General features: G+C 37.1%; 7 protein-coding genes across 9 annotated transcripts; 2 read left to right on the top strand and 5 right to left on the bottom strand.

The window, feature by feature from the left end:
• Window positions 1-7,341: 7,341 nt before the first annotated feature.
• LOC150087778 (serine/threonine-protein kinase Nek7-like) lies at window positions 7,342-47,019 on the bottom strand. Of its 2 annotated transcripts, XM_090370404.1 has the most exons (10): window positions 46,932-47,019; window positions 41,397-41,490; window positions 34,611-34,829; window positions 30,151-30,213; window positions 27,205-27,315; window positions 25,509-25,617; window positions 23,024-23,131; window positions 11,092-11,186; window positions 8,187-8,300; window positions 7,343-7,765 (listed from the first exon to the last, which is right to left on the bottom strand). In XM_090370404.1, the coding sequence occupies exons 3-10, from the start codon at window positions 34,776-34,778 to the stop codon at window positions 7,601-7,603; spliced, it is 933 nt and encodes a 310-aa protein (XP_090226530.1). In that variant the 5' UTR covers window positions 34,779-34,829; window positions 41,397-41,490; window positions 46,932-47,019; the 3' UTR covers window positions 7,343-7,600. The 2 variants fall into 2 exon arrangements, with proteins under 2 accessions (XP_090226531.1, XP_090226530.1); XM_090370405.1 differs by lacking the exon at window positions 41,397-41,490 and having other exon boundaries at window positions 7,342-7,765; window positions 46,932-47,006.
• An 86,862-nt stretch (window positions 47,020-133,881) lies between these two features.
• LOC150087777 (ATP-binding cassette sub-family A member 2-like) lies at window positions 133,882-621,562 on the top strand. Its single transcript, XM_090369199.1, has 50 exons — window positions 133,882-134,385; window positions 244,624-244,717; window positions 253,108-253,219; window positions 255,457-255,614; window positions 259,501-259,625; window positions 267,860-268,156; window positions 287,149-287,259; window positions 290,875-290,976; window positions 301,997-302,059; window positions 304,179-304,331; window positions 312,499-312,622; window positions 317,100-317,221; window positions 323,921-324,049; window positions 330,462-330,723; window positions 338,728-338,900; window positions 347,478-347,581; window positions 357,427-357,541; window positions 363,231-363,421; window positions 386,705-386,855; window positions 391,776-391,980; window positions 403,778-403,960; window positions 407,434-407,504; window positions 414,987-415,096; window positions 437,135-437,266; window positions 445,315-445,395; window positions 450,919-451,115; window positions 454,896-455,081; window positions 456,580-456,831; window positions 467,056-467,292; window positions 473,626-473,944; window positions 487,834-488,120; window positions 500,444-500,639; window positions 515,450-515,555; window positions 537,794-537,905; window positions 540,032-540,092; window positions 544,980-545,154; window positions 547,031-547,146; window positions 555,497-555,644; window positions 560,765-560,888; window positions 570,668-570,800; window positions 577,769-577,889; window positions 586,556-586,627; window positions 590,189-590,295; window positions 595,363-595,504; window positions 600,051-600,185; window positions 601,379-601,482; window positions 601,937-602,129; window positions 611,113-611,250; window positions 614,375-614,524; window positions 620,706-621,562. The coding sequence occupies exons 1-50, from the start codon at window positions 134,320-134,322 to the stop codon at window positions 620,739-620,741; spliced, it is 7,281 nt and encodes a 2,426-aa protein (XP_090225325.1). The 5' UTR covers window positions 133,882-134,319; the 3' UTR covers window positions 620,742-621,562.
• Window positions 621,563-635,729: 14,167 nt separating this feature from the next.
• LOC150087776 (glutamine synthetase 2, cytoplasmic-like) lies at window positions 635,730-663,350 on the bottom strand. Its single transcript, XM_090370378.1, has 6 exons — window positions 663,185-663,350; window positions 654,650-654,811; window positions 654,406-654,552; window positions 645,065-645,192; window positions 641,653-641,852; window positions 635,730-636,018 (listed from the first exon to the last, which is right to left on the bottom strand). The coding sequence occupies exons 1-6, from the start codon at window positions 663,348-663,350 to the stop codon at window positions 635,730-635,732; spliced, it is 1,092 nt and encodes a 363-aa protein (XP_090226504.1).
• Window positions 663,351-689,634: 26,284 nt separating this feature from the next.
• LOC150087775 (glutamine synthetase-like) lies at window positions 689,635-728,276 on the bottom strand. Of its 2 annotated transcripts, none has more exons than XM_090369198.1 (7): window positions 728,146-728,276; window positions 709,377-709,567; window positions 708,260-708,421; window positions 705,310-705,456; window positions 697,115-697,242; window positions 692,634-692,833; window positions 689,635-690,175 (listed from the first exon to the last, which is right to left on the bottom strand). In XM_090369198.1, the coding sequence occupies exons 2-7, from the start codon at window positions 709,549-709,551 to the stop codon at window positions 689,890-689,892; spliced, it is 1,098 nt and encodes a 365-aa protein (XP_090225324.1). In that variant the 5' UTR covers window positions 709,552-709,567; window positions 728,146-728,276; the 3' UTR covers window positions 689,635-689,889. The 2 variants fall into 2 exon arrangements, with proteins under 2 accessions (XP_090225324.1, XP_090225323.1); XM_090369197.1 differs by having other exon boundaries at window positions 689,639-690,175; window positions 728,139-728,276.
• Window positions 727,596-753,122, bottom strand: LOC150087774 (uncharacterized). The gene is made up of 3 exons (XM_090369875.1): window positions 752,303-753,122; window positions 729,054-729,170; window positions 727,596-727,714 (listed from the first exon to the last, which is right to left on the bottom strand). Exons 1-3 carry the CDS (start codon window positions 753,120-753,122, stop codon window positions 727,596-727,598), a joined length of 1,056 nt encoding a protein of 351 aa, XP_090226001.1.
• A 116,204-nt stretch (window positions 753,123-869,326) lies between these two features.
• LOC150087773 (U6 snRNA-associated Sm-like protein LSm2) lies at window positions 869,327-908,974 on the bottom strand. The gene is made up of 4 exons (XM_090370364.1): window positions 908,935-908,974; window positions 885,844-885,911; window positions 876,426-876,516; window positions 869,327-869,688 (listed from the first exon to the last, which is right to left on the bottom strand). Exons 1-4 carry the CDS (start codon window positions 908,935-908,937, stop codon window positions 869,563-869,565), a joined length of 288 nt encoding a protein of 95 aa, XP_090226490.1. The 5' UTR covers window positions 908,938-908,974; the 3' UTR covers window positions 869,327-869,562.
• Window positions 908,975-909,156: 182 nt separating this feature from the next.
• On the top strand, window positions 909,157-945,709 carry Prosbeta6 (proteasome beta6 subunit). Its single transcript, XM_090370356.1, has 6 exons — window positions 909,157-909,382; window positions 917,583-917,690; window positions 933,286-933,367; window positions 938,364-938,493; window positions 942,189-942,295; window positions 945,426-945,709. Exons 1-6 carry the CDS (start codon window positions 909,294-909,296, stop codon window positions 945,609-945,611), a joined length of 702 nt encoding a protein of 233 aa, XP_090226482.1. The 5' UTR covers window positions 909,157-909,293; the 3' UTR covers window positions 945,612-945,709.
• Window positions 945,710-966,442: the final 20,733 nt, after the last annotated feature.

Genomic DNA, 966,442 nt, shown 5'->3' with positions numbered 1-966,442 from the left:
AGGTAATAAAGATCAGACAGCAAAAATCCATGGAAGGGATATACACTTGTAAAATTTAACATTCTTAAGATTAAAACACACTAACGCATCGTATGGATGGGGTAGTAACAGATTAAAAGACACCGGTGTAAAAGGGGTTACAGTATGCAAAATAAAAGGAATACGCATCTCAATTTGCTAGCTGTTTTGTTGATCCTTTCTTTGTTAATTCTTAATTCTCAAGATAAAAACACATTATTGTAAGCTGGTTACATGACATCTATGCCGCTGCTTTCCCTCAGAACTTGGATGCAAGTAATCAGAGAGAATACATGTATCCTTTTCTACACACATTAAAGCTTCAGATGGGTAAGCTGGTCATGTGACTCTTTCTCTCAGTTAATTTCATCTCATTTCCACACTTAGGACACTAATATACCATTCAATCATTTCGAAATGCCAACATTCTAGAAATAAAATATATATATACATATATATATATATATATTTAATCTCTCCTGAAGGTTCATTGCTGAACCTTCTTCAAAAGCAAAAATGGCCTGTTTTGCTAAATAAAATAATGCATCTCAGCAAAAAAGGGATCTGATAGCCAATGAAAGCCAACCCAAAATCGAATGAGTGGTAATTAACAACCACTCAAACACATCAAAATGGAAAAAATTGTAAATTATGCAGAGGTCTGCTCATTTGCTTCTTATTATTATTATTATTAACTATATGGTGCAAGGAAGCCCGAGGCTTATGCTGCACCAGCCATAAAAAAAAAAAAAAAAATTCCCAAGTTACCCTGAGAGAGAGAGAGTCAGAACTAAGTAGAAGGAAATCACCAAGAAAGCAAGAAGTGGCTTTCATTGGCTATCAGTTCCCACTCTTTTTGTTGCCAGCAAAATGAGGTAGTATGTGTTTTAATCTTGAAAATGTTATCCTGTCCATCGAATGCATTAGTGTTTTAATATTAAATTCTTCACAGGTATAGAAAAGAGTACCCGTATTCTCAGATTGCTTGTTGCAGAGATTTCAGTGAAAGAAGAGACACAAATGTCACAAGCCTGCTTACCCTGTCCATCTGATGTTAGCATGTAAAATCAGGTACCTGTATTCTATCTGATAGCTTGTTGCTGAGATTCGAGGGAAATCAGCGGCATGATGGAATAGATGTCATATGCCCATCTGTCCAACACTTGTCTGTAGAAAAGGGTATTTGTAGTCTCTGACTACATGTCACTGAGATCCAAGGGAAAGCAGTGGCATGGCAGAAATAGACGTTTTTACCTTGAGGATTCAAGTATTAACAATGAAAGGATTAACAAATAATCTGCAAAATGAGGTACATGTATTAATTCTATTTTGCATACAGTAATCCCTTTACATTGTTGTATTTTTACTTTTAGAATATGCTACTACTCCATCTGTCTGATGCATTAGCGTTTTAATCTTAAAAATGCTATTCTAAGTGGGTACCCATTCCATGGATTTTTGCTCTTTTAATACAGTATGTTGGTGTGACTGGTTGCATTCCATGCCAGCACGCAGTCGGTGGGAAGACGACATTCACTGTAACACTACTGTATCACTCTTTGAATGTGTAGAAAAATGTAACCATATTCTAACTCTGTGCTTGTCACCGAGATCTAAGAGGAAGCAAAAGCACCATCATGGCACTATTGATGTCACATGTTCATTTAGAGAAGGCAAGGAGCAACTAGGCAGTTCTCTCAGCATTCACTGTAGCACCACTTCCCTATCATTCTTTGAATGTGCAAATGTGATCCCAATTCACAAAGGAGGATCAAAGGCTGACACAAGTAATTATAGATCTGTGAGTTTAACTTCTGTTCCAGGAAAATTAATGGAGGCACTGGTTAAAGAAGCACTGCAGGATCATCTAGACAAGACTTCAGTTATAGCTCGGACACAGCATCATTTTGTTAAGGGAAAGTCTTGCCTGACCAATTTGATTGGATACTATGATGCAGTCACAAAAGAACTGGATGCAAAGAGTAACTTTGATATTATATCTTTGGATCTTAGAAAAGCTTTTGATACTGTTGCACATGGAAGACTGCTGCACAAATTGGAGCTGTGTGGCACTGGAGGCAAATTCTGTGGGGGAGAAGAGAGAGAGTGGTAATCAATGGACACTGCTCATCGTGGACTAATGTTATTAGTGGAGTACCTCAGGGTTCAGTCTTGGGTCCATTGTTGTTTTCTGTATTTATAAATGATATTGATGATGGTATATCAAGCTTAATGTCCAAGTTTGCAGACAATACAAAGGTTGGTAGGGTTCTTAAGGACAATACTGACAGTATGCTGCTGCTGCAACTGGATATGGGAAGGTTGAGCAGATGGGCTGAGAGATGGCAAATGAAGTTTAACATTGACAAATGTAAAGTACTACATATGGGAAACAGTAAACCCAGAGTAACGTATCAACTCTGTTGTACTACACTGAGTGGTAGAGAATGAAAAGGACCTGGGGATAATTGTGCAGGCAGATATGAAGTTTTCTGAGCAGTGCAGATGGGCTGCAAGAGTAGCTCATGGTGTCTTGTCAATGATATACAGGAATTTTTCTAGCAGGGATAAGGAAGTGATTATTCCTTTTTTTAAGGCAATGGTCAGGCCACATATTGAGCACTGTATACATGTCTGGAGGCCTCATCTCAAGAAGGATGTAGAGCTGCTTGAGGTGTACAGAGAAGGGCAACAAGATTAATGAATGGAACAAAGGGTTGCTCTTACAAAGAAACGCTTAAGTTTTGCAAATTACAGTGTCTGGAGACCAGGCACCGGCGAAGTGATCTGACAGAGGTGTATAAAGCCTTAAATGGTTTGAGCATGCTCAATGCTCATGGGATTCTTACTCTTGCTCAGAATAATCACCTGAGAGGGCATAAATTCAAATTGAGAAGAGACAGATGTAGGATAGATGTGCGGAAATTTGCCTTTAGCCAGCGGGTGGTTGGTTGGTGGAACAGACTTCCGTCCCTCGTTGTGGAAGTTGATAGCCTAAATAAATTTAAGGCTCAGCTGGACAGGTATTTCGAACGAACGGAGGGGTGAAATGGGAGTGGTTTTTTTGGCGGATGCTGCATAAGCTTTCTTTCTTGCATCATATGCCTCTACTAATGATAATGCTAATGGTAAAAAGGCATCTGTATTTTCTGCTTGTTGCTAAGATCAGAGGGAAAGCACTGTCAATGGTGCCATTGGTGACGAGCTTGCAAATGCAAGGTGCAGTCTAGGTGGTTCTCTTGGCATAAATGTCACGTGATCAGTTGGGAAAAGCTCCGCTTGTCAAACACTGTATCATGGATGCCTTCGTAAAATCTATGGCAGGGGTACCCGCTTGTAAAGATTAATCATGTTTTTTTTTTTTTCCTGTTGATTCATTCATTCCTCGCATCATTTGTCACTAATAATACTAATTCTGCTTCCATTTATCATATAACTATTTTGATACTAAATAATATGTCTTTATAGGTAAACTGTCTTTGGAACTCAACATTCTCTCTTCATTTGATTATGTGCCTCCAGTTATCTATTTTAAATAAGGTTGCAACACTGTGGTGAGGGTGGCTATGAGTACTCCAATGATCCCAAGAGCTATGCTGGTGGAAGCTTGAACTCCCAGTAGGGACCCCCCCCCTAGCCAGAAGGTCAAAGGATAGGGTGACACAAAGTGTAGTCCACCATTGAAGAGGACTAGGTACCCATCCTTTAGATGTTGTAGTAGGATTTTAGGAGCATCAGCGACTAAGGCCATACTGCTCCATATACTGTCTGTAAATTGCATGTTCTGAGGTTGATTTTCTGTTTGCTGGGCAAAAAATCTGAGTTTCCAGGAGAAAACACCATGCCACCCTCCTCTGAGACCGGTTAACTTAGATACATTGTGAAAAAGCCTCATAAAATTTCCTCGCGTCATCGATGGGACTCTAACTCAGTCTTCTTCACCTGGAGGATGGGTATCAATTCTATTAACTGTGCTACCAACGAGGGCCTTTAGATGTAAGATTAAGTGCTCAAAGAATATTAAAAAGAGCATTAGCATTAATTGAGGCATATTATGCAAGAAAGCAAGCTTATACAGCATCAGCCATTCAAAGGCCTTATACACCTCAATCAGATCACCTTACAGGTGATCTGATTGAGATGTATAAGGCCTTTGATTGAGGTACAAGGCTTTGCAGAACTTAAGCCTTTCTTCATAAGTGCAACCTCTGTTCCCTCATCAATCTCACTGCCCTTCTCTTCTTGTTCCAGCAGCTCTACATCCTTCTTAAAATGGGGCCTCCAGACCTGTATACAGTACTCAAGTTGTGGCCTGACCAGACACCATGAGCTACTCTTGCAGACTGTCTGCACTGCTGAAAACTTCATATCTAACTGTACAATTACCCCCAGGTCCTTTTCATTCTCCACTACACTGAGTGTAGTTCCACACAGTTGATGTTACTCTGGGGTGGGTTACTGCTACCCACGTGCAGTACTTTATATTTGTCAATGTTACAAGGGCAGATGGGCACATCTTAGCACATCTGCTCAATTTTTCTAGATCCTGTTGCAGTATCAAAAAAAATAGCATTAAAATTAGAAATCATCAGGAATGGTAATTTCAAAGTTATGGCATATTATGAGAGAGAGGTCTCAAAGGAAAGTTCAAGGTCAGCCTGAGCTTAAGTATTCCAGGATGACTGCTATCTGACCCTATCAGCAGGGTAACAAAGCTAATCATCTGTTCCAAGCCCTCAAGGGAAACTATATACAAAATGCACAAAAGAGAACCCTTTGAGGTACCAATGGCTTTTGTTTCCCCCCTCTTCCTCTGAGAGAGAGAGAGAGAGAGAGAGAGAGAGAGAGAGAGAGAGAGAGAGAGAGAGAGAGAGAGAGTCTACCTTGGCATAAACATCATCTCTAGAGCCAAAATGAATGGACAGTTCTTTTGTTTAAGATTCAATCTTGAAATTGATTCTTGACATGTTCTCATCTGGCGAGAACTGGTCCGCATACTTTGTGGGTAACTGTCTAATTCACTGGATTGAGACTTATTTTGGATAAAAAATTATCGATTACAACGTACAAGGATATCATCAGTAAAATAAATAAGACATTAAGTTTTTGTGTAATTTCCAATTATGGAAATATGTTCCCAGTATATTAAATAATTTTTAATATACTGGGAACATATTTCCCAGTATATTAAGGCTTTTAATTAAGCCTTTAAAATATATTTGCTTCCAGCTTTTTGTTTTTCAATAAATTCTAAGATGGAGTGACACAATCTGAGAAATATTTTCCAGAAATTGTGTCAAAGTTGTGCATTTTTTTTAAATTTACTAAATAAGTCTTTTTTTCTAGCTGTATAATAGTATATTATTCATGTTAAAGTTTTGGCTGAATTAAATTTTTTTGAAAATAATATTATTCTAATTAATTTTAAAAATCTTTTCAGATCCAAAGATCTAAAATTATTTTGTTTTGCTATTGTGAAAATTTGGACATCTGTATTCAGGAAAATAAACTACCAAACTCTCATCCAAGATCAACTGAATGAGTGCCACAGTGGAAAAAAGGCACTTTAGGAGTGCCATGAATATCACTTTTAACTTTAAGGGTATGCATTCAATGAGCGGGGTAACCAGGAGTTGTTCTACCCCACATCTTTATTTGTATGGACCTCTCCTTTTACTATGTTAAGTTGGACCTCTCCTTTTACCTCAATTGATATGCAAATATGACTTACTTTTTTTTTTTTTTTTTGGTAGTTGTTGCCGCATAGGCTTCTGTGGCCATAATGCACCTCCCAAGGTTTTTGCAGTACTTTGATCCAAGCCCGAGGCGGGAATCGAACCCGCGACCTGTGGGTTGCCAGGCAAGCACTTTACCCACCCAGCTAGCCCGGTCGGCATATGACTTACCAACTGATGTGTAATTTTTTGTGAACAACCAAAATTTCAGTATTTAAATGGGAATTAAATGTTCTCATCTGTATGTCTTAGTAACTCATTCATGAGTTACATCTAAATGCAAATACTGATTTCTGTGCATGTTATTTAGGAAGAAACTATAGTTAGTTTTTTTTTCCAGATCCACCTTGTTAACATTTTGACTGTAGCTCTATGGACTAACCATAGCAACAAAGGGGATGTAACTTTTATTACATTAAAATTAAAAAAATATATATGCATTAAACTCTGCATTAAATTCAACATTAGAAACATAAGCACATATAGAAATATGAACGTTCATTTATTCTACATTTTTTATATATACAAGTATATCACAGTTTAGTGATATATTTGTACCACTGGTTTGCAATTCCTTACTACCGAAACTCTTTAAACTACTCTAAATTTAAAGTAGTTTAAATGATCATCAAGAAAGCAGTCATCAGACAAATCTATATTTTATTTTATGGTTGTACTATATACAAAATGGATATTTTTTTATGAATATGAAACTTGCCTCAGTATATAAATACATTATTCTTCACAACAAGAAAAGCTTTGAATAGTGAATATTTGGCACTCATGCACTAGTATACATATGCATACCACTGTACATTAAACACAAAGTATACTAATCTATATGACTGCTATTCTTTTTAATATACATATTTAAAGTTCAGTGTTAAAAGATCTGCTATGAAAAAGTCATAAATAAAATCATTAAAAATATTACTTCTTTCTTAAAGTTTTAAATACATGATATGATAAAAACTCATTTTATCTCTCAATAAAAATAGTAAGTCACTTAACCATTATAGAAAAATAGATAGAAAAATAATGTTTATAAACTGCATTATCAAAAACTACTTTAACTATTCTGCATAAATGCAATAAAAAATTATATTAATAGTATATCATCTAATAGTAGTTCTATTTTTAAACACTGGTATAAAATAATTTCAATTACTAGACATTCAAGCTTTCCCTCCCCATATACACACAAGTTTCAAAATTTTACTCCAAAATTCTAGCCTAAATTCTAAAGAAATGTCTCCAAATACTTAAGCATGTCCATATTTGACTATTTTTGATGTAAGGAAAAAAATTCAGATCATTAAGCACTTTAACCAAAAAATGGAATTCTTAATAATAAATAAATCTCATTGACATAATTTTATCTAACTTACTAAGTCAGTAACAGTCACTGGGAGGTTTGACAAAAATGAAGTTAAAAAGTCCATATATATATTCCAAGGGTAGCACCATGATCACACAATTTCTAAGAAATTCAAAATTTTCGATATGAAAATGCTTGACTTCATTCATATAAATTCAAGAAATAATATCCATGGAATATATTACTGGATCTGAATTTACTTGCAAATTTGAATTATGATAATTATTGGTATACAATGACATTTACTATACAAAGATTAAAAGCATAAAATATTTGAACACACTTAAGAAAATAGGTCTTTATATATAACCTTTTCGATTCCTAAGCATAAAATGTGTTTTAAAGCCTTAAATGCAAATATAACTATAGTGATACTTTGACTAAAACCATATCCTACTAAATCAGGATAAAATTAATCCAAGTTCATACTAATTTAAAATGTGACTTGCTATATTAAATCATTATAATACTATTTAGCCAATGAGTTATCACTTGGTGAAAAATTGGTTTGTAAGAAAATATCACTGCATACTGAATATTTTCTGTGCATAGCCGATGCTATACTATGAACACTAGCAATATCAGGTCTCTTTTCAGGATCTGGATTGATACAAGCTGCTACTAAATCTCTCAACTATAAGAGTTAAAAAAAAAATAATAATAAATAAGAATTAATACTTGAATACAAATAACACATTTTATATTTTGTTCCGTAAATAATACATTGGTACATATAATATAACTGATAATAAATTAGTTGAAAATAACTATGTATATTTTTAATTTTAAGCACCTTGATATAAACTGAAATAACTTAATTCTGGGTTATCCGAATATAAAACATACAACCACACAATATTCACATTAGTGACTAAATGTCACCCAAGACGAGAGCCAGTACCATATTAAAGTCATTCAATACAAATCTCACACAATTAGTTCAGCATAGCTTTTTACTAAAGCTGTGATAAAAGAAATTTTAAATAAAGAAGTCATATATGCTAAATTAAAATATTTCAAAAATATTTTATGAATGCATTAGATAATTTATTTACCTCATCAGAATAAATATCTGCTGGTAAAGGAGGATAATCACATTGTTCTATCTTCTTACACAAGGAATAAAGATTCATTTTATCACCATAAAATGGAGACTGTAAAGCTGCAAGCTACAAAGTTGAAAATTTTAGTTTCAAGAATGAAAAATACAAAGAAATAGTAAAAGCTTTAAAACTAAAAATGCATTTAGACCACTCATTTTTGTGGAAATTTGAACTTCCTCTTAGAGAAGGAAGAATTTACTAAAGATTCCATATCCAGGGATTAAAAAAAAAAAAAAAATTATTGAAAGCATCAAGGCCCAAGAATAGGGTATCTGATACTCAGGGCACAGAATTGAAATTTTTTTTCAGTGAATCATTTATATTTAAAATATGAATGGATTTTACTTTATCAGTTTCTTCCAAAAAAAAAAAAAAAAAAAAAACCATCTAAGACAATTAAAGCCTAAGGTATATATTGTTCATATATACTTGTATCTCTTAGGAATGCTGAAATATATTGGGTAGTGAGAGAACCTAGGTGTGATAAAGACTTCCTAAAAAGGGTTTTGAGAGACGGGAAACTTATTTTCTGAAACCCAGGCTGGATCCTCATTCAAAATAGCCTTATGATCTGATTTTACTTCTCTTAAACCTTTTTTTTTTTTGGCCAGTGCATCAAAAGCCTGTGACTTCTTTGCACTATATGGCTAATACTAATATATCTTTGACTGATGACATATTAAGAAGTCCTTATGTACTGTGATGTAATGATTCTTCCCACTATAGCTAACTGAAGACGATTTCGAAAGTCACTCGTGCACGGCTATTAGCTTTTTATCTCACTTTACTTTATTTTAATACATAATTCTAATTAGACAACCATAGAATGGAAGGTGCACTTTCCTTTCTTAGGCAAATTTTTAAAGCTCATAATTTAGTAATTTTTAAATTTATAATTTCTTTAAGTTGCTAAAATTTCATAACTACTATGTACGTGGTGAAACTTTCAACAAACTAAGCGGATTACTATGAGGTGAGTGCTGAAAATTAAGCTAAGCTATATCTACGATCTAATATATCTTTGTTGTTGGCCAGACAATGATTTTTTTTTTTTTTTGTTAAAAGTATTATGCATGCTGATGAAACTAGTACAGGGTATTTTCATGGGTTAGCAACAATTAATAATTATAAAGAATTCTCATGCCTGCTGTATGTGAATGAAGTTATGGAATTAATTAGATGGAATTATCTAATTACTTTAATTAGATAATTCCATCTGCTAATGAAAGTAGTAATCAAATAAATGTGCTCACAGAATTAAAAAAAAATTTTTTTTCTTCCCATTGCAGATAAATAAATCTAGAAGAAGCACAATTTCAAAATATACAGTGATCAGCAAATAAAATTACAGCATTAAAAAGTTTTCCGCTCTCGTAGTGCAAGTATGATCACTCTTTATCTATAATAATTAACATGCATCAATGCCTATAATGTGGATTTCATTAGTCCTGAATTTTATGCTATGGTTTATTGAAACATGTCTATTATAAATTGTTATGTTTACATAAATTGTACTAAGCAGTAAAACCCTTCCAATGATTCAATTTTTTTTCACTGCTACAATCCAAGTTGGTCAATGATTACTGGTTACCGATCCACCTAGATGATTAGACAACATTTTTAACATTTATTAAGCTTCAAAAATTTATTAAGCTTTCTGTAACTATAAAATTTATATTTTTTTGACTGAAATGAAAATAAAAGTAATGATAAAAGTTTACTTAGACAAATGTTTTTCACAAAACACTTAATGGTTATTAAATAAAGTAATTTAAATTCTGCACGTTCTTGGATTTTAAGCATATACTTTTTATTTATTATTTTGAGGACATATTCTACTTTCTACAAATTTATAGCAAAATATAAACTCTGTAAAATATGGCACTTCACAATCCAGAATTGTTTAAAATCTGGCATTCTGTAGGGGCACATTTTATAAAAAAAAAAAAAAAAAAAAAATTTAAATCAAGAAATATTAAGAAAACAATCCAGCACTAGTGAAAAAGAACACATTTGTCATTAAGAATCAATGCTAAAAAGTGTGGCATTTTTTTATACAGTGCTTGCAATACTATTTTGTCTAAATTTTGCTAGCTGCAAAAACAAACAGTTTAAACTGAATAGACATCCAATGGTCTTAATTCTCACCTCACAACAGAACAAACTTGCCTTTGCGGTAAGTTGCCTTGCCATTGCACTATATTCAGAGATCCTCACCATAAGGTTAATCAGCCAGTTGTTTAAGATTGCTATGACAGTATTTCAGGATCTGCTCTACCCTTATCAGGTAGTAGGCAGTCTGTAGTGGCAAACAAAACAATTGTGAAGACATTATTTAATGAATTATATAAATGACTGAGCATTGTCACTAGAGACCAGTTAAACCTAAAAAAAACTTTCATAGCAGCTTCATATTTTAAACTTTTGTCAAGGCATCTGTTCAAAAGTACTGCGATAGCAGGGCAACTTAATACAAAAGCAAGTTTTGAATTTCTCTCTTTCAATGGCATCACTTATTCAGTAAATTTTCACTAAATTAAGAAACTCCTCTTGCATATTACCACTACATGGCTGGTCATACAGCTCTTGCACAAGCTGTACGACTAGCATTTATTTCTTAATAATCTCAGAAATGAAGCTGTAAAGTTGCAGAACTATGTTTATGGTGCAGGTCCAAACCGTTATTAATTAAATTTTTATTCCTGTGTGTGCAGTTTGACATATTTTTACAAGTTTATAATTAACAGTTACACCAGTTATACAGCAAGTACTAAATGAAACATTTGAAAACTGAACTTTAACCAAATATTCTTAAATAAAAAATTATACATATGAGTTTGAATTTAAAATGTCATACCTCATACAGCAGACATCCAAGTGACCAAATATCTGATTTAAAGTTGTAACCGTGTTCATGAATTCGTTCAGGAGACATGTAATATGGAGTACCAACTGGATAACAAAAACAATTAATGAACTACAATTTCAACTGAGTACAACATTAAATATTACTGTTATTATTCAACATTAATATTATGAAAAAACAGTAATTGGAAATAAAAATAAAAATTAATATATTATAAAAATGGTTTAATTTTATTTTTATTTTCTTAAGGGCATTCATGTACTCTTAAACAAAACAAAAAACATTTCCTGACAAAAAATTCTTATTTTTATTCCTTTGATGTGGCAAAGAATAGTTGTCATTTCCTCTCTGCTTTAGGCTCAATTTAAACTAAAAATAAAATTTCCTGTAAACAATGTCTACACTCAGTGCTGTCCCCATCAAGGTCAACTTTTGATTAGTAACATAAGATACTTTCATCAAATAAATATTAAGATAAGAAAGCTTAGTAGCAGGCACACAAAAACTCATAAACATTTAGGAGCTATTTGGATCTCATTAAATAGTTTTTTAAAATTTCTAGCTGACAAAATGGAACAAAAATTTTTACTTTTTTGTGGAAGGTACTATGAGCTAGTGCTTGGTGAACAGAGGTTTTAGAGTGTAAAAGAGTTAATAAAAAAAAATTGTGGATTGTTTCAACAATCCCCACATACTGCTAAGAAAGAGTTATGCAAAACAAACTGTGATTTTCATTATTACAAAGGCAAGTTAAATTTATGATAATGGGGTGGGGGGAAAAGTGAGAGAAGACTATAAATACAAAATGTAACCCACTCAAAATTTCTGCAGCAATAAGGACTGAGTACAGAATGAGTCTAATAAAAGATAACAATAAAAATTAATTTTTTTTTAGATTTTACATTAAACTTTGTAAAATTTATATTGGTATTATTTTGGAGTGGTATAAATAAATTAAAACTGAAATATGTGGAAACCTTCAATTCAAACTCAGATTTCTAGACAATAGCAGATCTTTTTAATAGAGTTAACTATATATATATATATATATATATATATATATTTTTTTTGGTAGTTGTTGGCGCATCGGCTTCTGTGGCCATAATGCACCTCTCAAGGTTTTTGCAGTACTTTGATCCAAGCCCGAGGCGGGATTCAAACCCGCGACCTTTTGGGTTGCCAGGCAGGCACTTTACCCACCTGGCTAGCCCGGTCGGCCAGTTAACTATAACTTCTTTCTTAGCATAAGCATATTACAAATATTGCTTCCTCTGATTCCACAAAAGAGGTTTTCTTCTTTTGCTCTGGACATTCTTTTCCTATGAGTGTGCTTTGGACAAATAGCAAATCAACCTTTCCCACACCTATCTAAAACTCAACTGTCCTCTTCTGGATAAAGATCAATAAGTTAATTGAATAAAGTAAATAAGTTAAGTAATGATCCTTCTTTCATAAACTCCCCATAACACTGATATTCAATTTCTGCAGTATGCCTCTCCTACAGCTATTTCCATGGTCATAACATTCTTTTTCCTGAACTGGCACTTGTATTTCAGTCTAATGACTAATTATTAATAACTATATTTGGATTGGTTATAAACCAGCCCAAACATATTTATTAATTAGATTAGCCATTTATGGCTGAACTCCAACTTCATTAAACTAACTAACCTTTATTCTAATTCCTTATCCCCTGTATTTCTGTTCTCAAGTATAAACTTCCTCATTACATATTTCCTGAAAATTACAACTTATGGAATTTCAAATCAAATGAGGACAACTTCTGGTTTCTCAACAGTGAATCAATTCACAGTACTACAGGTTCAATAACCATTTGTGTTTGGGGATAACCATAAAAAAAATCTCTAGCTTTATTTTTGTAATAAATAAATGATTGAAACATGTACAGAAATATTTAGGACAAAACAGTTTGTCAGAAAATTTTTAATCTAATTAAAAGCAAAGAAATAATATTAGGGTAAGAGTTATTGTGAGATAACACTATTAGAAGTATAAACAGTATCAAAATGATAAAAAAAATAATAAAATAAACTAATATATGCAACTTATTTTTTTTTATTACATATTAATAAATCTGCAACTTATAAAGCTAATAACCTAAAATATTATTAACAATAATACCCTCCCTTCCATCAAAGAGGAATCTTTCAAAGCTGTATTGTGAGAACTAATTAGTCTTATTAGTCTCTTAATGAAAAAGTTGCTGGCTCTACACAGAGGTCAACTCTAGCTTAGAGCTTATTGCAATTTAGCAAAGTGTCCCTCATTGTTCCAGATGGGGCTAATTAATTCTCACAAGACAAGTATCCCTCATTTAGTGCACTAGATACATTCCAGAAATCACCATACATGAAAATTATTTTTCAATAAAAATATATGTAATAATGATAAGTGCTCCTGACAAACTTTTTCATATATACCATCATAAAAAGTTATCATTCTGGTTTTTTATCTATAATTCAGCCGCTAAGGCATAATTTTGGGATAACTGTATACATATAAAACCTTACAGAAATTCAAAAATTTAATTAAAATTAAAAATATGAAAATTTAAATTAAACTGTAAAAACAGAGAAAAAAAATCATTAAAACTCAAATTTCTGCAGGGTTTTATTGGGTGTCTGTGTTGGAGGCAGCCTCGTCATTTTAACCGGATGTGCAGATTACATCATTATGTTCTATGTTCTACTAGAAGCATGCTTAGTGCCAATAATAAACTTTTTTTAAAAAAAATGTATGTCCAGTGTACTTTTCCAAACACCAGGCTTCTGCTTCTCACTATAAATTTCCCTGTAACATCAATCAATTGATCCAAGTCCCTGAAAATGTGCAAACTCCAGTTTACTATAGGATCCATCCCTTCAATAATTTCCTGTGCCTCATTAATTAAAATGAAAATTCATCCTAGTTTTTTGCTGTAATTTTATGAATAATTTATCCTGTGGTCTTTTTCTTCCTCATCTTATGAAATTGCATTCATCCTCTCCAGTTCAAGTAACTTTTCGTTTAATAGAACTTCAGTGCCAATTTATATTTTGCATCTTTTCCTCACATTTACTGAAGCTCATATCTTGTGAAAGTTTAACAATGTCTATTATTACAATTGTTTGTTCATCAAAGCCATGGAAATCACACACACACCTTCGCATATTTTCCATCACATTCAATTTAAAGTTTAAAATCGATTTCACCCCAAGATTCTCCTTTCCAATATTATCAATGGCATATATGATGTAATTTTGCCAGAATTTTTGAATCATTCCCTGTTTAGCGAATAACCTTAAATGCTAATATTAAAATAGTTTTCCTCAAATGTATAGACTGCACCTTGTCCATAAGTTGGATTAAGGCTGTTGTATGTTTTGGAAGAAATTGAAGTCTAATGTTACTAGACTTCTCATTTAAGTTGATTGGGTATCCAGGGGCATTGTTGAGAAACGACAATGTTTTGTATGCAATATTATCATTTTTGGAATATTTCATTAGCATTGGTTGAGGCATATGAGGCAAGAAAGCAAGCTTATAACAGCATCAGCCAAAAAGAATCCTTCCCATTTCACCCATCCGGTCACTCCAAATGTTTTTCTAGTTCAGGCTTAAATTTATTTAAATTTCAAATAAAATGAGAACAACTTCTGGTTTCTCAACAGTGAATCAATTTACAGTACTACAGGTTCAATAACCATTTGTGTTTGGGGATAACCAAACAATGTTCCAGCAATCAACTACCCGCTGGCTAAAGGCAAACTTCCGCACATCTATTCTACAACTATCTTTCCTCAATTTGAATCTATGCTCCTTCAGGTTCTTAATCTCAGCAAATGGAAGTATCCCATCAGCATTGAGCTTGCTAAAACCATTCAAGGCCTTGTACACCTCAATCAGATTACATCGCAGGTGCCTAGTCTCCAGATGTTGCAACTTACAGCATTTAAGCCTCTCCTGGTAAGAGAACCCCTTTGTTCCTTTCACCAATCTTGTTGCTCTTCTCTGTACTCATTCTAGCAATTCTAGATTCTTCCTAAAATGAGGCCTCCAGACCTGTACATAGTACTCAAGGTGTGGCCTGACCATTGCCTTATACAAAGGGATAATCACTTCCTTGTCTCTGCTAGCAAAATTCCTATATATCATTGACAAAACCCCATGACCTGCTCTGGCAACCCATCTGTACTGCACAATTACACTCAGTTCTTTTTCATTCTCCCCCTTCCTGAGTGTAGTACCACACAGCTGGTACATTTCTCTTGGGTTACTGCTACCCATATGCAGTACTTTGCATTTGTCAATATTAAACTTCAGTTGCCATTTCTCATCCCATTTACTTAACTCTTCTAGATCCAGTTGCAGTAGCATAGTGCCTTTACTATCATTAACAACCCTGCCAACCTTTGTATTTCTCTACAGAAGGACAAGTCAGAAGCAAATCATTCTTCAAAAATCTTCCTAGTTAATCACCCATTACAATCTGATCTCCATATAACAGGAAGAGAGGTTTTTGATATCCTTTAAGAGTCCTTGGAGTCGTGTGTGTGTGTGTGTGTGTGTGTGTGTGTGTGTGTGTGTGTGTGTGTGTGTGTGTGTGTGTGTGTGTGTGTGTGTTACACTAGCATGGGCTTCAAACTTAAATCCCCTGGGCATGCAGGAATAAGCAGGTGATTATTCCACTGTATAAGGCAATGGTCAAGTCACATCTTCAGTACTGTACACAGGTCTGTAGGCCTCATTTCAGGAAGGATGCAGAGCTGCTGGAAAGGATATAGAGAAGGACAATGAAATTGTAGAGGGGAACAAATGGGTGCTCTTACCAAGAAAGGCTTCAGTTCTGCAAATTACAGCATCTGGATACTAGGCACCTTGTAAGGTGATCTGATTGAGGTGTTTAAGGCTTTGGATGGCTCGAGCAAACTCAAATCATATGGGATTCTTCCTCTTCCTCCGACTATGCATACAAGGGTGCATAAATTCAAACTGGAGAATGATGGCTGCAGAACAGATGTACGGAAGTTTGCCTTTAGCCAGCAGGGGGTTGGTTGTTGGAATAAACTTTCATCTGCTGTCATAGAAGTGGATAGTTAAAATAAATTTAAGGAAGAACTTGACAAACTATTGGAGGAGAGGAATAAGGGAAATGGAAATTTTTTTATATGCAGTGGATTCAGGTTATTTGAGCCAGTGGTTAATTGGGGCAGCCATTCATTTTGGACAAATCTTAAAGCACAGAACCTAATCGAGAAAATAGCCAGGGTTTACTTCGCTTAATTGGGACAACATGCCATTTAATCGGGACAGGAGACTGCAGCACTGGAGATTACCCTACGATTGTCTCCGACCATACCACATGGTTCGGTCGGATTTCTGGAGGTCACAATCATAAAACAATTGGCAGTCTCCTGTTTATTGAGCTTTTCTGTTAGTGCAATCTATTATAAATGGATAGTAAACTTGATCTTATTGAATTTGGAATAATACCGATAGCTGGAATTCTGCAGGTTATTATGGTGAAATGTGTTTACACTTCCATGAAATCTTCATTCATATAAAAAAATAAATTTTTTTCCCCTTCTTCATTCCTATTTTTTAAGCTTCGTAACTTGTTACTCCATTCTCACTTGCGCATACGTGTTACTCGCAATTTGTGTATGCCATGTTCTTTGTTATTGATTGCTAACCTTTTTTACTGTTTTAAATTTTAATCCCCTCCCCAAATGTTAGTGAATAGAAATATCAACTGGTTAGTATGTACATATTACAGTACATATTAATTAAACTATGCACGTAAGCGTAAATTTATTTTTATTTTGCAAACCTGTGGAAAATATTCTTCCGATTTTCACGTATCATTTAATTTTTTAATTGTTAAGGTAATAAAGTGTAAATTTGTGCTTAATATATCTTTACTTTTATAGCCTGTGGATATTGCTCCTATTACTCCTATTTTCACTAATTAGAATCATGATTTAATAGAATTAAAATTCAATTCACAAGTGTGATCAAAACGCCTGGTGCTTACTACATATTGTATAGTGTACTTTACTATGTGAGTACTTTACTATGGTGAGTCCATTGTAACATGGTTTTATCATACAGAGAATCAATCATAAAGCTGTATTTTTAACTATTTACGTGAAACTTCGCATAATTGTGGCAGCCACTTAATCGGGCCAAAAGGCACTAGTCCCGATGTGTCCCAAATAACCGGAATCCACTGTATTTTTATTTTTTTGGATAATGCTGTATATGCTTTCTTTCTTGTTGCATTATTTGACACTACTAATTAGCAGCTGATTGAGAATTACATCATCAGCTGCAAATCTACTGAATCTACTGCATACTTTTAATATATGCAGTAGATTCAGCAACATCAGATTCAGTAATTGCCCTTTTCAAGGTGTTTAAGCACTACAAGTTTTACTTTTAAATTAATGTTTTCTCTTACCAACACAAGGAGTTGCAAAAAACACTTTTTGAAGACATGAGGCATAAATTTCTTTAAAATATGAAACTATTATATGAAATATTCCTTTAAGAATTGTGAATAATTTTAAAAAAATCCACATAGCAAATATGTAATAAGCAATTTTCACTCTTTCACATACTAAATGTCTGACGTTGATATAAACTAAAGAAAGGCAACACAGGATTTTGATTATGGATAGTCTTTTCGAAATTTTAATACATTCACCTACTTGTAGCACAAACACAAACCAAAAGAGTGCAATGCCACTGACCAACCCCAAAATACACAAAAAAACCCCATCGTACACATTCCATTATTTTTTTCTGTCATATGAATATGTAAAACAGTGAGAGGGTGCAATCTAAAACAGCATCAAGTCATAATGATGTATAAATTAATCTCAAAGCCTAGATTACACTAAATGAAAAAATCCTTCTTTGAAAATTGCACTAAAGTGTAATCATGCTAAATGAAAGCTCACTAATGAGAGATACCTGTATGACCTTAAAATGTTCATCTTTTTATTGAAAAGTGTATACAAGGGACAAATTTTGTAAAAAGAAGAAAATATACAGTGATATTAATTAATTTTTTACCTGTCTACTACCACTTATAAAAATCAGTATGGACTCTACATTGTTTAATGAATGTTTCTTTTAAGCTACTTCAAAAAAATGAAAAATGAAATTAATTTTAATATATATTAAACTCTACTTACTTCCCTAACAATCATGCCTGTCAGCCCTGAGTTTTGAGAAGTCATATATATATATATATATATATGAGTTAAGTTAATAATGGTAAGAGTTTTTTAAAGGTAAAATATGATATACTAGCTTATCAGGTAAACCATAAACCATGGCGGGTACCCAACGTGACCTGGAAAAAATCAATCTATGCCATGACATAAGCCATAAATTATAAACATATATAAAAATAAAAATACCATTAAAATGTTAGTTATGGCAATAAGATACATTGCAAGGGACTTTTTCGAGGGCTAACCCTTACAATGTATCAACCATAATTAACGAGCTATCCGTTTCTGTAGTCATCGTCCAGCATAACTATGTCCTAATATACGTAAAATGGTATTAAGTTAGAGCCAAATGTATAATTTGTAGTAAGTTAGAGCCAAATGGTAGTAATAAAATTTGTTAATTAATACCAAATTTAGCAGTAAACTGGCAAGATGACTGTTAGCCCGACGGATAGCCAAAATTTTAAATTAAATTAAAATTATAGAAAGAGCTATAATTATAGTTAGGCATATGTGCGTAGTTGATAGTAAATGCTGCCACGGTAGTCTAATCAAAAATAATAAAAATAATAACAGTGTGAGCTATAGCTAACAAAGGCGAACGGAAAAAGGTATAAGAATAGATATAGTACCTCAATCCCCCTCGAATACTCTAATAGTTCATGAGGTATGAAAAGATAGGGATAAGAAAGTGAAAGTTAAACAGCAAAGAAAAAGCAAAATAATTAACATAGGATGTAACCTTATAGTAAGGTATCCTGGTTGGAATGATTTAAGATTAAAATTAGAATGCTTACCACCGTATGGCCAAGGTACTAGAATGAGGTGTGTACCTCATTAATTATGCTAGTGGGGTGGTGTACCTCATTAATTATGCTAGTGGGGTGGTGTACCTCATTAATTATGCTAGTGGGGTGGTGTACCTCATTAATTATGCTAGTGGGGTGGTGTACCTCATTAATTGCAACTTATGTGAAGCTAAATACATAGGACAAACTGGAGGGGAGCTACACATTAGAATTAACGTGCATAGATCCCACATTAAAAACTTCGTTAATATTAAAGGCATCGAACTACAGCACTTTCAACTACACAGCTTTAGCAATACTTCTATTACTATATTAGCTATTGAAAGTAACCACAATACCAGGCTAGAATCCGAAAATATCAATATATTAAAATATAAAACACTGTATCCTTATGGTCTTAATAATAAATTTAATGGAAATTGCTACACTAGCAATACTATGAACGATACTTGTATATATAGCCTGTTTCAAATAGTGAAAAGACCCAAATCTAACAGAATAACCAAAGCATACAATAAAAAAGCCCGCACACCAAATATAACTGACGATTTTAATGACATGTTAATGTATTGGGACAAACCAATTATACAAGTCAAACAGATTCATGATTTTATATTCGGGTTGAAACATAGTAAAATCCGAGCCCTTGACACCATCAACTCTAACTATAGACATAATAACTTACACCTTAACCTCCTGATTAAAGACATAATTAAATTTATTTTTAGTAATAAAAAAAACTAAGGTTACAGATGAATATATCAACATTAAATTCAGCCACGCATTATTCGATTATGTCTGCCTAGATAAAATCATTAACGTATATATAAGCGATTTACCTATTACCAATGCACTGTTACGTACCAGATTCAGCTATAATAAACCGTTTGGACTTTTGGTCTGTAACTATAAAAAAGCAGCTACTAACCTCGTCAATAGTGATATTGAGGCGGATTGCTATTGCCATTTACCGCAATATCAGACATATGTGGACGCACACCATAAACACATTATCACAGGAGATTTGAGCATTATAGACTATCCTGAGCTACGTGAGATTCTATCATTTGGTTTTAAATTTCGACCAAATACCGATATTAATACCTATGCCATCATTAAACAACTACATTCAGATATAATGAAGTTCTGCCTAAAGTTATCCTACAAATATAACATATCCTTGGAAGCCTTCCACAAGTGGCTTACACTCACCTTTCAGGCCATCAAGAAACAGATAAAGTCCGCAAGCAAGAAACTACCACCTACTAAGAATTTTAATATAGATGCTATTAAGCGTAAGCTTAAACTGATACAAAATAAGTTTATAATTACTACTATTGATAAAGCCTCTAATAACTACAGCATCATATGTAAAAAATTTTACACTACAGCATTACTAAATGAACTTAACAATAGTAGCACATACAAAATAGTAACGGATAAACGTAACGCTATCACTAAGAAAATACGTGCTTGGCATAAAAAATTAAAACTTACCAACCATACAACTACATACCCATACATATACTGTATACCTAAGTTTCATAAAAATCCGACAGGTTTTAGATTTATAACTTCATGTAGGGATAGCTACGCTAAGATTCCGCATCGCAAACTAGTTAATTTACTTCAAATTATTTTTGATAGCATAGGTCATTCAAATATTATTCTCAATAATAGACCGGTATTGAATTACATCAATAGCAACACTGGCATCAATACGATAGAACATATCAATACGTTCGACTTTAATAACTTGTTTACTAGCATCCCACATAACAGCCTAAAAACTGTGTTCGGCCATTATTATGATAAATACAAAAATATCTTACCCTGTGAGAAACACTACTGGGATGACCTTTTCAACCTTTGCATCTTCAATAACTATATATTTAATGGCAGTAAGCTTTATAGGCAACATACAGGTATACCGATGGGCGCATGTAGCTCATGCCTTGTGGCAAATTTATACCTACACCACTTCGAATATAATTTTAAACAAAATATGGTGCTATACAGATATATTGACGATTTGATAGTTTTTAATATGCCTGACTTCCATACGGAAGCAATCAAATATTATCCGCCTGAATTAACATTAGAATGCACCAACACTAATAATTCCAAATCTGCTACCTTCCTTGACTTGGATATAAGGATAGATAACAATACTGTACACACTAAACTGTATGATAAACGCAAAAATTTTCATTTTAATACTATTGACCTCACTAACTGGAACTCGAATATCTCAAAAAGGATACATCGCAATACCCTAATTGCGCAAAGCATCAGAAGAATACACATATGTAACCAGACAGATTATATTATAGATACACTCATTGAATTCAGATCCAAGCTTTTAGAAAATTACTTCCCACACCACATAATTACAAGATATATGTATAGAGCTATATTGATAGCAAACAACAAGGGGAATTATAACCTTAACGCACAGAGTATTATAGATAAAGTCCTAAACAGGCGCTAATAAAACATAGCCTTTGTAAAATTTTCGTAGGTGTATCTTTGGCTTAGATAAATTTCGTTGGATATGTAATTATGTAAATAGTAGGCACTGCCCATGGAGTAAGTTACATATAGCTTACTCGCATTAAAAACTTGTACCTATATTTGCTCCATGGGTAGGAACTTATTCTGTAAACTTCTATTATTACTTCGAGAGAGATACTTATTTGACAGCATTTCTATGTGTAATACTATACAGTATATTAAATAACAGCAGAGGGCGCTGTATGTTATTATACTTATTTTATCACTTAACTTAACTATTACTTTTCCTAGGGGGGGGGGGGCTGCGATCGGTAGTTATATATGCTACACGCGCCAATACATGTGGTTTTCTAGTACCTTGGCCATACGGTGGTAAGCATTCTAATTTTAATCTTAAATCATTCCAACCAGGATACCTTACTATAAGGTTACATCCTATGTTAATTATTTTGCTTTTTCTTTGCTGTTTAACTTTCACTTTCTTATCCCTATCTTTTCATACCTCATGAACTATTAGAGTATTCGAGGGGGATTGAGGTACTATATCTATTCTTATACCTTTTTCCGTTCGCCTTTGTTAGCTATAGCTCACACTGTTATTATTTTTATTATTTTTGATTAGACTACCGTGGCAGCATTTACTATCAACTACGCACATATGCCTAACTATAATTATAGCTCTTTCTATAATTTTAATTTAATTTAAAATTTTGGCTATCCGTCGGGCTAACAGTCATCTTGCCAGTTTACTGCTAAATTTGGTATTAATTAACAAATTTTATTACTACCATTTGGCTCTAACTTACTACAAATTATACATTTGGCTCTAACTTAATACTATTTTACGTATATTAGGACATAGTTATGCTGGACGATGACTACAGAAACGGATAGCTCGTTAATTATGGTTGATACATTGTAAGGGTTAGCCCTCGAAAAAGTCCCTTGCAATGTATCTTATTGCCATAACTAACATTTTAATGGTATTTTTATTTTTATATATGTTTATAATTTATGGCTTATGGCATGGCATAGATTGATTTTTTCCAGGTCACGTTGGGTACCCGCCATGGTTTATGGTTTACCTGATAAGCTAGTATATCATATTTTACCTTTAAAAAACTCTTACCATTATTAACTTAACTCATATTCATACAGACCGATGTAATGTTTAATCGTCCTAGATGGCATTAATTGGTTATGTGACTACTTAATATTTATTATAATATTTATATTTATTATAACATTTAATATTTGCTTTGTTATACTTGGATATATATATATATATATATATATATATATATATACACACATATTAGTCTTTTGACAAACTACTCTGTAAAAATCAGAATCACTAACCTAAAGAATGAGCAGCAATGGTTTTTGAACTGAAAAACCTTCCCAATCCTAAATCTCCCAACTTGACCACACCTTGCACAGTGACAAATACATTTGCAGGCTTTATATCTATAAAGTTTCATAAAAAAAGCACATAACTCTTTAAAATAAAGAAAATTTTTCTGTTTATTATTACAAGTACAAAAGTCATTGATATACAAGCCAACTACATAAATTAATACTACAAGAGTCTAATAAGATAAAGACTGCCAAAAACACAAAAAAAAATTAAAAATCATATTACAAGAAATGTTGTAATTAAATATTTTCGATTGAAATTTTTCCCTGTCGAAGACATTCAGTGCAACTCTGATATTTGGGCATACTAGGACATAATTAATGACCGAGTGCTAACCCCATGACTCAGAATGGCATGCAAAACTTCATTTGACTTTTTGTCCTCCATTATCTATTAGATATACACTATCCTCTAATGTGTTAGAGGGCAATGTATATCCACAAACATATACCAATCACTACTATGAAGTAATCATTAATTCCATAGATCACACAATAGATAAACAGGTGACAAATATTATGCACATTTGATAACAGGTAGACAGAAGAGAATAGAATAAGATAAGAACTCTCACAAGAATCGCAACAGTATATTGTTATACAGCAGATACGTCCAGATACAAGAAAGAGTAGGACCCAAAACTAACTGTTGAAAACACTGTATGTTAAGGGAAGACAAAGAAGGTAATTCAATCATTCATTCCAAGTTAGGCAGAATGCTATTAATGACTCACAGAACATATAAACATTTGAAAAGAAGGCAGCCAAGGAAATCACAAAGATCCTCTTAATGAGCTAACTCAAGAGACAACAAAATTGGTATAAGTGTGGGACCAATAGCTATTAAGGGAACCCTTCATAGAATGGGTTACCACAATCACACAGCTGATGTGTGAACATGATGCAGTCTTCCAGCAATGAAGATCACCACCTATCTTGGTGAAGAAAATGGAAGCTTTGAACATGACAGCAGTGACAGAACATGATGTGGAGTGATGAACAGTGCTACAGTCTAGGAAAGACGATTGTAGGATAGATGTGTGGAAGTTTGCCTTTAGCCAGCAGGTGATTGATTGCTGGAACAAACTTCCATCTGTCGTAGAAGTTGATAGCTTAAATAGATTCAAGGCAGAATTTGAAAAACATTTGGAGCGAGTAGATGGGTGAAATAAGGGTTTTTTTTTTTTTGCTGATCCTATATAAGCTTGCTTTCTTGCATCACGTGCCTTTGCTAATGCTAACTTCTAGCTTTGACCTCTTGATTTGGACACAAATTCAATATGCACAATGGAGTCACATTATAATGCCCACAGACTTATAAAGTACAATACTTTTTGAGGTGTTATTAATTCTAGCCAAGGTATCACAGTATCTCGTATGTTGTATTATTCATTGCTTGAATATTTTGCTAGAAAACTAGTGTCAATATTCAGAACAGTACTGAGTTTCAATAAAATTATTTTGAAAAGTATATATAGAATTTGTACAATATGAAGTGTAATTAATTCTAGAAGAGACGCTGAAGTATCTTGTATGCCACATTCTGCTAGAAAACCAGGGGTAATATATAGTAATGAATGGTTAATACAATTATTCTGAAAAATACATTGAGCAAAGAGCGTTGTGGAATATTAATAATCTAAATATTTAAATATAAAAAAAAAGGAAGAATCCTATTTTTATATGGAAAAAAGTTAAGTTTATTTTTGTGTAGTTGCTAAGCAAACAATGCACTATTTCTAGTAAATTAATTTGAAAAATAAAAATTGTTATAAACTCACCATCAAACTCAGAAATCAAAATCAGTTTATGACCTAGCTGTATATACTAATTAAACCCCAACTTTCAGCCTGATGATGAAATCAAACATATAATCCAGAAATGTGGTCTATAACAATTTGTTTAATAAATTGTTTTAGTGCATACTTTATTAGTAAATTTTGGCAAAGTAGGGTCATCCTTCATTTCTATTTTGAAAATGTTTTGTTTTCGGTTAACAATAGTAGCTACCATCAGTACTGTCTGGTGTAATTTTTTTATTCAAACCAATAAAACCTCATATGGTATATCAGGCTTAATATTTATAATCCTGAAATATCCCTGCTGAAGTGACAAATAGTTTAAGATACTGATTTACTATATGAGAGTTTAAATGTTGTCTGATTTTATAATCACCTTCATCTAGAGGAAAACAGCCTAACATTTGCCCTATCATTATCTCAAACTCTGTGACAACCAATAAATGCCTTTCGAAATCCAGATAATTACCGAAACATGTTAACATTAAATAATGATTTTTTTTTATCTTTCAATATACTAGGAATCATATATTTTGAACTGTTTTTATTAATAGCACTTCTTTCTGACTGAAAGCTATAAACAAACTAAAATCAAAATACTAAAATTTCTTCAATTTTTTTATACTTACCTCTGTGCATCACTCGTTTTGAATGCATATGCTCCAGAGCACTACAAACTTGGACAAAGTATTTCCAAATTGTCTTCTCAGGAATGAGTCTTTGCTGTTTTTTGAAGTACTATAAATCAAATAAATGAAAAACTTGCTGAAATTGGTATCAAGAAAAAAAATAAATAAATAAAAATAGCTATGAAATCTAGTGATGGTCTCATTTCCTCACAAAATTAATAAATGTGTGTGTGTGTGTGTGTGTGTGTGTGTGTGTGTGTGTGTGTGTGTGTGTGTGTGTGTGTGTGTGTGTGTGTGTGTGTGTGGAATACATTAATATATTAGACATACCCATTTCCATTGAGAAAATTAGATATGTCTAATATATCAAAAAGCAAAATTCCTTCCCTTTAAATTGACGGCAATTATTTAGTAAAAGTGGTCTTTAAGTAAACTCACATCAATACACTATAATCACTGCCACCTAGTGGTTCCTTTATCTGGAAATTCTTAATGCACAAAGAGTCACTGCTGGATAATAGATCAACAGTGTTGATTTCACTTGTTGCCTCTCTCTAATGTGCTAGTAAAGAAAACAGCCATTTAACAAATCCAGAAAAGTTCCACTACTGTTTAAGTGACCAGTCATTTAGCCTATAGCATACTCTCATATTTGTTTTCCCAGAGTTATTATGTCACCTGAAAGTGACTCAACATTACACTGGTCACCCAAATCAATCAAGTACACTCCATAGGGTCTATGTGCTTCTTAACCAAGAGCATAATTCTCCTTTATCCTTTCTGTACACATTGTAATCACTTCATTCAAATTCTGCACTCCCCTAAATCTCTGTAACACCCCATGTTCCTAATATCCCTTTGTCTGCATTTGATGACTTAACCAATACTTAAAATTCATGATATTTATTTATTACACTCCAAGTATTAGTGTATAAGCAAGTATACGTGCACTTACTTTTGCTCTTAGTAACCCTAACACAGCCCATATATTTGTTTGTCATGATAATCCTCAGCAGGCAAAACCCCACACCTTGCTTTTAAGGCTGCTGCATATCCCAGTAGAAGCAGCACAAGAATCAATTTCAATCCTGCTTTTGGCTACTGTTAAACTATCAGTTTTCTGATCCATCTATTACTGCCTTCAAAGCATCACCAAATATTCTTGCACCACTTCTATTTAAGTGTATCCCATCCCTGTAAAAACAGTCTAGAAGCTAATAGACACGTTACACACTGCAAATGCCTAATAAAGTTAACACATTAAATGCATAGTGATGCGCATGTGCATCATGGGATTTTTAATCCACTTTGAGGATAAACCACCTGACTTTAGAACATTTTCTTCTGATTTGATGGAAGGAAGACTGAATATTTTTGTAAGGCAACCTCTGTCAGCAGCAGAGGTTGCCTTACAACATTGCCTCAATCCCATAGTTTTCAATCCCGAATAAATAAAGGACATCGGTAAATGCAGCAGCAAAAGTGTTAAACAGATACAGGATTTCACACACAGCCAAAATTTTATATTATTACACATTCAAAGTAAATTCAGTTCAGCTTAAAGCATATTAAAGCTTTATCAGATTTTAGTAATAATGTTTATGCTAAAACTATTTATTAGCTGACAGGTAGAAAAAATTAGCTATATAATAATCAAATTTTGATGCATTAATAAAAAATATATTTTAGCAATTACCTTGATCATTCTGGAAAGGTCACCAGCATCAGCTAATTCTAAAACTATATGAAGCTCATTATCTTCAATAAATGATGCTAAATATTTTATCACATTTGGATGATTGAGTTGCTGAAAAAATATAAAAATGTGTCTCAGCTATATATTTGAATTTAGAAAAATAATTAAAATAATGTAAGGATTCAGCTTATAGAGTAACACTAAGTTTACAGTGTTAAATATTATACAGGTGGTTATAAATGAATTACATCACTTTGGCCACCTGCTGATTGTAAACTATGAATTTAAAAGAGAAATTTGAAATAAGCTATCCAGATCATACAAAAAACAAGAGGCATAAAAAATCTGTTCTGACTAGTGACACCAGGATATGCTTATTACTAAATGCAGTCAATATGCAATAATAAGTGTACTCTGGTATTGCAAATGAATGACTTGTTTGTAAATCTTTTTCATTAAAAAAAAAAATAATAATAAAAAAAAAAATAGTGCTAATATGGTTTAGCTGCACTTTGAAAAGATCACCAATTAATACATTAAACGTGTCATAACACATATGTGCATCATGGGGTTTTTAATCCACATGGAGGGAAAACCAGTTGACTTTAAGAATCATTTCCCTTCGATTTGATGGAAGAAAATCGAATACTTCTGTCAAGCAAGCTTAGCCAGCAGCTAACAAATTCAGCCACAGTGAAAAGAAAGCCCAAAAATGTCTCTGTCCTCTCTAATCAAGATTGACTCAATCCCACAGTTTTCAATCCAAGGTCAAAAATGTCATCAGAAAAGCCAGCAACGAAAGTTAAAAAATCTTAAGAAAAGGATCCCCTCTCCCAAAACAGACTGTACAAAATATGGAAATTCAAAGAAACAGGTGTTTTTTTCACAGCTCCCAGCAGAAAACACCACTCAATTGTGACTGTTTTTGTTGATGTGGCCTATGGTGCCACAAAAAAAAAAAAAAAAATATATATATATATATATATATATATATTCATCCACTAATGCCAGAGTGGTATTACCACAACTAGATATTCCATAGGCATAAGAATGCAAAAGTGATGTGATCCCTCCTGCAATGGTTCTCCCTTAAAAGATTCATATGTTATATGCTAGTTAAATTCATATAATCCACAACAGCATACTGATTTTGCTGTCTATTTTCTGATTAGAATGTAGGTGGATGACACATGGCTTTGGAAAATATGATGGAATAATGAAGCCGATTTCCAGCTAAGCAGCAGTGTGAATAACCATAACTGTTAGGTACAGAGAACATTGCTTCCAAGAGTTTCTGACAAAGTTCCTTTCCAATGCCTACATAATGGTATACCTTTATAATTTCAACCAGTCTTCTACAAGGAACTTCAAGCATGTTGCCCTATGAAGCATGTACCATTATGCTGAACATTACTGTGATTCCTGCTCTTCAGGGGAGAGAATGTTTGGGCAACTGCATTTATGCAGGATGGAGCAACTCGACACAATGCTTAACTGGTACAATAGTTGCTTCAGGCTACAATTTGATGATGACCATATCATTTTGATCTTATATAAATGGTTTGGACAACAGTTCACTATGATACCATGCTTCTTACACATTTACAATTCAGAAACTACTGCATCAAGCAATTTTATCTTCATAACTTGTAGCTTCCTCATACTGTACTGTAACTTGACAAAATAAATTGTACTATATGTCAGCTGTGGGGTTGATGTACTTGGAAGACTGAAAGTAAAGAAAGGCGAGTATACAAGAAAGATTTAAAAAGACCCCTCTCACCTTCGAGAAAAGTGTGCATTTTTGTAAAGGGGATTTCATCATTTAAATTCTTGTTTATAATTACATTAAATTATTGTAATTAATTACCTACATGGATTGAGAAGCAAGTTTGATGAATTTAAGCTTTTGCTATTTAATTCATTAAATCATTCATTAGAAAACTTGAAGCATTTGCCATTACCATTACAGTTAAAACCTCATACAGCAGCTTCAGGACCTGATTCCTTGCCAGATCTTGGAATTTTTAGGATTTTGGGTGGTCATATTGTAGTCATAAAACAATGCAGTGAAAAATATTTAATTTCAATAACTTATTGTACACAGCAATACGGAAATGGAGGGTTTTTTTTTTTTTTTTTTTTTTTTTAGCGAGAGACAGCTAATACAGTACATGAAGAGTACAGTAAATATTGCACAGTACAATAAAAATTATTTTCTCTTTCAAAATGTACTGTACACAATATGGTATAATTTGGAATGGGAAAAGCAAAATGTTTCCCACAAACACTTTACCAAAGACCTAATGCCAAGCAAGTTTGACAATACATCATTTTACACAACAGATAATAACCTGTATGTGTCCTCTGAAAGGACACAATCCAATGTGTCACTTAATTTTTCTTTCAGGCAAAATGTGAGAAAATAAAAATTCACGAGGGTTGTGTGTTGAGCTGTCTACAAATGATAATTTAAAAGTTCTAAAAAAAATTCACTGAATAGTAAATTTATTTGGTGAACTGTTACCTCAGCCTAATGCTTCAAACATGAATAATATTAATAAAAAAAAAAAAAAAAAAAAAATCTCAAAAATTTCACTTTTGTTATCAATGAGATACTAATCTTATTCATGAATAGCAATTAGAAAATTCCACAGCCTACTGAATCTCTAGATATCAATGGAGAGCAGTAAAAACACAAGGCTCTGAGGTGAAATCTCCATGCTACACAACCAACTGTAGGCTCTACATTAGTAGTCAGTCTGAGAATTAAATTTTCCAATTCTTGGGCGTTTTTCCAGATTCATCTATTTCCCTAATCATAGCCAGAATATGAGTGGAGACAAATAATGGATTGCAGATTTGAGAAGTTTGAATGTAATATCTTATATCTTGAATGCTCTAAAATTAGTTAAATTCTTTTATAACCTACATTTGATGACTTACCTGTAACAATTTAATTTCTTTCATACAATCTAATCGTGCTTTGGCATCCATCATTTCAAATATCTAAGGAAATTACAAAAATTTACTATAATAAACATTTATAATAATAAATAATTTATAGTTATTATTTTTACATTTATAACACATTAAAATAAGTAACAATGAAAAAAAAGGATGGTAAAACAGTGGTTAGGAAAGAATTTAAAAAAATAATTACTGCCATGATGCACATGCCATTTTGGCTTTTAAAACAGATAGCCTTACATGATATATAAAAGACGTAATATCAGGTATATTAAATTATACGAAAAATGAAAAACACTTTATGACATATTTGTGTTAAAAATTAGTTTATGACTAGTTTTTCAATTCAAAGCTAATTAATTCATTCAATTCTGAACTAAATTCTCTGAAATTTATCATTTGATAAACTAATTGATTTTCATCAATGTGATGTCAAGTATTTTTCATTTCAAAAATAAATTAGATAACATTATTGGCCAGGAAAATAAACTTCATTAATTATTAATTAAATAAAATTCAATGAGAAAAGTTTATAACTTCCAGCACTATGAGTATTTAAAAATGGTTAATTTGATCATGCACACCTACTGCAATTTGATTTTAGGAGTGACTGTTAATGGGTTAAAATAAGTTTCCAAAAATGTGTGCATTTCAGTTTGTTGACTAAATTAAAATCTAATACTAAGTGATTATCAGAAATTATAACCAAAAATTTTGTTAATAGATTTTCACCTATCTGTAACAGTGAAGAGATGTGTCAGCATTTAAGGATATATGGCAGTTTGTGTTGTAGTAGCACAAGATAGCAAAACAGAATCACATCTATCTATTTATTTTATGTGAAAATATGAGACTTTACCTATCCTCCATATTTCCAATAATTAGTATTAGCCAAAGAAGCCATAGGCCTTTTGCTGTATACTAGCCAAAAAATAAAATAAATAATAATAAAAATAACAAATAAAATAAATAAAAAAGCCATTGTGTGGGAATTGAGCAAGGGATGTTTGTAGGGCTTGTATTTAGACTACTAATATCAAACTTGGTCTTGGAAGACTAGCTGAGAAAAGAATTTCAATATACACAGATGACAGCTTATGACGGTGATTTGGTGCTACTCATTGAACGTAATTCATGAATGCAACTTTAAGCAAGGTTGTGTTATATTTACACAACCTTGCGAAAATATGGTACAGTTCACATACCTGTACCGTATTTTCCAAATTTGGCACCCCAGCCACTAGATGATTTCTTAGATCTTCATATTCCTTGCAGTATTTCCAGATGAAAATTTTCTTTCTTTTAGAGATTTTGCATCTGAAGTTTATGCTCAACACTGCTTCATATGGAGGCTTCAGACTGGGTTTAGTCCTGTTATTTGTTGCTAATTATAGAAGGTCCATACTTCGGGAAATTTGAGGATCCCGCATGATGGAGCAGAACACTGCAGCAGACCAGACTCTGGCATTACTGATGGAAAAATGGTAATAATATTATATCTGGATAAGACAGAAAATAGTAATATTAATAGGCCCAATCAAGTGTTCATATTACAGAGCTGCAAACATCAGAGAAGGCTATTCTGTTCTGTCTTCACCACTTTTATTTTATTGCTTTGAGTTACATGTGGCTCACATATATAAACAGTGTTTCTTAAGCGAGCAATAATTTGTAACTGTCAGTTCTTTGTGAGAATCTCCTAATTTTAAAGTGCAGCATTTTGTACTGCTAATCTTGAGCCTACACAACAGGCCATGTGGGCATACTTCATGAGGTATCTTCTTATTTATATTGGGTGCATTTACTGGACCATACAGAACAGAAAGTCTCCTGTTTTGGTGGGAATAGACAAGGATAAGGCAAACTCTGTTCCGATTTTTGGGTGAGCGTAAACTTCCACTACATTAACCTGTTCTTCTGTTTGCAGGCATTTTGAAGTCAATTCTTTAAACCTACATAGTAGGGTGATTCCTGGAACATCTGATGACAGTTTCATTGTGCTGCTAGCAACTTCTTGTGCTACTAGTTTCTGTATAAAAGCAACTCCTTGGACTTCTAATTCTTGTTAAGTAAAGCAACTCCTTGTAGCTGCTTGTTCCAATATTCCTAAACTAACAAAGCAACTCTTGGTACTGTGATCTTTTGGGGCTAAATAGTAGCTCCCTGTGCTGCTAGTTCTTGGATTGCTGCTGTTTTCAGAATCCAAAAAAGCAGAGCACCTCCTCAGACTACTGATATACCCTCTGTCTTCTGATATCCCGAAAATGGCTCCTTGGACTTTATTTCTATAAGGGTGGTCTAGAAGATCTACCTACATAACAGCAATCTGGATATGAACTTTTTTTGGTAATTATATGAACTCTATTAACAGTGATATAATTTATGGTATTTGAATATGAAATTCATTATAACCTTGATTTTTTTATATGGTGCAGATGCCACTGCTTGGTGGGTGGTACCTACACATAATAAATAAATAATACCTACTGAAAAAGGACAGCAACATTTGAGAAGATTCACAGAATCTTTCTTTATGAAAAATAATCAACACATGTACAAGGACAGAATAATCCCTCTGCATGACGTGATGGTAATAATAACTAAAACAGAACAACAGAGAGTAATTTATTTCTGCATTCCAGCTTAAAATAAACATGCATGTATGTACACATTATAGAGTCATCAAGAAAAGATGCAATGCAATGGTTTTCAAAGCCTTTATTTTTTGATGTAGTGGGTTGGCAATAGTTTAGCATCTTTAAACACATAAAACAAGAGAATTTGTTTATTGGTTATTACTGATGCACCCTAGTGGAAAATTTCTGTAAGCAAAACGAAGTGCACTACAGAGCAGCACGAATTTAAAGTGAGATTTGATTGCAGAAAAGGTTTCAAAAGTCAATAATTTCAAGATTACTAAAAAAAAAGTTTGGACAGTCTGGTTCTGTGATTGACAATAAGAAGTTATTAACAGAAATAAGTCCACAAGATGCCCAAAAAAATGTGGAAAATGAATGTCAAAATAGTGGGTTTAAAACAAACATCCACTTTAACCATTGTCTGACAAGACTTAAAGCTGTTTCCTTACAAGATTCACCATCTAGTTGGAAAACAATTCAAGTTATTCATCACACATATAGCACTTCCACCTCAGTTTTTTTTTTTTTTTTTGGTAGTTGTTGGCACATCAGCTTCTGTGGCCATAATGCACCTCCCAAGGTTTTTTTTGCAGTACTTTGATCCAAGCCCAAGGTGGGATTCGAGCCAGCAACCTTTGGGTTGCTAAGACAGGCACTTTACCCACCCGGCTAGCCCGGTTGGCCACCACCTCAGTTGCTACCTCAATAAACAGAATGCAATGTGTATAGGAAGTGTGAAATTGTATCCCCACACACAGAGTCATTTTCATCCTGAAAAATGCACAGCGTAGTGTTTTTTTTTTTTTTTTTTATGTGAACCCCAAACACGAGAGGTATTAGAACCTATAGTACTTAGTACCATGCTTGGGTTGGAGGTTGAGAAGACGAAAGAAGATATTTGTTGACATTGGACTTGAACTTCTGTAGATAGTGTGCAATTTTATCAGCTGGAATTATCAGACCAATCTTCCTGAATGGAAAATTTAATGTGGACACTACCAGAAACTCCTTCAAGACCATATTGTTCCAATTCATCAAGAAATGGTAAACCAACATGAGATCCCACCAAGACGAGATAAGATCACATACAGTGAATACAGTTTCTTCATTTCCTGAAGGAACATTTTAATGGCATAGTAACCTTTAATTAATACCCTCTACAACATGAGATTGGCCTTTGGCAACTACACTCTCTAGATCCGAATCCCTCTGATCATTTCTTATGCGGATTCCAGATAATGTTTATATGAATAAACTGAATCTCATTGAAGAATTGAAAGGTGACATCACAGCTGCTGTGGTGGGAAACTCTGACAAAATGATCGCTGCAGTTATAGTAAACTTCAATTGAAATCTGTGAATGGTCTTGGATGCACAGGGATCATGTACCAAATAATGCTTTCTCGAAAGAGGCGCCTCCGTAGCCAGATGGGAAGGAGCAGCAGTGCATAGCACACGCTTCTTGATTAGACCAGGGTTCGAGCCCGTAACCACCAAATACGGAGGATGTGGAAAGGTCAGGGAATGACCACCGCATATCCCCGGAGCAATATGGCCTTAGTTGTTAATGCTCCTAAAAACCCAAATAACAAACAATAACATAACATCATTTCTCGAACAATAAACTCCCACATCTCGCCAAATAATCAAACTTGCCAATGCTAGCACAAAACATCAAAAAAAAAGCATGTAAAACACACAACAGTTTTCTTGATGATAATGTATATATATATATATATATATATATATTTTTTTTTGTTGTTGTTTTTCTGATATTTTGTATATTTTAAATCTTACCTGAACTTTCTTTAGAGCCACGATATTTCCATCCAGTTTACATTTAGTTCTATACACCACACTAAATTGGCCTTTTCCAATTTTTCTTTCAACTTCAAAATTACTTAAAGTTCCATAGATGGAGTCATTAGTAGATAATTTTGCTAATTCTTCATCAATGTTATCCATGATGGTTACAAACTAAGCATGCATCAATTCTCCCATGAAAACATAAGGCAACTGAAATTATTAAAATAAATACATTACAATGATGAAAATAAATACTAGAATTTTAAATTAGTCAACCAAAATTAAAAAGAATCAAATTCATTTTGCTAAATATGTGATTCTAAAACCTTGACTCCGCTAAAAAAAAAAAATGTGAAAGGTTAAATTTTGAGTTTTTTTCCCTGATGTACAAGCATTGCTATTCATAGCAGCAAACAGTCACAAACAGCAGGAGGGCAGCTTTTGGTCACTTCAGTAGTCTATAAGGTGAAATAGCCAAAAGCTCTCATAATGCAAGTTGGACTCTGTATAAGAATATAACAGTATGTCCTCTTACAGGTGGACATGTTTACTACTGGGCTAGTATTTTCTGATATGACAGAAAGATAAAGGCCATTAAGTATCAGTGCATTTATCTGTATACGTGGGTGTGTTTAAATGTGGTTTGTCTATTTTCAAAATGAAAAGAACTGGGTAAATTCTTGAACTTCTGCCTAAGACCAACCTGCATGAAAATTTTTGATATCATCCTGCATCATTCAGCAAAATTCAAACCCAGGCTTTTTCAAATTGGCACAAAGTTAAAAATCCACTTTGACATAGAGAACAATGATTATTAAAGGACTGGGTATTAAACAAAGCATAATACTCTAAACAGAACATAAAAGTTTTAGATTATAGCAGATAATAATTTGCAATACAAAGCTCATTATAAGATTTTCTCATATTTTACACAACAACACAAACATACCCCATGGTGTTACAAAAATGCAATTTGATCAATGCTGATTTATTTTACTGTTACTTAAGAAAGAAATATTAACTTAAAGTTAATATTTCTTTTAACTTCACACCATTTCAGCAGTTAATCTGAGTTGCAATATCCACTCATATATAGAATTCACATGATATGATGAATACAGAATACCTCATATACTTTGAAATAATAAAAGCAATCAGAATCCAAAAGATTCCACATAGAGAAATACATACCCTATTCTCCCACACATATTCAGGCAATAAATGAAAAAATGTCTGGTTAGAAAAAAAAAAGATATTTCTTATATATAACCACAGCAGGTATTAATGACATGAATAACACTCGTAGGGAAGGAAGCACTTTCTACAATTTTCTGATGTGTGGACAAGTATGGCGACATCCGAAAAAAAGACATTGAGCTTCTTGAAAGGGTCCAAAGGCTGGCAACTCACATGGCGAGATCAGCAAGAGGGTGATCGTATAAGGAAAGACTCCAATTATGTGGGCTACAGAGCTTGGCAACCAGGCACCCCAATTCTGGCCCCCCACAACCAACAAAAAAAAAAAAAAACTGCTCCACAAAATTTTACCTCACTACCCAGATCAGCAAGAGGGTGATTGTAAGAAGAAAGACTCCAATTATGTGGGCTACAGAGCTTTTGCAACCATGCATCCCAGAGATGACTTGATTGAGGTTTATAGGGCTCTGAGAAGGGTTAGTAAAATGAATGAAGGTGAAATGTTCGCTGTTATACAGAATTCCAGAACCAGGGACCATAAATTCAAATTACAGGGGAAGAAGTTTAGATTGCACAAAGTTTTCTTTCAGCCAGTGAGTCACTGATTGCTGGAACAAGAAGGAAGGAGGAAGCACATAATTTGTATTTTCTTACCTACTTGGTTTTTTTTTTTTTTTTTTTTGGACAAAGCCTGTGGCTTCCTTGCAATATATGGAAAATACTATTACTATTAAGATTCTAGACTCCAGTAGGATGCCCTATTCCTGGTTCTCAATTATTCTAAAACATTTCAGAGGTGTCCAGCTGGATTTAGATCTTAGCTCAACTGCAAATGACTGGTTCACCACATTATGCTCTTTGAACCACCACTGTACTGATCATGTTTTGTGATGCAGTTCTTCGTTGTGCTGATATAAATATCAGCACAACGAAGCTGTGCTGATATTTATAAATATCAGCACAAGAGCCTGTCTTTGAAGAATTGCCACAAGGCCAGTTAAGACAGAATTGTTTAGAATGTCATAACAGACAGCTGAATTCATGGTTTCATCAATGGCAATTAGCAGACCAATTCCAAGCCACATAAAATTGTTACCTATCACATTACCTCCATAAAACTTCACTGCTGGCGCAATACAATCTAGGTAAAAATCATTCTTTAGGCATACAGCACACCCAAGTGCACCCATCTACTGCCTACACATTATAGCATTATTCATCAATCCACATGTTCTGCCACTGCAGCAATGTTCAATGTTTCCATTCTCTGAACCAGGATAGAAGGTGAACTGCACTGCTGGGAGACAATTTTGGCTTACACAAAGCTTCATGACCAAGGTAACCCATTATACAAAGTATTTTTCTGATGGTTGCTGGTCATACACTTATCCCAGTTCTGTCAATTGTCTCTAAGTCTGATCGTTAAAGTTGTCTTTGTGATTCCTCTTACTATCTTTTTCAATTATCAACATGCTCTGGGGGGAAAGGGAGGTCATTAACAGTAGTCTATCTGAGTTAGGATGAATGGTCATGTTACTTCTGCTTTTAATTGGCATACAGTTTATCCAATGTTTAATACTGAGTGTCTCATTCTTTCTGCTATATGGTAAAAGACAATCCTGCTATGTGAGAACCTACTATCAGACCTCTTGTGAAGAAATGTAGGTCCTTTTCTTGTTCCATTCTGTTTCATCCACTTCTCACACTGTTGTGCATGCCTTTTATATCCTGCTTTTAAGGTATCATGTGACTCTGGAATTAACCATTATTTCCCAGGATGAGGTGACCTAATTAATGTATGGCTGTATGTGCGTGCGTGCATGAGAGAGAGAGAGAGAGAGAGAGAGAGAGAGAGAAAGTGATGTAAATATGATAGTAAAATGCAGTAGACTTGATTATGCAGGAGTGCATTAATTGAAGTTTCTTTGGCACACAGAAGTCTAAGTCAGGTTCAGACAGATAACAAAAAGAAATGTGTAATCTCTTTAGTGTTGTCTGTCTACATTTTATTTTTTGTAATGTGGCTGCCTTTGAATTTCTCAGAAATCTCAACTGCTTTCTGCCCACTGGCTCACTTTAGGCATATGTTAATAATCCTTCAGGTTAACTATTATACAGTTAATTTTAGCATTCTCTAAGGGTTTTTAAGGGTGTTTGCAAGTAGGACTTACAATACCGGTATTTCAGTATTTTTAATTTATGAAACTGGGATACCGATATTCCAAAAACAAATGTTTTGCTCAATAAATTTTGATGACAGTTAATAAAGTAAGGAAAAAACAAGTACTGTAATTACTTGAATTCAAGTTTTAAATAAACATTTATTACAATAATAAATATTCTGAAAAAAATCATTAAAAATACAGTTATTCTGAAAACAAAAAAATACATATTGTTACTGCAAAGTTTAGTTATGTTTAAGCATCCACACTACCTGTCCGAATAAAGTGAGCTCTTAAGAAACATAAGCAATCAATAGTATGATCGTTTAAAATGGATCTAATTTTGGTATGTATTTGATTAGTGGCAGAAAACGTCCTTTTGGATTCTATTCTGGTACTATTGTACTGAGATAATCGTAGATGATCTCAGTCCATATTTTCTAGACTTTGAACTTTTTTAGCAAAAATAGTTAAAAGTATTTCATTAATTTCCGACTCAAGTTCATCTTTTAAAATCTCATTGGAGTCAGGCAATTTCTTATTTTGGAAAGAATTTGCAGAAACACTGATGTTCTGTTCCATGTTGGTCTTCCATGGTTGAATTATGTTCATCACTTTCTCAAGGAAAAAGACGTTTTATTCAGCAAAGTATAATTTTTACTATAGTATCTTTACCGAGTCTGGGAGAGAGCAAAGAGTGGGGATAAGGAATAAGGAGAGCAAAGAGTGCAGTTAAGGAATTCTTCACATATATAAATGCAAAGAAAAGAAGGACAAATCAGATCGGATGCATATGTAATTGCGTGGGATAGTATTAGATACCCCAACTGATGTTGCAGATGAACTCGACAATTACTTTGTATCAGTATTTACAGAAGAAAAACATTTCATGTTAATGAGAAATTATGGGAGTGAAGTTGAAAAAAATGTAATTAATCACGTTGAAATTTCACATGATTTAATGAGAAAACATTCGTGCCCACAGGCAAGTAAGGCTCCTGTGATTGATGGCATATACCCTCTAATCTTAAAGGAGACAGCAATTTAGTGCATTGACCCATTAAGGCTAGTTATGAGAGCATCACTGGACTCGGGAAAGATTCCGTTGGATTGGTGTAAATTGGAACATAAAGGCGGTTCTTGGAGTGTGACGGGAAATTACCAACTGGCCAGTCTAACTTCAGTAGTAGGGAAAATCATGGAGGCAATGGTCAAGGGTAGACTTCAGGATCATTTAGATGGAAATGGAATTCTGTAGGATACACAGCATGGTTTTGTAAAGGGAAAATAATGTTTAACAAATCTGGTTAGCCATTTTGACAGGTCACTCACGAGCTGAATTTAGAGAATAACTTCGACATTGTTTATTTAGATATCATCAAAGCATTTGACTCAGTCCCACTGTTCCCACATGAGCGGTTACTTTATAAGTTGGAGCAGGCTGGAATCACAGGGAAAATCCTTAGATGGATAGCATGATGGCTTGAGGGCACCAAGCAGGGGGTTGTGATAAATGGTTATTCCTCAGATTGGGTTAATATAAGAAGCGGGGTTTCCCAAGGATCAGTATTGGGACTACTGCTGTTTTTGATTATCTTAAATGACATCTATGAAGGGATATAGGGTGTGATGTCTAAACTTGCAGATGATGTAAAGATCAGTAGAGTAGTTAACGATTACTGCCAAGCAGAGCTTCTTCAGAGTGACCTAGATAAACTTCCAGGATGGTCAGAAAAGTGGCAGCTATATGCTTCAATTCAGCAAAATGCAAGGTCTTACACCTGGGGAACAGCAACCCCAAAATAACTTATACACTTGGTGGAGTTGAACTAAAGTCAGTAGTGGAGGAACGGGACTTGGGAGTTACGATACGGTCAGACATGAAGTTGTCCAAGAATTGTGGACAGGTTGCAATGTTGCATGGTGTCCTATCGATGATTTATTGAACATTTGCTAGTAGAGATAAGGCCGTCATAATCACATAAAGGTGATTTTATAACCATTATGTGATTAAATTCTAAACTATTTTATTTTTTTAATTAATACCGAAAAACTGGTATTTGAATACCAGAAAAAAATGACCGGGATCTCGGTATTGTAAGCCCTATTTGCAAGTGTGTAAAGGGTCCACTGTCTCCACTGCATCTGTCCATCTGTATGTGACAACTGTTTTCCCAGTGTACAAATTTCTATTAAATTTTACATTTGAGTCTTTTGGAAAAATTTGTAAAGCATACCAAATTTCAATAAAATTAGAAATTTGCCTTTTTTTTTTCAAAAAATTTTAAGTTATCTCAATACATAAATGGCAGTAAGTTTCAGGTGTTTAACTGTTACTCTCAATGAGAAATAACAAACTGACACCAAATTTTCAGTTTATTTCAGGTGGTCCCTGGGAAATTTTAGGAGGAATTTCTAAAATCTTTCAGGATCAATTTGGAATCCATCCAATTCTGCTCCCCCCCCCCCCAACCACCACAAAAAAAAAAAAAACTGCTAAACAAAATTTCATCTCACAACTACCCATTATGTGGTGAGGTTTTGGTACTTCCTGAGTACAATACAAAAGTTTTTAACCCCTGAGGTATATTATTTGATAATCAAATTCACCAGAAATATAATGCAATGCATACATTACCTAAATTGTTTTAATTTGCATCCATCATGTTAAAAAACATGTGCAATAATTAATAAATAGAATTGCCACTAGATGAAAGAAATGAGTCACAAATGATGCCACTATAAAATTGAAGCATTAACTACTCTTGATTAGACATCATATAATATGATAGGAAATTTTTTAAAAAATGTTATTTTAACATAGCATTTGTCAGCTTTCTGAATGATATTTCCAAACAAAAACATACGAAGGTTAATTGGTTTCATAGCATAAAATACTGTACTTATACAGGAATAGTTTTTGTACTTATATAAGAATAGTTCATCAACGTGTTTTCACAATGTTATATTCTGTCATTAATATACTCCTACTTACGCTTGTTCTATTTTCTATTGTTATATCAAGTTTGTCACTAAGCTTTAATGCTGTTCTTCTTTTCTTCTCTGTATGAGGTTTATTAACATTAGGAGCATTGTGAGGGGTTTTTAATTTGAAATAAATGTAAAACAGCGTATAATCTGTGATATCAGTACAGAATTCATTTTCAAAATGGCGAACTTAAACAAATACAGTAATCACATGACTTGCCACTTTTTTTTTTTTTTTCAGCTTCGATCTCAATGTGCCGTTATCTTCAATATCCCGTTATTTGGGGTGACGTTATTTCAATAGTCTACTGTACCATACAAAGTATAAAGTATAAAATGAAATATATACAGAATCAATATTATTTTATAGGATTTACAATATTTTAGTTAGTTATAAATGAATATTTTATATAAAACTAATAACAAACACCTGTTTATCAGCCATGCCACAGCTAAAAATTTTTACTTTGGATGTGCCTGCATGCTTTGGCACAAACTATCACTTAGCCATCTTCATGGAATATCTGAAATGAAAGGATAAACTGTTAATGACATAAATGCAACTAAAGACAAAATAATTGTTATATTTTGACATGATTCTACATTTTAAAGATCCCTATGCAATTGAAGAACAAAATGATGAAAAAAGCAAAAGGAAAAAATGTGCATATAATCCAAAACAGGCCAGGGTATCTGATTCAAATTTCAGGATGACTAGTAGAACTTTTACTAATAAAACATTTTAAATTAACTTCCTATTCAAGCTTTTTTTTTTTTTTTTTTTGTGTGTGGGTGATGAAAATGTCCCCTAATAGTTCTTAAGGAAAGACAGTTTATTATTATTATTATTATTAGCTACATGGTGCAAGCAAGCCTGAGGCTTGTGCTGCACCAGCCAAAAAAAAAATAATAATAATAAAAAAGAAATTTCCCGAGTTACCCTGAGAGAGAGAGAAAAGTAGAAGGGAAGCACAAAGAAAGATAAAAATGATGATATCCAGCTCAGGACCCTGGGTGTGCCAAGCCCATACTCACTAGATGTCAGCCCCTGGGGGTAAGTTATAGAATAGAAGTGTGGAAATTTCCTTTTAGCCAATGGATGGTTGATTGCTGGAACAAACTTCCATCTGTCGTTGTGGAAGTTGACAGCTTAAATAAATTCAATGCAGAACTATACAAACTTTTGGAGTGAACAGCTGGGTGAAATGGGAAGGGTTTTTTTTTTTTTTTTTTTTTTGGATGATGCTGTATAAGCTTGCTTTCTTGCATCATGTGGCTCTACTAATGCTAATCTGAGCAGCAGAATAACCACAGGATGATACCAGTGACACAATGCCATGGACAGGATCCTAGAGAAGTCTCTCTCCTCTCATCTAACTTTATATTGCTGAAAGGAGAACATCAATAAAATTTTGGAGAAGGTGCACTCAATCCTAACTCTGCCATCATTCCTGAGGTATGGGCTGTTTTTAAAGTTGCTGGGCTCATACAATTGCATATACCTCCAGTTACACTTTCAGGTATAAAATATAATTTGGTTTATGTGTAAAGCTATTGTATAAGGGTTAAATGAGTTAAGAGATCTTGAAAGTGCCTATCATTTTGTGCTAAATATGGTCAAACCTAACAATAAATGTTTTCAGCGACATTATTATTATTAGCTACATGGTGCAAGGAAGCCTGAGGCTTATGCTGCACCAGCCAAAAAAAATTCCGAGTTACCCTGAGAGAGAGAGAGAGTCAAAAGTAGAAGGGAATCACCAAGAAAGAGAAGAATGATGATATCCCGCTCAGGACCCTGGGTGTACCAAGTCCATACTCACCAGATGTGAGCCCCTGGGGTTAAAAAGAAGTGGTTGGAGGTGCTGGAGATTGAACCTGGGGCCTTTCATATGCAAAGCAAATGCTCTACCACTGAGCTACACCCCCACTTAGTGAACCATGTCAACAGCCAATCTCTTTTTAATCAAGTTCCATAATAAAGCATCTCTTTTAAAGGATTAATGCCAGGGTTTACCCAAGAAGCAAATGCTGCTACTGTGCAAGTGACTTTGCATGGACCCTCATGGGTAGCAGTTGGTAGAATTGCTGTCCTCCCTGCACTAGATGGAAAAGACCTGATTTGATTTTGATTTGATTGATTTGGTAGTTGTTGGCGCATCGGCTTCTGTGGCCATATTGCACCTCCCAAGGTTTTTGCAGTACTTTGATCCAAGCCCGAGGCGGGAATCGAACCCGCGACCTTTGGGTTGCCGGGCAGGTACTTTTACCCACTCGGCTAGCCCGGTCGGCCGGAAAAGACCTGAGTTCAAGTCATATCACGTGAGGAATTTTTATGGGTCTTTTTCACGTGGCTGAGTTAGTCCATCTCAGTTAATGGTAGCATGATTTTTCTCCAGAAAACTCAGGAAAATATAAAACTGACTGCAGAACACACAATTTATACAGTATATAGAGAGCAACATAGCCTTAGTCCCTAACACCCTAGTACAACAACTTTGCATGGACACATGGCACATGTGTCCATGCAAAGTCATTAAGATTCTGATCTACATGTCAACCAAATATCTTCTTCCTGCAAGTATTAGCAGAGATATATGAAAAAAAAAAAAAACACCCTTTAGTTCCTTTTCTTTTTTTTTTTTTTTTTGTGGCTGATGCTGTATAACCTTGCTTCTTGCGTCATTTGTCACTACTAATACTAATATGCATTAAAATTGTACAGATAGTAAGATTTACAAATGATATAACAAGATGTGTAACCATTCTTCCGATACAGAAGAATTACACATTTCGTTGGGAAGACTTAAGAAAAGTTGTGAAGAAAGTGGGAGGAAGGGATGAAGAGGAAATAACCATTAATATGAATAGGAGAATATTACAAATGAATTAATAAGATACTTTGGTATCTTATTAATTCATTTGTAATTAATCTCTGTTAAAAGTGGTATTCATGAAATTAGAAATAGAATTGCAATGATGAAGTAGCTTTTAGAAAGATGAAGCAGATGTTCACAGAGTGTATGGATGTTGAGCAGATATTTACAAGGATAATTAGTAATAAGGAAGAAATTAGTTAAAATTTTTAAAGCATCATGCTTTATGGGGTTGAGAAATAGGCAACAAGAAGGTGGAAATTCAAAGAAGTGAAAATAAAATAAGTTTTTGCATTCTTTAGAAATATAAACTGCTGCATACATAGCAAATGAGCAGATTGGCTGCACTTCACATCCAATAAAAGCTAATACTGAAACTATAATATTACACTCTGGGATATCTCAGAGATGAATCTGTCTCAATAACTTGAAATGAAAGGCAGGAAGAGGGACAAAGACTGGTCAGTCACTGGAGATAACTAGAGAATTCACATTAAGTAAGTTCTCTCCCCCCCAACACACACACACACACACACACACACACACACACACACACACACACACACTAAGACACGGAGTGGTGTATAGTTGTTGTTGGTTTGTATTTTATTGGCGCATTAGCATCTCAGGCTATAATGCGCCGTGGTGTATAGTAAGGGCAGTCCTTGTCAGGTAATTTGATATATTCAATTCTTAGAAAATTTAGTTGGCATGTATATTTAATGTATGAATCTAATTTAAACAATATTTAAATTGGATCATTTTGTTCCCTCTGAAAACCTACACCAATTATTCAGCACTAGGGGGTTGGGCTTATGTCTAACTTAGAGACGAATAGGTTATCCATGGTTCTGTCTAAGTTGCTAATACCTTTTGACATTGAAATTGTATAGCATCACCAACATAGGTGAATCCACTACACATTTAAAAATCGGATTCCAGAACAGCAGTTTTAATTTTAGGAATAAAAATTTAAAAAAACTAAATTTCAAAATGGCCTCTGATAACAGTGTGTTTGTTATTTGGAGCATTAGCAACTAAGGCCATATTGCTCCGGGAATATGCGGTGGTCATTCCCTGACCTTTCCGCATCCTCCGTATTTGGTGGTCACAGCAGTGTGTAGCACATGCTTCTGCCCACATTGGCTACGGAGGCGCCCTGATAACAGTAGGCAAAAGCAAAAAGTCTGAAGACAGGAAAGAAGAGATAGACATGAGACAGAAACAGGTAGCTAACTGAAACAGAAGAGGCCAAACTATCACTCTAACAAACCCAGCTTGTTTCAAAACTCACTGGCTGGTATGTGGCCTCTATTAGTATACAGGCCAAACTGTGAATAATGTACTTATTATTATTATCATTAGCTATATGGTTGCAAGGAAACCGAGGCTTTTTCTGCAGAAGCCAAAAAAAAAAAAAAAAAAAAAAAAATTCCTGAGTTACCCAAAGAGAGAGAGAGAGAGAGAGAGAGAGAGAAAAGGGAATCACCAAGAAAGAGAAGAATGATGATATCCAGCTCAGGACCCTGGGTGTGCCAAGCCCATACTCACCAGGTGTGAGCCCCTGGGGTGTCTAAGTAATCATCCAAGTAGTGTATGGAAGTAAACTTCCATTTTAAAAAATATATAATTTTTACGTTTATCTTTTATCCCTAGAAATGGGCCACATTTGCCCTATGCAGTAAAATACTACAGGGTTATAGGGTACTTTGATGATGATGCAATAATGCAAATTACGAAATGAAATGGAAAATTTGCATTATGAATAAATTGTATTATGAATATGAATTAAAACATACATCTTTTATTTTATTATTTTTATTTAAGTTTATTTTATTTTTGATTTTGCTAATGCTGTACAAGCTTATTTCCTTGCACAATTTTGCCAATTCTAATTATTATTATTAGTCTTAGGGGGCAAGGAAGCTTGAGGCTTATGCTGCACCAGCCAAAAAAAAAAAAAAATTTCTGAAATACCCCAAGAGAAAGAGAGTCAGAAGTAGAGGGGAATCACCAAGAAAGAGAAGAATGATGATATCCAGCTCAGGACCCTGGATGTGCCAAGCCCATACTCACCAGATGTGAGCCCCTGGGGTTGATAATAATAAAATTGTTTGGTGAACATCATAAAACATCTGAACTGGATCAAACTAATTACATATAACAGCGCAATGAATAAGCAGTAAATAGCCACAAAACGTTTAAAATCATGGGTTATGTTGCTTATATATATATATATATATATATATATTGTTTTAATTGAAGTTCTTTCTGATTACTTGATTTTCTGAACTACAAAACAGAGCATCTTACAGCATACCTCATTATAAAAGTTAGACTCACATCCGGTGAGTATGGGCTTGGCACACCCAGAGTCCTCAGCTGGATATCATTATTCTTCTCTTTCTTGGTGATTCCCTCCTACTGCTCTCTCTCTCAGGTTAACTCGGAATTTTTTTTTAGCTGGTGCACCATAAGCCTCAGGCTTCCTTGCACTATATGGCTAGTAATAATAATAATAATAGACAAACACTTCTAGCCATCGCATTATATCAACTGAATCACATTCTGTATTTATTTCTCATTATAACACGATCAAGTTATAAGATGAATGACCTGAATATTTTGTGTGTTTCGATAACTGTTATATTCATTTTTAAACCTTACGGTGCGCACAGTTTAAAAAGTTAATGGGTCCACTAGATGCTTGTAATAAAATAAAAAAAAATGCCAATATTGAACCAGTACGCAGTAGAGTATTATGTACAGATTATTGGCTCAATTTTCTAATAAATTATCGAAGTCGATAATATTATAGACTTCCAACACTACGTGTACCTCAAAGATGATGATGCTAGGGTGCACCAGTAAAAAATAATAATAATAATAAAATACACTTTTACCCTAACTCGAAAAATACAGGCCAGTTCATGGGACAAAAAGAAATATGATACATTGGTTTAAAACACGGCCTGTCACGAGAAAAAATGGGCCTTTGGTCATCTTATCCCCAGTGTACCACAAAGTAGACCTACACTTCTATCACTGTAAAATATTCAACATCATTTCTCATAAAATAAACCTCTTACCATTAAAGGCAAGGAAGAGAAAACAAAATCCCTCCACAACGCGTTCGTTCATAAACACGTGTGTGCCAAAACACCATATCAAAGACGCCAGGGTTATCCTAATTTAGATGTATTTTTAGCATGTTAGGCGGTAAAACGCACATTATTTTTCAAATATATATATCAACGGCTTTTTGAAGGGAAAAATGACAGATGGTGTAGATAAAAAAAAAAATATATATATATATATATATATATACAATGTATATATATTTATTTATTATTTTTTTTTTTTTTGCAGTTCTCTTTGATGCAACTCTAAACACAACAAACATATCGGATGCACAGGAACCATCCACAAATTTCGTTACGCAACAAACGAAAGGGGTGTGGTCGTTTTAGCAGCGCTTTATCCACTGTAAAATTGTGTATTCTATGGTCAGTAAGCCTATTTGAGGGATAAAAAACCAATTTGCGCAGAAGGCAGCGAGGTAAAACATTGTTTCCCGAGATCAACTAATTCCACCAAAGAGTGGGAAAATGTTCTTCCATCTAAGGAAGAGAAATTTCCTCTCATTCCAGGACTAGTCTGCGCGGTAGCACAGTGGTATCGTAACTGTCCTCTCCACACCGGGTACAAAAAGGCCCGGGTTCGAATCCCGTCGAGGGTTTTTAGTGGCTTTTTTCACTCCGTGGCTGAGTTAGTTGGTCTCAGGTGTTGATAGCAAGGTTTTTCCTCCAGAAACTGGGGTTTTTCGTCCAGCAAAACAGGAAAATCGACCAGAGAACATACGCAATTTAAAGTCATAATACATATATGGGTATATGTAAGAGATTACAGGTGGACTTAATATAATAATTTAATTTTTTTTTTTTTTTTCATTCCAGGAGTGGACTGCAACTCATGCCCAGAAAACCTCTTTGAGGTGGGAATTCGTACAGAATTGAAAAGAACAGAGTTCGAGTCCCGTGAATGACGTGAGGATGTTCCTGGGCCTTTTTCACAACGTGGTTGAGTTTAGCATTAGCATTAGCATTAGTAGAGGCATTTGATGCAAGAAAGCCAGCTTATGCAGCATCAGCCAAAAAAAAAAAAAAAAAAACACTTCCACTTCACCTCTCTGTTCGTTCAAAATACCTGTCCAGCTGAGCCTTAAACTTATTTAGGCTATCAACCTCCACCACAAGGGATGGAAGTGTGTTCCACCAACCAACCAACCGCTGGCTAAAGGCAAATTTCCGCACGTCTATCCTACACCTGTCTTTCCTCAATTTGAATTTATGCTCTCAGGTAATTTTTCTGAGCTAGAGGAAGAATCCCATCAGCATTGAGCATGCTCAAACCATTCAAGGCTTTATACACCTCTATCAGATCACCTCGTTGGTGCCTAGTCTCCAGACACTGTAATTTGCAAAACTTAAGCCTTTCTTCGTAAGAGCACCCCTTTGTTCCATTCACTAATCTTGTTGCCCTTCTCTGTACTCGTTCCAGCAGCTCTACATCCTTCTTGAAATGAGGCCTCCAGACCTGTATACAGTACTCTAGGTGTGGCCTGACCATCGCCTTATACAATGGAATAATCACCTCCTTATCCCTGCTGGAAAAATTCTTGTATATCATTGACAATACTCCATGAGCTACTCTTGCAGCCCGTCTGCACTGCTCAGAGAACTTCATATCTGCCTGCACAACCACCCCCAAGTCCCTTTCATTCTCTACCACTGTCAATGTAGTACCACAGAGTTGATACGTTGCTCTGGGGTTGCTGTTTCCCATGTGTAGTACTTTACATTTGTCAATGTTAAACTTCATTTGCCACCTCTCAGCCCATCTGCTCAACCTTTCCAGATCCTGTTGCAGCAGCATAGTGTCAGTAGTGTCCTTGACAACCCTGCCAACCTTTGTATCGTCTGCAAACTTGGACATTAAGCCCGATATACCATCATCAATATCATTTATAAATACAGAAAACAATAATGGACCCAACACTGAGCCCTGAGGGACTCCACTAATAACATCAGTCCACGATGAGCAGTGTCCATTGATTACCACTCTCTGTCTTCTCCCCCTCAACCACCCCTTTATCCATAGCAGCAATTTGCCTCCAATGTCACCTGCTCCAATTTGTGTAGCAGTCTTCCATGTGCAACAGTATCAAAAGCCTCTCTAAGATCCAAGTATATAATATCAAAGTTATTCCCTGCATCCAGTTCTTTTGTGACTGCATCATAGTATCCAATCAAGTTGGTCAGGCAAGACTTCCCCTTAACAAAACCATGCTGTGTCTGAGCTATAACTGAAGTCTTGTCTAAATGATCCTGCAGTGCTTCTTTAACCAGTGCCTCCATTAATTTTCCTGGAACAGAAGTTAAGCTCACAGGTCTATAATTACTTGTGTCAGCCTTTGATCCTCCTTTGTGAATTGGGGTCGCATTTGCACATTTCCAGTCTATGGGTACCTCCCCTGAGTCCAAGGAAGCTCTCATAATTATGGCTAAGGGTTTGAGTTAGTCGGTCTCAGGCGAGGGTATGATGTTTTTTTCTCCAGGAAACTCGGGTTTTTCATCCAGCAAAACAGAAAATCTAACTTAGAACACGCAATTTTTACAGACAATACACACGGAGCAATATGGCTTTGGCTGCTGATGTTCCTAAAAAGAAATTTTAAAATATCTGAGAAAGAGGGAAAGGGCTCATCGGAACACAAGGAGATAAAGGCCGACCTGACTGAGAGTCCTATTAAAATCAAAATTCAGTGGTGGGAACATAGTCAGAGTCATAAACACCTATTCAATCTCATTTTAACGTACTCCTCAGGGATCACTGATTAAATGAATACCGAGCTGGAGGATATTATGAGATGGATCAAATAATGAAGATCAAGAACTGCTAACACCACACGAAGTAGGCCGTCGAGAGATTCAACACTGCCCTGAAAGAAGGAGCGAGGGGTTCGAGAGAACTCACTGAACAATATAAGAAGGCTATTAAGAATTTGAAGATAACATCCAGGAAAACAGAGGACATATCTACTAGCCATAAGGAAGACAGAAAAATAGCACACCACTGAACCTCAGCAAGGAGACTCCATTCGGAGAATAAAGACTCCACATAGAAAGGCCTTTGATACTGTTGCACATGGAAGACAGCTGCGCAAATTGGAGCAGTATGGCATTGGAGGCAAGTTGCTGCTATGGATAAAGGGATGGTTGAGTGGGAGAAGACAGAGAGTGGTAACCAATGGACACTGCTCTTCGTGGAGTCCTTCAGGGTTCAGTGTTGGGTCCATTGTTGTTTTCTGTATTTATAAATGATATTGATGATGGTATATCAAGCATAATGTCGAAGTTTGCAGACGATACGAAGGTTGGCAGGGTTGTTAATGACAGTACACTGCTGCAACAGGATCTAGAAAAGTTGAGCAGATGGGCTAAGAGGTGGCAAATGAAGTTTAACATTGACAAATGTAAAGAACTACATACGGGAAGCAGTAATCCTAGAGTAATGTATCAACTCTGTGGTACCTAAACCAGTGGGAGAGAATGAAAAGGACCTGGGGGTAATTGTGCAGGCAGATATGAAGTTTTTTTAGCGGTGCAGACGGTCTGCAAGAATAGCTCATGGTGTCTTGTCAATTATATACAGGATTTTTTCTATCAGGGATAAGGAGGTGATTATCCCCTTGTATAAGGCAATGGTTAGCCACACCTCAAGTACTGTATACAGGTCTGGAAGCCTCATTTTAAGAAGGATGTAGAGCTGTTGGAACGAGTACAGAGAAGGGCAACAAGATTAGTGAACAGAACAAAGGGTTGCTGTTACGAAGAAAGGCTTAAGTTTTGCAAATTACAGTGTGTGGAGACTAGTCACATGCAAGGTGATCTGATTGAGGTGTATAATGCCTTGAATTTGAGCATGCTCAATGCTGATGGGATTCTTCATCTTGCTCAGAATAATCACCTGAGAGGGCATAAATTCAAATTGAGGAAAGACGGTTGTAGGATAAATCTGCGGAAGTTTGCCTTTAGCCAGCGGGTGGTTGATTGCTGGAACAAACTTCCATCTGTCGTTGTAGAAGTTGAAAGCTCACAGCTTTGAGCTGCATTAATCTATCACTGCTGACGAGGCTACTAGTGACGGTCGTGTTCAAAGCCGCTAAGTGGATTTTTCTTATTTATTGATTTGAAATTATTGTTTTTCTAAAACTTTTGATTTAAATTTAGTAGTATAACATTATTTTGTGATTTTTTGATTAATTTGGTGTATTTATTCTTTACTCGGCCTTGTAAAAGTATCGGTAAGGGTTTCCACGTGTTCGTAACTACCGCTACCGTTAGTAACTTTCCCGTCATTGTGATACGATAGTTATATACCGTACTAGATAGCGTTAGTTGAACTTCGTTAGCAGTTAAATTGTACGTTTAAATAAATACATATAACGACTTAGATTACAAACGTAATATAATTAATAACATAACATAATTAATTAATAAATTAATAGAATCATGACTCAGACCAGAGCAGCAAAGCAAAAGGCTCAAGCTAATGGAAGTGCTGTGGCTCAGAGCAGAACTGAGGGGGGCAGTTGTCCTCTGACTAACAGCCTTATAAAATGCACTGTTTGCTTGATGTTTGCAGAGCAATCGGATACGGGACATGATACTGCCAAGGGGGATGTCTTCGTGTGTGCGCGATGCAAGGAGTGTATCGATATCAGGCAACAACTCGGCGTTCTTGTGGGCCTATATGAGAGCTTGAATGACAGGGTGGATGCCCTCGAAGAAACTAAATTGAGGGGCCCATCAAGCTCTCAGCTGCCCACATCAACGCCAGAGCTTGCACTTGGGCATCGCGTGACACAGAGACAACCCCCAAGGCAGAATGCGCTGGTCCCGAAGGAACTAGTAGTTGTTGGTGACTCTATTGTCAGGGAAACAGGGAACATGCTTTGTAAAAAGGATAGGTGGAACAGGACCAGGGTATGTCTGCCAGGGGCAAAGGTTGATGATGTTGTAGAGCAGATATCATCTTTTAATGGCACAAAAGGTGATATAGTTGTACACGTTGGCACTAATGATATCAAGAGTAGGAGACCGGCAGAATTGCTTAACAAGTACAGGTCACTGTTGAAAAAAAGCCGTGAAATAGGGTTGAATTTGAAAGTGTCTGCAATTCTGCCCAGACACGATAGGAGGGAGTATATGATGAGAGCCTTGTCGATCAATTCGGCCCTGGAAAGATTGTGCAAGGCTCAAGGGGTAGAATTTTTTTCAGCCTGGACTGTACTTGTTAACAGGAGAGATTGCTTCTACAGGGATGGGATACACTTAAATAGAAAGGGTGCAAGAATATTTGCTGATGCTATCGAGGCAGTGTTAGGTGGGTCGGAAAACTGCTAGCTTGGAGGGGAGACAAAGACCAATAGATTGACAGTAGCCACTGGCAGAGGTGAAAGAGATTCTTGCACTGCTTCTATTAGAATGAGCAGAAGCCTGAAAAACAAGATGCATGGTATTTCAGAGACTGCTGGGAGCCATTGCGGTAAAAGTAAACACATGGGTTGTGTTAGGGTAGCTAAGAATAGAAACAAGTGCAGGTATACTTGCGTGTACACCAATGCTAGGAGTTTAGTAAATAAATTTGATGAATTTGAGGTATTGCTCAAAACATCGAAGGCAGATATTGTTGGGATATCAGAGACGTGGTGTCACACAGATATAAGGGATGCAGACCTGCAATTTGGGGAGTACAACGTCTACATAAAGGATAGACAGGATAGGAAGGGAGGAGGGGTTATGCTATTAGTTAAGAAACACATAAAAACCAAGGAAGTGAAGCCAGTCGACATCGCTGGACAATGCAGTGTGGAGTCAGTTTGGTGTGACATAAACATTGGGAGATCAAAATTGAGAGTAGGAGTGTGCTATAGGCCTAATGACTCTGATGAGTATAAGAAGGAACTGTACAGGGAAATAGAGTGGGCCAGTAAATCAGAGTGTCTTATAATGGGAGATTTTAATTTCCCAGATATTGACTGGAATTTGGGGGCTGGTTACTCACACACTAGCAGGACTTTTGTGGATTTATTGGATGATTGTTTTCTACATCAGCATGTTCGGGAGGCAACTAGAGGGAGTAATACTCTTGATTTGATTATCAGCAGTGATTCTTCATGCATTAGGAATCTGCAGATAAATGAACCACTAGGTGGCAGTGATCACAGTGTGCTGAAGTGGGATTTACTCAAAGAGGTAACTACCATTAGGGGTAAAGGGAAGGGTTATTGCTTCCGTAAAGGCGACTACGATAGACTGAGACAGTATTTAAATTCTATACAGTGGGACCAACTGATGATGTTACCAACAGCAAATTCAAAATGGGAAGTATTCAAAGAACTTATCTTGGAAGCTACTAGGCTTTACATACCAACTAAGAAATATTGTTCAAGGTTTAGGCCAAAATGGATGTCAGATGAACTAATGAGGCATATTGCAGAGAAGAAAAATGCATGGGATACATACAAATTAACACATGACACAGAAGCCTATGATAGATACAAGTTGATATGCAACCAAGTTACAAAGGAGGTTAGGCAGGCGAAGGCAGATTACGAGAAATCCTTGGCAAGGGATGCAAAATAAAACAGCAAAGAGTTCTTTACTTATGTAAACTCTAGAAGGAAGGGGATGAATCAGATTGGTCCACTTGATATTGATGGGTCAACTGTTGATGATCCTGCTCAGGTAGCTAAAAAACTAAATGAATATTTTGCTTCGACATTCACACATGAGGAGTTATTCAGCGAGGGGAATGCCAGAGGTGTATTCAACTCTAGCAGTAAGCTACAGAATCTTGAAATAACTGGGAGTAAAGTGGAGGAGAAACTGTTGAAGATAAACACAACAAAGGCACCCGGGGTGGATGGGATCTATCCAGTTATATTAAAGGAGGCAGCAAAGGAAGTAAGCAAACCCTTAGCCATAAGTATGAGAGCTTCCTTGGACTCAGGGGAGGTACCCATAGACTGGAAATGTGCAAATGTGACCCCAATTCACAAAGGAGGATCAAAGGCTGACACAAGTAATTATAGACCTGTGAGCTTAACTTCTGTTCCAGGAAAATTAATGGAGGCACTGGTTAACGAAGCACTGCAGGATCATTTAGACAAGACTTCAGTTATAGCTCAGACACAGCATGGTTTTGTTAAGGGGAAGTCTTGCCTGACCAACTTGATTGGATACTATGATGCAGTCACAAAAGAACTGGATGCAGGGAATAACTTTGATATTATATACTTGGATCTTAGAAAGGCTTTTGATACTGTTGCACATGGAAGACTGCTACACAAATTGGATCAGTGTGACATTGGAGGCAAATTGCTGCTATAGATAAAGGGGTGGTTGAGGGGGAGAAGACAGAGAGTGGTAATCAATGGACACTGCTCATCGTGGACTGATGTTATTAGTGGAGTCCCTCAGGGCTCAGTGTTGGGTCCATTATTGTTTTCTGTATTTATAAATGATATTGATGATGGTATATCGGGCTTAATGTCCAAGTTTGCAGACGATACAAAGGTTGGCAGGGTTGTCAAGGACACTACTGACTCTATGCTGCTGCAACAGGATCTGTAAAGTAAAGGTTGAGCAGATGGGCTGAGAGGTGGCAAATGAAGTTTAACATTGACAAATGTAAAGTACTACACATGGGAAACAGCAACCCCAGAGCAACGTATCAACTCTGTGGTACTACACTGACAGTGGTAGAGAATGAAAGGGACTTGGGGGTGGTTGTGCAGGCAGATATGAAGTTCTCTGAGCAGTGCAGACGGGCTGCAAGAGTAGCTCATGGAGTATTGTCAATGATATGCAGGAATTTTTCCAGCAGGGATAAGGAGGTGATTATTCCATTGTATAAGGCGATGGTCAGGCCACACCTAGAGTACTGTATACAGGTCTGGAGGCCTCATTTCAAGAAGGATGTAGAGCTGCTGGAACGAGTACAGAGAAGGGCAACAAGATTAGTGAATGGAACAAAGGGGTGCTCTTACGAAGAAAGGCTTAAGTTTTGCAAATTACAGTGTCTGGAGACTAGGCACCAGCGAGGTGATCTGATAGAGGTGTATAAAGCCTTGAATGGTTTAAGCATGCTCAATGCTGATGGGATTCTTCCTCTAGCTCAGAAAAATCACCTGAGAGGGCATAAATTCAAATTGAGGAAAGACAGATGTAGGATAGACGTGCGGAAATTTGCCTTTAGCCAGCGGGTGGTTGGTTGGTGGAACAGACTTACATCCCTTGTGGTGGAGGTTGATAGCCTAAATAAGTTTAAGGCTCAGCTGGACAGGTATTTTGAACGAACAGAGGGGTGAAGTGGAAGTGGTTTTTTTTTTTTTTTTTTTTTGCTGATGCTGCATAAGCTTGCTTTCTTGCATCAAATGCCTCTACTAATGCTAATGCTAATGCTAATGCTTAAATAGATTCAAGGCAAAACTCGACAAACATTTGGAGCGGGGGGGGGATGGGTGAAATAAGGGTTTTTTTTTTTTTTTCTTTTGGCTGATGCTTTATAAGCTTGCTTTCTTGCATCATGTGCCCTTGCTAATGCTAATGCTAATTCATACAGACTGGAGATATGAAGACAGAATTATGGGCAAAGAAAGCATTCCATGCCAAATTCTACAATGACTTCTGTCAAGACGGCAATAGATAAGGTGGCTTCCTAAGCAAGGCTCACGAGCGGAAAGCGCTTCCACGAAACTGCAGGATTCGTATTCGCCATCCAAAACTATGCAACCAGCACCAGGAACTAAAAGATAATTCATTCCCAAGGACCCCAGACTGGCAGATACTACATATCGATGATGTCACCTTCTCCAGAAACAATTCATCACATCACCGCGGGATACAAAGTGACCAGCCAGATGTAATACACTCTTAGACACGACCAGGTCGCCATGATAAAACATCAGGTACTTACGCAAAAATACCAGTTGATCAAAGAAAAGTGTACCATATTTCAAGTAGAAACTCTAGGCCGTACAACAACCCCCTACTCACAAATTGTATCAGGACTTCGCCCTAATAACGGACAAGAAGATCCCGCACAACAAACCAGACACAACCTTCATCGACAAGAACGAAATGGTCTTTTACCTGATCAATCCCAGCAACTTTGAGAAAACCATGAGGAAAATATCAGAAGGATACAGATCTAAGACAGGACGACAAAGCAATGTGTCGTATGGAACAAGTTATGACCAGCCTGATCACCATTTCAACCACCGGCGCGATGCCAAAGAGCCTCGAAAAGAATCTAGCAGGAATAAAAGGAAAAACCGATCATTAGAAGAGAAAGACAATAAAAATAATAAATAAATCAAAAAAATATATATAAAGGAAGACAGAATAACAAAAGAAAATATATAAAAAATGTAGAAATGAAAAGACTAATTATGCGCTCGTCACATATAAACTATTATATTTAGGCCACCCGAATAATTAAATTCATCTGACGTGCTGTGTCTTATATCTGTTAATTGTGTGTGTTCTATGGTCGATTTGTCTGTTTGCTGGACGAAAAACCCCAGTTTCTGGGGGAAAAACCTTGTTATCTACGCCTGAGACCGACTAACAAAGCCACAGAGTGAAAAAAAGTCCATTAAAGTTCCTCGCGTTATCGATGGGATTCGAACCCGAGCCTTTTCCACCCGGTGTGGGGAGGATGGTGATGATACCACTGTGCTACCCCCGCAGACGCTCGTCACATAGATAATATCCCAGTTGATTTCTGAACTTCTTAAAACCTAAACTCTACTACTTTCAGAGCTACCTTATTCCAGTAACCAACAACTCGCTAGTTAAAAGAAAATTTCCTCAACTCTAGTCTAAATCTCCACACTACAATTTGAATTTATAGCCACTACTTCTGGAATACTTTACAACAGATCAAAAGGACTGAGATCCTCTCAGAACCTCAGTCAGCTTTCCTGTATGGTGCCTGGTCAGGCCCACCGCAAGTGGGTAGGCGAGGTAAGCGTCGCTTACGGGCGGCAGTTCAAGAGGGTGCTAAAAAGTTTTTGGACCCGTTTAACAAAATTCTTTATAGAGAAATTTTCTATTTAGCGATTTTTTAAAAATTCCCCTTTCCATAGAACAAAGAAATTTTCAACATAACGAACGATTTACGAGAGACTTTACTGGAAACGCACTGTTTGCACCTCTGGCCTTCAGGCAATTGAGCTAATTAGTGCTGCTGCTAAGCACGAATTAAGAGCCATTCTGCAAATTAGTGTTACTCTTAAAACTTATCCAACTGCCTGTTCCACATTACAAGAAGTTGCGCTGGTCATCTGATTGGTTAAAACCAATCAGATGGTTTAAACCAAACATGGTTTTCAATTGAAAACCATCTGTTTTCAACATGGCAGGCAAATAATTAATTTGAAATAAATACACTACATGAAATTGCGGACACGTTAATTTGCTTATTATCTGGATCTGTGTTTCATATTTATATCTTGCAGTTACAAAATCTTTTTCTTCAAATTCTCTGCCCTCAGGCAAGTTCAGGATTCCATTGACGCTATGCTTCTCTATCTTGTGCTATCCTTTAAATACCTGCATATTTTCCTATCATCTAATTCTAATCCATCATTCCAATTCTCCTTCTCCCACAGTTCTCTTCCCACACATCTATCCCTCAATCACTTTCCTCAACATGCTTTCTCTTTTCAATACACATCCTATAAAGTTATTTTGTCTTCTTCTTAGTTCTTTTACTAACCTTCTCTCTTCTACTTTCCTCAAAATCTCATTACTCACTCTCTCTCTCCACCCATTTCAACCTTTCTGTTCTCCTCCACTCCAACATCTCGAAAGTTTATAGCCGTCTAATCTCCTCTCTTCTCAGTGTCGACGTCTCTGAGCCATATAGTACCACAGTCCATATTAATGTTTTCACCATTTGCTTTCTTAATTCCTTCTTGAAATTTCTTCTCAACAGTTCTTTTCTATTAATAAATGCCTCTTTTCCCATTACAATTCTTTTTATTTCTTCCAGGCTCTTTCCGTTTTCTGTTATTATGCTTCCCAAGTCTCTATCTTACTCCATTACAATATTACTCCATTTGAAGTTTTACAATATATTTTTAAAAACGATTTTACAGATACTTTTCCAAATATAGCAGTTGCATTAAGAATTTATGCAAATGAGGGGAATAAAGGGGTGCCAAAGAAAGGCTTAAGTTCTGCGAATTACAGCGTCTGGAGATTAGGCACCTGCGAGGTGATCTGGTTGAGGTGTATTGTTTAAATCTTGAATTGTTTGAGTAGGCTCGATGCTGATGGGATTCTTCCTCTTGCTCAGATTACGAACCTGAGGGGGCATAAATTCAAATTGAGAAAAGACAGTTGTAGAATAGATGTGCGGAAATTTTCCTTTAGCCAGCGTGTGCTTCAATGCTGGAACAAACTTCCATCTGTCGTTGTGGAAGTTGTAGCTTAAATTCAAGGAAGAACTGGACAAACTTTTGGGGTGAATGGAGAGGTGAATATAAAGTAGGTTTTTTTTTTTTTTTTTGGCTGATACTGTATAAGCTTGCCTTTTGGCATCATGTGCCACTACTAATGCTAATTTCTCTTTTAAGTTTGCCAGTTTCCCTTGCCTCAAGTGAACGGCGTTTTTCAAAATTAAAATTAATTAAAAATTATTTACGATCGACAAAGTCTCAACAACTACTCTCTAATTTGGCAATAATTTCAATAGAAAATAGTCATTTGGAACAAATAAAACATAAATTCGCAACTCTTAAAGCAAGGAAACATAAATTTGTATAATTTTCCTTTTATTTTATTATTGTGGGTACGATTACTGTGATTTAGAATTTAAAGTTTATTTCTAGAATATCAGAATGATTTTGTTATTTTTGTTTGTTGTTTCATTATATTATATGTGATATGTGTTGTAATTCTTTCCTTTTTCAATAAATTAATAATAATTATTTAGGCCTTATTTTATTTTTTAATCGAAATATTTTGGGGCGGCAAATTTGATTTCGCTTACTGGAAGCACATAGGGTCGCAGCCTGGTTGCTCACATAATCGAAGTCTCTCTTCATATGGTCACCCTTTTCCCGATCTCACCATACGGGTCGGAGTCTTTGGACCCTCTCACAAAGCTCATTTTTTTATTGTTCGATAAATCATCAATAGGACGTCATGGGCTTTCCTGACCTCCTAATTACACTACTCGGAAAATATCATATCTGCCTGTATCATAACTCCCAGATCCTTCTTCCTCTGCTGTTCTTTAATTCAATCTCGCCAATTGTATAAGTTATTTTGGGATTGTTGCTCCCTAAGTGTATGGGACCTTGAACCGCATAAAACCGTAGCTGCCACTTTGCGGACCAGCCGTGAAGCCTATCTAAATCATTCTGAAGGAGAGCTGCTTGACGCTGATCACACAACTTTATGTCATCTGTGCAAATTTTGACATCACATCCTCTATTCTGTCATCGTTGAATTTCACATCATCACTAGTTCCTTCGTTCCATGCCCTTTAATTAACAACTATGTGAAACGAATTTCGTCCAGCAAAACAAGCAAATCGACCAGAGAACACATGCAATTTACAGACATAGATATGAAATTATGGGCGGCCCTAATACAATAGTTTTTTTTTTTTTTAGATGCAGTCTGCGCGGTAGCACAGTGGGTGGGAAAGGCACAGGTTCGAATCCAGTCGATGACGCGAGGAACTTTTATGGGCTTTTTTTTTCCGTAGCTGAGATCGTCGGCCTTGGCCTTAGGCGTAGATAGCAAGGTTTTTTCCCCAGAAAAACTGGGGTTTTCATCAAGCAAAGCAGGCAAATATACCAGAGAACACACGCAATTTACAGACACAATGTACATGGGTAGATGAAATAACTTTCAAGGTGACCATAATATAATCATTGTTTTTTTGTTTTTTTTAAAGAAGAGCATTCCGCGTGGGTAGTATAGTGATTACAGCAACAGTCCTCCAACACCGGGTGGAAAAGGCCTGATTTCGAATTCTCAGAATGCTGCGAGGAACATTTATGAGCTTCATTCACTTGGTGGCTGAGTTAGTCGGTCTCAGGCAAGGATAACAAGTTTTTTTTTCTCCCGGAAACTTGAATTTTTGGTGCAAAAATATCGATCAGACAACACACAATTTATACAAATAATACACATAGGCGAATAAGGTTGTTTTAGCGTAACTGTAAATATAACTTTTTTTCCTTCCCCTTTTTTTAAAGATGACAAGATTTTACAATTAATGCCTTGAGAATTTCCTATACAATATATTCTATCTGCTCATTGTTGTTGTTGTAGAGGTTTAGTTGCGTTGCGTCAGCAACTTAGGCCATATTGTGCCGAATGAAATATCTTTGTACATTGCCCGTGTTCTGTGGTCAATCTGTTCGAGTTTCTGAAAGAAAAACACCATGCTATCCTCGCATGAGACCAACTAACTGAGCCAGGTTATGAAAAAGACCCACAAAAACTCCTTGCGTCAATGATGGGCTTCGAATTCCGGTCTCTTCCAACGGGTGTGGTGAGGACGATGATTGTACCAGCTGTGCTACCCACCAGGGCCCTATACATCTACATCATATGTACTTTTCAGATTTATATTGTTCTTACTAAACTGGGTCCTTTGAAGTTTGTCACAGACAATCTTTTAGGTATGACAGCTACGTTGTTATTTAGCTATTACTTATCAGTCACGTGGACCACTTTTGCAAGAACCATGGCATATCCAAATTTTTTTTTATGGAAACTCCAAACACGAGAGGTATTAGAACCAATAGCACTTAGTACCATGCTTGGTTGGAGGTTGAGAAGATGAAAGATATTTTGTTGACATTAGACCTGAACTTCTGTAGACTAATTTTCAGGAAATACGTACGAAGAAAGGTTGTTCCAGAAAACACCAGTTGAATGAATAAACGAGGAAGATGAAAAGTTGGTTCTGTGAGTTTGAAGTTGGACAGTAAATGGATGTTGGTTGGTGGCGGCACGTGCTCGGACTGATTTGAAAGAGAGAGCGGGAATTATAGAATCCAATTCAGAAGAACAGTGCCCATGGAAGTATCCGCAGAAAAGGCATGCAGCAGAGACAGTAGTAGAGAGACTCTGTTAGAGATGAGTCATTAATTAACCTAATTGCCCTCTTCTGAATGGAATCTAGAAGCGTGAGAGAGGATTTTGGGGGCAACGCCCCAGATGTGGGAACAATATTCCATGGCAGGGCGGATTTGCGATTTATACAGAGTGAGCAGCTGTTTGGAAGAAAAGTAACGCCGAGAGCGAAAGAGAAAACCAAGTTTTTTAGATGCAGAGGAAGCAATATTTGTAATGTGCTTGTGCTAAGAGAGATTAGAAATCAGGGTATTCCCCAAAAGAGATATATCATTTTGCCTAGAAATCGGAGTGTCACCAAAGATAAGCATAGGAACAGAAGAATCCTTTTTTGCGAGATATAAGACAAGACTGAGTTTTAGAAGGATTGAAATCAACTAAGTTGTCTTTGCCCCACTGGAGGATTACCTGGAGATCCGCATTTAAGGAATTGGTAGCGGATATTCGAGTTGAAGCTGACTGAGCAGGGCAAGGTTTCTCAAAATGGAAAGTGGAATGCAATGTGCTATCATCGGCAAAACTATGGATAGGATTTCCAGTCAATGGAAGAAGGTCATTAATATACAAGAGGAAAAGAGTGGGGGAAAAGAACTGAACCTTGGGGGACACCGGCACTGATTAGACCGTGGTTCGCGCCCGTGACCACCAAATACGGAGGATGCGGAAAGGTCAGGGAACGACCACCGCATATCCCCGGAGCAATATGGCCTTAGTTGCTAATACTCCTAAAAACCAAATAACAACAACAACAACACCAGCATTAGTGGAGAGGTTAGAAGACAGAGAGCCATCTATCCTCACCCTCAGTGAGCAATCAGATCTACTACTAATAATTATAAATACATATTAGTAGTAGCTACAATGGCTAAATGATCCAAAGGAGATATTTTAAGAATCTGCTAAACAAAGAAAAACTCTCAATCACCTATATCTTCCCCAATGACAAAAGTTCTTTAAGTTCAGTTTTTTGTTGAGCCAATACGTTTTTATAACTATCTAATTCAATTACCTTGAACTGTAAACCTAGAGATTACATAACACAACGTTGTGTAATAAACGTCATATCTTTTTTTTTTTTTTTTATTCATAATCAACACAGTTTATATAGCAACTTTCGATGTCGATATAGGTTGCCTCAAAGATAGCATCCTAGGGAGAAAAGATTAGCTTACACTACTTCAGGATATAGCTTTTTAATTTATTCTTTGTACTTTAAAATTTATTTATATTTCTGAATTTATTTCCTTTTCGCAAAATTTTTGATTCCAACAGTTTGGTCTTAGGCTGCACCTGATCAATGCTGCACAAAAACAAAGGCTGCATATAATCAATGGCAGACTGGAATTGGAACTTAGTTTCATCCCCTCCACCCTCTTGGAAAGGAAACTTAACTCCAGTTAAGTTTTTATTCCGTGATTAATAAATCATATATTTTTAACTGTAAAAGAAAAAAGAAAGAAATTGTGAATCCGAAAATAAACTAAAGACAAATTTGCAAAAGGCATTCCAGATATAGCAACATCTGTGTAATGGTTTGAATGTGTGAACTCTCATTAGGTATAATGATAGTATTGACCGTCCATTTTAGATATCTTCCTGGAAAAGCGTAAGTTAGAAGGGTCATCAGCTGGGTGTTGTAAAAAAGAGGGCAAATGAGTTTCACGCACACAGTTGTTCTGACAGTGATTAAGTTACTTGTTGTTAGGAAACTTTACTCATGTGCCATAACCGGTTGAAGAAAAGGTTAGAGATCCATAATCCTTACGACCGTATCAACCTTTCTTCAACAGTTTTGTTTTCATGAAACCTCAAGCACGAGAGGTATTAGAACTTATAGTACTTAGTACCGTGCATGGGTCGAAGGTTGGGAAGATGAAAGAAGATACTTTTTGATTTTATACTTCAATTTCTGTGCATTGTAATTTTCAGGATATACGTATGAAAGGAGAAAATACGTGTGAAAGGGGATTAAATAAGAGAGGAAGAAGAAAAGTTGGTTCTGTAGTTTGAAGTTGTCAGCAACCTGAGCAGGACCACCAACAGTCAAACCATCGATATTGATGTGGAACAATTTCATTCATTCATTCCTTTCCTTCTAGTGCTTACATAGAAAGAAAGGAATGAATTTTGGAAATTGAGTACCTGCTAGGTCTCCTAATAGGTACTCAATTTCCAAAAGCTGCGATTTGTAGAAAGGAAGTTTTTTTTATAAGAGCTCGTTCGTACCTCTGTTGTTGCTGTTTCCTGCACCTATTCCAACAGGTTTATTTCTTTCCTAAACTGAGGCTTCCAGACCTATATGTAGTATTCATGGTGTGGCCTAACGCCTTATACAGCAAGATAATCATCTCATTAGTCCCGCTTTCAAAGTTCCTGTATATCATCGACAGAACCTCATGAGCTGTCCAATTACCCCTACGTATATGGAGACACGCAATAGGTATATTATGCTGCGATTACAACTATCCATACACAGTACCTTGTATTTATCAACGATAAACCTCAATTACCACTTTTTAGACGACCTTTATAGTTTCTCTAGATATTCCATCTAGACTGGAATGAGGGTACTGCAAGAGCGTATCCTCATTCCAGTCATCGTCATATCATCATTCTGCTAACAACCTCTATATCATTAACAAACGTATATACATTGTCCAGCCTAAATATTACGACCCCCCCCCCAGTGTTCCGGGTTCGAATACCGTCAATGACACGAAGAAATGTTATGGGCTTTTTTCACTCTACGACTGAATTAGTCGGGTGGACAGCAAGATTCCCTCCCCTTCCAAAAGGAACTCGGGATTTTCGTCTGGTAGAATAGACAAGTCGACCAGATAACACTCGCAATTTAGGGACATAATCCACGTGGAGAGATGAATCAATTTTCCGGTGGCCCTAATATGACACTCGGACACTCCCCTTTGATTTAGAAATCGGCTGTTCATCCTTGCCTGAGAACAGCGGTGAGAACCAGTAAATGTGATACTGCAGGTTCGTGGTATGAGGTCCCTATGATATGCTTGATCGACGCGAGTAAGAGTCGGGAAACAGGGAAAACAGGCAGAAAAACAGGGAAGATTGCCATGTACCAAAGGGTGGCAGTATTACGGAAACTGCGAACCTTGTGGGCTGTTCGCAGAGTTAAGGTATTCGAAGAGTGGATGGGTAGTGGACAGAGCAGCAATTTCCGGACCAATGGAGCCCACACTTCATCGACGGTCGTGGTGAACGTAGGCTCTTCTATCTTATTCAAGCACATTGACGGAAAATGGCGGAAAGCTTGACTATCAATTTTATCCAGCACTTCGTTTACCAAGTTTTTGAAAGGGTACATTATTAGCAAACTTATATGCATTGTCCTGATTACTTGTATGAACTAATTGTGCATTCCTTAATAATGTATATTGGCCGATTTTTCTCTTATTTGAGTGTCACTTTGTTACACGTAGCAGTAGTAGGATTTTAGGAGCATCAGCGACTAAGGCCATATTGCTCCATGTATATTGAATAAATTACGTGTTCTGAGGTCGATTTTCCGTTTTTGCTGGACGAAACACCCGAGTTTCTGGGAGAAAAAACCATGCTACCCTCCCCGGAGACCGACTAACTCAGCCAAGTTATGAAAATGGTCCATAAAATTTCCTCACGTCATCGACAAGACTCGAACTCTGATTTTTTCCACCCGGTGTGGGAAGGACGGCAGTCCTACTAACTGCTTTGTATTCTTTGGCTTTAGTCTCTGGAGCATGGTTTCGTAGAGTGAATACTGTCAGGTTCAAAACTAAACTAATTTCTATTCAGAAGACTATGCTTTTGATTATTTTGAGAGTTTGCAGAATAGTATCATCAGTCTTACAGGTTCTTGCTGGAACTATTCCTCTTGATTTGATGGTGGCTTTTACGGAGTTACGTTATTGTATTCGGAAACGGATACCAGCAGAAATTTTTGGAATTACTGTCAATACTGAAGTTGATATTTAAAAAAGAAAAGGTGAGATGCTACAATGAATTGATAAATGTTTGGCAAACCAGATGGATACAACTACTACAGGTTTAGTTACTAAAATATTTATCCTTGCAGTGACGTTTCTAACGGATTAAAAGAACCAGAGATGGTTCTCTATGGGCTTATATTTATCTTATATTCTTATGGGACACGGATCAATGAATGCTAAACTTTTTCAGTTTAGATTATCTAACACTGACTTATGTCAATTCGGGTTTCCAGAAACTTGGAGCCATATTCTTTTCGATTGTATTCTCTATACAGATCTTAGAGGAATATTAATGCATAATGTTGGGAATGTTGCCGGAGGGCATGAATCAAGACTCGTCCAGAACAAACAATTCTTTATAGCTTTACAGGAGTTCGCGAATGAGGTATTTAAAAGAAGGAGAATCTTTATGACAAGGTTGCCTGAATACACCAAAAGGATAAAATAAAATGATAGGTAAATCAAATGAAGTACTAGAAAAAGAAATGAAAGTTACTATAGACAGAACACATTAAGTGAGTGTATATACCATTAATTACAAAATACATTACAATAAGAAAATACATTGAATTCAATAATTCAATATGTTGATATTGATTTGAATTGAGTTACAGTTTACATTGCTCAGGACATTGTTATAATATTGGTGGTCTTGGCCATCCGTCACTGAGAATCCTTTTTCTGTATTTTCGATCCCTACTAAACTTGTTGAAGTGGACATCTTGGATGCGTCAAAGAGCATCAAACAGGACACTTTTGTCTATTAAAGATTAAGAGAAATAAACGGTTTCAGAATGGCTTGAACATGATTTTGTTTTTGAATTTATGTGACTTCTTTATTTACGCAACAACTGGTAAATTTTTTCATGGTTATATTTGAAGTCATAACTTGTAATTGCTTGGAAGATCTCAGTGGGATTTAGCACGTGGTTGTAATTAATACTATGGAATTACTGTGCTTATTATGTTTTATCGTTTTCGTTTGACGGGTGCCTTTTTTGCTACCCGGGATTGGTTGCCAATCCCGGGTAGCAAAGTGACCGGATCACGACACAAACAACACAATCCTACACTATACTAACGCAGATCCACAACAACACTACCTCCGGCCTTTACAGTGACCTGCATTTATACAGAATGAACTGGCAGAGTTGAACTAATGTTCCAGAAACTGTCCTAGCGTAGAATACATACGTGACCATTGACTGTCTCTGTGAGTCACAGTGGATCAATAGATCAATGAGTCACAATGGATCTGTGAATCACTGCCCTCACCAAGTCGGGTGGGAAAAACCCCGAGTTGTAATCCAGTCAATGACGAAAGGAACTTTTTTGGACTTTTTTCACTCCGTGGATGACTTAGTTGGTCTCTCTCTCTCTCTCTCTTTTTTTTTTTTTTGTCTCCCTGGCTTGGGCCATCAGGAATTTCCCTGCACCCACCGGTAGTGCGAAACTCCTAACTCGTGTTTTGCGTCCAGCGAAACACGCAATTGGTTCCTGCACTATCAAATTTTGGATGCAGTTTGGAATTTTAATGAGAACCAAGTCGAGGACATTAGACCCGCTTTTATGTTATTTGTTTATTGAACAAATCTCGACAAATCCGAGACGTACTCGGACGTGAAAACTCCAGTTGCTGTTTCCAAGAAACTCATTCGTTGCGTCTGGCGCAGACTACTATTCACTTAAACCTTTCGTTTTGCCCATCTTGCAGTAGCGTTCCTATGTACCTGCCCATTGTTCCTATGTACCTGTTCCTATGTACACTGAAATTGAGAGTCTTCTAGATGAGCAGAAAACCCACTACACTATTATTATGGGGGACTTCAATGCTTAGGTTGGAAAAAGGCAAAACAACGCAGCAAGAGGAACTATAGGAAATTTTGGAATTGGTGAAAGAAATAAAAAGAGGTGAAAGACTTGTGGAATTTGCAGAATCTCAAGGACTGTCAGTAATGAACACTTTTTTCAAGAAAAGGGTGAACAGAAAGTGGACATGGAAGAGTCCAAATGGATTAACAACTAATGAAATCGACTTCATCCTCACTAACAGAAGATATATTGTGAATGATGTTACCGTCCTGAATAAGGTAAATGTTGGAAGTGATCACAGAATGGTAAGATGTACACGATGTAGATGTAGGAAAGGAAAGGAAAAAACTGACTCGAGTAAATAATACAAAGGTCTTTGAAATAACAGAGGAGGAGAAAAAGCAGTATGTACTGGAACTTAAGAGCAAGTTTGAGCTTCTGCAGACTGCTCAGGACCAAGATATCGATGAGGAATATTACAACTTTCTGAAAGTGATAAAGCCAGTAGATTAGGTTGGGGTTCTAACCGAGTACGGCTCTATGAATTTTGGCGTCAATTTTCGTGCTAGCAGCCGTCTCCGTCGTTTGTTTTGCCGTTTCGCTTTTGAGCGTCTGCCGGTGAAGCGAGCCGAGGTTTAGGTTTAGCGGTTGCGCCGAGGCTTAGTTGCGGAAAAATATATTTTAGTTTTCATTTCGCCCGTTAGATGGCGCCACTTATTTTCGACATTAAATTAAAATTTTTTTTTACTTTACGCAGGCTCGAACCCATGTCATTGCTACTGATGGTCCTATGCTTATCCCCACGGCTACCCTTTCAGTTATAAGAATGTGTAAATGTAGCTGTTATAGTTAAGAGTGGTGTGAGTGTGTCGTAGGAAGTTGTATTTCGCCTTGTTCTGATTGGAGGGGGATACGAATTGATGTTCTGATTGGTCTGGGGGTATAAACCGACTACGTCTGTGACTTTGCCTGTGATTTCTGGCCGGTTGATGCCGTAGAAATCGTCTGTTTTTACCGCGTTGGTTTTCAAGCTACCGTGTTCGCAATGAATTGTGGGTTCGCGCACGCACACGCACACACACACACACACACACACACACACACACACACACACACACACACACACACACACACACACACACACACACACACACACACACACAAGCCCGAGTTCTCCCGCTCGCGCGCGCGCACTTACGCACGCACACACACACACACACACGGAGCAGCACACATTCTTTCCCAAGACAAAGGATTTGGCGGGAAAAACGTGGACGCTTCGCCTAACATACGGGTACATACGGGCCACAAAACTTCAAGCAGGGAGATTGCAGCGACATCGGAAGACCCAGAAACTGTGTCACCATCTAGCGAGTCATTCTGAAAGCTGAAAATTAAAGATTTTTATTTTATGTAAGGTGTTTAAATGTATTTTTTCCTAGATAGCCATAACTTTGACGTTTTATAAATATATTTCCGTAGCTTTGCAATATGTGTCGCCATCTATCGAGTCATTCTGAAAGCTGAAAATTAAAGATTTTTATTTAAGGATATTTTTTTTTCCTCACATACGGGTACTTGGGGGGCCACAAAACTTCGAGCAGGGAGATTGCAGCGACATCGGAAGACCCAGAAACTGAGTCGCCATCTACCGAGTTATTCTGAAAGCTGAAAATTAAAGATTTTATTTTATGTAAGGTGTTTAAATGTATTTTTTCCTAGATAGCCATGACTTTGACGTTTTATAAATATATTTCCGTAGCTTTGCAATATGTGTCGCCATCTATCGAGTCATTCTGAAAGGTGAAAATTAAAGATTTTATTTAAGACGGTGTTGTCATATGCTGAGTCATTCTGGAAGGTGAAATTAAAGATTTTATTTAAGTTGCTTTGATGCTTAATTTTTTTTCCCAACACACGCAACCAAGAAACTGTGGCTCCATCTAGTGAATAATTCTGAAAGCTGAAAAATCTGAAATTAAGGAATTTATTTCATTTTATGTCCTTTTTTTATGGTTAAATTTATATGTATATATTTTTTACCCATAACTATTTGTGATGGTTCCTCTGGAATTTGTATTCTACTGTTTACTATCTATGGGGAAAAAAAAAAAAAACTTAAGTTGCTTTTGATATTTACCAAAAAAAACACGGAGACAACCAAGAAACTTTGGCTCCATCTAGTGAATAATTCTGAAAGCTGAAAAATCTGAAATTAAGGAATTTATTTCATTTTATATCCTTTTTATGGTTAAATTTATATGTATATATTTTTTACCCATAATTATTTATGATGTTTCCATTTTTCTCTGCAAGTTGAATTTGTATTCTGATGTGTAGAGTCTTTCTAAACAGGAAAAAAAAAACCTGAAAAGTAAAATGTGTTTATATTTATTTACCGTCTTCGTGAAGCACTGGCGCCATCTTCTGTTTCTGTCTGCAAGTTTGATTTTTTTTAATATATATATTTGAAATCATTTTCTTTCCTAAAAAAGGTTGTTGATTAATGTAAAATTAAAAACTTATTTTCTACTTTCTAAGAAAATAGATAGACAATATTTTTTCAAATAGATATGTTTTATTGATAAATAATAAAAAATAAAAATTACAACTTAGTGGGGTCATCGTTAGTTTTACCCCATCTTTAAGTATTAGCATCCAAACCCATATAAGATGCAAAGAAACTTGGATCGCGCCATAAGTATTCTTGGTTTTCGTAGAAGTCCATTTGGAAAAAAAAAAAAAGAAATGTTAGAAGATTACAACGATCCGCGCGTCATTGGGAGTTTTAGTGTTATTAATGCATTACAAAAACATACAAAATTACCCCGGCGTATCGTGAAAGAGTATTTGTCATCTCAGCCTGCTTATGTCAGACACAAACCTCAAAGAGTTAATTTTCCTAGAAACCAAATAATAGTTCCTGGACTACACCATACATTTCAGTGTGACTTAGCAGAAGTTTCCAATCTGTCTGATGCTAATGGCGGAGTGTGTTATTTACTCGTCTGTATAGACGCTTTTTCTAGATACGCCTGGGTGAGAACACTTAGAAATAAAACATCGAAGCAGATGGTAAAAGCATTCAAATCAATTTTCAAGGAAGGAATGCCATTCAGTCTTAACAGCGACAGAGGCAGAGAGTTTATAAACAAAGATGTGAGGGCCCTATTTAAATCTCTCAACATTAATTTTTATACTACTAGATCGGAGAAAAAGGCTGCAATCACTGAACGTTTTATTCGAACTCTGAAAGAAAAAATATTTAAATGGATAACTTATTCTGAAAGTAAGAAATATGTGCATGTTCTTCCCGACATTGTAGCTACTTATAATCGAACGCCACATCGAACCATAGGAATACCTCCAGCCGATGTCACTTTGCATAATCAAGAAGACGTCTACAGGAAATTGTACTTAAAAAAAACCAAAGAACAGATTCCTAAATTTAAACTGGGGGATCGTGTCATTCTAAGTACAGGTTCACATCTGTTCCGCAAAGGATTCTGGGGCAATTGGACTCGTGAGATTTTTACTATATCTCAAGTATTGAAACGAAGAAAACCAGTTGTGTACAGAGTACAAGACAAAACAGGCGATACGATCGAAGGTACCTTTTATGAACAACAGTTACAGCTTGTTAATATTCACGACTCGTTACCAATCGACGTGTATCTTATTGAAAAAGTACTTAAGGAGCGACGTGTGGGAGGAGAACGTCAATTCTGTGTTAAGTGGCTAGGATACCCTGATTCCTACAACAGTTGGGTTTCGGCTAGAGATGTTCTTAACGCTACCGAGTAATGCGTGTATGGCTTTCCATCCCCAGAATACGCAATCTAATTTTACCATCGTCTTACCCGATACTATATCGCTGAAAGGCAGGTGGGAGGTAGCACTTGCAGAAATACACATACCTAAGTCCTGGGATAATATCTCCGAAGGCTGGGCCGAGTTTGCAATTCTACAGAAAGAACCGACAATTAGGAACCCCGAGGTTTACATGTTGCACGACGAGTACAAAAATTCGACTAAATTGATTGAACATATGTATGGTCTTAATGCCAATTTAGAGGTTAAAGTAGAAGAGACAGAATTCAAAGAGAGATTCACAATTCGTGTTAAAAATGGTTGCGAGTTGCGTATGCCTTTACGAACAGCTCGAATTCTAGGACTAGCCCACAAGGTAGCAGTGAGGGGTGATATTGTTGACAAATATAGAAATTTCAAAGGAGAGCACATTGGAAAGTGGATACCTAAAGGTAAAATAGTGATACCATCAATAAAAACTGACAGTGAGTCTGTTGACAGGAAGCTTGTGTTCGTACAACCGCCGACTCGTGATGTTCGCGAGCATAAAATTCCTTATGGTCGTTACAATAGCGTCTCCGAAATTCTAAAGGTTATGACTTTTATAGCCCCTGAAATTAAAGGTTCTGTTAATGCACATGGTTTTGTTTCTTTCGAAATAGAAAGTAGTGTGCGTCTTTGTTTCCCTGAGATTGGACTCGGCGATTTACTCGGTTTTGAACGTATGCCCAATGGTTTCGAAGGAACGGTGAGATCAAAATTTCCGGGTGATATAAATAGAGGGGTCGGGTCTTATTTCGTTTATAGTGCCTTGATTGAGGACCAGTTTGTAGGTGATACTAGAGCGCCTCTGTTGCGAGTAGTACCGTTCGGAAGCAGTGGTGAATTCTTACATTTGGATTATTACCCTGTGCTTCTCTCAAGCATTCAATCCGTTTCTATTCAAATTCGCACAGACACCGGTCAGTTATTTCCATTCAGAGGTGGTAAAACTCTAATTAAGTTGCATTTTCGGCCCCAATGAATGCGTACGTCGAATACTACAAAGTGCAGGCGGGGGGGAAATCCCTACTTTGCTGGAGCAGCGATCCAGAGGGGCCAGGGTTTAGGCAGTATATTCCGATCAGCATTTACATTTCTTTCTCCACTTTTGAAACCCGCTGCCAAGTTCATAGGTCGCCAAGTGTTGTCGGCAGGTCGTAATATGATCGATGATGTCATTTCGGGAGCACCCGTGAAACGATCATTTATAAATCGAGCTTCTGAAGTAGGACAGGCCATTAAGCAAAAAGTCCGTAGTCAGAGTGGAAGCAAGCTACGAAAAAAAAAAAAATATCAGGACATCTTTCAATGATGGGCGAGGTTATGATGTCAGAATTAGACCTGTTTGCACAGCCGGCCACTAATCTGTGCGTCGAACGATCTTCTTACGTTACTTTCTTGCCTTTAGCTTCTGTGGACACGCCTGGACCAATAGAATTTTCCATACCCGGAACATCGGAAGAATATCTGGACCTGGGAAAAACTTATTTGCGACTCAAAGTACAGTTAACTCAAAGCGATGGAAAAGAACTAACATCGAGTGTCGGCGTTGTCAACAACTTTTTTCACTCCATGTTTAAACATGTGGATCTTTTCGTTCAAGACAAATTAATTAATCCTAGCAGTGACACATATGCTTATAGAGCTTATTTAGAAACGCTTTTGAATTTTGACAAAGGAGCAAAAAAATCCCAACTCACTACAGAGCTGTTCGTAAAAGACAATGTTTCCGATGTTTCACAAATGTTTTCTCAGGCCGACAGCGGTATGAATCAACGTATGAAGTTTTTTTCGAAAACCAAAACTGGAACTTTTGGGGCGTCTCAGACTAGATTTGTGCCATCAAGCCAAATATATTATTAACAGCGTATCGATCCGTCTGAGAATGGTTCGGAGTTCGCCCGAGTTCTGTCTGTTGTCTCTCGACAATACGGCGAAGATTCACGTACGCGAAGCTTGTCTTTTTGTGCGTAAAGTTAAACTTAACCCCAGCATACAGTTAGCCCACATGAGTGTTCTTGAAAAACACCCTCTTGTATATCCCGTTAACAGAGTTGATGTTACTTACTTCTCAATCCCAAAAGGCATGTCAGACTCTACCAGAGACAATATATATCTAGGTCAGATCCCCGCTCGTTTAATAGTCGGTATTGTGTCCAGTGATAGTTTCAATGGTTCCCTCAAAACCAACCCCTTCAATTTTGGTCACTACAACCTGTGTTATTTACTTCTGACTGCTGATGGTGTCCAGCATCCCTCCTTACCGCTAACACCCGATTATAAGAACGGGCATTATACCCGGTCCTACCTGTCCCTTTTTACATCGCTAAACAAGTGGAATTCCGACTGCGGTAACGACATATCGCTCTTGGATTATACTGAAGGGAACGTGCTTTATGCTTTCGATCTGACTCCAGACAGCAATGCGGTGGGCGAACATATTAGTTCTTTACGACGAGGTGGAGTTCGACTAGAACTGAAATTCGCAGAACCTCTCCCCGAAAACGTTACAGTGATCTTGTATGCTGAATTCGAAAACATTCTTTCTGTGACTAAAGACCGTTCGATAATCGTAAATTATGAACACTAGAGATATATTAAAGGTTTTAGAAGCAGACATTGAATCGAGAAAACATCTGATAGGTGTCTGTGCCAGAGACGAGTTACCGTCAAGAATACAGAGAAAACCAGCATTGTTAGTCATCAATACGGACTTTTCGTATATGCCCGGCACTCACTGGGTTTGCATTTTCCTGGGAAAAAACAACAGTCAATATTTCGACAGCTTTGCAAGACCGCCGACACAGGACATTGTAGAGTTCCTTAACCAAAACAGCAAGAAATGGACATATAACAAAGTGGTGATTCAACATACAGAATCTATAGCGTGTGGACTGCATTGTATTTTTTTCCTAACACATAGGTGTAGATGTATTTCTATGTCAAAGATTGTAAACAAATATTATTGTAAAGATTTGTGGGCAAATGATGTTATAGCAACATTACATGTACTTCAACACTTACTTGCAAAATAAAATTTTATTTATTTTTTTTAAAAAGTGTCTGTTTTATTGAAAAAAAACTTACCATAACGATATCCAAGTGTGTTTTCTTCTCAAACGACGCGGGGATATCAGAGCAGTATATCGGCGTTTGACAGGCTTACGGGATTTTTTTTCACTCCGCCCTCGGGCTGTTGTTGTTGCGCTTCAGAGTAGGGAATTGTGGGTAGTGAGACGGCGGCGGCGGCTGTTGATACGGTACCCTCGATGTCATTCGATGCCGTCAGAGACGGCTGTTTTGCGGCATTATTGTTCAGACCTAAATAGGTTTGCAGTATCTGAAGGTACATTTTAACTTTTGACTCTGGCTGTAAATCCTGCCTTTTTAAGATTTCAGACATTTGCTCGTCTAAAGAGAGCATCTGTTTTTGTTCTGGCGGTGCAGCTACAAGCAAGAATTTGCGGAAAGACTCGTTCATCTTCGGATCAAGCTTGCAATTAGTGGTGCTACGATGCTGGCTAATAATGGAAACAGAGCACCTCCTTGTTGAATTATTAACTTCCGCCTGGTTTTAAATGCCACTTTTTTATCTGCTAGTGTCCTGAGCAGACGTTTTTTGCGCTGTAACTTGTTTTTCACTCTGTCTGGCAAAGGAATACAGCCTTTGATTAAATTTTTACAGATTTCACAGAGCGAATTTATTTGTGTGGGATCTGAGCTCTTTAGAAGAGTGGATGCTTGTTTTGGTCGAGCTTCTGCCAGATACTTTATGAAATTAGCGTTGTTTTTTAGACGCTTAGCCATGAGGGTACATAGATTATAGTAGATCCTTCGCTTGGCAATACGTGTGAGCGCAGCCTTAGTATATCTGCAGTTTCCTGACGAAAATCAAACAGCAAATATGAATGCGGATCGCGTGTGGCATCTTTATATATGTTGACTAAAACACGTGTCCTTCCGGGAAACACTTGACTAGCAAGATGTGAGATTTGTCGCGAGTCGCGAGGGTTTTTAAAAACAATCAAGTAGTGTGAATTCAAGCTAATAGTACGGAACTGTGTGCCTTGGGAGAACAAATTTTGCGTTAATAATATTACACTCAGATTTCTGTGATGTGATCCTTTTATAAATATGTCCGAAACTACAATACTATCTTTTACTTGGCTAATGGGATCATCTAAAACAAGTAAATTGTTTACTTTTGGATCGAATTCGGGGATGTTTAAACCATCCACGAACTCGATTTGCGGGTAACACCGAAACTTATCTTGAAGTTCTGAATAGCAATAGACGATTCTTTGAGGTTGTGGCGAAATTAAATGTTCACTATTTTCTAACAGTGACAACACAAACGTTGTCTTGCCGCTCTGTGTCGCTCCCGATACTATAGCTGTGAAGGGGTGCTTGAACATTGTGTAAATGATCGCGCGCGAGTCTGGATCAAGTATTTATGTGTGTGTGTGTGTGTTCACGCGCCGATGCGAGAGGCAGGACTAGTAACGGTAAAAGACAGAAGGTGACGTCTCCAGAAAAACGAAACATTGTCCCCTTTTTTTTTAAAAAAAAAACTGTGAGTTGTGAAAAAGGTGATCAGCGACAACACAAAAAAGGATTCCCCATCATCTAAGCGCACCCAGTCACCTCGTGACTGGGTGGGAGGGGTGCCGCGATCCCCCCATGCGCGCGCCCGTCACAATGTGATGGGTTGGGAGGGTGCCGCGATCCCCCCACGCCCCGGCGCCCCGCGATTCCCAACTGAGTGCCGTCACGAATGTGACGTCGGTGGGAATAAGATGGGAAGTACGTGCCCGTTCGAACTCTCCAACATCTTGAAAAAAAAAGGAGACATCACCAGGGTGTAGCCATTGAAAAACTGCTTAGTGTCAAAAACATGGGGATTTCACTGGGTTTTTTTCTAATGTTGAAAGTATGATGATTAGGTGGTTAGCTTTCACTATGTGTCTTGGAAATATCCATAAGGGTAAGTGCGTGTGTACTCTCCTACCACACGTTTAGCGAAAGTAAAGCCAAACCTTTTTGTTACTGGGGACTCAAGGAGACGAGAAGTACGTTTGTCTCTCCGGACAGAAAACGGTACCTCGACAGAAACGTCAACATGTTGGCCTTTTGCAGCTGCAATCATAACATCCAAGTTGACTAACTTCGCGTTTTTGGCATTAAGAGTCACACCCTTGCATTTGGTCACAGTTTTACCTCCTCGGGTTCGGAAGGAGTAAGATTTGGGACTGGTCGGGGCAAACTCGACAATGTGGTCCCCAGACAATTCGTCTGTGAGCTGCCCCAGCGAGTGACCTATAGGTGGACATTCGTCGCCCGGTTTTTGGATGAACACTATGGAGTCAGTATCGCAATATAAAAGAGATTGACGTAGAGTAGTCATAGCTTTGTAGAGCTTTATTCGGCCATAGGAAGCGACGAAAGAGCCAATGACTGCATTGCCCCGACGGTATGGTTCATCCGTTCCGTCGATCGGGGCAAAGGCAACTTGCATTATATCATCAGTCACTAACATGGCGTCGTGGATGATTTTTGTATCATCCATAAAAAGTTGTACAACGCTTTCGTAAGTGTTACATACTGCTGTGCTCACCCTATTAGTTCTCATTGCGAGCCGTCCCCACAAACTATTGAGACATAATTTTGCAAGTGCGCGCTTAGCGGGGTTCGCCTTTATTTCGTGCCTGTCCATAGAGATACCTTCCCTACTTTTAAAATCGGAAATGTATGCATTGGGTTCAACCCCTTCAGGCCAACCCGACGCCTCCTGTTTGATCTTCAAGAAGGTGTCTATGTAGCCACCAAATAACGACTTATGGCTCTCTTTGAAATGCCAAACTTCGTAGATGTTATCAATTTTATAACCGCTCTCAACAGCCAGGTAAAACTCAGGCGTGCACCAGATTCCCGAAAAGCTCTGATCCTCGTGATTACAAGTGGGCGACATCTGCTCGGCACAAGCACCACATAGTGGGAACACTAATTTGCCATTGGAGCTTATTGGGAGGACGGGTAAGAACTCCTTTTCGGGCGCTGTCACCCTAGCATGGATTATACCAAAATATGCATTGTGACTATAGTCAAAGTCGCTAAGAATGACTTCGGGGTGACCACGGGGAAATACGCCGTATTTGCATACCCACGGATACAACGAACAGAAATCCACATAGTGAATCTCCTCGTTATCCGCCACCTGGTGGTAAAGTTTAAAGCAGTCAACTCTGCCTCCTCTGAGAGCGCTACGAGGTGTAATCGATTCGTGCGTTATGAATGCTGCAACAAATTCTTTCATGACTGGGTTGTTTTTCTGTTGGCTGTCAAACTGACATTCCCATACGGAAACCACGTCATATCCCTGAACCCTAATGAAGGCCTCACGGTCCATGGTTTCAGCGTATAGGGCGCCCATAGGCTTGTTTCTCTGTGTCTGTATAGTACTAGACCGAAAACAATTCTTGCACCCGTGATAGTAACAACCATAGAATTCGTAAGCGGTTCTATCACATACCCCATCTAATAAAAAAGGACCTACTCTAACTTCCCCGCCCTGTGACCGAGCGTGTTGAATTTTAATGTTGTTCTGTTGTTCCAGCCACGAAAGCCAAGCCAACGCCTTCCTACTCTGTGTGTTACTCCCTATGTAGCCGCCAGGTGGCAGGATAGCCATTGTGTTTGGTTCTAAATAGTTTCTGGCGAAGATCCTGCTACAAGCACCGGTGATAGTAATGTCCTGACAGAAAGGATCAACTTGCGAGACTGCTATGAAGAGAGAACGGAACTTATTGCAGGAATCTCGCAATACCCTCACGTCGTCTAAGGCATAGGCCAAAAGTTCACATTTCGGGTTGTAGGTATCTCGTGACTTCTCTTGGTACCATAACACGAATTCCGTACGGGTTTCTTCGCTCATGAATTCCGGTTTAAAATATTTTTAATCGGGCAAAGCTCCCACATAATCTAATGTATCTATCTTGTGGAATTCGTGGGGGAAGAAGCCCTTACGCACCTCTGGCAGCTCGAACATAGCTGGCAGTTTTCGGAGTGGCACTGTTAGAAATGAATAAGAGTCCAAGAAGACTATGTTTAACGATTGTAGAAAGATGCCCAAAATCTTTGACCCATCATAGATCGTGTGAGGAACTATGTGTTTCGCGAAAATATAAGAAAGCACAAAGTAGCCGTCAAAACCGCGAAGGTTGTGGGCGATTACTCGCACATTCTTATATTTTGGCTCTGTGTGTCGAAGTTTTCGGCCATCACTACCTCGTTTCACGGTCTCTCGGACTCCTAACAGCTCGTCCAAAAACTCAGCCACGCAATTTCGGCCCCAGTAAACGCGTTCTTGGTCGCCAAAAGAAGCAACGCAGAGTACAGCCACATGTTCACCATCCAACAAGACTGTTTCTGTGTCAAAGTAGAAAACAGAAACATCGTGCTTCGGGTCCTCAGGTTTTTGAACAAAGCAATGTTGTGTTTTGTGCACAGTCTTACAATGGCTACAGAAGTCAGAAGGTGGATGCATTTGTGTGCTGTATTGGTAAGAAAAGTGCACATACAAACGCTACAGCGATGCACTTCAGAGCAGGTTTTGTTTGCCCTGTGAGCATTAATGCATGCATCGCCTTGGAAAAAACGATTACACAAATTACATAGGAGAAGGTTGTCTTCATTATGAACGGCGACAGTTCTGCATCTATTGCACTTGAAAGAGCAATTGTGTGTGTTTAATCTCTCGCGAGTAGGTAAGACTTTAAGGCAGAGGGGACAATAATAATCACTGCCAAACAGAGCTTTCAAAGATCGCACAAGATCATAATGTCTGTCGTGACTGAGTAGAAATATCTGTTTATCAGCAGCGGGGCCCCGATATGCAACTTCAAAACCGCACTCAGCGGAAATTACAACAAGTTGGTAATCTGGGATCGCACGCTGAAACAGTTCAACTTCATTCAAGCCACAACTTTCTAAGGCAACCCCTGCGATACCATGTAAATTTGTAGCTCTGATAGTTTGCATACTACGTTTATCCTCTCGCACCTGTCTGTATGTTTTAGCATCGTCCTGATGGGCCGAAATACCAACAGCTAATGCTCTGGCAAGACATAAACTATCGGTATTGTTGATTTGAATGACAGCTTTTTTTTTTTTTTAAAAAATCATTCAAATTCAACATTGCCCGTTTTTTTATATTCTCAGAACGATTACCACCCTCCCCCCTATTAGTGATATTAATAAGAATTACGTCCAGACTCAAGTCGTCCGTTATCATAAATTCACTGTTTGATTGATCAACTGCTATGAAAGCAGCCATCACACGGTCAAACGTTAGATCCGTCAGGGGCATGAATGGCAAATTTATAGGGGTTTTTAGGCTAGGTGCGTCTAAGCACAATCTAACATGGGAATAATCGCCTTGACTGCTTAAATTGGCGATTATTTCCTCTAGCATCCGTCGAAAGTTCGAAAAAAACAGATCCTCGTCTGCTAAATCTGCCAAGTTTCTAAACCGGACCTCGTAAGATTTAAATAAAGTCCGATATTTCTGTGAAAAGCGAACTACCCCATCCTGTATCTGGTAGTTGTTGTTGTTCTGGAAGTCTGCTTCTCTTTCTTCCATCTAAAATTTAAAAAAGTGTCGCATAAGATTTAGGGATTTGTTTTCGTGAAAAAAAAAAAAAATCTATAGACATACTTACATCATCGTCCTCGGCGTTAAAACATCCAGACAGTAAAGATGAACTATCGAGCTCAGTTTCATCTTTACCAGCACCTTCTAAACTGCAGTCACTAGAGCATCCGGGCTTATGCTCCACAACTTCGCTGTCATTCGAACATCCAGGTCGAGCCTCAACATTATCAGTAGCACCTTCTAAAAATGCAGTCACTAGAGCATCCGGGCTTATGCTCCACAACTTCGCTGTCATTCGAGCATCCAGGTCGAGCCTCAACATTATCAGTAGCACCTTCTAAACTGCAGTCACTAGAGCATCCGGGCTTATGCTCCACAACTTCGCTGTCATTCGAGCATCCAGGTCGAGCCTCAACATTATCAGTGGTAGTAGTAGTAGTATTAAAGAACTCGGCATTCTGAAAGAGTAGCGTAAAGAAAACACAGTTACTAAACAATAATTCTATAAACATTTTTTTTTTTTTTTAAAAAAATCAAATAAAAATTTTTCAGTAATGAAAAAAGAAATACTCACACTAGTGTACACTAAGCTTTGACAGTAGTCAATTTCCGCCTTCATCATTTCAGTTTCCTCGTATTCTTTTTCAATCTTCATAACATCATTTAGGAATGATGAATCGTCATCCATTGCTAGAAAAACTTCTTCCATGTTCATAATGATAGCTTGTAAGCAGGTGTGATATGTGGTCGTATTGACCCCCCTTTTAAAGCAAACTCGTGAATTGAAACGACATTTGACGACAACCAATCAGTGCTTAGATTCAAGAGTATGTGAATGTCACAACCAATAGGAAATTACTACAGTATGAGAGTTAAAGTCACAACCTATAGGAAATCACTATGGTATGAGGGTGAAAATGCAAAAGACATTGAAGGAAATACCTGTGGGAATGCTTTCGTGAAATAGCGGACTCAATGTCTCCCAAACAGCCACATTTGAAGATAAGTTATCTTTTTTTTTTTGCTTTTTTTTTCATACCAAATTTGAACAAAGGCTTTGGGGACGATACCAACGTTAGTTATGGGGGATTATATGTCCTTTCTACGACATGTCACAAACAACAACAGCAACATTTGAAGGCGAGTTATCTTTTTGTTGTATGACATGTCACAAACAGACACATTTGACAGTGAGCTATCTTTTTTTTTCCCATCCACTCAGGAATGCTATAGAATTGTGAACATCTGTGCAGCATGCATTGAAGGAAATACCTGTGGAATGCTTTCGTGAACTAGCGGACTCAATGTCTCCCAAACAGACACATTTGAAGATAAGTTATCTTTTTTGTTTTTTTTTATACCAAATTTGAACAAAGTCTTTGGGAACGATACCAACGTTAGTTAAGGGAGATTATATGTCCTTTGTACGACATGTCACAAACAACAACAACATTTGAAGATGAGTTATCTTTTTTTTTTCCTTTGTACGACATGTCACACACAGCCGCATTTGAAGATGAGTTATCTTGGGACAGACGTCTCCTTCACAACATGTACCTACTTGCTCCTGGCACGTCACGAGTTTATGAGCCAATAACAAGGCTAGTAGATTCTAAGCATCTGATGTTATGAGCCAATAACAAGGCTAGTAGATTCTAAGCATCTGATGTTATAATCCAATAGACCACATTTGCAGTTTGGAACTTTCTCAGTGCGGTTGTAATTTTCTTTTCCACTGCTGTTTTCCCACAAAAATGTCACGGCACGAAATGTTTGATGATATAAGACGACCAAACGTAACTTTCTACAGACATCTGAGCCACAGCAGCACAGTTCGTGCTTATTGTCACGAATTCGAGCCACATGTTACGATCGAGACATCTAATACGCACATGATGTTATCGAGAAACCAGTGGGAAGAATTCAAAAGCAGAATGACTGATATCTTGCTTTCCGTAAGAGCCAGATCTAAAGATGAAATCCAACTACCGGGGATCCGAATCAATACAGATGGTGGTGTTTGTGATTTCTATTGGAAACAATTCTCGCTATCAGCAGAACGACGAATGACTCTCCACCTTTCTGAACTTGAAGCTATATCTAATAGAATCATAGACATAGATTCTTTCCTTCAACGTCTAGAAGACGAAAAACCCGCATTTCTGTTAATGCAGTCAGTTATATTGGAACATCTTGATTGTGTTAGAGAACGTATAAAGAACGACGTGTTTACTGGTTCTATCGATGTTTCGTTTAACGACGTCTATGCATATTACGTAAGAAACGCTGAACCATCTACAAGTGTTAAAATTTTTATTGCTAAGTGTTCGAAAGAAGGTGTAGTTACTGAGTTCAACGATTATGCTTTGCACAATGCTGTAGTTTCGATGATCGAAGAACTTCAAACTGCTTACACGACGAAATATACGAAGTATCCGTTCTGATCAAAGCAATGTATATATGTAAATGTTGATTTTGTGATTAGTAACTACATCTGTAAAACTTACAAATAAAAGTATATCTATTTGAAAAGATATTGTCTGTCTTTTTTCTTAGAAAGTAGAAAAATAAGTTTTAATTTTTCATTAATCAATAACCTTTTTTAGGAAAGAAAATGATTTCAAATATATATATTAAAAAAAAATCAAACTTGCAGACAGAAACAGAAGATGGCGCCAGTGCTTCACGAAGACGATAAATAAATATAAACACATTTTACTTTTCAGGTTTTTTTTTCCTGTTTAGAAAGACTCTACACCTCAGAATACAAATTCAACTTGCAGAGAAAAATGGAAACATCATAAATCATTATGGGTAAAAAATATATACATATAAATTTAACCATAAAAGGATATAAAATGAAATAAATTCCTTAATTTCAGATTTTTCAGCTTTCAGAATTATTCACTAGATGGAGCCAAAGTTTCTTGGTTGTCTCCGTGTTTTTTTTTTGGTAAATATCAAAAGCAACTTAAGTTTTTTTTTTTCCCATAGATAGTAAACAGTAGAATACAAATTCCAGAGGAACCATCACAAATAGTTATGGGTAAAAAATATATACATATAAATTTAACCATAAAAAAAAGGACATAAAATGAGATAAATTCCTTAATTTCAGATTTTTCAGCTTTCAGAATTATTCACTAGATGGAGCCACAGTTTCTTGGTTGCGTGTGTTGGGAAAAAAAATTAAGCATCAAAGCAACTTAAATAAAATCTTTAATTTCACCTTTCAGAATGACTCAGCATATGACAACACCGTCTTAAATAAAATCTTTAATTTTCACCTTTCAGAACGACTTGATAGATGGCGACACATATTGCAAAGCTACGGAAATATATTTATAAAACGTCAAAGTCATGGCTATCTAGGAAAAAATACATTTAAACACCTTACATATAATAAAATCTTTAATTTTCAGCTTTCAGAATAACTGGGTAGATGGCGACTCAGTTTCTGGGTCTTCCGATGTCGCTGCAATCTCCCTGCTCGAAGTTTTGTGGCCCGTATGTACCCGTATGTTAGGCGAAGCATCCACGTTTTTCCCGCCAAATCCTTTGTCTTGGGAAAGAATGTGTGCTGCTCCGTGTGTGTGTGCGTGCGTAAGTGCGCGCGCGAGCGGGAGAGCTCGGGCTTGTGTGTGTGTGTGTGTGTGTGTGCGTGTGCGCGAACCCACAATTCATTGCGAACACGGTAGCTTGAAAACCAACGCGGTAAAAACAGACAATTTCTACGGCATCAACCGGCCAGAAATCACAGGCAAAGTGACAGACGTAGTCGGTTTATACCCCGAGACCAATCAGAACATCGGTTCGTATCCCCCTCCAATCAGAACAAGGCGAAATACAACTTCCTACGTCACACTCACACCACTCTTAACTATAACAGCTACATTTACACATATTTTTATAACTGAAAGGGTAGCCGTGGGGATAAGCACCGGACCATCAGTAGCAATGACATGGGTTCGAGCTTGGGTAAAGTAAAAAAAAAATTTTAATTTAATGTTGAAAATAAGTGGCGCCATCTAGCGGGCGAAATAAGAACTAAAATATTTTTTCCTGCAACTAAGCCTTGGTGCAACCGCTAAAACTATACCTCGGCTGGCTTCACCGGCAGACGCTCAAAAGCGAAACGGCAAAACAAACGACGGAGACGGCTGCTAGCACGAAAATTGACGCCAAAATTCATAGAGCCGTACTCGGTTAGAACCCCAACCTAATCTACTAAAGCCCAAGAAACCTATAGGGAAACAGAAATCCAAAGAAGAAAAAATTATTCAAGAAACACTTGTCATGATGAACCAAAGACGACAAATGAAGAGCAAGAAAAACACTGACAGGGAGAAAATTGAGTATACTGAGTTATGCAAAGCCATTAGAAAGAGACTCAGAGAGGACATAAGAAGATTTAAGACAAGAAAAGTAGAACAAGCATTAAGGGAAAACAAAGGATTTAAATCAGCAGACATGAGCAGTAATACAGAAAGACAAATGATACTGAAACTGAAGAATAGCGATGGTGTACTTATAAAGAGCAGAGAAGGCATAATTCAAATAGCAGAAGACTACTATAGAGAATTATACAAGGAGCGAGGGAATGATACCAGCAGTGGGGAACATGGATTGCAAAGTAGCAACACATACAACATACCCGATATTCTTACTGATGAGGTAGAACATACATTGAAGAAAATGAAGAATCGGAAAGCCCCGGGGGAAGATGAAGTTACTTTAGAGTTGTTAAAATTGGGAGGAAGAGACATAACACAAAAACTGGCAAGGCTCTTCACAAAGTGCATTAGAAAAGGTGCGATGCCTAAGCAGTGTAATAATGCAATCATAGTTTTGCTGCATAAGAAAGGAGATAAATCAGAAATTGGAAATTATAGACCAATTAGCTTGTTATCCCATATCTACAAGTTGTTCACAAGGGTCATTACTAACAGATTAGAAAGCATACTTGATGATAATCAACCAAAAGAGCAAGCTGGCTTTAGGACAGGATTCTCAACTATGGATCACCTTCACGTAATATCACAGCTAATGGAGAAAGCAAATGAATATAAAACACCATTATGCCTGGCATTTGTGGATTATGAAAAGGCATTTGACTCCATACAGCATAAGGCAATGTTTCGGGCACTGGAAAGACAAGGCATATATACTCCATATATTATGATTTTGAAGAAAATATATGAGTGCTACATCCTTTATTAGACTAGACAAAGACAGTAGCAAATTTAAAATCGAGAAAGGAGTTCGACAAGGAGACACAATATCTCCGAAGCTGTTTACTGCTGCCCTTGAGGAAGCTTTCAGAAGATTAGACTGGTCGCAGAAAGGAGTCAATGTGAACGGAGAGTACCTAAACCATTTACGATTTGCAGATGACAATGTGGTCATAAGCCACAATCCCAAAGAATTAGAGGAAAATCTTAATCGGTTATGCAGAATTAGTAAGGATTTTGGACTAAAGCTGAATATGGCTAAAACAAAAGTAATAATGAACAAGTATGCCACGGAAAGGGAAATAATGATTGAAGGAGCAGTAATTGAAAAGGTGGAGTCATATACTTATCTGGGACAAGTTATTAGCTGTAATAATGATAAATGGCTGGAAGTCAAGAGAAGAATAAATTTTGAATGGATAGCATTCAGGAAATATAATCACATACTGAAGAGCAATATCCCAGTTTGTCTGAAACGTAAAATAATGAACCAATGTATACTCCCCACCATGACTTATGGAAGTGAAACTTGGGCACTCACCAAAAGAATGGAAGAGAAGCTAAGAACTACACAGCGAAGAATGGAACGAATTATATTGGGAATCAGACTGTTAGATAAGAAGAGAAACACATGGATTAGGCAGCAAACTCAAGTAAAGGACATTCTTATCAAAACTAAAGAACTAAAATGGTCTTGGGCAGGACACATAGCTCGAAGACATGATGACAGATGGACTAAGAAAATAACAGAATGGTACCCAAGAGGAGCTAGAAGAAAACCTGGAAGACAAAGGCGGAGATGGATAGATGAAATTCATGAGTTTTTGAGTAGTAAATGGATGGCCAGTGCTCAAAACAGAAGGAACTGGAAAGTTGCTGGAGAGGCCTTCATCCTGCAGTGGATTGAAAATGGCTGATCATGATGATGATGTACCTGTCCACCTTCATATCGTTGGGTCTGCGAGGTTGCACAGTGGTATCGTCACCGCCCTCTCCACATCAAGTGGAAAAGACCTGATGTGGAGAGGGCGGTGTTGCAACTACTATTTACAAAATAGTAGTTGCAACAGCCCCTCACGCCACAGTGGCCAGGGGTTAACAGTGTACTACAGAGACATTATTGCGTCAAAAGCCAAAATACATAAATAAAAAACAGAATGATAAATATTTGTAAGTGAAACAAAGTACAGGAAAATGGAGAAATGACTTGAGTATACTACATATATAGAACATTGAGTGTACAATCATTTGTTTCAAAATACATACTATAAGGATAAACATTGAAGTGCATAAATATGTACATATTGGCTGGATTAAGATTATACATTGCTCAAGATTCAAATTATAATAGTAGTAGCCTTAGCCACCCATCACTGAGTATTCCTTTCCTATACTGTCGATCTCGACAGAACTTGTTGAAGTCGACATCTAAGTCCTGGACTCCAGATAGCATCTGCTGAGGAAGAAAGCGGTCCGACAGATGAAGGCGTCTTTGCAGAGGAGGACATAACTGGGGAATTGCTCGTAGACGTGCCGCTGCGATTCTCCATGCACACCTTTCCCAGAAGGAGGGGGAGGAGATAAGACTGGTCATGGGTTTGACTGTTGTGACGAGCCTTCTTTCATTAATGAGCGACTTGAGCCTTGGGATGTTAAGTGAATTAGCCATATCGGTGGTCCGGAGCTGGGGAGGCAGGTTAAGTTTGTGGCACGCCCACTTGAGAAGACAATACTCGGATGAGAAAACTGGTTTAGTGGTAGAGGGAGATGCAGATGCCCAAATCTCTGCAGCATAGAGAAGTGGAGGATACACTATTGTTGAAATGTATCTCACCACGATGGATTTGTCTGTTACAAGGTGCAGATGTTGCTTACATATCCATCTCAGTCTGGCGGCTTTTGTGAGGAGTACGTCTATATGCTGGCCGAAAAGAAGCTTTAGGTGGAATCTAATTCCTATGTCGATGTGATGTTGGACAAGGGGGATGGAGACTCCATTGAGGGTTGGATAGATTTTTGTTGGCTGTTTCTTTAACGAGACCATGATTTCTGATTTCTCGGAATTGATACGCAAACCAAATTGTTTGAGGTAGATACATATTGAGGAGAGAGTGAAGGTTAGCTCTTCTGAGATTCGGTGAGGGTCTTGGTTTGCCTTTATTGGCGTGAGTACCTTTAGGTCGCCAGCATATACTAGGATATTTAACTTTTGGATTACAAGTGGAGCATGATTAATTATTAGATAATTGAATAGTCTCTGCTGGAAGTATAGGAAATTGCAAAATGATGTGAAATTTCTTCGTAGAGGATCCAGTTCGCTTAGTATATAGTTTTTAATATACAGCAACGGAGTGGCCAAATTGAACAGCGGTGTGTGTGGGGGGTGGGATAATTCTTGTGGTCTGGGCTTTCCAGGTCAAATGAGGTCTACTATTTTTATTATCTTCTTCATTTTTACCATTTCCCCCACGGCCTATGATAAATTACATATCCAAAGTAAAATGCATAAGGTAACATTGCTTAAGATTAAGTAAACAATTAAAAAGTAATGTTTCAAACAATGAGCTCAGATTAATTTCCAAACTGTTCCCAAGCATCAACCAAAGGTTGGCTGCAGATGACAGTTGGTCATGGTGTTGCCAAAGATTGTCATCTATCAAAACAGCAGGTAGCATATAAACAATTGGTCAATCGTAAAAAGACTTTCCCGTCTATTTTTATGGGTGAGACGTGGATATACTTCATCGATCAGGAATGATCGAAGAAGTATATCCACGAGAAACAGCGAGGAGGCCAAAAGACTCAGGAGACGAGAAGGTTGCTAAGATATGGATTTTTTCGGTCACATGGGATCCTTAGAATTCTCTAGAGGGCAGAATTTACAGTTTTCACATTGAACATAGGATAGTATTATGCACAATTAATAACGAAAGAATGCAGCGAAGGAAGTTTCACTAAGATGTCCTTTCCACCTGGACAACACTGCAACACCAAAGTCCACTAAAGTAGAGGAAGGGTGTGAAATCAACCTTTACATCCCTTATTCTGCACATTTGGCTCCTTTCACTTTTCAGAACGACGGAGCACCTTCTGTTTGTTTTTTGATTTTAGGCTTTTTTGTCAGAGCAGCTCAGGCTTTGGGTAGTCAGTGCACTGTGTCTGTAAATTGCACACAATTCGTACCTTCGGATTGCCTGTTTTACTGGATGGAAAATCTGAGTCTCTACAGTTAGAACTCCTGTTTTAACGTGATTTTCACCTAGTCCTTTTCCACACGATGTGGAAAACGGTCATAACCACTCTACCAGCGAGGAATGGAGAAATTAATTCGTGTACAGAGGTTTAACTCGGTGATGAGGTGATTTGAGCTGTGGGACATTGATTGGTTGTAGGGTTTTAGGCGCATTAGCAACTTAGGCCATATTGCGCCGAATATAACAAGTCTGTAAATTGCGTGTGTTCTGTGGTGGATTTGCTGTTTCTTTTTCTGTTTTCAACAACTTTTCTGTTGTTGAAACAGAAAAGTTGTTGAAACAGAAATTTCGTTCAATGTAGTATCTAATGTCCTACCACTTTTCCATATGATAACCAACGATATCTACAAGGAAGTGAAACTTGCGCTTTCCATCAATTATTTTTTTGTCTTTTTTTTGTGTTTTTAATCTTTAAGCTAGTAGAGTAGGATCCTTATCACAAGTAGCAATGAATACAAGTACGATGTCTCATTGTAAAGAATAACGAAACTAAACGTTTAATCAAATGATAAGGCGTTATCTTTCAATAGAAGGGGAAATCTGCACTGCAAATACCGTTCAAGGCTACACAAGTAACCAGTTCTAGATGGATGCTTGTATGCAGTAATCATTCGAAACGCTGAAGTAGCCGTTTATATTTTTAGATCAAAGAGATGTATTGAATTAAAAATGTTTTTAAATTTGCATTTTTGTTAATAACATTTATACATCTTTTGCCTTTCAAGATTTTTTAAAGTTTAGGGAACACAAAAACGTCCATCTTACAATATAATACATCAGGGAGCCGCATTATATTGTAAGATGGAGGCTACCTTCTCCCACTTTTGGATTATTTCTCTGGTGGTTTTTGATTTACTAACTACAGGAGCTGAAATATTAAATCCAGCCTTGATTTTCATTGAAAAAATACAGTTTTTGATTGCCATTGCTTTAAATATTGGCATATTATCTTTATCTTCTTTTGGCGTGAATGTTGCTTGGCATACTGCTGAGAACTAAAGTTAAGGTGTCGCATTTACCCTTTATATTAGGCACGTACAAATAATTTGCATATTTCAGAAATAGTATACTTTACCTATAAGTTCATATACACCAATGAGCCAAAAAATTATGACCACCTACCTAATATGATGTTGGTCCTCCACTTGCAGCAGAAGAAGCTCGTACCCAGCGAGGAATGGACGCTACATTATTATTTATTATTATTATTATTATTATTATTATGTCTAAGGTAGCACCTAGACTTCCGTCTATCTCCACCTGATAAAGTTGACTTTGTGCAGAACCTCTGCAAAATAGACCTGTATGGAAGGTCTCTTCGCCATCAGGGAGAAGCTGTCACCTGCACAACCGCTCCCCGTTGACGAATAGACCCTAATGGCCGCCCATATTCACTTGGTGCTGGGCCTGGTCTTCTATTTTAAGTGCCTCATGCACAAAAATCCCGCACCCACCGGAAGTAGTGCTATACCGGTGGGTGCCAGCAATCCCGCTCCCAGGCTGCCCACACCTGAGAGCCAGCAAAAAAAATAAAATAAAATAAAATAAATAAATAAATAAATAACATATATACACACACATAATATAAACAAACTAAAAGGAAAAAAAAAAAAAAACACAAATAATCAAAATGTATATAACCAAATCTTAATAAGTAATCATCAGATTATTCCAATGTCTTCTCCGTTGAAAAACAGTTACACAGAACTCTTGCAGTGCTTGAAATTTATCCTGATTAGCAATAAGGTCACTTTCACAGCCTCTAACTAAATTATCAATCTTCACTTTTAGCCTTTCTCTATGTTCAACATACAAACTACAATCATATAATAAATGACTCCAAGTCTCAGGTTGACCGCAAGTGCATAAAGGAGAGCTGACTAGACCAAAGTAATGTAGTTTAAAATTTAATGAGCCATGGCCAGTTAAAATAAACGATGTTACCATAGAAGGAAAAAACCATTTGTTGTTACTATCATAAGTAAATTTAACTGTTGGAATAAACAATCTAGTCACCTCCCCAGTTGCACTAAGATCCCATTTCTGTTGCCACATACCAATCAACTGTGTTAGAACATTTTTCTTAGCTTTAGCTATCTCTATAGTTACATCAGATGTAATATTCATGAAAGAAACCACTATGCCTTTTTTAAGTAATAACAAAGGGCCCGATACACAATGTACAAGTCTAGAGGCAAATGCCCGGCCAAAACCTGCATAGCATTCGTTGAGACTGTTCTGCACAAATTAGAAATAACATAAAGCATTGAGCGCTGAATCGATAACAATTTCTGTTTAAATTTAACGTTAGTAACTCTGAAGTACCACACTGATGCTCCGTACGCAACTATGGGTAAGAAGACTGCCTTGTGGTATAAATTTAAAACTTTCCTTTTCAACCCCCAATCTGACCGTGTTAATCGAATTATTGCTGCACTAAATTTTTTAATTTTTTTTTTTTTTTTGGACGCTACAAGATTTCTAAATGTGTCTTGTGGTATTTGGTACCAACACGTAACCAGCAGATCTTTTAACTCCTGTAAGGTCTGAAGTTGAGACGCCACAGATCGGAGTTGTCGTTCCAACAGAAAACAACAGATGCTCGATGGGATTGATGTCTAGGGAATCTGGAGGTCAATGCATTACCTGGAAGTCTTCCTCATGTTCCCCGAGGCACTAGTTAAAGAAGCATTGCAGGATCAAATAGACAAGACTTCAGTTATAGCTCGGACACAGCATGGCTTTTTTAAGGGGAAGTCTTGTCTGACTAATTTGATTGGATACTATGATCTAGTCACAAAGGAACTGGATGGAAAGAATTACTTTGATATCATAAATTTGGATCTAAGAAATGTCTTTGATACTCTTGCACATGGAAGACTGCTGCACAAATTGGAAGTGTGGCATTGGAGGCAAATTTCTGCTATGGATAAAGGGATAGTTGAGTGGGAGAAGACAGAGAGTGGTAATCAATGGACACTGCTCTTCGTGGACTAATGTTATTAATGGAGTCCCTCAGGGTTCAGTGTTGGGTCCATTGCTGTTTTCTGTATTTATAAATGATATCGATGATGGTATATAAGGCTTGATGTTTGCAGACGGTACGAAGGTTGGCAGGGTTGTTAATGACACTAATGGCAGTACACTGCTGCAACAGGATCTAGAAAAGTTGAGAAGATGGGCTGAGAGGTGGCAAATGAAGTTTAACATTGGCAAATGTAAAGTACGTACTACATATGGGAAGCAGTAATCCCAGAGTAACGTATCAACTCTGTGGTACCACACTTACAGTGGTAGAGAATGAAAAGGACCTGGGGTAATTGTGCAGGCATATATGAAGTTTTCTCAGCAGTGCAGACGGTCTGCAAGAGTAGCTCATGGTGTCTTGTCAATGATATACAGGAATTTTTCTAGCAGGGATAAGGGGTGATTGTCCCCTTGTATAAGGCAATGGTCAGACCACTTGAGTACTTCTTGAGTACTGTATATTGGATGCCTCATTTTAAGAAGGATGTAGAGCTGTTGGAACGAGTACAGAGAAGAGCAACAAGATTAGTGAATGGAACAAAGGGGTGCTCTTACGAAAAAAGGCTTAAGTTTTGCAAATTACAGTGTCTGGAGACTAGGCACCTGCGAGGTGATCTGATTGGGATGTATAAAGCCTTGAATGGTTTGAGCATGCTCAATGCTGATGGGATTCTTCCTCTTGCTCAGAATAATCGCCTGAGAAGTCATAAATTCAAATTGAGGAAAGACGGTTGTAGGATAGATGTGCGGAAGTTTGCCTTTAGCCAGCGGGTGGTTGATTGCTGGAACGAACTTCCATCTGTCGTTGTAGAAGTTGATAGCTTAAATAGATTCAAGGCAGAACTTGATAAACATTTGGAGCGAGTGGATGGGTGAAATAAGGTTTTTTTTTTGTCTGATGCTATATAAGCTTGCTTTCTTGCATCATGTGCTTTTGCTAATGCTAATGCTAATTTCACCAATCTCGTTGCCCTTCTCTGCACTCGTTCTAGCATATCTACATCCTTCTATAAAATAAGGCCTCCAGACCTGTATACAATACTCTAAATGCGGCCTAGCCATGGCCTTGTATAAAGGGATTAACACCTCCTTATCCCTACTAGCAAATTTCTGTATATCATTGAAAATACCCATGTGCTGCCCTGGCAGCACGTCTGCACTGCTCAGAAAATTTCATATGTGACTGAACAATAACCCCCAGATCTTTTTCATTTTCTACTACCCTGAGAATCGTTCCACACAGTTGATGTTACTCTGAGATTACTGCTACCCATATGCAGTACCTTGCATCAATGGTAAACTTCAACTGCCATTTCTAAGCCCATAGACCTAATTTTTCTAAATATTGTTACAGTATCATATCGTAATTACTGTCGTTAACCTTTCTGCCATCCTTTGTATCATCTGCGAACTTTGATATTAAGCCAGATATACCTTTATCAATATCATTAATAAATATACAAAACAATAATGAGCCCAGGGAACTCCATTGTTATCAATGGAGTTCCCCACTGACTCCTGGGGAACTCCATTGATAACATTAGTCCACGAAGAGCAACACCCATTAATAACCACTCTCTGTCTTCCACTTAACCATCCCTTTACCCATAGCAGTAACTTGCACTCAATGCCACATTGCTCCAATTTATACCGCAGTCTTTTATGTGCAACAGTATCAAAAGCCTCCTTGAGTTCCAAGTATATGATATCAAAATTATTTTTTGCCTCCAGTTCCTTGGTCACTGCGTCACAGTAACCTATCAGATTGGTTAGACAAGACTGTCCCTTAACAAATCCATGTTGTGACTGCAGTATAGTTAGTGGCATTCCTGTCCTGATAGTCCTGCATTACTTCTTTAACCAGTGACTCCTTATGTTCCCTGGAACAGATGTTAAGCTGACAGGTCTGTTAATACTCACGTCACCTTTTGAGTCCCTTTATGAATTCGGGATATATTCACACATCTCCAGTCCATAGGGACCTCCCCTGAATCCCAGGATGCTCTCCCAATTACGGCTAATTTGCTCATACTCCTTTACTGCCTCTCTTAATATGATTGGACAGATCCCATCCAACCCAGGTGCTTTTTTTATGTTCAGCTTCAACAATTTCTCTTCCACTTTCGTTTCATTTATCACAAAGTCATTAAAGTACGAGGAATGATCATTTAATTCGCGGACTGGTGCAAAACAAAATTATTTATTACGGTCACCGATAATTGATTACATCTACCCATGTATTTTGTGTTTGTCAATTGCGTGTGTTCTCTGGTTGATTTGCCTGTTTTGCTGGATGAAAAACCCCAGTTTCTGGGATAAAACCTTGCTATCTACGACTGAGACCGACTAACTCAGCCACGGAGTGAAAAAAGCCCATTAAAGTTCCTCGCGTCATCGACAGGATTCGAACCTGGGCCTTTTCACTCTTTGTAGGGAGGACGGTGACGATACCATTGTACTACACGTGCAGACCGCGGACTGTTGCAAGATCTTATCTTAACTGTCTTCATTTGAATCTTCTGTGGATTAAATGCTTCTTGCAAGCCATTTTTCGAAAAACTGCGAAGTGCTTCCGTTGTGGCTCTCGCGGGCATTGATGTGTCGGACGTGAAACGCTTGCCTTTCAAAGCTTTCTTAAGATGTGGAAACAGGAAGAAATCACACGTGGTTAAGTCTGGTGAATAAGGGGAACGTGGCAGAACCTTGGATGGCAGTTATCACTGCCTGCACAATATTAGCCTTATGCCGTATAGGGTCTGGCATTGTCTTGATGGAGAAACCACTTCACACCAGAACATGGCCGTCCCACCAAGACACTCATTATTATACTCTTCCTTCATCTCTTTAATTGTTTCGGATGCATTTAAGTCCAGTCTGACACTATAACGAATCACATATCGCTATTCAATCTGAATGTCTGGAAAAAAAAAAAAAAAAAAACTCTTCATGCAACACTACAAGTTCGACAAGTACTGACATGCGCACACACAAAAAAAAAAAAAAAAAAAAAATGATATTAGGGTCCCCTGTAAATGATTACATCTACCCATATTTATTTTGTCTGTAAATTGCGTGTTCTCTGGTGTTTGCTGAACGAAAAAAACCCCCGTTTCTGGGGAGGACCTTGCTATCTACGCCTGAGATCGACTAACTCACCCACGGAGTGAAAAAAGCCCACTAAAGTTCCTCGCGTCACGGCTGATTGCTGGAAGAAACTTTCATCTGTCGTTGTGGAAGTTAATAGCTTACATAAATTCAAGGAGGAACTGGACAAACATTTGGAGCGAATTGATGGGTGAAATGGAATTTTTTTTTTTTTTGGCTGATTCTATAAGCTTGCTTTCTTGCATCATATCTATACTAATGGTAATGCTAAATTTTATATCAAATCTATTTACCAGCACTTGGTCTGGGAGGAGAAAAAATTTCATTCTCTCCCCTTTAAATATTTCATGAGGTCCATGAAATATTTAAAGGGGAGAGAATGAAATCGGACGCAATCTATAACCGTTTGAGGACGTCTGAACTTATAGCATTTATAGCAACTGCTTATCCTTCTGATACCAATATTTTGTATAAGTGTCTCCATGTCTAAATGGAGAATCTATAAATATCAGAATCTATCATTACGGTTTCAATATCAAGTGACAATGTGCCTTTGGAGTATTTAAAATCAATTATCTCATAATAAAAGGCAGGGACCGCTGTTTGCAATCTTTGCTGTGACACAGTGCAGCGTCTGCCTCTTAAACCTGAAATGTCGAAAAATGCAAAAATTGGACTTTGAAGAAAATCAAAGTTGACAGTAGTTGTCAGATACGCGAACTGACTGCAATTATGTGTAGTTTTTTTTTAAGGTGTTAAGTTCAGCATTTTTTTAGTTTTCTCAATCTGATTGAAATGTAGTTACATTTCAATCAGATTGAGAAACTACATTGAAATGTAGTTACATTTCAATGAGATGAAGAAATAAAATTACATTTTTGTTTTTTTTTTTCAATTAAAATATCTAAATTTAAAAAAAAATAGCAGGTAATCTGCATATTTTAATGCAAATACTTACTAAACACATATACATTACTATTTATATTGGAAAAAAAATTAACTAAATAGTGTTAAAAGTCACAAAATTACACGGTGCCATTGCAGAACTGTTCAGCTACAAATCTCACAGCTATCTCATCCATAAGAATTTCACCTTTTATTTTTATGCCATATAAATCTTGCCTAAAAAAATACAGTTGGTAGAATTGATGTCCTCCCTACACCGTGTAGTATGGATGTCCTACCCACACCGTGTGGGAAAGACCTCACTCCGAATCCAGTCGATGACGTGAGAAATTTTTAGGAGTTCTTTTTTTCACAACGTAGCTGAGTTAGTCGATCTCAGTCACGTTGAGCTAGTCGGTCTCAAGCGAGGGTAGCATGGTTTTTCTCTCGGAAACTCCGTTTTTCGTCCAGCAGACAGCAAATAGACTACATAACATATAATTTACAGGTATAATACATACTATCTATCTGTGTATGTTCTTTTCTGGTGGCCCCAAGACTCTCGTCCAAATCCAACCCCAATCCTATTTACAACAAACTCTGAGTAGAGGTCCGAATACATGCCATGCATGCTGCACCGAGGCCACCCCGAAGCAGCCAACACCCAGGCAGCTGTCTCCCGGTGACCGTCCCCGACAAGTAGAGCCAGACCTAGGTCCACCATAGGCCTCACTGTGCAAATTAGCACCAACTCCACATCCACCTGAGGCAGTGCTAAACAGATGGGTGCCAACATCCCGCACTCAGGCTGCCCATACCTGAGTGCCAGCAAAAAAAAAAAAAAAAACCCTTGGGAATAAATGCAGGACAATTCATAATACATACTGCTCGATATGGATTAAGTCGCTGATGCGCCTAAAACCCTACAACTTGAGCCAAATAAATCGGTGCGCGTTCCTAAGTTCCTAAACAAAAAACTGCCAGAAGTCATCAGCTTGACACAATGAAGTGGCAGAACACAGGAAAAAACAAAGCTGGGTAACAAAGGAACTGGAAGACTTCTATTTGCAAATCACAATAATAGATATTGAAAATAAACAGCAAACCATGTCATGGTAATGACAATTGTTGGCGCTAAAATATGTAATACATTTTGTTGTTGTTGTATGGTTTTAGGCGCATCAGCAACTTAGGCGTATTGCGCCATGTACAATACGTCTATAAATTCTGTATGTTCTATGGTCGATTTGCTGTTTGCTCGACGAAAAATCCAATTTTCGGAGAGAGAAAACCATGCTACCCTCGCCTGAGACCAACTAACGTTGTTTAAAAAAAAAAAAAAAAAAAAAAAAGGACTATAAAAATTCCTTGCGTTATTGACGGGATTCGAATTCAGGTCTCTTCCACTCACCCGGCGTTGGAAGAACGATGTTTATAGCAACTGTGCTATTCAGAAGGCTTGTAGAGTATTATCTCAACAATGCGCTGATATATTGAAATGCAAAACCAAAAGCAAAGAATAATTTAAATACAAGGTATAGTAAAAATACGTAATTTAGTATCAAATGATGCAAAAAAGCAAGTTTATACAGCATCATCAGAAACAAAACAAAAAAAGAAAAAAGCCTGTCTATCTCATCTGTACATCCTCTCCAACAATTTGTGTAGTCGTTCATTACATTTCTTCAAAGTACCAACTTCCACCACATCAGGTGGAACTTTGTGCCAACAAATTTTGTTTGTTCCAATCAACTACTCTCTGCCTGAAAGCAAATTTTCGTACATCTATCCTGCAATCATCCTTTTTTTCAACTTATGTCTCTCTATGTCTGCTGTCCGAGAAAGAGTAAGGATGCCATCGTCATTTATTCAATCCCCTTAGAGCCTTCAATCAGGGTCTGATTGAAGTGTTCAAGGCTGAAATCGTCTGTGGTCACAGTACCCTTTTTTGTCGCTGACTAACTTTCTTTGCACCCGTTACAATGGATTTAAGAAGTAGGCAGTAAGAACTGCTGATGATAAGCAAATACAAAAAGCAGAAAAGCCAAAAGTTCAAGTAGTGTTCAGAAAAAATGGCTGACTGAGAGCCTCATCAGAAAATTCGCAATAATTTTGCAAACCATAGCCTCTGGACTGAAGATAAATATTGAAAACTTCCTAAGGTATCAAAAAAGGAAAAAAAAATCTTCAGAAGAATTAGTAGTTAGTCACCTACAGTTCATAAACTTCTGCCCTCGTGGGTAGCACAGTTGGTAGGATCGCCGACCTGGTGGAAAAGACACGAGTTTTAAAACTCATGTCCTGTCAGCATACTCAGCAGACAACGCTAATGTCAGTTTTGGCAAGTTTAATTCTATTTATAAACTTCTATTAGACAAGAATGATAAAATCATTCCAGCCGGGTGCCCTGTCCACGTAATTCATAATGCAGCGAAGAAAGTATGCGACATGCTACAATGTGATGTAGAAACATTTGTAATAAATATATTTGTACATTTTTCTGTCTGCTAAACGCAGCTCTTAAAGAATTATTTGAATCTGTTGAAATTAAAGCAGCTATTCTCTTACGACATGTACCAATAAGATGACTTTCGCTCTTTCCTGCTATTGATCAATGCTTAAACGATGGCCGGCGATAACAGCGTACTTTCAGTTGCTCGATAAAAACGAATGCCCAAGTTCATTGATGAATTTGGAAGTTCATTGACGACCATCGCTTGTTCTAGCACAAAGACTTACTTCTTATTTTAACAAAATGTTTTAAATATCTTCGAAGATGTCGTGAAGAAGTTGTTGGATACGAATAATCTTTCTGAACCTGAAGTATTTGGTGTCATGAACAAATTCCGTGATAAACTGATTGCAGAGGAAGGCAGGTTCTTTTTATGGATACTTAACTTCTCGCTTATTTAAAAAAATGCCCGAAGCAATAGCAAACAAATAAAAGGTGATTAACAAAGGAATTTCTTATATGTAAGACAAATTTGATTTTAGTCAATCTAATTATCTTTTGTTTAAAAACCCTTTGCTTTAATTGATCAACCAGTAAATTATAACGATATTCGGGCTGCTATTGAAGTTGTCAAATTTTCAAATTTAGGTCTGTCCACCAAGAAATCTGGCAAGACGTAGCAGACAGTTGTAAACAAAACCATTTACATATTTCATTTTGTGAGTGTATTATGTCACCTATTATAGATGGTGATTAGTATTATTTGAGCACTCAAAGCTTAATATTTATTTTTTGTAAAAACAATATTGTTCAGTTTTTCATGAGTATATTTATATCTTATAGCTTGTAAATTATAAAAAACTTATTCAAAATATGCGTTATTCATTCATTTTATCCTTATGTATGTTTAACTAACAAAAATACAAAATATGAGGTTCTAAGTTTATTCCGGTTATGTTTCCTATTTGTGTCCCGGGTTTCATCCCTGAAAATCTGGTTATCCTAGAGTTTGGAGAGCCTACTTCTATAAAATTTTGCGTATTTAAATCCTGCCACTTTTATTAAGAACTTTTTGTTTTTTATATGTTTTTAATCAAATGTGTCATAGTGGTATTTTTATTAAGGATTTTGTTAAGACTGCTTCGAGAGGGTGTGAGTTGTTGTTGTAGGGTTTTAGGAGCATCAGCGACACTAAGGCCATATTGCTCCGTGTATATTTTCTGCAAATTGCCTGTGTTCTGAGGTTGATTTTCTGTTTTGTTGGACGAAAAACCAGAGTTTCCGGGAGAAAAAACCATGCTGCCCTCGCCTGAGACCGATTAACTCAGCCACGTTGTGAAAAAGGCACATAAAAACTTCTCTCCCGTCATCGAGAGGACTCGAACTCAAGTCTTTTCCACCCAATGTGGGGGAAGGACTGCAATCCTACCAGCTGTGCTACCCACGAGGGCAAGGGTATGAGTAGTTGACATTTTAATGACAGTGCAATTTTTGAAAATAATACGACATGTTACACTGCATTTCTTTCTTCTTTTTTTTTTTTTTTTTTACTAAAGGGATGTGTAACATTTAAAAATATATACAGTATTTAAACTTTAGACCTAGAGGTCCTAGGGTCTGCTTATGCATAAACGCGTACTGAGAAAAATATTTGCGTATTATACTTGTCAAACTATGCAGAAGAAATCCTGAAAAATTCATAAAAATATGACCAAAAGATTAGTCACAAATGACGTAAGTCCGGTTTAAGGGGCAAATATCCCACTGTAAGGCACCGTGCCAAAGCAAAATAAATGTTTTAATAGGATGATTCAGCTCTACATTTCAAGTAACAAATAATGAGTCGAGTAGTTAATAACACTAAAAATAGTAGAATTGCACAATTATATTAACGCTACATCCAATTCATTGGCTCAACGTATTTCTCACTCTATCGACTGCAATTATTTCAACAGATTGAAGTACGTCTTGTTTGACCTAAGCCACTGTTTTATTCAAAGCATATAACGTAAAATGGTTCAATCAAACCATAAATATAAATAAAGAAAACAAAATTCTGTTGCATTAAAAGAGTGCACTACTCAAATACCTTCGTTGATGTCTTGTTTAAACAACTGCTGTTAAGATAACATCTATTTCGAGAATGGCCATGACATAATAACGTCTATTATTTATCCCAGTTTCTTGTCATGCGTTTAATGAAGTTAAAAAAACAAGACAAGGCAAAAATCAAATAAAGAAATCAGATCAAAATTTACTTCGACATTTCGTAGTGAAGCAGGCAGGGCCGGAACAAGTTATTTACACACCACAGGCAGAAAGTTTTTTCGGCACCACGGGTAAGGGTGTTACTAGCCCGTACCTTAATCCGGCACTGGAAGAAGGAAAGATGGAACTTCCAAGGGTGGAGCCGGGTGGGGGGGATAATGGCGATATTTATTCCCTGAGATTATTCTAAAAGTAAGTTCTTTCATGTTCTGCTTTCATGTTGCAGCCCGGTTTTTCCCTCTGAAGCCCAAACAGTGCAGACATTGGGCCAGGATAACTCAAGGTGTTTTTTCAATGATATACAGAAACTTTGCTATCAGGGATAAAGAGGTGATTATCCCTTTGTATAAGGCTATGGTTAGGTCGCATCTTGAGTACTGTAGGCCTCACTTTAGGAAGGATGTAAACCTGCTGGAACAGGTGCAGAGAAGGGCAACCAGATTGGTAAAGAAAACAAAAGGGTGCTCTTACCAAGAAAGGCTTCAGTTCTGCAAATTACAGCGTCTCGAGACCAGGCATCTGCGGGGAGATTGAGGTGTTTAAAGTATTAAACGCATTGAGTATGCTAAATGTGAATGGTATTTTTCCACTTGCTGAGATTACACACGCGGGGGCATAAATTCAAGTTGAGGAGGGATGGTTGCTGAAGAGATGTGCGGAAGTTTGCCTTCAGCCAGCGGTGGTTGATTGTTAGAAAAAGCTTCCATCTGTTGTTATGGAAGCGGATGGGTTCAATAAATTCAAGGGAGAACTAGACAAATTCTTGGATGGTACGGATAGTTTTTTTTTGGCTGATGCTATATAATGCGTCTCGAGACCAGGCATCTGCGGGGAAAGTATTAAACGCATTGAGTATGCTAAATGTGAATGGTATTTTTCCACTTGCTGAGATTACACACGCGGGGGCATAAATTCAAGTTGAGGAGGGATGGTTGCTGAAGAGATGTGCGGAAGTTTGCCTTCAGCCAGCGGTGGTTGATTGTTAGAAAAAGCTTCCATCTGTTGTTATGGAAGCGGATGGGTTCAATAAATTCAAGGGAGAACTAGACAAATTCTTGGATGGTACGGATAGTTTTTTTTGGCTGATGCTATATAATGTATACACTGTGCTGCCACTTTATTAGATACACCTACCTAGTAGCGTGTTGAGCCTCCTTTAGCCTTAAAAACAGCCTGAATTCGTCTAGGCATGAATTGAACAAGATGCTGAAAACGTTGTGCAGGAATGGAGTACCATGCAGACATGAGTGAGTCACACAGTTCTTTGAGATTCGACGGAGGGTAGGCCTGCAGCGAACAGCCCTTTCCAGCTCATCCCAAAGATGTTCAATAGGATTGAGATCCGCGGACTGAGCAGGCTACTACAGCAAAGAAAAGTCACTGTCACTGGAACCACTCCATAGTGATTCGGGCTTTGTGCACTGGCGCATTATCCTGTTGGAAGTAACCATCTGACTGAGGATAAACTGTCAACATGAACGGATGCACTTGGTCAGCGTTAGGTTCGATGTGGCAGTCATGTTTAGGTACGATGTGGCATTCAGACGTGAATCTATGGGTATCAATGGACCCAACAAGAAAACATTCCCCACATTCTTTCGATTTTGTGAACTCCTCTGACTGTGTGGTCGTCCCGGAGTATAAATAGAATATTTATTTACATGCGAACGGGCAAAGAAATAACTATAGGATTTCTAAAAAAAAAACCAGAAAGTTTTAGTCCAATTTTAATGAAATTTGGGAAATCCCTATAAATATTTCTAAAAGGTCTAAATATAAAATTTCATGAAAGTCCGTCCACTAAGAGTCGAATTGTTACATGCGGATGGACGAACGGACGGTCATGGTGAAGACAATAGGCACACTATGTACATACGCTAACGCGCCTAAAAATTTGTGGACTGAGGAATGAAACAGAACAGACTAAATTTAGAGTCCGTAAAGTGGAACTACGTTATGGACTCGAACAATTTTTATTGGAATTAGAATTAATTTCAATAAATTTCCGAATTTGTGGACTTTGTTAGAAGGCGACGGAAATTAATAGAAACTACAAAGGCAAATAATAATTATTCATTTATTTTTTGAAGCCTTATAATATTTATGTGAAATAATAAAAAATGAGTCTAAATTTATGTTACCAGTAAAAAAGAATATACTGCTATAAAAAAAGAATATACTGCTATATACTGACAATAAAAGTACTGGGGCGACTTGACTTCATTACACTCTTGGATATAATCTCAAATATTTAGTTATTTTTATTTAAAAAGTACTGGTGTTTAAGTAGGAAAAGAGAGAAAAAAAAATTTATTATATTAGGGTCACCGGGTAATTTTTTACATATACCCATGTGTGTATTGCGTCTGTAAATTACGTGTTCTCTGGTCGATTTACCTGTTTTGCTGGATGAAAAAAACGCAGTTTCTGGGGGGAAAAACTTGGCTATCTACGCCTGAGACCGACTAACTCAGCCACAGAGTTAAAAAGGCACATTAAAGTTCCTTGAGTTATTGAAGGGAGATGAACACGGGCCACTGCCACCCATTGGTGTGGGAAGGCCGGTGTGATTCTACTGTGCTACCCTCGCAGATTGAAAAATTAGAGAGAAAATAATAGGCGACTCAAGGTCAATCAATTAGCTCTCTCTTCCTAATAATCCTATGGAATGATGGGCCTAGTGAGTGACCTTGAGCCGTCAGTCGGGTCTTTCTTTGCTATATTTGATTTTATAATAGTAGTAGTGGTAAATGATACAAGAAAGCAAGCTTATATAGCATCAGCCAACAAAAAAAAAAAAAAAAAAACATTACCCACTTCACCCATCCATATCCTCCAAGGATTTGTCTAGTTCTTTGAATTTATTAAAACCATCCACTTCCACAACAATCGAAGCCCGTTCCAACAATCAATCATCCGCTGAATGAAGGCACACTTCCGATCATCTATTTTGCAACCATCCTCCTTAAATTTATGCCCCCTCATGCGAGTAGTCTGCAAGAGGAAGAATACCATCCACATTCAGCTTACTAAATCCATTCAAGGTCTTAAACACCTCAGATCACTCTGCAGGTGCCTAGTCTTTGCAGAACTGAAGCCTTTCTAGGTAAGAGCTCCCCTTTTCTTCCCTTTAGCAATCTGGTTGTCTTTCTCTGTAAGAGTCGAGAAGAATACTCTGGAATACTCGTTCCAGAAGATCTACATTCTTCCTAAAGTGAGACCGCCAGACCTATATCCAATACTCAAGATGCCGTGGCCTTCTGCAAAGGAAAAAAGTCACCTCCTTATCCCTGCTAGCAAAGTTTCTGTCACAAAATTTTGTAATATTTATCCTCATTTTCTTATGTGATCTTTCTTTTCAAGAATTAAATTGTGTTCCTTTAAACTGGTTTTTATAATATCAGAAATATTTAGAAATGCTTTAATCTACAAGGAGTTCGTACAAGCCTTAGCAACAGCCTATTGATTAGAATGGCCTGTTCCAAGAAATGAACAGTTCTTTATATAAGAATTATTAATCAAAAGTAACTAATTAAACTAGCTATTTCTATACAATTCGGAATAACAGGAAGTATTTCCAAGATGTGCGGTTTTTCTAATACGTTTCATGTGGTTGTCATGGTGCTTTTGGTTGGTAACTGGAACGGCCAGTGACCGCATCCACAAGTTTATGTTTCCAACATAGCAGTTGTCATGGTAGAGTATCGTGTCCATACTTACTAAGCACAGCCATGTAGTATCAATCACAGATATGAAAATGTTTTAGAATTCTAGTTAATTTTACTGTTTTCGTTGATTCTTGGAAATAGAATGTAAACGCTGTTGCCTAGCTATGTATAGAATCCTTTAAGTTGCAGATTTATGCAATTCTATTGCTTCATTCAAAGCCTGTTATGTACTAGTGCGAAATATCGCTAACATACAGCAGTGACTTCATATTATAACGTAGAAGACTCCAGCAACTCACATTCGAGGACAAACCACTTGTTCAATTTCTGGTATCTATCGATGTTTGTGTAACTTGGTGGACAATTGTACTTTCATTTAAATAATACATGATGATGTGCTGTGTCGTGCAATATTACAAGCAATTCTGGGAAACGTATTTCATTTCTCAGCTGTACTCAATACAGGAAAGGCCTAATTAACAGACTAGCTAGCTTAATTCGGGTTTCACTTTCCAGTACTCTGAAACCTTAATCACATTGCTTGAAATAACTACATTGACTAATTCAATCCTAGGCTGCCTTATTTAAATTAGATTCTAGATTTTTAATTATTATTTTTAAAAGAACTGTTATTCCTTATATTAGTAAGATATATATTATCAATATATTAGCAAGAGCTTCATCAAATTATAATGATGACCAACAGAGAAGAACCTAATCCATTTTATTAAAAATTGAGAATGTGGTTAAACCATGATTAAGATCATCATCATTATATTCAACATGACACTTTAAACGTGCCACTAGGGAGATAAGCACATATGCACTATCAATATTAGTATTAGCATCAGTAGAGGCAGATGATGCAAGAAAGCAACCTTATATAGCATCAGCAAAAAAAAAAAAAAAAAACACAAAAAACTTCCCGTTTCACAAATCCATTCACTCCAAAAGTTTGTCTAGTTCACTTTAATTTGTTTAAGCTGTCAACTTCCACAAAGACAGATGGAAGCTTGTTCCAGCAATCAACCACCCGCTGGTTAAAGGCAAACTTCCGCACATCAATCCTACAACTGTCTTTCCTCAATTTGAATTTATGCCCTCTCAGACGATTATTCTGAGCAAGAGGAAGCATCACATCGGCATTGAGCATGCTCAAACCATTCAAGGCTTTATACACCTCAATCAGATCACCTCGCAAGCGCCTAATCTCCAGACACTGTAATTTGCAAAACTTAAGCCTTTCTTCGTACTGTTATTAACAACCCTACCAACTTTCGTATCGTCTGCAAACTTGGACATTATCAATATCATTGATAAATACAGAAAATTGAAATAACCCAACACGGACCCCTGGGGGCCACCACTAATAACATTAGTCCACGAAGAGCAGTGTCCATTGATTACCACTCTCTGTCTTCTCCCACTCAACCATCCCTTTATCGATAGCAGCAATTCGCCTTAATGCCATACTGCTCCAACTTGTACAGTAGTCTTCCATGTGCAACAGTATCAAAAGCTTTCCTAAAATCCAAGTATATGATATCAAAATTATTTTTTGCATCCAGTTCCTTTATAACCACATCATAGTATCTAATAAAAGTTGTCAGACAAGACCTCAACAAACCCATGTGTGAACCATAACTGAAGTTTTGTCTAGACGATTCGGCAGTGCCCTCCCAATCAATTACCCCACTACCCTCCCCGGAACAGAAGTTAAACTAGCAGGCACGTAACCACTCGTGTCATCCTTCGATCTCCCTTTGTGAACTGGGAATACATTTGCACATCTCCAGTCTGCGGGAACCTCCCCTGAGTTCAAGGATGCCCCCACAGTCACGGCCAAGGGCCGGCTCCCCTTCGATGCCTCCCCCAACACAACTGGATAGATCTCATCCATTCCAGGTGCCCTCCTTATGTTTAACTTCAATAACTTTGTTGGTGGAACAGACTTCGATCCCTTGTCGTGGAAGTTGATAGCCTAAATAAGTTTAAGGCTCAGCTGGACAGGTATTTCGAACGAACACAGGGTGTTCGTTCAGTGGAAGTGGTTTTTTTTTTTTGTTTTTTTTTTTTGGCTGATGCTGTATAAGCTTGCTTTCTTGCATCAAATATCAAATGCCTCTACTAATGCTAACTTATCCTCCACCGTGCTCCCAGTCAACACAAAATCCTTTAGCTTCCTGTTACAGTCTGATAAACTTCCGACATTCTCCTCCTTTAATAACTCCTCATGCGTAAATGTAGATGCAAAACAGCTCGTCAGCCACCCCAGCAAATGTAGTATATTGTGTGGGCATTCTTCGATCTATCTACTTAATGCAAAACCTAAGCATCAGGGAGAAAAACAAATGCAACCCTCGCCAGCCACGTTGTGAAAAAACAAATACATTATAAAAATCCCCACACTAAAATTTTGGAGGCGTAAAATGTTACGCCTCCAAACAACTGAAATTTCGAGACATCAGTATATTTTTGTTTATAACCGCATGTATTTTTCCGTCGGTTTGATCTGCTTGCTGGATGATAAACCTGAATATCCGGAAGTAACCTTAAAAATTCCCTGTGTCCTTCACAGGATTCGAGCTCATGACTTTTACACAAATTGTGGAAGAGTAGGGATTTTAACCACAGAACTACATCGAGAACACTTCGTCAATAACACATTATTTTATTAAATGGTCTATAGAATTATAAGAAAGAATCGAAAAAGTGCAGTGCTGACTCACTCCACGTTTTTCCTTAAACCATTTTCCAACGCTTTCTTCAATCCTTTCTGAAGATTTACCATTTTTAAATAAACTGTTCACTCCTCTTAAAAGATTATTCTTGACACCATATCAACATCAAGAGAATCTAAATACAGGTTCTTAGAACGTTCTCCTGAATTTATAAAATTTGTCTTAAGGTGAATATTTGACCCAGACATCTCCTGCTTGGTCTAAAAATAAACATGTAAATTAAAAATGGACATATACTGTACACAGAATTTACGTTCGTTATTCTTATGAAAGCTAAGCAATATATATTTTTAAAGTTGTTAACTAATCTTATGCCACTCTATGAGGTTTATTATCTCTGCATATGTTCAAAATTTCTTAAGAATCTTCCTATCTTTTTCGTTTTTGTTCGTTCTTTAACAAAATATCGCACCGATGACGCACCTACTAAAGTCAGGTGTTTCTAGCACCAGTGAATGCTGGAGTGAGCACATACAATATCAGCTACAACGACACACAGGTGTGATTTCCTTTCCTGGTTGTATGAATGACGTCATGTGAAAGACAGCCAGTACTTCTCAGAATGTTTGTCATAATACGTGTATAATGATTGGTATCATGTCCTGATATTGTATGTATGAAGAATAAAAAAACAGAAGAAACGGTATTCTCAACCAGTGGGTGGATTTCAAAAAGTTCAGCTTATACAACTGATGTCAATTAGATGTATAGCATTTTTAGCAATGCAAGAAAGAAAATATTTTAGACAGAACATGTGAGACATTACACAAGTTGCTGCTTTGAATTAGCAGCAATGCAGTTAAGAATTTTATTTGTAGATTATGGATTCATCCGTGGCAGCTCAGTCCCATGAAACATCGCCATCTGTCTCTCGTTTTGAGAGTTGTTGTTGTTTGGTTTTTAGGAGCATTAGCAACTAAGGCCGTATTGCTCCGGGATATGCGGTGGTCATTCCCTGACCTTTCCGCATCCTCCGTATTTGGTGGTGACGGGCTCGAACCCCGATCTAATCATTTTGAGAGGTATGGTTTCGATTCTCGTCATTGCTTGGAGGAATTTCTAAAGAACACTAATCGAGGCTCTGGTTACCTACTCTCAGGGGGAAGGAGCAGAGTTTTTCGGCTAGTAAATTTGTTGCAGGTTTTTCAGCCGCACAATATTCAAATCGGCTAATGAACACAGATACACTTCCACAGACAAATACAAAATACTGATATGAGCAGAAAGCTTGTGAGGTTAAAACAATAATATTTTTGTGTTCTAAGGCTGGTTTGTTTGTGGGAACCAAAAAGTTCGGAAAAAATATACATTTTGCTATAATGAGAAGAAAAGTAGGGTGTCGCACATATCATTAATCATTACGAAACCCTGATTAACAAAGATTTGTGTTGCTTTAGTGTGCAACAGAATCAATGGCGAAACTACCAAACCGCAATCAATATAGAGGAAGGGTCCCAGAAATACATGAAACAAATACTGTTAATTCTGAAGAAATTGGTATATTCAATACAATATAGTGATCACTGAATTATGGCCACGCACCTATCCATAAGCAACCATTCCTACCGATAACAACCGCTAACCGCCTAAACTCCACTAGATGTCTGAGGAAGTCCGCAGGAATCTGCAGCCGTGCTGTTGTAAGGCTTTCCACAGAGTCGGGATAGATTATGGCTGTGTGTCCATACGCCTCACTTCCTTTCCAAAACTTCCCACAAGTGTTCAATTGGATTGAGGTCAGATGAGTTTCAAGGCCAATCAAGATTAGTAATATCTTTATTGTGGTCCTTGAATCACTCGTGCAGGCCAGATGGCCCTCCTGGGTAGCACAGTTAGTACAATCGCCGTCCTTCCCACACCGGGTGGAAAGACCTGAGTTCGTGTTCCGTCGATGACGTGAGGAATTTTTACGGGCCTTTTTCACAATGTGGCTGAGTTAATCGGGCTCAGGCAAGGGTAGCATGGTTTTTTTTTCCCGGAAAGCTGGGTTTTTCGTTCAGGTGTTGTTATTAGGTTTTAGGAGCATTAGCGACTAAGGCCATATTGCTCCTTGCTCCGCATGTATTGTCTGTAAATTGCGTGTGTTCTGTGGTCGATTCTCTGTTTGCTGGACGAAAAACGTGGTATGGTGCACATGATCTCCTAAAAGCTGCTCGTAGAACTCGCTAGTTCCTACCAGACACATGCCCTTATTAAGCAACCACCACTAGCACGATGGGTCCACGGACTCGCGTTGCTTGCGTCACACACGAAGGCATCCGTCAGCGTCTTACACCAGATATTTGGACTCAACCGATCAGCATACTCGTTTCCGGTCCTCCAGTATCCAACCAGTATGTTGTTAACACCACAGCATTCTCCTTGAATGATTGGTGAGGATAGGGTATAATTTGAGTCGTCTGCTGTGGAACCATATACGTCTCAGTATGCGGCGTATCTTCATTTGGGTCATTATTTTTGCCTTCCCTGTATTGTATTGCGATGTCACCTATCGCACAGTGACCGGCCGTTGAGCCCGTACAACGCGCTACACCTTCGCTTACCACGAACCCACCTTGCGTAATCCTTTACAGTTCTGTCGGTGGGAGGTGGTTTGCTTAGTTAGAACACAATTCTTTGTACACTTTAACCACAGCAGGTCGTGAGCGAGTGAAAAGACATGCCGTTTCCGATATGGAAGCACTCAACGCGCGAGCTCCCACAATCATGCCCTTTTGAAGTTCCGTGATATCTTTACTTCGTCCCATAACTGCTACTTTACCACTCTGACTTGCACGACCAGATGCAAATTACGCGCAAATTCTAGCGTACGAGCTGTTCGGCTTTTTATACTGAAATGGCTCAGTCCATTATGAATGGGGTGATCAGAATTCAGTGATCACTGAATGTACACTTTGTGACCAGTGCTCGTATGCCCAACCTAATAATGGATGGGCCTTTCTGCCTGGGGGTATAATAACGGGAAGAACAGGCCGTGACACACATGGCACAAGAATATGAAATGCATCCTAAGATATGCTTTGCCGTGCTGCCTATATAGTATCCCACAGAGACACCACAGTGGCAACTGGTTGATCCATACGTCATACAGACCAATCAATCACATTCTACAGCTGCTGTGGGAAGGTTAAGATTTTGACAGTTGATGAGCCAAGGGAAGGGTCTTTCGAATCTGAAAACCATGTCGGCATGTGAGTCGATTGGTACCTCTCCTATCGAAAGATACCATCACCACATTCGAACAACAAGAATGATATGATGATAGAATGATATGATGATATATTTCCTGATATGATGACGAGTAGAAAGACTTTCTAGTCCCCTCTTGCGTTTTTGCAGCCAGTATTACTGTCTAGTAATCCTCTAGTTAATTTTTAAGCATTTGCTATTCATTTTTTAGTCAGATTTATCACGGTATCATAAGATTACTATAATTTCACTATTGTCCTCTAGTTAATGCAATATTTTTAATGTAATAGCTTTAATAAAGACAAAACCACAAGTTGCCTTTGTGTTACATTATTTTCAAACAAATGAAATGGCCAAACACCAAATTTGAGTTCTGAGGCAGCAAAATGCTTAATATCAACGGGCCCTTTTCACGTAACATGTAGAAGCAACAATTTGCAACTGCACACAAATCAGAGATAAGCATACAAGTCTGAGATGGCCCATAAAAATCAAGAAACTAATTTTTTCTTCTCTGTATCTTCATATATATTTAAAACCCACCCAACCAACTATCATAACGCAAATTGTCATAATCAAAATGAGTCATTCTGACAACGAGAAAGCGCATTATTATTTTTGACATGTCAATGAATTAAATTTTGCCTATATAACACGTGTCTGTTAAGCTCATTCTTAAAGCACAATTTGTCTCCAATATTGCAAACATGCGCCCCCTTTCCCAGAACAAATATAAAAATAAAATAAAAATATTTACTCGTAAATTAAATTATATAAAATGTAGGAACAGAATGAAATTACCATAAATTTTGCATTAAATTTCACTGAACTTGTAAATTTTCGAAAATTCTGGTACATCGATTTAAGTGATGTGTGCACGATATTCACCGATGTATTTTGTCCACGAGATCCGGTTCAGATATACAAAGTATCAACGTCTTACTCATCAACATCGTGGAAGTATGATTCAAATATCAGTCTGTTATTTGAGATGTTTAATTTGATTTCGCAAATTTTTTTAATCTAAACTTTGATATAAGTAACTTATATCTGTATATATCTTTTCTTTTATCAATGCTATTGGACATGCATTGCAACCAGGGCTGTTTTGAGTGTTTTAATTAAAAAAGTAATGATTTCAGAAGATGAACAAAATGATAACAAAGTATGATACTTTCGCAAGATAACGCTTTATTTTTCGGTACCAACGTGTACCAGCATTTCCAAACTGTTAAAACATATGAACACATGTACAACATGTGTTTCTAAACAGGGTCGTTGGTGAGCTGTGAAGCGTATCGCGAGATTTACTCGAAATATTGCATATAGACGAACATTTTCATTAAAAATATAATTGTACATGTAAAAGCAAAATAAACTGGCAAAACTAAATTCATTGTGACAGTAAATCATTTTTTAAACTGTATCTTATCAATCACTGAAGTACTGCATAATTTGCCTTTTCTAGTATATAAATTTTAGATATATTATTTTAAATTTACCAATATACAGTAATACTGGTTTGGTCCAGATGCGATTTGGGTATGAATCATCATACCCAAACAGTTGGGTATAATGATTCATCATACCCAAAAGAGAATCCGAAGAGAATCTTCGGATTCTCTTTTTTTTTTCTTTTTTTTTTTATTAGATCAAAAATGGCCTCTCAGTCAAAAAGGTTGCCGATTCCTGTCTTAGGTGGAATTTTATTTTCTTGCCTTCGTGGCGGAAAAAATTGTCTCAGGAGGGAATTTTCTGCGTCACGACCCCGAGTTCATTGGAAAATAGGTCACGAAAAATAATCCAACACTGACATACTTTAAATGTTATTTAAAAATATTGAATGTAAATCCCGGGGACTTGTCGAAGTTAAAAATAATAATAAAATTCATACGAATATTTGTATGATATTAAAGTTGAACAAAATTATTAACCTTTTTATAATTAATATCAAAGCATAATTTGTTTATGCTTTGATATTAACTATAAAAATGTTAATGATTTTTGTCTAACTTTAATATTATTAAGCTATACACCGGTTAAATTGAAAACACAAGAATTTATTCAAATACTCCGTGTAACAATTTTTAAACAAATTAATTATATTAGCTTATTAGTATCTCAGTTTTATAATTAGTATTTCAATTATAGCTGGTTCAGTTTTACTTTAACGTTTAAGAAAATTAAATTTTTTTCAATTAGTATATACGTTTCCATGTTGCCACCATTTCCTATTTCGGCAGCCGAACATTTCTTTTGTTTTTCTAATGTCTGCGCATAAATATTGACACCACTTGTAGAAAAACACACGACCACTACGCATTTGTTCTTCATGCATACATTCATGTAGCCATTCGCAACAGTATATTCTGTCATTTCGATGAAACGAATATATGCACGGAGGGGTGTTCATACGTGCATAACGTGATGCGCCATTATCATATTCATAGATGAGAGGAAGTTGTTCTTGGGTGCGTGCAAAAATTATTGTGCGCATGCAAGCTATACAAGATATACATATGAATGCATTAATGTGGGCAGAATTTAAAAGTCTAAAAATAATAAAAATAAATTAACGAACAAAAATGAGGGGAGGGGAATAATAATATGCAATAAGGCAGCAGACGACATTCTTACTACAGTGAAAAGATTCCAAGTTTGCTTACAATTTCATGGTGAACTAAAAGGCCTAGTTAATTAATGGGAAGTTCCACACACACACACACACACACACACACATTATATATATATATATATATATATATATAATTGATGTAATTATAATAACATGGCGTTTATTTATTTTTCCGATTTACTTAAATTTTATTCAAACTAAAAATTACCCATTATATTCATTATCGAATGGTTGAAGCAAGGGTAAAAATAAACAGCCATACAATTATATACCTATGTGGTACAGTATGTGACCTAATTATTCACTGTATTACACGCTTCACATAGCATGATAATGACGTAATATTGGATGTAGTCGTATTTTTTTTTTTTTTTTTATGTAAACCCCAAACACGAGAGGTATTAGAACCTATAGTACTTAGTACCGTGCTTGGGTTGGAGGTTGAGAAGACGAAAGAAGATATTTGTTGACATTGGACTTGAACTTCTGTAGACTAATTTTCAGGGAATACGTATGAAGGAAGGTTGTTCCAGAAAACGGCAGTTGAATAAATAAACGAGGAAGATGAAAAGTTGGTTCTGTGAGTTTGAAGTTGGACAGTAAATGGATGTTAGCTGGTGGCGGCACGTGTTCGGACTTTTGAAAGAATCCGAACACGTGATAAACAGTATTTTTTTTACTAAACTCATTATTTACTAAACAGTTTTTTTTTTTTTTTTTTTTTTTCAGTGCACTTAACTGAATTTCAACTATGGGAGCCTTTGTGGTGTGCACCGTATTTTTCTTTTTTTCCCAGTCGTTAGTCAATTCTACTTATAGCTTTGCTACTCAGCGGGAATTATAGAAGCCAATTCAGAACAGTGCCCATGGAAATATCTGTAGAACAGGCATGCAGCAGAAACAATACGTCTATGAAACGGCGAGTGGAGAGACTGTTAGAAATGAATCATTAATTAACCTAACTGCCCTCTTCTGAATGGAATCAAGAAGCGTGAGAGAGGTTTTGGGGGCACCAAAACCTCTCTCACGCTCTTTGAGAGGTTTATTATTATTATTTATTTTATTATTATTTTTTTATTTATTATTATTATTATTATTATTTATTATTATTTTTTTTTATTGGTCTCCGTTCAGGAAGCTCAGGCGACCCTGACGGAGACCTGCCGGAGAATAATGGGCAGCCTGGCTACCTCCTAGTGGTGTGTGCGGGCAACGTGGGGTTCCACCAGGGGCCCTGCGGCCAAATGCCAGGACACACAACAGAACCCAACACAAAACTACACATTCAACACACTACACTTTTTCTGGCATTTACAGTGTTCTGTATTTCTTCACAGTGTACATATGGCGCAGATGTGGGAAACCACAGGTGGCGCCCGACCCTAACACTATGCACACTATATGGGGGCACCACCCCAGATGTGGGAACAATATTCCATGGTAGGGCGGATTTGCGATTTGTAAAGAGTGAACAGCTGTTTGGAAGGAAAGTAACGCCGAGAGCGAAAGAGAAAACCAAGTTTTTTAGATGCAGAGGAAGCAATATTTGTAATGTGCTTGTGCCAAGAGAGAGATTAGAAGTCAGGGTAATCCCCAAAAGAGATATATCATTTTGCCTAGAAATCGGAGTGTCACCAAAGATAAGCATGAGAGCAGAAGAATTCTTTTTTGCGAGATTGAGACTGAGTTTTAGAAGGATTGAATCAACTAAGTTGTCTTTGCTCCACTGGAGAACGACAGGGTCTAAAACGACAACTCTGAATGTTCTGTAAGATATATGAAAGTCACATATATATATAATTTTTTTTCGAGTATTAAAAAACTCATAGAAACAAAATGATAAAATCGTAAAACTCAAAACAAATGGATTGGGCAATTCAAGAATATTGACTTATACAGTTATTTGCGGTTCCAGATAGGGACTACACGGCCATAACCTCCTCTTATGATCAAAATAATGTGTAGTGTTTGCTTTTTTTTTTTTTTTTTTTTTTTTTTTACTGCTGTGTGATGATTAAAGCTTAATGATTCCCCAAACAATGCTTATCCTCCGCCTCCCTTTAAAAAAATTCTGGGACCGCCATTGCACAGTGTCATTCATGCAAAAATACGGACCCCAACTACAAAATTTTAAGCACCATACATCGCCATCTGCCACTCGTTTTGAGAGGTCTGGGTTCGATTCCCGTCATCCGCTGGAGGAATTTCTAAAGTCCTCTTCATTAGAGGCTATAGTTAGCTAATATAAGTACAGGGTTTTCCTGAGAGTTATTACGGATTTCTCAGCCCGCACAACATGCAAACTGGCATGTAAACACGCTTCGACAGACTATCCACTTACAGTTATAAGCAACGACTAGGGTGTGGGACATTAGAGTCAATAAGACAAATGCACTCTTCTGCTCCATAGTCGATGCTGTGGTGCCTTCTCAAACCGGTAAAAGGTTGTCTACGCCCACACCAAAATTGGCTCCACTTCTAGTCTGGTGTACTTCTGTTAGTGTTTACTTGATAGGCAGTTTAATAGAAACAATAGTTTTCTTCGCTATCATACGATGATAAACTTGTGAAGTTAAACCATTCAGGCATTTTCACTGACGCCTCAGATAGCCTTAGCTGTATGGGCTGAAAAGGAAGAAACAACATCGCGGTAATACTATATTAATACTGTACTCATTGAGAAGTATTTTGTAATCTTTACTTTTATTCATGATTTAATTTTATTATTTATTTATTTGTTTGAAAAACGTATGCACGCTAAGATGAACCTGAAATTATACACACTATAGGCAGGCACAACAAAGGGAATTTTACTGCATGGAATTTGAATGAAAATAATAAATAAATAAATTAACATTATATACTGGGCGACTTAAAATTTACTCAACCGATAAATTTTAATGACTTTTTTTGGGTTATGCGAATTTTGAATCTCCTTGTACAGGATATGAAATTATATTTAAAATATTGTGTTGTATATAATATTAATTTTTATAAACAAATGAGTTTTTTAATTAAAAAACTGGGTGCGAAACTTCATTAATAAGCCCCTTTTAAAATAAATTTCAAAATTCTATAGGTTTGGGTGTTAGTCAAACCAAAAAGTTTTTACACACGACATAGTGATATGCAAATTAGCATTTAATGCTAATTGCATATCGAAAAATGAATTATTAATGATTAATTTATGGGCGCATTATTTTAATTTCATTTACTAAACAGTTTTTTTTTTTTTTTTTTTTCAGTGCACTTAACTGAATTTCAACTATGGGAGCCTTTGTGGTGTGCACCTTATTTTTCTTTTTTTTCCCCAGTCGTTAGTCAATTCTACTTATAGCTTTGCTACACAGTGCTCGGAAGATAATTTCAAGCGAGACGTAGACGTCTTGCAAAATGCTGGTGCCAACAAGTTTATGAAAACAAAATAATATAAATAATGACTATGTGCATTGGCGTTACTGGTTAGTTCGTGAATATTTTTCACTACGCTCGTATTTTCTGTTTACTGAGGTCTACTGATGTGCGCAAATATATACGTTGCTTAAGCCGAAGACATATATCTGTCTCAGACCTCAAGGGAAGTGATATATGAACGTACTGATTACTAACAACAACAACAAAAAAAAAAAAAAAAAAGAGAGAGAGAGAGAAAGAGGGGGTTTTGAAAACTAACTAAACTGGACGATATACAAAATGGATGCAACGAACTTGTTACGCAATTCTTTGTAGCACGATAAGAAAAAAACGAAAAAAGAAAGAAAGGAAAACAATCCTCATGACATTATCTCGGTATTGAATGATAAGTACTAATACCAGTCTAAGATGTTAAGCCACTTCAAAACGACTGCACATATTTTTGTAATATTAAATAATGCTGAATATTACACAATATAACTTTAAATTATACTACTCACATTTAATGTCATCTTCCTGTTTAGCTTGTTTGTCATTTCAACGACGCCCTCTAGAAACATTGCATAATAAATAAATTAAAATAATTATTTAGTATAATTAAATTTTTTTTATTTATTTAAATCAGATTTAGGAAACGTCCTGCAAGCCAGTGGTTTTTTTTTTTTTTTTTTTAATTCACATGGAGAGTTTACATTTAAGAAATTATCTAAGTTGAACAGACAGCAATTAACAATATTACATAAATAAATATTAGGGATACATAAACAATCAAACATCGACATGTTTCTTTACGAAGAACCTTTCTTGTGTCCAATGTTAATGTGGTAGCTGTTTGGCAGGAGGGTGTATATACGATGGATGATCTCGGTTCGGTAGGCCTTTTCTGTGCAAAATCGGTCACAGTCTATAGTGTTGGATGTGAACATCCGGTCTAAAGATTTTATCCTGTTCCTGGGTGGTTGCATTGTAGTTTGGCTATGGCGACGGGGTGTGCTGGAAGTTGGATGGTGAAAGGCTATCTCAGTAATACTTGGGATTTCTGTTTTTTTGGTGATGAGTTTTGAGAGGGTGGAGATGTCCGTTTTAGTTTTTTTTTTTTTTTTTTTTTTTTTGTTTAACCCGAATGTTTTGTAGGTTACGCTGTAAAAGACGAATTATTTGTGAATGTTTTAATTTACATTTTGCCTCCAGTTAAAATAAAAATAAGTAATATCATTTCACAATAATGAATAATAATCATAATAATCACCGGCAGGTTTACTATCCCTGTCTGGATAATTAAATAATTTAGAATAGTAAAAACGAGTGAAAAGCAGACAGGCTGACTTCAAAAATTTTATATCACCTTAATAAGTCAGTTATAAACATTGAATAACGAGTTTAATGTTTGCAGAAATAGCGGTTTCCATTGCATTGCTCATTTTTCAGTTGTGCAGCTTGTTCACTTTCATCATCTAGCTAGGGGGTCGACAACCTACAACATTCATGTCAAATGTTGCACACGAGATTTCATTTAATTATCCAAATAAAGCATTGTTCGAAATTCAGAACAAAGACAGCCAGTGCAAATAGGTGTGCCTGTGTTTAATGTAGTTATACGCAGATAAAAAGTCAAAAACAAATCTTGTTTTATCACTGCTTGTTTTCTGACAGTGCACTGTTAGACGCTTATTTCTCAAATAAGCTTTCATTTCGTAGAATTATTGTAATTTAAGTATTATAATAATATCATCAGCTAATCTCCCTTATAATAGTCAAGAAACGAAACATAATAGTTTTGTCATAGCCAAAATTAAGGTAGGTGAGCACAGGTTGGAGTTTTGCTAGCATCATCAAATATAATCGATATGTAATGAGGTAGATACAATCAGTGTTCGGATTCGAAATAAATAACTACTGGGATGCATATATAAAAATAGTGTATGTAATATCGGTGTAAAAACACCATAGACGACTCTTAAAGGGAAAACTACGATAGTAGTATAAAGGGCATCATTTCAACTGTATCTCATACTGTGCTCATCCTACACAACCTTGACAGAGAAGAAAAATGCATGGGATACTTATAAATTAACATGTGACACAGAAGCCTATGATAGATATAAGCTGGTCTGTAACCAAGTTACAAAGGAGGTTAGGCAGGCGAAGGCAGATTACGAGAAATCTTTGGCAAAGATGCAAAGAAAAACAGCAAAGAGTTCTTTACTTATGTAAACTCTAGAAGGAAGGGGGATGAATCAGATTGGTCCGCTTGATATCGATGGTTCAACTGTTGATGATCCTGCTCAGGTAGCTAACAAACTAAATGAATATTTTGCATTGACATTCACACATGAGGAGTTACACATAATTATAACTCTTAAAATTGCAATACCAGGGTGCCTGCCCACCCCGATGAAAGGCCAACAAGACTTGAACGGTCAAAAGGGGGAGCCTGATTTTCACGGAGTTTTCGAGAATAGGCAACAATAATAGTCTTCTCTACTGAGGAAGCGTTGCCTGTTCGAGGAATTTACGAGTTTTTGGTTGGTGTGAGTTGAAGGAGTTACTGTCCCTTTCATCCTTCTACACCGTTTCTTTTCTTCTTCCTCTCCTACTATGACTTTCCCCCTAGTTTTTGCTTTTCTAAGTCTAATAGGGACAAGTGGATAGTAGAGTTATTATCCCACACATATACAAACAAGCCTTGAAACGGTGCAGTCTGGATGGTGGTGCCCACCGAGAATAAGTAACAGTAGTTGCAATACATGGTAGCTCGTTGTGAAGGATGAGCACAATATGAGATACAGTTGAAATGATACCCTTTACACTACTATCGTAGTTTTTCCTTTAAGAATTGTCTATGGGGTTTTTACACCGCTATTATATAGATAATTTTCCATCTTAAAAATATTATGCCCAGTTGCATTTAGTCTGTATATTACTTTTAAAAATTAAAATACTGGGACGCACAAGTCTCGATAATGGAAATACTAAAGTGCAGTTTCCATCCAATTCGAGCACTGGATAATTCCGTAATATAATGTTCAGTTGTTTGTACGAAAGAAGTTAGATATATGCTACCCTGCTAAAGGTATTCGGATAGCCCTCTCAATGTGGTGAATAGTGAGAATGAGAGATATGCAAAGCAGGAACAGTTTAAAAGTGTGCAGAAATCATCAGAGATTTGGCTGGTGCAGCAAAAGTCTCAGGCTTCCTTGCACCACGTGGCTAATAATAATTATAACGATAACTCAAACAAGCGAATTAAATTGTGGAAAAGGTGTTAATGCATTTTAAAGAGTCTAAATCGTCAGATGCTATATCAGGAATTTGTCACTGCGTGCTACATCCACACGTTTGTACTTCGCAAAATCAATCGAAGCCGATGTTGTCAAAACGCGAAAGATGAAATGCGTTCTTCTAAGCCAAAGAAGTTAACTATAGGAAAGCAGATAACAGCAAACCGAGAGACGTCTTTGGAAAACAATTTGTTAGAGCTCCAAATATTGTTAACGTTCCATGTTCAAATCAGAACCATGAGAAGCAACCCTCACCCCATCAGCCCTACTTCTTCGTATTTCATGGCTGAGTTAGTCGGTCTCAGGTGATGGTACAATGGTTTTTTCTCCAGTAAAATGGGGTTTTTCGTCCAACAAACAGCAAATCAACCACACAACACAACACACGCAATTTACAGACATATTATATACGACGCAATAAGTTGCTGATGAGCCTAAAATCGTACTACAATCAACCAACCTTCTTACTTCATTGTGGACATAACTGCGGTAGTTGACATTCTCAAGGCAGTTTCCACATTCAATCGCCTGATTGTGTAACATTGCACGTTCCCCCCATAGGGCTGCATTTCCGATGTTCCACTGTCCAAGGAACTTGGTTAGGCAAAGCTGCAAAAAACATCCGGAGTATACCTGGAGAATACATCTACCACAGTGTATTATGCCTAGAATGAAGTACGTAGGAGGATGGAACGCTTATCGCGGATCTAACTATCCTGGTTCTGACTAAGACCATTGATTGTAATGCCATAAATCATCAGTACCAAGTCGTACGACATCTTGCACAGTTCTGTGGCGTCCTCACACTGGCGAATCTATGTGAAATAAGCCCTCCATGTTACAGTACGAAGAAGGCTCTATTCTAAACAACAAGTAGTGTAAATACTGGTTTAAAGAGAATTAACGAATTTTGAGGAGAATTAATCAGCTATTAACTTAACTATACCTAAATTAACGATTATACTGAGGAGGAATGAACAGAGATTCCTGTTGCCTGCTACGAAAATCTAGTCGAAAGTCTTCACAGCAGTTTACTGCTCTCACTGAAGCTAAAGGGGAACGAGTTTATCCAAATATGTTTCACTATCATATTTGGATAAACTTGTTTTTATCTAAATATGATAGTGCCAAAATACTTTTGATAAGACAGTGCATATGTTTATCTGTCTCCATGATCTACACTTAATTTATGATGTTCAAGTACAGGACGCTAAATTGTAAAATTTTATGTAGAAAAGAACTGGAAATTGTGTGAAAAGTCATATTTTTAAAAAGTTTTCTGATTCACTCTGATTTGGGAATCAGGTGGTTGAGGGTACCTCGAGTACCAGTTGTCAATTTTCGAAATGGGATGTCACATTTAAGGAAATTATTTGCTATTATTTTGGAAAATTGAACATGATGAACGAAAGTGTTTGAAATATTTAGGAGCTTCATTTTGATATTAAATTTAAACACTGGAACGCGTCTCAGTCTTTTTGACGATATTTGCATCAATACTCTATTGGAATGATTAAATAAAATTGCCTTCTTGTATTATTCGTGGAAGTGTTCGGTGCAGCCTTTGGCACTAGTGCCATACGTTTCCTACCCCAAGGTAGTTGGATGTGCATGTTTTCCCTGCTATACATATTAGCATATGCAAACTTATCACGAATTCTTGAAATTGTAATCTGTGTTTATAGCCGATGTTAGCCTGAATAGTGCCCCTAGTAAGACGCTTCCGTTATTGGCATCAGCATGGAGTGTACTCTGAACTAGCTCTCTAACACATCAACACCTCTAGCTACTCCTGCTTCTCCCTCCCTTAACGTTAACCCTATTTATTTTGGTGGTTCAGTTATCTGTTTTCTTTCTCAATTTCTTGCACCTCAGACATAACAAAATAATTTTTTTAAAATCTTTATTATTGAGATATAAGACAACTGCAAGTACTGTATATGTATGATGGGTTAAGTGTTCATTGTGCAGGATCCAACCAAACGGAAGGGAAAGTAGAAATATAAGAAATGAAGATATTGAAAGTTAGAGCTAAAATTATACGTCACCCAGGACTTGCAATGAGAAACATCACGCAGGTTAGGGATCAACAATAAAGTTTAGTAATATGAATACGAATAATTTTTTTACGAAAAAAAAATGTTCTAGAAGCTTTACCAGTATCACCTAAAATCTGCTCATTTTGATTTATGGTCATGCAAATTTCAGCTATACGCACTATCTCATCCGGAACAGTTGCCCTGATGGTGCGTGATCATTCCATTTATACCTTAATGTCACATATCATATACAGAATGCTATAACGCTAGACGTTTCAGAGACTCGGTTCAGTGAATACGCTCACCTAAAAGTAACGGATTATGGTTCAAACATTGCGAAAAATAATGTTGAGGTTTATTTGAGCTCAAAACTGGGCAAATATACTACTATATGAAAATGTAAGCATGTGACAAGAAAATCAAAAGCAAAATACTGTACTCATATTGCAGTAATTGGTGACAGTTGGTATTTGTACACACTTCAGAAAATAATCAAAAAGGAGAATTAATTAAAAACAAGTTCTCCAATATTGATGCTAGCCAAACAACTAAACTATTTAGACAGCTTTCTTCTGTAAATGTTCAGACATATCCTCGACATTTACAGAATCTGTTAGGTACGTGTCTAAGCATCATGCTTTCCTTTTTTTCAGACAAATCGCTCCTTCTCGGACGAGAAGGAACGATTCGGCTCCTTCTGGAAACTAGGATTTGTCATCCAAACAGTATAGTCAGCCGTACACACAAGAATTTACAGATACGATATGATATGCAATACCTCAGCGGAAATGCTCAACAAATCCAACTCCAAATGCTGTCCTTATGCGATTCCCGATTTATAACAAATTAAAGAACGTTTAAAGAACGTCCTTTTGTATCAAGGAAAAATAAATAAATAAAAAATATATATAAATTATTTATAAATAAAAATAAATATATAAAAAAAATATATATAAGTCCAAAAAATTATGAATATCAATTCTGTTCGTTAACTTGTCAAATTCCGTTTGCAATTATACCTATCTCCCTCGTTTTGCATGAACGATCATTAAGAAACGCAATGTTGGGCCAATGCCCTTTGGCTTTAATTTTCATAGAACAAGATCATACAAGACGAGAGAGGAAGGAGAAGATTGATACAAATGAAATGATTACCTTCTTTTTGGAAGCAAGCCCAGATTGATTTTAACTAGACCTATAATTGACCTAAACTGAGAAACACATACAGTTCATTAACCACATCGTCACAAAAGCGTTAGGATGAACTGTAAGTACATTACTTTCACACTGAACAAAACAGCGCGTGCGACGCAAGAGACCATTAATGATTCGAGGTTCGGAACTTCTTGATCGTCCTCTCTACATCCTGATCTCGTCCCTACGCATTTCTATTTATTTAAATTAAATTAAATTAATTTTATAATCCGGTACAGCCTGTAAAGTGAACATAGAAGTTTTCAGATTCATTATAATATTTTTGGCAGCCAATTGCTAGTTATTAATTAATTAATCGATATTGATTATTACTTAATTATTCGCAGTTATTAATTGGTCTATGCACTATTTTGGGAAGCGTATAGGCTAGCAATCTCAATGTGCACGGGACCGGATCCGCGCTGATTTTCTAGGCTGAGAATTATATGGGCGATATAACGATGATGATTACGTGACTGACAGTAATCATTGTGTTTGACCTAAAGCTCTTTTAAATAAGCTTTCATCTTATGGATTCCGACCGTTTTTCTATAATTGGGTATCAAGTTTTCTCTGACTGCTCACTACATTCATGGTAAACGGCTCTCTGTCTTCTAACTTCTCCATGACTGCTGGTGTTCAGTTCTTTCTCCCACTATTTTCCCCCTGTATATTGATGACCTTCCATTGATGGAAATCATATCCATAGTTATACTGATAATACTACATTATATTCCACTTTCCGGTTTGAGAAACCTTGCCCTGAACAAACAGCTTCAATTTCTTGAATATCCACTAGTAATTCCTTAAATGTGATCTCCAGGTAATTCTCCAATGGGGCAAAGATAACTTAATTAATTTCAATCCTTCTAAAACTCAGTCCTATCGTATATCTCGCAAAAAGGATTCTACTGCTCCTGTGCTTATCTTCGATGGCACGTAGATTTCTATAGAAGATCATATAGCTATTAAGGAATATCCTGACTTCTAATTTCCCTCTTGGCATAAGAACATGACGTATATTTTTTTCCTCTGCATCTAAAAAAAAACTTGGTTTTCTCTTTCGCTCTCGGCGTTACTTTTCTTCCAAACAGCTACCCACTCTGAACACATCTCAAATCAATCCTGCCAAGGATTATTGTTCCCACATCTGCGGCACCGCCCCAGATGTGGGAACAATAACCTCTCACAGGCTTCAGGACTACATTGAAAATAGGCTGATTAGGTTAATTAATGACCCATCCCTTATACAATTTCTGCACTCTCTGTCTCATAGACTTGTTATTGTTGGTTGTTGTAGAGGCATCAGCGACTTAGACATATTGCTCCGTATATATTATGTCGGTATGTTGTGTTCTGTGGTCGGTTTTCTGTTGGCTGGAAATAAAACCTGATTTTCCAAGAGAAAAAAACCATGCTATTCTTCCCTGAGACCGACTAACCGAGCCACGTTGTGAAAAAGTCCCACAAAAATCCCTCGCGTCATGAAGGGATTCGAATACAGGTCTTTTCCGTCCGATGTAGGGAGGACAGTGATTATACCAACTGTGCTACCCACAAGGGATTCTCATAGGCGTTCTGCTTCTGCTGAATGCCTTTTCTGTAAATACTTTCATGGACACTGTTCTTTTGAACTGACTTCTATAATCCCCTCTCTCCCTTTCAAACCAGTTAGAACACGTGAAACCACTTACTATCCTTTTACCATCCAACTTCAAACTCACTGAATCAACTTTTCTTCTTTATTTATTCCTCCAACTCCTTTTTATGGAACAACCTCCATTCATAGGTATTTCCTGAAAATTGCAATTTTCAGAAATTTAAGTCTAATGTCAACAAATATCTTCTTTCATCTTCTCAACCTTCAACCCACGCACGATATTAAGGTTCTAATACCTTTCGCGTTTGGGTTTTCATAAAAAAAGTTGAATTAATATCAGAAAAAACACACAGCATTTGTTTCAATTTATCAGGCTCTTTGAAAGGAGGGATATCGCCCCACTGAATCGTAGTTACAACCCTACCCTCAAAAAAACCAATAATGCCACAAAAAAAAAAAAAAAAAAAAAAAAAATCATCATACATCTTGTGAAACAAATCATTTAAAACTTTCGATTCACATAAACAGCAATCTTCAAATTTGTATAGAGTATCCTCCAAAAAAGTATCCGGACATCCCTGTTTACCATAGTCTTTTCGATATTCCCAGATAAACAACTTATTCAGCTAGATATATAACGAAAGCATATGAGTACAGTTTAGTGGTGTATTTGTGGACATTACGGTTGATGTAATCCCAGTCTTCCCCCACGTGGTTCGAATTTCGTCAATGACGTGAGAAAATTTTTATTGGTCTTTTTCACACCACACCGTTGCTGAATTAGTCGAACTCAGGCGGGTGACTATCATTTTTCTTTCTTTCCCAGAAATTGGGGCTTTTCGTCCAGCAAACAGCAAGTCGACCACTGAACACACGCAATTTACAGACATAATATACAGCGCAACATATAACTCGGGATAACCTCACTGCACTCGGTTCTGAGTCGCTTTCTGTAACAACTATCTTCTTTTTTTTTTTTTGTAAAGAAGACAATGCACACTTCATTCATATTTGAGCAATTGTATGTGAGGAAAATACCCCGGAGTATATATTTTCTTTTCAAAAGAGGACAGCACACAAACAACACCTACTCGGATCTTATTTTGAGCTTCCTGGTTTTCTCTGAAGTTTCCCCCTCTAGGGTGTATTGTGATCTAATATGTTTTTATTTATTTATTATTATTTGTTCAGTCAGTAAATTGAATTGGCCCCACACAACATTCATAGACTAGGAGGACAGTACAGAGGACTATACACAAGCTTACATAACAGGCTCTTAAATACTCTATATACATATTTAAAATAATCACTTTAGATTTTACGAGTTTCACATAAGACGTGATAATTGAATATATCTTAAACTTATTATTTAATGTGTACAAAATATATCATATCATATTACTCAAATGTATCATTTTAATATTAATTACCGTTAACGTTTAAAAATTCGATTAACTGTAATGTAAATATTTGATACTTTAATATTTGACTGTAAAAACCAAAATAATCACTAAATATAATAAAATCGTACTGAAGAACAGAATCAAAATAATAAGCTAGAGATTCCCAATATATAAATTAATGAAAATTAAAATTGATGTAATTATCAATTTATAGACATTTTATTTTTCAGAAGAGTTTATTCTTCACATCAGTGTCGTTGATTTTAAATAGAAGTGGCACGCACGTCTTTCTTTCACAGATATATCAAACTTCTTAGGTTTTTTTTCTTTTCTTTTTTTAATTTTAAATCTGCATGGCTTAATTTGTATAATAATCTTAAATTTTTATCTGTGTATCACTTGTTTAAATTTTCCACGAACAGCTACTTTCTCTGTTCGATGAACTTTGTAATAAATTCTGTAGAACATTTAACAGCAATGCACAAAACTACAGACAAAGAATGAACTTCGCGTTAGCTTAGCTTGTCTTTAACGATCCAGGTACTAGTTTTTGATTGATGAGGAAATAGTTTCACCATTAAATATTTATTGGAATCGGATAGAAATGAAGAGGAATACATTATGCTGAATATAACACGGAAATCAACACTCAATAAAGGGTTTAACGCTCCTTTCAGATCGCTACTAGACTGCCCGATTCCAAGGGTTTCTTTTAGGAGCATCAGTGACTGAGGACATATTGCTCCGTGTATACTGTCTGTAAATTGCGTGTGTTCTGTGGTGGAGTTTCGAGTTTCCGGGAGAAAAGCCATCCTACCCTCGCCTGAGACCGACTAACTCAGCCACGTTGTGAAAAAAACCCATAAAAATTCCTCACATCATCGACGGGACTCGTACTCAGGTCTTTTTCCACCCGGTATGGGGAGGGCGACGATTCTATCAACTGTGCTAGCCAAGAGGGTTCAAATCGAAGGAAAGATGATTGAAACCCAGTTCATGTGTGCAATGAAAATACGAAATCTTGTAGTGGGAAAAAAAAGACTGATAAATAGGAGTACATTGGCAATTATTTTAAAACTACATTACCACGTGCAGCATATAATGCGTAAATTATAAGTTTTTCGAATAAATTAATATAATAATTATATATTAATATAAAAATTAATTAACATTAAGATATACACTGAGTGATCATTGAATTGACCACCTTTATGAAAAGTGAATGTGACTCGTTGACCACGTGAGGTACGAGAGTGCGCAGTTAGTCGACCTACGTAGCATAGATAAGGTGTCAGTGATTCAGTAGTTAGTAAAATTCCGAGCATGATGAGTAAAAGGAAGGATTTATCGGACTTTGATAAAGGACAAATTGTGGGAGCTCGACGAGCTGGTGCCTCGATTTCTCAAACGGCTGAACTGATGGGGTGTTCGATAGCCGCCATAGTTAAAGTGTACCAGGACTGGCGTCGAAATGGTCAAACAACGACCCCACGACAAAACTGCAAAGGTCAGTGAAAGGTTGAAGTTAGAGGTGAGCGTCGGGTCCGACGACTTGTACAGGCAAACAGGCGCAGCACTGTTCAAGGTTGACTACCCAATACAACATGGCCAACCCGGAACACCATCTGCCATGACAATGCGTCGCACGCTCGCACGTATGGGCTATACCAACGGACGATCCCTACGGCGTCCTCTGCTAACCAAGGTTCATTGTTGTAAAAGACTAGTCTGGTACAAAAAGTATGCAAGTTGGATGTTAGAAGACTGGAAGAAGGTGTGCTAGTCGGATCACCGTCCTCCCCACACCGGGTGGAAAAGGCCAGGATCGAATCCCAGCGATGGCGCGAGGAACTTGAATGGGCTTTTTTCACTCCGTGGCTGAGTTAGTCGGTCTCAGGCGTAGATAGCAAGGTTTTTCGTCCATCAAACAGACAAATCGACCATAGAACACACACACAATTAACAGACATAAGACACAGCACGGCAGACGAATTTAATTATTCGGGCGGCCTAAGTATACTAGTTTTTTTTTTGGTGTGTTGGTCAGATGAGTCACGTTATTTACTCCACACCGTGGATGGTTGGATGGTCGTATACGAATTTGGCGTCACCAACATAAGGCTGATCATGATCATTGATCCATCATGCATGATATCAAAAGTGCAGGCTGGTGGAGGTGGTTGTATGGTGTGGGGCATGTTTCACTGGCAGTAACTTGGACCCTTGGTGCATGTGGAACAACGTATCACTGGTCTCCGCTATCGTTAACTTCTTGCTGACTGTGTACACCCCGCTATATTGCACTTTTTCCCGAATGACGATGGTGTCTTCCAAGATGACAATGCCCCGAGCCATCTGGAACTTGATGTGTAGGAATCGTTTGAGGAACACAGTTCTGACTTCCAGCATATCAGTTGGCCTCCGAACTCCTCCCGATATCAATCCCATAGAGCACTTGTGGGACAATATGGAAAGGCATATCTGGCGTCTGGATACACCAATCACCTCTATACCTGAATTGCTGGCCGCATTACGCACAGCTTGGTTGGCCATACCTCTCGAACGCTTCCGACATCTTGTTGAATCAATGCCACATCGGATAGCTGCTGTACTGAGGGCAAAAGGAGAACCTATGAATTATTAGGTAGGTGGTCTTAATTCATTGATCACTCAGTGTATAAGTAGACTGCATCTAGAATCGATTATTAGAAAAAATTCGAAGTCAATTTTTTTTTGGTCCGATAAATCGTTCCTTTTACCCATCACGCTCGGAATTTTACTATGTACTGAACCACTGACACCTTATCTATTCGAAATATCCTCCTCCCCAATCGTTTCGATAATTGGATTCTACTGTATTTATGGTTAAACTTTGCGACTTATGATGTCATTTCGAATCATCTTCATGTGACATAAAATGTGACGTTTATGGAAAGGTGTAAATGAACGAAATCGTATAAATTTAGAGTCTAAGTCACAACCTTTGCCTCATAATCTCAATTCGGTTCTGATTACATTCATGGTCAATGACCTAGGAGTAATATGCTGGAGTAATGTAATTGAATTTATAAACTTCACTAACTACTTGGCCGTGCAATGTACTATATAAATAAAAATTTATTTAACAAATAACTGGAGGGGGTTTTATTCAACAAATAATGCAATTTTAACAAATGGGAAGTTAAACTCGAGGTTAGCGAAGAAAAAGTGTTACTATTCTGAAAACAGCAAGCGATATGTTCTCCTCTTACTCAGATCATTTACAGGCCGTTCACACTGCCAAGAATTAACTTTCGAGCCCTCCATTTTCTTTGGGACAATAGCCAATATTATCGCAAATAGGTCGAGGTGCTGTAAACATTGCTTTCAGAACAAAGGAGCTTAACGGTTTTAGGTAGGGATACCACGTTCATATTCACCATTAAGATTCTACAGCTGACATCATCTTACGGTATCAAAACAGTTTTGGTCTGAAATCGTTTGTCATAAACTTCTTTGTAGAAAGCTCCTGCACACGTATGAAAACATTAAGAGACTGAAGAATTTTTTAATTCTTCAGTTTTCTTCAGTCTCTTAATGTTTTATAGGATTCTTAATTTTTTTATGTTTTAATATTAGTTTTTAAAGTGTTAAGAGTATGGATTCAATATGTATTTATTTGGTCTCTTATCATTTAAATTGTTTTTAAAATACGAACGTGTTATATTCTCTGGCTCAAAGATTGGTGCGGTGGTTCGATGTATTTTGGGGTCGGGCTTGGGGTCCGCAGGTCTCCGATTCCGGGGTGCATTGGATTGCTGATCTTGTCTATGGAGGGAGCGGAACACATGTAATCTGTTTGTATAATTATTCAACTACGGAGAATATCAGCATTGAAGTGTTCTACAAGACATCATAGAGGTAAATCTTCCATTTATAAACTAGTATATCATGTCTGTAAATTGCGTATATTCTATGTTCGATTTGTCTGTTTTGCTAGACGAAACATCCCCGTTTGTCGGGGAAAATCCTTGCTATCTACGCCTGAGATCGACTAACTCAGCCACTGAGTGAAAAAAGCCCATTAAAGTTCCTCAGGTCATCGACGGGATTCGAACCAGGGCCTTTTTCACCCGTTGTGGGGAGGACGGTGACGATATCAGTGCTACCGCGCAGACTAAATGTATCTAAAGCGATGTCTACATTCACCAAGTATGGTAAAATTAAATTTGATAGAATGGAATGTGGCAGAAAATCGAAGCTGACTGAAAGAGACCGCGAGACGCTGAATATAATTGTTGGCCCAAGACAGTGGGTCAAAATAACTGCAGAACTTAATGTGATCCTACCAATTCAGTTTCTAGCAAAATAATTCAGTGATGACTTCATAAAACAGAAATTTATGGCAAAGCTGTTATTGACAAGCCAATCGTTATTGATGGTAATGCTAGAAAGAAGATGCAATGGTGTGAGGAGCACAAAATCTGGACACTTCTTGATTGGAAACATGTCATATTTTCAGACGAATCATAATTCACACTTTTTCCAATATGGGAGAGTTTAAAGATTGCAAAAGGAAGCGCATCATTCTGACTGTCTTGTGCCAACCGTCAAACATAGAGGAAGATCATCAGTGGTTTGGGCAGCAATAGCGTCGTATTCATTAGGTCCTATCAGCACCGTGGACAGGTGAATTACTACCACTGATTACCTATATATTCTGAGTGACTATGGTGCAAACATTGTTTCCCACAAACGATGCCATCTTTCAAAAATGATAATGCACACAGCCAGATTTATTCAGTCTTGATTTGATGAGCATGAAACTGAGGATAAGCATCTCCCATTGCCTGCACAATTACCAGACTTAAACATATATTTGATGGGTATATTTGAAGAGGAAAGTGGAAAGTCGACTTCCTCCACCTTAATCACTCAAGGAACTTAAAACTCCTCTTAAGACAGTTCTAGATTTATTTATTTCTATTCCACGTAGAGCACAAGCCGTTTTAAAAGCAAAGGGTATCCCAACACCATATGAGTGCATAACTGTGACTATTATCATAGGTATTTCCATTATTTTGTCCACCCCTGTATGTGCAGAACGCAGTTGTTGTTATGATAGCATTTTAGAAGCATTTGCGATCAAGACCATATTGCTTCATGTATATTGTCTGTAAATTGTGTTCTGAGCACGATTTTCTGTGTGCTGGACGAATAACACGAGTTCAGGGAGTTAAAAACCATGCTACCCTCGCCTGAGACTGACCAATTTCCACATTGTGAAAAAGGCCCATAAAAATCCCTCCGGTCATCGACGGTACTCGAAATCATGTCTTTTCCACCTGAGTTCGAGGTGTGGAGAGGACGGCGATCCGACCAGCCGCGAGTACTGTAGAACGTAGTAATCGGTTAGATATGACATTACTGATGCATATAACTAACTAGCTGGAACGTGTTTCCTGTAACTATTTGGTTCTTTAAACCTATGAGGTACGGAAACTGCTTTTGGTACTTCAGATCACTTTTCACTATGTATCGTTCCTATAAGGCCTAACACTGACGACTGGCATAACAGTGTTCATTGTTCAGCGTTCAATTTAACATTCATGTAGGCTTGAACCACAGTCATTTCAACGGTGTGCGCGTTTATACCCTTCCGTTTGAACAGTCGGCTACGGCAGTGTGGCAGCTTTGTTGACCACCATTACCTATTAGCGCGACTGTTTTCCTTTAGCGTACGGAAAGCCTGGATTCATGATATGGACTCAACAAAGTATTGAAAGAGTGTCCTAGGAGTTGCTGGACCATGTTAACTCAATTGCCTCTCAAAGTCTTTCCAAATTAGACTTTTGTCTATCTCTACTCTGAAGAGCTCGTTCCATCTTATCCTTCAAGTGCTTAATTTGATTGAAATCTGTGACTACGAGGATCATGGCAATAGGCTGACTTCACTCTGATGTTCCTGGAACCACTTCTCAACAATTCTGGGGCTTTTTGGTGCCTTATCCTGTAGGAAAAACTCATTTGCACATGGACACGCTGTAACTGTAAAGGGATGTACGAGTTTGGACTCAATTTCTAGATAACTTGTGGCAAAAAAATGTTGCTGCACTTGTATCAACAGGTCCAATGTGTACATTGAATGACAAAGATTAATTATGAGGGCATCATTGAATTCATTGAGATTCATTTCGATTGAAGAAGTACCAGTGCATTTGCAGTACATAATAGTGGTTCTAAGGGTGAAGTGGGTAAGTGTAGACCAGTGAATGTGTCATTAGTGGTAGGGAAAACCATGGAGGCGATGATAAAGAGTGCAATACAAATATATTTACATAGAAATGAGTTATATCTCATATTGTGAATACCTTCACAACGAGCTGCCATGATATTGCACTACTTCGAATAAGTAACGCTTCACCTAAGGAGAAGACTAATGTTACTTATTCTCAGATAGGTACCACCACCCAGACGGCACCGTTTCAGGGCTATTTGACCCTTCTTCGGTGAGTGGGTAGGTACCCAAGTGATGCAATGATGGCAAAAACAGTTATGAAGTATAACTCCACAATATGAGAGATGCCTGATGGTGTATGATGTATTTAGACTAAGGCGCATTTAGGGCTAGAGCCTCAAGCTGCGAACAAATTTGGACTATGTATATAAAGTGCTTTAGCATCATAATACACAGCCATTTCTGAATAAACAGAAAATTTTTAAGGCGGCATCGTTTTAGGTTATTATGATGCTAAAGGTTATTAGGTTATTATGATGCTATTATGTATTATGATGCTAAAGCACTTTATATACATAGTCCAAATTTGTTTGCAGCTTGAGGCTCTAGCCCTAAATGCGCCTTAGTCTAATAGAAATGAGATTAAGAAGGAACTGTTTTTGACACAATTACTCATCACAATTAAGCTAGATGTAGGAAATAAACATTGTTTATTTGGATTTTAGCAGAGCATTTTACTCAGTCAGTTATTAGAGGTCACTGTATAAGCCGGGATGCATTGGGATCGGGGTAAAATTCTAAGATGGATCACAGGATGGCTGAAAGCGTTGTGATTAATGATTACTCTTCACATTGTTCTAACATTAGAAGTGAGGGCACCATGGATCTGGCCAGGTACCTTGAAGCTCAGGACTTCATTGAGGAACAGAGGGTTCTGAGAGGGGACAGTGAAATGAATGAAAGGAAAATTGCCATTGTTATGAATAATTCAGAACTAGTAGGAGACTTAAATTGAAATTATAGGGAAAGAAATTTAGACTGAATTGTAGGAATCTTCTTTTTTTATAGCCAGCGAGTTTTTAATTACTGGAATAAGTTACCTCTGTGGGTAGCCGAGGCTGACAGCTTGAGTAAATTCAAAGATTAGCTGGACAGTGACCATCTGGGTGTCTTCCTACATTTCTGCACCTCATGGTATGAGCATATAATGTTTTTATTGAAGGAGTACTCATTTCACGAAAAGGGTAGGTGTACATAATAAAGTAGCCACTCAGTTTATAGCTAGGGGAATTTTAAAATGGGAATGGAGGCGCATATTTAGTGGACATAAAAATACTTATTTAAAGCTTCGTATTTGGTCCAGAGCGGGAGTGCAGTAGCACACGCTCATTGAGTAGACCGGGGTTCAAGCCCCTGACTGCTAAATATAGTCGATCTGCCAACCCGCACTGCAACAGAGTGGCAGATCATGGTCCATTTCCCTCAGCATGAATTGTTGAGGAGGCGTCCATCCTGCAGTGAGTTGATAATGGCTGCAGTTTACCTTACCTTTTTATGTCTCAGTCATACATGCAAATTTTTAATCAAATCAATACATTCTTTCTATATGGGGAAATTTTAATGACGATTAACCTAAATTACCTAACCGAAATATTTGGATACTCCCTCTCACCGAATATAATGAACAGTGCAAACAAATTTTATGTAAAGTGGAACAGGTATAAAAGGGTGCATGGAGTAGCAGAAATTTCACAAACAAGCAGAATGACTTAGGAATTTTCAAAGACTCTGAATAGGTTATCAAATTATCAATTTGCAATGGCATGAAGCACTCACACATTTGAATTTTGCAAAGTCAGCCAAGAGAAAAATATTGCTGAATAGGAATTGCCAATCACTGAAGAAAGTGGTGAAAGCGATGCAATGTCCTTAGAAAACGATACATTAGATCCAGATATCCACAGAATATTGAGAAAGTTTGCCTATTGTCTATGAGGAGTCAAATGCATGGATTTCTTGACAGAGCTGATGCCCACATGCTCTCCATAAAAACAAAGAACCCTAGACGTCGTTTTTAATGGTACCTAATAAACTGTTATGGTAGATAATGTTCACCAGGCATTATGTAGCGAACATCATTTGCGGCAGGGAAGCACAGGTGCGAGGCTGCTTGTTGTGGTTTGGACTGGAACTATTGGTTGTAATGTCAAAAACCATCATTGCTGAGTACACATGGACATCTTGGACAACTTCGCGGTACACTAGTTCTGTTCTAAAAACTTCGTATGAAGAAAACTTTCACATGACCATTTTAACATTTGAAAATTTAAATCTGGAGCGTTCTGAGATTATTTAAAGAGCAAACTTATTCCAATTTTAGTCCTGGAATTACCGTAGGACTGCAGGATACATGGATTTGGTTTGGAGAGTAGCGTTGCTACTCTCGCAGACCGATTTTTTTAAAAAATACTCCTCTTTTAAAAGTTAACACTGAATTTGCATATTTTTCTTTCTTTTTTTTGGCTTTTTTGACTAATACAATGAATCCTGATATTACGAATACTTCCTCCTTGCACCCCCTGTCAATGAGTGATTGTTCTAGTTATATCTTTACAGATATGTATAATAATTTCACATTTTATCTTTATGCAGTGTAATTAATAATAGAATAATAAAGTATATGATCATAACGTATTTGCCGATAAAGTACATGATGAAAATGTATACATGTACAGTACAGTATTTGCTTTTTAGATAATTGGATAATAAAATGTTGTTTTATAGCGCCATCTGGTAGAAGAAATAGCGGATGTTTACATTGGAAAAGCGGCACTGCGTTTGTTTGATATGACTGAAGCAGCGCAGATGTTGTGTGCGCTTGTATTGTTTGGTTGGTCTGTTCTAGGAAGATTTTTGCAACCACGATTTGCTTTGCAGACTGGAACATGAAGCTAAGAACTTCGGTATCATGTTATCCTTATATGAAAGACTTCGTTTAGTTTATTACCTGTCGTTTTATACACACTTTGTTGGTATGTGTGCAATTGATTATCACTATCTACTGGCTTTGGGCATCCTGGGTGTGCTGTCTGTGGCCAGCTGATTGTCAGGGAGAGCATGCTTAAGACAAACTAGTGAGATGTTTTCCGGATTAATAACATACTCATGTTAGAACAAACCGTTATTGCTATTGACGGGAAATATATACATTTTATTTTGCTTAAGAGCCAAAGACAGATCACAGGATAGATTTTTTAAAAGAACTAGCTGTCTGGAAGAGAAATTAAATTCTTTTAACTTGGTGTGTCCCGTAAAGTTACCTGCAACGATGGGGTTTTGGCTGCAACTGAAGCTTTTGTTATGGAAAAATTTGACACTGAAAAAAAGAAAACCTGTAAGTGTTTTGAACTTTTTTTGTGTTTCTAAAAATTTATTTAATAATAATTTCGGCTGTATTTGTAAATGTCATAAATTTTCAATCATTTCCGCCCAACAATAGAAGTTACTTGAAATGTTTTCATAAAACACAATCAGATAGTGTTTTGCTGTCACAGTATTAACGATACTAAATTCTGCGCTACAAGTTTTGTTTACTATGTACATTTATATTTATTTGTGTTTTTTTTCCGTTTAATATTTTTTTTTCTTATTTAGTGCCAAAGAACATAACAAAATACTTTAAAATAACCAAAACAGGACCATAATTCGAAACTGCAACATTATACTCATGTTAGTTTAGTGGTAACTACTTATTTGCACTTACATGTAACATTATTTTTTTTCAACTCCTCATGCCTTACATGTTTAAATATAGCGAATGCAGGTGATTTTCATGCAAGTCTATGAAATTCATAGACTTCCATGTAGTGCGGTCCGTTGATTGATGGGATTTCCTTTTATTCTAGACGGAAATCATAGATTTCCTTAACAGAAAAGCCATTAATATTATCTCTGTACAGTAGATTTTAAATGTGATTAAAAAAAATAGGATTTCTGCATATTCTGGATCAATATTTTTAATACAGGGGTACACAAACCTCTTTTGGTATTGGATTAGATATTAATTTGTTAGTGCGGGGGGGGGGGTCATCACAATTCAGAGTGGTGCACTGAGAAGAGTAGCAACTTTTTATTTCTTTAATTACAAAATAACACATTTCTAATTCCTGATATCAGTACTATCAAATAGTTATCTTTTGATAGTTTAAGGAAAACAATTACAATATTTGAATCATTATCTTGTGATATTCAGTGAGTATTATGTTTCATTTATATCTGTGAACATTACCTGTAATGCTTATTGAGATACTGATATCAGGACTCCTTCATGACAATGACACTAAAGTATTATCAAATGTAATTTCCTCCAGTTAGATAAGATTCTCATTTTTTTGTGTCAGTGGTAATTTGTCTCCCCCCCCTCTGACTGGTTCAATTTGATTCTGTACCATCTATATGTTAGGAACATTTGTTTATAATAATATAGATTTTTTACTTGCATTTTAAATATGCATATCCATATTAAAAAAAAAGTTTTTTTTTTTTAAACTTGATAAAATAAGTATAAAGTTATAGAATTCTTATAGTACCAGTGATAATAGACTAAATATAAAAATAGCGAAATGCGAAATACTTAATAAAATAGTACTTTGCTAGTGTATGATAAATTGGTGAAATATTCAGTTAAACATGACATTTAAATAATTCAGATTATATAAAATTTAGTAGGGGAAAAATGGGTACAGGAATTAGCTTCTTCATATAAAGCATTTTATTTATAAAATAATATATCTTACAGAATGAAATATTTTATGGAATTGGTGTGTGTGTGTCTGAATTTCATAACACTCAGATCTTTTGAAGGGATTAATGGTGCTCATTTATATATGAAACTTTCATTGGTTTATTGAACTATGAAAAATGCTGTGTATTAATCTACTACTACTAATAAAAAAATATTATTTTCCCCTTTCCACTTCATTAATGTGTGATTAATTTATTAGGCGCCTCCGTAGCCAGGTGGGAAGGAGCAGCAGTGCATAGCACACGCTTCTTGATTAGACCGGGGTTCGAGCCCATCACCACCAAATACGGAGGATGCGGAAAGGTCAGGGAATGACCACCGCATATCCCGGAGCAATATGGCCTTAGTTGCTAATGCTCCTAAAAACCAAATAACAAACAAACAAACGATTAATTTATTTTAATAAACTTTTGCATCTTGCAGTAAATTTTCTTGTATTGTGCTCAAATATGAAAAATTAAATGCTGTACTTTTTTTTTTATTTTTGTGAAAACCCCAAACACGAGAGTTACTTATGCATAGTACAATCCATGCATAGTACTTAGTACCATGCATGGATTGAAAGTTGAGAAATTGAAAGAAGATACTTGTTGACATTAGACTTGAATTTCTGTAGATTATAATTTTCAAGAAATATGTATGAAGGGAGGTTGTTCCAGAAAATGGAAGTTGAAGGAATAAATGAGGAAGAAGAAAAGTTAGTTCTGTGAGCTTGAAGTTGGATAGTAAAAGGAGCTGATTGGTTGTGGCACCTGTTTGGGCTGTTTTGAAGAGAGAGTGGGAATTATAGAAGCCAATTCAGAAGAACAGTGCACATGGAAGTATCTATAGAAAAGGCATGCAGCAGAAACAGAATGTCTATGAGACAGAGAGTGGAAAGACTTTGTTAGACACGAGTCTTTAATTAACCTAACTGTCCCTTTTGAATGGAATCTAGAAGACTGAGAGAGATTTTGGCAGTGGTGCCTCCAAAACTGCTCGTATAACGTAGATATCCTGTGTTATACAATCAGGATATCTACCCACCCACCAATAAAGGGCCAAATAGTCTGAAATGACTGCCTGGGTGGTGGTATCCACTGAGAATAAGTAACAATACTCTTCTCTATTGGGGAAGCATTACTTATTTGAAGTACAACTGAATAGGCAACTAGTTGTGAAGGCATTCACAATATGAGATGTAATGAAACAATGCCACTATAATAACTTCTGTTAATTTACTGCATATAGACATGATGCATTTGCACCAACTTATATGTATAAATTTTTCCACAGTCTGAGGTTTTTTGCCCTGAATCTTTGTTATATGTTTATTTTAATTAATGCTAGCACAACAGAAAGGATATACATAAAATTTAAAAAATAAAAATTTACAAAAACTTTTTACATCAATGTCTGTTCAATAGGTTTGCCATTTTGGTCTTTATGAAATTTTAGTCTTTTAGGCACAGAGTGGCACATAGCAAGGCACATTTCCTTAAAAATGTTCTCAAATTCTGAACTATTGACTGATGAACTCCATACCTGTGCTTTTTACTAAATACATTAGCCTTTGAGAATCCTTACAAAAAGTAATTACTGGGTGTTAAAGCCACTGGGCATAGTGGCCATTCAATGGAATCCTGCTATTTGATTCATTGGTTTGGGAATTTTTCATCTAAGAATTTGTAGACAGTTTTTGTGTAGTCAGCTGGTGCTGCATCCTGCATAAAAAAGCAATACTGAAAATTGATTTTGATTTCATTAAGGGAGTGATTTTGTTTTGTAGCAGTTTTTGTTTCTTAGGTAGCTTTCTTTTGTTACAGTTTCCAGAAAGGTCTGAGAACACCTGTTCCAGCTGAGACTGTCAAGCTAGGAGCATTTAAATCTGCTTTAAAGAATAAATGGGAGTTGTTAAGAGGCAATTCTGTAATTAACAGAATTGTGGCAATTGACAGTTTCATTTAGTTTAAATATGACTTCATCAATCCATAAAATATTATCAGTGATATCTGGGTTTGTAACACTCATGGCCAAGAACTGCTGGGCAAATTAGAATTTTCTATATGGATCTTGATCATTCAAACTTTGTAGCAACATGGGTTGATAAGCCTTGTATTTAAGTTCTTTTGTGAGTGATTATATTTAAGCTTGTTTTAGATTGAACACAGTGTCTTTTTGTTGCCTGCTTACACCATATGTTGAACTTTATTTCTTTCTCTTTGTAATCTTTAAATTTTTCTAATCTCAAAAATCCTTTAATTCCTCTAATCTGTAAACTGCTCCTGCATTTTTTTTTTCTCAAATGCAGTACTTTGCACTTGGTAGCATTAAACTTTAGCTGCCTTTTTCAGACCATACTTGCTGTCAGCCAGTCCAAGTCCTTTTGATGTTGCATGGCCTGCTTCTGATTGTTACCCTACTTCCTAACCTTTAAGTCATCATCAAACTGTGATAGTTTCCCCTGTATTCCCCTCATCAGTATCATATAAGAAGATAATAAACAAGAGGTCCAAGCACTGACCCTTGGAGAACTACACTTACTTCTCTAGTCCACTCTGAAGAATACCTATTTATGACCACCCTCTGTCACCTGTTCTTCAACCAACTTCTGAACCACTAATAGACATTCCTTCTTATCCTGATCTGCTTTAATTTATACAATAACCTCTCATAAGAAACTGTATCGAAAGCATTAGTAAAATCCAGATATATGTGAAAGTTATTTTTCACATCTAACCTGCTTTATAACCTTAATGAGTCCTATTTATGATGCTATTCTTCTTACTGAAGTGGTCCAGAATCATGTCTTTAACCACAGATTCTATAATCTTACCCACCACAGAAGTCAAACTCACTGTTCTGTAATTGGCCATCACTTCTTTAGCTTTTCTCTTATGGATTGGGGAGACACTGACACTTATCCAGACCAAAGGAATAATCTCTGAATCTAATGATGATATCATTAACATTACTAATGGTTGGATGCACTCATCTGCTGCCTTTTTCACTTTAATTGGATATATACCATCCACCCCAAGTGCAAATGACACATCAGGACAAATATTTCCATCCACCCCTATCCAAAAGAGAAAAAATATTTAAATATTTATAAAATATAGCTTTGTTATATTTTGTAAATATTATTTATTTTTGATATGTATTATATATATTATTATCAATAAAATTAACAAATATTCAAATAAAAATGAAGGAAAACAATTATTTCAACAGACAGGAATTCTCACAATTATATAATCTGCTCGACACATGTTCAGTTTTTGTTTATTATATGTACATTTATCTTTTAATTTAGTTTTTTTGAACAGTTTTTTTCTTATCAGGCATACTGACGAATTCCCTGAATTCTCTAAGAAAAATAAAAATTGTTTCACTCAGTCATGTATCAGAATGTGAAACTGATAGAAAGGATACTATTAATTTAACAGATATCACTCACTTTCAATAAAAATATTTAAAGTGGGATTTTTGCTGAAAAAGCATGTTTATTTTAGTTTATTTTTTTTTTCTTCACAAACAAAAAAAACAAGAAGTGTTCAATTATTAATGCATGTGTTATACAGTCAGAATATTTGTCAGTGAGGTGCATTTGTAAATAAATAAGTATCACAACTCCTAGGTATAATGTTTGGGCCTGCATGTTAAAAAAATGTGAATATTTTGTAGGCATAATTATTTATTATTTAAAATCTGTAATTATTTAATAATAATTACACATTTAGATATAATAATTATATATAAAGCACATTTTTAACAAGTATAAACTAAATATTCTCTTATGTAATAAAAGTAAAAATTAGGATATAATAAGCATTATTTGATAAGCTACTTATGTTTAGGGAATGTGACTGCTGCAGTAAATGTAATATTTCATTATCATGATTATCAGCATTGTAGTAACCTTTTGAATCTAAAAATTTCCACTTTTTACTTCTGAATACTTTGTAGATTTAAGAAGAAGGTATCATTTGTTATCCTTTGATGAAATGTTAATATATCTCCTCTAATTTTTTGTTTTTTTATCTTCAACAGAAATATGTAGCATATTTATTTTAAAATGCGTATATACCCCTCCCCTTCACACACAAATATACATATATACAGGGTGTCTCAAAAATATTGGTACAAACGTTTAGGGGAGGTAGGTAACATCTAAAGGAATGTGAATCGCATAGGAACCCATAACTGGAAACATCACCGTAAGTTGGTACATGGCGCTGTTCATCAGTTCGCGAGAGGGAAAATTTCAGGTTTACTCATTCAAGCAGTAGTCGCCGCACGAAGAGTATGCATTGATATACGAACTGTGAACTGGCAGACATGCACCTAGTGTATGGATTAGCAGAGGGAAATGGACGAGCTGCTCAATGAATTTATGGAGAACGCTTCCAGACAGACATGTACTGGACCACCGTTTGTTTGTGCGTGTGCATCAAAATTTGTATGATTATGGGTCATTTAGAGGTAACAGGAGTAGTGCGGGCAGACCACGTTCAACGCGAACTCCCGCCATGGAAGAAAGTGTGTTGAATGCCATCCAGAATAATCCTACTACCAGCACACGTACCGTTGCCTCTGCCTTAGGAGTGTCTCATTGCAGTGTACAGCGTATCTGGCAGAACGATTCTTTACACTCCTTTCATCTGCAAAGGGTTCAGTTACTGCTCCCCCAAGATCTTCCAACACATGTGGCTTTTGTGCAGTGGTTTCTCCAAGAAAGTGTTCAAGACTTGAATTTTCCAGCCTATGTTTTGTTCACGGATGAGACTTATTTCACTCGGGAAGGCTTATTCAATCAGCACAATGCTCATGTGTGGGCTCACGACAACCCACACGAGCGCGCCTCCGTAGCCAGGTGGGAAGGAGCAGCAGTGCGTAGCACACGCTTCTTGATTACACCGGGGTTCGAGCCCGTCACCACCAAATATGGAGGATGTGGAAAGGTCAGGGAATGACCACTGTATATTCCTGAAGCAATATGGCCTTAGTTGCTAATGCTCCTAAAAATCAAATAACAAACAAACAACCCACACGGTGTGTGTGCTCCAATGTGGCACAACATCGCTTCGCAATAAATGTGTAGGTAGGTATGGTCAGTGACTGCTTAGTCGGCCCATACCTGTTACCATCCCGCATGAACTCTGCTAAATATCGGATCTTTCTTGAACAAGTTCTACCAAGGTTACTTGACGATGCTCCAGTAAATGTGAGACGCAACATTTGGTTTCAGTATGACAGGGCGCCTGCCCATTATGGAAGGTGTGTTCGTGACCATTTGAACAGGCGTTTTGGACGTCGATGGATTGGCCGTGGTGGACCCATTGCCTGGCCCCCCCATGCTCACCTGATTTATTGAGCCTTGATTTCTTTCTGTGGGGGGCCCTCAAATCTATCGTGTATGAATCGCCTGTGGAGACGGAAATGGATCTCGTGGCGGGACTCCTCTGCGCTGCTGCTACTGTCAAAGAAACTCCAGGTGTGTTCAACCGTGTCCGGCAACCCATGCTGTGTCGGTGTGATGCATGCATCGCGTCTCATGGTGGAACCTTCGAGCATCTGTTGTAACATCATGAAATGCATCCATCTCGTACTCCATTGTTAATATTAAAATAAATGTTTAAATAAATGTTTGCCACTAATTACTGTCTTGTGTCATTTCTGCTTCTTGTGCCTTTGCTACTACTTTCCCGTGACGTTTCCGGTTATGGGTTCCTATGCGATTCACATTCCTTTAGATGTTACCTACCTCCCCTAAACGTTTGTACCAATATTTTTGAGATACCCTGTATTTGTCTTTATTTATATTATGATAATATATATTTCATTATTGTTTAGTGTGTGTGTGTCTATATATTTATTTATTAAAAAAAAAATGCATACAGATATATTCATTTTTTAAAGTAGATATTTATTTATATATTGAAATTTATTGGCCTAAAAATATGAGTTGTAGATTAACCAACAAGAGGATGTTAACATGAACATATCTGCACAAATAGTTAACATTTGCTTGATGCCATTAATTCACTTTTTCATCTCCACCTTTTCGTAGTCTGTCTCTGGTCGTTTTTGCTTTGAATAAGCAGATGGAAGAAGGATATCCCTTTTTGCTTCCTTTCTACATGCCCATGCTATCTTAGTTCTGCTTTAAGTTACCTTTGATTTGGATATTTGTTATCCTGTTTTTTTATTTTGTCATTTATAACATGGTCTTGCCATTACTTTCATCTGTTAATTCCATTTATTTTTATTAAAACTCTCACTTCTGAAGGTTCTAGTTTTTATTCAGTTAATGTTTTCTCCATAGGTTAAAATAGGCTTAAGAACTCTGACAATAGCTAATTTTATCATTTGGCTAATTTCTCTTTTGCTCCAAATAAATTTTTTTAACTGGCTTCTACAGTTCTTTGCTTTACTAATTCTATTGTTTATTTCAATGTTTAATCTTTCAGCTGCATTAAAAGACTGTTTCTAGATAACAAATACTAACTTGTTCCAATTTTTGGTTTTTAGTCTACAATCTAAAATTTCCTTGTCTCTGTCCTGCTTTTCATAACATCTGTTTTTAATGTTATGAAAAGCAGGCAGACAGACAGACAGAGACACAGAGAGAGAGAGAGAGAGTACCACTGTATTTAGCAGTCAGTAGGCTTGAAGCACAGTCAGCTGAAACACTTACTTGTATACTAATGGTACCCCTGTGTTTGACCACTATACTAGCAACCAGTTTTTACATTTCCCAATAAACTTTGTTAGCAACTTGCATTCTTTTACTAGTTGAGCCAAGAAAATTATAAAAAGAAGTGGCTGTAAGCTGTAACCCTGCATCACTCCAAGTTTGCCAATTTTTCAATGCCTTCTTTAGCCCTTAGTTCAAATTACACATTTTCTAAATTTTGAAAGAACATATTTATCATAAGAATTTTCTACATCAACAAATCTTAAATACAGCCTCTTATATTCCTGTGACTTTTCTATAATTTGTCTTTGTGTGAATATTTGAGCCTGGTATCCACTGTGGGCCCAAAATGTGGCTGTATTTTAAGATTAGTCCTTCCAAAAACAGCTAGACAGACAATGTGATGTATCCGTCATGATACTGTTTTTACTCCAGCTTTCAGAATTTCAGGTCTAATTTCATTTCAACCTAACTTTTCATGCTTCATATACCTATGTATATATACCTATACACATACTTTTCATTTCAACCTAATTTTTCATGCTTTCCATGGCATTTTTTTTTTTTTACCTCAGTTTTAGAGATATTATCCAAAATTTGTCACATTTTAATGTTATCTTCTTCTTTTGTTATGTCTTGACTTCCTTTGTTTAATAAATCATCAAAGTATTTAATCCATACTTCTAAAATATCCTTCTCTTCTGTTTTAACTTTTCCTTTAATATTTTTTTTACCTTAGTCATTATTTTTTCACCTGTTCTGAGATTTTTAACTAAATACCAAAACATTTTTCTACTTTCCTGATACAATGCTTCTTTTCCATGTATTTCCAAAAATCTTCTCCAAGACTTTTCTTTGGCCTCTTTTACATACCTCATAGCCTTTATGCATTTTTTTGATATATGCCAAGTGAGAATTATTAGATTTATTCACCAAAATGTCTCATAATTATTTTTTCTTTTCCTCTCTCAAGCGTTTAGGGCATAAGCCTCAAGCTATGAAGGAGTCTAGACTATGTATAAATATAGTGCAAATGCATCAGGAATACATAGCTATATCTGAATAAATCAGATTATTAATAAAACGGCATCGTTTTATTAATAGAAGGGCCAAATAGGAGAAGGGCCAAATAGCCCTGAAACGGTGCCGTCTGGGTGGTGGTATCCATCTGAGAATAAGTAACATTAGTCTTCTCCTTAGGTGAAGCGTTACTTATTCGAAGTAGTGCAATATCATGGCAACTCGTTGTGAAGGTATTCACAATATGAGATATAACTTAAAACGATGCCGGTTTATTAATAATCTGATTTATTCAGATATAGCTATGTATTCCTGATGCATTTGCACTATATTTATACATAGTTTTTCTTTTCCTTGAGTGCTATCCAGTGACAGTTGTGGAATATCGTCACTCAGTTTGCCCCTGAAAAGACTCTGTGCAAGGCTTGTGAGATAGTTTTTCTCAGTATGGTCTGTGCTTGTTAACAAGATTGACTGTTTTTACAGGGGTGGGATGTGCTTAACTAGAAAGGGTGCAAGAATATTTGCTGATGCTATCAGGGCAATGTTAGGTGGGTTGGAAAACTGCTTGCTTGGGGGGGAATATACTGATTAATACATTAGCAGCAGTTAGAGGCAGAAGCAAAAGAGATTCTTTCATTACTTCTTTTGGGACATACAGCAGCCTGTAAAGCAAGATATCAGGGATTACAAGATCATCTGGGGGGGGGGAATCCTTGTAGGACATACAAATTTTTGTTAGGGTTACTTACTAAGAGCAAAAACAGGTGTTTACTTACATGTACACTAATGCTAGAATGTAGTAAATAAATTTGATGAATTTGAAATGCTGGTAGGTCATCAAAGGGATGTTAGAGATGTGCCACTCATACATAAGTTATGGATGTGGAATTTGAATATGCGAGTATAATGTATATAAAAAGGCAGATAATATGGGTGTTATGATCTTGGTTAAGAAGCATATAAAATCTATGGTAGTACCCAGTTGATATGTGTGGTCAGTGCACTGTTAAGTCAGTTAGGTGTGAAGTGAGCAGAGAGAAAACAAAAATGAGAGTAGGAGTGTGTTATAGTCCAAATGACTGTGATGAGAATAATAACTATAACCCCAGTGGCTCACATCTTTCTTGGTGATTCCCTTCTACTCTCTCTCTCTCTCTCTCTCTCTCTCTCTCTCTCTCTCTCTCTCTCTCTCAGGGTGCAACATAAGCATCAGACTTCCTTGCATCATATGGCTAATAATAATAACATAGACAGAGTGGGTCAGTAAATCAGATTGTCTTATAATGGGGATTTTAACTTTCCAGATATTTACTGTATCATGTCGGTTGGTTGTTCACACAGTAGCAAGATTTTTGTAGATTTATTGGATGAATGTTTTCTACACCAGCATGTTAGAGAGGCAATGAGAGAAAGCAATATTTGATCTGATTATCAGTAGTGACTTTTTATGCATTAGGAATCTCATATAAAGGAACCACTACGTGACAGCGATTACAGTGTATTGATGTGGGATCTACTTAAAGATTATAACTATTGCCCGTAAAGGAAAGGGAATTTGCTTTTTTGAAATTAAAACAAACAAGCTTATGTACATATATATAAACTTGCTGATGTTTATAAGTTTTCTTATATATAAACACTGTTACCAGTGGCGGATTTCCGCACAGGCGCACAAGGCGCGTGCATGGGGCCTCTTAAATCGAGGGGATCTCAGGTCTCAAAAAAAAAAAAAAAAAAAAAAATTGTTTCATTTAAAATTTTTACACCCATCTTTATTAACGTTACTGAATAAATGTGAATATCTCCACATATTATATGAAATGTGAATATCCCCACATATTATAATGAAATATATATGCAAACTAAGTGAATCTGAAGTAGAATACGTATTATCATTAATGCTAGATTTTATATATTAATTTTATGTATTAATGTTAGATTTGGGAGGGTTGGTAGTTGTCATTTTTTCATTTAAACATTAGTTAAAATATGTATGAAAGAATTGCGCAACCAAAATGATTAAAACCGCAACACCAAATCTAGAGTGCATGCAATAGTAAAAATGTGCATGTAGAATGCACACTGTAGTGGTACCGAAAATATTTAGAGGGGGCCTCAAAATTGAATTGCGCCTGGGGCCTCTCAAATGCTAAATCCGTCACTGACTGTTACCATACTCAGCAACTCAATCTAATGGTTATTTATTCCATCTAGATTACCACTGGAAAGGCTAATCTTATATGGTAACAGTGTTTATCAACCCTAGCTATTACCACCATATTATTACAGCATTTGCTCTTCATTATTATTACTCATTAAGACGTAGGATATACACTTTTTTACCATTCCTCGTAGATGTGTATGTTTGTATGTATTCATCATGCAAGCACAAAATTGTGACATTGTTGGAGGCGGGGAGATGTAAAGTTCTGAAGTATAATTTTCAAAAATTTCACCTTACTAAGTTGATTACTATCATAGATAAAAATTAAACATGTCACTCTCTCTGTCTTGGTAGCTAAGGAAGCCATTCTATACATAATATATTCCATAGAAGGACAGAATTTCTTGTTTGCCTAGTCTTGGAATGAGGAAATCCTTGTCAGTCAATTTGGTACTGTGGAAGGGGGTGGAGTTCAGATAAAGTTCTGTATTAACGGTTTCCTGTGAAGTTGATTGCACAAACTTATCTATTATCTTGACCTGTATGGTAGACTTATTGGGGCTGGTGCCAATTTCTCAGTAGTTGGTTATCTGTGGTTTCTGGTTTTTGAAGCTGGCTTTCCAACATTTTAGGGTTACACTTGCTGTTTCTCACTATATATCATATCCACACGACTATTCATTCCATACCTATTTTGCTTGTCTTGCTTTAGTGATGCACAGTGCTTATTTCAACTAGTATGTATCACAGCCGAACGCCGGTTATTCTCTCAACTTATTTTACCTTCCATATTGTTTTTGCTTCCCAGACCAACTAACAAACAACCACCTAGCAACCCCTCATTTATGGATGCTGATCCATCTAATGAAAAAGTTATTCTTTAAGTTGAATACTTCCAAAAAAAAGAAGAGAGAGAGATAGATATGGAAGATTATTTGAGTCTCCTGGAGCAATACCCAGTGCGGCAATTTTCTGTCTGTGTCATCTCAAGGCTGAAATGGTTACTTTTACCAAAAGTTTCACCTGCCAAAATTTCTCTAGCACTCCTATCTTTACTATTTACTAATCCATTGCATTAACTTATGACCCTTGGACTCTCTTTAAAGGAAATTAATCTGTTCAAGGTCATAGTTTGGGTATTTTACAGAGCACTATGGATTTGCTTACGGGTCTCATAGATTACTTCTGAGTTGTCTATCGTGGCTGTTTGCCTCAAGTTCAAGAAATTTATTTAAGGTGAACCCACATTTGTATATCATTTAACAGAGCTATGCTTTCTTTTCCTTTCCCCCTTTTCTGATCTTTTGGTGTGCTTGATTTTTGAGGAATTTGACCTGCTCAATAATTTTAATAGTGGTTAGAGTTAAAATCTAGTATTTTTTTTATTGTTCTTGTACTCAGTATATCCATATTTTATCTATATAAGCGTTGACATAGGTGAGAGATATTCTTTTACAAAGCAATTAATTGCAGCTAAATTGTTTAACAAGGAGAACTTTGTTATTTTTTGTACGAAAATGCCCATGGGAGACTACTGAGGCATATCCCATGATTGAAAGAGAAAAACTTCTTACGGAATTACAAGGTTCTATAGCAGACATGATCTACACAATTATTGCAAATTAACTGACTTGCTGAAATTTATCTCAGAAAATAATCTAGCTGAAGTTCTTGGTGAATTTACAAAACTCATAAAAGTTCTTTTGACCATTCCAATGACTACTTCAGAGCCTGAACACTGCCATTCAACATTAAAACGAATAAAAACATTTTTAAGGGGCTATGAATCAGGAAAGGCTAAATGCTCAAGCAGTGCTTTCAGTAGAGAAAAGCTTGGTCAACAGTGCACCAAACTTGAATGAAAAAGTTATTAATCTATTTTATTTTCAACAAATAAAAACTGGCGCCTCTGTAGCCAGGTGGGCAGGAGCAGCAGTGCGTAGCACACGCTCCTTGATTAGACTGTGGTTCGAGCCCGTGACCACCAAATATGGTGGATGCGGAAAGGCCAGGGAATGACCACCACATATCCCCCGGAGTAATATGGCCTTAGTTGCTAATGCTCCTAAAAATCAAATAACAACATAACAAATAAAAACTGAAGAATGGATTTTGTTTTTAAATAAAAGTTCAAGTCTGTTAATGGTAAATGTCTAGTTAATGTTTTGTATTATTTTTAACTTGCTTTTATTAACACTGTGTATCTATATGTCTTATAACCAAGGCAATTTAATGTAACTTTAAGATGGCGCACCCCTAAACATCAGAGTCATGAGCTGCCACTGGTCCCATTGTATGCAGTTCCACAGTGACATGTGGCAGCATTAAACTACAAAATAGAGGACATATATCATAATGGGATGTACCAGGTGGCTACAAAATAAGTTTCCCTATTGGAGACCCTAGTGTCAAAGCAGTTAAGAGTTAGCACTGAAAATCGGTGGGTATGTCATTTAGGGTATGAATAAGTGATTTGTAGAAGAAAAAAAATTAGTTTAAATTTCCGCCACCAGGGGAAAACGGTGCCATATGTAAAAGTTGTCATTTACTTCAAAACACACTGCTTATGCAAATGACATCCTGTTAAATAAAAGCAGAAAGACCAATGCCACTGTCAATAACCATTATGGCTCTTACAAAAAAGGAACATGCTCTTTTAGTAAACTGTTCTAAAAGAATAATAGTAACACGCTGATGCAGTGCTATGCGAATATCGGAAACTTAAAGGTTTGTGTAAAGGACCTTTGACGACGGCAGCGCTTCTAAAACTAATAAAGAAATTTGAAGCGAACAGGGAGTTAGGTGTAATTCCAGGCAGGGAACGACCACATATCGGAATGGAGGTAGTGGAGGTTGCAATTTCCTCCAGGTCAGAATGTGAAACACTACCAGTCAGTAGTGCCAGAGGTGTGTCAAGAGACTTGAACCTTCCTTAATCTACTGTACATAAAGTGCTTTGAATAATTTTACACTGTTCCTGTACAAGATTCATGTAGTGCAAGAACTAGTCTTGTGATCAGCAACAACAAATAGACTTTGCTCTATGATTTCTGGCTCGTGGGCTTGAATGATCTTGTGGTCTGATGAGGCACATTTCACTCTTCATGGGACTGTAAATGCACAAAGCTGCCAAATATGGGGAACTTCTCATCCATCTGCTGTGCATGAAAGACCACTACAAAGTTCATATGTTACAGTATGGTGTGGATTCACAGCAGAGTTTATAATCTATTTTTTTTTTTGAAGAGTCTACACCTCTTGGCCCCGTAAGGTGTATGGTAACTAGTGCACAGTACTGCACTCTTCTAAGAGATCACATTATTCCCATTCTGCAAGAAAGGCAATGCTTGGAGACTGTAGTGTTCATGCAAGATGGTGCCCCTCCCCATGTTAGTCGACAAGTGAAGAACTGCTCCGTTCAATATTCGGATTTGATTGCTTCATTTCTCAATCCCTGTAATTTCTGGCTATGGAGGATACCTGAAAGGCAGTTTACCATGGTGTCATACAAACGCTTGTAGATTTGAAAGCAAGCATTAAGCCAACATCCCAAGTGAGATGGTATGCGAAACTGTGTCACATGCAGTCCTCCGTTTTCAGAATGTCATCTCAAGTGAAGGAAAGCACATAGAACAATATCTGTAGATTTCTAAGTTCTGATATTAAAATCTAATCATAAGTTAAGTATTCCATCTCATGTTTGCAGTGCCAATTTCTCACCTGGTGGCAGAAATTTGAACAATTTTTTTTTTCTTCTACAAATCGCTTCTCCATACCCTAAATGACATACCCACCAATTTTCACAGCACTATCTCTAACTGTTTTGACACTAGTCTCCTGATTAGGGAAACTTATTTTATAATCACCCTGTATATATTGGCTCTATGTATGTGTGTGTGTATATATATATATATATATATATATATATATTTATTTATATATATATATATATATATATATATATATATATAAATAAATTTTCTTTTTATACTTGAGGACAACCATGTAAGTTTGTCCCTGAGAGAGACAGAATATATGAACATTATACAGTATTTAGTAGTCATGCAGACTTGAACCATGGTCACTCAAATTGCATGCACTTTTGTACCCTTGCCTTTAACCACTCAACTACGGAGGCCACCACACACACACACGCACAGAATGTCAAAAAAATATATATAATCGGACTGATTTTGTAAAATGTGACCTGACAGCGCTATTCGGCGAAGGTAAAGAAAGCCAACACGAGAACGATGAGAAATGTCAGATAACTTATGCAGAAAATTGGTTTCCCGATATGGCACTCTAGCACTGCTCGCTTGGTAAACAAAGTCTCTCTGTAGCAAAGTCGAGAACGATATATTGATTAACAGGTAGGCATGGCAAATGATGTGCTGATTGGTGCTCGAACACAACACACGATAACATTGGGTTAGTATCATTTTAGCAGCACTCAGAAGCACTAATGATAACTTGCCCTAATGAACGCTTTCCATAATGGTGAAAAAAGGTCAGGTTACCTCCACTTGAATCCCATGGGAGCTTGAACCCCTCCTGAAATGGAGGGGTAACCTAACCCTTTTTTCTTTAGAATTATGTGGACTAGCTCATAAATTGTTTATTAACAAAATGTTATTTTTTTTATTACGGTACTTTTATTTTTAAAGACACTCGTGCAGATATGCACGTATCATAACGTCAATCAACATCTCAACAGCTATTCACTATATACAGGGTGATTCACTACCAGTGCAACAAACTTGCAGGAGGTGTAGGGGGCACAAAGACGAATCGGAATCGCATAGCATTGCAGGGTCCGAAATGCCTTCGTCATGCGGTAGAGGACGTTGAACGGGAGGTCGCGTGAACAGCGATCCTGCTGGAAGTCAGCATTTGCGAACCATTGCTGTTGAAGAAACCAAGTAGCAAAAGTCCTCCGGAGTGGATAATCCGCAGGCTCCAATGATTGGACGCGTTGCAGATGGTATGAACTCATTTGGTTTGTTGACAGTATCCTCCATACAGTGGATTGGAAAATACCCAATTGTTGGCCTATCGCTCGAGTACTCGTACTCGGATTGCCTTCTGCAAGACGTAGGACATTCTCCTCATTGTCTGGCGTTCTCATCGTTCGCTCTCGATTCATGGTACCTCTCATGAAACAACCAGTCTCACGTAACCTTCTGTGCACACGTGCGAAAATCATATGATTTTCGCACGTGTGCTCCTATCAAATCGTATGATTTGATAGGAGCACGCCTGTGCGGGAAACGTTCCTGGTACAAGCGCAGAGCGACGCACCCATTACAGTCTGCAGCTCCATACGCGAGGTGCATGTTGGCCAGTTCAACGTTTGAATACTCGTCCATCCTACTGCCTCAGGAACCAGTTTGCAAATGCTGACTTCCAGCGGGATCGCTGTTCATGCGACCTCCCGTTCAACGTCCTCTACCGCATGACGAAGATATTTCGGACCCTGCGATGCTATGTGTTTCCGATTCGTCTTTGTGCCCCCTACACCTCCTGCAAGTTTGTTGCACTGGTAGTGAATCACCCTGTATATATAGAATCTTTCTTTCTTTTCTTATATTATTTCCTAACCTAACGTTTAAGGTTAGGTCACAAATATAAGGAAACTGTTTCTGTTATTTCTTAACCTACCATTTAAGGTCAGGTTACGAAATATAACAAAAAATAAAGAAACCTTTTTAACAGTATAGTAAAAACAATCATGAACTCCATGAGAAAGAAACATAAAGAAAAACATAAAATTGAACAGAACAAAACTTTTAGTAATTTAGTTTTCATCAAAAAATCAACCAATGTTTTATTTTCCTTACAAGTTTCTTTCATCTTTAAAAGATTCATCGCTACTATTACCTGTTTACCATTCATTACGAAACTATTATGCACCGTTCTTTACTCATAAATACACATTATAATGCCAACCAATGACTACACAGTAGCTTGTCCTCTGTCGTGCCCACCACCAATTATTTCATCATTTGCCACGTCTACCTGTCAATTAATATATCCTTCTCGATTTCGGCTCCAGACTGATAACACCTACCATCTGTTTACCGAGCGAGCAGCGCTCGAGTCCGGTGTTGGGAAACTAATTTTCGCGTAAGTTATCCGATGTTTCTCGTCGTTATCATGTTGGCTTTTTTTACCTTAGCCCGCTATTCACGCATACTACATATCAGTAGGTTGATCCCCCTCTACACAATGAGAGTAATCATGTCTCATTGCATTCAGTGTGTGTTGGGTCTTTATGAAATAAGCAACTGTGTATTTGTTGAGTGTATCACAAAAAATGGCGAGGAAGAATATCAAGCAATGTTACACCATCAAATTTTATGTTGTACTCAACAAAAGTGTGACTGAAAAGTTTAAAGAACTTTTGGAGATCAAGTTTTATCTTGGGCCCAAGTTTTCCAATGGCACAAGGCCTTTTTGGATGGATGTAAAGCCACTGAAGATGAATCACATGCACAGAGACCTGTCTTGGCAGAAACTGTGGAAAGCATAATGGCTCTGAATGTTTGTTTGACTAATGGTTGACCATGAGACTGATGGTAGGTGAGCTGAATATGAGTCACTGAGCCATCCATGACATTTTAACAGAGCATTTGGGCATTTTCAAAATTTGTGTGAAAATAGCAACAAAAAATCTCACTAAAAGACAGAAGCAGAATTGGAAGTACATTTGCATTGACCTTGATCATGTTGAAACTGAGCCAAGGTTCCTTCAGTGAGTAATAATTGATGTCGAAGTTTGCAGATGATACAAAGGTTGATAGGGTTGTTAATGACAGAATACCACAGAAATACCAGAACCGAGATATTTTCATGCCCCAGGCAGAAAGATTTTTTGGCACCACTTTACTAAGGATATATATATATATATATATTTTTTTTTTTCTTTTTCATGATTTGTAAACTTTAGCACCCCTTAAAGAATGGTGCTCCAGGCAAGAGCCCTGCTAGTCCATACCTTAATCCGGCAATGACTACATTCAGGGTAGTGAAGAATGAAAAAGACCTGCAATCAGATATGAAGTTTTCTGAGCAGTGCACAGACTGGCTGCCAGAGCAGCTCATGGGGTCTTGTCAGTGATATACAGGAATTTTGCTAGCAGGGATAAGGGGGTGATTATCCTTTGTATAAGGCAATAGTCAGTCCACACCTTGAGTACTGCATACAGGTCTGGGGCCTCATTTTAGAAAGGATGTAGAGCTGCTGGAATGAGTACAGAGAAGGGCAAAGAGATTGGTGAGGGTTGGAACAAAGGGTTGCTTTACTGAGAATAGCTTGAGTTCTGCAAATTGCAACATCTTGGTAGGCGCCTCCGTAGCCAGGTGGGAAGGGCAGCAGTGCATAGCACACGCTTCTTTATTAGACCGGGGTTCTAGCCCGTCACCACCAAATACGGAGGATGCGGAAAGGTGAGGGAATGACCACCGCATATCCCGGAGCAATATGGCCTTAGTTGCTAATGCTCCTAAAAAAAACCAAATAACAATAGCAACATCTTGAGACTAGGCCCTTCTGAGGTGATCTGATTGAGGTGTATAAGGTCTTGAATGAATCGAGAAAGCTCAGTGCTGGAATTCTTGCTCAGATTACAAACCTGAGGGGGCATAAACTTAAATTGAGGAAAGAGAGAATAGATGTGCAGAAATTTGCCTTTAGCCAGAGGATAGTTGATTTCTGGTACAAACTTCCATCTGTCGTTGTGGAAGTTGATAGCTTAAATAAATTCAAGGAAGAACTGGACAAACTTCTGGAGCAAATTGGATAGGTGAAATGGGAAGGGTTTTTTTTTTGGCTGATGTATAAGCTTGCTTTTTAGCATCATATCCTTCTACTAATGCTAACTTAGACATTAAGCCTGATATACGTTCATCATTGTCATTAATATAGAAAACAACAATGGGCCCAGTATTGAACACTTGGGGGACTCCACTAATAACATTAGTCTAAAAAGAGCAGTGTCTATTAACAACCACTCTCTGGCTTCTCCAACTTAATTATCTCTTTATCCATAGCAGTGTGGTTAAAAAAAAAAAAAAACAACAACAACAACAAAGATCATAATATCACCTCTCCCTCTCATTAAAAATCTTACAGAATATCATAATAAAGCCCTTGTGGAACCCTATGGTTCTGAAAAATCCAGTTTGAAAACTAGGTTGCAGATGTTTAGTGGTGTATGGGACTATGGCCCATATATGCAGAACTAAGGTTGATTGGGTAAAACTAATTTATAGAGTCACTTTTGATTTCAGTGTTCTTCCTTTTTGTTGAATGTTGGCTATTGACTTTGATAATAACATATTAGTCTATTTTGTCAGTTTGGTAAGTAGTTTGAGATTTGCAATGGGATTGAATAGGTCAGTTGTGACCCTATCTCTGCCCATGAAATGTTTATATTACTCTTTTAGTAATCATCTTCATTTTGGAATCATTTTGAACATCCACCCCTACAAAAACAAAGATTTCTAACAATGAACCTGCTATGAGCTTTTTCCAGAACAGAAGGTTTACAGATCACCTGAACATTTTAAGAAATGGCAAGGTGTAGCACTTCAAAGTGGGAGAACTGCTGCAATGAAAGCAGATGTTTGATATCACTTTAGTACTAATTACCCACTTGATTATTGAATCATGAATCTTTAGTCACAGTGCTACTATTGTGGGTTGTGTTGGTGCTAGAGTGGGTGTAGACTGTTCCATAACCAAATGCTTATGAGTATGTTAGCAAGCCTCTCTTTTGCATATTTCAGCAAATTTCGAATTTTTAGTTTTTCTGTATTAAAAAAATGCTCTTCCATATCTTGAATGGAAGAGCATTTTTTATTGCTTTTTAACCAAAAATTGTGATGGTTAACAAAAGCAATATGAAGCACATATTCTAAGGAGTGAGTGGTTATGGAAATTATAATCATTGGATAACAACACCATCTATTGCTTATGAGAATATAACCATTATATAGTTATAGTAACCATGTAAAAAGGTTTTTATTGGAATTTTAAAGATATATCGCTGATCTAGGATGCCTTGTAAATCATGCTATCTATATTCTGTGCTATTTACATATATGACATCATTGTGTTACTATCTGTACAATTCAGGTTACATACCCTAGCAATTTCTTGATCTGTTGTGATGTGAATGCTTACTAAGCTTGATTGCAACTCATTAGGTCTAAGATTTTATATTCACTTTGCAAATTTGCCCACTCATGGTGCATGTTATTGTGCAGTGCAGGGCAGGAAAAATATTTTAATTTTTCATCATTTGAAATTTCAACTTTAGATTTGGATTTTTTATTATTTTATATTAAAGAATAGGTAAATTACATGATGGTTAAAAATACGCTGGTAAAGACATAACTCAGATGTACACTGAGTGATCACTGAATTATGACCACCTGCCTAATACTTCGTAGGTCCTCCTTTGCCCTTAGTACAGCAGCTATCTGACATGGCATTGATTCAACAAGATGCTTCCGACATCTTGTTCCGACACCGTGGCTGGTTGTGTACAGATTTGGCATCAACAACATGAGGCTCTTCATCCATCATGCATGGTATCAAAAGTGCAGGACGGTGGAGGCAGTTGTATGGTGTGGGGAATGTTTTGCTGGCAGGAATTGGACCCCTGGAGGCCAATCGATATGCTGGAAGTCAGAACTGTGTTCCTCAAACTGTTCCTGCACATCAAGTGCCTGATGGCTCGGTGCATTGTCATCTTGGAAGATATCTTGGAAGATAGTGGAGACCAGTGATACATTGTTCCACATACACCAGGGGTCCAATTCCTGCCAGCAAAACATTCCCCATACCATACAACTGCCTCCACCATCCTGCACTTTTGATACCATGCATGATGGATGAAGAGCCTCATGTTGTTGATGCCAAATGTGTACACAACCATCCACGGTGTAGAGTAAATAACGTGACTCATCCGACCAGCACACCTTCTTCCAGTCTTCTAATGTCCAACTTGTGTTCTCTTTGCACCAGGTGAGTCTTTTACACTAATGAACTTTGGTTAGGAGAGGATGCTGTAGAGGTCGTCTGCTGGTATAGCCCATACATGCGAGTGTGTGATGCATGGTCATGCCAGATATTGTTCCGGGTTGGCCCATGTTGTATTGAGTAGTCAACTCTTCAACAGTGCTGCGCCATCTCTCCTGTACGAGTCGTCGGACCCAGTGCTCACCTCTAACATCAACCTTTTGCTGACCCTTGCAGATTTGCTGTTGGGTTGTTGTTTGACCATTTTGACGCCAGTCTTGGTACATTTTAGCAATGGCGGCTCTCAAACACCCCACCAGTTCAGCCGTTTGGGAAATCGAGGCACCAGCTAGTCGAGCTCCCACAATCTGTGCTTTGTTAAAGTCCGATAAATCCTTCCTTTTACCCATCACGCTCAGAATTTTACTACCTACTGAACCACTGACACTTTATCTGTGCTACATAGGTCAGCTAACTGTGCACTCTTGTATCTTGTATGGTCAACGGGTTGCATTCAGTTTTCATAGGGATGTTACAATTCAGAGATCACCCAGTGTAGTTTTATTATTTCCATAAAAAGATACTATTCCTATTTGTGGTATATCTTAGAATGTTGTTGTTTATCCTACTAAAATATAAGTACTTTAGTTTTGAGCCCTTCACCTCTAGACTAATACAGCAGCTTAATGTTGTTAGCTTGGTTTTTGGACAGTAGTAAAGTCAGTAATTATAGCTCATTTTTGGCGGTCATTTACAAGTCTTGCAATACAATACAAACAAAGCATTCACGAGCTGTCTAAAGCTAACAGTTCTGATGCTTTATAAGCTTGCTTTCTTGCATCATATGCCACTACTAATACTAATGTTATTCCAAAGAAATCACTTGTTTGCTTTGTGCAGGCAAAAGATCACCCTTACCATGAATGTGAAAAACCAGTAAGTGCAAACTGTTTAAAGAAAAGGTGTCCATCTCATTCTGTCCATAGCAGGTTCTGCCCTTTGTCTTAGAGCTGAAGAGTATATCAGATTGCATGGAAGTTAATGTAGCCTAGCAGCTGTTTTAGCATATCCACGATGTATGCAAACATGTTCCTTGGTTATTGAAATGATTTGTATACAAGACCTCAGCTCAATTAAACTAGGATAGATGGAGTGGTGAATATCTTGTCTCATGAGTTTAATCTATGCTCTAGATCAGTGGTTCGCAAACCCCTGGGGGCTCGAACTAAAAATTCTGTAATAGCATCTGATTAGATTTACATAGGTATATTATTGTAAACTGAAAAATAACTAATATTAACCAATAAACTAAATAAAAAAGCAAAGAATTGCCAAAGAAAGAAACCACATCTCCCACAATTCCTTATAATTAAGTTGAGTATCTTACAGTATAAAATGTTAAATATGTTTTCAATACTAAATTTTTTTTCATTCTCAAAGATCATTGTTATGTATAGGTACTTTTTTTTTTTTTTTTTTTTTTTTTAGAACCCATAGTACTTAGTACCATGCATGGGTTGAAGGTTGAAAAGATGAAAGAATATACTTGTTGACTTGAACTTCTGTAGATTATAATTTTCAGGAAATACGTATGAAGGAAGGTTTTTCAAGAAAACAGAAGTTGAACGAGTAAACAAGGAAGAAGAAATGTTGGTTCTGTGGGATTGAAATTGGACAGTAAACGGATGTTGACTGGTTGCAGCACATGTTTGGACTGCTTTGAAAGAGAGAGTGGGAATTATAGAAACCAATTCAGAAGAACAGTACCCATGCAAGTATCTATAGAAAAGGCATGCAACAGAAACAAAGTGTATGAGACAGAGAGTGGAGAGACTGTTTCAGATGAGACATTAATTAACCTAACTGCCCTCTTTTGAATGGAATCTAGAATCCTGAGAGAGGTTTTGGGGGCACCACAATATTCCATGGTACGCTGGATTTGTGATTTCTACAGACTTAACAACTGTTTGGAAGAGAAGTAATGCTGAGAGTGAAAGAGAAAACCTAGTTTTTTAGATGTAGAGGAAGCAATATTTGTTATGTGCTTTATACCAAGAGAGATTAAGTCAGGGTAATCCCTAAGGTCTTGCCTAGAAATTGGAGCTTAGTCGAAGATAAGCATAGAAGCAGAAGAATCCTTTATTGCGAAATATAAGACAGGACTGAGTTTTAGAAAGATTGAAATTAAGTTATCTTTGCCCCACTGGAGATCAGCATTTAAGGATTTGACAATGGATACTTGAGAAGTTGAAACTATTTGAGCAGGGCAAGGTTTTTCAAACTGGAAAGGAATGTAATGTGCAAAATTGTTGGATCGGATTTCCAGTAAATGGAAGAGGGTCATTAATATACAAGAGGAAAAGAGTGGGAGAAAGAACTGAACCTTGGGGAACACCAGCATTAGTGCAGAAGACAGAGAGCCGTCTACCATCACCTGCAGCGAGTGGTCAGAGAGAAAACTGGATACCCAATTACAAAAATAGCTGGCAAATCATAGGATGGAAGCTTATTTAGAAGACCTTTATGCCAAACACGATCAAAAGCCTTTGAGATGTCAAGAGCAATGGCTTTGAGTTTCACCAAACTTTTCCATTGAATTTGTCCATAAATGAGTAACATAAGCCAGAATATCACCAGTGGATCGACACTGACGGAATCCATACTGGCGATCGTTGATCAGATGGAAGGTTTCTAGGTAGTTTAAGAGTTGACGGTTAATTGATTTCTCCATTACTTTAGAAAGAATAGAAGTAATTGCAATAGGGTGATAATTGGATGAGAGGGATTTGTCACCCTTTTTAGGAACTGGCTGGATATGAACAAATTTCCAAGCAGAAGGAAAAACTCCTTTGGAATAAGAAAGTGAAAAAAGGTGGCAAAGAACAGGAGTAAGTTCAGGAACACAGGTTTTGAGAACAAGTGGAGAAATATCATCAGGACGTGGAGATTTCTTACATCAGATTCATCAAAATCCTTTTGACGGAAGACCACAGGAATGGAGTGTATCGGAAACAGTTTGAGGTAAGTTTTTTTACCAAGATCATCAATACATGAGTTGGAAGAAAAATAGGATGCTAAGCAGGTCAGTTTTATCTTTGGCTGATGTGGCAACACATCTGGCAAAATCATCTGGTTTTGACAGAGATGGGCAAAAATTGGGACCAATAGCTTTGGCAAGATACCAGAATGCTCCGCTACCATTTGGACGAGAAGCAAGTTCTACTCTCTTAGCCTGTTCGAAATGTAGTTTGGACTGATTAATGTAACTGCTTTACAAAGTATAAAAAATATATTTTCATTTAATTAAAATATCATTTTATTATATTTTTAATATAATAATTTTAAATATAATTTAATACCATTTTAATTTTTTAACTTAATGTCATGTTTTAATTCTCATCTATTTGTTATGCATGTTTTTATATTACCCCATAACCTTGTCAAACCCCTGGCTGTGGCGGGCACGTATTGTATCTTTATTGTACAATAAAGATTTCTTCTTAATACTTAATAATAATTTTTATTATTATGCAATGTTGCTTATAAAAACGTAGTACTGGAAATATTATATAATAAAAATTCAGTAATATCATACAACAACCCCAGGGGCTCACGTCTGGTGAGTATGGGCTTGCACACCCAGGGTCCTGAGCTGGATATCATCATTCTTCTCTTTCTTGGTGATTCTTTTCTACTTCTTTCTCTCTCTCTCTCTCTCTCTCTCTCTCTCTCTCTCTCTCTCTCTCTCTCTCTCTCTCTCTCTCTCTCTCTCTCTCTCTCTCAGGATAACTCAGGAATTTTTTTTTTTTTGGCTGGTGCATCATAAGCCTCAAGCTTCCTTGCACCATATGCTAATAATAATATTATTATTGATATTAATCAATATATATTATCAATATTAATAATATTAAAATATCATGATGAACCGAAGACGACAAATGAAGAGCAAGATAAACACTGACAAGGAGAAAATTGAGTATACTGAGTTATCCAAAGCCATTAGAAAGAGACTCAGAGAGGACATAAGAAGATTTAACACAAGAAAAGTAGAACAGGCATTAAGGGAAAACAAAGGACTTAAATCAGCAGCCATGGGCAGTAATACAGGAAGACATATGATACTGAAACTGAAGAATAGCGATGGTGTACTTATAAAAAGCAGAGAAGGCATAATTCCAATTGCAGAAGATTACTATATAGAATTATTATAAAAAGAGTGAGGGGATGATGCCAACAGTGGGGAAGATGGATTGCAAATTAGTAACACATACAACATACCCAATATCCTTCCTGATGAGGTAGAACATGCGTTGAAGAATCAGAAAGCTCCGGGGGAAGATGAAGTTACTGTAGAGTTGTTAAAATTGGGAGGAAGAGACATGACACAAAAACTGGCAAGGCTCTTCACAAAATGCATTAGAAAAGGTGTGACACCTAAGGAGTTGAATAATGCAATCATAGTTTTGCTGCATAAGAAAGGAGATAATCAGAAATTGGAAATTATAGACCAATTAGCTTGTTATCCCATATCTACAAGTTGTTCACAAGGGTCATTACTAACAGATTAGAAAGAATACTTGATGAGAATCAACCAAAAGAGCAAGCTGGCTTTAGGACAGGATTCTCAACTATGGATCACTTTCACGTAATATCACAGCTAATGGAGAAAGCAAATGAATATAAACACCATTATGCTTGGTATTTTGGGTTATGAAAAGGCATTTGACTCCATATAGCATAAGGCAATGTTTCGGGCACTGGAAAGAGAAGCCACAGATACCCTATATATTATGATTTTGAAGAAAATATATGAAAATGCTACCTCTTGTATTAGACTAGACAAGGACAGTAGCAAATTTAAAATTGGGAAAGGAGTTTGACAAGGAGACAGAATATCTCCGAAGTTGTTTACTGATGCCCTTGAGGAAGCTTTCAGAAGATTAGACTGGACGCAGAAAGGAGTCAATGTGAATGGAGAGTGCTTAAACCATTTACAATTTGCAGATGACATTGTGGTCATAAGCCACGATCCCAAAGAATTAGAGGAAAATCTTAATCAGTTATGTACAGTTAGTAAGGATTTTGGACTAAAGATGAATATGGCTTAAACAAAAGTAATGATGAACAAGTATGCCACAGAAAGGGATATAATGATTGAAGGAGCAGTAATTGAAAAGGTGGAGTCATATACTTATCTGGGACAAGTCATTAGCTGTAATAATGATAAATAGCTGGAAGTCGAGAGAAGAATAAATTTTGGATGGATAGCATTCAGGAAATATAGTCACATACTGAGGAGCAATATCTCAATTTGTCTGAAACGTAAAATAATGAACCAATGTATACTCCCCACCATGACTTATGGAAGTGAAACTTGGGCACTCACCAAAAGAATGGAAGAAAAGATGAGAACCATACAGTGAAGAATGGAATGAATTATATTGGGAATCAGACTGTTAGACAAGAAGAGAAACACATAGATTAGGCAGAAAACTCAAGTAAAGGACATTCTTATCAAAACTAAAGAACTAAAATGGTCTTGGGCAGGACCCATAACGTGAAGACAAGATGACAGATGGACTAAGAAAATAACTGAATGGTACCCAAGAGGAGCTAGAAGAAAAGCTGGAAGACAACAACAGAGATGGACAGATGAAATTCATGAGTTTGAGGGTAGCAAATGGATGGCCAATGCACAAAACAGAAGGAACTGGAAAGTTGCTGGAGAGGCCTTCATCTTGCAGTGGATTGAAAATGGCTGATGACGATGATGAATGTTAATAATAATTTCAGAGAATATAGGCTTAGTGGTTCGCATTAAAAATATAGTGTTGAAAGGGGTTCATGATAAAAAAATATAACATTGAAAGGGGTTCGCGAGTTAAGAAAGGTTGGGAACCACTGCTCTAGATGAATAAATCATGGTGTGGAGTCTGTGAGAATGAGAGCTGCTTCTTGTAAGAAATGATGATCTCAGAATCACAGTAAATAAGAAACAAATTTACTCTCAGTTGGTGGAAGTGGGCTGGATGGAAATTTGTTTCCTTATTTTTGGATGGGTGTCCATTTCCATGCATGGACCATTACAGGTATGACAATGATGCTAAGCTTAAAGGTGCAATTATCCTGGACAGTCTGTTTTCCTTTTTGTTGTCCGTGAACCATTCACACGTGAGTGTTACAAGACTTTCTTGTCGGGCTACTGAACTGTGTACTTAGTTTTACAGCTTTCACGGACAGTGGAAATTGGGTAATATAAGACTGTCATTGAGGATTGAAATGTGGACTTTATTTTAGTGTTGTGTGTCTGTTTCTATTCTTGTGCGGTCTGGGTCTTATGAACTAATGTAATATTGATGGGAACTCATTCTTGCTACATAATATGTTCTTGCTTCATAATCTGTAGATACATAATTATTATGTATCTACAGATTAAGGCTGAACTTGGTGTAATTATTGATCTGTGTTTTCTGGGTTGAGAGTGACTGAGAAGTCTTAGAACTGTGATATTCTGGAGCTTGCAGTAGTGATTCTATTCTTGAACTGAGAATAGTATCACTAAATCTGGATAAGACTAATTTTATATCACCATGGCTTTCAGGCTTGAAGAGAGTGGCTCAGAACATTATTGCTTGCTGTTAAATGTTGAATTGTTTGGATGGACTTTGGACGTTGTTGCCTACTTTTGAATTAGTGTACCTCATTCTCAGTAAGATATTGTAAATCTGTATCTGTGATATTGTATATATGATATTAAATATACTGTGGGGTTGCGAAAAGTTGATTGTGTAGTACAATAAAAAAAATTAGTTATATTCAGAAGTTATATTTAATTTAATTTTTTTGGTGAGTCAAATACACTAGGGTAATCCTTACTTAACCACCTTGGTGGTTAAGTAAGGATTAAACCTCCCTCATTATAGAGTAGCAATTTACAAGCTACCAGAGCTACACAATAACCTTTAAATGAACTTCATTTATATTTCTTATTTTTTGTTATGTAAAATAACAAATACCTTTTAAATACCTTTTAAATTGCCATTTGAAAATTACAATTAGTAGCTCCATTTTGTCTATATTTAATATGCTGAGTAATAAGTAAAGATAGCATATTATGATGATATTTTGATAACAACCTTTTGAATAGCAAACATTGCATGAATGGAAATTCTCAGTTTTCCTATTAAAGTTAATTGTAAGTAGCCATAAAGGTGTGTGCTTTCTGTACCAACAATTTTCTTGTAAGGAAATTGTTGGTATTTTTTAAATAAGACAAGGTGCAACTGTCTATATATAATGAGTGGCCACTTTATTTGGTACCTAACCTACCCTTTTTATTAATAGGCACATTATAGCCGTAACAGCTTATGTGCCATTAAACCTCCATAACAACAACAACCTTTTTATTAAACAGAATACACCTTCGGCAATATTATGTGTTTCTTTTTTTTTTTTTGGTAGTTGTTGGCACATAGGCTTCTGTGGCCATAATGCACCTCCCAAGGTTTTTGCAGTACTTTGATCCAAGCCCGAGGCGGGAATCGAACCCGCGACCTTTGGGTTGCAAGGCAGGCACTTTACCCACCAGGCTAGCCCGGTTGGCTATGTGTTTCTACCATATAGTATAAAGCGGTTGGGCAGATTCATAGAGATGCTATACATTTGTAATTCAGTGTGAGCATAGGCAAGATGAAAGATTTAAGTGACTTTGAATGCAGAATGGTAGTTAACTTCACACGTACTGGTATGAGTAACTTGGGAACTGCAGCCATACTGGGGTTTCATGGTCAATTGAGTTTAGTTCAATAACCATATAACATCTGGCCAATGCTGATTGTGTGGTTAGAAACAGCTTATTGGTGCAAGAGGCCAGTGGAGGCTGACAAGATTTGTGCAGGGTAACAGGAAGACTACATTCAAATATTCTAGTATAGAAGTGGCAACCAGGAAGCATTTCAGTACTGCAACTTGTTGTACCATGTAATGGATGGCACATTGCAGCCAACAAGAGAAGTGGGTTCTACACCTGTCAGCAACAAGAAGGTGCAGTTACAGTGCTTTAAAACTTGAGAGTGTATGAGTGGAAAAACTTGCCTGACTTAATGAATCCTGGTTCTTGTTTCAGGTTGATGGGAGAAGCAGAATATGGCAAAACAACATGATTCCATGGATCCTGTCAGGCATAAACAATGCAAGTAGTTGGTAGTGGTGTGGTGCACATAAGGCATCTTGATATCAGTGGAGCAACATTTCAAACCCAGAGGTATTGTGATTATTTCTAACCAGGTGCATTCCTCCATGGCTGCAGTGCATCCATCTGTACATGGATTGGCCCAGCAGGATAATGAACAATGTCACCATGCCAGAATTGTGTGAAACTGGTTCCAGGCACAACATGACAGTGATTTCAGTCTACTGTAATGGCCTGTGTAGTCTCCAGATCTCAGTCCAATTGAAAACCTGTAAGATGATGGAGGAACAAGCTCTTCAAAGTATAGATATCAACCATCTAATATGCAACAACCATAGGAAGCAGTTGAGTTGAAATAGACCAGCTTCCTTGTGCCATGCTTTCAACATTTTGTTAGTCTGCACCACAACGAATCATGGCTGTTCTGAGGGTGAAAGAGTGATCTGCTTTCTATTGGGTAAATTTACCTGGTAAAGTGGTGGTTTGTTTAATGAATCAATGAGCTGTAAAGCACATTTTTACAGAAAAATTATATATTATAAATTTTCTGTAAAATAAAATATAATAAAGCAAATGTCTCAATGGCCATTGTGCCATGGATAATGTAATTTTGAATTTTGTAATTTTTACTTCTTCAATTCTGGCATTTTTTTGCAAACGAGTGTCGAGTTTTCTCTCTGACCGATCTTTGCAGATTATTGTAGATGCATCTCTGTCTTCTAACTTCTCCTCTAATGTCATTGTTCTTCAGTGTTTAGTACTTTCTCCTACTCTTTTCCTCTTGTATATTAATGACTTTCTTCCACTGACTGGAAACCATTTTTGCTGATGACAGCACATTGCATTCCATCCTCCAGTTAGAGAAACTTTGCCCTGCACAAACAGCTTCAATTTCTCGAATATCCACCAGTAGCTCCTTAAATGCTGATCTTCAGGTAATTCTTCAGTGAGGCAAAGATAATTTAGTTAATTTCAATCTTTCTAAAACTCAGTCCTGTCTTATATCTTGCAAAAAGAATTCTACTGCTTCTATTTGATGACATGGTTTCTAGACAAGATCAAATATCTCTATTAGGGATTACTCTGACTTCTAATCTCTCTCTCCTTCTTGGCATAACCACATCACAAATATTGCTTCCTCTGCATCTAAAAATCTGGGGTTTCTCTTTTGCTTCTGGCATTACTTTTCTTCTAAACAACTATACAAATCTGTGTACAAATCTCAAATCCACCTTACCATGGAATATTGTTCCCGCATCTGAAGTGGTGCTCCAATACCTCTATGAAGCTTCTCTATTCAAAGGAGGGCATTAATGACCCATCTCTTACAAGTTCTCCCCATTCTCTGTCTCATAGATGTTCTGTTTCTGCTGCATGCCTTTTCAATAGATACTTCCATGGGCATTCTTCTGAATTGGCTTCTGTAATACCCCTTTCTCTTCCAAACCAGCTTGATCATGTGCCACAACTAGTCAGAATTCATTTACTGTCCAATTTCAAACTTACAGAACCAACTTTTCTTCTTCCTCATTTATCCCTTCAGCTTCTAGAACAACCTTCCTTCAACTTGGTTTCCTGAAAATTACAACTACAGAAATTCAAATCTAATGTCAACAAGTATCTTCTTAACCTTCATACCAATCCACACGTAGTATGAAGTACTATAGGTTCTAATAATCTTTGTGTTTGAGATTTTCATAACACACACACTTTCTCTCTGATGTTGTGGAAGTGGATTGTTAGAATGAATTTAAGGCACACTAGACAAGTTGTTAGAGGGGGGGATAGAAAGGTAATGTGGGAAGTGTTTTTTTTTTTTGTCAATGCGGTTTAAGCTTTGCTTCCTTGCATTAGTTTGTTGTTGTTCGTTATTTGGTTTTTAGGAGCATTAACAACTAAGGCCATATTGATCCGGGGATATGCGGTGGTCATTCCCTGACCTTTCCGCATCCTCCGTATTTGGTGGTCACGGGCTTGAACCCCAGTCTAATCAAGAAGCGTGTGCTATGCACTGCTGCTCCTGCCCACCTGGTTATGGAGGTGCCTTGTATCAGTTTCCACTACTAATACTAATATTGTGCACATTACATCTCTATGTGATATTTGCTTTACAGCTAGTTTTATTTAAACTGTTTTGCTAATGCAATAGTTTGCACATCAGGATAAATTTTGCTTTCAGAACAACCCCACATCATTACATGATATTTGCAGAAATATTTTTTGGAGTCTATTTGTACACAATACCCAATTATGTTTTCTATTTGTAAGAAAAATTTAAACTAAAATTTGTAATGTTTTATATTTAATAATCTGGGACAGATAACTGTAAATCGACTTTACAGCATCATTATTATGGTAGCTAATATAACAGCGATAAGTTAACAATGAGCCCTGCAGTTTTGAGTCTGAGTGTGAACTCACACGCACACCTGCAATCCAAAGAACATGTCTCCACACCCCATTTTTTAAACTTGAATGCAATTCCTTATGATAGTGTATGACCAAGAAAATATATTCTCCCTTAGTCCTATTCGTGGCTAGTTAGTTTTGTTGCTTGTTGTTTTAGTATTTTTTGTTGCTAAAAGTTTGTAAATTTTAGAAACAAGAAAGTATATTTTACTGTTTTATTACTGTTGTTTCAGTATTTCTTGTTTCTGTAACTTTGAAAATTATTTTATTTATTTTTTATAAATTATGGCAACTCCTGCTAATAATATTTAACTGATACAGACAGTGGTTAGCAGACAGACACCAAAATTTCTCCATAGATCTTATAACAGTGAACATGATCAGTTTATTTTTGTAGCTGTAAAATGTGTGCTGAGTCTCACCCGCCTGGCACTAATATGTTAGAAGATGGTCCTTAATCTTAATCTTAATAGAAGAGCATCTTAATCTTAGAGCCAATTAATTTGTTTCTGGAAATTTGTGTGCTTAACAAAAACATGATTTTTCTGAAAATCATTTTCCCACAAGAAAATGATGGAATAAGGCTGATTTACACTCTGGATTGAACTCTCTGATTTTATTTTTTATTTTTTTTTTCAAAATATTTTTATATTAAAGTCTTATAAGCATCTTAAATTACATACAAATTCATTTAATGTGCATACATATATAAAACATATTAAATGTTTTTTTTTTAATATAGTTTTCACAAAAAAAAATCCAGAAAAGGGCATCTATAAGTGTTTTCACTTTTATTGGTTATTTAAGTAAAACTGCCTATTTTACATACAGATATTGCTCAAAATAGGCAAGTACATAATTCATTCCTGATAATTGGCAGGTAAGGAAAAACACATTTCTGGAAATCATTTTTCCACAGAAAATAATGGAATAAGGATGGTTTGCATTCTTAATCAGACAATCCAAATTCTGTTTTATAAGAAGAATTTTAAATTAGTTAAGGATTACATAGGAATCATTTAAATATGTTATATGCATAGTATAAAATTAATCTAATTTAAAATTTTGTACAATATATACACTGATGAGCCAAAAACATTATGACCAGCGAGTCGTTATTGAAATTGAAGCAACTGCAGGTGAACTACGGCGCGTGCACGGGTCGGGACATGGTATAAAAAACATCTGATACTGAGCTGCATTAATCAGTGTTACTCTTGTTCTTCAGATGGGAAAGGCAGCAGACTTAAGTGAGTTTGACAAAGGCCAAATTGTAATGGCCAGATGACTGGGTTAGAGCATATCCAAAACGGCACGGCTGGTGGGGTGCTCATGGTCAGCCGTGGTTAGTACCTATCGAAAGTGGTCCGAGGAGGGAAAACCGACGAACAACATGCCATCACAGTTGCAAAGTTATTTCCACAATATGTGAGATGCCAAATGGTGAATAAATAATAATGTATTAGAAGATATGAGATACAATTAAAACAATGCCTTTACACTACATATGTAGTTCAAATTTATGGGTAAACTAAACCGATATTATATAGTTAACTACCTAAACCCATAAGAAATTATGCCTTGTGCATTTTGTCTTCTAATACATTATTATTTATTCACCATTTGGCATCTCTCATATTGTGGAAATAACTTTCCAACTGTGATGGCATGTTGCTCTTTACCAGGGTACCTGCCCACCTGCCGATGATGAAGCCAACTAGCTTCGAAACGATCGTCTGGGTGGTGGTATCCACTGAAAATAAATAACAATCTTTCTCTACTAGAGAAGCATTATTTATTCGAAGTAGTGCAATACCAGCTATCTCATTGTGAAGGCACCCACAATATGAGATACAATTAAAACGATGCCTTTACACTACATATGTAGTTAAAATTTAAGGGTAAACTATGGTGTATTTACACCAATATTATACGGTTAATTATCTAAACCCATAAGAAATTATGCTTTGTGCATTTTGTTTTTTAATAAAATTACAGCAGATTTTGTTTTGTGTCTTATCACAGTAATGTTTATCATTTACCAAAACCTGATGGTGGCTTTTGGCATGGTGAAATAAGATTAAGCATACTGTTTTTTGCAAATTTATCCACTGCTTGCAGTTATTATTCTGTTGTTATCACACCCTGATTAATTATTAATGCTTTCAAATTTGGAAAATGTTTTAGTGAAATTTAAAAACTAGATCACTTGAACTTAATTTTAAAAATTTAAACCAGAACAGTGCTATGGCCCAATTTGTGCTTTGGTTCAGGTGTCTGTGAGACTTGAGAACCCTCACCAATCAGCCCACCTGCTCTGTTTAAAATAAATAAACTTCATTGTACTTGCCCACATGCACATCTGCTTCTGATCTCTTTTGTCTGTAAATAAGTGCTAGAGATGTTGCCACTTGTTGTTTGGGCTCTTTAAGTTAATTATGAGTAATGAAATGTAAGTTTTTATTCACTGAATGAGTTTTTGGTATGTGTTTGTAACACTTACTGTTATATGGGACAAATTTATATTTGTCCCATATATTCATGTAGTCTATCTTTTAAACTCCTCTAACCGATTGTTGCCACCTATTGATTTTTTTTTCTTAAATTAAATGAATTTTTTCCATTTTCAATAATTAAATGAGATAGAATTGAAAAGTAAATAACTAATTAAAATTTTAACTAGTTAATTACTGATTAATTAACCAATAATATATAAAAGTATTTTCTTTTAACTTCAGTGCATGTACCCCACAAACAATCACTCAAGTTTTTGTAACTTTGCTTAATAAAAATTTAAATTCAACACATTTCATTTTTTGTGATTAATACAATTTTTTATTTATAATATTTAATATTTATACTTAGATAATAATTAATAAAAATAATCATTATTTATGTTATCTATTTAGTAAATCGATAACAAGAAACTAAACTACAGCTTTTCAGAAAGCAACCAATTTGCTATGTGCAATGCTTAAACCAATAATTTTTATTTTGTTCAATCCACAGAGTAGTAAGATACAGAGTGCCCACTCCCATAGATGATAATGTTAATTCCGGTTACATGTTAAAATGCATAGAAAATGGCGCCACCATTTTCGGACCTAAGAAACAGGTCGGAACATTATTATTATTAGCAGCAGCTATATGGTTCAAGGAAGCCTGAGGCTTATGCTGCACCAGCCAAAAAAAAATTCAGAATTACCCTGAAAGAGTCGGAAGTAGAAGGGAATCACTAAGAAAGAGAAGAATGATGATATCCAGCTAAGGACCCTGGATGTGCCAAGCCCATACTCACCAGATGTTAGCCCCTGGGCATTGCAAAAAAGTTCGTGGGGAATTTTCTACAGCTTTGTAATTGTGATGGACAATATATCGATTCACTGATTATTAATTAATTCACAATTAATTATTGTTCCAATACAAAAATAGACACTATCAAAGACTGAAGAATAACGAAATATAAATATAAGTAAAGATATTGGCAAGTTTACATTAACTGTTATGATAGCAGTGTGGTAATGCTGAAGAAAGTCCTTTCCTCAGTTCAAACTCCTTTGTTTTTGCCCCCTACCTTTTTTTTTTCTCTCCCTTCTTATAATTTAAATTCATTTCTAAAATATACATATGGTGATTTACTTTTGTTTTCACATTTTTATTTAATTCTTTTCCTTTATTTATTTATTACTTTTGGCATGGCATCCTATGAAATGAACACTGCATCATTTAGCTGCTAACCATAGCCACTAATAAATTGAGAGGCCAAGAAGAACATCAGCATAATCATCTTCACAATTAGATAATGCACTTTGTTTATTCATTGTATGCACAGTTTGTCTTTTTCCTGCATAGCTGTTATTTGCTTCCTTAAACAATTCAGCAAAACCAGGCAGAATCCTGGCCTATTAGCAGTGTTCAACATTAAATGATTCAAGGTTTTTCTGCTTGGTAAATTGAGCTTCCTTCTCAATAACTTATAAGTACTTGGGCTTTGAAGGTAAACATTAAGAGCAAAAGCCTTGTCTATGGCTGTCCACCTTCTGCCTTTCAAGCTGCATGCAGATGACAGAATTTGGGATAAAAGGAATGCATATTGTGCTGCAGTTCATTAATAGGCTCAGTGCTTAAAAATATGTATTAAAAAAATCTTAGAAAATTACATTGCGGTACATGACATTTTTGTTGCAAATGTTTGTTATTGTTTTAATTTTTATACTACGCAGTTTTTTTATTTATTTTATTTTATGTCTCTCGTCAGTGTCGAACTACGCGAAATATTAGAAGGATCACAAGTACTTTCATATAGCTACTCTGAAAAACAAAAGTATTCAAAGTGTTTTATTAAATTTTTGCGGGCTCCAGGGTTCCCCCCTATCCTCCGCCAAAAGGTAACATTATACACTGTGTACAATTTAAAGCAACTGTATACAATGATAATGATACAAAATAAACACTGGGCTCCGGAGTCCAGCAGACTGATCAGTACATCAGGTAAGGGAATCCAAAAACGGAAACAGCCTACAAACAAACCAAAGTGATCAGTCCACAACAACCAGCTGAGCGTTACAAAGATTTATACTTCTTAAAGAATAGTTACAATTTCTGGTTTCGAAAACAATAGAAAGGGCCGTAAACCCTTCCATCTAAAATTAAAAAAAAAAAAAAAAAAAACCCCAGTGAAGTCTTTGCAACCAACCAACCAACCAACCGACAGACGGTGGTCTTTTATTATCAATTAACATTAAGTTAGTATTTTACTGAACCTCAGGAGTAAGAAATGTTTTCCTCCGTTAAACATTTTCTCCCCATAGGTGGAGAAGGCAGCATAATACCTAGGACAGTTAACTAATCTTGGCAGTTCAGAGCAATTGAATACATTTGTGAGAAGTTGAAAGTCCAGTCTTAAATCATCATACAGAAGACAATGAAAAACGAGGTGCTCAACAGTTTCTTGAGCACCACAACTGCAGAGAGGAGTGTTACTTAACCCTAATGGGAACAACTTAGAGTTAAGCCTGCCATGACCAATATTTAGAAACGTAACATATAAACCAGGATTGAACCAGTCCATTTTCTTATCACAATGACCAACCTCGAGAGAAAACCTAAAGGTCTCCCTACCCAAGGTAGAAGTAGACAAAGTATTTTGCCATGCCATGCTCTACAACATTCATTTCTCATTTTTTTAATGTCTACATTTTCTTGTAAGTCAGTATTATAAGTAAAACCATTTACAAACGCAGGAACATTTTTTCTTCTACAATATAAAAGATAGTGTAACATTACTTCATATTGGATTGGCAATAGATGACTGAGGACATGGAGAGCAGCTGTAGAGACAGTTCGACGAGCTCTATTTACAGCGAGAAGAAAAAATCTTTGTGCTTGAGTAAGATATTTTTGAACAAGGCTCATAACACACAATTGGTATAAATATACAAGAGTAGTATAATTTAATAGAACATTTCTTTATACCAAAAGTACTCTTGGTAATTTTAATAATTTTATACAGCTTTTATTTTCTACAGTACATATTTTGCATGATAATTAAAATTAAGATGGTCATCGAAATAAATTCCTAAGTATTTATGCTGCCTAGTACTCCTAATCATTTCTCCATTTAGCTTAATAACAGGTGGTCTATTCACGTCAAGGGAAGCCCTTTAGCAATATTTGTTTTGTTTTATTAGTCGAGATTTGAAGTTTGTGTTTGACACCAGATATTCAGGTTCTTGAGAACTTCATATGCTCTGTGCTCAAGCTCCCAGCAGGAATTACCAAAAATCAGAATAACAAGGTTGTCTGCGTAAGCGAGCTGAAGGATGTCGTCATGAACAACCGAAAGCCACCCATCAAGGACCATGTTCCAGCACACAGGGGCAAGAACAGAGCCTTGAGGTCAGCCCCCTAGTTACAGATCTTGTGACAGAACAAAATCCTGAAGTGACTGTGATGCTGCGAGAATCAAAATAATTCGAAAGGAAACGGTAAATGGGAACAGAGACCCCGGCCTCTCTGGACCTCGCCAGGACTCTCGGCCACCAAACAGCGTCGAATGCCCTTTTGAAATCAACATAGAGACCGAGCACACATTTAGAAGTGGAATTTTGAACAGTATTCAGAACCTGACAAATAGCATCGACAGAAGACCTTCCACGGGTGAAGCCGAATTGAAGTGGGGAACTTAGATTTCTATCTAAATAATTTAGAAAACGAGAAACAGTTTTTCTAGGACTTTGCCAAGGATGGGCAGCAGAGCAATGGGCCTGTAAGAGGCCAGATCATTGGAGGGTTTGTCAAAAGACTTAGCAGAAGTTTAAGTCTAGCCTGTTCCAAGGCAACGGGAATAACCCCGAATACAAACAAGCATTCATAAGATTTAATATTATAATGGGCAATTTTTCCAAAATCTTTTAAGAACAGAAACCTCAAGGAGTGTCCTGTCCAGGACACTTTCCATCCCTTAAGGTTGAGGTAGCAGATTTCAGCTCAATATCCGAAAATGGAGCCTCGGTGCACGGCCATTGGTATGATAAATGATCTGATCTGATCTCATTTTAGTTTGGATGGTGTTTTCACAGGAGGCAGTGTCCTCATGGAGCAACCCGTCCAAAATGGTATTGACAAGCTCCGGTCCAGGGTTTCATTACCATTCATAGTAATAGATGAGAAAACATCACTGGGATGTATCTTATTTGTTACAAGTTTGTAAGGTAATCCCAAGGGATATTCATTTATGTTGTGCTGAACAATCCTTCCCCAGGCGAGTTTTTTCTCTTGGAAGATGGTATCGAAGTAACTCCTATTGAACTTATACAACTCACCAAGTCTGTCAATCTCATTTCTGCGCCTGTTAGCTCTCTTTGCCCTCTGAAAATTACGACGAGTATTTTGTAAGTTTCTTCTGAGAATAGTGAGATTTGGGGCCCACCATGGAATACAGTTCATTTTTCGTTTTTTTTTTCTTTTTTAGAGGGGTCTCACAGACCGTGTTTAGAATAGTTTCTCTTGGACCCTGGTAACCTGCATATCGGCAGGACGTGAGCCAAGTTGGACGATTATTTCTTCAGACGTAAGCTCACTAACCTTTACATCAAAGCTATTCCAATCAACATGTTTTGTTTTAAACCGCGGGAAGTCAAAACAGCACCTGATAGCCCTAGGATTGTTGCTAAGACTGATCGTAAAGGTGATGACATTGTTGTCACTCCAGCACCACCACGTTGTATGGCTAAGCCAGCTGGAAATGCCATTACCAAGAGCAAAGTCTGAAAGGGTAATATCAATATATTATTGACCAGGAGACGAAACGAAAGTTGGCGGATGTCCTGGTGTATTCCACAGAGTTAGATTATTCTACTGGATAAGCTCTTCCAAGAGCTCCCCCTTAGAATCTGTAGTAGGGCTATTCCAAAGCCGAAATTGAAAAAGGGTACATCAATAACGTTTTTGGATATTACAATCGATTTGGAGAATAATATTAAAGAAGAAAAACAACGAATATGGAACAAATTAATGGATTTATGGCAGACCAGATGGGAAAGTGGTGATGTTGGAGCTGTGACGAGGAAATGTATTCCCCAGGTGAACTATGCATTGGCAAAAACCGTGGCATCTTGGTTTATGCCTTCTATTTACACTTCTTATTTGTTAACAGGACACGGCTCACTTAGGGCCAAATTATATGAGAGAGGGTTGGAAACAGATCCTTTCTGTACATGTGGCGAGCAGGAGACTTGGATGCATGTAATTTTTTATGTCGGGAGTATGAAGACCAAAGGCGTATTTTGATGGCGCATATTCCTGACTTATCATTTGATACAGTGCATTTGCTTATTGCAAATCGTGACTGTTTTAATTTATTTCAGGAGTTTTCAGCTGCTGTTTTTGCAAGAAGAACTGTTCTCAGAGCCTTTCTTGAGAGGCAAACCTAGTGACTTAATTGTCTTCATGGAGTTTCACTATTTGTTTCTATCTCTGGCTAGCAGCTGGGGTGCTGGACCTGATTCATGGTGTTGGGTCTGGTGCTCTGGTTAGTTGTCTTTTGTGCCGCGATCATGAATACTCCATTCTGGATTCTGGGGTGCTGGATCTGATTCATTGCGTCGGGTTTGGTGATCTAAAGGTTCTATTATCCATGGCGTAAAGTTGTTTTTTTTTTTTTTTTTTTTTTTATGTTAATATGCATAAGATTACTTTCATTGTTTACTTTGAAATTATCTGTGTTTACCTCAATCTGTTGAGGTTTTCTTTTGTACAGGATTTAATCTTTGTATAGTTGTATAAGTTAACGAGGCGGAGATGAATTAACGTTCCAGGTGCCGCCCAAGACAAATAAATACATACATACATACATGGCGTAAAGTTGGAGATTTGCTGGATAGTACCGTTATTGGTTTTGGAGGTTCCAGTGCATGTGAAACAGCAACTGAGGAAATATTCAGTTGAACTGTGATTTTTGAAGTTTATAGTTGTGCCATCCAGACTATTGAATATTATTGTTGTTTTATTATATATATATATATATATATATATATTTTTTTTTTTTTTTTTTTCCCTGCTGGCTCCCTGGTATGGGAAACCCAGGGTGCGGGATTGCTGCCACTCACTGATATTGCACTACCTCCAGTGGGTGCTGGATTTCATGTGCGAATTGCGCTACAGTAAAATCAGACTCAGGTAATTTAACATACATTTTCAGGACTGCTTTGTAAAGACTACATATTCCCAAGTTCTCAAGGTAGATTTGGGCTTATGCCTGGGAGCTACCCTGAATAAGAGCGCGCGCGCACACACACACACACGAGTTTAATGTTTGTCAGAGCATATAATTATATGTAAATATATCTTGTATATAAATCATGTATATACTTTTATGTACATAATGTTGAGACTATATTGTGTGTAATTAATAAATGAATGAATATTCCAAAGCCGAGAATGGACATTAGCATCCATCATAAAAAATGACTGGAAAACCAGACAGACGTCTTCCATATAATTTAGAAATGGCTCAGTGGCCTGTCCCGCCTGACTGCATTGAGCATACAATGAGACCACATAAATTTTTCCAAAACAGCCTTCCAAGCATGCACATGAGGCATTAGTGGAGCAAAGACTCGAAATTTTTGTCACAGTAATGAGGGGGTCAGCAGCTCATACCCTAGTAGTCGCATTCCTCCGATCACTGACCGTAACAGGGTTTGAGGAAATAAAGCGACAGCTGAGAGGGAGGCCCTTGACCACACTCTTATAGGAATATAATTCTTTTAACCCTAAAAGTTGGTTTGTGTTGGACCATTAACTTAGAAAGGTCGTTTAGAACCGATAAAGATCATTGACAGTTTAACTGTAAAGTATAAACACGAGACACTTCAGAGTTAGGTAAAGTCGGTCCGAATTTTTGTGAACTCTTGGACTTTCACACATTCAGGACACTTAACATCCTTGAAGGAATGGTCCGCATTCCTCTTCTTAAGCCGACAATTTGGGCAAACAACAGGTTCCTCCATTTTGGGACAATCTTGAATTGGTGACCCAAGTCACCGCAGTGTCCGCAGGTAAACTCGGACTGGTGGCAGTTTTTAGCCGAGTGTCCATAGCTAAGACATTTAAAACAGCATGATGCTGTGTAAAAATCCTTCATACCATGGACGGACCATCCAATAAAAACCCTGCAATTTGATGCTAAAAACACTTTCCTAATTTTGTTTGGAATCTCAAGGATCCAATGTTGATTGTTTTGTTCTGGGATCTGATTTTAAAACGAACCTTAACAGATTCGAAATCTTCCTGGGAAATCCCATGATCCACAAGGTTTTTATTGAATAAGTCCTCCAGAAAATCAGGGTCATTGACATCTTTATGTATCTCATAAATTGTGACTGTTGGGTTTAATTTTTTAGGGGAATCCACAGAAAATTTTAGCTCCTTGAACTTGGGGCATGATTTAAGTTTATTAAGATCCTTACCGTTATCAGTTTCAATTAAAATTCCCTTATCTCTTATTTTTCTCATTGATCTAATCCTTAATTTTTTTAAATTCAGGTTTAAGGTTTTAAGAAATTTCAGCTTTAACTTCCTCACTAGTTTTACAATTATCTGCATTTGCTTTTACTATAAATACGTACTTTGTTTGAACATCCGGTAAATTAACACCACTCTGAGATTGTTTGCTAGCGCCTAAGACAGCCGAAACGGTTGGCAAGACATTTTGTTGTTTCCTCTCAACATTAAGATAATTTAATTTTAAATAAATAAATCTTTATTTGTCCTACCAAATTTAAAATATAGGTGTACATTGGTAAGTGACAAATTCCCTTCACGGCAGACAATGCCAGGGGATTATCATAAAATGCGAATAAAAGAATGTCTAAAATATACAAGAAAGGTTAAATATACACGAAAAGATTACATTTAAACTACATTACTCTTCACTACATTTCTGTCTAGAGTCCTGGCAATTGTAATACAAAAGTTCATCTTAACATCACATCCACTGATCAACTTGTGCGAGATATACAATTGCGTACACACAGTTCTTGACAGAAATTCGCACAACTACTAGGCAACAGTAGCCTCAGCGAGCCACACTGCGGTTTGTTTCCTATATTTCGGGTCTTCTATGAGCCTTAGTAGGTCAATTCCGATATGTGTTAGGCACTGAATTGATTCTAACGCACTGGCGGGTATAAACCTGTCGGCCATCTTCAGTCTGTTGGTCTTCATTCTCAAGAATTTTGTGCCTCTCAATGCAGATGGCGGGATGTGCCACTCACAAAGCTGCCAGAAGCATGGTGATGATATCGTGCCAGTCATCATTTTGATGGTAGTTATTAATCGTTTCCAGGAAATGATGTCTGGTAAACGCTGCAGTTTAAGCTGTTCAGAGAGCTGCGTGGTCCTTAACTGTTGAGGGAGGTGGTGCTTATGGTTTGCCCACTTCAGCAGCCAGAATTCACTCACATATATTCTCCTAATGTGGGTAGGGGTGGCTGACGCCCACAATTCAGCGCCATACAAAATGGCTGAATACACTGTGGTTCTTAAATATCGTGCGGTTGTTGCAGTCTGTTTCACGTGCAAGAGGTGCTGTTTTGTTGCCCAACGTAAGTAGTTCATTTTCTTTACAATCAGGTCAATATGAGAGTTGAGCGTAAGTTTCGTATCAAATGTTACTCCCAGATCTCTATGCGTCTCAACTGGTATAGGTTTGCCATTAAGTTTCGGGTGTACGAGCGTAGGCGATTTTTTGAGCGAGTACACCATGATTACAGTCTTCTGCGGATTTAGGGCCAAGCCAAATTTGTCCAAGTACACGAATAAGTTCAGAAGCTTATAATTAATCTGCTCACACAATGCCCTGTTGTTCATGGACGGTTGGATGGGTGTTAGGATCTTAATGTCATCTGCATAAGTGCATACATCATCCCTACCGTTGCAGAACGGGATCATCATGGCGGTAAAGAGGAGTCCTGATAAAACTCCACCCTGTGGAACTCCTGCATGGAGTTGGCGTTGGAGGATCTGACTATCTGTGCGGTAATAAATGGACCGACAAGTAAGTAGGGCCTGTAGGAACTTCAGCAAATTTCCTTTTATTTGGAAGGCGTGTTGGAGCAGATGAAGTAAGGCATGTACATCCAGACTATCGAAGGCTGCTTTTATATCGGCATAAATTATTGCAATTTCCTTTCTGGCTTGGAAAGCATTTAGTATCGTGGCCTGAACTGTGAGGAGGTTTGTTCTCGCTTTTCATTCTCTATAGTCAGATCTATCACTAACCTTTCCATATTGTTCCAGTTTTTGGACATCTCAACTACCAGAAAGGCCGCTGTAGCCTAGTGGTCAGGCGCGCGGGTGCATAAGTACACGTGCCTTGAGTGACCGGGGTTCAAGCCCGTGACTACTGAATACGGTGCTGTTTCTTGTATTCTGTCTACCTTGTGAACTCCTCTGACCGTTTGGTCGTCCCGTAGTATAAACAGAAAATTTATTTATTTTATTTATAAGAGGTGTCACAGTGGAGCCCTCTATAAAAACATCTAGCATATTTGCTTTTAATCCAAAGAGATAGTCAAGAATAGCTGCACTACCAGTTTGTTCAGAGTCTTGGAAGTCATTATACGTATGAATAGAGTTTAAAGGTCCTTGAATAGGGGAAAATTTGCCTTCCAGGTTTTTCTCCAACATAACTAGGGGTTGCTTGAAACTTGTGTCCGGAACTTCAGAAAACATCAGGTCACCAGACAACTCGGCAATTGGAGCACTATAGTTCGACATTTTGAACGACAAAAATATGTTTGGGGGAGGATAATAATTGTAAAACTAGTGAGGAAGTTAAAGTTGAAATTTCTAAAAACCTTAAACCTGAATTTAAAAAAAATAAGGATTAAATCAATGAGAAAAATCGTCAAAGCTTTCCAGGGACACGTGGCTGCCTTTTCCATTAGGCACTTCAGACACTGCTAAGGCTATGGACTAACGGTGTATGATGCATCACCCTGCGATAAACTAAGGAAGGAGTCATAGAATTATAAACTAAGGAACTCTTTTATAAACTAAGGAAGGAGTCATAGGTCTCGGAAGTGAAGAGCTAGGAGGTTCTCTAGGGACGAAACTAGAAATTCTTTTCTTTCGGCAGATTGCTTAACTTTGAACCTGTGATCTTTAACAACCATACCAAACCAGCCGTCGAAACCCGCGTGGCTTACTTGTTGCTATGATAGTATTGCCGCTGAGATTCTCAGTCACATGAACTCTGATTCGAAAGGCCTAAGGGTCGGTTAGATTTGTAGGTTAGAGCAGAGTTTCCAAAAAAAAAAAAATAATTTTTTGGCCGAGGAACTCTTTAGCATATCTGCTTTCCAAGGGAAATATTGGAGATCTAAATATACCGGAAAACCGTAACCCTTTTTTTTTTTTTTTTTTTTACAAAACAGTTTCAGAACCATGGAACACACTTTGAAAAAATAGTTGTAAATAGATAGATTTAAATTTTGGATACAGAAGCGTACCGGGGCCAAAGACCCATCCCAAGATAATTTTTTTTTTTTTTTTTTGTTATATAATTGTACCGTTACTTGATAAAGCCTAGTAAAAATTACCAATGTACAAAGTACATTGGTAATTTTTACTAGGTAGGAAATTTTGTCTGGGTAGGAACTTGTTTGGATACTCCTTAATCCCTCAGCATGAATTGTTGAGGAGGCTTCCATCCTGCAGTGGGTTGATAATGGCTGCACTTTACTTTTTTTTTTTTTTAATCTGTGTTAAAATATTATATCTTAAACTTTTATCCCATACTTTTTTTTTTTTTTTTTTCAGTATCATCTTAACTAAGATCGTAAAATTCTCATTAAAGATATCTCCCTCATTGAACAATCTCACGAATTGTTAGATTCGTGAGATTTTTCAATAAGAACCCCAAGAAGCAATTGCGTGACCCACTTTGAAACCTATGGACTGGAACAGTGGTTCCCAACATTTTGTCATTCCATTCATGCTTGCAGTTAAAGAGAATATTCGCGGCACACCTAAAGAGTGATTGCCATTTAATTCAAGTGGATTTAATGTCAGTCAGTCACTTTCACAAATCTCGCATAACGAAATTGCCAGGGTGCTCTGCTTGGGAAAAAACTACACTAGAGTGCTTTAAGGCCTTCTTGCAGAAACGAAACTGTTAATTCGATGGCTGGTTTCTTGGTTCCTCCCACCCCAACCGTAGTGGCAAATTTGGTGGTATGGTAGTTTTACCACAATCTTCCTGAGTGCAAATCGCGCCCAGAGTCTGTGAAGGGGAAATGGCTGTAGGGAAGAATTGCCTTCCTATAGTGGAAAGTGATTCCACTACTTCCCACTCCTTTGCAGAGGTGCGGGTTCGAGAACCATCATAGACTGGAGAAATTTCTAAATTTTTTTCAATTGAAAATTTAATGTTCTCATCAAGGTTTCTTATGTGATTGTGAAACCCTTTCAGTTTCCTCTCGATGTGGTTAACAAAAATATCATCAGCATAGCAGATCCACAGCTCAATGGAGAGGGGCGAGGGAAATTTCGGTGTTGTTACTGAGTCATGAGTACATCCAAAAGTAATCGAGAAAGCCAGTTCGTCATATTAGAAGAATAGCACAATTCACAGTGATGTAATTGTAATAGTTTTTGTTTGTTTGGTTTTTAAAATGCTATAGAGTCTGTGTACTACGAAATATTCTTCGCTTGCTTGATTTGTTTTTGCAGTTTGTGTGGCACCCCAAAAGGAAACCGTTGAGATACTTCTCTGCTAAATTCAGACATCTCTCTCTTGTTGGGTTTATTTCTGAGATCATATATATGTGTCACGGCGAAGAGCTGGCAAAATCCAATACTTGGTACTTCTTATACATGTAATTTTTTTACTTCAATTAAGGCAAATTTTTTTCTTTTTAATATGTAATGTGTATATACATGCACTGTATAACCAGTATTATTAAAAATATTGTATTTCATCCTGAATAATGTGTTGTGTTTCCTCCATAGAACTCCTCTGTAAAAGTCAGCTAACTTTATTCCTTGAAACATCTCCTGTAATATATATGTGGTCTGCGTCTGCAACTGACTTGTATTAACATTGATTTGCAGTGAATACTGAACGATGTATGATTTACTATTAAGCACCAGAAGTAACGGCATTGCATTCAGAACAAGTAGTGCTGAGGGTGCAATACACAAAGGCGCCGCCAGCGTAGGGGCGCCTAGAGTAATAATATTGAAGCCGACGTTTGATATTTTTAATTTGGTAGGATGCCAAAACTGCATCCCACTCACCCAGAATGAAACCTCAGCAGGATATTCAATATGCTTTTCGAATATGCTGCTCAGCCACCCGTTTGGACAAAAAATCTTGGCGGTCGACTTTTGTCAGACGAAGGAATTCGCTCCAATTTTTATTATAAATTTATTTATTTTGCTTTTTTATTTATTATTATTATTATTATTTTTTTTTTTTGTTGTTGTGTATTTTTTCAATCGCGGATGTAGTTAAATCGAAAGTATAAGTCGTTAAATGTCTCCGAGGACTGATTTTGAAATTTAGTAAATATAGTATTTATTTTGAAATTTCACTTGTAATTAGCGCGAGAGGCGAAATGAGCGACCTGGAGCCACCTATTGTTTCCCGCCCCCATTACTATAGAGTTATACCCTCATTATGAGCCAAAACATTGTGATAACCGCTTAATCAGAGTATGTCATGGGGTCTTGTCAATGATATATAAGGAGGTGATTATCCCCTTGTATAAGGCAACGGTCAGGCCACACCTTGAGTACTGTGTACAGGTCTGGAAGCCTCATTTTAGGAAGGATGTAGAGTTGCTATAACGAGTACAGAGAAGGGCAACAAGCCTGGTGAGGGAAACTAAGAGTTTCTCTTACGAATAAAGGCTCAAGTTCTGCAAATTGCAACTTCTGGAGACTAGGCATCTTGCGAGGTGATCTGATTAAGGTGTATAAGGCCTTGAATGGATTGAGCAGGCTCAATGCTGATGGGATTCTTCCTCTTGCTTAGATTACAAAACAGGGGGCATAAACTGAAATTGAGAAGACAGTTGTCGAATAGATGTGCAGAAATTTGCCTTTAGCCAGCGGATAGTTGATTGCTGGATCAAACTTTCATCTGGCGTTGTGGAAGTTAATAGCTTAAATAAATTCAAGGAAGATGTGGACGAACTTTTGGAGCGAATGGATGGGTGAAATGGGAAGGTTTTTTTTTTTTTTTTTTGGCTGATGCTGTATTGGCTGATGTTGTAGCTTGCTTTCTTTCATCATATGCCTCTGCTAATGCTAATTCAGTGTGGCATAGATAGACTCCACGAGATCGCGGAAGGTGTCTTCAGGTATCATAGACTAGCTAGACAGAAGGACGTTCGGAAATGGAGCGAAGCACTGACGCAAACTGGCAAATGCTACGGCCCGCTGCATCCCAGAGATGTTCGATGGGATTTATGTCGGGGAAATTTGTGGCGACTGAGGAGCACATGAAATGCTTGGACATGATCCCAGAACCATTCATATCCATTACGGGCCTTGTGACACCGGACGTTGTCTTGTTGAAAGAATCTAATGCCATCTGGTTACACGGTCACCATGTAGGGCAAAACGTGGTCTGAAACAAAGCTGCGGTGAAAGGGTGTTCAATGGGGATTAGGTGACTCAGTGATCCATGAAAACGTCCCCCATACCATGATACTACTCCCGCCGGCCTGCTTTCGTCCAACCGTGCAGTCTGGTTGCAGTTGTCTGTCTGCTCGCCGTGGAATACGCACCCCTCCATCGGCATGATGTAGCTGGAACCTTCATTCATCAGACCTCCAGTCGTCCAATGTCCAGGAATGGTGCTCCTGTGCCCTCTGCAGGCGGAGTTGTCCACTGTTGGTCAACATGGAACATCCGGATGCTTAGTCAGTAGGCTTATTCCCAACAGCGTCCGCTGGATGCTGTGCCTGGAACAGCCTTTCTTTACGCCCTGGAACAGCCACTCTGTACGCCCTGCTTGTAGTCTGCCGTTAATTGAGGGATCGTGAGCAGTCCGTTATCCCGTACAGCACGTATCAACCGCCATTTATCTTGTCTGTCAACCAGGTAGTCTTTCCTTCCCAGCACGTTCGGTAGCTGTGTTCAAACACAGCTATTCAAACTCCGTCAGGTCCTTCCCTGTACCCATTGCACCAGTTCAGTACAGTAGTGCCGTCGCTACATATGTTGAACCGATCGGTGATGGCTGATTAAAACCCAAACAAACCGATTGGTGACGTCACTCCTAGGTGCTATGGGATGCGTCCACTCATGGAGACAGGGGCTGTATTGGCTCATATATATACATGTAAATTTTAAAATGTGTCATTTGAAATGAAATGTAAAAAGAAAAGTATAATAAAAAAAAATAATAAATAAATAAAAAATACAAATTTCATTTAATTTTATGTAAAATATTAAAAAAAAACAAAGTATAATAATTACAGGTTAATTTTTTTCGTGTTTTAGTTGTTGCAAATTCTTTAATTATATTGTCTATGTTAATGCCTTTATAAATATTTTTTTACTATTGCTAATATTGCAAAATTTTTAATTCTTAATGAATTTTTACAGTTTGCAGCAGAATTAGAATGAGTAAAAAAAGTCATTGTATTGCAGTATTTGATATTGCATTTATTAAGTTATGTTCACATAGTTAATTTTCTTTCACTATTTAGGGTTTATTGCAAACCTTTGCGATTACAATAGCAAAAGTTTATTACGAAAGTGAATTTTGCCGCCCTTTATGGCTTACCGCCTGCGTGTTGAACACGCAGTTCCTACATATTTGAACGGCCTTATGAGACCCCCTAACAAAAACAGCTGTAATTAAAATGGGCCGTGATGATTGCAACAGCATTAAAATTTTGAAGATTTTGCATCAGGTCACGCTTATCTGATAATTTTATTTAGAATGAATGCAATACAGTACTTTAATATTTTTTTCTTCATATAATTATAAACTCTTGAAAATGTTACTTAAGCTGTTTTCCTTCTAATTCGTCTCAGCGGATACAAATTTTATATGAACTGTGTTATCTAGTGTAGTGACATAACCTCATTTTACCTTTCACTTATGTCTTTTAGATATGGATGAATCGAAGCAATTATTAATTTCTTTTTAAGTAATCAAATTATATTTTCTAGTTTTACCATTCTATATTTTTCTAGTTTTACCATGAAAAAAAAATGGATGCCATTTTTTTCATAGTTTCCGGGTATATCTGGATCTGACAGTGCAGTAAAATATATCCACAGAATTTCGGCACAACATAACTTAGGCAAAGAGTTTTCTTCATTTAGAAATTGAAATAAAATATCCTGCTCGGTTGGCAGCGGAAAGGTGACTTGGGGCTAAGTTTATCACAACTTAATGTTTGGAAAGTAAGGTCTCTTGAAGCAAGCACGCCTGTTCTGTTCCAGAGTGCATTTACATGGGTTTGTTTGTCAACAAACATAGCTGTAAATCAGTATTTTTGTAAAATAAATTTTGTTTATACTCCGCTCAGAGGAGTACATTCAGGTGGCCAGATTTTTTAACTCAAGTCGTTTTTAATTTTTTTTCATGCGTTTGTATTCCATATTGCAAAAGAAAACAAGCGTTCTTGAATTCTGTTGAATGTAAATACTGTACTTTCGTTTTCTGTCTTTTTTTTTTTTTTTACGCATTCTATAAATGAAAATGATCACTTGACTAATGCATTCGACACAGGAATACTTAAACAAAAGTTTGAAAAAAATCGTTATAGAATCGTTCTTGAATAACTTAAACACAGCTGTGCATCTAGAAAATGGCACTCATGTAGATTTACGAATTCTGATATGTTGACATTTGCTAGTTTTGTAAATGCAAAACGTGTACGTGTAATTCATTACTTGAATTTATTCTCTAGTTTATCAAATACGTAGTTGCGAAAACTCGCTGTGTCCAGCTATAAAACGTAAAAATAATCGAAAAGTTTTTAAAATATAAAAACAAATTATGAGAGAAATTTTGGAGTATCCAGAAGGGGGGGGATAGCTAAAAGACAGTTTTACCGCCGTTTAGCTAAATCTGCACTGAAGTAAATCATAGGTGACATTATGCAGTATACAAGGCATATTTAACTTAAACTAAAGTGTAAATCATTGTACTGTATACATAGTACCTATTTCACCATTTCAGCGCCTTAAGCGCTGAAATGGTGAAATAGGTACTACGTCTACAGTTGATTGAGTTTTCACCTGTGTTACTGTTGCTATCGATACAATTAAAATTTCTACAATGCAATTTAAATAATTCATAATGATGTGAACCAAATATCATTAATTAAATAAATTTACATAGTATATAAAAATAAAGTTTCTGGTTACAAGCTGGAAGAATCGTACGTCGATAAGAGAATTGTGCTTGTTTATCTATCACGCTGCAATGTTTTAGATCCTTTGGTCCTGTGACAATAGCAGTTTTTCAGTTTGCTGAGTTTTTACATCTGTTTCCCTCCGTAGCCAGGTGGGAAGGAGCAGCAGTGCGTAGCACACGCTTCTTGATTAGACCGGGGTTCGAGCCCGTCACCACCAAATACGGAAGATGCGGAAAGGTCAGGGAATGACCACCGCATTTCCCGGAGCAATATGGCCTTAGCTGCTAATGCTCCTAAAAACCAAACAAAACAAACAAACATCTGTTTCTTAGTGCGATTTTTCGTCATCACCAAGAAACTTGATGATATCATCCCTCTACAATGACACATTTTTGCCATCGCCTTGAAAAAGCACTAATGCCTGCTGACTGCGCGGCCAATTCAGAACACCATGCTCAGTTCATCTGTGTTTACTTTCTTCCTTCCCAAGTGCTCCTTCATCGGCCCGAACAACTTTTAATCAGTGGGGAAGGCAAGAAGGGTGATTCATGATTTCTCAGTTCAAGGTTGCTGCCGTCATCAAATTCCTCGTGATGTCGACGTGAATTTCTTTGCATTTGCCGTGCAGCAGAATGATTTTCATTGACAGTTACCCAGCCTTTTCTTGCGAAATGCTGTGTGGCAATTGTTGATAGACAAGTTGCTGTAATTAGTATTAGTAAAGTCAGTTGATGCAAGGAAGCATAACAAGGTTGCTTTTTCTGCATCAGCCAAAAAGCAACCATATATATAAAATAATAATAAAGCAGAATATTTATACTATTCACATTCCCAAAAGGTAACCATCCAGTGTTTGCTTAGAATTTAGCCAGATTCTCTGACTCTGCTGTTTTGACAGAAAATTTATTCTAGTGTTCGACAATCCGCTGCCCATCGGTTAACTTAAATCAATCTTCTGTTATTTCCTGAAGTTTTATATATTTTCCCCCTGGTTCTTGTCTCTCGTACAAGGGAGAACATTTTACTCAACTCCTTCAAAGCTTTATACATCTCAGTCTGATCTCTTAGGTGTCCATTTGTCGAACTTTGCAGTGCACGCCTTCTAACCATGCATGCATTGATCTCTATCATCGCTAATCTGGTCGTTCTCCTTTGAAGCTCCAGAAGGTCATATCTTTTTTTTTTTTTTTTTTTTTTTTTTTTTTTTTTAAGTTCTTTCTCCAGACCTGAATAAGTATTCCAAAGGAGTTTGAGGCGCCTCCGTAGCCAGGTAGGAAGGAGCAGCAGTGCGTAGCACACGCTTCTTGATTAGACCGGGGTTCGAGCCCGTCATCACCAAATACGGAGGATGCAGAAAGGTCAGGGAATGACCACCGCATATCCTGGAGCAATATGGTCTTAGTTGCTAATGCTCCTAAAAACCAAACAAACAAAAAACAAAAAAAAACAAAGGAGTTTATAACCATCGTCTTGTATACATCTTTATATAGAGGGATAATGGCATCCTCCCTGCTAACAAAGAGCCTATAAATCCTGAACAGGTCTTCTGAGCAGCCTGTTTGCAGTAGATGGAAAATTTAATAGCAGATTTCGTGTAACACCCAAGTGTTTTTCGGTTTGAACCCGTTTTAGCTCCTTTATCCCCCAGTTTATACTTGACTCTAGATTTCGTCTCACAAATGCATAATTCTTACATTTAGCAGCATTAAACTTGAGTTGTCATTTTTCGATATGCAACAGATCCAAGTCCTTTTGAAACCTCATGGCCTGACTAGAATTGTTAACCACCCTCCCTACCTTCACATTATGCAGCTCGAACCCCCCCCCCCCCCACTGTATCCTCTGTCTCTTGTCTCTCAGCCAGCCTGCGATCCAGTGTATAATCTTATCGGTAACTTTAGCTTCTTCCAGTTTATAAAAAGCCTTCCATGAGGGATGGTATCAAAGTCAATTGCTACCTGCATTCAAGTGTAATAGTAATTTTGCCAGATAGGTCCGGCTGGGACCTCTTCGAGATACCATTCTTGTCGAGGTGGTCCTGAGTCGTATCCTTAATAACAGATTCTGATTTCACTAACACAGAAGTCAACTTATTGGTGATACTAAAGGGAGGCATTAGCACTTCTCCAGTCCAAGAGGATCTTCCCTGAACCTAACGACGTTCTCCTTAATTTTCTAAACTGTTTGATAAACTCACATGCATCCTTTTTTTTTCATTATAACTGAATATATATACCTTTCTCTACTAGAGCCTTTTCCTTCTTTCTCTAACCTCAGTAACTTTTCTAACAAACGCTTCTCTGAGATGACAATATCACTTATTTTACAGCAGCTGAGCAGTACTGGAATACTGAGCAGGAAGTCGAATCTTTTAGATTTTTTGCCATATTGATTCACTATGTTAATTCGCCTAACTAGTTAGCAATTTCATCATGTTTTTCGGAAAATTTGTTGCACAGTCGTACACACTTTTGTTTTTTCTTATTATTAATAGCCATATGGTGCAAGGAAGCCTGAGGCTTATGATGATATCCAACTCAGGACCCTGGGTTTGCCAAGCCCATACTCACCAGATGTGAGCTCCTGGGGACAGCTTGCACGTGATAGGTTATATTCTTAATGTTGTGTGATTAACCTACGGAGAATTTAAACTGATTTCACTCCCATTTTTAACGGGAACTTGATGATACTGTTCTATAGTGAGACTCTCATTCTGTACGCCATCTTGTAACCGTTTTAATACGCATGCGCTCAGGGCATTGATATGTGGTAAAAACTGAGAATAGTCTTCCTCTATTTTATGTGGAGTGTTTTGTCATTGTGTCACACGCACGACTTAATTTCCTGTGTGCTTTGCGGAAATCAATTTGTTAATTTAGTTCCCAACAGATAACCTGTTCTAAATGTCATTAGGCACATTCGCAAATGCATAAAGCACATTGTCTTCATCCTCATGATAACAACTTGATTCCCAGTGGACAAATTTTCATAAAATTTTTATAGCTGAGCACTTAAGAAATATCCGTCGAGCGCCATCCCAAATCTGAATGAAATTGGCCCTAATAGAAAATCGCCAATTATTTTATCCCCTTAATTTCGAGTCATCTCTTTATATAAATGAAATTGTAATTGAGCAACTCGATTCGACTTGTCCTCCTTAAAGAAAAGTCATATCAACACCAATTTTTTCTGTTATTTTTCTGGAAGGTTTTAGGATCAATAATTCTGTACACTCTGTTATATGAATGAAAGTTTATTTTAGATATTACTCGAGGGGAAAGTTGGAGTGACACCAAATTTTTAGCATGTTTTGTTGGTCTTAGGTTTTTAGGTCCAATTTTGATCATCTCCCCCGTTCTTTCCGACAGAAACATTGCAGTAATAGCAGCCACGACTATTTTCAAAAAGTTATATTCAGATGATTATTAGATACCTTTACCAGGAGTTGAAATGGAATGCTTGTTAATAAAATGCCTTCTTTTGATAATCAAGAATGTACATGACATTGCCGATGCAGGTGACGAATTGGAATGACATTTCGTTGGGAACCGGTCCATTCCGAGGCCTGCGTTATATCAGATTTCAAATCCCAGTAGGGGGAATTTACTCAGAGCCAGTGTAAACTGGAACAAATACTGTACCTTGTTTTAACATGTATCATTATATCATTCCCCTTCCTCTGAAATGAACTACTACAGAAATCTCACTTGCTACACATTTTCTAAGAATAGTACACTGTAAACAGGGTGGTTTACTGTGTACCTACATGCATCCAGTCAATAAACGGAGTTGTTTACTGTGTACCCTTTTACTCCATCCATTTTTACACCAGTTATACACAGGTTTACAGTGATTTTGGGATATGAATAATTTTGTCTGTTAGTAATTCGTGTACGTTGAGTTCAAAAAATGGCTTACATTTTTTCCCTCCATTAGTGATTTTTCGCAAAGCATACTTTCTTTTGATTTTTATTAATAACATATGTAAAAAAATTATATTGCAACTTTTATTATTGATGACCACTGGTTACCGAGTTTTCTAGTATGATTTGCAAACAGAGGACATTCCCAAAGTAATAGTATTAGCCATATGGTGTAAGAAAATCGGAGGGCTTTTGCTGCAACAGCTTAAAAAAATAATAATAATAAATAAATAATAAAAAAAAATAAAATAAAATAACTATTTGACTCTCTTCTCACATAGGTATCTACACAGTTGACCTTTGAATTTCCCTCAGGCTGTCAGCCTCAATCACCCATGGAGGAAACTTATTCTCGTTATTAATAACTCATTGGCTAAAAGAAATTTTCATTCAATCCAGTCTAAATCTCTTCCCCCCGTAATTTGAATTTATGACCCATAGTCCTGGAACCATTTATAACAGTGAAATTTTCATCCTCATTTATTTTACTTTCGCTCCTCTGAACTTAATGCCCTCAATCAAGTCTCCTTTAAGGCGCCTAGTTACCAAACCCTGTAACCCATGTAACTAGACGCATTGGCCGTTTTTTTTTTGAACCTTTCAAGAAGCTCGAGGTTTTTTTTTTTTTTAGGTGCGGTCTCCACACCTGAACACTACGTGTGGTGTCAATTGCCTTACAAAGTGGGATTATGACCTCCTCATTCTTACAAGCAAGTGTTCTATAAATCATCGATAGCAGATAGCATACACTGGACCTTCCTTGCCGCCTGTCTACACTGCTTGGAGAACTTTATCCCCGACATTATCATAACTCCCCAAATCCACTTTCTTCCTCTACTTGTGTTTAGTTCAACCCTATGAAGAATATAAGTTATTTTGGGGATTCCTCTTCCCCAAGTGTTAAACCCTTCATTTTTTTGCGTTAAAACATGTCGCTTTTCTGAACATTCCAGAACCTTAACACTGATCATTAGCTACTCTACTGATCTTGATATCATCTGAAAAATTTTAACACCGCGCCCTGTATCCCATCGTCGATGCCATTTAAGAAATCAAAAACAACAGTGGACCCAGTCAAGCTGTCAGCCTCTAGTGGGGTATCCCAACACGACTTCTTACATTAGTTAAATCTGAAAAGTAACCCTTAATTACAATTCTGTTTCCTGCCCTGCTGTTGTTATCCTGCGATCCATATAATCATTTTCCTTGTGATTCCGGCGTGTACCAGCTAATAAATCAACTTCTCGTGTCAAAGTACTTTGCTGAAATCCAAATAAATATCGAAATTATTATAAACATTTAGCTCATGAGTGACTGTCAAAGTAGCTAATCAAGTTAGTTAAATAGGATTTTTTCTTTTGCTATCAGACTGGGCGGTCGGTCATTCTGATAGCAAAAGAAAACAATCCAGTTTATCCTACAGAAAAATTCAAGGAAAACTGTTTGTGAGATTTTTGTGGCGCTGTAAGATTTCCATTACAGAAGATTCTTCTGTAAGAGGCATCGAATGGAGCTGACCAGAGCCGGAACTAGGCAAGCCTACGCCTTGGGCAAAAGCGTTTATTATTATTATTAGTAGTAGTAGTAATGGCCGCATGGTTCCAAGAAAGTCCATGGCTTATGCTGCACCAGCCAAAAAAAAAAAAAAAACATAATAATTAATAAAAGAAAAGGAAATTAAACCTATCATCCTATGCGTTTCCCTCACCCGAAGGCACTATCCAGATGATCTTTGAATTTCCCCAAACTGTCAGCCTCTACCACCCATGTAAGCAACTTATTCCAGTAATTCATAACTCGTTCGCTAAAATAAAACTTCCTGCAGTCCAATCTAAACATCTCCCCCCGTAACTTGAATTTATGTCCCCTAGTTCTAGCATCATTTATAATCTTGAAAATTTCGTCCTCATTGATTTTACTGATGCCTCTCAGAGCCATAAACACCTCAATCAAATCTCCTCTAAGGTGTCTAGTTTCCAAACTCTGCAACCCACATATTCCAAGTCTTTCTTCATAAGGACGCCCTTTTGCCGATCTCACCAGGCGAGTTACCCGGCTTTGAAGAAGACGGGTAACTCCCCTTTCAAGAAGCTCGATGTCTTTCTTTAGGTGCGGTCTCCATATTTGAACACAGTATTCCAAGTTTGGTCTACTTATATAATGGGATTATCACGTCCCTATCTCTACTTGCAAAAGATCATCGATAGGACACCATAGGCCTTCCTTGCAACCTGTTTACAGTGCTCAAAGAATTTCATGTCTGACCGTATTGTAACACCCAAGTCCCTTTCCAGTACTGGGTTTAATTGAACTCCGCCAAGTGAATAAGTTATTTTGGGATTACTGTTTCCCAGGTGTAATACCTTAATGCTATTTTTCTGACCATTCCTGAAGTCTATCTAGGTCTCTCTGAAGAAGCTCAGCTTGACAGTGATCATTAACTACTCTACCAATTTTAATATCAACTGCAAATTTAGACATCACGCCCTCTATCCCTTCATCGATGTTGTTTATGAAAATTAAAAACAACAGTGGCCCTAATACTGATCCTTGGGGAACCCCACTTCTTACATCAACCCAATCTGAGGAATAGCCATTTATCACAACCCTCTGCATCCTGCCCTGAAGCCATCCTGCTATCCATCTAAGGATTTTCTCAGTGATTCCAACCTGTTCCAGCTTATAAATCAACCGCTCATGTGGGACTGAGTCAAAAGCTTTGCTGAAAACTAAATAAACAATGTCGAAATTATTCCCTAAATCCAGCTCGTGAGTGACCCTTTCAAAATAGCGAACCAGATTTGTTAAACATGCTTTTCCCTTTACAAAACCATGCTGAGTATCCTTGAGAATTTCAATTCTATCCAAATGATCCTGAATTCCACCCTTGATCGTTGCCTCCATGATTTTCCCTACTAATGAAGTCAGACTGACAGGTCGATAATTTCCCACTTCACTCTTAGAACCACCCTTATGTATGGGAGATACATTGGCACTTTTCCAATCCAACGGAATCTCCCCAGAGTCTAGTGATGCTCGCATAATTAGCCTCAATGGTTCAATGCACTCACTTGCCGCCTCCCTTAAGATTATAGGGTATATTCCATCAACTCCAGGAGCCTTACTGTCCTGTAGGCTCGAAAGATTTTTCATTAAATAATCTTGCGAAATTTCAATATCATTAATTACATATTTTTCAACTTCGCTCCCAGAATTACCCATTGCCACAAAACGTAGTATAAGTGTGCCCCCATTATATGCAGGTAGTCAATCTTTCAGTAGCGTAGCTAGGGTTGTCGACGCCTGGAGGAAACGTCTTCCTGGTGCCCCTGATTATGATAGATAATTCCTTCAGTTTGCGCCCCTGAAGCTCAGCGTCCGTTGGAAATTCCCCCTTGCTACTCCTCTGCAATCTTTATGAACTTATAAAAATTACTATTGCAATGATCTACGATTTGCATATTTCTCTATACATTAAAAAAGTTTTCCTCCTAGGGTTATTTATTCGAGCCAATGGGAGAAGAGGGCGAGACAATTACGTCACTGAAAATGCAATTAATTATTGAAAATTGCCTCTATAACGTTCGCCAACCTAGTGCACGTGCTTTCCGGTCAAACATTTGATGTTCCATTGTAACAATTATTATTATTATTAGCTATATGGTGCAAGGAAACCTGAGGCTTATGCTGCACTAGCCAATTACCCTGAGAGAGAGAGAGAGAGAGAGAGAGAGAGAGAGAGAGAGAGAGAGAGAGAGAGAAAGAGAGAGAGAGAGAGAGAGAGAGTCATATGTAGAAGGGAATCACCAATAAAGAGAAGAATAATGATATCCTCAGCTGAGGATCTTGGTTGTGCCAAGCCCAACTCACCAGATGTGAGCCCCTGGGGTTAATGAATATTGTATACAGTGTTTGTAAACAGTTTAATATTTAGGGTAATACTCCAGATTTTGAGTACAAGTCCGTATTTCGATTAACGGTCAGAAACAGTGCAGTGATTAACAGCTGCCACTCACTGTTTTCCACGCCCATATGTACACGCCAAAGTCACGTGATATCGTAATACATCAAAGTCTAAATAAACATAGACTACAGTATGGTTATTAAAATAAGCGAAAATAATTACAAAATTTGAAAAATAAGTCCGTTTTTTAATTAAATCTCTTCTGAAGTTTCGTGAAAACCTAATCTTTGGTTAAAATATCTTTTTTTTTTTTTTTTTTTTGCTATAAAAATAGGAATCTCTTTTATTCGCTATAAAAACACAGGTGAGGAGGGGAATAAAAAGCCTGATTAAGATTCCAGTAGCGAGGGCTGGGCAAAATCTTTGGTTAAAATATCAGTTACCGCTGTTTTTAAATAGGGAATTCGTTTTCCGTACGCTGTTGTTGTTATTTGGTTTTTAGGAGCATTAGCAACTAAGGCCATATTGCTCCGGGGATATGCGGTGGTCATCCCTTGACATTTCAGCATCCTCCGTATTTGGTGGTCACGGGCTTGAACCCCGGTCTAATCAAGAAACGTGTGCAAGAAACTACTGCGCCTGTGCAAGCACGCCTGTACAGGTCTACCGGAGCGTGTAGATGATAAAACTGCACAGTTATTTTGACCTACACAGGCGACCGGAGGAAATATGAAAAATAATTCGATTTGCCTGAACTGGAGTGGCCTGTGCAGGCAAACCGGAGCGTGTGTAGCGACGTGGCAGGCGCACTGCCAGATTCGGGGATTTCGCTATTCGACTATCATTAATAATTACATCGATTTATAAATGTAAATTTTAACTTTTATTATCAGTGTCAATAAATATAATTTATAATAACAGCAATAATAAAATTTATTACTATATTATTTTATTAAATTTTAATAAATCTGGGGGATTTTTCTGAGAATTTCGTTAAAATAGGGAAATTTTAAATTGATCTAGGGGGAAATTGATGAAATCGTCTGGTAACACTGGGCAGGTGTCAGTTCGTGCGGTGAAATGACCGTCCTCATAACAGTATCGTTTATTTAATTACTGGAGTAAGTAATGAAAGAATCTCTAAAGTTTCTTCATTCATCCGCAAATAATCATGCGAATCTTTAGGGGCCAACTGCAATTCACTTAACAAGTTCACATGTGAATAAACTTTTCTTTTTTTTCAACCATTCTTTGCACCATATATTACGTTTTATTTTACGTTTACCCTCTCTCTCAATCTCCCCCCCCCCCTTTGAAAACTAGATTCCTTATTTGGGATCGAGTTGTAGAGAAAGCCGAGCTTGTATATGTATAGTCTTTTATAACAGCCGTGTTGCTCTTTTTTGAATTACCCTTGTAATACAACAGCCAGGAAGACATCCTTTAAGGTTTTCCGGCCATGCCCGGGCTGGTCGTTATCTCGGGTTCACCCTTGCAGGCGTTGACAGTATGCCAAATTTTGGCTGGCTGATAATTGACAAAAGTTTGCGAAGCACTGCATTAATCCATATAAAAAATAGTGATAATTTTAATTTTGTCGATCTTGTATATTTTCACACCGTGTAGGTATTTGGTATGTTGGGGGGTCTAACGGTTCCTGGGATTTCTCCCATCTCCGCGTATGTTCTCTGTATCGGTCAAGCCAGAGATTTAAAATTGTATGGATATGTAGTATGTTGTGCCCATTGTTCATCCGGCCTGTTAACCGCCGGGCCCTAGTGGGGCCCGACGTTACCAATACCAGCCACGGGGAGGCCGACCGGGCGTTACCAGTGGCTAAATCAGTACTCTGGCAGGTCCTGCCACCTACTTTCCTGGGATTTCAGTGGCTAGGACCAAAATAAATAAAATAAAAATTAGAAAAATAAATAGTCGCTAGGATGTTTTATTGAAAATTTGGGTTTTTGCTTTAGGAGCACTGTTTGGGGTTTTACGCTGAAGGTTTTGATAAAGCCTAATTGGGTCGGGCAACAATTTTGGCGTGGCTTAGAATTTTAATGTAGGGCTAATCGCTGTGTGAGATGACAGATTTGTGTGGGAGGCAACAGGCTCGGGAGTGAAATAGGAAGCAGAGGGTCGATAGGGAAGGTGACCCACCCCCGTTTTTCAGTGGGGCATGCCCATGCCTTACCAGAGGGAAATAGGGTTGGGAAGGGAGCGTGTCTCTCTCCCGCACCAGTGATTAGGGTTTTAAAGAAATCTCGCAGGTGCGAGATTTGATAGCCAGATGGCACTCTAGTTCTGATGTCATTCCAGTTTTCATCATTTTCAGGAACTTCGTTGTGGCGCGTTTGTATCAAGTCAGAGATGGTTGGCCGCAGGATTCTTGCTTTGTCTCTCCCAGGAGGAGAGACCAAAGTAGGTGTGGAAAACGCGGTTCAATTCGCGCTGAGCTAGAAAGAATTTTGAGTTGTGTATGTTTTTTTTTTTTTTTTTTTTTTTTTTTTTACCGCCAGTGACTGAGTTAGTTGAACTCGTGCGGTGACTGAATAGTTCTCTCTGCTCGAAACGCTGGCTTTCCATCTAGAGAAAACAGACAAACCGACCGAAGGGTATACGCCGTTTACATACACAATAGCGTTGCGATTCCATGTTTCGGTAGTAGGTGAAATAAAATTTTCCACCCTAAACGTTGAATACTGATAAACGTTAACCAATCAGAAAGCAATGTCCAAAACTATTTTTGTGCCCGCCTGAACTGCCGTCCTTAGGCGACACCTTCCCTATTCATACACTGAAGCCTCATCGAGTCATTTTTGTGTAAACGACACTGATCTAATCCTGTATTTGTGTAACATAATACAGGATTAGATCAGTTGTTTACTGGGTGTCTCTTTCTCTTCTCAGACAAGTATTCCTTTCTTTAATTCAGCCGCACCTCATCTCATGGGGTACTACCAGCCAAGAAAACCTTGCGAGAATCAACTCCATTCTCAATCGATTCGTTCGTTTAATTTTGGGCCTTCCCTGGAACGCATCGGTTAGTTCAAGATACAAGGAAGTGAGACTCCTAAGCATCTACCAGCTATTGTGCAGAAAGCCGAGGCGATCCTTGTTTACAATGCTATGAAGACAGCAGACTTTCCCTCTCTCTTCAGATCCTTTTTCATAACCACAGACGAAGAAGAAATATCATACAATCCAAAAAATGAAGCAACGCTTTTCAGAAAAGTATAAAATATAGAGGTGCTAAAACCTGGAATAAACTTACTGCAAAAATCAAAAATGTCACTTCACTAAATCAATTCAAGAAACTACTAATTGAACACATCACCAGGGATGTCTGATTCAAATTACCTTCCACTCAACTCCTGGATTTTAAAAACACCAACATGGAAATAATGTACAAATGTTAAAGGAGGCAGTTGGCAAATAGTTTGTAAATTTCTGTGCATGTGTCTCATCATTTTTCTTTTCTCTCCTCATTTAATTGTAAAAATGTTCACAATGATATTATAAGATGCTTTTCGAAGTTTTTTGTAAAGAAATGTACAAAACACTCCAATTTATTTGTCTTTCCTGTTGAACATTACCTGTGCAATTTCAGAACTGTACATTTTTCAGTTGTATATTTGTATATTCATCATTTTTTAAGGGAACACCCCCTGAAAAAAAAGAAGCCATTGGCTTATGTGTTCTCCTTCCCTTTTTGCTGTTATCTCCCAGAAAAGTGTAACATAAAATAGGAATAAATAAATTATTATTATTATTATAATTTATGCGCGCTTGTTGTTTGTGCTAGTCTAGTGCTTGTTTCGTTGCGTTCGTATTTTTGATCGATTATTTGCGCCTGGTGGGTGATTGTCCAGAATACTAATATGATCACTTACATGGTTACTGTACGTGTTTTAGGGAGAGAGTAATCATAGACTTCAGATTTTTGGGAAGCACATAAAAGAATTTTGCACATATCCAGGGGTTTTTGGTGAGATAAATGTACAGAATCAGCAATGATGTCCAAAACCAGTGGCGGATGCGTTGGGGGGGGGGTTACCTAAATATTTTGCACAATACTTAGTGACTTAGACCGGGGTTCGAGCCCGTTACCACCAAATACGGAGGATGCGGAAAGGTCAGGGAATGACCACCGCATATCCCGGAGCAATATGGCCTTAGTTGCTAATGCTCCTAAAAACCAAATAACAAACAAACAACTTAGTGACCGGATTAACCGAGAACACATTGGTGCCTTTTGGTAAATCCGGAGTTGTTCTTGAGCCCACGGTTGCCGGATCCCTGCGACCTTATTTTAGAACCTCTAAACATATGTGCACCAGATTCCAGACTGTCTTGCAGGTAGTCTGTTGCCTGGTGTACATATGTTTAGATATTTTTGCAGGTCCCAGACTACCTAAATCTGGAATTGCGCGGAGGTAACTGTTATACAACTTGTATACTAATTAAAAGTTTAATTAGTATACAAGTTGTATTCATATTTCTCTAAACCCTGCAAGAAAACGGCCAGAAAATTAGCATTAGTAGAGACATATGATGCAAGAAAGCAAGCTTATACAGCATCAGCCAAAAAAAAAAAAAAAAAAAACCCTTCCCATTTCATCCATCCATTCGTTCAAAGTGTTTGTCTAGTTCTGCCTTGAATTTATTTAAGCTATCAACTTCCACAACGACAGATGGAAGTTTGTACCAGCAATCAGCTACCCGCTGGCAAAGGAAAATTTCCACACATCTATTCGATAACTGTCTTTCCTCAATTTGAATCTATGCCCCCTCAGGTTCTTAATCTGAGTAAGCTGAAGTATCCCATCAGCATTGAGCCTGCCCAATCTATTCAAGGCCTTAAACACCTCAATCAGATCGCCTCGCAGGTGCCTAGTCTCCAGACGCTGCAATTTGCAGAACCTAAGCCTTTCTTCATAAGAGCACCCCATTGTTCCCATCATAGTCTTGTTGCCCTTCTTTGTACTCGCTACACTAGGGTTAAAAAAAAAAAAAAAAAAAGTAGCAAGACAGTCTCTTTAGCACCGAACGAAGGCAGAGAACTCAACTTACAAAGAATCACTGTTATTACGATTCGTATAAATGCTGGGAGTATGTCTTGTAGTCGATTTTCCTGTATGCTGGACGAAAATTTGGAGTTACTGGGAGAAAAAAAAAAACATGCGGCCAACCCTCTCATGAGACCGAATAACTCAGTCATGTTGGAATTCGATCCCGGACCTTATCCACCAGTTGTGGGGAGAATGGTGCTTATATGCACTGTGTTGCCCATGAGAGTTTATATAAAGTGATCAGATTATGAACAATATGAATAAACTTATGAGAATGTGGAGCAAAGATTTAAAAAAAAAAAAAAAAAACTGGATTAAAACTTGGATGACAACGCTTTTATTCCAAAATTGGATAACTTAATTTCTCCATGTTCGCTATAGATTACCGTGCAAATAAAAACTTGAAAGAAGCAATGCTCATCATGGATAACGCATGTGAACATCCAGTTAACCTTTAGGGTCAAATAATGTTAGTTCTATTTGTGTTTTTCCGCCGTTTGACACATGCTGTTTATTTTTGCACAGATGGCGATAATAAACAGATGTCAAATTATGGATATCACAGGAACGTGCTTTGATTACATAATTATTTTAACGGAAAAAATGTTTCAATTTAAATCATACTTTCTAAATGTGACTTGAATTGCAAATCTCTGGTTGTATATAGAGTCCGTATTCTGACTTCCTCGATTGTTTACAGTAGAGTTGGAAACGGGAGGACGCCGACTCCTAGTTCCAGAGCTGCTATGAGAACATACAGTAAACTGTTGTTATTGTGAATTGAGACTTTGTCTTCCTAGAACTACGTAAATAAAGCATCTAGCTAAATTAGGTTGGATATCACGTTAGAACATGGTGCACAGTAATCTTTATCACCAAATATACCTTTCTCAAGTCATGTCATTCAGCAATTGTATTAAAGTTATAACGTCTGTTCCTGAGTTTCTCCACACTTTCTTGCATATTCGATATTACATGTTCAGAGTCGACGACCGGAAGTGCACTAGCCTTTCCTCCTATTTCGTTATTGCTCTCTTTATGACGAACAGTAGAATATTAATTTTTATAGCAATATTTTGCTAACCGCATTCTCCCTTTACTAAACCTCCTAGAGTGAATCCCATTCCTTGACACCCAATATTTATAGCAGGCTTTCAGATATCTGTGCTCAGTTACAAGATGTTTCCGTATTTATCGCCAGCATTAAAAGTTAATATCGTACAGAGATCGATATTATATTCTTGCTGTTGCGAGTTAGTCTTGTGATCAACTTTTATGGAAACTTCCGTAAGAGCGAGTACAGTACAACGAAAATATCCTAGTTCCAAATTAATTGCATTTTATCTGGACAGACATTAGTCTTAGTTTTACCAAAAATAAAAAGGTAGGAGGTGTATGTTTTCATAATGGTTGCTCAAATATCTAAAACTGTTAGCACTCTCAAAACTGCCAGAAGACCGACAGTCAGTGCTGAAGTATAAACATCTTGAAATGTGGAAGATATATTTTTGTGGATAAAATTTACAAAGAAAAACCTTCAAGGTTTTTCATACTTCTCGGTGTATGAAGTATACATCGAGTTAATTTAAAACCGATCTGAACATTATTGGGGTGAGTTTGAACGCTTTTATCTCAAGGCCAAACGACCGTCTTTTATTATTATTATGTCTGCGCGGTAGCACAGTAGCATCGTCACCTTTCTTCCCACACCGGATGGAAAAAGCCAGAGTTCGAATCCCGTCAGTGACACGAGAGACTTTTATGGACTTTTTTCATTCCGTGACCGAGTTGGTCGGTCTCAGTCGTCGATAGCAAGGTCCTCTCCCCAGAAACTCAGGTTTTTCATCCAGCAGAACAGTTAAATCGACCTTATAACACGGAATTTACAGGCATAAGGCACAGCAGATGAATTAATATTCGTGTGGCCTAATATGACTTTTTTTTTAATTGTTATTATCTCTTTCTTCTGCTTATGGGATATTATTATTATGTTTATCCACAGAATGCGGACTACTCCGAGATGGCTAAGTGCTATAAGGTATGTGCAAATCTAATGTATTAAAGTTAGTGTTATCCATTCCTTGCCGTTTGGTCCTCACATTTGGTACCTGAAGTTTGCTCCACGTGGAAATCGGCATAGATATAGAGTACTTGAATGCTCAACCACCCGGGAAATTTACACATAATCAGGAATTATATACAAAAGGAAGGTTGAGATTATATACTGTATATACTCTGACCTTATACAAATTATTTGTAGATGCATAGTGGTTAACAATCAACATTCGGTTAGGAGAGCAGACATTCATTCTGCAGATAATTCTGTCCTTCAGAGATTCATTATCTGATACGAGTTCTTCACAGTTTGCTTTCTGTAAAACGTATCTTCGCAGTATGTATCCAGATGTATACTTAATTTGTTGAAAATTTCTAGGGTATTGGCTGGAAACATAACGCTCGGAGAATTCAGATTTGTAAGGGTTGTCCGAGGCGGGTGGCGAGAGTCAGAATGATCTCTTCTCACCTTTGGTCCAGAGATTAAAGCTGATGCAGTTGGATCATCTGTTCGGTCCGTTATGAGCCCTGCTAGAGTGAAGTATTTCTTGCCTTCAGATATCTACAGAACGTGGCGCTCGGATTTGCTTGGAGTATGGATCTGGAAATGGTAAGAGAGAGTTACCCACCATCCTGTTCATCCATCTTAGTAGCCAATATTCTAATGCGAGGTATTTGTTTAGGTAAGAGGGTGGAGCAGAGAATCAAATACGACGTGCGTGCGTCGGATTTGGTTCAAACTATGCTACTAGAGCTCAGAAGTGACTGTATCCAGGCTTCAACTCTTAGAGTCGGCAAAATGAAAGTTATGTTTTATAATTTTAACATTTTGTTTACTTTATAGTTGAGTCTAGAGCAACAGCCTCAAATTATGAAAGATTTATATCGTTTGCCACCACTTAGTGCATCGATCTTGTATTGCGTTGGCACTTCTCCATGAGTTGCCTTGGTATATTGCAGTACAGTACTCTAAATAAAAGGCACTGTTCCAATGGAGAAGTGTTTGCTCATAGCTATGTAAAGAAAGTGGTTATGCCCGACATGTATTATAATACAGTACTTTAAAAATTTACTTTAAAATAGTATCTCTTTCCATCTGACATAATTTTTTTGATGTTTTTCAAATATAAAATAAATATTTTAATATTAAAATATATACGTAATATCATATTTAAATTAATTTTATATAAGTTACTTTTATCTTATATACGTATTATTTTAAAATGCTGCATAACTACAACCCACTTTGACCTTATATTGGAATAAATATAAATAATAAATATTGGAATAAATATAGCGATATTGGAATAAATATCATATTATGTACCCTGATTATGGAATAAATCATGCTCATTAGCATAAAATGCGATTATCACGTAATCAGTCCTTCAGTTGTCATGTTTTGCATATGATACGACATAATAAAGTTGGATGTAATCCTCCCCTCCCTCCTACTCTTCGACATGTGTCCCCCTCTGGCATTTTACCCACGCTTTGTGGTGTACTTCCTGCTAGTTGTTTGCTACTAAGTCACGCTCTCAATATCTATAAATTTCTCGTCTAGCTTGCCTTACTTCCTTATCCCATGTGATTTGTGTACTCCATGCAGTTTCTGTCCTTTGTTGACAGTGTATTGCGTTTAGAGGGCGCACTTTACACGGATTTTCGCTTTGGATGAATTACTTTTTTTTTTTTTTTTTTGCGTTCTTAAATTTTAATAAATGCTATGAATGACGATAGTGACTGTTTGTCATTTGGATACACAATAGTGAGTAAGATTGATTATGGAATGCAGCTGCAAGTTTTTGTTTCACATAATTTAATATTTGGTCGAAACTTACTCTTTTATAGTTACCCCCCTTTCCCTTTTTAAGAGTCCATTATCTGCAGTATTGATCGAGATTCCTGAGGTAATAGCTCACTAGACGCGTGCTTTATCTTTCGGATTAATGCTGCTAATAGAAAAAAAAATAAAAATAAAAAATAAAAAAGAAGCTCTCATATCAGGAAATCGTCTGCCTTTGTAGACGTAATCGAAGAATGGACAGGGGAGGGGAATATGCTAGATAAAGAAGAGAATAAAGACTAACGGAAATTAGTATACGAGCTGATTCTGCTGTTTTTACTGTATCATATATAACATCGCTAATAAATATGTTAAAGTTTCAAAATTCAGTATTTTTCGGGAGGCTTGAAGATGTAAAACCTCCAGAAAGGGGAAATCTGCGTATCATTTATTCATCTTGCAGCTTGTTAATGAAAGCATGTCGTCTGCTTGTCGTTGTTCGGCTGGTGATATTGGCAAGGAAAAGGAAATGCGCACTCCGTCAGCATTAGATTTAATAACGCATGTTTGTTTAACCAAAGGTTAAGTTATCAGACTTGATAACCTTTGGTTAAAGTCTTTGTTTGGCTAAGCTCTTTGCATGCGATTATTTGGATGAAGCTAATTAACACGACTGTTATCTGCATCCAGTGACATCAAAGAAGGAAAATTATAAATGCATATTGTAACTGTTAATCTGGTATGTCAGCACTGACGGTGAAGAGCGTGAGCCCTGGTCCTCTCGGCTGAAAATTTTGAAGCGCAGCTTATATATGAGGTGTGATCAGAATATTCCCAGACTAACTTTGTCTCTAGAAATTGCGGTGTTGTAAAGTAAATATTCAGTGACTAATATAGAAAGCGTCGCATTTTAAAATGAGTGACTTTACTGAGCAGCGAATTTGGTTCAAATTTTGTCTCAAACATAATTTAAAGCACGAAATTTAAAAACTTTTCGGAGAAGATGGTATCGGTTTTTCGAAGATTTTTCAGTGTTTCTCAGAAAGTTTATAAAGAGGGCCGCTTGCACATTAAAGATGATTCTGCTCTGGCTGACCTACCTTCAATTTCAAAACCCAGTGATTCAGTTGCTCGTGATCTGATCAGGCGTTATCGACGTTTTTACCTATCCGCCAAGATGCTAAAGAAATTGATATTTCTTATTGGGAATGTCAATCAATTTTAACACAAGATTTTGGGAATGCGATTTGGGAATGGACGAGTTCTCGCATGTCAGGATCATCGGCAGCGTGCTGCTGCTAATCTATATCAAACTTGAGGATCATGTTTATCGCATTTTTTTGACTCACAGGACATTGTTCAGCCAGGAATGGTAAAAAGCCAGTTCTACGGCGATTGCCTAATGTTCTGAGAAAACGACTGAAAAAGTGAACTTTGGGGAACTGACTCTTGCAAACTCGGCGCTTTTCATTGAAGAATTTGTAACTAAGTGCCCCTTCACCGTGGTCTCTTCACCTCGTACATACTCACTAGATTTAGCTCTCTCTCTCTCTCTGATTTTTATTTTGTTCTCCAAGCCTAAAAGTCACAGATTTGCAATAACTGAGATAATGAGTCAGACCGTGACACAAGAACTGTCAGCAATTACAAAAGAAGCATATGTAGAATGTTCCAGAAATTGCAGAAGCTTTAGAATCGATGTACTGTATACAGTGTCAAGGATACTATTTCGAACAAGATCCATCCGAATAGCCAGCGTACTGGCTATTCGGATGGATCTTCCTAAATTCCATCATTTCCTAAATATTAGTTCAGTCTCCGATTTTTTTGATCACGTCTCGTAAATGTTCAGAAATTCATTTAACATAAGATCTCAGAGAATCCGTGATAGAAACAGTAATTAGTTGTTGTGATTTGTTTAATGCATTAGCATCTAAGGCAGTGGTTCTCAAAGTGGGTGTCGCGGTACCCTAGGGCGCCGCTTACTCTTTATAGGGGGTACCGTGACGTCAAATTTAGCATCGGCTTACATCGTGGTCGTCGCTACAAAAGGTCGTTAATTTTCATGCAACTGTGTAAATTAGAAGTCGTCATGAAATAATTGCTGATCAATTGAATTCAATAATTGAAACAGCACAGTGCCGCTGCGAACGCTCATACTCGCTTAGCGGATCTTAGCCCTTATCCCTAAAATTAATAAAATTTCAATATAAATTTGTATTGTTCGTTTAATTTTGAATTATTTTAGTTTCTGGATATAAATTAGAAAATGTACTTATTGTTCTAAAAACATTAAAATAAGTATAAAAAAAACAATCGAATATTATTTCTTTAATTTAGATTTTTTCATACAATTTATTATTCTTAGAGATATAGAAATTGTGCATAAAATGCGGTATGAGGCCAATTTTTAAATAAAAAAAAAAATTGTTTAAAAATCCTGTACCAAAAGCCAAACGTTTTTTCCATGCATTTTTTCAAAAAAAAAAAAAAAAAAAAAAATCCCTCATTGTCCTTCCACATGCACTCACACACCTTACAAAATATTCTGCCAGCACCCGGTGCTGAGGTGCCGGGAATTTTTCATAATGGATTTAGACTGTCTTCACATTAAAAAGTTTGAGAACCACTGATCTAAGGCCTTATTGCGGGCCGATCTGGATGTTGTAAGAGGTAATTAGCTGCTATTCTGTTTTATAATACAGATTTAATATTTTTAAGTTTGTACTTTTGTGTTTCAAATTATTTTGAAGAGACTTGGCGGACCCAGTTAAGACCCCTCAGCGTTTATGGTCAGTTTGTATGTACTGTGAACATCGAACATGCGAACTCCTCCTAGTTATACAAATCACTAGGAGGAGCAAAAAGCAGCCCAACCCAGAGATGCCAGAGTTGCACCTCATTTGAGTGTGGCAGTATATTCATGCACAATCACACAGAATCACACTCGTACAAGGTTGACTTGGCGCATTATAGCCTTAGACGCTAATGCGCTATAAAATCCTAAAACAACCAACTCGTACAAGGATGGAAGAAATTGAAAAAAGAAATGAAAGTGTTAAGAAGGGCAGTATAACATAAAATGATCTCGCTCCAAACAGGTGTTTGGTATCAGCAGTCCAGCACGGATTTAGGTGCTTGTAGGTGCAGATGTAGGCCAATAGGCACTCTACCAGAAAGTCTTGAAGATATGACTTAATAATGCGCTTGAAGAGAAGCAGAGCGGAGGGGTTTTGAGTTCATTAGAAGGGGTCTAAGACATCGAAGGAATATAGACTCAATGGGTTATGTGGACCGTGTTGCGTAGAATTATTAGTTGAATGAATAGTTGAAGCTCAGAATTCCAGTAGGATTGGGCCAACTGTGACGTTGGTGGCGTCTTTCAAATGTCTTAGCAAAGTTTTGGAAGGCAATGGAAGTTTGTTGGTTTGAAATAAGGACATGTTCATTTCCAGGAGAGAAATCATGTGTTAAGATTAATATTTCTAGATGAAGATCTTAGTGGACGGTACAATGAAACAAAACATGACACCAGTCCTATACGTAACCACAAATACAAGCATCAGTAGGTGAAAGATTAAACTGGTGTAATTTCGAATTAGCGAACCATGGCCTGCTAAAAGGTAAGACGAGTGAAGTCCTCGAAAAAAAACCACTTTTGTATGTTCTTGGCGGAAGTAAATGAGATGTTACGGATAAAATATTTAGTTTTAGTTGTAGCTCCTTTAGAAGAGACGGACTATCTAGATTGCCGTTTTTGTAATGTAATATTCCAGCATTTAATCATAATTTCCTTTTTAAGATCGGCTGTAACATTTAAAGAAATATCTGCAAGATTCAGTGGTATACTTTTTTGATATGATGCTGAATCCTTTAAATAATAGATTGTCAAGCGGTGCAGTTCCTGCTGAAACTTGTAATTTAGGAGTAGATACTGTCCTGCACGTTGTTAACATTGCCATTAAAAAAGAGCATGAAGTTGCTAATCGTGCCTGGATAGTGAGAAGGACAGGCATCTAAACCAGATAGAGGCACCGTACATTACAGAAAGCAAGAAAACATTATTATAAAGTAGGCGTGAGCTGACTTCTTCAATCCGCAATCATGCCTAATGGCTCTGAAGATCATACAGCAAATTTTTTAACTTACATAGCCTTATCTTCGAATATATATTACCCTTGATTAAATACAGATGGCTATAGGTTGCTACATCAACGCTGTTTACAAACTCTACAATCGAAATGCATTGCGATAATGCTTCATTTGAGTTCCCCATCGCTAATTGCCAACGAGTCATTAATTTCTCCCTCAAATAGCAACATACAATCATATAACTTTCACGGAAGCTTCCCCCATGCTAAAAATTAATTACAGAACACAAAACAATTTTAATTCAGAACAGCTGTATGCATTGTACTGTATTCTCTTCAAAGTTCGAGCCCGGTACGAATTTTTATTCGATGCAGTGGAATCTCCATGCATTCGAAGGAGAAGAGGAAAAAAAAAAAAAAAAAAAAACTCGTGTAACGTCTTGGATGACCCACCCAGATATCAGTTTATTGGATTTCCATGCTGGATTATCGGACTTTTATTGTAGTTTCAAGATTGTTAAAATTCTAGAACTTGACGTTACTTAATTTCTTAAATGAAATTTGCTCCTAAAGTGGCTTCGCTAATCCTATTTCAGGGCTTTCAGATTCGCCATTGTCAGTATCATGAGTTAATTAAATGCAGAGGATATGCTGTTTTGATTGACAGCTGCGAAACCAATGAATATTACATTTAATGTTAGGTGCCGATCATCAGAATGATTGCATGTAAGTTCTAGAAGTAATTAAAGTTTTATAATGCTTCAGTCACATCAGTCTGAACAAAAGATCCGAAAGTAAAGATTCATCTGTATCTTTTTTCCACTTCGATATGTGCTGAAACATATACGAACAAGTTAGTTACATCTCACGCGTATAAGCAAATAGTAATAATTCATGATTTATAACAAATAGAAGAGCAAAAAGCAACGACTTTTATGTGTGAACCGAGAACATTTCGTATCTGCGCATCCGCCACATTATTCATTCCTCTAACCAGCGCATCACAACAAACATAATATCCAGTGCTTCAGCGGTAATATACAATGTATCGATTGTCTTTGTGATTGCCTATGTGTATGGAAAAAAAATATAATAATTTCTGGATTTCTATTGGTTCGATTTTACATTATGGAAGTCTCGAAAAATCGTGCTGACAGAGTGAAATATAAAATTTCATAAAAATCCATCCACTTGTAGTCGAGTTAATACATGCGACAAAGAAATAACAATTTTCAGATGAATTTTCTATTGGTCTGATTTGAATGAAATTTGGGAAAGTTCTACAAATCTTTCTAAAAGGCCCAGCAATAAAATGTAATGAAAATCAAGTTGCTACATGAGGACGAAAAGAAAAGAAATAACTGCCGGATTTCTATTGGTTTGATTTTAATGAAATTCGAATGGATTGGCAAATATTTTTAAAAAGCCCAAATATAAAATTTCATGAAAATCCATCCAGCGGTAGTCTAGTTGTTACATGCGGGCGGACGGACGGACATGAAGACAATAAGGATATTGTGAATATACAGTGACGGACAAAAAAAACTGTATCACTTGTGAATTTTGCAAATAATGTGTTTTGCGCTGCATTGTGGGTTGCAGAAATGTTCGAAATACATTTGTTAGATGGGATATATCTCTGTGAATGAAGTTGAATAAAAAAGACTCCACCTGATATACTTAATTGCCATAAATATCTTCCCAAAGGGTAAAACGCGTAATTAACGGAAATATGAGAAATCATGCATATGGAAATCATTACAGCCAAACATACATTTTATTGCACTTACGTGTATAAACTGAAATGAAAAGGTAACGGAATAGTATTATGTACAGTACTGTAAATAAAATAAGTCCTCAATATTTTGTTGTTCCTCCTCGAGCTGCAATTACAGCCTTTCGACGATCTGGCATAGAGTTAATCAACTTCTGGTTGCCCAATTTCGTGATACCACAACCTTAGAGTGCTCTCCTGTAGCTGAATCTTACTTGTTGGCTTCTGAGCAGTTTTAGAGGACATTATGTACCAGCAATTTTCAATAGGGTTCAAATGTGGACTGTTGTCGGGCCAGCATTTTTGAGGTATGATTGCACCTTAAGGGAGAAAAACGAGGAAAAACATTGGTGTAAGTATGTTTTAAGCCTTGTGAGATAAGAAGACAAACTCGTCATTAAATCTAAATAGCATAAAACTTACCAATTTTGCTGTGTGTCAAGGTGCTGAGTCCTGTTGAAAACTGCAATTTTGGACGTTTGTGTGGCGATCCCTAATAACGGGTTTCAGGCACTCCTCCCAGATAGTAGTATAGGTTTCTGCATTCACCGTTCTGTTTATAAACTTAATTCGCCCCACCCCTTTGCTTGTTATGCAGTCAGGATGGTATGCCTCCGATTTTCGTCTTCTGGCGTATCGCTTCCCATCGGAACCATGCAGGTTGAATTTCGATTCCTTAGAAAAGATGACGGTGTCCCATTGCTCTTTTGTCCATGAACCATGTGTTTTAGCCCAAGCAAGTCGCTTCTTTCTCATTTTTTGGGGTCAACAAATGCTTCTTCTTGGGCCTAATAGGCATTCCGAAAGTCGTCTTTGGGTAAAGTGTTCATTGTCTAACCGCTCCAGGGGTTTCCCCCGATCTCCGTGTTGTGTACTCTATTTGTGAAACACAGAACACTGTCAAGGTCAGAGATTTTAAAAAGTGTAAGGATGGTTGGTGCACTTGTTTCAACACCAGAGGCCATCTCAAAGTCCAGTTTTAGATCAGGAGCACTAGCATGGCGATTACGAAGGCATAGCCGTTTCAAATATCGATCTTGGGGACTGTCTTACGGCCTGATCCAGGTCTTCTCTTCACATCACCGGTTTCACGCTTTAATTTCAGCACCTGGGATACCGTTGACTGATGGCAGCATATTTTATCAGGGATAACATGCGTAGAAAGCCCTTCCTGGGACAGAGCAACAGCTACACTTTTTTTTCTTGGTATCAACTGAACATATGGAGCCATGCTTACACCTCCGCAAAACAGGATAGTAATGAGCGTGTATACCCTTCCAACGCCGTATTATAGAAACGGCTGATGCAATACCTTGCAATTACTGTCTGATGCAATAGAAGCGCTATCTGACGCAATACCTTTGCTTTGTGACAAACAAAATGATTGCAATCAAACAATATCTTATGTTTCACTACAAATGTTACTTTTTTTAAGGTGATGCAATTTTTTTTGTCCGCCACTGTACGCTAACGCGCTAAAATTTCATTACTGCAGTTTTAAAGCACCCATTATAACGAAAAATTTTATATACTGTAGTTATATAACGTAATTGCTATAGAATTTCCCTCTATTTAATGTTAAATAATGCCTGCTTTTAGGCCGCACTTTACATAATTAACTTTTTACTGTAGACAATAAGCATATGATCATATTGATAAAAAAATATGAGATTTAATATTTCCGCGTCAGAAAAGAATTTCACGTACCACCAGTTGACTAGTACTCCACCTTAGTACCTAACTTGACTGGCACTGTCCCAACTAGCCCAACCCTGTCCAATTATATGGATATTGTACTGCCAAAGTTTATAAAATATTCATCACATAAGCGTTAAAAATATTAGCTTGCTGACAGTAGTGCGGAGACATAACACCTCTCTGAAGTTTTAATATAATGGAGAAGATGCTGATGAATGGCACTTATTAAAGGCTCGTTTAATCAATGGAACATATTTGGTTCGATGCATATGTTGTTATTCATTTGGATTTATTTGGGATTCGAATCACATCAGTGAAATGAGAAACTTTAAGCTTTTTCGAGCGAAACTGCGTTAACCCACAGAAGTATAAGATATTTTATCAGGAATTTTATTGTGCAATCTTAAGCCATGTTTACAGATACGATGCAGTGATATCTCTTGTCACTTATGAGTAGTTGGAGAAAATAACCGCAGCGAAGCTAGGTTATCGGTTTTGTGCATTTAAAAATCGTTATTTAGAAGCTTTATGTTGTCGATATTAACTGAGAGCTTTGAAGGTTATTGTTGTAGGGTTTTAGGTGCATGTGCAGCTTTGGCCATATTGCAACGTATATAATATGTCTATAAATTGCGCATGTCTTGTAATCGATTTGTTGTACGAAAAGCCTAAGTTTCCAGTAGGGGAAAAACCATGCGGTTCTCTCCTGAAACTGATTAACTCGGCCACGTTGTGAAAAATACCCATAAAATTCCTCTCGTCATTGACAGGATTCGAACTCTGGTTTTTTCCATCTAGTGTAGGGTGGTGCGGGGATTATACCAATTGTATTACCCACGAGGGCAAAGTAGAAATCATTATTTACCTTAGAACGAGATGAAGTCGCAGTTAACATACATGTTTTGAGGAAAAAATGAAGGAAAGAACATTCCATGTTTTTATATATAGTTTCTATATTACTTTGAATAGAAGATTGTGCGATCAGTATCAAATTTGAAGCCTTCTCGTAAACAATTTGTGGTATAGTTCTTTTAGTATCAGAATCAGGATGATTTTTATCAGTTTTTTTCATTATGTTTACTAGTTGGAAATTATTTGAAGATTTAATATCTTTTTTAATAAACTGTGGACATTCACCATTAAATAATTTCGCGGCAATAACTCCATCTTTTCTAAGTATAATAAAGTCACTTTATGCAGTTGGGTTCAGACATTTCAACTAAGTGTACGTTATAATTATATGTAGGCTATATGAAACAGCAATCGTTCGTTTGTCATAGTAACCCATATCAGGACGAAAAAGATGGTGCCTGCACATTTACTCATCTCACTGAAACAACTCATTATCTCGAATGAAAATGGTGGCCCTTGCGGTAGCACAGTTAATAGGATCGTCGTCCTTTCCACACCTGGTGGAAAAGACCAGAGTTCGAGTTCCCTCTGTGATAGGAGGAATTTTAATGGGATTTTTTTCAGAAGTGGCTGAGTTAGTCGGTCTTAGGCGAGGGTTGCATGGTTTTTTCCGCCTGGAAACTCGGGAGGAAAGACAGAACACAGCATAGAAAACCGAATCGATCTCAAAACACACGCAGTTTTTTTACAGGCGGTATAAAACGAGCAATATGGCCTTAGTCGCTGATGTTAAAATCTTAAAAGTGTCTGAAATCATCGAGCAGAGTGTGATGAATGCTGCCTCTCACTGTCTTCACTGTTCGATTGGTTCCTGTAAGCAAAAACTCTAATTTCCTCAGAAACCGCAACCTTTGTTTTCTGCTTATTAGGTTGCTCTAGTCCAGGGGTCGGCAGCCTGCGGCTCTTTGAACACGTAACTGTGGCTCTTTAAACTTTTAGCCCCCATGCCACAAGCGACGTATTTCCCCGAGCAAATATCTTCGAACATGAACTATATTAAAAATAAATCAAGAAAAATGCAAGTCTCTCAGCATGTTTAAAGATAAAAATTACGACATACTCGCCTGATGTTGAGAGACTCGCTCAAGAAGTTCAGCAGCAAAGGTCACATTAATTCGTACCTAATTAGATGTTTGTTACGTTTTTTTCGGTATTAATAAATAAATTTTAAATATTATTATAAATTTTTATAAATATTTTAAAAAGAATTCTTCGGATTCCTTTTTTTTTTTTTTTTAATTAAATCAAAAATGGCTCTTCACTCATAAAAGGTTGCTGACCCCTGCTCTAGTCATATCTCGGTAATTCTTCAGTTTTATTACTTTATGAATTTTACCATTTTTCTCCGTTTTATTTTTTTTAAATTTGTACCTGTGTGTACTATCATAATATTAAATGGGAAAAAGGTTCTTTCTATTGTGGGAGGAAATCAGTTAAAGTCAAATTTAACGAGTCTCTCTATTCGACCAAATGGTATACAACAAGGAAATGCTTCCAGTGTTTTCTTTCTTTCTTTTTTTTTTTTTTTTCTGATGAATTCAGAAAAAAAAAAAAAAAAATGCATTCGTATTAAATTTTGTTCTCTGATGCTGTAGAATAATTTTATAAATATGAATATAGTATGTATGTATATAAATGGAGATACGAGTTTTTCTTTTATTTTGTGGATTATTCGGGATTTTAGTATCCGGGAAAATCTATTTTATTCACTCCGGATAATCGAATTCAACTATAATTCTCAATTTTCCCATTTCTTCCCGGAACATGTCACTAGTTCTTAACTCTATTAACTCTATGCTCTTCAGAATGGCTAAATTTCGAAATAAATGAACAGCGATTTTTTTCTTTCTTTTCTTTTTTTTGTGTGATGAATTCCTTCGAATCAATACATATTTAATCAGTATTGATTCGATGTTTATTGCATTATAGATAAGAAGAAAAGGAAGTGGGGGGGAAGATAAACCTGGGTATTAATGCATGCATTATGCATTAAATATTTTGAGGGTCTTTTGTACATAATTTTTTTTCGTGGCTTATTTAGTAAGTTTTTTAAAAATGCCAAGGGGACATTTAAAGGCACCTTCCTAAGAGCTTAAACACTTTAAGATTGCAGTTAATTCCCAAAAGGAAAAGATTACCTGTAATGTCACCTCATTTAAAATCCTACTGAGGTTATAAGGTACATAATGTAAGGTTAAGAAGATTCGTGATTGCATGAATAGTTTAGAAATGACCTATAAAGGCAAGCACCTGGTCTAATACTTGACTCCATCTATTGCCAGAGGTATATTAAAAGTGAGTATTATAATTACATTGGCATCTTGCAGATTTTAGATTCTCATTATAGTTTATTTGAGTCATCCCAACTGTTATAATTTTAATTTCTCTTTCTCTCTCTAGCTCATCTAAACGAAAAAAAAAAAAACAACAAAAAAAACTAATTAAATCTATAATTACTTGGATTTCGTAAGTAAGAGACATTCTTCTAGTGATATTTGCAATTCTGCCGCTATATTTTGAAGAAAATATACATTTAAAAAATTAAATAGAGACGTTAATTAGAAATATTAGTTATAAAATTTTCATCAAAATTTTCAAATTACGAAAAGCGTAACACAACTCACGAAATGTTAAAAACAGCTTTCGAAGAAGTTGCTATGTGTCGTTCGAAGCCTTTTTAATGGTTCGCAAAATTTAGAGGACGCTTATCTATTAAAGATTATCCTCGTTCTGGGGGTCTCCTTTAACTTCAAAAACCAATGATTCAATCACTCTTGTTTGTGATCTAATCGAGAGCGATCAAGGTTTAACTATCAGCGAAGCTGCTAGTGAAATTGGTATTTTTATTGGACATGTCAGTCAGTTTTACCACAACATTTCGGAATACGACGTGTTGCAGCTAAATTTGTACCTCGCATTATCATGTCGAAGATAGCAGCGAGTTCTTGCATGTCAGGATCTTTTGTCAACATGCTGCTTTAGACCGTACTTTGTTTCTTCCCTTATTTATAGTGAAGAATCGTGGGTGTATTACTTCGATCCGGAAACAAAGGCTCAGTCTTTTCAATGTAAGATTCCATCTTCTCCAAGGCCCAAAAAAAAGCAAGGTAGTCTGAATCAAATGTGAAGATCTTTCTCATTTGTTTGTACTTTTTTGGCTCGTAGGGCATCGTTCGTTGTGAATTTTTGCGAATGGGCAAACAGTGATACAACAAAACAGTTCTAAAGCAATTGCGCGATGCTGTTCGGAGAAAACAGCCAGAAAAGTGGGGTTAAGGGAATTGCCCTTGCATAATGACCCCTGAAAAGTCGTCGCTTGCCAGTGGTTTCAAATCCACCGTACTCACTGGATTGAGCTCCCAGTGATATTTTTGTTTGCTTTCCAAGCTAACCCGGTCCTCCTTCGAAAGATCACAAATTTGCAACGGCTGAGGAAATTATTAAGAACTCATCACAGGAACTATTAGCATGTCCAAAAGAAGCCTATTATGAATGAATGTAGACAGGTATAGTATCTTATGCAGGGCGACTCCAGAAGTTTAGTTCAACTCTTCCGTGGTACACTGTGATGATAACTCTGCAAAAGGCCAGAAAGGTGTAATGTTGTGTTTGTGCAGTGAAAGTATTGTTATATTGTTTCAGCCTTTTAGGAATACTTCCAGACGTGAAGTTGCAGAAGCGCTGGAATCGGTGTATACAGTGTCAAGGGGACTGCTTCGAAGGAGATCCATTGGAATAACTGGTTCACCATTTCCCAAATATCAGTTCAATCCCAGAACTTTTTGGTCATACCTCATGATCTCGAAAAATGATTTTTCCCCCATAAAATAAGACTGGAATTTAATGATTTAGGTACTGTATATTACCTGTACCATTCCTAAGTACAGTACAGGTAATACACAGTACTTGAAAATAGTTCAACACAGATCAACTGTGACCAACCTTCTAGCAACAACTAACAGAATCCTCACAGCCTTTGAGAACAGAGACGAGCTGGCAGCCACCTATGTAGACATTGAATCTGCATTTGATGCCGTGCACATCCCGTCTCTCCTAAAACTACTAGAAAAGCACTATCAGATAGGAGGCGACATTTTAGCTTTCCTCACATCTCTGCTGAATAACCGAATAGTCAAATTATCTGTAGATAACTCACGATACTGCAAAGTAATCTCAGTTGGAATCCCGCAAGGGGCAGTGCTATCTGGCCTCCTCTTCATCGCCCTTATTGCTCCACAGGTAATCCAAAAGTTAAATATCTTGGTATATGCATGCTGATGATCTAAAGGTACTCACGCCAATAAAGGCAAGCCAAGACCCTCACCAAATCTCAGAAGAACTAATCTCCATTCCCTCCTCAATATGTATCTACCTCAAACAATTTGGTCTGCGTATCAATCCCGAGAAGTCAGAAATCATGGTCTTCTCGTTAAAGAAACAGCCAACAAAAATCTATCCAATCCTTAATGGAGCCTCCATCCCTCTTGTCCGACATCACATCTACCTAGGAATAAGATTTGACCCAAAGCTTCTTTTTGGCCAGCATGTAGACATACTCCTCACAAAAGCCGCCAGACTGAGATGGATATGTAAGCAACATCTGCACCATGTGACAGACAAATCCACCATGGTGAGATACATTTCAACAATAGTGTATCCACCACTTCTCTATGCTGCAGAGATTTGGGCATCTGCATCTCCCTCTACCATCAAACCAGTTTTCTCATCAGAGTACTGGCTTCTCAAGTGGGCGTGCCACAAACTTAGCCTGCCTCCTCAGCTCCGGACCACTGATATAGCCAATGCACTTAACATCTCAAGGCTCATGTCGCTCATTAATGAAAGGTGGCTCATCACAACAGTCAAACTCATGACCGGTCTCATCTCTTCCCCCTCCTTCTGGAAAAACTGTGCATGGATGATCCAGCGGCACGTCTATGAGCAATTCCCCAGTTATGTCCTCGGCAAAGACGCCTTCTTCTGTCGGACCGCTTTCTTCCTCAGCAGATGCTATCTGGAGATCAGGACTTAGATGTCGACTTCAACAAGTTCTGTCGAGATCGACAATATAGGAAAGGAATACTCAGTGGGGTGACCAAGGCTACTACTATTGTAATTTGAGTCTTGAGCAATGTATATTCTTAACCCAAACAACTATGTACATATTTATGCACTTCAATGTATATCCTTATAGTATGTATTTTGAAACAAATGGTGTACACTCACTTAATGTTCTATATATGTAGTATACGCAAGTCATTTCTCCATTTTCCTGTACTTTATTTCACTTATTTATCATTCTATTTATTTATATATTTTGGCTTTTGAGGCAAATGTCTCTGTAATACATTAACCCCTAGCCACTGTGCCGTGACGGGCTGTTGCAACTACTATTATGTAAATTATCATTCTAAGCATTGCAATAAAGATTCTTCTTCTTCTAGTATTCATCACGGCAACATGGCCAGGAGTATTACATTTAGGTATTATGTTATAAATATAATTAATGATGCATAAAATTTGGAAAAAAACTATGGCAGTGTCTATGGCGACAATCAAAAAAGACAAAGGCCAAGAATATTTAGCTACACAAATTTGATTGAAAAATGCATACACGATAAAAGGAAAACCACAAAGATAATATCTTTATCTTTATACATTACCACTGAAAAAGACATAGTAAAGAAGTTGAATCAAAATCAAAAACCAGGATTTTGATCCGAAAAGCATCAGATAAAATGCAGTTTATGTCGTATTTCTATAATTAACGCCTTGCTCGAACAGGCAATGTGGATGGCTGATTCATTATTAGATAATCTGGTATAGTTTATATCCCAAGAGTTATTTCAATTGTACAGGGATGTGATCCACTCTAGGAGAATGTGATGGCATTTCTTATCGGTAGTCTTCTGCAGGTCAGTTTCAAGTCGTAGGAGGCCGGTATTTTTGTAAGTACCTGGGCAGGTGAGAAACGATTACATATTTTTAACGATTGTGTTATCTCTCTGTACATTAAAAATCTTTCGTCCTAGCAATATTTATTCGAGCCAATGGGAGAAGAGGGCGAGGCAATTATGTTACTACAAATGCAATTAATTATTGACAACTGCTTCCATAACGTTCATCAACCTCGTGCACGTGCTTCACTGTAACATTTGATGTTCCATTGTAACGTTTTTTGTATATTAATGAATATTATATATTTGTAAATAGTTTAGTATTTTGTAAATATTTCAGTTAAATATTTTAGCCCTGCCCTTTCGGATGCAACATGCATTATGGAACCCAAAGCAAAAGGCCTTTGGCTAAAATCTATTATTTGTCTACCACTTGTCTCCACGCAGTGGACTTGGTCATAAGAGCGGAGTGATTGTACGGTCGAGTTCTGTGATTGGGTGAATATTGTGAATGCGTTTTATTTCTGATTGTTTTGTGTCGTCGAGGAGGGGGGGGTGCTTAATTTAGGTAGGGTGTTTATCCTCCTGTTTTAAAATCGGAAAACGAGTTCCCGATTTTAAAACAGCAGCAAGTGGGGGGGGGGGGTAAACACGCTAGGCACGTCAACCTAGGATGAAAGGGGTCATAGCTAAACAGTGAGTGGAACCTGCAATCACTGCTTTCTTCCTGACTTTTAGTCGAAGTATGAAGTTGGTATCCAAGATCTGAATTTTTACCAGGCCTTTTCTTAAGTGACCTGTGTAAACGCAGGTAATTAATTAAATAGTGATATTTATTCGACCTTGAATGCCGCGCACTGCAAATGCACAGGTAAATAATTACATAGGTTATTTCCTGATTAGATATCGATCAGTGCGTTTCGACAGATGTCTTTACGTAGAAAGATTTGACTTACTCCATCATACCTCTACATATTACGTAGAAAAGCGTGCGCGGGGGTTGGCGAGCAGGGGGGAGAGCCCCCTAGTTATTATTTGTCATATGGTGCCAGAAAGCCTGAGGCTTATGCTGCACTACCCAAAAAAAAAATTCTGAGTTACCGTGTGTGTGTGTGTGTGTGTGAGAGAGAGAGAGAGAGAGTAGAAGGGAATCACCAAACCCTGGGGTTGTTTTCGGGATGTGTGGAGTGATGACGGAATCATTGACAGATATCCCAGATGTCCGGGTCATTTATTGTGCCTGTGAACATTCAGTAATAATTAAAACGTCTGATGTCAATTAACTTTAGGATCCTGGTCTCATTTAGCTGCTCGGTCAAAACGCAGTTGGTAACTTTAAAAAATATATATATGTACAGAATTTACTTAAGAAATAAAACCATCCTTGAAATTCTTCTGTAATCCCATCATGGAATGCATACAAAAATTTAGAAACCGAATTTATTGTAAAAATTACATAAATGAAAATGATATAACAGCGTTGGCGAGTGCAACTTACTTGACATAAAAGGTCGTTTTTGTGTGTGCATGCACGTGTGGAGGAAAGGGGGGATTGGATATGATTAGTAAACAGTGTCGCTGACCTAAATCCGTTTTCTCCATTCAGTTCTACTTATCACTCTGGAATTTACTGTATGTGGCAAGAATGACTATTATTTATTCACTGTAATTATATGAAAGTATGTACATGTTAATGTTCTTCCGTGACGCCACCGAAATATTCGGTCGTTAGTGTAAGCCTAGTTAAACTTCAGTCATTTTTGCATAACTAAGCAAATGAGAAACGTAGTTTAGGATCTTTCGCATGAGGACGTTGAACCCATTAAGAACTTATATTAGCACCTACGGTAGACTGCAAGTTAAGTCAGTGTACTGTATCCATTAGTTGTTAATACCCTTCTGCCTGTCGCTTGACGTGACTAACGTTTTGCATGCATTGTCTGGGAGAGGTCAATAACACATCGGTGCGTTTTGTTTGTCAAATATAGTTAAGTGCCACTTATTCTCTGATAGGGATGATTGAATACTCATCCAGTGTACACACGTTTAGTATTTCTATCAAACAGTGGGTGTGCGTAACGCGTTAACAGATGGCATTTGATTCCACGAAGCGAGCCATTTTGAGGCATCCAGACTGTTCACTTGATATTTCTGGTCGCAAATAGAATACACGAGAAAATGTAACTAACCTCTGATATATTTCAGTTGCTATCCAGTCCAGTCCATAAATAATAATGACATACCACTATCATGAGAGAGAGAGAGAGAGAGAGAGAGAGAGAGAGAGAGAGAGAGAGAGAGAGAGAGAGAGAGAGAGTTCCTATTAAATTCACCATGTCCATCTGTCCGTCCGCGGGATATAAATAATTCGACTCCTAATGGATGGATTTTCATAAAATTTTATGTTTAGCTCTTTTTGATTTCATTAAAACCATCCCAGATTTCATTAAAATCGGACCATATAAATCCGGCAATTATTATTTCTCGTACGTCTACATGTAATAATTCGACTCCCAGTGAATGGATTTTGATGAAATTTTGTATTTAACTCTGTTTGACAGATATTTTGAGCAATACTAAGTTTTATTAAAATCGACCCAATAGAATTCTAGCAATTATTGTTTTTTTTTCTCGTCCGTCCGCATGTAATAACTTAACTCTCACTGGGTGATTTTTATGAAATTTTATATTTGTCAAGCGGTCTCATTCATTCAGCTAGAATCAATAGAAATCCAGCAATTATTATTTATTTTTTTTCATATTATATGCTATACATATAATGAAGCACTGGATATGTTGGTTGCCGTGAGCTAATTGCAGGAATAAATGGGCAATATGGTGGATACGCAGTAATTAAATGCTCACGATTCTTGCTTAAAAGTCGTTGCTATTCTTACTAGTTTTTAATTTTTTAAAAAATAATTTCTAAAGATCAGTAAATCTCTAGGAGATTAAAGATAGGATTTATCAGATTTTTTTTTTCTTTTCTCTGAACTCCAACAATAGTCATCATTTCAGGTTGTTCTCTCTCTCTCTCTCTCTCTCTCTCTCTCTCTTGCAAACATAAAATGCACTTCTTTAAACGTCATCTTTTGTAAAGTCTTTCGATTCATTGAAAAATGAGTTCCGTTTTAATTTTATAATTACGTATCTAAGTTTGTTAAAATTATCAAGTTGGTGTTAAGTCAAACATAAACGGTTATTATCGCAGTACTGCTGGATCCAGATCGTACCAATTATGTCTAATGTTAAGTGTTATACTTTTTACCCTTGGCTATGTTTTTGGCTACACTCTCAACAAGATTTCTGTATGTAAACACTGCAGTGTTGAACCAATCATCTCACAGGCTGTGCTTCGTTCATTCACAGAATTAAGGCGGTAGATCTTGCTTCTTGTTGTTGAAAGCAAGGTCTATTCGCCCAAGAGACTGTATGTAATATGGATATTGTTTTCATATACATGTATTCAGTAGGTGGAACTCTTCTCCATAAAATTTTCACGATGCAAGTAAGGACGAATGGTGATATTACGGTTTGCCCTCATTATTGCTTGCTGGAGATGAAAGTTGGCATTTCCAATATGGCTGGGACTAATACTAAATTTTACTGGGACTGCTATAAACAGTTCGGCGCGAAGACGTCAACGGGAAAGCATGGTCGCATTCCATAACACGATTGAATGTACATGAATTTGCTTACAAGTAGGCAACTGAGTCTACTTCATCTGTACATATAGAAATTAAATTGAATTAGCCAGTTAAAAATCAGGTCTGTTACTCTGGAGACATACTTTGTACATTAAAGCATTTGTTTTCAATCTTATGTGTTATTTATCTGCATCTTTTTTTTACAGTAATATATATTATATAGTTACTACACTTCTCGTCAAAATTAATAGAACACGTAGAAAACGTGGTGTAATTTGTGCAGCTTGCGAGGAAGCGGAACAAAATTGATATGGTTGGTGTAGCATAGAATAACGATGAAATGAGGAGACAGCGAAAAACTTCGGACAGGTATAAGGGACATTTATAGGGGTTGTATAAGAATTATGAAAAAGGTCACATTACAGAATCGATACAAGATGCTCGAAAATATGGTCACATGACATCAGTACGGCTTATAATCCCCTCTAAAGGTTAACATGCATGGCAGCGGTGAACCATGCTCGATATAAGGGTATCTATATAAGATTCTGTGACAACCAGTCCCATCCTTCCACCGGCCCAGACTTTAGCTCACCAAGTGACCGAGGAGTTGGTCCCATACATGTTCGATCTGATTTAAGTCTGGTGATTGTGCTGGTCACGGGGAGATCTTCAGTTTCAAGATATTCCCCGACCACTTGAGTTCTATATGCAGTGGCGTTATTGTGAATGAAAAGAAAATCTGGGCCAACCACACCCTTAAAAACTCGCACTTAGGGATTGCGGATCTGTTCTCGATACCTTTTACTAGTTACGGTACCACTACCAAAAACTTGAAGGGTGCGTTGAACATTATTCCCGCCCACACGAGAACACGGCCTCCACCTTAAGTGTCCATTTCTTTGATGTTGGAATGATGGTGCCGTATTCGCCGTTTTCTCCAGATGAAATAACGTCTAGAATCTGTTTGTAGGCTAGAACAGAACTGTACCCAACTTTCTCCCACTTCATCGCAAGTTGCACGGGTTACACCACGTTTTCTACATGTTCTGTTAATTTTGTAGAGTAGTGTGTGCAGATTATATGTGGCACTAGCTTAAAAAATTTCTCAATTTGCATACATTGTAAACCACGCGTCGGTCATTGTGTATTTATGGTTGATCAAACTACAATCACTCTCTTGGCCCTTTCATATTCAAATGAAAATGAAAGAAATCCTCCTGATAGGTAAATGCTCCACTTACGGAATAAATAGAATTTCATTTCCAAGATGTCATTCAACATCTTGCCTTGGAACACAGAAATATTCCGTCTCCTCCGATGTGTATTTATACCTATATCATATGCTTCTTAATTATCATATTGCTCTTAAATGGTATGACAATTTAAGCATGCGATTTTCAATTGGTGGGGATTCTTCAATCACCACCAATTTAATTTCCCTGTAAAGTACACTTCACCGTATGGCTCATGTGCACTACACCAAAGCTACTACTGTTTAGCACATAGAACATGAATGCTGTTTTCATGTACTGTTAAGCATGAGTAATATTCATTTGTTTTTCCCTTCAAATAGGCCCTGGGTTTGGGAAAGTTCTGACTCGTAATAAGTGCAATGGAATACTACATCACCCGCATATGACAAACTTTATTAACATAAATTAAAATAGAATAATAATAAAATAACACAGGATAAAATTTTGTTGTAAAAATAAAATACACTGACAACTGTAGAGTTAAAAGCGATAAAACAACCGTAGCTTGAAACTTGTCTCTCACATCACATCCTTAAATAACATCAGCAGGTGCACGGCACCTGTTACTGTAGTAGCATTGTAATTAACCTCCAGACGTGCATGAAGTCCGGAAATGGATTGGGAGCATGACAGGTGGAACCGTTCATCCTGTCCAAGAATTATGGTTTCAAAGAAGTAATGAATACGGACTCCCCTATTTCTATTGATGGTGTTATGTTCTGAAGAACAAATCCGGAACCATTTCCGGTTTCAATACGTATGCGAACGATCAACGGTGACTGCATCGCTTGGAGAAATTTGGTGGTTCTCCTTCCAGAAGTGGCCAGCCATAGTTGATTTCCCATAGTTGGCGGTCTTTATTGCACTTAATATGTTCACCCATACGATCTTTAAACCTGCGTTCTGTCTCTCCGACATAGCACTCCCCACAGTCCGGACATTTGGTGCGTAATATTTTAGAGATCCTTTCTGTTAAGCCCGAATAGTAGAGAATGCATGCTGTAGCAGCGGGTTAGAACGCCTCTCTTCTCCTGTGTTCAGCTTCTCGAATATGTCTGTCCAAGATCTTTTGGAGGTAGCCGCATTTTCTGAGCTCCGCTGTGACACGTTTAATCTCCTCCATTAGGTTCCCTAAAACTTATGTGCCGGGGACAATACACGCCTTACAACACGGCACAAATCAACAATCATAAGAATAGTGTAATTATGGTCCTTTTAAATAGGCTGGGTACCACAGCAGCATACTCCGAGAATAGAATGGAGGAGATTAAACGTGTCACAGTGGATCTCCGAAAATGTGGCTGCGGGAGGAGAACCACCAAATTTCTCCAGGTGATGCCGTCATCGTTGATATTTCGCATAGGTATTGGAACTGGAAATGCTCGAGAGCTTGCGGATTTGTTCTTCGGAACATAATACCATCAATAGAGATACTGGAGTCCATATTCATCCCCTCTTTGAAATCGTAATTCTTGGACGGGATGAACGGTTCCTCCTGGCACGCTCCCGATCCATTTCCGATCTTCATGTACGTGTGCAGGATAATTCCCATGCTCCTACAATTACATGTGCCGTGACCCTGCTGATATTATTTAAGGATGTGCAGTGATGGTCAAGTTGCACTGTTGATTGATAAAGGTGGCGATCGTCTTTGAGAGCTATTGCTATTTTATTGCTTTTAATTTGTAATATTTCGCCTATTTTTATCTATCCTTTTCTCGTTTTTAACTCTATAGTTGTCAGTGTATTTTATTTTTATAACAAAATTTTATCCTGTCTTATTGTATTATTATTCTATTTTAATTTATGTTAATGAAGTTTCAGTCATATACGGTTGGTGTATTCCATTTCAGCTATTCTTTGAGTTTCTGAAAATGTCTTAAATTTATGGAATATTAATAAAAACATTTCTGCCTTTAGTAGGATAAATCACGGAAAACTCAAAACCCAGTTATATCTAAATATAGAACACTTCCGATTATCTGAGGTGAATGGGAAATAAATTGGTGGGATAATCCTCAGAATGAAAGAAACACTGCTAAATACGACAAAACAAATTTATTTACATAAATTCGTATTTATTAAAGTATATAATGTGAGAAGATTTGGCACTTAGTTTAATACCAATATGTACATTTTGAAAAAAGTGAGCAATGAAGTTCTCCTTTTCTCTTGATTTATCTTTCAGCAAATGGTATTACATTAACTTCGGAGCATCTTCTCTCAGTTAGCGGTGTCCCCTTGTTTCATATAGCCTGGTAGAGACTTATTAAAGTTGCCACTTTAACATCTTTATGTTTATTGATGGGCTAAAGTTTACGTTCAGCTCAAAGAACAACCCTTCTCTGTTTTAACATGGCGGACGCGCAAATTAAATATAACTTGGAGAAGAATGTAAAAAAATTGACCATACAGTAGTAAAGGAACATCATACGAAATATAAATAAACAGCATCAGTAGATTCCAAGTATTTCTTTTTGTTATTGGATTTTGACTTAGAATTCCGTGGGCTGCAGAAATCCGGATTAATTAGCAGCTCGGATAATCGAGAGTTTATTATATAGTTATTGAGACGATGAAGAAAATTCTGGTGGTAATGATATCGAAGGAACGTAGTGCTACCTTTGATCATATACAGTGTCATTATAAAGTTCTTGTGCAGTTTTAAATGTTCAGAACATCCGTTCTATACATGATAAAATCAATCTGTAAAAAGGGCAAGGGAAAGAATTTATTACAGTTTTACATACATTTATTCTTGGGATTGTTAATTCTCAACATGTCCACCGTCAGTCATTACGTATGCAAATTGAGATACTATTCTGACGTTCTACAAATACGTTTTGCAGTAATACTCTGAATCACAATATATCCTATTTCGAAGATCGTCTAAAAAGTGAGGTTTTGTTGAATAAACAATAGTTTCAACATGTCCCATAGAAAAAAAATTCACTGGCTCAAATCTTGTTAACGCGTTGGCCAAGAGAACGATCCACCTCTTCCAATCCATCTGTTGAGAAAATTTTCATTCAGAAACTGCCTATCACTGAGAGAAAAGTGACAAGAAATAGCCTAGGCATTCAGGAGTAATTCGTTATTTTTATTAGATAATATGATAGCTAATTAGATAATTAGATCCTTACAAATAATAATGACCAAGGCACAGAAATTAGAAGCAGATTAGTATGGCCAAAGAGGTATTTAAGAATCTTAAGAACTTCCTCTGTGACACGAAACTGGATTTTCAGAAAAGATATCAAATGGCCAAATGCTACATATGGAGCACTCTCCTATATGGATGTGAGACCTGGGTCATGCGAGAGGCAGAAATCAGTAAACTGGAAGCTTTCGATATGTGGACGCTCAGAAGAATGCTCAAATTTCCGTGGACAGATCGGGTCACCAATGAACAGGACCTTAAGAGGGCAAGGACTACAAGGACATTACTTTCGATATTTGCAAAGAGAAAGACTGCCTACCTCAGACATATAATAAGAGGACTACAATATGACCATCTGCAGAGGGAAGATTAATCCTGCAAGGGAAGATTAAAGGCAAAAGGAAGACTAAGAAAAAAGTGGCTTGGCAATATCAAAGAATGGATAGGAGGTCTTACGACACAAGAACTATTTCACAAATCAAGACAGAGTTGGCTGGAAAATGTTGGTCTCCAATGTTCAAATTGAACACGGAATCTGAGGAAGAAGAAGAATATGTAGACATGCGTTTTTGTAAAGGGCGGCTCCTAGAACGTCAGTTCAACTCCGCCTCGTATCACTGTGAAGAACAGTATCACTACAAATGGGCCAGATATGTGTGTGACGTAGGTTTGTGCGTATTATGTGTGTGTGGCCGCTTGGCTACCCAGAAGCATCAATCACCTGGAGAGATGATTCTGGGTACCCAGTAGTGCTCGTGCTGTCTCAATTCGAGACTGACCCACCTGATGTTGCCAAAAGGTGAGCCAGATTCCTCTGGGGGCCCACTCCAGAGGAGGAGGAGAAGAAAGAAAAAAAAATATATATAAATAGAATAATAAAAAAAATAAAACATCAATAAAAAATAATAAAAATAAATAATAATAATAATAAGGAATCAAAAGAAAGAAAGAATGAGAGTTCTCTGTTGTTAAAAAAAATAAACAAATAAATCAAATAAAAAATAATAATAATCCATAACTGCTGCTATAGGCGCTCTGATCGCTAATGAGTAGACTCTGGGTGCGCATGCTGGTTCTTGTCGAGGTAGTGTTGCGTGAAGAGGTGTTTTTTTTTTTTTTTAGCTGCCTGTCACTGACGATCGTTTTGAAGCAAGTATCATGCCGGACATACAGATAGAACAGCGATATGTGATTCGTTATTGTGTCAGACGGGCTTAAATGCATCGGAAACAGTTAAAGAGATGAATAAAGCGGACTTAGCCTCATGTGATTTCTTCCTGTTTCCACGTCTGAAGGAAGCTCTGAAAGGCAGGCGTTTCGCTTCCGACACAACGATGCTCGCAGAGCCACAACGGAAGCACTTCGCAGTCTTTCGAAAAAATGGCTTGCAAAAAAGCATTTAATGCGTGGGTACGACGTTAGCGCAAGTGTGTAAAGTTCAAGGGAGAGTATTCTAGAGAAGGAAAAAATCCACAGAAGGTTCAGATGGTGACAATTAAGATAAGATGATACACCAGCCTGCGAATTAAATGATCGCCCCTTGTATAAGCTATTCAGCAGTTGAATCGCCTTAAAACCTAAACACATTACTGTAGTGTTAAGCGTTTTTTTAAAGTCCGGCTAGCCTATTTTCTCTTTACCCTTGTACGATCGACTACCATCGGATAAATATTCAAAAAAAAAAAAAAAAAAAAAGTGCTGGATTTTTAATAATATCTACAGCCGGTCGAGTTTGCAGTACAAGTGTAAAGTGTGTTTAGGGTCTAACGGCACCAGGGGTTACCCCCATCTCCGTGTAGTCTACATTGTCACGTGTTACAGAACACTGTAAAGGCCAGAGATTTAAAAGTGTATGGATATTGTTGGATGTAGTGTCGTGTACCGTTGTTCATCTGGCTGTTTAGCCGCTGGACCCCTACTGAGGCCCAACGTTGCCCACACGTAGCCCCGTGGAGGCAAGCCAGGTACACCAGTATTTTTAAATAAGTACTCTGGCAGTCCTGCCACCTAATTTCCTGGGATTTCAGTGGCTAGGACCAAAAAAAAAAAAAAAAAAAAAGGTGGGGGGTGCGCTAGAAGTTGGGTCAGGCCAAGGAGTTTTAAGTTATACAGTGTGGAATTTAGAATTTTGGGTGTAGGGCTAGGATAATTTTGACATGGGATGAACGCTAGTTGGAAAGCTAGAGGGGGAGGGGAGACTAAAGGCTGGGGGGTGAGAGACAGAAGTATAGGGTCGATAGAGTAGATGACCCCAAAATCAGTGAGGCAGGCCCATGCCACACCAGAAGGAAAGAGGGGGTGGCGGGGAGGAGACAAGGGGACCTTCACCTCCTCCCGGCCAGGACAGGGGAGAAACAGGGCCGTGCAAGGGAGCACGGGTTCAGGATCGCCACGTGGCATTGGCAGCAATGCTGCGTGAAGTCATAGTTGGCAGAGTCCAGTCCGAGAAGGTAAGATTCGAGTAGTGCAGTCCTGGGACAGACAGGTCCCGTCCAGGTGGTGAAGTCATTTCAGTAGTGAGCTGCATGAAGATATATTTGGTAGAGTCAATCAAAGAGGATCAAATCCGAGTAGTGTCAATCCTGGGACAAAGAAGTCCCGTCCAGATAGTGGAGTCATTTCAGTGGTGAGTCAACTTGGTGGGAGGCGAAGCCGGAGCGGCAGTCATGGTAGATGAAGGTGATGTTGAGACTGCATTGTAAAGGCACAATTATTGTGCAGGTTGAAAGGCTTCACGGGGATTGTAGTATGCTGAAGCAGTAGTGGTCTTTACACATGGCTGATTAGGCCGTTTCATTGTCTGGTTGGGTCTGATTCTGTGGTTGTGGTAGGGTTTTCCGCCTCGTGAAGAGGCTCTGAGCAAAGTTCGAAAAGGCTGTGTAGGTATGGTGGTCTTCCAGGAGATGTTGCTCCTGATCTCTAGGAATGAAATGAATTTGTGTGATGAGAGAAGATCTGAGGTCATCATATAGTAGGCAGTCATGTATCAAGTGATCCCAGGTTTCCTGGGCACCACAGGTGCAAAGGGGGCTGTCGGAAAGTCCAAGAAGGTTCAGTTTACTGCGAAAGGCACCATGCCGTGTTAGGAGGTATGTGGTTAGAAGGCCTGGGGAGAACCAGGATGGTGATTTGGGATATACTTTGCATATGTCTGGTATAAATTTGCGGGTGATGGCCCCTTTGGTGGATTCAGACCATCTGGCTTGCCAGGTCTGTTGTAAGTAGGTTAGGAGTCTGCTTTTTTCGCTGGAATAGGTGTTAGCAGGATCCGTGGTAAAATCAATAAAGGTGGTAGACTTTCCTCTGCTGAGCTGATACAGCATCCCCACATGGGCCACCTCAAGGTCTAGGGGCAGTACACCGGCGAGGACCTGTAGGGCGTGCGTGCTGGAGGTGCAACATGCTCTGGTTATTGTAAGGAGAATTGGCCGTTGAATGATGTTCAGCTTTCTTCGTCCTACCACAGTGGAGGCTTTGTTGAACCATATGCCAGAACCGTAGGTGATAGCTGGTATGAATATGGCTTTATACAGTAAAGCTAGAGTGCGTTTTTTGAGCCCCCAATCTCGGCGGGTCACCCTGGCAACCAGTGCAATGTAATTTCTAATTTTCTTCTGTAGATAGTTGAGATGTGGGAGAAACGTTAGTTTGCTGTCGATGATAATTCCAAGGAGTTTCAGCTGAGTAACAAGCTTGATGGTTGTGCCATGTATCTTGATTTGAGGCGGCCTCCGCGGATCAAGATAGCCCTTCAGGAGAATGGATTAGGTTTTTGTGGATGAGATGGTCAGATGGTTTTTCCGGACCCACGATTGCAGGGTGGTAAGGGCTCTGTTGGCAGATACTTCAAGTTGAGCCCTGGAGTCCCCTGCCAGGATCAGGGAGAGATCATCAGCATATGCCAAGGTCTGGACATCGCCTAAGTCAGTACTGAGAAGCTCGTCGAGTACAGAGTTCCAGAAAAGGGGGCCCAGGACAGAGCCCTGAGGGCAACCTCGGTGGACACGACGATTCACACTGGAGAAGGGAGCCTGAACCACAATGCTCCTGTCACTGAGATAGCTGGCAATGCAGTTGTAGAGATTTCCTGGGAGCTCAGCGCGTCTCAGCCGTCCGAGGACGCTAGGCCACCATAAGGTGTCGAATGCCCCAGCAAAGTCGATCGAGATGACAAGGAGGTACTTCTGGGTGCAGTTCCTGGCAGCATTTGTAATGGTCTCCAGCGCATCGACCGTAGACATGCCCGGTTTGAATCCAAATTGATTTCGTGCTGGTAGCTGTGCAGTAGTGTGCCGACCGGGCTAGCCGAGTGGGTAAAGTACCTGCCCGGCAACCCAAAGGTCGCGGGTTCGATTCCCGCCTCGGGCTTGGATCAAAGTACTGCAAAAACCTTGGGAGGTGCAATATGGCCACAGAAGCCGATGCGCCAACAACTACCAAATCAAAAAAAAAAAAAAAAAAGCTGTGCAGTACTGTAGTGGTTTTCCAGTCTCCGTCTAAGGAGCTGCTCAAAAACCTTACTCAGCACAGAAAGGAGAGCAATAGGCCTGTACGAGTCAGGGCGATCATGCGGTTTAGTTGGATTTTTGAGTATGAGCCGAATGGACGCAGTTTTCCAATCAGTTGGGAACCATCCCTTTAGCAGGCAATGGTTGAAAGTTTGCAGTACAGTTTGCATAAACGTTGTGCCGACCGGGCTAGCCAGGTGGGTAAAGTGCCTGCCTGGAAACCCAAAGGTCGCGAGTTCGAATCCCGCCTCGGGCTTATATCAAAGTACCGTACTGCAAAAACCTTGGGAGGTGCACTATGGCCACAGAAGTCGATGCGCCAACAACTACAAAAAAAAATATAAATAAATAAATAAAATAAATGAATAAAAAATAAATAAATAAACGTTGTTTACTCATTAGTTGCCACTCCTTTTGGTAACATGACGTGTGTCATATTGTTAATTCATTTTACATAATACAACGGCGAGGAAACCTTCTTTTAACATAGTTTTCACTTTTCGGGGATCTTTTGTTATTCTGATAACGAGTGATGTCCGAGGACATTTCAGATAGAATAGAACTGTTTTTCTTTTGTGAATTGAAGCTAGCTGTTTTTCGTTATTGCTGGTGTGATTTCGTAAGTTTCCAACCTGTAATTTATTTTATCATAGGAGTTTCACGCCCATAATTCTCCTCTCTTTCTATTTTGCCCTTCCCTTTTGTGATTTTCAGAATTCTTGTTCAGATATCGTGTCTTTTTTTCGCAGATGACAATAAAATTGTTATATAAAATACTCGCGTCTTTTTGCCGCATTTCTGATAACTTTTTTTTTTTTTTTTTTTCGTGGTAAAGCAATTTTCTCTACGTATAGGGTATTTGATGAATATGACCTCAATCTGTGGCCTTCAGTGTAACATTCACCGTAGCTCTGTGTTCAATAATGCCTTTACATTATAGATTAGTTCTATATTGGATTTGCTATATTACCCGTCAGGACACAGAGTTGCAAGAGAACTTGTGTCCATTATATTGTGATGTCGAAATCATAGACTGTCGTTATGTCATATTTCTTTGATGAATGTGTGACTTGCAGTCAGAGTCAGCGTTAAGTTTCGAATAAAAAACCGCAGAACTTTAGCTTTCGCTAAAATTGTGATGGTCAGGAAATTGAATATTGGAATAACGATTATTCCGTGTTTCTCCAATAGTGTGGAATAGATACCGAACTAGTTTTTTTTTTATAGGGTTTAGATTTTCCAAAGATACCTGTATACCATTGTCTTGTATGAGAGGAAATACAGTTAGGTCCGTAGTTCACTGTTATATCTGAAATCGTATAATAATAACCACTTGATTCTTGACTAGTGATTAATACCAAAATAAGAAGTTTTACGTTTAGAGAGGTTTATCTCCCTCCTTCTTCAGAAATATACTTCGATTTATAAAGAAACAAGAATACGGAAACAGAAAACGCTCAATATTATGGAGTGGACAGTGTCCATGTCATTGATATAGCCTGGTCAGTGTCCATGTCATTGATATATCTGAGTGTGTCAGCTGGGAACATGTTACCTAAGTAGCCCAGCTGACCAAGAGACGGCCGTATTTGCACTCTTTGTTTGTCTGTAATTATTCTGTTAGTCTTAGGTTGCTTGATAAGTTTATGGATGTTCGGAGCATCATATCTTCCAGTTAAAAGTTTACCGAGGGTGATGCTGTTCCACTGGAAATAAACCACAAATAAAAGATCACTCTTAAAGACAAGATGATCAAACCTTTTCTGAGATCCATGGGCTTACATGCCAGTATCGTTGTGGTTCGAGTTGTGGATGCAGCCGTAAGTTGTTGGGTTGAAAACTTATTTACCAGTTTCTTTGACCGTTTTCTGTGAATTGCGTAGCAAGTTAAGGTAATACGTTACAATTGTTGAGCCTCCTGGAAAAATAATCAACATGGATTACTCCTTATACACCACGTTAACATCTTTGGCGTCCATCAGCCACGCACTTTGAATAGAAAGTGGCCACGAATAATTGTTTACACACTCATCCATGATATAGCATACCGTTATAGCTATGCTATTGCGCAACCATTCATCAAGTTAATCAGTGAGCCTTCTTCCACTCCACTTACTGTCACAAAGAAATTCATTTAATGCTGCCTGCCTTTTATACAGATTTTCATCGCCATTTTTCTTCAAACTTTCCATTCATAATTTCTATACTTTATTCTGACCAGTTAGAAGGTGTGCAGCAACCATTGAGCATCAATTCACAATTTAACTCCCAGCTCACTAAAGTAACTTCTTCCCCATTCACACCTGTTTTCGTTGTCAGGGGCAACTTTCATTCCATTTTTGAAAGTTGCCAATTTACTGTAATGCAGGAACAGTGTTAACAAATTGTCTTTCGTTTTCTAGCCCCAGGTTCATTGATTATACTACAGTAGGATCGAACAATTTTTCGTGTTTGGATCATAAAAAAAAAAGTTAGCTGTGATTCTGGCGGGATATTAATCATTAATTCACTCGGCACGCCTCAGTTTCTCTCTAAGTTGTTAATGGCGCCACTCTCATTATCGGAACGTCTTTCTGGTCGAGGATTGCTTATGTCAGCCACATGGAACCTTGCTTTTGTTCCTGTAATGTAACTTCCTTATAGGCACTTTCGGCATCTGTTGATTCTCGCTTTCAGCGTTTTTCAAACTTTTGCACTCTCCTAAATTAATGTATCTTCTGTGCATTCATTTGTTTATATAATTTATAAACGAATGAACGCAAATGTTCATTTGTTCATTTGTTTATATAATTGTGCATATAATTTTATAATAAACCAGATTAATTAAGATAAAATATTTTATTATGCTTAAAGCGATTAACGTGTATATTTTTGTTGTGTGCTTCCAAGTTGTTTACGTCACTGTTTCTTCGTAAGAGTGATATTTGAATGAAACTAAAATTTATTTAATTTAGTTGGGGAGGAACGGGGAAGATGAATAATAAACATTGTTTTGTTGTTTTTTATATTGTATGTGCTCTTAGTGGGATAAAACATTATAGATGATATGCAAGTATCAAATTGATCTACCCCTCAGGTAGAAATAATATGACATCGATTAAAGTATTTTTATTTTTCAACATATGAAACTAATACACATTTCCCAACGATGTACCAAAGTTTTAATTCCTGCCAAAAAAAAAAAATAACCTGCAAATTTCTTACCTCGAAGGCAATTATTTAGGTTTGGGAATAGATAAAAGTATAAAGAAAGAAAGAAAATAGATGTGAATATCAGTCTGAGCCCAGTTCTTTTTCCACAAAATATTTGATAACAGCTCTAACCTCAGTTTTCTACATTTCTTAAAGAGGTAGTAATCCTTCAGACAGTTGCTCACCTGCAAACGAAAAAGTATTATTATGATTTCTCGTATGTACACCAGAGACATGCATGTACATAATATATTTTTCCAAATAACTTGAAACGAATTATTTCAATATTAGGATTAGAGAAACTCGATTACCCTTAAAGTGGAAGAGCATTTCATCCCAAAATCTGGAAACGGGAAAGACCCATTTATGAAGTAGGTAGACCCATGAGTGATGTCCAGATCCCTGGCTACATCGCCCACTGTGGTATTCGTACACTGAAAGGATAGAATTCGTGGGGTTCCTGGGCAACGCGACGCTGTCACCCCTCTCGCTAGTGGACGAACCCACTGCTTGGCAGGTATATAGGTACACTGCATCACTGTATTCACGTAGATGGTAATTCGATGTCAGTACGGATAAACATCATGAGTTAACCGACCTTGAAAGAGAGATGATAGTGGGTGCCCGGCGCATGGGTCACTCTATCGTGGAGGTGGTATAGAAATTGGACTATCTCTGTGCGACAGTATCAAGAGTGTGTCAGGAATTCGCCATTTCCGGAATAACATCTCATCGTGGACAGGGCTGTGGGTGGAGAACTGGTGGATGAACGTGGCAGCGCATTTTCAGCCAACCGGAGAGCAACAGTGGCACAAATCACCGCCGACAACGAGAGAAGTGCCAGAAACGTCTCTACCAAGGCGATCATTAGCCGCAATACGTTATGGGAGTCGCCGACCCACTAGAGTCCCATTGCTAACGCTGGAATTATGGACAGCGGTGCAGCAAGCATGGATGGAAATACCTGTGGAACGCTTTCGTGAACTAGTGGACTCAATGCCTCGCCTTGTGACTGCCCTTATCTGGGCGAAAGGTGGGCCTACTCGTTACTAGGTAGGTATCCCATGATTTCTGTCCGCTCAGTGTATACTGAAACTCTCTGACGTTCTTTTCCAAGAAAACATTTTCTTCTGTAACAAATAAGGGAGCTTGTCCTGGGCATGGGTCATCTCACAGAGGTTTTCTTCTTTCACATTAACGATGTATCCATCCATAAACTTTTGGGCGTGACATACAGTCGTTGATGTGCACCTTTTCTTTGTGCAAATAAATTTATTTTGGAGTGGCTGCATCCGCTGTAAGAGATTGAACAATATTGTGTATAATCTTTGTAATCTTGGACACAGCCAACAGTAGCAATGTGTACACCATATTGTCTCTACGAAGCATCTTCGCTCATACTGAACAGCAAATGTGCCTTATTGCTCAATACCTCTCGTGTTTGAGGTTTACATAAAAAAAAAAAAAAAAAATTAGTACAAATCTCTAAGTCTAATCCATGACCACACGATAATTTAAATTAAAAAAAAAATAATAAAATAAATAAATAGAAATCTCAGATTAAGTTTACTGTCCTCTTATTTTTCTTTTGTAAGAATGAAAGGTCTTATTTCCTTTCCATCTTAAACATAGTTTAGAGAGAGAGAGAGAGAGAGAGAGAGAGAGAGAAGCAGCTACATACAAATCGAAGAAATAAAGGCTTTCATTCTTACAAAAGAAAAAGAAGAGGACAGTCAAATTAATACGAGATTTCGATTTTTTATTTGAGCTTATCATAATTTGGAATATTACAGAAGTTAGTTTAAAAGCCTCCTTCATTAAAGCTTTGACAGTTCCAAACAGGTTATTAATTAATTAATACAAACTGCATTTTGAAAGTCCAAAAGTGGGTACTTGCTTCTTGATCAAATGGTAGGCGAACGTTCTGGCCTCTTCCAAAGCAATTGGCCTAAATTTTTAGTTAATGTCAACTTCTACTTCTTTACATCTTGATGGTTCTATTGCATTTTCATCTATAGATAAAGCAAACTTATTTGCATCTACTCTTGCATCTTAGTAAATCACATTCCGAGGCCTGTTCTCCAAATCGCATTCCATTCAATGCTTCCCGTTGCCTTCTGATTAGAAGAATCATGAACAATTTGATGCCAAAAGTCTTCACGTTCTGGTGGCATTTTCTCCACAGGAATTAGACCTGTGCTGCAGAGTTAAATCTTGTTTTTGTAGCCTTTTTACACTCTTATTCCACTGGTGTTCCTTCTGCATGAAAGTTTGCTCATATCCATCCAATTCAGATACAGTGACGTATTCCTCCCTTTATATTATCGCTCTTTTGCAAATGCCGTATTTCTTTCCAAAGTAATGAAAATCCCTCAGCTGTTAAGAAGTAGCTCTTTCTCTTCCTGCGTTACGAAAGAGAAGCAGCTACTTTTTAACAGCTGCATACAAATCTCAAATCAATATTCCATTAGTTCCACCATGGAATATTGTTCCTTCATCTGTGGTGGTGGTGCCCTGAATACTACTCTTAAACTCCTAGACAAGTAGCAAGTACACCTAGTAAAGCAGTCAGGTTAATTTATGATTCCTCCCTCATTAACTCACTCCATTCTTATCATGCAAACATTGTTTTTGTCTTTTCTGCAGATATTTCCAAGGGCACTGTTCTTCTGAAATAGTATCTGTAATTTTACCTTTCTTTAAAAGGAGCTTGAACAGGCATTAGCTAGTTGAAATCCATTCATGGTTCGGCTCCAACCTTACCGAACTAACTTTTCTTCTCTTCCATCTATCACTGTTTCTTCTGGGAATATATAACCTGGAAATTACAATTTAAAGAAGTCCACTCTTCAAGAAGTGTTTGCCAAAATTTCGTCACATGGTGTCAAGTTATGAGTTGCCTAGAGGTGTTGGTGTAGTCATACTTGTTAAGGGAAGCCCAGTAAAGTGGTAACCCATTTCTGTTCTGTTGATTCCTGGAATGATTCTAAGTTCAACTGATAGAGAGCGTAAAACGCTATAAATGTTTTATGCTCAATATCAATTTCGCAATCCTCTAGTCACCCCCCCCACACACACACAGAGTTGTTATTGGGGAACGGAAGCAATGATTGATCTTAAAAGCTTTCCGAGGATCATCGAAAGTGAGGACGGTGATTCAAGTGGGGACGGTGAGTTCTGAATTTGCGACCTGTCATCGGCTCAACTCTACTGAAAAGGCAAAGTCATGCTCTTTGTATTACATTAAGAATTGTGACCATATATAATAAATAAATAAATTTTCTGTTTATACTCCGGGACACACTTTGTGCATTATAATTTGCACTCTTTCTTTCTGTACGATTTGGCAGTGTTTTCCTTTATGACTGATTCATTCACCAGATTCTCAAGGTCAGTAGGATGTTGTGTGGTGAGAGACCTTGAATATGTGTGGCAGTTTTGTGTGTGTGCGTCTCCCCCACCCCGCGATATTAATTTTCTATTTTATTAGTGATTCATTCTTTCATATGTATATGCGTTTGCTGCATTGCTTTCCATACATTTTATAATGCTTTTATAGGAAAAAATTGGCGTATAAGGTGGGTGTATAGAATTGTCAAGTTGACCTACTTATTTAAAAGCAGTGTTTCTTGCCAGCGAGACATCACTTAACAGCCATTGCAGGGAAATCCACGTCAGATCTATGTGTAATTTTTTTGCCGTCATCACTCTTGAAATGAGGTCACTATATCAGTTAGTCAACACACACACACACGCGCACGCGCGCTGGATGTTTATTTGTGTAGCCAACAAATAGAAGCCTTTTCCCCTTGAAATTTCAAAAAAAAAAATCTGTCATGACTGAAGTACAAAAAAAATTTCTTTGATGAATAAACATGCCATTTGCGGCGCTGTGGTTCTTGAATGGAGATGCTAACAAAATTAAATTGTGACGTACAAAATAAAGCTATTTATCTTTATAGTGTTGTTATGGAAGGGATTTTACAATGAAAAATCATAACGCTCTTAACTAATCACTCTAGCCTTAGACAGCGGCTTTTGCTAGCCGCATTAGCAGTGGTCTCCATAACTGAGCATTTCCTCATCACATGTAATTGATTCTTTTAATAACGAGTTTAGCAAACCAATCGTCCTGAACCAAAAAGACGTTGCTACCAGCGCCCCCCCCCCTCAGTTTTTATGTAAATTGACAAAAGTTCTGCCTTTCGATATCTCTCCTGCAAAATGACTTGGGGCTGATTTTAAAACATCTCCAGTAAAAGTCAGTTACTGCGAGTCCTGATTATTTATTTATTTTATATTTTTTTTAACATATAATATACACAACAGGCATGCGCCCAGCTAAAGTGTATAACATAGCAGAAAAAAGATAACAGAATAAAGGTTGTACAAAACATAAAAATAAATACAGTAGTAGTAGAATAACATACTTTGTACAATGAAAGTTCATTCAAACGGGAAAAGTCCAATTCAAGGAAATGAAAAAGGTATTCATGATATCAAGTCCAGTGCCATGAAGAAAATCGCGGAGAGCAGGTAGCTGCAGGAGACATCATCACATACACACAAATTAATGAAGACATCTTTAACCTAGAACTCATCCGTTAGCCCGTCAACCTACTGCAAATAGTTCTGTAAAATTCTTTCTTGTTCACAGCCATATCCAGATCAAACGTGTTCATGAGTGCTAGTGTTCTTTTGAAGAAGGAGTTACCGGTATCTCTAATCTAGAGTTACTGATGTGGAATGTAGTCTTCTGTCTGGTAGCCACCGCTGGAGCGTGAAGATCAATATGTCATAGAAGATCCGGCAGGTAGATTGAACCAGCGAAGATGGGGTACAGTAGTTTTAGATCGAGACCATTTCACCGAGTTTCTAAAGATTTAAGCTTGAAGTAGGAACAGAGATTCCTGTAGAAGATTCGGTGGTAAAACATGGAATTACTTCTGGAAAGATAGTGGATGAATTTCATCTGCAGCGATTATATTTGCTGCATATTGTGGGTTACATATAGGAGAAGCAAACTCCACAGAGAACTGGGGATCTTGAAAACTGTACGTCTGTCGTTTAATGAAGCCAGTTTGTTTTTTCGCTTGGGTTTATCAAACCCACATCCAGCGGTAAAAGTAACTCCCAGATCTTTAACATCGGCATCTTCTTGATGTAATATTGATTAACTGAAATCTTAGTTTTCCTCAAAACTGCAAAGGAAATAGACCTGCATTTCCCAGGATTAACCTCCAGACCATTCAAAGAAAACCAATTAGCTAAAGAGTTGAGAACAGCCTGAAGGTTAACTGCATCATCTTGACTGTTGATACGTGAATATAGTTTCACATCGTTGGCAAACGTTAAGATCTTAATACCACCTCTCTCAGCAAATTGCGGTAGATCATTAACCACAGGGGCTCGGCGCAGTATGGGCTTGACGCACCCAGGGTCCTGAGCCGGATATCATCATTCTTATCATTCTTGGTGATTCCCTTCTGCCAGAGTAAATCTTAGTCTACTGATGTTTTCTGGTCTGTCTCCACGGGGCGAAAGTGGGGCAACGTTGGACCTCAGTAGGGGTCCAGCGGCTAAACGACCAGATGAACAACGGTACACGATTTACAGTACACATGTACAATATCCATACACTTTTAAATCTCTGGCATTTCCCAGCGAACTGGTTCACCCACAATGAAAACAACGCGGAGATGGGGAAAACCCCTGGTGCTGTTTGACCCTAAACACACTTTACACACACACTCTCGCTCTCTTTCTCTCTCAGGGTAACTCAGAAATTTTTTTTGGCTGGTGCCGCATAAGCCTCGGACTTCCTTGGCTAATAATAATAATAAAGATGGAGAATAAAAGAGGCCCATGAGTACTCCCATCGATGGAAAAAATTCTCTTGAGATTTCTTGTCCGATGATTACCCCGTTTTCGATATGAAATATAACTCATCAGCCAGAATAGTAGAGGGTCAAGTATTCTGTAATGGCTTAGTTTTTCAGCAAGTTGATTGTGCAGGACACTGTCAAAAGCCTTAGTAAGGTCTGTGTAGATCACTTCAACCTGTCTTTCGTGATCGGCGTTGTCTAGAACCTGTTGCCAGATTGTGAGAAGATTAGTGGTAGTTGAGCTGTTCCCCCCTAGTGAAGCCATGTTGGCTGTCGCAGATGAAGTGCTGAAAATATTCCATTAATCGGTTGTGAATGATAGTCTCCAGGATTTTTGCCAGCGAATTCAGAAGGCAGATGGGACAGTAATTCTCTAGTGCAATGGTTCCCAAACTATTGAGATCTACGGACCCTTTAAAAAAAAAATAATTGCGGACTCCTATATATAACGTATGCATATATGGTCGACCAACATTTTGCGGACCCCCTGTAACTGTTGGACGGACCCCAGTTTGGGAAATGGTGCTCTTTGGGATAGAAATAACATTGACTATTTTGAAGTGAGTGGGGTAAATGCCAGTTTAACGAAAGATTGAATATATGCAATATTATATATTTAGGTTGTGTAAAGCATTTCTTCCACAAGATAAGTGGAATCTTATCTGGGCCAGCCGAAAAATCTTTTGTAAGTTTCCAAGGCATTACAACAGTCTGCTATAATGAGCGACAAGGTGGTAAGGGTGAAAATTTCATATTTTGGCAGAAAAAAAAAAAAAAAAAAAAAAAAACCGTTAAACAGTAGTTTGAAGTATAGAAAGAGAAAGTTAGTAATTAAGGAGCTATTCAAAAAATACATAACGTAAGCGCATGGATATCACATAACAGATTTCTTTCACAAAAAAAAAAAGTATATAATGCGACTTGAATTCGAGTATTAAAGGTCTCGCGAAAATTTATAACTTATCTTTCTTTTAAGTTCTTGACATTGTATATAAAAAAAAAAAAAAAAAAAACATAATGCGGATCCTATTGCCTCGAAACTTGATACCACGACATGTTGAACAGGCAACTTGTATTAATAATAATAATAAAAGCATATGGCGCAAGGAAGCCCGAGGCTTATGCTGATCAGCTAATATGTTAGCGGTCTCGGTAACACAAGTTATCTGTCTAACATGTATTTTAAGTTCTATGAAGCCTATCGTGGAAGAAACAGATTACAAGAATATTCGCCTTCCTATGGCATTTTTGTGAATCTAGATCAGGTCTCGGACTGGACCGAAACGCCGTTCCAGTTCGTCACATGCATCGGTAATTTCATGCACATACTTGAAATAAAATATTTAATTAACGAACGTTCCGTTTCATAAAATTTTAAATTTCGGTTCCTGATTTAGATATTAAATGGCTACATGGATTTGTTGAGGTGCAGTGATGCGGTTGCTCAATGGGCCCCAAGTCGCAGGAAGAAGAGTCCGAACCAACTTGATTACTGTTAGTCTAGCCCCCCCACCGACTTTACTTTTAGGGCCATTAAAATATTTCTTGGCGCCTCCGTAGCCAGGTGGGCAGGAGCAGCAGTGCGTAGCACACGCTTCTTGATTAGACCGGGGTTCGAGCCCGTGACCACCAAATGCGGAAAGGTCAGGGAATGATCACTGCATATTCCTGGAGCAATATGGCCTTAGTTGCTAATGCCCCTAAAAACCAATAACAACAAAATATTTCCATGGTGGTTAGCACTTTTATTTTTATTTTTGATAAACTGTTGACCTATTCTGACTGAATGTTTTCTGCTGTACGTATTAATATATCTAGCTAAAGAAAAGCGAATGTCGAAAAAACGAAGATTGTTTCAAGATTTAATTTTATTAAATACACCTTACAGATTATTATTATTACTTATTTAAGAATGCACAGTTACAGATATAAATGTAAACCAATTTTGACCATTCAAAATGTAAAGGTATTGTATACATTCTTCTTAGTAAATAAACAGAATAGCAAAGCTGGTTTTCTTATTCTAATTAATTAATTTATACAATCCAGTGATAATAAACTTCATACCCGAGATAATGACAAATGCTAATTAATAAAAAATCCTGCCTGTGTATTCTTTTTTATTACTTTACATAAAAAAAAATTGAAAATGTATTTAGGGCATTTAAAATGATAAAATATTACATTTGCATAATTATAATCCATCATAAAATTATGAAAAATATTGTAAATAAAACTGTAGTTGAATTTTTAAGAAACTTGAAATATATTCTAGCTTGTATTAAATGCAAATCACCTTTTATTAGGGCCCTGACATTTCGGTGCATGAACAGTTTGCTGTATGCAACTATTGGGTGTATGACAGTTCAGTGAAAGAAAGTTGGTGTCTGTAACACTTTGGTGAATTCTGCACAAGAATTCGGTGTATGCAAAAGCAGGGTCGAAAATTCAAACTTTTAACATTCTGTGCTGTAAATGAATGTAAACATTAAAAGTGTGCATTTTCTGCTCTACTGTAAATGGTAAATTTAATGATCCTGGTATGGTTCATATTTTTGATATTGCATTAACCATCTTTGTTTTCATGTGTGTAGCCTATGTCTTTGTCATGTCAGTCTGTCCTCATGTAATAATTTAACTCCCGTGGATGTACAGTATTTTCAAAAAATTTTATATTTAGCTCTTTCAGAAAGATATGTCAAGGCCAGATTAAATTTTATTAAAAATTGGAGCACTAGAAATCTGCAATTATTATTATTATTTTTTAGTCTGTCTGGCTGCATATAATAATGTAACTTTCAGGATGATTTTTTTAAAATTTCATTTTTGGCATTTAGAAAGATCTGTTGAGCCCTTTTAAAAATCTGTAGCCCACCCAAAACCACCCATGCACCTGCACTCCAGATACCATTTCATGGTCCTGGAATAGCTTGGATTGGTCAAGTATGCACCTATTATCTTCAGCATGGCTGTTTGCCAATATTGTAAAGTTGTTACAATAGATGGACAGTCATGCTGAAGATAATAGGTGTGTGCATACCTCTTTTCCAACCTGCCTGTAAATAGGATTAAGTTTGAATACCCTTACACAAAATAAATATAATTAAAAAATATATTCTTTTCTCGTTTCTATTATTTTCTAAATTTCTTATATAAAGTAGTCCCCCTTATCCGTGGTTTCGCTTTCTGTGATTTCAGTTACCTGTGGCCAACTGAAAATATTAAATGGAAAATTCCAGAAAGTCACATCCTACCCAGGGCGTGAATCATCCCTTTGTCCAGCGTATCCATGCTGCATGCACTACCTGCCCATTAGTCATTTAGTAGCCATCTTGGTTATCAGATCGACTGCCGCAGTATCTCAGTGCTTGTATTCAAGTAACTCTTATTTTACTTAATAATGACCCCAAAGTAGTGACGATGGCAATTTGGATATGCAAAAGAGAAGCTGTAAAGTGCTTCCTTTAAGTGAAAAGGTGAAAGTTCTGACCTTAATAAGGAAAGAAAAAAAATCGTATGCTGAGGTTGCTAAGATCTACGGTAAGAAGGAATCTTATATCCGTGAAATTGTGACGAAGGAAAAAGAAATTTGTGCTATTTTTGCTGACGCACCTCAAACTGCAAAAGTTATGGCAACAGTGCATGATAAGTGTTTAATTAAGATGGAAACGGCAACAGTGCATGATAAGTGTTTAATTAAGATGGAAACAGCATTAAATTTGCAGGTGGAAGACATGAACAGAAAACGTGTTCCGATTGATGGCAATGTGTTTCGCCAGAAAGCATTGAGCCTATATGAAGACTTTAGCAAGGGATCCCCTGAAATGAGTGACACCAAGCTATTTACTGCAAGTAAGGGATGGTTACACAGATTCAGGAATAGGTTTGGACTGAAAAATATCAAAATTACTGGAGAGGCTGCATCTGCCAATGAAGAAGCAGCTGCTGCCACATTTCTGGCAGAGTTGAAGTTGATTAAGGAGAAAGGATACCATCCAAAGCAAGTCTTCAATTGCAATGAAACTGGACTCTTCTGGAAGAAGATGCCCAATAGAACCTTCATTCATAAAAGTGCAAAGGAGGCACCAGGGCATAAAACATGGAAGGACAGATTAACTCTGTACTATGTGGCAACGCTGCAGGGCATATGATAAAGCCAGGTGTAGTGTACATAGCGAAGAACCCACGCACTCTCAAAAACAAAAATTATCTGCCAGTGTTCTGCCGGCAACATAATCAGAAAGCGTGGGTGACAGCCATCTTGTTTATGGAATGGTTCCACTAATGCTTCATCCCATAAGTGAAAAAATACTTGGAAGAGAAATGGTTGGAATTTAAAGTCCTATTAATAATGGACAATGCACCTGGCCATCCTGAATCTGTTTGCTATGAAAATAAAAATGTTGAGGTTGTATTTTTACCTCCAAATACAATCTCATTGCTTCAGCCCCCCTGACCAGGGCATCATTCAGTTTTTCAAGGCCACATACACCTGCCTGGTATTTGATCGCATTCGATCGGCAATTGATGCAGACCCTAATCTAGACATAATGCAGTGCTGGAAATCATTCACTATTGCTGACTCAATAACATTCATCTAAGCTGCAATGGATGAATTAAAACCAGAAACTGTAAATATCTGCTGTAAAAACTTATGGAGTGAGGTCATGAATGATTTTAAAGGCTTCCCAGGGATCAATGGAGAAGTTAGGAAAATTATTCACGCAGCAAGACAAGTTGGTGGAGAAGGATTTGCCGATATGCTTGATGAAGAAGTGAAAGAACATATTGAAGGCCATCGAGAAGTGTTAACAAATGAGGAATTGGAAGAACTTGTTGAGTCATCTACAGAGGAAGAGGAAGATGAAACAGAAGAAACTGAAGCAGAACTAGCAATGTGGATATTACCGAAATTTGCTGAAGTGTTTCGAGTTGCACAGACATTAAAAGACAAAATTATGGAATAAGATATGGATGGAACGCAGCATTAAAGTCACCCGTATGACCACTGAAGGATTACAACCTCTGCAGCAACACTTTGATGAGTTAAAAAGAAAGAGACAACAACTTCCAATTACAATGTTCTTCCAAAAGGTTTCGGAAAAAAACCCTTCAACTATCGAGGATCCCCAACCATCGACATCATTATGGCTCGATGATCCAGGATCACCCGAAGCAGATGATCTTCCTTTTGACGTAACGTCAGAAGGTCAGTAATAGCCTAATGGTACGTCACAATGCCTATGTAATTCACCTCACTTCATTAGATCACATAGGCATTGCATCACATCACATCACATCATCACAAGAAGAAGGGCAAGTACAGTTTGTTTGTTATTTGATTTTTAGGAGCATTAGCAACTAAGGCCATATTGCTCTGGAGATATGCTGTGGTCATTCCCTGACCTTTCCGCATCCTCCGTATTTGGTGGTCACGCACTTGAACCCCAGTCTAATCAAGAAGTGTGTGCTATGCACTGCTGCTTCTGCCCACCTGGCTACGGAGGTGCCGGTGAGTACAGTACAACAAGATATTTTGAGAGAGAGAGACACCACATTCACATAACTTTTATTTCAGTATATTGTTATAATTGTTCTATTTTATTATTAGCTATTGTTGTTAATCTCTTACTGTGCCTAATTTATAAATTAGACTTTATCATAGGTATGTATATATAGGAAAAAACATAGTATATATAGGGTTCAGTATTATCTGTGGTTTCAGGCATCCACTGGAGGGGTCTTTGAACATATCCCCCACAGATAAGAGGCCACTACTGTGTATATATATATATGTATTTTTTATAAATTCCAGCTACATCAGTGCATCATGCATAGTCTGCATTTCTCTTGCTTAAGTGGCTGAAATTTTCCTTAGTTTCCCAAACCTTTTGCGTCAGTGAATTTGTTCATTTCTGGTCTGTATGCGATACACCAAATTGTCATGCACTGAACTGTCATACACCCAATTGACATGATTCCATTTTATTAAAATTGTTATGCACTCTTTGTTGCTACAGAAAAAAAAAGATTTTTATCGTTTTTTTTAAATTTTTTTTAGCTAATAATACTGCTACATGCCATTACAGAAAAACAAACAAGAAACCTTGTCAACATTAGAAAAAGCAACAGTTGTTTTTTATGTTTTACAAACCATGGTTTGCTTATTTAAATATTTCAAAACTAAAGTAACTCATTGCAAAAATGAAATATGATCCTTGTCGTAATTGGGGGGGCTTTCCCCCTCTATTTAATTGAACAGACTTGGGCCTGTTTATTTGAAATATTATACAGTATTAAGACAACTCATTGGGTAATCAGAATTCCTAAATACTTAAATTTGCTCTCTTATAATATGATATTCACAAAGATAATAGGTACTGGGCTTGTTGTGGCTGTGGGGCAATGTGGGAGCACACATTAAAAAGTTAAGCCTCTACACTGCCAAAAAAAAAAAAGAAAAAAAGAAATGCATTACCCATTGTTTACTGTTGCACTTGTATATCAGCTGCAATAAAACAGCTAGTGAAGTTATGAATGCCTGACCACAGTGGCTGTATTGAGTATAAGTGAAAAGTATTTAATTTTATTTAGAATTTTTTCTAGAAGTATTGTTAAGTTTCTGGAGATATTATTTCTTTATTAATAAGGTAGATTTATTAGAAAATACTTTATTATATTTCAGGTGGTGCTAATTTTTGAAGTGGTCATACCTCTTGTCTTATTTTTTATATTAACTGGTATCAGGAGGAAGCAACCAGCACATGCATTAGGTTCATGTAAGTTGAATTACTTGTATTTTTTTTATTACAGATACATATGCTCTCATTTATTCATTCTGTTTATTATTATTATTATTATTATTATTATGTTGTTGGAACTGATATCCAGATATCACTGGGTCAAGCAAAAAAAAAATCGAGAGTACCGTTATGCTGGTAGGACGGGAGGAGGGGTTATGCTGTTAGTTAAGAAACACAAAATCTTTGCACTGTACACCTATGTCAACACCGGTTGACATAGGGCCGACCGGGCTAGCCAGGTGGGTAAAGTGCCTGCCTGGCAACCCAGAGGTCGCGGGTTCGATTCCCGCCTCGGGCTTGGATCAAAGTACTGCAAAAACCTTGGGAGGTGCATTATGGCCACAGAGCCTATGCGCCAAAAAAAAAAAAAAAAAAAAAGTTGACATAGGTGTACAGTGCAAAGTCGAGTCAGTTTGGTGTGACATAAACACTGGGAATGGGAAAACGAGAGTAGGAGTGTGTTATAGGCCTAATGACTCTGATGAGTACAGTGAACAGTTGTACAGAGAAATAGAGTGGGCCAGTAAATTAGAATGTCTTGTAATGGGAGATTTTAACTCTCCAGATATTAACTGGAACTTGTGGGTCACTCGCATGCTAGCAAGACGTTTGAGGATTTATTGGAGGATTGTTTTCTACAGCAACATGTTCAAGGGGCAACCAGAGAGAGAAATACTCTTGGTCTGATTATCAGCAGTGATTATTCATGCATTAAGAATTTGCAGATAAAGGAACCACTAGGTGACAGTGATCACAGGATGTGGGATTTACTTAAAGATGTAACTACCATCAAGGGTAAAGGGTAGGGTTTTTGTTTTCGTAAAGGTGACTACAGTGGTCTCAGACAGTTTTTTTAATTCTATACAGTGGGATCAACTGATGACGTTAAAAATAGCCAATTCTAAATGGGAAGCCTTCAAGGAATTGATCTTGGCAGCTACTAGGTTTTTCATACCAACTAAGTAATACTGTTCAAGATTTAGACCTAAATGGATGTCAGGTGAACTAATGAGGCTTGTTGTAGAGAAGAAAAATGCATGGGATGCATATAAATTATCAGGTGACACAGAAGCCTATGGCAGATATAAGCTAATCCTTGGCAAAGGATGCAAAGAAAAACAACAGACTTCTTTACTTATGTAAACTCTAGAAGGAAGGGGATGAATCAGATTGGTCCACTTGATGTTGGTGGTTCAACTGTTGATGATCCTGCTTAGATAGCTGACAGACTGAATGAGTATTTTGCAACTTGTTCACACATGGGGAATTCTGTAAGAAATGGGAGGACAGAAATTTACTAAACTGTAACAGGGAGCTAAATGATTTTGTAATCACTGAGAGCAAAATGGAAGAGAAATTGTTGAAGTTAAACATAAAAAAGGCAGTGGGGCAGATGAAATCTATTCAGTTATATTGAAGGAGGCAGCAAGGGAAGTAAGCAAACCCTTACTATAATTATGAGGGCATCCTTAGATTCATTGGAAGTATCCATGGACTGGAGATGTGCAAATGTATCCCCAATTCACAAAGGGGGTTCAAAGGGTGACACAAATAATTGTAGACCTGTTAGTTTAACTGCTGTTCCAGGGAAAATAACGGAGTCACTGGTTAAAGAAGTGATGCAGGATAACCTAGACAAGACTGCAGTAAGAGTTCAGACACAGCATGGGTTTGTTAAGGGGAAGTCGGAAGTCTTGTCTGATGAATTTGATTGGATACTATGATGTGTTCGCAAAGGAACTGGTTGCACAAAAATAATTTTGATATCGTATACAGGGGGACCTTGTTATCCAAGGATAATTGGTACCAGAAAATTCAACTTAAAACGAATTCACTTAAACTGGGGACCAAAGTTTCATAATGTGTATTATGTACTTGTACATCGGAAACAATGGATTGAAGGAACTGAAAAATGGGAATTTTATTATAATTTTTTTTATTATAATATGTTTCACAACGTGATGTTAAGTAAAGTTTATTGAAGTTGCACTATTTTTCAGATTTACGAATAATGAATCCAGAGTTGTCTTTTTTTTTCCTGCCGTATTTTTTCAGATAAATTTGTGTCCTAGCCTCTAGTTATGTTTTTAACTTTGCACTTAACTTTTGTGCACGATCATGAACAGGGTTGTTGTTGCAAAAATATTCAAGTGCTTGGTCACTTTTCTCAAGGACTTCCTTTATCATTTAAAAATTCTCTAATTTTCAAATCGTTATCCTCTAGTGATTCAGTCATGCCATCATTTTTGCCTTCCACTTCTGTGGTATTTGGTATAATTCTGCTAGCTCTACATTTGTACTTGATTCAAGAAATTGTGTAATATCCCCATCACGAAGTTTGTGGAATCCAGCTCCTTTGCATGACTTACAATTTCATTTTGTACCCCGATCACATTGCATTCTTCATATTCATGAACTGCATCAGGGTATAACTTTTTCCATGAATTATTAATTAATCTAAAAGAAATTTCTTTCCAAGTTTCACCAATCATTTTTATACTGTGCAGAATTGTAAAACTTTTCCAAAAATCCTCCACATTACATTTATTGCATGTATCGGTTTCAGAAATTAATCCTTGTAACTGCGGGGACTCAGATAATGAATGCTCTGATACCGGGGACCCCCCCTGTACTTGTGTTTCAGGAAAGCTTTGGATACTGTTGCACATGAAAGACTGCTGTTCAAATTGGAGCGGTATGGCATTAAGGGCAAGTTGATGCAATGGATAAAGGGATGGTTGAGTGGGAGCCAATGGCAGAGAATAGTAATAAATGGACACTGCTCTACGTGGACTAACGTTATTAGTGGAGTCCCCCAGGGTTCGGTGCTGGGTCCCTTTTGTTTTGTGTTTTTATCAATGATATCGATGAAGGTATATCAGGCTTAATGTCCAAGTTTGCAAAGTACTGCATATGGGTAGCAGTAACCCAAGAGTAACTTGGTACTTGATCTGAGCAAGCAGAAGTATCCCATCAGCATTGAGCCTGCTCAAACCATTCAAGGCCTTGTGCTACACTCTCTGAGTGTAGTACCAACTGTGTGGTACTACACTCAGGGAGGTGGAGAATGAAATATACCTGGTGGTAATTGTGCAGTCAGATATGAAGTTCTCTGACCAGTGCAGACGGGCTACCAGAGCAGGTCATGGAGTTTTGTCAATGTCAATAGGAATTTTGCTAGCAGAGACAAGAAGGTGATTATCCCTTTGCATAAGGCAATGGTCAGGCATCACCTTGAGTACTGCATACAGGTCTGGAGGCCTCATTTTAGGAAGGATGTAGAGTTGCTAGAATGGGTATAGAAAGGTAACAAGATTAGTGAGAGGGACAAAAGGGTGCTCTTACCATGAGAGGCTTAAATTCTGCAAGTTGCAACATCTGGAGACTAGGCACCTGCAAGATGATCTGTACAAGGCCTTGAATGGTTTGAGCAGGCTCAATGCTGATGGGATACTTTTGCTTGCTCAGATTAAGAACCTGAGGGGACATAGATTCAAATTTAGGAAAGACAGTTGTTGAATAGATGTACAGAAGTTTGCCTTTAGCCAGTGGGTAGTTGATTTTGGAACAGACTTCCATCTGTTGTTGTGGAAGTTGATAGCTTAAATAAATTTAATTCTGAATTCAACAAACATTTGAAATGAATGGATGAGTGAAATGGGAAAGGTTTTTTTTTTTTTTTTTTGGCTGATGCTGTTATAAGCTTGCTTTCTTGTATCATATGCCTCAACTAATGCTAATATAGGGCCATACCATAGAGTACGATTTGGTTATAACCTGATAGACTGATTGGGCCAGGCTGGACATTTTTCATTTGGAGTCAATTTTAGTTTTAACAACAGTTACAGGAATGGTGATGGCACTGGAATATAGATTTTTCTCTTTTTTTCTCTGTAGACAGAATCACTGGACCACATATCAAAATAAATGTCAGCAGAGGTCAGTGTGGCGATGATGCTGTTGGGAAAGTGCTGCTTGAAGGTGGAGCTTCTGCAGGTTTGAGCAGAGCACTGGAGGGTTTCTGAGAGCTCTTCCCAGGATTTTCCAGCCCATAAATTCCCAGATATTGATGAAGTCATGAACTGCGGAGCACAGATTGAGTGCCATTGTGAGCTTTCACGCATATGCAAGTGCTTGGCTGGGGTGTAGCTTAGATTTTTACAGAGCTGTGATTTTGATGTTGTATAAGGAATGCAGTGTTCTCCCCAGGACCTATTGAATGGGTGCACCATCCAGTGAATTTAACCGATTGCCCAGCTTAAATTTAAGGATTCCTGCATTACTGTATGGTACTGCTCACTGATCTTGATCAGTATTAATTCAAACATACTATGTGATTGAGATCAATGTGACAGGAGCATATAATGTTAAATTATGCAATTAATTTTTGCTCTGGATCGCTTAAGTCATATTTATAAATAACAGAAAATTTTATAATGTTGTGACATATTACACTTCACCACCTTCATATTATGTATTATACTTAATAATACCACCCAGCTGGCAAAATTTTCTGGGGAGAACACTGGAAGGTGAGCCCAGTTTTTGACCCATTTGAGGACCCAGAATTATAGACACCAAGGTGTTTTCAGGCTGGACAAAGGAACTGCGGACCAGACTTGAATATCGTAACCAATGATTGAGCTCAAGTAGTAGAAGAGAAAAATACAGACTGTTTCTTTATTATGTGATCTACAGAGGTCAAGTTTCATGCTCCATAAGGCCCATAGCACTTTTGAGCGCAGTTGTTGGATTTGATCCTTATAAGTCTGATTTTTGTCCATGACCCCTGAGAAATTAACTGAATGAGGAGTGATGAGTAGATGCCCTGCAATTGAGGGCTCCAGAGAGACTGCTGGATTGAGGTCTGCTTGCACTCTCAGTGAGAAGATATACTTGGATTTTTTTTCCTGGTTTAGTTTTAGCCCAAAGTGGCATATTTACAGAAGGACTTGCTCAGAATCAGTGGGTTAGTGGGTTTATCTGTAAAGGTTAACCATACTGAAATTTTGGTCAATCTTCGTAAGCAAACAGGCCTGTGAAGGTCAACATACCCATAATGTCCACCATGCCTGCAAAGTAGGCATGGTGGATGTATAGGTACGATGCTTAGGTAAGCTTGACACCCTACTCCTGAGTGCGTTTATTGATTACTGGATAGTGGGCATCCCTTTGGGATCCATGGTAAGTGTAGAACCTGAATACTAAAACAAAAATTAATCTCTATGAATCCTTATAATATAAATCTTTATTCTGGGGCCCTAACAAGACTCTTATCAGAAAATTTAGGTAATGATTCGGATACTGTTATTTGAGCAAAGAGATAGAGAACTAAAGATATATCAGGTCCTCAATCACTCATTGACATATCATACAAGGAGCTGAGAAAAGTAATGAAATGAATAAATAGCTGTAATTCAATATTTACAAAAAAAGTTCCATTGGGACACAAAAATAAATGGCTATTCCACTCAAGGAATCATTCACCTCCATTGCCCACTATTTACTGAGTTCTCAAAATCCTGCACATAAGACTCAGTCAGCTACCATAATATCAGTACCTCCTAATGCAGCGCCACCAAAATCCAGTGGTCAAGAAAACCCCAGTTTCAATAGTACAAGAAAAAAACAACAGATGTTGAAGCTGAGGTATATGACTAATCAGTTTAGAACCTTTGTGGAGGAAGAAATGGACACAAGACAAAATTGATGTTTTTTTTTTAAAAAATTAAAATCCAAGATAGAAAAATAAGCCCCTGGCACATCAGAAATTGAATGACAGATCCATCAACCCCAAATAATGGTTAAATTCCTACAGTGGAATTGTGGATTCTGATGAAATACTGATGACATCAAGGACTTTCTGTAGAACTATGAACCAGTTTGCTTGAAACATACCTAAAGGTAAGTGAAGACCTTTCCTTGCATAAGATCATGATTACTATCATCTGTGAGAATAGAACTGGATGGACCTTTCTAGTGGAGGAATTGCACTTGTGGGCAGCCAGACCCTATTTCAATATTTCCTACTCGCAAAAAACATAGAAGCTATTACACTTTCAGTTGGATTTTATTAACAGTGTGTTCTGTCTATATGTCATCTGGGGCAGACATCTCCCAGCGAGATCTTGATATAATTGCTAATTTCTTTTCCTTGTCTTAATTTTTGGGGATTTCAGTGGACATAATGTCATTATGTCCAATGAATGTGATCCCCCTCCCATTAATGTCCCATTGTTCCCTACAGCACTACACCCTATGTGTAGTGCTAACATTAATGGGAAGGGTCACATTATAGAGCATATTGACAATAACCTCTTCCTTCTAGGTGTGGAAACTCCTTTCAGAATATGTTGTATGTTTTCTGCCATTGATATTTAACTGCTTTCCCCTTCTCTCCTCCCTTCACTTATTTGGGAAGTGGAACTAACCCATATGGAAGTGATCACTTCCCTGTAATAACTATTCTATTTAGTGGGAGACTGTCTCCCTTTTAGGTTATCACAGTGAAAGATTGATTTGGCTGACTGGAATGCCTTCCAAAATCTGGCAGAATGATAAAGAGCAATTTTCAGCACAGAAGATAAAAATATCAGTGGAATCAAAGATTTTAAAAAGGCAACAATAATCAGGAGTTAACTTTTGAAGTAAAGGACAATATTTTGGGTTGGAATGGGAAAATAAAGGATTCGATCCCTAGAAGAATAACTTCAGTGATATCATCTGAGCAAATATTAGGATCAGGAGATTTGAAGCCACACAGAACATTCCATATGATATTGTTGCCAAACAATAGGAAGCTGATAATAGCTGTAGAACTGAAGCTGCATTTGAAGAGAGAGAGAGAGAGAGAGCAACACCACCCACCAAGTTATGATCTGGGGTACCTTGAAAATAACTACATTAACTGTGTATTTTGAAAGATGGTTGGTAAGAAAAAGATCAAGACTGTGAGAACTGCCTGGTTTTCTAGTACAAAATGGTTTTGTAAGGTCACTAAAACCTTGGTATCCCTATCAGCAGAGTCAATGTAATTATAAAACTGAAACCAGCTGAAGTTATGAACATAATTTGATTTGATTTTTATGGTACCCCGGCAACTTAAGAGGCCATAATGTAGTCCATAATGCAGGGGTTGGCAATCTGTGGCTTTGAGAGCCGCATGCGGCTCTTTGAACATGTAACTTGCAGGTCTTTAACTTTTAGCTACATGTACGACAAGTGACAGATTTCTGAGAGCAAATAAATCAAGGAACCGTCTAAACAATGCGAGTCTCTCAGCATCTTTAAAAATGAAAATTGCAGCATACTCACCTGATGTTGAGAGACTCGCTCAAGAAGTTCAGTAGCAAAAGTCACATTAATTCGGACCTAATTGGATGTTTATGTTTTTCAGTATTAATAAATAATATTTCAAAAAATATTTTTTTTTAAATAAAACACCTTCCCGCTCTATTCCCTTTCTTAAAAAACTCCCCACCCCCATCCCAGCTTGAGCTGAGGTGTGGCTCTTTGGATTCTTTTTTTTTTAATTAAATCAAAAATGGCTCTTCACTCAAAAACGCTCTTCACTCAAAAAAGGTTGCTGACCCCTGCCATAATGCAACAATTCCAAAAGTAAAAAACACTTCAAGTTATTATTAACTCACAAATAGATTGTCAAGTAAAAATGCAAATAAATCAAGAAAAGTAGTAAATGTCACTAAAAACAGGTGAAGAATGAGTTTGTATACAAAACTATAAAAACATATTTATATATGTATTGATACAGATTTAAAATTTGTAAAAATTAAAAAATTTCACTTATACATGCAGCACACTTTCTCTGGCTATTGTAATGACTCAGTCAGATGGTTAAGAGTGCTGAAACATAAACAACATATGTCGATAAATTTCAAACCTTCAATAAATCACGTCTGGTGGTTAAAATAGTGTCAGAGTGCTTGCACCTAGGAGACTTATCAGTCTGCAGCAGGAAATAATGTGTAAGATAACTATGTGCTATCTAGAGCCAAGACAACTTCCTCTTTACAAACTAGACTGCTTTATTCAAAAACATAATGAAGAAAATAATGTTTTGTGAAAAATCTGTGATGGAGAAAAATGGAAATCATTTTTGAACTCTGCATGTACAAGAATTAACAAAGGATGGGTATGCTTAGCCAGGCCTCAAAGCCATTATATGCTGTTGTAATTACAAAATGCAATTAAACTTGCATGTTTTTCATGTTTTTTTATACCAAAGGCTGAACTGAATTGCACTGTTAGTTTCATTGTTAAATAATAGGTTTTTTTTTTTTTTTTTTTTTTAAGTAAACTGAATTTAGTTCTGTTTAATTTACAGAATATGCATATTTCTATTTCAGCTAAATTTCCTGCATATCCGTTGCCTTCAGCTGGTGTTATTGCCATAATGCAGGCATTCTGTGATAATGGAATTTCTGATGAAAATGGATTTGCAAATTTCCCTAGCAGCACGTAAGTTTGCTAAGCATTTTTTAAAAATTTTATGCATTGCATATAATTAAATTAAAGTTGCCGAAAAAAAAAAAAGTTGGATTTTTTTTATGCTGCTATTGAATTGCAATTGTTATATCCTATTGATTTTGCATTTTGTATTAGTAGTTCAGAGAAATTTGGTTGACTAGTGTTTTAACTTAGTATACTTAATTTTTTGGCATAATAATATGGTTGTGGAACTCTGTGTGCTTAATAATTTAGGTATTGTATGATGATTTACCATTTTAGGTTCATAAATTTATTTATAGTGGAATTTGAGGTATATACACACAAAGAACAGATAACAAATGGAAGATAACATCTGCACAAAGTTAATGGTAAAAAGCCAGGTGTAATAGGATTATGTGTCAGTAATAAATGTCTTATGGTACCAGAAATATAATTTATATGGTGATGATTTTCTTAAATGTGTACCATTTTTCTAATTGGGCATGCAAGAATGGTAGGTGATGCATTCCTGCTTATCATTTTTTTATTATTTTTTTAATTTTATGTTAAGTTTACTGCATGCAATCCAAGATGGATGACCACTGCAACATCCTTAGCCAATAAATTTCTTTGGTGTGTTATTGTTGGAAATATTATAATTGATCCACTTTTTTTGAGAGAGAAGATTACATCAGTCATGTATTGTTGAAAAAGTATCACCCAGTGTACACATAACCATGTGTTTCTATCAAATGACACCTCTATATTTTGCTCATTTTATATGAGGCATTCTTAAAGTGGTGTTTTCTGGTAGTGGTGTTGAGGGTCTGTTTCTTAGTACACTCACCAGATATTACTTAACTTGGCATTTGCCTATATGGAGTTTCATTAAAAATTGTGCAGCCTCTATGACACTACAAGATACAAAAAAAGAATTTGTCAGGCCTTTGTTAATGACTTCCGTGCATACTGGTGTTTGATGGCCATTCTATAAAAAAGAAGAGTAGATGCTTGGAAGTTAATGGCAATCAAACCTGAGCATTTATTAACATTAGGTAAGTAAAACTTTAATTCTCTTATTCAGTTTAAAAGCTTTAAAATTTACATTTTTTAGATTTTGTAGTATAAGGAAAAAGGGTTAAATTTTTAATAATGTGAATTTATTGCTGTGTAAAAGTTTATGACATTACTAGTGAGAACTTTGTGTGACAGTTAAAGTGGGGTTAACCCCACTGAATTCTACTTTTATTTTAACTTCCACAAAGTATAATACATCCTCCCTTTGTGAGAATTAAAATAAAAGTGTAGTTTATTTCAAAGCAGGAAGGTTATTACAAAAGATTTTACCAACACACGTTTATATAATATTTTTTTAAAAAATACTCATACATTGCATAGTGATTTCTTGCTTGCACCGACCAAGTGAAAAGAACTTAATTTTGTTTGCTAGTGCTCAATTAGTAGAAAAAGGCTACATACAGTAGCTGAAAGCTTCTATGTATGTTCTGTATTTGCTAAATTTAATATATGTTATCTCCTAAATGTCTGTCCATTGTGTCAGTTTTTTTTTGTGTGTTACTGTGCTTACTTTCTCACTTACTAATTAAGTTCTTTTCACTTGGTCTGTGCAAGCAAGAAATCACTATGCATCCAAATACCGACCTCACAGGTTTCTTCAATCGTACTCGTACATTATTCGTAGTTGTTTCTATTATAATGTTAAAATAAAAAAATGACATTGAAGCAAAATTTAAACTATTTATTGCCAATTTTAAAAATATTCAGTGGAATACAAAATTTGCTACATTCCTAGGCATTTAATTTTTGATGTGCTCATTGGAGAGTTAAAAAGGCCCGTTATTCGCATTTTTACCCAAGTTGAAATAGAAGACTGTTATATAAGAAAACTGAGTAATGAAAGGTGAGCTGAACAAGAATTTACTTATTATCCTAACCAGATCTGTGGATTATCACTTGGCAATAGTTAAGATGCTGTAAATATTCTCATTATGAGAGATTTTAGAATATGTAGCTGCTACACCTTGTGCCATTTTAAATTTGAGTGCCACACTATCTCATTGGCTACACCTCATCAAATTCATAGTACAGAATTTGATATGTGCCTAAAAACCTGAAAAAAAATGTGTGCCTAATTGTTTTTGAGAAAACTGCAGAGTATTTTATGTGATTTTACCTATTTAGTTATGTAAATTATAGTTAATTATCATGTTATTTTAAGGTAATATTATTTTAAATATTTTATACAGTGTCACCCCATTTCTGCAAAAACTGAATACTGTTTCCAAAAACTACAACTTTTTTCAACCGGGATTTAGTCCAAGTGATATGGATGAAATACCACAAATTTACAAGTCAATTATTGAAGATCCTGTTGCTGTCCATGACTGTTTTAAGAAAGCATCAAGTGAGTATTTCTTTTCATCTTAATATTATAAAAAAACTGGGAAACTGCAGGAACTGGGCAGAATCTTCCCAGCAAGAGAAACTATCTAATTCATAACTTTATTTATTTAGTATTAGTAAAGTTAAACAAGGAAGCAACATAGCTTCAGACAAAAAAAATAAAGTTATGAACCTTTCCTCATTTAGTTTACCCAATGTAGATAAATTTCTGCCCTATAAAAGAGTACAATTGGTTTATTCTAATGGTCAATCACTCTTTGACTAAAGGAAAAATTTAAGACATCTATTCTGCAGTTATTCCCTCTCAGTTTAAATTTATGTTACCCATGTATGTCACCTAACTAAGTATAAATGTGTCATCACCATTTAGTTCATTTAAACCTTTCAAGCCTTAACACATTAATCATCACATGACAATAGTTATGTCACAGTCCACTTCACTATTCGAGCAGTGTGGGGATTTTATTTTTTTTTATTAACATTATAGCAATTAACATCTTAATTGCTATAATGCCTCAATTAGGTCACCCTGCACACAGTCATGACGAGAAGGTGTGTGGGGGTAATTAGGGACTACAGTACCTGCACCAGCAATTCTTTAAGGGGCCTATCCCGGACATTACATTTTTAAGTAATTAAATTAATTTTTATAATCAGAAAAATTCTACAAACTTAAAATAATAATTTTTTATTTTTTTGATTTGTTATACGTTAGAATTGATTTGTTGTTTTTTAACCCTCAAATTTCACGTGGATACACATAAACACATGGGGGAGGCCTGCCATGCACTTTAATAAAGTAGGGCCTGTGTTACACATACAACATGGGGGGGATGGCATTTTGCACTGGGCTTGCATTAGCTCTTGACACCCCTGCCTGCACATTCATGGTTTACAAATGCTACAACCTACTTCCTAAAATGATGTTTCCATCCTATATTAACCAGGTTATACAGGCTTGGAAACCCCAATATTCAAAATGCAGTGTAATGTATAATTATTTTATTTATTTATTTATTTATTTTTTTTTGGCTGATGCTATATAAGCTTGCTTTCTTGTATCATGTGCCTATGCTAATAGTATAATGGAATGATTACTTTTTAAATATCTGACAAGGATTTATGTAATTTACCAGAATGGTTGTGAATGCAGAAAGATATATATTGGTGAAACAGCACAGATGGAAAACGCATATAGGAGAACATGCATAACATGTATTCAAAAGGTAATACAAAAAATCAGAACTAGTGGAACCTGCATTTGAATGAAAATTCACTAATGTAAATAATTTTAAGATATTAGGAGGGGAAAAGATTTTATGAAAAGGAAAAGCAATGAAGCATTTTTTATTGGGAAATTGAACAAAATACTCTCAACAAAAACAATGGTAAAGATATTTAAGACTTAAGGAATGGATTATTCAATAATAATTATATTGAGTAATTTATGTTTTCCAGACATTAATCCAGTTGGAAAGTGATTCAGGCTCTGGTAAAGGTCCTGTAAAATATTGCTCCATGATAAATAATTTTATCATGGTGTATAGTGTTTAGAGAGTAGATAATTTGTCGTAATTTCTATTTTAACAAAGTTCTGTATATCAGTGGTTCTAGTACCCCTTTTACACGGTTCAGAAAACTTCATATGAGATTGTATAGTTACTCCCGAGTCCTTTTCTTTATTAATTATCTTGAGTTTTGTAAAATACAAAGTAATCCTTTCTAGGATTACTTTGTATTTTTCAGCTAAAGCTCAACTGCCATTTCTCATTCCATCTAAATAAACCATAGTAGCATATTATTACTCTCATTAACTACCTGCTTACTTTTCTATCATTGTAAACTTAGACATTCAACTTGAAATACCTACGTCAATATCATAAATGAATATTAGAAATAGTAAAAGGCTATGAACTGAACACTGTAGAAACCCACTTATAACATTAGTCCATGAAGAACAGTAGTCATTTATAATATCTCTCTCTCTCTCTCTCTCTCTCTCTCTGTGCTGAACCTACATCCATAATAGTAACTTCCCTCTAATACTCTAACATTGCTCCAATTTATGCAATAATAGTTCATGTGGGACTGTTATCAAACACATAATTCGCTTCTATAATCCTTGCATAATTAATTCATGACATTCGGTTGCAACAGTGCCCAACCAACCAGCAACAGATATTTGATTGGGCATTGCATCAATAATATTATGAATTATGGAAGCTAATGAAGCTGTTGTTGTTTTTCAGGTAATGAGATTATTTGCTTATTGCTCCAAATAGATAGCACTGTAGATAATAAATTAGATTAGATAATAAATTATCTTCTTGAAAAGTACATTATTTATATTTTCAGTTTATACAATCCTGAAATATTCATTTTAGGATTGTATGAATTCTAAGGGTATGCTTATTAAAAAACAAAAACTTTGCAAATCTTTTGTAATAGTAAATTTCTATATATGCACTTCAAAAAAGAAATTCAGCATTTTGCATAAAGGAAAGAAATTTTTAACCATTTGGTGAGTCAATAATACTTGTCAGTCAATATCAATTCATGTTATTCCTTCTTTGTAGAGAGAAAATCATAATGAGGCTTATATTTAAAATTTAATTATTCTGATGAAATTTTAAATATGAGAGAGAGAGAGAGAGAGATTGGCATGTCAATGGCATTTTTTGTTTGTTAGAGATTGCTAGTACAGACAGCATTCTCCTTAGTTGTAACCATTGCTTATCACTTTCTGTTCACAAGTTTATAATAAATGATGAAAAGGATGGGGATTTTATTTTTACATGTATAGAACTCACTTACAAAAACTGTCATTCATAAAATAATAAGATGACTCTCATCAACCAGTGCAATACCACTACTCTGCTTTGTTCTTGAGTCTCCAGAACAAAGCTCTGGCAGCGCCACTGCTTCCATCATGCAGTATAATTGATGTCTTTTTGAGGTTATGATGGGCATCATGGTGAGATCTAATCCTCTTTATTTTTCAAGAGTACAGCTTTAAAATGGTGTTTTCAGATTTGCTGCTAGATAGTCTACCAGATCAAACCTGTTGATAACTCTATAGAAGCCACCTGGATTAGATAATGTATAATTTTGCTGCTTCTATTCTTCCAGATAGTGGTGGGAGGGAATCTGAGTAGTGTGCATTTGGGGCATTGTCAAGACTACATTATGTATATTCTTGCTATGTGTATGCCATATCAAAAAATTTCATTGTTTCATACATGCCCCTGTACTTTATCTAATGAATGCATCACAAAATAAAACAGTAACAGGTAGCATCAAGGTGAAAATGTTTTTAATTTAGGATAAACAAATAGTTTTTCCATTTTCTTTCCTGAAAATTATGTAACAAGGATGCAGCATATTGCATCTCACAGTTGTTGCTGGCATGGCAGGTGTAACTAATCATTCATCTGAACTTAGATCTCTTTGTTAGATCACTTTAGAAATAGTGAGCGTGCATCAAATTTTAAATTAGACTGGGAAATAAGGTGATTACATTTTGTGTAGGTGCTTTGTATTAAATTAATTTATGCCATTTAAGTGGAGAGTTGGTAAGAGAGACTTGTTTCATAAAAACAACTTTAAAATTAAAGTGCCTTTGATTTTTTTACATAGTGTGTAATGGTTTGTGTAAATTGAAGTTTTTTTGTTTTTTTTGTAAATAAAAAAAAAAGAAATAAGGAAAATTCATGAGTTATTCCACTTAATTAAGTCCACACATCCTGAAACTTATTCACCATATCTGTTAGTATACGTACACTGTTTAAAAGTCTCAGGAGCATGAATTGTTAGTATGGAGTAGTTGTAATTTTTGCATTATATTTTTGTATATTATTATTAAACTTATGTAATTTTATTTGCTTCAGAAGGAACACAAATAGGATCATTTTTAGATAACAGAACCGAACTTGAAGAATTTATGGTGCAAAACTTATCACTCTCAAGGCATTCATTAGAAACTTTCCTAAATTCATCTGTTGATATGCAAAAGGTAATCTTTAAACACTTAAATTTTCATGTCATATTTTTCTATTTTTTATTTTTTTAAAAATTTTTTGTATAGTACAGTTTGAATATTTTTCAAATTTTTTTTTCATTATTTTTATACATAACCACATTTTATTTTTGAAAAATATATGTGACATGTAATCAGAGAAAATTAAATGGCATAGTTATTTCATTCAGTACAGTAATTATTATTGCACTGAAAGCCATTAACTTTCACTCTTGTATGTTGCTTTTTATAATAACAAATTATAATTATGAACAGTTTTTGATGGTTGGAAATAAACTGACTTTGGAAACAGAAACATAATAATGTATGTTATAACCAGCAGATAATTCAAGTTGTATATGGCAGGCTGAGAATTAATAATCTGAGGACCAGAGAAGTATTCTCATCTTGCAAACTAGTTTGAGCGGTATGACATGGTACTTAGATAATTCCACATAACTTTTATATTGTTCCATATTTTATTTTTTGGTACACAATTTATGAAGTTTTTTGGTTTTAGTAAAGCCATACTGCTTGCCTAATCCCAAATGGGATAAATTGTAAGTAAATAAATTGTATAACATAAATGTTAAATTGTCTTGAAATTAATATAAATTGGTGCCAACAGTTGGTTAAGTATAAAAAAATTGTAATAAGAAAAAATATATTTAAATTGCCTTGAAATAAACCCGAAATTAAAAAAAAATTGTTTTGCGTGGAACTGTAGGTATGAACAGCAAGACAAGAATGGATTTGTGTGCAAAAAGCATTATTAATTTTTATTACTGGATAACACTTAACAATACTTTTTTTTTTTTTTTTTTTTATGAAAACCCCAAACATGAGAGGTAGTAGAACCTATAGTACGTGGGCTGAAGGTTGAGAAGATGAAAGAAGATACTAGTTGACATTAGACTTGAATTTCTGTAGATTGTGATTTTCAGAAAATATGTATGAAGGAAGGTTGTTCCAGGAAACAGCTGTTGAATGAATAAATGAGGAAGAAGAAAAGTTGGTTTTGTGAGTTTGAAGTTGGACAGTAAAAGAATGTTCACTGGTTGCGACACATGTTCAGTTTGCTTTGGAGGAGAGGGCGGGCATTATAGAAGCCAATTCAGAAGAGCAGTGCCCATGGAAGTATCTAAAGAAAAGGCATGCAGCAGAAACAGAATGTCTATGAGACAGAGTGGAGAGACTCTGTTAGAGATGACTCATTGATTAACCTAACTGTTCTCTTTAGTATGGAATCTAGAATCCTGAGAGGTTTTGAGGGCACTGCCCGAGACTTGGGAACAGTATTGCGATTTGTTTGGAAGAAAAGTAATGCTGAAAGCAAAAGAGAAAACCCAATTTTTTAGATGCAAAGCAAGAAATATTTGTAATGTCCTTATACCAATAGCAATTACAAGTCAGAGTAATCCCCAATACAGATATATGATCTTGCCTAGAAATCAGAGTGTTATTGAGGATAAGTATAGCAGTATAACAATTCTTTTTTGTGAGATATAAGGCGACTGAGTTTTAAAAGGATTGAAATAAACTAAATTATCTTTGACCCACTAGAGAATGACCTGGAGATCAGCATTTAGGCAATTTTGTAGTGGATATTCGAGAAGTTGAAGCTGTTTGTACAGGGCAAGGTTTCTCAAACTGAAAGGTGGAATGCAATGTGCTATCATCAGCAAAACTATGGATAGGATTTCCAGTCAGAAGAAGATCATTGTTATAAAAGAGGAAACAAGTCAGATAAAGAACTGAACCTTGGGGAACACCATCATTAGTTGGGAAGTTAGAAGACAGAGTGGTCTACCTCACCTACAGTGAGCAGTCAGAGAGAAAACTGGATACCCAATTACAAAAAAAAAACAGATGGCAAACCATAAGATGGAAGGTTATTTAGAAGACCTTTATGCCAAACATGATTAAATGCCTTTGAAATGTCAAAAGCAACTGCTTGAGTTTCACCAAACTTTTCCATTGAATTTTTCCATAGATGGGTAACATAAGTCAGAATATCTCCAGTTGATTGACATGGATGGAATCCATACTGGCGATCATTGATCAGATGGCAGGTTTCTAGATAGTTTGAGTTGGCAGTTAATTGATTTCTCCATTACTTTAGAAAGAGTAGAAATAAGTGCAATGGGATGATAATTGGAGGGAACGGATTTGTCACCATTTTTAGGAAGTAGCTGGATATGAGCAAATTTCCAAGCAGGAGGGAAAATAATTTTGGAATAAGAAAGTGAAAAAAGTCGACAGAATAGGAGTAAGTTCAAGAGCACAGGTTTTGAGAACAAGTGGAGAAATACCATCAGGATCAGGAGCTTTCTTAGCATCAAGATTGTTCAAAATCCTTCTGACATCCTTTTGATGGAAGACCACAAGAAGCATTGAATAGAGTATACTGGGATTGGTAGGAGGTGGTTTACCAAGATCATCAATACATGAGTTGGAAGAAAAATAGGATGCTGGCAGATTAGCTTTATCTTTGGCTGAAATGGCATCTAGTTTTTACAGAGTTGGGAATACAGATGTGCAAAAGTTGTGGCTAATAGTTTTGGCAAGAGACCAGAATTATCGACTACCATTTGGACTTAAGAGGAACCGAATTTGGACTGAATGGGCTCAGAGTTTTCTACTCTTAGTTCATTCAAAATCTAGTTTGGACTGATTAATAACTGCTTTACAATTGTTAAGCTTTGGTATGGGCAGAAAATGAACCTGGAGATTTGGATACATGCCAGTTATGATACGCAATGTTCTTATCTTGAATTGCAATATGCACTGTTCTTATCTTGAACAGCCTTAGCACATTTATAGGAAAACCAAGGTTTAGATAAAGGATGCAGTTTTAAGGTGGAGTGTGGAATAAAGGATTTCACCCCTATAAGAATAATTTCGCTCACATAATCTGAGCAAACGGTGACATTAGAAGATTTGAAACAGTAATCCAACCAAGGAAAATAAGAAAGAAATCTTGCAGATCATCCCATTTTGCATTCATGTAATGTCAAACAACACGAGGTTGAGAATATCACCTCTGAAGAGCAAGGAATCATTCAGTGAATAATTCAGACAACTGAGATGGGAAGTGGTTGAATAAACCAATAATTGGGATTCTGTTAGAAAAAGTACACATGGTTTGGCAGACTATAAGTGGAAATGGACATCATTGAGTTGGAACCAAGACCACATATTTGTGAAATGAACGAGGAAGTGTTTGGGAGGTTTAGCTCTTTTCGCAGATAAGTTTGTTCTATTAGTTTGACAATTCGTGATGTGTTCAGTGATAAAAAAAGATGGGGGGGCCATGCTGTATGAAGTAATGAGATTTTTGTATAGGGTATACACATGGCAAGAATATACCCAGTTCCATGATGCACATGGCTTGATAATGCCCACCCAATGTACACACTAATCAAACTTCCTCCAATTACTATCTGGCAGAGTAGAGGCAGCGAGATTATACACTAGCTGATCTGGAAGCCTCCAAGAGAGTTACCAATAGGTTTGGTATGGTGGACTGTAGTGGCTAGCCTGCAAACACCATTCTAGAGCTGTCCCCTTGAAATGTAAGGAAGATTGATTCTTGTCATGATATCCATAATAACCTCAAAAGACATCAATCATACTGCATGATGGAAGAGATGTGGGGGGGGGAATTGCTAAAGCTTGTTCTGGAGACTAAACATGGGTTCCACCACTTCTAGTCTCCACTAAGCAAAGCAGTGGTATTGCAACAGTTGATGAGAGTTATCTACCACCTAGTATTGCCTGTCAACACAGAGGGGCACCATTCCTCTGTATGATGTGGGAGCCACACCTTGACTCGATCCTTGCTTAAGTTGGTTCACATTTGGGTGGACACCTCCAGTATGCTATGTGCTCTACTCATTGGGGTTACACTCAGGGTTACTAACAGTCCCACCATCGTGAAGATGCAAGCAGAGGATTTGGCTATTACAGCCAGACTGGACATCACTGAAATTAGGTTGACTTGTCTGTAGTCACCCAGATAACAGTTCCATCAACATTTCAGACTACCAGGTAGCAAGCACAGCTTGGCATACCTGAGGGAATGTTAAACTAATGTTAAACTTAGCTTGTTTACTTCTGCAACAATTTAAGCTAAAATATAATGTGTTAAAAGAAAGGCTTAAGTTCTGCAAATTGCAATGTCTGTAGACTAGGCACCTGGGCTAAGGTAAAGAATGCCTGCACGAGAAGCATGCAAAAGTTCAATGAAATTTACCGGTAAAAGTACTTTGCTGTAACGGCATTTGTATTGTTGCTCACTCGGTAAACAGACGGTGGGCGTTATCGGTCTGTAGTAGAAGTTGAATCCCATGGGAGCTTGAAACCCTCCCGAAGTGGGGGGGTAACCTGACCGTCGTAAAAAATGTTCGTAACGTAGTTTCACCGGTAAACTTTTTCGAAGTTTGCCGTGCTTCTTGTGTGGGCTTCCTTTGCCTTTTTTTTCCCTTAATAAACAGTTTATCCACTAGTCCACCAGTGATTCTAAAGAAATAGGTCAGGTTATCCCCTCCACTTCGGGAGGGTTTCAGTCTCCCATGGGATTCAATTTCTACTCCTGACCGATAACAACCACTGTATGTTTACTGAGCAAGCAAGCAACAATACAAATGCCTTTAAGGCAAAGTATTTTTACCGGTGAATTTCATCGAACGTTTGTGTGCTTCTCGTGCAGGCTTTCTTTACCTTCGCCAGCACCTGCAAGGTGATATGATTGAGATGTATAAGGCTTTGAATGGTTTGAGCAGGCCCAGTGCTGATGTGATTCTTTTTCTTGCTCTGATTATGAACCTGAGGGGGCATAAACTCATATTGAGGAAAGACGGTTGTAGAATAGATATGCGGAAAATTGCCTTTAGCTACAAACTTCGGTCGTTGTGGAAGTTGATAGCTTAAATAAATTCAGGGAAGAACTGGACAAATGTTTGGAGTGAATGGATGAGTGAAATGGAAAAATTTTTTTTTCGCTGATGCTCTATATGCTTGCTTTCTTTCATCATATGCCTTTGCTAATGGAAATAGAGTAGTCTTCCAATTTGTTGAAATTTCTCTTCTTGTTCTGATCTACAATTTGTCATAACTGGAAGGGGGGATCATCAATTCCTTCAACTAAAAGTACCCAGGAAGTTTGAGGGAGGTGGCAAGAGTAATCATAATTGAAACATTAATATTAATTACATGAGCATCATTCGACTTAGAGTATTCCTTTCGATTGGAGAAGTGTCAAAATATTGCCAGTGCATAAAGTCAGTTCTAAGAGTGGAATGAGTAACTAAAGCCCACTTGGTCTGACTTGTATGGAAAAATATGGAGGCAGTGATAGAGGCATGTGGGCTACAGATAGACATTTAGTTAGAAATGGAATTCTGATGGGTACACAACATGGTTTTGTTAAGGGAGAATTATGTTTAATTAACCTGGTTAGCTATTTTGACACAGTTATTCATGAGTTAGAGGTAAAAATAATTTTGATATTGTTTATTTGGATATTAGCAAAGCAGTTGACTCAGTCTTGCATGAAAAGTTACTGTTTAATCTAGAACATATTGGAATTACTGGTAATATTCTAAGATAGATCATAAGGTGCCTGCAGAACAGAATGTATAGGTTGTAATTGATGGTTACTGTTCAGTTTGGACTAACTGTAAAAGGGAGATCCCTTGAGGATCAATGCTGGGCCACTGTTGATGCTGATTTTTTTAAGTAATATTAATGAAGGGATGTAATTTGCAAATTGTATGAAGATTGGGAGAGCAGTGCTCCATCAGGCCTAAAGGATGGTTGGTCAGAAAAGTGGTAGCTGTGTTTAATGTTACAGAGGTCTTACACTCGAGAAAGAGCAACATGAAAATAACTTATACACTTGTGAATTAAAAACACAGGAGAAGGAAAGGGTTTTAATGGTTATGATATAGGCAGACATAAATGTTTCTATGAGTCCTCTTTGCCAACTGTAGATAGGCAGCAAGGAGGGTCCGTGGTGTTCTCTCTGTGATTTTTCAAATATTTGTCTATAGAGATAGAGGCCAGGCAATTGAGAGGTCTCATTTGGGATATTGTGTCCAAGGAGGAGACTGTACCTAAAAAAAGAGACATTGAATTTCTTTGAAAAAAATTCAGAGATGGGCAATGGACCTAGTGAGATTAGCAGAAAGGCTTCCATATGGGAAAGACTTTGAGCATGTGGGCTACAGAGCTTGGTAACTTAGGTACTTTATAAGGCTATAAAGGGGATAGTAAACTGAATGAAGAATTTTTGACAGTTATGATATAAATAATGATTTAGGTTAGGATTATTTCCTTTTGTAGCATGACAGTACAGTGCAGACAGTTTGGTATATATGACAATTCAGTGCACAACAATTTGGGTATAATGATTCAATGCAAAACAATTTGGGAGCTACAACAATTTGATAAATGAGTGACAATTCATATAGAGAATAGAATTAAAGAAAATAAATAATGTTGCTTTATTTTATTTATTGGAATGGTTTTAGAACTATGCAGGTTCAGTAGTGTATAGGAGTTGAGGATTGGGAAGCTAGAAAGTAAATTGAAATCAAGAAATTTACTGTTTGCTTATATGTATATATGTCTGTAGCTTTTTGATAAAATAGATAGTTTGACAGTTGGGAAACCTGAAGGAATCTTGGATGACATGCACAGAAAGAAAAGAATGACAAAAAGAAAAGAATCAGGACGTATATATTTCTGTGGAAAACTTCAAGCTGGTACTATTCTAATAGCATGGATTGGGTGAGGGTTCGAAGAATGAAAATGCTTGTGGATAGAGCCAATCCATGCTACTAGTATAGCATACTCCCAAAATGAATAAAAAAAAACAAACAGTATCTCTATGCCTCTCTGTTAAACCAGGATCTTTAGGTTTCTCAGGCATTTGTCATATTAGGTAACCTTTAACAACTCAGTAAAAGAAATATGATGTGGAACATCAGATCATGTGCATTAACCATCCAGCATCCATTGATTCAGTTCCAAATTCACTAGACTAAATTTTCCTATTTTTCATTTATTTTCTCTACTTCTAGTCCCTGGAACAACTTTCCTTCATATGCATTTCCTCAAATTACAACAGACAGAAGCGAAAGTAAAGTTTGAACAATCTTCTTGTTCCCCAATCTTTAATCTGTCTATACTAGTGTTATAGGATTACCATTAAGAAAAAGAAAAAAAGTAGAATGCACACTGAAAAATGATGGTAGATAGCACACTCTTCAAATATATCAAGGATCACACTGTATTCACTAAATTTATCACTTACATTAAAGTTTGCATTTTTGGCCTAGCATTTTCAGTTTGTAGCACCAAATTCAACTAAGTCCTTAGTTAATGTGGATAGGTTCATTAATGACTTTGGCTTACTTTTCTGTGCTTAAGGTAAATATATTGGAGTGTAAATTCACAAATTGCAATGTGGGTAACAAATTTTAGCTAGACTTGTAACTCTCCTTTAGTCTTAGCTGTGAAAGGTGTGTGTGTGTGTGTGCGTGCGTGCGTGCGTGCACGTGTGTGTGTGTGCGTGTGTGTGCGTGCGTGTGTGCATGCATGTTATGTAACTAATCATATTTGTAAATAAAGATGTGTGTGTGTTTTATGTAACTAATCATATTTGCAAATAAAGATGTGTGTGTGTTTTATGTAACTAATCATATTTGCAAATAAAGATGTGTGTGTGTGTTTTATGTAACTAATCATATTTGCAAATAAAGATATGTGTGTGTGTGTGTTTTATGTAACTAATCATATTTGCAAATAAAGGAGTGTGTGTTATGTAACTAATCATATTTGCAAATAAAGGAGTGTGTGTTATGTAACTAATCATATTTGCAAATAAAGATGTGTGTGTGTTTTATGTAACTAATCATATTTGCAAATAAAGGAATGTTATTAAATTGTTGTACCCTCCACATTATCTGCACTGAATTATCATACAACAAATTGTTTTTCACCAGGTTGATTTGCAAATTATTGTATATCAGTAAGGATTACAATTCCAAGTCTAAAGACAAGTTATGAAATTTAGTTGTAGTCATTTATTGGAAACCCCATTTCCTTCAGTGCACTTCTGATCTAAAATTATAAGTGAAAATTGCTGATTCAAGTATTGTAATTTGGTAACTAACATATTTCTGCTAACCTTTTAGATTTCATGTTTGTGTTGTTTTATTTTATAGCTGTACAGTTTCATTTTTGGAGTTCCTGATTCCCCTGCAAAAACAACACTTATCGAAAAACGTGATGTCGATTTTGTTGATAATAGTCTGTCAAGTGGTCCAAATGCTGTATTTTCATATCTTGCTGATGATGATTCACTAAATGAGTTCTCTTTTAAACATTTGGAATCATTACTTCAATATCTCAGAAGTAATGAAGATAATAGCCTTTTATGGACCATAGCAACAAATATATTTGATTCAGAGTTAGAAAATTCAACTAATTATGAACCAGATGAAATTGCTGAAGCAGTTAAGGTTAGTGTTTTATCTGTTTAGAATTAAAATTCTTAATTTAGTAATATTGGTAGTATTTAATTTTTTTTACAAAGAAAAACATCATAAATCCAGTTAAATTGGTACCTGGCCCATACTTTCATGGGCTCTAGAATTTTTAAACCTAATACTGTACACTGCACAGATCATCAACTAGAAAAGTTATGCAATGTAATTTATCCATATTTGATGCAGCATTTATGCTGCATCAAATATGGATAAATTACATTGATGTGATATTGTTTTGAGTGGTTTTGGCAACAGAGAACTGGGGTTGGTGTATTTCTCAGCACTATGAGAAATATATTTCCATAAATTGAATAATCATACCTTAGTTGTGCAAACTGCAATTCACACAGTACACAGAATTATTTTGATAGGTCATCTAAAAGTTTACATGTGTCAGTCAGGAAAGGAGTAGTTATTGATGAACAATTCAATAGGAACATTGTAATTATAAGCCTTCTGTAAGGTGTAATTTAACCATCCCATTATATTTGGAAAGTTTGTTAGGAAAATATGATGAGTTTCTTTACTTTAACCTATGGGCAATATCGAATAGATGTAGGAAATGATAGACATAGGAAAAGACAAGTTGTCATTTCCTATGTCATGATAGACATAGGAAATGACAACTTGCAGCATAATGGAATAATATATACTGCTCAAGCAAATATTAATGCATACTTCAAACAGAACCAACCAAATACACTGATTTACACTCTTAATGATATAAATCCCGTAACTCTAATTTGTATGGATTATGCATGTAACCCCATGATTTTCATTTTTAATGACATTAACTATTGCTGAAACCATTTAAATAGTACTCTAATAGTACTTGGAAAATTAAATGCACTAGGCATAATCCTTATGGGTTTTGATAATTAACTATATAATATCGGTGTAAATACACCATAGTTAACCCATAGATTTGAGCTACGATTGTAGCGTAGAAGGCATCGTTTTAATTGCATCTCATAATGTGGTTGCCTTCACAACAAGATAGCTACTATTGAATTACTTCAAATAAATAACGCTTCTCTAGTAGAGAAGACTACTGTTATTTATTTTCAGCGTACCACCACCCAGACGATCGTTTCGAAGCTTTTTGGCTTCGTCATCAGTGGGTGGGCAGGTACCCAGGTAATACAACAAGCCATCTCAGTTGCGAAGTTATATCCACATTATGAGAGATGCCAGAAGGGTGTGGTGGTAATGTATTTGGAAAATTAAATGAACTAGGCATAATCCTTATGGGTTTTGATAATTAACTATATAATATCGGTGTAAATACACCATAGTTGAAGGCAACCACATTATGAGATACAATTAAAACGATGCCTTCTATGCTACAATCGTAGCTCAAATCTATGGGTTAACTATGGTGTATTTACACCGATATTATATAGTTAATTATCAAAACCCATAAGGATTATGCCTAGTGCATTTAATTTTCCAAATACATCACCACCACACCCTTCTGGCATCTCTCATAATGTGGATATAACTTCGCAACTGAGATGGCTTGTTGTATTACCTACCCGCCCACTGATGACGAAGCCAAAAAGCTTCGAAACGATCGTCTGGGTGTTGGTGGTACGCTGAAAATAAATAACAGTAGTCTTCTCTACTAGAGAAGCATTATTTATTTGAAGTAATTCAATAGTAGCTATCTTGTTGTGAAGGCAACCACATTATGAGATACAATTAAAACGATGCCTTCTACGCTACAATCGTAGCTCAAATCTATGGGTTAACTATGGTGTATTTACACCGATATTATATATCTAATAGTACTATAATAACATCATTTACCAGGTACCCAGGTAATACAACAAGCCATCTCAGTTGCGAAACTGAATATTTGTAGTGTCAGCTAATCACTCTGCATAAAACTTCTTTTCTTTATATGTTTTACTGTAAAACTTTTTTATTTTTAAGGTTACTTATTTTTTATTTATAATATTAAATAATAATTATTACTATTTTTTGCTTCAAATTATATATATATTATGGCTACAAAAGTACTGTTTAATTGTTACCTTAGTAATTTAGTGTTTTGTTCAATAGTGATACAGTGGATTCTGGTTATTTGGGCCACCGATTAATTGTAGCAGCCATTTATTTGGGACAAATCTTAAAGAACAGAACCCAATCGAGAAATTAACCAGGGTTTACTTCGCTTAATTGGGATAACATGCCGTTTAATTGGGGCAGGAGACAGCTGCATTCGAGATTACCCTACGATTGTCTACGACCATACCACATTATCTGGTCATATTTCTGGAGGTCTCAACCATAAAACAATTAGCAGTTTCCGGTTTAGTGAGCTTTTCTGTTAGTGCAATCTATAAATGGAGAGTAAACTCGATCTTATTGAATTTGTGATAATACCGACATTCTGTGGATTTCGGTTGTGTCGTGTTCTTTGTTATTGATTGCTTATCTTGTTTACTGTTTTAAATTTTAACTCCCACCCACAAATGTTAGTGAACAGAAATATCAAATAGTTAGTATGTACATATTACAGTACTTATTAATTAAGCTGTGCATGTAAGTATAAATTTATTTTTATTTTGCTAACCTATGGAAAATATTCTTCCAATTTTCACATATCATTTAATTTTTTAATTGGTAAGGTAATAAAGTGTAAATTTGTACTTAATATATCTTTACTTTTATAGCCTGTGGATAATATTCCTCCTATTTTCGCTAATTGGAATCTCTGTTTAATAGAATTAAAATTCAATTCACAAACGTGATCACAATGATCGGCGCTTACTACATATCAATAATGAACAGCACTTTACTATGTTGAGTCCATCCTAACATGATTTGATCATACAGAAAATCAATCGTAAAGCTGTATTTTTAACTATTTACATGAAACTTCGCATAATTGGGGCAGCCACTTAATCGGGCCAAAATGCACTAGTACCGATGTGTTCCAAATAACCGGAATGGACTGTAGTTTTATTTGCATTTTTTTAAGTAAGTGATTTGCAAAACTGTGAAATGTAAACATTGTTTACATTTCAGAGTTGTGCAACACTGACTGAATATTGTTTGCTGTAAGTAGCTAAATCAGTGTATTTGGCTAGTGCTCTGAGTTACAAAATAACAGCATTAAATGAAGTTTGGGACTTTGGAACAACATCTAGATCATTGTGTTTTTGTTTTTTTTTTAATATAAAATTTATTTTAAGACAGCATTAGATTTTTGAGGCTTCACTGAAATTTGTAAGGATATTTAGCAACAGTAATGTACAACTTGTCTGCAGTGATGGCAGGTAACATTTTCAAAGTGGTTTTTATTAGTAAAAAGCAAGCTTATAAAGCATCAGCCAAAAAAAAAAAAAAAAAAAAAAAAAAATGCTTCCCACATTACTTGTCCATTCTCTCCAGTACTTTGTCTAGTTCTTTCTTGAATTTTTTCAAATTACCCACCTCCACAACAACAGATGGAAATTTATTCCAACAATCAAACACCTGCTGGCTGCAGGAAAACTTACACACGTCTATCCTCCAACCATCCTTCCTTAATTTGAATTTATGCTCCCTTCCTGAATCTAATCTGAGTAAGAGGAAGAGTGCTGTCAGCATTGAGCTTGCTCAATCCATTCAAAGCCTTAAACACCATTTGTTGTTGTTGTTGTTGTTGTTGTGGAAGTAGATGTTGATAGCTTAAATAAATTTAAGACTGAGTTCGACAAGAATTTGGAATGAAATGGGAAGGTTTTTTTTTTTTTTTTGGCACTGATGCTGCATAAGCTTGTTGTCTTGCATCATATGCCTCTACTAATGTTAACACATCAATCAGATCACTTCTTAGGTGCCTGGTTTTCCAGATGCTGCAATTTGCAGAACTGAAGCCTTTTGTGGTAAGACTATAAGACTACCCTCTTTCTTCCTTCACCAATCTTGTTGCCATTCTCTGCACCCTTTCCAGCAGATATACATTCTTCCTAAATTGAGACCTCCAGAACGTATCCTCGCACACAGACCTTGGCGTTCTGTTTGACCAAAAGATGTCCTTTGTCAACCAGATTGACAAAATCTGGTTGACAAATTTTCTTGTCTACGGTGGATCTCAATGCAGCAGCTGCTACAAGTTCGACATCCTGTCACTGTTAAAAAGTTCATAACTCCATCGTCTACCCCCCCACCATTCTCTATGGTGCAGAAATATGGGCCTCCGCTGCACATATAAACCTCAAGCGGGTGTACACCGCTGAATACTGGTTACTGAAATGGGCCAATAACAAGCTTCAGCTACCTCCCGCTACCACAACCACCATAATGGCAAGCACTCGACATCCCAAGGATGAAGTTCCTGATCGTGGAAAAGAGGCTGGTCTTCACAGCCAAACTCATCACAGGCCAGATATCATCTCCAAATATTTGGAACGCTTGCTCTTGGAGGATTCCACAGCCAAGCCTAAGGTCAGTACCAGCACTCGTGGCTCACCACAACAGGCTTGTACTCACTGAGAGATTTCTTCCCAAGCAGATGCTCGCTGCCCTCAACCATGTGGATGATGACATCAACAGCATAATAAGTAACAGGAAGGACAGACACAACTTTATCAAAGCCCTTGAACCCTGATATATTGCCAACTATTTATTTCTGTATTTGTGTCTAGCTCTGTGTTTTTATGCTGTATTTGTATTTCTTTTGCATTTGTGATCGGTATTTTGTAGCCTTTTGTATGTGTTCGCTGTATTTTGTAGCCTTTTGTATGTGTTCGCTGTATTTTGTAGCCTTTTGTATTTGTATGCCGTACTTATCTTTTCCCTAACTGCTATATATGAACCCCTGGCACTCGTCGCCGTGATGGGATATTGTGCTGTAACTCTACTTCACAATAAAGATTTATTTATTTATTTATCTGTATGAGTGCTCAAGATGTGGTCTTACAATTGTACAATGGGATAATCAGCTCCTAATCCCTGCTAGCAAAATTCCTGTGTATCATTGTAAAAATCCCATGAGTGTCCTGGCAGCCTCTCTGCATTGCTCAGAGAACTTAATATCTGACTGCACAATAATCCCCCCCTCCGGCCCTGGGTGCCAAGCATATTTCGAGGACAAGCGATATTTGTGAGATTCATAAAGTGCTCTTCAAAAGCGATTAAAGTTATTTTTAAGTTCTTACATTTCTCTAAAGTCTTATTTTTAAAACCATTCTATACTTGAAAAGCCACAAGTTAGAACACAGAAAGGAAACCCACCTTTCTTTCTTTATCCATATTTCTAGGTCACTAATCAACTAACACCTTAACTGCTTGCCCTCCTAGTGGCGGGGCTGGAAACCTTGGCAGATAAGTCCTCTTGCCAAGGGCTAAAAGGAGCAAACAGGGCGACCGGGCTAGCCGGGTGGGTAAAGTGCCTGCCTGGCAACCCAAAGGTCGCGGGTTTGATTCCCGCCTCGGGCTTGGATCAAAGTACTACAAAAACCTTAGGAGGTGCATTATGGCCACAGAAGCCTATGCGCCAACAACTACCAAAAAAAAAAAAAAAGGCAAACAGACTATCAGGATATTGAGAACGATAATCCAAAGAGACAAAAGACTGATCGGATGGAGCAACCTTGCCCATCGTTCTTAATCTTCTCACTTAGTAGTCAGCCCATGAGTAAATTGTCTCCCTTTGTCATACAAAAATATCTGGAGGGTATTGCAGGATCTCCCAAGACAGTGAAGAGACTGCAATCAGGAGCTTTACTAGTAGAAACCACGAACCACAGACATTCTGAGAAGCTGTTACAACTTACAAGCTTTGCTGGCATTCCAGTTAAAATATCTTCTCACGCAACCCTAAATTCATCTAAGGGTGTGATATCCTGTTGGGACCTATTTAATGTCACCAAGGAAGAAATAATCCAAGAGCTGCATGGACAATTGAAGTAATTGAAGCAAGACGAATAGTGATTAAAAAAGATAATCAACTTACACCTACCAGAAATATTATTCTCACCTTCAGTACACTCAACTTACCCTCCTCTGTAAAAGCAGGTTATTTAGTTTGCCACATCTCCCCTTACATTCCAAACCCTTTAAGATGTTATAAATGCCAAAAGTATGGCCACACACAAACTGTATGCAGAGGAGTTCCTGTCTGCCCCAATTGTGGGTCTTCAGATCACATACAAAGTATAGCTACAAAAATGACTTGCCCAAATTGCAAAGGTGACCATCCTGCATATTCTAAAATATGTGAAAAGTGGAAAACCGAGAAAAAAAATAGTAAAATACAAGGTTGAGAACAAAGTCAGTTACCAAGAAGCGAGAAAACTAGTTGCACCTGTTATAACCAAAAATATGACCTATGCCAATGCTGTAAAAAAAAGTATCAGTCTCCACTTAAACTGATGTAACAGTTCCCACTAACAAATAAATTTCTGGAAATGTTCTTTCTGAACAACAGCCAAGTATACACAAGCAACGACCCAAGTTCTCTGACCAGGCAAATAATACTCCTCTGACAATACCAGCGGCATCTCCTACTCCAGTGAGAGATTCCATATCTCATAGTTCAAATGCGAATGTAGTGAAAAATATTAAGGACACATACATGGACACAGATAGCACATCCATACAGGAAGAACCCCTTCTAGAAATCTATGCAGAAGAAGAAATGGCCACTGGTTGGCCAGTTTTATCCAAAAAAGATAAACCAAAATTTGAATGTCATAAGCCAGTAACCTTCAAAAAGCAGTCAGATACAGCTCCATCAATTAAACACAAATAATGCCTTTTATTTTACAATGGAACTGCAGAGGCTTTCGTTGCAACACAGATGATATCCATGATCTAATTAACTGATATTCTCCCGTTGCCCTTTGTCTTCAGGAAACTTACCTAACCTCGCAAATTTGTCCTTCGATAAAGAACTATTGCCTTTATCGAAGAAATCGTAATACAGCAAATGCTGCCCATGGTGGTGTAGCAATCCTGATAAATTCAAATATCCCAACTAAACATATTCCACTTCAAACTGAAATAAAAACTGTTGCTGTTCATATAACTCTCTGTATTTCAATAACACTTGTCTCAATTTATCTACCACCAAACCATACTTACTGTTTAAAAGATCTTGAAGATCTCTTCATACAGATACCGCCACATCTCTGTATATTAGGGGATTTTAACGGGCACCACCCCTTATGGGGCAATCCTAAACTAGACAGATGTGGTCGACTCATTGAAAGCTTTCTAGAGTCACAAAACCCCACCATACTCAATACTGGTGCACACACTCACATACAGCTCCTAACTGGACACACCTCAGCAATAGATCTCTCAATTTTTTCTCCAGTACTGGTCCTGACCCTAGAGTGGTACATTGTAAATGATCCTATGGGCAGTGACCACTTTCCAATCATATGCAATTTTTTAATATCAAAGACTCCTTCAAATAAACTCTGCAGGAAATGGAAATTTGTTCGTGCAAACTGGGCAAAATTTCGATCATCAATCTCTCTCTCTTGATGAGGAAAAAATCCAGCTCCAGAATATTGATAAGGTAGCAGATTACATCATGTCACATCTAAAAGTGCCAAGGACATAATACCATTATCAAATCCCCCTTGTTGCAAGCATTATAATTACTGATGGAATGAGGAATGCACAAAAGCAAAGAAAGCAAAAATTAAAGCCTGGAATTTATTTCGGCAATGTCCAACTACAACAAACCTCATTAATTATAAGAAGCTGAGGGAAAAACCATGTTTTATACAAAGGCTAGCCAAGAAGAATCCTGGATTTGTTTTGCATTGACCTTTAACAGAAACACTGATCCAAAAATTATATGGAAAAAAATTAGACAGTTATCTGGTAAGTTTTCTACCATACCTTCTTCAATCCTCTCCTGGAAAGGACAAGACCTATCCAGTTCCTTAGATATTGCTAATGCTTTGGGAAATACTTTTGCGGAAATCTCAGCAGTATCAGCCTATTCTACATCATTCCAACGAATTAAAAACACTAGAGAAAAGCATGCCATTAACTTTCAAACTGCCCGCCTTCTTCCATATAACAAACCTCTGCAGTACTCTGAACTTTTGCATGCCAGTAGAACAGCCCACAATGGTGCTGCTGGGCCAGATGGGATTTATTATGTCATGCTACAACATCTTGATGACAAAGCTTTGCACTTGCTCCTGGTTTTTTATAATTGTATATTTTTAGAAAATGTTTTTCCAGCTTCTTGGCATCACTCTACTGTTTTGGCATTCCTCTAAAGCCTGGGAAAGATCAAACTAACCCTCATAGCTATAGACTGATATCTCTCTCAAGCTGCCTGAGCAAAATCATAGAAAAAATTGTCCACAGAAGTCTGGATCATTGAGTCAGAATATCTAATGAGCCATAGTCAATATGGCTTTTGTTAAAATAGGTCATACTTAGATCTTATGGTCAAGGCAGAATTCGGCATTCAAAATGCCTTTGTTAAACGGGGACATCTTGTAATGATTTCAATAGATATATAGAGAAGGCTTTTGACACCACCTGGCGGCATGACATGCTTAGTGATCTTTACTCTCTTGGTCTGCGGGGCAACCTTCCTATATTTTTTCAGAACTTCCTACATACTAGATTGTTTCGAGTTCAATACCAACATGCCCTCTCCACAACATTCATGCAGGAAGAAGGAGTTCCACAGGGATCAGTACTGAGTGCCACTTTGTTTGCTCTTAGAATAGATTCCATCACCAGCTTCCAAATACAGTTGAGACTTACCTTTATGCAGATGACCTTTCCATCTCCTGCCATTCTCAAAATATGAAATCTATTGAACGGCAGCTTCAGATATCACTTAGTAAAATACAACAGTGGGCCAGCCTCAATGGCTATCGACTCTTGCAGCAGAAAACAGTTGCTATCCATTTTTGTATGCAACACAAACTTCATCCGGATCCTGAACTTCAGATTTCTAATGTATCCATCCCAGTCACTAATAACATCAGATTTCTAGGATTAATCCTTGACAACAAGTTAAATTTTACAGACCATATTAAAAATGTATATACACCTTGTCTAAAAAAGTTAAACATACTCAGAGCTTTATCCACCCAAACATGGGGCACAGATTGTATCTCTCTGCTTTGGCTATACAGGGCATTAATTAGATCCCACCTTGATTATGGAGCTCCCATCTATGATTCTGCCAGAATGAGTGCATTACGCTGGCCTGATCGCATTTCACTTGCACTTGGTATGTAGGAAAACACTGTTACTAAAGTATGTTGTTAAGATACAAAGTTGTGCCTCACATTCCATTCAGTCATACCTTTTCAACCCACCTTTAGAAAATCTCTACAGAAATAAACCTAGCATAGTAAAACCAGCTGGTCTTTGCCTTCTTGAACTGTCACAGGCTTGGAATGTCTCCATCCATTCCGTACAACAGATAGCAACTTACTCCCAACCACCATGGGCTCTTCCTCCTTTAACCTGTGACACTTACCTCTGTCAATGGGGAAAGAATATTTTAAAAGCATCAAATGTCAGACAACTTCATGCAGGTCACATTCAAAGATATATTGATTTTTTCCCCAATTTATACGCCCGTGACCACAAAATACAGAGGATACGGAAAGGTCAGGGAATGACCACCGCATATCCCTGGAGCAATATGGCCTTAGTTGCTAATGCTCCTAAAAACCAAATAACAAACTAACAAGCCCAATTTATACAGATGGCTCTAAATCTAATGCAAACATTGGAGCAGCAGCAGTGTTTTCAGATATCATTATTTCAGCAACCCTTCCATCTGAATTCAGTATCTTCTCAGCTGAATTATATGCACTCAAACTAGTCTTAGAAAATCTGTGTTCTGACTGTTCTTTAAAATCTGTTATTTATGCTGATTCCCTCGGCACTATCTTATTCTTCAGATAAAGTTCACCCTGTTCTAGATGAAATCAGAAGCTTATTGTTACAAATTGAAAAACACCATCAACTGGTCACCTTCTGTTGGATTCATTCTGGTATTTTGGGCAATGAACTGGCTGATAAAGCCGCTAAAAATCCAACTACCTTAGATTTAACCAATATCTCTGTTCCGCCATCAGACTGTGCCCTAACCATTCAGACTGCATGCCTGTCAGAATGGACAGCACTCTGGCACTCGCAGACTAATAATAAACTTTTTCAATTTAAACAGGATCCGAAAATTTGGCACTCCAGTGTCCGTACATCAAGACTACAAGAAGTAGTCCTTTCAAGAGCAAGAATAGGCCATACCCATCTGGCCCACCTCCATTTACTCACAGAAGATGATCCACCACAATGTCCACATTGTTCTATAAATCTGACTGTGAAACATATTCTGATTGACTGCGCCTACTATAAAGAAGACAGAACTTCAGTCTTGCTATCACTGGTTAATCTTTGTAAACTCCAGAAAATCTCATTGGTGAAAAGGCAAATATATCTGAATTTTTTTAACTTCCTCAGGCAAACAGGACTTTTTAATCATTTCAGATTTTTTTTTTTCTGTCACAGATTAAAAATTTCTAATTTTTATGTAATAAATGAATAGGTGCATTATAGCCATAGCAGCTTATGTGCCATGAAAACACCGTAACAACAACAACAGTTACCCCTGGTCTTTTTCAGTTTCCACTCCCTGAGTGTTAGTACCCACAGTCGGTATGCTAGTCTGAGATTATTGCTGCCCATTGCATTACCTTGCATTTGTTAAGGTTAAACTTCAACTACAATTTTAGTTCTATGGTTTTTTGTATTTCTACAACTGTTTTATTAAATAGTGTGGCAAGAGTATATGTCTATCTAGTCTTATATTTTGTGTCAAGACACTTTAATGCAATAAATATTAAATATGAGGAAATATTAAATACAGTGCAACCTCGGTGTAATGTGGGGGTTGAGACAACTTTAACACCTGCATTATAAGGAATGCATGTTATAGCTGAAAAGAAAATTTACCATTTTTTTACAATTTTTTTTAAACAGAATACACAATGACTAAAAGATGACCTATTAATAAGCAAATGTTTTTATTAGCAAATTTATTTTTGCACAATTTTTTTTCTTTTGGCAAATTTATTTTTCCAGAATTTTTTTTCTTTTTGAAAATTGAATTTTGCACATTTTTTTTGAATTTATATGGCAAATTTAATTTTGCTCATTTTTTTTATATTTTAATGTTTTGCTGTAAGTGAATAAAATCGGTTAATTTTAACAAAATTCTGTTTAAATTAGGCTTTTAAAGAAATATTTAATGTTTTTAAACATTTTTTAAATAATATTGTTCTTTAAAATAAAAATATTAAACAGCTATGCATTATATTAAAAAACATTCAAAATAGTAAATTTTTTATAAAAATTCTACACTTCCAAATAAGGCATGTATAGGGAATCTACTTTAGAGTATACAGGTAACCCTCATATAACACAGTATCTAGGTTTCTATAAAATCTCGTGTAGTGTGAAACTGTGTTATACAGGTACCAGTACAAAAAGGGGATTACGTTCCAACTTCTTCAGTTCCAACTTCTTCTTCGTTTCTTCAGTACTGACTTTTAATTTTTATTAAAAATAGTAATAACTGAAGAAATGTCTTACAAACTGTCAGTACTGAAGAAATGTCTTACAATACATATATCAGATAATTTTTAGAAGAATAAAAGAAATTTACCTTAATGTGGTACGTAGAGCACTTCCCTATGGTACTCTCCAGAAATTAAATGAATATAACATTAATGCAAAATGATTAAAAACAATTAAAAATCAATTGAACACAATTAAATAACAATTAAAAAATTTGAATGAATGAATTTTTTTGTTATTTGTTTTTGTGCATGCGTGTAAAAGACCATGAATCAGAGATTAGATATGGATGCAAATGTTACATTTAATTTAATTTCGATGGTTTCTGCAGTTAATAGTTTTATATAATTATGTCAAAATTAAATTACATGGGAATTCTGTTAACTTTTGCTGTTCATATCTAATTTCTGATTCGTGGTCTTTTACACTCATCTGTGAAACAAATAATCTCTATTTAAGATTCATGCTCACACATACTCCGTAATTTTCATTCCCATGATAACAATATATGGTCGAAAAGCTCTGTCAGCTTCAGGAAGGAAAATTGTTTTTCAAAATTTATGTTCAAAATTTTTAAATTAATGTTTTGTGTTCAATTGATTTTTTTTATTGTTTTCAATCATTTTGCGTTAATGTTATATTCGTTTTAATTTCTGGAGAGTATCTTATGGAAGTGTTCTGTGTATCATATTGAGGTGAATTTCTCTTATTCTTCTAAAAATATTGAAATCAACGTAGAATGTATTGACCATTATAGCTCTGGTTTATACTAACTAAAAAATATATCTATAATGTACATTCATTTTCTTCCTCTTCATTGCTACTAAGCACAATCAAACGAGAATTTTCTCTGTTGTAGAATATTTTCATCTTTTTAACTCTCTTCTGCAGTATCTAGATTTTGTGTATCTTCTGCTCTCTTTAAAAAAAAAAATCAGTAATCTGGGTTTGTTTGCTTTTGCTTGATGGATCTTTGTAAATTGCATGGTATAGAGCTAAGCGGCGTCTCCCTAGCCAGGTGGGAAGGAGCAGTAGTGCATAGCACACACTTCTTGATTAGACCGGGGTTCGAGCCCGTCACCACCACCACCAAATATGTGGAGGATGTGGAAAGGTCAGGGAATGACCACCACATATCCCCGGAGCAATATGGCCTTAGTTGCTAATGCTCCTAAAAACCAAATAACAAACAAACACAGAGCTAAGCATTTTTGAAGTTCCTTTTTGAACTTTGTGTTCCTTTCAGTCGGAGGATCTGCATTCAAAAATTAAGATTCTAATTGCTTGGCTAAGTTTATGCCTTCCCGTATGCTTTTTATTGTAAAATTTGTAACTTCAGACATTTCATCTGCATTTCATCTTCAGACATATCATCCTCAGAATTGATTTGGTTTACCTACGGTGCCACTTCTGCCAAATCCTCTTTGCCACCCTCTTTTTCTACCAGTAATTCTTGAACATCTTTTGTAGTCATATCATCAAAACCTTTCCTTCCTACTGACTTAGCAAGTTCTACTATCGCACCAATTCTGTTTTCTGCTGGTTCGACCATATTTCCTGAATGAGCTGACTCTGGCCATACATTTTTACAACATATGTGTTGATGGTTTTACTTCTTTGAGCGATAAAGCTATGATTCCATACAGTCCACAATTCTGAAATGTTTCCATCACTTCAGTAGATTCGGAATCAATTTTTTCCAAAATCTATTGTAATGATTTTCTGATGTAATGAGTTATAAAGGTAAATATAATGCCCTGATCTAATGGCTGAATTAAAGAAGCTGTATTAGGTGATAGGAATATTACTTCAACATTTTGGATGACTTAAATCTTTTGGTTGGCTTGGTGCATTATTCAATAGTAATAAAACTTTGAAATCTAGATTTTTCCACTTTACATAGTTTTCCACAGCTGGCACAAAACAATTTAGAAACCATTCTTTAAGTAAATTGCCAGTTATCCAAATTATGCCAAAGTGCCTTAGGCATAATTTAGGGCTGAAATTTAATTCACAATAAAGAAATTATTCCAATATGGTTCTTAAGAACAAAGTGTAATAATACATACCCGAAAAAAATTTATAAACGATCAAATAAAAACTAATATAATCTTACAAAAACCTTCAAAGTCAATTTTTTATGGTCTCAAACAAGCACAGAACCTAACATGTGATTTCCCAACAAAATAAAATATGGAGATTTCCCAATAATTTTTTTTTGTATAATGACTAGTGAGTCAGCAGCAGGGATTCACAAAAAAGAATGAAAATGTTGAAAAATTACATCCAGCAGGATTTTCTCTGCACAAAAGGATAAAAATACCGTGTTATGCAAATTTTGCTGCAATTCTCTGTGTTAGAGCAAAACCATGTTATATAAGGATTGTGTTGTGCAAGGATTGCCCAATTTATCAATTGTGTTAGAGTGAAACCTTGTTGTAGAAGTACCATGTTATACGGTTGCCTGTAGTGCATAAATAGGTATATTATTATTATTATTAGCCATATGGTGCAAGGAAGCCTGAGGCTTATGCTGCATCAGCCAAAAAAAATTCTCGAGTTACCCTGAGAGAGAGAGAGAGAGAGAGAGAGAGAGAGAGGCTGTTGTTATTTGGTTTTTAGGAGAATTAGCAACTAAGGCCATATTGCTCCGGGGATATGCGGTGGTCATTCCCCGACCTTTCTGCATCCTCCATATTTGGTGGGCATGGGCTCGAACCCCAGTCTAATCAAGAAGCGTGTGCTACGCACTGCTGCTCTTGCCCACCTGGCTATGGAGGCGCCAAAGAGAGAGAGAGAAGCAGAAGGGAATCACCAAGAAAGAGAATGATGATACCAGCTCAGGACCCTGGGTGTGCCAAGCCCATACTTACAAGATGAGCCCCTGGGGTTAAAATATATAAGGAACAACTCAGTCACATGTTCTAATGACATGACTGCCATGGCCAAATTGTCAAATGTTGGGTACAACAAAAAAAAAAAAAAAAAAAAAAAGATTTTTTTATAATAGGTACCTATTGAGTTATGTGATTAAGGTAATCATGGAAATCATTGCATATTTGAAAACCAACATCTTGGAAATCATTTTCTCTACAAAAAAACAGTATAATACTGCTAGTTTACATCTTGTGGCTTCCCCCCCCCCACTAAAGTTGTACTAATGTTTTGGGTTATAAACAACACAAATGAAATTTACAGTACTGCAGTATAATTATGAAGTCTTTGTAATTATACTGCCTTCTTGCACATTATTTATTTATTTATATATTTATTTTTTTTTTGCCATTCTAAATGTGATTTCATATTTGAAAAGAATGTTCACAAAAACCAATAACTGAAGGTAATGCAACTGACATACAGTAGCTTGGTTGTTAAATGTTTAGTTTTGTGAGTATCCCATGTGCAATTATTAATGTTTAATTGATGTATTTTATATCTCTAACTGAGATGAGATAGAGGAGAAACTGAACATCTATACTAATTACTTTGAGATAACTAATGTTTATATAAATTTAGTCGATTGGAATTCATGGATGAGAATATAATAGTTCAGTGCTCTGCATTTTGGAAACCACTGCAATAGTGATTCCCCCTCTGTGAGGTGTAACATTCTTTTTATTCTTTTTTTTCTGTCCCTATCGAGGGATATGATTATGATCGTGTTGTTCCGTAATTATTTATATTAAATTAAATCGCTGTGCTTTGGTGGCTTTAGTTTATTAATGGTATCAATACATTGTGCTTTCACAATCTTCTCCAGTTCACCATCGCCTTCTTTTTTAGCTTTTATTTCCCTGCACAGTTTCATATGATAAGATATAGTTTTTGTACTATGTCAGCCATTCAGTATTTATTTTAATGTGCCTTTTTTTTTCTAGTAACAAAACATTTTATGATACATTTTTTTATACAAGTTCATGTATAGAAAGTGTGGGTTTTCACACATAGGAATTTTGCATGTTTCATAAGTTTTTATTATTTTTTTTACTTAAAAATTTACATACATACAGTGGCGGACAAAAAAACTGCATCACCTGTGAATTTTTCACTGCATTGTGAGTTGCAGAAATGTTTAAAATGCATTTGATAGATGGGATATATCTCTGTGAATGAAATCCAATAAAAAGACTCCATCTGATATACCTAATTGCCATAAATATCTTCCAAAGGGTAAAATGCTTAATTAATGTATATAATAGAAATCATGCAAATGGCAATCATGACAACCAAACATATATTTTATTGTATTTATGTGTACAAACTGAAATGACAAGTTAACGTAATAGTATTATGTACTGTAAATCAGCAAAATAAGTCCTTAATACTTTGTTGTTCCTCCTCGAGCTGCAATTAGAGCCTTGCAACCATCTGGCATAGAGTTAATCAATTCTGGATATATGGTTGCCCAATTTCATTGTACTGCACCCTTACAATGCTCTCCTGCAGCTGAGTCTTACTTTTTGGTTTCTTTTGAGCAATTTTAGATGACATTATATACCAGCAATTTTCAATAGGATTCAAATCTAGACTGTTGCCGGACCAGTCCAACACTAATGCCAGCATTTCTGAGGTATGATTGCACCTTAAGGGAGAAAAACAAGGGAAAACGTTTGTGCAAGTATGTTTTAAGCCTTGTGAGACAAGAAGACAAACTCATAATTAAATCTAAATAGTATAAAACTTACCAATTTTGCTGTGTGGCAAGGTGCTGAGTCCTGTTGAAAAATGCATTTTTGGACATTTGTGTGGTGATCCCTAATAACAGGTTTCAGGCACTCCTCCAAGATAGCAGTGTAGGTTTCTGTATTCACCGTTCTGTTAATAAACTTAATTTTCCTCACCCCTTTGCTTGTTATGCATCCCGAAACTATATGACCAGCGGGGAACTTTACAGTCTGTGTTATGCAGTCAGGATGTTATGCCTCTGATTTTCGTCTTCTGACATATTGCTTCCCATCCGAGCCATGCAGGTTGAATTTTGATTTGTCAGAAAAGATGATGGTGTCCCATTGCTCTTTTGTCCATGAAACATGCGTTTTAGTCCAAGAAAGTTGCTTCTTCCTCATTTTGTTGGGTCAACAAAGGCTTCTTTTTGGGCTGATAGGTGTTGAGAACACATTCTGAAAGTTGTCTTTGGATAGTTCGTGCACTTGTTTCAACACCAAAAGCCATCTCAAAGCCCAGCTTTAGATTAGGAGCACTAGCACGGCCATTACGAAGGCATAGCTGTTTCAAATATCGATCTTGGGAAGGCATAGTCACTCTCTTATGGCCTGATCCAGGTCTTCTCTTCACATCACCAGTTTCAAGCTTTAATTTCAGCACTCGGGATACTGTTGACTGGTGGCAGCCTATTTTATCAGCGATACCACGTGTAGAAAGCCCTTCCTGGGACAGAGCTACAGCTACACTTTTTTTTCTTGGTATCAACTGAACATATGGAGCCATGCTTACACCTCTACAAAACAGGATACTAGTGAGTGTGTATACCTTTCTAGTGCTGTGTTATAGAAATGGCTGATGCAATACTTTGCAATTACTGATGCTATAGAAGTGTTATCTGACACAATACCTTTGCTTTGTGACAAACAGAATGACTGTAATCAAACAATACCTTATATGTTTCACTACAAATGTTACTTTTTTTAAGGTGATGCAGTTTTTTTGTCTGCCACTGTATATTACTACTTTAAAAATATTGCAGCTGTTAGGAAAAAAATTGATCACAGTGAGCTATTACCTGTCATCTTGTTACCTTCAGAGTGTATTTCCAAGTCTGTTTGCAGTGATGATATCATATAAGATAATGAATATTTTATTCCACCCTGATGGTATTTATAGTTACTATCTCACTAATATTCTGTTTTCTCTCTACTTGTTATCCATTGTGAAAAGATATTGGTTATGTTCTTTGTCATATACTTAGAAAGGTCTAAATTTGTTTCCCATGATGCAAAGAAATTTTAAAGAGGCTTATCAAGTTGGAGAGTTTACTGCTTCAGAAGCATAGCCTCTCTCCCCATTGCTCTAGAACACATGAAATTCAGATATATGCTGACATCTCATAACTTTAGTTTTCATTGTGCTGATTCAGAACAACCTCAGCACCAATTCACTGTTTGATAAAAGCTGCTTACAGACTTTTAAAATTTTTATGCACATAATTCTTAATTGTGCAGTCAGATATGAAGTTTTCTGATCAGTGCAAACAGGCTGCAAGAGTAGCTCATGGGGTCTTGTCAGTATACTGGAATATACTTGATATACTGGAATTTTGCTAGCAGGGATAAGGAGGTGATTATCCACTTGTATTAGGTCACACCTTGAGGCCTTATATACTGGACCACTGCCTCATACTGCATACAGGTCTGGAGGCATCATTTTTGGAAAGATGTAGAGCTGCTGAAACAAGTACAGAGAATGGCAACAAGATTTGTGAAGGGAACAAAGGCTTGTGGTTACCAAGAAAGGCTTAAGTACTGCAAATTGCAGAGTCTGGTGACTAGGCACGTGGGAGGTGATCTGATTGAGATGTATAAGGACTTAAATTGGTGAGAAAGCTCAATGCTGATGGGATTCTTCCTCTTTTTTTTTTTTTTTTTTTTATGGAAACTCCAAACACGAAAGGTATCAAAACCTATAGTACTTAGTACCGTGTATGGGTTGAAGGAGAAGTATGGGGGGGGGGATGCCGGAAACTTTGCTCTAGAGACTAAACATGGGTTTCACCACTTCAAGCCTCCAATAAGCAAAGTGGTGGTATTTCACCTGTTGATGAAAGTCATCTACCACCTGTTGAGATTGGGCACCCAAGGGGGCATAAATTCAAATTGAGGAAAGACAGTTGTAGAATAGATGTGTGGAAATTTGCCTTTAGCCAGTGGGTGGTTGATTACTGGAAGAAATTTCCATCTGTCATTGTGGAAGTTGATAGCTTAAATGAATTCAAGGCTGAACTAGACATACTTTTGGAGTGAATGGATGAGTGTATTGGGAAGGGTTTTTTTTTTTTGACTAATGCTATATAAATTTGTTTTCTTGCATCATATGTTTCTGCTAATGCTAACTGCATAATGGACACAGTAATGAAATATAAAAAAATGAAAAAATGACAATTGTAAACTACTATATAAATTATGAGCCAACTGACCAAAAAAAAAAAAAAAGTAGTTTTACTTACAGTTATTCTTTCTAGGTGAATATGGATTATTATTAAAACCCTTATGTGCAAGTCTCTTTCCTTCTTCAGCTTCAAAAGTTTATTTGCTAACTTTAAAGTTGTTATTGTACATGCAAAATGTAATTTTATTTTTGCTATGCTTGCAGTTGATAGCATTGGTTTCTGTATTTAAAAATGCATAATATCAAAAGACTAAGCTGGTATGTCATTTCAGGATTTCATTCTTTCACCTACTGGCTTCCATGAAGTGATGTGCAAGGAAAATTCCTTACCCTCTGTGCTTATTCCCCAGAATGCCAATTCATCTGAGAAATTTGGAGAAATTGTAAGTCTATTCAGAAATTTAATTAACTGTATTTTTACCTATTGAGGAGCTGTTAAATTTTAGTGATTTATGAGTGCAAGTTAAAAATATTTTGTATAAAAATATTCATACTAATAGATATATATTTATATATTAATAGATATTATACAGGGTCATCGAAAAAGGTGTCCGTGATTTCTCTTTTAATTATCTTCTGAAATATTTGATCGATTGCAGTAGCAAATAGTGTGGTAACGCACTGAATTTTATTTGAATATGCTTCAGCTTTATGTTTTCCCTCAAGTTGAAGACATAGAAAGAGACGTAGGAGTTTCTGCGATTTTTCAGCAAGATGGTGCACCACCGCCTCATTTCAGCCGTAATGTGCAGAATGCCCTAAATGTCAGGTTTGCTGATCATTGGATTGGAAGACCTGTGCCTTGGCCACCAAGAAGTCCTGACCTGACACCTTAGACTTTTTCTTATGGGGCTACCTAAAGAATGTCGTCTACTCAGAAAAGAGTTAAATCTGCACCATTTAAGAGAGCGGATCACAGCGTCAATAGCAACCGTCACGCCAGAAATGGTTGAGTGCACATGGACAGAGATTGACTACCACTGGGATGTTTGCCGAGCAATGAACAGTGCTCATATTGAAACATACTAAGGTATTAAGTAAAACTTGAGATATTCCTGTAGATATTAATAAATGAATCAATTTATTGATGCAAGTATTTGCATTGTTATTTTATCATGAAATCACGGACACCTTTTTCAAAGACCCTGTATTAAACATACAGAAAACAAATTGTTACCTATAAATTAATGTGACTGGAAGAACAGCTGTATATATAGACTACCACTGGGATGTTTGCTGAGAGAGAGAGAGAGAGAGAGAGAGAGAGAGAGAGAGAGAGAGAGAGAGAGAACAAGAAGTATTGCTAAACATATTTATGTATAAAATGGGTTGGCTGCTCTTACTGGGACACTAGTCGGATTAGTTCTTTAGATAATAGACTTCCATTTTTCAGCTAATGTTAATTAAAGGATGTAACATGACATAACATGACATGACTGAGTGACATGCAGGTTTAAAGCAGTTTAAACCTGCATGTCACTCAGGTTTGAAAGCAATATTGAAGATCCCGACATGCAAGAATTTGCTGCTGTTTGTGATCATCAGTGAAGATGCAAGGCAAAACTTGGCTGAAACACTGTATTCCCAAATCTTGTGTTAAAATTGATTGATATGTCCCGTAAAAAACTGAAGGGCAGCCTTCAGTTTTTTAAAAGTCTTCAAACAACATAGAATACCTTCTCCAAAAGCTATTTTTAAGATTTGATGGGTTTCTTGCACTTTTCCCTAATTTGAAACAAAATTTGATGCAAATTCACTACTCAATAAAATCACTCATTTTAAAATGCAGTGAAATATGTAAAATATTTTCTGTATTCAGTGTGCATTAATTTGGACTTACTGCAGATAAATGGGTGATTCATGCATTACTATGTATGCATGTGAGTTACTGACAAGTCACAACTTGCTATGCTACCGCATTTTAAGATAATTCAGTCCCCGAACTTTTTAATCACATTCTTTAAATCAAAATGCTTTTATTAAATTGTAAAAAAAACAAACATTAGCACAAAAATCATTTTGATGTCTTAATAATGCACAAAGTCCTGATTTCAGTATGAAAATAATGTTATGTAAATGAGCTCATGAGCAGCCATATGTTCATAATCTATGGCAGCACTCTAATAAGGCAAGTGATACTCTGTGAGGATTAACATAGATGTGATATTGACTGCTCATACTGAGAATGACACTGTTAATTAGTGTGCTAGAGATATGCAATGGCTGCCACAGGTTTCAGGTTTCTTGGAGCAGGCCTTCCTGCCAAGAGTGTCTGTGCATTAGCATCCATTATAAGAAAGTGTGTAAAAGGGCAAACATAAGACTTTACATTTGTGAGAGTTCATGCATAAGCACATGGATATGTGTGCTCACTAATAGTGATTCCAGCCTACACCATTAAACCACTACTTCTAAATCTCTCTCTCTCTGTTGATAGTAGGATGGAATCCAGTTCTCAGTTCTTTCCAGATGAAAGTTTTTTGAGAATCTGATTGAAGATTGTCTCAGCTCATCAGTAAATAATATTATGGCCCTTCTGCCTCTGGTCCACTTGATATCAATTTCAGTAGACTCTTCTATATATAGGGATCAAGGAAATGTAATTAATCATTATGCATGAAGCTTTGGAATGAATGCATACAATCCCTCCTGGTAGTTTCTGGAGCAAGTTGTCACTCTATGACTGATGCCTCACCGTTAAAGCGGCGCCTCCATAGCCAGGTGGGAAGGAGCAGCAGTGCGTAGCACACGCTTCTTGATTAGACTGGGGTTCGAGCCCGTCACCACCAAATACAGAGGATGCGGACAGGTCAGGGAATGACCACCGCATATCCTGGAGCAATATGGCCTTAGTTGCTAATGCTCCTAAAATCCAAATAACAAACAAACCGTTAAAGCCAAATAACAATCATCTTGTGCAGACATGATTTGACTTCCTTGGACAAGCTTTCAATTGATGTTTTGCACATTTTGGAATGTTTTGCTTTCTGCTTGCAACAATGCAAATGGAATTCAGCCACTTGGGCACTTTTAGTTTGACCTTTTCCTGCCTCTGTTCTCCTTGTTGCTTTTACCCTGAAGTTACACTTTCACAATGTTGGCAATCTTGAAATTGTTAGTGTGAATGATAACCACAAAATGAAGAGGGTTCAAAAAAAGGCACTTTTTATCTTGTTATCTGATTTGCATGTTATAAGACATTGTAAGTGATGTTGTCTACAGTTTCAGACAGATTGTTTTGGTTCAATGATGAATATTTGGTTTTATTTTTATTTACAAAATACAAGATGTATTCACATTTTTGTGTTTGTTCCTTATCTTTTGAGCACCAGAGTTTTCTGCTACCAAACATGTTGACATATAGGCATTCTCAAAAATGTTTAAAATGGTTTCAGTTGTGCTTTTAATTTTTATGTTGATTTTTTTTTTTTTTTTTTTTTTTAATTTCTATCAATGTGTTGCAATCCACATAAAATTTCCTAGTCGGGCTGAATTTCTGTATCCTTGTATTATGCTTCTGTGTCTGAGCTATTCTAATAATTATAATTGACTCTGATGCTAATATAAGATTTTGTGTTGCTAATGGCTTAGTATTTGAGTTGATATTGTGTTTGCTTGGTCAACAGTCATATATCATCTTCACTATTGCCAGTTTACATAATGAAGAGTATTATCACCTGATGTAGATTTCTCTGCTAATATTTCTTTAAGATAAGAAATTAGTGTCCTGTTACTTTGAATCCCTAATTTTTGAGTTGCCAGACAGTAAGGTGACTAGTGAAACATTTTCTTAATATATACACTTAAAAAGCTATTTTTAAGTAGAACCTTGTAATTTTAATTCTTTAGTAATAACGACTGAAATGAATATCATAAAGTTTATTGGTGGGCCCAAAAATAACATGATCATTTAGGCGTGCGTGCGTGCATGCATGTGCACTGAAAAGTAATTTGTATGTAACCAAATTTTTTTTCATCTGATTTCTTTTTAATTTCAGGAAGAAATTAAGTCTTCTTTGTGCAGTCTAAATGAAACTGAATTAGATGACCTGGTGACTGAATTAAAGAGACATATTGATACCAATAAAATAAAGGGACTTGTAAGAATTTTTTTCTTCAGTACTTGTGACATAAACTGTTTTTGGTTGTATATGCTATTGAGAAATAATATATACATCCTACTCTGTTCACTTAAAAACTAATTCCTGTCAATGTCATCTACCTCATTTTATTTTTCATTCAATCTGAACTTTCATATGTAACATTTGCATATTTATTTAAATTTTCATATGTAATTTTTTTTCATATGTTAAGAGAAAAATCTGTATTTCATTATGTACCAACTGATTTTTTTCTTTACAGTGGATATTTGGCTGAGTTTGAGTACGTTTGCATTTTTACTTTTAAAAATAATATATTAAAATAATATCCAAAATATATGATTATATTAGATCCTTGAAGAATTGAATGGGGGATCATTGTGGGTATTATTCTTCTTTGGAGATTATGTCTAAGGGTACCAGTGTTTATTATGCTACCAGCACAGGCCCTCACTATGAAGTTAAATACATTGAGGAAGATGTTTGAATAATGGCCAACTGGTATATTCAGAATTTTTCCAAGTCTGGCTGGTCTGTGGCAACCAGTTCCTCTGGTTTAAGCAGACTGACCATTTAAGAGTTTTGATAACCAGATTGGCCAGCTAATTGAAGGGCATATAGGCCACCAACCCTTATGACAGAGTTAGGAAAAAAAAAAAAAAAAAAAAAACTTTTTAATTAGTTTTTACTGATTAATTTTTATTTAAAAAATTATAAGGAACTGTTTTAGCAAATGTCTATATATATATATCTTTATTGCATTCAAGGAATAGTTACTTGGGTTCCTGATGCATTGTCCATAACAGCAACAATGCTAGGGGTTTAATATAAAATTAACCAATACAGGAAAAATTACAAAAAACATATGTTAAAACATAAAATGTATAATTACATATATTACATATATAAAAATTATATATTAATATGGGAAATGAAAGAACTTTTTTTTTTTTTATATATGTAATATATAAAACTAAACATAATTTCACAGCGCGATGAAAAAATTATGGCAGTCACTCAGTGGAAGATGAAAGCTGTTCCCTCATGATGCATCTTCTGTAGGATTTGTCCTCTATGAACTTTTTGTGGTTGACATCCATCTCCTGGACGTTGTGGAGCATCTCCATGGGCAGGAATCTATCGCCTATCCTGAGCCTCCACGTCACAGACTGCAGAGAGGGGAGGGCTCTTAAGGGTTTCGGGGGATCCTCCATTTGTACATCTGCCAAAAACTTGCATAATGATTTCACCTGCTATCATTTTAATTGAGAGGAGTAAGCGGAGGGTGAAGATCCGTTCCGTGACTTTTCTGTAATTAAGTAGTTGGTAATATCTGAAGTGCGTGTGTGTGTGTGTGAGGGGTGCAGTTTATGCTTGAAGAGGACCCACCGAAGAAGCCAGTACTCATCAGATGCAGTGGTTTTTAGCATGGTTTTTGTTGCTGTTGCCCAGATTTCCTATCCGTAGATGATGACTGGCTGCAGAAACCACTATATGTATTGGAGCGTGTACTCAGGCTCTGTGACATGGAGGTGTTGATTGGCAAGCCATCTGGATCTATAGACATTGTTGTGAATAATTGCAACATGGTGTTTGAAGCTGAGGTTAGGGTCGAAGATTCCGTTTGCTGGTACAGGAATGGGTGAATGGCAGTCGTAAGTGGATCCCAGAAAGAACTCTGCCCTGGGGAACACCTAAACAGACTTTCCTTGTGAATAATTTTTTATTCACAGTCAGGTGATGGACCCTGGTCGTTAGTAGGGACTTCAAGAATTTTAGTGTATTGCCTTTGATCTGGTATCCCTCCTTGCAAAGTTGCAATTAGTTATTCCCAAAATCCACGAATTGTATCTCTTTCATTTAACTGTAACCTAATTGACAATTTTCTAACTTAATTTTCACCAAATTCCAACATTTCATGTTTAGAAGGTTTAATACCTTCGTTGTCCTCATTTTCCTTCTCCCGTCATCGATATTGTCACTAGTTCTTTGAACTAGTTAAATTTGAATTTTTTGAAACTGTACAAAATGTCATTGTCATTCGGATATTCAGGTGCTATGACCATGTAAACAGAGAAAGAGAAAATTTATGGAAAACTGTGGATAATGCACTTCCGCGAAACAATAGATGATTATTTGTTGGGGTAAAAGAAAATCACTCTCTCCTAATTCTCGAACGGGACGCTTACAGTTAATTCACAGTGGTGTCCAACCTATGGCCCCTCCTGGAAAGTGAACTAAAACAGCATTTTAAATTTTGTTAATTATCAAAAAAAAAAATTCTCATTTAATGTTTTTTTCAGTAAATGTAATTGTGTATTGTACTTAATAAAATTTTTGAATATTTTCAATTTCACTTTTACTGTTTTACATGTAATGAGATATGGAAAATGTAACACACTAATTTTTCTTGAATTACTCAGTGTGGCTCGCAAAATAAATCTAACTGAATTTTTTTGAATATGGCCCCTGTACTGGAAAAGGTTGGACACCACTGCAGTAGAAGGTTGACCACAGCCCATTGTCAGCATCAGGAATACCCCTTGACCTGCTCACTGTTGACCAGTGTGACTTCTCTGTATGTGGGACAGGTGGTCGGATAGGTTTTACGAGTACCACAAAGTTGTAGAATGATAATCCCATTAGCTATCTTAATTCGTGCAGCAGCACTAATTGCCTAAATGCCAGAAATGTGAACTGTGTACTGAGTTAAGTCCATCCTAATCCTTTCACTATATGAAAATTTTCTTCACTCAATGGAAACTATTTTAAATGTTCCTTCCAAGGGGAATTCAAAATAATTCGTTATGAAAGGAGTTCGTTAAACAGATATCCAACCGAGTAATTTAGAATTCTAAAATTGGTTATAAAGTTTTATATATAAAATATCTTAACAATAGACAGTGAAAAATGCAAATTTAGTTAAATGACTTTAAGCTTATTTTGAATAGTAGGTAAACATGGAAAAAAATTTATGGAATATTACAAATTTTGAAGTGTACTGCATCCAAATGTCACACGTCACTGTTAATAAAGGTGCCAGTATGCCGTACCATTGCATACCATCCCAAAAAAAAAAACACTGTCAATATATCTTAAATATCGTTCTTGCAAATCATGACTTATTAGCCTAATATGATTCATTTTTGTACACCAATGGGGATATAAACTGTACTAGAACACATTTATAGCCTTGCTCATAAAATCTCTGATCACTTACCAATGTCACTCTGATCATATAAAATACTAACCCCTGTCAGTACGATCTGGCTCACTTTATTTTTCATTCAATCTACATTTTTTAATATATAATTTCGTTGTGTACTAACAGATTATTCTCTTGGCAGTGGGACACACCTTGGCTGAGATTTATCAAATACTATAGAAAACAAAATTTCTGTCTATTATTCATGTGCTACACCGATTATAATTTAATTGCTGGAAGTTATTCTGTTATTAATGAATTTTACTTAAATTTAATGCCTTTCATTATCGTTATTCAAAATCTCTTATATCCACTTGGTATACAGGTCATTAAGTGCAAATCAATCCTTTTGGACCCTCAGCCTTATATTTACTGTTTTCTGTCATGCTGTTTCCTTCCGTTAACTTTTTAAGCAGAGTAAGCCCTTGTTCCTCTAATGCTTCTTGACACCATTGATCAATCTCCCTCTTGGTTTGCTTGCAGGCCTATTACCATTCAGTTTTGCTTTGAATATCTGTTTAGCTGTCTTCTTCCATATTGGGGGAAAAAAAACCGAAAAACTAAATATGCCACAAAAACCAATTTGCCACATTAGTTTCATAGTGTATACATAAATATGTAGTCTTGGCACTCTAACCACATTAGTTTTTATAATACATTTGATCTTCCCTGCTTCCTACATGCCAGTACCATCTTAAGTTTGCTTCACTTATTTGATTGGATATTAATGTTAATTACCCCAAGATCTTTTCTTATTTACAAATAAGGTTTTATTTCGGAAGGTAATAATTTTTGATCATTCCTTTTATTTCTTATTCAGCTCTCTGCTCTATAGATTATGACAGACTTAAAATCGTTAAAACTCCCCCCTTTTGATTGTCTAAGTGAGGTGCCTTTGCACAGTCTTTGCTTTGTCACTTTGCAAATAGATGGCTGATATACAAGAACAGGAAATTTCAACATTTACTTGATTATGTTGTTCCATATTAAGTTTAAATCTACCTGACAAACATTACTGAGGCACAGCAACTCATAACTTGTGTTCTGTTTGTCAAAATTTTGTACAAGTCATTCTGAAACTGGTGTGTATGTAATATTTGTAAAGTGTGCAAATTGTTTGGACAATTATAAGTCTTATAGTTCCTGCTTATCAATTTAACTGTAAAATAAGCACACAAAGACAATGTTTTCTTTTAAGTTTTTTCTTCATTTATTTTTCTGTCATGTTCATTAATTTTACACTTTTGTATCTAGTTTTGTATTAGTATTAGCATTAGTAGAGGCATGTGATGCAAGAAAGCAAGCTTATACAGCATTAGCTAAAAAAAAAGAAACCCTTCCCATTTCACCCATCCATTCGCTCCAGATGTTTGTCTAATTTATTTAAGCTGTCAACTTCTACAACCACGGATGGAAGTTTTTTCCAGCAATCAATCACCCACTCGCTAAAGGCAAATTTCCACACATCTATTCTACAACTGTCTTTCCTCAGTTTGAATTTTTCTCCTCAGGCCATTAATCTGGGCAAGAGGAAGGATCTCATCAGAATTGAGCATGCTCAACCCATTCAAGGCCTTATACCCTTCAATCAGATCACCTCGCAGGTGCCTAGTCTCCAGACACTGTAATTTGCAAAACTTAAGCCTTTCTTTGTGAGAGCAACTCTTTGTTCCATCCACTAATCTTGTTGCCCTTCTCTGTACTTGTTCTAGCAACTCCACATCCTTCCTAAAATGTGGCCTCCAGACCTGTATACAGTACTCAAGGTGTGGCCTGACCATTGCCTTATACAAGGGTTTAATCACCTCCTTATCCCTGCAAGAAAAATTCCTGAATTTCATTGATTTTTGTTTTCATTGATATATATATATTCATTGACACACACACACACACACACACACACACACACACACACACACACACACACACACACACACACACACACACACTTTATTTGTTACCCAGACTAACCCATATATCAGTAAACTCCTTTGTAGTTTAAGGCAAGTTTGACAATTTTGCCATTATCAAACTTGCTTAAGTCTGCTGCCGTTCCCATCTTTAGCCAAAAAATGTCTTTTAGTATTAAATATCATCATATGGCACAAATATGGTGACTTCATCACTGACATCACAACAAATTCTGGATAGTCAAGACAAACATATCAGAAACAAAACAGCACATTTTCCTAAATTTTCATTCATTCATTCCCCCCCTCTCTCTCTCTGCTTTTTCAGTTTATTTTCTGTGCATTGATCCCCCATACCTACATACACCTATGAGCTAAAACATTATGATCAGCAAGTCATTATGCAAATCGAAGCAACTACAGGTGAACTACAGCACGTGCGCGGGTCGGGACATGGTATAAAAAACACCTGATACTGAGCTCCGTTAATCAGTGTTACTTTTGTTCTTCAGATGGGAAAGGCAGCAGACTTAAGCAAGTTTGACAATGGCCAAATTGTAATGGCTAGATGACTGGGTCAGAGCATATCCAAAATAGCACGGCTGGCAGGGTTCTCACAGTCAGCTGTGGTTAGTACCTACCAAAAGTGGTCAGAGGAGGGGAAAACCCATGAACCGCCGGTGAGTTGTTGGACAACCACAGCTCATCGATGCTCGAGGTGAGCAAAGGCTTTCCCAGATGGTACAGGGCAACTGTGGTGAAACTCTCCAGTAATTGGAATGCTGGTGACGGGAGTAATGTGTCACAACACACAATACATCGAACTCTGGTGAAAATGGGGCTGCGTAGCCGCAGGCCGCTCCAAGTGCCCATGCTAACCGCAGTTCACCGGCGACAGTGCCTACAATGGGCATGCAAGCATCAAAACTGGACCTTGAATGATTGGAAGAATGTCGTCTGGTCCAATGAATCACATTTCCTCTTGCACCATGTGGACGGTTGGGTTTGTGTGCATCGTTTACCCGGGGAAGTGATGGCACCTGGATGCACCGTGGGATGAAAACAAGCTGATGGCGGTGGTGTCATGCTTTGGGTGATGTTCTGCTGGGTCCAGTCATCCATGTGCCAAGCACTCTGATGTCTACCACCTACCTAAACATCATTGCTGACCAGGTACCCTTTCAACAGTCTTCCCCTCTGGCGGTGCCGTCTTTCAGCAGGATAATGCACCATGCCACACCACCCGGATTGTTCAAGACTGGTTTGCAGAACATGAGGAAGATTTCCAAGTTTTGCCCTGGCCTCCAAATTCCCCAGACACCAATCCCATCGAGCATCTGTGGTTTGTGTTGGAACAGCGACTCCGATCTGGGGTGTCTCAACTACGGACCTTACAGGAGTTCCTGTAAGGTCCGTGTTTATGTGTTGGTACCAGATACCACAAGACACATTTAGAAATCTTGTAGCATCCATGCCTCGCTGGGTACGAGCTGTTTTGTCTGCATGTGGAGGACCAACATCATATTAGGTAGGTGGTCATAATATTTTTGCTCATCAGTGTATATGTTGAATAGAATAAAAATGAAGTGGAAACAAGAAGGCAGAAAAATGGAAAAAAAAAAAAAGAGGAAGTAGTCTACATCTTTATTTTGTCAATTTTGTAATTATTTATCTCTTATTATACATATTTTTTTGTTACCTTCTATCACTCTATATCTTCATTATTTTTTTTTTTTTCACTTATAAATATAAGTAATGCCTTACCAGTGGAGAAGACTATTGTTACTCATTCTTGGTGTATACCACCACCACCACCTAAACTGCATCGTTTCAAGGCTTTTTGGCCTCTTTTCAGTGGGTCCTCAGGTACCCTGACGTTGCAATGGTCACAACCCAGTTATGAAGTATAACTCCATAATATGAGAGATGCCTGATGGTGCAATAGTTTAGACTAAAAGGCATTTTTTGGTTAAAGCCTTGGATTACGGCTTTAACCAAAACTGATATATGGGTTAGTACAATTGCATCATTTTTATATGTAGTAAGCTACCAAGATGAATTGGCATCATTTTAATTAAATCTCATATTGTGAATACTTTCACAATGAGTTGCCATGGTATTGCACTACCTCGAATAAGCAACGCTTCATCACTGGAGAAGACTGTATATATCGAGGTAGTGCAATATCATGGCAATTCATTGTGAAGATATTCACAGTATGAGATATAATTAAAATGATGCCAATTCATCTACCTTGGTAGTTTACTATGTATAAAAATGATGCGATTGCACTAACCCATATGTTAGTTATGTAATATTAATGAGAAAAATTAATGCTAAATCTTTTGAGAACAGATTTCAGGTTGTGTTATTGATTAATAATTTTATTAATTATCTGTTATTTTAATATAAAACTAGGGGGCTTCATCCGCTGTGCTCACTTCTTTTGATAAAGTAAAATAAAACACTAACAGAAGCTTTCGACACTGTGTGTTTCTCTTCCTCTGCTATGAATACATAAATACATCATCATCATGAACTTGGTCCAGCTTAGGTCTTTTAAGACCTGTTCCGTTGTAGCTCTTGGAGGTGGTCTTGATCTCGCCATCATTGTCTTGGTCGACCAACATCTCTCTCTTGCCTGTAGGTTTGTAGTTAAAGGCTAATTTTGGGATCCGGTCTGGGTTCATTCTTTCTATGTGGCTGATCCATTTTTTCTGATACCGTTTTATGTCATTTACTATGTTATCTACTTTTAATTTCTCATGGATATCTAAATTTATTTGGTGGTCTAGTCTTGTAAAGCCTAATAATGGTCTTAAAAATCCCATTTGTGTTGCTTCTAGTTTGTGTGCATCTTTCTTATTTATGACCCAAGTCTCACAGCTGTAGAAGAGGGCTGGTTTTGAAGTGATGTTGTGCAGTTGTAATTTTGTTTCAATTGTCATTTGTTTTCCGAAGTGGCGTTTAATCGTTCCATTCATTTTATTATATTTTTGTAGTTTAAGGTGTATGTCTTTCCCTTCATTTGATATTAAATTTCCCAAATAGGTGAAGTCAGATATTTGTTCTATTATTTTATCATCAATAACAATTTTGACTCTTTATATGTTTTTTCCACACAATCCCACTGATTTTGTTTTTGAGGTGGAGATTTTCATCTCGTACTTTTTACCTATTTTATTAAGTTCATTTGCTGCTATCTATAGTTCATCTTCGGATTTTGCAATTATTACTTGATCATCAGCATATAATATAGTTTGGATTTTATTCCTGTTGTTCAACTGTATTCCGTTGTTAATTGTTTGTTTCCATTCTTTAAGAATTTTATTGATGTAGATATTAAATAAATTTGGTGATAGTCCACATCCTTGTTTCACTCCTTTATTGGTGTTAATTGGGTCTGATAGTTGGCCATTAGAATATTTTATACAGACTTTTGAGTTGCCCATGACCACCAACGGAGGATGCAGAAAGGTCAGGGAATGACCACTGCATATCCTCGGAGCAATATGGCCTTAGTTGCTAATGCTCCTAAAAACCAAATAACAACAACTACTTTTGAGTTTTTATATAGGCTTTGGATTGCTTTCAGGAGTTGGGTTGGGATATTTTCTTCACGTAGAATCTGCCAAAATTTTTTCTGGTTTACATTGTCATATGCTTTTTCATAATCAATAAAGAGCAGAAATGTTGGTAGGTTGAATTCTCTTCTTTTCTCCAAAATTTGTTGTAGTGAGAAAATGGCATCTATTGTGCTTCTCCCTTTTCTGAACCCACATTGTTCTTCTTCTAAGAATTGTTCACTGTATTTATTAAGTTTATTTGTTATTATATTAGAGTATAGCTTTGCAGCAGTTGACAGCAGTGTTATCCCTCTGTAATTGTTCTGGAGCCTTTTTTGCGTAAATTGATTACTATTCCTGTAGATTCCTCCCATATTTAAGTAGTTCTACATTCAAATTGTCTATGCCTTGTCTTTTTCGTTTTTTTTATTTTTGTAATATTAACTCTAGTTCTTCCATTGTTATATTTTCTTCATCTTTGGTTACCACAGATTCATCTTCCAATTCCCTAGTGCCAGGGTTATACCATAGTTTGGAATAGTGTTGCTTCTTCCATTTTGCTTGGGAGATAGAGTTGGTTTTTATTTGATCATTCGTGTCTTGTTGTAATTTCTTAAAAATTTTAAAACCTCTTCTCTGTGGGCCCGTGATATCACATTCTAAAGATTTAACAAATTTATCCCAGTCATCTTGTCGGATTCTTCTGGTTAGTTTTCTGACTTCTGCTCTAAGCTTTTTATATTTTATGTGTAGATGTAGGTCTTTAGTTTGTAGGAACGGTTTATAGGTCTTTTTTTTTCCTCATTGATTGTTTGTTTCAATTCTTCATTCCAAGTCCTTAGCCAGTTTTTATTTTTTATAGGTTTATATCCAAGACTTTCTTCAGCATCTCCCAGAATTGATTTTTTCATGTTTGACCAGATTTCCTCAGCATTATCACTTTCATCTGATTTGAGTTTATCTTTCAATCGACCTTCATACAGGAATTTAGTGCTTTCATCTTCCAACAAATGTATTTTTAATTTCTTAGTAGTTTTTGTTGGTATTTTCTTCTTTTTATTAAGATAATTTCTTTTTATTTTGAAAGTGCTTTCTACTAGGTTGTGATCACTGTCAATTTCACTGCCTCTGAATACTCTAGCGTCTCTAATTTTGTCATTTAAATTTTCATTAATGATAATATAATCTATTATAGACTTTGTGTTTCTTGCTTCCCATGTGAATTTATGGATATTCTTGTGTCTGAAAAAGGTATTTATAATTTTAAGTTTATTAAAAATGCAGAAGTCTATTAGGCATCTTCCATTATTGTTGACCACGGGTTCGCCTTCTGATCCTATACATTTGTCTACTGATTGAGCACCAACCCATGCATTAAAATCTCCTGCTAGTATGAGATACTCGTTTTTGTTAGTTTGGTCTATGATTTGTTGTAATTCGTCATAAAATTCTGTGGTTTCATCAATGTTGCCTTCTACTGGTGTGTAGATGCCAATGATTGTTATTGTATAAGATAGAATTTTTAGTCTTAATTTCAATATTAAGACTAAATACATTACATGTGGAAATCAAGCATGGTACCACATGGTCATGTTAGATAAACATGGCGTGTGACCACGCTTAAACAGAAGCTTGTTCTACCCCAGTAAAACGGGCTTCTCTTACATATTTTAGTATTTGTTGCATATTACCATGTTACCTGCATCTCTCTTCTCCCATCGGCTAAATAAATATCACTAGAAGGAAAATTATTTTAATGTATAGAAAGATAAACATAGTATAATAGACAGCTAATCTATACGTCATTAAATTTTGGCCATCTGTGGTCCAGTATGCATGGCCAACAAGTAAGGTGGTTGCAGGTTCACTACCATATGTGGGGGTGAACTGTGGCACTGAAAATCTAGCTGTCGTTAATAATTCACTGTGTATGCAATCACAATGAATTTGTAACTTTTTCTGGCTATGGCTTTCTAGAGAATAAATAGAAATTTATTTAATGATTTATTTATTATAAATTAAATGATGATCATAAAATAATCTTAAATGTTTTATGTCTATATTTAAAAAAAAAGGGGGTAAAATTATATCCTTTCCTGAAACAGGGATGTAAAGAGACTAAGTCTGTTCGTCTAGTTTAACTGTATAATTGTACAGCATAATTGTTATGAATAATTCTAAAGATATGAAGAAAGATTTGATTATATAGTTGCTTTGCTTATGTTACTAAATTCATTCAGTATCATAAAAATAATCAAACTGGTTGGAATTGAAGTAAACAGGTTGTACTGAGTCAAAAATTAAGTGTAACATTAAGAGAAGAATTTTTTAATTTGCAGCTTCATTTAGAAGAATGGAACATTACCTTAGCTCGCCAGCGAATACAGAAACTAGTGGATGATGTGAGTATGTTTATTGATAATAAGAATTTCAAATATAAGTTAGCTACTTTCAAATAGATAATGAAATAAATAAAATTTTACTGTTTCCTAAAAAGCATTTCTGGAAAAGTATTTAAATTTTGAACAATAAAATTTAAGAATGTTGATATTTTATATTACTGCTGTATTGTAACTACACAAGAATATAAACAAAGTTTTTTTTTTTTTTTTTTTTTTATTAGAGCAATTTTCTTGGAACACTTTTTGTGCCAGCAAATATTTTTAACTTGGACTTAGCTTAATTTCATATGTGATTTGAATTTGAATTTGCAAACTTTCTATAAAATGTTCTTCTAGTCTTTATATGCAGTGTAAGCTAGTTGGATTTTAACATCTTCTGTAGAATATAAAGAGATGTTGTAATGGATTGACTGATACCTTGGTTAAAAGATATGACTCTCTAGATTTTGCAGCTAAATTTTTTTCAAATAATGGCAAAGGCTGAAATGAGGATTTAAGTCAAGTCAATTTGGTAGAATTAGAACATTTTGGTGTACATAATAACAGTAGCATTTCAAATGTGGAGGGATAAAAGTTTCATTTAGAGATTGATTATAAAGATGGAGTACTGGCAATTTTAATGCAAAAAGTGGAGATCTTATGTGACCCTAAAGCTGACTAGTCAAGGAAAGAATTGATAATTTGTAAGTTGAAGAAATGAAACAACTGTATTGGAGATGAAGATATTCGTTATAAGTGAGAGTATCCAATTCTAACATGATGGGCTTTTATATTGGACGTTATGATGAATTATGTGCCGGGATCAAAACAAGTCTGATAGAGTGGTAGTTATATCAGAAAAGACTTGTTTTGCTTTGATTGTCTTAAGAGGACAAAATTTTATATGGGTTTAGCCTATATTTAAAGCATGCCTGTGAGCAAGGAATAAATTGTTGCTAGTTTCTGTAGAATTCTTGTGGTAATTTTTTTATATGAGACATTTATTTTTAAACAGGATAGGTAAGTTTCTGTTTCACCAGAGTTTGCTCCACGAGGAAAACACATTATTTGGACATGTTATTTATGGAAACAAAGGTTAGCTATTACATGTTATTTATGGAAACGAAGGTTAGCTATTTGAAATTAAAATAATACCGGCTCTTAGCATAAGATATATGGGGCAAAATATTAATTTTTCCCCCCTCTCATTGTGACTTGGACAGGACTGATCACAATAAAAGTAATAGGAAGAATTGGTGAGAGAGACTGAGGCTGCAGCTTTGGTAAACAGTATATCCAGAAATGCAACTGCATCAGACCTTGTAGGAGGGGAAGACAGTTTAGCACATTGCAAGATCTCCACCTGATCTATAAAATACTGAGCGACATCAAACAGAATCTACCAGAGTATATAAGAGGAAGATGCATTGTATCTTCATGTTCAGCCACCGCCAGGCATTTTTTGAGCTGCACTTTATTAATTTCACCAGTAGTTGATACTTGTAGCATGAAGAGATATTGGGACCATGATAGATCACATTTAGAGCTGACATCAGTTGACTGATGTCAGCTCTAAATGTGATCCACTATTGTTACTCCACTTTATTATTGTGGAGTAAATTATGTAGCTAATTGAAGTTAGCTCTAAATGGAAATAATCTATGAAGAAAATGACTGGTTAAGGAAGATGAGAAGACTGGTTTCCTTATTGATCTGACAAGAAGCTGGAACAACAACCGATAAGTAAGGAAGATAACGTTATTATATTGTTCATTGATCAGTGCATTTTTGATAGTTTACCACAATTTTGTACATTTATAGCTGGTTTTGGTCCTAGAGAGCAACATATGATGCCATTAAAAAAAGGTGCACAGCCAGTTGTTAGCTGCTGCATTGTTGTGTTGCTGGCAATAAAACAGTTGCAGTGAATTGGTAGAACTCTTTTGACCTTGATCATTTAGAGCATAAACGGACATTTATTTATTCGTTTGCTTGTTCTATATAAAATCATATCTCTTATTTTTAAGGTGCAATGAATATATTTTAAGGTATTTAGTTTCTTGTGATTGTTGCTTAACAGACAGTAATTATTAACATTGTTGTTATAAATTAAATAATTTAGCATATTTTTTTTTTGCAGTTGAAAATGTTCAGTGAATTTGAAATAACTCTAAATGAACTTAGTGATTTAGCTTCAGCCCTTCCACAAAATGCCTGCCATGTACTCGGTAATGACAGTATTACTGTTAATGAAACTATTAAAAGCAGTGGTAATAAAGTTCCTGCTAAACATGTAAGTAATTCTGACATTTTTATTTATTTTTTTTTTATTTGAACAAATCATTTAACTATATTTTAAAATTTTATTTGAGTGTAGAAGTTGTGAATTTTTTTTTTTTTTTTTCTTGACTATATTTGGAGCCTCACTGAAGTGTGTACATGTCAGTCTTTTTAATTTTAAATAAGAATATTATGTATTATTGTACATGGGGCAGGCAAAAAAATGATATGCATGAATATCATATTATGATGCAAGTCACTACAAGTTGCCTTAGTGACTTGTTTTGTAATATCGATCTGATATATTTTAGAGAAGAATTAAATGTCTGAAGTTTTAAATAAAATTTTAATATTAATTGTAACATTTATATTGAAATTGATGTAAAGTGATTAATTCCATCCAATTATAGTTGTTTTTAATTATATATCAGTTAGCATATTTAGTTTATTTCCAGCTTAATCATCCTCTCTGTGGAAGTCTATTCCTCATTATAGTTCGATTAATTGAAATTTATACAATTGTTGTGAAATAGGTATCCTACTTATAATCATTGCTTACTGCTCACATATTAAATTTGTGTAATTTGATTATAAGGTTGCTGTAAAATACAGCATAGTGAAAATTTACACAACCCAAAATGAAATAACAGATTTCTCTAATTTTGGTAACCATGCATAGTTCTTACAAAACCATATTGGTGGCAACATTATATACCTCCACATGTAGAAGAACATATATTGCATCAGCCTTTTATATAAATATGCCATTGGAAGGGTATACACTCTCATTAGTATCCTGTTTTGCAGAGGTGTAAGCATGGCTCCATATGATCAGTTGACACCAAGAAAAAAAGTGTAGCTGTTGCTCTGTCCCAGGAAGGGCTTTCTACATGTGCTATCACTGATAAAATAGGCTGTCACCAGTCAACAGTATACTGGGTGCTGAAATTAAAGCATGAAACCGGTGATATGAAGAGAAGACCTGGATCAGGCCGTAAGAGAGACTATGCCTTCCCAAGATCGATATTTGAAATGGCTATGCCTTTGTAATGGCCATGCTAGTGCTCCTGATCTAAATCTAATGCTGGGCTTTGAGATGGCTTCTGGAGTTGAAACAAGTGCACGAACTATCCAAAGACAGCTTTCAGAATGTGGTCTCAACACTTTTATCAGCCCAAGAAGAAGCCTTTGTTGACCCAACAAATGAGGAAGAAGTGACCTGCTTGGGCTAAAATGCATGTTTCTTGGACAAAAGAGCAATGGGATACCGTCATCTTTTCTGACAAATTAAAATTCAACCTGCATGGCTCGGATGGGAAGCAACACGTCAGAAGACGAAAATCAGAGGCATACCATCCTGACTGCATAACACTGACTGTCAAGTTCCCTGCCGGTCAGATAGTCTGGGGATGCATAACAATCAAAGGGATGAGGCGAATTAAGTTTATTAACGGAATGGTGAATGCAGAAACTTACACTGCTGTCTTGGAGGAGTGGCCGAAACCTGTTATTAGGGATCACCACACAGACGTCCAAAACTGCATTTTTCAACAGGACTCAGCACCTTGCCACGCAGCAAAATTGATAAGTTTTATGCAATTTAGATTTAATGATGAGTTTGTCTTCTTGTCTCACAAGGCTAAAAAGTACTTACACCAATGTTTTCCCTCGTTTTTCTCCCTTAAGGTGCAGTCATACCTCAGAAATGCTGGCATTACACTGTAATGCCAGCATTTCTGAGGTCCCGCAACAGTCCACATTTGAACCCTATTGAAAATTGCCGGTACATAATGTCATTTAAAATTGCTCAGAAGAAGCCAACAAGTAAGATTCAGCTGAAGGAAAGCGTTGTAAGGGTGTGGTACCATGAAATTGGGCAACCATATATCCAGAAGTTGATTAACTCTATGCCATATCGTTGCAAGGCTGTAATTGCAGCTCTAGGAGGAACAACAAAATATCGAGGACTTATTATGCTGATTTATAATACATAATACTATTATGTTAAGTTGTCATTTCAGTTTGTACACGTAAATGCAATAAAATATATGTTTGCTCGTCATGATTGCCATTTGCATGATTTCTCATATTTTCATTAATTATGTATTTTACCCTTTGGGAAGATATTTATGGCAATTAGGTTTATCAGGTGGAGTCTTTTTTTATTAGATTTCATTCAAAGAGATATACAGGGTGATTCACTACCAGTGCGACAAACTTGCAGGTGGTGTAGGGGGCACAAAGACGAATCGGAATCACATAGCATTGCAGGGTCCAAAATGCCTTCGTCATGCGGGAGGTCACGTGAACAAAGAAGCAAAGAAAAAGAACAGAAACAGCAACTCGTTAGTGTAACAGAAATCATTTTAATGACAAGTTTTACATTGGCAAAAAGCCATGCTACAGAAGGTGATGCTTCGAAAGCCATGCTTCGAAAGTTCGACCAGAAGCAGTCACACAGGCTTCACAGCGCTGCCGCATGGAATCCCTAATGTTCTGGAAGATTCCTGGCATGTCTCGAATCTCCCTAGCAGCTACAGAGATGCGAGCGACGAGGTCTTCAACTGAATCAACGGGGGTCTCGTACACCATTGTCTTCATTTGACCCCAGCAGAAGAAGTCCAGGCACGATAGGTCTGGTGATCTAGCAGGCCAATGAACCGGACCACCACGACCTATCCAGTGCTGTCCAAATGTAACGTTTAGGTGTTGGCAGACGTCATTGATGTAATGTGGGGGAGCCCCATCATGCTGGAACTACATTGAGTGGCACAACGACTGAGGAACATGTGCTTCTTCAATAAGTTCGTGCAGGACTTGCTGTAGAAAGATCAAGTATGCCCTACCGTCCAGACGAGAGGGCAGAAGGTACGGTCCAATGAGGTGGTCTCCAACAATGCCAGCCCAAACATTGACAGAGAAACGGCGTTGAGTTGCACGTGTTCGCGTACCATGGGGGTTCCAAAGCCCACAAATGGGCATTATATTGATTGAAGGTTCCCTCTCTTGTGAAACTTGCCTCATCTGTGAACATACGGATGCAGCAAATACGCTGTCTGTCGCACTCTGTTGAAGAAACCAAGTAGCAAAAGTCCTCCAGAGTGGATAATCCGCAGGCTCCAATGATTGGACGCGTTGCAGATGGTATGAACTCATTTGGTTTGTTGACAGTATCCTCCATACTGTGGATTGGGAAATACCCAATCGTTGGCCTATTGCTCGAGTACTCGTACTCGGATTGCCTTCTGCAAGACGTAGGACATTCTCCTCATTGTCTGGCGTCCTCGTCGTTCGCTCTCGATTCATGGTACCTCTCGTGAAACAACCAGTCTCATGTAACCTTCTGTGCACACGTGCGAAAATCATATGATGAGGAGCACACCTGTGCAGGAAACGTTCCTGGTACAAGCGCAGAGCGGCACGCCCGTTACAGTCCGCGGCTCCATACACGAGGTGCATGTCGGCCAGTTTAATGTTTGAATACTCATTCATCCTACTGCCTCGGGAACCAGTTCGCAAATGCTGACTTCCAGCGGGATCGCTGTTCACCCGACCTTCATCATGCGGTAGAGGACGTTCAACGTCCTCTACCGCATGATGAAGGCATTTCGGACCCTGCAATGCTATGTGATTCCGATTTGTCTTTGTTCCCCCTACACCTCCTGCAAGTTTGTCGCACTGGTAGTGAATCACCCTGTATATATCCCATTTATCAAATGCATTTTGAACATTTCTGCAACCCACAATGCAGCGCAAAACACATTGTTTGCAGAATTCACAAGTGATGCAGTTTTTTTTTTTGTCCACCTCTGTAAGTTGTCTACATATTCTGTAACTAACATGTGAAATTTCATTCCCATAGGTGATCATACACCAGAGGTGGAGCCCAGAATCTGAGGAAAGACACTGTGGTTGACAAAGTGGAGTATCGAGCAGTGATCAAGTTCCTGCATTTGCAGGGCAAGAAAGCTGAGGAAATGAAGAAATGAAACTGTTTATGTGCAGAATTGAGAGTTCCAGTGCGGCCGTACAAGTGACTTTGACAAGCTAAGAGAAGGAAGGCCATCAATGTCCACAGACAGTGAGACGGTTGCAAAGGTTGAGCAGCTGGTGCTGAGTGATAGATGTGTAACAATTTATTTCATCGCAAATGCAGTGGGAATTAGTTATGGGTCTCGCTCACAGCATTTTACATGACCATCAGCACATGTCTAAGGTCTCCGCACGATGTGTTCCAAAATTGCTGAAGTCTTTGCAGAAGCAGTGTCGAATGCAGTGTTCTCGCCAGCTGTTCGATTTGTGTAATGCGGATGTTAAGAACTTGTTTGATCGGTTGGTGACAAGTGACGAATGCTAGGTGTACCAGTATGATCCGGAGACTAAAGACATGTCAAAGCAGTGAAGCACATATCTCCATCTCTCAAAAAGCTAAAGACCAGTCCATCTGTGAAGAAGGTGATGTTGTTTGTGTTTTGAGACAGAAAAGGGGTTATCCTGACAGATTACCTACCTCGTGGTTCCACATTTACCGGAGAATACTACAGATGTCTTTTGAAAAAGGTACACGATGCTTTGAAGGTGAAAAAGAGTGGAATGTTAAAGGTGTCCGTCTTTTGTCAGACAATGCACCGGCTCACATGGCCATTGCCACCACCAATTTTGTTGCTCAGTGCAGCTTCGAACTACTGCAGCACCCACCCTATTCTCCTGCCCTAGCACCGTCAGACTTCTTTTTTTGAGAAATGAAGTAACCATTGCATGAATGCATGTTGCTTAAATTTGCTCAGTAAGTAAAATCGCAGTTTTAGGCAAAAAGTGTGGACTTTTTTTAGCATTATCATTAGTAAAGGCACATAAAGCAAGGAAGCAAACTTTTATAGCATCAGCCAAAAAAAAAAACCCTTCTCATTTCACCTATCCACTCCAAATGTTTGTCTAGTTCTGCCTTGAATCTATTTAAGCTATCAACTTCTACAACAACAGATGGAAGTTCGTTTCAGCAGTCAACTAAAGCAGTCAACTTTCATTGGCTAAAGGCAAACGTCCGCACATCTATCCTACAACTGTCTTTCCTCAATTTGAATTTATGCCCTCTCAGATGATTATTCTGAGCAAGAGGAAGAATCCCATCAGAATTGAGCATGCTCAAACCAATTCAAGGCTTTATACACCCCAATCAGATCACCTTGCAGGTGCCTAGTCTCCGGACACTGTAATTTGCAAAACTTAAGCCTTTCTTCGTAAGATTAGTGAATTCTAATCTTACGAAAATCTTGTGAAGAAGTGAATTAGTGAATTCACTTCTTCACAAGATTAGTGAATGGAACAACCCTTTGTTCCATTCACTAATCTTGTTGCCCTTCTCTGTACTCATTGCAGCAGCTCTACATCCTTCTTAAAATGAGGCCTCCAGACCTGTATACAGTACTCAAGGTGTGGCCTGACCATTGCCTTGTACAAGGGGATAATCACCTCCTTATCCCTGCTAGAAAAATTCCTGTATATCATTGACAAGACACTATGAGCTACTTTTGCATAACATCTGCACTGCTCAAAAAACTTCATATCTGCCTGCAATTACCCCCAGGTCCTTTTCATTCTCTACCACTGTCAGTGTAGTACCACATAGTTGATATTTTACTCTGGGGTTACTGCTTATCATATGCAGTGCTTTACATTTGTCAATGTTAAACTTCAGTTGCCACCTCTCAGCCCATCTGCTCAACTTTTCTAGATCCTGTTGCAGCAGTGTGCTGTCATTAGTGTCATTAACAACCCTGCCAACCTTCGTATCGTCTGAAAACTTAGACATTATGCCTGTTTTACCATAAATCAATATCATTAATAAATACAGAAAACAACAATGAACCCAGGGGGACTCCATGAATAACATTAGTCCACGAAGAGTAGTATCCATTGATTACCACTCTGTCTTCTTCCACTCAACCATCCCTTTATCCATAGCAGCAATTTGCCTCCAATGCCACACTGCTCCAATTTGTGCAACAGTATCAAAAGCCTTTCTAAGATCCAAATATATGATATCAAAATTATTCTTTGCATCCAGTTCTTTGTGACTACATCATAGTATCCAATCAAATTGGTCAGACAAGACTTTCCCTTAACAAACCTATGCTGTGTCTGAGCTATAACTGAAGTCATGCCTAGATGATCTTGCAGTGCTTTTAACCAGTGCCTCCATTAATTTCCCTGGAACAGAAGTTAAGCTAACAGGTCTGTAATTACTTGTGTCACCCTTTCATCCTCCTTTTTTGAATTGCGGTCACATTTGCACACACTCAGTCAGATTTTATCAGACAACGACCACGTGTCAGCAGTTTTTAAGTTTTTACAAGCCATTATACACATATATAAATTGGATCACTTACTTTTAAACTTATACTGCCTTATATATATATATATATAAATAACAATTTGACGAGGTAACCTTTTGAAAGGTTACCAGAATTTATCTTTGTTTATATTTTAATATTTTCTTGGCGTAGTATAACCTTAGTCGTTTTTGCGCCAATAAAATCAAAATCATCATCATCATCATCACATTTGCACATCTCCAGTCCATGAGTACCTCCCACGAGTCCAAGGAAGCTCTCATAATTATGGTTAAGGGGTTTCTTACTTCCTTTGCTGCCTCCTTTAATATAACTGGATAGATCCCATAAACCCCCAGTTGCCTTTCTTATGTTTATCTTCAACAATTTCTCCTCCACTTTGCTCTCAGTTTTTACAAAATCATCTAGTTCAATGTCAGAGTTTAATTCACCTCTGGCATTCCCTCCCTGAATAACTCTTCATGTGTAAATGTAGGTGCAAAATACTCATTTAGTTTGTTAGCTATCTGAGCAGGATCATCAGCAGTTGAACCATTGATATCAAGTGGACCAATCTGATTCATCCCCTTCCTTCTAGAGTTTACATAAGTAAAGAACTCTTTGCTGTTGATCATAGATGGGAGAGGGGCATTACTATACATGGAGAGTACATAGAAAAGGATTAACATTCCTGTGAAGTTTCACCTTTCTAGGGTTATTATTTATAGGTAAGGAGAAAAAATATTTCATTATTGTCTCTGGTTTCCTGCCTTTATTGATTTGAATGGAATTGCATTTTGAACCATTTTGTGATGAAGCTTGGTTCCACTTGAGTTCATGTTTTTCATGAAATGCCCTTATGTCCTCAGAAATATTAGGGTATAACCTGCTATTTCACATTTCCAGGTGATCAGACCCCTCTTCAAGAATTTAGTAAATAGAAACATAGTGGAATTTAATATTCCCATTTATTGCACTACTCAAAATGAGAAACATTGACTTTTTTACAGTGATTGTCTTATTTCTAAAAATGTGTAGTTCCCCACATCCCCAGATTTAACATCGCCAGATTATTATTTGTGGAGTTTTTTGGAAAGGTAAAGTGTATAAAAATAATCCCTACACTTAGGAGAAACTGAAAGCCAGTATGCAGAATAAAATGGTGAATAGATGTTCAAACATTACAAAATGCGTGATTGAATATGATGAAAATTCTGTACATTTATTCAAGAAGGCGGTGGATGTTTCCAATATTTATTTTAATTTTTTTATAACTACTTTTCATTATGGTTATTATAATTGCTTGATTGTATAATCTGATAGTAAAAGAATTAAATTTTAATTACTGATAGTTGGATTGCATGAATTTTGAATCATCCTGTTTTTTTTTTTTTTTTTTTTTTTTTTCTCTGAATGATATGTTATTAATGTTGTTCTCTTGAACAAGTGGGACCCCACTTTTTCAAGAAGATAGGCCAAATTGCCTCGAAACGGTGCCATCTGGGTTGTGGTATTCGCTGAGAATAAGTAACAATACTCTTCTCCGTTGGTGAAGCATTACTTATTCGAGGTATTGTAATTATCATGGCAACTTGTTGTGACGGTATTCACATTATGAGATACACCTAAAATGATGCCGTTCTCAGCGATTTTAGAGTTTGCTGTGCACTAACATGATGCTATTGCACAAACTTGTACATCAATTAAACTTTCACGCAACCTGAGAGGCTTAAGCCCTAAAAGCATTTTAGTATAATTTTTATATTTAATTTTCTGACTTGTCTGAATCTGAGATATTAGCATTCTAAATAGTTTGATGGTATTATTAAAGTTATGTATATTTCATAGGTAAGAAAACCAAAACCTCAATATGGATTGCTTCGTGTATGGCTAGGGATGCAAAAGACTATCTGTGGGAAAGAAAGCAACTTGTCACAAACACTGCCAGCTGATGACATTGATTTAGACTTAGGTATGTGTGCATATGTATTTATCTATGTACTAACTGATTATAGGTAATTACTATTGCTAACAAGATTTGTTAATGGCACTAATTTTGGTATGCCAATCTTTTGGCATAAAGAATTTGTAAATTCTAATTATGCATGTACAATTACACCCATCAAGTAATTTGATGTAATTTGATTTGATTTGGGTGTAAAAATGTAATTTGAAAATGAAATGCGCAAGGCATAATTCTTAATTCTTCTTCGAAACGATTGTCTGGGTGGTGGTATCCTCTGAAAATAAATAACAGTGTGTGTTATTTATTTGAAGTAGTGCAATACCACTATCTCGTTGTGAAGGCAACCACAATATGAGATACAATTAAAACAATGCCTTCTATACTACTTATGTAGTTCAAATTTAAGGGTTAACTATGGTGTATTTACACCAATATTATATAATTAAATACCAAAACCCATAAGAATTATGCTTTATGCATTTCATTTTCAAATTACATTTTTACCAAAACCCTTTGGCATTTCTCATATTGTGGATATAACTTCGCAACTGTAATGGCATATTGCATTACCAGGGTACCTGCCCGCCCACTGATGATGAAGCCCAATAGCCTTGAAATGATCGTCTGGGAGGTGGTATCCTCTGAAGAATAAATAACAGTAGTCTTCTCTACTAGAGAAGCATTATTTATTTGAAGTAGTGCAATACCACTATTTCCTTGTGAAGGAAACCACAATATGAGATACAATTAAAATGATGCCTTCTATACTACTTATGTAATTTAAGGGTTAACTATGGCGTATTTACACTAATATTATATAGTTTAATATAACTGGATAGATCCCATTCACCCCAGGTGCCTTTCTTATGTTTAACTTCAACAATTTCTACTCCACTTTTGCTCTCAGTTATTACAAACTCATTTAACTCCCTGCTAGCGATTGATAAACATCTCGCCCTCTCCTCCTTGAATAACTCCTCATGTGTGAATGCAGATGCAAAATATTCATTTAGTTTGGCAGCTATCTGAGAATGAACATCTACAGTCAAACCATTGATACCAAGTGAACCAATCTGATTCAGCCCCTTCCTTTTAGAGTTTATATAAGTAAAAAAGTCTTTGCATCCTTTGCCAAAGGTTTCTAATAATCTGCCTTTGCTTGCCTAACCTCCTTTGTGACTTGATTACAGACTAGCTTGTATCTACCATAGACTTCTGTGTCGCCTGACAATTTGTGCATCCCATGCATTTTTCTTCTCTGTCACGAGTTTCATTAGTTCATCTGACATCCATTTGGGCCTGAACCTAGAGCAGTATTTCTTAGTTGGAACAAAAAGCCTAGTAGCTTCCAAGATTATTTCCTTGAATGCTTCCCATTTAGAATGTGCTGTTGGTAACATCCTTAGTTGATCTCACTGTATAGAACCTAAAAAATCTCTAAGACCACTGTAGTTGCCTTTAAGAAAGGAAAAACCCATCCCTTTACTCCTGATGGTAGTTACATGTTTAAGTAAATCCCACATCAGTACACTGATCACTGCTACCTAGTAAATTCTTAATGCATGAATAATCACTGCTGATAATCAGATCAAGAGTGTTACTCTCTCTTGTTGCCTCTCTAATATGCTGCTGTAGAAAACAATCATTCAATAAATCCACAAAAGCCTTGCTAGTGTGTGAGTGACCAATCCACAAGTTCCAGTATATATCTGGGAAGTTAAAATCCCCCATTAAAAGACACTGATTTACTGGCCCACTCTATTTTTCTGTATAATTGTTCATTGTACTGATCAGAGTCATTAGGTCAATAATAAACTCCTACCCTCATTTTTGCTTTCCCATTGCTTATGTTGCACCAAACTGACTCAACATTGCACTGTCCATCTATGTCAACTGGATGCACTTCCTTAGATTTTATGTGTTTCTTAACTAACAGCATAACCCCTTCTCCCCTCGTATCCTGTCTATCCTTTCTGTACACATTGTACTCCCCAAATTCCAATTCTACATCCCTTATATCTCAGTGGCACCAAGTCTCTGATATCCCAACAATGTCTGCCTTAGATGTCTTAACCAGCACTTCAAATTCATCAAATTTGTTTACTATACTCCTAGCATTGGTGTACATGCAAGTATACGTGCCCCTGTTCTTACTTTTCGTTACTCTAACACAGCCCATGTATTTATTTGTTTCATGACCCTCAGCATTTCCTGAAATCCCCAGCAACTGGCTTTCCTGGCTGCTGCTGCTCATTCCAATAGATGCAGTGCAAGAATCATTTCCACCTTTGCCTGTGGCTACTGTTAACCTATTAGTCTGTGAATCCCCCCCCAAGATAGCAGTTTTCTGACCCACCTAACGTTGCCTCGATAGCATCAGCAAATATTCTTGCACCCTTTCTATTTAAGTGTATCCCATCCCTGTAGAAGTAATCTTTCCTGTTAACAAGCACAGACATGCCAAGAGAGATCAGAAGTTAGGGTAATCCTTAATAGAGATATGTGATCATGCCTAAAAATCATTGTCATTTAAGATAAGCATAGGAGCAGAAGAATCCTTTTTGCAAGATATATGACAGGACTGAGTTTTAGAAAGATTTAAATCAGCTAAATTATCCTTGCCCCTCTGGGGAATTACCTGGAGATCAGCATTTAAGGAGGTAGTGGATTTTTGAGAAGTTCAAGCTGTTTTTTCACGGCAAGGTTTCTCAAACTGGAAGGTGGAATGTGATGTGCAGTCATCAGCAAAACTATGAATAGGATTTACGATCAATAGAAGAAGGTCATTAATATACAAGAGGGAAAGAGTGGGAGAAAGAACTGAATCTAGGAGAACACCAGCATTAGTGGAGAAGTTAGAAGACAGAGAGTCATTTGCCATAACCCACTGTAAGCAGTCAGAGAGCAAACTGGATACCCAATTACAAAAAATAGTTGACAATCCATAATATGGAACATTAATTAGAAGACTTATGACAGATGTGATGCAAACCCATTGAAATGTCAAGAGCAACTACTTGAGTTTCACCAAACTTTTCCACTGATTTTTATTTTTCCATAGATGGGTAACATAAGCCAGAAGATCACCAGTGGATCGACACTGGTGGAATCCATACTGGAAATCATTGATCAGATGGAATGTTTCTAGATAGTTTAAGAGTTGGCAGTTATTTGATTTCTCCATTACTTTAGAAAGTGTAGTAGTAAGTTCAATGGGATGATAATTGAATGGCAAGGATTTGTCACCCTCTTTAGGAACTTCATGAGGAGGCTTTGGTTTCTTCCAGAGACAGATTCCTACTCTTGGCCAGAAAGCTTGAGTTTATGCTCACATTAATAATGCTAATATTTATTTTTTAACAAAAAATCATTACTAAAAAGGTGAATCTGCTACTTGTCTAATACTCAGGGCCACATTGTGGCAGTTGTTTCAAGTCTCACTGGTCTTTCATTAGATTATAGATAGCTGGTACTGCGAACTTACACTAGCCTATAAATAATGTGCTTGATTTAAGTTAGCAACCAAATGGTGTATAGTAGTAAAAATTGCAGTTAAATGTATAACAAAAGGCTATATCTTATCTTTGTGGCCAGTGATTCAGTTTTTCCATACACAGGAAAGTAGTAAAAGTTAGGAATTTATTTCAATGTAGGTATTGGAATAATTTAAGAATTATACACATTTCTGTATTCAATTTCTGTCTTGGGGTGCTTCTTTGGAGATGCATTGAGAAAGGATATCTTCTGGCCATTGAGGATTGGGCTTATGCTCACATCAGAAACAATGCCATTATCCACAAGTTGGTCTACATTACTTAGTTAGGCCTGATGCATTGCGCATTATAGTCTTAGTAGCTAATGAGCCAATAAAAACAAAACCAAACAAACCTGATGCATTATTCCAGTTTGTATAAGTTTGCTAATAGAGACCATCCATCACCTGATGAGAGACAGAAGTCAGAAAACAGCTGTCACACCAGTGCCTTGAGTTTTAGACAAATGATGGATTCACTTTTTGGGATGTATTTTTATAGAACAATATTAGCAATTTATGTCAACTCATGGATAACAGTGTCTTTTCTAATGTGATCTCAAGTCCAAGCTTTCAGTGGTGAAAAATTTGCCTTTGTCGTTGGGATAGAATCAAAGCATTCCAAGACAAATTGAACACAGAAATGTAACATATCTTAAATTGCATTGCATCATTATGCTCTCAAATGAATATATTGGAAGAAATATTTTGAACCGATGAATCTGTAATACTATAAAAATTATATTACATCTCTGTAATACTGTAATCATTTTGAAAATTTTTAAATCTAGAAATGCCTAAAAGATCAGATCCAACTCTAGTTGATTATACCTGACATAACAAGCAGGTATAATGAACAACATTCTGTGATCATTGATTTGTTAAAATTTATCTGTAATAGCATCTTTTATATAAACTTTTATTTAAAATAATTATTGTTATTATTTTTAGATAAATTGGGAATGTCCAAATATCAACAGGAACAGTTAGGAATTCTGGTTCATGTATTGTATAGTAATCCCAAAGTGCTTTATTCACCCAATAATACAGCAGCTGATGAAATTATACGGAAGGTAATATTATTGATTATTTTGAGAAAAAGAATGAAATTTCAGTATATAGGTGTAATATCCAAAACCTGACAATCTTTGGTCAGGACCTGGATATTCTTGATTTTTGGATTTTTTTTCCAGTTTTTGGATAATAAATCTAACCAAACATGAATGTTAAAATTCAAGCATAAATAAATGGAGAACACAGCAATCCAGCAGTGTACTTTTTAATAATTTTTCTACATGATTTACTTATTTATTAACTATATTATTTTATTATTATTTATTCTTTTATGTTGAGAAAAATTTGTGAACAAGAAACTTGGCATGTTAGTGAAGCAATTTTGTAGTGGTCAACCAGTAATATTCCATTTAAAAAAGAATAAGTAAAATAACAAGGATCTAAAAATGAACAGAAAAAACATAAGGCACTGGATGTATTTTTTCAAAAGTTGATTCTTTATAATTTTTTTATGAATAAAAGTAAAGGCTTTCAGATGCCCCACCATCACAACCACTTTTTCTCTGCTTTGATGGTGGTAGGAAAATTTTTTGCAAATATTGAAAACCTTCAGTTGCCCCTGAAATCCATACAAAAAAAAAAAAAAAAAACATTTACGTCAGAGAAGGAATGTTATGATATGTTTTGTTCAAAATGCTGTGTGGAGTCTGGGTAATAATTGTTCGGAATGTAATGCATGCAAGTGTCAGTTTATCCTCTTGATCACGATTATCAATAGTAATTCTTCATGCATTAAAAATCTGCAGATAAAGGAACCACTAGGTGACAGTGAACACAGGGTTCTGAAGTGGGATTTACTCAAAGAGGTAACTACCATCAAGGTAAAGGGAAGGGTTTTTGCTTTCGTAAAGGTGACTACGGAGGTCTGAGACCGTATTTAAATTCTATATGGTGGGACCAACTGATGATGTTACCAACAGCAAATTCAAAATGGGAAGCATTCAAAGAATTTATCTTGGAAGCTACTACTACATACCAACTAAGCAACATTTTTCAAAGTTTAGGCCTAAATGGATGTCAGATGAACTAAAGAGATATGTGGCAGAGAAGAAAAATGCATGGGATACATATAAATTAATGGGTGACGTGGAAGCCTATGATAGATATAAGCTGGTCTGTAACCAAGTCACAAAGGAGGTTAGGCAAGCAAAAGCAGATTATGAGAAATCTTTGGCAAAGGATGCAAAGAAAAACAGCAAAGAGTTCTTTACCTATGTAAACTCTAGAAGGAAGGGGGTGAATCAGATTGGTCCAATGGAAATCGATGGTTCAACTGTTGATGATCCTGCTCAGGTGGCTAACAAATTAAATGAGTATTTTACATCTACATTCACACATGAGGAGTAATTCAGGGAGGAAAATGCCAGAGGTGAACTAAACTCTGGCAGTGAGCTAGATGATTTTGTAATAACTGAGAGGAAAGCGGAGGAGAAATTGTTGAAGATAAACATAAGAAAGGCACCTGAGGTGGATGGGATCTATCCAGTTATATTAAAGGAGGCAGCAAAGTAAGTAAGCAAACCCTTAGCCATAATTATGAGAGCTTCCTTGGACTCGGGAGAGGTACCCATGGATTGGGGATGTGCAAATGTGACCCCAGTTCGCAAAGGAAGGAGGATTAAAGGGTGACACAAGTAATTATAGATCTCTTAGTTTAACTTCTGTTCCAGGGAAATTAATGGAGGCACTGGTTAAAGAAGCACTGAAGGATCATCTAGACAAGACTTCAGTTATAGGTCGGACACAGCATGGATTTATTACGGGGAAGTCTTGTCTGACCAATTTGATTGGATACTATGATGTGGTCACAAAGCAACTGGATGTAGGGAATAACTTTGATATCCTATATTTGGATCTTAGAAAGGCTTTTGATACTGTTGACTATGGAAGACTGCTGCACAAATTGGAGCAGTGTGGCATTGGAGGCAAATTGCTGCTGTAGATAAAGGAATGGTTGAGTGGGAAAAGACAGAGAGTGGTAATAGTAGTAGTAGTAGTAGTAGTTGCATGTGATGCAAGAAAGCAAGTGTATGAGCTTATGCAGCATCAGCCAAAAAAAAAAAAAAAAAAAATCACACCATTCCCTCCAAATGCCTGTCCAGTTCCTCCTTAAATTTATTCAACCTATCAACTTCCACAACAACAGATGGAAGTTTGTTCCAGCAATTAACCACCCACTGGCTAAAGGCAAATTTCCGCACATCTATTCTACATCTGTCCTTTCTTAATTTGAATTTATGCCCCCTTAGGTTCGTAATCTGAACAAGTGGAAGGATCCCATCATAATTCAGTGTGCTGAACCCATTCAAGGCCTTATACACCTCAATCAGATCACCGTGCAGGTGCCTAGTCTCCAGCCACTGCAATTTGCAGAACTTAAGCCTCTCTTGGTAAGAGGATCCCTTCATTCCCCTCACCAACCTTGTTGCCCTTCTCTGTACACGCTCAAGTAAATCTACATCCTTCCTAAAATGAGGCCTCCAGACCTGTACGCAGTACTCAAGGTGTGGCCTGACCATTGCCTTATACAGAGGAACAATCACCTCCTTTTCCCTGCTAGCAAAATTCCTATATATCATTGACAAAACCCCATGACCTGCCCTGGCAGCCTGTCTGCATTGCTCAGAAAACTTCATATCTGACTGCACAATTACTCCCAGGTCTTTTTCATTTTATACCACCTTAAGTGTAGTACCACACAGTTGGTACGTTTCTCTGGGGTTAGTTCTACCCATATGCAGTACTTTGCATTTGACAAGGTTAAACTTCAGTTGCCACTTCTTAGCCCATCTGCCCAAATTATCTAGATCCTGTTGCAGTAGCACACTTCCATTACTGTCATTAACAACCCTGCTAACCTTTGTATCATCTGCAAACTTCGACATTAAGCCTGATATACATTCATCAATATCATTGATAAATATAAAAAACAACAGTGAACCCAACGCCAAACCCTGTGGGACTCCACCAATAACATTAGTCCACGAAGAGCAGCACCCATTGATTACCACCCTCTGTCTTCTCCCACTTAACCATCCTTTTATCCATTGTAGCAACTTACCCTTAATCAATGGACACTGCTCTTCGTGGACTAATGTTATTAGTGGAGTCCCTCAGGGTTCAGTGTTGGGTCCATGGTTATTTTGTGTATTTATAAATGATATTGATGAATGATGGTATATCAGGCTTAATATCCAAGTTTGCAGATGATATGAAGGTTGGCAGAGTTGTTAATGACACTAATGACAGTATGCTGCTGCAACAGGATCTAGAAAAGTTGATCAGATGGGCTGAGAGGTGGCAAATGAAGTTTAACATTGACAAATGTAAAGTACTACATATGGGAAGCAGTAACCCCAGAGTAACGTATCAACTCTGTGGTACTACACTCATAGTGGTAGAGATTGAAAAGGACCTGGGGGTAATTATGCAGGCAGATATGAAGTTTTCTCAGCACTGTAGATGGTCTGCAAGAGTAACTCATGGTGTCTTGTGAATGATATACAGGAATTTTTCTAGCAGGGATAAGGAGGTGATTATCCCCTTGTATAAGGTGATGGTCAGGCCACACCTTGAGTACTGTATACAGGTCTAGAGGTCTCATTTTAAGAAGGATGTAGAGCTGTTGGAATGATTACACAGAAGGGCAACGAGTTTAGTGAATGGAACAAAGGGTTGCTCTTATGAAGAAAGGCTTAAGTTCGCAGATTACAGTGTTTAGAGACTAGGCACCTGCAAGGTGATCTGATTGATGTGTATAGTTTGAATGGTTTGAGGATGCTCATTGTTCATGGGATTCTTCCTCTTGCTCAGAATAATCGTCTGAGAGGGCATAAAATTCCAATTGAGGAAAGACAAAAGTAGGATAGATGTGCAGAAGTTTGTCTTTAGCCATCAGGTAGTTGATTGGTGGAACAGACTTCCATCTTTTGTTGTGGAAGTTGATAGCCTAAATAAATTTAAGGCTGAGCTGGACAGGTATTTGGAACGATTGGAGGGGTGAAATCGGAGATTTTTTTTTGGCTGATGCTGCATAAGCTTGCTTTCTTGCATCGTGTGCCTCTACTAATGCTAATTATCCAGAAAACTTGAGATAGGAGACAAGCCTGTTTTCAGAACTGTTTTGGTTTTCTGATTGATATGCATACCTCTACTATAGTGTATTGTTGACTCTTGAACATCAAATGAAATTCTCCTTTAGTTGTGTTCAGTTACCTTTAATACAGTACTTGCATTTTTACTTTCTGTAATGAATGCAGCATAAACACACGAGAAAAGCTTGCCGTGAGCCAACGAGCAAATTTTGTTCTTGAGACTTATTTCCAAGACATTACAAATTATATAACCTCCCCCACTTTAGAAAGCTATAAAGATTTAACTAAAATAAAGATAAATAAAAATTAATTTCAATAAAGATTAATTTTAAAAGCAAATAAATGCATGGAATGACTTCTGAACTCTAAATTGCATTGATGATACAGTTGGAAGTTCAAAAATATGATCTTAAAAACCAACTTCCCTTGTTATAATTTTAGTAAAGGCAACCTTTTCTGTCAAAAAAAATTTTTAATTACCAATGAGAGATGAGTACAGTGCCACATCATGAATATCACGTAGGTTGACAGATTGTGAACTGATTATAGCACATTTCACAGCAAATTTTACCCTAAGTGTTTTTATATACAGTGTGAAGGTAGTGTTGTGTTTGTTTATATGCAATAAATAATCAATTTGGTAAACTGTGAACTTTGTTTGGCAGCCAGTATACTTTATATTGTGAATAAGACTGTAGTATGTGCCAGGAAGGCTTTAATTCTGTGAATTTCTGCATCTGGAGACTAGTCACCTGCAAGAAGATCTGATTGAGGTATTTAAGGCTTTGAATGGATTGAATAAGTTCAGTGCTGTTGACATCCCTCCTCTTGCTTGGACTGCACACGAGGGATCATAAATTCAAACAAAGAAAGAATGGTTGTGGGAAGGATGTTTGGAAATTTGCATATAGCTAGCGGGCAGTTGATTGGTGGAACAGGCTTCCATTTGGAATTGTGGAAATGGAATTTGAATAAATTCCAGCAAAAACTAGACAAACTCTCATATGGAAAGGGTTTTTTTGGCTGATGCTATATAAGGTTGCTGTCTTGCATCATTTTCCACTACTACTAATAATACTAGTACAGTAGTTGAAAGTACTGGCTGCCAAGAATAAATCCATAGAACAAAGCTAATTAAGATTTCAAAAGAAAGGAAACACTTTTCAAAAGTCAAATATAGTTTACCTCTACTTAAATGTAATCAATTCAGAAACCAATTTATTAGCACTATTTTGCATCAAATTGAAATGGCCAAATTTTGCAAAAAAACAAAACAAAACTGTCTTCTTAAAGATATTCAGATTTTATACTATTACAGTTTTTGAATAGTTGTATTTCAGATATTCTACCTGTAATAACAAACTAGAGCTGATTGATTAGGCATGATATTTATTTTAAATAAAATGTAAATTTCAAATGCATATAGTGAGCCACCACATCAGTGGCAACTCACTGGAATGTTGACAACATACAACTTATAGTAATATCCTTTAACTCAACTAGAGTTTTCAGTATTTTATTAATAGACTCTATTCTTTAAATATCTCCCATGACCAAAATTGCTAGGACTGAAATCAAATGAGTGAGGTGTCAAGTGTTTGGAAAATTGCATGAAATGAGGTAGTTGTTGGTGAACATACCAAAATATAGTTGTGTCACAAAATGAGAAACATGGGCAGTTTACTATCCTGCATGAATATGTTCGAACACAGTGTTCTTGAAGAACATGAACATGCACCTTTCATGGAATGTGAGACCATGACATTTAGCTTTGAAAATTAATGGCCTCTTGATGAAATTAGTTGTGAACATACACCACAAAACAGCACAAAAATTAAAGTAACATTTTGTGAAAAGTATGAAGTGACCTGTCCCATATTGGAAATGATGCATAAAGACTAGATGTTTAAGCACTAAAATTCCAGAACATGCATTTATGGCTTTATTTTAAATGATTGTTAATAGGCAAAAGTTACATTTATTATCTGTTAGTGTTACAGTGGATACCATACTAGTGGGTGCCTCCGTAGCCAGGTGGGAAGGAGCAGCAGTGCGTAGCACACGCTTCTTGATTAGAAGTGGGGGGTTCGAGCCCATCACCACCAAATACGGAGGATGCGGAAAGGTCAGGGAATGACCACCGCATATCCCAGAGCAATATGGCCTTAGTTGCTAATGCTCCTAAAAACCAAATAACAAACAAACAAACCATACTAGTGTTAATCCTGCAAAGCATAAAATACAGTGACACAAGTTTGTTTTACAAAGTTCATGCAACATGCAATTTTATTCATTATAATAGGTAACCGAGTTTCCATTGTATTTTCTTATTGTTTTTTTTTTTTTTTTAACTGACTATCAAATTCATGAGTACAGTTAACTTTTTTATTTTTAATGTTAATTTTATCTTAGAGATTTTTCTTTTAAGCACCACATGGGAAGTTGATACATATGCAGTTAATTGAAAAATTTTACACATTTACAGTAAGGCAGTTACAACCTAATAGTTTTTGATTTTTACTTTTATATTTTACTTTTTTTATTTTTTATAATGTATACATTTATGGTTTTACATTAAATATTTATGTTACCATTAATTTCTAGGCAAATGAAACATTTGAACTTCTAGACACTGTAACTCAGTATGCCCGCAAAATGTTAAATATATCAGAAGAAATAAGGATATACTTAGCACAAAATAGTACCAGCCATTCTCTGTCTGTATTAAGACATGTAAGTATTGACCATTTTATACTATTTTAGTTCACTCAATTAGCTGAGACTGGTTTATGCTGAATTCATTTGTATCAGCCAAGATATGTAATAATCCAAAAATATGAAAAGAAAAATATATTAATGATAATAATAAAAGTATTTAAATTCACAAACTTTTCTTATTTTTTAGTTAAATAAGAAAAATGTATTTAGAGATTATATCCTTAAGGTATTGAATGCAGCTTACATTTGTGCTAGAAAATTTAATGTCCATATTATCAATAAATACCAGATGAATTTTTTCCAATTTTTTGAAGTAATTATATTAAGAAAATACGGCTCTCTGATATATTATCATATCCTGCAGAGCTGCAATACTAAAAATTTATTTTCTTAGAATTAAAAATTAATGCCTCTGTTTGTTTAGTTATCAGGTCATTCATAAATAATGCCATTTTTCTCCCTTTTTCAAAATAAAAACATAGCTACATCATATAGTGTTAATCAAGCTATGTTGACCTCCACTCTCTGTGACTTTCTGCCACCTTCCTAAAAGCATATCAGTACATTTGTTTAAATTTCAGAATATTTTCAAAATCTTTCTGTTTGCATAGTTTTATTCTGTACATAGCATTAAGCAAACTGGGTTTTCTGCTTAGTTCTTTGGTATGGCACTGCTCTAAATAAAAAGCACTGTTCCATTAAAGAAGTGTATTCCTCTTTATTTAAAATGTATTCGATATATTTTGGTCTTAATTTTTTTTTGATAAAAAAGGACTCAAAATGTAAAAAAAAAAAAAAAAAAATTGCTGGTAGAAGAAAGCAGTTTATAACAAGAGATAAGCATAAATTCACCATGGTTTCAACTTTTTTTTTTTTTGGGATTTATAATCATCATCAAGGTAAATAGTGTCTGAAGACCTTAACAGCCCAATAACAAGGTACACTGATGAGCCAAAACATTATGACCACTTACCTAATATGATGTGGTCCTCCATGTGCAGCCAAAACAGCTCATACCTGGCGAGGCATGGATGCTACAAGATTTCTAAATGTGTCTTGTGGTATCTAGTACCAACGTGTAATCAGCAGATCCTTTAACTTCTGTAAGGTCCGTGGTTGAGACGCCGCAGATCGGAGGTGCTGTTCCAACACAAACCACAGATGCTTGGTTGGATTAATGTCTGGGGAATTTGGAGGCTAGGGCAATACCTAGAAGTCTTCCTCATGTTCCGTGAACTAGCCTCGAACAATCTCGGTGGTGTGGCATGGTGCATTATCCTACTGAAAGACAGCACCTCCAGAGGGGAAGATTGTTGCCATGAAAGGGTGTACCTCGTAAGCAATGATGTTTAAGTAGGTGGTAGACATCAGAGTGCCCAGCATATGGATGACTGGACCCAGGGTATCCCAGTAGAATATCGCCCAAAGCATAACACCACCGCCACTGGCTTGTTTTCATCCCACAGTGCATCCAGGCACCATCACTTCCCCAGGTAAACAATGCATACGCACCCGGCTGTCTTCGTGTGCAACAGAAAACATGATTCATCTGACGAGATGACCTTCTTCCAATCACTCAAGGTCCAGTTTCGATGCTCATGTGCCCATTGTAAGTGCTGTCGTCGGTGAACTGTGGTTAGCATGGGCACTCAGTGCAGCCTGTGGCTATGCAGCTCCATTATCAGCAGGGTTCATTGTGCTATGTGTTGTGACACATTATTCCCATCACCAGCATTCCAATTACCAGTGAGTTGCGCCACAGTTGCCGTTCTGTTGCCATGTACCATTTGGGAGAGCCTTTGCTCTCCTCGAGCGTTGATGAGCCGTCGTCATTCAACACCTCACCAGCGGTTCTCGGGTTTTCCCTCCTCGGACCACTTTCGGTAAGTACTAACCACGGCTGACCGTGAGCACCCCCACCAGCTGTGCTGTTTCGGATATGCTCTGACCCAGTCGTCTGGCCATTACAGTTTGGCCTTTGTCAAACTCTTAAGTCTGCTGCCTTTCCCTTCTGAAGAACAAGAGTAACACTGATTAACAGAGCTCAGTATTAGGTGTTTTTTTTTATCATGTCCTAACATGCTCACGTGCTGTAGTTCACCTGCAGTTGCTTCGATTTGCATAATGACTCGCTGGTCATAATGATTTGGCTCATCGGTGTATATCCACAATATGTGGGATGGCGTGTAGCAGGTGAAATAAACTAAAGTAACATACTTGAGTTTATTTTGCTTACTGTTCTCATTGTTACTTGAATACAATTTATTTGAGTTTAACTGTCTTACCAATGCGAATATATCTCATTGCTGAGTTGTTCAAGCCTTCACTGTGTACCTATTTACTGATGAGATGCCAAATAGGGTATCTGTGGTATGAGTAATGGAATTACTCATACCACAGATACCCTTTAGATGGGGATCCTGATTGAGGTTTATTAGGTCTGAAAGGGGTTAATAAAATGAATGAAGGCAGAACTTTCACTGTTATAAAAAATTCCAGAATGAGGGGCCACAAATTCAAATTACAAGGGAAGAGGTTTAGTATAGATTGTAGAAAGTTTTCTTTTAGCCAATGAGTTGTTGCCCACTGGAACAAATTTCCTCCACTGGTAGTTGAGGCTGATAGTTTAAAGAAATTCAATGGTCAACTGGATAGTTACCTATGTGAATAGGGAAGTGCATAATTTGTATTTTCTTATCTTCTATTTTTTTTTTTTCCCAGTACAGCAAAATCCTATGGCTTCCTTACGCTATATGGCTATACTAATACTAAATATGCTTAAAATAAATAGTAGTATACTTCTCTCTCAGAGCAGTATACCTTTTATATTTAGAATGGTGCAGTACCAAGTCAACTTGGGGCAAAGTGCCTTTGTAGTATGAGATTGATGCACTAAATAGCTAACCAAGCTTGCTCTCTTTGCTTTTTTCCCTAAATTTAATTGAATTCCTCTCTCTTTGAAGCCAAAAAAGACTTTTTTTTGGCTTCAAAGGGAAACTTTTTTTCCATCAAGATAATGCTGTAAATTTCTGAATAGGTGGTAATCTTATGATGCAAGGTGTGAAATAGATCAGATTGAGTTTTTGGACAAGTTCTTCAACAGTGACGAGATATTTTGTAAATATTGCTACCAGCAAGTCATCATCATCTGAACATATCAACCTGAATACACTTCATTAGCTAATCTTCACCAGACCCAAACTTCCAAAACAACTATTGATGTTTCTTTGCATTTATTTTCTTTGCCTTTAATGGTTTTTGTGGCTTCCCTTTCTTTAATTAATGAATGTATTCTTCTGACACCTCTTTGTGTTGCTTTTAATGTCTGGAAATATGCAACAGTATTAATGAGTTAAAACTTCACTTAGACCACTGTGTGAACTAGAGGATTTTATTTTCAGTTGGATCTAATTCTTTCAAGGTTGAGGAAGGGGAGTATTTTTATAATCTCAACAGAGCAGATACAGTATAAAAATGCCTTTCAGTAAGAATACACATTTCTCTGTTGGATGTTTAGTATTAGCCTTATAGTGCAAGGAAACCACAGCCTTTTGTTGCCCTGATTGGTAAGTTAAATAAAAATATATATATACAGTGGACTTCCGTATTTTGGTTCGCTGTGTGATCAAATCACTTTACGATGGGCTCTCCATAATAAAATACCATTGACTATATGATATATGGTAAGCGTCCATCAATGTGATCATGTTTGTGAATTGAATTTTAATTCTATTAAATGGCAATTCTAATAAGCAAAAATAGGAGGGATGGTATCCACTGGCTATAAAAGTAAAGATATAAAGCACAAATTTACACTTTATTACCTTACCAATTAACAAAATTAAATGTGAAAATCGGAAAAATATTTTCCACAGGTTAGCAAAATAAAAATAAATTTATGCTTATGTACATGGCTTAATTAATACTGTAATATGTACATACTAACTAATTGATGTTTTTGTTCACTGGATTTTTTTTTTTTTTTTTTTTTTTGGGTTGTAAAATTTGAAACAGTAAAAAAAGATAAGCAATCAATAAAAAAAAGGACATAGCATGCACAAATTGCAACTAACATGATATGGAGTAACAAGTTTAGGAAGCCTAAAAAATAGTAATGAAGAGAAGATTCTGAAACTTTATTTACGCTTTTATATGATTGAAGATGTCATTAAAGAGGAAACACATTTCGCCATAATAACCTAAAAACCCAGACAATTCCAGTTATCGGTATTATCGCAAATGCAATAAGATTGACTTTACTGCCTGTTTATCCACCAAATACGGAGGATGCGGAAAGATCAGGGAATGACCACCACATATCTCCGGAGCAATATGGCCTTAGTTGCTAATGCTCCTAAAAACCAAAAAACAACAACTACCCATTTATAATTGATTGCACTAACAGAAAAGCCCAATAAACCGGAAACTGCAAAAATTGTTTTTATTGTTTTATGGTAGTGACCTCCAGAAATGTGCTTTAGAAAAAGATTGCAAAGGTGTTTGAAATCGAGTCTCATAACTGAATATATAATGATGAGGTGTAGTGCATTTTAATGATTTGAATTGATTTTTTGAAATTTGTATTATTATTATTATTAGCCATAAGGTACAAGGAAGCCTGAAGCTTATGCTGCACCAGCTAAAAAAAAAAAAAAAAAGAAATCCCGTGTTACCCTGAGAGAGAGAGAGAGAGAGAGAGAGAGAGAGAGAGAGAGAGAGAGAGAGAGAGAGAGAGAGAGAGAGAGTGTCAGAAGTAGAAGGGAATCGCCAAGAAAGTAAGAAAGAGAAGAATGATGATATCCAGCTCAGGACCCTGGGTTTGCCAAGCCCATACTCACCAGATGTGAGTATGGGATAGAATCAAATCTACCCCTGGGGTAGATTTGATTCTATAAAGCAACTGATTCTACTAACCAGTGATCATTTTAACCTACGCCTATTATTTCAGTTTATGATGGGCTTACGATTATCTCTGACCGGATCATGTGGTCCATCCCCTCAGCCAATAGCAGCATTTGTAAACGTGTTGGCTGTGTGTTTTGTTTTTGCATTCCTTAGTTGAAGTAATTTTTTATGTTATGCTTATTTGACATAAATTTACTGTATTGGATTTGTGTACATACAACATTGTGTAAGCTGATATGGCCCCTAAAAAGTGCAGTAAGAAGAAAATTTCAACTTCCAAGGTCTTGGAACGAATTACCAAAAAACAATATGTTATTGGATTCACATTACGATATTTTCATGATACAATGGTGTCTCTGAAATGGATTAATATTGTAAAGTGGGAGTCCACTGTATATTAACAGCAAAAATAAAAATTAAGTATATAAAAAATAAAAAGAAAATACACAACTTATATGTTTCTCTCTTCATGTACATGTCTAACTGACCTTTGAATTTCCTCAGGCTGTCAGTCTCAACCACCCACAGAGATAATTTATTTTAGCAATTATCAACTTGCTGGCAAAAGAGAACTTCCTATATTTCAGTCTAAATTTCTTTCCCCATGAATTTAATTTATGTCTCCTAGTTCTGAATCATTTATCAGTGACAATTTTGCACTCATTCATCTTATTATCCCCTCTCATAGCCTTATAGACCTTAATCAGGTCCCCATCCAGGATACCTTGTTTCCAAGCTCTGTAACTTACGTTCTTTGATGTCTGTCCACATATAGGTACTCTTTTGCAGATCTCACCAAGCAAGTTGCTTGTGCCTTTGAATTCTTTCAAGGTGTTCACTGTCTTTTTCAAGTGTGGTCTCCATACTCGGACACAGTATTCTAACTGTAGTCTTACAGTTGCATTATACAGTGTGATTTATGACCTCCCTATCCCTACAAGCAAACATTAGATTAATTGTCAATAGGACACCATGGGCCTTTCCTCGGCACCCGCCTACACTAACTGGAGAACTTCATGTCTGACTATATCATAACTCCTAAATCCTTCTTCCTCCACATTTTATTTATTTTTTTTTAATTTGACCCTACAAAGTGTATGTTCTTTTGGGATTGTTATTCCCCAATTATAATACCTTGCATTTTGCTGCATTAAAACATAGCCATCATTTTTTTCTTACCATCCTTTTTCTTACCATCCTACAATCCAAGCCATCCTGAAGGAGTGCCTCTTGGTGTAGATCATTTACTACTCTCCAAATCTTCATATCATCTGCAATTTTGACATCATATCTCTCTCCCTTTGTTGATCATGAAATTAATGGTGCATAAGGAACTCTGGCTCAGAAGAAGAAGAAGAATACAGTATTAGTTTTTTGACATTTTACAAATTCAGCCCATTGTTGTAAGTCAAAACCAACTGGGAAGATTCCTGTTGACTGAAATAATAATAAGGTGGATAATTAATTTAAATTGTTAGTTATTATGATGATCTAATATAATTGTTTTGGTTCTTTCTTTTAGATCAAGAAAAACTTAAAAACATACCCACTTGTGTTACAAATGTTCAACAGTTTGTCTCTTCAGAAATTTGCATTGAACTCAACTGTAGTAAATAAAGAAGTGTTTCTTCAAAGGTTAGATGTTATTGATAATGCAGCTTGCAGTTGGATTTCTCTTATGTCTGGACTGAGTTTGAATATGTTCAGAGGGTTCAAAAACGAAGTTGATCTACAAAAGTATTTTAGACATCAAGCTTATTTTGATAATGTAACTGTCCTTGCCAGTGAGTATTTTTTTTTTTTTGGTACTTAGTCATTGTTTTAGAAAATGTTTTTAAATTTTTCATATTTTGATTTTATTTTATTGTAATGTGCAAACTTACAGAAAGTACTCTAATTAAGATCCAGATCGTTACGCAAAAATAATTTAATAGCACTATATGTTGTTTGGCTTCTTTTCTTTCAACAAGTGCGATTACTAAAACACACATCACGATAATGTTATGAAGTTAATACCATGTTGTATTCCAGCATATAAGTCTACCTTTGAGGCACTAAAAATTGTCTTAAATTTTAATGTTTACTTGTATAACTATAAAAATACAAAATCCTAAGCTTGAATTAAAGCCATGCAACTGGTGTTAAAAAAAAAAAGATATGAATTAATATTGATACTGATATATTTGTAAATTAATACCAATCAATATATTTATTTTATATATATTTTTGCAATAAATATATATTTATTGCAAATTTCTGATTTTCTTGTTGAGTTCTTGAAAAGTAAACTCTTGAGATTGTTATTTTCTTATAACAAACATTCTTCTGTATTGACGTATTATTTTAAGAGAAACCAAGTTGCAGTACAGCACTAAACAGGAAACGAGGAATGGTTGGTTACATAATCAATGCAGGATCCTTTAAGCACATTGCCATGTCATCACCTATGCCTGTAGATTTTCATTTTGTGACTTTCTGCAGAAGGAAGTACTTATAAACTTGCCACCACAAGTAAACTATAAAAATAGTTTGCTGTTAGTGTAACCTTTTAAAAAAAGAAGAAAAAGAAGACACTGACTGTAGTACCACACAGTTGGTATGTTAATCTAGTCTTACTGCTACCCATATATAGTATCTTGTGTTTGTCAATATTAAACTTCAATTGCCATTTCTCAGCCCAACTGCCTAATTTTATAGATCATGTTGCAGTAGATTATGTTGATTACTGTCATTAACCACAGTTATCAGATGTATAATCTGAAAACCTAGACATTAAGGCCTGATATATCTTCATTAGTGTAATTTATACATATAGAAAAAACAATAGCCCATCACTGAATCTTGGGGAACTCCACTAATAACCACTCTGTCTTTTCAGACTTAATCATCCCTTTATCCATAGCAGTAACTTACCCTTAGTGCAACAGTGTCAAAAGCTTTTCTGGAATACAACTATGTATCAAAATTATTTTCTTTTGATTACTGCATCGTAATAGCCAGTCATATCGGTCAAACAAGATTGCCCCTTAACAAATACATTCTGTGATTGTAGTACAGGGTGATTCAAAAAGGACTTTACAACTTCGTAAGTGTATAGAAATTTATTCAGGAGACTTATAATTTATTGAACTGTCATATTGTAGCAAAATACATCAAGTTTTACCTAGAACAGTCATTTTGGTTCGATGTGACTGCCATTGGTGATACGGCAGACATCCCATCTGAGCTCAATTTTCTCCCAAATTCGACGTAACATATCTGGTGTAACTTCTGTAACTGTGGCAGTGATTTTAGTTTTGAGCTCGGCAAGATTGGTAGGTAAGGATGGAGCAAACACTCGATCTTTAATGAAGCTCCATAGAAAAAAAGTCTAGAGGTGGCCATGTTAACGACCCTGCTAGACCAATCCACCGACCTGTGAAAGTAGCCATTTTTAAAATGCAAGCCACTGGTGCTCATGGTAACAAAATTCGTTACTACGGCACTGCATTAGTAAAGCTTTGTTTTTTACTACAATATGACAGTTCAATAAATTATATAAGTCTCCTGAATAAATTTCTATACACTTACAAAGTTGTAGTCCTTTTTGAATCACCCTGTATAACTGCATTCCTGTCTACATGGTCTTGCATTACTAATTTAACTAGTCACTCTATCGTTTGCCCTGTTAGCTTAGCTTCTGTTCCAGGGGGGAAATCATGGAATCAAAGGGTGTAATTATTTATGTTATCCTTTGATCCTCCTTTGTGTATTGGAACCACATCCACACATCCCCAATCCACAGGGACCTCCCTTGAATCCAAAGATTCTTTCATAATTATGGCTAAGGGTTTGCTTACTTACATGCTGTTTTCCTTAATATAATTGGATAGATCCATCCCCCTGGGTACCTTTATGTTTAGCTTCAACAATTTCTCTTTCACTTTTCTCTCAGTTATCACAAAATCATTTACCTCCCTATTATAATTTGTTAAACTTCTGGCATTATGGAACCCCCAGGGGCTCCCATCTAGTGAGTATGGGCTTGGCACACCCAGGGTCCTTGGCTGGATATCATAATTTTTCTCTTTCTTGGTGATTCCCTTCTACTTCTGATACTTGCTATCCCTCTCTCTCTTTCACATTTTTTTTACGTTAAAAATGATTTTATTGGTGTTATGTGGGAAAAAAAGCGTTACGTTACCTAGAAATCGCCACGAAACCCAATGCACATGCATTGTATTTGTTGCGTGTAGTGATGCAACAAGCAAAATCCACGTGCCCAAGAAAACTCAATTGTACGCAACAAGTGCAGTGATGCAACAAGTACAATCGAGCAGCGATGCACTACATTTTAGCATTAGTAGAGGCATGCGATGCAAGAAAGCAAGCTTTTGCAGCATTAGCCAAAAAAACCCCTCCCATTTCACACGTCCATTTGTTCCAAATATCTGTCCAGCTCAGCCTTAAATTTATTTAGGCTATCAACTTCCACAACAAAAGATGGAAGTCTGTTCCACTAATCAACTACCCTCTGGCTAAAGGCAAACTTCCGCACATCTATCCTACAACTGTCTTTCCTCAATTTGAATTTATGCCCTCTCAGGTGATTTTTCTGAGCAAGAGGAAGAATCCCATCAGTATTCATCTTGCTCAACCCATTCAAGAACTTTTCTGACCACCTCAATCAGATCACTTCGCAGGTGCCTACTCTTCAGGCACTGCAATTTGCAGAACTTGAGCCTTCTTGGTAAGAGCACCCCTTTGTTCCCCTCACCAATCTTGTTGCCCTTCTTTGTACTCATTCCAGCAACTCTGCATCCTTCCTAAAATAAGGCTACCACACCTAGAATACTGTACACAGTACTCTAGGTGTGGCCTGACCATTGCCTTGTACAACGGGATAATCACCTCCCTGTCCCTGCTAGCAAAATTCCTATATGTCATTGACAAGACTCCATGACCTACCCTGGCAGCCCGTCTACTGCTCAGCAAACTTCATATTTGACTGCACAATTACCCCCAGGTCTTTTCACTTTCCACTTCCCTGAGTGTAGTACCACACAGTTGGTATGTTTCTCTTCGGTTATTGCTACCCATATGCAGTACTTTGCATTTGTCAATGTTAAACTTCAGTTGCCACTTCTCAGCCCATTTTCCCAACTTATATAGATCCAGTTGGAGTAGCATACTGTCTTTACTGTCGTTAACAATCTTGCCAATCTTTGTGTCATCTGCAAACTTGGATATTAAACCTGATATACCTTCATCAATATCATTGATAAATATACAAAACAACAGTGTGCCCAACACCGAACCCTGGGGAACTCCACTAATAGCATTTGTTCACGAAGAGCAGTGTCCATTGATTACCATTCTCTGTCATCTCCCAGTCAACCATTCCTCTGCTTTATCCACTGTAGAAACTTTACCCTTAATGCCATTCATACCTCTCCAATTTGTACAGCAGTCTTCCATGTGCAACAGTATCAAAAGCTTTCCTGAAATTCAAGTATATGATATCAAAATTTTTTTTGGCATATCAGTTCCTTTGTGACCACATCATAGTATCCAATCAAATTGGTCACACAAGACCTCCCTTTAAAAAACCCATGCTGTCTTAACTATTACTGCAGTCTTGTCTATATGATCCTGCAATGCTTTTACCAGTGATTCCATTATTTTACCCAGAATAAGTTAAACTAACAGGGCTATAGTTACTTGTGTCACCTTTTGAACCCCCCTTTGTGTATTGGTGATATATTTGCACACCTCCATTCCATGGGGACCTCCCCTGAGTCGAAGGAAGCTCTCATAATTATGGCTAGGGGATTGCTTACTTCCTTTGTGTGTAATATGTGATATGTGGGCAATATGTGAAAGATAAACATTTACCTAGTCAATCTGTACTTATTATATCAGCATAATGATTAATCCACGAGTGACTGTGCCAAAATCTACAGCCCAGCATTCGAAGGAATATCGTGAAAGAAAGAAAGGGAAGTTGGACAGAAATGTGAATCCAGATGAAATACAACAAGAGTGTTTTGTTATGTTTGGGAGTTCTCAAACTGCTCCCAAAAAAACTCGAAATAATAATGAAGTAATATCGTGAATGGAAGAAAAGGAAATTAGAAATTCAAACTATTCCAAATCATAATGAAATTTAACCAAAGGATTCTACTATGACTGATACTTATCAGGAATCTAAAACTCCAGCAGAATGAATGAAGGAATATCGTGCACAAAAAAAGCAAAATTAGAAATAGCTAATAATGAGATTCCTGATTATATCCCTATAGTGTCTACACGAGCTGACAGTGAGTTTGAAAAACTAGTGTACAAAAATCCATTTGGATTTAGTTGTAATGTTTGTGATTGTTTATGGTTTCAATTAAATTTGAAACCATTTCCAACAACTTCATATGAATTACTTCAAAATGAATTTCATTTACAAGAAGTGAGTACTTTCGTGATGTGTAATACATGTCATAATTCATTAAAAGAGGGACAGATACCAACTATGGCCACGTCAAATGGATTTATATATCCTACTCATTTGCCTGCACTGGATGTTGTAACTGAGTGTTTGATATCACCACGATTACCCTTTATGCAAATTCATCATTTACGTTATGAACACGGACAATATGGGATCATTGGACAAGTAATAAATGTACCAGTTAATGTAAATACGATGGTTCATCGATTACCTAGAGAATTAGATGACGATTATGCCATTAATGTACATATAAAACGAAGACTCATACATAAATCATCATATTTACAAGGATGTGTGCAGAAGAAAATATGGTTACAGTATTTGATAAATTCACCTTTGTATAAATTCTATGGCATAAAAGTGAATGACGATTTCTTTGGGGACAAATAATGATAGTGAACAGGAACATTCAGATGAAATTTTGGAACCTGTCAACAATGATGATTAACTATTGTTAATTCAACAACAAACAAACATTATTATGGTCTGAAGATAAATATTCATGTATAGCACCGTCAGAAATCATCTCCAACAAGTTTCATATTTGATATACATGCAGAAGAACTTTCTTTTCCAGCTATATATTTGGGACATGCACGAAAATTTAAAAATGGATTGAAAATTGCTCCTGTTATGATGGTATCGAGTGAAATTTGTGGATCTGATCATCGTGGAGTAACTTCCCAACATTTGCTATGCATGGCAATGAAAATTATGTGAATGCGTACTGCAGAAAATTTGCAAATTGCATTTAAATCTACAAATGCTTTAGTTGCAGATGAAACCCATGAAATGGTTGCACAAGATTTATACCATGGATATTATTCTGAAGAACAATTAGCAAGTATGTGAAATAAAATTCATAAGATGTCAGTGACTGAAACTGCAAGACTTCCATACATTCTACCATTATTGAAAGGAAAACTGTACACTATTACTACAAATATAGATGTGGTCGATGGGTTGGTAAACGGTACAATCAGTACTGTAGTATATTTTTAATTTGAGGACGATGAAACAGTTAAACGAGTATGGATGAAATTTCCTGAGTTAAAAATAGTACATAACCTACAATCTCGTTATAAACAATATGTGAAAGATAAACATTTACCTAGTCAATGCGTACCTATTATAAAATGATCAACTGTGATTCCATTCAAGAACAATAGGAAATTAACATGTAGACGTACACAATTTCCTTTAGTATGTGTTTGTGCTTTGACTATACATAAATCTCAAGGAGGGACCTCAACAAAGTTGTATATAACCATTCCAACGTGTGACTCAGTTTCAAAGGTCGGATGTTCATAGTGGTGGTGTTGTGATATATCAACGTGAAGGTTCAGCTATCATCAGTACACCTCATATCTTTGCACAACATAATAGCAGCAATGCGACAGTGGTATCAGATGAAATTGGAGACATTTGTGGATCTTTGTGCAAATTCAATAGTGAATCTATTTTCATCATTGCCATATACATCACTCCAGGGATGTCGTTAGATATAATTCAAGGTGCCTCTGTAGCCAGGTGGGCAGGAGCAGCAGTGCGTAACACACACTTCTTGATTAGACCGGAGTTTGAGCCCGTGACGTATGCGCCAATAAAACCCAAATCAACCAACCAACCAACCAGCCCGTGACCACCAAATACGGAGGATGTGGAAAGGTCAGGGAATGACCACCGTATATCCCCGGAGCAATATGGCCTAAGTTGCTAATGCTCCTAAAAACCAAATAACAACAACAACATATAATTCATAAACAAGAATTTGATGCCGGATTCCATTGAAGGTGCAAAATTATTGGAAGAGCCACTGGATCGTATACCTATAGTTCTTGCTGGTGATTTCAATCTAGAATTAAATTCTGAGGCTGGAAAGAAGTTTTGTAAATTTATGAAAGATGTCTTCAATTTAAAAGTCTTCTATTTAAGTGTATCCCATTCCTGTAAAAGCAGTCTCTCCTTTTCACAAGCACAAATCTGTTTAAAAAAAATTCTACCCTGTGAGCCTTGCACAGTCTCCAGGATCAAATTGATTGACAAGGTCTCTCATCATGTATTCCCTCCTGGCATGTCTAGCAGTTCATGCTTAATTTTATTACACTCTGTGCACCAAACAGACACAAAGACATCCCTTTTGGCTATGTCATACCTTGTTTTAGATCGTCATCAAACAGTGAACAAGTAATTCATTTTGTAATGCTATGGTTTGTAGAAGAACTGCCCATTCATTTCTCCCCCAAGCCACAGCATTCCTGCTAGGTTGAGCCTTTTGCTTTGCTGCTCTAGTTTGAGGCATGATTTCTGTTCAATTTAATTTGAGAACACTAAAAAACAAGAGATACCTAAATGCATAATATGCATTATGCTACTACCAAATTTACATTATTATGTATATACTACACTGTTTACCTTTTTACAAAGTTTACCTTATTATGAATAAGTTATGCTACCAAGTTTTAATATATACATTACAATTATAATATATATAATATATATATTACTCTTTCAAGTTTGTTATTATATTATGCTATACAGTTACATTCATAATGTTATAAATTAGTTAATAACATTACTGAAAAAAAAACTTATAGTAATTACACTCCTAAGAAACTACAAAAGAGAATGTGAAATAGCAATAGGAAAAGGAATACAAAATCACAATGCAGTTAACACTGATAATAGCAGCAACATTCCCTCTTACTTCGACATTTATTATTCACCAATTTTGGAAAGTTTTTACCTACTTCATCAAATTAATAACTGCACAACTTGTTTTAAATAAAAAATAAAACAAAAAACTAGTAATTTTTAAGTAATAAAAGGTCAGGTCAATAAAAGTTTATATAATGGTGCCTAGTCTCCAGATACTCTCAATCTAAGACCAGATACTCTCAATCTCAATCTTCATAGCCATCAGTAAATATGCAGTCTATATGTACTGTATAATGAAATGAATTTCTGGTCAAAGTTAATTTCATTATGTCTATAAGCATGAGAACTCTCTTTTTTGGATGAGAAATTTAAAAAGCCATTTTATTTTAAAAGCAACTCAGTGTTATTTTAATAAATAATCTATTTTTTTTAATACTCATTTGAAAGTAATAGATTATCTAGGAAAGTTATAAGTGTAATCTAAATGCCTGCCTTAAAATTTAAGCATTTAATTACATTGTTGCCTTTAAGAATTTTTCTAATGATACTGCTTGGTGAATGAGCTATTGAATTTCTGTCAGTGAATTTCTTAAGTGAATCTTAAGCCTATTAAAATTAATGCCCTGTTTCATTCTTTTTTCTTTTTAAGATGTCATCTTTAGCATGGAAAAAGATGGCTCCCTGCCTAATCATATGATTTATAAAATTCGACAGAATGCTTCATTTACTTCAACAACAAATTTAATCAGAAATCGATTTTGGTTTCCTGGTCCTCGTAACTGGGGATACGGATATTATCAGTTTGGATTTGTCTGGATCCAGGTATGAATCTAATATGTATATAGCTGGTGTGTGTTTGTGTGTGTGTGTGTGTGTGTGTGTGTGTGTGTGTGTGTGTGTGTGTGTGTGTGTGTGTGTGTGTGTGTGTGTGTGTGTGTTTTCAGCACTCCCTTGCTAAACTTTGAAATGAGGAATCCCTCTTAAAAAAGGAAAAGTCTTATGGAACAAAAGCACCCTGCTGAATTAATTTCTTGAAATTGCTGGCCTGTTAATACCAGTTGAATATACCAAAACAGACACAGTAATTGTCATTGATAGACTAGCAAAATTTCAAGAAGTTTTAACGTTTTTGCTCATAAGAACTTTTTTTATTTATTGTTTGTTTCCCCTACAGGTTTCTAAAGGCTATTACAGACCGTGTACTTTTGATCCAATTTTTATTTTATTTTATTTTTTGTTCTGAAATTTAAAGGGTATTTTTAGAATTGATTATCTTTAAAAACAACTCTTCGGACTGTTCTTGGTTTACATACCTGTAGTATCTGATATCACTGTTTGAAGGAATTGTGGAAGATTAGAATAGATGTCTAGTGGCAGCAAGCAAGTTCACCACTCGTTACTCATTTCTAGAGATCTAGGCTCAAATTTCATCAGAGACTGGTGTAATTTCTAAGATTCTCTTCTATCGGGGCTGTAGTTAGTTGCTATCAGGCAGAGGGAGTAGGGTATGCTACTCTGATCTACTCTGGATTTTTTAGCTTGCACAACATGCAAATCAGCCTGAGAATATGATATATCAGTATGAGTATGTCATAGACAATTAGTGATTTACTCATAAATTCAATGGTTAAGCCACAGCTTGAGTACTGCATATAGGCTTGGAGGCCTAATTTTAGGAAGTATGTAGACCTGCCGGAATGAGTGCAAAGAAGGACAACGAGATCGATGAGGGGAATGAAGGGGGTAGTCACACTAAGACAGGTCTCAGTTCTGGAAACTGCAGTGTCTGGAGACTAGCACCTGTAAGGTGATCTGATTGAGCTGTTTAAGGCTCTGAAGCTCAATGCTGATGGCATTCTTCCTTTTGCTCAGACTACACACGAGGGGGACATAAATTGAGGAAGGATGGTTGCAGAATAGATGTGCAGAGGTTTGCTTTCAGCCAGCAGTGGGTGGTTGATTGTTGGAACAAACTTCCATCTGTTGTTATGGAAGTGGGTAGTTTGACTTGACTAAATTCAAGGAGCAACTAGACAAATTTCTTGGATGGACACGTGAGGTTGGGAGATTTTTTTTTGGCCGACGCTTTATAGCTTGCTTTCTTTCATCATATGTCACTACTAATGCTAACTATAATTAGATAATATTAATAGTTTTAACATATTAGTGATGTGATGCCATGAAATTCGTGATATGAGTGTTAGTGCAAAGAGAAAATCCATCCCGTCTTGAAAGATTTATTTTCATTGGAGTGAGAAACAAGAACAAGGGATCACAAATATGATTTTAGAGAGTAATAGAAGACTCAATCTTGTGTGGTTTACTTTCAAGTAGCAAGTTGTAGATCATTGGAATAAATTGCCTGCCATGTGTTCAGGATGGAAAGTTTTGTAAAGTTTCAAATGGAATTGTATATCAATTTTTGGCAATGGAAAAAGTGAGAGAAAATTTTTTTTTTTTTGCTTATGCAGAAAAAAATCTGCTTCCTTGCATTATTTAGCCATTCTAATATCAATACTCTGATTTTCAAATTTCCTATGTTGAGTGTACAAAATTATGTATTTAAACATTTCTAATTTCATATTTGATACATAATATATAAACATATTTCTGCTTATATATTATGTATCAAAATATTCAAAAAACTTGTAAATAATAATGGAACCAACATTGAGGTAGCTGAAAAGAAATAAAAGATGATTAAAAAATGAGGGAATTGAGGAATACTGTTTGCCTATCGTGCATGATACAACAAAGAGAAAGAGTTGAAGCCAAGATATGCAGTGGTACTTGAGTAGCAACTCCAGGGTAGGGATGTTCTGTAATACAGCACAACCACCAATTTCAAGAAAATTACAGCTAATCTGACAAATGCAGTCATTAATCAGATTTAGTGGTAACTTGAGCTTGAATTGCAGACAAATCAAACATGTGTTGCTGCTGCACTTAAGGGCTATTAAAGCTAAAAATAATACTTTCCTCACACTCAAGTAATTTAAAAGCTTGAAAAGTAAAAAAATAAGAATTAGACAGCATATATATATATATGACCAGGGAATAGGACCAGGGTATGTCTGCCAGGGGCAAAGGTTGATGACGTTGTAGAGCGGATATCATCTTTTAAGGGCACAAAAGGTGATATAGTTGTACACGTTGGCACTAATGATATTAAGAGTAGGAGACCGGCGGAATTACTTAGCAAGTACAGGTCACTGTTGAAAAAAAGCCGTGAATTAGGGTTGAACTTGAAAGTGTCTGCAATTCTGCCCAGACACGATAGGAGGGAGTATATGATGAGAGCCTTGTCGATCAATTCGGCCCTGGAGGGATTATGCAAGGCTCAAGGGGTAGAATTTTTTTCAGCCTGGACTGTACTTGTTAACAGGAAAGATTGCTTCTACAGGGATGGGATACACTTAAATAGAAAGGGTGCAAGAATTTTTGCTGATGCTGTCGAGGCAGTGTTAGGTGGGTCGGAAAACTGCTAGTTGGGGGGGATACAAGGAATAATAGATTAACAGTAGCCACTGGCAGAGGTGGAAGTGATTCTTGCACTGCTTCTATTCAAATGAGCAGAAGTCTGAAAAACAAGATGCAGGATATTTCAGAGACTGCTGGTAGTCATTGCGTTACAAGTAAACACATGGGTTGTGTTAGGGTAGCTAAGAATAGAAACAGGTGCATGTATACCTGCGTGTACACCAATGCTAGGAGTTTGGTAAATAAATTTGATGAATTTGAGGTATTGCTCAAAACATCAAAGGCAGATATTGTTGGGATATCAGAGACGTGGTGTCACACAGATATAAGTAATGCGGAACTGGAATTTGGGGAATACAATGTATATAGAAAGGATAGACAGGACAGGAGGGGAGGAGGGGTTATGCTATTAATTAAGAAACACATAAAGTCAAAGGAAGTGAAGCCAGTTGACATCGCTGGACAGGGCAGTGTCGAGTCAGTTTGGTGTGACATAAGCATAGGGAAATCAAAATTGAGAGTAGGAGTGTGCTATAGGCCTAATGACTCTGATGAGTATAATAATATATTGTACAGGGAAATAGAGTGGGCCAGTAAATCAGAGAGTCTTATAATGGGGGATTTTAATTTCCCAGATATTGACTGGAATTTGTGGGTTGGTCACTCGCACACTAGCAAGGCTTTTGTGGATTTATTTGATGATTGTTTTCTACATCAGCATGTTCGTGAGGCAACAAGAGGGAGCAATACTCTTGATCTGATTATCAGTAGTGATTCTTCATGCATTAAGAACCTGCAGATAAATGAACCACTAGGTGGCAGTGATCACAGTGTGTTGAAGTGGGATTTACTCAAGGAGGTAACTACCATCAGAGGTAAAGGGAAGGGTTTTTGTTTTCGTAAAGGCGACTATGATGGTCTGAGACAGTATTTAAATTCTATACAGTGGGACCAACTGATGATGTTACCAACAGCAAACTCAAAATGGGAAGCATTCAAGGAACTAATCTTGGTGGCTACCAGGCTTTACATACCAACTAAGAAATATTGTTCAAGGTTTAGGCCTAAATGGTTGTCAGATGGACTAATGAGACATGTGGCAGAGAAGAAAAATGCATGGGATACATACAAATTAATGGGTGACATGGAAGCCTATGATAGATATAAGTTGGTCTGTAACCAAGTCACAAAGGAGATTAGGCAGGCAAAGGCAGACTACGAAAAATCCTTGGCAAAGGATGCAAAGAAAAACAGAAAGGAGTTCTTTACATACTTGAACTCGAGAAGGAAAGGGATGAATGAGATTGGTCCACTGGATATTGATGGTTCAACAGTTGAGGATCCTGCTCAGGTGGCTAACAATCTAAACGAGTATTTTGCATCTACATTCACGCATGAGGAGTTATTCAGGAAGGAGAATGATGTAGGTAAAGTAAACATTGGCAGTGAGCTGGATGATTTTGTAATAACTGAGAGGAAAGTGGAGGAGAGATTGTTGAGGATAAACATAAAAAAGGCACCTGGGGTGGATGGGATCTATCCAGTTATATTAAAGGAGGCAGCAAAGGAAGTATGCAAACCCCTAGCCATAATTATGAGAGCTTCTTTGGACTCAGGGGAGGTACCCATAGACTGGAGATGTGCAAATGTAACCCCAATTCACAAAGGAGGATCAAAGGCTGACACAAGTAATTATAGACCTGTTAGTTTAACTTCTGTTCCAGGTAAATTAATGGAGGCACTGGTTAAAGAAGCACTGCAGGATCATCTAGACAAGAATTCCGTTATAGCTCAGACGCAGCATGGTTTTGTTAAGGGCAGGTCTTGCCTGACCAATTTGATTGGATACTATGATGTAGTCACAAAAGAACTGGATGCAGGGAATAACTTTGATATTATATATTTGGATCTTAGAAAGGCTTTTGATACTGTTGCACATGGAAGACTGCTGCACAAATTGGAGCAGTGTGGCATTGGAGGCAAATTGCTGCTATGGATAAGGGGATGGTTGAGTGGCAGAAGACAGAGAGTGGTAATCAATGGACACTGCTCAACGTGGACTAATGTTATTAGTGGAGTTCCTCAAGGTTCAGTGTTGGGTCCATTGTTGTTTTCGGTGTTTATGAATGATATTGATGATGGGATATCAAGTTTAATGTCTAAGTTTGCAGATGATACAAAGGTTGGCAGGGTCGTTAAGGACACTACTGACGCTATGCTGCTGCAACAGGATCTGGAAAGGTTGAACAGATGGGCTGAGAGGTGGCAAATGAAGTTTAACATTGACAAATGTAAAGTACTACATATGGGTAACAGTAATCCCAGAGCAATGTATCAACTCTGCGGTACTACACTGACAGTAGTGGAGAATGAAAAGGACCTGGGGGTAATTGTGCAGGCAGATATGAAGTTCTCTGAGCAGTGCAGACGAGCTGCAAGAGTAGCTCATGGTGTCTTGTCAATGATATACAGGAATTTTTCTAGCAGGGATAAGGAGGTGATTATTCCCTTGTATAAGGCAATGGTTAGGCCACATCTTGAGTACTGTATACAGGTCTGGAGGCCTCATTTCAAGAAGGATGTAGAGCTGCTGGAACGAGTACAGAGAAGGGCAACAAGATTAGTAAATGGAACAAAGGGTTGCTCTTACGAAGAAAGGCTTAAGTTTTTCAAATTACAGAGTCTGGAGACTAGGAACCGGCGAGGTGATCTGATAGAGGTGTATAAGGCTTTGAATGGTTTGAGCATGCTCAATGCCAATGGGATTCTTCATCTTTCTCAGAATAATCACCTCAGAGGGCATAAATTCAAATTGAGGAAGGACGGATGTCGGATAGATGTGCGGAAATTTGCCTTTGGCCAGCGGGTGGTTGGTTGGTGGAACCGACTTCCATCACTTGTTGTTGAAGTTGATAGCCTAAACAAATTTAAAGCTCAACTGGACAGGTATTTCGAACGAACGGAGGGGTGAAATGGGAGAGGGGTTTTTTTTTTTTTTTTTTGGCTGATGCTGAATAAGCTTGCTTTCTTGCATCATATGCCTCTGCTAATGCTAATGCTATATATATATATATATATATATATATATATACACATGCATATACACTTGGTAATCACTGAAAAAATTGCCATGTTGGGCCACCATTTGTGCAGATAACAGCCCTATTCGCCTAGGGGCTTTCCACACTGTTTAGATGGCTGTTTGCATATCCATACAACTCATTTTTCATTCCAAAACATCCCATAGATATTCAATTGGAATGATGTCAGGTGAATTTTAATGCCATTCAAGATGGGTGATATCTTTAGTGTTCCTTGAACTACTCATGTACAGTGTTGGCTTGATGACACAGTGCATTATCACCTTGGAAGATCCTGCTTCTGTCTGGGGAAAAAATGCAAAATGCCAGAGTGCACGTGGTCTCCTAAGAGCTGCTTGTAGACCTCACTAGTGAAACGTTGGTCCATATGCACCAGAAGTCCTAGTTCTTGCCAGCAAAACATACCCCCTATTAAGCAACCACCGCCACCTGTCTGGACGGATAGTGGGTACCAATCGTGATGGTTCATGAATTTGTGTTGCTTGTGCCACATGTGAAGGTATCCTTTGGCATGTTTCACCAGGTATTTGAACTCATCTGACCAGTATGCTCATTTCCAGTTCTCCAGTGCCCAACCAGCGTGTTGATACCACAGCAATCGCTATTGATAATGATTAGTTGTGAGGAGAGGGTGTCTCTCTCTTGGGTCATCTGCTGTGGAGTTCCATACATCTGAGGCACATCGTCATTTGGAATATTGTTCTTGTATTCCCCATATTGTATTGTGATGTTGACTGTTGTACAGTGACCTGCTGTTAAGTCTGTACAACACAGTGCACCATGAACTCATCACAAACATTTACTCATCACAAACATAATCCTTTATATAGTTCTGTTGGTGGAAAGTGGTTTCACCCATTTAACATTAAGGTGTACATTCTTTGTACACTTTAACACGGTGGGCCATGAGCAACCACCAAGATATGCAGTTTCCGATATGGAAACTGCTCAATGAATGAGCTCCCACAATTCATGCCCTTTTGAAGCTCTGTGTTATCTTTACTACGTCCCATAACTGTTGACTTTATCATTTTTACTTGCATGGCTGGATGCAAATTACCACTGCTCTTGTATAGGGAGCTATTCAGTTTTTATACTGCAAGATATATGGAATAGTTCTTTACAGATGTGGTGGTCCAGTGATCACTGTGTAATTCAGTGATCATACAGTGTGTGTGGTCAGTTTTACCTCAGGTACACAAGGTAGGTGGAGAGATATACTTGAAAAAAATTAAATTAAAATTTAAAATAAAGTACTTTAAAAATAATAATGGCAAGATAAAATGCAACTAAATTTATCAGAACAGTAAAACATTTATTCTAAATTTATATAATTAAAATGTATATATTTTTGTAATCTTTATGCAGTATTAAAAGAGTTATGCTATTCTGTTGTAAAATACTTTGAGTCTTCCACTTGAATACCATTGCATATATAATTACTCCAGTAGTTGCCAAAAATTGTTTCCATAGTTAGGATTGTAGAGAAGTTTTAGTTATTAACCTTGAATCAGCAGCTTTGTGCAGAAATTCTTTGTGCTCCTGTCAGCTCCTGAGTGACCACTGTCAGGTTATTCCTTATGATTATTTTTTGTGATAGTTTGTCCTTCATGGCAATAGTCAATGTCCACCTGTCCATCATTTTGAGAGTATAGATTTAAATCCCTTTGTATATTTGGGGGGGGTGATATTTTTAATTCCCTCTTCAACATGGCTGTAGTTATCTGATCTCAACCTGCGTGTGGAGGGAGGGGGGATGTTATTTCCAGGTTTTTCAGCCCACACTGTATGCAAGTCAGCCACTTGTACAGATTATATATATATATTAGTATAAGTAACAGACAGAGCTACAGAGATCAATACCTTCTATGTTGTATTTCAATTAATAAAATTTAAAGAAATTTACCTCTATCGAAAAATCTAAAATCTAGTTTACATGAATTCTTGTACCCAAAAAACATTAATGATCCGACACATTTTGAATCGAGATAATAAAGCTCCACCCTGACCCCAAACCACCAAACCACCAAATTTACTTTACTCACTATAATTTAAAATTTGCTTTCTTTCCTTAAGCTGACTGGGCTTTTTGATACAAGTATGATCACAGGCTGGAAATGCAAAATGTGCATGTACTGGAATTTTTTGAATTTATAGAAGAGAGATTAGTTGTTCACGTGATGTTTGCCTATAAAGGACTGCAAATCGGAGATAGGATAGGGGTGATGGACATTAATCGAGTTTTGATATAGTTTAATTTCCAGGGTCCCCGCAGTTAGTAACTTCATATAATTGTGTTGAATGTTAAAGTACCTTAGCTTCATTGAATAAAAAGGTGTGTGACTTTCATTAATAGCATGGAAAGCTAATTCCAAAGCAGAAGAATGGGAAGCTTGGACCAAATCCAAGTGTTGCTTAACCTTCAAATTGATGGCGCCTACATAGCCAGGTGGGCAGGAGCAGCAGTGCATAGTACACGTTTCTTGATTAGACCGGGGCTCGATCCCATGACCACCAAATACGGAGGATGCGGAAAGGTCAGGGAATGACCACTGCATATCCCCGGAGTAATATGGCCTTAGTTGCTAATGTTCCTAAAAACCGAACAAACAACAACAACAACCTTCAAATTGAGCGTACAATTTGAGTGTGCTTGGTAAGATGAATTGCAATCTTATGCAATTGTAATGCAGGACTACACATGCAATTTGAGTTGAGATCAGAGCCGTCATGAAAAGTTTTGTGAACTGACATTGGCTTGTTTGAAAATGTTTTAATGATAATAGTTCATGATACATTTAATTTTTTTTATCTGTAGGATATACTGGAGAGAGCTATGATTAGTCTGTATGCTGAAAGAGATGTCATTGAGCCTGGCAGCTATATTCATCAGTTTCCATATCCATGTTACCTTCAGGATCAGTAAGTATAGAAAAATTTCCATAATGAAATATTACATGGACAGTTTTCTGGCTATGTACAGAAAAAAAAAATAATAAATAAGAGAATCTGGTGTGTTGTGTGAAAATCATACATGAGATTAAGCAATATCACTAAATAGATAAATGTAATTTATCATGTAATTTTTAGCTAATTGATTAGAATTATTAAACCATAAAGTAAAATATATTGTGCATAGGTGAGACCCTAAATAAATAAATTGCCTGAATACAGAAAATAGTCATTGTTTCAGCACCATCTTCGGCAATGTTTTCAAGACAAAGGAAGCTGTTACCACCAGGACCACTAATATAAACTGATGCATATATCAGTATGTAAATATAAATGCTCAAAAGCCAATGCACAAGCACAAAAGCACTAATTCATTTTAAAATGAAAACTGAACCAAATTTTTTTTCATTCAGGAAAAAAAAAAAAAAAAAAAAAAATCTGCTAAAACCAAAAAATTTCATGATAGCAATCATTGTGTTTGTGACATTTCCATGTTCCTCATATATAGACGATACAAAGGTTGGCAGGGTTGTTAATGACAGTGTGCTACTGCAGTAGGATCTAGAAAAGTTGGGCAGATGGGCTGAGACGTGGCAACTGAAGTTTAACATTGACAAATGAAAAGTACTGCATTTGTAGAAGTAACCTTAGAGAAACATACCAACTGGGGTGGTACTATGCTTAGGTTGGTAGAAAATGAAAAAAACTTGGGTGTAATTGTGCAGATGTGAAATTTTCTGAGAAATGCAAACAGGCTGCCAGGACAGCTGGTGGTGTCAATGATATACAGGAATTTTGCCAGTAGAGATAAGGAGGTGATTATCCCTTTGTATAAGGCAATGGTCAGGCCATGCCTTGAGTACCGCATACAGATCTGGAGGCCTCATTTTAAGAAGGATGTGGAGTTGCTTGAGTGAGTACAGAGAAGGGCAACAAGATTGGTGAGCGGGAACGAAGGGAGTGTTCTTACCAAGAAAGGCTTAAGTTCTGCAAATTGCAGCATCTGGAGACTAGGCACTTGTGAGGTGATCTGATTGAGGTGTATAAGACCTTGAATGGGTTAAGCAGGCTCAGTTCTGATGGGATTCTTCCTCTTGCTCAGATTACAAACCTGAGGGGATATAAATTCAAATTGAGGAAAGTCAGTTATAGAACAGATGTGCGGAAATTTGCCTTTAGCCAGCAGGTAGTTGATTGCTGGAACAAACTTCCATCTGTTGTTGTGGAAGTTGATAGCTTAAATAAATTCAAGGAGGAACTGGACGAATGTTTAGAGGGAATGGATGTGTGAAATGGTGTGTTTTTTTTTTTTTTTGGCTTATGCTACATAAGCTTGCTTTCTTGCATCACATACTTCCTATACTACTACTACCATATCATTTATGCAAGATGACCATTATCTGGCCATGTTAATTTACTTCAAGGCTTACTGAATCTACAGGATGGTATCCAGCCACATATCTGTAACATGTATGAAGCTTTGTGAGAGGTGATGGAAGAGGTTTATGAGCTGTGTGTTTCTGACTCTGCACATAAAAGAGCTTGCTTGAATTGCTACCAACAAATTGATTATACCCTGGAGCAATGGGGCCATGATGTTCTTTTCACTGATGGGTCAAGAGACTGTTCATTCAGATTCTCAGTCCATTTTCATATTGTAGGAACAAGAAGCCAGATTCCATCCCATTAATATTATGGAAAGAAATGTGTTTGGAGATGGGATGTTTTAATGGCGTGAGGTGGAATTTCTGTCAGTGACTGCAGAGATCTCTGTGTATTTCTGGAAGAATTGTCATAGTTACAGAGTATCGATATGAGATCCTTGGTCCCTTTAATTTGCCTTTTTGAAGAGCACTTGGTCCAAACATTTTTCATTCGAGAAAATGCATTTCAGCTCTGAACTCACTAGTGTACCTTCACATTAAGAGAATCTTCACTACCTTCACAGGAGAATATTGCTCGGATGAAATGGCCAACCAGATTTCCAGGCTCTAATTGAATAAAGCATGCCTGAGATATCTTTGGTAGGCTGATTGCTAGTCACAGGCCCTTCCTAGAAACCTAGCTGAGCTTGTGTCAGCCCTTATGTAAGAATGGAACTTGATACCTCCTTCACTAATTAACTACCTCATTCTTAGCACTAGGAGTGGATGTCATACCTGAATTGCACTGCACAGTAAGAATTACATGCCTTATTAGGGTATGTTTCCCAAGTAATATATATATTCCATTTTAATTACTCAAGATTTCAGAAATTTGTCCAGAATTTGGTGCGTTATTAAGACATTAATCTCACTAATCTAATAAAAGGCTTTTGATTTATTTATATTTTTCTTTTTGTTCCTAAGCCTATAAATGTGACACTTAAGTGTCACATTTACAAGTTTAGTAAGGCTCTGTTGGGTATAGGAACTGTATCTTTATATTAAGCAAAAATGAACCAAACCAAACTTCTAATTTGATTTGAGAAGGGCCTTACATAGTAATATTGCTGTCTTGACTTACCAGTAAATATAATTTAAAACCTATCACATTGAAATAATGTGTTTTCTCTAAAATTAACTTAGAACTAAACTTCCTTTTTACAAGTGGATTATATATGTTTTCCTTGTATAGCATTTTTTTAAAAAATTAACTGCTTATCTAAATTTCAGCTTTATACAGGGTGTCTCAAAAATACACAGCATAACTTCAGGAATGAGTTCCTCATATGTAGATGATAAAAATATTTTATATCAACATAGTTCCAAAAATGCTTGGTTTCCAAGTTTTGAAGGTCTGTCTATGACACTTAACTGCTCACATCACACTTATAGTAAGTGTTCAAAATGTCCACCTTCTGCCTGAATACAGGCCTCACATTGACGTCTTATGGACTCGCGAAGATGATACTAAATTCCTGGCATGTTTCGTATTGTCTCACAACCTGCCACAATTCGATTGCGGAGAGTTTCCACATCAGCTACCGGAGTCGAATACACCAATGACTTTAAATGGCCCAACAAGCAGAAATCTAGTGGGTTTAAATCAGTGAGCGTGGAGGCCAGGCAGTTGGTCCACCTCTACCTATCCACCGACCAGGAAACCTTCGATTCGGGTAATTGCAGGCTAGGCGGCTGAAATGTGCATAAGTGCCATTGTGCATGAAGTGTGCTTGTTGACGAATGATCAGTGGCATGTCATCCAAGAAATCAGGCATGTTGTTTTCCAGAATTTCCAGAATACACCTGCCCTGTGAGTTTGTTTGGAAGTACATGGGGCCCAAATAACTTATCACCAAAAACACCCGCCCAGATGTTGAGGCTGAACCGCTGTTGGTGATGTGATGGAAGAATTGCATGTGGGTTTTCCTCAGCCCATACATGCTGACTGTGAAAGTTTTGGATTCTGTCTCATGTGAACTGTGCTTCATCTGTGAATATCACTAAGGCAGGAAAGTGAGGAGTTGTACCACACTGCTGCAAGAACCACTGGCAGAACATTACTCGCGCAGGGTAATCTGCTGGTGACAAGGCCCGTTGCAGATGGTAAGATACAGTTGATGTTCTCACAACACTCTCCAAATAGTCGAATGTTGAACAGCCAGTTGCATTGCTATTCTGTGTGTGCTGATTCCAGGATCGGTATGCACAACATTCAAAACCTCCTCCTCTACTTCAGGAGTCATAGATCTTGGTTGTCCTCTGTCGGGAGTATGAGATGTAAAGGTCCCATGTTCACAAAGGCGGCGATGGATACCTTCAAACGTTTTCCTGTCTGGACATCTTCATTCTGGGAACCTTTTGTGGTACAAACGACGAGCCTCCAGAGTATTGCTGTCCGCCAAACTGTACATAAAGTGCATATCCGCTTGCTCCTGATTTGAGTACATGGTCGGAATGGAAAACCACCAGATTCTGTCAGTACCTTGTGATATTGTCACCGTCCTCCCCACACTGGGTGGAAAAGGCCTGGGTTCGAATCCCGTCGATGATGCGAGGAACTTTAATGGGCTTTTTTCACTATGTGGCTGAGTTAGTCGGTCTCAGGCGTAGATAACAAGGTTTTTTCCCCAGAAACTGGGGTTTTTTTCATCCAGCAAAACAGGCAAATCGACCAGAGAACATACGCAATTTACAGTCATAATACATATGTGGGTATATGTAAGAGATTACAGGTGGCCCTAAAATAATAATTTGAATTTGAGTACCTTGTGACAAAGGAAATCACCTGTGGGAGATAAGACATTCCGTTTAATAACTCAGGAACCAAGCATTTCCAGAACTATGTTGATATAAAATATTTTTATTGTCTACATATGAGGAACTCATTCCTGAAGTTATGCCGTGTATTTTTGAGACACCCTGTATAAGCCAATAATTATTGAGCTTTCTTATAGAATTCAGTAAGTGTATTTGATGACATTGTTAGTCAAATGGTTTGTGTTACCATGCTCTAATGATAAATAACCTTGAACATCTTATGATTCATAGTTGATATGAGTTGTTCTTGAAATTGGTGTCGGGTATACATGGTGTTCATAAATTGAACACCATGTATACCCGAGAACTACACAGTTAGCATATATTATTCACCACATTACAAAACACCATTAAAAGAAAACTACACCAGATAAAGAGAGTTTATTTTCTTTGAAAGACTAGTTTTGAATTATTCATAGACATTGTTTCTAGAGAGCTCCATTTGTGGCCAAAGGATGTGGAAACAGTTCTCAATTTCAGTGTCCAATCCCAACAGCAGACCTTCCTGCTCCATTCTAATGCAGAACACTACCTGTTTCTTTCATTTGTTTCAGTCACTGTTAGATAGATCATCTTCCAGCTGATTTCTCTCATATTCCAGCTGGGAGGTGGCCAAAATGCAGTGCAGTATACTGTCATGTTGTGCTAATGCATTGCATTTTATTTCATACATGCAGCACAGCATTATATTGCAATAAAAACAAAGTTCAGTATGCTGTTATGTTGTGTTATGATAGAGAAGGTGGTACCAGTAAAGTTTCATTCATTCCAAAATCTGGCACTTGCTGCATTCAGTGACATATTTATATTACTATATTTATTATTTAAAATTTACTTCTTTTCTGAAGTTTCTCAGTTGTAATAATGATGTACTATACTGCAGAATTAGTATTAGGAAAAGCGTTTTATGTGCTAGCACAATGACAAACAGGGGCCTTTCCCCCGATCTTCTACCTTTTATGACCTCACTCTGAATGATTGTACATACATTGTTAAATAATACCAAAAAATACTTGCATTATTATTATTATTATTTGTTTATCTCATGAATTTTCATGCCCTTACTTTTAAAAAGTTCATGCTAGCCCTGATGGCAGATTAACAAGAAAAATAAAAATAAATATGATCAGTATTTATGAAAAGAAGGAAAAGGAAGGGGGGGAAAAATTCACATATGTATAATATAGATTAACATAAATGTTAAAGTATTTCATTTATGTTCTTTAGCATCCTTGGGACTGGATTGGACTGTTAAACACACACACACACACACACACACACACACACACACACACACACACACACACACACACACACACAGTTGGCTTTGCATTAGCAACCTACTGAATACCTCATGGAGTCACCTTTTGCCTATAATACAGCCTGTATGTCTTGGCATGGACTTCATAACATGTTGTAGGTTGTCCTCTGGTAATGCTATCCATGCATCAAAATGTATCCAGTAGTGTCCACACATTGTTGGGTGGATGGTCATAGCATTGAATGTCCTTTTCCAGTAGGTCCCAGACATGCTCAATTGGGTTGAGATTTGGTGAGTTGGAGGTCACGAGAGGACAGAGAATTCATTTCATGTTCCTGAAACTGGTTAGCACCTGCTGTGCCTTGTGGCATGGAGTGTTATCTCATTGATAGATGCTGGAGTTGTCTCGATGTAGTGTTATCATGAAGGGGTGTACTTGGGTGGCAACAATAGAAAGGGTAGGCATTTCCATTGAGGTGTTGATTAATGGTGATCTGAGGACTCAGGACATGCCACAAAAACACTCCCAAAACCACACCACTCTCTCCAGCCTGCCAAACTCCAACAGTACACATTCAAGTGCCATGGCTTCGTATTGCTTTCCCCAAATGCAGATATACCCATCATCATGATAAAGTTTGAAATGAGATTCATTAGACCATGTGACAGATTCCCACATTGGTGGTCCAGTGTTGATACTGACATGCCCATGAAAGATGCAATTTCTTATGTTTCACAGTGAGTATGGGTACCTGTGATGGCTGGCCGTCAACTGCCATAGCCTATACAAGCTAATGTCCAGTCCATATTCCATGTGGATATTGGTTTTGCTATTCCTATATTATGCAGTGTTGCTTCTGTGTTGCAAGTTGAGACACAAAATGTTCGCCATGGGTGTTGACCACAAGTGGCTGTCCCACATATGACCTTTGGCTGATTGTTCAACTGCTCTTGAACCAATCTGATTCATCACACCACAGAATGGGAGCAGTTAACCATGTTGGCCAGTTGCTGAGATACTGGCACCGGTACTTCTCCCCACAGTTATTCCACATGCAAAGTCAGAAAGGTCTCAACCAACCCATTCTTCCACCAGACACTCAAAAACTGGTTGTCATATGTGTAAACGACAATATTTTATTAACCTTTTCCAACTTCAAGCCTTCACTAGCATCACAGACCAGTCCATTTCTATACCAGGAGTGTTGCTAATTTAAAGCCAGTTCAGTGTGTGCACATATATTTTCCCCCCCTCCCAACTTTCAAAAGGTAATGTAATCTATAGTTTCTGAATTTGAGTAGAATATAAGCTTCAGCCTTGTAAATTGAGTTTGTAGTGTCAAAAATTCTTTGCAGAATTTTGTAAATTAGATTGAATTAAGACTGAATTTTGTAAATTAGATTAAAACTGAGTTTTATAAATCAGGAGATTACTATACTGTACTGGTTTCCTGGCATTATGTACTTGAGCTGAGTGTAAAAGATAATTATACGCAAAAGCCTTCTTAATTAAAAATCTAAGACGACTGTGTATTAAATAAGATAATAATACTTATTTAAAAGAAAGAGCTCACATTAAAATGGCATTTTTTCATTTACAAACTTGCTGATGTGTATAGTTGTGACCAAGGTAATTTGCCCTGTAATTTGCCCTGTATGACTATTGCAATCAATTAAGACATGTACATGCTAGCTGTGAGGCCTACTTAAAGCATATATTAATATTATAATACTAATGCCAGTGTGTTAAAAATGATTGGGCTGAGCGAGAGAGAGAGAGATGGGGTTGTGAAATATATAATTCAGTTTTGAAAACAGTTGGAGTTAGTTATTCATATGCTAGTCAGTAATATTTTGGATAAAATATTAGGCTTACTTTTTTGTCAAAAAAATTATAAGCTTTAAATACACTGTGCTACCACTTTATTAGGTACACCCCTGCTTGTGCACACAAATGGTTTGTCCCACAATGTTGCAAGCCACATGACCACAGTTGTGGATATAAATGCAGCAGAACAACCTTTCTAGTATCAGTTAAGCATGCAAACCGTAGCAAGGATGGGGAAAAGGAGTGATCTAACGGACTTCGAATGTGGCATGGTAGTAGGTGCTGGACAAAGCATCTCTGAAACGGCAGTTCTCCCGAACTTTTCACGCACCACAGTTTCAAGGGTATATCGAGAATGGTGAAACAACAATCAGAAAACATCCTCTCAACGGTGCTCCTGTGAAAGAAAATCACTTGTTGATGAGAGAGGTCAGAGGGGGAGGATGGCTAGAATTGTGCAAGCAAACAGATGGGCCACAATGTCGCACATCACGTCAGAATACAACCTTGGTGTGCAGAACAAAATATTGCAACAGACCACTAGTCACACTTTGTTGCAAATGGGCTACAACAGCCGATAGCCACATCGCGAACCTTTGTTTTCAGCGAAGAACAAGAGAGCATGCCTCCTGTAGGCACAGCAACACCAGCACTGGACTATTGAAGATTGTAAAACAGTTGCTTGGTCTGACGAGTCGAAGTTCCTGGTGCATCATGTTGATGGAAGGCTTAGAATTTGGCGAAACAACATGAATCCATGCACCCACTACTGTGTAATGGTGTGGGGAATGTTTTCTTGGCACACGTTGGGTACATTGATACCCATAGATTCATGTCCGAATGCCACATCGTACCTAAACATTGTTGCTGACCAAGTGCATCCGTTCATGTTGACAGTTTATCCTCAGTCAGATGGTTACTTCCAGCAGGATAATGCACCGGTGCACAAAGCCCGAATCTTTATGGAATGGTACCAGGAACGTGACAATGACTTTTCTTTGCTGCAGTGGCCCGCTCAGTCTGCAGATCTCAATCCTATTGAACATCTTTGGGTTGTTGTTGTTGTTATTTGGTTTTTAGGAGTGTTAGCAACTAAGGCCATATTGCTCCGGGGATGTACTATGGTCATTCCCTGACCTTTCCGCATCCTCCGTATTTGGTGGTCACAAGCTCAAACCCCGGTCTAATCAAGAAGCGTGTGCCTATGCACTGCTGCTCCTGCCCACTTGGCTACAACATCTTTGGAATGAGCTGGAAAGGGCTGTTTGCTGCAGGCCTACACCTCCGTTGAATCTTGAGGAACTGCGTGACACACTCGTGTCTGCATGGTACTCCATTTTTGCACAACGTTTTCAGCATCTTGTTCAATCCTTGCCTAGATGAATTCAGGCTATTTTGAAGGCTAAAGGAAGCTCAACATGCTACTAGTTAAGTGTACCTAATAAAGTGGCAGTGCAGTGTAAGTTCATTTATTAATAAAACTTATAAGCTTTAAATAGGTTCATTTATTGATAAAAATTAAAAGAATAATTATTGATCTCGTATAGCTTACATTTATAACACATATTGGAATAATGTTTTGTATTGTATTATATTACCTTACTTTAGCTTCCCTTCAACTGTGTAAAAAAAAAATTGTCTAGACAGACTTATTCTCATTGTAACATTGAATCATGCTTGTTAATCATCTTACTTCTGTTATATATATTGTTCATATTATTTGGATTAAGTATAGAATTTTAAATACAGAGGTTGCCCAGAAAAGTGATTCCCCTGTTATTTTATTTGATTGAACTTTATTAAACTTAAAAATTAAAATTTTCCCTGCTCCAGAAAGTGGTTTCATGTGAATTACTTTTCCACATCATCTCTTTCCACTTCAGATGCCTCTATTCTGTTATAAAAACAACTTTCAAGACTGAAAAGGTAGTCTTAAGGAGTGAGGTGAATAATACCAGAATCTTTTATATTTCTCTGTAAGCTGGCGTGATGGGCAGCATAGTTGTTATTATAATCATCCTCCATGTCTTGTAGAAAAGGCTTGAGTTCAAATCCCTTCAGTGATGTGAAGAATTTTTATAGGCTTTTTTGCAATGTGGCTGAGTTAGTCAGTCTCAACTGATGGTTGCATGGTTTTTCTCCTGGAATCTCAAGTTTTTTGTCCAATAAATTGACTATGGTACCAGAAACAATGTTCTGATGCCTCATAGCCTTTGTTACTTTGCTGCTTAACACAAACCTAACATAAGTTACCCAACCTCTGTCAGCAGTCTAGCTTTTTGTGGATGTTTTTCATCCAATGTATTGCTCTAGAGTTATCTGTAGAGACAGTTTTTAAACTCTGCACCTTAGCAAGCTCACAAGAAAGTTTCATTTTTTCCCTGTGGAAACTTTATTTTTTTAAATGTGGGCATCACTTTAGGGTGACCCATTTATATTCTAAATTTTTTGTAACACTTAATTATATTTCACATTTGCAAACTAGGTTTCTGTTTATGATTGAACATGTGATGCCATTGTGCCTGACTGTATCCTGGGTGTATGCTATATCTATGTTGGTTCAGAGTATAGTATATGAAAAGGAAAAACGACTTAAAGAGGTATGATGTTTTCTCTTTAATAAAATATAGTATATAAACTGTATTTTATTGGTATTGAAGTAAGGAAATACTGTTATGAACTAGTATTCCCTAGCTAAATAAACAGTTACTGTAATTGATCTATGATTGATCTGTAATTGATCATGCATATAGGTGCTAAATGTTTCAAAAATGTTAAGCACTACCATTATCAATTAAATGTTCACAGAAAGAGCCTCAAGATATTACAGTTACATAATGTTATTGTACAGGTTAGGGTAATGTATACTTGATTTTTTAAACTTGTATGCATATTGTGGATTTTTCATTACTGGGTCATCAAGGACTTTCACTTCATGACACCTACTTACCACATACATATTTAGACTGGTTTGGAAGAAAGAAATGGAATTACAGATGCCAATGCAGAAAAACAATGTCCAAACTTGATTTTTTTCTTCTTTTTTTTCCCATAATAAAATATGCTATCCTTATATATTTTGTACTGTTTAAAATGAATATGACCTTGAAATTTTGCTATCACATTTGGTTTTTGAGAAAATTACATTTTTGTTTTACATTTTATTAATAAATCCTCTAACAAGCTTTAAAAAAAACACGAATTTTTATGAACTTAGTGTTTTAGGTCCCAATTTCTACTTATATGTTGTCCACCTGGCTTCTCTTGTAAGTGTCATAGTGAACTGAGCTGCTCAGTTCACTCAGTTCAACATTGTGGAAGGCAGATTGGGGTATTGAACCTTCTTAGTTTTATGTGAAAGTCAGTCTTGGTTAAACAAACCTAGCCATAATTAAATTGGTCCTTTTGTTCCTACCATATCATTGCTACTGCAAATTGTATACATTTAATTTTTTCCATTCACTCACCTATTTCTGTCACACATTTACAAAATAAATAAAATACATAACAGAATGCATTTTAGAGCATAAAATGCTCAAAAATGCATGACACTTGAAAATGAGTGAATGGAAAACATTTTAATGCATTTTTTTTGCGTTTTAAATACCTTGTAATGTAAAATGCATAAAAAAGAAAGATACCTGGGACCCAAGGATGATATCATATTTTTCAGCAAAAATACAGATCACAAGCTTTCTTGATCATAAAAGAAATTGTTCTTTTGTGCTATTCAACATATACTCACTACAAACATAACAGAAACTGTCATGTTGATTGTAAGGAAAATAAATTTTTCAAATTAATTCAGTTATAATTTATTTCCTACTATCACATAAGTACATTTTTAATATAATGAAACCTCTCTAAAGCAGACACCATTGGTTCAGAAGAAAGTGTCAGTTATGGTGACTGCTTTGCAGAGATCACCTTCTGCAGAGAAACACATTTTGTATTTCAGCTAATTAACTTTCAGTAAAAATTAATAAATTGCTTTGTTTAGAACAGCATTTCCCTAACTTTTTTTAGTCATGGAACACTTTTCATCTCACAATATATTTACGGAACACTCATGAAACACAAGTTTAGCGGGAGCCAAAGAACTGTTTGCTAAGATTTTATTACGCATGACATACTGTGCATCAGGAGTATCTTTATTTCGAACATGTTTAAAGCCAAAATTCAAATAACTGTCATCATACTTTCATTTTGGTTTTTTATTAGTTGGTTCCTATTTTTTTCACTTTGTATTTTTGGTGAACAGAAGGCTGCGATTGTTCGTCCTCACTTTGAAGTGTGACAATATTGTGTTCATTTTCATCGACCACAGTTGCACTACTAGAAGTACTTGTTTCTTGTTTTTAAGTTCCTTTTTTCAACCACAAATCCATGGTCATTTATTTTAATAATAATATTGTGAAATACTGATAATTATGAAAAAAAAATTATACACGGAAGTGAGTTTAGTTGTGATATCGGTTTTCTTCCCCATCTCCTTCACAACCCCTGTACTCCTGGCTAAATCGCATATGAATGGCATATTAGATTACTGCATTGCTACTTTTCATAGACGTCATTACCTCTACGCAAAGCCTGCCAAAATAAAGCGTTCTGCAGTCTATATGATTATTAGTCTATGCCAGTATATTAATAACCGAAAAATATATAATGCTAAAAATTATAATGATACAAAAGTGGTGTATTGCTACAAATATGCAAAATGTATTTATTAATTTATTTTTTTTAATTATTAATTATCATTTTTCACGGAACACAGTTTGGTTTAGAGTATTTCATTTTCATTGTAGACAATTAGATCACTTACTAGTTTATCACATCATCATTGTTTTTGATCATATAGAATTCTTTATGAAATAGGATATAACCCTTTTCTCCTTTTTAGCAGGTAAAAAACACCCTCCATTTTTAAATTTCTGTATATAGGCCTGCCCCAAACAGCAAAAAATTATTTCTTAAAAAAAGCACAATCAGTGTATTCCATAGAAAAATTTTGACCTGCATTCTGGTGGGGGGGGGACCTGCATACATAAACAAACTTTGATAAAACCTTTGTATGTAGCTACTTACCATTTCTCAGTGCCAGGTGAAAGTGGTATATGTTGGCTTGGGAAGATTGTCACCATCCCTTGGTCAAAATGCTAGGTGCCAATGTCTCTAAAACAATTATTAAAGTATATGTGTATGCAGAATATTCCCATCATCTGGTCACAGTAACGTGTGCTGTCTGTTGATTAAGTGTTACATTTTTTTTTTTAACAATGTATTACAGTTGTATTCCCACTTTTTTTTTATGTTTAGTACAACAGACTGCATCCTATATACAGAGTTATCACAGTGTTTGTTTTGTGTTTTTAAATCTGGCAACAGTATCTCTGTTTGGCAATTTTATTTCCTTGTTAAGAGAAATGAACCACTGGAGCACAACAGACTGTCTGAATAAGTTTGTAAATATTTTTAAAAGGAATGTTTACAAACTTTCCTAATAAGGAATATTTGAGCATATTAACAGTGTATTGTACCATCTGCCCTGTGACTAATTCATGGTCATTACAAGTCTAATTAGTATTACTGTAATGAACTTGATGTTCACTTGCCTTCTTGCAAAATCCCATTGACCTATAAAAATATGCATCTGTGTCAATTACCTTTGAAAGTGTCTGGTTGAGGGAGGTTGAATATATGAAGAGGATGCCTATAAAAGTGTCTGCATCCTTGTTAGAGAGTATCTGTTATTGAGAGGTCATCTAACATGTAATTTCTAATACTTCTGGCCGAGACCCAAAACTCAGAAGCCTATGGCAGATATAAGATAGTCTGTAATCAGGTCACAAAGGAGGTTAGGCAGATTATAAGAAATATTTGACAAAGGATGCTAAGAAAAACAGCAAGGATTTCTTTACTTATATAAATTCTAAAAGGAAGGGGATGAATCTGATTGGTCCACTTGATATCGATGGTTCGACTGTTAATGATCCTGCTCAGATAGCATACAAACTGAATGAGTATTTTGCATCTACATTCACACATGAGGAGTTATTAAGGTTTGAAATTGGCAGAAGGTTATCAAATTGTAGCAGGGCTTAATGATTTTGTAATAACTGAGAGCAAAGTGGAGGAGAAATTGTTGAAGTTAAACATAAGAAAAGCACCTGGGGTGGATGGGATCTATCCAGTTATATTAAAGGAGGTGGCAAAGCAACTAAGCAAACCCTTAGCCATAATTATGAGAGAATCCTTGGACTCAGGGGAGGTCCCCACGGACTCTGGAGATGTGCAAATGTATCCCCAATTCACAAAGGGGGATCGAAGAGTGACATGAGTAATTACAGACCAGTTAGTTTAACTTATGTTCCGGGTAAAATAATGGAGTCACTGGTTAAAGATGCATTGCAGGATCATCTAGACAAGACTGCAGCAATAATTTAGACACAGCATGGGTTTGTTAAGGGAAAGTCTTGTCTGACAAATTTGATAGGATATTATGATATGGTTACAAAGGAACTGGATGCAAAAGATAATTTTGATATCATATATTTGGATTTCAGAAAAGCTTTTGAGACTGTTGCACATGGAAGAGATTAAGGGTAAGTTGTTACAATGGATAAAAAGGATGGTTGAGTGGGAGAAGACAGAGGGTGGTAATCAATGGGTGCTGCTCTTCGTGGACTAATGTTATCAGTGGAGTCCCATAGAGTTTGGTGTTGGGTCCACTGTTGTTTTGTATATTTATCAATGATATTGATGAAGATATATCAGGCTTAGTGTCAAAGTTTGCAGATGATACAAAGGGTTGTTAATGACAGTAATGGCAGTGTGCTACTGCAACAGGATCTAGATAATTTGGGCAGATGGGCTAAGAAGTGGCAACTGAAGTTTAACCTTGACAAATGCAAAGTACTGCACTTGGGAAATGTACCAACTGTGTGGTACTACATTTAAGGTGGTAGAAAATGAAAAAGACCTGGGAGTAATTGTGCAGTCAGATATGAAGTTTACTGAGCAATGCAGACAGGCTGCCAGGGCAGGTCATGGGGTTTTGTCAATGATATATAGGAATTTTGCTAGCAGGGAAAAGGTGATTGTCCCTCTGTATAAGGCAATGGTCAGGCCACACCTTGAGTACTGCGTACAGGTCTGGAGGCCTCATTTAGGAAGGATGTAGATTTGCTTAAGTGTGTACAGAGAAGGGCAACAAGATTAGTGAGGGGAATGAAGGGATCCTCTTACCAAGAGAGGCTTAAGTTCTGCAAATTGCAGTGGCTGGAGACTAGGCACCTGCGTGGTGATCTGATTGAGGTGTATAAGGCCTTGAATGGGTTGAGCACGCTGAATTCTGATGGGATCCTTCCACTTGTTCAGATTACGAACCTAAGGGGACATAAATTCAAATTAAGAAAAGACAGATGTAGAATAGATGTGCGGAAATTTGCCTTTAGCCAGTGAGTGGTTAATTGCTGGAACAAACTTCCATCTGTCGTTGTGGAAGTTAATAGGTTAAATAAATTTAAGGAGGAACTGGGCAGGCATTTGGAGGGAATGGTGTGATTTTGTTTTTTTTTTTTTTTTTTTGGCTGATGCTGCATAAGCTCATACACTTGCTTTCTTGCATCACATGCCACTACTACTGTGTCCAAAATCACTGACCTCACTTTTGGAGAGGTTTCCATTAAGGAAGGATTTATTGTATAAAAAAAAAAAATTTTTCAAAAATGTGACATGATAGAATATTTGTCATTTTCAAAAATTACAAAGCAAGGCTACAAATTATTTTGCTAATTAATTTATTGTCTTACTTTTTAATTTTAGATAGTAGAAATTGCATTGCATGTTTGGTTTTGGCCTGTTGATCTGCTGTTAGCAGACCATGTATTACAGAAATGGGAGTGTTTTGGGAATTTTGAATAGGGTGATTGCCTTATTGAAAACATGGCAATAACAGTCCCCCTAAACTTGGTTGTGTTTTTTCTTAAGTGGGAGTCTGTTTTAGCCTGTTGGGCTTGATATAGTGGAGTTTTCTTGCTTTGGGAGCAGTTGCACTATTCTTGAAGCAGGAGACCAAGTTTCTGTGTTTGCCTAGGTGAGCTTAGGCTCTTGCTTACCTATTCTGTATTTTTAATTATATTTATATATTTTTAGCATTACTTGATGCAATTTACAACAGTCCCCTTAACATGGTATAATATCATTTAATTTTGAAAATAATTATTGCATATATTGCATATTTAATTTGCACCTGCAATATAAGTTATAATATTGTTACTTTTTTTTCAGGTAATGAAGACAATGGGTTTAAGTAGTGCTGTCCATTGGCTAGCATGGTTTATCACCAGTTTTGCCCAAATGACAATCACAGCAGCTCTCTTGACAGCTATTTTAAAATATGGCAAGATACTTACATATAGTAACCCCTTACTCATTTTTCTCATGATGGAAGTATTTGTAATTGCCAACATTTCATTTTCGTAAGTCTATCTTTTGTAGCTAATGGTTACTCCAAAAGCTACAATCATGTGATATTTAAAATATATATTTTTTTTAAAAGTATTACTAATAATGACTAACAATCAGTGATTGAAATGATTCAGTTAATATCAAATTTTCATGTTAATGATATGCTAAATATAAATTAAAGTTATGCTAGTTTTTGATATTTCAAAATAGATTTTGCATGATGTAGACGTTGTAGAGCAGATATCATCTTTTAAGGGCACAAAAGGTGATATAGTTGTACACGTTGGCACTAATGATATTAAGAGTAGGAGACCGGCGGAATTACTTAACAAGTACAGGTCACTGTTGAACAAAAGCCGTGAATTAGGGTTGAATTTGAAAGTGTCTGCAATTCTGCCCAGACACGATAGGAGGGAGTATATGATGAGAGCCCTGTCGATCAATTCGGCCCTGGAAGGATTGTGCAGGGCTCAAGGGGTAGATTTTTTTCAGCCTGGTCTGTACTTGTTAACAGCAGAGACTGCTCTCATAGGGATGGGATAAACTTAAATAGAAAGGGTGCAAGATTATTTGCTGATGCTATCGAAGTAGTGTAAGGTGGGTCAGAAAACTGCTAGTTGGGGGGGTACAAGGACTAATAGATTAACAGTAGCCACTGGAAGAGGAGAAAGTCATTCTTGCACTGCTTCTATTGGAAAGAGCAGCAACCTGGAAAACAAGATGCAGGGTATTTCAGAGACTGCTGGGAGTCACTGCGGTACAAGTAAACACATGGGTTGTGTTATGGTAGCTAAGAATAGGAACAGGTGCATGTATACTTGCGTATACACCAATGCTAGGAGTTTGGTAAATAAATTTGATGAATTTGAGGTATTGCTCAAAACATCGAAGGCAGATATTGTTGGGATATCAGAGACGTGGTGTCACACAGATATAAGGAATGCAAAACTGGAATTTGGGGAGTACAATGTGTACAGAAAGGATAGACATAATAGGAAGGGAGGAGGGATTATGCTATTAGTTAAGAAACACAAAATCCAAGGAAATGAAGCCAGTTGACATCGCTGGACAGTGCAGTGTCGATCAGTTTGGTGTGACATAAGCACTGGGAGATCAAAATTGAGAGTAGGAGTGTGTTATAGGCCTAATGACTCTGATGAGTATAATAAGAAACTGTACAGGGAAATAGAGTGGGCCAGTAAATCAGAGAGTCTTATAATGGGGGATTTTAATTTCCCAGATATTGACCGGAATTTGGGGGCTGGTCACTCACACACTAGCAAGGCTTTTGTGGATTTATTGGATGATTGTTTTCTACATCAGCATGTTCGGGAGGCAACTAGAGGGAGTAATACTCTTGATTTGATTATCAGTAGTGATTCTTCATGCATTAAGAATCTGCAGGTAAATGAACCACTAGGTGGCAGTGATCACAGTGTGCTGAAGTAGGATTTACTCAAAGAGGTAACTACCATTAGGGGTAAAGGGAAGGGTTATTGCTTTCGTAAAGGCGACTATGATGGACTGAGACAGTATTTAAATTCTATACAGTGGGACCAACTGATGATGTTACCAACAGCAAATTCAAAATGGGAAGCATTCAAAGAACTTATCTTGGAAGCTACTAGGCTTTACATACCAACTAAGAAATATTGTTCAAGGTTTAGGCCTAAGTGGATGTCAGATGAACTAATGAGACATATGGCAGAGAAGAAAAATGCATGGGATACATACAAATTAACACGTGACACAGAAGCCTATGATAGATACAAGTTGATCTGTAACCAAGTTACAAAGGAGGTTAGGCAGGTGAAGGCAGATTATGAGAAATCTTTGGCAAGGGATGCAAAGAAAAACAGCAAAGAGTTCTTTACTTATGTAAACTCTAGAAGGAAGGGGATGAATCAGATTGGTCCACTTGATATCGATGGGTCAACTGTTGATGATCCTGCTCAGGTAGCTAACAAACTGAATGAATATTTTGCATCGACATTCACACATGAGGAGTTATTCAGCGAGGGGGAATGCCAGAGGTATATTCAACTCTGGCAGTAAGCTAGAGAATCTTGTAATAACTGAGAGTAAAGTATAGGAGAAATTGTTGAAGATAAATACAAGAAAGGCACCTGGGGTGGATGGGATCTATCCAGTTATATTAAAGGAGGCAGCAAAGGAAGTAAGCAAACCCTTAGCCATAATTATGAGAGCTTCCTTGGACTCAGGGGAAGTACCCACAGACTGGAGATGTGCAAATGTGACCCCAATTCACAAAGGAGGATCAAAGGGCGACACAAGTAATTATAGACCTGTTAGTTTAACTTCTGTTCCTGGAAAATTAATGGAGGCACTGGTTAAAGAAGCACTGCAGGATCATCTAGACAAGACTTCAGTTATAGCTCAGACACAGCATGATTTTGTTAAGGGGAAGTCTTGCCTGACCAATTTGATTGGATACTGTGATGCAGTCACAAAAGGACTGTATGTAGGGAATAACTTTGATATTATATACTTGGATCTTAGAAAGGCTTTTGATACTGTTGCACATGGAAGACTGCTGCACAAATTGGAGCAGTGTGGCATTGGAGGCAAATTGCTGCTATGAATAAAGGGGTGGTTGAGGGGGAGAAGACAGAGAGTGGTAATCAATGGACACTGCTCATCGTGGACTAATGTTATTAGTGGAGTCCCCCAGGGTTCAGTATTGGGTCCATTATTGTTTTCTGTATTTATAAATGATATTGATGATGGTATATCAAGCTTAATGTCCAAGTTTGCAGACGATACGAAGGTTGGCAGGGTTGTCAAGGACACTACTGACACTATGCTACTGCAACAGGATCTGGAAAGGTTGAGCAGATGGGCTGAGAGTTGGCAAATGAAGTTTAACATTGACAAATGTAAAGTACTACATATGGGAATCAGCAACCCCAGAGCAACGTATCAACTCTGTGGTACTACACTGACAATGGTAGAGAATGAAAGGGACCTGGGGGTGGTTGTGCAGGCAGATATGAAGTTTTCTGAGCAGTGCAGACGGGCTGCAAGAGTAGCTCATGGTGTATTGTCGATGATATATAGGAATTTTTCTAGCAGGGATAAGGAGGTGATTATTCCCTTGTATAAGGCAATGGTCAGACCACACCTAGAGTACTGTATACAGGTCTGGAGGCCCCATTTCAAGAAGGATGTAGAGATGCTGGAACGAGTACAGAGAAGGGCAACAAGATTAGTGAATGGAACAAAGGGGTGCTCTTATGAAGAAAGGCTTAAGTTTTGCAAATTACAGTGTCTGGAGACTAGGCACCGGCGAGGTGATCTGATAGAGGTGTATAAGAGGTGGATCTGATAGAGGTGAATCCCATCAGCATTGAGCATGCTCAATGCTGATGGGATTCTTCCTCTTTCTCAGAATAATCATGTGAGAGGGCATAAATTCAAATTGAGAAAAGACAGATGTAGGATAGACATGAGGAAATTTGCCTTTAGCCAGCGGGTGGTTGGTTGGTGGAATAGACTTCCATCCCTTGTCGTGGAAGTTGATAGCCTAAATAAGTTTAAGGTTCAGCTGGACAAGTATTTCGAATGAACTGAGGGGTGAAGTGGAAGTGGTTATTTTTTATTTATTTATTTGTTTTTTTTGGCTAATGCTGCATAAGCTTGCTTTCTTGCATCAAATGCCTCTACTAATGCTAATGATATTTTCTTTTTGTAAGATCAAAGATCATTTAATTTTATTGTATCAAATAATAATAAATATTCCACTTTTTTGGAAATTATTTTTGTGATATTTTGTGATATTCCTTTGATGAATTCCTAGCTGGTCCGGACAAAAGTTTGTGTGATTTATCTCAAAAACAAGTTGTGTTGTTGTTTGGTTTTACAATGTATCAGCATCTTAGGCCACACCACACCACACCACACCACACCACACCAATGTATTATGTCTATACATGTATGTGCTCATGTGCTGATTTGCTTGAAAGTAAGCTGAAAAATCCCTATTCCCCTCCACTTTAGATCAGCCAACTACAGCTCTGGTTCAAGAGGTCTCTAAGAATTCCTCAAGACTGATAGGATTTTAATCTAGACTTTTCCAAACAAGTGACAAGCAGCAGAACCACTTTATTGTCACAGAGGACAAAAAAACACATCCTCTTACAAGTAGTGTACTGCAAAAGTATGCTAATTTTGCATCTCTCTCTCTTTTCTTTTCCACAAATTATCCTAGTATTCATCATAAAATACTATCCTAATCCATCTGATTTGAAAAATGCTAGAAAAGGCATAGTCTTTATAGTTCATTCTAGGGTGGCATGTGAGAAAGGTGAAGCAATAGCTACTGCACAAAAATTAGCCGTGTATCAAAATTTATTTTCTGGTTTATAGATTTGTGTTTGCATTCTTAGCTTATGAAAGAGATATTGGATTTCGATTCAGCTAACTAATCTCCCAAATAGTATTGTATATGGCAGCGGTTCTCAAACTGTGTGTTGCGATGCCCTGGGGAGGTGACATAATTTACTAGGGGCGTCACTGATGATATAATAGTTTATGTAAGATTTCCATGGCAAATATTAAAAATGTATTAAGATTGATTTTTTTACTATTAGATATCTGCTACTATTTCATCTGTATTATTAATGTAAATAATTATAGAAATTATTTGGGGTATTTGTGGGTTGGTCACTCACACACTAGCAGGGCTTTTGTGGATTTATTGGATGATTGTTTTCTACACCAGCATGTTCGGGAGGCAACTAGAGGGAGTAATACTCTTGATCTGATTATCAGTAGTGATTCTTCATGCATTAGGAATCTGCAGATAAAGGAACCACTGGGTGGCAGTGATCACAGTGTGCTGAAGTGGGATTTACTCAAGGAGGTAACTACCATCAGAGGCAAAGGGAAGGGTTTTTGCTTTCGTAAAGGCGACTTTGATGGTCTGAGACAGTATTTAAATTCAATACAGTGGGACCAACTGATGATGTTACCAACAGCAAATTCAAAATGGGAAGCATTCAAGGAACTAATCTTGGAAGCTACCAGGCTTTACATACCAACCAAGGAATATTGTTCAAGGTTCAGGCCTAAATGGTTGTCAGATGAACTAATGAGACATATGGCAGAGAAGAAAAATGCATGGGATACATACAAATTAATGGGTGACATGGAAGCCTATGATAGATATAAGTTGGTCTGTAACCAAGTCACAAAGGAGATTAGGCAGGCAAAGGCAGATTATGAGAAATCCTTGGCAAAGGACGCAAAGAAAAACAGAAAAGAGTTCTTTACCTATTTAAACTCAAGAAGGAAAGGGATGAATCAGATTGGTCCACTGGATGTTGATGGTTCAACAGTTGAGGATCCTGCTCAGGTGGCTAACAATCTAAATGAGTATTTTGCATCTACATTCACACATGAGGAGTTATTCAGGAAGGGGAATGTCGTAGGTGAAGTAAACATTGGCAGTGAGCTAGATTATTTTCTAATAACTGAGAGGAAAGTGGAGGAGAAATTGCTGAGGATAAACATAAAAAAGGCACCAGGGGCGGATGGGATCTATCCAGTTATATTAAAGGAGGCAGCAAAGGAAGTAAGCAAACCCCTAGCCATAATTATGAGAGCTTCTTTGGACTCAGGGGAGGTACCCATAGACTGGAGATGTGCAAATGTAACCCCAATTCACAAAGGAGGATCAAAGGCTGACACAAGTAATTATAGACCTGTTAGTTTAACTTCTGTTCCAGGAAAATTAATGGAGGCACTGGTTAAAGAAGCACTGCAGGATCATCTGGACAAGAATTCAGTTATAGCTCAGACACAGCATGGTTTTGTTAAGGGCAGGTCTTGTCTGACCAATTTGATTGGATACTATGATGTAGTCACAAAAGAACTGGATGCAGGGAACAACTTTGATATTATATATTTGGATCTTAGAAAGGCTTTTGATACTGTTGCGCATGGAAGACTGCTGCACAAATTGGAGAAGTGTGGCATTGGAGGCAAATTGCTGCTATGGATAAAGGGATGGTTGAGTGGCAGAAGACAGAGAGTGGTAATCAATGGACACTGCTCAACGTGGACTAATGTTATTAGTGGAGTTCCTCAGGGTTCAGTGTTGGGTCCATTGTTGTTTTCTGTATTTATAAATGATATTGATGGTGTATCAGGCTTAATGTCCAAGTTTGCAGACGATACCAAGGTTGGCAGGGTTGTTAAGGACACTACTGATACTATGCTGCTGCAACAGGATCTGGAAAGGTTGAGCAGATGGGCTGAGAGGTGGCAAATGAAGTTTAACATTGACAAATGTAAAGTACTACATATGGGAAACAGTAACCCCAGATCAACGTATCAACTCTGTGGTACTACGCTGACAGTGGTAGAGAATGAAAAGGACCTGGGGGTAATTGTGCAGGCAGATATGAAGTTCTCTGAGCAGTGCAGACGAGCTGCAAGAGTAGCTCATGGTGTCTTGTCAATGATATACAGGAATTTTTCTAGCAGGAATAAGGATGTGATTATTCCCTTGTATAAGGCATTGGTCAGGCCACACCTTGAGTACTGTATACAGGTCTGGAGGCCTCATTTCAAGAAGGATGTAGAGCTGCTCGAACGAGTACAGAGAAGGGCAACAAGATTAGTGAATGGAACAAAGGGTTGCTCTTACGAAGAAAGGCTTAAGTTTTGCAAATTACAGAGCCTGGAGACTAGGCATCGGCGAGGTGATCTGATAGAGGTGTATAAGGCTTTGAATGGCTTGAGCATGCTCAACGCCGATGGGATTCTTCCTCTTGCTCAGAATAATCACCTGAGAGGGCATAAATTCAAATTGAGGAAGGACGGATGTCGGATAGATGTGCGGAAATTTGCCTTTAGCCAGCGGGCAGTTGGTTTGTGGAATAGACTCCCATCGCTTGTTGTTGAAGTTGATAGCCTAAATAAATTTAAGGCTCAGCTGGACAGGTATTTCGAACGAACGGAGGGGTGAAATGGGAGTAGTGGTTTTTTTTTTTTTTTTTTGGCTGATGCTGAATAAGCTTGCTTTCTTGCATCATATGCCTCTACTAATGCTAATGCTATTTTTGACGAAGAGAATGCATCATGTTCCCTTTCCATCATTATCTTTATATGAATTTTGGTGTTTAGAAAAACACGAATACTCAGAATGTAGCAATAAAGCTTTGTGAATACTAGTGCCATTTGCAAGTTCTTGCCTTTGTGAAGTTGGATTTTCGGCATTAGCAGTCATTAACTCTTAAGTACAGATCAAAATTAAATTTGAAAAAGAAATGCGTGTCGCCATTTCGAAAATAATGCTTAGGTTTGATGAATTATGCAATAAAAAGCAAGCACAAACAATCACATTAATGTTTTTTAAGAATAAAATAATATCTTGGTTATTATTTCATGTATTAATAATTATTGTATTAACATATTAAAAATAAGAAATTGCACAATTGTAGATTTTTTACTTCAAGGGAGGTGCCAGGAAATTTTTACAGGTCAAGGGAGGCATTGACTCAGAAAGTTTGAGAACCGCTGGTTTATAGGTAGAGTAAATCCTCAGTTGGTACATAAACAGATTTCCAATATGAGTTTGCTAATCCCATTGTGATGTGATGAGCTGCATGTGGTTTTTATATCTTTGGTTTCTTGTCTTTTTAAGTGTTTGGCACTTGTATTTTCAAATAATTTGGTTTAAAGAGCAGACACCTAAATTCTGATGCAGTCCAGTGAATTTCTTCGTGCAGTGTTGGGGCAAATTTCTAGCATTTAGGTAATTTGTTAGTCTTTTTCAACGTAAAGTAAGCTTCATACATTTGTATGGTTTACTTAAACACTTGTTATACACTTAAATGCTAGTGTTTACGTGTTTACTTAAACACTAGAGAAAAAAGTTGAGAGGATATTAATGTACCTTATTTTAAAACAAATTATTAAAATAAGAAAGTCCTATTATTTTTTGTTCTTCAAAAAATAATACAGTTTTCTGTTCAAGTTCTTTTAATTTTTTTTTTCTTTGTTATGTTCAATCAAAAGTGCTGGCTTTAGTGTGTCCATTAATGCTAACAAAAGTGAGATACAAAGTTTTTAAAAATGTTGACATAATATTGATAATATTATCATTGTAGAATGAAAATTTTAAGATGAAATACAAAGGCAGGCTGAAAAGTAATACCTTAATTTTTTAATTCTAGCTATGCTCATGATAAAAATATGAAAAGTGGTATGGCCAAACTTGTAAACCTTAGTAACATTTAAAAACATCCGATTTTGTTTTGTTGTAGGTTTTTTGAATTATGTTCTCTGCAAGTGATCATCAACATCTAACAGCATGTTGTCATTGATTTTCTAATGTGTAGTGGTGAAAACAATTCCAAAAATTCCAATCCATTAATCAAAGTCCATAATATCCATAGATAGTTTTTACAATTAAAAAAAATGGAAAAACAGAGTTTCATTATATGGCAAGAACAGCAACACCAACAGATGCCATCACTGCAACAAATGAGTCAAGTTTCAATTAAATAATTAAACCATTGATGCATGAAAGTCAATGACATTGCTGATGCATTTGATTATTTAAAATATAATATCCAGACAATGACAGACAGTTTAGGATACAGAAAAATATGGTCTCAATGGTATTCCTAACCAGAGAAATGAAGACTTCATGCCTAGAGATTTACTGAGACTTGTTTGGGGCTTATCAAAATTAACTGCAGATTATTTTGGACATTGTCATAACTAGCATTGATCTAGTACGTCACTAAGAGCCTGAATTCAAATGACAGTTACTTTAATGATGACACAATGAATCCTGGTAAATAAGAAACCAAGGTTATCATAGTTGGGAACCATGATTTTATTAGTCATTTTGTGGAATAAACATGATTAGTTACTTCACAATGGGTGAAACAGTAAACTAAGAAAGATATGCAACATCTGAAAAGCAATAAAAAGGAAAATAACATACCCAAATATCCATGTACACCATGGCAATGAAATTGTATACCTATATGAAGATAGAGACATTACTTTTCTGCTTACCTATAGTCAACAGATTTAATTCTCCTAATTATACATAATTGTAAGGTGAATATAAACTTAGTTAACAAATTAAAACAATACATATTGCTTAACTTTTATTAAAATCACAAATATAAAACTTGTACTCTCTCACTATACAGTAGAACCTCGCTAATCTGGTTACAGTTAATCTTGGATAATCTGGATTGAAATATGAAAAATTCTGTTCACAGTTGAGTACTGTACTTTGAAAGACACACACAGGATTTAGGAAGGTAGATGAGTCACTCTGACTGCACAGAGAGAGACGGAACATACCTCACACATTGTCTTGCGTGTTGTTCAGTCTTGTTGTTGACTCTGAGTCAAATGGATTATTGCTTATATTGCTTCATTTGCATACTTCTTTATACATATATATGTACATAAGTTAACATATTTTATATATGAGTTTATATAATTGTTGGCCAAACCACAACACCATTGCCTTGTTGAGACCTTCGTATGTAGACTGTTTCATCGTTTTTCTGGTAGTCATGCCTTTAATGCTATCAGATGTGCCCGCAAAATCTAATAGTTTCCCTTTATTTTTTAGGATGTTGTGTATGGTTTGGTTACCAACATCATAATGGTTCATTAAAGATTTAACAGATGTACGGTTTTAAAAATATTTGAAGAATTTCAAGTTTTTGTTCAATTGAAAACAATGTTTTGCATTTACTCAAAATGTTCACCATTTCTAAACAAAAAAAAAAAATATTTACTATTAAAAAAATTTTCAACACTCCTGACGTAAATAAGGAAACAGAATTTGTCTTTTTGCGGTGCGACAGAACACAACAATCCACACGGTGCACTAGAGGTGGGTGTGAAGACAGCGGGGGTTATCGGATAATGGGTATGTTCATCTCCCAATCACGACTTATTGTGCCACAGTTGCTATTGCACCAACAAACTCAATAACAACAATTACAACTTATAATGCTGCTTCTTATTACTTATTTATATATATATATAAAAAAATATAATCCAATTAATCCAAAATTAAATAAAGAGATAAAAAGTAATCAAAATATATATTAAAAATAAGAAAAAATATATATTAAAATAAATAAGGAAAAATAGACTTTGCATCAGCGGTCTGATCTTAGTATTATTCCGCCATTGCATGTATTTGTTTAGCATTCGAAATGCAGTGATTCCCTGAATATTATTGGCCTCTTTGTCCTCTGTCGAGATGCAGCATAATGGTTACTCTGTTCTATTTATTTTCAATTTATTTGGTCATGTAATGTTGATGGTATACGTTTCCACCTTAGTGAGATTTCACATAATTTGGAAACGGGTGCCATCAAGGGCACCCGTTTAATTTATTTTAATTGGCTTAATTTTCTAAATTATTTTAGGAATGTTGCTTCAACACTACCCTCTTTTTCTTTATACCCCACCCCTATATATTTTTCTGTTATTGTTATTTTATTTGGTTGAGTTCTTTTTTAATTCTACTGGTTTGCCATGCTGCTGGCAGATATCCTATTTTAGCTTATTTTAAGCAACATGTAGTGGATTGTGCTTTTTTGCTGCCACTGATGTTAGCTTTTCTACTATTTTTCTTTATTTATTTTAATATACATTTTTTTCTTATTTTTAATATATATTTTGATTACTTTTTATCTCTTTATTTAATTTTGGATTAATTGGATTATATTTACATGGGGGTAGCATGACGATGTGCTAACACTGCGTTCATACTGCCATCTATAGCCTGATTTGTTTCTATATATTTTCAGTTCAACTAGTGTTTTGTCAGTGGTGTGGTTTGGCCATGCGAGTACTAGGCTTTCTATTTTATTATTTTTTGCTGCATAAGGACCACTGCTATGCAAATCTATTGCATCGGCAGTCTGATCTTAGTATCATTCCGTTGTTGCATGGATTTGTTTAGCATTCGAAATGCAGTGATTCCCTGACTATTATTGGCCTCGTGGTCCTCTGTCAAGATGGGGCATAATAGTCAGTCTATTCTATTTTATTTAATTTCATATTATTTTCAATTTATTTTGTCATGTAATGTTGATGGTCTGTTTCCACCTTAGTGAGATTTCACATAATTTGGAAACGGGTGCCATCAAGGAGGCACCGCTAAATTTCTTTTAATTGGCTTAATTTTCTAAATTATTTTAGGAACGTTGCTTCAACACTACCCTTTCCTTCTTTATCCCCTATATATTTTTCTGTTGTTGTTATTTTATTTGGTTGAGTTCTTTTTGCACTCTACTGGTTTGCCATGCTGCTGGAAAATATCCTATTTTAGCTATATATATATATATATTAGTTTGATTGCTTAGATTACTTAAATTTTGGTGTCTATTTTCTATAGGGTATTAAGGTGTATCCTGAACAGGAGATTTAGTTAGCATTTTTAGTCTAACCTATTCCTAGGGGTCTGTGTTCAAATTATATAATAACTAATGAAGTTAGTTATAATTATAATTATTTAACTTTAATTAATAATATTAATCAATACTAACTAACATTCCCTTACCTGGTCATCTATCCGCTACTTCATCTGGGGCTTTGAGCGGATCGATAGCCAGTTTTAAAGGAATGTCTCATAATTACCCGTTTCTGTTAACTCCTTATCAGTTTTGCCTTATTTGGGCTTTGTTTCTCCTCTACCAGTTTGCCGAATCCGAAGTTAAGCATAAAAAATTTTCAAAAATTAAAATTAAACTGAAAGACAAATTGACATAAAACTATCCTTATTCAATGAATTAAATAATCTAAAAGAGCAAAATAATCTCACTAATAAGGCAAAACTGATGAGTTAACAGAAACGGGTAATTATGAGACATTCCTTTAAAACTGGCTATCGATCCGCTCAAAGCCCCAGATGAAGTAGCGGATAGATGACCAGGTAAGGGAATGTTAGTTAGTATTGATTAATATTATTAATTAAAGTTAAATAATTATAATTATAACTAACTTCATTAGTTATTATATAATTTGAACACAGACCCCTAGGAATAGGTTAGACTAAAAATGCTAACTAAATCTCCTGTTCAGGATACACCTTAATACCCTATAGAAAATAGACACCAAAATTTAAGTAATCTAAGCAATCAAACTAAAATATATCAAGCACGTATAATAGTCCAATTGCCCATGGCAATGACATTAACGTAGCAAGGGACAAATTAAAAACAATCAATTAGACACTAACTAAAATAATAAAAACACAAAAAATATATATATATATATATACACATTCAGCACGATAGTTGTGTTCCTAGAAACCCTCGTGCAATGCAAAATTGTGCAATATAAACAACAGGCCCTATGGGAAAAATAGGGTTAGGTGCCAACCACCCAAGATTGAACACACAATTGTAACCAAAACATTACCAAACACAAATTATCGTAATAAAATACTTACGTATTTTATTACGACTATTATGTAATAAAATATTGCTGATGCTTTTGCTTCTATCGTAAGCAAACTTGTTTTTTGTTTGATTTTCTATCGAAACAGATGACAGCCGTTTCATCTCTTCCAATTCTTTGTGTCTTGATCTAATGGATTTTAATTACACTTTGAGTTGTTCCTTGTTCCTGCTATGAAAGTTGTTTTTATGCATCTTTCTAATTCTCGGCATTGCCCCATTTAGGCCTGTAGCACGTGCAATATCACATGGTCTTTCATTTCGCTCAAAGCGTTTCACAATTACATCTTTTTTCTCTATTGACAGAGGTGGACTGGCCATAAGCCTTACCGGGGAAACTCCGGAGGCCGGTGTGATTTTGGCCATAAACCATAGTATGAGGCCACTACAGATTTTCCCGGGTAAGAATTTTTGACCCAGTCCGCCTCTGTTTATCGATATTGCTTTTCTTTTTCTCTCTGAATCTGCAGTGTCTTCACCAGGATGCTTCCTTTTCACACCTTTTAAGTATTTTACTAATTTTTAGGGAATAAAGCACAATTACAAAATGAGGAGGCACGCTTGATACACAAACAAGGCTGCGCGCGTGTAGCAACTGAATAAACAACACCATAAAGGCAGAGATACACTATTAAACACCTCACATTTTACTAAAGCACATTTCTGGGGTTTACTACCATAAAACAATAAAATCAATTTCCAGTTGCGTTTCTGCCAGTGGAATCTTTTATAAACTGGTAGTAAATTCAATCTAATTGCATTTGCGATAATACCGATAGCTGGAATTGTGGGGGTTTTTACCTTATGGTGGTGAAATGTGTTTCCCCTTTACTGATATAAAAAAACACAAATACATTTTCAGAATCTTCTCTTTATTCCTATCGTGCTGCGTTCAGTTGGGGTGATTCCGCGTTCGACTGCCATTTCTTGTAAACACAAAGGCGAATCGTGCATAAGCGAATTTGGTTTGTGTTATACACGATATCGTTCTCCTATTTATAAATCTGTATGATCAAATTCATGTCGTATAAACACGTGTTATACGAGGACTGACTGTATATATGTGTATATATATATATGTTTTTTTTTTTAACACCACTTTTAAGCCAATGTTCTATATTTGTTAAATTTTCAGTTGCAACAATGCTGCATTAATGCTATTGTAGGATAAACAATTAAACATTATATGTGCATTGATATATTAGGTCAAGGTCCCGATAGATTTTGGTTTTCAAGTGGTGGTGAAAATTTTGGGCGGGAAGCATTACCGGTAATTAAGGCCTAACTAACTGGCTAGCCGTAGTACTAGCAGTTATTGGATCGCCTATAGTTCCATGTTAACTATTAACATTGGAACAAGTTAACAATAATATAAATGTAAAGTTTGGAAAGATTAGAGATTTAAAGAAGGAAGAGAGAGGAAATAAAGGAAATTATTAAAGGTTAAGTCAAGAAAGGTTAGGAATATAGCTAGGGAGAAATTAGGAAGGTAACTTTCTTTCACATTGCCATCTCTCTGTTACTTCCTCAGGGGCTTTGAGCGGATAGATAGCTATACTAAAAGAATGTCTTGTGCATACCCATTTCTGTAGTCTCAATCAGTGGTTCTCAATGGGGGTCATGCCTTATTTTTGAGGGACCACAGGTAAAAATTGTAAATTGGGGGGGGCCATAGAAACTGTTAAAGGCCACGAAAAGTTCACTTCTAAAATAAAATTATTACTAATATAAAAAAGATATAAAAATACAAAATGGTCAGTACCTATAATAACACAGTAACTCAATATCCTTGTTTTGGTGTACCTTAATTAGAAGGGGCAGAACCTATTGTACTTAAACCACAATCGGGAATTCCAAGTACTGGTATTCTATGCGATAATGAAGCCCTTCTGATAACATATTTCAATGATGACCAGCTTAATGAGGAAATGCTTTTTGCCAGAAAGCTCAATATACCAAAGGTGAGACAATATTTGAAGGATAACTCCTTCAAATATTGTCTCACCTTTGGTGTCTTATTTCAAGGAAAACAGTAATCCACTACAAAATATAATAGCTTGTGCAACTGATGCTACTTTGATGGTAGGTAGATACAGAGGATTCATTGCTTATTTAAATTTAACAAAATGTTGTGCCTGAAGATTTTTGCATACACTGCATGGTCCACCATCAAAATTTGGTTGCAAAAAAATTGGGAGGATGTTTGCATGATGCCCTTGCTATTGTAATAAAGTCCCCCATCTTAGTGTTATTGAATTTTACATTGGAAAGGGTACAGATACAAAGTCATTAAATTTTCTAAATTTCACACTTAGTCAGGACACAAATAAAATCCAATTTAACATCTATCATAAACTACAAACACTGGCATGCTTCTACATTATAATGGCTATCACCCATTCTCCTACAAGAGATCTATTATCTTTAATCAATTTCTAAATGCCTATAAATGTTCAACGACGGAATCTGCTTTGGGCTCAGAAATACAAATATTAACCAGCTGGTTCTTAAACAGGGGTTATCCCCTTGCTACAATAAACCGAATTAGGGTACAAGCTAGGGATACGATACAAAATATTACATCAACCAACAATCGTAATATTAAAAAAATACTTTATTTCTGTCCCATATGTTGAACAGTGGCACAAACAGCTTAACAGATTCTTTAAAGATACCAAATTTAAAATTGTTGCTAGGCCAACACGGAAACTACACACTATACTGAAAAATTGCTCAGTCCTTTCCTCATTCGCAACGTAAATAAATGACCTGGTATACAACATTTCTTGCGGAGATTGCAACTTGTTGTACCAAAGTTCTATGCGTTTTCCTCTGAATTTTTGTGTTAATCAACACGCAGCCTCAGTTCGTGCTTTTCATTCAGCAGCGTCAGAATTAGCCTTTCATGCTGTTAATGAAGAACATACTTTTTTATTTAACGAGGCCAAAATACTTAGTGTCCAACGTAATTGTGCTAGACTATTAATTTCCGAAACTATCGAAATTAAATTACATGAGAATTCTGTTAATCTTCGCCAGCCATTTCTAATCTCCGATTTGTGGGCTTTTACGTGCATGCATGAAGACAAATAATCTCTATTTAAGTTTTATGCGCACCCCTATTTGGTAATTTTCGTTCCTGTGATCATGGCATATGGTCGAAAAGCATTGTCAGCTTCAGGAAGGAAAATCTTTTTGCAATTTTTTCGTTAAATTTTATTTAATTAATTAATTTAATTTTTAATTATATTAGATTGATTTTTTAATTGTGTTCATTTGATTTTTAATTGTGTTCATTTGATTTTTAATTTAATGTAATTAATTAATGTAATTTTTAATGTAAGATTTTAGATTTTTTTTGTTTTAATTGCTGGAGAGTATCATACGGAAGTGTTCTCCGTATCATATTGAGGTAAACCTCTTATTATTTTACAAATATTGATATCAATGTAGAATGTATTGAGCATTACAGCTCTGGTTCATACTATCAAATTCATTTTTAAAACTATTTCATTCACTTCCTTTCTCTCCAGTTATAATCTATTGATACACACAATTATGGGAGATTTTGAACAGCTTGGTGCAGAATTGCATTAGATTAACACTAAGGCCCAAAGTTACCATATTTCTTTTCTAAAATATGTGATAAAATCCGTAAACACATCAAATCAAATGCACTTCAGAATCGTCTGTTTCGACAACTTTGTGAAGAAAATGAGGAAGAATTTGAACACCTATTAATCCATACAGAAGTCCAATGGCTATCAAAAGGTAATTGTCTTCATCGTTTTATTGGACTGTGGGGCATTATCTTATCATTTCTAAGTGATAAGCAGCTTGGAGAACAGATTGTGCTGCTAAGTGTGACATATTTTATCTATCAGATGTATTTGAAAAGCTGAATTTGTTGAACAAACAGTTGCAAGGAAAAACTGCAATCTTATACCTTGCAAAGAAGCTATTACAGCTTTTCTTGGAAAACTCAAACTATTCTGGAGTAATATTGGATGTCACGAGTTAATGGAATTTCCTTCATTGGCCACTCGACAGAATTGCAAGACGATGACCTTTTTTGTATATATTGAGCATTTCAAGAATTTGTATAATGATATGCCATTTTGGTTCAGTGACCTGCTAGAGATGACTATCCTGGACTGGGTGGTGGATCTATTTCAGGTAATTGCGATTGATGTTGAAATCGTATTACAAGAATGTCTTATTGAACTGCAAAGTGATATAACAGCCCAAGCTAGATTCAAAAATGACAAACATTTCTGGGTAAGGAGTTAAATTTCAAATAACTTTCCACAGATTTGGGAGAAGACAAAATAGTTTTTTATCAGATTTCCCACATCACGTCTTGTTGAATCTGGATTTAGTTGAGTTCTTCATCTGCTCTCAAAAGCTCATAACCATCTGGATATTGTGAAGAGAGGTGATCTTCGATTATCTCTAACAATGCTGCAACCAGATATACAAAAACTTGCTTGTACATATTTATTATAATTAAACAATATGAGAGGTGGGGCCACAGAGGTGAATGAAACGCAGAAGTGGGCCACGAGCGAAAAAAGGTTGAGAACCACTGGTCTCAATAACAGTTTTGCTTTGTAAGTAAGTACTCATGTTAAGTTATGGATGTCCTTTATTAATAAGTCAAATAAAAGCAAATAAATTTTATAAACTGTCATTGTTAATTTTTGGTTAAATTTAGTTTTAAATTTTGGATTATTATTAACTGCAAACTGGGATTGAGACCCAAAGCCTGACAGGTATGCATCAGAGTAAATATAAATACTGGACATGTGGATAACATTACAAAAAAAAAAAAAAAAAAATGTAATTCTTAAATTGTATTTACCTAAACATCTATATAGGTATTCACCATAATCCCTAACCATCGATTACAAATTTGACACAGGTCGCATAATCACAAATTAACCCTCTCTTAAACATATATAATTAAAAACAGACCAACCAATAAATTAGACCAGATGGTGCCTATAAAGTGGCTCCTGGGCAACTTGCACATCCTTTTCCACACAAACCTCCAGCTATATTGATCAAAGGTAAAATACCTATATACTTTTTATATTTACTCTGATTCATACCCGTTGGGCTTTGGGCCTCAATCTGTTTGCAGCTAATAATAATCCAAAATTTAAAACTAAATTTAACCAAAAATTTTACAGTTTATAAAATTTATTTGCTTTTATTTGACTTATTAATAAAGGACATCCATAACTTAACATGAGTACTTACAAAGCAAAACTGTTATTGAGACTATAGAAACGGATATGCACGAGACATTCTTTTAGTATGGCTATCTATCTGCTCAAAGCCCCTGAGGGAGGAACAGACAGACAGACAGACAGACAGACAGAGAGAGAGAGAGAGAGAGAGAGAGAGAGAGAGAGAGAGAGAGAGAGAGAGAGTCGCCTTCCTAATTTCTCCCTAGCTATATTTCTAACCTTTCTTGACTTAATCTTTAATAATTTCCTTTATTTCCTCTCTCCTTCTTTAAATCTCTAATCTTTCCAAACTTTACATTTATATTTTTGTTAACTTGATCCCATGTTAATAGTTAACATGGAACTATAGGCGATCCAACAACTGCTAGTACAACTATGACTAGCCAGTTAGTTAGGCCTTAATTACCAGTAATGCTTCCTGCCCAAAATTTTCGCCACCACTCGCAAACCAAAATCTGTTGGGACCTTGACCTAATATATATATTTATTTTTTATTTTTTTTAACTTTGGAGTCTTGAAGTGTCCCAGTTAATCTGATCCTGGTAAATCCGAGAGTCAGTTGTACAAATTCTGAGTCTTCTATCGATGGATAAATGTATTGTCCTTTTATAGTTTTTAAATAAAGGCTCTCAGTGATATATATATATATATTTTTATTTGTGTTCTAAGTTTTTTATCTTTTAGGGATATCTTTTGCTTCACTAATCTGGATTATTGCTTAATCCAGATCACCTCTTCCCCAATTAATATATATATGTATATATATATATATATATATATATATGTATATATATATATATATATATATATGTATATATATATGTATATATATATATGTATATATGTATATATATAAAATATTAATAAATTAACAACTGTATAAATTGTGGAAAAATAAAAATAACCTGGATATGACAAAGTGCACAAAGCAGCAGCAAAGAACGCAAAAGTAAATATATATCTATAATAATAAGTTACACAGACAGCCAAAAGCAAAAGGAAAATATGGCCAAAATATAGTAACCTGTAAAATAAAATTACATCAAAAATAAGTTAACAGAATCTCGCATCAGATAGGGGTAGGTTAATTTGGCTAAGGTTCAAAAAGGGGAAATAAAGCAAATATGCAATAAATCTGATATCAGCCAAAGTAAAATTTGATACATTATCATCAGAGGATTACGCCTGACCATGTATCATTGATATTCGGGTGCCACTTGAGTCAATTGGAATTGATTTTGGCAAAGTTCAGTTGATCTGTGACAGTCAGATCCTCTGCTTTAACCTTCACAATGATGGGACTGGTATAATCTCCATGAGCAAGGCCTGAAACAACACCTAGCATACTGGAGGTGACCACCACTTGTGACCAGCCACCTCAAACCCTTCTTATGTTGGTTCACAAGGATGCCACCCCTCTGTGTTATCAGGCAAACTAGGTGGTAGATGATTCCCATCAACTGGTGCAAATACCACCAAGTTGCTTATTGGAGACTTGAAGTGGTGGAACCCATGTTTAGTCTCCAGAGCAAATCTCTGGCAACTCCCATCTCTTCCATCATGCAGTATTGTTGATGTCTTTTGAGGTGACAATGAACATCATAGTCCACCGGATCAAACCAATAGGTTTGATCCGGTGGACTGTCTAGCATCCAGCTAACACGTTTGATCTTTTTTTGCAAACAACCCTTCTAAGTTCTAAGTCCACGGTCAAGGTGAGTGATTCTCTAGGCACCTCAGATCACAACTTGGTGATAGTTTCTTCTCCAGTGGAGCCTTTCTCTTGTGGTCACTCTTAATCTCAGGTTGTTTGGCATTACAAGAATGCAAAATAGGATAATCTGCAAGATTTCTTTTCTTCTTTACCTTGGTTGGATTACAGTTTCAAATCTTATGTCAACGTTTGCTCAGCTCTTGTCAATGAAATTATTCTTATATGGGATGAAATTCTTTATTCACACTCCACCTTAAAACCTGTTCCTTTATCTAAATCTTGGTTTGCAAAATGTGTTAAGGCTGATCAAGATAAGAATGTTGCATATTGCAATTGGCTTGTATCCAAATCTCCAGGTTCATTTTCTGCTTACACCAAAGCTTGCAACAGTTGTAAAGTAGTTATTGATCAGTCCAAACTAGATTTCGAACAGGCTAAGAGTAGAAAACTTGCTTCTTGCCCAAATGGTAGTCGAGCATTCTGGTCTCTTGCCAAAGACATTGGCTGCAACTTTTGCACATCTCTATTTCCACCTCTTTGAAAACCAGATGGTTCTATTGCCACTTCAACCAAAGATAAAGCTGACCTGCTAGCGTCCTACTTTTCTTCCAACTCATGTATTGATGATCTTGGTACATCACCTCCTACAATACCCAGTACACTGCATTCAGTGCCTCCTGTGGTCTTCCTTCAAAAGGATTTTTAACATTTATGCTAAGAAAGCTCCAGGTCCTGATGGTATTCCTCTACTTGTTCTCACAGTCTGTGCTCTACTCCTGTTCTCTATCACCTTTTTTTCACTTTCTTATTCCAAAGATGTTTTCCCTTCTCCTTGGAAAATTTGCTCATATCCAGCCTAAAATAGGTTACAATTCCTTCCCATCCAGTTATCAACCTGTTGCATTTCTACTCTTTTTGAAGTAATGGAGAAATAAATTAACCACCAACTCTTAAACTATATAGAAACTTTCCATCTGATTAATGATAGCCCCCAGTATTGATTCCATCAATGTCGAACAACTGGTGATATTCTGGCTTATGCTACCCTTCTTGGACAAAATCAATGGAAAGGTTTGGTGAAACTCAGCAGTTGCTCTCTTTATTTCAAAGGCTTTTGATCGTGTTTTTGCATAAAGATCTAAATAAGCTTCTATCTTATGGTTAGCCAACTGCTTTTTATAATTGGGTATCCAAATTTCTCTCTGACCACTCACTGCAGGTGATGGTAGATGGCTCTGTCTTCTGTGTAACTTTTCCCCTAATGCTGGTGTTCCCCTAGGTTTAGTTTTTTGGCTAAGGTAAAGAAAGCCAACACGAGAATGACGAGAAACATCGGCTAACTTATGCGGAAAATTAGTTTCCTGACACCGGACTCTAGCACTGCTCGCTCGATAATAAAAAAAGATGGTAGGTGTTATCGGTCTGGAGCCGAAGTCGAGAAGGATATATTGATTAACAGGTAGGCATGGCAAACGATGAAATGATTGGTGGTGGGCGCGACAGATGACAAGCTACTGTGTAGTCATTATTTGGCATTATAATGTGTATTTATGAGTAAAGAACAGTGCATAATAGTTTTGTGATGAACAGTAAACAGGTAATAGTAGCGATGAATCTTTTAAAAATTATTATTATTATTATCAGCCATATGGTGCAGCATAAGCCTGAGGCTTATGCTGCACCAGCCAAAAAAAAACATTCCCGAGTTACTCTGACAGAGAGAGAGAGAGAGAGAGAGAGAGAGAGAGAGACCAGAAAGGAATCACCAAGGAAGAGAAGAATGATGATATGGAAGAAATTTGTAAGAAAAATAAAATGTTGGTTGATTTTTTGATGAAAACTAAATTAATAAAAGTTTCATTCTGTTCATTTTTATTTTCTTCATTATGTTTTTTTCTTATTATTAAAAGCAGATTTTTGGAGTTCATGAGTGTTTTTACTATACTGTTGATTTGGTTACAAAAAAAGGAAAAAAGATTTCTTTATTTTTCATTATATTTTGTAATTTGACCTTAAAAATAAAAGTACAGTAATAAAAAAATAATATTTTGTTAATAAACAATTTATGCACTAATCCACCTATGATTCTAAAGAAAAAAAGGTTAGGTTACCCCCTCCATTTCGGGAGGGGTTCAAGCTTCCATGGGATTCAAGTGGAGGTAACCTGACCTTTTTTCACCATTAGGGCATATTATTGAACAAGAAAATAAAAATACAGTCATAAAAAATTTATTTTTTTATGACTGTATTTTTATTTTCTTGTTAAATTTTTTTTAATGACTGTATTTTACCCCCTCCACTTCGGGAGGGGGTCAAGCTCCCATGGGATTCAAGTGGAGGTAACCTGACCTTTTTTCACCATTATGGAAAGCGTTCGTTAGGGCAAGTTACCATTAGTGCTTCTGACTGCTACTAAAGTGATACTAAACCGATGTTATCGTGTGTTGTGTTTGTGCACCAATCAGCACATCGTTTGCTATGCCTATCTGTGAATCAATATATCGTTCTCGACTTTGCTCCAGACCGATAACACCTACCATCTGTTTACTGTGCGAGCAGCGCTAGAGTGCCATATCGGGAAACTAATTTTCCGCGTAAGTTATCCGACATTTCTCGTCGTTCTTGTGTTGGCTTTCTTTACCTTCGCCGTTTTTTTTTTTTTTTTTTTTTTTTTTACCCTCTCTTTTCCTCTTGTATATTAATGATCTTCTTCCATTGACCAGAAATCCTGTCTACACTTTTGCTGATAATAGCACATTGCATTCCACTTTCCAGGTTGAGAAACTTTGCCCTGCACAAAGAGCTTCAACTTCTTGAATATCCAATAGCAATTTCTTAAATGCTGATCTCCGGGTAATTCTCCAGTGGGGGCAAAAATAACTTAATTTGATTCCTTCTAAAACTCAGCCCTCTCTTATGTCTCACAAAGAGGATCCTTTTGCTCCTGTGCTTATATTCAACGACACTCTGATTTCTAGGCAAGATCATATATCTCTATTAGTGATTACCCTGACTTATAATCTCCCTTGTCATAAGCACATTACAAATGTTGTTTCTTCTGCATCTAAAAAACTGGGTTTTCTCTTTCACTGTCGGCTTTACTTTTCTTCCACACAGCTGTTCACTTTGTACAAATTGCAAATTTGCTTTACCATGGAATATTGTTCCCACATCTCAAGCAGTACCCCAAAAACCTCTCTTGCTTCCAGATTCAATTCAAAAGAGGGTAGCTAGGCTAATTAATGACTTATCTCTAACAAAGTCTAGTCTCTCCACTCTGTCTCATAGTCATTCTGTTTCTGCTGCATGCATTTTTATATACTTTCATGGGCACCATTATTCTGAATTGGCTTTTATAATTCTCTCTTTCTCTTCCAAAGCAGTCCGAACACATTCCACAACCAGTCAACATCCTTTTACTGTCCACCTTCAAACTCACTGCACCAACTTTTTTTCTCCTCATTTATTCATTCAACTTCTGTTTTCTGGAACAACTTTCCTTCATACATATTTCTTGAAAATTACAATCTACGGAAATTCAAGTCTAATGGTACAGCCAGCTGGAGGAGTTTACATAAATTAAATGATAATAATAACATGTAAAATAGGTGAATTTTGCCTTTAACAAAGAAATAAAATTAAAATGTAATAACCTGAAAGAAATGTAAGTTTAGGTGTGAGTTTGCTTTTAGGTTACTACTGAGGTGCTGCATATACAGTAATAAATAAAGCCTAATGAAAGTTTATTAAATGAAAGTTGAAGCCTAATGAAGGAATATTTTAGAAATTCTCTGTTATTTATTTCTCTTATATGAAAGTTATAGTTAGACTTTATTTTACTCTTATCTGTAGGTTTCTTGTGAGTGTACTGTATTCAAAAGCTAAACTAGCTGCTGCCTTTGCCGGAATTGTATATTTCTTAACATATGTACCATACATGTACATTGCTGTTCGTGAAGAAGCTGCTCATGACCACATTCCTGCCTGGCTAAAATCTCTAGCTGTGAGTTATTTCATTTTTAGATAAAATGTTCTTATAAGCACAAACACTTTTGATAATGCTAATAAAATATCTCTAGTATAACTTTAATGCATTCCTCTAATGATCATTGCTTCTAGTGGGAACAATATTCATCTTATTGTGTAAGAAACGTACAAAACCACAATATGTAGTTTTGTACATATTTTGTACAAAATATGTATACATATTGTGTAATGCTGGGAATGCATCAACCAGACAATCCACATTACTTCAAATACTTGCATTCTTCACCGTAAGAAATTACTTTATGGATTCTCTTCAAAACAGTATTGAAAACAAGACTCAGCAATACTAACTCAGTATTAATCTTGCACACATTAATCAAGTATTAGACTTTACCTTACTGTGGTAAATATTTTACAATGATCACAGCTGTTCTGTTCTACTTCAGTTTTTACATTCTTCTTCATTTCCATATTATAATGCACCTTTACATCACCACATGAACCACATTTTTGTACTAGTGATAATCATGTTTTCTCTCTTACTCTAGATTATCGTTAGTGCCATTACAGTTTTTTACAGTTAACCTTCAATGCTGAGAGAGCATATTATTTTTCCTTACAAAGGAGTGTTAAAATAAACACACAAACATTTTCAGAAGAAAGGATTAATCAGCCTTTGTTAATAAATGTAAGTCCAACACTAATTTCTTTTATCATTGCAATGTTATTTACACTAAAATAACAGTCGTTTCAAAATTAACTTTTCTGAACAAAGCATTACTGCTACATTTACTATATTAGACAACAATCTGTTGCCATATTTATTCTTGTGGAAGAAATCAGTGCTGTGTTATTACACATAAAAAATTTTAACATTATTAAAACCAGGAATGCATCTTTTCCACACAAACCCACTGGAAGCTCATTCAGTTTGGTATGTGCAGCTGTTAAACATGGTTAGGGCATCTTAAAAGTTTTTCCAACCGACCAACTTACCAATATTCAATTTTTTTCTTTTTCAACTAGTAATAGGATGTCAGTGCGATTTATTGTTTTCAAATCCTGCTTCTTTTCACTTCCAACTTACAGCATGTATGATTATTTACACATATTGCCATAATGTACTGGCTTGTAAATTTTCAGGAAGTCTAGTTAAATCTTTAATTATTGGGCAATGATTTTTGACACTGATACAATGAGTGTCAGTATATCAGTGTCAAAAAATTTCCCAAAATATAAACTTTATATTTCTTGTCTTATGTAAATGAAACATTTAATTATTTTTTTATTATTGCCATAAGTGTTTTAGCTGAATGAGATATTTTGTTTTTCCCCTAAAATTTGCAGAAAATACAATTTCCCTTTACAAAATTAACTTAATTTTTTAATGAAATGCATTTAAAAACATTTTTTAATGAATTTCATTAAAATTCATGTTTGTTTTATTTTTCTAAGAGTTTTTGAGTTTTGATGTGTTTTTGTCAAAACATTGACAACTTTGACAGTTTATTTGAAAGTAACTACATATTTTTATATATATAAAAAGCTACATAAATATCAAAGGTTTTAACAGTTACTTTACAGTCCTTCAATATGGGTCCCACATGTGACCCTGCACACATCAGTGTGGTAATCAAATTCATGCCACACTTTCTCCAGCATACTGTTGTCGATCTGAGCAATAGCTGCAGTAATATGTCCTTGCAACTCTTGCAAAGTGACAGGTTTTGGAAGGGGCACAAACACCAAATCTTTCACAAAACCCCACAGATAAAAATCTAAGGGAGCGAAATCCGATGATCTTGTGGCAAAGGTTTGTCATCATGGAAAGCTCGGCCAATCCAGCGACGGGAATAATTGTCAACTTTTGCATCTTGCTATGGAAATGCAGCGGAGCCCCATCCTGCTGCAAAATTAAGTTGTTTCCATCTTGTGACAGCAACCACTCAAATAGCATAGCAAGGTAGAAATGCCATTCACAGTGTCTTCAGTGAAAAAGAAGGGCCTATAAATCTTGGGGGCACAAACACGAAATCTTTCACAAAACCCCACAGATAAAAATCTAAGGGAGTGAAATCCAGCGATCTTGCAGCAAGGGTTTGCCATCATGGAAAGCTCGGCCAATGCAGCAAAGGTTTGTCATCGTGGAAAGCTTGGCCAATCCAGCAACAGGAATAATTGTCATTCAGAAACTTTCGCATCTCCCTATGTAAATGTGCCCTATCACTGCAAAATGAAGTTGTTTAACATCTTGTGTCAGCTGTGACAGCAACCACTCAAACAGCATATCAAGGTAGGAAATTCCATTCACAGTGTCTTCAGTGAAAAAGAAGGGCCCATAAATCTTTTTCATGGATATTTCACAGAAAACATTTAATTTTAGACTGTCCCATTCCTGTTCCTCAGTTTCATATGGATTCTCACTCCCCAAATACAAATGTTGTGTTGATTAACTTTACTACTGGAATGAAACATGGCTTCATCGGTAAACATTAATCTGTCTGTGAAATTTTTAACAATATCACACAGTTCTTGGATGTTACAACAAAATTCTTACCTAGCAACTTTCTAATGTGATTTTAGGACTTGTAACAAATTAATTTTATAAGGATGTGTGGAGAGTTGTATTCTGAGAATATGCCAAACACATTTCTGTGGAATCCCAAGCTTTCCAACTGGCCTTGTTAGTTGACTTGCGGGGATTCCTGAAATGCACCTGCCACACACATTTTACAGTCACAACATCGGTGCTGGAACAACCTTTGCTTTTGCCCTTGCAGATGCATCCACTCTCCATGAACTGCCTATACCACTTAATGATGGAGTCTCAAGTTGGTGGATTTTGGTGAAATTTAGTTTAGAATGATCACTGCACTGAAGCACTTGATTTTGTAACTTGATAACAGAGAACACAAAATGATTTCTCCACAAGTGATGCCATTTTGAACGTAGCACTGTCTGGTGCAGGTATCTGTGATGTTGGTGTGGCAATCACAATTTTTCTGTTTACACTTTCATTTGATAGCATTTTCAAATGAAAAAATTGTTATTACCTACTGTAATTTTTATTTTTTATTTTTTGCAGAATTATTAGCTGATGATGTGTTAACAAATTAATGTGAAACCATAAATGCCAACCTTTAGATATAAAAATTCATAAAACTTTTAATACAGATTCGCCTTTCTTCTGGAAGAGTGTTCCAGTACATTTCTTCCAAATTAATAATAATAATTAATTAACAGGTTATCACGTGTTACTACACAGGAAAATTGCATATTATGAAATGCAGAAAACTGCATTTTAAAGTTATTTGCTTTTTTTAATGTTCTAAAAAGTATTTTAGTTATTTTTACATGGTTAGTAACAAAAATAAAAATATATATATATATATATATATATATAACATTAATTCAATAGGAAAGAGAGTTGATGCTATATAGCACATGCTGTTTAAGCAGTCCGGGGTTCAAACCCCTGACTGTTAAATATGGTCAATCTGCCAACCTGCAATGGACCATTTCCCTCAACATGAATTGTTGAGGAGGCTTCCATCCTGCAGTGGATTAATAATGGCTGCAGTTTACCTTCTTTTTTTTTTTTTTTTTCTAGTTTCTTTCTAGTTTTGCTTATGTTTTTGTTCAGTACTATGATTTTGAACTATATTTTTAAATGAAATTGAAAGTAGTGATTTGGCTGAAAAATTAATCAAGTTTTGGGAATTAATCGTTGTTACATTTTCATATACAGTGGTTTCTGGTTATTTGGGCCACTGGTTAATCAGGGCAGCCGTTTATTTGGACAAATCTTAAAGAACAGAACCCAATCGAGAAAATAGCCAGGGTTTACTTCACTTAATTGGGACAACATGCCATTTAATCGGGACAGGAGACTGCAGCACTTGACATTACCCTATGACTGTCTCCAACCATACCACGTGGTTCAGTTGGACTTCTGGAGGTCCCAACCATAAAACAATTAGCAGTCCCCTGTTTATTGGGCTTGGGCTTTTTGGTTAGTGTAATCTATTATAAACGGATTATAAACGGATAGTAAACTCAACCTTATTGAATTTGCGATAATACTGATAGCTGGAATTCTGGGAGTTTTCACGTTATGGTGAAATGTGTTTCCCCTTCCATGAAATCTTCAATTGTATAAAAAACAAATTTTCAGAATCTTCTCTTCATTCCTATTTTTTAAGCTTTGTGACTTGTTACTCCATTCTCACTTGTGACTATCATGTTACTTGCGATTTGTGTGTGTGCATGCCATGTTCTTTGTTATTGATTGCTTATCTTTTTTACTGTTTTAAATTTTAATCCCCACCCACAAATGTTAGTGAACAGAAATATCAACTAGTTAGTATGTACATATTACAGTACTTATTAATTAAGCTATGCACATAAGTGTAAATTTATTTTTATTTTGCTAACCCATGGAAAATACTCTTCTGATTTTCACGTATAATTTAATTTTTTAATTGGTAAGGTAATAAAGTGTAAATTTGTGCTTGGTATATCTTTACTTTCATAGCCTGTAGATAATATTCCTCCTATTTTTTCTAAATAGAATTAAAATTCAATTCACAAATGCGATTGCAATGACCGGTGCTTTACTACACATTGTATAGTGTACTGTTCACTACACATTGTATAGTGAACAGTACTTTACTATGGTGAGTCCATTGTAACGTGATTTGATTGTACAGAAAATCAAATGTAAAGCGGGGATCCATTGTAATATTAACTATTTACATGAAACTTTGCATGATTGGGGCAGCCGCTTAATCAGGCCAAAATGCACTAGTCCCGATGTGTCCCAAATAACCAGAATCGACTGTATTTCCATTTCCACATGTTCACATATAAGCAAAATGTATACCTCATTTTCCAATGTCAGAATAAATTATATAATAATTAAGATTATTTGTTACAGTGCTTACTCTCAACGACAGCATTTGGTTTGGGTGCTAAATACTTTGCTTTCTATGAGGAAGTGGGAGTTGGCGTTCAGTGGTCTAACATTGGAATATCCCCAGTTGAAGATGATGAATTTAATTTGTGGGCTGTAATCATTATGATGTTAATAGATATCTTTCTCTATTTTATGATGATGTGGTACATTGAAAGTGTCCATCCAGGTAAAATTTATTTTATCCATAGTCAGGTTTATTAATGCTATTTATTTTTAAGGATCAAAATGATAATCTGTTAGATATACACCAATGAGCCAAAACATAATGACCACTTACCTAATATGATGTTGGTCCTCCACGTGCAGCCAAAACAGCTCATACCCAGCGAGGCATGGATGCTACAAGATTTCTAAATGTGTCTTGTGGTATCTGGTACCAACATGTAACCAGCAGATCCTTTAACTCTTGTAAGGTCCATGGTTGAGACACTGCAGATCGGCGTTGCTGTTCCAAACCACAGATGCTTGATGGGATTGATGTCTGGGGAATTTGGAGGCCAGGGCAATACCTGGAAGTCTTCCTCATGTTCCGCGAACCAGTCTCAAACAATCCGGGCGGTGTGGCATGATGCATTATCCTGCTGAAAGACAGAACCACCGGAGGGGAAGATCATTGCCACAAAAGTGTGTACCTGGTCAGCAATGATGTTTAGGTAGGAGGTAGACATCAGAGTGCCCGGCACATGGATAACTGGGCCCAGGGTATCCCAGCAGAACATCACCCAAAGCATGATACCACTGCCACTGGCTTGTTTTCATCCCATGGTGCATCCAGGTGCCATCACTTCCCCAGATAAACGATGCACACATACCCAGCCATCCACATGGTGCAACAGGAAACGTTATTCGTCGGACCAGATGACCTTCTTCCAATCACTTGAGGTCCTGTTTTGATGCTCGCATGCCCATTGTAGGTGCTGTCGCCAGTGAACCGTGGTTAGCATGGGCACTTGGAGTGGCCTGCAGTAACGCAGCCCCATTTTCAGCAGGGTTTGATGTACTGTGTGTTGTGACACATTACTCCCATCGCCAGCATTCCAATTACCGGTGAGTTGCGCCACAGTCGCCCTTCTGTTGCGACGTACCATCGGGGAGAGCCTTCACTCACCCTGATGGTACGTCGTTGCAATGTCCACCAGCCATGCCGTGCCGTTTTGGATATGCTCTGACCCAATGGGCTAACCATTACAATTTGGCCTTTTCAAACTCGCTTCAGTCTGCTGCCTTTTCCATCTGAAGAACAAGAGTAACACTGATTAATGGAGCTCAGTATCAGGTGTTTTTTATTCAGTGGTGTGACCCGCGCATGCGCCGCAGTTTACCTGCAGCTGCTTCGATTTGCATAATGACTTGCTGGTCATAATGTTTTGCCTCATCGGTGTATACAAATTAGGATCAAAAAACTTCAGGACTGAATTTCTTAAAAATATGTGAATACCGAATGTAACTTAGTGCATTTAGAATTTTTTTACATTAGGTGGCATTTTGATTGCACATGTGGAAATGTTTATTTTTTTCTGTTGTTGATGGTAAGTAATTTTGTGTAATCATTTTTTGGAATATCACTTTTTGAACAAACATTTATAAAATTTTGATTTTCATTTAAGAAATCAGATAGGAAATCTGTTGTAGAAATAATCACTGGAAATCAGTGTAGAATTGATTGTTGATGCATGCAGGGAAAAGCTTTATCAAGAAATAGGATTCTTGAATGATACAAGCACTTCAAAGATGGCTGTGATGTAATTGAGGTTGATGTCAGGTGTGAAATACCTTGCATATCAACAATTAAAAAAATTTTTTCCCGTGTTAGAAGCTTTATTTTGATTAAACATCAAGTAAGAATTGAAGACAATTTCTCAAGTTGGAATATTGTATGGTAGTTGCCAAGCTATCATATCTAATATATTAAACATGAAAAGATTATACAAATTTTTTAGTTCCTAAATTTTTGACAGCAAATCAGATGGAAGTAAGAGCTGAACCTTCAAAAGAACTGATTCAAATTGGGATTTCTAAAAACAATAGTGACAGAAGATAAAATGAGTGTTCTTTATGACCTGTGAATAAAACATTGATCCTTTAAATGAAGGTCTCCTTGATAGAAAAAATTTTGTTTCACAAGGATAAAGGTAAATGTTATGCTAGAATTATTTTGGCTATAAAGGCATAATTCTTTATGAATTTATGCTGGGAGATCATGCTGTTAATAGGATTGTGTTCTTTGAAATCATTAGGTACTTGAAAGATGCAATCAGAAGACTTGATCTGAAGACAAGGAAAAATTGGAAATTACTACACGACAGTGCCCTTGTTCATCATGTGACAATAGTTTTTGAATGTATTTCCAAATACCTTTTAAATGCTTACGTCTTCCTTATTCACCTGACCCAGCAGTTTTTATTTTTTTTTACCAAATTGAAGAACTCATTAAAAGCTACAACAGTTTTAAGTAAAGTAGAAGTTATGCCAGCTATGAATAAATTAACTTTAAAAAAAATAGTTGCTTATTATGCAACTAATAGAAAAAATTATAAATAGCCAAGATCATTAATTTAAAAAATTCAATATGCATTTATCTGTAAATATTATATTTTTTAAAATAAAAATTCAGTCCTGGAACTTTTTGATCCTACATTGATTACATTTGCTACGTTGTATATAATCAATAACATAGGTAAGTTATATCTTCAAATGCAAAGAAATAACACAAACTCTGTTTGCAAAAAAATTAGATTAATTAACAGCAGTTAGCCGATACTTATTTGATATCTTAAACTTTTACTTAAATAACAGATATTTACATATTATGTAATTTAAACCATTAACAGTTGCATATTAATATTGTCATAATGCATGAAGAATTGAAAGTTGATTATATTACATGTACAGTTCACACAAAATTGGTATGAATTAAAAGTGAGGTGTTTCCGAGATGATCCTTTCTCTTCTTTAAAGGGAGGATAAATAAATACTGTAAAGAGGGGAGAAAACTGAAATCATGCCTATAGATTAAGCACATATATATACATATATATATATATGTACTTAATCTATATTGAAAAATATAGATTAAGTACATTGAAAAATATACTTGAAAAGTATGAAAGATTAAGTACATTGAAAAATATAGATGAAGTATAATAATATACAGTTGAACTTAGTTATTACAAGCATGGAAATAATGACATCATATCTGTAATGAGCAAAAAGCCGTAATGATTTTAATTTACGCATATTCCCATACAGTCGCTCACTGTTATAAAGGGTGTACTACATGGATATACTGCACAAATTTTAGTAACTATGCAAACATTCTTAATTGCTCGGATAGGCGATAAACCTAATTCTTGGAATAGACAAAAATTAAAGGGGCAACTTAGCTTTTATGACTACCCGCATCAGATTATGACCTAATCCTGCCCTTTTGGGGAAGGGGGGCTATACAATAGTGCATTGGTGTTTTGCTTGTAATTTCTATGGTCGCATTACCCTATTTACAGATTGTCTTGTATTCACTGAACCATAAATTTATTTCAGGACATCTAAGAATTTTGGAAACAATAATTGTTTATATTCAGATCACTATACTGTCATTTTAAAGTAAAATCAGTTAGAAATGAACCCTTCCTTCGGAAACATGTCTACTTCCTTTGGAAAAGTGTCTTCGATTCATGAAAAAGTTTAAATTATTCATGAGTTAGAAATTGGCGCAAAAAATGTTGAAGTCTCTAAAACGTTTTCTTTGTCCTCTTCAACAGTATCGACATGTGGAAGAATAAACATGCTTACATATTGGCACTGGAAAAGAACATAACCAAAAAAAAAAAATTAGAAAGTGAAAGGTTGCAAACATCAATGAAGCATTGCTTCAATGGCTCACTATATAAAGAACTGCTGGATTTTCAATAGGCTGTCCAATCTTGAAGCCTCGGAAAACTTGAAAATTTGCTAAACAATTTGGATGCAACAATTTTGTATGTAACAACGATTGGCTGGATTGATTTAAAACCCAACATAACATCATTTATACAAATATTAGTACAGAATCTTGACTTGCAGATCTAATAATGGCAAATGACTGGATTGGCCGGGTTTGGGCAGAAATTAGGAAAGATTTCAATGATGAAACAGGATGTTTTTATAATTTGACACCGGACAATAAATTTAAATCCAAAGGGGAAAAATGTGTTGGTGGTAAAAAAAAAATCAAAGATTCGCTTGACAGTGCTCGTATGCACAAATATGACAGAAACTGGTGCATGTATATTGCGTATACACCAATGCTAAGAGTTTGGTAAATAAATTTGATGAATTTGAGGTATTTCTCAAAACATCAGAGGCAGATATTGTTGGGATATCAGAGACGTGGTGTCACACAGATATAAGAAATGCAAAACTGGAATTCGGGGAGTACAAGGGTGTACAGGAAGAATAGACAGGATAGGAAGGGAGGAGGGGTTATGCTATTAGTTAAGAAATACATAAAATCCAAGGAAGTGAAGCCAGTTGACATCGCTGGACATTGCATTGTCTAGTTAGTTTGGTGTGACATAAGCACTGGGAGATCAAAATTGAGGTAGGAGTGTGTTATAGGCCTAATGACTCTGATGAGTATAATAAGAACTGTACAGGGAAATAGAGTGGGCCAGTAAATCAGAGAGTCTTATAATGGGGGATTTTAATTTCCCAGATGTTGACTGGAATTTGTGGGTTGGTCACTCACACACTAGCAAGGCTTTTGTGGATTTATTGGATGATTGTTTTCTACATCAGCATGTTCGGGAGGCAACTAGATGGAGTAATACTCTTGATCTGATTATCAGTAGTGATTCTTCATGCATTAAGAATCTGCAGATAAAGGAACCACTAGGTGGCACTGATCACAGTGTACTGAAGAGGGATTTACTCAGAGGTAACTACCATCAGGGGTAAAGGGAAGGGTTTTTGTTTTTGTAAAGGCGACTATGGTGGTCTGAGACAGTATTTAAATTCTATACGGTGGGACCAACTGATGATTTTACCAACAGCAAATTCAAAATGGGAAGCATTCAAAGAATTTATCTTGGAAACTACTAGGCTTTGCATATCAGCTAAGAAATATTGTTCAAGGTTTAGGCCTAAATGGATGTCAGATTAACTAATGAGACATACGGTAGAGAAGAAAAATGCATGGGATACATATAAATTAATGGGTGACATGGAAGCCTATGATAGATATAAGCTGGTCTGTAACCAAGTCACAAAGGAGATTAGGCAGGCAAAGGCAAATTATGAGAAATCTTTGGCAAAGGATGCAAAGAAATTCAACAAAGAGTTCTTTACCTATGTAAATTTTAGAAGGAAAGGGATGAATCAGATTGGTCCACTGGATATTGATGGTTCAACTGTTGATGATCCTGCTCAGGTGGCAAACAAACTAAATGAGTATTTTTCATCTAAATTCACACAGGAGTTATTCAGGGAGGGGAATGCCAGAAATGAGATAAATTCTGGCATTGAGCTAGTTGATTTTGTAATAACTGAGAGGAAAGTGGAGGAGAAATTGTTGAAGATAAACATAGAAAAGGCACCCAGGGTGGATGGGATCTATCCAGTTATATTAAAGGAGGCAGCAAAGCAAGTAAGAAACCCTTAGCCATAATTATTGAGAGCTTCTTAGCATTAGTAGAGTCATATGATGCAAGAAAGCAAGCTTATGCAGCATCAGCCAAAAAAAAAAAAACTCACTTCCATTTCACCCCTCCATTCATTCGAAATACCTGTCCATCTGAGCCTTGAATTTATTTAGGCTATCAACTTCCACAACAGGGGATGGAAGTCTGTTCCACCAACCAGCTACCCGCTGGCTAAAGGCAAATTTCTGCACATCTATCCTACATCTGTCTTTCCTCAAATTTGAATTTATGCCCTCTCAGGTGATTATTCTGAGCAAGAGGATGAATCCATGGGCATTGAGCATGCTCAAACCATTAAAGGCTGTATACACCTCTATCAGATCACCTTGCCAGTGCCTAGTCTCCAGACACTGTAATTTGCAAAATTTAAGCCTTTCTTCGTAAGAACAACCCTTTGTTCCAATTACTAATCTTGTTGCCCTTCTCTGTACTCATTCCAGCAGCTCTACATCCTTCTTGAAATGAGGTCCCTAGACCTGTATACAGTACTAAAGGTGTGGCCTGACCATTGCCTTATACAAGGGAATAGTCACCTCCTTATCCCTGCTAGAAAAATTCCTGTTTATCACTGACAAGACACCATGAGCTACTCTTGCAGCCCGTCTGCACTGCTGAGAAAACTTCATATCTGCCTGCACAATTAACCCCAGGTCCTTTTCATTCTCTCCCACTGTCAGTGTAGCACAACAGAGTTGATACGTTACTCTCGGGTTACTGTTTCCCATATGTAGTACTTTACATTTGTCAATGTTAAACTTCATTTGCCACCTCTCAGCCCATCTGCTCAACCTTTCCAGATCTTGTTGCAGCAGTATAGCATCAGTAGTGTCCTTAACAACCCTACCAACTTTTGTATCGTCTGCAAACTTGGACATTAAGCTTGATATACCATCATCAGTATCATTTATAAATACAGAAAACAATAGACCCAACACTGAACGCTGAGGGACTCCACAAATAACATTAGTCCATGATGAGCAGCGTCCATTGATTACCACTCTCTTCTTGATTAGACCATTGATTACCACACGCTTCTTGATTAGACCGGGGTTCGAGCCCGTCACCACCAAATATGGAGGATGCGGAAAGGTCAGGGAATGACCACCGCCCGGAGCAATATGGCCTTAGTTGCTAATGCTCCTAAAAACCAAAAATAACAATAACCATCCCTTTATCTATAGCAGCAATTTGCCTCCAATGCCACACTGCTCCAATTTGTGGCGCCTTCTTCCATATGCAATAGTATCAAAAGCCTTTCTAAGATCCAAATATATAATATCAAAGTTATTCCCTGCATCCAGTTCTTTTGTGACTGCATCATAGTATCCAATCAAATTGGTCAGGCAAGACTTTCCCTTAACAAAACCATGCTGTCTCCGAGCTATAACTGAAGTCTTTTCTAGATGATCCTGCAGTGCTTCTTTAACCAGTGTCTCCATTAATTTTCCTGGAAAAGAAGTTAAACTCACAGGTCTATAATTAATTGCAGCCTTTGATCATCCTTTGTGAATTGGGGTCACATTTGCACATCTCCAGTCTATGGGTACCTCCCCTGAGTCCAAAGAAGCTCTCATAATTATGGCTAAGGATTTGTTTACTTCCTTTGCTTTGTCCTTTAATATAACTGAATAGATCCACCCACCCTGGGTGCCTTTTTTATATTTATCCTCAACAATTTCTCCTCCACTCTCCTCTCAGTTATTACAAAATCATCTAGCTCACTGCCAGAGTTTACTTCACCTCTGGCATTCCCCTTCTTGAATAACTCCTCATGTGTGAATGTAGATGCAAAATACTCGTTTAATTTGTTAGCCACCTGAGCAGGATCATCAACAGTTGAACCATCAATATCCAGTGGACCAATCTGATTCATCACTTTCCTTCTGGAGTTTACATAGGTAAAGAACTCTTTTCTGTTTTTCTTTGCATCCTTTGCTAAGGATTTCTCATAATCTGCCTTTCCTACCTAATCTCCTTTGTGACTTGGTTACAAACCAGCTTATATCTATCATAGGCTTCCATGTCATCCATTAATTTATAGGTATCCCATGCATTTTTCTTCTCAGCCAAATGTCTCATTAGTCCATCTGACATACATTTAGGCCTAAACCTTAAACAATATTTCTTAGTTGGTATGTAAAGCCTAGTAGCTTCCAAGATAAATTCTTTGAATGCTTCCGATTTTGAATTTGCTGTTGGTAACATTATCAGTTGGTCCCACCGTATAGAATTTAAATACTGTCTGAGACCATCGTAGTCGCCTTTACGAAAGCAAAAACCCTTTCCTTTATTCCTGATTGTAGTTACCTCTTTGAGTAAATCCCACTTCAGCACACTGTGATCACTGCCACCTAGTGGTTCCTTTATCTGCAGATTCTTAATGCATGAAGAATCACTCCTGTTAATCAGATCAAGAGTATTTCTCTCTCTAATTGCCTTCTGAACATGCTGATGTAGAAAACAATCATCCAATAAATCCACAAAAGCCTTGCTAGTGTGTGAGTGACCAACCCACAAATTCCAGTCAACATCTGGGAAATTAAAATTCCCCATTATAAGACTCTCTGATTTACTGGCCCACTCTATTTCCCTGTACAGTTTCTTATTATACTCATCAGAGTCATTAGGCCTATAACACACTCCTACTCTCAATTTTGATCTCCCAGTGCTTATGTCACACCAAACTGATCGACACTGCACTGTCCAGCGATGTCAACTGGCTTCATTTCCTTGGATTTTGTGTTTCTTAACTAATAGCATAATCCCTCCTCCCTTCCTATTATGTCTATCCTTTCTGTACACATTGTACTCCCCAAATTCCAGTTTTGCATTCCTTATATCTGTGTGACACCACGTCTCTGATATCCCAACAATATCTGCCTTCGATGTTTTGAGCAATACCTCAAATTCATCAAATTTATTTACCAAACTCCTAGCATTGGTGTATACGCAAGTATACATGCACCTGTTCCTATTCTTAGCTACCATAACACAACCCATGTGTTTACTTGTACCGCAGTGACTCCCAGCAGTCTCTGAAATACCCTGCATCTTGTTTTCCAGGTTGCTGCTCTTTCCAATAGAAGCAGTGCAAGAATGACTTTCTCCTCTTCCAGTGGCTACTGTTAATCTATTAGTCCTTGTACCCCCCCCAACTAGCAGTTTTCTGACCCACCTTACACTACTTCGATAGCATCAGCAAATAATCTTGCACCCTTTCTATTTAAGTTTATCCCATCCCTATGAGAGCAGTCTCTGCTGTTAACAAGTACAGACCAGGCTGAAAACAATTCTACCCCTTGAGCCTCGCACAATCTTTCCAGGGCCGAATTGATCGACAAAGCTCTCATCATATACTCCCTCCTATCGTGTCTGGTCAGAATTGCACAGACACTTTCAAATTCAACCCTAATTCATGGCTTTTTTTCAACAGTGACCTGTACTTGTTAAGTAATTCCGCCAGTCTCTTACTCTTAATATCATTAGTGCCAACATGTACAACAATATTACCTTTTGTGCCCTTAAAGGATGATATCCGCTCTGAAATGTCATCAACCTCTGCACCTGGCAGACATACCCTGGTTCTGTTCCTCCTTTTTACATACCATGTTCCCCGTTTCCCTGACAACAGAGTCACCAACAACTACTAGTTCGTGTGGTACCAGCGCATTCTGCCTTGGGGGTTTCCACTGTGTTGCGTGATGATCAAGGGCAAGTTCTGGCATTGATGTGGGCAGCTGAGAGCTTGATTGGACTCAGGGAAGGTACTTCTTTGGACTCAGGGGAGGTACCCATGGACTAGAGATGTGACCCCAATTCACAAAGGAGGATCAAAGGGTGCCACAAGTAATTTAAACCTGTTAGTTTAACTTCTGTTCCAGGAAAATTAATGGAAGTTAAAGATGCACTGCACGATCATCTAGACAAGACTTCAGTTATAGGTCGGACACAGCATGGCTGGCTGGGCGCTCCGTAGCCAGGTGGGAAGGAGCAGCAGTGCATAGCACACGCTTCTTGATGAGACCGGGGTTCGAGCCCGTCACCACCAAATATGGAGGATGCGGAAAGGTCAGGGAATGAACACCGCCTATTCCCGGAGCAATATAGCCTTAGTTGCTAATGCTCCTAAAAACCAAATAACAACAGCATGGCTTTGTTAAGGGAAAGTCTTGCCTGACCAATTTGATTGGATACTATGATGTGGTCACAAAGGAACTGGATGCAGGGAATAACTTTGTTATCATATATTTGGATCTTAGAAAGGCTCTTGATACTGTTGCTCATGGAAGACTGCTGAACAAAGTGGAGCAGTGTGGCATTGGATGCAAATTGCTGCTATGGATAAAGGGATGGTTGAGTGGGAGAAGAGAGAGTGGTAATCAATGGACACTGCTCATCGTGGACTAATGTTATTAGTGGAGTCCCTCAGGGTTCAGTGTTGGGTCCATTGTTGTTTTCTGTATTTATAAATGATATTGATGATGGTATATCATGCATAATGTCCAAGTTTGCAGACGATACTGTTGTACGAAGGTTGGCAGAGTTGTTAAGGACACTAATGATAGTATGCTGCTGCAACAGGATCTAGAAAAGTTCAGCAGGTGGGCTTGAGAGGTGGCAAATAAAGTTTAACATTGACAAATGTAAAGTACTACATATGGGAAGCAGTAACCTTAGAATAATGTATCAACTGTGTTGTACTACACTGACAGTGGTAGAGAAGAAAAGGACCTGGGGGTAATTGTGCTGCCAGATATGAAGTTTTCTGAGTAGTGCAGACGGTCTGCACTGCAGACCTCGGAACAGATGCACACGGGGAAGGATTACCTCGGTACAGTAGCGTACACCATTTACAGTACCGCCTTCCAGTATCTGGAGTTGTGTATATCCATCCAAGATAACGCCTCCCCAGACAAGAACACCTCGACCGCCATATCAATCCCTTTCAGTGATGTTTGTGGAGTGATACCGTGTGCCAACCTTTTGCCAGATTAGCTGAAATCCAGAATCGCTGCTGAAACTGAATCTACTCTCATCAATAAAGAGTACCTTAAGTAAACATTTTGTGATTGTAACCTTTAGAAATAGTGTTGGTTCTTAAGTTTTGCACACCAGTATACAAAGGTATAATCACCTCCTTGTTTCTGCTAGCAAAATTCCTATATATATATCATTGACAAAACTCCATGACCTAGCAGTCTGTCTGCAATGCTCAGAGAATTTGGGTGAAGACATGGGTGGAATTAAGAGTTTGAAAGGATTTTATAAAAGATTTATACTTCTACATCTAATCAGTCAAAAAGAACAGAAACTTAATGAGTCTATATCGATATTGGATGCTATAAATTTATTGACTGATGTGTGGAACAACATTACTTTGACAACCATATCGAATTGCTTCGAATTGCTTCAAGAACTTGAAATTAAATTCAAAAGAAATTTCAATCATAAATGAAGATGGTGGAAACAAAGTAAACAACTTACTGTTATCCAAATGGTTGCTATATAACAGTGTTGTAGGTTTTAATAATAGCAACAATGAGTTTGTATGAGTCGATAACAACTTGTTAACTAGTGTGATGATGATGATATGATGACAAGTGAAAGTGAATTAAAATCAGTGCTGACAATCTGCTGAGGCAAATAATGAGACTTTTAATGCATTGAGTGTTTTAAGGGGAAACTTGAGAAAATCAAAGTGAAATATTTAAAACAAACATCAGTTTTAAGATTCATAAATAAAAAGACTAATCGAAATTGTTTTTAATATTAATTAGTATTGTTTTTAATTAATGAGAAATAAATTGTTTAGTATTAAGTGTATGGTTTTAAAATTACAGAGAAATAAATTGTGTTTAATATTAAGTAGTTTATAGAAGCATATTAATACAAATAATATGTAGGTATATACTTATATTATTTTTTCCCTCTAATATTTCTTTTGTTTTTTGAATCTTTCTTTTTATCAAGTTATTGAGAATTAAAAAAAAATAGGAGGTAGATTTAACTCATCACAGATGTAGTGGGTAATGGTTATAACGAGAAAATTTTGTCTCTCCCTTGATGCTCATTATAACCAAGTTCAACTGTATGTTGAAAAATATATGCAATTTAAACTGAAGAACCTAAAAAATTTTAATTTAAAATGAAGCATCTCTTTTTTTTCATACCTCTGTATATATAAATACATAAAGAGACAAAACTAATTATTTCCTAATTTATTTGATTAGTTTGGATTCTGAGTGAAGTTATTTACCTGCTCTTTTTTTTTTTTTTATTTTATAGGATCATATGGGCTCCCAAAGCCATGGTACTTCCCCTTCACCAAGAGCTATTGGTTTGGTGTGCCAAGAGCTGATGTTGAATGTAACTGTTTAAGTAACTGTTGGCACAGGCTATTAAAAAGTCATCACTGGAGACTATCAATTATTGAGCAGGATCAGGCATGTGCAATGGCAAACAGGACATGTATGTGAAATTAAAGATAAAAATTTGAATATAATATAAGATAGAGCAAGCTATGTATGATGATAAAAAGAACTCCTTCCTTATATCATATCTATAGTGTAATTAAAACTAAAAAATATTTTTGCCAATAAGCATGATTAGCATGTTTCCTTTTATTGTGGCCTCTTAGTTTGACCTAACACCATGGAATTAATTATTATTTTTTTTTTCACTTTGTTGAGTGTCTGTGTTCGTATTGTAGATTACCTGAATCTTTCCTTCCTTCCTTCAACAATTCGTGATTGCCGTACATTCTCACAAAGCCCATTACCTTCTTTCTTTTAAAATGGCATGATTTGTACCGAGCATCACTAGACTTTGGGGAGATTCCCTTGGATTGAAAAAGTGCCAATGTATCTCCCATACATAAGGGTGGCTCTAAGAGTGAAGTGGGAAATTATAGACCTGTCAGTCTGACTTCAGTGGTAGGGAAAATCATGGAGGCAATGATCAAAGGTGGAATTCAGGATCATTTGGGCCGACTGGGCTAGCCAGGTGGGTAAAGTGCCTGCCTGGCAACCCAAAGGTCGCGGGTTCGAATCCCGCCTCGGGCTTGGATCAAAGTACTGCCAAAACCTTGGGAGGTGCACTATGGCCACAGAAGCTGATGCGCCAACAACTACAAAAAAAAAAAAAAAAAAAAAAAAAGGATCATATGGATCGAATTGAAATTCTCAAGGATACTCACCATGGTTTTGTAAAGGGAAAAGCATGTTTAACAAATCTGGTTTGCTATTTTGAAAGGGTCACTCACGAGCTGGATTTAGGGAATAATTTCGACATTGTTTATTTAGTTTTCAGCAAAGCTTTTGACTCAGTCCCACATGAGCGGTTGCTTTATAAGCTGGAACAGGTTGGAATCACTGGGAAAATCCTTAGATGGATAGCAGGATGGCTTCAGGGCAGGATGCAGAGGGTTGTGATAAATGGCTATTCCTCAGATTGGGTTATGTAAGAAGTGGGGTTCCCCAAGGATCATTATTAGGACCACTGTTGTTTTTAATTTTCATAAACAACATTGGTGAAGGGATAGAGGGCGTGATGTCTAAATTTGCAGATGATATTAAAATTGGTAGAGTAGTTAATGATCACTGTCAAGCTGATCTTCTTCAGAGAGACCTAGATAGACTTCAGGAATGGTCAGAAAAATGGCAGCTATGCTTTAATCCAACAAAGTGTAAGGTATTACACCTGGGAAACAGTAATCCCAAAATAACTTATTTACTTGGTGGAGTTCAACTAAACCCAGTACTGGGGGAAAGGGACTTGGGTGTTATGATATGGTCAGACATGAAATTCTCTGAGCATTGTAAACAGGTTGCAAGGAAGGCCCATGGTGTCCTATCGATGATCTATCGAACTTTTGCAAGTAGACATGATAATCCCATTATATAAGGCTTTTGTTAGACCACACTTGGAATACTGTGTTCAAGTATGGAGACCGCACCTAAAGAAAGACATCAAGCTTCTTGAAAGGGTGCAAAGACGGGTAACCCGCCTGGTGAGATCGGCAAAAGGGCGTCCTTATGAAGAAAGACTTCAAATATGTGGGTTTGGAAACTAGACACCTTAGAGGAGATTTGATTGAGGTGTTTAAGGCTCTGAGAGGCATCAGTAAAATGAATGAGGATGAAATTTTCAACATTATAAATGATGCTAGAACTAGGGGATATAAATTCAAGTTACGGGGGGAAATGTTTAGATTGGACTGTAGGACGTTTTATTTTAGCCAGCGAATTATAAATTATTGGAATAAGTTGCCTACATGGGTGGTAGAGGCTGACAGTTTGGAGAAATTCAAAGGTCATCTGGATAGTACCTTCGGGTGAGGGAAGCGCATAGGATGATAGGTTTAATTTCCTTTTCTTTTATTAATTATTATTATTTATTTATTATTATTATTTTTTTATCATTGTTCTATTCGGTGTTTTTTTTTTTTGGCTGGTGTAGCATAAACACACTTGGAATACTGTGTTCAAGTACTGTGTTGGAATACTGTGTTCAGGCTTTCTTGCACCATGCGGCCATTACTAATACTAATACTCAAGTCATATAATGAGGCAAAAATATTGGAGATTACCATGCTTGTTAGTGATAAATTCATATAATGCCAACTTCCAAAAATAGCCTATCAATCAACCTCACACTATAATACTGGATGTGCTACTTATAATTAAACTCTGAAAATTAAAAGTTCTTAAATTTATTTAAATAATTATCTTTTATTTATATGTTAAATTAATTGCAAATGCTATATTAACTATTATTAGTTCCATTTATAATCATCCTTTGTTCTTAATAATAACCTACTGTGCCACATTGCTCCATTTTGTACAACAGTCATATATGTGATAAGAAAACCTACTGAAATCTAAGTATATGATTTCAGAATTATTCTTTGACTCACATTTGATGCTTAACAAAAAACAAGAAGATTTTAAATTACTGAGTTGCTCACCAACTTACAAATGCCCATCTTGCAACAATTATGGATGTTTCTACAAATGAACAACCTTTGAATATTTATTTATTATTTTCCCTCATTTAAAAAGAATAAATTTTGCTGCATTGATATTGAATAAGAAACTAATTGTAAAATGATCTCCGGGTAACTAATTTTTATGCTATCTTGACAAAAGCTGAATGTAATTGGTGAGGCTATTATTCTTCATCTTTCATCAACCAGTAAGATTTGTTCCATAAATTAATGCTGTCAATAGTTTAGCATTTAAAGATTGTATCTAATATTTAATGATTATATCCATACTAAGAGTCCATCTTACTGGACTTTGTGCTCTTAGGATGGTTGAAAGCCACTTCAGTCCTTGCAAGATATGGACCGTGTGATCATAAAACAAATAACTGGTAGTTCAATCTCACAACCTCTAGGCTGCTCCTTAAAATAGTCACCACGCAACCATATTTGTCAAGCCCTGCTCATCATTCAAAAACAACTACTATTTGTGTCTAACAGCTCTGTCTGTTTTGTCCAGTTTGTGTCTAACACATTTATTTTGTCTGATTTGTGTCTAATAATAAATGTAGAAACTTATATTTGATGATTTTTAATGCTGGTTACATAAAATAAAACTTTTAAGACTTTGTTGCTTAGTCACTGTAAAGGAAATGGGTCCATAGATTGCATAAATCTGTAAGTCCAAAAATGTAAACAATTTTGGCAAATTGCTTCCATTTTAATAATCAAATGTAACTGTGTTGTTTTTCAAATTTGGATTCAGAAAAATGTAGAAATTTATTTCACTTTTGTTTATATATGGTTAGAGAATATGATAAAGTAGAATGAATTAAAATTTGTTTTTCAACCATTTTTGAAAGAACTGGAAAGTTTAATACCATTGTATTGTGACCTAGTTTAGGAAAGTTTGTTTTAATAACTGTTTTGAATTTTTTTTTTTTTTTTTTGCTTTTCTTAGATGGCAGCCAGTTGTTTGAACCTGATCCAGTTCACCTTCCTTTGGGTGTTTGTATTGACAATTTAGTTAAGGCAAGTGAAATAATCATGAATGCCTATTTAAGATTATATACTTTTGGAATTTTTTTTAATGAGTTTTGTTAAGTTAATTTAAAAAGGAATGAAATGATAATGAAATTTAAAAAAAGGAAAAAGAAAAGGTGTGCAAAGATGAAATTTTGTAAATCTAACAGACATCATTAATTCAGAAACATACTGTTTGCAAACAGACTAGAGGAAACTAATTTTTTTTTCTGTATTCCTGGCATTCTGGGATTTCCTACCACACTAATGCAAACTGGCAAATGTGGCATGCAACTTGCACACAGCCTTGTACAGAAATTATACACATTCATAGGTGAGGTGTATTTATATCTGAATAGTAATAGTAGAGGCATGTGATGTAAGAAAGCAAGCTTATGTAGCAACAGCCAAAAAAAAAAAAAAAAAAATTCACACATCTATTCCCTCTAAATGCTTGTCCAGTTCCTCCATGAATTTATTTAAGCTATCAACTTCCACAACAACAGATCAGATGGAAGTTTGTTCCAGCAATTAACTACCTGCTGGCTAAAGGCAAATTTCCGCACATCTATTCTATAACTGTCTTTCCTCAATTTGAGGAAAGACAGTTATAGAATAGATGTGCGGAAATTTGCTCAATTTGAGGAAAGACAGTTATAGAATAGATGTGTGAATATTCTATAACTGTCTTTCCTCAGTTTGAGTTATGTCCCCCCCAGGTTTGTAATCAGAGCAAGAGGAAGAATCCCATCAGACTTGAGCCTGCTCAACCCATTCAAGACCTTATACACCTCAGTTAGATCACCTTGCAGGTGCATAGTCTCCAGGTGCTGCAGTTTGCAGAACTTAAGCCTTCCTTGGTAAGACCAATCCTTCGCTCCCTTCACCAATCTTGTTGCCCTTCTCTGTACTCGCTCAAGCAACTCTACATCTTTCCTAAAATGAGGCATCCAGCAAAATAACAAATGTACACAGTACTCAAGGTGTGGCCTGACCATTGCCTTATATAAAGGGATAATCACCTCCTTTTCCCTACTAGCAAAATTCCTGTATATCATTGACAATACTCAATGACTTGCTCTGGCAGCCTGTCTGCACTGCTCTGAAAAATTCATATCTCACTGCATGATTACTCCCAGGTCTTTTTCATTTTCTACCGCCCTAAGTGTAGTACCACACAGTTGGTACATTTCTCTGGGGTTATTTCTACCCATATGCAGTACTTTACATTTGTCAATGTTAAATTGCAGTTGCCATTTCTCAGCCCATCTGCCCAACTTTTCTAGATCCTGTTGCAGTAGCACACTGCCATTACTGTCATTAACAACCCTGCCAACCTTTGTATCATCTGCAAACTTGGACATTAAACCTGCTATACCTTCATTAATATCATTGATAAATATACAAAACAGTGGGCCCAACACCAAACCCTGGAGGACTCCACTAATAACATTAGTCCACAAAGAGCAGTGTCCATTGATTACCACTCTCTGTCTTCTCCCACTCAATCACTCTTTCATCCATTGTAGCCACGTGTCCTTAATACCATACTGCTCCAATTTGTACAGTAGTCTTCCATGCACAACAGTGTCAATAGCTTTCCTGAAATCCAAGTGTATGATATCAAAATTATTTTTTACATCCAGTTCCTTTGTAACCACATCATAGTACCCAATCAGATTTTTCAGACAAGACTCTCCCCTTAAGAAACCCATGCTGTGTCCAAATTATTACTGCAGCCTTGTCTAGATGATCCTCAATGCATCTATAACCAGTCACTCCATTATTTTCCCTGGAACAGAAGTCAAACTAACAGGTCTGTAATTACTCGTGTCACCCCTTGATCCTCCTTTGTGAATTGGGAATACATTTGCACAACTCCAGTCCGTGGGGACTTCTCCCAAGTCCAAGGATGCTCTCATAATTATGACTGAGAGTTTGCTTACTTCCTTTGCCACCTCCTTTAATATAACTGGATAAATCCCATCTACCCCAGGTGCCTTTCTTATGTTTAACTTCAACAATTTCTCCTCCACTTTGCTCTCAGTTATTACCAAATCATTAAGCACCCTGTTACAGTTTGATAAACTTCTGGCATTCTCCTCCCTTAACTCCTCATTTATGAATGTAGATGCAAAATAATTCAGATTGTCAGCTATCTGAGCAGGATCATTGAGTCGAGCCATCGATATCAAGTGGACCAATCTGTTTTATCCCCTTCCTTTTAAAGTTTATGCAACTAAAGAAGTTTTTGATGTTTTTCTTAGCATCCTTTGCCAAAGATTTCTCGTAATCTGCCTTCACTTGCCTAATATCCTCTGTGACTTGATTACAGACTAGCTTATATCTGCCATAGGCTTCTGTGTGACCTGATAATTTATATGCATCCCATGCATTTTTATTCTCTGCCACGAGTCTCATTAGTTCATCTGACATCCATTTATGCCTAAACCCTGAACAGGATTTCTTAATTGGTATGAAAAGTCTAGTAGCTTCCACAATTACTTCTTTGAATGCTTCCGATTTAGTATTTGCTGTTGGTAACATCATCAGTTGGTCTCACTGTATAGAATTTAAAAACTGTCTGAGACCACTGTAGTCACCTCTATGAATGCAAAATCCCTTCCCTTTGCCCCTGATGGTAGTTATGTCTTTATGTAAATCCCATATCAGTACACTGTGATCACTACCACATGGTGGTTCTTTGCTGTTGGTAACATCATCAGTTGGTCTCACTGTATAGAATTTAAAAACTGTCTGAGACCACTGTAGTCACCTCTATGAATGCAAAATCCCTTCCCTTTGCCCCTGATGGTAGTTATGTCTTTATGTAAATCCCATATCAGTACACTGTGATCACTACCACATGGTGGTTCCTTTATCTGCAAATTCTTAATCCACGAATAATCACTGCTGATAACCAGATTAATAGTATTACTCTGGTTGCCTCACTAGCGTGTTGCTGTAGAAAACAGTCATCCCGTAAATCCACAAAAGTTTTGCTGGTGTGCGAGTGACTAACCCACAAGTTCCAGTCAATATCTGGGAAGTTAAATCTCCCATTATAAGACAGTCTGATTTACTGGCCCACTCAATTTCTTTGTACAGTTGTTCATTGTACTCATCAGAGTCATCAGCACTATAACACACTTCTACTCTCATTTTTGCTTTTCCAGTGCTTATGTCACACCAAACTGACTCAACATTTCACTGACCATCTATGTAAACTGGATGCACCTCCTGAGATTATAACTAACAGCATAACCCCTTCTCCTTTTCTATCTTTCCTCTACATATTGTACTCCCAAATTCCAATTCTGCCCTGATTATATTGGTGTGACACCACATCTCTGATATCCCAACAGTATCTGCCTTTGATGTCCTCACCAGCACTTCAAATTCATTAGATTTATTTACTATACTCCTAGCGTCAGTGTACATGCAACTGCATGCACCTATTCTTAATCTTAGTTATCCTGATGCAGCCCATGCATTTATTTGTTCTGTGATGACTCTCACTAATCCCTGTAAACCCCAGCGCCCTACCCTCCATTCTAATAGAAGCAATTTGTGATATTGTTAGTAGTGATGCAAGGAAGCAAAATTTATATAGCACTAGCCAAAAAGTAAATAAATAGATAAAAAAAATGTAACCACTTCATTTGCCAGTAATTTGTCCAAATCTTCTCTAAGTTTATTCAAATTACTTATTTTCACAACACTATGTGAAGTTTATTCCAACAGTCACTCTTTGGATAATCGACAAACTGAATATAAATTTCTGTATATTAATTTTTTAGCCTTCTTTTTTTAAGTTAAATTTGTTTCCTTATATGTCTGTCATATGATGAAGAGTAGAGATGCCATCAATGCCTAGTTGCCAGAGATTGAAATTCACAGACCTCAGTCTTTCTTGGTAAGAATATTCTTTTGAGCTCCCAGCTAATCTTATTGCCCTTTTCTGTGCCCTTTCCAAAAGATCTACATCCTTCCTGAAATAAAGTCTCCAAACTGTATGCTACATTACAGAAGTGATGTACCTGCTGCCTTACAACGGCATAATCACCTCTTTGTTCCTACTGACAAAGTTTCCTGTATATCATTGAGAGATTGGTGGCCTCTGCTTGCAATGCTCAGAGAATTTCATGTTGGACTGTACAATTATCTCTAGATCTTTTTCCTTGTCAATTGCCTTAAGTTTTCTACCCAAGTGGCATGGTATTCTGGGATTACTACCGCCCTAATGCAGTGCCATGCTGATAGCAAAATAACAGGCACATTATAGCCAAATTTAGTGCAAATTTGCGTTTGTACCAAAAATCCCTAAATAACAAAAAAGTATCTTGCATTTATCAAAGTTAGACCACAGTTGCCACTTTTTAGTGTACTACTTCAAGATCTAGATAACCTAAGTCCATTCACTTAGTTTGTCTAGACCTTCTTGGAGTAGCATATTTTGATTACTGTCATTAACCACTGTTCCCACCTTTCTGTCATCAACAAACTTAGATATCAAGCTTGAAATGCTTTCAATATCGTTAATCAATATTAAACAGTAAGAAAGCCCAACACTAACCCCTGTGATACCCACTCATCACATTAGTCCATGAAGAGCAGTGGCCATTTATAAACTCTCTTTTTCTCCTACTGTATTTATCTGACCTTGTTAGTTTTGGAAAATGTGTTAAAATCAAGTCAATTAAAAGTGTTACATTACTTACAAAAATTTTAATTATGAATGCTTAATGAATTTTGTGAGAATTTAATATAATACGTTATGCTATATCCATATATAACACTTTTGTTTAACATAATGGTGAAGTCTATATTTTGTTTATTCATAAACATTTTCAGTTATTACACTCATCCTTTCTTGTCACTGTTCTGTTTATCAACTTCCTCTTTCTGCTATATATTTTTCTTCTTCCCTGTCACTTGACAATTTTTGGGATGCATTCCTGATTTGAAATGGGAAGACTTCTATACATAATTGAAAACCATCTTTACCTTGGGCACTGGCAGCATGGTGCAAGTGATAGTACCTTTGGATTTAGGAATAATACACAATTTTTAATATTTTCATTAATTTATTTTGAGGAAAATTTGGTGAAAAAAAAATTTATTATCACCTTTAAAAATATCTTTCCTGTGTCCAAGATCTTTACTAAAACAATTCCAAGATTCTTCCCCTTGATGCAAATCATGATTGTCAGTTGGCAGTCACTCAAAAAAATTGAAAAAATTTAAAATTGTAAAAAATTAAAACTAATGCCTTTAAATATTAATTCCTCCCCTTCCTATTTTGTTTTATATAGCTGAATATTAGAGATAATAAAAAAATTAAATTGGAGAAAATATTGGAAAAAAAGCTTTTAAAAACTTGTCATTATTCAATTTTTTTCTATTCAGTAATATCCTCTACATATATATATATAGTATTATTTGATTGAGTTTTATCAGACTTAGTCTGAATTCTATACAGTTTCTTCAATTTTAAGTTATGTAGGCCCAAATCATCTTGAATCTCACTGAAGGACATGTCTTATTAATTCAATTTTTAAACTTATTTACTTATAATTATTAATTTACTTATTTACTTGTTTACTTATAAATGCAATTGATAGATGGCAGCATGCCTCTTTACTTATAAATACAGTTGCTAGATGGCAGCATGCCTCTATAGTTTCAAGAAAATCTGTATTGTACAGATATAATTTATTGATACATTGAAAGTATCTTCAAAACATATATACACATGTATACTCCTTTGGTTCCGTATTTCTGTATATATTTATATACCTATCTTCCTTTCAGAAGGGTTAAAGGTCTTATTCACAACACAATATCTAAAATTTATTTATCATACTGCTTGGGATAACTGTAAAATATTTGTTCACTTCCTTAATTAATTCCATGCTTTTCTGGTATCAATGTCTCCTCCTCATCTACCTGTAGTTCACCATTTCCTCATCAGTTCACTTGCCAACTATATCCTTCTCTGCATCTTAATTTCCTGAAGGATCCTTTACTTTTGAGACTATTTTCCTCTAGTTGAAACTGCTAAAATTTTCTTTTATTGTATTAATTTAAGATGTTGCCTAGCTTTTTGGCTAATGAAATATGAAAAACCCTGTCGTGGTTTTGGATAAACGTGGTATATTAACTTAAAGTTTTTCATATGATTTCTAAATAACATTGCATAGAAAAATATCAAGTAATTAAAAGATGTTTAATTACTTTGAAACATTGGTTATTGAAAATATTGTAATGTTGTTTTAATTACTTTGTAATAATTGTAATTAATACAGTAGAACGTCGATTATCCAAATGTCAATTATCCGAACCACCACCGCCCCAAAAGAAAATTACAGTATCTACTTTTAGTGCACTGGTTGTTATGCTGAAATATTATTCCTGCCACTTAATGAATTTGTTTCCGATTATTTATTTGAAGATATATGCAGTATAGCATAGAAAAAGTGTTAATTTGTCATTACAGGAGTTAAAAATCAAATGTTGGCTTTAGCTATTGTGTGGACCCAGGACAGTCTACCGTGACCTTGATATGTCATTGTCTGTTGTAAAAAGGAATGGCATAAACTTTGGGATGCTGCTGAATAGATTGTTACACATGTGTAAGATTTGAATGAAGACATAGGTGAGATGGTAACTTTATTTAAAGGGATACCCAGGTTTTCTGAGTGTGGGCAAGATGATGCAGAGGTGTGGTTAAACAACAATGCTGATGATCCTGGTTATCATATTTTAACTGAAGAAGAAATTGTTGCATTAGTCCAGGATGAAGAATGTGCTGACTTGAACCAAGGTGGTTCTGATGACAAAGAAGAATAGGAAGCGGGGAGTGGGCACACTCATGTGGAGGCCTTTACTGTGCTAGAAACTGCAATTCTATGGAGATGTTGCTTTTAAAGAGGATAAGAGATCTTGCCATGAAAAAAGGACAATCTCACATGGTTCAAAGAAAAATTCAAGATTACATATTTAAAAAAAAAACCTTCCCAAGATTCATTATACTCTCATTTGTGTGTAGTTACTTGTGTTTGTTTATTTCTGTTTATGTAAAAAGTGTGATCTGTAGTTGAAACCATGTAAAACAATTAGGTAAGTTCAAAATAAATATAATATACATTGTTTCTTCAAAACGTTTTGGTTATTATATACAAACCATTCCTTAATCAATTATTTTTTATAATCATTCATATTTCAAAATACAGTAGTAATAACCTTACATACAACAATTTAATTGTAGGCCTAATTGCGCTTGTTTTGTGTAAACTGGGTATTCTCATGTATGTTTGATTATCTGAACTATTTTATTAACCGAACCAACATTGTGGTTCTAATTAGTTTGGATAATCTACGCTCTACTGTACTTCATATGCTTAACTCTTAATTTAATAAAAGTGCCTAATTGTCAGATCTTCAACATTATAAAAACTAAAAGTAATCCTAGCCACATGATTTTTTTAGAAGTACAAGACAGGAAACAAATTGGCTGTCAACAGACTAAGTTTAAATTTATATGAAGGCCAGATTACTTCATTTTTAGGACATAATGGAGCAGGAAAAACTACGACTATGTAAGTTAATGTTTATTTACTTAATAGTGTAATGATTTGCATATATAACATGATTTAATAATAAGTGTTTATATGCCTATTAGCTATTATTATTCATTTTAGCTGTTTTTAATATCAATCTAGTTGATATGTTCACTCTCTCTTCCAGTAAAATTTCACTCCCTCTTCCATTTATTACGGAGTCATCATCATCATCAGCCATTTTCAATCCACTGCAGGATGAAGGCAACTTTCCAGTTCCTTCTGTTTTGAGCACTGGCCATCCATTTACTACTCAAAAACTCATGAATTTCATCTATCCATCTCCGCCTTTGTCTTCCAGGTTTTCTTCTAGCTCCTCTTGGGTACCATTCTGTTATTTTCTTAGTCCATCTGTCATCATGTCTTCGAGCTATGTGTCCTGCCCAAGACCATTTTAGTTCTTTAGTTTTGATAAGAATGTCCTTTACCTGAGTTTGCTGCCTAATCCATGTGTTTCTCTTCTTATCTAACAGTCTGATTCCCAATATAATTCGTTCCATTCTTCGCTGTGTAGTTCTTAGCTTCTCTTCCATTCTTTTGGTGAGTGCCCAAGTTTCACTTCCATAAGTCATGGTGGGGAGTATACATTGATTCATTATTTTACATTTCAGACAAACTGGGATATTGCTCTTCAGTATGTGACTATATTTCCTGAATGCTATCCATCCAAAATTTATTCTTCTCTTGACTTCCAGCCATTTATCATTATTACAGCTAATAACTTGTCCCAGATAAGTATATGACTCCACCTTTTCAATTACTGCTCCTTCAATCATTATTTCCCTTTCCGTGGCATACTTGTTCATCATTACTTTTGTTTTAGCCATATTCATCTTTAGTCCAAAATCCTTACTAACTGTGCATAACTGATTAAGATTTTCCTCTAATTCTTTGGGATCGTGGCTTATGACCACAATGTCATCTGCAAATCGTAAATGATTTAGGTACTCTCCGTTCACATTGACTCCTTTCTGCGACCAGTCTAATCTTCTGAAAGCTTCCTCAAGGGCAGCAGTAAACAGCTTCGGAGATATTGTGTCTCCTTGTCGAACTCCTTTCTCGATTTTAAATTTGCTACTGTCTTTGTCTAGTCTAATAAAGGATGTAGCACTCTCATATATTTTCTTCAAAATCATAATATATGGAGTATCTATGCCTTGTCTTTCCAGTGCCCGAAACATTGCCTTATGCTGTATGGAGTCAAATGCCTTTTCATAATCCACAAATGCCAGGCATAATGGTGTTTTATATTCATTTGCTTTCTCCATTAGCTGTGATATTATGTGAAGGTGATCCATAGTTGAGAATCCTGTCCTAAAGCCAGCTTGCTCTTTCGGTTGATTCTCATCAAGTATTCTTTCTAATCTGTTAGTAATGACCCTTGTGAACAACTTGTAGATATGGGATAACAAGCTAATTGGTCTATAATTTCCAATTTCTGATTTATCTCCTTTCTTATGCAGCAAAACTATGATTGCATTATTCCACTGCTTAGGCATCACACCTTTTCTAATGCACTTTGTGAAGAGCCTTGCCAGTTTTTGTGTTATGTCTCTTCCTCCCAATTTTAACAACTCTACAGTAACTTCATCTTCCCCCGGGGCTTTCCGATTCTTCATTTTCTTCAATGCATGTTCTACCTCATCAGGAAGAATATCGGGTATGTCGTATGTGTTGCTACTTTGCAATCCATGTTCCCCACTGCTGGTATCATTCCCCCGCTCCTTGTATAATTCTCTATAGTAGTCTTCTGCTATTTGAATTATGCCTTCTCTGCTGTTTATAAGTACACCATCGCTATTCTTCAGTTTCAGTATCATTTGTCTTTCTGTATTACTGCTCATGGCTGCTGATTTAAATCCTTTGTTTTCCCTTAATGCTTGTTCTACTTTTCTTGTGTTAAATCTTCTTATGTCCTCTCTGAGTCTCTTTCTAATGGCTTTGCATAACTCAGTATACTCAATTTTCTCCCTGTCAGTGTTTTTCTTGCTCTTCATTTGTCGTCTTTGGTTCATCATGACAAGTGTTTCTTGACTAATTTTTTCTTCTTTGGATTTCTGTTTCCCTATAGGTTTCTTGGGCTTTATCACTTTCAGAAAGTTGTAATATTCCTCGTCGATATCTTGGTCCTGAGCAGTCTGCAGAAGCTCAAACTTGTTCTTAAGTTCCAGTACATACTGCTTTTTCTCCTCCTCTGTTATTTCAAAGACCTTTGTATTATTTACTCGAGTCAGTTTTTTCCTTTCCTTTCCTACATCTATATCAAGTGTACATCTTACCATTCTGTGATCACTTCCAACATTTACCTTATTCAGTACGGTAACATCATTCACAATATATCTTCTGTTAGTGAGAATGAAGTCGATTTCATTAGTTGTTATTCCATTTGGACTCTTCCATGTCCACTTTCTGTTCACCCTTTTCTTGAAAAAAGTGTTCATTACTGACAGTCCTTGAGATTCTGCAAATTCCACAAGTCTTTCACCTCTTATTTTTTTCATCAATTCCAAAATTTCCTATAGTTCCTCTTTCTGCACTGTTTTGCCTTTTTCCAACCTTAGCATTTAAGTCCCCTATAATAATAGTGTAGTGGGTTTTCTGCTCATCTAGAAGACTCAATTTCGGTGTACATTTCTTCAACCTCTTCATCATCATGGCTCGATGTTGGTGCATAAATCATTATAATCTTTAGCTTGTACCTCTTAGAAATCTTGAATATTAGTCTTGACACCCTTGGTGATGTACTTTTGAATTCCAAAATGTTGTTTTTAAAATCTTTATGGACCAGAAACCCAACTCCACCTTCACTCCTTTCACTGTTTCCATTGGTGTACAGCAGATTTCCACTTGATAAACTTATAAGTGATTCATTTCTTCTTCTTGTTTCAGCCAAACCGATGATATTCCAATTCACATTTTCTAATTCCTTTTCCAGCTCAAATATCCTGTCTTCACCGATGAGTGATCGTACGTTATAACAGGCCAAGTTCAATTTCCGTGCATAGCAGCCTGGTCGTACCCAGAGATTCTTAGCACCCTCTGCTTCCACTCTGATCCTCTCGCTGCCGTAAGAGGGAGAGTGAAAGCTGCTGGGGACTGAGGGCCATTTGTATTGTTGTGCTCTCATTGCTGGAGGGTTTGGTCTTTTCCTCTTCACGCTGACCAGGCGTCTTGAAGGGAACCACTCTACACGTTCGTTGCCACCTAAGTGACGTAACAGGGCTTACCATCGAGAAGGTGTGCATGAGTGGATTTTAGGGAGGCAGGCCAACCGTACTTCTCCTAAATCTTCTGTAATAGAGAGATATTGGATCCACCAGTGTTTTAGGCTGAGTGTCTGATAACACACAGGATACCTGTTCCCCTCTAAGCCCCTTACGGAGTCAATGTAACGTAACTAATATCATTTTTAAACATCACCAAATAATTGAATCCATTATTCATTAAAAACTTGAAGACACTACTGTGACCAGTTTTGAACCTATATAGAGTACTCTTCAGACAACAAGTAGACTCAGTTAATTACTTTGTGTCAAGTGGTAATTAAATGTGTTCAATCTAAATGAGCAGCCAAATGATATGTGGAAAAAACTTCCAATTAAAATAGTAATTTTTGTTACGTGTGTAATGTAACCCCTTTTACTAGACTGTGTTGGCCCAATGCGGCACTTTGTTAAAGTTTCAAGTAGCATTTCAATATAGGTATTGAAATAGTTTGAAAACATAACACCACATATATTATGTTTTGTTGTTATAACTGTTAAAAAGCATAAGTCCAAGCACTGTCACTGTCGTGGAAGGAACAGAAAGTGTCCCCAGACAGTCACAAAACATAATTCAGTGGCAGTATTTTATCAAACAATTTCAATTCTTGCATTGAAATCATACCCTGCTTCTTTACTGAATGCTGCATTGGGATTACACAACTTAGTAAGAGTGGTTATATATCATATGTATAGAATATGAGTGGAGAAATGCTGACCATGTCAGTAGTAACAATGGGAAAAATTAAATAGGTACCTGTAAAATAAAATAAAAATAATACAAATAGTACTTAATGCTATAGATCTGATGATTTTAACATCTTCATCAAGGGTCAGCAGCCAAAACCAAAAAACCAAAGGAAATGCAGCAAGAAGTAAGACTGTGTTTAGGACTATGTTTATATATGTAGCAAGAGGAAAAAATTGAGCTGACGTATATTTCATATATACAGGGTGTTTCAAAAATGATGGTCAATAATTTTTGTACAATAATTTTAGTACAAACTAAAAAAAGCAAAAAAGGCCCAATGAACATCAGGCCGCAAATGAACCGTTTTCGAGATAATGCACATTTTCTGTTAAGATCTGCCACTGACTATGGGAGCACCCTGGGAGGTTACTCTGTATTGCTGAGACCTTCTACACACTGGATATGGTAGGGGTACAGTAATTGGCAATGTAAAATTCGCCACACACTGCTATGACTCAGTACACGCTCTTGCAGAGCAACCCTCCTTGTCGAAATTCTTGGATTTTGTTCTATTCTTTCTAACACCCTTTCCTCAACATCAGGTGTTATTCTTCTGGGCCTACCTGCTCGTACTCCATGTGTGAAGTGCCCATGTTCTCTAAGCTGTTGATGTACCCGATGAATGTGCATCTGTTGGGCTGCCTTTGGCAGGGAAATGCTTCTTGGTACAAACGTACAGCCTCAAGTGCATTGCCGTTGGCTTTACCATACATGAAGTGCATGTCCACATACTCTTAGTTGCTGTAACCTCTTGTTTCCTTTTGATAGTTAACAAGAGGTTACACGTTGACTATCCTTTGACAAGTACTAGTATGCCTGCTGAGTCTCAGAGCATTGAGAGAGGGGAAAGGGGGGGGGGGAGAATGAGCATAACCTAACCTAACCTAAACAAACAAGTCAGTGGTGGATCCCAATTAGAAATGTGCAATATCTTGAAAACGATTCACTTAAGGACCCATGTTTACTAGGCTTTTTTACATATTGTAGTCTGTACAGTTCACCTTTAAATTAAATAAATAGGGTAGATTTGTAAATTGACGTTGGTTCAGGGTAAAATGAAATTCGCTGCGGTAAACTTTAGCATGCTGTGGCGGCAATACATAGAATGCTACCATAGTCGGTTTTTAGTAATGCCTACTGAGTGACATTAGCTTCTCACCTCAACTGTACCACATGACCTTCCTATCAATCATTATATGATATGTCCGTTCTCATCTAACTGGACTCCCAGTAGATGGGTTTCATGAATTTTTTTTTTTTAATTTCGTTCATCATCAATCACATAGACTATATGCTCTTGTTTTTTTTTTTTTTCTAAAAAGTAACGTACAGCATACATTAATCATAAATTTTCTTTCGTGTATATATGAATGAAAGCAGAATAAAAGAAATTCACAGTCGTATATTTCTTTAAAGTGATTGATAGGAAAGGTCATGTGATACTGTTGAATTGGCAAGCGAACGTCATCGAGTAGGCGGTACCTAACAATTCACTATATGGCCAGCACAGCGAAGTTTGCGGTGTGTGTATCGGCAAGAGCTGCAGTAGAGTAATTTTTATAATTGCAGAAACAATGTCGAAGGGAAAGTGTTTAAGTATTAATGATAAAGCAAAGATTGTTATGATATTGACCAGGGTTTTAAGAAAAAAGATGTTGTGGAGAAATGTGGCATACCTGCAAGCAGTTATCTACGATTTTAAAAAATCGAGAATCAATTTTGAATGCAATTGAAGGAGGAGCAGACAAGAAGCGAATTAAGTTGTGTATATATGAAGATGTTGATAAAGCTGTTCTAAAATGGGTGCAAATGATATGTGAAAAGAATATGCCAATATTGGGCCTAATAATTAAGCAACAAGCTCTGAAATTTGCACAGTCCCTTGGAATGAAATTCCAAGGGACTGTGCAAATACAGAATTTAATGCGAGCACTGGGTGGCTAGATAAATTTAAGAAGCGCCACAGAATTATGGAGACAGTGTTAATGTAAGTGAAGAAGATTGCAACAGTTGGAGGAACAATACCTTAAAGAAGATTTTGGAAGAATATGAGCATAAAGATGTGTTTAATGCTGACGAAATGAGTTTATTCTTTAAATGTTTACCGAATAGAACACTTGCTTTTAAGGATGATAAATGTTTTGGCAGAAAACAAAGCAAAGAAAGAATCACTGTGCTAATTGGAGCAAATATGACAGGAAGCAAAAAATTAAGACTTTTAGTCATCGGAATATCAAAAACCCAAGATGGATTTTGAGGCACAAAATCTTTGGACGTTGACTACACCTTTAATAAAAAAGCATGGATGACAAGTGATATTTTTGAAGAATGGATATTAAAACTAGACAAGCGTATAACAAAAGAAAAAAGGAAAATTGTGTTGGTAACTGACAACTGTCCGGCACATCCTGCCAGTATTTCTGCCAAACTTAAAAGTGTGAAGTTGTTGTTTTTACCACCAAACATAATGTCAAAACTCCAGCCAATGGACCAAGAGCATTATTAAAAATTTTAAATTTCATTATCGAAAGAGAATAATAATGAGATTGTCAATGCGTTATCAGAAAATAGAAACTTGGAGGTTACAATTAACCTTAGAGATTGCATCTCTGAACTGGCAAAAGTTTGGACAAACGATGTCACTGAATACACTATTCAAAATTGTTTTTCGAAAGCAGGATTTGCATTGAATACAGACGTCAAACAACAACTGGACGAACAAGATGAACTGCCACTTTCACAACTGAAAACTTTTGGACATTATTAGAATCGTCCCGAAACATCGAAAATGAAATAACACTTGGATAGTTATGTTTATATAGATTACAGCAGAACATCCAAATGACGATGAAATACTGCGTTAGATGATCACGAACGATGATGCTGAAGACTCATCAAAACAACCCATAGAAAAGCCAACTCGCGAAGAAACGATTAACGCTTTTAAAATGGTTTGTATGGGTCTACAGTTTTGTGAAAATGTTCTTGATAATGTTTTTAATGCTCTGAACAATGTGAGGTTTTCTTTGAGAATCAGACAATTTTTTAATTGTACTGTGCAAACGAAAATACAGATTTTTTTTTAAATTTGTGATACTTACCGGCGAAAATTGTGTAAACGTGATTTAAATGAGTATGTTTTTAAAATAAAATACATTAAAAATAAATGTAGATTCATTTTAATTTTCTAATTAATAACAATTTCTAATAAAAAAAGACATTCTCTGTATAACGAAATTTCTCTATAATGAATTTTTTTGCTGTATTTATCAAATTCGTTTATAGGGAAGTTCCTTTAAAACACACACACACACACACACACACACACATGTGTATGTGTTTTAAAGGAAGCAACGGTTGTTTAAGATATTATTAATAATAGAAATAAAAATAATAATAATAATGAATTATGGACCTGGGACAATGCTATATGCAGAAAGTACCCAACGACCATAATTTCTACATAAGTTAGTAGTCGTGAAGGGCAATGTGCTAACGTTACGCTACTAGTAATGCTAGTTATGGAGAACAAAGGGCAAATGGAACTGTGATCGCTATCATGGTTAACAAAGAAGGGAGATAAAATAAAGGAGAAGTAATAAGGAATAATAAGAATTAATAAGAATAACTTAGTGCTGTTCATCCTGTGATTTCAGCACCTTTTTCGAGGGCCAGCAGCCAAAATCAAAGGAGGAAATGGCAATAAGTGGGTATAGCCTTTGTTTCTGACATGAAATACACGCCCCATGTGGCACACGTGAAAAGTAGGTAAGGTTTGTTTAAGTCAGTTAAAATAATTTATTTAAATTTAATATTAATTTTGATGGTGTGGCGCGTATATTTCAAGGTTGACCTGACAGAGGCTGGAAGCAAAGATTAAAAGAATAAGAATAAAATGCAAGAAATGGGATAACTTACGTGTGGTTGTAGCCATTTGTACTATTGTGGAGAAATAAAATGTTTAGACTGAATGTGGGCTATAGTATGTGGTATAGGCTGGCGACCCCTGGTGTAAGGAATCAGGAAAGTTTTAAAATAAAATAATTTACGTAAATTAAATAAATAAATTAATTAAATAAGTTAAGTTAAATTAGCAAAATAGTAAATTAAAATTAATTTAATCAATTTTTGTTATGAATTTAAAGGGGGTTAGTGGTAGGGTCAAATGATTGAAGGAATGCGTCACGGGATAGAAAGGAATAAATGGCCAGCAAAGTAGCGGTATATAGTCGCTGAACTTTGTATAGGCAAGGAAAGTATTTTGAAGCAGAAAAGGAGCATCTCAGGTATTGCGTTTGGTAAACTAATGGCTCACAAGAAATAAAAATATAGGGGATAGGAAAGCATAAAGAGTACTGAAGAAGGCAAAAAGCTGGTGCTAGGGTAGTTCGGAGTTGCTATACCCGTTCCTATAGTAGGACCCTGAATAGTTCTGTGAGCATCCTTCAGGTGTTTTTGTATGGTATATGAAGATAAAAAATAAAAAGTAGATAAATAAAATAATACATAAATGGTAAAAGAATACTCCTAAGAATCCAATAGGCTTCAGATTCATTACTTCATGCAAGAACAGTTATGCATACAAACCAGGAAAAACCTTAGAGCAACTACTGAAACCTATCATTAACATCTTGCCTGACAGCAAGATAATCAACAACGATATCCCTATCATAAATGCCTTATGTAGTAACGATATATCTCATATACAAACCTTCGACTTCACTAGCATATTTACAAGTATAGATCAAACCAATTTGAAGCTTGTCTTAAACAACCTGTATAATAGATACAAACAGAATATTCTGCAAACCTATATATTGGAATAATCTACTCAACTTGTGCATCTCCAACAACTACATTTTCGACAGAAAAACAGTTTACCAACAAACCATAGGTACCCCTATGAGCAGCCCAGCAAGCTGTGTCATTGTCAATCTATACTTATACTGGTACGAAACATCACTACCTCCTGATATCTTCATATTCAGATATATTGATGATTTATTCGTAGCAAATTGTCCCAACTACATACAAAACCTTGCCAATATATACCTGACTGAACTCACACGAGAAAAAACAAATAGTAATAACAAAGCTGCTAACTACCTGGATCTGGATATAGACCTCAACAACCCCTACCCCACTGTCAATATATATAATAAACGAGGCGCCTTTAACTTTAATATATTCAGCTTCACGCATTGGAATGCGAATATTTCCAAAAAGGTGCATGCCAACATCACAAATTATCACAACTTATCAGAATAGCCACGATATGCAATAACAAACAACTGATAGTGAGCAACATCAGAAACCTTAACAGCAAACTTCTAAACACCCAGTTTCTGGTAGCCTACTTATATTACCACATCAAAAAAGCTCTCAGTATAATCAATTTTAAAAATTTTATCGTGTACCATTGATATCGATAACATCATGGCAAACTGATATTCCATTACTGCTAGGCTTGTACATATGTATAGTCAATACTCCCAGCCTCTTTGGGGTCTTACAAGCGTAGAAAACTTGTACCCCCCCCCTCCGATTGGCTATCTATAGGAGTATTCTTTTACCATTTATATATTGTTTTATTTATCTACTTTTTATTTTTTTATCTTCATATACCATACAAAAACACCTGATGGATGCTCACAGAACTGTGTTCAGGGTCCTACTATAGGAACGGGTATAGCAACCCCGAACTGCCCTAGCGCCAGCTTTTTGCCTTCTTCAGTACTCTTTATGCTTTCCTACCCCCTATATTTTTATTTCTTGTGAGCCAATAGTTTACCGAACGAAATACCTGAGATGCTCCTTTTCTGCTTTAAACACTTTCCTTGCCTATACAAATTTCAGCAACTATATACCGCTACTTTGCTGGCCATTTATTCCTTTCTATCCCGTGACGCATTCCTTCAATCGTTTAACCCTACCACTAACCCCCTTTAAATTCATAACAAAAATTGGTTAAATTAATTTTAATTTACTATTTTGCTAATTTAATTAATTAATTTATTTTTATTTACGTAATTTTTTTTATTTTAAAACTTTCCCGATTCCTTACACCAGGGGTCGCCAGCCTATACCACATACTATAGCCCACATTCAGTCTAAACATTTTATTTCTCCACAACAGTACAGATCGCTACGACCACATGTAAGTTATCCCATTTCTTGCATTTTATTCTTGTTATTCTTTTTATTCTTCTTGTTATTCTTTTAATCTTTACTTCCAGCCTCTGTCGGGTCAGCCATGAAATATACGCACCGCACCATCAAAATTAATATTAAATTTAAATAAATTATTTTAACTGACTTAAACAAATCTTACCTACTTTTCATGTGTACCACGTGGGGTGTGTATTTCATGTCAGAAACAGAGGCTATACCCACTTATTGCCGTTTCCTCCTTTGATTTTGGCGGCTGGCCCTGGAAAAAGGTGCTGAAATCACAGGATAAGTTATTCTTATTAATTCTTATTATACTTTATTACTTCTCCTTTATCTTATCTCCCTTCTTTGTTAGCCATGATAGCGATCACAGTTCCGTTCGACCTTTGTTCTCCATAACTAGCGTTACTAGTAACGTTAGCACATTGCCCTTCACGACTACTAACTTATATATATATATATATAAGTAGATAAGGTAAGTAGATAAGGAATGTGGTAAAGGGAGAAGAGGTAGTCTAATGAAACCAAAAGTTGAAACTATGGAATAAAATAAAGGTACCTGTAAAATAAAAATAATACGTTAAATATACTTAATGCTGCAAATTCGATGATTTTTAACGTCTTTTTCAAGGGTCAGCCGTCAAAAACCAAGGGAAATGCAGCAAAAGGCATGGCCTCTGTTTCTAATTGAATGCTGATGTATATTTCAAGGCTTACCCAACAGAGGCAGAGAAAGGAAAATAATAAATGCAAGAAGTAAAATATAAAATAAAATAAGGAGTCAAAGCAGAGGGTCAAGAAAGTTACTTACTGTCGTACCATTTAGGAGTGTGAACTGTATGGTGTAGACTATCATTCTGACTAGAACCAGAATTCTGGTTATATAAAATTTATATATATATATATAATTTTAGTGAATATATAGTTTTTTATAGCAATCTCAGGTGTTGGAAAGCAGTAAGACATACACAATTAAGATGTGATGAGAAGATCCACATTAAACACAACAAAGCAGTATTTCTCTGCTATCCCAGGGTAGCAGAGAAAAAATCCCTCAACAATAATAAAAATACTGAACATACTACCAAAGTAGCGTAATGTAGATGCCGAACTTTGTATAAGGTGAAAAAAGCAAATTATAGCAGAAAAATAGCATCTTGATATTGCATTCATAAAACTAATCACTCATAAGAAATAAAAAATTTGGAATACTAGTGAAGAGGAAGAGGGAATATAGGTGTGCTAGGAAGGTTAGGGTGGCAAAACCTGTTCCTGTAGTAGTACCTTGAACATAGTTCTGGGAGTATGTTTCATGTGTTTAGGTCAGTTTTGTTAATAATCATAAAGGAATACCATTAAAATTACCATTTAAAAATTATTACCCATTCAGATTATTATGATATATAATAATAAAAAGAAAAACAAAAGCCAAAAAAAAAAATACTTATACACCCTTGGTAGCCAATGAATGGGCACTAGTTTTCCAGACTGAGACACCAAACAGGCTAGGGGGTATAATCTGTACATTATATACACAGCCTGAAAGCAGAGGATGTCAGTTTGCTATTACACTATTAATATTTAAGAGGTGATTAAGCAATTTTTTATATTTTAATATATGGAGAGCTTTATTGAAATGAAAATGAAGGTAGGCTGCAGAAAACATATTATCCAGCAGTTTATTTTAAAGAATTTTGATATTGTTCATAATCAGTTGTTCTGTTGTTACTACATATGGTGGCTATTCTGATACACTGGGAAAGAATGATGTTGGCATGCACTTTCTTTGATATGTTGGAGTGCCTGTGTGTGAAGTTGACAACATTGAATTTAAAGACATCACGTTTGTTGTAGATATTTATGGTTGTTTGTAAGCTATTAACATCAATATCCAGGTCAGGTAATTGGCTATAAGATTATTGCTATTGGAGGACAATAATTTAATATTAGCAGTTTTGTAAAAAATTGGTGCAGTTTGTTTCAAGTTGTCAAAGGTTTTTGTAAATCCAAACACTACAAGAAATTCAAACCTAAGAATATTAAGTCAATGTGTAAGGATAACTTAGGTAACTTTTCACAGATCATTCTTAAATGGGACAGCAGTTATATTGAGATACGTAAAATTCATGACCTACTTTTCAGCACTAAACATAGTGTTTTGAAAGCCCTTTACAAATTTAATATATGGAGAGTAATCTAAACACTTGCTCCAGCTTATAATTGATATCTTCAAATTTAGACTAAAATCCCTCAACAATAATAAAAATACTGAACATACTACCTTAATATTAGGGAGATATATTAATAATATGGACAGCTTTACCATGAACAGTTGTGTTAACAAGCACTCTGATCTCCTTCCTACCAACTGCTATAACCTGCATGTAAAATCCAGATTTAGTTATTCAAAACCCTTTGGCCTGATGCTCTGTAATTACGAATCCTTATCCACTAGCTTGGATAAATTTAAACCAGACCCCAATAGTTTCATATGCAACCAAGCTAATTTACAGCCCTATGTTAATACATGTTGGGCATATCATCACTGGCAACTTAAATATAATCCCTAACCTAGAATTCAGAAGCATTTATGGCACATAGCTTTAAATTCAGGCTTCACAAGCATGTAAGCCCTGCTAATGTCAAAAAACAGTTATATCAAAATCTACTTAACTTCTGTTTTATGCTATCCTATAACTATAACACCCCATAGAAGCATTCGAAATATGGATAAATACAGTACTTACTGACTGACTTACTCCATAACTATAAAACTTTAACATCGCATGGTTCTCTCCCTGCAACTAGTATCAACTACAACTTTTCCAATATTAAACAGCATTTAGCTGAATTACATGAACATTTTACCATCACTCCAGTAGACAGCCTCCAACAACTTTGCTTTCATCTGCAAAACCTTTTATTATCAAACCTTAAATGCAGAACTTTTAACTCCATTGCCATTACAAACCCATTACCAACAGCAGTATTATTATTATCAAAAAGCTTATTATGGCCTTCAGCAAAAAATTGAAAATTAGTTTTAGCAATTACAACTTTCCTTGCATTTATTTCATACCAAAATTTCACAACAATCCTATAGGTTTCAGATTCATCACATTTTGTAAAAACAGCTATGCACATAAACTTGATAAGGCTTTAGAACAATTCCTCAAGCCTATCATAAATATCGTACCCAACAGCAGAATCATCACCAACAATCTGCCTGTAATAGAAGCTCTAAAAAATAACAATACTGCACACATATCATCTTTTGGTTTTAATAGCCTCTTTACCAGTATAGATCTAGCAAACTTGAAATCTGTTCTGAATAAATTGTACGATAATTATAGACATATTATAAACGGCCATTTGTATTATAAACTTCAAGACGCCTGGTCAGCGTGAAGAGGAAAAGACCAAACCCTCCAGCAATGAGAGCACAACAATACAAATGGCCCTCAGTCCCCAGCAGCTTTCACTCTCCCTCTTACGGCAGCGAGAGGATCAGAGTGGAAGCAGAGGGTGCTAAGAATCTCTGGGTACGACCAGGTTGCCATGCACGGAAATTGAACTTGGCCTGTTATAACGTACGATCACTCATCGGTGAAGACAGGATATTAGAGCTGGAAAAGGAATTAGAAAATGTGAATTGGAATATCATCGGTTTGGCTGAAACAAGAAGAAGAAATGAATCACTTATAAGTTTATCAAGTGGAAATCTGCTGTACACCAATGGAAACAGTGAAAGGAGTGAAGGTGGAGTTGGGTTTCTGGTCCATAAAGATTTTAAAAACAACATTTTGGAATTCAAAAGTACATCACCAAGGGTGTCAAGACTAATATTCAAGATTTCTAAGAGGTACAAGCTAAAGATTATAATGATTTATGCACCAACATCGAGCCATGATGATGAAGAGGTTGAAGAAATGTACACTGAAATTGAGAGTCTTCTAGATGAGCAGAAAACCCACTACACTATTATTATGGGGGACTTCAATGCTAAGATTGGAAAAAGGCAAAACAGCACAGAAAGAGGAACTATAGGAAATTTTGGAATTGGTGAAAGAAATAAAAGAGGTGAAAGACTTGTGGAATTTGCAGAATCTCAAGGACTGTCAGTAATGAACACTTTTTTTCAAGAAGAGGGTGAACAGAAAGTGGACATGGAAGAGTCCGAATGGATTAACAACTAATGAAATCGACTTCATCCTCACTAACAGAAGATATATTGTGAATGATGTTACCGTCCTGAATAAGGTAAATGTTGGAAGTGATAACAGAATGGTAAGTTGTACACTTGATATAGATGTAGGAAAGGAAAGGAAAAAACTGACTCGAGTAAATAATACAAACGTCTTTGAAATAACAGAGGAGGAGAAAAAGCAGTATGTACTGGAACTTAAGAACAAGTTTGAGCTTCTGCAGACTGCTCAGGACCAAGATATCGACGAGGACTATTACAACTTTCTGAAAGTGATAAAGCCCAAGAAACCTATAGGGAAACAGAAATCCAAAGAAGAAAAAATTAGTCAAGAAACACTTGTCATGATGAACCAAAGACGACAAATGAAGAGCAAGAAAAACACTGACAGGGAGAAAATTGAGTATACTGAGTTATGCAAAGCCATTAGAAAGAGACTCAGAGAGGACATAAGAAGATTTAACACAAGAAAAGTAGAACAAGCATTAAGGGAAAACAAAGGATTTAAATCAGCAGCCATGAGCAGTAATACAGAAAGACAAATGATACTGAAACTGAAGAATAGCGATGGTGTACTTATAAACAGCAGAGAAGGCATAATTCAAATAGCAGAAGACTACTATAGAGAATTATACAAGGAGCGAGGGAATGATACCAGCAGTGGGGAAGATGGATTGCAAAGTAGCAACACATATGACATACCCGATATTCTTCCTGATGAGGTAGAACATGCATTGAAGAAAATGAAGAATCGGAAAGCCCCGGGGGAAAATGAAGTTACTGTAGAGTTGTTAAAATTGGGAGGAAGAGACATAACACAAAAACTGGCAAGGCTCTTCACAAAGTGCATTAGAAAAGGTGTGATGCCTAAGCAGTGGAATAATGCAATCATAGTTTTGCTGCATAAGAAAGGAGATAAATCAGAAATTGGAAATTATAGACCAATTAGCTTGTTATCCCATATCTACAAGTTGTTCACAAGGGTTATTACTAACAGATTAGAAAGAATACTTGATGAGAATCAACCGAAAGAGCAAGCTGGCTTTAGGACAGGATTCTCAACTATGGATCACCTTCACGTAATATCACAGCTGATGGAGAAAGCAAATGAATATAAAACACCATTATGCCTGGCATTTGTGGATTATGAAAAGGCATTTGACTCCATACAGCATAAGGCAATGTTTCGGGCACTGGAAAGACAAGGCATAGATACTCCATATATTATGATTTTGAAGAAAATATATGAGAGTGCTACATCCTTTATTAGACTTGACAAAGACAATAGCAAATTTAAAATCGAGAAAGGAGTTCGACAAGGAGACACAATATCTCCGAAGCTGTTTACTGCTGCCCTTGAGGAAGCTTTCAGAAGATTAGACTGGTCGCAGAAAGGAGTCAATGTGAATGGAGAGTACCTAAACCATTTACGATTTGCAGGTGACATTGTGGTCATAAGCCACGATCCCAAAGAATTAGAGGAAAATCTTAATCAGTTATGCACAGTTAGTAAGGATTTTGGACTAAAGATGAATATGGCTAAAACAAAAGTAATGATGAACAAGTATGCCACGGAAACGGAAATAATGATTGAAGGAGCAGTAATTGAAAAGGTGGAGTCATATACTTATCTGGGACAAGTTATTAGCTGTAATAATGATAAATGACTGGAAGTCAAGAGAAGAATAAATTTTGGATGGGTAGCATTCAGGAAATATAGTCACATACTGAAGAGCAATATCCCAGTTTTTCTGAAACGTAAAATAATGAATCAATGTATACTCCCCACCATGACTTATGGAAGTGAAACTTGGGCACTCACCAAAAGAATGGAAGAGAAGCTAAGAACTACACAGCGAAGAATGGAACGAATTATATTGGGAATCAGACTGTTAGATAAGAAGAGAAACACATGGATTAGGCAGCAAACTCAAGTAAAGGACATTCTTATCAAAACTAAAGAACTAAAATGGTCTTGGGCAGGACACATAGCTCGAAGACATGATGACAGATGGACTAAGAAAATAACAGAATGGTACCCAAGAGGAGCTAGAAGAAAACCTGGAAGACAAAGGCGGAGATGGATAGATGAAATTCATGAGTTTTTGAGTAGTAAATGGATGGCCAGTGCTCAAAACAGAAGGAACTGGAAAGTTGCTGGAGAGGCCTTCATCCTGCAGTGGATTGAAAATGGCTGATGATGATGATATAAACTGCAAACCTCAATATTTCGGAATAAAACAACCAAATTTTTGCATTTCAAACAACTACATCTTTGATGGCAATACAGTTTACCTACAAACCAATGGAGCTGCTATGGGCAGCGGGCTAGCTGTGTACTAGCCAACCTCTACTTGTACAGTTTTGAAATCTCTTTACCATCAGATGTATATATGTTTAGATACATAGATGACTTACTTGTAATAAACTGCACCAATTTTTTACAAGTCTTTGCTAATATTTAACCTCCAAAACCCACACTGGAAAAAAACAATAGCAATAATCTTACAGCCAATTACCTGGACCTGGATATTGATATCAATAGCTTACAAACAACCATAAATATCTACAACAAACATGATGTCTTTAACTTCAATGTTGTCAACTTCGCACACAGGCACTCCAACATATCAAAGAAAGAGCGTGCCAACATCATTCTTTCCCAGTGCATCAGAATATCCACCATATTTAGTAACAACAGTCTGATTATGCACAATATCCAAATTCTCTATAATAAACTGTTGCTGGATAATATGTTTCCTGCAGCCTATCTTCATTTTCTTTTCAAGAAATCTCTCTATATATTAAAATATAAAAAAATTACTTAATCACCTCTTAGATACAATAGTAAACTGACATCCTCTGCTTTCAGGCTGTGTATATAATGTACAGATTATATATTTGGTGTCACCCAGTCTGTAGCTTTAAGTTTTAGGCAGTAAGTAGCTTTTTTGATCCTCTGTTTCGGCTCCTTATTTTATTTTCTATTTTACTTCTTGCATTTATTATTTTCCTACCCTTTCCTATCTCTGTCTCTGTTCGGTGAGCCTTGAAATATACATCAGCATTCAATATATTTACCGCCTCCCTTTTTCAAATAAGCAACAAGAAGAAGCGTTATAAGTTGTCACTGGGAGATTAGTGTGCCTATTATTTTTCAATGCCCACTGTCTTCACATCCGCCGCTAGGCGCCTCCGTAGCCAGGTGGGAAGGAGCAGCAGTGCGTAGCACACGCTTCTTGATTAGACCGGGGTTCGAGCCCGTCACCACCAAATATGGAGAATGCGGAAAGGTCATGGAATGACCACCGTATATCCCGGAGCAATATGGCCTTAGTTGCTAATGCTCCTAAAAACCAAACAACATCCGCCGCTCAAAAAAAAAAAAAAAAAAAAAGTCCAAATGTTTAGTTTGTGTAAGTGCATCGTGTCGATCATTGTGTTTCGTCGCACCACTAAAGGACAAAATTTGTTTCATTATTTATGTCAGGAATGTTGGATTATTTTTTTTTATAATGATTTTTTTTGTTTTTTATAGTAACAATTTTTTTTTTTTTTTCCCCCATTTAGAAATCGCGAAAATGGGCAAACGCAAGAGTTGTGCTTTCAAAAAAACATTTTTTTGAAATTATTCAAAAGTTTGAAAACTGTGCATCTGTTAAATCTCTAAGGAACCATTATAGTGTTGGTGACCAAACCATACAGATTGTAAAAAATAAAGGGAAACATCGTATTGGACATGCGGATAGTGCATGATTTTATAGTTTTTTATCTATCACCATACTTTTTACATAGGTTGCTGAACATTTTTCGATACAGTAAGTCCCCGACTCACATTACGTTATTTATATTTTTTTTATATGACTGAATATTTCGGCGAAGGGGACGCGCATTTCACCATAATAATGTAAAAACCCACAGAATTCCAGCTGTTGGTATTATCGCAAATGCAATAGGATTGAGTTTACCATCCATTGCGCTAACAGAAAAAACCCGAAAAGTGCAAATTGTTTTTATTGTTTTATGGCAGTGACCTCCAGAAATGAGCTTTAGTAAAATGTGAACTCTCGTGGGGTTGATAATAGTGAGTTTTTGCCTTAACCCTGCGAAGTTCTTTTCAGAAAATTTAATTTTGACCGTTATCATGGTGCTGACTAAGAGAATAAGTGACATAAGTGACAGCAGTATTATTAAATCTATCAAGAAAAGGAAAGCGATAAAATAGAATCAGAAAATTAAAATAAAAGGATGTATGAAAATGGCCAAACATTAACAAGTATCGTGTGGAATTCAGATTTGTCAGTGGCAATGGTGAACACAATAATAAAGGAGAAAGACAGAATACAAGAAGCGGTGAAGCAATCGGCACCAATGAAGTCAACTATAATAATCAAGGCTATACCATATCAGTTTTTACAGTACAATAACATGCTTTTTTTCTTCCTTTTATGTTTTCTTTTCTTATGTGCCACTCTGGTTACTTCACAGCTGTTCCCAGATAAAGTTTTTAATTGAACTAATTAAAAATATATAACTATTTTTCTGAAGATATTACATAGTTTTTGAAATTTTGGCATATCAGGGATATAGTAGCAATATTTTATTAGTCATTCCAGAATTACGTAAAAGTCGATTTATGCAAGAAGTCCTGGAACATATCTCTTATATATGTCAGAAACACTATTTTTGGATTAATCGGGATTTCGATTATCCGGGAAATTTTTTTTTTTTACCCTCTATCCTAGAAAATCGAGAGTCTACTGTGTAAAGAAAGTTGCAGTTTTAATTGGAACTTTTTTTCCACACTGCTTGGCTTCTTATTTAGTTTCAATACATTTATTCACCACTCAACACAGTGTTGAGTGGTGAATAAATGTATTGAGAGAGAGAGAGAGAGAAGTAGAAAGGAATCACCAAGAAATAGAAGAATGATGATATCCAGCTCAGGACCCTGCGTTTGCCAAGCCCATACTCACCAAATGTGAGCCCCCGGGGTTTTGTGCTCTTCCTTCACAATGAGTTGCCATGGTATTGCACTACCTCGAATAAGTAACGCTTCACTAATAGAGAAGACTATTAGTTAGTTTTTCTCAGTGAGTACCACCACCCAGACAGCACCGTTTTGAAATATGGTATGGGATAAAGTTCTCGGTTATCCTCATACTATCCCTATTAGACTTAGAAAAGAAATAAAGATGTAGGAAGGTGATAGTAGGAGAGGTAGAGGAAGGAAATGCCGTAGAAGGAAGAAAGGGACAGTTGCTCCTTCAACTCACACTCAAAGCTCATATATTCCTCGAATAGGCAACGCTTCCCCAGTAGAGAAGATTGTTGTTACCTATTCGAGGAAACTCAGTGGCCATCAGCTCCCCCAGACGGCACTGTTTCAGGGCTATTTGGCCCTTCTTCGGTGGGTGGGTAGGTACCCGAGTGATGCCAGCACTGTTTCAAATCTGTTGGCCTATCATTGGTGGGTGGATAGGTACCCTGGCATTGCAGACATGACAACCCAGTTGTGAAGATAATCACACAATATGAGAGATGCCAAAAGGTTTATATGATAATATTTAAAAATAACTAAATGCACAAGGCATAATACATTAAGAGTAAGAGTTTTAATATCTATATAATATCGGTAAATTAATAAGAGGAGTTTACCTCAATATAGTACGTGGAACACTTCCGTGTTCCACGTACAATATTGAGGTAAACTCCTCTTATTCAATTAATAGTCGCGTATAATTACGTTGAACGTTAAGTATTTTGGCCTCGTTAAATAAAAAAGTATGTTTTTCGTTAATGGCATGAAAGGCTAATTCTGACGCTGCTGAACGAGAAGCACGAACAGAGGCTTCGTGTTGATTTACACGGATATTAAGAGAAAACCGCGTGGAACCCTGATAAGACGAGTCGCAATCACCGCAAGAAATGTTGTATACTAGATCATTAATTTGTGTTGCGAACGCCGAAAGAACCGAGCGATTGTTCAGTATAGTGTGTAACTTCCGTATAGGCCTAGCTATAATTTTAAATTCGGTATCTTTAAAGAATCTGTTAAGCTGTTTGTGCCACTGTTCAACATATGGGACAGAAATAAAGTATTTTTTGATATTACTATTGTTGATTGGTGCAGTATTTTGTATCCTATCCTTAGCTTGTACCCTAATTCGATTTATTGTGTTAATGGGATAACCCCTGTTCAAGAATCTGCTAGTTAATATTTGTATTTCTGAGTCTAAAGCAGAATCCGTCGTTGAATATTTATAGGCATTTAGAAATTGATTAAAGATAATCGATCTTTTGTAGGTGAACGGGTGGTAGCTATTATAATGTAGAAGCATACCGGTGTTTGTGGGTTTTCGATAGATGCTAAATTGTATTTTGTTCGAGTCCCGGGTAAGCGTGAAATTTAGAAAGTTTAATGACTTAGTATCCGTATCTTCCCTTTCCAGTGTAAATTTGAGTCTAGAATGAATTACGCGCATGCGCGAAGACACATAATCACTATTTAAGTTGCAGGTTTAGCCTGATTCGGTAATTTTCATTCCTGTGATCACGACAGTCGGTCGAAAAGCATTGTCAGCTTCACGGAAGTGTTCCACGTACTATATTGAGGTAAACTCCTCTTATTAATTTACTAATATTATTATCAACGTAGAACATATTGAGTATTACAGCTCTGATTCATACTATATAATATCGGTATAGATACACCATAGACAACTCTTAAGAAACTATGATGGTAGTCAGTGTGGGAGGCATCATTTGCTCTGTGCTTGTGTAATTTCACTCTAAGAATTTTGTGCACAGTTGCTTTAGGAACAATGAGTTCCAGAGATGCCCATCTTAGTGATTTTTGTTGGCTTTGCTGAAAAGCTTCCATGATAAATGCCATGCTCTTCTTGTTTAATTATATTCATCAGCTCATGGCTTATCTTTAATGGAACTATCTTCTTAAAACTTCATCCAGTTTAGAATTGAATTTTTGTGTGATTCTTTCTTTGCATAATGTGCCTCTTTATAAATTTTTTCTAACAGCTGATATGAACTTAAGCTCTGCTAGCCAGAAGACACAGTTCACTTTCTCTTCTTTTGAAGCCATCTCTTGTAGGGTAGCTTAGCTGAAAAAGTTTAAAAACAAAATCAGAGTAAATTAAGTAATGATTTTTGTGCATAAAAGCTAGAATAAATTACCTTTCCAATGCATTTTAAGATTGTTTTTATCTCATAGAACCTAAGTTATTGCGGCTTTAAAGTGCATAAGGACTTTATGGACAACCTGAATATTTATGGATACTATCATATGCATGTTGCACTTGGCCAGCATTTCACATTAAGAATTTAACTTAAAAATTGTTAGTGAAGGGAAAAAATGAATTATTGGAAATAACACTATAAGTAAAATAGGTTTGTTATAAATTATATTTGAAACTTTTTACATATTAAATGTAAGATATCATTCCATATTTATTCTTATATCAGAAAGAGTTTTAATAATTACAAGTGTTTATTTATTAATGAATAAAAAATTAAATAAATATGAACTGGCTTTATAGATACATTGCAAATTAGAAAGTTTAAACTGACTGCATAAATGTGGATTGTTGATCTTATTGACTTCTTTATAGGTCCATCTTAACTGGACTCTTCCCTCCTACTTCAGGGTATGCAATCATATATGGCCATGACATAAGGACAGAAATGGATATAATTCGACAAAGTATGGGAATGTGTCCTCAGCATAATGTACTGTTTGATGAGTAAGTCCTCTTATAGATTATTCAGTGTGGAAGGGAAATCTGATTGAAATCTGATTATTTCATGAATATTTCATGAATACAGTGCAACTGTGTTTGACTGCCCTCTGATACTGTGTATATGTGTGTGCACATAATGAAAATAGAAATAAATGAAGAACTGAAGTTCCAATTGTTCTATGTGCCAAATTTTGCTAAAATCAATTTTTGCCTTATAATAGTTCTATGTGCCAGTGCCCTCTGTACATTCAGAGTGCTTCCCACCAATAATTAAATTATTGGTGGGAAGGAATGGTTAAATTATTGGTGGGAGGCACTCAGAATGTACAGAGGATATCGACACAAACATATAGAAGTATTCTAAGCCAAATTTGATTTTAGAAATTTGCATTTAGAACTTTCATAATTTCAGCTTTTCAAATTGTTATTATTGGATATAATTGTTAGTACATTTACAAGTTATATTATAGATAGAGAGGGGTGTATTGAGGTTTTTCTACATTATTAACTAAAGAGCTGAAACTAGCCTACTTTCACATTAAGTAGACTAGTTCCCAATAGGATACTTGTCCTGAAAGCCAGTAGTTGTCCATATTAGATTTAATATTGGCAATCAAATTCAAGGAGCAAGCTTATGTATCATCAACTAAAAAAAAAGTAAAATTGAGTAATCAATGTTGTTCACCAATTTTTTTTAATACCATTATTGTTGAGACACAATCAGATTTTCCTAAATTGGATATTGCCAAGACTGTTTTATGAAACCACAGTGTAACTCTGTGAATCTGAGATGACTGGTTGAAATTTCTAATGTAATTTCTCAAGATTTTAAAAATATTAGTATATGTAACACAAACACACTGGACACTGGGTATTCTAGTGTTCAGCATGATTGTATGCCGTGTATTTCAGGTCATTGTGACTGCTTATATGTATTCATCCTCACCCTCCTTACCAGTTTCTCCTGATGAAGGTTAATGTAAATTTGCTGTTATGCTGGTCCCAAAGGAACTAGTTTTTGTCGGTGATTCTATTGTCAGGGAAACGGTACATATTGTGCAAAAAGGATAGGTGGAACAGGACCAGGGTATATCTACCAGGGGCAAAAGTTGATGCCGTTGTAGAGTAGATATTGTCTTTTAAGGGCACAAAAGGTGATATTGTTGTACGCATTGGCACTAATGATATTAAGAGTAGGAAACCAGTGAAATTACTTAACAAGTACATTCACACATGAGGAGTTACTGAGGTAGGGGAATGCCAGAGGTGTATTAAACTCTGGCAGTAAGCTAGATAATCTTGTAATAACTGAGAGTAAATTGGAGGAGAAATTGTTGAAGATAAACATCAGAAAGGCACCTGGGGTGGATGGAATCTATCCAGTTATATTAAAGGAAAGCAGCAAAGGAAGTAAGCAAACCCTTAGCCATAATTATGAGAGCTTCCTTGGATTCAGGGGAGGTACCCATGAACTGGAAATGTGCAAATGTGACCCCAATTCACAAAGGAGGATCAAAGGGAGACACAGGTAATTACAGACCTGTTAGTTTAACTTCTCTTCCGGGGAAATTAATGCAGGCACTGGTTAAAGAAGCATTGCAGGATCATCTAGACAAGACTTCAGTTATAGCTCGGACACAGCATGGGTTTGTTAAGGGGAAGTCTTGTCTGACCAATTTGATTGGATACTATGATGTAGTCACAAAGGAACTGGATGCAAAGAATAATTTTGATATCACATATTTGAATCTGAGAAAAGCTTTTGATACTATTGCACATGGAAGACTGCTGCACAAATTGGAGCAGTAAGGCATTGGAGGCAAATTGCTGCTATGGATAAAGGGATGGTTGAGTGGGAGAAGACAGAGTGGTAATCAATGGACACTGCTCTTTGTGAACTAATGTTATTAGTGGAGTCCCTCAGGGTTCAGTCCATTGTTGTATTCTGTATTCATTAATGATATTGATGATGGTATATCAAGCTTAATGTCCAAGTTTGTAGATGATATGAAGATCGGCAGGGTTGTTAATAATACTAATGACAGTACACTGCTGCAACAGGATCTAGAAAAGTTGAGCAGATGGGTTGAGAGGTGGCAACTGAAGTTTAACGTTGACAAATTTAAAGTACTGCATATGGGAAGCAGTAACCACAGAGTAACGTATCAACTCTGTGGTACTACACTGACAGTGGTAGAGAATGAAAAGGACCTGGGGGTAATTGTGCAGGCAGATATGAAGTTTTCTGAGCAGTGCAGACAGTCTGCAAGAGTAGCTCACGATGTCTTGTCAATGATATACAGGAATTTTTCTAGCAGGAATAAGGAGGTGATTATTTCCTTGTATAAGGCAATGGTTAGGCCACACCTTGAGTATTGTATTCAGGTCTGGAAGCCTCATTTTGAGAAGGATGTAGAGCTGTTGGAACAAGTACAGAGAAGGGCAGCAAGATTAGTGAACAAAGGGTTGCTCTTACAAAAAAAGGCTTAAGTTTTTCAAATTACAGTTTCTGGAGACTAGGCACCTGCAAGGTGATCTGATTGAGGTGTATGAATGGTTTGAGCATGCTCAGTGCTGATGGGATTCTTCCTCTTGCTCAGAATAATTACCTGAGAGGGCATAAATTCAAATTGAGGAAAGACCGTTGTAGGATAGATGTGCAGAAGTTTGCCTTTAGCAAGCAGGTGGTTGATTGCTGGAACAAACTTCCATCTGTCATTGTAGAAATTGATAGCTTAAACAGATTTAAGGCAGAACTAGTCAAACATTTGGAGTGAGTGAATGGGTGAAATGAAGGGGATGTGTGTTTTTTTGGCTGATGCTATATAAGCTTGCTTTCTTGCATCATGTGCCCTTGCTAATTCTAAAAGTACAGCTCAGTGTTGAAAAAAAAGCTGTGAGTTAAGAGTTGAAAATGAAAGTGTCTGCTATTCTGTCCAGACACAATAGAAGAGAGTACATGATGATTGCCTTGTCAATCAATTTGGCCCTGGAGAGATTGTGTAAGACTCATGGGGTAGAATTTTTCTCAGCCTAGTCTGTACTTGCTAACAGGAGAGGCTGCTTCTACAGGGATACACTTAAATAGAGAGGGTACAAGAATATTTTCTGATGCTTTCGAGTCAGTTTTAGTGGGTCGGAAAACTGCTAGATTGGGGGGGATATAAGGACTAATAAATTAATAGTAGCTGCTGGCAGAGGTGAAAGTGATTCTTGCACTGCTTCTATTGGAATGAGCAGCAGCCTGGAAAACAAGGTGCATGGGATTCCAGAAACTGCTGGGAGTCATTGTAGAACAAGTAAATACATGGACTGTGTTAGGATAGCTAAGAATAGGAACACGTGCATGTATACTTGTGTGTACACCAATGCTAGGAGTTTGGTAACTAAATTTGATGAATTTGAGGTGTTCGTCAAAACCTCAAAGGCTGATATGGTTGGGATATCAGAGACGTGGTGTCACACAGATATAAGGAATGTAGAATTAGGGAAGTACAATGTGTACATGAAGGATAGACAGAATAGGAAGGGAGGAGTTTTTATGCTATTAATTAAGAAGCTCCTAAAATCCAAGGAAGTACAGCTAGTCGTCATGGCTGGACGGTGCAGCGTTGAGTGAATTTGGCATGACATAAGCACTGGGTGAAGCAAAATTGAGAGTAGGAGTGTGTTATTGGCCTAATGACTCTGATGAGTATAATAAACAGCTGTACAGAGAAATAGTGGGCCAGTTAATCAGAGTGTCTTATAATACGGGATTTTAATTTCCCAGATATTGACTGGAATTTGTGGATTGGTCACAGTAGCAAGACTTTTGTGAATTTATTGGATGATTTTTTTCTACAGCAGCATGTCGGGAGGCAACTAGATCAATACTCTTGATCTGATTATCAGTAGTGATTCTTCATGCATTAAGAATCTGCAGATAAAGTTACCACTAGGTGGTAGTGATCACAGTGTGCTGAAGTTGGATTTATGGCAATGGTCAGGCCACACTTTGAGTACTGTATACATGTCTGGAGGCTTCATTTTAAGGAGGATGTAGAGTTGCTGGAATGAGTACAGAGAAACGCAACAAGATTCGTGAATAGAACAAAAGGTTGCTCTTACGAAGAAAGGCTTAAGTTTTGCAAATTACAGTGTTTGTAGACTCGGCACCTGCGTGGTGATCTGATAGAGGTGTATAAAGCCTTGAATGGTTTGAACATTCTCAATGCTGATGGGATTCTTCCTCTTGCTCAGAATCGCCTGAGAGGGCATAAATTCAAATTGAGGAAAGACAGTTGTTGGATAGATGTGTGGAAGTTTACCTTTAGCCAGCAGGTGGTTGATTGCTAGAACAAACTGCCATCTGTGGTTGTAGAAGTTGATAGCTTAAATAGATTCAAGGCAGAACTAGACAAACATTTGGAGCGAGTGAATGGGTAAAATGAGAAGTTTGTTTTTTTTGGCTGATGCTATATAAGCTTTCTTTCTTGCAGCATGTGCCTTTACTAATGCTAATGTTAATTATATTTTAGGTAATTGTAAATGATTTTACAAGTTTTAATTTCAGACATGTGATTTGCATAGTTTTAGTCACCAGTTCATTTGATTATATTGTTTGTACCATATTTGTTCCAGCTGCTTCTTGTGAATGTGTCTTGGTACAGGTTTAGAATTTTTGATCTTTAATTATTAAATTTTTATTTTGTTGCAGTATGACATTTGTGTGCCAATTTTAAGTTTGCATTGAGTTGTCCATTGATATATAATTTTAACCTTCTTGTATTTGAAAGGGGTACCTCTGCATTAATTAAAAAGTACATCCTTTAATTATAGCATATAACCAGACTGAAAATTGATATTGATTCATAGTTTCTAGCTCTGTATTAATCAGTTACTAATTAAATAGCTAAGCTTCTATTTGAAAATAACTCATCTCTCAATGTGCATAGTTTGTTTCCATGTGAGAGAGAATTAAAATAAAAAAAAAGATGAAAAGCAATAGTAATCAGAAATAACTTCTTAGTAATTTGTTGTTTTTCATCCTTCATCCCATACAAAACTTAGAGGTGAGTTACTTTCAATAAAAACCTTATAAATTCTGTGAAAAGTATTTCTGCTCAAATGAAACAGACTTTTTGGAATATATATGGAGTGAAAAAAAGTACATTCTGTGACTGTAGAATAGTTAATGATGTCCATTGTGTAAATATAGGTATCTGATATGCAACATGAGGCAGGAATGGTTTCTGTTGTTCCCAGCACATAAACTACAGCCACCATTCTTGCCTACTAATAGCCTACTTACCCATATGATTCAACAGTCAATGCTTGTCCCTATGATGCAACAGCAAAACATTGGTGCAGTTATGGCAAGCCATTAAAGGCAAAGCAACCAGCAGCTTAAAGCTTAGCATAGTGATCATCTAGATAAAACTTCAGTTATAGCTCGGACACAGCATGGTTTTGTTAAGGGAAAGTCTTGCCTGACCAATTTGATTGGATACTATGATGCAGTCACAAAAGAACTGGATGCAGGGAATAACTTTGATATTATATATTTGGATCTTAGAAAGGCTTTTGATACTGTTGCACATGGAAGACTGCTGCACAAATTGGAGCAGTGTGGCATTGCAGGCAAACTGCTGCTATGGATAAAGGAATGGTTGAGGGGGAGAAGACAGAGAGTGGTAATCATTGATGAAGGTATATCAGGCTTAATGTCGAAGTTTGCAGATGATACAAAGGTTGGCAGGGTTGTTAATGACAGTAATGCTACTGCAACAGGATCTAGATAATTTGGGCAGATGGGCTAAGAAGTCGCAACTGAAGTTTAACCTTGACAAATGCAAAGTACTGCATATGGGTAGAAGTAACCCCAGAGAAACGTACCAACTGTGTGGTACTACACTTAAGGTGGTAGAAAATGAAAAAGACCTGGGAGTAATTGTGCAGGCAGATATGAAGTTTTCTGAGCAATGCAGACAGGCTGCCAGGGCAGGTCATGGGGTTTTGTCAATGATATATAGGAATTTTGCTAGCAGGGAAAAGGAGGTGATTATCCCTCTGTATAAGGCAATGGTCAGGCTACGCCTTGAGTACTGCGTACAGGTCTGGAGGCCTCATTTTAGGAAGGATGTAGATTTACTTGAGCGTGTACAGAGAAGGGCAACAAGATTGGTGAGGGGAATGAAGGGATCCTCTTATCAAGAGAGGCTTATGTTCTGCAAATTGCAGTGGCTGGAGACTAGGCACCTGCGCGGTGATCTGATTGAGGTGTATAAGGCCTTGAATGGGTTCAGCACTCTGAATTCTGATGGGATCCTTCCACTTGTTCAGATTACGACCTAAGGGGGCATAAATTCAAATTAAGAAAGGACAGATGTAGAATAGATGTGCGGAAATTTGCCTTTAGCCAGCGGGTGGTTAATTGCTGGAACAAACTTCCATCTGTCGTTGTGGAAGTTGATAGGTTGAATAAATTTAAGGAGGAACTGGACAGGCATTTGGAGGGAATGGTGTGATTTTTTTTTTTTTTTTTTTTGGCTGATGCTGCATAAGCTCATACACTTGCTTTCTTGCATCACATGCCACTACTACTACTACTACTACTACACTGCTCATCGTGGACTAATGTTATTAGTGGAGTCCCTCAGGGTTCAGTGTTGGGGTCCTTTATTGTTTTCTGTATTTATAAATGATATTGATGATGGTATATCAAGCTTAATGTCCAAGTTTGCAGACGATACAAAGGTTGGCAGGATTTTTAAGGACACTACTGATGCTATGCTGCTGCAACAGGATCTGGAAATTTTGAGCAGATGGGCTGAGAGGTGGCACATGAAGTTTAACATTGACAAATGTAAAGTACTACATATGGGGAAACAGCAACCCCAGAGCAACGTATCAACTCTGTGGTACTACACTGACAGTGGTAGAGAATGAAAAGGACCTGGGGGTAATTGTGCAGGCAGATATGAAGTTCTCTGAGCAGTGCAGACGGGCTGCAAGAGTAGCTCATGGTGTCTTTGATATACAGGAATTTTTCTAGCAGGGATAAGGAGGTGATTATTCCCTTGTATAAGGCAATGGTCAGGCCACACCTTGAGTACTGTATACAGGTCTGGAGGCCTCATTTCAAGAAGGATATAGAGCTGCTGGAATGAGTACAGAGAATGGCAACAAGATTAGTGAATGGAACAAAGGGTTGCTCTTTCGAAGAAAGGCTTAAGTTTTGCAAATTACAGTGTCTGGAGACTAGGCACTGGCGAGGTGATCTGATAGAGGTGTATAAAGAGGTGTGCCTTGAATGGTTTGATCATGCTCAATGCCGATGGGATTCTTCCTCTTGCTCAGAATAATCACCTGAAAGGGCATAAATTCAGATTGAGGAAAGAAAGATGTAGGATAGATGTGCGGTAATTTGCGTTTAGCCAGCGGGTAGTTGGTTGGTGGAACAGACTTCCATCCCTTGTTGTGGAAGTTGATAGCCTAAATAAATTCAAGGCTTAGCTGGACAGGTATTTCGAATGAACAAGAGGGGTGAAATGGAAGTGATTTTTTTTTTTTTTTATTTGTTTGGCTGATGCTGCATAAGCTTGCTTTCTTGCATCATATGCCTCTAATAATGCTAATGTTGTTCGACAACGTTGCAAAACTTCATACAGCCCATCTCATCTAGGTTTGGCTGGCTGCAGCAGTATGTGGGAAGTTCTGGAGCATCCAGCCCTGGCCCGTTACCTTTTGCTTACCACATCATCTTCAGCTAAAAGCTGAAAGCAACAATTTGAGCACCTGAAGGTGCTGAAATTGTTGCTTTCACTCTGGCAATGAAATGAAAGTGACCACTATACATTAGTTTCTCTAGAAACCAATGGAGTTCTACGTAATGTTTTATCTCACATAGTGACATGAGGGAACTGATGTCTCAGTGCCATGGGTGCTTAATTTTAATCCTGTGCATTTCTCAACTGTTTATTCCAAACTTATGTGTTTCATTTTAAAACTTGTGTAAAGAGTTTGACCTTTTTGAATAATCTCTTTCTTTTTTTTTTGTTAACTTTCAGATTAACAGTACAGGAACATTTATGGTTTTATTCAAGGTTAAAAGGCACTCCAGAAAAAGATATTGAAGAGGAAATGGCCAAGTGAGTTATAGATTTTATGCTAATTTTTTTTTTACTATACTGCTGCTGTAAAATGTCCTGTATGTTTTTCCTTCAAACTCAAATATTCAATTTAACTTAAACAAATTACATTAAAGACAGAACAAGAAAGAAAAGGGATCATAAGGAGGCTTTTTCAACTGTAATTATCTAAACAGCTCTGAAAGCAGATGTAACAAGAATAAGAAAACCAAAAGTAAAGAAAGAGGAAATGGAAGACAAAGCAATGAGTTTTCCTGAGTTTTATGACAATGCTGGGAAAAGGGAAAACTGTATTGTAATATGTGCTTCTCAGTTCATCTCCATAATCTGTTATGCAAATGCCTGACTTCCCACTGTTGAGTTGATAAAATTAGCACTGAAATGGTGTCTGGAAAGTGACAGAAATTTACATATTTTAATAATCATCCTTTAATCATTTTGCAAAAAAAATTAAAAAATAAAAATATATTTTTTTAATGTAATTTCAAGTACCTTTCAAATATGTACATTTATGTACAAATTGCCTTGTATTTTTCTAGTACATCCTGCCCTCTCATCTGTTTTTTTCTCCAAATGCAACATTGCTCCTTCTCCAATGTTATTTGTATATGTTTTTGCCTTACAAAAGCTGAAATTATGATATATAAATAGATGTAGAGGGTATTATTGCTTCAAAGAAAATTAATAATAAAAATAAGCTAACAAATTTATTTTTTTCCTTTTTCTAAATTTAAAAAAAAAAATTCTAGTTTTGTTTGTGTCACTAAATTTACTCTAATGCTGGGCAATTAAGTCAAAATAAGATGAAATTTATATTTAAAAATATTATGTACAAAATTTTCATTTTTAGAAACACCAAATAATTGTTTAGGTTATTAACCCTTTAATGAGCAAGCTTCCCAAATGTGCAATTAGTTTCCTTAGGGAAGAATTTCCTTTTTACAAAACTTCAAAATTTCATGAAGAAACATTTCAGAATAAAGTGAGTTTCTTCATGAAATTTTGAAGTTTTGTAAAAAGGAAATTCTTCCCTAAGGAAACTAATTGCACATTTGGGAAGCTTGCTCATTAAAGGGTTAATAACCTAAACAATTATTTGGTGTTTCTTTTAGAGATTAGTGGACCTTAGATATTATGGCATTTGCTGAAGGTTATAAATGCATTGAGAAAAGTATAGTTTTACTTTTATAGTTAAAACATACAGTAATATTGAAAAGTACACTTTCACTTTTATACTTTTTTTTTTTATTTAAAACTTTGATCAGTTTTATTTGTTTTGCTAATATAATAGTTGCTAATTAAACACTTTTATAATCAATCATCTTTTGGCATAATTATTTTTTTATTCTTAATATTTATATTTTGCTTTAATATTTAAAATTGTATCTTTAGCATCTTTAGTTTGCTTATTCACTAAAAAGGCCTCTGTGGTCAGGAAATCTATCCATAATTGATGCCGCCAGCTCTGACCAATTATAACTTTATAAACATAAGTGAAATAAAATACAAATAAAATAAAATAAGTAAGTAAAATCGATTTTACTTATTTATTTTATTTTATTCTATTTGTAATTTTATTCAGTTTTATAGTAGTACGAGTTTAACGATTTTAATCTATACTTTACAGTCGATTTTACTTACTTATTTTATTTTATTTGTATTTTATTTCACTTATGTTTATAAAGTTATAATTGGTCAGAGTTGGCGGCATCAATTATGGAGTTTGCTTATTCCTAGGCAAACTGTCACTAGTAACAGTGCCTGAGCACTTTTGACTTTTTATTATTTCCTTCTTCCAAGATATCAGATTATTCAGGAGTGTTGGGAAGCATTTTACTAACCTTTTTCTTCCTCTTTAGTTGTGTTAGTTTTGTAAATGCCCCTCACTTTCACTTTCATAGGCATTTAAATATGATATGATTTTGGGTTTCTATGTCTCTGTGGCACCCGTATGTGGTGAGGTGACCTCCGAAGTGATGCTGCTTGTTCTCCAGATTAGCATCACTGGGATCCAGGGCCCCCACAGCTAAGCTAGGTTCCAAGCTAACACCATAGAAATCCAGTTTTTTGCCATGAGCTGTGAGCCGTGGAAACTTGGGAAGGGGAATCCTGGTGCTTGAGAAGCCCAGCTTCAACACACCACTTTGGTCTTTGCTTCGATAAGTCCTGGTATGACTCGCCCAGGATTAATCGTTCACCTGCAAGGGTCAATGCCATACCCCTACCCTCGTGGTCTGAGGGACAGGATTCAGACTGGTGGTGGTATAGTGTTTGGGTAGCCCTGAAGTCCCATTCCTGAGCACATTTCTTGCTTGCCAGGTAGTGAGTGCCCCGTTTGGGGTACTTAGTTGGTGGGGAACAGTATAAAAAAACTATGAATCCCGATACTCTAAACTCTTCTTTTAGGTCCCCAACAAGGTCCCTACCAGAAAATTATATAAATATAGAAAAATTATTTCAGCAAAAGGAACAAAAGCTATGTCAGGTCCAACACTTCGATTCCTGATTGTACTCTCCACTATACTAGTGGAAAGCCCATAGGAAATATGTTACCTTCTTCATCTAGAAGGGTTTGGAAGGGCTAGCAGGTTCACTGAAATCAGTCAAACAGCTTCATTTTGGCAACATCCTTGTTGAGACTTAATGTGATAGGCACTCAGAATAGCTCCTTTGAGAAGCAACTTTTGGGGAATATCAATTTAGTAACACCCCACAAGATGTTGAACTCATCCTGAGGTATATTCTTGGAATGGGAACTGCTCAAAGTGTCTGAGGAGAAAATCTGTTCAGAAATAAAAAGGCAAGGGATGACAGCTGCAAAACCAAATTTGTGCATAGGAATATGAATCTAGTATCCACTAGAAACCTAATCTTTACTTTTAATTTACCAATGTCCTAATATGATCAAAGCTGGCTATCTAAATTGCACAGTTCATCCATATGTACCCCCGGTGCCCCCGTAGCCAGGTGGGAAGGAGCAGCAGTGCGTAGCACACACTTCTTGATTAGATCGGGGTTCGAGCCCGTCACCACCAAATACGGAGGATGTGGAAAGGTCAAGGAATGACCACCGCATATTCCCGGAGCAATATGGCCTTAGTTGCTAATGCTCCTAAAAACCAAACAACAACAACAACAACAACCATATGTACCAAATTCCTTAAGGTGTTTAAGTGCCAGAAATATGGATACTCGCAAGTGACTTGTATGTGCTCAGTGTAGTTCAAAGGACCACAAAATTATATCAACTTGCACATTCAAGAGCATGCCAGAGATGGAAAGAAGAAAAAGAAATACCAAGACTTAAGGCAGAACTGACCATATCATGTCAGGAGGCAAGAGAAGCAGTGAAACCTTGAAACCTTTAAATGCAAACAAACCCTTACATTTAGAAGGTAGCAGGGAGATTTTCTTAGCATCCTTTGCCAAAGATTTCTTGTAATCTGCCTTCGCCTGCTTAACCTCCTTTGTGACTTGATTACAGACTAGCTTCCATAGGCTTCTGTGTCACCTTATATCTTCCATAGGCTTCTGTGTCACCTGATAATTTATATGCATCCCATGCATTTTTCTTCTCTGCCACGAGTCTCATTAGTTCATTTGACAACCATTTAGGCCTAAACTTTGAACAATATTTCTTAATAGGTATGAAATGTTTAGTAGCTTCCACGATTAATTCCTTCAATGCTTCCCACTTAGAATTTGCTGTTGGTAACATCATCAGTTGATCCCACTGTACAGAATTTAAAAACTGTCTAAGGTATAAACAGATGTTTTGCAATTCATAAATAAGTGAAAAGAAGTGGCGTTATAAGACATTATTGGGAGATTAATGTACCTATTATCCTGCAACCCTTGATGTCTTCACACCAGTCGCTCAAAAAAAAATAGAAAAAAGTGTTTAGTTTGTTTTAGTGCATCGCATCAATTGTTGTGTTCCATCTCACAGAAAAAGACAACTTTTGTTTCGTTATGTCAATTTTTTTTATTGTAAATAAATATATATATATATATATATTTTTTTTTTTTGTTTATAAATTACGAAAATGATTGGTAAATGCAAAAGAATTGTGCTTTCAATTAAACAAAAACTTGAAATTATTCAGAAGTTTGAAAATGGTGCATCTGTTAAATGTTTAATGAACCATTATAATGTTGGTGACCAAACTATACGTGACATCATAAAAAAAATAAAGGGATGCATCGGATTGGACACGCGATTAGCGCATGGTAAGTTTTTTTGTTTTTTATCTATCACTATATTTTTTACATAGGTTGCTGAATTTTTCGATACAGTGAGTCCCCGATTTATGTAACTTCAGACTTATGTAAATTTTTTTTCACTCTTTTTTTTTAAAGGATTGTGAAATTTAAAGCAGTAAAAAATATATAATAAGCAATCAATAACAACAATCACGGCATGCACAAATTGCACAAGTGAGATATTGAGCAACAAGCTTAAAAGTAGGAATGAAGAGAAGATTCTGAAAATTTACCTATGTTTTTTATATGATTGAAAATTTCATAGAAGGGGAAACATATTTCACCATAATAACCTAAAAACCCACAGAATTCCAGCTTTCAGTATTATTGAAAATGCAATAAGATCGAGTTTACTACCCGTTTATAATGAATTGCACTAACCCAATAACCCAGAAAATGCAAATTGTTTTTATTGTTTTATGGTAGTGAACTCCATAAATGTGCTTTAGTAAAATGTGAACTCTCGTTGGGTTGATAATAGTGAGTTTTCGCCTTAACCCTGTGAAGTTCTTTACTGAAAATTTCATTTTTACTATTATCATGGTGCCGACTAAGAGAATAAGTGACAGCAATACCAGTAAATCTACCAATAGCAAGAAAAGGAAAACGATCGAGTTGGATCAGAAAATTAAAATAATAAGGATGTATGAAAATGGTCAAACATTAACAAGTATCGCGTGGAATTCAGATTTGTCAGTGTCAATGGTGAACACAATAATAATGGGCAAAGACAGAATACGAGAAGCGGTGAGGGGATCAGCACCAATGAAGTGAACTATAATAACCAGGGCTACAAAATACATATCAGTTTTTACAGTACAATAACATGCATTTTTTTCTCTTTTATTTTCTTTTCTTATGTGCCACTCCGGCTACTTCATCACTGTGCCCAGATAAGGTTTTTAATACCCAAATTTTTAATTCAACTAATTAAAAATATATAACTATTTTCTATATATATAACTAATATATAAAAATATATAACTAATATATAAAAATATATAACTAATTAATTAAAAAATATATAACTATTTTTCTTCCTTCTTCCGAGAAAGATTTCATTAATCTTCATTAAAGATAGTTCATTAATATTTAATTATAATATTTTATTAATATAAATTTAATATTAATTTCATTAATATTATTAATTAATAATATTTCATTAAAATTCATTTAAAGATTAACATTTCACTAATTTACTATGTATATTAGAATTTTTTAAATTTCATGTATTGTTTCTAACTGACTGAAATCTTTCAGAATGATAGAAGACCTCAATCTGCCCTTAAAGAGACATAACAAAATAAATTGTCTCTCAGGAGGAATGAAACGAAAACTTTCTGTGGCCATTGCTTTTGTTGGGGGTTCTCGTGTGGTAATACTAGATGAGCCAACTTCTGGAGTTGACCCATTTTCTAGGAGAGCTATTTGGGATCTTATACTGAAATATAAGAAAGGTAAAAACCAATGTAGTATTATAAAATGTCATTGAACTGATCATATGATTAGTCATGTAAAATTTTTAATATGTATTAAAAATATGTCACTCATTTCACCAAAGTTTTTGGTCAGTTTATATTAACTTAAATTTCTGAACCTGAACACACAGGCCCTTATTTTAATGATTTTCAAAATCTTTGTAATGTGCAACACAGTATGTGAAAAATGCAAACTAAATAGAGAATGGCAATGCTTAGAAAGTTCCTAAAAATAGTGGAATATTTCACATTCTATTCCCTCCCACAAAAAAAATAAAGAAAGAAAGAAGAAGAAAAAAGAACTCAGTAAGTTCCAATTCCTCAATGTGAGAATTGAACAGCATTACTTTAACTTTTCCTAAATCATCAACTTCAACTACCCATGGAGACAACAAGTTGCCTCCATGAGTGAGGCAGATAATTTTGGGAAATTCAAAGGCCTTTTGAATTAGTACCTACAAGAAAAGGGAAACAGAACAGAAGACCAAATGATGGATAATAGGGAAAATTCATTTGTTTGAAGTTGTTAACTTCAATTGGCTAATACCAAATGAAGTTAACATTTTTTCTGAAAGATATTTGGCAAAGGAATGCAACAACTGAAAAATATTTAGCCATTCACATTTTATTATATAAAGAAAATAATTCTGTTGTAAAGATGTGAATGCATTCCAGCACAGAGTTTACCTGAATTGAACTAGTTCAAGGGATTGAGTTCTTATGTACTCATTCCTTCCAAGATCTGTTAAAGAAACATTATTATGTAATTAAACTCTTCAGATATTATTAATAGTTTTATATCTCTATTGTAAGTCTGGAATAATCATTCCTCCGACCACATATGATCTTCCAAGAATTTTTATTATACAGTACTCCAACCTATACATGCTGTGTATAGAAGTAGGAGTACTGAGTATAGGTTGGTATACCCTCTCATATCTCTCTTTTAAGCAGTCTTTTGTTGTAGCATGAAGTCATAATCAGTGGCTTCCACTGTTTGTTTTGAGGACATCATTACAGTACTTATGCTGACCGGGCTAGCCGGGTGGGTAAAGTGCCTGCCTGACAACCCAAAGGTCGCGGGTTCGAATCCCGCCTCGGGCTTGGCTCAAAGTACTGCAAAAACCTTGGGAGGTGCATTATGGCCACAGAAGCCGATGCGCCAACAACTACAAAAAAAAAAAAAAAATACAGTACTTATAACCTCTTAAATTTATGCTCAAAAAACACATCTCTGCTTCCAGTGGTTGTTGGTAGCATATGGTCACACCATCAAAATACACTACTTCCATATCAACACTTTTTCATACTTTTACGACCGGCACTCAAAAAGTTAGCATTCTAGCCTACTTCTAGTGGATATGCAGTATTCACTAGGAGGAGGTTAGAATGTTAACCTGCTGAAAAAATACTTAAGTGATTATGCAGTATTTTCTCATCTTCTTGTACATCACTGTATCAAATCGGAGGTTAATAGATCCACTTTTTTTAAGATGATTTTATGCACTAAACAGTAGAAAAATTTCTCCTCCTTAGTGCATAAAAGGAGTAGAGATGGAGAAAAAGAGGACTACAGGCAGTGATAAAATACCTGTCTTTATCACTGCCTGTAGAAAGAATGTTCTCACAGGAGGTTCATGTTGATATGGTGCAAACACTGGGGGATAAGGCCCCTGCATATTCCATAGTTGATGCAGATCGTTCTGGCCAATCCTCTGCATCCACCACTGAGGAAAATATCAACCACATGTGTGACCTAGTGATGCAGGACAGATGAATGACTGTTAGGTGTATAGCTTAGTCTGTAGGCATTTCAGCCAGCAGTGTCAATTCAGTCCTGACCAAATCTTTGGAGATGAAAAAGGTCAGTGCTTGATGTGTTCTGTGAATGTTGACAGATGAGCAAAAGGCATGCTGTAAACAAATATGCATCACCAACTTGAACATGCTTTATGAGGATCCATGAACTTTCTGGTCCCGGATTGTTACAATGGATAAAACATAGGTTCATCACTTTGGCCCAGAGACTAAAAAACAGTATAATGTGGAAGCATCCATGTTCTCCCCCCCTCAAGCTGGTAAGGTGATGGCATCAGTTTTTTGGGATGCAGAAGGCATCATCATGATTGACTACCTGGAAAAGGCACCGCTGTCACTGGTGTATATTGCAGCAACCTCAAAAGGCAACTCTCTGAAGCCATCAAGGAAAAGTGGCATGAAAAACTGCAAAAAGGTGTCATGTTTCTTCATGACAATGCACCCACTGCAATCTGGGAGGTGTGACTGGGTGCATTGTCATGTTTCTTCATGACAGGATTACATCCATGGGAAGAGATATGCCTTTGACTCTAAGGTAGTCGCAGTTGTGGGTGCGTGGTTGGAGGACCAAGATAAAGAATTTTTTTCCAATGGGGTCAAGGTACTACAGCATCAATGGGAGAAGTATATTGCAGTGGCCAGGGACTGTGTCAAAAAATAAAAAGGGAATCATAAATGGTAGGGTGTTGAAATACAAACTTTTTGAACCACCCTTGTATATGATTAACAACAAATTCCCTGTTCTTTCCATGTGAAAGAGTGTAGACTGAATCAAGATTCATGAGGAAGAACATGAAACTCATCTTTGTCATTCCATTCAGGCATTAGAACTGAGAAAGTAATAATGGAAATTCCTTTTCAGGTGTTGTCAGCCCCAATTCAATGTAACCTTTTGCAGTAAGGTTGAAAGGATGTAGACTGTGGATCATCATGCATAAAGACTCCTTTCTTTAATCCTGTAAACAATCTGCCCCTAAAATTATTTCCTATGTCCCATTAAGTTCCACTTTGGCATGTTGATTCTCTATGATTTTTTTGCGCGATGACTAACATATTACCATGGTAATCACCCTTTGACAAAGTGACCTAGGGCTGGCTATTAGTATTTCATTAGTATTAGGCTATTAGTATAGAATTTTACAATGCATTTTTTTCCCCTGGGATTTATTATAACCTGTTTACCATCCCGTAGTCAACATTTTCCCACTGTACTACTTTTGTGCCGACCGGGCTAGCCAGGTGGGTAAATTACCTGCCTGGCAACCCAAAGGTCATGGGTTCGAATCCCACTTCAGGCTTGGATCAGAGTGAAAAATGCAAAAACCTTAGGAGGTGCATTATGGCCACAGAAGCTGATGTGCCAAAAACTAACAAAAAAAAAAAAAAAACTACCTTTGCTTTTATTTTCCTTTATTACACTACATCTGTGGGAGTAGTTAATTTAGGCAATAGTTTGTACTTCAAAATGAAGTAAAGAGTTAATTTGTGTTTTTTTAATGATTGCTTGTTGTTTTTATCTGCTTGAAAAAAACGTTTATGTAAATTGATTTAGTCTGCTTTATTCTGCTTAACTTTATTATGATTTATAATGTCTTATTTATTTATTTAACTCGTGCAGTTATTGATAAAATTTTATCTGTTTCTTACCTTTGGACACATTTAACTTCAGTTATAGTACACTACAGCTTGTTTAAACTTCTTTCCAGTTACGTTAATAGGTAACAAATATTAATATTATTTAATCTGCTGAAATTTTTATACTATTGAAATGGTTAGGTTTAGATTTTATATATCGTATCATGAACACTAAAAAGAAGTTGGAAATAATGATTAAAACCCAGAAATTTAACTGCCTGCCTGCCATGATATTGATAAGGGGGTGAGGAATTTATTAAAGGATTATGTATGCCCAGTGCAAGTTATATACTTTTTCATTCATAGGTCGAACGATTCTTCTCTCCACTCATCATATGGATGAAGCTGATATTTTGGGAGACCGCATTGCTATAATCTCCAATGGTCAACTCCGCTGCTGTGGCACATCGCTCTTTTTAAAAAATAATCTGGGAGAAGGTTATCATTTATATTTAGTGAAAGTACCACCTAATATTGATGATGAGCATAAAGGTAAGTTATTTTTAAATCATGTTATTAATTAAATATTTGTTGATTTGTATCCTAATGATTGAAAAAATTAGTGTTTAGATGTTGTAGAACCATTTACTTATTAAAATAAGCTTGAGCCAATCTTGTGATGTATAAGTATGCTGCCATTTCATAGGTAACCATATGAACATTAATTAGATTGCGTAGTAAATTGGAAAAAAATTTTCCGGGTTTTGTCATTCTTGCCCTACTTTAACAGGGCCTGAAAATAAAATCTAGTAAAATCTTGAAATGCTGTCTAACTGTAGCATTTAAATTTAAATATTAACTTAATTCATAACATGTGGTCATAAGTGGGTGGCGCCTCCGTAGCCAGGTGGGCAGGAGCAGCAGTGCATAGTACATACTTCTTGATTAGACTGGGGTTCGAGCCCGTGACCACCAAATACGGAGGATGCGGAAAGGTCAGTGAATGACCACCACATATCCCCAGAGCAATATGGCCTTAGTTGCTAATGCTCCTAAAAACCAAATAACAAACAAACATAAGTGGGGTTTTTTTTGTGTGTGTGTGTGTGTGTTTGTTTTTCAGTAGTTTAACCTTTCATTAAGCCATATTCTGTACCCACTTAACCTAAGATTTTTTGCAGCCATGAACAATTCTCAAAGGCCAGAAAATTGGCAAGATCTCAGAACAAGTATTCAATTATGCTATCTTTCTGTGGTGTCCCAAAAAGTTCTTGGAACTTTTAAGTAACCATATAAGTTGTCAACAACTCCCAGAACTCTACTTGAGTTATGAACTGACTCTTGGAAGAGTGCTCTCATTAACATCGTAAGTGCCCATTGTGAGCCTTGTTGTAGGGTTATTCATAACCCCTATTGATATCTACAATTTCTCTACTTGATATTCATTTTCGAATACCATCAATTAATTTGCACATTAGAAATGGCATATTCTATCCATAAGTTAACACATGATTGGATGATAATGTAATGTGTTTCTGTACCAGATTTCAATGACGTTGGGCAGGAGCGGCAGTGCGTAGCACACGCTTCTTGATTAGACTGGGGCTCGAGCCCGTGACCACCAAATACGGAGGATGTGGAAAGGTCAGGGAATAACCACCGCATATCCCTGGAGCAATATGGCCTTAGTTGCTAATGCTCCTAAAAACCAAAATAACAAACAATAACATCACTGACTTGTGTTATTGATTATGATTATGTCTTATTGATTATTATTATTTTACAAACTGTTGCACTTTTGTTATTAGTACCTTAACCTGTGAACACCAGTGTAATTAAATGCTGGGTGTTTTTTAATATATAGTAGCAGAGAGGTCAAAAAAAAAAAAAAGGTTTGATGCTGAATTTTAAATAAAACTGTAACATAAGCCAATTACAATATTGTTTGTTTATTCTTTAAAATAAGATAAATGTGCATTATTTTTGTACTAATTTAAGTGATTATTTTAGTAATTTATTTGGTAATTATTATATTATAACATTTGTTTAGGATGCCAAGAGACTGAAGTGACCAGATTTGTTACACAGCATGTGGCCACAGCTTATCTGATATCAGAAAGCAAACATGAACTTCACTACATATTGCCAGTCAGTGAACTTAGGAAAGGCAGCTTTGAAAAACTCTTTACAGCACTTGAAACTAATTTGAACTATTTAGGTATCTCAGGCTATGGAGTGAAAAATACTACTTTAGAAGAGGTATTTTTACAAGTGGCAGAATTTGGAAGAGAAGAGAACTATGGTAAGTAGTGAATCTTTAATGTTATACCCAGTGATGGGCTGTGAATATTTTAACAATGGGCTCGCAGTTTTTTGAACATTGTACCGAGTAAATTTGATTGGTCGTGGAAGTGACGTCATTCGCAGCTTCTGCTAGAGGCGCTTTCCACACTCGCACTACCAGTAGTGTGATTAGAGCAAGTGACGCATTTTTCGTGACCGGTATGATATCACGAGTCAGGAGCGGATTTAGGGGGTGGACAGATGAGGCTTATTACCCCCTTAACCACACATATAAGTGAATGTGTAAAACGTTCCTAGTTCTATCTAAAAAAAAAAAAAAAAAATAACTTAAAAACCTGGTCATCATTCTTGCCTTACGATGACAACTGGATACGACAGAGTCTGGAGTTCTAACTTTTTAGAATTTTTGAATCGTATGACGTCAAAATCATGCTTCCTGAAGATTGCAACAATACAAATATTTGTCAACAATTTCTTTTTTCGTCTCGCATTTTTGTTACATTCCCTTGTTAGGTTCCACTAACAGCTGCATATTGCGTATGTCGCTTCAACTACAAGATCGGTACATCATTCGGTGCTGTTTTAAAGAGATATTTAGATATGTTGCACTCGCAAGTATACATCTCTTACTTTAGTTATCATAAATCCATTGTATCTTGTCGTGTCTTCCAGAAATTATGAAAATCTGTGAATGATCAATAAAATATTTCCAATAAAAAAGCTCTTTTATTTTGTAATCGACAGAGGGTGGTAATTAATGGGTGCTGCTCTTCGTGGACTAATGTTATTAGTGGAGTCCCACAGGGTTCTGTGTTGGGTCCTCTGTTGTTTTGTATATTTATCAATGATATTGATGAAGATATATCAGGCTTAGTGTCGAAGTTTGCAGATGATACAAAGGTTGGCAGGGTTGTTAATAACAGTAATGGCAGTGTGCTACTGCAACAGGATCTAGATAATTTGGGCAGATGGGCTAAGAAGTGGCAACTGAAGTTTAACCTTGACAAATGCAAAGTACTGCATATAGGTAGAAGTAACCCCAGAGAAACGTACCAACTGTGTGGTACTACACTTAAGGTGGTAGAAAATGAAAAAGACCTGGGAGTAATTGTGCAGTCAGATATGAAGTTTTCTGAGCAATGCAGACAGGCTGCCAGGGCAGGTCATGGGGTTTTGTCAATGATATATAGGAATTTTGCTAGCAGGGAGAAGGAGGTGATTGTCCCTCTGTATAAGGCAATGGTCAGGCCTTGAGTACTGCATACAGGTCTGGAGGCCTCACTTTAGGAAGGATGTAGATTTGCTTGAGTGTGTACGGAGAAGGGCAACAAGATTGGTTGAGGGGAATGAAGGGATCCTCTTACCAAGAGAGGCTTAAGTTCTGCAAATTGCAGTGGCTGGAGACTAGGCACCTGTGCGGTGATCTGATTGATTACGAACCTAAGGGGGCATAAATTCAAATTAAGAAAAGACAGATGTAGAATAGATGTGCGGAAATTTGCCTTTAGCCAGCGGGTGGTTAATTGCTGGAACAAACTTCCATCTGTTGTTGTGGAAGTTGATAGGTTAAATAAATTTAAGGAGGAACTGGACAGGCATTTGGAGGGAATGGTGTGATTTTTTTTTTTTTTCTTTTTCTTGGCTGATGCTGCATAAGCTCATACACTTGCTTTCTTGCATCACATATCACTACTACTACTACTACTACTACTACTACAGAATTTTTTCTCTAAATAGTGACTTATCGCTGTTTTTAAATAAAATAAACAAAGCAAAAATATTCCTAGACACTCCAAAGATGCATTTAACTTTTGTAGGCCTGAAGTAACATTAGCATTAGTGAAGCCTATAAACTTAACAAATTATGCTTCAACAACCCTGAAAATGAAGTTTTCTCTGAACTAGAGTAGAAAAAAAAAAAAAAAAAAAAAAAACATGAACTCTGAAAGATTTACATATTTAAACTCTATATATAGGTATAACCAGTGGTGAGCTATAGTGGGCTCGCAAGAGCCCATTGTTATTTTTTTTGAAAATTTGCGAGCCCATTGTTGAGACGATCATTTATTTTACAAATGAAATCCTGAATGCAATTATTGAGTATCCAGAGCCGAAACTACGGTGGAGTGAGTGGGGCCCCACTCCACGCATTTTAATGGCACAATCGCTCGGTTATGTATTTTAAAATTGCTTCATTTTTTATTTAATTACAGTCGGACCTCTGTTTAATGAACTTCTTTATGGTAAATGTTTTTGATTCCCACTTGGTAATTACATTTAAAATAGTTTCCATTGAACGAAGAAAATTTCCATGTAAGGAACGGGTTAGGAGAGACAACTTTGTATGCATTGTTCTCACCTCTGGCCTTGAGGCAATTTAGGTAATTAGAAAGCACGAATTAAGGGTGAAAGGGATTACCGTTTCACAATGTAAGTGGTGTCCGTAAAACCTATGCAGTCACATACCGAGAAGTTGTGCTAGTCAATATGCTTTCCATAACCTGTCAGAGGATTAAGAAAATTCTCGACATGGATCATATGGATTATCCATGGATTATAGCCTCTGGTCAACATGTGTTGTGGTTCCCCTTTACTCCTACAAGAAGCCATATGCTTTTCAGACAAGTGAGTGATCCTTGCCTTCCAGAAAATGTCTCCTGTCTACGTTTACATGGTCACAGTAGCTGAATATCCATGTGGTTCCGACTTTTTTGCACTGTATTCAAAGAACTAATGAGAGTAGCAACGTGGGGGGGGTTGAGGCAACTGAGATATTATATAAACTTTACGAAGATGAAATGCTGGCAGACTTTGAAACTTTGTCGAATCTTTCACTGTGTAGAAAATGTTCTAAAATATAATGGTATACAGGCAATAATTAAAAAAAAAAAAAAAAAAAAAAAACACCAACTATATTACCAATCTCCAAAAAACTAGCCCGAATTAAGGATGATTGCTAAAGAACTTGAGGTGGAAACTATAAAGATTGGTCATGTGTTCGGTCCACAATGTAGCTTGCAGACAGCAATTGTGGGTTGGAGGAATTATCCCGCTTTGTGCGAACATTTTGAATCTGAAGTTAAATATTCGGGATTATTAAATCGACTTTTAAATTTGGAATTTCTTAACCATTTAGCACTAGTGATCAATATCTGCAAGAGCTCTCTTACTTTTCAGAAGCTTTACAGAATCACAATGGTAAAAACATATAAATTAATTATTCGAACTATCAATGCTATTGCTAATTTGAAAAATTCTGAAGGAAATTATGAAGCTAAAATTGAGAGCATGTTGAAGTGGAAAGAATTTGAAGGAATCAAAATCGAAAGTAAAAAAATCACCTTGTGACAAGTTATTAAATGCATTGTTTTATCCTTAAAGGATAAGTTATTAATGCAACAGGGTGATTTTAAATTAAATAAAGAAAATAACTATACCATTGAAAGAAATTTTAAATATACTACCCGAAATCGTGGTATGTGAAAGAACTTTTGTCTCGGTGGCAAGACGGTGAAACTGAATAAGAAATTTAAGTTTTCTGATAAAATATGAAATAAAAATTAATGATTTTAGAGATTTTGTCGAAGACAGTTTATCTTTGAAATCGAGTGAAATTACCTTTTACAGAAAAAATATCTTTGAAACCATTTTTGATCCGGATTGTTACGTCAAATCAACGCTCAGTTATTGAGCAAAGCAGAAGATCAACAACAAATATTAATAAAGAAGTAAATTGTATATGGCAATTTTTAGAATAAATTTTTCTTGAATAATTGTGAAATAATTTTTTTTTCATGTAATCTGTGATGTTTTGTTTACTTTTTCTAGAAAGTTTGTTTTTTATGTAATATTTGTTTTTATATTGTGGAATGTTTTGTGATAGTTTTTATGTTATTTGTGATATGAGAAAAATTTCATGTTATTTTTTATTCGCAATATTAAAATTTTTTCATGAAAATTCCATGACCTGCCCTGGCAGCCTGTCTGCATTGCTCAGAAAACTTCATATCTGACTGCACAATTACTCCCAGGTCTTTTTCATTTTCTACCACCTTAAGTGTAGTACCACACAGTCGGTACGTTTCTCTGGGGTTACTTCTACCCATATGCAGTACTTTGCATTTGTCAAGGTTAAACTTCAGTGGCCACTTCTTAGCCCATCTGCCCAAATTATCTAGATCCTGTTGCAGTAGCACACTGCCATTACTGTCATTAACAACCCTGCCAACCTTTGTATCATCTGCAAACTTCGACACTAAGCCTGATATATCTTCATCAATATCATTGATAAATATACAAAACAACAGAGGACCCAACACAGAACCCTGTGGGACTCCACTAATAACATTAGTCCACGAAGAGCAGCACCCGTTAATTACCACCCTTTGTCTTCTCCCACTCAACCATCCTTTTATCCATTGTAGCAACTTACCCTTAATACCATTCTGCTCCAATTTGTACAATAGTCTTCCACGCAACAGTGTCAAAAGCTTTCCTGAAAGGTTTTGACATAATATCATAATATCCTATCAAATTTGTCAGACAAGACTTTCCCTTAACAAACCCATGCTATGTCTGAATTATTGCTGCAGTCTTGTCTAGATGATCCTGCAATGCATCTTTAACCAGTGACTCCATTATTTTACCCGGAACAGAAGTTAAACTAACTGGTCTGTAATTACTCGTGTCACCCTTCGATCCCCCTTTGTGAATTGGGGATACATTTGCACATCTCCAGTCCTTGGGGACCTCCCCTGAGTCCAAAGATGCTCTCATAATTATGGCTAAGGGTTTGCTTAGTTGTTTTGCCGCCTCCTTTAATATAACTGGATAGATCCCATCCACCCCAGGTGCCTTTCTTATGTTTAACTTCAACAATTTCTCCTCCACTTTGCTCTCAGTTATTACAAAATCATTAAGCACCCTGCTACAATTTGATAACCTTCTGCCATTTTGAAATTTCAAATTTTCATTCATTGTACTGTATTCCAGGCAGTGCTCAGGACAGGCATAATTGTATAAGGCAATGGTCACGCCTCTACACTTTGAGTACTGCATACAGTACTGGAGCTCATTTTAGGAAAGATGTTGAGCTACTAGAATGAGTACAGAGAAGGGCAACAAGATTAATGAGTGGAACAAAGGGTTGCTGTTACGAGGATAGGCTTAACTTCTGGAAATTGCAGTGTCTGGAGACTAGGCACCTGCAAGGTGATTTGATTGAGATGTATAAGGCCTTGAATGGTTTGAGCAAGCTCAGTGCTGATGGGATTCTTCCTCTTGCTCAGATTCCACACCTGAGGGGGCATAAATTCAAATTGAGAAAGACAGTTGTAGAATAGATGTGCAGAAATTTGCCTTTAGCCAATGGGTGGTGGATTGCTGGAACAAGCTTCCATCTGTCATTGTGGAAGTTGACAGCTTAAATAAATTCAAGGTTGAACTAGACAAACTTTTGGAGTGAATGGATGGGTGAAACGGGAAGGGTTTTTTTTTTTTTTTTTTGGCTGATTCTATATAAGCTTGCTTTCTTGCATCATATGCCTCTACTAATGCTAATGTTACTTCAGGCCTGCCCTCTTATATTGAATTTTTCTGAAATGATCTTTTTAACAGTATCAGTTAAGTTTGAGCAATGTAAGTTGGTTTTTATGTGGCTTACTTTCATCAAAGGAATTCCACCGGGTATTATACAGCAGTTGAATGGACCATAGCTTATGTCCACAAGACTGCTAAATACATGTAATGATTGTATATATTGTCAAAATAATTAATTGTAAACTCCTCTGACTTAGTGTTCTTGCTGGAGTACAAACAAGAACATTTTTTTTACTTCAATCAATCATTTCTTCTTCCACCTTGAGTTATATTAGGGCTGTTCAAAAAGTTTCTGGACTACTACAGTATAGAGGGCCCTTCAAGTAATGTTCCTCTCAGGCAATGCACGTAAAAGCTTGGAAGTGCTTCCCTTTTGGGAAGCACTTCCAAGCTTTTTTTTAAAATTAAATTATATATAATTAAAATTTATGAGATATTATTGCTATCTGATGGAAGGCCAGTTTTGAAATTTCTGAAAGCTGAATTGTCATATTACTCTTTTATTATTGTCATCAATATCCTTTCAGGGTTTTTTTTTTTTTTTTTTTTTTCATCTTGGAAACAAAGTCACATAATGTCATATCTGGTGAATACATAAAGAAAATATTCTATTAGCAGCTGTAACCAAGTGGTCAAGGTTTGAATGCTAAAAATGAATCAGTTTTATCATCATGGTACAAGTGTGTGTATAATTCACTTCCTTTTGATAGATAATTGATACTTCCCTCTGCATGTAGGACATTATTATTTATTTCAGAATTATTATGAAATAATAATTCTGAAATAAATAATAATCAGAATTATTTCGTAATAATTCTGAATTTCCAACAGGGAAGCCCTAAACACAAACTAAAAGTAGCTGCAGGATCTGTTCAAAAAGTATATGGATTATGCTCTTTGTTCAAGGTTGAGAACAACAGAGCACACTGTGATAAAACATGTGTTTAGACATGTTATTCCTTACCTCCATGTATCTCTTCACTCTCTTATGGCAGTCTTATATTTCCAGCTGATCACGGTTTTCGCATCTCATCATATTTCAAAATTTCAGAGTGTGCTGGACAATGTATGTTAAATTTTGCTTTAAAATCAGAAAAACCAAGTTAAATGTTTGATCTCCTTAAAACAGCATATGAAGACTCTCAAATAGGCCATACATAAGTTTTCAACTGGCAGAATCATTTCAAAGAGTATGAATCTTTAGAAAGTGAACTACTGTCTAGATGGACAATGTGAAATCATGTCCTAAGTGCAAACTTGGTGTGAAATGACCAAAGATTAACTGTTGGTGAAATCACTGAAGAAACTTCTATCTCTGTCAGATTATTTCATTATTTTTAGCAAAACCCTTTTACACATGGCATATTTCCACAAAGTTTATATCATAGATTAACCGAACAACATGAACTCATCCAGCAAGGTACTTACTGTATTCCCTTCAAACTATCGTTATGGGTCTACTCTGCTGGTATTTTTTTTTTTAATGTTGGAATGTGGGGGTAAACTAAATTGACAGAATTTTTGGCATTTATAAAAACATAGATTAATTAGTTTTAAACTAAATTGGAGGTGGAAAGCAAGCTACCATTTTAGATGTGATTATCATCAAAACTAATAATAGGTTAAGTACATAAGTGTATATCCTCCCCCATATCTAGCCACAGTATTCCAAGTGCGATTTCATAATTGCCTTATACAGTGGTATTATGACTAATTATTTATTAAACATCTACAAGCAGATATTTAATAAATAATTAATAGGACACCATAGACTTCCCCCTTGCCACCTTTCCCAGTGTATGTATAGAGAAATTTTCTTACTAGATTGTAAACTGCCCACCCACCTAAACTCTCTCCTATTTTCCAGCATTAATGCAAATCTGCCAGTTAACCAACCATCTCCAAAGCATATCCAAGTCATCTGAAAGAGCAATTCTTGGGTCTGGTCATTTATCTACCTCCCAATCTTTACATCTCTAAATTATGAAAACTCTGTATACACCAGTTTTGAAGGGATCCCACCTTCTAACACCAGCTAAATCCAAAGAGTATCCATCTCTTCAATAATCCAGTTAAAGATCTCTTATCCATGGTCCCAATGTGTTCTAGCTTATGTAGTAACCTTTTCTGTGATACTGAGCCAAATGCTTTGCTAGAGTTCAAATAAACAATGCTAATTATTTTCTACACCCAACTTTTGAATGACACTGTCAAAATAGCTAACTAGATTAGTTAAACAAGATTTTACCTTTACTAAACTGTGCTTTGTATTTTATAGAATATATATTTCTATCTCAGTATCCCTGTATTTCTTTCATAATTATTGCCTCCATGATTTTCTCCTACCATTGAAGTCATACTGACCTTTATTTACATTTAGGGAAGATTCATTTGGATTGGAGAAATGCTAATGTATAATCAATCTAAAAAGGAAGTTCTAGTTTCTGTCGTTGCCCCTTTACTTAGGAGTAAAGGGGCAACAACATAAACTAGAACTTCCTTTTTAGATTGATTATACATTAGCATTTCTCCAATCCAAATGAATCTTCTCTAAATGTAAATAGGTCTTCAATGTAAAAACTCTTTGATCCCATTCTTTGCTGTGGTATCCTATATTTGCTCTCTTAGCCAGTTTTTCATAATTAGCTTTTGCCAGCCTGTCTGTTTTTGTAATACTATTACAGATGAACTTAGCTGCTGTAGGCTTTGCTACTCTTCATGGCTCTATAACTATTCAGTACTATCTTTTTCTGCTCTGTTAAACCAGCCAACTCCTTACTTATTTGTCTTAGAATCCTCTTTGTGCTTTTCGTAATAGTATAAATTCATTTGTGGTTTCTATGACTACTGCTTTAAAAGTATTCTGTACTTTTCTGTATTCACCTTCATTCACTGTGACATCTGTTGAGTTGATAGAGATCATATTATAGAGCCTTCAACTGTTATAGTTGGCCCTCTTTCCTGAAATTAAAACTGTTACATTTAACAACTGACTCTTTCTCTCTCGTCATTCAACTGGGAGGCGCAATATGGCCTAAGTAGCTCTTGCGCCAGAAAACACCACAACAACAACAACATTCAACTGGGATTCACTCCACAATAGGAATTCATATACTGTAAGCTCTTTTATCAATCAATAAGCAGCAAATTGAAATCAAATTTGCGCCAATCAATAAGGAGCAAATTGAAATCAAATTTGCTCCAATCAATAAGGAGCAAATTGAAATCACCATTATACTTACTCACCAATTCCATCTTCATATAGAAATTCTTATTAACAATAAGAAATTCTCTTAACAGTCTTATGGTCTGCATTGTGCTCCCATTTACTGCAGACTACCTCACACCATACAGATTCTGGGGATGATTTTATTGTGTTCAGTCTGATTTCAATGAAGTATGACCCCTCTAACCTTGCCTATCTTTCCTAAATATATTTTGTACATCATAGTGAAACTCATCATCCCCTATTTCCAGGTTGCTTAAGTTTCATTTAACCCTATTATGTTAGCATTAGTTGGCCTAACCGGAGTTAAAACCACTGCTACCAGAATACAGCAGTGTCTGTGACAGTTTCAGAGAAGTTAGAACAACGCTGTAGATATGATTCAGACTAAGTGTTCTTTTTGTATTATTTACTGTTTTGCCATTTCCTTTAAAGTTATTGAAGCTCTTTGTGCTAGCATTACGCAGCAGCAGCACTTTTTTTTTTTTTTTTTTTAAATATCAAAACTTTTGTGGCCTATGTGGCCTCATAAAAGAACTCTTAAGATGTTGGCAAACATAACTGTATTACTGTCCCCCCATCCAGTTAGCAGCTTCATAGATTTCTTGTACCCACTGCTGCAAGATGATGCTGATTTAAAAAAAATAAAGAAAGATCTCTGAAAGCTCTGTAGGGTCCCTCAAGCCTTGAGTTGATGGCTTTCAGCATATAGCTCTCCTATTGTGCTTGGGCAGATTTGCCGACACATACCATGTACATTCTGATCTAACTCATAAACAAATTTTGAGTATGCTCTTATTCTTATACACCAGTGGTTCCACACATAAAGTTTGATGTATACATTTGGAATGGATGAATGTGTAACCATAAGTATTTCACTATAATTTTAGGGTCTTTGATATGAAAAGAAAAATATTTTATTAACTTTTGGGAGTAAATAGTTAACATAATTTTGGAAAAGAAATTTATTATCAAACACTAGCACCAATTTCTTTGTACTGACTGACATTGAGGATATGATGATTAGTTAAGTCTGGTGTTAGTATGGCCTTATTATTTTTTTATTGCCTGTGGATAAATTAATTATATCTTGGCAGCATCCCATTTCACATATAAAATTATGTCATTATGCTTTATTAAAATCATTTTATCCTCAAAGTGGAGATTATTAAAATCGCTTTATCCTCAAAGTGAAGATTGATAGTGTAAATTACTAACCAATTCTTTTATATATTTTCCATCTTTAGCTCCTTTTTTCACATCAGAAGATATCTGAAGTTTACTACCTGTATTGTATCCATTGTAAATTATTCTTTTCTATATAATTAATATTTCTTTTGCATTCATAAGAAGTATTATTCAATGCATTAATGCATTAATTTTTTTTATAATCTACAGTTGCCCCAACATCTCAAACCGAAAAATCACCAAAGAAGACAAAAACTGCAAATGGTTTAACTAAACTTGGTCCTCATCAGGAAGATACAGTGCAGTTAACAGAAGTAAATCATGCTCACCATCGCTGTAATGGAGTGGCAGCAACAACTGAAGGGATGTCTAATGGTAAAAAAAAGAAGCAGGCAGATGATGGGAGAGCTGATTACCATCAGTTGCCCAGTGCATTGGTTGAAGAGAGTAAGCTGATTTTTATTAGTTTCCTTTTTTTTTCAGTTTGTTCGTGCATTTTAGCTATGATTAAAAAATTCAATTTTATAGTCAGCAACATCCAAATTTTTGAGGTGTGATCATAAAGTAATGAGCTTAATTTTATAAATAAAATTATAATTACACTTTTACTAGTACACATCAATGAATGTTGCCCTTTAAAGTAGTAATTGTCATGCTTTAACCAGTGTTGCCATCAGTGGTAAATATGGCAGATAAGTTCTGCAATCACTGTTTTACTCAACCCAAAATATCTCAAAAGAAGTCTGTTGTATGCACTGTATCATGGCGAAGAATTCATTCAAGTGAGTAGAGCTGTTCTTTTGCATTGAACAGAATTCCTTAACCATTGTTGAATTTACATAAGGGTTGAAAAGAGGTTGTAGTCCTCAGTTAGCATATGTCACCACAAGTATTCATATTGAAAGCACAAAAATTGATGCAGCCCATTGTTAATTGAGTTCTGCCCTATTGGCTACCATAAAAAAATGAAAAGTTGTAAAATGAAAAATGTAAAAAATTAAACATAAACAGATATTTGCTGCTGGGTGGTTGTACTAGAATATAAAATGAAACTAAAAAAGTTTTTCCTCAATGAAAATACCATTGACAGTAAAAGAAACAAAACAGCACTGTTTTCACTTTTGATTTTGACATACATATTTCAGTCTGAAGAGATTTATGTTGACGACTGGCATTTTTTTTCCCTGCTGAAACAGTGTCAGCAAGTCACTAATTGCAATGTTGATTTTTTTTTTTTTTCCCTTGAATAAAAATTCATGGAACCAGCTTGTTCTTGACAGACTCTACCCTCATGTTTCAGTGTCCATTTAAAATTCATCTGAATGTAGAATTCTTTAGCTAAAAGCTAAATTTAATATCTTCAGTAAAATGTAGATAGAAGAATAATCATAAATAGCTTTAATTGATCTAGAAAAAGCATTTGACAGTGTTCTCTGGGAGAAGCTTTTCAGAGTCATGAAGAAGGCCCAGTTTGATTGGAGAGATTGGCGAGCCATGGAAAAATTATATGAAAATCAAACAACAAAAATTGAATTTCAAAATAATGAAGTAATAGCCAAGATAAGAAAAGGAGTTAGGCAGGGGTGTGCATTATCACCATTACTATTTAACTTGTACATGGAGGGTGCTCTAGAGAAAGTGAAGTGTAAACCCAAAGGAAAGGGAAAAAGGAAACATAGGAGTACAGGTGCAATTCATACATTTTGCAGATAATATAGCAGCACTAGTGAAAAGTGAAGAAGAATTGAAAAACACAATAGAAGTAATGGAAGAAGTTTTCTTAGAATAAGAGTTCAAAATTAACACAAAAAAGACAAGAATAATGGTTGCCAGAAAATAAAGTCAAAGAAAAACAGACAAGATAGAAATAGATAAGAAGGAAATTGAACAAGTAAGTTCATTTGTATATCTTGGAAGCAACATACAAGAGGATGGCAAAAGCCATTTATAAATAAAAAGGAGAATTGCTATAGCGAAAGAAGCACCTAGGAAAAGGAAATCATTTTTGCAAGCAAGATAAATAAAGAAAAGAGGAAGAGATTCGTGAAAACCTTACAGAATATACTGCTGTATGGATATGAAATGTGTCAATAACAGCAACAGGCTGGAGGAGAATTTGAGATGTTTTGCTGAGAACATGAAGAAAATCAACTGAAGAGACAAAAAGATAAATGAAGAAGTCCTCAGAGTAGCTGAGGAACAAAGGACAATCAAGAAAACCATAATAAAGAGGAAGATGCGGTTCCTAGGACATCTCTGGAGACACAATGATTGTGATTGGATAGTAAACATACTAGGACAGCTTGAAAGGAAAAGAAGCAGAGCACAACCAAGAATCACACCACTTGATGACTTGCTCCGACTCTCAGGAATGAACTACAGAGAAGCAAAATAAAAAGCCCAAATTCAGGTTGAGTGGAGAAAAAAGACTTCTGTGGTGAGAGGGCTTGGTCCTTAGAATGAAGATGAATGCCTTCAGCAGCTAAGGACTAAAATTATCTGTTTTCTGTATTTTTGCCCTTTGAATAATTTCATTGGTCTTGTGAGTTTTTGGACATTTATTTTGTGCATCATCATTGAAATCTTCCCTACCTTTAACCCTTTTGCAAGTGTGGGCACATATACATCTTGGTCTGCAAATTGCTGCATTTGGAAACTGGGTACTTGTGAGGAGACCTGATTGAAATGTTTAAGGCTTTGATTGGGTTGAGTAAACCTAATGATGGTGGTATTCTTCTGCTTTCTCAGACAACAAAGCTGGCCGACCGGGCTAGCCGAGTGGGTAAAGTACCTGCCTGGCAACCCAAAGGTCGCGGGTTCGATTCCCGCCTTGGGCTTGGATCAAAGTACTGCAAAAACCTTGGGAGGTGCAATATGGCCACAGAAGCCGATGCGCCAACAACTACCAAATCAAAAAAAAAAAAAAAAAAAAAAAAAAACAAAGCTAAGGGGATATGAATTGAAAAAGGATGGCTGCAGGATAGATGTGCCAAAATTTGCTTTTAGCCACAGAGTGATTGTTGAAAAAAGCTACCATCTGGTGTTGTGAAAGTAGGTAGTTTGAATAAATTTAAGGAAGAATTAGACATATTATTAGAGGGGGATCAGCAGATGAGGTAGGTAGTGTTTTTTTTTTTTTTTTTTTTGAGATTCTATGCAAGCTTGCTTCATTTTATCATTTGCTACCACTGCTACTAATAATGATAATATTCTTGAAGGTTACTGCAATATTACAATAGTGAATGGCTGAATTTTACAACTTTTTAACAAAAGTGACTATTCAGTTATATACTTTCTTCAAGATCTTCAAATAGTTTTGATAATATATAATAGACTGTGATGAGTAATTACTAAAATTTTGCCTTTGTTTATTTGTGAAAACCTGTATATGTGAATGCATAGAGGGTACTATTTGTATCATATTTACAGATAGTAAACTTTAGGTGTTCATTTTTTTATTCTATCTAAGGTATCAAAAATACTAATAAATTGCATAATGTTACTAGATACATTCTGCAGTAAAACTTAGTTTAGGTGTCAACTGCTCAAAGGCTTTCTCTGCTGAAAAAAAAAAAAATATGTATTCACCAGTAAAACAAGAAGGGGGTAATAAATATTCAGAAACTGATAATTACTGTATTTCTGGATAAGATGCACTAGGCATAAGTTTTATCCACATTTTAGAAGGAAAATTTGGGGGAAAGAAAATATTTTATTGCATATATTTGAAACACAAATTCAGAGTTTCTCTTACTAAACAAAATGTCAAGGCAAAGTGAAGCTTTAATTTGACATTTTGTTCAGTAAGTGGAAATGGTGTCACCTTCAGGGCCATGAAGCATGTTGCTGATTCCACATTTGATGCATGTTTCACTAACTTCCACTAATTATTCACCCATTTTCACATCTGGAAAATATGGTTGGTAATTTTTTTTTTTTTTTTTTTTGTCCCGTTGATGTCAAATCATGATTTGGTACCTCAACCCATTTAGCCTTGGAGGGCGTCATAAGCAATAAGCAACTTGAGAGGGGGGCAAATATTTAAAATTTTATTTTATAAAGATGTTAGGTTCTGTCATTGTTTTATTTGATACATAAAACAAAATTTAATTATTAAAAATTAAGTAGTATATTTATATCTCGCCCAACTTGAACTCAAATGAAATAGTTAATTTTATTCATGAAGGCAGGAGTGAACAAATTCATTTATCATTTTATGAGGGATTGTCATATTACAAAGTTTGAGAACCCCTGCTTTAAAAGGGTTTATTAATTGAAATGTCCAGTGGCTGCAGTTGGTTAGTGGCTTGCTGGAATTACAGATAACTCCATGTTTATTACAGCAACCATCTTTTTTGTTGTCTCTGTTATACAAATTTGTATGTTATCTGAACTGTTCTGCAATAAAAGAGCTAACTTATTTTTCCTAGAAGTCACCTAGATGCTTTGGCTGTACTGTCTCTAGAAATGGCTAGAGATAAAGACATCACTGCATGCATCTAGTATACCTTCCAACCAAAAGATGTGGGGGAATATTAGGTCCATTTTTCAAGCTAAAAAAGTGCACCTTATAGGCAGGAAAATATAATAAATATATGTCACTTATTCTCTTAGTCAGCATCATGATAATGGTCAAAATGAAATTTTCTGTAAACATGGTTAAGGCGAAAACTCACTATTATCACCCCACACAAGCTCACATTTTGCTAAAGCACATTTCTGGAGGTCACTACCATAAAACAATAAAATCAATTTGCACTTTCCGTATTATTGGGCTTTTCTGTTCGTGCATTTAATTATAAACGGGTAGTGAACTCGATCTTATTGCATTTGCAAAAATACCGATAGCTGGAATTCTGTGGGTTTTTACGTTATGGTGAAATGTGTGTCTCCTTCACTGAAATCTTCAGTCATATAAAAAATAAAAAAAAACCATAAATAAATTGTAAGAATCTTCTCTTCTTTTCTGTTTTTTTGCTTATTACTTTGTATCACTTGTGCAATTTGTGCATGCCATGATCATCGTTATTGATTGCTTATTTTATTTATTTTGTTTGTTTTAAATTTTACAATCCTTAAAAAAAAAAAAAATTGAGCGAAAATTTTTTTTACATAAATCCGTAGTTGCGTAAGTCAGAGACTTACTGTATCGAAAAATGTTCAGCAACCTATGTAAAAAAATATGGCAATAGATAAAAATTGAAAAAACTTGCCATGCACTATCACATGTTCAATACGATGCTTCCCTTTATTTTTTTGCGATGTCGATTTTAAGTGTATAGCTTTCCTATATTTTTTACGATGTTGGTCACCAACATTATAATGGTTCATTAGAGATTTAGCAGATCCACTGTTTTCAAACTTTTGAATAATTTCAAGTTTTGTTTAACTGGAAGCGCAACAACTCTTTTGCGTTTACCCATCATTTTTGCGATTTCAAAAACAAAAAAAAATTTTACTATAAAAAAAAATTCTGACATCCCTGACATAAATAACGAAACAAATTGTCTTTTTGGGGTGCGATGGAACACAACAATCGATGCAACACACTAAAACAAACTAAACATTTGGTCTCTTTTTTTTTTGAGTGGTGGGTGTGACAGTGGGGGTTGCAAGATAATAGGTACACTAATCTTCCAATGACGACTTATAATGCCACTTATCGCTTATTTACGGCTTGCAAAACATCTGTTTATACCTTTATATTTATTACTTGAATTTTATGATTTCTGGTGGTTAATCCGATCCCAGTAAATCGAGAGTCTGCTGTAATATAAAATTTAAATAAGTAGTTATGGGCTAAGTTGTTTCATGAAAGGTTTAGGATATATGTTTAAGATATATGAACTGAGAAACTGAGATGTTAATTTTATTAATGTCTTGGTTTTAATAAGAAACTACCCTCAGGACATACAGCTGGTAACATATTATTTAGTTTTGTTGCTTTGAAATATCATTCAAACTCCTCCGTTTCTGTTTGCTATGATACAGATAATAGAACTGGTTGCCTCAGCGATAAATTATTGCATATTGTAGTATTAGATATCATATAACTTCATATTTTATACCATTAATTTTGTGTTTGCTCAGTCAAAAAATTTCTGTCTTAGATTTGTTATAATTAATACAACAGGAGATAAAAATGTTCATTTTTTCCAAATTAACTAGTGAGATAAATTTTTAAAAATATATTGCTCAATTGTTTATAAACAAAGAATTAAGTAATATATGTTTTTCCCTGTTTCTTTCACTTATGTAAGTGTTTGAGCACTATACATGTTTGAGTAATCTAGAAGAACCAATTTTCCTAAATTAATATTAGTATTGCCATGTGGTACAAGGAAGGCTGAGGTTTTGCTTCACCAGAAAAAATAAATAAATAACTCTGCTTGTTGTATTCCATTTATCACTTAGATGCTGCTCCAGCTGACCTTTGAATTTTCCCAAAATGTCAGCCTCAATTATCCACAGAGATAATTTATTCCAGTGATTTACAATTCACTGGTTAAAAGAAAACTTCCAAAAATTCTAGTGGTGCACTTATTGGAATGCAGTTATACAAAAGTGGATGAATAAATTAAGTGAAATAAACTTAATGATTAAAACATTTAAAAATAATAAAATAGATAAAATTTTAATATAAAATTATGTGTACCAGTATATTTGAAAAATGTAATGGAAAAATATGGAAGGTTTCCTTATTTGTTTAAAAAATCTCAATTTCTTTTAACCATCATATATAAGAATGTTCTTGTTTATCATAAAAACTATTATTTTCAGGCTCTGTAGACAAATCCTTGGGTATAGAAGGAGGAAGTGGCAGTTATAAAATAACAGGAAAGTTACTCCTCGTTCAGCAGTTTGCTGGAATTATGTTAAAAAGGTTTCATTGCACAAGGCGTAATTGGAAAGGCCTTTTCTCTCAAATTCTGTTGCCAGCATTTTTTGTTAGCATTGCTATGTCTGTTGCTTTAACTGCACCAAAGATAGAAGATCTACCTCCAATTGTACTTAGTCCATCTCAGTATTACAATTATACCCAACCAGAAGGAAATACCATTCCCTACTCTAACGATCATGAAGATTTGAAGTTGCCAAGGTAAGAATAGTAATTCCTTTCTTAATGCAGTAGTTGTATTGCTGAAAAGTATAAATCAAAAATGCATTTAAAAAATATATAATTTCTACATTGTGTAAATAATGTAAAAGGTGGGGATTGCTTCCAAATCCAGAAGCAAACCTCTTTTAAATTTTTAAAATAAATTTTACCCGTGTATGCAAGAAAGTAGAATGGAGAGCATCCATCACTTGCAAATTGCTTACCACTCATGATTTAATTTGGATAGCAGAGATAAATCATAAATTATGATAGTGGTGGTTATTGTTATTTTTTTATGAAAAAAGAAAAGTGTATACTGCATAATGTGCCAAGTTACAACCCTCATGAAATTAATCGTGTTGGAAGATACTAAACAACAGTTTCAAATGTTAATTCTCATGAATAGCAGAAATATCTTGTTGGCTTTCTGAATGCAGGAAATAAATTAACTGAAAATGCAGTAAAATCAGCCATTTTAATAAATAAATAAATATTAATTTATTGCAAATACAGCAAGCCCATCACAGCACATGGCTAGGGGCAGATAATAATACAAAGGAAATAACATAAAATAATCAAATGTATGTACATAGCAGATTTCATATAGACATTAACAATGACTAGGAATTATAGTTATGAGTTAAAAAAGAATTTGCAGAACAGGACATTTGGCTTTCAGTTGTAATTACTGGGTTGGATGGATTATTTTTCTTCATTTTATTGGGGATCTGACTCCTGTAGGCTTCAGAGTTGATTAACCTGTTGCAATCAATGTTGTGATGATTTATGAGGTGAAGGGATGCATTGGGGAACATTCTGTCCATTTGTTTGAGCCTGGAGAGGTTGGATTTGAATTGCTGGTTTCTTGAATTTTCCCTGTTGGAGGCAGCTATTATATTGGCTAAGTTTGATGAATCGCATGCAGAAGTGATTAACTTTGCAAGAAGCATGACTCCAGACTCATTGATCATCCGTTGCAGAGGCTTTGTTTTTAGGTTTTCGTAAAGCTGTTGCCTGGATATTGTATGGGGAAAACGAAGCTTACTATTGAGCCATCTAAGAACCCAATATTGTAGGGCAAGGAATTTCTTGATGGTTACTTGAGCAGCACCAGACCAGATTTCGGAAGCATAGGACAGAATGGGAAAGATACATCTTTGAACATGTTTAATGATTGTTTTTCTGTCTTGGGTCACTGCTGTTTCTTGTTTGATTAACCATTTTGCTTTTTGAATTTTTTGAGCAACATATAAATAGTGGGCATTAAAGGAGAGATTTTTATCAAAAACAACTCCAAGGTATTTGTGAGCATAAACATTTGGGATTGGGACATGTGCAATTTTTATTTCTATGTTGTTGGGTTGTTTCTGAAGGGAATAAGTAATTTGAGCAGATTTGCTTGCATTTATAGTCAGATTGAGATCTTTCAGATACTTGATGAATTCACAAGTCTGTGAATTTGCATCATTGATAACTTTCGAATATCATCAATGGCTTTGGAGATTATAAATAACTTTAAATCATCGGCATATGCCAGTAGATTTGGGTTTTCTTGTAGAAGTGGTTGAAGAGATGCTGAAAATATAGTACTGGAGAGAACAGCTCCTTGAGGAATGCCTGTTGAGGTTGTGATGAGAATATTGTCAGTACTAGTGGGGAAGAGGAGAAGTCTGTGATTTAGGCTGTATTGAAGATAGGAAATAATCATTTTGTCAACAAGAAAGTGATTTTTTAGTATTTCAAAAGCTTTTTTGAGATCTGGGTTGTCGAAAGCACCTTTGCTGTCAAAATAGAATACATCGCATTGTGCCTTATCTTGAAACACAGTTTGGATGTGTACAATGGTATCAGCTAGGCTTCTTGTTGTGGAGCACCCTCTAGGACCAAAATGCATATTGACTGGTGCATTAGTGAAGATTGCATGTTGAAGATATGGTAGCATGTTTTTTCAATAATTTTAGTAATTATTGATGAAACAGCAATTGGTCAATTGCCGGGATGGTTATTTCTGCAAGCCTTTTTTAGGAATCAGCATAATCCTGAAAGTTTTCCATTGTCTTGGAAGGAATGGCTGGGAAATGCACCTGGAAATGATATGCACTAACGAATCAATGATGTATGTGCTGGACAATCTAATAATAAAACCAGGGATGCCGCAAGACCTTCACTACTATCAGGGCATAATTGGTTAACTGCATGCTGAACTGTATTCTTGTTCACAAGTTGGTTAATTAGCAAGGCTTGATCCGGAGACACATCATGTTGCACGTTGTCTGCTTGTTCATAAGAATTAAATGCTACAAAATCTGTTTTGTATACCTTCAGTTCAAATGTCAGAATTGCTTGTTTCCATATTGCATCTTATCTATTCAAAAACTAGATCATACTGTAAGGTAGCTGTTGTTTTTGTAGAAAGTGCTCTTTTATTGTGCTTTAGCATTGACATAACATAATTTTTGTATGACTGAATTTTTTTAAGTTGAAACAATGCTCTGCTCTTTTTATATTTTATGTGTGCTGATGAAGTGCCGTGTTTCTTCCACTGTCTGTGATATTTTTGCTTACTTTTAAAGTATGGTTTCAGGTGGGATTCAAACCAAGGTTTGGAGTGAGAAGATATTCTAACAAGTTTGGATGCTGACTCTGTTTTCAGTTGATTCAGCCATTTTATAAGAAGAAAGGTGACATACTGTATAGGAATATTTTTAAGAGAATCCCATGGGTAGTATTTTAAGAGCTGCAAAAACTTTTCTTTCTAAAGGAATTTAATCGATGATATTCTTTTAGTGATTACCAGAGGGGGAGGATGAGGATTCCCTCAGCAAATTGTTGCTTGCAGTTCTATACTTTTGTGGTCAGCTTTAAATGTAAAGTTTCTTCTAATTTTTTTTGTAGTGGAAAATTAGAGAGTATACAAGATCAAGCACTTGATAACCTCTTGTAACAGGGCCATTGATTTTTTTTAGCTCCTAGAACTAAAAATGAGTCAGACAGCAGCTTCATTTGTAAATTATATTTGGGCAGGGGAAGGTTAAAGTCGCCCATTATAATGATATTAGTTTGAGGCTTAAGAACAGTAGTGAGTCAGACAGCAGCTTCATTTGTAAATTATATTTGGGCAGGGGAAGGTTAAAGTCGCCCATTATAATGATATTAGTTTGAGGCTTAAGAACAGTAGTGATCCAGGTTATTACTTCATTAATGATGTCATCAGTAGGTCCAGGCAGAATATAAATATTATGAATTTGAAGCAGAGAATCCTTGACTTAAATAAGTAGGGAAATTCCCTCAAAGTTGAAGGTATTAGAATTGTATGTGTTCAAAGCTTTAATATTGGATTTTAAAATTATTGCTGTCCCACCACCTCTACGATTAATTCTTGATGTCATGTATGGCGTGATCGATATGATTTCTATTCCTCTCTCTTCTTTGGTTAAACAACTGCTTTATATCTAATGATCCTAATGCTTCTTCAGATTGTGTCAGTGAAACTACTCTTTTGAAGTTGAAATCTTTTATTCTGTTATTCCACCTTAAACTCCTATCCATTACTTAAACCAGTGGTGGCCAATCCTTTCCCGTACAGGGACAACGTAACATTCAAAATTAGATTTGTTTCGCGAGCTGCACCGAGTGATTCAAGAAAAATTAATATGTTACATTTTCCATATCTTGTTATATGTAAAGGGAAGTTTTTATTTTCATGTTACTGTTTTTTATTTTCAGGCTATATATAAAAAATGCAAATTCCCAACACTTTTATGTGCAACAGATCTATGTCAATGATTTATTTTTTAGATTTTATTAAAATTATAAAAATATGAGTTACTTTTGTTTTGTTTTTTTTTAAATACTTTACGTTTGTCTTTTTTTTTTAATATATATATTTTTTTTTAATACCTTACTTTTCCTTTTAAATGCTTACTTTAGAAAATTTACAAGCTGAAAAGGATCACTGTTTTTCAATATTAAGGTGAATAAATAATATAATGAAACACCTAACATTGAAAATATTCAAAAATTTTATTAAGTTCAATACATAATAACATTTAATGAGATGATTGAGGCTGGATATTTTTAGATAATTGTTCAAAATTTGGTTAAAAATTTGTGACACCAATTCACAATATGGAATAAAGATGCTCATCTGTTATTGTTTCTGTTTAAATATTTATTTGATTTCATGCATGAAAAAAATTTGCTCACAAACATACATGGATCCAAACAAAGTAGCCATTTTCATGGCATTTTCTTTTATTAGCGGAGAGCCTTGTAGAATTAAAGTAGTTTATTTTCACAGTCCATATACTTATTTTTGAACCATGTTTTGGTTTGAAGATCAATAATTTCAAGTTGCAAGTATTGTAGTTTTCAGCCATAGCAGTAGATGGATTCTCAAACAAGCTCACATCTTTTTCATGGGATCTTATATCAGCAAGATCGACTTTCAAACTCATCAAAATGTAATTGTAATAACGAGAGGCAACGATTATTTGGAAATATGTTTTTCTCTTTTAGCTCAGTACAACATTCAAAGTGAACTAAATAGTCTTGCCCAATTTGGGATTTAAATAACTTATTCTGAAATGATTTGATGTTACCATACAAATCAGAGACCAATTTTCTTTTCCCTTGTAGTTTTAAATTAAGAGCATTTAAATGACTAGAAATGTCTGTAAGAATTACAAGATCAAACAGCCACTTAATATTTGATAGTTGTTTTATTGGTTTTCCTTTTTCTGTCATAAAAATATCAATTTCATGACTCAGTTTAAAGAAATGATATAACGTTTTGCCATGACTAAGCCATCTCACTCCACTATGTAAAATTACATCTTCGTATTCCACTTTAATTTTTGAAAGAAACTGCCAAAACATAGAATGATTAAGGCCATATGATCTTATAAAATTTATAGTTGAAATAACCACATTCATAACGTGTTGGAGATCCAATACTTTCCCACAGAGAACTTCTTGGTGCACAATGCAGTGAATTCTAATTTGAGGGTTCAGCTCTGATATCTATCATTTTCTTGGTTATTCTACCCATAAACCTAATGTTTCTACTAATTATATTTTTTACCCAATCAGTTGTAACTCCCACCAGGTTTTTAATATTTAATTCTAACTTTCAGTAGACCGGCAAAAATTTTCAAAAAGATTTTCAGTTGTAGTTGTTCCGTGCATACTCTATAGATCTGCTAAGTCTCCAACAAGTACAGAATTATCATTAATTCCACGTATGAAGTTGAGGAGTGGGGCTGTGTCATTTACATTAGTACTGTCATTCAGTGCCACACTAAAATATTTCATTTGTTTTATAATTAAATAAGATCTTTATTGTAAGGTGCAAAGGTACATGCAGGCACCCTGACTTTACAAAATCCTTCATGGCACTAAGCCAGAGGTTAACAAGTGACAGATATATCATCTTACAGGAAATGTAATACTGGATATGTACAATAGCTTTAATGTGATTAAATTAAAGAAAAATTATGTATGAATACGTAATGCAGAATTATATTAACTTAAAATTGATAAAATTAAATAATAATAATAAATCAAATTAAAAATAATAAAATAATAATACATCAGATTAAAAATTAATACAATAAATTAAAATAACACAGGATGGTTTTCTTGAGTTCGGCTTTCTTTCAAATTCTTGGCTAGCCAGAGCAATCTCACATCATTCGATGGTTGTGGAATACATGTGTAGATCTAGGATGCGATGTCTATACTTCTTACGATTTTACACTGTCAGCATCCAAGGATTGGGCTAGATGGAGCTTTTGATAAGGAAGGAAGCAATATTTAAGCTCTAGCATTGAAGGAAGAGCAAGAAGCTTGGGAGTGGAGTGGAAAGCTGGTTGGGGGATCTGCCAACACATGATGTCCCACATGTTGGCCGCTGAGATTCCCCCCCCCCCCTGCAATCATTTTTATAGTGAAGATGAGTTGTCTTTCATGCATTAATGCTGAAAATCTGGTTACATTCAGTGCTTTGGCCATTGATTTGGCCATAGAGCATTCATTTGATGAAGTTTCATAGGTAAACTCATACTTTTTTCTAGAAACTCGCACTTCTGGTAACACTGACAGTACTTCCAACTCAGTTGCAATGCCTGTTGCTTTATCCATACACAATTTAAATCCTGATGTTCCAAATTCATGGCGCCTCCGTAGCCAGGTGGGCAGGAGTAGCAGTGCTTAGCACACGCTTCTTGATTAGACCGAGGTTCGAGCCCATGACCACCAAATACGGAGGATGCAGAAAGGTCAGGGAATGACCGCTGCATATCCCCGGAGCAATATGGCCTTAGTTGCTAATGCTCCTAAAAACCAAAAACAAACAACAACATCCAAATTCATATAGTTGACTAAGAGCACCTTCTATCAATATAATTTCAGTGTTCATATCAATTGTACTACTTTGCATGGCTTTATTACTTTATAATACTCAATATTTCATACCAAATAACTACACTTAGTAAATTTAAAAGAAGTAATTTCTGTTAACAAACCTTGTATTTCAGACTGCAATTTGCATCTTTTCCTTTGGCCCTTTCCTTGGTTTCATTTAATGCTGTTTTAATACCCCATAACTGATATTGTACTGCTTCAACAGCTTTTATCTTTCCTTCGATCTTGTTTCTGGTAGAGATTTCACAATAATTTTACGTGCTTTTTAAAATATCCCATCTACTTGGCAAAGCAGCACAAATCGTGTATAATCTTTGTAATGTTCCAAAAAATAATTCTGCTGTTGTTGAAGAATGTGCTACATCAGTTACAACTAAATTTAAATTATGCTCAACACATGAAACATAAAAAAACTCTTCTAATTTCTTGTAAACTTCTTGCTTGTACTTTATTTGTCTCAAAAAAATTTCCAATATTTGGTTCAAATAATTTTTCATTGCTTTCTCTCAGTGCCAAATTTTGTGAAACTAAAAATTTAATTATTTCAATTACTTGTTCCAAAATCATTCTCCAGTATTTTTTTTTTTTTTTTTTTTATTTCTCTATCAAATTTTAATTTACAACATCCATAATTTTATTGTATTTTAACTGGAGCTCTAATTCCTTCCACTGTTGCTTGCATATTTTATGGTTTTGATAGTTTTCATGTGAGCTTAAATCAACTTGTGAATGACGCCAAGAATGGAACCCAGTAGTTTTCAGGAGAATATTTGCATGACAAAACAATTTGCAGCAAAAGCAGAAAATGGCATTCTTTTTTCCGAATATATCAAGTCCTTTCAAGCTTTTCGCCATTTTTTAAGATCCTGAAACGATGCCCAGTTGAAAACTATTCAGTGATAAGCATCAATGGGATAGCATTAGCATTAGCATTAGCATTAGTAGAGGCCTTTGATGCAAGAAAGCAAGCTTATGCAGCATCAACCAAAAAAAAAAAAAAAAAAAAAAAAAAGTAACATAAATAAATAAAAAGAACCACTTCCACTTCACCCCTCTGTTCGTTCGAAATACCTGTCCAGCTGAGCCTTAAACTTATTTAGGCTATCAACTTCCACGACAAGGGATGGAAGTCTGTTCCACCCACCAACCACCCGCTGGCTAAAGGCAAATTTCCGCACATCTATCCTACATCTGTCTTTCCTCAATTTGAATTTATGCCCTCTCAGGTGATTTTTCTGAGCTAGAGGAAGAATCCCATCAGCATTGAGCGTGCTCAAACCATTCAAGGCTTTGTACACCTCTATCAGATCACCCCGCTGGTGCCTAGTTTCCAGACACTGTAATTTGCAAAACTTAAGCCTTTCTTCGTAAGAGAACCCCTTTGTCCCATTCACCAATCTAGTTGCCCTTCTCTGTACTCGTTCCAGCAGCTCTACATCCTTCCTGAAATGAGGCCTCCAGGCCTGTATACAGTACTCTAGGTGTGGCCTGACCATTGCCTTATACAAGGGAATAATCACCTCCTTATCCCTGCTAGAAAAATTCCTATATATCATTGACAATACACCATGAGCTACTCTTGCAGCTCGTCTGCACTGCTCAGAGAACTTCATATCTGCCTGCACCACCACCCCCAGGTCCCTTTCATTCTCTACCACTGTCAGTGTAGTACCACAGAGTTGATACGTTGCTCTGGGGTTGCTGTTTCCCATATGTAGTACTTTACATTTGTCAATGTTAAACTTCATTTGCCACCTCGAAGCCCATCTGCTCAACCTTTCCAAATCCTGTTGCAGCAGCATAGTGTCAGTAGTGTCCTTGACAACCCTGCCAACCTTCGTATCGTCTGCAAACTTGGACATTAAGCCTGATATACTCATCAATATCATTTATAAATACAGAAAACAATAAAGGCCCCAATACTGAACCCTGAGGGACTCCACTAATAACATTAGTCCACGATGAGCAGTGTCCATTGATTACCACTCTCTGTCTTCTCCCCCTCAACCACCCCTTTATCCATAGCAGCAACTTGCCTCCAATGCCACACTGCTCCAATTTGTGCAGCAGTCTTCCATGTGCAACAGTATCAAAAGCCTTTCTAAGATCCAAGTATATAATATCAAAGTTATTCCCTGCATCCAGTTCTTCTGTGACTGCATCATAGTATCCAATCAAATTGGTCAGGCAAGACTTCCCCTTAACAAAACCATGCTGTGTCCTAGCTATAACTGAAGTCTTGTCTAGATGATCCTGCAGTGCTTCTTTCACCAGTGCCTCCATTAATTTTCCGGGAACAGAAGTTAAACTCACAGGTCTATAATTACTTGTGTCAGCCTTTGATCCCCCTTTGTGAATTGGGGTCACATTTGCACATCTCCAGTCAATGGGTACCTCCCCTGAGTCCAAGGAAGCTCTCATAATTATGGCTAAGGGTTTGCTTACCTCCTTTGCTGCCTCCTTTAATATAACTGGATAGATCCCATCCACCCCAGGTGCCTTTCTTGTGTTTATCTTCAACAATTTCTCCTCCACTTTGCTCTCAGTTATTACAAGATTCTCTAGCTTACTGCTAGAGTTGAATACACCTCTGGCATTCCCCTCGCTGAATAACTCCTCATGTGTGAATGTCGATGCAAAATATTCATTTAGTTTGTTAGCTACCCGAGCAGGGTCATCAACAGTTGACCCATCGATCTCAAGTGGACCAATCTGATTCATCCCCTTCCTTCTAGAGTTTACATAAGTAAAGAACTCTTTGCTGTTTTTCTTCGCATCCCTTGCCAAGGATCTCTCGTAATCTGCCTTCGCCTGCCTAACCTCCTTTGTAACTTGGTTACAGATCAACTTGTATCTATCATAGGCGTCCGTGTCACGTGTTAATTTGTATGTATCCCATGCATTTTTCTTCTCTGCCATATGCCTCATTAGTTCATCTGACAACCATTTAGGCCTAAACCTTGAACAATATTTCTTAGTTGGTATGTAAAGCCTAGTAGCTTCCACGATAAGTTCTTTGAATGCTTCCCATTTTGAATTTGCTGTTGGCAATATCATCAGTTGATCCCACTGTATAGAATTTAAATACTGTCTCAGTCCATTGTAGTCGCCTTTACGAAAGCAATACCCCTTCCCTTTACCCCTAATGGTAGTTACCTCTTTGAGTAACTCCCACTTCAGCACACTGTGATCACTGCCACCAAGTGGTTCATTTATCTGCAGATTCTTAATGCATGAAGAATCACTACTGATAATCAAATCAAGAGTATTACTCCCTCTAGTTGCCTCCCGAACATGCTGATGTAGAAAACAATCATCCAATAAATCCACAAAAGCCTTGCTACTGTGTGAGTGACCAGCCCCCAAATTCCAGTCAATATCTGGGAAATTAAAATCCCCCATTATAAGACTCTCTGATTTACTGGCCCACTCTATTTCTCCGAACAGTTTCTTATTATACTCATCAGAGTCATTAGGCCTATAGCACACTCCTACTCTCAATTTTGATCTCCCAATGCTTATGTCACACCAAACTGACTCGACACTGCACTGTCCAGCGATGTCGACTGGCTTCACTTCCTTGGATTTTATGTGTTTTTTAACTAATAGCATAACCCCTCCTCCCTTCCTATCCTGTCTATCCTTTCTGTAGACATTGTACTCCCCAAATTCCAGTTCTGCATTTCTTATATCTGTGTGACACCACGTCTCTGAAATCCCCACAATATCTGCCTTTGATGTTTTGAGCAATACCTCAAATTCATCAAATTTATTTACTAAACTCCTAGCATTGGTGTACACACAAGTATACATGCACCTGTTCTTTTTCTTAGCTACCCTAACACAACCCATGTGTTTACTTGTACCCCAATGATTCCCAGCAGTCTCTGAAATATCCTGCATCTTATTTTCCAGGCTGCGGCTCATTCCAATAGAAGCAGTGCAAGAATCACTTTCACCTCTGCCAGTGGCTACTGTTAATCTATTAGTCCTTGTATCCCCCCAATCTAGCAGTTTTCCGACCCACCTAACATTGCCTCGATAGCATCAGCAAACATTCTTGCACCCTTTCTATTTAAGTGTATCCCATCCCTGTAGAAGCAGTCTCTCCTGTTAACAAGTACAGACCAGGCTGAAAAAAATTCTACCCCTTGAGCCCTGCACAATCTTTCCAGGGCCGATAATCTTTCCATAGCATTTTAAATGTGTATCTGCATTATTGTGGGTTTGTGTTGCATTAAAACTAGGTTTATATAATAAAAGTAGGCAAAAATCTATTTCTTTTAACATCTGATTATAAAATATAAATTTACTGTAATATAAATAAGCAAATATTGAATTTTTTTTGTACAATGAAAGTATTATATTAAGAAACAACCATTTTTTTTGATATTAAAAAAAATAATAATAATAATAAATAAATAAAATATCATTGGAATTCGGGGCCCCTATATTCCCATGCCCTGGGCAGTTGCCCAGTTTGCCCATACCTAGGTACGGCACTGGGTGCCATCCCCTTCCAGTTGACTATGTTAGTACTCACTAGTGGGATGGCAAGTTTCCATCAGTGTGGCACCTGACAATCTAGATGTATTTCAACTCTCAGTTACTGGAGATGTCAAAAGACACGTGAGAAAAACTGATAATTTAGACCAGGAATTGAAAAGAAACCTTTTGCACTAACAGATTACATTCTGTTTCTGCCTTCATTACATTGGATGCATGAATAGCAAATTAAAAGGGGACAGGTGAGTGAAGGTATATTTTCATATAAAACTTAATGTTACAGTTTATATGTGAAATCATTCATGATATCAAGTTTTACAATTATTTTGTTTTGGAATAAAAGGAGATAAAACAGAAAAAAAAAAAAAAATACCTACTGCACAATATCTTTAAGAAATGTGCAAAAGTATTAAAAAAAAATCCATGTTACATTGATTGGCTTAACTTATAAAGGTAAGCAACCGTGTAAAATGTTATATGTCTTCCTGGAATAGCATTTCTTCATTTTTCTACATCAAGGTAATGCCTGCCACCTTTGTTTATTTCTTCTAATCATTAGTACCATGTCACAAATTATTTGAAGGCTGTTGTCTGTTTTGGTTATATTCAAAAGAAAGTCTTTGTATTGTATGTACTTGTTTGACTCTCTCAATATTCAATATAAACAAACCCTTCCTCTTTATTTCAGTCATTCACCAGTCTGCTTAAAGATTAATGTATGCCAAATCAGCTTTCTCTCTTGTTACTTGTTTCTTTTTTTTTTTGCATTTTTGGTTCATCAAAATTCATAGATAGGCAACTATCTATGAATTTTGATAGATCAAACTTCTGATCAAACACCATGCTTGAAAAAAGGACATAGTGGACAACCATTTTCTGACTCTGATTTTTGGCATAAACCTTATGTCTGTCTTTGAAAACAACATGTGAAATAGAAAATCTGAATTTGCATATACTTTCTTAAAAATTATAAAAGATTTTAAAGATTAATTCTGCTTGAGTTTTTACTTAACTGATTAAGTTTTCATCTGTCTTTCCAGAGAGTAAGTAAAGTTTTGCCATTTCTCATAATTTCTGCACTGGTGATTCATACCTTCCCTCCAATGAATACAACTAAACACCAAAACAGTCATTTGGAAGATGGTGTCACATTATTGATCAGTAGTATTGCTCTTTTGTTTTGGGAGTGTTGCTTATTTGTAGTGTAGCAATGTGGCAACTCATTATGATATCCTCACATTAAGGCAGCGGTTCTCAAACTTTCTGAACCCACGCCTCCCTTGACCTGTAAAATTTTCCCAGTGCCTCCCTTGAAGTAAAGCATCTATAATTGTGCAATTTCTTATTTTTAATATGTTAATACAATAATTATTAATACTACATGAAATAATAAGCATCTGTAGTTCTAAATTACGTTAGTAATTTAGAACTACAGATGCTTATTATTACGTTAGTAATTTAGAACTACAGATGCTTATTATTACAGATGTAGTTCTAAATTACACACACACAGATTAAGTGTATCTGTGTGTGTAATTTAGAACTACAACTTCTAAATTACTAACAATTATTATCAGTAAGTAATCACGCCAAAAACAATAAAAAAACAATCACACACTGCTGAAACCATATTTTCAACCATGCAGCTAATGCTATACTATGCAATCTACCTATATATGTCATACATAGTATGCACTAAATTTATATATTACATTACATCATATCAATCATAATTCATCAATCTATTTCAGCAAAATGTAATTTTTTTTTTTCGAAATGTTTATCATGTTTATATTGAAGTTAGAGTGAGATAGGTGGCGGTAAATGCTTTAAAAAATAGGTTATAAAATTTAATGTTATGTTATGAAAGTTTATTTATATGTATATATTTTTTTATTTATATATGTTATGTTATGAAAATTACATTTCTGTTAAACTTTACGCACCTCCTTTTGCTCTAGTCCGCGCCTCCCAGTTTGGAAATCGCTGCATTAAGGGATTACACCTATGCATTAACTGAATAATGCTTCTACTTGCTCTTGCATAAATATCTTTAAAAAACTATATAAATACAAATTTTCTATTCTGTATGCATTAAGGCTTCCTTGTGTGACTCACTAGACACACATTACTTGAGTTGCTACTTTTACACTCCACTGATATGTAGCTTGCTAATATATATGAAAACTGTCCATTTAGGGAAGTTTTAATCCTCTTCTCCTGGTTATGCCACTGTTGCAGCACTGATGGCTGAATGTATTTTATCATTCTATTGCAGTTAGCTATTGTTCTCTATTAAAATCACTCTACAGTGTGTTTCCCTTTTAATTATTTTTTCTTCTTTAATATGTATGTTAATATAGTTATTGTTGAAGCCTTTAATTCTGATGGGATTATCAAGATATCAAATGCAGTTTGACAGAATTGCATTTGATTAAATATTTTTATAAAAACATGCCTGTTATCTGTGTGATGTAGGTATGTGGTTAAATGATATATCTATGTATATAAGTGTATCTGTGTGATTAAATGAGTCATAAATTATTATCATACTAAAAATGAAAAAGTACAGGACTACAGTATATTGTTCATTTTACAGTATATTTATATATAGTATAAGGACTAGTTCCTCAGAATGATATATCCCCCCCACATTTGTAAGTAATGATTTATATAGGCTTCAAGAAAGGTTAGCAAAAAGACAAAAAAAAAAAAAAAAAAAAGAAGAAAGTTTGACATGGCATTTTGATTAACTCTATCATCAGCTGGTTTCATACTTTATAACATAAAGTATAAAAACTCGATAAATTCTTCAACATCAGCTGATATGACACGTTTTTCAGTGGCAGGGTTTTTACAGTTAACCAAAAACCTTATCACTGAAAACCTCCTAAAAAGACTATATACTCTTAAAAATATATCTCTGAGAGTAGTATACTAATTATTTTAATTTAAAATAGGTGGTCAGAGGATTCCAATTCACTTAGTTTAATGCGTACCCTTCGTATGCCTTCTGGAGTAGGTGCCACCTGTGTTCTTAAATCTCCTTTCAACAACAGTTTTGATGAAAAGCTAAACTTCTCAGTGAGGAACTTTGAGTTGCTTTCAGCATATTTTGAGCCATCTTGTGAAAGCGTGTTTGTTCCTGGTCTTCCTTTAGACAACTTTGTCCCACCTCCTCCAACAGCAAGCCCCCATATAAGTAAAGAAGAGGATTTGGCAAATGGTACATGGCCTCAAACCACAGGTATTTGTTAATATTTTTAAATCATTTTTAGTCTTTACCAAATGTTAATTATTATACAGTATTATACATACTGTATAATAGTTTAAATGAAAATGTCCTATTAACCAGTTTTGATTTTAAACATTTGAATTTGATTTTGTTTTTTAAGTTTAATTTAGTTTAAACTTAATGAAAGATTTAAATAGATTGATGATTTGTGAGATAAAAAGGCAGTTCTGAGATAATCAAGCATATTATGCAAACTGGTTATTCTGATAAAAAAAAGTTGGGTACACTGTACCAAATTTGGATGGTATCTTGAAACTGGACCTGATATCAATGAGCTGAGTGATTGTGAAATAATCCCTGCCATTAAAAATTATCTTTAAAGTACTATACAGAAAAGTACAGATTTGTGATTAAATTATTGGAGATGTATGCTGATATACCTTGGGAATTTCTGCATGGTTTGAAAAATACCATAACCATGAATATTTTTAATATTGTTATGGCCATGTTTATATAATCTGTAATGACAGATAGTCTTCATGTGACCCTATAATATAAGAATGGACTCAGTAAAGCCTTAATTATCCCAGCTGTTTGCTAATTAAGAAGAGTCAAAGAGTTATGGACTGGTTTGTAGAAAGTTTTCTTTTCGTCAGAGAGTTGTTAATTACTAGAATGAGTTGACATGATTGGTAATTGACTGAAATTCAAAGGTCAGAAAGGTCAGCTGGCCAGCAGCAAGGGCCTAGACTTCCATGCACTATGACTAACACTGATATCTATGTTAGGGTAGTAAATAAAGCTGTACATGCAGTTTCTACAAGTAAACGTTTGGAATAAATTATTATTTATTCCAAACAAATAAAGCATGCTATCTTTTGCTCCACTGATCCGGATGACCCCCCCCCCCCCCAATTAATCCAGATTAATGAGGGTTTATTGTAGTAGCATTAGCAGTGGCAAATGATGCAAGAAAGCAAGCTTATACAGCATCAGCAAAAAAGAAAAAAAAGAAAGGAAAAAAAACCCACACACACACGCACGCCCTCCTATTTCACTATTTATATTCATTCACCCCAATAGTTTGTTCAGTTCTTCTCTGAATTTATTTAAGCTATCAACTTCCACACATCTATTCTGCATATGTCCTTCCTCAGTTTGAATGTGTGCCCCCTCGTGTGTGGTCTGAGCAAGAGGAAGAATCCCATCAGTATTCACCTTGATCTCAATGATCTCAATCCATTCAAAGCCTTAAACATCTCAATCAGATCGCCTCACAGGTACCTAGTCTCCAGATGCTTTAGTTTGCAGAATTGAAGCTTTTCTTGGTAAGAGCACCCCTTTGTTCACTCACCAATCTCATTGCCCTTCTCTGTACTCGTTTCAGCAGCTCCGCATCCTTCCTAAAATGAGGCCTCCAGGCCTGTCAGCCAGTAATCCAGATATCGCCTAAACATTGTCTTATATAATGGGATAATCACCTCATCCCTGCTAGCAAAATTCCTGTATATCATTGACAAAACCGAATAAACCCTCCTGGCAGCCTGTCTACATTTCTCAGAGAACTTCATATCTGACTGCAGTTACCCCCAGGTCTTTTTCATTTTGCACTACCCTGAGTGTAGTACTACACAGTTAGTACATTACTCTGACGTTACTGCTACCATATGCAGTACTTTGTGTTTGCTGACGAGGCTACTAGGAGACGGTCGTGTTCAAAGCCGCTAAGTGGATTTTTCTTATTTATTGATTTGAAATTATTGTTTTTCTAAAACTTTTGATTTAAATTTAGTAGTATAACATTATTTTGTGATTTTGATTAATTTGGTGTATTTTTTCTTTACTCGTCCTTGTAATTGCATAAAAGTATCGGTAAGGGTTTCCACGTGTTTCAACTCCGCTACCGTTCGTAACTTTCCCGCCTTTGTGATACGATAGTTATATACCGTACTAGATAGCGTTAGTTGAACTTCGTTAGCAGTTAAATTGTACGTTTAAATAAATACATATAACGACTTAGATTACAAACGTAATATAATTAATTATATTTAACATAATTAATAACATAACATAATTAATCATAATTAATTAATAAATTAATAGAATCATGACTCAGACCAGAGCAGCAAAGCAAAAGGCTCAAGCTAATGGAAGTGCTGTGGCTCAGAGCAGAACTGAGGGGGGCAGTTGTCCTCTGACTCACAGCCTTATAAAATGCACTGTTTGCTTGATGTTTGCAGAGCAATCGGGTACGGGACATGATACTGCCAAGGGGGATGTCTTTGTGTGTGCGCGATGCAAGGAGTGTATCGATATCAGGCAACAACTCGGCGTTCTTGTGGGCCTATATGAGAGCTTGAAGGACAGGGTGGATGCCCTCGAAGAAACTAAATTGAGGGGCCCATCAAGCTCTCAGCTGCCCACATCAACACCAGAGCTTGCACTTGGGCATCGCGTGACACAGAGACAACCCCCAAGGCAGAATGCGCTGGTCCCGAAGGAACTAGTAGTTGTTGGTGACTCTATTGTCAGGGAAACGGGGAACATGCTTTGTAAAAAAGATAGGTGGAACAGGACCAGGGTATGTCTGCCAGGGGCAAAGGTTGATGACGTTGTAGAGCGAATATCATCTTTTAAGGGCACAAAAGGTGATATAATTGTACAGGTTGGCACTAATAATATTAAGAGTAGGAGACCGGCAGAATTACTTAACAAGTACAGGTCACTGTTGAACAAAAGCCGAGAATTAGGGTTGAATTTGAAAGTGTCTCCAATTCTGCCCAGACACGATAGGAGGGAGTATATGATGAGAGCCTTGTCGATCAATTTGGCCCTGGAAAGATTGTGCAAGGCTCAAGGGGTAGAATTTTTTTCAGCCTGGACTGTACTTGTTAACAGGAGAGATTGCTTCTACAGTGATGGGATACACTTAAATAGAAAGGGTGCAAGAATATTTGCTGATGCTATCGAGGCAGTGTTAGGTGGGTCGGAAAACTGCTAGCTTGGGGGGAGACAAAGACCAATAGATTGACAGTAGCCACTGGCAGAGGTGAAAGAGATTCTTGCACTGCTTCTATTAGAATGAGCAGAAGCCTGAAAAACAAGATGCATGGTATTTCAGAGACTGCTGGGAGCCATTGCGGTACAAGTAAACACATGGGTTGTGTTAGGGTAGCTAAGAATAGAAACAGGTGCAGGTATACTTGCGTGTACACCAATGCTAGGAGTTTAGTAAATAAATTTGATGAATTTGAGGTATTGCTCAAAACATCGAAGGCAGATATTGTTGGGATATCAGAGACGTGGTGTCACACAGATATAAGGGATGCAGAACTGCAATTTGGGGAGTACAACGTCTACAGAAAGGATAGACAGGATAGGAAGGGGGGAGGGGTTATGCTATTAGTTAAGAAACACATAAAAACCAAGGAAGCGAAGCCAGTCGACATTGCTGTACAGTGCAGTGTTGAGTCAGTTTGGTGTGACATAAACATTGGGAGATCAAAATTGAGAGTAGGAGTGTGCTATAGGCCTAATGACTCTGATGAGTATAATAAGGAACTGTACAGGGAAATAGAGTGGGCCAGTAAATCAGAGAGTCTTATAATGGGAGATTTTAATTTCCCAGATATTGACTGGAATTTGGGGGCTGGTTACTCACACACTAGCAGGGCTTTTTGTGGATTTATTGGATGATTGTTTTCTACATCAGCATGTTCGGGAGGCAACTAGAGGGAGTAATACTCTTGATTTGATTATCAGCAGTGATTCTTCATGCATTAAGAATCTGCAGATAAATGAACCACTAGGTGGCAGTGATCACAGTGTGCTGAAGTGGGATTTACTCAAAGAGGTAACTACCATTAGGGGTAAAGGGAAGGGTTATTGCTTCCGTAAAGGCGACTACGATGGACTGAGACAGTATTTAAATTCTATACAGTGGAACCAACTGATGATGTTACCAACAGCAAATTCAAAATGGGAAGCATTCAAAGAACTTATCTTGGAAGCTACTAGGCTTTACATACCAACTAAGAAATATTGTTCAAGGTTTAGGCCAAAATGGATGTCAGATGAACTAATGAGGCATATGGCAGAGAAGAAAAATGCATGGGATACTTACAAATTAACACATGACACAGAAGCCTATGATAGATAAAAGTTGATATGCAACCAAGTTACAAAGGAGGTTAGGCAGGCGAAGGCAGATTACGAGAAATCCTTGGCAAGGGATGCAAAGAAAAACAGCAAAGAGTTCTTTACTTATGTAAACTCTAGAAGGAAAGGGATGAATCAGATTGGTCCACTTGATATTGATGGGTCAACTGTTGATGATCCTGCTCAGGTAGCTAACAAACTAAATGAATATTTTGCATCGACATTCACACATGAGGAGTTATTCAGCGAGGGGAATGCCAGAGGTGTATTCAACTCTAGCAGTAAGCTACAGAATCTTGAAATAACTGGGAGTAAAGTGGAGGAGAAACTGTTGAAGATAAACACAAGAAAGGCACACGGGGTGGATGGGATCTATCCAGTTATATTAAAGAAGCCAGCAAAGGAAGTAAGCAAACCCTTAGCCATAATTATGAGAGCTTCCTTGGACTCAGGGGAGGTACCCATAGACTGGAAATGTGCAAATGTGACCCCAATTCACAAAGGAGGATCAAAGGCTGACACAAGTAATTATAGACCTGTGAGCTTAACTTCTGTTTCAGGAAAATTAATGGAGGCACTGGTTAAAGAAGCACTGCAGGATCATTTAGACAAGACTTCAGTTATAGCTCAGACACAGCATGGTTTTGTTAAGGGGAAGTCTTGCCTGACCAACTTGATTGGATACTATGATGCAGTCACAAAAGAACTGGATACAGGGAATAACTTTGATATTATATACTTGGATCTTAGAAAGGCTTTTGATACTGTTGCACATGGAAGACTGCTACACAAATTGGAGCAGTGTGACATTGGAGGCAAATTGCTGCTATGGATAAAGGGGTGGTTGAGGGGGAGAAGACAGAGAGTGGTAATCAATGGACACTGCTCATCGTGGACTGATGTTATTAGTGGAGTCCCTCAGGGCTCAGTGTTGGGTCCATTATTGTTTTCTGTATTTATAAATGATATTGATGATGGTATATCGGGCTTAATGTCCAAGTTTGCAGACGATACAAAGGTTGGCAGGGTTGTCAAGGACACTACTGACACTATGCTGCTGCAATAGGATCTGGAAAGGTTGAGCAGATGGGCTGAGAGGTGGCAAATGAAGTTTAACATTGACAAATGTAAAGTACTACACATGGGAAACAGCAACCCCAGAGCAACGTATCAACTCTGTGGTACTACACTGACAGTGGTAGAGAATGAAAGGGACTTGGGGGTGGTTGTGCAGGCAGATATGAAGTTCTCTGAGCAGTGCAGACGGGCTGCAAGAGTATATACAGGAATTTTTCTAGCAGGGATTAGGAGGTGATTATTCCATTGTATAAGGCGATGGTCAGGCCACACCTAGAATACTGTATACAGGTCTGGAGGCCTCATTTCAAGAAGGATGTAGAGCTGCTGGAACGAGTACAGAGAAGGGCAACAAGATTAGTGAATGGAACAAAGGGGTGCTCTTACGAAGAAAGGCTTAAGTTTTGCAAATTACAGTGTCTGGAGACTAGGCACCAGCGAGGTGATCTGATAGAGGTGTATAAAGCCTTGAATGGTTTAAGCATGCTCAATGCTGATGGGATTCTTCCTCTAGCTCAGAAAAATCACCTGAGAGGGCATAAATTCAAATTGAGGAAAGACAGATGTAGGATAGACGTGCGGAAATTTGCCTTTAGCCAGCAGGTGGTTGGTTGGTGGAACAGACTTCCATCCCTTGTGGTGGAGGTTGATAGCCTAATTAAGTTTAAGGCTCAGCTGGACAGGTATTTTGAACGAACAGAGGGGTGAAGTGGAAGTGGGTTTTTTTTTTTTTTTTTGGCTGATGCTGCATAAGCTTGCTTTCTTGCATCAAATGCCTCTACTAATGCTAATGCTAAACTTCAATTGCCATTTCTCAACCCATCTACCTATCTTTTCTAGATCCTGTTGCAGTAGCATACTGTCATTAACCACACTGCCAATCTTTGTATCATCTGCAAACTTGGATATTAAGCCTGCTATGCCTTTATTGATATACTGATAAATATAGAAAACAAAAATGGGCCCAACACTGAACTCTGAGGGACTCCACTAATAACATTAATCAGCAAAGAGCAATGTACGTTGATTACCACTCTCTGTCTTTTCCCACTCAATCATCCCTTTATCCGTGGCAGCAACTTACCACACTGCTCCAACTTGTACAGCATTCTTTTATGTGAAACATATCAAAAGCTTGCCTGAAATCCAAATATATGGTATCAGAATTATTTTTTGCATCCATTTCCTTTGTGACCACATAGTAATATCCAATCAAATTAGTCAAACAAGATTTTCCCATTTTTTCTTTTACATCTGAGTTCATTATTTTCCCTGGAACAGAAGTTAAACTAACATCTCTGTAATTACTCATGTCACCCTTTGATCCCTTTTGTGAACTGGGGATCAATAGGTGACATTCGAAGGCTGTTCATTCACACATCTCCAGTTCATGGGGATCTCCCTTGGATCCAAGGATGATCTCAAAATTTTGGCTAGGTTTACATCTTCGCATGCTTCCTTTGCTTACTTCTTTGTTGCTTCCCATAATATAATTGGATAGATCCCATCCACCTCAAGTGCCTTTCTTATGTTTAACTTTGATAATTTCTCTTCCAAAGTCATTCAGCTCCCTGTTAATATATGATAAACTTTCGGCATCCCCTTCCCTAAACAATTCATCGTGTGAATGTAGATGCACAATACTCATTCAGTTTGTAGCAACCGGATCAGGATCATCAGCAGTCAAACCATCAATATCGAGTGGGACAATTTGATTCATCCCCTTCCTTCTAGTGTTTACATAAATAATAAAGTCTTTGCTTTTTTTCCTTGCATCCTTCTCCACAGAATTCTTGTAATCTGCCTTCACTTGCCTGACCTCCTTTGTGACTTGATTACAGACTGATTTATATCTGCCATTGGCCTCCGTGTTGCCTAATAATTTATATGCATCCCATGCATTTTTCTTCTCTGCCGCAAGTTTCGTTGATTCATCTAACATCCATTTAGGCCTATATCTTGAAGAATATTTCTTAGTTGCCATGAAAAGCCTAATAGCTTCTATGATTACTTCCTTGGAATCTTCCCATTTAGAATTTGCTGTTAGTAACACCATTAGTTGGTCCCACTGCACACAATTTAAAACTGTCTGAGACCTCTGTAGAAACCATTACGAAAGCAAAAACCCCTCCCTTTACCCTTGATGGTGGTTACATCTTTAAGTAAATCCAAAATCAATACACTGTGGTCACTGCCACCTAGTGGTTCTTTTATCTACAGATTCTTAATGCATGAATAATCACACTCATAATTAGTTCTCTCTCTTTTTGCCTGTCTAACTTGCTTCTGTAGAAAAGTCATCCAATAAATCCAAAAAATCTTGCTAGTCTCTGAGTGACTGACCCACAAATTCCAGTCAATTTATGAAAAGTTAAAATCCCTCATTATAAGAAATTCTGAATTATTGGACCACTCTATGTTTCTGTACAGCTGTTCATTGTAGTCATAAGAGTCATTAGGCTAATAACACACTCCTGCTCTCAATTTTGCTTTCCCAGTGCCTGTGTCACACCAAACTGACTCAACGTTGCACTGGCCACTCATGTCAACTGGATGCACTGTTTTTGATTTTATGTGCTTCTTAACTCAGACCATAACCCTTTCTCACTTCCTATCTTGTTTGTCCTTTCTGGATACATTGTACTGCCCATATTCAAATTTTGCATCCCTTATATCTGAATGACACCACATCTCTGAAATCCTTACATTATCTGCATTTGATGTCTTGACCAGCTCTTCAAATTCATCAAATTTATTTACTATATTCCTAGGATTGGTGTACATGCAAATGTACATGCACCTTTCCTTACTCTTATTTACCCCAACACAGCCCAATATTTACTTGTTTCATGATGACTCCCAGCAGTCCTTGAAATCCCCAGCACCTTGCTTTCAACTCTGCTGCCTGTTCCAATAGAAGCAGTGCAAGAATCACTTTCACCTCTGCCTGCAGCTATTTTTATTAATCTGTTAGTCTGTATCCCCAAACTAGTAGTTTTCCGACCCACTTAATACTGCCTCGAAAGCAACAGCAAATATTTTTGCACCCTTTTTATTTAAGTATCCCATCCCTGTAGAAAGAGTCTCTCCTGTCAACAAGCACAGACCACACTAAGAAAAATTCTACCGCATCAGCCTTGCTCCAAGACAGAATTGATTCACAAGGTCCTTATTATATACTCCCTCCTATCATGTCTGAGCAGAATTGCAGACACTTTCAAATTTTAACCCTAACTTGCAACTTTTTTTCAACATTGCCCTGTACTTGTTAAGTAAGTCTGCAGGTCTCCTACTCTTAATGTTGTTAGTGCCAACGTGTACAACAATATCATGTTTTGTACCTTTAAAAGATGATACCTGCTTTACAGCTTCATCAGTATTTATCCCTGGCAGACATACCCTGGTCCTATTCCACCTATCCTCTATGCACAATATATATTTCCTGTTTCCTTGACAATAGAGCCACTAACGACCACTAGCTCTGTGGGACCAGCACATTCTGCCTTGGGGGTTACCACTGTGTTGCTTGATGATCAAGTGCAAGCTCTAGCATTGATGTATGCAGCTGAGAGCTTGATGGACCTCCAGTTTAATTCTTTTGAGTGCATCCACCCTGTTCTTCAAGTTCTCTTAAAATCCCTTAACAACACTGAGTTGGCACCTAATATCCACACACAAAGACATCCCCTTGGTAATATCATGTCTTATTCCTGTTAGCTCTGTAAACATCAAAGAAGCCATACATTTTGTAAAGCTGTGATTTGGAGGACAGCTGTCCCACTTAGTTCTCTCCTCAGCCACGCACTTCCCCTAGCTTGAGCCCTTTGCTTTGCTGCTCTGGTCTGAGGCATGATTTTCTTTCAAATTTAGTATAATTAAAAATACTACACTAAACAAATATATCTAATGCAGTAATAACAATATGAACTGGTTATGCGATGAAGTTTATATTCTTGAAATAGGCCTCTGGGGTTGGCCATATTCATAATATAAATTTTTAGTAATTTACGCCAACCCTGCATTGAAATAATAAAACAAAAAACAAAATTAATAGTTTAATAACTGGTATTACTAATTTACAATAAATTACTATTTACAATAAGTATATAAAAAGAAAAAGAATACCATAAAATACAATAAAATATACAGAATTAAAAGCACTAAAATCTGAAGCTTTCAAAGGCCTTCTTTCTCAACAGTACGCTTCATTTTTGCAGTGCAATCTTAAATACCTGCAGGTTCATGGCACATGTCATGTGATTCAATAACACGTGCATTCTCATACATAACTGAAGTGGCTCGGGAGTGTGTCGGGTGAAATCGTTCATCCCCTCCAAGGATCACTGTTTCAAAGAGGGGATGAACCCGCATACCCCTATCTCTATTAATTTGCTCCCAATAGAACTAATCCACAAGCTCTCGAGCCTGCAGTTTTGGGATCGCAAGTGGCTCGAGAGCTTGTGGATTAGTTCTATTTGGAGCAACATTAATAGAGATAGGGATATGCGGATTCATCCCCTCTTTGAAACAGTGATTCTTGGAGGGGATGAACGATTTCACCTGACGTGCTCCCGAGCCACTTCCGGTTCCGTTACACATGAGAACAATGCACGTGTTATTGGATCGTGTGCTGTGAACCTGCAGGTATTTAAGATTGCACTGCAAAAATAAAGCGTACTGTTGAGAAAGAAGGCAGAGCCTTCAAAAGCTTCAGATTTTAGCGCTTTTAATTCTGTATATTTTATTGTATTTTATGGTATTCTTTTTGTTTTTTATATATTTATTGTAAATTAGTAATACCAGTTATTAAACTACTAATTTTGTTTTTTGTTTTATTATTTCAATGCAAGGTTGGTGTAAACTACTAAAAATTTATATTATGAAGTTTATGTTATTAATTATATATATTTAACATTTGAATGTTTTTATCGATACACCAGTTAAGCAGCAGTAGTATTACGATGCTATCAGGTGTGCATTATATGTATTAGGCTGTACTGTTACACTTGAAAGTTATAAGTTAATTATAATATATAATAAAATTATCAAACTAACGTCAACCTAAGTTATTCATACTTTAGAGCTACCTCCACAGTTAAAAAATTTGAATTCTCCTACCACTCACTGTATAACTATAACAGTGGCAGAAAGATTTGAACAATACAAAGGTTCTACGTATGATCAATAGTAACCTAGAAAATCTCTAGCTAAATTAAAAAATAAAATAACTGCGTGACTACGACCATATAGCTATTTTAATATTTTATTGACAATTAGTTCAATAACTCAGTGTCTTGGAGCTGAAAAATGTGCTAATGCACCTGAAAATGAAGGTGATTAATGCAATCTATCAAAAAAATATGAACTGTACTATGATCACTAAATTAACCATTTAGAGCACAGCATTTTAAAAGTTTGCATTTTCAGTCGGGCTTTGCCATATGCTGAATTCTGGCATAGATTCCCAACGTCATCATATTCACAAAATTGTTGTAGCCATTAATTGTCTTGCACCAAGTTGTTTGACATGGCCCATTATAGCCTTAGATGCTAATGTGCCATAAAACTCTAAAACAAACAAACAAACAAGCACCAAATTATCAAATACAGTACAATATCGTACACCAAATTGACACATACAGTGAACTATCTTATACTGAACTGATGTGGATCCATCATTCAGTTTTAATACAAGATTTGGTAATGTGATGTGTTTGAACCTGGTATTTAAGGATGTGTCACTTAAGTTTCATTATTGCTGAGGAAGGAGGCAGACACCTCCGAAAGCTTCAATAGTGTTTTTATCGCTTTTAAATTTATATTTTAATGCATTTTAACTTATTTACTTATTTTATTTTATTTTATTTTTGTTGTAAACTAGTTTTTTTATAAATAATCAAATTTTTGTAAATATTATTTTACAGTCTTTTGTATCATTTTATTTTATTTTATTTTAAATCAGTTTTAAATGGTTGGCGTATCTGTTTAAATTTGTGGTATGAATAATCCCAACCTTAGAGGCCTTATTGCAGATATGTTTCAGCCAAATTTGTGTCTTGCATCCTCAGCGATGATCATAGAGAGCAGCAAGTTCTAGCATGTTAGAACCTTTGTTAGTGTGCTGCTGCTGGTCCACACTATCTTTTATCATTATTGGTGACAAATTTTGGGTATGGCTATGGCCTGGAAAAAAGGCCCAATCCTCTCAGTGGATGATGCTGTCTCTCTCCATGGCCCAAAAAAGGAATAGTCTCAATCAAATGTGAAGGCCATGCTTATCATTTTTTTTCCTGACTGGGAATTGTTCATTATGTGCTCCACATGGCCAAACACTGAACCAAGAGTGCTACAAAACAGTTGTAGGTGCCTCCGTAGCCAGGAGCAGCAGTGCGTAGCACACACTTTTTGAGTAGACTGGGGTTCAAGCCCGTGACCACCAAATACGGAGGATGCGGAAAGGTCAGGGAATGACCACCCCATATCCCCGAACAATATGGCCTTAGTTGCTAATGCTCCTAAAAACCAAATAACAACAACAACAAAACAGTTCTACAGCAATTGTGCAATGCTGTCTAGAGAAAAGCTGCCAGGAAAGCAAGCTTCAGGGAATTGTTACTTGCATCTGGGCAGTGCCTTTGCACAGTGAGCTTTTTTCATTCAGGAATTTGACTTGCCACATTATAGCCTTAAATGCTAATGCTCCATAAAATCCAAAAACAACCAACCAACCAATCATTCAGGAATTTCTTGCAAATTACTTGACTCCTATGGGTCCCATCTACTGTACTCACCAGATTTAGCATCTGTAATTTTTTTTTTTTAAATTCCCAAGCTTTTTGCAACAGCTGAGGAAATTTTTCAAAACATGACACAGAAACTACTATCAATTCCAGGAGGATCCTACTGAGAATGCTTCCAGAAGTTTCAGAAGCATTCAAATCAGTGTAAGCAGTGCCGAGGAGACTACTTCAAAGGAGACCTATATGAATAGTTTGTAAGCTTTCTCATTTCCAAAATACTAGTTCAGTTTTCTGAACTTTTTGATTACACCTCATATATACCATATTTATGTGCATACATGTATAAACTTCTTCTTGCAGAACCTCCATCAAGTAAAGAACGGTATTATCCCTACTGTCATTGTTCTACTGACCAAACAGGTTATGTCTGCCAGTCATATGGTTATAGCATGCCACTGTCCTATAAAGTAGTTACAGGGGACATACTTCAAGATGTTAGTGGGCAAAACCTTCATGAATATTATCTTTACACAACTTCAATGTATAGACTAAGGAGGTAAGTAAAATACTGTGAAGCTGTCTAGTTTTTTTTTTTTTTTTTTTGAGATGTGTGGAGCATGAAGTCCTGCAGTCATCCAGAACTAATTGATGACATGACATGATGAGACATTTGATGTATTCTTATACCATATTCTTGACACAAGTTTGTTTCAAAATTTTTCTCCCCTGTATTTTGCATTAATGTCAGAATATGTAATTCATTATAATTGTTTGTATTTTATATGTTACATACAATATTGCCTGTTTTTCATTGTAATATATTTAAAGATTTTTTTTTTTTTTTTTTTGTTAGTTGTTGGCTCATTAGCTTCTGTGGCCATAATGCACCTCCCAAGGTTTTTGCATTTTACTGTGATCCAAGCCCGAGGTGGGATTCGAACTCATGACCTTTGGGTTGCCAGGCAGGCACTTTACCCACCTGGCTAGTCTGGTCGGCTTGAAGATAATAAAGCATTCAAACCTACATTGATATAATTATGTTTATTTCCAAATTGGAAATGTGTACATAATGGAGTGAAACTTTTTATTGTGTTTTCTTACCACTTCTTTAGTGACTTCAAAGATAGTAACTAAGGGTTATTATTATGGAATTCATAAATATTTTAGTAGACTTAAAATTTTTTATAGTAGAATTAAGTTTTAGTAAATCAATTAATTTTATATAAGTAAAATAACTGATATGTGAGCACTTACCAGCTGTCTTTTCAATATCACTGTTACAAAAGTTTGCTTCAGCAAGAACTTGTTGATTTGTTTATAGGTTAAACATATATATGAATACTGTGGCTTTCTAGATCGTAGATATCATCATCATCAGCCATTTTCAATCCACTGCAGGATGAAGGCCTCTCCAGCAACTTTCCAGTTCCTTCTGTTTTGAGCACCGGCCATCCATTTACTACTCAAAAACTCATGAATTTCATCTATCCATCTCCGTCATTGTCTTCCAGGTTTTCTTCTAGTTCTTCTTGGGTACTATTCTGTTATTTTCTTAGTCCATCTGTCATCATGTCTTCGAGCTATGTGTCCTGCCCAAGACCATTTTAGTTCTTTAGTTTTGATAAGAATGTCCTTTACTTGAGTTTGCTGCCTAATCCATGTGTTTCTCTTCTTATCTAACAGTCTGATTCCCAATATAATTTGTTCCAATCTTCGCTGTGTAGTTCTTAGCTTCTCTTCCATTCTTTTGGTGAGTGCCCAAGTTTCACTTCCATAAGTCATGGTGGGGAGTATACATTGATTCATTATTTTACGTTTCAGACAAACTGGGATATTGCTCTTCAGTATGTGACTATATTTCCTGAATGCTATCCATCCAAAATTTATTCTTCTCTTGACTTCCAGCCATTTATCATTATTACAGCTAATAACTTGTCCCAGATAAGTATATGACTCCACCTTTTCAATTACTGCTCCTTCAATCATTATTTCCCTTTCCGTGGCATACTTGTTCATCATTACTTTTGTTTTAGCCATATTCATCTTTAGTCCAAAATCCTTACTAACTGTGCATAACTGATTAAGATTTTCCTCTAATTCTTTGGGATCGTGGCTTATGACCACAATGTCATCTGCAAATCGTAAATGGTTTAGGTACTCTCCGTTCACATTGACTCCTTTCTGCGACCAGTCTAATCTTCTGAAAGCTTCCTCAAGGGCAGCAGTAAACAGCTTCGGAGATACTGTGTCTCCTTGTCGAACTCCTTTCTCGATTTTAAATTTGCTATTGTCTTTGTCAAGTCTAATAAAGGATGTAGCACTCTCATATATTTTCTTCAAAATCATAATATATGGAGTATCTATGCCTTGTCTTTCCAGTGCCCGAAACATTGCCTTATGCTGTATGGAGTCAAACGCCTTTTCATAATCCACAAATGCCAGGCATAATGGTGTTTTATATTCATTTGCTTTGTCCATTAGCTGTGATATTACGTGAAGGTGATCCATAGTTGAGAATCCTGTCCTAAAGCCAGCTTGCTCTTTCGGTTGATTCTCATCAAGTATTCTTTCTAATCTGTTAGTAATGACCCTTGTGAACAACTTGTAGATATGGGATAACAAGCTAATTGGTCTATAATTTCCAGTTTCTGATTTATCTCCTTTCTTATGCAGCAAAACTATGATTGCATTATTCCACTGCTTAGGCATCACACCTTTTCTAATGCACTTTGTGAAGAGCCTTGCCAGTTTTTGTGTTATGTCTCTTCCTCCCAATTTTAACAACTCTACAGTAACTTCATCTTCCCCCGGGGCTTTCCGATTCTTCATTTTCTTCAATGCATGTTCTACCTCATCAGGAAGAATATCGGGTATGTCGTATGTGTTGCTACTTTGCAATCCACCTTCCCCACTGCTGGTATCATTCCCTCGCTCCTTGTATAATTCTCTATAGTAGTCTTCTGCTATTTGAATTATGCCTTTTCTGCTGTTTATAAGTACACCATCGCTATTCTTCAGTTTCAGTATCATTTGTCTTTCTGTATTACTGCTCATGGCTGCTGATTTAAATCCTTTGTTTTCCCTTAATGCTTGTTCTACTTTTCTTGTGTTAAATCTTCTTATGTCCTCTCTGAGTCTCTTTCTAATGGCTTTGCATAACTCAGTATACTCAATTTTCTCCCTGTCAGTGTTTTTCTTGCGCTTCATTTGTCATCTTTGGTTCATCATGACAAGTGTTTCTTGACTAATTTTTTCTTCTTTGGATTTCTGTTTCCCTATAGGTTTCTTGGGCTTTATCACTTTCAGAAAGTTGTAATATTCCTCGTCGATATCTTGGTCCTGAGCAGTCTGCAGAAGCTCAAACTTGTTCTTAAGTTCCAGTACATACTGCTTTTTCTCCTCCTCTGTTATTTCAAAGACGTTTGTATTATTTACTCGAGTCAGTTTTTTCCTTTCCTTTCCTACATCTATATCAAGTGTACATCTTACCATTCTGTGATCACTTCCAACATTTACCTTATTCAGGACGGTAACATCATTCACAATATATCTTCTGTTAGTGAGGATGAAGTCGATTTCATTAGTTGTTAATCCATTTGGACTCTTCCATGTCCACTTTCTGTTCACCCTTTTCTTGAAAAAAGTGTTCATTACTGACAGTCCTTGAGATTCTGTAAATTCCACAAGTCTTTCACCTCTTTTATTTCTTTCACCAATTCCAAAATTTCCTATAGTTCCTCTTTCTGCGCTGTTTTGCCTTTTTCCAACCTTAGCATTGAAGTCCCCCATAATAATAGTGTAGTGGGTTTTCTGCTCATCTAGAAGACTCTCAATTTCAGTGTACATTTCTTCAACCTCTTCATCATCATGGCTCAATGTTGGTGCATAAATCATTATAATCTTTAGCTTGTACCTCTTAGAAATCTTGAATATTAGTCTTGACACCCTTGGTGATGTACTTTTGAATTCCAAAATGTTGTTTTTAAAATCTTTATGGACCAGAAACCCAACTCCACCTTCACTCCTTTCACTGTTTCCATTGGTGTACAGCAGATTTCCACTTGATAAACTTATAAGTGATTCATTTCTTCTTCTTGTTTCAGCCAAACCGATGATATTCCAATTCACATTTTCTAATTCCTTTTCCAGCTCTAATATCCTGTCTTCACCGATGAGTGATCGTATGTTATAACAGGCCAAGTTCAATTTCCATGCATGGCAGCCTGGTCGTATCCAGAGATTCTTAGCTCCCTCTGCTTCCACTCTGATCCTCTCGCTGCCGTAAGAGGGAGAGTGAAAGCTGCTGGGGACTGAGGGCCATTTGTATTGTTGTGCTCTCATTGCTGGAGGGTTTGGTCTTTTCCTCTTCACGCTGACCAGGCGTCTTGAAGAGAACCATTCTACACGTTCGTTGCCACCTAGGTGACGTAACAGGGCTTACCATCAAGAAGGTGTGCATGAGTGGATTTTAGGGAGGCAGGCCAACCGGACTTCTCCTAAATCTTCTGTAATAGAGAGATATTGGATCCATCAGTGTTTTAGGCTGAGTGTCTGATAACACACAGGATACCTGTTCCCCTCTAAGCCCCTAGATCGTAGATATAGCTTAGCTTAATTTTTCAGCACTCACCTCATAGTAATCCGCTTAGTTGGTTGAAAGTTTTACCATGTACATAGTGGTTATGAGATTCTAATAACTTACGGGGATTATAAATTTAAAAACTAAGTTATGGGCTTTAAAAATTTTTCTAAGAAAGGAAAGTGCACCTTCCATTCTATGGTTGTCTAATTAAAATAAATTAAATAAAGTGAAATAAAAGCTAATAGCTACGCACGAGCGACTTCTGAAGTTGTCTTCAGTTAGCTATAGTGGCTGAAGCTGTAGCTAACTGAAGACGATTTCAGCAGTCGCTCGTGTGCAGCTATTAACCACTATGTATGTGGTAAAACTTTCAACCAACTAAGCGGATTACTATGAGGTGAGTGCTGAAAAATTAAGCCAAGCTATATCTACAATCTAGTCATTACATCACAGCACATAAGGACTCCTAAAGATATCATACTGTGGCTTTCTTAATCATGTTGCCAGGTGGTTTGATGGACAAGTCTAAGGGGTTTACTTGTGTCCCGAGGGACATTACTACAGGAATTGGCTTAGTGGATAATGGGGGAGGTTAATCCATATTTAAAGATATGTAATAAAAAGAAGTTTAAAATTAAAATAAGACAAAATTAAATAAACTAAATAATATTGTCAGAAAACTTTACCAATTAAAATCATCTGTTTCTAGTGTGCTTGGTAGAGATTGACCTAGCACACTAGATCATAGTGTACTCCTTAGTTGGAGGTGGGGGGGGGAGGTTGTTGCAGTTAAGAAGTTTAAACTTACTTTTAATTGGGGCAGGACTATTCTTAAAGATTTGTATGTAGCTCTTTTCGATCCAAATTCCTTTGTTGTGGTATCCATGGCTGCTATTAAAAAAGCTTCCTTGTAGAGTCTACAGTTATAGTTTCTGTCTGTGGCCAGTACTGATATGAAAATTCCCATTTGTAGTCCTTTGTCCATGTATGGAAAGCTGGGTCTGAATTTGTTACTCTGCCTTTTTCAATATCCTTTGTGTGCTTTTTTTTAATCTGACTATGAGTTTTCTCTTGCTTTGTCCTATGTAAGCTTTAGGGAAATCTCAAGCAGCTGGTATATAGTGTTTTTAGTGATGAGTGTCTTGGAAAGGGATGTGGTTGAGAGTAGGGTTTTTAATATATCTTTTATTGTTGTGATTTTTGTATACCTATTGTATATAAGAAAACACAAATTTGAAATAAATTATGGATACTAATAATGATGCTATGGGAGTATTAAATTAAAAATTTAATTGTAGAACTCAAAAATGGTTTGGGAATGAGAGATAACATAAAAATCAGTATCAATATAAAATGAGTGAATAAATTATTACTGTCAACACCTTCAGCCCTAGCAATCTAACCAGGATAATATAGCATTTCAAACCTCCATTCCAATGAATAAAAAGCAGCCAGAGGTATTTTTTGAATTAGAAACAGCAGTAGTATGAAGAATAGTCCTGATGCTATGTAAGTAATTGTAAATTTTAATTTACATTATGGATTAATTGATAAAATGTAAGTCATAAAATTGTATTGCTAATATGTGGGGAGGGGACAGAAAACCAAGGTATGGTGAAAAAAGGGCAAAGGATGGAAGGTTTGCAAAATAATTAGGATAGAAAGATTCTCTGCTAATAAAAATGAGTATGCAGCCATAATGGGGACATAAAACCTAACCCCTAAATAGAGAGCCTTGGCATAAGAGGAAATAAGTAGAACAGAGACAGTTAATACAATTAATTACCTCTGTTTATTTGGGGAATATGGAAGGCTGAGAAAATATAAAGAAAGGAAGATAAAAGAATAGAAATAGTACTAGCCTTCCCTGTCTTGGCGTCTTATTTTTCTTCTGCTAACCTATCTATTAGATTATTCGAGAAAGGGTTAACACTGTTTCTATTCCTTTCTTTTATTTTCTCCTTTTCTCCATATTCTCTGAACCTTCCTTATTCCCAAAGACATTTCTCATACCCCTACCCCTACTGAGGCACCTCCGTAGCCAGGTGGGCAGGAGCAGTAGTGCGTAGCACATGCTTCTTGATTAGACTGGGGTTCAAGCCCATGACCACCAAATACAGAGGATGTGAAAAGGTCAGGGAATGACCACTGCATATCCCCGGAGCAATATGGCCTTAGTTGCTAATGCTCCTAAAACCCAAATAACAAACAAACAAACAATCATACCCCTACCATATACCTATACTCTTGGACACTATTAATCACCTCTGTTCTATTTATCTCCTGTATTGTCAAGGTCCTCTATGTAGAGGGTGTGTTTTATGCTCCCAGAATGCCAAGTAATTATATTTATTAGCAGAGAACTGTTTTCTCTTGTAATTATTTTTCAAAGTCTGCCACCATTCTTTGCCTTTTCTCACCATACCTTGGTTTTCTGGCTCTCCTCCCTTACTACAAACAGTACATATTTACGATTCTATAACATAAATTTAATTATCTAATCTAAATTATAATTCAAATTAATTACAATTACATAGCATCAGGACTGCCCTTCATGCTGTTGCTGTTTCTAATTCAAACTGTACTACTAGCACATTGCTAGACACTAGATACTCATTGATATGGAGGGTTCAAAATGCTTATTTAGCCTGGATTTGATTATTACAGCTGTAGTTTCCTGAAGACATTGGCAATAATATCCTCTCAATTCTTATTGATTTGGTGTCTATATTTTCTCTCATTCTTCCGTAACCTCTTTTGACTAATTTTAATTTAATGCCTTCCTCTCTGGCATCAACATTAATATCTGTTGTTTAATTCTTAATTATAATTCTTAATTATGACTAATTTATTTTCTTTCATAATGATTGGCTGCAATTTTTTTTAATTTGAAATGTATACAAACTTAGTTTTTCAGACTTTAAACTTTTATTATTCTTTTCTCATCTCTTCTTACTATCCATTACTTCTCATAAGATGACCGGAAATCTATACATTGACCATTACAGTTAAATGTCTGTATTCCTACTTCTTCATTTTTAATCACATACCTTTATATTACACCTTGATTGTACACGTGTTTATTTTAACTTGAAGGTGGGAATAAATTATTTTAACTAAAAAGCCAAATGACTATACCCAGAGTCAAAAATAAGTACATTTACCTGAAGGAGGGTAAAATATACACTGCTACTTGTCATTGAAATTGCCCAACTTAAAAAGATTTGCATGCTTGAACCTCAAAATAAATGGACACACACACACACACACACACACACACACACACACACACACACACACACACACACACACACACACACACACAGTTTATTTCAGATGGAACCTTGAATCAAAAATAAGTGTATATGCCCCAATGAGGAAAAAAAATTGCGTATGTACCCAGTATGCACGAAAGATGTTTTATGTGAAAACATCTTTGATGAAAATCAGAACTGTTTTAAAATCGAACAGTTAGAACCAAAGTTACGAATGATGTAACATTTTATGGTCATGCCCGCTACTTAATCTACCGAATCAACATTTGGAAGAGATTAGCGAAATCCAAGTTGATAGCCTAATTACCCATTTGTTGAATAGTACAATGTCACAATCATGATTGCAACGATACAAGCCAATACTATTTATAGTGTATTATTATATAATACACAAGCTGAGCTATTTGATTGGGTTAGTAAGAAAGCGAGTGGTTAAAGTGTGGCTTCTCTATCGATTGTATCAAATCATGATAGATCAATCATTCTTTGGTGACAGTAACATGGAAATTAATTTGGCTAAAGATGATGTAAGAAAAGCTGTTCTGATTGAGGAAAGTCTCATCGCCCAATAGCAAATGTTGTTGTGGAGTGAGAATAAATATCTTAGAATCGTCCCAGGAGAAACCAAAGTACCACATTCCTACTATTTGATGAGCATGCAGAGAAACTGTCCTTTCTCATCATTTATCTTGGGCAATTCAGAATGTTCAGAGAGAATTTACAAGACTCCATTCATGATGGCAATGAGCAAGCTCAGACAATCTGACTGCTGCGCTGTTACTCCATATGATCTCCTTTACATAGCAATGAAGGTAATGAGATTGAGAACGAGAGTCTTTTTGACAGTGGCTTTCAAATACTTAGGTAAAGATACAAAACTGATCCGTGAGCAAGTTCACTCCAAAGAATACATTAACAGCTGTATCAAAAACAATTTAGCCTTCCTAAGGACAATTCCTAACTCTACCTACTGCTGGGCTCAAAGTAAGCGCAATCTATTTGCTATGATTAGACATTTTGGTAAACCTACAGTGTTCTTGATTCTGAGTGCCAATGAAATCGGCAAATGATTTTAACTCACTAAATTTGATTTGGTATGTCATTTCTATAAAAGACAAAATGGCGCCATTTCCACCCTACATATATCGGCTGATGACACTAATTTGATTCGGTACGTCATATCCAGAATGACATCATTTCTGTGTCGCAAAATCATGACAGAATGGTTTTACTACAGCCCGAAATTTAGTAGGTTTTCACATCAAAAAATACATATACAGTATATACCTACTCATTGTTGAAACTGCCACACATAAAAGGAGTACATGCCTTGAGTTCAAAATAAAGTAATGACAGATATCAGTTCAGCATTTCATTCACTTAATGAAAATGTGCACTTAACATAAATATGAAGTGTGGATATATTAACAGGGATATATTACAGTTGGGATTCAAAAATGTGGTGAATGTCGTCATAATGGATGTTGAGCCAGTCCAGATAGTCAATTAGTTTATTGTACTAGGTGTTGGTATATAAACATTTTTTGAATATTCACAAACTAATTATATATATAAATGTGATGTGATGATGTTTCTGTTATTATTTTTGAATTAGTGTTACTAACCCATGTTATGCCTTACACACAGCACATTAGTTACTAATATGGTTAATATGGTGAATGCAAGGATTACCATGTTCTCCAAGATTTTTGCAGCTCCAGCAAAAGCTAAGTTTTTATATATATTTAGTCATTTTATCGACTTAATTGTTATACTAAATTATTTTCTATAAGTAGTTTTATAGTGCTAGTCAAGCCCCTTCGTTTATTTGAATTTAGATAGCAATTTTGAAAGTTAATACCAGTGTTCATATATCTTACCATTCATAACTTGCCGCCATTTTTATACGATACAGAATAGCATAACATACATCTCAAACTTCATAGTGTAAGATTTAACGCAAAACTAAATAGCGAAATATGTAGCACTGTATCAGAAATCTGTTAGATTAGTATAGTATCATCAATTAATCAGTACAATTTATTAATCTTATTAAATTTCATTGTTAATTAAATTATACTTAGGAATCATGGTCCAGGCTAGAACAGCAAAGCAGCAAGCACAAAGTAGTGGTAGTACTGTGGTTCACGGTAGAACTGAAGGGGGCGATTCTCCAACACATCACAGTCTAAAAAATGTGCGAAGTGTGAAATATTTGCAGACCTGTCAAGAACAGGACATGAACTAGTCAAGGAGGATGTCTTTTTGTCTACTAGGTGCAGAGACTGTGCAGAAATTAGGCACCAACTCGGTGTGGGTCTGATGGGCACGTATGAGAGTTTGAGGTGTAGGGTAGATGCCCTCGAATAAATTAATATGAGAGGCCCATCAAGCTCTCAGCTGCAAAACTCAATGCCAGAGCTCACTCCCGTACATCAGGCAACATAGCAGCAGTCTCCAAGGCAGAATGCGCTAGTCCCACAGGAAGTAGTTATTGTTGTTGACTCTATTGTCAGGCAGACGGGATGCAAAAAGGATAGGTGGAATAGGACCAGGGTATGTCTTCCAGGGTTGAACGTTGATGACGTTGTAGGGCAGATATCATCTTTTAAGAGCACAAAAGGTGATATTGTTGTACCCATTGGCACTAATGATCTTAAGCTTAAGAGATCTGCAGATTTTCTTAACAAATACAGATCAATGCTGAAAAAAAAGTCGCAGGTTAGGGTTAAATTTGAAAGTGTCTCCAATTCTTCCCAGACACAATAGGAGGGAGTATATGATCAGAGCCTTGTCAATCAGTTCAGCCCTGGAGAGATTGTGCAAAGCTCACGGGGTAGAATTTTTTTTTTTTTCAGCGTGGTCTGTGCTTGCTAAGAGGAGAGACTGCTTCTACAGGGATGGAATACACTTAAATAGAAAGGGTGCAAGAATATTTGCTGATGGTATCAAGGCAGTGTTAGGTGGGTCAGAAAACTGCTAGCTTGTGGGGATTAACAGACTAAATGATTAACAGTAGCTGCAGGCAGAGGTGAGATTCTTGCACTGCTTTTGTTGTAATGAGCAGCAGCCTAGAGAGCAAGTTGCTGGGGATTTCAAGAGCTGCTGGGCGTCATCACAGAACAAGTAAATAAATGGGCTGTATTAGGGTAACTAGGTGCATGTACTCCAGTGCTAGAAATATAGTAAATAAATTTGAAGTGCTGATCAAGGCATCAAAGCCAGATATTGTTGGAATATCAGAGACATGGTGTGACACAGATATAGGCAGTGCAGAATTGTAATTTGGGGAGTACAATGTGTACAGAAAGGATAGACAGGGTAGGAAGGGAGAAGGGGTTATGCAGTTAATTAAGAAACACACAAAATCTAACGAAGTGCATCCAGTTGACATGGGTGGACAGTGCAATGTTGAGTCTGTTTGGTGTGACCTAAACACTGGGAAAGGAAAAATGAGAGTAGGGGTGTGTTATAGGCCTAATGACTCTGATGAGTACAATGAACAGTTTTACAGAGAAATAGAGTGAGCCAGTAAATCAGAATGTCATGTAATGAGGGATTTTAAACTCTCCAGATATTAATTGGAACTTTTGGGTTCGTCACTCGCACACTAACAAGACTTTTATGGATTTATTGGAGGATTGTTTTCCACAGCAACATGTTCGAGGGGAAACTAGAGAGAGAGTAATACTCTTGATCTAATTATCAGCTGTGATTATTCATGCATTAAGAATTTTCAGATAAAGGAACCACTAGGTGACAGTGATCACAGTGTACTGATGTTGGATTTACTTAAGATGTAACTACCGTCAAGGGTAAAGGGAAGGCTTTTTATTTTCATAAAGGTCACTAAAGTGGTCTCAGACAGTTTTTAAATTCTATACAGTGGGACCAATGGTGAATTCTAAATGGGAAGAATTCAGGGACTTAATCTTAGAGGATTCTAATCTTTTCATACCATCTAAGAAATACTGCTCAAGGTTCAGGCCTAAATGGATGTCAGATGAATTAATTTTTCTTCTCATGATACAGAAGTAAAATGCATGGGATGCATATAAATTATCAGGTGACACAGGAGCCTACGGCAGATATAAGCTGGTCTGTAATCAAGTCACAAAGGAAGTTAGGTGGGCAAAGGCAGATTACGAGAAATCTTTGGCAAAGGATGCAAAGAAAAACAGCAGAGTTCTTTACTTATGTGAAATCTAGAAGGAAGGGGATGAATCAGATTGGTCCACTTAACATATGACTATTGATGATCCTGATCAAGTAGCTGATAAACTGAATGAGTGTTTTGCAACTACATTTGCACATGAGGAGTTATTCAAGGAGGGGAATGCCAGAAATTTATAAAATTCTAACAGGGAGCTAAGTGATTTTGTAAATAACTGAGAACAAAGTGGAGGAGAAATTGTTGAAGTTAAACATACAAAAGGCACCTGGGGCAGATGGAATCTATCCAGTTATATTGAAGGAGGCAGCAAGGGAAGTAAGCAAACCCTTAGCCATAATTATGGGAGCATCCTTAGAGTCAGGGGAAGTCCCCATGGATTGTAGAAGTGCAAATGTATCCCCGATTCACAAAGGGTTGCAAAGGGTAACACAAATAATCATAGACCTGTTAGTTTAACTTGTGTTCCAGGGAAAATAATGGAGTCTCTGGTTAAAGAGGTAATACAGGATCACCTAAACAAGACTGCAATAATAGTTCAGACACAGCATGGGTTTTTTAAGGGGAAGTCTTGTTTGACCAATTTGATTGGATACTACGATGTGGTCACAAAGGAACTGGATGCAAAAAATAATTTTGATATTATACACTTGGATTTCAGGAAAGCTTTTGATACTGTTGCACATGGAAGACTGCTGTACAAATTGTAGCAGTATGGCATTAAGGGCAAGTTGCTGCAATAGAGAAAGGGAGTTGAGTGAGAGATGGCAGAGAGTGGTAATAAATGGACAGTGCTCTATGTGGACTAATGTTATTAGTGGAGTCCCCCAGGGGTCAGTGCTGGGCCCATTGTTGTTTTGTGTATTTATCAGTGATATTGATGGAGGTATATCAGGCTTAATGTCAAAATTTGCAGATGATACAAAGGCAGGGTTGTTAATAACAGCAATGACAGTATGCTGCTGCAACAGGATCTGGAAAAGTTGGGTAGATAGGCTGAGAAGTAGCAACTGAAGTTTAACATTGACAAATGCAAAGTACTGCATATGGGTGCTGCCAAAGGAAGCCCTTTTTGTTCTAATGCTGCTTGACATTGGTGAGGGGAACGAAAGGGGTCCTCTTACCAAGAAAAGCTTAAGTTCTGCAAATTGCAGTGTCTGGAGACTAGGCACCCGCGAAGCGATCTGATTCAGGTGTATAAGGCCTTAAATGGATTGAGCAGGCTCAGTGCTGTTGGGATAATTCAGCTTGCTTAGATTAAGAACCTAAGGGGGCATAGATTCAAGTTGAAGAAAGACAGTTGTAGAATAAATGTGCAGAAGTTTGCCTTTAGACAGTGGGTAGTTGATTGCTGGAACAGACTGCCATCTGTTGTTATGGAAGTTTGATAGCTTAAATAAATTTAAGGCTGAACTAGACAAACATTTGGAGTGACTGGATGGGTGGAAGGGGAAGTGTTTATTTTGGCTGATGTTGTATAAGCTTGCTTTCTTGCATCATATGCCTCAACTAATGTATTGCTAATATCATTTTTCATAAAATAATATTAGGAAGTGGGCAAATCTGTTATTCATTAAAAAATTGAAGGCATGTTGTTATTGGTTTAAGCTATTTGGACCCTCATCAGACAATAAACAGGTAGCCTCAGTTAACAACTTTATATTGAATGATAAATAAATATAATAAATCCGATGGTTGCTAATTTAGATTCAGTACATTTCTTCACCATTTGATGCAAGATTGCTAATTGTCTGACAAGGAGCCAAATATCTTCAGAACAAGTCACAACAGTGTCTTTATGTTTTTAATGAATAACAGATTCTCCTCCTTGGTGATGTTATATGTTTAAAAATATATCAACTTGTGGATAACATTCTCATTTCTAAGCTCTTTGTTGTTATTAGAGAGACAAATAGTGTTCCCTAGACTAAAACAGAAAAACATAATGCTGAGTATTGGTGTTTTTTTTTTTTTTTTTGTACTATTGCATTTTTAAGAAACTTGACAGAGGAATTTGTCCCCTCATTTATGTGGTCTGAGGAAGAGGAATAATTCTATCAGCACTGAGCTTGCTCAATCCATTTAAATCTTTAAACACCTTGCAGGCACCTAGTCTCCAGATGCTACAATTTGCAGAACTGAAGCCTTTCTTGATAAGAGCACCCCTTTGTTGCCCCCTCACCAATCTCATTACACTTCTCTGTACTTCTAGCAGCTTTGATTTTGGTAAAGCATTTGTGTGAAATTTTTGCCATTGGCTCATTTGAGTATGGTATAATTTGGAGGGAAATAATGAATTTCATTTTTACTATAGCGTAAAATATAATGCATTTCAATGTATTCCATACTATTCATCTCTTGGGTATAGGATACGCTTTTATATTATTGCGAAATGTGATATTTTTATTTATTTATTTTTTTTTCAATCAACTTTTTATCGGAAAACATAAAAAACTTATTAAAAAAAGCGAGTAAAAATGTAAAATTAAAAGCTTGTTATTAAGTTTGTATAGATTGCTGCCATTTTTAATTATTTTGTAAAAAAAAAAAAAAAAAAATCAGGCAGCAATTAGTAAAAATGTTTTATTCAGTTGTGATACCATTTCACAACAGTGGTGGAATGGCATTAGAGCTAAAGGCACCTAATAGTCTTCTGTAATTTCTGGCTGTATCGCATTCCTGTAAATTGTGGTTTAGATTGCTGCTGTGGTTTGATATATGAAGTAATGATATTATTTGCACCATAATAAACTATTTATCAAATGGGGAGTGGATGATGGTTAAGACTGTTAGTTGGAAGATGTTTGGTTATAAGGGTGACAGTCAAAATAATAATGTGTCAAATGTAATGCATATGTATATATATATATATATATTACATAATATAAGTAAGACAAAAATTGTAATATATATTGTTTTAGTCTTCTGCTGCTTTGCACGATTTTACTCTTAAACAACATCTTCTCAATAGCCATTCTGCTAGATGGTTCTGACATTTACACATCTTGCCGTATTTAATTTTTCTCTTAGTTCTGGCACTGTGTCTACTTTTCATTTCCATTTTCACAGACGCTTTATTTATTTTACAAACCACACATTATTTATATCCTTTTGCTTCCTTTACTGCTGCACTGTGTGTTTTGAAGAATTAGACATACAATAACTTTTATTATTTATATATATATATATATATAATACAAATGAACACTATTTTTGATCTGGAAGTCTGGACATTAAATTAAATGAAATTCGTTGAAAGAAATTTTCTTTCACAGATATCCATTTGTATATGTGTATATGTACATGTGGGTATAAATTGTATTTTTTATATATTTTAGGTATGGTGCAATAGCCTTTGGATTAGTAAGGGATTATGTACCACCTGATTTTGGAAAGGATGCACCAGCTTTATTTCGGAAAACTGCAGTCCGTAATGTAGCACAGGTACCAAATTAAAATTAAGTTTGTAATTAATGTTACAGGTAGACTATTGAGCTTTCAAATTAAACACTTTTATATCTTGTGTGAAGAATGCTGCTAAATGTGATAAGTGATACTGTAGTGGTACTAACTATTGCATGCAATCAAGCAATTAAAATAACAAATTAGAGAAAGCTATAAAATAGCTTTCTTTAATTTTTTAAAAAAAATTAAACTTTTTTTTTTTTAAATTAAACCCAAAACTTTGTTAGTTCTGGGTTTAATTTTTTTAAAAAATTAAACTCAGAACTAACAAAGAGTAGCAAGGGATCTTGCAAAGATAATGTGCAGTCACTGCCAGAAAATGCTAGGGAAGAAATTCCACCCTGCACCATCCATAACTTGCCACTGTAAAAATTTCCAAACGTTCATGTTTCTGTCATGGCCTGCTTGTCACCAGCAAAATGATCACATGCCTCATTGCAAGCAATAAAGACAGATTGAACTGAAAATGTGTGCTTAAATATGTTTAACACTCTGTAGCCAGGAAACATCTCAAGCAAATTTAAAATGCTAATTGTGTTGTCAGATCAGAACATTGCCTAAATATAATGCAGATATCCAAAGTAAACTCTTACTGACTCATAATAAAAAGTAAGACAAAAGTTACAAATTAAATTAAATCAAATTAATAAAAGTTACAAATTAAATTGTAGCCAGACATATTCTAAACTGAAAAATAGAGAAATATGACAAGCTTCATGAACTTATAAACCTTATAAACTTCCATACAGAGAAGGACAACCAGATTGGTGAAGGGAACAAAAGGGTGCTCTTACCTAGATAGGTTTCAGTTCTGCAAATTGAAGCGTCTCAAGACTAGGCACCTGCAGGGAGATTTGACTGAGGTGTTTAAAGACTTAAATGGATTGAGTAAGCTGAATGTTAATGGCATTCTTCCACTTGCTGACTACACACATGAGGGGACATAAATTCAAGTTGAGGAAGGATGATTGCAGGATAGATGTACAGAAGTTTGCTTTTAGCCAGTGGATGGTTGATTGCTGGAACAGGCTTCCATCTGTTGTGGAAGTTAATAGTTTAAATAAATTCAAGGAACAACTAGACAACCTATCAGAGGGTACAGATGATAGGTAAACTGTGTAAGGTTGGGGTGTTTTTTTTTTTTTTTTTTTTTTGCTTGCTTTCTTGTGAAAATCCCAAGTTTTATGAATAACTGCTAAAGCATTAATAAATTACTGATTGTTTAATTTTTTTCAGTCTAGATCATTTGCGGTACTGGAGTGAAAAGCATTTTGTTCATAGAAGCAAAGTGCTTTTCACTTCTATGAATTCAATTTTGATAAATTTTGATATCTTATAATTGGATTTCAGGAAAGCTTTAGATACTGTTGCACATAAAAGACTACTATATAAATTGGAGCTGTGTGGCATTAAGGGCAAGTTGCTGCTATGGATAAAGAGATGGTTGGTGGGAGAAGACAGAGAGCGGTAATCAATGGAAATTGCTTTTCATAGACTAATGTTATTAGTAGAGTCCCCAGAATTTGATGTTTGGTCCCATCATTGTTTTCTATATTTATCAGTGATATCAATGAAGGCATATCAGGCTTAATGTCCAAGTTTGCAGATGATGCAAAGTTTGGCAGTGTGATTAATAACAGTATGCTACTGCAAGGGGGATCTAGAAATGTTAGGCAGATGGGTTGAGAAAATGGCAATCGAAGTTTAATATTGATAAATGCAAAGTACTGCAAATGGGTAGTAGTAACCCAAAATAACATACCAACTGTGTGATACTACACTCAGGGTAGTGGAGAATGAAAAGGATCTTTGGGATTGTGCAGTCAGATATAAAGTTTTCTGAGCAGTGCAGACAGGCTTCCAGAGCAGCTCATGTGGCCTTGTCACTGATATATGGGAATTTTACTAGCAGTGATAAGGAGTGATTATTCCATTGTATCAGATGGTCAGGCCACATCAAGGGTACTGCATACAGGTCTGGAGATCTCATTTTAGGAAGGATGTAGAGTTGCTGGACGAGTACAGAGATGGCAAAGATTGGTGAGGAACAAAGGGGCACTGTTACCAAGAAAGACTTTAGTTCTGCAAATTGCAGCATCTGGAAACCAGGTGCCTGTGAAGTGATCTGATTGAGGCGTTTAAGGATTTGAATGGATTGAGCAAGCTCATTGGTGATGGGATTCTTCCTCTTGCTTGGACCACACACACACACACACACACACACACACAAGGTGGCACAAATTCAAATTGAGGAAGGACAGTTGCAGAATAGATGTGCAGAAGTTTGCCTTTAGAATACAATAATGATTATGATATGATATACAATAATGATAATATAGAATACAATAATGATTATGATATGATATACAATAATGATAATATAGAATACAATAATGATTATGTAGCCAATTATTGATCTATAGATACATTGAAAGGAACCCCTTTAAATATATCCCACCAATAATTAGCAGAGCTATCTGTTTCTGATTGCCATCTGCCTATTTAACTAAGTCCAATTAATAATCATAAACATAAAGCTATTTGGTTAATATTTAAATTTGACAGCAAACAGGCAAGATAACAGTTAGTAATAGTAATATAATATAGTAATAGTACCGCAATTTCCCTTGAATTGCTAACAATTCGAGGGGAAATTCAAACAATTCGAGGGAAATTGAGGTACTATTACTATACTTATCCCTACTTCCATTCTCCTTACGTCAGCAGTAGCTTTCTTTTGCATAAATATAAATCAAATAATATTACCACAACTGAAATTGAAAATTGTTGGCCTTCTATTTTCTATATAATATTCTATATATTCATTTCGTAGTTATCTGTTGGGCTAACTGTTATCTTGCCTGTTTGCTGTTAAATTTAAATGCTAACCAAATAGCCTTTATGTTTATGATTATTAATTGGACTTAGTTAAACAGGCAGATGGCAATCAGAAACAGATCATCATCATCATCATCAGCCATTTTCAATCCACTGCAGGATGAAGGCCTCTCCAGCAACTTTCCAGTTCTCTCTGTTTTGAGCACTGGCCATCCATTTACTACCCACAAACTCATGAATTTCATCTATCCATCTCCACCTTTGTCTTCCAGGTTTTCTTCTAGCTCCTCTTGGGTACCATTCTGTTATTTTCTTAGCCCATCTGTCATCATGTCTTCGAGCTATGTGTCCTGCCCAAGACCATTTTAGTTCTTTAGTTTTGATAAGAATGCCTTTACTTGAGTTTGCTGCCTAATCCTTCTTATCTAACATTCTGATTCCCAATATAATTCATTCCATTCTTCGCTGTGTAGTTCTCAGCTTCTCTTACATTCTTTTGGTGAGTGCCCAAGTTTCACTTCCATAAGTCATGGTGGGGAGCATACATTGGTTCATTATTTTACGTTTCAGACAAACTGGAATATTGCTCTTCAGTATGTGACTATATTTCCTGAATGCTATCCATCCAAAATTTATTCTTCTCTTGACTTCCAGCCATTTATCATTATTACAGCTAATAACTTGTCCCAGATAAGTATATGACTCCACCTTTTCAATTACTGCTCCTTCAATCATTATGTCCCTTTCCGTGGCATACTTGTTCATCATTACTTTTGTTTTAGCCATATTCATCTTTAGTCCAAAATCCTTACTAACTGTGCATAACTGATTAAGATTTTCCTCTAATTCTTTGGGATCGTGGCTTATGACCACAATGTCATCTGCAAATCGTAAATGGTTTAGGTACTCTCCATTCACATTGACTCCTTTCTGCGACCAGTCTAATCTTCGGAAAGCTTCCTCAAGGGCAGCAGTAAACAACCTCGGAGATATTGTGTCTCCTTGTTGAACTCCTTTCTCGATTTTAAATTTCCTTCTGTCTTTGTCTAGTCTAATAAAGGAGGTAGCGTTCTCATATATTTTCTTTAAAATCATAATATATGGTGTATCTATGCCTTGTCTTTCCAGTGCCCGAAACATTGCCTTATGCTGTATGGAGTCAAATGCCTTTTCATAATTCACAAATGCCAGGCATATTGGTGTTTTATATTCATTTGCTTTCTCCATTAGCTGTGATATTACGTGAAGGTGATCCATAGTTGAGAATCCTGTCCTAAAGCCAGCTTGCTATTTCGGTTGATTCTCATCAAGTATTCTTTCTAATCTGTTAGTAATGACCCTTGTGAACAATTTGTAGATGTGGGATAACAAGCTAATTGGTCTATAATTTCCAATTTCTGATTTATCTCCTTTCTTATGCAGCAAAACTATGATTGCATTATTCCACTGCTTAGGTGTCACCTTTTCTAATGCACTTTGTGAAGAGCCTTGCCAGTTTTTGCGTTATGTCTCTTCCTCACAATTTTAACAACTCTACGGCAACTTCATCTTCCCCTGGGGGCTTTCTGATGCTTCATTTTCTTCAATATATGTTCTACCTCATCAGGAAGAATATCGGGTATGTTGTATGTGTTGCTAATTTGCAATCCATCTTCCCCACTGCTGGCATCATTCCCTCGCTCCTTGTATAATTCTCTATAGTAGTCTTCTGCTATTTGAATTATGCCTTCTCTGCTATTTATAAGTACACCATTGCTATTCTTCAGTTTCAGTATCATTTGTCTTTCTGTGTTACTGCTCATGGCTGCTGATTTAAGTCCTTTGTTTTCCCTTAATGCTTGTTATACTTTTCTTGTGTTAAATCTTCTTATGTCCTCTCTGAGTATCTTTCTAATGGCTTTGCATAACTCAGTATACTCAATTTTTTTCCTTGTCAGTGTTTATCTTGCTCTTCATTTGTCACCTTCGGTTCATCATAACAAGTGTTTCTTGACTAATTTTTTCTTCCTTGGATTTCTTTTTCCCTATAGGTTTCTTGGGCTTTATCACTTTCAGAAAGTTGATAAATTCCTCGTCGATATCTTGGTTCTGAGCAGTCTGCAGAAGCTCAAACTTGTTCTTAAGTTCCAGTACATACTGATTTTTCCCCTTTTCTGTTATCTCAAAGACCTTTGTATTATTTACTCGAGTCAGTTTTTTCCTTTCTTTTCCTACATCTATATCAAGTGTACATCTTACCATTCTCTGATCACTTCCAAAATTTACCTTATTCAGGACGGTAACATCATTCACAATATATCTTCTTTTAGTGAGGTTGAAGTTGATTTCATTAGTTGTTAATCCATTTGGACTCTTCCATGTCCACTTTCTGTTCACCCTTATCTTGCAAAAAGTGTCCAATTCCAAAATTTCCTATAGTTCCCCTTTCTGTGCTGTTTTGTCTTTTTCCAACCTTAGCATTGATGTCCCCCATAATAATAGTGTAATGGGTTTTCTGCTCATCTAGAAGACTCAATTTCGGTGTACGTTTCTTCAACCTCTTCATCATCATGGCTCGATGTTGGTGCATAAATCATTATAACCTTTAGCTTGTACCTCTTAGAAATCTTGAGTATTAGTCTTGACACCCTTGGTGATGTACTTTTGAATTCCAAACAACAAAATGTTGTTTTTTAAATTTTTATGGACCAGAAACCCAACTCCACCTTCACTCCTTTCACTGTTTCCATTGGTGTACAGCAGATTTCCACTTGATAAACTTATAAGTGATTCATTTCTTCTTCTTGTTTCAGCCAAACCGATGATATTCCAATTCACATTTTCTAATTCCTTTTCCAACTCTAATACCCTGTCTTCACTGATGAGTGATCTTACGTTGTAACAAGTCAAGTTCAGTTTCCGTGCATGGCAGCCTGGTCGTATCCAGAGATTCTTAGCACCCTCTGCTTATACTCTGATCCTCTCAGCACCTCCGTAGCCAGGTGAGAAGGAGCACCAGTGCATAGCACACGCTTCTTGATTAGACCGGGGTTCGAGCCCATCACCACCAAATACAGAGGATGCGGAAAGGTCAGGGAATGACCGCCACATATCCCGGAGCAATATGGCCTTAGTTGCTAATGCTCCTAAAAAACCAAATAACAAACAAACAAGCGAACCAGTCTCAAACAATCCGGATGGTGTGGCACGATGCATTATCCTGCTGAAAGACAGAACCGCCGGAGGGGAAGATCATTGCCACGAAAGCGCTCAGTGGGTGGGGGGGGGTGACAAAATCGCAAGCGTGGATGTTCCTAGCTAATCCGTGTTCAGTATGTGTTATGCGCTTGTCATGGAAGGTTTCGGCGTTTGCTTTTAATTTATATGCTTATAAATTGAATAAATTTATCAATTTATAAATTGATGTGTTTACAAAAGTGATAAATCTACTGTTTTGCAGTGTAAAACAGACTTTTTCGAGTGTGTTAACGGGACAAAGTGACTTTATTGTGGACAAGTTCTTTCTAACCCGTACAAAAATATGGCTACGAATAACAAGGGAAATGTGAAAATATCAAAGAAGGTGATGACATTAGCGAATAAAATTTAGCTGTTAGACAAAATGTCTAATGATGAAAGTGTCTCCTTGGTGGCAAAACATTATAAAATCAATGAGTCAACGGATCAATCAAAAAATTGGAAGAAAAAATCCGCCGTAGTGTCTGTGAAAATGCACTAATTGCTTAAAAAATTTTCTCTGTAACTCGTGATGTTAAATTAGAAAAAATGGAAAAAGATTTAATCTGTGGATAGAAGACCGAACTCAAAATAAAATTCTGTTAAGTTCACTCATCATTCGTGAAAATGCAAAACTCCTTTATCAACACTTTAGCGAAACTGGTAATAGGCACTGGTGGGATAAGTTTTTTAGCCAACAAAGGCGCTGGTTTTGAAAGATTTGTTTGAAATTTCTAATAAATATTACATTTAATATTAAATTGTTTCTTATTTTCATTTCGATGCCATATGCTTGCATTTCACTATGTACTGTCTATGTACATAGTCATATTATGAAGGTACATATAATACATACATAGACAATTTTAGACTAGTTTTTCTTATATATTTCATACTTTGGAACGGAACCCCTTTATTACTATGGGAGCAATAACTCAGTATTCGCGTTTTCGGTATTCGCGGCATTTCTCAGGAACGTAACCACCGCGAATAGCGGGGGTTTACTGTATAGATGGAGAAGTTATTAATCACAAAATGCCAAACCTAGTTTAAGAGAAAAAAGAGAGAATGTTAATAACCTATTATAAAAAAAAAAAAAAATCATTAAGTAGAATTAAGTCTGAATTAATGCCGAATTAACAGGCTAATCAAATGTACAAAAGCTGAAAGAAAAAGAGGGGAGGGTAATAAAAAATTAATTTAAAAAATTATAAAAATATTAAAAAATTAAAAATTAAATTTTTAAAATTTTTAAATATTTTTATAATTTTTAAAATTTTTAATTCTTTAATTTTTATTTTTGAATTTTATAATTTTTATCTCTATTACCCTCCCCTCTTTTTCTTTCAGCTTTTGTACATATGATTAGCCTGTTAATTTGGCATTAATTCAGACTTAATTCTACTTAATGATTTTTTTTTTTTTTTTTTTTTTTATAGGTTCTTAACATTCTCTCTTTTTTCTCTTCAACTAGGTTTGGCATTTTGTGATGAATAACTTCTTCATCTATATTTATTTTATTTTACTTTCATTTGTGACACTTATTTATATATGTATCCTGTTTTGCTGCTTAGCGCATTCAGGTACACGTACTGTTTTTCGTTTTTTTTTTTTTTTTTTTTCCCCTTCCACTTTGTTTTCATATTTCATATACAGTAAACCCCCGCGAATAGCGGGGGTTACGTTCCTGAGAAATGCCGCAAATACTGAGTTATTGCTCCCATAGTAATAAAGGGGTTCCGTTCCAAAGTATGAAATATATAAGAAAAACTAGTCTAAAATTGTCTATGTATATATTATATGTACCTTCATAATATGACTATGTACATAGACAGTACATAGTGAAATGCAATCATATGGCATCGAAATGAAAATAAGAAACAATTTAATATTAAATGTAATATTTATTAGAAATTTCAAACAAATCTTTCAAACCAGCATCTTTGCTAGCTAAAAAACTTATCCCGCCAGTGCTATCACCAGTTGTGCTAAAGTGTTGATAAAGGAGTTTTGCCTTTTCACGAATGATGAGTGAACTTAGTGGAATTTTATTTTGTGTTTGGTCTTCTATCCACAGATTTAAAGCTTTTTCCATTTTTTTAAATTTAACATCACAAGTTACAGAGCAAATTTTTGAAGCAATTAGCGCGTTTTCACGGACACTGCGGTGGATTTTGATCGTACCATTGACTCATTGATTTTATAATGTTTTGCCACTGAGGAGACACTTTCACCATTAGAAATTTTATCTAATAACTCAATTTTATTCACTAATGTCATCACCTTCTTTCATATTTTCACATTTCCCTTGTTATTTGTAGCCATATTTTTGTGTGGGTTAGAAAGAACTTGTCCGTAATAAAGTCACTTTCTTCCGTTAAGACACTCGAAAAAGTGTGTTTGACACTGCAAAATGGTAGATTTATCACTTTTGTAAGCATATCAATTTATAAATTGATAAATTTATTCAATTTATAAGCATATAAATTAAAAGCAAACGATGAAACCTTCCATGACAAGCGCATAACACTCTGAACAAGGATTAGCTAGAAACATCCAAGCTCGTGATTTTGTCACCCCTCTCCCTCCACCCACTGAGCGCTGTTTTGACCGGAAAAGATGATTTTAGCCACGCCTATGTTTTTTTATGGCGGAAAATGTTCACGGTGCTTTAAAATTCACATTTTTTTAGGTTTCATTTTATATTAAATCAGCAACCGCGAATAGCGGGGGTTTACTGTATATGTATGTATATATACAGTAAACTGTATATGTATATATACAGTAAACCCCCATTTCCACATTGGTCGTTGTTTTTTTCAAAATTTGCATTTTGTTTCTTTTCTTTTTATATCGTTACATTCTTTTTATATCATTACACTTTTTCTTTTCCTTTTTCCACCCTTTGTTCAACACATATATCGCTACCAGGATACACGGTATTTTCATTATTAGCACTAGTTAAATTCTATATTTAAATTCTACATATAACAATAAAAATAATTTTATGTATATATTATGGTTGTAGGGTACCTTTGCTCTTGCAGTGTCCCTGATCCATAATCCATATTATCGCACTTCAAAGCCGACTTCTCTATTTATTTTTAATTTTTTTATTATTCGTAATAATTATTATCCTAAGCTTTATCCAGGTTGAGCTCACGCCGCCTAGAACAGCTTATATACACTTGCTATTTCTATTTCTACTCGATTTTTTATATATTTACCATCCTATCCGTATCTTGAAAGTACCGTTTACTCTTGGTTGCACCTACACTTTATTTTGATGTCATTTTAATTGTTATTGTAACTTTAATTTTAATTGTAATTTTATGCAACTTATATGTATGGAACCAGATAACTTTAATAACATGCTACATGGGCAGAGTAGAATAAATTTGACCCCGGGTACGCATGCTCTGTACTGTACTCCGCAACACGGATGTAACTCTAAACATACGCATTTAACACACACAAGACAGAGCACAACAGCATGTAATGTTTCTAACTTAGATAAATATGGGATCCATGACCTTAAATTCAACACTTGCAAGAATAAACTTTGTTTAACCTGTCCCTGTATACACCCGCAGCATATAACAAATGATGCATCAAAACCTACTTTTTGTAAAACTAGTAATGTTATATACCTCATAACCTGCAAAACATGTAATATAAAATACGTTGGACAAACTAGCAATAAGCTGCACCTAAGAATTAATCAGCATAGATCTGACATCAATAACTACTTAAATAGAAATAATAATAATATAGAACATGAAATAGAATATATGCAATTTCAATCGCACAACTTCAACAATATGTACATATCCATATTAGCACAGATTAATAACGCTAATATTAGAACTATACAAGAAGAAATATTTATGTTAAAATTAAAAACATTATACCCATATGGTCTAAATAATAAATTCAACCATAAAATTATTACTAATAACTTAACAGACAGTTGTATATATGACAAATTCAATATAATCAAGTTCCATAAGAACCCACGGAAACGTACTAATAAATCTAAAAATACCAGCAACAAGCACAGTACTATTTTAGGTGATTTTGAAGTCACCCCTAAGAACTGGGATAAAAATATTATAAATGTACAAGATATACATAATTTACTTTTCAGTACTAAACACAGTATGCTGAGAGCACTATACAAGTTCATACGCACTTTCAATTTCGAGTCCAAACATCTCTTTCATTTAATAAATGATATTTGTAAATTCAGTCTAAAAAACAAAATCTCTACAACATGTGATAAAGAATCAATCATTATCTTGAACTTCAACAACCATATCATGGACAACATAAATATCAATAAACTTATAAATCAGCATAATCATCTACTTCCTAATACTAGTCCTAGTTATATTAAAGTAAGATATAAGTATAATAAACCCTTTGGATTATTAGCTTGTAACTACAAATCTATAGCTACCAGTTTAATATCACATATTACAGACAACAACAACTGCATTTGTCAACAAAGCAACATGCAGCAATATATTGATCCAGACTATGGACATATCATTACAGGAAATCTAAACATAGTTACGGACCCAATGCTCAGATATGTACTATCACAAGGATTCAAATTCAGGCCGCGTACCAAAATAAATGTAACCAACTTCAATAAGCAGATATATCAGGACCTGTTAAACTACTGCTTCCAATTAGCTTACAAAAATAACACACCTATAGAAGCATACCATATGTGGATTAGCCATACATTCGCCTTATTCAAGCGTAAATATGCATTGCACAGTTCAAATGTATATTATCAAGGTAAATACTACAACTTGACTAAATTAAAACAAAAACTGCTAGAAATACACAAAGACTTCGTAATCACACCGGTAGATAAAACAGCCAATAATTTTGCATTCATTTGCAAATATTTTTATATACATACTTTAACTAATGAACTTAACTCAAGCAATACTTACAAACCGATATCCAGTACATGTAATATCATTACAAAAAAACTAATGGCCTTCAATAAAAAACTAAAGCTCAACTTAAGCAATTACAGCTTACCTTATATCTACTTCATTCCTAAATTTCATAAAAAACCAATAGGCTTCAGATTCATAACCTCATGTAAAAATAGTTATGTACACAAATCTGGAAAGAAACTTGAACAACTACTGCAACCACTGATGCATAACATACATAACAGCAAAATCATAGGCAACAACCAACCCGTATTAAAATTTTTGCAAAGTAATAAAGTCAATAATATTCAAACCTTTGATTTCCATAGCCTATTTACCAGTATCAATCAAATCAATCTCAAATCAGTACTAAAAGATATCTATGATAAACATAAGGACTTTATTTTCTGCAACACATATTACTGGAACAACATACTGAACTTATGTATTTCCAATAACTTCATATATGATGGTAACACAGTATATCAACAAACCAATGGAACACCTATGGGCAGCCCAGCCTCGTGCATAATAGCCAACCTATATTTATACTGGTCAGAAACCTCATTTCCACAGGACCTAATCCTATTCAGATATATAGACGACCTCATAGTAATCAACTGCCCGAATTTCATCCAGGATTATGGACATTTATACCCTAACGAACTTGTACTAGAAAGAACAAACAATTCTGATACAGCAGCCCATTTTTTGGATCTAGACATTAATTTAAAAAATGGTATAGCCTCCATCAATTTGTACAACAAACGTGAAGCATTCAACTTTAGCATAGTAAACTTTACACAATGGAATTCCAATATTTCCAAACAGGTACATGCTAATGTTATCCTAGCACAATGCATCAGAATAGCAACAATATGCAGCGACAAAACTACAGCTATTGATAACATCAGAATATTATACAGTAAACTAACCAAAAATCTTTTTCCTATTGCATATCTGCAGCATCATATCAATAAAGCCCTTAACATATTAAGGCACAAGAAATTAATAGATATTAATATAAACAGCATTATTAACTTATAATTATTCCCATACGCATCAAGTATGTATATAGTGTAAATACACTAGGCCTCTTTGGTGTCTTACGGTCTGGAAAACTTGTACCCACCGATTGGCCTGACATAGTGTATTTACCTTGTAACTATCTTGTAATTATTTTTATACCTATCTTGATTTATTTATTTAATTGTTATTTGATTGTACACAGTTACACTCTTAACACAACTGATGTAAATACTTTATATTTCTTATCTATCCCGGATGTTTGAGCAACTCCACCGCATACGTAAATTACATAATATACAGACAACAAATTCGTCTAACGCTAGGCGCTGCTAGCGTTTCTACGCATATATACACGGGTTAGCCTCCGGCTCAGTCTTTTCTATCAACCCGTCCAGTAGCGGTAAGTTCTTGTCATTTGGACACTCCCTTCCTTTGTCTTCACTTTCATAACGGTCCACTTACTTAGGTCATCCATGTTCTGTATGTAATACATTAGTAACACATAATAGTTTTACATAACTTGTATTTTATTTATTCTAAATTTGTATTCTAAATTATTTTTACCACGTGGCTTCTTACACGTGCTCTTTGACATACAGAACATGTCAGAAACAGAAGTAAGAGTATTGCTGTTCTTTTTCATAATTTTGGTGGATGACCTCTGACGAAGACACAAAAATTATGAAAAATACTGCAATGCTATTTCCACATTGGTTGTTGTTTTTTCAAAATTTGCATTTTGTTTCTTTTCTTTTTATATCGTTACATTCTTTTTATATCATTACACTTTTTCTTTTCCTTTTTCCACCCTTTGTTCAACACATATCGCTACCAGGATACACGGTATTTTCATTATTAGCACTAGTTAAATTCTATATTTAAATTCTACATATAACAATAAAAATAATTTTATGTATATATATATATATATATATATATATATAAGGAAATGGAGATAAGTGTTTCTCTTAATATAAACATTACTTAAAAAGTTAATAATAAAATAAGGAGTTTGTTTATGTATGGGTAATACACACATCATTTCCACTACCAAGATAGTTTTAATGATCGTTTTAATTATATCCGTATTGTGAATACCTTTACAGTGAGTTGCCATGGTATTGCACTACCTCGAATAAGTAACTCTTCATCTATGGAGAAGACTATTGTTACTTATTCTCAGCAGATACCACCACTAAGGGTGGTGGTATCTGCTGAGAATACAGCACCATTTCGAAGCTTGTTGGCTTCTCATCAGTGGGTGGGCAGGTACCCTGTTGTTGCAATATTGACAACCCAGTTATGAAGCATAACTCCACAATATGAGATGTGTGATGGTGTGCATGGTTTATATTGTGGAGTTATACTTCATAACTGGGTTATCCCTTTTGCAACAGCAGGGTACCTGCCCACCCACCAATTAGAAGCCAACAAGCTTCGAAACGGTGCCATCTGGTTAGTGGTATTCGCCAAGATAAGTAAAATAGTCTTCTTCATAGGTGAAGCGTTACTTAAATTGTGGTTAGGCAATACCATGGCAATTCATCGTGAAGGTATTCACAATATGAGATATAATTAGCATTAGTAGGCATATGATGCAAGAAAGCAAGCTAATGCAGCATCAGCCAAAAAAAAAAAAAAAAAACACACCACTCCCATTTCACCCCTCCATTCGTTCCAAATACCTTTTCAGCTCAGCCTTAAATTTATTTAGACTAACTTCACACAACAAAATATGGAAGTCTATTCCACCAATGAACTACCCGCTGGCTAAAGGCAAACTTCCGCACATCAATCCTACAACTATCTTTCCTCAATTTGAATTTATGCCCTCTCAGGCTGACCGGGCTAGCCAGGTAAAGTGCTTACCTGGCAACCCAAAGGACATAGTGTGCATAGTGTGCATAGTGTTAGGGTCGGGCGCCACCTGTGGTTTCCCACATCTGCGCCATATGTACACTGTGAAGAAATACAGAACACTGTAAATGCCAGAAAAAGTGTTGTGTGTTGAATGTGTGGTTTTGTGTTGGGTTCTGTTGTATGTCCTGGCATTTGGCCGCAGGGCCCCTGATGGAACCCCACGTTGCCCGCACACACCACTAGGAGGTAGCCAGGCTGCCCATAGTTCTCTGGCTAGTCTCCGTCAGGGTCGCCTCAGCTTCCTGAGCGGAGACCAAGTTAAAAAAAAAAAATAAAATAAAATAAAAAAAATAAATAAATAAATAAATAAATAAATAAAAAAAAAAATAATAATAAAATAAAATAAAAAAAAAAAAAATTAATTAAAAGAAAAAATAATAATAAATAATTAATTAATTAAAAAAAAAAAAAAAAAACACAGCGATTAGATAGAGTGAGGTAGTACAGGGTGTACAGAAGAGGGGGAATGAAAGTAAGAGTAAGGGGATATAGGCGAAGGCGTCCCCAACCAGTCAATGTACACTCAGTCAATCAGGTGAAGGCGAAGAAAGGGGAAGGAATGGGGTCGAAAGTGACTGTACAATTGAGCACAGATAGGATCGCCATTTGGCGCCTCTGTCATCGACATCGGGTGGTGTCCAATCCAGGGGTTTAATTCGATCCAATGGTAGCTTTCAAACTTCAATCATCAGATAGTTGTCCGTTTGATGGTGTGGCGGTCAAGTTCATGACTGTCTAGTCTGGATGAAAGTCCATCATGGTCTCAAACCGCCTGTTGTCTTCCTTGGGACTGCTATGGCGCAGGTACAGGAACTGTAGAAAAGGATTTCCTTCGGCTGAAGAGCTCTTGTGCGAAACGCGTAAAAGCTGTATATTCCTCCCTACTATCAAGCAGGTGTGTTTCTTGGTCTTTGGGTATGTAGGTCAAGGTAGTGATGAAGGTGCAGCGAAGATCGTCATACAGGGGGCAGTCATACATAAGGTGCGACCAACTCTCAGTCCCACCACAGGTGCAAGTGGGATCATCGATGATTCCCAGGGCCGTCAGTTTGCCTTTTAATGATCCATGGCCAGTTAACAGGTATGTAGCATAAAGACCAGGTGAAAACCAGGGGGGAAGCCTGGGGAACACCCTGTTAATGTAAGGGAAGAACTTTCTAGTGATTTCGCCTTTGTTGGAAGTAGTCCATCTCGCTTGCCACGCCTGCTGCAGATGCGTGAGGAGACGCTTCTTTTCTGCTGTTCTGTCGTTTGCGGGGTCTGTTGTGAATTCGAGGATGGTCTTGGAATTTGTTTTGGAGAGGTGGAAGAGTAGTCCACAGCGGACCACCTCCAGGTCCAGTGGCATGGCGCCTGCCAGGATTTGCAGAGCATGGGTACTGACAGTGCAGCAGGCACGGGTAGTAGCAAGCAGGATGTTCCTTTGCAGAGAGTCGAGGATTCTTCTACCACTAGCAGTGATTGCTTTCGGGTACCAGATGCCTGCTGCGTACGTTATAATCGGGGTAAATATCACTTTATAGAATAAGGACAGAGTGTGCCTATTGAGTCCCCAGTCCCGTCTGGAGACCCTGGCGACAAGGGCGGTGTAATTACGTATCTTTCTTCTTAGGTATTTAAGATGTGGCTGGAAATTCAGTTTGCTGTCAAGTATAACTCCTAGATACTTGAGATGAGTGGAGAATTTTATGGTCCTGTTGTCGATTTTTATCTGTGGCGGTCTGGCTTCATTGAGACTTCCTTTGAGAAGAATAGAATCTGTTTTGGCGGCAGAGATGGTGAGGTTATGGTGTTTAGCCCAGTCCTGTAGCTTCTGTAGTGCATTATTCGCCAAAATCTCCAGTCGGGCCCTAGAATCGCCGGTAACGGTGATAATAAGATCATCTGCATAGGCTTGAGAGGTGACCTCTCCCAGGTCCATGCCAAGGAATTCATCAAGCACAAGATTCCACAAGAACGGTCCCAAAACCGAGCCCTGTGGGCATCCTCTGTAGACCTGTCTGGTGATTTTCATATATGGAGCATTGACAGTGATTGATCTGTTGGAAAGGTAGCTTTTGATGGAGTTATATAGGTTTACTGGAAGCTTTGATTGACGCAGTCTGCCTAGGACGCTCGGCCACCAAAGTGAGTCGAACGCCCCAGCAAAGTCGACAGCGATGACCAGAAAGTATTTCTTTTGGGTAATTCCTACTGCTTCAAGGAGATTGTGGAGTGCATCTACAGTGGAGTGCCCCGTTTTGAATCCAAATTGTCTGTGAGAAGCCATGTTTGCATTGTTGTAGTGTTTGAGAAGTCTGTAGTAGAGTAGCCTTTCATAGAGTTTACTAAGTACCGACAGGAGAGCGATGGGACGGTAGGAGTTTGGGAGTTCAGGTGGTTTCGTCGGGTTCTTCAGGATCAGTTTTACGTTGGCCGACTTCCAATCTGTTGGGTAGTGACCATCACGTAGACAGGTATTGAATAGATGAAGTATTAATTCGGGGACACACTCCACTGTTTTCTTTATAATCTCAGGCTCCAGCAGGTCCGATCCTGGACATTTCCTATCTTTGATCAGGACCGCAGCAGTTTGTAGTTCTCCTAAGTCAAAGGGAGATTCCTGCTCTTCAGTGTGGTAAGTCTCATTCTCTGCACAGAGGGATTTTTGTTCCTGAGTGATTGGATTTGTTGCTGGTTGTAGGATGGCGTCCAAAATGTTTGTTATGGATTGCTGCCAGGTGGTTGCTTCCGTACCTTGTAATGACTTGGTTGAAGTGGTGACCTCTCCCCTGGGTAGTTTGTTTGTGGTGATCTTGTACACCACTCCCCAGGGGTCGGTATTGCCAGTGGTGGTGACCAGGTGTTGCCAGGATTCTTGTTTTCGTTTGCGGATCAGGGCCGTGTACTGGTTTCGCACTTCCCTGTAGTTCTGTCTGAGCGCCTCCACTTCACGTGCCGGCCAGGTCCTCCGGGCACGCTGGAAAGTCTTTCTTCTTATAATTACTTCTCGGCGCAATCTATGCAGCTCTGGGCTCCACCAGGGCTTTGCGCCTGGGACAGGGTTTTTCCTTTTGATTGCCAAGTTGCTGGCCGTTGTGATCAGATCAGTGACTTGTCTTTGGAGGGCATCTGCGTTGTCGGGAAGTAGGTGGGGTTGGGTCTCATTAGTTAGGGTTGTCCTGAAGACGTCCCAGTTCGCCTTTTCAATTGCATATCTATTTAACATGACTCGTATGGCTGGGGATCTAGCTAGAGATCGATTTAGCTGGAAGGAAATAACCCTGTGATCCGAAGTAGTCCACGCCTCGTTGACCTTCCAGTTGGAAATGTTGCCGACAATGTTCCTTGAGGCCATAGTGATATCAATAGTGGCCTCCCATAGGGTGTTTGAGAAGGTGGTAGGATTGTTCGGTTGGTTAATGACTGTCATAGTCGAGTTTGCCAGGAAGTCTTCCAGGCGTTGGCCATTTGCAGTGCTCCGCCTGTCTGGTGTCAAACTATGCCAGACCGGTGATCGGCAATTGACATCGGCTCCGATGATGATTTTTGCGTTTGGCAGAGTTCTCAGGACATCTTCCAGGTATCTGATAGCATAGGTAATCTCTTCGCCTGGTCTACAGTATAGGGATATCACGTAAAAGGATCCCATGGAGCTGATCAGGTGGGCACAGGCAGCCCAGGCTGTACACAGTGCTGAGATTTTAGTTGCTGTGATTTCTGGATTTCGAATGACTATTGCAGCCCAGGGGGTATCCTGATCTGTTTGAATTATTTTGTAGGTCAGGGGGTAACCTCTCACCTGCCTCGTGTGAGTGTACGGTTCCTGTATAATGAGAATATCTGCATTTTCTTCGTCTGCCTTGATTCTTATCTGATCGGCCACCGCCCTGGCCCGCTGTGCGTTGATTTGAAAGAATTTATTAACTCCGTAGTTATATCTTTTAGGCTGTGAGCCCATAATCGGTTTTCATCTGGTATAAACACTTGGCGCTTATATAGGACGGACACGTATTATCCCGAATAGAGTGGTGGTGGTCTAGTTTATTACTTTTACAATTTGCACAGACAGGCTCAGATTCTTTGTTAGGGCATGTGTTGTATTCATGTCCTTTCTCAGCGCAGTGGCCACAGGTCCTGACAGCCTGGGCACAGGTGTGTGAAGTGTGCCCGAACTTGCAGCATTTATAACATCTTGGTACAGCCACGTGCTCCCTGAAGCGGTGACTGCCCCAATTGATATAGATTCTCATTTGATCTTTTAAGATAGGCCAGACAATCGGCGCTAGTTCCACTATCCAGTTTACTCCATTTCCGACTCTTGGCTTGGTTGAGTATCTGGGCATAATAAGGTCACTCTTGTCCAGGTCCGAGAGATGTCCATGTACATTACGTCGGTATATTTCATCGGTGATCTCGGAGGGGGTGATGTCTTTATCTACGTCGAAGATGACAATTGACGGCCCTTTTCTTTTGGGGGCCGCAGCAGTGAGGCCTAGAGTTTGGATCTTTGGGTTTTCCATAATTTCTTGGGCTTCCTCCCTGGTTTCAGTCTCTATGACCACTCCGACGTTTCTGGTTTTCCTTATACTTTTGATTTTAGTATTTTTCAGTTCTTCATTTAGATTTTTCATAACGTGGTTTTTGATTTCTTCGCTTGTTTGCGCAGTATCCTGCGTTGTTGGTCTTAAAACGACCAGGTTTGGCTGTTTGATCAGTGTCTTCTTCCCCAAGGGGGGTCCACTTGCTTTTGGTAGTTGTGTCGCATTGGGTGCAGTCCTCAGCGCGTCTACGTACGAGGGGGCGCGCTGTGGCATTTGGTTGCCCCGCTCATCTAGGTATGCCTCCAACTTGGCCTTAGCCCTTTCCTGTTCTACGTGCTGGTTTACTATTATAGTCTCCAGTTTTGTCCAAATTGTCACGATTTCAAAACGGAGACCGGTGGTGATTCTACTGTTTGATTTGGACATTAAATTCTCTAGTTGAGTGCGCAGGGCAAACATCTGTTCGAGAGCTGTTCCTTCCGGTGGTGAAGTGCCCAGGGGTGGCATAGAATCTTGCTTTGTCCCCTTCTCAGCGTTTTCCGTTTGTGAGCACTGGTTGTCTTGTACTTCTCTTAATCCACTAGCACTCCTACTCTCTCGGTCAGTCTTAGAGGCAGGGCCTGTCTTTGCATCTTCATTATTATCTGGATCATCGTCGAGGGTTATATTTACCTGAACTGAGTAAAAGGACACGGGTTCGAATCCCGCCTCGGGCTTGGATCAGAGTAGAAAATTCAAAAACCTTGGGAGGTGCAATATGGCCACAGAAGCTGATGCGCCAACTAACAAAAAAAAAAAAAAAAAAAAAACCCTCTCAGGTGATTATTCTGAGCAAGAGGAAGAATCCTATCAGTATCGAGCATGCTCAAACCATTCAAGGCGTTATACACCTCAATCAGATTACCACGCAGCTGCCTAGTCCCCAGACACTCTAATCTGCAAAACTTAAGCCTTTCTTCATAAGGGCAACCCTTCATTCCATTCACTAATCTTGTTGTCCTTCTCTGTACTCATTTCAACAGCTCTAAATCCTTAAAATGAGGCCTCCAGAGCTGTATACAGTACTCAAGTGACCTGACCATAGCCTTATACAAGAGAATAATCACCTCCTTATCCTTGCTGGCGCCTCCGTAGCCAGGTGGGAAGGAGCAGCAGTGCGTAGCACACGCTTCTTGAGTAGACCGGGGTTCGAGCCCGTCACCACCAAATACGAAGGATGTGGGAATGACCACTGCATATTCCCGGAGCAATGTGGCCTTGGTTGCTAATGCTCCTAAAAACCACACTAACTAACTGTTCCTTATCCTTGCTAGAAAAATTCCTGTATATCATTGACAAGACACCATGAGCTACTCTTGCAGACTGTCTGCACTGCTCAGAAAACTTCATATCTGCCTGCACAATTACCCACAGGTCCTTTCATTCTCTACCACCGTCAGTGTGGTACCACAGAGTTGATACATTACTCTGAGGTAACTGCTTCCCATACGTAGTACTTTACATTTGTCAATGTTAAAACTTCATTTGCCACCTCTCAGCTCATGTTGTAGATCCTGTTGTAGCAAGTTTCCGGCATCCCCCTCCCCCCATACTTCTCCTTCAACCCATGCACTGTACTAAGTACTATAGGTTTTGATACCTTTCGTGTTTGGGGTTTCCATTAAGAAAAAAAAGCGTACTGTCATTAGTGTCCTTTACAACCCTGTCAACCTCTGTATCATCTGCAAACTTGGACATTAAGCCTGATACACCATTATTATCATTTATAAATACAGTAAACAACAATGGACCCAACACTGAACCCAGAGGGACTCCACTAATAATTAGTCCATGAAGAGCAGTGTCCATTGATTATCACTCTGTCTTCTCCCACTCAACCATCCCTTTATCCATAGCAGCAATTTTCTTCCAATGCCACACTGCTCCAATTTGTGCAGCAGTCTTCCATGTGCAACAGTATCAAAAGCCTTTCTGAGATCCAAATATATGATATCAAAGTATTCCCTGGATGCAGGGAATACCCTGCATCCAGTTCCTTTGTGACCACATCATAGTATCCAATCAGATTGGTCAGACAAGACTTCCCCTTAACAAAACCATGCTGTCTGAGCTATAACTGAAGTCTTGTCTAGATGATCCTGCAGTGTGGCACCTCCGTAGCCAGGTAGGAAGGAGCAGCAGTGCATAGCACACACTTCTTGATTAGACCGGGGTTCGAGCCCGTCACCACCAAATATGGAGGATGCGGAAAGGTTAGGGAATGACCACCGCATATCCCCGGAGCAATATGGCCTTAGTTGCTAATGCTCCTAAAAACCAAATAACTAACTAACTAATCCTGCAGTGCTTCTTTAACCAGTGCCTCCATTACTTTCCCTGAAGGTGCCTCCGTAGCCAGGTGGGAAGGAGCAGCAGTGCGTAGCACACGCTTCTTGATTAGACGGGGTTCGAGCCCGTCACCACCAAATACGGACGATGCGGAAAGGTCAGGGAATGACCACTGTATATTCCCGGAGCAATATGGCCTTAGTTGCTAATGCTCCTAAAAACCAAATAACAACAACAACAACTTTCCCTGGAACAGAAGTTTAACTAACAGGTCTATAACTACTTGTGTCGCCCTTTGATCCTCCTTTTTGAATTGGGGTCACATTTGCACATCTCCAGTCCATGGGTACCCCCCCCCCTGAGTTCGAGGAAGCTCTCATAATTATGGCTGAGGGTTTGCTTTCTTGTGTTTAACTTCAACAATTTCTCCTCCACTTTCCTCTCAGTTATTAAAAAATCATCTAGCTCACTGCCAGAGTTTAATTCACCTCTGGCATTACCCTCCCTGAATAACTCCTCATGTGTGTATGTAGTTGCAAAATAAGCATTTAGTTTTGTTAGCCACCTGAGCAGGATCATCAACAGTTGAACCATCAATATCCAGTGGACCAATCTGATTCATCCCTTTCCTTCTCGAGTTTACATTGGTAAAGAACTCTTTGTTGTTTTTCTTAGCATCCTTTTCCAAGGATTTCTCATAATCTGCCTTTGCCTGCCCAATCTCCTTTGTGACTTGGTTACAGACCAGCTTATATCTATCAATGGCCTTCCATGTCACCCATTAATTTATATGTATTCCATGCATTTTTCTTCTCTGCTACATGTCTTATTAGTTCATCTGACATCTGTTCAGGCCTAAACCTTGAACAATATTTCTTAGTTGGTACGTAAAGCCTAGTAGGTTCCAAGATTAATTCTTTGAATGCCTCCCATTTTTAGTTTGCTGTTGGTAACATCATCAGTTGGTCCCACCATATAGAATTTAAATACTGTCTCAGACCACCGTAGTCGCCTTTACAAAAGCAAAAACGCTTCCCTTTACTCCTAATGATAGTTACCTCTTTGAGTAAATCCCACTTCAGTGCACTGTGATCACTTCTACCTAGTAGTTCCTTTATCTGCAGATTCTTACATTAAAATGATGCATGAAAATTACTGTGTTAGTAGAAATGATGTGTGTGCATTATCCATGCATAAACAAACTCCTTCATACTCTTAGGTATTTACCAAAGAAATATCTTTTAAAATAATAAAATAAATAAATATATATATGTATATATATATATATATTTTTTTATATATATAACTGTAAAAATTATATGAAAAGGAATTGGAAGAAAGAGTGAAAAAAAAAAGGGAGAAAATTTTACTATACTACCAATTCTCATCTTTTCTTTTTTTGTTCCAGGTGTGGTTTAATAACAAAGGATATCACAGTATGCCTACTTATGTAAACACTTTAAATAATGCCATTTTGAGAGCTAATTTACCAAAATCAAAGGGAAATCCTTCAGCTTATGGTATGTTGACCTTTGGAATTAATATCTGAAAGTACATATATTTTTTAAGATTTTCATTTGTTTGGTTTTGATAATAGGTGAATTACTGTGCTCAACCCATATCCATTTATGTATTCACCTGCAAAATTGTTTTATCAGTTTAATATTATTGCTAAAAGAGATTGCTTTCTGTGACCTTTTTGCCATTTAGTATACATTTAGCTGTTCTTTTTGACCATTTTACAGACATACATGGTGACTTGGTTACAGACCAGGATAAGTAGTAATTTGGATACCATTTGTGTACTATTATTGTCACAGTAGCAAACAAAATTCTCTGCCACACTACAGTGAGTTAGCACACAATTACTCCATATGTGGCAATTACTCCATAGGTGTGGCAATTACTCCATAGGTGTGGCAATTACTCCAAAACAATTGAATTACTCTGTTTTGCTGTGCAGTGAAAAATAATTCTGGTACATCTTTTTTCACTAATGTCATTGTAATAAAAATTTGGCTCATTTTGAAAACTTATGTTATAAAATTCAAATAAAAATTAAGCACTGTTCTCCGCATATCTTGGGTGAAATTCTTTGTTTATTGGTTGTTCTAAGTTAATAACTACAAAAGAGGGACAATTAATTTAACAATCCTGCACAATTATGAAAATGTTTAGAATTCATTTTCAAGCTAGTCACTTCTTTTTTGAAAAAAGAAGTCACTGATATTTTCATCAAATTTAGTAAGCAATACAGAAAAGATTTTAAAGGTAATTTTGAATTAAACATAATGTGTCCAAGTACAAGTCCCTCACATCTAAGCTAGGCTGATGGGGAGCTGTCTCTGGCCCTTACTAACTGGTGCAACCTGTTAGTAAGAAGCTAACTAAATGGCTATTGAATGGACAACAGAATCTTAAAAATAGAACAAAACATTTGAGATCTACAGTCTCTAATATATGATTAGAGGGTGTATTTGACGTGAAACTTAGTTGCACAAAATCAAAAATTATAGAAGTTGAGAGAGACAAAGAAACTTTATTTTGTAGGCTAAAGAACCAAAAATTGGAACAAGTTAGTAATTTTGTTAACAAAGATAGAAATTTTGATATGGAAATAAATTGGGTGAATAATAAGTGGATTAATCAAAAATTAGATCTCAAAATTATAGTTTCAGGAAAAATAAGTAGAATTAACAGATGGAAGCAGTGGCAAGATCATGTTATTACAATGACGAACAAGAAAAAATTGTGGAGTGACAATATCAAATTGAGGGTAAACTTAATATAGTAAAGGCATTATAAGAATAGATGAGAGAAGAGAGAGATTAGCTAATCAGATATTTGAAGCAAAATGAAAATAACAGCCTTTTAATTAATGCTGTAATTCACAACCAACTATCAAATAAACTTTATTCATCAATAAAGTAGGATCCCAACACCTGTGCTTGAGACCAGCAGAGTTTAGTTCTGCTGGCTGTGGTCCTGGCATAGTACAGTTGGACACTAGTATACGCATGTTGTGCAATCAACTTCATATACTAACAAAAAAAAAAAAAAGCATGGCATATTTACTAAAACACAGTGTTATACAGTTGAATCCATACACTGCCACAAAAAAATGCAGAGTCCATTGTTAACAGTAGCACTAGTACATCAGCTGTAATCAAAACTGTGTTATTACAAAGTGTAAGCTCTACTTGCTGTTGGGAAGGGGGAAAAACAAATTACTTGCATAATTGACAGGATTTTGTCTGAAACTTTTTGATGGTGACATAAGACACTGTTTACATCACAGAATTCTGGTTTTTGAGTGGTGGGTGGGTTTCTCCTGCAATGCTTCTTCACTTCATTAATCAAAAAGCTCAAGTATTTTAATCCATTTGTTTTTGTGTAAATTAGTGTAGAATAACAGAGTGAGCTGAATATGCAAAATCAGAATTGTCTCTGCTTTGTAGTCAGTTTTTTTGAAAGTGAAGATGTAATTAATATCACATCATACAAGCTCAACAAATAAATTTTTATTGATTATATGCATTTCTTTTCCTTGAATATTTAAATCTTAATGCTAAAAAAACAATAATTGCACAATATATTTATGTGATATGCAATTAAATTTATTTATTATTTTCTTGTTTGTTTTTAGGTATTACAGTGATCAATCATCCTATAACTGATACCAGTTACATGGTCTCTCAAGATCAAATGTATGTATATCTGCTATGAAAAGATAGATATATAGCTGTAGTCAGTCTTTTATAAAAAGAATGAACTAAACTGAACAAACAGTATGAGATATATATATATATATAGAATAACTTCCTCAACAATCATACTGATTGCCAGTATGACAGTAACAAGGTTTCTTAAAAGTCCATGCAAAATTCTTATCTTAATGCTGTTAATATTTTCAGAATAACATTTCAAAATGACATACATCTCAGTTTAACAGATGATAAAAAAAATAGGCATCCCAGCAGACTTATATAATGTTTAAACAGTACATTGCACTTGTTATCTTGAACAGAATACTTGAAAGTACATCATCTATTTAACTGTCACCAGTCTTTTGAAGTTTTTATGGTATTGTAACAGCAAGGTCACAAGAAGAAGCAGAGGAGAAAAAACCTGCAAAACATTATTAGACTTTATTGTTAATAAATGGATTAAATAGATTCTAAACTTAAGTGAAGTGCTTTTATTTCAAGCATTTTTATTCAGACTATTCCTACAGTAGAAAACATGGCAGTATGGTACTTCCGCTGCTAAATTCCAGCTTTATTTTTCACTAATAGGCAGTGCTGCTGCAGCACTAAGCAATACAAGAAATATTTCATCTGACATCCATGTAGGTCTAACCCTTGAATAGTATTTATTTATTGGTATCAAAAGTCTAGTAGCTTCTTTGATTACTTCCCTGAATACTTCCCATTTAGAATTTGTTGTTGGTATATCAATTTAAAAACTGTCTGAGACTTCTTTAGTCACCCTTATGAAAACAAAAGCCTTTTCCCTTGAAGTTATATCTTTAAAATTCCACATTAGTATTGATAACCGGATCAAGAGTATTGCTTCTTCTTCTTGTTGTCTATTTACAATGCTGCTGTAGAAAACAGTCATCCAAGAAATCCACAAAATCTTGCTAGTGTATAAGTGACCAACCCACAAATTCTAGTCATCAAGTTAAAATCCCCCATTATGAAATGTTCTGATTTGGTGGCTCACTCTATTTCCTTATAGAGCTGTTTGGTATACTCATCACAGCCATTAGGCATATAATATACTCATACTCTCAATTTTGTTTTTAAGTGCTTATATCACACTAAACTGACTCAACAATGCACTGCATTAGATTTAATATTCTTCTTCTTCAGTAAGTACATAACCCCTCCACCTTTCCTGTACTGAGCCGACCGGGCTAGCCGAGTGGGTAAAGTACCTGCCCGGCAACCTAAAGGTCGCGGGTTCGATTTCCGCCTCGGGCTTGGATCAAAGTACTGCAAAAACCTTGGGAGGTGCAATATGGCCACAGAAGCCGATGTGCCAACAACTACCAAATCAAATTTCCTGTACTGTCTGTCCTTCCTGTATACATTGCACTCCCCATATTCAAATTCAGCATCACTTATGTTTGAGTAACATGTCTGCTATTCCTATAATGTCTGCATTTGATGACTTAATCAGTACTTCAAATTCATAAAAATATTTACAATGCCCCTATCATTAGTGTACATGCATGTGTTCTTACTTTTAGTTACCCTAACACAGCCCATATATTCATTTGTTTCATGATGACCCGCAGCAGTGCCTGAAATCCCAAACACCTTTCTTTCCAGTCTACTGCCTATACCAATATTAGCAAATTTTTATTGCCCTGCTAATAATGCAGAGCAGTTTTAACTCCGTTGTACAGCAAACATTTTTTACCAGCAGTGGTGATGCCAATATTATACCATCTTCTCTGCAAGTAATTTATTGCCATTACAAGTCTAATTATTATTGCTATAAGACTTTTACGTTAATACACTTGCATTAATATAAATAGCCAGTGACCAACAAAAATGTACATGTATGGCTAGAAATATCTCTTCTAAGGAGTTTGAAAATACCAAAAGGGCACTATTAAAGTGTCTGCATCCATATTAGAAAGTTTCCATTTTGGAGAGGTTCTCTAAACATGTAATTTCTAATATTTCTGACAAGGACCCAATCTTGACTGTCAACAACAAGAGGTGTTCCTTAAGGAAGTTTCCACTGTACTTAATATTTACTTACTTTCCATTTGTAATATAGTTACAGTAGTATTGTTTCCCTTTGTGGCCAATTGCCAGTGCTCCACAGTTAAACATTCTGTCATGTGAATATTGGGCATTAAAATGGATAAATCAGAATAGTGGTGGATAAATATATCAAGAACCCAAGTATACTGACATCTTCAACATCAACTGGGTTTGGGTTTTCCTTACATTCAGAACCTGAATGTATGGAAAAAGACAATAATGAATTTGAAATTTTAGAGGGCAAAAACAAAAAAATTACTGTGATCTCTAGGTTCACAGTAATTCCTTCTGTCTGTTACAGAAAAAATATTTGTTGTTTTGTTTTAACTCTCTCTTTACATTCCCGACCCATGTGAAAGTGGTCCTCTTAATCTTTTGAGGTGACAGTATTCCCAAAGTGCAGCAAAAGTTTTTGTTTTGGTAAAGTAATGTACTAAAACCGTGCTGCATGTGTCATCATTCCAAGTACTGTGTTGACTTTTTGTGCTTGCAGCATGATCACCTGCCTTTATGGTCCTTTCACAGATACAGAAGGTACATCTGATTTGTGTGCTTACTATAAGGTAAATATTAACAGAGCTATGATGCTCATATATGTTTTTATATGTATGCTTACTATGTTCAGCACCAGTTTCATCCTAGTGTCACTTTTTGGAACTGTTTTTTTTTTTTTTTTTTATCGCTTTCCTTTTTACATGGTCCTAAATTTAATCTGTTTAGTGCAGTTTAATTATAATCACTCATTGTTAGGAATTAACAGGAATTTTGTTAGCAGGGAAAAGGAGGTGATTGTCCCTCTGTGTAAGGCAATGGTCAGGCCACACCTTGAGTACTGTGTGCAGGCCTCATTTTAGGAAGGATGTAGATTTGCTTGAGCGTGTACAGAGAAGGGCAACAAGATTGGTGAGGGGAATGAAGGGATCCTCTTACCAGGAGAGGCTTAAGTTCTGCAAATTGCAGCAGCTGGAGACTAGGCACCTGCGAGGTGATCTGATTGAGGTGTATAAGGCCTTGAATGGGTTGAGCATGCTGAATTCTGATGGGATTCTTCCACTTGTTCAGATTACGAACCTAAGGGGGCATAAATTGAAATTGAGGAAGGACAGATGTAGAATAGATGTGCGGAAATTTGCCTTTAGCCAGTGGGTGGTTAATTGTTGGAACAAATTTCCATCTGTCGTTGTGGAAGTTGATAAGTTAAATAAATTTATGGAGGAACTGGACAAATATTTAGAGGGGATTGTTTTGTAATTTTTTTATTATTTTTTTTTTTTTTGCTGATGCTGAATAAGCTCATACGCTTGTTTTCTTGTATCACATCCCACTACTATTCTATTAATCATGTTCCTTTATTACCTCTTTTATGGTACCAAAAGATACACAGATGTGATTAACTTGTGATTAATTTTAAATGTGACTAGTGTTATTTTTGTTACTTTTTTATGTGACTAATACAATTTTTAAATTACATCAAATAAGCAAGTATCAGTTAAAAGAATTTTGCAGAATACACTACACAAGAAAAACATCATTAATTATTAAATTTAAGAGATAATTGCATATCTTCCTTAGACTATAAAATGTAATATACATTTTGTTAAGTATTGGCTTTTGACTTGTTGAATTATGCTCTAAGTTGCCAATGTGTCATGATAAACCAAATTAAAACATTTTAAGAAATTTTACCTGTACTGCATACCAGAGCTGTGCAGTTTATAAGTAAAAAACAGTATTGTAATATTCACGATGAATGAAATATGAATGAATTGAATCACATGATGAATGAAAGAAATGAGCTGAAGAGCTAAATGTATTGAATGTTAAAATTTAATACTTACTGCTTAGAAATGTTATTATCAGTAATGCAAAAACACTAGGTGGATTAGTTATAACAAAATCTGGCCATAAAGTGTGCCTTTTTAAAAGAATTCTAAACTAATAAAAGTTTAGAGTAGACAGCCTCAAACTGTGACATTAGTCATTAAAAATACATGATTATGACATAGTTGAATTTTAAGAGCAACCAAAGTTCTTACATTTTGGCATCATTATAATAACATCTCATATTGAGGGTTTAGTGTCAGACTTAGCTACAAAATCATTTTGTAGTAAACATTTTTGTAATTAACTAAGAAAAAAGTCATTTGGCATTTTCTTGATTTACCGGAAATGTGCTTATAGCCCAAGCTAACTTGTAAACTACTAGAGAAATACATTTCTATGACATGATATGCATTGTTATTTGTATAAAGTTAAACTAAAATTGTCTCAAAACAAAAATACAATTTCGTAGTTAACGTTGTCTGATACTAAGCCCTCGATATTATGGCTTTCATTGGGCAATTGCTTATGCTTCAACCCATTTAATTGCCTTTCTCTTTTACTTTGCATAAGTAACAGCAGACTTCTCTAATGAGGAAATGTTACTTATTCAGAGTATCAGAGGAAGGCAACTCATTGTGAAGGATTTCACAATATGAGATATTATAATAATGATGCCTAACATACAGATTTCAGTGTTTCTTAAAATTCAACTAATGTAGTAATGTGCCCTAAATGTCATAGTAAGAATTCAGAAATTAAAATGTTAATTATTGAAAAAAAAGAAAAAGCTTTTGCTTAAAAAATTTCATTCTAGATAAACTTTTGTATGAGGCTTGCTAATATTAAAATAAAGATTTTATGGGTGAATTTATCAGATTCTATAGTGCTCTCTTGAAAATACACACACATGTAAATATCCTGTTAACTAGTTTTATATTAAATTAAATTTGAATATTATTAACTGAAGCTAATGTATTTATTTCTAAACAGTCTTCAAGGAACAGATGTCTTAATTTCCATGTTCATCATAGTAGCAATGTCCTTTGTACCTGCTAGTTTTGTACTGTTTTTGGTCTATGAGCGCTACACTAAAGCCAAACATCTGCAGTTTGTTAGTGGTGTGAATACCATTGTTTACTGGGTAGCTAATTACATATGGGATATGGTAAGTATAAAAAGTAACTTTCTTTTTTTTTTTTTAACTAAAAGAAACAAATTAGTACTTAAAACAAAAAATTTATAATTATCCCATACCCTGTACAGGGAAATCTATCTATCTATCTATCTATCTATCTATATATATATATATATATATATATATATATATATATTTTTTTTTTTTTTTTTTTTTTTTTGAAGATTGCATTTAGGGACAACTGTGTGCTGGTGGTGAATGATGCATTACTCAAAGCATTTTCACTCAGTCAGCTCCTGTGAAGGCATGGTTGCAGAACATTAAAATGATGCTTATTTTAAACAAAAATAGCATGTGTTGCTGTCATTATTATTATTATTTTTTTTTTTTCATTTACCTTTTCCATTATTTGTTATGATTTATTTATTAATATAATTAATGCCTGCTTCTCCCTTCATTTAATTTTGCATCTGTTGATACTCTTCACTCTCACTTTGTTTATTGTCTAGTGATATACTCTGGTTCTCGGTTTAGTTATTAAATTGAAAATCATATTTCTGTATGAAATGCATTACCAGGGAACATTTTCATAAATTCTTCTTTATACATGTCAGAAATGAATTCAGCAACTACTGTGTATGAAGTGTGAAGTTATCCACAATTACCTTTGAAAATCCCGCATAGAACCGGTCAAAAGCAACTGTATAGTGACAGTGCAAGGCTCTCTCTCTGACCTTTTATTACTAAATTGGACCAAGTGAAAATGATGACAAGTGATTTGCTGCTTGGCATTGGGGCATAGTCATTTCTTCACATAATTCTCAAAGAACTTCCCTGTACATATGTACACTGTAGTGATTAGTTTTTTCATCAAGGTTGCCAGTTCTATGCTGTACTTTTAGAAAGTTATGTTAGATTAATACCATTTTAAATAGTTTGTGTTAATTTTCTGATAATCTTAAAGCTATGAGCATTATTTAATGAGTCATAAAGTACGTGCCAAACTGAAGCATGCTAAAATATAACAATCTTCTCCTCCCACTCTCATGGAAGTATTTGGCATTTAACAACAGGTTATAAGCTCTAAGTAATGTTTTATTCTTTGTGTCATTTATACAGTTTCATGTTACAGGTTTTAGGTTTATAGCTCAAAAAAATAAAGAATGCTGTTATTACAGGGCACAACTTTCAAGAAGAAAAAGGATGTGATAGCACTTCTATCTTGAAGGATCATTTCCAAAGCTCTTCTCTCCTAGAGTAGATTAATGTGGTGTGCTCTTATTGTGTCACATTAGACTGGTGTTTTTCAGACACTTGCTTTTGTGCCTCCTCTTTTGAACTGTCAGTGTAATGATGACTAATTTCCCTAAACTTTAAAAATAAGGAGCTATCAGGCCAGTAAAAAAAAAAAAAAAAAAAAAACTAATTTCATTAATGTTTTATTCTGATGTAATATTGAACTTTATAGAGTTGGACCTTGACAATATTGTTAATAGTAATATGAGACCAACAGAGCTTCCAGTTAAAGACCAGCATTGCAGTTATTGCCAATTAAAGAGTGTTTATGATTAAAGTTGCACATTACTGTTGTTATTATTATTATTTTTGTTATTTTATATAACTAAATAATTTAATTTCTGTTAACCAACTTTCTATATTTTGTTTCTGTTTAATAGCTATTTAGACTGAAAATTGTTACTAATACTCAGTCTGCTCTCATTTTCATAAACCAGCAATCAATACCTTATTCTCCTCTAATATCTTAATCTCCTGCTCCCTTTGAAAAAAAAATTCTAAACATGTAGATGTAATTTTTTTTTCTTAATGAAATATTTCTTTTATTAATTTCTTTAGTCAGATGCTCAGATGTGAAAGATAATCTTTCAAATATTCCTTGTACTTTCAGTGCAGCTATGTTGTACCTGCTACCAGCTGTGTTCTTGTCTTGCTATTATTTGATATTCCTGCTTATACTTCTAATACAAATTTTCCTGCTGTTGTTTCCCTTTTCCTAATGTATGGGTAAGTGTGTATTGTCTATTACAGTAAATTTCACATAAAATTAATGTTTTTTAATTTTACAAATATTTTATAAGCTGTTTATAAAATATGCAGCATCTAATGGCAAAAGATAATGATTAGTTTTTTTTACCATTTAGCATGAAGTTGCAAACTACCTTGTCTTTTGCATATTTAATAGCTTCCAAGTTAACACTGTTATGTGATGTAGTATGGTGATTCTGTGATTTGTGAAATTTTATGACACATACATTCTTTCCAATGTCTGTTTATAACTATTAGCTGATTAACGGTGGAAGTTATTAAAAATGTCCTTGTTAGATTGTGATTTTTACATACAGTCAGACCTCTCTTTAATGAACTTCCATATAGCAAATTTTTCTATGTGGCAAACTTTTTTGATTTCCCTTTGGTCATTACATTGAAGATAGTTTCTGTATAACAAAGAAAATTTCCACATAACGAACTGATTTCGAGAGACCTAGGTATGCATTGTTCTTAGGTCTCTGGCCTTCAGGCAATACAGCTGATGCTGTAGAAAGCACAAATTATGAACTAAAAGGATTAATTACACAAATTAAGAGCTAAAACATTTTACAATTTAGTGATGCCTCTAAAATGCTGCGGGCGGAAACTGGTCAACCACAGTGCAGGATATAAAAATATGAAAGGTTTTGGGAGATACCTTTGCCCAGCAGTGGGTCAGCAATGGCTAAAAAGAAGTAGTAAATCCTGTACATCCTATATGCTACTGTACCAAGAAGTCGCACTGGTCAATTGCTATGTGTCCACATGGTAGGTAAAAGTGGTCCCTAACTCAATTTTGTGTTAGTCACTGTGCAAGTCACTGTCAATTTTGTGTTAGTCACTTACAGTGTCTAAGAGGAAATCCTTGAGTGTAGTGTAAAAAAGTGGAAGTGCTTAATAGTGTAGATCGGGGCACTACAAAAAAGAAATTGTTTTAAAATATGGTATTCCTGTCAGTAATGTGTTAACTTTCTGAAAAACTGTGTTTCGATTTTCAAATTGTTTGAGGAAATGGGACCCAGTCGGAAGCATGTGAAATTATGCCTTTGTGTAGATGTAGTTGTAGTTAAGTAGATGAAGTTGATTCGAGACCAAAACGTGCTGATATAGGGCCATTAATAAAAGAAAAGGCCATGGAGTAAAACAATCCAAACCAATTCTGGTTGGCTGGACAAATTTAAAAAGTGCCATGGCTAACCTAAAAAATTTATTTCTGATGAAAGTGGAGTTGCAATCGAAGAAGGCTATACCCATTGGAAAGAAACAATTTTAAACAATGGATTTCAAATTTCAATAGGAAGATGACAAAAGAATACAGAAAAATCGCACTAATTGTTGACAATTGCCATGTCCACCTTAACTCGGTAATTTCAAAACTTACAAGCGTGAAGCTTGTTTTCTTCTCTCTGAATACCTCGTCTAAACTGCAGCCAGTGAGCCAAGGATTTGAAAATGCACAACCGAAGGTGCACACTGAAAAAAATTATACTCAGAATAGAAAACAACCAACCAACCTATACATTCTGTTATAGATTTGTGCATGTGCATATGAGAGTTGGTGAAAGTGTGGAGTCAAGATGTGATGGAAACCACAATTAAGAATTGTTTCGCAAAAGCAAGTTTTGCTAAAACGCCAATTAACAGTGATGAGAAGGATAATCTACTACAAGACATTGAGCAATCTTTGGAAAAACTCCAAGTGAGGTTTAATTGGTGGAGAAATTGTTTTTGACAAATTTTTAGGAGTTGATAATGATGTCATAGTAGCTGAATATCTGAGTGACTCCAACGTTTGAGACTATTCAAAGAACTAGTTACAATATGACGAAGAGTTGGATGAAAATGAGGGCAACAAAGGTAATGAGGGCAATAGCAATATTAAACCTTCCAAACAAGAAACGGCAGCATTTGAAACTTTGCATCGAGGCCTTCAGTGGGAAGAAAATGCAACAGAAAATATATTTGAGTGTTTAAACAAATGCAATCATTTTTATGAACGGTATACAGTAGAATCCAGTGTACAACAAAAAATAACCAAATATTTTATGACATAATTCTTAAAAGTGTGCTAATATATTGTGCACATCATGTAAGTATTCATTTTTAATATATATATGTATTAATAAACTGTTTTAAAATGCTAGAAATTTTTTTCATTCCCACTTATTTCTGATTTATTTCCCATCTTTTACTGTATTTCTGAATTTACAATATTTTTCACTGTTGAAAAGGTCCTATTTCTTTATAAAGAAATTTCTGTTTGCCAAACTTTTTCAAGGGAATGATCAATTTTGTTATATAGAGGTCCGACTGTATTTCCCTTTTTAAGTATAATGCTGCTTTGTCTTGACAGGATGCTCTCCTGTATAGTTAATTTTTGCTTTATACTTTATCTTATACAAAAATCACAAAGAAAGTATCCTTCTTTCCTGAATCGTAAATTTTAAATTTGTAAGTAAATAGCCTTCTCTAAAGGAAGGCTATTTACCTACTCTCTCATATTCACAATATGAGATTTAACTTAAATGATGCCATTCTTGCAAATTTCGAGTTTTTGCTATGTACTAAAATGATGCGTTCACACTAACTTGTACCTTCTCTAAAGGTTATTTGCCCATTTTATCAACAAATAACAGAAACTACATGAGCTCTTTGAGTTCAAATCATTGAAGTCTATCGTTGGAGTGACAGTAACTATAGTACGTGCGATAAAAAAAGGAATAATTAGTTACATAAATTTGTGCTGCCAGCTCTCCCTACATGGTCCAATATGGAATTTTTTGCATGGACTAGTAACAAGTATAACATAAACATCAAGCACTCTCTGATTTGTCCATATTTCTCTTTTATGTCCCATTGTGTGCTTGTATTTCTTTGCCTTGTTTATAATTTTCTGTTTTGTAAGGTAAATTACATTTTCTTTTTAACTGTAACAATGATAACAGACTCATTTGGAAGATATTCCTTATTCTGGGTTTGAATCCTGAGATTTAAGAATTTAATTCCTTTAAGTATTCTCCATTCTCTGAGGAGAGAATGGAGAAATTCTTAAAGGTTTCTTCGCTTGAGAATAGTTAATCTGTCTCAGACAGCAAGAATAGGTTTTCCCAGAGAGATATCCTGGTTTTCAATTCACTCAACACATCAAAATGTGCCCATGAACAAAACTTACACAAAATGTGCATGTATTTAAATATTTATTATATAATATCAGTCTAGATACACCATAGTTAACCCATGAAAAAGGCATCGTTTTAATAGTACAGTCAGTCCTCGTATAGCATGATAGTTGTGTTCCTAGAAACCCTCTTGCAATGCAAAATCGTGCAATATAAACAACAGGCCCTATGGGAAAAATAGGGTTAGGTGACGACCACCCAAGATTGAACACACATTTGTAACCAAAACATTACCAAACAATAAATAATCGTAATAAAATATTTACGTATTTTATTACGACTATTACATAATAAAATATTGCTAATGCTTTTGCTTCTATCATAAGCAAACTTGTTTTTCGTTTGATTTTCTATCCAAACAGATGACAGCTGTTCCATGTCTTCCAATTCTTTGTGTCTTAATCTAATGGATTTTAATTACACTTTGAGTTGTTCCTGCTATGAAAGTTGTTTTTAATTTCTCTGCATTCTTTGTAATTCTCGACGTTGCCTCATTTAGGTCTGTAGCACGTACAATATCACATGGTCTTTCATTTCGCTCAAAGCGTTTCACAATTTCATATTTTTTCTCTATCGACAGAGGTGGACTGGCCATAAGCCTTAGCGGGGAAACCCCGGTGGGCCGGAGGCTGGTGTGATTTTGGCCATAAACCATAGTATGAGGCCACTACAAATTTTCCGGGGTAAGAATTTTTGACCCAGTCTGCCTCTGTTTATCGATATTGCTTTTATTTTTCTCTCTGAATCTGCAATGTCTTCACCAGGATGCTTCATTTTCACACCTTTTAAGTATTTTACTCATTTTTAGGGAATAAAGCACAATTACAAAACGAGGAGGAGGCACGCTTGATACACATAAACAAAGCTGCGCGCCTGTAGCAACTTAATAAATAACACCATAAAGGCAGAGATTAACACCTCAGATTTTACTAAAGCACATTTCTAGGGGTTACTACCATAAAACAATAAAAACAATTTTCAGTTGGGTTTCTGCTAGTGGAATCTGTTATAAACTGGTAGTAAACTCGATCTAATTGCATTTGCGATTATACCAATAACTGGAATCGTGTTGGTTTTTATGTTATTATGGTGAAATGTGTTTCCCCTTCACTGATATAAAAAACATAAATACATTTTCAGAATATTCTCTTCATTCCTATCGTGTTGCGTTCAGTTGGGGTGATTCTGCATTCGACTGCCATTTCTTGTAAACACAAAGGCGAATCGTGCATAAGCGAATTCGGTTTGTGTTATATAAGATAACGTTCCCCTATTTATAAATCGTGTACGATCGAATTCATGTAGTGTAAACATGTGTTATACGAGGACTGACTTGTATCTCATATTGTGGGTGCCTTCCCAATGAGATAGCTGGTATTGCACTACTTCAAATAAATAATGCTTCTCTAGTAGAGAAGACTACTGTTATTTATTTTCAGAGGATACCACTACCCAGACGATCATTTCGAAGCTAGTGAGCTTCATCATCAGTGGGCGGGCAGGTACCCTGGTAATGCAACGTGCCATCAAAGTTGCGAAGTTATATCCACAATATGAGAGATGCTAAAGGGTGTTGGTAATAATGTATTTGAAAACGAAATGCACAAGGCATTTCGTTTTCAAATACAAACCAAAATTACCAAAATTACCAAAACCCATTCCTTATGGGTTTTGGTAATTAACTATATAATATTGGTGTAGATACACCATCGTCTGGGTGGTGGTATCCTCTGAAAATAAATAACAGTAGTCTTCTCTACTAGAGAAGAGTTATTTATTTGAAGTAGTGCAATACCAGCTATCTCGTTGTGAAGACACTCACAATATGAGATACTATTAAAACGATGCCTTTACACTACATATGTAGTTCAAATTTGTGGGTTAACTATGATGTATCTACACCGATATCATATAATTAATTACCAAAACTCATAAGGATTATGCCTTGTGCATTTTTTTTTCAAATACATTAAATATTTATGTGCTCATTTTGTTAGACATAATATGACTACCCACCAAAGTAGTCAATGCGCCAAAAAATCCCACAAAAAAGACTCCAGCATTTAGTGTTTTTATAATTTACTTCAATAATTGTTAGCATTAATCCTGTAGTATTAATAAATAAATAAATGACTCGAATGAGTACAATGAACAATTGTACAGAGAAATAGAGTGGGCTAATAAATCAGAATGTCTTATAATGGGGGATTTTAACTTCCCAAATATTGACTGGAACTTGTGGGCTGGTCACTCACACACTAGTAAGACTTTTGTGGATTTATTGGATGATTGTTTTCTGCAGCAGCATGTTCGAGAGGCAACCAGGGAGGGTAATACTCTCGATCTGGTTATCAGAAGTGATCATTCATGTATTAAGAATTTGCAGATAAAGGAACCACTAGGTGGCAGTGATCACAGTGTACTGATGTGGGATTTACTTAAAGATATAATTACTATCAGGGGTAAAGGAAAGGGTTTTTTGCTTCCTTAAAACAGTAAATTCTAGATGGGAAGCATTCAAGGAATTAATCGTGCAAGCTACTAAAAGTTTCATACCTATTAAGAAATATTGTTCAAGGTTTAGGCCTAAATGGTTATCAAATTGACTAATGAGACTCGTGACAGAGAAGAAAAATGCATAGGATGCATATAAATTATCAAGCGACTCAGAAGCCTATGGCAGATATGAGCTAATCTGTAATCAGGTCACAAAGGAGGTTAGGCAGGCGAAGGCAGATTACGAGAAATCTTTGGCAAAGGATGCTAAGAAAAACAGCAAGGATTTCTTTACTTATATAAACTCTAAAAGGAAGGGGATGAACCAGATTGGTTGGCGCCTCCGTAGCTAGGTGGGAAGGAGCAGCAGCAGTGCATAGCATACACTTCTTGATTAGACCGGAGTTCAAGCCCGTCACCACCAAATATGGAGGATGTGGAAAGGTCAGAGAATGACCACTGCATATCCCGGGGCAATATGGCCTTAGTTGCTAATGCTCCTAAAAAAAAAAAAAAAGAAAAAAAAAAAGAATCAGATTGGACCACTTGATATCGATGGTTCAACTGTTGATGATCCTGCTCAGATAGCAAACAAACTGAATGAGTATTTTGCATCTACATTCACACATGAGGAGTTATTAAGGTTTGAAAGTGGCAGAATGTGATCAAATTGTAGCAGGGTGCGTAATGATTTTGTAATAACTGAGAGCAAAGTGGAGGAGAAATTGTTGAAGTTAAACATAAGAAAGGCATCCGGGGTGGATGGGATATATCCAGTTATATTAAAGGAGGCGGCAAAGCAGCTAAGCAAACCCTTAGCCATAATTATGAGAGCATCCTTGGACTCAGGGGAGATCTCCACGGACTGGAGATGTGCAGATGTATCCCCAATTCACAAAGGGGGATCGAAGAGTAATTACAGACCAGTTAGTTTAGCTTCTGTTCTGAGTAAAATAATGGAGTCACTGGTTAAAGATGCATTGCAGAATCATCTAGACAAGACTGCAGCAATAATTCAGACACAGCATGGGTTTGTTAAGGGAAAGTCTTGTCTGACAAATTTGATAGGATATTATGATGTGGTTACAAAGGAACTGGATGCAAAAAATAATTTTGATGTCATATATTTGGATTTCAGGAAAGCTTTTGACACTGTTGCGCGTGGAAGACTATTGTACAAACTGGAACAGAATGGTATTAAGGGTAAGTTACTACAATGGATAAAAGGATGTTTGAGTGGGAGAAGACAGAGGGTGGTAATCAATGGGTGCTGTAAGGTAGTAGAAAATGAAAAGACCTGGGAGTAATTGTGCAGTCAGATGTAAAGTTTTCTGAGCAATGCAGACAGGCTGCCAGGGCAGGTCATGGGGTTTTGTCAATGATATATAGGAATTTTGCTAGCAGGGAGAAGGAGGTAATTGTCCCTCTGTATAAGGCAATGGTCAGGCCATGCCTTGAGTACTGCGTACAGGTCTGGAGGCCTCATTTTAGGAAGGATGTTGATTTGCTTGAGTGCGTACAGAGAAGGGCAACAAGATTGGTGAGGGGAATGAAGGGATCCTCTTACAAGAGAGGCTTAAGTTCTACAAATTGCAGTGGCTGGAGACTAGGCACTTGCGCGGTGATCTGATTGAGGTGTATAAGGCCTTGAATGGGTTGAGCACGCTGAATTCTGATGGGATCCTTCCACTTGTTCAGATTACGAACCTAAGGGCCATAAATTAAAATTAAGAAAAGACAGATATAGAATAGATGTGCGGAAATTTGCCTTTAGCCAGCATGTGGTTAATTGCTGGAACAAACTTCCATTTGTTGTTGTGGAAGTTGATGGGTTGAATAAATTTAAGGAGGAACTGGACAGGCATTTGGAGGGAATGGTGTGTTTATTTTTTGGTTGATGCTGCATAAGCTCATACACTTGCTTTCTTGCATCACATGTCACTACTACCAGTACTATTTCTTTTTCAAAAAATGCTGTCCTTTCTTTGCATTACTAATAAATGTTATGCCCTAGAAATTTATCATATACTTTTCTGCATCAGTTATGCTTACTTTTTATTCATTTATTCTTTCTTAAGACTGTTTTATTCACTGTTATGATGTACATGCTAACATTTTTGCTGTTTAGAGTAAATCTGAAGTAAATTTTTAATGACACGATTATGTAGAAAATCTTAAATATTAAGATAAATTAAAAACCCATTGTTTATATAATTGCAAATTAGCATCTAAAAAAATTTACATTAACTGATAATACAGATAATAATGAGACACTGATGTTCTCCAATAGAACCACTATGGTGGAATGAATTGGAAGGATCTGTGCAGACTCATATATGGAGGCCAACATTACTTTCCAGTTTAAAACTGTTTGCCTGGACAGATGGAGATTAATGATGCACATGACAGATTCTGTTCATGTACATCATTAATTGGTGGTTTAGATACAAATGAGTCCTCCCAGACCAAAAGTTAGTCCTAGAGGCCCTGCTTTATATGAAAATCTGACCTGTGAACAATTGTTATCTCTTCTCATGAGTTTCAGTGTACTTTGTATTTATTATTACTAAACTAATCATTAAAACTGTTTATTTAGTAATATTTGCATTTTTATTTAAGACAGAGAATTAATAATACATAATTTATTTCAGGTGGTCTATCACGCCTGTTATGTATCCTGCATCATTCATCTTCACAGAACCTAGTACAGCATATATTTTTTTGATTGTGATTAACTTGTTCGTTGGCATCACTTGTCTTGTTACTAGCTTTGTTCTGGAATTATTCTCTTATGATCCGGTAAGCTTTTAATTTCTATATAACTGCATAGAAGTATGCAAGATCTGATCACTAAATAAAGCACTCTAATGAAAAATAATAGAACAATAAACTTGTGCTGTATTCTCTCTACATCCTAAAGCATATGTAGTAGGCCTATTTGAAAACTTTTTTGGTATATTTTAATGCCATCAATAATTGTTATAATCCAGGCTGTGAATATGGTGGTTGAGCTAAACTGCTGAAAAAAAAAAAAGAAAAGAAAAAAGTCTCATCTGTTTGATCACAGAGTACGTATTTATAACATTAATCTTATTTGAGAATGTTATTAACATGGCTCGTGTTTGACCTTGTGCCTTGCTCTCTTTGTATATGGTGATGCTTGAAATGCACTCTTGGAATTGGCATTTTGCTTTTGGATTATATCCATAAATCCAAGTTTCACTGCCTGTTTATGACTTTTAAGAAATTTCAATAATTAACATAAGTTTTGCAAAGATCCTGACATGAACACTGTTTTCTTATTGTTCATTAATTCGGAGACAAGCACAGTTTGATAGCCACTTGCCTATCGTCTCAAATTAGATGCCTTCTTTCCCCCCCATGTTTCTCATGAATAAGCAGTTTTGCCTTTCCAAATAATTTAATCTCCTCATAGGAGATTCTACAGTCACAATCTTTCAAAGAAGAGCTTAAAAGTTTCCAAAAAACATTTAGAACTGTTTCAGATACTTATATCCAAGTTGGTGGCAGCTGCAGGATATATCTTTATTATTATTATTAAGATTATAGATGTTGTGTGAAAGCTTACATGGGATATTCTAGATCAGTGTATCAGAATTGCAAGATAATTGACAATACTTAACTCCATATAATGTATGATATTTAGGAAGAATGAGTAAATGAAATAAACTCTATACTCATCCACACTGACACCACGCTCTAAATATGATGGCAATGTTTTGAACTCAATTTGGGTGTTCATTGTCAAATCTTGTAAAAAATATCTGTTGTGTCCTAGGTTAGTCTATCGTAGTACACCAAAAATAATGCTATTAAAGCTCACAATTTAAATTCAAACGTTATTTAGAATTAAGTGTCAAATACTTTTGTAATTCTGATTTAGCAAGCTAAAGTTGAGGTTTTTTTTATTACAAAATGTTAATAAGGTCATGCACTGCAGTTTAGTACATTTTGTCAACATTGAATATGGTTCCATCACATTTAATGTAGATTCCTCACCCAGCATCTTCATTTTCTGTTACTGTAATAATCCCAGTAATATTTATTAATCAGACCTATATATTTGATTTAAAATTCTGTTAAGACTGGTTTGAAAAAGATATTTTTAAACATAATTTTAATGAGGGATTAATAAATGCCAAACTTTAATTTTTTTTAATAACAGGTATTAATAAAACTTTGCTGTTTTACAGCCATCTTGTATAGTTAAAAAAAACTAAAAACAAACCCTACTATTAAACTACAGTTGACTGATTTTTACCTCAAAAACAGTATTGTTCAAAGCTCAAATATAATCAAAAGAAAAAAAGAAATATCCTGATTTTAATCTCAAACTGTTGGCATGTCACTTGTAAGAACTTTTAAAAGCAACCCCATTTACTTCAAACCCAAAACTGCTTATTATTATAGAGACACCCATATGAAAAGTTGGCGGGGGGGGGGGGGGGATGGAATATTGAACCGAGACTACACAATTGTAAGAGAAGTCAGTATTTTACAATAATATGATAGGTTTATTTAAAAAAATCAGAATAATTTTAAGACATTAAAACTTGAAAATAACATATCAATTCTCGGAAATATTGAGTCCTAAAGTAAATGCTTCAGGGTACTACTTCAAGGTAATACAAGGTTTAGGCCTAAATGGATGTCAGATAAACTATAGAAATCCATGGCATGGAAGAAATATTCATGGGATGCATATAAATTATCAGGCAACACGAAAGCCTATGGTAGATATAAGCTAGTCTGTATTCCAGTCACAAAGAAGATTAGTCATGCAAAAGAAGATTATGAGAAATCTTTGGCAAAGAAAAACAGCAAAGACTTCTTTGCTTATGTAAACTCTAGAAGGTAGGGGATGAATTAGATTGGTCCACTTGATATCAATGGTTAGACAATGATCCTGCTCAAGTAGGTGACAAACTGAATGAGTATTTTGCATCCTCATTCACACATGAGGAATTCTGTAGGTAAGTGGAAGCCAGAAGCTTATCAAACTCTAACAGGAAGCCAAATGATTTAGTAATAACTGAGAACAAAGTGGGAGGAGAAATTGTTGGAGTTAAACATGAGAAAAATACTTGAGGTGGATGGGATATATCCAGTTATGTTAAAGGAGGCAGTGAAGGAAATAAGTAAACCCCTTAGCCATAATTATGAGAGCATTCTTGGATTCAGGGGAGGTCCCCATGGACTGGCGATGTGCAAATGTATCACACACATTACTCATGTCACACAAAGGGTAACATGAGTAATTACAGACCCGTTAGTTTAACTTCTGTTGAGGAAAATAATGGAGTCACTGCCAAAAGAAATAATGCAGGATCATCTATATAAGACAACAGTTATAATTCAGACACAGCATGGGTTTGTTAAGGAGATGTCTTGTCTGATCAATTTGATTGGACACTATGATGTGGTCACAAAGGAATTGGATGCAAAAAATAATTTTGGTATCATATACATACTTGGATTTCAGAAAAGCTTTGGATACTGTTGCACATAGAAGACTACTATATAGTATCGGTATAGATACACCAGAGTTTACCCATAAATTTGAACTACGTATGTAGTGTGAAAGGCATTATTTTAATCATATCTCATATTGTGAGAGCCTTCACAATGAGATAGCTGGTACTGCACTACAAATAAATAATGCTTTTCTAGTAGAGAAGACTACTATTATTTATTTTCAGGGGATACTACCACCCAGACGATAGTTTTGAATCTTTTTGGCTTCATCATCAGTGAGTGGGTAGGTACCCTGGTATGGATAAACTTTATGAGTAAACTATGGTGTATCTACACTGATATTATAATTACCAAACCCATAGGAAATTATGCCTTCTGCATTTCATTGTCTAATAATGGAAGGCTACTGTACAAATTGGAGCAGTATGGCATTAAGGGCAAGTTGCTGCTATGGATAAAGGGATGGTTGAGTGGGAGAAGACAGAGGGTGATAATCAGTGGATACTGCTCTTATTGGACTAATATTATTAGTGGAGACCCCAGGGTTGGTGTTGGGCCCACTGTTGTTTTGTATATTTATCAATGATATTGATAAAGATATATCTTTGGTTACTTTGTTACTTTATATGTTAGGCTTAATATTGAAGTTTTCAGATGATACAAAAGTTGACAGGGTTGTTAATGACATTATGCTACTGCAACAGGATCTGGAAAAGTTGGGCAGATGGGCTGAGAAGTTTCAACTGAACTTTAACATTGACAAATGCAAAGTACTGCGTATGGGTGGAAGTAACCCTAAAGTAACATACCAACAGTGTGGTACTACACTCAATGTAGTAGAGAATGAAAAAGACCTGGGGGGAGGGTAATTGTGCAGTCAGATATGAAGTTTTCTGGGCAGTGCAGACAGAGAGCAGCTCATGGGATCTTGTCAGTGATATACAGGAATTTTGCTAGCAGGGATAAGAGGGATGATTATCCTTTTGTATAAGGCAATGGTTGGGCCACACCTTGAATACTGCATATAGGTCTTGGGCCTCATTTTAGGAAAGAAGTAGAGCTGCTGGAATGAGTACAGAGGAAGGGCAACAAGATTGGTGAGGATTGGAAGAAAGGGTTACTCTTACTGAGAAAAGCTTGAATTCTGAAAATTACAGAATCTGGAGACTAGGTAGCTGCGAGGTGATCTGATTTGAGGTGTATGAGGCCTTGAATGGTTTGAGCAAGCTCAGTGCTGATGGGATTCTTCCTTTTGCTCAGATTATGCACCTGAGGGGTCATAAATTCAAATTGAGGAAAGTTGGTTGTAGAATAGACATGTGGGAATTTGTCTTTAGCCAGAGGTGGTTGAATGCTGGAACAAACTTCCGTCTATCGATGTGGAAGTTGATAGCTTAAATGAATTCAAGGAAGAATTGGACAAACTTTTGGATAAAATGGATGGGTGAACTGGGAAGTTTTTTTTTTTTTTGGTTGATGTTGTATAAGCTTGCTTTTTTGCGTCAAGTGCCTCATGCTAATGCTAAATATTTACTTACTCTCGGAATCAAAAATATATGTAAAAGACTCACAGTCTAAGATACAAGAGTAAATCTTAGCTTACCCTCGTTACTCTATTTACTCTTGCCTTTTTACTTTATATGTTACTCCATTTCAGTTACTGTTTCCAAACTTATGGATCCCATTCCAAACTTGGGTCATCTTTGGAATTGCTGAGGGTTGTGAAAACATGTTACTTTTATTATGCACAAATTTATGTTATATTTAATAAAATTCTGATAAATAATATTTAATAAAATAATAAGCCAAACTTATGCCACTTGTTGTGTTACCACTATCCAGCTTTGCATTTTGTTAGCTAAATCATAATCACTTGGCATCACACAATTGTAACTTGTATGTACACATTTTTCACATAATGTGTGATATTTATTAAATTTCAGAGTAAATGAAATAAGCTCTGCACCCAACCACTCTAACAACCTTGCTCTAGTAAAGCAGCAATCCGATGTTTTGCTTTGTGCAATCTTACTTACATGTTTTTTGTTATTAATATAACAGTACCAAATCACTGAAACCAAATAAATTGCAACATCATTTAAATATTATTCATTTAAGAAGAGTGCATTTTTCCCTCCCTTTGTGTAATGTGTAATGAAGGATATTCATTTGGTGCTTTTGGTGTTATAATTTAAAAAAAAATTTCTTATGAAGGGACCTCCTTTCTGAGATTTGAATTGACTTGGGTTGCAAGTCTTGTGAATTGTCAAAATGGGTTGTATTCTCAGAAAGGTTGTAAACCTGCTCTATTTGGTGGTTAATAAGTTTTCTTTATTAGATGCTTATGTACTTCACTTATATTATATCAAATGTATGATCATAAATTGAAAAATATATTTTTGATTATTTCTGTTTCTTTGCAGTACCTTAAAAGTGTTCATGATGTGCTGAAGATAGTGTTTCTTGTATTTCCGAACTATTGTCTGGGTGAAGGATTAATGGATGTGGCTTTTAATGAGTATAAGAACTTCTTCTTTCTTAAAACAGGTATGATAATCAAATTATACACTTATTGTGGATATGGGTCAGTATCAATACAACTTAACTCTGTGAAAAAAAAAGTTATAGGGTTAAGGTGTATTAGTAACATAATAAGAGGAGTTTACCTCAATATAGTACGTAGAACACTTCCATATGAAGCCCTCCAGAAATTAAAACGGGAAAAACGAAAAAATCGACAACTTACCGGTACATCAGAGTAAATTATAAATAATTAAATAATCAATTTAACACAATTCAAATCAATTTAAAACAATTAAAAATCAAATTAACGTAATTAAAAGAATCTAACGAAAATATACAAAACGATTTTCCCTCCTGAAGCTGACAACGCTTTTCGACCGTATGTCTTGATCACAGGAATGAAAATTACCGAATCGGGTTAAACCTGATACTTACATAAAGATTATTTGTCTTCGCGCATGCGCGAAGGGCCACGCATTGGAGATCAAATATGGCCGCCGAACATTAACAGAATTCTTGTGTAATTTAATTTCAACGGTTTCTGCAATTAATAGTAGCGTATAATTACGTTGAACGTTAAGTATTTTGGCCTCGTTAAATAAAAAAGTATGTTTTTCGTTAATGACAAGAAAGGCTAATTCTGACGCTGCTGAACGAGAAGCACGAACCGAGGCTTCATGTTGATTTACACGAATATTAAGAGAAAATCGGGTTGAACCTTGGTAAGACGAGTCGCAATCACTGCAAGAAATGTTGTATACCAGATCATTAATTTGTGTTGCGAATGCTGAAAGAACTGAGCGATTGTTCAGTATAGTGTGTAACTTCCGTATTGGCCTAGCTATAATTTTAAATTCGGTATCTTTAAAGAATCTGTTAAGCTATTTGTGCCACTGTTCAACATATGGGACAGAAATAAAGTATTTTTTGATATTACTATTGTTGATTGGTGTAGTATTTTGTATCCTATCCTTAGCCTGTACCCTAATTTGGTTTATTGTGGTAATGGAATAACCAATGTTTAAGAATCTGATAGTTAATATTTGTATTTCTGAGTCCAAAGCAGATTCCATCGTTGAATATTTATAGGCATTAAGAAATTGATTAAAGATAATCGATCTTTTATAGGTGAACGGGTGATAGCTATTATAATGTAGAAGCATACTAGTATTTGTAGGCTTTCGATAGATGCTAAATTGTATTTTATTCGAGTCCCGGGTAAGCGTGAAATTTAGAAAGTTTAATGACTTAGTATCCGTATCCTCCCTTTCCAGTGTAAATTTGAGTCTAGAATGAATATTATTAAACGAATGTAAAATGTCTTGGATAGTACTACTATCGGTAATAACTAGAATATCATCTAAATACCTCCCATAGTATGTGATACGGGTTCGAAAAGGTGTCAAATTATCTGCTCAATCGTTAAGAGATAGATCTCTGACATTAAGCCACTCAGGCTCAAACCCATTGGTAACCCAAAAATTTGTTTGTACACCTTGTCTCGAAAGGTGATGTAGTTAGCCTCAACTAACAGTTTAATTAAGTGAAAAATTTCCTTAATAGGTAGCTTTGTATAATTAATCGGTGTCGAGTTTTTATTTAACATATCCCAAATAATATCCCAAGTTTTTATTTAACATATCCCAAATAATATCCCAAGTTTTTATTTAACATATCCCAAATATGGCAAATGAAGTTTAACATTGACAAATGTAAAGTACTACACATGGGAAACAGCAACCCCAGAGCAACGTATCAACTCTGTGGTACTACACTGACAGTGGTAGAGAATGAAAGGGACTTGGGGGTGGTTGTGCAGGCAGATATGAAGTTCTCAGAGCAGTGCAGACGGGCTGCAAGAGTAGCTCATGGAGTATTGTCAATGATATACAGGAATTTTTCCAGCAGGGATAAGGAGGTGATTATTCCATTGTATAAGGCAATGGTCAGGTCACACCTAGAGTACTGTATACAGGTCTGGAGGCCTCATTTCAAGAAGGATGTAGAGCTGCTGGAACGAGTACAGAGAAGGGCAACAAGATTAGTGAATGGAACAAAGGGGTGCTCTTACGAAGAAAGGCTTAAGTTTTGCAAATTACAGTGTCTGGAGACTAGGCACCAGCGAGGTGATCTGATAGAGGTGTATAAAGCCTTGAATGGTTTAAGCATGCTCAATGCTGATGGGATTCTTCCTCTAGCTCAGAAAAATCACCTGAGAGGGCATAAATTCAAATTGAGGAAAGACAGATGTAGGATAGACGCGAGGAAATTTGCCTTTAGCCAGCGGGTGGTTGGTTGGTGGAACAGACTTCCATCCCTTGTGGTGGAGGTTGATAGCCTAAATAAGTTTAAGGCTCAGCTGGACAGGTATTTGGAACGAACAGAGGGGTGAGGTGGAAGTGGGTTTTTTTTTTTTTTTTGGCTGATGCTGCATAAGCTTGCTTTCTTGCATCAAATGCCCCTACTAATGCTAATGCTAATATCTAATGTGTATTCAACGTTTACATTCGTATATAATGAGGTAACATCTAGTGAGAATAAATTGTCATTGTCGCCAAGTCTACAGTCTTTAAGCTTATTAAATAATGTATCGTAGTTCTTAACCCAAAAAAATTTTTGGGTTACCAATGGGTTTGAGCCTGAGTGGCTTAATGTCAGAGATCTATCTCTCAACGATTGAGCAGATAATTTGACACCTTTTCGAACCCGTATCACATACTATGGGAGGTATTTAGATGATATTCTAGTTATTACCGATAGTAGTACTATCCAAGACATTTTACATTCGTTTAATAATATTCATTCTAGACTCAAATTTACACTGGAAAGAGAGGATACGGATACTAAGTCATTAAACTTTCTAAATTTCATGCTTACCCGGGACTCGAATAAAATACAATTTAGCATCTATCGAAAACCTACAAACACTGGTATGCTTCTACATTATAATAGCTATCACCCGTTCACCTACAAAAGATCGATTATCTTTAATCAATTTCTTAATGCCTATAAATATTTAATGACGGAATCTGCTTTGGACTCAGAAATACAAATATTAACTAGCAGATTCTTAAACACGGGTTATTCCCTTACCACAATAAACCAAATTAGGGTACAGGCTAAGGATAGGATACAAAATACTACACCAATCAACAATAGTATATATCAAAAAATACTTTATTTCTGTCCCATATGTTGAACAGTGGCACAAATAGCTTAACAGGTTCTTTAAAGATACCGAATTTAAAATTGTAGCTAGGCCAATATGGAAGTTACACACTATACTGAACAATCGCTCGGTTCTTTCAGCGTTCGCAACACAAATTAATGATCTGGTATAAACATTTCTTGCAGTGATTGCGACTCGTCTTACCAAGGTTCAACCCGATTTTCTCTTAATATTCATGTAAATCAACATGAAGCCTCGGTTCGTGCTTCTCTTTCAGCAGCGTCAGAATTAGTCTTTCGTGTCATTAACGAAAAACATACTTTTTTATTTAACGAGGCCAAAATACTTAACGTTCAACGTAATTATACGCGACTATTAATTGCAGAAACCGTTGAAATTAAATTACACGAGAATTCTGTTAATGTTCGGCGGCCATATTTGATCTCCAATGCGTGGACCTGCATGCGCGAAGACAAATAATCTTTATTTAAGTATCAGGTTTAACCCGATTCGGTAATTTTCATTCCTGTGATCACGACATACGGTCGAAAAGTGTTGTCAGCTTCAGGAGAGAAAATCGTTTTGAATATTTTCGTTAGATTCTTTTAATTGCGTTAATTTGATTTTTAATTGTTTTAAATTGATTTGAATTGTGTTAAATTGATTATTTAATTATTTATAATTTACTCTAATGTACCGGTAAGTTGTCGATTTTTTCGTTTTTCCCGTTTTAATTTCTGGAGGGTATCATATGGAAGTGTTCTACATACTACATTGAGATAAACTCCTCTTACTATGTTACTAATATTATTATCAACGTAGAACATATTGAGTAGTACAGCTCTGATTCATACTATCTAGGGTTAAGGTGTATATACATAAAAGTATAATATTAATATTATATTTTTATGTATAGAGAGAAGATATATGATAGAAAGGAATATAGTGAAATAACAGCAGGCATTTGGTCCTTGAGGTTGTCACAGACATTCTCTCAGATATGCCAGACAAGCTATACTTGCTACCTGAGAGTCTAAAACGCTGATGGAACTGATTTTCAGCTGACAGTCAAGTCAAGTGGACCCAATTTCGGCAAAGTCCGGACGGTCTGTGACAGCCAAATCCCATGCTTGCACCTTCACAATGGTGGGACTGTTAGTAATCCTGGGTAAAACCTCCATGCACAAGCACATGGTAGTGACCACCCAGGTGTGAACCAACGTAAGCAGGGGTCAAGGTGTGTCCCCCACACCACATGGAGGAATGCCACCCCTCTGTGTTACCAGACAGTACTAGATCGTAGATGACTCTCATCAGCCGGTGCAATACCACCACTTTGCTTATTGGAGGCTTGAAGTGGTGGAATCCATGTTTAGTCTCCAGAGCTATGTTCTGGTCAACCCTTCCCCATCTCTTCCATCATGCAGTATGATTGATGACTTTTGAGGTTATGATGAACATCGTGGCGAGATCCAATCTTCCTCACATTTCGAGGGTACAGCTGTAAAACGGTGTTTGCAGGCCAGCTGCTAGTTAGTACACTGGACCAAACCTATTGGTAAATCTTTAGGAGGCTTCCGGATCAGCTAGTGTATAAACTTGCTACTCTGCCAGATAGTGACTGGGAGTCCGAGTAGTGTGTATGTGGGGGGCATTGTTGAGGCCACATTGTGTCAAGGATCTGGGTATATTCTTACCATGTGTACGCCATACCCAAAAATTTCATTACTTTATACAGCATGTCCCACCCACTTTTTCTTACTATTCAATACGCCATGAATTGTCAAACTATTAGAGCAAGCTTATCTGCGAAAAGATCTAAACCTTCCAAACACTTCCTAGTTCATTTCACAAATATACGTGTCTCAATTCTAATCTCAACAATGTAGTCTTGCAGTCTGCCAAACCCCATGTACTTTTTCTGACAGAATCTCAGTTATCAGTTAATTCAAGTACTGTTCATCTCAGATGCCCAAATTATTCGCTGTTTGATTCCTTTCACCTCAAATGTGGTACTAGTGCATATGTCCATTCTGATATTCCCTGTCAGAGACTTGGCAATTAGGAATCTCCTCTCTTTGATCTTCACTGGCTTAAAATCTCTCTAACTCATTGTGTAAAATTCATCTGTTGTCTCTACTGTTCTCCCAGCTCCACTAATCACTTGGAGCTCTTTGACTTCCTCTCTTTGCAACTTGACTATCTCCAGTCCAACTTTCCTAACAGTGAGGTAATTTTCCTTGGTGATTTTAATGTTCACAACTCCAGCTGACTTCCGTTTTCTAGTCACACTGACCCAGCTGGTTGAGATGCTGAGGCTTTTGCAATTACTAATGACCTTGCACAGATTGTTCATTTACCTACAAGAATACCGGACAATCCTAATGATACATTCAAAACGTTTGATTTCTCACAAACAACCCTTCTAAGTACACGATCGAAGCGAGAGGTCCTTTAGGCACCTCAGATCACAACTTGGTGATTTGTCTCTTCTCCAATGGAGCCTTTATCTCATGGCTATTCCCAACCTCTTATTGTTTGGCATTACAAGAATGTAAAATGGGATGACCTGCGAGATTTCTTCTCTTCTTTTCCTTGGTCGGATTACTGTTTCAAAACTTCTGATGTCAACGTTTGCTCAGATCATGTCAGTGAAATTATTCTTGCAGGAATGGAATCCTTTATCCCACACTCCACTTTAAAATCTCGTCCTTTATCTAAACCTTGGTTTTCCAATAAATGTTCTAGGGCTGTTCAAGAGAAGAATGTTGCATATCATAATTGGTTTGTTTCTAATTCTTCAGTGTTATTTTCTGCCTACACCAAAGCTCGCAACAATTGTAAAGTAGTTATTAATCAGTCCAAACTAGAGTTTGAACAGGCTAAGAGTAGAAACTTCCTTCTTGCCCTAATGGTAGCTGAGCATTCTGGCTTCTTGCCAAAGCTATCGGCCGCAACTTTTGCCCATCTCTGCTCTCACCTCTGTCCAAACCAGATGGTTCTGTTGTCACTTCAGCCAAGGATAAAGTTGACCTGCTAGCATCCCGTTTTCCTTCCAACTTGTGTATTAATGATCTCTGTAAAATACTTCCCACCATTCCCAACACGCTCCATTCAATGCCTCCTGTGGTCTTCCGTCAAAATGATGTTAGAAGGATTTTGATGCTAAGAAAACTCTAGGTCCCGATGATATTTCTCCACTTGTTCTCAAAACGTGTGCTCCTGAACTTACTCCTGTTCTTTTCTGGCTTTTTTCACTTTCTTATTCCAATGGTGTTTTTCCTTCTGCTTGGAAATTTGATCATGTCGAGCCAGTTCCTAAAAACGGTGACAAATCCCTCCCATCCAATTATCGTCCCATTGCAATTACTTCTACTCTTTCTAAAGTAATGGAGAAATCAATTAACCACCAACTATTAAACTACCTAGAAACCTTCCATCTGATCAACGATCGCCAGTATGGATTCCATCAGTGTCGATCCACTGGTGATACTGGTGGGCTTATGTTACCCATTTATGGACTAATTCCGTGGAGAAGTTCGGTGAAACCCAAACAGTTGTTCTTGACATTTCAAAGGCTTTTGATCGTGTTTGGCATAAAGGTCTTCTAAACAAGCTTCCATCTTATGGTTTGCCGACTGTTTTTAGTAATTGGTTATCCAGTTTTCTCTCTGATCACTCACTGAGGGCGATGGTAGATGGTTCTCTGTCTTCTAACTTCTCCACTAATGCCAGTGTTCCCCCAAGTTTAATTCTTTCTCCCACTCTTTTCCTCTTGTATATTAATGACCTTCTTCCATTGACTGGAAATCCTATCCTTAGTTTTGCCAATGATAGCACATTGCATTCCACTTTCCATTTTGAGAAACCTTGCCCTGCTCAATCAGCTTCAACTTCTCGAAAATCTGCTACCAATTCCTTAAATGCTGATCTTCAGGTAATTCTCCACTGGGGCAAAGACAGCTTAGCTGATTTCAATCCTTCTAAAACTCAGTCTTGTCTTATATCTCGCAAAAGGGATTCTTCTGCTCCTGTGCTTAACTTTAGTGACACTCCAATTTCTAGGCAAAATGATATCTCTTTTGGGGATTACCCTGACTTCTAATCTCTCTTGGCACAAGCCCATTACAAATATTGCTTCCTATGCATCTAAAAAACTTGGTTTTCTCTTTCGCTCTCGGCGTTACTTTTCTTCCAAACAGCTGTTCACTCTGTACAAATCTCAAATCTGCCCTACCATGGACTATTGTTCCCACATCTCTGGGGTGGTGCCCCCAAACCTTTCTCTCAGGCTTCTTGATTCCATTTAGAAGAGGGCAGTTAGGTTAATTAATGATTCATCTCCAACAGAGTTTCTCCACTTGCTGTCTCATAGATGTACTGTTTCTACTGCTTGCCTCTTCTACAGATATTTCCATGGGCACTGTTCTTTTGAATTGGCTTCTATGATTCCTGCTCTCTCTTTCAAAACAGTTCGAACACGTGCCGCCACCAGCCAACATCCATTTACTGTCAACTTCAAACTCACAGAACCAACTTTCCATCTTCCTCTTTTATTTATTCAACTGCTGTTTTCTGGAACAACCCTCCTTCATACATTTTTCCTGTAAATTAGAGTCTACAGAAGTCCAATGTCAACAAATATCTTCTTTCATCTTCTCAACCTGCAACCGAAGCACAGTACTAAGTACAATACGTTCTAATACCTCTCGTGTTTGGGGTTTATATATAGAAGGGTAAAAAAAAAAAAAATGCCTGAAAGAAATATTACTTAACATGCCATAACCTGGCAAAACCACAGAGTACATCTGTATTAGTTGGATATTTAACCACAGTAATATAAATATATGGGTTGTACATAAATCATATTGTTGCATACAGTTAACCCAAATGACATTATCAAGTGTCATCCACTGAGATTGGAACAAACAGCAGTACAATAGATCATTTGTTTCTGTAATGATCAATATGCATAATTTAAAATGTGTATAATATAGGCCAGATGATAATAATAATAACAATTTGTTTAATTTCCGATTTGTTCATATGCATAGTGATTATTACTGACTCAGCCAAGAACCAAAATGGATCAGAAAGGACAAAGAAAAGAAAGGAAGCTATGGTAATTTACTTACTGTGTTCAAGAGAGGCAGATTTCTTTTTTTTACTTCTGTTAATATATATATATATATATATATATATATACAGTGGATTCCGGTTATTTGTGCTACCAGTTCATCGGGGCAGCTGTTTATTTGGGGCAAATCTTAAAAAACAGAACCCAGTCGAGAAAATAGCCAGGGTTTACTTCACTTTTTTTGGGACAACATGCTGTTTAATCAGGGCAGGAGATCGCAGTACTGGAGATTACCCTACGATTGTCTCCGACTGTACCACGTGGTTCAGTTGGATTTCTGAAGGTCACAACCATAAAACAATAAAAACAATTAGCAGCCACCTGTTTATTGGACTTTTCTGTTAGTGCAATCTATCATAAACGGATAGTAAACTCAATCTTATTGATTTTGCGATAATACCAAAAGCTGGAATTCTGTGGGTTATTATAGCATGAATTGTTGAGAAAGCTTCCATCCTGCAGTAGGTTGATAATGGCTACAGTTTACCGTTTTTTTACGGTGAAATGTGTTTACACTTCTACTCTGTTCTCACTTGCGTATATCGTGTTACTTGAAATTTGTGTGTGCTGTGTTCTTTTTTTATTGATTGTTTATCTTTTTACTATTTTAAATTTTAATCCCCAATCACAAATGTCAGTGAACAGAAATATCAACTAGTTAGTATGTACATATTACAGTACATATTAATTATTCCGATTATCACGTGTATTCTTCCGATTTTCACGTATCATTTAATTTTTTAATTGGTAAGGTAATAAAGGGTAAATTTGTGCTTAATATTTCTTTACTTTTATAGCCTGTGGATAATATTCCTCCTATTTTCGCTAATTAGAATCGCTGTTTAATAGAATTAAAATTCAATTCGCAAACATGATCACAATGACTGGCACTTATCACACATCATAATGTAAAGTGATTTGATTGTACAGTGAACCAATTGTAAAACGGGGGTCCATTGTATTTTTTACTTTTTTTTATGTGAAACTTCGGGTAATTGGGGCAGCCGGTTAATTGGGTCAAAATGCACTAGTCCCAATGTGTCCCAAATAACCGGAATCGACTGTATATAATTTTTTTTTTTTAATACTAATGTCTACTTGTTTGCCTTTCCTATTCTTGGAAATTATCTTGTGATCATCTTCCACTTTTGGCATGTTTAATTCTGTTTGATAAATTAGTGGAAAAAACTTCTTTCAGACAATTATTTTTAGTAGAGAAATAGCTTTCCATTTTTCAGAAATAGTTATCATTATGCATCATAATAATCTGTAGTAACTGCAAAGAACTATACAGTATTGTGGCACATATTACTGTTCTGGGTTTTACTTAATTTCAAATTATTATGTTGTTAAGTATTCTCTGAGTATCACTAAAGTATTGAAAAAAACCAGATTCTTTTTTGTTTATTGATCTCATTATGGAAATAAAAAATTAATATTTGTTCCCATTGAAATTTATATGACCAAGTTACATTATCTAATTATATTCTGAATTAGGTCAGTATGACAAGATGAGATCTCCTTTTGCATGGGAACTAGTTACTCGTAACTTGGTATCGATGGCTGTTGTTGGTATACTTTTCTTTATTATTACATTGCTGTGTGAACTCCGATTTTCTCGGAAACCAAGGTTAGTGTTATAATTTTGAAATACATTATATTCTTAATATTTGTACTGTTATAATAATAAAGTTAGCAATTAGGAGAAACTGTTTAGCAATTTAAGAAATTATCTATGTAATATATTTATACACTTTCGTTTAACTTTCTCCTTAAAATTTAAAAGAAGTTAATGTATTCTTCCTCCATTTCATAAGATGAAAAGCACCTGAATTATTATATTATTGTAGTAATTAGTATTTTATTGTATTAAATACTATGCAAAGTGAAAAAACTTTAAAATATTGGTAAATAAGTTTTTTTTTTTTTTTTTTATATTTTACCTATATAAAATAGGATTTTGAAGATGAAAATAAATATTTCAACAACTCATTGGTTGGGCCCATTATCTTTAAGATTCAACATTTGATCTCTTTTAACATTTTTTTTTTTTTTTTTTTTTATGCAAACCCCAAACACGAGAGGTATTAGAACCTATAGTACTTAGTATGTGCTTGGGTTGAAGGTTGAGAAGACAAAAGAAGATATTTGTTGACATTGGACTTGAACTTCTGTACACTCTAATTTTCAGGAAATACGTACGAAAGAAGGTTCTTCCATAAAACAGCAATTGAATGAATAAACAAGGAAGATGAAAAGTTGGTTCTGTGAGTTTGAAGTTGGACAGTAAATGGATGTTGGCTGGTGGCTCTACGTGTTTGGACTGTTTTGAAAGAGAGAGAGAGGTAATTATAGAAGCCAATTCAGAAGAACAGTGCCCATGGAAGTATTTGTAGAAGAGGCATGCAGCAGACACAGTACGTCTATGAGACAGCGAGTGGAGAGACTCTATTAGAGATGAATCATTAATTAACCTAACTGCCCTCTTCTGAATGGAATCAAGAAACCTGAGAGAGGTTTTCGGGGCACCACCCCAGATGTGTGAACAATATTCCATGGTAGGGCGGATTTGCAATTTATACAGAATGAGCAGCTGTTTGGAAGAAAAGTAACGCCGAGAGCGAAAGAGAAAACCAAGTTTTTTAGATGCAGAGGAAGCAATATTTGTAATGTCTTTGTGCCAAGAGAGATTAGAAGTTAGGGTAATCCCCAAAAGAGATATATCATTTTGCCTAGAAATCGGAGTGTCACTAATGATAAGCATAGGAGCAGAAGAATCCTTTTTGCGAGATATAAGACAAGACTGAGTTTTAGAAGGGTTGAAATCAACTAAGTTGTCTTTGCCCCACTGGAGAATTACCTGAAGATCGGCATTTAAGGAATTGGTAGTAGATTTTTGAGAAGTTGAAGCTGATTGAGCAGGACAAGGTTTCTCAAAATGGAAAGTGGAATGTAATGTGCTATCATCGGCAAAACTATGGATAGGATTTCCAGTCAATGGAAGAAGGTCATTAATATACAAGAGGAAAAGAGTGGGGGAAAGAACTGAACCTTTGGGGGCACCGGCATTAGTGAAGAAGTTAGAAGACAGAGAATGATCTACCATCACCCTCAGTGAGCGATCAGAGAGAAAACTGGATAACCAATTACAAAAAACAGTTGGAAAACCATAAGATGGAAGCTTGTTTAGAAGACCTTTATGCCAAATACGATCGAAAGCCTTTGAGATGTCAAGAGCAACTACTTGTGTTTCACCGAACCTTTCCATTGAATTAGTCCATAAATGGGTAACATAAGCCAGAATATCACCAGTGGATCAACACTTACGGAATCCATACTGGTGATCATTGATCAGACGGAAGGTTTCTAGGTAGTTTAATAGTTGGCAGTTAATTGATTTCTCCATTACTTTAGAAAGAGTAGAAGTAATTTCAATGAGATGAAATTGGATGGAAGGGATTTGTCGCCCTTTTTTAGGAACTGGCTGGATATGACCAAATTTCCAAGCAGAAGGAAAAACACCTTTGGAATAATAAAGTGAAAAAAGACGGAAAAGAATAGGAGTAAGTTCAGGTTTTGAGAACAAGTGGAGAAATACCATCAGGACCTGGAGCTTTCTTAGCATCAAGATTCGTCAAAATCCTTCTGACATCCTTTTCACGGAAGACCACAGGAGGCATTGAATGGAGCGTTTTAGGAATGGTGGGAGGTGTTTTACCAAGATCATTAATACATGAGTTGGAAGAAAAATGGTATGCTAGCAGGTCAGCTTTATCCTTGGCTGAAGTGACAACAGAACCGTCTGGTTTGGACAGAGGTGGGAGCAGAGATGGGCAAAAGTTGCAGCCAATAGCTTTGGCAAGAGACTAGAATGCTCGGCTACCATTAGGGCAAGAAGGAAGTTTTCTACTCTTACCCTGTTCAAACTCTAGTTTGGACTGATTAATAACTACTTTACAATTGTTGTGAGCTTGGTGTAGGCAGAAAATGACACTGAAGAATTAGAAACAAGCCAATTACGATATCCATCGTTCTTCTCTTGAACAGCCTTAGCACATTTATTGGAAAACCAAGGTTTAGATAAAGGACGAGATTTTTAAGTGGAATGTGGGATAAAGGATTCCAATCCTGCAAGAATAATTTCACTGACACAATCTGAGCAAATGTTGACATTACAATTTTTAAACAGTAATCTGACCAAGGAAAAGAAGAAAAGAAATCTCACAGGTCATCCCATTTTGCATTCTTCTAGTGCCAAACAACACGAGATTGGTAATAGCCATGAGATAAAGGCTCCATTGGAGAAGAGACAAATCACCAAGTTGTGATCTGAAGTGCCTAAAGGACCTCTCACTTCGACCGTGTACTTAGAAGGGTTGTTTCTGAGAAAAAGATCAAGTGTGTTGGATGTATTATTAGGATTGTCCGGTATTCTTGTAGGTAAATGAACAATCTGTGCAAGGTCATTAGTAATTGCAAAAGCCTCAGCATCTCGACCAGCTTGGTCGGTGTGACTAGAAAACGGGAGCCAGCTGGAGTTGTGAACATTAAAATCACCAAGGAAAATTACCTCACTGTTAGGAAAGTTTGACTGGAGAAAGTCAAGTTGCAGAGAGAGGAAGTCAAAGAGCTCCAAGTGATTAGTGGAGTTGGGAGAACAGTAGAGACAATAGATGAATTTGACACAATGAGGTAGAGAGATTTTAAGCCAGAGAAGATCGAAGAGAGGAGATTCCAAATTGCCAAGTCTCTGACAGGGAATATCAGAACAGACATATGCACATGTACCAACTTTGAGGCGAAAGGAATTATACAGCGAATAATTTGGGCATCTGAGATGAGCAGTAGTTGAATCAACTGATAACTGAGATTCAGTCAGAAAAAGTACATGGGGTTTGGAAGACTGCAAGTGGAAATGGACATCGTTGAGATTAGAATGTACCTGCCCGGCAACCCAAAGGTCGCGGGTTCGATTCCCGCCTCGGGCTTGGATCAAAGTACTGCAAAAACCTTGGGAGGTGCAATATGGCCACAGAAGCCGATGCGCCAACAACTACCAAATCAAAAAAAAACCCTCCAGTCACTATCTGGCAGAGTAGAGGTAGCAAGTTTATACACTAGCTGATCTGGAAGCCTCCTAAAGATTTACCAATAGGTTCGGTCTGGTGTACTAACTAGCGGCCGGCCTGCAAACACCGTTTTAGAGCTGTACCCTCCAAATGTACGGAAGATTGGATCTCGCCACGATGTTCATCATAACTTAAAAAGTCATCAATCATACTGCATGATGGAAGAGATGGGGAAGGGTTGACCAGAACTTAGCTCTAGAGACTAAACATGGGTTCCACCACTTCAAGCTTCCAATAAGCAAAGTGGTGGTATTGCATCGGTTGATGAGATTCATCTACCACCTAGAAACCTACTACCACCTATCATGTCTAACCTAATGTGGTTTTAAAAGGACATTTCTAAATAAATCATATATGAAATTCTCAGAGCAGTGCAGGCAGGCAGGCTGCTAGGAGAGAGCTCGTGTGGTTTTGTGAATGATGTACAGGAACTTTGCCAGTTCAGGGTTAAGGAGGTGTTGTCCCCTTGTACATGACCATGATTAGGCCATGAGGATAAATGGGCCTGTTGTACTGGAATCCATAGTGATATGAAATAATGATAACGTATATATCCAGTATATACGTTATCGACATAGTATTTTAATTGACACAGGGTTGTGCGTGCTAGGGCACGAGGTAGGCCATTCAGGCCATTAAACTGGTGTTCATTGTTGCTGCATGGACATGCATAGTTTTACCTTCAGTGCTTATCTAGACTTAAAACAGTTGCCTGTAAGATGGGGTGTAGTCTCATGCCTTTGCAGCGGTTCATGGCCCTCGAATTACACAGTATATTAAGTGACACTAACCAGAGGCAGTGGCAAAAGTGTCAGGGCTGGTCAATTACTTCGTAGTCCCACTTGGGATTGAGGTTATGGTGGGTCGACCAGATGTGATCCACAATTGTGGACTCATCAGTCTCAGCATGGTGAAACGATCTGTCGTGTTCTGCGAGGCGGTCTTGAGGTCTCTCATATGTAGCAGCTGTCACAATCTTTGCAGGCTATACAGTATACTACACCACTGCGTAAGAGAGGGGTGAACAGAGTCTTTACATTGGAAACTAGAAAACGTAAGTTTCTACCAGGCAGCTGCATGCATTTTATGTGGTATTCTCGGAGGATTTTTGAGATCCGGCCCGACATGCCTGAATGGTAGGGAATGTAGGCACATTGTCCTGAGTTGATGGCGGTCTCGGGTGGACTGTGAGCTCCTGCGCTTGTAATAAGCACTTGTCCAATATGTGGGTTGGGTAGCCACAATTGATCAAGTCTGTCCTCACTCTGGAAATCTCGTTGCGCCTAGCTTCAACTGTGCTGGAGTGACTCCAAGCCCTGGAGAATAAAGTGCAGGCAATTCTGTTGAGATGGCTAGGGGCACGGCCAAATCTGTAGTTTGTGAACTGTCCACCACATTGACTTATGGTATACTGAGGTTTCTAGATGTGGGCCCACGCATTTTACCAGGACATCCAAGAATGGGAGAGATCCATCTACTTCTAACTCTAGAGTGAACTGGATGAACATTGACAAGGAATTGAGATATTCTAGCAATGTTGCTTCAGAGCCACGTGGGATGACGGTGAAGATGTTATCGACGTATATGCACCATGTTGTAATAGGTACTAGTGGGTACCTATTAGGTACCCACTAGTACCTATTCTTCCATGGCAATGTTGGCCACAATGTAACTAACAGGGACACCCATGGCAGTGCCATGTACCTGCTGGTATAAGGAATCCTCAAAGGTAAAGACACTGCCTGACAAGCACAAGTTGAGGGCAGTACAGATGTCATCAGTGGACAGTGATGTAGAATACTGCAAAGATTGTGACAGCTGCCACATAGGAGAGGTCTTCAAGACCGCCTCGCAGAACACGACAGATCGATTCGCCTTGCTGAGACCGACCAGTCTGCAATTGCAGAACACTTCTGGTCGACCCACCACGACCTCAATCCCAAGCAAGACTACGAAGAAATTGAGCAGTCCCGACACTTTCACCACTGCCTCTGGTTAGAGTCACTTAATATATTGTGTAATTTGAGAGCCATGAATCGCTTCAAAGGCATGAGACTACACCCCATCTGAGAGGAAACTGTTTTAAGTCTAGATAAGCACTGGAGGCAAAACTATGCACATCCATGCAGCAACAATGAACACCAGTTTAATGGTTGAATGGCCTACCTTGTGCCCTTGCATGCCTCACTGCACTAACAACTCTGTCCATTAAAATAATTTTTATCTCTAAGGTTTCCATTCTATTTGTTGCTAAAGAGGCACATTCAGCCTTGAATGCTCTAAAGTATTTATTTATAATTAAAGATATTTTTACTGGATATATACGTTATCATTATTTTATGATTAGGCCATATCTTGAATACTGTATACAGGTCTGGAGGCTGTATTTTAGGATGGATGTAGATCTGCTGGAATGGGTGCAGCAAAGGGCAAACATATTGGTGAAGGAAACAAAAGGGTGCTCTTACCAAGAAAGGTTTCATTCTACAAATTGCAGCATCTGGAGACTTGGCACCTGCAAGGAGATCTGATTGAGGTGTTTAAAGGCCTTGAATGTATTGAGTAAATGAAATGTTGATGGCATTTGTCCTTTTTCTGAGACTATACACATGAAAAGCATAAATGCAAGTTGAGGAAGGATGGTTGTAGGATATATGTGCAGAGTTTGTCTTCAGTTATTGGGTGGTTGATCGTTGGAACATACTTCCATTTATTGCTGTAAAATTGGATGGTTTGATAAATTCAAGGAAGTACTAGACATTCTTAAGTATGGATAGGATAGGTTTGTTTTTTTTTTTTGGCTGATACTTTATAAGCTTGATTTCTTGCATCATTTGCCACTACTAATGCTAATACTAGTAAAGAAACTTTTCCATTCGAAATTTCTTTACTAGAATATTATGGAATGATGTTACAAATTTATGTCCTGAACAATTCTAATAGAAAATTTTAATATATCAGTATTTCTGAATTCACCTTTGAAATCTTGTTATAATTCTCAAAAGGACACCATTTTTTTTACATGTTCCCTAATTAATATACATATTAAAAATAAAATTTGGATATTAAAATCTAAAAATAACACAAAAGCTATCATTTTTAATCCAAAAGTTCATTTAAATCTAAACTACGTTACTCTTCAATGGGTGAATTCAGAAATGCTTCCATATTATTTTTACTATTAGACTGCATTTTATAATTTATCTCCATAACAGTGTAATACAAAAGGAAAAGTGTTTTTATTTTATTTACTTATTATGATCCAAATACTTCAAAATTCTAGGCCCTTCTTGATATACATCCATAAGTCACCAGCTAATAAAAAAAGGCAGGAAAGACACAAAGCAGATAGGCATAATATATAAAGTAAATACATGTTTAGATTGTAATTAGTTTAAGAATTACAAATTTCATTGTTTTTTAAATAGTTCACCATATAACATGCCATTAATGCTAAAAAAATTTTTAGGAATGTTGAAGTTCCAACTGGTGACATGATAGATGATGATATGGATGTAGCAAATGAGCGTCAAAGGGTTTTAAGTGGCCAGGCCAATTCAGATGCTCTCCAATTGGTAAACCTTACCAAGGTAATACTTTAAAGAATTCAAATATTTTAATGGCATAATTATTGCAAAACGCATTCTATTATTAGCAGTGACTTCATGCATTAAGAATTTACAGATAAAAGAATCAATAGATAGTGGTGATCACAGTGTATTGATATGGAATTTAGTTAAAGAGGTAATTACTGTCAAGGGAAAGGCTTTTGTTTTTTTAGTAAAGTAGTCCTTTACTGCAGTGGTTTCAAACTTTTTTTAAATTCTGTGCAGTGGAACCAGCTGATGATGTTACCAATGACATATGCTAAATGAGAAGCATTCAGGGACATAATCATAGAAGCTTCTAGACTTTTTCTGCTAGCTAAGAGATGCCATTCAAGGCTTAGACCTAAATGGTTTTTAAATGTTGTTGTTTTCTATATTTATTAATGATATTGATGAAGGCATATCATGCTTAATATCTGTTTACAGATGATATGAAGGTTGGCAGGATGGTTAATGACAGTAATCAGGGTGTGATACTGCAACTAAAAAAATACGGCAGATGGTCTGAGAAATAGCAATTAAAGTTTATTGTATGGTACTGCACATGGGTAGCAGCAATCCCAGATTAATATACCAATTTTGGTAACACGCTCATGGTAGTGGAGAATGTAAGAAGTCTGGAGTAATTGTGCAGTCAGATGTGAAGTTCTCTGTGCAGTGCAGATGGGCTGCCAGAGCAGCTGATAGGGTTTTATCATTGATATACAGAAATTTTGCCAGCAAGGATAAGAAGATGATTATCCCATTATACAAGGCAATGGTTATTGTACTTCTTAAGTAGAATTTGGAAGCCTCATTTCAGGAACTATGTGGATCTGTTGGAATGGCTGCAGAGAGGAGCAACAAGATTAGTGCATGGAACAGAAGGGTGCTCTTACCGTGAAAGGCTGGTGCAATATAGCCTCAGATGCTGATGCACCATAAAACCCCTAAACAAACAAACCATGAAAGGCTTTAGTTCTGCAAATTGTGGTGTCTGGAGACTAGACACCTGTGAGGAGATCTGATTGAAGTGTTTAAGGCTTGGAATAGATTGAGTAAGCTTAGTGTTGTTGGAATCCTTCCTTTTGATCAGCCTACACACAGGAGAGGGCATAAATTCAAATTGTGAAATGATGGCTGCAGGATAGATGTGTAGAAGTTTTGCCTTCATCCAGCCAGTGGTTGATTGTTGGAACAAACTTCCATCTGGTGTTGTAGAAGTGAGCAGTTTGAATAGATTCAAGTAAGAACCAGACAAACTATTAAAGGAGATGGATGATATGGGAAGTGGGTTGAGTTATTATTTTTTTTCTTTCTAGTGCTGCATAAGCTTACTTTTTTGCATAATTAAAACTATGATGCAGTCACAAAAGAACTGGATGCAGGGAATAACTTTGATATTATATACTTGGATCTTAGAAAGGCTTTTGATACTGTTGCACATGGAAGACTGCTACACGAATTGGAGCAGTGTGACATTGGAGGCAAATTGCTGCTATGGATAAAGGGGTGGTTGAGGGGGAGAAGACAGAGAGTGGTAATCAATGGACACTGCTCATCGTGGACTAATGTTATTAGTGGAGTCCCTCAGGGCTCAGTGTTGGGTCCATTATTGTTTTCTGTATTTATAAATGATATTGATGATGGTATATCAAGCTTAATGTCCAAGTTTGCAGACGATACAAAGGTTGGCAGGGTTGTCAAGGACACTACTGACACTATGCTGCTGCAACAGGATCTGGAAAGGTTGAGCAGATGGGCTGAGAGGTGGCAAATGAAGTTTAACATTGACAAATGTAAAGTACTACATATGGGAAACAGCAACCCCAGAGCAACGTATCAACTCTGTGGTACTACACTGACAGTGGTAGAGAATGAAAGGGACTTGGGGGTGGTTGTGCAGGCAGATATGAAGTTCTCTGAGCAGTGCAGATGGGCTGCAAGAGTAGCTCATGGAGTATTGTCAATGATATACAGGAATTTTTCCAGCAGGGATAAGGAGGTGATTATTCCATTGTATAAGGCAATGGTCAAGCCACACCTAGAGTACTGTATACAGGTCTGGAGGCCTCATTTCAAGAAGGATGTAGAGCTGCTGGAACGAGTACAGAGAAGGGCAACAAGATTAGTGAATGGAACAAAGGGGTGCTCTTACGAAGAAAGGCTTAAGTTTTGCAAATTACAGTGTCTGGAGACTAGGCACCAGCGAGGTGATCTTATAGAGGTGTATAAAGCCTTGATGGTTTAAGCATGCTCAATGCTGATGGGATTCTTCCTCTAGCTCAGAAAAATCACCTGAGAGGGCATAAATTCAAATTGAGGAAAGACAGATGTAGGATAGACGTGCGGAAATTTGCCTTTAGCCAGCGGGTGGTTGATTGGTGGAACAGACTTCCATCCCTTGTGGTGGAGGTTGATAGCCTAAATAAGTTTAAGGCTCAGCTGGACAGGTATTTTGAACGAACAGAGGGGTGAAGTGGAAGTGGGTTTTTTTTTTTGGCTGATGCTGCATAAGCTTGCTTTCTTGCATCAAATGCCTCTACTAATGCTAATGCTAATTTGTTCACTAGTAATACCATTATACATATAAGAAGAAAGCTAAAAGTAAAATATAAGTTTTTCTGAATTTTTTTATTTTCTGTTTAGAGCATAGATCTCTAAGCTTGTTTTTATTATCAAGGTCTACTCAGCTGTTTATTCAGAAACAAGTTTAATATACGAACATGCCCAGAATCATCAAAATTAGCTGGCAGAGTACCTGATGTAAATAAATTATTTTTAATTTTCATTGAAAATGATCACTTGTTTGAAAACAAATCTGTTTTCTGTTTTGAAAAGAATGTCTCTGTTGTTCACTTTCAACTGGATAAAATTTAATTTGTCTGCAATTATCATGCCTTTTTCTTTGTTGGTTTATTAATATGTAATACCTTAATCAATTTATAAATCTTTCTCTGGATTTTCTGATAATCCAATTTGTTTTTAAAAGGCTGAGAAGTAATTTTACCTCAAACAGATCTCCTAAATAGGAGATTAGATTTTTGGTCTTATTAGTTCTGCTAATTTCATTTATAATTTTTAAAAAGAGAGCTGAAGAATTAATTTGCCTATTATATATTAATTTTAATAAGAGGAAGGATTCCATCAGCATTCAGCTTACTCAGCCCATTCAAGGTCTTAAATACTTCATCATCGTAGTATTTAACACCATCAACACCAGATCTCACTGGAGGTGCCTAATCTCCATGTGCTGCAGTTTGCAAAACTGAAACCTTTCCTGGTAAGAGCGCCCTGTTTGGAAGTAAAGTAACAGAAGAGCAAAAGACAAAACCCAGTTTTTTAGATGCAGAGGAAGCAATATTTTGTGATACACTTATGCCAAGAGAGATTAGAAGTCTGTTAGGTGATCCCTTCTAGAGATATATGATCTTGTCAAGAAATCTGAGTATTGCAAAGATAAGCATAGGAACAGAAGAATCCTTTACACAAGATTTATCAATCTGACTTTTAGAAGGATTGAAGTCAACTAAGTTTTCTTTGCCAAACTGGAGAATATCTGTAGATCAGCATTTAAGGAATCATTAGTGTATATTTGAGATGTTGAAGCTGTTTGTGCAGGACAAGGTTTCTCAAACAGGAAGGTGCAATGCAATGTGCTATTAAAAACAAAACCATGTGGATAGGATTTCCAGTCAATGGAGAAGTCTCATTAATATACAAGAGGAAAAGAGTAAGAGAAAGAACTGAACCTTGGGGAACACCAATATTAGCGGAGAAATTAGAAGACAAAGAGCTGTCTTCAGTGATCAGTCAGAGAGAAAACTGGATATCCAGTTACAAAAAACAATTGGCAAACCATAAGATGGAAACTACCATCAGGACCTGTTACTTTATTAGCATCAAGACTTCCAAAATTCTTCTGACATCCTTTTGATGGAAGACTACAGAAGGCATTGAATGAAGTATACTGGGAATGGTAGAATGTGGTTTACCAAGGTCATCAATGCGCAAGTTAGAAGAAAAGTAGGATGCTAGTGTCATCATCATCAGCCATTTTAAATCCACTGCAGGATGAAGGCCTCTCCAGTTTCAGTACCTTCTGTTTGGTGCAATGGCCATCCATTTGCTGCCATTGAACTCTTAAATTTCATCTGTCCATCTCCATTGTTGTCTTCCAGATTTTCTTTTAGCTCCTCTTGGGTACCATTCTGCTATTTTCTTAGTCCATCTATCATCATGTCTTCAAGCTATGTGTTCTGCCCAAGTGCTTTCAGTTCTTTAGTTTTGAAAAGAATGTCCTTTTCTTGAGTTTGCTGCTTAATCCATGTGTTTCTCTTCTTATCCAATAATCCGATTCCTAATGTAATTTGCTCCATTCTTTGCTGTGTAGTTTTCAGCTTCTTCACCATTCTTTTGGAGTGCCCAAGTTTCACTTCCATAAGTCATGGCCGGGAGTATACATTGGTTCATTATTTTACTTTTCAGAAAAATTGGAATGTTGCTCCTCAGTATGTGACTGTATTTCCTGAATGCTGTCCATCTGAAATTTATTCTCTCTTGACTTCCCACCATTTGTCATTATTACAGCTAATGACATGTCCAAGATAAGTATATGAAACTGCCTTTTCAATTTCTGCTCCTTTAATAATTATATCCCTTTCTGTGGCATACTTGTTCATCATTACTTTTGTTTTAACCATGTTCATCTTTAGTCCGAAATCCTTACTAACTCTGCATAACTGATTAAGATTTTCCTCTTAATTCTTTGGAATCATGGCTTATGATCACAATATCATCTACAATTCGTAAATGGTTTAGGTATTCTTCATTCACATTGACTCCTTTCTGCAACAAATCCAATCTTCTGGAAACTTCTTCAAGGGCAGCAGTAACCAACTTCGGAGATATTGTGTCTCCTTCTCTCCTTGACATGCAGTCAAGCTAGGATATTAGCAGGTCAGCTTTTGACAGAGGTGGGAATAGAGATAGGAAAAAGTTGCAGCCAACAGCTTTCGCAATAGACTAGAAAGCTTGACTACCATTTGGACAAGAAGCAAGTTTTCTATTCTTACCTGTTCAAAATCCACCACTAGACATACCCCGTGAAAGGCTGATAACCTATCTGGGGGGGGGGGACATTCTAAATACTCGAAATAAGCTCAAGGGAAAAAACTGGATGGATCTAAAGGGTAATGACCTAGACAATGGATATAGGACTACGATTAAGAAACTTAAAGTAGCAACTTGGAATGTTAGGGAAATAAATCACAAATTAGATGAATTGACCATGGAACTAGAAAATAGAAATATTGACATAGCAGTCATTACCAAAACAAAAAAGAACAACAAAGGATCCAAAGAAATGGGTAACTTCATAATGATATACTCTGGCGTATCAAGTGAAATGTGGGCATCATCTGGAGTTGCTGTTATAATAAAGAAAGAATGGGAAAACAAAATATTAGACTACTCTTGGATATCACCCAGAATATTGAAATTAAGACTAAAAATTCTATCTTATACAATAACAATCATTGGCATCTACGCACCAGTAGAAGGCAACCTTGATGAAACCGCAGAATTTTATGATGAATTACAACAGTAAGTATGTGTTATGTCTCTTCCTCCCAATTTTAACAACTCTACAGTAACTTCATCTTCCTCTGGGGATTTCTGATTCTTCATTTTCTTCAATGCATGTTCTACCTCATCAGGAAGAATATCGGGTATATCGTATGTTTTACTAATTTGCGAACCATCTTCCCACTGCTGGCATCATTCCCTTGCTCCTTGTATAATTCTCTATAGTAGTCTTCTGCTATTTGAATTATGCCTTCTCTGCTATTTATAAGTACACCATTGCTATTCTTCAGTTTCAGTATCATTTGTCTTTCTGTGTTACTGCTCATGGTTGCTGATTTAAGTCCTTTGTTTTCCCTTAATGTTTGTTCTACTTTTCTTGTGTTAAATCTTATGTCCTCTCTGAGTCTCTTTTTAATGGCTTTGCATAACTCAGTATACTCAATTTTCTCCTTATCAGTGTTTATCTTGCTCTTCATTTGTCACCTTTGGTTCATCATAACAAATGTTTCTTGATTAATTTTTTCTTCTTTGGATTTCTTTTTCCCTATAGGTTTCTTGGGCTTTATCACTTTCAGAAAGTTGTAATATTCCTTGTCAATATCTTTGTCCTGAGCAGTCTGCAGAATCTCAAACTTGTTAAGTTCCAGTACATACTGCTTTTTCTCCTCTTCTGTTATCTCAAAGACTTTCATATTATTTACTTGAGTCAGTTTTTTTCCTTTCTTTTCCTACATCTATATCAAGTTTGCATCTTACCATTCTGTGATCACTTCCAACATTTACCTTATTCGGGATGGTAATATCATTCATGATGTTACCATCATGAATTACCATTCATGATCTTCTGTTAGTGAGGATGAAGTCAGTTTTATTAGTTGTTACTCCATTTGGGCTCTTCCATGTCCACTTTCTGTTCACCCTTTTCTTGAAAAGAGTGTTCATTACTGACAATCCTTGAGATTCTGCAAATTCCACAAGTCTTTCACCTCTTTCATTTCTTTCACCAATTCCAAAATTTCCTATAGTTCTCCTTCCTGTGCTGTTTTGTCTTTTTCCAACCTTAGCATTTGAAGTCCCCTATAATGATATTGTAGTTGGTTTTCTGCTCATCTAGAAGACTCTCAATTTCGGTGTACATTTCTTCAACCTCTTCATCATTATGGCTCGATGTTGGTGCATAAATCATTATAACCTTTAGCTTGTACCTCTTAGAAATCCTGAGTATTAGTCTTGACACTCCTGGTGATGTACTTTTGAATTCCAAAATGTTGTTTTTTATATCCTTATGGACCAGAAAGCCAACTCCACCTTCGCTCCTTTCACTGTTTCCATTGGTGTACAGTCAATTTGTTATTTGCCCTAAATACTGTATATGACTAATTTTTTGTTAGTCTCTGTTAAGTTTCTAACCATAAATATTACTAAGTATATCACCAGTGATATTGCTTTAGCAACTACAGTGAATAATTAGGACCACTTATATTAGCAGTTGGAATAACCCATTATAACCCAATGCTCAGAGTCCAAAGAATCACATCACGATGTAAACGAGATCATGTTAGAAAATTCTAGCCATTTTTCAGCATTCAAACTTCATACATACTATCAGTTTTGCTCATCTGTTTTTTTTTGCGTAATATTTGCAATGCTATGTCTAAGAAAAATTATGCAAAGAATAATAATGGAAATAATATGCAATTGCATTGTTTCATTGTCTTTGATTAGTCTTTAAATCTGGTACCCCTTCCGATTGGTCATTACAAGTAGCAGTGATGACATGCCTAGCCCACTATGGTTAGTCTTAAGGTGTTTATCCCCATTTTGCCCGTTTTAAAATCGAAAAATGAGTTTCCCATTTTAAAACAGATGAAGGGGGGATAAACCGACGCCACTGTTAGATAAAGCTCACTATGTCATCAGTGAGCTAATCCTTGTGTTAAGTGGGCTGAGGGGTAAAGGTCGGTAGATACAGCTCAAGTCTTTTGTTGCCTTTGTTCATTAGTAGTACTGCTGTTATTAGTGCTGCTGTGTTTGTATGTTTCTTGTGCTATTTCATCTCATAAAAATGCTTTGTAATTTTTATTAATGCCTGGAAAATGTTTTGTTCCTGGATGTCATATAAATTATAAAGGTGATCCAAAAGTACACATCTTTGGCTTTTTGTTGAAGGATACTGTTTTAACTAACATTTAACTATACCAAGGAAAGACTTTGTGCCATCTGAACATTCAAAGGTAAGTTTGCTAAAATAAGTTTGTGGTATGTTAATAACAGTTATCTTAAATAGGAGCATTTGAACAGTAATAATGAAATGAAACAAATATATTCTTGTCAGAATATAAAACATTTTGTCGGATTTCGGCTTCTGTGGTTTCATTCATATATAAAATATTCATTTTGTGTATTGGATACACTGAAGAAAAGTGTATGCTTAAGAAATCAAAAAATCTCAATAATTGTACAATATGTAATGTTAATTTTATTTATCGAAACTTATAGATAAATATACAATGTGTAATTATATGCAATCTTTGATAAACTACAGGACCTATGCCATGATAGGATGCCTCACAGTATAAGTGTGTTCTAACTACTACATTATAAATTTTGTGACTCTTAAGTTAATCATTGAGGAAACAGAAGAAAGAACAAGGTAGAGGAAACAGAAGACAATAGCAATTATGCATACTTCATGAATACCTGTTTGAATTTTTTTTCTTTTTTGTCTATAGCAGTTATGCATACTTCATGAATACCTGTTTGAATTTTTTTTTTTTTTTCCTATTTAGTTTAACAAGGTTTTCTGGAGAAATTCTTAAAGCAAAGCCTCTTCAGTCAGTGCTGTATTTTTCCATTATGTTAATGGAAAGCATAATTGATCAGCCCATAAACACAAACACTTATACAGTCTAATACAATGGTTTATTATGGCCTATGCATTTTGCCAAAAAGTTATTTTACATTGACTGCCTTTGATTACCATACAGTTATACCAAAATCTTATTATTTATTAGTTACTGATCATGATTAGTTATAACAGTAACATGCATAGAGTAATTTGAATAGTAATTTCTTTCTCATAGATTTATGAATCTAGCAAAACAGGAAGGTTAGTTGCTGTAGACAAAGTGTGCCTTGGCGTTCCAGAAGGAGAGGTGAGAACTTCACTTTTTTAAGCATGCATTTACTTTTTTTTCATTCCTATGAAAATATTAGCACTTTACAGACTTGCTTCATTTTCTGAAAATTTGTTACTGTCCAAATAAAAAGTGCAATCTTTATCAAGATTCTTGTTCTTCAATTCTTTTGGGGGTTATTTATTTAAATATTCAACCCTGCCCTTTTTGATGTTATATTGTATGAAATATTTTTATGTATGGCACATAAAAATACATGCCAATTTTTACATGATACAAACAAATACCAATCTTGATTGAATGATAGATTAAAAAAAAACAAAAAAACTGGATAATACAGGGGATAGCATGCCTTCCACATTGTGTGTTAATCAAATAATATTCAATATGATGGCTTCACTCAGCAGTTCATGAAGATTGTGAGATACAATTGAAATTCATTTTTTGAGCTGGCTGAAATGTATCATAGAATGTTGGTACTATATGGTGATATGTGCATAAGTTACCTGAAACTCTGAAAATGGGTGAATAAATTCAAAAGCAGTGTTAAAAAGTATTGAGGCATCGAGAGAGAGAGAGAGAGAGAGAGTGTTACTTTTTATACCTTCCATACTGATCATTCTACACAAAAGGTGATACAGTAGATTGTTTGAAATTTTATCTCACCTTCCATGTTCACCATATCACAAATGAGTAATATTTACCTTTTCTGGTCACCTAAAAAGTTACTCAGTGATGTCATATTATTGGCTCCAAGACCAACCAAAGTAAGTCTTTTCTTATGATATGCATTATTTGGTTCAGCACAGGAAAACATAACTAGAATGTAACGAAGACTACACAGACAATTAAAATATATATTTTGTTTATTGTGTGATTCAGATACTACTCTTTTGCAGACTTTTCGAACCCCATATACTGATTATAAACATATCATCCGTAAAGCATGTTACAATAGCTGGTCACTAATCTGGAGAGGTTATCCAGGAAACAAACTATACCAAATAAAACCAGAACCAAAGCTTTGGCTCTCCAGCTTCCAGAAAAGCAGACGAGAAGAAACAATTTTAGGAAGTCTCAAGATTGGGCATACTCATCTCACTCACCTGTATCTATTAACTAATGACAGCGCTCCACAATGTACATCATGTCAAGTACAACTGACTATTCGCCATTTGTTAGTGGACTGTCCCCACTTTCAGAACGCCCGTCACCACCAAATACGGAGTATGCGGAAAGGTCAGGGAATGACCACCGCACCGGAGCAATATGGCCTTAGTTGCTAATGCTCCTAAAAAAAAAACAAAAAAAAAAAAAAAAAAAAAACTTTCAGAACATCCGCTTAGATACTTTTAAATCAATTGCTAAAACACAGTCATCAATAAATTTATTGCAGATTCTGGGAGATGATCCTAATAAAAAAGAACTATTTACTTTCCTAAACCGGATAGAAATATATCATAAAATATAGTTATTTCATATTCACCATTAGAAGACACAATATGGCCCAAGTAGCCTATGTGTTGTTAAAACCCTACAACAACAACAAATTGTATGATTAAAAGAGTTTTTATATAAATTTTGTGATATAATACATTTTTACTGTTAGTGGCCATAATAAGATAAGAGGGGGAGAGGTTGGACACACAGAGGCAGAGAGAGAGAATAAATTGCCAGTTTTTTTTCTGCACTGTTTCATTTTAATGAAAGGAAGACAAATTCTGCATGATTAATTTTAGAAAAATTTAATCAGTAGTAGCAATTAAATATATAAAAGGAATTCAATTATGCAATTAAATATATAAAAGGAATTCAATTATGCAATTAAATATATAAAAGGAATTAAATATATAATATATATAAGGAATTGGTGCATTCTTGGAAGAAAGGTAATTCTAGAAAACAGTAACAAGCATTGGTTACCAGGCACATGAATGCAAGAAAATTCTTTAGTGGTGAGTATACTTAGCGTGAAGCTGTGAGGGAAGAAGGCAGTTGCTGCTGAAAGCTATTTATAATAATACAAGTACAATTCAGCTGTATAATTAAACTTAGCCAAATGTTTTTAGAAAACTCCTTTCTTATATAATAGCATGGTACAGTATTTAACCTGCATAATATGTATAAAACTGCAGGCAAAAATATATAAATAAATGTTTACGTATTTTATTTAACACTGCAATATTAAATATATCCTTAAAATTGTAATCTTGTCATTGTAATATCTATTATTCCTGAGCACCCTATAACAGAGGACCACAAAAAGTTCTGTTAATTATGTGCATGATGTAATCAGTAATAAATTCATTATCAGAACTTTGAGATAAAAACAGTCAAAAATAGCAATTTAAGCACTTTTTCAGTCAACAAATAACAATCATTCAACGTAGTTTCCCTTTGACAGTTAGACAGTTGTTTCACCACTAAACCAATTTTTAATTTCTGTGTGTTAAAAAAACCTTTTTGTTGCTCCCCAAGACAAAGGTGCATACCATTGTTTTCACTTCATCACTCTAGAACTTTTTTTTCTTTGTGGGACTGCCTTCAGTGGACCAAACATCCAAAATCAAATAATTCTAAATCTGAACTATGTGAGGATGTTGTAGTAATGCTCAACCTACATTGCTTTAGCAGAGTGAGGGTGGGCATTGTCAAGCAGAATCACTCATTTCCTTTGCTTCTCTAAGCTATTTTTGAGTACTGCTTAGTGTGCCATTTTGAAGTATGTAACACTAAAAAGCATTAGTCACTGATGTACTTGGTATCTTACTTATATCATAATAAATTTGGCACCAACTGAAACTAGCAGAATTGAGAGAGAAATTAAATTTATAAGTAATTGAATGCCCATATGCTTATTGTCATGAATTGATTTGGTACCACATACATGCAAAAATTATTTGCAAACTATTCACAGAAATGGTAATTTGTTTACAGTTATCATTTAAATATTAGTGAATGTGGTAGATAGGCACTTCATCTTTCAAATCTACAGATTTGAAAGATGATGTTAAACAGAACTTAGCAGTGTTTTACCACAGTGCATGTATTAGTAGGATACCAAATGGGAAATTGAGCATGTTTAACTTTGTAAAGATAAAGGAAAATTTGCAAATGCCCTATTAATTTGCACCTTAAAGCAGCCTAATATTACTGATGCTATTCTTAACATCTGCACTAGTCTGTGTTTTGCTTATAACAAAGAGTAACATAACTTTCATCAAAAAGAACTCATACAAATAAATGCATCATTTACTGATGTATATTTTTAGTTTTCTTTCCCATTCATTGTATAATTGTTCTGTTCTTTGGTCAAGTTACAAACCACTAGCACATTATCATTACAAATAATGATAATATGCTAGTAGCTTTTTGTATTCATGAATTTATGTATTTGCTGCGATAAATATATTAAATCCATATTACTAATAGTGCTAATTAAAATGTTTGACATGCCAACCAAAATCTGTTTGACATTTCTGATGTATATAATATGATTTATATTGCATTGCATGCATTGGAATAAAAATGTCTTAAGTATGAATTAGTAGCTATTTTATTTTATTTCTGCTGTTTTAGTGTCTTGGACTACTAGGAGTAAATGGAGCTGGGAAAACCACAACATTTCAGATGTTAACTGGTGATACTTCAATAACAACAGGAGATGCTTACTTGCATGGTTACAGGTATCTTAAGTCTTTAATGGAGTTCAGATTTTTGTATACTTAATTTAATAATGTTATTCTTCTTGAGATCAGCTCAAAATCATGTCAAAACTACCAAAAATTTGGAAAGGGGGGTGAAAAACACTACTCTGATTATTGTGAAATCGGGCTTATTTCAAGTAATAAATTTGGCTGACTTATTCTCATAAATAGTAATTTTGCAAACTAGTTCTTGAATATAATTATGAATATAATTTTAATTATTAACTTTTATCAACAGGCTTAGTTCCTTAAATTTAGTGAAAATTTCTCTACAAAAATTCATTAAAACTACTACCCATTTAAAATTAAAAAAGAAAATTATCTAATCACAAAGAACAAAACTTACTTGTTGGCTGACTTTTAGGAACAGCTACAAAAACAAATTAAACTAACAACGAGCAAATTGATAGTTAAAAAGCATTCAAAATATAGGTGACCATAGCCTTCAACTCAAGAATTGGAGCTGTTGGGAAGAGTCATGATTCTGCATTAAACTAGTTGCTTATAAATGCCTGAGGATTATCCTCATGTGGAGGGATTAGGAATTCTCTTGTTTACTGGAGGGGTTTTACATAAATTATATTAAAACACAGTTCCTCACATTTAATTAAGAAAATAATTAGTCATTGTACTTATCAGGCATAGTCTCATTCTCTATATAGCTGTGAGAAAACTGGCTTTGCTACTTAGTGCATTGAACTCATTATGGAAAATTATTGGTTTATTAATCCCTATAATACAGGAAGCAAAATTTTCAACACACACACATACAGCACATTTGGTACACTGAATTAATCTGTTGTTTGCTGACAGTATTTCTGAACCCACCCACTCTGAGATCCTGTTTTTTAAGAAGAAAGAGTGGCTGACTGGAACACAATTGCAAAAAAAAAAAATTTATTCTGTAACATGTGGCTTGACATGTGTGATGGTGCATATATCTTGATATCTCTGAGCACATTTCAGGATAATACTTTACCCTAACATATAGTCAGCATGCCTACCAAGTAAAAAAGACACTGATAATTTGTCTCCGCTGTCAAGACCATCTCAGATGATCCCTCCAAGAGTAATGTAGTTATATATTAGATACCATAGCCAAATGATGTGAATTACATGGATAAGATGAAAAGAGGATTGCTTGATAGGATGATCAAACATAGCAGCACCATTCATACCATCAGTTTAGCTTGTTCTACTATAACTGAACATTTTTGAAAAACTTAGGCCTTTCTTCGTAAGAGCAACCCTTTGTTCCATTCACTAATCTTGTTGCCCTTCTCTGTACTCGTTCCAACAGCTCTACATCCTTCTTAAAATCAGGCCTCCAGACCTGTATACAGTACTCAAGGTGTGGCCTGACCATTGCCTTATACAAGGGGATAATCACCACCTTATCCCTGCTAGAAAAATTCCTGTATATCATTGACAAGACACCATGAGCTACTCTTGCATATGATATCAAAATTATTCTTTGCATCCAGTTCCTTTGTGACCACATCATAGTATCCAATCAAATTGGTCAGAGACAAGACTTTCCCTTAACAAAACCATAATGTGTCCGAGCTATAACTGAAGTCTTGTCTAAATGGTCCTGCAATGCTTCTCTAACCAGTGCCTCCATTATTTAACTTCTGTTCCCTGGAACAGAAGTTAAACTAACAGGTCTATAATTACTTTTATCACCCTTTGATTCTTCTTTGTGAATTAAGATCACAGAAGCTCTCATAATTATGGCTAAGGGTTTGCTTACTTCCTTTGCTGCCTCCTTTAATATAACTGGATAGATCCCATCCACCCCAGGCACCTTTCTTATGTTTATCTTCAACAATTTCTCCTCCACTTTGCTCTCAGTTATTACAAAATTGTCTAGCTCACTGCCAGAGTTTAATTCACCTGTGGTATTCCCGTCCCTGAACAACTCCTCATGTGTGAATGTAGATGCAAAATACTCATTTAGTTTGTTAGCTACCTGAGAAGGATCATCAACAGTTGAACCATCGATATCCAGTGGACCAATCTGATCCATCCTCTTACTAAACTTTGAACAGTATTTCTTAGGTATGAAAAGCCTAGTAGCTTCCAAGATTAATTCTTTGGATGCTTCCCATTTTGAATTTACTGTTGGTAATGTCATCAGTTGGTCCCAACGTATAGAATTTAAATTCAGACTTCTGTAGTGTTCTTTACGAAAGAAAAAACCCTTCCCTTTACCCTTGATGGTAGTACCTCTTTGAGTAAATCTCACTTCAGCACACTGTGATCACTGCCATCCTTGTGGTTCCTTTATCTGTGGATTCTTAATGCATGAAGAATCACTACTGATAATCAGATCAAGAGTATTACTCCCTCTAGTTGCCTCCCAAACATGCTGCTGTAGAAGACAATCTTTCAATAAATCCAAAAGCCTTGCTAGTATGTCAATGACCAACCCACAAATTCCAGTCAATATGTGGGAAATTAAAATCCCCCGTTATAAGGCTCTCTGATTCACTGGTCCACTCTATTTCCCTGTACAGTTGTTTATTATACTCATCAGAGTCATTAGGCCTATAACACACTCCTACTCTCAATTTTGATTTCCCAGTGCTTATGTCACACCAAACTGACTCGATACTGCACTGTCCAGATCATGTCGACTGGCTGTACTTCCTTGGATTTTATGTGTTTCTTAACTAATAGCATAACCCCTCCTCCCTTCCTATTCTATCTATCCTTCCTGTAGAAATTGTACTCCTCAAATTCCATGTCTGCATTCCTTATATCTCTGTGACACCACGTCTCTGATATCCCAACTCTATCTGCCCCTGATGTTTTGACGAACACTTCAAATTCATCAAATTTATTTACCAAACTCCTAGCATTGGTGTACATGCAAGTGTACAATAGTTATAATGTACACCAATGGTTATAGTGTACACCACTAATTGGTTATCCAGTTTTCTCTCTGCCCGCTCACTGAGGGTGATGGTAGATGGCTCTCTATCTTCTAACTTCTTCACTAATGCTGGTGTTCCCCAAGGTTCAGTCCTTTCCCCTCACTGTTTTCCTCTTGTATATTGATGACCTTCTTCCATTGACCAGAAATCCTATCCATAGTTTTGCTGATGATAGCACATTGCATTCCACTTTCCAGTGTGAGAAACCTTGCCCTGCTCAATCATCATCAACTTTTCGAATATCCACTACCATTCCTTAAATGCCAATCTCCAGTGGGATAAAGATAGCTTAGTTGATTTCAATCCTTCTAAAACTCAGTCCTGTCTTATATCTCGCAAAAAGGATTCTTCTGCTCCTATGCTTATCTTTGGTGACACTCCGATTTCTAGGCAAGATGATATATCTTTTTTGGGGATTACCCTGACTTCTAATCTCTCTTTGGCACAAACACATTACAAATATTGACTCCTCTGCATCTAAAAAACTTGGTTTTCTCTTTCGCTCTTGGCGTTACTTTTCTTCCAAACAGCTGTTCACTGGGTACAAATCGCAAATCCACCCTACAATGGAATATTGTTCTCAGATCTGGGGCGGTGCCTCCAAAACTTCTGCCAGGCTTCTAGATTCCATTCAGAAGAGGGCAGTTAGGTTAATTAATGACTCATCTCTAACAGAGTCTCTCCACTCTCTGTCTCATAGACGATAGATGTACTGTTTCTGCTGCATGCCTTTTCTACAGATACTTCCATGGGCACTGAATTGGCTTGTATAATTCTTGCTCTCTCTTTCAAAATGGTCCGAACATGTGCTGCCACCAGCTAACATCCATTTACTATCCAGCTTCAAACTCACAGAACCAACTTTTCATCTTCCTCGTTTATTCATTCAACTGCCGTTTTCTGGAACGACCTTCCTTCATATGTATTTCCTGAAAATTACAGTCTACAGAAGTTCAAGTCCAATGTCAATAAAATATCTTCTTTCATCTTCTCAGCCTCCAACCCATGCATGGTATTAAGTACTAGAAGTTCTAATACCTCTCATGTTTGGAGTTTCCATAATAATAAAAAAAAAAAAAAAAAAAAAAAAACTTATTTGAACTAGTGCAATATCATGGCAACTCGTTGTGAGGGCATTCACAATATGAGATATACTTAAATAATGACAATTTATGACTACTATAGAACAATTTAAACATGATGCTATAGCACAAACCTATATAGTTAGATAATATATAACTATAAAACCCAACCTAGTACACAATTTTCTTCCTGAATCTCTTGGTAGGCTGCTTTTGATAGCTCATTGGTCACTTTGACATGATTTGCCAGACAGTTAATCAGTTTGAGGCATCATCTGATTTGTTCAAATTACTGTCAGGAATGCTTGTAAATATCTTAATCTTCCCTGATATCATCAATACAAAAATTATCTGTTTCACTAACACAACTTTTGAAATTGTGAATGAATTCAGCAATTTTGCTTACTTTTCACTAAAACTGACAGAATATATTTGTATATACTCCAAATATAAAAAAATAAAAGTAAATAACAATGTGCAGGTTTTCCATCTCAAAATCAGATGAAGAGTGTGTGTGTGTGTGTGTGTGTGTGTGTGTGTGTGTGTGTGTGTGTGTGTGTGTGTGTGTGTGTGTGTGTGTGTGTGTTCGCCCAAGTAAAATGCAAATTATATATATATATTATATAATTTGCATTTTACGTGAGTGGCCATTAGCCAGCCGTCCAATGAGATTGCTTAAAGTTGTATTTGAGTTTCCTTGTAACTATTTTAACAAGTATTGTTAATTATGGGTTTACAAAGAGTGCAGGACTCATTGTCAACCTAGAATTAACATTAATGTTTCAGTACTGTTGCATATGTGAATATTCTTGCTTTGTTTATTGTATATTCTTTCATTTATTGGTTTCAATATCACACAGCAGTCTATGGAGGTATGATTTTAAATAGTTTTTAAATTATTTTTCTTAAAATATAAAAATTATTGTTCCACCTTTGAACTGCATTTATTTGTTGCCCTCATTTTTGAATAGATACAGTTTTTCTTACTTCAAAGTATGTAAGAATGTTGATATTTTCTTATATAGCATTAGAAAAGAATTTCACCGAATCCAAGAATATATTGGATACTGCCCACAGTTTGATGCTCTTTATGATGAGATGACTGCAAGAGAACATTTACAGTTATATGCAAAGTTCAGAGGAATCCCTTCAAAGAATGAGAGAAAGGTATAATTGACTATTCAGATAAGATAACACCTCCATTTTCATGTATTATTTCTATGTTTGTAAATTTACATACAGTGGCACCTTGTATAGTGCTAATTTGTATAACACTATAAAAATATAGTCCACAATCATAATAGTTTACTGTATATTCTAGTTTGTTGTAGGCCATCTATCTAAAGATACTTATGAAATCCAAACCCAAAATATTTGACTTTGAGAATGTATCTACATGCCACTTATTTTATGTAATAAAAAATACGAGGGCTATTCAATAAAGAATGATCATGATTTTTTTTTCCACAACATACCATTAAAAATCATCCATATTTTGATGGTACTTTCCAGAGTAGTCCCCATATGATGAAATGCACTTACTCCAACATTTCTGCCATTCTTCAAAAACATGGTGGAAGCCATTTTTTTACATGCATTTGAGAATCACCTCTTATGTCTGTACAACTTCTGATGACTGGAAACATTTTCCTTGTGGCTCCTTCTTTTAACTTTGGAAGGGAAAAAACAATTGCAGGATGTAAGGTCAGGGCTGTAGGACAAATGAGGAACACATTTGACATTAATTTTGGCCAAATACTTGATGACAGTATGAGCAGTGTGAGGTCTTGCATTGTCATGATGCAGCACAACCTGTGCAGTTGTGGTCATTTGCATGATGTGATCTCACAAAGTATGCAGTACCTTACTACAGTTCTGTAGTAAAGTCCTGTAACAATCATATGATGTGGCACAACATTCTGGTAAATCATCCCTTGAATGTCAAAAAAAGAGATGACCATAATCTTTCCTGCAGAAGCCACAACTTTTGCTTTTTTTGGTGTTGGTGATGACATAGACTTCCAAACAGAGCTTTGTTGCTTACTCTCTTGGCCGAAATGATGAAGTATGTCTCATCTACTGTTATCACCTTGGACAGAACCTCACCATCTTCAGTAACCGTCCATTTCAGCTCCTGACCAACCTTTATGTGAGCTTGCTGTTGCTCAGGTGTGAGTATCAGCATCATTGATATTGATATAAGCTATTTAAGGGATATACCTGAATCCCTACCAATGAGAATTAATGAAGAGATCTTTGCTAAAGAAGGGGTTGCACAATTACTAATTGAAAAATTACATAGGTGACTAATTTTTTGTCTGTATCTGTATGTGTACATTCCAAAAAGGCAATGACCAAGCTGCATTATGTGTTAATTTCCTATATTTACCTCAAGATCTATCAAGTCAGATTTTATGGGGGGGGCGGATTTTTTTTTTGAAGGTTATTCATACAGCCTAGTATCGAGTTAATTTATTATTTTTATTAGCTATTACAATAGACCTGATCCCAGTAATCTCCACAGAATAACATCCTTTTTGCCATCATTAAGCCAAAATGTTAACTCATACTGCCAGATTGGTCTAGTGAGTAAGGTACTTGCCTGAAAAATAAAGGATGTGGGCTTGAATGATGCTATGCTACATCCAGTGTGGGTGTTGCAATTCTCCAGTATTTTTTAATTGGAGGTATAGGAGGTATAAATAGTGTGATATGATTTCTGTAATTGAGTCACCTTAACTAAATATATACTATGGTACCATTAAACTGAGTTAGATTTCTTTTTGGTGACACTTTGGAAATGCCCCTGATAGCCAAAGCCTAGACAGCAGGGCCATTGTCATGGACAAAACTCTGACTAGGTATTTCTGAAGAAGGCCAAGTCTGCAACAGTATCTTTCTTGAAGAAATCAAAATCAATCCATGTCTAATAGAAATATTCAGACAGAAAAACATCAGGTAAGTTAATGCTTAAAAGCATGTACTGGTAAACAATCCTGTGGCTGTAATTTATGCAAGAAAGCAAGCTTATACACTATCAGCCAAAAAAAAAAACCAACACTTCTCATTTCACATATGCATTTGATCCAGTAGGTTGTCTAGTTTTTCCTTGAATTCATTTAAGCCATCAACTTCCATAGCAACAGATGGAAGTTTGTTCCAGCCACCCTCTGGCTAAAGGCAAACATCCACACATCTTTTCTGCAACTGTCTTTCCTCAATTTGAATTTATGCCCCCTCAGAGGAAGAATCCCATCAGCATCGGGCTTTCCCAATCCATTCAAATCTTTAAACACTTCAATCAGATCACTTTGCAGGTGCCTAGTCTCCAAATGCTGCAATTTACAGAACTGAAGGCTTTCTTCATAAGAGCACCCCTTTGTCCTCCTCACCAATCTCGTTGCCCTTCTCTGTACTCATTCCAGCAGCTCTACATCCTTCCTAAAATGAGATCTCCAGACTTCTATGCAATACTCAAGATGTGGCCTGAGCATTGCTTGATACAATGGGTAACCACCTCCTTATCCCTGCTAGAAAAATTCCTGTATATCATTGACAAAAATCCCTTAAATTTTCCTCACAGCATGTCTACGTTGCTCAGAGAATTTCATGTATCTGACTGCACAGTTACCTCCAGGTCTTTTTCAGTTTCCACCACCCTGAGTATAGTACCATACAGTTCATACTTTTCTCTGAGGTTACCGCCCATCAGCCTAACTTTACTAGATCCTGTTGCAGTAGCATATCATCACTCCTGTCATTAACCACCCTGCCTACCTTTGTATCATACGTAAATTCCATTAAGCCTGATATGCCTTCATCAATATCATTGATAAATACATGTGTTTATAAAAAACAATGTGTATTTTACCAGTGAAATTTAATTTCTAGTGCACTGTGAACTTCAAAATACTACCAGCTTTTTTTTTTATTTTTTTTATAAACCTGTTGTTTGGTAAAAACTGCTTTTTGCAAAAAAAAACCACTCCTGATTTTAGCATTTGTTTGACCAAAACCCTCCTGTTATCCTCCTATCTTATCTCCACCTTTTTGAAAGTAAAAAAATTGGCAGCTATGTAAGAAAGGAAGCTTACACAGTATTAGCCAAAAAAAAAAAAAAAAAACCCAATACCTCCCATTTCAACTATCCGTTTGATCCAGTAGTATGCATTGGTATTTTTGACTCACTGGCTCAGTTCCACATCTAAAACAAATAGATAACCTGTGGAGTGGACATTATGTTGAAATCTGGCTCTTGCATTCATAATTACATTGTATTAGCATGACTTTTGTATTTTTTTGTAATAATAATGTTCCAATAAAAAGTGATGCCCAACAACAACATTTTAAAAATATCACTAAGTAGGTTTTTAAATAATAAAATTGCTTTTTACAGAGGTTGCAGGATCATATTTCAGCAGAGGCATTGGAATAATTTGAAAATGGTGCACATTATTGCATTCAATTTCTGTCTTGGGATGCTTTTGTCTTCTGGTTTGAAATGATGACTTTTGATCATTTCTAATAAAGGCCACCAGTCATCTGGTGTCAGCAATCAGTAAACCTCAAGCTGACCAGGCTAGCCAGGTGGGTAAAGTGTCTGCCTGGCAACCCAAAGGTCGCGGGTTCGAATCCCGCCTCTGGCTTGGATCAGAGTAGAAAATGCAAAAACCTTGGGAGGTGCAATATGACCACAGAAGCCGATGTGCCAATAACTAACAAAAAAAAAAAAAAAAAAAAAAAAAAAAGTAAACCTCAAAAACAGCTGTTATGAGATCTGAGTTTTAGACAAATAGCAGATTCATTTTTCTTAGTGATGCTATTTGTATAAAATGATATGAGCAATTTAGATTGACTCATGGATAATGGTCATTTCTAATGTGAGGGTAAATCCAAACCTTCACGTCTCTGTCATGGGGAAACAAAAGCATCCCCAAGACAAATTGAACATGTAAATGCATTGAAATAGCAAAAGCTATTTTCAAAGTAACTTTTATATACAGTATATAATAATTTTATTCTTTATATAGAGGTACTAAGTAAACATCAATTATAGAACACCACAAAATTAAAAATATACTGTACACCATTTTATAATGAAATAAACATATAAATAAAAAATAATAAGTTTAAGTAATTTAACCCAAATTACATGGCACCCCTGGAATGTTGTTACGGCGCCCCTGTTGAAAACCACTGATTTAACAGATAGGACATCTTTTGAATAACCTTCTTCCAACATTTCATTACTGTTTTTTTTTTAAGTGGAGTGTCCAAATACTTTTGAGAATTGTTCTTCCATCTGACTTCTGATGGAAGAAGGGAATTCTTTTGATTCTAACAAGATATTTGTTTTTATTTGAAGAAAACACTTTTTTCCCTCAAATCCAATAATTTACTTGTCGTTTCCGTAAACTGAAATTCAGTTTCCAGAACCTACTGTAACATTGAGGTCATATGTATATTTTTTTTCTTTGTTATTTTTGTTTTGTTTGAAATTAATCATACTCATTTTAAATATGACATGTGTGAGAATTTTGTAAATGGTTTATTAACATTTAGGAAAAATACTTTCTCTTAAAACAGCATTTTGAAAAAAAAAAAAAAAAAAAAGTATTTTTTACTAAAGGCCTTTTACTTTCATCATTTTTTCAAGTTTATTTGGTCATATGCAAACTATAATAATATGTACATTTAATTTTTTTAATAACAGGTAGTGGAATGGGCATTAAGAAAGTTAGATCTAGTACAGTATGCAGATAAAATTGCAGGTACTTACAGTGGAGGTAACAAAAGAAAGCTCTCTGCTGCAATTGCTTTGTTAGGCAGTCCCCCAATCATCTTTCTGGTAAGAGTAAAGTACTGTGCTATTAAGGTTTTATTTACTGTTCTGTGATAACTTAATTTATAGACCTCCAACAACACTATAAAGGCATTGTTGTACTCAATAAAATTTATAAAAAAATTAAAAAACATTTATAATATTAAAATCGTGTAAAGGCCTATGTCAAAAAATCACTTTAAAGTTATAACCACAGATATGCAAATCCTTTTTTTAGCGATGCCTGCATCTCTATAATGATACTAAAGGCTGCAATATTATTTTTTAGTGCAGACATCAAAATAATTTTAAAATTTTATGCATCTCAATTTCAGATTCCATCTTTGGAGATGCTTGAGTCCCTCCACTGACAGTGGTAACTTTTTATATATAAATGGCATCACAGAAGGTGAATGTGCCATTTTTATAAAATTCTGGCACTGTTGTGACAGCTGTTTTAAGACTATCAGACAACAGGTGGCCCTTATTATTAGCAAAATATGCCTATCTGTGTAGAAGTTTTCTTTTATATAAAATGTAAAAGAAAACTCCCACACAGTATATAAAAGAAAACTTCCAGTTTTTGTCCCAACAGGTGGCCCTTATTAGCAAATTATGCCTATCTGTGAATAATACACAGTTAGGCATAATTTGCTAATAAGCAATAATTTGCTTATTAGCAAAATATGCCTATCTATGTAGAAGTTTTCTTTTATATAAAATATAAAAGAAAACTCCCACACAGTATATAAAAGAAAACTTCCAGTTTTTGTCCCTCCACTGATGGCCAAAATTCAACTGCTCTCACTCGGTTTAATTGTTCCTGTGGGAGCTTAATTCAGCCCATTTTTGTAAAATTTTCTCAAAAGAATAAATTAAAATTATTTTTGTAAACATTTTTTAATAGATTCATATTTAATACCCTTCATCAATTTAATTTGGACTACAGATTCTTGTAGTTACCATAATTTATTTTCACGTTTTAAGAAGTCTTCATTCTTTTACGTGAATTTAAACAAAGACTTAAACCATAGCTTTTTCACTGTTCTGATTATTAATTATGATTGTAGTTTTGTTTATTTTCCTTGTTTAATCAAGCAGTAGTATGCATCTGTGATTGATGATGACACTCTGGCACTTCAAATGCCACTCCCCAGTACTCCAGATATATGATGTAATGTATTCTAACATAAACAATTTTTCATATCCCTCTACTGTAGGATGAGCCAACAACAGGCATGGATCCGTATACACGACGGTTTTTATGGGATCTAATACTCGAACTTGTTAGGAATGGTCGTTCAGTTATGTTGACTTCTCACAGGTAAATAATGATTAATATTAGTATTACAATGACAAAATAATGAAAGAAAGTAGAAATGTATAACAACTGTTATAAAAAATAATAATTAAATGAATAAATAATAATTAATGAAATAAAGTGAAATACTTCCCTAGTCCAAATATTTATCTAACCTCTCTTTAAATCTGCATAAATCTGCAAAGATTTATTATCTGATGTATTATCCTGATGCATATGCCTGAATTCATGCTGAACTCGAATTGGTGACTCATATTTAGCATACCATAAAACATGCACACATTTCTGTTGAATTGTCACCATCTTGAAACTGATGGCCACACAGCACTTAGCAATTCTTGGTTAGGTAACTTGTGTCACATGGTGATATAAATATTTGTTATTTTTGTGCTCTATCTTAAAATTGCAGTTTTTTCAAAGTAATTTCCTAATTGTTTTCTTTTAACTTTACTTTCAGTATGGAGGAATGTGAGGTATTATGTACAAGGCTAGCAATTTTAGTAAATGGTCGTTTTAAATGCCTTGGAAGTATTCAGCACTTGAAGAATCGTTTTGGAGAGGGTTATTTCATAACACTACGAACAAAAGAAAATGAACAGGAACCAGTACAAAGATGGATAAGGCGTACTTTCCCAGATGCATCCCTGAAGGTAAATATTAATTGCTGTTAAGGTTTTATTAGAATGCTTACTCAATATGACATAATAATTGACATAATCATTTGACATAATAATTATAGATCAATTATAGATTTACTAAATCTGGAAATTATTCAGCAGTTCCTATATACAGGCAGTTGAGGAAGACCACCTTGAATGTGCTTCAAATACTGAGGTTGTTTAAATGATGTTGGATTAATTATAGTAACGATGTATTAATGATGTTGTAAAATACAGCCACTCCCTGATTTACATAAAGGTTGTGTTCTGCGGAACTCTACGTAAGTCGGCATTTTATACAAGTCGGAATTTCTCTAAATGCTTATGCAGCACTTGCAAACTTGATTGAAGCAAAAAAGAAATGTTCAACAAACATGTAAATAGAATTATTTATTCAATTTTTTTTTTATCTCATGTGCAGGAAAAATTACAAAAATTTCAAAATTACAAAAAGAGAGAGGAGACAGGCATAATGTCAGCAAGTTTTACTTTTCGAGCATCGTTGCCAGAATTAACTCTCCAGCTGATAAGCACACCACTGTGGAAGTTGAGGGCTGTGGAGATTTAGAAGGGGTGTTTTTCAATGCATCACAAAATTTCTCTGCTGCTGCAGAATCAGCACTGACAACTTCACTGCATACTTTAATGTTTTGGAAACCAATATGATGCTTGAACCTATTAAACCATCCATTGCTTGCCACAAACTTGGCTTGGGGTTTGCCATACTTATCCTTAATATCTTCATAAATACTGCTTGCTTTTGCTTGAATGGCCAGTGGACTCAAGAGCAGTTGCTTCTGAATCTGATTTTCCATCCATATTATTAATAGCTTTTTCATCTTCGATATAGCACCTTAACATTGTTTTGTGATCACTGTTGATCTTAAATGCATCGATCCTTTAGCATACGTGCACTGTCCCTTAAAATAGTATTCACTGTTGAAGCAGCGAGACCTAATTCCATGCAATAGATGACAAACTTTGCCTTGCTTTGTACTTCTTAATTATCTTCATTTCTAAATCAATTTTGTTTTGTTTCCTAGCACTTGCACTTTCCGTTGGTCCCTTTCCCTTCACCATTGTAATAAGTAAATAGGAATGAAGAGAAGATTCTGAAAATTTATTTATGTTTTTTTATATGATTGAAGATTTCAGTGAAGGGAAACTCATTTCACCATAATACCATAACGTAAAAACTCACGGAATTCCAGTTATCAATATTATCACAAATGCAAGAAGATTGAGTTTACTACCTTATCCATTTATAATAGATTGCATTAACAGAAAAGCCCAATAAACCGGAAAGTGCAAATTGTTTTTTTATTGTTTTATGGTAGTGATCACCAGAAATGTGTTTTAGAAAAAATATCACAAGGGCATTCAAAATTGATTCTTATAATGAAACATATGGAACAATGAAAGTGTAGTGCAATTTCCATTATAAAAATGACCTTTTAGAGAGATAAATAGCTTAGTTATATAGCAAAAATTTCAACTTCTGAGGTCTTGGAACAAATCACCAAAAAAAAAAAAAAATGTGTTATTGGGTTCACATTATGATATTTTCATGATACCTCCATTTATTTCTACAGGGTACAAAATACTTTTCCACGATTTTTTTAAGTTTGCACCGGCCAGCAAAAACTTATGTAAAGTCAAATTTCCATAAGTTGAGTATCATGTAAGCCAGGGAGTGGCTGTAGTTATCTTTTAAGGACAAAAAAGGTGATATTGTACATAGTGCCACTAATGATATTAAGCTTAGGTAATCAGAGTTATTTACAGGCAGTCCTCGCCTTGCATGGTAGTGCGGGACCGTAAAAATGACTGTGCAAGCTGAAATTGTGCAAAGCGATCTTAATAATCAATGGAAAAAATTACGATTGTTCCGAGACCTTTAAAATTTTTTGTCAAAACATTAAAAACTTTGGTGGTAAAAAGCAAATTTTCACATTTTCATTCAAGTCCCCCAGGAAAACCAGAGTGACCTGGAGCATTATCCAACAGTAGTAGTGCTTTAAAAGTTAAATTATTTTGCCTACAGTATCTCTCCACTGCTGGACAAAAGTACGATTGAAACCAGTCTTGAAACAATGTTATTGTAGGTTATAAATGTATGAAAAAATGAAAAAGGAAATGAAAAAAGGAGTAAAACTAATATTTATTTATTACACTGTAATTTAAAACATTAGAAAAATTCAGAATTAAAGTGTTTTATTTCTTTGTAAAAAAATTGTCAAGAGTACAGTAGTTTGAGCAGTGTTGCCTTTTTCGTCGTATAACTTACGATACAGAGCGAGCATCTTTTCTCTGTCTTGGCGAATTGTCATGCTCCTTTCTAAGTTTGGTCAGCTCCAATATTTTATCCTTTGCACTTTCAATGCTATGAAATATCTCTGAGAGTTCCTTTAATGTAAAGTTTTTTGCCAGCATCACATCCTCTGGGATATTGTCATCCTTTTCGTCACAACCACGTTCCTCATTTGTCAATAAGTTCACCTTTACTAAGTTCCTCTAGCTGCATATTTAGAGTCTCTCGAACAGCAGCAGTGTCAACATTCCCATGGTCAGCTATTTATTTTATAACTTAATTTATGTTCGATTTGAATCCTGCAAAGTTATTTGCACAGTGCGGTAAAAGTTTCTGCCATACTGCACATATATTACTTGCTGTTACTTCCTGCCATGATGCTTGATTGTTTTCATTCGCATGCTTATATCATATTTCTTCCAAAACTCAGCTAAAGAAATTGCATGCTCTCCAGTTGTAGCGTCAATAGCCTGCCCGAAAGTCCATCTAAGATAATATGCTTTAAAAGTTGAAATAACTCCTTGGTCCATTGGCTAGATTAATGAAGTTGTGTTTCGTGGTAAAAAGCAAATTTTAACATTTTCATTCAAGTCCCCAAGAGAACCAGAGTGACCTGGAAGTGCTTTAAAAGTTATTTTGCCTACAGTATCTCTCTACCGCAGGACAAAAATACGATTGAAACCAGTCTTGAAACAATGTTATTGTAACCCATAATCTTTTATTTGCATGCCAAATGACTGGTAGAGATGCTTTTTTATGATTTTTTTAATGCTCTGGGATTCTCAGACTGATAGTATTAGTAATGGCCGCATGGTGCAAGAAAGCCTATGGCTTATGCTGCACCAGCCAAAAAAAAAAAAAAAAACCCCGAATAGAACAATGATAAAAAAAAATAATAATTAATAAAAGAAAAGGAAATTAAACCTATCATCCTATGCACTTCCCTGACCCGAAGGTACTATCCAGATGACCTTTGAATTTCCCCAAACTGTCTGCCTCTACCACCCATGTAGGCAACTTATTCCAATAATTTATAACTTGCTAGCTAAAATAAAACTTCCTACAGTCCAATCTAAACATTTCCCCCTGTAACTTGAATTTATGTCCCCTAGTTCTAGCATCATTTATAATCTTGAAAATTTCGTCCTCATTCATTTTACTGATACCCTCAGAGCCTTAAACACTTCAATCAAATCTCCTCTAAGGTGTCTTGTTTCCAAACTCTGCAACCCACATATTCGAAGTCTTTCTTCATAAGGATGCCCTTTTGCCGATCTCACCAGGCGAGTTACCCGTCTTTGCACCCTTTCAAGAAGCTCGATGTCTTTCTTTAGGTGCGGTCTCCATACTTGAACACAGTATTCCAAGTGTGGTCTAACAAAAGCCTTATATAATGGGATTATCATGGTCCTATCTTTACTTGCAAAAGTTCGATAGATCATCGATAGGACACCATGGGCCTTCCTTGCAACCTGTTTACAATACTCAGAGAATTTCATGTCTGACCGTATCATAACACCCAAGTCCCTTTCCTCCAGTACTGGGTTTAGTTGAACTCCGCCAAGTGAATAAGTTATTTTGGGATTACTGTTTCCCAGGTGTAATACCTTACACTTTGTTGGATTAAAGCATAGCTGCTATTTTTCTGACCATTCCTGAAGTCTATCTAGGTCTGTCTGAAGAAGCTCAGCTTGACAGTGATCATTAACTACTCTACCAATTTTAATATCATCTGAAAATTTAGACATCACGCCATCTATCCTTTCATCGATGTCGTTTATGAAAATTAAAAACAACAGTGGTCCTAATACTGATCCTTGGGGAACCCCCCCACTTCTTACATCAACCCAATCTGAGGAATAGCCATTTATCACAACCCTCTGCCTCCTGCCCTGAAGCCATCCTGCTATCCATCTAAGGATTTTCCCAGTGATTCCAGCCTGTTCCAGCTTATAAAGCAACCGCTCATGTGGGACTGAGTCAAAAGCTTTGCTGAAATCTAAATAAACAAAGTCGAAATTATTTCCTAAATCCAGCTCGTGAGTGACTCTTTCAAAATAGCGAACCAGATTTGTTAAACATGATTTTCCCTTTACAAAACCATGCTGAGTATCCTTGAGAATTTCAATTCGATCCAAATGATCCTGAATTCCACCCTTGATCATTGCCTCCATGATTTTCCCTACCACTGAAGTCAGGCTGACAGGTCGATAATTTCCCACTTCACTCTTAGAGCCACCCTTATGTATGGGAGATACATTGGCACTTTTCCAATCGAAGGGAATCTCCCCAGAGTCTAGTGATGCTCGAATAATTAGCCTCAATGGTTCAATGCACTCACTTGCTACCTCCCTTAAGATTATAGGGTATATTCCATCAACTCCAGGAGCCTTACTGGCCTGTAGGCTCAAAAGTTTTTTCATTAAATAATCTTGCAAAATTTCAATATCATTAATTACATATTTTTCAACTTCGCTCCCACAATTTCCCATTGCCACAAAAGGTTTTTCATTTGTAAATATCGATGCAAAATAACTGTTGAGTTCATCTGCAGCGTCAGCTGGTGTATTTAATACTATCCCCTTTCCCTTGCGTAAAGTCCGATCTGGTTTGTCCTGCTCTTCTTGGCATTTATATATGTGAAGAATTCCTTATCCCCCCTGATTTCTCATAAACTGCCTTTGCCTGTCGAACCTTTTCTGTGGCTCTGTTATAGATCATCTTGTAGCTGTTAAGGCTTCAGTACTTTTTATTGCTCTGTAACGTTTCCATGCCACCTTTTTCTGCTCAAGTAATGTGGCAACGTCACTATTCATCCAACTTGGAACCCTCCTTGTGGAGTATTTTTTTAATGGTAAATACGCATTCAAAGCATCTGTGATTAATGTTTTAAAAGCATACCACAGTTCAAATGTATTCATTCTCTGTGCGATATCTAAATTACACAGAGAATAGAGGCCATGTAGTACCTTAAGGCATTGTAATTTCCTTTTCTGAAATTAAAACCCATTCCTTTGCCTTTTACTACTGCTACCTCTCTCATCATCATCCACCATAGAACTCCATGATCACTTCCTGCTACTGGTTCCTCTACTGTCAGCCCTGTTATGTCATCTGATTCATGGGTGATGATGAGGTCTAGGATATTCTTTTCTGTAGTACTTTTCCTGACGTGTTGATACAAATAACAGTCATCTAGTTGATTTAAAAATTTTGTTCCCCATGTCGAGTTTCTTTCCCATTTACTCCAATCAATTAGAGGCAAATTGAAATCACCCATAATAAGACATTGACGCTTACTTGCCCATTCCATTTGCATGTAGAGGCTTTCGTCATAATCTTCACAATCACCTGGTCTGTAGATTACTCCTACTCGCATTATACCTTTGTTTCCAACTATCTCAATATAGATAAGCATAGGTTTTAATTTAAAGTCACCCTCTGCGTTGCCTCCTAGTAAAAGAGTTAATCTTTAATTCCTTTATGGCCACTTCGCAATCCTACGTCTTTCGTCACATAAGTTCTTGATGGGGTTGCTTTCCAAAAAAGACCGGTCTCATCAACATTAAATATTTGACGATCATCTTAACCCACCTGCCTTAACTAATCCTTGGAATCTGGGTGCAGATTTCATAGCAGCATCCCTATCTGTGCTAGCAGCTTCACCAGATAGCTTAAAATTAATCAGTTCATGCCGACTTCTGAAATGATGAAACCAGCCTTTACTGGCAGTAAAAGATTCTTCTTCAGTCTCTGTGTAATTATCATTTTCTTTCAATGCGGCAACTAGCTTCAACACTTTGGCCTGAATGCTAGCCAAACTGATTGGGATTTTTTTTTATTACAGTCTTCAATTCAAAGTAGAAGTAAACGCTGCATTTCAACCATAAGTGGTTTTCTGTTTCTAGTGCAATTTAAACTAAAAGATGTTGAATCGACTTTACCTTGTGTTTTATGCTCATCGGACTTTTTCAATATGGTTCATACTATAGCTTCATGCAGGGTTAGGTCTCGTCCTATTTTTGCTTTGCTGTTGACATTTTCAAATCATCAATTCACATCCAATTTCACTTCCAGCATTATCACTTTTCATTTCTTTACTGCACTTTCATCTGTTGGCCAATTCCCTCTTTCAATTATCCATTTTTGCAAAATGTCATGTGGGTTTATCACTGGGAGACAAGGAGGCAATACAATTACACATGCTTTGATGTCTGTGCTTGAACTGAATAACAGATGTGCAGTGACCAATCACCAATGACCAACCAGACTTTGAAAGAAGTGATATGATTGGTCACTGATCATGATGCACATCTATTATTTAGTAATTTATGGACTGAAGAGCTAGCAGCGAAGTTTTTACTTTATGTAATTACTCACAGTTAATATACTGTGGTAACTGAAATTTGAACCGTGTTGTTGGGGGACAGTATTATTCAACTAAACCATGGTAACTGAAATTCATGCATATGCTAGGCAAATGTAACCATGCAAAGAGAGGACTGTCTGTACTTTTCAGGTATAAGGCAATGTTTAGAAAAAGCTGCAAGTTGGGCTAAATTTGAAAGCATCTGGAATTTTACTCAAGCATGTTAGGAGGGAGTACAATGAGATTCTTCCATGCAGTAGCCTGGAAAGCACGTTGAGGAACCCTTATCAGAAAAGCAGTTATATGAGTTGTGTCGGGGGGGGGGGAGTTATGCTCTTGTATAAGGATTTATTTTTTGGGGCAGTACAATCAATAGACATGGGTTATTAGTGTAATGTTGAGTCAGTCTGGTGTGACATATGCTAGGAAAACAAAAATGAGAGGATGCTAAATAGCTGTGATGAATGTTATGAGAAATTCTACAGGCAGGGTGGATCAGTCTTTTATTGAGAATTTTAATTTCCTGATATTGATGGGAACTTGTGGGTTCATCACTTGTCCATTACATTAGTGAAATATTTCAGTGAGTATGGATGGCTGTTTTCTATACCAGCATGTTAGAGAAGCAACAAGAGAAAGTAGTGCTCTTGATATGATTATCAGCAGCAACACTTCATGTATTAAAAATCAAGTAAATAAACCACCAAGTGGCAGTGATTCGCATTAGTAGAGACATATTACTCTCTCTAGTTGCCTCCCGAACATGCTGATGTAGAAAACAATCATCCAATAAATCCACAAAAGCCTTGCTAGTGTTATGAGTGACCAACCCACAAATTCCAGTCAATATGTGGGAAATTAAAATCCCCCATTATAAGACTCTGATTTACTGGCCCACTCTTTCCCTGTACAGTTTCTTATTATACTCATCAGAGTCATTAGGCCTATAGCACACTCCGACGCTCAATTTTGATCTCCCAATGCTTATGTCACACTGCTGATTCCAATAGGAGTAGTGCAAGAATCACTTTCACCTCTGCCAGTGGCTACTGTTAATCTATCAGTCCTTGTATCTCCCCAAGCTAGCAGTTTTCCGACCCACCTAACACTGCCTCGATAGCATCAGCAAATATTCTTGCACCCTTTCTATTTAAGTGTATCCCATTCCTGTAGAAGCAGTCTCTCCTGTTAACAAGTACAGACCAGGCTGAAAAAATTCTACCCCTTGAGCCTTGCACAATCTTTCCAGGGCCGAATTGATCAACAAGGCTCTCATCATATACTCCCTCCTATCGTGTCTGGGCAGAATTGCAGACACTTTGTATAGTCAAATGTTGTTTTAGCTACATCAGCTAGTGTAAATTTTTTTTTTTTTGCCACCTATGCCCATGACTAGGGTGGCAAACTCAAACAATCTCTCACTTTTTGGTTCTGTCAGCCACATGCAGTTCAGTAAGTCCTCGCAACAACTTTATAATATTTGTTCTCAACCAGTAATTCTTAATTTCTAACTAGCAGCATTTGTCAACAGCTTAAAAGTACAGGTAACTTAACATAGATGCCACAGTTTCCTGTACATTAGAAAAATTTTTTTTTTTTAAATTTTTGGCCTCAACACACAAAATTATACGTACAGGAGACTACTGAAATGTTAATTATGGCATATATGGACTATTTTAGCACAATTCGCTGAAATAGTGAAACAGTATGGCATCCTGAAGCTTTTCACGTATATCTGCCAGTTACCTTCTAATTTTTAATTTTTTTAATTCTTAATGTTTATTGTTTAATTTTTTTTTAAAAGTTAAAAGCTTTAGTTTTAATTTAAGTATAAAAGTAGACATTAACATAGCATTTCAGTTGATATACAGAGATACAAAGACAACCACTTCCAAATTGCAGTAACTTACCCAGTCCAGGGCCGTTAGTAATACGGATGGAACTTATGCCCCCAGATTATCTGAGCACCAGCTTTATATTCTTCAATCATATTCATTTCACTTTCCTATCCCTAAAATTCTTCAACACTCTGAGCTATTAGTGCAATACGAGGCAGGAGTGTCTATTACTATCTTAAGTATCTTCCTAACTTCGCCTCCCATTAGCTAAATAGCCAGACATTGACTACTAATTGTAACAACATGCATTTAAATAAATACAATATATAGTTTTTTATTGTATAATTTGCTATAATAATTGTTTATCTTGCCATAATAATTGTTAATTTATTTGTTATATTCATTATATATATATATGTATGGTAACAACCACTTCCACAAATTGCTTTTTTGCAGGAAAAACATTTCAACATGTTGCAGTATGAGCTGAAATCTGAGAACATATCTCTAGCTTATGTGTTTTCAAAGTTGGAATCTGCCCTCCATGACTTACCTATTGAGGACTACTTTGTCTGCCAAAACACCCTTGATAATGTAAGTATGCTATTGTACTAATATAAGCAGTCATGATTAAATATTTTAAAATAAACTATAAGGTTTTCATTATTTTGTCTATTTGCATAAAATAAGCAAACTGCTGGTGTAAGAAATCCGTTAACCACCTGAACCCTTTTGCACATACATGATACATCCTCTTTTAATACGTGTTTTTTCATGTGTGAGCTCTGTGAAGTACACGCATACAACATATATATATATATATATATATATACAAGAGCCTTTTCTCTCTTGTCTTGCCGTACTGCTGGCATTGCTTTATTTTTATTTTAATCCTTATTTAAATGTTTTTATACACACACACACACACACACACACACACACACACACACACACATACAGACATACTGTGTATATGTACACATTTGTCATGTGTAAGCTACTTGCAGTACAAATGTAATGAATACAAATTTAAACTCTTTAAAATTCAGTCCCCTCCCTCAGGGATTGAGAGGTGCTGTATTTTAAAATTTTCTGGATGTTTGAAGGTATACCAGAGGTTGAGTAGGTTTAGAGGAGCATGTTTCAATAAATATTAAGTGCAAACAACTGAAATTAGTAGAAGTAATGGCAAATGATACAAAACAGCATCATTTGCCATTACTTGCAATTTTTTATATCTGTAAACATATATAATAACTACCTTGCCTTTTCATCTGCTTTTATGGGAAGCAGCAGATATTTATTCTACAAAAGCTCTTTTATTTCATAATCAATATATACTTTCAGGAAACGATGTCATTGACGTCACTTCCGGAAAGTAACTGAGTTAGTGTCACACCCTATCCAGAAAGTAACTGATGCCATTTCAATTTCATAAAATCATGACAAATTGGTTTTACTACAGTCAAAAATTTAGTAGGTGTCGTCATAGATTTGTATTTTTTTTTTTTTGTTTGTTTTTTTTATGTTTACACATAAAAAAAAAAAAAACCCTACTCAGTTCATCCATTCATATCCTTCAAGGATTTGTCTAGTTCTTCCTTGAATTTATTCAACCCATCCACTTCCACAATAGATCGGAGCCTGTTCCAACAATCAACCACCCACTGGCTGAAGGTAGACTTCCACCCATCTATACTGCAACCATCCTTCCTCATCTTGAATTTATGGCCTCTTGTGTGTAGTCTCAGCAAGTGGAAGAATGCCATTAACATTCAGCTTACTCAATCCATTCAAAGCTTTAAACACCTCAGTAAGATCTCCCATACATCCTAGTCTTAAGATGCTGCAATTTGCAGAACTGAAGCCTTTCTAGTTGATGCTGCATAAGCTTGCTTTCTTGAATCAATATGCCTCTACTAATGCTAATGCTAAAGAGCACCCATTCCAGCAAAACTACATACTTCCTAAAGTGAGCCTCCAGACCTCAATACAGTACTCAGGATACAGACTGACAATTTCCTGATACAATGGGATAATCACCTCCTTATCCCTGCTAGCAGAACTCCTGTATATCATTGACAACGCCCGTGAGCTGCTCTGGCAGCCTGTCTGCATTGCTCAGAGAATTTCATTTATCTGACTGCACAATTATCCCTAGTTCTTTTTCAGTTTCCACTGCCGTAAGTGAAGTACCACACAGTTGATAAGTTACTCTGTGGTTATTGCTACCTGTGTGGAGTACCTTTCATTTGTGTGTTAACTTCAATTGCCATTTCTCAGCCCTTCTGCCTAACTTTTCTGGGTCCTGTTGCAGTAGCATATCATCATTCCATTGTCATTAACCACCCTGCTATCCTTTGTAATATCTGTAAACTAGGATATTAAGCCTCATATACTTTCATCAATATCATTGATAAATATTGAAATCAACAATGGACCCAGCACTTGAACCCTGAGGAACTCCACTAATGATGTTAGTTCACGAAGAGCATTGCCCAACAATAACCACTCTGTCTTCTTCTACTTAACCATCCCTTTATCCATAGCAGTAACTTGCCCTTAATGCTACATTGCTTCAGTTTGTACAGCAATCTTTTATTTGCAACAGTATCAAAAGCCTTCCTGAAATCCAAGTATATGATGTCAAAATTATTTATTGCATCCAGTTCCTGCAGGTTACTGCATCACAGTAACCTGCAGCAATAATTTAGCTATTAGTCAGTGTACCTCCCAAGCTAGCAGTTTTCTGACCCACCTACCATTGCTTCAATAGCATCAGCAAATATTCTTTTACCTCTTTTATTTAAGTGTATCCCATCACTGTAAAAACAGTCTCTCCTGTTAACAAGCACAGACCGTGCTGAGAAAAATTCGACCTCATGAACCTTGCACAAGCTCTCCAGCGCTGAATTGATTGACAAGGCTCTCAATGTATACTCCTCCTATTGTGTCCGGATAGAATTGTAGACACCTTTCAAATTCAATCCTAACTCGCGACTTTTTTGCCAATGTTGCCCTTTACTTGTTAAGTCAGTCATCAGATCTTCTACTCTTGATATCATTAGTGCCAATTTGGACAGTATCACCTTTTGTGCCCTTAAAAGATGATATCTGCTCTACAACATCATCTACTTTTGCCCCTGACAGAAATACCCTCGTCCTATTTCACCTATTCTTCTCGCACAACATATTTCCCTGTCAAATAGAGTCACCGACAATAATAGCTCCTGTGGGAGCAGTGCATTCTGCCTTGGAGATTGCCACTCCAAGAGATCAGAAAACATGAAGAAATTGAACAGACAGGCAAAACTGTGGATATTAAAATTTTGAAATTTAAAACGAAAAGTGAAATAAGAAACAAAATGTAGCTACAGAAAAAAAAAAATAAATGCCAAAAATATATATAAATTTATCCAGCTACTGAAGATACTAACCAAGATCTAAACTGTAAAATATCAACTTATAATCCAGTGTAATGAACCATGTCAGTAAACTGTAATGAAATAAAGTATAGAACACAAAATAAAAAGAGGAAGATGTCTGCCATTTGATGATATAGTATTTTGGAAACTAGATAACTGAGTGCTCAGAGCAACTTATTTGAGTGGCTATAGCTATTACACACACACACACACACACACACACACACACACACACACACACACACACACACACACACATAATAAATTAATTTTTTTTCCATCCTATACATCAGGTGTTCATCAACTTTGCGAAGCAGCAATCAGATGGAGCACTAGACTCTACTATGACTGCCCTTCCAGAAAAATCATCTACTGCCTCAGAGGAACTGCTGGAGGACAATAATGATGATGATGATGTTGCTTCACAGATTAATCGTTCTCAGGTGAATGTTTCTCTATTATAGATTTATAAACTAAAATTTTTCAAGTGATATAAATATAATATTACTGAAAGTTTGGTTAAATGGAAATTCTATATTGAAGTATAAAAAAAATTGAGTGAAAATTATAGCATACAAGGCATCTTCAAATATAAAACATTCGGTCAGACTTTCTTTAGGTAACTAATAAGCTGGATGCCTTTGTAGATTGTGAATCAATCCAAAAGTTTTAATAAAAATTGATACAAATTACCTATACTCTTCACACCATGATAAAATCATTTATTATTCAGCAATATACAGAACATCTAACTGAACCTTGCTCACTTGCAAAATTAGCATCAACAAAGGCACATGATGCAAGAAAGCAAGTTTATATAGCATCAGCCAAAAAAAAAAAAAAAAACACACACCCTTCTCATTTCACCCATCCATTCGCTCCAAATGTTTGTCTAGTTCTGCCTTGAATCTATTTAAGCTATCAACTTCTACAATGACAGATGGAAATTTGTTTCAGCAATCAACCACCCGCTAGCTAAAGCCAAACTTCCACACATCTATCCAACAACTGTCTTTCCTCGATTTGAATTTATGCCCTCTTAGGCGATTATTCTGAGCAGAGGAAGAATCCCATCGGCATTGAGCATGTTCAAACCATTCAAGGCTTTATACACCTCAGTCAGATCACCTCGCAGGTGCCTAGTCTCCATTCACTGTAATTTGCAAAACTTAAGCCTTTCTTCGTAAGAGCAACCCTTTGTTCCATTCACTAATCTTTTTGCCCTTCTCTGTACTCTTTCCAACAGCTCTGCATCCTTCTTAAAATGAGGCCTTCAGATCTGTATACAGTACTCAAGGTGTGGCCTGACCATTGCCTTATACAAGGGGATAATTACCTCCTTATCCTTGCTAGAAAAATTTCTGTATATCATTGACAAGACACCATGAGCTACTCTTGCAGCCCGTCTGCACTGCTCAGAAAACTTCATATCTGCCTGCACAATTACCCCCAGGTCCTTTTCACTCTCTACCACTGTCAGTGTAGTACCACACAGTTGATACATTACTGTGGGGTTACTGCTTCCCATATGCAGTACTTTACATTTGTCAATGTTAAACTTCAGTTGCCACCTCTCAGTCCACCTGCTCAACTTTTCTAGATCCTGTTGCAGCAGCCTACTGTCATTAGTGTCATTAACAACCCTGCTGACCTTTGTATCATCTTGCAAACTTTATCCATAACTGCTTCATTAAAGACATATCATTAATAAATACAGAAAACAACAATGGACCGAACACTGAACCCTGGAGGGACTCCACTAATAACATTAGTCCACGTAGAACAGTGTCCATTGATTACCACTCTGTCTTCTCCCACTCAACCATCCCTTTATCCATAGCAGCAATTTGCCTCCAATGCCACACTGCTCCAATTTGTGCAGCAGTCTTCCATGTGCAACAATATCAAAAGCCTTTCTAAGATGCAAATATATGATATCAGAATTATTATTTCCATCCAGTTCCTTTGTGACCATATCCTAGTATCCAATCAAATTGGTCAGACAAGACTTCCCCTTAACAAACCCATGCTGTGTCCGAGCTATAACTGAAATCTTGTCTAGATGATCCTGCACTCTGAATAAATGTTCTGTAGTGTATTGCCGAATAATAAATTATTAGTCATGTATGATTTTTGAAAGGCATTATGTAGCAAAATCAAGTGAAGGATGATTTCACACTGCATTTTAATTTAATGCAAGTTTAACAACACAATAAGTAACGCTTAATAGCAAATTACACAATATGTTAGGCATATCCAATGGAAACTATGCAGGAAATAAGCCAAGAACATCTGCATTAAAATTATATTACTAAATTAGATATTTCGTAACCTCTAAAATTCCTAGTTTACTTCATCAGTGAAAAATATACTCTAAAACATATAACAAGAAACAATCAGTTAAGTAAGAGGAAACACAAGCAAACAAAGAATTGGACTGAAGTTAATAAGTACACTATCTGCTATTTGAAATAATGCAATGCTGCAAAGGGCTATGGGAACACAAAACACATTGAAATCCACGTGTTTATTATGTGTGATAACCACGTGGATCTCAGTATGGTTATCGCACAGTAACCACATGTATTCCTATAACCCTTTGCAGCATTGTGTTATATCAAACAATCAATATATTTGTTAACTTGTGTCAGTTTTTTTTAATTGGTTTAAGGTTTTCCTCATATTTAATTTCTAATGTGTTGTTAAGTGTTCTTGAGTATGTTTTTGACTGACTAAGTAAACCAGGAATTTTAGATTTTATGAAATGTTTGATAATTTTAATGCAGTTATTCCTGGTGTTTCCTGTGTTTCTGCATAGTCTCCATCACACATACCTAAATTACCATGTAACTCAATAGTAATAAACTTCACAGTATGAAGTGCCTTTTATCATCTTTCAATAAATAATTTTATTATAAGAGTGTAGTTTGTATCAGTCTTCATGAAAATCCCTCATGAAGAAAACAACTCAAATGTCTTCATTAAAGTGAATCCATAGTTTAATATTTAATTAAATATATATATATCTACAGCAATTGTCAATCCACTGCAGGATGCAGGCTTCCTCAACAAGTCATGTTGAGAAATGGACCATAATCTGCCATACTGGTCCAGTGCGGGATACATTTAGCAATCAGACGCTTGAACCCTGGTCTACTCAGAGGGTGTAGTGTATGCTACTGCATTTCTAACCATTCAGCTACAGAGGCCATATATTTTAACAAATATATTTTGCAAAGTTAGCTGATCATTTCAAAATTGGAAAGACTTCAGCAGAAGTAATTATTAAAAATCAAGAAACTTTGTTAAAATTGTGACAGTGAAATGGAAAGCAGTATACTATACATTTTCTATTGGCAAAAGGTTCTTTTTGGATAAATTGACTTTTGAATGGTTTAATCAAGTTCACAGTCAAAACATTCCCATCTCTGGGCCTGTGATTCAAACCAAAGCTTTTGAAATTGCTAAAGAAATTGGAGTCATTGACTTTAAAATGTCTAATGGCTGGTTAGTTAAGTTCCATAGATGTTGCAATATTTCCCTCAAAGCAATTTGTGGGGCATCTATTGTTAATTTGTAAACCATTACTGAGGTGGTGGGTAAGGCTGGCGTCAATACTTGTTTCATACTCACCAGAAAACATTGAATTCTGATGAAATGTTTTTTTTTTGGGGGGGGGGCACAATTCTGGATAAAACAGTTTGCCTTAGAGGGGAAATGTGCTGGAGGAAAAGTGGCAAATGAGTGTCTAACTGTACTTTTGTGTAGTGTACAAGCATGGCAGGCACTTGGGAAATACCTTTTGTTATAATAGGCAAATCTATGAAACCAGGGCACTGTAAAAGTTTAGATTTAAGCAAACTCAGTATACATTGGAAATAAAACAATAAGGCTTGGATGACTAGAGAGATAATTACAGAATGGAGAATGATTAGCCAGAATTGAAAAGTTATTTTATTTCTTAACAATGCCACATCTCACCCACACATTAAACTGAATAATGTTAAAACAGTGTTTTTTTTTCTCACGTCACATCTGCTTCTCAACCACTAGATCAAGGAATAATTGCAAACTTTAAGGTGAAATATTGACAGATAGTTCTTAAACACTGGATTTAAAAACTTGATGAAGAAAACGTTTTTCAAAACTTTGCTACAAGCTACAATCTGGATCAGTGCAGTATGGAATGCAGTGAGCCCCCTCTACGATTAAAAACTGCTTCCACAAAGCAGGATTTGATTTGAGTGTTAGTTAATGTATTAGCGATTTGCAGATGCAGCTGATGTGTCTGTACTTTAATGGCTTGTTATGGACACTTTATAGAGTGCATTGTCACACTTCATTTCTGAATGGCCTAGCTCAAAAAATGTGTGTCTAACAGTTTTTAAACTGGTGATAATTTTTAACAAGTACATGCACAGTGAGCCATAAGTGTATTCTTATTCTGACACCCCACACGAATCAGACATCATTCTAACTGACATAATTTGTTTATTATTAGTTTGTTCCTAATGTATTTAAGTAAACATGTTGCAATTTCATTAGTGCCTCTCTTTCCTTTGGTCTCATCCCAAAAGTAACAGTGACCCTCAGGGGAATTCAGATCAAAAGCTGTTAAATTGTAAATGGCTAATTTATGTAGATAAAAAATTTGGCCAGCATTTCCCTTTGGAATATTAAAAACAGCCACAAGATCGAAATTGAATGCTAGATAAGACTGATCATTACTGGCCAAGTTTTTATCATCCTCTCTACACTGGCAGGCTGCTTTCTTTCTTTCAACGTGCATATGTTTCCTTCAGAAGTCAAACTATGATAAACAAAGCATTTTTTATATTGGTCCTTCTTGAGGTGAAAGAAACCTAAATTAAACCTCAGGTGTTTATGCCTCAGAGTCCTGAGTTGGATATCATCATTCTTCTCTTTCTTGGTGATTCCTTTCTACTTCTCTCTATCTCTCTCTCATTTTTTTTTTTTTTTTGGTCGGTGCAGCATAAGCCTCAGGTTTCCTTGCACCCTATGGATTATAATAATAATACTCCATAAACACTTGCCTGAATTTTTCAAATGAAATTTTTTTCAGGCCCTGTTCAGTATACTGTTCATTAAACAACCTGCACATTATTGAAATGTTGAGAGTAGCAGCAAGATACTTTTTAGATGTAGTTTTACAACAGTAATTAGATTCTACAGCTGTGAGATTCTACCATGCCAAACTAACAAAAGTGCCACATTTGTGAATCTGCATGTTGAGAAGTGTTTTTTTTTTTTTTTCATGGATAACTGAAAATGCCAGTAACATTTTCAACCACTTACTTGGCCTTGAAATACACATACGTGTCCTTGACAGGGTGTAGTTGGCCAAGAAACAACCTCAAGAATGCATTTCGGTAAAAAGTGCCAAATTTTCACATTCATGGTTTTGGCATGGTGCCGACGATATATGGAAATAAACTTATACATCAGTCAAAAAAATAATAATAATAATAACTATCCTCCTCATTTGCCCTTCCCTTCTAATAGTTTGTCCAATACATCCTTAAATTTATCTAAACTACCCACTTCCACAGCACTGGATGGAAGTTTTTTCCCAACAATCAAGCTATATATGGGTATGTTGTATATGGTAAGTGATGTACAGGCATATAGTCTGCAACTCTCATCCTGAAAGGAATCAGAGGAATTGAACTGCAGCAGTGACTTAAAATTACTATAGACACCTTTTGACCATTAATTAATTGTATGCCACATGTAATTCAAGCTGTTATTAGTAGCAGTAAGGCCAAATGATACAAGGAAGCAGACTTTTTTTCTGCCTCAGCCAAAAACAATAATAATAATAATAACGCAGAATATTCATACTGTTCCTATTCCCACGGGGTAGCCATCCAATTCTGCTTTAAATTTAGACTTTCATGAGCCACATTGGGAAGCAACTTATTCCAGTGTTTGACAATCTGCTACCTATAAGTGAACTCCATGAGATCCAGTTTTCTGTTATTCCCTGATATTTTATATTTGTGCCGTCTGATTCTTGTCTTACCTGTGAGCAAGACTAGATTCTCCTCTTTCATTTTACTCTGTTCCTTTAGTGCCTTATACACCTCTATTAGATCTCCCTTAGATGTCTAGTTGTCAAACTTTGCAATCCACATCTAAGCCATTCTTCATAAGTGCATTGATTTGCAGCCATCACTAATCCAGTTGTCCTTCTTTAAACTCTCACCAGAAGGTCTCTCTTTTTAAGTGTCTCCCTACCTGAATACAATACTTCATATGATATGTAAATTAAGTCACAAGGAGGTCCTGTAAGATACCGATGTTCAGTTTCTAATATCTTGGCCTAAAACTAAAAATCTCCATGACATAAAAATATTAAAACATTAATATTTAATTTTAGTATCAAAACGATACTAAAACGATACTTTTAGTATCATTCTCTTCATCAGTGTTATTACTGTATGTCCAAGTAACCATCAATGGATGATTTTATCCTAACAGAAGTTTGGAGTTTTATAATGATATAGTATGGCCCAAAAAGTATCTGTTAGATATATTAAGTAGAATGAAATTAGTCTAATTTTACACAATGAATCTATTTTATTTATTTTTTTTTCTTTCTAGAGTCGCCTTGCATTTCTGCATATGGATGTGGAATGAGGCTATATAACATTCCTGTGTTTAGTGCATTAAGCGGATATTCATTCCAATCTTCCTGATTTTCTTTCTCTGATGCTGGGAGCCAGACAACTGCTCAACTCATAGAAGTCAGCAGGCATTTCAAGTTCATTAACATATTTCACTACAACCATTCACTCAGTGGTCCAAAGGGGAAAAAAAATCTCGCTACCAATTGGCTCATTCATTCATATATATATACATATGTGAAATGCAAGAGTTCATATAGGTAATCGTGGTGGGCAACTATTGTTTATATATGTAAATGTATATAAATATTGATTTGTGAAAGTATGCATGTAACAGAAGAGAACATTCTATTACTTCTGTTTACTTTAATGACTCTTCAGTACTTGTAAGCCGTGATTCTCAATATTGATGATGAGCTTAATATCTGACATTTTTACTTCATATACTCAGTGGTTTTGTTTTCTTAGCATGTGAGTTACAACCGACGAGAAAGCGAATTCTATTTACAGCTAGTGGTTATGACCACCATTTTCTACTGTCTTTGTAAATATGTAGAGATGATGTACATTATGTATCTAGCAGGATTGAGTTAGTTGTGAATTTTACACAATTCTCTTATTCGGAACTTGATAGAGTTTAGCAATGATGTTCTGTTTATCCATATGGCTTAGTTTTCTCATTCAAGAAAAAGAAAAAAAATGGAAGGGGCTTCATATTACTTACAGAACTCTAGCTAGACAGATTTGTAAGTTCTAGCAAGCACAATCACAAATTTCTATTCAGAAGGATGCATTTACTAAAACAAAATGAAGAGTTCCTTATCCTTAGAATTCATTGATTTAAAAACTAAGATCTTTCAAAGAGGAATTAAAAAAAAAAAAAAAAAACAAAAAACAGTCCCAATCTTAATAAACTGTAAATATATTTTTTTTGAAAGGGAAAAGAAGATTAAAATACTAGTAATGTTAGTTATTTATTCTGACATTTAACTTGCTGGTTACCAGGTAACTTTTCTTCCAGTCAGTTAAGATGGGATTGTTGCTGTGTCCATTTATACTTGCCAATACAAATGGACTTTTTGCCATAATTATAAACAACAGCAAATTTATAAAATTCTATGTGTATATATTGTGTGTATGCATACAGTTAAAACTCTCAGTGTGTGTGTGCGTGTGCGTGCGTGCGTGTGTGTGTGTGTGTGTGTGCGTGCGCGCACATAAAATAGTGGGGTAGGGAGGGGGGAACAATTGGGTTGATGTGTGCGTGCATGTATGTGTGTGTGTATATATAAAAACAACTTTGCTGTGTAGTTTTATGTTTGGCAAACTATTGTTTGACAACTCTTCTATGGTGCTGAATATATGTTGTAAATTGATAGAAAAGCAGCAGTGACTAGCAAAAGGGCTGTGTATATGTGTGTGTGTAAGATATCAGGTCACCGGACTGATTTAGTAATTGAGGACCTAAAAGATTTTTTTAAGTAGGATGCATATTTTAGATTGGAAATGTTAAATTATGTGTGCAAATTACCACTGCCTACAAATGTATGTCAGTCAGTACGGAGGCATCACACAATAAAAGTACAGATAACGTGAAGATCTAAAAGCCTCCCATTTAACCCTGAATTTTAAGAATGTAAAATGAGATTATAAAGTATCTTTGAATTCTTAGCCTCATTGCCGCTGAATGTCTTTTAAAGTTGGCTTATTTTTTGTCTTGAGCAACAAACTTTTCAATCATGTATGAGTGCAAACTGAAGTTGGCATTTCCTAAGTTCTCCAACACCAAAGCTAAAGATAACCCCTTGCTATTCTATAAAGTGATTTTGCTATCTGTTGAGATAGGGCCATTTTCTCATAAGAGTTAAATGTTTGTTTCGAAGCCAACGGCAAATCGTATAAAAGTACATATCTTGTAATTGTGTCTAATGTTAACATTTGGCCAAAGGCTGATTCATACCTCACATGACGTGCAGGGACTGCACCTTAAGTGGTCAGTTAGGAATAAATGTGAACTGCTCAAGCACGATCTCAAAGTACTATGTGATCTCTCTTATAACATAGTGACAATTGTTTATGTGGTGCCTCTCCTTTTCTCCCTTTTACCCTATTTGTACCATTGTTTGGCACTGTTGCTGTACTACATTTGGCAGAAAAATAAATTAGCATTTATTCCTATGGCCATGGTCTTTTACTCTGAATAAACTGCATATATTTGTGACATAAGAAAACATTATATATTTACCAGATTATACAGTAATACCCTGACTTACGCGAACTCGGAGTTACGCGGTTCTTGATTTTTTCGTTTGGCAACGCTGCCGCCCACTATCTTCAAGGTCGTTTTTCATATGTTATCGATATACGGTGCGACGGCGGAGAATGAGAGCGAAAGATGAACAAAATTCAACTTTGCTGCTTTTATGTTTTTTATATCAGTGAAGGGGAAACACATTTCACCATAATAACGTAAAAACCAACACAATTCCAGCTATCGGTATAATCGCAAATGCAATTAGATGGAGTTTACTACCAGTTTATAACAGATTTCACTAGCCGAAACGCAACTGGATTTTTATTGTTTTATGGTCCCTAGAAATATGAGGTGTTAATAGTGTATCTCTGCCTTTATGGTGTTGTTTATTCAGTTGCTACATGCGCGCAGCTTTGTTTATGCGTATCAAGCGTGCCTCCTCTTTTTGTAATTGTGCTTTATTCCCTAAAAATGAGTAAAATACTTAATTAAAAGGTGTGAAAAGGAAGCGTCCTGGTGAAGACACTGCAGATTCAGAGAGAAAAAGAAAAGCAATTATCGATAAACAGAGGCGGACTGGGTCAAAAATTCTTACCCTGGAAAATTTATAGTGGCCTCATACTATGGTTTATGGCCAAAATCACACTGGCCCACCGGGGTTTCCCCGGCAAGGCTTATGGCCAGTCCGCCTCTGTCGATAGAGAAAAAATATAAAATTGTGAAACGCTTTGAGCGAAATGAAAGACCATGTGATATTGCACGTGCTACAGGCCTAAACGAAGCAACGGCGAAAAGCACGTGACAATTGCAAACTTGACAGGTTGAAAATTGAAAAGGGCTCAATTGAAAAGGGCTTAAAAATTTTAGAAAACATAAGACTCCAACGAAGAACGCGTTATAGCTACAAAGCAAGGAATAAAAAAATTATTAGCTTGCTACGAAGAAATTCTGCGTGAAAAAAAGAAGTCTCTGTGTCGTCAGACGAATTTGTTAGATTTTATGAAGCCATCGACATCGAAATAACTTTTTAACGTAAGTCATTTGTTTTTTAATACATATTTTGTATTAATATGTATAACGAACTGCAATTTTATTAATATTTTTCTTCTAAACTAGTGTTTTTGTTAGTCCTTGGTCCCAATTAAGCAAAATTTATACGTATTTATATGCAAAGTTGTACCCCGACTTACGCGAATTCGACTTACGCGATTTTCGTCGGACCCACCTATCGCGTAACTTCGGGGTATTACTGTAATATATTTCTAAATATGAAAATTCTACAACACAGAATGATTAATTCTCCATCTGTCTTTGTAATACAAGTACATTAAAAACAGCAACTTTGAAAGTCATCTGTGATATTTATAGGAGGGGGGAAAAAGGAAAAATGGCTGAAGCCCATCTTTTGTAAGATGAATAATGTACAAATAGAATAATACATTTGTAACACCCGTGTAAAATCAGAACACTTAGCAGAGTTTTTTTTTTTGCATAGAAAATGCTTATGGTGAGGCATGGATATTGGAGTTCTACAAGACTTATGTAATTATGGTTTATGAAGACATCTGATTTTCATTAAAAAATTTTTGTCTTATAGACTGTTTCAAGTACATATATGCATATGATCTCTTCTCTCTCTCTCTCTCTCTCTCTCTCTCTCTCTCTCTTAGACCTTCCATCAAAAGGATAGGGTTCCACAAGGAACTGTCTGTTTGCAATTCAGATAAACTCTATGATATAAGGAGGTGATTATTCCCTTGTATAAGGCAATGGTTAGACCACATCTTGAGTACTGTATACAGGTCTGGAGGCCTCATTTCAAGAAGGATGTAGAGCTGCTGGAACGGGTACAGAGAAGGGCAACAAGATTAGTGAATGGAACAAAGGGTTGCTCTTACGAAGAAAGGCTTAAGTTTTGCAAATTACAGAGTCTGGAGACTAGGCACCGGCGAGGTGATCTGATAGAGGTGTATAAGGCTTTGAATGGTTTGAGCATGCTCAATGCCAATGGCATTCTTCATCTTGCTCAGAATAATCAGCTCAGAGGGCATAAATTCAAATTGAGGAAGGACGAATGTCGGATAGATGTGCGGAAATTTGCCTTTGGCCAGCGGGTGGTTGGTTGGTGGAACCGACTTCCATCACTTGTTGTTGAAGTTGATAGCCTAAACAAATTTAAGGCTCAACTGGACAGGTATTTCGAGCGAACGGAGGGGTGAAAAGGGAGTGGTGTGTTTTTTTTGTTTTTTTTTTTTTTGGCTGATGCTGAATAAGCTTGCTTTCTTGCATCATATGCCTCTGCTAATGCTAATATGACTTCCTCCATCTGTGACAAATGCTGTATATATTAGTGATTTTAATATATTCTGCTAATTATATAGCATGAAAGTAATAGAAAGATAACTACAAAAAGCAATAGATAGTATTAAAGTGGGCTTTATGCAGCATTCAAGAATTTCTACAGAGGAAACTATGCTAATTTCTTATTGAAATGAAAAAATTATAATTCCTCAGAGCGGTTTAATACTAGAACATACATACAAAGAACGGTTAATATACAAAAGAACTTTCGGCTGAGTAGACAGCCTTCTTCAATTAAACAGAAAATATATTAAATGACAGTTAGAATGGAGATGTGCACTGCCAAGTTGGTGCGTGAGGTGCGTGGCTAATTGTTTGAGGTTGAAGTTTGTGGCTGTGACGTATGGTGGTGATGCGGCCAGCGTTTGTCTATGGACAGAATTATTGCTTCTGTGATGGGGTTAACTTGACAACCACTGTTCCTGTTCAAAGAGGTATCCGAGCATTTTATGTTTAATGATTCCAACCAGGTGCGCCGTGGGTAATGGTGGGACCTGTCCACAACCACAACATCGTGGTGGGTTGTCCAGACATGCTCGGCAATAGCTGAGTGTTCCACATCTGCCAAACGGATCGCCCTTTTATGTTCTGAGAGACGTTTCTCGAGCCGACGTCCAGTCTCTCCAAAGTAGCAGCTAGTGCAGTCACGGCAAGAGATGCGATAGACCAAACCGCTCTGCAGAAGGGTGGGGACAGGTGCATCCACCATTACCTACGGTGCACCTGGTTGGAATCGTTAAACATAAAATGCTCGGATACCTCTTTGAACAGGAACAGTGGTTGTCAAGTTAACCCCATCACAGAAGCAATAATTCTGTCCATAGACAAACGCTGGCCGCGTCACCACCATACGTCACAGCCACAAACTTCAACCTCAAACAATTAGCCACACACCTCACGCACCAACTTGGCAGTGCACATCTCCATTCTAACTGTCATTTAATATATTTTCTGTTTAACTGAAGAAGGCTGTCTACTCAGCCGAAAGTTCTTTTGTATATTAACCGTTCTTTGTATGTATGTTCTAGTATTAAACCGCTCTGAGGAATTATAATTTTTTCATTTCAATAATATGAATCTGGAGCACATAGGCCTCTTTCACCATATGCTAATTTCTGTAAAAAAAGTCTTCATTCAGAGCCAGATTTAACACTTAATGTACATGCCATTCTGATTAAACCACTGTAAAATGTGTATGTGCTCTAGCCTAATTTTTTTATCCTGTATGGATAAAAAATTACACAGAGCACATACTTTAACTTATAATAAAATCTATGAAAGGCATAAACATTTTGTACACTGTCTTCTACCACTTGAGATGTAAATTTATTCGCACTTCTCTATCTATGTAGCAACAGGAGCTTGTGATGTGGTCTCCATATTGAATTTATATGTGGAAGTTAATGGATTACTTTTACTCTCTGAAAACAACACTTAACTTTGCAATATTCCATTAAGTTAATCCCTACTTGACTATCCAACTTGGCAATCTATCTTTAAACTGTGATGGGAAGATCTCTGGTATACACCTCAATCACAGAGACTTATTCATTTCTTTTACAGGCTGATATACCCCCCCCCTCAGGAAATGTTTGAAGTATTACTAACAGTTAAACATTTTAGTGCATGGCCTGCTTTTCAGTACTGAATACAAAATGTTGGTGGTCATATAAATTAAATTGCTATAAATTTTCTCCCAAAACAAGCATTGAAATCGAAATAATTGCCCCTGTAGCCTTAAATTTGTTATACACTGAGGTAAACTGATTATGCATTTTATCGATAAGAAAAAAAAAAAAACTATTTAGACATATTTAAAAATATGCTGCAGGCTATAAAATGCCTTTTCATTGTGACAACGTACTGCTCTCCTACTTTCCTGATTGCTTGGTCACTGGTTGGTACTGCTCCTGCCTTCACATGGGGCGCCTCCGTAGCCAGGTGGGAAGGAGCAGCAGTGCATAGCACACGCTTCTTGATTAGACCGGGGTTCGAGCCCGTCACCACCAAATACGGAGGATACGGAAAGGTCAGGAATGACCACCGTATATTCACGGAGCAATATGGCCTTAGTTGCTAATGCTCCTAAAAACCAAAAAATAACAAAAAAATAGCCTTCACATGGTAGGGCCGGTAACCTGGTAGGGGCGCCTCCGTAGCCAGGTGGGAAGGAGCAGCAGTGCGTAGCACACGCTTCTTGGTTAGACTGGGGTTCGAGCCTGTCACCACCAAATACGGAGGATGCGGAAAGGTCAGGGAATGACCACCGCATATCCCGGAGCAATATGGCCTTAGTTGCTAATGCTCCTAAAAACCAAATAACAAACAAACAAACCTGGTAGAAGTCCCTCTCCTAAAAGAAGCCACATGGATTTAAATAACTTTCCACCTTTAGAGCCTTCAAGCTCAAGACCAGAAATATCTGATGAAAATGACTATAACCAACCTAAAAAGCTTTGAAGGAAATCACAGTGCAATGACATGCCAAACAACTTTCTTGTGATACTCTCTTGTCCACCACCCATCCTGTGGGAAAGTTATCATTTCTTATCCAATCTTGATCACCAAAAATGGTGAAACGACTACAGTCCGGCTGCTCAGAACAATGACATTTAGTGGGCTGCCAGTATCTGTTACTCCTCACAATACTTTAAATCCGTCGAAAGGTGCCATTACAGAGTGGGACCTACTTACAAGAATTAGTTCAGGAACTTAACAATCAAAAGGGCAATCAAAACAAATAATGACTAAAAAATATGGAAATCTCATTCCAACTCGAGCCATCATTTTAACTTTCAGCACTCCAGATTTGCCATTCTCAATAAAAGCTGGCTAATTAAACTGCTGAATTCAGCCTTACATCCAAATGCTAGAGACTTTAAATGCCAGAAATATGGCTATTCCCAGTAAATATGTAGTAAAATAGGACAAACGATGCCATTATTGACTAAATTGGCATATTAATTTATTTTCTAGAAGTAGTATCTATTCCAAGTTACAATACTTAGTTTATTTTGAACTTAGATAGAGACTGTGGGTTATTACTTAGTATCGGTAAAACTTGTACCATTCAAAACTTGACGCCATTGTGTAGTATCAGTACAGAATAGCATTACGTATATCTCGAACTTGATAGCGTAAGACATAGCATTGTAGTAGGAATCTATTAATTGCCAATACTATGCTAAGCTAACAGATTCCTACTACAATGCAAGAGCAACAAAGCAACTTGTGCAAAGTAGCGAAAGTGCTGTGGTCCATGGGAGAACCGTAGGGGACGATTCTCCAATGCATCACAGTCTAAAAAAATGTGAAAAATGAGACACATTTGTGGATCTCTCTCAAACAGGATATGATCTAGCCATGGAGGATGTCTTTGTGTGTGCTAGATGCAGAGAATTTGAAGAAATTAGGTGCCAATTCAGTGTTCTGATGGGCGTCTATGAGAGCTTGGAGTTGGGTGGATGCCCTCGAAGGAATTAAAATGGGGCCCATCAAGTTCTCAGCTTCCCAGAGGACACACTTATGCACCAGGCAACACAACGGCAACCTGCAAGGCAGAATATGCTGGTCCCACAGGAGCTAGTTATGGTTGGTGACTCAATTGTCAGAGAAATGGGAAATATATTATGCAAAAAGGATAGGTGGAATAATACCAAGGAGGGATGAAGTGGAAGTTTTTTTTTTTTTTTTTTTTTCTGGCTGGTGCTGCATAAGCTTGCTTTCTTGCATCATATGCCTCTACTAATGCTAATGTCTGCCAGGGTAAAAGTTTGATGACATTGTAGAGCAGATATCATCTTTTAAGGACACAGAAGGTGATATCATTGTATATGTTGGCACTAATGACATTAAGTGTAGGAGATCTGCGGATTTACTAAGCAAGTACAGGTCAATGCTGAAAAAAAGTTGCGAGTTAGGGTTAAATTTGAAAGTGTCTGCAATCCTGCCCAGACCCTATAGGAGGGAGTATATGATAAGAGCCTTGTCAATCAATTCGGCCCTGAAGAGATTGTACAGGGCTCACGGGGTAGAATTTTTCTCAGCGTGGTCTGTGCTTGTTAACAGAAAAGATTGCTTCTACAGGGATGGGATACACTTAAATAGAAAGGGTGCAAGGTTCTTTGCTGATGCTATTGAGGCTATGTTAGGTGGGTCAGAAAACTGCTAGCTTGGAGGGGGGGATTCACAGACTAATAGATTAACAGAGCCGCAGGCAGAGGTGGAAATGATTCTTGCACTGCTTCTATTGGAATGAGCAGCAGACTGGAAAACCAGTTGATGGAGATTTCAGGAACTGCTGGGGAGTCATAAAAGAAGTAAATACATGGGCTGTGTTAGAGTAACCAAGAGTAAGAACAGGTGCATGTGTACTTGCATGTATTCCAATGCTAGGAGTATAGTAAATAAATTTGGTGAATTTGAAGTGCTAGTTAAGACATCCAAGGCGGATATTGTTGGGATATCAGAGACGTGGTGCCACTCAGATATAAGGGATGCAGAATTGGAATTTGGGGAGTACAATGTGTACAGAAAGGATAGGAAGGGAGGAGAGGCTATGCTGTTAGTTAAGAAACACAAAATCTAAGGAAGTACATCCAGTTGACATAGATGGACAGTGCAATGCTGAGTCAATTTGGTATGACATAAGCACTGGGAAAGCAAAAATGAGGGTAGGAGTTTGTTATGGGTCTAATGACTCTGATGAGTACAATGAACAGTTATACAGAGAAATAGAGTGGGCCTAGTAAATCCGAATGTCTTGTAATGGTGGATTTTAACTTCCCAGATATAGACTGGAACTTGTGGTTGGTCACTTGCACACCAGCAAGGCTTTTGTGGATTTATTGGATGATTCTTTTCTACAGCAGTAATTATTCATGCATTAAGAATTTACGGAGCCTCCATAACCAGGTGGGCAGGAGCAGCAGTGCGTAGCACATGCTTCTTGATTAGACCGCGGTTCGAGCCCATGAGCCACCAAATACGGAGGATGCGGAAAGGTCAGGGAATGACCACCGCATATCCCTGGAGCAATATGGCCTTAGTTGCTAATGCTCCTAAAAACCAAATAACAACAACATTAATAATTTACAGATATAAAGGAACCGCTAGGTGGTAGTGATCACAGTGATGTAGGGGATTTATTTAAAGATGTAACTACCATCAGGGGTAAAGGGAAAGGTTTTTGCTTTTGTAAAGGCTCTGAGACCACTATAGTAATGGTCTCAGAGCTTTTTAGGTTCTATACAGTGGGACCAACTGATGATGTTACCAACAGCAAATTCTAAATGGGAAGCATTCAAGGAAGTAATTTTGGAAGCTACTAGGCTTTTTGTTCCAACTAAGAAATACTGCTCTAGGTTCAGGCCCAAATGGATGTCAGATGAACTAATGTCTCATAATTATAGCTTAGTTATAATTATGAGACCATCCTTGGATTCAGGGAAGGCACACATGAACTGTACAAGTGCAAATTGTATCCCCAATTCATAAAGGGGTTCAAAGGGTGACATGAGTAATTGCAGACCTGTTAGTTTAACTTCTGTTCCAGGGAAAATATTAGAGCAATGGTTAAAGAAGCAATGCAGGATCATCTAGACAAGACTGCAGTTGTAGTTGAGACACAGCATATGTCTTTGCTGTGTTTGGGGTTAAGGGAAAATCTTGTATGACCAATTTGATTGGATACTACAATAAGGTGACAAAGCAACTGGATGCAAAAATAATTTTAATATCATATACTTGGATTTTAGGAATGCTTTTGATAGTTTTGTGCATAAAAGACTGCTGTACAAATTGGAGCAGTGTGGCATTAAGGATTGGAACCACTCATCATACCCATCTCTTCCTATTATTGGAAGAAAACCCATCCCAGTGCTCATCCCAAATACTTTTTAGTCATTCTCCATGTTGAACAGCACACATGATTTATCTCACTTCTTAAGAAATTAAGCAAATACAGAACTTTTAATATATTAAAAACATATTGGCCTGTACAGGAGCATATAATTTAACATCTGTAAATATACACTGCATGCAAATAAATTAAGAACAGACACAATTTGGCATCAGGAGCCTTTGTGTCATTAAACCCAATACCAACACTGGCAGCCTGTCTGTACTGCTCAGAGAACTTCATATATGACTGCACAATCCCCCCCCAAGATCTTTTTTTCATATTCTACTATGCTGAGTGTAGTACCACAATTGATACATTAATCTGGAATTACTACTACCCATGTGCAGTAGCTTGCATTTGTCAATGTTAAACTTCAAATTCCATTTCTCATCTCATCTGAGATCTTGTTGCAGTAGTTTACTATGGTTACTGTCGTTAACCACCCTTCTAACCTTTGTATTATCTGAAAACTTAGACATTAAGCCTGATACCTTCATCACTATCATTAATAAACATAGAAAACAAAAAGGGGCCCAGCACAGAACCTTGGGGGACTCCACTAATAACATTAGTCCAAGAAGAGCAGTTCCCATTAATCCAGCAGTCTTTTATATGCAACAATATCAAAAAACTTTCTTGAAATCTAAGTACATATCAAAATAATTTTTTGCATCCAGTTCCTTGGTCACTGCATTATAGTATCCAATCGAATTGGTCAGACAAGAACACCCTTTAACAAATCCATGTAGTGATTACTGCATTCCTGTCTAGATGGTCGTGCATTACTTCTTTAACCAGTGACTCCATTATTTTCCATGAAACAGAAGTTAAGCTAACAGTTCTGTAATTACTTGTGTCATCCATTGATCCTCCTTAGTGGATCAATGGGTGACACAGTGGGTCTCACATCTTCAGTCTAGGGGACTTCCCCTCCCTCCCTCCCTCTCTCTGAATCCAGAGATGCTCTCATATGGTTAAGGATTTGTTTATCTCCTGCAAATCCTTAATCTTACTTATGAGAGTGCTGCCTCACTTAATATAACTGGAGAGATACCAGGAGCTTTTTTTATGTTTAGCTTCAACAATTTCTCTTCCACTTTCCTTTCAGTTATCACAAAATTATTTAGGTCCCTGTTAGAATTTGATAAACTGGCACTCCTCCCCCACCAAAGAATTTCTCATGTATGATGCAAAATACCTATTCAGTTTGTCAGCAACCTGAGCAGAATCATTAACAGTTAAACCATCGGTATTAAGTGGACTAATATGGTTCATCCCCTTCATTCTAGTGTTTACATAAGTAAAGTTCTTTGTTGCTTTTCTTTGCTTCCTTTTACAGAGATTTCTTATAACACTGGTTGACGTCAATTTCCTCCCTGAAATAATTTCAACAAATTCTTGTAGGAAATGTGTTCAAAAACTCATATAAGTGCTTAAAAAGTTCTCATCACCTTCAATTTTCAAATATCATAGATTAATGATTGAAAGCCAAGACCCGTTTTAAAAGCTTCATTTCGTACATTTCCATTTAGACTTTTTTTCCTGAAAACTTGGGAGCGGCCTCCAATGAACACATTGTAAGGTTTCACCAGGATATTTCTCAAATGTTAAAAAAAGATACCAGGGAAAATGGAGTCCAAATATGTTGGCAGACTACTGGTGGAATCTGTTATGGGAAACACCAATGGGCAAGAAATGACAAATTAAGTGTTTTGTTACCAGATAAACATTTTTGTAAATAGATTTGGGTTAATAGATCCATTATTCAATATTTAGTACTGTATGTAACATTTTCTTAAAATATATGAAATCTTTTTTACTAGAAACTTTGTTTTTGACATTAATCCCTTTTCCCTTAAAATTGGTGGATGTTACAGCAATATCGTTTTTAATTCAGCAATGTCAAATCTACAAGGATCACCCTGAAATTTAACAGGGAGCAAAAAAAATTTGCCGACCAGTATAATCTGACTTAGCTTGCCTAACCTCCTTTTTGACTTGATTGCAGACTATTTTATATCTGCTATAGGCTTCTGTATTACCTGATAACTTATATACATCCCATGCATTTTTCTTCTCTGCCACAAGTCTCATTAGTTCATCTGACATAAGCCTTGAATAGTTGTTAAAATCTAGTTGCTTCTTTTATTACTTCCCTGAATGCATCCCATTTAGCATTTTCTGTTGGTAACATAGTTGATCCCACTACATAGAATTCAAAAATTTCCCAAGACTACCGTATCCTCTTTACAAAAAACAAAAGTCCTTCCCTTTACTCTTGATGACAGTTACATCTTTAAAGTGAATGATTTGAGTTAAATATGAAATAAACATCCCCACACCCAGGTGATATTTATTTCATTCATTTATGAAATAAACAAAACTGTACAATTAATGATTCCTAAAATTTAATTTCTGTCATCCCTTTTCAAAGTCACTATATCACTCAGTAATATAAGAGGAAGGAGGAATATATTCGAGTTTATTCCTTCGTGGGACTTTAAAATAAGTGATGTATGTGAGGAAGGATTTAAATGTGAGCACTATAGATACTAAAAGATGCAAGGCACTTCATAGGTTTTGACTGTGGGACCCAAAGAAAAAGATCATTAAAAGTGGAATAGTACTATAAGCAGAAGTGTTATAGGAGTTTACTGTATACGGAATTGAATGATACTCAGTCATTTCTTCTATCTGTAGTTCACAGATCTGGCACAGCCAAAGTTTTTCTGTGTTACTAAAATTAAACTAAATCAATTCACATAGTTTAAAATTCCTTTTCTGTTTCTCTTGCTCTCCTAATCATAAAATCACTATGCTGTAAACTCACAATTAAAGTAAATTTAGTTCAGTCAAGTAAATTTAAAACAATGCCTTCAAGAGTACTTGAAGTACTAGAGCATATAAGTAAAATACTACCATTTAAATGGCGCCTCTGTAACCAGGTGGGCAGGAGCAGCAGTGCGTAGCACACGCTTCTTGATTAGACCGGGGTTCAAGCCCGTGACCACCAAATACAGAGGATGCGGAAAGGTCAGGGAATGACCACCGCATATCCCCGGAGCAATATGGCCCTAGTTGCTAATGCTCCTAAAAAACCAAATAACAACAAAAAGTAAAAAAAAAGTATATTGCAGCCATTATCAACCCACTTCAGGATGGAAGCCTCCTCAACAATTCATGCTGAGGGAAATGGACCATAATCTGCCACGCTGGTCCGGTGCAGGTTGGCAGATCGACCATATTTAGCAGTCAGGGGCTTGAACCCCGGTCTACTCAAAGAGCATGTGCCACTGCACTCCTGCTGCTGACCACTCAGCTATGGAAGCCATTTAATTAGCTCTTTTAATGTTTTATATATCGCCTATATACCTGAAGCTTTTGTTCTAAATTTACTTGGCACCATCAGATATCTCTTGTGTTACAGAATTATTTCATCACTCAGTTGTTGACTTCTTTCATTCTTTGTATGGTTACCTACCAATAAGGAAGGAAACAGCCTTACAGGTAAGTACGTATTTAAATAAATATCACCGTATTTCTTTCTTAAGAGCAGTTGCTTTCCTTTTGTAGAGCAAAGTAATAACTAGTTACCTAATGTTGATTTGCCTCACAATATGAGATCTGTGCATTCTGTAGCAAACTTGATTTGCTCTTGACTATATACAGAACTTCAGCTTTTGCTAATCTGTGTACAGTACATTAAATTTTTATCTCATTTTGTTGATTTAATTTACCTAAAGAGCAACCGATCATCATAATGTAATTGCATAAGTCTATTTTCATCGCAGTTTTAGAGAGATACTGTGTCGTTAAAGGAAACTAATTAATTTGCCAATGTTTGATAGTATTCCAAAATTAATTTAGTTATAACATTAGCAAATTAATTAATAAAAACAAAAAAAAAAGTATACAATTATTAATAATTTCACTGTTTTACCCAAAGATGCAGCAGTGATAGTCCAAACAAAATAGAAATTTTTGTTTATACTCTTAGAAAAGTTTGTTTGTCACTAAAAAATATTAAAAATTCAGACTTCCTCATGTGGTTAACAAAATGTAAATAGTATCTCATAAAGTAAACACAAATTTTTCTTAATTTTGTAATAATCAAAATTTTGTTATTAATAAAAACTTTTAATCGTGATACTATAAATGCCTGCCTAAAATGGGCCTTTTCCTTCTGTATATAACAATGAAGTATTTCTAGGCTACTATAGGTAATTTTTTTCTTGATGCTATCGTTTTGTTAGTCAGTTATTTTTGTTATTATAAAAATAATCAATTAACCAAGTTGTGTATTTTTTTGTTATTTAAACACCTGCTGTAACTACTATGTGATTTCTATTTACACTTTATAGCATTCATTCACAGAATACGCAACTGCAAAAAATTCACGTGCATTATTCATAATGTCATTCATCCACACTATTAATTTATCCAAAATTACAGATATGGAATGGCAACATCCCAAAATTACACATTTATTCATCTAAACACACTGTTCTCACTAACATCTCAGCAACCTTGTAAGGATCACAGTTTGATGCGGGTCTGCGATCTTCTATATAGCCCTTTCTATCCTCAGCAACTTGTAATGGAATACGAATGCTAGCTGAACGATCAGCAATACCAAAAGAAAAATCATTGATGGCAGAAGTTTCATGGGTTCCTACGAGACGCCTGGCATTATCTTTTCCGTGTCTCGGATCATAGGCATTAATGTGCACAATATGGCGTTTTGCAAGTTTTTCAACAGCTTTTTCGATTTCACTGTAAAATGGAAACAGACAGTTATGAAATGATTAAATAATGAGAAGAGTAAACCACTTTTTTTTTTTTTTTAATTCATATTGTTTGGTTGAAGAATGCATTGCAGATGAAAATGTATATGACATTTATATAAGTGTATGCTGCTTATTGTGATCACAGATAACATTATTGTAATGTTCACTTTTATGAAGTCCTCATCAGTTGTATACTAAAAATGTTTATTGTAATCAGTGCTTTGGTTTATTTTATCACTTTTTTTTGTCTTATTTTAGTTTATGCATGTGCAGTGGAAGTTATTACACAACATTCCAATTTATTCTTGACTCTGAGACATTGCATGTCTAATTGACTGTTGTTGCTTTGTACAACTCATATGGTTGCGTTGTCATTACTCAATGAAACAAAGTATTGTATCTGCATGCCTACCAGTCTGACAATTTTACAGTAGAGCATTAGCCATTTTTTAATTCTCGATTTTAATATTTTCTTTATTTGTTTGAATGGTTTGTATGCATTTCCAGAAACGTTATGACAATTGCATTTTTACTGATGACTTTCTCAAAAAAATAGTGGACAGTCAAATTAAAGTATTTCATATTGCATGATTGTTATGTTTTCTTTCTATCTCCTTCCACCTTTTCATGTACACTTTTTGATCTTGAAATCAGTAAACAACTCGGATCTGCATTCTTGCTTCACTGGTTATTGTTATCATTTAAGCTGTATTCCAGAGTTATCACAATAAGCAGCACTTGCTATGTGTGTATATATATATATATATATACACAAACACACAGACTGCCCTACCAATAATATGAGGGGTGTTCAATAAATTATCTACCTAACTTATGAAGGAAATGAGATAGAGGCAAAAATCTGCTTTTATTTTTCAATAACAACTTCCCTGAACTTCAATACACTTTTTCCATTTTGTTGGCAATGAAGAAATACCAGACAAATAAAATATTTATTTTATTTGTCTGGTATTTCCATCAAAGAATGCAGAAACAGTGGCTTCAGTTCATTATCATCAGCAAAGTGACATTCATGTATGTTTTTCTTGAGGTGTTGAAACAAAACAGTCATTGGGGCCAAACCGGTTTGTAAGGTGGATGGATAAGTTCTGTAAAGTCAGTCTCTCAAAGCAGCAACAACAGCATGTGAGCTCTGCATTAGTGTGTTGTCCTGAAGAAGCAGCACACCTCTGGAAAGTTTTCCACAGCATTTATCCTTTATGACATCCCTTAGATTGTAGAGTAGGGATGCATATGACTCCTTGATGACTGTCTGCTTGTGTTCCAAGTAGTGAATGTACAAAATTCCCTCAAAATCCCAAAAAATGGTGGCCAGCTTCACAGCTGTGAAGGTTGTGTCCAAAATTTTTTGGGTGGGGGAGAACCCTTGTGCTTCTATTCCATTTCTTGCTTGGTCTCAGGATCCCAGTGATGAACCCACATTTCACCACCTGTAACAATTCTAGAGATGAAAGTTCCAGGATCTCTTTCATAAAGCTCTGAATTCTCCTTGCAACACCATACTTTGAAATTCTTCTGCACAGGGGTCAGAAATCTGGGGATCCACCTTGCGCTAACCTTAGTCATCACTAAATGTTCATGGAGGGTGGTTATAACTGTTCCCTCAGATATGTCATATTCCCTAGAAATTTGGGATACCTTTAAACAATCTGTCATTCAGCATAAGGGTTTCCAAAGCTTGGCACATTTCTGGAGTGGTCGCTGTCACAGGCCTTCCTGGATGTGAATCATTTTTGATGCACTATCCACCCTACTTGAATTGTTTTGATGAGAATTTCACCTGGTACTGTGAAGGCAGACTGTTGTCATACATAACCACCATCCTTTCATGAATTGCTTTTGGCCCATTTCCTGATTCAGTGAGAAACTTGATGACTGAACAATGCTCCAATTTCAGCAGATCCATAATTTGATACAGGTGTCTTCCTTTTTTCTGTTACAGCAGCACAACCTAAAATAGAGTATGATTCAAGTTGAGATATGTAGGAACATGATAAATCACGAATCATTGAAATATAACTATGGAAAGTACCTTAGGTAGATAAATTTATTGAATGCCCCTCATATCAGAAAACCTGCACATCTACAAATAACTTTTATTTACTGGAAAACTAATAATGTGCATTGAAACCTTTAGCCATTATGACACTCCCCAGTCTCCTAGAACACTCTTCACCAGTTTTTTTTTAAAAATGTCTTCCAATATTTTCTGCCATTTAGCCATCAAATCAGCGACCAGTTCAGCTGTTTTGTAGACAGTCTCCTCACATGCACCTGACAATCCAATTCAACCCAGAGGTCCTCTATAAGATTGAGGTCAGGACTCTGGGTTCAGTCTAACTTTTCAACATTCATATCCTCAAACATATCCATTGCAATGCAAGCGGTATGGCAGGGAGCATTGTCCTGCTGATACAGATATGTGCCTTCCCTGTCACGCTGCCACAACATAGGTAATGAAGTATTGTCCAAGATGCCTAAATAGATCTCAGCATTCATAGTTTTTTCCAAACAACCAGCAGTCCCAAACCATCACACTGCCTCCACTAAATCTCATTGTCAAGACAATGCAGTCCAGCAGGCAGCTTTTTCCAGGCATCCACCACACCACGAGGCGCCTCCGTAGCCAGGTGGGAAGGAGCAGCAGCGCGTAGCACATGCTTCTTGATTAGACCGGGGTTCGAGCCCGTCAACACCAAATACGGAGGATGCGGAAAGGTCAGGGAATGACCACCGCATATCCCGGAGCAATATGGCCTTAGTTGCTAATGCTCCTAAAAAAAAAAAAAAAAAAAAAACCACACCACGGCATGATAGTGACACTGGTAAACCACATACCATGACTTGGCACCCCAAAGCACAACATTCCATTGTGCTCCATTGGTCTAAGGTCCAAGCACAGCAGACCTGACACCAAGTTAGATAGCATCTTAAATTAGTTGTGGTAGTTAGTAGTTTGTGGATGGTTGCAGAACAGTGGTAACTCATATCATACAGTGTCCAGTGCACTATATACTGGTACTGACATGTCCCAATCTTCCCACTGACTGAGGGCCTATATGTGCTGCAACCATGTCTACCTGTGTTCTGAGCAAATGATTCTTTGTAGGGCTCTCATGCCATGTTCCATCATCTTTGGAGATTTTTTCCAGGTTGTGCCATGACAGTTTCAGCACCGGTCCACTTCCATTTGCAGATCACATCACCACTCATCGACAAAAGGATCTTCAGTGCCACTGAATTGTCATGTACAGACTGCGTAGCTATGTGGCATCCTATTATCATTCCACACTGGAAGTCTTAATTCTGTCAATTGTGGCATTTAGCATTCACAATTGCTATTATCTCCTCGTAAGCCTAGGACCATATTTATAGTTGTCTGACATGTGGTGCTTGGTAGGATGTGACCAACTATCAATGGAGGGATGCCCAGATATTAATGGAAGGACTGTGGGGGGGGGGGCGTGTGCACATGTGTGCGCGCACAATGTGGCAATTGGAACATGAGACTGATGCTATAAAAAAAATGAATGATCATGTATGAGTAAACTAATCTTGGTTTATTCAAAGTAACTTCCTCCTGTGTCCACACACTGTATGCAGCAGTCGTGAAGCGACTGATGGAAGGCCATGACTGGTATGCTGTTCAATGTTCTTCTTAGAGCTCTTTGGTTTTGACATCATCAAAATAACATCCTTTCAGTGGTACCTTGAATTTTGAAAACAAAAAATCTCACGGGGCTAATTTGGTGAATACAGTGGGTGTAACAGTATGCAGACTTTTTTGCTAGCCAATAACTCCTGGACAACGAGAGCCTTGTGGCTTGGTACAGAGTCACAAAAAAGGAACTGCTGCCATCTCTGTACTGAGGCTGCACACAATGGTTCGCTGCAACAAACATTTTAGCATGCAGAGATGGTGGCATATGCTGATGATCTTGTGCTGCTTATTGAAGCAGCACTAGATCATCAGCATACGCCACCATCTATGCATGCTCGAAGTCCCTACGCATCCAGTCCTCCAAAACTAGGTTCCACATTAGCAGTTCAAAAACCGATCCTTGTGGGCATCCCCTGGTCACCTCTCATACAATGGAACCCACCAACAACATTAACAGTCACTGTATGGTGCATGAAGTAGTCCTTTGCCACCCTAAAGATCTCAGTTGAACAGCCTGCAAGTCACACAACAACAACATAAGAATGCTGTTCCAGCAGTAAAACTTGGGCCATTGGGCACAAACCCTGTGAGCAAGGTGATAGCAAGGGAATTGTGCAATCATCGAAAGTGATGAGCATCATTTTGATTTTTTACTTTCCTTGACAAACTTTTTTGACTTTGGGGGAGTTTGCTAGTTTCCACTCCACACTCTGTTGTTTTGTTGGGCTGAAAACACCATGTCTTGTCACCTTAATGATCAAATTTAAGAAGCTGGATTTGTTTTCAGTGGCCTCAATGAGTTCTCTGCAGTGTTTAATGCCCGTGATCACCAAATATGGATCAGTGGTCCCAGGCCAAACCATGAAAAAAGCTCCAGACTATCATACTGCCTCTGATAAACTTCATTGTCAGGACAATAATACAGTTCAGTAGGTAGCTTTCTCTGAGATTCCACTGCACCCAGGCATGATTGCCTATTTACTATGATGCATCACTCCAAATCATGGCTTTCCAATAGTCTATGGTCCAAGCACAGTGAGCCTTACACCAAGCTAAATGGTGTCTGGCATTAGTTGAGGTGATTAGTGGCTTGCAGATGGCTGCATGACTGTGGTAACCAATATAATGCGATCATCCTGTGCACCGTCCTGGCTGACATGTCCCAGTTGTCTCACTGAGAGCCTATGTGTGTGCTGTGACATTGACCTGCATTCCAAGTGTATGATTCTTTGCAGGGCTCTTCTCTCAAGTTCTATCAGCTTCAGAGGGTTTCCAGGTCATTTTGTGTTGGCATCAGCATCATCTTCTATTTGCAGATCCCATCACAAACCTAGGGATCTTCGGTGCCATTGAAATGTCATGTACAGACTGACTGCTTATGTGACATCCTATTATCAATCAGTGCTCTGTCTGTTAACACACTCTCTCTCTCTCTCTCTCTCTCTCTCTCTCTCTCTCTCTCTCTCTCTCTCTCTCACAATCACAGCACATTGCATTCCCAATTATACTACTGTCTCCTCAAAGCCCAGTGAGCATATTTATAGTCAGTCGTGCCTGATGTGGTTTTTGGGTAGAACCTGACTCAGCTGTCAACAGAGGGGGGTGTCTGGATATTAATGTAGAGCAGTGTACTTCTCCACTGTAGAAGTGCATTTTATTGAGAGTAGTGCAATGCCAAGGCAACTCAGGCCAAAATGCCTTCCTGATACAAACAGCAAACCTACTTTACTCATTGCTATGGACACAATGAAGCTATGCTGTAGATGTACAATAACTTAGATTTAAACTATTATTTTTACATATTTTAATTTCTATTAATTCTCATTTGGAAGAGAAGTACTATCTTTCAGAAGACAGTAATACTGCTTTCTAGGAATCAAAGACTCTCTGATTAATTATCTAGAAAATATGCTTCTATTTGTAGATAGTGTAACTCACATTATTCCATTGTTCTCTCGCATGGATTTGATGCTGAAGTTAGCATGACAGCCTGCACCATTCCATTCACCAGGGACAGGTTTAGGATCTAATGACACTACAACTCCATACAGTTCAGCCACTCGATGCAGTAGATACCTAGCCATCCACATGTCATCTCCAATACTTACTCCTTCACAGATGCCAACCTGGAACTCCCACTGAAAAATCCAAAGTTTTGAAAAGAAAACTGAACTTTTTATCATTTCTATAAGTCATCTTCTCTCTCTCTCACACACACACTACATATATAGTGGCCTACCCAGAAAACAGAACACATAAAAAAAATGCACTTTTGGGAGTTAAATATTTATCCCCAAATGCATATCAGTTTGGTCACTATCTTTTCAAGTAGAGCTATGTTAAGATAGAAGCTTGGAAGTGACCCCATCTTGGTGGTAACTCTCAACTGCAGCAAAATAAATAGCATCAATGGAACTTTCTTTTCTCATTGCAGTGCGATGGTGAAATTAATGTTACTCGGACTTTTTCATGTAGCAGGGAAGTGCAACATTTTCCTGTTTTCATCTGGGAACTTAAGTTTTGATATGCACCTACTCTGAAACACTAATGGATAACACATTGAATAATATCTCAGGACACAGTCAAGTGTAAGTGCAACACATGCATTGTAACATATCAATTGACCATGGTTCAAGCACCTGTAGCTACTAAATATGATTAATGATTTTATTCTAATCAAAATGCTGTAAACTCTTTACCTATATGGTCCTGCCAGAGTATAAACATTTTTATGCCTGACATGGCAAACTTGTTGCTGTGGGAGTATAGTAGCACGTGCCATGTGAGTTGTCCATGGGTCTAGACCATGTTATTGCTAAATACAATTAATGATAATATTCTTATCAAATAAATTTTCTGCTTATATTCTTCCACAAAAACAAGAAGCTGAGGAGAGAACATCCACAAAAAATTTGATTTCTAGACTGTTAATAGACTTCTAAACTTTTACACTTTCAATTCAAATACAGTATTTTGGTCGAGAAAATCTCAAGATTACAAGCTACTCAAACATAACATTACATCCCTTGAACAGGGTTGCATGAGGCTGGATTGCCGACACAGCAAATTACTGTTCATGTTGAACAGGATCTTAAGATGGCTAGTTGATGTCGGCACCAGTGGATCACACTTATAACCTTCAGCAAGGTTTTGGAGCAGCATGTCTGGCATATTACCCAGAAGAACTAATAATATGCCAGGAAGATAGCAGCTCATAGATTTGCCTCTATAAGAAGCTTTAGATAATGTTAATTCATCTTTCAGACATCCAGTAAAAAAAAGAATCACAACTAGTACATGACTGGAAGAGACAGAGTTTTATTCATGTTGTGCATTGTGTGCAAAGCTAAATAACAGACCTTATGTTTATACTTCTGTATGGCTACAGCATCATCAGAAGAGGTCATAAGATAATCTACAAGAATATTATCATAGTTTGTGAATTCTGATACAAAGTATGCAGAGCTAGCTGGCTGGAATGCCAGCTAGCTCTGCATACTATGGCTGGAATAAATAATAGCAATAAGTTAATTCACTGATGACAGTATTATTCAAGTTCTGTTGTCCAATTCCTCTCTTCTTAACATGATATAAACTCAAGCCTTTTCCACATGACATGGAAGAACAATGCTTACAATCTGTACTTGGGGGATGGTGTACCTTAATTGCCTCGGTGCAAATTCTAAACAACCAATCCAAAATATTCTTACTCTCCATAAACACAAAAATTAAAGTATAGTTATTTGCTCTTACTAAATCTACAGGAATGAGACACATTTGAATAGAAGGAGTGAAAGATGCTGATGCTATCAAGGCAGGCGATTTTGTCTAACCAAGCTGGTATGTTACTGCGATTCAGTGACCAAGGAACTGGATGCAAAAAATAATTTTAGCATCATATACTTGGATTTCAGGAAGGCTTTGGTACTGTTGCAGATAAAAAATTGCTGAAAAAACTGGAGCAATGTGGCATTAAAGGCAAGTTACTGCTATGAATAAAGGGATGGTTAAGTGGAAGAAGGCAGAGAGTGGATATAAGGATATCTTCGTGGACTAATGTTATTAGTGGAATTCCCCAGGGTTCAATGCTGAGTCCATTGTTGTTTTCAATATTAATCAGTGTTACTGGTAAAGGTATATCAGGCTTAGTGTCTAAGTTGGCAAATGACATAAATATTGGCAAGATAATTAATGACAGTCATCAGGGTGAGACTGCAACAAGAGCTAGGAAAACTGGGCCAATGGACTGAGAAATGGCAGTTGAAGTTTCACATTGACAAATGCAAAGTACTGCATTTGGGTAGCAGTAACTTATCAACTGTGTGGTACTAGACTCAGGGTGGTGGAGAATGAAAAAGACCTGGGGATAATTGTGGAGTCAGACATGAAATTCTTTGAGCAGTGTAGACATGCTGATAGGACAGCTCGTGGGGTTTTTCTCAATGATATACAGAAACTTTGCTAGCAGGGATAAGGAGGTCATTATCCATTTGTATAAAGCCATAGTTATGCTGTATCTTGCTTACTGTATCCAGTCTGTAGGCCTCAGTTTAGGAAGGATGTAGATCTGCTGGAATGGGTGCAGAGAACAAAAGGGTGCTCTTACCTAGAAAGGCTTCAGTTCTGCAAATTGCAGTGTCTCAAGACTAGGTACCTGTAGGGAGATCTGACTGAAGTGTTTAAAGCCTCTAATGGATTGAGTAAGCTGATTGTTCATTTCATTCTTCTACTTTCTGAGACTACACACATGAGGGTGCGTAAATTCAAGTTGAGGAAGAATAGATATGTGGAAAATTTGTCTTCAGCCAGCAGGTGGTTGATTGTTGGAACAGGATTAATTCCATTATTGAAGAAGTGGATGGGTTGAAAAAATTCAAGGAAGAACTAGACAAATTCTTGGAGGGTATGGATGAGTGAACTGTGTACTACTATTACTACTACTACACGACTTGAAGAGGCAGAATTTTATTTATGTTGTTCATTGTGTGCAGAGCTAAGTAATAAACCTTATGTTTACACTTCAGGATGGCTAGAGCAGCATCAGAAGAGGTCACATAGTTTGTTGAATTCAGATATGCAATATACAGAGCTAGCTGGTTGGAATAGAGAATGGCAACAAGTTACTTCACTGATGACAATGCTATTCAGTTGTCCAATATCTCTCTTCTTTTCATGATACAAAGCCAAGCCTTTTTCACATGGCATGGAAGAACAGTGATTACAATCTGTACTTGGGGGGGGTATCTTAGTTGCCTCAGTGCAAATTCTAAACAACCGAACCAAAACACAAAAATTTAAGTGAAGTTATTTGCTCTTACTAAATCTAAAACTCTAAAAAACCATCACTTACCTGAGAAAGTAAAACTTCAGAATTGCTACCTGAAATCTTGATCCCAGCATATATACAAGCTCGGTAATGTGCTTCGAGGATTTCTCTACCATGCACTTTATTGGCACCTACTGCACAATAGTAGTGACCTGATGGAATTTTAAAAAATGCATAATCAGAAATGATAAAATAATTGGGAAAGATGGGGTGATTATATAAACAGATATAAACTGGTTCAGAAGCACACTATATCTGTTTATATATGGGTTATAAACAGATATACTAATTATCGCTCACTGGCAATAGTGGCACAACTCAAAATTCTTAAATTTTGAGTTAATACAACTGATGAGGTTGGGATAGTGAACTCTACATTTATGCAATAACAGTACAAAGTGAGATCAATATTATCTCGCTAGGTGACACAAGTGTTGTTATGCCATCTGAGTTTTTACTGCATCAAGAAGCATCAACAGTGGCACTTCTTCAGTGTGCCCCAACCTTGGGACTGAATGGAGCATGGTCTGTGTGCAATAGTGATCCTTTTTGAGTTGTGCCAGTATTGGAGTGTAATGCAGTGCAAATTTCTTGTTGTAAGTCATACGCAAAACGAGGGTGATTGTGCAACTCATTATTATAGAAAAATATTAAAAGATCACTAAAGTCTGGTCCTGTATTCATCCCATCACAATATTTTACTGTGATGAAACTGCCAGATAGACAGGAAACCCTTTCAAGGTTACCGAGATGAGTCATTGCAATTTTTACGACCTGAAAGATTTCGCCCAATGCACTTCTATGAAATTTAATGAAAATACTGATGAAGTGAAATTCAATGACATTGCTAGCTTTAAAGCAGCATTTGGACTGTTTATTTTATAAAACATCATACAAACAGGATGATTATAAATCAGTTAATGTTAAAGCTAGTAAAACAAGAAAACCTTTGGAGACATTTGTAGATTTCGAATTAAAAAAAAGGCTACAAGAGCTCCATTCTGATTTCGAAAAAGAAGCATAGTGAGCTCCACTGTTTGTTAAATAACAACACAATTCCCAAGTGTCATGCCGGCTTTTATAACAGTATAAAAGTTAATTTACGGAAGGAATAAATTTTTCTAAGAATGACTTAAATTCTTCCATTTTGCTTGTTTGTACACCAATAATTTTGTACTAACTTCTTGTTCTTCTTTATGCTTTATCGAGTCAGTCGAGTCATTGCAATTTTTACGACCTGAAAGATTTCGCCCAATGCACTTCTATGAAATTTAATGAAAATACTGATGAAGTGAAATTCAATGACATTGCTAGCTTTAAAGCAGCATTTGGACTGTTTATTTTATAAAACATCATACAAACAGGATGATTATAAATCAGTTAATGTTAAAGCTAGTAAAACAAGAAAACCTTTGGAGACATTTGTAGATTTCGAATTAAAAAAAAGGCTACAAGAGCTCCATTCTGATTTCGAAAAAGAAGCATAGTGAGCTCCACTGTTTGTTAAATAACAACACAATTCCCAAGTGTCATGCCGGCTTTTATAACAGTATAAAAGTTAATTTACGGAAGGAATAAATTTTTCTAAGAATGACTTAAATTCTTCCATTTTGCTTGTTTGTACACCAATAATTTTGTACTAACTTCTTGTTCTTCTTTATGCTTTATCACAATTATGTTCTCAAAGATTAAAATGTAATTCATATATGTTACTTGAGTTTATGAATATAAATAAAGCTCTTGTTTATTTGATGCGTTTTTTTTTTTTTTTTTTTTGTTCTTCATCCTAATTACCTTCCATCTATAGGAGACTCAAGTCACACAAATTTTGAGTGTTTGTTGGTGCAATAATGGCACAACTCAAAGGGGGGGGGGAGTTAAATTTTCAAGTATTCTGGTTACCCATAATGGAATGTTGATCAAACCTAATTTTGTGAACCACGGCATAATGAGATGAATCACAATATATTTCAACAATTACATAATTTCTTCAATTCTGAAAGCCAAATTTTCCTCATCGATTATCTCACAATAACAATTTTTGAGTTATACCACTATTGCAGCCAGTGGCATTATAATCAAAGTATAAAATGTATTTTTCCAACGTTTCACAGGAAAATTTTCTCTGAATCAACCCTCAACCACTTGTGCATTGCCCTTGTTAGTTACTGTACATCTTGACAAAACATTTTTTAATAACAGTGTTATACCTTGGTAGTAGCTTATGGTATCCCAAGAGATAAACAGTGATAGAACCACTGATATTAAGGAGGTGGAGTTCACATCTGATATTTCCTCATTCAAAAATTCATCGAATACCATGTTCCAAGCAAAAGGGCCTCTCAGTAGCAGTATTACCTTTCATATACAAGCCAGACCCAAAACCAACACAAAATGTAGGTGACATGGGTGAACACCACAGGCAACTATCTTTTAAACTGTAATTCCTGCTTTTTTGTAAAAAAATTTTAAAAATTAGGTCTTGCCAACATTTTTATAACATGTCTGCAAACAAAACTTGTTAACAGGAGAGACTGCTTCTACAGGGATGGGATACACTTAAATAGAAAGGGTGCAAGAATATTTGCTGATGCTATCGAGGCAGTGTTAGGTGGGTCGGAAAACTGCAAGCTTGGGGGGGAGGTTACAAGGACTAATAGATTAACAGTAGCCACTGGCAGAGGAGAAAGTGATTCTTGCACTGCTTCTATTGGAATCAGCAGCAGCCGGGAAAACAAGATGCAGGGTATTTCAGAGACTGCTGGGAGTCATTGCAGTACAAGTAAACACATGGGTTGTGTTAGGGTAACTAAGAATAGGAACAGGTGCATGTATACTTGCATATACATCAATGCTAAGGAGTTTGGTAAATAAATTTGATGAATTGCTCAAAACATCAAAGGCATATATTTTAGGGATATCAGAGATGTGGTGTCACACAAATATAAGGAATGCTGAATTTGGGGAGTACGATGTGTACAGGAAGGATAGGAAGGGAGGAGGGTTTATGCTATTAGATAAGAAAGACAAAATCCAAGGAAGTGAAGCCAGTCAACATCGAAGGACAGTGCAGTGTCGAGTCAATTTGGTGTGACATAAGCATTGGAAGATCAAAATTGAAAGTGGAGTGTGTTATAAGCCTAATGACTGATGAGTATAATAAAAAACTGTACAGGGAAATAGAGTGGGCCAGTAAATCAGAGAGTCTTATAATGGGGGATTTTAATTTCCCGGATATTTATTATTATTATTAATAGCCATATGGTGCAAGGAAGCCTGAGGCTTATGCTGCACCAGGAAAAACGTTCCCAAGTTACCCTGAGAGAGAGAGAGAGAGAGAGAGAGAGAGAGTCAAAAGTAGAAGGGAATCACCAAGAAAGAGAAGAATGATGATATCCAGCTCAGGACCCTGGGTGTGCCAAGCCCATACTCACCAGATGTGAGTATTGACTGGAATTTGTGGGTTGGTCACTCACACAGTAGCAAGGCTTTTGTGGATTTATTGGATGATTGTTTTCTACATCAGCATGTTCAGGAGGCAACTAGAGGGAGTAATACTCTTGATCTGATTATCAGTAGTGATTCTTCATGCATTAAGAATCTGCAGATAGCCGACTGGGCTAGCTGGGTGGGTAAAGTGCCTGCCTGGCAACCCAAAGGTTGCGGGTTCGAATCCCGCCTCGGGCTTGGATCAGAGGCTTGGTGCAATATGGCCACAGAAGCCGATGTGCCAACAACAAACAAATAAAAAAATAATAATAATAAAAATCTGCAGCTAAAGGAACCACTAGGTGGCAGTGTGCTGAAGTGGGATTTACTCAAAGAGGTAACTACCATCAATGGTAAAGGGAAGGGTTTTTGCTTTCGTAAAGGCGACTATGACTGAGACAGTATTTAAATTCTATATGGTGGGACCAACTGACGATGTTACCAACAGCAAATTCAAAATGGGAAGCATTCAAAGAATTTATCTTGGAAGCTACTAGGCTTTACATACCAACTAAGAAATATTGTTCAAGATTTAGGCCTAAATGGATGTCAGATGAACTAATGAGACATATGGCCGAGAAGAAAAATGCATGGGATACATATAAATTAATGAGTAACATGGAAGCCTATGATAGATATAAGCCTGTCTATAACCAAGTCAAAAAGGAGAGTATATAACATCAGTTATAACAATATGTATTATGTAATGAGTATATCAGTTATAACAATCACCTGAGAGGGCAGATTGTGAGAAATCTTTGGCAAAGTATGCAAAGAAAAACAGCAAAGAGTTCTTTACCTATGTAAATTCTAGAAGGAAAGGGATGAGTCAAAGGGATGATTGGTCAACTGGATATTGATGGTTCAACTGTTGATGATCCTGCTCAGGTGGCTAACAAACTAAATGAGTATTTTGCACCTAAATTCACAAATTAGGAGTTATTCAGGGAGAGGAATGCCAGAGGTCAACTAAACTCTGGCAGTGAGCTAGATGATTTTATAATAACTGAGAGGAAAGTGGAGGAGAAATTGTTGAAGATAAACGTAAAAAAGGCATCCGAGGTGGATAGGATCTATCCAGTTATATTAAAGGAGGCAGCAAAGGAAGTAAGCGAACCCTTAGCCATAATTATGAAAGCTTCTTTGGACTATGGAGGTACCCATGAACTGGAGATGTGCAAATGTGACACCAATTCACAAAGGAGGATCAAAGGGCGACACAAGTAATTATAGACCTGTTCCAGGAAAATTAATGGAGGCACTGGTTAAAGAAGCACTGTAGGATCATCTAGACAAGACTTCAGATATAGCTCGGACAGCATGGTTTTGTTAAGGGAAAGTCTTGCCTGACAAATTTGATTGGATACTATGATGTGGTCACAAAGAAACTGGATGCAAAGAATAATTTTTATATCATATATTTCGATCTTAGAAAGGCTTTTTATACTGATGCACATTGAAGACTGCTGAACAAATTGCAGCAGTGTGGCACTGGAGGCAAATTGCTGCTATGGATAAAGGGATGGTTGAGTGGGAGAAGACAGATTGTGTTAATCAATGGACACTGCTATTCGTGGACTAATGTTATTAGTGGAGTCCCTCAGGGTTCATTGTTGGGTCCATTGTTTTCTGTATTCGTTAATGATGGTATACCAAGCTTAATGTACAAATTTGCAGACGATACAAAGATTGGCAGGGTTGTTAATGACACTAATAACAGTATGCTGCTGCAACAGGATCTAGAAAAGTTGAGTAGATGGGCTGAGAGGTTGCAACTGAAGTTTAACAGTGACAAATGTAAAATACTACATATGGGAAGCAGTAACTCCAGAGTAATGTATCAACTGTGTGGTACTACACTGACAGTGGTAGAGAGTGAAAACAACCTGGGGGTAATTGTGCAGGCAGATATGAAGTTTTTTGAGCAGTGCAGATGGTCTGCAAGAGTAGCTCATACTGTCTTGTCAATAATATACAGGAATCGTTCTAGCAGGGATAAGGAGGTGATTATCCCCTTGTATAAGGCAATGGTCAGGCCACACCTTGAGTACTGTATACAGGTCTGGAGGCCTCATTTTAAGAAGAATGTAGAGCCGTTGGAATGAGTACAGAGAAGGACAACAAAATTAGTGAATGGAACAAAGGATTGCTCTTATGAAGAAAGGCTTAAGTTTTGAAAATTACAGTGTCTGGAGATTAGACATCTGCGAGGTGATCTGATTGAGGTGTATAAATCCTTGAATGGTTTGAGCATGCTCAATGCTGATCGGATTCTTACTCTTGCTCAGAATAATCACCTGCGAGGGCATAAATTCAAATTGAGGAAAAACAGATGTAGGATAGATGTGCGGAAGTTTGCCTTTGGCCAGCAGGTAGTTGTTTGGTGGAACAGACTTCCATCCTTTGTTGTGGAAGTTGATAGCCTAAATAAATTTAAGGCTGAGCTGGATAGGTATTTGGAACGAATGGAGGGGTGAAATGGGAGCGTTTTTTTTTTTTTTGGCTGATGCTGCATAAGCTTGTTTTCTTGCATCATATGCCTCTTCTAATGCTAATATTAAAAAATTGCAACTTTAATTTTAAAACATGGTGAATACTCGAAATTCAAAACATGAAACTCTATATATGTGCATTAGCAGTGGCAAATGATGCAGGAAAGCAAGCTTATACAGCATCAGCCAAAAAAATAATAAAAAATAACATACCTCCCATTTCACCTATTCATTCCCTTCAATTGTTTGTCTAATTCTTCCTTGAATTTATTTAAGTTATCAACCTCACAACAACTGACAGAAGTGTTCCAGCAATCAACCACCTGCTGGCTAAAGGCAAACTTCCACACATCTATTCTACAACCATCCTTCCTCAATTTGAGTTTGTGTCCCCTTCATGTGTGTGTGGTCTGAGCAAGCAGAAAAATCCCATCAGCTTTGAGCTTGTTCAATCCATTCAAAGCCTTAAACACATAAACAGATCAACTCGTAGGTGCCTTATTCTCCAAATGCTATGCTATAGAGAACTGAAGCCTTTCATGGTAAAAGCATACCCTTTGTTCCATTCACAAATCTCGTTTTCCTTCTCTGTACTCATTCCAGCAGCTCCACATCCTTCCTAAAATGGGCCACCTGACCACTGCCTTCCACAATGGAATAATCACCTCCTTATCTCTGCTAGCAAAATTCTAGCAGATATAAGGAGATAATTATTACCATAAAGCTATGACCAAACTGTAATTTCAGAGAGATAGAAAGCAAACAGCTTTCAATAAACTTTAAATCTCCCTTATATAACTTAAGACAATATCCTTCCTGTTTTAATTTTAACACCAAAACTCTGATGACAATGTAATAAAACTGATACAAAAATACTGAACAAAAACACAGAATGAAATCATAAAATCTAATTTTAAAAAATAAAACCAACAAAAATGGCAACAGGCTAGCTTTGTTATAAATATGGACAAATGGTTAAAAGATCTACAATAAAACTTCAATTTTAAGTTTTTTAATGGACTAAAAAAATGAAATTGAAATAATTCAAATTCTATTTCAAAAAGAAACACTATACATATTTATTATGCAACTAAGCAGAGAATATATGTTCCACAATGTATATATGAGGGCTACTCCAAAACTAATGCCTCCGTTTTTTTATGTGATGTTACAGTGGATGCTGCTTATTGTGATCACATCAGGACACAGCTAATCTGGTAACAATAATCAATAGAACAAGAATGCAGCTGCACCATTGTTTACTGATGCAGAGAAAAAATGTGTACATGAAAAAGTGGAAGTAGACAGAAATAAAACATTTTGTAGTGCAGGTCAGCAACTTAAGTTCAAGGCAGAACTAGACAAACATTTGGAGTGAATGGGAAGGGTGGTTTTTTTTTTTTTTTTTGGTGATGCTATATAAGCTTGCTTTCTTGCATCATATGCCCTACTAATGCTAACATAAAATACTTTAACTGTTATAATGTTTCTAGAAATCAATACAAACCACTAGAAACAAATTAAAAAAATTAAAATTCAGAATTAGAAAAGAGTTAATGCTCTACTGTAAAACAGACAGCTTGGTAGGAATAAAAAGACAGTACTTTCTTTCATGGAATAATACCAATAACCACAGCAGTAACTGGACTTGCAAAATGTCAGAATTCAAAAAAAAATCAGGATGTTTTGGAGTAACTTCCACTGCACATGCATAAACTGCAATAAGGCAAAATAGACAGAACATAAACCAAAGTGCTCATTACCATAAATGGTATTTTTTTTCTATGTATTTGTGTATGTCTGATTGCAATGTCATAAAAATGATAATATTATCTGTGATTACAATGAGTGGTATGCACTATACATACAAAATGTAGACTGCTGAGGTAAAAGTTAAATGCTCTGCAAGTTTCAACACTATCAGATGCCAATCCATTTTCACAGACTTACAGTCTGAAAGTGGATGGTAACAATGTGCATAAGAAGCAACAGCTTGCTATTGCATTCCTGAATGCAGAGGAAATAATACCCATTGAGACTGACATTTGAAGAATGTTTATTATTATTATTAGCCATATGGTGCAAGGAAGCCTGAGGCTTATGCTGCACCAGCCAAAAAAATTCCTGAGTTACCCTGAGAGAGAGAGAGAGAGAATCAGAAGTAGAAAGGAATCACCAAGGGATCCTGGGTGTGCCAAGCCCATACTCACCAGATGTGAGCCCCTGGGGTTATCATGACAGCATGACAGTCAATGTAAGCACAGTTAGGCATGGGTAGTGGCAGCAGCATAGCTTCAGTCTTTTTTACCTGAGGCAGATCCTTCTGGTATCATCCCCCTAAATAATGTCATCAACGTGAAAAAAAAAGTCTTAAAACTTAATTGATTTTAAAAAATCACAGAAAACTAAGGAACATTAAAAATTCAGTGAATTTATAGTGTATTTACATAGTATTTAATATAACAACAAAAAGAAAAGATACAAAATGCAAAAATCAATAACAGAAGAGATTTATAGTTTCCATTTTCATGTCTTCATTTTGAAAAATTTATCAATAATATTAAAATTAATATCAAAATTAATTTCATTGGCATATTCATTTTCAATAGATAATATAGCTAGAATTTTCAGGAAATATGGGAACTTGGAGCGGCCTGCGGCTATGCAGTCCCATTTTCAGTAGGGTTCATTATACTGTGTGTTGTAACACGTTACTCCCGTCACCAGCATTGCAATTACCGACGAGTTGCGCCACAGTCACCCTTCTGTTGCCGCATACCATCCGGGAGGGGAGAGCTTTTGCTCACCTCGAGCATTGATGAGCCCTGGTCATCCAACACCTCGCTGGCAGTTCATGGGTTTCCCCTTCTTGGACCACTTTCAATAGGTACTAACCATGGCTGAACGTGAGCCATGGTTAGTACGTCCCACCAGCCATGCCATTTCGGATATGTTCTGACCCAGTTCTCTGGCCATTACAATTTGGCCTTTGTTCAAACTCATTTAAGTCCACTGCCTTTCCCATCTGTTGTTGTTGTTGTTTGGTTTTTAGGAGCATTAGCAACTAAGGCCATATTGCTCCGGGAATATGCGGTGGCCATTCCCTGACCTTTCCGCATCCTCCTTTCCCATCTGAAGAACAAGAATAACAATGATTAACGGAGCTCAGTATCAGATATTTTTTATACCATGTCCCGACCCACGCATGCACCGTAGTTCACCTGTGGTTGCTTTGGTTTGTATAACGACTCGCTAGTCATAATGTTTTGGCTCATCGGTATATTTTATAAATTACTGTATTACTTGAGCTTTTGAAACCAGTGTATATAACTTTTTTTTTTATGAACTTGATAAACTATATTCGTCAGTAAAATGTTTACAAACCTTGCGGTGCGGGATATCCACCTTTGGGCCAATTCAGAGGATAGTTATCTTTTTCCAGTAATGTATACTCCTGCTCCATTCCAAACCATGGCTTGTCATCTTTAGCTTTGATCATAACCTCTTCACAGGAGCGTCGAGAATTGCCCACTACAAACGATTAAGCACAGCTAATTACATTATGATGAATAAATTTCATTGTAAAAATGGAATTATTGCTTTGAATGAATGAAAGAATGACACTTACGTGTAGGCTGTTTCTTGTGATCAAATGTTTCACACAATGCGATGCAATTTTTTCCACCACGGAAAGGATCTTTATACAAGGCAACAGGTAACAAATATATGTCGGACTCAGGGCCAGCTGCTTGATATGTACTAGAGCCATCAAAAGTCCATACTGGAATATCTACCAAAGACAACGAATGTTATTAAATATCTCAGTGGAGATTACTTGTTTAGCAACATTTCTTTTCAAGTATTATTTTTGAACATTATTGCAATTAAAATGATCAAATGGTGCAAGGAAAGTATAAGGCTGTATTCTACATCTACCAAAACACCTTCCCAAATACTGCTAAATTTTATATAGCCCAAAAAAGGGACCATCTAGTTCTCCTTGAACTCCAATAAACTCAATATTTCAGCCATCTCGGCAAGTAATTTATTCCAATAATCCACAGCGCACTGCCTGAAGGTAAACACCACGGATTCAATCTTCTGTATTTTCCTAAGATTTTATGTTTATGTTTTATTCTTGTCTCACATGCCAGCAAGAATGCACTTCCCTCTTGATCTTGTGGGTAGTACAATAGATATAAGCACCATCCTCCCGCACTATGCAGAAAAAGCCTAAGTTTGAATCTCATCAATAACAAGGAATTTTTAAAGGCTTGTTCAGTATGGCTGAGTTATATGATTTTTTTCTCCTAGAAACTCAGTCTTTTCATTCAGAAAACAAACAATATATATGGCACAAGTCACTAATGTCTAAGTCACTGAAGTACCTAAAACCCTACAAGAACCTTCATTAATTTAGCATTAACAAGGTCACATGATGCAAGAAAGCAAGCTTATATAGCATCAGCCAAAAAAAACACCCCCTTCTCATTTCACCCATCCACTCACTACAAATGTTTGTGTAGTTCTGCCTTGAATCTGTTTAAGCTATCAACTTCTACAAAGACAGATGGAAGTTTGTTCCAGCAATCAACCACCTGCTGGCTAAAGGCAAACTTCTGCACATCTATCCTACAACTGTCTTTCCTCAATTTGAATTTATGTCCTCTCAGGCAATTATGGCAATTATTCTGAGCAAGAGAAAGCATCCAATCAGCACTCAGCACGCTCAAACCATTCAAAACTTTATACACCTCAATCAGATCACCTCACAGGTCCCTAGTCTCCAGACACTGTAATTTGAAAAACTTGAAGCCTTTCTTTGTAAGAGCAACCCGTTGTTCCATTCATTAATCTTGTTGCCATTCTCTGTACTCGTTCCAACAGCTCTACATCCTTCTTAAAATGAGGCCTCCAGACCTGTATACAGTACTCAAGGTGTGGCTTGACCATTGCCTTATACAAGGGGATAATCACCTCCTTATCCCTGCTAGAAAAATTCCTGTATATCACTGCCAAGACACCATGAGCTACTCTTGCAGACCATCTGTACTGCTCAAAAAACTTCATATCTGCCTGCACAATTACCCCCAGGTCCTGTTCACTCTCTACCACTCTCCGTGTAGTACCACACAGTTGATACATTACTCTGGGGTTACTGCTTCCCATATGTAGTACTTTACATTTGTCAATGTTAAACTTCAGTTGCAACCTCTCAGCCCATCTACTCAACCTTTCTAGATCCTGTTGCAGCAGTGTACTGTTATTAATATCATTAAAAACCCTGCCAACCTTTGTATCATCTGCAAATTTGGACATAAAGCTTGGTATACCATCATCAATATCATTAATGAACATAGAAAACAACAATGACCCAACAATGAACCCTGGGGGACTCCACTAATAACATTAGTCCACAAAGAGCAGTGTCTATTGATTACCACTCTCTGTCTTTTCCCACTCAACCATTCCTTTATCCATAGCAGCAATTTGCCTCCAATGCCACACTGCTCCAATTTGTGCAGCAGTCTTCCATGTGCAACTGTATCAAAGGCCTTTCTAAGATCCAAATATATGATATCAAAATTATTCTTTGCATCCAGTTCCTTTGTGACTACATCATAGCATTCAATCAAATTGTTCAGACAAATCTTCCCCTTAACAAACCCATGCTGTATCCGAGTTATAACTGAAGTCTTGTCTAGATGATCCTGCAATGCTTCTTTAACCAGTGCCTCCATTAATTTTTCTGGAACAGAAGTTAAACTAACAGGTCTGTAATTACCTGTATCTCCCTTTGATCCTCCTTTGTGGATTGGAGTCAACATTTTCAGACCATGGGTACCTCCCCTGAGTCCAAGGAAACTCTCATAATTATGGCTAAGGGTTTGCTTACTTCCTTTTTGCCTCCTTTAATATAACTGGATATATTCTATCCACCCCAGGTGCCTTTCTTATGTTTATCTTCAACAATTTCTCCTCCACTTTGCTCTCAGTTATTACAACATTATCTAGCTTACTGCCAGAGTTTAATACACCTCTGGCATTCCCCTCCATGAATAACTCCTGATGTATGAATGTAGATGCAAAATATTTATTTGTTTGTTAGCTACCTGAGCAGGATCATCAACAGTTGAGCCATAGATATCAAGTGCACCAATCTGATTCATCCTCATTCATCATTTATCAATGATATAAAGGAATTTTGCTGGCAAAATAGGGGGGGGGGGGGGGTGATTATCCCTCTGTATATATTGAGTACTATAACTTGAATTCTGTATATAGGTGTGGAGACCTCATTTTAGGAAGGATGTAGAGCTGCTGGAACGAATACAGAGTAGAACAACGAGATTGGTGAGGCAAACAAGGGGTGCTCTTACCAAGTAAGCTTCAGTTCTTCAAATTGCAGCATCTGGAGACTAGGCACCTGCAAGGTGATATGATTGAGGTGTTTAAGGACTTGAATGGTTTGATCAAGCTCAGTCCTGATGGGATTCTTCATCTTGCTCAGATTACATACATGAGGGGGCATAATTCAAATTGAGGGAGGATGATTGCAGAATAGATGTGCAGAAGTTTGCCTTTAGCCACTTGAGTGGTTGATTGCTGGAACAAACTTCCATCTGTTGTTGTTGAAGTTGACATTGTAACTAAATTAAAGGTATTTGAGCGAACGAATAGGTGAAATGGGAAGTATTTTTTTGCTGATGATGCTATGTAAGCTTGCTTTCTTGCATTAGTACAAAATGTCAAAACTGTTTTTGCACCCAACTGTTTCATGATCTCATCATAGTAGTTAATGAGACTTGCCAGGAAAAACCGTCCCTTCACTAACTCGTGCTATTATCCTATTAGGATTCAATTGTTATATAATGGTACTGGATTATGTCCTTAAGTCTTCCAGATCTTTACCACCAGAAGTCAAACTCAACTGAATATAATGACCCATCACTTTTTTTTTTTAGCTTCCTCGATGAATTTGGGACATATTAGTGCTTCCCCAGATCATGTGAACCCTTGTGGGTATCAAGTGGATATAGCCAACATCCACTCCATACTAGTGGTAAAAGGCCTGATTTCGGATCCCATTAATGAGGCAAGGAATATTATGGGCTTCTTTTCCAGATGCTGAGTTAATCAGGCGAAGGGTGCATGGTTTTTCATTCAGCAAACAAGCAAATCGGCCACAGAATACACAAAATTTACAGACGCAATATACTGATGCTTCAAAATCTTTGTTGCTTTGGTGCTTATCACACATAAAAACTAACAAATAACTATTATTATTAACCATATGGTGCAAGGAAGCCTGAAGCGTATGCTGTGCCAGCCAAAAAAAAAAAAAAAGTTCTGAGTTACCCTGAGAGAGAGAGAGAGAGAGAGTGTGTGTGTGTGCCAAAAGTAGAAGGGAATCACCAAGAAAGAAAAGAATGATGATATCCAGCTGAGGACCCTGAGTGTGCCAAGCCCATACTCACCAGATGTAAGCCCCTAATAATGAATAAATACACCAGCAAGGAGGGAGGGGCCATAGCAGAATCTAATGATGACCTCATTAACGTTCCTAATGACACTCACATGTTGCCTTTTTAGTATAAATGAATCTACACCATCCACCCTGCATCTCAGTTTCAGTAGCTTTTCGAATAAATGCTTCTCAGAGATTATCTATCATTTATTTTACTTCAGCTGACTTCACTGTTTCCACCTAGTTTTAAAGTTATTTCCACTTTAGAGATGGCTGCAAAATACCTGTTCGATTTGTCTGCCACTTTGCCTGGGTGCCTGATGAATCCACCATTGCAATCTTGTAAGAGCCTGTCTGCTTTACTCATTCTCTATATTTACATAAGCGTATAACTCTTTGTCTCCATTCTTAGTTCTCTTCATTAGTGATTTTGCATAAACTACCTTCACCTCTCTTAGATTACCAATGGTTTTGTTTCAAACATGATTCTAATTGCCATATAAACCCAAATATAACTAATAATTTGGATGTAGTATGAACATAAATAATTACAACCATGATGCTTTTTTTGTAAATTGTGCTATCCCTTCTTTAGTATGTGTCTGTAGAAGACATGGCAGAATTTTCTGGGAACTTCGTCATGACGTTGGTGCTACATCCAATTTGCCAATCATGTTTGTATTTATTCCTCACCACCAAGGGACTAATGCTCCTAAAAACCAAATAACAAACAAACAACCAAACAAACCACCAAGGGATTCACTCTACAGAATAGCACTCAACATTCTTAGGTCATTCACCAAATAACTTTTTTAAACATAAGCGTAGTTCAACATTGATTTGGATTTTTATTATTTGACAAAAAAATAAATAAATAAATACAAATTATGCTGATGCCAATAGCGTAGAATGAAGTGGGCTGAATGAATTGAAGTAACCACTTCAGAACACTTGAGTTCGTTATCTGTCTTAAATTTCAGTACTCCCATGTGTTTCTTCATTAGCCCAAACAAGTGATAATCGCTGAGAGATAAATTTGAACCATAAATAGGGTGGTTCGTTTCAAATTTGATTATACACTACTGTTCTGCCCTCGGAGTAAGAGGTCTGACACCACCTTGGACTGCTTCTAATAAGGTGGCACAGCCACATGATACATCATGGGTTGAAACAAGTGATCCACCATTTTCCATGAATAGTGTTTTTTCGTTCTGGTGCACATATCTAAAAAGACCAGGTCAATCTTGAACCACCCTATTAATGAACAGATCAAGGCTTCAACCTATTTTAGAACAAACATGTAGCCATCGAAAACAAAGTAAAAGTACAGACAATCAATAATGCCTTCACCGAAGACATTCAGTTGTCTTGACGGCTTTGCTTTTGATCTTTATTTCCAGTGATAAATAGATTGGATCGGTTGTGAATACTTCTTTTTCCAACAGCACGTAGCACATTTTGTTTGCTTACCGGCAAAACTATTTTGCTTAGAGATGTAATTAGTGAATGGCCTAAACTTCTTTAAGACTTCAACTACCAACTGAGCAAATTGCTTATCGTTTCATTTGGCTGATGAACTTTATATATAATGCAAGCGCATCAGAAATACATAGTTATCTGAATAAATCAGAATATTAGTAAAACGGCATCGTTTTAAGTTATATCTCATATTGTGAATACCTTCACAACGAGTTGCCATTATATTGCACTACTTCGAATAAGTAACGCTTCACCTAAGGAGAAGACTAATGTTACTTATTCTCAGATAGATACCACCACCCAGACGGCTATTTTGTATATGTGTGGGATAATAACTCGACTATCCACTTGTCCCTATTAGACTTAGAAAAGCAACTCACACCACTCAAAAGCTCATAAACTCCTCGAATAGGCAATGCTTCCCTAGTGGGGTAGACTGTTGTTACCTATTCTGGAAACTCCGGACATCGTCAGGCTCCCCCTGGTGACGTTTCAGGGCTATTTTGTATATCTGTGGGATAATAACTCGACTATCCAGTTGTCCCTATTAGACTTAGAAAAGCAAAAAGGTAGAGGGAAAGTAATAGTAGGAGTGGAAGAAGAAAATAAACAGTGTAAAAGAATGAAAGGGACAGTAACTCCTTCAACTCACACCATTCAAAAACTCATAAACTCCTCGAATAGACAACGTTTCCCCAGTGGAGAAGGCTGTTGTTACCTATTCTTGGAAACTCCGGACATCATCAGGCTCCCCCGGTGCCGTTTCAGGGCTATTTGGCCCTTCTTCAGTGGGTGGGTAGGTACCCAAGTGATGCAGTGATGGCAAAACGGTTATGAAGTATAACTCCACAATATGAGAGATGCCTGATGGTGTATCATGTATTTAGACTCTAAGCATTTAGGACATAAGCCTCAAGCTATGGGAGAGTCAAGACTATGTATAAATATAGTGCAAGCGCATCAGAAATACATAGCTATATCTGAATAAATCAGAATATTAGTAAAACGGCATCTTTTTAAGTTATATCTCATATTTCATCTACTGCATCTTTCAGGACGACTCTGCTCCTTGTTATCGGGCAAAAAGTGTAAGTAGGCACTTCTGTAGTTACTTTAGTTTCATTTCTCAATTAGAGGTTCAATAGTAATGTGTTTACATTTGTTACAGGTGAAAAAAATGGTTGAAAGAACAGTCCATTACAACTTTTAGCTGGACAGAAAACAGCCCGGACCTGAATGCTATAGAGAACTGTTGGCATCGTGTGGAATCTGCAGTTGCCATAAAGAAACCAAAGACCCTTCGTTAACTTCAGGAAGCCACAATTCGTGTTTGGAACCGCGACCTATCAGTTGATTATCTTCAGAAATTGATCTTGTCAATGCCTCCACGGTGTGCTGCTATCATCAGGGCCAGAGGCAGTTCAACTAAATATTAGTTTGCACCTGGTGAACTTTTCATTTTGTTTTCCATTTAAAATGATAAACTGAAGCAAATTGAGGGCTTCTGATAACATTTCAGCCATAATTGTTGTGTTCACCAAAACTGTTGTATGCATTTTGCAAATGCTCATTTTGGAATATTTGAGAGCACCTGTCAAATATTACTTGGCTTTGCCTTAACTATTAATAAATATATTTTGTTTATATTTCTATTTGTGATGTTACTCATTAATGTAACATACCATCGTGAAAACGTGTTAGAAATGTGAAATTCCTAGGTGATGCACTTTCTTTAAACACAAGTGTATGCTGTATAGTGTAATTTTAAATGAGAATCCTTGAAAATAAGAATAACTTTGAGTAAAAGAGTACTAGAAGCTTAAAATTTATAAGTGACATTCTTTATTTGCTGATCCACTAATTTGACACAAAAAAAGGTAAAAATGATCTCTATTGATCACAACCGAGCATGATGAAGCATTTCAAAGATACTACCTGCATGTTGGAAGTGATATAGGTTATGTTGCTTTTCAGTTCTTCCGGAAATCACCATCGTAATCATGAGTGAATTACTGGTGTATGCTTTGATATAGCCCTCCCCCCAAAAAAGGATATTTGTGATAATCTGGCGAGACACACCTAACAGAGGGGCAATACAGCCATAGAAGCACATGATGTGTGACTTGCCGAAACCACGTTTTAACGTCTATTCAGTGAGGCGTCCCAGGAATTCATAGACTATATCAATATACCTCTGAGAGGGTATAATTTCTGTGAAAAAGATGGGGCAATCCTGCAACGGGTCATTGCACATGAAATCCAATGTTCAGAAGGTGAAGGGAGTTTTATGTACTGCAAGGGAAATTGGCTTATGCTGCACCAGCCAAAAAAATTTCTGAACTACCCCGAGAGAGAGAGAGAGAGAGAGAAATAAAAGGGAATCACCAAAGAAGAGAAGAATGATGATATCCCCGGGGGCTCACATCTGGTGAGTATGGGCTTGGCACACCCAGGGTCCTGAGCTGGATATCATCATTCTTCTCTTTCTTAGTGATTCCCTTCTACTTTTGACTCTCTCTCTCTCTCAGGGTAACTGGGGAACTTGTTTTTTTCCTGGTGCAGCATAAGCCTCATGCTTCCTTGCACCATATGGCTATTAATAATAATAATAATAATAATAATTCCTGTATACCACAAATGAGTCTTTTCCATGCGGTGTGAGGAGGATGGCAATTCTATCAACTGTGCTACGCACAAGAGTAGTAGCTACAGTTGATGTACAAATATGACTCATAGCATCCATGTTCTCAATCTCCTGAACATTTTCACAAGCCTCCGTATCGCACATATTGGTGGTGAACGTTGTCGACAGATGGCAATACCTTACACAGAATAAAGAATGTTACTTGTAAATTTCTTGTCACTAGTACTCTTTTACTCAAAGTTCTTTTCATTAGTATTACTAAGGCTAAATGATACAAGGAGACAACTTTTTCTGCATTATTCAAAATAATACAGAAATAATAAAAATAAAACAATACAAAATGTTCATACTATTCCCAGAATGCAACCATCCAATTCTGCCTTAAACTCAGCATGCCTCTACCTCTTTGAGAGGCAGATTGTTAGAGAGTGTTTTCCCCGAAGAAGTATTTGCCACCCTTCTATGAACCCTCTCCACCTTGCGCTTTTTTATCGGGTCTCATTTAAAATGATCACCCTAACTTAAAAATACAAATCTTATGTTATTAACTATGATATCTCTTCAGTACTCACCGCTTGGCTTTTTGGGAACAAATTCGAGGGTTTTAGTTTTGCAACGCAGGTCTTCATTAGTGCCATCAATCCACACATACATACACTGAGTTTGATTATCAGGTTGAGGAAGGCTAAGAAAGCGAGAAAGAATCGCGGGAGATTTGTTCATTGTCGATTTGCTCATTGTCACTGGGTTTGACTATCAGGTTGAGGAAGGCTAAGAAAACGAGAAAAAATCGCGGGAGATTTGTTCATTGTCGATTACAGAAAGTTGAAACCTGAAAATATAGCAATGCACGTATTATAGCTACAACAAATCTTATCTAACTCATTAGTTATTTTACTAATAAGTTTAGCTAATTAGTAAAACGTCATATATAGATAAATGGGTTTATTTGAAGTTTTGAATTTCACGTACGAGGACGGTTCACAAACGATTTTATTCACGCAGAAGTAATTGTGATAGAAGGTTGAACAAACATGTATTACTTTTTGTATTACATAGTTACCAGACAAAATGGCACATTTTTGCCAACTCTTAATATACTTCCAACTTTTGAGGAAGTCCTCTGACTGTCCTTCGAACCACGACTCGGGAGAAGAAACAGCCTCATCATCAAAAGTAGAGTGTTTTCCCCGAAGAAAGGAATTCGGGGAAGGAAAGAGGAAGAAATCCGAAGGTACAATGTCGGGAGAATAAGCAGGATGCACCAATATTTAAAAACCACATTCATAGGCACATCTCACTGCAGCATACGAGGAATTTTTCATATATCTGTATAATATAAAGAAGTAAAAGGCGAATCAGATCGGACCCTTGTGCATTGGGTGTGGGAAAGTCATAAACAGCCCAGCTGATGTTGCAGATGAATTGAACAGATATTTTGCATCTGCTTTACTGAAGAAAGACTCATCATGCTGAGAAGAGGGTGCGAAAATGAGGCTGAGTCATATGAAATTACCGATTTCGAATTTACAGATGACTGTTGATCAGAAAAACTTTCAAGCATAAAGGCAAGTAAAGCTCCCAGAGTTGATGTCATATATCCAGTAATTTCGAGGAAGGCTGCCAGGGATTGTGTATAAACATTAGCATTAGTAGAGGCATATGATGCAAGAAAGAAAGATTATACATCATCGACAAAAAAAAAAAAAAAAAAAATCCCATTTCACACATCCATTCGCTCTAAATCTTTTTCCAGTTTTATCTTGAATTTATTTAAGCTATCAACTTCCACAATGACAGATGGAAGTTTGTTCCAACAATCAACTACCCACTGTTGTCTATATACGCCCCTTAAATTAACACAGACAAATTACTAGCGTCAAAATTCCAACCTCACTCTCATTAAACTATTTCGGCCTAATCAAACTCTAGCGCTTACCCCCTTTTGTTTTTGTTTACAATAGGTCCTTGCAACTGAAATCTTCGGAAACTAGGTGGCAGGACCTGCCAGAGTACAAAATATAATCTACTGGGTACCTGACCTGCCTCCTCGTGGCAAAGTGTGGGCAACGATGGGTCCCATTAGGGGCACAACGCCTAAAAGGTCAGAAGATACAACGCACCACGACATTACGCTACAGAACAATACCCATATACTTTTTAAATCTCTGGTTTCCATAGAGTACTGTGTTTCACAAACAATGCACACAATGCGGAGATGGGGGATCCCCTAGTCTGTTAAACCCTAAATACGTTACGCTTTATATGAAGAATCAGTATTGAGCTGATGGGATGCTTCATCTTGCTCAGATTGTGAAACTGAGGGGGCATAATTTTAAAATGAAGAAGGACAGTTGTAGAATTAATGTTTGAAAATTTGCCTTTAGCCAGCGGGTTGATTGCTGGAACAAACATCCATCTGTCGTTGTGGAAGTTGATAGCTTAAATAAATTCAAGGAAAAACTGAAGAACTGGAAAAAACTTTTGGAGCCAATGGATGGGTAAAATGGGAAGGTTTTTTTTTTGGCCGATGCTACATAAGCTTGTTTTCTTGCATCATATGCCTCTACCAATGCTAATGGTTAATTTGGTAATGCACAATGGTAAAAAACAACATCATATTCTAGTAACATTTATTATAGTGTTAAAATTTTTAATATTTAATGATATATTGTTAATATTTAGCGTTGTAATTTTGTAAGTTGTTTTAATAAGTCCAGTTCAGCCTATTGCAAAAAGTACCAAAATCACCGTCCCTCGCGCGTAGCACAATTGAATCACCGTCCTCCCCATACCCGGTGGAAAAGACCTGAGTCCTACCAATAATGCGAGGAATTTTTATGGGCCTTTTGCATATAGGACTGAGTTAGTCGGTCTGAGGAGAGGGTAGCATGGTTTTTTTCCTGGAAACTCGAGTTTTTCGTCAGCAAACAGGCAATTCAGCCACAGAACAATTTACAGACATAATATGTACTGTGCCATATAGGTCAAGTCACTGATGTACCTAAAACTCTACAACAACAATTACACAAAACTAAACAAGTTAATGTGTGCAGTGCGTTACATTTCAGGCGCGTTAGTAAATATTAGTAATTCATGATTTATGACAAAAACCAAGAGCAAAAAGCAACTTTTATGTAGGAATCTGGATCATTTCGTTTCTGCGCACCCGCCATTTATCAATTCATGCCTCCAATCAGTGACAAAAAACATTATATCCAGTGCTACAATATACTATACATGGATAGAATATATGGTATGTAATAGAAAAAAAAAAATTTTAAAAATAATAATAAATAATAATTTCCGGACTTCTATTGGTCCGATTTTAATGAAAATTCGTCCATTGAGAGTCGAGTTATTACATGCGAACGGACGAACAAGGTGAAAACAATAGGAGCATTATGCATATATTTTCTGAATAGTACAGACAGTCTACAAGGGTAGCTCATGGTGTCTTGTCAATGATATACAGGAATTTTTCTAGCAGGGATAAGGAGGTATTATCCCCTTGCATAAGGCAATAGTCAGACCACACCTTGAATATTGTATACAGGTCTGAGACCTCATTTTTGGAAGAACTTCTAAAATGATTCTGAAATGAATACAAAGAAGGGTAACGAGATTGGTTGCAATTGTAAGAATTCAATTTTCCATCGTGTAAACTTCTATTACTTGATGTAGCCGTCTGGGAATATAAACAGAATATTAATTTATATTTAGGATTTGCACTTCAGATGGACTGAAATTTCATTTTGCACATGTCAATAAATTATATTGATATTTGCTGGCTCCAAATAACATGTTTTCCAAAGAATCAGTCAATCAGAGCATAACAAGTCGGACTGATGCCCAAGGATTTCTGGGAATATAAGAACAAAGTATTACCAAACGATCTACTGGAAATAACTGTGGGAGCGCTGGGATCTTTTTTGTACACCATGGTAACCAGTGGAAGTCGACATTTTTGTTCTGATTAATCTGTGATGTCAACACTGTGCATATAGAGAAAACCCAAGTGATAAAATGTGATAGGTAGTGAGCGGATTTTCGGAAAATAAATAAATTTTCTGTTTATACTCCGGCACGACAACCAAGTCAGTAGAGTTTACAATAAATCGTCAATATAAATATTTATCGTATTTAGTAGTCACGGGCTTGAACCCCGGTCCACACAAGGAACGCATGGCATGCACTCTCGCTCCTGACCACTGGGCTACGTTTCATTTTACAAAGCATAATTTGTAAACAGATAAACCATAATGCAGCATATTTCTCAAAATCACAGAGCGGAAAAACGATTGATTGATTTGGTAGTTGTTGGCGCATCGGCTTCTGTGGCCATATTGCACCTCCCAAGGTTTTTGCAGTACTTTGATCCAAGCCCGAAGCGGGAATCGAACCCGCGACCTTTGGGTTGCCGGGCAGGTACTTTTACCCACTCGGCTAGCCCGGTCGGCCCGGAAAAACGATAAGCGAAAACTATACCAACTACAACATATCTGGCAGATTTGCATGCCATGAGCTAGTTCCAATTATCCAAGAGGCTCGCTAACTATTTACTATTTTATTTATTTATTGGATATATATTGGATCAAGTCACAAAGGAGATTAGGCAAGCGAAGGCAGACAACGAGAAATCTTTGGCAAAGGATGCTAAGAAAAACAGCAAGGATTTCTTTACTTATATAAACTCTAAAAGGAAGGTGTTGAATCAGATTAATCCACTTGATATCGATGGTTCGACTGTTGATGATCCTGCTCAGATAGGAAACAAACTAAATGAGTATTTTGCATCTACATTCACATATGAAGAGTTATTAAGGAAGGAAAATGCCAGAAGATTATCAAATTGTAGCAGGGTGATTAATGTTTTTGTAATAACTGAGAGGAAAGTGGAGGAGAAATTGCTGAAGTTAAACATAAGAAAGGCACCTGGGGCGTATGAATCTATCCAGTTATATTAAAGGAGGCGGCAAAGGAACTGAGCAAACCCTTGGCCATAATTATGAGAGCATCCTTGGACCCAGGGGAAGTCCCTACGGACTGGAAAAGTGCAAATGTATCCCCAATTCACAAAGAGGATCGAAGGGTGACGCAAGTAATTACAGACCAGTTAGGCTAACTTCTGTTCCGGGTAAAATAATGGAGTCACTGGTTATAGATGCATTGCGGGACATCTAGACAAGACTGCAGCAATAATTCAGACACAGCATGGGTTTGTTAAGGGAAAGTCTTGTCTGACAAATTTGAAAATATATTATGATGTGGTTACAAAGGAACTGGAGGCAAAAAATAATTTTGATATCATATACTTGGATTTCAGGAATGCTTCTGACACTGTTGTGCATGGGAGACTACTGTACAAATTCTAGCAGAATGGTATTAAGTGTAAGTTGCTACAATGGATAAAAGGGTGGTTGAGTGGGAAAAGACAGAGGGTGGTAATCAATGGCCGCTGCTCTTCGTGGACTAATATTAGTGGAGTCCCACAGGATTCGGTGTTGGGTCCACTGTTGTTTTGTATATTTATCAATAATATTGATGAAGGTATATCAGGCTTAGTGTCGAAGTTTGCAGTTGATACAAAGGACCGCAGGATTGTTAATGACAGTAATGGCAGTGTGCTATTGCAACAGGATATAGAAAATTTGGGTAGATAGGCTGAGAAGTGGCAACTGAAGTTTAACATTGAAAAATACAAAGTACTGCATATGGGTAAACAAATACAAAGTACTGCATATGGGTAGACGTTGGTACGTTCCCAGAGGAACGTACCAACTGTGTGGGACTAGACTTGGGGTGGTAGAAAATGTAAAAGATCTGGGAGTAATTGTATAGTCAGATATGAAGTTTTCTGAGCAATGCAGACAGGCTGCAAAGGCAGGTCATGGGGGTTTGTCAATGATATACAGGAATTTTGCTAGCGGTGATAAGGACGTGATTATCCCTTTGTATAAGGCAGTGTCAGACTACGCCTTCAGCACTGCGTACAGGTCTGGAGGCCTCATTTTAGGAAGGATGTAGATTTGCTTGAGCGTGTACAGAGAAGGGCAACAAGATTTGTGAGGGGAATGAAGGGATCCGCTTATCAAGATAGTAGTAGTACTACTACTAGTATTAGTAGTGGCATGTGATGCAAGAAAGGAAGTGTATGAGCTTATGCAGCATCAGCCGAAAAAAAAAAAATTTACAAAACAAATCCCACTAAATGTTTGTCCAGTTCCTCCTTATTAAGCTATCAACTTCCCCAACAACAGATCAGAGTTTGTTCCAGCAATTAACCACCCCTTGGCTAAACGCAAATTTCCTCATATCTATTCTACACCTGTTTTTCCTTAATTTGAATTTATGCCCCCTTAGTTTCGTAATATGAACAAGTGGAAGACTCCCATCAGAATTAAACGTGCTCAACTCATTCAAGGCCTTATACACCTCAATCAGATCACCTCGCCAGTGCCTAGTCTCCAGCCGCTGCAATTTGCAGAACTTAAGCCTCTCTTGGTAAGAGAATCCCTTCATTCCCCTCACCAATCTTGTTTCCTTTCTCTGTACACGCTCAAGCAAATTACATCCTTCCTAAAATGAGACCTCCAGACTTGTATGCAGTACTCAAGGCGAATACTCTGTATGAGGTAACTGACCGTTGCCTTATACAGAGGGACCATTGCTTTATACAGCAATTAGAAAAAACAAAATCTAGAAAATTTTGGCAACTGACCGTTGCCAAATTTTCTAGATCCTGTTGCAGTAGCACACTGCCATTACTGTTATTGACAACCTCTGTATCATCTGCGAACTTCGACACTAAGCCTGATATACCTTCATCAATATCATTGATAAATATACAAAACAACAGTGGACCCAAGAGCGAACTTTGTGGGACTCCACTAATAACACTAGTCCACGAAGAAAAACAGCAAGGATTTCTTTACTTATATAAACTCTAAAAGGAAGGGAATGAATCTGATTTGTCCACTTGATATCGATGGTTCCACTGTTGATGATCCTGCTCAGATAGCAAACAAACTGAATGAGTATTTTGCATCTACATTCACACATGAGGGGGTTATTAAGGTTTGAAAGTGCCAAAAGGTTATCAAATTGTAGCAGGGTGCTTAATGATTTTTTAATAACTGAGAGCAAAGTGGAGGAGAAATTGTTGAAGTTAAACAGAACTGGTCCACTGTTGTTTTGTATATTTATCAATGATATTGATGAAGGTAATCAGGCTTAAGTTCTGCAAATTGCAGTGGTTGGAGACTAGGCACCTGCGAGGTAATCTGATTGAGGTATATAAGGTTTTGATTGGGTTGAGCACGCTGAATTCTGATGGGATTCTTCCACTTGCTGAGATTACGAACCTAAGGGGGAATAAATTCAAATTGAGGAAAGACAGTTGTAGAATAGTTGTACGGAAATTTGCCTTTGGCCAGAGGGTGGTTAATTGCTGGAACAAACTTCCATCTGCCGTTGTCGAAGTTGATAGATTAAATAAATTCAAGGAGGAACTGGACAAACGTTTAGATGAAATGGTTGTGTGATTTTTTTTTTTTTTTTTTTTTTTTTTGGCTGATGCTACATAAGCTCATACGCTTGGTTTCTTGCATCACATGCCACTGTTACTATTTCTATTCACATTTTTTTTAGCAACAGGAAAAGGTAAAACAAAAATTTCGCTGACAGAATAGAAAAGTAATTTTAATTAAGTGCAATTTTAATAACTTTACGTAAATATATAGAGTTATTCATTATTTCGTAATATTAAATTCTTTCTATAAATCGTTAATTAACTTCTAAAAAATTAGCAATATTGTCTTCTAGCTATTTAATACAAACGATACAACAAAATAACCTCAAAATTTGTATTTTTGTGAACATATGAACATTTTTTCTAACCATTAGCAGCATTAAAAGCTGGAACAGCATACTTTAGCCTCGACTCAGCAGTCTTTTGACAGGTACATGTTCGCAATTTCTGTAAAAAATTACAGAAATACATTCAACGATACTTTAAGTTTTTTTTTTTTTCTTTAAGGACAAATAAAACTTATTAATATTTTAAAAGCATTCCTATGCTTGGATATGGTAACACAATGGTATCTTGGGGCCAAGATATCGTTGCATGCTGATTTTAGAGTCCCATGTTGCGCCTTCTGCATCGGGTTGGGGTGTTTAACATCCAGTATACCCATCCTGGCTTATACTCTAAAGATCATTGCGAATTCACTTATTTGTATATGATTTCAGAAAGTCTATCACCAAATATTTCTTTTAAAAAATGACCAAAGATGACCAAAAAATGACCAAGAAGTTTAAGTTAAAATGTTTTCAAGCCAGTCTAAAGGCTGGTTTTTCTAGAGATAAATTTATAAATTCTGCCGCCACCCACTAGGTTGCCGAATGTCTTCCATATGATCTTTAACAACTATAGGAAAACAAGAGTCGGGTTCCTGACCCCCTTCCCTAGTTCTGCCACCCTAGGTGGCAGTATGGCATTTTCACCAATTCCAAGAAGACTAAACTATATTTTTAGTTAGCATTTACATGCTGGCAACCCTTCCGATTGATCATTGCGAGTAGCAGTGATTGACATGCCTAGCCCGCTATGGTTATTCTTGGGGCGTTTATATCTCCCTTGCCGCTGTTTTAAAATGCTGTATTCTTTTCACACTTATCATTGAAAGTCTATCACCAATTTGGAATTTATACCATAAATAGTTGAAAAACTCAGATCGTATTCCTCCATACGTACATTATTAATTTCACATTTTCGCAATCTTCCAAAAAAATCCAGTTTCTGCTTTATGGATATAAAGAACGGCTATGACATTATAAATACACTGAGTGGACAGAAATCATGGGATATCATAGGTCCACCTTTTTCTCCGGATAAGGGCAGTCACACGGCGGGGCATTGAGTCCACAATGTACAAGCGTACCACAGGTATTTCTATCCATGCTTGATGCACCGCTGTCCACAATTTTGAAGCATTCCTGGGTGGAGGATCCAAAACTCGAACGGAACTTTCCACAGCATCCCAAAGATGCTCCACAGGGTTCATGTCCGATGAACGGGGAGACCATTCCATGGTGGTAAAATCTGCGGAATACTCTTCGAACCATGTTTAGTCACCGTGTCTCTGTGGGAGAGGAGCATTGTCATGCTGGAAGAGTCCATTGCGCTGTGGGTGCATGATGACCATGAAGAGATGAAGATGGTTTGCAAGGATAGAGCATAACCTGGACCGCTCAGAGACGTCTAGACGTACCAGATGTCCCAACGTGTACCTGTCGAACACGCCCCAGACCATTACCGACCGTCCACTTGCCTAAACAGTTCCTTGTTGGTACAACGGGGGCATAGCTTCGTGCTGTTTCTACCAGCTACACGCCCTCCCATCCGCTCAAAATAATTAAAAACGGGACTCATCGGACCAGTAGATCCGTCTCCAATCATCCAAGGTCCAGTGCCGATGTTCTTTCGTCCAGTTGAGGCGTAGAGTCCTGTGTCGTGGTGTCAATGGGGCTCTAGTGGGTTCCCATAACCTACTGCAGCTAATGATCGCCTTGTGGTTTTGGCGGAGACGTTTCTGGCACCTCCCTCGTTGAAGTCGGCGGTGATTTGTGCCACTGTCACTCTCCGGTTGGCTGAAACAATGCGAGACAGACGTCGATAGCCACGTTCATCCACCACCTTTCTACGCCCTACAGCGCTGTCCACGATGAAATTTTATTCCGGAAATGGCGTATTCCCGATACACTCTTGAACACTGTCGAAACGGGATAGTGCAATTTCTGTACCACCTCCGCGATAGAGTGACCCATGCGTCGAGCACCCACTATCATCCCTCTTTCAAAGTCGGTTAACTCACGACGTTTATCCATACTAACATCAAATTACCGTCTACGTGAATGCAGTTTAGCTACATACCTGTAAAGCGGTGGGTTCGTCCACTACTAAAAGTGGTGACAGGGTGGCGTTGCCCAAGAACCAGGTATCCCACGATTCTGTCCTTTCAGTGTATCCAAGTGTACACTGATTCTGTCCTTTCAGTGTACAGTTACCCAAGTATCCCAATACCCCAGTGACAGTGACTGGGCGAACAAGGCCAGAATGCAAGACTTAAACACTAAATACAGTATTTTCAAACTTTCTAAATTATTTTTTCAAGTTTTAATTTTTAATATTTCTTTTGTTAAACATTATTGTTTTTATTTTATGCATTTTTGTCGTTTTCAATTATTTAATTCTCGTCGTTACTGGGTAGGTAGGTAGGTGGTGCAACTGTGTGTATTTTCATATATGATTTTTAAAAAATATGCCATTTGCCTGTGCTTTCTGGATAGACTATTACGAATTGCTGGGCCTTTACTCCATATAGCCTATCCACAATAGTGAAAAGAAGGTAAAAAATATATATATATATCCGTTTATTCAGGTACCATTTTATCTATTTATTTGAGTAATTGCATGTTATCTTCTTTTTAGTCATCAGACATATATCATAACCGTTATTAATATGCCTGATTACGCATGCACATTTTCGCCTTAGTTGCTCTTTTCAGCTTCAAAATAAACCAACAAGATCAACAGCGTTTTGAATTTAGATTTTTCCTTAACTTACCTTACCTGAAGCCGATGTGTACCTCCTTTACAGTCACTGTGTGGCCGCCTGTTGCCTTGTGCATTTGGGTGATCAAATATTCCGTTGTATCAAATTTTTACTGAATAACAAACGAACGAAAGCACGATCTGCTGCTGCTTCTGCTGCTGTTTGACTCGTGAAACATGGCGTGAATCATGGCGTGAATTCTGACTAATATTTTAACAATGACCAAGAGCAGATTGTAAATACAGTATAAATAATGCAGAAAGGGAAAAATAAAGTAAAAATAAATAAATAAAAATATAAAAACAAAATCATAATGCTATTTGTCAATACCCTCATGTCACATCCATTTGCGATAGGTAAATATTCTGATAGCTTTATTAATAAAGATTATTAATCAAGTAATAATCATGTGGCATTAGACTTCGCTAATTTTTGAAATTTCGGATAGATTTCTACCACATTGTAATATGATTTATTACTTGTTCGCTGATTGAGGTGTATTAGGCCTTGAATGGGTTGAGCACGCTGAATTCTGATGGGATCCTTCCACTTGTTCAAATTATGAACCTAAGGGGACATAAATTCAAATTAAGAAAAGACAGATGTAGGATAGATGTGCGGAAATTTGCCTTTAGCCAGCGGGTGGTTAATTGCTGGAACAAACTTCCATCTGTCGTTGTGGAAGTTGATAGGTTAAATAAATTTAAGGAAGAACTGGACAGGCATTTGGAGGGAATGGTGTGATTTTTTTTTTTTTTTTTTTTTTTGGCTGATGCTGCATAAGCTCATACACTTGCTTTCTTGCATAACATGCCACTACTACTACTACTACTATTTTGCACCAAAGCAGCAAAGCCCATGAGAGTGGTTGTAATTTGTTTTCCACAGTATTCGGGTTATTAATCCTGCCTGTCTGCTGCATGAAGAACTCGAGTTTCCGGGGGGAAATAAAAAAACCATGCCCTAAGTGGCCGCGGTGAAAAAAAAAGAAAAAAAAAAAAAGCCCATTAAAGTTCTTCCTGTTGCCGCCAAGCGAAACTAGTAGCGACTTGAAAAACCCGATGTGTCCGGGCACAGTTTAGTGGGTATCTTCTGTACACCACTTAAGGAAGCATCTCACTTTGGCTCTATTCAATTCACAGCTAGTGTCCACCTTTTTCTTCTACGCTTTAGACAAAACGAAAGAAAATGCATCTTACATGAGCACGTTGTTAGCACTAACATTGGATCACTGGTGTAGAAATCTGTCATCTGGTGTGATCAATCCCGTTCTATCATGGTGATGGCTGTATCCCCGTTTGCAGAAAGCACCATGAGGCCATGACACCTGGATGCACTATTGGAGATGATGATGTTATGGTTTGATGGCATGCCCTGGGTCCTCTAATCACTCATAATCAACGGCTCCATCGGAATGCCTACCTTCCTATCGTTGCCAAACAAGTACCCCGCTTCGTGATGGTAGTGTATCCAGACAACTGCGGCGTCTGTCAAAAAAAAGAACGCGCCATGACAGCGTAGGTTGCTAATGGAACGTGACAATGAATCCTCCGTCCTCCCATGGCTGCCAAACTAACCAATCTCAACCCAAATGAGCTTTTTTGGGACATACTGGAAAAAGACATTCAATGCTACGACCATCCTGCTGACAATACTGGACACAGTGCCACATCTTTATATTTTTATTTATTTATTTTTATTTTCCCATTTCTGCATTATTTATACTGTATTTACATGGGTGCCAGAACTACAAGTTACTTTGCAGTACCTTGGGGAGTGTGTGTGTTGTTGTGTTGTTTTGTTGTTTCTGGCCGTTTTGTCACCAGGCAGGCGATCACCTGGAAAGCCTGCCCAGTGTCCGTCTACACCACGGGGAGGTAGGCCACAACTACGCATGTATCGCGAACGCTCTGGTTTACCAGCTCTTACTGCCCTAATATCAGAGCAAAACAAAAAAAAAAAATAATAATAAAAAAATAACTAAATTAAAAAAAATAATAATAAAAAAAAATATATATGTAAGAAAATAAAAACTAAATAATAAAATTCTGTCCATCGGGCAGCCCAAACCCAGGGAACCAGCAAAAATAAATAAGTAAATACAAATAAAAAGTGAAGAAGAAAAAAAAATAATAATAATAAATAAAATAAAATTAAATTAAATAAATAAATAAAATTTAAAAAATAATAAATAAATAAAAAATGATAAAATAAAAAATAAATAGATAAATAAAAAAATAAATAAATAAAAAATGATAAAATAAAAAATAAATAGATAAATAAAAAAATAAATAAATAAAAAATGATAAAATAAAAAATAAATAGATAAATAAAAAAATAAATAAATAAAAAATGATAAAATAAAAAATAAATAAATAAATAAAAATACAAAATGATAAAATAAAAAATAAATAAAAATTAGAAAATAAAAATAAATAAATAAAATATAAAATTTAAAAAAATAAAAAGAGAAAAGAAAAAGAGGGGAAAAATATATATATATCTGATCCCGCACTGGCCAAAGGTCAGCGCCAGCAGGGGTCTCCACTAGGAAGGCTAGGTATTCCGTAGTTGAGTGAAAAGGCGTCTCCGGCGATCAAAAGCATGACGAGCAAATTCTTGCAGGGACTGGAAATTTTCTCTGGTGCTCAGGAAGTCCGGCTCATTTCCGGGGACAGTGATACTGGTGGAGAGAAGAAGGTTCTGTCGAAGATCGAGGTATTGATGGCAGTGGTATAAAATATGTTCCCAGTCTTCTGGGTCACCACAAGAACAGAGAGGTGATTCAGCAAGATTGAAAGTTGCACGTTTGGCATTAAGGGAGCCATGACCAGAGAGTAAGTAGAGAGTGTACAGACCAGGATGAAACCATTTCTGAGTGGACTCTAACGTGGCAAAGGTGACGTTAGGGATGAACTTTAAAGTAACAAGACCCTTAGAGGTAGCAGACCATCTGTCTTGCCAGCTCTGCATCAAAATATTCCAACAGCGTCTTTTCTCTGCCTTGGGATCCACAGTGACATCGATGGCAATGCCAAGAAAGGTGACAGGGACAGCGTGCCTAATGTAGAAGCACAGGCCTCTGTACATAAGAAAGAGATCGAGGGGCAGACAGCCGTTAAGGAACTGCAAAGCAGGAGTAGACACAGGCCTACAGGCCCTGCACATTGCTAAAAGCATTTTATGTTGAATGCTGTGAAGTTTAGTCTGTACTGAAACTTTCTTAACATGCCAGAACCAGGCGGCCGCGCCATAGGAACAAATTGGTAGAAACACAGCTTTGTGATATAACCGTAGAGAACAAGTGTTTAAGACCCCAAGATTGTTTAGAGAGACGCAGAAGTGAGAAGCTAAGTTTTTTGACTTTCTCTGAGAGATCTTCCAAGTGTTTAGTAAACGTAAGTTTACTATCAATGATCAGACCAAGAAATTTTAGAGAAGAAACCATGGAAAGTGATTTGTTTTGAAGTTTTACAACAGGTGGCCGTGAAATATTAAGCGAACCCTTAACCAGCATCATTTTAGTTTTCGTGGAAGATATGGATAATTTATTTATGGTGGACTATTGAGACAGAGATCTGAGATGACTAAGTTGACAGTCATGTCAGTACTTTTAAGGGAGGCATGGGAATTTCCCTGGATCAGCAGAGTGAGATCGTCTGCATAAGCCAATTTGGAAGTATAAGGAATAGTTTTAAGGAGCCATTCGTCAAGAACGATGTTCCAGACAAGTGGTCCAAGAAATCCTTTTTGTACAATATATTTCCCGTTTCCCTGACAATTTAGTCACAAATAACAAAGTTCTCCTTGTTAAACAATTTAGCAGCAATTAATTGCTTGGTAAAAAATATCTCTCACCTATATCAACACTTATATAGTCGCATACTTCCTTAGCTTCAAACATGAATGTTTTTGAAGGATTTTCACAATACAATGAATTCCTGATTTTTAGAATGACATTCTTAAAGTTTCCTATATATTCGTGTATTTTAACTGCCTCAATTTCTCCAGATTGCATTTGATTATAAATAACTTCCACGTGAGGAAGTTATATCCATCTGATGGAAAAGTTCTAACCAGAACTCGAATTTTTCATTACTCAAAATGTGCAAAATTCCAGTTGCTTCTGAAATCGTCTTATGCACTTTTTTAAGGATTCAAAATTTTCATAAACGCTGTTCACAGTGCGTATATTGAAGTTCCATATTGTAGGGGATGGTCGGGCAACATGGCTGTCCATATGCTTTCTGAGAACAGAGAGACGCTGTGGTGATCTTGAGAAAAATGTTGGTATCGACATGAGGTTCGAAAAGAATATTCTTGAATCTCGAGTATTATTTGCTGCATTTCTCATCATCAGACTCAGTTGGTGTGGATAAAATGTGCATTTTTGTGCACTTCTTTTATTTTAGCCTGAACTCCCCCTTTCTTGCCTTTCATCACACGCGCCATCAAATGTCTGAGCAACCAGTTTTTGAATATTTCCTTCTTTCGAGGATTATGTCTAACTAATCTAGAATACACTAAAAAATTCCGTCTGCCGTTTGGTTTTCCGGAGTGAAAAAACCCCAAAAACTCAAAAATTTCTCCATTCAGTTTATATCTCAGAACAATTACCATTTGTATATGTTCTGAAACATCTGTTGTGTCAGCAGCCATGACAGCTACGAATGAAGCTTCTTTAATTTCTCCTTTTATTTCATCCCGGTATATTTGCAGCAAACAGTCAACAATATCATTCAGAATAATTTTTGAAATGCCTTTAAATGCTGCAGTACTTTCTAAATGGTTCTTTAAATTGGAATCTAATGTACAGGCGAAATTTATTAATCCACTGAATACTCCTGGATTTTTAGAATCGTCTTTTTCATCATGTCCACGTAAAGAAATTTCAAACTGTCCACAAAATTTAATGCAGTCTATTGTTTTAGATAATACCTCACGATTTTTGGTAACTTTTCTGTTATGCTGTAGGCCTCACTAAGCTGTTCTTTAATATTTACGCTTCCTAAAAGCGATAAATCACATTATCAATATGTTTCTTCGAACTCTCATATTTTAGAGTTTTTTCTTTCATTCTGTTTATGTTTGTAAAGTCACTTTTTGTCCACGTTAAGTCACCTCCGAACAGTAACATAAAAAACAATACAATGCATTTTTAACTTCACAACCACAAAGCCAACCTTTCCTTTGGTACCATTCATAAATTCATTCCGTGGGGAGGTCCCCACGGACTGCAAACCCAATTCACAAAGGGGGATCGAAGGGTGACACGAGTAATTACAGATCAGTTAGTTTAACTTCTGTTTCAGGTAAAATAATGGAGTCACTGGTTAAAGATGCATTGCAGGATCATCTAGACAAGACTGCATCAATAATTCAGACACAGCATGGGTTTGTTAAGGGAAGTCTTGTCTGACAAATTTGACTGGATACTATGATGTGTTTACAAAGGAACTAGATGCAAAAAATGATTTTGATTTCTTATACTTGAATTTCAGGAAAGCTTTTGACACTGTTGCGCATAGAGGACTACTGTACAAATTGGAGCAGAATGGTATTAAGGGTAAATTGCTACAATAGATAATAGGGTGGTTGAGTGGGAGAAGACAGAGGTTGGTAATTAATGGACACTGCTCTTCGCGGACTAATGTTATTAGTGAAGTCCCACAGGGTTCAGTATTGGGTCCACTGTTGTTTTGTATATTTATCAGTGATATTGATGAAGGTATATCAGGCTCAGTGTCGATGTTTCAGATGGTAAAAGGTTGGCAGAGTTGTTAATGACAGTATCCAGAAAATTTGGGCAGATGGGCTGAGAAGTGGCAACTGAAGTTTAACATCAACAAATGCAAAGTGCTGCATATGGGTAGAAGTAACCCAAGAAGAACGTACCAACTGTGTGGTACTACACTTAAGGTAGTAGAATATGAAAAAAGACTTGGGAGTAATTGTGCAGTCAGATATGAAGTTTTCCGAGCAATGCATACAGGCTGAAAGAGTAGGTCATGGGGTTTTGTCAATGGTATACAGGAATTTTGCTTGCAGGGAAAAGGAGGTGATTGTCCCTTTGTATAATTTTGATATCATATCAAAGACCTTACCACGCCTTGAGTACTGCGTACTGGTCTGGAGGCCTCATTTTAAGAAGGGTGTAGTGAAGGGTAACAAGATTGGTGAGAGGAATGAAGGGATCCTCTTACCAAGAGAGGCTTAAGTTCTGAAAATTGCAGCGGCTGGAGACTGGGCACCTGCGAGTGATCTGATTGAGGTGTATAAGGCCTTGAATGGGTTGAACATGCTGATTTCTGATGGGATCCTTCCACTTGTTCAGATTACGAACGTAAGGGGACATAAATTCAAATTAAGAAAAGACAGATGTAGAATAGATGTGCGGAAATTTGCCTTTAGCCACCGGGTGATTAATTGCTGGAACAAACTTCCATCTGTCGTTATGGAAGTTGATAGGTTAAATAAATTCAAGGAGGAACTTGACAAACATTTAGATGGAATGGTTGTGTGATTTTTTTTTTTTTTTTTTTTTTTTGGCTGATGGCTACATAAGCTCATACGCTTGCTTTCTTGCATCACATGCCACAATTACTATAACGATTCAGTTTTAAAACTGCCAATATATTTCTTATTATTACTTACTCCCTCCCCGCTGAGAAATTTGAATCTTTGTTGTGGGCCGGCCTTCTTTTTTAATCGCATTTTTTTCTTGGAGAGATAATTGTGAAAAATTAAGTTGCTTAAGTTTATTCGCTGTCACGCGATTTACTTCATGGGGAAGCATGGAAGCCATGATCGAATCAAATTTCAGAAAATCGTGTGTTGTAGAAATAACCTACACATCACCTCATAATATAATTTCAACTTACCATGTTCAAGCTCAATTCGCAATTAAGCTGTAATCAAATAATTACACTGTTGAATGTGGAGTATTGATTTAACACTGATATTATTTAGTTGCATAATAGGAATTCGGGTGAATTACAAAAAGATACCGACATTGTGACTACACACCCATCATGGTCAACGATGAAACCTGCACTGCGCGCTTTACAGTGGCCTTGATTCGTTTCAGCTATAAAAAATGTGTATTGTCAAGTTGCCAATATGCTGGTTGCCAATCGCAGCCAACTACCAGATATTCACTGGAATGCAAAATGTGTCACTGCTTGGCGCACAGGGAGGCCTACGGTAAATTAAACTTCAAAGTTGGAAACGATTTCCTGTTTTTATTCGTTTATTATTGAAATGATTACTGGAAATAGAGGATGTGCATACAATATGTGGGTTCTGTTAATAAAAATATACACTGCATTGCATTGCATTGTTCTTCACAAAATTTCATATAACTCCGTTCACAATATATCTAGATTTAAATAGCTGGGGGTGCCGCAGTGCCTATGGACGAGCCGCCCCTGCATATTGGTCCACTTGATGTCAATGGTTTGACTGTAGATTATCATTCTCAGATTGTTGCCGAACTAAATGAGTATTTTTATCTACATTCACACATGAGGAGTTATTCAAGGAGAAGAGGGCCAGATGTTTATCAAACTCTAACAGGGAGTTAAATGATTTTGTAACTGAGAGCAAATTGTTGAAATTAAACATAAAGGCATCTGCGATAGATGGGATCTATCCAGTTATATTAAAGGAGGTGGCAAAGGGAGTAAGCAAACCCTTAGCCATAATTATGAGGGCATCCTTGGTTTCGGGGGAAGTCCCCACGTATTGGAGATGCGCAAATGTATCTCCAGTTCACAAAGGGAGAAATCAAAGGGTGACGCGAGTAATTACAGACCTGTTAGTTTGATTTCTGTTCCAAGGAAAATAATGGAATCACTGGTTAAAGAAGCATTGCAGGATCATCTAGACAATACAGCATGGGCTTGTCAAGAAGTCGTGTGTGACCAATTTTATTGAATACTATGATGTGGTCACAAAAAAACTGGATGCAAAAAATACTTTTGATATCATATACTTGGATTTCAGTTAATCTTTTGATTCTGTTGCACATGGAAGACCACTGTACAAATTGGAGCAGTATGGCATTAAAGGGCAAGTTGCTACAATGGATAAAAGGATGGTTGAGTGGGAGAAGACAGAGTGGTAATCAATGGATACTGCACTACGTGAACTAATGTTATTAGTTGTGACCCTCAGGGTTCGGTGTTGGGCCCATGGTTGTTTTGTATATTTATCAACGTTATTGATGAAAGTATATCGGGCTTAATATCAATGTTTGCAGATGATACAAAGGTTGGCAGGGTTGTTAATAGAAGTAATGACAGTATGCTGCTGCAACAGGATCTGTAAAAGTTGGGTAGATGGGCTGAGAAGTGGCAACTGAAGTTTAACATTGAAAAAATTCATAGTACTGCATATGGGTAGCAGTAACCCCAGAGAAATGTACCAACTGACTGGGTGGTGTTATACTCAGGCTAGTGGAGAATGAAAGAGACCTGGGAGTAATTGTGCAGTCAGCATGGGCGTCCGCAGAGGGTGGAGGGGGCAAACGGGGCACTTGCCCCACCCTGTGATCGAGTAAAAAATCTACAAATTATGGTAAAAGTGATTGAGATGTAATCTTACACCCTCGACCATGGAACGCTTTTGTCTGCCTTAAAATTTTATTAGGGGTTGGCCGGTTTCGGCACTCGGCGGGGTAACCATAGAACACATGTTTCATCTATTGCAGCAATAAAACACGTGTTCCTGTTTTTGGTTCATCGAATGATATTCCCCAAAATTTACCAGAAGTTTCGGAACATTGCGACTATTTCCCTTCTATTAAATCGGCGATAACTATTAGTATGATATTACCTGTTACGACCTGTACCATTGAAAAAAGTTTCAGCACCTTGAGACGTGTGAAAACATGGTTAAGGTGTCCCCTATCTCAGAAATTCGCTTATCAGGTTTATGTATGATTAGTGTGCACAGGAAGAAACTAGAAGAGAAAGCGGTAAAGAAGAAATTTATTGAAAATGTCATCAATAGGTTTGCAAGCGATAGACGGAGAATTCAATTCTTGTACGTTACGTGATTATTGAAATTATTATATATATATATCCTGGTTTCGTTTATATTGTAAATTTATATACATTATGTATGTGTTTTTGTATTGATGCAATACTGTATTCTATAATCTACTTGTTTAATTAAATAATTATTTAAAAAAATTGCTTGTGGTAGATTGGGAAGTTGCAGTGGACAAAAGTTTGTTATTTGGTTTTTAGGAGCATTAGCAACTAAGGTCATATTGCTCCGGGAATATGCGGTGGTCATTCCCTGACCTTTCCGCATCCTCCGTATTTGGTGGTGACAGGCTCGAACCCCGGTCTAATCAAGAAGCGTTGCTATGCACTGCTGCTCCTTCCCACCTGGCTACGGAGGCACCTGTGGACAAAACTAGGAAATATTAAAGACAGAGGGAGAAAAGGATAAAATGGTGGAGATTGAAAGAGGAGGGTTTGAGGAATGAGTTTAGGGAAAAGGTGCTAAAAGGAATAAAGTTACCGGAAGACGTGCAAGAGTGGTGGAAGTTAAACAGTTGTATCATAAGGAAAGTTGGAGAAGAGTTGTTGGGGAAAACATCAGGAAAGGGGATGCCAGAGGGAAAGGAGGCTTGGTGGTGGTGGAATGAGGAAGTGCAATCGGTGAAAAAACAAAAGGAGATGAAGAAAAGATGGGAGTTAACAGGTAGCCAGGAAGATAAAGAAGCATATAAATAAGCAAATAAGGAGGCAAAAAGGGCTGTGGCAATAGCAAAGGCGAGGGCAGTGGACGAGGCCTATGGGCAACTGGAAAGGAAAGATGGAGATAGACAATTGATGAGAATAGCCAAAGCGAGAAACAAGGCATCAAAGGACTTCTCATCAATAAAACAGATAAAAGATGAGAGGGGAGTGGTTATACAGGACCAGGAGAAGGTTAAGGAAAGGTGGAAAGACTATTTTAAGCAGTTATTAAATGAGGAAAACCCAAGAGCATTATGCGAGGATGGAGAGACGAATAAAAGAATAGTGGAAGGCATAAGCAGGAAAGAAGTGGAAAGTGCACTCAGAAAAATGAAGAGGGGGAAAGCAGTAGGTGTTGATCAGATACCAGTAGAGGTATGGAGAAGTCTGGGATCGATATCCTATGGGACTTTATGGAAAAACTGTGGTAGCAGGAGAGGATACCCGATGAGTGGAGGGAAAGTATACTTGTGCCAATCTATAAAGGAAAGGGTGATGTGCAGGAATGTGGGAACTACAGGGGAATAAAGTTAATGTCTCATTCAATGAAGATCTGGGAAAGAATTGAAGGAAGGATAAGGCAGAAGATGGAAATAGGAGAGGAACAGTTTGGTTTCATGCCGGGAAGAGGAACAACAGATGCGGTCTTTGTTTTAAGGCAGGTGATGGAAAGATACAGGGAGATGCAAGTAGAGTTGCACATGGTATTCAGAGACCTGGAAAAAGCATATGATAGAGTGCCCAGACAAGAGTTATGCATGAGGGAGAAGGGTGCATTAGAAAAGTACGTAAGGCTTGTGAAGGAAATGTACGAGGGAGCGGTGACTGAGGTTAAGAATAGTGTAGGTATGACTGAGGGGTTCTCTGTAGAAGTCGGACTGCACCAGGGATCAGCTCTTAGCCCATATCTCTTTGATCTGGTAATGGATGTGTTGGTGAGAGAAGTGAAGAGTAGAGCACCATGGAGTATGCTGTTCGCGGATGATATCGTACTGTGCGAACCATCCTAAGGAAAGGTAGTGAAGAAATTGGAGGAAAGCGTTGGAAGAGAGAGGCACGAGGATAAGTAGAACAAAGACAGAATATATGGTATTGAATGGAGAAGATGAGAGTTCTATAAAACTGCAGGAGGAAAAGCTACCATCAGTTTCGAAACTTAAGTATCTGGGATCGAACGTTGAGAGGGATGGAGGATTGAGTGCAGAAATAAAGCATAGAGTGCAATGTGGATGGTTGAACTGGAGAAAGATGAGTGGGGTACTGTGTGATAAGAAAGTAAATTGTAGAATGAAGGGAAGAGTGTATAAAACTGTGGTTAGACCCGCATTGATGTACGGTGCTGAGACATGGGCGATTACAAGGGCCCAGGAGATGGAAGTGGCGGAGATGAGGATGCTAAGATGGATGTGTGGTGTGATGATGAAGGACAGGATAAGAAATGACTACATCAGAGGTACGGCCTCTGAGTAAAAAAATGCAAGAATCTTGGTTGAGGTGGCTTGGACATGTGGAACGAAGAAGTGAGTATGTGGGGAAGAGGTGTGAAAAGTTGGAGGTGATAGGGAGAGGGGGGAGACCTAAGCTGAGGTGGAAGGACAAGGTGGCAGAGGATATAAAAGAAAGGATGGAGGAGACAGGAAGCCCAGGATAGGGAGGAATGGAGGAAAAGAATTAAGGACGGAAATGCCGACCCCATATAAACGTGGGAAGAAGGCGAAGATAAAGATGATTCAAATAATTAAATAAATTTACTGATGTAATTATTTGTCTCCAAGCTTTGGCCCCCCTCCCCCTGGAAAATTTTGTTTGGATGCCCATGCCAGTCAGAAATGAAGTTTTTTGAGTAGTGCAGACAGGCTGCCAGAGTAGGTTATGTGGTCTTGTCAATGATATACAGGAATTTTGCGAGCAGGGATAAGGAGGTGATTATCCCCTTGTGTAAGGCAATGGTGAGGCCACACCTTGAGTACTGCCTTCAGGTCTGGAAGCATCATTTAGAAAGGATGTAGAGTTTCTAGAATGAGTACATAGAAGGGCAACAAGATTAGTGAATTGAACAAAGGGTTGCTCTTATGAAGAAAGGCTTAAGTTCTGAAAATTGCAGTTCTGGAGACTATGCACATGCGAAGTGATCTGATTAAGGTGTATAATGCCTTGAACAAATTGAGCTGGCTCAATGCTAATGGGATTCTTCCTCTTGCTCGGGTTACAAACCTGAGGTGGCATAGATTCAAACCGAGGAAAAACAATTGTAGAATGTAGAGCGAAAGTTTGTCTTTAGCCAGCGGGTAGTTGAAACAAACATTTGGAATGAATGGATCAGTGAAATGGGAAGGGGTTTTTTTTTTTTTTGGCTGATGCTGTATAAGCTTGCTTTCTTGCATCATGTGCCTCTACTAATGCTAATATGCACCTTTCCCCGTGTGTGCAGATATGAATATGGGTATAAACATATCTTTTGGGCAGGAATGGAATGGCATTTCAGAACTTTATGTATTCTATAAAGACACAATAGTAACCTCAATACAGGCTGTCAGAACAACTTTGGAACTAAGGAGATTGTTCTGACCTCTTCTCTCCAATTACCTACTCGTTTCATAAGGAAAATGAAAAGTATCAAAACTAACACTACTATGTACAAGGGCTGATCAAAAAAGTATCAAAACAATAAGTGGGAACCCCAGGGTTAGAAGGGTTGTTGTCCCTCTCTTATAAACAAAGTAATGTAAGTTTCCCTCCAAAAATGCTGGGACAACCACTGAAGAAAAGGCATATTTCCAACAAAACGCACTTTATGGGGGGGGGCAAGCATTTCAAAGAACATTCCTTGATATGTTAGGCACATCTAAAAACGTTTACAACCGATTTCACTACTTCAGTAGTTTGTGCTCAGCATTTTAAGTTAGTAATAGTGAAGCGTTTCATTTGATCATGCTAGAGATTACAGCGGAACAAATATACATAGGCACACACCCGCAGGGGTCCTTGCTGGTAGCACACTTGGTATAATCTCCATCCTCCCCCCATATTAAGTGGAAAAAAGCCGGATTCATACCGAGTTTGAATCCCGTCAATGATTCGAAGAATTTATGGCTTTTTCACAACGTGGCCGAGTTAGTTGGTTTCAGACAAGGACAGCATGGTTTCGTTTTTCTCCCAGAAACTTGGATTTTTCATCCAGCAAACGGACAACATGACCACAAAACAAATGCAATTTACAGACATAAATCGGTGCAATATAGCCTAAGTCGCTGATGCACCTAAAATACCACAACAACAACAAAGTTTTATATTATGTCAGGCCTGAAGCAATGTAATTTTACATTGTTTGGGGCTGGAAATGGAGGGAGAAATGCTGTCAGCCTAATTAGTGCTGTTACTGTTCTTACTGAACTGACCTTTAGCATATTATCTGTTTCTGTCCATAAAAAACTTAGCTCATCAAAATATTCAATGAAGAGTTGAGAATGAGGCATATCACAGCTATGCACATGCCTGCTCCAACAGCTGGTGAAAAAAAAACTAGGAAAATTATTCTACTAATGAAACAGATTAGGTGTGGCTCTTTATTTCCTTCTGTTCTCAAAACTTAAAAAAAAAAAAAAAATTGAAAAACAGACGTGAAACTAAATGCAACAGAGCAGCTTTAGTCACTTCCAAAATCTGTGTGGAAGAGGCTTCCAGAAATGGCAAAGATGATGGATTGAGAATATACATACTTAGTATAGTAACAAGATAGCAACCTGATAACCCACCAGCGGACTCGGTAAAGTGCCTGCCTGGCAACCCAAAGGTTGCGGGTTTGAATCCCACCTCAGGCTTGGATCAAAGTACTGCAAAAATCTTGGGAGGTGCATTATGACCACAGAAGCCAATGTGCCAACAACTAACTAAAACAAAATAACCCACCAGCCAAAAAAAAAAAAAAAAAAACCCTTATATGTCCGTCCATCCTCTGCAATAGTTTGTGGAAGATTGTTCCTACAATCAACAATTCGCTGGCTAAAGCAAGTCTCACATACCTTGCCAGCAATCCTCCTTTAAATTATAAATTCCTTATAATTTATTATAAATTAATATATTCTCTCGTGTAGTCTGAACAAGAGGAAGAATGTTATCAGCATTGAGCTGGCTCAATCCATTCAAAGCCTAAGATGCATTTAGGGCTAAAGCCTCAAGCTAATTTAGACTATGTATATATTAAGTGCAATAATACACAGCCATTTCTGAATATTTGTAAGGCTGCATCATTTTTTGTTATATCTCATTGTGAATACTTTCACGAGTTGCCATGATATTGCACTACTTTGAATAAGTAACGCTTCACCTAAGGAGAAGACTAATGTTACTTATTCTCAGATAAGTACCACCACCCAGACGGCACCATTTCAGGGCTATTTTTGGCCCTTATTCAGTGAGTGGTTAGGTATACCCAAGTGATGCAATGATGGCAAAACAGTTATGAAGTTTTGCCATCATAGCAGCACTTGTTAGCATATGTTTATAGCTTCGATTCTTTATACGATTTCAATTTTTTAGCATTGCTTATAAATATCAAGAAACTTGCCTCCTAATCTGTATATGAAGAAATTATAAAATATAAAAAAATTCCCCGAGGGGAAGAAAGTGAAGAACCAAGAGTCCTCTAACGTTGGACTTTTGCAGTTCCATCATTAGTTGGTTCATTTAATCAGGAAAGAAATTCTGAGTGTTATAAAGGCTAACTCTAGCTCCTGTGGTGCATGGTTAGCGGGTGCGCCAGAAATTTTATGTTTTAAGGTTATTCTGCAAGGTTCTGTCAGAAAACCATTCAGTGGCTAAAGGTTCGTGTATTAATAAGTTTATAAATGGAATTCAGTTTTGTTAATATTATTGCAGAATCTGTTTAAGTGTTATAAATATGCAAATGTTGACTGAGTTCTGTGGCTGAATAATTAGCATGAAGGCTGGTTTGGTGATAAGCTGTTATTTGCAGTTTTAGCCAATCCAAATTTGGTGGTAATACAACTAGGCATTAGGGAATCATGCTAAATCAATAGCCTTAAAAATAAAATCTTTTAAATTTCTTTGTTCAATTATAATTTGGCATGATATTTTAAATAAAATTAATTTGGTCAGTGAAATGCTCCGAAAAAACGAATTTTGATATACATGAAGCTCTTGAATGTCTACAAAATATCACGGAATATTTAAAATTAAATAAAAGAGGAAGCATTCCAAAAAATTCTCGAATCGGCTAATAATATGGCTGCTATCATTGGCACTGAAGCTTCACTTCCAGAAGTAAGCACTGTAAGGAAAAGATTGCAAAAACGTCATTTCAATTATGAAAGTAGAGATGAAGCTATTCAGGATCCACAACAAAATTAAATCTTTTTTCAAATTATGGACACAATTTTCTCATTAACTGAAAGGTCTACAAATATGAAAGAACATGTAGAAATATATATTTTTTTTTTATATGCAGAAATATAAAAAATTAATCAGATGATTTATTAAATCATTGCAAAGATTTGCATATTAAATTAAGTGACATTGATCGTAATGAGTTTGATATCGATGGTTTAGCATTATCTGAAAAACTCTAGAGTACTTCAGGTTTATATTAAAGATGATATTACTCCATTTGAAGTGTTACAATATATTTTTTTAAAAAAGATATTACAGATACTTTTTCCAAATGTAGCAGTTGCACTAAGAATTTTTCTAATTTTTACTAGTTTCAGTTGCCTCAGGTGAACGGAGTTTTTCAAAATTAAAATTAATCAAATTATTTATGATCGACGATGTCTCAACAACTAATCTCTAATTTGACAATAATTTCAATGGAAAATGATTATTTGGAACAAATAAACATAAATGCAATAATTAATAAATTTGTATCTCTTAAAGCAAGTAAATATAAATTTGTATAATATTTTAACATTATAATTTTCCTTTTATTTTATTATTTTGATAGAGTACAGTTACTGTGATTTAGAATTTAAAGTTTATTTCCAGAATTATTTTGTTATTTTTGCTTGTTGTTTCATTATATTATATGTGAGATAGGTTGCAATTCTTTTCTTTTTCAATAAATGAATACAAATTTTATTTACTCGTTTTTTTTTTTAAATTCAAATATTTAGGGGTGGCAAATTTGATTTCGCTTACTGGTGGCACATAGGGTCACAGTGGCCCTGTTGGGAACCATCTTATGACAGAATTATCTATGGCCCAGATGTATATCTCAAATTACTTAAAGTTCTGCTCAGTTTTTTTTATTTTTGACTATTAAGTCTATATTTTCTTTAGAAATGAATTTATATCTACAAACTATGATAGCAATTTTAAGAATAAAATTACCATAGGCACTTAGTAGCAATTTAAACCTTAATTTGTCTTCCAAATTCATTGCATGTTTATGCAACTATTAAGCACTTTAAAATGTTACAGAATCTTGTACTAAGCAGGCAAGTAGAATTACTCAATTTTTATATCAGAATCATTAAAAGATAATGATTATATCAAGTTAAAGCTAGTCTCAAGTGTGTGTTCATGAAAGGAAGGAAAATCAAATTGCTAATTAACCATATTAATCATTAAAACATGGTAAGAGGAATAATCTTTATTTTTATACGGATTTATGAGCTTCACAATAGAGGGGGAGAAAAAAAAAATTACATTACAAGTGTTCCTGGTGATGTTTTACTTAAACATGTCAGGTACATATGAAAATTTCTACTCATCGTATACACCTAAAAAGTCTTGATTACTAACACCTTTTACACTCAATTTAAAATTTATCACAAAAATATTGCCACAAAAAAATGGAATGAAAATTACAATGATAAAAACATTACAGACACCATGATAAAAATGTTACATTTACATATGGCAATGCCAGTGATCTTGTAAAATCTAGAAAATTTATTCCAGACATACGGTTCGTACTAAAACTTCAGATACAGAATATGGATCACAGTTTGCGGCAGGTCTACGATCTTCAAGATAACCTTTTCTTTCCTCAGCTACCTGACGTGGTATTCTGATGCTTGCACCGCGGTTAGCAACTCCAGCTGAAAAATCATCAATATTTGATGTTTCATGTGCACCTGTAAGCCTTCGTTCATTGTCTTTGCCTTCTTTGGGATCATAGGCTTTAATGTGACGAGCATGACATCGAGACAACTTTTCAATGGCCTTTTCAATTTCTCTGGAAATTTGAAAGTCATTTTAAAGACAAAATGTAATGTAAAAACTAAATATTAGTTATTATGTGAATGTTACTAAATTATAGTAAAATTTTAGTTATTCATCACCAATAATATTTTTTCTTTAAAGTAATAAACTTTAAGGGGAAAAAAAAAAAAAAAAAAAAACCAAACAACTTATTTTTGAAACTTGAAATTAACATATTATGTTCTTTGAATTCTGAACTAAATTTTTTTGTTAGTTATCTAAGAATGATAATATATTTATTTAGATTAGTCCTTTGTGTTATTTAAGGAATTTGTGCATTAAAGAATGATTTTAGCAAGATGTTAGCAGTTTGGAACTCTTTCTTGCCTGAAACAAAAAATATCAATGAGAAATAAAATTACCAGTAAGGCTTCTATAGTTAATGAAAACAGATGTTCAAAGAGAAGTTGCAAGGTAGGAGTTGTTCAGTCATTGTGATAGCTTGAATTTATTCAAACTTAATTACTTTGAAGAAAATAGACAGTCAAAAAAAAATTAACTATTTTGACAGAGTTGCTCATTAAAATTAAGGACTACAAGACAAAGTGCTGAATTTTCAAATATACATGAAGTATTTAAACTTTCTGTTAGAATAATTTAAAAAAGTCTGTAGCCACTGGTAACAATACCAGATTAGTTTACAATCTATTCCAATAGTTAAAGTCAGACTTGAAGAATTTTCTTATAACCAATTTTTACAAATATTCTTAATTTAACAAAGTACTCTAGTCATGCAAAATAGAATTAATTTTTTTTTAAATTTATATATATATCTATTGTTGAGCTAGAAAGGACCTTGGGGTGGGGTGTGTGTGTGGGAGGGGTGGAAATTGAGTGAGTCTAGGAAAAAAAAAAAAAAAAAAAAAAATTTAGAAGTAGAGACTAAAGAACCAAAAAATTAGAACAAGTTATTAATTTGGTGCATCTGGGAACAGTCTTCAATGAAGATAAGATATGGGAATAAGCAGAATAAGTTAAGCAGGAGCATAAAGCCAGTCAGGTTCATTTGAAGTAAATGATAAAAATCAGCCAAAAGATCAAATTAGCTGTTTATAACATTTAAGCATATTTTAACCTATTAGAGCCAAGTAAGAAATAAATGACATGATCAAAAATTAGAATATTCAGAAATACGTTAAGAGAAACAAAAAGGAGGCAATGGCAAGACCATATTACATTAATCAAACATATAATATAAGCATATAGAAAGGTTGGAAGATTAGTTAAATGGGTTTAATATTAGCAGTGGAAAAATTAAAGGACAAGCTCAGGAATATAGCATGCCCACACACAATCTCCCTTCTAATAATTTGTCCCATCCTCAATTAAATTTATTCAAATGGTTGTCTGCAACACAAGGAAGTTGATTTCAACATTCAACTTCTTTGGCTAGAAGCAAGTTTACACGCACACATCTTGCAGACGTACTTTAAAATGTCTCTTTGTATGTGCTATCCAAGAAAGAGTAAAGATGCAATGAGCATTTAGTTTACTCAACTATTTAGTCTTACAAACTTTAAATACATTTGAAGCAAAAAAAGTGCTTAATGGTGTCAAAGAATGTAGGAGGGAAAGAGGGTTTGCACTTTTCCCAAGTACTTTTCTGAAATCTGCTCCTGAACAAATATCATTCCCATATAGTTGTATAACACACATTATTCATACTTTGTAAGTACCTTTTATTAATTCATTTTCACCCTTGGTTTTAGTTTAGAGAAAGGGATGGTAGATAAGGCTAGGAATCTTAAGTTGCAGTTTGTTCACTTCATAACAGTCTTTCAGTACAGAATCTTTCATACCACATTTAACTCAATGTTTGAATTCCATCCATTAGAACAACTCTGTGTAGCCATTTATCATTGCATTGTTTTGTTCATCCACTTTCACAGATGAAAGAATAATTAGTACTGTGTGTTCATTCAACATGACATTGATAAAAAAAGCATCTTTAAATTATTTTCAGCAACAGAAAAAAAAAAAAAAAAAGTCTACTAAAACATTGAAATCTGAAAGGGAATCCCACTTATGGTGCTCTTTAAAAAGTTTGCCTCTATAAGATTTAGAAAGAGTTGACTATATTTAGATGAAATCTAGAAGGAAAACTGGCTGTTTTCAGCTCTGAAGACAGCCAGTTTTTTTTTTTGTCTTAAGATTTAAATTTCAGATCTTCTCTACACAGGCCATTACATTAAACTTATAATACAAATGGAACTATAAATGGTAAAACTACAGCATTTCAATGAAGTCCTCAGCAAAGAAAATTCAAAAATTTTATTTCAGTGTAGATTGGCAGAGAAGCTAATCATAGCACAATTAAGTTTGATGCTGCTACTGGAATTCACTATACACCTACATTAGTTTTAATTGATATACCTCAAAAGAACACTTTTACAAAAGGAACTTGCATGACAGTTTATAATTTAATTACTTACTGCAATCCATTCTCTTCCCGCATAGCTTTTGTACTGAAATTTGTGTGCGCACCAGCACCATTCCAATCTCCAGGAATTGGCTTGGGATCAAATGACACAACCACACCAAAATCTTCAGCTACTCTATGAAGCAGAAACCTGGCCATCCAGAGGTCATCTCCAATATTCACACCTTCACATGGCCCAACTTGGAATTCCCACTGTAATAATATACACACATATAGCAGATAACATAATAGCACTTAAATGTTAAAGTAAATTAAAAATTTACTTTACATTTTACCACCATATGTGAACAAAATAAATTTAGGGTAAAAACGTTTAAGGTCAGCATGCGTTTTAAATACAAGGTAGGATCTAGAAGTTCCATGATAGGCTAACAAAAGTTAAAATCCCCTAGGCAATTTCTTGTCTAGGGGATGATTTTTTTTTTTTTTTTAAAGTAGGTGATGTTTTGGGTGAACATACAAAGTTTATTTTTTCTGTTATAAATAAAAATATTTTTAAAATATCACATTTTTATAATTTATAAAATTAATTTTTCTTGAATAAATCAGCCTTGAGTACAGAAATCATTGCTGAAGAACACTGAAAGACTTTATCACAAAGTAGGATAAGAGTTATAAAAGCACTTTGAAGATGAATACAATAATAAGATATTGATGAACATGTAATCTTTTCCAACCAAAGATGGCAAAACTTCCCTGTTAAAAACATTATTCAGGCTGCCTATCAGCTTTAAGTTCAAATATCATATGACATTTTAAAACCATGAAAAATGTTGCAATTTCTTTCCAAGTGCTTCTATTGGAACATGCAGCAGTCTGGAAAGCAAGGTGTTGGGGATTTCAAACCCTGCTGTGGGTCATCATGGAACAAGTATACATTGGCTGTGTTAGGGTAATTAAGGGTAAGAAAAAAGGTGCATGTAGACTAATGCTAGGAGCAATAATAAATAAATTTGAAGTACTGATTATGTCATCACATACAGACATTGTGGGGAATATCAGAGATGTGGTGTCACTTAGACAAAAGGAATGGATAATTTGAACATGGGGGATACGAGTACAATGTGTACACAATCTGATGGGCTTACCCGACTTGCTTGGGTCAGCCAAGAAATATAGAATTATGGTTGAAAGAGAGGGAGGAGTAAAGATAAGTGGTGGATGTGAGATGGGAGGCATCCACCAAAATAAATAAAGATTTCTTGAGAAGAATGCAGTGATATAGAATTAGTAGGGGGGAAAGATAGATGAAGACAGGTGGACATGAGGCAAAGGCATCAACCAAGGGAGGAGGAATAGATCAGGGTGGAACAAGAAGTGGGTGGTTCAAGACCCAGAATGGAAAACAGTGCAGTGTCAGAGTCCTTGGCAGTGGAAAAAAAATATCAGTGGAACACGAACACAGCAAGGGAACTTGCTGTGTTGAGAATAAAGAGCAAGGTAAGCAAGTCCAAGCAGGATTAGGTCAGTGAAAAATAGGGAAGCTAGGATTAAGGGTGGTTTTGAGAGGAAGGAGAAAATGGGAGGGGACATGGCAGAATTGGACAGGAGTGGGATAGGTCCTATCCCACAGGATGGAAAGATCCTGTGTAGTTGTTCAAGAGTGGACAATTATAGAGATGCATAAGTAGGGAAGGAACAGGTCCAGAAAGATAAAAGGTAGGATAAAATTTAACAATATTTGTCGAGAGAGAGAGAGAGAGAGAGAGAGAGAGAGAGAGAGAGAGAGAGAGAGAGATCCACCCTATTACTGAGGCAACCGTTCTAATGACAAACAAACATTGGCAACATTCACATACATCACAACTACAGGCTTCAACTTCAAACAATTAGTTATTTCACACAGTTTACTGTGCATGACTGGTACTACACACTCTGAAGTTCTACATTCCTAAGCATTCAGTTCAACTGATAAAGGTTACCATAAATAACCAAAAGCTTTTTGTACTGTATATATTTAACATATTCTGTTTTGCTATTTAACATTAAACCTGTCATTTATTTTAGTTTCCATTTCACTCTGTGCTACATAATAGATTATACATAAACCTCTGTCACCCTGCTTTTAGTGGAGTTTCCCACTGGCTCTGCAACAGGTGAATCCTAATGTTTTCTTTCTTTCCCTTTTAGGGTCATTACTAAGATTGAGGGTAATATTTAGTGTGCTAACCTGTATTTCTTTTTTATCAATCGTGTGTAGTTTCACACATGATTGGAACTTAACCAACCACACATTATTTCTTAACTATATTATAAAAATGTTCATTTGTTAATAATGCACATCTGATTCCTTTTACTAATAGAAACTTCCTGGTACTAATGTGGTAAATGACTTTCTATGTATACATAAAAATATAAATGCCAATAAATTTAATTTGCTGCTATTCGTAGCAGAGTGGTCAGGAGAACGAGTGCAGTAGCAAGTGTTCTTTGAGTGGACCAGGGTTCAAACCCATGACTGCTAAATACGATTAATGTTTGTATTGATGATTTATTGTAAAACTCCACTGATCTGGTGGTCATGCTGGAGTATAAACAAGAACATTTACAGTTTTGAAATCATTGATTGTTTCAATAGTTACCTGATCTTTTAGTTATTCCAAATAGAAGTTTCCAAAATGGAGTTTTTCCAAGGGGGGGGGGATTATATATATTTTTTAATTTCAGTAAATAATTCATACATTTTCAGAGCATATAACAATAAATGGTTATTCACGTTAAAATATTTGTGGGATAGTTCTTCACAGGATGGTAGAAACAAATGAACATATGTTTAAACCAGCATCCTAGTTCACAAGACTTGCTTTGTTTTCTCTTTGTCACAATTGTACATAACTTTTTTTTTTTTTTCTGCATTTAGTTTTGAGTAGATTGTATCCAAAATGAGTCAACAATTCAACACAAGAAGTGAAAGACCCTCACTGCAGACTGCTGGCTCTCAAGAACATTGAGAACTGGACATTTATGTGAGTGAGTTTTTCCTGGTTTCAGAAGTTTTATCAAGTATGGCCCACATGCTAGGAAACATTGTGGTAGCACTGCAGAAAACCTGAAATTGAGGTACAGTCACATGAGCATCTGATATTTGAGCAAATACAGTTTGCACAGCCTTATCAAGAGAAGTTGCATCCTACTAATGAAAACCTTGGATATAATTATGGCCTACTTAAATTTAAGGTAGCAGAAAGACTCAACTTATTAAAATTATCATCTAATCTGGTGATTAAAATGCAGAAGCAAAATAAAAATTAGTTTATATGTAATACTTCATGAAGTGATTATTGCAGTTGGGAAATTGAAGTGCACAGACATTCAGCTAATTACAAGAATTTTTTTTGCTGGGAAAGAACTCCAAATATTTATAACATTAACACATTTTTGTTAATACTGCAACAGTCATTGTGTTGACTGTTTTCAAACAATTTTCTGTATTTGAAAACCAAAACTAAATTTTATTTTTACATCCAATTCTGTTCCCTTTTTGAAAAGATTGTCACATGGAATTTATACTTCTAGCAACCATAAAACCAAACCTTTTCTATAAAATATGCCAACCCCAAAAACAAAGTAACAGTAATGAAAAACTTGTAGGGTGTTACATAGAAGTATTTTTAATTTGGCATGTTCTGTTACCTATGAAATGGAATGTTTCCTAGGGCAGAGAAAAAAAACAAAAAACACAACATTCCATTTTGTGTGCAAGGACACACACACACACTCCTGGTGATATTTATTCAAGCCAGTGGGAGAATAGGGGTTCAGGTGACTTGGTACAAGTGGGCAAGGCAATTATTTCACTACAAATGTGCAGGTAAATAATTACATAATCATTTCCTGATTAGATTTTGATCAGTGCATTATGTTATTATAATTACGGGAGGGGTGTAGAAGATTCGACTTGTTCCATTATACCTCTACATTTTGTGGGACAAAATTGGAAATAAATGGCATTGATGTAAAAATGTGTGCAAAGTGTTTCATTTGAAATTGTTATGAGAAGCATCCAAGATGTGAGAACTGAACAAAGTAGTGTACAAGACTAAGAAGCTGCTCAAGTGGCAGGTGTAAGCAAATAAAAGCATCTTCGTAATGATGCCGAGCAGGTTAAGACATTTTTTCATATATTTGAAAAGAACCATAGCAAAAGAAATGGAAGGTACCACTGTCTAACAAGCCGGGACAAACCCAAATAGCATGTTCTGTATATGCTGTATTCTATACTAAATAGAAACACAGTCATCTATCTAACTAGATTTTCAAAGTCAAACATGGACAATAGAAGAAGCTACTCTAAAATTAAGTTGGCAAGTATGCAAAATGATTATTTGAAGTTATTTTATTTGGAATTATGAATAAGATGCTTTCTGTATTATGCATACTTATACATTTATTGAGATAAGTAAGTAAGTCTAGAAAGAATTTTAAGACAAAAAAGGTCTCAAATATTAAAAAAAAACCACACAAACACCTTACCTGAGCAGGCATTACTTCAGCATTAGTACCTGCAATGCTAATTCCAGCATACATGCATGCTCTGTAATGGGCTTCAACAATATCCCTACCATATACCTTGTTGGCACCCACTCCACAGTAATAAGGTCCTTTAAAAAAAGGGAAAAAAAAAAAAAAAAAAAAATTGCAATTAATTTATATTACGAGTTATCAGTTTGAATAAACTGAATTCAGTGACAAAAAAAAAAAAAAAAAAAAAAAAAAAAGTGTACAACAGGGTTGTACAAGACAACTAAAAAATATTTTCAAATAATAAAAAATTTATGCATATCAGTCTTCCACAAACCATAACACTATTGCCAGATAACAGTAATTCATTAAAAACATTTATATATAATAAAATTAAAAAAACAACAACATAGTGCAGAACCTCTAGGATTCCTTGTATACTACTGCCCTAAACAGTTCTGAATATTGGATTTCTTCAAAACTCAGCTTGAGAACCCATAGTCTGCTATAGGGTCTTATTTCCATAAGACCAATGAAAAATCATAAGCTCAATCTAATCTTAGGGGATTAGGTTAGAAAGAAGGAAGACTGAAAACTGCTAGCTTGGGGGATATGCAGACTAATAGAACAGTAGCTGCAGGCAGAAGTGAAAGCAATTCTTGCACTGCGTCTACTGAAAGCATGCTGTTGTTTTTTAGGAGCATTAGCAACTAAGGCCATATTGCTCCGGGATATGCGGTGGTCATTCCCTGACTTTTCCGCATCCTCCGTATTTGGTGGCGACGGGCTCGAACCCCGGTCTAATCAAGAAGCATGTGATATGCACTACTGCTCCTTCCCACCTGGCTACGGAGGCGCTTACTGAAAGCATGCAGTAGTCTGAAAAAAAGGTACTGGGGATTAAGGCCTGTGGTTCATAATGGAACAAGGATATGCATGGACTGTGTTAGAATGACTAAGAGTAAGAACAGGTGCAGGATATGTGCATGTACACCAGTACTAGGAGCATACTAAATAAATTTGAAGTGCTGGTCAAGTCATCAAATCCAGACATTGTGGAGATATCAGAGATGGGATGCCACTCAGATAAGGGATTTAAGGTATTCTTGTTTTTCAAGGGGGTCTCCAGGGTTTTCCTATATACCCCAGTAGCTTCTGAAAAGCAAACAAGCCAAAGTCAGTAAGTGTGAATAAGTGTTGGAGTGTAGTTCTGTGTGTGATGTTGAATGTCAGCACCTGGCAACTTTGCAGCCAGAGGGCAGTGAACACCTGGTCTGCTGCCCCCTGACTCCCATCCCATGTGGAAGCATGCCAGGGAACACCAACATGTAAAGACTTAGTGGGATAACAAGAAAACATTTAGATATAAGGGATGCAGAATTTCAATACGGAGAGTACAATGTATACAAGAAAGCACAGGAGGAGGGTTATGCTCTTGTTAAGGAGCACGAAATTTAAGGCAGGACAGCCAGTTAGGTGTGACATAAGCACTGGAAAAACAAAAATTAGTAAGAATGTGTTATCGGCTGAATGACTGACAAGTACAACAAAACTATACATAAAAAACGTGGCCAGTAAATTGGAATGTCTTATAATGGAGGATTAACTTTCCAGAGAGCGAGTGGAACTTGTGGGTTGGATGCACACGCAAGAATTGTGGATTAATTGGATGACTTTTCTATAGCAGCATGTGAGAGGGGCAATAAGAGAACAATAATCTTGATCTGATTAACAGCAGTGATTCTTTATGCAATAAGAAAGTGCAGATAAAAGAACTACTAGTTGGCAGTGATAGTGTATTGATGTGGGATTTACTTAAAGATGTAACTACCTGCAAGGATAAAAGGGAAGGTTTTTTGTTTTCATAAAAGGTGCTTACAGTTGTCTCACAATTTTTAAAATTCTATATAGGGAGACCAACTAATGATGTTACCAATGAAATTCTAAATGGGAAATATTGAGGTAAATAAACATAGAAGCTACTAGGCTTTTCATACCAACAAAGAAATATTGTTCAAGGATTAGACCTAAATGGATGTCAGAAATTATTGGGACTCATGGCAGAGAAGAAAAATGCATGGGATGCTACGGAGGCTTATGGCAGATATAAACTAGTCTGTAACTAAGTCACAAAGGAGGTTAGGCAAGCCAAGGCAGATGAGGTCTCTGGCAAAGAATGCCAGACTTCTCATAATAAAGAAAAACAGCAAAGACTTCTTTACTTATATTAACAGTAAAAGTAAATGGGTTGAATCACATTGGTCCACTTGATATTAATGATTTAACTGTTGACAATCCTGCTCGAGCTGAAGATGTATTTTGCACTTATATTCATATGACAAATTTAGAGAGAGATGAATACCAAAAGTTTATCAAACTAACAGGGAACAGGATAATTTTGTGTAACTGAGAGGAAAGCAGAGAGAAAGTAGTAGTAGTGGTATGTGATGCAAGAAAGCAAGTGTATGAGCTTATGCAGCCTTTATTTAACCTATCAACTTCCACAACAAGAGATGGAAGTTTGTTCCAGCAATTAACCACCCACTGGCTAAAGGCAAATTTCCACACATCTGTTCTACATCTATCTTTCCTTAATTTGAATTTATGCCCCTTAAGTTCATAATCTGAACAAGTGGAAGGATCCCATCAGAATTCAGCGTGCTCAACCCATTCAAGGCCTTATACACCTCAATCAGATCACCGCACAGGTGCCTAGTCTCCAGCCACTGCAATTTGCAGAACTTAAGCCTCTCTTGGTAAGAGGATCCCTTCACTCCCATCACCAATCTTGTTGCCCTTCTCTGTACACGCTCAAGTAAATCTACATCCTTCCTAAAATGAGGCCTCCAAACCTGTATGCAGTACTCACGGCTTGGCCTGACCATTCCCTTATACAGAGGGACAATCACCTCCTTTTCCCTGCTAGCAAAATTCCTATATATCATTGACAAAACCCCATGACCTGCCTGGCAGTCTGTCTGCATTGCTCAGAAAACTTCATATCTGACTGCACCATTACTCCCAGGTCTTTCATTTTCTACCACCTTAAAGTGTAGTACCACACAGTTGGTACATTTCTCTGGGGTTACCTCTGATGTACTCCATATGCAGTACTTTGCATTTGTCAATGTTGAATTTCACAGTTGCCACTTCTCGGCCCATCTGCCCAAATTTTCTAGATCCTGTTGCAGTAGCAAACTGCCATTAACAACCCTGCAAACCTTTGTATCATCTGCAAACTTTGACACTTAGCCTGATATACCTTCATCAATATCACTGATAAATATACAAAACAGAGGACCCAACACCAAACCCTGTGGGACTCCACTAATAATATTAGTCCACGAAGAGCAGCACCCATTGATTACCACCCTCTGTCTTCTCCCACTCAACCATCCTTTTATCTATTGTAGCAATTTACCCTTAATATCATTCTGCTAGAATTTGTACAGTAGTCTTCCATACACAAGTGTCAAAAGCTTTCCTGAAATCCAAGTAAGTATATGATATCAAAATTATTTTTTGCATCCAGTTCCTTTGTAACCACATCACAGAATAACCAATCAAATTTGTCAGAAAAGAGACTTTCCCTTAACAAACCCATGCTGTGTCTGAATTATTGATGCAGTCTTGCCTAGATGATCCTGCAATCTAGTGACTCCATTATTTTACAAGGAACAGAAGTTAAACTAACTAGTCTATAATTACTCGTGTCACCCTTCGATCCCCTTTGAATCGGGAATACATTTGCACATCTCCAGTCTGTGGGGACCTTCTCTGAGTCCAAGGATGCCCTCATAATTATGGTTAAGGGTTTGCTTACTTCCTTTAATATTACTGGATAGATCCCATCCACCCCAGTTGCCTTTCTTATGTTTAACTTCAACAATTTCTCCTCCACCTTGCTCTCAGTTATTACAAAATCATTAAGCACCTTGCTACAATTTTATAACCTTCTGGAATTTTCAAACCTTAATAACTCCTCATGTGTGAATATAGGTGCAAAATACTTAGTTTGTTTGCTATCTGAACAGCATCATCAACAGTCAAACCATCGATGTCAAGTGGACCAATCAGATTCATCCCCTTCCTTTTAGAGTTTATATAAGAAAAGAAATCCTTGCTGTTTTTCTCTGCATCCTTTGCCAAGGATTTCTCATAATCTGCCTTCGCCTGCCTAATCTCTTTTGTGACCTGATTACAGACTAGCTTATATCTGCCATAGGCTTCTGAGTCGCCTGATAATTTTATATGCATCCCATGCATTTGTTCTCTATCACGAGTCTCATTAGTTTATTTGATAACCATTTTAGGTCTAAACCTTGAACAATATATTTCTTAATAGGTATGAAACTTTTAGTAGCTTCTACAATTAATTCCTTGAATTCTTTCCGCTTAGAATTTGCTGTTGGTAACATCATCAGTTGATACTATTGTACAGAATTTAAAAAAAAAAAAAAAAACCAACTGTCTGAGACCACTGTACTCACCTTTATGGAAGCAAAAACCCTTTCCTTTACCCCTGATGGCAATTATATATTTTTAAGTAAATCTTACATCAGTACACTGGTCACTGCCACCTAGTGGTTCCTTTATCTGCAAATTCTTAATCCACGAATGATCACTGCTGATAACCAGATCAAGAGTATTATCCTCTCTGGTTCCCTCTCAAACATGCTGCTGCAGAAAACAATCATCCAATAAATCCACAAAAGTTTTAATAGTGTGCGAGTGACCAACCCATAAGTTCCAGTCAATATCTGGAAGTTATAATCCCCCATTATAAGACATTCTGATTTACTAGTCCACTATTTCTCTGTATAATTGTTCATTCGAGTCATTAGCCTATAACACACTCCTACTCTTATTTTTGCTTTCGCAGTGCTTATGTCACACCAAACTGACTCAACAGTGCACCGTTCATCTATATCAACTGGATGCACTTCTTTTGATTTTCTTAATTAACAGCATAAACACCTCCTCCCTTCCTATCCATCTAGGAAGTCTGCATTCCTAATATCTGTTGAAATTAAATATAAAAAAGGCACCTGGCATGGATGGGAACATTAAGGAAGGCAGTATAGTAAATAAACAATCCCCTAGCCATAATAATGAGGGCATCTTTGGATGCTGAGATCCCTGTGGACTGCAGATGTGCAAATGTATCACCAATTCACAAAGAGGGGAGACAACGGTAATGTGTAATTACAGACCAGTAAGCTTAACTTCTGCTCCAGGGAAAATAATGGAGTCACTGGTTAAAGTAGTGTGGGACCATCTAGATAGAGATGCAGTCTGTCAAGTCACAGAATGGGTTTGTTATTAAGGGAAGACCTTGCTGACTAATTTGTTTGGATACTATGATGCAGTGACAATGGAACCAAATGCAAAAAATAATTTTGATATCATTTAGTTTGATTTGAGGAAAGCTTTAAATACTGTTGCACATAAGACTGCAGTACAAATTGGAGCAGTATGGCATTAAGGGAAAGTTACTGTTATGGATAAAAGGGATGGTACATTCCCATACCCATATGAGATTAAATGTCTGGATTGTCAGAAGTCCTATGTTGGCGAGACAAAAATGCCATTTCAAAGATCACATAGGGGAGCATATTAACACAATAAAAGCCACAAATTATGGGAAATCTTCTGTAGCCAAGCATTTTTGGGAGGAAAACCAGCTCCCAAAAATGTCACTTGGTGATGCTGTTATAATCCATCATTTGCACAGATTTCTGAAACCACAAATGGCTTGAGTTATGCAGATTTGCTCTTCTAAGCATAATGCCATTAATAGAGGTGAATCTGCATTCATGCCCTCTTTGAAACCCTAATTCTTTAATGGGATGAAAGGTTCCACCTGGCATGCTCCCAAGCCATTTCCAGTTTTAGTGCACACGCGGAGGATACTGCCCATGCTCCTACAGTAACATGTGCTGCAATCCTGCAGTTATTTTAGGATGTACCATGACAAGTCTTACTGTTAATAAAGAAGGCAGTCGAACTCTAAAAGCTACAGTTGTTTCTATTGCTTTTATTCTGTAATTGCTGTTATTATTTTTATCTTATTGCTTTTACTGTACAATCAGTGTATTTTATTTTAATCATTTTCACTTGATCCAAATCTTATACTATATTATTTCTATTTTAATAAAGTTTCAGTTATACAGTTTGTGTATTATATTGCAATTATTATGAATCTGAACATTCCCAACTCTAGAGGCCTATTTGAAGAATTGATGATAAAGGTTGGCAGGGTGGTAAAGCTAATGATGAAGGTATGCTTCTGCAACATGATCTAGAAAAATTGGGCTGAGAAATGGCAACATATCAACTGTTGTGGCACTACACTCAGGGTAGTGAAAAATGAAAGGACCTGAGGTTATTTGTGCAGTCTGATATGAAGTTCTATGAATGGTGCACACAGGCTGCCAGGACAGCTCATGGAGTTTTGTCAATGATATACAGGAATTTTACTGGCAGAAATAAGGTGATTATTCCATTGTATAAAGCAATGATTACATCACATCTTGATTAATGCATACAGGTCTGGAGGCTTCATTTTAGGAATGATATAGAGCTGCTAAAACAGGTACAAAGAAAGGCAAAAATATTGGTAATAGGAAACAGAAAAAAGATGGATGCTCTTCTTGATAAGAGCTTTGGTTCTGAAAATTACAGCATCTGGAGACTAGGCACCTGCAGGGTAATCTGAATGAGGTGTGTGAGGCACTGAATGGCTTGAAAAATCAGTGCGATGAAGTTCTTCCTCGGGACTATGCACATAAGGTATAAATTCTGCAACCATCCTTGAGGAAGGAAAGGATGGTTGCAGAATAGATGTGGGGAAATTTGCCTTCAGCAAATAGGTGGTTGTTTGCTAGTAGAAAAAGCTTCCATCTGTTGTTGAAGTAGATAATTCAAATAAATTCTAAGAAGAACTAGACAAAAACTACTGGATGGGATGGATAGTGAAATGAGATTTTTTTTTTTTTTTTTATGCTGTACAAGTTTGCTTTCTTACATCATTTGCCAATATTAAAGTTCAATACTTTCAATTTTATGAAGTGATATTAGATTTATCTAAATTGTGGGGGGGAAGGAAGACTAATATAGATGGACATTTTTATAACAACTACCCTCATCTAACAATACTTTGCTCCTGCTTTACTGCTATTTCTCTTATACTATTCAAGGAACCTACATAGTGGGAGTAGAGTATGTTCACACCCATATATTAAATTTAATGTTGTATTTTAACATAATTAATTGCTTTGTATAACAAGTAGAAAGTAATTAAAAGCAATGAGTGCTGTCCAGGATAATTTTTTTTAATTATGAAATTAGTTGTATACTCATGCTGTACAACCACAATACTACCTACAGGAGCTAACACAAAGGCATTTTATTAAAATGCATGCATAGAAATTTCATGTACAACTTGCTGCACAACACTAAAATTAGAGTCCTTAAAATAAGTTAAGATTATTTTTTTATTTTTTCATACTCAAGATGCTGACCCATGAAGCATGTGCTATACATATTCCTGTTACTGAGAAAAACCTAAATATCAAATTTAAACAAGTAGCTAGTGGAGCTTTGAGAAAACTGAAATTAGCTCTTGACACAAGTCTGCTCTGGCATGGCTTACATTAATTTCTAAACATATAACATGGGATTAGTAATTAGTCTCTAATGTTTTAACTTAAGCATTAGAAAGTTTTAGTATGTAAAATTAGGATTTTGTTAAAATAAACTGATATTGGATTAACAGTGGACCATTTTCATTTCTCAAATTCAGAAATAAATTTAATTGTGTGTGAACTAAATATCTCAGATTTACATAATTTTTTTTTTTTTTTTTGCTTGTAGCAAGAATATGTAATCAATTATATTTTGTGGTTAAAGTGTATTCCAGAGTTCAGTTTACACTAATCAGAAAATAACGATTATATAGACCTATTGCTAATCCATACATATGTCAGGCATGGGGAAACAGGCAGCTTTGAGCATATGTAAAGAAAATAACCAACTGAGTCAAGATAGCTTGACCAAAGTTTCCCCTGCTACTCATTGCCTATTCTGAGTTGGCAATGCATACACAGATAAGGTTGGCCTTACATGGTTTATACATTTCTCATTTTGTCTTAAATTTGTATGCCTATTTCATAAAATTAAAGATGAACATTCAAATCTTTAATTACCTTGAGGTCCTGGAAAGCCATTTTTAGGCCATCCAAATGGATGCTTGTCAGAATCCAAAAGAGTATATTCTTGTTCAATTCCAAACCAAGGATGCTGATCTTTGGCTTTATCCATTGCTTCTACACAGCTCCTCCTTTTGTTTGATTCTGTTTGATAATAATATATATAAAAAAAAAAAAAGTCTTTCAGAACTTTTACATTTCACAATTTTACACTGTGAATATTTAATTATACTGATCTGGCTTGTAATTGTTGTTAGTTTTTAGGCTCAATGATTTGCACCATATTGTTCCATTAGGTATTATATCTATATAAGTGTTTCATAGGCAAATTTCCATGTTAGCTGATCTCAGACAGAGGCACACTGCTTCCTCTGCCTGAAGATCAGCTAACCACAGACAAGATTAAAGAAACTTTTAGAAATTTCTCTAGTCAGAATTCACACAGACCTCTCAAAATGAGTTTCTTTAATGCCACATTGGCAGCTTAGGCCTATTGCTCACTTCAGAAGCAATAGCTATTCCCAGTTAAAATTACTAATGTATTGTTTTCAATCTAATAAAATCACCAAGGAGGCAAATCTGTTATAAAACATTAAACATCACTATGGTTCTAGATCTTGGTGGACTCTCATCAGATAGTGGAATCACCCACTGATGAGGGTCCAACAAAATCTCTTTCATAGTTTCCACTTAGTGTTGAAACTCAATAAGCATATTATCAAATCTAAATGAGCCAAGTAGCATGTTGAAGAAAAACTTTTGTTATAAAACATAAATGAAAGTTGTGAATATTAAGCTCCTATTAGTAAGTTGTGTAGGTCCATTGTAGGACCTAAGTAAAGGAATGAGATAACATTTCAGCATAAGTGTTCAAATAGTTTAATAATAAAAAAAGAATGCATTCAACATGAAGTTGCTAATGGGTCCAAAGTAGTTGTAATAGTGGTGCCTTTAAGTTTTTTTTTTTTATTTTTTATAAATAATGGAGTCCCCTCCTTGGTGATATTATTTGATTGAAAAAAAAAAAAAATAAATAAAATAAAATAAATTTTAAGTAGACTCTTGAATAAGAAATGCCTCTCAAGTCATCAATAAGCCCAAACCTGTTGCTGTCAAAAGGAACAAAAACAGCTTTATGACAGCAAAATATAAACACTGCAAAGCTTTTTTATTTTTTAAATCAAAATATTTCAAAGCTTTTACTGAAATACAACACCATTCCTTTACATGAAATGTTATCTATACTATAGACTCTACATCCTATCTCATGTATTCAATTTCACACAGATAAAATGGAAAAGGCTAAGCCAAATTAGGTTTGCTTTAACAATTTGTTATTCATTTTCTCCTAATGTAGAGAAATGCATTCATTAAGATCAAATAACAAAAAATTACAATATACAGTAAAGTTTGTCATATTGGAGGGAAACCACTAAATAATAAAAAAAAAAAAAAAAAAACACCTTTTGCAAATAACAGAGGGAGATTAGACTTAATAAAATAAGAGTATACAGTCGGGGCAGATGGCTTGCCACTTTTCATTAATCAAAATCTGTTGTCCCTACATTTTTTTTTAGATAATTTTGACACAAAAGCAAGATAAACCCAGCAAACCAAATGATTTAAGCCTATATCAAATTGGGTTACAAGCTTTCGAAAAAAAAAAAAAGCTAATTCTCCACCAATAAATAACCACTACCCTGAACACAGATCATCCTATCGCTACAGTCACAAACTGATCCTTACTGAAACCTCTCAAGATTTAAAAATCACAAAACTGAACTAATGTGGTTTTGAAAAAATTACTGGAGATCTGCTATTCTCAAAACCTTGCTCACAGAACAGTGCCTGCCAGTTAACCATTGTATCTCCTTTCCTATTACTGTTCAATTACCATGGATTCATTTTTATCAGAAAATCTTTTCTGTCTGATGCTGACAACTATCCACTCGTGCAGTACCACTTCAGCTAACAGACAAATAATGGCTTTCTTCAATCCAATCAGCCCCAAGTGAATTATCAAAAACAGCTCAATTTCATTTACTGACAAAGCATTTAAGAATAACCAGATCAGTATTAATTAAATTAATACCAAAGGGCTCAGAAACCTTTGGTAAAAGTTGCATAATTATTTACCTGTGTTTTTCAGACATTTATTCACAAGATCTGAATTTCAGAAGCTGTCCTAATATCCAAGTTATAAATAACCTAAAACCACTGATATTAGCAAGAGGTTTGCCATGAAAACAAATGTACTGTACTAGAATTATAACTTAACTAAAATTTCTGCTATGGTCTATAGAAGAGGTTTCCAAACTTTTATACCTTTATTTTTCATAAATTTCATGCAGCCCTTGAGTTTCACAGAACAAGGGTTTTATTCAAATCTGTTTTATAAACCGATTTAACCTAAAATATAGCAATGAATACTTTTATACCTCAATACATTTAATCTCAAAGAAATAAAACGTGAATAATATAAATAAAAATACTTTGTATCAGGATTTAGTGGGATGGTTTGCCTATACTTTTTTTAAAACAGTGCTTCATGAAAATAAGCTTCTCCCAAATTCGAGTGGGCCTCTGGTGGTGGCAGGGGACATGTCCCACACTTTGGGAACATCTGATCTATTTATAGTTACCCAACTGTAGGCACACCAGACTGACCATTACCTTAAGATTTGTATCACCAACAAGTAAATCATTAAAGCTATATATGTTGATAAAGTCAAACAGAAGACTTAAAATAATTCCCTCATAAAACAAGTATAACAGTAAACAAAGACAGTGGCAAAGCAGCTTAATAAAATACTGTTGAATCTGTGTGATACAGTAATCACCCACTCAAAAGTAAAAATAAATTTTAAGAGTGAAATTTCTCACTGATCTTCAATTAAAAAAAATTTAGAACTTGATTATAACTCCTAGTGATAACTCAAAACATTACCTGTTGGTTTGTGGTTGTACTTATACGTCTCACAAAGTACCAACTTGTTGTTTCCACCACGAAATGGGTCCCTATATAAAGCTACTGGATGAAGAAACACATCTGAATTAGAGCCTTCAGCCTGAGATGTACTAGATCCATCAAAGTTCCATATAGGAAGTTCTGAAATATGGGAGAAAAAAAAATAAATAAATGAACTAGAAACATCCATATGAGCTTTAATAAGAGCTCAAGTTATTGTATTTTTTTAAAAATAAATTTAATCAAGAGCACTTGAGAAATCCAAGGAAATTAGCAATATAATAAGCAAATGTTTGTTTGTTTGGTTTTTAGGAGCATTAGCAACTAAGGCCATATTTCTCTGGAGATATGCGGTGGTCATTCCCTGACCTTCCGCATTCTCTGTATTTGGTGGTCATGGGCTCGAACCCCAGTCTAATCAAGAAGCATGTGCTATGCACTGCTGCTCCTGCCCACCTAGCTATGGAGGCACCTAATAAGCAAATAAACTATTGCATTTCTCCAAATAGCTGGAACGGTAATTACTAAGCTTCATATGCAGTAATATATGCCAATACAACTTTTTGGCTTGGGAAAAAAAAAAAAAAAAAAACACAGACACTTTCCTTTTAACAAGACATTCACTGCTCTTGAACACAAATATGTAGCTTCAAATTGAAAGAAACTTTTACAAGTTTCTTTCAATTTGCTAGAAGAAAAACTGGATTTTTTGTCAAAAAAAAAAAAATTTCACTGGGGGACATTTTAAGCCTGTAATTATGAGAAAAACCGCAAAATATTTCTGGACCTTTCCGATCTAAATTGATTTTATCACAAGGTTTCTAATCCCAGATTGAAGCTGCAGCCAGCAGAAGTATTTATCACAAGGTTTCTAATCCCAGATTGAAGCTGCAGCCAGCAGAAGTATTAATCCTATGTACTTTGTATTCAAACCAAAATGCTGTGAAGTCTTGGTGTTGCCTGAGAGGCACTAGTTAGTCAAAATAGTTTCAATTTACTAATATTGAAATATTAAGGTTATCACTAAAAAAAAAAAAAGAAATGAAGTGATTCAATAAAGCAAATATGGAGTAAAGAAAAAAAAAAAAGTACATACCATCTCCATGTTTGGGTGCAAAGTTCACTGTTCTTGTCTTAGCTCTCATTGCTTCACCAGTACCATCTATCCAGATATACATGCACTGTACTTGGTTCTCTGGCTGAGGAAGGCTCAGATATTTCATCAGAGTCTGCTTATTCAGCAGAGTTGGATTGGTCATTGTCAAGGCCATAATCCTCTTGTGTTACCTAAAAAAAAAAAAAAAAAAAAAAATTAGGTTCTAAATAAGATGTATATAAAAAATATATATATATATATATATATATATATATATATATATATATATATATATCACTATTTAAGGTGGAAAAAAAAAAGTTTAAAACTAAATTATTTTATAATAATTGAATCTCTAAATCCTCTAACTCTGATCTTACCTTGTATATGTATTATGCGTTGGATCTGAGTTAATTAAAAAACATTTTTTTAGGAAATTGATGTGAAAGAAGGTTGTTACAAATAACAGAAAGTTAATTGGATAAATGAGAAAGAAGAAAAGTAGGTTTTGTGAGTTTTAAGTTGGACACCTAATGGATGCAGACTGATTGCAGCACATTTTTGGAAGATATGTAAAGATGGGCCATTAACATATCCTCTTTTGAGTTGAGTATAGAAGCCTGAGGGAGCTTTTGGAGCACCACCCCAGAAGTGGGAACAATATTCCATGGTAGGGCATGATTAATACAAAGTTGGTAGTTGTTTAGAAGAAAAGTAACACCAACAGCAATAGTTTTAAAAACTATTTCCCATGAAGATGCAGGAGAAGCAATATTTGTGATGTGCTTATGCACAAGATAAATTAGAAATCAGAGTAATGATTTCAAAATCAGATCCCTATTAGGGATGTGATCTTGTCCAAATTTTTCATGAAAGGTAAGCATAGCAGCAGTAGACTTTTGGCTGTAAGTATCAACTATGTGAATTTCACCATGTACAATGTAGTAGTAATAATAATAAAGGCATGTGATGCAAGAAAGCAAGCATATGAGCTTATGTAGCATTAGCAAAAAAAAAAAAAAAAAATTCACACAACCATTCCCTCTAAAAATTTGTCTAGTTCCTCATTGAATTTATTTAAGCTATCAACTTCCACAACAGATGGAAGTTTCTTCTAGCAATTAACAACTTGCTGGCTAAAGGCAAATTTCCACACATCTATTCTACAACTAGCTTTCCTCAATTTGAAATTATGCCCCCTTAGGTTTGTGATGTGAGCAAGTGAAAAAAAAATCCCATCAGAATTCAGCATACTCAACCCATTCAAGGCCTTGTACACCTCAATCAGATCACCTCACAGGTGCCTGGTCTCCAACCACTGCAATTTGCAGAACTTAAGCCTGTCTTGGTAAGAGGACCCCTTCATTCCCCTGCTCTGTACACACTTAAACAACTACATCCTTCCTAAAATAAGGCCTCCAGACCAATACACAGTACTCAAGACATGGCCTGACCATTGCCTTATACAAAGGAATAATTAACTCCTTTTCCCTGCTAGCAAAATTCCTGTATATCATGGACAATACCCCATGATCTGCTCTGGCAGCCTGTCTGCATTGCACAGGAAACTTCATATCTGACTGCACAATCACTCCCAGGTTTTTCGTTTTCTATTAACTTAAGTGTAGTACCACACAATTCATATGTTCCTCTGGGGTTACATCTACCCATATGCAGTGCTTTGCATTTGTCAAACTTCAGTTTCCACTTCTTGGCCCATTTACCCAAATTTTCTAGATCCTGTTGCAGTAGCACACTGCCAACCTTTGTATCATCCGCAAACTTCGACATAGCCTGATATACCTTTATCAATATCATTGATAAATATATTTTTTTTTTTTTTTTTTTTTTTTGATTTGGTAGTTGTTGGCGCATCGGCTTCTGTGGCCATATTGCACCTCCAAAGGTTTTTGCAGTACAGTGATCCAAGCCCGAGGCGGGAATCGAACCCGCGACCTTTGGGTTGCCGGGCAGGTACTTTACCCACTCGGCTAGCCCGGTCGGCTGATAAATATATAAAACAACAATGGGCCCAACACTGAACCCTGTGAGGCTCCACTAATAACAGTCCACAAAGAGCAGCATCCGTTGATTATCACTGTCTTCTCCAACTCAACCGCCCTTTTATCCATTGTAGCAACCTTTAATACCATACTGCTCCAATTTTTACAATAATATCTTCCATGCGCAACAGGTGTCAATCTTTCTCGAAATCAAGGAATACGATATCAAAATATTTTTTTGCCTCTAGCATAGTATCCAATCAAATTTATCAGACGACTTTCCCTTAACAAACCCATGCTGTGTCTGATTATTGCTGCAGTCTTGTCTAGATGATCCTGAAATGCATCTTTAACCAGTGACTCCATTATTTTACCCAGAACAGAAGTTAAACTAGCTGGTCTTATATAGTTTGTGCCAAAAATTTCCCTCAACTACTCTGGACACAATGATCAAGTTCATATGGCAAACAATTTTTTGCATGTTTGAGCTGAAGAAGGAATAACTTCTGGGGGAGGGGTACAGCCTTGACTTGTTTGTTTTGGTTTTTAGGAGCATTAGCAACTAAGGCCATATTGCTCCGGGATATGCGGTGGTCATTCCCTGACCTTTCCACATCCTCCGTATTTGGTGGTGATGGGCTCAAACCCCAGTCTAATCAAGAAGTGACAGCCTTGACTGTAGAGACAGTTAGGAATTTCTGGTTTGAAGGCCAGATTTCTGGTCCTTGAGGTTGTCACAGATATTCTCTCAGATATGCCAGATAAGCATATCTGAGAGTCTAAAACGCTGATGGAACTGATATTCGGGTGACACTCAAGTCAAGTGGACCCAATTTCGGCGAAGTCTGGACGGTCTGTGACAGCCAAATCCTCTGCTTGCACCTTCACGATGGTGGGACTGTTAGTAATCCTGGGTAAAACCTCCATGCACAAGCACACTGTGGGTGACATGCTTACATTGGTTCACCCAGGTGTAAACCAACGTAAGCAGGGGTCAAGGTGTGGTGCCCACACCACATGGAGGAATGCTGCTCCTCTGTGTTACCAGGCAATACTAGGTGGCAGATGACTCATCAACCAGTGCAATACCACCACTTTGCTTATTGGAGGCTTGAAGTGGTGGAACCCATGTTTAGTCTCCAGAGCTAAGTTCCGGTCAACACTTCCCCATCTCTTCCATCATGCAGCATGACTGATGACTTTTGAGGTTATGATGAACATCATGGCAAGATCCAATCTTTCTTACATTTAGAGGGTAAAGAGCTAAAATGGTGTTCGCAGGCCGGCCACTAGTTAGTACACCGGACCGAACCTATTGGCAACTCTTTAGGAGGCTTCTGGATCAGCTAGTGTATAATCTTGCTACCTCTACTCTGCCAGATAGTGACTGGAAGGAGTCCGAGTAGTGTGTATGCGGGGGAGCATCGTCGAGGCCATGTTGTCAAGGATCTGGGTATATTCTTACCATGTGTGCGCCATATCCAAAAATGTCCCTCCCTCACTTTTTCTTAATATTCAGTACATCATGAATTGTCAAACTAATAGAGTAAGCTTATCTGCAAAAGGATCTAAACCTCCCAAACACTTCCTAGTTCATTTCACAAAATATATGTGGTCTCAATTCTAATCTCAACAACGTCCATTTCCACTTGCAGTCTGTCAAACTCCACGTACTTTTTCTTACAAAATCTCAGTTATTGGTTGATTCAACTATTGCTCATCTCAGTTGCCCAAATTATTCACTGTACAATTCCTTTTGCCCCAAAGGTGGTACTTGTATGTCCATTCCGATATTCCCTGTCGGAGACTTGGAATCTCCTCTTTCAATCTTCTCTGGCTTAAGATCTCTCTGCCTCATTGTGTCAAATTTATCTGTTGTCTCTACCATTCTCCCAACTCCACTAATCACTTGGAGCTCTGACTTCCTCTCTTTGCAACTTTACTTTCTCCAGTCAAACTTTCCTAACAGTGAGGTAATTTTCCTTGGTTATTTTAATCTTCACAACTCCAGCTGGCTTCAGTTTTCTAGTCACACCGACCCAGCTGGTTGGGATGCTGAGGCTTTTGCAATTACTAATGACCTTGCACAGATTGTTCATTTTCCTACTGGACAATCCTAACCATACAGCCAACACACTTGATCTTTATCTCACAAACAACCCTTCTAAGTACAGTCAGTCCTCGTATAACATGTGTTCACATTACACAAATTCAATCATACACAATTCGATCATACAAGATTTATAAATAGGGGAATGATATTGTACATAACACGAACCGAATTCGCTTATTCACCTTTGTGTTTACAAGAAATTTCAGTCGAACATGGAATCACCCCAACTGAACGCAACAAGATAGCAATGTAGAGAAGATGCTGAAAATATATTTGTTTTTTATATCAGTGAAGTGGAAACACATTAAGCCTGACATAGCCGAGTGGTCAGGATCGAGAGTGCATCACATTCATTCCTTGAGTGGACCAGGGTTCAAGCCCGTGACTACTAAATATGATAAATATTGTATTGACGATTTATTGGTTTTACTGACTTGGTTGTCGTGCCAGAGTATAAACAGAAAATTTATTTAACCGTAATAATGTAAAAACCTACACAATTCCAGCTATCGGTATTATCCCAAATACAATTGATAGAGATTATAACAGATTCCACTAACTGAACCGCAACTGGAAATGGTTTTTATTATTTTATGATAGTAACCCCCAGAAATATGCTTTAGTAAAATGTGAGCTAGTGAGGTGTTAGTAGTGTGTCGCTGCCTTTATGGTGTTGTTTATTCAGTTGCTACACGTGTGCAGCTTTATGTATGTGTATCAAGCGTGCCTCCTTTTGTAATTGTGCTTTATTCCCTAAAAATGAGTAAAATACTTAAAAGGAAGCGTCCTGGTAAAGACACTACAGATTCAGAGAGAAAAAGAAAAGCAATATCAATAGACAGAGGTGGACTGGATCAAAAATTCTTACCCTAGATTTTGTAGCAACCTCATACTAGTGAGTATGGCCAAAAACACCCAGCCTCCATAGTCTTCTGGCCCACCTGGGTAAGGCTTATAGCCAATCCACCTCTGTTGATAGAGAAAAAATATGAAACACTGAGCAAAATGAAAGACCATGTGACATTGCACGTGCTACAGGCCTAAATGAGGCAAAGCTGAAAATTAGAAAGAATTCAGAGAAAATAAAAAAGAACTCTCATAGCAGAAACAACTCAAAGTGTAACAAAATCCATTAGATCAAGACACAAAGAATTGGAAGCAATGGAACGTATGTTTGGATAGAATATCAAACAAACAAGTTTGCTTACGATAGAAGCAAAAGCATTAGCAATATTTTATTATTTAATAGTCTTAATAAAATACAAGTATTTTATTACATTTGGTAATGTTTTGGTTACAAATGTGTGTGTATGTTCAGTCTTGGGTGGTTGGCACCTAACCCTTTTTTCCCCATAGGGCCTGTTATTTAGATTGCAGGAGAGTTTATAGAACACAACTATCGTGCTATACGAGGACTTACTGTACACTATCGAAGTGAGTGGTCCTTTAGGCACCTCAGATTACAACTTGGTGATTGCCTCCTGTGGTCTTCCATCAAAAGGAAGTCAGAAGGATTTTGACAAATACTGATGCTGAGAAAGCTCCAGGTCCTGGTGGTATTTCTCCACTTGTTCTCAAAACCTGTGCTCCTGAACTTACTCCTGTTCTTTGCCGCCTTTTTTCACTTTCTTATTCCAAAGGTGTTTTTCCTTCTGCTTGGAAATTTTCTCCCAGCCAGTTCCTAAAAAGGATGACAAATCCCTCCCATCCAATTACATCTACTCTTTCTAAAGTAATGGAGAAATCAATTAACTGCCAACTCTTAAACTACCTAGAAACCTATCTGATCAACGATCGCCAGTATGGATTCCGTCAGTGTCGATCCACTCGTGATATTCTGGCTTATCTTACCCATTTGTGAACAAATTCAATGGAAAAGTTTGGCGAAACACAAAGCCTTTGAGATGTCAAGTTGCTCTTGACATCTCAAAGGCTTTTGATCATGTTTGGCATAAAGGTCTTTCAAACAAGCTTCCATCTTATGGTTTGCCAACTGTTTTTTGTAATTGGTTAACCAGCTCTCTCTCTCTGATTGCTCACTGAGGGAGATGGTAGATGGTTCTGTCTTTAACTTCTTCACTAATGCTGGTGTCCTCCAAGCTTCAGTTCTTTCCCCCACTCTTTTCCTCTTGTATATTGATGACCTTCTTCCATTGACTGGAAATCCTATCCATAGTTTTGCTGATGATAACACATTGTATTCCACTGTCTAAGGTAAAGAAAGCCAACACGAGAACGACAAGAAACGTCTGATAACTTATGCAGAAAAATTTGTTTCCTGACATTGGACTTTAGCGCTGCTCGCTCTGCGAACAGACTGTAGGTATTATTGGTCTGGATTCGAAATCAAGAAGGATATATTAATTGACAGTTAGGCATGGCAAATGATGAAATGATTGGTGGTGGGCATGACAGAGGACAAGCTACTGTGTAGTCATTGTTTGGCATTATAATGTGTATTCATGAGTAAAGAACAGTGCATAATAGTTTTGTAATGAACGGTAAACAGGTAATAGTAGTGATGAATCTTTTAAAGATGGAAGAAATTTGTAAGGAAAATAAATGTTGGTTGATTATTTGACGAATAACTAAAATTAATAAAAAAGTTTCGTTCCATTCATGAGTGTTTTTACTGTACTGTTGATTTAGGTTTGGCTATGAAAAAAGGGAAAAAAAAAAAGTTTATTTTTCGTTATATTTTGTAACCTGACCTTAAATGGTAGGTTAGGAAATAATACAAACTGTTTCCTTATATTTAGTGACCTAACCTTAAACATTAGATTAGGAAATAATATAATATAAAAAAAGAAAAGGAAAAAAAAAAAATTATATATTAGGGAATTGGCGTTGATGGACATTATGATGTGTGTATCTGCACGAGTGTCTTTAAAAATAAGTACAGTAATAAAAAATAATATTTTATTAATAAACAATTTATGTGCTAGTCCACGTGATTCTAAGGAAAAAACGGTTAGGTTACCGCCTCCATTTCGGGAGGGGGTTCAAGCTTCCATGGGATTCAAGTGGAGGTAACCTTTTTTCACCATTATGGAAAGCATTCATTAGGGCAAGTTACCATTAGTGCTACTAAAGTGATACTAACCCGATGTTATCGTGTGTGTTGTGTTTGCACACCAATAATTTCATCGTTTGCCACGCCTACCCGTCAATCAATATATCATTCTCAGCTCTGCTCCAGACTGATAACACCTACCATCTGTTTACCAAGCGAACAGAGCTAGAGTGCCCTATTAGGAAACTGATTTTCCCTGTAAGTTATCCAACGTTTCTCGTCATTCTCATGTTGGCTTTCTTTACCTTCACCATTCCACTTTCCATTTTGAGAAACCTTGCCCCGCTCAATCAACTTCTCAAATATCTGCTACCAATTCCTTAAATGCCAATCTCCAAGTAATTCTCCAGTGGAGCAAAGACAACTTAGTTGATTTCATTCCTTCTAAAACTCATTCTTGTCTTATATCTTGCAAAAAGGATTCTTTTACTCCTATGCTTATCTTTGGTGACACTGATTTCTAGGCAAAATGATCTCTCTGTATATATCAAAATTATATATACACAAGTATTGCTTCCTCTGCATCTAAAAAAACACTTGGTTTTCTCTTTTGCTCTCAGCATTACTTTTCTTCCAAACAGCTGTTCACTCTACACATTGGAAATCCACCCTACCATGGAATACTGTTCCCACATCTGGGGTAGTGCCCCCAAAACCTCTCTCAGACTTCTATATTCTATTCAGAAGAGGGCAGTTAGGTTAATTAACGACTCATCTCTAACAGCGTCTCTCCACTCTGTCTCATAGACACTGTTTCTGCTGCATGCCTTTTCTACAGATACTTCCATGGGCAACGTTCTTCTGAATTGTCTTCTGTAATTCCCATTCACTCTCTCTCAAAACAGTTCGAACACGTGCCACCACCAGCCAACATCCATTTACTGTCCAACTTCAAACTCAAAGAAACAAATTTTCATCTTCCTCGTTTATTCATTCAACTGCCATTTTCTGGAACAAACTTCCTTCATACGTATTTCTTGAAAATTACAATATACAGAAGTCTAATGTTAACAAATATCTTCTTTCATCTTCTCAACCTCCAACCCAAGCACAGTACTATAGGTTCTAATACCTCTGTGTTTGGGGGTTTCATAAAAAAAAAAAAAAAAAAAATTACTGAGATGCAGTGACACAAATGCTCCAGAATCGCAAGGTCATAGTAAACCCAAGGGCAACAGGATTACTGTTGGTGCAGAGAGCACCACAACCACATTTTTTGGTTCTTTAAAAAATGTATCCCAAGACTATCTAAATCTAGTACTGCCCCAGTCACTAAGCAATTCCAAACAAGAAATAACATTCAGGATGCATGAAGGAGAAAGTACTTCCTAATCCTACTGGTTGGATTTAGAACTTTGGTTTACTCATTATTATACTGTGGTATAACCATGTCAACATAATTGCTATGGGAGAAGGATCCACAGTTAAAAAACAATTCAAAATTTATATAGTCCCTTGGGCAGGTGATGGTACTTAATTATTTGTGGTGGGATCAGTTTGCTACAGTTATGCCACTATACAGGCTCTAATGTTTGTTTTATAATCCTGGAGTAAAAACTATCACAGTCAGTATGTTAGAGTGGGGTATTAACCATATTGTTATGGCAGATACAATAGTACAAAACAAAGGGCTATGATATTTTTCATATCAGAATGCCGATTTGAACATAATGTTTACCTACAAATAAGCAGATGACTATAGCCCACTTTAAGTTCATTAATTTGAAAATATTGATAAATTCTCGCTGATAATTCCACACTGACAAAACACACAAATTAATCAGAGAGGGATGTAACCTGAAATCATATCCTATAATAGAGCCCATCAGCTCCAATTAGTTCCAAGACCATGTGACAGAATTTTGACATGATTATTAATCATGTCAAAGATTGACAAGATTGATGCCTTAGAAACTCCAGTATGTGAACAAATGAGTGGAGACCAAATCCTCCAGCACTTCATTTCTGGCTAGTTAGAAGTCTCCTTCATAATGGGAACAATCATGCTTGTGATCCAATTACACTTTTAGTTTCCCTTCAAGGAGATATGAAAACTTTTCTTAAAGTTAAGTCTGAAAAAAAAAAAAAAATAATTAACTACACTGTCAAGACTTGAAGTTTCTATGTTTGTTGTTTGATCAGCAATCACATTGAATTAAAATTCTGTGTTACACATAGCAATTAGGATGCACCTTAAAGTGAAAAAGAAGATTTTTTTATGCAGAGGAAGCAGTATGCCAACAGAGATTAAAAGTAGAGTAATCCTAAAGAGATGTGACCTTGGGTAGAAACCAATAGTATTGAAGACTATAGGAACAGTAGACTCTGCAAGAAATAAGACAGTTAAACTTCAATCTTAAACTCAATTCATAAGTTTTCTTTGCCTATTGGAGAATTATCTAGAGATCAGCATTTAAGGATTATGGATATTCAAGAAGTTGAAGTGTTTTTGCAGGGCAAGGTTTCTCAAACTGGAAGATGGAATGTAGTGTGCTAAAACTGGCAAGACTATAGATAAGATTTCCAGTCAGTGGAGGAAGGCCATTAATATGTGTGAGGAAGGAAAAAGAAAAAAACTGAATCTTGGGGAACCAGTATTAATGGAGAAATTAGAGAGCAATTTACCATCACCCACTTTGAGAGGTTAGGGAGAAAGCTGGGTACCCAACTGTAAAAGACAGTGGAAGCTCATTTATAAACCTTTCCAAACACAGTCAAAGGCCTTAAATCTTAGCAATTGCTTGAGTTAAATTTTACATCAAATTTGTCCAAAGTTGAATAACATTAGCTAATATATCACCAGAGGATCAACACTGAATGGAACTATACTGGCAATCTTTGATCAGATAATAACTTAAAATAGTTGGAGTTAGCATTAGCATAGGCATATGATGCAAGAAAGCAAGCTTATTCAGCATCAGCCAAAAAAAAAAAAAAAAAAAAAAAACACACACCACTCCCATTTCACCCCTCCGTTCGTTCGAAATACCTGTCCAGTTGAGCTTTAAATTTGTTTAGGCTATCAACTTCAACAACAAGTGATGGAAGTCGGTTCCACCAACCAACCACCCGCTGGCCAAAGGCAAATTTCCGCACATCTATCCGACATCCGTCCTTGCTCAATTTGAATTTATGCCCTCTGAGGTGATTATTCTGAGCAAGATGAAGAATCCCATTGGCATTGAGCATGCTCAAACCATTCAAAGCCTTATACACCTCTATCAGATCACCTTGCCGGTGCCTAGTCTCCAGACTCTGTAATTTGCAAAACTTAAGCCTTTCTTCATAAGAGCAACCCTTTGTTCCATTCACTAATCTTGTTGCCCTTCTCTGTACCCATTCCAGCAGCTCTACATCCTTCTTGAAATGAGGCCTCCAGACCTGTATACAGTACTCAAGATGCAGCCTAACCATTGCCTTATACAAGGGAATAATCACCTCCTTATCCCTGCTAGAAAAATTCCTGTATATCATTGACAAGACACCATGGGCTACTCTTGCAGCTTGTCTGCACTGCTCAGAGAAGCTTCATATCTGCCTGCACAATTACCCCCAGGTCCTTTTCATTCTCCACCACTGTCAGTGTAGTACCGCAGAGTTGATACGTTGCTCTGGGGTTACTGTTTCCCATATGTAGTACTTTACATTTGTCAATGTTAAACTTCATTTGCCACCTCTCAGCCCATCTGTTCAACCTTTCCAGATCCTGTTGCAGCAGCATAGTGTCAGTAGTGTCCTTAACAACCCTGCCAACCTTTGTATCATCTGCAAATTTGGACATTAAACTTGATATCCCATCATCAATATCATTCATAAACACCGAAAACAACAACAGACCCAACACTGAACCCTGAGGAACTCCACTAATAACGTTAGTCCACGTTGAGCAGTGTCCATTGATTACCACTCTGTCTTCTGCCACTCAACCATCCCCTTATCCATAGCAGCAATTTGCCTCCAATGCCACACTGCTCCAATTTGTGCAGCAGTCTTCCATGTGCAACAGTATCAAAAGCCTTTCTAAGGCTTTTGATACTGTTGGCTTCCTAGCAGTTTATGGATTTCTCCATTATTAAAAAAAAAAAAAAAAGACAAATGCAATGGAATGATAATTGAAAGGGAGGAATATGTCACCCTTTTTACTAACTGGCTTAATACAAAAATTTCCAAGTAGAAAGAAAACCACCAGTAGGATAGGAAAGAAATTATTACTAGCCACATAGTGAAAGGAAGCCTGAGGCTTATGCTACACCAGCAAAAAAAAAAAAAAAAAAAAACACACCTTTCCAAGTTACCAGAGAGACAGAAAATCACCAAGAAAAATGATATCCAGCTTAGGACCCTGGGTGTGCCAAGCCCATACTCACCAGATGGGAGCCCCTGAGGATAAGAGGGGTAAGCTTGGGAACAAGTGAAGAAATGCCATCAGGACCTGGAGCATTCTCAGCATAAAAACTTCAGAATTCTGACAAATGTTAGAATTTCTTAAATTCATTTTTCCCCTCTGTTTAAAAGGAGTGAAAAGTAAATAGCAATTGATTAGTAACAAGATAATTAGCTAACTAATAATATATAAAATGTTTCCATTCAACATTTAAAATTTTACTCATTTCCTCCGGATTTTTAAGAAAGACAAATGCATACTTATTTAAGGAATCCTGCAATTCAATGAAATTAAATAAATAGCAACCATGTACTTCATAAAGTAACGATTTGCGTATGCACAAAAAACAAGAACTTTTCTGCACATCCGCAATGCTGCTCGTTTGTTTATGCTCCCATGACCACCATGTCAGAGAAGTTTACAATAAATCATGAATACAATCGTTAATACTGCCTATTCATAACATCCATATTTTGCTCCAGCTAGAATATATAGCTAGTCAATGTGATACATGTTTAAAAAAAAAAAAAAAAAAAATTAGATTTTTATGATATTTAGGATGGCTCAACAATCTTTCTAAAAGAGCTAAATATAAAATTGCATAAAATTCCGTTCAGAGTCCAGTGAACATGCGGGAGGACAGACATGGTGAAGACAACAGCGCTTTATACATATGCAAATACGCCTGAAAGACGTACATCGAATTAGATAAAAAGAATACCCTTATCACTTCCAAGGTTAGTCCTTTATAATCTGTTACCACTTCCGATCGATCGTGCCGAGTAGCTCGATTGACAGGCTCCCACTGGTTGCTTTTACTTTACTAGCGTTAGACTGAATTTCACTCCCCCGCAGTTTTAAAATCGAAAAAGGTTCAACTTGAAAACAGTAAGTAGCAAGGAGGAAGACACTAACTAAAACGGGTTAGAATACTGAAGAGGTCAGAGCTTCCAACCACTGCGAAGAAAGCAACGAGTAGGAGGGATTAGGCCTCTCAATCACTACTATTCGCAACGATCGATCGGAAGAGGTACTACGTTGCAAAATCTAAATCACTTCTAAATGTAATCAAACAAAACCCCAGAAAATTCTCTTTATACACCGGCATGACCACTAGCGTTTACAATTAACCATTTAGACAATGAATACAATTAACCGCATTTAGCAGTTATGCGAACTTTAACTACGGGCAACTCAAACGAGTCCGAACTAGATAAATAAATTCTGTATTCCGGGAAACCACAAAGTCAGGGGTTCACAGTCACGCCAGCTTGACCACTATGGTATGATCGACTCAGAAAAAAACCAGACCTGTGAAACTAAAGCAGCCTTAACACATTAGTAATTGGAAATGGCTACGCAGTATTAAGGTGATCATTTCCGATTGCAAATTCATGTTGGAACCGAAGCTAAAACTTGGAGGAAAATGTAAAACCCATGCACAGGGTTGTGCCAGGTGCGTTGCACCTCATGCAACGCGCTCAGCAACCAGTTATGTACTTACAACAGGGCCAGACTAGCATGTTTTAAATCTGACGGCTCAAAATGCATGCCCCTTGGAATCACGAATGCCACGACTCCTAGTCGATGACCTACGTCCGATCATATTTCTAACGTACGGGTTCGATCTTGCAAAGTGCGCACTGTCGTCTTCAATGTTGCTTCAAGGACCGCAGCCAACCCACTTTAACTATATCGACCGAAACATCTGGCCCTTTAAATCATTGCATTGCTGCTGATGTAAGGCTGCTTTACCGCCTTATATGATAAAAAATCATTAATCTTATCAGGATTTGGAAAATGCAATTTCCCCAAATTATAGCGAATTATTAACCAATGAAATTTTCAAAAGATTGTTTTACGGCGACCCTTTACTCAAAACAAGACTTACCTTTCATTAATCTTTTTTAATAATTAACCACAAACAAATTTTATTTGTAAAAAAGGTATTAAAACCTACAGTACTTGAACATGGTTTGTTTGTTTGTTATTTGGTTTTTAGGAACATTAGGAACTAAGGCCATATTGCTCCGGGATATGCGGTAGTCATTCCCTGACCTTTCCGCATCCTCCGTATTTGGTGGTCACGGGCTCGAACCCCGGTCTAATCAAGAAGAGTGTGCTATGCACTGCTGCTCCTGCCCGCCCGGCTACGGAGGCGCCACTGTGCATGGATTCAAACTTTTAGATAAGGCATACACATATGTGACCTCGCAATGTCTCTTCCCCCAGGATTCCTTCCAGATTCCTAAGCCGACAGATTAGAAGCAGCGAGATGATACACCAGCTGATTTCCAGGTTCGGTATGTTGGACTACGTAGCGATCGGCCTGCGAAAACAGTTCTAAAGCTGTATCCAAGAAATTTAAGGTTTAGTGGATCCTAATATGACGCCCATTATCTCAAAATTAATCACCGTATGATTGAGAGGATGCTGGAGCTCATCTCTGGAAGGCGCCTCCGTAGCCAGGTGGGAAGGAGCAGCAGTGCGTAGCACACGCTTCTTGATTAGATCGGGGTTCGAGCCCGTCACCACCAAATACGGAGGATGCGGAAAGGTCAGGGAATGACCACCGCATATCCCCGGAGCAATATGGCCTTAGTTGCTAATGCTCCTAAAAACCAAAATAACATCATCTCTGGAGACCAAGTTCATTACTTCAAGCCTCCTATAAGCAAGTTTTGGTGTTGCACCAGGTAGTCATCTACCACTGCCTAGTGTCACCAAGCGTCATCCATTACAATTTCTGTGGGTATCTCACCTACGTTCACAGCTGGGTGGTCACCTCCAATAGGAGGATGTAATAGCTCGAATCGTCATGCAGAATGTATTCTAATTGCCAGAGTCATTCACCATTGAATAGTGCTACCAAAGGCAACCATTCCCGTGTGGTGTGGATGCCACACCTCGATCAACCAATGCTTACAGTGGTTCCCTCCAAAACTTGAGGCGCAATGTTTTTGACCTTGTACACGGAGATATACGAAGGAAGGTTGAAAAGTTTCTAGCCGATCATAGAAAGTATGCTGGAAAAGTGAAACAGGTTCTTCCCCCCCCCCAACGTGAAATCACTTTTAGGCACAATCCATCGCCTGCTCAAATGATATTCAGATTTTGATTCAGAGCAGTAGTTGACTACATCCATCACAGCATTGTCAAATATCTGTTCTTTCAAGTTCTTCGAAATTTGGAAATATAAAATAGTCCGACGGAGCTGGAATAGCCCGTGCACACATTCACAAACGCTGTGTGCGCCTGTGTTGCACTGTTTTGATGCAGGATATTTCCTCTGAACCATATCCCGCACCTCTTGGACTTCAATTCCTCGCGGAAACTGTCTCAGTAAGTTAGAATAATTTTTGGAATTCATAGTGGCACCACGTTCCAGGAAATCAACCATGTTCACTCCTGCGTCCAATGACTTTTCCAGCAGACTTCTACTTTCCAAACTTTAGGGAGGGATGCTTTCACTGTTTAGAAGTTCTTTTGTTTCAAGGTTGAAGTGGTGAACCCATGTTTCACCCATAGTGATATACTGGTCCCCCCCCCCCCAAAGAGCTTCATAATGCTGCATAATCTCGAGATTAGGGAGCCATCACGAAGAAACATTCATTCTTAAAACTCACCACAATATCCTGAGCTCGCTCGTGGGAGATGTTAAATGGTGTCTCAATGCGCTTCAATGTTATTCTGCAGTCTTCCATGATCAGGTCATGAATCGCATCCGCAAGAGTCAACACGGTAACAAGCTGGTACACATCTTCACCGCCGTCTCGTTCACGCAATCCAGTATTTGACCGTGGCGTATGAGAACAAGATTCCCCTAACGTTTGCTGCATGTCCATGAATTTCTTTCGATGACATTCCTTTAAATGACGGCACTCAATGACTGCATGCTGCTTGAGTCTCTCGACTCAAGATGTCGAACAATCGACATCTTCATTTACCTTCCACACTAAACACCTTCTAGAAAGGAGAATGCAGTTGCAATGCCGACAATTCAGTGAACACAAGGGTCACAGCTCAGATTGGCAATATTGTTTTTCACGAAAAACTTTGCGATCTATATTGGGCTAAAAACTTTTCACCCCCCTCCCCTCGCATGTACTAATTGTTACCGACAGTCCCACCATCGTGAAGGTGCAATCAGAGAATTTGGTTGAAACAGAACGATCGGACTCTTGTCGAAAATTTCCACCAAGTGGAACCCCATTATCAACTCCAAGCAGCAGCAGCGCTAGCTTTCATAACCAAAAAATGTCCACAACAAACTCGGGGATTTAATTTAAAAAGTACACAGCATAAAACAAGCAAAATACCTTATTTTTATTTAATAATTTGGGGGTGATCAAAGTTAGCAAAACCATGTTTTACCAAAGCGAATATTAAGTTCAGTTTCAAGGTGATATTCAATTTCCCCTAATAACAAACCTTTAATAATCCCACTTTTCCAACATATTAACTACTTTAAAAATAGTCTCCAAATCGAGTTAACATTTTTCTTTTAAAAATTATCAAGTGAAGCAGATTGTTCTTACATTTTTTAGAATAAAAAAAATTTAACATTAATATGTTCACCACAAGAAAATTGTTATAATTTTCTATTTTTATTTATTATGCACGACGATCCATTTTCCCGCTTGTGGTTTAGATGGTACTGAAGCTAGTTTTATATCAGTTAATGGTATGTTTTTTACCCACTGTTCGCTTCGTTGCATAAATTAGTCATTCTGATACTCATAATCCAAAGAGTAGACTAATAATCTAAGGAGAAACATGTCCTTAGCAAAACATAACGCAGATAACCACATACGGATGGTTGCGTACGCAATTTGATATCGCAGACACAGCCGTCCTGTTAGATTTTCCACACACAACGGTGCCGGGTTCACCGAGAATGGTCAAAAAAGGGGGAAAAAAAAAAAAATTAAAAATGGATCCTATAGCTGAAGACGGCTTGTTGACTCGAGAAGCCGACAGAAGACAAAAGGAGTGGCCATTCAACGGAGATGGATGGAATCTAGTGTGATAAGAGATAAACGGTACGCACAATACGCCGGACACCTCACAGATGGAATTTGTCCACTCACGGTTGCTAAAAAAAAAAAGCAACTACGAGTAGAATAAACAAATACTGACACTAGACAATTGAGGAGTGGGAAAATATGACTTGCTCCGACGAATCCCAGTTGCAGCTTACAAGACCAAAGTATGACGATAGTGGCATGGAAAGATGGGTCCATCGTGCTACTATCGTCAAGCGGATCCCCGATGGAACTACCATACCGCAAGATCCGCCACCGCTAGGAAACCAACGTTGATTTGGCATGGTCGTTAAAGATCATGTAAAAGCAGTTCAGCAATCTGGCGAGAGAGACCAGAATTCGTAGTTTCTCCAATGGTGCACAGTTTTCATGGTAAGCGTTAGGTCCTTTGGATAAGGACTGAAGACCAGAGCTCAGCTAGACATTGTTGCCAACCAGGAGCATTCCTTCATGCTCACAGTTTAACCATTCAGTAATCTATACTTCCAGCAGGCCAATGTGTCATGTCGACATCATGAATCATTCGGCAGAGGTTCCAGGAGCATTTTACCATACTTCATTAATCTGCTCACTGGTAACATCTCAACCTGAGTGAGCATTTGCGGGACGAGTTACAGGGAACTGCCACAGTTTTCTGAAGAAACTGCAGAATGATCTAGTTTACACGGATTAACATCCTTGTGGAATGTTTTCGGCCATCTCACGAGTAGAATAAATACTCTCTCACGGAGTACATTCCGACCATTTCGAGTTCTCTGACAAAATGAGCGCTCCACCCGACTACTCTGCTACGTATGTCTAAAGGGACACCATGGGCTAGTAGTTTCAGAAAAAAATTTAAGCGAAATCGCATATTGTAAAACTCGATGTAATACAAAAATTAATATAGCATAAAACTTAGTTTATATTATAAAATAATATTTAGTTTCATTCTAAAATAAGAATCGACATATTCATTGTCCCCACAAGAGAAGAAACCTGAGAGAAATAATACATTTACTGAACTTTGGGAGATACTAAATATTTAGCCAACAGCAATTGTTCTCTCTGAAAACCCACAGGCTCACAACTGGTGAGTATGGGTTTGGCACACCCAGGGTTCTGAGCTGGATATCATCCTTCTCTTTCTTGGCGATTCCTTTCTACTTCTCACTTGCTTGCGCGCGCTCTCTCTTTCTCTCTCAGGGTAACTCGGAAATTTTTTTTTGGCTCGTGCAGTATAAGCCTCAGGTTTCCTTGCATCATATAGCTAATAATAATAAAAAAAAAACAAATCTTGAAGAAATATGGAGTTACATAAATATTGCATGAATACCCTTATCGATCGAGTTTATCCTTAAAACGCTGATGCAATATGATGCTCAAATTTCGAGGTGCAATCCTGAAAAATTCACCAACGTACCGGTAAGCGATATTCCACCTAAATTTTTTTTTTTTTGAGCACAGATCCCCCGTCCCAGTATATATTTTTAGCAATATCATTCGTAAACCAAGTCCTATTTAACATGCGCCCTCATTCGCTTTCAACGCATGCTTCAGTTCAACTTAGGTTATTTTTAGTAATTATATATTTACTATCTTAGGAAAGATGGCAGCATTCTTTAAACTAAAACTGTGGGAGGAGGAGGGGGATTGCGGACCGTACATTTTAATTTTAACCGTATATGGTCATTTTTAATAAACATTTCAAACGCAATGCGTTCTAACATACTGTGCAAAGCTGCAAAAAAAAAAAAAAAAAAAAAAACACAGAAATCTTGAGAGCTTGGATGGCGGACAGCAAGGATGTACACATCATAAAAAGCAGAATAGTCTATCCACCTCGGGAGGTACTTAAACTATCCTAATAAAAGATCAGAATAATAATCGGTTTTATATTTTATGGCCTATCTCTGCTAATAAAACACGATTTAACGATTAATGACAGGAACCGATGAACGAAAACATCTGTAAAGTAAGGACTTAAATGTAGAAAATAATTTACTCAAAGCGGAATTAATAATTATGCTATAATTTAAGGTAAGGGAACTTTACTTTTTATTTATTTTTTAGATTATTTTTTACGATCATATGATTTTAAATCCAATAAAAATTAATAAAATCATTTCATTAAATTAAAATATAACTTATATATTAAAACTTACCTGATACCTAAATCTGGAGGCTTATATTTGTAAGGAGAAGGAGGCCTGTCTTTAAACAGTGTAGAAAATAGAGTAGTTAGAAGTCCTTTATTCATAGAGTTTCTTTCCTTGGCTCGTACAGTTAGAAGTGCAAGACAGTCTCTGAGGTAGCTCTTATTAATGGAGAATAACGTTCTGTCCACGTGATAGGGTGTGCGTCATTCGTTGTATTGGGATACCCTCTCTCTCATCGACCACGTTCATTGGTTGTCTCCTGCGTGTCATGCTCTCCCTACATTTCTTCCTGCTGGTTATGCATGAAGGTGGCTTTTCTCTCCCTACAATCTGAATTTTCATTGTTAAAAATTCAGCAATGTCGATATAGGGATTGGTAAAATTAGTTCATTTAAAGTAGGTTGCGAATATGAAAGTTGGAAAATACGTAATGTTTTTATAACCAGTCATTGACACTTTGACATATCGTTTGGTTTTTCTTCCCATGAAAGTATGTCCCTGTTCACTAAATACAGTACTTTGTTTTTAAAAAATCAGCTTAATCACTTAATAATAATAATAATTTTGGTGGGTAAAAAAACTATGAATTACGATTAGTGGTAACCTTATAGCGACCTAGAATTGCTTTTGTCTGATTTCTGTGCAAGGATGGATGATCGTAGAATAAACAAGTGAGTCTTACAGCCTTAGACTAAATAAGTACCGGTATTTCCAACAGATTTTTTCTTTTTATAATCCGTAAAAAACTTCTTGAGTTTCTTTCTTTTATTGATCCTCGGTTTCAAATTTTCTTTGTTTGCACTTTGTAAATGCAAAACAAGCTTTAAATTGACAGCCTTCATTTTGTATTACTTTGCTTCACAAAGTACAAAGAGAACAGTTTTCTTCTTTATGTTAACTCACGCCGCCGAACGAACTCACGTAGCCAAGCATCTGTATAGCTGGTTGTAATGGCAGCTCGTTCGGGAGTGCTTTGACAGCTGGTGGAAATGCTGTAAGCACTCGCCATGTTCAAACAAGAATCTAGCGTTGTCGTCACTGAAAAATATAAATTTAGTGAAATACGACTTCACTTAAAGACTGACATCGTAAAACCTTTATGTTGTCTATTGATATTCGCATATGTTTTAAGAAAATAGATGTGCCTCATTTTGTTATGACTGCAAATATATTCGTCCTATTATAAACTCACAAAGAATAGCACTTATTTCAAATAGATCTAACAATAACGAGTACCCGGTAGTCATTTTACGAGTATTTAGTAAAGTATGACAGTAAGTCGGTTAAAAAACTGACTTTACGAGTTCTTTTTTGGAAGGGTTTTGTAGCAACGCTTATCGTCCATTAGCTTCGCCATGTCCATTCGCCCGTATGCATACAATGGCGTCGCTTTGGCAGAGTCCATTTTGATATTGGAATTCCTTGATAAGATTCAGACACACATTTGTATTCGTTTACATAAAAATAGTTTATCTACACGTAGGATTTGCCGAAAAAAAAACGGGGAGAGAGGGTATAGATCGATGGGTCAGTCGATATTCCTGGAAAACTGCTACTATGGACAGGACATAAGTGATGGAAGGCCGTTCAGCTTTCAAATACATTTAAGTAAAATCAGATTTTCCAAAATATTTTATTATCAAATTAAAGATATGAGTAATTATTGTTAACCAATGAAAAAACAAAAACAGTTACAAAATAAAAATTAGCAATGCCTTATGTACAATGCTAATCGGGTTAGTTTAGATATTAGCAACGTTTTTCTTTAGAATAGATTACTTTAAAACCTTGATAAGATAATATTTTCGATGTAGATTTTTCTTGATGGTGGTCTGAGTTTACCTTGTCTGTGATACTGTGATCAAGAGAATCGCAGGATGCCGTGGAGATTGGTTATAAAATTCAATAAATTCCTTGCCCGGTGACATTGCTTTTTTATTTATATTTACCGCAGTAAAAAAATAAACAGAAAATTCACAAGATAGGGAGAATACAAGAAATAGCATCGTATTTAGTCACGCAGGCTTGAACTGCGGTCACTCAAAGCACATGTAATCTTGTGAATGACCACTCGGCTACGCCAGTGACAGATCCACTTTAGAGCGATCACCTCCCCCAAAGCCTCAGTAAATTGAAACACTATATGGGTAAAGCTTTAGTATCCTGTATCTCTAGCTGTGGCCAACGACCGGTTTTTGCTTGAATCACTCCCGAAGTCTCGTAAAAACATAACATTTTTCACTAAACAAAAATGAAAGTCAATTAAAAACATGACCCCTTATAAGTGTTTTTTTTTTTTTTTCTTCTCTAATTACAACTATTTTTCTTAGTTCACGTCCTTCACGCAACCTTCTGTTCGTTACGTAATGTAACACGAGGGGTAAGGTAAGGAGCAGCCATTATCAATCCACGGCAGGATGGAAGACTCCTCAACAATTCATGTTGAGGGAAATGGACCATAATCTTCCATGCTGATCCTGTGCAGGTTGGCAGATCGACCATATTTAGCAGTCAGGGGCTTGAACCTCGGTCTATTCAGAGAGCGTGTGCTACTGCACTCCTGCTCTTGACCACTTGGGTATGGAGGCCGTTCCACGAGGGGTACCAGATATTAAATTTCAGTCCAAGCTGTTGACCTCAACTGCTCACAGAAGTAACAAAAGAAGTACTTATTCCAAGAATAACTCGATGGCTGGAAGAAAACATACATTGTTTCTATCAAAAGAATCAAGGGACAGTAAGGGAAGAGGCGCCTCCTTAGCCAGGTGGGCAGGAGCAGCAGTGCGTAGCACACGCGTCTTGATTAGACCAGGGTTCGAGCCCGTGACCACCAAATACGGAGGATGCGGAAAGGTCAGGGAATGACCACCGCATATCCCCGGAGCAATATGGCCTTAGTTGTTAATGCTCCTAAAAACAAAATAACAAACAAGCAATAAGGGAAGAAAGAAATAAAAACGCCTCCCTCTGGATTGCATCACTTCTACCTGAAGTAATAACAATTCATATGAAATTTCTTATCTATTAATGATTCATCTGTTGATAATTGTGATTATAATATCCTGATTTACAATGTCAATTAGGCATCTGCACAAATGCATTAATTACTTAATTTCGTATTTAAAAAATTAATTAATTCAGTGCATTCTGGTTAATATTATAAACTAGATTAATGGATGAGACGTTTAGAATGATTTTTCGTCTTTGTAGATATCAAACTCGAGACCAATATAGTGAACAAACTGATATTCAAGAACGGTTTTGATAATATATAAAAGATTACATTTTCCATCAACTACAAAATACACAATTTATTGGAACGATAAAAAACCTTTTTTTTTTTCGAAATTTCCTAGTCCAGTACCCAAATCAACCAAATCAAATTTATCAACAGAATTATTTATCTTTTGGCAGTTCCTAAGTAAATTTTGATGAAATGTTAATGCAAATTTTGATAACTTTAATTAAAACATTTAAAATAACAAAATTAAGTACAATGACATGGAAGTAAAATAAAGATAATCTAGAATTGAACTATACAAACCCATGTGGCTCTAAAGTACTAGTCGCAGTAGGCTTACTCTCGAATCAGAACCTCCAGGAAACGAAATTAAGTGATTGAGCCTATGAGTGATATCAAATGACCATGGGACGAAATGGAAATTTTTACGAAAAGAAACAGTCGTTAAAAAAATATCTTAGTTTTAATCAGTATGTGGGTGTCCATGACATTAAAGATGCCTGTGATGAACCGAATCTTCTGGATTCGGTTCATCACAGGCGTCTATTCTTCTGGATTCGGTTCATCACAGGCATCTATTCTTCTGGATGATAGGAATCCTGTAAATCTCTACCGGGGCTATTCTGGCTGGATCAAGGCAGACTGAAGATTTAGACGACTGTTCTGTTGATATGACTGGAGCTTGTATTATATGGTTTTGGGCTCCAGAACATTGGTAAGTTATATTTTTGGATTTTTCTTGCGTGGAGAGGTTCAGTATAGGTATAAGTGATCCCGATGTATTTTGAAGCTTCACTAATACTGTCCCAATTGGGTGAAGTTTGTGGAATTTTGTTAGAAGCTGTTTAAAAGTACGCAAAGAAACTTCCTCTATAGCCACCCAATGGGCAATTACAAACATCCACTTAAGAAGAAAAACACAAGAGAAGGTTTAGAGAAACCACGTCTTCAAGAAGACATTGATCCTGTGGAAATTTCCAAAATTCTTGCATTTCTTGGCTCTGGTCGACATGGAAGTTTGGATATCAACCTTTCAGTTTGTATAAATTGTTTCCTTGTTATCAGGTTAAACATGTTTAAGATGTGTTTTCTGTTGAGTCCGTCTTGATCACTTGTATAAAAAGATAAATTTTAAGGGGACTAGCGTCCTTGTCCAATTCGAGCTATGCTCCAAAAATATGAAAACTACAGTGGCGGACAAAAAATCTGCATCACCTTAAAAAAGTAATATTTGTAATGAAACGTATAAGATATTGTCTGATTACAGTCATTTGTTTTCCGCAAAGCAAAGATATTGCGTCATATAACGCTTCTATTACATCAGACTATAATTGCAAGTATTGCTTCAGCCGTTTCTATAAATGCGGCGTTGGAAGGGTATGCACGCTCATTAGTATCCTATTTTGCGGAGGTTTAAGCATGGCTCCATATGTTCAGTTGACACCAAGAAAAGAAAGTGTAGCTGTTGCTCTGTCCCAGGAAGGGCTTTACACGCGTGCTATCACTGATAAAATAGGCTGCCACCAGTCAACAGTATCCCGGGTGCTGAAATTAAAGCGTGATGTGAAGAGAAGACCTGGATCAGGCTATAAGAGAGTGACTACACCTTCCCAAGGCCGATATTTGAAACGGCTATGCCTTCGTAATCGCCATGCTCGTGCTCCTGATCTAAAACTGGACTTTGAGATGGCCCCTGGTATTGAAACAAGTGCAAAAACTATCCAAAGATGGCTTTCGGAATGTGGTCTGCATGCCTATCGGCCCAAGAAGAAGTCTTTGTTGACCCAACAAATGAGGAGGAAGCGACTTTCTTGGGCTAAAACGCATGTTTCATGGACAAAATAGCAATGGAACACTGTAATATTTTCTGACGAATCGAAAAGAGTTTCATATTATTTCACAATTACGCATAACTCAATTCCAGGTTCATGAATTACTTTATTCACTCTGTTTTTTAGAAGATCTTCCCAAATGATAGTCATTAATGCTATATCTAACCTGTTCAGTTTATTTATCAAAGCTTTTGCTTCATGAACCGGTGTGGTATTTTGTTCTTTGCATTCTGAGATATCAACGAGTTCTGCATGAATTTTACTGTAATTTTTTTTTTCAAGGATCTCGCAGCATCGTAACGTGATGATCATCTTGTGTCTAATAGATTTTTGATCGAGATTGTATTCTCCATCATGCTCAATTTAGATCATATTTGTGGTGAGGCTGCAAAGAATGTGTAGAGCGACTGTAAAATGCCGAAAAAATTAACGGCAGCCAAACGGCTTTCTGTGGATGTGGTCTCTACTAAATTAAGACTGTGTGAAGCACATGGAACTCATACTGCTAGTTTGTTGACTTCCTCGAATCTGGCTTGGACTCCAGAATACATCCCACTCATATTAGCAGCGTTGTCATATGACAGATCTGTAATTTGCTACAACTATTCCATGTTTATCAAGAATAGATGCTAACGTGTCAAAAAGATATCTTGCATCATGGTTTTCAATGGGAATAAACATCAATAAACGCTCATGTACTTCGCCATCTTTTGATACATAACGAATAATGACCGACAATTGATCTGTGTAACTTATACCAGGAGTTAAATCTATGCTGATGACGTAATATTTGGCTTCTTTAATTTCAGATGTGATGTGTGCCAACACTTTTGATCCTAATACATTGATAAATTCTTCGTAAGTGGTTGGAGATAGGTACGCAACATTTCCACTTCCTGGATTTCCGTATGCTCTTTTGTAAAAGGATCAAACTCAGATAGAAGATCAGTACACACGAGGAAGTTGCCATTGGTAGGATTATTGTGTTGCTTATTATCTCCATGAAAATCAATACCACTTTCTGCCAAAAATTTTACTACCTCAACTACTCTTCTTAAAACTTCAGTCCACCAGTATTTAATTGCTTTTTCCTTCTCGATTTGCAGTTCTATGTCAATCCAGGTAGACTTTTGGAACTGCAACATATTAGATATAGAAGTGAAATGCTCTTTTGATTTTGCATGCGTTGTGATTCTTGCATGTGCATTTTTCCAATCGTCGAATCCAGTTTGAAATTGATTACATGTCTCATTAATTCCGTCTTTAAATAACATACACACATAACAATAGACTTTTCCAGCTGATTCTGAGAATATTAGCTAGTCTCTTTTAATGATCTTGCTATTTCCCATTTTTCTATAAAACAATTCTGTTCTTGCATATCTTACTTTTTCGCCAAAATGTTTAGACGTTGATTTCAAATTGCACTCTAAATTCTGCGACGGCACATTTTGGGCAATTTGATGAATGAGATCAGCGTTTATTTTCTATTTAGCTGGATCAGTACTGAAATCGAATAGTGAAACAGTAATAGATGTTTTTTGGGTACTTAAGTCATTCACAGGCTCTGATTCATTCTTATTTGCAGTTATATCAATTGTCTACGGAATCTACCTGGTCTGGTTCTAATTCTATATCAACTTGACCTTTATGTGTTCCTTCGTCGGTAGGTCTAGAGGAGGCCTATAAATGCCATCACTGAAATCTTCAGATTGAGAAAGAGTAGGCTTATTGCAGGAGTGGTTTAGAACATTTATTATATAATTTCAGTATTGATTTTTTCATTTTAACCAAAACTTTTTCTTTTTCTTCTTTCTTTTTTCATAACCAGATTCGTGTTTTCGCATATATCCATCAGACATATAAATCACGTCAAACACAGTTAACACAATAGAATCAAAATATGAAAAAACAGGTCACCAGTCTTCTTTTAAAATTCACACTAGTTTCTTAAAATGTCACACCACAAACTTATTCCACTATCTACTACCGCTCTCTTTACATATAACTCACATGTACATATTTATGGGTACAACTGTTTTGAACAGGAGAATGCACGTTTAACTTTATACGAAACAAGTCAGTTTAACAAGATAAGCATGAAACAACAGTCATACAAGTTTATACACGTTCATACTTGAATGTGCTGCTGCGCTGATCAACTTCTCATACTTGCATTACATCAAAAGATGAAATTCGCAGTCAGTGTGTTACATAATACAGTATAATTTATTATTAGAAATATTTTAATTCTCACTTTTCATTCTGAAAAGTGCCTAGAGCCTACAAACATTAAAATCCGGCCCTGGTTGCAGCCGAGCATTGTAAGGGTGTGGTACCACGAAAATGGGCAACCGGAAGTTGATTTTAACTCTATGCCAGATCGTTGCAAGGCTGTAATTGCAGCTTGAGGAGGAACAACAAAATATTGAGGACTTATTTTGCTGATTTACAGTACATAATACTATTACACTAACTTGTCATTTCAGTTTTTACACGTAAATGCAATAAACTGTATGTTTGGTTGTCATGATTTCTCATATTTCCATTAATTACGAATTTTACCCTTTGGGAAGATATTTATGGCAATTAGGTATATAAGGTTGAGACTTTTTATTGGATTTCATTCACAGAGATATATATCCCATCTAACAAATGCATTTCGAACATTTCTGCAACCCACAATGCAGCGCAAAACACATTATTTACAAAATCACACAAGTGATGCAGTTTTTTTGTCCACCATTGTAAATCGGACTATTGGTCCGATTTTGTTCTGCATATCAGTTTCAACTTGTTATTCGATGTTACGATCTCCAGTGACGTATATATAAATCTGCCGTCCCTCAACAAAATATGCATTGTTCGGGAATCCCTAGAGAGGGGTTCTGACAGTTTCATTTGAAATTTAGAATCCCCCCAAAAAAAGTGTCAATTTTATTTTAAAGAATATGAAAGACTAAAATGTGTTTAATCTTTCTACAACACAGTCACCTGTCTAAATTAAATTATCTACGACTTTTCCGATTAATATTCGATGTTGTAGCCCATCCACAGCGTCAGAGGAACATTGTTGGTCTTCCCGTTCTTGGACGTCTTCCAAGTCACCTATTTCCTATAGCTGTTTCACCACACTAGTGCGGCAAGGAAGTAACGATACTGAAATAAAAGAAAAATAATTATGCATATGGCAAATTGTTTATTAGCCATTTTCCTCAAAACAGTCCCCGGGGTACCGAATACACCTACTACAACTTCATATAAACTTTGATAAGAAAACTTCGGCTGCTGTAATAATATTCAATTCTGTCGCCTTCTGATATCAATAATTTTGCTAAATGGGCGATTTTTCAACTTCAACTTAGGAAACAGAAAAGAAGTCTGCTGGAGCCAGGTAAGAAGAATATGGGGTGGGAAAGTGATTGAGCACTGCAGGCTTCCAGTCGTTTGAATTTTTAGCGGACACACAAAGTATGGGGCACAAACTTGGTACACATTTTTCTCTTAGTGAAGTCTGTGGTAATCATGGACCTTATCGAATCTTTTCACGTTAGTTCACTTTCCATCATTCTGGGTGTCACCTGGCGGCTTCTTGACAGTGTATTTCACATTTTTTTCCCCATCAGTTCTGGGATGAAAGTCGTTTTCTGTCATAGACTGTAAGTGTTTTCTTCCACACCTTCTGCCCCTTCAACTGTTTTAATATTTATGCTGGGATACAACTTCGTTCAAATAAGCTGTTCGCAGCATTTCATGTGTTGGGTTTTATATCCCTCTACACAAAATTTGATTGATAGTTGATTAATTTTGGTGGTTTCTGAAACAGTACAACGCAGTCCCATCCGGTGTGATGTCCAACATTATATTTGAGTATGTCTCTAGCGGCCTGTCGCAGAACTGTAATCATACTGGATATTTTTATTTCGTTTCAGTCTCATTACTTTCTTGTAGCACTGTATACCAGTCACTGTTGATACGTGCACAGATCTCTTCTTGCCATGCATAAACATCACAGTTTTCTTTCATATCATACATCATTATTCTGATAGCAAATTTTAACCAGACGCTCAGTCTAGTTTAGTTAATGTGTGATTTAATATAGGAATCCTGTGGATGATTAAGTATATTTTTGCTAAACGCCAAAGAACTAAGGCAATGAAGCATCAGTACTTGTGTCCGTAAATTACGTTTATTTTTTTGTCTGTTTGCTCAATAAAAAACTAGTTTCCGAGAGAAAAAACAATGCGGTTTCCGCCTGAGGCCGACTAACTTGGCCACGAAGTAAAAAAGCCGTAAAAATTCTTCGTGTCATTAACAATATTTGAACCCAGGACTTTCCACCCTGGGTGGGAAGGACAGTGATTCTATCCACGGTGAGCGAGGACCTGATGAATAATAAGTGAATGATTTTCGTACTCATTAAAATGCTGCAGGTCACTTGTTGGCACGTTTTATTTTGCATATAAATCCTGTTACAGCTCCACCCCTATTTTCGAAATTTCCTTGTCGAACTGATAATAAAATTATAGTTTTTATTATTTTGTAATAATGATATTCTAATGTGATTGAGAATCCCATTAGATCACCTCAGCATCAGCACTATTATTTGTATATTGTAATTAATATATGAGGATTATAATTACTGCATGAAAACTCAGTGTAATTTTACAAAAAAGCGTAAATCGAAATAATTAATCATGGATTTAGATATTAGAGTTGTATTTAATATAAAAGATTTTATAAAAATAAAATATTAAATATGACTTTCATAAGCGTTTACAATGTATTAAAAGGCAAAAATTATCTGAACTCTTAACACCAAAATAACAGTAATTTCCTCTTCAAGTGACATTATCAGGAAGATAAATTAATAATCTCACATCTGTTTTCTTTATTGATTGGATAGCTATTTCGGAAACTCTCAAGCTTGCTATGTTCATCCCAAGATGAAAGCTGTGGTGTTTTGGAAGTATGGTTCATGTATATTCTAGGAGACAGCTTCTGGCATAACGCCATACGGAGAAAGTTGAGTCAGTGACATGATTGTGTGGTATGTCGGAAGTGACGCAACATGACGTCATTCCCCACTGGTCTGTTGCTATGGCGTGTATTCCAGCTCAAACCGAACTGTGCTAATGGACAAGTTTAATGCGAAGCCCGGCATCTTCGCTAGAAATGGGTGAGTGGGTGGATGCGACTTTTGCGCGAATTATTATAAGATCATTCAAAACAGATATAAAATTACTGACGGATGACAGTGAAGTAACAGGAACGTTATGTATCCAATGATGTGGGTACACTTGGAAGACAGACACAAACCTGGAAAATAATCCAGCAATCATTTTACCGACGCCATTTTTTCACTTAAAAAATCATCCATTGTCATTAGAAATTTTGTCTTCCATACTTTTAAATTTAATAACTTTGGATGTATCATGGTAGAAACAGTCTCTAAACGTATTATGAAATGGTAATTACTGAAACGTTTCGTATCTACATTAACAGTCTTCATTTTAAAATTAATAAAATTTTTCTCACTTTTAAACTATAAGTTTGAATGCGCAACGTGTGTCCAAATAATTATAAAAGTGTTTTGTCTATGAATTAATAATTGTTTAATTGTATTAAAATATTTATTGTCCCATGAATATTTTCTTTCTATCATCTAAAGTTAAGGTTGATAAGAACACATGACTTTAAAAATAAATAGTTCAAATTTTTCCTGACTAAGAGTACAAGAATCTTTTTGAAAATCTGCATTTGTTGTTCTGAAAAGAACTATATGTTCAAAATAATCGATTTTAATATTTCAAATAATACGATGATCTTATGGAGGACTATGCGATCTTGTTTGCGTGAAAGATAATTGTTATGGATGATTGGGTACTAGAAAAAATAATAAAAAGTGGTGTGTGTTACCGACATTTAGCATTAATGGTGGCAAATGATGAAAGGAAGCAAGCTTATATAGAATCAGTCAAGAAAAACACTTCGAACCTGAAGGCACTTATTACACCGGCCTTAAAGGAGTCAGCAAAGACATCCAAAGAGATGAAGTTCAGTTCGGAGGTAATGTTTTTCTTTATCTTTTTAATATTGTAGAAATATCTTTCTCTGAGGGCAATTTTCACCTTGAAAAAGAGGAAAATGTCTGCTGTTGCTAGTTTAGGAGAGTAGAGTAGATTAGCATTAGCATTAGTAGAGGCATATGATGCAAGAAAGCAAGCTTATTCAGCATCAGCCAAAAAAAAAAAAAAAAAAAACAACCACTACTCCCATTTCACCCCTCAATTCGTTCGAAATACCTGTCCAGCTGAGCCTTAAATTTGTTTAGGCTATCAACTTCAACAACAAGCGATGGAAGTCTATTCCACAAACCAACTGCCCGCTGGCTGAAGGCGAATTTCCGCACATCTATCCGACATCCGTCCTTCCTCAATTTGAATTTATGCCCTCTCAGGTGATTATTCTGAGCAAGAGGAAGAATCCCATCGGCATTGAGCATGCTCAAGCCATTCAAAGCCTTGTACACCTCTATCAGATCACCTCGGCGATGCCTAGTCTCCAGGCTCTGTAATTTGCAAAACTTAAGCCTTTCTTCGTAAGAGCAACCCTTTGTTCCATTCACTAATCTTGTTGCCCTTCTCTGTACTCGTTCCAGCAGCTCTACATCCTTCTTGAAATGAGGCCTCCAGACCTGTATACAGTACTCAAGGTGTGGCCTGACCAATGCCTTATACAAGGGAATAATCACATCCCTGTCCCTGCTAGAAAAATTCCTGTGTATCATTGACAAGACACCATGAGCTACTCTTGCAGCTCGTCTGCACTGCTCAGAGAACTTCATATCTGCCTGCACAATTACCCCCAGGTCCTTTTCATTCTCTACCACTGTCAGCGTAGTACCACAGAGTTGATACGTTGATCTGGGGTTACTGTTTCCCATATGTAGTACTTTACATTTGTCAATGTTAAACTTCATTTGCCACCTCTCAGCCCATCTGCTCAACCTTTCCAGATCCTGTTGCAGCAGCATAGTATCAGTAGTGTCCTTAACAACCCTGCCAACCTTTGTATCGTCTGCAAACTTGGACATTAAGCCTGATACACCATCATCAATATCATTTATAAATACAGAAAACAACAATGGACCCAACACTGAACCCTGAGGAACTCCACTAATAACATTAGTCCACGTTGAGCAGTGTCCATTGATTACCACTCTCTGTCTTCTGCCACTCAACCATCCCTTTATCCATAGCAGCAATTTGCCTCGAATGCCACACTTCTCCAATTTGTGCAACAGTCTTCCATGCGCAACAGTATCAAAAGCCTTTCTAAGATCCAAATATATAATATCAAAGTTATTCCCTGCATCCAGTTCTTTTGTGACTACATCATAGTATCCAATCAAATTGGTCAGACAAGACCTGCCCTTAACAAACCCATGCTGTGTCTGAGCTATAACTGAATTCTTGTCCAGATGATCCTGCAGTGCTTCTTTAACCAGTGCCTCCATTAATTTTCCTGGAACCGAAGTTAAACTAACAGGTCTATAATTACCTGTGTCAGCCTTTGATCCTCCTTTGTGAATTGGGGTTACATTTGCACATCTCCAGTCCATGGGTACCTCCCCTGAGTCCAAAGAAGCTCTCATAATTATGGCTAGGGGTTTGCTTACTTCCTTTGCTGCCTCCTTTAATATAGCTGGATAGATCCCATCCACCCCGGGTGCCTTTTTTATGTTTATCCTCAACAATTTCTCCTCCACTTTCCTCTCAGTTATTAGAAAATCATCTAGCTCACTGCCAATGTTTACTTCACCTACGACATTCCCCTTCCTGAATAACTCCTCATGTGTGAATGTAGATGCAAAATACTCGTTTAGATTGTTAGCCACCTGAGCTGGATCCTCAACTGTTGAACCATCAACATCCAGTGGACCAATCTGATTCATCTCTTTCCTTCTTGAGTTTAAATAGGTAAAGAACTCTTTTCTGTTTTTCTTTGCATCCTTTGCCAAGGATTTCTCATAATCTGCCTTTGCCTACCTAATCTCTTTTGTGACTTGGTTACAGACCAACTTATATCTATCATAGGCTTCCACGTCACCCATTAATTTGTATGTATCCCATGCATTTTTCTTCTCTGCCATATGTCTCATTAGTTCATCTGACAACCATTTAGGCCTGAACCTTGAACAATATTTCTTGGTTGGTATGTAAAGCCTGGTAGCTTCCAAGATTAGTTCCTTGAATGCTTCCCATTTTGAATTTGCTGTTGGTAACATCATCAGTTGGTCCCACTGTATAGAATTTAAATACTGTCTCAGACCAGCATAGTCGCCTTTACGAAAGCAAAAACCCTTCCCTTTACCTCTGATGGTAGTTACCTCCTTGAGTAAATCCCACTTCAGCACACTGTGATCACTGCCACCCAGTGGTTCATTTATCTGCAGATTCCTAATGCATGAAGAATCACTACTGATAATCAGATCAAGAGTATTACTCCCTCTAGTTGCCTCCCGAACATGCTGGTGTAGAAAACAATCATCCAGTAAATCCACAAAAGCCTTGCTAGTGTGTGAGTGACCAACCCACAAATTCCAGTCAATATCTGGGAAATTGAAATCCCCCATTATAAGACTCTCTGATTTACTGGCCCATTCTATTTCCCTGTACAGTATCTTATTATACTCATCAGAGTCATTAGGCCTATAGCACACTCCTACTCTCAATTTTGATTTACCTATGCTTATGTCACACCAAACTGACTCAACACTGCACTGTCCAGCGATGTCAACTGGCTTCACTTCCTTGGATTTTATGTGTTTTTTAACTAATAGCATAACCCCTCCTCCCTTCCTATCCTGTCTATCCTTTCTGTAGACGTTGTACTCCCCAAATTCCAGTTCTGCATTCCTTATATCTGTGTGACACCACGTCTCTGATATCCCAACAATATCTGCCTTTGATGTTTTGAGTAATACCTCAAATTCATCAAATTTATTTACTAAACTCCTAGCATTAGTGTACACGCAAGTATACATGCACCTGTTTCTATTCTTAGCTACCCTAACACAACCCATGTGTTTACTTGTACCGCAATGACTTCCAGCAGTCTCTGAAATATCCTGCATCTTGTTTTTCAGGCTTCTGCTCATTCCAATAGAAGCAGTGCAAGAATCTCTTTCACCTCTGCCCGTGGCTACTGTTAATCCATTAGTCTTTGTCTCCCCCCAAGCTAGCAGTTTTCCGACCCACCTAACACTGCCTCGATAGCATCAGCAAATATTCTTGCACCCTTTCTATTTAAGTGTATCCCATCCCTGTAGAAGCAATCTCTCCTGTTAACAAGTACAGTCCAGGCTGAAAAAAATTCTACCCCTTCAGCCTTGCACAATCTTTCCAGGGCCGAATTGATCGACAAGGCTCTCATCATATACTCCCTAGTAGATGGTTGATGTACAATGTGGGTAGATGGTTGATGTACAATGCCACATTTCGTCAGAAATGTCTTCGCAAGTGCGGAATGAGCGGGGCATTGTCGTGCAACAAAACCAAATACCCTTCTCTATCTTTTCTGGGTGAGATTGCAGACTCATCCGGGAAATGTGACTTCGGTATTCTTTGAAGCACCTGTACATAGAACACAACATTGACACACATCTCTCTTTATATCTCCCCCCGCCCTTCAGGTACTTGTGAATTACACCCTTTTTACCCATAAACATGATCAGCATCGTCTTGCTCCTGGACTTCTGTAAACAAAACTTTTTGGGCCTTGAAAGGAGTCCATTGCACGCTCTGATGCTTCGTCTCTGGTTCATACTGAAGCACCCAACACTCATCTCCAGTTACAGTACAGTCGAGGAAATTAGGATTGTCTTGACAAGTCTTCACATGATGGCACAATTTGTTGTATCTGCTCATCCGTAAAGCTGTGCGTCAAAAATTTTCACAGACTTTCCTTTTCCCTAAATCTTCATGCAGAATTTGACGAAACGTCTCCTTATTCATATCCCACTCATCATTCTGAGGGTCAAACAACGAACTATTGACATTCCCGAACTTTTGCAACTCTGTCTTCATTTCGAGTTTGACGGATGCCCACTTCTTGGGTAATCGCGAACCTCCCGGCGTCCGTCTTTGAACCGTTCAAACACGCTAGTACGACTTAACGTTTCATCACATAAACATTTCATTTCTGTTTCAGATTTTCACAGTTTAAAGCAAAATTTCATATTCGTTCGTCTCTCCATTGCAAAATCAGCCCTCGTGGGCAGCACAGCTGGTAGAATCACCGTCCTCCCCACATCGAGTGGAAAAGATCTCAGTTCGAGTCCCATCGATGACGGGAGGAATTTTTAGGGACCTTTTTCACAATGTGGCTGAATTAGTCGGTCTCAGGCGAGGATATCATGGTTTTTCGTCCAGCAAACAGAAAGTCGACCTCAGAACACGCAATTTACATACAGTATATGTGGAGCAATATAGCCTTAGTCGCTGATACTCCTAAAATCCCACTACGACAATTGCAAAATCGTGACACGGAACGATAACTGGTTGTTATTTGCAACCTGTCAATAATAACATTGATATTCATTCATTGTGTTTAACTTTACAATGGCGCTAGTGTTTCAAAGCGGAAAAATTTTCGCTCATAATAAATCGGTCAGAGGCTTTTATAATAATTGATTTGCAGTGAGTGACCACTTCGTTAAATACAGATCTGCATGGGTAGCATAGTGGTATTGTCACCGTCCTCCCAAAACTCTGAGTGGAAAAGGCCCGGGCTCGAACTTCATCAATGAGGCAAGGAACTTTTATGGGCTTTTTTTTCCCTCCATGGCTGAGTTAGTCGGTCTCAGGCGTAGATAGTGGGAGGTTCCCCCTGCCCGCGGGAAACCGGGGGTTTTTCATCCAGCAAAAGCAGGCAAATCAACCAGAGAACATACACAATTTACACACACATTACACGCGGGTAGTTGAAATTACATTTCCAGATGACCCTAATAAAATAGTTTACTTTAGTTTTTTCTCGGTTAAGTACAGCTCATAATAATGTATAATAGCAATATTGGAATCATTTCTGTATAATTCTAGTCTTCCAATGGGCTAGAATTCTGACCTGCAGAATGACAGATACACTGCCAAGGGGAAATACAGTGGCCGACAAAAAACCTGCATCGCTTATGAATTTTGCAAATAATGTGTTTTACTCTGCATGTGGATTACAGAAATGTTCGAAATGCATTTGTTAGGTGGGATATACAGTATATCTCTGTGAATAAAATCAAGTAAAAAGACTTCACATGATATACCTAATTGGCATAAATATCTTTCCAAAGGGTAAAATGCGTAATTAATGGAAATATGAGAAATCATGCAAATGGCAATCATGACAACCAAACATACATTTTATTGCATTTACGTGTAAAAACTGAAATGACAAGTTAACGTAATAGTATTATGTACTGTAAATCAGCAAAATAAGTCATCAATATTTTGTTGTTCCTCCTCGAGCTGCAATTACAGCCTTGCAACGATCTGGCATAGAGTATATCAACTTCTGGATATACGGTTGCCCATTTTCGTGGTACCACACCCTTACAGTGCTCTCCTGCAGCTGGATCTTGCTTGTTCGCTTCTTCTGAGCAATTTTAGACGACATTATGTACCAGCAATTTTCAATAAGGGTCAAATGTGGACTGTTATCAGGCCATTCCAACACTGTAATGCCAGCATTTCTGAGGTATGACTGCACCTTAAGGGAGAAAAACGAGGAAAAACATTGGTGTCCGTATGTTTTAAGCCTTGTGAGACAAGAAGACAAACTCATCATTAAATCTAAATAGCGTAATTACAACTTACCAATTTTGCTGCGTGGCAAGGTGCTGAGTCCTGATGAAAATGCAGTTTTGGACGTCTGTGTGGTGATCCCTAATAACAGGTTTCAGGCACTCCTCCAAGATAGCAGTGTAGGTCACCGTTCCGTTAATAAACTTCATTCGCCCCACCCCTTTGCTTGTTATGCATTCCCAGACCACGTGACTTGCTGGGAACTTTACAGTCGGTGTTATGCAGTCAGGATGGTATGCCTCCGATTTTCATCTTCTGACATATCTCTTCCCATCCGAGCCATGCAGGTTGAATTTCGATTCGTCAGAATAGATGACGGTATTCCATTGCTATTTTGTCCATGAAACATGCGTTTTTGCCCAAGAAAGTCGCGTCTTCCTGATTTGTTGGATCAACAAAGGTTTCTTCTTGGGCCGATAGGCATGTAAACCACATTCCGAAAGCCGTCTTTGGATAGTTCGTGCACTTGTTTCAACACCAGAGGCCATCTCAAAGTCCAGTTTTAGATAAGGAGCATTAGCATGGCGATTACGAAGGCATAGCCGTTTCAAATATCGGTCTTGGGAAGGTGTAGTCACTCTCTTATAGCCTGATCCAGGTGTTCTCTTCACATCACGCTTTAATTTCAGCACCTGGGATACTGTTGACTGGTGGCAGCCTATTTCATCAGTGATAGCACGCCTGTAAAGCTCTTCCTGGGACAGAGCAACAGCTACACTTTTTTTTCTTGGTGTCAACTGAACATATGGAGCCATGCTTACACCTCCGCAAAACACGATACTAATGAGCGTATATACCCTTCCAACGCCGTATTTATAGAAACGGCTGATGTAATACCTTGCAATTACTGTCTGATGCAATAGAAACGTTATATGACGCAATATCTTTGCTTTGCGACAAACAAAATGACTGTAATCGAACAATATCTTATACGTTTATTACTTTTTTTTAAGGTGATGCAGTTATTTTGTCTGACCTGTATGTCTTGTTCGAAAAAATTCCAGTAACCTGTTACATCCAAACCCGTGACATTGAAATATTTTTCCACATGCATCGAGGGTTCCAAATTATACCATAAAAGCACTCTCCACATCATTACACCGCCAACCTTCAAAATACGAAGTCTTAGTTGCATAGTGAGCGATTTTAGTATGATGAAATTTTATCAATTTTTCATGACCAATGTGAAAGAAAACAATATTCATGTTAATGAATTCATGCTGTTTTCATCGTATTCTGGTCCTCTCATCAGCATGAATCAGCAAGAACCGGGATTCGTCAGATCAGGCAACCTTTTCCAATGTAACCACACCTTGTTTTTTGCTGACAGGAGCAGAACCTAATTCAGTACTTATTATTATTATTAGCCATATGGTGCAAGGAAGCCTTGAGACTTTTGCTGCACCAGCCAAAAGCCTCAAGGCTTTCTTGTACCATATTAACAATCGATTCATATTTTAAAAATAAATTATAAAGTCAGTTATCTTGAGTTCTATTTAGCTCCTTAACGCATTATAATATTTTATCTGACTACTGTACCTTTTTCACACTACATAATATAATTTGTGAATATTTTATCTGACTACTGTACTTTTGGACACTACATAATATAATTTGTGAACAGCCCTTTAAACACAATACGAATAATAAACTTGCGTAGATACTACGATTGACTGTTATTGCAACAAGACAAGCGAAATACGAAGTCTTGGTTACATAGTGATCGATTTTAGGATGATGAAATTTTATCGATTTTTCATGGACAATGTGAAAGAAGACAGTACAGTATTCATGTTTCTGAATGTCAGGTGCTCATACTGCTGAAACACTGTTTACAGTCATTCTTAAAGCCTTACACGAAAATTAGAAAGCCGATATTAGAAGTGGAACTTGAATATGCTTACTATTAACTAAATAATACCTACTTAACGAATATTACCTGAAAATAGCCATTTTTGTTAGTGCCATTACATTGATATATACAGAGAAACAGACAATTTTAAAAACCGTGTATCCGTGTGGTGAAGGATTGCTTCATCCAACAGACTCTTGTCCACATCATGCCATTAAATAATCATGGGTCAGGGGTATAGTGTACAACATGTTTTCGCCATTAAAGCATTTTACAAAAACAAAGGCCACTCGAGGTTTATTTTGCGTTCAATTTAAGCTTAAATGCCAATATCCTGTGCTGTCTGCTCATGCCATTAAAACATGGGTTTAAAATTTAGAATAAACTAGTTCTGCTCTCTAAAAGAAGCTTCCAGTGGAATAAGAATCTCCCATACAACAGAAAACATTGCAGTAGTCACGATCTCATTCATATGGAGTCCAAAACGTTGTGCAAGTCGGCATGCACTGTCGTTGAATAAATCCAATTAGAGTATACGATGAGTATTGCACAAACACTTAATTTCCATCCTTACAAGGTAGGAGCATTTCAAGAATTAAAACCTCGCGATCGCCTTGTGCGTAAAAAGTTTTGTCAAAAAATGCTAATTCAGATGGATCAGGATGAAGACTTTATTTACAATCTATGGATGACTGAAGCTCACTTTCAACTAAACGGTTTTGTGAATAACAAACTTTGTCATTGAAAGGAAGAAAACCTTCGCCAGTTCCACCAGCAACCGTTGAACAGTGGCCAGGTAACAGTGTGGTATGAAATTTCTTCTCACGGCGTAATCAGACCATATTAATTTCATAATGACATCAGGCTGCTATGCTAATATGATCGCAACTTTTTTTTGACTGAAGAAACAATTCTAGGTTTCCTCAAGTTAATGGGTCTGTTGATTTTAACAAGTTGGTGCGAAGTCTCTTACCACCAGGTGTCTATGACGCTGTACGACTGCTTTTTCATAACCACATCATCTCCAGGAATGGTGAAATTTCTTGGCTTTCAAGGTCCCCCAGACCTCTCATCATGTGACATTTTTTATATGTTGCTGGAAAAGCAACGTGTAATCACATCGTCCAGATATTGAAGAGATGAATAAAGGAATTCGTAAAGAAATTGCCAGAATTCCTTTGGAAATGCTATGCCGCATCAGGAAACATGCGTGGAAGATTATAAGAATGCCTGCGCAGAGAGGAAGGTCACCTCGAGGATATCATCTTCAAAAAATAAAAATAAATGGCATGCTGTGTACTTTGGCAATATTAAATTTTTTATTTCACTATTGAGTTTTAAAACTCGCCCTTCCTCACCCTGTATTTCGTAATAATAATAATGACGAGTGGAAGAAGGCCCTAACAGAATTCGAAGGAATGGCTCTCCCAAAGATCCACAAGATACCGAAGCAGAGGCCCAATAGAACATTGTGGAGAGTCACAGACCATCTCAATCAGCAAATAATACCACATTACCTCGACAACAAAGGTGCAACACTGGAGGCCATCCACACAGCCGTGTATTGTGCTGCCATAGCAGCCACTAGGATTAATGGAAGAGAAATGAGAGACCAGCAGCAGAACCGGAAACAGAAGGAACCACCAACATAGAAAAGAAGACTTCATCAGAAGATAGAAGAATTAAGAGTCAAGATAGGCCAATTGACCTAGTACCAACGGGAAATAGGAATAAGAAATTAATTGGAAAAGTGAAGAGCATCCTGAAAAGAGACAGCGTCCACAAAAAAAAAAAAAAAAAAAAAAAATTGCATTAGGGCCACTCGTAATCTCTTACATATACCCTTATATGTATTATGACTGTAAATTGCATGTGTTCTCTGGTTGATTTGCCTGTTTTGCTGGACGAAAAAAACCCTTGCTATATACGCCTGAGACCGACTAACTCAGTCACGGAGTGAAAAAAAGCCCACTAAAGTTCCTCACGTCATCGACGGGACTCGAACCCGGGCCTTTTTCACCCGGTGTGGGGAGGATGGTGACGATACCATTGTGCTACTGCGCAGGCAGACAGCGGCACCAGCAAACATGAGACAAAAAATCAGAGAATAGGAGAATACTTGGACACACTGAAGCAGAACCTCCTCGCACTAAACAAGAGACTACGCCGATACAAAGAGAGCACCCAGAGGAAAATAAACAACGGAATCTTCGTTGAAGACCAAAGGGACTTCTACAGGAGTCTTGGAGAAGACGGGAAAGAAGGGAATGGACCACCCGAGCAGAAGACGATTGAGGAGTTCTGGGGAAACATATGGAGCAGGGAAGTAAGATATAACAGCCGAGCCCCCTGGATAGAACTAGAACGCAAGAAAACCAAGGACGTACAAGAGATGAGAGAGTGGGCGATTCGGGAAGAAGAAGTAAACCCTGGCTTGTAGCCGTGAAGGGAGTTGTATACAGCAATGTGCTATCTGTATAAAATAAAAGTTCTAAAACAGACGATCAAGAACTCTCGCAACTGGCGAACTCCAGGAATAGATAACGTCTACAACTACTGATACAAGATCACTTGCACACACAAGCACCTGTAAGCGCATTATAGCCAAAGCAGCTTATGCGCCATAAAACCCCCACAACAGCAACAACAATACCAAAAAGCACCTGACAGAGCAGTTCACCCGATTGATAAGGCGCTCAGAGACAATCCCGAAGTTTCTCACTCAAGGAATCACATATCTGAAGCCCAAACGACGGAGATACAAGAAACCCGGCGAAATACAGGCCAATCACCTGCCTCCCAACAATGTACAAGATCCTGACCAGCTACATAACCAGAAAGTTATCAGACCACTTGGACATAGTGGCATAGTATTTAGGTTCAGGCGCCACCGGTGGTTTCCCACATCTGCACCATATGTACTCTGTGATGAAATGCAGAACTACTGCACAGCCAGAAAAAAAGTGTAATGTCTGGTTAATGTAATATTGTGCTTTGTTCTGTTGTTGTGTCTGGCTGATTGGCCGCGGAGTCCCAGTAGGACTCCACGTTGCCCACCACAACCACTGGGAAGTGAGCCAGACTGCCCATTATACTCTGGCTGCCTCTGCCAGGGTTGCCTGAGCTTCCTGACAGAAGCCATAAAAAATAATAATAATAATAAAATAAATAAAAAATATAAAAATAAAAATAATAAAAAAATAATAATAAATAAAAAATAAATAAAATAATAAAAAATAATAAATAAAATAATAAAAAATAATAAATAAAATAAAAAATAATAAAAAAATAATAATAAATAAAAAATAAATAAAATAATAAAAAATAATAAATAAAATAAAAAATAATAAATAAAAAATAAAATAAAATAATAAAAAAATGAAGAGTAAAAAAAAAGTTGAGGCTGTAAAAAAAATAAATAAAAAGATAAGAGAGCATATGGGGGGAGTAAGAGAAGAAGAAGAGGTCAAATGTGGGGAACAGTAGTTGGAGTGGACCAAAGAGGGAAGGCAGTCCACTCTAAGGAAGAGGATGGAGAAGGGAGTTGAAAATTACAGAAGCAGGTGCTCCTGTGAGTATCCTGCACCCAGGGTAAACTGCATTATCCTATCCCAGTAGGGGATCGCAGGGGTGGCACGTTATTCCGTTCTGCCCTGAGTTCCGCATTCCTCTTCTAGAATTTAAAACAGCCTGGGCGTAGCATGTTAAGGCTAGGTATGTGGCCTCTTCTTGAAGTAAAGTTGACTCCTGATTGCGGGGGTTTCCTTGAATCTCTGTGAGAAATTGAAGTCTGGTGTTGTCGTAAGTGAGACACTCGTACATAAGGTGTTCCCAGGACTCCTCTTCACCACAGTGGCAATATGGGTTATTTTCTATTCCCATGGCTGTTAGTTCTTGCTGGAACGGTCCATGGCCTGTAAGCAGGAAGGTGACTTGCAATCCAGGTGAGTATTAGGGAGGAGGCTTTGGGGAAGTCCGACTAATTGAGGGAATAAACCTTTTGGTGATTGCTCCTTTAGGCGTTGTGTCCCATGTTTCTTGCCAGAGGTTTTGTAGGTGGTCTGCAATTTTTCTTCTTTCCTTCTTAGGGTCATTTGCATGGTTCAATTGCAGGTTTAACAATTGCATTGGGATTCCCTTTTTCAGGCGCTGGAAGAGACCCCTCTTGACAACTTCCAGATAGAGAGGTAAGTATCCTGCAATGACTTGTAATGCAGGGGTGCTGCCAGTACAGCACGCCCTGGTAACCGATAATAACATAAATCTTTGAATGGAATCAAGCTTGCGCTTGTTCCTTTCCAGGATTGCCTTTTCACACCGATTGGAGGCTCCATAGCACACAATCGGGACATATACTGCCTTATATATTAATGATAGAGCTTTATTCTTTAGGCCCCAATCCGCTCTACTAATCCGCCTTATCATTGCAGTGTATTTTCGGATTTTAGCTGACAGGTATTTTAAGTGGGGATGGAAGGATAAGTTGGCGTCTAGATACAGGCCCAGATACTTGATTTATGTGTAGAGACGGATTGGGGTGTTGTTAATTTTCATCACTGGTGGCCGTCGGATTTGGAGCTTTCCTTTTAGAAGGATTGACTTTTTTTTTCACTGGAGATTGTTAATTTGTGCATGGCAGCCCAATCTTGAAGTTTTCCCAGTGCAAAGTTGGCTTGTACTTCCAATGTGGCTCTTGTACCAGAATGAATAACCAGTACGAGATCATCAGCAAAGGCCAGGGGCCTTGACCTCGCCGAGATCCATCCCCAGGAACTCGTCCAAGACAATGGACCAAAGAAAAATGGCCCAAGAACAGAGCCCTGAGGACTGCCTCGCAGTATATTCCTGGTGACTGGTATTTGTTGGTTACCTGCAATGTTCTATTGCTGAGGTAGGACTTTATACCGTTATATAGACTGCTGGACGTCTTGGCCTGGAGTCTTTGAAGTATGCTGGGCCACCATAGTCGATCGAAGGCCCCCACAAAGTCCACCATTATGGCTAGTGAGTATTTAGATTCTGTCTCGGTAGCTAGAGAGATTAATCTGTGGATAGCATCTTCTGTACTGCAGCCTGTTTTAAAACCAAATTGATGCGGAGATGGTAATTGTTGCTTTTTGTAGTAGTCGGTGAGACCGGAGAGCAAAAGACGTTCTTGGAGTTTGGCCAAAACAGGAAGCAGGGCTATTGGTCTGTAAGAAGTCGGTACTTGAGGTGGTTTTTTGGGTGTTTTAGGATTAACTTGAGTGTTGAAATTTTCCAGAAGTCAGGAAATGTTCCTTCAGCTAGGCATCTATTAAATAAACTTAAGAGAGTTATAGGATAGTGTTCTGCGAACTTTTTTACTACGTCAACTTCCAGCAAATCCAAGCCTGGGGTTTTACCCTCCTTCGTTTTGGCCAGGGCCAAATTCATTTCCAGGGATGTGAAGAGCGGTTCACTAGTATCTAATATGTATGCCTTGTTCCTGTCAATGATTTCTTGTTGCTCCAGTGTCGGTGCCAAGTCATCAGTTGGGTAGATATTGTCCAGTATGTTGTTGAGAGAATCAGAACAAGAGTATGTCGAGGTTCCATCCGGTCTGAGTGTGGTTTCCAAAAGTTCACCTCTGGGTAGCCTGTTTGTAATGATCCGAAATACAATGCCCCATTGATCGCCATTTCCCACTGTGGAAACTAGAGTTTGCCATGACTCCTTCTTACATCTGCGTATTTCTTTGGGATATGCATTTCTTATCACACGGTAAGCCTCTCGTGCTGCAGCTACTTCTCTCGGGGGAAGGTGTACACGGGCTCGTTGAAATGTCTTCCTGGATAGGTGGGCTCTTATTCTCAGATCTCGCAAATTTGTATTCCACCAGGGGACCGCGTACCTGTATTGTCTCCTACGCGGGATGGAAGCATCACAGGCACTCCTGATGGCAGCTGTTACCTTGGTAAAGTTTTCTTCAGGTGTGAGTGTAATAGGTAGTGGAATGTCTTCCGGAAGAAACTTGACCAATTCCTCTTGGAATCGGTCCCAATCTGCTTTTTTAGTGTTGTATCTCACTATGTCTCTAGGAATTGGTGGTGCATGGTCCACAGAACGAACGAGGGAGAAGGTGATTGCTCTGTGGTCTGACGTTGTCCATGACTCTTTAACAGCCCAGTTGATCAGTTTACTTTGAATGACAGGTGTTGCTATAGTGACATAAATTGCTAACATATTCTTTCGGGATTATAGATTGGACTAACATCGAGCTGGAGGATATCATGAGAAAGACAAGAGCAATGATGACCAAGAGCCGCCAACACCACCCGAAGTCAGCCGTGGAGAAACTGATAATTGCTCTGAAAGAAGGAGGAAGAACCTCATCGGGCAGCAGAAAACAACGATTGCTAACCTGAAGGATTACTTCCAAAAACACATAGCAGCGCTCCACCAGGCCATAATGAAGATGGACAAGCGGTATACCCCATTCAACCTAAGCGAGGAACCCCCTCCCAACCAGGAGGCACAAATGAAGCTAGGAAAATGGGCAGAGAAGACACTTCATGGCAGACACTACAATGATCTGAATTAAAATCAAATAGATAAAATTGCTTCCAATGCATGGCTCACGAGGTATGAGGTATGAAGTATATTGAGGGTCTAGCGGCTCCTGGGATTTCTCCCATCTCCGCGAATGTTCTATGTATCGGTGACAGTACCCTGTCAAAGCCAGAGATTTAGAAGTGTGTGGGTCATGAGTAGTGTTATATGTTGTGCCCATTGTTTATCCGGCTTATTGGCCGCCAGGCCCCTAATGGGACCAGACGTTGTCCACACCTCGCCACGTGGAGGCTAGCCGGGTGTTACCATTGAGTCAATTGTACTCTGGCAGGTCCTGCCACTTACTTTCCTGGGATTTTAGTGGCTAGGACCTAAAGTAAAATTGGAACGACCGCGGTTGATTTTAAATCACTTACATTAAAGCACTAATATGGGGTTTGACGCTGAAAGCCTGTTTCTGAAGTGCCTAAAAGGTTGGGCGAAATTTTTTGGTGTATTTAAATTTGGACGTGTAGGGCTATACGCTGTGCAAGAAAAAGTGCTGGGAGGGGAGAATGAAGGCTGGTGGGTGAAATAGGAAGAAGAGGGTCGATAGGGTAGGTGACCCCCAATTTTTCAGTGAGGCATGCCCATTCCCCACCAGAGGGAAGAAATGGTGTGGCAGGGAAGAGAGGCGACAACAAGCCGTCACCTCCCTCCCCTGCCGGGTGTGGGAGTAAAAGAATTGCACTGCACAAGAGAGTGCAGAGCATAGAGCCAATATGGCTCCGTTGAGGCAGCAACTTGGAGTTTCTCTATCTTCGTTGGTCTTCTCTGTCATTGGTAGCCATATTTTTCCTCAGCTATGAACACTGGTCAGGTCCATTGTTGGTCTGTTAGCTATGGCTGTGGTTCTCTTCATCATGGGAAGATCCGCAGCTCCATGGGGTTATTCTTGCGATCGCTGGTTTTAGATGATTAGTAGTAAGCAGGTTCCTGGGCGAGGTTCTCCTTGAGTCCTCTCCACGCATATTCTGTGTGTTTTTTTTTTTTTTTTTTTTTTTACCTTCTGTAGATGGCTATCAATGTTTTACGCCTACCAAATAGTTTTTGGGCATATTCCTTTAGCTCCCTGTATTCCTCAAGTGAGTCCAATAGATGTGATTCCAAGTTCTTGGGGAGGTAGTGTATTGCAGTGATCAGTCTGCACCTGAGGTCCTCATAATGGGTGCAATCATACATAATGTGCTCCCAGCACTCAAGCTCCCCACAGGCACATCTCGGATCCACCTCAATCCCCAGCGCTGCCAGCTTGGCTGTAAAGGCCCCGTGACCAGTCAATAAATAGGTGGTGTATAAGCCAGGTTGAAACCAAGTTGGGGGACTGGGGTACATCCTGTCGATGTTCGGAATGAATTTCCTGGTGATATTTCCCTTATTTGAGTTGGCCCAGCGCTCCTGCCAAACTTGCATCAGGTGTTTCTGCAGCCTTGTCTTTTCATTTTTTTGTGGTGCATTAACGTCATGGCTCACGAGCGGGACGCTTTTCCCCGAGACTGAAGGATTCATGCTCGCCATCCAAACCAGGTAATCAACACCAGAAACTATAGAAAATACATCGCCAAGGAGCCCGGAGTGTCCGATGACACATGTCGACTGGCCTCAGAAACGATCCAACAAATCACCACGGGGGCAAGGTGATGTGTTGACCCAAGGTGACCCAGATCGAGTACACTCATAGACACGACCAGGTAGCTGGGATAATACATCAGAAGCTAGCAAGGAAATACCAGCTGATCGAAGAAAGGGTATCGCACTACAAGTACAAACCCCAGGGAGTACTAGAGACCCCAACCCACAAGCTGTACTGGGACCGCGCCATAATAACGGATAAGACAATCCCGCACATAACCCTTGTAGACAAGAAGGAAAAGGCTACCTATCTGATTGACATAGCGGTACCCAACGCTGGAAACCTGCAGAAAACTCATGGGGAAAAAATCAGGAAGTACACGAACCTAAGAGATCAAAGAGATGTGGTATATGCAACAAGTTACGATCATCCCGTGTCAACCACAGGTATGGTGCCAAAAACCCTACATAACAGCCTAGCAGCAATAGGTCTCCCAGCGAACACCTACAGGGAACTTCGGAAAGTCGCAATCCTGAACACCTGTAGGATAGTCAGAGAGTTCCTCGACCAACAGTAACACCGGACATAACAACCACCACCACAAGGTGGAACACCAATTATGGAGAAATAATATAAGAGCAATAATAATAATAATAATCATGGCCCATTGTCAAGTACACTCTAACAAGAGAAAGGATACTGTACCAACTTTGCTTTTTACTTAAAATAATCAATAACGTGATTAGTTTTCCATCACATTATGGTTATGTGGCGAACAAACAGTTTAATAAAATTAGCCAATAATTATAATTGGCATTGTCTTCAATGAGCACAGCACCTTCCAAAAATGTTGCGTGTCATAATTTCATTATTTTCGTAAATGTTGATATACATTTATTTTAATGTTAATATTCCCCCTCAGTAATTTACATGCCTTGTGTTTATACATCTGATAATCAAAAAAGCCCAAATAATAATAATAATAATAAAACTTTCTTTTCCATATAAAATTTAAAGAAATGGCAACTTACCATTCTTCCTCCGGCATGTTACAGAGAAGCATCCAGAACATTAATATCGTCCAGGTTAGGTTAGATATTTTCAATGCATGATTTAAATGAACACTAAATTGACTCCTAAATTATTACAAATATGAGTGTCTTCCTCGATAGAGGAGTTAAATTCCTCATAAAAGCCTCCTCAATTGGAAAGTCCCCCATAATGGTAGATATGGTTTATCCAAAGTTTACCTTCAAAGATCTGTATCATAGGCAATCAAATCCTACGTGGATGTTTCTTGCCCTGCTTTTCGAGTTTTTGGAATAAAACAACAACAACAACAACAACAACAACAAAAAAAAAGCCTGAGCAAGTGATGTATATTGAATGGTTATTTTATTAAGCACACTTACCTAATAATGAGTAATCCCCATTTCGCCCTCAGAACAGACTGGATTCGTCTTGGCATGAACTCAGTGAGGTGTCTTAAGAATGCCACAGAGATGCTGGTTCATGTTGACTCAATTGCTTCCTACAGTACTTGCAAATTCGATTAGTTGAGGAATTATACTACGAAATCTCGTATCATCTCATCCCATAAGTGCTGAATTGAATTGAGACCTGACTGGAGAGGCTACCACAGTAGGCGGAATGTTCCTGGAACCAGTTCAGTACAATTCTGGCCTTGTGATATAATGCATTATCCTGTTGAAATAACTCATTCGCAGATGGATATACTGCAGTCCTTAAGGGTGATGAACGTAGTCGGAAACGATTTCCAGATAACCTATGGTATCCAAATATTGCTCCACAAGTAGCCCAATGTCCAAACTAAAGCACTCCCAAGCACGGTTACACCACAGCCTGCACTGCTGACACTTGACAGGATAGGTCCATGGGTTATGCAGTTTTTGCCATATTCTGCTCTTTCGAAACTGCAAGAACCGAGATTCATCAGACCAGGCAACGTTTTTCAAATCCTGCACAGTCTTGTATGGATGTTCCTGGGACGCTATAAACATATCCTCTTGTTTTTTGCTGACAGGAGTGGAGCCCGGTTCGGCCGCGAATCCTATTAGTGACATGGTATTACGAGTCGTGTGTTCTGAAATGCTTTTTTGATTACCACTGTTACACTGATTATTTTATTGACTGTAGCCTTTCTGTTAGCTTGCCAGATCTTGCCAGCTTCTGTTGGCCTCTGGCTGGATATTATATGGTTACTGGACTAATTTCAATGAACCCGAGACGCAATCGTACAGGAAAACTTAAGCAGGGTTGCCGTTTCCGAGATACTCATGCTGGCGCCAACAGCCATGCCACCTTCGAAGCCACTTAATTCCTTCGTCTTGTCCATTCGAACAACCTGCTTTATATCATATGTTACGAACACTTGATGCAGATACTGAATTAGCGCTCCACATTATGAAACCACTTTATTAGGTATACCTAGCGTGAAAAATGAGCAGGCGCATTGCCAGGATTGGAGTTTATAGATTAAATAAAATAAAGTTTAATTAAAATTATGATGAGAAGCTGAGTTTAGTAATGTTACACGGTATAAAGAAAAATTTCCTTAAAAGCATGAAAAATATTTTACACTTGTGCTAATACTATACAGGGAGTCTCAAAAATACACGGCATAACTTCAGGAATGAGTTCCTCATATGTAGACAATGAAAATATTTTATATCAACATAGAACCGAAATGTCTTATTTCCCGCAGGTGATTTCCTTCATCATAAGGTACTGACAGAATCTGGTGGTTTTCCATTCCGACCATGTACTCAAATCAGGAGCAAGCGGGTATGCACTTTATGTACGGTTTCGCGGATGGAAATGCTCTGGAGGCTCGTCGTTTGCACCACGAAAGATTCCCAGAATGAAGATGTCCAGACAGGAAAACGTTTGAAGGTATCCATCGCCGCCTTTGTGAACGTGGGACCTTTACATCTCGTGCTGCCGACAGAGGACGACCAAGATCTACGAATCCTGAAGTAGAGGAAGAGATTTTGGATGTTGTGCATGCCACTCCTGGAATCAGCACACGCAGAATAGCAATGCAACTGGCTGTTCAACGTTCGACTATTTGGAGAGTGTTGCGAGAACACCAACTGTATCCTTCCCACCTGCAACGGGTACAGGCCTTGTCACCAGCAGATTACCCTGCGCGAGTAATGTTCTGCCAGTGGTTCTTGCAGCAGTGTGGTACAACCCCTCACAGCAGCAGTGTGGAGAAAAACCAGAGTTTCCGGAAGGAAAAAAAAACAAGCTATCCTAGCCTGAGACCGACTAACTCAGCCACATTGTGAAAAAGGACAATAAAACTTCCTTATGTTATTGTCGGGATTCGAACTCGTTTTTTTTTCTCCTGGTGTGGGGAAGGACGGTGATTATACCAACGTACAGTTGGTATAATCTTTTTACTATATCTAACTATATTAAATTCTTTGCCCACGAGGGCAAAGAATTTAATATAGTTAGGCTTCAAATTTTTGCGACTTTTTAGAGACAAAGAATATTGTCTAGCATGAAAAAAAATCTCGCTGTACTTTTGGCGTCCAACGGCTAAATGGCCAAAGAACTAACACTACATAACAAACCACTACCCACACACTTTTTTAAATCTCTGACCTCCACAGAGTTCTGTCACATGTTCAAAGAATAGAACGCGGAGATGGGGGGAACCCCTGGTGCTGTCAGACAACTAACACAATTAACACTTGTACTTTCATACTTGTTTCATACCTTATTTTCTATTTTATTTATTTAGTTATTTATTATTTTATTTATTTATTATTATTTTATTTTTTGCTAGTATCCGAACTTCTACTATCCGAAGTTCGGATAATCGAGGCTCTTCTCTATTAACGGGAGAGACTATCTACATTTCAGTTTACACAGAACATGCTTCACTGAAAGGTGAAAATAACCCAACTTTCTACAGACATTTTCTTCATAATTATAAGCTATGTAACCCCAGGGGCTCACATCTGGTGAGTATGGGCTTGGCACACCCAGGGTCCCGAGCTGGATATCATAATTCTTCTCTTTTTTGGTGATTCCCTCCTACTCTCTCTCTCTCTCTCTCTCTCTCTCTCTCTCTCTCTCTCTCTCTCTCTCTCTGTCTCTCTCTCTCTCTCATGGTACTCAAAGTTTTTTTGGCTGGTGCAGCATAATCCTCAGTCTTCCTTGCACCAAATGCTAATTATAATAATAATTTCTTATTTTGTGTGGATCTTAGACCATTCCTAGACAATGAAGACATACCGAAAAGTCCAACGGAGTATTCCTGTCTCTGTTTCTTAGCTGACGAAGGGAGGGAATAATCGCAAAACAAGTTGTTAACCTTCACCCTCTGGCATTCTCACCTGTCTTTAAAATTCATGACCTAATTTCAAACAAGAAGCTATTTTTTTATTACTTTTTACCAATGTTGAAAAGCAATTCAATATATGCATTTTAATACTGTATGAAAGAAATATCGTTGATAGCTTTTGTTTGCATTGGGTATAAAGTTTCACCGATCCAAATTGAACTTGCAAATTTTTCTCACATTCAGTTGAATTTATTACCACCTTACTTTACACCGGCCAATTTTCAATTTGAAACTGATTATTGGTGACAGTTGCATTGTATATTGAACAAAAATAAAATGATAATTGAGGATAATCGTTCAAAGTTTAGTTTTAATTTTGCCTGTCTGTCTTTGACAGTGAAAGAAAATTTCTTTCCAATGATGTTCGCAGACGATATAAAGCTAATAAAAAAAAAAAAAGCTCACATCATTCATTCTCTCTCTCTCTCAATTGATATTACCAGAAGCAGACATAATGGCACTGACACCTTATCTTAACAAGAGCTGGTTGAAATATATATCCGCCCTTCAAATGGGTCATGGCAATTTTCCTTTGACTATTTCCATTGCCATTCAGTAGCAAAGGCTATTTCGTTAAGTTGGTCGATATACATAAAAGAAAAAGTGAATATAGCAAAAAATTCTTACTGTGATCTTAACAAGATTTAAACAAGTGATAATAATTACAAAAGATTATTCAATAATTTAAATAAAGTAAAATACTCAACTATTTTCAAACTGCAGATCTGTAACCAGACAACCAAATGACTTTTGACTTGAAATTAATATACCTACGACTTTTTTTGACATGTTGTTGTCGTAACTGCTTATTTATATATTTATTAATTTTGATCTTTTAATTCGACAAATTAATTCATAAACTTATTTATAAAACTTTACTAATTCGGTATTTCAACAGCTGATTTTGGTGTTGGAAATTATGGGCTATTTCGTGACATCGTAATAATGTAAGATTTATTTTTCATTTGCATCTTAGGCTACACTACTAAAAGGCTTAGTTGCATAATTTGTCGCTTGGAGGATTATTTTGCACTTAATTTAACTTACATTATTTATTATTATAGAAATTATTTATTATTATTTATTATTATAGAAATTATTTATTATTATTTATTATTACAGAAATTATTTATTATTATTATTTTTAAGATAAACATACTATAATGACTTTTTTTTTAAAAGATCGGAAATGGAATAAGAACAATATTGTTGTTGACATTTTTTTTTCAACTTTTTATTTGTTAACAAATAGCATTTGATTCTTAGGCTATACTTATACTTTTATTATTTTTAATATAGACTGAGTGATCACTGAATTATGACCACCCCTATGAAAACTGAATGCGACCCGTTGACCACGTTAGGTACTAGAATGCGGAGTTAGTCGACCTAAGTAGCATAGATAAGGTGTCAGTGGTTCAGTAGGTAGTAAAATTCTGAGCGTGATGGGTAAAAGGAAGGATTTATCGGATTTTGATAAAGGACAGATTGTGGGTGCTCGACGAGCCGGTGACTCGATTTCCCAAACGGCTGAACTGGTGTGGTGTTCGAGAGCCGCCGCCGTAGTTAAAGTGTACCAGGACTGGCGTCAAAATGGTCAAAAAACGACCAGACGGCAAAACTGCAAAGGTCAGCGAAAGGTTGATGTTAGAGATGAGCGCCGGGTCCGACGACTCGTACAGGCGAACAGGCGCAGCACTGTTGAAGAGTTGACTACCCAATATAACATGGGCTAACTCGGAACAATATCTGGCATGACCATGCGTCGCACGCTCGCACGTAGGCTATACCAGCAGACGTCCCCTACGGCATCCTCTCCTAACCAAGGTTCATCGGCGTAAAAGGCTCGCCTGGTGCAAAGAGCATGCAAGTTGGATGTTAGAAGACTGGAAGGTGGTGTGCCAAGTCACGTTATTTAGTCCACACCGTGGATGGTCGTGTACGGATTTGGCGTCAACAACACGAGGCTCTTGATCCATCATGCATCAAAAGTGCAGGCCGGTGGAAGCGGTTGTCTGGTGTGGGGCATGTTTCACTGTCAGGAACTTTGACCCCTGGTGCATGTGGAACAACTTATCAGTGGTCTCCGCTATCGTCAACTGCTTGCTGACTGTGTACACCCCGCTGTGTTATACTTTTTCCCGAATGGCGATGGTGTCTTTCAAGATGACAATGCGCCGAGCCATCGGGCACTTGTTGTGCAGGAATGGTTTGAGAAACACATTTCTGACTTTCAGCATATTGATTGGCCTTCGAACTTCCTCCGATATCAATCGCATAGAGCACTTGTGGGACACTATGGAAAGGCATACCAGGCGTCAGGATACACCAATCACCTCCATACCCGCATTGTTGACCACATTGCACACATCTTGGTTGGCCATACCTCCCGAAAGCTTCTGACATCTTGTTGAATCAATGCCACGTCGGATAGCTGCTGTACTGAGAGCAAAAGGAGGACCTACGAAGTATTAGGTAGGTGGTTATAATTCAGTGATCACTCAGTGTATATGGCGTATATATAAGTAAGCAAATATGCCGTACACACACACACACACACACACACACACACACGCGGGTGTACGCCCGTGTGTGTGTGTGTATATACTGTGCATATTAATCGAATTCCACCCACGGGTGGAATTCGATTAATGTGCACAGTATACTCTTTGCTGTTAGTAACATTCATAGAGTATACCTTCTGCTAATTTTACAACTGCAGCACTTCTCTTACCCATTGCAAATTCTGCATATTTTTGGAGGAAATTCAGGACACTTGTTTTTCTCTATTCTGAAATTTCTGCCTGAAATATCGTGTATGAATTTTTGGCCTTAGAAGGGAGATTCCACGTTTTCTATAGGATGAAATTAAATCTGATATAACTGAGTTGGAGAAAGAGTTGCTTAATCTTGAATTTCATTGTGACCCTGAGTCTTTAAACCGGCCCTGACAGTTAATCAGGGCCGGTTTAAAACTTAAACGTGCCCGTGAATTTCATAATTTGGACAGACACGTTAATGGTTTACGTAACAAGCTGAATTTATTTAAATTAGCTCTTAGAAATAATGATGTTACACACGTTTCACTTTCTAAGGAGAAAGACAAAGATATTAAAGATTCTGAGGTGGCAAACTTTTCATTTCATGCGTCCAATATAGAAAATCTTTTGTATGACCTCTAAAATCGCTTCAATTACTCTAACGGTACGAAGGAAGATTCTACCTTATTTAACAATCCGCTCAATTTGAAATGATTAAAAATCTTCCAGAAAATTTTAGTGCAGATTTCTTCTACCTTTTACTGAAAGAACTATTTCATGATTTTCAGCAGATATAATTACAGTTGTAAAAAAGATCATTCATCCATAGTGTTCACATCGATAACAATTCAGATGGAGTGTTTTGATCCATTTTGTAAAGAGCAAGTTCAAAGGGACGGATTATGTATAGACGACTAAAGTCCTCCGCCAAAGGAGAGGAGTTCCTAGAAATGGTTTTGATGCCTGTGAGAGGATTCACCTATTAACTTTGTGCCTCGGATTCCTATCAGCCTAAATTCTAACCTGAAAATTAAACTGTTCAAATTTTAGTATACGAAATATATCAAATATTTTATATTTACAATATACATTAAGTGATTTTTTTTAGGCTTACCTAAGCTTTTCATGAAATGGAACGTTCTTCAGTAACAGCATCACGTACCATGGGACTAGGTGGGCAGAGGAACAGGGATGCTGTAGGTGTGCAATTAAGTGCGAGAAAAAGCAAAACGAAAGATTAAGTGATATTGAACGTGTCGGGATAGCTGGTGCTGTGTACGCCGCTATGAGTATACCAGAAACTGCAACTACGACTGTGTATTAAGGTTGGTTCAATAACTAAATAACATCCAGACAAGAGCGATCCGAGTCTTCGAGTGTAGCTGAGTGGTCATAAGCATCGCCCTCTCCACACCTCGTGGAAAAGGGCTGGTTTAAATCCTAACCCCAGGGGCTCACATCTGGTGAGCATAGGCTTGGCACACCCAGGGTCCTGAATTTTTTTTTTTTTTTTTGGCTGGTGCACCGTAAGCCTCAGGCTTCCTTGCACCATATGGCTAACAACAATAATAAAATAATTATAAAAAAAACCCCAAGGAACTTTCATGGGCTTTTTTCACTCCGTGCCTGCGTTAGTCTGTCTCAGGCAAGGGCAGCATGGTTTAATCTCATGGAAACTCAGGTTTGCATCCAACAAAACAGGAAAATCGACCAGTGAATAAATACAATTTACAGACAGTAATACACACTGTTAGATGAGGCAATTCTCTATGGTCCTAATATGATTTTTTTTTTCTTTTTCGATTGGAAACAGCTCTTTGATGCAAGAGAAACAGAGCAATGGAGGCTCAAAAAGACTTTTGCAGGGTAACAGAAAGGCTACAGTCAGTCAAATAATAACTCAGTGGAATAGTGTTAACCAAAGGGATCGAGAGGAAATCTTTATTGCAGAATCTTCATTAACAGAAAGAGATTTCAGAAAGCACGACTCGTATCTGAGATATTACAGCAGACGAGTGAATCGCATTCTACCCACGTCAGCAAAAAAAAAAAAAAAAAAAAAACCCCAACAAGAAGGTATGATGACGAGTTCAGGAACACCGACAATGGACTGGAAAAATACTTCTTGATTTGGCGAATCTCGGGTCTTCTAATTCACGCTAATGGGAAGACCAGAAAAGAACAAAAAAAAAAAAAAAGCACCAATACATGGAATTGGTGCATTATGGCCTTAGTAGCCCTTTCCCCAATAAATCAAACAAACAACAAAAAACAGTACACTAAACCATCCTGTGAGGTATCAACAACCCAGGCTGATGGTTGCGGTGACAGTGTAATGGTAGGGGGAGTGTTTTTGTGTGCGTATTGGGCCCCTTGATACCAGTGGAGCAGCATTTGGATGCTATTGATTATTTCTTGACGTCAGTATATCCATTTATGAATGGGTTTTTCCAACTTCCAACGAGGTAATGTGTCATGTCATAAGGCCAGACTTTCAAAGAACTGGTTCCAGGAACGAGCTAGTGAATTTAGCCTATTGCGATAACCTCCCCAGTCACCATATCTCAATCCAACTGAGCACCAGGGGATTGAGATGGAACGAGTTCTTCGGAGTAAAGACCCGCAACCATCCACTTTGCGCAACAGCTGTAGGAATCACTTTAGTCAACGTGGACCAGTTTGGCACGCTTTCAACACGTCGTAGAGTCCATACTACGAATAATCCATGCTTTTCTAACTTAAAGGAGGACTTACTTGCTCTCCCTCGTGGGTAGCACAGTTGGTAGTATCTCCATCCTTCCCATACCGGGTAGAAAAGACTTGAGTACAAGTCCCGTCGATTATGGGAGGAATTTTTATTGCAGAATCTTCAACCCTCCCCCTCGAAATGTAAGGAATATTGTATCTCACTATGATACCTGTTATTGCCTCTTTGAATGAAATGCGATTTAAGGGCATGATTGAAGTGGCAAAATTCAAACATGGTTTTTCCTACTTCGATCCTTCATTAATAAATATTAATAAAATATTCCGTTGAGTATTTTTATATTCAACTGTCACCTAGGGATTTCAAAACGAGATCTGTTTTGAAAACAAAACAGATTTGAAGTTGATATTCTCGAAAATAGAATATTGGCAATAAAAAAATATTTTTGCCTGTTATTTGTACTTGTAATTGCTGATTATTTAGAATGGGTGTGTAACCTACTTTTCAGAACAGAACAGCACTTCGGTGACATTTTAATTATCATTATCTCTTGGTAACTGTGGTATATTATATCTCGCAATATATTTATAAATAACTAGTTTCTCTTATCACTCACGTACAGTATTTCAAAATGAATCACCAAAAACATTTTTAGGAAGTTGAAATTCAGCATTCTGAAATGAATTGCTTTTTGATAATATTTATTAAACCAGTACACTTCTGTTGCTCAGAATGGTTGCATGACCTGGTTTTGTGTGGAAGCGACAGTTTGAGTTAGAAAATTCGATGACATATCACCATTTCGTGACATGTATCCTCTATAATCCGTTACAACGGAGACAGAATGGCGCAATGGATTTATAAGGATGACACATACAATTTCGTTTAATTAGAAGTTAGCATTTCTAAACATTATTATCATGAGGACAGGTTTCGAAAGTTGTCCTTCCGTCTACGTAGATATCCTTTTATTTAGGCAAGTTTGCACGAAAATGCATAAAGTTCCTATTGTCTGTCTGTCTGTCCGCATGTAACAATGCAACTTCCAGTGGATGGGTTTTCGTGAAATATATTTGGCTCTTTTATAAAGGTTTATTCAACCGCTACATTAAAATCGGGAAAGAATAGAAATCCATTTTTTGTAGTTTATATATACACTGTCTTACCATTAATATCCGAATACCCCTACATGGATGAAAAAACAGGTCTTACGCATGCAACATGTCACAGAACCTGCTATAAATATGCACACTGGGCTTAGAACAGACAATTGCAAAAGTGGGCATGTAAGATGACACGTTCAACAGAATTAACAGACTTCCAACGTGGAATGATAGGAGGATGCCACATAAGCAAGCGTTCTGTACGAGACATCGCAGTCACTCCCTAGGTCAACGGTTAGTGACGTCATATGTAAATGGGTCTGCCAAAAAAAACGGCCTTGTAAACCCCGAAAACAAACAGCACGGGACAAGAGAATTCTGCGAACTGTGCGCCAAATCGTTATTTGCCATTGTCTCAAGTCACACAAACCCTCTGTGAGCGTATTGGGACTAATCAGCAATAGTACAATACGAAGGACACTCCATGATATGAGTTACAATGGTCGTTCACCTCAACAAATGCTAGACGCCGATTGATATGGTGTAAGGAGCGCGAATCCTGGACAGACGAGTCGAGGTTCACAATCTATCAGTCTGATGGCCGTTCCTGGGTGTGGCGAATGCCAGGGGAACAGTTCCTTCCTGATTGTATCCTCTCTACAATGAAGTTTGGTGGAAGCAGTGTCATGGTTTGGCTTGGGCCCATTAGTCGTTATCGACAAAACTATGAATGCTGTGCAATACCAGGACAGTCTGGACAATTATGTACTTCCAACATTATGGCACTACTTCAGGGAAGGCACATACCTGTATCAGCAAGACGTACCATACTGTTCGCTTCGTTACAGAGTGGTTTGAGGACAAGTTGGTTGAGAGTATGCCGCGAAGATTGAAGGCTGTCATAAAAGCAAAAGGTTTCAGCACAAAATATTAAATGACACAATAAAAGCTCTTTTTTTGTCCACTAAATCCTGAAAATTTGAAAGGGATCGGAGCTGCTCTTTCAAATTTACAGCAATTGGTAAGGGGGGGTGCTATAGAATTATTTGGTAACTATTGGGCCTAAAACCTTCACAGGAACGAACTTCAGTGTAAGGATACTGAATGCAATAAAGATATTATTATTTACACTTCCGCTAAACTACGCTTATAGAAAAAAAATTTGGTATAAATGATAAAGGTGTAACATTTTTTTCAAAATAATTGATCGAAGTCAATGAAATTTAGTGTGGAAATACATTATTTTGTAGATCTTCATTGTTTGACGATTGCAAACTTGTTCTTCCAGAGCATGGCGCATAAGCTCAATGGAATTTATGGCCTTCATTTGGAGACTTCGGTGAACACCCCATTCAGGAAGTATCCTCATTCTGAAGAAACTCTTCATCCTTTGGGAAGAACGTTATCGTCCCTTACTGGTGACCTATTGTATTCCTAAGAAGTTCAAGGACCTTGGCCTGCATTGCATATTTGACATCACAGATCATCAGACTCTGCTCTTTCGTTGTGGTTCTTTTCCCTGATACTTATGAGTTAGTGTAAAGTGTATTATGTCTAAGGGCACCAGGGGTTTCCCCCATCTCCGCATTGCTTTCATTGTAGGTGTACCAGTTCACTGGGAAGGCCAGAGATTTAAAAGCGTGTGGATTTTGTATATGTGTAGTGTTGTGTATCCTTGTTCATCTGGCCGTTTAGCCGCTGGACCCCTACTGAGGCCCAACGTTGCCCACACTTGGCCTCGTGGAGGCAGACCAGGTACAGGTAGGTCCTGCCACCTAGTTTCCGGAGATTTCAGTGACCACGGCCTAAAAAAAAAAAAAAAAAACCGGTAGGGGGTGAGCTGGTGGGCGCTGGAATTAGAAAAGCCAATTGAGGTTTATACGGTTTAATTTGGACGAAGTTAAGTTTTTGCAGTTTGTGTGTGGTTATACGCTGGCGTATTAGGCAGAGTAGGGGGGGAAAAGACAGAAGTATGGGGACGATAGAGAATGCGACCCCAGGATGTTCAGTGAGGCAGGCCGTGCCCGACCAGGAGAAGAATAAGGGTTGGCAGGGAAGGAGAGGAGACAAGACTGTCTCCTCCTCCCCTCCCCTTCCTGCAAGGGAGCTCGGTACAGATCGCCATCAGGCATTGGCAGTTGAGAGCACGTGAAGAGTCCAAGCGATATGAACCGGATCTTCTTTGGTGATCATTTTCAATGTAGGAGTCAAATCCAGTCGCAAGGTCATACATGAAGCAATCTCGTCCTATGGTTGGTCATGTAACCTGTTCAGGTCGCGCAGTGTGCATGTTATGAGGATGCAGCCTTGGGTCCTGGTGATATCATTTTCTTAGGTCGTGCGTTGGTCATTGGGTTTAGTCATCCAGCTAGTGGTCCAGTGCGAATAATTTGTATCCAATTCATGTCAAGTCCTGTGTCAGTTTGTCTCTGGTTAAGACGTAGGTCTACCTGGTTGTCAGTTCCCTCCTGAACAAGACTAAATGATGGTCATGTTCCTGGTTGTAGGTTATTTGGTATAGTTTTCTTGTGTATTCCAGTTTTCTCCAGTCCTAGTTTTGAGATTCATCATCAGCTTCCGGGTGCTGTGCATGGTGGTTTGCTATAAGTGTTCGCCTTCTAGCAAAGATGGCAAAGGCTTTGTATTCATGTTCCGAGTCGAGAAGATGCTGTTCCATATTATGCGCGAAGTAGGTGATAGCAGTGGTGAGCTTGCATCACAGGTCCTCATAGTGGTCACAGTCATACATGAGATGTTGCCATGTCTCCTCGCGGCCCCAGAAGCAACGGAGATCCTCAGTGATTCGGAAGCTAGATAGTTTTGCATTAAATGGCCCGTGTCCTGTGGGCAGAAAGGTGACGTGGAGCCCCGGTTGGAACCAACTCAGGGGTTTTGGAAAGACTCTGTTTACGCTCGGGAGGAACTACTTGGTGATTTTCCCTTTAGTGGATTCTGTCCACCGATCCTGCCATTCCTGTCGGAGGTGGTCGAGCAGTCTGGTTTTTTAAAGCTTCCTGTTGTTGACGAGATCCAACATGTAGTTCAGGATAGGACACAATATTTCTTTTGCTATATTATATGTCAGGGCGCATCTAATGATTTCCAAGTCCAGCGGGAGGAATCCCACCAGAACCTGGAGTGCGTGCGTGCGTGCGTGCTGACTGTGGAGACAGCTCGTGTGATTGTCAGAATTATTGACTGCTGGATACTGTCCAAGGTTCTTCTATTTACCACTGTGGTTACCTTTTTGTACCACACTGGCGAAGCGTATGTGACGACCAGGATGAAGGTAGATTTGTAGTAGAGGGACAGGATCCGCTTGTTTAGCCAGGAGGAACTGGAGGCTAACCCCAGTCCCTCCTGGTCATTCTTGCGACCAATGCAGAATATTTCCGTATCTTTTGTTTAATGTACTTTAGATGGGGCTGGAAAGACAGATTTTTGTCAATGATGATTCCGAGATATTTGATTTCTGTAGCAAGTTTTATTGTGGTGCCTTGGATTTTCATTTGCGGTGATCTGGCAAGGTCGAGTCTGCCCTTCAGCAGTACCGAGCGGGTACTGCTGAAGGCGAAATCCGCAGGCAATGGATTGTAGCCCACTTTTGCAAAATTCCTATCGCGTGGTTGGCTTTTTCTTCGATCTGCGCTCGTGAGTCAGCAGCAACAGTTAGTATCAAATCATCGGCGAAGGCCTGGGCACCGCTTTGGCCAATATCAAGGGCCAGGAATTCATCGAACATCATATTCCATAACAGGGGTTCTGGGACAGAGCCCTGCGGGGTCCCCCTGTGGATTTGTCTGGTTAGCTTTCTATACGGTGCATGTACTTCGATCGTTCTCTGTTTTAGGTAACTCTTAATTGTGTTATACAGGTTTAGAGGCACTCCAGCCCGCCTAAGTCTCGCGAGGATGCTCGGCCACCAGATGGCGTCAAATGCCCCCGCGACGTCAATACTGATAACAAGAAAATATTTCGTAGTACAGGCCTCTACTTTAGCGAGCAGTGTCTTGAGAGCTTCGATCGTGGATAGGCCTGGTTTGAATCCAAATTGCATTGTGTTTGTTAGGTTTGCCCCTTCGTAATAGTGGAGGAGCCTCTTGTGCAGCATTCTCTCCAATAGTTTGCTTACCACTGGGAGTAAGGCGATCGGACGGTAAGACTGGTTTTTCTGGCTACTTTGATGGATTTTTCCATTTAAGTTTGATGTTGGCAATTTTCCAGTCATTAGGAGGGGTTCTTTCTTGGAGGCAGGTGTTATATAGCGTGAGTAACAGATCCGGGGTGTATTCCACCGTTTTCTTCACAATTTCCTGTTCAATTATGTCTGGGCCAGGACATTTTTTGCTTCTGATTTGCATGGCGGCCGCATGCAGCTCATCCACAGTGAAGGGTGTTTCTTGTTTGTCAGTGAAGTATGAGTTATTTTCTTGACAGATCCGCAGTTGTTCCGTGAGAGTAGGAATTACCTGTTCTAGGAAGATGGTGTTTAGAATATTGGACACAGAGTCATCCCACGTAATGGTCAGGGAATCCAGCGGGGTCATTGTTGCTCCTGCAACTTCTCCTCTGGAGTGTCTGTTAGTGGCTACTTTATAAACCACTCCTTAGGGATCAGCGTTCCCTGTTGTGGAAACAAGATTTTCCCAAGTTTTGCGTTTGGTGTCCTTTATTAATTTGGTGTATCCATTCCTTGCGTCTTTATACCTGACCCTCATGGCTGCGACCACTGATCGAGCTTGTTGTGCATTGACTTGCATGATTTTTAGCAGGGCTGTATTGTTCCCATAATTTATTCTTTGTTGGAAAAGACTTTGTTTTGAGGTAGGTAGGGCATTTGGGGTTTCTGATTCAGTGGTTATGCTCCAGCTTGAGTGCTTTGCAGTTTACCCAGGTCGGTATTTTAGCCCTATTTGGACAGTTGTTATTTTCATGCCCTTTTTCTGAGCAGTGGGCACAGGTGGCAGCAACCTGGTGCATGTATGAGAGGTGTGACCATACCGACAGCATTTGGGCACCGCCACGCGCTCCCAGAAGCTGTGACTTCCCCATTCTATGTAGATCCTGGATTGATGTTTCAGTGTCTGCCAGGCGGCCGGTGCAAACTCGATAACCCAGTTTTTGTTAGTCCCGGTCTTCGATTTCGTTGAGTACTTCGGCTGTACCACAGCCTGAGGTTCTTGATCTGGCAATGCTCCTGACAGGTTCCTGGTATATATTTCCTGTATTAGGATTTGTTGGGTGACTTCTTTGTCTAAATTAAAGATGATAATTGATGGTCCTTTCCGCTTTGGTGGCTCTGCAGTCAAACCCATGGTAGTTATCTTGGTGTTGGTCAGGATATTCTCCATGTCTTTCTCTCTCTCCTTTTCTATGGCAATACTTACGTTTCTTGTCTTTCTTATTGCGTTAATCTTGGTGGTTTTGAAGTCATCTTTGGGGTTCGACATAACTTTGTTTTTCAGCTCTTCGCTGGTCTCTGTATGTCTTATCACTACCACATTTGGGGTTTCCTTGGTTGGGCACTCATGGTTGTAGTATTTGCAGTGTTTGAATTCCTCAGCACTTGTGCGTATGTGGGAGCACGCTGTAGCATTTGGTTTGCCCAACATTCTAGGTATGCCTCCAGTTTGGCCAAAGCTTTTTCCTTTGCATTGTCAGTCTGGAGGAGCATGGTCTCCAGTTTTGTCCAGAGGGACACTATCTGCTCCCTGACGCCAGTTGTGACCCTGTTCGATTGGTCTTTTGAAAATATCTTCCAGGGCAGTTTTAAATATCAGGGTTTTTTCCAGGACAGTGGCCTCAGGAGGAGTCGGATCCAGGGGTTTGTCTTGTTGCTTTGGGTCCTCGCATTGGTGGGGTTGCACGCTGTTTCTATCCTGCGCGTCCCTGAACTCAGTTTGGCTCCTAGTCTCTATATTGAACTTCGCCACTGTTTTTTTGTTCTTTTTCTGAATAATTGATGTATCTTCCAGGTTGTTCGTATCATTCTCCTGCTCGGGCTGCCTTCGCTCATTCGACTCGGCCGTGATTTTGGTTTGTTTTCCACTCATTGTCAATATAGATGGTAGTTTCCATGAAGTTCGCAGAATTCCGGATTACCTAGGTAAACGGTTAATCGATGCTTTCAATTAACCGAAAGACGCCAACCACAAGTCTGTGGTGTAATTTGGTGCCTATCAGCAGGCTAGCAAAGTTTTGTGCTTAACCGCTTAGTCACGTGAGGGGGGGGGTCGCCCAAGTGGAAAAATGCTCGTAGGACGGTGGGGCTACTTTCCCCTTAGGTTTTCAGGGGCGCTGGATTCGATGGTGAGGTCGAAATTGCAGGAAGATGCATTGGAGAAAGGTTTTTGTCTTACCATGTAAAGTTTAGAACAACTAGTTTAGAAAAAATAGTGGAGGCACGAGAGAGATTAAGGGCTCTCCTATTACAAAGAGAACATCGAGTAACGGGCAATGTAGCAACCAAGATTATGGAAATATGGGATGATCTAGAAATGGTCATAATAAAGTTGGAGATAGACCTACAAGTGAGTAGGGTTGAAAAGAAAGATACTCAAGAACAAAATAAAAAGGAATATGCTACGGTGGTAAAAGAAAAGTGTGCTGCAAAACCCAGAGTAGCAATTATTACTACCAAGAACAATAAACATAAATGTAGTGAAGATATTAAAAAAGATCTAATTAGAAATGTGAGACCTGAACTACAGAATGTTAAAGTCCAAAATCTAAGAACTGTTCTGGATAATAAGATCGTCCTTGAAGTAGAGTCAGAAAAAGATATAGATATGCTCGCTGATTGTCCAAAGTTTAAAGAACTAAAATTGTGTGTAGAAAAGGTACCGAAGCGAAATCCTAAAGTTTTGATTTACGATGTGGAACTAGATGTGAATAAAGATGAATTGAAAGAACAATTATGGATTAAGAACTTAAAAGATTATGGAGTAAACCAAGAAGTATTCCAAGAAAGTTTCAACGTGATATCTGTGAACAAAGCAAAGAGCAAGAATTTGAATAACTGGATAGTGCAGATAGCAGGTCCTGTCCATAAACAGTTGATCAGAAAAGGAAAAGTGTTCGTCAATTGGTCTGCCTGTCGGGTCCGTGACATTGTCACGGTAACCCAGTGTTACAGATGCATGACTTTTGGCCATATTGCAAAGTCCTGTAAAATGAAAGCGTTCTGCGGACATTGTTCCACCGAAGGACATTCCTATAAAGATTGTGTGAACAAGGAAAAGCCACCTTGCTGTATAAATTGCAAACGTAGAAAACAGACAGCAGAACATAATGCTATAGACCATACTTGTCCCGAGTATGAAAAGGCAATGGCCTTAAATCGAAGAAGAACAGATTATGATTAGAGATAATGCTGTGCTTGGAGAGAGACTCAGTGTGAGACTACAATTTTATCATGATTAAAAAAAAATTTTTTTAACCGCCGTACGAGTAGAGGTCTTCCTCCACGAGGAAGGGGCGGTAACTGTGGTCACACGGGATATTTGCTTATCTCTGTGTGACCACAGGCTAAAGACCAATATAATGATCTATTTAATCAACAGAAATGTTTAGAATAATTTTGGCCTAATAACTATTGCAGTGATGATAAATCACACAAATAAAATTGTAATAAAACAAAAGATTAAGACTTTTGCGCAGATAGGCAAATTGCCTGGGTGGCGCACTGAAGGTTCTGTTGCTTAAATGGAATTACCATGTAAAGTCTATGGTGGAGGTGGAGAAGAGCACGTGGAACATAGTTTATCACTAAAGCAAGGACGGGGGAATGCAGCACAGACAGTAGAGAACAGACTAAACGCAGCACAGTTGCAAACAGCTTGATGGCGATCTGAAGAGGACACCCTCGCCCTCTTCACCTATTATTCCCACTTCCTTGGGGGGAGGGGACATTTTTTGTTCCTTCTCCTCCACCCCCAAACTTCTACTCTGGTGGGGCATGGGCATGCCCCACTGAAAACTGGGGCTATCTACTCTATTGGCCCCATATTTCTGTCTTTTCCCCCCAATCTTCGGTCTCCCTCCCCTCTCTACCTTCATCATAGCGAAAGCCCCACACGTCAAAAACTTAATATGATAAAATTACCTTACGCCCAAAACTCGGCCTAGCAAACCAAAGCGACATTACCCCAGCGCAGATTTTTTATTTACTTATATATATATATTTTTTTTTTATTTTTTATTTTTTTTTTATTTTATTTTTTTTTTTTTAAGGTCCTAGCCGCCGAAATCCCAGGAAATTAAGCGGCAGGACCTGCCAGAGTGAATCTACAGCTACTGGGTTCCTGGTCTGCCTCCACGGGGCGTAAGTGGGACAACGTTGGGCCTCAATAGGGGTCCAACGGCTAAATGACCAGATGAACAACGGTACAGAACACAACACATGAACAATTCCCACACACTTTTAAATCTCTGGCATTTCCCAGTGAACTGGTTCACCACAATGAAAGCAACGCGGAGATGGGGGAAACCTCTGGTGCCGGAAGACAACAACACACACTTACACTTACACTTACACTTACACTAGATGCAGAAAAAATGTTACTCGTTTGAGAATAGTGGGACGATGGAATGCGGTGAGAAGCAGGTGGTCGCGGGAGGGCAATTAGTGCATGAAGCGGTATAGTGCGACAGAACAGAGTTCACTAAGGGAGGCTTAAGCGGCAAGTGACCTTCAGCTATAATTGTATTCACACAGGGGGTTACCCCTCAGTCAATAATGCAGTTCAGCCGTGGTAGTAACAGAAATACGTGTTTGCCACACTCTCCAATTCTAGAACAATGCCACAAACGTGGGTCGACACATTGTAACTAGCGTTGGATACAAACGAGTTGAAATGCACGAAAAAGCTTTGTCCCTTTCATCTCGTGTGATGAGATGAAAGGGACAAAGCATGGTCCTCCTTCCTTTAATCTACAAGTTACAATGCATTTGTCAGTCATCTGCTGTCGTTATGACCTTGGCCGGCTTAGTACAGCTCTTCTGGATAATTTCCGGTCTCCACAATCTAGATATCACATTTGAGTGGATATTTAGATGCTTGCTGTCTGTGTCTGTGGTTGCCCTCCCCTCTAAAGAAGTATAAGCGATTCACTGCAGTGAATTACTCATTTCTGTACCATTGGATCATCAATTTTACACCGATGTACTTAATATATCATACACAATCGAAATGAGTGATGCATGGCCTGACCGCTCTATTTAAAACCATCCATATTTGCATATCAGAAAGATTAACTCATTTGCATCTACTTCAATTAATCCACACAATTTCACAGTAAATGGATTCTTCAATTAATCCACACAATTTCAGAGTAACTCAAGTAGTACTGTATATCTTAATTTTTATTGACGAGTGTCAGAAGTGTCAAATCCATGGTCCGTGACAGCATTTAAACTCTTATCTTATCAAATTTTGTTTTAAATAAGAAAATCTGCAACAGAAACGTATGAAATGTTAAAAACTGTTTATGGTGATGAAACTTTAAGTCGTACCAGTGTTTGAATGGTATAAGCGATTCGAAGACGGACGTGAGGATGTTCGGAATGCCCCCACATTTCGAGAGGTTGTGTCCGTCAACTTCTCGAAATGAGGACAGAGTTGCAAAAGTTCCAGAAATTGTGGCAAGAAATCGTCCTTTGACCCTTAAAATGATGGCTGACGAGTTGGATATGAATAAAGAGGGCTCCTCCGTAGCCAAGTGGGCAGGAGAGGGAGTGCAGTAGCACAAGCTCTTTGAGTAGACCGGGGTTCAAGCCCCTGATTGCTGAATACGGTCGATCTGCCAACCCGCACTGGACCAGCGTGGCAGATTATGGTCCATTTCCCTCAACATGAATTGTTGAGGAGGCTTCCATCCTGCAGTGGGTTGATAATGGTTGCACTTTACTTTTTTTTAAAGATGATTCGTCAAATTCTGTATGAAGATTTAGAAAAAAAGGTCTGTGCAAAATTCGTGCCACACACCCTTACAAAAATGAGCAGAGGCAACAGAGAGTGTCATCATACGAAGACGTTATCTAGACTTGTAAAGACAATCCTAATTTCCTTGACTGCATTGTCACTGGAGGAGTGCTGGGTGTTTCAGCGACCCAGAGACAAGGCGCCACAGCATGCAGGGCACTTTAAAATCATCACCAATGCCCAAAAGGTTTCGTTTATAGAATTTCAAGATCAAGATGATGCATCATGTTTTTCCATGAATCACATGGAAAAAAAAATTCCACGACGTAAGCTTTCTTAACTGATAAATAGTGATTTTTATTTTTAAGAACAGTTGAAAAAATTCATTATTTAAATTTTTTTATTATTTTATCTTAAATTAGAATCTATACATCTATACATGTATAGAAGAATTGGCATATCAAACGCTAGACATGTCATTTTTCCCTAATAAATATAGCCTTCGTGGGTAGCACAGTTGGTAGGATCACCATCCTCCCTCCACGGGGTAGAAAAGACATAAGTTCGAATCCAGTCGATGACGGGAGGCATTTTTATGGGTCTTTTTCACAACGTGGCTGAGTTAGTCAGTCTCAGACGAGGGTGCATGGTTTTTTCTCCCGGTAACTCGAGTTTTTATCCAGCAAGCAGAAAATCGACCTCAGCACACACGCGCAATATACACGGAGCAACATAGACTTAGTCTCCGATTCTTCTAAAACTCGAATAACAATAACTTAACACTGTAATTATATCTTTTTATGGGTCTTTGCCCATGGGACAGTAAAAAGCACTACATTCAAAATTAATTTTTCTTTTTTTAAATTTTGTACTGATCAAAATTACAAGTTAAAACTTAACATAGATATTTACTTTTTTAAATATATAAATATTTTATAATTAAATTAATTATTTTTTTATAATTAAAATTTTATAATCTATATTTTTGTTATATTGGCAAAAAACAAAAAATGGGCTGTGATATGCTACGGATAAGACCCCGGTGAGTTTCACCCCCGGTGGAATAAAATTCCCTCCACCAGCGAAAAATAGTAATTTTTATTTTAATATTCGTTCAAAGACCTTGAACGTTGAAATTTTCGCCACATTTTTTTGTTTAATTTTAATCGAAATTTTCTTCTTAGTGCGCTCTTTAGGGGCCATTTTATCAGTTTACACAATGTTCTAATTATAAAACACTAATTGAATAAATTTATGTCAAATAAACACAACACAAAAAATCACAGCAACTAAGTGTGGTACTCGTTAGGTGGTATATGGTGAAAATAAATCTCTAAAATTCAAAAGACATGAAAATACTCTTTATTTTCACATAAACCATCTTTTAATAGAACTTTTGTTTTGTCTGTATATCCCAAACAAGACCGACTGGATTGCATGCAGTGAATAGGTTCGTCTGCATTGGTCCCTCAGTGACGGATGCTATTGTAATCAGAAAGTGTCCCGCGGCTTTCACTGAAAGAGCTAAACGATGTCTGGGCAGAGAGAAGAGTCTACTGCAGCCACTATTTCAATCGTCGGCAGTTTCGCTTTATGGTTTCAAATGGATCTTGGCCATGGACCTTGGTGACGTCCAAACCCAAGCTTTTGCCGACGACTTAATCTTGAAAATTGCTGCCGACAATGGAACCCAGTTGGAGGTAAAAGCAAACCATGCCATCAGGATACTACAGGACTGGACCATCTTACACTGCCTAAAAATCTCACCAACTAAGACATCCTCAATCTTACTGAAAGGCTCCCTTGACCTGCACAGGCCACCTCAAATAAAGGTGAACAACACCACAGTGAAACTCCAAAGCCAGCTTAAGTACCTGGGGGTGATATTAGATTGTAATCTTTCCTTCAAGCAGCATCTCACACATTTAAGAACAAAGATAAGGAAGTACTCTGCACTGTTAGCACGTGTGGTTCGTCGGGACTGGGGACTTAAACGTCGCGTGCTCTCCTTATATTATAAAACGACATTCCTACCAGCTATAACATACGCCTCTGCGGTTTGGTATCACAAGGCATCAACCGCCGTAAATAGACGCATAATCGACTCAATCCATAGAACTATCCTGTTAACCATTACCAGAGCCTGTAGCACCACTAGCACTGTTGCCCTACAGGTCTTGGCCGGAGCCCTTCCCCTTGACCTGGACATCATACGTACTGGAATAGCCTATTATATAACCAAAGGAATGCCTTGCACCCACCAAGACTACACAGTGGATAACAATGCAACCCACAAGGCTGAAAAGAACAGGCTGCAGAAATACCTAAAAGAAACCTGGCAAGACCGCTGGACAAACACAACAAAAGGGAATATCACCAAAAAGTTCATCCCGGACGTAGACAGAGTTTACCCCATTCTTCCAACCTGGCTGCAACCCGGACTTTACACGACCTACCTCCCTACGGGTCATGGGGCTTTCAATGCAAAGCTTACAGCATTGGGAATAGTGGAGGATCCGCGTTGTACTTGCGGGGAACAAGAAAGCTGGGTGCACATTATGTTTGAGTGTGTCCAATACGAAGACCTTAGATGCAGACTAATAACTAGAGTTCACTATTTACCGAGGGATCTCGAGTCACATCTACTAGATACACAAGAAGAATATTTAGCCTTAACTGATTTTGCCCAGGGATTATTTAGCAGGCGCCAAACACTAGCCGCCATATACCGAAGACCTTAACGGAATGAGACAAAACAAAACTGCAAATAGCAGCGAGACGACACAGAGGAACCGACTATACAGACCTTGGACTGACTACAAAATGCACTAGGAAAAGACAAGTGACAATAGATTGTCGAACTACAAGAGTCATGATTACCGCCAATAGAAGCGAAAAAACACCTTTAAATAGTCGTGACATCAGAACAAAGGGACACTGCCCCAAGACCTTGCAGCATAGACCCACTACATAATGACAAAAGGTAGTGTAAGGACTAGCAAACATCACGGAAGGGATAAAACCCCATAATGACAGCCAGTAGACTTGATTATGACCCCAAGATAATGACCAGAAAATAAGCCCCAGACCACATGCAGTCTGGAAGGATGACATCCAGATTTAACCCCCTATTAGTGTCCCACCTAGATGAGACTCAACGGCCAATTTTTTAGGGCCTGCAAACTGTTGGAGACGACATACGTGGCACTCTCCCGCCGGAACAGCCTATTGGCGACCCAAATCCGCACTCTCTTGAGCGGATCTTTCTTTCCAAACTCCTGGGGAGGAGAGGCTTGCCTCTCCTTGCCTCCCCAATTTTTTCACTCTGGTGGGGCACGGGCATGCCTCACTACCTGCAGGGGCCATCTACTCTGTCGGCCCCTTATTTCCAATTTCTTCCCCCCAGTCTTCATCCTCCCCCCCAAACTTTTGTCTTGCACAGCGTTTAGCCCTACATGTCAAAATCAAAAGAGAACATCAAAATTCTTGCCCGAACCTATTTGGTTTTTAAAACTCACTTTCACCGCACAGCCCCACGTCGCGCAATATTAATACTAACTTGTAAAGTATCACTAATATCAACCTCGATTTTTTTTTTTTTTTTTTGGTCCTAGCCACTAAAATCCCAGGAAAGTAAGTGGCAAGACCAGCCAGAGTACAAATATTGGTAACACCCGGCCGGCCTCCCTGTGGCAGGTATTGGTAACGTCGGGTCTCACTAGGGGCCCGGCGGCTAACAGGCCGGACGAACAATGGGCACAACAAACTACACAGTACATATCCCACACACTTTTAAATCTCTGGCTTGTCCGATACAGAGAACATACGAGGAGATGGGAGAAATCCCAGGTGCCGTCAGACCCCGAACATACCTAATACCTAATACCTAATAATATGGTTTCAAATTCCCTTTATTTATTTATTTATTTATTTTTTTGTCACAGCAAGAGTCTACTTGTGGCTAATTCTTCCTTTTTATACCTCAAACAAGACAGTTTGTGGTCACAGCCTATAAACAATACATTTTCTAATCTTTTTATTATATATATATATATCTGTACTGTACTATTGCAAGATTGCATGAAGATACCCTTAGAAGACCCGAATGAGTAATCGGAAAAATTAATAAATGAAGTGATTGATACATATGCAAAGAATTAAATTAAAGAATGCAAATTATTAAACTGTGATTATTGTCAGTAATGTGGTTTTTGTGAACTTACTATTAGTATTTAGATATTAACTAATAAATATTTCCTTTTGTTTCCTATTTTGTTTTCTCATATTCTCTTATTATAACATTCATAAGTATACAGATTTGTTTGTAACATATGTTGTAAATATTAAATAATAATAAAAAATATACACATATACTACATGTAACCCCCGAAGTTTACATTCTTCCCCCCCCGGGCAAACACTTTGGATTCAACACTGACTAAAGTACAATGTATGTTGAAATACTACAATACAATGAACACAATAATACAATACATAATATACAATAAATAATAAACAACAAATAATATACAATAAATAATAAACAATAAATAATATACAATAAATAATAAACCACAAATAATATACAATAAATAATAAACAATAAATAATATACAATAAATAATAAACCACAAATAATATACAATAAACAATAAACAATAAATAATATACAATAAACAATAAACAACAAATAATAAACAACAAATAATAAACAATAATACAATAAATAATATATAATAAATAATAAACAATAATAAAATAAATACTACAATGCAATAATAATTTAACAGTAGTTGAAATACTACAGTACAATGTATGAATGCAGAGTTATGTTTTTATTTGTCTGTTTATGGCTTTGTGCTTCCCTCTTTCAACCTTTGTTTTGGGATGGATACCTGCACTGTTTATTCCTCCTCGTACCACAAAAACATCAACTGGTTTGTTCCAGAGAGGAGTGTGTTGGCGTCATTCTCTAAATTTAAGCGAAAGGGTACAGGCAACCCGTTTTCTGTGTCAAGGATGAAGGTAAAAACCACTTCCGGCTGTTTAGTCTAATATCCGGAAGAACCGGAAAGAGGAAACAGAATTACGTCAAAGAATCCCTGACTTTAAAAAAAAGGAAAAAAGGAGAAATCCTGACACTGAAAGTTATAGACACCTCGAGGACAGTATTAACTACTGCAATAATTATCGTCTTTATTATTATATAGGTTAGGAAGTTTCATTAGGATTTTTTTTTTTTTTTGTTTAATTTCTGGAAAAATTTTATAACTTGTCAGGGGTGATGAATGTCTCTAGGCATTATCATAAGGGTTTTTCTCTTTCAATGCATGTTTTGTTAAATTATCTGAAACTAAACAAGAGGAGATTTTATTTGAAGAATGTGATTAGCTACTATGAGCCAGTAACAAAAGAACTGAATGCAAAAAATAATTTTGACTTCATATACTTAGACTTCGGTAAAGCTTTTGACACTTTCATATGAAATACTGCTGTATAAACAGGAGCAGTAGGAACAGTGGGGGAAAGTTACTGCTCTCTGGCCAGCCCAAACCCAATTGCCCATCAATGGGCAATTGGGTTTGGGCTGGCCAGGATTATTTGCTAGCATCCACTGGTCTACACTTCCTCAGTACAGATGGTTAGGATGGAACTATAGAACAGGGGTTTTTGAGGTCGGCCACGGTACATGCGTAGTTGTTGCCCCACCTCCTCGTGGTGCAGACGGGCACTGACAGACTTTCCAGGTGATCCGCTTCCTGGTGGCAAAGTGGCCAAAAACAACACACACACACACACACGCACTGCACAAATGTACCACTACACACATTTCCAAGGCGGATTTTATTTGATTCGGGTGCCATCCTACATAAGATACTATTCATGTCCATCAATGGAAATGTTCTTCTTGGACTAATGTTATTAGTCTAATCCTCCAGGGTTCATTGTTGGGCTTTTTACTGTTTTCAGTATTTCTTAATTGTGAACCCATATCAAGCTTATTGTCTAAAATTGCAGATGATAGAACGGTCAGCAGGGTGATTAATGGTAGGAATCAAGGCATACTACAGACTTCAAGACCTAAAATAATTAGGCCGATGAGCTGAGAAATGGCAGTTGAAGTTTAATATTATGCAAGGTGGTGCATATGGGCAGCAGTAACACCAGATTAATGTACCATTTGGGTGGTACCACACTCAAAGTGGTAGAGAACGAAAGAGACCTAATAATTGTGTAGGCCTACATAAAGTTCTCTGAGCAGTGCTGACAGACTTGCCCTTGCTGACAAAATTCAGCATGGGCAAGAGCTAATTATCCATTGTATAAGGATTTAAACGGATTGAGTAAACTAAATGCTGAATTAAGTAAGTTTTTTTTTTATGACGATGCTTTATAATAACAGTCTGTACATGAAATGCAATTCATCCACTAGAAAAATCTTAGCTTTCTTCATAATGACATGTAATTAAAAGGACATGTTGGTATGTAGCAGTTCTATAGGAATTCAATTAGTAAAGTCCAATTTCGCTGTCGACAAAATTGCATGTTAATATGGAATGTTTCTGAAAAACAGGGGCTTCGAAAGTTAACGAGTTGAAAAGCAAAAAATTAAGAGTATACTCTAGGAGGACCAATATAGGAAGGCTTTCTTGATGAAAGCCTTCCTATATTGCTCATGGTATTCATTAAGAGAATTTTAAATGATGAAGAAGGGATCTGTTTTTAAAAATAATGGAGGATTAATGTTTAAAATACCGAAGAGTGAATATTAGGGGAGAAATAAGTTGGTGTAGGAGCATTAGAGACTAAGGCCATATTACTTCGTGTATAATGTCTCTAAATTGAGTGTGTTTTGAGATCGATTTCCAGTTTTCTGGACAAAAGACCACAGTTTCCGGGAGAAAAAACCATGCTGTCCTCTCCTGAGACCAACTAACTCAACCACGTTGTGAAAAATGCCCATAAGAAATTCCTCACATCATCGATGGAACTCAAACTCATGTCTTTTCCACCCGGTGTGGGGAAGATGGCGATCCTACCAACTGTGTTACCCACGAAGGCTGAGAAATAAGTAATTGTAAAAGTAAATCGAGAGGAGAGAAATTTCAGTATAAAGGTTTTAGTAAAGATGGTAATTAGGTAGAAGACATTGATTGGATGATAGGTTATGTTATGGTAGGTATTGTGAATGACAGGTTTATGAATGAGGTAATGAAGCAACGTGGTATTCATTAGGAGAATTTTAAATAAAAGAAGAACCGAATAATGACTGTTCGTGAGTCATACACAATTCTGTCCAATATAGATATTTTTAAAGAGAAGAACCCTCAGCTCTTGAATCTTCTGATCAACTTGAGAATTAACATAGCAGTTCGGTTGCATGTGGGTCTTATTACTTCGAAAGGAATTTTTGTGTCAACATTTGTCAGAGAACGATGCTAAGATAACGGGTGCACAAAGGATACTAAAGGAAAAGTACAGGGTAGAATAAAATAAAGAAAAGGAAAAAGTATAAGAAAATAAATTTATAAAGAAGTATAATAAGGCCATCCAATATACCAACTCACAGTTTACATGTAAGTTACATCATGTCTTGCGGCTATGCAGTCAGAGTGGTTGGTGCGAACGATGTTACTCCAAAGTCCTGTTATCTAGGGCCCCCAGGGAGTCTTAACCGGCTACTGGTATTGTTGATGTATAGTTTTGTATATGTATCAGCTGCATGCGCACCATCTGTTTGCAATGTACAAATGTATAGGCTGTCAACCTCCTGGAAGGAGATGGCACTTGATTGATGGATTGTGGTAGCGAGTAAAAAGAAGTTGCGAACGTTGTCCTGGCACAGAAGTAACTTTACGTACATCATAGATACAAATGATATCGTCATAATACTTGACGTGCCTTCTTGTATACGTATAATCTGGTGTATTTCCAACAGCTGTGTTGGCGTCTATAGAACCACGCGTCTCGGAATGGTATCAGCATGAACAATGAGCCATCAGTGTGGACGATAGTACGAGTCGTGGTATTATTCTCAATAGCAGGATTCCTACTATTGGCATAGTATCGTGCTATCCAATGCAGAACGCATGAGGTGCCCAACATATCCAGGAACGAATACTTCCAAAGAGAATTGACTGGTCACCGAGAAGGACTACGCCAATCAAGCAATTCTGAATTGAAAAGCTCGAGAAGCACATAGCGTAATGGATGCAGCTTCACTTCTCAGAGTTTTCAGTTAATGGTTCTTGTTGATATGCATACAGGAGCTCCACGAACCAGCTACCATTTATAATTCTTAAAACAAAAAATTTAATGCACATCGGTGTGTGCCGTGTTGTTATGCTTTGGTACATTAACTTCTTAAAGAGCTCTGGGGATATGAATATTGATGAATATAAACGGCTCTCTGGGGAGATAAATAGTGATTACAGTGTATATTTTATGTAACCTATTATGAGTCATATTTATACTGTTAGCCTCTATTTCGATAAAAAGTTTCAGTAACACCCAGTTTGTAAATCTGTTTCCTAATGGGAGCGTATTGAAACATTGAGGTTAGCTTTGAGGGAATCTTTGGACTCAGGGGCGATTCCTTTTTTCATTGGAGTAGTGCCAATGTATCGACAATACATAAAAGCGGTTCTAGGCATGTTGCTGATAACTATAGACCGGATAGTCTGACTTCAGTGGTAAGAAAAATCTTAGAGGCAATGATTAGAGTGCAATCCAGGAACATTTAGATAGATATGGCATTCTGAAGGATTCACAACATATTTTGTTAAGGGAAAATCATGTTTAATTAATTTAGTAGGCTATTTTGACAAGTTACTCATGAGCTGGATGTTGGGAACAATTTCGAAATGGTCCATTTGGATTTTAATAAGACATTTGACTCAGTCCCTCATGAAAGGTTACTATATAAACTGGAACACTTTGGAATTACTGGAAAAATTCTAAGGTGAATTGAGGGGAGGCCTTCTATCACGCCTCTATCTCTTCGATGAATCGAAGGGATAGAAGGTGTGATGTCAAAATTTGCAGATGACATAAAGATTTGCAGAAGTTGAATTAAAAACAGTGGAGGAGGAAAGGGATTTGGGATCCCTTTACTGGTTGTTACAATACGGGTTGATATAAAGTTTTCTGAACAGTGTAAACAGGCAGCCAGGAAAGCCCATGGTCTCCTATCGATGGTTTATCCTGTGGAGATAAGATGGTCATAATCCCACCGTATAATGCAATTGTAAGACAGCATTTAGAATACTGCGTTCAAATATGGAGACTTAATCTGAGAAAAGACATTGAGCTTCTTAAAAGAGTTCAAAGACGAGCAACTCGAATGGTGAGATCGACAGAAGGACGACGGTATGAGGAAAGACTCCGAATCTGAAAGGGATTAGTAAAATGAATGAAGGTGGAATTCTCACTGTTATAAAGAATTCCAGAACTGGCGGTCATAAATTAAAATTACAGGGGTTGAAGTTTAGATTAGATTGTAGGAAATTTTCTTTTAGCCAGCGAGTTGTTGATTGCTGGAACAAGTTGCCCTTGCAGGTAGTTGAGGCTGACAGTTCAAAGCTCAAAGAAGCACATAATTTGTGTTTTATTATCTATTTTTTTTTTTTTTTTTTTTTGCCGGTGCAGCAAAAGCCTGTGGCTTCTTTACACTATATGGCGAATACTATTACCATTGCTAAACCACTGCTACAGTATATAAGAAAGTTTTAGTGAAAGGAGAAAGGGCTAAAATTGGCATCGCTTTTGACAATTAATGATCTCTACTGTATGATTTTAAACTTCTCCAGGTAAGATTAAAAAAAAAAAAGGAGTTCAGAAGTGAAAAACATATTACCAAACTGGCACCAAAATCTTTCTGTTGATAATCGGGATTATGAATAACCTTTTTGGAGGTTAAAGAAACATGCAAGCACTTGGTTTTAGTCTTGGCGATGGCGAAGAGAGGTGACCTTGAAGAAGATTTGATTTTTGCACGTGGAAGCTGTGACGTTGGCTGACGCGGAGTAATATGATACTAATTTCACGGATTACATATTCCTCCAAGCATACGATTTATGAATTTAGCACAGTCGACCTGCGACTTGTTCAAGACCTACAGAATCGATGTTTCAATTCACCTGCTCTTACTAAAACAAGGGTTCCGGTCTAATAAGTTATTGATCCGTGAGAGAAGATACCCACTGATGAACAAGTCATGATAATCGATTTTTGTCTTCATTTTTTTGTTTCCAGATATCAATGATAAACATAAGTTACATCAAATTTGGGTGCATTTGAACGCACATAGGGAGTTGACTATCCAAATTGGAGATTGACTATTATGGATATTAAGTGCCAGTTTTATAATTAAAATCGACTACTCATTTATTTTATAATGTCCGATATTATTGACTTTCCTATTCCATATTCGATCTCCATTGGTGCCATTTATACCTTTATTCAAGTCTACAATGGTATATCTACTTTACCATTGATAAATATCACTTCATGGACATTTTGTAATACGAGTTTCTTCCCTTAAAATATATTTAATGACTGAGAAAGAAATAAAAATAGTACAAGGTATATTTTCACAACGTGGCTAAGTTAGTCGGCCTCAGGCGAGGGTAGCATGGTCTTTCTCCCGAAAGTGGGTTTTTCATCCAGTAAACAGAAACTCGACCACAGAACACACGCAATTTACAGGTGATATACACGGAGCAATATGGTCTTACTTCCTTTTAGAGCTGCATTCTCCTTTTGTCTTTCACTCATTGTATACTTTTGAGATGGTTGTTTTGGACACACACCAGTGAGTTCCTTTGTTTTTTGGGTGTTGTTGTTGGAACGGGATTTAATGGCGCAAGGTCTACTTTGGTCAAATTGCGCCTGTTGCTTTGGAGTGTTTATCAGTACATGAAAGGAAATTGATCTAGAACTGACTGTATACGTTGACCATTTTTAGGAAGGTAAAAGGTTCTGATAAATTAGCATCATTTCCAAGTACATGGGTTACTTGGAAATGATATAAGTTCAGTAGTGATCTGAAACATGCGATTCTAGCTGAATGGTAATGCGCACACTCAATAATAATATGCTTCACGGTAAGTATGGAACTGCAATGCGAGCAAAGTGGAGGAGCTTCTCCTAGCAGTAAGAATAGATGTGTTAGATGCGTGTGGCCAATTCGTGCTCTTGCAAGCACGACCTCTTCATACCTGTTTAATCGGAAACTGGATATCCACAGCTGTGGATTCTGTTTTATTTCAAGTAGCTTGTTACCTGTCTGGTTACGCCACATTTCAAACCACATCTCGGTACATATCCGTAATATGATTGGTTTATAATCAGAATAAGGGACTGGGATGGAATCTAAGCAAGTAGGGTGCTTTGCTGCTTCGTCTGCACGCTCGTTTCCTGGGATTCCAGCATGGCTGGGTATCCAGCAAAACTTGACAGTCAGCTGATTTTCATTGAGGTGACTCAACCGAGGTCTGATTTGTGTGATAAATTGGTAGAATTTTTGAGATTTACTCTGTAGGGCATTCATTGCACTTAAAGAGTATATATATATTATGACCTGAGTGTTTAGATCATTAAGGAGATTTAAAGCCATTTTGATTGCATAGAGTTCAGCAATAAAAACAATGCATCCAGGTGGTAACTGGACAGAAACAGTTTTCTGGTTGTGGCTTCTACTAAACGTGCTTCCACAAATAATATAACTTTTTGAAAATGGGAAAGATCACCTGTCTTCCCCATGATTGAATCGACAAGAAAGTCCCAGGAAAGAATGCAGTATTTATGTGATACCATGGAACTTGTGATCATACCATGTGACAATTTATATTTTCATACCTTCCGTTTAATTATCTGTTGATTACAAAAAGGTTTCTTTTGGCCAGTGAGTATATTTGTAGGTATCCTTGCATGCCATTTTATTAACGCATACACTGGATAATCCTTAGGCCTAAGTGGTTAATTATGCAGAAATGTATAGAAGAATTTATCAGCTATTGGTCAAAACAAAAACGAACGTTAACTACAGCTAACAGTTTTTTTTTTTTGTCATATGGGCTGCTATACATCGTGGCCAACTTAATCGGTCTACGGTGAGAATGACCATGATTATTTATCCACAAAACTAGATAAAATGACCATTGAACACACAAAATTCACATATATTTTATATATTTATGCCATACGAGCTATATGATTTTTATGCCTGGAAGATATCTCAAATTAAACAGAATTATTGTAGTTTTTCTGATTTTGGCTTCTGTGTGAAAAACCAAATGGAAAAAAACTGAAATATGCGAAATTAAAAAATAAAAGAAACGTAACTGGTTTATGTAGAAATACGTAATTATTATCAAAGTTTGTGAAGAACAGGTTACCTACTCAAGAACAGCTTGTTTTTATACTCATACATGTTTGTTTTTATTAGATCTAAAAATAAAATTCCCCCACTCGTTCTGCAGTCACCAAGAACTGAGAGCAGACCTGTGTTCAGCAGGTAATTAAATCTCGAAACCCTTACTGCAAAATACAGTCAACAAAATCATCTGTGGGGGGCAATAGTTTCCAAACTTATCTTTGCGTTTATATCTTTCTGTAAATCTCCCTGGGTGTGGTCCCGATTTAAATCGGACTAAGAAAAAAGTACCTCTAGAAGTTGGGCAAATGGTTCCAAAAAATAAAGTGATAAATATAGAATAATGTCAAGAGTCTTGACATCCGAAATTAAACAAGAAAATAACTGCATAACATGAAAGACGTTCTTTTAAATGTCTAAATACAAATTGTGTACGCTTACTGTTTATATATACTGTATTTCAATAAGCCTCTTTATACGACACTTTGTCAGAATTAGTTTTAAGAGAGCTTATGTGTGGATGCCTACTTTGTACTAAGAATCTAAATCCGGAGTTGACATGGGCCTTTGCTATTTGGGGGGGGGGTCTAGTAACCTAATTCATAATTGTTATGACTAGTCATTCGAAGAGCCAAGCGTCGAAAATACCTCTCAGAAGTGGACTCCTTAAAATAGAAGCTGGCTAGTTCGATGAATTTTTTATTGTCTTCTTCTAACTACTAACCTCCTTAAGTAAGTCTTTCCTTTTTATTTGAGATGGAAAAAGAAAACATATATACCGTATTCAAAATTTAATCTGTAGATCAGGGATGGGCAACCTGCCAAAAATTGGTGTTAAGCCTCTATTTTTTATTCGAAGATAAAATCTAACCTGCTATTACTCATTAGATATCCTTCTAGCCATTAGCACAGTAATTATGATCGCTCTCCTTCCATACCATGTGGAAAAGAACCAATTCCAAATTCTGAAGTTACGCGAAAAAATTTTATGGGCTTTTTTCACAGCGTGGCCAAGTTAGTCGGTTTCTGGGAGGATCTGGATGACTATAGTTATTTATCCAACAAAATAGATAAAACACCCACTGAACACACAAAATACATATTTATTATATATTTATGCCTTAAGGTTATATAAAGAATGATAAAAGTTTTAGTATTCCTTCATTTAACTAACCTATACTGTGTTTCACCCAAGTTGTAACAAAAGAAAAATCATAACCGGTTTATCTGTTTTATGTAATACTCCATCATGCAAAAAATAGTTTAGTGGTATTAATAAGCATTTAACTTTATATAAATTTCGATCCAAACAGTTTTATGGAAAATGAAATGACAATAAACATTGCGTGCATCCTCTGGTCGATTTGCCCGTTTTGCTAGACGGAAAAACCCAATTCTGGGGGAGAAAACCTTGCTATCTACGCCTGAGACCGACTAACTCAGCCACAGAGTGAAAAAAAGCCCATGAAAGTTCCTTGCGTCATCGATGGGATTCGAACTCGGGCCTTTTCCACCCGTCATAGGGAGGACGGTGACGATACCACTGTGCTACCGCACAGACATTTGAAGGCTACAGGCCATTGTTAACTTATGCAACTGTCAGTGAAGACCATTGGTGTATGTTGAGTATGGCCTGTAGCCTTCAAATGTAATTAACTGTAATTAACATTCAACCTGTAATAATAATACTGTAATTAACATTCAACCTGCTGTTTACCATGTTTTCCTTGCCACGCCCCTTGCGTGGTCTTTTTTCCCCACCCCCAGGCGGTACCCCTGGTCTACTCCTCCCCCTCGCCGCCCATCTTTTCCCTCTGGTGGGACATGGGCCTGCTCCACTGTTTTGGGGGTCATCTTACAAATCTAGTCACCTCCACTACCAAGGTCCTCGAGGCATTTGAGCACGGTTCGGAAATCACCGTTACTTATATCGACGTCCAGGCGGAATTTGAATTCGCATCCGTTCACGCGTTGGCAAGTGAGTATTACCTCATTGGTGGAGACGTGCTCTGGTTTTTTCAGACAATGCTTGAGAACAGGACCATTATTGTTCGTGATGGCAATCTGCGCTACACCACGACTATTACAGCTGGAATCCCACAAGGTGGGGTCCTCTCTGGTATCTTGTTCTCAGCTGTTCTTCTGCCTTTCGTGACGGGCCAAACTGATATCATCACCTTCGCTGATGATATAAAGCTGTTCACTGTTAGCAACCCCGGTGACACTGTTGACTACACAAATGCCTTAATCGCACAGAAAATCCAGAACCTCGAGGCCTTCCTCTCCGGTTTCGGCCTTCACATTAATCCTGAGAAGTCGAAACAGTTGACCTTCTCGCTCAAACGCAACGCAACAATTGTGCAACCCAATATAAGAGGATCTGCGATTTCTGCTGTTCAGCAACACACCGATCTGGGCGTTATTTTTGACCAGAATCTCTCTTTTCTATCACATATAGCCCATATGCAAATAAAGTTCTGTCGACTCCGGTGGATGCTTAAGCAACAACTTATGCATGTCCATGACCAGGCCGTGGTAGGTGCAGATATATTAAGACATGTGTCTATCCGGTCATACTTTATGGCGCAGAAGTCTGGACTTCAACTGCTACGACCCATCTTAGACGGATTTTCGCGGGGGAATTCTGGCTACTGAAGTGAGCCATATGGAAATTTTGGCTTTCCCCCTACACCAAGGACCACCCAGATGGCGGCAGCTCTAAACATCAGACGTCTTCCTGCCATTATCCATGAGAGACTCGTCTTTGCTGTACTGTAAAAATGATGGTTGACATTATTTCGGAACCAGAGTTCTGGGCTAACTGAGGATGGAGAATCCAGGTATCAAACCTTCGGGCCAATTCAGTCCTTCAGGCCACCCCAAACCGGTTAAAGTTATCCGATCGGTTCTTACCCGTGCAAATGCTGCAGTACATACGCTCCTTGGATAGCGATCTCTACAAGTTCGCATTGGATAAAAAATATAGGCAGAACTTACTCCATCGACTTCCTTCTCAGGACCACGTCACAGGACATTAGAACCTGCTCCCAAGGACCTGTCCATCACTGCCATGGATCCATCACTACAGCATTCCAACTTTCTGCGCCTGCTCAGATGACTCCAGCACTGTAAAAGGACTGCTCCCTGGAGAATAATTTAACTTGATAACATGCTGTTGTGTATATATTTTCATATGTAAATTTTTCAATTTTTTTCCAATTAATCCTACACTTGTATAATTAGCAATAATATTGTTTTTTTTCCTATCTCATCCTTGTTTATTACACTGTATTAGCCTTTACTGTAAACCCCTGGCTTGTAGCCGTGAAGGGTATTGTGTACGACGTGTGCCTTTTTTATGCAATAAAGAGTTCTTCTTCTCTTTCTCTATCCCTTATCTCTGTCTTTTCTCCCCAGCCTTCTGTCTCCCTTCTCTTCTCTAACTTACAACCAGCGTCCGAATCATCTCTAAATTGCTTGAGCCCTACACCCAAAAACTTAATAACGACATCAAATCGCATAACCAGTACTCCTTTAGTTTTTGTTTTTAAGATCCTAGCCACTAAAATTTCAGGAAATTAGGTGACAGGACCTGCCAGAGTAACCAACTATAATACTGGTGTATCTGATCTGCCTCCACGGGATGTGTGGGCAACGTTGGGACCCATTAGGGGCCCAGCGGCTAAATGACCAGAGGAACAACGGTACACGACACTACACATATTCAAAATCCATATACCATTAAATCTCTGGCAATGACAGTGTTCTGTTTCACACCCACAATGTATACTACCCGGAGATGGGGGTAACCCCTGGTGCCGTTTGACAACAACAACAGCAAGTATGGATATATCCTCAAAGAAGGAACGAAAAATCTATCCTCTCCCCCTGATGCACATGGATGACATCAAGCTCTACGCGGCAACCGAGAAGCACCTTCAGAAGCACCCTTAGAGCCTCTACTGGGACCGTGCCATCATAACGGACAAGACGATCCCGGACAACAGACCAGATATAACCCTCAACGACTAGAAAATGGCTGCCTACCAAAGCGACATAGAGATGCCCAACATCAGCAACCTCCAGAAAACATACGAAGAAAAGATCAGGTAATACTCAGACGTAAGACAGGAAGTCAAAGCTATCAACTTTGACTATCAAGTTTAAGCTGTCAACTTCCAAAACAGTTAGAAGTCGGTTCCAGCAATCAAGCAACCGCTGGCTAAAGGAAAACTTACGCACATCTATTTTCCAATCGTCCTACTTCAACTTGAATTTATGCCTCCTCATCTGTGCAGTCTGAAAAAGAGGAAAAATGCCATCAGCTTTGAGTTTGCTCAATTCAAGTTTTAATCACCTCAATCAGATGACCTCACATATCTCTCTTAGTCTCCAGAAGCTGCATTTTGCAGACTGAAGCCCTTCTTGGTACTAGCAACATCCGAATCCCCATCACCAATCTCCTTGCCCTTCTCCGTACTCGTTCCAGCAGCTCTATATACTTCTTAAAATGAGACCTCCAGACGTATACGCGATACTCAAGATGTGACCTGACCATTGCCTCATACAATAAAATAATTATGTCCTTATCTCCTCTAGAAAGTTCCTGTATATCAATGACAAAACCCCATGAGCTGTCCGGCATCTTGTCTGCATTGCTCAAAGAACTTCATAGCTGACTGCATAATTACCCCTAGGTCTTTCTCATTTTTCACTAACCTGAGTGAAGTATCACATAGTTTGTATGTTACTCTGGGATTAAATTCTCTACTTGTTTCTCCACCCCGTTAAAATTTCTCCACTTGTTCTGAAAACTTGTACTCCTGAGCTAACTTCTGTCCTGTATTACCTTTTTACACTTTCTTGGTGTTTTTCCAGCTGCTTGGAAATTTGCTCATATACAGCTACTTCCTAAAAAGAGTGTCAAATCCCTCCCATCCAATTATCATCCCAATGAGCTTCTGATCTTTATAAAATAACCGCCATTCCTAAACTACCATGAACCCTGCCATTTCATCAATGATTGCTAATTTAGATTCAGTCACTGTTCATCCACTAGTGACATACTGGTTTATTTTACTCATCTATGGATGAATTCAATGTAAAAGTGATGAAACTCAACCAGTTGCTCTGGACATTTCAAAGACTGATCGTCAAGGTTTTCTAAATAAGCTTCTGTCTTAAGTTTTACGGACTGTTTTTTGTAATTGAATATCCATTTTAATACTGGCGTTCCCCAAGGTTCAGTTCTCTCTCCCACGCTTTTCCCTTTGTATAATAACGATCTTCCATTAACTGGAAATTCTATCCATAGTTTTGCTGATAGCACATTAAATTGGACTGCATTCTATCTTCCATCTTCCAATTTGAGAAACCTTGCCCTGAATAAACACCTTCAACTTGTCGAATATCCGCTACCAATTCCTTAAATGCCGATCTCCTGGTAATTCTCAAGTGGGGCAAAGACAACTTATTTGATATCAATCCTTCTAAAACTCAGTCTTGTCTTATATCTCGCAAAAAGGATTCTTCTGCTCCTATGCTTATCTTTAGTGACACTCCGATTTCTAGGTAAGTTGATATATCTCTTTTGGGGATATACCTAACTTTTAATCCCTTGGCACAAGCTCATTACAAATATGGCTTTCTCTGCGTCTAAAACACTTGGTTTTCTCTTTCGCTCTCGGCCTTACTTTTCTTCCAAACAGCTGCTCACTCTGTACAAATCGCGAATCCGCCCTACTATGGAATATCGTTCCCACATCTGGGGCAATGCCCCCCAAATCCTCTCTCAGGCTTCTAGATTCCATTCAGAAGAGGGCAGTTAGGTTAAAAGACTCCTCTCTAACAGAGTTTCTCCACTCTGTCTGCGCGTGTAGCACAGTAGTATCGTCACCTTTCTTCCCACACTGGGTGGAAAAGGCCCGGGTTCGAATCCCGTCGATGATGCGAGGAACTTTAGTGGGCTTTTTTTTCACTCTGTGGCTGAGTTAGTCGGTCTCAGGCGTAGGTAGCAGAGTTTTTCCCCCAGAAACTGGGGGTTTTTTTTGTCCAGCAAAACAGGCAAATCGACCTGAGAACACACGCAATTTACAGACACAAATAAGGGTTTATGTAATCAATTACGGGTAACCCTAATTATATATATAAAGATATATATATATATATACTGTGTTGCCACTTTATTAGGTACACCTATCTAGTAGCGTACTGAGCCTCCTTTAGCCTTCAAAACAGCCTGAATTGGTCTAAGCATGGATTGAACAAGGTCCTGAAAACGTTGTGCAGGAATGGAGTACCATGCAGACATGAGTGTCTGCATGGTACTCATGCAGACATGAGTGTGTCACGCAGTTCCTTGAGATTCGACGGAGGTGTAGGCCTGAAGCGAACAGCCCTTTCCAGCTCATCCCAAAGATGTTCAATAGGATTGAGATCCGCGGACTGTGAAGGCCACTACAGCAAAGAAAAGTCATTGTCATGTTCCTGGAACCACTTTATAGTGATTTGGGCTTTGTGCACTGGCGCATTATCTTGCTGGAAGTAACAATCTGACTGAAGATAAACTGTCAACATGAACGGATGCACTTGGTCAGTTTTAGGTATGATGTGGCATTCAGACGTGAATCTATGGGTATCAATGGACCCAACGTGTGCCAAGAAAACATTCCCAACACCATAACACTGCCCTCACCACCTTGCAGATAGTCGTCAGACATGACGGGTCCATGGATTCATGTTATTTTCGCCAAATTCTGAGCCTTCCATCAACATGATGCACCAGGAACTTCGACTCGTCAGACCAAGCAACTGTTTTCCAATCCTCGATAGTCCAGTGCTGGTGTTGCTGTGCCCACAGGAGGGGTGCTCTCTTGTTCTTCACTGATAACAAAGGTACGCGATGTAGTCGTCGGCTGTTGTAGCCCATTGGCGACAAAGTGCGACTAGTGGTCCATTGTGATATTTTGTTCTGCGCACCAAGGTTGTATTCTGACGTGATGTGCGACATTGTGGCCCGTCTGTTTGCTTGCACAATTCTAGCTATCCTCCTCTGACCTCTCTCATCAACAAGCGATTTTCTTCCACGGGAGTGCCATTGAGAGGATGTTTTCTGTTCGTTGCACCATTCTCGATACACCCTTGAAATTGTGGTGCGTGAAAAGTTCAGGAGAACTGCCGTTTCAGATGCTTTGTCCAGCATGTCTTGCGCCTACTACCATGCCACGTTCGAAGTCCGTTAGATCACTCCTTTTCCCCATTCTTGCTACGGTTTTTACGCTTAACTGATACTAGAAAGGTTGTTTTGCTGCATTTATATCCACAACTGTGGTCATGTGACTTGCAACGTTGTGGGACAAACCATTTGCGGGCACAGCAAGGGTGTACCTAATAAACTGGCAGCACAGTGCATATCACCACTCTCAGTCTCATAGACTTACCGTTTCTGCTGCATGCCTTTTCTACAGATACTTCCATGGGCACTGTTCTGATTTGGCTTCTGTAATTCACTCTCTCGCTCTTCCAAACCAGTCCACCTTTCTTCTTCCAGCAAGAATAAACTGAAGAAAACTTGGTCAGAAAAATTTGTGTTCGTTTACATTCGCTTACGTAGGCTTAGCTGGAATATTTCCTTCAGTGATCACGACTTCCTTCGAAGAGAGAGGAAGTCTCTCTTCGAAGAGAACGTCAGCGTTCAAACCAATTTCCAAAGAAAGCGGGGGTGGAAATCGTACCGCTATTTCCTTCTTAAGATATCGTTGCTGACAATTCGACACGTGCAACTCAGCACGTGACACGCACGAGCTGTTCACGATCACCAGCTCCGATCCATTGCTTCCATTCTTAATGCGCTGTTGCTAAGCAACCCATACTTTTGTTCATTGTTTTCGAACTTAATGGAAAATTTGACGCTTCCAGTTGGCTGCTTGAAAGAAACGGGTCGTGCGTTGTAACTGGAGATAAGAAACCAAACCGACCTTTGATGATGTTTCCTCATGTTTTTTAAAACGATAGAAGAAACACATTAAGAATGAATGAGTTGACCATCTACATTACTCTCTTACGTGCACCAAAATCTCTACAACAAAATGAAATTAAAAATGGATTATAAACTATTAATTGATTAAATAATTGTTTAGATTAGTGCTGTCATTAATTATGATTATTAATATAAAAATTTATTTCTGAAGAAATGTCTCTTACAATTATGCAGCTAGAGGACACGAGTTACATAAAGAAATTGAATAATTAATAAGAGAGAAATGCAGTTTGTGTACAGGGTCCAGATACAATACATGGCCTTAACAGCCTCTGACAGGAGACCCATCTACAGCTTGACGAGGGCATGCACATCTGGAAGAGTGGAAGATCTGTAGGTTTTGTCCTTGCACAGGTTCTCGACGTCTATGGATAATCTATTCAATATTTCGATGGAGTTAAATGGAAACATATTGTCCAGGGAGGACATACTACGCAGCTTATGAGGGTGCGTTGGTCTGGAATTTATTTCGATCTGATGGTTTGGCGATGATATTCCAGATATCAGGTGAGTTCTGTTTACCGGATAGAAGCTGAGGCAAGATAACAAGGTTTCTAGAGATGGTACCTTCAAGGAGGCATATTAAGATTGGTGACCAGGACAGATTTTGAGATTGTAGGTGTTAGACCGGCGATCTTATTTATCCATTTTAAAATCCAGCATTCCAGGGATAAGCACTTGGGTTGGTAAGATGAGGGTGCAGAGGACCATATAGTTTGAGCATATAAAGGGATTGGGATTATTCATCGAAGGTGATAAGGTGCGAACTTGGGAAAGTTGGATATTTTCTGTTTCACAGCCCATAAAGTCGCAGTTTTCATTCGAGTGGCATTAAAATGAGGCAAGAACGTAAGGTCTTTGTCCCAGGTGACGCCCAAATCCTTGCGCTGGGTGACTTTTTTAACTGGGGGAGTTCCCAGTGATGATGTTCACATCTGTTTTTAGAAAAATCCTACCAATGCTTTACATTACTCCCAGTGATGCTTCCCTCTTCCTTAGAAACGTTTGATGACGTTCATGGTTCAAATATTTGGTTGTTGCTGAATTCATAAGGTTTGATTTTTTTTTTAAACATGATAAATTGAGGCAACTGTTTTCTAATTTGCATATCCCATTTCTGAAAAATTTCAGTACTGCATTCTAGTGTGAATGATAATAACATTACTACACGAGTTTTTGCTGTGATCTGCACCATATCACATTTTCCTTAAAGGGTGCTTCACAAGTGAGTGGCCCTCGTTGTTTGATACTAATTGATCTGATGCAAGACTATGGCAGCTATAACTGAGAACGATTTCCTCTAGGAAATACAGCTTCACCTCTAAGCAAAGTTATTATCGACAAATGATATGAGCTAGGTTTTTAAAATGCTAAGGAGACATTCCAACAAAAATGGTACAACGACCAAAAAACACTCAACCAATAAGAGTCTTATGGTTGGAGTCAGCTTATTGATATATGAAGCCAACGGAGGGTGAAAAGAATGGTTCAGTCTAACAGAAGGACACAATCGGTCATATGATAACACAGTAAAACAGTGGTGCGTAAAGGGATATATCAGAATGTTCAATAAGTTAGATTCTGTCATGGAATGAGTAAAGCATCAAATGACTTCACTGGGTTCCACTTTTGTCAAGCTAAATAAAAAAGGAGCTACAGGTACAGTGAAACACAGAAATACCAACACTGAACTTTTGAAGAGTGGAAAAGTTGTCGTCCTGGTCATAGGAGTTCAGTTGTTCCATACTGATGACAGCATGGATCGTTGGATCCATCTCGCCAGGTGTCAACGTTGCAGGGTAGCGCAACGTTGACACCTGAATTTGGCAGAAATGTGATGTAGATATTTTTTTTCGTAGCACACGGTAAGACCCCTGATACCTGCGGATCAACGTCCGAATGTCAGAGCCCACTTGAATCGCTGCTAACCAGGTGCATTCCTTCAAGCTTGCAACTTATCCATCTTTGGTAACTAGGAAAGGGTTCCAGGAAGATGAGGATTACTTTACCATACTTCCTTACAGCCTGGTTACTTACAGATCTCAACCCTAATGAACATCTCGAAAGAGATAAAATGAATTGTCTGTGGCACGAATCCATTGAAATTGAGTGCGATGTAACTGCAGGATGCAGACGAGTTTGAATGCGCTACCATCCCTGTGGATGCCAGACCCCAACTTGAGGCTATTCTGAGGGAGGACAAAAGAGCCAATAAGCCCTCACGGGTAGCACAGTGATATAAACACCGTCCTCCCACAAAATGCCCAAATTCTAATTGCGTCAATGACGGTGAGGAATTTTTTTACAGCTTTGTTTACAATGCAAATAAGTTAGTCAACCTCAGGCGCGATTGCATAGTTTTTCTCGGAATTTTCGTCCAGCAAACAAGCAAATCGACCACGGAATACGCGCAATTTACAGACACAATATAATGCCTCATAGCCTTAATTACTTTGGCCCTTAATACAAACACTCACCCTCTAATACGTCAATGTACCTAATAAACTGGCCACTCAGTGTATCGCCTAGTTATATGGAAAAGCACTGACCATGCTGTCCTTGGATATGTTTTTAGAAGATAGGGTTGGAATAATACGAGTAGATGCATTTTCAGAAGAGTCTACGAGTGTCTTCAGAAAAGTCAAGCAGTAGTAACTGATCTGTACAGTATTGAGAGGAATGAGTTTGTCAAGGGGGGGGGGGGGGGAAGTTAATTGATTAACCTAATTGCTTCCTTTTAGAAAAATTATAGGATTTTTAGAGAGGGTTTGGATATCTCTAAAGATGTCTGATCAATATTCCATGGTGGAGAGAATTTGGGATTTGTGCAGAATTTTCAGATGCTGAGAATAAAAAAAATATTTTAACATTTTCTTGACTTAAAACATAAAAGAAACTTGTAATTACCTGCTTGATAATTTCTCTGGAGGTTTGCTAACGGTCTTCGCCGAGAAAACATTCATAAAGTATTCAGGATAAGCAGGTCTCTCTGCGCATTTGAGTACGATTCAAGTTGTTTTAACTGCCAAGATAAATTAAGAATTTCAAGCAGCCAAGAGATATAAGTGTTTACAGTGAAGTTAAATATTTTTAGTAGCGCAAAATAATTTAAAATGAAAGATGAGTTCGCGAAAATAACCGGGAGGTTCACTATGCTGAGCTGATGGAACGTCTGATTGATATTTAATCCAAATTCTTTAGTGTCTTGTAAGTCAATACTCACAGATTTAAATTATAAGAAAACTCACATAATTCAAGAGCGTGTTTATATTTTCTTATAATATCTAAGAGCTGGAGGAAAAGTCTTGGGAACGTTGAATCCAGTATTAAGGGGCAATGCTATTCTTCCAAAAACTAAACGATTAATTTATAATTCTATTTTTCAGAGTATCCTACTATATGGATTTGATACTTGGACTATAAAGGAAAGACAAAGGAAGAAATTACTACCTGTCGGGATGGATTTTTGGAGATCAGCCCGAAGATCTAAATTGGAAAGTTAGGAATGGAGCTGGATCGCTTAAAGATGGAGTAATACAGCTTAATGAGTAGGTCACTACCAGATGGATCTGTGCAGATCGGTCTGATAGCGACTTCGACTCTGAAAAACGTTTTATAGAACGTTTTCAGAATCTGTTAGTTAAATTCTGAAGAAGATTTAATTTACAATTAATTTTACATTAAATTTACATTTAATTTAAATTTAAGTAAGAATATAAACCACAAGAAACTTGTCCAAGAAACACCATCTAGTTCATCATTTTGGAATATGTTGTCTGCTTCAATTTGACAACGATTATGGGAACTGCAGTAAAAATCCTCTCACCAATCTGAGAATATTGCAGCTTTCTTTCAGGTTTAAAAAAAACGGCCAGCCAGCCAATTATTGTAGGTCTCTAAATTAACTTTAATCTTGACTTCGGTAGGACACTGATGAAAATTTAATGTCTCAATGCCACGTAAGTTGAATTAGTTTACTTAATTTAATATATACTGCATAGTAGAAGAACCCAAAAAACGATTTCAAGTTGAATATAATTACTTAAATGATATCTAGTATTTAATTTGAAGTAGGTGAAGGATACTTTCAATTATACATACAGGGTGTTCATTTTAAAAATAAACCCAAAAGTGATCAAAGGAATTTAAATTTATTATCAGAATAATTAAAAAAATAGAGATTTATAAATAATGCTGGACGTGTCCTCCATTAGTAGTCAATGTCCATTTGAGCTGTTGAATGCTTTGTGGATTGTCATTAAAGCTATTCGCTTTAATAACCTCCATAAAAATAACTCTACTGATGTGCTTTTGAACTTCATTCGGTCAAAAGTATTTATATTTAGAAATACTTTCTATTCAAATCAGTTTGCGAAAGTCCCCACTTTCCCACTTCTAATATGGCGCTTGATTACTCAGATTTTCCATACCGGAGAGAGAATCCAAATCCATTACCATAGGTATTATTGAAACTTTTGCGAAATTTAAGTTGAAACTTATTTCGATCTTTAGCTGCTCAAATCTTATCAACATTTTGGCAGTTGGTATATTTATAATGACCAAGTCCTGCCCAAGACCATTATGCATAATGGTCTTGGGCAGGACACAGTTCGAAGACATGATGGCAGATGGGCTAAGAAAATAACAGAATGGTACCCAAGGGGAGCTAAAAGAAAACCTGGATGACAACAACGGAGATGGACAGATGAAATTCACGAGTTTGTGGGTAGTAAATGGATGGCCATTGCACAAAACAGAAGGAACTGGAAAGTTGCTGGAGAGGCCTTCATCCTGCAGTGGATTGAAAATGGCTGATGATGATGATCATGATGATATGCGTTCCTAATTCTAATGGGCACTGCTGAAATGCTGTGATTCCCTTCTTTTTAACTAGTACTCTACTGATCCCCCGCTGCTTGCTCACTTTATTCCATTATTCTTTATAAAACAACGCGTTGCACTGACTGATAGTATAAATCGGCCACTGTAATAACGCACTCAGAATTTTTACTTTGTAAATTGAACATCGTCCCAAAAAGCAAAATGTAACAGAATATGATTACTTAGATATTCAAAAGTCCTAAATCAATAATAAAAATATTTGATACCAATATAGAATTTCATATCAAATTAAATTTCTACAGTACAGTTCAAATAACGGATTTGTTTATACAGATTCGTGATGGCTTACTACATATTGAATTGCGTGCATACGTGCGTTAGTCTTGAAAGATTTAGCAATAGTTACTGCATTTCTAGGCCTGCATGAAAACAAGGTTGTTAACCCGCGTTCGCGCGTTGTACATATTAAATAACCTACAATTTCATATTGCAAAAAGGTATTAGTTATCTTTTCGTTTCGCTGTTTGAGGTGCAATGGCTATCGGTTGTTATAGCTTTTGTTTTTTTCCCGCTGGCATCCACTGTTATTGCACTACCTCCAGTGGATGAGGTAATTTTGAGCTTAAATTTCGGCATAGATAGTAGAACCAGGCCCAGGTCCTCGTGCCTAGGGACGAGAGTCAGGCAACGGCTACCCAGGTGTTGGACGCTCCTTCGTGGCACAGAGGCCTGACCTGAAACAACACAAACAACACCTGCACTTAACTACGCAAACATCAACAACACATTCAGACTTTTATACAGAAATCCTGTTTATCCCCCATTTTATTCAAGCTGTACCAGGAAGTCACTCTTGTGGCTTGGTCCCGAAGATGCAGGTAAATGGGATTATGTGTGGATTAAACATTTACCTTGCAAATATTTTGTTCGCAGATGACCAGCTACTAATTGCGCAGAATGAGGAGGATGCTGACTATACAGTGGCGGACAAAAAACTGCATCACCTTAAAAAAACAGTAACATTTGTAGCGAAACGTATAAGATATTGTTTGATTACAGTCATTTTGTTTAGCAAAGCAAAGGTATTGCGTCAGATAACGCTTTTATTGCATCAGACAGTAATTGCAAGGTATTGCATCAGCCTTTACAAGGTATTTCATCAGCCGTTACAAAATAGGATACTAATGAGCGTATACACGCTCATTAGTATCCTATTTTGTGGAGGTGTAAGCATGGTTCCATATGTTCAGTTGACAGCAAGAAAAAAAGTGTAGCTGTTGTTTTGTCTCAGGAAGGACTTTCTATGCGTTCTATCGCTGATAAAATAGGCTGCCACCAGTCAACAGTATCCCAGGTGCTGAAATTATAGCGTGAAACCGGTGATGTGAAGAGAAGACCTGGATCAAGCCATAAGAGAGTGACTACTCCTTCCCAAGGTCGATATTTGAAACGGCTATGTCTTCGTAATCTCCATGCTAGTGCTCCCGATCTAAAACTGGACTTTGAGATGGCCTCTGGCGTTGAAACAAGTGCACCAACTGTCCAAAGACGGCTATGGCGGGGATGCCAGGAAAGCTGGCTGGGACCGCCTTGTACAATAAATAAATAAATAAATAATAATATCCAAAGACAGCTTTCGGAATGTGACCTGCATGCCTATCGGCCCAAGTTTTATGCAATTTAGATTTAATGATGAGTTTGTCTTCTTGTCTCACAAGGCTTAAGAAATTACTAGCTGTTGAGATGGAATTTTGGAGAAGATCAGCCCGAAGATTGGAAAGAGTTAGGAATGAAGATATAAGAAAAGAAATGGACGCCCAAAATAACATCGTTGACAAAATAGAACAAAGACGATTAGAATGGTATGGACGTGTTATGAGAATGGGAGAGGAGAGACTACCTAAAAAAGCAATGAATGGACACCACCTAGAAGGAAAAGGAGAGGAAGACCTAGAAGCACATGGATGGAGGAAGCGAGGACGGCTATAGAAGGAAGGAAATTGATGACTGGAGACTGGGATGAAAAAAGAGTGGAGGAACAAAAATATATGTATAAAAAAAAAAGGTTAGGTCGAGGAAAACCGTTGATACAACGGAGAAATCCAAGAAGGAAATCCTATATTCGGCACAAAGACTCAAGGCTGAGTTAGACGACTATCTTGGAGCCACCCAAATACAGTACATAAAACACATACATACGTATCGGTTGTTAGCTAATGAGAGATTTATTCAGAACTTAACGTGTTATGGACATTAACCTGAAAACGTTTTCTTGTTGAGTTAAATCTTGGTAAAGTTTCGCTAGTCCACAGTAGAATAGTACTGTAATTACCACTTTACCTTTATTCACTCAGCGTAGGAGCAGTTCGTATACTTTAATCCTGTACAGCTGCTGTGTATGATCCTTTTAGATTAACAACCTTTCACATTTTGGATCAGTTTAAACAAAAAATACACACTTTAAATTTAAGCGCCTCATTTAGCTTGAGGAATATACTTGGTCGTGAAGTAATGGCATTTAGGTTACCTTAAGATTGCATTCTGTACATAAACCATTTCCTTTTTTTCGTTTTCTGTTTGGCATTACTGTTGTCGATAATGACCCGTTGTGCAATCTGTTCTTCGCTTCCAAGAAGCCAGAGAAGGTTGTTGGGAAAGAAAGGGGACTTTTTTTTTATAATCCATTACCTGTTTGCAAAGTGCAATGGCCTTATGCGATTCCTGGAAGAGCTTCAAGGGTAGCATGACCTTTTAGTGATAGTTTTCCAAATCAGATTACTCACTGGTTGAAGGTTCCGTTAAGATACTTAAAATATTTTAAAAAATCATCATATATATATAATTTTTGGTGGATTCAATATATTGCATGTCATGGGGTGCAGACAGAGAGGTAGATTTATTTATGTTTCACTTAAAGAAAACTTTCCTTTCATTTTTTTAAAAAAAAGTTATCTTTGTCTTCATGGGCTCGTTTATTACATAGTTAGATTCCAAATTGAAAACTGAAACAATAGAATTAATAAGAGTTAGTTATTTTAAATTAGTGCCGAGGTAGCTAAGGCTACGAGGCATCGGAATATAAAGTCTAACTGTTTTTAATCCATGGTCAGTTTGATTATTTCGTTGGAGGAATCCGAGTTTTGGGGAGAAAATAAAATCCGATTAAATCACTAGAGAAAATATTTAGTGAAAGGACGTACAAATTGTATGGAAAGAGAAATTCATATAATTATGTACAGGGGGTGGAAAATTAATGGGAACATCTTTGATAAAAATTACAGGTATGTATCACTATAGCGTTGAGTCTCTTTTAAAACAGCTTGTATTTCATAAAATAGATTCAAATAAATGTTGAACTGTCTTAAGAGGAGTATTAGATCATTCTTCATGGAGGAATATTTCAAGCTCCTTGAGTGATGAAGGTGGAAGAAATCTGCTTCTCATTCTCCTCTTTAAATATATCCGCAGTGGCTTAAGAGAGGTCAAGTGCCGACCATGGAAGGTGCTTAGCCTCAGTCTCATGCTCCTCAAACCAAAATTGGACATATCTGCGGTTTTGCCATAAATTTCAGCTTTATGAAGTTCTCAGTGAATTGATTTGCTATAAATTGGATTGCTGAGACCCACATTAAGTTCTGCAGTTATTTTTGAGGCAGCAGTTTTATGTTTTCGGGTGTCCTTTCCAGTGTCTAGCAGTCTCGACCAGCTTCGATTTTCTGCCACAGTTCGTCTTATCAGATTTTGTTTTTCCATACTTGGCGAATGCAGACATTACTTTTGATACAGTTGCTCTATATACATTAAACAAATCTACAGTTATAGTCACCGATGCCTCTGCTGCAACAGAAAATTGACTTCTTTGGAATTCAGAGAGGTCGGTCATTGTCTTCATGTACCTTTTTATATCTCCTCTAAATAAACATCAGCTTTTATCATCTTTCCTTCACAGTATGACCTGCAAGAAAGAAATAAAAAAAGAAATCATCAGTGTATGTTCATGAATACTTGAGGCAGCCATTAAAAAAACTACGACTTTCATATCAGGTGTTGCTATTATTTTGTCCACCCTCTGCAGTTTTAATGCAGTGTTGTTAGATTTAGACAGTTGTGCATTCTTCGCATGCATTTTTATGTAGGACTCTGGATGGCTTCCATTTTGTCTTGAAAGAATCCATCGCAATCCGGGTAAAAATGAAACATTGAAGGGTGAAGTTTGTCTGATAAGACAGAAAGCGATTCATTGAGGGTAACTCGACTTCTAACGGTATGAACGAACCTAATCCGTACCAAGCTCTCGTGGGTAGCGCAGTTGGCAGAATCGCCGTCCTCCCCACACCGAGTGGAAAAGACCCAAGTTCGAGTCCCGTCGATGACGTGAGGAATTTTTATGAAGCTTTTTCACAAAGTGGTTGAGTTAGTCGGTCTCAGGCGAGGACAGCATGGTTTTTTTTCCCGGAAACTCGCTGGTTTTTTCTCCCGCTGCTGACGCACAATTCGCTTTAAATTTCTGTGGTATCGTTCTTAGAGTACCGACTTTCTCTCTCATTTCTTCCTTTTAGAGCTGCATCCTCCTTCCTTTTAGAGCTGCATCTTCCATTCATTGTATACTTTTGAGATGGTCTCTTTCGACACATACCAGTGATTTCTTTATTTTCTCAATTGTGGCTCCTTGCTAAATGTACTCCACCAATAACACCTTTCTGAAATTCAGAAAGATTATCTATTTTCCCCATGACCTCATCGACTAAGAAACCCCAAGAAAGCGTACAATGTTTATCTGATACAAAGGAACTTATTACCATATCATGTGACGAATTACATTTGCATACCGTTCGTTTCATTATCTGTTGATGCCAAACCCACTTTTTAAGTTTTAGATATTTGGGTTAGGTCAAAGGCAACTTGACCATGAACCGTTGGTAATCAGTCCTAAATTAAGAGGTGATATTTTGCATTATCCAGTTTTGTTGGCTGGCATCCTGATTAGATTAGCTATTGCCAATAGTGCGGATGAATTTTCGACCTTCATGCCCATGGACCTTGACAACGTGGATGAATCCAATTTCAGTACCTATTACAAATGCAGATATGCAAATTAATGTTATGTAATGTTAGGCAAAAGCGCTTAACATTACAAAATGTGCTTTAAAAAGTTCATTGAAAGCATCACTTCCTTCCATGGTCTCAGGACCCCTTTAGAGAGAATAGTAAATTCCCAATTAGAGAGAACAGTAAATATAATTAGCAGTTGGACCTACTTTTTTTTTTTTTTTTTTGTCTGAAGTAATCGTGAATAAAATTTTTTCTTATGCTGTGCATCTTCATATTTCCTCAACGGACATCTCTGGTCTGTATTGATTTTGGCGTACTGCCAGAAGTTAGACAATCAAGACTAATCATTCTCTCAGATATCATTCAATGTATTATTATATCCTTTCTTTTTTTTTGTTATTTCCTTCTCACTAGATGTATACATTGGGCCATTCATGATTGAGTTGCAGTGGTTCTCATTAAGTTCGTTGAATTATTGGAGAACGTTGCCCTCTAGAAATTTAATTTCTTCTTTTGAAAAGAAACACGATTTCTTGGCAACCGTTTTACAGCAATAAGAAGAATATTTTTTTAAAAACTTCCGATTTGAATGAGTATGATGAACTCCTATTCATATAAAATCCGTGGAAGCCATATTTATGCAGAAGAGCAAGGATTTCTTACATATTAATTAGACTGATAAGTCGTTGACGAATTCCTTGAGTTATATATACCAAATTTATAGAAGGAGAAAAGACCACTGACAGTTCTTACAAATAGTTAGCACAAATAAGAAGCATAGTACTTATTTCTCCTAGATTCCAGTCCCAGAATGTTACATCATATCAGTGCTACGACATCATTGACCTGATCCTTTTCGTGATCTCTCCCAACTTGGTGTTAGTCCAGTCTATGATGCAGGAATACATTAGTACTGGGACTGCATAGATGTTTAGAGCTTAAACCTGCGGTTCTCAAAGTGTGGTCCGCGAACCCCTGGAGTCCCTGGGATCCTTTCAGCCTTGTCGATCAATTCGGCCCTGGAAAGATTGTGCAAGGCTCAAGGGGTAGAATTTTTTTCAGCCTGGACTGTACTTGTTAACAGGAGAGATTGCTTCTACAGGGATGGGATACACTTAAATAGAAAGGGTGCAAGAATATTTGCTGATGCTATCGAGGCAGTGTTAGGTGGGTCGGAAAACTGCTAGCTTGGGGGGGACACAAGGACTAATAGATTAACAGTAGCCACTGGCAGAGGTGAAAGAGATTCTTGCACTGCTTCTATTAGAATGAGCAGAAGCCTGAAAAACAAGATGCATGGTATTTCAGAGACTGCTGGGAGCCATTGTGGTACAAGTAAACACATGGTTTGTGTTAGGGTAGCTAAGAATAGAAACAGGTGCAGGTATACTTGCGTGTACACCAATGCTAGGAGTTTAGTAAATAAATTTGATGAATTTGAGGTATTGCTCAAAACATCGAAGGCAGATATTGTTGGGATATCAGAGACGTGGTGTCACACAGATATAAGGAATGCAGAACTGGAATTTGGGGAGTACAATGTGTATAGAAAGGATAGACAGGACAGGAGGGGAGGAGGGGTTATGCTATTAGTTAAAAAACACATAAAATCCAAGGAAGTGAAACCAGTCGACATTGATGGACAGGACAGTGTCGAGTCAGTTTGGTGTGACATAAGCATAGGGAAATCAAAATTGAGAGTAGGAGTGTGCTATAGGCCTAATGACTCTGATGAGTATAATAAGGAACTGTACAGGGAAATAGAGTGGGCCAGTAAATCAGAGTGTCTTATAATGGGAGATTTTAATTTCCCAGATATTGACTGGAATTTGGGGGCTGGATACTCACACACTAGCAGGGCTTTTGTGGATTTATTGGATGATTGTTTTCTACATCAGCATGTTCGGGAGGCAACTAGAGGGAGTAATACTCTTGATTTGATTATCAGCAGTGATTCTTCATGCATTCAGAATCTGCAGATAAATGAACCACTAGGTGGCAGTGATCACAGTGTGCTGAAGTGGGATTTACTCAAAGAGGTAACTACCATTAGGGGTAAAGGGAAGGGTTATTGCTTCCGTAAAGGCGACTACGATGGACTGAGACAGTATTTAAATTCTATACAGTGGGACCAACTGATGATGTTACCAACAGCAAATTCAAAATGAGAAGCATTCAAAGAACTTATCTTGGAAGCTACTAGGCTTTACATACCAACTAAGAAATATTGTTCAAGGTTTAGGCCAAAATGGATGTCAGATGAACTAATGAGGCATATGGCAGAGAAGAAAAATGCATGGGATACTTACAAATTAACACATGACACAGAAGCCTATGATAGATACAAGTTGATATGCAACCAAGTTACAAAGGAGGTTAGGCAGGCGAAGGCAGATTACGAGAAATCCTTGGCAAGGGATGCAAAGAAAAACAGCAAAGAGTTCTTTACTTATGTAAACTCTAGAAGGAAAGGGATGAATCAGATTGGTCCACTTGATATTGATGGGTCAAGTGTTGATGATCCTGCTCAGGTGGCTAACAAACTAAATGAATATTTTGCATCGACATTCACAAATGAGGAGTTATTCAGCGAGGGGAATGCCAGAGGTGTATTCAACTCTAGCAGTAAGTTACAGAATCTTGAAATAACTGGGAGTAAAGTGGAGGAGAAACTGTTGAAGATAAACACAAGAAAGGCACCCGGGGTGGATGGGATCTATCCAGTTATATTAAAGGAGGCGGCAAAGGAAGTAAGCAAACCCTTAGCCATAATTATGAGAGCTTCCTTGGACTCAGGGGAGGTACCCATAGACTGGAAATGTGCAAATGTGACCCCAATTCACAAAGGAGGATCAAAGGCTGACACAAGTAATTATAGACCTGTGAGCTTGACTTCTGTTCCAGGAAAATTAATGGAGGCACTGGTTAAAGACGCACTGCAGGATCATTTAGACAAGACTTCAGTTATAGCTCAGACACAGCATGGTTTTGTTAAGGGGAAGTCTTGCCTGACCAACTTGATTGGATACTATGATGCAGTCACAAAAGAACTGGATGCAGGGAATAACTTTGATATTATATACTTGGATCTTAGAAAGGCTCTTGATACTGTTGCACATGGAAGACTGCTACACAAATTGGAGCAGTGTGACATTGGAGGCAAATTGCTGCTATGGATAAAGGGGTGGTTGAGGGGGAGAAGACAGAGAGTGGTAATCAATGGACACTGCTCATCGTGGACTGATGTTATTAGTGAAGTTCCTCAGGGCTCAGTGTTGGGTCCATTATTGTTTTCTGTATTTATAAATGATATTGATGATGGTATATCGGGATTAATGTCCAAGTTTGCAGACGATACAAAGGTTGGCAGGGTTGTCAAGGACACTACTGACACTATGCTTCTGCAACAGGATCTGGAAAGGTTGAGCAGATGGGCTGAGAGGTGGCAAATGAAGTTTAACATTGACAAATGTAAAGTACTACACATGGGAAACAGCAACCCCAGAGCAACGTATCAACTCTATGGTACAACACTGACAGTGGTAGAGAATGAAAGGGACTTGGGGGTGGTTGTGCAGGCAGATATGAAGTTCTCTGAGCAGTGTAGACGGGCTGCAAGAGTAGCTCATGGAGTATTGTCAATGATATACAGGAATTTTTCCAGCAGGGATAAGGAGGTGATTATTCCATTGTATAAGGCGATGGTCAGGCCACACCTAGAGTACTGTATACAGGTCTGGAGGCCTCATTTCAAGAAGGATGTAGAGCTGCTGGAACGAGTACAGAGAAGGGCAACAAGATTAGTGAATGGAACAAAGGGGTGCTCTTACGAAGAAAGGCTTAAGTTTTGCAAATTACAGTGTCTGGAGACTAGGCACCAGCGAGGTGATCTGATAGAGGTGTATAAAGCCTTGAATGGTTTAAGCATGCTCAATGCTGATGGGATTCTTCCTCTAGCTCAGAATAATCACCTGAGAGGGCATAAATTCAAATTGAGGAAAGACAGATGTAGGATAGACGTGCGGAAATTTGCCTTTAGCCAGCGGGTGGTTGGTTGGTGGAACAGACTTCCATCCCTTGTGGTGGAGGTTGATAGCCTAAATAAGTTTAAGGCTCAGCTGGACAGGTATTTTGAACGAACAGAGGGGTGAAGTGGAAGTGTTTTTTTTTTTTTTTTTTTTTGGCTGATGCTGCATAAGCTAGCTTTCTTGCATCAAATGCCTCTACTAATGCTAATGCTAATGCTAATGCTAATGCTAGGGGATTGGCGAGGTCAAAACTATTTCATAATAATACTAAGACGTTATATTAAGACTTGAGAGTCTTAATATATCATGTGGTGGACAGGCATGACAAAATGAAGAGATGTTGAATCGTTTTAATTTTAAATACTAACTAATACCCAAAATTTTAAACCATCTTCCAAGGCTGAGAACTAAAACAACCATTTGAAGGAATGCCTACCTTTTTGCAAAAGGAGAAACCTGTTTGCAATTTTTGAGTTGAATTTGAATACTTAAGCGGATCTTAATTTCCTAATGTGATTTTAAGCTTTCAGCGTATTTATCTATTCCATGATTATAGAGTATGAGTTCTTTATGACATTTCCGGGTTACATTCCAAAAAATGGAAAATCAGGGCTGCTTCCATGTTGTGTAATAAGATTTTAAGCGCATCTGCAATTTAGGCTAATTGCGCTGTATATAATATGTCTGTAAATTGGGCGTGTCCTGTGGATGATTTGCTGTTTTGCTGGACGAGAAACCCGAATTCGCTGGAGAAAAAATCATGCTAGTCTTGACTGAAGCCACGAACTCAGCCACTTTGTAAAAAAGACCCATAAATATTCCTCGCGTCTTTGCCGAGATTCGAACTCAGGTCTTTTACATCTGATGGAGAGGAGGATTATGATTATACCAACTGTGCTACCCACCAGGGCAGACTGCTTCTAAGATTGCTCCATCTAAAAGGGTTTCTGTTAATACTGAAAACATCTTTCATTTCAATGAGTGCTTATGGCAGAAAAGCTAGAAGCAAGAAAGCAAGAAAAGCTAATAAACTAATACCGAGAAAATTAAAATGTCTGACTGAATGTTTGTATGTGCGCTGCTCTTTCATTTTTGAACACAGAAGATTTAGATGCTGGTTGGCTCCTCATTCAGGAAGGCATCCTCATACGAAATCAAAACTAGAAGAGTCCTTTTTGTTAACCAATAGATCGGTAACTCAGTGATTTTTGTGGAACTTCCAGTCCAGAGACTAGTACTAACAATGCAGTGGAACGATGGAATTATAAATTGAACATCTTGTTAATGCAGAGCGCGCTCGAGAACACACACACCTGAGTTCGAGTCAAGTCCTATCGATGACGGGAAAAATTTTTATGCACTTTTTTCACAACGTGGCTGAGTTAGTCGAGCTCACGCAAGGTAGCACAGTTTTTTTTCTGGAAACTCAGGTTTTTCGTCCAGCAAACAGAAAATCAACTGCAAGCAATTTACAGATTCGAATACCGTCAATGATGCGAGAGAATTTTAGGGGATTTTTCACTATATAGCTGAGTTATTCCGTCTCAGACGAGGATAGCAAGGATTTTCCCCTGAAACTTGGGTTTTTCGTTCACCAAAAGACAAACTGATCTCGTGTTCTCGTACAACCCTAATATGTCAGTTTTTATTTTATTTTTTATTTTATTAAAGTCTTTGACCTTACCAACCCTTACAAACCAATCGTTGGAACGTTAAGAGCCCTTATCATAATACGACTGGAAGTGTTACCAACATTGCTTCCATGAAGTGTAGGACATGGCAGAAAGTAGCATTAATTTTGCCTTGATCGCAAGAGGTACGATCCCAATTGGCGCTACTCCTTGGACATGGGTACAAGTCAAGTTATTATTATTATTATTACAGATCATGAATACAAACATGTATTTTTCTGTCAAATTGTTGACAGAAAAAATCCAGAAACTGTTGAATGTTAAACATTCAGCAGTTTCTGGTGAATGTTTCTGTTGAATATTTTCTGTTGCACTATACTGATCAAGGTCGGATTTTCAAAGGCGCATTGACGCAGTTACTCCAGGGGCCCCCGAATGTTATGACAGGCTTGGACCAAAGCTGTTACTGCTAGTGCACATCCCTCTCCCTCACTGTGAATTTATTTTTAGGGCTTCTAAAAATATATGGGCCAAGACTCCAAACCACCTAAATCCGACGTTGACTGCATGTAAGAATTCAAACCGAATCCTTCCAAAAATCCCTCGTGGATGGCACAGTTGGTAGAATCGTCATCCTCCCTACACCGGATGGAAAAGACCTCAGTTCAAGCCCGTTCGATGGCTTAAGGAATTTTTATGGGTTTTTTTCACAACGTGGCTGAGTTATGGTGTGCCATGGTTTTCACTCCCAGAAACTTGGATTTTTTTATCCAGCAAACGGAAACTCGACCACAGAACACACGCAATTTACAGACATATTATATACGGAACAATATGACTTTAGTCTCTGATGCTTCTAAAACCCTACAACGACCTTCCAGAGCTCGAATTGTTAAGATTGTTAATTATTAAAATTAAATATGACGAAACACCATGCAGTCAGTGTTAGGAATTTCGTAAAATGAAATTACATGCGTTGACAAAAATGATAAGGTATGGTTCTCATGTTTGAGATACATTAGGGACAGGCAATGAATGTCTTGACGCTATTAACTTCTCTAATGACGGTACTTTCCAGCAGGAAGTGCAGATCTTACTTCCAAAATAAATGACCCCCCAGAACGACTTAAGGAAAAAGCAGCACTCACTTCTAAGTAGGGACTGCTGCTTTTTCCTTATTCAATGACCTTCATTTGTACTTTCTGTGATAGCCAACTAAGAAAGGAAAAAATAAACAACAAATTTAAAAGAAACGATGTTAGAAAGCCCTTTAAATATATTTATGTGCAATGCATTAATTAAAATGGTTTGGGAGGTTTCAACTTTCCGCTATTTAAAGAGACAAAGCAGAGGGAAAAAATTAAGCTGATGGAGTCTATTTTGTTTTAATGAGTAATAAAGCGGAAATATCACGTAAGATAGTTGTGGTAACTGCTCAGGAAGCTATTATCGTAATAGGTATACCACTGAAAACAGCCAACGGATCTGTAACAGACATTGCGCAATCTAATCGATGTTGCTCTACATCAGGCTAATTTTCGGTTTTCTAAATGAAATTTAAGTCGCAAAAAGTCGTACTTATGAAAACCAAAGACTATTAATACCAAATGAAAGCGTAGAAAAACACGATTCTTGTAATCAATACTAATAACCATGGGAGTAGAGAAGACGAATCATATACTCTGTTCCAGATATGTTTACCATGACGTAACTATCGAGTAAACACTTTGGTGTCAGCATGCAAGGCATGCATTTTCTTTTTAAATAGATATCAAAGTGCTTTCATGCCTTCCTCTTCGTACCATCAAGGATACTGGGATCACTAGTTGAGAAATATAACAGAATAGTATGTGGTCTCCTTCCACCATTATATAAGTTTTCCACCTCTAGACATCTCTAGACAGGCTATCCAGGACAGTCTAGAAATTTTAACCACTGTTCGCTGGCATTTTCCATCTGCTACACCAGCGAGCGATTAATACAGCAAACTGCGTGTATCCTACTGGTTTATCTTTAGCCAGATGAAAACCAGTGCAGTCCTTCTGGAGATTAACCATCTCAATCTCTTCTGGTGTCATTCATGAAAACCAATATTTCTCCAATTGTTGGGAAACGGAAGGCTTGTTGGTCTCTGTATCTCGTTTCTATACCTGCCACTTGTCATTGATTCGTTTTTGATGTAGTAGCATAGTGTCCTGCAGAAGTTATATCATCCATCTCCTTCACCCCTAAGTACTACCGTCTTACAGAGCCCAATTATTATGCAAATTATTCATGCCAATAAACACGCATTGCGAGCTGTCTCGAGCAAGTTTCTTCAGGTGAAATTTCTTCATGTGAAATCTATCTAAAATTGACACAATAATTTTACAATTGAGATAATGCGAAATATTTACAAGTGTACATATGCTTGGTCATCTCTGGCTTTGTCTATACTCCTCCTGTATTTTAGAATGTATTCACTGTTCATCAATGTTTAAGTAACCCTTCACTTGTCACTTATTTATTTATTTTTTTCAAAAAGCGTTTCTCTTACTGTATCCACCTGAGACATAATCTGCTACATATTTTCGTTTCCGTACAAATCTACTGCCAATATTATCCACCAGTGTTGAGTACCTTTCCATGATTTCAATGTTAGAGACTCCATCCATCTTTTTTTAGCTGAGGTAGATTGCTTAGATTTTGTTCCTCCATCAGTTTTTCAATTTCTGGATTGAACCCTCTGAATGAGGGTTCAATCCTGTCTCTGAAAGAGAGTTCAATCCGTTGTGTCTCTGAGCAAGCCTAAAATCAGGAACTTCATTCCTGATTTTAGGCTTGCTCAGAAACACAACCATATATTCAGTTTTCAGGATGGCAAGTCAGCGTCGTTTAGATGCGTCTTTGAGATTGCGGGCCGTTGGACAACTTGAAGCCGAGCAGTTTCAGGCGGAAGTGGCTTAATGTGCCACGCAGTGTCTGGCTCTAACAGCAAGACGCCTACGATATCCTATCATCAACTGTCTCTTGAGGTTGCTGCGGGCAGATGTGAAAATATTTCCAACGGGACTGTTAAGAAGGCTCCATCCAAGTGGACTCTATACGAGGAAGCCAGTGGTTTGTATCCCATTAACTCAAACCGCCACAGAGCTCGTCGAAACTGGTGCCATGAACATGTGATTTTGGAACCTTGACAAATAGGGTAAAGTACTGCTCTCTGATGAGTCCCATTTTAGCTTACAAACAGATTCTACACGTTGTTTCATCTGGAGACAACGAGGAATGCAGTGCCATCCATCCAACATCGGAAAAAGAGACATTTACGATAGAGGCGGCGTTCTCGTGTGGAGCGAAATAATGATCAAGGGCCGCCTCCCTTCATGTTTTTGATAGGGTTCTGTACCTGCGCAGAGGTACAGGGAACAGATTCGCGAACCCTATGTGCGAGTTTTCAGGGGTGCGGTTGGCCCAGGTTTTCTTTTCATGCACGACAACGTCACTGCACATAGAGCTGAAGTGGTAGAGGAACACTGTATCTTGAAACTGAAGCTATCTAACGACTGACGCGGCCAACACGATCACCAAACTTCAATCCGATCAAATATGTGTGGGACGGCCTTGAGCGTCGCATTGCACGCTGACAGCCAATTCCTCAGTCACTTGGTGCGCTGGTGGAAGAATGGGATTTGTTGCCACAGAATCTTATAGACACCCTTATATCGAGCATATTTTAGCGCCGTCAGACCTGTTTAGCTGTTGGAAGGGATCATATACCGTGCTGATGTCTTGTGGCCATATTTTCGAGCAACTTGTATTGACTTCTGTAATGTGACTTTTTTGGTTATTCTTATATAACCCCTATAAATGCCCCTTATACCTCTCTGAAGTTTCTTGCTGTCTCCTCGTTTCATTTGCAAGAGTTGCACCACTCTTTCTATGTTCTGTTAATCTTATCGAGCAGTGCATTATACACTTTATGAAAGCAAAGAACTTTCGTTGCAATTGTATAACATCCAGCTGTCGGTTCTGATCATGGACCTCGCCAAATTCAGAATCCCAGAAGAATCATCTCTGATTCATTGAAATCGATATCACAATCAGACCGAAGTGTTTTTGAGCACTATCCTCAGGGCCAGTGCTAGAATTCAGGGCACCTAGATGTATGAATTAATGGGGAAAAACATTTAAGTAAACTTTTTAAAAAAATTATTGCATCATAATTAATTCATTTGACTATATACCACTGCTCATTTACATTGAACATCCCTTACGTTATTTAAACTGATGATGACCCCATCACCCCCAAGCTAAAAGCCGACACTTTTAAAGATCAAAAATTACACAACTTTATCTTTAAACTCCATACTTTGCATTTGTGATTTAGATATTATCTTTGAAATAACCTACTCTCTCTCGACGCATGCGTAGTTTCAGTATAAGTTCTCAGCTCGCGTTCTTATTATCATTCTTAGCGTTCGTGGTATTTGCTGTCGGGTAGAAGTAGTACTTTGGACTGAATAGCTAAATCAGCAAAGCCCTCAGAGGTATTGTGTGTCGTTCTATTATTACCGAAGATCATGCAAGACCCGGTAATTCGTTGACGCTCGTTATAAATAAGGCAATATTACTTAAGTTATTAGTGAGCAATCCATGCAGTCAACATCAAAGGTTGTTACGTTTAGAATGCAACGAAATCGAACGATCAGGCCAGGATTGAAAGCAACGTTTTAAGTCCTTGGGTGAAAATAATGTCTGAGAAACTGTAGGCATTCTTTTTATGAATTATATACATTGTTGCAGGGGCGGGCCGTCCTGAGGGTACCAGGGGTGCAGAAAACCTGAAACTTAAGTACGCATATGAAGAAAATTTTAAGGGGAGCGCCAAATTGCGATTTGTACCCGAGCGCCACATTCCTTAGAAACTCCCCTGTATTGTTGTATTGCTGACTTCAGGAGATGTGGAAAATTATCTTCATGTCGAGATCCTTGTCCAGTAAAGACAAACAGATGGAAGAATAGGCGAAATTGTAAATATGTATACTGGATTCTCATGGCCTTGACGAATCTGCACTTCGATTGCATTAATTTGTGTTGAGCGTGATTCAAATTGCTGTGGCCATTAAATATGGCTAATGATAATATTCTTGTCAAACGACTAGGTTTAAACTTCTCTGTCTATCCACTATTCCCGAAGTATAAGCAGAACTTTTTTTTAGATTATCTTTTTCAGTTTATTTAGATATAACTTGCTCTCTAGTTCAATATTTTTTAAATAGGACGATTGGTTTGAACTCTATCCATCAACATACACTGTGGCCAATTTATTAGATATATCTACCAAATAGTGATTAAGTCCCATTTATCCATCAGTGGATTCGTTCTGGATTTATCGTGGTATGGACTCAACGATGTGGCGAAAGCGTGGCACAGACTGCTGGTCCATGTTGACTCAACTGCTTCCCACAGTTCTTGCAAATTGGATGGATGCCGATCCCTACCCAAAAGAGTTCGTCCCATCTCATCCGCCCTAGCTGGTAGCACAGTTAATATAATCACCGTCCTCCCCACACCTGATGGAAATGACGAATGTGTTCGAATCCTGTCACTGATGCGAGGAAATTTTAAGGACCTCGCTGAGTTAGTCAGTCTCAAGCGAGGTAGTGGTTTTTTCCTCTCTAAAACCCGGGTTTTTCGTCCAAAAAACAGAAATCGACCCCAGAGCGAACACGCAATTTACAGATCCACTATATTATATAAGGCGCATTATGACCTAAGTTGCTCATGCGACAACAACCGCATTCCATAGGTGTTCATTTGAATTTAGATCTGGTGATTGAGGCCCCAGCAGTAAGCTGAATTCATCCTCATGTTCCTAAAACCAGTTCTGTACAATTCTGGCCGTGCGACCTCATTATCTCGCTGGAAGAACTCATTCACAGAAGGATAAGTTACATTGTAGTGTATCCATCTGCAAATGAGTTCTTGTAGTGACTACAAGCATGAAGGGATGTGCCTAGTCGAAATTAATTTCCAGATAATCTGTGGCATCCAAATATCACTCAAGGAAAAAGTAACCATAGAATGCACACAATTTATAGACATCACATGGCCTTAATTACTTTGATTATTCTCAAGAACTCAACCCTTGCTTAAGGAGATGCCAATATTTTAGAATTGGTCCTGGTGTTGTCTGTCACAAAAAGAAAAAAAAAAGTTGTTGAAGTCACTGAAAAATGAATATCCTCCATGCATTTTAGGCACTAAATTTTTCCTTCACTTCACACCATTTGGTAAGATTGTCGGATGGATAGGCAGCAAGTTGCATAACATGTGAGGGAAGGTTGAAAAGTTTCTAGCCTCTCATAGAAGGAACTCTGGAAAGTTGTAAAAACCCATTTATTTTTAAACATAGTCCTCCTCTTAAGTCAACACACTTTCTAGCAGAGTCCACTAGCTTTCGCAACCGCTCAAATAAAATTCAGATTTTGACTCAAATCAGTTGTTGACTGTGTCTATCACAACATAGTCACTGACGAATTTCTGTCATTTTAAGTCCTATTTTGGATTTTGCAATAGAAAATAGTTCTATGGAGACAAATCCGGTAACAGGGCGGATTTTGTAATAGCTGGAACCACAGTCACACAGTGTTGCCTGAGTCACAAACGCTCTATGCGCTGGTGCATTGTCTTGATGCAAGATGACTCTTTTGGCCAATTTCCTGCACCTCTTGGGCTTAAATTCATTGCTGAAACGTCTCGGTAAGTTATAATAATACTCAGCATTGATAATTTGAACTCGTTGCAGGAAATCAATCATGATTACTCCTGCATCCCAGAAGATGAATGTGATGACTTTCACAGTCGACTTCTGCACTCCAAACTTTTTAGGAGCGGGGAGGGTAAGAGGGATGCTTCCACTATTTCGATTGTTCTTTTGTTTCAGGGTCGAGATGATGCACCCATGTTTCGTCCATGGTAACATACCGTCCCCAAAACATAGCTTCATGAGCTTCAAAATGCTGCACAACTCATGACAACACCTCACTCTTTTTCGCTTTTGATCTGCATTCAGTGCTTTAAGGACCTTAAAAAAATCTTCATTCCCAAAACATTCACCACAATATCGTGAGCTCGCTTATGTGTGATGTTGAATGTTGTCTCAATGTGTTTCAATGTTATTCTTGCATGATCAGATCATGCAAGACCGCAGAATAAGATCATGGATGCTACATTTGCAGGTGTCGACAAGGCAATAGGCCTCTCAACATTGCCTCGTCTACGCTTAATTCTGCAACTCAGCTTTTGACCGTGGCGTATGAAGGACAAAATTCTCCCAATGATTGCAACATGTCTTCACGAATTTCTTTCAGCAACATTCCCTTTAAATGAAGGTACTCAATGACCGTACGGTGCTGGATTCTCTCAACAGTCGCTATCTTCATTCACCTTCTACACCCTCTGTAAAGGAGAAGAACAGTTACACACCTGAAAATTTCTATGAACACCCAAGAAGAGTCACAGCACAGATTGGCAATATTGTCTTTCACGAAAACCTTTACAATCTTTCTTCTTCTTTGTCTCCGCCTTCTTCCCACGTTCAGATGGGGTCGGCATTCCCTTCCTTAATTCTCTTCCTCTATTCCTTTCTAACCAGGAAAACCTTTACAATCTATATTGTACTAAAAACTTTTCATACATAACTGCCCATTTTCCCCAGAAAAATACCTGGCAACCCATAACTTCAGCAACTCTTTTAGTACGTGTATAGATTGAGAGCTGGGAAAGGGAGCTGGTATATGTTGTGGTGTTCTTTTAACCAATTAAAATTTTAATTTCTTAGAATTGGTGAAGTACCGAATCAATCCAACTTGGTTGTGGTATTTCATATGAATCCTCCTTAGCAGCAGTGGTTGTGTAACTTTCTCCCAGTTGATGAGACATGGGTTCGATTTCTATCTCCAAAAAAAAGTTGCTTTGTTCTCTCACGATGCTAACACTTTTGAAATGCTGTTGAGTTGGTCATCAGAAGTATATGATTTTCACCCTCTCAAATAAAATTCGGACTCTTCATTCTTAAAAACATTTATAAAATTAAAATAAAACAAACAACCAAAAAAACGGGGCGTAAAAATTATAAAATGGCAGATACTCCATTTTCTTTCTGTCTTTCTCCTTTTGCTGTTGAGGAACAAAGCAATGGAAGATGGATAATTTCTAAATGTGAGTATGTTAATGCATTTATGGCGCACAGTTATTCTACTGCTGTTATATGTACAACGTTCTAGGCCTGGTGGCCGGGTTACTGTGGTCAGAGACCCTCGATACTGCGGAAAAGTCCCAGAGATGACGTCATAAGACCAGAACATTTCCTTCGATATATCGATCGCTTCCCGGTAGAGTGGAATGGACTCAGAGAGAATGTTAACATTCACGCTACTGTAAGAAAACGGCCTTTCCCGGGGTTGAAAGTGCAGCTGCTGTTTGGCCCTTCTTCCCTTACGTTCATCCCTTCCCCTTCCCTCCCCATGCTTTATCCCATGCGGCATAAATTGCTTTAGTCCGCAGTCTTTGTGATAGTTTGCTGGCCCAGTGCATTTTTTTTTGCATGGTCGTTGCTTTCGGTGGTACCAAATCAAATATTAATTCTAATGCTAGAAATAAGTGAAAAAAGTACTTAAAATGTAGTCGGAAATAAATAAATAAGGAAATTATTCTGATTCTTGGTTTGAATTTAAAATATTCTGATATTTGCGCAATTTTTTTTTCTTTTCTGGGGGTTGGTGGGGATACAGGGATAGATTTGTTTGTAAGCCATCTGGGACTATCATAGCTTATGATGTTTTGTTCAACTTTCTCACCAGAGGCTGTAAATGTAGTGAGTAGTCTAAAAATTTTGAATTTGCTATCATAAATATTTAATTTTTCCTCCTTAAGACCCCTTCGACTCTAGCAAGACTCAATTACCGTTATAAGAGTTGTTATTGTAGAGTTTAAAAAGCAACAGCAACTAAAGCCGTGTATAATATGCCTGTAAATTGTGTGTTGTGTGGTAGATTTCCTGTTTTCTGGACGAAAACCACAAGTTTCCGGGAGAAAAAACCATGCAACCCTCACCTCAGACCGACTAACTCAGCCATATTGAGAAAAAGGTCCAGTAAAATTCCTCATGTCATCAATGGGACTCGAATATGGAGGGAAAGGCGAATGGGGGATGGTGGGGGAACGGCAATTCTACCAACTGTGCTACCCACGGGATTTAGCTATTAGTTAGGAACCAAAAACTCCAAACACGCAAATCTACAAGAGGTTAAATGAATTGAAGGTGTTATCACATTAATCTACATTTAATACAGTTGGGTACATTTCAAGGACCCTCGTGGGTAGCACAGTTGGTAGGAACGCTGTCATTCTTACACTGGGTGGAAAAGACCTGAGTTCGAATCCCGTTGATAAGGGAAAAAATCTTTATGGGTCTTTTTAACGTGGCTGAGTTTGTCGATGTTAGGCGAGGTTAGCATGGTTTTTTCTCCCGGAAACTCGAGTTTTTCGTCCGGCAAACACGCACAATTTACAGACAATATACAGTCGCCGATGCTCCTAAAATCCAACAACAAAAACAATTCAAGGTTTTGCTGAACCCCATCTTCAGGCTTTTGGGTGGTATAAAAAAAAGAAAAAATCAAATACAAATTCTTCTTCTCTGTCCTCTGAAACCTGAAGATGTTTAGCAGACAGCAGCAACTGTATTGAGTGTAGATATTGATGCATCAATATCTACATTTAGGGGAGGTCCTATGGACTGGTGGGGTGTGTGACTGTATACCCAATTCACAAAGGGATATCAAAGAGCGATATGTGCAATTACAGACCTGTTAGCTTAACTTCTGTTCCAGGAAAAAATAATGGAATCACTAGTTAAAGAAGTAATGCAAGACCATCTAGACAGGAGTGCAGTTATACTGTAAGTCACAATATGGATTTGTTAAGGGCGAGTTTGTTTGACCAATCTCGTTGGATACTATGACGTTGTGACAAAGGAAGTATCCAGTTCAGAAACTAATTTTGCCATCATATACTTGGATTTCAGGAAAACGTTTGATATTGTTGCCCATAAAAGACTACTGTACAAATTGGAGCAATGTGGTATTAAGGGCAAGTTACTGCTATAATAATGGGCACTGCTCTCCATGGACTAATATTATTAGTGGAGTTCCGTAGGGTTCTGTGATGGGTTCATTGTTGTTTTCTATATTTATTAAAGATACTGATGAATGTATATCAGCCTTAATGTTTAAGTTTGCAGATGACACAAACGTTGGTAGGGTGCTTATGACAGTAATCAGGGTAAACTACTACAACAAGATCTAAAAAAAATTAGGCACATGGGCCGTTAATCTGGGACTACTGCATATGGGTAGCAGTAGTCCCAGATTAACGTACGAACTGTGTAGTATCACAGGGTAGTGTAATATGAAAAATACCTACGGGGGGTAAGGTAATTGTGCAGTCAAGATATGAAGTTCTCTGAGCATTGTAAACAGGCTGCTAGGACAACTCATGGGTTCTGTCAATGATATACAGGAGCTTTTCTAGTAGTGATAAGTAGGTGATTATCCATTTGCACAATGCAATGGTTGTCTTGAGTACATTCTTCCTCTTGCACAGCCTACACATATGAGGGGACATAAATTAAAATTGAAGAAGAATGGTTACAGAATAGATGTCCAGAATTTTTCTTTGTGATTGGTGATTGTTGGGAAAAACTTCCATCTGTTGTTGTGCAAGTGGGTAGTTTGAATAAATTTAAGGAAGAGCTAGACAAATCATTGGAAAGGACAGATGCGGGTCTTTTTTTTTTTTTTTTTTTGTGGCTGATGTTTTATAAGTATGCTTTCTTGCATCAATTGCCAGTAATATCGATACGAGTAGTAATTTTAATAGTAATACGTTGCTACTCCCAAAATTTTCCTTTGTTTTTCTCGATTTGGCTGTTGGTTCAAGAAAGATTCTCAACCCCTGTTCTGTGCCCTAATATTTCAAACCGGGGTTCGCAGAACCCTAAGGTTCCATGGGGTTCCCTGAGAATTTTAATGAGGGAGAGTTAATTTTACGATCTTTGTTATGTTTGTGTCCATTTGAAAAAGAGCACATAACGTAAAAAAGACTGGGATGAGAGAAGGTTTTCGAGAAATATTAACGATATTTTAATATGAATTCAGAAATACCACAGATCCAGAACTGTTTACAGCAATGGTTTTCAAAGCATGTTCCATGGTAACTGTGGCCAATGTTCTGCAAATGTATCATTACTTTTTTTATTAATAGAACCTTTTCAGTTACTGCCCTTTGTGTTTTTACTCCCAAGGTAAAATAAAAATAGATGAAGGCTCTATCGATGCTGTTTGCAAACACGATGATCTGAAAGTTGTTTAAATTTATCTTAATGCATCATGTAATGAAAAGAGCTGCACTGAGTCTCCAATCTTGCTCTCTGACAGCAACTGACGACTCCATGACTTTCTGACAAACTTCCCCTCGTGAAAACAGCGCCAAATATTCTGCTTTTCTACTGTAAATTCTGTATTGATACCTTGTTTTAACCTTCAAGGTTTTTGGAGTGCTTTGCTAAAATATTCTTTTTTGTCATCGTAGTACAACGAATTGAAACCTGAGTTATAAGTTGGACGATAAAGTTGAGATATGCAATTAATATTAATTAAATTAATTAAAATAAAAGAAGGTTAAGCTCACTGGGGATGACCCGATGGCAGATTTTTTTGTTTGAAGAATCATTTGAGTTACGGGATTTTTTTATTAATTTAATTTTAATAATAAAGTTTTTATTTGTTTCATATACAGTACTTATGAAAATTACGATAATGCTCACAATAATTTATATGGGAATTAAATAACTCTGTCACGTTCACATTCGAAAGAGTCAAAAGACACTTATGAGCCAAAACATTATGGCCACCTACCTAATCGGATGTTGGCCCACCTTTCGCCGTAATAATCGCTTGCAGCCGGCGTGGCATGGACTCCACGAGACTGCGGAAGGAGTACTTAGGTATCCTGGACAAGCTGGACAGAAGGACATCTTGGAGTTTGGAAACAAAGAGAGGCACCGACGTGGACTAACAAATGCTGCGTTCCATCACATCCCACAAATTTTCAATGGGATTGATGTTGGCGAATTTGGCAGTCAGCGGAGCCCACTAAATGCTTGAACATGATCCTCGAACCATTCCTGCCTAATCTGGTCCCTTGTGACACAGGAGTTCGTTTGTTGAAAGAGTTCAGTGCCATCTGGATACTCGGTCACATTGTAGGGCAAAACTTGGTCCGAACCAATGCTGAGATAAGATCTGGAGGTGTATTCAGTGGGAAATGAAGAGATCTAGTGATGTCCATGAAAATGTCCTAAAACCATGATGCAACTGCTGCGAATCGGTTTGTTTTTCTTCCAACCGTGCGGTCTGATTGCAATTGTTCATCTGATCGCCGTCTAATACGCATGCATCCGTCCATCATGTCGATGGACGGACACGATGGATGGAGCTGTAACCTTAATTCATCAGATCAAGCGACTCTTTTTGCGTCGTCCAGGAACGGTGCTCCCATGCCCATTGCAGGCGTAGGTGTCGATGACGATTGGTCAACATGGGAACATGAACAGGTCGCCTACTCTGTAGGCTTTTCCGCAAGAGCGTCAGTTGGATGGTGTGCTCGGAAGCATTTCTTTGTGTATCCTGGTTGTAGTCTGTCACTAATTGAGGGATCATGAACCGTCTGTTGTCCTGGACTGCACGTGCAAACCTCCATTCACCTCCACTATCAACCAGTGGTAGCCTCCCCGTCCCAGCACGTTGGGTGGCTGTGTCCCCCTTTGGACCATTCCCGCCACACCTTCTCTACAGCTGCCCTCGAACAGCCGATAATGCCTGTGGTTGCTGAGATGTTGGCCTTCCGTTTTCCTAGTGCCGCAAATAAATTCCCGTTAAAACTTGCATAAGCTGCCAATGCGCCATTAAAAAACGATATCAATCAATGCCTGTTCATACTCCGTCTGAACTTTCCCTTTCCCCATTGCACGAGCTTCGTGAGAGGCAATGCTGTGACTTCATTATACGTACTGCGCCTGTCGGTGACATTATTCCTAGGTGCTGTAGGATGCGTCCACTCGTGGAGACAGGAGTTGCCATAATGATTTTCGTAAATCAACATGGTTGCCATTTATTAAATGCAAGGTCATGTCAACACTTTTAAGCACCACGACTCGTTGTATTAGGCACAAAGTGACTATGTATATATGGACGTGTGTTTATGTGGGGACGGCTCCTAGATGGTCAGTTAACTTCGCCTCGTAGTAACTATGTGTATCATGTCTTCATAAGTGTATGGAGGGACCCTATTCCGTCCCCCTGACATTGATTAACTACAATTTCAACTGAAGGGATTTTAGAATTTTTCCCAGTCATTGATGGAACTCGAACAAAAACCTCTCCAAACGAGTGACAATTAGCGAAACCATTTTACTGTCATAGAGGACTAACTCCGAAAATGTCCTCCGTGTCAGTAAAAGACTCTACTAGACGTAGCTCGGCTAGTATAGCCCTTAAGGAAAGAGTAGTCCTTAAGGAAGGAGTAGATCTGCTGAAAAGAGCTACAAGATTACTGAGATGGCAGGACACCAAACAACAAAAGGAAGTTGCATGATAGATATGCTGAAATTTGCCTTGAACCAAAGAGTAATTGATTGTCGGGATAACTTCACCCTACTCTTTTGAAAATAGAAAGTTTGAATAAATTTAAAGAAGATCGGAGAAATAACAATTTGTCCACCCTTTGAAGGAGCAGTGGACAAATGAAGTGGGTAAAAGTTATATCTAACGATCGAAATGAAATGAAATGAGTTCCCTTAGGAAAACCTTTACATGTATAAATATTTATTGAGTCACCTTTTAGATACCCTCCTCCCACGAATCAAATTTCTTCAAATGTCTCTGTTATTCGACCCCAAAATTAAAAGTTGATAATGTACGCATTTTTTTATTGTTCAATAATATGTATTTTTTTAAAAATCACGAAAAACTAAAATATCGTATTCATATATTGTATATAAAAAAAAGGTATTCTTAACCAGGTTGTGCAAAGTGTGGTAACCGCTGTCTAAAAGGGACTCATTGTCTTATCGTAGGGCATACTTTCATCATAATGCTTTTCGAAGGTTGCAGAACGTGTCTTTCAGAATCTACCTATTGCAAAAATACAAAATGAACCCCGAATAACTGTTTCCCCCCAGGTGGTTACACGAAACACAAGGCTGCATGTATCACTTCGTACCTTAGGTACATGCCAACGTGTCAAATCAAACGACTCGTTACTTCCTCTAATTTCTTTCATCATAGAGGCCCCTTACGTCACAATCGTAAATATGTACCCTGCGTTGAAACGCTTCACTGATTCAAAAAACTAGATTTCTTGTTGTCTTTCTATTTTCCAGTAAAAGATTACTTTCCCCTTTCAAACATACAACAATAAAGTTTCAAATTACAAGTCACATTAACAAAACAGAGAACATCTTTTGATGTGGGTGTACTGCGCCATCCCAACATACTTTTTATTTGAATCACTGTAATTTTATATCAAAAGGCTTTCCAAATGGAAGAGAGTTTTTGTCATGCGTATCACTATTGAATGATGGGTCTTCCGCGAAAAGCAGATTTCAATAAAAGTAAGAGAATTTTCATGTTGTTCTTCCTTGACTTGCACTACCCTACCATTACTATCCATACATCTACAAACAACCTTTATTTACAGGAAAACTAATAACATGTGCTGAAACCTTTAACCTTGATATCCTCTAGTCTCCTTGGAACAAACACTTTATTGTCGTGGTCATTTCGGCTTCATTCCAAGATGCTTTAGTGCCATTTTCATCTGTCAGAATGTTAAATTCCTTCCATCAATCGAATCCCAAGCAGTTACTGAAGACTCACTTTCAACTGCTTCCAAGATGTGGCAGGAAAATTAATTTCAATAATTTTCCAATAATAAAAAAGAAAATTAAACTAAGTAATGGCAGAAGATTCAAGGAGCAGATTACCAATTTGTTAGGGTAATCATGTTTCTACACTGTTCGATTGTGCAGCTTGCGATGAAGCGGGACAAAATTTGGTATGGTGGTGTATCATAGAATAATAATGATGAAATGAGGAGACTGAGAAACTACGGACAGGTATAAAGGACATTTATAGGGGTGTATAAGAATTACCAAAAAGGTCACATTTCAGAAGTCGATACAAGATGCTCGAAAATATGGTCACATGACATGAGTACAGTGAATGAATCCCTCCAACCGCTAAACAGGCCTGACAGCGGTGAACCATTTTCGATATAAGGGCGTCTATAAGATTCTGTGGCAACGAATCCCATTCTTCCACCAGCACAGACCTTAGCTCACCAAGTGACTGAGGAGTTGGCTGTCTGCGTGCAATGCGATGCCCAAGGGCATCCCACACACGTTCGATCAGATTTAAATCTGGTGATCGTGCTAGCCACAGCAATCGTTGGGTATCTTCAGTTTCAAGATATTCCTCCACCACTTGAGCTCTAAGTGCAGTGGTGTTGTCGTCCATGAAAAGAAAATCTGGGCCTACCACCCCTAAAAATTAGTACATAGGGTTCGAGGATCTGTTTCCGGTACCTCTACACAGTTAAGATACCCCTATCAAAAACATGAGAGGGGTGCGACCGTTGATCATTATTCCGCCCCACACGAGAACACCACCTCCACCTTAAGTGTCCCTTTCTTTGATGTTGGAGGAATGATACCTCATTCCTCGTTGTCTTCAGATGAAATAATGTCTGGACTCTTGTAGGATGAAACGGGACTCATGAGAGAACAGAACAGAACTAAATTCTGTCCCGGTTTATCGCGAGCTGCACGAGTTACACTACGTTTTCTACGTGTTCTGTGAATTTTGTCGAGCAGTGTATTACAGTGGTATAATTATTTTATCACTAATTCCTTCAATTCAGGGGCTTAATAAACAAAAGATAATATACAGATAATAAGGGCTTTGAAGTATATTTATTTTATATTTTTAAAATAGTTCTATTTAATAAAGTAGGTTTTTATTTATTTTATTTTATCTTTTAAGCGTGTTAGCTTTTATGGTTAATGTGGCTATTGGTCTTCATCATGTCCGTTCTTAGAAGAAGAAGAAAGCACATTACTGTATACAACTCCCTTCACGGCTACAAGCCAGGGGGGGGGGGGGTTTACATAAAAGAAATCACAAAACACAATAAACACACACACACACACACACACAAAAAAAGCATTATGACTCCTGAAAGGTTTGAACACTGGGATGATGGATTCAAGGCAGTGATGAATAGGTCTCCGGGAGCAGGTTCTAATGTCCTCTGACGTGGTCCTGGGAAGGAAGTTGACCGAGTACTTCCTGCCTATATTCCTTGTCGACTGCGAATTTGTAGAGGTCGCCGTCCAAGGACTATGTCTTGCAGCATTTGCACTGGTAGGAACCGATCAGTTAGCTTTAACCGATTTGGAATGGCCTGTAGGATTGGATTAGCCCCAAGGCTTGGGACCGGGATCCTCCATTCGCAGTTAGCACAGAAATCTGGTACTGAAATAATGACGACCATCATTTTGATGGCAAAGGCGAGTCTTCTCTCGTGAATGATAGCAGGAAGACGTTTGGTGTTGAGAGCTGCCGCCATCTGGGTGGTCCTTGGTGTAGGGGGAAGCCGAAATTTCCATATGACCCACTTCAGTAGCCACAATTCCCCCGCGAAAATCCGTCTAAGATGGGTCGTAGCAGTTGAAGTCCAGACTTCGGCGCCACAGAGTATGACCAGATAAACACATGTCTTAATATATCTGCACCCAACAGCCTGGTCATGGACGTGCATTAGTTGTTGTTTAATCATCCACCGGAGTCGACAGAACTTTATTTGCAAGTGGTCTATGTGCGGTAGAAAGGAAAGCTTTTGATCAAAAATAACGCCCAGATCTGTATATTGTTGGATGGCAGAAATCGCGCATCTTCTTAAAATGGGTTGTACTATTGTTGGGCTCCGTTTGAGAGAGAGAGAAAGTCAACTGTTTTGGCTTCTCGGGATTGATTTGAAGTCCGAAACCGGAGAGGAAGGCCTCAAGATTTCGGATTTTCTGAAGGATTAAGGTATTGATATATTCAGCAGTGTCTCCAGGTCTGATGGGAGTAAACAGTTTTATGTTATCGGCAAAGGTGAAGATATCAGTTCGGCCTGTCACAAATGGCACGAGAACAGCTGAGAACAAGATTCCGGACAGGACCCCGCCTTGTGGGACTCCAGCTGTAATAGTCCTGGTACAGCGCAGAACGCCATCGCGAACAATGATGGTCCTGTTCTCCAGCATTGTCTGAATAAACCAGAGCACGTCTCCACCAATGAGGTAATACTCACGTAGTAGCCTTGCCAACGCGTGAACGGATACGGAATCAAATACTGCCTGGACGTCGATATACGTAACGGTGATTTCCGAACGGTGCTCAAATGCCTCTATGAGCTTGGTAGTGGTGGTGACTAGATTTGTAGCAATGGATCTTGACCGGGTAGCATAGTGGATCTGCGGTAGCTGTTGTGGCATAATTTGGATGGTTAATGTTCTTAGAATAGATTTCTCAAAGAGCTTTAATAGGCATGATGCAGAGGAAATTGGACAGAAGTGACTGGGCTGAGAAGCAGAGCGTGTTTTCGGCAACGGTCTTACTAGATAGACATGCCATATAGGAGGGAAAAATTTTTGATTAAGGATATTGTTAAATAACGACAGGATAGGATCAACAACAAATGTACTGAGATGCGGCCGTAGGTGCTAAGCTATTCATTGCGTCGATCAGCTGGTATTTGGTGAGGTGAACTGAATTTAAGGGGTCTGTCGAAATCGGATTGATTGGGAATTCCATTGTAGTGGATTCTGGCTGAGCAGCGAACTTAGTTATATGGTCGAGCCAGCTGCTCATATTGAGTGAGTCAATGGCGTCCTCTGATTGGATTCTATGGAAGGGCTTCCCCTTATTTATGGTAGCCTCTAGGTGAAGTTTTATCGCCTCCCTCTTGTTCGGAATAAAAAGCGCCCTAGCTCGAGAATAGGCAGTTCTGTCCGAGGGTGAGCCGGAGTTTTTCCACTTTTTGTGCAAATTCTGTTTAACGTGGAAACTTTCAGAGACTTTTGGATTTCACCAGGCCTTTGAATGCTCTGTGATGGTTAGTTTCTTCGTTGCAGCATAAAGAGAAACAGTGGCTATCCATCTTGTCATCAGGTCAATCCCGAGTTCGGGATCGCATTCCTCAAGGTCATCCCATGGGATTGCTTGAGCCACATAAATACACTTTTCAGGATTAAGATATTTGGGCGCTGTAATTGTTTTGGTTGTAACTTTCCTTCTTCCAGAAGTGATGGGCATTTCTATTTGCACAGAGAGAATGATGGGGGTTATGATCAGACTGTATGTTGCTTGTAGGGTTTTGATTAGCCACACAATTTGCTGACACGAACGCAAGGTCTAATGTGCTTTCGCCCCTCGTGGGTGGTGTGCTAACAGATTGAGACCTAATATACCTAGACGCTGACTCAGTCTCTTCTGTCTGCATATAATAACTCGGATCCTAGTGGATAGATTTTCATGCAATTTTATATTAGGAAGGCTCAATAAAAAGATTTATTGAGCCTTCCTAAATTACATTAAAATCAATTTCATTTAATTAAAACTAATAGAAATCCGGCAATTATTATTTCTTAGTCCGTCCGTCCGCATGTAATAACTATACTCTTAATTAATGGACTTTTATGAAATTTTATATTTCGCTCTTTGAGATCGATTTACCGGGCCTTTCCAAATTTCATTAAATAGCATCAATAGAAATCAAACAAATATTATTTATTTTTTGTTATAAATCTTGAAATTACTATTTGCTTACGCTGCTGAAATGTAACGCACTGCGTAAATTAACCAGCTTGTTTATAGGTATATTGAAATTTTAGAGTATATTCTGCAGATTAATATCGTTTTCTAAAAGTAAATTGTAATTTAAATGAATTTGAACCCTAAAGTGAACGCTTTAGGAAATAGATAAAAAAACAACAACTATAAATAACGTATATTTGTTCCCTATGTATTGTGTATGAATATTATCCTACCATGCCATACCATCTGGCAACTTTCCGATGGGAAATCGTGTACACCGATAAACGTTATTTATTTATTTATTCTAAACATATGAAAGCAGTTTCGCAAGTCCTCATACTCCATGTTGTAAAGTACAGCGTGCGTATCAAGAATGGCACGCGTGCAGCACTTCATTCACCATTGACACCAAAGATACAACATCTCAAGAAATGTTATCTTCCTTTTCATTACCTCGTTTGTCATCACTACCATAAAGTGGAAGAGCATAAAATATCATGTTACAGCTGCAGGAAACATTTGACTTGATTACCTGTTGAAAATACGTCAGATGTCATCTGTAAATAGTGTCTTAGCTGCCAGATAACGATGCTTTATGATTTATAAATTGTATAAATATTAAATCTTTATTGCACTAAGAATATACGATATAAATCCATTATACTAATTATAGCCAAGGACCGAACAACATTAATTATTACTTATTCGATAATTCCATTATATATTTATATTACTCAAACCAATGGTTCATTCCATTATTTCGTTATATTCGTATCATTCGAATGATTCATTCCATAATTTCTCCGTAATAGTAGTAGTAGGAGCGGAATGTGATGCAAGAAAGCAGGCCTAAGTAGCATCAGCCAAAAACATCTTACACATCCATTCCCTGTAAATGTTTGTCCAGTTCCTTCTTGAATTTATTTAAGCGATCAACTTCCACAACAACAGATGGAAGTTTGTTCTAGCAATCAACTATCTGGTGGCTAAAGGCAAACTCCCGCACATCTATTCTACAACTGTCTTTCCTCAATTTGAATTTATGCCCCCTCGGGTACAGACTCTATGCAAGAAGAAGAATCGCATCAGCGTTAAGCTTGCTCAACCCATTCAAGGCCTTATATACCTCAATCAGATCACCTCGCAAGTGCTTCGTCTCCAGACTCTGCAATTTGCAGAACTTAAACCTTTCTTGGTAAGAGGACCCCATCGTTTCCCTCACCAATCTTGTTGCTCTTCTCTGTACTCGCTCAAGCAACTCTACATCCTTCCTAAAATGAGGCCTCCAGACCTGTACGCAGTACTCAAGGCGTGGCCTGGCCATTGCCTTATACAAGGAGACAATCACCCCCTTATCCCAATGGATGTGTTATGTTCATATTATTCGAACCAATGATTCATTCGATACTTTCCTTATATTCATATCGTTTGAATGATTCATTCGATTATTTTGTTATATTCATATCATTCTAATATGGAAAATTATTCGATAATTAATATTCATTCGATTGTACCATCCGAAATAACCGAATGGAATAAGTGAATTATATAATTCGGTTATTTCTTTCGATTATTTATTTTGATCATTCGATTATTCCCCTCGATTATAGCATTCCAATGATTGTGAAAACTCATTCGTTTCATTCGATTATATCATTACATTATTTCTTTCAATGATTTCATTCGATGACTATCAGGGAACAAATTTTTACAACCATAACCCACCTAGACGGGTAAAGTTAAGCTTGGGAGCCGTTAACAAAATAATTTTATATTTAGTAATTGGGGATCGTACCTTGAGAGAAAGTGAAAGGGATAGGTGCCTGCATTTGAACGAAGTTGTTTTTTTGGCTGATGGCTTGTTGTCTTGCATCATATGCCTCTGCTAATGCTAATGCTAAGTTGCTTGCCCTCGCAGGTAGTTGAGGCGGACATTTTGAACAAATTCAAAGGTCAACTGAATAGTTGTTTTATTTGTATTTTTAATCAGAGTAACACAATTCTGACCAAGACCCTAAACAGTTTTCTATACAAGTTAATTTTTTAGTATTTATGGAAAACAAAATAAAATTCAAAGCTCATTAAGTTAATCCATACCAGCAAAGATTATAGTACTGTAATTCGCCTGGTCAAATTGAAATGGTATTCATACTCATGGTAATTTTCAAGTTATCATATTTATGATAACTTGAAAGAACTAATTTGCACAATCATTTTATTATTTGCCACTTCGATGGACTTATTTCTCTGATACAAACGACACTTTTTACCAATTTAAATTTTAAACAGGTTATATAATTTTGATCAAACGTAATTTATTTGGCGAGCAGTGTCAATGTACTTGGATTCATAAATTTAGACTTCCCCTCATGAACATGAACAACTTCCCCTCATGAATGTAAATCTCTAGGAAGGCAAACAGTTTTATGACATAAAAACGAGAATTGATAATTGCTCGGTTACGATATGTATTTTGGGTTACTTCAGAGTACGATTTTCACTTTGTAAACAGGCCTTTTGTATACAACAGATGATTTGTTACCAACAGTGAAAACAAGCACCCTCTGTGGGCAAATCATTTATGAGAAACAAATTTTAGCTCTATCGGTTACCACGGTTGCACAGGAAAAAAAATCTTAAAACTACGTTGCTCACATTTAGGTCAGGAGAATTTTAGGTTAGTACACTGCTGACGTTTGCCTGCCTTGCGTTTTGGCAAAGAGCATTATTTTCCTTTTTTCCTTCTTTTTTTTTCTCTTCTTTTAGAAGACAGTAAATTGATGATTGTTCTTTTAATTACTTGTGTTTACATCACACCCAAGCGTTACGTAACATGTCCTACATATAATTATAGTTTGAGACAAAACTTGTTTTTCCAGGTGTTCTTCACTTTAAAATAATTTTTAGCATACTTAAAAAATAAGAATACAAATAGAATTGGCCATATCGCTAATAAACAAATAAATATAACGTTTTCAAGAATATATGTAGTATCCACAATTCAGAATAGCAACAGCTGATTTTATAGTAAAACGATTATGGCTGGACAACAAAATTAAGATGACCCAAAATTAAGCTGCCAACTTCCACAACGACAGATGAAAGCTTGTTCCAGCAATCAACCGCCCGCTGGATAAAAGCAAATTTCCGCACATCTATTCTGCAACTGTCTTTCTTCAATTTCAATTTATTGCACCTCAGGTGCGTAATCTGAACAAGAGGAATAATCCCATCAGCACTGAGCTTGATCTAAACGTTCAAAGCCCTATACACCTTAATCAAATCAACTCGCAGATGCATAGTCTCCAGACACTGCAATTTGCAGAAATTAAGCCTTTTTTTTGGCAAGAGCAATCCTTTGTTCTACTTGCCAATCTCATTGCTCTCCACTGTACTCTTTCCAGCAGCTCTATATCCTTCCTAAAATGAAGCCTCCAGATCTGTACGCAGTACTTAAGGTGTGGCCTGAACAATGCCTTATACAATGGGATAATTACTCCCTTATCCCAACTAGCAAAATTCCTGTATACCATTGACAAAACCCCATCAACTACTCATACAGCCTGTCTGTACTGCTCAGAAACTTCATATCTGATTCCACAATTACCCCGAAATCATTTTCACACTCCACTGCCCTGAGTATAGTACCGCACAGTTGGTATGTTAATCTGGAATCGCTGCTACCCATATGCAGTACTTTGCATTTGTCAATGTTAAACTTCATTTGCCACTTCTCAGCCCACCTTCTCTACTTTTCTAGATCTGTTGCAGTAGCGTACCATCATTAATATCATTAACAATCCTGCCAACCTTCGTATTAAGCATGATATGCCTTCATCAATATCATTGATAAACACAGGAAACAACAATTATGGGTCCAACACCTGGAGGACTCCACTAATAGCATTAGTCCACGAAGAGCAGTGTCCACTGATAACCACTTTATGTCTTTTCCCACTCAACCATACTTTTATCCATTGTAGTAACTTGCCCTTTAATGCCATACTGCTCCAATTTGTACAGTAGTCTTCCATGTGCAACAATATCAAAAGTTTTTCTAAACCCAACTGTCTAATATCAAAATTCTTCTTTTCATTCATTCGTTTGTGACCACATCATAATATCCAATCAAACTGGTCAGACGAGATTTCTCCTTAACAAACTCAGCCATGCTGTGTCTGATGCAGTCTTCTCTAGATGATCCTGCAGTGTTTCTTTAACCAGTGACTTTATTATTTTCCCCGGAAGAGCAGTTAAACTAACAGGTCTGTAATTACTTGTGTCACCCTTTTATCCCCATTTGTGAATTGGGGATACATTTGCATATCTCCAGTCCGCGAATTTCCACCAGGTCCAAGGATGCTCTCATAATTATGGTTAATGGTTTGCTTACTTCCTTTGCTGACTTTTTTAATATAACTCGATAGATCCGATCTTTTTTTTTTTCCATAAACTGGGGTTTTTCGCCCAGCAAAACAGGCAAATCAACCGTAGAACACACGCAATTTACGAACATAATATACAATGCACACCAGATGAATTTAATTATTCGGATGGCCTAAAAATAATAGTTTACCCTGACCTCCATTTACGCCTAAAATTCGAACAGTATTTCTTAGTTGCCATTAAAAGCCTAGTTGCTTCCAAAATTAATTTATTGAATGCCCAATTAGAATTAGCTGTTGATAACATCATTTGGTCCCATGTATAGAATTTAAAAACTGTCTGAGACCTCTGTAGTCACCTATTGCGAAATATTATTAAATATATACTAATATTAGGAGAGCAAAAACCCTTCCCTTTACCCCTGATGGTAGTTACATCTTGAGTAAATCCCACATCAGTACAGTGTGATCGCTGCCACCTAGTGGTTCCTTTATATACAGATTCTTAATGCATGAATAATCACTGTTAATAATCAGATCAAGAGTATTACTTTCTCCGGTTGTCTCTCGAACATGCTGATGTAGAAAACAATCATCCAATATATGCACAAAATTCTTTCCAGTGTGTGAATGATCAACCCACAAGTTCCAGTCATTATCTGGAAAGCTAAAATCCACCATTATAAGACACTCTGATTTACTGACCTACTGCATTTCGCTCTACAGTTGTTTATTATACTCATCAGAGTCATTAAGCCTCTAACACTCTCCTACTCTTAATTTTGCTTTTTCTTTGCTTATGTCACACCAAACTGACTCAACATTGCACTGTCCACCCATGTCAACTGGAGCACTTCGTTAGATTTTATGTGTTTCTTAACTAACAGCATCTTTTATTATTATTATTATTATCTGTTTATTTCCATAAGGAAACCACCCCGGGACGGCAAAGTGCCAGGAGGGTGCTGTCCTGTCTATCCTTTTGGCACACATTGTACTCTCCAAATTCCAATTCTTAATTACTTATATCTGTCTGACACCACATCTCTGATGTCCTAACAATATCCGCCTTTGGTGTTTTGACCAGCACTTCAAATTCATCAAATTCATTTACACTCCTAGTATTGGTGTACTTGCAAGTATACATGCACCTTTTCTTATTCTTAGTATTTCAGCAATTCCATCCATGAAGAACAGATAATGTAGAATCAACTCATGCAGTTACTTAAATCCGCGAGGAAATTAGTTAAGGGTAGATTATGAGATGTAATCCATGAAAGACTAATAGCAGAAATCAAAGATTAGCTCCGCTGTCAGGACGAAAGATGCAATTCGGTCCATATTCCATAGAACTATACATACGGTGACATGATATAATCCTGTTCATGAAAAAGCTAGTAGCAGATAATCAACTTCCATCCCGAGTAACTTGATTACACACTTGTTTGTATTTGTTGTTGGAATCTATATCCACTAAAAAGTTATAATCATTCCATGCATTGTTACTAAGCTTATTAGTCCATCTGACATCCATTTTGTTGTCTAAATCTTGAACAGCATCACTTAGGTTCAGAGAGATTGCCTGTCTCTAAACACTCTCATTTGGCATTTACATTTTTTTACAGTTAGTTCCACTGAAAATAGTTTTAAAAATGTCCGATTACATTATTATCACCTTTACAAAACAAGATCTCTTCCATTTACCTTTAGTAATTTCTTTGAATAAATTCCATATAAATACACTATGATTGCTGCCATATGAAGGTTTCTAATAAAAGACGAATCACTGCTTATCATCAGATTAAAAATATGGATTACATCTCATAATATACCCTTAACTATTTTCCTCGCGGATCTAAGTAACTGCATGAGTTGATTCTACATTAGCTGTTCTTCATGGATGGAATTTCTGAAATATTACTTGCTCTTGGCCTATTCACAAACGTCGTTAAAAGTCCTTAGCTAAGAGTGCGAAGTAAAGCAGCAAGGAATTCTTTGCACATTAACGCTAAAAGGAAAAGGGACACCGGTCCATTGGATATGCCCTAGTGAAAAGCACGGTTGGTAGAATCGCCGCCGTCCCCACACCGAGTGGAAGAGATCTGAGTTCGAGTCCCGTTGATGACGTGAGGAATTTTTATGGGCCTTTTTCACGACGTGGCTGAGTTAGTCGGTCTCAGGCGAGGGTAACATCGTTTTTTTTATCCCGGAAACTCGGGTTTTTCGTCCAGCAGACAGAAAATCACCACAGAACACACGCAATTTACAGACAGTATATTTTGGAGCAATATGGCCATAGTCGCTGATGCTCCTAAAACCCGATTACAGTGGCACGCCTGTTGATGATCCTGTTCAGATCGCATATAAACTGAATAAAAATTTTACATCTACGTTCACACACGCAGAAGTGTATCTAATACTGAGTGAAAGCGAAATGATTTCATAACAACTGAAAGTAAGATGGAAGAGAAATTGGTGTAGCTAAAAGTGAGAAAAACACCTGGGGATAATAGAATCCATCCAATTATATTAAGAGAAGCTGCAAAAGAGGTAGTCTAAAATTTAGCCATAACAATGACAGCATCCATCCCTCATGAGTAGCATAGTGGTATTATCATCCGCCTCACCATACCGGGTGGAAAAGACCTGAGTTCGAATCCCGTTAATGATGCGAGGAATTTTTAGGGCCTTTTCACAATGTGGCTGGATTAGTCGACCTCAGGTCAGGATTGCATGGTTCTTTCTCCCGGAAACTAGTTTTTCGTCCAGGAAACCGACCACAGAATACACTCAATTTGCAGACATAACATATACAGCGCAATGTAACCTTAGGGTAGCGCCATGCAGATGAAGCTTCTCACCGGCTATGAACACAATAGAAAGCAGTTGACCAGTGTAAAACTTTACCCCATCGCATACCGAGAAGTTGCGCTGGTCAACTGCCTTCTATGTGTTCATAGCCAGTGAAAAGCTTCCGCTTTATGTCGTTGCTGGTTTTCGGTAAGCACACTAAGTTGCTGCTGCAACAGGATCTGGAAAGGTTGAGCAGATGGGCTGAGAGGTGGCAAATGAAGTTTAACATTGACAAATGTAAAGTACTACACATGGGAAACAGCAACCCCAGAGCAACGTATCAACTCTGTGGTACTACACTGACAGTGGTAGAGAATGAAAGGGACCTGGGGGTGGTTGTGCAGGCAGATATGAAGTTCTCTGAGCAGTGCAGACGGGCTGCAAGAGTAGCTCATGGTGTATTGTCAATGATATATAAGAATTTTTCTAGCAGGGATAAGGAGGTGATTATTCCCTTGTATAAGGCAATGGTCAGGCCACACCTTGAGTACTGTATACAGGTCCGGAGGCCACATTTCAAGAAGGATGTAGAGCTGCTGGAACGAGTACAGAGAAGGGCAACAAGATTAGTGAATGGAACAAAGGGTTGCTTTTACGAAGAAAGGCTTAAGTTTTGCAAATTACAGTGTCTGGAGACTAGGCACCAGCGACGTGATCTGATAGAGGTGTCCAAAGCCTTGAATGGTTTGAGCATGCTCAATGCTGATGGGATTCTTCCTCTTGCTCAGAATAATGAGAGGGCATAAATTCAAATTGAGGAAAGACCGATGTAGGATAGATGTGCGGAAATTTGCCTTTAGCCAGCGGGTGGTTGGTTGGTGGAACAGACTTCCATCCCTTGTGGTGGAGGTTGATAGCCTAAATAAGTTTAAGGCTCAGCTGGACAGGTATTTCGAACGAACAGAGGGGTGAAGTGGAAGTGGTTACTTTTTATTTATTTATTTTACTTTATTTTTTTTTTTTTTTTGGCTGATGCTGCATAAGCTTGCTTTCTTGCATCAAATGTCTCTACTAATGCTAATGCTAATACTAATGCTAATGCGCCTAAAACTCTACAATAACAATAATAAGAGCATTCAAGTGAAATACCTCTTGTGTCCAAAAATCACTGTGCTATATTCAAGAGCGTGCGATTTATGCTTTACGTTCATTGAAGGGTCACAAATGCAACACAAATTTCACACATGCCAGTCTAAGACACATTGCTGATGCTAATAGTACGTAACAATAAAATTAAACGCTAAACATAAACCTTGAGTAGCTTCGTCACACATTGCTAGTCACACTGCTGGTAACACGAAAACGGGACCGTGACAAATAACATGTCTAAGAACACATTACTTATTGTGTGTTAAGTATTGTAGAAAGCAAAAACAGGGCACTAAATGTTATTCAGTAGCAGTGCGTAGCCGTCAAGGGTGTTCATTTACTTACCTCACCCAGCTATCATTCTTGCTTAAATTACACGATCTGTTCTGCATCAATGTAATGGTCTATTCTTGATGACCTTCACCTATAAAGTTTGCTGATAATGCAGTAACGATTTGTGCCAATGTAAAATCACGCAAACATGCGAAGAAAAATAACCATATTACTAATTAAAGGTTCTCGAATAGAGGTTGTTGCCCTTCCACACGTCGATGGAAAAGACCCAAGTTCGAATTCCATCGATGATGCGAGTATACTTATGTCTCACAGCCTCAGTTTCTTTGGCGTTTAACAAACATACAAACAAATTTTTAAAAAATGCAACAAAGGAAATTTTATTATCTACTTCCAGGTTAAGGTGAAACACCCTAATCTGGAAGTAGATACTGAAGATGTGAATTTACAAAATTTTAACACCTAATATCAGATGCATTAAATTTAGCTGCGTTTTAAGACCATAACTTTCAGGTGGTCCAAATCCTTTTGAAGAAACATAGCCGTGTTCTGATCATTGCACACCCTCAACTTTTAAGTCATCAGAAAACTTTGACAACTTCCCTTATGTTCCCTCATCCATATCGTTTTGGAAGATAATAAACAAGAAAGGTTCGTGCGCTAATCCGTGAGGGATCCCTCACTTCTCAATCCACTCTGAAGAATATTCATTTATGATCATCCTCTTTCTTTCAACCAATCCCTAATTCATCAATATCATTTCTCCTGATGTAATTATCCCGGATAAAATCCAGACATGAAATATCAAAGTTATTTCTTGCATCTAACTGTTTTATAACCTCGTCGTGGTAATTTACCAGATTTCTCAATCAGTGTAGTCGAGATGGTCTGTATTGCATCTTTAACCCCGAGATGGTCTGTATTGCATCTTTAACCATAGACTTAATAATCATCTTCTCTGAAACTTATAACTCTCGCGGTTGCACATTTCATATCTTCCACCTTCCATTCTTCACCATCCTCCGTACACCAGGTGGAAAAGACATGGGTTCGAATCCCAACAAGGACGAGAGGAGGTTTTATGGAGTTGTTTTCACAACTTGGCCGAGATAGTCGGTCTTAGGCCTATGTTTCATAGTTTTCTCACTAACTAACAAAATCTGCACAATTATATGCGGATTTATGTTATCCATCTATGTATAAATTTAACTGGCTTATATTATCCATCTATGGACAAATTTAATGGAAAAGTTTGGTGAAACTCAATCAATTGCTCTTGACATTTCAAAAGCTTTTGATCGATCGTGTTTGGCATAGAGGTCTTCTAAATGAGCTTTCATCTTATGGTTTGCCAACTGTTTTTTGAAATTAGAATTAGCTGTTGATAACATCAGTTGATCCCATGTATAGAATTTAAAAAAACTATCTGAGACCTCTGTAGTCGCCTATACGAAAGCAAAAACCCTTCCCTTTACCCCTGATGGTAGTTACATCTTGAGTAAATCCCACATCAGTACACTGTGATCAATTCCACCTAGCGGTTCCTTTATTTGCAGATTCTTAATGCATTAATAATCACTTTTGCTAATCAAATCAAGAGTATTACTTCCTCGGGTTGCCTCTCGAACATGCTGATGTAGAAAACAATCATCCAATATATGCACAAAAGTCTTTCTAGTGTGCGAGTGATAAACCCACAAGTTCCAGTCACTATCTGGAAAGTTAAAATCCTCCATTATAAGACAATCTGATTTACTGACCCCAATTTTCTCTCTGGCCGCTCACTGCAAGTGATGGTAGCTTGCTCTCTGTCTTATATCTTCTCCACTAATGCTGGTGTTCCCCAAGGTTCAGTTCTTTCTCCCACTCTTTTCCTCTTGTATATTAATGACCTTCTTCCATTTACTGGAAATGCTATCCATAGTATTGCTAATGGTAGTGCATTTCATTCCACCTTCCAGTTTGAGAAACCTTGCCCTGCACAAACAGCTTTGAATTCCCGAATATCCACTATCAATTCTTTAAATGCGGATCTCCAGGTAATTCTCCAGTGGTGCAAAAATAACTTAGTTTATTTCAATCCTTCTAAAACTCAGTCCTGTCTTATATCTCACACAAAGGATTCTTCTGCTCCTATTTTTATCTTCAAAGACACTCCGATTTGTAAATAAGATCATATATCTCTATTGGGAATTACCCTGACGTTTAATCTCTTTTGGCATAAGCATATCACTATTTACTGCTTCCTCTGTATCTAAAAAACTGGATTTTCTCTTTCGCTTTCCAAGTTACTTTTCTTCTAAACAGCTACTCACTCTGTACAAATCTCAAATCTTCCCTACCATGAAATATTGTCCCCATATCTGGGGTGGTGTCCCCAAAACCTCTCTCTCAGGCTTCTAAATTTCATTCGAAAGAGGGCGGTTAGGATAATTAATGAGTCTCTAACAGAGTCTCTCAACTCTCTATCTCATTGACATTCTGTTTCTGCCGCATGCCTTTTCTATAGATACTCTCATGGGCACTGTTCTTCTGAATTAGCTTCTATAATTCCCGCTCTCTCTTCCTCAGTGTATATATACTGAAGCCTCTTAGCCTTAGTTGCACTTTTGTACATTTGCGCAAACTAGTTGTGGAGAGATAAGCTGTGGTTCTCTTTACCTTTAAGGAACTGGTTCTGACATCGTGTATACTATTGGTGTAAATGCATCTTCAGTGGTGCAAATTCACCCACTTTATGCTGGTTTTACTAGATATCTGTTTTATGGCTACTTCTGCGTGATGTAATAAAATACAGCTTTATTGGATTCATAATGCACTTCCGCGTCTTTAGAAACAGGGAAGTCTGCATTGTGAAGGTCTGCTAAATTGAATACGTGACCTTGCAAGAAGTCTTTATTCATAACAGCAGGCGCCAGTTATATCATGTTGTGATAACTGTAGATTTAATTATTTGATAATATACACATAAAAAAAAAGTTCTGCATCATCCAGATATTTGTTAATGCATAGAAATATAAAAAAAAATAGATTACGGATATAAATATACACTACTCTAAAAAAGTTCAACGTACAAAAGGATACCAACCTCATCTGTTCATCCCCTCTAATAATCCTAATAATTTATTCGAACTATTCACTACTACAACACCTGGTAAAAAGTTTATTTGAGCAATTAAGTACTGTCTAGCTGAAATAAAGTTTTTTTCACATCTATTCTGCAGCCATCCTTTTTTCGATTTATGCCCCTTTATGCGAGTTTCTGAGAAAGAGCAATGCCATAAGCATTTAGTTCACTCAATCCATTTAAAGCTTGAAACATTTCAATCAAGTCTCCACACAAAGTGCATAGTTTAGAAGCGCCCAATTTGCACAACTGAAGGGTATTCCTACAATGAAGGGTTTCATTGTAGGAATACCCTTTAGTGCCCAGAGCCAACCTTGTTCCTCTTCTCTGCACCATTCCAACAGTTCCACATCCTTCTTAAAGTGATTCTTCCAGACCTGTATGCAATGCTCAAAATGCTAATTAACCATTGTTTATACAATGGGATTATCATCTCCTTGTTCCTGCTACCACATTTCTGTACATTATTGACGGAATTCTATGAGCTGTTCCAGAAAGTTGTCTACATTACTCTGAGAACATCATGTGGGACTGTACAATTACCTCTAGATCTCTTTTATTTTCCACCAACTTGACTGTGCTACCACGCAATTAGTATCTATCCTGTGATATATATATATCACGTCACAGAACCTGCTATAAATATGCACACTGGGCTTCGAACAGACAATTGCAAAAGTGGGCATGTAAGATGATGATATGTTCAACAGAATTCCAACGTGGAATGATAGTAAGTTGCCACATATGCAAGCGTTTTGTACGACATCGCAGTAACTCTGGGGATCCCTAGGTCAATGGTCAGTGACGTCATATGCAAATGGAAGAGAAATGGGACTGAATCTGCCGAAAAACGGCCTGGTAAACCCCGAAAATTAACAGAACGGGAGAACAGAATTCTGCGAAGAATTGTGCGCCAAATCGTAATTGGCCATTGTCTCAAGTCACACAAACCCTCTGTGAGCGTATTGGAACTAATGTCAGCACTAGTACAATACGAAGGACACTCCATGATATGGGTCGTGCAGCTGTTCACAAGCCATTGATCACCTCAACAAACGCTAGATGCCAAATAACATGGTGTAAGGAGCGCGAATCCTGGACTGTAGAGCAGTCCTATGGATAGATGAGTCGAGGTTCGCATTCTATCAGTCTGATGGCCGTTCCTGGGTGTGGCGAATTCCGGGGGAACAATTCCTTCCTGGTTGTATCCTCCCAACAATGAAGTTTGGTGGAGGTAGTGTCATGGTATGGAGCTCCTTTCATGGTTTGGCTTGAGCCCATTAGTCTTTATCAACAAAACCATGAATGCAATACTAGGACAATTATGCACTCCCAACATTATGGCAATACTTCGGGGAAGTCCGTACCTGTATCAGCAAGACAACGCGCCATGACATACTGCTCGGGTCGTAAAAAAATGATTTGAGGCAGGACCATGCAGAGCCATTTTAGCAACTGAGTTAAGAATGAAAAATTGCACCCTCCCCTAAAAAAAAATTAATTAAAAAAAATGACATTTAAAATACATTTCTGGTACACGTTTTTAAAAAAATAAAAGGATGACAAAGAAAAAAAATAAAAACTGTTTAAAGTAATTTTTATTCTCATAATTTATTATAAATATATAACAAATTTATTTATGCGTCATCCATTTCAAAAATTAATTAATCTTCCTTTTGGCGCCCCCTTCAGCTTTTAACCTGAGGCAAGAGCTTCGTTCGCCTCACCATCGGCACGGCACTGGTTTGTGAAAAAGTTGGATTGGCCAGCCCAGAGTACTGATCTGCACCCTATCGAGTATCTTTGGGATGTATTGGATCGTTGGATACGTGCACGTCGAGATGGCCCAAAAAACAAGGCAGAACTGGTGGCTGCGTTAAAGTCCAAGTGGAGGAACATATCACCTGGCATTCATAAAAAGCTGGTTGAGAGTATGCCAATAAGACTGAAGGCCGTCTTAAAAGCAAAAGGTGTCAGCACAAAATATTAAATGACACAATACAAGATCTCATTTTTTTGTCTAAAGGTGTCCGGATATTAATGATAGGGCAATGTATATAACAATAAGAGCATTATATTATAAATCAGCATCTCTTAGTATAATGTACTCCCTTGCAATGAGAACATTGTTTTTGATTTTTTTTCCCGGTCAGACACTTTTTTTTTTTTTTTTGGAAACAATCCAACAAGCCTTACTTTGAAGTAACTGATGCGAATGCGCAAAACCGGAAGCTGCAGATATATGCAACCTATAACTGTCCTCTTTTTTTTTTTTTTTTTTTTGATGAGATCACCTGTCTGTCTGTCCTACTGCACCACGTGAAACTTAAAGATGTCACTACCATCAGGGGTAAAGGGGAAGTTTTTACTTTCGTAAAGGTGACTGCAGTGGTCTCAAACAGTTTTTAAATTCTATACAGTGGGATCAACTGATGATGTTACCAACAGCAAATTCTAAATGAGAAACCTTCAAGGTATTATCTTGGAAGCTACTAGGTTTTTCATACCGATTAAGAAATACTCTTCAAGGTTTAGGCCAAAATGGGTGTCAGATGAACTAATGAGACTTGTGGTAGAGAAGGAAAATGCATGGGATGCATATAAATTATCAGGTGACACAGAAGCCTGTGGTAGATATAAGCTCGTCTGTAATCAAGTCACAAAGGAGGTTAGGCAAGCGAAGGCAGATTAGGAGAAAATTTTGGCAAAGGATGCAAAGAAAAACAGCAAAGACTTCTTCACTTATATAATCTCTAGAAGCAACGGGATGAATCAGATTGGTCTTCTTGATATCGATAGTTCGACTGTTGACGATCCTGCTCAGATGGCTGACAAACTAAATGAGTATTTTGCATCAACATTCACTAATGAGAAATTCTGTAGGGAGGTGGAGGACAAATGTTTATCAAACTCTAACAGGGAGTTAAATGATTTTGTAATAATTGAAAGCAAAATGGTGGAGAAATTGTTGAAGTTAAACGTAAGAAAGGAACCTGGGGTGGATGGGATCTATTCAGTTACATTAAGGGAGGCAGCAAGGGAAGTAAGCCTTAGCCATAATTATGAGAGTAGGATTTAGGGGATGTCCAGCGGACTGGATATGTGAGAATATATCTCCAATTTACAGAGAAGGATCAAAGGGTGTAACAGGTCTGTAATTCCTCCATTTTAGAAATAATTACAGACCTGTTAGATTAACTTCTGTTCCAGGTAAAATAATGAAGTCTCCCTGATTAAAGGGACTGAATGCAGGATCATCAAGACAAGTCTGCAATTATAGCTCACGCATAGCATGGGTTTTTAAAAGGGAAATCATATCTGACCAATCTGATTAGATACTACGATGTGGTGATAAAGGATGCAAAAAATAATTTTTAGTAATTAAATTAATTGAATTTTAGGAAGGCTTTTGATACTGTTGCAAACAAAAGACTGCTGTACAAATTAGAGCCGTATGGCATCAAAGGCAAGTTGCTGCTATGGATAAAGAGATGGTTGGATGTGAGAAGACAGAGAATGATAATCAATGCACACTGCTCTTCATGGACAAATGTTATTAGTGGTGTCCCCCAGGGTTCAGTGTTAGGTCCATTGTTGTTTTCTGTATTTATTAATGATATTGATGAAGGTATATCAGGTTTAATGCCTAAGTTTGCAGACGATACGAAGGTTGGCAGGGTTGTTAATCACAGTAATGACTACGCTACTGCAAGAGGATCTAGAAACATTGAGCAGATGGGCTGAGAGGTGGCAACTGAAGTTTAATATTGACAAATGTAAAGTACTGCATATGGGTAGCAGTAACCCCAGAGTAACATATCAACTGTGTGGTACTACACTCAGGGTGGTAGAGAATGAAAAGGACCTGGGCGTAATTGTATAGTCAGACATGAGGTTTTCTGAGCAGTGCAGACAGTCTGCAAGAGTAGCTCATGGTGTCTTGTCAATGATATACAGGGAATTTTTCTAGCAGGGATAAGGAGGTGATTGTCCCCTTGTATAAGGCAATGGCGAGACCACACCTTGAGTACTGTATACAGGTCTCAGGCCTCATTTTAGGAAGGATGTAGAGTTGCTGGAACGAGTACAGAGAAGGGCAACAAGATTAGTAAATGGAACAAAGGGTGGCTTTTACGAAGAAAGGCTTAAGATTTGCAAATTACAATGTCTGTTGACTATTCACCTGGAAAGTGATCTGATTGAGGTGTATAAGGCCTTGAATGGTTTTGGTTTGAGCAAGTTCAATGCTGATGGGATTCTCCTCTTGCCCAGATTAATTGCCTGAGGGGACATAAATTCAAATTGAGGAAAGACAGTTGTAGAATGGATGTGCGGGAATTTGCCTTTAGCCAGAGTGTAGTTGATTGCTGGAACAAACTTCCATCTGTCATTGTAGAAGTTTACAGCTTAAATAAATTTGAGGCAGAACTAAACAAACATTTGGAGTGAATGGATGGTAGAAATGGGAAGATTTATTTATTTTTTTGGCTGATGCTGTATAAGCTTGCTTTCTTGCATTATATGCCTGTACTAATGCTAATGCCTTTGTTAGGGTGATTACAGGGGCTCACATCTGGTGAGTATGGGCTTGGCACACCCAGGGTCCTGAGCTGGATATCATTATTTTTCTCTTTCTTGGTGATTCCCTTCTACTTCTCTCTCTCTCTCTCTCTCTCTCTCTCTCTCTCTCTCTCTCTCTCTCTCTCTCTCTCTCTGTTAGAGTAACTTGGGAATTTTTTTTTTTTTTTTGGCTGGTGCACCTTAAGCCTCAGGCTTCCTTACACCATAATAATAATAATAATAATAATAATAATAATAATAATAATAATAAGTCTAGATAAATGCAAGACCCACGGATTGCGTCAGGGAAAATTAGTCAACCGAAACTACCAGCTGCAGAGTGGTAAAGAGATCGAAGCCATGGCAGAGGGAGAAGTCTACAAATACTTGGGGATGATGCAGGCTCAGCAGTTACAGCACAAGGAAATTATGGCCTTCCTGACCGAAAAATACTATCAGAGACTCAGAAGCCTGCTGAAAGCAAAGCTGAACAGAGGGAACACAGTTAAAGCCATAAACACCTATGCATTCCCAGTGCTAACATACTCCTTTGGGGTCAGACTAACACCGAGCTGGAGGATATCATGAGAAAGACAAGGACAATGATGACCAAGAGCCGCTGACACCACCCGAAATCTTCTGTGGAGAGACTGACAATTGCCCGGGAAGAAGGAGGAAGGGGCCTGATAGACCTCATTAAGCAACAGAAGACAGCGATAGTTAACCTGAAGGATTACTGCCAGAAACACACAGCAGCACTCCATCAGGCCATAAGGAAGATAGACAAGCGGTATACCTCACTCAACCTAAGCGAGAAGACCCCCCCCCCCAAATAGGAGGTACAAACGAAGCGAGAAAGATGGGCAGAAAAGACACTCCATGGCAGACACTACAATGATCTCCATCAAGATCACATAGATAAAATTGCTTCCAATGCATGGCTCACGAGCTGGACGCTCTTCCCCGAGACTGAAGGATTCATGCTCACCATCCAAGACCAGGCAATCAACACGAGGAACTATAGAAAATCCATCGCCAAGGAGCCCAGAGTGTTAGATGACACATGTCGACGATGCCACCTGGCCTCAGAAACGATCCAACACATCACCGCGGGGTGCAAGGTGATCACCCAGACTGAGTGCACTCATAGACACGACCAGGTAGCCAGGATAATAGATCAGAAGCTAGCAAGAATATACCTATTGATTGAAGAAAGTGTACCGTACTACAAGTACGAACCCCAGGCAATACTAGAGATCCGAACCCACAGGCTGTACTGGGACAGCGCCATAATAACGGATAAGACAATCCCGCACAACAGACCGAACATCACCATTGTGGACAAGAAAGAAAAGGCTACCTATCTGATTGACATAGCGGTACCCAACACTGGCAACCTGCAGAAAACCCATGGGGAAAAATCAGGAAGTACACAAACCTAAGACAGGAGATCAATGAGATGTGGCATATGCAACAAGTAACGACCATCCCGATCATCGTGTCAACCACAGGTATGGTGACAAAGATCCTACATAACAGCCTAGCAGCAATAAGTCTCCCAGAGAACACCTACAAGGAACTCCAGAAAGTCGCAATCCTGAACATCTGTAGGATTGTCAGAAAGTTCCCCGACCAACAGATCAGACATAACAATAACCACCCTGTGTACTTGGTAGCAATACACGTCACGAGGTGGAACCCCCAATCAGGGATAAATAATATAACTGATACAAAGAGAGCTCCCAGAGGAAAATAAACAACCGAATCTTCGACGAGAACCTAAGAGTCTTCTACAGGAAACTGGGTGAATACGAGAAAGCAGGAAACGGACCACCCGAGAAGAAGACGATCGAAGAGTTCTGGGGAAATATCTGGAGCAGTGAAGTAACACATAACAGCAGAGCACCCTGGATAGAAGTAGAACGGAAGAAAACGAAGGACATACAAGAGATGAGAGAGTGGAAGATTCGAGAAGAAGAAGTAAAACAGTCGATCAGAAACACACACAACTGGCGAACCCCGGGAATTGATAACATCCACAACTACTGGTACAAGAAGCTCACCTGCACACACAAGCACCTAGCAGACCAGTTCGCTCGAATGATAAGCAACCCGGAGACAATCCCGAAGTTTCTCCCTGAGGAGTCACATATCTGAAGCCTAAAGATGAAGATACAAGAAACCCGGCGAAATACAGGCCAATCACATGTCTCCCAACGATGTACAAAATCCATGTTTGCCGAGTTCAGCGCTCCGATGTGCTGTTCGGAAAGTGCCGCTTGAAGGTCGAGAGCTTCTGGTTAGAACAGAGCACTGGACGGTTTCTGAGGGTTCTATCAGGGATTTTCCAGCCTTATTTCCAGTTAATTTCCCAGATATTAACGAAGTCGAGAGCAGCGGAGCACAAATTAAGCGCCATTGTGAGCTTCCTCGCATATGCCAGGTGCTGGGCTGGGGTGTATCTCAGATTTATGCAGAGCTGTGATTTTGATGTTGTATAGGGTAGGTGGGCCCAATTGTTGGCCCACTTTAGCACCCAGAATTCCAGACTCCAGAGCGTCTTCAGACTGGACATAGGAGCAGCCGACCAATCTTCAATACCATAACTGATGATAGAACTAAAGTAGTAGAGGAGACATTTTTTGACTGTTTCCTTGTTGTGCACTCTACAGAGATCAAGTTTCATACCCCACAAAGCCCGTAATGCTCTTGAACGCAGTTGCTGGATTTGGTCGTTATACGTTAGGTTTTCGTCGATTACCACTCCTAGGAATTTTACTGAATGAGTGGCGACGAGAACATGCCCCGCAATGAATTCGATAATTCCTCTGCTTGGTCTGGTGAGGTGTTAGCCGGGCTTGAGAGGTAACATACAATGTCCTCGGCGCAGATATTTCATTCATTAGTGGAACAAATATCGCTGAAAAAAACAGTGCCGACAACGATCCACCTTGGGGTATACCGATGTCCACCTGTTTTGTGATGAGTTATTCCCTTGCTGGAAGGTAAGGCACCTCTTGGTCACCAAATTTCTGAGGAGCTTCGAGACATTACCCGTGAATCCGTAGTAGTTCTCCAGGAGGCACGTAAGTGGCTTAACTTGCACTGAGTCAAAGGCCGCTTTCAGATCCAGAAAAACAGCATGAATAACATAGCCTTGCTCCCAGGCTTGAAGGGTTTTCAAATTCAGAGCCTGCATGCATGTTATCGGCGATCTTTGTGAGAGGGCGTAATGTGTGTGCTGAGGTCTCTGGGAAAGGATCTGATGGGCAACCACTTTAAACAAGCATTTCTCCAGGCATTTTAGAAAAGGGGAGATTGAAATAGGCCTATAGTCAGCAGTAGAGGTCGGATTCTGCATCTCTGGAATTGGGATGACTCTATAATTTAACCAAGCGTTTGGGACGACTCTCTGTTGTAAAATTCTGTTAAACAACTTTTTCAACTCATCGCTGATGAAGTAGAAGGCAACTTTAAGGCAAAAGGTGGGAATAGAGTCACTTCCCATTGCTTTCTTATTGGAAAGGGCGTTGATAGCTTTGATTAGCTCTTCTTCGCCAATCGTCACGTTAGTGAGATTAGTTATGTCGTAGTGTGCACTGTTCCAGGGGGAGTCCGCAGCTGCACTATCTGTTTTGACGAACCAGATTACATAATCGCACCATTCGGCCAGGTCTAACGATTCTGATGACCGGATGCGATCGGCCGACCACATCCTCTTCTCCACGAACAAGTTTATAGCCTGCTTCTTGGATTTCTGGAAACTGTATCTGACTATTGAGTACGCTGAGTATGATCTTTCTGTGGGCGATCTCTTGAATTGGGCATGTGTCCATTGTTTTTCTTTAAACTGGTGCATAAGGATGCTGGACCACCACGGCTTCGAGTGTGGGCAGATGACGCAAACTCTTGACATGGCCACTCTAGCAATGAAAGACAACCATTTCTGAAGCCAAAACGCAGCTTCCTCTATATCGATTTCACTGAGAGTTCGCCAGGGGTAGAGCCTAAAGAGATCCATTGCTGTTTCAATTTTTAGGTATTTTGGATCATATACAGCTTTCCTGATCTTTTCAATCGAGTTTGATTGGTTTGGTTGGTTATAGCATTCTTTCAACAGGATGAGAGAAGCTTCAATTGGCCTATGGTCGGAGGGAAATGCCGAATTATAACTGATTACAGCTTCAACACTTCCATGTCTGGAAGAGATTCTCTGTAATGTGGCTTCTCCGGGAGAGGGGGGGGGACACAGATGCAATGGATGTTGAGACTCAACAGATCCGAAATTAACTGATCGAGGAGCTTTGATGCAGCTGGCAGAGGCAGGTTGAAGTCTCTGAGAATTATTACTTTCTGGTTGCACTTGATAGAGGTCAGGAGCCAAGCAGAAAAATTAGTAATGCATTGGTCTGCAACGGGTGGGGGTAAGTAAACTGCACATACTAGCAACTGTAGTTCATCGACTAGATAGCAGCCCAGTGCAGCCTCAAAATTGTTACCAGGGTATGCACAAGCCTTGATCAGAGGAAACTGTTGCCTTTGGCAGATTAAGACTCCCCCCTCCTTTTCTATCTTTCCTGTTCGCCAGAATAGACTGATAACCGATGTTGGTGGTTAAAGGCGATATGTTCATATCATCACGAAGTCAGGTTTCAATAAAGATAACAAAGTCGTAATCCGCACTTAGAAGTATGTCAATCAGGGCACTGAGCTTGATCTTCAGGCTCCTGATGTTCTGCATGAAGCATTTCACATGTTTATCGTTAACAGGCTTGATCTGGATTAAGTTTCTAGGGTTCCTTTCCCTGAGGATGGTGGCTGATTGGAGGTGGATTTCTCTTGAGCAGGGTGTGGCACTAGGACCCACCCTACTAGTAATGTGCACTTGTATCTGGTTATCAGACTTGACGAGATGATTGCAGGATTTAGTCAGCACGGTGGCTGCTCTTCTTTCATTAGGTTGAAAGGTACAGTCTGGTTTGCTGCCTTGCTATGCAGAGAGAGATGCACCCTGCCCACCTCTGGTCTCGAGATAGCATGTACCCCTGGTTGCACATTATAGTTGCCGAAAGATGGCATCACCAGGAGACCTGCAGGCCAGATATCTGTGTTTAGATACCTTTCTATATTAGGATCTTTGATCTTGATCCGAAAAGAGGCATAGCTTGGATGCCTGGTGGGAAACCTGATGGGGATACCGGATATGTCTAACTGCTTCAGAAGGGTTTCAATTTGTTCCACCGTTGTTTCCGGGGATAGTCGACTTATAAATATGCTGGATGGTTTAGACCTCCTTCCTCTACATTGCAGGATTTTAATACCTAGTGGGTTAGGTTTAGAGCCAATGACCGCATCACGTTTCTGATCTGCTCGGCTGACAAAGGTTTCTTTACTAAGACTGGCCTTGCCTTGCTTGGGAGGCACATTATTTCTGCTTATTGCTAATTTCTTCTCCCATGCTTTCGCAACTTCCGGGGCAGGGGATGAAGGCGAAAGTATTGAAGGTAACGGCTCTGTTGGGGGGCCGCACGATGCGGGAGTCAGAAACCATTTGTTTCGAGTATTGAACAATTTGCATAGGTAAGGAGTCTCTATCCTGGATGGGCTTACCGATGGATTCCAGCAGCAAGGACACAGAATGGTGCGTAGAATGCTGTAGGTCTTCCAGCCTATGTATTGACTCTCTTAGGGTTGTATTCTCTGTGCAGAGCTTTCTCAGAATATTTTCAAATAAGGCGTAGGAGACTTGTGGCGGAGTCGGACATACTTGCATTAGGTGACCTGCAGTCAACTTCGCCGGAGTAGCCCGCTGGCGACGGAGGTGGGGAGGGGGAGACGCTATCCCTTGCCTTTGATTCTGTGGCGTTCACTTTGTGCCCACGGCATGCAGCACATTGCCATCGTGATCCTCTGAGCTGAGGCATGATTGTAACAATACAAATACTTGTATTGTTGCAGTCATACTATTCAACAAATGGCTACAATCAAATGGGTAATTTGGCTATTGGCCTAACCTCTTCCAAACGTTGATTTGGTAGAGTAAACAGCGGGCATGTGTATCCTATTTATCACTAACATTGATTCGTTAGAGTAAGTAGCGGGCGTGAGCATAAATTACATCGTTCATTTGGCCGATGCTATATAAGCTGTTCTCTTGTATCATTTGCCACTACTACTAATCTACACACAGACAATAATAGCTTAGTAAAATGATGCCAAGGAAAATTTTTAAAATAATAATAATAAATAAATAATAATATCAGAAATTAAGCAATTTAAATTTAACATAAATGTCAGTTAAAAAAAATAATGCGCTCTCACTTAAAAAAACAACCATAAATATGGACCTGTTCTGCGAGCCATTCAAGGGCAATTTAGTAATTGAATAAAAGTATATATATACAGTATATGTATATATATACTGTATATAATTTCCAAAATTTCGAACATAAAAGAAAGTCATGCAAGAAGTTTTTCGCAATTACTGAAACTTCGAAACATTTTCTGTCATTGCAGAAACACTTTCGAAAATTTAGAGATGAGCAGACTTCCTCATTCCAGAAGGCATTCCAGAGTGTGGTTACGTGGTAGATAAACGTTCTTAATTCCAAGAATTCCACAAGTTATTCTATATCAGCATAGTTTCTGAACCATCCTTACTATGATTCATGTGTTTACAGTTCGTCCCATTTTTCTTTTTTCTTTTTTTTTTTTTTTTTTTAAGAATAACCACAGTAGAGTATAAACAATATCGATTTATGCTTTTATGTGGTTATTCCCCATTTTTATATTTCTCATTTAGGTATACATCACTGCATTGAATTTTTCTATCAAAAGAATCAAGGAATTAATAGAGAGAAAAAACAAAACAAACAGTGCCTACGTCCGGATTTGATTGAGTATATTCGATTGTGTAACTCTTTTATCTGCTACACTATTATTATTTTATTTATACAGATTCTGAATTTATATAATGTTTCTGTAAATTTATATAAATTCGTATAAATATATTCATAAATATATCCAATAAATTTATATTAATATATCCAATGTACTCACATTAAAATATTTACGCTGATCAAAATTTTTTTTTTATGCTATTTGTTTTCTTTAATATAATACAATTTTACACATGTACAGTCCAACAATTTATATTTTAATGCAATTAATGTAGCAAATACATCCTTTTTATTTTCACATTATTAGACATTTCTTTTGTCTGATTTTATCAGTACAACCTAATAATCTAATGTATTCCGAGGATTTTTACTCTTCTATGACCTCTTCATCTGGTTGGGTGGGTTATTGAGTTTTAGACGCATCAGCGACTTAGACCATACTGACCTGTATACAGATAACCCTCGTATAACACGGTAGTTAGGTTCCTATAAAATGTCAGTTGTGCGAAACCGTGTTATACGAGGCTAAGAAAAAATACAAAAAAAAGAGAGGTTACGTTCCAAAAGCTAACAAAAATACACTATTCTTAACAAAATGTTAACAAAAATACACCATTCTAGATTTCGTGTATCTTCTGTTCTCTTTAAAAAATCAGTAATCTGGGTTTGTTTGCTTAGAGAGAGAGAGAGAGAGAGAGAGAGAGAGAGAGAGAGAGAGAGAATCTTTAATGCCCTTCACGGCCAAAAAGCCAGGGGTTTACATTTTTACAGCCCCCCGAAACTTCCGGGAATTTACAAAAACAGGTAATTTTACAAAGGAGAGAACTCCTTTACGAATTTCATCGTAGGGAACTAAGCATTTTTGAAGTTCCCTTTTTTATTATTATTATTATTATCAGCTATACGGTGCAAGGAAGCCCAAGGCTTATGCTGCACCAGCCAAAAAAAATTCAAGTTACCCTGAGAGAGAGAGAGAGAGAGAGAGAGAGAGAGAGAGAGAGAGAGAGAGAGAGAGAGAGAGAGAGAGAGAGAGTCAGAAATAAAGGAGTCACCAAGAAAGAGAAGAATGGTGATATCCAGCTCAGGACCCTGGGTGTGCCAAGCCCATACTCACCAGATGTGAGCCCCTGGGGTTATCAACTTTGGGTCCCTTTCATTCAAGAATATACATTCAAAAATAAGATTCAATTGCTAGGCTAACTTTATGGCTTCCCGTATGCTTTTTAGTGTCAAGTTCGGTTTTACCTCGGATGCCATTTCCACGAAATCTGCTTCGCCAGCCTCTCTTTCTACCCCAGGTGACTGATGCTTCTGGGTAGCCAAGAGGCCAGAACAGAACAGAACAACAGAACACACACATAACACACACAAACTGACGTCACACACATATCTGGCCCAACTGTAGTGATACTGTTCTTCACAGAGATACGGGGCGGAGTTGAACGAATGTTCCAGGTGCCGCCCTTTACATATACACATGTCCACATGTCTCTTTCTACCAGTAATCCTTGAAGATCTTCAATAATCATATCTTTTTTTAAAATTTTTTTAGGGGCATCGGCGACTACGGCAATATTACTCTGTGTATATTGTCTATAAATTGCGTGTCCTGAGGTCGATTTTGTTTTGCTGGATGAAAAATCCGAATTTCCGGGAGAAAAAACAATGCTACCCTCGCCTGAACCTGACTCATTCAGCCACGTTGTGAAAAAAGATCCATAAAAATTCCTCCCGTCATCGGCGGGATTCGAACTCGGGTATTTTCACCCAGTGTGGGGAGGAGGGCGATGCTATCAACTGTGCTACCCCAAGAAGGCTTCAGTAGCCATATCATCAAAACCTTCCCCTCGTACCGACGTAGAAATTCTATTGCACCGATTCCATTTTCTGCCGGTTCAACAATATTTCTTGAATGAACTGACTCTGGCCATATACTTTCCCATGTGCATTTTAACGTTGACGGTTTTACTTCTTTCAGCGATAAAGCTATGATTCTGATACAGTCCACAATTGAGAAATGTTTCCATGACTCCATACCGTTATGCGAGATTTACCGAAATTCTCTGTAGCGTGTTGTGTGAGGATTGCCGCAATTTACAATACAATCGTGTTAGAGCGAAACCGTGTTATACGGGAGTTGCCTGTATATGTCTGCAGATCGCACGTTCTGTGGTTGATTTCCTCACTATTTGCCGGACGAAAACCCGAGTTTCTGGAAAGAAAACCATGGTGCCCTCATCTGAGACCGACTAATAGCCATATTGTGAAATATGCCCATAAAAATTCCTTTTTTTCTCTCCCAGAAACGAGTTTTTCATCCAGCAAACCGATCATAGAACATATATACACATTGTATTGGTAGGTGGTCATAATACTGTGTTGGGGTACCTTTCATATGGATTAACCACTATTTGCCTAAGAATTCATTCCACTAGATGTCTGTAGGAACCTGCAGCCATATTGCCTGCAAAGCTTTCCTGTCAGAATAGATGATAGTTGTGCATCTTATATGCCTGATCTCCCATTCCAAAACATCCTACAGGTATCCAATTGGATTGAGATTAGTCAAATTTGGAGGCCAATCAAGATGGATACCTTAGCATTAGTAGAGGCATTTGATGCAAGAAAGCAAGCTTATGCAGCATCAGCCAAAAAAAAAAAAAAAAAAAAAAAACCACTTCCACTTCACCCCTCTGTTCGTTCAAAATACCTGTCCAGCTGAGCCTTAAACTTATTTAGGCTATCAACCTCCACCACAAGGGATGGAAGTCTGTTCCACCAACCAACCACCCGCTGGCTAAAGGCAAATTTCCGCACGTCTATCCTACATCTGTCTTTCCTCAATTTGAATTTATGCCCTCTCAGGTGATTATTCTGAGCTAGAGGAAGAATCCCATCAGCATTGAGCATGCTTAAACCATTCAAGGCTTTATACACCTCTATCAGATCACCTCGCTGCTGCCTAGTCTCCAGACACTGTAATTTGCAAAACTTAAGCCTTTCTTCGTAAGAGCACCCCTTTGTTCCATTCACTAATCTTGTTGCCCTTCTCTGTACTCGTTCCAGCAGCTCTACATCCTTCTTGAAATGAGGCCTCCAGACCTGTATACAGTACTCTAGGTGTGGCCTGACCATTGCCTTATACAAGGGAATAATCACCTCCTTATCCCTGCTGGAAAAATTCCTGTATATCATTGACAATACTCCATGAGCTACTCTTGCAGCCCGTCTGCACTGCTCAGAGAACTTCATATCTGCCTGCACAACCACCCCCAAGTCCCTTTCATTCTCTACCACTGTCAGTGTTGTACCATAGAGTTGATACGTTGCTCTGGGGTTGCTGTTTCCCATGTGTAGTACTTTACATTTGTCAATGTTAAACTTCATTTGCCACCTCTCAGCCCATCTGCTCAACCTTTCCAGATCCTGTTGCAGAAGCATAGTGTCAGTAGTGTCCTTGACAACCCTGCCAACCTTTGTATCGTCTGCAAACTTGGACATTAATCCCGATATACCATCATCAATATCATTTATAAATACAGAAAACAATAATGGACCCAACACTGAGCCCTGAGGGACTCCACTAATAACATCAGTCCACGATGAGCAGTGTCCATTGATTACCACTCTCTGTCTTCTCCCCCTCAACCACCCCTTTATCCATAGCAGCAATTTGCCTCCAATGTCACACTGCTCCAATTTGTGTAGCAGTCTTCCATGTGCAACAGTATCAAAAGCCTTTCTAAGATCCAAGTATATAATATCAAAGTTATTCCCTGCATCCAGTTCTTTTGTGACTGCATCATAGTATCCAATCAAGTTGGTCAGGCAAGACTTCCCCTTAACAAAACCATGCTGTGTCTGAGCTATAACTGAAGTCTTGTCTAAATGATCCTGCAGTGCGTCTTTAACCAGTGCCTCCATTAATTTTCCTGGAACAGAAGTCAAGCTCACAGGTCTATAATTACTTGTGTCAGCCTTTGATCCTCCTTTGTGAATTGGGGTCACATTTGCACATTTCCAGTCTATGGGTACCTCCCCTGAGTCCAAGGAAGCTCTCATAATTATGGCTAAGGGTTTGCTTACTTCCTTTGCTGCCTCCTTTAATATAACTGGATAGATCCCATCCACCCCCGGGTGCCTTTCTTGTGTTTATCTTCAACAGTTTCTCCTCCACTTTACTCCCAGTTATTTCAAGATTCTGTAACTTACTGCTAGAGTTGAATATACCTCTGGCATTCCCCTCGCTGAATAACTCCTCATGTGTGAATGTCGATGCAAAATATTCATTTAGTTTGTTAGCCACCTGAGCAGGATCATCAACACTTGACCCATCAATATCAAGTGGACCAATCTGATTCATCCCTTTGCTTCTAGAGTTTACATAAGTAAAGAACTCTTTGCTGTTTTTCTTTGCATCCCTTGCCAAGGATTTCTCGTAATCTGCCTTCGCCTGCCTAACCTCCTTTGTAACTTGGTTGCATATCAACTTGTATCTATCATAGGCTTCTGTGTCATGTGTTAATTTGTAAGTATCCCATGCATTTTTCTTCTCTGCCATATGCCTCATTAGTTCATCTGACATCCATTTTGGCCTAAACCTTGAACAATATTTCTTAGTTGGTATGTAAAGCCTAGTAGCTTCCAAGATAAGTTCTTTGAATGCTTCCCATTTTGAATTTGCTGTTGGTAACATCATCAGTTGGTCCCACTGTATAGAATTTAAATACTGTCTCAGTCCATCGTAGTCGCCTTTACGGAAGCAATAACCCTTCCCTTTACCCCTAATGGTAGTTACCTCTTTGAGTAAATCCCACTTCAGCACACTGTGATCACTGCCACCTAGTGGTTCATTTATCTGCAGATTCTTAATGCATGAAGAATCACTGCTGATAATCAAATCAAGAGTATTACTCCCTCTAGTTGCCTCCCGAACATGCTGATGTAGAAAACAATCATCCAATAAATCCACAAAAGCCCTGCTAGTGTGTGAGTATCCAGCCCCCAAATTCCAGTCAATATCTGGGAAATTAAAATCTCCCATTATAAGACACTCTGATTTACTGGCCCACTCTATTTCCCTGTACAGTTCCTTATTATACTCATCAGAGTCATTAGGCCTATAGCACACTCCTACTCTCAATTTTGATCTCCCAATGCTTATGTCACACCAAACTGACTCCACACTGCACTGTCCAGCGATGTCGACTGGCTTCACTTCCTTGGTTTTTATGTGTTTCTTAACTAATAGCATAACACCTCCCCCCCTTCCTATCCTGTCTATCCTTTCTGTACACGTTGTACTCCCCAAATTGCAGTTCCGCATCCCTTATATCTGTGTGACACCACGTCTCTGATATCCCAACAATATCTGCCTTCGATGTTTTGAGCAATACCTCAAATTCATCAAATTTATTTACTAAACTCCTAGCATTGGTGTACACGCAAGTATACCTGCACCTGTTTCTATTCTTAGCTACCCTAACACAACCCATGTGTTTACTTGTACCACAATGGCTCCCAGCAGTCTCTGAAATACCATGCATCTTGTTTTTCAGGCTTCTGCTCATTCTAATAGAAGCAGTGCAAGAATCTCTTTCACCTCTGCCAGTGGCTACTGTCAATCTATTGGTCTTTGTCTCCCCCCCAAGCTAGCAGTTTTCCGACCCACCTAACACTGCCTCGATAGCATCAGCAAATATTCTTGCACCCTTTCTATTTAAGTGTATCCCATCCCTGTAGAAGCAATCTCTCCTGTTAACAAGTACAGTCCAGGCTGAAAAAAATTCTACCCCTTGAGCCTTGCACAATCTTTCCAGGGCCGAATTGATCGACAAGGCTCTCATCATATACTCCCTCCTATCGTGTCTGGGCAGAATTGCAGACACTTTCAAACCTTTACTGTGTTCCTCAAATTGCTCGTGCACATTGTGGACCCATGAAATTGTGCATTATCGCCTTGGAAGATCCCATTTGTTGGGAAAAAATGTAACAGGGTTTGGTGCACATGGTCCCTTTAGAGCTGCGAGTAGACCTAACCAGTGAAACATTGGTCCATCACCACGGGTCTTAGTTCTCACAGCAAAAAATACTTACCGCATATTAAGCAACCACCGCCACCTCCCTGGATAGGTGGGGGGTGGTGGTTGTACAATGGGTCCATGGACTCATGTTTTGCTTGTCACACACGAAGGAATTTTTCAGCATGTTGCACCAGGTATTTGGACTCATCTGACCAGTGCACTTGGTTCTAGTCCTCCAGTGTCCAAGCAGTGTTGTTAAAGCATTCACCATTGATCAGCACAACGAGGAGAGGGTTTCTCTTGGGTTTTCTACTATGAAATCCCATACATTTCAATGTGCAGTGCATCATTTGAGTTAATTTTCTTGCATTCCCCATATTAGACGATAAAATGCACAAGTTTATCTACATAGATATTATAATATCGATAAACTATGGTGTATCTACATCGATATTATATAGTTTATGGGTTTAATTATCTAAACCCATAAGAAATTATGCCTTGTACATTTCATCGTCTAATACATTATCTGTACACCATTTGACATCTCTCATATTCTGGAAATAACTTCACAACTGTGCTGGCATGTTGCATTACCAGGGCAGCTCACTGATGAAGCCAAAAAGCTTCAAAACGAACGTATGGGTGGTGGTATTTATTTTCAGGGGTGGTAGTATCCCCTGAAAATAAATAACAGTAGTCTTCTCTACTAGAGAAGCGTTATTTATTTGAAGTAGTGCAATACCAGCTATCTTGTTGTGAAGGCACCCACAATATGAGATACAATTAAAACAATGCCTTTCACACTACATACGCAGTTCAAATTTATGGGTAAACTATGGTGTAACTACACCGATATTATAGTTAATTCCCCATATTGTATTGCGATGTCCTGTCACAGTGACCAGCCATTGAGCCCATACAACTCACTGCATCTGTTGATTACATCCAACCTTGTATAATTCTTTAGTTCTGTTAGGGGGATGGGATTGGTTTGACCAGCTCAACACTATTCTTTGTACACTTTAACCACAGTGGGCCACGGGCAAATGACAAGTGCTGTTTCCGATATGGAAGCATCCGACCCACAACCATATGCTTTTGAAATAAATCTTGCACATATTTACTATGTCCCATAACTGCTATTTTTTCACTTTGACTTGCATGACCAGATGAATAATACTACTGCATAAGTAGGAATTTGTCTTTTTTATATTGATTGCAGCATAATGAAATAATATTGTACCAACCAGGAAACTGTTTAAAAATAAATAACTTTAATCTGAAAATTTTGATTACATATACATATAAAATAAAATACACAAAACCAATTAAAATAAAATTCACTTCCACATCCCTCTCCATTTACTTTCCTTCTGCAGCGTAATGAAATTATATTGTACTAACCAGCCAATATTGACCTACCATTGTATTTCTTGTTTCGAGTTTACAGAGGCACAATCCTTGAAAGTTTCTCATAAAGTCTTACATTGCTTTTGTGTATTTTATTTCAGTTCATTATAGAATTAGCACTTTTATTTATACAATTGTCTTTTTTATTTTAAATGTATATGTAATTAAAATTCTCAGCTTAAAGCTATTTATTTTTAAACAGTTTGCTGGTTGGTACAATATTATTTCATTATGAATATACCTGGCACGCGGAGCCTCTTTTCTATGTGGCATAGTCCATCACGGATGGAGACCTCAATTCAGCGTATACATATACAGTATATCAAGTCCTATAAAGAATCTTTTAATGCACAGCAAGTATGGTCAGGCTCAGTTTGATGGGCACTGAGTGGAATCTGTTATTTTCTATTTTTCTTAATGTAAAGGACCTTGCACCATACTGTTGAAATGTAAGTGAAAATAAATCTTGCAAAATAAATTCCTTATATGAATTAGGACAAGTCATGCTGATAAAAAATCACCCCTCAAAGGATACGCAGAGCTCAAGCCATGTTAATCCACAAGATTCATATGAAATCCCTCCCACCTTGCCCGATTAGGACAGCAAATATAATTACATTTTGTTTTAATTTACTTTTTCACCATGATCTTGAAATAATGTAAGTTAGAAATCTTCAGTTAGTGTAAATTTCATTAGTTCATTTGAGCAACTGACAACTCAATAATTGCACTGCTTGTTGCACCAGGCAGACATATTATGACATATCCTGCTTATTTTTGTTTGAAATTGTTTACTGGTTTCCCCTCCCATGATCAAAATGATGTGAATATTTTTACTGGTACACGGTGAAGCTTAATAATTCCTTGGAATACTGATTTAGCATCCCTTGCCAAACTGTTCATAATAATTCATATCTGGGGGGGCGCTCTTGAATTAAAACACTTCTTGCATATCACTAGAAACTTGAGTTCTTACTAGTCCTGGTTTTATTCTGCTCCAAGGCATCAGCCAACTGTCTCAGTGTCTATTAGTGCACCAAGTTTCAATTTCAGATTTTCTGCATCTACTATACCTTATGTTGCTAAAAAGTAACCAGATATCTGCATGTCTCAATCTCTTATCAATGCATTATTTAATAATGTACAGCCTTTTGTCTTAATTACATGCTTTATCCTCATATACCCAATTATAAAAGGAAGGTGGTATTTCAAGTTATTTTTTCTCCAGCACAGTGATAATTGAACTACTGATTGTGGATACACTGACCTGGCCTGAAGCTGTTCCAGTTCATCCCAATGATGTTCAATGGAGTTAAGGTAAGGCTGTGGTCAGGCCAATGAAGCTTTTGCACATCTTAAAAACAATCACTAACTGTGCAGTATGACATGTGCATCATCATGCCAAAACAGATAAAGCTCCTTATCTTCTATAGTGTAGGAAGCGGGAAATTTTCCATATGACAATGCACTGAATAGCATTCATTTTTCTGGAAATGATGACCAATGATCCAAGCCAAACCATGAAAAAACAACTCCAGACACTCCACCAAACTTTGCAGATTGTACACCATACTGCGAAGTCCTCCGGGCATCTGCAAGACCTGAATGTATAGTGAGTGTTACTTGTCAAGGTGGTGCCAGGGGTTCCCCACAAATCCACTGACTGTCACTGTGAAGAAGCATGAATGCTGCTAAGCCAGTTATGTTTATGTAGGTTTTGTATTGTGACTGCCCTTTTAGTAAACTAGCAAGTCACTAGGAGAGCTGTTGGTTAGTTCCTGTCCCTGCCACAAAGAAGCGGGCCATCTACTTTACTGCTGGAAAGGACCACTGGCTGGAATGCCTGCGATCTTCCCACAAAAATGCAGGCAAGCCCATGAGAAAAGAAGAGGTGGTGAATAGTAGGGAGAGTTTGGGTGAAAGAGGAGAGTAATTTTAATTTCCAAGATGCTGTTATTGTTGGTATATTTGATTGCATATATAGCCTGGAAAGATACAGGTTGGAATTGTGCAATTTGTAATTTTATCATAATTATTCCAATCTAATAAAATGAACTGGAAAATTTTATGGACTGTATTTTTCAGGTCTATGAACTGGAAAATTTTATGGACTGTATTTTTCAGGTCTATGAACTGGAAAATTTGAACTGTTCTTTAGATTTTTTTCATAGTATTACAGTTATGGATTTGCAATATTACATGAAATACCTGCCTCTAATGCAATGCCCTGCTTTGTAATGGGGAACGATTTTGCACAAATTTTATTGCCAAAATATACAGTTGTTAAATAAGTTATTCCAATAACTGCTGTTACAGTCTATAATTTCATGAAATTCCTCACAGTAATATTTTAAGGCAGTTCTTACATTTTCAAGAGGCATGCTGTTAAATAGATTTTGAAACCGAACATATAAAGTGAATTTACACGGTTATTTTTGATATGCTCTAGAAGTTTATTAATCAATTTAGTGTTAATAGCATTAACTATAGCATTTTAATTCAAATGGGAACTTTTACGTAACTGTCCCTACATGAAGTAATGAATCTATTTCTCATTATAGGTGCCATTTATTGGCATCTAGTAAATATGGGTACAGTAGAGCGTCAGTTATCTGGGATAATTAATGTCAGACCTCTTCTGGATAGCAAAATTTTTAGGATAATCAAATGTAAGGCAAAATTAAATCAATTCTGTTATAATGTAAGGTAAAAGAAAAAAAAAAAAAAAAAAGACTTTAAATAGTGTGAAAAAAATGAATTTAATTTAAAAAAAATAACTTACACAAAAATTTGCACATTTACACATATATATTCGAATAGATATTTTACAGCAAATTTTATGTGGAAAAAAATTTTAAATAATTTTTTAAAACAATGTAGTAGTAGTAGTGGCATTTGATGCAAGAAAGCAAGTGTATGAGCTTATGCAGCATCAACCAAAAAAAAAAAAAAAAAAAAAAAATCACACCATTCCCTCCAAATGCCTGTCCAGCTCCTCCTTAAATTTATTTAACCTATCAACTTCCACAACGACAGATGGAAGTTTGTTCCAGCAATTAACCACCCGCTGGCTAAAGGCAAATTTCCACACATCTAATCTATATCTGTCTTTTCTTAATTTGAATTTATGCCCCCTTAGGTTCGTAATCTGAAAAAGTGGAAGGATCCCATCAGAATTCAGCGTGCTCAACCCATTCAAGACCTTAACACCTCAATCAGATCACCGCGCAGGTGCCTAGTCTCCAGCCACTGCAATTTGCAGAACTTAAGCCTCTCTTGGTAAGAGGATCCCTTCATTCCCCTCACCAATCTTGTTGCCCTTCTCTGTACATGCTCAAGTAAATCTACATCCTTCCTAAAACGAGGCCTCCAGACCTGTACGCAGTACTCAAGGCGTGGCCTGACCATTGCCTTATACAGAGGGATAATCACCTCCTTTTCCCTGCTAGCAAAATTCCTATATATCATTGACAAAATCCCATGACCTGCCCTGGCAGCCTGTCTGCATTGCTCAGAAAACTTCATATCTGACTGCACAATTACTCACAGGTCTTTTTCATTTTCTACCACCTTAAGTGTAGTACCACACAGTTGGTACCTTTCTCTGGGGTTACTTCTACCCATATGCAGTACTTTGCATTTGTCAAGATTAAACTTCAGTTGCCACTTCTTAGCCCATCTGCCCAAATTATCTAGATCCTGTTGCAGTAGCACACTGCTATTACTGTCATTAACAACCCTGCCAATCATTCATTCGATCATTTTTTGCTGCTAAATCTCTCAAGTTCCTTAATAATACAATTGATTATATAGCATTCTTCCTGGTTTTCTGCCCATTTCAGTGCTGTTCCTTTTCGTTGACACTTTACTGTAAAAAACTGAGAAAAATAATAAATTGCACAGTTTCAGGCTGATATTATTCTTACTGCAACTGGATCTAAACTAAACATAATATGAAATGAAGAGAACAAAATATGTCATGGAAAACTGGGTTCAGAGAAGCGAATGACTAAACTCTATCACTAATGGTTTCTGAGAAAACCCATCAAGTCCTAACCCCAGATATATGATTTCCACCAGATCTACGACGTAAAAAAAAAAAAAAACAGACAGAAATACCCTCGTAGCATAATGTCTCAAATACTATCATTAATAAAAAAAAAAAAAAAAAAAAAGGAAGAAGAAAAATCAGACCTTCAAATTATTCCAGATAACTGACTTCCAGATTCCCAACTTTCTACTGTATTTCATTCTGATATTTATTTTGTGAGGAGCCAAACAGTTTTTTGTTATTAGATTGGGTTTCATATGCATCACTATTTTTCCATTTATTATGTTTTCATGTAAAATTTTTAGCACATTATACTGAAATTGATAGCTGCTTTATCAATATTCATTATAACAAAATTTTGTTTGCAATTCTTTGATTTTAATAAGCCTAATATTATATCCTTTTACCTTACAATAAACATAGTAATGAAAATTACTATGAAACTCCATAATGTAATCCTCTGTAATTCGAATCTATTTATGGAAGATTACAATCCATTTAGCCTAATGATGTTTTATAGGAAAACTATACTAAATCTGTGCGCAAACCTTTTAATTCACCCTACATTATATTACAATCACCTGTTATCATATGCTTGTAATTGAGATGTATGAATTTAGCATATCTTTCCATCATGCATTACACAACCATATATTAAAGAACTTTATTATATTTATTTTCACACTGTACATTAATGTTACATATTTAGTCAATTTAGGATTAGAAGGCAACTTTTCTTTTTCATGGACACATTTTCAAACCAGAAGATTTTAGGATGAACTGCAGAATAAAATAACCTCAGAAGAAAACTTGACTAAACTGCAACATTTAAGCTTAACAAGAAAATATTAAATTAAAAAATTCAGAAAACCTAAAATTCCAGAACTTACCTCCCTCAATTGTTTGTGTGTCAATGAGTGATAAGTTAAAAAGAGATGTGGGAATTAAAAACTGATTAAAATTAAATTGCATAGAAGAAAGTGCACTTTACTCAATGCCTGTCATGGAGTCTTATCACTAAATAAGATCAATGTTGAACAGGGAACTTTCGAGTCATTGTCAGTTCGTTCATAACAGTAAGTAAGGAAGGAAGGAGTTTTATGTATGCAGCTCTAATTCCCGTGGTGCAATTCGGGCATGCACTTAGGAAATTTTATGTCATTCAAATTCCACACTAGTGAAAAAGTTGTGGGGAGTTTTGGTGTTAAGGACTAAAAATTGCATGTTTTGTTTGAACCATTCTATTGCAAGGGCTTCAAAGATGGTTAATTTGTAACTGTAAGGTAATTTGATTAATATTGTTGGTGCATTTGATTAATATAGCTGGTGACAAGTTGACCGGGTGTGTTGGCTAACTTTGGTTGTATGATGTTGTTGTTGTTGTTATTTTGGTTTTTAGGAGCATTAGCAACTAAGGCCATATTGCTCCGGTGCAGTGGTCATTCCCTGACCTTTCCGCATCCTCCGTATTTGGTGGTGACGGGCTCGAACCCCGGTCTAATCAAGAAGCGTGTGCTACGCACTGCTGCTCCTTCCCACCTGGCTGCGGAGGCGCCGGTTGTATGATATTGTATATGTAAGCTGGCTTGGTGATAATAGGTTCTGCTGCCGTTATAACATGCTAACATGCATTACATCCTTGCTGACAGTGAATTAAGTATACTTTGCTATTGATGTCTAAATTAATATATTTGAAAGTATCTTTATAGTTGTTAAAATCTGTACTAATTTTCTTATAGGTTGTTATATTATAGGATGATAAAATATGGCAGCTCAAGTATATCTAATAGCAGAGCCTAGTATCACCAAGTCAGCTTACATACACAATATCACACAGCCAAACTTGCCCAACATGGCAAGTTCACTTGTCGCCAACCAATAACTGATTCAGCAATAACATTAATCAAATTACCTTCCAGTTACAAATTAACTATCTTTGAAGCCCTTACAATAGGATGGTTCAAACAAAACAGTTTTTAGTCCTTAACTCCAACACTCCCCACAACTATTTCACTGGTATGGAATTTGATAATGTAAAATTTCCTAAGTGCATGCCCAAATTGCACCATGGGAATTAGAGATGCATACATAAAACTCTCCTTCCTTCCTTACTATTATGAACCAACTGATGATGACTTGAAAGTTCCCTGTTTGGACTATTGGTTCAACAGTGATTTTATTTAGTGATAACTCTCCATGACAAGCACTGAGTAAAGTGCACTTTCCTCTATGCAATTTAATTTTAACCAGTTTTTAATGTCCACATCTCTTTTAAACTAATCACTCATTAACACACAAGCAGTTGGGAAGTAAGTTCTGGAATTTTAGGTTTTCCAAATTTTTTAATATCATTCCAATCTCAGAACTCAAGGTCATCTATTACACTAATATAGTCAAGAAAATATTTATTGAACATATTTAATTTTGAATACCAATAAAATTAAAAGGAACTTTTACTATTTAAACTTCAAAAATGATCTTGAAGTACTTGCAACTGCATCACAAATGCATATCAAAAATGTTTTGTGGTGTATGCATACATCTAAACAGCCATGAAGCTAACCATGTGAAGCTATAGTTCCACATTTTTCCTCTAGGAAATCTAACGTGACTAGTAGCAATTTTCAAAATTCTTTTGCTTGCCGTTTGTGGACCGGACCCATCACACTGGCTGTAGTTTGAAAATCTCTAGTCTAGAATATCACAGCAGAACAATCAATTTATTGCGTCATGTACAAAAATCAGCAAAGCAGTTTAATACCATACCACAGAAAGAACCCCAACACCATCATACTTCTACTACTGAACTTCATGGCTGGAATGGTACAATCTATATGAATTCTTTCAACCAGATGGAACAGTGTAAACCATGATTTCATTACTCTAGAAAACACATTTGTACTCCTTCCCATCCAGTTTCTGCAAGCATGGCACTCAGAGATGGTTCTGTAACCATCTCTGAGCAGTGACCTTTGTGATCGTGAGTTTGGGTGTGGCAGCTCATCCAGGAAACCATCCTGATACAATGCCTCATATACAAGATATTAACACCAAGATGGCAATTTTGTTTGGCAACACATTTGATTCCAAGACCGCATCCATTACAATATAACAGTAAGCAGTTTTGCAATTCAACTTCAGAATTTCCTTTTGTCTTCTTTTGTTCTATAGTGGTCCATGGGAGCATCAAGGCCATTGAAATCTAACACTGAATCCTACAATGGGCACCCCACTACTTGTTTGCATTTGAACTGCTGAGTTCTGCTCCACATGGCATTTCACTTGACAGTGAACAATATCATTCACTTTGCACATTATTCAAATCCATTCTGCAGTTTCATTTAAACCCGTGCATTACTACAATGCCTAATTAGCAGTCAATATCTTACATATGATTATCTTTTAATGTCTCAATACTTTTGATAACATAGTTTATATAATGTATTTACTTGTAAATAGCTATACAATGTCTCCAGATTATTGAATTTAGATATATTAGTGCTCTGTGAAGTAACAATTCAGTGTCACCTATTAATTTCCATCCTAATGTTAACCAGTAATTAGTAAGCTGTGATGGAAAAATGAACTGCATGTGCCTGTAGCAGTATAATAGATTTCTAGATATGTACATTAACAAATATGGAGTCTAAAAACATAACTCAGTGCTTTTAGTGAACTTTGTCTGAGAAAGAGAGAGAGAGCTGTAATGAAGTTAACCAAGTAATAAAATGAATACTAAATAAATAGTGAGGTTAATGGGTTCAAAACAAAAAAGAAAGGTCTCAGCAAATGCACTCTGATGACGAGGTAATATCAGGAGAGTTTACAGGCAGTGATGGTAAAAGTGAGCATTAAAGAATTTACATTAATACCAGTGTTTCATTATGAACAGATATACATATTACAAACAAAATCATTAAACAAAATACTTGCAATGTCTTTTTATTTTCTTTTTTTGTTAAAAAAGGTATTTTGTTTATCTGTGCGCATTAAAATTTTTTTTCAATATGTAAAAGACGGGTGAAACAATTAAAAACGGAGAGCTCTTTATTATTACATATTAACAAAAGTATTCAAGTTTACTGCACTTGCAGCACAAAAATATTTCCCCCCTTTTTGCTTTATGGGATATGTACAAAGAATAACAAAGATAATAAAAACCACTGCTTTATGGAAAAAAAAAAAGAAAAAGATGATGAGAATGTAAATTTAAACACTTGACTATCATTGCTTGCTTTGTGCTGCTTCCTTCCTTGCAGCATCCTGTAAAAGCTGAGTGTCTACTTCATCTGCAGGTAGCTGTACATATCTGACAACTGAGCCTCGAATAAAACAGTTTTTTACAGAAAGCTGCAAGTAGAAAAAAAACTCATTAATAAGTAAATAAAAAAAATTTAGGGTATTTTTATTAATATTTGCTAAAACAATCTATAAAATAACATTCAAATGATGAGATCAAAATGCCCAATGCATGGTCATGATTGCTATTTCATACTTAATAATGGAACTAAGAAATGTAGGCTTGGCTTTCTTCACTGTAAAGCAAGTAAAATTAACATCACTTTCCTGGTCATGGTAGAGTTATGTGCATTGCTCGTTCAACTACACAGAACACAAAAATATTCAATCCATTGTTTTATTTTACAGTAATATGACACCTAAATATGTATTAAATATTTCTTGAATCTGCATGATGGCACAATGAAACTGTTAAATCAATATACAAATTAAAGTGATGTAATCAACTAACGAAAAATTAAACACTCTCATACCACACATAAGTGCTTCTAAAAGTAACAATTGCTAAGATGTGCAACAAAACAATTAAACTAAACCAAATTAGAAACTACAAAAAATAATAATAAATAAATAAATAAATAAAAGCTGGAGCTGATACTCACCCAGAAAAGGAGAGAATCCTGCAAAGATAAGGTACAACTGCTGCTTGAAATAATGGGCAGTAGTTGCACCTTTGAAATGTTTAAGAATTCATTAAATTAAATTGTTAACACTCATGGCTGTTGCAAGTTAAACAGAATCTCCCGTGAGAAAAGGGCATTATTTTATAATAAGAAATAAGGTAGTTAGGAGAAATAATGTTGTAGGTAAACTACATATATTCTATGGCTGGTCTGCTCATTTTGTGGAATGAAAAACTAAGAGTATGTGAGAAAAAATATATCCTATAGAAAACCAATTAACTTAGCAATGGTATGGGGGGAAAGAAAGCAGGGGGAGGGGAAATAAAGCCCATGATGTGTTACATCAATAAATGACCAAAACTCTGTTATGATCTCTTGGCAAAGCAGTTGTGAAAAATATACAAGAAAGCACCACCACAAGATACAGTCCATCTAAAATCTCAAAAACTCATGCATACTATCACAAATTGAGTTCGCCTTCAAATTACAGCAGAGCACTGAAATGCCCCTGTATGCAGCTTTGAAATTTCATTTCCTAAATACTGATCGGATAAAATTGTTAATTAAACTTTCTTCTAACAAGCTTCTTCAAATGTACAAAAGATTAGTGAATTTTTCTCGATTAAATTCCTGTCATTACTAAACATCTGCACCCTATTGACTAAAGCCTTGAATGGTTTGAGCATGCTCAATGCTGATGAGATCCTTCCTCTTGCTCAGAATAAGCACCTGAGAGGGCATAAATTCAAATTGAGGAATTTGAATTTATACTGATTTCAGTATAATTTTTAAAAAAATGTCACCCTCAGTTATAATGTTACTTGGTTGTATTTTCAAAAATATTGTGGTCCCCTCGATGATGCTATAACCTCATAACTATATACTTTTAACTTTTAAAACATTTACAAAATAAATATTGAACATTTTGAATAAGCAGCAGTAGTTCCTTCATGTCATTTTCCCTACCATAAGCTATATTAATTTTTTAAATAATATTTATATATTTTTTTAATTTAAAATGTAGAATACAACAGCATATGCATCCCTAAAATGTTTTAATAATGTCTCTTAAAATTAAACTTTATTACTTGACAAATTTGCTTGGATTTGAAATAAATAATGCAATAACAACTGACTTTTCAAGGCACATATCATGCACACAAACAGTATATTGATTGTGACTTCATCATTTGATAATTTTGTATCAACAAGCACCACAGCTTATATCTGAAAAACATAAAACACAAACAATACAAATTTGTTAAAAAAAAAACTTCCAGAAAAACTGTAAAAGAGAAAGTTTTTTTTTTTTTTTGGATAAATCACATTTTCTGTATTTTCCTTATCACTCCCCTCCAGTACTGATTAAGGAGGCCTTTAAATTTCTCCAAGTTGCTGACCTCGATTACCAAGAGCCAAGTGATCCAATGATTTAACAACTTGCTGGATGAAGGAAAACTGCCTACAACCATGATTCTCCAATTAATCATTTATTAAAATGGGGGGGGGGTGAGAGGAACAGAATAATTGACCCTAATGTTAGGACCAATAAATTCAACTTTCATTCATTTAATACCTTTTCTCTGAAGTACCCAATTCTGAAGATCTGTAGCCTACACATTTAAAGTCTCTCCTCAGTAAGACAGAGAGCAAAGAACAGGAAAAAAGGTGTTTTTAATAATACAAAGAAGAAAATAATGAATCAGGCTGACCATTGTGTATTAACTGTGGAAAGTCTAAGTTAACTCAGCTGATGATGTTGATGAATTTATCACATACTTCCTATCAATCTTTACAGAAAAAAGACCTTCATGGTTGAGAAGAGGCTGAGTAGTGCTGAGAGGTTACCAATACTGAATTTATGTAAATTTATTAGAAAACCTTTTAAAACCTAAAGGCAAATAAGCCTTCAGGATTTGACAGCACACAGCCAGCACAATTTAATAACCAGATCACTGTTGGGCTTGGCGAGACTCCTTTGGATTGAAGAAGTGTCAACACACTGTCAATACAGATATATTTATGTAGTAACAAAATTCTGAAGGATACACAACATGGTTTTGTTAAGGGAAAATGTAGGAAATAATTTTGGCAGTTTATTTGGATTTTAGCAAAGCATTTGCCTCAATCCAACATTAGGTTACCATATACAAGCTGGAACATGGAACCACATGTAAGATTTTTAGAATGATTACAGGGTGGCTGCAGGGCAGTAGACAGAGGGTTGTGATTAATGGTTACTTTTCAGATTGGGCTAATATCAGAAGTGGGGTGCCCTAATGATCAATACTGGAATCACTGATGATTCTGATTTTTTTTAAATGTCACTGATGAAGAGCTAGAGGGAGTGATGTCAAGATTGGGAGAGTAGTTAATGATGAGCACCAAGCAGTGCTCCTTCAGGATGACCTAAATAGGTTTCAAGGATGATCAGAAAAGCCGCAGCTGTGTTTTAATGTTGCAAAAGTAAGGTCTTACTTTGGAGAACATCAACATCAAAATAACTTATAATACACTTTTGGGGTTGAATTAAAAACAGTAGAGGAAGAAAGGGATTTGGGGACTATGATATGGAGGAACATGAAGTTCTCCACATCATACCATACAATCGGCCTGCCATGCCACCTGAAAAGAGGCCCATAGTAAGCTATGTACAGTCAGTCCTCGTATAGCACGATAGTTGTGTTCCTAGAAACCCTCGTGCAATGCAAAATCGTGCAATATAAACAACAGGTCCTATGGGAAAAATAGGGTTAGGTGCCGACCACCCAAGATTGAACACCCATTTGTAACCAAAACATTACCAAACATAATAAATAATGGTAATAAAATACTTACGTATTTTATTTTGACTATTACGTAATAAAATATTGCTAATGCTTTTGCTTCTATCGTAAGCAAACTTGTTTTTTGTTTGATTTTCTATCCAAACAGATGACAGCCGTTCCATCTCTTCCAATTCCTTGTGTCTTAATCTAATGGCTTTTAATTACACTTTGAGTTGTTCCTGCTATGAAAGTTTTTTTTTTTTTATTTTCTCTGCATTCTTTGTAATTCTCGGCGTTGCCTCATTTAGGCCTGTAGCACATGAAATATCACATGGTCTTTCATTTCGCTCAAAGCGTTTCACAATTTCATATTTTTTCTCTATCGACAGTAGTGGACTGGCCATAAGCCTTACCGGGGAAACCCCGGTGGGCCGGTGGCCAGTGTGATTTTGGCCATAAACCATAGTATGAGGCCACTATAAATTTTCCCGGGTAAGAATTTTTGACCCAGTCCGCCTCTGTTTATCGATATTGCTTTTCTTTTTCTCTCTGAATCTGCAGTGTGTTCACCAGGCCGCTTCCTTTTCACACCTTTTTAAGTATTTTACTAATTTTTAGGGAATAAAGCACAATTACAAAACGAGGAGGCACGCTTGATACACATAAACAAAGCTGCGCGCGTGTGTAGCAACTGAATAAACAACACCGTAAAGGCAGAGATACACTATTAACACCTCACATTTTACTAAAGCATATTTCTAGGGGTTACTACCATAAAACAATAAAAACAATTTCCAGTTGCGTTTCTGCTAGTGGAATCTGTTATAAACTGGTAGTAAACTCGATCTAATTGCATTTGCGATTATACCGATAGCTGGAATTGTGTTGGTTTTTACGTTATTATGGTGAAATGTGTTTCCCCTTCACTGATATAAAAAGCATAGATACATTTTCAGAATCTTCTCTTCCTTCCTATCGTGTTGCGTTCAGTTGGGGTGATTCCGGTCAGACTGCCATTTCTTGTAAACACAAAGGCGAATTGTGCATAAGCGAATTTGGTTCGTGTTATATAAGATATCGTTCCCCTATTTATAAATCGTGTATGATCAAATTCATGTAGTGTAAACACATGTTATACGAGGACTGACTGTACTTGGAGTCCACTGAGTCCAAGTATGGAAACTGCACCTAAAAAACAAAAAAAAAAAAAAAAAAAAGACTGAGCTTTTTTTTGATAGGGTCCAAAGAGAAGCAACCTGCTTGGTGAAATCTGCAAGAGCACCCACATAAAGATTTCAAATATGTGAGTTACAGAACTTGGCATACTAGTACTTAGAGGAAACTTCACTGAGGTATGTAAGGCTCTGAAAGGGAACAGCAAAATAGTTATGAAGTAAAATTTTCACTGGATTGCAGAAATTTATCTTTTAGCTACTGAGTTGTGAATCACTGGAATAAGTAATTACCTCCATGGGTAGGCAAGGCTGACAGCTTGGGGAACTTCAAAGGTCAGCTGAATACGTATCTATATGAGGAAAGAAATATATAGGTAATTTATTATTTATCTTTGTTTTTTGGCTGGGGCAGCAAAAGCCTGGAGCTTCCTTTGCAACATATGGAAAATACTAATATTGATACTCAACAAATGTTCTTTTAATCGGTCTCACCACAGTATTTGCCCATTTTTGAACCTTTTCAAGAAACTTGATATTATTTATTTTTTTTTTATGTGTGGACACAATTCCAGTGGCAGGTTCACAATGGGCTTGTAAAGTGGAATTATAACTTTCCAATTGTTCAATAAATTGTCGACAGAATACTATGGACCCTCCTTGCTGCCTGCCTGTAATTCTAAGTCCCCCCCCACCAAATTTTTCTTTCTCTGTCATTTTTCATTCAACTTAAAAAGTTATTTTTAAATTTGGGGTCATTATTTTTTCAAGTCTAAAATTTTGCATTCTGCAGCATTAAAACTTAGTTGCCAGTTATCTAACCATCTCTTAAGGCTAAGTCATCTTTTTTTAATTGGCAAATCAGAAGGATACATGAGGTGATCTTCCAAAAAGCTAGGTAACATTTGTTATTGTGATCTATCATTTCTGAAAACAATAGTGAAGGAGATGAATCATGGTGCTGATAATTTTTATGGTTTGCAGACAAAATGCCGATCCTCTCAACGGGAATTTCCCATGTCTCCCAGGAAGGTCATAGTGTTAATAATACTATATATTTAGATGTCATTAAGCACTTGAGGGGTAAAATCTCAAGACAAACCTGACCTGCAGGCAAGGAAATACTGGAAATCACTCCACGACAATACTTCTCCTCACTGCAATATGAATACCTTTCCAACAACACTATCTATCTAATAACATCCTACTTATTCACCTCACTTTGTGCCAAGTGATTTTTAATTATTTTTTCAAATTAAAGAACTCATTAATGGAATGATGATTTTCTGGTCAAGCAGAAGTTATGGAAAATGCAATCAAAGAATTTTAAAAAATGTATTCTGAACAAGCTTTATTGTTATATGACAGATTAAAAATTTGTAAATAGCCAATGCCATCGCTTTTCAAAAATTCAATGCTTGATTATCTGTAAACATTATATTTGTTTTAATATGTACAATCCTGAACTTTCTTGATCCTGACTTTATTAATGGTGCCCTGCATATGACATATGCTGCTTCCTTATTTATAGAACAGTAATGCAAAGTTCTCAAACTTTACATTACTGTGACCCTCTAAAATGATAAACAAATATCCTTATAGATAAAACTGAGAATTTCATTTGGGAGAGGCATTCCAAAGTAACTTAGAGTTTGGTAAGAAATAAACATACCTTGCTGTACGTAATTAAATTTTAATCTATATATCAAATAAAAAAAATTTTTAAAAATGAAAAACCTTACAACTTTATAAAATATAATCATCGCATTAGAAATAAACAAAAATACAAATTTTATATTGCAAGGCAAAATTTTGAAAAAAATCTGCAACCCTCTACTCCAAAGTTACTTGCAACCTACAGTTTGAGAACCATCATAGCAATTTTAAAAAAAATGAAAAACCAATATGTAAAAAATTTGGAAGTGGAAGGAGAATGTGATAATGCCAATCTAGCTGTTCTGAGGAACTATTCCAAATATTGTCAGGAATGGATTAGTTGAAAAAGCGCCGACCGGGCTAGCCGGGTGGGTAAAGTGCCTGCCTGGCAACCCAAAGGTCGCAGGTTCGATTCCCGCCTCGGGCTTGGATCAAAGTACTGCAAAAACCTTGGGAGGTGCATTATGGCCACAGAAGCCTATGTGCCAACAACTACCAAAAAAAAAAAAAAAAGCATACATAATTTATTACATGATAAATTCATTTGAAAATATTTTGTATAAACTTACCATGTGTGGGTATTTTTCAGGATCCGTAACACTAATATCAGTAAGTTTTATGTTCAAATATTGATCCACTGAATGAAGGGTACCACAAATGCTATAAAAAGATTATCATTATAAAATGTTGATTATTTTCTTAATGTCCACAATATAATATTTAATAATGCAGCCACTAGTAATATATAAATAAAATATTTTTCATTTAATACTTTATATACAGTAAGCACCGGTTATAGTGAGAATCAAATTTCAAAGAACCAATTCAAATCAATAAAATGCCCTACACTTTCATCGTTTATTAGAATCACATCTTCGGTTATAAGAATCAATTTTGAGCACCTCTGATATTTTTCTAAAGCACATTTCTGGAGGTTACAACCATACTGAGGAACGACAGTTGTAGAATAGATGTGCAGAAGTTTGCCTTTAGCCAGTTGGTGGTTGATTACTGGAACAAACTTCCATCTGTTGTTGTGGAAGTTGATAGCTTAAATAAATTCAAGGCAGAACTAGATAAACATTTGGATCGAATGGATCAGTGAAATGGGAAGGTTTTTTTTTTTTTTTTTTTTTTTTTTGGGCTGATGCTGTATAAGCTTGCTTTCTTGCATCATGTGCCTCTACTAATGCTAATAAAACAATAAAAACAATTTGTAGTTTTCCGTTTATTGGGCCTTTTGTTTGTACAATCTGTTATAAACGGGTAGTTACTACAGCTTTAACATAAAAAGATTTTGCCCAGTCTGTTACTGATAATTTCGCCAAGGGGGGCAAAAATGAAGATGAACCTGAACAAATTCCAGTTATAAAATGGCAAACTCGTGAAGCTATAGCCTTCCTGAGGAGAGTGTTGGAAGAAACTGGTGCAAGTGATCGTGAATATTCTGTTATACAATATTGAAAAATCTATAAATACATTTTGTAGTGGTAATTTAAAGCAATCTAAAATAATTGACTATTTAAAATTATAATCACATTACAAAGTGTTTTGTTTAATTAATATGTACATTAATTAAGCTTTGTGTGCAAGTATAAATTTATTTTTATTTTGCTAACCTGTGGATAATATTCGTCGATTTTTGCTTTAAAGTCAAAATTAAATTTGCAAACGTGATCACTATAACCAGCGATTACTGTATATATAAAAAAATTGGGATCTAGGTGTCAACTGAGGTTTCCTCATTTCTGCCAAGTGACTTTTGTGGAGAGGCAACACTTATCAACCAGGAAGCAGCAGCACAAAGAAGCTTTTTGCTGCACAGAGGTGGGTTGTTTTTAGAACTTGCAGGGTTGCCTTCAGCCCAGGAGCCCAAAAGAAGGAAGAATAAACCAAGTAATAATGTTTGAATTGGAGGAAAAGGGAAAACTTTCCCTCTCCTTCCCATTCAAATATGAAGGCTGGGCAGAGATAGACAAGTCAAGGAGGGAAGTAGGCTTCCCTTTAAGCAGTGAATTTCATATCTGTTAATTAACTTTCATTATTAAATTTCTACTGATTTCAGTATAATTTTTAAAAAATGTCACCCTTAGTTATAATGTCACTTGGTTGTATTGTCAAAAATATTGTGGTCCCCTCGATGATGCTATAACCTCATAGGATTTTATCAATGATATACAGGAAAGTTTTTAAAGGGATAAGGAAGTGATTGTCTCATTGTACAAGGCAACAGTTAGGCCACTTCTTGAGCAGTACATTCAGGTCTGGAGGCCTGATCTGTTGGAATGCATGCACAGAAGAGTAATAAGATGGGTGAAGGGAACAAAAGGGTGGTCATATCAAGAAAGGCTTCAGTTCTGCAAACTGCAGCATCTGGAGAGTAGGCACCTGTAAGATCTGATGAAGGCCTTGAATGGATTGAGTAAGCTCAATGCTGATAGCATTCTTGCTCAGACACATATGAGGGGCATAAATTCAAGTTGAAGAAGTAAGGTTGCAAGATAGATGTGCAGAAGTTTGCCTTCAGCCTGCAGGTAGTCAATTGTTAGAACAAACTTCCATGTGTTGATGTGGAAGTTGGTAGTTTGAATAAATTCAAGGACTAGCCAAATTATTGGAGTGGATAGATAGGTGATGTGGGAGTGTGTTTTTTCTTTCTTTTCTTTTTTTTGGCTGATGCTTTATAAGCTTGCTTTCTTTCATCATTTGCCACTACTAATACTAATTACAAGTATAACAAATAAAAAGAAGCAAGAGAGTGTCTGAAGAACTTTGTAGGGATAAGTCCAAGGCATCAGAAGGTGGATCTACTGAAGGATGCAAACCGCAAAAAGAAGGAAACAAGGATAATCCTGTGCACATTGGTATAGTAGTGTACCAATCCAAAGGTCCTAGATAGATTAAGACAAAGAGAAATCTCACACTGGTGAAGTAAGGAGAGGTCACCAAAAACAATCCCATAATGAGAGGCAACTTCAATGTCAGAATGGTGAGAGATCCCCATTCTGGCAGCAGGGAAAGTGCCACCATAGTCATCAGTTACCATTGCCAGAAGGCCCATTGGTTGGCAGTTGTAAATCCCATGTTGAACAAACTGAAATCAAGGCAACATCAGCAGGATGGGTGATAGAATGTGGCAAGCAGGAGCACGTTCAGTGTCATCAGCCACGTGAAAGATCTCTCTTGGTAGCCGGAATGTGGTACAAGTCTAAAAATTCTATACCTAAAGAATCAGGAGTAAACAATAATCCCATACAAGGAAGAAACTGATCACCATCAGCATAAGTAAACCCCCTAGAGTCAGTGCCATGGCCCATGCTGCATCTGCAAATCCCACCCGGGAAGATTTAGGAATCAGCAGAAAGGAGACAAGACACAGAGAAGAAAAGTTTACTCCATCCAATGACCTGGGCCATTTCCAGGTTGCTGGTAAAGACTAAAAAGACTGTCTTTTTAGTCTCATTTGCAAAGTCAAACATGGGGGAGGGACTGAGAAGGGCCAAAGTAGCTAATGGAATTACTGCAGCCACATGCACTTAATTTTGATTTCTGCTCAAGATCATAAGACTTATTTGAAAGCCAGCACTAGAAAAGTTGAAAAACAAGAAAGCATCCTTGGTAGTGTATGTTGGACTCTGTAATCTGCACTTCATTGAGTTTTCATAATATGCTGAAAGCTTATTATGAAAATTCAAATTGATGGCCATACATAACATACATAACATAATACCAATCTTCCACTAAATCACAGGAGCAATAGTGGCTGTCTGAGAAGCAAACGTCATGGAGCTGCTTGTTAATGGCCCATATTGGAAGAATTTTCTAGCAATTTGGCCGCAGGTGCTTTCTTGCCACAGTGCTGTGAGTTGGCTCCACACACTGTTTCTCCTTTTAAACTGGTATTTTAATGTTTGTAGCCGAGTGATTCTTATGAAGGAACATGAAGATCAAAGGAAGTTTTTCAGTCAAGACCTGAAGTGTGTGTGGAGGGGGGGGGATGAGACACTGGAAAGTAGTTCCAGAACTGATCCTTGAATGGTAACCCACTTCTAATGCTAGACCAATCTGAACAGTAACCATTAACCACAGCCTTGCTTCCTGCTGTGCTGGCGCTCTGAAATCCATGTTAGAAGCTTAACAGTGATTCCAACATGTTCCAGCATAAACAGTAACCTCTCATGAGCGACTGAGTCAAATGCTTTGCTAAAACCCAAATAAAGAATTTAAAATTATTTCCTACTTCCAGTTCATTAGTAACTGGGTCTAAACAGCTAACCTCGTTAGTTTAACATGATTTTCCCTTAACAAAATTGTATTGCGTAGTGTACAGAATTCTATTTAAATACTCCTGTATTCCACTCTTTATGATCAGTCAGACTGGCCAGTTTGTAGTTTCCTGTTTCATTCCCACCTTTATGCATTATTGATAAGTTCACACTTCACCACTCCAAAGGGCTACTCTGAGTAATAATAATTAGCTCATAATTAAACTTGACTGTTCAATGCCAAATTGCATGATACCAGATCGTAGCACTGTATGTAATGACTGGTATTATACAGTGTTATTCATTAATTGCGTGTTTTTTCTTTGCAGGCCCTTCTGTGGCATGAGGGAGAAATGAAACTTTGTTAAAGGTTACGAGATATTTTACTGTACACGGGCAGCTGATTCTTACTGTGATTAACTCTAAGAATTAAGGTTATTTTCTGCAGTGGAGGTTGTTTATTTTCTGCTGTCTGGGCTCCCTGGATCATTCAAGATATGTTTTGCCAGTATTTCTATTGCTACATATGAATTTTCATCAATCAGGATGATGAATTCATATGCATAAGACAATGTGGCATTCTCGATGCTCTTGGAGAGCCATTCATCAAAATCATGTTCTGAGTAAGTGGGGCTAAGATGGAACTCAGGGAATAGACCTTAGCAATTTTGTCTTATGTTGAAACTTCATTTGAATGGTGATCTATTTGTCAGTGCAAAATAGATGTTAATGCATTTATATACTTCAGAGGAGCAGTTTGAAAAGTGCTTGATAATATCTAGCTACCAAATGGAGTTGAAAACTCCCTGAAAGTCAACAAAGATGGTGATTACAAAGGTAGAATTGAAAGCCCGTGGAGGAAAGGATTTCCCATTGCATCCAGAATTCTGTTCATCATTCTGAATTCAAACTGGAAATGGGCCTATATCAGCCAAGGTGGAGGGGCAGTTGTTGTTGTTATTTGGTTTTTAGGAGCATTAGCAACTGAGGCCATATTGCTCCGGTGATATGCGGTGGTCATTCCCTGACTTTTCCGCATCCTCCGTATTTGGTGGTCACGGGCTCGAACCCCGGTCTAATCAAGAAGGGTGTGCTACGCACTGCTGCTCCTGCCCACCTGGCTACGGAGGCGGCCTGGAGGGGCAGACTTTAGTCACTGTGTACTTCCTTCTAGCATTAAAGATTGTAAAACTTGATTGCCAGCAGAAAACTCTTCCCAATATCCCATATATTTTATACTTAAAAAATACTTTGATAATACTGAATGAATAAGTGGCACTACAGACTATTAAGTGTTAAGAGAAGTGTTTACTATTGTACTGCTTGAATCAGAATTCAAAAATGGGAAAAATGTTACCAAAACCTTTAGATGACTACTCTTTAAATTTCATTAAAGCAATAAAAGGTCCAATTTGCAATGACAGGAATGATTAAAATAGTCTGATGAGATTCTATACTGAATCCAGAAAGGTTGGCAATTACATACAAATATGTGGTAATTTTAATATATTAGGTGTACAAGTTTTGCAATTAGTATTGACAAAATAATGGAAGGAAACAGACATATAAATCATCTGAAGGCAAGAAGGCTTTTACTCACTTAATTTGCTCATCTCTTCTAATAATTTATAGTAATAATAAATATTATTTTTGTAATAAATAAAACTGATTAAAAAACCACGTGTAGCTTTACGCACAAAAGATGTTTTATCTGAAAACATTTTTGATGAAAATCAAAATCTTTTAAATTTTTAAAATCGAACAGCTAGGACTGAAGTTATGAATGATGTAACATTTTATGCTCATGCCCGCTACTTACTCTACGAAATCAACGTTAGTGACTGAGTTAGCGTCATTAGAATCGTTTAGAAAGTAACATCATTTGCATCATTTCCATCTCGAATTTTCACTATCAATCAGTTTTACTTCAGTCTGAAATATTTAGTATGAACGATGTAATGCTTTATGCTCACACCCGCTACTTACTCTACCAAATCAACATTTGTGACTGAGTTAGTGTCATTAGAATCGTTTAGAAAGTGACATCATTTGCATCATTTCCATCTCGAATTTTCACTACCAATCAGTTTTACTTCAGTCCAAAATATTTAGTATGAACGATGTAACATTTTATGCTCACACACACTACTTATTCTGCCGACCGGGCTAGCCGGGTGGGTAAAGTGCCTGCCTGGCAACCCAAAGGTTGCGGGTTCGAATCCCGCCTCGGGCTTGGATCATAGTACTGCAAAAACCTTGGGAAGTGCATTATGGCCACAGAAGCCGATACGCCAACAACTAACTAAAACAAAAACAAAAAAAATTACTTATTCTACCGAATCAACGTTAGTGATCAAGTTTAGAATGTGATGTCATTTGCATCATTTCCGTCTCACATTTTTGTTACCAATCGGTTTTACTTCAGTAATTTCCATCATTTTTTTTTTTACTTCAGTCCGAAAAATTTAGTAGGTGCCACCAAAGATGTTTTCACATCAAAAATTGTGTCTTGGCTTTCAAATTTCTACACAATATAATTTTTTTAAAAAAAATTTGACTCAGGGCAAGCAGAGTAAGTCCAACAACCTATAAGGCCAAGTGGAAACCATACAAGCTTGAACATCTGCTTGCTAGCTCATTTTCACTTGAACATCTGCTTGCTAGCTCTATTTCATATGAAAATGAGCTAGCAAGCAGATATTCAAGTGAATGAATCTTGCAATTTCACAGCAGAAAGGACTAAGGTCTATAAGGCAGTATAGTATGTTCTTGTTTGAAGAAAAGGAGGAAGATTAACTGAGGTTCTCTGGCTTTATACTTTTTCTCTGGAGAGCAGGGTTGTCAATGACACTACTGACACTATGCTGCTGCAACAGGATCTGGAAAGGTTGAGCAGATGGGCTGAGAGGTGGCAAATGAAGTTTAACATTGACAAATGTAAAGTACTACATATGGGAAACAGCAACCCCAGAGCAACATATCAACTCTGTGGTACTACACTGACAGTGGTAGAGAATGAAAGGGGCCTGGGGGTGGTTGTGCAGGCAGATATGAAGTTCTCTGAGCAGTGCAGACAGGCTGCAAGAGTAGCTCATGGTGTATTGTCAATGATATACAGGAATTTTTCTAGCAGGGATAAGGTGATTATTCCCTTGTATAAGGCAATGGTCAGGCCACGCCTAGAGTACTGTATACAGGCCTGGAGGCCTCATTTCATGAAGGATGTAGAGCTGCTGGAATGAGTACAGAGAAGGGCAACAAGATTAGTGAATGGAACAAAGGGATGCTCTTACAAAGAAAGGCTTAAGTTTTGCAAATTACAGTGTCTGGAGACTAGGTACCAGCAAGGTGATCTGATAGGGGTGTATAAAGCCTTGAATGGTTTGAGCATGCTCAATGCTGATGGGATTCTTCCTCTTGCTCAGAATAATCACCTGAGAGGGCATAAATTCAAATTGAGGAAAGACAGATGTCGGATAGATGTGTGAAAATTTGCCTTTAGCCAGCGGGTGGTTGGTTGGTGGAACAGACTTCCATCCCTTGTCGTGGAAGTTGATAGCCTAAACAAGTTTAAAGCTCAGCTGGACAGCTTTTTCGAACGAACAGAGGGGTGAAGTGGAAGTGGTTATTATTTATTTATTTTTTTTTTTTTTGGCTGATGCTGCATAAGCTTGCTTTCTTGCATCAAATGCCTCTACTAATGCTAATGTTATTAGTGAAGCCTCCAGGGTTTCATTAATGTTGAGTTAGTTGTTTTCAACATTTATTAATGATACTAACAATGGCATATCAAGCTATAAGTCTGCTGACGATACAAATGTGGCAGGATGGTTAATGACCGTAATCAGGGTATGTTAATGCAACAAGATATAGAAAAATTGGGCAGATGAGCTGAGAACTGACAACACTGACATATGCAAGGCACTGCATATGGGTAGCAATAATTCCAGAATAACATACCAATTGTGTGGTATAACACTGGAGTAGTGGAGAATGAAAAAGACCTGATGGATTGTGCAGTCAGACATGAAGTTCTCTGAACAGTGCAGAGATGCTGCTAGGGTAGCTCATGGGGTTTTGTTGATGATATACTAAGAATAAGGTGATTATCCCATTGTAAAAAGCAGTAGATAAGCCTCATCCTGAGTACTGCAAAAGATCTGGAAAACTCATTTTAGGAAGGATGTGGATCTGTTGGAATGGATGCAGATTAGGACGTGATTAGAGAGGTGAACAAATGGGTATTCTTACCAACAGACTTTGGTTCGGCAAATTGAAGCGTCTGGAAACTAGGCACCTGAGGCGATATGTTTGAGATGTTTAAGGTTTGGAACGGATTGAATAAGTGAAATGCTGATGGCATCCTTGCTCAGACAACACAAGGATGGTTGCAGAATAGATGTGTGGAAATTTACTTTTAGCCAGTGGATATTTAATTGTTGAAAGAAAACTTTCATCTGCTGTTTTGAAAGCGGTTAGCTTGAATAAGTTTAAAGAAGAACTAGACAAATTATATTGAGATCACCAAAGTTGGTGAAATAACATTGTTTTTGTTACATCTCATTGTGAACACCTTCAGAAAGAGTTGCCTATTGCACTACTTCGAATAAGCAATGTTTCCCCACATGTTATTGAAAAGCATCATTTTAGTTCGTAGTAAATTAACTTGTTCATCTAGTAAATTTCCCATAGTCTTGAGTCTTTCAGTCCTAAACCCTTTTTAGTAATTTACTATCGCACACTGTCTGGTATCTCTCATATTGTGGAGTTAAACTTCATAACTGGGTTATCATTCATTGTATCATTGCAGACCTACCCACCCGCCGATGAGAGGCACAAGCTTCAAAATGGCACCACCTGGGTAGTGGTATCTGCCAAGAATAAGTAATATTAGTCTTCTCTATTGGGGAAGTGTTGCTTATTCAAGGTAGTGCAATAACAGGCAACTCGTAATGAAGGCGCTCACAATATGAGATATAACAAAAACGATGCCTTTTCACCTATTTTGGTGATTTACGATGAACTAAAATGATGCTTTACACTTACTGAATGTATTTAACAGAATACACACTGCAAAAAAATTAAGCTTGACGTAGTCAAGTGGTCAGGAGCGAGAGTGCATAGCATGCGTTCCTTGAGTGGACCGGAGTTCGAGCCCGTGACTACTAAATACAATAAATATTTGTATTGACGATTTATTGTAAACTCTACTGACTTGGTTGTCGTGCCAGAGGATAAACAGAAAATTGAAGATCCTCAGTACATAATAATAATTACAATAATAAAAATATTTTTAAAATAAATCATCAATAACACAAAAATGAAATAAATCATAAAAAAAAGTGAAAGGAAAACTAATCACAATGCATGCAATCCTGCAGTACCCCCCACCCGCATTGTCGAATAAAATGCATTTCTTAAATTTCACATTAAAAAATTCTTAAAAACTTCTGCTGACCCAAACAAATTTGTAGAAAGCCCAGAGAGAGAGAGAGAGAGAAGTCAAAATACTTTCGACAACCCTGGTACTTTTGTTAATCATAATAAAAATACAAATAACTCGTTAATGATGGCAAAATTAGATACCAACATCTTTATTATAACTTGAATTGATTAATTTTATATTACGATTCATGTTATTCTGAAACTAACAATTTTAAATAACTATTAACAATACTGCATTTTAATATATGTGAATAAAGAGAAAGGAAAAATTACTTACCTAAGATCATTTTTTAATTCGACCACAACATCCTTTCCGACAAGTGACTTAAAAAATGAGTAGAACAGCTGAAAAATGAGATTTTTAAGTTATAAGATGAAATTTAATAATTAAAACTGAGAATATGCATATAAATATGTGCAGTTAACTCTTGATTATCCAGATGCAATGGTATGGAAGGATGAGCAGCAGAGGGGTGCAAAAATCCCAAGTCAACTAGGCATCTGCAAGGTGATCTGATTGAGGTGTATAAGGCCTTGAATGAGTTGAACATGCTCAATGCTGATGGGATTCTTCCTCTTGCTCAGAATAATTGCCTGAGAGGGCATAATTCATAAATTCAAATTGAGGAAAGACAGTTGTAGGGTAGATGTGTGGAAGTTTGCCTTTAGTGGGTGATCGATTGCTGGAACAAACTTCCATCTGTTGTTGTAGAAGTTGATAGCTTAAATAGATTCAAGGCAGAACTAAACAAATGTTTGGAGCAAGTGGATGAGTGAAATGAGAATGGTAGTTTTTTTTGGCTGATGCTATATAAGCTTGCTTTCTTGCATCACGTGCCTTTACTAATGCTAACACCCTCCAATTTCACTTGACTCACTTTCAAAAAATTAGTTGGTCAGTTCCTGATGCATAGTGAACCCCAGGGGCTCACATCTGGTGAGTATGGGCTTAGCACACCCAGGGTCCTGAGCTGGACATCATTCATCTCTTTCTTGGTGATTCCTTTCTACTTCTGACACTCACTCTCTCTCTCTCTCTCTCTCTCTCTCTCTCTCTCTCTCTCTCTCTCTCTCTCTCTCTCAGGGTAACTCGGGAATTTTTTTTGGCTGGTTCAGCATAAGCTGCAGGCTTCCTTGAACCATATGGCTAATTTTTTTTTTTTTTTTTTTTTGTTAGTTGTTGGCACATCGGCTTCTGTGGCCATAATGCACCTCCCAAAGTTTTTGCATTTTACTCTGATCCAAGCCTGAGGTGGGATTCAAACGTGCGACCTTTGAGTTGCCAGGCAGGCACTTTACCCACCTGGCTAGCCTGGTCGGCCATATGGCTAATAATAATAATACTGATTCATATGTTAGCAGATATATTTGTTGTATTAGTGGATTCTTCTAGCTAGGAACACCCCCTCCCTGTATGATACATTCCAGATCTTTGAGTATGCAAAACAGTTATATGAACAATCTTCAGAATTCCCCCATGGGGGGACTACCAACATCTTACTATTTTACTTGATTCACTTTAAAAAAAAAAATTGAAAGGGAATCAAACGAAATAGAAGATAACAAATTTGGCAAAAAAACAAAAAAATATATATATACTATTTTCATTATGTAGCACAGAGCAGAACTGAAAGTAAAATAACGAGTTGTAGTTAAACTAGGTTTAATGTTAAATACATACGATAAAGAGTAAAAACAGAATATGTAGATACATATAGTAACACAAAAGCTTTCGGGCTTTATGTTGCCCTTCATCAGTTAACCGTTGGATTGAAAGTTTTGGGAACACAGAACTTAAGAACATGCGATGACAGTCATGCACAATGAACTACATGATGCATAATGAAAATAGTATAATGAATCCAGAGCACGTAGGCCTTTTTACCTATGTGCAAAAAAAAAAAAAAAAAAAATATATATATATATAATTGTTCTTATATACGTTATTCATTGCAATAAATGAAATAAAGGCAATTAGTTAATGTATTTATTTCAACAAATAATTAAATTACAGCAGTATGCTTTACACCCCATATAATTGCTAAATTTCTAGTGCACCTATTTAAGTTAGTAAAAATTATCCATTTATGAAGGTTGGCACATGGAATGTAAGTTGTTGTTATTTGGTTTTTAGGAGCATTAGCAACTAAGGCCATATTGCTCCGGGATATGCGGTGGTCATTCCCTGACCTTTCCGCATCCTCCGTATTTGGTGGTGACGGGCTTGAACCCCGGTCTAATCAAGAAGCATGTGCTATGCACTACTGCTCCTTCCCACCTGGCTACGGAGGCGCGTGGAATGTAAGAACAATGTCGAGGAAAGAAAAACTTGAAAATGTGAAGAGAGAAATGAAGAAAAATACAGAATACATTAGGTACAGCAGAGACTAGATGGAAATATAAGGGAGTAATAGTAATACAGAGGGTTGATTCAGTCGTTTGATAACGATTTTGACATTAATCCTGCTTGCGACATACAGCAGCAATGTAAATTTTTTTTTTCGTGCAGGCGCAGTCCCAAACCTTATGAACAGGTGCATCAGTTGTAGAAGTTGTTTTAATGTTGACATGCCTCAGAAATTGGACCCATGGTTGGAAAGTTACATAACCGCGCTTTCCGAAGAAGGGTACAGTTATGTGAAAATTATTGATAGGTGCAAGTCAAAAAATTTTAGTGTATTGAAGTTTGGTATCCATAAAGTTTTGAATGGCAAAGGAAAATTCTGTGAAGCTGCTGCAAGTGGGCAGAAAACACCAAAGAAACTGCAGCCTGTTCCAAGTCGATCGAGGAAGGTGGTACGAAAAGTATAGCCACTCGTTGTTGGTGAAAATCCAAAAACCCAAAGAGCTATAGTCTCATATTGTGGAGTTAAACTTCATGACTGGGTTATCATTCACTGTATCATTGTAGTACCTACCCACCCACCGATGAGAGGCACAATCTTCAAAATGGCACCATCTGGGTGGTGGTATCTGCCAAGAATAAGAAATATTAGTCTTCTCTACTGGGGAAGTTTTGCTTATTCAAGGTAGTGCAATAACAGACAATTCGTAATGAAGGTGCTCACAAAGTTTTGGTCACGTGTGGGAACCACCCAGTCAACCATTTGTTGCATAATCAACAAAAATTGCAACTGGAGAAGAAGCATAAGGCCCGCGTACACCACCTAGGAGCAAGGCACATTGTAGAGCAGGAGGTCAATGCTCGAAAAATATCTGACATCTGTAAGGTGGAAATTCGTAGCAACATTGGACAAAACGTGGGTATACCTCTCCGACTGCAATAAAATTCGGGCAATTTATTACCATCCACAGGGTGACAAGGCCTTTCCAACATGGACGCATCAGTGCAAGGAAAGTTTTGGATGACGTTTTATGGTTGTAGTCAGTTTTTGTTATAACGGCAAATTTCAGTTGCATAGAGTTGCTAAAAACATGAAAGTCAACTCAGTGTATTACCAGACTGAAGTTCTACAGCTGTTGTTTGAACGTGAAATACCCACATTGTACGGCTCTGACGCCGAAAAGGTCTGGATGCACCCAGATAAGGCTTCCAGCCACACATCATGTTCCACCCATGCTTTTTTGCAGAGAATGGAAATGGTGACAGGTATTCATTCAATCCCATTTGAAGATATACCTGTTAAATCACCTGACGCCCAGGGAGCTTTGAAAAGAGCTCTCGGAAACCGCCGCCCCACAACTGTTGAAGGTTTGTGGAAAGTCTGCCAGTGGGAATGGAACAAGATCGACTTGGCAGTTTTGCAGCATGCTTTATTTCAATGAAAATTGCGGTGCCGTGCAATAGTCCATGAGCAGGGAAAACAAATAGAACACAACAGGTGGTGACAGCACGGAATTTCGTAGTTTTAAAAGACTGTCAAAATTGTTATCAAAATGCTGAATCAACCCTCCGTAGAGGCATGTCAAAAAAGCGAGCATATGAGCCTATGTAGCATCAGCCAAAAAAAAAAAATAATAATAATAAAAAATAAATAATAAAAAAAAAAAAATTCACAACCATTCCCTCTAAAAGTTTGTCCAGTTCCTCCTTGAATTTATTTACGCTATCAACTTCCACAACGGATGGAAGTTTGTTCCGGCAATTAACCACCCGCTGGCTAAAAGAAATTTCCAAACATCTATTTTATGGCGCCTCCGTAGCCAGGTGGGCAGGAGCAGCAGTGCGTAGCACACGCTTCTTGATTAGACTGGGATTTGAGCCCGTGCTTACCAAATACGGAGGATGCGGAAAGGTCAAGGAATGACCACCGCATATTCCCGGAGAAATATGGCCTTAGCTGCTAATGGCACAAGCACATTACAAATATTGCTTCCTCTGCATCTAAAAAACTTGGTTTACTCTTTCGCTCTTGGCGTTACTTTTCTTCCAAACAGCTGCTCACTCTGTATAAATCGCAAATCTGCCCTGCCATGGAATATTGTTCCCACATCTGGGGTGGTGCCCCCAAAACCTCTCTCAGGCTTCTTGATTCCATTCAGAAGAGGGCAGTTAGGTTAATTAACGATTCATCTCGCTGTCTCATAGACGTACTGTTTCTGCTGCATGCCTCTTCTACAGATACTTCCATGGGCACTGTTCTTCTGAATTGGCTTCTATAATTCCCTCTCTCTCTTTCAAAACAGTCCGAACACGTGCCGCTACCACCCAACATCCATTTACTGTCCAACTTCAAACTCACAGAACCAACTTTTCATCTTCCTCATTTATTCATTCAACTGCCGTTTTCTGGAACAACCTTCCTTCATACGTATTTCCTGAAAATTACAATCTACAGAAGTTCAAGTCCAGTGTCAACAAATATCTTCTTTCGTCTTCTCAACCTCCAACCCAAGCACGGTACTAAGTACTATAGGTTCTAATACCTCTCGTGTTTGGGGTTCACATAAAAAAAAAAAAAAAATGCTCCTAAAAACCAAATAACAAACAAACATCTATTCTACAACTTTCCCCAATTTGAATTTATTCCCCCTTAAGTTCGTAATCTGAGCAAGTGGAAGAATCCCATCAGAATTCAGCATGCTCAGCCTATTCAAGACCTTATACACCTCAATCAGATCACCTTGTAGGTGCCTAGTCTCCAGCCGCTGCAATTTACAGAACTTAGCCTCTCTTGGTAAGAGGATCCCTTCATTCCCCTCACCAATCTTGTTGCCCTTCTCTGTACATTCTCAAGCAAATCTACATCCTTCGTACTTCCTAAAATGAGGTCTCCAGATCTGTACGGAGTACTCAAGGCGTGGGCTGACCATTGCCTTATACAAGGGGATAATCACCTCCTTTTCCCTGTTAGCAAAATTCCTGTATATCATTGACAAAACCTCATGACCTGCTCTTGCAGCCTGTCTGCATTGCTCAGAAAATTTCATACCTGATGTCAGTACTATAGGTTCTAATACCTATCGTGTTTGGGGTTTTCATAAAAAAAAAAAAAAAAAAAAAAAATTGGGAAGAGGTTCCCTTCACCAAATGGTTCCTTGCCTCTTCTGAACTTTGGTGCTTCCATTTTCTTCTCTTCTCCATTTTATCCATCATTTCTTCTGTGATCCATGGTTTCCTTACCCTTTTCTGATCTACTGTACTTAATTTGCTTTCTGCCACTACTACTACAACTACAATCTTTTAAAACTTTTCCATCTGTTCCAGGTAAAATAATGGAGTCACTGGTTAAAAATTAATTGCAGGATCATCTAGACAAGACTGCAGCAATAATTCAGACACAGCATCGGTTTGTTAAGGGAAAATCTTGCACACGGATCATACACAAAGGAGGGAATAAGAGCCAGCAAGGAGTAGCTATACTTCTTTATAAAAATGCACAGAAAAGCCTCAAGAAAGTGATGCAAGTCACTGACAGGATTATAGCTACAAGATTAAAGGATGAGCCAATAGCTTTATTGATTATGCATGTGTATTTACCAACAAGTAGTCATACTGAGGATGAAGTAGATGAGGTTTGTGAACAGATAGAGGAAATAATGGAAGAACTGGGAAGTGACAGATGAATGATCATGGTGATGGGAGATTGGAATACTGTCCTCAGTGAAGGAAGAGGAAAAGATGAGGTAGGGGGACTAGGGACAAGGAATGAGAGGGGAAAGATGATGCTAGAATTTTGCAAAAGAAGAGAAATGTTTACATCAAACACATGGTTTAGACAGGAGAAGAGAAGAAGATACACCTGGAGAAAACCAGGGATGTTGACGGGTATCAAATAGAGTATATTTTAGTCAACAAAAGGTACAAGAATGCTGTAAGAATTCGCAGAGCTAAACGGGTGCAGATGCTGATTCTGACCATAATTTGGTGGCGATGAAAATGAAGATTACACTCAAGAAAATAAGGGGTTCAAGAAAATAAGGAAATGGATTTTAAATGTACTGAAGACTGCACAAGCTGGAGATTTCAGAGAGGCAATTGACAGGGAGATAGTGGATGGAGAGGAAATAGAAGTAGAAAACAGATGGGAAAGGTTTAAAAAGATTGAAGTTGTAGTAGTAGTAGTAGTAGTAGCAGAAAGCAAATTAGGTACAGTAGATCAGAAAAGGATAAGGCAACCATGGATCACAGAAGAAATGATAGATAAAATGGAGAAGAGAAGAAAATGGAAGCACCAAAGTTCAGAAGAGGCAAGGATTAAATACAGGAATTTAAATAATGAACTTAGAAAGGCAACAGATGAAGCAAAAGAAAAATGGTGGGAAGAACGGTGCAGAGAACTCGAGGAAATAGCAAAATGAGGAAGAAGTGATCTAATGCATGGAAACGTCAAGAACTTAACAAACAGAACAATAAGACTTGTGCAAAGATAAAAGACAAGAATGGAAAAATTCTATATGACAAAGAAAGCATAAGAAGATGGAAGGAATATATAGAAGAACTATATGATAAAACAAATAAACCAAAAGTCTGGCCTGTGACAACAGAAGATGAAGAAGTGACCTTAGGACCAAAATTAATATGAAAAGAATTTGAAAAGGTTTTTTTTTTTTTTTTTTTGGTAGTTGTTGGCGCATAGGCTTCTTTGGCCATAATGCACCTCCCAAGGTTTTTGCAGTACTTTGATCCAAGCCCGAGGCGGGAATCGAACCCGCGACCTTTGGGTTGCTAGGTAGGCACTTTACCCACCCGGCTAGCCAGGTCGGCTATTTGAAAAGGTAGTGGCCTCGTTAAAAAGGGGGAAGGCAACTGGACTGGATGATATACCAGCAGAAATTATAGAAGGACTCGGAGAAGAGGCAAAGAAAGAATTGTTCAGGATTTGCAGGAAATTTATGAATGTGGAAGCTGGCCTAAAATCCATAATTATTCCATTAGAAAAGAAGAAGAATGCAACAAATCGTACTCACTATAGGACAATTAGTTTAATTTCCCATTCCTCAAAAATCCTCTCAGAACGAATTAAAGCAAAAGCGAAGGATTGTAAATTCATAGAAGGAGATCAGTTCAGGTTCAGAGAAGGACGTGGGACCAGAGAGGCAATAAGAATATTAAGAACATTAGTGGAAAGAAGCATGGAAATAGGAAAAGATCTAGCAATCTGTTTTGATGATCTCGAAAAGGCTTTTGACTGAATGAATTGGGTTAAGCTGATGGAAATCCTAAGAAAGATTGTCCTTGATAAAAGAGATTTAAAAAATTCTCTCAGAACGAATTAAAGCAAAAGCGAAGGATTGTGAATTCATAGAAGATCAGTTCAGGTTCAGAGAAGGACGTGGGACCAGAGAGTCAATAAGAATATTAAGAACATTAGTGGAAAGAAGCATGGAAATAGGAAAAGATCTGGCAATCTGTTTTGATGATCTCGAAAAGGCTTTTGACTGAATGAATTGGGTTAAGCTGATGGAAATCCTAAGAAAGATCGTCCTTGATAAAAGAGATTTAAAACTAATTTGGGAACTTTACAGGGGCTAGGCTATGGTTCGGATTAATGGAAAAGAATCAGAAGTGGACACTGGTAGGGGTGTTAGGCATGGAGATTCCATATTCCCTTTACTATTTAATATATATGCAGAAACATTGATGAAAGAGTACAAAGAAGAGCAAAAAGGAGGTGTAAAAGTGTTTAGTAAGAGTTTGTTTGTTTTGGGATTTATTAGGCACATCGGCAACTATGGCCATAGTGTGCCATAGGAGGGGAGAGGATAAAGCCAATAAAATTTACAAACGACCAGGTACTGATTGTTAATAATGAGAAAGAATTAGAAAGCTCCTTGGATGTCTTGAACAGCAAAATAAAGGAGTACAATATGAAGATTAACAGCAAGAAAACCAAGCTAATGTTAATTTAAGTGGCCAGGAAGAAGAATCAATGTAACATTAAACGGAATAATATTGGAACAGGTGGACAGATAGATACTTGGAAAGCATAGTGACAGAAAATATAAAAAGCCTGGAGGAAATAAAAAACAAGAATTGCAATGGGCAAAAATAAATCAAAAATGTGCCTAATAAATCCCATTTAGTAATAGATAAGAACTGTTGAGAAGAAATTTCAAGAAAGAATTAAAACAAATGGTGAAAACATTAAATATGGACTGTTGTACTATATGGATCAGAGACACGAATGCTGGGAAGAGAGGGGACTAGACAGCTAGAAGCTTTCAAGAGGTGGCTGTGGAGGAGAATGGAAAGGGTGAAGTGGGTGGAGAGTGAGTAATGAGGTAAGTAGGAGAAGAGATAACATTACTAAAAGAACTAAAAAGCCAAAAGAACTTTATAGGACATATAGGACATGTAATGAGAAGAGAAAGTATATTGAGGGGAAGATGTGCGGGAAGAGAGCTGGAAGGAAAAGGAGAATTGGAATGATGGATTGGATGGGAAGAGAATATTATGTAGATATTAAAAGGAAAGCACAAGATACAGAAGCATAGTGTCAATGGAGCCCTGAACCTCCCTGAGGGTAGAAAAATAGAAGAAAATGTCGACTCCAATTTAAGAAAGACGTGCTAAAAATATTTTATGATTGAAAAAAAAAAAAAAAAAAATTTTTTTTTTTATTTTTGTAGTTGTTGTATCTCCACTTTTGTTTCAAATTATGACAAGAGTTGAACAGTTATTCAAGAGAATAAAATGAAAATAAACATATTAACAAAAAACAAACAGGAGGTATGTTAATCAAAAACTGTTCATTATAAATTTATTATAAGGTGGAAGCTGAAGTTATGAACTTTTTTTTTTTGGATAACTAAATTAAATTATTAAATTATTTTAATATTATTCAAATATAATTATATTTTTATAATTATATAAAATTATTTAATTTATTTTTTTAAATTATTTAATTAATTTAAATATTTATTAATTAATTAGTTATAATTACATAAAACATAATATTGTTATGTTTTGATAAATAGTCAAAACAATCACCTTTAATAGACATTAAGCATTATCATCAACTTTACAGAGGGAATATACACAAATATGTTTTATGTATTTTAATATTATATTTTGATAAATAGTTAAAACAAAACAATCACTTATAATAGCCATATTAAATGTTATGAACTTGACAGAAAAAGGGAATTTACACAAATGTTTATGTATTACAATATACTGATTATTACAGTATAATTAAATAGCCAAAACAAAAAAAATCACCAATAACAGACATTAAATGTTTATTATCAATTTGATACAAAGAGGGAATTCACACAAATATATTTTATATATTTTTAGAGTTTTGTTTTGAAGTCTTTTCCATCCATTTATTAATTACATCCTCAAAAGAGCATTCACTAGCTATTTCCAATTCAGTTGATGATATTGCACAAGCATTTAATCTTTGTTAAAGCACTGATGACTGTAAGCATGTTTTTATTAACTTTAATTTACTGAAAGATCTCTCAGCTGATGCTACTGTTACAGGGAGAGTGAAATAAATTCTTAAAGCAACAAATATATTAGGATATATTTCTTCTAAATTATTTTCTATGATAAATAATAAAATGTCATTTGGATTCCTAATACTATCTTTGTTTTGTATCATGTCCTTTAAATATGTGATTTCTGAACAAACACTATTTGAGACGTCATTTGAATAATCTGCATAAAAATGTTTGAGGCTTTTCCCAAAATCTGATTTTGATGCTTTTTTAATGTTTATGAGAAAATCAAAATTTTTTTGTCACTTGTGGTAAGCTATCAAAACGGTCATGTAATTGTTATATAGCAATGTCAATTAAGTTAAAATAAAACGTTATTTTAATTTTTTCATCTAAATCTGTTATTTCATCTTCACATTTTTCACCATAAACCCTTTTCTTTTTTCTGTTCCTACTTTCTGGAAAATACACAAGATGAGTTTTGCATGATTCTTTGTTTGTCAAGTTCAGTAATATTTTCGGTGCTAAAAATGAAAATAAGTCGGCAATAGTTTTCAAACCCTTGAATCTGTGTTTTAGTTGGCTAGTTACAATGTCAACTATTCTATAAAAGACATTAACTTGAAAGCAATGCTGTAAATTTTCAAATCAGTGATCTACAAGTTCGTCATAAAGTTTTTTTTTTATTATTCATTTTCTTTCATTTTTAAAATCAGTTTGGGTACCCCATTTTTTTTACCACAATAGTTGCTTCCTTCAAAATAAGTTTGAATTCATTTCATATTGTTTTACTACGACAAAAGACATTTCTAAATGTGTTGTGCTGTCTGCGCAAGATGTAAATCCTTTATTTGTAGAAAATTTTGACAGCAAATTTATATTCAAAAGCACCTTTTCCATTACTGCAGTAATAACAACAAATTCAAAATTTTCCATGTTTTTTTTTTTTTTTTATTCTGATTTTCATCTTTTTTTTTTTTTTTTTTGATTGCTAATAATGCAATCAAAATGATTTTGTTTAAAACTTTCAGAATATCCATATATCGTTGTTTTATTGCTATTAATGAAGAAAGACGACCAGCACACCATGTAGGGTATAGCTTTTTTGAAATAAAGTGTGATTCACCACAATACGAAGATAGCAAGTCACAACGATTGATGCTATGTCCAAAAACACATAGATGCTTTGTACAACTGCAAAATACTTTGATATTTCTGGGATACCATTAACTGCATCATTCACCAACAAGTTGATGAGCCCGCCAAGTTGATAACCACCAAATACGGAAAGGTCAGGAAATAACCACCGCATATCCCCGGAGCAACATGGCCTTAGTTGCTAATGCTCCTAAAAAACCAAATAACAACAACAACAACTTGTGTGGTTGATGTTATGAATCACACAATGAATATATAATGCATTTGGTTCCATTTCTTTTAGGCAGGCTTGTATCCCTGAATAAACCCCACTGATCGTGTCAGCCCTATCATAACCTCGGACCAAACATTTTGAAAGGTCTAAATCAATTGATTGCAGTGTGGTGGAAATAGTCGTTGTTATACCTGCGCAAGTCTGATTGGTTATATGAACGAAGCCAAGAAAAGACTCCTCGATTTTTAATCCTGTAGGTTTTTTTCCAGTTTTGCTGTTTAAAATTTTGCCATATCGACACAATGTTCAGCTGATGTTTTTTTGAAATGTCCTGAGAAAGAAAAGAAAGGAGAGGCTTTAATTTCCATTATTAATTTGTTTTTTCAAATGAGTCTTTCCATGTCAAGTGGCCTAGGGGTCCCTGCCCGACCATCTTCAATTTTGTTTAAACTTAGTGTGAATGTTTAAACAGGTTTCAAATGAAGCTGTGCAAAATTTCAGTTAAAAATATTGTATGATTGAGGCACCAGCACCTTTTTTGTGGAGGTCATTGTGTTATGCAGAATAAATCACAAAAAATATTCCAAGTTTTAAGTGTTACTGTTGCACAATGGTGAAGGTAGTGATCTGAAACTTGAATTACTTAGTTAACTTTTGGCGTCCGGGCTCAAAAACCTTCACATATTTTACAATGCAGTTTAAAAATGGCACCAAAAATCTGTCATGACAAATTTAAGCAAGACTTTTGAAAGTCATAATTTTAAAATAAAAACCTTTGGTACCTTCTTCTTTGGACATTGCACTTAACAACTGCATGAATTCAGCCTAACTAAATATCAGCTCTTATACTTGTTTTCTGGCTGAGATATTTTCCTTCAAAGATTAACTCAAAATTTGAAAGTCAAATTTTTCTTATTTTAAGGGGCAAATATCTTAATGTGGGACACCTTCAATTCTCTCGTTTTTGCCACCACTGGAAAGAGCAGTTTCAGCCACAAGGATCGTGGTTTATCTGTTTTGTGTCTTTGCACTTGAGGCCTTAAAATTAAGCCTAAACATCAGGTAGTTTTATGTGCCGTATTAGCATTAGCATTAGTAGAGGCATTTGATGCAAGAAAGCAAGCTTATGCAGCATCAGCCAAAAAAAAAAAAAAAAAAAAAACCCACTTCCACTTCACCCCTCTGTTCGTTCAAAATACCTGTCCAGCTGAGCCTTAAACTTATTTAGGCTATCAACCTCCACCACAAGGGATGGAAGTCTGTTCCACCAACCAACCACCCGCTGGCTAAAGGCAAATTTCTGCACGTCTATCCTACATCTGTCTTTCCTCAATTTGAATTTATGCCCTCTCAGGTGATTTTTCTGAGCTAGAGGAAGAATCCCATCAGCATTGAGCATGCTTAAACCATTCAAGGCTTTATACACCTCTATCAGATCACCTCGCTGGTGCCTAGTCTCCAGACACTGTAATTTGCAAAACTTAAGCCTTTCTTCGTAAGAGCACCCCTTTGTTCCATTCACTAATCTTGTTGCCCTTCTCTGTACTCTTTCCAGCAGCTCTACATCCTTCTTGAAATGAGGCCTCCAGACCTGTATACAGTACTCTAGGTGTGGCCTGACCATCGCCTTATACAATGGAATAATCACCTCCTTATCCCTGCTGGAAAAATTCCTGTATATCATTGACAATACTCCATGAGCTACTCTTGCAGCCCGTCTGCACTGCTCAGAGAACTTCATATCTGCCTGCACAACCACCCCCAAGTCCCTTTCATTCTCTACCACTGTCAGTGTAGTACCACAGAGTTGATATGTTGCTCTGGGGTTGCTGTTTCCCATGTGTAGTACTTTACATTTGTCAATGTTAAACTTCATTTGCCACCTCTCAGCCCATCTGCTCAACCTTTCCAGATCCTGTTGCAGCAGCATAGTGTCAGTAGTGTCCTTGACAACCCTGCCAACCTTTGTATCGTCTGCAAACTTGGACATTAAGCCCGATATACCATCATCAATATCATTTATAAATACAGAAAACAATAATGGACCCAACACTAAGCCCTGAGGGGCTCCACTAATAACATCAGTCCACGATGAGCAGTGTCCATTGATTACCACTCTTTGTCTTCTCCCCCTCAACCACCCCTTTATCCATAGCAGCAATTTGCCTCCAATGTCACACTGCTCCAATTTGTGTAGCAGTCTTCCATGTGCAACAGTATCAAAAGCCTTTCTAAGATCCAAGTATATAATATCAAAGTTATTCCCTGCATCCAGTTCTTTTGTGACTGCATCATAGTATCCAATCAAGTTGGTCACGCAAGACTTCCCCTTAACAAAACCATGCTGTGTCTGAGCTATAACTGAAGTCTTGTCTAAATGATCCTGCAGTGCTTCTTTAACCAGTGCCTCCATTAATTTTCCTGGAACAGAAATTAAGCTCACAGGTCTATAATTACTTGTGTCAGCCTTTGATCCTCCTTTGTGAATTGGGGTCACATTTGCACATTTCCAGTCTATGGGTACCTCCCCTGAGTCCAAGGAAGCTCTCATAATTATGGCTAAGGGTTTGCTTACTTCCTTTGCTGCCTCCTTTAATATAACTGGATAGATCCCATCCACCCAGGGTGCCTTTCTTGTGTTTATCTTCAACAGTTTCTCCTCCACTTTCCTCTCAGTTATTACAAAATCATCTAGCTCACTGCCAGAGTTTAGTTCACCTCTGGCATTCCCCTCGCTGAATAACTCCTCATGTGTGAATGTCGATGCAAAATATTCATTTAGTTTGTTAGCTACCTGAGCAGGATCATCAAAACTTGACCCATCAATATCAAGTGGACCAATCTGATTCATCCCCTTCCTTCTAGAGTTTACATAAGTAAAGAACTCTTTGCTGTTTTTCGTTGCATCCCTTGCCAAGGATTTCTCGTAATCCGCCTTCGCCTGCCTAACCTCCTTTGTAACTTGGTTGCATATCAACTTGTATCTATCATAGGCTTCTGTGTCATGTGTTAATTTGTATGTATCTCATGCATTTTTCTTCTCTGCCATATGCCTCATTAGTTCATCTGACATCCATTTTGGCCTAAACCTTGAACAATATTTCTTAGGTGGTATGTAAAGCCTAGTAGCTTCCAAGATAAGTTCTTTGAATGCTTCCCATTTTGAATTTGCTGTTGGTAACATCATCAGTTGGTCCCACTGTATAGAATTTAAATACTGTCTCAGTCCATCGTAGTCGCCTTTACGGAAGCAATAACCCTTCCCTTTACCCCTAATGGTAGTTACCTCTTTGAGTAAATCCCACTTCAGCACACTGTGATCACTGCCACCTAGTGGTTCATTTATCTGCAGATTCTTAATGCATGAAGAATCACTGCTGATAATCAAATCAAGAGTATTACTCCCTCTAGTTGCCTCCCGAACATGCTGATGTAGAAAGCAATCATCCAATAAATCCACAAAGCCCTGCTAGTGCGTGAGTAACCAGCCCCCAAATTCCAGTCAATATCTGGGAAATTAAAATCTCCCATTATAAGACACTCTGATTTACTGGCCCACTCTATTTCCCTGTACAGTTCCTTATTATACTCATCAGAGTCATTAGGCCTATAGCACACTCCTACTCTCAATTTTGATCTCCCAATGATTATGTCACACCAAACTGACTCCACACTGCACTGTCCAGCAATGTTGACTGGCTTCACTTCCTTGGTTTTTATGTGTTTCTTAACTAATAGCATAACCCCTCCCCCCTTCCTATCCTGTCTATCCTTTCTGTAGACGTTGTACTCCCCAAATTGCAGTTCTGCATCCCTTATATCTGTGTGACACCACGTCTCTGATATCCCAACAATATCTGCCTTCGATGTTTTGAGCAATACCTCAAATTCATCAATTTTGTGATTCATCAATTGTTATTTTGTGAGATCTTTTTTGTTGCAGAACACTTCCTTAATCCTGCCTAATGTTTAGAATAATCTAGAAATAGAGTATATTCTAGAATTCTGGAATATTCTACAAGAATACCTAAGAATTATAGAATATTTTAGAATTCCCAAAAAAAAACTGAACATTCTAGAACTCTTGAATATTCTAGAATCATACAAAAAAAGTATAAATAGCTGATATTTGAACCATGCTGTTATTAACGTGTTTTTTCTTCATGATGAACAATTTGTTTATTTTGATCCTCTATTTTTTATTGTTTGACTGTAATAAAGTTAAATTTACATTGCTTGCAGAAAAGTCCACTTATTAGTCAGCATGAAAGCCATGGAATCAGAAGATTTTGCTGAAGATAAGCTGGACTCATGCACAATCAGTCATATGGATAATTCTAAATGTCATGTGCTATCCTATACATGCAAAACTGGGTTAAAATTATTTAAAGAATTTGAATTTGAAGAACAACAGCTGATAGGTCGACGTTGTGGATTAAAACTGGGTGAAGAAGACACAATGTCTACATCGTGAAGCTTTGCTTTTGACAAAATTTGAATTTTTGCAGCGTTCATGTTGCAATCCTTTCCAGAAGAAAAATCATATGATGAAAAAAAGTTTACAACCAATTGATTTGTCAACAGCAGACTACTTGAAAGACCTAACAAAGGTAGACAAAAAACCAGGCCAGAAGCTGTGCCCATCATGCCGAAAAGAGTAACAGCCGAAAAGCAGCAACAGGAACATATATAAATAGATAATTTGGGCAGATGGGCTAAGAAGTGGCAATTGAAGTTTAACCTTGACAAATGCAAAGTACTGCATATGGGTAGAACTCCAGAGAAATGTACCATTTGTGTGGTACTACACTTAAGGTGGTAGAAAATGAAAAAGACCTGGGAGTAATTGTGCAGTCAGATATGAAGTTTTCTGAGCAATGCAGACAGGCTGCCAGGGCAGGTCATGGGGTTTTGTTAATGATATATATAGGAATTTTGCTAGCAGGGAAAAGGAGGTGATTGTCCCTCTGTATAAGGCAATGGTCAGGCCACACCTTGAGTACTGCGTACAGGTCTGGAAGCCTCATTTTAGGAAGGATGTTGATTTGCTTGAGCGTGTACAGAGAAGGGTAACAAGATTGGTGAGGGGAATGAAAGAATCCTCTTACCAAGAGAGGCTTAAGTTCTACAAATTGCAGTGGCTGGAGACTAGGCATCTGCGCGGTGATCTAAGTGAGGTGTATAGGGCCTTGAATGGGTTGAGCACGCTGAATTCTGATGGGATCCTTCCACTTGTTCAGATTACAAACCTAAGGGAGCATAAATTCAAATTAAGAAAGGACAGATGTAGAATAGATGTGCGGAAATTTGCCTTTAGCCAGTGGGTGGTTAATTGCTGGAACAAACTTCCATCTGTTGTGGAAGTTGATAGGTTGAATAAATTTAAGGAGGAACTGGACAGGCATTTGGAGGGAATGGTGTGATTTTTTTTTTTGATTTTTTTTTATTTTGGCTGATGCTGCATAAGCTCATACACTTGCTTTCTTGCATCACATGCGACTATTACTACTACTACATCAACTTCATCTGGATCAGACCATGATGACAAGATGCATGTGACAAAGCTTGAACACAAGTTTGATGGCTATTAGTATTTCTCCTCTGAAATTTCAGCAAATGGCTAAGAGAGACTCACAAGGCTATGCCAAAAGGAAGGCAAATCAAGTCAAGATGTAATTGCCAGTAAAATTGCATCTATAGTGGCTTGGATCCAAATTAAATCATGGAGCTAAGTACCCATCAGTGTGGAAATTGCTTAGATTACAATGAGCTGCTGAAAGAATAGTTGATGGTATCAAGTCATTCAGAAAAACTTCAAATATTAACACTAGCTCCAGTTAGTTGGTCCATAAAGAAAACAAATGGAAGAGTTTAGTGTCTCAGAAAGAATGTTCAAGAAAGCTAGAAAACTTAAAGCAGAAGAAGGAATCATGGCCATACCTGGAAAAAAAAGCAAGGAAAAAAGCTTTCTGAGTAAGTAAAGCAAAAGGTGATGGAATTTTTTTTAAGATGATGAATTTAGTCAGATATGACCTGGAAAGAAAGAAAACAACAACAATGGGATGACAATATAGCTTGCCTGAAGTAGTAATATCAACCATCAATGAAAAATTCCAATCCATTACGAAGCAGTGATTCAATATCTTCACACTCACTTGCTTATTTCAAATTGTATTGTGCTTTAAATAAATTTTGTTGCAGTTATAACTTCTTTCAAGCTTACAAACCAATAGAACATCATCTTTATGCTTGGAATCCTGAATAAAGACCACTTTTGAGGCTTGGGAACTTGCACTAAAGAAACCCATGCAATTTCTTTTCTTGCCATTTGCGCCCCCATTGTAAAAAATACAGATCTTTTTGTGCGTTGGCAATATATCCTTTCTCCTAAAACCAACGGGCAGAGTAATTGCAGAAAATTTCACTCTTGTAAATGCAATAGTTCTGTCTTTATTGAGATATGAAATTTCACCATGAAATAAGTATGCAAATATTATGAGGAAAATATAAAATGTTTAAGGCCATTTTTTAAGCCTTAAGTAGCAAGACACAAAACTGAAAAACCCTGATTTTTGTTGCTTAAAACTTGCTCTTTCCAATGGTGGCAATAACGAGAGAATTTGACTTTCAAATTTTGAGTCTATCTTTGAAGGAAAATATCTCAGAAAACAAGTATGAGAGTTCATATTTAGTTAGGCTGAATTTATGTAGATGTTAAATGGAATGCCCAAAGAAGAAGGTAACAAAGGTTTTTACTTCAAAGTTATGACTTTCAAAATTCTTGCTTAAATTTGTTGCGACAAATTTTTGGCGCTAGTTTTAGACAGCACTGTAAAAAATGTGAAGGTTTTTGAGCCTGGATACCAAAAGTTTTGCATTCGCTGCCAAAAGTTAACTAGGTATACCAAGTTTCAGAGCACTACCTCTCAATGTTGTCCAACAGTAACACTTAAAATTTTGGAAATTTTTTGTGATTTGCTCTGCGTAACACAAGTGACCTCCACAAAAAAAGGTGCCGGTGCTTCAAGCATACTATATTTTGAACTGAATTTTTGCACAGCTTCTTTGGAAACCTGTTTAAACATCTACACCAAGTTTCAACAAAATTGAAGATGGTTGAGCAGGGACCATCTTCAAAATTAAGCCACTTGACATGGAATCACCCAAATGAAAATTCAAAACATTCTATTAACTCATTTTGTATTTTAGGACTTAAATATTTTGATGTGCCAAATGGCAAATTTAACACTTGTCTCATAGTGTCATCAAATTCGGATAAAATTTTTACATGAGAAAAAGTTTCCATAATATGTACTGTATCTTTCAAACTCTCTCGATGACCTCGAAATATAATTGAATTTTTTGATAATTTTAGAGTTATTTTGATAAGCCACTCCAAAACTTTACTCCAAAAATTACGTTCTTGTCATAAATTCTCTTCTACATTTTTGTCCAAACATTTGTTTGCCACCCATAATTCCTTCATATAACATTTTGTTCTTCACAGTTTGAAGTCCTTACATTCCCTAGGTCTGAAAAAAGAAATTTACAAAGGTCATTCAAATTATCAAATACCCTTAATGTACAATGCAAATCTATGAAAAATGCTATGCTGCTTTCTGCTTTTGCACCTTCTGTATCACCAATACCCTATGGTGCTATAAACTAAAGGGCTCTTTGGCTTTCTTGTGCTCCATTTGTATTATGATGCCTTTCACATCACTTAATTTGGCTGCCAGGGTGCATGTACAATATTTACAAAAACATTTTAAATAATCACCATCTAATTTCCAGTCAGTTCTTATATTTAGCGTCTTTGAGCCATTGATCACAAGTATCGAATACATTTTTTGCTCATTTCACAAAGGGGCTATAGTTTATATGAAAATTTACAAGTAAAAAAAAAAAAAAAATTACATACTCAAAGTAATTGAATCATCACAAACGAAAGAGAATTTTTCACCAACACTTGGTTAAACCTACTCAGAACACTGTTCTGCGTGCAGAAATGATTAAATTCTGCATCTATGTTTTGGGCAGGATACTCCAGTAATTGGAAAAGTGAACCAGCATAAAGCAGCCCTCTATATTAGGAAAGCTAGACTGCAGAAAGTCGAATTTCAAAGAAAGGAAGTTGAAGAGTTCTGAGTGATTGCTGGAAATTCATATTATAATATCTTTCTCTGATCTGTAAATGATCCAGCAACAAATTTTCAATAAAATAATAATAATTATAATAATAACACCAGAGTAATAAAATTACAAATCATTCTGTAAAACTGTAATAAAATGCAAAGAATAATAAAAAAATAAATAAATCTATAGCAACAAGTAACATATATTAGTATCAAAACTGGACAATGTTTGACGACCGCCGACATCATGGATCATTCATAATTCATGAATGGGCCATCACGTAAACTAATGAAAACTGGAATAATGAATTTACTTACATCTTCAGCCTTTTTATCACGGGTCAGAAGAGAATGGTAGTAATGGATAAATCTTTTTTGTGCTCTTTGAAACTTGAAAATGTAGAATCACAGAACAGTACATGATGCTTGATAGCAGCTGCAGAACTTTTCTTTCTCTGCCGATAAAGCAAATGAAAATCTGTGATTGGCTGAATTTTTTTTTTTTTTTTGTTTCTCCTTCAAGTAACTTTGCAACAAATTTTCCCACCACAAACGAAAACAGAACAGATGCATATAAAAGGGTTATAAAATGTATTATTCATGGCCAGCGGCAAAGTCCGGATCCTGTTCACTTTATAGAAACAAAGCAATAGACAAGGGTAGAATGTTGTTGTTGTGAAAATGGTAAACAAACCCCAAAACCATAAATTTAACGAAACTTCATGCTTTGGAGCGACTAAAGTAGATGCTTTACTCTGCCTGGTCATTGCTTATTCTGCTCTCTGAACACAACGGGATCAACGCTAATTACAGGAAGAGTCCCTCCCAATGTACCAGTCACTTTCAGAGCATCATATGAAAGGATCCACAATTCAGATGTCTCTTGTTAGCATAGTAATAACTGATTCCTAGTTCTTGTAATTTTCTGTTTCAGATAAACAAAAAAAAAAAAAAATAGGTACTAAAACGACAACACTGGCCATAGCTTGACTGTCATGTGACAAATTTGTGCACTGTGCTAGAATAAAATCAGACTGATGAATATTTATATTTGACACTGGTTTTGCTGAATATTTCATGACTATCTTTTATTTATTAATATTTCTATAAGCTTGGACTAAACAATACTCAGGCGGCCAGTCCCCGGGTTGTTAGAATGTGTTATATTTAATTTTTAAAAAATTGCTCATTTATTAACGATCTTGAGAAATGAGTCTGTATTCAAAATTTCACGGGCCCCTTTCAAGCTGGCATCCCAATGCAGTTGCACTGGCTTTGTTGCGTTACTGGTTGGTGTACTACACACTGCAGCCATGCTATCATTAGCACTCCTTTCCATATTTATTGAATTTGAAAGGACCCAGGTCTGCATTTCGCATTCTGAATGATAGGTCCGGCATCTGATTGTTAATAAAATACACTGATCGTCCAAAACATTGTGACCACCTACCTAATATGATATTGGTCCTCCACGTGCAGCCAAAACAGCTCGTACACGGTGAGGTATGAACACTACAAGATTTCTAAATGTGTCTTGTAGTATCTGGTACAAACACGTAACCAGCAGATCCTTTGACTCCTGTAAGGTCCATGGTTGAGACGCTGCAGATCAGAGTTGCTGTTCCAACACAAACCACAGATGTTCGATGGGATTGATGTCTGGGGAATTTGGAGGCCAGGACAATACTTGGAAGTCTTCCTCATGTTCCGCAAACCAGTCTTGAACAATCCGGGCGGTGTGGCATGGCGCATTATCCTGCTGAAAGACAGCACTGCCAGAGGGGAAGACCGTTACCACGAAAGGGTGTACCTGGTTGGCAATCATGTTTAGGTAGGTGGTAGACATCAGAGTGCCCGGCACATGGATGACCGGATCCAGGGTATCCCAGTAGAACATCACCCAAAGCATGACACCGCCGCCACTGGCTTGTTTTCATCCCACGGTGCATCCAGGCACCATCACTTCCCCAGGTAAATGATGCACACGTACTCAGCTGTTCACATGGTGCAACAGGAAACATGATTCTTCAGACCAGACAACCTTCTTCCAATCACTCAAGGTCCAGTTTCGATGCCCATTGTAGGTGCTCAACCTTGATAGCATTGGTGCACACGGAGCAGCCTGCAGCCCCATTTTCAGCAGGGTTTGATGTACTGTGTGTTGTGACACATTATGCCCATCACCAGCGTTCCAATTACCGGCGAGGTGCACCACAGTCACCCAACTGTTGCCACATACCATCCAGGAGAGCCTTTGCTCACCTCGAGCATCGATGAGCGGTGGTCGTCCAATACTTCGCCGGTGGTTTGTGGGTTTTCCCTCCTCGGACCACTTTCAGTAGGTACTAACTACGGCTAACTGTAAACATCCCACCAGCCATGCCATTTCGGATATGCTCTGACCCAGTCGTCTGGCCATTACAATTTGGCCTTTGTCAAACTCACTTAAGTCTGCTGCCTTTCCCATCTGAAGAGCAAGAGTAATCCTGATTAACATCAGTATCATGTGTTTTTTATACTGTGTCCCAACCCATGCCGTAGTTCACATGCAGTTGCTTCGATTTGCATAATGACTCGCTGGTCATAATGTTTTGGCTCATTGGTGTAATTAATAACAAAAAAGTGACGCAGAATATTTTTAAAATTATTTTATTAATTGACAAAGGTCCGCAAAAGTTTTAATGAATTAAATTATTGTTAAAAAATAAAAACAAAAACTTTTTAACTATTATTTTAAGGCTCCAAAATGCTTATCAAGATTGTATTATTTTATCTACTAATTTTTTTTAAAAACATTTCAATTTCTATGATCCCTCGATTGCGGCCCTCTTAGATTGGAGGCCCTGGTGTGGCACATCCAGTGCATCCCCCCCCATTTGCACGGCCCTGCTAATACCATTATGGCAAAATTACTATACTTCAGAGCAATCTGAAAGAAACAAAACTCTTTGTAACAACTGTTTGTCATATATTATCTTAAATGCAAAAGAAAACAAAAAATGCAAAAAAAGGGAATACACATAGTATAAATAGCATAAAAACAGTATAAAATTTCTTAAACTGATTATGTACTGAATGCGATAAACATGACAGTTTTAAAAAATGTCACCACAGTTTATTACATACTTGGATCTGTACATGAATGAAACGAAAAATTATACGAATTAAAATATGAATTTTATCATTTAAAACCACTCAATAGATATCAAAATGTGTAGGTCATCAGGGGAGAGTGGAGGTGCAATGCAGCTGCTACAAGTATAACTGAAATTATTATTAGTCATATGGTGCAAGGAAGCCTGAGGCTTTTGCTGCACCAGCCAAAAAAAATTCACGAGTTACCCTGCGTGAGAGAGAGAGAGAGAGACAGAAGTAGAAAGGAATCACCAAGAAAGAGAAGAATGATGAAATGGGTCCCAAATTCTAATAAAAGGGTTAGGTTTCCGTCGAGGCAATGTGAAACTCCCTCCCCCTTGCTATCCTTTTCCAAAACTAATTCTCGTACCCAGGAACTGAGTGTCCTGGCTACCACGAGTGACCAACCATTATATCGCTGCATTAAAAGTTACAATGGTTTTGTGTAATAAAGTTGTACATTCTCTGTACTAAATGTCGAATTAGGTTTTGTGTAATAAAGTTGTACATTCTCTGTACTAAATGTCGAATTAGGTTTTGTGTAATAAAGTTGTACATTCTCTGTACTAAATGTCGAATTAGGTTTTGTGTTATGAAGTTACACTCATTACAATGTGGACTATACCAAATATGACGGAAATTAATTTTAAACGAGATATTTCGTGGGACAGTAAGTCGAAATGTGGGACATGAAGTTTAGTCAAAAACAAAACATTTCAAAATAAATAGTAATCAATGGCTAGCAATTCCTACGTGTTTTGAAACCAAATATTTTTAAAAGAAACCATGAAATTTCTCCAGGCATAACTTAAAAAACATAAAAGTAATACAAGAAAACCATAATTTTTTCTAAGTCATTCGTCGATTTAGCTCTTACCATAGTGCCGGTATTCAAACGCACAACAACGACTTACGACATATTTCTGTAATTTTCGTAAGAACAGTTTCGTAATTTAAACAAATATTATATTTAAACTCTAATAATCTATTTTTAAATTAATAATGAAACAATAATATTACTATAATTTTTTTAATCCGAATTAGGAGCTTAAATGAAAATTTAATTATATAAGAGAACAAATTTTGTGCCATACGAGCATGACTTTGCTACTCGTGGAGCTGAAACCAAACTGAGATTAGGTTTTGTGTCTAGGGAATTTTCTTCAATCGCTGAAGTTCGTAAGAGAAGCAGATTAGTGTTAAAAGTATTAGTTAATTTTATTCATAAAGTGAGACATGGAAGTAGCCCTACGGCACGAACTAGGCATTTCATCTGTTGGAAGACCTAAACAAGCATATTTTAGCCCATATGCAGACAACGGAGGGTATGTTATTATTATTTTTTTTTTTTGTTTTCAAAATAGTTTTAGTGATAGTAATGGCAAATGATGCAAAGAAGCAAGCTTGTACAGATCAGCAAGTAAAAAAAAAAAAAAAAAAAATTCTGTACATCCCCTTTAACAAATTTCCCTTCTTCATAACATCAGATAGAAATTTGTTCCAAGACTCATTCTCTGGCTGAAAGCAAATTTTCGCACAGCCATCCTAAAATCGTCCTTTTGCAATTATGCTCAACGTAATCCAAAAAAACACTCCAGTCAGGTCTCTTCGCAGGTGGTTAAATTGCAAAACTGAAGTCTTTCTTGGTAAGCGTACCCTTTTGTGTTTTCCAGCCATTATTTTATATAATGAACTGAAGCCATTATTTTATTATATAAAGTAATGGCTGTAAAATACAAAATTGTCATCCATCCACACTATGTGGAAAAGACCAGGGTTTAAATTCTATCTCATTATCAACTTTTCCTTAATGTGGCATATTTATCTGGTCTCAGACAAGGGTTGCATATTTTATGTCCCAGAAAGTCAGGTTTTTTGCATGCAGACAAATGAGTAGTGTACACTGTTACAGACAGTATACAGGAACCCAGTGGTCTTAGTTGCCTTTGCACTACACTAACCAATGAAATGGTGAAAATACATAACTGTAAAATAGAGAGACAAAATTAACAATAAAACAAAAACAACCTTTGGCTCTTTCAAATTTTTTTGTTTTGCTCTTTAATGTCACACATAATGGAAGAGCCGACCGGGCTAGACGGGTGGGTCAAGTGCCTGCCTGGCAACCCAAAGGTCGCGGGTTCGACTCCCGCCTTGGGCTTGGATCAAAGTACTGGTTGGAGACTAGGCACCTGCGCGGTGATCTGATTGAGGTGTATAAGGCTTTGAATGGGTTCAGCACGCTGAATTCTGATGGGATCCTTCCACTTGTTCAGATTACGAACCTAAGGGGGCATAAATTCAAATTAAGAAAAGACAGATGTAGATTAGATGTGTGGAAATTTGCCTTTAGCCAGCGGGTTGTTAATTGCTGGAACAAACTTCCATCTGGCGTTGTGGAAGTTGATAGGTTGAATAAATTTAAGGAGGAACTGGACAGGCATTTGGAGGGAATGGTGTGATTTTTTTTTTTTTTTTTTTTTGGCTGATGCTGCATAAGCTCTTACACTTGCTTTCTTGCATCAAATGCCACTACTACTACTACTGCAAAAAACTTGGGAGGTGCATTATGGCCACAAAAGCCTATGCGCCAACAACTACAAAAAAAAAAAAAAAAAAACCATAATGGAAGAGCTAATATTAAATTGATTCATAGTAATACTGATTTTTTATTTTTGGAAATTTTATACAGAGCTCTAGCCCTGTTCAAATACTTTGGTGTAGGTTCCTTAAACAGCATCTTTGCCAATGCTGAAAAAAACTCATGCCAAGATAAGATAAGATTCAATGGACAACTGTTAACTCGTACTTCCAGTAATTGGCCCCGCTCAGCAACCCTTTATTCCCACCTTCATGAAGGGCCACTTTTTTTCCAGCCGCCAAGGAGAACAGATCGAAAAGCACCCACTGAAGCAGGCCCTGTAAGAATTTAGTTTCGCTTTCCTATATTTAAGCCATGAGAAGATGGCCAGGAAAAGTGGGCTGTATAAAATATGACAATTGTAATTTTCCAAATTTCTTATGAAACTGTAAGAAATGTCAGAGCAGTTAAACTAATGAAACTGTAAGAAATGTCAGAGCAGTTAAACATCTTAGAAGACCCCATTTCTGTCTGGAAAAGAATGCAACATGGCAAGATGCATGTGTCTTCTAAGAGCTGCTGCTAGACCTCACCAGTGAAATGTTGGTCCTACGCACCATGGCGCCTCCATAGCCAGGTGGGAAGGAGCAGCAGTGCATAGCGCACGCTTCTTGATTAGACCGGGGTTCAAGCCCGTCACCACCAAATACGGAGGATGCGGAAAGGTCAGGGAATGACCACCGCATATCCCGGAGCAATATGGCCTTAGTTGCTAATGCTCCTAAAAACCAAATAACAAACAAACAACCTACACACCAGGGGTCCTAGTACTTGCCAGAAAAACATGCTCCATATTAAGCAACCACTGCCACCTGCCTATAGTGGGCACCATGCATGATGGATCCATGGACTCATGTTGCTTGTGCCATACATGAAGACATCTGTTGGCATGTTGCACCAGATATTTGGACTCATCTACCAGCACACTTGTTTCCAGTCCTCTTGTCCAACCAGTGTGTTGTTGACACCATGGCAGTCACTGTCAATGATTATCAGGAGAGGCTGTCTCTTAGATCGTCTGCTGTAGAATCTCATGCTTGAATGTGTGGTGCAGTGTCATTTGGGATGTTCATGCATTTCCCATATTGTATTGGATGTCAGCTGTTGCACACTGTGACCTGCTGCTGAGCCTTTACAATTTACTGCATGCATCCTTCACTCACCATGAAATCCATCTTGTGCAATCTTTTATACAGGCATACCTCGGTTAACGTTACCTCTGATAACGAAGCTTCGATATAACGAAGTCCGCAATTTCAAGCCCTATTTAACATAAAAAAAATATTCCAGTTTAATCACCTGAAATCTAAACAAACTGACGAAATTACGGAAACCTTTTGGGCTTCTCGTGGTTGGTTCGAGAAATTTAAAAAACGGGCCAGGGTTCATAGTGTAAAATTAACAGGAGAAGCCGCAAATAAGTTTTCAGAAAAACTAAAGGAAATAATTGAACGTGAAAAATTTCCACCAAATTTGGTGTTCAGTGTTGACGAAAGCGGTTTGTTCTGGAAACGGCTACCAACAAAAAGTTTCATTTCTATTGAAGAAAAACCAGCTGCTGGGTTCAAAGCAGCTAAAGACCGTTTAATGTTACTCTTTCGATCAAATGCCTCTGGCGATTATAAATTAAAATTGTTATTAGTTTACCATTCAGAAAATCCGAGGGCGTTAAAAGGTAACATAAAAATGAATTTACCTGTAATATGGAAAGCAAATAGAAAAGCGTGGGTTACCAAGGAGTTATTTACTGATTGGTTTGTTAACCACCTTTGTCCTGAAGTAAAACGGTATTGTCAAAAAAACAACTTTGAAGAAAAAGCTCTTTTGTTGTTAGCCAATGCTCCGGGACATCCTACTGATCTTAACACGTTGGACACATGCATTCCTGTCAAAGTTGTGTTTCTTCCAGCAAACACAACTTCTCTGATTCAACCATTGGATCAGGGAGTGATAGCACCATTTAAAGCTTATTATCTGCGTCGAACATTAAGCAATTTAACTGAACTAGAGGATAAAGAGGAAATGACAGTTAAAACTTTTTGGAAAAACTACACCATTAAAAAGGCAATTGAAAACATTGATAGTTCTTGGAAAGAAGTCACTAAGAAATGCTTAAATGGAGTGTGGCGCAAAATATGGCCAGAAGTTGTACTAGAAGAAGAAAATAGCATCCAAGAAATTAGAAATGAAGTTATCCAGATGGCTCAATCAATAGGTTTCGAAAATGTCGATGAAGAGGATGTTAGAAATTTATTGAATGCAGAAGATGATGGTTTTTCAGTGGAAGATTTAGAAAACCTTGTTAGCAACGAAGACAAAGATAATGAAGACGAAGTTAAAGAAGTTCCTGCCGAAAAAGTGTTAACAAACAAAGATTTAAAAAGCTGCTTAAATGACATTGAAAACGTTTAAACTTTTTTAGTGAAAATGATCCTGATTTAGGAAGAAGTTTTATTGTTAAGCGATCAGTGTTAAATGCAATAACTCCGTATAGGCAATTGTTAAATGAAAGAGAAAAAAAGCATAAGCAATCAACTTTAGACTCATATTTTAAAATGTGATTTCACTTTGTATGTAAGTTGAATGTTTATTTAATAAAACTTTTCTTTGTTCGAAAAAAAAGCTTTTCATTTTCTTTACGTAGGAACGTATCCCTATTCTGGCCATAGTATTTTTACCTCTGAAAACGAAGTTTCGCTTAACGAAGTAATTTCGTGGAACGCATCCTATTCGTTATTCGAGGTATGCCTGTAGTTCTGTCGGCAGGAGGTGTTTTGACCTATACAACACTATTTTTTGTACACCTTAAACAGCCGACCGGGCTAGCCGGGTGGGTAAAGTACCTGCCTGGCAACCCAAAGGTCACGGGTTCGATTCCCTCCTCGGGCTTGGATCAAAGTACTGCCAAAAAAACCTTGGGAGGTGCATTATGGCCACAGAAGCCTATGCGCCAACAACTACCAAAAAAAAAAAAAAAAAACACCTTAAACACAATGTGCTGTGAGCAACTGACAAGACATGCTGTTTTCGATACAGAATCACCTGATGCACAAGCTCCTACAATCAAGTTCTTTTGAAACTCAATATCTTTACTATATCCCATAACTGTAAGGTACTACAGGTAATGTAGTACCTGTAGTACCTTACAGTTATCCCATAACTGTAAGGTACTACAGGTAAGGTAATGTAAAGTACTACACATGGGAAACAGCAACCCCAGAGCAACGTATCAACTCTGTGGTACTACACTGACAGTGGTAGAGAATGAAAGGGACTTGGGGGTGGTTGTGCAGGCAGATATGAAGTTCTCTGAGCAGTGCAGACGGGCTGCAAGAGTAGCTCATGGAGTATTGTCAATGATATACAGGAATTTTTCCAGCAGGGATAAGGAGGTGATTATTCCATTGTATAAGGCGATGGTCAGGCCACACCTAGAGCACTGTATACAGGTCTGGAGGCCTCATTTCAAGAAGGATGTAGAGCTGCTGGAACGAGTACAGAGAAGGGCAACAAGATTAGTGAATGGAACAAAGGGGTGCTCTTACGAAGAAAGGCTTAAGTTTTGCAAATTACAGTGTTTGGAGACTAGGCACCAGCGAGGTGATCTGATAGAGGTGTATAAAGCCTTGAATGGTTTAAGCATGCTCAATGCTGATGGGATTCTTCCTCTAGCTCAGGAAAATCACCTGAGAGGGCATAAATTCAAATTGAGGAAAGACAGATGTAGGATAGACGTGCGGAAATTTGCCTTTAGCCAACAGGTGGTTGGTTGGTGGAACAGACTTCCATCCCTTGTGGTGGAGGTTGATAGCCTAAATAAGTTTAAGGCTCAGCTGGACAGGTATTTTGAACGAATAGAGGGGTGAAGTGGAAGTGGGTTTTTTTTTTTTTTTTTTTTGGGCTGATGCTGCATAAGCTTGCTTTCTTGCATCAAATGCCTCTACTAATGCTAATGCTAACTGCTTTTTTATCACTTTGACTTGCACAACCAGATGCAAATTACCACTGCTGTAGTGTATGAAGGTTTTTTGGCTTTTTATACTGCAAGCTACTTAGCATAGTTCATTACGGATGGAGTGGTCACAATTCAGTGATTTCTGAATTGTAATTGTATATATATGTGAAATAAGGAGTAACAATTAGCAGTAAAGATCATCTAGGTGCTTATAATAATCAGACAGATTTATTAGCAACACAGGAGGACTTCTAGGACAGCACATTGGGTTCTGTCAGTGAAACTTTTCCAATAAAGAAGTAATTATCCCATTGTACAAATTCTTTTTTTGTCAAGCCACATCTTGAATACTGTATATAGGTATGGAGACTGCATATTAGAAGAAATATTGACTTGCTTGAAAGGGTATGGAGGAGATCAGTGAGGTTCCAGTTCTTCAAGGTATGAAGTTTGAAAACTGGGCATCTACATGGCAATCTAAATGAATCATTTATGGCCTTAAAAGGGTTGAGAAAAATTAATGATACGGGCATATTTGTACAGTAGTCTTCCTATGTACCCAAGCAAGGGTACATAGAAATAAAGATAATAGATAAATATTTGAGAGAAGCAGATAATATATAAAACTAGGAAGACAATTTTTTTTTTTTTTTTTTTTTTCTGAACAACAGATTCTACATAAGCTTTGGTTCTTTGCATTGATTTCCATCTTAATATTAATACTGTTATATAATGAAAAGTGGCAGGGAGGGGGAAGTCATTATTGTTATGTTTGAAAAGCAAATGTCATGATTGCCTTTTTTGATAACAAAATTTGTATTTTTCACTTCGTCAAGCATTCCGTTATCAGTATAGCATGATATAAAATGCACACTGTGGCTGGAAGGGTTATTAAAATTAAAGAATACTATAAAGTGTAGGTGAACTTGACCCATGACAGGCAGAACTAGTAATAGAGGCATGTGATACAAGAAAGCAAGCGTATGAGCTTATGTAGCATCAGCCAAAAAAAATTTCACACAACCATTCCCTCTAAATGTTTGTCCAGTTCCTCCTTGAATTTATTTAAGCTATCAACTTCCATGACAGATGGAAGTTTGTTCCAGCAATTAACCACCTGCTGGCTAAAGGCAAATTTCTGCACATCTATTCTGCAACTATTTTTCCTCAATTGGAATTTATGCCCCCTTAGGTTCATAATGTGAGCAAATGGAAAAATCCCATCAGAATTCAGCATACTCAACCCATTCAAGGCCTTATACACCTCAATCAGATCACCCCACAGGTGCCTAGTCTCCAACCACTGCAATTTGCAGAACTTAAGCCTCTCTTGGTTAAGAGGATCCCTTCATTCCCCTCACCAATCTTGTTGCCCTAATCTGTACACGCTCAAGTAAATCTACATCCTTCCTAAAGTGAGGCCTCCAGGCCTGTATGCAGTACTCAAGGAATGTCCTGACCATTGCCTTATACAAAGGGATAATCACCTCATTTTCCCTGCTAGCAAAATTGCTGTATATCATTGACAAAACCCCATGACCTATTCTTGCAGCCTGTCTGCATTGCTCAGAAAATTTCATACCTGACTGCACAATTACTCCCAGGTCTTTTTCCTTTTCTACCACCCTAAGTGTAGTACCACACAGTTGGTATGTTCCTCTGGGGTTACTTCTATCCATATGCAGTACTTTGCATTTGTCAATGTTAAACTTCAGTTGCCACTTCTCAGCCCATTTGCCCAAATTTTCTAGATCCCATTGCAGTAGCACACTGCCATTACTGTCATTAACAACCCTGCCAACTTTGTATCACTGCAAACTTCGACACTAAGCCTGATATACCTTCATCAATATCATTGATAAATATACAAAACAACAGTGGGCCCAACACTGAAACCTGTGGAACTCCACTAATAACATTAGTCCACAAAGAGAAGGGCCCATTGATTACCATCCTGTGTTTTCTCCCACTCTTTTAACATTGACAAATATAAAGTACTGCATATGGGTTGAAGTAACCCCAGAGAAATGTATCAACTATGTGGTACTTGTTGTGATATGGTGATAGAAAATGAAAAAGACCTGGGAGTAATTGTGCAGTCAGATATGAAATTTTCTGAGCAGTGCAGACAGTGTGCCAGAGCAGGTCATGGGGCATTGTCAGTGATATACAGGAATTTTTCTAGTAGGGAAAAGGAGATGATCATCCTTTTGTATAAGGCAATGATCAGGCAATGCCTTGAGTACTGCATATAGGTCTGGACGCCTCATTTTAGGAAAGATGCAGAGTTGCTTTATCGAGTACAGAGAAGGGAAACAATAGGGTGGTCTTACCAAGAAAGGCTTAAGTTCTGCAAATTGCAATGTCTCTTCGTTAGGCACACACAAGGTGATCAGATTGAGGTATATAAGACCTTGAATGGGTTGAGCAGGCTCAATTATGATGTGATTTTTTCTCTTACTCAGATTGCGAACCTGAGGGGCATAAATTCAATTTGAGGAAAGACAGTTATAATATAGATGTGCAGAAATTTGCCTTTTGCCAATGGGTAGTTGATTGCTGGAACAAACTTCTATCTGTCGTTGTGGAAATTGATAGCTTAAATAAGTTCAAGGAGGAACTGGAAAACATTTAGAGGAAATGGATGAGTGAAATGGGTTTTTTTGCGGGGGGAGGGGGGGGGGCTGATGCTTTTTTATAAGCTTGCTTTCTTGCATCACATGCTTCATTACTACTACCACTGCTACTACTACATTGTAACAGTGTGACTTGTTTTAACTGTTGTACTTGTATATTGCAATGAAACAGTTACAGTGAAAAACTCTTCTGACTGGTCATAAAGAAAGTAAGCAAAAATTTATTTCTGTTAGTTGTTACATGAAAAGTCTGACACATTACTCTCTGTAATTTGTGTTTTTACTTACTATAGGAGTATTGTTGCTATAGCTGGTGAAGATTTTGCTGTCATTGCTTCTGACACAAGATTGAGTTCTGGATTCTCTATATACACTCGAAACCAATCCAAACTGTACAAAATGTAAGTACTGCATTTTTTTATTTATAATTGTTATCTCCGGAAAAAGAAACAAAGACAAGACAAATTTATACTTAAATCAACACTAGGTGAAGTAAAGTTATCATATAATTGGATATTTTTGGTTATAAACAAGTTTGTGTTATTAAGTGACAGTTTATTATACATGTTGTTAAAGATGTTGTTGAGCACATGTGGATACAATTATAAAATGAGCAAAATTTGGTTTGCTGGCACATTTAACTTAGGTTGAACAATCTAGCTCTCTCAACTGTGTGAAACCAGTGCATATGCTAAACCACATTAGCTATTGTTCAGTATTTAACCTGAAATTCATTCTGAGTTAAAAACACTGTAGGCTATTTGGAGCCCCATTTTTTTTTATTTTTAGCTCTTGTCCCCTTTGTCCATTATACACCTTACTGAAACTCATTATACCTTGCAAGAAAAGCTTTTTCTTTGGTTTCCTCTATTAAAAATTCACAGTTTTCACTTAGATGAATTTATAGGTAGCAAAAAATTATTGCTTTTCTATTGTAAGGTACTTTCGAGAACCATTTTTAAAATTGCATTGTTCAATTTATAGTATAGTATTATAAATCTTGCATGTAATTTCAAATAATTTTGGGCGTGGGAAAAAATGACATATCTATGTGAATCAGCCTTTTTGTATTTGAAACGAACAAAGAATCGCTGTACTCTTATGGATTTGCATGCAGAAGATTCTTTACGGTTGGCCTTATCATAGTATATTCCCGATTTTGAAAGATTGGCAGATGACACGAAGACACAAACTTCACATAAATTAAAAATTTAAATACGTATTAATTTAAAATAAAAATTCTGAATTGTATTTAATTATAAAATTTATAAACGTTTTTTAATATGTGTTGATTAACTTTTTTAACCATGTGCAATGAAATTCTTGAGATGGTAGATTGAGGCACATTTTGAAGAAAAAAAGATCGCATCACAAATTAAGTTGGCCACCCTTGAGATAGACCATTGTAAAAAAAAAAAATGGTACTGGTAAAATTGTGGACCATCTAGATAATAATGTGAGGTATACCTGTTTGACTCATCTGCTATGTGAACAGGTATACTTCGCACGATATTTACAATTGAAGTGCATTTGAACCAGAGGAAACAGTAAAGAGAAAGCTTGCTGGTAAATTAATGATATAGCTATCTCTGAGAAGTGTCTTCCAGAAAGGTTTCTGAAGGAGAACAGTATACATCCAATTATACTAAAAACATATTTTAAAAACAGTAGCATGCAGGTGTATCAAACTATTAGTAATGTTAATGAGATCATAATTAGATCTTAATCTTGAACTGGAGAACCACTGATGTTTTCCCAATCCATAAGGGAGGTGCTGAAAAGGTAATGAGAAATTGTAAACTTGAGAGTTCGATGCAACCTCTCCAGTCTGTATCAGTGTAGTCCTGAATTGTGTTCTCTAGCAAGGACATAATTCAGGACTACCATAATACTAATGGAATCCTAAGGGGATTGCAGCATTTTTTTTTATGAATACCCCAAACACAAAAGGTATCAAAACCTATAGTACTTAGTACTGTGCATGGGTTGAAAGGCAGGTCTTTCAGATTAATCTTATTGAAATTACTACAAGGTCATAAAATGTTTGGATGCAAAAACTTTGATATTATATGCCTAGACTTTAGTAATACCATCCATCATGGAAGGTTTTTGTGGATTGATAAATTGGAGAAAATTTTGATCACAGGGCCAATACTTAAGGATAGGAAGCAGAAGATAGGCATATATGTTCGTTTTTTAGGACTACCACAGTAGGTGGCCTTGTATGGAAATCAGCCCCCTGCTGTGCTAGTCCTAAAAAAGGCCTCCTAGGGGTAGGGATACCTTTTGTTTCTGATCTTCCTTAATTACATTGATGAGGAAGGACAGAGAAAGTTTTCTAAGTTGGCATTTGATTTTTTTTTTTTTTTTTTTTTTATATACAAAAAGCCCAAACAAGAGAGGTATCACAACCTATAGTACTTAGTATTGTGCATGTGCTGAAGGTTGAGAAGATGAAAGAAGAAACTTGCTGACATTAGACTTGAACTTCTGTAGATTGTGATTTTCAAGAAATACATATAAAGGAAGGTCCATTCATTTAATTTTATTTGTTCAACTTCCAGAAAATGGAAGTTGAATGAATAAATGAAAAAGAAGAAAAGTTAGTTTTATGAATTTGAAGTTGGATAGTAAAAGGATTTTGACTGGTTGCAGCACGTGGTTGGTCTGCTTTGGGGGGTAGAGAGAGAGAGAGAGCAGGAATTATAGAAGCCAATTCAGAAGAACAGTGCCCATGGAAGTATCTATAGAAAATGTATGCAGCAGAAACAGAACATCTAATGAGACAGAGTGGACAAACTCTGCTAGAGATAAGTCATTAATTAACCTAACTACTCTCTTTTAAATGGAATCTAGAACCCTGAGAAAGGTTTGGGGGTCACTGCCCCAGATGTGGGAATAATAGTCCATGCTAGGGCAGATTTCAGATTTGTACAAAGTGAACAGCTGTTTGGAAGAAAAGTAACACCAAGAGTGAAATGGAAATTCAGTTTTTTAGATGCAGAGGAAGCAATATTTATAATGCCAAGAGAGATTAGAAGTTGTCATAATCCCCAATACAGATATATGATCTTGCATAGAAATCAGTGTCATCGAAGATAAACGTAGGAACACAAAAATCCTTTTTGAAAGATATAGGACGAGTTTTAGAAGCATTGAAATCAACTAAGTTATCTTTGCCCCACTGGAGAATTACCTGGAGATCAGCGTTTAAGGAATTGGTAGTGGGTATTTGAGAAGTTGAATCTGATTGAGCAGGGCGAGGTTTCTCAAACTGGAAAGTGGAAGGCAGTGTGCTATCATCAGCAAAACTATTGATAGACTTTCCAGTCAATGGAAGGTCATTAATATACAAGAGGAAAAGAGTGGATGAAAGAACTGAACCTTGGGGAACACCAGCATTAGTGGAGAAGTTAGAAGACAGAGAGCCATCTACAATTACCCACAGTGAGTGGTGAGAGAGAGAGAACTGGATACTCAATTACAAAAAACAGTTGGCAAACCATGAGATGAAAGCTTATTTAGAAGACCTTTATGACAAACATGATCAAAAGCCTTTGAAATGATGAGCAACTGCTTGAGTTTCACCAAACTTTTCCATTGAATTTGTCCATAGATTGGTGACATAAGGCAGAATATGATCAGTGGATTGATGCTGACAGAATCCATGCTGATGATTGTTGATCGGACGGAAGGTTTCTAAATAGTTTAAGAGTTGGCATTTAAGTGATTTCTCCATTACTTTAGAAAGAGTCGAAGTAAGTGATGGGATGATAATTGGATGGGAGGGATTTGTCAAACTTTTGGAAACTGGCTGGATGTCAGCAAATTTCCAAGCAGAAGGGAAAACACCTTTGGAATAAAAAAGTGAAAAAAAGCAGAGACAGAACAGGAGTAAGTTTAGAAGCACAGGTTTTAAGAACAAGTGGAGAAATACCATCAGCACCTGGAGCTTTCTTAGCATCAAGAGTCCTTTTAATGGAAGACCACAGGAGGCATTGAGTGGAGTGTACTGGGAATGGTGGGAGGTGGTTTACCAAGATCATTAATACATGGGTTGGAAGAAAAATAGGATGCTAGCAGGTCATCTTTATCTTTGGCTGAAGTGGCAATAGTACCATCTGGTTTTGACAGAGATGGGCAAAGGTTGCAGCCAATGACTTTGGCAAGAGATCAGAATTGTCAACTACTATTTGGACAAGAAGCCAAGTTTTCTACTTTTCGTGTGTTTGAAATCTAGTTTGGGTTGATTAATAATTGCTTTACTATTGTTACAAGCTTTGGTGTAGACAGAAAATGAAGCTGGAGATTTATATACAAGCAAATTACGATATGCAATATTCTTGTATTTTTCTCTTGAATTGCCTTAGCACATTTATTGGAAAACCAAGGTTAAGATAAAGAACAAGCTTTTAAAGTGAAGTGTGGAATACAGAATTTCATCCTTTATTCCACAGATCATCCCATTCCGTTCGATTGGAAAAGTGCCAATGTATCTCCAAACCATAAGAGCGGTTCTAAGAATGAAGTGGGAAATTACTGGCCAGTTAGTTGTCTAACTTCAGTAGTAGGGATAATCATGGAGACAATGATCAAAGGTGGAATTCAGGAACATTTAGATATAAATGGAATTCTGAAGAACACTCAGCATGGTTTTGTAAAGGGAAAATCATGTTGAACTAATCTGGTTAGCTTTTTTGACAGGGTAACTCAAGAACTGGACTTGGGAAAAATTTAACTTTTTTTTTTATTTTTAAGAAAACACAAAACACGAGAAGTATTAGGACCTATAGCATTAGCATTAGCATTAGTAGAGGCATTTGATGCAAGAAAGCAAGCTTATACAGCATCAGCCAAAAAAAAAAAAAAAAAAAAAAAACCACTTCCACTTCACCCCTCTGTTCGTTCAAAATACCTGTCCAGCTGAGCCTTAAACTTATTTAGGCTATCAACCTCCACCACAAGGGATGGAAGTCTGTTCCACCAACCAACCACCCGCTGGCTAAAGGCAAATTTCCGCACGTCTATCCTACATCTGTCTTTCCTCAATTTGAATTTATGCCCTCTCAGGTGATTTTTCTGAGCTAGAGGAAGAATCCCATCAGCATTGAGCATACTTAAACCATTCAAGGCTTTATACACCTCTATCAGATCACCTCGCTGGTGCCTAGTCTCCAGACACTGTAATTTGCAAAACTTAAGCCTTTCTTCGTAAGAGCACCCCTTTGTTCCATTCACTAATCTTGTTGCCCTTCTCTGTACTCGTTCCAGCAGCTCTACATCCTTCTTGAAATGAGGCCTCCAGACCTGTATACAGTACTCTAGGTGTGGCCTGACCATCGCCTTATACAATGGAATAATCACCTCCTTATCCCTGCTGGAAAAATTCCTGTATATCATTGACAATACTCCATGAGCTACTCTTGCAGCCCGTCTACACTGCTCAGAGAACTTCATATCTGCCTGCACAACCACCCCCAAGTCCCTTTCATTCTCTACCACTGTCAGTGTAGTACCACAGAGTTGATACGTTGCTCTGGGGTTGCTGTTTCCCATGTGTAGTACTTTACATTTGTCAATGTTAAACTTCATTTGCCACCTCTCAGCCCATCTGCTCAACCTTTCCAGATCCTGTTGCAGCAGCATAGTGTCAGTAGTGTCCTTGACAACCCTGCCAACCTTTGTATCGTCTGCAAACTTGGACATTAAGCCTGATATACCATCATCAATATCATTTATAAATACAGAAAACAATAATGGACCCAACACTGAGCTCTGAGGGACTCCACTAATAACATCAGTCCACGATGAGCTGTGTCCATTGATTACCACTCTCTGTCTTCTCCCCCTCAACCACCCCTTTATCCATAGCAGCAATTTGCCTCCAATGTCACACTGCTCCAATTTGTGTAGCAGTCTTCCATGTGCAACAGTATCAAAAGCCTTTCTAAGATCCAAGTATATAATATCAAAGTTATTCCCTGCATCCAGTTCTTTTGTGACTGCATCATAGTATCCAATCAAGTTGGTCAGGCAAGACCTCCCCTTAACAAAACCATGCTGTGTCTGAGCTATAACTGAAGTCTTGTCTAAATGATCCTGCAGTGCTTCTTTAACCAGTGCCTCCATTAATTTTCCTGGAACAGAAGTTAAGCTCACAGGTCTATAATTACTTGTGTCAGCCTTTGATCCTCCTTTGTGAATTGGGGTCACATTTGCACATTTCCAGTCTATGGGTACCTCCCCTGAATCCAAGGAAGCTCTCATAATTATGGCTAAGGGTTTGCTTACTTCCTTTGCTTCCTCCTTTAATATAACTGGATAGATCCCATCCACTCCGGGTGCCTTTCTTGTGTTTATCTTCAACAGTTTCTCCTCCACTTTACTCCCAGTTATTTCAAGATTCTGTAGCTTACTGCTAGAGTTGAATACACCTCTGGCATTCCCCTCGCTGAATAACTCCTCATGTGTGAATGTCGATGCAAAATATTCATTTAGTTTGTTAGCTACCTGAGCAGGATCATCAACACTTGACCCATCAATATCAAGTGGACCAATCTGATTCATCCCCTTCCTTCTAGAGTTTACATAAGTAAAGAACTCTTTGCTGTTTTTCTTTGCATCCCTTGCCAAGGATTTCTCGTAATCTGCCTTCGCCTGCCTAACCTCCTTTGTAACTTGGTTGCATATCAACTTGTATCTATCATAGGCTTCTGTGTCATGTGTTAATTTGTAAGTATCCCATGCATTTTTCTTCTCTGCCCTATGCCTCATTAGTTCATCTGACATCCATTTTGGCCTAAACCTTGAACAATATTTCTTAGTTGGTATGTAAAGCCTAGTAGCGTCCAAGATAAGTTCTTTGAATGCTTCCCATTTTGAATTTGCTGTTGGTAACATCATCAGTTGGTCCCACTGTATAGAATTTAAATACTGTCTCAGTCCATCGTAGTCGCCTTTACGGAAGCAATAACCCTTCCCTTTACCCCTAATGGTAGTTACCTCTTTGAGTAAATCCCACTTCAGCACACTGTGATCACTGCCACCTAGTGGTTCATTTATCTGCAGATTCTTAATGCATGAAGAATCACTGCTGATAATCAAATCAAGAGTATTACTCCCTCTAGTTGCCTCCCGAACATGCTGATGTAGAAAACAATCATCCAATAAATCCACAAAAGCTCTGCTAGTGCGTGAGTAACCAGCCCCCAAATTCCAGTCAATATCTGGGAAATTAAAATCTCCCATTATAAGACTCTCTGATTTATTGGCCCACTCTATTTCCCTGTACAGTTCCTTATTATACTCATCAGAGTCATTTGGCCTATAGCACACTCCTACTCTCAATTTTGATCTCCCAATGTTTATGTCACACCAAACTGACTCCACACTGCACTGTCCAGCGATGTCGACTGGCTTCACTTCCTTGGTTTTTATGTGTTTCTTAACTAATAGCATAACCCCTCCTCCCTTCCTATCCTTTCTGTAGACGTTGTACTCCCCAAATTGCAGTTCTGCATCCCTTATATCTGTGTGACACCACGTCTCTGATATCCCAACAATATCTGCCTTCGATGTTTTGAGCAATACCTCAAATTCATCAAATTTATTTACTAAACTCCTAGCATTGGTGTACACGCAAGTATACCTACACCTGTTTCTATTCTTAGCTACCCTAACACAACCCATGTGTTTACTTGTACCGCAATGGCTCCCAGCAGTCTCTGAAATACCATGCATCGGAGGTTGAGAAGACGAAAGAAAATATTTGTTGACATTAGACTTGAACTTCTGTAGACTGTAATTTTCAAAAAAATACTATGAAGGAAGGTTGTTCCAGAAAACGGCATTTGAATGAGTAAACGAGGAAGTTGAAAAGTTGGTTCTGTGAGTTTGAAGTTGGACAGTAAATGGATGTTGGCTGATGGCGGCATGGGTTTGGACTGTTTTGAAAGGGAAAGCGGGAATTATAGAAGCCAATTCAGAAGAACAGTGCCCATGGAAGTATCTGTAGAAAAGAGAAGCAGCAGAAATAGAACGTCTGTGAGACAGAGAGTGGAGAGATTCTGTTAGAGATGAGTCATTAATTAACCTAATTGTCCTCTTCTGAATGGAATCTAGAAGCCTGAGAGAAGTTTTGGGGGCATCGCCCCCAGATGTGGAAACAATAATCCATTTGCGATTTTTACAGAGTGAACAGCTGTTTGGAAGAAAAGTAATGCCGAGGATGAAAAAGAAAATCCAGTTTTTTTAGATGCAGGGAAAGGAATATTTGCAATGTGATTGTGCCAGGAGAGATTAGAAGTCAGGGTAATCCCCAAAAGAGATGTATCATCTTGCCTAGAAATCGGAGTGTCACCAAAGATAAGCATAGGAGCAGAAGAATCCTCTTTTGCAAGATATAAGACAGGACTGAGTTTTAGAAGGATTGAAATCAATTAAGTTGTCTTTTCCCCACTAGGGAATTACCTGGAGATCAGCATTTAAGGATTTGATAGCGGATATTTGAGAAGTTGAATCTGATTGAGCAGGGCGAGGTTTCTCAAACTGGAAAGTGGAATGCAATTTTGCTATCATCAGCAAAACTATGGATAGGATTTCCAGTCAATGGAAGAAGGTCATTAATATACAAGAGGAAAAGAGTGGGGGAAAGAACTGAACCTTGGGGGACACTGGCATTAGTGGAGAAGTTAGAAGATAGACAGCCATCTACCATCACCATCAGTGAGCGATCAGAGAGAAAACTGGATAACCAATTACTAAAAACAGTTGGCAAACCATAAGATGGAAGCTTGTTTAGAAAACCTTTATGCCAAACACGATCGAAAGCCTTTGAGATGTCAAGAGCAACTATTTGTGTTTCACCGAACTTTTCCGTTGAATTTCTCCATAAATGGGTAACATAAGCCAGAATATCACCAGTGGATCGACAGTTTTGGCAGTTAGAGCATTCTCTGTTCTGTCAGTTCCAGCTGCCTATGCTTTAGCATAGCACTGGTACTTCAAAATTGGAAGAGCTACTTTTTAAAATCTGCATGGTATGGATGAAGGGGACTTCAAATAAGTGGAAGGGTATATCTGGCTGATTAGTTTCATCTAAGTTTGGAACAAAATATCTTCTTAGCGGAAAAGATATATAAATTTAAAGAATTTTATATTTAAATAGTAAAGGCCTATACAGCCATTGTTAATGAAGGAAGAAGGCTGGTAGTACCTCTTATATGGTTATTAGTGTCCTCTCATAATAATAAAAAAAAAATTTATCAAATGGAGTCAGATACACACAGGGTTAATCTCACATGTGAAAAAATTTGTGGCATTGAATTGAAAGAGGTTGTGGGTTCTAAGAATCTTGAAAGTGCTGCTAATGAGTCTGATCTCACTGTTGCACCTAAGACCACTGTCTACACATTTAAATGTAGATTAAGGAAGAATTGGAATTCTTTGCGTAAGCTAGAATTTCAAGATCCAAGTATATCTCGAGGTAAATTGTCAGTGAGTCAAAGCAAAGAATCTTCTGAGGCCTCTATCCCTGGAGGTGTAGGTGAGAATATGTTGGAATGGGAGGAGGTTCTCTCGGGTAAAGCTATCATGTTAACAGAAATGGATAGTGAGGATAATAGGGGTAATAGGGAGATTTGCCTGTATTGTTTGCAATTGATTCTAATGCCAAGAGTTCACTTTGGTTCAGTGGCACTACTGATCATAGAGGTAAGGCTTTAGATGATATGATAGCGGAGCAGAAGCTTATGGTTCACAGTCAACCTGGGGAGGAGTCCACCTTTTGGACAGTAAATGGTGAATCAAACATAGACGTAACTCTTTCAAACTCACTTGGCGCTAGATTTGTCTGTGGATGGAAAGCCAAATCTGACTGGGTATTGAGTGATCGTGCGATATTTTATGAAATCAATACACACAGGGAAAACAGTGTTGGCTTGAATCAATTACCGCTTTTCTTTTAAGCATGCAAACTGGGATAACTTTGAGAGAAGTCTTCAGCGGACCATGATTGTGATCTCTGAGTTATCTAACATGACAGGTGAGAGTTCTGTGGGATTTTTGCAAAAACTTAACTATGATGCATGTGTAGCTGCTATGAAATGGAAACAAATAAAACATAGACCAGTTAAGTAGTGGACACCTCAGCTTACTCTATTGAAAAAACATGTTAATAAGGCTTGGAAGCAATTTCAGAAGAGCAAAAGTAGGGAAAGTGCCTTTGAAGTTATGTGATTAAAGAAAGACTATCAAAGTTTTTTTGTAATAAGTACGTCCATGCTATCGCTAAACAGAAGGCACCTCCATATCCAGGTGGGCAGGAGCAGCAGTGCGTAGCACACGCTTCTTGATTAGACCGGGGTTCGAGCCCGTGCCCACCAAATACGAAGGGTGTGGAAAGGTCAGGGAATGACCACCGCATATCACCGGAGCAATATGGCCTTAGTTGCTAATGCTCCTAAAAAAACCAAATAACAAACAAACAAACAAACAAAGCTAAACAGAAATGTGATTGCTGGAAATGTTGGTGAAAACAGCAAGAAATAATGACCCTTGGTGATTGGTTTATAAAATTTGTACTGGCAAATTCAGAGCAGCTGCTGATGTTATATATTCTATTGGCAAGGGCACCACTGAGACGTGTAGTTGGGAAGATTCCATGAGTGCAATCTTAGATCACCTTATGGGTAATGATAACATGGCTAATAACCCATGTGTTGATCTAGAACATCGTCATATGTAGGCATCGAATGAATCGTGTGGTAACGACATTGAAGAATTACCCTTTACCCATGATGAATTTCTCACCGGTTTTAAGTCCATTAAAAATAACAAATGTCCTGGTATGGACCTACTGGAGGGAGAGATAATCAAAAGAGTTCTCTCATCTTTATTCGAACAAATTTTATAAGTTTTTAATAACTGTCTAAGAGATGATGTATTTCCGTCTTCTTGGAAGGATGCACTGCTCAGGATTATCCTAAACTCTCCAACCAAGTCAACCAGTTAACCTGCTTCATATAGAACTATTGCATTGCTTCCTGGTCTTGGTAAAGTTTATGAGAAGCTTTTAGCCATGCAGATTGCTATCTACCAAAGAAGTAATATTGGCATTTCTAACAAACAATATGGTTTCACTCGTGGTGTAGAGTACTGAGGATGCACTTCACTCTTTAGTTCGCAATGTTTGGGAATCGAATTATAAATGTACCTTGGGAATTTTTGTAGACTTTTCTGGTGCCCTTGATTCCATTAGTTGCGACAGTGTACTGATGATGTTTCACATGGCTAAATGTTCTTTTAATATTTTCTCTATAATTAAAGATTACTTTAGGGATCACACACAGTAACAGTTAAGTCGAATTTTGGATCAGTGATGCATTGTGTGACTCGAGGCTGTCCGCGTGGATCTGTCTTGGTCCTTTAATGTGGAACTTGGTTTTGGAAGATTGGCTCAAGAGAGAATTTGACCACTCATACACAATAGCTTATGCAGATGATATGATAATACCTGTGCACAAAAACACCAGAAAGGAGCTTGAAATGAGGTCTGATTGCGTATTGAAAGAATTATGCAAATGGTGTAATTCACATAGGTTGACAATCTCTACATTCAAAACTAAAATCATGATGTTGAAGGGTAAATTGGCTCTTAGTAGACCTCCACTCTCAAGGTTGAATGGTATTTCCTTACAGAAGGTGTTAATGATTAAATACTTGGGAATATGTATTGCTGATGGCTTGAACTTTATCCCACATATTAATTATATATCAGAGAAAGTGAAGAAATTTATTGAAATGATCTCAAGAATAACACGGGTGGAATGGGGGGATAAAGGGGAAAGCACTCCATTTGATTTATGATTGCATTTTTCTGCCAATTGTTACGTATGGTGCATCAATCTGGGCTGGTCATGCAATCAAAGTAAGCAACACCAGAAAGCTCTATTCTATACATCGAGTTATGTTACTCAAAATGGTGATGGCCTGCAGAACGGTTTCCACAGAAGCTTTGCAAGTGTTAGCTGGCAAAATGCCACTTGATTTGCAGTTAGTGTTTAGAAGCCCATCCTTTTATTTGAGAAGAGGTATAAAATCCGAGTTGCCGGGCATCGAAATTAACACTTTAAATGATTTGAGAAATGAAAAGAAGAGGATTTGGGAGCTCCTTTTACAAAAATGGCAAAAGAGATGGAATTGTTCGGAAAAAGGTAGAATAACATTCAAATTTTTCCCTTATGTTAATGGTGTGAATTATATTAAACCAATCTGGTTAGTACCGAATCTATGTTGTACATTCTTACTAACAGGTCATGGATCATTCTTCACTAAACTGAATAGTCTTGGAATCATAGCAAGATGCAATTGTATGTGTGGTGATCTGGAAACATGGAAACATGTTGTGTTTAATTGTTTGGAATATGCTGATTTGCATTTGGATTTACTGAATAATGTTGATAATGTAACTCGTCTGGTGGATTGGGATTAAGCCAGTACTTGTTAAAACAAGGGAAAGATTTATTGCTTTTCAAAATTTTGCAAATTCAGTTTTCATGAGAAGGAATATACTTTTGCAATTGGAAGAGGTAAGGTTGAATAATGAATGAATTGGTGGACTGTACCATCTTCTTTACATGGAAGTGGAGAAGTTAGAAGATAGACAGCCATCTACCATCACCATCAGTGAGCGATCAGAGAGAAAACTGGATAACCAATTACTAAAAACAGTTGGCAAACCATAAGATGGAAGCTTGTTTAGAAAACCTTTATGCCAAACACGATCGAAAGCCTTTGAGATGTCAAGAGCAACTATTTGTGTTTCACCGAACTTTTCCGTTGAATTTCTCCATAAATGGGTAACATAAGCCAGAATATCACCAGTGGATCGACAGTTTTGGCAGTTAGAGCATTCTCTGTTCTGTCAGTTCCAGCTGCCTATGCTTTAGCATAGCACTGGTACTTCAAAATTGGAAGAGCTACTTTTTAAAATCTGCATGGTATGGATGAAGGGGACTTCAAATAAGTGGAAGGGTATATCTGGCTGATTAGTTTCATCTAAGTTTGGAACAAAATATCTTCTTAGCGGAAAAGATATATAAATTTAAAGAATTTTATATTTAAATAGTAAAGGCCTATACAGCCATTGTTAATGAAGGAAGAAGGCTGGTAGTACCTCTTATATGGTTATTAGTGTCCTCTCATAATAATAAAAAAAAAATTTATCAAATGGAATCAGATACACACAGGGTTAATCTCACATGTGAAAAAATTTGTGGCATTGAATTGAAAGAGGTTGTGGGTTCTAAGAATCTTGAAAGTGCTGCTAATGAGTCTGATCTCACTGTTGCACCTAAGACCACTGTCTACACATTTAAATGTAGATTAAGGAAGAATTGGAATTCTTTGCGTAAGCTAGAATTTCAAGATCCAAGTATATCTCGAGGTAAATTGTATGTTAATTTTTATATAGGAATAGAGAAAATTCTTTGCAGAGGTGGAAAGGATGTTGGTACTCTGTTTCCTTAATGGGTTCATACTTTTTCCTTTTCTGTTCATACTTTGGGTGTCCATTTCTGCTCCTGCCAACGCAGTTGGCAAGAAGCCTTAGTTGTTTTTCTTTGATTTGATCCTGCAATAACACCTTCCAGCTTGGTTTTGCTGGTTAATATTAATAACTTCTGTTAAGCTCTCTGGCTGCTGGTAGATTTTTTTTTTTATGTGAATCCCAGACACGAGAGGTATTAGAACCTATAGTACTTAGTACCGTGCTTGGGTTGGAGGTTGAGAAGACGAAAGAAGATATTTGTTGATATTGGACTTGGCTGTTCGTTGAACTCTTTGTCTTTTGGAGAATACCGGTGATGATCAATCTCTAGGATGTGATGCGTGTGCTCACTGTGAAAGTGCCTCTTCATCGGTTTCTGTTGTAGCCTACTTGTCCATCTCATTCAGCTGTAGCTGAGGGGATGACCATTGCACAGAACAGTTGATTTGTAACGTGAAATTTGTATTGTAAATAATTGTATACTGTACTATACATATTTCTATATGTATGGCGGATTTGCCAGATTTTTTTTGGCTAGGGCTTTTTTTTGGCTTTTTTTTTCACACGTGCTTTACTCAATAAATGGAAAATGGGGTTATACCTTGGGTTACAGTATAGTTCATGACCAGACCCATCCTGTGTTGCTTCAAAACAGATTTGGACCTAAAAGTGGCAACTGAGGTTTAATGCTTTTATGTAAATGTAAGGCTTTACACCAGGAATATAGAACTAACTTTTAAAGCAGGGGTATTAAACTCAGAAGTCCTTGTGGGCCACACAAACAGTTCTTGTAGGGGTTATGGGCCATACAAATAGTAATTTGGGAACTTGTGAACATCAGAAGCATTACCAAGAGAAATAGGAAAGATTCCTGTGTTCCCCCCCCCTGCAAAAAATCAATCTCATTACCCTCAACATTTACAAAGTTCATATACTTTTTGAATTTTATTTAAATTTTATATTAGCGTTTCTCCTATAAACATCACCATTTACAATTATTATCTTATAGGGTTAGCCCCATTAAACCGTTACAGTTGGCAACACTTGGAGCACAGAACAAACATCACAGGTTTGTTAAACAACACCACGAGTTTGATGACTTGTTTTAGAATGTTTCAAGAATCGGTAGTGATTAGCAGTAACTTGGTAAAGAGCACTAATTGTTGTTAGTGCTTATTAAGAACTTGGTAAGGAGTATTGCAGACCGTATCTTCCTTCCTATAGGGCAGCGTTTCCCAAACTTTTTTAGTCACAGAACACTTTTCATCTTACAACATATTCACGGAACACTTACGAAACACAAGTTTAGCGGGAGCCAAAGAACTGTTGCTAATATTTTATTACATATGATGCACTGTGCATCAGGAGCATCCTTATTTCCAACACAGGTAAAGCCACAATTCAAATAAATGTCATCATACTTTTGTTTTGGTCTTTTATTAGTTGGTTCCTGTTTTTTTCACTTGGGATTTTTGGGGGAAAAAAGGCTGCGATTTTTCATCCTCACTTTGAAGTGTGACAATATTGTGTTCGTTTTCATCAACCACAGTTGCACTACTAGAAGTACTTTGCTTCTCATTTTTAAAGTTCCTTTTTTCAACCACAAATCCATGGTCACATATTTTAATAATAATATTTCGAAATACTAATAATTATCAAAAAAAATTTATAGAAGGAAATGAGTTTAGTTAGCTGACCGGGCTAGCCAGGTAGGTAAAGTGCCTGCCTGGCAACCCAAAGGTCGTGGGTTCGATTCCCACCTTGGGCTTGGATCACAGTAAAATGCAAAAAAACTTTGGGAGGTGCATTATGGCCATAGAAGCTGATGTGCCAACAACTAACAAGGAAAAAAAAAGGAGGAGTTTAGTTATGATATCAGTTCACTTCCACCTCTCCTTCAACCCGTGTACTCCAGGCAAAATCACATATGAATGACATACTAGATCACCACATTGCTACTTTTTCATAGGTGTCATTACCTCTACGCATACTTCTCTATGCAAAATCTGCCATAATAAAGTGTTCCGCGGCCTACTTGATTATTAGTCTATGCCAGTATATTAATAACCAAAAAAAATTATGTTAAATGTTATAATGTTACAAAAGTGGTGTATGCTACAAATATGCAAAATTTATTTATTTTATTATTTTAGTTATTAATTACGCGGAACACTTGTTCACATCTCATGGAACACTAGTGTTCCGCAGAACACAGTTTGAGAAATGCTGCTATAGGGGTTGTGTCCAGCAAAACTGAGTGGAAGACCTGAAGGGAACAAACAAAATGAATGAAGGATATATTTTCACTGGTGGGGGTGTACAGCTACCCCTCCACAAGGTAGCTGAAGTGACAAGTTGAATAAATAAAGTTCAGGGCATAATTGAATGGTCACTTTTTTGTTATTAGTATGTAACTAATAAAATGGAGTATTGTTCATGTTTCTTTCTAGGTCCAATTCTACTGTTCTTGGATGCTCAGGTTGTTGGTGTGATATCCTTACTTTCACACGTGTGCTAGAAGCAAGAATGAAGGTAATGTATATGGCTGTCATAAAATTTAAATTGCAGTGCATTTATTTAGATAGTCATGAGAACAATAGCAATTGAATCCAAGGAAGTTGACAATTTTACATTGGGTTAATCTAATGGTTAGACAAAGTATAGATACCTTTCTTCACACCTTTCCCTTCATCATAAACAAAAGGCCATCCCATCAGGCTTTTGAAGGCATTTTTTTTTAATGAGACTCCCAAGCACGACAGGTATTAGAACCTATAGCACAGTAGACTTTCAGAATAATGCACCTTCGGGGATTCAAGGTGCCATTTCGATTTTTCCATTATCTAGAAGGTTTTATTTTTAATATATTTAATGATCCAATATTATATTCTGCCATTAATACACTCCTGCTTACACCCCATTCCATTTTCTTTATTACATCAAGTTTAGTCTGCGTGGTAGCACAGTAGTATCATCACCGTCCTCCCCACACCGGGTGGAAAAGACCCTGGTTCAAAACCCATTGTCGATGACGCAAGGAACTTATGTTGGCCTTTTTTACTCCATGGCCGAATTCTTTATTCTTTATAATTACTCAGTCTCAGGTATAGATAGCATTGTTTTTCGTCCAGCAAAACAGGCACATTGACCAGAGAACACGCACAATTTACAGACACAATACACATGGGTATATGAATTAACTTTCCGGGTGACCCTAATGTAATAGTTTGGGTTATATCAAGTTCGTCACTAAGCTTTAATGTTGTTCTTCTTTTCTTCTCTGTATGAGGTTTATTAACTTTAGGAGCCATAGTTAGGGGTTTTTAAGTTAAAATAAATGTGAAACAGTGGTATAATCTGTGATGTCAATATTATATTCTGCCATTAATACACTCCTGCTTACACCCCATTTCATTTTCTTTGTTGCATCAAGTTTAGTCACTTTCAAAATGGCGAATGTAAATAATACAGTAATCACATGACGGCATTTTATTTTTACATCACTGCCAGATATCTGTGCTGTATGTACACATCCCGTCTCAATGTGCCATTATTTTGACAGTCTACTGTACTTAGTACCGTGAAGGATGAGAAGATGAAAGAAGGTACTTGTTGGCATTAGGCTTGAATTTCTAAAGGTTGTAATTTTCAGGAAATACATACAAAGAGATGTTGTTCCAGAAAATGGAAGTTGAATGAATAAATGGGGAAGAAGAAAAGTTGGCTCTATGAGTTTAAAGTTGGGTAGTAAAAGGATGTTGACTGGTTGCAGCACATGTTTTATCTGCTTTGGAAGAGAGAGCGGGAATTATAGAAGCCAATTCAGACGGAAATATCTATAGAAAAGGCATGCAGCAGAAACAGAATGTCTTTGAGACAGAGAGTGGAGAGACTCTGTTAGAGATGAGTCATTAATTAACTTGAATTAATTAATTTGAATGGAATCTAAAAATCTATCCTCAGTTTTGGGGGCATTGCACTAGATGTGGGAATGATATTCCATGCTAGGGTGGATTTGCAATTTGTACAGAGTGAATAGCTGTTTGGAAGAAAAATGAAGCTAAGAGCAAAAGAGAAAACCTATTTTTTTTAGATGCAAAGAAGCAATATTTTTAACGTGCTTATGCCAAGAGAGAGAGAGAGAGATTGGAAGCCAGGGTACTCCCTAATAGAGATATATGATCTTGCCTAAAAATCAGTGTTATCGAAGATAAGAATAGGAGCAGAAGAATCTTTTTTTGCGAGGTATAAGACAGGACTGAATTTTAGAAGGATTGAAATCAACTAGGTTACCTCATTGGAGAATCACCTGGAAATCAGCATTTAAGGAATTGGCAGTGGATATTTCAGAAGTTGAAGCTGTTTGTGCAGGGCAAGGTTTCTCAAACTGGAAGGTGTAATGCAATGTGCTATAATCAGCAAAACTGTGGATAGGATTTTTGGGTCGATGGAAGAAAGTCATTAATATACAAGAGGAAAAGAGTGGAAGAAAGAACTGAACCTTGGGGAACACCTATATTAGTAGAGAAGTGGAAGCCATCTACCATTACCAACAGTGACCTGTGAGATCTGGATACCCAATTACAAAAAGCAGTTGGCAAGCCATGCATGGAAGCTTTTTAGAAGACCTTTATACCAAACACAATCAAAATTCTTTGAAATGTCAAGAGCAACTGCTTGAGTTTCCCCAAACTTTTTCATTGAATTTATCCACAGGTGGGTAAAATAAGCCAGAATATCACCAATGCATTGATACTGAATCCATACTGGCAGTCATTGATCAGATGGAAGATTTCCAGATAGTTTAAGAGTTGCCACTTAAGTGATTTCTCCATTACTTTAGAAAGAGTAGAAGTAATTGCAGTGGGACAATAATTGGATGGGAGGGATTTGTCAATCTTTTTAGGAACTAGCTGGATATGAGCAAATTTCTAAGCAAAAGGGAAAACACTTTGAAATAAGAAAATGAAAAAAGGAGATAGATCACAGCAGTAAGCTCAGATTTAAGAACCAGTGGAGAAATACCATTAGTGGAGCTTTCTTAGCATCAAGATTGTTCAAAATCCTTAGATCACAGAAGGCATTGAATGGAGTGTACTGGGAATGGTGGGAGGTGGTTTATCAAGATCATCGATACACTGGTTGGAAGTAAAATAGGATGTTAGCAGGTCAGATTTATCTTTGGCTGAAGTAGTAATAGAACCATCTGGTTTTGAAAGTGGTGGGAGTAGAGATGGACAAAAGTTGCAGCCAATAGCTCCAGCAAAAGACTAGAATGCTCAACTACCATTTGGATAAGAAACACGTTTTCTACTCTAAGCCTGTTTGAAATCTAGTTTGGGCTGATTAATAACTGCTTTACAATTGTTGCTAGGTTTGGTGTAGTCAGAAAATCAAGCTGGAGATTTGGATACAAGTCAGTTGTGATATGCAACATTTCTTATCTTGAACAGCCTTGGCACATTTATTGAAAAAATCAAGGTTTAGATAATGGATGAGATTTGAAGGCAGATTGTGGAATAATGGATTTCATCCCCAAAGGAATAATTTCACTGACACGATCTGAGCAAACGTTGACATCAGAAGATTTGAAACAGTAATCTGTTTCAAATCTTCGTACCTAGAGAACCTATCCATAGAGAGATAACAAGAGAAATTAAGACTTCTGTAATTTAACTTTTTATCTTTTTGTTTTCTTATATATATTTTTTTTTATCTAGTTTTTAATGGCTTAAGTATAATGAATCTTTTGGAATTTTCCAGAAAGCAACTGACTAAATATCCAAAAAATCATATCCTCAGTCAAAAAATTTCAAAAACATCTGTATTTCCACTTTTAAAAATCAGATTCTGATTTTTAAAAGTAGAAATATAGATTGCTAAGAATTTTTGATCTTGAGGAATAAAAAGGACAAAATGCCTTTTTTTTTTACCCTTATCCATCTTGCTATCTGCTATTCTGAATTTATTAAGGATTTCATGGGAGAGCCAATTTATTTGAGTTAATGGATAACCCAAAGAATTTAATATGATTCATAAAGAGTTACTTGAAATTCTTTAGGATAATTGCTTGATTTGAGATTACAGATTGTTTAAAAGGCTGGCATTTTCTGCAGGTGTTTCTTTAGGAAGTCTAAGCGGTACAGACAATATCATCTGCAGATGAGAAGTCATCACAATGTTTGAAAAAAGGAATAAAAAGAGAGGAGAGAAGAGAGTAAAAAAAGAAGTAAAAGTAAAAGGAGTTAGTTGTTGTAATCATTCTTTAGCTAATTCAAAGCTAAATTTGGATGCTTATTCAAATTGGCTTAGCAGGATTTGTCGTCAACAACTGGCTGGCAACAGGTGTCTTATTTATTTATTTCTATATTTCTTTTCAAAATTTTTTTTTATTTAAATCTGTTACACAATAAGATTTTAAAAAATTTAAGACTCAGTAATGCTCATATTTTAGTCAGATACTTTTGTCTGTTATCTACCCCATTATCCATGAAATCTTTAATAAATTCAGAATATTGGATAACCAGATGAATAATCAAAGAGGCTACTTTTCCCTTTTTATTCTTCAAGATCAAAAATTAACAAAAAAAAATCACCTTGAGTTACACCTATTGATGATATAGAAATGCACACCCTTATTGTTGAATGTGATGTTTAGGATTTATGTTATAGAATAATTTCAGAATGCTAACAGTGGTCTGGAGATAAGAAAATAAGTTTGCAATAAAACAAATGAGCCAGAGGTCAAGACAGGAGGAATTTCTAAATTCCTCTTTAGTTGGGGACTGTAGGTAGTATAGACCCAGGGGCTCACATTTGGTGAGTATGGGCTTGGCACACCCAGAGTCCTGAGCTTGGATATCATCATTCTTCTTTTTCTAGGTGATCTCCCTCTCTCCACCACCACCAAATACGGAGGTTGCGGAAAGGTCAGGGAATGACCACCGCATATCCCGGAGCAATATGGCCTTAGTTGCTAATGCTCCTAAAAACCAAATAAAAAAACAAACAAACTCTCTCTCTCTCTGGGTAATTCAAAAAAAAATTTTTTTGGCTGGTGCAGCATAAGCCTCAGTCTTTCTTGCACCATATGGCTAATAATAATAATAATAATAGACATAATACATATGAAGATGAGGACTGGCACAATAGCCAAAGTAGCCAGTGATGTACTAAAAAATGATACATGTTGGTTTCATTATTTAAATTGATATTCTTTAGTACTTTCAACTCTTAAAGACTGTTGGCTAAAGTTTTTGCAAATAAGATTTAATTTATTTATGTGTTATATATCATTTCACATATATTTTTTTCATTACCCAGATGTATGAGCATGAACATCACAAGGCCACAATAGCCAAAGTAGCCAGTGATGTACTAAAAAATGATACATGTTGGTTTCATTATTTAAATTGATATTCTTTAGTACTTTCAACTCTTAAAGACTGTTGGCTAAAGTTTTTGCAAATAAGATTTAATTTATTTATGTGTTATATATCATTTCACATATATTTTTTTCATTACCCAGATGTATGAGCATGAACATCACAAGGCCATGACAACTCCAGCTGTTGCACAATTAATTGCTACAATGCTGTATTATAAAAGATTTTTTCCATACTATATATCTAATGTTCTTGCTGGACTGGACGGTGAAGGTAAGCTTTAAAACTATTTTTGAATGTGAATTATAGAATATTTTCTTGTTCATAAGTGAGATGCAAACAGTGATTCATTGCCTTGAAGTACCTAATACTTGTCTATTATTTTTATTCATTTAGTGTAAATGTAGAGTAAATTTAAATGTACAGGTTTATCAAGAATGCAATACAGGAGCAGTTAGAAGTGGTATTCTAAGCACAGCATGGCTTTGTAAAAGGATAATCTTGTTTAACTAATCTGGTTAGCTCTTTGAAAGAGTTGTCCGTGAACTGAATGTTGGAAATAATTTGGACATTATTCATTTGAAATGTAAAATAATTTGACTATCCTGCAGTCCTACAAAGAGGTTAGAGTGTAAATTGGAACATGTTGGTGTCAGAGGTAAAATTCAGATAGATTGTGGAATGGCTGCAGAATAAGGCAATAAGTTATGGAAAATTGCTGGGACTGGTGTTTCTGATTTTCTTAAGGAACATCAAAAAAGAATACAGGGAATGATGACAAAATTTGTAGATTGTATCAAGATTCACAAGAATAGTTTATAACTAGTATCATGCAGCACAATTTGAATAGGCTTCGGGAATTGTTAGAAAAGTGGCAGCTGTACTTTAATGCTGCAAGGTGTAAAGTTTTATGCTTGGGTGAGACATCTCCAAAATAATTTATACATTAGGTGGGGTTGAGTTAAAGACAGTGGCAAGGGTGGGGAGAGATTTGGTGGCATGATTATTATTATGAAGCTCTCCATGCAGTGTGGATGGGTGGTAAAGATGGATCCATAGTAATCCTATTCTTTCAATGATTTATTTATGATTTTTTTTTTTTTTTGTTGTTGTTTTTTTTTTTTTTTTTTTTTTTTTTTTTTATGTAGAAATGAATGGTATTACAAATCTGAAAATTTTCCTTTAGTCAAAGATTTGCTCTTTGACAATTGGTGGTTGGAATAAATTTCCACCCGTTCTTATGAAGGTTAGAAGTTCATCTAAATTTAAGGAGAAATTGAATAAATACTTGTAGTAAATAAAAAGAGAGATGGTAGTATTGCTTATTTTTTATTTAATTTAAATTTGATTTATTTTATTTTATTTTTTGACTGGTGCTGCATAAGCTTATTTCCTTGCATCATTTTTCCAATACTGATATTCAGGAACATAATCCTCATAAATGGCAAGCTCCTACTGTATGGGGTGTTTCATGATGTGTGGGCCATACTTTCAGGATTGATTCAGGACCTGGAAACAATGATAAAAGAATAGTCAATCATATAATGAAATTCAGTTACAGCTACACGGCTCTGTAGCTGTAACTGAATGATTACAGCTACAGAGCCGTGGCTGTTTGAATTTAAAAAAATTGCAATGGAGATTTCAGTGGCAAGAAATAATAAAAAATAGTAAAAAAATAAAATAAAATAAATGGGAATCAGCAAAAGTGCATCTAGATTTTACTTGATATGTGTTTGCTTATCCATATTTATTATTTTTTTTTACCATCGAAAAACTCGATTTCCATTTTTTAAAATTCAAACAGTCATAACTGCTCGGAATCAGATGCATACATGTAATTGTTTTCAGGTCTCCTGAATCGATCCTGAAAGTATGGCACACTTGTTATGAACACTTTGTATTTTGTTCGTGCACAATTGAAATGGTGCCTCTGTAGCCAGGTGGGCAGGAGCAGCAGTGCGTAGCACACGCTTCTTGGTTAGACTGGGGTTCGAGTCCGTGACCACCAAATACGGAGGATGCGGAACGGTCAGAGAATGACCACTGCATATCCCCGGAGCAATATGGCCTTAGTTGCTAATGCTCCTAAAAGCCAAATACAGTGGTACCTTGGTTTGCGAGCATAATTTGTTCCGGAAACGTGCTCGTAATCCAAAGCACTCGTATATCAAAGCGAATTTCCCCATAAGAAATAATGGAAACCCAGATGATATGTTTCAAAACTCAAAAATATTCATATACTGTAAAAATGATTAATACAAAATACATACCTTTTTATATTTTTAATATTTAAATTTAATATACATAAAGCAATCGATCGAATTTATTAATTATTGGGTAGGACGACTTTCACTGTCTCTAACGGAAATGCACTGTTAACTGCTATCTGTTAACTTTTTCTTTTTGTGCGACTTTAACAAGGAATTTTTCCAATGACACTTTCTTTTGCCTCCTTTTGAGGATTTCACAGAAATCAGATTCATCGCTCGCACTATTACGAAATGAGGAGGCACGCTTGATATGCGTAAACAAAGCTGCGCGTGTGTAGCAACTGAATAAACAACACCATAAAGGCAGAGATACACTATTAACACCTCACATTTTACTAAAGCACATTTCTAGGGGTTACTACCATAAAACAATAAAAACAATTTCCATTTGCATTCCTGCTAGTGGAATCTGTTATAAACTGGTAGTAAACTCGATCTAATTGCATTTGCGATTATACTAGCTGGAATTGTTGGTTTTTACGTTATTATGGTGAAATGTGTTTCCCCCTTCACTGATATAAAACACATAAATACGTTTTCAGAATCTTCTCTTCATTCCTATCGTGTTGCGTTCGGTTGGGGTGATTCTGCGTTCGACTGCCATTTCTTGTAAACACAAAGACGAATCGTGCATAAGCGAATTCGGTTCGTGTTATATAAGATATCTATCGTTCCCGTATTTATAAATCGTGTATGATCGAATTCATGTAGTGTAAACACGTGATATACGAGGACTGACTGTACTCGTATCGCAAGACCTCGCTCGTTTATCAAGTTAAAATTTATTAAAAATTTTTGCTCGTCTTGCAAAACACTCGCATACCAAGTTACTTGTAATCCAAGATACCACTGTAACAAACAAACAATTGAAATCTTATCTTTTTTAATGGGAGAAGCTAATGAACTATGTTATACCAAGGGATCGTCTAGTATCTTACTGTAAAAGGAAAGAAAGTGCAATACCTAAATTGAAACAAGAAAGTATGCAAAAGTGAATTCCAAAAATATGCTCATTACAGTCTTTAAAGAAATTGACATGGGAGGAAATTGGTGTAAATTTTGAGTAGAAATTAATTTACTTGTAATTCCAGAGAACGTCTTACAGCATTTGAAGGAAATTGTATGCTGATCTTTGAGATGGAATGAGAAGTATATCCATTATTTTTGTTTGTTTGTAATCAAAAGTCAACTGGTGGATGTTACAATAAACAAACCTTAAAAATTGCTTTAAGGGAGTGATAAGTTGTGATTGCTGCTGCCTGCTGTGACATGCAAAATTTATTGTGAAAAAGACTTTTGGTACATTTTAATGAGAAATTTTGGAAGCGATAAAATAAATTTAATTTATCTTTAGATTCCAGAATTATTATTTTTTAAGGATCAAATTTGGGTGGCTCTTTTAACACATAAGTAAGCACAATGAATAAAAATCTTAAACTGAAAAGTTGAAGTATTTATGCTGTTTAAAAATTGCTTTTATTTCTGTTCATACTTTTTTTTTTTAATGTTTTTGCAGTAATTACCTAATTACATTAATAGTGTTGGTATCTTCATTTCAGTGATAATATAGCATAAGTTTTGAAAATAGAGGCTTAAAACTTTTGTTGTTTATATTATGTTAAGCATCAATGCTTATATAATTACTTGTACTGGGGACTAATGAATTTTACCAAATTATATTTTTCTTCATTTTAGGCCGTGGATGTGTATATAGTTATGATCCTATTGGTCACACTGAACGTGTTGAATATCGATCTGGGGGATCCTCTAGTGCCCTTTTGCAGCCTCTTCTTGATAATCAGGTATATCATATCTCTCTATGCATTAAAAAAGTTTTCCTCCTAGTGATATTTATTCGAGCCAATGGGAGAAGAGAGCGAGGCAATTACGTCACTACAAATGCAATTGATTATTGACAACAGCCTCCATAACGTTCACCAACCTCATACACATGCTTCACTGTCTAACATTTGATGTTCCATTGTAACGATTTTGATGTTTGTAAATAGTTTAGTGTTTTGTAAACATTTTAAATATTTGTATAGTTTGTAAATATTTCAGTTAAATATTTTAGTCCTGTTCTTTGGGATGCAACAATATTCCTCATGCATTATGAAACCCGAAGCAAAAGGCCTTTTCCTAAGTGACCTGTGTAAACGCAGGTAAATAATGCATAGTGATATTTATTCAACCTTGAGAATGATGCTAGAACTAGGGGACATAAATTCAAGTTACGGGGGGAAATGTTTAGATTGGACTGCAGGAAGTTTTATTTTAGCCAGCGAGTTATAAATTACTGGAATAAGTTGCCTTCATGGGTGGTAGAAGCCGACAGTTTGGGGAAATTCAAAGGTCATCTGGATAATACTTTCGGGTAAGGGAAGCGCATAGGATGATAGGTTTAATTTCCTTTTTATTTTATTTTTTTTTTATTTATTAATTATTATTATTTAGTTATTTATTTCATTTATTTATTTTTTTTTTTTTTGTTTTTATCATTGTTTTGTTCGGATTTTTTTTTTTTTTTTTTTTGTTTTTATCATTGTTTTGTTCGGATTTTTTTTTTTTTTTTTTTTTGGCTGGTGCAGCATAAGCCATAGGCTTTCTTGCACCATGCGGCCGTTACTAATACTAAATACTAATGCTTCACACTACAAATGCACAGGTAAATAATCACATGGGTCATTTCCTGATTAAATATCGATCATAGTGACATAGTGTTTTTTGTCTGTTGGCACCGGGGATCTCCCCCAACTCCACATTTTTACTCTATGTAGATTACAATACTCCTGCATAAGGCCAGGGTGTGTGTTAGTATGTGTGTGTGTGTTTTGTGAAGTATTAGTGTTGGTTGTGTTGTTCCTCTGGCCACTTAGCCTGGGGGCCTGTGGAGAGCCACTAACACCCCTATTTTCTTCTATCACCACCTCAGAGAGTCAGGCCAGGACACATTAGAAGAGAAGAAAGCTCTGCCGGGGCAAACCCTGGGGTAGCCTAGGCATCCAAGGAGAGCCCCAAAAAAAAAAAATAATAAATATTGGAAAGGAGATAATGGGGAGATAGGAAGAGGGTGGGATAGAAGGGGTAGAGAACAGGGGCCAGTAATTGAGGCACTCACCTGATTTAAAAGGGGAGACAGTAAGGGGACCCCTGGTACAGGATGCCCATCCTAGTCCAGAGGGTGGGAGTTGAAAGTGGGTGGTGGGGTGAGCCACCAGGCAAAAGGAGGCTAGAGGCCACCCCAGGTGATAAGAATAAAAGAACATAGGGGAAAAGATTCCTGTGGTGAGCATGCTTTTTTCCAGCTCTGTCCCACACTGGCCTGGGGGTTACCCTAATGGCGGGTGTCAGCTTCACACACTGACAGGCCAACCGGGGTAGCCGGGTGGGTAAAGTGCCTGCCTGGCAACCCAAAGGTCGCGGGTTCGATTCCCGCTTCAGGCTTGGATCAAAGTACTGCAAAAACCTTGGGAGGTGCATTATGGCCACAGAAGCCTATGCACCAACAACTACAAAAAAAAAAAAAAAAATGCATGACAGCTACGAAAAGCTACATGTTGTCAGCTTGGATAACTATGAGGCCCCTGAGGGCCTGCATAGCCATCAGTCTGTCTGGTGAAGAGGCTAAGATAGAACATGTAATTAATAATAACTCTCATTCACACAGTTTTACTTTTTATAGTTTTTTCTTACACTTTCTATTTTCTTTTATATATTAGATTAGATATCGATCAGTGCGTTTTGACAGCTGTTGTGTCTTTTACATAGAAAAGAGTTGACTTACTCTGTCGTACCTTTACATATTACGTAGAAAAATGTACACAGAGGTTGGCAAGCAGAGGGTGGAACCCCCTAGTTACCATTATAAATAGCTATATTGAAAAGAAATCACAAAAATCAAATAATATGCAGTGTTATGTGTGATGCAAACCTGGCAATTTTTAAAATTGGAAACAGAAAATTGTTAATGTAGATTGGCTTTCAGCTGGAAGAAGCCAGAAAGCATACGTTCTGTATTTGGGGTATATTTTTTTAGTGTAAGTTGGACACATTATCAGGCTGCTCTAATTATTTAAATATAGATAATTTAGTTTCTGATACCTACCTGCAGTAGTTAGGAAAAGCTACATAAATTTGATAAAATTAAATAATTAATAAAGTTAGGTGATAATTTTGGGGGTAGAATATTGGGGAAAAAAAGATGTTTATTTGAAGTTTGCCAGCCCTTTATTATATATAATGAAGGAGTAAGGAAGAAACAGAATCCTATGGGTTAGAAAAAGCAATTACCAGTTGTTCTGGTGATGATGAAAAATGATAGGTTTTTTTTTTTTTTTTTTTTTTAAGCAAAATGAAAAAGGACAGGGAAGTTGTCAAGTTATATTATCTCCAGTGTGTAATATCCAAAGCTGGCATTAATTGGCATCTAAACTGCTTTGGATGTTGAAATTGATGAAATTTAATGGAATTTGGTTATGCATTAATTTTTGCTAGTTTCTTTAAGATTGAAATCAGTAATGTTGATACTTCATATTCGTGCATTTTTAATGCTTTTTGCAATTATAATATTTGTGTATATAATGACTATTGGAAGCCCAGTGGCAGAGGCGTGTGAGTTCAGAAATAAATGGGTTTATTTTATCATAGATATTAACAGTCAATTCATCATTTGCATCTAGTCATGTAATTTCTAAATTCAAAAGGGTAAAAGTGTCAGAATTGTTACTGGTTCTTCTTTGCATATTAATCATCTGTAATTAGCTAATTTAACGACAACTTTCAATATGTTTTCCATTTTTATCTAGTTTTGCATGTAGAGAAGCATTAAACTTGATGACCTTTGCATACAATAGAAATGGAAACTGAATTTGAGCTATTTTGCATGTGTTCCTAATTGTACATATTTTTATTATTATTACTTTTTACTTGCAGATTGGTTTCAAAAACATGGAAGGTGTTGCTCCATTACCTATAACAAAAGAAAAAGCCATTAATATCATCAAAGATGTTTTTATTTCAGCAGCAGAAAGAGATATTTATACTGGAGATGGAATTGTAATGAATATTATAACAAAAGATGGGATAGTAGTAGATCGCTTTCCATTAAGAAAAGATTAATTGTACATTACAAGTTTTATCTCCAAATGTGATTATATATTTCGTTTAAATTTTCTTAATGTTACAAATTAATAAACAGCGATAAATATTTCTTATCAGTTTTGAATTTTCATTCATTATATGAATTGTTTTAATTTCCATGGACTGTTAAATGCATAGTGACATTCCAATAAAGTATACATCATAAGGTTGAATTAAACTTGGATATTTACTTTAACCTCCCAAACAAGCCAGTACTCAGTTCTTGGTGATGATGGCTGAGTACTGGTTAGTTTGGGGGGATAAAGTATTTGGAGATAGGTATTCATGTGTCAAGAGAAAAGCAATTACATAAAAATTCTTAAGCAGTACAGTAAATTAGTAAAACACTTTGCTTGATGTAATTAAACTGAATTTAAGTTAAACGAGATCATTTTAGTATTAATAATGACAAATTGAATAAAGGAAAACAACCTTATTCAGCATTAGCGATTAAAAAAGTCACTTGGCTTCATCTGAGTATCTATCATGGGCTTCATTAGAACCCCATGGTTCTAATGAAGTGGCCAGGCATTATATAAATCTTTAAAATTGCATAGCTGGAATGAGCTGTCAATGAATAGAATCTTAGGAGACCCAAAATCTCAAGGTAAACCACTTTTGGGAGCATGAAGAGGTTAGATTTAGTGACCCTTGATAGTCCTGTGTTCTTTTTTGCTTTGCTTTAGAATGATCTGGAATCTTCTACTTCTGCACTCCCACATTTAAACAGGAGCTGGCAGATGGGAACCTCTGTTTTTTTCTGGTTGTAGATAAAGGTGTTCTTGAGGGATCTGGAGCCTTTGTAGAGGTGGAATTGTTGTGTAAACTGGTGTAACTTTTTTAAAATTTTTTTTTTTTATGGCAGAAATTTGTGTGATTTCGACTATAATTTTGGACATTGGGATGTCCATTCACCTTGGCAGTGTTTGGTTTAAATTTCTTTAAGTTATTGCCATGGCATATTTTGAGAATCTGATGAAAAGGATTGAGTAACACTTGCTTTTGTGAAATGGGGTGAGAAATCTGAAATTTAAATTATTCTGACTGCAGACTTGCTTTAAATGTTACCAGCATTTACACCTTATTTGTGAAACAAGATAATAGGTTGTCTCGTTTAAGAAGCAGTAGGTCCAGAAATGGTAAAGATTTATTGGATTCTGTGATAATTATTTTTTCATAATCAGATTATTATTTTATTATCTTGAAAGTGATAATCTGATGATGGTTGTTGAGTTTGGAGATGAATGTTGGAAGTTGTTCCATATGTCTATCCCATTAACATATCTCTCTGAAAGCTTGGGAGTGTAGACCACTTTATCAGGAAATCTGTTTCAAAACTTTTCCATAAAAATTTCTTCACTAAGAGATCAGTGAGATCAAATATATCTTTAATATGGAGCAGTCTGGTATATCCTAGGTGGATATTCATTGAGCTGGTCACTAAGGCACGTTTTTATTTCATTCAGAGGGATGTGAATCTTGTCTATGGAGGATTACCAGGACAGCTTGAAGTTGTAACGATCAGTTTGAGTTTTGTTATGGGTTTTTACCAGACAGATAAGGTGGATAAATCACACTGGGGGGGGGGTGGATATCTAGGTATTGGAGTTCAGGATTTTTGAATTGTTAAAATTAGAAAATGAGTTGCCGTGGTAGTTTATTTGCAGTTGAACATCATGGTTGGGGAGAGCATTTGGTCAATAAGAATAGTTAATTCGCTTCTAATGATCTGTATACAATTCAAACAATTAAATGAAATCCATATGGTTAGTTTGATTAAGAGAGTTTTGATATTTGCTTATTTATTTAATATATTAACCTTAGAATTGGAAAGGTGTAGAGAAGGTACACTATTCAGTAGATACATAAGGTGAAATACACCGAGCCAAAACATTTTAACCATCTACCTAATATGATGTTGGTCCTCCATGTGCAGCCAAAACAGCTCGTATCTGGCAAGACATGGACGCTACAAGAATTCTAAATTTTTTGTCTTGTGGTATCTGGTACCAACATGTAACCAGCAGATCCTTGTAACTCCTGTAAGGTCCATGGTTGAGATGCCACAGATCAGAGTTGCTGTTCCAACACAAACCACAGATGCTCGATGGGATTGATGTCTTGGGGATTTGGAGGCCAGGGAAATACCTGGAAGTCTTCCTTGTGTTCCACGAACCAGTCTTGAACAATCCAGGCAGTGTGGCATGCTGAATTATCCTGCTGAAAGATGGCACTGCCAGAGGGAAAGACCGTTGCTACGAAAGGGTTTTACCTCTTCAGCAATGATGTTTAGGTAGGTGGTAGACATCAGAGTGCCCGGCACATGGATGGCTGACCCAAGGAATCCCAGCAGAACATCGCCCAAAGCATAACACCGTCACCATAGCTTGTTTTCGTCCCACAGTGCATCCAGGCACCATAACTTCCCCAGGAAACGATGCACACATAATTGGCCATCCACATTGTGCAACAGGAAAAGTGATTCATTGGACCAGACAACCTTCTAATCATTCAAGATCCAGTTTCGATGTTATGTGCCTATTGTAGGCGCTATCGCCGGTGAACTGTGGTTAGCATGGGCACTCGGAGCGGCCTGTGGCTGTACAGTCCCATTTTCAGCAGGGTTCAATGTACTGTGTTGGGACACATTCTCCTGTTACCAGCATTCCAATTACCAGCGAGTTGCACCACAGTCGCCTTTCTGTTGTCACATACCATCTGGAAGAGCCTTTGAGCATCGATGAGTCATGGTTGTCCAACACCTTGCCAGCAGTTCGTGGATTTTTCCTCCTCAGACCACTTTCAGTAGGTACTAACCACAGCTGACCGTGAGCACCCCACCAGCCATGCCATTTTGGATATGCTCTGACCCAGTCGTCTGGCCATTACAATTTGGCCTTTGTTAAGCTCGCTTAAGTCTGCTGCCTTTCCCATCTGAAGAATAAGAGTAACACTGATTAATGGAGCTCAGTATCAGGCGTTTTTTATACCATGTCCCGATCCGCCCAAGCATCATAGTTCACCTGCAATTGTTATTCAATTTGAATAACGACTCGCTGGTCATAATGTTTTGGCTCATCGGTGTACATCCAGCAAACAGAAAATTGACCACAGAACACATGCAATTTGCAATGTACAGACAATATAGATGGAGCAATGTGGCCTTAGTTGCTAATGCTCCTTAAAAAATGATCATAAGATGAAACAAATTTTTGAAGAACACATTTATACGTAAAAGAATGTTGTAAACAGTATACTACCTTGCTGACTTTTGTGTCATCCACATGCCTTTATCAGTATTTAAAAATATTTAAAACAGTAAGTGGCCCACCACTGAACCTTGCAGATTCCACTAATAATATTAGTCTAAGAAGAGTGGTGCCAATTTGTAACCACATGCCTTCTTCTTCCACTGAACCGTCCTTTATCCGTAGCAGTGACTTGTTTGTAATGCATCTTTTCCAATTTTTAAAGCAATCTTTCATATGAAACAGCATCAAAAGCTTAACGAAGTCTATGTATATGATGGCAAAATTATTTTCTGCATCCAGTTCCTCTGATACTGTGTTATAGCATCCAATCAGATTGGTGAGACAAGATCTTTCTTTAAATACATGCTGTGATTTCCATATAACTGCATTCCTGTCAGGATGCTCTTGCATATTTCTTAAACACTGACTCCATTATTTTCTCAGCAACAAAAATCAAGCTTGCAGGTCTCTAATTACTCACTTTGCTCTTTGATCCCCCGTGTGAGGAGAGACATTTGCACATCTCCAATCTATATGGACCTCCCCTGAATCAAAAGAAGCTCTCATAAGGCCAGAAGTGCTATGGATAAATAAAGCACCTAGACCATCAGGTTCAGGTGCTTTTTTTATCCATAGCAGATGATATGAAGTTTGGTAAGGTTGTTAATGACAGTATGCTACTGCAACAGAATCTAGAAAAGTTGAACAGATGGGCTGAGAGGTGGCAACTGAAGTTTAACAGTGACAAATTCCAAGTGCTGCATATGGATAGCAGTAACCCCAGAGTAACATATCAACTGTGGCACTACACCAGGGTAATGAATGAAAAAGACCTGTGGATAGTTGTGCAGTCAGATATGAAGTTTTCTGAGCATTGCAGATGCGCTGCAAGAGTAGCCCATGGCATCTTGTCAATAATATACAGGAATTTTGTTAGCATGGATAAGGAGGTGTTATCCTTTGTATAAGGCAATGGTCAGGCCACACCTTGAGTACTGCATACAGGTCTGGAGGCCGGCGTTACCCCACTTGCCCTAATTCATATGCTCTAATAGCTTAAGCCCCATTTCCCCTTGCCTTAAAAGTATATGCTCTGTCCCACTTCCCGTAATCACATTTCTATTGTGGTGTGTAACTAACCTTTTTTTTTTTTTTTCGTAGCGATAAAATTATTAAAATGGACTTCAAAACATAATGAAAGAAATAAACAAAAATAACATCAAAATAAAAATACAGTAATAAAAAAATTGTTTAGTTAATGAACAGTTTATTTTTCTTTATGTATACATGTTTTGATATCAAATAAAGAAAAACAAGTTTAAAATACAAATTATTAAAGTTTAAATTGTACTAATCATTTAGTGGAAGACTGCTTGCACAAAAGTGTGTAAATCAATGTCCCGTTTTATTTATCTGTTGTTAATTTCATTAATTTGCCCTTGTTTTTACGAGGTAGATTTCCAAAATTTATTAATCCTAGTATTCTCTTAAAGTTAGTTTGTTGTTTTTTAAATGGGTAATCATCTTCAATTAACACAGTGGTGCTTCGCAGATTAATTATGGCATAATGCCATCCACATGATTTATTGTCCAAGGACCAAAATCGGCATGATGATTCCACAGTTAATGGCAGAAAGCGAGCAGTGGGTCCAATCCAATTTGTTTCGAAGTAGTTTATAAGCGCTTCACACTTTTTATATGAAGGATATTCTGGCGGCGGACATTCTCGAATGATTCCTTCCCAAGCTTACTCTAGTTAATCTAAAGAAACAAATGCCAGTCCCACCACTGACTTTAACTTTCTGACAATTTGTTCCTAGATATATGCCAGTTGTAATCCTAAATGTACTTTCTGCCAAATTGCTTGACTGAAATGAAATAAACAGCCATTAATATCAGCATAAGAAAATGTTTCTTCTATGGATCTGATGACAGCACTGTCATAATCAACATGGAATTTCCTTGGTTGAAATGTCCCAGTTTGCAATGCTTTCTGTTTTATTAATTGAAACATGCAATTGTAAGTTGATTTTGACTTATCTGGAAGAAGAATATAAAGAAATGAAAATATTTTGTCTCTATGCATGGCATGAAGTTATTTGTTTGTTTGTTTGTTATTTGGTTTTTAGGAGCATTAGCAACTAAGGCCATATTGCTTTGGGATAGGCGATGGTCATTCCCTGTCCTTTCCGCATCCTCTGTATTTGGTGGTGACGGGCTCGAACCCCGGTCTAATCAAGAAGCGTGTGCTACGCACTGCTGCTCCTTCCCACTTGGCTACGGAGGCGCCCACATGGCACAAAGAGTGTACAGTTGGCAAAGTAATCATGGAACAGCTTTACTGTTCCTTCCATGTAAATACCATTTCACCATGGTCTGATGATAGGTATTATTAAGATCCTGAACCAACCAGCACACCAACTATAAATTCTAATAAATTTAGTAGGTATTATCTCCCACTGTAAAGAGCAAATGCCATGCTGATGTTTAGCTAGTATTTGAACAACTTCTTAGGTCAAAGAAGATGGAAACACTGGGGGGGCATTATGTTCCACGTGGTTTTTCTGGCCATCATTTTTCCCTTAGAGGTTAAGACTTTCAACTCATTATTATTCAAGATGCAATATGTATAACAAGATTTCTGGGCAAGTTTAATCATTAATATTGATGTACCAAAAAATGCCAGTGAACTTGATTGCCTAGTGGGTTTATATAATAGAACAATAATTTTGTTGCCCTCAGGCCTTCCTCAATCTTCTTGATAAGAACAGCCCGTGGCTTGGATTAGCATTGTGTTTTTCATTCCCAGACCCCGAAATGCAAATAATGGTTCCTTTACTATAAATCTCGACGCCTCCGTAACCAGGTGGGAAGGAGGAGCAGTGCGTAGCACACGCTTCTTGATTAGACCGGGGTTCGAGTCTGTCACCACCAAATACGGAGGATGCAGAAAGGTCAGAGAATGACCACTGCATATCCCGGAGCAATATGGCCTTAGTTGCTAATGCTCCTAAAAATAATAATAATAAATAACAAATAGCCTTTAAACCAATACATAGGACAAAACATTAAAGTCTGATGATGCAATAGATTTGCACAACAGTGGCTGCCATTGTGCAGTGAAAAATAAAACCGAGATATCCTAAGCATCCTCACACAGCAAAGCCAGACTGCCAACTGAAAAACAATAAGGAACTAGAATATAAAATCAACCAGACTATTGATGGCAGTAAGAGCAGCACCTAAGCAGATTAGAAAGTACAGATAGTCAACTTCCACAAAGTGTTAGCAGTGTCTCCTTGACTACTTGGCGAGATGTCATTTCTTTTGTGTGCACTTAAAGGACATTACCATTTTAACCTCCATTCGCCAAATCCGCTCCCTAGGCTGTGGCCTATCCGCGGTAAAATCAGAGAATGGGATTTTTCCTAACTTTTAGAATTCAATTTTGTTAGTATAAATAAATAAATAATAATAACCAAACAAATAATTCCTATCTGGCCACTTAGCCTCATGCAAGGAGAATCAACTTTGATTTTCTATCATTGATCCTAATTGGATGAGTTGACATCCCTGCCACTTAGAGGAGTACCTCTACTACCCAGCAATCTGAATCTCCTTTTAAATACTTCCGAAACGTACTTATTAAAATAAGTAAATAGTCTTTTATCGGTGAACATGACATGGAGTCTCCCCTCCAGATAGCCAATTGATAGTTCCAATCCCATTCTCAAGTCAACATAATAATTACAGTCAAGCATAACATGCTCAGATGTCTCAAGCTCTCCACATTTACATAACCCATTTTCTTTAAGTCCAAGCTGAAAGAGTCTCAATGCCAATCCATGTCCAGTTAACAGAAACATAGAACAAAGACCAAACTGTTGCCAAGTCTTTCTTTTAGTATCAATTATATTTATTTTCGGCAAAAACATAAAGGTCTGTCGTCCTTTTTCAGATGTTTCCCATTCTATTTGCCATCTTATTTTAACTTCTTCTAAAACTCTATTCTTTTCACTTTTAACATCTGCTCTTGTATAAATTTTATCTGGTTCTGGACAAGTTCTTATTCTTACTATCGTCTTCCTAATATTCCGTTTAGTAAGATATCCTACTCCAGCTATTAACACTACATACTGGACTGGCAACCTACCTGATATTACCTGCAAGGCTTCTGTGGACACCGTCCGACATGCCCGAGTAATCCCTAGTAATGCAAATCTTTGTGCTTGTACTAGGTGTTTTTGAATAATCTTATTCCCAATCCTATGAACCCAAGTCCCGGCAGCATAACACATTATAGGTGAAAACAAACAATCGTATAACAGATTGAGGCCTCTACCTTTTATGCCCCAATCTCTTCTAATCACCCTCCGGAGCTTGGCATATAAGGTTTTAATTTTGACTTTTAAATACTTAACGTGTTCTGTAAAGAACAAACGTTCTTCAATCATTAAACCAAGATATTTCGTTACTCGTGCATATCGAACGGCACTCCCCATCAGCCGTACAGTAGGAGCTCTATTCATGCTTAGTCTTCCCTTAAGCAACATCTGAACCGTCTTTTCCTTTGAAACCTGCAATTTATGTTTCTTTGTCCATATTTCCAATGTAGTCAAAGCTTCTTCTGCTTTACTTTCTATGGAAGATCTGGAATTTCCTTGAACCATCATTACCAAGTCGTCAGCATAAGCTATTTTTGTGACTCCAGCCATTTCTTCATTTAAATATTCATCAAAGGACAGTCAGCACTTAAAGGACAATCATATTTTGCGAATATGAATAAATTGTATCATCAAAATTTCACGAACAGCTGAATGATTGATGTGGTGGGGAACAAAAGATTAGCTACGTACAAGAAGAGGAAAAAGGTGCCATGGCAATCTGCAGCTCACCGATAATGCATTTTACATGTAGCCGCTGCAAACCATGCTCAAATTGCCACAGTACTTAGTCAAAAGATCTATAACAGCCTATTTACCTAGCTAACCAGTGGTGGTGCTGAGATCGTTTTTGTACTACAATGGGCATTTATTTCGGATTAGTTAGTAGAGACATATGATGCAAGAAAGCAAGCTTATGCAGCATCAGTCAAAAAAAAAAACAAAAACTTCCCATTTCATCAATTCATTTGCTCCAAAGGTTTATCCAGTTCTTCCTGGAATTCATTTATTTAAGATATCAACTTCCACAATGACAGATGGAAGTTTGTTCCAGCAACTGCTGGCTAAATCTAAATTTCTGTACATAATCTATTCAACGACTATCGTTCCTTAATTTGAATTTATGCCCCTAAGGTGCATAAACTCAGCAAGAGGAAGAATTCCATCAGCATTGACCTTGCTCAGACCATTCAAGGCCTTATACACTTCAATCAGATCGCCTCGGAGGTGCCTAGTCTCCAGATGCTGCAATTTGCAGAACTTAAACCTTTCTTAAGAGCAACGCATTGTTCCCCTCACCAATCTTGTTGTCCTTTTCTGAACTCGTTCCAGAAGCTCTACATCTAAAATGAAACTTCCAGACCTGTATGCAGTACCTAAGGTGTGGCCTGATCGTTGCCTTATACGAGGGATAATCACCTTATCTGTGCAAGCAAATTTCCTACGTATCATTGACAACACCCCATGAGCTGCTCTGACATTGCATTGATCTGAAAACGTCATATCTGACCACAAATATACCCAGGTCTTTTTCATTCTCCACTATCCTGAATGTTGTACCGCACAGTTGGTGCGTTACTGCTATATGTATGCGGTACTGTGCACTTTGTCAATGTTAAACTTCAGTTGCTACTTTTCAGCCCAACTTTTCTAGATCCTGCTGCAAACTTCGGCATTAAGCCTATTCTACCTTCATCTATATCAATGACAGAAAACAACAATGAACCCTGGGGGACACCACTAATTTGTCCATGAAAGTCAATGTCCATTGATTACCACTGTCTTCTCCCACTCAACCATCTTTTAATCCATTGTAGCAATGCCCTTAATGCCATACTGGTCCAATTTGTGCAGTACTCATCCATGTGCAACCATATCAAAAGCATTCCTGAAATCCAAGTATATGAAATCAAATTTATTTTTGCCTCTAGTTCCTTTTTGACCATATCATAATATCCCCAAATTGGTCAAACAATGCTTCCCCTTAACAAACCCCACGCTATGTCTGTCTGAAATATAACTGCAGTCTTGTCAAGATGATCCTTCAATGCTTCTTTAAATCTTGGCTCCATTATTTTCCTCAAAACAAATGTTAAACTAACAGGTCTGTAATTACTCATGTCACCATTTGATCCGCTTGTGAACTGGGGATACCTTTGCACATCTCTAGTCCTTGGGGACTTTTCCTGAGACGAGAATGCTCTCATAATTATGACTAAATGTTTGCTGACTTCCTTTGCTGCCACTTTAATATAACTCAATAGATCCCAGGTGCCTTTCTTATTTAACTTCAACAATTTCTCCTGTACTTTGCTCTCAGTTATTACAAAAGCATTCAGCTCCCTATTAGAATTTGATAAGCTTCTGGCCTCCATTTTCCTGCAGAGTTCTTCATGCGGGAATGTAGATGCAAAATACTCATTCAGTTGGCAAGCTATCTGATCAGGATCATCAACATTCGAACCATCGATATCAAGCGCACCAATCTGATTGCTTCCCTTCAGTGGCGAATCCAGAAAAAAATGGCAGGAGGGGCTCCATTTTGTGCCTTGTTTGTGCACAAACAAGGCATAAAATAATTCCCAGAAGAAAACAAATATGACACTCAAACATAATGTGTGTGACCGGTGGACACAGGCACACAGCTAAAGTCTGAATTACTTTGAAATAAACATTACGCACAACCAAGTGATGCCTCGAAAAAGAATGGCAGTCACATTAGCATCAGTGTTGCCAACTATAGTCAGTTTAAAATAGCTCAGCCACAACGCAAAAATAGATAAAATTCTCTTTTAACAATAAAAAAAATCGTTTTGTAGCTAAAAGGAAATTTAAACTATTCGTGCATACTCTCCGAAAAACGACAGGGGGAGCGTGCCCCAGTGCCTCTATTCTGAATCCGCCACAGCTCCCCTTCCAGCGTTTACGTAACTAAAGATGTCTTTGATATTTTTCTTTGCGTCCTTTGCCAGAGATTTCTTGTAATCAGCCTTCGTGTGCCTGACCTCCTTTGAGACTTGATTACAGCCTAGCTTATTTGAGCAGGCACAATGCGAATGAAATTCTTTCTCTTGCTAAGATTAAAAACCATTTGCCTTTAAACAGCGGGTAGTTGATTTCTGGAAGAAACTTCCATCTGTTGTTGTGGAAGTTGATAGCTTAAATAAATTCAAGGAAGAAGTTGACAAACATTTGGGGCAAATGGATGGTAGAAATGGGAAGGAAAGGTTTTTTTTTTTTTTGGCTGATGCTGTATAAGCCTGCTTTCTTGCATCACATGCCTGTGCTAATGATAAAACGCTAATCTATGATAGCCTTCTGTGTTGAGTAATAATTTATATGCATTTTTTTTTTTCTGCCACGAGTCTCAACAGTCTGTCTGACATCCAATTTGGCTTAAACCTTTAACAGTATTTCTTTGGTAGTATGAAAAGCCTAGTAGCCCCTTAGGCGAAATTCCTTGAGTGCTTCCCATTTAGAATTTGCTATTGGTAATATCATCAGTTGGTCCCACTGAATAGAATTTAAAACCTGTCTGAGACCACTGTAGTCACCTTTACGAAAGCAAAAACCCTTTCCTTTACCTGATGGTAGTTACAGCTTTGAGTAAATCCCACATCAATATACTATGATCACTGCTACCAAGTGGTTCCTTTGCATGAATGATCGCTGCTGATAACCAGTTCTAGCGTATTAGTCCATCTGGTTGCCTCTCGAAAATGCTGCTGTAGAAAGAATCATCCAACAAATTCACGAAAAATCTTGCTAATGTGCGAGTGTCCAACTCGAAAGTTCCAACTGATATCTGGGAAGTTAAAATCCCATATTATAAGACATTCTGATTTACTAGCCCATTCTGTTTCTCTGTATAGCTGTTTGTTGTACTCATCAGAGTCATTAGGCCTGTAACACACTGATTCTCTCACATTTGCTTTTCCAGTGCTTATGTCACACCAAACTGACTCAACACTGCACTGTCAAACCATGTAAACGGGATGCACTTCCTTAGATTTTATGGGTTTCTTAGCGAACTGCATAACCCCTCCTCCCTATCCTTTCTGTACACATTGTACTCCCCAAATTACAATTCTGCATTCCTTATATCTCTGTGACACCACGTCTCTGATATCCCAACAATATCTGACCTTGATGTCTTGACCAGAACTTCAAATTCATCAAATTGATTTACTATACTCCTAAATTGGTTTACATGAAAGTATACATGCACCTGTTCATACTCTTAGTTACCCTAACACAGCCCATGTATTTACTTGTCTCATGATAACTCCCAGAAGTTCTTTAAATCCCCAGCACTTTGCTTTCCAAGCCGCTGCTCGTTCGAATAGAAAAAGTGCAAGAATCACTTTTATCTCTTCCTGCGATTACTATTAATGTACTAGTGTGTTTATCTCCCCCCTCCCCCAAGATAACAGTTTTTCGAATCACCTAACAGTGACTCGGTAGCATCAGCAAATATACTTGCACCTTTTCTATTTAAGTGTATCCCATCCTTGTAAAAGCAGTCTCTCCTGTTAACAAGCACAAAACCAGCTAAGAAAAATTCTAATTCTACCTCATGAGCCTTGTACAATCTCTCCCCGATTGAATTGATTGATAAGGCTCTTGTCATATACTTCCTCCTATCGTATCTGGACAGAATTGCAGACACTTTCAAATTTAACCTTAAGTCGCGACTTTTTTTCAACGTTGACCAGCATTTGTTAAGTAAGGCTGCAGATCTTCCCCGTTTAATGTCATCAGTGCCAACGTGTACAACTGCAATGTATCTTTACCGAAGACGCTATAAACAATCTCCTCAACACAACCATAGAAAAAATATCTATTGGCTATTTCCATTGACTTTGCCTTCGATGCCATCTGGTGGCCCAGCACTCTCAGGAGATTACGTCAACTCAAAATTCCATTCAACAGCTACTGTTGTCTTGGATCCTTTTTGCGCCAATAAACACCAAATCAAATCAAATCAAATCAAAAGTTGTCTTGGATCCAACATTACTATGATGAGGCTGGCCTGGGCTCAGCAAACCAGTTCGACTTCAGGTGGGGCATAGTGACATAGTGTTTTTTGACAAGCGGCACCGGTGCTTTCGCACAACTCCGCATTTGAATCTCTTGTGAAGTAAGACAGTACAGTACTGTCAAGGCCAGATAGCATATGTTAGTGTATGTTCATGTTTGCTTAGTGCGGGTTATGTTGTCCATCTGGCCGCTTAGCCTAGGGCTCGTGGAACACCACAGACCGCTAGTTACCGTCACTGGCACTGGGAGCCGGACCAGGTATGTGGGAAGAGAACTCTGGCTGGCCGACCCTGAGATTAGCCTGAGCTTCCCAGGAAGGGCCAAAAAAAAAAAAAAAATAATAATAAATAAATAAAATAAATAAATAAAAAATAAAATAAATAAATAAATAAATAATAATAAAAAAATAAATAAATAATAATAAAAAAAATAAATAACTAAAAAAAATTTTTTTTTTTTGAAATAGGAGAAGGGGTGAGAGATTAAGGTGAAGAAAGAAGGTAAGCAGAAGAAAGAGGGCGAGGTAAGGTGGGCTCCCCCAAAGGGGGGAGCGGAGCCCACCGTACCTCAGGAAGAAGAGAAAAGATTGTGAGGGCAAGTGACCCACAAAGTCAGATTGCCTAATAGCATGACCCTGCATTTGATGTCAAATGCCAGTCCCACTCCCAGAGGAGTATTTATATGAGTTCCTACACAAGTAGGAAAATCAGATATTGTCCTACAACTTGAAGAGAAGAGCTGCTGGCAAGTGAGTGGGTCCCACATTGGGCAAGGGGCCCAGTGTCAGCAATTTAATCTTCTTCATCCAAGGGTGACTTGTAGGCAATGAGCAGTGTCCCACACTGCGTAGAGGACTTGGATAATCTTCTCTTAGGGGATGAGAGGAGGCACATGGATTCATGAAGTTCGAGGATTGCTTGGAGTGTCTATTGTAGAAAAGTCCTTTTTTGGTTAGTGGGTTTGTCAGATAGCTTCAGGTGGGGCACCTCTGCCGTGGACGCCCTTTTAGCTCACCTCCTGACCAAGACGGATGTAATACAAAGTACTTCCTAGTGATAGCCGTAGACTTCGCTGGGGAGTTCGACTCACTTTGGTGACCGAACGCCCTGGCGATGTTGCGCGAAACCAACATGCCGGAAAACTTTATAACACCATCAAAAGTTACCTAACCAACAGAACCATCAAAGTCACCTTACCCTATGGCACACTCTCCAGGCGTGTCCATCAGGGCTGCCCTCAAGGTGCCGTCCTTGGCCCACTACTGTGGAATATCATCTTGGACACCTTTCTTAACATCGATCTCCATGAAATACAATCTCAGGCATTTGCGGACAATCTCATTCTGACGATACAGGCAAACTCACGAGCCGCGTTAGAGGTCCTCGCAAATCCGGCCCTGACCACTCTCCAAGAATGGCAAACCGAAACCAACTCAAAATATCCCCCACAAAAACAAACTCCATCCTACTAAAGGGACGCCATCTTAGGCGGCCTCCGCAAATAAAAATTGGACAGGAAACAATCAAATTCTCTAACCAACTGAAATACCTAGGCATGATACTGGGCCAAAACCTGTCATTTCAAGACCATCTGAAATATCTCCGCGAAAAAATAAGACGATATGCAGCCATGGTTGCCGACCAGGCTAGCCAGGTGGGTAAAGTGCCTCTCCGGCAACCCAAAGGTCGCGGGTTCGAATCTCGCCTCGGACTTGGATCAGAGTAGAAAATGCAAAAAAAAAAAACCTTGGGAGGTGCAATATGGACAAAGAAGCCGATGCGCTAACAAAAAAAAAAAAAAAAAAAAACAGCCATGGTTGCCAGAGTCATGTGTAAAGAATGGGGCTTCAAAATGCGAGTCCAACTGTTCTACAAAACTATCTTCACTCCGATCGTCACCTACGCATCCGGCGCATGATTTCAAGAAATTACAACAGCAGAAAACAGACGTATCACAGACCAAATTCACAGATCCATCCTCCTAACCATCTCCCGCGCCTGCCACAATGTGAGTAATCATGCTCTGCAGGTGCTCGCTGACACTCTCCCGCTGGACTTAGAAATTTTACGTCGCGGCCTACTGGAGGTTAAGGCCAATTTGGCTTTGAGGCCTTCAGAGTTGGGCCAGAACACACCAACTTTCTCCAGTGAGAAGACGATGTCGATCTTATTGAAGGGGAAACTCCACATACGCAGACCACCAGCTATGAAGATTAATAATATTCCAATTCGCCTCTATGAGGAAGTTAAATACCTAGGCCTCTACATTAACACAAGCTAACCTTCTATCCTCACTTGAAATACCGAGCAATCAAGATACAGAAAAATGCAGCTACGATTAGAAGAGTCAGTAGAGCAGATTGGGGCCTAAAACACAAAGCCCTCTCCCTAATTCACAAAGCCCTCTCCCTAATTCACAAAGCAGTTTTTGTTCCGATTTTCAGTTACGGTGCATCAGTCTGGTGCACCAAAGTTGCACTGGAGCGAAACAAACTCAAGCTGGACTTCATACAGCTATTTATTCTTCTATCAGTAACCAGGCTTGCCGCACTGTCAGCACCCCTGCACTCCAAGTCATTGCAGGGTATATGCCCGTATACCTTGAAGTTGCCAAAAGAGGCCTTTTCCATTGTCCGGAAAAAGGCATACTTACACAGCTGCTTAATCTCCAACTGGACCTGACAAGCTACCACAAACAGGAAAAAAGACGAATCTCAGATCACTTGCAGGAATCCTGCAATTCAACCCACAAAGGAGAAATAACCAAGAAGTTCTTCCCCTCAGTCAGCTTCACCTTTCCCAAGCCTCCTCCTTCCTGGTACTCACCTGGATTACAAGCAACCTTTTTATTAACAGGGCACTGATCATTCCAGCAAAAACGCAACTCTATGGGTATCGAACCACATCCCTTTTGCCATTGTAGAGATGAGGAGTCCTGAGCCCACGTTATGTATGAGTGTCCCTCCTATGAAAACCATCGATTACAACTGTTTACTGTAATCCGAGGAATTCCCCTCAATCACGAGCAAGATCTACTAAATGACAAATAAATATATAGCATTCACTCGATTTGCTCAGGCTGTCTTCACCACAAGGCGTGCCAAGCTCACTGCTGTTAGGACATCCAGAATACTCCCCACTCCCTTCTAACCATTTCGGGGGTAGGATAAATGCAAATCTGTGCTACAGAAACAATACTTCAAACCCTTTATGGATAGGATTCATGCTGGCACCCAATTTAGGGTATGGGATCACTGCTGGCACTCAACTAGGTGCTAGATCAACACACAGGCAGGGACACCTGCTCCTGCGACTTTTAATCCCCTTCCCTACCCCTACTTCGCCTAAATCCATGGTGGACTGTCTTCACTATTAGTCCAACTTTCTTTCACCCCACAGTCTGACCTCCTCCTCTCTTATTCCCTGTGAACTCTCTTCAACAAAAAAGAAAATTTTTTTTTGGCCTCTGTCAGGAAGCTCATGTGACCCTGGCAGCCAGCCAGAGTATGATGGGCAGCCTGGCTCGCATCCCAGTGGTGGTGGCGGGCAACGTGAGGTACCATTAGGGGGCCCTGCACCAAGAAACCAGAGAAACAACAGAACTCAACATAATACTATACACATACAACCTGCCACACACATTTCTGGCATTTACAGAGTTCTGTATACTTCACAAGAGTACAGTTGGTGCAGTTGTGGGAGACCACAGGTGGCGCCTTACACTAAACACTATGCCACTATGTACTACCTAGACAAAGGTACCCCGCAGACTTTTCTAGGGTTCACTATTAACCTAAACAGCAACAGAAATGTGGAAAAGAAGAGGATACAAACTCACCTGCAGCAGGCATGGCAGTAAAGATGGGGCACCTCTCAAAAGGGAGAAATCACAAAGAAGTTTCTACCCAATATTGAACAAAACTACCCAACCTCACCAAACTGGATCTCCGCAGGTCTACAAGTAACATACCTCTTAACTGGACACGGAGCGATATTAATGACAAACTGTCTCTACTTGGGACAGGATGATCCAACTTGCACTTGGGGGGACTGGAAAGCTGGCAGCACCTCATGTATGACTACATGGTGTTTTATTCACCAGGATCCACTACTTACCACTGGGACAAGAATATCACCTCCTAGACACGAAAGAGGAGTATCAGGCCTTCTCGGATTACGCACAGGCACTGTTCGCGAGGAGGAGAAACCAAATCGTAGCAGCCCACAACCCACTACCACTATAACCAAAGAACACCTGTTCTTCAGCTCGCTTGGACTGGGACACCAGAAATGACCCACCCCCAAGAATTAGAAAACTCAGGAAACAAACTATACCAAAGTAGACTAACATGGACAGGACCCATGTCCCATGAATGACAAATGGAAATGACTACCAAACGTAGAAACCCCACCAGCTGGGTCTATGTGAACAAGACACATTGCTGAGAACTGGAACGCTTAGGAGATAAACCACACTAAGGTAAAGGACAAACATGGATGGGACCCCGGTCCCACGGATGACAACTCAGACATGACACCAGATTGGACACCACCAGCAGGGTCTATGTATAGTTTTCCTGCAGCCGCCTGTTGACGATTGCACCGGGCTCCCTTTCCTGGTGCCTTTCCACCCCTTCCCCTGCGCCGGTGGAGGGATGGTCCCCCCTCCGACTCCCGTACATTCTCCTGGTGAGGCATGGGCCTGTCTCACTGACTTATGGGGTTGCCTACACTATCATCCCCATATTTCTACCCTAACCCCCCAGCCTTCGTCTCCCACCCACTCTATCTTTATGCCAGCAAATTCCCCACACCCAAAAACTTAATTATGTCAAAATTACCGTTCGCCCATATTTTCGGCTTTTATTATGCAAGAGAGCGCGCGTGTTTTTTTTTTTTTTTGTTAAGGTCCTAGCCACTGAAATCTCAGGAAATTAGGTGGTGGGACCTGCCAGACTGAAATTAAAATTACTGGGATCCTGGTCTGCCTCCACGGGGCCAAGGTGGGGCAACGTTGTGCCTCAGCAGGGGCTACAGCGGCTAAACGACCAGATGAACAACGGTACATGACACTACATGTATACAATATCCATACACTTTTAAATCTCTGGCATTTCCAGCAAACTGGTACACCCACAATGAAAAAACCTCTGGTGCCGTTTGACACTAAATATACACCTTACTGCTGTCTCCAGAACTATCTCTTCAATCGCTCAGTTACTGTACAAACAAATTTTCCTCCCTACCTGTCGTCAGCGGCTGCTTACAGGGCTTAGTTCTCAGCCCCTTTTGAAACTTAATATTAGATGAATTTCTTCATATGGATCTAGGTCCTTTGGACTGCATGGCTTATCCTCGTTTAATTAATTACGAGGACTGCATCCTCGTAATCAAAGCTGATTCCTGAGCGCAACTTCAGCAAATTGCCTCTTCTGCCTTAACAATCCTCCAAAATTGGGTAAACAACAAGTCGGTCATCTCTGGAGAAAATAAGAATACTATCCTCTTCAAAGGATCTTTGGACACAAGGAGACCACTCCAAATTAAAATCTCTGTGCATACATTAGACTCAAAACGGAACTCAAATATCTAGGAGTAACTTTTGACACGGTTAATATGCTTACCTCATCTTAATCTATGATCATCAGAATAAGCAGGACAGAGTGGGGATTGAAGAGTAGCACCCTCATGCTGCTATACAAAACCATCTTCTTACCAGCTGTGTGCTGTGGAGCAGGCTTATTGTTCCCTCACGTCGTCATTGCCCATAATAATGCAAAACTGCATACAATACAACACAATATCTTACTTATTGTGAACAGAACATGCCGTAAGGTCAGTAATCCTGCTCTCCAGCACTTAGCAGGTACTCTTTCTCTCTCTCTCTCTCTCTCTGGACTTTGAGGTAATACGATGAATTACATTCGAGGTAATTCATCCTCTAATACAGCGTTTCCCAAACTGGGCTCCGCTGACCCCTTGGAGCGTCCGTCGATAGGTCCCAGGGGTTCGCGAAACCTTGGTCGACCATATATACATTGCTGTTCAAAGAAACTGCATCATCACTTAAAATTGTAATTGTCGTTTTAATAACGTAAGTATATGGCTATATATCTTAAGATTGCTTCACATAAGATTGACACGCGTAGGTGATGACATAATATTGCATCAACTGTTACTCTCAGCTATATAAGCACACTCTGCAAGAGTTGTAGTCATTCCTTGCTTGTGTCAGGATGGCGAGTTACTTGCAGTTGACGCCAAGAAGAAAAAGTGATATTGTTGCTTTACGTGAGGAAGGATGTATGTCTTCCTGTCATACGTGTATACAGGGTGATTGTCTGCGTGTGTAGCACAGTGGTACCGCCACCGTCCTCCCCACACCGGGTGGAAAAGGCCCGGGTTCGAATCCCGTCGATGACGGGAGGAACTTTAGTGGGCTTTTTTCACTCCATGGCTGAGTTAGTCGGTCTCAGGCGTAGATAGCAAGGTTTTTTCCCTCAGAAACTGAGGTTTTTTCGTCCAGCAAAACAGGCAAATCGACCAGAGAACACACGCAATTTACAGACACGAATACGGGTTAATGTAATTTCATTTACGGGTAACCCTAATACAGTAATTTAATTTTAATTTATACAGGGTGATTCACTACCAGTGCGACAAACTTGCAGGAGGTGTAGGGGGCACAAAGACGAATCGGAATCTCATAGCATTGCAGGGTCCGAAATGCCTTCGTCATGCGGTACAGGACCTTGAACGGAAGGTCGCGTTCAAATGCTGACTTCCAGCGATCCCGCTGGAAGTCAGCATTTGCGAACCGTTTCTGTTGAAGAAACCAAGTAACAAAAGTCCTCCGGAGTCGATAGTCCGAGGCTGCAATGATTGGACGGGTTGCAGATGGTATGAACTCATTTCGTTTGTTGACAGTATCCTCCATACAGTGGATTGGGAAATACCCAATCGTTGGCCTATCGCTCGAGTACTCGTACTCGGATTGCCTTCTGCAAGACATAGGACATTCTTCAAGACCTAGATCTGGTAAAAGTGGAAATTAACAACACTCTCACCACAGTCACATCTTACCTCTGCCAGTTTGGGCTCAAGATCCATCCTGCTAAGTCCGAATTCATGGTGTATTCATTGAAGCAAACTCCTTCTTCTCTCAAGCCTTCGGTCGGCAACACCCTCATCCCAATTGTGTCCAGCCATCGTGATCTGGGCGTTGTATTCGCCCCAAAACTTCGATTCAACGCCCACATGTATATGCTCCTCACACGGGCGTCAAGACTCTGGTGGATAGCAAAACAACATCTCCTTCATATCACAAATAAAACGATAACCGTGAGGTACATAAGAACAGTTATCTTTCCTCCTTTACTCTATGCTGCTGAAATTTGGGCGTCAGCGACACCGTCAATAAAGAAACCACTCTTTGCCACAGAATTCTGGCTCCTAAAGTGGGCCAACAGGAAGCACAACTTCCAGCTCTGATTCGTACCACACAGCTTGCCAACTCTCTCGGAATTCCACGACTTCCCACCTTAGTCGACGACCAACGCCTCCTAGCAACAGTCAAGATGATAACAGGCATAATGGCAACACCTTCATTCTGGGATACATGTGGCTGGAGGATCCCCCCCCCTGCTGTCCTTAGGGTCATTTGTTATTTTATTTTTTTTTTTTTTAGGAGCATTAGCAACTAAGGCCATATTGCTCCGGGATATGCGGTGGTCATTCCCTGACCTTTCCGCCTTCTCCGTATTTGGTGGTGACGGGCTCGAACTCCGGTCTAATCAAGAAGCGTGTGCTACGCACTGCTGCTCCTTCCCACCTGGCTACCGAGGCGCCCCTTAGGGCCAATCCCGAGCTCTACTCGCATTCAGCACGACTCCATCTCTCGGACAGGTTCCTTCCTCAGCAGATGCTCAAGCAAACCCAGGCACTGGACGCCGACCTGAACAAATTCGCTGCTGACCGGGAAAAAATTATGACGAGTAGGACTAATCAGCAATGACTGATGTATACCTTGCATCTGTTCTTGTCTGATTGAGCTGGTGCTCTTATCTCGATGTTAAGCCAGCTCAATCAGATTTAACTCTCCTAAGGAGTTCTCTCCTTTGTGTTATAATATGTTTTCTTTGTAAAATTACCTTTTTGTAAATAATTGTTCAATTTTCCCGGAAGTTTGTGAAACTGTAAGCCCCTGGCTTTATGGCCTTGAAGGGTAATAACGATTATCTCTCTCTCTCTCTTCTCATTGTCTGGCGTCCTCGTCGTTCGCTCTCTATTCATGGTACCTCTCGTGAAACAACCAGTCTCACGTAACCTTTTGTGCATACGTGCGAAAATCGTATGAT

The sequence above is a fragment of the Mastigoproctus giganteus genome, chromosome 3 (genome assembly GCF_048544385.1).
Source record: "Mastigoproctus giganteus isolate SK-2022 chromosome 3, ASM4854438v1, whole genome shotgun sequence".
Classification (NCBI taxonomy): domain Eukaryota; kingdom Metazoa; phylum Arthropoda; class Arachnida; order Uropygi; family Thelyphonidae; genus Mastigoproctus; species Mastigoproctus giganteus.
This window is presented reverse-complemented; position numbering and strand designations above follow the sequence as displayed.

Coding starts and splice junctions, on each gene's coding strand:
- LOC150087778 (XM_090370404.1), bottom strand. CDS start 34,778: ATGGATAACATTGATGAAGAATTAGCAAAATTATCTACTAATGACTCC. Junction 25,618..27,204: donor ACCTTTCCAGAATGATCAAG/GTAATTGCTAAA, acceptor TTTGATTTATAG/TACTTCAAAAAACAGCAAAG. Junction 7,766..8,186: donor CAGATATTTATTCTGATGAG/GTAAATAAATTA, acceptor TAACTCTTATAG/TTGAGAGATTTAGTAGCAGC.
- LOC150087777 (XM_090369199.1), top strand. CDS start 134,320: ATGGGGTTTTGGCTGCAACTGAAGCTTTTGTTATGGAAAAATTTGACA. Junction 302,060..304,178: donor TACAGAAACTAGTGGATGAT/GTGAGTATGTTT, acceptor TTTTTTTTGCAG/TTGAAAATGTTCAGTGAATT. Junction 456,832..467,055: donor TGGAAGAGAAGAGAACTATG/GTAAGTAGTGAA, acceptor TATAATCTACAG/TTGCCCCAACATCTCAAACC.
- LOC150087776 (XM_090370378.1), bottom strand. CDS start 663,350: ATGAGCAAATCGACAATGAACAAATCTCCCGCGATTCTTTCTCGCTTT. Junction 654,812..663,184: donor TGTTCCCAAAAAGCCAAGCG/GTGAGTACTGAA, acceptor TGTCTTTGGTAG/ATATTCCAGTATGGACTTTT. Junction 645,193..654,405: donor TGGATATCCCGCACCGCAAG/GTTTGTAAACAT, acceptor AAATTCCATCAG/GTCACTACTATTGTGCAGTA.
- LOC150087775 (XM_090369198.1), bottom strand. CDS start 709,551: ATGGCCTTGACAATGACCAATCCAACTCTGCTGAATAAGCAGACTCTG. Junction 705,457..708,259: donor GTACAACCACAAACCAACAG/GTAATGTTTTGA, acceptor ATTATCAAACAG/AATCAAACAAAAGGAGGAGC. Junction 690,176..692,633: donor CGGGAAGAGAATGGATTGCA/GTAAGTAATTAA, acceptor TCAAATTTCCAG/AGAAATTGAAAAGGCCATTG.
- LOC150087774 (XM_090369875.1), bottom strand. CDS start 753,122: ATGTTAGCAATTTATGTCACTATAGCAACACCTGTCATTCAAAGTAAA. Junction 729,171..752,302: donor CCTGGCCAAAACGAAGGAGG/GTAAAACCCCAG, acceptor TATATTTTTCAG/TGACGACAACGCTAGATTCT. Junction 727,715..729,053: donor CTATACAGATGCTTGGCTAC/GTGAGTTCGTTC, acceptor TTTTTTTTGCAG/CTTTGCACAGTATGTTAGAA.
- LOC150087773 (XM_090370364.1), bottom strand. Junction 876,517..885,843: donor GAATTAAAAAATGATCTTAG/GTAAGTAATTTT, acceptor ATCTTTTTATAG/CATTTGTGGTACCCTTCATT. Junction 869,689..876,425: donor CTGAAAAATACCCACACATG/GTAAGTTTATAC, acceptor TTCTACTTGCAG/CTTTCTGTAAAAAACTGTTT.
- Prosbeta6 (XM_090370356.1), top strand. CDS start 909,294: ATGGAAGTAGCCCTACGGCACGAACTAGGCATTTCATCTGTTGGAAGA. Junction 917,691..933,285: donor CAATCCAAACTGTACAAAAT/GTAAGTACTGCA, acceptor GTTTCTTTCTAG/GTCCAATTCTACTGTTCTTG. Junction 938,494..942,188: donor TGCTGGACTGGACGGTGAAG/GTAAGCTTTAAA, acceptor TCTTCATTTTAG/GCCGTGGATGTGTATATAGT.